Source organism: Prionailurus bengalensis, chromosome A1, assembly GCF_016509475.1.
Source record: "Prionailurus bengalensis isolate Pbe53 chromosome A1, Fcat_Pben_1.1_paternal_pri, whole genome shotgun sequence".
NCBI lineage: Eukaryota > Metazoa > Chordata > Mammalia > Carnivora > Felidae > Prionailurus > Prionailurus bengalensis.
Genome location: NC_057343.1, coordinates 134127326 through 135280758, shown reverse-complemented (window position 1 = coordinate 135280758; position 1153433 = coordinate 134127326). Strand labels below are relative to the sequence as shown.

The window sequence follows — 1153433 nt, the reverse complement described above, 5'->3', positions numbered from 1 at the left end:
CTGTCTGCAGAGAGCCTTATGCAGGGCCAGAACGCATGAGCTGTGAGATCATGACCTGAGCCTAAGTCGGACGCTTAACGGACTGACCCACCCAGGTGCCCCAGAGCAGTTTTTTTTTAGTACCAACAGTAATTGGTGAATTTTCTAAGATCATATATTTGGATCCAAGGTAAAACAAGTAACCGACCAACCAAACAGGCAAACAAACAACAAAAACCCACCCAAAGTTTGAAAGTTACCTTCAAGGCAACTTTCATATTACAAACAAATTTCCCAACACAACTAATGTTTTAGAATGGACACAAATTTGTCGGGCTCTGTGCTGATAGCTCAGAGCCTGAGCCTGCTTCAGATTCTGTGTCTCCCTCTCTCTCTGCCCCTCCCCCGTTCATGCTGTATCTCTCTCTGTCTCAAAAATAAATAAACGTTAAAAAAAAAATTAAAAAAAAAAACCCAGCAGGGTGGGGCACCTGGGTGGCTCAGTCAGTCAAGCATCCGACTTTGGCTCAGGTCATGATCTCACGGTCCATGAGTTCAAGCCCCATGTCAGGCTCTGTGCTGTCAGCCTGTGCTCCAGCCTGTGTCTGGAGCCTGCTTCAGATTCTGTGTCTCCCTCTCTCTCTGCCCCTCCCCTGTTCATGCTCTGTCTCTCTCTCTCTCTGTCAAAAATAAATAAACATTAAAAAATTTTTTTAAATGAACACAAATTTATTTTCCGGGGCACTTACTAGACACCTTCTGCCTGTCTTGATCAAATGCTTTTGTATTCTATTATTTCACCATCTCACGCCTTTACTCCTTCCACTAAAGATCCTCAGGAACTTGACTGAGCCAGTTTGAGAGGTCCATTGACTAGAGCTTCCCAGTGAGATCTGAAAGACTTAGGTGATTTGCAAACTTACATAAATATCCAGAAACATGCGGTTACCTAAAGGTCATGTACAGTGCTTGGAAGACTGGGATGAGAGGAAGGATAATGGGTCTCTTGCTGCTCTGTCCAACACAGTAGCCACAAGCAGCCAGGAGCACTTAAAATACAAAGTGTGGAACTCGGAAATTTTAAGTATGTTGGGAACACCTTGGGGACCTGGATATGCTTTTCAAATTTAATTTTATGAAGTCTTAAGTACAGATCATGGGTTTCTGATGAAAGTTTAGCATCTGAATTGAGACATTCTCTAAGTGGGAAACAAACATGAACCACATTCTGAACACTCTGTATGAAAAAACAAAAACCAGCCTCATGAACCTATATTTGTACTGATTAAACGTGGGAATGATAATATTTTGGATATGCTGGGTTCAATAAAACGTATTCTTAAAATAAATTCATCTCTTTTTACTTTTTCATTGGAAAAATAATATTTAAGATGATATGAATCTTAAAAAACTGAAGATTAAATATTATGGCTCACATTGTATTTTCATTTGATAGTTCTAGTCTAAAGGGCGGTTTTGACTTGAATCAAACTACTGTAGTTCATCCACCTGCCTAATCATATCTCTGGCAGTAAACCTTAATACTTCTTGGTCAAGCATGCTTTTTGTCTTTCAAACAGAATTACTTAAATCTTCAAGAAAAAACTCAAATTGTGAAGGAAGAGAAGCCAAAAGGGACAGAAGGCTATTTCTATAGTGAGCTTTCTCCATAAACAAGCAAATGTACCCACTTCTTACCTCAAAAATTTGTGAGTTCTAATTCCTGAGTGATATATGTAATGGTCAGTGACAGAACCACAGAAAGATTTAAAGAAATGGAAGTTGCAACAAGGTGGAAAGCAAATGGCATTCTGACCAGTTTTTCATGACACCGTACGGGAAAAAGTTGAAATGGGAGAGGGGTGTTTTCAGAATAAATTCTCGGGCGCCTAGGTGGCTCAGTCAGTTGAGCATCCAACTGCGGCCTGGGTCATGATCTCACAGCTCTGTGCTGACAGCTTGGAGCTTGGAGCTGCTTCAGATTCTGTGTCTCTCTGCCCCTCTCTCTGCCCCTCCTCCACTCACACTCTGCATCTCTCTCCCTCAAAAATATATAAACACTAAAAAAAAAAAAGGTTAAATTCTCACAGTACTGTCAGTGGAAATTTGGACTTATAGGAAACTTCATTTCTTTCTAATGAAGTGGTGCCTAAAGGATGTCAGGGGGTGGAGGTGGGAGAGCAGGGAGTCTTGGGGAGAACAGCACTCACAACATTTCGAAATCTGAGATTTGTAATTGCATATTTTAACTTTGTTTTTTTTTTCTTTTTAGATGGTGTAGCAAACCCCTAGGATGAGCTGCCTCTGTGCCTTAAAAATCCTACCCTTCAGATCTCTGACACCAGCCTCGTAAATCACTATTGGGTATACAGTCTCCATGAATTGGTACCTTGTGTGCTTTAGTGCTCCATTACCTCTTACATGGCAAATGTACCTCCAAACACACCCATTCGTCTATAATACTTAAACCAACTGATGGCTCCATTATCCATCCCACTCGGATGCAGAAAACCGAATTGCTTTCAATTTATCCTTCTTTCTTACCTCTCCAACACCCAATCAATTAATCAATCACCATGTCCAAAATTTCTCAATTTCATCCTCTCTCTCCGTGCCCACTCATCATCTCTATACTGGACCTCATAACTCATCTCCCGGCCTTCAGTATTGCCCCTTTGGAATTCATACCTCAAAAACATTTTAAAAATTATCTATCTGAAATCTAAATCCGACCACATTAGTCGCCACGTAAATACATTGAACGACCATATGTCACCTACCGAATTCACGCTCTTCAGCCTGGCCAGCAAGGCCCTTAGTGCCTTTAGCACCTACCCACTAGCCTCTACAACTTAATCACTTGCTGCTTCTTGACTCACACTTTATGCTTGAGTGATAGCAACTATTTATGATCCCTGTAGATGCTGTGCTGTTTTATGACTTTTTGCTGTTGCTCATACTCATCCCTCTATCTGGAACACCTTTCCCACTTATTATAATATTGCTTATCCCTCAAGCCCTGATTTGGTTATAGTCTCTCACAGGAAGTCTTCCCTGAACCTCCAGGCTGAGCCATGGGTGCTCTATTCTCTGTGTTCCCACACCACAAGGGGCAGATTTCTAGTTCAGCACTTCACGTGCTGTAGTGAAATTCTTAAAATGATCTGCTAATTGTCTCTCCTGTTAGACTCTAAGAGCCGCTAACGCAGGGACAAACTAACTTATCTTTGTCAGTCTCACTGCTACTGTCAGCTGGCTTTTGGTAAATATTTGTTGGAATGAATGGGACAAAGGGAAGCATCTAAAGGGATTGCGGCTGGAGGCTCTACACCTCTAAAGTCAGACCCTAGACTCTTGGTGGCCTCACTGTAGGGCAGGGCAGTGAAAGTGCAGGAAAACAAGAACAATGTGGAAGAATAAGAGTGATAAAAGAATGGAGCCACAACTGTCGACATAAAAACATCCCGGAGTGAGGACTTACAAAATCACTGAACACATGGGGCGGTCCACACTGGCAGCCCACAGGCTGGGCTCTTACACTTCTACTCCTATGCCCCAGGAAGCATGTGACCCCGTAAGGATCCTGCCCATTTCTGGATCTTTAATTCTACCCCTGAAAACTGTTGGATCAGATTCCACCTGTATAAAACAATTTGGGGTTCAGGGAGTGTAATTTTCCCAAGTCCAAACAAATCTGATTATGTTCATGATTAAAAACAAGATAGGGGAGATTTGAGGGCCAGCCCTTAGGAAACCAACACATTGACTCTCAGTATGAAGAACAGATGTAGCTGAAAGCGATATCCAGATGACTTACCCAATGACCGTGTTAAGAAAGTTTTCTGATGACTTTCCCAGTTGGCAACCAGCGCCTGGTGGCCCAGAGTATGATAGCTGTCCATTTCCTATCTGGGAAGGTCAGGGGGACCCGGAAGTTGAACGGGCGGTCTTAATTGCCGGCTCAGCACAACAGACTTAGCCTGGATGCATGGCTAATGGCGAGGCTGGCTTTCTTTCATGTTCAGTTACAGTTACTAGGCAGGGCGTGTTTGAAGTGCCGAGGGATTGTGATTCACGTTTCATCTCCCACTTTAATGAGGTACCACTCTGAATGCTACCTACGTGACTGAAAATTAGCATATCTCCCTAATGAAGAACGGCCCAGGGAGCAGCCAGGAGGAAGGGGAGTTGCCTCCCCTTCCATGTTTGGACTTGGCTTCACTGCAGTGGCAAACCAGTCACCCTAAATAGAGCTGATCTTGTGGCTTGAGATCTTGCAAGCCAGATGTGCAGATGAATGTGCAGATTAACAACAGGAAAGCATATTTGAAAAGCTTTCAAGTCCACTCGAACTTGCATAGATTTCACCACGCACTCCCTGAGCCCAAGGCTTATGAAAGATTCTGTGCTCCTGGACCATGGTGCCCGGAGATCCTGTGGACAGGCCAGTAGTTCTACACCAAGACACTGAGACATCCGTACCCTGAAGACTGAGCACAGCAGTCTCTCCCTTCTCTGCCCACACTTCTGGGCAGAGGCTTCGCCCCAGGAAAGTACAGTGTGAACTGGGACAGCAGGATGAGGTAGGCAGCAGCGTAGCAGTGACAAGAGAAGGAGCAACAAGGTCAAGGTTAATAGCAGAGTAGCAGAAGGGAGGTGATAGTCTGGGAAGAAAGGCAAATCTGACAACCCTACATTATGCTGTCAAATGCTAACCCAAGTGAATCTTACTCCCTTTTAGACTGTGGGAAAGGGTGATTACGATGGAGTCTGGTTTCCCACATCATTCTCGAGTGACCGTACCTCTCCAAATGTTAAGCAGATGAGAGATTACGTTGGATGTAAGACACGCAGTTGAGCCCAGATGCAAAGGGCATGACAAAGGTTAAATGATAAGCGTTGCCCGTGGACAAGCACATACATTTAGAAATGAAGTTGTCCTCAAATACATTTTCTTTATACCATGCATTATGCAAGCTTTCCTAGCAATTCCTTATATTTGTTCTTTTGCATGACATCACAAGTGTGCACGGCTGAAGTATACACCGTGTGCCAAATGCTTACTGCATGAAGGGACCGGCTGTTGGTCCTGGCCAGCTGCTGACCCAGATGGGCTCTGCATAGAAAATGAACACCTTATACAGAATACACTGTGGCCTCTACTGATGCCCAAATGGACTGGTGCTGGCAAGACCTCTAAAGAAAAATCTCAGCTGCCAAATTTCCTTCTATCCAAACATTCCTTCTATCTTCCATCTACTACGTGGTCAACGCAGGTAGTGTACACAATGCCAAGGCCACCAGAACTCCATTTCCTTGCTATCCCCCAACATTTGTAGTGTGAGTTGCTGGGTACCCTGTGGCTGTCCTCACATACTGTTTCATCTTCAGGATCACCCTGGTGGTAAGGCCACTTTGACCTCATCTCCCACCACCTTCTCCCTTTGCTTACCCACTTGAGCTACACCAGCCTTCCTGGTGTTCTGTCCTCAGCGATGGCCTTTGGCAAGTGTACTTCTACCCCAACGCTCCCCCTCTAGTCTTCTCAGGACTAACTCCCTAGGTTCAGTTTCTGCTTAAATATTACAACCCCAGAAAGACGTTCCCTTACAATCTCATCAACCTATTCCTCCCATCCACCTTCTTCCATTCCTACATGTTCTATCATGTTACTCTGTCTAATCTTTCTTCAAGTGGCTTAAATGATCTTATAGTTATATGAATTCTTGTTTGATTATTTTGATGGTGGTGTCTCTGTCTGCAACTAAAATGTAGGATCTATACAGTATACAGGCATGGGCTTTTCCTCTCTACTGATCTCTAGTGCTACAACACTGCTTGATACATGGTAGGGGAGCACTAAATATTGGCCGATTGAATGAGCAAAAGAATGATATGAAAAACATGTACAGTTTACTGGCTTACTTCACATCAATCCATTAGGCAGAGGGGGAGATGTGACTCAAACCAGGTCTTTGGGGCTTCAAATTCCATGCTATTTCCTGTACACAAGGTTGCCTCTATTGCAAAACTTACATTTGGTTTCAATGTTTATTCTAGGGGGAAATAAACTAATCTAGACAGGAATCCTAAGGCCACTGTCACTGCTCTCATGATTTGGAACCGCTCTCATGATTTATTATTAGGCATTTTACTTGTAACCCTCTCAAAACTGAAAGCAGCACTTTCCCTAAGAAAATGCAAAGCTAGACACCTAAGAAATAATTTCTGGAAGAGTGGGAGCTGCTAAGCCTCAATAAATCTGGGGTGTTTCCAACTGGCTTCCAATAATGAGTGTTTTAAAAGATCCCCAGAGGCACAAGGCTGACCACCTCAACTTCAAGGGAACAGATTAAAATTCTGATTATAGGGTGTGACTCAAATGGTCACCTCAGCTATGGATAACAGTGACTTTCCTAGCTCCCCGGGTCCTCTGATAGAAATCAATCTCTCCCTTTGAGATGTGAAGTACTTGCTTTATTCTTCGCATATGTTCCTCATCACAAGGTCCATGTACATGAAAGACTACATGTATTCTACAAACTTTATTATGTACTTATTAATATGCATTAAGCATTTATATCATTTATATATTATTATTAAATATTTTTCAGATGTAAAAGTGATTCACACTTATTATATGAAATCTGGAAAATAAAACTCCTAAATAAGAAAATTATTCATCTCACATAATTTTACAGATGAACTATGGAATCATTTAATCAAGTACAAAGAAGAAAAATTCTACTGGAGCTATATTTTAGATTTATTTTTATGTTTATATTTCATTAAACTTATACACTGACTTGTGAAGAATTAATATTTTTATAATACTCAGTCTTCAATTCTATAAGCATGATATGTATTTCTATTTGTTTATTGTTTTAAAAAATATATCTTGGTATATATGTATATGCAAAACTATATCCTAATATACATTATATGTAACATATGCATTATATGTGTACAGAATATATATATAGACACACAGACATATATCAAATACATGTAGGATTTATATGAAGCTATGTATCTGAATCATGTATATATTACATATATACAGAAATAAGTATTTTGAGTAATGTAAGGATCGTTTTGTATGTAGTTTTACAATGTTTTTGAACTTGAAAATAATTTTTAATCAATGCATTACATTTCATCGTGTGACTGTTGCATACAGAGCTGAACCATCATCCTACTATTTAAGTAGTTTCCAAGTTTTTACTCTAAGCAGTGATGAAATGAATACCCTTACAAACAGGTCACTGAATACATCACTGATCATTTCCTCCAGGTTTTTAGTAATCGGATTATGACACTGAAATAGATGAACTTCTTAAGGAATCCTGATACATAGTACCAGATACTTTTCCAGAAAGGCTGAACTAATTTACATGCCTTTGGCATCTCAATTTAATTTACCATTGTTCTTTTTTAGTATTTGCTAAGTTGTAGACAAACATGGTATTCTAACTCATTTTAAGTTCATTCTTTGAGTAATAAGGTTGACATTTGGGAAAATAGTTCAGCAGTACTACTTGTGCTCTGATAAAGTTCCTATGTTCAGGTCCTGGAACACTATTCTAGGTTGTTTTATGGAGACAGTAAGTTGTGGGCTGGGAAATATTTAACAAATAGTTTTTACTGGGGGGCGTGGTGTTTGTAGCATATGCCAATTTCTGTGGTGTAATATTCCCATCAAGCTACCAACGTGACATTACTAAATAGGGAGCTAGGAAGAGGCATATTCTGTCAACTCCAGGGAGTGGGAATGAGCTGGCATCAGCCTACCACTGACGGAAGTACAGCTTTATGGTTAAATAATGAATTTGGAGTTGGTCAGACTTTGGTGCCCAGTCTCATTACCTACTGGCTTTGAGACCTTGGGCATGTATCATACCCAGTTATTTTAAATATTTAATAAGATAATGAAAGTATTTAGTATAATTATTGGCTCAGAGTAGTAACTTCACGATAGTATGATTATTCTTTTTCATATAGTACTAGTAATGCTTAGTTTTTCTGTCATGAATTGTCTGTTCCTATTCTTTGACCATTTACCTTTTAGGGTATTGCTGTTTCTCTTATTGAAGTATGAACACATTAAATACTGATGACATTAACTATTAAGAATGTTTTTGGCTTTAAAAAAATATTTTGCTTCCTAACAGTATGTGCTTTTAGATACTTAGAAATTAGAAATAGGTCTTTAGATATGTCTGTGATTTCTTCTACCTGTATTCATGCCTAGAAAACATACCACATAATCAAAAACAGTATAAATATTTTTTAAAACTCTCTTCTAATTATTTTGCCTGATTTCATGTTGTACACGTAACTCTTTAAATTGCTTACAATTTATGTTGGCCATGTGCTGTGAGTGAGAAACTAATTTTTATGTATATAACCTACTAGCTATGTACTTACTGTGATTGGGTACTATGAACTTTTCTTTTCTAAGTCAATTTCCTCATTTGCAAGTTAGAGATGATAATATTACCTACTTGATAGGTTTGTTAAGAGAACCATTGGGAGTTGTAATGTGTCAACACAGAAGCACAAATCTGCTACGTTGTGAGTGCTAGGTAGGGCTAGCATCACCCTCATCATTATCAGCCTTATCATTAGATCCTCACTTTTATGTAGCCCATCCTTTTTCCTTTCTGATTTTTTTTTCAAAGGATTAGACTAGTTAGCAAAGCAAAGCAACACAAACACACCAACACCACTAGAGTAAACTCTGACAAACTTCTTCTGCGGCCCAAGCCCAGCTTGCGTGACTGTAAACACAGGTGTGAGGGTCACTGTGGAATGAAATTGTTTCCCTGTGCCCCGAGCTATGAGAGAGACAGCCTTGAGACTGCTGACTTTCACCTTACAGTCCTTTATAGTCAGCAATAATGTGCTCTGGAATGCTGTCTTTCCCCCAGTGTAAACCTCAAAGTGAGGTCTCTGACCTGTTTGCTATGGAAACTCTGTTGTGAGTGATTCAGTTCTACAAAGAACAAGCAGTGCTGGAGGGCCACCAGACTTGCTTGTCCTTTGCAGAAACATGGAACTTCCTGACGGAAATTTGTTCTGATACAGAGAGACCATTCATTGCCTTACAGATACCTAAGCATTGATTGTCAGGGCCAGGCTATGCCAAGCTGTAATTTCAAGGGCCCGTGGAAAGACTTCTGCCCCTTCCCCAAGATTCCCACCTGCAAACTGGAAATAAAGCACGGTCTCCTACATTTCAGTTTAAGCATGGGAGAGGGACTCAGTTTTGCTGTGAATGAATGAACACCTTGTCTGATTGTTCACATTAAAATGTGCATGGCTGATTAAAGATTCTGGCTAAAAGTAGGAGAACGAACAGTGCTACCCACTGCATACTTCAAGAAGTTGGAGGGGGAGATGGGTTAAGATGAAGGCAAAGGGGGGGCGCCTGGGTGGCTCAGTCGGTTGAGCGTCCGACTTCAGCTCAGGTCAGGATCTCGCGGTCCGTGAGTTCGAGCTCCGCGTCGGGCTCTGGGCTGATGGCTCAGAGCCTGGAGCCTGCTTCCATTCTGTGTCTCCCCCTCTCTCTGCCCCTCCCCCGTTCATGCTCTGTCTCTGTCTCAAAAATAAATAAAACGTTAAAAAAAAAAAAGATGAAGGCAAAGGGACAGAACAGTGAACAGATAGCAAGTAAGCCTGGCCCCACTTAGGGCAGGTGAATTTCAGCCCCCAAACAATTTCCTGGTTCTGTATAAGGGCTTTCCATCACAATGCGACAAAAGCCATCATGTCAAAGATTTTGTGCGTGTACTTTGTACTACACAACTCTAAACAACAAACCAAACTCAATGGCCATAACCTCTGAATATTGCTTTCATGTAACATTTCATTTCCCTTCCTTGAGCTCTTCAGTCAAATGGGTTGTTCCTCCTTCCGGGAAAGGTTTTCTGGGTGCCCTGGTTTTACTCCTGAGTTGGTGAACACATCGAGAACCTTTCACAGGAGGTTGCAGCACTGCTGTGGGAAGTGGGAACTCCCATCACAGGGCTTCATTTTTATTTGCCCGAGACAGTATCTCTTTCCCTGTGGAAGGTAATTCCTCAGAATACAGAATTCTAGGTTGGTAATTTTTTCTCTCCCAACACTGAATATTTTACTCCCCTCTAGCTTGCAGGGCTTTTGAGTAGAAATCAGATGTGATGCTTATTTTGTTCGTGTATAGGTAAGGTGTTTCTTCAAAAATTGTTCCTTTGTCTTTGATTTTCTGCAGTTTGAATATGAGATGCCTGGATAGAGTTCTTTGGCATTAATCCTGTACGGTGTTTTGGGAGCTTCCTGGATCTGTGATTTGGTGTCTGATGTTAACTTGGGAAGATTCTCAAATGAAAAAATAAGATACAAACTTAATTCTGAAGCACCTAATAGAATATGTCTCCGCTTAAATTTCAATGCTTTTGAAAAAAAAAATAAACCTTCTTGAATGTTTCCTTTCATTTTCAGGTAAATTTAGAAAACTATTATCAGGTTAAAAAAAGAACACTGTTTAAATTTTAAATCAAATTATTAGTTTGTGAAGGTTGACAATAATACAATATTACAATACAATAATATAATAATACAATAATACAATATCCATCTTGAAAAGGGTGTGTATGTGTGTGAATACACATACTAATATTTTTAATGTTTGTATATGTATCTTAATGGAAACAATATATAAATATATATAAAGATTATATATGTTAAAGAATATGTATATACAAGAGTATATATGTGTAATTTTCTGTGCTTTCTTTATCTCTACATTGTAAGCTCCATCAAAATTGAAATCTTATTCTTTTTGTAATGCCTTGGCCAAGCGTCTTCTATATTTTGGGCCAATGAATCCAGGTTCACTTTTTACACAGAGGCAAAAGGTTAGCACCATGTTAGAGAATGCCTTCCATACTCCTTCCAGGAGGCACTGGAGAATAATTACTCCAGCAAGTTTAAATTTTCTTATTCATGTCCTGAATTGAAAGGATGCTACTGGTGAGGTAGGGCTAAGATTATGGGGGAAATGTTATAGGGCAGCTTCTGTTTCATGCACACAATGGTGACAGAGTACGTGATTATGTCACAACATCTTGAGAAAAGTGTCTTTATCCTGGGTGTATGATAGAATCCTTGTTCACCAGGAAGGAATATAAAGAATTGTTTACTGCACCATTATACACAACAGCCAAATTATGGAAGCAGCCCAAGCATCTAACAACCGATGAGAAAGATGATGTGATACACACACACATACACACACACACAGGAATATTATTCAGCCATAAAAACAAATAAAATTGTGCTGTTTGCAACAACGTGGATGGAGATAGACAGTATAATGCAAAGTGAAATAAGCCAGTCAAAGAAAGACAAATACCATATGCTTTCACTCATATGTGGAATTTAAGAAACAAAACAAATGAACAAAGGAAATAAAAAGGCAAACCAAAAAACAGACTCTTAACTATAGAGAACATATAATTACCAGAAGGGAGATGGGGGCAGGTCAAATAGGTGCAGGGGATTAAGAGTACACTTATTTTGGGGGCACCCGGATGGCTCAGTTGGGTAAGCATCTGACTTCCACTCAAGTCATGATCTTGCAGTTCATGAGCTCGAGCTCCATGATGACAGGTCAGAGCCTGGAGCCTGCTTTGCATACTGTCTTCGTCTCTCTCTATCCCTCCCCTACTCATGCTCTGTCTCTCTCAAAAACAAATAAACATTTTTAAAAAATTAAAAAAGACTACACTTATCTTAATGAGCACTGAATAATATGTGGAATTGTAGAATTACTATGCTGCATACCTGAAACTAATCCAACACTGTATCTTAACTATACTGGAATGAAAACAAAGTAAAAATAAAAAAGAATATACCATTAACTAATATTTGACAAAGAAGCCAAGAATATTTATTAATTGGGAAAAGACATTCTATTAAAACAAAATAGAGAGATAAATCTAACTTTAGTGATATAGCTGCTTATTGCAACAAGGATAATGAACAAAAATTGCAATTCTCAAACCCATTTGCTGTGAGAGGTTTAAACTCTGCCTCTAGCTATATAGCTAATGTGAAGAGTAAATTAGACAATTATCCAATGGATTAGAAGAATAAATATTGTTCAAATGTCAATACTACCCAAAGCAATCCACACATTCAAAGCAATCCCAATCAAAATTGCACCGGCATTCTTCTCAAAGCTAAAACAAACAATCCTAAAATTTGTATGGAGTCACAAAAGACCCCATTCTGGACTCTCTATGCTATCCATTGGTCTATATGTCTGTCTTTATGCCAGTACCACACCATTTTGATTCCTGTAGCTTTGTAATAAGTTTTGAAACCAGGAAACACAAGAGCTCCAATGTTTTGTGTGTGTGTGTGTGTATGTGTTTCAAGATTGTTTTGGTAATGCTTTTATTTTTAGTTTCTTATTTCTCATTCTTTGCTACATTCCTTTAAAAGTTTTTTCCTCATATTATAGCACCTTCTCTTTTTTCTTTGAGAGAGAGAGAGAGGTGGGGAGAGAGAGAGAGAGGGAGAGAAAGAATCCCAAGCAGGCTCCACACTCAGGGCAGAGCTCTAAGCGGGGCTTGATCCCATGATGCTGGGATTATGACTGGAGCCAAAATCAAGAGTTGGATGTTCAACACACTGAGCTACCCAGGTGCCCCAAGCACCTTTTCTTTTATAGTTTATATGTCCTGTATCCTTCACAACTGGAACAAAGATGGAACAAGACAGCTTAATTGAGTAACCAAAAAGTAGTTGTGTAAAGTAGGCAATACTAACACTGTGTGGAATAAGTCTCTAAATCCTTTCCAGGAAAGGAAGTGTGAGGCTGGAATAGAGACCTGAAGCAGGAGGTACAGACCTGTGTTCTCATCCTGTCCGCAATATTCATTAGCCATCTAATTTTGAGCAACCCACTTGACTTCTTTGGCCATTAATTTTCTCAAGAACCAAAAAGAGGGGGGCGGTTTCTAAGCTCTAGAATTCTATCACTCTTCTGGTAGACAAGAGATGTTACCTGGGGACTGGATCTTAGCCAAGGCAATTCAAACCTTCAGGAGCTGGGCAGTCTACTTCTTGTCCTCCTCTTTTCTCTTTTCCTTTATAGTTCCTGACTTCAATGGTTTTCCTTTCTTTCCTGTAAAATTCTTTTTTTTTCATTTTTCCATTAATGTTTCTAGTTTCTTACCTTTTAAAATATTCACTCTATTCTCAGAAAGGAAAAAAAAGTACCATTGTTCTAAGTCTCATGCATTTAAAGACCATACCACACTCTATCCATTCTTAGAGAAAGTTCAGCTAATCATACAGCTGGCATCCAAAACGGTTGAGTGGCCAAATATCTACATAAGGTGAGGTGAAAACTGGGAAGATACACATCTCTGTCCTGTAGTATCTGTCTGAAATCTTCTGTTGGGGTGATGGAGAGCACTATAAGATTGGACAATCAAATGTCTTTATTTCTTCTTTCAGAATATTAACTTTTCTTTTCTATGTCTTTTGCTTTTCTCAAGTACCTGATATAATTCTCCTAATTTGAGCAGCTCCACTAGGCTCAAGGTGGCCTCTATCATTTCATCTTCTCCCTTACCTACCTTGCATACGAGGCCCGGCTAATCTTCCCGACAGTACACTCACAATTGTCATCTACTCAAAAATCTACACTGGTGTCCTGCTATCTTTGGAATGAAGTTATAAATTCTTCTGTTTGGTCTTCCAGACTATTTATCAACTGATAGCACCTTTATTCCCAGGGGTCCCCGAAAGTATTCCTTAACAGCTTACTTCCTTTCATGTATTCTATTCCTATTTCTAACTCTTCACTTTTGCGGGTGCTGTTTCTCATCATTAGTAAAAACTCTCCTCATCTCTGTCTACCCAGCAAGTTCTGTCTCCTACATAAAGCTTTCCTCAACTACTCTAGACAATACAGATGTTTCTCCTCATTTTTAAAAAATGTTTATTTATTTTTGAGAGAGAAAGAGATCACAAGTGGGGGACAAGCAGAGAGAGAGAGAGAGAGAGAGAGAGAGAGAGAGAGACATAGAGACAGAGAATCCCAAGCTCCATGCTGTCAGTGTAGAGCCCAACACGGGCTTGATCTCATGGACTGCAGGATCATGACCTTAGCCAAAATGAAGAGTCAGATGCTTAAAGCACTGAGCTACCCAGGCTCTCCTCTCCTCATTTCTTATTGCCAATACAACCCACACCATCCAGTTCAACACTTAATTATTCTTTGCATTTGCCTTTTGTTTCCCTGGCTGGAATGTAAACTCTTTTAGGAATGTGGATTTATGTTCTCAAATGTATAATACCACAGGCAAATGAAAGATATCATTATTTTTAGAACCAAAAGAGTTTTTTTTTTCGTATTCACTGAACTGTGTATTCAAATCCCTGGAATTAATCCAGCACAGAGAACTATCCCAAGTCATGCAGCAGGCCAGTGCTCTAAAAGATGAATCCTAGTGTTGATGGGAGCCACTGGGTCTACACCAGTGAATTTAAAATTGAGTTATTTATCTTCTCTGAACCTGAAAGTCTAATAGGTACATGTATTTCTTTTTTAGGAAATTATTTAAATGATTCCTTCTCACGAATGCATCCAAGAGCAGCCCAGTGTCTTTCAAAATGACAACAATGTACAAAATGAAAGAATACACAATGAAGCCAAACCAAGAAGAAATTTCTCAGCTTGTCAATGAGATGAAAGAACTTTCCAGGCAGATTCCCCAAAAAAGCAAGCCTCCAAAACTTTTACAGATAAAAGTTAAGATGTTTGAGAAGTCACGGAGCAAGGAAGAAGCCTCATTCAGTCATTTTTCCAAACTGAGTTTCATTCAATTCCTCCTCTAAGTAGTTCACAATACATATTCAGTTGTTGTCATATAAATAAGGAATATCTTCAAGGCTGCCTTTTAAACTGAGGTAGTATCTGTGGTAACCTCATAAATATGCTGACAGTTCACAGCTCTGTTAGTTATGTACAGCCTCTACCCTCCTATGTTCCCTACCTGCACTTCTCCTAAGTCTCGCTCATTTCTCAAAGATACTGAAGCCTACTGAGTGGAATAATCAAAAGGAGAGAGGCCACCGGCTCACTCAAGGCTCATTTTAATTCAGCTATGTAATTTATATGACTTATCTATGAGAAAGACCCCTAACAGTGTTCACACTTTTGAATAAACATGAATTAAAGACAATGCTAGGATTTTCGGGAGATATATGAACTTTTATAGATTTCAGTAAAATAATAAAACCCTAGGGTTAGGAAGAAGAAGTGAATGTTTGGAGAAACTTCACTTTTGCCTTTGCTGCAGGGGCTAAGGGACCAAGATTATTTGCAGCTAATATGTTTGTGCACATGATTCTGAGTGGCTGCATGAAAACATTGTTTTCTCCGAAATCTGGAGAAAGAGCTGTGGTCTCCCAGTCATCGTGGAAAAAGGAGCCATGTGTTATGTTGCAGATGGTCAATTTCCTCTGGTCACATTCACTCTTTGTACATTGGGAAAGCGAAGAGAAGTGTGAAATGATACGACAAAATAATGCTCTTTATACAGGCATAGTGGAGTATTTATTTTTAAAAGGTCAGTTAAGAAAGGGTGTCATGCATTGTAGAGTAATACATATGAAAATTAGTTAAAGTCATGAACCCCTGCAGGGGGCTCGGTATTGAAAAGTCACCCAAAGTCCTACAGGAAATGCTATGTTAGCTGGTGTGGTTACAGAATGGGTGAGGTCCTCTGGTTAAAAACATGTGGCAGTTAAGTCTCCATTATGATTTCTCTATCATGCCTGGATTTTCAATACCCAAGCCTCTGAAGTCAGACAAGCTGATTCCAAATCCTGGCTAGAACTATTACCAGATTTGTGATATTAAGTTATCTATTCTCTCTGAGCCTTGATTTTTTATATCTGGAAAATGGAGCTAAACCTTGATTAAATGCTATTCTAGGACTTTCATTCTTCCATCACAAAATGTCTTTTGGGGGGCAAGGTGTTCCCTCTTGCCTCACAGAAATAAAAGAGCAGACAAAATATATGAAGAAGCACTGGTTTTCAAGACGCTGGATATTAGATAGCAAAGGATAGAGACCCCTGGGATATGAGAAACAAGTGAAGTGAGACCTCTGATTGTCCCAGCTTACTACCTTCAGAAAGTTTCCTGATTCTGCAGCGGAGAGGAAAAACAAGGTGTAGTCCAGCAGAATCCCGTAGCTGAAGACACAGAGGTGACTGTCTAGGGGTACCAATGAAGCTGGAGTTCATAAGAAAGAGTACAGAGAAGAAAGAGTCACATAGAAAGAGAACTCTAGAGAACTGCACAGCGTCCACCTTCAAGTTCAGAAGAGTATAAATCAGCCCACATATGTGATAAAAGTAATTGACACTGGGGAAAGAATCACCCACAAGGATGAGAGGGAAAGGTACCCATGGCTCACACAGAGTCAGAGCCTATTCTCAACACCTAGAGGGGACATCTTTGTAAGCTGCCTGGAATTGGGAAAGTAGTAATAAGGGTTTTACCTCAATAGTGGAGAATAATTAGCTCTAAACTAATCGTGGCTCTGGTACTACATAACAAATCTTAAAAGAAAGACCTGAAAAGGTCGAAAGGTTTCCAAATAGCTTACTGTATCCTAGAATAAAACACAAGAATATTTATAAAAACACAAAAATATCCAACACCTACACAAAGGCAAAGGTAGAACACAATCTTTAACATCCAATAAAAAATTATCAGATATGGAAAAAGGAAGGAGAATATGAGGAGACGACTCAGTCAAAACTGACCCATAGCTGGCACAAATGTCAGAATGAGCAGACAAAGGACTTGCAAACACTTACTGTGACTGTATCCCATATGCTCAAAAAATTAAGTTGGGAATGGAAATATCAAAAAGATCCAGATCAAATTTTTGAAGATGAAAACAAAAATGTACAAAATGAGAAAATAAACTGGATGGGATAAACTTTAGATTAGACGTGGCAGAAGAAAAGAGCAGTGGACTTGAAGAGAGTGATGGATACTGTTCAAAATTAAACACAAAGATAAAATAATCCAAAAAAGTGAAAAGAATACCAGTGACCTGTGGAACAACCCCAAATGGCCTAGTACATGTATAACTGAAATGCTTGAAAGAGAGGACATAACAGAAAAATATTTAAAGATATAATGGTAGAATTCCTTCCCCCAAATTTGATATAAACTATAAACCTATAGATCCAAGTAGCTGCCAAACTCCAGAGCGTGCAGGTGCGCACGCACGCACACACACACACACAACTACACTAAGGCACACCATAATAAAATTGCTCAAAAATAGTGATAAAGAGAAACAGTTTAAAGTAACCAGGGACAATAGATGTGCTATATACAGAAGAATAACAACAAAAAACACAGTGGATTTTTTTTTAGAAGAAACAATGCAAAAAGATAGTGGCCAACATATCAAAGAAAAAAGTGTCAAGCTAAAATTCTGTGCTCAGGGAAAATATCTTTCCAACAAAACTAAAGGCATACAAGACTTTTTCAGCCATAAATTGCTGAAAGACTTCATCACCAGCAGAAACAACACTCCAAGAAATATAAAAGGAAATTCTCTAGGCAGAAGGAAACTGACAACCCCTGAAAATATGGATCTACACAAAAGGAATGAGGAGCACCAGAATGGGAGCAACCTGAGTACGTATATAAGATTATTTATTTGTGATTTAAATAACTTTAATAGTTAACTGACTGTTCAAACAAAAAATAGTAAGGTCCTTTTGGGTTTATAACAGACAAAGGATACTGAAACACACCAATACTACCAAGGCTAAGTAGAGGGAATGTGAAGTATAGTATTGTAGCCTTCTTAAAATATGTATGAAGTGGCCTAAGACCACTGAAAGGTAGACGGTTGTAAGTTAACAATGTACACTATAAACACAAAAGCAACCACTAAGGTAACAAAGAAGTAGAGCTAATAAACCAACAAAGGAGATAAAATGGAATCATAAAAAATATTCAGTTGAGCCCCCCCCCGCAAAAGGGAGGAGGGATGAGAAAAGAGGGAAAGGAGAACAAAGAGTGAATGGGATAAATATAAAACAAGGGACACAATGATAGAATTACACCTAACCACATCAGTAATCACATTTAATGGAAATGCTCCTAGCATCCTAATTATAAGGCAGTAATTGTCAGCCTGGACAAAAATAAGACCCAAATATTTTCAGGCTTTTGTTTTTATCTAGACACTGGCAAGCTGGTTTTAAAATTCATATGGCGGGGCGCCTGGGTGGCGTAGTCGGTTAAGCGTCCGACTTCAGCCAGGTCACGATCTCGCGGTCCGGGAGTTCGAGCCCCGCGTCAGGCTCTGGGCTGATGGCTCGGAGCCTGGAGCCTGTTTCCGATTCTGTGTCTCCCTCTCTCTCTGCCCCTCCCCCGTTCATGCTCTGTCTCTCTCTGTCCCAAAAATAAATAAAACGTTGAAAAAAAAAATTAAAAAAAAAAATAAAAAAATAAAAAAAAATTCATATGGAAATATAAAAGACCTACTACCATAGTCAAAACAATTCTAAAAAAGAAGAACAACGTTGGAGAATAACACTACCTAATTTTCAGATTTATCATAAAACTTCATCAATCAAGACAGGATAGCATAGGCAAAGAAAGACAAATAGGATCAATGTAGCAGAATGGAATCCAGAAATAGACTCACATCTACATGGATAACTAAATTTCACCAAAGGTGCAAAGGTAAATTCAATGGAGAAAGGATATTTTTTTTCAACAAGTGGTGCTGGAAGAACTGCACATCCATATACAATGAAAGAAACTTGAATCATATCTTGTTTCATACAAAAAAATAACTCAAAGCAAAACAGGGTAAATGTAAAACCAAATAATAAAAAAGACATTATATAGAAGAAAACACAGGAGGAAATCTTTGTGACCTTTGGATTGGTCAAAGATTGCTTAGCGCTGACACCAAAAGTGTGATCCATAATATTAAAGATTGATAAATTAGACTTTAGGAAATGTAAAAATTTGAGCTTTTTGATAGATACTCTCAAGAAATTAAAATTAAGAGATAGATTGGAAGAAAATATTTCAAATCATGTATTTGATAAAGGGTTTACACCTAGATTATATAAAGAACTCTGAAAATCCAATGAGAGAAAAAACTACCCAGTTTTGTAAAAATTGAGCAAAAAATCTGACCAGATACTACATTAGAGAAGATACACAGATGGCAAATAAGCACATGAAAACATGTTCAGCATCATTAGTTATAAGAAAAACGCAAATTAAAACCACAATGAGATACACCTATTAAAATGGCTAAAATTAAAATGTCTGAGCATCCTAAGCATTGGTGAGAAATTTGAGAAGCTGGGAGTTCTCGTGCAGGGTTGCTGGGAATGTAAAATGGTGCAACCATGTGGGAATACAGTTTGAAAATGTCTTAAAAAGCTAAACATGCATCATCCCACTCCAAGGTAGTTACAAGATAAACGAAAGCATAAATCATACAAAGACTTCTACAGAAATACTCATTGCCCTGAACGGGAAACAAACCAAATACTTATCGGAACAAATGGTGATGTATTGATAGTGTGGAACACTACATCAAAGTCCTGGAGAGAGACAGTGTTGGTCGGGAGGAGGAGCTAGGACTGAGAATCAAAAGTCTTGAGCTGTCACTCAGATAAACAACTTCATTTCTCTGGACCTCAGTTTCTTCATCTGTCCAATAAAGCAAAAACATTTCTTTTTACTCTAAAGAGTTTCTAATTCCCTCACTTAAAAAAAAAAAAAGTCTAAAGAGAATGAAGCAGAAATGTTATATAAAGGCTAATGGAGTCTGTTCTGTTTCTGTTACTGTTCAATTGGCTATTCCAGAGAATCTGTGCCCACAATGGAATAAAAGTGATCAAATATGACTGGAAAAGAACTTTTGCCCCAGAAGGAATAAGGAATCAACAGCCTAATCCTGACCTCTGAACCACAGAACTCAAGAGGTAAGCCCAGAGTACAATTCTCTAGTGTTTTGGTAGCTCCAATATGGATCTAGAGCCCAAAGCTTTGTGGATATTTGCTTTTCTTTTTCTTCCCCACCCTCCCTTTCCCCCAAGCTTTAAAATTATTTCTATATTTTATAGTACAGAGAAACAAAATTCTATAAGTAAACTAAAGCATATCTGCTGTTTAGTTTGTCTAATCCCCAGGACATTTGCATGAGACAAAATCTATGGAAGAGTAGAAATCTTCAAGGTCACAGGAAGCCATCTTCCTAGTTAAGATCTCTTGATTCCCCCGCTAGGCTCGAATGAAATCAACCTGGACATGGTTTCTGGAGCAGAAGTGGCCATCCAGAAAGTTACATTCCCATAATATAATTTACAGGTTGACAAAAATTTGGAGCAGTGCCAAAGTCTTTAGGCTATTTAATCATGAGAATTTGTTTTCTAATGCAAGGGTTAATGTGAATAATTTTAGCTATGCCTAAGGCAGTGGGTTACATTTGGAAATTTCATTTAAATGAGTGTATCCGTGTATAAACTATCCATTTGGTAATGGGAGTAAGCACTATTCTGATTTAGTTCATGCCTTTCCCCTCTGAAATCTTCTGAGGTCTTAGGTGAAATGGCTTCACAATGAAGAAATTCCATGTTTTCCTTTTGCTATCAAAACTAAAGTCCTTTAACGTGGACATAATCCCCTGCAAACATTCAGATTTACAATCACACCCAAGCACACCCGGGCTTTTCTGACAGCTTGCAAATATCCCTGTGCTCCTTGCATGCAACCTTCACAATTACAGAGTTAAAATTTCTTTGGCCTTTCCTCTCATGTTTGTAGAGCTCAGCTTTTCAAAGGGTTTTTAAAAATTCTTTAGGCACACCTAAGAAAAATATGCATTTCTTTTCATTACCTGGCTAAAGGCCAAGGTTTTTTAATCCCCATTTACCAAGAACGCAGTGCTCTCAAATGTGTTTTGTATCGGCAAATTGAAGGTGCTTTTGATAGAGATTCACTTTTCTACCTGAAAAAGCCCCTATCATCTTCCCATTTTCTTCTGCCTGTGTTGTACACAGTCATTTGTTAACCACAGAAAGAGCTGTTCCGCTATCCTTCTTCTACTGATGAATCTCTGGCTCATATCTGGTGTCTGACAGAACACACACAACGTAAACCTTACCCCCCTACCCTTAATCTTTATAAGCCTTGGAGGGGCATATTTAATGAATAAAGATTTCCTACTTTTCAGGGACAGTGCAGGTGATTTATTAAAGACAGGCAAGAGAAGCTTGCAAGGGAATGTAGGAAGCAGAATAGGGAAGGAGAAGGAGTCAGGAGGGGTGTGGTTCCAGGCAAAGTCTCATGGTTGCTTCTAAAGGCACTTGGGAGTATGACTTACACCTCAGTTTTTCTCCTTTGGGATCAGGGGGCTGGGCCATTGGCTAAGGATGGGTTAGGCAGATAAAAACCCCCAGGCACTTCTAGATCTCTGAATATCCTGACAACGAGACTCCAGATGTCCCAGGGAAGTCCCTGGAAGAAAGTCAAAGAAGCTGGCATTAGACACAAAAGCACACAGAAGTCAAGGTGGGGGACACAAGAAATTTTAAAAGGATCCTAGGAGATGTGGCCAGCAGTGACCCAGCTCCTGCTCTGTGCTGGGTACTGTCCTCAGTTTAGGAAACACCATGTTAATTGGACCCATCGCCAATTCCAGCTAAGGTTAAAATGGCATTGACAAAGAAGACATTTTAGCCAAGAATCACACAAGTGGATAGAACGTTATACACTGTGAATTGCTTTGAAAAAAAAGTTAGGAGAGCATTTATTAGACGCTCTTGGCTTAGTCTTGGATTTAACAAATGCTTTTGCAAGGAAACAGCTCAAAATGTAGCAACTTGGATTCTTGGCTATATGAAGAAAATCCACACCGTAGTTGTTAGTGTTTTTGTATTTTTGCTAGGCAAAAACAACTTGTACACTTCCAGGTGTCCTGAAGTAATTCCCAAAGTCAGGATAAAGCCTCTGAAAGCCTTTAAATAGTGAATTGGTGGGAAAAGAATAATATGAAGGTATTTAGGTTGGATGAACTAGAGAATATTCTTCTACAGTGCAAGTTTATAATGGCATTGCAACCTAAGACAAACAGGCAGAATAAGAAAGTCACACACACACACACACACACACACACACACACACAATGGGTAGGTTTTGACAACAGGGACAACTTTCTGACTAGAAATAAGGACAGAAATTTCCACATGGTGAGACCATATGACCTGCCAGGTACTAGGAAAGACGCTCTACTTTCATTATCTTGTTCAGTCCTAACAAATAGCCCATGAATTAGGTACTTTCTTTATCCCCACTTTGCAGAAAGGAAACTAAGATGAGAGAGGTTAAGAAATGTGCCCATGTTACAGAGACGCAAAGCAGCTGAACAGGATAGGAATGTAAGCCTGTCTGACTTCAAAGCTGAGCCATAACCATCTTATTAACTAGCTGGAAAAGCAGCACCTGCTTGTGTGGAAACTCACATTGGAAAGAGAAGAAGACATTGTGGCAGCTTAAATCCAGCAGGGTACTAGCTAGTTATCCACCTTATCCAGGAGACTGGCAAGCTAGCTAATAAGCCCGTTTTCCAAACAATGTGGCTCCCCACAGCACTTAGCTGGAGTCCCCAGCTCTATGGATCTGCTCTCTATGGCCTTGTAGTTAAGTATAAGGTGAAACTCTCTGTAGCCTCCATCACATCATACCTTAGACTTGATTGTACCAACATTTTCACCAGGGAAGGTACAGAATCATTTCCTAAAAGTTCCAGAGGGCCACCAGATCTTGGCAACTAGAGTCACTGCCAGCAAGAGGGTGTCTTTTACCATAGCATGGCTTATGAGATTTCACCTCAAGGGTCTATCACCCATAAGTTGCACTAGGATGATAGACTGGTTCTGTCGTCTCTCATATGGTAACTTGGAGAGACTGGTAGTGACTGACTGTCTGGAACACTGTTATGAAGAAACCAGAGACTGTATGCAGGCTCAGCAGGAAGCAGCTCCAAACTGCTAAGTTTCCTGGTGGAAGCTAGAAGCAGAAGAACCTGCAACATTTTGCCCACACTGGAGGAAGCAGTGTTTCCCAAATCTACCTAATATAAGAATCCTAGATTAAAAGTCCAGATTTTAACGGTGTGGGGCAAAGCCTCAGAACTGTAGGGCAGGTGCCTTGCAAATGGCATGTTTAACGACTGACTCAGGTGATTTTCATGATTAGGTAAGTTTGGGAAACATCAGGATCACCATTCTTTATCCCATCTACACTTCCAGACTTTATGGATTCAATTTAAAAAATTCTCATAGTTGAATTTTATTTGACTCGAACAGCCCTTTCTGCAGCTGTATGTACTTGAGCACATGTGTGTGCATATACGTGAGTGCAGGTGTATGGGATCTTCCACCATTCGGCTACCCCAACAAGCAGCGATGAGATCTTCCCTTCTCTATCACCACCTCTCCTCCAGGGTTCCAGAACTCACACCTTCTTTTGAGTGTGGCAGGAAATTAAAAGCATACTGAGCAGTTCACAGAGGCTCAAACAATTCTCAAGTGAGAGGCAGACATCCTTCAGTTGCATGATCATGGCATTATGCACACTAGAAGCCACCAGGGGAAGGCCCTTTGGTCACCATGATGAGAAGAGCCACCTCCTTTGGAGAACCAACAGGCATTCCCAGTCCAAAGGCCAGGGTATACAGGCAACTGGCTCAGCACCCATGTGGTCCTGCTTCTGACCACTGGTAGTTACTGGCATTTCTCCTTTTGTTAACAGTTTTCTACTTGACTCCCCTACCTGCTCACCAATTCCCTGACTGACCTCTACCAAGGTACAACATCATGACCTCTGTTTCTCTTCTCAGCACAGATATACCTTATCTATAGCCTATTTTTCCTTTTTCTCTCTCCCCCCCCCCCCCGCCATGGTGTACATATCTTAAGCTCCTATTTCCACTCCCCTCAAGACCTTTCTTCTGATTTTACTGGCTTAGAAGGTATAAAAAAGAAAACAACAATAAATATTTACTGTTTCTTCTCTTCCTACCCTCCTAATTACAGCTTTTCTGTAGACAATATGTTTGTATCTGGCTCTACCTGACATTATGATCATGAAATGCAGGAAAAAACAGAAATAGACAATATCTTTGGCCAATTAAGTATTTCATGGTCTTATCTTGCTGTTTCTTCACTAGCATGTAAGCTCCCTGAGGACAGAAACTTTGCCTGTTGTCTGATTGTGATAGTTTCAGTGCTTGGTGTAGGGGAGGCATGTGTTAATACATCCTTGTGGAATTAATGCACGAACGACCACATCTCCAGTCCTGACTTCTCAGGTACAAGTGTGATATTCATAACTTCTCTAATTTTTCGAGGTAGAGCTCAAGTCTCCCCTCCTCCAAGAAGACTTCCCTGAGTATCCCGGCTGTGCCCTAACTAACCCCTGTGGCGATTTCATCTGCATCTCACATGTCCTTGTTATTTCTATGATTTTTAGTTTGTTTGTTTAAGGCAAAGGATGTTTTCAACAAATCTCCAACAAATACTTTAGTGAATGTCATTCAAGTTTGTTTCTTAGAAATCCCTCAAAGCTGATCGATGGTATCACTCCAGAGTCTAATTCGAGAGAAGTAAGTTGGGTGAAAACAATGCTTTCTGGGTACACAATTCTTTGACTCCTTGACTTGTCATTATTCTCTTATTTTTAATGTGTGTCATATTTCCTCCTCACTTCCTTCATGAACAAAAGATTATGTGTTTTCCTCTACAGAGATGAGCGTGGCTCAAGGCACGTAGTAAATTCCCACTGGTGACTTGATTGATTTTAAAGACATTAGGGTTATTTCAGAGACTCAAATGTTCTTTCCATGGACAACTCTGTGGCAAATGTGTCCTTCCTAATTCACAGCACGGCCCTCTTGGTCGTGTTGTGCTTTCCTTTTTCCGTGGACAATAAAAGGTGTAGGACTGTAGGATGTGTTCTCCCATCCTCTGTCAGGATATAAATGATAATTAAAGTCCATGAAAATGATTAATTAAACTCCTAAGGGGGTGTGTTTTCATTTCTTCTGAAATGTTACTTTTGACTAAAAGAGAATTAAAATTCTAGAACGCCTGAGCTCTTGAATGTTCTTTTGCTTTTCAAAGCTTTGTCTCAATTCAAAGCTGCCTTTGTAATTTTTTTGCAAGTGAAGGAAAGAGGATATTTTTGCCACAACATTTGTCTCCATTTCAGCAACGAAAACATAAATGTTCTAAAGGCACTGGCAGTACAACTCCAACCTGAGGAGGTGATTTTTTGTACAAAACCTGTTCCTAATATTGAAAAATGCAACAATGGTATTGTTGGGATTTCATACTAAACTCCAGTAAATGGTAGCATCTTTTGATGAAAAGAAGCAAAAGATAATGACAGAAAAATAAAGGGGAGCCTCCTTCAACAGTGAAGCCTGGACTCATGAGAGAACAAGGCCTTGATTCTTTACTCCAAGATCCAGCAGTGCTGGCTGGGAATGCAGTGATGAGAGTTTGTAAAACACGAAGCCCAAGCACAGCTTCCTTTAACCACAAACCCCTCACCTCAGCACTTTATATTATCCAACGCTTGTGTTCGTCCCTGGAAAAGCAAACACACGTACGTTGTAAGTGGTTTCTCTGTAATCATAAAGCAATTTGAATCGTTGAGCGGTATCCTAATTGAGGATGTTTGGATGTACTTCGGCAAAGATTAAAAAGGACTCGGGGACATTTTTAAGGGCAGTAGCTTTGAAGCACGAGTATTTTCCCAATTTTCTGAGAGTTTCCTTTAAGTTTTTGTACAAGAATAATATAGTTCTTGGCTTAAAAATAGTTTACAGGGAAAGATCATTTGGTAAGAATGTTCTAGGCTGAAAAACTTCATACATTTGGTGAACATGTTACCTCAGTCAAGATGAATTTTACAAGTATTTTAATTCTCCTGAGATTTAGACAATTTCTAGGTGACTAAACACTGGAGGGGAATGCATGAGACTTGAAAGAAGGCATCATTCATGACAATATGTTCTTCACATTTGGGCTGACCTTTTGATTCTTATGTCTTTTGGAGACTTTAGCCAGATTTTAATTGTAGAGTTTTTTTTTTTCTTTTTTTTACATACTCAAGCCATCAGCCAATTGGCAGAAATAATCCAGGACCATTAGCAAAAAACAAAAAACAAAACAAAACAAAAAAAACCCCATCATTATCTTTTGGTCAATCTGGATAAAGTAAAAGAATGAGAACTAGGAGCCAATGATGGACTGCAGCCTTTACAAACTGTAGTTAAATAAATCCTTATTCAGACTCAGGAGCACACCGAAAATTACAGATAGCACACTGCAGAAAGGATTCCTTGTTTTGTTTTTATCCCCCCCCCCCACGGGGGGGGGGAAATCACTGCAATGATTCTTCTGATTAATACTAAAAGATATATCTGAAGGGGGAATAAAAGGGAAAAATACCATTATAGACTGGAAAAAAGAAAAACACTTAAAAGCAGGTTCCCAATGTCCTTATCGTTAAAATGCAAGTAATTATACTAGCAATGAAAATAAGCACTCAACAGGGACAGGCCACAGGGACAAGATGATGGTGAGAGCATCTGTGTGAAATGACAGTAAGAAAAAAGTTGAATGGGTACTAACTCTAAAGGATATTTCATAAAGGTGTCTTGTTCCTCATCTATTTCTTTCACCAGCTGATGTGGCGTCGTAACAGAGAAGTGTGGGCGCTTGGATGGTCTGTGAGTTAGCTCACAAGCTTAGCTTCTGTAACAAAGATCCAAAAATAACAATGGCTTACAAAGGAGAAAGTGAATTTCTCCTTCGCGTAATAGTCTATATACTGGTGATAGTGACAGGGACCCTACTCCTAATCTTCTGCTGTGCCATCCTCAAGATCCATCTTCCATTTGTGTTCTAAGAAAAAGCCACTCCATGTCCTGCCTTCATCAGCACAGAGCCTGACGCGGGGTTCGAACTCTCAAACCGCGAGACCATGACCTGAGCCGAAATCAGACACTTATACAACTGAGCCACCCAGGTGCCCCTAGAAATTTTTTAATATTGTATTATTTTAGTTTCAGAATTAGAATTAGTGGGTGGCTCTGTTTTGGTAGTTTCTGTTTTTCTTCTGAGCTCACCTACCCATCTTCTCATTCATTTTGGCCAGCTTTTCCTTTTTTTCTTCCTTAATATTTTTTAATGTTTTGTTATTTTGAGAGAGAGAGATAAAGAAACAGAGAACAAGAAGGGGAGGGGCAGAGAGAGAGGGAGACAAGAATCCGAAGCAGCTCCAGGCTCTGAGCCATCAGCACAGCTTTTCCTTTAAGCCCTTGAACATAGTTCTTTTTTCACTGTTTTAACATCTTTGTGTGCTAATTACAATACCTGTCTTGTCTCTGTTTTTATTGACTGTTTTCTCTCCTACTTTGGGTCATGCTTTCCTGCTTCTTTATATGTCTAGTAATTTTTATTGTATGTACGACTTTATGGATACTACATTGTTGAGAGTTTGGTTTATACTGTCTTCATTTAGGAGGGTGGAATATTATGGCAGATCAGCTCTATCCTAGAGAAGCTTGATTTTAGACATTTTAGGATGAGTCTAGAATAAGCCTCACTATGGAGGCAGAGCAGCTCCATCTGTAAGGCATGATATTTCTGGGGTTTCATTTGAGTGGCTGAGTTGTTCATGAGGTCTTTCCACTCTGGCTTGCCAAAACTCCAGTGTTTCCCAGTACTGTGTCACTCTTGGGGTTCCAGTTTTTCTGTCAGCACCCCAGAATCTGTTCTCTGTCAGGCATCCCAGAGTCTTTCTTTGTGCATACACAGCTTAATGTTTGGCTAAATAGCCCAGATAACACTTGTAAGATTTCTGGGGTTCTTTCTCTACACAAGTCTCTCCTCCTGGGACCCTGCTTACACAAATCCCAGATGCCTCTATACACCCAAATTCCAACATCTGCTTTCTCCTTGCAGGCCTACTAGTGCTCTCTGAGGGGTCCCTACTCCCTTGTGCCTCAGTTTAGAAAGTGTCCTCAGGCAGAGAACCGGGTAAAGGTGAAGCTCAACTCATGTTCGTCCCTTCACTTGGGGATCAGAGCCCTGTGTTTCCTGTTGTCCAAGAAAAGGGCTTTTTTATATACTTTATTTTGTAGGTAATTACGGTAGGAAGGTGAGTGTGATTCTCGTTGATCAGTTATATCCAGAATTAAGAGTTTCTGCTTATGAACGTTTTAGTCTCTCTCATATTTGCATTGCTGCCTCTTCTTTTATTTCCGTCATTATAATCTGTGCCATCTCATCTTTTTTTCTTGGGCAGTATAATTAGGATTCACTATTTATTTAGTATGAATTATTTGTCTTTTTTATAGTTATAGAAATTATTCAGTCATTTCTAAAAAGCTGTTGAGTTGTAGGCTTGGCTCATTGATTTTCAGTATATCTTTATTTTCCACCATGTTCATTCAGGGTTATGAATTTCCCTCTAAGTTCCACTGTTACTTGATCCCAAAGTTTTGATGTGTAATATTTCCATGATCTGTTCTAAATATTTTTTTAATTTAGATTCAAGTTAGTTAACATAGAGTGTAATGCTGGTTTCAGGAGTAGAATTTAGTAATTCATCACTTAAATATAACATCCAGGGCTCATTCCTTAATGCTCATCACCTACCTAATTTAGCCCATCTCCCCACACACCTCCCCTCTAGCAACCCTCGTTTGTTCTCTGTATTTAAGAGTCTTTTATGGTTTTCCTCCCTCTTTTTATCTTCTTTTATTTTTCTTTCCCTTCCCCTATGTTCATCTGTTGTGTTTCTTAAATGCCACATATAAGTCAAATCACATGATATTTGTCTTTCTCTGACTGACTTATTTCGCTTAGCTTTATATACTGTAGTTCCATGCATGTCACTGCAAATGGTAAGATTTCATTCCTTCTGATCACCAAGTAATAATCCATTGTGTGTATGTATATATAAATGTGCGTGTGTATATGTATGTATATGTGTGTGTGTGTGTGTGTGTACACACATATATATATATACATACATACACACACACACACACACACACACACACACACCACATCTTCTTTACCCATTCATCAGTTGAGGGACATGTGAGCTCTTTCCATACTTTGGCTGTTGTTGATAGCACTGCTATAAACATTGGGATGCATGTGCCCCTTCAAATCAGCATTTTTGTATCCATCCCTTGGATAAATACTTACTAGTGCAATTGCTGGGTCTTGGATTAGTTCTATTTCTGATTTTTCTGAGGATCCTCCATACTGCTTTCCAGAGAGGCTACACTAGTTTGCATTCCCACCAACAGTGCAAAAGAGATCCTCTTTCTCTGCATCCTCGCCAACATCTGTTGTTTCCTGTTAACTTTGGCCATTTTAACAGGTATGAGGTGGTATCTCATTGTGGTTTTGATTCGTATTTCTCTGATGATGATGTTGAGCATCTTTTCATGTGTCTGTGAGCCATCTGGATGTCTTCTTTGGAAAAGTGTCTATTCACGTCCTCTGCCCATTTCTTCACTGGATTATTTGTTTTTTGGGTGTTGAGTTTGAAAAAGTATGCTATACAATATAAATTTTACAATATTTGTGAACAATCGTTTTATGTCCTACTATACAAGAAAATTTTATAAATCTTCTATGTGAGCATAGAATGTTTATTTTTTACTTACTGGTATAGATATCTGTAAGTTTTTATTAGAAAAACATTTATCTTGTGGTTGAGATATAGAGTTTTGTTTGAATGTGTGATCAGATCTTCAGAGAGATGTATTTTAATCCAAATATAATGGGGATCTGTAAGTTTTTTCTTGTAATTCTATAAATTTTAATTTTATATATCTGGAAGCTGTGCTATTATGTACATACAGATTTGGAAAGGTTATATATTCCTCATTAATTGACAAATTCTCCCTATTTTTCTCTCCCATCTACTCAAAGGTACAAATTCTCCCTCACACCAGTGAGAAAACCTGTGTTCTAAGTGAACATGGCAGCTTAATTTGCTATCTCTCCAACTTTGCTGAAAGAGGAGGCCAGTGCAGTAACACACTGCATTGCTTTCCTTCCTATTGTTCTTTGTCACACTCCTTTAAAAACAATAAACATTTTGTGTTAGAACAATTTGGATTTATGGAGAAATCATAAAGATAGTACGGACAGCTCCCATATGCCTCATGCCAATTTCCCTTATTATTAATACCTCACATCACTATGGTAAATATGTTACACTTGATGAACCAATACGACATTATTGCTAACTGATGTTCGTTCAGGTTTTAGTCAGATTTCCTTGGCTTTTACCTAATGTCCTTTTTCTGTTCCAGGATCAGTATCACTGATCATTTTACTTTCTTGGGTATAATCAGAATCATACAGTATGTAGTCTTTTCACACTGGCTTCTTTGGCTTAGCACTGGAATTTTTGCCTTGTGTTCTGCTTTCCGAAAGACAAGTGTTATAAAAATGAATGTTTGTACTCCATCCCCCCAAATTCATATGGTTAACCCTCCCCCCCCACCCCGTACATCTGTATTTGGAGATAAGACCTCTAAGGAAGTAACTGGGGTTAAGTGAGGTTGCAGAGTGGGACCCTGATCTGATGGGATTAGTGTTCTTTTAAGAAGAGACACCAGAGAGCTGTGTCTCTGTCTCTGCCTCTCTCTCTCTCTCTCTCTCTTTCTCTCTCTCCCTGCATGCTCTGAGGAAAATCCATGTGAGGACATAGTAGAAAGACAAACATCTACAAGCCAGGATAGGAGGTCTCACCAAAAACCAACCCTGAGAGCTTCTTTTTTTTTTTTTTTTTCAACGTTTATTTATTTTTGGGACAGAGAGAGACAGAGCATGAACGGGGGAGGGGCAGAGAGAGAGGGAGACACAGAATCGGAAACAGGCTCCAGGCTCCGAGCCATCAGCCCAGAGCCCGACGCGGGGCTCGAACTCACGGACCTCGAGATCGTGACCTGGCTGAAGTCGGACGCTTAACCGACTGCACCACCCAGGCGCCCCTCCTGAGAGCTTCTTAACCTTGGACTTCCAGCATCCAGAGCTATGAGAAAATACATTCCTCCTGTTTAAGCCGGTCAGTAGCAGTATTTTGCTATGACAGCCCAAATAGACAATGCACTCAGAATAAGACAATGTATAACTTTTGTAACTATCAAGTAGATGGATTCCATTTTCCTAATCCAATCTGGTAATCCTGGTCTTTCAATTGATGAGATTAGTTCATTAGTTAGTCTATTCTGGGTAGTTTTCATTTTTATCACTTTATTTCATGATTTCTGTATCATATATTTTTATTTGTCCTTTTTTTTATTTTTTTATTTTTTTATTATTTTTTTTTAAATTTTTTTTTCAACGTTTATTTATTTTTGGGACAGAGAGAGACAGAGCATGAACGGGGGAGGGGCAGAGAGAGAGGGAGACACAGAATCGGAAACAGGCTCCAGGCTCCGAGCCATCAGCCCAGAGCCTGACGCGGGGCTCGAACTCACGGACCGCAAGATCGTGACCTGGCTGAAGTCGGACGCTCAACCGACTGCGCCACCCAGGCGCCCCTATTTGTCCTTTTTTTTATCTTCCCAAAACAAGCATTGGAATGATTTATTTTCCATAATTCTTTCTTTCCTTTCATTGGTTAGAAAATTATACATTTAATCTATACGGTTTTATGGTTTATCCTTTTAGTTGTGCACACCTGTCTGAACAAAGTTGAAAGTGAAGCAAAAATTTTACCAGGTTTCCAAATATTACCAGGACTTTAGAAACTTTAGCTATGATTACCCCTTCCTTTATTGTTTTTTTTTTTTTTGGTTGTTGTTGTTGTTTTACTTTTTAATGTTTACTTATTTTGAAAGAGAGAGAGAGAGAGAGAGAGCGAGCAGGGGAGGGGCAGAGAAAGAGGGAGACACAGAATCCAAAGCAGGCTCCAGGCTCTGAGTTGTCAGCACAGAATCCTACATGGGGCTCGAACTGATGACCCATGAGATCATGACCTGAGCTGAAGTCTTATATTCAACTGACTTGAGCCACCTAGGCACCCCATCCCTTCCTTTCTTAAATGTCATTTTTCCTCAAAATTTTAGTTCAACTTGATTCGTATGAACACATACTTCATAGTTATTTCATTTTTTATATTGTTAACATCTGTTTAGATTTACCCTGTGTTTGCCAATTGTTTTGCACATTACTGCTTTTGGAAACCCTCTTCTTCCTTCTGGGTTCGATTTTCTTCTTTCTGGGGTAAATCCTTAAATAATGGCCTTCGTGAGAATATGTGGGTGGTAGCGCCTCAATGTCTTTTTGTGTGCCTAAAATTGTCCTTATTATACTTTCATCCCTGATTGATAGTTTGTTTAGTTTCTAATTCTAGGTTGACAGTTTTTCCTCAGCAACATGAAGATATTCTTCAAATGTACCCTGGCCTCTATTGCTGCCATGACAAGTCTATTATCAATAGTTTTTTTTTAATGTATTTATCTTACTTGAAACATTTTGTTGTTGGATCTCAAGATCCATGTTTTTCATCATTTATAAAATTCTTAGCCATCATCTTGTTACTATTGACTCTTCATCATTCTTTTTCTTTTTCCTCTTAAACTTTCAGCAGACGTATATTAGACCTTGCCATTATCTCCATGTCACTGAATCTCTTTTTTTTTAGTTTTTAATTTATCTTTCTCAGTTATATTTCAGTTAATTTTCTCAGATCTATGTTCTAGTTCAATATTTTTACTTCAGCTGTTTCTAATATGCTCCACAAGCTGTTTGTTTATTGTTTAACTTTAAAAGTTCTATTTCACTTGTTTCAATCTTTTTGTTGTTATTTATGGTGTATTCTTAGAGTTGATTCTTTGTATTACCATAATTATTTGAACACAATGACTTTATATTCTCTATTAAAATATGCTCTAATATGAAAAGACTGATCTTCTAATGTGACCTATTATGTCTATAGTTCCTCCCCCATTCTAGATCATTTACTCCCCCAGTGACCTGTTATGTCTGTAGTTCCTCCCACATTCTAGATCATTTACTCATGAAAGTTTAGTGTGAGAGGCACTTCATTCGTGAGAATCATGGGGCACACATGCCGCGGAGTGGTTTTCTCTTCATGTGTAATAATTGCCCCAGAATTATCATTGGTATGGGAGCCCAATGATGTTAATTTCTCAGTTTGGAAACTCCTAAACCTTGAGAGGACCTCAAAAGTGGTATAAATTTAAACCCCACATTTATGCACAGAAGATCCAAATATAACTCCCCAGGAATTTTGGCAGAGATAGATAAACCTCCCTGTGGCCTTCCTGTGGCACTAGGCACAGCTTTATCAGTCCTGTATCTTACTGAGGCTTAGACCTTCAGGGTTTCCAGCTCTGCCCTCATGGGCTTGCAGGCTTTGTTCTGTTACCCTGAGGGTCTTAAAATAAAAGCTCATAGCTACTTGAACCAGAAACACTCTAATCCTGATCTCCCACACACACCCCCACCCAGGATTAACCAACTAGGGAAACATCTCTCGTGCCTCCTGGGATCACACCCTGCTTTTCAGGTTACTGCGATGTGGGCATTTTCCTCACTATTCCTGGTATCTCAAACATGCATTTTGAACAATGCCCTTGGGGAAGGGGTTCAGGTCACTGAAGTCACGTTATTTATGGAACAGGAAGCGCTGAAATTCAAGTTTTCATGAATAGAGAGAAACCACACCCCAATTTAGGGGCTCAAATTAAGATGCGAAATACATTATTTATATTTCATGTTTACTAACTATATCATATACTAATTTGAAGTCACTGCTTTTTGCCCTGAGAATGTGAGACAGGATGGAGTTTCACAGCTGTTCAAATGTCTAAAGAAGAGGAAGTGTTTTAACAAGACCTAAAGGAAGATGCTGGCAAGAAAAGACTCATCTTGCATTGATAACACCTGGATGAGACCTGTGTGTCTTCATTAGTTTACAAGCATCTTTAGAGGAGGCAAAGTGATGTATTTATTTCTTAATCTGTGAAGTAGAGCATCAAACTTGCCACATGGTAGGTACTAAATAAGTATGGAAAGAAGAAAGGACAGAGAGGGTGAGGATGGGAGAAAGAAAAAAAAGAGAAAGAAGGAAGGGAGGGAGGGAAAAAGAAAATCTAACCCACTTCCAGAAACTCAGAGTTTGGGGCATCCATACAGGTATCCTTAAGAATGACTCCCCATTCTTAAATTCTAAGTCTTGCAGAGAACACCAATATGATTAAAGATTTTAGCTGCTTGCAGCAGAGATTACGTAAGACTCTCTTAAGCTACATGTCTGAACTAGAGGAACTTATGTTTTGGGTAGAGTATGATCCTTCACAGTCCCCATGGCGTTGTGGAGCATGTTCCCATGTCAGCAGATCTGAATACTTGGATGAGTCAAATATTTCTTCTTTTTTAAATTTGTTTAACGGGGGCGCCTGGGTGGCACAGTCGGTTAAGCGTCCGACTTCAGCCAGGTCACGATCTCACGGTCCGTGAGTTCGAGCCCCGCGTCAGGCTCTGGGCTGATGGCTCGGAGCCTGGAGCCTGTTTCTGATTCTGTGTCTCCCTCTCTCTCTGCCCCTCCCCCGTTCATGCTCTGTCTCTCTCTGTCCCCCCCCAAAAAAATAAATAAAATTTGTTTAACGTTTATTTATTATTGAGAGACAGAGACAGAGCATGAGCATGGGAAGGGCAGAGAGAGGAGGAGACACAGAACCTGAAGCAGGCTCCAGGTTCTGAGCTGTCAGCACAGAGCCCGATGTGGGGCTTGAACTCACAAACTGCAAGATCATGACCTGAGCTGAAGTCAGACGCTTAACTGACTGAGCCACCAGGTGCCTGAGTCAAATATTTCTAAGTTGCACCCAACTTTGGAGAGTTCTGTGTCTTCCTTTCTTAATGACCCAAACTTCCTTTTCATTCTGATAAATTTCTTACAAATTCGTATGTCTTTCCTTTTGGCAAAAACAAAATTCCAGAAACAGGTTTAATGGTAGAAAGCTCTTGGGTTTTTTTGTTTGTTTGTTTGTTTGTTCCCTATTGTTGTAGAGACCATCAACTGTATACGTGTTTCTCTTCAAAGGGGAGGAGGTTGTATGACCGAATTATACTTTCAGTAAACCTCTTTCCAGCTCACAGGGAAAGTGTTCTTGGTTTAGACGGGGCAGTTTTAGCTACATCCAAAGAAAAGAACAAATGTGAAAGCACTCTGAGAGTCAAGCAGCCTATAGAGTCATTACTGTATTAATGTGGTTAGCATTATACTCTGCACTAGAACATGGGATGATGGTAGCCTAATTCAGTGTGACATATAAAGGTAGCCTACTCTGTTCAAACTGCTCCCTCTTTGTCTTAGCCCAGCCTGGTAAAACAAAATACCATAGACTACATGACTTAAACACACAAAAAAATTTTTTTCTCACAGTTTTGGAGGCTGGGAAGTCTAAACTCAAAGCTCCACCAGATTTGACATTGGTGAATCCATTTCCCGGTTCCCCATCATCTTCACGCTCTATCCTCGGATGGCAGAAGAGGGCAGGAAGCTTTCTGGAGCCTCTTTTGTAAGGGCACTTCTCCCATTCATGAGGACTCCACTCTCAGGACCTAATCGTTTCCCAAAGGCGCTACCTACAAACACCATCATACTGAGGACTGGGTTTCAATATAATGTATTTTGGGAGGACACAGACATTCGGTCTATAACATTACAAGCATGCAAACCACTGCCCCAGAGTTTCAATGTGGGCGACTAGCAACAATAGAAAGAAAGAATGCACTGTGCTCTGAAAGCACACCAAACAAGGGAAGACTGGAGCCACTGACCTGAGAGCACAGGATTCTCAATCTCTTCCATTCCTTTTGGGGGAGAGGGTGGGAAGAGTAGTGTCACTTCTCATTTCTCAGCATATATGGAAAATATATGAAACAGAAGTGATTAGCATATTATTATGCCAATATTGAAAAGGTATGCTATCAGAAGAGGACATTTCAGAAGAGTTAATGAATAGTTAAAAATTATTCATGAGGGGCTGTAGCAATATTTTTCTAGACATGCCTCCGGAGGCAAGGGAAACAAAATAAAAAGTAAACTATTGGGACTACATCAAAATAAAAAGCTTCTGCACTGTGAAGGAAACAATCAACAAAAGTAAAAGGCAACCTACTGAATAGAAGAAGATATTTGCAAATGATGTATCTGATAAAGGGTTAGTATCAGAAATACAAAAAGAACTTACACAATCCAACACCCCAAAAAATGAATAATCCAACTTAAAAATGGGCAGAAGACATGAAAAGATATTTCTCCAGAGAAGACATACAGATGGCCAAAAGATGAATGAAAAGATGTTCAACATCACTGATAATCAGGGCAATGCAAACAAAACTACAATGAGACATCACCTCAGACTTGTCAGAATGACTACAATCAACAACACAAGAAACAACAGGTGTTGGCGAGGATGTGGGGAAAAAGGAACCCTCTTACACTATTGGCGCAGCCACTGTGGAAGACAGTATATAGGTTCCTCAAAAAAGTCAAAAATAGAACTACCTGACTATTCAGCAACCATACCACTGGGTTTTTACCCCAAAATTACAGAAACACCAATTCAAAGGGATACATGCACCCCTCTGTTTATTGCAGCATTATTTATAATAGCCAAATTATGAAAGCAGCCCAAGTGTCCACCAAAAGATGAATAGATAAAGAAGATGTGGCGTATGTATATATATGTATATATACATATATATACACACACTATTGAATACTATTCAGTCATTAAAAAGAATGAAATCTTGCCATTTACAACAACATGGATGGAGCTAGAGAGTATAATGCTAAGAGAAACAAATGAGACAAAGGCAAATACCATATGATTTCACTCATTTGTGGAATTTGAAGAAACAAAATAAATGAGCAAAGAAAAAAAAAAAAGAGACACAAACCAAGAAACAGACTCTTAACTAGAGAGAACAAACATGGCTACCAGGGGAAAGGTAGGTGGGGGATGGGGGAAATAGGTGATGGGTATTAAGGAGTGCACTCGTCATGGTGAGCACAGGGTGGTGTATAGAATTGTTGAATCACTGTATTGTACACCTGAAACTAATATAACATAGTATGTTAACTGCACTGGAATTAAAAATTTAATTTAAAAATAAAAGTAAAAACACATACGTCTGAAAAAAATGATTTATGAGGTATGCATACCGGGATCTGGGTCAAAGGGCACCACTTATATATGTTGCTGGGGACTTTAAAAGAGATTAAAGTACATGACTGTTAGAACTCCACTATTTATAAAGAGAACAGGTAACAGAATATTTTGTCATCATGGTCTAATATTGAAGGAAATGAGGAAACCTGATTTTATCATGTTCTGGCCTAGGAGCGTTCACCTTTTTTTGTCCAATGAACAACAACAAAAAATAGGCAGCAAGCATTAAAAACTTTCTTTTTTCCATTAAAGTGTGGGGCATGTACTATGACATTTTACTACCTACCACTTTTCCAACTCGGCATCCTGTGGCAGCGTTCTTTCGGGTCTAGAAGGTGGCTAATGAACAGTGAGTTTTGAACCTATAACTTAATGTACAACATGAATCCACAAACCTTACGAGGTCTCTGGGCTCCGCTGAACAGACACCTTGTTCACCCGGATCAACCGGGTGGAGCCGGGTCAGACCCTCATGAAGTCTGTACTCCTCTAGTGAAGCACAAAGTCACATATGTCTCTCCAAATTAACAGAAGCGGCAAAAGAAACAGTGACTATAATGAAAAGAATTGGGCAATGAGGTTTTTTTTTTTTTTGTATCTTAGTCTCGAAAAGGCTACACCAAACTTCTGTGCACAGCAACACCTTTAAAGCCAGTTATAAATCATCTTCCCAATGGTTGGTGAAGGAAGGCACACAAGGGTGCCTTAGGGGGACTTACGGGGAGATGAAAAGCAAATGTTATGCTCATCTTAAAAAAACAACTTCTCTATTATTTTGAACTTACAATTCAATTCATGGAGTTAAATGGTCTATTATTTACTTGAAGCTTGTTGTGGGCTGAACTGTGCTCTCCCTCAAATTCATATGTGAAAACCTAATCCCCAGTATCTGAGAGTTGCACCTTATTTGGAAATAGGGTCACTGCAGATATAATTAGTTAACATAAGATGAGATCATACCAGAGGAGGGTGGCTCGTAATCCAATATGACTGATGTCCTTCTAAAATGGGGAAATTTGGACACAGGCAGACATACAGGGAGGATGTCATATGAAGATGAAGGCAGCCACTTCTACAAGCCAAGGGACACCAAAGTGCCAGCAAACCACCAGAAACTAGGAGAGCGGAATGGAACAGATTCTCCTTCCCAGCCCTCAGAAAAAAAGCCAAGCCTGCCAACACGCTGATCTCAGACTTTAAAGCCTCCAGAACTGCGAGACAAACTTCTGTTGTTTAAGCCACCCAGCTTGTGGTACCTTCTTACAGCATCCCTAGCAAACTAATACAAAGCTCGAGCGGATATAAATTACATTTTCCAGAATATTTAGTCACGTTTTCCATCTTGCATTAATGGAAGTGCGGCACAATTTGTCCACACTTCAGAGTTTTGCCAGCACAAACCCTCACCTCATCAAAATCACCACAGGGAGGAAGAGGGAACAAGCCAAGGTATGTGTGTGCAAACACATGCTCGCTCCTCTGAAGAAACGGAAGGCGCACTTCTTAATTGAAGCCTATTTCCAAAGAGGCTGAAGAAAGGAAATCACATTTAAAACAAACATTTACCCCCGTTGCTAAGTAAGCGCCTCACAACATTACTATAGAATCAGACGCGAGAATAAAGCCAGAATTAGGCGGTCGGGTCTAATGCTGTCTATTCAGGATCTAATGATAGACAAAGAGAAAGAGTTGCATTTTGTATGATAATTGGTCGGGGATGTGCGGCACGCATTTAAAAACCATGTCAGGACATCTTTGCATATCAGAAAACAATCTCATTAACACACTCCGCGAGACACTCGTGTAGTGAAAGAATTTTAATTATCCCTGAGGCCTTGGACAAGGAGTAGGATAACAAACCACTTCAGTGACTGAAGAAAAGAAATCTTTGTATTGCCATCAGCAGTGTCAATCTTATCACTGCATCTTCGTTAATATTTCATCACTGTTTTACTGGAAGAATTACGACTTTGTACTATGAGTAAAAAGATGTGCTTATTGAAATACGAGTTACGAATGGTATCCTTCTTCCATTCAACTGATACCGTGGAATCTGCTCAAATCAGGAATGGGTAGAGATAGGGTACGAAGGAAAAATACTGATTTCTTGTGGGTCATTTTCAAATTTGCAGAAAACCCAAAGGATTAAAACAAAACATTAAAACAAAAAACCCCAAAAAACAAAAAACAACACACAAAAAAAAGAAAAACAAAGCCCACACAACAGTTCACCTCCCCAAACTCGATCTGCTAGTTTGGCTTCAAGCCATTGGCACCGAAAAGAGACGTGAGGTTCCACACAGCTGACCAAGGATTTTTGAAACTGCTGTTCCTACTCTGACCCCAGATTCCTGATCTGCACCCATCTGCACCCCACCCAGACAGGCGCGGCTCCAGACTCCTTCTGAGCAATTCCGATGGGACAGAGCAGCACAGGGCAACCACCCAACCAGACCGTAACCAGCCTCATTTCCCAAACCTGTCTGTTAGAACTAATGGAAGGGTGACTCAGGGGCCCCCTGCTCCACCACCCAACCGCTTTAGGAGCACTGCTCTGTCGTCTTAATAGGTAGACCTGTAGGCAACAAGTCCTGTGTTATGATCAAGTGAGGAGAATACAGCCCGTCTAGGATCTGCTTGGCAGAATAACCTTCTTACTTTATAACAGTTCTTAGAAATGCTTACGAACACTGTGTTTTGCACCTCAGTGTAAGGCACACTGAGAGAAGCCATGCCCCGATGCACCACAGGGCTGCGGGACACTGAGAAACTTCAGTTTTCCCAAGAAAGGCAGTCTTTCTCTTTACTCCAAACACTCGAGAAGGGGCATGGAATCTAAATGAAGATGAGAGAGATGGAGACGATATATGAAGAACTTAGGGCTCTCTCTGAAATGAGAATGGCCTGTCTTTCTAAGAGAATTCCATCTCCTGGGGGAGTTTTAAACAATGACAATATAGATTTACCCTTCACCCCTTTGGGGAATATCCAAATTCAGTGCCCCTTGGGAGATCTCAAAGAAACATGTAAGACTACATCGTGCCTCTTGGTTTTAGATCTAGATCTCCATGGTCTTTCCTGTTTTTATCAAATTCTTGTGAATTTATGGGGAAGAAATGATTTTTTTCTAACTCAACCCATGAATATCTCCTATCCCACCTATGGGTGCTCTTCCTTTAGCTGTTTTTGCTGCTAATCCTCCTGAATCTCCTCTTTCTTCTCCGCGGTCTTGCAAAACCGCCTCTGCACGATACAAACAGCTTCACACCTTCTGCCTTCAAGCTTGGAATGTTCACGTGCAAAGTCCAAAAACTCACCCCATCATTATACCGTATCTTGGTTTGTGGGACTTGAAAATTGAAGAAAGCATTTTCATGTTCATACATACACAGAAATAGTGAAGGAGAAAGAAGTGTGTAATTAAATAAGGACTCACTGACTCACTAAGAAGGACACATTAATGAATGGACGGAAAAATCAGCTTCGTAAAGAAGTAGAGTTATGTTAATTGCAACTCCAACCTTAGATGGGGGATACAATGCTTTGATGAGTGGAAGTTAATCTTTGAAATCCCTGAACTCTCAGGACACCTGGGTGCCTCAGTCAGTTAAGCATCCTACTATTGATTTCAGCTCAGGTCATGATCTCACGGTTTGTGGGATCTAGCCCTGCGTCAGGCTCTGGGCTGACAGTACAGAGCCTGCTTGGGATTCTCTCTCCATCTCTCTGTGCCACTTCTCCACTTGTGGTCTCTCTCTCTCTCTCAAAATAAACTTTAAAAAAAAATGAAATCCCTGAATTCTTCTTCCCCAAGTGCAGATATTTTGTGTGATTCTGTGATTGGTTCAGCTTAACTAAAAGTGGGGAGAAAAGGAAATGTCATTTCTGCTCTTATGTCGTTCCCCTTTGTGAGTCTCAGTGATGACTAGCGCATGAGTGAGAGCAAGGGTTTTGGCCAATTGCAGAAAATCTGGAAACAGTATTGTTGTCAACCATGTTTAGTTTTTAAATTATTTCACTCAATGGGCAGTATTTGACAATAAGTCTTCAGAGAGGCAACCCTTTTCCATCCCAGCTATGCCAGTAGCCCCCACAATCACCATCTCCTCAATTCAAATGCCATTATTGAAATATATATATAATATTTGTTTATTCTATGTATGTAATATATAGAGAGAACTATATATAATAATTATATTCATATATATATATACATATATATATATATATATATATATATGGTTCTTCCAGTGAGTCAGCAAAAATTTATTGAACACATATCATGTGCCAGATATCATTCTAAATCCTGGATTACAGCTGTAAAACATTTGATAAACGTTCCTACCTTCATAGACTTAACTTGTAGTGAGAGGAGATGGACATTAGACAAGTAAGTAAAAGCTACAGGGTGTCTGAGGGCTGAAGGTGCTGTTGAGAAAAATAAAGCAAGAAGGGGGCTGGGCTAATGGGGTGGGGGGTGAGTGTTGAAGTTCAAGTGCAATGGGCCAATAAGAATGGCTGAGAAGAAGCTATTTGCGCAAAGGCGTAAAAGAGTGGGGAGGACTGCGTGTGGATATTTGTAGGAAGAATACTCTAGTCAGAGGGAATAGTAACCACACAGGCCTGACCATGAACCAGACAGAACTCTTGTCAAAGCATGCCATCTCCCTTGTTCTACCAAAATTAATGTCACATAGAATAAAACTCTGCGTCACTAAGAGTAATTGCCAGTTCTGGAACGATACCTTAGTTTACTCCCCTCAGCAACAATTTGATGGTATAAAGTGCCTTGGGACTTGGTTCATGAGTTATATCCATTTTATGTAGCTTTCTATTTGTTTTTATTTTATACTGGTGATACAGAAACACTTTGTTGTTGGAAAGGTGAAAACAATACAAAAGTTTATCGAGGGAAATGTGGAAGTTTCCCCACCCAACTTTCCCTGTTCTACTTCCCATCCACCTACGGACCTCCTCACTGCTGAAGAAATTACTGTTAATCGTTTGACATACACTTGTATGTCCTTTGTGTATTTACATGCATATATGTGTGTAAAAACAGGGTTTTTTTATGAATGGGACTTAAAAGTGTGTAAAAGATGTAATTGTGTTAATATAGAAAAATTTCTATCTCATTCTAGGGGAGCCTGGGTGGTTCAGTTGGTTAAGCATCTGACTCTTGATTTTGGCTCAGGTCATGATCCCCCATTGTGAGACTGAGCCGCGCATCAGGCTCTATCTACACTGAGTGTGGAGCCTGCTTGGGATTTTCCCACTCCCTCTCCCTCTGCCCCTCCTCCACTTGTGTGTGTGTACTCTCTCTCTGAAAAATAAAATTAAAAAAAAAAGATATATCTCATTCTTTAATGACACTGTAATATCCCATGGTATAAATTTACTATAAATTATTTAAGCTTCCCATTAATGGACTTAAACAGTTTTTAAATTAATAGTCTGTACTCAACTCAAAGAGAACATATGTGTTTTCTCCAGGATAGACATCCAGAATTTGGAGAAGGATATATGAGGGTTTAAAAAAATTACTTGGGAGCAAGGCTGGGTGTCTCAGCTGGTTAAGTGTCCAACTTTGGCTCAGGTCATGATCTCATGGCTCGTGAGTTCAAGCCCTGCATCAGGCTCTGTGCTGACAGCTCAGAGCCTGGAACCTGCTTTGATTCTATGTTTCCCTCTCTCTCTCTGCCCCTCCCTAACTAGTGCTCTGTTTCTCTCTCTCTCTCTCTCTCTCTCTCTCTCTCTCTCAAAAATAAGTAAACATTAAAACATTTAAAAAAATGTTTTTGGTAACATGCTTATTGATATGCAATTCATACACTATACAATTCACCCTTTAAAGTATATAATTCAGGGGTTTTAGTATATAGTGCAGTCATTACCACAACTTTAGAACATTTTCAATACCCTAAATAGGGACCTCATATCTTTAGTTATCACTTCTCAATCCTCCTGTCCTTTTCAGACTTAGGAAACCATTATCTACTTTTGTTTCTATGAAATTGCCGATTCTGGACATTTCATATAAATGGAATTATACAATTTGTGGACTTTCATATCTGAAATCTTTCACTTGGAATGTTTTCAAGTTTCATTCACATTGTTGCCTGTATTAATATTTCCTTCTTTTTATGACTAAATACTATTCCCTTGTGTGGATATGGATACACTAGAGTGTATTTATCCACTCATTATTTGGTGGATATTTGGGATGTTTACACCTTTGGGATATTATGAATAGTGTGCCTATGAACGTTTGTGCACAAGGTTTTGTGTAACCATATGGTTTCATTTCTCTGGGGTATACACCCAGGAGTAGAAATGCTGGGCCATAAAGTAACTCTATGGTTTAACTTTCAAGAAATTGTCAGAATGTTTTCCAAAATAGCTGCACTATTTTAGAATCCCACCAACAGTGTCTGAGGATTCCAGTTTTTCCACATCCTTCCCAATACTTGCTATTATCTGTCTTTGTGATTATAGCCATGCTAGTGGGTGTTAAGTAGTATCTCATAGTTTGATTTGTATTTCACTGAAGAGTCATGATGTTGAGCATCTTTCCATGTATTTGTCAGCCATGTGCATATATCTTTGAATAAATGTCTATACAGTTTTGCCCATGTATTAATCTTTGTATTATTGAGTTGTGATAGCTCTTTGTATATATGATTACACATATTTTCTCCCATTCAGTGGGTTGCCTTGCAGGGTGTTTTTTGAAGCACAGAAGTTTTGAAGTTGGGCGAAGCCTTATTTAACTACTGTCTCTTTCATTTTTGCTTTGGGTATCATAACTAAGAAACCATTGCCAAGACAAAGGTCATGAAAATTTACCTCCCTGTTCTCTTCTAACGGTTTATAGTGTTAAGCTTTACATTTAGGTTTTTGATCCATTTTGAGTTAATTTTTAGTATATAATGTAAGGTAGGGGTCTAATGTCACTCTTTGGCATGTGGATAGACAGTTGTGCTAGCATCATTTGTTGAAAAAACTCTTCATTGTTCCTTTGACTGTTTTGGAATCATGGTCAAAAATTCACTGTAAATGTGAGAGTTTATTTCTGAATTTTCTATGCCATTCCATTGATCCGTATGTCTGTATTTATGTTGGTATAACACTATCTTGTTTACATTTGCTTTGTAGTAATTTTTGAAATCAGGAAATGTGAATCACACAACTTAGTTCTTTTCCAAGATGGCTTTGGCTATTTTGAGTCCCTTGCATATTCATATGAATTTTAGGATCAGTGTGTCATTTTTTTGCAAAGCAGCCAGCTTGGATTTTGATAGGGGTTGTATTGAATATGTTGACCAATGTGGAGAGTACGGCCATCTTAATAATATTCTCTTCTAATTCATGGACGTAGAATATTTTTCCATTTACTTAAGTCTTTTTCAATTTATTCCAAAAATGTAAACACAGGTCTTGTACTTCTTTTGGTAAACTTATTGGTAAGTATTTTATTCTTTTTGATGGCATTTTAAATGGATTTGTTTTCTTAATTTTATTTTTGGATTGCAAGTATATATCAATACAGTTGTTTTTTAATATTGATCTCATATCCTATGGAGTTGCTAAACTTGTTTATTAGATCTGAAAGTTTTTTGTGGATTCTTTCAGATTTTCTATATACAAGATCATGTCAATTGCAAATAAGTGTAATGTTAGCTGTGGCCTTTTCATAAAGGGCCTTTATCAGGATGAGGAAATGGCCTTCTCTCCTAATTTGGTGAATGTTTAAATCATGAAAGGGGGTTAGATTTTGTCCAATGCTTCTGTATCTACTGAAATTGCCATATTGTTTTTGTCCTTTATTCTATTGATATATTACATTAACTGATTTTAGGATATTAAGCCAACTTTACACTCCTGAGATAAATTCCACTAGGGTACGGTGTATGTGTGTATGTACATGTACATGTATATGTATACATCAGATAATGGCCTAGATATTTCTTTTTTGTGTGATGTCTTTGTCAGTTTTGGTATTAGTATAATACTGACCTCAGAATGACTTGGGAAATATTCTCTCTTCTTCTGTTTTTTTTAGAAGAATTTGGTGAGTAATTACTAATAATGCTTTAAATATTTGGTAGAAATCTCCAATGAAGCTATTTAGGTGTGTGTGTGTGTGTGTATGTATGTGTGTGTGTGTGTGTGTGTGTGTGTGTGTGTATGTATGAGTAGTTTTTAATTCCTGCTTATAAATCTATTCAGGTTGTCTCTTTCTTTTTGAGTCAACTTAGGTGGTTGTGTTGTTCTAGGAATTTGTTCATTTAATTATCTAATTTACTAGCATAAGTGTTCATAATATTCTCTTATAATCCTTTTTATTTCTGTAAAGTTGGTAATGTCTTGTTCACTTCTGATATTCGTAATTTGAGTTCTCTAAGTATTCTGTTTTTCTTGGTGAAACTACCTATGTCAATTTCATTGATCTTTTCAAAGAACCAACTCTTTATTTTGTTGATTTCCCCTAATGTTTGTATATTCTCTGTTTCATTGATTTCCATTATAATTCTTATTTCCTTCTATCCACTTGTTTTAGGTTTAGGTTGCTTTTCTTTTTCCAGTGTCTTAGGTAGATGTTTAGGTTGTTGATTTAAGATATTTCTTTTCTTTTAATATAGGTATTTGCAGCTAAAAATTCTCACCTAAGTACTTTCTTAACTGTATCCCATAAACTTTTGTGTTTTGTGCCTTCATTTTCATTCATCTTAATGTATTTTCTACTAATATTTTTGATTCAGGAGTTATTTGGGAGTATGCTGTTTAACTTCCACATCTTTATGAACCTCCCAAGTTCCTCTCTGAGTTTTGATTTCTAATTTTATTCTATCATAGTTGGGGGCATATTTGTACAATTTCATTCCTTTCAGTTTTGTGGGTTTTTTTTGAGGCTTTGTATGTGGTTTTTAGAAATATTTTCATTGATAGTGTGAAAAAGTCCTCCCCAACAAGTATATATCTTCTCATCATATAATTGTTTAAAATATCAAAAGTTTTATAGAAAACCAAAGTAAGAATATCTTAAAATTTTTTAAACATTTATTTGTTTTTGAGGGAGAGAGAGGGGGAGGGAGGGGCAGAGAGAGGGGGAGACACAGAATCTGAAGTAGGCTCCAGGCTCCAAGCTGTCAGCACAGAGCCCAATGTGGGGCTCATACTCACGAATAGTGAGATCATGACCTGAGCTGAAATCGGACGCTTAACCGACTGAGCCACCCAGGGGCCCCAAGAATATCTTTTATAATTTCCCTTCTGAATTTATTTGGTTTATCACTAAAATTAGCTGAAATTAAGGTATTCTTGAGGACATCACAGAATAATAATTAGAGCTCTCATTTATGTAATACTGGTGAGTGCCTGTGTTACATATTGAAAATACAGTACCTATAAAACAGGTATTAAAATTTCTATCTTGTAAAGGAGAAAACTAAGTCAGATTATTCAAGCAGCTTGTCTAAAATCACACAGAAAATGAACCATCACACTCTTTTCCTAAGGGCAAGGAGAAACAGTTGCTCAGAGACCATGCTTTTCTTTCACCTTTCCTCACCTCTGTAACATCCAAGGAGCATCCGGAGTCATGTTCAGGCTACTCTTGGCAGCCATAAACTTCCATTTTCCATTTCTACTTTCACTTCTTTCCTATTCCAAAGGCCAGCTGAATCTTATAATTGGACAGGATGCCTATTGACTCCTTCCCAAGTGAATTTACTAATAGGTCAAAGGGAGTCAGCGTCTATTACTCTCAAGGCAAATACACTGATATTTTCATAATTCAAAATTAGTCCTTTCTCTTCTTTTGATCTGTCAAGTACTACAGAAGCATAGTTTTGATTGTGTTGCTGTTATTTTCTCCATGAATCCATCAGACTGGGAAAGAGATTAATGAAAAATAACATCATAATGACAGTAGTGGGTATAAAGATAATAAGCAGAAGCAGAGTAAACGAGATGTTATGTTTTACAAAATCTTTGGAAAGCATCTTTCTTTATTTTAAAAAGGCACTTTGATTATCTTTGGCAATATTTAAATGTGAAAAATAAGACATGAAAACATTGAATAGTTGGATTATGAATCATCATGAGGGCAGTGACTATTGTCTATCTTCAGCATACAATATAGGAATGAAAACCCAGTAGGTGTTCAATATGTTCTCGCCAGACAAATTAACAAGTAGTGAGATTATTTCTGAAAAGAATGTTTTTACTATGCACTACTGACTTTGCATTCCTTAACATCCCTCCAAAAGAGTTTATTTATGTATCCCACAAACACTCATTGTGTGCCTATTATGTGCCAGGCGCTGTGTGAGGAACTGGGGCCACAGAAGTGACCTGGCCAGAGATAGGCCCTGATTTTATAGTCAATCCTCAAACAAATAGTCATTGAGATAATTAGTTTAAAATGCAATATGTAGTTCAATGGAAAGTATATGGTGCTAGAATAACACATAACAGGGGGGCCTCACCTAGTTTATGAAAGGTTTCCCTGAGAAAATGTCATCTAAGCAGACTGTTGAAATAAAGGGCTGTTATGACGATGTGTTCTCTTAGGCCCACACAGTGGATTTTCTGTTTTAAAATAGAGAATTGTTCATGTCTTTACATGGGACACGCATCTCCAGTTATGTATCCACTATGTTGTTCTGACTGGTACCTGGCCTGAGTAAAATTTGTTACCTGCCTGGCCCCTGTAGGTCTCTGAATATGTGTTTTGATGTGGAAGAACCTTGACTCTTCAAAAAAAGAAAGAGCTCAATGCTTGGTAGATAGATAAATACATTCTACATCTTGGTCCAGTCCATACTTATTTCCTATCTGTGTATGTGAAAAGACACACCCTTACTACTGACATACTTTATTTCATTATTTTGAAAATATTGGGTATGGCCCAACAAGTTCATTTTATTTCACCAGGCAATAATGGTCTATAATGTGTAGTTAAAAAAAAAAAAAAACAGATGGAGAACCCAGAGGACACAAAAAACTAAATGCCCAGTTTTTTACTGTGCACTAAATAATAGTCATCACAAAGCATAAAGAGACATTTTTCGTCCCGCCTCACCTCCCAAACTCTGAGGTCAAACCTCCTTTAGTTCTTGTTCTTATAGCCAACTCTCCCTATGACTGACTACTTTGACCTTCAGAAAGCCACAGCATAGAAACTGACAAGCAAGGACTAGACAGATTACCCTACTCAAATGCATATAACCTTCCAGAGGTTTTCTGATTGGAAAAGCAGCATTTCCACTTTCGTATTGCAAGTCCAAGTTTAGAAGACGGTAAAATAAGGAAAATGGAAGACCAGGCAGGAGAGGAAGAATCAGAGAATGACAGACTTGCTTGGGGCTTTGGGAGTTCATTCTATGCCACCTAAAAGATTAAGTGTTAAAGCTCTAAAATGGGACTTGGATCATCCTGAGTTTCCCCAGTAGATGGAGCAGAGAAAAAGGCATGTATGGTGACACAAATGAGGGGGACTAAAGTCCAGGGATAGAAAGTTTGTGATAGGGTGTAGGGCCCAGATGTCTATCAAGGGTCACTTCAGGCAACGCCAAGGCAAAAATCAGCATGTAATCCTGCCTGTCTGGGAAAGGCCATAATGATCCATTTCCAGTATGAGTATTTGGAAATCTTTTTCATACATCTGCCTCCCCACCCCAAGCCCCGCCCCTCCCTTGGCCTCATCCCAACCACCCCCTGTTATTGAATTATTTAATAGGATTCATAAATCTGGTCTAACAATGAGGCATCATTCAACATACTCTACCCCTAATAAAAATTCAAAAGAATAGTATTTGGATGGGACACTATGCGGGTAGCTTTAGACAAACAAAAATACTTAATAACCCTTGTGGAAAAAATTACAGTAGGTTACAAGAGTGGAGGAAGCCAGGGTAATTTGGAAACAATATATGTTCCTCTGGAGCAGACTGAACTAATAGAAGACATTTGATTTTGTTGGTAATAATTGCAACAGATTTTCTTAATGAAGTAGGTAAAATGCTCCCATGCTTGGAATTTTATCCAGAATTGTTTTAAACATGTTGCCTTTCCTTTTCTGGTATTCTAGACTCAGAACACCAAGTTTGTCTGCAACACTAGGAACACTTGTATGGAATTTGGGATTGTTGAGACTAATTTAGGACACCTTCCAAAGGGGTTACTGCAAATATCAAAAGGATCTGAGTCCAATACCTCACCCATACCACAGCAACAGAGTCTAAAAAAACATGGTTTCTAAAACTTTCTGTTTAGTTGTTTACACACACACACACACACACACACACATACACATTCTCAGAGCTTTCCCTGAAGCATGCAGGAGGTCCTACTCGACCTATTTATATGGCTGGAGCAATCTGTTAGGTTGGGTTCTCTGGCAGCCTTCCTTGGTTTTGGGGAGTTAAGTCTATCTGTTTTTGCTGCACTTTAGTATTCAACGTTAGTGGGACTTAGAAATAGAAGTTCAAAATCCAGTCTGCGTGTCATACTTATATCCAGAGACACATACCTTTTCTGGGGCTTTGGTGTAACCCTTCAGTAGGTGATATGCTTTGCTGAGTTCAGCTTGAGACTTATCTATCCTTGTTCTCAGGCAGTCTCCGTGCCTCATTAGCCAGGATAATTGAGAACCAGCTAGATTTGCAAAACAAAGTCCATTGGCTTCAAGTTCTTCTTGTGTTTGTCCCACACTGTAGGACATTAACAAGCTGGCATTGGTGACAGATCAACCAGTGCACCCAACAGCCTAACGGCCTAGCTGTTTGCCACAGTAACTTGTTTATTCTTCAGTGATGTATACTGATGGGGGCAAGGCAAAATGCTGTCCGGCTGGGACAGACAGGGCCCCCACTCCTGGAGAGGAAACACACTTGCTGGGTTTTCTGTAGGAAGAGCTGTATGAGGATTCTTCAAGTAAGGGGTAGAGGGTCATGATGAGTTACAGACACAATGCCAAATGGGTTCCCACACTCCAGCTCATAATTTTCACAGCTGGCTTCACATGAAGGTTTGTGGGGATGGGAGAAGAGATAAAAAGGGTAGCTGCTTGGATTATTCCTTCTTATGAGCTCACCCTGTGCACACAGTGAGAGAAAACCCTATGCAACCCTCAGACTTTGAAGTCACCACCATGCAGGGATGCAGGTACAGGGCCTACCTGCACCTGGGACCACAACCATACTATTGGAGCTTCTCATTCACTCCCTCAACCTTCTCAGCCCTAAAAGTAGAACATCCTACAGAGAGCGGCAGCCGCAGATGTCAAGCCTGCATACTGGTATGCCTTGTGACAAGCAGATTTTTAATGTTTGGGGTCTGAGGGTGAGCCCTAAGCCAAGTCCAGCATGTTCAACTTACTAAGCTTCCATCTGTCAAAGTCACTGCCTCTCCAGTCACTTCCAAGACTCTGGCTATTGTTTAGGTCCTTCTTGTTGACCTCGTTCAGATACTCTTGCTCCTTCCACAGCAATACTACTCTTTGAGTGATTACTGGTGCCCTATCATTTTACACTTTCTTCAGTCCTACACACAAACCATCAGAATGTAAAATTCAAGGCATTTGGGATGAGGCAGGCCTGGATTTGACTTTTTGCCTGTTTGCCACGGCTTGAACAAGATGGTTAACTTCTCATCTGTAATCCTTGCAAAATGGCTTGAAGAATTAACTTACCCTTACTTCAGCAAATGTTCCTTAGACAGCCTAAAGTAGGAAAAGAAGAAAGCACAGTCCCTGGAATATAATAGTACATGATAAATAGTAATCACGCTTACTATGATGAAAATAAGAATAGAAACAAAAGTAATATTAAGCACCAGTTGGACCTGGGTCCTACATCCTTAGCCACTTCTTTCTGAGCTTGGTAAATATCGCTCCATTGACTGTTGTTTCTACGACTTTTGCTGGACCTCTAATTTCTAGTCCACTCATGGCATGGCTCTTGCAAAGCTCTCAGGCTGTAGTCTTGTCTTTTTCTCTGGGTAATGCAATCACCTACGAGAATGTGAACGCCTTTGTAAGCTTCACGTATCAAGTGACTCTCGCTAGAACCGTTCCTGTGCCGAGGTGATGTTGGATGGCACCCTGAGAAATGTCCACCTGCCATATGGTGTGGCAAATGTCATGAGGTAATTGCTTCCTTCATTCCAGGCCAGCTTGCCAGGAACCTGATGCTACCTCTGTAACACACAACACCAATGGCTTAACTGTACTCAGGCCTTCAGAAGCAGCTACTGTGAATGTGCTAACCTCGTGGATTCTCTGAAGTCTGAACAATCCAACCCAGCTCAGATTTCCCAAGTTCATCCTCCTAAGTACAGCCCTCTAGTTTTATGTTAATCATGCTGGTTGTCACTACTAGTTCCTGGAATTGGTTCTAAGTTAATAAATGTGTTCCTAGTACAATTGTCAAGTGACTATTCTCTCAGTATTTGTGGTTAACAAGCCTCAGCTAATAATCTCACAACTTGAAGGAGGCTGTTTGTAATTATTTATGAGTGTTTTGTATATCATAACCACTTTACCAAGAGCTGAATACTAATTGTGTTGTTTTTCTTTGTGCTGGTTACACAGCTTATTTATGTCATTAAGCAACAGCTTCTACAACATGAGCGTCTAGAAGGCATTGTCTTTTTTTTTAATTTTTTAATGTCTATTTATTTTTTGGGAGACAGAGAGACAGAGTGCAAGCAGGGGAGGGGCAGACAGAGAAGGAGACACAGAATCTGAAGCAGGCTCCAGGCTCTGAGCTGTCAGCACAGAGCCTGACGTGGGGCTTGAACCCATGAAGTGCGGGATCATGACCTCTGCCAAAGTCAGATGCTTAACAGACTGAGCCACCCTGGCACTCCAAAGGCATTGTCTTTCTTTGGCTGAATATATCATCTAATTTGTATGGGTGATTGGTCACATAGTTGCTTTACATAAGAGACCTTGTACAACAAGATTTTCATTCAGTTTATTTTTCTTGGTCATATCTTTAGGGTTACATAAGCAACAGCATAACTTGTCCTTAACCTCTTATAACTTCCATTTACTATAAACTGCCTTAGTAGCCACTGTGATGTGATGTTTTTTTTCCCTAGTGTTGCACATTCAAGTCCCTAAATGGAATGGCAAGAACACACAGGAGAGGGTTGAAAGGAAATGATGAGTCCATGTGCCACATAGATAAGCCTGGTGTTGGTAGGGCTTCTGATTTTTTCAGAAATTAATAAAATAGATGCTAGAGACCAAAAAAATATATCAGACTTAATTTAAAACTAAGACTTAATTTAAAAATGACAGTTTACAACCCCTGACTTACTGTCTTAGATGAGTATTCTAATATCCTTTACATAATGAAGGCCAAGTTACTTTGATACTGAGATCTATGCTGTCAGAGACTGAGGACATTTCCTTATGAAAAGAATGGTAATTATTTTCATTTTCTAACTTCAAACACAGTTTAGAGTTTTTAGAGTGTCATTGGCTGATCTTTCAATCCCTCTGTCACACCTGGAATGTATGAGTATGTATGCATCTATTTGTGAGTGTGTGCATGTGTGTGTGTGCATGTGTAAATGACTCTCTCAAGTACTACATCTAGGTATTTTCTTATTAGCACAATGTGTGTGTCTGTAGGATTTTAATTATTTCTGCATTCAATTAGTATCTCAGAGGCTTTTCTTATTAAAGCCATGGAGATCACACAATTCTGATTCTTCCCTCAAATCTTCCAGACCTTAGCCAAAGAAATATCCAACTAACATTTTGGTGGACACACAGGTTTGTTGCTGAATACTTGATAGGGACCTCTCCCTATGGTTGGCATATCATGTTCCCCAGACTTTGTAAAGTGTTGCAATGTTACAAGAATCTAAATTCTCCAATTCCCTAACCATCTGTTTCCGTATAGTTTCTTGATGTGCTCTTAATTTTTTGCGTCCACCACAGGAAAAAAGAAACCACAACCCAATCTTTTGTGGATTATAATGTGCTAGGGAAACTGACAGCATCTTAACAGACTCACACAGAAATAAATGCTTATGGAAGGGGGAGAAGGGAAAGCAAGAGTGAAGGAAAATGAAGACTTCATCCTTTATAGAAACTTCATGTTATCTTTGGCAAATACAATTGGAACTTCTGCCTGGAGAAAAATTGTAGGGGTGTACACTTACCCAAAAAAAGCTCTAGCCATCCCTGGTAGCCTTAACCCTCACAGACTGTAGATAGTTTATTTAATGTTTCAAAAACATACTTCCTTTTTTCAAAAGTCCAGGTTAATTCTTACATAAACCAGAAGAAATCTGATCTATCTCTGAACAAAGATTTTGCTTACATTGCCCCAGCAGGATATTTTCCTGTGTCATTATATTTCAGGTTATTTGTCTTTGCCTGATTGTTTTCAGTAAGTTTTCCAGTCTTAAAATTCAACAGAGGAGTAAAGTTGCCATAGCATTCATTGGGATCTTTATACCTGGATATGGTGAATACTGTCATATACCACTCAGATGCCCCTTTCAGGACCAAGGAATTCATTTCTTCAGCTGCCACAATTGCTGGCTACTGATGGCTCACAGCTGGGTATCAGGTTGGTATTTGTGGACAAAGGAAGCTGCCTCACCCAAGTTAACACACCCTCCCTAAAGGTAGTCGACATCCAATAACTGGTTCCGGAGCCTCCTCGCCTTGATTTGGGAAATCTCTGAAGCACCATCAGAGTGCCAAAGATGCCAGTGAGACCAGCTTAGCCCTCTAATGCAATCACGTTATGGTCAACTTCTCCTTTCTACAGCCCTGCTTCTCTCATTTCCTCTGTAAACTTCCTTCATGTAAATCTCTATCTCAGAGTCTATTTTCTGGAGAATTGACAAAAAAGACAAAAAAGAATTCATATCAACAGTAGTACTAGGAGGCTGACTCTAAATTGAAATTTTTGAACTAGATTATCTGCCAGCCAGCGAGGCAACAAGAACTCCATCACTAGTGGTAGGTAGAGTACTAATAGCCCCTAGGATGCTGTATTGGTACAAGTGTTAATTACACCGGTGGAAGGGTGCAATGGGACATGAGCCAAAGAGAATGTACTTATTGGTGCAATATCTGAGGACAGTTGGAGAAGTAATGGAAAAATAGTAATCAGCAATATTATGAAATTGGATGGCTGCTCTGCCTACTGATGTACTGGACAGAGACAACAAAATCCTGAGGAAGACTAATCCCCAACACAAGATTAAATGTAAACGTTCGAAGGTCTTAGTAGCAGCCCAGAAAGAGACTCCTCTCTAGCTGTATGCAGAAGAATCTGAGAACCAGGCCCAGAACTTAATGATAAGAGCAACAGGGCTCAAGAGAAGGCTGAATTCTCAGCCCCCATCAGTCTGCTTCACAAAGATCAATTTCTAAAGTTGAGCCTATATCTTAGATTCAAGCTCATTGACAGAAAGAGAAACCATGTTCTAATAAGAAAGAAACTGCAGCACCACAGAGCAAGAATAGAAGATTGAGTCTTCCAATCAGAAGGGAAAAATATTCTCTCCCTTTGGGTAACCATATATTGGGGAAAGGGGAATGAATAATCAAATGTTTTGGGGACTCCTGGGCAAAGGTTCTATGTTAACATTGAGAGCCAATGACTTAAAGCATCATCATGGCCTCTGTTAGAGTTGTGATGTCTGAGTGCCAGACAGTAAGTGGAGTCCTATCCTATGTCTGGTTCACAAAAGATCCAGTTAGTGGTCATTTCTCCATTCAGAAAATGTAGGAGTTAGCAGAAACCCTATATTGATTCCTTGGCCTATGGTGAAGTACCTATTATAACGGGGAAGGCAAAGTAGAAATTTAGGAAACTGCCTGGTCCTTCCTCTACTCAAGAGAGTAAATCAAAAAGAGTTTTGTATCATGAATAGAATGTCAGTAGTTGGTGTTACCCTACACACCTAGTGTGGTGGTCACCTTCTTATATCCATTTAATTCACCAGTCTGGCCACTACAAAAAGCCGGAGGATCCTAGCAGATAAAGCTAGACTTCCACTAACTCAACCAAGCATTAGCCCCAGTTGGTATTTTGACTCCAATAGATAGATTTGGTATTTTGACTCCAATAGATCAACATTTGATCTCAGGAACACAGTCAGGTAGATGCATTCTTTTTCATCCCTATCAAGAAGGATCAGAAGCAATTCCCTTTCAGACAATAAGGACAATATTTAAGGTCTTGCCCCAAGGCTCTATCGAGTCTCCAAACTCTATCATAATGTGGCATGAAGGGACCATAAATATCTGGACATTCCACAGAATATCACAATGGCATTGGATTTGATGGCCATTGTAAAACACTTTTGCTCCTGAGTGTAAGAGATAAAGTCTATGAAGATCTGCGTTCCCTCCACATCAGTGGGGTTTTTAAGAATCCAGTGAGATTTTCTTCTAGTCCAGAGCATGCTTAGATATTCCTCTAGAGCAAAGGACAGATTATTGCCCCTTTCCCCTCTTCCCACTAAGTAAAGAAGCATGGGTTCTAGAGGCAGCATATTTCACACCTGGGAATACTGCTCTAATTCATTTAGTGAGTAACACAAGGCTGAGAGCTTTAGGTGGAACCCAAATCAGCAAATACAAGCCATGGCATAATTAATGCTGTAAAATAAAATCCACAGACATGAGGGTATTCAGGCATCTGTGGCAAAAGGATATGTTCCGTGGCACTTACAGCCATCCCTTTCAGAAAAATCACAAGTGTACAATGCTATAGTTCTGGAGCAAGGTCATGCCATCTGAAGTCTAGAACCATACACATACCATTCAAAGTACAGTACTAGGCCTAGTCGCTTCTGACCTGGGCTATGAGTGACCATGAAGCCACAGCTGTCCGTTACAGCTGGGTTCTGTCCACAAAGCCACCGGTCATAAAGTCACTATAGCACCCATCTAAAGTTGGATGTGGTGCATCCAGGATCAGAAATGTGCAAGACCAGAGACACGAGTAGGCTATACAATCAAGCAGCCAAAATTACCATGTCACCAAACAGTATTTCATAGCCTTCTCTCCCTCAGCCCACATCTGCACCTGCATGGGAGTCCTTCACACCAGATGAAGCAGGGAAAAACAGACAAATGATTCACAGAGAAGTCAGTATAGAATGTAGGGACCCACTGCAAATGGACTCTTACTGTACTATAGTCTTACTCAACAATGGTCCAGAAAAAGGGCAGTGAAGAAAAATCCTGCTAATGGGTGGAGTTTGGGGCAATGCATCTAGCCATTGACTGTGTAGGAAGAGAAAAAGTTGAGGAAAAAAACAGATGTGGATTCTTGGGCACCAGTGAATGGTTTCACTGGTTGTTCAGGGATATGGAAGGAGCAATACTGAAAGATAAGGAAGAAGAAGGTATGGAAAAACAGCATGGGGATGGGCCTATGGGAACAGGCACAAAGGGTGGAGATCTTTACTTTGCCTGCTGCCAACAGTCTCCAGGGATCACTCACCCAGAAGAGTGCCTGTCATAGTTCTAGGCAGAAAGTAAGTGCCCAGAAAAGATGTATTAATTGGAAAAAAAACAGAGAATGGTCCTTGTCCCCAGCAGACTACAGTAAATAAAACTGTTTGAGCCATAGAGAGAAATGAAAATGCTCCCAAATTCCCATTTGAGGTATTTTTTAAAAATATACACAACCAAAAAAAAAAAATACACCAACAGAGGCAGAAATGAGATGAGAAAGCAACATCATGTGATGCCACAATCCTTGTTCTGCACCACAAAACTATCAGAATGTGATGAGGAGACTTTCTTAACTTGGGGTCAATAAATGGACCTCCATATTGCAAGGGAGATTTTGTGAAGCTGAGTGGATTCCTTTCTTTCCAAACACTTTCTGGCTGATTTTACCTTCTGGAAAATTTAAACTTATTCTTGTGTAAGAGGCATGCAGGTGAAAAAATACAATAACCCCCATATCTTAATGATTTTTATCTTTTCAATTTGGGAGAATTTTTAGACTGCAACAGCTTGCGCTTTGTTCTATCTAGTTTTAAAGAATTTGGGCTGAAGTTTAACAGTTTTGTAAATTTCAATTCAGTTTCCTCCCATTCTATGTAATTCAAATGTAGCTATCAGATCATTCCTATTTAAAAAGTTAAAATACTTACTTCTAGTTTATATAATTCATAATAATTATAATTTTCTCGACATTTTACTGTATTTTTAAGTCATTCTGACATGACCTCATGTTACTTTTAGAATAAGAAAAGTGCTACTTAAATATCTGATCCATTCAAAACTAATACAGACTTAATAAACTGGGTGATAAGTATCATCCGTTCATAATATTTAGGATTTTTAACAGCATCAGAAAACTTGAAATATAATGAAATCTTACAGTAACAGTAACTTAATAAATGTTTTACAAAATGTGACTATAAACCTAAAAATTTATGTGGCACAATCATAATTCACTGTGAACTAAAAAAATGTTTAAAAAATTGTTAATAAATAACAAATTGTAAAAAATTTGTGATCAGCCATGCTATGAGTAAAGACTGAATTATTGTTTTTTTTTTCTATAAAGTAAGCATTACAAATTTACCATCAATATGGAGCCAAAAAACAAAGGAACAGAATTACAAAAATGTGTAAGGAAAATAAGTAATAAAATATGTAATTTTCTAGAAAAAATTATCTTTGAGAATATTAACATGTAATATTATTCAATAAAGGGTATCATGTTGATTGACTAATTGAAAAGCTAATCATTTTCTCTCCATCATATCATACCTCAAAATATGCTTAATGTAGGTTAAAAGTGTTGTAAAACAATAGCGCCCTTAAAGTAAGAAGAAAATAACATATACCTGTTTTCATATATTAGTAAATACTGATGAATGATAAAAGTTTTTATAAGCTTCACATCAAAGGCAGAGTCACAAAAGGAAAAATAATAGATTATCAACATAAAAATATATTTTTATATATGAAATAACAATGCTACTATCAATGAAGGACACACAAAAAAGGCCATACTCATAACATGTAACACATAATGGAGTTACTTAACTTCGAAAGAGAGATGACTATACACATAAAAGAGCAAAAACCTTAAATAAGAAATGCACAAAAGAAGAATTACAAAGGGACAATAAAATATTCACTCTCACTAGTAATCAAAAAATGTAATTAAAATACAACTGAGATACTGCTTTTCCTTAGCAAAGGAATGAAGACGTCCTATAAAAATAGAAGTTTTACATAAATAGTATAGTAACATAGTATATATTATAAAATTTTGTTCATTGGCAGGCCATGAATTTGCTGAAAGAAAATAAAAGATGCTGCATGTGAAAATAAAGAATGAAAAATAATTACAGAAATCTTTTATCTTCTTTTCTAAATTAAAAGTTCTTTTTAGAATTAGTTCTGGGGAACTAATGTGCACCATGATGATTTATAGTTAATTAATAAGACTGTATTGTAATAAGAGTGTACAATACACATGAAAGTTGCTAAGAGAGTCGATGAATGTTCTCACCTCAAAAAAGAAATGGTAATTATGTGACATGATGGGGGTGTTAGCTAACACTATTTTGCTGATCATTTTCCAATATATAAGTATATAAAATTAACAAGCTGTACACCTTAAACTTACACAGTGTTATATAATAATTATATGCCAAAAGAGTTAGAAAATGCATAAATAAACCTTCTTTTTAGTTAGGGACTTGCTCTCATGCATTGTTGAAAACTGTTCATCACTCACTGCCTGTCATCAAACTTAAAATCTATCACAGTGGCTGGCAACCAAATATTTAATATTTATCTGCATGAATCCATACTGATACCTCAGTTTAATGAAACACCAGTTTTTGGTCCCCAGAGTTCTTTTTTCTACACGGCCAGGTCTTTACCCGCCTTGACCTCTCTGGCCACACATAAGGCTGCTGATCTTGCAGAAGTGGTGGGTGGGAATCTTTTGTGAGCCTACAGGGCCCCAAGGAAATAAGGCCCTATTGAGTCAGCCCAGGACAGTGCCAGCAACTCCTCAGGCAGGCAAGTCTCAGCAGGCCCAACTATACTGGTACCTTTCAGGTCGGCTATCCACAGACTGCTCCTGACACATAAGTCACCCATGAATTATTCAATACTTAATACTAAAAGATTTTCCATTTTTACACTCCAACAAAAATAATGTTGGAAGCTAAATTTAAGCTTCCATGTTATAATCATCTTGTGTCAGTCAGCTTTTATTTAAGGGCTACAGGTATCCACTTATTTAGGAAATGAGGTTGTATTAATTTAGGGGAACAGGTCCCTAAATAGGATTGTCCCAGAAATTGCTACCAAAACATCAAAGGAATTAATATTTAATAAGGGCTAACATTTCTTAAGTATAAGCCAAATTCCAGATACAGTTCTAAGTATTTGGCCTATATTAATTAATTTATCTGAGAAAACTTCACAGTTGAGGAAAATAAGCCTCACCCACAATGTAAGTGACTTCCCCACAGTCACGCTGCTAAAACTGGCAAGGCCGGGGGGCGCCTGGGTGGCGCAGTCGGTTAAGCGTCTGACTTCAGCCAGGTCACGATCTCGCGGTCCGGGAGGTCGAGCCCCGCGTCAGGCTCTGGGCTGATGGCTCGGAGCCTGGAGCCTGTTTCTGATTCTGTGTCTCCCTCTCTCTCTGCCCCTCCCCCGTTCATGCTCTGTCTCTCTCTGTCCCAAAAATAAATAAACGTTGAAAAAAAAATTAAAAAAAAAAAATGGCAAGGCCGGAATTTGAACCCTAAGGTTCTGAGACTATGTTCTTAACTACCAAGCTATTTGATAAAGGTAAAAGGAAAAAAACTGAATATGGAAGAACTGGTGGCGATTTTTCTGATTAAAAATTGTTAGAGCAAATATAGTGTTGGAAACTTACGATGCATTTAAAGAAATAAAATCAGTGTTGTGGTATATAAAAGAGAACAAAAAGGTTCCTAAGTTAGATGGGACCTGGCCAGGATGGTAGGTGAGACAACCAAGTAGCTGAATTATGGTTGCCAGTGATTTGAGACTTTTAGTGTGTACCAAGCCAACACATTAAGCCTCATTACCTCAGTTATATTGAATTACATTTTGTAATTTAATGAAATGCGAAGTTAGACCATGAAGTGTAGTCATCAGCTCTAACTGCTGATGTGTTCTCTGGCAACGGATCAACCAGAAAGACTCAATTCCCAATCTTCCCTAAGGACGGAGGTGATCAGACCATGACCTTGTCACATTTTGGCCTAAGTGCCAAATGCTTCTTTCTTTGTATCTTTTCTCAAAGTGGTTATGTTAGAAGTCCATTATCATTGTTTCTCTTTTCCTTTTGATAAGAAGCCTGTATGTACGGAGACTGAGGGAAAAGTGTAGCCCAAGAGATTGAAGATTTTAGCGTCTTCACTAAAGTGAAGGGCAGAGTCCTGCTTAGAAGGATGACTTTCGTGTCAACGTAGTAGAGAGAGTTAAGTGTGCTTGTGTGTTTTTTGGAAAGATACTGGGACTTTGGTAACTAGATCCCATTAGATGAGCTGCAAGGAGAACTTGGTTCAGGCCCAAGTGGTTTTGTTTATTTTCTTTTTTACTCTTTGTTCTTATATAGCAAGAGGAAGTTGTTACAGTGAGGGTTCAGAGCACATATGTTGAGTGGATGCTCTAAATGTCCCTCTGAAAGTAAAAGAAAGGCAGCATGTCAGAGCAGAAATGGCTTTTTCCCTTCAGTCTCTTTCTGATTTCTCTCTGGTCAATTACTCCATGAAGAAAGAAAACGACTCAGGAGGCTTCCCTGAGAGCAGTAGTTCACAAAATGTGGTCCTTGGGCTATCAACATCAGTAACACTTGGGAATAAATTCTTGGATCCTCTAAACCTGAAACTCTGGGCATGTGTCTCAGCAATCTGTGCTTTAACAAGACCTCCAAGTGATTCTGACATACGCTCAAGTTGGAGGACCACTGGCTCAGGCTACTCCTACGTCTCTCCCATCTGTTGCTCATTAATGTCAACAATTAATATTTTGAGAGTAAACAACTAATACTAACCCACATGCACAAAAATAGGGGATACACTATGTATGAGTTATCTTCTGATCTGTGGAGCTATGTCAGGTCTTCATCTTAAGAAGGGCAATTTGGTATCCTAACTCCAGAATCACATCCAGAATTGAAAGGAACAAGAAATAAAAGCCAACATTGCCTTAGCTGTAAATACCATTGAAAAAAGAAACACCCTGGTAGATGATATTTGTACTTTTGTCCAATTATTTTCTTAAAACATACTCTTAGAAGTGGATTTTCAGAGATCAAAAACCATGAATATTTAAAAAAGAAATCTATTTTGAATAGATCCCTCAGGACATTAACTCCCCCAGAACACTGTAATGATGTGTATCCTTATCTCATGGTACAACATCACTGCATGCTTCCGTCTCTCCCATTTCTCCCAGCTGGCCACAACCTATGGTATCTTAAATTTGTTTCCCTCTTGTTAAAGAAAATGAAATAATCTGTCAGATGTATTTTCTTGCACTTCAGTTATAATGGAGAAATTCAAAAGCTCCTGAAATCTCTACAATTTAAGTCTGATTAAAAAAAAATATTTTGAGATGATTTTAGACTTAGAGAATAGTTACAGAGATAGTACGGAATACCCATAGACCCTTTATTCATCTCCTCCTAATGTTGACATTTTATATGACCATGAAAACTTTAGAAAAATAAAAAATTAACATTGTGTGCAATGCTGTTAGATATCATTTAGATTTTACCAGGGTTTGTTTTTGTTTTTGTTTTTTTTTGTTTTTGTTTTTGTTTTTTCTCTAACTAGGTCTGTTCTAGTATCCAATTCAGGATCCTGATCATGACACTTCGGTGTCATGTTTCTTCAAGTTTGTGATAGTTCCTTGGTTTGCTCCTTATCTTTTATGAACTTAATACTTTTGCAAGACTACTAGTCAGGCATCTGGTCAAATGTCCCTCCATTTGGGTTTGTCTGACATTTTCTCAGGATTGGATTAACTTTATTATGCTTCTTGGGAGGAATACCAGAAAGATTTGCCCTTCTCAATGCATCATATCAGGGTTTAAATGATATTGATATGTCTTACTATTGAGGATGTTGACTGGAATCATCTGATTAAGGTATTTATCTGCCAGGTTCCTTCACTGTATTTTGGGAACGGATGATACTTTGAAGTTATGCAATATCCTGTTTCTCTTAAACTTTTACCCACTAATTTTAGCAATTATTTGTGGATCTTGCCTACAGCAATTATTATGGTGTTCTATGGTATTTTCTCTTTTCCTTGTTCCTTCTACACTTATTAATTGAAATTTTCTGTAAGGAAGAGTAATTCTTTCCTCATCCTTATTTATTCATTCAATTATTTTTGTTTACCATCATGAACTTATAGGTATTTTTTTTAAATGTCCCACTAACTCGAAATCAAGCACATCTCCAAGTAGCCAAGGTTGCTTTTATTAGAGAATGGTATTTTGGAACAAGATCTGGACTGGGGATCTTTTAATCTCATTTTATAATCTGTGTCTTTTAAACAGCGAATTTAATTCATTCATATTTTACTGTAAAGAATGATATATTTGGAGCGACTTTTATCCCTTTTTAATGTTTCTGTTTACTGTGCATTTTATCTCCTATTTCACATCTTGCCTATCTTCTATTAACTTGATGAAATTTTCTTTAATCTTATTTTTTTCTTACTTCTGCTGACTTTGAAGCAGTGGAGTGTATTATATATTTAGTATTACTATTACAATTTTAACATAAATACTTATTTAAAATTTTTTTAGTGAAGGCCCCAACATTGTTCAGTATTTCTAGCCCCCTTCTAAATGAGGCATCCCTTCCATAGCATCTATGCATTGAATCTTCCACATCTTCAAGGACTGCTGTCCTTAATTTTACTTCAACGTTTAAAAAGCATTTTAATTATGCATATCGTAAGTGTAAAATTTGGTCAATTGTCATCAAATGACTAATGAAGCACACTTTCTGAAATGCATGCGAGTCAAGAAACAAAATATCCACACCCACAGAAGTTCCCACTAACGCATCCACCCGGGAATCACATCCCTCTCCTGACCCCCACCATTGATTAACCACTATTTGACTTCTAGCCGCACAGATTTCTTTTGTCGTATTTCATACTCTTATTTTTTAATGGTTATGTATTTATTGTGTGTGTGAGAGAGAGAACGTATGTGTGAGCGAGGGAGGGGTGGGGAGAATGGGAGAGAATCCAACAAGATCATGACCTGACATGAAATCAAGAGTCAGACGCCCAACTGACTGAGCCACCCAGGAACCCCTCATACTTTTATGTAAATAAATTCATATAGCTTTTGTTTTTTTAAAGGTTTACTTACTTTTGAGAAAGAGAAAGAGAGAGAGGCCTGGGAGGGGCAGAGAGAGAGGGGGACAGAGGATCCAAAGCAGACTCCGGGCTGACATCAGTGAGCACGATGTGGGGCTTGAACTCATGAACTGTGAGATCATGACCTGAGCCGAAGTCAGACACTTGACTGACTGAGCCACACAGGAGCCCCTCATATTTTATATAAATAGAATGATATAGCTTTTATTTTTATCTTCAGTTTCCTTTATTCAGTATTATTTTGGGGGAGATTAATCTATATTTTTTCACAGAGTAAATAGTTCGGTCTCACGCTATATGCTATTTAGTTGTGAGTCTAGTACTTGAGATCTAGCACTCATCACTTTTTAAAGGATCAGCGCTGTTTCAGTATTTCTCTGAAGCAGAATTATGCCATCACCTGGGCTGAGTGACAGCAACCTGATGTTTACATTGGTGTTGTAACAAACGAGCACTGATGTGGAGAGGAATGAAGAAATGTCTGCATTTTCCTATGATTTCTAGTGCTTTTCAGCCTTACTGACCCAGCGGCAGGAAGGATGGGACTTTTGGAATTGTGTTTGTTTCCACTAAGCAACTGTTAGAACTCTTCAGCTTTGGAACATTTGGAAAGTTCTCCTTGCCTTTGGAATGTTGGCCAGGAATGCATTTTTCCCTGCCCTTGGTAAGAAATGTGAACTGCCCACTAACTCAGTTCTTTTTTTTTTTTTTCTTGCAACCAATGTGTTTTCTGAGGGGTGGCAATGTACTCCTTACCTGCTGGGGATCAGAAGCCATATGACTGGTATTCAAAGAGAACCCACAATAGGGGCCCCTGGGTGGCTCAGTCGGTTAAGTGCCCGACTTTGGCTCAGGTCATGATCTCAAGGCTTGTTAACTTTGAACCCCATGTCGGGCTCTGGGCTGACAGCTCAGAGCCTGGAGCCTGCTTCGGATTCTGCGTCTCCCTCTCTCTCTGCCCCTCCCCCATTCAGTCTCTCCTTATTCAAAAATAAATAAATAAATAAATAAATAAATAAATAAACAAACAAATAAATAAACGTTTAGAAAAAAAGAGAGAGAGAACCGCAGGAGATTCCCCTTTCAGGTAAACAAATCTCTCGGTGAGACAGTTTCAGAAGAAGAAGGGTGAGCAAACTTCCCCAATGGAGAGAAGGAGCACATGTAGCCAGGACACATGTCCAATGTGAACGGGGGGAAGACCCCAGCAAGATGCTCCTTCTCCACTTACTAAAAGCCCAATGACAAGTAAAATGAGAGGACAGTTCTGGCAATGAGACACCAGAGCCACGGAGGCTGCCAAACCTTCAGAGAACCACAACCACAGGGATTCCTACAGCTTTCAGCAGGGCCAAAAAAAGGTGGGGGGGAGTATTAAAACCACCCACCTGCTTAAATGAGCTATTCATCTTATGGCCTTGTGGTCCCTACTTGTCACCTTACTATTGGAGAACCAAGGATGGATCCAGGTAGGGACCCCATTAAAAGTGAAGAAAAGACTAATTCAGATGAGTAAATGGCTCATCTTTTTTGAGTAAGCAATGAAACAACTCCAAGGCATATACTACATACTTCACATCTTGGATCAACAAGGGAGCCACGCCAAGTGTCAGATTAAATATTCCACAGCTGAGGTGTTTGCATAACTTTTCAGTGGCTACCATTTAAAGAAAGAAAAACAGTGATGGGCCTTTAAAAAAAAAAATTCCCTTAACTTGACAAGCTCACAGTGTACTGCCAGCAATTGCTCTCAACTTGGAAGGCAAGGCCATGCATATCTTGTCCTGAGAGTGTCGGGGCCAGCTGGCAAGTGCACCCTCACTTTCCACTGGCTCCAGAGCATGAAGACCCACTGTGCGCCCTGAAGGCCACAGCTGCACTGCTGTATTATTTGACCATGTCTGCTTTGGCTAAGAAGCAAATCACTTTAAAAAAGGAGCTTCCTGATTCTTGAAGTGTCTGTTGTGTTTCAATAATGAGTTTGCAATCACTCCGTGTGTTTTCAGTTTGGGTTGGCTCTGTGGGTCTGACAAGGACACTGGAGACAGGTCTTTTAATGAAACAAAATAATAAGTCTGAATAAATCGACTTTATTGTCATTGGCTCTGGCATGGTTTGGATTAATTTTTAGCTTTATATTTCTAAAGGATTGCTCAAGACGTAATACTCATCAATCAGGTTATGTGAGGGAAAGGAGAGAACAGACATATTCTAAACAGATTATTTTTAGCTTATTTAAATATTTATTTTTGAGAGGGAGTGAGAGAGAGATTGAGAGGGAAAGAAAGTGGGGGAGGGGCAGTCAGAGAGGGAGATACAGAACATGAAGCCGGCTCCAGGCTTGGAGCTGTCAGTACAGAGCCGGACACGGGGCTCGAACCCACGAAGCATTATAACATGACCTGAGCCGAAGTTGGATGCTTAACTGACTGAGCCACCCAGGCGCCCCAGCAACAGATACATTCTAAGAGCCTATTAAGTGTCAGGCACTTTTCATCTAGTATCCCAATGACTTTTCCTAACAATGTAATGATGTAATTGTTCCTCTGTTCACTTTCCTGGTAAGAAATGGCGGAGCTGAGAGGGTCATTCTGTTGCCCAAGGTCATGTGGTTAAGAGTGTGAACTGTGAAGTCCAACTGCTTTGTTTCATCCCAGATCTGCCATTTACTCTCTGTGACCTTAGATAAGTCACTTCACCTTTCTCCTCCAACTTCCCCATCTGGAAAACAGGAATAATCATCAGAATACTTCATCAAGGATTAAGCAGAGCGATGTGTGGAAAGTGATCAGTATGGCAACTGGTCAATAAATTCAGCCACTGTTCTGCAATAGCACAGATATTTCGACCTAGTACAGATCCTTTCCAAGCTGGTGCTAATGCCACCGCACCGCCCTGCCAGTCAGGGATACTCTCCTCCATGCGGAAGGTTGAAGCCTAACAGACTGATATCCAAGAGACTCAAAATAGAAGGTGATTTAATATCCTGATTTTAAAATTATTTTCCCTATTGAGGCAAACAGGGCCCATAGCCCTGGCTCAGGCTTCTACAGAAGAAGCTTTCTCTGAAAAGGGACCAGAAAGAGAGGAGAACTGATGGGAGATGTAGAGGTTGGAAGGCTCTGTCATCTCATTGTCCAGGTCGGTGGCTTGGATTCAGAATCAAAAATGAAAAATGAACATGTGCCATGTTTTCTCAAGACAGCTGATGTCTGCTCCATTCACACAGGAAAAGCAGAGCTTAAAAAACTGGTGATGCTGATATGAGTCATAGTGCCCAAGGACCTGGTCCTCAGACCCCACCCGGTACCTCCTGTGTCCCAGGCTCTGTACTGGCACCTGGAGTAAGGTATGGTCACCATCCTTGCGGAACACCAGATAAGTGATCAAAGGAGCCCACCCAAGGCAGACACCTTACTTTCCACCAAGGCTATTACATTCTAGCTCCTCTGGAATCCATTCGAAAGGAAGCCTTGTACACTTAGTAGTTGTCACATAAGCAAGAATGCTTGATACCTTATGAATAAGCTTAGGTAACTTTCTTTAATAATCCTCATAATCAACAAGTAGAAGGGAGGCTCATAATGCAACCAACATGGTTAATCACTTGGAAGTTACTCTAGCCTTGCAAGGATTTCTTGGGCACCAGTAACCACCCCCAGGGACTTGGAATTACAAGACCTGAACATGAGCTCCACGCCTGCCACTCAACAAGCTGGATGATTTTAGCTAAAATCTCTCAAATTATCTGAGTCATATTTTTGTTTCTGTAAAATGGGGAAGATGAGTAATATTCAGGCTACAGGCTTATTACCAAAGAGTAAATAGATTAATGTCTTTGAAAGCCTTTCTATGCAGTCATGACTTACAAATATTTATTCTTGTTACTTCCATTCAGACTTTCACTTCCATTTATTTTGGATGAATTTTGCATAGTTTGACTTTTAGGTTGTGTATCTTGCTCTATATTTTGATGTTTGTGAATATTTTAATAAAGAACGTGCAAAAGAACAGCATCAGTGAGCAAATTTTCAATACCACATCCATGGGAGACAATGGGTAAGAGAGGGCTGTTTTGTTTCTATTTTAAATGACTATTGTGATCATTTACTTTATGTCAGGTATTGTGCTAAATACTGTGTGTGTGTGTGTGTGTGTGTGTGTGTGTGTGTGTAAAATCTCAGAACATTCTTATTCTCACAAAAACTCATTAGATATTATTGCTTCCATTTTATAAATAAACTATGGTTCTTTTTTTAAGTTTATTTATTTTGAGAGAGATAAAGAGAGACTCCCAAGCAGTCTCTGCACTGTCAGCAGAAATCCTGATGCAGGGCTCAATACCATGAATCATAAGATTGTAATCTGACCCCGGATCAAGAGTTGGATGCTTAACAGGCTGAGCTACCCAGGCACCCCAAAACTACGGTTCTTAAAGCCTAAGCAATATTGTCAAGGTCAGAAATCTAATAAGCAGTTGAATTGGGATGTGAACTTTTGTGTGTCTGACTCTAAAGTATAGGTTTTTAACTATAATCTATTCTGTGTCTGAGGATGATAATAACAATATTAATCCAAGATGGGAAAGGGATGACTAGTAACAATGTCCATTTATGATGTTTACAGGAAACTGGAATGAGGCAGACAGGACTTTGAGGGCTGAGTAATTACTATATATATGTATATATGTATCTATGGAGAGGAAGTTATGAGATATGATCTAGACAAATGACAAGCAGATCGGATAAAATACAGTGGACCATTGCACAATGCACGGATTAGGGGTGCCAACCCCCTGCGCAGTTGACAATCAGTGTAAAATTTTTCACTCCCCCAGAACGTGACTACTGAGTTATATTTGCTGCCCCAAATCTGGCACTTGGCACACAGCAGATGTTAAATACATAGTTGTTAAAGGAATGAATAAATGAAGAATGAATGAATATGGCCCTTTTTCTTTTTTATCATAGTTGGTATACGGGAGTCTTACCTCACCGAGGAAAATATGACCTTTTTGAGGATAAGATCTGTGTCTAGTTCACCTTTACATCTTTCTAGGTCCTAACACAGTACTTGCAATTTGTTTATTGATTAAAATTTTACAAATATTTTATATACAATGTCTCACTTGTGACCTAACAACTCTATAAAATAGGTTGGTATTCTTATTTCCATATGTCTTAGTCAACTTGGGCACTACAAAACACCACTGATGAGGTACCTTAAACAATAGACATTTATTTCTCAGTCCTGGAGGCTGGGCAGTCCAAGAGCAAGGTGCCGGCCAGTTTGGTTCCTGGTAAGAGCTTCCAGATGGCCACCTTTTCATTGGGTCGCTCCATGGTGGAGAGAGGGAGAAAAGGAGAGAGAGGTCCCTTTCTCTTCTTATTAAGGATATTAATCCCATTCATTAGGTCTCCACCCTCATGACCTCATCTAAACTTAATTGCCACCTGAATCCCCAGCTCTCAATACCATCACACTGGAGTTAGGACTTCAACATAGGAATTTAGGCAAGGGAGACATTTGGTCCATAACACAATCTAACATAAAGAAATCATAACTCAAGGAAATGTAATGATTTTCCAGAGGTAGTGGATAAATCATGTCAAGCTCAATTTTTTTCCCATAAGCCTAAGACTCTCTCTTTTAAGAACCACTGTCTCTCCCTGTGTTAGATCCCATAAATAACTACTGAACTGGTAGTAAATAAATAGATACTGAAGCGGGGCTCTCTGCCCTTGGAGGTCCAGAGTAGGCAGGACTCTTTAGAAACACAAAATCCAGTTAACATGAGTGGATGTTGAGTAGATTTCAATTTTTGGGTTTTGGGTTTTTTGTTTGTTTGTTTTTAAAATTAAATATGGTTTCTAAAGTTCATTTTGTGATAACAAATTCATACTCACTCTGTTATCCTCTCCCCCTTTAAGTGGAAGGAATGGAGGAATGGAAGGAATGTGAGGTAGAATAATTTCAATAGGCCACATAATAGCTAAGATAGGAGTGACAGAATTTGTACCCAGGACAGGCTATCTCCCTTTTTAACCTGCAGAGGAGCTCAGCGCTTAATATGGCCATTGAGAAAGCACTGGGCGCCCTTCTGTTTGGTCTGCTTGCTTCAGTGAGCGTGGCTCAGAATAACGTTCTTTTCTCCCATAGAAGTAGACAAGATACAAGTCTGAAAGTTTAAAACCTTGGTCACTGATTCTTTTTTCTTAAGTACATATGCATAGATATCTATACATGTCTATGCACACACACATACACACACACACACACATGTGTTTGAAAAGTCCTTAAAGCCCTTGTATTTTTTTCTGGATTTGATGAGCTCTTTATCCTCCAAATATTTCTGTAACCTGTCACTAAGCCTCATAACTCCTGGAACCCTTAAATGAAATTAACCCAGACTACAAACTTAATGAGAGTTCTCCACCACTAATCTCTGTATCTATTTTTAACAGAAATATCTTATTTATTTTCCAGATAGAACATATCTCTATAACATGCCACTGCAGCAAATTCAATTCTGCATCTTTGTAGATCAGAATATGAGACCTGGATCTCAACCCAGAGAATGTTTTATCTCTCATTTTTTAGGGTGGACTATAAAAGGAAGTCTAAGAAGAAAACTAAGAAGAAGAACCGGGTGACTCAGATGTTACACACACTAACTCACACCCAAAGCTACATTTAAATTTGTACGTCTGTCAATGCAGGATTATGCCACTTAATTTGTAATTCCATTCTCTGTTCTACCCCACCCTGGGCCAAAGCAAAGTGATTCAAAACACACACACACAAAATCAAGAACTTGCTTCATTGGATGACGACCATAAACGTGGAGCATTCTTTCAATTCACATGATGAACTGCTTTTCCCTGGTACCCAGTATACATGCCAAACTTGCATGTCCCTGGTATGACCTGAGTGAAGAACCTCCAGAGGAACCACCTCAAAAAACGTGTACCAATGAGGCGAATAATGCCACATAACCCTTTGGAGCTCTTCATTGAAAGTGAGCTCATCTTTTAATGCTGACGAGAACAGAGAAGACCTGCCTGGCAGACAAAACTAAGATGCCCACCACACTTTCTGCATTTACAATATGAAAGATTTGGACTGATTAAGAAAATGCTAAGGACCATTTAAGCTGCAATATTCTCTGATGATCCGACTTTTCCCTAGTAATATGCTTCTCTGCCAGACCCAACGATATGTTCTTTCTTCACAGAAACCCAAACTACTTTACATGGAGTAGGCTGCTTAACATGATTTCCCCAGGAGCAAAACAAAAAAGCTTTTCTGAGGCTCCAAATGGATTCATCACAAATCAATGCTACAAGGGTTACTTTTTTCCTTCGGTTTCTTGTTCTGGTCTCATGAGCCACACAGTACATCGCACAGATTGTTAGCTGTTTATTCTACTTCTAACTAGCTTCTGAAATTGTCAAGGTCTCTGCTAGAACAATGAAGAGACTACAGGTACATCACCTTTCCAGAAAATCCAGAGTTCCTGAGAAATAATGTTTTTCAAACTTGAAAGTGCTCTAAAGAAAGTTTTTAATTAAAGTACTGACTGAGCAAAGGATCCCTTCCTTGAGCCGATATGTCCTTCTGCCAGCTTTTCTCTTTGACAAGTTAAAATTTTCATAAGTTGTGTTTACTTAAGGTGAGTGCCCCTGTGAATATCTAGAGAGCATTAGACCCAGGAGAGGGCCAAACTCTGGTGAACTGACAGTAACTTGCGTTTGGTGCCCATAGCATCAGTGTCATGGGGCTTCCTCGTTATTGGTGCATTTAGAAGCTAAGAATCTTGGACATGAGATTTCTTAAGAGCACATATTTATTGTATCCATTTGCCTGTGATTAATTCTGGTTTACTGTCATCATAATGCCTAAACAAGTTTAATTTAAAAAATATTTTATTTTTAGAAATTTTTTAAATGTTTATTTTTTAGAGAGAGAGAGAAAGAGACAGGGTGTGTGTGTGTGTGTGTGTGTGTGTGTGAGCAGGGGCGGAGCAGAGAGACAGGGAGACACGGAATCTGAAGCAGGCTCCAGGCCCTGAGCTGTCAGCACAGAGCCTGATGCGGGACTCGAACCCATGATCCGTGAGATCATGACCTGAGCCGAAGTTGGATGCCCAGACTGAGCCACCCAGGTGCCCCCCCCCAAAATTTTAAAAATGAAGAGTCTTCAGAACATTCATTCTTAAATGTAAATAAAAATACAGTGCAGAAAACATACGCTAAAAAAAAAAAGATGGCCACAAAAAATTGTAGGCATGTGCTCAGAATACAGTTTACTCTTGAAAAATAGTTGAAAATATGCATATAACTCTTGACTCCCCAAAACTTAACGACTACCGATAAGCCTTCCTGATAACACAAACAGTTGATTAACACATATTTTGCATGATATATATATATATATATATATATATATATATGTATATGATATTCTCATCCTATTTTTATAGGATATATTATATACTTAAAGTAAGCTAGAGAAAAGAAATTGTTATCAAGAAAATCATAAGGGAGGGAAAATACATTTGCAGTTCCCCCCTGTATTGATAAAATAGAAATCTGTCTATCAGTGGACCCACAGAGTTCAAACCCTTGTTGTTCAAGGGTAACTGTATTTTCTGAAACAGAGAGATACACAGGCCTTCTTCTCTTCTCTATAGGCAACTGTACTTCCAAGCCCTCATTTAACTAAACAGGGACTGGCAGAAATAAGCTACTTTGAATAAGAAAATAATTTGGGGATGCCACAAAAAAATCATTTTGTAATGCCAGTGAACCTGACAAAATTTTAACCTCCAACTTTTCTTGAGAAACAGTGTGAAAAAGAATGATACTTAAATCCCGGCTTCCCCAGCTTTAAGAGGATCCATTGGGAGCATAGGGCTATCATCAGCATGGCTTTTCATTTTTCACTTGACCTAATGTGGCTGTGGGTGGTTTTTGGAGCCAGGGCAGAACCACACACAATGTTACAGACCGAATGTTTGTGTCTCGCCCAAAATCATATGTTGAAACCTACTCCTCAGGACACTGGTTTTAGGAGGTGGGATCTATGAGAGGTGATCCAATCTATGGATCCATGGGGTCCATGAGTGGGATTATTGCTTTCATAAAAGAGACCCCAGCCCCTTCTGTCTGTTGGAAAGTTCCTCTGCCTCCACTCGGGCCATTGTAAAGAAACGGTACCTGCTACGGAAGAGATTAATACTAGAGAGAACCGCTGGGAAAACCCATGTGTCCTCAGGGTGCCATTGAAGATCCCTGATACCCATGACCCATGACAGGTTTATGTGACATCAAGTCAGGCCCCACTGAAAAACATGTTGTTTCCCATGGCATTCAGGAAGGGCATATGGTGAGGACACAGTGAGGGGACAGCCATTGGTGAACCAGAAAGCAAACTGCACCAGACACCAAATATCCTAGGGTCTTGATGTTGGACCTTGGGCCTGTAAAACTGTGAGGGACAAATGTTACTTGAAGCCACTTATTCTATTGTGGTATTTTATTACAGCAGCCTGGACAGATGAAGATACACAATAACCCCAATATTGCCTAGCTGCACTGTTAAGAAGCAATCCAGGGTGCCTAGGTGGCTTAGTTGGTTGAGCATCTGACTTAGGCTCATGTCATGATCTCCTGATTCATAAATTCAAGCCCCACGTCAGTCCCTTTGCTGACAGCTCAGAGCCTGGAGCCTGCTTCGGATTCTGTGTCTCCCGCTGTCTCTGCCCCTCCCCCACTCATTCTCTCTCTCTCTCTCTCTCTCTCAAAAATAAATAAACATTAAAAAAAATTTTTAAAGAAGCAATCTGATCATCTTCTCTCACTTTTTTAGGAAGACTAGCTTTTTACCCTCAGCACCTTGTAAGCTCTTGGAAATACCTCTGTCATCTATCTGCTGCTTGGTTTCTCTGAAGCTATTTATAGCTCAGGTTATATCCTCTTTCGGGCTCCTTTTTTTTTTTTTCTAATTTCATAAATTGAGTATCATGTCCCAACTTGTTTTCGTTGCTTCCTCCACCATCCCCCATGTGAGGGATAATTTAAAGTGGTTAAAGAAAAAAATTTTACACATCTGCCTAACATTCAATGAACATCTATATGCAAAACACTGCAGAGCATCCAAAGTTGAATCAGACTCAGACCCAACTCTCATACAGCTTCAGCTTATAGGAAAGATTTTAAAAAGCGAAGGGGGTGCAGAAGAAAGTGTTAGATGTCAGTAGCAAGTTCCAAAGGAAAATGGCATTTGGTCTTCCCAGGGAGACCAGGAAGAGTCTCAAGGAAGTCAGTTTTTGATTGAGACTTAAAGTAAAAAATCTTATAAGAAACAGTGTATTTCCTTCTTCTCATGCCACAGCCCCAGCAAGTGGTTTTATAACAAATTTAATGGAAGTTACACAGAATGCTTTGTGAGTGGGAGGAGGAAGAAAGAGAAGTAACCACAAAATTCAAAAATCCGAAAACACAAACAAAATCCTGGATAACTTTTAGCATCTGTTCCACTCCTACATTAATAAAATTCACCTGGGAATTCTGAAGAAAAGGAGAACAGACAACGAGAGTGAGGGGGTAAGGAAGGTAGTGAATAAAGTCACAAGGGAGAAAAAAGGCACAGAGCACCCCAAAGACAGACCTCATCCCGCCTCCCCAAACCAGGAGGACGCTGTGCTGGGGAGAGAAGCTCCTGCTGGATTCATCTTCCCAAAATAATACTGCCCACTGTAGCAGCCGGGGGGAAGCGGGCAGCAAGAGAAGAACAGACCAGGGTGGAGGGCAGGCATAGGGAAGGAAACACTTAAGGAGCAGATGGCGAAGGGTGAGGAAACTCTATTTGTATATTTAGAGAGGGGGACAGTGCTGAGCAGTGCTTAAACTGAAAAGCAAATGTCCTAAATTTCTTTTTTTTAATTTATGTATTTATTTACTTTTTATGTATGTATGTATTTATGTATTTATGAGAGAGAGAGAAAGAGAGAGCGAGCTTGCGTGAGCAGGAGAGAGGGGTAGAGGAAGGGAGAAAGAGAGAATCTTAAGCAGGCTGCACACAGTGTGGAGCCCGGTGCAGAGTTTGACCATAGGATCTTGGGATCACGACATGAACTGAAATCAAGAGTCAGACATTCAACCCATTGAACCACTCAGGTGTTCCTAAACTTTGTTATTTAAAAAAAAAAAAAAAAAAGATTTCCTTGCTATCCCTACCCTATACGCAACTTTTCATAACTTAATTTCTTTTTCTCTTTATCCTTTCCTTTTGGGGGGGGGGGTGGGTGGGCATTTTATTAACACTTTGCTTTTACTTAAGAGAGGTCAGTGATTTCATTGGGCTAAGGTCTGGCATGGATGGGCCTGTACCTGGAAGGATGGCCAGAATTTCTAGTGACTCCAGACCCACCATTCCAGGTAATTCTAGTGCCATGTGAAGACTGGTTTGCTATTATACTCTGTGCAAAAACCCAGGAACCCAGCTTTAGGACCCCCTTGCTGTTTGTGGCCTGAGACTTCTCCTTAGGGGAACTATTTAAGTGTCTGAACTAGGCTTCTCAGATGGAGTAATAAAGGCCAGTTCTAATTCTATGACCTCCTAGAGATCTGGGTCCATAAACACAGAAAGCACGCCATTCCTCTGTATAGTGAAGCAGTCAAGACCCCTAGGGCCTTCAGGCTTGCAAGGAGATACCCCTGTTGAATTTTTGAGGTAGGTTATTGGGATGGTCAAGTGTGTTTTCTTTTTGGACACCAATGGGAGGCAGAAGGAAAGTTCCCCTGCCTCCACTCAGGCCATGGTAAAGAAATGGTACCTGCTATGGAAGAGATTCATACTGGAGGGAACCCCTGGGAAAACATGTGTGTCCTTGAGGTGTCATTGAAGACACCTGGGACCCATGACCCATGATAGGTTTGTAAGAAATCAAGTCAGGCCCCACTGAAAAGCATGTTGATTTCCATGGCATTCAAGAAGGACATATGGTTGGAGTGAAAAGTTGCTGGGTCATTGATGGCAGGTTGGGTGTAAGAGTTAGAGGGGAGTTGTCATCTAAGTCAACTGCAGTCTTGATGGTATGATGGTACAGTCTGGGAGAAGTGGATATTACAAACTTGGATATTCAAAACATCATCATGGAGAGCAGGTTTGGGAAAGGAAGGGCTCTGGAGGCTAGAGAGAAGACATCTAGATTTTTCACAGAAGCAGATCAACGAGCAGAGTTGCAGCAAATCCTAAGATGGGGTTATTTAATTCAAGTACCAATGTCTGGCCCACCACATAGAGCAGGATCTGGAGAAGCTTGAGGTCCCCCAAGGCCAAGTTCAGCATCGATGACTGGACTGCACATAGTAGGAGGTTTCAAAGAATTCATACAAGCAGAATGCACATGGGAGCCTGCCAGGGATTTATTCATGGACTTCTGTCCTGGCTGTATCAAACTGGAGGAGCTGTGTTGAGGCTAATGGGGTTTCTAGAAGAACTGACAGGTAGCAGTGACTATGACAAAGATGGCTATTAGTTCTTTGATGGGTCTGATTGACTGATATTTTGCAAATAATTGTTGCTTCCTGGACCTTGAGACACAGGAGGGAATGGCCTGAAGTCCACGCCTTACTCCTGCTGAGGGTGCTCACCAGATGGCAGGGAAACCATCTTCTGCTAAGAAGGCAGCATCTTGGAGCCACCTGAGTGTAATTCATCATCTCTCCAGGTCACACCAAGCCTCTCATCTTTTAAGGTATCATCTGAGAGTTGGATCCTGTGTTGACATTTAAATTGACATCTCCCTTCATGACATTATGGACCATCCCAAATTCAAATCCCAACCAGGGCCCATCTGTGGGGCACTGCTTTTGGAATGTCATCCCCAGTAATACTTAGACGGAAGATGGAAATGTTCATTCAGATCCTGGGATCATCCTGGTCATCTCCATGCTGTGCTTGATGCCTGCCATGCTTATCCCAGGGAGAAGGCCTGGGCATTTCTTTGCCAACTGCTGTTGAAAATGCTCTGCAGACAACTTTTGAGAATTGTGGAAGTGCTCCCCTCAGTCAAGACCACTGAAGATGGTTTGGTCAGGAAAGAAGTTTCAATCATCTGGGATTTTTGATATTGTCTGGCCCAGTGACCACATAAAGACCAGGTCTAGATGAACAACTGGGGACATCTGCCCTCTCCATTTCTAAGCTTATCATTTCTGCAAATCCAAGGAGGCATATCTGGCCCCTGACATCTTGGGGTTGAGGGAAGTGCCCCTAGGAGCAGAGAATGTGGCATAGTGATACCATAAGGAGATGGCTTTTCTTGCCCAAATACCTAGCCTTCATTAGGAGTCATCTGCTAACAAAGGAGAATCTCTGGACTGGTTCCCAAGTCCCTGTTAATAAATTTTCATATTCTGGAGGGAGTACGGTAGAATAACCACTTGTCCCTGATTTCTCTTCTATTCTTTATAAAAACTCCTCCTGTAATTTCAGCCAAACTATCTGCTCAGGATTCCTATGATCTGGGTGGTTGGGTTCTATGGACCCAGACTGAGAGTTCATAGAAGGTGAAACCAGGTCATCTGGAGAAAAGGACACATCTCTAGTAGAGCTGCCACATGTGTCTGGGGCCCAAGTCCCTTACCTGGGCTTTGGTATTGAACTATCATAGTATAAACTATGGTTTCTTGGGAGTTACATGTGTACCCCAGCATTCTGTATTGTTTGTGCTACTGTGAGTATTTTCTCATTACAGAAAAACATATGCTAGATATTTGAGAGTTTGAAAGGAGTGCTAACAATGCTCCAGACTACTCATGAGACAATCTGTCTGGGTTCTCTCCCAGGGTGGGGGGTATCTCCATCCAGCACTAGTAGAGGGGCTGGAGGCAGGGAGGAAGATATAAGAATTTGCCAAAGAGCTATTGCCCTAGTAGGAGACAGAGATAACTGCTTGGTTTGTGGACATCGAATGTATTTGTCCCAATATCATAGAACAGCAGGGGAGTAGAGCTGGCCAGGCTGCCCACAGAAAGAACCAGTTTGTTTTCTACCCTAGGCCTGTCCTAGGCCAGGGACACATGGGGGCAGCAGGTTTGGGTACTGGTGCCAGAACACAGAGTTGGGGCAGCTGGCATTCAGAAAGGAATTACAGCCCTGGATGACTGGATGTGGGGGCTATAGTATAAGAGGTTTTAGGTCATTCCAAAGGCAAGTATCTGTGTGTTCAGAGGGGCTTTGGTTCTCTCTCTCACTTGCTGCTAAGAATGTGCTGGGCTTGGAAAGGAGTGGCAGTTTCAACTTGACCTTCAATGAAGCTTCTGCAGCCTGAAAACATATGCATCCTTTGGGCTAACACTTTCTGAGCAGGCGTGGGATTTGGAAAAGTCTGGCTATGGGAAGGTCTGGAAGACCTGTGGGTCATGGAATTTGACATGGTCATCAATGTGCAGTGTGCTAAGAATCCTGGGACTTCCTGTGGTCAGTAGGATTACTTTCTTTAGCCCCAGGAGCTCTCGGACCAAATGAGAAGGTGTAAATACCTTATTCCCCTGACACCACTTCCAGTTGCATTCTTCAGACCCATGATCTCATGCGACCCAAGGAGCACTTGAGGGGTATGACCCCTATTCTTGGAGTCACAAGGGGAGGAGGGAAGGAGACTGGGATGACTGGTTAGTTTCCATGGTTACTCTGCTCAGAGAACTTTGGAACCAGCTGGGGGTCTGCAGAAAAGGACATCACTGCAGGGAGACTGCTTGATTCTCTTTTCATGGTGGGGAGTTTCTCCCTTAGGGTTACAGGAACTGGGTGAACTCCTGAGCTTGCAGTCACAAATAGGAATAGGCTCTCTGAGTTCTTCTCATACTGCAGCCCAAACATCTGTGTGACAGCGACTGGATGCTTGTTGGCTACGTCCCCTCATGCTGGCCACCTGAATGCCTTGTTCCTCTTTGTTCTTCCATGCACTGAAGCTGGTCCTGCGGCTTCACCATTCTCTGGGTATGTCTCCTGCTGCCAGGGGAGAACCTCGTATCTTGAGGGCACAGCCTGCTGATCCTGGAATTCAGGGGTCTAGGAGTCATATTTGCAGAAGCAATTCTCACCTTTTAGGACATTTGAGTTGCCCTTTTTCTAAAATGGGACACAGAAGAACTCTCTAAAATCACCTCTGTCTCACAAACAGAAGTGAATTTCTAGGTCAAAAAAGGGCTGACACCAGCTAGCTCCATGTTCAGTCCCTGGAGGTGGAGTGGGGGCAGGGGAGGGGGAGTGGGCCTAGGGGAGTGGGTCTAGGTTCAGGGCCTAGAAAGCCCTTAGGCTGGGGAGCCCCTCTTCCCTGAGCCCCTGCAGCTCTTAAAGTGTTTTATTCACCAGAAGGAACCATGTAAATGAGGCACATAAGAAATGAGCTTGTAGAGGCAAGCTGGGACAAAATTCAGGAAAGTCTCACATGCTACATTACAAATTTGCAGTGTTTTGGTAGGGAGTGGGGCACTACCAAAGATTACTACTGCCCATGATAGTGACATGCTCATGACTTGGCTTCAGGGTGATTCATTCTCCTATTCAGGGAGAAAAAGAGTCAAGATGCTTTTGGAGGCAAACAAGAGAAAACCAAACCAAGATGGCTCAGCTGATAAAGATTTATTCACTCATATAACAGGAAGTCCATAGCTGTAAAGAGAGATTCGATTGTTTTTTTTACAAAGCAATGGTGATATCTGAAACCAAGGGATTGGCTGAGGGTGTCAACAAAGGAAAAACAACAACACAAAAGTGACCAATAATACAAGTTTAGAGAATGCCAAAGAGGAAAGCTAAGAGGCAGAGAAACAATAAATAAATAAATAAATAAAGTCCTTATTATCCAATTTTTGCCACTTCTAGTTAACATAGAGTTCACCTCCATCCCCTAAATGATTATTTTTTTTTTCAACGTTTATTTATTTTTGGGACAGAGAGAGACAGAGCATGAACGGGGGAGGGGCAGAGAGAGAGGGAGACACAGAATCGGAAACAGGCTCCAGGCTCCGAGCCATCAGCCCAGAGCCTGACGCGGGGCTCGAACTCACGGACCGCAAGATCGTGACCTGGCTGAAGTCGGACGCTTAACCGACTGCGCCACCCAGGCGCCCCTCCTAAATGATTATTTTTGAATGAAAGTGATTCGATGTGAACACTCAGTCTCTGAGGAATATTACATTCTCATTTCAGAAAGCCCATTTAGCCAGACCTAAGGATAACTAAAAGAGTCCTTTCTTGATAGACAAGACTTCCGATCCATTTCTAACTAATTTTATTTACTGTCACCAAAAGTAATTAGAGCATTCATTCCTAGTGGCCACTTGTCACCTTAGTTTCCACATGTACAGAGGGAACACCGACTGAAACTCATAAAGAAACTTAGCAACCCACAGATCAGTGTCTCACTGACAACAGAAAAGGTGCTGTTGTGCAGATAGGCTGTAGCTGGGCTGGGCACTCATCAAGCATTTCAGACATGAATGCCCAAGTCACAGACACCTCTTTATGTATCTTGGCAGAGTATCCTCTAAGACATGATTGTAATCACCATGAGATTCTGTTTTGCCCAGGAGGATAAAGGGATATGGACTTGAGATTACAAAATGAAAAGACGACCATCAAAGTACTAACCAGGCCCGACGTGGATGGAACTAGAAAGTATTATGCTAAGCAAAATAAGTCAGCCAGAGAAAGACAGATATCACATGATTTCACTCATATGTGGAATTTGAGAAACACACAGAGGAACTTAGGGGAAGGGAAGGGAAAATAAGATAAGAACAGAGGGGGAGGCAAACCATAAGAGACTTTTCAATACAGAGAACAAACTGAGGGTGGCTGGAGGGGTGTTGATTGGGGGGACAGACTAAATTTGTGACAGGCATTGGAAGGCACTTGTTGGGATGAGCACTGTGTGTCATATGTAAGAGGTGAATCCCTGGGTTCTCCTCCTAAAGGCAAGACTACACTGTATGTTAACTAACTTGAATTTAAGTTAAGAAAACAATGAAAAGACCATTTGCCCTCTTTCACTTCTGACCTAGCCCAGGGAGGGCATGACCTCTGTCATTCTTCTGAGCACTTGAGGTCTATGTGCCAACACCCAGATAAGGCAGGCATCCCTCTGTGCTCTGCCACCTAATGGTTTTCCTCACCAACAGATCAAAATGGCCCCATCCTAGGAAATGGACCCTGATGATTCTGGGGGAAACCAAAGAGAATGATGAGCCTCTGTAAATGATGGAGGAGATGTGAGGCAACCAGCACTTGCTGAATGATTCCGCTGCCCACACCTAAGGACCCTACTCCTTGCCCTCAGGCAGATATGCTTTTGCCACAGAAAATAACAAAAACTATCTAACTTGAATTCAACAGTGCTGTCTTCTAGAAAATTATATCAGAGGCCAATTGTGTAATTTTTAAATTAACCCCTCAGATACTGTACATTTCTTGAGCAGATCTGAATAAGTGAAATAAGTAAACATGCAGAGACATACAGCTATAGATAGTTAACATGTATTAGTTAACTAGTGAACCTGGAGAGGCTGAGAAGAAATCTTTGAGAGTATAAAGGAAAGCTGCTAATTAACAGAACCTAAAACACCCCATTCTTTTCTGGAATAATGTGTCCACGGACATTTGCCTCATAGGGGTAGCAGGTTAGAGGTCGGCAGTGGCTCTTCCAATATAAAATGTACATTTTACAGAAATGTACATAATAAAATGCATATTGCAGTTACAATATGCATGCAATTGAATGCATTAAATAATTATCTCCCAGCATCTTGTGAACTGAGGACCTATTTCCAGAATGATTTAGTAGTTTCCTCTAAAGTTCATGCTAAAATAAGAAATAATTAGGCTCCGAAGGGTTTTACTTAAAACCTTGTGTCTCTAGTTATCTAAAATGACATTGCTAATTAGGCTTCTCCTAAATATCCCAGCCACACTTCACTCTGAGGACCACACCTCAGGTGTTCCCTCAGGGTCTGGCATGGTGCTGAACACCAATTGAGGTGGGATCCACTCCGTCTGGAATTCCTTGAGATATGAAATTCACTTAGAGACACTAGACTTTTGTATGGCAATGTAGTCAAAAGCAGATTGTGCCCTTACCAAGTATCCAAGTCAATCTGCTGGGAATTAAAAACAAAACTGGTCTAAGCAGGGCTACAGCAAATGTCATCTATTGATGGGGTGATGGCCTGTGAATTGTTACCAGCCCATGGAGCTATAAAAATAGAAGCTGGGAGTAAACATTTAGAAGCCACTACAGCAACCTAAGAGAATAATTTTTTATCTATTAAACCTAATGTTTTTTAAAATAGGGCTTATATTTTATGTCTTTTATTTCTGTTTCGTTTTTTTACAGTTCATCTTCTAACAGTTGATTTTTCTTTCTGCTTATAGATCATATACCCTGCTTCTTTGCATAGCTGGTAATTTTTTGACTGGATTGTGGTGACTGTGAATTCCTACTGCAGGGTCCTGGATTTAGCTCTATTTCTTTACAGAGTAGTCAACTTTGTTCTGAAATACAGGTATGTTACCATGGATCAGTTTGATCTCCCCAAGGTATGCTTGTGGCCTGCCTCCAAGCGGTAAGCTGAGACATCTTGTTTCTTTCCTTTTCTGGAAGGATCATACTGCTAAAGGGACTCTTTTTCAATATCTGAAAACCATTGTTTTATATATTTTGCTGGTTTCCTAATCATTTAAGGTGGTAGGGTAAATGGATCCCTTTTACTTCATTATGGCTAGAAAAAAGATGTCCTGGGACTCAACATCCTTCATCTCGGTATCCAGTAATTCAGTGATAGTAATTTTACTGTATTTCCTAAAAGTATTAATTTACAATGGAAGTGAGGTGAAAAACAAAGCAAAACAACAAAAAACCAAACAATTCAATTAAAAAATGAGCAAATGACTTGAATAGACATTTCACCAAGGAAGATACCCAAATGGCCAATAAGCACATGAAAAGATGCTCAAAATCACTAATTATTAGAAAAATGCAAATTAAAACCACAATAAGATGCCCACCTCATACTTATTAGGATGGCTACTATCAGACAACAGCAACAATAAGTGCCCAGAAAACAACAAGTCTTGACAAAGGGAAGATTGGAAGCCTTGTCTATCATGGGACTATAAAATAGTACAGACTCGGTAGAAAACAGTATGGTGGCTCCCCCCAAAATTAGAGACAGAATTAGCACATGATCTGACAGTTTCACTGGTTTGAAATCATTGAAACAGTGGGTCAAACAGGTATTTGTACAGTCATACTCAAAGCAGTATTATTCACAAGAGCCAAGAGGCAGAGTGAATGGATTAAAGAAGTGATATATTTGATACAAGGGAATGCCATCCAGCCTTAAAAGGAAGGAAATTCTGGCATATGCCACAACTTGAATGAACCTTGAACACATTATGCTAAGTGAAATAAGCCAGTCACACAAAGACAAATACTATGATTCCAATCGGTACCTGAGGTACCGAGAACAGTCAGACTGACTTTGGGTCAAAAAGTAGAACTATGGTGCCAGGGGCAGGGGGAAGAGGAGAATGGAGAATTACCATTTAACAAGCATGGAGCTTCAGTTTGGGAAGATGAAAAATGTTCTAGAGATGGACGGCGGTAGTGACAGTGGCACAACAATGTATGAATACACACTGAGTGTATTTGAACATACAATGAATGTACTTCATGACCCGGAACTGCACACTTACATGCAGCAAAAGAGTAAACTTTATATGATGTGTATTCTACCACACACAACAAAAGAACGCTTAGAAGGAAAACACAACAAAAAGCAACTGAATCTTCTCCCAGATAGCTTGAGAATCACTGCCCTACAGAGGGTGAAGGTAGGAAAAGGCCTAAGTGAGGGGAAATTTGATGTGCTTTCTACTCATGATCAGAGATGACAAACAACAGCCTTTCATGCCACCCAGGGACCACCCAGCTAGGGAACCAGGAAGGTCTAAGTACGTCAAATCTATAGAACCTACCATGGTGGTTATTTTTCTATCTTCTGCTTTCCTACTCAATTAGCAGTGAAATCCTTAACAACGGCCTGTGTGGTGAGCTTCGTGCACAGTGAGGGAAGTAGAATCTGGGAAGGCTGTATTGTCTTCTGCAGTGAGTGTGGGGGACAGACCTTTAGAAGTGGGGGGGGGGTGGGAGTAGCTGCTCTGAAGAGGAACAAAGACAATTAAGTCTCTGTGTTCTGAATGAAGAGGAACAATATTGGCCCAAGACATACTGTTTACCATAAAAAAGAGAATGTTATTAAACAATATGTATAATATGTTCCCATTCATACATATTAGGAAAATAAATGTTCATTTCTATGTATATATGCATGGAAGAAAATTTGTTAGAAGGGTACAGACCAAAATGTAAACATTGGTTATATCTATATAATCAGATCATGGTTTTTTGTTTGTTTTTTGTTTTTTGTTTTTTAACGTTCTCTCTGCAAGTTTTTGTTTTCACAATGTGTAGGTAAAACTCTTACAATTGGGAGCAAGAAAGAAATTTTTAGGTAGAAATCAGAAAAGGATTGAAGGGATATGTTATGGGGCCCAGAACAGAGGTACCTTTAATTTTGTTTTTGGAGATTTATGGATAAATTAGTCTTTGCTTCATTATTTCTCATTCCACTCTTGTTTTTAACATCAGAGATCTGACCAGCAGCTACACATGATAAGGTAACAATGCTTACCATTTTATGTGCAGGAAACGCATTTCATTCATCTAGGTCAGATAAGATTAGAGTAATTAAGGTCACTGGACTTTGTCATCTAACAAATCCTTAAATCCAACTCTAATCTCATTCATCAATGCCACAAACAAAGGGGTTAATTGCTAACATACAATGTTTCATACCCATCCAGACACAAATGTTATAATATTAAGTGTTATTAACGTATCGCTTTGTATCTTTAGACAATTCACTACTCTAAGATTAACAGACTTATTAGTTCTAAAGAGGTTATCCCTGGGGTAACTCATTATGGCTCCACACAAGCATGGAATGTTCTGTGACAGGAGAATGTCTAAGATGAAACAACAAAATTAATCAAGATGGGGCAGGCATGTGCTGGTTCTGCATAGGAAAAGATGCTGTCAACTCCCGAAGTCTCACCATGCAGCCCTGTGGCTGGGGCAATATCCCAGCTCGTACAGGTTGGCCGCTGACGTGGGGCTCCTGCTAACCTCTTGCCACATCAGACGCCTGCCCACTTGCCTCACTGTAGCTCTGACTGCTGGAAAGGACAATCGTGTTGGTTTAGGATTCTCCTGCACCAAACCTTTCGCTGCTTTAAAAAGGAGACAAATGAACTGATTTGAGTCTTAATCCATCCCTCCCTGCCTGCCTCTCTTTCTCTGTCTCTCTGTCTCTTTCTTTTCCTTTTCCGAATTCTGACAAAGGTGCTGAGGAGGAGTCAAAGTTCCTAAAGGCAGTCTCGAAAGGTCAGCCTCCAAATGTGTTATCTCAACATTTGGAATCCTCTGCAGCCATTTAAAGCCATGTCGTACATAGTTTTTAAAGACATGGGAATGTGTTCCCTTCATGCCATTATTGTGAAAAGAGCAACTTACAGATGTAACCCTATGAACATGGCGTATGACTCCAATTTTGTAAACTAAAACAATGGAGAGGGTCTCCATCTATTGTAAGAGATGAGAAGGAGTAAAAGACCGATTGTCAACATGAGATGGGGAGAGTAAAGCTTTGTTGGGTTTTGTTTCTTTGTTTGTTGCCTATATACTTTCCTACATTTTCCAAATATTGTAAAGTAGAAATGTATCACTTTCTAAAAAAAATTTAAAAGACTCCCAACAAATTTAACTTTTAGGGTTATTGCCTAAACCAGTGATAGGGCACACTCTATTTCTTGCTACTAACTCAAAAGCAGTGGCGATTTTCCTGTAAATCTTCTTTATCTTGCCGTGTTGGAATGAGTCTCAAACAGAAATTGTTGAAACATGCCATCTTTTCTCAAACTCAAATCTTACATACACATTGACCTTCTTTATCACAAAATCAGAAAACCTATCCAGAAGGGGGGAAATGTACCGTCCAATCGGTTCCGCTTTCTCTCAAAACTCTACAGGAAGATATAATAAAAAGGCTTCTTTGGGCCAAGGGGTCACTTTCTCTGGGAATGCTTTTCTCTCTCCTTGCCCTGACACCGGGAAGGAAAACCAAAACCAAAAACAAGAACAAGTGTCATTCGTTCTGTGCTCAGAGATTTAAAAGTACTTTCACACGTAGTAAGAAGGATGCAAAGAGAAACTCTTCCCTGAACAGTCTGATACTGTGCTGACACACACATCCCCTCACCCGAGCACATTGTAACTGAGATCACAGGTGGAAGCACTGGGACTCACGGAGGCACTGGATAAGGGAGCTGACTCTGTTTTAGAGCTGATGTCAAACCAGGCCCTGCTCTACTCACTTGACATAGGGCATACAGCCCACAGGGCAACCCTGGGAGAAAGGTACCGTTATCTGTATCAGGGATTAGCAAACTGCAGTCCATGAGCCAAATATGGCTGAAGCTTGTGACTGTGAATAAAGTTTTATTGGAATACAACCACACCTATTCGTTTATTGTCTATGGCTGTTTTCCAGCCACGATGGCAGAAGTGAGTAGTAGGTGCAACAGAGACATTTTTTTTCCTACAAAGCCCAAACTATTATTATTTGGCTCTTATAGAAAATGTTAGTCAACCCCTGATGTGCATGACATCTGTGAAGAAGGCTCAGTGCCACCCAGCTACTGACTGGCAGGGCCAACACATAAACATTCATCTATTCAAGAGTAATACCCCAGCTTCCTCCAAAGCATATCACACATGTGGCACATCGCAAGCTGAGAAAGATGAGCCGTGAAAAACTGCTATTATTTTTAAGACACATTAAGAAACATAATAACCGTTGGATTCCTTAAGTGATGAAAGAATACTGTAAATTATCTTTTCTTTTCACCTTTAACTCTACAATAAAAATCAGCAGCCAGATAATTTAAAAAAAAAAAACCAAAAAAGGTGGAATTTTACATGCAAAATTGGCATTGTGTTTCTTTGTATAGCTTTCACATTAAAACAGACCCGAAAAATATAAGATGTGTTCCTTTAGTGTGATATGGTACCATCTGTATGAACTCGCTAGCTTGTTCCCAGCCTACATAGGAAGGGGTAGAGAAGTGTGTTCCTAAAGTAAAAATCTGACCTAGTCTTCCTTTTTAGCATGGCTTTTCTTTTAAATGCCAGTTCCTCTTTTAAAACTTCTTTTGCTAATTCCCAAACCACTCAGATAGCTGAGACACAGAACTCTGCAAAGACTTTCTGGAGGGACTTGATGGAAGAAACTGCGAACTCTTACTTGTTCACACCGCCTCACCCACTGGTGACATAAAGGTACGAGGCATTAAAAACAGAGACCAGAGAAGGGTGCCAGGGTGGCTCCCTTTCCACCAGCAGCAGCAAATGCAAGAAAGACAGCCTCTCACCAAGACCTTGTCTTTCTTAGAGTCCAGCAGTTTGGTGGAAGAAAAGTAAGGAAACACCTACAGGGCTTGTCCTTGGCGTGTCCTCACACGCGATGAGAAGGATCCGGTTCATTTTGTTTCTTCCTGAGAATCCCCAAGGAATATGTCATGACTCTGTGAAAAGGCACTTCCTCTAATGTCTGCAAGAAGGCAAGGAGACTCAACAATCTTCTGGAAGAAGCGAGCAGGGACAGAATGAATTTAGAGTGTGTAAAGCAATAGCCTTACCATGGAAAAAGAGAAGAGGGAAATGAAAACAATGGGGTGGAAATAAGAAGAGTGAAATCAGTTGAAACCTGTAAAAATTTCAGTCACTTCCATCCAGTTTGCGGCTATGACCGCTCATGCCCAAATCTTTGTAGGACATATGCTTTCATTTCTCCTGCGGAGACACAGAGAAGTTAAGAAGATTAAGCAAATGACATGTCTGTTTAAATTTTAAAGAAACCCTTAAACTTTTCCAAAGCAGTTGCAACATCTTACATCCCCACCAGTAGTGTGTGAGATTCCAGTTTCTCCACATCCTCACCAACACTCCGTATGGTTAGTCTTTTCAAATTTAGTCACTCTAACAGGTGTGGACTGATACTGTCTTGTTTTTAATTGACATTTCCCTAGTAACAAATGATGCTGAGTATCTCTTTCATGTGTTTATCTCTATATACCTTCTTTGGTGAAGTGTCTGTTCATATCTTTTGCCCACTTTGTAACCAGGTCTTCTGTTTTCTTGCTATTGTAAGCAGGGGTGAGGAGTCTGGGTTCTGCAGTTGGAGAGACATAGGTTTCCATTCTGGCTCTAGCACTTCCTTGTTGTGTTAAATTAGATTCTTCAGTTCTCTTGCCTTTGGTTCTCACTCTTTAAATTGGGATTATGGTAATGCCTGCCACACAGGTTTATATAATGCCACACAAAGGTGAAAACTCCTTATAAATATTTCTGGAATGTAAGAGTATAATCTGGGGTTGCCTGGGTGGCTCAGTCAGTTGAGTGTCCAACTTCGGCTCAGGTCATGATCTCACAGTTCATGAGTCCGAGCCCCACGTCAGGTTTGCTGCTGTCAGTGCACAGCCCGCTTCACATCCTTTGCTCCCACTACCACTCCCCTGCTCAGGCTCCCTCTCTCTCACAAATAAACATTTAAAAATAACTAACTAACTAACTAACTAAATACATAAATAAAGTATGATCTGATAACATTATGACTGAGACGACGTCATTCATTCATTCAACAAATATTTACTGAGCACCCACTATGTGCCAGCACTGTTCCAAGCAGTTAGGGCACATTAGTGATCAAACCAGAAGGGAAAAAAAACCTGCCTTCATGGTGCTTATAGTCTACTGGGGGTGATAGACTGTGAACATAGCAAATGACTATATGGTAGAGTATGATTAAATGTGTAAATTATTTAGGGGCAAGGAAATAAAGCAAGTAAGCTGTTCCAGAGGCTGGAGAGGCTCGGTTACAATAAATGGAATGGGCGGGGCGAAGGTAACTTCTGAGCAAAGATCAAGTAGGAGAACAAGGCAGTCAGCCATGTGGGGAGAGCGTGCTAGGTGGAGGGAACAGCAGGGCAAGGCCCTAAGGTGGTGGTAGCATGTCTGGAGTGTTTAAAGAACAAGGAGTTGGGTGCGAGGGGGAGGCAGGTAAGGCATGAGGTTCCCAGCTAGGTTGTTAGCACTCTGGGGGCCTGATGAGGATGTGGGCTTTTACTCTGAATGAAATAGGAAGCCATTGGGAAGTCTGGGGTAAAGGAGTGATGATGATCCATCCGATTTATGTCTGCAAGTTTCCTCTGACTGAATAATGCTCATCACAAAGGTGCTGGTAAGGAGACTGTTACAGTAAAAACGGAAGGAGACTATTACAGTAAAAACAGAGGATGGGATATGTGCTCAGTCCCACTGCAGCCACAGCAGAAGTGATGGAAAGTATTTTGAAAGCAGAAGCACGAGGATATTTGGAACCATTGGATGTAGGGTGTTGAGAGCAAGTAAAGAATCAGGGTGACACTGAGGTTTTCAGCCTGAGTAATGGGAGGGCTGGACTTGCCATCAATGAGACAGAACACAGGTTTTAGGGCCGGACCAGGAGTTCAACTTGAGGCATGCTGCATTTGAGATGTCTATGAGTCATGAGTATACATTTCTGTGACGTTCAAACGAAGTGAAGTATGCAATTTGGACAAACCCTTAAGCTGTATCTACGTAAGGAATGAGTAGATGGGGTAGGTTGTTCAGAGAGACTTGGCCTGAAAGGAATGTACCCTCAGGCTAGAAAATGTGAGGCCACTGCTTTAATTTTGTTTATTACCTGCTTCCTCTGCCTACCCTCACTGTTTACACTTTGGGGCGCCTGGGTGGCGCAGTCGGTTAAGCGTCCGACTTCAGCCAGGTCATGATCTCACAGTCCGTGAGTTCGAGCCCCGCGTCGGGCTCTGGGCTGATGGCTCAGAGCCTGGAGCCTGTTTCCGGTTCTGTGTCTCCCTCTCTCTCTGCCCCTCCCCTGTTCATGCTCTGTCTCTCTCTGTCCCAAAAATAAATAAAAAACGTTGAAAAAAAATTAAAAAAAACAAAAAAACAAAAAAACAAAAAAAAAAACCAAAAAAAGTATTTTAGGGGCTCCTGGGTGGCTCAGTTGGTTAAGTGTCCGACTGCGGCTCACGTCCTGATCTCATGGTTTGTGAGTTCGAGCCCCGTGTTCAGGCTCTGTGCTGACAGCTCAGAGCTTGGAGCCTGCTTCGGATTCTGTGTCTTCCCCCCACCTCTCTGCCCCTCCCCCACTCATGCGTGCTCACTCTCTCGCTCTCTTTCTCAAAAATAAAAATTAAAAAAAATTTTAATCCTCAAAAAAAAGCACTTTAAATGTTACATGAAGTTACATGACTCCCCAATTTTTTTCTACTTTACCTATATATTTCATCTAAAATGTTTATTCCGACCTATATTCCTAATATAAAATATGTGAGCGTGAAGTTTGGCTGTCACCCGGCTGGTTGACAATAGGAATCTTAGACCTCTTGACAGCTTACCCCTAGACCCGCACGCCAACTGTGCTTCAAACCATCAATGTGCTGTAACCCGCCATACAAATGCTGTCATGCGGTTGCTCTATACCTAGACTGAGCCAGGCACTGTATAAAAACACCATTTCTGGTGTGCCTGGGTGACTTAGTCGCTTAAGTGTCCAACATCAGCTTAGGTCATGATCTCGCAGTTCTTGAGTTCGAGCCTCACACTGGACTCTGCATTGACAGTGCTAAGCCTGCTTTGGATCCTCTGTCTTCTCCTCTCTGCCCCTCCCCACTCTTTCTCTCTCTCACAAATAATAAATAAACATAAAAAATACGCACCATGTCCTTTCTTCCCCCCACTCCCCATGCCTTGCTCTTTAAAACTCCTCATGCCTCCTCTTGCCATGTCCCCTACATATGCTGCACTGGGTCTATCATGGGACAGCACCCCACTCAACAATCCTACCTTAAGAACTGCTCTGGGGATGCACAGCACATTAGATGAAGCAAACCCACATCCCATCAGTCACACGAATTATGTGAAAAGATGACCAACTCCCTGGAGTTTCTGGACTACCACTGAGGACTTCCAATCTGGGCAAGGAGAAATTGTAACGACGACATTTGTGGCGCATTCCCACAGCAGCTGATAACAACCTGCTGCTGAGCCTTGTTGTCCCGGGGGTGACAGATGTTTGCATTTGTGATTCATATCGTCAAGAACCAAGGAGATGCCTTTCTGTCACTCTGTTCTCATGTCCTTCTCCCGTAAACCATTTCATTTCTCTGGAGGGCAGATGGCAGGCTCTGGGGAGCTATAATACCACTGCTTTATTCCCCCCTTCTCTCTGCACTTGTTTAAATACACCCGGTCACCTCAAAAGCCAATTTCTGACTGACTTTTGGCTTACCAAAAAAAAAAAAAAAAAAGCTTTTGATGTTGTTCCTAAGATATGTGGACTGAAGAAAAGTGATAAAAGCCATAACAAAGTTTATCCCGAGATTCAGAAGAAATGAGGAAATATAATTCCCAGCTTAAAAAAAACCAAACTGTTCTTTTGAAATCTAGTTAGGAGTGGGGGAAAACATCGATACTCTGCTTCAGTGCCTTAGTACTTAGAAGAGATATATTGGGCTCTATAATTTAACTGCCAAATCCGACATTCATATCCATCTGGACATTTTCAAAAGGATCCTTGAGCCAGTGAGAATTGGCAGTTGGCTGTATAATCACACCTGCATATGGCACAGGAGGTTTTTAATGGGCAACAGTTAGAGCAAGAAAGTGCTGCATGATAAGCATTCGCTGAGAACCCACACTTAAACATGTTTGCACGTGTGAGTAATTATATTTTAGGGCTCTCTGTTAACAAGACTTTGTTCTTTCTTTCCTCCAAATCAAATTAGTTGGGGACATAGTTCATTTTGCAATTGTTTGGAAAATGTTTTGGTGTTATAAATTTCCATTGTACCAAACTTTTGCAAAGTTAAAAGGCAAGCCACAAACCTCCATAACCAGTGAAAGAAAAATGCATAAAACCAGCAATAAATTAAACATGATAAACACACACTGAATAGGAAGGAGGGTGTAAACAAAGCTTGTGTCTCTAAGTCTATCAATCTCCATGTGGGATTTAGGTTCGGCTCACTGTATATGAAGATAATCTTTAATGTTCCTGCTTTCACAAAGATCACATTTGTCTTGGTCTAGTTTAGGCTGCCAGGTCTCTCCTTCCACCTCCCTTGAAAGTGCAAGCCTAACTGTACATATCCCCGCACCATCTGGGAGTGAAGCTGCTGTATACTGGGGGCTACTCTTTGAGATGATTTTCAAAGAAAGATCAAAGGTAATGAGGAAGGAAGCCTCCTTAGTTGGAGAGCCCAAGTTAAAAAAGAAAAAAAGAAAAAAACTGTCATGACCCCCCCCCCTACTCTGCTAAATAGAACCCGTTTGGGGAAAGGCAATGAGATAATCTACAAAAAGCACTTGAGATGGTCTTGTGGAGGATGGAGACTCTGGCTACTCTGCTTCCTTAGAATAAAAGTCACTGTGTAAAAATCCTATAGAGAATGGCCATTCATCCCTCTGTACAAGATGCCATCTCAACAGCTTCTGGGGAAAGGTTTAATATCTTCCAACTACCAACCTAGAAGGAGACGTCTAAAAACACTTGGAAAATTCAAATTATATTTAAAACGCGGGGTAGGGACCTCGAAGCAACTTCAATCCTACATGTGCAGGGAATCTGTGGCTGCTTTGGCCATGCTGGGCACTTCCTCTTCTTCACCCTCCCCTTTTCCTGCTTTTTATCTTCCCATCTGTCCCCTGGCTGGACCATCAGTTTCCAACACCAAAAGCAATTGTAACCCTTTGTGTGTAGAAAATACTCCTGAAAAATCAGAGATGCCTAATATAAAAAACTGTAGTCATCACAAATATGAGGTGAAAACAAAATTGTGTTTCTTAGTACATTTGGTTCTCTTTCTTTCTTTGGTAGCTATAAGCCAATCTATGAATTTATATGATAAAACTCTTGTTTGGTTTTGACTCCTGAAAGAAATGAAAAAAAAATTGTTTCTTATTTATTGGCCAGGAAGTAGAGGAATCACTCTTGCCTTTCCAAATGGGAAGGGATTTGAGACATGGATGGGGTAAGTGTCAGTACACAAGATGTTATGATCATTTATGATCATCACAAATACGACTTGAGCACTCAAGCTTGGGAGGAATGCATATGCGTAGGAAGGGTGGGGGTAACAATGAGAAAGAGAGCTGTTCTTAACTAGGATCATAAGTTTGGACTGTAGGGTAGTTTTCTCAGGATTAACTTCTTTTTTCCTCATGGACAAAAATCCAGTTTTTAAATTGAAAGATAGGGGCTCAGGTTAAACAAAACATGGCTCAATTCAGCCACAACGATGAATATATACCTTACATGGATGGATCAGTCAGAATTCACCAGCAGATAATGAAACCACTCTAGCTGGTGAATTCTGTTAAAGGATTTAAAAGGAATTACATGGTCACAAAGTGGGTAGAAGGGCTCCAAGCTGACATTTGCATGAGTGATTTGTGGAATGACACCAACAAAGCTGTTTACCAGGACAACTATTCCCCATCCCCTCCCCCTCCCCCCAGGCATCCAGGAAATCAGGGAGCTTCTGTTCTGAATGCAAGCTCTAATTCAACTGTTCTCTTTTCAGCTCCACCCCAGGAAAATGGATCCCCCACCTCTCGATGTCTGGGAAATTAAAGATGAACAGTGGCGTCCCTTAACTGCTTCCACAGGAAAAACGTAATAACTGCATGCTAACACAGAGTCTGACTCTGCTTCACACATGCCTTCCAAATCATATTCAAATACCATTACTTGGTGGAAGTTAGGTCATCTGAAAACATAAAATAGTTGAAACATACAATATTTGGTTTCCCAGGCGCTAGTATGACATAAGGCCATGGTTCTCAAACTTTGCTGCATATGAGAACAATGTGGGGAGCTTTAAGAGTCCAAATACCCAGACTATTCCTCATATCAAGTAAATGTAAATCTCTGGGGCTTCCTATGTTTTGTTTTTGGTTTGGTTACAAAAACACCACAGGTGATTCCAATGTGCAGTGTTGAACCAGACACTGGTCATGGTTTCTCAAGCTTCGCTGTACATATGAACATTCTGGGTATTTTATAAAAATGCGGAATTGGATTCAGTTGGTCTGACTTGGGGTCCAAGATTCTGCAGTTGTACAAGTCGTCGGGTGACGTCAATGCTTCTGCTGATGACACTTTGAATAGCAGAGATGTAGTGCAGGAGTCCTCAAATGTTAGTGTGAATCAGAATTGCCCACAGAGTTTGTTACAACACTGACGGCTAAGACTTTACGACTCAGTCGGTGTGAAATGGGGCCTGAGACTCTGAATTCCTAACCAGCTCTTGGATGATACCGAAGCGGCTGTTCTGGAGACCACGGTCGTACTGACACCACTGAGTGAGCCAATCATTATATCTGTTAACAGATGGCCACCACGTGGGGTTTCTAATGAATTCACAGACTTTATATTCATTTGGATCCAACTGATAGAGAGGGACTCAGAGAAGAAAGTGAAATGCAATTACTTACACCAAATCCAGTTACCCTTATCTGTCTTCCTTCCATACACGGAATTATTGGTGAGTTAGCTGGGGAGACCTCACAGGAACATATAGCTGGATGGCAGAAGCAAGGACAAGGAAAGAGAGAACATTAGTTTTATATATCTCAGTAAACAGACAATTTATCTCCACATCTTCCTCTTTGGGCAATCAACGAAATATCTAACTGTTAGAGGTATGGCAGAGGTAAACAATCGATAGCTCATGTGGTTCCCATGGAAGAGATTTCAAGTGACATCCAGCTTACTGCAAGTTCACTAGCGATACATCAAATGGCTGGTACTGTGTCTTTATTGCAATTCACTCTGGGGGTAAATTTCATCTCTGGAAGGAATGCATCATCAGCCAACAGCTTCAACAGTTTTTAAAACCAGTTTTATCATAAACTAAGGCAATAATAGTCTTTAAACAACGTGTAACTTACCATGTCAGATAGAGTTTCACTCAAAATCATGGTTTGGACTCGTCACTTACACATTATTAGGATATCTCCTATCTCCCCATATTTGGTCCTTCTAATCCACATTTGCAGGGTACTGAACTTATAAAACAGAGGTTCAATATCTTACTCATGAATCCTGCATGAGCCAACTGAACCCAAAAATACCATGACCTTCACTTACTGAAGAATTAAAAAGGAATTAAGACCTCCACTTAGTGAGGAACTAAGCACCTGGATTTAAATGTAATGCAACAACCTCCATCAGTAGAGGAGGAAGGAACCCCATGTGAGAATCTGACCAGTAGTTTCTGACCCTTTTCCTTGAGTTTCAACTCAAAATGAATCACAATATGACCACTTGCCCCCACTGATTCAAAGCATTTTCTTTGACACTACGAGAGAATCTATCAAAACTACTGAAACACACAGTATACTCCTTGGCCTGGGGAACGCAAAGACAGATGTGACAGTAAGCTATTTTACTCATTTTTACACTTCTGACACTGAACAAGAGGGTCTTCTTTCTTCCCCTCACAGCAACCAATTCTCTGATTCTCCAGACACCAACTGGGTGTCCGACATTTCAATTAAATTCTGACACTACCCATCCAGAGTTAGCACAGATTCCGCATGTTAAGGGCTCAATCCAACAAGATCGTCCCCCTGCTTCGGATGCCAGGTGCAAATCCCAGGACTTCCATATTTCAGACCAAATGGTTACAAATTGGGATTTCCCATAACCTCTTCCCTCAGGTTCAATTATTATTGAGTTTGCTAGAATGGTTTACAGAATGCAGGAACACACTTTGCTAACATTTACCAGTTTTTAGTAAAAGGTACAACTCAGGAAGAGCCAAATGGAAGAGACTTATATGGCAAGGCATGGAGGTGTGCCATCCACCAGCACATCAATGTGTTCACCAACCCAGAAGCTCCCAAATCTCATCATTTAGGGTTTCTTAAAAAGGTCTCCTTACGTAGGCATGACTGATTAAATTATTAGTCATTGATGATTAACTCAATCTATAGTTCCTGAGAACAAAAGGTGCTCCCATCACCCTTAGCACTTAGAAAACTTCAAGCATTTTAGGAGTTCTGTGCCAGCAACTGGGACAAAGGCCAGATATCTCACTATGTAATATCACGAGGGTCAGAGACCTTGAAAGTCTTGCAACCAAGCTGTGGAGGTAGGAGATGGGACATGATGTAATTAACAATACAACAATGCATCATCTGTGAGTGTTACAGGCTAAAAGTGTTATAGGCATTCAGAAAAGAGAGTTCAATTACCAAGGGCAAGAATAGCCTGGACCAAACCAACCTCCCAGGCGGTGTGGAGGCTATTGTACTTACTCCATGTCAGGAAAGGCAAAGAGACACAAAAAGAAAATCCTGGAAGCTTAGTTAATTTGGTTTGTTTTTATTTTATCTGAGGAACAGTGTGGAAAAGGAGAAAGTAAAGTTAGGAATGGAACTGCATGAATGGATTTCTTCCTTCCCATCCCTCCTCTGTGCCTCAATGTTGGGGATTCAGGGGTGAAAGGGAGGTAGGGGAAGAAACTTAAGACACAGTAGAAGGCCGGGGCATCCAGGTGGCTCAGTCAGTTAAGTGTCTGACTCTTGCTTTTGGGTCAGGTTATGATCTCACAATTTGTGGGATCACCTTGGGTTCTGTGCTGACAGCATGGAACCTGCTTGGGATTCTCTCTCCCTCCCCGCCCCTCCCCTGCTCCATGCTCTGTTTCTCTCTCTCTCTCTCTCTCTCTCTCTCTCTCTCTCCCTCCCTCCCTCTCAAAATAAATATATAAACTTAAAAAAAAGAAACAGAAGATGATTGACATTGGGAGTTCCTGGCCGGCCTTCCTAGTCACAGTGAAGAGTCATGTGTAACCCCTAGAGGAACCCCAGCCTACAGTTTGGCACCAACAAAAAGCTAACACAGAAGTGACAATATTGGAGAAGGCAGCAGAAGGGAAAATGATGCAAGAGCATTTCAGCAGACCACACTCTGTGTGGGATGTGAAGGAGCCTCAGAAGTCCCTGTGTGCTCCATGAGGAGACGCAGATGCTCTGAGAGAAACTAGACAATAGTGAAGGTTCAGGGAAGGACGGAAGAAGCCTCTGCGGACAGAAAATCCACAGTGCATCCAGGACCTTGAATGTCAGAAGAACACTCCAAAAAAACTGAAGGGGCCAGTCATACCTCAGCAGGAGCCCATCCAATGGGTAGACCAGTCTGGCTATGCCTACTACAGAGGCCAGCAAAAATCCAAAGATCACACCATAAGTCTGTTAGGTCAGGTAATTTCTAGAAATTCTATAGTTGGGTATCTGGTTATGGGATTCATCCATATAAAAGTAAAAACTAAAGGGGCACCTGGTGTCTCAGTCAGTTAAATGTCCAACTTCTGCTCAGGTGATGATTTCATGGTTCGTGAATTCAAGCCCTGAGCCAGGCTCTGTGCTGACAGCTTGGAGCCTGCTTGGGATTCTCTGTCTCCCTCTTTGCCCCTTCTCTCTCTCTCTCTCTCTCTCTCTCTCTCTCTCTCTCTCTCTCAAAAATAAATAAATAAAAATTTTTTAAAAAGTGAAAGCTGAAGTCATACTAATGAATGAATGGGTAGTATAATATGAGCCAATCAGATGTGAAGAAGGGATGTGGCTGTAAAAGGTGGAGAGGTGACCATGGTAAGCTTTTACCACTCCATTTTGCTGTAGAAAGTGAGGCTCAAAGGCAGGGACAGCATTTTGTGATTTACAGAGATGTTGTTGAAAGAGATTTTTAATGCTACCCAAAACCTGTTGCCAACTCACTATTCACACATCAGATGCTGAGAGTTGTGTTATTGACACCATGTGGCAAGAAAATTCAGTTTAAAAAAATTCTGAATTTTGCAAGTGTATCATCCATTACCAATTATTAAAGAGAAACAGCAGAGCGGCTTCAGATGTAGGTAAATGCACGCGCTACAAACAAGGAAGAAGAGAACTTCATGAAAAAGTGAGTGGTTAACAATGCTGGACCCAGAGAAGCCTGAAATTGAAGTTAAAGCCTTATAAAGGACAGAGGTAGAAGAATCCAGAATAAAAAACAGGGACGGGGAAGAACAGAGGGAAGAAGGCGTGTCTAGTCATATGAGAAATCTTGCAGTAAAAAAGAAAGAGGGTGCACTTCAGGGGGTTTAGAGAAGGGTTTTTGAGTCATCCGTCATCTACTACCTACTTTGTGGATTCCTACTAAGTTAGGAAAACCTGCTCCATATTTATAGACAAAGGAAAGGAGGAATTACAGAAGAAACAATGAAGAATGCAAGAGAAAAAGGAGTATGCACAAAGGAGTGGAGCCCTGAGAAAGAAGGGCTCATGAGGTGGGGAGGGGTGTAGGGGATCACCTCATCTGAAACAGGAGAAGTGGGGGACAGCACGAGAAAGTCTACATCACGGACTGTGGACAGAGTAAGGAGGCGGTCATTGCTCACACCATGGTCTCTCAACCTCAGCATTGTGAGCATGTTGGGCTAGATGATTCTTTGTGTGGGCAGCTGTCCTGTTCAGGGTGTTAACCAGGGTGTTACCCTGACCCCTACCTGTTGGATGCTAGTAGCAGGTGCAACAATCAAAAGGTCTCCAGACATTACCAACGTCTTCTGAGGAATATGGCCAAAATCGCCCTTGGTGGACAACCACTGGGTTAGAGAGACTGGGTGGAGGCACCAAGGTGAGGAAGGGGCTCCCATGTTCCAGAAGCCTCAAACCTCCAAGGGGTGAGTCCACATGGGAGAAAGAGGAATGTGTGTGTGTGCAGAAAACTGTATAAACACCGAGGCATGAGTTATAGAAGGTGGAGAAGGAGTTAAATCCCATTAGAAAAACCTCGCTCCCTCTTAAGCAATCTCAAAGCAGCAAGGTCATATGGTCCGGTTAGAACAATTCACTGCCTTTCTGGAGAGGCAGACATGAATCTCGCAAAATCCCCATCACTATTACATATGCTATGGTAGGTGAGTTTCAGAAGCGACACATCCCTGCTCTTGTAAAATCATGCAACCTACTTCTGAGGTTCAAAAGCCCTGTGGGAAGTTTATAGTAAATTACTACAGCTGCTTTTAAAATTGCACAGGAAAACCCTACAGGGGAGCACCCCCTTCCACAAGGTGGGTCCTCAAAGCCTCTTCAAAACCCCATCGCGACCTGTCACGTGCCATGGAATGGGGAGTGTGGTCACCCGGCCCAGGGAACAAGTATGCTTAGTCTCTGTGTTCTCAAGGAAGTTCTATGGGATAGAGATGGCAAGAGTTAAACAAACTGGAGATTCTAGAAACCCTGGCTTCTGAATCATACTGGTAAGAATAGTAAGTTTGCCATTTCCAGGTGTAAGCTCAGGGAAACAGACTGCTTTGTGAAGGAGATAAGGAGCTATCTCCTTCAAATCCCTCATCACTAGCCCCTGTTGCCACAACATGATTGGTAGCAGTGAGTACTGGCCACAATTTTCTTCACACATGAGGCGCCTTCAGTAGCAAAGCTACAGAGAGTTTCTCCACCTCAGTAACACATAAAAGTAGGATTAGGAATCTTCCCCTGACCCTGGACAAGCCATACATGCTGCTGTTTAGCTTATACATTGTTCATCAAGCCAATGGCACAAGTTGGGGAACGTGTGCTGAGAAAGTTGAGGAGAAGACTAAAAACACCCCTCTCTTAGTGATTCTGGTCAAGGGAAGTTCTGCTGTCTACTTTTAGGGAGGAAAATATCTCCAAGAAATGAAATGGAGCTCCAGGGGAGAAAATGCCTGCTCCTAGTCAGGCAAATTGACTGAGATTGTCCACATATCAGGGCCCTGGCTATGTAAAAACTTTGCAGGTAGCTAGTGATGGATTTAATGTCATTGAAGTCAGAGATTCACTGGTGTACAGAATTAGTGAAACATCAGTCTGCTCACCCAACTGATGTCCTTAATCTTTTCAGACGCATTACTGGCTTTCATGGAGGCATTTACCGAACTGAATCATCACCTCCCATCAGATGTGTGTGAAACCCAGAGATGAAGAAGCCAGCCTTCTGGTGACATCCTCTGTCACAAGTCTTTTGACCTCTTCCTATCTCAGTAGGTTTCCTTCTGAACAAGGCAGAAAAATAGTGCGCTGCCTGCTTCATAGGGATATTTTGAAATTTAATTACTAAATGCTTGTTAAAGCTCTCCAGGAAGGCTTTTGATGAAACAAATGCTCTGACTACAAAGTGTTGTTTAATATGGAGGTACAGCCTGGAGACACCGCACTCTCCTACAAGGCCTAGCTCCTTTTTTATGCAAATTAAGCACCACCATAATCCACCTGGCAAATTACTCTGCTATCAGCAAGGTTTAGTCAGGGGCTCTGTGGGTATCCTTGCTACTTTCTCCCAATTCCTCTCTACTTTTCACCTCAATTGTTTCAGTGTGTTCCTGTCAGAAAATCCCACCGGTATAATCTCCCGTTAATGACCTTCTTGACACCTGTGTGTTGGTATTCTGGTGGGGTAAGACCGTATTGTCTTACACATTAGTGTGACTGAACTAATTGGCTTTATCACTGTTGTACCCACTGTCATCTTCTTGACGTAGAGCTCTGAAGGAATGTACCTGGAGGTTTGGCTGTGTAGAGTTGAAACGAGGTAGAGAAAGTGATGTAAAAGTCACAAGTATCTGGAAGCCTTGAGTCATCTAGAAGCCACAAGGAACGGACCAGGCAGAGAGAGAAAGGTAGGAAGAAGTTGAAAAGCAATTGGTGGCAGATCAGCCAAATCACCTCCTAGTCTTTGATATTACTTGCATTTCACATTAGTGGTCTTAAGAGAGAGAGGCTTTCCAACAGATGTGCAGAAAATGGCTTACAGGTGTGCAGAAAGGCCTAGATACTGGATACTCTTCAGTCAGTTGAACAAACTACTGGCCTACTAGAACCTATCCCCAAGCCTGTCCCCTCCAACAGCTGGAAACCTAATTGGAGGCTTCAAATTCCCTCCAGTTTAAACCATATGTAGAAAAACATCATTTTTGGAGGGGGCACCTGGGTAGTTCAGTTGGTTAAGTGTCCAACTCTCGGTTTCAGCTCAGGTCATGATCTGATGGTTTGTGAGCTTGAGCTCCGTGCTGACAGTGTGCAGCCTGCTTGGGATTCTCTCTCCCTCTCTCTCTGCCCCTCCCTTGCTCGAGTGCATAGGTGCATGCACTCTCTCCCTCTCTCTCTCAAAGAACTTACAAAAAAGAAAAAAATCATTTTTTCATTTGTTCCAAGGTGAAAAAACTTTAAGGACAACCGGACGAATGATCTTCCATAATTTCCTCTATTTTCACTGTTTCCTCTCTCATCCTTCAGGTTAATCTCTAACAGGATCCACCTGGATATTACGTACAATTCCTTGACTTGGTTCAAACCCTTCCAAAATTTCCCATTGTTCTTAGGATAAATCCCTTTAATATGGCCAAAAAAAATCCCTCATGATTTTCCTCTATGCACTTGTTAAGCCACATGTCTCACCATTTCCCACTTCATTTTCTGCTCTGACCAAGGTGAAGAGTTTTCAGTTCTTCCAACAAATCATGAAGACTCTCAATTCCAGGTTTTTACACACAGTTCTCCCTCTGTCTGGAATACCAGTGCCCACTCTCAATACACACACACACACACACACACACACACACACACACGGGCAATTTCTACTTGTTATAAGGGAAAGAATCCTATTTTTTTTTCTCAACACTAGTATCCAATGCCTAAAACACTGCTTCACATGAAGCAGTCCCTGTTGGATGAGTAGATGGATGAATGGGTGAGTTTCTTTCATATTAGAGAGTCAATAGTTTTGTTCTTTTTAACTCTTTTATTTTAGTTTCTGTCTGCTTTGTTTTTAATCCCACATCAAAAACTGAAAAAACTTTCTCCTCAATGAATTTCTCCAAAGTGGGGGGAGGAGGTTCTCATCATGTCTGGCCACATTTTAGATAATAACTTGATCAAGGCTCTGTTAGCAAAGAAGGCTGGGAAATGAATGTTGGGTAAGAAACTACTAATGTTTTCTGTAGTATTCAAGAGAGGGAATGAAGATGGAGGAAGCAAGGAAGGAAGGAAGGACTGCATTCCTCAAATCCTGAGTTCTGTTATGCAGTGAGCACAGCGCTAAGTACTAGGGATAAGGTGATGTACAAGACAAATGGTTTCTCTCTCCAGATACCTTGGACTCTAGTTGGGAATCCATACACTCAGAGAAGTAATTTTGTTTTGACAAGGATATCAGGAAGTGAAGTATAGTTGCCACAGACAAGTAAAGTGAGTCTATTTAACCTCATCTAGTGGGTAAATCAACCCTTTGTTAAGGAAGGACCCCCAAGCAGATTTGAAGAACAGCCAGGGGTTGTACAAACAAAAGGTGAAGAAAAATAAATAGTGTTCTAGGTTGCATGCCAAAGGCCCAGCTTCCAAAGAAAGAATGACAGGCTCCAAAGGTGATGGGCTATCACTGTGATGGGAGTGTAGGGGATGTGCTCTGAAGCGAATGTGGAGAAACAGGCCATGCAGGTCACCCAGAGCTTTGTAGACCATGTTACAGATTTGGGGCTTTATACCAAGGCAAGTGAAAACAAGTTCTTTATCCTGAGGAGTCACATGATTAGACTTGTGTTTTATAAAATCACCTTGCCCACAGTGTGGAGAACATTAGAGAAGGACATGTAGGCATGTAGGGCTCTATCCAGAAGGTCCCTATGAAACATCAGATGCTGGTGTCTGAACTAAGGTAGCAGCAGTGGGGCTACAACACAGTATATAAACTGAAGACACACTTAGTAAACAGAAGCAAGAGCTTCACGATTCAATGACTTAGGGGAGGGGAATAAAGGAGAAGGGAAAAAGAAGACTTTGAGGCTTCTTGCCAAAAAAACTTGGTGAGATGTGATGCGATTTATTACGATGAGGAAAAACTGGGCAGTCTGACAAGTGTAAGGAGTGAATAATAACTCATACTTGGGTTAGAGGTGACTGAGTAATGTGTATATTCAAAGAGTCAGAGTATTTTCCACAACAGTGCTTCTCAAAGTGCAGTTACAGAGATAGCAGTTTCAACAGCACCAGGAACTTGTTATAAATGCACATTTTCAGGTCTCACCCCAGACTTACTGAAGCAGAAACTCGAGGGGTGGGGCCCCTGCTCCATAGCCCAGTGTTCTTCTACTTAAAACTCACTACCACACATTGATTTTCATAAAGAGTAGGATGCAGTGAGATGTCATGGAACTAACAACACTTGGAATTCAGAAGATGCGGGTTCAAATCACAAAGCCCTCCTTTAACAAGGCTTCCAGGTGATTCTGATGCCTTCTCAAATTTGAGATGCACTGGACTATTGCAAATCTATGAAGAACAGGAATAAGAAAGGGCTGGAGGCAAGAGAGAAAGCAGGACAAAGAATATACCAGACTCTGCACTACTGTGGGTAGGAAATTATTCTATTTTCTCCTACTTTGCTCACCAAACTGGTTGACTGTTTTAAGTTATCACTTCTATCTGACCTGTTTTGAACCTCAGTGATGGTTCTTTCTTTTAATAGGCCTCCCTTCCTCCAATTTCTCTGGTGCTCATTTCAAACCACTGCTACAGACATCTTTTATAAAATACAGCTCTGACCATGACTGTCCTCAGGTTACAAAGCTTCAGAGACCACAGGGGCCCACTCAACAAATCCAAGCTCTTTGGCCGGCACTCAAGGATGTGAGCACTCTAGAACTGTTGGAGCCAATCATCCACCTGCCTTTACCCCTTACTCCTAACCTGTGCTTCAGCCCAAACGAAATGGCCATCATTTTCAGATCTTGCTTGACACTTGCCTGTTCTTACAATGTTCCTCTTGTTCTCCTCCATCTGTACTCTGTCTTCACCGATGACCTACCCACTTTGATGTCCTACCCAAAGCCCAGAAGTCTTCAGAGACTCTTTCAGGCAATGATGTGCTGGGGCTGGCTTATATATGCCTCTTCCCAATTCATCATGCAGTAGCTTCATGCTGGCAGCTTGAAATGAGCCATGCAGGGAGTATTTACAACACAGAGATGGGCAAACATTATAAATCAGGTCTACCTCCCCCAGAGATCTACTTATTAAATATTTACAAGTACACCAGTGCCAAGGAGAGATGGGCCGGTCTTCATATCACCCTCTAGAGCAGAGACAGATAAACTACAGGACAAATTTGAACCACTACCTGTTTTTATATATAACGTATCGCTGGCACACAGCTACACCCATTCCTTGATGTGCTGTCTACAACTTCTTCCACACTAAGCTAGGAGTAGTTGTAACAGAGACTCTCTGGCCCACAACGTCTGAAATACTTCCTATCTGGACTTCAGTGAAAAAGTTTCCCGACACTCTCTACGACAATATTGTATATTTACGACCTACCACACACTGTTTTTTATGAATCTGAGAATGAAGTGAGATGTCATGGAAATAATACCTGTAACTCAAAGATGTGGTTTGACATCTACTTGCTAGCTATGCATCTTGGTCAACTTACATAACCTTGCTGAACTTGAATTTGCTCGTCTAAAAAAGAGTGGCCCACCCGAGAGCAATGTTCTAAAATCAAACGTATGTGAAAACACCTTGTAAATTATGAAGCATTATGCAAATATGTGATAACGCAATTATAATTTATGTGTAGATCTTCTTTCGCTGCTAGACTCTCTCGGGACAGGATCCACACCTCCTTTACATTTGCCTCCCTCACGGTTAGCATCCTGCATGCAGGTGGTCCTCATGATGCTACTGTGGCATGAAGGCTGGATGGCAAGGATGTGCTTCTTCAAGCTCTAACAGCTAATCTGGTTTCTCAGCAGTGACTGCAAGGTTAGGCTAACAAAAAAATGAGAAGTGATCCTAGCTTTCTTGCTTCCTCGACTGCCTCGTTCCCTACTTTGTCCTTGCTGCCAGTCTTCTTCCTGTCTGAACCTCATTCCCTCTGGCATCCACCCTGTGCCCATTAAATGCAGATGTCAAATAGGTAAAATAGGCAAACAGCATTTTGTACAGTCTCTACTCCTTGGGATGGAACCATGAGATGGCTTTGATTTTTTTTCAAACAACGATCCATCAAATGTACTTTGTTGTCTCTTTCCCCACTAGTTGGTGGTTCCTTTTAGGCTATCTTTTCCAGGTTTTTTAGTTTTCCTATCATTTTCAGTATTAGACTGTGCCAGTCTCCTCTGAAGCTTTTATTTTGTTTACTAATCCTTCTATACACCCAGAGCAGTATTAGCATATAGTAGGTGATCAATAAATACTTGTGCAATGAATGAATGCTTTCTTGCATATAATATTCACTCCTTTCCTCTTAAAACTAAAGTGTCAAGCTCACTGAAGGGGTGCATTCTTCCTCCCCGCTAGCACTGGCCAGGCTTGTCTGGGCCATGAGAAACAAACTATTCTGTTAACACACTTCTGCTTCCTCTCCCCAGCTCTTTCCATTAAGTCTAGGGGCCAGGAGAGGAAAAACAGGAGGCGGTTTTCCCTAGGGGACTGCTCTGGGAGAGCTGAAGTCCTCTTGTGGGAAGATTCCTGCTGCCTCTCTTGCCAGTACTGACCAATCAGCAGTGTCTTCACAAGGTGTCCGTCCATGGCTGATGCCTGTCTCCCAAACCAAGCATGTATGTTCCTTAAGGAAACAGAGGGGTCTCCTCAATGTCTGGTTTCTGGTGAGAAGATTCAACTGTGACTTAACCTTTCTCACTAACTCTTCCTTCAGCCCCCAACTGGGGGGGTCCACCGTCCACTGGTGATCCTCTCTGGCCTCTCACACTGCCCTCTTTGGTGGGACTTCAGCATACTATCTTTTGTTGGCGTGCTTGGTCTAAAAACAGCTCACACATTCTCGCCACACTGGGTGGTTGGAGTACAGGCTTCTCGGTCTCTGCCTCTTCTCCTGGCTCCATGGTTACTCTCCAGTTGTCTTCTGCTACCCCATTGCCTAACAGGGTAATGAAATGGCAGCATTCCCAGTTGAACGGGTGAGTCTCTGGTGACCTTGCCGCACTGGCTTCAGGGAAGCTGAAGCTCCCATCTTACTACCCCGGTGTGAAAGTAAAAGAGAGCTTCTGTCCAAGAAGACTAGGCTTTGTAAATGTGACCACCCAGTCCTCTTGCCATAACGATCAGGTGCAGAGAGGGAAGAGCGGCTGGAGTAACAGAGCTGATTCTGGGACCCCCTGATAAGCCTTTCAGACTCAGGAGGACAGCTGTCCATGCTGGCTGCCCTCCAGACCTTGTAAATTGGCTTCTTGGTGGTTTTAGTGTCTACTTTGGGCCTTAGCCACAATGCTGGGAACACAAGAAAATGCATTTCCACAGCCTGTTACAATTAAACAGTGATACTTTTTATTTATTTATGTTTTAACTATTTATTTATTTGGGAGAGAGCAGAAGCAGGGGAGGGGCAAAAAGAGGGGGACAGAGGACCTGAGGTAGGCTCTGCACTGACAGGCTAACAGCACAGAGCCCGACGCAGGGCTCGAACTCACGAACTGTGAGATCATGACCTGAGCCGAAGTCGGACCCTCAACCAACTAAGCGCCACCTAGGCGACCCACAATGATACCTTTTACATTCTTCAAAATGTCAAAGCTAAAGTAGTTACTGATGGTAGATGGGAAAGTGGCAGGGTTGACCTCTAGGAAATTCCATGAGAAGCTGCTAACCTGCGCTCATGAACGTGCCTTCTGCAAAACCATAAAATAAGACTCTGTTTCTGAAGCCCTAAAGCTGTCTCAGAGTTGTGCTTCCAACTTAGTTTACAGTTGGACATGAAGGCCTAACCTTCTGTACCAGGGAGTTAAAACCCAGGAAGACAGAGACAGAGACAGACGGAGACAATAAACGGGGAGCAGATAAAAATGAGGCAATGATAACCAAGGTTCAAGATAACTGGGATTCACGTGGAGGAGTAAAGCATGTGATTTCCTTGGAGAAAAACTGGATGGAGTCCCAGTCACGAGTCTTAGTAACCCAGCATCCTAGTAAAGTGAAATAAAATGACCATTTAAAACTTAACGAGAACTGCTTGAGATTTTTTAAATTTGAGAAGTTGTCATTTTTTTTGTCTTTCTTATTTTCTTTCTAAATACAGACATCCTGAACAATGTTTAACTGCTATTTTCTGATGGAATATTTCTTTTTCACCAAAATCCTCTGCCATGGAAATCAGTGAATAATCTGTAAGTGCTCTCAAATGATAAAAAGGGATGGAAGTGGAAGAGTAATTGCACCTGCCTCCTGAAAATGATTAGCAGCTTATGGTACCCTGAAATCCTCTTTTAGGATGTTAAAACAATCGCACAACTGTTCTGTCTCATCCTGTGTTTTATGATTCCAGCACTTAAATGACACAGACACAGAGAAAGGCTTTAGATACCTAGCCTGTTTTCAGACACAGAATAGATCTGCATGCCATTAATTCTGAATCCTCCCCACTTCCCCAAAGCACCTGTTTTTGCTCCAAAGGGCAAGTTGCCAACTTGCAACTAGAAAATTAAGTAATGCGTGAAGCAAGGAGAAGTCCGAAAACTTGTGCTTTTAAAGTAATTTCACAAGTACAAATTTTTAATCAGTAGCTTCCAAAATGCTGTAATTTATTTAGAGGGAATACTTGATTTCCTTACACAGAAATGCCAAACAAACTGAGAGGTTCCAGTGCCCAGATAGGAGAATCTGTCTCCTTCCACATCCCACTCTACAGACGTCCCTCAAATACCGTGTGACAGACTCTATCAGGGGTTCTTCGTTCTCAGCGTTTGTGGATAGGGCTTCTTCCCCCACAGTCATCCTGCAAAGTTTTCATGGCGACACTTTCATAGAAGAGGAATCTTCCTTTTCCCACTTACTTACCCCATGCTATTTTTGTTTACAGCTGTTCGTGAATGGTTATCTCTGAAAGAGGAAATGGCAAGCAACACTACACACATTTATTGAGCAGATACTATGTGGTGCTGTACTACATTATCGCTACTTTTCTACAGCAATCTAGAAAAAAACTCTAGCCCATTTTATAGTGGGAAACTGAGGCTAAGAGAGCTTGTAGCTGGCTAAAGACCCCCTATCTCTTTCTGTACGTGGTTTTATCTCAACAAAAATGGTATGAAAAAGAACTTGGGCCCTGCTAAGAGTTAAAGGGACAATTATCTGAGGGTTGAGACTAGATGATTTAAGAGTTCAAGCAAATTTGGTCTGTTCATAAGGAGTTGGTTTAAACCTGATATCCCAGGTGCTTACAAAGATAAAACACAGGTACATGAGGACATCCCTGTGCCCTCAGAAATATACATTTCATCTACCAGACAAAATGAGCCTGGGAAAAAGAGAATCAGATACAAAAGGTACAGGACAGTATATTCACAAAGTGCAAAACCGTGTGGCAGACAAAAGGTGTTAAAGAGGGCCAGAGCCATGGCTTTGATTTCAGGAAGGAAGAGGGAACAGAGGGGCCTGTGAAACTCAAGGTCATTTCAATGACGGGAGAAGAGAGCAAAAGGTTTTTCAGACCAAATTTCAGCTGGTTGCTGCTGAACCAAATCCTGGCTTTCTCCCTTTCTGCACAGAGGAGAAACCTTCCCAGGCTGTCACCTAGTGCCAAGGAGAAGAGGGTTCCCTGTGAGTCTGGGGAGCTAACCCAGGCTGCTCTAAGGCAACTCAGCTCGCAAACCCAAAGAGGTGGATGTGCCAACTCTATCAGGCCGCTGCTAACTGAGCTCAGCTCAAGATAGTAGGCTAGATACTCAGTCTTACATTGCTATACATTTGACCTGCATGACCTGAGCTGCCCTGAAACAGAAAATCGGCATATATTAGGCTACTTACCTATTCACAGTCCACCCCTTTCCACCCGCCCCCCCCACCCCAATCCCCAGCACAGCCCAACATCGGTCATCTTTCCATCAGATAAATGCTTCTCTGGCCACCACACTTTTGTCATTAAACTATTCTCCACCCTCAAACAGGGTCTTCTGAGTCAGCTGTTTTTGTATGATGCTTTCAAATGTTCTGGTAGAGTATATTTATTAACTATTCAAGCATTTTTTTTTAATTTTTTTTTCAACGTTTATTTATTTTTTGGGGACAGAGAGAGACAGAGCATGAACGGGGGAGGGGCAGAGAGAGAGGGAGACACAGAATCGGAAACAGGCTCCAGGCTCTGAGCCATCAGCCCAGAGCCTGATGCGGGGCTCGAACTCACGGACTGCGAGATCGTGACCTGAGCTGAAGTCGGACGCTTAACCGACTGCGCCACCCAGGCGCCCCAATTCAAGCATTTTTTAACCTTATACATTTTTATGACTGTTCTGCCCTAAATAAACATTTTTTTTAGTATTACAATATTGTTTGTTTGTTTGTTTGTTTGTTTATTTGTTTGTTTGTTTGTTTGTTTTTATTTATTTATTTTTGAGACAGAGAAAGACAGAGCATGAACAGGGGAGGGGCAGAGAGAGAGAGAGACACAGAACTGGAAGCAGGCTCCAGGCTCTGAGCCATCAGCCCAGAACCCGATGCGGGGCTCGAACTCATGGACCCTGAGATCGTGACCTGAGGCGAAGTCGGATGCTCAACCGACTGAGCCACCCAGGTGCCCCAACATTACAATATTGTTTTAACATGTTCAGCTTAGGGGCCGCCTGGGTGGCTCAGTCAGTTAAGCATTCCACTCTTTTTTTTTTTATTACTTTTTTAAATTTTTAACTTTTTTTTTAATTCTCAAGTTAGTTAACATACAGTGTAGTCTTGGCTTCAGAAGTAGAACCTCGTGATTCATCTCTTACATAAGACACCCAGTGTTCATCCCGAAAAGTGCCCTCCTTAATATCCATCACCCATTTAATCCATCACGATTCTTGATTTCGGCTCAGATCATGATCTCAGGGTTGGTGAGTTCAAGACTGGCAACTGGTGCTGTGCTGACAGCACAGAGCCTGCTTGGGATTCTGCCTCCCTCTCTCTCTGCCCCTCCCTCACTTGCTGTCTCTCTCAAAAACAAACAAAAACTTAAAATATTAAGATAAGTCTCCGTATGTAGTAGTTAACTAATAACCATTAGTCTCTCTTCTTGTCTCTTTCTCTTGCAATTTACAGATAAAGAAACTGAAGCTCAAAGAGATGGAATACTACTTGGAAATGAGAAAGAATGAATTCTGGCCATTTGCAGCAATGTGGATGGAACTGGAGGGGATTATGCTACGTGAAATAAGTTAGGCAGAGAAAGACAGATACCATATGTTTTCACTCATGTGTGGATCCTGAGAAACTTAACAGAAGATCATGGGGGAGGGAAAGGGGGAAAAAAAGTTAGAGAGAGGGAGGGAGGCAAACCATAAGAGACTCTTAAATACTGAGAACAAACTGAGGATTAATGGGGGGTGAGGGAGAGGGGAAAGTGGTTGATGGGCATTGAGGAGGGCACTTGTTGGGATGAGCACTGGGTGTTGTATGGAAACCGATCTGACAATAAATTATATTTAAAAAAAAGAATCTTGCCAAACACACAGATCTAAAAGGATCAGTCCTATGAGATAAACTTAGGACTGAGGGAAGCCTAAGCTCCTGTTGTTTCTACTGGGCAAAGCTGCTTCCAAAAATATGATCCAAAGTAAAGTTCATCTGTGATATATGATTCAGATGATCTCTCGTTCTTATTCATTGTGTTTCTCACTCTTTGTTTTGGTAAGGTTTACTGAACTATAAGTTACACTAAATTTGAGTCATATTAAGTGTACAGTCTTATGGGTCTGCCAATCTGTATGGTTGTATAACTAACACCACAATCAATATATCAATATAAAACTTGCCATCATCCCAGAGTCTCTCCCTATCCCTTTTTAGCTAATGCCCTCCTCCAACCCCTAGGCCGTGGGACTGGATTTCTATTATTATGGTTTTATTTCTTCCAGAATGTTGTATAAATGGAATCACATGATATACAGCCTTTTTAAAATTTGAGATCTAATTCATATGCCACAAAATTTACCCTTTTCAGTATATAGTTCAGTGGTCTTTAAGCACATTTGCAAGGTTGTATCACAAGTGTCTAACTCCAGAACATTTTCATCAGTTAAAAAACAAAAAAACAAAAAAACAAAAAAAAAACCAACAAAAAAAAAACCCAACCAACTAAACAAACCTTACGCCCATTAGCATTCACTGTTCATTCCTCCCTTCCTTCCAGGACCCCCAAACCACTAGTCTACTTTTTATCATATAGATTTCCCTATTCTGGATATTTCTTATAAGTTGAATCATACAATATGTGGCCTTTTGTGTCTGTCTTCTTTCACTGAGCATGTTTTCAGGGTTCATCCATGTTGTGGCATGTATCAGTACTTATTCCCTTCTATTCCTTCAATGACATCCCATTGTATGGATATTCCACAATTTGTTTCTTCATTCATCAGCCAATGAACATTTGGATTGTTTCTAAAAATTTTTGGCTATTCTAAACAATGCTGATATGAACATACAGGTAAAAATTTTTGCATAAACATGTTTTAAATTAATTTGGGTATAGAGGCACCTGGGTGGCTCAGTCAGTTAAGCGTCCGACTTCATCTCAGGTCATGATCTCACTGTCTGTGAGCTCGAGCCCCACATCGGGCTCTGTGCTGACAGCTCGGAGCCTGGAGCTTGCTTCGGATTCTGTGTGTGTGTCTCTCTCTCTGCCCCTCCTCCACTCATGCTCTGTCTCTCTCTCTCTCAAAAATAAATATATATTAAAAATTTTTAAATTAGTATGGGTACATACCTACACATGGGCTTTCTGGCTCAGGCAGTAACTCTATGTTTACCTTCCTGAGCAACTGCCAACCTATTTTCCAAAGTGGCTGTACCACTCATTTACAGATCAGTTGGGTTGTCTTTTTTACAGCCTTTTATCTGACTTCTTTCACATTGTAGAATGCTTTGGAAATTCCCTCATGTTGTTGCATTCCTGCGAAGTGTTGAGTAGTATTCCATTGGAAGGATATACTGTGATTTGTTTGGCCATTCACTAGTTAATAAACATTTGGGTTGTTTCCAGTTTGGGGCAATTATGAATAAAGCTACTTGAAACATTCTTGTATACATTTTTGTTTAGACGTATTGCACTGTACCATAGTGTAGGTTGATCTTCGTAAGACACAAGCTGGTTTTCAAAGTAGTCTCATTTTGCACTCCCATCAGCAACGTATGACTATAAAATAATTCATGTCTTGATAGCTCCTCGTCCGCACTCAGTGTTTTTAGTCTTTATGATTTTAGCCATTCTGGTACATATCTATGGTAGTATCTCCTTGTGGTTTTTAATTCCATATGTAATTTGCATTCCATATACAAATTTTAATTCCATATGTAATTTGCAATGTCAAATGATACTGACCTTTTTTCTTTTTTAAAAAAAGTTGTGGGGAGACTTTGTATTTGTTGTTTTAAATTAAGAGGCTTTCTTAAAAGAGCAGCTTTATGTTTACAGAAAAATTTAGGAGAAAGTCCAGAGTTTCCATATACTCCCTCACCACGTCCACCATCCTCGTTTCCCCTATCCTTGATATCTTGCATTAGTGTGCCAATATTGATGCACTATTATTAACCAAAGTCCTAGTTTATGTTAGGGTTCAATCTTTGTGTTGTATAACCTATAGGTTTTGACAAATGTATAACGACATATCTACCTCCTGGTATCATACAGAATAGTTTCCCTGCCCTAAAAAAATTTCCCCATGTTGTACCTATTCATCCTTCCTCAACTCTTCCCCAAACCCTGGAAAACAAGGATTTTTTTTTCTGTCTCCATAGTTTTGATTTATCCAAAATGTTATATCATTGAAAATATGGAATATGCAGACTTTTCTCAAGATTGGCTTCTTTCACTTAGCAATATTCATGTAAGCGTCCTCCATGGGTTTTCACGGCTGATAGTATACTGTTCTTTATTGCTAAACAATATTCCATGTATAGATGTACCATGGTTTGTTTATCCATTAACTTAGAGGACTTCTTGGTTGCTACCAAAGTTTGACAATTATTAACAAAACTGCTATAAGCATTTTTATGCATGTTTTTGTTTAGGCATAAGTTTGTAACTCATATGATTAAATACCAAAGAGTACAAATGATAGATTACATGGTAAGCACTATTAGCTTTGAAAAATATGCTATACTATCTTCCAAAATATTTGTATCATTTTCCATTCCCACCAGGAGTGAATCAATATTCCTGTTGTCTGACATCCTCACCAGTATTAGGTATTCCTGATGTTCTGGATTTTAGCCATGATACTAGGTTAACAGTGATATCTGTCATTTTAATTTAAAATTCCCTGTTGATATATGATTTGAGCATCTTTTAATATGCTTATTTGCCATCTGTTTAACATCTTTGGTGAGGTGTCTGTTCAGATATTTTCCTCATTTTTATTTAAAAAAAATTTTTTAACGTTTATTACTGAGAGACAGAGAGACAGAGCATGAGCATGGGAAGGGCAGAGAGAGAGGGAGACACAGAATCTGAAGCAGGTTTCAGGCTCCAGCTGCCGGCACAGAGCCCGACGTGGGGCTCGAATCCGCAAACCACGAGATCATGACCTGAGCCGAAGTCAGACGCTTAACCAACTGAGCCACCCAGGCACCCCAGATATTTTCCTCGTTTTTAATTAGGTTGTTTTATTGCTAAGTTTTAAGTTTTCTTTGTATATTTTGAATACCAGTCCTTTATCAGGTATGTGTTTTGCAAAGGTTTTCTCTTAGTATGTGGCTTGTCTTTTTTTCATTTTGGAAAAAAAAATTCAGTATAATTAATAAATACTGTTATATTAGTTTCATATCCATTACTCAGTGCTTATCATAATACATATGCTCTTAATCCCCCTTCACCTATTTCATCCATCCCTCCACCCATCTCCCCTCTGGTAACCATCAGTTAGAGAACCATCAGTTCTCTATAGTTAAGAGTCTGTTTTGGGGTTTCTTTTTTTTCTTTGTATGTTTGTTTCTATAATTCCACACAATATGGTATTTGTCTTTCTCTCAGTGACTTATTTCTCTTGGCCTTATAACCTTTATATCCATCTATCCTGTTGCAATTGGCAAACATTTCACTCTCTATTATGGCTGAGTAATACACACACACACACACACACACACATACGTATACATATATATATGTATATGTATGTGTATATGTATATGTATATGTATATCTATATCTATACAGTACATGAGGGTTTTTTTCTCTACATCTTGACCAACACCTGTTGTTTCTTGGGTTGTTGATTTTACTCATTCTGACAAGTATGAGGTTTTTATCTCACTGTGATTTTGATTTGAATTTCCCTGATTATTAGTGATACTGAACATTTTTCTATATGTATATTGGCCACCTGGATGTCTTCTTTGGAAAAATGTCTATGTCTTCTACCCATTTTTAATGGGATTGTTTTTTGGTTTTTGGTCTTTTTTTTTTTTTTTTGGTGTTGAATTGTATAAGTTCTTTATATATATATATATATATTTTTTTTTTTTAATTAAAAAATTTTTTTGAGAGAGAGAGAACAAGTGGGAGAGGGGCAGAGGGAGAGAGAGAATCTCAAGCAGGCCCCATGCTCAGCATGGAGTCTACATGGGGGCTAGATTCCATGACCCTGAGATCATGACCTGAGCCAAAATCAAGAGTCAGACACTCAAAAACTGAGCTACCCAGGTGCACCGAGTTCTTTATATATTTTTGATACTAACCCTTTATCCGATATGTCATTTGCAAATATCTTCTCCCACTCAGTAGGTTGTCTTTCTGTTTTGTTGATTGTTTCCTTTGCTGTGCAGAAGCTTTGAATTTTGATGTAGTCCCAATGGTTTATTTTTGCTTTTGTTTCCCTTGCTTCAGGAAACATCCAGAAAAATGTTGCTACAGCTGATGTTAGAGAAATTGCTACTTGTGCTTTCTTCCAGGATCTTTAAGGTTTCAGGTCTCATATTTAGGTGCTTAATCCATTTTGAGTTTATTTTTATGTATGATATATGAAAGTAGTCCATTTTCATTCTTTTGAATGTAACTGTCCAGTTTTCCCAACACCACTGTTGAAGAGACTTTTTCCCAGTGCATATTCTTGCTTCCTTTGTTGAAGATTAATTGACCATATAATTGTGGGTTTATTTCTGGGCTCTCCATTCTGTTCTATTGATCCATCTTTCTATTTTTGTACCAGTACCACAATGTTTTGTACCATCTTTGCGGCACATCTTGAAATCTGGGATTATGTACCTCTAGGTTTGTTCTTTTTCAGGATTGTTTGGGTATTTGAGGTATTTCATGGTTCCACACATTTTAGGATTCTTTGTTCTAGTTCTGTTAAAAATACTGTTTGTGTTTTCACAGGGATTGCATTAAATCGCTTTGAGTAGTATGGACATTTTAACAATATTTATTCTTCCAATTCATGAGCATGGAATGTATTGACATTTCCTTGTGTTGTCTTCAATTTCTTTCCATAGTTTTCAGAGTTCTGGTCGTTCACCACCTTGGTTAAAGTTAATTCCTAGGCATTTTATTATTTTTGGTGCATTTGTAAATGGATTGATTTCTTAATTTCTCTTTCTACTATTCATTATTAGTATACAGAAATGCAATAGATTTCTGGATATTGATTTTGTATCTTGTGCCTTTACTGAATTCTAGCAGTTTTTGGTAGAATCTCTAGGATTTTCTATACATAATATCATGTCATCTGCAAAGAATGAAATTTTTACTTCTTTCTTACCAATGTGGATGTCTTTTATTTTTCTTATCAGATTGTTGTGGCTAGGCCTTCCAGTACTATGTTGAATAAAAGTAGTGAGAGCAGACATCTTTGTCTTGTTCAAAGCTCTGTTTTTCACCATTGAGTATGATCTTATCTGTGGGTTTTTAATATATGGCCTTTATTATTATTATTATTATTATTATTATTATTATTTTAATGTTTTTATTTATTTTTGAGACAGAGAGAGACAGAGCATGAGCAGGGGAGGGGCAGAGAGAGAGGGAGACACAGAATCCGAAGCAGGCTCCAGGCTCGGAGCTGTCAGCACAGAGCCTGATGCGGGGCTCGAACTCATGGACCGTGAGATCATGACCTGAGCTGAAGTTGGACGCTCAACCGACTGAGCCACCCAGGCGCCCCTATGGCCTTTATTATTTACCCCTACTTTGTTGAGGGTTTTTATCATGAATGAACATTATACTTTGTCAAATCTTTTTCTTCACCTACTGAAGTGATCATATGGTTTTTATCTTTTCTCTTATTGATTGATGTATCACATGGATTAACTTATGAATAATGAACCACCCTCACCTCCCAGAAATAAATCGCACTTGATCATGCTGAATGACTTTTTTAATGTATCCTTGGATTTGCTTTGCTAATAATTTTTTTGAGGATTTTTGCATCTATGTTCATCAGAGATATTGGCTTGTAGTTCTCTTTTTCTGCAATGTCTTTAAGTGGTTTTGGTGTCAGGATAATGCTGCCTCCAAAGAATGAATTTGGAAGCTTTTCTTCCTCTTCTGTTTTTTGGAATAGTTTGAGAAGGATAGGGATCAACTCTTCTTTAAATGTTTCATAAATTCACCTGTGAGGACATCTAGTCCTGGACTTTTATTTGTTGGGAATTTTTTTAGGACTGATTCAATTTCATTGCTAGTAATTGGTCTGCTCAAATTTTCTGTTTCTTCCTGATTCAATTTTGGGAGATTATATGTTTCTAGGACGGTATCCATTTATTTTTTCTAGGTTGCCCAATTTGTTCAATATTTCATAATATTCTCTTACAATACTACAAAGTACAAACTTCTGTGGTATTGGCTGTTTTTTCTCTTTCATTTCTGATTTTGTTTATCTGAGTTGTTGTTGTTGTTGTTGTTGTTGTTGTTGTTTATGAGTCTGGCTAAAAGTTTATCAGTTTTGTTGCTCTTTTCAAAGAACCAGCTCCTGGTTTCATTAATCTGTTCTATTGGTTTTTTTTTAAATTTCTATTTTATTTATTTCTTGTGGCTTATCTTTTCATTCTTTAATTAACAATGTCTTTACAGAGCAACACTTGTGAATTTTAATGGAGTCCCATTTTTTATTTTTCTTTCATGGACTGTGCATTTGATGTTGTGACTAAAAATTCATCACTAAACCAAAGGTCATCTGGATTTTCTACTGTGTTATCTTCTAAGAGTTTTATAGTTTTCCATTTTTCATTTAAGTCTGTGATCAATTCTGAGTTAACTTCTGTGAAAGGTGTAAGATATGTTTAGATTCATTTTTTGCATGTGGCTGTCCAGTTGTTCCTGTACCATTTGTTGAAAACACTATCCTTCCTTCACTGAATTGCTTTTGCTCCTCTGTTAAAGATCAGTTGACTTTGTATAGGTCTACTTCTGGCTCACTATTGATGTATTTGTCTATTCTTTCACCAATACCACACTGCCTTCATTACTGTGCCTTAAGAGTAAATCTCAGAGTCAGGTAATGCCACTCTTCAGATTCTTTTTCTCCTGATTTCTTTTCCAATTATCTGTTGGATCTTCTGCCTTTCCATATAAAATTTAGATTCAGTTTGAAGATATTCACAAAATAACTTGCTGAGATTTTGATAAGATTTGAATGAACTTATAGATCAACTTGGAAATAAATAACATCTTGATAATATGGAATCTTTCTATCCATGTACATGGAATATATCTCCCTTTATTCAGATCTTCAGTTTTAGTTTCCCTCACATAGATCATGTAAGTATTTTGTTAAATTTATATGCAAGTATTTCATTTTTGTTGTTGTTGTCTCTACTATAAATGGCATTATATTTTTAATTTTAAATTCCCATTTTTTTGGTGGTTACATAAAAAACCAACTGACTTTTATATATTAACCTTAATAACCTGAATGGAACCTTTCTATAATTATTAGTTCTGAAAAAGATTTTTTGTGTGTGATTATTTGGGATTTTCTACATAGATAATAATGTCCTCTGCAAACAAAGACAAGTTTATTTCTTCTTTCCCGATTTGTATATCTTTTATTCCTTTTCTGTCTTATTGCCTTACCTAGAACTTCTGGTATGATGTTGAGTAGGAGTGGCCAGAGAAAAATCTTTGCCTTGTCTGATCTTAGCAGAAAGCATCTAGTTTTTTACACTTTAAGTATGTTTTAGATTTCTTTGTAGATGGTCTTTATCAGGCTGAAGAAATCCCCCTCCATTTCTAGTTTGCTGAGAGGTTGTGTGTGTGTATGTGTGTGTGTGTGTGTGTGTGTGTTTCAATCATGAATGGGTATTGAATTTTATCAAATGCTTTTTTTTGCATCCATGGTTATAATCATATGATTTTTTTTCCTTAACCTGTTGATATGATGGATTACATTAGTTGCTTTTTGGATACTTAACCAGCCTTGAAAATCTGGAATAAATTCTACTTGGTCATGGTGTATAATTATTTTTATACCATGTTGAATTTGGTTTGTTAATATTTTGTTGAGGACTTTGGCATCTATGTTCATGAGAGAGGTCACTGTGTTATTTTCCTTTCTTGTAATGTGTTTGGTTTGGGTATCAGATTAATGCTGGCCTCACAGAATAAGTTAGGAAGTGTCCCCTCTGCTTCCATTTTCTCGGAGATATTGTAGAGAAATGGACTACTTTCTTTTTAAAATGTTTGGTAGAATTCACTAGTGAACACATCTGAACTAAATACTTTCTGTATTGGCAAGTTACTATTATTGATTTAATTTCTTGGATACAAGCCTATTCAAATGATCTATCTCTTCCTCTTTAAGTTTCTGTAAATTGTCTCTTTCAAGGAGTTGATCCATTTCATCTAGATTATCAAATGTGAGAGTATAGAGTTGTTCATTATATTCTTTTATTATCTTTTAATGTCTATGGAATCCTCAGTAATATGTGACATTAAATCTTTCTAACCTTACCAACCTCTTTCATTTATGTTATTAGTAATCTTTCCTCCTCCTTTTTTTTCCCTTAGTTATCTTGGTGAGAGACATCAATTTTATTGATCTTTTCAAAGAATCAACTTTGGCTTTGTTGATTTTCTCCATTAATTTCCTGTTTCAATTTCATTGATTTTTGCTCTAATATTTATTATTTCTTTCCTTTTGCTTATGTTAAATTCAATACGCTTTTATTTTCTCGTTTCCTATTATGAAAGCTTAGATTACTGATTTTAGATTTTTCTTCCTTTCTAACACATGCATGTGATGCTGTAAATTTTCCTTTAAGACTGCTTTCACTGCATCCCACAAATTTTGATAAATTGTATTTTAAATTTCATTTAGATCAATTTTTTTAAATTTCCCTTGAAACTCTTTCTTTGATTCAAGTGTTATGTAGAATATGTTGTTTAATCTCCAAGCGTTTGGGGATTTTCCAGCTATCTTTCTGTTAGTGATTTCTAATTCAATTTCATTGTGGTCTGAAGGAATACTTTGTATAATTTCTATTATTTTAAATTTGCTGGAGTATATTTTGTAACCCAGAATGTGATGTATTTTGGTGCATGATAGATGTGTGCTTGAGATAGCAGAGTAAATGAGGATGGATGTACACTTATTGCTAGATAAATGTACAGCACGATAAATTTTTCCAAGCTTTTACTCATGTACCAACAATCTAGACCATGAAATAGAACACTACTAAGAATTTGCTGGCAATTATATTCAGTTCACTATGTACTATCATAACTTCTTTGAAATGGTGGTTGGGCACAATATATGAGAAGGGGGCAGAAGGGAAGGATCTTAAAAGAGGCAAGTTGGTAGGACCAATGACAACCCCAATGCTACATTTGCTCACAATGGTGTAATGGAATTCATCATCTTCATCCTTTATGACAAAGTCACAAATACTCTTCCCTTTCAGCTAGTGAAAACTGTCAGTCTAATTGATTTGCCTGAGGCTCACTGATTACCATGCTTGTCAGTCCACGGTTGTAATTTCTCACTTACAGGTAAACTGAGCATGGGACATCCATGAGATGACCCACTGGATCTCCTCAGTTCCAAAATGGAGCCTCTCTACCACTATGTAACACCAAAATTTATCTCCCCTTGGTAATCAGGATCAATTGCCCCTGCCAAGATGGTAGCTCCTTCCTTTGCTTATCAATATGAGAAGCTCCAAATTACCCAAGTCATAATGGGGGAAGGAGAGTTTGCCAGTTAGTATCTGTAGTTTTATGTTTAGTGGGATTCTTTTGTGATACATGGCATCTCTTGGAAATAAGACCTTTAGACCTATGCTTTCCAATGTGGGAACCATGAGCCATGTGTAGATATTTCATCTTAAATTAAAATTAAATTCCTCAGTCACACTAGCTACATTTCATCTACATTACAGCCACATGTGGTTACTGGTTATCATATTAGAAAGTACAAAACATTTTTATCATTGCAGAAAATTCTATCAGAAAGTACTACTCTACACTCATATATTTTATAATTGGGGACAGAGTAACATAATGGCTATTGATACATATTTATCCTAAATTTTATGTATATAAATATATATATATTGATGGCACCTCCATATCAGAGTGTCATCTCTAAGTAAGCACTTAGGTGATGCTTTCAAGAAGGCAATTCTAATGTCCTCTCAGGCTGACCATTTCTGGGCTATCTTATATGAGGTAGGACAAGTGGATCAAATGGTCATGTGCCCTTTGGCTATCTCCTTCACCATAAAACGACTCTCTTGATCTGAGGCAATGTCAGTAAGTCAGACATTCTGTGTGCCTTTTGGTAGTGATGCTAGCTTAGGCCCCACAGGCAGTGAAGACAACCTCTAACCAGAAATTAGGTATCCTGTTGGACAATTCATAGCCTTTACCAGGGTAGGAGTCTCATATGGTCAACTTGTTATCAGGTAACTGGTTAGTCTCCTTGAGGTATGGAGCCATACCATAGGCTCAGAGTTTATCTCAGCTGCCTACAGGTTGGACATTCATCAACAATGGTAACTAGATTACTCTTGGTGCAAGGGGATCCTTGCTCTTAGGCCCATGTGTAGCCTCCAGTTCTTTCCCATAGCTAATTCTTCCACAGGTTCATTATGTATGCTATAGGATGATAGAGTACAGGGGCTGGCTACAGTCCACTGGATTCAAAACATAGTTGGTCCCAAATACAAAGTACTGGATCAGCCCGTCTCTCACTACATGTTGACTTTCATCTCACTCACAAGAGCCTATTTGTCTATAAAGGGCGGGATACATGGCCATCAACTGCACCCAAGTTGCACAGTTTGGAAAAATCCTGAGGAAGCCTCTGGTTTATCAGTTCCAGATAGGTGCCCTAGGGCAGGTAATTTAACCTTTCAAGCCTCAGGATCTGAGGGCAGAGGGATAGACTCATGTCAAAATATGGGGGCTCCATCTGAACCACCAGCTGGAGTATAAAGAAAAGGCATAGCTGAAGTGACAATCCTGAGATTAATTAAAAAAACAGGTAAGTGTCTAACATGTCCAGTAATAAAGGAAAATAATTTTACTTATTTCTCTTAACAAAAATCAAATAGCTTGAACATAGAAAGCACTTTTTGGATAGTGTATTATTCTACCTTCACTTTATTAAGAATTTGACGTTTTCATAAACTGCTTCTAATAAAGGAATTAAAATACTTTCTTTTTTTTTTTTTATATTTTTAGGCAGCAAGGTCCCTGGGACTTCATATAGCCAGAAATTGCAGTAATTACAACTTTTTGACAGCAGGATCAGGACGATGTGGATCTACTTCAACATTTTAGTTAAAAATAAAAAGCCCTACCAAAAAAAAAAAAAACAAAAAAAAAACAAAAAAAAAAAACCAGGCCGATCATTTCCAACAGGCAGGAATATAAATAGCTGATGCACTTTACCATGCATAAAGCCAAACAAAAGCCAAAAGATGTTGTCTAAAGGTGATTAGAATTTGTGTGTTTATAGGATCAAGATGTGGCCACCCTCTGGCTTAGGGTCCATCTGATTTGGTCTGTTTATAACTAGAATTCCAAAGTGAATGAACCCACTTCCTGTTAGTCTCTCTCAATCTCCTTTTCATTCCTCTAAAGTATGAATTTGATGTCTTGCACTGTTTGGAAGGAGAAAATGCTGTTTGTCATTTATCAAAATCTAAACAGCTGTAATCCAACAATGTTCATTCAATTTTAATATTAAGTAAATAAATGTGAGCAATGACTGCGAGCAATGGAAACATGTGGACCTCAAGTTCAAATTCAATGAATTTCACTTCCAGTTCCGTGTCACAAGGTTTTAGATTTTCTTAGGCTCCCATCAGACTTCCCAACTTTGGCAGATTAGCATGGACAGTATATTCTGTAGAAATAGCCTCTTAACTTGCCCCCAATCCATACAGCTAAGCCTGTTTGGATTTGAGGATTTTTTTTTCTCTTAAAAGTTCAAAATAATTCACTTTGAGAGCAAGAGTGAGTTATTTGAAAACGTGCTGGCTTGAAAACTAAAGAATAATTAAAGTCATCATTATGTTTTCCAGATCAGCTCTAAAATGGACAGAAAAAAAACATGTGCATTTCTTTATATTTCCACTCATGTCACTCATCCTTAACCCACAGCGATTGTGTACTTAACACTAGCTTTCCACCTTAGCCAGCCATTTCAATGTAAATACTTTGGATAAAATCCTGGGTCGTTCAGTGTTTCACAGTATCAAGGTGATTAAGGCCATCAGTCAACAATATTTTATTAGGAACCACCACGTGCCATTTCTAATTTACATCCTTCAAAAAGCCAAGGTGATCTCCCTTTGGAAGCTTGAAAGGGTATTTGTAGTAAATTACATGGTGGGGCAGTTTGAATTCAATAATGGTCCTTTACAGCCAACTCTAACATTCAACTCTACTGCAAGATTAATTTGAAAATTAAAGTTCTATTTTTCTGTTGAAGCATATGTAAACATAGCACTAGTCTGAAGAGACTCCTTGTCTAACATAAAATATGCTCTGAATAAATACATTCTTTTCTCTCAGCTGAGAGTATTTTAGGGTGGTCTGGATGGCTCAGTTAGTTGGGTGTCTCACTCTTGATACCAGATCAGATGATAATTTCATGGTCATGGGATGGAGCCCTGCATCAGGCTTTGTGCCGAGCATGGAGCCTGCTTGGGATTCTCTCTCTCCCCCTCTCTCTCTTCCACTCTCACATGTGCATGTACACATGCTCTCTCTCTCAAAATAAATACACATTAAAAAAGAGTATTTTAATCAAAGGCTTTTCTAAGGTTGCCTAGAACAGCTATGTAATAACTACATTACTGATTTCTTATTACTTCTCGGGGACACCCCACAGGGCGGCTAGTGTAAATCTTCGTTAGTTTTCTTAATGTGCAATCCTGTTACTATGCCTCTATTCTCAGCAGGCCAGAAGGAAGTAAAACTTTTTATTTTAGCTTATTAGTTATTCGACTATGCAAACCTATACTCAGACATGATACAGAGAATTGTCTATCACCCAGAAATGGTGAGCTTCAAGTTGGATGCATTAAATGCATGAGACTTTGGTGATCACCGCCCATGGGAGGAGTTCATGCATTCCATGCAAGCAAAGTATGGAAGTACTTCTGATTATAGCAATGGTAAGCTAGCAAGTATACCTTTCTACCTTAAATACCTAGAAAAGTGGACCAGTTTTCAACCATTTGGACAACAGGCCATACAGAACTATGAGGACAAGGAAGAAGGAAACAGAAAGTGAGTACTGTGAATGTCCCTCATCACAACCTTGAGAATATTCATAGACTGCAGAACAGGAGAATAAACCCAATCAGTTTTCAGCAGTTCCTTGTATTGCGGAGACAGCGTCCAGAATTTAATAGATGGTTAGAATTTGCAAGGTAAAGTCCCAGAGAGGAAAGAGTTGCACAGAGAGAGAAAGACCTGCAGAGATCTACAGAGGGTAAAAGTCAAGTCTTTACCTGAATTGTGGGGAACATGAAGTGTGGGGAAACTATGGAGGCTAAGGGAAAATCACCAGCAGGAGGTAGATAAAATAATCCCTGCAATTTACACAAAACTGGGAGTAGTTTGTTTCTCCAACTTCCAGAGACTAAAGATCTCCTAACACACAGGACAGTGAGCAGTGTCCTCATAAAGGTATTGCCTCCAGAGTGAGGGATAGATGAAGTCTGTTCTGGAATGCCCTAATGAAGCTCAAAACCAGGGATCAAATGGATTCCAAGTAACTTACTCTCATCTCAGAACAAAACCCCTTATTTTTAACAAAATACAAAACTTTTTAAAAAGACAGAAAGATAAAATATAGTATCTGAAAATATAAAGTTACAACTATTATAAATATACTTTACATGTTCAGGAAGGTAGAAGAGAATACGGGCCTGATGAGAAGAGAAATGTTATTTAAAATGCCAAATCACACTTCTAGAGATGAAAACCACACTGAATGGTATTAACAAGCAATTATATTTTCCAGAAGAAAGATTACTAAAGATATAACAACAGAAACTACCCAAAATGTAATAGAGAGAGGAAAAAGAGTTAAAAGAACATCAGTGATCTGTGAAGACATCAAATGACCACCCCAGAAGAAGGGACGGGCAGAAAAAGTATTTAAAAAAATAATGGCTGCTAATTTTCCAAATTTGATGTAATCTGTACACCACATAGATCTAAGAAGAGCCACAAATTCCCAGGAAAAGGAATATTAAGAAAAGCACACCTAGCTACTTTATGATCAGTTGCTGAAAAACTGCTAGAAAGGCAATCTTAAAAGCAGTCAGGGGAAAATCAGATACATTATAGAATAACAAAAATAATGGCACACTTCTAGTCAGAAACAGTACAAACCAGATGACAGCAGAGTAACATTTTTATTGATTTTTTTTTTAAGTTTATTTATTTTGAGAGAAAGAAAGAGCAGGGGAAGGGCAGAGAGAGAGAGCGAGAGAAGGAGAGAGAGAATCCCAAGCAAGCTCCATGCTGTCAGTGCAGAGTGCTACCTGGGGCTCAATCCCACAAACTGTGAGATCACGACGTGAGCGGAACTCTTTGGACTCAGGTCCCAGTCTTTGACTAGATCAAATCAAGAAGATAAGCTCTCTAAGTTCCATTGTCAAGGATGGAGAAGATTGCTCCAAGATTTTCTAAATTTCTAATAAAAAAAAAATGTTGATGGCCTCTGATCCTGGAATTCATCCTGATTTTTTTTTTTTTTTAGAGAGAGCAAGAGAGCATAAGCAGAGAAGGAGGGGAGAGAGAGAGAATCTTAAGCAGGCCCCACACCCAGAGCAGAGTTTGATGTGGGCTAGATCTCACAAGTATGAGATCATGACCTGAGCCTAAATCAAGAGTCAGACGCTTAACTGACTGAGCCAGCAGGTCCCCTCATCCTGATTTTTTAGTGACTTAGTTAATATTTTCCAAACCATTCTTTTGCATTTTGTAAAAGAGTTACAGTTTCATAATAGTAGCACAATTTCATTTCTAGGCCTGTCTCTAAGCTTGGAAATTAGTTTATAGGAAATTGTAACAGATTTCACTTTAAGGATAAGCAATTTATTTTATTTATTTTGGGGGGAAAGAGAGAGCACATGCGTGGGCATGCACACATGCATGAATGAGCAGTAGGGGGAGGGGCAGAGAGACAATCTTAAGCTGGGTCCACACTGAGTGGAGCTCACATAGGGCTCAATCCCAGGAAGCATAAGATCATGACCTGAGCCAAAATCAAGGGTCAGACGTTTAACGGAATGAACCACCGAGGAGCCCCAAGGATAGGTAAGTTAGCATAACGGGAATAATGGATTGGAGTTCAGAGTGCTCGGTCTTCCTCAAAGCTCTGTAAGTAACCAACATTGTGATGGAGGCCAATGGTTTTTCAATGTGCACAGAATGGTCTGAGATTGTTGAAATGCAGATTATGGGACTCTACTTCTACAGCTTTATTGTTAGTAGCTCTAGAGTGGGGACCATAAATCTGCATAGTAAGGAAGTTCCCCAGGAACTGTTCTGACTACACTTTGAGAATTACTGCCTCAGGCAAGCCAACTCCTCTGGGCTTCAATTGCCACATCTGTAAAATGAGGGAGCTGGATTAGATAACAGCTGGGGATACTGTTAGCCCTTAATGTTTTATGACTCAATTAAAATGTTTCCTATTTCTAGGAATAAAGTCTCGATGAGCCAACATAGATGGCACTCAAGTGACTCAAAATCTCTTCTTTCATTAGTGTACTGCCTAAAGGAATATTTTTCTATCGCTATACCTACCATTACCTTTTTTGTATCCTTATTACTCAAAGGTAGCCTTACATGTCTACTCCTAATAGCTTCCAATGACAGAGCTTGGCAACAGGAAGAGGTAAGAGAAACCATCAAATATAGCTACCACCCCCCACTAATATCCCAAAGAGATAGTCATCCAGTCTGTGTGTGTTTACTTCTATCATTGGGAAAGCACTATCTTCAAATATGGAAATGTCTTCCTTCTCTAAAATAAAAATATTTCTCATTGCAGGATTAACCCTATATCCTGGCTCTGATCTATGATTCCATATAGAATAAGTATATTCTTCACCCATGTGACAAACCACATGAATACACCCTTTTTTCCACACTCAGCTTCATGTCTTGTGACACACTGTTTATATTTAGTTTGCCTTCACAGGATGTCTCCTGATGTGAGGGTCTGGCTGTGGTCTGGGTAGTTCCATGTATAGTAAGACTATGTAAAACCAACGGAAGGGGGACACATTTGAAACTCATACAATGGAATACTACTTGGCAATGAGAAAGAATGAAATCTGGCCATTTGCAGCAATGTGGATGGAACTGGAGGGGATTATGCTAAGTGAAATAAGTCAGTCAGAGAAAGACAGATACCATATGTTTTCACTCATATGTGGATCTTGAGAAACTTAACAGAAGACATGGGGGAGGGGAAGGGGAAAAAAGTTACAGAGAGGGAGGGAGGCAAACCATAAGAGACTCTTAAATACTGAGAATAAACTGAGGGTTGATGGGAGGTGGGAGAAAGGGGAAAGTGGGTGATGGGCATGGAGGAGGGCACCTGTTGGGATGAGCACTGGATGTTGAATGGAAACCAATTTGACAATAAGTTATATTTAAAACAAAAGAAACTCATATCACAGAAAAGGGGAGTATCTTCCTAATATATTGTTCCAGAATAAGGTTATGTGCCTACTCAGATCCATATACTGACCTGCTTCCCTTATGGAACAGGCCTAGAAAAAGCTTATATTATTCCTAAGGTCATATAGGTAGGTCACTACTGCCTTCACCATCTCTGCAGACCAAAGGGACCTATGAATCTGCTCCTCTTGGTTTTTCTTACTACTCGTGGGAATTCCCAAAAACAACCTTATCCCATGCCCAGTAGTCCATCACTCTTATTTCCTTCCCAGATGCTTCCCTATTGCCAACGAGACGACACCAGCAACTGGCCCTAGTCAGTGGTACTTTTTTCTCTTCTACCAAGAGGAAACAGTGGTTGCTCAATAAAATTTCTTCTTCCCTCCAACACCATAGCCACTACCCCCAGCAGATAGCTGAAGACAAATATTATCTTTAGGGGAACAACAAGAAAAATTAGACCTCATGTTTTAACATAAACAGTGGGAGAGATAAGTCAATGAAACAGCAGTTTCAAGGTGGTAAAAGAGAAAAAAAAACCTGTCAGATATTATTCTCTAGAAAAAAAATTCTTTAAAAATAAGAGCTAAAGATATTTTCAGACAAGATGAGCATATTTGTTGCCAGCAGAACCATACCACAAGACCTACTAAGTGACTTTCTTGAGACTGAAAGGAAATTGTTACACATGGAAGCACAGAATTGCAGACAGAGACGCACAGAACTGAAAAGAGCAAATGTATAGGTAAATATGAAATAAAATATTTTACTTTGGGAAAAGACTGTTTAGGGACACCCGGGTGGCTCAGTCAGTTAATCATCTGTCTCTTGATTTTGGCTTGGGTCATGATCTCACAGTCTGTGGGATCAAGCCCCACACAGGACTCTGCACTGACAATGCTAAACCTACTTGGGAGTCTCTCTCTCTGCCTCTCTCTTCCCCTCTCCCTGCTTGTGCTCTTTGTCTCTAAATAAATAAATAAACTTAAAAAAAGAAAAAAAGACTGTTTAAAGCAAAAGTAACAACGTTTTAAGGGATTTATAGCATACATAAAAATAAACCACTTGAGAACAGTGGCAATAATAGCAGGCAGAGCTGAAAGCTTCTTACATTATTTGTGAAATGGTAAAATTTTAATTCAAGGTTTATTAATGCCTACTTTATATACAATGCCTACTTTAATATAGAGCATAAACACTAATGGGAAATACAAAACCATACTAATAAAAAGACAACAAAACATAAAATACAGTAAACGTTCTTGAATAATCCAAAGGAAACCATGACAGAAGTAACAAAGCAACCAAAAATGATGGGGAAAACAGAAAACAAAACTGTAGGCTTAAACTTAACCATACTGGCAATTACATTGGAAAACTAGCAAAGAAACCTAAATACTCCAATTAAAAGATAGAGTTTACAAGAATGGATTTTTTAAACAACCATGATTCAGTATGCGCTATCTTCAAAGGACACCTTCAGTATAAGGACACAGATAGAAAAAAAGGAGATGGGTGGAAAAAGTCATGCCACACAGGCAGTGACATTCAAGAGAGATAGTTCACAATGATTAAAGGATTAATTTACCAGGAAGATGTGGCAAGCCTAAATGTATATGCAACTCATGTCCTAGCTTAAAATATATGATGCAAGACTAACGGAGCTAAAAGGGCGAAGAGACTGATCCACAATCATAATTAGAGATTTTCACATATACCCCCCAGTCAGAGATGAAGCAAGTTATATAAAATAGTTCATTGTAGAAGATTTGAAAAACTCTATTAGAAGACTCGACCAAATGTATATTTCTATAACACAACAACTAACAAATGGAGAATACGTACCGTTTTCAAATATACACGAAATAACAATGTAAACCAGATGTGTGTCCTTGAGCTAATCCTTAGTAGGATGCAAATTCAGAGTGTGTTCTCTAACCCCAATGAAAATTAGCTAGAATTCAGTAACAAAAAGTTACCTAGGAAGTCCCCAAGGTTTGGAGATTAAGTACATAATGTTAAATATAGCCCCTGGGTCATAGAAGAAATACAAATGGGTATCAGAAAATATTTTGAAGAAGAAATAATGAAAACACAATGTATCAGATCTGTGAGATGATGATGATGATGATGATGAAGTGGTACCTGGAAGAAAATGTACTGACTTTAAATGCTTATATCAGAAAATAATAAGGGCTAAAAAAATAATAATCTAAGTGAGCAACTCAAGTGTCTAATAAAAGAAAAAGGTAACCTCAAAGAAAAAAAGAAAAGAAACTGTGGTGAACCTAGGACTGTGGCACTCGGATCACCCATCAGTATCAATTTAGATATACTGCCCCAGCTATCAGCAGATAGCCTCAGGCTGTCCAGCTACTTCAATTACAGGGAAGCTCCTCACACAAGGGCATACCCTTCTTGGGCAGTAGAAGTCCAGTGACTGATTGAGGTAGAGATAGGAAGTCCCAGACATCGGAGACCAATCAATGCAGGATGCTCCTGACAGCCAATATACCCATCAAGCTCCCTATAGGGTTGCCTGGGCTTTTTCAGGCTAGATCACAGTTCTTCCTCCCTGCCATAGGAATTAACCTCTAATAAGCCCCTTTGGGTTCCTGGGTGGTTCAGTTGGTTAAGTGTCTGAAGCTTGGTTCTGACTCAGGTCGTGTTGTGGTTTCATGAGTTTGAACCCCGCATGGGGCTCTGTACTGGTAATGTGGAGCCTGCTTGGGATTATCCGTCTCCCCCTATCTCTGCCCCTCCCTCACTCATGCTGTCTCTGTCTCTCTCAGGATAAATACACTTAAAATTTTTTTTTTTTTATCTAATAAATCCCCTGCATGGCAAACTCTATCACAGGGTCTACTGTAAGAGACAGCTTTTCAAAAGAATAATAATAGAAGCAGAGATCAATGGAAAACAAAATAGACCCATAATTACAGAAAATCAACAAAGCTAAACTAAAAATTGGTTCTTTGAAAGATCAATAACATTAATAAACACATAGCAAGACTGATTAAGAACAAAGAAAGGGGTGCCTGGGAGGCTCAGTCAGTTGAGCAGCCAACTTCTGATTTCACCTCAGGTCATGATCTCATGGTTCATGGGACTAAGTCCAGCATCAGGTTCCATGCTGGGCAAGGAGTCTGCTTGTGATTCTCTCTCTCTCTCTCTCTCTCTCTCTCTCTCTCTCTCTTTCTCTGTCTCTCTTTCTCTTTCTCTCTCCCTCTCCCCCTCCCCCTCCCCCGCTCACACACACTCTCTTTCTCCCTCTGCAATTAAAAAACAAACAAAAAAGCAAACAAATACTCAACAAAAATTGCTCATTTGACACTGATACAGTTAAGGTAGAGAACATTCCCATCACCACATGAATCCCTCATGTTGTTGTTCTTCTATAGACCCAACCACCTCCCTCTCCTTATTGCCCAATCCCTAATCTTTGGAAATCACTATTCTCCATCCTATAATTTTATCTTTTCAAGGATATATATATATAATTTCATATATATATATATATAATTTCATATATATACACACACACACACACACACACACACACACACACACCCATGAAATGATATAGTATGGTTTTTGTTATTGAATTTTGTCTGGCTAACAGACACATAAAAATATACTCAATATCACTCATTATCAGGGAAATACACTCAAAACTATGATGAGGTATCACTTCACACGTCAGACGTCAAAATGGCTAAAATTAACAACATAAGAAACAACAGGTGTTGGTGAGGATGTGAAGAAAGTGGAACCCTCTTGCACTGTTGGTGGGAATGCAAATTGGTGCAACTACTCTGGAGAACAGTATGGAGGTTCCTCAAAAAAAACCTGAAAATAGAACTACCCCACAATCCAGCCATTGCAGTATTAGGTATTCACCCAAAGGATGCAAAAGCACTAGTTGAAACAAATACATGCACTCCGATATTTACAGCAGTATTATTTACAACAGCCAAACTATAGAAAGAGCCCAAATGTCCATCAGTTGATGAATGGATAAGAAGATGTGATACATATCACCATCAAAAAGAATGAAATCTTGCCATTTGCAATGATGTAGATAGAGCTAGAGTGTATTATGCTCAGTGAAATAAGTCACTCAGAGAAAGACAAATACCACCTGATTTCACCCATAAGTGGAATTTAAGAAACAAAACAGGGAAGGGAGGAAAAAAGAGGTGAGAGGGAAATAAACCACAAGAGACTCTATGATAGAGAACAAACGGAGGGTTGATGGAGGGAAGTGAGTGGGGGATGGGTGAGATGGGGGATGGGTATTAATGAGGGCACTTGTTGGGATGAGCACAGGGTGTTCAATCACTGAATTCTACTCCTGAAACCAATATTGCACTGTATGTTGACTACAATTTAAATAAAATAAAATAAAAATAATAATTCATTCCTTTTCATTGCTGAGTAGTGTTTATGGTATGGATATACCATATTTAACCATTTACCCATTGAAGGCCATCTGACTCATAATAGAAAAGAGCTGATATGACCATTTGGGTACCAATTTTTAAAAACAAATCTTACTTTTTCTGAGATAAATGCTCGAGTGCAATTGCTAGGTTAGAGGGTACTTGCAGGATACTTTGGGTGGTACCATATCTCCTTAAAATTCACATCTGGAGCCTTAACTTCCAGTACCTCAGAATATGACTGTAGTTGGAAACAGGGTTTTAAAGAGGTAAGTAAGGTAAAATGAGGTCACACCGGTGGGCCTTAACCCAATACGACGGGTGTCCTTCTAAGAAGAGGGGACTAAGATACAGATAACAAAGAGACCAAGGTACAACAATGTGAGCACACAACGAAAACACAGCCATTTGCAAGCCGAGGACAGAGGCCTCAAAAGGTGACAACTTTATCTTGGATTTCTGGTCTCCAGCACTATGAGAAGATACATTTCCGTTGTTTGAGCCACTTGACCTGTGCTATTTTGTTATGGAGGCCCAAGCTGACTAACACACATGGCTAGTGTTTATAAGAAAATGCCAAACTGTGTATCAGAGCTGCTGCCCTGTGCCCACCATCCGTGTGTGGGGATCAGGGTCTCTGAACCCACTCCAGCATCTGACGTTGCCATTATTTTTTATTTTAGCCATTCTGACTGATACGTGGTACCTCATTGTTGTTTTAATTTGCATTTCCCAAGCGACTATGTTGAACATCTTTTCACAAGCTTCTTTTCCACCCTCTTCATAAAATATGTCTTCATATCTTCTGCCCATGTGCTAATTGGATTTTTTGCTTGTTTTCACTGTTAAATTTTGAGAATTTGTTATACAGTCTAGATATTGATCCTTTTTTGGATATGTGGTTTGCAAAAATATTTTATCTTTGTCTGTAGCTTGTCTTTTCATTCTCGTAATTGACTCTTTTGCAGAGTAAAATATTTTAATTTTGATGAGCTCCAAGTTTTCAACTTTTCCTTTTATGGATCGTGCTTTTGATGTCAAGTTTAAGAACTCTTCGCTTAATCCTAGATCCTAAAGACTTACCTTTTTTCCTACAAGTTTTATAGCTTTACTCTACTCATAACTACGTGAACCACTTTGAGTTAATTTTTGTATAAAGTATGAAGTTTAGGTCAAGGAAGGCTGTCCTTCCTGCATTAAATTGCATTATCAGATTCTAAATGGGATATTTGAGTCACAAAAGGTTAAGAATAATTATTTTACATAAAAAGAGCCTCCATGAAGATTCTTAGATTTTATTAAGGCAAAACAAGCATACTGTGAGCCTGTTCTATGTTCTGCCTTCAAACAATGTATGTGAATCCTCTTCTATCCTCCTTAGCTGAGGATAAAAAAGAACAAACGAGTGGGGTACCTGAACAGCTCAATCGGTTAAGAATCTGACTCTTGGTTTTGGTGCAGGTCATGATCCCACAATTTGTGAGATGGAGCCCTGAGTTGGGCCCTGCACTAGCAGTGTGGAGCCTGCCCTGGATTCTTTATTTCCCTCTCTCTCTCTGCCCCTCCCCTGCTCGTGCTCACTCACTCGTTCTCTCTCTCCTTCTCTCAAAATAAATAAATAAACATTTGAATAAAAGCAAATGAGCATCTTTTCAGATCTGAATTTTTCCTTGGTCATGTTTATAGGTGTGTGACACTCCTTCTGTTCTGATTTATGGTAATGGTTATGATGGATTGATGCTTATGTGACTTGTATCCCTGGCTTAAACCTCTAGTCTATCTGAACCCAAGGAACCAGCCCAGTGATTTAAGACCTACCACTTCCAAGTGCGTCTTTGGAATTCAGTCCCTTGTCTGCTCTACTAGCAGATGCTCCTAATCTAGAATCCCAGCCTTCGCCAGCCAGCCTGCACTTGCCTCATCCACACCCTTTTGTGAAATTATGACACTTCCATGGTTGGTCTTCCTTTCCCTGGAAATGGTATTATTAGGTCACTTGGCAGAGGGAGGGAAAGTGAGCTGAATATCTAATACTAGAATACAAACTGAGGGAGTCATTAGTTCTGAATACCAAATATTTCTTCTCTTTCTGGGCACATGAATTATGCTACCCCACCCCTTTGGAGTTGAGAAAACCATGTGACTTGCTTTGACTACTAACCAAAAAGCTGAAATAACGTGTTTCTTTTTCTGGAAGTCTTTAGGACCTCTAGTGCTTTACCACTGCTTCCCTGTATGAATTGGTGATGGTCCAGATGGTAGAGCCTTCATCAGCCTACAAACTTAAGTGAAAACAATACAAAACAGAGTCCTGGCAAGCCAAATGGACACGTAATACGAATGAGAAATAAATGCTGCTGTTTTAAACCACTAAATTTGTTTGTGTGTTTGTTTGTTATCATTGCATAACTGCATCCATCCTTATGGACACAATTCCCATGGCGTTATATGCATTTACTCAATCGTAACAATACAATGAATGGAAATCCAAATTGGAATTGATCCTTTATCTTTGTAAGTCTATTTACAGAAATTACATTTCCTAATTGAAAAAAAAAAAACATTACGGCCCCATCATGTTGCTAAATTAGTTCTGAAAACACAGTTTCTACATGCAAATCAGGGACAGCATTCCATGGGCTGAGACAAGCACACCGAAACTCATTCTGGGCAATGAGTCAAGACTTAGTATTGTTTGAATAAATGTAATCTACCAAAGGGAGGTGAGTTGATTAAATAGCAAAATGCTGACCAGAAATAACTAAGTAGATATTTCAACTGTTTCACAACATCTTAACAACAAATACTTTCACAAAATCTTACACCCGCTGAGCAGGATACTGGATGGATAAAAGAAAAACACATTTTGCAATTTAATTTGTGGATGAGGCAGATATTCAAGCGAATATGACAGTAGAAATGTGCCCTGGGTTCCGCGGGACCACAGAGGAGGGGTAAATGTCAGGGTATCCAAGTTTATACATCATGGCAAAACCCATTTTCAGCTCAAACTCTCATCAGAAAGTTATGCTCTTGATTAACCAAAGCAAAATTTGCTCCAGAACACACACAGGCAGAACCCAGGAGAAGCAAGCCAGAGAACACAGTGTACTCAGATTAAAGAACCAGAGAAGCGCAGAGCCCCGCCGCAAAGACAAGAAGTCACATCTCACTAGGAAGTAATTAGAGACAGGAATTTTCACAGAGTTCATAGAAAACAGTAAAAGCTCCCGAGCAATGGAACTGATGATGCCCAAACCTGGTTAAAGTGAACTTTGAGCAAATATGTATGCAGAGATGGATTCTCCATAACTTCAGGGACCTCAAGGGAGAAAACTGTTGGGTTCACACAGGACAATCAGCAAATTGTGGAGTGTGCAAAGCAAGAGGCACTCAGGCTGGGAATACAATCGAGACTACTTTTTTTTAGAAACATAGTATTAGGGTTTTTCACTGAGGTCTTTAGTGAGAATGGAATGTATATTAATAGCAGTGTATGCTATTAATTAATAGCTGTGTGTTTGTGTATATAGATGTAAATTGTGAATTATTCTGAATAGCTATGCTTAAGTTTGCAGTTCTCATGAGATTGTGGGTTTATTCATCATCAACTAATCCTACTTCTGTCTTCATGAAATCCTGAATTGAAGAACCATTCTAGAAAATGTTAAAGGCAGTTTGGGTTGAACTGACCTGAATATTATTGTGAAATATCAACAAGAGTTATAAAGTATCCCATTCAAAATGGCATCCTGACAGGGCTGGTCCAGTATACTACACGCGCATCCTTTTATGGTGGATGGTGAAGGAAACCGACCCAATGAGGAAATTAAGTTCAAAAAAAGGAAGAGAAAGGAGTCGGGGGGTGGAGGGGCTAAAAATCTATAAAAATCAAGCCATAATGTTCCTCTCCCTCAGCATCACATGCCAAATCATAGTTTTCTTTACTTTTTCCAAAACATGCACTTTAAGCAGGTCTGTGTGGTCTGACCCAGAAATTCTGCCTCTAGCAGTCTAACCCTAGAAAAATGACTAAAGATGTGCCTGGAAATATATAAGCAAAGCATATTCACTACATAGTTAATAATATTGATGTGATGGCTTTTTAAAAGCTTATAAGTATTAGTAAGAAATGCAACTAACTTTTTTCTAAATGGGGAGGAAAAATAATAGTATGTAAAATTCGAGTAGTGATTCCAAGAAATGCAACACTATGATCAACTCACCTCAACTGCCAAAGTAAACCTCTACCCACTGGCTGGTTCTTCATAGAACTCCGCGTTGAAAGAGTGGATCTCAGAGTGCAAGCCTAGGGGAGTATCTTACAGCTCATCTTTTACCTTTTTCTTTAAGAATATAAACTTTTCCAGGTTGAAAATTTTAGAAGTTGAGCCACGCTCATATTTTTTCTCTTTGCTTGCCTCTGAGGACAAGATACAAAATGTACTTTGTAAACTAAGACTCTGAACCAGAACTTGGGTATCCTAGCGGCAATTAATCTTGGTGGGTGATTTTCCTGTTATCAACTACATCATCAAGTATATTTTACTAAGTGAAGACTACATGTTTTAACAAAACACTGAGGCTCAAAGGTACAGAAGCTGTATATGTGGGAGATGGACCTTGGTTTCAATGTGCTTGCTCCCCAGTGAACCCACATCAATGAGCCAGGAACAACTGGAACAGGATGAATGGAAAGAGAGCAAAGTCAGTGTGTGCAGTCTAGATGTCATTAACACTGATATAAACTCAATAAGGACCACAGTGACCAGGGATAACTCGATAGGAGAAGGAAGTCTAGCCCTTGAAAGATACATAGGATCTGTACACAGAAGTCGTAGGAAATTCTCAGAGTATAGTATAGTATGAATCAAAGAACGGCACCAGGAGCAAACTGTTTTAGGTTTAAAGGACTTAAAATAGAGAGAAGCAATGAAAAATAAATGTGGGAGAGTACTCAGGAAAAAAAAGAGAAGCAACGTTTTAACAACAAATCAGGTGTGCTTTGGTTTGTGTGTGTGTGTGTGTGCGTGCGTGCGTGCGTGTGTGTGTGTGTGTGTGTATTTTTCCTGAAATCTGAAAGGTAAAGCTACTTTAAATGTTAACCAATAGCCTTGGTAAATCTACACTTGAATATGTGCTATGGGAATAATTTTATACTTGACTCAATGTAACCACAAGTAACAACAAACAGGGTTTTCTCCATCAAAAGAGAGTGACAGCTAAAGCCCAAGTGACCAAGGAACAACTTGGAGAAACTTTCTGAACACACCTTGACCATCCCCAAATAATAGTGGTGACTAAGCTGGCTGCCCCAACCCCCCACCGGCCTCAGCACCCCTAATGTCAAGCCCAGGTCCCAATAACAAAAGGTTTTACCTCTGCTGATACGGTACGTTTCCCAGCCACTACTCAAATCCTCGCTGCCTTCCCTTTCCTTGGCACTAGTGAAGACCTGTTCCGTACAGGCTACGTTTCAGTTACCGGCCATACTTTTAAATGACCTGAAGTATGCCTGAAAAAGATGAAGAGGAAGGATGGAAAAGCAGATGAGGCAGATGAATATGGATAGGTGGAAGCAAGCTGATTGCAAATACACAAAAATTTCAATTTCTTCCCTTCAAGAGTGTATAGTCCAGCAGGAACCTGATATGCAAATCAGTATAATACACAGCCACTTCAATACAGAGATTCATAATGTCTACTAACGTAGGGGTAAAGGGGCACCCACGTTGGCCACAGGAAGATGAAGAAAGCTTCCCAGAAGCATTTGAGATAAAACTGAAAGAAGAGGTAGGATTCTTGGAGGAGGTCGAGAGGAGGCATTTCAGACACAATGACTGCATGTGGAAAGACAACCATGAGCGTGTGTGAGAATCAGAAATTGCAGAGAGGAGGGCTGGGGGAAGAGAGGTGGGACATGAAGCCTGATGGCCAAGCAGTGGCCACTTCATGGGGGACCAAAAAGAAGAAGTCACAATGGTAGAGAATACTATAGACACACACACACACACACACACACACACACACACACACACACAAACTAAAAAATATTCAGTGTGGTCATAAAGGTAAGGCATGCTTCATTTCTTTTGTTTTTAATGAGCCTGTTCTATTTATTATTCATATTTATCCATTTTTAATTTGGTTTTAATGTGTTCCAAGTAGTGGCTAGACAAAAAAGAGCCTGTAAGGTAAGGCATGTATAAATAACAATGCAAGTGATGCCCATTTACGTGGTTTTAGGAAAGGAATGTTACTATCATCTCTCCCAGGACCCTGCCCTTACCTTCCTGCTCAGAAGTAACCATTAAGGAGCTGAGCCCATACTAAACCCATGTTCTTCCCACTCCCTGCTTCCCTGTGTGTCTTTCATAGACTCTTTCCTTCCCCTCCTAATCTCATTCCCAGGACACAAAAAGAAAGGTGTCTTGTTGTTGTTGTTTGTTCTTAACGGGAAGAGATGTCCCAGATTTTCTACGCTAATACCTTTATTTTACACCAGAAAGCCAAGGCACAGGCAAGTTATATCCTCCTGTTAATTAGCAGTTAATCCAGAAGTAGCACCCAGAACGTTAAATTCCAATTCTAGTTTGAGTCACAAAACTAACCCTGAATTCACCTCTAGTTTGGTCATTGTCCTATGAGGGGCATGAGGCAGTCCTCCTTTAAGACTCCCTCAGTCCTTCGAATTTTGCAGTTTGAAGCATAGGGAGATGTGGGATAAAGAGCAGGAATGAAAGGATACAGAGAAAAGCACTGCAAATCGTTATCCCTGTACTTGGGTAACTGTAGGAGAGCTATTATAATAAATTACATCTTCCCCACCACTGCTGGAACATTTATTTGGGGAACTTGAGGGTATATAGTTCCCTAATGTTTAATGGACTAATTATCAATAGTCTGAGCCAAGAGGTGTGTCCAATTAAGTCTGAGTCACTCGGAGCTTCGATTTAAAATTCAAGAATCCTGTTGGCTCTAGACCAAGGATGCTATTTCAAGTAACACAGAAATGAGAAAAATTAAAACTTCTTTTTTGTCCTCACTAAAGCACCAAAAAATTACTACAAAAATTAAAACATCATAAACAAGTACCGTGGAGCTCTGCTCTCATATGCTGGGCCCTAAGCCAGAGGTGTTTGAATTTTGTCTGCAGATGTCTATTTACAGACTCATTAGGGAAGGTGGCTTTTTAACGGTTTTGCGTCCTAGGTATGAAAATCATTATTCAGCCAGTAACTTCCAAGCTTCAAATCATTAGCTCTTCTTCCCTCATCTGGGTCTTATCTGTCTGTCCTTTAGAATAAAACAGCGCTAAGGGCTGGAACAGACATCCAAAAGCCATTTAATTACTGAGTGCTGGTGGAGAAAGGGACTTCAAAGACCTCTTAACTAACTCTTTCTGTTTACAAGAAGGAAACTGAGACCCAGAAAAGTATCAATACCTCTTGAAGGTCACAGAAAGGTGGGGCTTGCAACATGGCTAATTATTCTTTTTACTACATCAGCCATTTTATCAGGCAACAGTAAAGAATGTATTTCTTACACAAAATGTCTGCTCTTGCGTGGAGTCTGTCAGCAAATGGAGTGACAGCCCTTGACTTTTCTGACTCTGTCTTCGCCCAGAAAGAGCCAGCAATCTGTGTTTAATTCTGGAAAAGCCATCTAGGAGCACTCCCTGACGGCCCACAGAGATACTCCAAGGCTTCCCAAGTGAGGCTGTTGGATCAATAGTGGATCAATAGAGGCTGTGGATAACAAGTGAGTCCTGTGGGATCCTGGGGCTAGAGGGCCATGAAATACACTTGGGAAAAGTAGCACACTGGCCTCGCAATGCCTTACCATAGGCCACCTGTCCTTGTTGAATCTGGGGCTCTCCAACTAGTTGGACCACACTTTCCCCTCTGCTTTATGTTTCCTTTTATTTACCTGTTATTTATCCCACAGGGTCACATTCTGAGGATCACATCTAGTGCATCTTATGCTAAGGAATGTCTGCTGCCCACCTCACTGCTTCAGGGGAGCCTTCCCAGAAGGGTCCGGGCTCTTCCTCGGCACACAGGTATGCCGACTTCATGTCTGATGAGTGGATTCATTTCAACACTTTATTGCAGATGATCCGGAATATCAACTACCATGACCCATGACAAGTCAATAATACTTGTTAGAAGACCTGCTGCTAAACTTCATCCGTAGGCTGTGGCAGGAGAAAAAAACACCAGCCTGACGCCCCCTCTCCCCCACATAAAATGTCACCTCAAACTCTATGCCAATGTTTGTGTTTCTTTAGGCGACATTCTTCACTTTGTATCATACATAATTCAACTGATGTTTACAACTATCAATGTTTATAGGTGACCTGAAATCCTTTTTCACTAACTCCTTTTTGAAGGCCAGTTCTTTCATTCATTCATATTCATTAAACAAATATTTATTTACCAACTACTATATGCCAGATACTGTCCCAGCAGCTGCAGATATGGCTGTAAACAAAAGAGGCCAATGATACCTATACTCTAGGCTTATGTTCTAGTGGTGGAGACAATCAATTAATCAACGAAAAACCAAAGAGAGAAATAAATGTAAACTTATTATTAGGTACCATGGGTAGTAACATACAATGATGCTAAGTGGTAGTAAGAGCGACATTGTCAAATAAAGCAAGAAAAGGTGATAGGGAATATGATGGCGGTGGGGGGGGGATTTATTTTAAAACAAAGAAGTCAGGGAAGGTGTCAGACATGTTACATAAAAGAATCAGCAGTTTTATTCATCTCCTGACCATCTCATCCTAACCAAGCTTCCCTAAACTCCTGTGGGAGAGGAAGTTTGCAAAAGTAGGAAAAGATGGCAGCCTCATGCCAGTAGCCACCCTTTTCCATTCTGCTGTGGTGACCTCTGTGGCAGGTTCTGGTTGGGTGGCCGATGCAGGGCTACCCATCTCACTTTAGCAGGGACTCATGTGATCATGTAAACTGGGATCACAGTGATGAGCCCACTCCCTTCCATCCAGAGTCACACAGAGACGGAAGACCTGACCAGGGGGGTCAGGACAAGACAAGAGTTGGGCGTCCTACAAATCTTAGAAGAGATTCAGGATTTTCACCTTAAATAACACTGTTAGTGCCTTGTAATTCTCCCTTAGTCCTTCAGACTCCCTCCAAGAGGAAGAGCTCAGTTCAAAGAAAGTGGCGAGCACTTTCTAACAATGCTAGTTTTCTTTTTTGTAACAGGAAGAGAACACAACTGAGGTGAGGGTCTCAGACAAGAGCAGTACATAGCCAGAGTTTAATGACACTGATTTATTTTCCTTGTTTTTAATTTTGCTTAAAATCAGTTTATTTAAGCACAGCTGAGTCCATTTAAAGCAAATATTTAGTAAACAGTAAATACAAGTGATTTTAGAGGTTGCAAAAACGGCGAAGTTGGAGCATGAGCGACTGAAGCGAGAGAAACACTGTCCCTGCCTCACCAAAGCTGAAAGCAAATTTGTGGTGTTTCCTCTTACTCTTAGATTCACAAACCGTTAGACAGTACGTTGCTCAGAAAGGCATAGTCACTGGTGACTTTTACGACCGTGTAACACACGGAACTCTCCATGTCGAAACACTTTCTTGATGAATAATAGTATCCTATCAATAACCAGTATGTGATTTCAGTTCTCTTTGAACCTGCAAGCTGCCCTTGATCCTTTGAAAATCTTCTTGATGTGGGTTTGGAGAGAAATAGTCCACAATCATGAATACCCTTCTCTCTGTGATGCACGGACAACTCTTGCAAGGAGTTCTTATGACATCTCTTAGTGCAAAGAGCCTCCTTGGTGATGTGAGGATGTAAGTGAAATTTTTTGCTTAATTAAATGAATAGAATTATTTTTAAAATCTTGGTATTTGTCATTAGTACTCTGGAAGGAGTTGAAAATTCACCCTAAACCAGGTATATTTCAACTGGGTCAACCTTGCCAATGGAACAAGTTTTTTTAAGTATCCATCCATCCTTCATGTCTCTTGTCCACATATTGGCTACAAGACACACTGATGTTGCAATGGTGTTAAAAATAAAACACCTCCCCATAAGTTTAGGCACAGTCAAAATAACACTCATGTAACACCTAGACCTTTCTAACCACCCCTTCTCCTTCCAGAACCACCCCACATGTTCTTCCTGCCAAGCTGTCTGCAGATAGAGGGGCTGGAGAGCCTAGAAAACATATTTTTAGCACAAATCATCTTGTTATAAATCAGTCAACACATCAAGAGAACAGACATTTTATTCTTCTTCTCTTTTCCCTTTCCCTCTCTTTCCCTCTTTCAAACACACACACATACACACACATGCGCGAACGCGCACACACACACACACACATACACACCTTACCCAGAATGTAAATCCACATGTGAATTTTATACTTCAGAGTTCTCATGTTTTGGTATTACCTTAAAACTTTGGATTATTTCTTCCCAAGAAACTAGTACATCTAAACAATCCTTACACTGCTTTTTCAGTGCTTCATCACTTAATTCCTTGAAAAACAGAATTTAAAATTCAGCTTTCTGCACTCTTCCCATCTTCTAAACATACCTGCTTACACTTGTTGGTTGTTTTTAAAGTCATTTCAACACAGCTCATTCTTGAGATTGGCTTTCTATACAACAGTCCTGGAAAAAACTAGGCAAAATTGGCTGAGTGTATGAATCTAATATATTCCCAGTGAAGCCATCGTAGGTTAAAGTTCCCATGCAAGCACAGTAAATCCACTGAAGGAGTGTGTGATACACTGATATCTAAGAAGTAGGGAATGAGTTATTCCACTGGTCACTATGTCCTCTGCCTTCTGCTCACAACAAGACCAGGTAGAGTACAGAGCGATACACAAAGCCAATGGGACCACAGCATAACCAAAATCAATGGGACTATAAGAACTCATGTTGTCTTTTTGTTGCTGAGTGCACATGGGCTGGGGCTGGCTTATTTTTAATTCTTAACTTTTGTGTGTGTGTTCTGGCAACTTCAGCTCAGCCCCAAAACATAATCCAAACAGAAAAACTATAGGGTTTTCAGACTGGCTCCACATGGAGTGTCTACAAAGGCCTACAGTGCACCTTGGATGACTTTCAAGTATTTTCAAAACCATCTGGAGTCTTTTAAAGTTGTCATTGGTTAAAGAACCTGCAGAGAAGGGAGAGAGCAATTTGAGTCTCAGGAGAAAAGGAAGAAATAAGATTTAAGGTAGCCAACAGATGTGAAAGATCCAGGTACTGTCTCCTCCAAGTGCTTTGGCCATTACCTGCCTTTCGCCTAATGACTCAGCTACCCTCTCCAAGACGGTTCTTCCTCTATGAATACCACCTGCCTTGATGGAGAGAGAAGTGGCGGTCTGCTTTGCTTTTTCTTTGAAAGACCTGGGGTCCTCTCATCCCCCCTAATTCTGTCTTGTCATTTAAATCTATACAACAGCTGTTTCTCCTTTAGTTTTTCTCCTACTGTCATGGGTCTCCGCTGCCAAATCCAGTTCTGAATTTGCAACAAGGTAATTTTTACTCTTCAAAGTCTCTGTTACCAAATTCTGGCACATCACTATTTTACTAATGGTAACTTCTCTGCTTCTCATTTCTGATACATTTATACTTCTGATCCCTTCCCTAAAAGAAGATCTCCCTCTGTTTCTGTACCCTCTCCTCCCCACTTCTACAAGGCTCTTGACTGAAATTTCACCATTACTTTCCTTCTGTCGCCCTCTTCAGCACCCACCTACCACATTTATTATTTCTCACTCTCTGCAGCTCATCTGCTTTGGTCATGATGCCGATATCTTCATTCCAAGCATCGGTTATGATTTCCTGTTTTTCTCTTTTTAGCCTTAACTAACTTTCTTCTCTATCCCCATCTTACTACTTGAATAAATTTGAAAGATCCACATTAGCAAAACAAAGACACAAGACTTGATTTTAACTGAATTTCCCTTGAAAAGCACAAAATAGAAGCACCAGAGTTGACCCAACTGGATCCAACAACATTCCTCGGTGAACTCAAATAAGAGCGATTTACTGCCCATGTATCTATTCAAGAACATACCCTGTTAGTATCATGAAAACCCCATAAGTATTGTTCGGGAGTAAAAAGGTACATTCGGTTCACATTCTTCCTATTAGATAACATGGTCTTAATCAGCAGAGGCTAAAAATAGAGATGTCTGGTTCCTGGAAATGATTGACTCCAATTTCTCTTTCCAATGAATCTGAAATGAGAAGCTGAAGGGTCTTTGCCTCCTGGGAACATCCAAAAAAAATTAAAAACACATTTCTTTTACCAGTATTTTACAAACATAAAGCTGATGAGTACATTTAGGCTTTGAAAACCCTTTCTATGCAATGTATAACCTAGAGAAATACATCATTCCTGCCACAGAATTGAATATATTTATGAGCCTTGAACTCTGACAAAAGAAAGGGAGTCCTAAGTCTATGAAATGCAATCTTCCAATAGATAAAGTTTTACTATTAAAGACTAATTTTCTTATCTTTTTTTTTGTCTTGAGAGTTACTAGAAGTATTTAAGCACATACATCCCTCTCTCTCTCTCTCTCTGTCTCTCTCTCTGTGTAATGTTTTTTCTTTTTTTTTTTCAGTTATGGTCAACCTGGCCACTAGATTATAAATTAATGATCCCAAATATAGTCATCCACAAGAGATCAATAGCAAGTAACTTATAATGTTACGCTGCTCAGTTCTCAATTGATTAAATCGTTATGTGTAATCCCTCTCTAGACCTTAAAGTTAAGAAAATTTAAGTTTTTTGTTTGTTTTGTGGGTTTTTTTTAAGTTTATTTATTTTGAGAGAGAGAGAAAGAGAGAGCAGGGGAGGGGCAGAGAGAGAAGGAGAGAAAGAGAGAGAAGGAGAGAAAGAGAGAGAAAGAGAGAGAGAGAGAGAGAGAGAGAGAGAATCCCAAGCAGGCTCCACACACTCAACAAAAGACTTGATCCCATGAACTGTGAGATCATGACCTGAGCCAAAATCCAGAGTCAGACACTTAACTGACTGAAGCCCCCAGATGCCCCAAGAAAACTGAAGTTTTGAATATGCATGAGTTATGCAGAAACATGAGTTCAGGGTAGTGTTAAGTCATTTCAGCTAATCTGGCACAGTGACACCTGAAGATGAAGAAAACTCAGTAAACGCTGATTGTGCTTACTACCTCTCACCCTAGGCCTGAAGGAATCATCCAGAATGAACACGCACCAAGTCCTGTTTTTACTTCAGGATTATTCCATGCTATTGTGACTATGCAGAATTTGATTATAGTATATTCCAGAATACTCAGAGTTCTAACTGAGCACAACAAACCTGAATATATGTTGCAGTTTACTTTTCTACTTCCTATACGATTTCCTTGTGGAAAAAAAAATGCATCATCACAACTATCAAAGTTTAAAAACAATGAATACCTCTGATCACAAGGGTCAAGAAACTTCCCTGAGAATGGAGGGACATATTTCATATCTTGTTATATTCCTATTTCATTGAGTCATTTTTCTCCTGATTAATTTACTCACTGGAAGGTAATTTACTTCTTGGAAGGTAGTACAGATCAACGAAAAAACTGATGTAAATCTTCTGGGCTACTTAGGGCTAGATTACTATCCAATTTTAAGTCTCCTTTAGGAAAAACCAACAGCAACAGCAACAACAAAAACAGAGGAATAAAGAGATACATTATCCAATATACTATTGAGAAAAAAATCACGAGTAAAGCAGAACACTGTTGATAGGAAGAATTGAACGTTACCTGTCTTCTCACTGGGCTAAGTGACAGAAAACCACATGATCTGAACAGTGAAAAGTAAGATGATGCCTTTGGCTGGCTTTTCAAGGACACGAGAGGTAATACTGGGTTGTTAAATATTCAGGCACCTTTCTCACAATACTGCTGTGCAAATGTCAACATCCTCAAATAAATGGCAGGTCACTAAAAAGCTAATAATTAAGTCTCAGTTTTCTGGCTAGAAATCAAAAAGGTGACACGTATCTAACACAGAAAAATCCTTGCGACTTAATTATAGGAAAGAAATGTGGCAACTTGTAGAAGCACTTCAGTAGCAAATTTCTGGGAAATGAGAACTTCTTTTATTTTGGAATTGTCTTTTAAGAGATGAAACATGAACTGAGAAAACAGAATTTAGAATCCCAAAATTCAGGTAATGATTTTTCCCCCTTTGGTAAATTAGTCTGCTGTCAAAGAATGAGACAGTAATCGAAATGTAAATGTTTAAAGGGCTGTCCAATTCAACCTTTGAAATAATGTGTTTATGTGAACAATGCCATGGAAAACACTAACATTCTCTTCGTCCACAAAGAATGTAGGGTGGGATATATACAATATGTTCTCAGTCAAATGAAACAAAATATATAGAAAAGGGCACCAAAAAATATGTAAAAAAACAAAAACAAAAACAAAGTTTGCTTTTCAGTGGGAGGATGACCAGTGAAATTTTTCTACATTTCTATTTTTTTAATATCTTTTGATTTTCTAGACTGAGCATTTTTAACTTTTATAATCACAAAAGAAAAAGAGGAAGGGAACCTATACTAATTCATTCATTTATATACCAAATATTTGGGGAGCATCATGCTTGACAATAAACATACAGAGGGTTTCTCAATTAAATCTCAGAACCACTTACATCAGAGTCTTCTGGAAAGACTATATGTGAAAATCATGAATTTCTACACTGCTGTAGACCAAGCTGCTTCTTATCCTTTGGAATGGGGGTCAGGAAGCTGCATATCTGGTAATCCCCTCAGGGGATTCTTTTACACACTTGTTTGAGGAACTCTGCTCTTGAGACTCATTGGAGGAATCTCTACAGCTGACCGATGTGTATGGCTCCCCTACACTGAGAAATATTGGAGAAAAAGTGGTTTGTCAGGTGGAAAAGACAGACAAGAGAGGAAGGACAGGATGACCTTAACAGCCAACAATTGTAGTTCAAAGTTTCCAGTTCTGACAGTCTATATAATCACCTGGGACTTTGCTCCTCAAGGATGCCAAGCATTGCCATGAGTTGAGACTATGCTCAAAATGCAGAACTTCAAGCCAAGGCCTGGACCTATTAGACTTGAATCTGGATTTTAATATAATTTGAGGATAATTTGCAGCCCTGTCAAATGTAAAGAAGCACCTTTGAGAGGCACCTTTGGTCAGGCCTTCTAAAATGGATACCTCTCATGAAATGACATTCGAGTACCATTTTCCACCTGTCTTCACTCCTAAATTTGTGTATGTGTTGAGAGGAATTTGAATCTCTTTACTTTGAATAATACTAGAATTCATCACAATCCTACCACTTAATTATATGGTATAGTAAATGAAAGAACCCTTTTCCCAAAGTAATTAGTGTTGACAGTTTGGTAAAAAGCATTCTTGATCTTCCCCTGAATTTATAGAAATACACCTCAATCCTTTCTGTACTGGGTCGTTTGCACACACTATTCCCCCTTTCTGAAAGAATTTTCTCTCGCTCTTCACTTGAACTCCAACTCATCCTTCAGACCTCATATTAAAAACTCATTTCCTCAGAAAAAAATTTTGATCTCTTCCAGAGTAGGTCAGTTTTCCTGGTATTTGATTTTTCTATAATAATGTGTTACTTTTGTGTCCCACCAATAATTTTATTATAATTTTCTACAATAATTTTGACCAAAGGCAGGGCAGGTTTTTATTTTTTTACTTATCTATTGTAATTTTTTAAAATGTTTTGTTTATTTTTGAGACAGAGAGAGACAGAGCATGAGCGGCGGAGGGGCAGAGAGGGAGACACAGAATCTGAAGCAGGCTCCAGGTTCCCAGCTGTCAGCACAGAGCCTGACGTGGGGCTCAAACCCACGAGCTGTGAGATCATGACCTGAGCCAAAGTCAGATGCTTAACCGAATGAACCACCCAGGCGCCCTTGCAGGTAGCTTTTTAAAGACCCTTAGACACACAATGCAGGAAAGCAGTAATCAATATTTCATATAGTATTGAAACTTAGCCCAAGCACTGCTATACATAGAGCTTTGTTGCATAACTGAAAAAAAAATTTCATCTCAAATTGGGGATTGAGGTATCATATCATAAGGTTATGAACTCACTGTCTATCAGATGAGAAATCATTTCTAACTCAATTTTTTTTTGATAATTAAAAAAAAGTCCTTGCAAAATTCTCTTTTCTTCTGTGTGTAAAGTTATTTCTTTGGGTCATGAATCTTTTCTCTGCATAATTTCAGAAATCCTTTTGTGAACAATATTTATTGTACTTATCATCCAACAAATGTGTTGGTGCTTAATATTGCCAATGAATATGATAATCTGTGGTTCAAAGATCTTTGGTTATTATCATAATACTGTTTACCTTGAATCACAGGATCCACACCAAATGTCTACTGCTACCTTTATGTTTGCCTTATCTCTTTTCTAGGTATTTTCTTCTTACTAAACTGAATTGAATTAATCAAATTAATTTTTTAAATGCAAGCAGAGTTTATTGAAGCTATATCTCTATCTCTATCTCTATCTCTATCTCTATCTCTATCTCTATCTCTATCTCTATCATCTAGAGAGAGATACAGACAGAGCATCTGGAAGATTCAGGAAAGAAAAGAACATGAGTCTCGTTTTTGTTGGGGGCCTGGGGTTTTACTGGTGACTGTAGTTCTGGTACACATTTCCTCTTATGCATCCAGGAACTGGTCAGAACAGGGACTGGATCCGAGTGATTTCACATCAAATAGAAAGTGAGCTCATAATTTTATGATTTGATAGCCTGCTCCCCAATCTGAGATGAAATTCTTTTTTTTTTCAGTTACGCAACAAAACTCTAGGCAATCAAATTAATTTTTAATCATCTTACACCCATTTAAAAAGAACATGCAAGGAAAGCATGCCAAATATTTCCTCCTGGGCATGGTTTTAAATATCTAAGTGTAAACTATGTCAAATTTTAAAATTTCTATTAAAAAAATGGGTTGTTGGGGCGCCTGGGTGGCGCAGTCGGTTGAGCGTCCGACTTCGGCCAGGTCACGATCTCGCGGTCGTGAGTTCGAGCCCCGCGTCAGGCTCTGGGCTGATGGCTCGGAGCCTGGAGCCTGTTTCTGATTCTGTGTCTCCCTCTCTCTCTGCCCCTCCCCAATTCGTGCTCTGTCTCTCTCTGTCCCCCAAAAAATAAATAAACATTGAAAAAAAAATTTAAAAAAAAATGGGTTGTTCACAGAATCGGCCAAGTGTTGAGGTGATGACTGACGTCATTCCCTCATGAATACTTTATCATTTTTATACTGGTTTCTCATGTTCCCCCAACCTTTAAATGTTTGATTTTAAAATGTTCCTTTTCTCTCCCTCATTTTTCAAGTTTTTGTAGAGTCTCAGACCAGTGTGTTTCACATGTTTTCTGTATCCAGACACTAAACTTTAAGGCTTATCCACTTTTATCAGTCTTTGCATATGAAGCAAGTTATCACTTAATAATATGGTCAGAACTCACGTCTGGCAGTGAATGATTATGACTGGATGCAGGAGACATTTTGTTCTCAGATGCTCAGTCTCTTCTTCAAAAGCCTGCGCAGTAGGGCACAGTTATCAGAAAGGGAAATGCTTCTAGAGAATTATAGTAGACAAACCACAAATTGTGATATTAAGAACCACATGCACTAGCAGGTACTTAATAAGTACTTGTTAAACAAATTAGCTAATTCTTTGCTGCAAGAGACAAGCTTCAAGATACATCTGGTAAACCAACTTTGTTATTTTTATCATTCTATCTCTTTAGTTATTTTGTTTTTTGTTTTTGTTTTCTGTTTTTTGGGTTTTTTGGCTTCATAATCAAAGACTGGTTAAGTTCCAGTGGGCTTGGCAACTTCTCATGAACCTCTTCCAGTGTCTCTGCCCCTGTAAAGCTTGCATTATAATCAGGCAGGTCTGCATATACAATAAGCAAGTAAATACACAAAGATATATTTGTTAGCACTAAGTGCTGTGTTTCAACCTATGTTTTATTCTCAATCAATATAAAAGTATATCCCTCTTCATGTTTTGTAACAATGTCTATTTAAACCTGTGTTTATTCTAGCATGCCAATTCTAATTCTAATTGTTAGCATGTGCCTAATACAACTCTGTCCTTTGTTTTTACAATGCTTGTTTCTGTTTTTGTTTTTTTAAGAGACAGAGGGAGAGCAGGGGAGGGGCAGAGGGAGACAGGGAGCCAGAGAGAGAGGGAAAGAGAGAGAGGGAGGAAGAGGGAGAAAGAGAGAGAGAGAGAGAGAGAGAGAGAGAGAGAGAGAGAGAGAGAGAGAATCTTAAACAGACTCTACACTCAGCATGGAGCCTGACATGGGATTAAATCTCACTACCCTAGGATCATGACCTAAGCCTAAATCAACAAACTGAGCCACCCAGGTGCCCCTGTCCTTCCTTTTTTTCTAAATGTTTTTGTTGCATTGTATTATGAGATCCCGTGTCATTTAACAGCAGAGTTAATTCCATTCACAATTTTATTACAAATGATATTTGGACTTATTTAAGTCATAGGTACACAGATTTTTTTTTATGCTGCTGATTAATTTGGGGAAACTAGAACATTTAAGGAACACAAAGATTAAAGTAGCCTGGAGAAACAGGATATCAGACAACCAGGAAAAAAGCATTTGATCAAAAGATGAAAGATCATCAACAAACTCAAAAAGCTACAGAGAAATCAAGTAAAGTGATGGCTTTAACAGTTCCTAGGTCAATCATGGCCTTACATTTTCAGCAAGCTGAGGAAAAAATGGGAGGTAAAATCACCTGAAAATAAGGCATATTATCTTCTTAAGAGATCCTGCTCTCTTCTCTCTCACTTAATAGTGGCACTCTATTCATTTCCTCCCTTCTTCCCTCTAGATGTCCTTACCCCCATACACAGACACAATTACCAACAGTGGTATTCAGAGAAAAATGGGCATTCAACAAACAGTGATTATCACTATACATCTATGGCTATACTGATCATCTGAACTAAGTCTCTAGAACGGAATTCACTGCCACACCACTGTCATTCAACCAAAAATTACGAATCTCTGCAGTTACACACCTGTGTACTTGTGTCGCCTACTCTAAGGAGGTGATTTTCCAAATTCAGATGTGTCAAGTCCAGGTTTTATTGTATGCTGCATCCCAGGACTTCTCAATTTTTTCAGGGCCATGAACTCCTCTTCGTTCTTGTTTGCTTTTTTGCTAATTCATTGCTGCGGCAATATAGCCTCTGAGGAAAGACTTCTCTTAAATGGACATCAGATGTGATTTTTGACCAGAGTCAAGAACTAAATTCCACTGACTACAAAGTGAATAAACAGGTCAGTAGTACTTATTTACTAAGTGGTTCCTCCTTTTTAATTGTTTTGAGTACTTCTGAAAAAAGAGCAACTTTTACCACCTGGAAATTGCATTAATATCTCATGGAGCCCACCAATCTGCAGCCCTGTGGTCAAGCTCAGTTTGCACAGTAGAAGCAACATGGATGAAGATCCAGTTGATTTAAGTTCAGTCTGAATTGTGCCTCTATCTAGCTGAGTAGACTCTATTTTCTGAACTTTTGTTTCTCAACTCCTCAACTATAAAACAAAAATACATCTACAGGATTGTTATTCAGGCAACTGAGATAGTGTGACATACCTGTTCTCTGTAAATACACAAAAGAATATTACATATTATTAGGACAGGGAGTACAGCATTATAGAATTAGAACCAGTCAGATCTGTATTCAAATCTCCACCTTACCACTGATGAGCTGTGAGAACTTGAGCGAGACCATTAATGTCCCTGAACCTCAGTTCTCTCAAATGTGTAAGACAGAAAAAATACCAGCTAGCCTAATATTTGTTATGAGGTTTCATAATCATGTATGTAAAACATGTACTATCTAGTATATAGAAGATTCTTGACAAATATACAGTATTAACTTCATTATTAATGCTACAATTGAGAATAGCCAAAAATTTTTGAGTGAGAAAAACCATTTGTATAAAGAAATATTTTCATCTACAAGCTAGATGAAAAATGAGAGGAATAAAAACAAAGATGAGATATTTTAGGGACAGAAAGCATCCACATCCAGTCTAATGTCCTGGCTCATTTTCTAGAACATTTCATTTAATTCAGCCTTCTTGAATTTTTCACCAGACTCCTCATAGCTCTTTGGAAGGAGCAAGGTTATTATATAACCAGGAACTGTCACACATCTTCTTAATTCTAAGGATCCCAAACGTCTTTTCTCCTCTCGTTTTTGCTTTGGTTATATGCAAATCATGGAAGGCATGGACTTAAAATTTATATTTAGGTCAGTTGTTGTTTTTCTTTGACATTCTTCTTATTATAAACCTGAAAACAATAAAATCCCCAAGTAAAGCTATTTTACAGTCATATTGCCAGAAATGACTCTTCTTTACTGATAGGTCGTTTGGTGTGTTCCTCCTACCTAAAGGGTCTCAGGAGAGCAAAGTATAAAGAGTAGATGTTCAAAGTACTTGGAACGAATGGCACAAATCAATACAACAGCTATGGAAAATGCACTTTTATTCGGCATGCTTGCAACCCACTCTTAATTTGAGTCCATACCATCTGCTCCTATCAGACCATCTCAAGTCAAGCCACTCCTTTAGGTCCTTTCAAACACCTTATCTCTAACATCCATAAAACAGATTGTATCATCTCTCTTCATAATTCTAAAATTATAATCATATGTTTGATTCTAAATATTGGCCTTGATCTCTCCTTCCAAATTAAATTAACTTTCATAAGCAAATCTAAATCAGAGATAACCATATGCTCTCATCTCAGTAACAGGCACATAAAGCTATTTCTAGGATGTTATTCTATTATGTAATTATCGGTGATTCCATTTTTAGGGGTTCTCTTGTGCTATAGTGACCACGGGAAAATGTAGGTTAGTACGCATGACATCATACACAACCCCTGGACAAATTATATCAGTAACACCTGCATATCATACATAAAAACACCAGGACAGAAGCCAGAAAGAGGCCCTGGAGCACAGCCAAACTCCAATCTCAGAGGCCACATCAAGCACAAGTGAAGCAGCACTTAACTGACTTCCCACGTGATGGATGGGGCCCCTGAAGCACTGTGAGATCAGTCATTATCATTGTTATTTAGAGGTGTCTCCTGGCATGACTATGGAGGTTAGATGGAAGAAGAAATTCCCAAGTTACTGGAAAACTATTACTAACTCTGTTTATTAAACTGGTTTACTTTTTTCATCTGTAATGTCAAACCATGCATCCCAAATACCACAGCTGCTTCTGTAGAGACATGAAAAAAAGCCTCTCTCAAGTAGAGGGAATAAGCATATAGGAGCCCTTTGTGAAAAGGCAAAATATGAATAGACATGCAAGACTAAAAAGCCAAAAAATTCAGCCAGGACAGGCAGTGCTCAGAAAGAGATGTATTCATTTGGAGAAAAATATGACAGCCTTGGAGGTGATTACCTGGCTAGATTTTAATAAGAAATACCATTCTCAGATAGCCCAAAGATTTATCCAGCTCAGTATTTTGTCTTACACAGTGGCCCTATGCAATTTTTTTTTCTGGAAGGATTTGACTTCTGTCACTGCCAGCAAGCTTAATTAAAAAAAAAAAAAAGACTGAAAGAAAAGCTAAATGCATAGACTTCCCTATTCCTTCATAACATGTGAAGAGTTAATCTAGAAAATTCTAATGGATCTCACAGGGAATTGTAGCCAGAGGGATGGTTCTTTACTGCATGTATTACATCCCCAGCTTGGAAGGAAAGTCTGTCCTAGAAAGGAAGGATTCTCAGTATTTTAGCTGACGGTGGGTCAGAAAACAGAATATGGAACATACATCATTTAAAGAAATAAAAACAAAGCAGAAACCCAAAGTGTCTTCCATTTATTATTATCAGAGAATAACATGAGCCTAATTCTTATTAAAATATTCATAGGTTTTGTCATCTTCCCCATGTGTTATCTTGACTTGACTCTGACTCTTTCCCAGTACAAATCTTAAAGGACATAGAGGAACTTCTTGGTTGATTTTTGGTTGAAAGTCTATAGTCTGAAAGATAAGAATGTTGAAGTTTCATGGCCGCTTTTGTCTGAAAATAAAGCATTTAACCCTGCTTTCTGGTGCTCCACAGAGACAGAGTTCAGAGGCCCAGGCTCTGTCCAGAGTGGCAAGACTTTTTAATAGAAGTTCTCTCCCCTGATATGGAGCCCCCAGGACCTACTACCTCAGGTTTAGAGGAAGACCTAGACTTGACCCACCTCTTCTCAATCATGGTGGACTGTGGAGAGGGCTCTCTCAGGGTCACATGCAATTGAAGAGGAAAAGGAAAGGAAGCTGTTTCTGAGTGGCTGTTTCTTCAGAACAACCCTAGCACGAGTCTGGACCTAGGGTACGCCAATGAAGCTATTCAGAAACCCTGCACTTGTTTTGAGGCCACCCAAATAATAGAAACTCAGGTGTCTCACAAATGCAAAGACAAATTCTCTTTAACTAAATTCACTAAAAAAAAAAAAATAGAAATTTTTCTTAGTCCATAATAATAACTTAAAAAATGAATAACTACTCATAAATATTTCCTCAAAGAAAACCCTAGGCATACATGTTTTCAAGAAAGAATTCTATCAATGCTATTCAAGGGAGAAACAATTCCAGTTTTACCCAACCTCTTCCAAAGAGTGACATCATAATAATAACAAAACCAGATAAGCACAGTATGATACAGAAAGTTGGCAAGCTAATCTTTTTCATAAACATAAATGCAAAAATTAAATAGATACACAGATAGATAAAGCAAGTGAAATCCAGCAGATTCTAAAAGGAATAATACCTTAGTACTAAGCTGTTTTTTTTTTAAATCCAGGAATGCAAAATCTGTCTAACATGCACAAAATCGAACAACCTAAATTACCACATAAATAGAATAAGAGGGGAAATTATTATCATCTCAATACATGCAGATAAAGTATCTGATAAAGTTCAAAGTCCATTTATAATAAACTAGGGATTGTTCCAGTAAACTAGCTGAGAAGAAACACCAGGAGGTTTTTACTATTGTAATCCTGTATAATATACAACTGCAAAGCCTGGTAGATTACAACAATAATTACTAGTCAGTGAGTACATTGTGGCTCTGATGGGCTCAGCAATGTTTGACGAACTTGACCAAGGCTGAGTGTTGTGTTTGGGAGCACTCTGTGTGTTCTCCTTGAGGCTACCCAGAGTATGTGTTTCTTATAGTAGATACAAAAGGCTCTAAAGATAAGTGAACCATGCAAACACACTTAAAATATTTGTCGATATCACATTCACTGACATCCCATTGGTCAAAGAAAGGTCACGTGGCCAAGTCCAACATTAAGAGATAGGGAAATATACTTCACCAATACTGGAAAGCAATAAGCATGTATATGGCAGTGTATCTAACTGTGTTTCTCACATAGAGAGGGAGTAAAGAATTAGAAACAATGATCCAGTATGCTATAGGGGAAAACTTTCTTAATCTGATAAAGAACAACTACAGAAACTCTAGCTAATGCCATATATAATGGTGAAAACTGGAAATTTTCCTTTTGCTATTAGGAATATGACAAGGTTTTCTGCTTATCATCACTTCTATGAAACTTTGATCCTGTCCAGTGATTTAAGAAATTTTAAAAGGATAAAAGAATTTGAGGAAAAACGGTGGCTGTTGGCAGATAATAAGATTAAGCACACAGAAAATCCAAAGCATGTATATGTCAACCTTAACATTAATAGGAGATTTATCAAGGTCGCTGGATAAAAATTCAATATACAAAAGTCAATTGTTTTTCCGTATGAGAAAACACAACTTTAAAAAAGAATTCATTTATCATAGTATAAAAAAATAGCAAGAATCCAGAAATAAATCTTATTCAAGGTCTATAAGACATCTATAGACAAGAAATTATGAAACTTTACTGGGAAATACTAAGACAGAAAGGAACAAGAGACTCACCACATTCATAATTTGGAAGATTTTGAAAAGATGTCAATTCTCCCCAAATTGATTTGAAAGTGCAATGCACTTTTAAAAATACCAGAGAGCTCAGATGTGTGTGTTTCCTTTTTTAATTTGATCAGTTACTTTTAAAATTTATTTAGAAATGCATACAATATAGAAATACCAAGACTAAAAATGATACTCCTGAATACAAAAGAACAATACAGGAGGACCTATTTTAGGGTATTTTAAAATATTTAAAAATATTTTAAAGCTATAGTAATAAGGACATTGCGTTATCAGCAGAGAAAATGGCAGCTCGATAAAAGAACAAGGTAGAGAGCCCAGAAAAAGACTCATGAAATATAAGTGTTTGGTTCATGAGAGACTTGGCACCAAAGATCAGTGAGAAAAGATGAACTTCACAATAAATGTTTCCAGAACAACTATCTGTATGAAAAATTATTTAAATTGAGCACCTACCTCATACCATATACAAAGATCAATTTCAGCTGGATAAAAGAGCTATGAAGAGCAAATCCATAAAACTGTTAAATGTTGGTTTATTTTTGAGAAAGAGAGAGTGCAAGCTGGGGAGGGGCAGAGAGAGAAAGGGGGGGAACAGAGGATCCAAAGCAGGCTCTGCGCTGATAGCAGTGAGTCTGAGATGGGGCTCAAACTCATAAACCACAAGATCATGACCTGGGCCAAAGTCAGACACTCAACTGACTGAGCCACCCAGGTGCCCCAAATCTATAAAACTTTGAGAAGAAACTGTAAGAGAATTGTCTTTCAACCTTGGGGTATAAAAATAGTTCTCTTTTCCTATAACATCTTTATTAAGATATAAACAAGACACCATAAAAAACATTCTTTTAAAGTAGACAAATCAGCTACTTTTAGTATATTCAGAGTTGTACAACCATCCCACTATTCAGTTTTAAAATATTTTAAATTCCACCCCCCAAAATCCCCTTTACCCATTAGTCATCACCCCATTGTCTCTTCCTTCCAGCTCCTGGCAGCCACTAATTTACTTTATGTCTCTGTGATTTGATTTCTCTGGACATCTCATTTAAAAGGAAATGGGGGGGGGGCACTCATGGCTTAGTCAGTTAAGGAAATGACTCTTGATTTTGGCTCAGGTCAAGCCCTGCATGGGGCTCTGGGCTGACAGCACAGAGCTTGCTTGGGATTCATTCTTTCTTTTTCTTTCTTTCACTCTCTCTCTCTCTCTCTCTCTCTCTCTCTCTCTCTCTCTCTCTCTCTCCCTCTGCCCCTCCCCTGCTTATGCCCTCACTCTCTCTCTTTTTCTCTTAAAATAAATAAATGTTTTCTAAAAATACAAATTTAAAATTTAAAATTTAAAACTTAAAAAAATAAAAGGAATCATACAAGATTTGGTCTTTGGACTGTCTTCTTTAACACAGCATACTGTTTTCAAGATTCATCCATATTGTAACAATCATGTATCAGTAATCTATTCTTTGTTACAAGAGAATAACATTTCACTATATGGATAGACCACATTTTGTTTATTCACTCATTAGTTGATGGAGATTTTGGTGGTTTCCACTTTTGGCTTATGAAAATTCCTGTATAACTTTTTGTATGTACATGTTTTCATTTCTCTTGTATCTTCATTACCTACGAGTGGAATGGGTATGTTACTTGATAACACCATGTTTAACACTGGGAAGAACCACCAACTTCTTTTCCGTTGTGGCTACATCATTTTAAGTTCCAACTAGCAATATATGAGCATTTCACTTTTTCCATAAACTTGCAACATTTGTTATTGTCTTTCAAAAAATTTTAGCCATCTTAGTGATTGTGAAGTGCCCTGTCATTGTGGTTGTGATTTGCATTTTTCTAATAACTAATAATGTTGAGCATTTTCACGTTTTTATTGGCCAGTTGTATATCTTCTCTGAACAAATGTTTTCTTCAAATCCTTTGGTCATATTTTTAATTGTTTTTTTTTAATTGTTGACTTATAAAAGTCTTTTATGTATTCTGGATATAAGCTTCTTATCAAATATATAATTTGCAAATGTTTTCTCCCATTCTGTGGGTTGTCTTTCTATTTTCATGCTGGTGTCCTTTGAAGCACAGATTTTTTAAAAATTTTGATGAAACACAATATCTTTTTTTTTCCTTTGGTCACTTGTGTTTTTGGTGTTATATCTAAGAAACCATGGTCTAGCCAAAGTTCAGAAAGATTTGTTCTCTTGCTTTCTTCTGAGAGCTTTATAGTTTAGTGCTTACAGTTAGAATCCTGCTCTATTTTGAGCTCACTTTTATGTATAGTGTGAGGTAGGAATTCAAATTCATTCTTTTGAATGTGAATATCCAGTTTTCCAGCACCGTTTGTTGAAAACACTGTTCTTTCCCCATTAATTGGTCTTAGCACATCTGTTAAAAACCAAGTGGCCACACATATTAGGACTTATTTCTGCACTCTCGATTCCATCCCAGTGATCTGTATGTCTATTCTTATGGCCGTGCAGTACCGGCTCAATTACTACAACTCTGTAATAAGTTTTAAAAATAGGAAGTGTGAGGGGCGCCTGGGTGGCGCAGTCGGTTAAGCGTCTGACTTCAGCACAGGTCATGATCTCATGGTTTGTGAGTTCGAGCCCCGCATCAGCTCAGAGCCTGATGTCGGCCTCGGATTCCGTGTCTCCCTCTCGCTCTGTCCCTACCATGCTCACGCTCTCTCTCTCTCAAAACTGAATAAACGGTAAACAAAAATTTTTATTAAAATAAAAAAAATAAAAATAAAAATAGGAAGTGTGAGGCTGCCAACTATGTTCTTCTGTTTCAAGATTGTTTGGCTCTTCTGGGTTCCTTGAAATTTCACATCAGTTTTAAGACAAGCTTGTCGGGGCGCCTGGGTGGCGCAGTTGGTTAAGCGTCCGACTTCAGCCAGGTCACAATCTCGCGGTCCGTGAGTTCGAGCCTCGCGTCAGGCTCTGGGCTAATGGCTCAGAGCCTGGAGCCTGTTTCCGATTGTGTGTCTCCCTCTCTTTCTGCCCCTCCCCCGTTCATGCTCTGTCTCTCTCTGTCCCAAAAAAATAAATAAACGTTGAAAAAAAAATTTTTTGAAAAAAAAAAAAAAGACAAGCTTGTCAATTATTGCTAAAGATGCAGCTTGGATTTTGATGGGTATTACACTACATATGTAGATCATTTTACAAAGTCCTATCGTCTTAACAACGTTAAATCTTTCAATCCATGCACATGGAACATCCTGCCATTTATTTATGTCTCAATCAAGTTCTTCTAATAAGGTTTTGAAATTATACAACTTGTTTTTCTTTTGTTAAATTTATTCTTAAGAATTTTATGTATGTATTTATTTTGGTGCTCTTGTGGGTGGAATTGTTTTCTTAATGTCATCTTCTTTGGTAGTGCTAGGGAAAAAAAAAATGTTTCACTTCTTTTTCTTGCCTAATTTCCCTGACTAGAATCGCCAATACAATGTTGAATAGAAGTGGCAAAAAAAGACATCCTTGTTTTGTTCCGGGCCTTAGGGAGAAAGCATTCAGTCTTTCACCATTAAATGTGAGGCTAGCTATGGGTTTTTGTACATGCACTGCATTCCTACTTTGTGAAAGATCCACAGAAGGATTCATGAAGTAGACACAAATTTTAGTACAGTAGGAGATTCATCAATTTGACCACATTAAAATGAAAACTTCTGTTCATTGACAGACATCAGATATAAAGAACAAAAATAAGAATCATGGAGTTTAAAATATCTGAAACATTTGTTAACCAAAACATAGCTACTTTCCATAATATACAAGACGTTTATATAATGCAATTAGAAAAGGGTAGACAATTCAATAGAAAAATGAGCAAATGATTTCAGCAGGCACTTCTCAAAGGAAGAAACCCAAACAGCCAGTAACCCAATGAAAAGATGGTGAATAAAAAAGAAAAAACTTAGAGGCATGAGAAGATTACCACTACTCACCTGTCAAGTTGGAAAAGAATAAAAGTCTGACAGTACTTAACATAGGCAAAGACAAATGCATCAGTAGCTATTTTACTGACAGGAGTGTAAATTGTTACGGCAACTTTAAAAAAGTGTTTATCATTTCCTGGTAAAACTGAAGTGTGCAAACACGGTGATCCAGTAATCCCACTTTTATACGTATATACCTTAAAGATATGTTGCTTCTAGATACAAAGATTCATGTTTAAAAATGCTCATGGCAATACTCCTCACAGTTACCAGATACTTGGAAGAACCATATATTTACCCTTAGTAGAACGCACATATAAAATGTTTTATGTTCTTACAATGGGACGCTACATTGAAACAGATCTGAATTTGTCACAGATATGTAAATAAACTTACAAATGTGTGTGCAGGGAAAGGCAAGTCATAAAGGGCAATTACATTATTCAATTTACATATAGTTCAAGAGGAGGCAGTACTAATGTAATTTTGAAGAATGCGTATACAGGTAGTAAAAAAATATAAACAAAGAAAAAAGTACTGGAAAAGTCAGTCAGGGTCAGAGTTACCGTAAGATGCCAAAAGTCATTTTATGATGACACAGTGAAGAGAGAGAGTTAAAGGATGTAAGTGAAATTCTGTGGTTCCAGTAAACGTTCTAGCTCACGAACCGACAGGGTTATATGGGTGTTTGCTTCACAGACAAATGTTTCCAAGCACCTACAACCTTGCACAATTTTCTGCATGCCACATTTTATAATAAAAAGGTTTAAGTCGATAAACAAACACATTGCTTTCCCCTGATTACCTTACACCTGCCTCTGACTTACCTAATCTTGCTTCTTATCAGAGATCGATGTTTACAAAATTTGAAGCTTAGAAAAAAATGTGAAGTTTTCAAATGGGAATTTGGCACTGAAATTTCACTGAGAAAACAGGTCAGACCGAGCTGTTCTGTTTGAAATGAAGGATGAGAGACAGGGATCATAGTTTACTCAAGTATCTCCCTTGCACATCCCCATTACCCAAACCAGTAACACCTTCATGAAGCCCTACAACTCCAGGGCATGAAGAGTTTGGAAACCACTATTAAAGACTGTTGGTGCAGGAAAAAACCCTGGGTTTCATCTAACTTCATCTCTTCAGTTTACAGAGGGCTTTACACATGCCCCAGGCCATCCATCCAGTTTATGGCAGAGTTGGGTTTAAAGCCAGATTTGATCATTGGCGGTACATTTATTTTCACAGCTTAGTGTTTCAGTGAAGTAGCACTGAGAGTCACTCATCTGCTATTTCTAATGTCTTCCAGAATTTTTCTCTTCTTTTTTACAGAGAGAGAGAGGGAGAGAGAATGCACATGAGTGGCGGAGAGGGGCAGAGGGAGAGAGAGAGGGAGACAATCTTAAGCAGGCTCCACGCTCAGCTTGGAGCCCAGTGCAGGGCTGGATTGCATGACCCTGATATCGTGACCTGAACCGAAGTCGAGAGTCAGATGCTTACCTGAACCAGGCGCCTCTTCCAGAAATGCTCTTATAACAGCTAGTTCTATCAGCAATGCTTCAGCAATAAACCAACTTTACGCAGATATATATAGATGTATGTGTATGTGTGCATTAATATATATACAAAAATACTATATATCACACATATAAAATACATATTATAATGCGTATTTATGTATATATGTATCCACAAAAAATAAGGCCACTGTATAAAATTAAAATCAGTTGGCCACTTTAACCTTAATGAGAAAAGCAAACAAAGGGAAGCATTCACAGGGTGGGTGAAAATCAGATTTGTTTCTTCTCTACCAAGGCAAACCAAGACGAAATAGGTTGAACAGAGCAAGGTGAAAGATTTAAAACACTACCTACCAGAAGAATCTCCCCATATTATGAGTGTCAAATGTAGAAGTAAAATATATCACCTCTTTTAGGGAAAAGATTCCAAAATTCTTTTATCTGATGGTTTGTAAAATAGGATAGATTCCTTTGGGACTTTCATAGTAACTGGAAGCACAGAACACTTTCTTCAGGGGCATTTTATGCGGATCTGTAAGATTCAGGTTGCCACGGGGGTGCAGCCACAGGGCCAGCCTCGCCTACTCCCAGTCCCATGTGGCAGCCAAGGAGGTGCACCATCCACACCGGCTTTCAAGAAAGAACTTGCCAGTTAGCTGTGAACAGGAGCGCTTGAGCCAAGGTCATGCTCTTCCTTGGCAGGGTGTAGCCAAATCTCAGCACCACAGGATCAGGTCACCCTTTCTGACGATGTGGGATGCCTCCGTGGGGAATTTTTGTGCCATGGCACCTGTGGGCCTGGCTAAGACTCTCTAGAGCCACAGTGAAGTTTGAAGTCCTTCCTGCCTAAACCTCCTTCCCTCCCTTTCTCCTTTTATAGGTAACAGACCTACGTCATGGCCTAAAGGTTTTCACTGCTTATTCTTGTTGCTTCTTCCTTTCATCTTTCATTACCATTATCCCCAATAAATCTCAGGCACTGTGAATTCCATGTTATTATCCCAGAAGACCCATCTGACAAAGAAGGGCAGAGAGGCTCTGATCACTGCAGTCTGTGTTCTTTCCTTTCCTAAGGAAAAGGACACTGCATATTATGCAGTTGCAGAAAAGAAGAACGTTAATGTCCTTCATCATGATATATGCAAGTTAGATTGAAGGGAAAAAACAGACTGGTGTAGGAAAACTTAACAGCCCCACAAAATGGTTCTTGCGCAGAAATAATCTGGAAAGGGTCCTGTTCAATCCACCTCATTTATAACTTCTCCGTTCTTTATAAGATTTAGAGAAAAGGGGAATGAGAAGTACAGGAGACCTTAAAAATCTCCCTCTCTTTTTTTTTTTTAATGTTTATTTATTTTTGAGAGAGAGAGAGAGAGCCAACCCACATATGCACGCAGGAGTGGGGCAGGGACAGAGAGAGAGGGAGACACAGAATCAAAGCAGGTTCCAAGCTCTAAGCTATCAGCACAGAGCCCAATGCGGGGCTTGAACTTACAGACTGCGAGATCACGACCTGAGCCGAAGTCTGACGCTTCACCGACTGAGCCACCCAGACGTCCCTCTCTCACTCTTTATCAGAGGTTGGGAGAAAGAAGCAATAGGGAGAGTGGAAGCACTCCTAGAGAGGGCTGTCGAAGAATATCTCATCATTTGCTCCTGCTGAGCTTCTGACCCTGGTAGTCTTGCTGCACCCAGTGACTACCTGTCTCATTCCATCAGCTTCTTTTACCTTCCTGAGATATCCTTTTTCCAGAGAAGTATCAGAAAAGTCCTACTCTGGGGTAATCAAGACTCACTGATGCTTACTCTTCTGAGAGATAGGACCGTATTCTCTTTCATCTGAAGTGCTGTCGTTGCTAGCCGTTAGCTAGGAGTGGAAATCACCTTATGCAGGCTTCCTCTGAATAAGCATGTTTCTGGCTCCTGGTCGTTCAGTGTTATTTGTCTGTCTTCTTGGCCTCCCTGCTCTCCCTGGAACTGTGCTAGTCCCTCTGGTCCACTGTGTTGGTAGCTTTAGTATGTGTCACACCCCACTGCCCAGGATGGTGTTGGCAGATAGCTTCTGATTTTAGAATTTGATAAATGACAGTGTGTTTACCTAGACAGTCATCAAGTTTGGAGGAGCAATGACAAATCATCTCAATTGACACGGTCCAGTTCAAACGCCACCTCTTCCAACTCTGGCTTCATTGAACAGTGAAATGTAGATGGTTTATTTCCTGCCCTATTCATTTGCCTGTCTCTACTTTCTGACTCTTATTTTTCACTGCTATGCATTAATAATAATAATAATAATAATAATAATAATAATAATACCTTGAGATTTAAGGTTAATCACCCCAGGAGCTGTAATTTTGCATTCTGATTGCCTACTCACCCATGGCTACTCTTAGATCTACTTGTAGAAATCTTGAAGTCAGAATTAGCCTCAATTGTGGCTTTTTCTCTGGTGCCATTGGAATTGATGAAAGGGAGCCCACTGAGCAAAACAATGCAGCAGGTACATCTCCTTTTGCCTGTTAAAAATACTTAAAGCATTCTCTAACCCTCTGGATTTTGGAACTCCCTAGATCCCTTTCCCCCAACACACCACACAGGCACACACATACACATATCTTGGGCCCCCTTCTCTCTTCTAAAAGTTCCCCATACCCACACCTGTGTGACTCTTATATTGTCTTGTCTCTACCCAGGCAAACTCTAACCACTTTTAGATTGATTACTGTGGTCTTTGGTCTTAGACATTTTTGTACCCTAGGTACCTATCTCAACAGCAGAATCATGGTAGGCATAAAATATTCTAGGAGAAAGGAAGAGAGGGAGGAACTAAATCAATCTAGGGTATGTTTAAGATCTAATTATGCAAGTAAATGTGCACAAGTAATTTAATGTTTCTAAACCTCAGTTTTCTCATCTGTAAAAGGGAAATATAATAATGCCTTTAGAATATTTATTTTCTATTGTATAAAACTCTGTATAAAATCTAAAATGAGAATTATTCTTAAATCAGAAAACAATGGGTTTTCAGCCAAAACAGGCTAACCTTCCTAGAAGTAAGTATTAAATATCCGTTTGTGTTAAAAGCAATCCGTTTTGCTTTAAAGGCTCATACTGTGGGATGCATGATCCACAATGAAATTCCATTTCATTCTCACCCTTACCCCTCAAGCACTTTATTTTAGCTGTAGATTTTTATTTATATAATAAATGTTTGCATTTATGTTCACCATGACAGCCTGAGTTTTCTCAACTATTCGTTCAGGTTGACTTCAAATACATCTAGATATTTTGTGGGTGAAGTAATTGCACTGACATTACAAAGTAAAATCTCCCAGAAAGAGACTGTTTAGACTTGTGTATGTGACCTATTTGTTGAATTCTCCTGGAAGGCTCTATGCCAGGAAGAAGAATTTTTTTCTCCCTACAGATTAAATCAAATATATGTTGCCAACACATAGACACAGAGCCACCATCCAGTAGGTTGACTCACTTGAATTTATAGTTATCATAAAGTCATTTGGAAAAACAAACTCAAGCTGTTAACCAGTGAGAACTAATCCCAAATTCAAAATCCAGTTCGTGAATGGGGCTACACCACTGTGGCCGTGAACATTTGATCATGTACATGTTCCCCTGAAGGCTGCGAATGACAAGCCTGATGGAAAGGAAGGGGGAACACTGGGCCTACAACACTGCTCACCAAATGTGCTGACTAAAGAGAATGAGCGATTCCGTCTGGGACCCAGAGTCTTTGGCAGCTCTCAGGGTAGTTTCTGCCTTTGGTGGCAAAACAAAGTTTGGGCTTTTTTTTTTTCTTTCATTGTTTTTTGAAAGGAGAGGAGTATAATCATTTTTTAACATTGGCTCCTTTGTGTTAAAGACAGTCTGTTAGCACACATTTTCAGATTTACTTCAGAAAAGAAACGAAATAGAAGTGTGGATGCATGTTAATTACCCAAAAACATGGTGCACCAGATGGCCACTGAGGTCTGCTTCAGTCTAGTAGGTAAATAATGCTTCGCAATCCCTTTGTCCTTCTGAAAACTAAATTTTCAATTATTTCCCTTCCTATTTCTGCTAATGTAGGAAGTAACCAAGGGCAACAGAAAGCTCCATTTACGAGTGGACCAGAGGGGGTGAACACCAACATTTTTCTTCCTTTTGCTAAATTATGCAGAATGATTGGGTCCAGAAGAAGTCAAGGAAAATGCCCCAAAGCACAGAATCAGGCCTTCAGTCAAAGCATAAACACCAGAAAAAACAAGCTTGTTTTTTCAAAGCATATGTAATGTTTCAGACCTTGTCTACCTTATTGATATAGGTGTAACGATTTTGACATCAAGATTCCCCTCACTAGGCTGTGTAATGAGCCTTCTTCTCTGACTTACAGGAGATTTTTAAATCAATTAGGTCACTATATACAGTCATGGTCCATTCTAAAAAAAACAAAACTTACACTTGTAAAATGTCTTTCTGCTGAGTTGGGTATACACAATAAATTCTGCATGACATTTCAAATACTACATTTCACCTCAGTATAGTTTGAAATACTACATTTCACCTCAGTGTGTTCCATGGTTGGAAGCATTAACTTCCATAACATGTCTGTAACTTAAGGGGCAGAGTAGTATGTTTGAGATAGTGGACTTTGGTCCTTCCCTCTCTTGTGGTCCCCTTCCTTTTCCCTCACTAAGAAGGTAACCGGCTATGCATCTGGTGCTCCAAATGATAGATGTGACCAGTGGGAGAGCAGAAATAATCTGCAAGAAAACCTAGTGGCTCAGTGTATAGACCAAATATCTGGTAGAATCTGGGAAGAAAGATCTAGGGAAAGAGCCCCATATCCTGGCACACATGCAATTAGGGAGACATCAGACAAGATGGCACCATGTACGTAAGAACCACGACCTGCCAGTGGGACTAATGATGATGGATGACTCAGGGAGGTCCAGGCCAGAGCATGGACAATACAGCCACTTCCTGCACAGTGAAGGACAAGTTCCCTTCCAGAACAAGCTTTGACATCATTTATGATTCCTACATTTACATAAAACTCTGGAGAAAGAAGCAGGCAGAGGTGGAAGAGAGACCTTCAAATTGATGGAGGTTATTTCCACCCTACTTGGCAGAATTGGTCTCAAAATAAAAATCAGATTGAGCTTGAAGGAAATAAAAACTTCATTTTATGTAAATGAGTTTGCTCATTGAGGGTCATGCCTTTAACTTTTACAAAGCCAATCATGAAGTTGGGAGAAGGTGAATAAGGAAAACAGAAAGACATTTCCTAAATGAACTCAGGACAAATGAAGATAAGCAAACCAACAACCCTACTGAGAGAATTCTCATGATTCAGAGAACTGGCCATGCTACACATGACAGTTCCCCGTACACCAAGAGCTTTGCCTACCTTAACCGATCCGCTCCTCCTAAAGCTCTGTGAGGATGGCAGGACTATTATCTCCAAGCCACAGATTAGAAGAGTCATGGTCATAGAAGTCAATAACTTGCCTAGAATTCAGAACTGGGCTAGTAGGAAGTTAAGAGTGCCAAACACTGCATCAAACTCTGTGCTATACTGCACCCTTAGTGCAACGAGCAGATGCAAAGTAGGAGGGGTTAAAGTACCCTCCTCTTCCTTCCTCATCTGCCTTGGCTCAGAATCCAAGCTCAATCAAGAGCTAGGACCCAACCCCTTCAGAATGCCATCTGAAACTACAAATTCATCACAACCCATTCACTTCTTTCATTTCCACTCTCTCCGTGGTGTGATTAGGGCTAATTACTTTACTTCCCAGTAAAACTAGCATGTTTCAGGGTCTTACAGTAAAACGCCATGCAAGTAAAAAACAGGGCATAGAATTAAACACATCTCTCCCTTTGGAAATTTTCCACTTATCTGAAATGAAGCGATCAGACAATCCTCATTTTTTCCAAATATAAAAGTGTCAGTTTTTATAAAAAAGAAAATGGGAATGAGGGATGGGTATCCATGGGATTGTAATTCAAGAAAATAAAAGAATTTCTCTTAAAAAAAATTAAAGGTTATTCGTTGGCCAGAACCATGAATGAACAGAACAAATGAGTGAAATTTCCTTTCTTTGTACGTTTTTGCTTTCCGTTCTGACATGGTGATATTTTTTTGTATTTTATAGAAATTGACCAAGTTTGAAGTAGCACCTCCCTGAAGATGGAGAATCTCATAAGACATAATGGATTCAACTTCCAAGTGACCAACTGACTGGCTCCATTTCCAGAATAGAAGCCAAGTTTTGCTTTAATATAAAGAAACAGATAGTTTCTCAACAAAGGTTTCTGCCTGGTAATCCAAAAAGCCTTCTCCAGTCTCTGGTTTAGTTTACCCAAAGCACACTTTTTTGTTTTCCCCCTCATTATAGCTTGCAGCAACATGCCATATCACTTGAGTCTTCCTCCAAATGCAAGCTCACCTTACCGACACAGGCAGAGTTTTCCTCCTCCTATGCTGGCTGCCCCATTCTAAAGTTCCTTTGCTGATTCATTCTCCTCTACTTGATCTTTAGCAGTTGGGATTGCTCAAAGTTCAACATTTGGCCCTCTTTTACTCAACATTTTCTCTCCAGATGATTTCCTCAACTCATTACTTTGGTTACTGTCAGAACAGCAGGGACTACTAAAGTTATAACTCTCTAGATCAGACCTCTCTCTGATCTCTAGGTCCCTATGTCTACAGACCGCTAACATTCATGGATTGCTCACCAAATGTTATGCCAAGTGCTGTACATGCATATTTTCAATTTAGTCTTTTATACATTTTCATATTTGACTATTTGCTTTGTTTCTAAGTATACATGTAACATACACATTCCTATAAAACTTTAAGGGATTAAAAAAAAAGATGACAAGTCATCTCAGCTCACCTACAATTCTGCTTCCTATACCACCTCATCTCATGCCCACACCATCAAGTATGAACTCTCAATCTTCACAACAACTCAGTAGAGGTAGTGTGACTGTTATCTCCATTTTACAGATGAAGAAAGTGAGGCATAAGAAGATTTAAAAACTTGTCCAGGGTCTCTTGGATAGTAAGTGGCAGAAGATGGATTACACATTCAGATTCATCTTACTCCAACACCTTCACTATTTATTATAGTTTTAATTGTTTTTTAACGTTTATGTATTTTTTAGAGAAAGACAGACAGAGTGTGAGTAGGGAAGGGGCAGAGAGAGAGGGAGACACAGAACTCGAAGCAGGCTCCAGGCTCTGAGTTGTCAGCAAAGAGCCCAACGCGGGGCTCGAACCCACGAACCGCAAGATCATGACCTGAGCCCAAGTCGGACGCTTAACTGACTGAGCCACCCAGGTGCCCTCCACTATTTCATTTTTATTCTGTTACTTCACCTGGGCATCTCTCAGAAGGCATCCCAAATTCAATTGTCCAAACTTGAACTCACAATGTTTCTGCCTTGTACCCACTCACCAAGCCTAGTCCTTCTGGTGGCTCTTAATGCTAACAAATGACACATCAAATACCCATGTGTTCACTGAGATAACCTGAGGTTATCCTTAACACCCCTTCCTCCTTCCTAATCCACAACTAATCGGTCACCAAACTTTGCTGAGGTGGTTCCTAAATCTCTCTCGGATGTGTGAGATTCTATCACCACCTCTTGACTAAATCTGCTTCCAGACTTGACATCTTTTAAATCAACCTGCACACAATCACCAAATGGACCTTCAAAGAATGCTCACATTGGGGCATGCCCCTCCCCTCTTTAAAGTCTTTGGTTTTCCTATTGCTTTTAGAATCAAGTGAAATATCATTAGTATGGCTTCCAAGGCCCTCTTCAGTCCAACCTCTGCCTCCTTTCCTAAAGGTGTCTCTACCCCAGTCACACTGATCTTCTCTTAGTTCCTCAAATAAGTCATCTTCCTTTCACCCACAGAATCTTCACACATGCTCTTCCCTCTGTTTGGAGTTCTGTTCCCCTCCTTCTTAACCAACAGTAGTCTTTCCAGTATACAAGCCTCAAGTTGCCCAGGTGAGCCTCTACTGCCCTCTTTATGTATTTCTTGTACTACTCTACTATATTCTCATACCATTTGGTACTTGCTTTCATCACTAAAGAGTTAATATACTGATGTATACATATTTTCTCTACCACACAATAAGCTACAGGAGGGTAAGGACAGTGTCTGTCTCACTTATCCCTGTGCCTGGAACATAGAAGGCTTGTAGCAACTTATGAAATGAAACTTGGTATGACGTTTAGTGAGTAGCCTACTTCATTGGCTTTCAAGTCTCCATTCCTGGAATATTGGGACGGTGGCACAAGTTTAGAAAAATGTTACCTCTTTTAGGCAAGTTGGATTCACTGCCAGCAAGGTGGCTTCTGGTAAGAGTATTCAGAAACAGTTCAAACAGTTCAAGGAGTTAGAGATGTTCTCCGATGGATGTCCCTAGGGAGCAGAAAGAGGGCACTTGAAATCTTGGCCTTCTCTTTTCCCTCTCCTCTCAGCCCGAGAATCGTCAGAGGAAGTCTAAACATTACTGGAAAATCTTTTGCAAACTCGCTTCTCTGTTTATTTCCAAATAGTACTGTTTTAATTGATTCAAGTTTGCGGGACGGGATTCTAATTTCAAGACAACTCCCCAAACAATTCACCACAGAACAGAACATTGGAATTATGGTAGGTATAATGAAAATGCCACTGCATTCTAATATTGTCTCGTCCTCCATTGCTCCCACCCACAATTGGTTTTTTCATACCAACAAAGACACAGCTGTATGAGCAGCAGGCTTCCATCTGTGGTCTCTTTTGCACTTGCACCATGCAGATCTGGAAAAGCAAAAAACGTTCTTTACTTGATTTTACGTTTTCCATCATTTTGCAAGTGCAGAAAGAAAGAAAGAAAGAAAGAGCTGAAAGATCCTAGATCCTTGGGGGCTTTCCCTAAAACTGGCATTTCCAAGAAGTTCCATAGTCATTAGTTATATTTCTTTGGTCTTTCTAAATAATGTCATTGTCAAGAGTAGAGAAGCAAGTGGGGAGGGATGAAGGACAGAAGGAGGACCATCTTTGTCCCATTACCTGGTAATGAACCGCAAATGTTCAGGGAAACTGCATCGTTATGCAAAAAAATAAAAATGATAAGGCACCTCCTGTTTTAGAACAGTTGTCAAATTCTTTATTCTCATTATTTCCTTCACTCCCCATCATTGGACTGCCGTCAAATATTCATCAAGCAGGTTTACTTGTCACAGGTCATCTCAGCAGACTTTAAAGCCTGCAGGACAGAAAATGTCCTGGAAGTTGTAGTGTTCTCTGATCACTTGGCTACTGCTTTTATCAGCTCTCTAGATGTTTGTTCTGTGCAGTTTTTCAGGCCACTGCTGCCACCGACTCCATATTTGTTAACATGCTTTTAGTGAATCAACTCGCAATCAACTGGCAACCGCCATTCATCCTTCAATACTCAGTTCAAGTGTCACGTCTTCAGAAAGTTCCCTCATTTCTACAGTACGAGTTAAGAATTAAAATAGCCATTCTATTTTTTCTCATTGTTACAGGTACATATCAATCATACCTCTGGTTACAATGCTCTAATTTACATCCATGTCTAGATCCTTAATTCACTAATTCTACTATTTCCTACTTGTGCTTATATCTCAGAGTCTAAAATATGAATGAGTGAATGAAAGAATGAATGAATGAAATTCACAGTTTGATTTTTATTAATTTCTTAATGGTACAGCAAAATGCACCAAATAAGCAAAAACTCTATGAAGTACAGTATGCCATCCATTGTCCAGCATACTCCCTATAATACATGAACAGGAAGGTTTTTTCTGAAGAAACCAAAGACAAAACTAAACTCAAATTCTCATTTCTGTCTTCTCTCTGATCATTTTTTTACCATTTTAAAATACAAAGAATAACGGGGTGCCTGGGTGACTCACTCAGTTGGGCATCTGACATAGGCTTAAGTCATGACCTCACGGTTCGTGAGTTCAAGCCCCGCGTCGGGCTCTGGGCTCACAGAGCCTGCTTTGGATTCTGTGTGTGTGTGTCTCTCTCTCTGCCCCTCGCCACTCATACCCTGTATCTCTCCCCTTCAGATATAAACATTAAAAAAAGTTTAAAAAACACAAAGAATAAGAAACCAATGCTAATTGCATAACTATCCAGCTTACTTTACCTTGCCAAACTTTAATTTGCTCAACTAAGGCTTTTAGGGATGGTGTGTGGATTCACTGGGGTCATGCACAGCACATCTAACAGCCCCTATTATAGCGCCTGACAGACAGTGAGTGGTAAATAGTACTCAACTGTCATTTTTATGAATATCAGGACCTTAGCATCACATTTTGATTTTCCCCTATTCTCCCCATACCCCTGCTCATACAAAGCTGTTAGCCATAAAGAACTGATCAAAAGACAGGAAATGAGAGGGAAAATGTAAAATCAAAATGGCCTAAAACCCAGAAAATACATCTTTGAAGAGTAACAATATATTTTATTAATATCATATCCACAGGCAATCTATCTAAAGGAATTTTCACTACCCACGTGTCACTTCATCTTTGATAACTAATGCTTTGACATATCTTTTGGCTCAAAAGACTTATCACCTTGTAAAGTATGATATGTGTTTACTGGGACAGCTGCCACAAAAGCAGTTCTGCAAATAAACTTTGTTTAACTTGCTGCTTTCAGACATTAGGGATCTTTAATATACATATGTAAAAGACATACATAATATATATATATATAACATATAATATATATATAATATGTATATGTATATATATCAAAGGCACTAAAGCCTTGGTTTCATAACTATAGTAGTCTAGTTAAAATTAATAGATAAAAGACTATAATACATCAAAGAGTAACCATATCTATATCAGCTTTTGTATCAATGACTCAAAATGATTCTCTTTCTTTTTTCTTTGCCTTACAATAAAAAATAATATACCCGACATCAATTACAGGCCAAATTTTAAACTTAAAAAACAAAACAAATATATTCCTAATATTTTCATCAAGTATACCAAGATTTCTCATTTGCTACCCACGAAGGCATAATCAATAAGTCAATCAACAAACATACTGAAGACCTGGAAGGCACCAGTTTGCTGTTACCTGAAGATTTGTAGGTAAATAAAACACCCTACTTTCAAGAAACTTATGTTCTCGTGGATAACACAGACTAAGAAATTAAAATTATCATACTTTGTAACAAGTATCATTGTAAAGTTAATGATATGGTGCTTGTGGATCCCAGATGAGACAGAGAACCACGAAAGGCTTCCTGAAAGAAGAGGCATAAGTTCAATTTTAAAGCATGAACAGGAAACATTAGTCACTCAAGGAGGAAAGAAGTAACCAGAGGGAGGGACTGTTTGTGCAAAGGTGTGAATGCCAACAGTATAACTTGACCAGTGAGCTACAAATAGATCATTATAGTGCCGTATGGAGTAATCCAGAGACCATGGAGAGGAGACAGGGCTTGGAAAATAGCTTAAGATCTTGAAGGGTCTTGCATGTAAGGAACTTAAGCATTCCCATTCATTGGTTGCTTGATTCATTCATTTACTGCAAGTGGGAGAGGGACAGACAGAGAGGCAGAGAGAGAGAATCCCAAGCAGGCTCCGCACTGTCAACATGGAGACTGACATAGAGCTCGAACCAACGAACCGTGAGATCGTGACCTGAGCCGAATCAAGAGTTGGATGCTTAACCAACTGAGCCACCCAGGAGCTACTTAAACATTTTCTTGACAGCTACTGACAGCCATTTATGAATAAATAAGAAAGTGACATAACCAGATCTGCATCTCAGTAGATCACTCTGGCTGACTTGTACAGAATGGATCATATGCAGAGAAATATCAAACTCTGTCACCCATGGTAAATGCTCTTACATAACAACCTAGTGCCCTTGAAACACAGAAGCAGAATTAAGAATAACTTCACAAAACAAAATAGAGTTGTACAGCATGTGATACGCTGATATTTTCTATTGTTTAATTGTTTAAAATTCTGGCCTTGGCCTACCAAATTGATTTCACAACCCTCGAATGGGATGTGACCCAAACTTTGAAAAACCCTTGATAAGAAGAAATAAACCAGAGTCGGGAAGATCAGACAGGAGGTTACCGTAGTAATTCAAGCAGTAAGAGATGTGGACTTAACTAAGGCAACACAATGAAAGGATGTGGTAACTTCTGCCTTATTAAGAAAGCTCTATTTGTTTCTCTTGCTATAACCTAGTGAAGTAACTTGGCAGCATGAGTGCACTTCTGAGATAGTCATCATCTGAGTGTCTGCCATGTTTCACACTGTGCAAAGAGCTTTACACATACATTGACTCTGATTTTGATCGCCACACTGCAGGGTGGATACTGCTGTCTCCATTTTACAGACAACAATACCAAAAGCCCAGGGAAACTGGGTAGCTCGTTCAAAGTCACACAGACATATATTAAATTAGTATATAGCCAATATTTCTAGTGCCAGTTTATTCATACTCAACTACCATACAACAGTCTGATGAATGAAAATATTTCAGTACCTCCTGATGACTATTTAGATTATTTCCAGCTTTTTGCTCTTCTAAACAATGCTACCGTATATATAATATTGGGCTTATGTTACTGTGAAGCGAATTCCTGGATCATAAGATGGGATTGTGTTATAGAGCTATTTTATTTGTATTAGGAAGTCTCCATCAATTCCATTTTATTGAGGGTTTTGAACATGAGTAGTTGGATTTTTCCCTAGGAATTTTCTGCATCTGTGGAAATGATCATATGATTTTGCAATGCATTTCCACTAGTATGACAGGTTTTAATGTTTTTTATTCTAATATTAAACCATCTTTGCAAAACCCTACCTGCTCATATTTCTTTTTCAATGTACCAATGGAATCTGGAAAGCCTTTGATAAGAAGAAACAGGCAAGAATCAGGAAGATCAGACAGGAGGTTACAAGCAGGAAGCCATGTGGACTTAACCAAGGCAACATAATGAAAAGGATCTGGTAACATAATGACAAGTATTAATACACTAATATACATTTAGTTGAGACCTCTGTATCAATATTTATAAGTAAGATTAGGCTGTTGTTTCTTTTCTGGTACAATCTTGTAAGTACTTTTTAAAATATGATACCCACTTCATAAAAGTAAACTTGAATTTTTTCTTCCCTTGTAGAGCACAAAATCTCCCAAATAATTAAGGAGCCTAATAGTCATGTCACATAAAAGTCTTAGTTGAATTCTTGCATGAGACCATTGGAAGATGGTGTCTTTTGTAGGGGTGGACTTAGGTACTTTCTATTTTGGTCATTTTCATTTAGTCTAAAATGTATCCCTTAGTTTAGAATTTCAAAGTATTTGTACAAAGTTGTGTAGTCTCTTAAAATATTTAAAAATTTTCTCTTTTTAGGCTGATTTATTTTTTCGGCTTCCTGATTGTGTACAAATTATACTTTATCCCCTTTTACTTGATCAGGTTAGCTAGTGACATCATTTTTTTTTTTAAAGACACAGCTTTTGGTTTTAAGGTATTTTTGTTTGCTCACATTTTAATTATACTGTTAGTTAATTTCTTTTGATTATTTTGGTTTATTTGTTTTAGTTTTTAACTTTTTAAATTTGATTTTTAAATTCTTTATTTCCCATTTTTTAGTCTTATGGATATAGGATTTAATGGAATGTTTCCAAGTGTGAGAATGTTTTGTGGGGTTGTTTTTGAAATTAATTTTAGTTTAATTTTAGTTTAATTGCATTATAGAAAGAAAATGCTCCTGTACCATATTTAATACTTGGGATTAATGGATTTTTCTATGGCCTACATTAGGGTCAATTTTTGACTGTTCCTTATACATATATAAATACATAAAAATACACCAAATACACCAAATACACTAAAAAATATATATGTGTATATGTGTGTGTGTGTGTGTATATATATATATATATATATATACACACACACACACACACATATACACATATATATACCATATATATATATATATATATACACACACACACACATATACATATATATATACCATATATATATATACACACACACACACATATACACACACACATATATATATATATATATATATATATATATATACACACACACACACACACATATATACACCTTATATGTTTTTTGATTAGGTAGCTATATTTGATCTATTTAATTGCACAGAAAGATATATATGCAAACATACGTGTGTGTGTTTGTGTATAATATTATTAAGGGTTCCTACATGCAGTTCCTCACATAGGAACCCTTAATAATATTACAGTTAGTTAATAAACTATAGACTGGCCCAACCTGTTTGTGTGAATAAAGTTGTAGTGGAAAATAGCTACAACTATTCATTTAAGTATAGTCTCTGGCTGTTTTTGTACTATATCAGAATTGAGTCCTTACAACAGGGACAGTATGGTCCACAAATTCCAAAATACTTACTGTTTGGCCTCTTAAAATATTTGCTGGCTTGGTTCTATATTATCATTAATTTTCTGTCTAATTCATCTGTCTTGGATTTTAAACATTATTAAAATTTTTTTATATTATTAACCTTTTGTCTATTTCCCATTCAATCTCCTATTGTATAAAATATGCTTCTGTGATTGTGCAAATACAGGTAATTTTTTATTTTCATTGTGAATTTTAGCCTTAAGTTTTATAAAGTACATTTATGTCTTTTTATTTTCATGTTTGTTTTGTTTGTTTTTCTGTGGTCTTCATACAGCAATTCTTTTCTTTTTCAAGTTTTTATTTAAATTCTAGTTAGTTAATAAAAAGTGCAATATTAGTTTCAGGTGTAGAACCTAGTGTAGATACAACACCCAGTGCTTATCACAAGTTCCCTCCTTAAGACCCATTGCTCATTTAACCCATCCTCCCCGGCCCACCTCCCCTCCAGCAACTCTCAGTTTGTTGTCTATAGTTAAAATCTGTTTTCTAGTTTGCCTTTTTATGCCCCCCCATAGTAATCTGTTTTGTTTCTCAAAGTCCACATATGAGTGAAATCATATGGTATTTGTCTTTCTCTGACTTATTTTACGGAGCATAATACACTCTAGCTCCACCCACATCATTGCAAATGGTAAGATTTCACTCTTTTTGATGGCGAAGCAATATTCATATATCCATTATATATGTGTGTGTGTGTATATATATATATGTCACACCTTTATCTATTCATCAGTCATGGGACATTTGGGCTCTTTTCATAATATGGCTATTGTTGACAGTGCTGCTATAACCATTGGAGTGCATGTATCCCTTCAAATCAGTATTTTTTACCCTTTGGGTAAATACCTAGCAGTTCAATTGCTGATAGGAGTTCTATTATTATTGAGAAACCTCCATATATTGAGAATCCTCCAGAGCGGCTATTTCCGCTCAGTTTGCATTCCCACCAACAGCAGTTCCCTTCTCCACATCCTCGCCAACACTTGTTTCTTGTGTTGCTGATTTTAGCTATTCTGATAGGTGTGAGGTGATATCTCATCGTGGTTTTTATTTGTATTTCCCTAATGTTGAGCGATGTTGAGTGATGTTGAGCATGTCTGTTATAGCCATCTCTGTGTCTTCTTGGGAAAAAGGTCTATTATCTTCTGCCCATTTTTTAACTGGATTGTTTTTGGAGTGTTGCGTTTTATAAGTTCTTTACATATTTTGGATACCAACCCTTTAGCAGATATGTCATTTGCAAATATCTTCTTTCATTCTCACGGTTGCCTTTTAGTTTTGCTGATTCCTTCCTTCATTGTGCAGAAGCTTTTTATCTTGATGAGGTCCCAATAGTTCATTTTTGCATTTTTCCCTTCCCTCAGGAGACATATCTAGAAAAAAGTTGCAACAACCTATGTCAAAAGAGGATTTTAATGGTTTCCTATCCAACAGTTAGATCTTTCATACATTTTGAATTTATTTTTGTGTATTGTGTAAGAAAGACATATGTCTTCTTTTTTTTCCAATTTAAATTCTACCTTATCAGATATCAATATTTTGACCACTGCTCTATTCTCTTGATAAGTCCTCGACAATTATTTTAATTTCAACCATTCTGAATGTCTTTCATTTGGGTCTGTCTCATATATAATGTAGTTTTGGATGTTGCTTTGTTCACCAATCAGAAAATGTTTAATAGGTCAATTAATCTCTTTTACTTTTTTGATATGATCCATATTTTGGCTTCAACTCTGCCATACTGTTTTATGTTATATAAAATACTTAGCACCCTCCCTACATTTGGTTATTTTCTATTTGAAAATAGAACAATAGGGGCACCTGGGTGGCTCAGTCGGTTGAGCATCCGACTTTGGCTCAGGTCATGATCTCACAGTTTGTGAGTTCGAGCCCCATGTCGGGCTCTGTGCTGACAGTTCAGAGCCTGGAGTCTGCTTCGGATTCTGTGTCTCCCTCTCTCTGCCCCTCCCCTGCTCATGCTTTGTTTCTCTCTGTCTCAAAAATAAATAAAACATTTTGTAAAAAAAAAAGAAAGAAAATAGAACAATATTACAAGATACTATTTCTTTTCTTTTCCCTGCATCTCCTTGAACATCTAAGTTGAAACAATATTAGTGTACTCCCAATAATAACTATGAAGTAATCAGTAAGCTTCTTAAACTTTTAAAGTTTTTATTCTTCCCTAATATTTTGATAGTTTTAACATGTTATCATTTTTAGAGTGTGTAGCTATTAGGCACTATATGTTTTCTTATAAAACTACCATATGGTTTTACCATATATGTAAATATATGTTTAATTCTCATTATCAGTATTATGTCAACTTTTTTGTTCTTTATTACTGCCTAAAGCTCATTCTCTAGTAAATTCCTCAGAAAAAAATACTCCCTGAATTACTGCACGTTCATAACTGTGTGCAATAGTTCTATCAGGAAGTCAGTTTAGCTGATTATAAAGTGATTGGCTCACATTTTCTTTTATTGAGTAAAGACTATTATCTTTTAGCATAAAGCATTACTATCAAGAAGTCTGATGACATCAAATTTTCTTTTCTTGATAAATGTCTTGGTCTTTTTTCTTAGTGCTCATTTTTCTCTTTCTTTAAAGTCCAGTAATTTCACTATAGCTGACAGTTCTGCTCATGTTTTAAGTGACATAATTCTAGGCCAAATTTCAAGATAAATGGTGATTTATTTCAATGTACAGTTGTCTTTTTATTTCAAAAGCATTTTCAAGAGTTACAGTTTTTAGTACTTGTTCTTTTCCATTGTCGCAGTTTTCTTATTCAAGGATCCCTAATTATATGTATATTGGACCTTCTTTGCCTAACTTCATCTTGCACTTTTTCTTGAATTCTTGTGTCATCCTACATTTTGTTTTCTTTTTGCTTGCTATTTACTTTCAGGTGTTATTGGTGCTATTCATTTATTTTCATGTTTATTCTAGACTTTATTTGTCAAATAATTTTCTTTTTTAAATGTTTTAAAATTTATTTACTTAAGAGACAGAGTGAGCAGGGTGGGGCAGAGAGAGAGAGAGAGAGAGAGAGAGAGAGAGAGAGAGAATCCCAAGCAGACTCCACACTGCCAGCACAGAGCCTGATGTGGCACTTGAACTCATGAACTGTGAGATCATGACCTGAGCTGAAACTGAGTCAGATGCTTAACCACTGAGCCACCCAGGCACCCCTGAAATAATTTTATTCTTTATATTTATTCTTGTTTTAGTCTCATTTATGCTGTTCTTTCATATCACCTACAACTTTTAATTTTTATCTCATTTTCAAATGTTATGTTATCAGGTTATACTTTTTGTTTTATGGGCATGTCTTCCTGGCTTCAACTTTCTATAGAAACATTATTATGCTCCTTATTCTTGCTTTCCCATAATTACTACACATGGAATTCAATTTAGTTTTCCTTAACTTGCAGGAAGGAGGCATGGGTTGTAATAGCTTTTCTAACATCACTTAGCATCTACTTGTAGTAGAGTTCTAATGAAGTGTTAGAAGCTATACTGTCTTACTTTCTGACAATCCCTTGGCTCTGTGCCCCTCCTCCAGTTTTATATAAATTTATTTCTGCTCCTACTGACACGGTTCTGCCTAATTTACATTACATTCGTGTCAGTTTCTCATAGGTTTGTGTTTCATTCTGAGAGTTGATAGTGTTGCTCTGGACTTTCTGGACCTTACCATATACCTTGCACTCATTCTCAAGCTGGTATATAAAAACTTTTCCCTATTTTAGCTGCTGTCTTCAAATTGGCCTCTAATATTTTCCAGTAAGTACCTGTTTATTTTTAAATACTCCTGGTTTTTTGCTTCTTATTATTTGCCTACCCCCAGTTTATACAATGTCCTGATTTGTCTTTACCTCCTGTGAATTGTAGTGTTAGGAATACCTTGTCTGCTAGTTCTATTGTAGATAGTGCCCCCTTTTTTTTTCCCCAAAGTAACAGCCTGATTGTTTGTCTGCATTTGTAGACAGGTTCAAAAATATTCAAAAATTATACCACTTCCATAATTTTCTCAAAATCCTTATCTAACTTTTTCAAGTGATATTTAAAAGGCTTATATATGATGACAACCAACACTTGCAACTGTGACCTTTTATACTCATTTTCCCCCAGAAATTATTACTAAATCTGCATTACATTTTTTCTTCTTAAAAAAAAATCTGTCAGATGACTTCTATAGGTAAAGGTTTCAAGAGTAAAATTCCTTTTTCTAAGCGTTTTTAAATTGTTTTTCTCAACTGTTTGGTCCTAGATCTTGGACTGAAATCCTCCCAAGGCCACCATGTCATCACATTATACTTAACCATTATGGCTTTTTTGAAATTTATTTTTGGCTCCTACATATTTTTTTCTGGGTATATTTTGAAATCATTTTAAAATACATATTTTATTATGAATGTTTTCTATTTGCAAGAGCAGGGACCCTCATAAATTCAATCTTTAATGTTGCTAGACCCAAAGGACCAATTTCTTGGTTATTGTTTTTTAACATATATGTAGTATACACTTAATAAAATAAAACATCTTACTAAGTGAGAATTTAGACTGTTTTCAAACTGTATCTATGACTTACAATGTTTTACCAACATCCTTGAGTACTTTTGTGAATATTTCCATAGAATGTATTCTTCATTCTTCATTGTAGAATTGCTTGGTGCATATTTCAAATTTTGGCCTCAATTTTCAAACTGCTCTTGAAAGAAGGTATAAGAAAGATGTACATTTTTATTCTCAGTCTAGCACTGCTACTCTTTTCTGAGAACTGGGAAGTGCAACAAACATACATATAGGGCTCTGTGTTGTAGAATGGAAGTGAGTCAAAGGTCAACCCATGAACAGGTCCAAGCTTTTCCTCAAAAGAACTTTGAGGGTTTCCCCAACTCATGGACAGATAGACAACTGATTACTTTAAAAATCATAAGTGACAAGCCAAGGCTACAATAATTTTAACTTGACAAAATGTCCTATCAACATTAGCAAGCCTGTACTTGACCAGATGGTATCACCCTCCATTCAACTTAACCCTGCTAGTCTTCTCTGTTCAATGTGTGGGTCCACTCCACTGCTACCATGCTTTGAACTTTGCTTCTTGTTTGCTATTTAGAAAATAAGTCACATTCCCTCAAGATAAAGGAAGTAAAAACAAAGCAACAGAATATAGAAAAGGTACAAGAGTAAGAGGAGTATGTCTTAAAACCCAGAAAAAGCAGACACATCAGCAAGATAAAATATTTGGGGAGGAAAAATAATATATAAATAACAGCAAAAGAAAATTTAAGATAAATGAAAAAACTACCAATATATTCAAAACACAAAACCAGAAAGATGTTAATGAAATTAATAACATCAGGTAAAGTGAAAAGAAATCTGAAAGAACAAAGGAAAAAGAAAAATGTCATTGACAAGAAAACCGTAAGGCAAAGAGAAACATTGAAGAATACAAAGAAGGGCACCTGTGTGACTCAGTCCATTAAGCCTCCAGCTCTTGATTTCAGCTCAGCTCATAATCTCATGGTTTGTGAGTTTGAGCCCCGCATAGGGCTGCATGCTGACAGTGTGGGAGCCTGCTTAGGATTCTTTCTCTCTCCCTCTCTCTCTCTGCCCCTCCCCTGCTCGCTCACTCTCTCTCTCTCTCTCTCTCTCTGAAAACAAACTTAAATTTTTTTTAAATAAGAAAACAAAGAAATTTAAAATAGGACAAGTAAACTAAAGCAAACATTTTCAAGTATTACATAGATCATATCATAGCAAAGATACATATTAAAATACTACTATTTTCCGAGCAGTAAAGTAGCAGACACTTTTAAATACATAAGAAAAGAGAGCAAAGAAAATGAAATAGAAGTAAAAAGATTGACACCTCACTGAAGGCAGACTTCTAGGTGCAGGCTATCTCATAGCAGAACACGGAGAAGCCCTTAGGACATCTTTTTAATACTCGCCATTCCACTTCGAATCTCTACCAACTCTTGAGTGAGACTTTATCACTTCACTGTCTGTAAATTAACTGAATTTCCATTTTGAACCCCCATGTCAGATGACAGAAGCTAATTCCCATCAGTATGCTTGGGCCCTCTCTCCCTTTTATTTTCTGCATGGAGTCTAAGTTCTCAGGGGCTGACCAAGTATGACAGTGTAGTAGAGTATGCAACATTCTTTTGATTCTTGAAGCCTGATGTCCACATAGGTATGTATGGATCTATTATCTTCTTGGACACTCACTGTGATCCTTGAAGCACTTTAGACAGCCCTCTTTTCTGTCTGTTTGGCTTATTTAAGACGGGTCTTCTCTACTACTTCCAAAGAATCTGTACTCTAAGATATGGGGACCATTCTGGTGGTTCTGTGCAGAGGTAGCCATTTAGAATCCTACTGGAATGTCACCGTTATGGATTTCAAACTCTTCTCCAGTGTCTCCCAGTCCGACTGGTGTTTGACTACCTTCATGGGTCTATCCTGGAAGAAGGATCCAGGACCTGTCTTCCAGGAGGCAGAGCCTCTCTCATTCTTAGCCCAAGGAAATCTTTTCTGTTTTCCAAAGAAAGCTCCACTCTTCTCAAATCCATGCCACCTGTTTAGCTTAAATCTTGGGCCTTTGGCATTTTCAGTTCAAAACTGTTTAGAAAACAATGAGCCCTGACCAACTAGCAAACAGAAAGAAAGGAGAGAAAATGGGAAGTATTTGGAGAAAAAAATATTGGATACTAATTTCAAAAATATGTTCCTACTATGTAGTCCCTTTTCTCACTATGTCTTACTCATTTCAGAAATTTTTGAACTAAATTCAAAAGGTTGCTTTTAATTTTGATTTTTTTTAATTTTTAAGAGTTTTAGAAACATTTTCTTCTTTTGGTTTACAGTAATATTCTTTTTGTATTAAAATACTAACAAGGTCAGGTTCACACTTCATTATTAATACCCTTGGCTAACTAAACATTGGCCCTACCCTTGGTGAGCTTCTATGCTAAAATTTGGGAGTTGGCTTTTTAAGGCGTAATTTAAAAAGAAAACATGAGCCTGTAATTCTGATGAAAATGCGGTTTTCATGGCCTCCCTTTGATATTAAAATAATCTTAAATTTTAGAACTTGCTTTTTATCTTGAATTGAGACCAGCTTTAGAAGAATGGTGAGAGGAAGGGAGGAGAATCTTCTCCTTTACTGTCAGGTCTACAGATGTGGAATCAAAGCTTGTGTCCATGAGACAATTTCCAGCGATATTCCATTGTGCAGTTTACGCCTTCTTTCTTCCACATCATCTGGATGGAAAAGAATGAGGTGTTACTCACTGACAGCCAATTAAGAGGTCTTTGTCTGAAAATTCCACAGAGGAGCTGGCAAGAGGGGTTGAAATCTATCTTGTGATGTAGTTGCAGAGGCAATGGCAGCTTTTCTTCAAAACAAAATGTATTTAATTTGAAACCTTCATGCCATATACCATTCTTAACATATTTTTTCCTATTAACAATCCAGAGCTCTGGTTCATACAGATCTTTCTGATGATTCTAATTTAAACATTCAAAAAAGATCACTATAAAGAAATATAATCTGTAATATCTACTTTTGTTCAAGGGAAATTATACATAAATCACCCAAGCAGGAGAAATATAAAAACCCTATATCGATAGGTAATACAAAGCAGAAAAAGAGAAAGTGGGCATTTGGATTTTTCTATGCCCTCTTAATTCTACAAATAACTCATTTGCCCCAATTAACGATCACAAATGAAATGACTGTTAATTGCTTTATTAAAATGACTTTGTTAAATTTTCCCACACCATTCCTTTAACACAAAACCTAAACACTAAATAAGGATTCTAATAATACATTCTCATTGACGAGAACATGAAGGGTCTGTCTATAACAGTTTCATAAAGAATATAATCAGGGTTAACTAAATAAGGGGAAAAAATCATACAGACTGAAGAAGCAACAAAAATTAAAAAAAAAAAAAAGAATGTGAAAGAAAAGAAATAAACAATGAGGCTTCCAAAAATCTACAGTGTGGGTTTTTTACTATCTACTTCCCAAAATGGGTTAAAATACATCCTTTCCAATAAGGAATAGCCAATTATGTAAATCTGTACTCTTCACACAGAACACTAACTGAGGCCGGGAGGAAGAATGAGCAGATGGAGAGACCCTTGGGAGAGCTGGTGTAAATAAAACCTCCTGAGGCAGAAAGAATCCGTTCACTCAAGGGAAAAATCCAAGCTTTTTCAAACTGAAACAATTTTCTCTTTGTGCACTTAGCTATTTAAAGAGTGCAATACAAATGTGCAATAATGAGTTGGATCCATCATGATATTCAACCTTCCAAGGCAACGTCCAGGTCTGCTGTTAATAAGTTGTTATGGTTGATCATTTTGTAGAAAAGAAGATTCGCCTTTCAGAGGGCCATTTTTTATCAACTGTGTTCATCTCTGAATTCACTGTTCAAACTCACTTCAAAGCTCGTCATAGGCAAGAGATCTCAGGCATTTTCTCACGGGCCTCACCAAGCACAGCAGTTGGCAGAAACACAGTGATGCTCATTTGGACGTGATCACGATGGTGGTCATGTATCTCACTGCTAATATTCACAACATCATTACAGAATGGGAGGAAGAAAAAGGTGGGTGGAATTTTATCTAACATACTATTTTTTCATGGACAGCTTTTATTCTGTAGTCTTTTTTTTTTTCCTTTGCCTTGTCTCTGCCCTTTGTCTCTATCCTGTACAAACTCTCCGTTACCTCTTCATCTCAACTCTCGTGAACCAATTAGGCAACCTGGTGGATATTCTTCCCTACATTTCTTCTTGGTCGTTGAGACTAATGAAGGGAGAACTTGCCTTGTCAGAAATAACTGTGGCACAGGAATAGACAAGTAAGTTAGTGGAATAAAAGAGAGGGAAGAGGAGCTCCTGGGTGGCTCAGTTGGTTGAGCATCCGACTCTTGATTTTGGCTCAGGTGATGATCCCAGGGTTGTGGGAACAAGCCCACAATGGGCTCCATGCTGAGCATGGAGGCTGCTTGGGAATCTCTCCCTCCCTCCCCCACTCTCTCTGTCTGTCTGTCTCTCTCTCTCAAAATAAATAAAAAACAATTTTTTAAAAAAAGGGGTGAAGAGACATAAAACCTAACATAAATTGGAGCTTAATGTAGGACAAAGGTGATATTTCATTCAGTGGGAAGAGGTCATTTATTTCATGAATGGAGCTTGAACAACTGGTTATCCATCCGTAAAAAAAATTAAGTTGGACCCTTAGTTCACACCAAATGCAGAAACAAATTCCAGATGGATTAAAGACTTATGTATAAAAATTAAAACAATCAAAGCCTTTCAAAATGCTTCATGTACAATCCTAGAGGCAGGAGAGAATGCTCTACCAATTCTGGGAGCCCAGACACACTAAGAAATTACAGAGCTATCTAAATATTCAAAATTAAAAATTTTGTTGGGAAAAAAGACCACATTGGCAAAAAAATATTTACAACAAACCCAACAGGTAAATGATTCATATTTTCATTACACAAATAGGTCTTATAAATTAACAACAACAACAACAACAAAAGCAAACAACCCAACAGATGCTGGGGTAAAATACATAAAGAGTCCTCTGAAAGCAGAATACCAAAAAGCATTCAACCCTGTTAAGGCCACAATGAGGTAATTTACAGCCATCAGATTGTCAAAAAGAAAGAGTGAGAATGCCTATTTTTGGCAGGGATCCAGGAAAAATTCTACTATATTGCTTTTAGAAATGTGAATTGTTAGAGTTTTCTTTTTTTTTTTTTTTGTAGGAAAGCAATCTGCAATATTCATCAATTTAAAAATACATGCCCTGTAATCCACATAATCCCACTGCTACAAATTTATTCTATAGAAAGAATGGCACTAAGATATAAAAGGATATATTTACAAAGTGTTTGAATGAAGGATTATGCCAGTGAGAAAAAACAGAAATAAAGGGAATGTTTATCAAAAGAGGAATTCTTGAAAGTATCGTTACATTCATAAAATGTATTTCACAGCATTTAAAGGAGCGCATTAGAGATATGCTCGTTAATTTGAAGGTGTTTCTCCAGTGTGGTTCAGTAAAGAAATCAAGATTCAGAGAGGCTTATGCGATATGACCTTTTCATTTTTAATGAGAAAAAATAATATTGTGTATGGTTATGTTTTTTTTTCTTTTTAAAAATAACACCTCTAACTGACATAATTCACTGTCTCATCGGGTACTATTTAGCATGTCATTTATTTTTATATTCATTTTAAACTGCCTTAGAAACCTACCAAAGGAAGCCTAGAGCACAGACTATCTACCCAAGCTGAGGACAGACACACAGAAGGATCAGGAGCTTCTTGAAGCACAGGCATAGTTGAAAGATTAAACATTAAACATCCCTGGTTTCTGGTGCCAAGTAGAAGCATTCTTGGTAAAGAAAGTCAAGGAACAGTAAAGTCAAAATATATTTCACGTAGAGTGTCTTGGTGCTTAATAACTTAAATGAAACTCTTTCCTGATTATTATCCCGTTACCAGAGCACACATTATTACAAAACCACGGCTAAGAATATGATTGACAACTCACTCTAGAAAGATTTTCTACCTCCTGGCATCCTCTTCTTTCCCTCACAGCTCCACTACAGATGGACACATGCATTTAAAGGTAAGAACAGATGACAGAGACACACAGCTCCGTTCCAGGGAACGTGGATCGCACCCCGCAGGAGATGTGCACTGTGGCAGTCCTGGCCACTTAAGGTGTAAATACTGAAAATACCTCAGAAAATATTAAACTGATGATTTTTACTTTCTCTTTGAATGCATACTCTGTGGCATTTTCTTATCTCGGAGGTCAAGGGTGGGAATTTCATTTCTTGGGGAGATTTTAGGCTTCGTGGAAAGAGAGGCTTTGCTAAATTCCTCTGTGCGCTCTTTAGCACATTAAAAGCAATCCTGGAAGGCCCAGCTAATTGACTTCAGTGGTATTCTGGAGATGATACCCCAAGTGCTCTTGTTGAAGGCTTACCTAGAGTACAGAGGAAGAAGGAGGTGAAGGAAAATCCCATCCCTTCATCGTTTTCCTGAAGAAAATCAAGGGACACCAAGGCGGGAAGGCACATCAAGGGGACATGTGTTTCCTGACTGTCCCTCTCTGGGTTTTTGTCCCAAGGGTGGGAGAGCTGAGAAGGACCCTAGAAGTCAAGGTGCTGCCTCTCAGGCTGCCAGACATCCATCTGGGCTGGACCCCAACAAGACAGGGCATCACAGGCAATGAAGAAGCCTTGAGCGTTGTGCTCAAGCTGATCTCACTCCCTAGGTGGCCCACAGGCTAAGGTGGGAGAGAGTGGGCCCAGCACTTCACGGAGCAAGGCTAGGCGACCCTGAAAAGACAGGGAAGGCTGACACAGGAGGGCGATGGTCTGCAGACGCTGAGTGCTACTACCGAGAGGCCGAATCCACAAGGAGGAGGTGGCCGAGGCCCCGTCCTAAGCCACACACTTACTGGCTGCACATATGGAGCTGGTACAGACACCACCACTCAGGGGGTCAGGGGACAGTGCCTGGGAGAGAGGTGCTAGCAGCCAGCCCTGTGCTGGCTCTGTGCTGGGCTCTTTGCTGACGGCTCTGTGCCTGAAGCCTGCATTGGATTCTGTGTCTCTCTCTTTCTCTCTCTCTGCCCCTCCGGCAACTCGTGCTCTTTCTCTCAATAATAAATAAATAAATAAGTAAACAAACAAACAAACATTAAAAAAAAAAATTTCCTAAAGAGACTTATGCTCCTGAAAAGAGGAATGAAACAACTGGGATCAAAGTAAACCATTAAACTGCAGCGGGCATGTAGTTCATTTCGGTTTCCCTGCTAAACAGCCAGTGACAGCACACAGAAACGCTCCTAAATCACACACAAAAGGAGCTCATTTCCTCTGTGAAACCAGGCGGTGGTGCAAGGGAAAAGCTCTCGGCTGGCACACTGTTGGTGCATTCACTCTCACTCTCTCCTGTGCCGCTGGCCGACACGACATCACCCCCGTGGGCCTCAGAGACCTCCGCTCCCTGGCCTGCTTCCCCCAAGCACACGACCGTCAAGCACACGGCAGAGAAGCGGCTCCAGGGCTCCCAACACATCTGAAAATGTGAAAAATACAATGCGAACTATTGCCGACAGGCACATTCTTCTTCTCAGCCCGCTCCCCAGAGAAATGCAGGTATAGAAAAAGATACTTATAAAAAAGTATACCAGCAGCGAGTTATGAGCCTCCAGCTGAAAACAGCATGTGAGTAAACCTCCTCTCCCTGCCCTTTCACTTTGCCTTTTCTAGCCTGTTTTCACTTCTCCTTGGTTAGGGGTTGGATCTTGGCTAAACCAAGATGTTCCGATTCTTTTCTTCTTCTTTTCAAACCACAGTAACTCACACAGGAGCCAAACCCCTTAAGTAAAGGATAATTTATGACAGAGCAGCTAGCGTTTTAAAGAAAATTGTTTTGGGGACGCGAAGGGGGGTGTGTGTAGAAAAGCCAGGAGGTCAGAAGTTGATTCCTGAGTAAGGTACGCCGTGGCCTCCTCCCCAGGGCTGGAGGGCTGGGATTATCACATTACACCGGGGGCCTGTGCCAAGGCCAGTAACAATGCCACCCGGATTCTATTCATTCCCTCTATGGTCTCCACCGAGCCCGCAGAGCAGTGAAGCTCCCTGCTCTAAGGACACAGGCCCTGTAGAAGGGCTTGTTTTTCACTGGGAGAGTTACTGAAATGTAAGAGGCTTGGTGGCCTCAGCGAAGAGAGGCCATGTTGCTTGGATATGTGATCCTTAAGCACATCACATGCTTCAAGCGAAGGCAACACGACCCACCAACAGAAGCTCTAAGTGGTGCTTAGCAAGACAAGGTCCAACCAGCACAATACAAAAGGATGACTCATGAAAGACTGTACACGCATGCCAGGCATGTCCCCTCCACTCAGAAATCATACACAGGAGCTGCAGATTGTGACGCCGAATTCCAGCCCAAGGTTACCCTGTTTGAGGCCCACGTGGCTGACCCAAACGTGAATAACTCAGAGCAGGCCTGCAACTTCCGTTAATGGGACAAAAATGATACTAGTTGGCAGGAGCTTCTGCGGTGGGTCTTCCAGATCCATGTGATGGGCATCACTGGAAGCAAAGGATGAGCCAAGACTGGCAAAAAGTGTTTCTGTTTTTTCTATCACAGGGAAAATTTCAGCTTCTGTATAGAAACCAAGACGGTTGAGTAAAAGCCCTCCGGGAGACTGGCAGGGAATATAGGAACACCTAGTGTCTGGGCAATCGCTTGAGCAAAAATGGATGGTTTGGACATCAGGTGGAGAGAGATTCTGCTGTGTTGGAAAAGCCACGTTCTAGGGATGGCCCTGGTTCTTCCTGCCTTTCTGGGGTCACTGAAGAGAGAGAACCACCCATGTCGGTATGCACAGACACCCGGCTGGTGCTGCCTCGCAGATAATCGTGCCACACTGCTTCCAGAGTCCTGTGGTGAGCCTGAGATCTGGGAGCAGAGAGGGCTTCTGTAGTCTACACATGGGCCTCCTCCAGGATTAAGTGGGCTGGCAAAAAAAGTGATCAGGCTCGTGAAGACTTCTGTGGGCTGGTAAAATGCGGTTTCCTTGGCCAGGCGACCCTGTGTATGAATCAACTGCCTAACTGTCACACCAGTCAGCTTAACAAATACCTTCCAGCAGAATTTCCCAAATGGCTTTTTAAAGATACATATTTTGCATTTCGAGAGCCAGGTTGCTCTTGGAAGATGATGAACTATGCCAGTAATCAGGTAAAATTCCCCATATTACATATGCTATTTATTATGGCTAAAAGTATATAATGCCGAATAACTTTTCTCTCAGATAAAGAAAATTAATTTATTCCACTCATTTTCCATTTACTCTCTTTTCAGTTTCAATAGGGAAAGAAAAGCAAAAGTGGAAAACAAATGATTTTTAAGAAAATTAGGATAGCCAACAAAGTATGCCCTGCTAGACCAGTAATGATAGGCCCCTGGCTGGCTGTGATGGTGGATACTGTTTCAAACATTATAGCATTTTGCTGATGAACATGCCCCCACTGCATTTCTAACCATTCATTTTCTAAATTGTACTTTTTAAAACTTGACAAGACTTGTTTGGTTACATTACTATGTCCTCTTCTGAATTTCTTTCCTCTGAAAGGTTGCTTTTTTGTTGTTGTTGTTGTTGTTGTTGTTGTTGTTGTTGTTTCCTCCTTAAAGGGCTATTACCTTGCTTGGCACAACTTTCTTAATAGCTAGATATTCTCAAAGAACCTCACAGCTCCTGCCTTTCCTGCTCATTAATTTTCACATCTGAATGGTGGATAGAAAAAGGCCAATTTCACAAGGAGAAGGTGCTTCCTTAGTAACAATTTACTAGAGAAGGAAAGGGAGTATGATGTCAGAGCAGGTCTGACCTAAGCCCTGCATTTTAGTCTGAGGCCTCCAATCCCTTGATTTTTCTTAAAAAGGCCCAGATCAGCTACAAACCCAAGGGCCACACATCCATCTTCCTGAGAGTTGACTATTTATGCTCAGCGGAGAGGACCTCACATTCCAGGGCTTGTCACATCCAACTCCCTATTGGTCTAGACTGAAATCCAAATATAGCAGCCATCTTCCAGGACTAGTAAGGGAAAGAATTTTTTTTTTAATATAGAACTACATAGCCAACATTTACTAGGATATATGTCATTTTTATTGCCATATTCCGGATATCCACAAATCACAAAGTATGTTCCATATCGAGATTTTGGCTGGTATTAAGACCACAGCTTTGGCAGGGTGCCTGGGTGGCTTAGTCAGTTGAACGTTGGACATCAGCTCAGGTCATGATCTCAGTTTGTGGGTTCGATCCCCACGCTGACAGAACAGAGCCTGCTTCGGATTCTGTGTCTCACTCTCTCTGCCTCTCTCTTAAAAATAATTTTTTAAAGAAAAAAAAAAAGACTACAACTTTAGAAAGACCTGGCTCTTTTCAAAAACCAAGATAAAGAACGATAAAAGGCAACAGAGGCCTAAAATATATTATGAATATGGGTGCTTGGGTGGCTTAGTTGGTTGAGCATCTGACTCTTGATTTTGGCTCAGGTCATGATCCCAGAGTCCTGGGATCTAGCCCTGGGGCATCAGGCTGTGGTAGGGTCCCCTCCCTAAGGAGAGGAGAAAAAAAATCCTCATGGCAACCTGGCTATGTGCTTACGTGACAACATCCCTCATGAACTTGTAACATGAGACCACTTAATCAGACTACATGTTTGTGTGCTACCACATATGGACACAAAGAAATAGAAAATGTATAAAAAACTACGCCACGTGGCATTCGGGCCTCAGTTCTTCGGGTAGGAACCCAACTGACCAGCGCCGGCACAAATGAAATTGCTTCCCAGAAAGAAAAGCCTCAGGGTCATGACTTTCTGTGCGAGAATCCTGCTACAAGGCTGGTGCTGAGCATGGAGCCTGCTTGGGATTCTCTCTCTCCCTCTGCCCCTCTCCAGCTTATGCCTGCGCTCTCTCTCCTAAATAAAAAAGAAATAATAAAATACATTATGAATGCTAATTTTACTAATAGTTTTTACTAACCTTTAATATTGAGCTTCAGAGTTTTTCCCTATTTCTTATTATGAGAAATTCTTATGCCATAAGGAAAACAATCACTGAATTCTCTTTCATTGTATCTGGTCTAAAAATTTCTTTTGCTAAAAATCAGGAGGTTCCAAATTTCATGATCCCTCACACCCAGGATGCTTAACTTAGGGTTCACTTGGATGGGAAAAAAATTAGTAGTGCCATCTGTGACTCTGTCAACAGTACAAATTACAGAAATGTTTATATCATGTTCTAACTGGACATAATACAGATGAATTATTTATACTCATTGCTGTGTTCAAATCAGGTAATTTTTATAAAAACCCACTGGCACATGGTGTTTTTAGTGTGCTTATTAAAAAGCAAATTTATTACTGTATTTTAAATAAAAAATATTTTGGTCTCTGCATGTCACAATATTCCTAAGTATTTTGTTTCATGCACAAAATTTTTTTTGACAAATGAAACTGATTAGTTTTATTATAATAAGAATCCACAGGCATTCCATACTGCTAAAGGAGACTGTGGCATGCACACACACACACACACACACACACACACGCTAAGAAATCACATGCCAACTCTATATATGATTGAGGGTGTAGCCCAGAAGATACACAGAGAAGGATTCAAAGAAACCAGGGAAAAGAGTGTCATGTTTAGTTATCAAGGCTGGCTGTGTGTGGAGGGGAAAATACAGGAATGGGTACCATGTATTTGCTATTCCTGACTCCAACACCTTTGGGTAATATTTACATATTTGTGGGGGAAAAACAACAAGCTGCAGCAGGGTTGAGTCATAAGAAAATGTTGATTCCTTTTGAGTTCACTAGTGCTGATTACCCTACAGGCAAAATTCATGCAGATAATTCCATTGTAAGGAGAGTTTTAAAATGCCTCTTTGTTTTGAGGGCAATCTAAGAATAACAATTTGAAACAAACAATTTCTCTTCTTCCATAGAAATGTTAATTATTTAAAAAAAAAAAGCTCACCTAAGGCCCTACTGAGACCCCACTGTCCTGGAAAGAGCTGCTTCCAATCTTGCCACGTATTTTTGCAGTTTTGGGCTGCCAGTGTTCACAGTTCCATAGTCCTTTCAAATATAAAGTCTTCTCATAAAATTTGTCTCAAAATCCCTCTAGTGGAGAAGTCACCTATTAAATCACTCCCTCAGAGGACAGAGTGTTGGCTATGAGGTCTGGAATGGAGTACTTAGCATTCCCAAGCAGTGGCTAAGGAGAATGCAGGTGATTGAAGTCATTAGTGGCACTTGTACACTGAAAGTATTTTGCTCTATTTCCTTACCCATCAGAGGCCCCTTTCGTGATATTAAAAAAAAAAAAAAAAAGTTAGGCATTTAAAAATGTAACGTATAGAAAAGTGAAAAGAAACAGGTTAAGGAGTGGTTCATACTAGAAGGGACTGTCAAGAATTGGGAACTGCGTTTGCCAGAAATTTGGGGCCCAAGGAGAAATTCCTTACAAAATCGATGGTAGCAATTTTTTCCATCTGATTTGTCCTACCTCCTTATTCCTTTCCTTCTCCTCCCTCCACTATTTTTTCTCCTCTAGATTTCCAGATCTTCCCTCTCTCCCTTCTTCCTCTTCTCCATTTTTTCCCCTCTCTCTCATTTCCTATGTCTCTCTCCCATCTTTTCTTTTGTTATTTTCTCCTTTAATTTCTATTTTTCCTTCCCCTTCCTGAAGCCCAGTGAGGCAATCACACCTTTGTAAAGAAAGAACGGTCACAGCATCCTTCAAGTGTTATGTGTGATGTATTATGTGAAGTATGCCTCTTGTAAATAGCATATATAAATATATGCATGTGTGCCTGCATGCACGTGTGTGTGAACATTCTACAGGCAAAATTCCACTGTAAGGAGAGTTTCAAACCCCTACAAAGTGTCTCACTATTTTGAGGCCAATCCGGAGAGAGTGCGTGTGAATGTGTCTTCCTCCATTCTAATCATTTCTTTCAACTTGAATGTTTAGCCCATTTATTGTCAAATGTAATTACTGACATAGTTGAAATTGTCTTCCATTTGCTATCTGTTTTCTAATTGTCTCATCTGTTCTTTGATCTTTCGTTCTTCTCTTCCTTACTTCTAGTCAAACAAATGTTTTTTGTTATTCATTGTATTTCTTTGGCTGGATTTTTAGCTGTATCTTTTTGTACTATTTTTAATAGTTAGATTGGAAGTTAATATATGTGCCAAAATTATAGTTTACCTTGAATATTTTAAGATATCACAAATGTTATTTTTACCACTCACTCTGCGTTTTGTTATTGTTGTCATATACTTTACTTCTACACATGTTATAAACCTCATCATGCACTGCTACTTTTTTGTTTGCCTTTTTTTTTTACTTACTTTTATATTCACCCACCTGTATATCCTTTTTAGTACTCTTCCTTTCTCCCTGAAAATCTGTGCTTCCATATGTGATCATTTCCCTTTGTTTGAAGAAATTCTTTTGAGTTCTTGTAGGGTAGGCCTATTGCAAAGAATCCTCTTAGTTTTTGATTGCCCAAAAAAGGATTGATTTATACTTTAGTTTTCAAAGATATAATTTACTTGGAATAGAATACGAGATTGGCAAATGTGTGTGTGAAGCCTGAGAAGACGACTGAGGTAGAGATTAGTTTCCAGGAACTTTATCTCCCAGATCAACACCTTTGGGAGGATGAAGGGATATCGATGGTGTAGAAGGAGAAAGTGAGCTGTAATTCAGTTACAATATCACAACAGAGGCTTCAGATGATCACTATGAGAACTCAGAAGCTGACAATGCCCCGCAAAGTTGTCTTCAATTGGGAGAAGGGGACTCGCCTTTAAACCCCAGTATCATCACCAAATTTTGAAGAAAGTTTTTCCACTGGCTGCATCTTTTTCTTCCCTTCCCTGCATTCCTAGAATCTGGCTTCCGACTATGTATCTGCAAAAATACTCTAGCCAAGGTCAAAGATAAAATCCACAGCTAAATTCTCTCAACACAGAAAATAAACTTGGCAATATCTGCACAAATTTAAAATATTTATACCATTGACCCAGCAATTCCACTTTTAGGAATAGGTTTAATGGAAAAAGTTGCACATACAACCTAAGATTATATAAGCACAGACACATGCACGTATCTTTTGTATTTGTTTGCAATCATAAAAAATTGGAAACAACTTAAAACCCCATCCATAAAAGATTAGCCATATAAAAATGTTATTTAATGAAAGTATAGAAAATATCTGTTAACTGAGTGGCTGAATGAATCAACACTACTGTGACATATACCTTATTTTTTATTTTACTTTTTTAAGCTTTATTTATTTTTGAGAGAGACAGAGACAGAGAGACAGAGACAGAGACAGAGCATGAGTGGAGGAGGAGCAGAGAGAGGGAGACACAGAATCCAAAGCAGGTTCCAAGCTCCGAGCTGTCAGCACAGAGCCCGATGTGGGGCTTGAACTCACGAACCGCGAGATCATGACCTGAGCCAAAGTTGGATGCCGAACTGACTGAGTCACCCAGGCGCCCACCCCCTTTTTTTAAGCTTTATTTATTTTTGACAGAGAGAGAGAGAGAAAGACAGGCAGGCATATACCTTCTAATCTTGAGGCTTTGCTGATCTCCCTGAATATTTCTGCTAAACTTGAAAGTAAAATCTCACTTTAACTATTTTCTAATTAATTAAGTTTGGTATTTACTAAAGGAAATTTCTTAAAATCAGGGGGGAAGCAGAGTCAATTGGAAATGGGAACGTTTAAGAAATAAAGTACATATTTCTTACGGTAAAGTACTTTCAGTTTGCCCACACATTTGCTAATCTGGCATAGTTGGCTGGGTACAAAAGCCTCTCCTCCCCTCTATCGCTGACAGGATTGTGCTCAAAGAGCTCTAGATGTGCATATCAATTAACATTATGTATATATCTATCCCTGAGCTAACTAGAAAGACACAAACTAGTTTCTGTGTGTTTCTGTCACATGTACATTAGAGGAACATAAAAGATAGCAAATATACATCACAGGTAGCAAGTAAATGTGAACCAAGGCTTGGAGGATACCCCAAAAGCTGTCTTTCTCAGTTTTTGTCCCAACGTCAGTTATTATGTCCTGCCTCCTATGTGGGGAAATAGGATGTGGGAGTAGAGAAATCATAGTCTAAATAAACACTGGCTGCTAGGATGTCAAATACAGGCGGGGGGTGGGAGGTGGTGTGGGAATGAAATCTTACTTCTCCAAGAATCCCGAAACATAAAAGAAACACATTGTCATTTGACAAAAGTCAGTTCTGCCACCTGAATCCCATTCTCTCTTCTCCACTGATGCTGTGTTATAAGCTTACATAAAATTATTTCATCCTCATATACTTATAATGCCATTCCTCAGTTGTTACACTACTGAAATAGCAACAGTCATGCGTGTAGTGTGGACCCATATCCCAAAATTGAGGCCAAAAATATGCCCAAGTTTCCTTTTTTGAAAAAAAAAAAATTGCAGCTTCCTTAAGGTGTAATTGATGCACAACACATTGCAAATACTTAAAATGCACAACTTGGCAAGTTTTGACATTATCACATATCATAATATATATCAGTCGAGACAATGAATATAGACATGCCCCAAAATGCTGCTGGGCTCTTTTATAGTCAATCCCTGCTACTTCTCCCTGCTTTTTACGTTCTGAGTCAACAACTGATTTGCTTTGTTGTCACTAAAGACAGCTTGCTTTCTAGAATTTTATCTATGACGAAACATACAACATATAGTCTTTCTGTGTCTGGATTCTTTTACCCTGCATTATTATTTTGGGATTCATTCATGTTGTTACATGATCGACAGTTCCTGTGTTTTACTGCTGGATAGCTTTCCAGGGTATAGATACACTACATTTGTTTACCCATTCACCTGTTGTTGAACATGTGATTGCTTCCACTTTTGAAGCTATTACAAATAAAGCTGGTATGAACACTTGTGTACAAGTCTTTGCATGGACATATGTGTTCTCTTCTCTTGTGTAAATATCTAGCTGTGAAATGGATGGATCATATATACCAACCATATGGTAAGTGTATATTTAACTTTTTAAGAAACTGCCAAACTGTTATTCTAATTGGCTATTCTCATGAGGCGTATATGAGAATCCTAGCCCTTCCTATTCCTATTCCTTGTCAACATTTGCTATAATCAGACTTTTTACTTTTAGCCATTCTAATAAACATGTAAAGGTATCTCACTGTGGTCTTAATTTGCATTTCCCTAGTGACTAATGATGAACATCTTTCAATGTATTCATTTGCCACCTCTGTAACTTCTTTGGTAAAATTTCTGTAAATATCTTTTGCTTATTATTTTTTTAATTGAGCTGCTGGCTTTCACACACACACACACACACACATATATATTGACTATATATATATATATATATATATATATATATATATTGACAATAAATATATATATATATATTGACAATTCTTTATATATTCCTTTGTAAGTTCCTTCATGCTTGTCTGGTTACTTTTAATTCCTTTAAAACAGATCTCCTCTCCCTGGTAGGATGTAGAAGGTAGTGATAGACCATTCCTCCTGCCATAACAACTGGGAAAAAAATACTGCATTAAAGTTGTGTATTTTATTTAAAAAATATGTATTTTATCAAAAACACTAGAGAACTATGGGCACAAAGCAAGCTAAAGAAACTATGTTCCAGAGAGGAACAAGACATTTCCACATGAGCAGAAACAAGTGATGAACTGTCCCTTTCTAGAAATGAATGGGCATGGGAAAGAAGAGACCTGGCAGAGGCAGAGAAGCTCTATTTAAGCAAAGAAATGAGGGGCACTTTTATTGACCTCCAGGGCTTGCATTAGATTAGAATCTATAGGAGCCCCAAATACAGGTTAGTTCTACCTATCCATTAAGTGTGTCTCGCAGAACTTTTGCAGAGAATGCAGCAGCATTGGAACTTATGGATATATGTTGAATTTTGCCAGATATTTTTCCACAAATAATCATGTGGTTTTGGGTTTTTGTTAATGTAGTGAGTCACGCTGATTTTTTCCGTATTTACTTATTTATGTTTTCCTTTTTAGCTTTTGACCCCCTTCACCCAATTCTCCCAATCCCCAACTCGCCTCTGGCAACCATCAATCTGTTCTTTGTATCTCTGAACTTCTTTTTGTTTTTTTGATTTTTCAATGTGAACTAACCTTGCATTCCTGGAATCAACCATTCCTGGTCACTATGTAGCATCCTTTTTATATGTGGTTACATTCATTTAGCTAAATTTGTGTTTAGAATTTTTACAGCTTTGTTTATTTGGAATATTGGTCTGTGGTTTTCTTTTCTTGTCATGTCTGTCTTGTTTTGCTATCAAGGTAATGCTGGCTTCATAGCATGAGTTTGCAATTATTTCCTCCTCTTCAATTGTTTGGAAGAGTTTGTGAAAAACTGGTGTTATTTATCCCTTAGGTGTTTGGTAGAATTCACCAGTGAAGCCATGTTGCCTGGAATTTTCTTTGTGAGAAGATTCCTAACTAAAAATTCAGTTTCTTTTTCTGTTATATATAGCTATTGATGCTCTCTATTTCTTTTTGAGTGTGCCTGGGTATTTAGTGCCTTTACGGAATTTGACCATTTCATGCCTTTGTCAAATCTATTGGAATAAAGATTTTTAATAGTAGTCCCTTATTTTTTGACTATCTGTGGAATCTGTAATGATGTTCCTTTTCTTCATTTCTGATACTGGCAGTTTGAATCCTTTCTCATTTTTTTTTCCTGTTTAGTTGTCTAGAGTTTTAGCAATTTTATATTCTTGAAAAATCAGCTTTTGGGTTTGGTAGTCTTCATTGTATTTCTTTTCTATTTTATTGATTTCTTCTCTGATATACATTACTTCCTTCCACTGTTTACTTTGTGTTTAATATACCCACCCCCCACCGCTTTTTTCAGTTCCAAATACTTTCTAGTTGCCTTTCTGATTTCTTATTCAATCCATAGGTTATTTAGAAACATGTTATTTAGGGGAAACTGGGTGGCTCAGCTGGTTAAGCGCTCTACTCTTGATTTCAGCTCATGTCATTATCTCATGGTTTGTGAGTTCTAACCCTGCATGGGGATTCTCTCTCCCTCTCTTTCTGCCCTTCCCCTGTTTATGTGCATGCGCATACTCCCCTCTCTCTCAAAAGTAAAGAAGTGAACATTAAAAAAAGTGTTAAAAAAAAGTGTTACTTAGTCGATACATATTGGGACTTTGGGTAGCTGTCTGTTATTGATTTCTAATTTAATTCCTTTGTACATATAATATACATCTTGAATCCTTTTAAATGTATTTAGAGTTGTTCTGTGGCATAAAATAATATATATCTTAGGGGCACCTGGGTGGTGCAATTAGTTGAGCATCTGACTTTGGTTCAGGTCATGATGTCATAGCTTGTGGGTTCCCACCCCCCTCTGGGCTCTGTGCTGACAGCTCAAAGCCTGGAGCCTGCATCAGATCCTGTCTCCCTCTCTCTCTGACCCTCCCCCACTGTCTCTGTCTCTCCCTCTGTCTCAAAATAAACATTAAAAAATGTTATATATATATATATATATATGTATATATATATATATATATATATATATCTTATTACATGTATTGTGTATACTTGAAGGGACTGCATTTTGCTAACGTTGAATGCAATGTACTATGAGAATGTATTAGATTTATAGTGTTTGAGTTTTCTCTATTAGTGATTTCCTGTCTGTTCCATCATGTACTAAGGGGGTATTGAAATATCTAATTCCCATTGTGTGGAGTTGGCTCTTTATCCTTACAATTCTATCAGGTTTTGCTTTGTGTATTTTGAAAGTATGTTCACAAGTAAATAAATGTTTTTGATTTCTATGTCCTCTTAATGAATTAACCGTTCAATCATTCTAAAATGACTTTTATCCCCACTAACAGTCTTTGCTCTGAAATATACTTTGTCTAATATTAACAGAGCCAATCTAGTTTCCTTTTGATTAGTGTTAGCATGGTATAACTTTGTTCAAGCTTCTCTCTTTAAATCAATTTTATCTTTACATTTAAAGTGGGTTTCTTTATTTAAAAAAATCTTTTTTAAAAATGGGGGGACACGTGGGTGGCTCAGTCAGTTGAGCGTCTGATGTCAGCTCAGGTCATGATCTAGCGGTTTGTAAGTTCAAGCCCTGCGTTGGGCTCCGTGCTGACAGCTCAAAGCCTGGAGCCTACTTCGGATTCTGTGACTCCCTGTCTCTCTGTCCCTCCCATGCTCATGGTCTGTCTCTGTCTCCCAATAATAAATAAACCTTATAAAAAAAATTTTAAAGTGGGTTTCTTTCAAGTAGACAGCATATTGTTGGGTCTTTTATTTATTTTTTTTCATTTAATCTGCCAATCTCTGCCTTCTAAATGTAGTATCTAGGTTATATAAATTTAAAAAGATTATTTATATGGTTGTACTTAAATATACCATCATGATATTTGTTTTACATTTTTCTCATCTCTTCTTTGTTCCCTTATATTTTTCTGTTTACTTTTGGATTTTTTTTACAGACTCCAGTTTTCTCTGTTGTATTATTAGCACGAACTTTTTGTTTTTTATTTTAAAACTTGATTTAAGTTTATACTATACATCTTTAGCTTGCCATCGTCTGCTTTCATGTGATATTAGACCATTTACGTACACAGTCCAAAAACTTTATCACTCTCTACTTTCATTTCTCCCCTTCCAATATTTGTGCTGCTTTCTTCATACATATTACTAATACTTATCTCATAGGCCCCATACATTATAATTATTATTCTGAACTGTCAATTACCTTGTACATTTATTTAAGTAATAATAAAAATGCCTAAATATTTACTCACATACCCTTTGGAATTCTTCAATCCAACAAAAGCACATACATATGTGCATCAAAAAACAAGTCCAAGAATGTCACTATTTGCAATAGCCCTGAACTGTAAATTACCAAATGTTCAATAACAGCAGGAGGAATCACAAACTTTGGTATATTTAAGCAATTATGTATTTTATGTCAATGAAAAATAAAAGAATAAGCTACTCTCATTAGTTACAAAAAGGATGACTCTCATGAACTTAATGTTGAGTGAAATATTCCATACACAAAAAAAGCATATATAGTTTTACTCCAATTCTATGAATCTAAAATCAAGAAAACTAGTTTATTTTGATGGAAAAGCAGAGTCTGGTTACCTTTAGGAGTTAGGAAATACCTGAGTGAAAGCACAAAAGATTATTCTAAGAGCCCTAGTAACGTGTATATCTTGATTGGGGTGATGATTATAAAACCGCATGAACAAAAGGAACAAAGAATAAATTCACTAATATTAGCAACAATAAAAAATAAATGGGTATTTTTCATAAGTGAAAAAAAAAACAAAAATCTCTGGCCTTTTCAGGCACCATAAATTTTAAAACAACAACAGCTAACTTTTGTATCAGGCACCACAAAAACTGTAACTTCTATATGTAAAAAAAAATACTCTGAAAACTTGAAAAGGCAAATGACACACTGGTTTTAAAAATCACAACATATCCTTAAGATCTAACAAAATGTCCTACAAATAAAGAAAAAAATGAAAATAGAAAAATACATATCAGCTATGGCCAGATAATTCAGAATATAAGAAATACAAATAGTCAACCAACCTATGAAAATTTTGTTTATAAAAAAAGGAATGCATTACAAAACATAATGGGCACCATTTTTGACCCATCGAAATGCTGAAGATATTTTCAAGATAATAGTATCTTTAAGAATGAGGGCATAGACGCACCTGGGTGACTCTGTTGAGCACCCGATTCTTGGTTTTGGTTCAGGTCATGACCCCAAGATCATGGAACTGAGCCCCACCCTGGGCTCCCTGCTGAGCGTCAAGTCTGCTTAAGATTCTCTCTCTCCCTTTCCACCCTTCTTTCCTGCTTGTGCGCCCACTCTCTCTAAAATGAAAAATAATTTAAAAATTAAAAAAAGAGAGTCAGGGAATAAAATACTCTTAGTGTTTATCGGAGAATAAACTGGTACAACTTTCTGAAAATTAATTTAACAAAGCCAAAAAAAATCTACTCATTTTAATATGTGAATCCTTTTTATGGGAATTTATCTAAGAAAAAAAATACATCGGGGCGCCTGGGTGGCTCAGTCCATTGAGCGTCAGACTTCGGCTCAGGTCATGACCTCACAGTTCGTGAGTTTGAGCCCCGTGTCGGGCTGTGTACTGACAGCTCAGGGCCTGGAGCCTGCTTCTGATTCTGTGTCTTTCTCCCCTCAGCTCCTCCCCTGCTCACACTCTGTCTCTCTCTCAAAATAAAGATTAAAAAAAATTTAAGAAAAAACAAAAAAAAATACATCAATATTTACCATAATGATCTTATAAGTAAAAAAAGAGGCAAAGCAGAAAATTCCACTTTCAGACAAATGCATTTATATACATATAAAAATATCTGAAGAGATCAAACTGAAATGTAAATAAAGGTAATACCTGGGGTGGGAAGGGTATATGTAAGTTATAATTGTCTTCCTTTTTTTTTCCTATTTACATGCTTTAATTTTTAAAAAACCATTTGACTTCTTTAAAATTCTATAATATGATGCTCAATTTATATTTTTGAAAATCATAAACCTATTTAAATGAGCACATATAGAGAAAAAAGGAGTTAGAAGAAAATTTTCACAGTAACTACTGTAATAATGATGCAATGATTCCAGGGCTGGCCTAGAGCACACTGGCTAGGCCATCTCTTTGAATAATGTGAGTAGGTCCAGTTCGTTGAAAATATTTAGAAGACTGAAAGAAAGTCTTTAGGGTTGCAGATGTTCCTCTCTCAGAAGTTTGGAAAAGAAACCCTATCATTCTTTCTGTGAGGACTCTTCCCCTTTCTCGAGACTCAGATACCCACGGCAACTGGACCAGAACTGGTTCCATCTTTGAGCCCACAGGAACAATCTGAAGTGTCTTCTGCATCTTTTATTACTGATATTTTTGAGGCAGACTTCTGGCTATTTTAAAACCAAATCATCAAAATTAACTAAATCCTCCAGTTGTGCATCTGTGAGAAATGCCGGCATTAACTTTCTCATGACACATCCTCAATTTTGGAATCCATTTAGAACTCGATGACATTCAGACCGAAAGAACCAATTTGTTGCCTCTCTTAACTTTACCCCAATGTGTGATGAAATGTGGCACAGAGAAATGGCTTATCTAACCTCCGGATGAATGAAAATTATTTTGTCAGGTGGTGACTTGAGAGCTGTTTTACATTTAGAGTTTATTCCAGAGAGTGGCTTTTAGAAAAAGCTCTACACACACAATAGGCCTTTATCTTGTTTCTCTAGATCAATAGTTTTCAAAGCGTGATCCCTGGAGCAGCCGTACTGTTACAAATGCAAATTCTTGGGCTCCACTCTACTACTGAATACCAGATTCTGGGACCCGGGCACAGCAATCAGTTACTTAACAAGCCACCTAGGTGATTCCTATGCATATAAAGTTTGAGTATTTCTGCAGTAGATGGTCTCTGGTGGAGATTCTCAAAGAACAGAACAACAGCATGGCTCACATCTGAAGGAAAAAACTTGCATGATAAATTCATGTAAATTTTAAAGCACTGTTTATCATTTATTATCTCTGAAAAGTGAAAATGCTGACATTTATCAGAATTCTTACAATAAATAAACAGCACAGTGACATTTCAGAAGCAAAACCATACGTCAATGTGTTCCTATTTAATATGGAACAAGGTGAAGACAGAAAAATCCTATTAAAAGAAACTTGGCCTTATTTATCTTCCATTACACACTGTCACATAATGTCCCTATGTACATTCATTAAGTTGGACTCACCCTAACACCAAAGCTCTGAAACCTTGGCATTCACCAACACTGATATAATAAGAATTTTCTATCATTACCATGCAGCTCAAAAATTAGACTTTAAGATAATCACATTAAGCAACTCGGAAATAAGAGGATAGAGGGGAAGAATATGGGGACACACGTTGCCAAAGATAATAGAAATCTGCAAATTATCAATTTAGCTGTACTGACTCTACATTCTACAGCAAGGATACTTTCTAGAAAAGAGAATCAGAGTATACACTGTAGTGGAAAGATGTGAAATTTGACAAGAGATTCATGTCAATTTAGTCATACAGAAAAAAATATATCAGGAGGAAAGATGAATAGAGCTATTCTTGTTCCAGAGTGATCTCTGGGCTCTTTAAAATTTTTTTGAATACACCATCTTTTTAATTTTTAAAGCAAAGTGCTTCAGTTATCTGTCATGACTACCTATTTATTTTACTCACAAATCTACAATTTGGACAAGACATTGTGGGGCCAGCTCATCTCTGTTCTGCATGGTATCAGCTAGCATGGCTTGAAACCTGGGAGGTGGGGTGAGGGGAGACGCATTTACTCACAGATCTAATAAGACTGATCCTCACCATTGATTCAAGATTTAACTGCAATTACGCGTATGCCCAGCCTCTAAAGTTAAGGCTGGCAAGACTTCTGCCATATTCTAATACTCAGAGAATTCACCATCCTCCCCAGGATCAAGGGAAATGAACACAAACTCCACTTCTTGATGTGTGGGTGAGTGCCGAGGTTCTGCAGAGAACAGAAGACCAGATACATAGCTAACTGTGGCCACTTTTGCAAAATCCAATGTGCCATAGTCCTAGGCCACAACAATTCACCTTCCTTCCCTAGACAATAGAGTAAGCAACTCCTTGGATGATTCTAGTCTCTAGTCTTGGAGCTGACCCAGCTGATTCTGAGTGGGACAAAAGAAAGCTATCCCTAATGAGTCCTGCCCAAACTGCAAATGTATGACCAAAGTAAATGTTGTTTTTGTTTTAAGCCATTATAGTTTGGATTGGTTTCTTACCTAGTTAAGTATAGATAACACAGATTCTCAACATTTTCCCCTGGCTAAACACAGGTGAGAAAACCATTGCCATAAGAGACACTGTTCAAAGCAGGTATTTAAAATAAGAGGCTGGTTCTCCATCTCTGTCTAATTCATTTGGGATTTTTTTTTCCAGAAAGTGTTTCAGAATACAGGTTAAGTGGGAGTTATATCATTGTTGTGGTAACCCTGATTTCATCTAAGTTTATATAAAAATATTGTTACAAATTTTGACACCTTACCTATCATTTGTAACATACCTCATGACTGATCACACTCTGGCATGTTACAACAAGAAGCAGGTTGGAAGCCAATGTCCTAGACACTCTTAGGGGTGAAGTTGCTTCAAAAAAAGCTTAACAAGTGGCTACAAAATTAATAAATTAACTGAAAACCTGAATTTAGTTATTTCTATCTTTCAAAAATAGTTAACCTATGGTAACACTGCTGGTCAATCATGGAAGAATTATCAACAAGCAAGTTTTCCTGTTCATGCTGCAAGAAGGTGGAGAAACCACCAGTCACTCTCTCTCTCTCTCTCTCATCAGACACTTGGCCCAATGGGCAAGTTCTTCATAAATACAGTGACTACACTTCTCACTGTGCCCGGCAGAATCTCACCATTCCATCTGAATTCACATTCTTCCCCAACAGAATTTTGAATGATAACTCATGTGGTCATTATATTACAAGTAACGTGTTCAGAAAATAACTTGTGGGTTTGTGGGATGTTCTGATGTCTCTAGACAAATCTCTGGAAGAATTTCTAAGGGAATGAATCTGGGTAATGTACTTTACATCCTAACAGAGAGTCCCAATCTGGAATCAAGACATGTGAATCATGGTTGCCCTGGATTCATCATGTTACACTCTGTTAGCTGTCTCTTAACAATCTGATTTCCTGCCAGTTATAACACCACATCTGTCGGTTACAGCTGGGCAGTAAGTAGAATTTTCACTGAAAGCACTCAGCATAGTTTTCCAATGGTCTCCACTGGAACGTTAAATTCAGCTTCTCAGGGCTTTGTAAAATTAATTTGCTTGCTCAGGATTTCATACTTCCTTTATCTGAGTATGCAGGGAAGCTGTGGCAAGAAAGTCTACCCCAGGGGTGCCTGGGTGGCTCAGTCGGTTAAGTGTCCAACTTTGGCTCAGGTCATGATCTCGTGGTCCATGAGTTTGAGCCCTGTGTTGGGCTCTGTGCTGACACCTCAGGGCCTGGAGCCTGTTTCAGATTCTTTGTCTCCCTGACCCTCCCTGTTCATGCTCTGTCTCTCCCTGTCTCAAAAATAAATAAACGTTAAAAAAAAGTTTTTTTAAAAGTCTACCCCAAATTTCTGTTGACTGAGAAACTTTGCCTTCTATCTAGCCCAGTTGTCTGGCAAATAAAGGAGCCCTAACAATGCCACTTCCATTAAAACCCTTACCCAACTGTCTATTAACTTATTTGTGAGTTTTCTATCAGGAACATGGATTCGGATCATTAAGTGATCAGAAGTAAAGCTTTCATACCATTCATAAAACTTTTCTTAGTCTGAAAACAAAGCCCCAAACAGGTTATGATAAAATGGAAAATCTGAAACATTAAAATAAGGAAACTAGTACATGCGATTTTGAAAATAAAGCCAAGGTCTTGCTTTTAACCTGCAAGGTGTATATACTTTGCACACATGGGAAGGTGCAGGATCCTCAATGCACTGGTCTAGGGCCATAAATAAAGGGTATATCACATAGGTAAAAGCAAAGCCTGATTCCCTATTTACTTGGAATGCCTAAAAGATCAGAAGGTCAGTTCTTAACTCTGATGTCCAAAATCACCAATTATGAAATCTCTCACTTTAGAAAAACTTTTAGGGGCGCCTGAGTGGCGCAGTCGGTTAAGCGTCTGACTTCAGCCAGGTCACGATCTCGCGGTCCGTGAGTTCGAGCCCCGCGTCAGGCTCTGGGCTGATGGCTCGGAGCCTGGAGCCTGTTTCCGATTCTGTGTCTCCCTCTCTCTCTGCCCCTCCCCCGTTCATGCTCTGTCTCTCTCTGTCCCAAAAATAAATAAACGTTAAAAAAAATTAAAAAAAAAAAAAAAGAAAAACTTTTATTTTCTTCAGTCTCCACAAACCTGTAAGCACTCAATAGCCAAGTTTATAAGATACACGTCCCTGACTTACTCACAAATATACAGACCACACTTGTACATGCATATGCGTATGCACAGATATTTGACAATAATACCTAACACCATCTCTCAACATTTTGTGAAACAAAACCAAGTCATCATTTGTATTCATAAAGGAGCTCCTCTCTTTTTCTCAACAATAGGGCTTTTCAAATAAAAGGTACAGCATTCCCATAAAGCAGACCCCTGCCAATCACCAACCACTTTTGTCATTTTAAGCACACTTCCAACTGAGAAAGTTGACTTTGAGCATTAGTGATGTTCTACAGGCTTTATCATCTACTTGCCCAAAAAGCTCTTAGGATCATTTATTGTTACTGGCCTCTTCCTCATTACCTAGCACAAAATGAAGCGATAAATTTGGAACATCTGTCTGAGTGACCAAAAAGGAAGTTTATAAAGTAAACTGGGTAAAAAGCTTTCAGGTGTCTAAGAAGCCTGTTATGGCTGGTGTGGCCTGCCTTGTGTTCTCACAGCCCTGTATCCTGTGTTGGGTGGATTAAAATCCAATCCCTGGTAGGCAGGCTGGCCCATGGGTTTAACACAAGGGTGCCTTGTTTAACACAAGACTCTTCTTCTGGCGCTGTGGTTCCTCCTAGCTCGACCAGCCAACCCTGGCTGGGGTGTCAACCAAGCCATGGACATTAGGTTAAGAAAGTTCATAGTACAGAGGTTATTTTCATTATATCTCTGCAAGAAAACTTGCTCAAGGATTTCAAGTTGAGGTAGCTTCAGGATAAAATACAAGAATCAAAAACTACAGTATTTCCTTTGGCTTCATTAGTTTCTAACTGCACAACAGTGAAAGTTATCCAAAATAACTAACTACCATGTGGGCAGGCAGAAAGTAAATGAAATCATATTGAATGACACCTTTATGTCTCTTATTATTTTTAATGTTTATTTACTTTTGAGGTGGGGTGGGCAGAGAGAGAGGAAGACAGAGAATCCCAAGCAGGTTCTGCACTGCCAGCGCAGAGCCCGATGTGAGGCTTGAACCCATGAACTATGAGATCATGACCTGAGCTGAGATTGAGAGTCGGATGCTCAACTGAGTCACCGAGGCACCCCACGTTTATGTCTCTTATTAATGAGGTATCAATCAACAGCCTGTGTTTCAATATCCAGGTCCTGGGTTCAAACAATGGTTATTTCCCAAACGTTTGGAAATTCTGCAATGGGGGCAGAGACCATATGTATTTCACTGTTAGATCCCTAGAAGTTAGTACAGTATCCAGCAGAGGTGTTCTGTAAATATTAAAAGAATAAAGCAATGCAAGCTCAGTTTAGTGTGTAAACATACTTTAAGGTCATCCTAATGTTATAGAGCCTGTTTCTTAAGTTTATGTATATGATTCCCTAAAGAGTTTGCAAGTGGTAATTGTTTAACCAATTTTTTTTATTATCATCTGTAGGATAACCATTACAGGGTCTTAGGACTCCCTTCTGCCCCTAAAGTATCCCTTTTTCTTGTCTTATCAGTCTTAAGACAACAGCAAAGAACTAGAAGCACAGAAAATGGCTTTTCTCCTGGGACAGCAGAATTCAAACAGAAGTTACAGCTCTCCACCGGCAGCTGTGGGGATGAAGGAGGAACAGCACGAACACAGTGCTAAGGAAATCTGTTGTTCCTAAAGACAGTCTTTTCAAAAGCATCTTACCACAGTCTTTCCTTTCTCAAATCTCAGTGGTAAATAAGTATCAGGTCCCAGAGGGGTTATAAAGACATTCAAGTCTAGATAACTATCTGTAGGGTGACAGGCAATATTGTCTAAACAGCTCCCAACAAAGGGGGAGGAATCATAAAACTGGTCAAGAAGATCCCCTTAAAAAATGTAGCCAAGGAGGGTGTCATATCTTAGAAGAGATCTGTGACCTTTTCAGCCAAAGACCCAAGAAGCTAGAGAGAAAACATGACTTAGGGAAACAGATTCCTGGGACAACCCAAGAAGAGAGTATTGGTTAGTAACACACAGGAAGGTGAGTGAGCCCAGCACCAAGTGCTGATGTAAATTCTATCTGGCAAAAGATTATCATGTCTTTTTCTAACTACCCAAGATGTTGTCTGTTGTATTTCCAACATACAAATGTATGAGATGCAAACAGGAAAAGGAATGATACAAAAAATAGAATTCAAACAGCCACAGTAGCCAAAATGGAAAGCAATAAATTGAAAAGCTCCAATCATCTTAATATAAGAGGCATCACTATAAAGGGGCCAATCTAGTGAGAACCAGTGAGGCAAAGGACACCCCAGAGCATGATCAGCACCGAAGCTGGGATCCTGCTTCTTACACCTGTGGGTCGAGGATTTTTGCCAATCCATGGGGAGAAACTCAAGTTGAAAGAGAATGCATCTGCATAATATGCTTAAGCATGTGCCCATTCATTTATAGTCATGTTTAATTTATTGGGGAAAAAAACACAAAATAAACTGGTTCTGGGTATGTGTGTATAGATAGCTCCTAAATATAGGCTAAGTGTGGGAGTGGGGGGTGAGGGAGGGGGAATGGCTCCTAAATACTGGCTTAAGGGCTCTTCTGGATTTCTCTGAAAAGAATGAGTTTGTCAACTTGGACAAGTGTTTCCAACTTTGCATACATATTCCTCTCATCTAGCAAACCAAATCATGTCAGAGAGACCACCCATGGTCTAAACAAGTTCAAGAAGTACCCAAGGACATAGCAATTTTACAGGTTTTCCATTTTCACTTTCTTGGAAAATGCCAAGCACAGGCTCTTTTTCAAGACTGAGGGGCCTTGCTTTGGTCTCAGTGCCTCTCAGGTCCATGTACCCATTTCTATTAGGTAGGAACACAACTAGTGGGTAGATCAGGGAATGTCTAAAAACACTTTCGATGACTTCAAATCAAGTATGTTTTATGTAAATCAGATATTTCCATCCACTCCACATGAATTCTAGGAATATTCTTTCTAGTTTTAAACATACCACTTAATCTTCTTAGTTTTTAAAAGAACTCCCAGCGAATGGCATGAGTCAATGATTTCCAGAGCTTTAAATTTCACAATACTGTAAAATTTGAAAAAATAGTCAGGGGAGCTACTTAAATTATCAATTTATTTTCCTAAGTAATAATAAGCACATTTAAAATTTCCCAGTTACTATCCCCATTTTATTATTTTTCATTTTAAACCCAAAAAAGGATATAACCTGAACATACAAACAAGAAGATAATTTAGAATTAGAAAAACTCACTACATTTTCTTAACTTTACTGCATTTGTCATTTAAGTCCATTCAAGCCATGTTAAGACTCACTGATTCAAACTAAAGTGAGAAGAGGTCCCTCACAGATAAAGTACAAAAGCACAAAGCTAGGAAGATAATGGTGTGGATAGACTATTATACTTCTGAAGATTTTGTTGGAAAAGAGAATGAGAAACAAACATCAGACAACTGAGAATTGTCTAGACGATTGGCAATCATTACAGAGATGTGCCTTTTCTTTTCTGTTTTGTTTAATGGCATTTACAATGGTCTTTTTTTTAGGTTTATTTATTTTGAGAGAGAGACAGAGAGAGACAGAAAGACAGGGAGACAGAGCAAGAGCACAAGCAGGGGAAGGGCAAAGAGACAGAATCCCAAGCAGGCTCCACACTGTCAATGTACAGCCCAATATGGGACTCAAACTCATGACCCATGAGATCATGACCTGAGCTGGAGCTGAAAGTCAGATGCTTAACCCACTGAGCCACCCAGGAGGCCCTGGTCTGGCTGGTCTTTAAAAAAGCACACACAGAACCTCCATATTACCAAGCATCTACTAATTTGACCCAGAATTAATATCAGACAAGTATGTACACAAGATATTGATACTGAAAACCTAAACCCTTCCTAGGTCTCCTGCCATATTTAAAATGAGACTCATATTTAATAAACAAACTTTTCAACTCATTAACTGTTGCCCTATTTCACATACCCTGTTGCACACGCGACAGAAGAGAACACCGTGTTCTTCACAAGATAGTTTCAGTTAAGCACGCGCTGGAATTGAGTTATCATGCTGACTTGATTTACTTCTGTAACTCCCGAATCCATCAACCCAGAGGCTATAATTAGAAGGCAGATATGCTTAAGTACTAAAAGTGTAACCATCACAAAATAGGTTGAAGAGAAGTGATCACTAGGGTTGGACGGCTTCTATCAAGCAGATGTCAGGGTAAATTCCCAAGATGCCAGACCATTAGGCGGAATTTTAGAGACCACCAACATTTTACTTTCTGTACTTCCTGAGAAAAGCACTCAAGGAACAGGTACCTAAAATGATCTCAAATTGTCTTCTGAGGTAAGTTAATCCTGGTTCTAGCCAATTTGTTTTCTCTATTGGTTCTTCAGCTTACCTCAAGTAAGCTAATTCTGTATTTGTTTCCAGATTGTATGGTTCTTGATTTTTGGAAAAAAATTACTTTTTGTGACATGTCCAGCTAGAGTTTTTCCTTCATTTTAGGTCACTGGTTTTCCTCATCTTTATTAGAGTAGAAGATTTAGTAGCTACATTCTGTCACCCACACTTGACAAATTCAAGCCCCTGCATCTTGAGGAAAGTCCTGGCTCTACCTATAAGAGCCATCTACCAAGCCAGTGCCATGAAGAGGTAGGGTCACCTTCTGTTCAATCGTACCGTGAGATCATAGGGTTACATTCACAGGGATCGGTAACACAGAATACCAGCGCTCTGACCTTTACTTCCAGCTCCTATCCAAAGCCCAGCAGAGAACTTCTAACCAAGATGGGCAGAAAGTCAGCCCTCCGATGCAAACCTCCTGCTTCTAACACACAGCAACGATAAGGAAAGCAGACAAAGATAACCTTCCAAAAGACACAGGCAGACTGAAATGCAGCTGAATTCTGTTTATAAAAAAAATGCTGAAAGCAAAGATATACCAAAGTTCCATTGGGCAAACAGCTGCTATGGAAAAATATGGAAGATAAAGTAGTATTTAGGGAAAACTATTAATAGAGATAAGGAGGAATACTTTCTAATAAAAATGAATTATTCCACCAATAAATTTTAAAAAGTATGAACTTATTTGCTACAAATAAAAATAGAATCTCAACATAAATAGAATAAAAACTGACAGAATAATAAAGAGGAATTAACCAATCCACAGCATCAGAGTAGGATATTTTAATAGTCCTCTATGAAACTAAGAAACAACCCGGACTAGACAAATTTAAATAAGAAGTTTTATCTGTAGTGCAATACACCCAATAAACACAGTACTCTTTTTTTTCCAGTTCTTACAGAAACCTTATAAAAATTGATCCCATACAAGGCCACAAAACAAATGTGAAATAATCTATATAATAAAGATGCTAAGTGATAATATAATTTAGATAAAAATAACAATTAAAAGGTAATTTATAAATATCTTTGAAAACCCAAAATGCACTCCTAAATAACTTCCCAATTAAAGACAAAATTAAAATGGAAGAAAGTGACAGTAAACATTTCACTCAAAGCTACAGAGAAAAAAATTACTAACTTCTTTTTAAGGACAAGGCTATCAGGAGGTAGAGTTTAATTAAGCAACTAAGAATTATAAAAATCTATACATTCTGAGAGACTAATAATGACAACATTTGAACTCCTATACAACGCCTGATGTCCTATCAGGCACTTACACCCACTTTGTGATGTTTTATTAAGCATGTTTGCGTTATGTTTTTACAAATTAAAAAAGGTTTATATGCTAAAAGGTTTATACTTAAAGAGTCAGATCAGGAACAGAGAAGTCAGATGGCATGGGGCTGAATTTCTGGACTTCTAGTTACGTGACCACGAGTAAGTTATTGCACGTTTTTAAGACTCGGTTTTTTCACCTACAAAGATTCAAACACGAATCGTCTCTACTGTGTAAACTCTTCACGATGTTAAATGATTTGAAACACATGAACCACAGTTCATAGTGATGGTTCAACAACTGTGAACGAGTATTTTTACATATACAGTATTCATTTGGCTACTGGTTCTATCGCTTGTACACAACTGTACGCCTTCTTGGAGAGAGAAATAATACTCTACCTTTGGTCACTGAAGTACATATACCAGTGCCAATTACACAGTTGTTGGCAAATAAACTGTTGTACTAATGAATGAAATTTAGTTAAACTTGTCCAAGCTACTTTGGTGCTCGATATTAAAGTTCTCTACCTAGCAAAACAAAGCAATAAATATGAAGGTACTGTTAGTGATGTGTAATGAAATTTAAGTCTGACTATTTAATTATCCCTTGACACTTGAAGTAGAGTCAGTTTTGTTCCATCAAATCTGACATTTTCAAGTATTCATTAAGAACTACAACTGTTTAATTAGATATTATTATAGGGTAAAGTTGGGTTTGGAGCCTGGTTTGGTTTTCTAATTTTAGACATATGATGGTGATGGAAAATACCCCTTCACAAATAAAACACACAAAGACGAGGGAATAACTGTAAAGAGCACCAACTACACAAAACATGCTGTTAGATGGGAAAGAATACATTCATGTAAAGCTATAGAATTTTAATTTTTTCTGTTGGAATACAACAGCTCTTGTATTCCCTTTGTATTCCAACAGAAAAAATTAAAATTTTACAGCTTCCAGAATCAAATGTTTCTATAGAATTTGATTAAATTAAAATGCTAATTTCATCCTGATTACAACACATTTATTTCCTATGAATCCTTTAATTACATCTGGTAATGTTCTGCAGGGTTGTTTTTTTTTTCCCAGTAATACCTGTGTAGTTTAACTCTTATTAAACCTTACAGTATTTTTTTTTAATTTTTTTTTAACGTTTACTTATTTTTGAGACAGAGAGAGACAGAGCATGAACGGGGGAGGGCCAGAGAGAGAGGGAGACACAGAATCTGAAACAGGCTCCAGGCTCTGAGCTGTCAGCACAGAGCCCGACGCAGGGCTCGAACTCATGGGCCGCGAGACCATGACCTGAGCCGAAGTCGGCCACTTAACCGACTGAGCCACCCAGGCGCCCCATAAACCTTACAGTATTTTAATGTGAAATGTGCTTGATGGAGTCCAATAAAAGCCACAATACACACTTGAGAGTTAACTGTGGTGGTGGTACAAACACCTATAACAATCTATCTTCTCATAAAGCTAATGTTTTGGCAGAATGAGCATCTTTTCTTCTTTTACTGAGTGGGTCTTTAGACATTGGAACACATCAGTCAGGAATGAATTTTACTGGAGATTGTTAAGAAAAGAAAGAGAGAGAATGAAGGAAGGGAAGGAGGAAGGGAGAGAAGAAGAAAGGAGGACAGGCTACTTCAATGTAATGGTGATGTTTCCCTGACCCAATGGGAGTTGGGGCAAGAAGCTAAATGGTATGGTGATGATCTTTCTAATCCTTGGATTTAACTTTTCAAATTGTTGAGGCTTTAACTGACAATAAAAATCATGCGAACATACACATACACCCAAACACAAAGTGGACATAAAATGAAAAACTTTAAATATAGAATTTGTTTCCATGACAGCACATCCCAAGAATGGAAATTCATTGTAGCTCACCATAAAATACAAACAGTATTCCAGAATTTCAAATATATCAGCTTCAATCCTGCCAAATCTTCTTTTTATCTACCTGAATACTAAATTTTTAAGTGCATTGATGTCAATGTCAATTCTTGGTCAGTATTTAAAAAAAAAATTCTTACTGTTTATTTATTTTGAGAGGGGGGAGGGGCAGAGAGAGCGAGGGAGACACAGAATCTGAAGCAGGTTTCAGGCTCTGAACTTTCAGCACAGAGCCCGACGTGGGGCGCAAACCCACGAACTGTGTGATCATGACCTGAGCCAAACTGGACGCTTAACCAACTGAGCCACCCAGGCACCCATCTTGGTCAGTATTTTTAATTTAATTCTCAATGACCACTTTTTGGGAATCCATTTTCTCCCTTACAAATAACATTTATTGCTTTTGCTTTCTCCTACATCAGAGTAAAGTAACTCAATAGTTCTTGTTGGAGCACAAGACCTATCCAATGTTCTATGGGAACATCTTTGAAAGAAGTGACTTAACTAGTGAATATTTGGGAGCAGACTGACAGGATACATCTTAGCTTAGGAGCTATACATATGATGATTGGATTTTTAACTGTCCTTAACAATATGACACCTCTCAGAAATGCATTTCTTTCATTTATATAATTGCCTCAAGATTTTAATAGTGTGTGCATGTATGGAAGGGAGAGATTGAAATGTACCTCTTTTCAGGAAAATTTTCAAAGACATAAATGCTTCTTTTCTGAAATATCACTGCATCCAGATGCCTCTATTCACCCTATCTTTGGCAAAGCTTTCTGTCTCCCAAATGAACAACATCTGCACCTGCTACATATAAGGAGTGTCACTCTGTGCCCCTAAGTGACTGAGTCTGCCTTAATTATTTACTGCCCTTCCAAGATCATTTTTTGGTTCTTTATAACTCCTTTATCACGCAAACTAAATGCTGTACTACGAGATACTAAAACCGGTGTGACATTATTAAACAAAATCCCTTAGAGACAAAAGGGAGAATAGGACCATTAACATATAATAAAAACCCAGGAAAAGAAGCTGTGGAGATCTGGATGGTAGAGGTGGGGCTACTTGTACTCTCCTTCACCCACACTCTGTTTGTTAATTGAATGGTGAATCTACTCTAAGAATCAAGTCTAATCTTAAATCATTATAAGCCAATATTCTTAGAAAAAGAAAAAGGAAAAACATTTTTATATAATTCCAATGTATGCTGTAGAAATGACCATTTATATAACTACAGCCACTTAACAGCAAAGAAATGGAGAGAATTCATGGAAATAGGAAAACAGGCATTCTCTGCTTAGATAATCCTGCCTCTCTGGAGATCTCCAATCTTTTGTTTCTACAGAATACTCAGTGAGATTTTGCTACTAAGAGTTTCAATTCCTCTGAACAAATACCTCTCATTTCTTTTCTGGGAACGTCTTTCTATGCTAATTCATGAAATTCCTTTAAAAAGTCCTAATGTACACTAACAAGTTTAGTAAGGTTGTTAGATACGAGGTAGAGACAAAAATCTATGGTATTTCCATATACAAGCAGTGAAAAGTCAGAAACCAAAATTACATTACCATTTGCAATAGAACCAAAATAAGCAATACTTAAATATAAAACTTAAAAAACATGTATAGGACCTGTATATTCAAAACCGCAAAATACTGAGGAAATAAATCAAGGAAAACCTATATAAATGGAAAGTCATACCAGGTTCATAGACTAGAAATCTTTTTTAAAATTTTTTTTTTCAACGTTTATTTATTTTTGGGACAGAGAGAGACAGAGCATGAACGGGCGAGGGGCAGAGAGAGAGGGAGACACAGACTCGGAAACAGGCTCCAGGCTCTGAGCCATCAGCCCAGAGCCCGACGCGGGGCTCGAACTCCCGGACCGCGAGATCGTGACCTGGCTGAAGTCGGACGCTTAACCGACTGCGCCACCCAGGCGCCCCTAGACTAGAAATCTTAACATAATAAAGATGTAAGTTTTCCCCAACGTGATCTGTAAATTAATGAGATGTCTACCAAAATCCCAGCAGGATTTTAAGTAGATATAGATAGGCTGATTCTAAAATTTATATAAAAGAGCAAAGGAACTACAATAACTGAAACCATTCTGAGAAATAAGAACAAAGTTGTAGGAATCCCACTATCCAATATTAAGGCTTGTTAGAAAGCTATAATAATCAAGGAAACATGGTATTGGTCAAATATGACCATTTGATTTTGACAAAAGTGCAAAGCAATTCAGTGGATAAGAATAGTTGTTTTTCCAGCAAATATTGAACCAATATCCATAAGAAAAAACTTAACCTATATCTAAACTTCATAATTTATACAGAGATTAACTTAAAATGCACATAAATCTAAATGTAAAACTATAACACTTCTAGAATAAAACAAAGGAAAAATTGTCCTGACCTGCAGCTAAACAGACCGTTATCAGAAGAGACACCAATAGCACAGTCCATAAAAATGGGAATTGATAATTCAGTTTAGGTACATGATATATTGCAAGGGAAGAGGCTTTTAGAGCAACGCATATAGATAAAACATTTTTTTAATTGACATGGATGGTAGAACTTAAATATGTAATGATTTGTTTGGGGATGGTTATTAGGCCCATTGGAAAGAGAAATATTTTACCTATTCTTTTAGCTCAAAAAGGCTGTGTCATGGACTGAAAGGGAGATAGACAGATGAACCATAATGGGGGAAAGGAGGATATCCATTTGTACTTCTTTGTACTTTTTTGTTAATAAACTGTTTTTTCTTGAAATCAATGACTTAATTTGTGATATCATGTTCTACAGAAATACTTGGAATATAATAGTCTGATTAGTACTCTATTGAAACTTGCACTCATAATGTGTATACTTTCCTGGCAAGGCTAGGATTAGTATTAAAAACTTGCTCTGACAAAGACACTGTTAAGAGAATAAAGAGACAAGCTGAAGACCAGGAGAAAATATTTACAAACCACATACCTAACAAAGGACTTGCACCTGGAATATGAAGAATTTTCAAAATCCAACAATAAGAAAACAAACAACCCAATTTAAAAATAAGCCAAGGACCAAGGAAGATGGAAAGCTGGCAGTTAAGCACATGGGAAGAGGTGTACCACCACTGGCCATAGGCAAATGCAAACAAATTACAGTCACAATGAGATACCACTACACATTTATTAGAATGACTAAAACAAAGGATACAGATAATACCAACTGCTATTAAGGATTTGTGACAACTGCAACTCTCATACATATCGGCATACCCACTCTGGAAAAGAGTTTGGCAGTTAAACATACAATGTTTACAAACTATGTAAACTACAAACATACTACGTTCACCTAAAAACATGTACATGATTGTTCATACCAGCTTTATATGTGACAGCAAAAACTGGAAACTCAGATGTCCTTCAACAAGCGAATAGATATAAAATATAGTACATCTATAGAATGGCATAATATTCACAGTAAAAAGCAATGGACTATTGATACATACAATAAAATGGATAATAATAAAATGACTAAAATAAGCCAGTGGTTGCCACAAGTCTTGGTTGGGACACTGGGGAGGGTGTGATAAGACACAGATGGTATTGGGGGCATTTTTGTTGGGTTGATCAAACTGTTCTGTACACTCATTACAATAGTGACCATACAAATCTATACAGGTGTTAAAATTCACAACAGTATACCAAAAAGGTCAGTTTTACTATATGATAAATTTAAAAATACATAAAACTACATTTGGAGAGTGCCTGGTGGTTCCGTCAGTTAAGCTTCTGACTCTTGATTTTGGCTCAGGTCACAATCTCACAGTCTGTGAGTTCAAGCCCCATGTCGAGCTCTGTGTTGACAGCTCAGAGTCTGCTTGGGATTCTCTCTGCCACCCCCCCTCTCAAAACAAATAAATAAACTTAAAAAAAAACCCTCTACATTTGGCATTGCAATTTCAGAAATTGTTTCAGCCATCCCTGGAATTTACACTGTGCCCCTATTATTTAAAATCTAAGTTTTAAATCTACAATTAAAGATGGAGGCAACAGCTCCAACTCACAGAGTGGGTGAATTCTCCAAGCACCATTCCCTCGCAGTTAGCAGCTGCCACAAGTGCAACTACTATGCAAAAGATTGGTTTCGGGTATTGCCTCAGTCTCTTCTTGGGCAGTCCTTGGCCCAAGTGCCATATTGGCTATACCATAGATAACACAAGACAGGACTGTTACTATCACCATTATCAAGAAGACTGGAAGAAGAGAGAAGATGCCATTTTACAGACGATGATAATATTTTTGAAGGCAAGAGTTAGGGGGAAGGTTGCCATGGTAGCAAAGCAGTATGTTTAAACAAAAGAAACAGGAAGTTCCCTTGTTCTCAAGTCTTCATAAAAGCTTATGTATACACAATCCCAGCTCAGTTTTTCTAGATGTTTCTAACATCTCAACATCACCATTATCTTTCATCTGATTTTTGCCTCTTATATCCCTTTCTTTTGTATATATTCTACTTCTATGGAAAAGAGATGTAAGTGATAAGCCACTATCAGAGATTTATATCAAAAGAATTCCTATGAATATGCCCTAGGCTTCCTATGGGCTCAACTCTCCATCCCATAACTTCCATATATGTGGTCCTGCACAATAATTTCTGGATTTATCTTAGTGGTTTTTGTTTTGTGTTTCAATTTAGAAATTCCTGAAGTATCTACAGATTCAAATAAGATTAAATCATTTCTGGGATGCTGTTATTGCTAAGTGCACTGTATTAAATTCAAATGCATATATCAAATATTCAATCAGAAAATTCACTCAACTACAAGTCAGTCCCACTGGATATAAAAAAAAAAAAACTTGCAAAATGAGAAAAGTCCACTAGTGCTAAACTATAAAGAATATGCAGTGATGTCATTTCTTGGTCAGCCACATAATTGAAAAAAAAAATTAATGGGTATTTATGAACCACAAAAAAGGAAGGTTGAAGGCTGGAATTCTTTTTTTTTTTTAATGTTTATTTATTTTTGGCAGAGAGAGAGACAGAGCATGAGCAGGGGAGGGGCAGAGAGAGAGGGAGACACAGAATCCAAAGCAGGCTCCAGCCTCTGAGCTGTCAGCACAGAGCCCAATCCAGGGCTCGAACTCACAGGCCACGAGATCATGACCTGAGCCGAAATCGGACGATCAACTGAGTGACCACCCAGGTGCCCCCTGAAGACTGCAATTCTTAATCTTAAGGTCCTATACTTTGTTTAATTCCTCAGATTCCTCCTTTGTTTAATAACCTTAAGGTCCTATACTTTGTTTAATTCCCATTTTACAATCTCCTAGGAAAAAGATTCAAATAACTCATACTCCCGCAAAACTACTATTTATCATCCCAATTTCTTTGAAGGGCGTACATAACAAATGCTCTTCATATTTTATCCTCCCAAATTCAATGTCTTTACACTTCATACAGTAACTATGACTTTTAAAAAATATGATCTATTTTCCAGTATTATGTGTGTAGAAATCAACTATTGAATAATTGCTGAGTGAATGAAGGAAGGAAAGAATGCAAGAACAAACCACCATGAACAAAAGCAGTATAACAATTCTACCCAGTGATGCCAGGGAGGATGTTCATCATGAGTGGCATTCCACAGGGCTAAGGGTATGTACACAGACCCCACCTTCTTCAGCACCTTTCCTCTGGGATAAAAAGATGAAGCTGTGGTCTCTGAGCCCTCTCATCACAAACTGTACCCCATCTTGCACTGTACCCCATTTCTCTGCCTGATTAAAGCATTCCTTCTAGAAACCAACACTAAGTTAAAGATACTTCAAATCACATGGGTGTGGCACACAGAAACATTCTGGCCCAGCAAACTACAGTCTCTTCATTCGGGTGATGTGTGCACTAGCCTTGGCTGTACCCAGTTTAGACATGAGAAACTTGTCCATTTGTACTATGCTATTTACCCATTACACTCATTCAATTTTCCCACATACCTTGCCCAATTATCTACCAATTTAATCCATTTAAGCTATCTCAACTACAGTAAATATGTTCCCCTTTAGCATTTACTAGCACTTGGGCTGGCTTTTCAAGGACTTCTAACAGGCTTTATGATTCATTTATTTTTCCTCTTCCTGTTCAATTTTGTACTTATGACTCATCACAAAATGGATGCTGCTTCTATAGACAAATGCACTGGCAAGAACCTAACTATACAATTGGCCATTTAGTCCTGAAACTATATGAAACAGAATAATGACTACAAAATTGATCTGGACCACAGGGCAGAAACCATACTTAAACTTCATCCAGCATACAGCACCTGCCACAGAGCTGATGTCTGGATGCCATTTACCGTCCTTTCCTTTATTGTTGATAATAGCAGTGCTTTCAAATGGAACATTCCTCCTGCTGCAGATCAAAAGGATTTAGAAAAATATCCCATCATCTTATTTGAGAGATGAATAAAGTAATAATTCAATTTCCTCAGTTTTGCTGAGACCTTGGCAGCTAATATTAATTATTATCTCTAGCCAGTGGGAACTAGTGAAATGACTTCTAAATTAAAACAAACAGCATTTGTCTATTTTTGTTTGTAGGGGAATAAGCCTGTTCCAACTTCTGGGAAGAGGCCCAGCGTGGCTCATGTGACTCACAGACACTTGTGTCAGGTACTTTAAAGAACCCTAACTTTCCCCTTCAACATTAACCAATTGGCATAAAGATCCTGAAGGATGATTTGTAATCAGTTTACCTTTGCCTCACCCATAATAGCCCACGTGCCATCTCCTTATTACAGAGGCTACTCTGCCTATCTATGTTTCTTTCACTTCATGAATGCTATTTCTGCTGTGTGCCAAACATAGATCTCAACACTACAGGAGAGAAGCACAAATGGAAGCTTAATAACTAGCACAGGAAGCTATGAATATTTTGTGGTGGAATGGGGATCAGTTGCTATAACCAAAAAAATGATCAGGGGATTACCAAATTTGTAAGAATTTTATAAAAATACAAATTCTTGGAGTGTCTGGGTGGCTCAGTCAGTTGAGTGCCCAACTCTTAAGTTTTGTCTCTGGTCATGATCTCATGGTTTGTGGGTTCAAGCCCAGTGTCCGGCTCTGTGCTGACAGTGTGGAGCCTGCCTGGGCTTCTCTCTCTCCCTCTCCCTCCCCTTCCCTGCCTGTGTGTGCTCTCTGTCTCAAAAAACAAATAAACTTAAAAAAAAAAAGGCAAATTCTTAGGAAACATATTTATTCATCAGCCTTACTGAACAGGGTCTTTCTTTGATATGGCCAGTTTAGGGGTTCAAGGGATTTTTGTGCCTAATGGATGAATTGACAGTTTCCCTCACTTGGACTAGAGAAAAAAAAAAAAAAAAAGGAAAAACATAATCACCTAGTTGGCAACAGCCATATCAGCTTTCACAAGCCTGAGATCGCCAAGAAACGGGTCATGGCTGTTTAATCACCCAATTTGCATTTCCCCCTCTTCCTTACTTACAGAATCTGACTGCTTTCAGGGAGGCAGTATGCCCATCCAGAAGTGTATCTCCTACTCTTCCTGCAACTAGTAATGACTAGTGTCTAGTGAGATTTAAGTGGAATTAATTGGGTGGGGCTTCTGGGAAAGCTCTTTAAAGGTATCTGATTCTCCAGGAGGGGCTCATGTGCAATCCTCTCCACCACTACACATCGCTGTCCTTCTGACTAGAATATGAACAGGATGGACAGCAGTACTCTAGCCGTCATTCTTGACCATTCTGCAGGTGAATGAGAGGTGTGAAGAAAGCAGAAAGAAGAGGATCCTGGGTCCCTGATAAGTCTGACCCTGATTTGGCAGCCCTGGAGATCTTCCCGCTCATAGGAGAAAGAAGAAAAGGAAACCTGTATCTTTTTTATGTCAATTATTTGGATTTTCTGTTCCAGGATTCTGCCAGGTCTAATACTAACAAACTCATGAAGCAATCATCTAAGTGTATGGAGCACTATCTGTGATCTCAACATTGGGGATCTGTGATCTCAACAGTGGGGGGCATGCTTACATTAATACAGTAGACATTCAGGATGTTGTCCTTGCCTTCTCATTTAAAACTTGGGGAATTAAGGCTGACAGTGAACATGATAAAGTTTCAAAATTTATGTCAGAAATACATATGAACTCACATAGCACTCAGTACTTCTGTTATAATGCTACTTTCCACAGGACTTTTCCCTCTTATAAAGGCTGAATAATCCTTGAAAGAAAAGCGTGTCTAATTCATAACCTGAGTCATCAACACAAACATGGCAACTATGACACAGTGATAAGGAGGAATGTGAGTTTTCATGGCATACTGCTTACCTCTGACAGCTAGACACGATTCACGCTTGGTCTACTCTGTGTCTTCTCCACCCCTTGAATCTAAGAAGCTCCTGTTTAATCACCTAAGTGCATGGGCTTGTTAAATTAATCGAACAAGAGGCCAATAGGCTGAGGTGGCTTTAATGCCCAGACAGCCTACAGGAGCAATACAAAATCCAAGCCTGTAATGCCTCAAGTTTATGAATTCAAAACCTGAGGACAACCAATCACAGGCAGCCATCTAGGCTTTAAGCTACAGCCAATCACCAGCTCCCTTACTCATTTCTGCCTCTTTCCCTAATGAAACTCCCTCCCAGGTCCCACCCTCAGTGCTTCTAACAACTTGCAGCTTGGAGCTACCCAGTTTGAAGAAATTTACTTAAATAAACTCTTAAAATGTTTAATATGCTTCAGTTTGTCTTTTATCAGACTTTTGCAAGAGCATGAAAAATAAATGAAAGAGTAAGCGTTCAACAAGGCGAGGGACACACAGTGGCAAAGGCTGGAGGAATATTCTCTTCTCAATGTTCCAACAGCTGTTTCCAAAGGTTTAAAATCCATTTCTCTCAATCACCTTGTAAGGTGATTTAGCTTTTTCAGAAACTGCCAGACTGTTTTCCAAAGCGGTGGTTCTACATTTTAGTACCAGCAGCAATGAATGAGGGACACACTTGGTATTGTCAGTTTGGTTTCTAGCCACTCTGGTGATAAACATTGGTATCTCATGGTGGTTTGATTTATATTTTTCTGATGACTAAAAACAGTATCTTTTCATGTCTAATTGGCCATTTATAGATCTTCTTTTGTAAAATTTCTTTTCAAATTTTTGCCCATTTTTAATATATTTGCTTAACTTACTATTGCATTATTGGAGTTATTTATACTCTACAAATATTCTTTTCTATAGAGTTATCTATATTCTAGATACAAGTACTTCATTCTGGATGGTATTTGTCATTTTTCCTTAAATTTCATTGATCTTTTTTTTTTCTTTAGTGTCTGATATAGTAAGCCTATCCTGTGAGTTTTTCAATTCATGTATTTAATTTTTCACCTCTGGAAGTTCCACATAGTTCTTTTTTATATATTTTCCATTTTTCTCCATATCATATTTACTTAAATCATCAAATATTTAAAAGAGTCTTTAAAAATCTCTTAAAGATTTCATCTGCTAATTCTGTCCTGTCATTTCTGGGTATATTTATTATGCCTGAATTTTCTCTGGGTTTCTGGTTACATGTTTGTGCATCTTCCAATCTCTAATGATTTTGGATTAGATGCTGCATTATGAATTCTATGTTGCTGAGCTTATGAATTATGCTGTCTTCCTTTAAAGGATGCTGCCTTTCAGTTTGTCAGGCATTTAAAAGGATCAACTTGATCTTTTAAAGGTTTGTTTCTAAGCTTTGTTAGGGAAGATCTAATTTGGCCATCCTTATAAAGTTTTAACCTTTTAGGACTCTCTACTAAATGATATGTGTCAAGTCTCTCCATTCTGCCTGGTTAAAACCAGGGGATCACCTAGCCCAATATAACCTCTTAGAATTGTTTGGCGTATAACTCTTTGGTCATCCCTGTCCTCCTGGAGTCTTACCCTGTACACAGACAGTTTAGTTTTCACTTTAAAACTCAAAAGATAGCCCCTTCCCATCCTTCATACCCTCCAGCCCCAAGAAGGAATTTGGAACCCTTTTTCTGACAAGTTTCAGACACTCTGCCCCATCAAGTCCAGCTGCCTCCATTTCCATGAACTCTGATCTCTATCACCTCAATTCGTTGAAACCACTGGATTCTCTACTTGAATTTTCTGCCTTTGGGCCAGGGCCCATTGAAGACCTACAGGCAGAAAGCTGGGTAGGTCATACGGCCATCTTGTATGGTTCTCTTCTCTCATGAGACACAATCCTATCTGCCTACTGTCTGATGTCTGAAACCACTTGCTTTGTATTTTTTATCCAGGTTCCTACTTATAGAAGAAAAAGCCCTTTACTAGTTGCTCTGCCAGGCCCAGAAGATTTCTGTGTGTAGATATGTAATGGAAAGGCCACTGAGGAGAGAGACATTGGAACAATTATGTGTGAGGGTGCAATAAAACAGAGAACGTGAAGATGAGCTGGTAACTATATGCTCCCTTCAAATAAAAGGCTTTTTATAGACTGTGTACATTTGCCTACGACATCCTCTGGATCCAACCATGTGCATGATGACTTTGTAAACATTACATAACAAGGAAGTATACGTTCAAGTATAAAAAGAGTGAGATACTGACTACGAATGCTTTAGGAGACCAGAATGAGAAGGAGAAATGGACTGGGAAAAAAAAAAAAAAACACAGGGGCATTTGTTTAGAGGAGAGGCTTGAACTGAACACTGAAAAAGTGATAGGATTGATAGAGGCTGGAAACAGGATAGACAGGAAGGAAACTTCCAAGTCTTCCAGCTGCGTCCAAAATGAAAAAAGTATCAAGACCTAGTGCAAAAGCTGCTCAAGGTGAGGAATTATGGATGCTTGGTAGCCACCACTTCACTAATTTGTCTTACATATCCACCTGCTTTATGAGACATCAATAATGCAAACAGTTAATCATATCATTATTAATTTGTATGGGGTAGAGGTCAAGGGGCATTCCTCCCCAAATACTCAATAGCTATTATCAGAACAACTCTGTTACTGAAATGAGCAGAATCCAACCCCTAAAGGCAGGGAGTATTACATGTTTCACACATAACCTTTACCCATATTAAACATGTCTGATGAACCCAAGCGTGATATCCAATGATATCATTTTAAACTTAGATCTGCTATTTTAATAAGCCATCAACAGGCTTAGCAGATGTTGCAAAGAACAAGTAAATACGTTCCAGGCAACAAATCTGCAAATAGACATTCAGGATAGTAATAAAAGAATGTGCTCCATTCTTTCCAATGTAATCACAAAAAGTAATATTTTATGACTAATTACAGATGCATACAAATACTCATGGTCTACTGGAAGTATTGTCTCCATGTGGTATGACTAGCAAAGGCCTTACAAAGATTGTGCACCAGTATATAATTAAGAGAACATTTAGGCATTGTGAATATTCTGTATTTTACCTATCAGATGGTTATGTGAGTTGGTGGAAAAATCACCACCTATTCTGGTCACATCTGGGTCGCAAACTGGATGTACTAGCTTGAGGATGCCATTCAATATGTCTCTAAGCCTGAGTTTCTCCATTTCCAAATTGAATTATTATCTAAACTACCAAACAACTTGGTGAGATTAAGAAAGAACAGGAAGTTGTTCTCACGAAGCAAATACTCTACATACATTTTTAAATTGTACTTTTTATAATACGAAATTACTGCTGCACAAATTTCCCCCTGGGACACTACAATGAAAAATTAAAGCTGGAAACAGAAGGAAATCTGGCATTAATTCTTCCCATTTTTAAGATAAATAGGAGTCATAAATCATTCTTCCTTTTATTCTTTCCTTTAGCAAAATAAAAATCCTTATGGCTTATGAGAAAGCAATAAAATTATGCAGAGAAGTTGCACTTAGTAAGATAATTGAGTCCAATATTAAATACCAGGACTATAAAAACACATGGCTGAATAATATGTTTATTGTAAAATATAAAAGATCCATTTCTTAGAGCAAGAAAATATTTGGACAAATTTTGTTCACTTTCTTAGTTCACCAAACAATCACTATTTGGCTTTAATTCTTCATAGTGGTTAAGCCAATCCTTCCAATGAGACCATGTCCTTAACAGTTATAAAACAAAGCAATAATTAATAGCCTATAACTAGAAAAGGTTAACATACGATATAATACTTTGTATAAGACATGGAAACAGGTTATTCACTTTGAGTAATATCACCACTCTTTGGGTGGCATATAACAGGTTCTCAACACAGAATAAATAAATGCATAGTTCTGGGAATTTATTTTAAGATTATAGAAAAGTAAGCAAATCCAAGAAATTTATAACTCACATTGGCAAAGCATGCAACTTATTTAAAAAGTTATTTTCAGGTACTCCAATGTACTGACTGTGTCAGCCCTATACAGTAATTTTCTTTGTTCCCAGCGACCAAAAACAAAAGCAGAAAGTAAGCCTCATACTGTGGTGCCCAATTTAAACCTAAGAATTAACCCACAAAATAAGGAAACATTTTCTATACTGAGACCAAGGGTCCCAATCATTTTTCTGTGGTCCTACAGGTAGTTATTTTAAGCACCATCCTGAACTTCAAACACGGGCAGCGCTGGGCAGAGTTAATAAGTATATGAAACTTCTTCTCCTCTTGATTCTACTTTCACGAACCCCAGCCTTGAGCACTGTTTTTCTAAGGCAGAGCCAATCTGCTTAGGTATTCAGTTTCACAGCTGTCCTTAAAACGGTACCGTAAGCAATGCCTTAAAACATTATACCTAAATAATGCTTAAAACATTATGCTCAAGACTATATTGGCAAGGTGTATCCTCAAATCATGTTGAAAAGGTATTCTCTGATGCCAAATGGAGCCATAAAGCAGCATTGGGCTCATCTAATTATGGGCTGGCATCCATCTGAAGAGAGGTTAGGGTAGTTACCATCCACTTAGCTTTATGCACTGTCATCCTCATTACCATGAACCAGTCACTTCTCTTTGTATTTTAGTCTCCATGGCGGCAAGAGAGAATCAATAATAATGAGTTCAGTGTTAGAATTATTCACAATAAAGAAAAAAAAATAGTCTACCAAGTGGTCTGAGCTCCTGGGAAACTGTGTAAACATAGTTTATCATTTGTGTGCTGAGACCTTGTCCTTGGATCTCTGTGGTTCCCAGTGCCATGTTGCCTGTGCATTCTTTCCACATGGGCAGCTTTTCCTGTCTGATGTTTGGACATGCCAGTCCAAGGTTTCACAATTTCCAGCCAATTTGTTTTTTTTGGTTTAAGAGAAAATTTTCCTATGCCCATAATCATGCATTTTTCCTTTTCTTTAAAAAACCAAGGTTCTTGGTTGTCGTTTCAATACTAGCTTTTAATTTGGAAGTCAGAAGATAAATTCTAGACACTGGGATTGTTTCCCATCTAAGAACTAACCAGGCCCAACCCTGCTTAGCCTCCGAGATCAGACGAGATCGGGCACGTTCAGGGTGGTATGACCGTAGACTGGGATTTTTTAGATGGCATTTATCACCGCTCTGGGTTCAGTTTCCATTACCACCAAAATGAAGATGGCAAGGCACACAATCTTTTGGCACATTTCTCCAAATGCAGACTATGGAAAAGAACATCTGCACCAGAATTCCTGACGCAACTTAGTAAGAATGGAGTAGGTACCATCCCAGGCCTCACTAAACAGAAATTTCCTTTGAGGCATTTTTAATATACACCCCAGCCATCACTGTCTGTGCTTAAGTTTGAAAGCCAGTGTTCCAAGATCAGCAACTGATGACCTCCTGGTTTCCTTGGCTTCAAAGAAGAGATTCAAGCTTTGCCATTCTTCTTAACTAATGGTTCCACAGAAGACTCCCTGAGGGGAGCCAACTCAGCCTTACCTAACACTTGCCCTCAGCACATGTTGAGAAGAGCCATGGAGAGCTTCTCTCTGCAGTCCAGGGTGGCACAGTGAAAAAAGGCATCTACGGTGGTGTCATCCCATCTACCAAACATTGATCTTGGAAAAGAAAGGCCTGGGCATTTTCCTGTATAAACTGGAACAGCTTTTCCCAGGTGCCAACTACAAGAAATATCATGAGAATGTGTGGCCTCAGAGGTATTGAAACCTTATCAAGTAGAATTTAATTAATTATTAGGATAGACTGGCATATTCTTTTACTTCGTGGAAGTTTGCAGAAACATTTCTGATCCAACTCGACACAGAGGTTTTTATTAAAGCCCTGCTCTAAAGACCATCTGCTTTTTTTTTTAAATATGAAATTTATTGTCAAATTAGTTTCCATACAACACCCAGTGCTCATTCCAACAGGTGCCCTTCTCAATACCCATCACCCACCCTCCCCTCCCTCCCCCCCCCCCCCCATCAACCCTCAGTTTGTTCTCAGTTTTTAAGAGTCTCTTATGCTTTGGCTCCCTCCCTCTGTAACGTTTTTTTTTTTTTCTTCCCCTCCCCCATGGTCTTCTGTTAAGATTCTCAGGATCCACATAAGAGTGAAAACATAGGGTATCTGTCTTTCTCTCTATGACTTATTTCACTTAGCATAACACTCTCCAGTTCCATCCACGTTGCTACAAAAGGCCATATTTCATTCTTTCTCATTGCCACATAGTAGTCCACTGTGTATATAAACCACAATTTCTTTATCCATTCATCAGTTGATGGACATTTAGGCTCTTTCCATAATTTGGCTATTGTTGAGAGTGCTGTTATAAACATTGGGGTACAAGAGAGTGCTGCTATAAACATTGGGGTACAAGTGCCCCTATGTATCAGCACTCCTGTATCCCTTGGGTAAATTCCTAGCAGTGCTATTGCTGGGTCATAGGGTAGACCTGTTTTTAATTTTTTGAGGAAACTCCACACTGTTTTCCAGAGCGGCTGCACCAGTTTGCATTCCCACCAACAGTGCAAGAGGGTTCCCGTTTCTCCACATCCTCGCCAGCATCTATAGTCTCCTGATTTGTTCATTTTAGCCACTCTGACTGGAGTGACGTGGTATCTGAGTGTGGTTTGGATTTGTATTTCCCTGATGAGGAGCGACATGGAGCATCTTTTCATGTGCCTGTTGGCCATCTGGATGTCTTCTTGACAGAAGTGTCTATTCATGTCTTCTGCCCATTTCTTCACTGGATTATTTGTTTTTCGGGTGTGGAGTTTGTTGAGTTCTTTATAGATTTTGGATACTAGCCCTTTGTCCGATATGTCATTTGCAAATATCTTTTCCCATTCTGTTTGTTGCCTTTTAGTTTTGTTGATTGTTTCCTTTGCTGTGCAGAAGCTTTTTATCTTCATGAGGTCCTAATAGTTCATTTTTGCTTTTAATTCCCTTGCCTTTGGGGATGTGTCAAGTAAGAACTGGCTGTGGCTGAAGTCAGAGAGGTTTTTTCCCTGCTTTCTCCTCTAGGGTTTTGATGGTTTCCTGTCTCACATTCAGGTCCTTTATCCATTTTGAGTTTATTTTTGTGAATGGTGTGAGAAAGTGGTCTAGTTTCAACCTTCTGCATGTTGCTGTCCAGTTCCCCCAGCACCATTTGTTAAAGAGACTGTCTTTTTTCCATTGGATATTCTTTCCTGCTTTGTCAAAGAATAGTTGGCCATGCTTTTGTGGGTCTAATTCTGGGGTTTCTATTCTATTCCATTAAGACCATCTGCTTTTTAATGTAAGGTAAAACATTTCTGAAAACGTCTTTTCTTTTCATCCTGAAAGAAGAATGCATCTTTAAAACACTCTTAAGTTTATCCATGATATATAATAAGAAGGATGAAATGTTGGAACATCAATTTCAGCTCTATAAACAAGAAAAATAGCACATGGTTTGGGCAAAAGCCTCGTTCAGTAAGACCAAGGAGAGCAGCCTTCATTGTATTTGACACAGTATCTTCTTAGTCCTTACCAACCTGTCACTCACACCTGTAAACAATGGGAGGGAATACAGAAGAGTAGTATTAGGGGTCCCCTTATAGTCACAGAACAGTTCTGTATCTTGGTTGTGTTGGTGGGTACATGTCTAGACATATGATAAAATTCCTGGGAGCCACAGACACACCAAATGGGTCCTTCTAGAAACTGGTGAAATATGAACAAGATTTGTAGTCTAGGGAATTGTCTTATGTCAGCATCAATTTCCTGGCTTTGATAATAAATTAACTATGTTGAGATGTTACTTGAAGGGGGTGGTTAGCCGAGTGAAGAGCATGTAGAACCTTTCTCTCTTATATTTTGCAACGTCTTGAAAGTCTATGCATAGTTTAAAATAAAGAGTTAAAGGAATGGTTAAGAGTTCAGCCTATTGTTTATTCCTCTTCAGATACACTGACAGCTGATGCTTTACCCACACACACGTTTTCTCCGCAAGATACGATTCATTTAATGTGAGACATTCAAAAGGGGTCAGGGTCAGCTTCACTAATCACTCGTCACCTTTTAAAACTAAAGCTAAATTCTGCAGGACATAAGCAACCCAAAAGTGAAATCTGAGCAGGTGTTTCAGCTGACTTATAAACACAGATTTCTCAGACTTTGAACAACTGTCCAGAGATTTATTGCACAGATATAGACCAACTGGTCACCTGAGGGGGTTGCCTGTCTTTTAACCCTTCTCTGTACAGACGTGCTTGTTCTCCTCCACATCTTCATAGCTCCTCTCACCTCTTTCCTTGCTAAAAACAATCCAAACTTCTCAGGAGTTCCTGTGTTTTTGTCCAGAAATTTGATATTGGACAGCCTTCACGGAGTATCACAGATGGTCTCAAGGATTTGAGATGTTATTTCCTATAAATTGCTCCTTCTCCAAAGAGCTTGAGAAACACATGCCTGCTCTCTTTCTTCTCTTCTGAAATGAGCGCCGAGTAAGTGACTGAGTTGCAATTTCCCATTTTCGATTTGATGGCGCTTTCAGGAACTGCAGCTTTACACTCAGCCTACCACTGCCAGTGAACCCTGAATGCAACCAGGATTGCTAACATGCACATGTGTTTGTGGAATTGGGGCCAGACAAAGGAGGCGAGCATGTACTGAGAAGAAATAGACATGAGCAGGAACAGAGGGAATCCTGTACCTTAAGAAAAGAAGATCTAGTGGCGTCTGGGTGGCTCAGTCAGTTAGGCGTCCGACTTTGCCTCAGGTCATAATCTCACAGCTTGTGGGTTCAAGCATTGGGCTCTATGCTGACAGGCTGGAGCCTGGAACCTGGAGCCTGCTTCGGATTCTCTCTCTCTCTCTCTCTCTCTCTCTCTCTCTCTGTCCTCCCCCACTTATGCTGTCTCAAAAAGAAAGAAATAAAAGAAAACAAGATCTATCATCTTTCTTGACTTCAGTTTTTTCAACTATAAAATGGGAGTTTTGACTGGAAAGCCCAATACAATAATATCCTATTATTTGAACCACTCTAATAAATTAAGCAAATAACCCAGAAGCAGAGAGAATCACATCTCCAAATGGAGCTCATTCTGTAGGTCAAACATTAACATTTTCTTGTATTTTGTCTTGGAGAATCTAAAGATAGGAAGCAAAGAGAGAGTTCAGAAATCAGTTTCTCCCTGATTCTATTCATAATTAAACTGTAGTCAGCAGATCAAATATGATTCTACTCTTGTCCACTATCTCTGTTTCCTGGAGCTTTTTCTGGGTGAGAATCGGAATAGAGACAAATAGTATGCTGCTCTTGGTCCTTCCTTATGCACAACCCACACTGGGAATTGAAAAAACAAAACAAAACAAAACAAAAAAACAAAAAAACAAAAACCATAAAAGCCATACGGCAGCTCCAGAGCTGCCTTGTCCATTGTGCCGAGTGAAAGAATGTTTTCCTATCTCAGTCTGCCTTTGCCCTGCAGGATTTATTGTCTGTTGAGGTCTCCATATCACCCCAGTTCATATAAACAGGAAACACAATTCCAAGTAAAGAAAGAAAGGAAAGAGAAAGCTGGAGCAAACTAAACACTACAGGTACAATGTACAATGAAAAATCAGCATAATGCTAAATTTCCTTCCCCCAAGATCATGTGATTCTGGACTGCCAAAGAGCTTGAGATTGTATATAAGTTGATGCAAACCAGGGGCCTCGAAGTCCCAGATGGGAAGTTCATAAGTCCAAAGTTAAACGGGGTGCAGTGCCCTATTACAGACATGAGAAACAAGATTTCCATCTGCCTGGATCACATCCTCTCCTGATAGGTACACCCTGCAAACACTAAAGGGTTAGGGAAGTGGAAGTATCATCTGACACAAGCCAAATACATTTAGGAAGTGAGAAATTGAACAGAATTTAATGACACAGCAAATTGTGCTATTGCTAGAGGTTGTACAGTGGCAGTGTGGAAAGTTAAGCTGAACCTTCCATAAAGAACAATTTCCAAAATCTTGTGGGTAAATATGACATTACACAGCTCTTTCTATAAAATTACATTTTATCTTTCTATATATAATGCATAATTGAAAAGTGAATTTACACACTTTTTGTAGTATTCCCAAACTTTAATTATCTTAGCTGCTGCTACAAATAGATACATCAAAATCACACAGATATTCTAACGTTGCTTTGGTGCAAAAGCTACACAGGTGTGGCCCTCTGGGCTTTCCTGTATACCTTTATGCATAGTAGCAATGACAAACTATTGCCTTAAGAGTGTGCTTTTATTGGATAAAATTTAAGCTGGTTTCTAGAATCTACTTAGAGTAGAAAATGCCATTTGTGAAAACTGGTAAGTGAGGGTCAGAGGTGGGGTGGTATAAGGATTAAAAGTAAGAGAGAAATAATTCCTACTTGAGGTCCCCACAGTTTTGTAGGACACAGAAAAATAGCACAACCTGAAGATACAGGCTTAAGGTGCATGCTCTAGAAGTTCAGAAGAGGCTTTCCAGAAAGAGGGATCTGAGCCAGGAGGGAGAAACAGAAACAAAGTACGCTGGACAGAGGAACAGCTTGTACCAAGGTGCGAGGCAAAGACCATAAGGCAGGGGAACCTGGGTGGCTCAGTCGGTTAAGCATCCAACTCTTGATTTCGGCTCTGGTCATGATCTCAGGGTTTGTCAGTCCAAGCCCCACGTCAGGCTCTGCATTAACAGTGCAGATTCTCTCCCTTGGGATTCTCTCCCTGGTCTTCTCTCTCTGCCCCTCCCCACCCATGTTCGCTCTCTCTCAAATAAATGAACAAACTTTTAAAAAAAAAGAGCATAAGGCACACTAAGGGAAGTGGCATGTGCATAATATTGCTATGGTTGAGTGATGATGCTATAAAACAGATGGTGATCACATCAACATGAACTTCATGCACCCTAATAGGAATTTTGAACTTGATCCTAAAAAGGAGAGGAGACATGGAAGGATTTTAAGCATGGGTGTAATGTGTTAAAATTTCCCTTTCAGAAAAATCACACTGCCAGTCATACGATAGATGAATTTACCTTACTATGAGACCAGTTAAGAATCTGTTACATGATATACCAAGAACTTATATAACTCAACACTAAAACCACAAATAATCCTATTAAAAATGGGCAGAAGACATGAGCAGACATTTCTCCAAAGAAGACATCCAGGTGGCCAAAAGACACATGAGAATATGCTCAACATCACTCATCATCAGGGAAATGCAAATCAAAACTACAATGAGGTATCACCTCAAACCTGTCAGAATGACTAAAATCAAAAAGAGGAAACAAGTGTTGGTGAGGATATCGAGAAAAAGAAACCCTTGTGATCTCTTAGTGGAAACAAATTGATGCAGCCATTGTGGAAGACATTATGGAATTCCTCCAAAAGTTAAAAAAGGAACTACCCTACAACCCAGAAATCACACCAAAAATACAAAAATGCCAATTCAAAGGGGTACATGCACCCCTTTGTTTATTGCAGCATTATTTACAGTAGCTACATTATGGAAGTAGCTCAAAAGTCCATCTATAGATGAATGGATAAAGAAAATGTGGTAGATATAGATACAGATACAGATATACACACATACACACACAATGGAATATCATTCATTAAAAAAGGAAATAAATCTTGCAATTTGCAATGACATGGATGGAACTAAATAGTATAATGCTAAGTAAAAGAAGGGAATCAGAGAAAAACAAATACCATAAGATTTTACTGATATGTGGAATTTAAGAAACAAAACAAATGACCAAAGTAAAAGAAATAGAAAGAGAGAGAGAGAGAGAGAAACCAAGAAACAGGCTCTTAACTATAGTGAACAAATTGTTGGTTACCAAAGGGGAGGTAGATAGAGGAATGGGATGAGATAGGTGAAGGGGATTAAAAGTACACTTATCACGATGAGCACTGAGTAATGTATAGAATTGTTGAATCACTATATTGTACACCTGAAACCAATATAACAATGTATGTTAGCTATACTGGAATTAAAATTAAAAATTTAATTTAAAAAAAGAATCTGTTGCAGGGATTCAGATAAGAAATAATGAGGGCCCGAACTAAAACAATGACAATAGAAACGGAAGGAAGAGCATGAAAATGGAAAATAATGAGAACGCAGAATTGAAGGTCTTGAAGATGGACCAGATACAGCAGGGAGCGAGAAAAGAGGACTTGGCTGTTTCCAGGATTAATGAGAAGACGGACAGCAGCATCAATCCCAAATATTGAATGTCGGAAGGCTTTGAAAGGTGATGAGTTTGTTTTTAGCCATGTTTAGTTGTGAAGTGTCCATGGATCATCCAAAAGTGAATAATCTAAAGTAATCAGAAACTCCAAGGGAGAGTTCTTGATTGGAAATGCAGCCTTGGGATCATCACAGTGTCCATGATAAAAACTGAACATGACTGATGTCACCAAAGGAGGTGGTATAGTTTGAAGCAAGAGAGTAAGGAGAATTTAACTCTGGGAGACACATCCATCAGAAGTGTGGATAAATAGGAAGGTATCCATGAAGGCTTCTGAGAAGCAACAACAAGACACAGGAGCAAAGTGTCAAACAAACCAAGGCAGGACAGTGGCAAGAAGGAAGGAATAAGCGACAAAGAAGATTGAGGAAACAATATGGAAGATTTTCCACCAGATTTGACAACTTTGGTATATTGGCAAGAGTAGCTTGAAAGGAGTTCCCAGAGTGAGTGCGTTTGGAGCTAGCTGGGAATTACAATCAGCAAAAGGATTCAGAGCACAGTTGAAGGGATGAGCCCTGGACATATGAGTGAATACCTCTTTCAATGAGTTACAAATAAGGGAGAGGGGAGGTACAGGAAGTTGAGAGAGATCTCTCTGGAATGGATTCTCTGTTCTCCATGAAAAAGAGGCAAGATTATTGGTTGCCAGTGAATGGGGAGGAAGTAAGATAAGAAAAATGAGACTAGTATGAAGGTTTCATTCATTCAACAAACATTTACTCAATATTTACAGTGTGCCAGCCAGGGCCAGAAACTGAATTCAAGTTGCTCACAGATGCATGGCAGGAAAAAGTTCTAGATCAGCCATCATCAAGAGCTGACTGGTTACAGACTTAAAGGATAACCCCAACCAGGCTAGAGACTGGACACTGCTAATGGCATCAACATGAAAACTTGGATGGAATGAGATTTTCTCTGGCTGTGCCTGAAGCTAGTGTAAAAGTAAAATGCAAATATTTACATGGGTCCCAAGGTGGATACTGTGAGGAGCATACAGCAGAAAGTCAAGAGGAAAAGAGAACATTGGTGACAGAATAGGAGAGTAAGGCAACAGTGAAGCAGGAAGGTATTTAAATAGAGGAGGAAACACAGCCTCTAGAATGGTAACACACCCAGACATAACAGAGCATTCAAAACACTCAAGGTTTCAGTGAACTTCAAGGGAATGTTGAGGGAGGCAAAAAGGTAAGATTGATAAGGCAGATAGGAGGTTTTTTTCAAAACAGGAGGGTGCAGGGGCCCCTGGGTGGCTCAGTCGGTTAAGCGGCCGACTTCAGCTCAGGTCATGATCTCACGGTCCGTGAGTTCAAGCCCCGCGTCGGGCTCTGTGCTGACAGCTCGGAGCCTGGAGCCTGTTTCAGATTCTGTGTCTCCCCCTCTCTGACCCTCCCCCGTTCATGCTCTGTCTCTCTCTGTCTCAAAAATAAATAAACGTTAAAAAAATAAAAAAAAAAAAACAGGAGGGTGCAGCTAAGAATTCAGAAGATAAAATGGAAGTAAGTAGCCGAAGCAGAGGCAGAAGTGATGAGGAGATTAAGAAATGTGGAGGCAAAGGTACTAAGAGTGTGAGCCACCTGAATTTTGGAGTGATGAGCTTCAGTGTGACTCATGTGCAAGAGGTGGGTCAAGAAATGGATGATAACAATGGCACGGACCACAGAAGAGAAGCACTTTCACACAGGAATGTATGTATTGACCTGGAGATAGAAATAGGCATTTAGAGAAATCCAATTCAATCTTGATTTGATGGCCTGTGGCAGGTAAGAGAGTGAAACACCGGAGGAACAAATAGGATGAAGTAAAGAGTGGTATTTTCAAAGAGCACTCAGGTTTCTATTATGGCAATACACAGAAGGAAAATTCAGGGAAGAGGATATTGGGGAGACCAGTGAAGGGACAGTTGGTGGGAAGGACAAGAAGGCAATGCAGTAGAAAAAAGGATGAGAAGAAGAAAACACAAAGCATTAAGAGACACAATCAAAGGATAGATTCCTAGAGAACCTGGTGTCTTGGGAAGTGGCCAATATTAAAATTTTTTGTGAGAAATTTTGTAATTTTTTTTTTTTTAGAAAGAGCAAGAGTGCATGTGTGTGAGCAGGGGAGGGACAGAGAGAGAGAGAGAGAGAGAGAGAGAGAGAGAGAGAGAGAGAGAATCTTAAGTAGGCTCCAATCTCAGTGCAGAGCCCAATGCAGGGCTTGATCCCAAAACCCTGGGATCATAATCTGAGCCAAAATCAAGAGTGGGGCACTCAACTGATTGAGTCACCCAGGTGCCCCTGAACCATTTTTTTTTAAAGATTTTATTTAAATTCCAGTTAATTAACCTATTAGTTTCAGGTGTACAACAGAAGTAGCCAAGATTAATTTAGATGCAAATGCAACACTGGTTGGTCAGTTATTTCAGTGACTGTTGAGGCTTACCTAAGGAAACTGTCTATTGCCCTCTGGCTTAGTTAGTGGCCAGGTGGATAAAAAGTTCAAGGAAATATTTGAGAGTTGAGTTTTGGGGGGAAACAGTTGAGGGGAATTCCCATGGCAGAGTTGCCAAAGGAAAGAAAAGGACAAAAAGGAGTTTGAGGTGAGTGTGGGGGATAGAGTTTTCTAAGCACCTTGAAGTTTCTGTTGTAATCATTATTGGAATTGAGCAGCATCAATGTGTCTCATATACCTACCATTCTTTTTTCTTTTGTATGCGTAATGTAAATCACATAACTGATCATTTTTCTTTTCATTGGCTGCCAGGAAGCTCAAAACGGAAGTTTGATTTGCCACTACAAGACTTGAAAGCATACATTTGGAGTATAAATGATGTCCCTGGTTTCATTTTACTTTTACTAACCTTATTTCTTACTTTCACCAATTTTTGCCACTTATTTTTTTTCTTTTAGGTTTGATTTTGCAAGACATCTCTACCTTCTTTAAAAAGGAGAATATTCAGGGGCACCTGGATGACTCAGTAGGTTGAGCGTCCAACTTCAGCTCATGTCATCATCTCATAGCTTGTGAGTTCGACCCCCACATGAGGATCTGTGCTGACAGCTCAGAGCCTGGAGCGTGCTTTGGATTCTGTGTCTCCCTCTATCTCTGTCCCTAACCCACTTGTGCTCTGTCTCTCTCAAAAATAAATAAACATTTTTAAATTTTTTTTAAAAAGGAGAATGTGTATAAAGAATAAACATAGTCTTTGATTATTTCAAACCTTGCACAAGGGACATAATTAAATATTAAGATCATGCACATCTATGAAAGAGCATTTATTACCATAGAACTTTTAAGAACATCAGTGATTCTGCAAGCCAAATTTGTTGCCAAGTGACATCTTGTCAGTACTCTAATTTTGATATTAAGATTACATAGGCAGTACTCAGGCTCCAAATTCCCATGTGCCTCATTATTCCAGTGACCATAACATTAAGGGTCCAACCAAGCCCATGCAGTTTTGAGAGTAATAAGAAGTACCCCTAATAATTACACTAGGACAATAAGTATATACTGAGACATATGTTCACCTTTCACACAGTTTGATTTTGAAATATGGGCTTAAGTTCTAAATTGCCCTCATTCTTTAAGGGAAATCTTTAGTTCTATTACATTGCTCTTGCCATTTTCTACAGGAAAACAGCTTTGTGTAAGAATTTGTTCAGTTCCAGTGTTATTTGGAATGTCCACAGGGCTCTGCTGACTTTTGACAAGGGATTATAAAGCTACTAGTGGTGATGGCTAGGGGCTCTTCTGCCAGTCCATCAAGCAACTGGTTAGCCACTATGCTCATGGCAAAACCACTAGAAGGATGTAAATAGTGGAAAGTGACTGAATGTAGACAGCTGTTCTATTATCATTACTATACCACTGAAATTTAGTTCACTTGATTATACCTATTCAATATAAAAATAAGTCTTGTGCGTTTATAATTTTTTTAATGTTTATTCAAGAGAGAGAGAGACAGAGCATGAGCAGAGGAGGGGCAGAGAGAGAAGGAGACACAGAATCTGAAGCAGACTCCAGACTCTGTGCTGATGGCACAGAGACTGAAGCAGGGCTCAAACTCAAGCACTTTGAGATCATGACCTGAGCCAAAGTCAGACACTCACCCGACTAAGACACCCAGCTGCCCCTAGTCTTGTGCATTTGAAATGCAGTGTAAATTATCACATATAACCTGTGGACCAAATATAAATTGAAATCATTTGTGTTGAATTATGGCTCCATGTGAACTATCATAGAATGTTATTTATGACCATTTGGTAGATGGGTTTAAAAAAAAAAAGTTAGTAAAAGGAGCTTTATCCTGGGGCCTGGTTAGCTCAGTCAATTAAGTGTCTGACTTTTGATTTCAGCTCAGGTCACGATCTCATGGTTCATGAGTTGGAGCCCCACATCAGGCTCCAAGCTGACAGTGCAGAGGCTGCTTGGGCAGGCTACTGGTGTGCACTCTCTCTCTCTCCCTCTCAAAACAAATAAACTTACAAATAAAAAGGAGTTTTATCCTTTCTACTACTTTATCCTTTTTACTATCCAGACAGTAGTAAACCCACGTACACATGTTCGATCACCCTTTAATCCCATGCCTGGCTACCACAGAAATGTCAGGGAGGAAAATGCAGGGTGCAGTTCCAACCAAAAGAGAGGAACAACAACAACAACAAAAACTCATAGAAATGCAGACTGCAGGTTTCCCATCCTCAACTGGAACCCCCAAGACCACCTACATGGCAGGGCTTTCTGACTCTGAAAACAGGGCCCAACCCTGAATCAGAGTATATACTAAGTACCTAAAAATAGCATGTGGGGGCTGAGTTATTTAAGCTTGCTATTCTGAAAGATCTGTTTTTCCGGATCATTATGAAGCCACGCACCCTTCAGAAGGAGATGGTTCCAGACACTGTGTGAACCCTTGGACTGCTACTGACCAAAACTGTGATCTGCCCTCTATTGCCAAGGGATACCTCAGGGTCACAGTGGTACAGGGATCGAAGACCTCTTACTACAAGTTTGTAAAAGTGAAGAGCATTTGGTCCAAGAGAGGTTAGAAGAGTGAGTCAGGGGTTAGGTCCTCAAGGGTGAAATAAAAACCACAGCTAACCTTTGGAGCTGAAGAAGAGACGGGGCATTGAGAAGCACCACAGCGAAACAACACACAGGGGCGCCAGCCTGGAGGAATTCTGAGAGGCTGACAGATGCCATTGGTCCACTTGCAGCCCTTCTCCTCTCGGGACATCAGTTCACTCTGGTATCTAGCCAAAACCAAGAACTGTCTGCAAGACACTACACCATATGCCATGTGGTCTAGATTGCATCAGTGTGGGGTTCACTCCCTCCATACACCTTGAGATTAAAATTAAAGACCCCAAGAGTGGTCTAATTCTCAGCGCACATCCAAAAATATAACACATCTTAGGTCAGTATTTATATAACGCAAATTATACCTCTAACAGAATTTATTAATGTTGATGATGATGATGACGAAAGATGTGCTATTTTGTTTAAAGTAAGAGTTCCTACTATTTAAAAGACACAACAAGCCCACAGCGGAGTCACTTGTGCTAAACTTCGTGTCAGTTAACCAATAGTTACTACCTAACCTATCTGAAGTTTCAGCCCCTTCCAGAAATGTAATCTAAACTGATCAGTCTGGAATGTCCTGGACAGCACTAGTGAGGCAATCTACCTGATATACTCTTTTCATTCCCTAAATGAAAAGGATAGTGACTTTGTCTAAAATAATCCATACTTTTCTCGTCCTGCCTTAAAAAAATAAAAAACAAAACGCAGCTCTTCCTTTCTATTTGCTAGATGAGATACTGCCTGATTCAGGAATCACTTAATAAAAACCAGTTCTAATTTACTCAGCTGAATTTTGTTTTTGAACACTACATACATCCCATTTGTTAAGAAACTCGTATGCATTAGCTAGGCAATGGGAGCTTCCACAATCACCCCGCAAGGGGAATTCTGCTTTTAAGTCCATTATACAGATGAGAAAAACTGAAAACAGATAAGTGAAAAGATAAATAAGTTACGCAATTCCCTTCGAGAGAAAAGACTGCTACCTAGGATGCAGTGGCAAGTTACTCAAATAAGAGGGCTGAAAGTTATCGGCAAAAGAGACAAGGGAAGGGCACAAAAGCAGGGAAAGAATGTGTTTGGCTTTGCAGAAACAGCAATTCCAGCCAAGGAGACACCCAACCAGTGTTGCACGTGAAAGCCCCTTGCTAGGTTAGGTTTGTCCCACCTGACGGCCCCTTACATGAGCCAGCTGGAGCTGGGTTGGAGCTGAGGACATGCACAGAAGCCCCCCTGAATTGTCCTGAAGTTACATTTAGATCAGTATAATACTAAGGTCTACTCCTAGGGGCAGAATTTTCTAGCAGTTGTTGAACAGACCATGTGTGCCCTAGCAAGGATGTTGACATACTAGGCATGTGCAGTTGAACTGAAGTGCCTATGGGAGCTTCTGGTCCCTGCCCCCTGATACAATGAATAAAACCTTCCTGTATTAAACCCACTGGAAGAGAGTGCCTTGAGAGATAGCCCCCTGTCTCCTTACTTGTAGCAAGTAATAGAAAGTTCTTAGCCTTCAACACTTGGTTAGGTTGTGTTCAATTTTATGTACTCCAGGTGGTGAACCCCTGGAGTTTGGGTACATGACTAATTAGTGACAAAGCTATAGTTTAAACTAGGTCCTTTTAACTTCAAACCTTAAACTTTTTCACTTATTAATGAAGTTTCCAAAAGGAATCTGTAAAAAAAAAAAAAACTTTTAAACTTGTAGCATGTGTAGGATAAGTTAGTAATACAGAGGCTCCAACCAATTACACTTCTTTCCACCTTTCCAAAGATGGTCTAATCAACATGTAGTTAATTTTATGGACCCAAAGGTTTTGGCATGACATTTACTAGCATGAAACTTTCTTCAACACTTTGAGCTTATGGCTTGTGGGTGTGTGAATGAGCTCCATTCTAGGAGTGTTTTTCAAAGAAACAAAATAGGTTTTGACTATTTCTATATTTAAAAAGATCATATGGTATACTGAACAAAGGCAAAGTAATACAATGTTCCTTAATTTCTACACGTGGGAGATAATGTAACAAAGCACCAGTTTATTCTACTGTTTTCCAAATCATTTACTGGACCTGTTCAGAAAATGAGTAAATTACCAGAATTTTGTCAAGTTAAAACTCTTTGTCAGTGTGTAAGTAATCTCTGACTTTATTTCCCTGAGACAGACTGAAGCTTTAGGTAATTAACCAAGAAAAACCTACTTAAGCTGGCTCTCTTTTTTTTGCTAAAATTAATCAAATGGATAACTGTTGCCCTCAACTGAATCAATCTTAAATTGTTAGTTGACTTTGGTGCAATAATTCTCTCCGTTTCTTTCCCATTTAAAGATCCCACTCCTCTCCTCTATCCTTGTGGTCCTGTAAAACTCCATATAAGACATAATTTTCAAAGTTTTACGGAACAAAAATCTGGTGTTTTAGATTTTTACATTATAGACTGCAGCCACTAACAACTTAAGTAGGGTGCTCAACCAAAATCTTGGCTTTCCTTCAGCCCCAAGTATTGACATAACCAGACTGTAGAAGAATAGCACTGTTGTTTCACTGCTCTACGTTGGTCTCCTCTCTTTTATGACTCTGACCTATCTCAGACTAACTGCTGCCCCAAACTGGAGACTTCTGCCTATCTTTTTCTTTCACCCACAGCTAGAGGAGAAATTTGATTGGGCCTCACTGGGATACAAAAGAAAAGAACATGATCATTAAAGACTTTATAACAAAAGGGGAAGTGGTAAATTCGAGTTTGGTCAAGAAAAAGAGATGTATTGAGGACAGGTTTGTAAAGGGATAGATCATCCTTCCCTGAAAGAGCCAGGTTAACATCTTTGACAAGAACGGAAAGAGGGAAGAGAAATCCACCTGCCACAGGGTAACATGGCACTGGCTACAAGAGGGTATTAGCTTCCCTGAAGGTGAGTTTTCCTCCAGGTTGGCAAAATGCTTTTGAGGGCTGGGAGGCCTACGAGAATGTATTCAAATTCTTACTTCACCCCCTATGTAACTTAAGCGAGTTATCTAATCTCTAACCAGAGGCACAAAGATATAAAATAAGGATGAAACCAATATCGACTGCGGTGAGTTTTTCTGAGAATTAAATGAGGTAACACATGTAGGGATTTAATACGGCACTTGACATACAGTAAGCATTTTAAAAAGCATGATTAATTTGTTATTATTTTCCACACAAAGCCCTAGGACTAAGAAATGTTTGTAAAGCCTAGTAAATTTGGAACAGTTATTGGCAACTAAGAGTTAGGCTGTACCTAGGTGCTCAAACAAATGTATTTACACTTTATGTGAAGATAGGGTTTTATTGTTCTCTACCTGTCACATTTTCTGTAGTTCTGCCAACTTGCTCTTATTACTTTTCTTCAATTGAAGTTAATTATAGACCCATCATACTAGATCTGAACAAACTGTGATGTTCTGGGAAACCTATATGCCAAGGTCTTCATTTAAATGAGAAATTTACAAGGCTATCATTTAACCAAAATATTTTCAGTGGAAGTGCCTTTTCCATTTGTTAAAAAGGAAGCAGAGAAGAAATTCATGAATTTGAATAACAGATTCCACGCATCGATCGTCATTGTCAGGTCCTACAAGCAAATGTGATGGAAGTACCAAAACATTTGGGCGTACCAAAACATTTAGGGGATGTCTGATAGTTCAGCCTATAGCACTAGTGGATCAAGAATCATTTAAATTTATCAGAGCAAACAGTCATGTCAAAAACACAGTTTCATTCATCAAAGTCATACACTGTATTGACTCTGTTAATGATTTGTACGTGCAAAGTTCAAATACCCAGCCGTTTTTCATTTATGATGTGCAAGATTTTGGAGGTTGTAAACACCTGAGAGGGAGAAATATTTCTGGGTGGTCTTGGTAAGGGGAAAGGGGACTTAATTAGGAATGACACAGCAAAGCAAAGAAAGGCAGACTTTAATCTGGGAAAACAACTTTTCTAACCACACCAAGAGCCAACACGATATTAAGTATCCAAAGGAAAGTGAAAAAGACCAATGACACAAAATAATTTGATGAGGCCAAATGAAGAATATGGATTTCTCAAACACCATTAATGCAAATTTTAGCTGAAATCAACAATATCGTAAAATAAATAATAGCACACATTTGCTTTATTTTGAATGCAAAATGAACAGAATAACCAAAAGAGAACATTTTTATTTCAGACCATGACTTTCACATCAGGCTGGGAAACCTCAGGAAACATGACAACTGACGAGTGAAGGAGGCTAAGAGCCAGCAACAATCTCAACTTTGCTTCTGCCCCACTCTCTGGCTTAGCATGGTGAACACCTCAGCCAAATGAGACCAGGAAACCAGGGAGATCTTTTTCTAGAACTAATATTTTGGATGCAGAGATCATGAATCATTCCAAAACTGGCAGCAGAAGTGTGAAGAATTTGGAAAGGCACAGGGAGAGCAGTGCAGCCAGCACCAATGCCTCAAAGAGAAGGGAGCAGAAAGGACTGAAGGACTGCCAGGGCACAGCCGCAAAGGGTGGAAGAAGGAAAGCCACAACTGCTCTGCAAGGCATGATGGGAAAGGGCTCTTCCAAAGGGGCCCAGAGCAGGAAGCTGCCCTTGTTTAAAAGAGAAAGTTGTTTGTTCTAGACAAAAGGGCTGATCTCTGATCACAGGCTCATCCCTCCCTTCCCCAACTCTCCCACTAACCCAGGTACAGTTTGGTACTGAAAGGAAAAATGGTCAAGGTGTTGCCCTTAATTTTCAATGTGTTTGGATACACATAATTAAAAGCCAGCAAAAGACACAGAGGAGGGAGTACTGGGAGATGAGGGCAGGGAGAATGTAAGAAAGGAGAACAAATAAGAGAAGGAGAAAGGTTGAGACACTGGAGGTACTGTAGAGAGAAGGGTAAGAGCATGCTTCAAGGGTATAAGTGGGAGGGGTCAGGATGATCTGGTGGGCTTGAGGAGCTCAAGACATTTCCAGACACAAACATATGGATGAGGAAATAAAGAGTACCAGTTCCTACGGCTAAAATGAAAATGATTTCCTGTGGAAAAAGCGGAGCCTGCTCAAAACACCGGGATTGATCACATTGGGTTTCCTCTGCAAATACTCTATCATAAAATGCTAATACTAAATCACCTCGAAGTTCTCACTTTCAAGCTCAGTTAAGCCACAGAAGAGCTTTTCCTGTTTGGGGTTTCTAAATTCTCAGAGTTGGGAACCGTGGAAGGCAACCAGGCCAGCTCTTATCTGATTCAGAGAGACCATCTCCTTGATGAGTCAACACCTCCCTTGGGACTCACTTAAGCAATGCAATGCGGTCTCAGCCCCATGTATTGCCAATGAGGTGATATCTCAGATGACTGGCCAAGGTTTCGGAGTGAGAAGTGCAGATTTCACATCCTAGCTCTCCAGGCACTTGAGTGAGCAATCACATGAAATCCTGGAACTCTCCTGATACCAATCACAATCCTTGCATTTAGATCACACTTGAGAGCTCGCCAAGGGTATTTACATCAGTGTTCTCATCTGATTCTCACAGCAAACACAAGAGGGATTATTTTTAATACTTTTCAGGTTAGAAGCGTAGCAAAACGCAGAAAATTTATGGGAGTTGCTGCAAGTCACACCACCAAATTCCTCTAATACCAATCTATTTTTGCAAATGTACAAAAACACTTATTAACTTTTATTTCAAATCATTAAATAATATAGTACTTAAGAAATTTACAAGAAAATAGATAATTAAGAATATGCTAATATAGGCACAGTGTTGGCAAGTAATGCAAATACATTTTGCTTCTCTCGGTTTGTATATGTAAAAAACAAAATATAAGTATTTGAAAATATGCATACACTGAATCCACTGAATCTTATTACTACCCCAAAATTATACCATTCATAAGAACCTATTTGAGGAAAAAAGTTTTCTCAAACAAGTTTCTGTAGAATTCAAGTTATCCTGTATGCAAGGAAGTTGCAAGTAATCCACAAATTCAAATCAAAGACTTGGATTCCTTAATAGAAAAGACCTTTCCTGTTGAGAGATAGGGCAGTGTGATGTTTGAGCACACAGACACAGACAGCCTTCCCTGAATTTAAAGCTTGATTCTGACACTTACTATATATCTGATGCTCACTAACTTACTTAATCTTTACCTCTGTTTTCTCACCTATAAAAAGGAGAGCAAATATTATTATACCATTGGGATACTGTGAGGATTTAATGAGTTAACATCCTTAATGTGTTCAGCCACCATCCTGATACGTAGTAAGACCTACATGTATAAGTTATCACTATGTCCCTCTGCCAAGCATTATACGCTTAGATGCATTGGGGTCCTTTCCAATTCACAAAACAACCCTGAGAGACACGGATCATGACACCTACTGGAAAGGAATAAAACCTCACAGAAGTAATTAGCCTCAGATCGCACAGATAATAAATGGCACAGTCAAGCTACAGCCTCATCTCGTGGATGGAAGTGTCTTTGATACTTCCATCTGGAGAGAGTGGGGTAGTCAACATGGCTGCTGTAGGTTATCCTTACAAACATGGTCCCACATTTCAGGCTTCAATTCCACAAACCTATAATTGTTCACATAAAAGTTTATTTTTTCCACACAGTTTCTTACAGATATTGGTATTGACCAAAGTTGAAAAAGTCATAGAATAAAATTTGTAAGTATGTATGGTGATGGATATTAATCAGACTTATTGTAGTAGCATTTCATACTGCATACAAATATCAAATCACTATGTTATGCATTTGAAACTAATATAATGTTATATGCCAATTATATCTCAAAAAAAAAAGAAGTCATGACATTACAAGGCATGCTGAAATTATACAGGATGTTATAGTCTGCCAAACACTTTTATAGACTATCTCACTTAATTTTCACAGTAAATAGTCATCTGCATGTTATAGCTGAAACAAGAGGTTCAGAGATGTTGGATCATTCTGGTATTTCTAGGAACCATACTGAATCTTAGTATACAGCCCTTCCTCTGTACTCTTCCATCTCTGCTAATTTACACTCAGCTTGTGTTATTTCTACTTTTCTTTGAAAAAAGTAATGTGATACTACTAATCAAATGTGTCCCCACCGAGCCATCTGCCAAAACACAACCTATTGTTCCTGTATCTGGATGTACCGTATGTGAGCAGGACATACATCCAATCCACCAGAACCTCTTTAACTCTATGATGAAGGTCCCCCACATAGCACAAAGTATTTTTTAAGTGACTTCTCAGTGAATACTAAATGGAACATTTAGTGGAAAGCAGTGAAGTATGATTAAATAATTATTATTGGAGAGATTTTTAAAGATAAACTTTCTCTTATGAGTGACTAAAGTTTTTTTAAATGCTTTTAATGTTTATTTTTGAGAAGGGGGGGGATGGGCAGAGAGAGATCGGGAGACAAAGAATCTGAAGCAGGCTCCAGGCTCTGAGCTGTCAGCACTGAGCCCTACATAGGGCATGAACTCTTGAACCACAAGATCATGACCTGAGCTGAAGTCAGACACTTAACCGACAGAGTCACCCAGGCACCCCTGGGTGACTAAACTTTTATTTCTATACCTACTCACTAGGATGGTTGCAAGTAGAAAAGGAAAGAGAAAAACTGTCTTCATTAATTTTACTTTCACTAGTAAAATATACTTTACTACTACTGAGGATTAAAAATCTTCAATCCTGTCTTGACTAAAAAAAGGAGGTGGGGTAGGAAATGTGTGCATGTGTAGTATTTTTCTAGATTCTTGCATTAAAAACTTTCAGGAACATCAATGTGGAATTAGGGTGTTTGAATACTTCTCCAGCGAAAGGACTGTGAACCTAGTCGCTTTTTTCACGGCTCTATCCCAGGAAAAAGATCGAAGGCACTTTTCTGAAATTTTACTTTGACAAAATTTCACAAGGAGCCTTTGTAAACTGTTACTCGGTAGAAAGAAATCACCAGTTTCAGTTCCCATGGGACCTACAAATTCAGAAATCAGGAGGAAGAGCTTTGGATCCACTGATTGGAGTTGGGTGATGCAACTGGAGAATTTCATTGGAAGATTTCAGAGCTACAGTTCTAAGTAGAAACGGAGAAACAGATAGGATCCCGTGGTATTTCTAACTTCTCCAAGACCTTTAGACAAGTCATATTTTAGACCCTCTAGGGAATGATTTCCCTGTTAGAGCTCATTCCAGCATCTTCTAAGAACAAATCGTTTCCAGGACTAATTTCAAAGGGAATCACATAAGCAGGACTTATAAAGCTTTATACGACAAACACCTAAAATCAGTAAATATCTTAAATCGAGTATGCTGATATCATTAGCTAGGTAATGCAAGCGAAAATAATCTGATTTTTCAAGTCTATTATTTCTCCTTTCACAAACAGGAGAAAAGTTATATTATTATTTCGGATTCTAACTATTAAGATTGGCACCCTGAGAAATTTTCAGCAAGATTTAAATCATGTTTATTTTATATGGGAGTAGTCAGGGGAGAAGAGTTCTCTTTGAACCGATTCAGTTTAAGGCACTTACTTTAGTGTTTAATTAATGACATGGTGACATGTTTTGAAAAGAGCCATATTTCCCAGTCCCTTAGCAATGTCCAATCCAGGACTTCCTTCTCACTAAAGCCAAGGTTGAGCTGAAACTTCAACTCTACGGATAAAAAGGAGACAAGCTTTCTGATGTGGTGGCTAAAACACATGTGTCCATCCCTGTGACTACTGGTGTCATGAAACAAAGAAACAAGATATAGGAAAACAGAAGAGGAACAGTGCTGAGCGTAAATAACTCAGCGAGCTTGGCTCGCCACAACTAAAGCAGATTATTTGAAGCCACTCTTGCAACACTCCTTACATCCTTCATAATGAGAACTCAGGAACAACTAGACTTAGAAGAGGGCCTGCAGGTACCACTGGCAGTGCCACCAAACACAGAGAAAAGAGGAGGGAAATAGTCCTCGTAGAAAACAACAACGATAATCACACAGTGCATTTGTTTTTGTGTTCTATGCAACAGTTCTACTGCTATTTTCTCAAAATCATTGCTAATCCATTTACAAAAAATTTTTTTAACATTTTTATTCATTTTTGAGAGACAGAGACAGAATGTGAGTGGTGGAGGGTCAGAGAGAGAGGGAGACACAGAATCTGAAGCAGGTTCCAGGCTCTGAGCTCTCAGCACAGAGTCTGATACGCGGCTCAAACAAACCAACCATGAGATCATGACCTGAGCCGAAGTCTGAGGCTTAACCAACTGAGCCATGCAGGGGCCCATGCCTAATCCATCAGAGAAATACAAAGAACATGTTAAATTACAAATTCCCTCAGGGCACACCAGGTTTTAGCAGCGGGTTGCACAGTTTATTCCTCCTTTCATCTGCCATATTGATTTGAGTCAATGGTGCCACTGTTGACGGCAGAAGGGACTGTGTCACACAGAATCTTTTCCTCACAATCATCTTCTCACTTGGAAGGCATGTACACTACCTACTCCTATTTTTTAAGCTAATTACAGCTCAAATGGTCCCTCTTCACCAAACAAGCATGTATATTCTCTATAAGTCCTTTCCTCTTCTTTTCTTTCTAACTCTTGCCTGATTACTTCAGCAAAATCTCTCATTTTCTCTTTAGATGCAAACAACAACAAAAAGTTCTTGTTGTTTCAGAGTCCTAGATATAACAAAACATTACTAGCACAAGTGCATCAAACAAAAGGAAAACCTTTAAGTTTTAAGTACAATTAGATACAATGAGCATCTACCTCCAAAGCCCCTGAAAGAATTCATAAATCTAACATCTTCTCCAAGTTTCTATTTCTTCTTCCTCCTTTCCCTTAAAACAATCATCTAAACATAAAATCGAACATTTGGCTTTCTCATTTCACTAATATTGTGAGAGCACTGTTGTCTTTCTTTAATTTTTATGGCAAACGGGCATATTTAAGCTATCTCGTGGCTTAAATATACTGTGGATTTGTCTGACAACTCAGCTACTCTTGGTTACCTTGTTCCGAGAGAAAAAGCATATTGGTGTTCCAGATACTTTGACTTCAAAATAACTGCCAAACAGAACTCCTTCAAGAGAAGCAAAACACTAACTTCTGAAAAATCTGACAAAGTGCAGTAGCCATTAAGGACTGAAAAAAATATTAAACCTCCCAAATGGACTTGCTCTTCCACTCACTGCCATCAAGAGCTACAGTGAAAGGCCAGGGGACGAAGGTGGTGAAGAACGCAGTCTTTGGAGTCAGATGGCTTACATCCAGATTTGAGCGTTGCCACATGTTAATTAGAAAAACTGGAACAAGCCGCTTACTCTTTTAGTGCCTAAGCCTCTTTGCGCCTAAAACAGGGGTAATCACAGAACTGGTGTCAGCGAGATGCTATGAGAACTTAAAGAATTCATTCATGTAAAGTTTATAACCTAATTCTTGGCAGACAGAAAAACCTTTAATAAATGTTTCAGATGATGTCGATGATGCTCTCAGACTCTAGAATCTCTTTGTCATCTGAGACTCCTTACCACAACCTGCATGGAGATGGGTACACCAATGAGCTCGAAAAAGATTTAATATTATATGTCAATGATATCTCAGGAAAAAAAAAAGGCTTGAGGACACCCAGATGTTTGATAAGAAGTGAGTAAGCTGGGAAGCAGGGAAGCCTGCAATGTGACTACTGCTATTATCCAGAGTTAACAGGGCCTGAATTAACCCAAGTGCAGTGGCAATAGAGTTGGGTAGACACGTTCAGGAGACATGACAAACTCTGAAAGTCCAAATGGGAATTATGTTACCCTCTGTCTCCCTCCTTCTGCCCCTCCCCTGCCTGTGCTCTCTCTCTCTCTCTCTCTCTCTCCCAAAAATAAATACATAAATGTTTTTTTAAAAAATACATAGAAATACACTGACATGTAAAATTTCTACTTTAGTTTCTAGTCATGTGTTCTCAACTGAAGGGATTGGATCTACACAGAAAGAGGGAAACACAAAGAGGCCAGGTTAGGGTGGGGCAGTCAGGTGAAGGAAGTGGTTTCATTATCTATGGGTGGAATCCTGATCAGATAGAATAAAATGAGCTGTTAACTGAATGGTTTTAATTTTTTCCCAAATAAATTTATGTTCTGGCTCTAAAATCCTCAAAGATTTGGGGGTGAATAAGAACCCAATGTGTTAAGGCTTTCTATCTAAAATCACCTCCTTGGCACCTGTTGGGATGAGCACTGTGTGTTGTATGGAAACCAATTTTACAAATTATATTTAATATGAAAAAATAAAAAAATAAAAATAAATAAAATCACCTCCTCTGAGAAATCTTTCTTGGCTCCTCAGGCCTCCTCTCCAAGTTCATCAGACTACAACAGCAACCCATGGGAGGGTGTTAGGGGAGGATATAATCACGTGATATTGGGGAGCTATTCACCCTATCTTTAAGTACAGGAGTTAAAGGGTAAATCAGCTCTAGATCCTGATTTTTCCCTCTTGCCCCCCAGGATTTGGCTGTCAATGTACTCTATCGCCTTATCTAATCGACAGACAGTGACGATTCATACTCTTTGTTATCTTAGAATTTTCTACATTCTCCAAGCTCTAGTTTAGGAATTCTCAAACCCAGGATGAATGCCAAAATTATTTGGGGAAACCTTTTTAAATATGCAGTTATAAGGCTCAATCCCTCAAACTCTGACCAGATCAGAGTCTTGTCAGTCTCCTCCCTTGGAGGGTATCTGAAATTAGACCCAAGTTCCCCAACTCTTAGGTAGGCATTCTATATATATATGTAGATGTATATACACACACATATATATATATACACACACACACACACATATATATGTATGTGTGTGTGTGTGTGTGTGTGTGTGTGTATATATATATATATATATATATATATATATATATATATATATAGTGGCTTTATTGTTTATCCTCAAAGTTTGGAGCCCATACATGTGCCTCAAGTTAGATTTTTTTTCTAAATCTCTACCTACAGACCCAGCCAATATATGATTAGGAGGGTGATGACGCCATGTGGCCTATAAGCAGAGACACAGCAAGCCAACGCCTCAGAAACAGAGAATGGAAAGTGAGGAGCATACATAATCCATGAAGCTTGGCAGGCTCCTGACTCAAATGTGGATTCTGCAGAGATTTCCAAATACTGACTAGTAGAGAGGAAATAGTCAGGTGACTAAGAGCACAGCTTCTAGAGTCAGATGTGAATGAGTTAAAACCTTAAAAAAAATTTTTTTTTAATGCCAGGAAGATGGTAAGTGCTAAGTGTTAGCTACTACTATTACCATCATCTGTAACATTATTATTTATTTGTCCTGCTATCCCTGGCCTGACCGAGTCTTCCCTGGAGGGAACTCTTTTTCTTACAGATAATGCAAACCAACTCACTCTACAATTCCAGTCATTCTTCCATTACACAGTTTGTAACTTCTGTTCTTTTAGTAAGTGTATATCCACATATGTCAGCGGTGGCCAAATGGACTAATCAGATAAGGCCAAGTGAGCATCAAAAATCCAAAAGGACCTCATCAAGGTTGTACCAGGATGTTCTTTCAACCATGCTGACTAGTAGCTTGGATTAGGAGTTGAGAAAATATGCCCACCACCAAGACTGTGTAATCCCATCCAGTGTCTCCCTGGAAGCAGCAGTGAATGTATAACAGTACTGTTTCCATTCATGGTTAATTATTTTATAGCTGGGCTATAAAAAGAATTTCTTTAAGAACATATTGCTAAACTTTAAAATATCTTTGGTTCTTGAGTTGGAAAACAGAAGTAGAATGGTGCTATATGCATGAGCGAAAAATACAGTCACACCACAGACGCATAAATGTCACAAAAACTGAGTCTCATATGTAATGTTGCTTATGTTAAAAAAGAAAATTCTCATATGCTGCCAAAATTTCCAAGGCTACACCACCTTGGACCACTGTCACCATATCCTCTTAGAGAAGAGAGTGGCGGGAGAGACATCAGGGAAATTATAAAGCCAGGGAAGATACTGCAAGGGTATTCTAGAGGCAGAAGGGACCAGAAGGCATCAGCTGGCCCAATCTTCTCAGGATCAACCGTGGGCAGGGAGAGGAACCTGCCTCCCAGGGACACCTAGATGACTGGGGGCATATGTGGAACTGAGGTTTGAATTGCCCAATTCTGGTCTACTACTGGTTTTATACTGCTCCACAATGCTTTTATATAAGAAAGCAAGGAGTAAAATTACAACTTATATACAATATTTTAATTAAATACATATATATTTTTGTAACTCTTGTCATTAATTAAAATGAAAAGAAGGGAAATTTTAGTGAAATATGCTTTGTATTTTCTATTCTAAAAGTAAAACACATGCATTTGAGCAAAATCAGATGATACGAGACCAAAATGAGAATAAAAATATCCGATCAATAACAAAATCAAAATAAGCATTAGACCCACCATCCAAGCGCAGCTGCTCTTAATGGGTTCATATATTTCTTTCTAGCTTTATTTCTCTGCCAGAGTTTTTTAATGTATTTGTAGCTAGATTATATACATAAGGCAGAATCCTCATTTTCACGTAACAGTATAACATAAGGCTATTTTTTCTGTTTTAAAAATATGCTCTGAGGCAAAACTGGAAAACGAAAATAAACTTAACTTGAATGAATTTAACTTAACTAAAAGCAATGAGTTAAAAAGTTTAAATAAGATCTAAATCACTGTTAATATCGCACCAGTGGTATACAATCTCTCCTATCATTGTTCAATGCAGTTTCCTACCTCCTCCGTTTTCCTGCAAAGACACCCACTCTACTCTGTAAGGACTTAATTGACTTTGGAGCCTCAGATACGTCAAGGGAACAGAGGACAGAAGAGGAATTAGCGAAGGAGTTCAACCCATGACCTTCCCCTTACCTCCTGCTCAAGTCCCACCCAGGCCCAAATTTTCTTCACTCAGAACTGTATAACTTCCTGAGTTCAGCTGGAGGAAGAGATTCCAAGAGTATAAAAAAGGGTGAGAATGACTCAGAGAAGGGGAAACAGTTAATGGCGAGGCTCTGACCACAGGTGGATAATAAATTTCAAAGAGAGAGCCTCCCAAGGAAGCCAGGGCCAAGTGGGTGAAATCCAAGGTGGGGAAATGGAAGAAAGAGTAATGGGAAAAAGAGAGAAAAACTAAGAAAAAGCAAGAAAAAGAAAAGAGATTGACAGAGAAAGAAACTACTATACTAACAGACCGATTCTCTTCTTTTCTACCTCTTCTCCTGTGACTTTAATAACATTACTGACCAGAGGATAGTGGTGAAGTTTGTGATGAATTTTCTCCCTACAACTAATGTTTGGCTTGGCTCCACCATGGTATTTGCATTTTGACTTAGGACTTTACCTCTGTCCACCACCTGCCCTGACCCCAAATGGTGGAGTAATAATGTGGCTTGTCCCACCCACTTCTACTGCTGGCTGGAACAAAACCTGTAGAGAGCCAATGGCTGAAACAATGGCAGAACAGTTTTATAATGTTTACAGATATACTTGAGACAAGGTTCTGAGGTTTCATAGCTCTCAGTTTTTACAATGATGTCTTTACCTTCTTCTTCTTACCATAAAACAGTTTTCAACTTCAGGATGATTAGCCATCATTTCAACTGATTGGCTATAGTAGAATTTACTCAGTTGAAATTGTATTGCTGTCCTTGACATCTTTTCTACAGTGGAATAAACAATTAGTTTTCTAAAGAGTGTATGTGGACATACATACTGAGTTTAGAGTGCTTTATTTAAGTATCTCTTTATGCAAGAAAAGATACCAGAGGGAAGGGGTTATTAACCTATAACTATTAAAATAACAGACTGTATATTCCTTGGTTACACTTTTAGGGAAAATTTAATAGACTTATGAAAACTTTTATAATTAGATCATTTTATAAAATTATCTATAAAATTAGAGATCTATAATGTTTCTTCATTTCTAAGAACTTAACTGTTCTTGACTTTTGCCCTCAATTCTCCTATTTCCAAAAGACACATTAAATGACCCACCAGATTCCCCTTTTCCTATATAGAAACAGCTTAACTAGCAGATCAGACATAGCAAAGAGGGTGTCTACTAAATGCTCACATCAAATCTTCTTTCCAAAGTTGAATGAAAGAAACTTTAAAAAGTTCCACTGAGCCAGGGCCAGAATGCCACAAAAGCATATTTTATATTAAAGTGAGCTTGGCCAACAATCTATTCTTTCAGAGTTCCTAGGAAGATGCCAGCACATGGCCTCATCACAGGACCAGCAGCATAGCTGTCCCCTGGCGCCAAGACAACACCCAGCAGACCCTGCCAGTGCGTCTGAGATTCCATCAAAAACACATTTCCTCAGGTTAAGACATTGCCTGTTCCTAAGTAACCTCTTTATAAATTAATCCAAATGTTAGGAAAGATAATGCAATAACATATTATTTATCTGCAAGACCATTTTGGAAATATCGGCCTGTCTCTTTTCTATTCTGACTAGAAAAGGTTCCTGGGGTATTTGTTTCCACCTCCTAGTAACTGTGTGAGTGTTCACGACTTACTTTATTTTTCTGAGCACTGTTGGCTTCATTCAGAAAAATAAGGGAAAGTATTTATCTTCCCAGACCACTGTGTAGATTCATTCATTGATTCATTCCAAAACATTTATTGACAACTTTGTGTCAGACCCTGTTCCAGGAGTTGGGGACACAGCAGTGTACAATATGGGTAATAGCCATTGCTCTCTTGGTGCAGACAACAGCCTGAGAGGAAGCAAGGTTCAAGGAGACAGACAGACAATAAGTAAGTAAGTAAGTAAGTAAGTAAGTAAGTAAGTAAATGCCCATAAGTGTCATTGAGCATTCCATTTCTATATAAAGTGATTAGCAATGTCCTCCAGCTGGTCACACAGGTATTTGATGGAACAGCCTTTCTGGCAGAGGGAACAGCAGGTGGAAACGTTCTGAGGCAGGAATGTGTTTGCTTTTTCACACGACGGTGAAGATACCAAAGTGGCTGGAGCAGACTGAGGAAGGGAGTGGGTGGTGAGGGATAAGGTCAGACTGTCCAGACAGCTGAGAATCATGTAGGGTCTTGTAAGCCAGTGGAAAGAAGGGTTTCAGGCTTTACTCTGCATGAGATGGACCTTCTGCACATCCTAAGCAAAGGCAAGACATGGTCTGAGTTCTGTTGTAAAAGAATCACCCTAGCTCTCATGCTGTGATTAAACTGCAAAGGCAAGGACAGAACCAGGGAGTCCATTAAGGAGGCTAAGGCATGAATCCAGGAGGGAGGTGGTAGTGGCTTGGCCTGGAGGTGGTGGGAGTTGGGTAGCAGCAGCTAGATTCTGGGGATACCGTCAAGGTTGAGAGGGCAGGACCAGGTGATGTGTTGAAGGCATAAACGAGAGAACAAAATCTAATATCAGCATATGTTCTATACATGTTAGCTTCCTTCCGTTACTTCCTTCCTAATAGATCCTTGAAATAAAGTGCTGCTGAAAAGGAGGAAGAAGGATGACTGATAGGGAGAGATCAGAGCATGGGCGTGGGCACAAAGACCTGCCAGGTTGGTTGTCTCTTCCAGGCATCGAGAGGTTTCCGAAAGCAAGCTAGAAGGGTCTCCTCCTTCCCATAACTCACTGCCAGCCCCCATTGCCTCCAGGCATGGAAACAGAGAAGAAGGCAGTCTTGCTAGAAGTGCATGTGGCTTCTAAGGGACCTTTGAATTAATGTCAGTCTTGATAACCCTACAAGAGGAGGGGAAACATTTCTTAAATTGTCAGGTCTTAAGGTCTTAAGTCTCATCAATGCTTACGCCACCCTCTCCCCTAAATTCCTGTACTGATGCACCCATGGTACCAGGTAAAACCTAGGACTTGAATGCAACTTGAGAGAAAATGGGAAATTGAGAGATCCAACAATAATTGGGATTGATTTTCACTTCCCAGACAAATGAGGGCTCAAATGATGTCATTAGAAAAAATAAGCTATATTCCACCCATGGCCCAGTTGCTACCCACTATAATAGCAATACCCTAATATAAATACCCACTCTATTTTTCTATTTTTCTCCTATAAAATATCTATCTTTCTCCTCTAAGATATATTTGAATTGCATTTTACAAGTATTTCTTATGAATTTATTGAAGCTTGATTATATTTCAGAGCTCCAACTCCAGCAAAGGTAAAATAGTTTATCAAGTCAGAACAATCATACCGAAGTAAACCTCTAGAGCCTTGAAAAAGGTGGACATCAGAGGCAGGGAGCCCTTTCCCTGGACCTGTTCCATCATAGGACTTGTGGAGCCCAAGGGATACCAGAATTCTGGACATGGTGGCCGACTAGCAAATTTGGGAAATCTTTATGGCCCTGGTGTTTCTTGCCTTGATACAGAATAGCAAAGAAAAAGGAGTCTCTTCTTCCCTTCAAGTTTCTGACAATTTTGCTGTGTTGTTACTGAGTCTAAGGCGGAACTCTGGATTTCTGCTATAGTTTCTCTCTGGGCACATATAATGGAAAGAAACTATGACAGTCGTGAAATACTGCTCTGGGGGTTTCTCACTCTCAAAATTTAAGATAAGGTTTCATTTCATTTCCTTCTCAACATTGGCCTCAGCCATTCCATGCTCTTACTATACTTCAAAACCTATTTCTAACAGCCAGGAATCACTTGAGATGAGAATGAAGAGTCTTTGAAAAGTAGAGGGTCTCTAGACCCCAAAAACTTTAGAAGAGAAAAGCCAAGCCAAGGGAGGCTGGATAATTGCTCTTGGCTACGAGAGGAAAAAAAAGAAAACATGGGGATGGGACATCCACGTTTTCTTCAACTTTACAAAGTGTTCGTGTTACATACTGTACGATTCTATTTTAATAACATCTTTGAAAGGATAGTGTTTAGAAATGAAGGGCAGACGTGGGGCTGCAAAGGTCTGTGGGGGAAGCACTGGAAGGAGGTGGTTGCCATTATAAAAGAGAGGCATGAGGGATCCTTGTGGTGCCTGTGGGACTTGTCCAGAATCTTGACTGAGGAGGGGAACATGCGAATTTACACAGGTGACAAAGCTGTGTCAGATTTCACACGCACACACACACACACACACACACACACAAAACGCAAGTAAAACTGAGGAAATCTTAGGATTTCTGAACTCTATCAATATGATGCCCTAGTTGAGGGAACTGGGCGAAGTGCACAAGGGATTGATTACTCTGTATTATTTCTTACAATTGTGTGTGAATCTACAATTGTCTTGATAAAAATTTCAATTGAAGAAAAAGTGCTTAATGGAAAGACAGTCTTCAAAATTGCATGCATGATGCAGATATTGACAAGACAAATGCTGAAAATTTGATAAAGAGCATATTTCCCAGCAAGGAATGATTAATAAAAAATATGCAATCTAGCCAATAGTGAGAGAGACATAAATTAACAGATTAAAACATTATTTTCACCTATCAAGAGTTAACAATAAAATAAAAAAGATGTGGTAGAAAATATAATAAGACTTTTACTCCCATACAAGGATGCCAGAAGTGTAAACTGATGCGGAACTTTTAAAAATCACTTAATAGTTTTGTAAAAATGATACACGCTTGGTATTTAAAATTTAAATCCAGTAAGTCTCATTACAGCAAGCAATATTATTTCTCAAGAGATTTTACCAAATTTAAAATATTAGGTAAAATATTCTGAATATTGTGGGATTGTTATGTGTCTAAATGTGTATTTCAATATTTATTAATAAGAATAAACTTCAATTTTCAAGGAATAAAATTCAGTCAACTCTGTGATAAAAGACATCAGTCTGAACAAACTCATAACCAACCACAAGTGTCCCATCCTATTTTTTATACACACAAAACACTGTAAAACATAAGCCTACTGGAAGATGAGTTTTCAAGAAAAAAATAATAATGGAATGCTAAGCTACAAGCAATATACAAGATGAAAGAAAAAAACTATACGGGGCTGAAGCGAGTGGTGATTATAGCAATTTTAAATACAAATAAGTTACTCATGTATTCAGATTATCAGTCTTTCTCCTTCCTGAATTATCTGTCCAGTGAATATTTGGCTTTGTAGTTTAAGCAAGCACTGTCCTACACATAATAAATTACTCAGAGTACTACATTTTAGCCTGCCCCTTGGTTTTCTTCTATAACTTTTCCCCCAGACTTCCAATGGCTTCTTTTTTTTCTCTTGTCCATTAGACAGATGGGTATATTCACTCAGCACCAAAAAAGCTCCAGGTTTGTAATAATGAAAAGTATATACTAGTGTATACTATCTTCTTAAGATAATATCCACGGGAGCATATGCTCAAACCCAATAATTCTATAAATTTATTCCAAAGAAATGATCATAGAAGCATTCAACTTTTATGTGCAAAGCTATGAGTTACTTCTTACAACAAAAATTAGACCCTATCTAAATAATTAATAGTGAAAGATTTGTTAAATAAATTATAAAGAAGCATCAGCTGTAAAGAACTATTTTCTAAATGTTCACATATATAAATGCAAATGCATAGAAAAAGTCTGGAAAGATACATACAAAATAGTAACAGTTACATCTGAGGATGGGATATATTGGAGAGCTTTATGTAATTGAGACTTTTAACATGAAAATACATTGGTGTATTACTTTATTTAATTTCAAAAATACATGAAACTATTATTAATCTTCTACAAATCTAGCATAAACAAAAACAAGATCAAAGAAAAAGTAGCAATGAACAAAACTATATCCATAAGATGAAGTATCATATACCTATTAATGCTTTGATAAATTTTAGTGCTATGGGAAACTGTTCATTATATATTACTAAGTAAAAAAAAAAAGGTAGCTAAAATGTGCTAGCTGTTGTAAATATCTATGCACATCCATAAATAGGAAAAGAGAAGAAAACACATCACAATATTAATAGTTGTTACATCTGGGTTGTAAAATATTGGTGATTGCTGTTTTCTTTCTACATTTATTCACTTTGTAAGTTTTCTGGAGTTTTTATAATACAGGTCAAAATAGTTTAAAGCCAAGCCACACTTTGAGGTCTTTCATCAACTGCACAGTATTCTGCCATCAAGTCTCTAGCAAACAGTCTTTCCATTATGCATCTTCATCGTAAAGCTTGTGCATGCTAGATGATACACACGATTCCAGTAACTAAAAACTGTCAATGGTGTGACCTAAGTTGGAAGGCTCTGTCAATTTCACTGAAGACAAACACAATGGGGAAGCAGACTACGGAAGTTTAAAGAAGGAGTCTGAGATACCTCTAGTAATCTGTTTAAATGACCATATGTTGATAAAATCTGTAGATGTTGTTGTGATTTTTCTACTTAAAAAATGGCCCAATGTTGTGTATGCTTTTGATCTCACCGACATGTATCTACTGCTGAGAAGCTTTAATAAGGCCATTGTTTGGCTGGAGGGAGAGGAACTGAAAAGAGAGAATGATATAAACATTTTCTGAGTGCTAACTATATGGTAGATCCAATGAAAGGCAATTTATACAAACTAAAGCTTCCACAGAATCCGAGAGCTTTGATTTCTTGCTTTGTAGCTCATACCCTCACATTCTGGTTGTAATGAATTATGGAGCCCACAAAGGATGCTGGGTCTCAGTTACCTCCCCCATAGGAGTGTGGGTAATGGGAATAAGAAGAAATATTTAGCCCTGACTCAATTCTTTACTGTCTTCTATTTATCTTCTTTCCTTGCTTAGTAATACTGCATTTTATTTGTAATGCAACTTTTTGGTTTTAAATTCCTTTTTAACACATTTCTTCTGGCCCTACAAATACCCTGGGAGATAGGCTATTAGTAAAGCCATTTTACAGGCAAGAAAGCTAAGATTCGAGATGCTGGGTAGAGATGTTTGGTGAAAGGCAAAGGTGTGTGTGTATTAGGCAAACACCAGACAGAACAGGCACCAGAACTCAGGCTTTCTTTCCTTTAGGCGACCCAGTAAGTGTCCCCCCTTCCTCCATTCCTTAGAGCAGTAAGTGGCAAGTGGTAAACAGACCTTACTTCAACAACATAACACTGGTGTCTATAAAAACGTCTCTGGACCCATCCCAGGCTAAGCCAGAGCCACACCCAGGCACAGGAACTCAGAAGGAGCAAAACCACTAGGGATCTTTTCTCTTGAGTTTCATTATGAGAACACCAACAAAGCCCATCCGTCTAACCTGAGGTCAACACCAAGCACTGAGCCCATGAATCTCTGCCTCTGTGATAAATGTGTTGCCCTTAGCCTCCACCACCACTTCCCCCAAATCTTAGTGTTCTCAACCATCTTCCACAGCTTCCTCTTTTCTACCCCCTTTCCACTGTCATTTCTGTATTCCAATAAATGTAACCTTTTGGTAACTCAGATCTCATTTCACGGCATGTGGAAACCGTGAAAACAGTTCTAATGTCACAACAGAACCACTCATCATCATCACCCAATGTTATTAAAATAGAGAAAGAAACTGAATGTGAAGATGGCCAACGGGATGACCTTGCCAACTCTGCCCAAATTCCCCAGCTACAGGAAATTCTTTTCCTGCTCTGACTCAAATGAAAAGTTTTTATAACTCAAGCTAAGCCAACAGAAAGGAAAAGTAAAGGTAACAGACATGAAAAGTGACTTCCAGAGAACCCGGCTCCCTTTCTAGAATAAGTGGATTACGGTCATTGCTTCCGTTTCTTCACTGCTTATTTCCATGTGACCTGTCCTAAAATGGCACAATTTAAAGTCTCCAATAGCCTTCCTGACGAATGAAATTCCTTCTTTTCTCACTTCTTGTTTTCTGCATTCTCTAGGTAATCAACTCTGTTCACTTCCCCTTCTTCAAACTTCCCATACCACTGGACTTTGGAACATATCAAGATCCTGGATCTTCCCCATTTTTCCACTTGCTATTTTCTCTTTGATTCTCTGGTTCTGCTTATAGAACATCCTGCTAATCCCTGTCCATCATTCCATTTTGCTGTTTTCCCCATTCCTATTGCCACAACAAAAAGGATTCAAAGCCTATGGGTCAACCTCAATCCATATGAGAGATAGGTTGCTTGTTCCTACTTGCAAATATAAAGTGTTTCAAGACTTTAGCTCAGAAAAGAGGCTGGAGGGAAGCATGAGACACCACTAAATTTTCCTTGGGTTGGGAAATACATACATCAGCTCAGGGTGAATAAGTATGTCTAAGGAGTTGGTGAAAGCTCACAGACCTCTCTGCCAAAGGGTTGCCCAAGGTAGGAGCAAAGAGTGAACCTTTTTACCTTCATCATTATAGGCCAGATATCAAGGATACAAGGTCCACAGCACAAGGGCTACAAAGTTAATTTGATTCTCTGATAACTAGAATCTTGTTGCTGGTCATAGCTAAACTGATATGTAGTTAAAAGCATCTTTTACCTGTCTGCACTCTGTGAGAACCATCACATTTGTCTAATAGAAGCATGATATAACTAAAGAAATTCTGAATAAAAGAATTAGGAACTCACAGAAGGATGTGCTCCCACAGTATATTCTACTCAAACAAGGCATCCTCAAGAGCTTCCACATGTCACATGCCCAGGATGAAGAGTATTTGTCACTTACTCCATGCTTGATTTGATACAAATGGAGATAAAATCCCTTGCTTTCCAACAAAATATTTATTGAGTGTTAATAAGTAAGTAGCAATAAACATCACTTTAAGTTTTACAGGGTTCCTTATGATTCATTCATTCAACAAATGACCTAATTGAATGCTGAACAGTGTAGGCACTGTAGAAAATGTAAAGGTAAGTTAGAAATATTTCCTCCGGACAAGAAAGTGAGAAGCTAGTAGTAAGATTAAGTATGCACTTAAATAACTACCATATAAGTGGAAAGTAAGTGATGCAAGAACTGCCCAGATAAATTACTACACATCTAGCTTTCTAAATATCAGAGTGGAGAGATCGCTTTTAAGGAGCATTTGATCTGCAATGCATATCCCAATTTATTCATTTGACAATTACTTATTACCTGCTCAGAAAGTACAAATTGGGGGAAAAAAACCTTTTAACCTGCAAATCCCTTTTCTTTGGGAGTTACATTTTACCTTCTCACCAGCAATGTACTGTTGTTCCACATGCTCAGCAAAAGGTGTGGAGGATACAGAGTGAAAAAACAAAGTGACCCAGCCACTGTGTAGCTCAGAGTCTCATCAGGAAAGCACAGTAATTGTAATACAGACAGTCACCAAAACAATATGCTAGACTTTTTAACTCGACAATATCCAAGCAATCTTGTCTCTTCCACACCATGCCCCATAAGTTATCATGGTGCTCCCCTTTCTCAGCCAGGAAGCCCTCAAGATGTCTGTGGGGTTTAAAATGTCTACCTAGCAAAAATCCATTTATGAATCACAGCATTTGTATTCAATCTCCCAAGAATCCCATCTCTACTCAGAAAAACAATTAGGGCAGTCATTTGGGGGCAAATAATTAGGGCAAACATATGTTGGCCACTCAGCTGACCATGAATGTAACTGAAGATGAAATATGAGGTAATGTTCCTCAATTAGACAGTATAATCCTCATCACAAAAGCCTGATTAGTGTGTTTATACCAAGCCCCTTACCCTGTTGGTGAAAACAGCCTTGTGTTGGGTCACTGAGACAACTCAGCTAGGACATAGCCATAAGATTATAGGTAAAGAAGGTACTTCTTTCATTTCAGATATGCAAGAGTATTCATATATCCATCCTTGGTGATTTATTCCAAATATAAAAACAAGCTCACTTTCAGTTTTAAATATATCACAGCTCTGTATAAAATAAAACGGAGATTCCTTTATAAAATCTGTATGGTACATTTTCTTTATATAAAAAAAAACAACCCTTACCTTTTTCTGAAAGCCTAAATGAACTTTAAGAAATTAAGAAGTCTACTTCATTTATTCACTATCATTCATATCTCATTTGTTCATGTATTCATATACATTTGTCCATATATTCAGCACAAATTTGGCATGGTACGCTAGACACTACACTTGGAGTTTAAGAGGAATAAAGCACAGCCCCTGCCCTCAGGGTGCTCACAGCCTAGCTTTCAAAGCACAGAAGATGGAGTGATCAACACCCAAAGTTTAAGCATCACCTCAATGGAGGTGGGCCTTAAAGGAACACAACAGCCATTACTGGGCCCAGAAGGTGGCCATGGGCACAACAGGCCAAGATAACAGCTGAAGGAAGAAACCCAGAGGCTAATGGGAGAGCAATGAAGGAACTTTCCTGTTTAGAGCTTGGTTTAATCAAATATTAATTAATGAGATTTTTTTACCCTAAGTGAATTTTAGAACAGTCTAAAAGTAAAAACACATTGAAAGGACTTTGTTTCTCTCTAAATAAAATCCTACTAACAGTCCCATCTTCAGTCTGAGCTGCAAGATTTCTAAAAGTGCTGTTTATTTTAATGTTTATTTATTTTTGAGAGAGAGAGAGAGAGAGAGAGAGAGAGGGAGAGAGCACAGGCAGGAGAGGGGCAGAGAGAGAGAGGGAGACACAGAATCTGAAGTAGGCTCCAGGCTCTCAACTGTCAGCACAGAGCCCAACGTGAGGCTCAAACCCATGAACCATGAGATCATGACGTGAGCTGAAGTCAGATGCTTAATCAACTGAGCCACCCAGGCGACCCTGAAAGTGCTGTTTATTAAAAGCATGTCTTTTAGAATGAAGGACCAGAGTATAAACAGAGCTTTAATAGTTCACACAATTACCTGAGCAAACACTTGCAGAATTACCAACAAAACAGGCATTTACATAAGGGCAAACAACAGGAATCAGTTACTGAAACAGCCCAGTTTCATTGACATACAGAGAGAGAGAGAGAGAGAGAGAGAGAGAGAGAGAGAGAGAGAAAGCACTTTTATAGTCATAAAATAATGACCAGTATTTTCCTCATCACTTTTTCATTCCTACATCCCAACATCCTTGACAAATATCATCTGATAAAATTCGTATTATTCCATAGCTGAAGTCTACAGGGGTTAAGAATTCCACACAAATAGATTAACTCAGAGTGCAGAGACGGTGCTGAATTTAAGGCTCAGTGCTCAATCTACCATTCTACTTCCAAACTAGCTCTGGACAACACTCTAAAAAATGAGCTATAAATCAGAAAGGAAATGAACTCTGAGTCACCTCGTAACTGATCCAAAACACCTCAATTCAGTGCCACCACACCCTCCAACTTAGAGTGACTGAGGGCCAAGAAATCTCATAGATCTTGTATCTTTCATGCTGAAACTGTGTATTTCTGCTTGGAAGTGCTGAGAATTCCCCCTTCCCTCTCTTCCCACCCTTCACAATGCCAACTGCCCTTTCCTTCTGCTGCATTCTCTGGGGAAGAGTAGACTTTTCTTTTGGGGCCATTAACTTTTTTCTATTATTAGTTCAAATGAATTCACTTTTTGATTCTTAATTTTACAGGTTGGTGAATTCTGACAAATGTATAATTTGTACAACCATTGCCATATGAGAACATTTCCATCGCCTGAGGGCTTTCCCTGAATGCCCCTTCCCAGTCAGCTCCTGCCCATCCCCCAAAGAGGCAACAACAGCACTGCTCTCTTCCTCCATAGAAGTTTTGCCTGTACTAGAACTTCATAAAAATGGAGTCATCCCATCTGTTCTTTTGGTGTGTGTCTGGCTTCTTTTACGCAGCACCTATGTGAGATTCAGCCATGTCATTGTGCATATTGGTACTTTGTTCCTTTTTATTGCTGAGTAGCATTACATGAATGCAGCACAACTGTCTGCCCATTATCCCGTTGATGGACATTTAGATTGTTTTCAGTTACAGGCTGTTAAGAATACATCTGTAATAAACATACCTTAAGAAATCTTTTGCGGGGGGACAAATGCTTTCATTCATCTTGGGTAAATACTGAAGAGGTTTATAGAACAGGTACAGGTTTAACTCTGTAAAAAATTTTTTTTCTAATCTGCAAAACCTTTTTCTTTGGGTAGTACAACATTCTGCCCTCCTCACTAGCAATTCATTATTATTCCACATCCTCAGCACAAGTAGCTGTGATCAGTCTTTTTAATTTTAGCCAACTAAGTCAGTATGTAGTCGTATCTCATTGTGGTTTTACTCTGCATTTCCCTGATGACTAACTGCACTGATGACTTTTTCGTATTTGTACAGGCCATTCATACATTTCCCTTTGTGAAATGTCTGTTTCAAGTCTTTTGCTCAATTTTTAATAAGGCAATTTGTCTTCTTTCTATTGAACCATAGGAATTCTTTATATACTCTTGATGTAAGAACTTGTCAGATTTATGTTTTGTAAATATTTTCTGCCAGACTATGTATTTTTTTTATTGATATTGTATAGCCATTACCTAGGTCACAATATGAGAACATTTCCATCGCCTGAGAACTTTCCCTGAATGCCTCTTCCCAGTCAGTTCCTACACATCCCCCAAAGAAGCAACAACAGCACTGATCTCTTCCTCCATAGAATAGTTTTGGCTGTACTAGAATTTCAGAAAAATGGAGTCATCCCATATGACTAGTTGTTGATTTCTAGTGTGATTCTACTGTAGTCACCAAGGTTTCAATTTTTTGGAACTTATTGGTAATAATTTTACGGCTCATCCTATGATCTAGCTTGATGAATGTTCTATGTACCATGAAAAAGGACCTGTGTTGTGAGTCTTTAGCTGAAGTGATCTATAAATACCAATTTGGCTAAGTGGGTCGGTAGTTTCATTCAAAACATGCAAATACACATATACGATTTCTGTGTGCTACTATCATATACTTTAGGAATCTTGTAAAGAAGTTAAGGAATTACTCATACCAAGTAGTTCCCGTTATCCAAGTATTTACTTTTGTGGCATCCTATGTATCTTCATGTGGATCTGTGACTTCACCCGATATCATTTCCCTTGGGTCTGAATAACTACCTTTAACATTGCTGGTTAACTCTGCTTTTGCTTGTTTTTAAAGTTGGTATTTCACCTTACGTTGTGAAGGATATTTTCATTGAGGTGAGAATTCTAGGTTGACCTTTTTCTTTCAGTACTTTAAAGATGTCACTAACTGTCTTCTGGCATGCACTGTTTTCCATGAAGTCAACAGTATTTCTGAACATAGTTCTCCTTTATATGTCTTTTCTCCTGTAGATATTTTCTTTATGTTTGACTTTCAGAAACTTGACTATGCTGTACCCACATGTTATTTTCTTTATGTTTATTTTACTTGGGGTTTGCAGATATTCTTAGATCTGTTGATTGGTATTTTTCATGAAATTTGAAAGAGTTTTGATATTACATCTTCAAATATCTTCCTTTCCCAATCTCTCCATACTCTTTTACCAAAAGTCCAACTTACATTGTTATATTGTTTGATATTGCCCTAAATGTGGTTAAATCCATTTTTAAAGTTTTTTCTTTGTTATGCTTCCATTTATATCATTTCTAGTGTCCAAACATAAAATTCAGTGATTTTTCTCCTGCTGTTGCCAAACAGATAATAAGCTGACTCAGTGAATTTTTCCTTGTAAATGATGTCTTTTTTAGCACAAGTGCTTTCATTGGTTATTTTTATAATTTCTGTTTCTCTGCTGAGATTTTCCCCGGGTTGGCTCATTAAGCTCTTTTAAATCATCTAACATCTATAAGAGTTTTTCAAAATGTTGTCTCACAATTCAAATATCTATGTCATCTCTGGGTCTGTTTTATTGACTGTTTTTCTCCTTATTAGGTTTACATTTTCCTGTTTCTTCATTTGTCTAATAATGTTGTGTTATCACTTGGATGCTGTTGAGTGCTACATCGCTGCAAGTCTAGAACTTGTTCTTTTCTCTTAAAGCTAGTTAACTTTTCTTTTCCTAGGAGGCACTAAGTTGATTAGTAGAAGGATTTGCTGAAGGCTTTGTTAGGGCAGGGATACAGTAACCCTGCCTATAGGGTTAAAGTAGCTTATTCCTAATGCATGGCCTTTATGGCATCTCAACTAAACACCTAATATGTTCACTGAGGTATCTTCCCTCTGAATATTGGGATTTCCAACTTTTCCCAACCCTATGCTATCTTCAGAATATCCATTCAGCTAAAAGCCATCAGTAACTATTTTCTGCCAGAATTGGCAGAGTTTCACTATATATGCATAGTCAGCTAAAGACTCAAAGAAATACAAAATCAGATTTCTGATATTTCTTCTCTACATAGCATCCTACACTCTAGTATCCTACCTTGCAAGTTTCAACACCCTATAAATTTTGCAGTCTACTTCCTCTGTCCAGCAAGAGAGCTATTTTCCATGCAGGTTCTTCTTCCACATGTCATCACTTGGGAAGTGCCCTCACATGAAAAAGCCGGAGTGCATAGGGAGCTCATCTTGTTTATTTCCCTTCTTTTAAGGATCACAGATCTGTGCAGTCTAGTTTCCAATGCCTTAAAAAAGGTTGCTTCAAATTTTTCATCTAGTTTTATATTTGCTAACAGAGGAAAGGTAAGTCTGATAATAATTTTTTCTCTAATGGATGGAACAATAAGACCATTACTACAGGTAATAAACTCCTCTTATCCCAAGTAGAGGGTGTGCGCACACACACTTCAACAGTTACGGCTCAACAGAAACTCTTAAATACCTGAAACTTTCCAACCTCTGAAATTTGGGACCAGTGCACTTTAATTATGGTTAAACTCTACCCCTTTTAGGAAGAAGGGAAAGAAAAGCCAAAACATACCTGAATAGTTAGCCACATATGACAAAGGACTACAGGAGTTTACTTCCTGAAGCTGAACCAGTCTAAATTTGTTCCTATGCGTGATTATCAGCTCTACACACATGAATCTCTCATAACCTTGAAAGGGACATTCAGCCCATTCATTTAGTCAAAGAGAAGCTTCTCTGGAGATCAGAACCTCTTATGGCTCAGATGATCATATAATTAATTATTCAACCTGAGAAGAATTGACAATTTTAATAAATATACAAGGACAAGAGTCATACACCATGACTGGAACATATGGTCACTCTGATGATTATATTCAAATGGTGTCTTGCCCTTGCTGTGGAGATAAGAAAGGAAGGTGGTTACAGGAGTTCTTTTAACTACTTATACTCTGCAACTTACAGGAAAGTCTGTTACTCACTTTTCTTTTTGAAGAAACAGAGGACTGAGGAGGGTTACACATCCGCTAGTTTCAAGTGGCCGGTCCCAACCTTTCTTTCATTACATTTCCTGTCAGGTTTTGAAAGACCACTTCACTCTAAGTGAAATAATTACCACTGTGCACATCCTGCTTGTGTGTACAAGGGGATAAGAAGGATAGAGGAACAAGTGAGAATGAGAAAATATGTTTTGCTATTTTCTTGAGGGGTGCATTAAGTTGCTTTTATCCTTCCGGTCGAAAGTTGGAGAAACGGTATTCAGGTCCTATTCAGACCACTTACATCATTTGTTGTATTGTCTTCATTAAGAACCCTTGTGTGATGCATCAAAGTAAAAATCTTTCTTTGTTAAAGACTGTTTACCTCATTGTGATTAGTGGGAATACTAATCAGCCAAAGAAGAAAAGGAAACATCATGCAAGGACTAAAATAAATAGTTTGGTAAAGGGAACAGCTTTATTGTAGTCCTTGAAAACTATTCTATCCATATCCTTTTTTAAAAGGCTTGCAGCATAAAACATCCCCAGTCCTTCTCTTTAGTCCCTTGATTCTATTTAACACTTGTTCCAGAACATTTTATAGCCATTCAGCTTGGTTTCCATTGATTTCTTTAACTGTGCTCAGAAAATATAATCACAAAATGTTCTCATGCCATTTGGGGTTCAAGGAGAATGTATAATAGTGTTCTTGCAAAAATGAAAACCTTATTTGCCCTATAGTTTAGGCTAGATACGAAACATTTTTAAAGGAGAAATGAACAAATGTCTTCTCTATTATTTCGTCCTTATTAGATGGATGGATAAGAAACAGGCAACATTCTTGGTATGGGTAATATAAGTAAATTATAACATACAATTGGCAGATTTCTCAGTGACTTTATTGGTCTGATGTCATCCATACATAAGTGGGCAAGAGATACTTAAACAGAAGGAAAATTTCTGGGGTGGCTCAGTCAGTTAAGCATCTGACTCTTTGTTTCAGCTCAGGTAATGATCTCCCAGTTCAGGAGTTTGAACCCTGCATCAGTCTCTGCGCTGACAGTGTGGAGCCTGCTTGGGATTCATTCATTCATTCATTCATTCATTCTCTCTCTCTCCTTCCTCTCTCTGCCCTTACCCTGCTAGTGCTTTCTCTCTCCCTCTCTAAGTAAATAAACATTAAAAAAGAAAGAAAGAAAATTTCTAATGCAGTTTGGGCTGAGAGTAGCATTTAACACAGTAACACTGGAGCATTGCAGTGATGAGAACAGGCCCTCCTCAAATATTTCCACAGTCCTGCAGCACATATTTATTTCCAAGGCAGTTACGAGAGGTGCATGTTCTTAAATTCTAGTACTCTACAGATGCATTAATAATAATCAGAACATAAATCATCATAGCTCTATTAGGACAGTTTATGAAGATTCTGAACCTAAAATTTGATCTTTCAGCAAGTGAAGAAAGTGATAAAGAATTCTCTTCGGTTAGTGTACTCATCCTGACACAAAAATGTTGCTCATTTGACCTAAGTCAGATACAAATTAAAAACAGCTGGAGAACTCAGACACAGGAGATGAACACAGAGAGACCATCAAGATGAGGACCAATACTTCCCCTTAGCCCCTCCTAGAAAACTTTCACCTGAACCTTGTGAGGAGAATCAGCGTGAAATCCCACTCGCCATCACACTTGATGGCAACTTCACCCTTCCAACTGTGGGGGCCAAAGTCCTTGGGAGTCACCATTGATTCTTGCATCTTATAGCCAGTCCATCAGGAAATCTTAATGGCTCTATCTTCAAATGTATCCAGCATCTGACAAATTCTTACTAGCATCACTTCCCCTACCCTACCCAAGCTACCATACTTTCCCAACTAAATTATTGCAGTAGTCTCCTAAGGGGTCTGTTTCCAGTTCTGGCTTGCCTAAGGCCTACTTTCAATCAAATAGCTGAAGGAATCATTTTCTTTTCCTTTCTTTTTTATTTTATTTTATCTTAGGAGCAATCATTTTAAATTTTTTTTAATGATTATTTATTTTTGGGAGAGAGAGACAGAGAGCGAGCAGGGTAGGGGCAGAGGGAGAGGGAGACACAGAATCCAAAGCAGGCTCCGGGCTCTGAGCTGTCATCAGAACCCAACGCAGGGCTTGAACCCATGAAGTGTGTGATCATGACCTGAGCCGAAGTCGGATGCCTAACCGACTGAGTCACCCAGGCGCCCCAGGAGGAGCAATCTTTTTTTTTTTTTTTTAATTTTTTTTTAACATTTATTCATTTTTGAGACAGAGAGAGAGAGCATGAATGAGGGAAGGTCAGAGAGAGAGGGAGACACAGAATCTGAAACAGGCTCCAGGCTCTGAGCTGTCAGCACAGAGCCCAACACGGGGCTTGAACTCACGGACTGCAAGATCATGACCTGAGCTGAAGTCGGACGCCTAACCGACTGAGCCACCCGGGCGCCCCAGGAGCAATCATTTTAAAATTAAGGTAGAGACTGTTATTCATTTGCTCTAAATTCTTGAAGAGCTCTTCACTAGAACAACAACAACATTATATTTCTTATAATCATATACATGATCTACACATACTGGTGCAGTATCACCAAGCATCAGTCAATAATCCTACAAGGCAGAATAGACTGCATCCAACGTATTAATGATATGACTTTATGGATCCAGAAAGTTGTCACTTTAAAAACCCTCTCTTGGGATGCCTGGGTAGCTCAGTCAGTTAAGCATCTGACTTCATATCTCACGGTTTGGTTGATGAGTTTGAGCCCCCCGTTGGGCTCTCTGCTGTCAGCTCAGAGCCTGCTTCAGATCCTCTGTCTCCCTCTCTCTGCCCCTCCTCTACCTTGCAATGCTCTTTCTTTCTCCCTCTCTCCCTCTCTCTCAAAAATAAATAAACATTTGAAAATGTAAAAAAAAAAACCTCTCTCTTGCTGATAGATAATAGAAATTCAAGTAGAGGGGTTTACATGTCTGACCTATGACTTTGATCTTCATTAAACAACAAATATATTTCAGAAGGACAAAACATGTGTGCTCTTAGAAATTATTTATGTTAAAGAATGTATACATTTCTGATGTCATTTTTGGCAGTAAACTATGATAGAAAAATAATATGGATGTTTCAGTATGGAGAGAAGGAAATGGAATCAAGCTGTAGAGAATAAAGAGGCAGAAAACCCAGACCACAAATTTCAGCTGTGTCATTATTCTACCCTGGGCCAAAAGTAAAAATGACTTGCATTTACAACGTAATGGCATTTTAGGGGCGCCTGGGTGGCTCAGTCGGTTTAGTGTCGGACTTCAGCTCACTCAGGTCATGATGTCGCAGTCTGTGAGTTCGAGCCCTGTGCTGACAGCTCAGAGCCTGGAGCCTGCTTGGGATTCTGTGTCTCCCCCCCTCTCTCTCTACCCCTCCCCCACTTGTGCTCTGTCTCTCTCTCTCTCTCTCTCTCTCTCTCTCTCTCTCAAAAAGAAATAAAAACATTTAAAAAATTAAAATGTAATGGCATTTTAAAAATTCACTATCAAAAAATAATAGTCCATGTTTATTGCAAAAATTCAAGTAATACAAAAATATAGATTAAAAAAGGAATCTTCACCTCTGGCTCTGTTCTGTCCCACTCAATACATATTCCTTTAACAGTTTAGTACATCCTTCCACTGAAATACATTTCAGTTGAAAGTATACTCCTAATGCTAATTGAGCTCAGCTTTAACACTCAGCTCCATTATACCATTAAGGTTATTTTCCACAAGATCATCCTAGCTTCTGTAGACTATTTGAAGGTAATTATTTTACTAAAAGAAAGAAGAGAGAGAGAGAGAGAGAGAGAGAGAGAGAGAGAGAGAGAGAGAGAAAGAAAGAAAGAGAGAGAGAGAGAGAGAGAGAGAGAGAGAGAGAGAGAAAGGGGATCCACATGTTAAAGATCTTCCACTTGGTCTCTCAATGTCTGGCAAAGTAGCTCATTAAGCAATTTTTTTTTTTTGCTTTTTAAAAGTTTGAGATTTTTGTCAAAGGTCATGCATTCTTTCACAAGAAGGAAATAAGATGCAATTTTTCCAGTGGAAAATTTACAGAATTACTTTCCTTGTTTTTGACACTGAAAATACACTTGGATAAATTAATGATAATTTCTGTGATTGTTTGAATCATTTTTCAGTGACAGGCTCTGTGTTAAGAAAGCACTCTTCATGACCCACCTCTTGTAAGTCCTCATAACCAGGAGAAAATTTTATTCTGATTCCACAGATTATAGTTAATGACTAGAAAGTACTCGAGGTATTCCAAAATTCAAAACGAGTGTAAGTTCAAACCAAGGTCTCTCTGATTTATAGGAATTGTCTACATAATATTACATTCAGATTCTTTCACTTCTGGTTTTTCACCCTGGTCTTCAAATTTTCAAAAAATGCGTTTTGGGCTACAATCTTTCATATTTTTTGGTAAAAAAAAAAGGGGGGAAATACTTTTCTTTGAGAGAATGGAGGAGTAACCAAAGTCGTAATAAAGTTACGAAAATCAATGCAACATAGCATAACTTTATATATCCAAGCCCAGTTAAGTCGTATTTTTTGTTTCTTTGAAATATTTTTAGAATATGGAAAAAGAAATAGAAACCAAGAGAGAATACGACTAGAATGTAAACTAAACCAAAGTGAGAAGGCAAACTTCTAGACTGAGATGGGGTAGAAACAAGCAGACCAATGTAGTTGAACCATAATCAGAAGTGGGGGAAAAATCATCTCTCATTTACCAGGACAGGACGACAAATAAGTTTTATCTCGTGTGAACCCCATCTGATTGATAGTACCACCTGGAGGGTAGTGCTCAAAGGGATTCTAAGGCTCTGCTTGGGGGCAACTGAAAACTACTAGGAGATATTGACATGTCTAATTTGAACAAACAGTAGGGAATGGCAACATATATTCTATGGAGACAAAGAAGAAATGGAGAATCATAGTAACTGAGTACTTGTTTTGCATCAGGCGCTTTTATGCACATTCTCTTACTAAATTCTCATAGATCCAATGAGGTTAACACTATATCTACACTAAATAGATGAGGAAATCATTCTCTAAATGACACTTCGAAAAAGAGGGAAAGAAACAAAACTTTGTAATAGACAGAAGAGAAGGGAAGGTGTGTACAATAACCAGACCTGCATATGAAAAGTTTTTGTGAAGTGAACTTCAGTAAGAAGTCATGTACACTAATGTCTCCCTACCACATTGCTTGCAGTGTTTCCAACACTTCTTATATTTAAGTAGCACAAATATTCAGCAATCTAAATTGTCTCATTATTCAAGATGTACCATTATGCTAATTATAACTTCTTTATAAATGGTGAATAATTTTTCCCTTTGGAAATTATTTTAGTTGGAAAGAAACTTGACTCAAACTCTCTGATTACTACTCCTAGACCACAAAAAGATTATTTTAGAACAATCGAAAGGGAAGCCAATGAGCCAAAGAGTGCAGAACTCACCAGCAGTCTTAGCCACTGAGATACTCTGCTACTGATAACTGGATCTGCCATCTTGGATTAGCCACTCTCCCCTTTGGGCCTCTTTTTTCCCACAGGGGATTGGACCACTCCTTATAAGGTCTATGTAGACTCCCAAATGCTGTGGCTTCTGTAAGTTCAAATGCAACTCTTACTAGAAGGAGTCAGAGAGGCTTTGCTGTGAATAATGAATAATTTTGTCATTAAAACCACAATTAGGTACCACCTCACACCGATCAGAATGGCTAAAATGAACAACTCAGGCAACAACAGATGTTGGTGAGGATGCAGAGACAGGGGAACACTTCTGCACTGTTTGGTGGGAATGCAAACTGGTGCAGACACTCTGGAAAACAGTATGAAGGGTCCTCACAAAATTAAAAATAGAACTACAGTATGATCCAGCAATTGCACTACTAGGTATTTATCCAAAGGATACAAAAATGCTGATTCGAAGGGGCACATGCACCCCAATGTTTATATAGCAGCACTATCGACAATAGCCAAATTATGGGAAGAGCCCATACGTCCATCAACCGACGTATAAAGAAGATGTGGCATATACCTATATACAATGGAATATTACTCAGTGATCAAAAAGAATGAAATCTTGCCATTTGCAACAATATGGACGGAAGTAGAGTGTATTATGCTAAGTGAAATAAGCCAGTCAGAGAAAGACAAATATCACATGATTTCAGTCATGTGGAATTTAAGAAACAAAACAGACAAACACAAGGGAAGGGAAGGAACAATAAGATAAAAACAGAGAAGGGGACGAACCTTAAGAAACTCTTAAATACAGAGAACTGAGAGTTGCTGGAGGGGAGGGAGGATGGGCTAAGTGGGTGACGGACATTAAGGAGGACATTTGTTGAGATGAGCACTACATGTTATATGGAAGTTATTAACCACTGGGTTCTGCCCCTGAAACCATTATTATACTACATGTTAACTGGAATTTAAATTTAAAAAATAAATTAAATAAATACATAATTTTGCCTGGGAATAAAGAATATATATATTTTTTCTGTTCCTTTTTTAAGACATATTGGGCGTCTCCTACCTGAATGCCCTTTGCTGGACACACAGACTCAGGGGGAATCACTCACTCATGCCATGTTTATGTACTGACCACTGCCTATGAGTAAGGCATTATGTACCTATGAGAGGAATTTAAAATTGCACCAAGTATAAATGTGCTCTAAACCTAGGAATAATCAAGGTACTTACATAACTAAAATATGTATCAGAAAGTAAAAAGAATCATAAGAGCTATATAAATAAGTCGCTATGGGAGATAAAATGAAGGACACATACCTTTTGTGGGGCCATGGAGATGATAAAAGAAGTTTCCATGGGTAGAGCCTTGTGAGCAGGCCTTCAGAAACAAAGAATCCTTGGCCACATAGGGAAGAGTGTGAAGAGGAAGGGGATCCAGGCTGATGACCCCCTGTGAGCAAAGGCAAGGAGGTGGGCAAGATGGGCAAGGAGGTGGGCAGAACAAAAATGGAGAAAAGTATAACATTCACCTTGGCTGGGCTGAAAGGGCCCTGCAAGGGAATACTGGTCAATGGTGGTGGAAAATCGTACAGAATCTTCAAGGACAAACAAAGGAGTTAAAGACCTTATTGTCTAAGTTAAATCTTTCTGAGCAGGAGAGTAAAAATCTTGGCCATCTGCCAGATATTTCTGGCAGCAGAATGTAAGATGAAATGGACTGACAAGATCCTGGGGATGAGGAGGTCATTCAGGAATTATTCCAGTGTCCAACCAAGAAATGACAAGTGCCTGGATCAACATCATCACAGGGAGAACTGGAGGGGGCACCCGCAACAACTAATAACAATCATAACAGCTTACATCTTTTGGGTGTTTCCTGTGCATGTTGCTGTGCTCTGAGAATAAGTAAGGAACTCATTTCATCCTCACAAGAGTGCTTTGAGGTAAGTTCTTTTATCTTAGTTTTACAGATGCAGACACTGAGGCACAGAAAGGTTAAAGATTACCTCAGGGCACCCATTAAGGAATCCAACCTCTGGTTCCAGAACACTGTTTTTAACCATTCTGGTACACCATGTCCTTGCAGAAGTGAGGGTGACACGGCAGGGTCACTGAGGGAGGATGATAGGAAGGAGGAAGGGGGATCCAGGTTGATGCTGAGACTTCATGCCTGGCTGCTGGGAAGGGAGAGGAGCAGTTGTCAAAGGAAGGAGGAGGAGAGAGGCAGGCAGGTTGAGAAGAAAGATGGTAAGTTTAGGGCATGTTGCTCTGCAATGGCTGCTGTGAATGAAGGTAAATAGCAACAATAAATGGAAGCCAGGAACTTGAACGAGAGTTGAGGTAAGGATAAACTTAGCAGATGAAAGTTGATGCCAAAACCCTCTCCAAGCAGAGAGTGTGGTGAGGAAAATCTTAGGGCAGGCGCTAGGGGAGCCTTTAAATGGAAAAGAAGTGAACAGAAGGGGTTCAAATCCAACACTGTTCACAGAGAAAAGGAATAAGACTGGAGAGCAAATGCTATGGAAACTAAAGAAAAATGTCTCCAAGTGGGAACACATAAAGATGTCAATGGCATTAGAGAGCATCTAAGGAGCCTCTTTCCAGTGAGTTTGAGATTCCATAGGATCTCAAAGAAGCAATGTCATTTCCACAGAAATTTAACCCATGATCAATGACATGGAGAAAATCTATTTCGTCATCGAATGCAACCCATGCTAAAGAGGCAGAAATGGGCAAATCATTACCTAGTTACTGTTTCTCTCAGGAAGCCATTTTTTGTATGTGTGAAAAATAAAATAGGTAGATAACTATAATACGTGATGAGCAAAATAAGCATTCCCAACTTACCTATGGAATCTGCTCAACTCTTTAGAAATGCATTACCAAGTGATAAATTTCACCAACTAAACGGTAATCCAAAGACCTCATTTGCTAGATAAAACAAACTGTGAACCTCTCAGCCCCACTTGCCACGGCATATGCTATTGCACCCCACATAAAATATGTGTGAATTCATTTTTGAATTGAGTCAAGTACAGGAACTCCCACCCCCAACCCCATCACCTGATGGTTAATTATCCTATGGGAAGGTGTACGGCTTTATGTCAAGTAAGCCAAGGGTAGGGACTCAATAACTGTCCCCTCCCAAGTTTTCCCTGATAAGCCAAGCTGACACAGCCCTAGTCTTCTCAGTTCTCAGCCTCAAAATCTGACTTAAACTGGACCAGTGATTAGAAATGATGTGTCCTCAGACAAGAACACAATACAGGAATCTGCTTTACAGGCATGTCAAACTACATTTATAACTCCAATTTTCCCTAATTCTCAGAGGTCACCCTGACATTTGTGAGAACTGGCAGCGACGACCCTGTAACAACCCATCTATACTCCGTATTTATGCTGCTATTGCATCATTTTTTTATTGTTTTTTGTTGGGGTGTCAATAACACTTTTCAGGAATACAATGATATAACCAACATAAAATGCTGGAAGGAAGGAGAAATGTCAGTGATTAAAAGCCAAAGAGATCCATGTTTAGAAAATGAAATAAACACCAGTTACATAATTCCCAAGAATGGTCCCCTGCCTGGGCAGGAGCCCACCTCAGGTTCAGAGCCTCTGTTCCCCCAAGACCCTCTTCTGTCTTCTGGGTGGCAGAATTCAACTCAGGAAGGAGTATAGCTGTCATCTGATAAAACACAGTGAATTTCCAGTGAGGAAAATTAACTGTCTTTACAATAGTGCTCTTGACATAAATATATTGTATATTTAACGCTAAACCGCCTACTAATTTGCTTTAAATTGGCCTAATAATAATTATTATTTAAAGATATGGCAGTGAAACAGCCTTTGCTTTTTGAAAAGCTAATTGTGACAGCAGGTGCTTTTTATGCCACTGTAATCTTTCCTATAAAGATCATTACCACTTAATTATAAATGGCAGCTGCATTGAGGGTGTTTTGGTTCATGATGAGGGTTTGATTGATTATGGGAGTTTCAGTTCCACAATGTTAACGAGTTTAGCCTTTTGGGATTCCCAAAAAGCATCATCAAGATTCTTAGTATCAGCACACATGAGTTCACTCTGTCACAAACTGACAGCTATGAGGTAATGTTTTATATAAAACACAAAGACAATTATCCTTTCCTTTTTGGTCAAGAAATTAAAAAATAAAATAAAACATTTGTGTGTGGGCTTTCAAATAATATGTTTCTTCAGCTTCTAAATCAGATATTGCAGAAAACCAATTTAGACAAAGTGTTTTGTTTGAAGGATATTATTATATTTAAGGAGGAATAGGAGTTTCTAGAATTTAAGGAGAAAATGGTGATGGTAATACATCTGAGACTTTTCATATTTTTATATATATTTTTAATGTTTTATTTTTATTTTTGAGAGATAGAGAGAGAGAGCAAGAGACAAAGAGACAGTAGGGGAGGGGCAGAGAGAGAGGGAGACACAGAATCCGAAGCAGGCTCCAGGCTCTGAGCTGTCAGCACAGAGCCCAATGGGGGCTCGAACTCATGAACCACAAGATCATGACCTAAAATGAAGTTGGGTGCTTAACTGACTAACCCACCCAGGGACACCAGACCTTTCATATTTTTAAAAAGTAATGCCTATATTCCTAGAAACCCAATTTTGATATTTTGTCCAAACTATATATGATAAACATAGAAGTGAGCAGATGTGGTTACTTATCCTTGAAACTGATGAATACTTAGGTCAAAGACTCTACAATCTACATTTGTGAATCTACATTTGTTTTCCATCAGAGAGGGAGAGACAGAGAGAGAGAGAGAGAGAGAGAGAGAGAGAGAGAGAGAGAGAGACTGAATACATCAAATTCAGCAGGGACATTTTGTCCTCTTTGGGAGCTAAGACCAAAATAGCAAGAACATATACAATTGTCACTGTCCCTAAACTACTCCCTTTCTAACTTCACTGCCTCTGTCCCCCTACTACTCCTTTTCTAACTTCTTAGGCAAATTCCTAAACTTCTTCATGGCAACATTGCCTAATCTACAAAATGATGCTTACAGTATGACGTGATGCTGCACAAACCAAATGGTAAAACCTATGTTCTTAGAAGAGTTACTGTCACATATGAAGTATTTAAATATCACAGGAGAGGGGTGCCTGGGTGGCCCAGTGAGTTGAGCGTCCCACTTCGGTTAGGGTCATGATCTCACAGTTCATGGGTTCGAGCCCCACATCGGGCTCTGTGCTGATGGCTTGGAGCCTGGAGCCTGGAGCTTGCTTCGGATTCTGTCTCCCTCTCTCTCTCTGTCTCTCTCTCTCTCTTGCCCCTCCCCCACTCGAGCTCTGTCTCTCTATCTTGCTCTCTCAAAAATAAACATTAAAAATTTAAAATAAATATTACCAGAGATTTTACGGTCATTATTAAAGAACTATATGTTTTTATGGAGCTTCTTCTCAGGGTCAGACACTCTACTGGGTAAAAGAATGAAATATGACCTTTTTTTTTTCCTGTTTTTCTTTATTGTCTTAAGTTTTAGTTATGGTAAAATACATATAACAAATATTTTACCATCTTAAATGTGTTTATGTGTTCAGTTTAGAATCCATCTTCTAAAATTATTTTTTTAATATGAAATTTATTGTCAAATTGGTTTCCATACAACACCCAGTGCTCATCCCAACAGGTGCCCTCCTCAATGCCCATCACCTACCCTCCCCTCCTTCCCACCCCCCATCAACCTTCAGTTTGTTCTCAGTTTTTAAGAGTCTCTTATGCTTCGGCTCCCTCCCTCTGTAACGTTTTTTTTTTTCCTTCCCCTCCCCCATGGTCTTCTGTTAAGATTCTCAGGATCCACATAAGAGTGAAAACATATGGTATCTGTCTTTTTCTATATGACTTATTTCACTTAGCATAACACTCTCCAGTTCCATCCACATTGCTACAAAAAGGCCATATTTCATTCTTTCTCATTGCCACGTAGTATTCCATTGTGTGTATAAACCACAATCTCTTTATCCATTCATCAGTTGATGGACATTTAGGCTCTTTCCATAATTTGGTGATTGTTGAAAGTGCTGCTATAAACATTGGGGTAAAAGTGCCCCTATGTATCAGCACTCCTGTATCCCTTAGGTAAACTCCTAGCAGTGCTATTGCTGGGTCATAGGGTAGATCTATTTTTAATTTTTGGAGGAACCTCCACACTGTTTTCCAGAGCAGATGCACCAGTTTGTATTCCCACCAACAGTCCAAGAGGGTTCCCGTTTCTCCACATCCTCGCCAGCATCTATAGTCTCCTGATTTGTTCATTTTAGCCACTCTGACTGGCGTGACGTGGTATCTGAGTGTGGTTTGGATTTGTATTTCCCTGATGAGGAGCGACATGGAGCATCTTTTCATGTGCCTGTTGGCCATCTGGATGTCTTCTTTAGAGAAGTGTCTATTCATGTTTTCTGCCCATTTCTTCACTGGATTATTTGTTTTTCAGGTGTGGAGTTTGTTGAGCTCTTTATAGATTTTGGATACTAGCCCTTTGTCCGATATGTCATTCGCAAATATCTTTTCCCATTCTGTTTGTTGTCTTTTAGTTTTGTTGATTGTTTCCTTTGCTGTGCAGAAGCTTTTTATCTTCATGAGGTCCCAATAGTTCATTTTTGCTTTTAATTCCCTTGCCTTTGGGGATGTGTCACGTAAGAAATTGCTGTGGCTGGGGTCAGAGAGGTTTTTTCCTGCTTTCTCCTCTAGGGTTTTGAGGGTTTCCTGTCTCACATTCAGGTCCTTTATCCATTTTGAGTTTGTTTTCGTGAATGGTGTAAGAAAGTGGTCTAGTTTCATCCTTCTGCATGTTGCTGTCTAGTTCTCCCAGCACCATTTGTTAAAGAGACTTTTTTTCCATTGGATATTCTTTCCTGCTTTGTCAAAGATTAGTTGCCCATACTTTTGTGGGTCTACTTCTGGGGTTTCTAACACTCAGAAATACAAGCAATTATCAGGGAATACTATGAAAAATTATATGCCAACAAACTGGACAACCTGGAAGAAATGGACAAATTCCTAAGCACCCATGCACTTCCAAAACTCAAATATAAAGAAATAGAAAACTTGAACAGACCCATAACCAGCGAAGAAATTGAATCAGCTATCAAAAATCTCCCAACAAATAAGAGTCCAGGACCCGGTGGCTTCCCTGGGGAATTCTACCAGACATTTAAAGAAGAGATAATACCTATCCTTCTCAAGCTGTTCCAAAAAATAGAAAGGGAAAGAAAACTTCCAGAGTCATTCTATGAAGTCAGCATTACTTTGATTCCTAAACCAGACAGAAACCTAGCAAAGAAAGAGAACTACAGGCCAATACCCCTGATGAATATGGATGCAAAAATTCTCAATAAGATACTAGCAAATTGAATTCAATGGCATATAAAAAAAATTATACACCATGATCAAGTGGAATTCATTCCTGGGTTGCAGGGCTGGTTCAACATTCGCAAACCAATCAATGTGATCCATTACATTAATAAAAGATAAGAACCATATGATCCTGTCAATCAATGCAGAAATAGCATTTGACAAAATTCAGCATCCTTTCTTAATAAAAACCCTCAAGAAAGTCAGGATAGAAGGAACATACTTAAACATCATAAAAGCCATTTATGAAAAGCCCACAGCTAACATCATCCTCAGTGGGGAAAAACTGAGAGCTTTCCTCCTGAGATCAGGAACACGACAGGGATGTCCACTCTCACCACTGTTGTTTAACATAGTGTTGGAAGTTCCAGCATCAGCAATCACACAACAAAAGGAAATAAAAGGCATCAAAATTGGCAATGATGATGTCAAGCTTTCACTTTTTGCATATGACATGATGTTATACATGGAAAACCCAATAGACTCCACCAAAAGTCTGCTAGAACTGATACATGAATTCAGCAAAGTCGCAGGATACAAAATCAATGTACAGAAATCAGTTGCATTCTTACACACTAATAATGAACCAACAGAAAGACAAATAAAGAAACTGATCCCATTCACAATTGAACCAAGAAGCATAAAATACCTAGGAATAAACCTAACCAAAGATGTAAAAGATCTGTATGCTGAAAACTATAGAAAGCTTATGAAAGAAATTGAAGAAGACATAAAGAAATGGAAAAACATTCCATGCTCGTGGAGTGGAAGAATAAATATTGTTAAAATGTCAATACTACCCAAAGCTATCTACACATTCAATGCAATCCCAATCAAAATCGCACCAGCATTCTTCATGAAGCTAGAACAAGCAATCCTAATATTTGTGTGGAACCACAAAAGACCCCGAATAGCCAAATTAATTTTGAAGAAGACCAAAGCAGGAGGCATCACAATTCCAGATTTTAGCCTCTACTACAAAGCTGTAATCATCAAGACAGCATGGTATTGGCACAGAAACAGACACATAGACCAAAGGAATAACCTCTTTTTTCTAAGCAGACTACAGCCTACAGCAGAAAGTTTTTGCTTGGCTGCTAATCTATGAACGAATCTTGCATTTTCAAAGGTTTGTAAATAAAGACAAAGAATAATATGCAGCAAAGACCTGTAGGGCCCTCAAAATTTAAAATATTTACTACCTGGGTGTACCTAGGTGGCTTTGTCAGTTGAGCATACGACTTCAGCTCAAGTCATGATCTCACGGTTCATGGGTTCAAGCCCCATGTCAGGCTTTGCACTGACACCACAGAGACTGCTTTAGATTCTCTATCTCCCTCTCTCTCTGCCCCTCCCTCTCTCTCTCAAAAATAAATTTAAAAATTAAAATTAATTAATTAATTAATTATCATCTGGCCCTCTACAGAATAAATTTACCAAGTTCTACTCAGTAAGCATTCTCAGCCTACTGAGACAAACTAGTAAGTACTACAATAAGTGCTCCATAAGGAACAGAAAATATCTGGAGAGGGAACAATAGACTAACAATCTTGCTGAGGACAGTCAGGAGAAAGTCATAGAAGGCCTTGCAGTATTGGTTATATTTGAACAAGGACACATGTATTGTTAGAGTAGGTAAGATCTCAACAGCCTGAGAAGATAAAGGGGTATGCACAAAAAAAAAAAACAAAATAAAAAAACTAGGATGGTATATTTCAGGAATTGTGGTTAACTGAGTGTGTTTGATTATAGGGTGTCTATGTGTCTAGAAGGTAACATGAGGAAAGGAAAAAGTAATGGCCTAAAACGAATGTGGAAAGAGACATTATATGAAGGGCTTTAGATGCTCTACTACAGGTTAGAACTTTTACTTGAAAGTAAAAGATTATCACCAAAGATTTTTAAGTAGGAGAATGACACAATTAGATTAGAGATTCAAAACAATTAATTCAAGCAATAGTAGAAACCTAAATTATATAAAAGAAACACTGGGTTGGGACCAAGATGGAATAGGAGGAACCAGCTTCAACCTTCTGCTTGAAACAGCTAAAAAGAACTAGACAAGATACATGAAACTAGGTTTTCAGACACTGGAAGAGGCAGTGTCAGACTCTGACTCCTGAAAGAAAGGGTAGAATTGAAGGGAACCTTGATTACCCAGATTCCTGCATGGAGAAAGGTTCTAAGCTTCAGAATAGGAGGGGGAGGGGAATAAAGTGTATAATAAGGATAAAAATCAATCAACAGAAACACACTGAGAAATGGCAGAGATTACAGAATTGTTAAACAAGTATCTTGAAAGTTATAACTATAATCCAAATGCCCAAATGTCAGAGGAATATTTGAGCATGTTAAATAGAGATATAAAATATATTTTTAGAACACCTAAATTGAACTCCTAGAAACAACAAAAATACAATGCCTAAAATGAAAAATAAACTGGATAGAATTACAGAATATTAGACACTACTGAAAAAAGGATCAATGAACCCAAAAACATAGTAATAGAAACTATCCAAAATGACACACAGAGAGGAAAAAAAAAAGCCCCCCCCCAAAAAAAGCACCTGAAATGAGTATTAGTGATCTGTGGGATGCATTGAGTCCCTAAAGGAAGAAACAGAAGTTGGACAAAAGACAATTTTGAATAAATAATCGAGAAAATTTTTCAAAGATGCTTATAAACAATAAACACACAGATTCAAAGAGATACATGAACCACAAGCACAAGAAACATACATGTAATGACACCAAGGTTCATCATAACCTAATTGGTTATGATAAATACATCATAAATACAAAATCATAAAAGTGAAGGGAGGGGAAACATTACATACAAGGAAACAAAGACAAGAATGGCAGCAGGGTTTTCCTTGGAAAAAATGTAAGGCAGAAGGCATTGAGCACATCTTTGAAAGACTGAAAGAAAAGACAAACTGTCTATGTAGACTTTCATATCCAGATAAAATATCTTTCCCAAACCAAGATTAAATACAAACTTATTCAGAACATACAGAAGCTGAAGAATTAAGAGCCAGCAGACCTGTACTAAAAATATATATTAAAAATATATATTAAAAGAATATTCTACTTACATCAAATTCTCTGAAATGCTAACTGAGCTATAACAACAGCAAGCAGAAGAATGACTACCCAATAAAAGAGGTATGTGGGGGAGGAAAGTGAGGGAGATATTACAAAGGAGCATGTGGAAACTTCTGAGGACAAAGGGTATCCTCATTACCCTTATTATGGCAATGGTTTGAAAACTTCTCCAGTTACAAACTTCAGATTTATATGGTTTACTGCCAGTGAATCACACAGATCAGTAAGTCCAAAAAAAAAAAAATGATGATGATCAGGGTTCAGATATAACGGCAGAGATTCATCTAGGAGATAAGGACAACAGACAAGGGGACAAAGGATTAAGACCAGAGTTAGAAGGGTGACTTTGAGAATGAAGAGAATAAATAAATATGAGGTTCCCTTCTGAGGTTGAATGAACCATTGTGCAATGGGGTATATGGTGTGACTATCAACAGCATTAAGGAAGATAGAAATGTCTGAGGAGTAAGATAATAATTTGAGTTGTAAACATGTCCTTTGAGGCATCTGATAACAAGGTGAAGAAACAGTTGCAAATATAGTGCTTAATTTCAGAAGAGAGATCTTGGTTACAGATCCTGACTTTGGAATTAGAAGCATATACAGTAGAAAACTGAGGCTACAGGAGTATGTGAGAAAGTCCATGGAGAGTCCTTAGATTAAGAAAGAAAAAGAGAAAGTGCAGCTTTGGGGGAGATCAATATTAAGGAACGGGCAGTAGGCTTTGTTCTCTGAAAGTCTCCATCCTCTTTCTTTTTATAATTTTATACTCTACTCTCAATTTTCCAATCGGGTCAGATGAAAATAAACCAGCATCTTCAGCAACCAGAGATTCATTTCTCTTCAGGGACTGACAGGATGTGCATTTACAATGTCGACTCCATCTTGGATCCAATCAAGAACTATTTCATTGGGTTCTCAAATATATTTATATACTTTGTATCTATAAAAAACACATACCTAACTCTTTTCAGGGGATACATGGTCCCTACATTTTGCTATGCTTGATAAGAAATAGTAGGCAACTGGGACAGGCAGGAATGCAAGGAGGAGTGGAGCAAGTCTTGGAAGATAGTTCCTTCACCTTGGAAAATGTATCTCTATTTCCCATCACAGTGTATTTAAATGATATTTTTAGCAATTAAAAAAATCATTATGCTTATCCTGAAAAAGAAAAACAAAGCTGAAGGCATCACAATCCTGTACTTCAAAATGTATTACAAAGCTGTAATCCTCAGCACAGTATGGTACTGGCACAAAAACAGACACTCAGATCAATGAAACAGGAGAACCCAGAAATGGACCCACAAACGTATGGCCAACTAATCTTTGACAAAGCAGGAAAGAACATCCAGTGGAATAAAGAGAGTCTCTTCAGCAAGTGGTGCTGGGAAAACTGGACAGCGACATGCAGAAAAATGAATCTGGAACACTACTGTCTTACACGACATGCAAAAATAAACTTAAAGTGGATCAACGACCTAAACGTAGGACAGGAAGCCGTCAAAATCCTCGAGGAGAAAGCAGGCAAAAACCTCTTTCACCTCGACCACAGCAACTTCTTACTCAACACATCTCCGGAGGCAAGGGAAACAAAAGCAAGATTTAACCTCATCAAAATAAAAAGCTTCTACACAGCAAAGGGAACAATTAGCAAAACTGAAAGGCAACTGACAGAATGGGAGAAGATATTTGCAAATGACCTATCAGATAAAGGGTTAGTATACAAAATCTGTAAAGAACTTACTAAACCCAACACCCAAAAAACAAATAATCCAGTGAAGAAATGGGCAAAAGACATGAATAGACACTTCTCCAAAGAAGATATCCAGATGGCCAACTGACACATGAAAAGATGCTCAACATCACTCATCATCAGGGAAATACAAATCAAAACTACAATGAGATACCACCTCACACCTGTCAGAATAGCTAACATTAACAACTCAGGAAACAAGGATGTTCGCAAGGATGTGGAGAAAGAGGATCTCTTTTGCAGTGCTGGTGGGAATGCAACTGGCGCAGGTACTCTGGGAAACAGTAGGGAGGTTCCTCAAAAAATTAAAAATAGAACCACCCTACAACCCAGCAATTGCACTACTAGATATTTATCCAAGGCATACAGGTGTGCTGTTTCAAAGGGACACATGCACCCCCATGTTTATAGCAGCACTATCAACAATAGCCAAAGTATGGAAAGAGCCCAAACGTCCATTGATGGATGAATGGATAAAGAAAATGTCATTTATATATACAATGGAGTATTACTTGGCAGTCAAAAAGAAGGAAATCTTGCCATTTGCAACTACATGGATGGAACTAGAGGGTATTATGCTAGTAAAATTAAGTAAGTCAGAGAAAGACAATTACATTCGACTTCACTCATATGAAAAATTTAAGATACAAAAGAGATGAACATAAGGGAAGAGAAGCAAAAATAATATAAAAACAGGGAGCAGGACAAAACAGAAGAGACTCTTAAATATAGAGAACAAACGGAATGTTGCTGGAGGGATTATGGAAAGGAGGATGGTCTAAATGGGTAAGGGGCATTGAGGAAGATACTTGTTGGGATGAACCACTGGAATCTACTCCTGAAATCATTCTTGCACCATATGCTAACTAACTTGGATGTAAATTAAAAATAAATTTTTAAAAAATCATTATGCTTAATTCTCCTTAAGATAACAGAAAAAGAATATTTCACTTTCAATTTCTCACTGTGCTTACCAAGAAAAAACAAGAGGAGGGGAGGTCTAACTGCAAGCTGTCCTTTATTGACAAAGCAGACAGAGATGCTCTGACTTCAGGTAAAATACAACACCCAGGGCTACCACCATTTCCTTCCCTGTCCACCCCAGCCTCTGCTGCTCTCTGTGCTTAGAGAAAATAAAAACTGTTCATATAACCTAAGTTATGTGAACAATTCACTTCTGTGAAGCTCACAAGTGGCACTGATGGGGAACAGCAAACATATCAGAACCTGTTCACTGCCCCTAAGGGCAGAAATTCAGAAATTTCTGTTATGATTTCTAAAAAAAAAAAAAAAAAAAAAAAAAAAAAAAAAAGCTAAAGACCCAAAGCATCTTTATTATTTGCTCAGTTTAAATAATCCAAACCTCACAGCCCTGGAAACTTCAAAAAGTAGTGGAATGTAAAATAAGGAGCTATGGAAGAAAGATTCTTCCCTGGATATCCTTCCAAGCCAAGGAGCATCGAGGCAGTATTTTGACTTGGCAGAAAAAAGGATGGCAGTCAGACAAGGCTGCCTCTTGCTCTCTGATGTTTCATTTGACCTTTTTTTTTTTTTTCCACCTTCCATATGCAGACCACATCCACTCATGAAACTCTAACCGAAACTCATCAAACGGACTCTCCTGCGGCTATGAAGATGGAACCAGGTACTGCATAAGACTGAAACTTTTGTTTTTGTGTTTGGATTCTTGAGTCATTCCCTGGACCACAAACTATCCCTAGTCTCTGTTCAACTGAGAAATCCAAGTGTTTCCAGCATGGATACAGGCAGAGATGACAACACTAAAGCTTCAAATCAATGGAAGAGATAAAGAATTCTAAATTTCACTATGCAGATATATAGATAGGGCCCTCCTAAGGACTTCCTTCTACAGAAAGATAAGCTAGTTGTTCTCCAGGAATTCCATTTGTGATTGTTGTTACTGGTCTTCCAGGGGCTGTTGACTGTAATTTTGCAGGTCACAGAACACATCGCATGGTAAAACCATCATCCTGATAAGAGGATGTGCTACTTGCTAACACACGCAGATAGTAACATCATTTACTTTGTTTTTCATCATCTGAGATATCCTGTGTCCAAGAAAAACAATTTAACTGAATATCTGGAGGACAAAGGTAGAACTAAAGAGCAAATTAAGGGCAATTAGAATACCAAGTCCAAACCCGAACGCAGACGGAGTAAGTTAGCCTCTAGTCTCTTGAAGATGTGTTGGTCAGGGACTTAATATATTCATCAAATCTATTATTTGGCAGGCTTTTTTGAGTTTTGAAAGATTTAACAGCTTCCTTTCATTGCCTCTGCCATTAAGTTTTCTTTCTCATGTGTCCTTTTGCTTACTTGTAGCTTTCATCTATTTCAAAAGAATTAACAGTATTTGGACCTCCTACACAACGATCCTCAAAGAGATTGTGCACCGAGTTTAGTTAAAAATACAATATGAGAGGTAAGGAAATGTGTTGAGAATAACTATTTTAGGAATAGTAACATGTAATCCAAAAGAATGGAATTACTCAAATGAGGCACCCCCTGGGGAAATAAATGACAATAACCCATGAAAAGTAATTAAAACATTCCTGGTATACTCCAAAGTACCCAGAAGAATTTAATTACAAACTTCATAGTTACATTATGAAGATTTATACCAAGGCTAGAAGCAAGAAGTGTCCAAGCCTGGAAGGACTTAATCACAGAGCATCTTCATTACGTCTCTCTCAGGAAACCACTGGTCTCTTCTCTCACAGAATTGTTTGTCACTGTTTCTGAAGAGCAGTCACACCGACTGTTTCTGTTGCCCTGTGAAGCACACAAGTGGCACTGATGGGGAACAGCAAAGATATCAGAACCAGACCTTTGGCGAGAAAAGTTAATAGGAACATCCACATCTAGAATGGTCAGCAGTCATCACCCCACCAATCAAAGTAAACAACAACAAAGCACACTCTGTCCAGTGCTACTTGTAAGGTGGGCAACTTCTAACACAATGGCATTTAGGATTCTCCGTGAGACCTCGTTTGTCCTAGAATAACTCACCTCCTACTAACTTGAGTTCTGTTTAAGTTCAAGCCTAAGATTTGGGTCATTAGAAACAAGAGTAGATTAAGCAACAGAGACAGGGATATTGTTTTCGAAAGGCTTCTTTTGCAATATAGGAGGTACTACTTAGGAGCAGACAAGATGAGTCTTATCCTACTATCTCAAGTTAAGATTATGAGGATGCTTATGGTTATAAGGAAAAAAAAAACCACAGACTCAATTAGAAACTAGAAAATCAATTAGAGTTTTCAATCAATTAGAAAATGCATGGTCTCAGGGCGCCTGGGTGGCTCAGTCGGTTAAGTGTCCGACTTCAGCTCAGGTCACGATCTCACGGTCCGTGAGTTCGAGTCCCGCGTCGGGCTCTGGGCTGATGGCTCAGAGCCTGGAGCCTGCTTCCGATTCTGTGTCTCCCTCTCTCTCTCTGCCCCTCCCCCGTTCATGCTCTGTCTCTCTATGTCTCAAAAATAAATAAACATTAAAAAAATTTAAAAAAAAAGAAAGAAAATGCATGGTCTCACATATAAAGAAGTACAAATATAGGGAAGCTCTAGACACACGCTGTGGTGTATTAAGAAATATATTTGGTCTTGTGTCCCTGGTTGCTGGCAAAAAGCTCCTAAAACACTCAATGCTTCCTGAGTGATTGGGGCATCTTTTGTTACTCATTATGAGCCCTGTTCTATCACACTTGGGGTTTATGCTAATGAGGTGACCTGGCCCTGGGGGTGGTGGTGGGAAGGGGGGCAAATAGCCTTATGATAGGGCTGGTCACCAGAAAGACGAAGTGACAAGACAATTAGAACTTTCAGCCCTACTTACAAGCCTCCAGAAAAGGATAGAGGGATAGAGATCAAGCTCTAAAGAAACTCATGAATGCTATAAATTCTTGAACAACCTCTCCTCCCATACCTTGACCTATGTATCTCTTCCATTTATGTGTTCCAAAACTGACCGTTTTATAATAAACCCATAATAGTAAGTAAAGTGTTCTCCTGAGTTCTCAGTGGGGAAGGTCATCCAAAAGACATGACCTCCAAATGACCCATGAGCTGGAGCCAGACACTTGGAGCCTCTTCACCCCTCCCCCTGTCCTTGGGATGTGGGTTCCATTTGCCGTCCTCCTTCCAGAGGCTACTCCAAGGACAGAGCCTTGAGATGATGATGTGGTGTTAAAGTTACCTACATGTGACTAGACCTGGTACAGCCTCTTGATAAACTTCTAAGATTTACTAGGCAGGTGCGGGGATCCATTCATCTCGCTGCCACCCAAGACAAGCCCTGTAGGTAAGTTCCCTGTGCTTATTAAAACTACCACCTACCAATGTGGAATGGCCTGACCCTTTCTTAGGTCTCTCCTGCCCTCTGTATACAGGGGTCTGTTTCAGATTACTCCAAGAAAGTTCCTGAGAAGGTTGGGAACCAACAGTTCCATTACACAATTCAGCAAATGACTGAACTGGACGACAGGGTTGTGGGAATCCCCTGACTTATAGCCAGGTGGCGAGAAGTAATGGTGGTCTGGGATTTGTGACTGGCATCCAAAGTGGAGGCAATTTTGTGGGACAGAGCCCCCAACCTGTGTGGTCTGTGCTAAGTCCCATTGGTTAGTGTCTGAATTCAACTGAATTATAGAACACCTAATTGTAAGTGAAGAGTTGGAGAAATGACTGCGTGAGAGAAATCCTCCACACATTTGGTGTCAGAAGCACTGTGAGTAGAAACGGACTATAATACATACCAAGGTAGGTTCTAGTTGAGGGCTTAGCAACTACAGCCCACAGACCAAATCTGGCCTGTTTATTTTGCCTTTTTTTTGTAAATAAAGTTTTATTAGAACATAGCCTTGGCCATTCATGTATGTATTGTCTATGGCCATTTTTGTGCAGCAATAGGAGGGGTGAGTAGTTATAACACACACCATAGGCCAGAAAGCCTAGAATATTTGTTATCTGGCCCTATGGTAAACAGGTGTCTGACCTCTGCTCTATCTCTACCTTCTTATAATTCTCTAGGATCTGCTCTCTTCCAGGTATTGATTCTATGCTCAGACTCTGCCTACCAAGGTCAAAAGGTAGATATTCCAGGTATCATACCCAAGTATGGCAATGTTCCCAAGCAGAAAGAAAGCCACATTTTCCTTCTATCCTTTGTAAGGATAAGAAAGCTTTTACTCCCACAGAACACTTTTTTTTCATGTAGCATTGCCCTAAACCTATCACAAGCCATGCTAGAACCAATCACTGGCAAGCAAATTGAAACCACCAATCAGAATCCAGTCTATGGGAGTGGGGAGGGGTCAGCCCCTCCTGAAGAGTGTGGCCATGGGGGAGAGGGTCGATGTCTAAACCAAATCAGGACTCTCTGGGGACAGAGGATGGCAAGGAGAATGAATGTGGGCTAATACTTAAGGGATGAATTAGACGAAAGGTAGAGGAACTAAGTTTGACCCGGATAACCACAGGGGAGAATACTAACAGGAATGATACAGGAGGACATGAAGAAAATCCTAGAGAGGAACTAGTAAGGGAAGACCTGTCACCCATATTGAGGTTTTCTACAACTAGCCTCACCACGATCCAAAACAATGAATGCCTTAGTGTTCACATGGCTCTACTATAAAAATGTGAGTTATCCACTCCCTGAAAGAGGGCAAGAAGAGAACCAACAGTGCGGTTCTCCTGGGAGAAAAGTCTCTGAAATAATTCTCTGACCATTTTTGCTTAATAACTATAAGGCACTTATATGTGATGTAAGTCTTCAGTGCAGGCCCAAATAACTTCTAAAAACCATTGTTGGAAAAGGGTTTATATGGGATCCTTTCCAACCACCACTAATCAATAATTACTTGTTATGTGCAATGTGTTAAAAGAGAAAACTGTAATAGCATAAACAATTTAGATATGCAGTGCATGTGTTTCCCTTCACAGGAAGACTCTTCAAAATCTCAATATGAGAAAATAGTTTTTATACATTTCCTATGTATATCTCCTTTCTGATACGTGAGAGTACATGACAAATGATTTAAGTAAAGACAGTCTGGACAGACTAAAGTATAGTCTTTCAGTTGAATAATTTAATGGATTTAGACCCTGAGTGACATGCATATGTGATACAACCATTCAGTACTCAAACATACACTGTTGTATCTTATTAATATTTTCACTTATATGTTCCTTGACATATTGTATGTCCCTACCCCCACGGGGTAGGTACTTTGTTTCCTCCTGATAACCCTTGCCCATAATAGGTGTTCACTATAAACTCAGTAAAGAGCTCTACCTTTTTAGCAACCCACTGTTTTAAAGTGACTTCTGGTCTAAAAATTTTACTTCTTGAGTGTCAAGTCAATGCTTCCCATTAAAACAAATGTTGGGGCACCTAGGTGTTTCAGTAGATTGGGCATCCACCTTTGGCTAAGGTCATGATATCACAATTCATGAGGTCTAGCCCTGCATCGGGCTCTGGGCTGACAGCTCAGAGCCTAAAGCCTGCTTCAGATTCTGGGTCTCCCTCTCTCTCTGTCCCTCCTGCCCCTCATGCTCACTTGCACGCGCTCTCTCTCAAAAATAAATAAACATTTTAAAAATGTTTTTAAAATAAAACAAATGTTAAAGATAGTAGTTAGGTCTTTAGTGCGTGAAAGATTCTTTAACAAATAAACAGCTAACATAGTTTACCTTCACCACAAAAGGCAACACAAAACCATACTAAAAGAAGACTGCAATGATTGCTTTAGAAATCTGTGATTTCAAATCATCACGGGGGCCCTTGGAAAGTAAAAGCACTCAGTAGTCATGGCAAGGAGTTACTCCAAAAGTGAAAGCACTGCAACCAGAGAACACAGATCCTAACCCAAAATGCCATCCTATTTCAAAATCAACAGTAGCCAAAAAATTCTTTATCTGGCTTTTTGAGTGTCAGCACACACTGAAAAATGAAAACAGCACACAAGCAATTTTAATACCGTTACCAGTTCAAATATATTAATATTTTCATTTTCATGACTCATTTGCAAAGAAAATCTTCCCACGCCAGTTGCCCTGGAGAAAGGGAAAAAATATGTCATGAGGTGGAGGGGTGGGGCATGAAGCAAGATGAGGAACACTATATGATTTTCCAACGAAAGAGGACAATGTTTCTCAAGGTATTGCTATACCTGTTAAAATATATCAAGTATAGGGGCGTCTGGGTGGCTCGTCGGTTAAGCGTCAGACTTCGGCTCAGGTCACAATCTCACAGTTCATGGGTTTGAGCCCCACTCGGGTTCTGTGCTGACAGCTCAGAGCCTGGAGCCCGCTTCAGATTCTCTCCCTCTCTCTCTGCCCCACCCCCCACTCGCACTCTGTCTCTCTCTCTTGCTCTCAAAACTAAATAAAACATTTAAAAAAAGTAAAATATGTCAAGTATAGGTACTTGAGTTCACAGTGGTTTTAGGCCTTATTTCTAAAGCTTTTTGTTAAAAGGAAGCTCTCCATTCTTCTCTTCTCCTTGCTCAGGTACTTATTACAGATACAGAAACGGTTTTAACAGTCCATCCTGGGCCTCTGTTTAGCAACTCATAACTAATCCTTAGAGTAAAATTCAAGTCATTATCCTTGCCTGCTCCCTGCAGCTTGTTCTATAATTAGCATAATTAGTCAAAGGTGGCTAAATGGGGAAATCCTATCATTTGCTTCTCAGGAACATGCCCTGGGATGCCTCACCAGTGTTTTTCACTAATGGAGAGAGCAAACACTGGGTAAACTTTTGACTCAATTGAACTCAAAGCAGAGAGTTCATTTCCAATATTCAAATTACTTACACTTTAAGACTACTTCAGAACTGACTCCATATTCACCAATATGTTTACTTAAATCACACAGAACAAAACTACTGCTTAGGTGATATTTTATCTAAGCCTGAATTCTTCATAATCAGATTTGGGGCAATAAATAAAGTGGTGATTATTTGAAGACTAAAGGATATATTGTCTTATCAAAGTGATGCCTGCTCACCAAGAATCAATAACAGAGAATTAAAAAAATCACTTCAATGTCGCAAATTACCAGAGATGTTTGATAGACAACTTTCTACACATCTCTTTATGAATATGGATAAATAAAAGGTGAGTAGATAAACTTATGGATAGATAGATATTTATGGGTCATTTTATTAAAATGCATCTGTATTATATACTCTACTTTGGAATAAAAAGCTTGAGTTTAATTTTAGTTGAATTTAACAGATGAAATAGTGAAATTAAAGAAATAGCTAAATTTTAGACAGATTCTTCCAATGTTAAAAATATAACATATAAAACCTTTAAGAAATAAGAACAATTTTCTTAGGGGGAGCCTGGCTGCCTTAGTAAAGCATGTGACTCCTGATCTCAGGGTTGTGAGCTTAAGACCCACACTGGGTGTACAGATTACTTAAAAATAAAACCTTTGGGGCTCCTGGCTGGCGCAGTCGGTTAAGCGTCCGACTTCAGCCAGGTCACGATCTCGCGGTCCGTGAGTTGGAGCCCTGCGTCGGGCTCTGGGCTGATGGCTCGGAGCCTGGAGCCTGTTTCCGATTCTGTGTCTCCCTCTCTCTCTGCCCCTCCCCCGTTCATGCTCTGTCTCTCTCTGTCCCAAAAATAAAATAAAAACGTTGAAAAAAATAATTAAAAAAAAAAAATAAAACCTTTGACAAAGCAGGAAAGAATATTCAGTGGAATAAAGACAGTCTCTTCAGCAAGTGGTGCTGGGAAAACTGGACAGTGACATGCAGAAGAATGAACCTGGACCACTTTCTTACACCATACACAAAAATAAACTCAAAGTGGATGAAAGACCTCAATGTAAGACAGGAAGCCAACAAAATCCTCGAGGAGAAAGCAGGCAAAAACCTCTTTGATCTTGCCCGCAGCAACTTCTTACTCAACACATCTCTGGAGGCAAGGGAAACAAAAGCAAAAATGAACTACTGGGACCTCATCAAAATAAAAAGCTTCTACACAGCAAAGGAAACAATCAGCAAAACTAAAAGGCAACTGACAGAATGGGAGAAGATATTTGCAAATGACCTATCAGATAAAGGGTTAGTATTCAAAATCTATAAAGAACTTATCAAACTCAACACCCAAAAAACAAATAATCCAGTGAAGAAATGGGCAAAAGACATGAATAGACACTTCTCCAAGGAAGACATCCAGATGGCCAACTGACACATGAAAAAATGCTCAACATCACTCATCATTAGGGAAATACAAATCAAAACCACAATGAGATACCACCTTACACCTGTCAGAATGGCTAACATTAACAACTCAGGCAACAACAGATGTTGGTGAGGATGTGGAGAAAGAGGATCTCTTTTGCACTGCTGGTGGGAATGCAAACTGGTGCAGCCACTCTGGAAAATAGTATGGAGGTTCCTCAAAAACCTAAAAATAGAACTACCCTATGACCCAGCAATTGCACTACTAGGCATTTATCCACAGGATACAGGTGTGCTGTTTCAAAGGGACACATGAACCCATTGTTTATAGCAGCACTATCAACAAAAGCCAAAGTATGGAAAGAGCCCACATGTCCATTGATGGATAAATGGATAAAGAAGATGTAGTATATGTATATATGTGTGTGTATATATGTGTGTGTATATATGTGTGTGTGTACATATATATATGTATGAATACACACACACACACACACACACACACACACACTGGAGTATTACTCAGCAATCAAAAAGAATGAAATCTTGCCATTTGCAACTACGTGGATGGAACTGGAGGGTATTATGCTAAGTCAAATTAGTCAGAGAAAGACAAAAACCATATGACTTCACTCATATGAGGACTTTAAGAGAAAAAACAGATGAACATAAGGGAAGGGAAAGAAAAATAATATAAAAACAGGGAGGGGGATCAAACAAAAGAGACTCATAACTATGGAGAACAAACTGAGAGTTGCTGGAGGGGTTGTGGAAGGGGGGATGGGCTAAATGGGTAAGGGGCACTAAGGAATCTACTCCTGAAATCATTGTTTCACTATATGCTAACTAATTTGGATGTAAATTTTAAAAAATAAAAAATAAAATAAAATAAAAAAGTAAAAATAAAATAAAATATGATTATACATTAAAAAAATCTTTTAAGAACAATTTTCTTTAACTTTAGGCAATATCCATGGATGCCCTATATAAAATGTATTAATTTTATATTTCTTCCCATTTAACCTTCCTGCACATCCCTTTTGTTAGTTATATCATTTTATGTGCACAATGCCTGTAATATTTTAATAGTTTATTTATTTTGAGAGAGACAGAGACAGAGACAGAGCCCATGAGTGGGGGTAGGGCAGAGAGAAAGAGAGAAAGAGAGAGTCCAAAGCAGGCTCCACCCTGCTAGCACAGAGCCTGATGTGGAACTCGAACCCATGAACCATAAAATCATGACCTGAGCCGAAGTCAAGAGCCAGACACTTAACTGACTGAGTCACCCAGGTGCCCTAATGCCTATAATATTTAGATTCAACTCTACCATCAAAGTTCTCATAGTGGTTTCAAATTTTAAACTTAAAAGGATTTGAAGATGAATATCACTTCTTTTACAACATCTTTCCCATGTGCTTTTGATTTTGATTCACCTCTTGGTTGGCTGAATTTCATAGGAAGGTAGATTATTTAAAAGAACTCTTTCTCTGAAGGAATTCATGTTGACAACATCAGTCTGCTGCCTTTACACTTGAGAGACAATTTGGGCTGGTACACAACTTTTCACTCATATTTATTCCCATAATCTGTCTACATAATATTCAGCTGTCTTATATTATTTATTGCTGCTGTGGGAAAGGTATTAGGGTTTAGGATGCTAAGAAAACATGAATATGTCCTATGATTTAAAAACATTTAAAACAGATGATTAACATTCAGATTGTTCCAAGAGGTCATCAACAGGATTTTATTTATTGAAGAGAATAGAAGGATAAGCAACATTTCCTTTGAGGACCTACCTTCCCCAAGTTATGCTTTCAGTTGTATACAAATATGTGTTTTGTGCCAACTATGTTACATATGTGCTACAAGTGATGAGAGTCTGGCAATGCCTAAGTTATTTTCTTACCTGTATAACAATATCTGTGACATAATGATAGTAACTGAGATAAAGCATAAGCTAGTTAGCACAAACCTCAATTAATTCAATAGGTCAATAAACTGTGTGTGTGTGTGTGTGTGTGTGTGTGTGTGTGTGTGTGTGTGTGCGCGCGTATAGTGGTTTGGTGGTAAAAGCTTAACAACTAACTGGGGAGAGGGGTGCCTCATCATAATAGTTACTAATTTCCATAGGGTAAATATTCTCACCATGGGTTATTGCAAGCTACCAACATGATTTCACTACTGTGGGGGCTTGTAAGACATGGGCACGACCAGGGCCCCATGGTGTTTACATGCACTTTAAGAAAAGAGAAAACGAAAACTAGAGTGAATGAGAGAGAACCTTTAGAGCTTGAAGTTTCCAAGGGAGTGAGATATGAGACAGCTGATTTCTCAAATATATACAGGATGAGAAAAGTCCTAGGAGTGGAAAAAAAAAAAAAGTATTAGTAAGGGATTATAACAAGGAGACCTGGGTAAAAAAAAATTGTTGATGACAAGACTTTTAGACTGATTACTAAAGAATGAAGAGGTATTGCCAGCAAAACTTGGGGGAAGGTGTTCCAGGAACTGGAATCCAAGCCCCATGGGATGGGGAAAGTATGTTTTAAGAACTAAGAAAGGGATTTTTCTCATGCATTTACTGTGGGAATCAGATCAAGAGGCTGGAGCCACAGGGGTGTGTGCGACAACCAGGACCTTCACAGCTGTTTGTGGGCCCAGACCTGGCCCTGACTCCTGTCACTGGCCTGCACTGCTTGGTTTACCTGCAGCTGGTTCCTCCAGCTGCGCACCTGCACCCTGCTGGCCCAATTCTCAGCCCCAGGCTTCACTGCTGAAAACACCTGTGGGGAAACTCCACAGGCAGAGGAGTACCCTCCAACAGCTGGAGCCCTGGCAGCTGCCGGTGCACTCAAGCCCTTGTGGCTGAGCCTGGTCCTCACCACTAAGTGTATGTCTGCAGCTGGCCCCTGCCGCAACACAGGCACTTGTTTTGCCTCTGAGATCAAGAACAAGAGAAGGGTGCCCACTCTCACCACCTCTCATCAACATAGTACTAGAAATCCTGGCCAAAACAGTCAGACAAGAAAAAGAAATAAAAGGCATCCAAAGAGGAAAGGAAGATATAAAATTGTGTCTGTTTGCTGATGACATGACCTTGTATATAGAAAATTCTGGACTCCACAAAAACAATTGTTAGAATAAACGAATTCAGGGAAGTTTTAGGATACAAAATAAACATACAAAAATCTGTTTTCTGGCTATTCTCTAACAATCATCTATCTAAAAAAGATATTTAAAAACCAACACCATTTGAAGAGAATCAAAAACTATAAAATACTTCGGAATACATGTAACAAAGGAAATGAATGATTTATACAATGAAAACTGTAAGACACTGATGAAAAAAACTGAACACAGAAGACAGAAAGATATTTTATGTTAATGAATCAGAGTTAATATGTTAAAATGTCCACATTATCCAAAGCCATCTACAGATTCAATGTAATCCCTATCAAAATCCCAATCTCATTTTTCAAAGAAAAACAATCCTAACATTCACATGATACCACAAAAGACCCCACATAGCCAAAGCACTCTTAAGAAGAACAAAGCTAGAAGCATCACATTTCCTTATTTCAGACTCTACTACAAAGCTACAATATGGTACTGGCACAAAAGCAGACACACAGACCAATAGAACAGAATTGAGAGCCCAGAAATTAACCTACACATATATGGTCAACTAATATGACAAGGGAATCAAGACTACTCAATGGGGTAAACATAAACTCTTCAATAAATGGTACTGGGGAAACTAGATATTCATGTGGTAAAGAATGAAAACAGACCCTATTTTATACCACTACAAAAATTGACTAAAAATGAATTAAGACTTGAAACCATAGAACTCCTAGAGGAAAACATAGGGAAGAAGCTCCTTGACATCAGTCTCGACAATGATTTTTTGGGTAAGAAAACAACAGCACAAGCAATAAAAGCAAACACCAACAAGAGGGGCTACCTAAAACTAGAAAGCTTCTGCACAACAAACAAAACAATCAATAAAATTAAAAGGCAACTTAGGAAAAATTATATGCAGACCAAATATATATCCAAACATAAAAGGAACTCATACAACTGAATAGCAACATATACATAAAAATTAAAATCTAGTTTTTAAAAATGGGCAAAGGACTTAAAGAGACGTTTTTCCAACAAGACATACAAATGGCCAACAAGTATATGAAAAGGTGTTCAATATCACTAAGCCTCAGGGAAATGCATGTCAAAACCACAATGATGTATTACCACACACCTGTTAGAATGGCTATTATCAAAAATACAAGACAAATGGTTACTGTTGTCATTTGCTATTAAATAAAATGATTTTTTAAATATTAAATGCTGGTGAATATATGGAGAAGAAGTAAACCGGGTACACTGCTGGTGGGAATGTGTATTGGTACAACTACTATGGAAAACAGTACAGAGATTCCTCAAAAAATTAAAAATAGGACTTCGATATGATCGGCAACCCCTCTTTGGGGTATCTACCTGAAGGAAATGAAATCACTGTCTCAAAGAGATATGCACATCCCCATGTTCACTGCAGCATTATTCATAATAGCCAAGACATGGAAATAACCTATATGTCTATAGATAGGATAGGTAAAGAAAATGTAATACAAACACACACGCACATATGCACACAGAGGAATATTATTCATCCAATAAGAAGAAGAAAATCTTGGGGCGCCTGGATGGCTCAGTCAGTTGAGCATCTGACTTTGGTTCGGGTCATGATCTCACAGTTCATGGGTTCAAGCCCTGCATTGGGCTCTGTGCTGACAGCTCAGAGCCTGGAGTCTGCTTTGGATTCTGTCTCCCTTTCTCTCCGCCCCTCCCCCAATGGTGTTCTGTCTCTGTTTCTGTCTCTCTCTCTCTCTCAAAAATAAATAAACATCAAAAAATTTTTAAAAAAGAAGAAAATCTTGCTATTTGTAGCAACATGAATGAACCATGAGACATTATGCTAAGTAAAATAAACCAGAGAAAGATAAATACTGTATGATCTCATTCACACAGAGAATCTTAAAATATCAAACTCATAGAAACAGCAAATTGATAGTTACCAGGGGTGGGGAATATGCGACATACTGGTCATAGAGTACAAACTTGCAGCTATAAAGCAAATTCCAGAGATCTAATGTATAGCTTGGTGACCACAATTAACAACACACTATTGCATACTTGAAAGCTGCTGTGAGGATAGATCTTAAATGCTCTCACCTTAACAAAAACAAAAAACGGTAATTATGTGACATGAAGAATGTATGAACTAACTTTGTTGTGATAATTATTTCACAATATATAAGTTTATCAAATCATCCCACTGTTCACCTTGAACTTATACAATGTTTTATGTCAATTTTATCTCAATAAAGTAGGGGAGGGGGAAGATTTAGCAACAACAAAAAAGAGTAACTAAGAACTTATCCTGAGCCAAGAAGACAGAAGCACCACCTACCACCAGTGAAGCAGGCAGGGGCCAGATCCCATGGTGCCTTGCACACCAACCACATTGAAGACCTTGTGTTCCATCCTAAGTGCAATGAGAAGGCACTGCAAGATGTAAATAAGGGAATAAAAGGTTATTTGAAGTGTTAAAGGTCATTGTGGATACAGAGGACAAAGGCATGAGAATTGAAGAGCTGGTAGGAAGATGAAGAACAACTAGGAAGCTCAAGGCGGGAAGCTGTAGAAGCACTTTCAGGACAAATGTGATTTGGGGGTGATCCAGGATGGGGCAGGCAAAGAGAGGGAGACAGAGATTGAAGATATTCGATGACCAAGAGCCACCAGGATGTGGGGAGTGAATGAGAGGCAGAAGTCACAGATGACTTTCAGTTTCTGGCTCATACCCATGGGCTGATACAAGTGCCACATACTGTCAAGGAGAAAAACTGGGAAGAACACCTGTGGGGAAAGACTGAGGTATCAATGGTACACCTAAGTGTATGTTACAACATCCGTTCATATATGTGGTTCTGGTCTTCAAGTGAGCTTGAGGCTGAATTTCTGGCCTTGTCTCTGTCTAGCTGGGACTTAAACCATGATGTAGATGAAAGTGCTTAGAGGGAAAGCATAAAGGAAGGCCAGAAAAGGGCCCAAGACTGAGCCCTTTGGTTCCAACAATTAATGGGTGCTAAGAAATGGAGATACCTTCAAAGAGCCTGAGAAAGAGCTGCCAGAGGAGAAGGAAGAATTCCAAAGCACGTGATATCATGAAAATCAAGAGATACCATTTTTCAGAGAGGGAACAGTTGACCACTGAGAGGTTACAGAAGATGGGTAAAATGTCCAATGGATTTAGCAATTTGGGAAGTCATTGGTAACTTCGCTAAAAATTGTTTCTGGGAAGGGATTGGGGTACAATCCAGGCGTCAGTGGCTTGGACAGAGAATCATTCTACCACATGATTCCTCTATTTTTGAATGTAAAATCAGGCCACTAAGATGGTCTGGATTTCTTGAGGATTTGTTCAATTACATGATTCAAAAGGCCATATGTGATACCCACCATAAAGACATAGGAATTTACCTTCTCAGGGCAGACTACAGTCCTGATGCAGATTTGGACATCCTGCAGAGAAGAAGCAATTATAATTTCAACAACAGTGCAGAAATGAATAATGAATCATCTCTGGAGACAAAAGTCGAGTAGTGTTCTCAGGGATCCTTTCACAATGGGTGATATGTGCAGACAAGAAGTGGATAGAGAAAAGAAGTCAGTTAAGAAATAAGACAGCATTGCCTTCCCTTTCCCAGTTGAGCAGCACTAGAAAACACTGGATCTAAGTTAGTCCAAGAAAGGTACAGGGGTTCTCATTTGTTGGTTCTGTGGTAATGATGATGGATTTTGTTGTTTTGTTATTGTTGTCATTACTTGCTATTAGATACAATGATGTTTTAAAACTAAGTCCATATGGAACTGTGACATAGGAAAAACCTATTGTTTTCCATCCAAAGTATTGATGTCATACTTCTAGGCAAACATTTTAAGGTTTATTTACTTTTGAGAGAGACAGAGAGAGAAAGAGACAGAGAGAGAGAGAGAGAGGGAGACAGAGGATCACAGGCAGACTCTGCATTGTCAGCACAGAGCCCAATGTGGGGCTTGAACCCACAAACCATGAAATCATGACCTGAGACAAAACCAAGAGTCAGATGCTTAACTGACTGAGCCACCCAGGTGCTCCATCGAGGCAAACATTTTAAAAGATACATGTGATATGCTCCCAAGTTCTTCACATCAAAAAGAAAAAGGTTAAATAAATTAAGACTTTCCTCAAAGTCAATGATTTGCATCCTACTATGACTAAGAACTACTGTTAGTTAACTTCAGGCATTCCTACTCTGGTTTCTTTAAAAGACCGTTTGGCAGACTGGAATATTTTTTCTTGAGTTTGAATATTTGCCTAAAATAGGTATTTCATAATCTATTTTTTCTCTATCCAGTTGAATGTACAACTTTAAATTTAAAATCTTTAATTTTCACTAACTAGAAAAACTAAGACAAAAAGATGTTCTTACAAAATTTAAATAAGTATTTTTTAAATAAAAACGTGTATTAGCACCCTAATTATACATTTTCCCACACTGCACTGCACATGTAATAAATTTTCTTACAGTACCATTATCATGGAAATTTAGAGTTGAGAAATTTACAAGTTGAGAAAAACCTTAGAAATCACCTCAGTCAACTAATAGTCACAGAAAATAAACCTATCTGCATAACATTACTTCCTGAAGTCTGCACAGTGTTCAGTTTCAAATTTCGAACCAGAGACATATGGCAAATATCAGAAATGACCTTTTGTCTTTTTGAAAAAAAAACGAATTCAAATGCTGTGTTGTGAAAATTTCTCCTCTGGGGATACAAGAGCTCTAAGGTAGAGTCCCATCCTTAACATACATATTAACCAGATGATAATAAACGAGAAAAGAGAGGTGAGTGGGGGCAAAAGGGAAGATGAGTCCAACAGTCTTTGCTATAATCCAGGCATGAAGAGAATAGGGTCAACATCTGGGGTGCTGGCGGTCAGGCACAAAAATGAGATGAGGGGAAGACATAGAATGGAGGAGTCAATGGCATGGGGCTCTGATTGATGGCTGTGTATGTTAGGGATGGAAGGGGAAGGAAAACAAAAGCAGACAGAAGTTTTCAGCTGCAGTGAGACTGGAGGCACACTGAAGGAAATGGGAAAATCTAGAGTGGGACTTTAGAGAAAGATAAGCACAGTTTTAGATGCACTCGAGTGGAATATGCATAGGACTGCCAAGTTATCAGAGAGGGAAATGAAATTAGAGCATTCTCAGGAGAGAAGTCGGGCTCAGAGAGGGAGATACATAAGACTCTCTGTAAATGAGATGGTCACATCAACAATGGATAAACAGGATGGGGGCAGGAATGAAGAGGAAAGAGGGCACAAGTTTCCTTCTGATGCAGCTAAGTGAACCCATTACCTTAACGGGCAGCAAACAGAAGTCGATTGGACATAAAAGATCCCTTATCGAAGAAGTATAGGCTCATCTCTTCTTCACTACACACATACAAACACTTCAAGCCCATCACTCTATATTAAAAAGCAGCTGCAAACAAATTCTACCGGTAGAACTTAAAAATGAAGGAGACTAAATGAAAATAAGTGAGGCACAAGAACAACTAATTGCAAAATGAAATTTGCAAGTAGTATCAGGGCCACTGTAAATTTCAAAAAAAAAAACTAAAACATTTTTGAAATGAATGGGTAAAAGGGATTTTTTTTAAAGCTTTCACTGTCTTTTATAGGTTTTCCACTATTCAGAATACAGTTTGCTGAACCCAAATATGAGACTCTCCATGCTGGTCATTTTCTCTTCCTAGAAATATTAGCTTTTCCATTTGAGAAAACTTACTTAAGAGATTCTAAAATTAATTCTGTATTTTAAAGGGCTCACTAAGTGATGTGTGTGTGTGTGTGTGTGTGTGTGTGTGTGTGTGTGTGTGTATAAAACACTTTAACCCCTTGAGACTGTTAGGTCAGCAACAGGAAAGACTGAGTGAGAGGCTTATCATAGGGTTAATTTCCCATGTAGACCATAGTGGGAGAAGAGGTAAGAATGGAAGCCGATGAGAGAGCAAAAGGTGAGCTGAGGGTATACTGAGCTGCCATCCCCCCAGGGCCCCCTTAAGGTGGGCTACATGTAACATTCCTAGGGCACTCATGACTGTCTAAGAACAAAGTCAGGGGGAAACAAATGGTCAACTGATAAAGATCACAGTCATGCAGGATATGAAACTCCTCTCTAGTTTCTAACTGTCTTAATGATTTACAAGAAAAGCACAATCTTAATAATAGGCCTCCAGGAACCTATAGACTCAATTGCCAGGAGCCCTAACATCACCTTCACCTCCAGAGGATCGAAAACCCTATATAATCAGCCACTCCTTCCACTCGCAACGCAGCTGTCTCCCCACGGGTCCTGTCTCTGTGCTATAATAAAAACACCCTTTTGTACCGTAAAATGTCTCAAGAGGCCACAGCCCTTCCTCCCATCCCTTTCCTTACCCTAAATTAGGTTTACTCTATCATCAGGACTTTCCTTAAAAGAACTGAAATTGAGACAATAAATACATTTGCCATGAATTAGGAGTCTTTTTTTTTTTTTACAAAGTGAAAATGGAACATCTACAGTTGATAACAGTTCTTTTTCTGCTTTCAAAAAATCCTAAAATGGGATATAGCAAAACAAAGGTAAAATGCTTACTAACTTGAGGCATCAACAAGTAGAATGAATATAAAATTTAAGTACAGCTGACAAACTTAGATTACTTCCTTAAGGAAGTAGGACATATGCTCACAGTGCCATTTCTTAATAGACAGAGTTAATAGGCCATTTCTCTCCCACCACCTTGCTCCATTCAAGTGCCCCATCTGGCAGATGTTCCGGGGCCTTCTGGAGCAGGCAAGTCTACAAAGCTGGGAGAAAAGTGCCTAACACTGTTTGGAAGCAAGGAGGTCAGATATAAAAACGAAGAAGAAGTCTTCCTAGATGGTTGAAATGTTAAGCATGTGCTGGCTGAGCCCTAGCACCCTCAGTCTCACTCCTCAACTGTCCAGGGCTGGCTGCCTGCCACTGCTGCTGAGTTAGAGATCTGCAGTCCCATGAGGTACTCTGTCATCTGTCCCTGTGGGTCATTTATCCCAGCTAACTCACATTCACACGGTATTAATACACTGGGAAACACCTCTAATGGTAAGTATTTCAGGGCACCCAAAAATACCCCGTGGGTGTCATTTATCTTGGCGGAGAGCAAAAGCTGTATCTCTAACAATCCACATGATTGAGTTTATCAGTGTGCAAATGCACCTCCTCAGAGTGTCCCTCCCTGGGACCCCATTTAAAACTTTAATCCTGGGCCTTCCATTCTAGCTGTGCTCTCCTCTCTTTCTCTCTCTCACACTCACACACACCCTACACATATGTATGTACATATTTATGTACGTGTGTATGTATTTGCTGTCTGTGCAAGTGTGTCTCTACTGGAACGTGAGTTCCAGAGTACAGTAATTTTTGTCTGTGGCATTCACTGCTATATTCCCAAAACCTACAACTGTGCCTGCCATACAGAGGCACTAGTAAATATGTGTGAAATGAATGTGAAGATAATGCTCATTTTTATTTAGTACCATCAGAATAGTTTGCTTCTTTTAGGTAACTAGACTGTATAGTGAGGTGAATGGTCATAATCAAACGCTATACGAGCTCCAGGGAGCTATGGTCATCTTTCTTCTTACCAATGAATGCTTCTTCATTTGAAGATAGATACGTGTTATTCATGCTAAGTAACTAACTGTCAAACACATCATTACTTCAGGACTCAAAATGTACAATGAACCCATGGATATTTGGGGAAGGTTCTGGATGAAGTGGTTATACAAACAAGTTCGGGAGGCATTTAGTTCTAAATTATCTATGGAAGAATGAAAAGCATCATTGACATCTTTCAAATATATCCAGTGTATCCGGTGCCTCTCAGTTGGCACTTTATAAACTACTAGCTCTGAGCAGTACCTGAGTGGCTTAGGTGGTTAAGCGTCTGACTTTGGCTCAGGTCATGATCACACAGCTCGTGAGTTCGAGCCCCACGTCGGGCTCTAAACTGACAGCTCAGAGCCTGGACCCTGCTTCTGATTCTGTGTCTCCCTCTGTCTGACCCTCTGCTGCATACACTCTGTATCTTGCAATGTCTCAAAAACAAATAAACATTAAAAAAAATTTTTTTAACTGCTAGCTCTAATACAGCCAGTGATAGACTCTGCTCAATGAGAAGCAAAGTGTCACCCTCCTTTACATGTAGACTTCCTTCTAGCTAGTGGTGAAGATGATGATGATAAGGGCAGCAAAAGTCACAACCATCAGCAGCAACCACTGCATAGATGGGGTGCTTTATATGCGCTGTTTCAGTTACCCTCCTCCCCCACACCTCTGTGAAGTTGCTCCTATTGGTAATAATTAAATGAAGTAATCCACAGCAAGTGCTTAGAGCCCTATCTCATGCCCAGTAATTGTTCTCAAAATGTTAGTTGTTCGATTATCATTTGGATGATGAAGAAATTCAGTTAAGTGACTCACCCAACGTCACGGAGATGGTTAAGCTAAAGGACTAGGATCTGAATCTGGAACTGAATTCTGTCTCCAGGGCTGAGTCCATAGCCTCTGGACAGTTCTGTTTCTCCTAGGGTCTGTACCTCCATCCTCAATCTCATCCCTCCCATGTTCCCAAACGCTGTACCTATATACAATCTAAGAGGTAAGTCTGCATAATAGAATTACTAAATACGGTTAATCAAAATCCTTAACTCAAAGAAAATTCAAGTAGCTTTGAATTTGCTGATTTTTTGTAAGGTTAGCATTAATTCTCAAATGCTCACATAGTGACACTTTCCTGTTCATACAGTCACTGGTCACAGACCTGACTGGGTCACTGAATGAAGTTGTCACCGATTCACCTCAGCTAACTGGAAATGTGGAAAATCCATTTCTTCTTTGTTGGACAACCAGCTACATTGCAATTGCATATGGTAATGTGAGTAGCCCGAACCTAACACCATGAACACAATTCTGAAAAGCAGCTTTAAATCCAATTTCCATTATGGTGGTCCTTTCATCTCACCAGACTGCATACAAATTACACGTTGCCTCCCACTGGAAAAACAAGGGTCTCCCAAATGAAAAGTCATGTGCAAAAAAAATGCACATTGTAAAATCACACGAGAATGATGATATTTATAAAAAGCTACCCAGGGATGCCTGGGTGGCTCAGTCACTTGGGCGTCTGACTTCAGCTCAGGTCATGATCTCACAGTCTGTGAGTTTGAGCCCCGCGCCGGGCTCTGTGCTGACAGCTCACAAAGCCTGGAGCCTGCTTTCGATTCTGTGTCTCCCTCTCTCTCTGCCCCTCCCCTGCTCATGCTCTGTCTCTCTCTGTCTCATAAATTAATTAATTAATTAATTTATTTATTTATTTATTTATTTATTTATTTATTTAAAAAGCTACCCATGTGAATGACAATGGATAAAATACTACTAACAAGTCTATACTCCAAATAAGTCACCAACTTAGCATGCCCTAAGCCATGCTTGCCATGTGAAATCTGAAGATGCAGACATTCTGGCCCACTGTCTGCCTCATCTACTTTGAGAACATTAGGTATTTGACTTGAACAGTATTTCTGTCCTTTTCCACGTCCCTTATGGAATTTTCGAATAATAGTACAAAGATATAATAAGCAATTCATTTATTTATACATTTCCTACCAAGTATTTTTCTCCTTAATCCACTTTAATGAACAGCTCTTCCAGAGCAAAGAAAGCTGACCATCTGGCAGACACGACTCAAATACTTATTTTAGTCAGAGTAATTGAATATGAGGATGTGATGAGGAGAATGAGATTTCGCTCAACAGAGCTGATCCTGGTCAGCAATTGCTAGCTAATCAGTGGCTAATCCCACTTGGGCTGCATGAAACCTGAAGCTAGTAAACTCTCAGCTTCTCTCAAGCACCCAAGAGTCACCTTCTAGAAACAACTAATGCACCTAGAGAGTCAACATTTACTTTACTCTCTGCATGACCCAACCCTTTTGGGTCTGTAAGTTTAGTTCAAATTCAACCTCTGAATGCAAAAGCTCTTTGCATGTGTCTTGTATTTACCTCACACTTGCCTTCAAGCTGCACTATCTTCTGCTTTCCTACAAACAGCAATACTTTCCACCAGGCAGAGATGACTTTTAAGTCTTATTTCTACAACAGGAGCATAAATTCTTTGAGGAAACAGGCTGCAATGAATTCTTCTAAAGCAAATGCTTTCAGAGGAAATGCATGCTAGAGTGATTTCACTGTCATTGTTTATATGGGATACCTACTCTGTGTGAGCACTGTACTGAAGGAACCAACCTCCCTATAAGCTACTGCTCTGGTCTGAAAAAGGATTTTAATCTGGACTTGAGAAATTTCTGGAAAGTTCCCTCCTTTTGTAGGAGGAACTGATATAGAACTAAAAAACAACACTACTTCCTTCTTGTTTTTCATGTGAAGACCAAGTCCGGTTATCTATTTCCACAAAATCCACAGGTGAACTATATGCACAATTTTAAGCACTGATTTAGTTCATTACTTTTTTCCTTATAAATCATATTTTGCCTCTTCTTTTTTTTGGATTTTTTTTTAAAAAGTACTATGCTATACCAATTCAAACAATATACAATTTTAAGTATAAAATGTTAACAATCACTCCCACCCTGGCCACCTGTGAAAATCAATTTTACAAGTTAACTGTGTAACCTACATCGCTGTCTAGGTTCATATATCCTTACACAAAATATAATATGCACATAAATGATAAGTTCTGGGTGACGGAACAAACAACCTTATTTTCAATCAGCTCTAGAATGTGGGCATGGAAACACAGAGGCTGTTAACCCAAATCAGCATCAGCTGCTTACATCCGCCCAAGTCATTTCTCAGATTCCCTAGGTGCTAATGGGCATTTTCACAGTAATCTGTGCACAATCACCAACCTCCAACTAATGAAACAAAGATTAATAAAGTGGACACAGAATAAATCCTCAGGTTACAAAGGTTTAAGCCTTCGTGTATGATATATTTCACATGATGGTATGTGTGTGATATGGCTAGAACCCAATGTTTATGTAATCAAATCAGTGCATTGTGTTATTTTCTTTCTTCATTTACAAGTGGGTAGGATTGACAGTGATGAAAATTATATGGCTTGATTCAGAGGACAAAGGACACTGTAAGCATGATTTGCCCCTAAGGTCAAATGTAATGCTACAAAGCGAGGAAATGGTTCTGTTATATATTCGCAAGTTTTTTCTATGTGAACATCTTGTACTGCTTAGGCATCTATAGGGGAGATTATAATTATGTAAGTAAAAAGGAATAACTGCTTTGTAGGAAATAAAAGTTATAGCCTATCCTACAACAGGTAGCTGGAATAATCAAAAGAAGATAAAGCTGAAGGAAAGTTAAGAATAATGTTAACAGGAATGAGAGATAAAGGTGTGCGTTAAATGATGAACTCATCAACTCTGCTGATACCTGGATTCCTTAGTATGAGACAAGTCTAATTCTGGAGCCACTAATATGCACAGTTATTACATTAGATATTCAAATTAGCTCGTGTGGTATTTATACATGGCCTGAAAACTGGCTGTACCTTTTTTTCCTACAGACAGGAATTTGATGGGTCCATCTAGGGCCCTTCCAAGGGGTGAGATGAAAGGCTGAAAACCCTTCCTGATGGAGCACTTTTCTTTGATGGCACAACCCCCAACGCAAGGCACTGGGTTATCAGAAGTGGGGTCAAGCCTTATAAGTTAACAAGTTAACCTTGAGATCTCATCCTACATCCTACCTCGCCAAATATCCCAAACCTAACACTAACAGGGTTTTTAACTTTGGCCCAAGCCTTTTGGGCCATCTGGCACATCTGGCCATATCTGCAGAAAAACTGGAACAAAAAGAATCCTTGAATAACTGAGCAATGATTAGGAGAGTTTAGATGGTGATAAGATACAAGGCCATTAGTCAAGTTCCAGGGCCCTATTGTTAGTGAATATCCATCAGGAAGCCACCAGCCCACAATCAACTTTATTTCTCTTTTCATATGAAACCTCGCTTGTATATAGTGCAACTCCACCACAAGAGGAGATATGTTAAAACAATATGAGGAGGTTTGAAACATGCTTCAAAAAGGGTGATACTTTAAAAATGTATTCCCCATAAAGACGCTCTGCTAACAATGTACAATGTCCTGGCTCAAAACAGGAAGGGCCATCGCAACAAAAAGAGCTAGGAATCAGTGCCAGGGAAGGAGAGCTAACTATGAACAGGCAACAACATGTTAATGGTTTCACCCATACTATCTCAGGACTACACATTAGTAATCACTAAAACAACTCAGTGTGTTAAAAATGATCACCATATTAAAGATAAAGAAATAGAGAGAGAGAGAGAGAGATTAAGAGGCTTCCAAGGGTCATACAACCAGAGTAGCCACAGAGATGCCTATTGATCATGGGTTTTTCTGCTATCAGAGCCATGGTCTTTTCGCCCTTTCCCACAGAGTCTCTACAGTAAACACACAAACGCAAGGGAGAAAGAAAGCACTGGATTTAAAGTCACAATACGTGAATCTGAATGCTGGTTCTACCGTCTGCCACAAGCAAATTATTTAACATCCCTGAATGGCAGAGTCCTCATTTGAACATGGGATGTTTTAAGAAGCAAAAAGGTTGGGGCAGCTGGGTGGCTCAGTCAGTTGGGGATCTGACTCTTGATTTCAGGTCATGATCTCACGGTTTGTGAGTTCAAGCCCCACATCAGGCTCTGTACTGACAGTGCAGACCCTGCTTGGGATATTCTCTCTCTCTCTCTCTCTCTCTCTCTCTCTCTCTCTCTCTCCCCCCGCCTTTCTCTCTGCCTGCCCCCCCTTGTACATGCTCACTCTCTCTCTCTACCTCAAAATAAATCAATAAATAATTTTTTTAAAAGAAGCAAAAAGTTTTACGTAGAAAATAAAGTGCCTGACATGTAGTAAAACATCACAAATATTACATCCCCCGAGGTAGATTCATTGTTAGCCATTTGGTACAATTATAGAGACTTGTTTTTGATACCTATTTTAAGCACCTACTGCACATAAGACAATGGACAAACAGGTGGCATCAAGTACTTATATATTCTGTGGGAATAAAGGTGGCACCATCAATAGATACAGTGAAAAATGAGGTTGGAAAATAAACGTGGCGTTTTACCGTTCCCATTAAGACAAAGCTTGAAACAAACTGACAAAGGTTTTTATTCCCCTAATATCAGTCCAATTAATTCAAACGGAATTTGAAATTAACATATAGATTTCAATTCCAGGGCATCATTACTTTGTAACTAGTGGTGCATATCTAGGCTACTGTTTATGACCCAAATCTTATTTAGCAGAAAGTCTGCTTGTAAGCTGGGCGACGTGCAGGGCTCTCTGAATCTCATCAGCACAAAAGGCAAAAAAGGTTAATCCTGATTTAGCCGCCTAGACATTAAAAGCTGATCAGCTCTGTTCTGTCCTTTTGTTCTGTCCCACCTGCTCAAATCCCCCAGGCTCCATCTAACTCTGCTCCAACATGCTGGGTGTCACAAGGGCCCCAGGCTAGTGACATGAAGGGACCTCACTGAGAAGGTTCCATCCCAGTTGCTACCCTGCACACACATGCTACTGCCAGAGGGTTCACACATGGTGTCCAGAAACTCAGATGCAAAAATCATCCATCTGTCCTTGCTTTGTGTTGTGCAGGGTCTTACAAGAATTTGTATATCCTCTTTATTCTTGTTTAAAAACAAAGAATGAGAGAAAGTAATCAGATTATTACAGTATCAGGGTTATAGGAGTGGCCGGTATATCTGCAACTAAGAATGTCCAGAGCTATGGCGCCCTAGGTGCCAACCCTTGAAAAGCTGAGAGGAGACAAGGCAAGAGAGACTAAGAGTCACAGAGAATTCACAGCTCTGTGGGTGTTTTGCTATCACTATACAAACCAACAAGCAAGAAAGAAAACAAATGAATAAGCAAGCAGCAAATCATTTGGTGTAACACATGCACTTTCTTGATTTAAAAACAAAAACAAAAACAAACCAAAAATGTAGGTCCAGAACTGTGACTGGTAAATTAAGGAGGACCCCAAAAAGAGGTCTTCCTTTGACCTAATCTCCTTCTCCAATTATCATCTCCTTTCTCTCTTCCACCTCCTGCCTTGGTTCAGATCCTGCTTCCATAGGATTTACTAACTGTAGGTTCAGAGGCAAGTTAGTTAAAGGATCTTCTCTTATTTCCTCCTCTGTAAAAAGAGGATACGAAGAGTCCATACCTCATGGAACTGTTGTAGGGATTAAATGTGTACCTGAAAAGAGTGCTGAACTCATGAGGAACACTACAAGGCCATGGTAAGCCTAGATCTCCACGTGTCTGCAGAACAGGACTGGCCACTACCTCTGAAGATGTCCCTCAGTGATGCAGGATTCACTATGACACAGAGCAGGCACTTCAAGTAAAGAGACTGAGGGTAGCATGTAGCTTTAATTCAACGTTTTGAACATAAAAATCTGAGCAGGTGATAGTAGAAAAAACAGAGCAACAAGGGGCCTTCAGGAGATGTCCACTCCTTAAGGACAAATGAGAAATGCTGTTTGGGGGTTGGGGGCCAGAGAGGAAGACACAGGCCAGATGGTAGCCCACACCCAGGATCAGTGACAGAAGACTCAGTGAGAGGGTCAAGAGCACTTCTGTGTTAATTCAGGGCCTCTGAGAAGTAGAAACCAAGAGAGGGTTAGATACACAAGAGATCTTTTGGAGGAAGCACCTGTAAAGGAAACAAGGAAGGGAGCCAGAGAAGGTAGAGAAGAACCTTAAACTGTAATGCAGGTCTGAGTCCTATGAAGGAGAGGGGGGAAGAAGTTTGGGCAGGCAGAGCCTCAGAAAATACAAGAAAGTCTTCGATGGGCCAATGGGAAGTACTCAAGCCAAAGTTGCCCATCAGAGGATTCCCATATCTTATAGGGAAAGGGCTTGCATTAGTCCCACTGCACTGGTCACTGGCTGAAAATAGCCTGTGGAAGCAAGGGTCCAGGAGGAATATGGTGGTGGGTCAGCAGCTGGAGGCTTCAGTCATGTATGCTCCTACAGCAGGAAGTCTGAGAGTTCATTTTCCTGGCCACCACACTCCACCTGTGCTGTAGAAGTTTATTCTGTACACGGGCCTAGGACATGCTCCTCCATGGCTCTTGGACAGCATCTCTTACTCAGAGTTAGTGGTCTCAGGGCAATAGCTGGTTCTCACCCTCTCTCTCCTCCACTATCCATTCAAAACTCCCTCACCCTCCACTATCATTGTGGCAGATCTTGGTGACTTTTCTGGCAGTGCGACCCAAACTTTCATTCCTTCTAGGAAATCACACCCTTCTGGGCAGTGAACGGCTGCCCCTATCTGTTCACAGCTCTAGTGGGGTAAGGGTATGCTGGCAGATGTCAAAATGGATCAGAAGGTTGAGTGCACGTTTCTTCCTGGCCCCAGGGTGCAAACAGCTCTACTGACCCTGCTGCCAGGGTGGTGACCTCTTCTTGCCTGCTGGCTCCTGGACACAAATCGTCTAAAGTGCTTGGCAGCAGAGGTATCTTGGACTTCAAGAGGACATGATGGTGGCCTCTGACAAAAGCTTATGATCTGTAAGCCTTCAGGCCCAGAGTTACAAGGACAGAAAGCACAAAATCTCCACAGGGTCATTGGGAGTGATTTCCCACTGACCTACTCATATTTCCCAGACTCACATGTTTTTCCTATTGGAGACACAATATCATAGAGAGGGCTGTGATTTACTGTCTGAACTGCAACTTAAAGGATAGCCCTCCAGCTTTTCAAAGAGCTGCCTCCAGTGCATCAGCCATGCCTTTGAATGATTGTAGGACTTTCTGAGGTCAGCTCCTTCTGAATGATGGATGGTGTAGAATGCAGGAAGATTGGCAGAAACCATGGTCCTAATCCCACTCCCACTCCTCCTTTGCTATAAAGTTGGATCCAAAATAGGATCCTTATCTGTCAGTCAAGCTTTTTTGTGAGTCTCTGGTTAATGGTGCTAGCTGAGATTGTGCAGACAGGAAAAGCGAATATATACCTAGAGTTGATATCTACCCTGTGAGGATGAGCCACCCGCCTTTCAAGGACAGGCCCACGTAGCCACTTTGCCACCAAGTGGCCAGAGAGACTCCTCAAAAGATACCTTGTTATAGGGGCTCTGATCTGGTTCTCTTGCAGACAGGGAGGGCATGTAGAGGCAGCAAGGGCTACATATAATGGCGCACAGCTCATGGTCACTACTTGGTCTACACTGCCAAACGCATTGCACTACCTTGGACAAATCACATGGCCTCTCTGCATCTCAGTCTCCTTTGGTGAGTAATAAGGGAGACTGGACTAAACTTTCCCTGAAATTCCTTCCATGCCCAACACTATAAACTACTAGGACATGCTCATCTGACATATTGCTAAACAGGGATGGGGTGGTTGTCTAACCATGAGTCCATACACAGCAAGCCCTCCCCTGAATTACCTGAATTACTACTTACTGGGGAGAAGTGTATGGGCAGAAATTCACAACAATCTGAGAAGTAAAATATTTGAGGCTTTGTTACTCTCAAGTAAACAAAGCTAACGACTGGTAAAGAACCTACTTTAATCAAGAGAGAAAAATGTGTTTATTTTTCATGTCACTGATTTGCACTCCAGCAACTAAAACACAAAGCAACAACTCTCTCAACCTCTGCCTCAAATACACTACTCAGTCAGGTTTGTAATCACCACCAGCGGGGCTCTTAGTCTAACTAAGACAGGGTATCGCCAGGGTGACACATGTAACCAGGAGGATAAAATCCAGATGTTTACGGGTCAAGGCTGAGGTTTGAGGGCCTCGGCTAGTTGCTTGTTTTCCTGCCTGCTCAGCCCCTACTTCTTCTCTTCCTGAGAACTTCCTGGTTTCTCTTGTCGAGCTTGACCTTCAACAAATTACTTAACTTCTCTGTAACCTTGGTCCATGTCTTCACCTATGAAATGGACAGAATTATGTCTACCTCACAACGTGGGTGTGAAGATATAAATGAGATAAGGCACATCAAGTGGTTAGCCCAGATCCGGAGTGTGTGAGGTGTTAACTCATAATCCTTTTCATGAGTTAGATTTGCTGAGAATTGAAATGGCGCATTCTGCTCGTCCCATGCCACTAGACATCCTTGGTTCTATTTGCCTAGGCTGTGGGCACCCTTCCCCTTTTCTCAGCATTCAGGAGGAAGTAAATCTTAACTTCCACTCGTCTTCTGTTCTAAACATTGGCCATGTCACTTGTGTCTCAACCTTTGTGGTTTCGCAGTGCCTAGGACCTCGTGGCACCTTCATATTCTCCAAAGTGAGGGTACTTACTTAAAAGGAGTTTAATTTCAAGTATCCTAAAGAGTCTCCCCTTCCTTCACTCAGAAGCACAGTTACTTTCCATGCATAACCGGCACAATCTACAAAGGAAGGCTTCATGTGCCCAACAAAGAAAAGCCATAGCTCAGAAGTGGTCCAAAATACCACAGTCTAATTTGGGGGTGATGTCCAATATGCGCTCAAAGCAAATAATGTGATGAAGAGGGCTGTCCCTAAAATAATATCACTACAAAATAAAAGCCTGTGTCAAATTTAAAAGCAGCCCCATCAAAACCCTTATTTTTCAATGGAAAGAGGCTACATGTTTTTGATGATACCACCAACTAATGTCTATTTGCAGGTGCTGGTTTTCAGAACTTCCCCCCATTTGCTTTTATTTGTGAGACTGCCAGGTCTAAACACCCCAAAGTCACAGAGAAGAAAGCAGGCTCCGAGCAGACATGCAGTTTGCCTGGGATCACAGAGATGATGGAACCGCTCTATATCCTTCCTTACTTAGACTAGATTGGAGTCAGCAAAATTCTTCTGGAAGGAGAAAGATAGTAAATATTTTAGGCTTTGCAACCACACATGCCTCTGTTGCATAGTCTTCTTTATCACATTTTTACAACACTTTATGAATGTAAAAACCATAGCTCACATGCCATATTAAAACAGGTGGTGGGCTGGATGTGGTCTGCAGCCCACAGTGTGTCAACCTCTGGACTAGAACAACTTTGCTGATGAATTATTTGCATTTTAGTTTTTACCCTGTCCTATGAACCAGACAAAATTAAAAGTGCCTTCAGATTTTATAACTAGTTTTTGTTTTTGTTTACGTGAGGTGGTATTTTTTGTTTGTTCAATAGCAATTACAGGATTTGGGGTTCTTTTTTCATAGTTAACTCTCTTCCCAAAGGTTCTAAGACTAAATTTAGAATTTATAGGTCTCTAAACTAACATACTTCTGCATAAATTTCTAAATAATTTGTCTAGATTTCTATGAAGAGTAAAAATTGTGAGTCTGACCCCTTTGATTTAAAAATATCTTAAATAGGCTAAACTTCCAAAGCTTTTACAGTGTGATTTCCAAAAATTTCTGGATATAAAAGGGGGAGATAATGGGGCTTTTGAGCTTCTTAAGATAAACTTTACTACTTGTCAGCACTCTGTACTTAACCAGTGAGTCTCTCTCTGAAAAATTCATCAACCAGTATGAATAGCACACAGAGAAGTCGAAATGAATATAGAGAATCAGAGTCTCTTCATCCACATTCATTTGTCTGACTAGTCCTCGTAACTTTTTTAGGGGTTAAAGATCATTTTCCATGTTGACTCAGAAAAAGCAAACAGGAAATCAATACCATGTTAATAAATACAAGGGTCACCCTGGGTCAAAATAAGTCATTCTTCAAATGTTATTGGCCTTAATCTGTTATGGGAATTGTTCTTCTTATGTCCTAGAGTTATAGGAAATGTGGGGTTTCAGTAAACCAGATGCTAAGATGACTTTCTTCATAATCTATTCCATATGCTAATTGTTTCGCAAACCCACTCGTTTCTCAGCCAGGTGGGTCAGAATTTTTTTGGCGTAGTGTTGATGAAAAGCATACCCCATATGTTATACATTACACAACTGGCATCTATACAAGAGTCAAGGTCCATCCCGCTCCTCCTTCCCTCCACCTTCCTTTAGAAAATTAAGGATCGGCAACAGCCAGAAGCTGGAAACTGTGTGTGCTCCATCAGTTCCTGCAAGAGCACTTCTAACCCAGGCCCCAGGTTACAGTCAGTCTTTGCCTGCTGTTCTACACAGCCACCTGTTTCTTCTTCATGGCCTTCAGGGTCACCCTCCAATCTCTTTTGCATCTTTATACATTTCCTTAGTATTTTCATCATTGCCCTTAAAAGAATTATAGTACAAACTTCCATCTATAAAATAAGAATATGTCATGGTGACTATAGTTAATAATATTGTACTGCATATTTGAAAGGTGCTAAGATTTTACCTTAAAAAAATCATCACAGGAAAAAAGTTGTAACCAAGTATGGGATGTACACCAGATTTACTGCGGTGATCGACTTGCAATATATACAATTATCGAATCACTATGCTGTACACCTGAAGCTAAAATAATGTTATATGTCAATTATAACCTTAGAATTTTTTTTAAATTATACTTTGGGCTATTTTCTATGATGTTTTAAATTTGAATCTTTCATACACTCCAATCCAATGAAAACAACCAGATTCCCTATTTAAAAGAAATAAATAGTCTACCTATAAGTCATATTGAAAAGAAAATGTATAATACAGAAATTATCATCAAAGTATGTTGCTCCTACTGCTGAATTCTTTTTTGGTCGCTCTTGGGGGTTTTAGTTATAAGAGGCTCTTCTTGGGGCACCTGTGTGGCTTGGTAGGTTACGTGTCTGACTTCAGCTCAGGTCGTGATCTCGCAGTTCAAGAGTTTGTGCACCGCATTGGGCTCTGTGCTGACAGCTCAGAGCCTGGAGCCTGCTTCAGATTCTACGTCTCCCTCTCCTTCTGCCCCTCTGCATCCCCTCTCTCTCAAAAATAAACAAGCATTTAAAACTTTTGTTTAATTTTAAAAAAGAGGCTCTTCACTAATACTTTCACTGTATAGGCAAATAAAAAACACATCATAGAAACCAGTGGTTCTCAAAGTTTTAAGTGCACTAGAATCAGAAGAACTGGTCAAAGATACAGATTAGCTAGCCCCAGATTGGATTCAAAATGTCTCAAGTCAAGTCCGGAAATGTGAATTTTAGCAAGTTCCCCGAGTAACTCATGCAGACAATCCACTGGACAGGTACATAGTCTAACAGGTTAGGATCCTTTGGGAAACACTCTAAAAATCATTGGATATGGGGCGCCTGGGTGGCGCAGTCGGTTAGGCGTCCAACTTCAGCCAGGTCACAATCTCGCGGTCTGTGAGTTCGAGCCCCGCGTCGGGCTCTGGGCTGATGGCTCGGAGCCTGGAGCCTGTTTCCGATTCTGTGTCTCCCTCTCTCTCTGCCCCTCCCCCGTTCATGCTCTGTCTCTCTCTGTCCCAAAAATTAAATAAATAAATAAATAAATAAATAAATAAATATCATTGGATAAATGTTGGGGTGAGTTTGCTTAATGATGCCACAAGATGAGAGTAACATAATAATCATCAGTTTGTAAAATTATAGGTCTTATTTGAGGTTCTCCGGGGGTGGGGGGACCAACAGGATGTATATATAGAGAGAGATTTATCCCAAGGAACTGGCTCATGGAATTGTGGAGGTGTGGCAAGTCCACAATCAAATGGAGAGTCTGGCAGCTGGAGACTCAAGGAGCTGCAGTCTGAGTCCAGAGATAGCCCACTGTAGAACCAGAAAAGCCAATGTAGCATATAAAGTCTGAAGGTAGTCTGAAGAAGAATTCTCTCTTGGTCAGGTAAGGTTACCTTTTGTTTTCTTCAAGTGTTCAACTGTTTGGATGAGGCTCACCCACGTCAGAGAGTACAATAAGTTTTACTCAAAGTCCACCAATTTAAACGTAAATCTCATCTAAAAACATCCTCACAGAAACATCCAGAACAATGTTTTACCAAATATCTGGGCACTGAGGTCTAGTCAAGTTGATACATAAAATTAACCATCACAGTCAGAGTATCCAAAACAAGGGGCTAAGATTTGGGAGTCCTGGGTCATAATCCTGTACCTCTCTGATTATATGATTTGTCAGTTTTCCAGCCTTAGTACAATCTTTAGGATATAACTTCTAAAGTAAAATTCCTACCTCTAATAGGCAAATACACTGATTGACTATTTTTAAGTGTTACTGCACTGATCATACTCTCCCCCAACCCCCACTGCAAATTGCCAGGAGAACAGTAGTTAACGCTTCTAAATAACTCAGTGTGGCTAAGGATATCCTCAGTTAATTTCTTCGTTTAGGAATCAAAGCCTTCAAATTCCTTAGTATCAGGCTCTAATTAATTGGATAAGCTAATATTATAAAGAAAAAGAGCACCATAGGCTTTAGGAATGGGTATAAGGTTTTCTCATTACTTTAAATGTATAGGTTGTAAGCTGAGGATTCGGGAGGTACTTTCACTTTCTCTGCCATTCAATCACTTAATCATCACTTAACTTCTGTTAAGCTACTACCGTACTCTAGGTTTAATGTGCTAGGCTTATTAACATGGGTAAGACAGTCTCTGACCTCACGTGGGTCAGATATAATGAGAAAAAAACATACATATGGAAAAAATCACCCTAACCATTTACTGAGTGTCTACTGTATGATAGTGACCACGCTGTATATTATTTTCTTCTAGGCCTCACAAACTTCCCGAAGGCTAGCAAACCCCACTTTACTTTGAGAACACTAAGCCTTAGTGGTTCCATTTCTTGCTTAAGACTTCAGAGCCAGTTTCCAAGAGTGAGCTGTAAATCTACTATAGCATATTTCTGTCTCCAAAATCTACATTCTCATGCTACTATGGAACTATATTGGTCAATAGAAGTCCAATAATCATACCATAGTCAACACGGCATGAAGAAAAAAACACAAGGATGATTGATTTGGAGAACATGACATTTAAACCGGCCCAAATGGGCAAAATTTTGCCATAATGAATTAAGAAGGAGTATTCTAAATATACCTAACGGCATAAAAACTGGTATGGTAAAATGAAAGTGTTTTTCTGTTACCAGGGGAAGACTGCTATACAGAATGTAGGGACATAAAGAAGAATTCGGAGATGGTGCTCAGAAGTATCAGGCCTTGAATACAGATTTTTCTCTGCAGGTATGGGGTCTTTTAAATTAAGACTTTGCCATCAGAGGGGCACCTGGGTGGCTCAGTCATTTGAGCATCTGGCTCTTGATTTCGGCTCAGATCATGACCCTAGAGTTGTGAGATGGAGCCCTGGACAGGGCTCCACGCTGAGCATGAAGAGTGCTTGGGATTCTCTCTCTCTCTTTCTCTCTCCCTTCCTCCCTTCCTCCACCCTCCTCCCTGCTCACACACGTGTAGGCACATACATACTCTCTCTCACGTAAAAAAACAAAATTTTTTTATGAGTTTGCCATTGCAATGTGGATGGCATCCTGTCATAATGATAACATAGTCTGGGGGCGCCTGGGTGGCGCAGTCGGTTAGGCGTCCGACTTCAGCCAGGTCACGATCTCGCGGTCCGTGAGTTCGAGCCCCGCGTCGGGCTCTGGGCTGATGGCTTGGAGCCTGGAGCCTGTTTCTGATTCTGTGTCTCCCTCTCTCTCTGACCCTTCCCCGTTCATGCTCTGTCTCTCTCTGTCCCAAAAATAAATAAAAAACGTTGAAAAAAAATTAAAAAAAAAAAATGATAACATAGTCTGAACAGCCAGGATTCAACTATAGTTATTATTCAACTGAATTACTAACACTTTTCCATTCAATCAGCATTTACGAGGGAATAGAAAGCTCCTAATTTCAAAAATATAACAATATTAAAATCAGCCTGTCCATGAGTAACATGATCACTCCAATTTTAAAGGGATCAGGTTATCATAAAATGTTTAAAATGGTATTTGTTTTAAAGGAGGAAAAATCTGTTAAAGGCAAGAGACATTCACATTTGCATAATAAAATGTTTTTATGGTTCAATAAACAAAGCATCTTCTGTGTATATTTTGTTATTGCAAGCTACAAATAAGTTGGTTGAACAAAGGTAAATACTTTCTTATCAGCCTTTCCTTCCACACACTCAGAGGACTCCATATCATCTCTGTCACCTCTGCCCTCGACAATGTAGATGGCAATTCCATCACAAACACCAATGTGAAACAGAGAAACCCAGATCAGCTATTCAACAAAGTACTTCAACTTTTTCTGGAGAGCTGTGATTTATTTGGGGATGCTGGTTACAAATTTCACACATATTCCAGATGATGGGTCCACATCATTCAATTTCTTTCTTTTAATTAATTGACATTATAAATGATTTGCAAGGTAACCACTTGCATTATGGAAGCTCACGCTTTAAGAGAATTGCCTATACAGCACTCTGTAAGATACTTTTAAAGTGAGGCTTAAAATAATTATCTGTGTATAATTCAAAAGCTTACTTACTTCTCTTTAATCTTTAAGTCTTTCAGATGAGAAACCATTAGTTCTTTCCCACCATTTACTTAATTGAGATTCAAAATGTTCCCTTTTGGAGGGTAGAGTTCAACAGAACTCATTTAGAGGTATAAACTTTGTTCTCCACTTCCTTCATAACTTTGATTATAAAGAACTACCACACAATTGCTAGATGTTTCCTCAACTGATCATCAGAGGAAGCATGGGTCCTTGATATTCCCTTTTTAAAGATATTTTCATTAGTTAAAACTTCAATTCCTTTTTTTAAGCTTATTTATTTTATTCTGAGAGAGATGGAAAGTACAAGCAGGGGAGGGCCAGAAAAAGGGAGAGAGAGAGAGAGAGAGAGACAGGGAGAGAGAGAGAATCCCAAGCAGGCTCCACACTGACAGGGTGGAGCCCAATGCAGGACTCAAACTCACGAACCATGAGATGATGACCTGAGCCGAGACCAAGAGTTGGATGCTCAACCAACTGAACCATCTAGGTGTCCCTAAAACTTTAATTTCTTAAGTCAATGTCCATCAAACTGGGTTCTGGGGATCTCCATGGGAATACTGAGGAATTTTCTTTTGTTTTTACAAGAAGCCTTAATGATTTCCAAGCTTAATGGTTTCCAAACTAGCAAATTTAACACACCAAACATCTTTGTTATTTTGGGGGCAATAAAGTGGGAAATGCAAGTTTTGTGCAGATATTCCAAATTATCTTGAGATTTACATGTACATTTTAATGATGAAATTTCCACAGGTAGAGTCTGGAGGAGGATATCCAAATGCCAACACAAACAAATATTATCAGAGCCTACATTGTTTCGGCAAGCACTGCCTACTGAGGAAGTTACTCCACACTAGAGTATTCAGTGTGAAAATGTATACAAGAAAATTCTATAACAGGTCAAAAACTATGACGACAGTCTCTAAGATAAAAGTCCAAGTTCTTCACTCCCTCCCCCGCCCCGCAAATTTTGCTGTATCAAACACTATTACACAGAATTCAGCCATCACCTGGGGTTCAGAGACACACTTTAGAGAAGTACTAGTTTTGTTCAGCAAGGCATTCAACTTCATTGGGTATTAATGAGCCCACAGACATACACACGGAACAGCAGCTTTAGAAACCAGGGGTAACATAAAGCAAGTATCTAGAGCTCTCTTTGAATATACAAATCGAATAATGAATGTTATTTGCTCACTCAGAGTTTTTTTCCCATAAAATGTTATGGAAGCTTTCCATTCTAAGGGCTCCTCTCCTCAGAGATCTTAGATCTGTCCAAACCTTCGTTCCATGTGTTTCCCATTCTCTCCAGCACAGAGTAAACTTTTTATTACATAATCATCAGAAACTTTCATGGTTCTCTCAAATTTGTGTGTGTTTCTGTTCATGTGTATATTTTTTTTCTCTTCCAAAATGTTAAGAGATTCCGTTTGGTCTCCTGAAAAACTGAATAAATTCTTGGATTGAATCAGATCAAACTGCCAGTTCCAAATGTTGCCTAGAGCTCCAGAACATATCTTTGCTTGGAGAAAGCATCCTGGGTTATTGGTCAGACTCGCTTTGGGTGTTCAGCTGGTTCCTCGCCTAGCACCTTGGGAAAGGTCAATACTTGTTAGGAGGGGAAAAAGTCCTTTTCAGAACCACGTATTCCTTAAAAAGTGAAGAGTATCATTTATATTCTGAAAAGGGGTGACTGGTTCAACTATTGTAAACCAATTGTACAAAAGGTTTGTACAAAGTGTTATGCTTTGTAGCATGAAGCCGAAACATTTGTCCATCTAAATCTTCTTTGAGTGTCTGTGCTCTGTGATGAGGATAAACAGATGAAATGGATGTATTTTCTCCCCTCTAAGTGCTAAAATGTACTGGAAGAGACAGCTATATAAATAGATAATTACAGTACTATGCCATACGTGCTACAAGGATATGTGAATATAGTGAAGTGGAACCCAAAGAAGCAGAGGATTTGTGTGTGTGTGTGTGTGTGTGTGTGTGTGTGTGTGTGTGTGTGTGTGTAATTTTTCCCTATTGCTGGCATCTCTTTCAAGAAGCCTCATGAGACAGAGGCAAAACAAACAAGTTGTGAATATGCGTCTGGAGGTAGCACACAGGGGCAAGGGCTTCATTGTTCTGGGATTGAAGACGATGCTGATTACATAAGCACCATTACCTGCCGGTACTGAGCTTTGACTATTTCTAGCACATTGCTAAGAACTGAGGCTTCTCAGTGGCAGTGCCAAGGAAACTGTTGGAGGTTGCCAGTCATTTTAGAGAAACGCCACAGAACACTGCGTGCCAGATGGCTACTGATGAAAGTGATGAAGGTTCCCGCTTGGAAATGAAGTCCAATTCCATATTTGGTCCTTCTTTCCTTCTTTCTCTTTTGAATGCATAAGAGAGTACAAACCCAGCCTTATTCTACTCTTGTCGCACAAAATCCCCCTTGTCCTTTCTTCTTTTAAGAATGTGCTGGAGGGGCGCCTGGGTGGCGCAGTCGGTTAAGCGTCCGACTTCAGCCAGGTCACGATCTCACGGTCCGTGAGTTCGAGCCCCGCGTCAGGCTCTGGGCTGATGGCTCGGAGCCTGGAGCCTGTTTCCGATTCTGTGTCTCCCTCTCTCTCTGCCCCTCCCCCGTTCATGCTCTGTCTCTCTCTGTCCCAAAAATAAATAAACGTTGAAAAAAAAAATTTAAAAAAAAAAAAAAGAATGTGCTGGAGAGATGGAACCAAGTTAAATCCACTTTATCCCAAAGCCTGAGAGGTCCTAGAGCCCTGCCTCTCACTGAGTCAGGCCTTTTCTCTTTTACCTCTTCTTATTCATGACTCCCAGAAACGACTGTCAGTGGAACCCACTCAGGGTTGGCCTGTCAGGGACTCAAGTTTCTGTGAGGTAAGTTTTTCCCATCTCAACATCTCACAGAAGGGAAAAAAAGAAATGCCCAGCTTGAAATGTTTTATAATGGTTCTTCTTGGTAGAAGAAGTTCACCCAGTCTCTGTTGAGGACATTGTGAGCTTTTCTTTCTCTGACCAGTGCATAAGAGGACAATTGCTTCTTCATCACTTCTAACATCCTAAGTGGAGGGGGCTCCACTGAGACAGCAATCCTGGTCTATCTCCCCTTGTTTTCTTACTCTACCTCAGGGAAAAAAATACACTTAGCCTGTTTCTCCCAGCACCTTGCTTCTTTCACACTAGGAGCTAAGTCACCACTGCTTCTCCATGCCAGCACCTGGGTGGGTGAGTCTGCTTAGTCTGCTAAGCATCAGTTAGCCATCTTGCCTAGACACCTACAACCACTGTCCAAACTGTTTTAACAGAGTAGAGGTGACATTTTGGCACTCTATCTGCTAGAAGGTTCTTTCAAAGACCCCTGGCAGATAAGAAGTAGTGACGTGAACTCCAAAAAATAGTCTTCACTTTTTCAGAGGTGATTTTCATTTGACAGAAAGCATTGTGTTACTTTCTGTTCTTTGCCCTTGAAGTATAGAAGGCCTTACTAGGAGAAAGGGAAATGGCAGCAGATTTCTCAATCCACCATGAGGATTGATAAGAAAGCCCTAAGATAGAGCAGATCAAGTTGGGAAAACTCTACTTTTTGATGGCCTTCACTTGACTCTTGTCCTTAAAGATAGGTAAAAAGCATTCTGACATTCAGACATTCTGAGTTCACAACTGTCTTCGGCCTTCTCCTTCCTTCTACCTGCCATGTTCCCATAACTGTATCTCCAAAAATCCTTCCTAAGCTTCCCAAGAAGTGTGCTCTGGTCTCTGACAGCCAGAATGATGTTACTCTTTAGTTTTCCACTGTGCCTTGTATAAAGGCATTTGAATGAATGAATGAATGAATGAATGAATGAGTAATGATAAAAGAAATGGACTCTCCCTTGCTTACCCATCTGTAAAAGATGGAAACTTCTCTGCTCTTCCTCAGGATTACTTTTCTGCCCTAATGAAATGTCTCTGGGGCAGCTGGAGCCCAGAAACTACTCATTTGATAACCTAATAAAAAGTGTGAAGAACATGAAACTTGATTTTCATTACACTGGACTTTGTTCTGCAATACCTTGGACATTGGGGTTAGCATAAGGTCTGTCATATTTAGGTTTCAAGTATTTTCAATGGAGCCAGACAGCTGGACCGCCCAGCCTGAGACCAGGTCTCTACCGGCACAGGATGGTGAGGGAGAGGGCAGTGTTCCAGGCAATTTGGAGGAAGAGAGACTGAGCTTGGCTAGAAAAGACCTGAGAAAAGCAATTTTGATGCCTGGATAATCGCCCCCGTTGCTTGCAAAGCATGCCAGTGGAAACCTGTCCCAGGGGTTTCCAAGCTTAGAAAGTAAAATGATTGAAGCTCGATCCAGAATGAGGGTAGTGAGGCAATTAAGCAAGGGGAACAAGTGGGGCCTTTGCCTGGAGCAACTTCTGTCCCATCAATTGAGAGAATTTACTTGCCCTCAAAGGAAGGTTATTTCAGCACCTGGCACCAGAATTCTCAATATATGAGCTCTACAGTCTCCTTTGATCTGCACTTACTAGTTCCTGGATTATCAGGCAGTAACTAAGGGAAAGAACATGTTGTCTAGCTGCACTTGGCCCATGGGCTGTGATCAGCAATGAGGGCTGCAGATACCACATAGTTAGCTTGCTTCATGTACAGACTTACTCATCAGGGCCCCCTTCCAAAGAGTCAACTGAAGAGATTTTAGTCACCTGAAGTTCAGACTACATCTGTACCTATGCTGTGCATTACTTTTAGCTTCCCGCATCTTTCATCTCCTAGCCCCCATGACAAGATACCACCCAAAGCATCAAGGTACTATTTTTTTTTTGGTTTTGTTTTGTTAGAAGGGGAGAGATTGAGGGTTCCGGCAGTCATGAATTCAAATCTGTTGTGTGACTCAGAAAAAAGTCATTTCATTTCTCAATTTCCTCACCTAAAAAATTGGAAATAGGAATGGAAATAGAATAACAAATCTAATGTCATAGATTTGTTATAAGGGCCAAATGAAACATTATCTATCAAGGACCACATCAGCATACTATATGACTGGCATATAGTAAGTGCAGAATAAGTGATCACTCTCTTTCCCAACCTCTCCCCAGGCAGGACCTAGAGAGCCATTATAGACCAATGGTCCCCATTCTGGTGGCATGCTCAAGAGAGCCAATTGTTTAATTCCAGGAATTTTGTGAGCCAGATGATGCATGTTGGGAGCTTAACAACAGCCACAGTGGGAGTATTCACAGTGCAGAAATAGGTAGACGCTGTAAATCAGGCTTTCCATCCACCTAGTCAGATATCTGGTTTATCAACATACTACCAGTGGTTGTCAAGGTATGATCCTAAAACATCAGCAACCACATTACCTGGAATCTTTTGGACATGCAAATTATCCAGTCACTCCTCAGTCCTAACAAAGCCCAAACTCTGGGTGTGGGGCAAAGAAATGTGCTTTAATAACCCCTTCTAGGGACAGTTGTATGTGGCATGTTAAATAACTCACAGGCAGGTCAGTGTGGCTGGAGCCAAGTAAGCCACACAGAGAGTGGTAAGAGGACGGTGGTAGTGAGGGCTACAGAACACTTTAAAGATTTTTACTTGAGTACCAGTGATAAGGAAACAACCAGAAAGTTCCAAGCAGAAGAACACGTCTTTTAAATCTCACTTTAAAGGACTGTTCTGATTGCTATGTTGAGAACAGATAGTAAGTACCAGGGTAGTAAGAGAAGACAGTAGCTGGTAAGAGAACAGGATGATAGAAATATACGTGTTAAGAGGTGGTGGGTTTCCAGATATATTTTGGAGCCAGAGCCAATAGGGTTTGTTGTTGAAAGTTTAGATGTAGAAAGTAAGAAAAAGTGAGGAGTCAAGAATGACTCAAAAGTTCTTTAGCCTGAGTCACTGGAAAGACAGATTTTCACTGAGATAGAAAAAGAACAAATGAGCTGATGAAAAGCAGCAGGTTGGAGATGAGGAGATCAGTCCATTTTGGACATGATGAGTTTGGGATTCTATTAGACATCAAGAGGAAATGTCAAAGAGGCCATTAGAACTCATTTGTAGCTTGGGGGAGGAGTTGGGCTGAAGACAGCTTTGGAAGTCATCAGCTTCCAGACAGTACTTGCTGAGTTGGTGTAAAATAGTGAATGCAGATGGAAGAAGTGGGTCCTGACCTTGGGAAGTGTAGAGTCTGGATGATGTGAGGGAAGCAGCAAAGGACACAGAGAAAAAAGAGTCAGTGAATATTATTAGTTCAATACAAATTATGGATGCCTTCAGAGAGTTGAAGTAATACACTGCAGGGGTGCCTGGGTGGCTGAGTCAGTTGGGCGTCCAACTTAGGCTCAGGTCATGATCTTGTGGTTCGTGGGTTTGATCCCCACATCGGGCTCTGTGCTGACAGCTCACAGCCCTGCAGCCTGCTTCAGATTCTGTGTCTGTCTCTCTCTACCCCTACTCTACTCATGCTCTGTCTGTCTCTCTCTCTAAAAAATAAATAAACAGAAAGAAAGAAAGAAAGAAAGAAAGAAAGAAAGAAAGAAAGAAAGAGAAAGAGAGAAAGAAAGAAAGAAAGAAAGAAAGAGAAAGAGAGAAAGAAAGAAAGAAAGAAAGAAAGAAAGAAAGAAAGAAAGAAAGAAAGAAAGAAAGAAAGAAAGAAAGAAAGAAAGAAAGAAAGAAAGAAAAGAAAGAAAGAAAGAGAAAGAAAGCAAAAGAAAGAAAGAAAAAGAGAAAGAAAGAAAAAAGAAAGAGAAAGAAAGAAAGAAAGAAAGAAAGAAAGAAAGAAAGAAAGAAAGAAAGAAAAGAAAAAGAAAGAAAGAAAGACAGACAGACAGACAGACAAGACAAGACTGCAAGTAGCTATACAACTTCAGCTGATGTTTCCCAGGGCCTTCTAAGTCCTTTCTTAGCCATCAGTGAGTAACAAAGTCTTTACTTACAGCCTTCTAAGTTCAGGCAGTGTTGAGTTGCATGTGAAGGATGGCCCACTAAGCTCACCTTCTCTTCCTTCACCCACAAAGATCCTTCAGGACTTGCTTCTCCCTAGGGAGTAGAAGAGTTGTTACCACAAGCTAACCACAGCTGGCAGCCAGTTCAACACACCAGTCTGAAACCACACCTGCGTTTGTGGATGTTTTTGCTTTATCAAAAGGAACATGTAATCATCTTAAAAATGTAATTCTTCGTCTTTAAAATAAGCTGGAACAGTCAAACCTTCTTGATCTCACAGCGCTTTTACAAGGACAGTTTAATCAATTACCTTTAAGCTTTTAAAAGTCTCTGACTCATTTGAGCAAGTGGGGAAAAAAAGACAAAACATCAGTATCTCGCTGGAAAAATACTGTGGTTAATGGTACTGAAACAAAAATAACACTCAGATAAAGGCACCGTGTTCCCCAAACCAAGCGTACGCCTCATCTTTTTCTAAAGAAATCTTTCTGCACTGGGGACTTCATGCGTCGTAAATGTTTGCAACCTGCACAATATGCCCTTGGACTGGCTCCTCTCTCTGATCATTTGTTTCTTCCCGGCTAAAATGAGGATAATGATACGTATGCAATAATGTGTGTGTGGGAGGTACCTAACACAATGCTGGATACTCAAGGCTCCCTTTCCATTGTCCTGGAAACAAACATGGCCCCAAGTAGCTGTAATGACCACTTCATACTTTCAAGAACCGTGGTTGACAGTGCTTGCAAGAGAAGATATACTTGGGAGGGTTTTCACCCAAGCGGAATATTCTGACTCAGTTGTTTATTTGCAGAGAATATTAGGGACACAGCCTCATCAAAACTCCTATGGACAAAATGTAGAAATGACTTTTTAAAAAATTACAAAGTAACATGCAAAGCAGATATCATTGACCTTCTATCCCATCCATGACTTTCACCATGACTCTGAAGCTCTTCCTCAAGAGATGGATTAAGGATAGCTATTTCCCACATTATTTGAGTTATTCTAAACTGAAAATTTAGTGCTTAGCTTTGTAACCTAGTCCAAACGTACAGGTCAAAAAGTATTATACATTTGTGCAAACCTATATGAACGCACAACACCAAGAGTGAACCCTCATGTAAACCATGGACTCTGGGTGAAAATTGGTGCCAGTGTTCATCAATTATAACAAATATATCACGCTGTAGGGGACGCTGATAGTGGGGGAGGCTGTTGGATGTGTGAGGCAGGGTACATATGAGAAACCTCTGTACCTTCCTCTTAATTTTGCTGTGAACCTAAAACTGAGCTAACAAATAAAATCCACCTAAAGATTTTAAAAGCAAAACAAATTATATTCAAAAACATTATTTTAAAAAAAAAGTCACCTTGAAGAAACATGTACCCATTTTTGTGGTCAGTAGGAAGCTCAATGATAGAAGGAAAGAGTTCTCAAATACGGAGCCAAACTTAAAGAAGGTGTCTTGCTCAAGGTAGAAAGCCAATGAAATAATATCCCCAGGCATGAAGGTCTGAGAGGAGCTGACTGAGCCTCCCATACACAGATAAAACTTGGTATGTGAATCACGTTAAATGCAGTTTCTCCAAGTAGCCAACTCCCCCATGTGTCAGACTTCCCCAAGGAAAACCTTCCATCTTACTTTACACTACCTCTTTCTAGAAACTTCACTAAAAATAAATAACCTAGAAAACAACAAGCAATAGGGCAATTATGGTCACTGTCTTCTGTGAGAACATATCCAAGGCAGCCCTCATTTTACCAGCTCTGAAGGAAATTCACAGTTGTTTCTTGAACACCCTCTTGTTCCTGAAGCTCTCCTACCTTAGCTTCTGTGACAATGTTCTTCTGGAGCTCCCCCTGCCTTTCTGAAAGGTCCTTTTCTGTTTCCCCAGTGAGTTCCTCTGCCTCCAGCTGCCTCTAAAAGGTGAGGGCTATTCTGCTTTTCTCATGCTACACATGCTCACTCTTGGATTCCCTTTCTAGGCACAAAGAGGCACCTGGGTACCACATCTGTCTGTGCTGGGGTTTCAGGAGATGGTGCTGGACCCTGGGACCAGAAAGACCTGGCTTGAAACTTTGAAGCAAAGGGGTAGCAGAGTTGAATGGGGGACCTGTGCCTGCACTACCAGCTATAAAGAAAATTAAGAGCCAATTCTTCTGTTGTTCTGACTTCATTTACCACTTCTTTGGTGAGGAATCCTCAGACCTCTATCTCCAGCACAATATTTCTCACAAGCTTTACAACCTTGTATCTCTACCTGAATATCCTTCAGGGAACTCCAACCAAAAATGTCTAAAATCACATTATTCACCTTCTAATTTCAAATCAACTTCTCATTGTTTTTGGGTTTTTTTTTTTGCACTTTTTTGGGGACCACCATTTACCTAGTTATCCAAGGTAGAAACCTATTCCCAATCTCCCCCACTCTTATTCCCTAAATCCCATCAGAAATCTTATAAATGCTGCATCCAAAATGTTTTGTGGGTCCATCACAGCTTTCCAACACCAAGTAAAAGCAGCATGAAGTTCTATAAGCTGTGCTGATCTGGCCCCAGGCCAGCTCTAGTGATTAAATCCAGGACACAGAGGACCTGACGGTGTCCTTTAAGGAGAGCTCAACGGACACATCACCCTTCTGGCCGCACACAGTTTTTTCTTTCAGTCATTAGTTTCTACCCCTGTAGTAAATTGCCAGGCAGTTTTAATTTTCCCTGACATCTTGTATTCTTCTTACCCTCCCAATTTCCCTTTTGGCATGTAATCGTCTCTTGAGAATTCTAGGATTCGGGTCTTTGCTAGGCCAATGCCATCATCATCTATGAGCTATGGTGAAGGGGTCTCCTGAGAAGCAAAATGATACTGCAGCTCCAGGACTATGACAAGTTGTACTTGCAGAGGTTTCCAACACCAAGGGCAGATATGGCCTTGGGCCCTCTGTCTCTTGGGAGGACAGGACCACAGAAGAGATGTGCATATAAACTAGGGCAAACACTGGAACAGGTTATTAGGCATTTCCTAATTTGATTAAGGAAGGACCTAGGAGTCCAGTTTCCATTTGAGTTCTCCAAAGAAATAAAAAGATGTCGAATTTAAGGATAGTCAGGGGTTGGGAAAAAGGAAAGCTACAGCGTAAGTACATCTCCATCCCAATCAACAGAAATAAAATCTAGAAATAATTGTCAACTCTCATGAAGCTGAGGCATAATCTCATGAATTATTCTATGTATTTTTAATGAAAATCTACTCTGGCTAGGCAATAGGATAGATGGATAGAGGTGCAAATAAGATAACCTTGATTACTGTCATCAACAGGTTTACAGCATAAAGGTAGCTAAAAATAAGGAAACAAACACAAAGCATTGTCATTAGAAATGTAATAAGTGAGATGTAGGGGAAGTGAGAAGGAGATTATATGTGGACATATAAAATGGGTACAGAAATGGATTTAGGAGAGAATGAAGAAAATCTTGCTAAAGGAAATGATCTCTAAGTTGAAACCAGAAGGTGCTTAACAGTTAACGGTGGTGCAGCAAGAGGAATATGGATGTGGATGAAAGGCTCTGGAAGAAGGGAACAGTATGAGCAAAGGCCCAGAGATGAGAAATAGCTTGGTTCAGCCTCCAAAAGAAGTTCAAACTGGCTGGTGTAAAATTCAGACACAACAAAATGAGACAGGAGACCAGACAAACAAGGTTTGGGCTTTGATATCTCTTATAGCCACATGAAGAAATTTCGACTTTGTCATGCTTTGTGTCAGAGAAATATCCCTCTTCAGTGGGGAGAATGGATTACAGTGGAGAAGGGTTATTTATTAGGAGGTTTACTACAGAAATTTGGAGGAGAAATCATGATGACTTCCATTAGCGGAATAACAACAGGGATGTAAATGAGTCACTATGTTTAAAAGATATTTAGGAGCTGAAATCTAAGAATTGATGAGTACATGTGAAAGCTGAAAAGAGAAATGAAGGGTGACTCCAAACATCTGTGCTTAGCAATTTGTCGGGAGGGAATCATATCTGCTACGATAGGAAACTAGAGAGAAAAGAAAATTTAGGGAATGAGAAGAAGAAGAAGAAGAAGAAGAAGAAGAAGAAGAAGAAGAAGAAGAAGAAGAAGAAGGCGGAGGAGGAGGAGGAGGAGGAGCAGCAGCAGCAGCAGCTGAGTTTTTGATGTGGTAACTTGCATATTGGGCAGGACATTCTTGTGGAAGTGTGCAGTAGACACGTAAGTATGGATGTCAGGAAAGACAAGTGGACAAAAGGTAAACATGGGTCAATCAATAGCACATGACAGTGCATGGGAGAGGACACCTACCATGTAGAAGGGGAGGGCTGAGACTCTGACCCCTTAAACGGGGCTAGGAGTGGGCCTTGCCAAGGGGACTGAGGAGATGCCTTCAGAGGAAGAAGGGGAGTGCTGTGGTCTAGAGAGCAAAACCTCTCAGAAGGAGTGAATTTTCAACAAGACACTTGAATTTTCAAAATCCAGAATCTATATGTGCTGAGAGGTGAGGATGTTCAACATAAATCACATGACAAGAGTGGGTTGAAGAACAGTGTGTGAGGCATAATCTCCTTGGGTGTGGGGTTTTTTTTCCATATTGAATTGAATATTTCTGCAAGGACAAACAAGAAACTACCAAAAAGAGGTCCGTAAGAAAGTGATCCTGGGGGTGCCTGGGTGGCTCAGTCGGGTGGGCATCTGACTTCAGCTCAGGTCATGATCTCACGGTCCGTGGGTTCGAGCCCCACATCGGGCTCTGTGCTGACAGCTCAGAGCCTGGAGCCTGCTTCAGATTCTGTGTCTCCCTCTCTCTCTGCCCCTCCCCTACTCATGCTCTGTCTCTCTCTGACTCAAAAGTAAATAAAAACATTTAAAAAAAAAAAAAGAAAGAAAGAAAGTGATCCTGGAGAGTCACAGACAGCAGGAGGTGACTGAATCACCACTCAGTGATGGAACAGTGCACCTCGAGTATGTCTTGTATTTGTAAGTAAGTTCAAAGGGTGAGCATGGCTGATGGTATCAATGGGGCAGAGAAAGTAAAATCAAAATGTAAGCCATTCATTAGCTTTGCAACAAGGAGATCGTTAGTGAGTTGGTGGGAGTCTTCTTAGTGAAATGATGGAAATACGTTTACAGTCGGTGGCCTTAAAATGGGAGAAGAAGAGGAGAAAATCTGTGTAGATAATTCAATCTAGAAGACTGGTTATAAGAGAAAGGAAGAAATATGGCAGTTAACAAGTGGGGACTGGGGGTCAGGAAGGGGGATTTTACTATGGAGAGTTGAGAATCCCGTGATATCTTGAAACTCACTTCAATCTGAAGGGAACTTGTGCAGAAGCAGAAAGGGGTGCAAACACTGAAGACAGAGAACTCAGAGGGGTCAGAAGGGATGGGACTTGGAGAAAAGGCACAGGAGGTAAGCATGGACAGTAGGAGAGGCATCTCTCTCACTGCAAAGAACGTGAAAAGCAAAGCGTGAAGACAACACAGTTAAGTCTGTCAGGTTGCCAACATTCATATGCACCAGTGGCTTATGCTCCAGAAATTTCTCTGGGCCCAAGAAAAATATAATAAAATTCTACACTGCAGGCCTATAGCAGAGGAATTTGGAGTTTCAATATTAATATCTACAATAAAAACATCCTCTCCTTGTGTTTGTGGAAGATCTTATACACAATTAGTGCTTTGGAAGGGGTTGTCATTTGTATGTGGGTAAGTTGTACGAATTGTAAACTTTATTTACACCCAAGAAATCATGCAATATGCCAATATTAAATTATTTTACGAGTAATAATATGAGTCTATGTCTTGTTTGTCTTTATGTACTTGTATTCAACACAGGACCCAGCAAAGTGTCACTGCTCAATTAAGGTTTAATAAACAAATGAAGTATAATTCTGAAAAAAAGTTGGTGCTTTATTCTGACCTGTACCACCACCAAAATTTTTTGAATGTATCTGTATACATATATAAACTGCCATGCAGACTTTATTACTGAAAGCCTATAAAGAAGCAAATGTGAGACACCTGGGTGGCTTACTCGGTTAAGCGTCCGACTTCTGCTCAGGTCACGCGTGATCTCACAGTTCGTGAGTTTGAGCCCTGCGTCGGGCTCTGTGCTGACAACTCAGAGCCCAGAGCCTGCTTCACATTCGTGTCTCCTCTTTCTCTGCCCCTGCCCTGCTCAAGCTGTCTCTCTCTGTCTCTCAAAAATAAATAAACATTAAAAAAATTGTTTAATAAAAATAAACATAAGCAATTGCAAGGGTGCTTTGGGAAATGGAAAAAAGAAGTGACTGCAAAATCTTTTAGTGCACACTGGACTGCGTATATTTAACTCTATCTTGCTCACTTCGGTGTTGGTCATGACTTCAAAATAATGGCACAACTTAATGCTTTTTCACACCTCAAAAGAAGGTTACACCCCTCATGCCAGCCTGCAGTGCACAATTATAGGAGAGAAACCACAGGGAGTAACCAGTTGCTAACAAGCAAGCCCCAGAACATCCGAGGATTTGTACCAATATATTCACTCCCCAGAGCTGCCCAGTGCAAATTCAATCAGACCTTTCATTTATGCATCCTGATGGCAGACTGTTCCGAAGGACCAGACTGCTCCAAGGATTGCAGCGATGAAGTTTTGTACGTCGAAATAACTGCCTCCATTATTTTTTTTTTTCTCCTCCTTGGCTGCAATTAGAAGTCATTACCATCTGAGGGCTATTTACCAGTCTGTACAAAAGGAGTTAAACTGTTGAGCTAACAGATTGGAAATATGTCCACGTAACACAATTTGCTCTCCCCACTGGCGTACATAATGGCAGCCTAGAAAAAGGGCCAGGAAGGTAAAACACATCACAGCCACTTAGCGGCATCCCAGGTGGGCCAGCTCTGACGGGGTTACGGCAGACTGACCAGAAAGCCATTACTGATCTGAGCTCTCTGATTTTACTCAACAGGAAGAAGACCTTTTGGAAGTAGTAGATTTACTTTTTCAAGTAAATTGAAAGGCTGGCCCTCTACACAGAGCAGTCCCCATCTCAATTATAGAGATGGCCACACACTAAGACTGGCGCCGTTCGGTGGAGACATCCCTTCTGAAATCCCAGGTGCTTCATTTTGCTCTCCGTCTCACTGCACACGCCAGCACTTTGACAAGCTAACCTCTAGCAAGGTTCTCTCTTCTGCCAGGCTTAAGAGATTTGACAAGAAAAAAAAAAAAGAAAAGGACAAAAGGAAAAGAGTGAGCAATGAGGCAAAGTTAGAGGGTGAGCAGGACAGGATAGAGGTCTCCATGTGGGTGGGTGTGACATCTCCATTCTGGAGACTGAAGGAGATGTTGTACAAACTCACTTATGCTCCCCAATATATTCATGAGATAGGCATTTGTTTTTGCTTTGCAAAAGCAAGGAAGCAATCACCTGACATTTTGTCCCACCTTTTAAGCCTCAACTTCTGCATCTGCAAAATGGGAATAACATATAGATTATGGGAAAGTGCTAAGGATTAAATAAGATCACCAAGCAATGTGTTTGGCATGGTTCCCGGAAAGCACTCAATCCACTGTGATCAAAATCGTGATTAAGTACGGTAGGAATCTTGCCTTTACATTGTAAGATAAACTGGCACATTATCTGGACCCATGAGATACAAGGTTGCTCATCACGTCAACCTCCATGTGAAGTCTTGGGCATTGGGCACCTGGGTGGCTCAGGGGTTAAGCGACCAACTCTTGGTTTTGGCTCAGGTCATGATCTCACGGCTCCTGGGTTCAAGCCCCCCATTGGGCTCCGCACTAACAGTGTGGAACCCGCTTGGGATGCTCTCTCTCTCCCTCTCTCTGCCCCTCCCCTGCTCGTATTTGCTCACTTGCTTTCTCTCTCTCTCTCTCTCTCTCTCTCAAAATAAATAAAATAACTTAAAAAAATTTTTAAAAAGGTCTTGGGCATTAATTTATGGCAGTTACCAATGGGATCTGGTTGTTATGAAAAGATGCAAATGATTGAATCATCCTCAAATGCATAAAGCTGCAGCATAGCTGTAAAATGCAAGCACGTGGGCATTTTTCCAGAGGCACCAACCCCAGACCATAGCTGGTAAGTCAATGCCCTGTATTAGGCCACCCAGTAGAGCTGAGGCCACCCTGTGGGCACCTCACCTATGTCCCCTTGGCACTAACCAACCCAGTACTTCCAGCTGCATGAACCACGGCTATTGGGCTGATGACTTTCTCTGGCCCACTCAGTAGAAGGTGGGGCAGGAAGAAGTGCCAGGGAGTTAACATCTCCTGGAGCATACCTCTACCAATAACTGGTAGAAGTTGGTGGATTGCTATCTCCTTGAATGGAACAACCTGAGACATTTCCATGTGGTCTCCCAGAACTCCCCAGGAGGATTGGCTACGCATCACAGTAACCTGCTCAATAGCACCCTCATTGGCTTCCTTCTCTTCTCTCACTTCCCCACTTTCTACCGGTGTTTTTCAGGATCACCTCCCAAACAGGCTACTTGTCCTCAGAGTCTTCTCCAGTCTAAACCTCCAAAACAGTTCCTTCTTTCAGGGTCCACCGGGAGCTCCTGCAGCTCCTCAGTACCACCCCATTCCATCATGGGCATTATTGCAACTGCCATTTCTACTTGTGGATTTGTGATTTAGGAACATCATACAGAGCTTTCAAAACAACTTCTGTGGGAAATGACCCTGGTCAGTGTTTCTTGAGAGCTCACCTTGTACCACGCATCATAAAAATCAGTTCTCACGTACTATGTCAAACCATCACAATAAAGTAGGCAGTATTATCGTTCCCCCTCAAGACGTGTGGAAATCCAAGTTCAAGGAAGTTACGTCACTTGTCAAAATCTAACAGCAAGTGCTAGGGAGAGGGGTTGGCAGCCATGTTGGTTTGGCATCAATGTCCATGATGCTTAATTTCTCACACTCCCCACAGAACCTGGTGAGTGGTAGTTCTGGGGTCAGTATATGTATACATATGCATTAGGCAACTGATAAATTGGGACTTACCGAAAGTTTCTTCCCTTCCTTATTCTTCCCCATTTGCAACTTGCAGTCTGGTCTGCTTTGCCCCAGTGTTCAATCATTTTCAACACAGAGTTTAACAGCATAAGTGGTGTGGCAGGAATGGCTATTTATCTCCTCACATCGCTCACTACTCCTTTCCTTTAATAACAGAGCCCTTTAGTTTTAAGTGAACCCTTGGCTGCTTAGCTAGACACGAGCTCTCCCAACCTGACCTGCAGCTAGATGTGGCCACAAGGTTGTGAGTGGAAGTGCTGAAGATAAATCTCAGGACCTACCTGCTTGTGCTTTATCTCCACATCATCCTTGCCCCTTCCTTTGGGAAAGAAATCAGACGTAGGGGGGCATGGAATGTCAACACTGGCCAAGAACACAGACACAGCAAGACAAACTAGAAGAAGCTTGAGTCCCCAGCATGCCACACGGAGCCGACCTGACCATTCCTCCTCATCACCCACCAGCACATACTGTCATTTGAGTGAGAAACATTTATCTACTTTGAGCCACGTCTTTGTTCTACTCTGAGACAGCCAACCCAAGTCCTAACTCCTAAAAGGAGAGAAAAGAGAATGAGGAGCTAAGAAGAAAGTCAGCAAGAAAAAGGGGGGAAACACCAGAAGGAGGAGAAGGATCACAAGGAGATGACCTGTAGTATTTTATTTGTTTGGTTGTTTTAAAGTTTTCAGAAACACAAAGAGGAGGAAATCAAAGCCAGAGAAGAAAGGAAAAGCAATGACATTCTCTTTTATCCTGCCTCTTGGGAGGCTGTGGGTGGCAGGAAAACAGAAGGGGAAAGGAATCCCCAGCTGTTATCAGAACCCATAAAAAGTTCAAACTCAACTTCTGCAGAGCAGAAGATCTCACTGACTCCGAAGCAGAGGGGGTCCTGGGGATCAAGTAGGTGCCCACAGAGGCCTTTGCACGTCCAAGTAGCTCATGCAACCCTGGGCCCCCCTCCCCCTGGAACAGAGCAAACCTCTTCACGTGAAGGGGAGGGTACAGGTCAGTCACCACAGTTGACCATGTTTGCACTTTCCTCTCACGTATGATAATCACGCGATGCAAATGTGTGCAAATTTCCAGTTATTTTCTAAGAGAACACATGCTTTAAAACATTCATTTGCAGAGTCCACTCAACAGGACATTGTCAGTTATTTACATGAAAGCCAATACAGCTACTCTGAATTAAAGAACACTTTAAAAACTCTCATGCTAATTACCCTTCTAGGCAATGCCTTGCCACGGCCAGCACTTGTGCTAGGGAACATCACCGACTGCCTTGCGGGACTTGGCAAAGCCCCAGTCCCACACGAGTCCCACACACAGTGGTGGTGAAGCTGGCTGCCAGACCTCAGCAGCTGAGCTGAGCGCTGCTGGTGCAGTGCTTTTTCCTGTGGCACTTTAGGAGCAACACGCAGATCAGGTGGAGAAGCCAATTAGCCTTGGTCAGTGAAGAGCGGTAATTGAGGGGGAAAATGCAACAGCAGACAATGGGAATCAGGATACACTGAACGTGAAAACCCAGCAGCTCTGGAAGAATATGAATGAGTGTGCACTCCAGGTTTCCTATCTCTTGAGTTGTCATGACTCATTCCTGCCTTCATCACCCTGAGATCCCCTTTTGCAGAACTTCAAGAAGCCCACACTTTGGACAATTTTCCTCCCTCAACTATTTCTGAATCTTTCTGGAGATACATCCACATGAGTCTGTCGTGACTGTCACCTGCCACCTCTATGAGCCACGCTGTTCTCAGCGACTTAGCCCTTCTGTGGGTCATTACTTGCTGCCTCACAGCTAGTTTTTCTGGTCTCTTTTTCCCTGAACATGAACACCTCCTCAAGAGTGGCTGAGACTAGAATATGTCTAACGATAAAGAAGCTAGGGGATACTCAAGGGAAAAAGAATGCAGAGAGAAAACTTCCAATTGGCTACTAGACATCACCCATCCAAGGGTGCACAGGCCAGGCCACTCCTTAGGTGGTATGACCTGCTTGCCTCCTGGTCCTCTCAGGCTTGCCAAAATGTTGTGGGAGAAGAAAAGGCTATCATACTCTACTCTGACCAAACTTCAAATACTACAAGCCCCCTGGGCATCTCCACCAGAACACGGCTTCCTTTTTGCCCTTGGTCATTGGTTGGCCAATCCCTCAGAAATGCAACTCTGGTCTCAAGAAAGGTGACTTCCATATCATCAGGCAGAGCTTCTTGACTTTTCATTGTCCTATACTTATTTTGGGCTTTATCTTGCATAAACCAGTTTCAAACTTGAAGAGTTTACTAAAACGTCTCACTAAACAGAAACTACCAACAGCTTACCAAGAGCAGCTAGGTCTCCAGGCCCATACTTTATTCTGATTGAGGGTTCAGAAATATAGGGATTTGAAGAGGCCTGGATTGAACTGTTGGAGAGCACTGATGACATTATAGTACCCCCCAACCCATACAAAATTCAAAATGAACACAATCCAAAACCATCGCTTAAGTACAAAGAAATCCGACTGAATTCTCCTTTTTCCCCCCTCTGATGATTTGGGAGCTTTTTTCAAATAATTTTTTAGGGCAAAGATGCTCTCATTTTCTTTCGAATCCTTCCTTGTTGGTACCCCCAGCTCACTCAGCTTTTTGGGAATCCCGCCAGTAGGTCCAGCATCAGAGCACCCCACCCCCACCACAGCTGCACATGGGGACCTAATCCCAGAGCCCTGCTGACATCAGAGCTACTTGTGCTTAAAAATCTTTACATCTTCCTATAGTAAAACACAGTACTCCTTCTCCAATGTCTTTCTACTAGAGTATTCCTGAGAACACTGGGCTTTTGCACTCAGCAGACAGAATGAACTGCCCCAAGATTATTTAGAACCATAGGTAGCTGCTCTCTTTCTTTCTGTCCTCTATTTGTTCTGGGGCTTAAACCTGAAGGTCAAAGGAAATCTCATAGGACTCACTTATTCAACAATGTTTGTTGAGAGTCTGTAGTAGGTTGAACAGCGCTTCCCCCAGAATCCACGTTCACCCATTGGTGCTCCTGGGTGGCTCAACTGGTTAAGTGTTTGACTCTTGATTTCACCCAAGGTGATGATCTCACAGGTTCATGAGCTCGAGCTCCACATCAGGCTCCATGCTGACAGTGCAATGGTGCAATGCCTGCTGGGGATTTTTTTTTCTCTCTCTCTCTGCCCCCTCCCCTGTGCTCGCTCACTCTCTAAGTAAATAAACATTAAAAAAAAAAAAAAAAGAATCCACATCCACCCAGAACGACAGAATACAAATTTATTTGAAAATAGGGTCTTTGCAAATGTAATTAGTTAAGATGAGGTCATGCTGGAATAGGGTAGACTCTAAGTCCAATGACTGATGTCCTTATAAAAAGAGAAGAGGACACACAGAGATACACATGGGGAAGAAGGCCATGTGACGCTGGAGGGAGAGACTGGAGTGACACAGCCACAAGCCACGGAGCTAACTCCAGGTAATGCCAGCGACCACCGGAGGTGAGAGGCATGGACGGGAGTGTGCCAGAGAGTCTCCACAAGGATCCGACGCTGCCCACACATTGACTTCTGACTTCTGGCCTCCTGAACTGGGAGAGAATAAATTCCTGCTGTGTGAAGCCACCCATTTGTGGTAACTCGTTACGACAGCCAACTTGTTATAGCTGCTGGCATTTTGCAGTCACAGTACCAAGCACAAAAAGTATACAAATGCACAAAACAAGTTAGGTCCCTGTTCTTATGCAGCTAAAGTTCTGTTGGAGAAGACAAACACTAAGCAAGTAACGAAATAAATAGGGTTACTCCAGAAGGTGATGAATTTTATGAAAAAACAAAAATTAATTAAGTGACAAGGCATGACCAGGCTGAGTTGGGGTGATGGTGCCTCTTGCCATGGGATGTTTCTGGGACGCTCGCACAGATGGTGGTGACACTGCCCACGAAGTCCCTCTCCAATCCAGCCAGCACTTTCCAGGGAGGGTGTCCCCCTTCACCCCAGCATGTTCCTCTCATGCCAACCAGACATCCGGCCTTTCCTCCCCACTCTTCAGCTCAGCCCCTGGGAGTCACAAAGGCAGGTCTGCTTCCCACACAGCACTCTGATTTCACCCACAGAACTCCTTCTTCCTTCACATGCTCCCCAGCTTGAACATGTATCAAAACTGACAAGAATTGCTTTTCTCCCCGCACCCCGCCGGTACATAATGGATGTCAGTATATGCCCTCACCATACTAAGAGAGCAGATCCAATTTGACTTAATTACCGCCAGAGCTCTGTAAACAGCCGCTAGTTACTGCCGAGCCCTGTGGTTTATGAAGAGAACACCACAAATGACAGGAAGCTGCAGGGGGAAAAATAGTCTGAGCGGCCTTTGGCATGTTCATTTCTGACTACAGATACTTCCACTCATCAATGGGGACATTCATGAAATCTGGGCTGTCAAGATGATATTCCAGAAAGAAGCAACAGAGAGCCAAAGCGTGGTAATCACGCGGCCATCTCAGAGCAGAAACCCGAGGACAAGAATGCGAGATACCACACCAGAGCCACAGTGAGCCAGATCCTGCACACCGACCGGAGCGAGAGTCCGGGGCTGCCCCCCCCCCCCCCCCCCCCCCCCGGTCACCGCACCTGGCACTCACGAATCAGTGCAGACCCAAAAGCACATTCATTTAAGCAGAACGTGGCTTCGCAAGAGAAAAATTTCCACCCAACAAGTGTGTGGTTTCACAGAATGAATCATGCTACCCCACCATCTGACAGAATGAAACTTGCAACATGAGGACAGAGAGGAAAGGCAAGTAAGAGGGCAGCAGGCACGTCTGTTCTCCTCAACAGGGACACTGGGGCCCTGAGTTCTGGGCCTCTACACACACAGTGAGGGCATGACAGATGTGGTTCTTGGAGAGTGACATACTCAGAAGTGAAAGGGAGGATCTCATTAAAATGCAGATTCTGGTTCCATAGGTCTGGGACAGGGCCCTAGAACTCTGCATCTGGAACAAGCTCCCGGAGACACCCACAGGCTGTCTAGGACCTGGAGAACAAGCTGCTGTGTGTGAAGGGACTGAGGGAGGGAGGGGTCCACTTCGGAGGCCTCTACAAGTGCCTGGGTGTCCAGATAAAAAGCAGTTCCACTCTGGGGTGGTTCAGTCAGTTGAGCAGCCAGCTCTCGATTTCAGCTCAGATTATGATCTCACAGGTTCATGAGTTCGAGCCCCATATGGGGCTCTACGCTCACAGTGTGGAGCCTGCTTCAGATCCTCTGTCTCCCTCTCTCTGCCCCTCCCCTGCTCACTCATTTTCTCCCTCCCTCTCTCTCTCTCACTCAAAAATAAACAAATATTAAAAAAAAATTAAAAACCTTTACAAAAAAAAGCAGTTTTACTCCACTTCTCGTAGAATAGCCATCTTGTTAGATACAGTCTCTCTTCAACAAAAATAATTCATGAATAATTCACAAGCATGTAACAATTCTATGTGTTGAATTAAGACAGTCTCAAAGGGGGCACCTGGGTGGCGCAGTTGGTTAAGCGTCCGACTTCAGCCAGGTCACGATCTCACGGTCCGTGAGTTCGAGCCCCGCATGGGGCTCTGGGCTGATGGCTCAGAGCCTGGAGCCTGTTTCTGATTCTGTGTCTCCCTCTCTCTGCCCCTCCCCCGTTCATGCTCTGTCTCTCTCTGTCCCAAAAATAAATAAACGTTGAAAAAAAAAAATTTTAAGACAGTCTCAAAGATAACTATGAAGTCATTTTTAAAAAATGATAAACTACACTCCTCATCAGGGAAATATAAATCAAAACCACACTGCAATACCACCTCACACCGGTCAGAGTGGCTAAAATTAACAACTCAGGAAACGACAGATGCTGGCAAGGATGTGGAGAAACGGGAACCCTCTTGTACTGCTGGTTGGAAGGCAAACCTGTGCAGCCGCTCCGGACAACAATGTGGAGGTTCCTCAAAAAAAAAAACAACAATGGGACTACTCTACAACCCAGCAATAGCACTACTAGGAATTTATCCAAAGGACACAGGAGTGCTGATGCATAGGGGCACATGTACCCCAATGTTTATAGCAGCACTTTCAACAATAGCCAAATTATAGAAAGAACCCATATGTCCATCAACTGATGAAGGGATAAAGAAGATGTGGTTTATATATACAATGGAAAACTACTTGGCAACAAGAAAGAATGAAATCCTGCCATTTACAACAATGTGGATGGAACTGTAGGGTATTATGCTGAGTGAAGTAAGTCAGTCAGAGAAAGATATCATATGTTTTCACTCATATGTGGATCTTGAGAAACTTAACAGAAGACCATGGGGGAAGGGAAGGGGGAGAAAATAGTTTCAAGAAGAGAGGGACAGAGGTAAACCGTAAGAGACTCTTAAATACAGAAAACAAACTGAGGGTGGATGGGGGGTTGGGGAGACGGGGAAATGGGGTGATGGGTACTGAGGAGGGCACTTGTTGGGATGAGCACTGGATGTTGTATGCAAGCGATGAATCATGCAAATCTACCCCCAAAACCAAGAGCACACTGTATACACTGTTAGCCGACTTGACAATAAATTATATTTTTGAAAAAATAAAAAATACAAGATGATAAACGAGTGAATCTCAAGTTGATTTGCATGTGAGAAACATCTGGAGAATGGTGACAAAGACCTCCGTCCAGGTTCTGGACCATGATTACTGAATCCAGATCTCTTGGCCGTGTGTGTATAAAGGGAGTCGGGGGGAGGGGAGTGAAGAGGTGGACAGCCCTGAAGTGAAAGAAGAGAAAAATCCAGAACAAGAGGGACTGGAGAGAAAGATGAAATCCACTCATTTCTCACTTCAATTCCCAGTCCTTTCAAATTCCACTTGTTTCTCCCATTGTGAGACTCTTCTTCCCAATATTCTGCCAATCAAAACGTGTTCCATGGATCGATCAGCAGCACCAGCAACACCTGGAGCTTATTAGAAACAGAATCCCAAGCCCCTCCCCAGACCTACTGAACCAGAATCTGCATTTTAACAAGATCCCCAGGTAATCAGTGGGCAGGGTAAGCTCTGAAAGCAGGGCTCTCCGTGGATCTGAGCCCAAGCTCTTGTGCACAGACATATGCTAGGTACAAAGGCAATCATTAAGCTGCAGAAGCAATTCACAGTGGGGTCAGCTGTTGCTTATATCCCCACCAGGCGACCATAGGAGAGGGTGCCTGTGAACGGGTAATTGATTTACAACATCATCTGGCTGTAACCCAGTGAAAGTCAAGTTGTCTCTTTCCCTATATTGATATAATTACGAACATGAGGGGAAGCAGGTTCTTTCTTCAGATCAAGTAACCTTGTTATTCATCAGCCTGTGCTAGCTCCACTTCTGATTAGCAATTTATTCTGGGGGGTTATTGACTGACCCCACTTGGCTCTCATTATTCATCTTTTTCCCAGTAGGAACAATTATTTAGCCCTAAGGATGACAGAAATGTAGGTGCAGTTATACCTACTTGCATTTTTTGTACATTTTTCTATTTTTCTTGCCTGCCTCCATAGATAGAACATTACTTAAGGACCATGATTGCTTTTTTAACTCCTCACAATACCTAGCAAAGGAGCACTTAGTGAAAATTGTAACTGACGCTTCTGGGTGAGGCCAGGAAGCATTTGTAACACTGTTCATCTCAATGTTTCATCTCCTGAGATAGAAACAAAATTGTTTTAAAACCTCACTGGAGGAGCCCCTGGATGGCTCAGTCGGTTAAGGGTCCAACTTCAGCTCAGGTCACGATCGTGCAGTTTGTGATTTCAGGCCCCATGTCCATCTCTCTGCTGACAGCTCAGTCTGGATTCTGCTTTGGATTCTCTCTCTCTCTCTCTCTCTCTCTCTCTAACCCTCCCCTGCTTGTGCTCTCTCTTGTTTTTCTTTAAAAAAAAAAAAAACAAGCAAAATTGGGGCAGCCTGGGTGGCTCAGTCGATTGAGCATCCTGCCTCGGCTCAGGGCATGATCTCACAGATGGTGGGTTCGAGCCCCGCGTCAGGGGCTATGCTGACAGCTTAGAGCCAAGAGCCTGCTTCTGATTCTGTGTCTTCCTCTCTCTCTGCCCCTCCCCTGCCTGCACTCTATCTCTCAAAAATAAATAAATGTAAAAAAAAAAACAAAAAAACAAGCCACATTGGAATACCCTCAGTCCCACAAAACCCACCACTCGCCTCCATGTGCCGATTCTATATTGTAATTCAATCATGAAAAGCAGATGCTGCCACCAGCTTAGAAGCTATTCCCAAGAATTCATTTCAAAGTCATTTATTGGAACTTCAAGTGTATTATCCCAAAACAATCCCTTCACAGCCAAGGTGGACCCTGGGTGTGGGAAGCCATACTCTTACAATACTATTAATCAATAGCAACAACGTTAAATTAAATCCAAAAGTGCTTTCATTCACTTGATGTTGGCGCCTAAAGAAGATTTTGAATCTGAAGACTACTGGAACTGAATAGATGACGTTACAGATTCTGGTAAGAGCTTTATGGATGACTAAGATTAATTTTTCAGGGCAAATTTTTTTTTATTAAAACTTTTGATTTTCCTTTTTCTTGCACAACATGTAGACGTGCCTTAATTTTTGCACTTATTTTCCAGGAGCATCACCATTCTGTGACTCACAGATGGCTCTTAGATGAGCTGAGAAGAAGGGGGAAAAAAAGAAAAAGTGAAAGAGGGAAAGAAAAGTGAATGGGATCACGGTGTAGAGAGTCAAACACAGCAAACAGAATGAAAAGGTTAGGTATATTAATGACAGAAGGACTGCTTGAATAGATATAAAATAACCAAATTTTAGAGGTGGAAGGGACCACATTCACAATTACCACATTTTCCCTTAGGGCACTATTTTTCAAATGGGGGAAGAAGGGACTTTGACCCCCCCGGGTGACAGCGGGCAGTGGGCAGTGTCTGGAAACATTTTTGTTTTTCACAACTGGTGGGGGAGTACTACTGACATCTGGAGACATCTGGGGCCAGGAGCGGGGCTAAGCACCCTACAGTGCACAGGGGAGCCCCGAACAAAGGCTTGTGCAGCCCAAAATGTCAGTGGTGCTGAGACCACGAAACTGCCTGGGAGGTACTGCGCAGCAGGTGAAACGATCACGCTCTGGCTGAATAGGGACGGGCATTCCTCAGACCCTTCTACAGCAGGATTAAGGGGGAGAGGATTGGAGTGTCTGATCTGACAACCCAAGGGTCAGCACAGTTGAGGAGATAATATTTTAGGTCACATACTAAAAAGGAGACAAAAGCAGAAAAGATCCAATTGTTGGGAGAGAGGTGGGTAGGGAGAAACAAAATGCAAAGAGTGGGCCAAGGAGTAGTTCAGACTGAGCGGCTGTGATGCTGTGGAAGGAGACAGGAGAGTTTACGAGAGCTGGATGAGGCTGGTCACCAGCTTCCTCCATGTGGGGCCTGACATCTTGGTTGGGCTTCAAGCTTGGCAGAAGTGGGGACTGGGCCAACTTCTATGCAGGAACTCATTTATATGAACATGGGATGTCTGTAGGGAAGGTCCTTGCAACCTGGTGGGCAATACTGTATGAAATGACCTCCAGGAACTAATAATCTCATTCAGAAAAAATTCACAGATACATGCTGATGACTCCCAAATTTTCATCTTTAGCCACACCTCCTCCCCTGAACTTTGACAGCACGTATCAAATGCCAACTTCCCTTCTCTACTTAAATATCTAATAGGCATCTCAAATTAGCATTTCTAAAAATAATTTTTTTCCAATTTTTTTAATGTCTATTTATTTTTGAGAGAGAGAAAGAGACACAATGTAAGTGGGGGAGGGGCAGAGAGAGAGGGAGACACAGAATCTGAAGCAGACTCCAGGCTCTGAGCTGCCAGCACAGAGCCCGACGTGGAGCTTGAACCCACGAACTGCAACATCAGGACCTGAGCCACCCAGGTGCTCCTAAAAGGAAACTCCCGATAATTCCCCAACCCTGTACTTTCTACAGTTTTCCCCATCTCAGTTGCCCAACTGAAAGGAGAATGAGCAGTGACGGCTAAGGGATACTTTAAGGTGATGAAAATGTTCTAAAATTGGTCATGGTAATAATTGCACAAATCTGTGAATATACTAAAAACCAGTGAGTTGTACACTTTAACTGGGTGTCATGGATAGTATATCTAAATAAACCTGTTATTTCTTAAAGAAACATACATATACAGTATCTCTACACCCCGAACTCTTCTCAGTATCTGTTCAATGTCCAACCCTGGCCCAAACCATCACCCCGCCCCTACAGTATCACAGCAGCCTCTAGACCAGACAGGCCACTGGTTTCTCTTGCTGCTCAACCTGGAACCTTCTCCACACGCAGCCACAGTGACACTTTGAAAATTAAGTCAGATTACATTACTGCTCTTCTCCAGCCCCTACAATGGCACCCATCACACTGGCGTGAAAGCCAAAGTGGGTCCCACACAAACTGGCCCCCACTTGGCACCCCAGTGTTATCTTCTGTAACCCCCATCATTCACTGCTGTCAGCACCTGCTTCCTCCGTGCTTGGCAAACACACCAGGCCTGCTCCCTAGATGACTCTGAACTTGCATTTCCTATGCCTTTTCTCCCAGATCCAAGTGTCCTGCTCCCCCCACCTCCATTAGTCTTTGCTGTAAGGCCTTCCCAAATGATCCTATTTAAACTGCAACCCCCCCACCCGCACATCCTAGACCTCTTTCCTGTTTTATTTTTCTCTTTAACACTTAACACCATCCAAAAAAGTGTTTATATTACTTCTTTTTACTGTCTTGGGTCCTTAAAACAGAAGCTTCACAAGAGCAATAATTTTTACCTATGTGTTCACTACTATATTCCTAGCACCTAGAACACAGCCTAACAGTAGATGTTTAATACAGATTTGTTGAATGAATGAAAGCAACAATCAATGCAAGATGGAACATAACTAAATGTTAAATTACATAAAATTGAAAACATATGCTGTATAAGTTTCATAGCAAAATCACTTCATAGCTTTTTTAATAAAATTTATTGTCAAGTTAGGTAATGTAGATGGTATACAGTGTGTTCACGCTTCTTAGATTCCCATGATTCATCGCTTACATACAACACCAGTGTTCAGCCCAACAAGTGCCCTCCTCAATGCCCATCACCCATTTTCCCCACCTCCCTCATCAACCCTCAGTTTGTTCCCTGAAATCACTTCATAACTCTATATTTAAACCTTGGTACCTTTTATTATAGCCACTGGCCCTATTTTCAAAACAAATAATTAGCAAACACAGAAGAGGAATATATTGTCTTTCGAGAAGCAAAACTGTTAAAAAATAGTAAGAATAATATACCTTTAATAATTTACTGAATAAAAGCATTAGGAGAGGCAAGAAAGGCGGAAGAGTTCCTTCTAATCTGGACATCATTCTCTGGTTACATTACCTTCTATGGATTTTGGCTTAGCCCCCAAAACAAAAAGGCAATTCTCTCATAAGTACTTAAAAAAAAAAAAAAAAAACACTAAGAGACTATAAGAAAGAGAAGAACTGAGGCCCCAGGCAAGGCTGGAAAAAAAAGTCACCATTAAGAGCCAATAAAACTCTTTGATTCAGATCTGACCACAGGGTTTTGCCACCTCCCAGGGTTACCTGAAATCCTACAGTTCCTCATCTTTCCCCAAAATAACTTTTGAATCAGACACATGACTGTAGAGGAATTACAAGAAACATGCTAATAATCCTGGGAGAAAATCATGATTTGATTAAGGAATCAATAATGATTAGTGAATAACCATCAGTTTGTACCCGTTTTTAAGCATTTCTCTCAGCCTTGCTCCAAAATATTTCTGATTTAAATAGATTTTAAAGTAGAATAGTTATACTTAGCCACACTGAGTATAAAGCCATGCTAAATTCTCAGCTCACTGTGCTTTGGGATAGCCTAGAGTCTGGGGCCACTGCATTCCAAGTGTGCACAGGAAAAGAAGAGTGACCTGGAGGGAGCCACATCTACAAATGAGTAATAGTATCACTTTTCTGAAGAAGAGATTTGGATAACTAAGGAAAACTTCGTGGGAAAAGGAGAATTTCAGGTAATGGAGGGTTGGATAGGTAGAGTGGTGAAAACAGATTTAAGTGAATAAAAGGGAATTCTAGGTAGACAAGAGCAAAGACAAGGCCTCTATTTTGACAGCAGAGAAGTCCCTCTACTCAGACCTCTCAAGGAATTTAAAAGACACTCTGTGTCCCAAGAAGAGCATACGCATGGCCATAGCTGTCATCTGGACGGCATGGCATTCCAGAGTGCTCGAGGTGAGAAGCAGATACGGCCAAAAGCCCCAACATTTTCTCCACCTAGTTTTGTGCATAAACAGATATTTTTGGCTATCTCAAATATTTTCAGAGCCCAGGGCAAGAGTATAAATAGAGGTCCCCATGTCATATATCTCAATTATAAAGCCCAGCAAACTCTCCAACTATGTTCTATTCTCCTTTCTTAACAGCTACACCTTTCCAACAACCTGAATAGCCAGACTCAAAATGAGAATTCTCAGAATTGGACCAGAACATGACATCAGTGAGTGGCCTCGATGGGAGAAGCAATCCCAGCCTCTGGGCTGTGGACTGTCCCCTTGCCTTCCCAAACCTAGCTTGCTCCTGCACATCTATCCACACATATGTAGACACCCAGACTGCATATCCAGATTCTGTCCACAGTAGCCATTAATTACCCCTAGGCCTAGAAATTTGCCTATCAGTGGCCCAGTCTTCCTTCTGGAGACAGACCTGAAGAAGAGGACCACAGAGGTCCTGGAAGTGGGCTCGGGGCCATCTGGGCAGAGAATTCCAGGGTCCTGGATACCAGAAGGTATGATCTTGAAGGAGTGGTACAAGCTCTAGGTGGGTGCATGGGGAAAACATGCTTGAACAAAGGCCAGAGAGGATCTAAAAAATATGCCCCTTTTGTCTCAGTGGTGCAGAAATGACTACCTCAGAAATTTCCTCCTGTCTCTTAATGATCCCAAAGAACCCCAAAGAAAAATCCAAGTTTCTACTTATACCAAGCAAAGAACAATGGACCTCTTACTGACTCAGAGGATTTCCATTACATCCACACCTCAAAAAATCGCTTAGGAGAGAGGGGACGAATCTTTCTCGTAGAGGAATTCAAAACACTGTAAGGAGATATTCCCCTCTCTGGGAAGTAGAGCTTAAGTCACACCCTGAGCATGAGCTGGACTCAGTGATTTGCATAAAAAAACAGTATAGACAAGGAAAAATAATAACCTGACAGTGGAGAAGCTCGCAAAACCTACCATAACAGAACGATCAAGCTTAACCTCATCAGTGAAAATCATGTAGACACCATGTGCCCCCAATAACATGTCAAGAGGATGAGGAGGGCCCTTCTCTGTGGTTTTCTTCCCCAAACCCATAATCACAGTCTAAGCATGAGAAACACATCAAACACATGCAAAATAAAGAACATCAACAAAGTGCCTGGCCATGAACCCAAGACCAGCAAGGTCCTAAACACCATAGAGAGACTGAGAAACTGTCACAGAGCACAGACTAAGAAGACGTGAAAACCAATTCCAGCGTGGTGCCCCGGATTGGATCCTGGCACAGAAAAAGAACATGAATGTGGAAACTTGTGAAATACAAATAAAATCTGGAGTTTACTTAATAGTACTGTAACAATGGTGATTTGTTAGTTGTGACAAATGTACTGTGGTGACGTAAAATGTTAACAATGGGGGAAAAATGAGTGAGGAATGTTTGGAAACTCTGTGTGTTCTCTTGGCAGTTGTAGGTTTCTACAAATCTAACATTCTTCCAAAATACAAAGTTATTTTTAAAAACTGTTCCTCCGTAGCATCAAAGAATCACGGCATATCCATCATCCTGTCTCTGTGTGGCCTACATTCACTCAGTGGAACAATGGGATGGCATTTCCCAGGTCCAGACGGCTGATGTAGAGCCATTTTCCATGACATCTCAAAGATGCCCATTCTCATGGTCAAAATCACTCTGATCCCAGAGGGGCACATAACCGACAGCTCCTCAGAACATAAGACGTGTCTGTGAGCATTCCAAAGAAAATAAATAAGGTTGAAAAGAAGAAGAGAAAAGGAAATTACTTGTGGCATGTTTAAAATTTGGAACAGCATAAAATGGGAAACAAATGACATATATAAAACTGTTAATAAACTTGAGAAGGAATCCTAAAACAGACCACAGAGACTTTAACACACCGGAATAGAACATTCAGCTGTAAAACCTCCCTCTGGCATGCACACAGTAGGCACTGCCCAACTGACTCAAAATAAAATCAACTATAAACATATGCTTTAACCTGCCTCTACTGCTAAGGAAGGGATATTATGAGTTTGCCAAAACGTGACAGGTCAACTGTTTCTAAGAAAAGCGTCTGGTTATCATGGGAAAGCAGCACAAAGACCTAGATCTTGCCATGTACCCAGGTCCATTTTCTCAAAGGTCCAGAAGAAAACCTGTTGAGTCTCCTCACCATAAACGCAAAGAATTTGATACTGAATAAAACATATGATTTCAAGTATTTTCCACAGTTTTAAACTTGCTCCAGGCAAAATAATGATATCTTTTGGAATTAATTTAGGTACCCTCCAATTAGCCCCCTATGTTTTAGGGGAGCAAAATCATGTCACTGTATCACAGCTGCTCTACTTGAAAAGACACTATCAGGAAATTCATCAGTATCTCTTTCGAAAGCCAAATTTTTCTCTTTCACTGGGATTCTTACTACTCAGAAGTTGTTTGAGAAAGTGTTTTCATTAATTGTAGAAAAACTCTAGGCCTTCCAAAATGTGGCAGCAATTTAGAAACACCATTTACATAAGATTAGCTACTTTTGAATAAATGTTTCAACATCCATCTAGGACTTGCTAAACCGTACTTTCTCAGTCACCAAAGCAAGAGAAAGAGAACATACGTGTGTGCTGAGCACAGGCTAGGGGCTACGAATTGCATGTGCTTGTTTTATTCAACTCCCCACTTTTTCTGTGAGACAGGGATTATCTTTCTTTTACACACAGGTAACCAAGATTGTGAGTGCTTCAGTGTCATAGATAAAAGGTCACATCCCAGGACTGCTAACATAGGGACCTGAACTCAGCACCGTTTTCCATGAAAGTGAAAGACACTGTCATTAACCCATATTGCCCCTGAAAACACTTTGGAATACAGAAGAGTGAGAGACTGAAAGTGAAAGGGAGAGAGAACATGAAAGGAGGGAGATAAAGAGGAAGAAGAGAGAGGGGTGGGAGAGCGGGCCAGTTGGAATGAAGATCATCTGTAGACAGAATGCGAAATGAGCAAAGTTTCTCTGTGTCTGGCCATGCACTGAGCACGTGCTTTGCCCTCCTCCTTTCCTCTCCTCCTCCACACTTCCCTACCTTGGAAATCACGTTGACAGGTTTACAGTCATTTCAGGTGCAGTTAACAGCAACCTCAGCCCAAAATGGCTGAGAGAGGACATTTTTTAAATCAATTACTAGAAGATCCAGAAATGGGGCAGATTTCAAACCTGTGTCTATCCTGGGCTCACACAGAGGGGGCTCTCTCTGGTCTCTCATTTCTTTTTTTTCTTTCTTTCTTTTTTTTTTTTTTCCACATTCTCACTGCTGTCTCCATCCTGAGACTGCCCTTTCTGAGGGCAGTTCCCCAGGAGAAATGCTTCCTAATTTGCATCCAAGGGGAGCTATGTGAGAGAGCAAGATGAGACAGTGACATGGCAATATAGCCAGAATAATACAGAAAGGTTCCAATTCCGCCTTGGCCCAGTAAGCACTGCTCCTCATTCTCATCCCCCACCCCACCCTATCCCTTACCTCCAGCTCTGTGCTTTCCTATAGCAGATGTGTACATGGAACAATGGAAAACCAGAAATAAAACTCCACCTTACTACACGCCAGGTGCACATTACCCACAGAGTCCCCTGGTAGACATGACAAGACTCGTAACAGAGTCTGAAGACTGCAGGATGGCCTTTCCTTGCCAGCCACCAGGTTAAATGTCATGAAAACTTTCTAATACTTAAACGTTTCTGTGAGAAGAGGGAAAAGATCCCACTTACCTGGCAACATGGTGACAGAAGAGCAAGAGAAACAAATCTAGGAATAAGCTCTTGTTCTAAACATCATTCACATGGAGGAAGCAGCAGACAGCTATGCCCACGTGTGATGCTTTTCCCAGTAGAAAACGTGGCTCCTTCAATGTCCTGAAATCTGACCGAGTCACTTCAGCATTACTTCCTCTTAGAAAGGGAGATACATGATTATCAGGCATCGCCTCCAAGACTCAGAAGCTACTTCTTCCACAGCTTTCAGCTTCTTAGGTGGGAGGGACGAGTGACATTTGTTTTATGACTGAACTAGGACAGGAAAAGTCACCCAAGGACTAGCTGGGGACACTGCTAGAGAAATGTCACCTTAAGCAGCAGGTCAGCTCTCCTTGATTTTCCCACAGTGAAGCAACTGACAAGATCCATATGGATTTGTAGTGTAGGAATTTGTTGAAAAATGTCTACAAGGTAAGTCCAGTCTTCTCAAGAGGCTATCGCCTAGTGGGTAACTCTACACAAAACACCTTCCTTCTCTCTGCTTTAGTTTTCTCATGTACACAGCAGGAGGAGGTGGGATTGACTTTATCTCTGAGGTTTTTTCCAGAGGTCTCAAACATTGAAAAGGAAGGCTATTTATATACAGATGTGGATTCAAGTGTTACCTGTTAAGAAGTAGCACTTATTTGTGCATTACCTTGCTTAACAACAGATGCAAATCTACTATTATTTTTTAACCTCAACAGAGAAGACGCTGTGTCTCTAAATTATATAAAGCGCCTTGTATTCAGAAGATCCAAGGTAAATATTTAGTAATGGTTCTCATGGGGACGGAGTCACACTCAAGAGTCTACTAAAGAAAGACCTTGGTCACCAACTCGGGTATGTAAACTATTCCTATATTTGTGTGAATTAATAGACTCAAACAACAAAACTAGTTCACAAAAATTAATGTATTTGGATCTACAGAAACATTCTAATAATAGTCTATGTCCAGTTTAGCTTTTGGTTCACCACACAGGTGAAAAATGCTCCTTCTGGTTTGTTTTCTTTTTCATCAAAGACCGCATTATTCTTCCACCCCTCAGTATAAGCTATGTATTCAATATAGCCTTGATTCTGGTGCTACCTCCTCCATCATCAGTAAGTTTAAAAATCAGCCACGCGGTGTGGTCAAACAAGCATGGGACCAAAAGAACTAGGGTCAGGGCCCAATTCCTCTAGGTGTGGGATCTAGGCAACTGACTTCTCTCAGATAAAGAGAATGACTACATTTACCATGGTGGGTAACTGTGAGCATTATTTTTATTTCCTTACATCTCATGCTCGTTCAGAAAGGAGTTAAGACAACCACTGTGAATGTAAAGATGGCATAAGAAATGGGACTGAGAAAAGACAGAAAAAAAAACAAGACGTGATATCAAATAGATTTGGGAATAAAGTTAAAACAGTTCATCACATAAAGACCTCAATATTAGCTACAATAAGGGAAGCCACACACTGGACGGCTGGGAACAGTGAGGGCTATCACAGACAGAAAAATGCCTGGGAAGGTATCATGCGCGGCAGGACTGTTCCTTGCTTCTCTACAAAAAGCCCAGGCTTTGAAATCATGCCAATCTCAGTGTGACCACTGGCTCTGTTTTACTTTTACAACCTCTGAGAACCTTGACTTTTCTCATCACTACAACGAGAAGAATAAATCCCACTTTGGGGAGCTCTGAACTGCCTTATATGTGTCAGGGACCCAGTGAATGTTAGCTTCCTGCCCCTTCTTATCCCCTCCCCCTCCCTCCTCACTTCCAGTTCTCCTTTCTACTTACTTCAGGTAGTAAATGCTCCTGTGAGAAATTTTTTCTGGTTTACTAAATTACCCTCTGTGTGCCATCATTTTACTTCTAATTATTAACAGCAATACAATACCCACAGAAAGTTCAGAGAGTTGCATACATCTGTATTTGCTAGAAAACTGTTTGCTCTCAAGGTGTCAACAGTAACAACAAAACAGAAAAGTACCTTTAAAAAATTGCCCTGAAACACACAGAGCCATTAATGTCACATACAATATAGGAGAGTTGATTTCTTGACAGAAGGTTAATTAGTTCTCTCCCATAGGATGGCATTGCCATAATTAAACCAATAGCAACAAGGAAAAAAATACACCCCTGGGCAATTGAAGACATTCCGACAATAATGAGAAACGGCAGTGGGCACTGGGTATCAGCGCTGTTTTCTAGCTGCTGCTGTTTAATCATCGTTGGCACGAGAAAGCAAGCCCTCCCATGCCAGATAACGTCTGCTCCTGTGAGAACCCTGTTTTAAACAGAAAGCAGGTATTTTAGCTTTCATACTAGGCTTTCCTTTACAATCTCTTTGTAAATGAAAGCAAGAAGCTCCAAGTGCGGATAAGACCTTGTAAGGTAGTTATATGGTACCATAGATCATTTCCCCTGGTAATGATATGATTAATAACATCTGCTTTGTGACCTAATTATAGCCAAATTCATGCATATTCATGACATGGCAGGGTGGGGGGTGGGGAGCCTACTTGCAGGGGCGGGTTCCCCAAATGGGGAGTGCTGATTAAGACCCCTGCAAAGGCTGCTGTGGTAAGTGCTCACGCTGCTGCCACGGCTGGAGGGTACATTTTTCTTTTCTTCAAGGGGGCATGGTTGAAGTGCACAGTTTCCTCTGGGACGCTTTTCTCAAAACCCTAGAGAGGAACTCACTGGGCTATCCTTCAAAAGGGTTTGGAGAGCTCAAAGTTGAAAGAAGAAGAAAAGTAGTACCATGTGGTCACACATGTCCCTATACCACCACCCCCCTAGAGGTTGGATCTGTTGGTGATAATACAGCCGCCTTCTTCCTGCCCATCCAAGACTCCAGTGGGCTGAGAGGTCACCTGGGTGTCCAATTCTACCTTGTCCAGTACCACCTTTAATGCCTAGCTGAGTATCTGGGGACTTGTGGCTCAAAACAACCACGAGAAACAAAACCAAACAAACAGAGATGACTGCCCAGAACGTGTAAGAACTACTTTAAAAGTCTTCGGTCTGAATTCCACAACGCTGTCTCTCTGCAAAGTCTTATCTCTTACCATGACTTTGGAAGGTCACAGGCACTAACAGTACCCAGGAGCTTTACCAGAAGCCTACCATAGAAAACCTGGTGCTGAACATGCAAGATCAAAAGAGTAGCAGTACTTCTCAACCTAAAACTTGGCTCAAGGCCATCTGGATATTCTGTTTTTCTTTCCAGAAGCATTTCTGAACCCTCTCTGTCAGATACCTGGGCTCAGCCTAGTTTTCAGGGTAGCACAAGAACCAGTGTTTGCCAAGCAAATAAAGAAGTCTGCTCAGAGGAAGCAGGTATGCACGGGGTTATGCTTTCCTCAAAGATCTAAGACATTAGCAGACATTATCAATGTGGTCTGGAATGAGGCAACCTGGGAATGTACCTCTGGTAGCACTGAGAAGTGCTAAGTCAATGTCTTTCCCAGATGATTCCTCACATGTGACACTCAAAAATGTTCACCTGCTCGGAAATAATTTATAAGAATCTTCAATGAGATGTGATTCAAGGCAAGGTGTCAGAATACTTTTAAAAGGCTACAGAGTTCTGTGGTGATTTAAACACGTCCTTAGCCAATTCTGGAGAATTTACTAGAAATGTCAGTTCTTATACAACCAAAACTCTCAAATTATTAAATTTAGAACTGTGTGAGGGCTACAGCGGAAATTGGGCTATAATCATGGACCTCTTAGAGCTTAAAACCTAGGAGAAAAAAATGAGTGATGTAAAATGAACAGCCTTAAAATGAAACAGGATGTGATAAATAACCATAGGATACTAAGAAAGTAAGTGCTGATCATATGTAGGCATGGAAAAATAAGAAAGCAAACAAAACCCAGAGATATATTATTCCATCTCCAAATAATATGAAACTCCTTCTACACACACAAAAACATAAATTTTCTCATTCTTCATTGATTGGGTCCTAATCAATACACATTTCATATCAATTATTCATGTTGTGGCCTAATGCTATCATTTTCTCAAGTAGCCACAGCTATAAATTCACCAAGATGACTAGGCCACTTAAACACATGAGAAGATCTGGTGGCCTCATAAACCAGGAAAGCAAACCTAGTCTTCAAGATGGAAAGCATCTGACATGTAAGAATTTAATTTTGCTATCTTATATTTAACTGATTGTGCTCATGAGAGAAATGTCAGATTATCTAAATGAAAAGTTCATTGATTGAATCTAACCTCAAAGTTTAAAAATATAACACCAAGATGAAACCCCTGGTTTGGGTCTAAAACCGAAGGCCATTTAAAAGTGAATTTAGTGCAGGGCGCCTGGGTGGCTCAGTCAGTTAAGCATCCAACTTCATCTCAGGTCATGATCTCGCGGTCCGTGAGTTCAAGCCCTGCTTCAGGCTCTGTGCTGACAGCTCAGAGCCTGCAGCCTGTTTCGGATTCTGTGTCTCCCTCTTTCTCTCTTCTCCCCCACTCATGCTCTGTCTCTCTCTTCTCATAAATAAATAAATGTTAAAAAAAATTAAAACAAAAAAAAGAAAGTTAAAAAAAACCTGAATTTAGTGCTTAGTAAATATTTATTGGTAACTGAGAAAAGGTCATTGTCATTCACATATGATATTTTGTCATTCAAGTTTTCCACAGTCAATTATTACTTATCCCCAAAAATAGCATGGTACATGTGAACTAAGACATTACAGATGGGAAGGGTACGGATCCCAGGGCTCCTGACTCAGATATATTGCGTGTGCTGCTGCTAAAAGCTGAACACTTGGAACGCCTATGTCTCAATACATGTGCTGAGCCCTCACAACTTATAACTCATTTGTGCTATCACATTTGTACCGATGTAAACACAATCACTACCAAGGAACACTGACTTTTTTTTTTTTTTTTTTTTTTTAGACAGAATGAGCATCTGAGCAGGGGAGATGGCAGAGGGAAGGAGAGGGAGAATTTCAAGCAGGCTGCATGCTCAGCAGGGAGTATGACATGGGGCTCGATCCCAGGACCCTGGGATCACGAACTGAGCCAAAGTCAAGAGTCAGACACCAAACCAACTGAGCCACCCAGGCGCCCCTGCTACCATGGAACATTTAAATAGTAAGTCCCCTTTCCTTTATTCTTCCACCTTCTATATTCCCTCTTTTTACCTTGACAAGGGAATTCCTCTTCAAGACGAATGTGATCAAGCTCTGGGGATGATTGCTAATCTTGGATAGGTCCCTTTCCACTGTGTGGGGAGATAAAAACCAGATCACTTATCTTTAAGTATTCTAATTGAATGACTTCAAGTTTCCTTATGAGGAATGAGTGACTGTCTCCTCTACCTGGGATAAGCCCAAAATGCTAAAAATGCTTACCCAGCAGGGAATTAGTCCTGATAATCACCCCATGGAAAGAAAATCCCCAAATCAATCTTTGCATCCTCCATGGAATGGCCAACTTGTCTGCTGCTGCCATTGCCGGAACCATTACTTGGTGTTATTGAAATAGCTCAGCAGAATCTCTGCCAACTGCTATAACAATGCCAGAACTAAGCATGACAATGGGCATCCCGACAGCTTGATGCAAGATAAAGGTCTTGAGGAGCTGCAGTAATCCAAACATGTGCCCAGCAGCGCTAGCCTGTCTGTGCCGCTCAAGTCTGAGGTCTTAGACACATGTCTTGTCCATTGGTTTCTAGCCACAGAGCCTCAGCCATGTCCCCATTAGTGCAACATCTGCCCCTACTGGTGCTATTGTCACCACCATGACCAATGGGCCTCCATGCCAAAACCAGCAAGGAGAGACTCCTGCACTGGATGGCTGTACCCCCAGAAGCACTGGCTGCTCCAGGTGTTTCCCATCATGACCAGTTACACAAGAAGTGCAGGGGGTGAGCAGTTCTGAGATGCCTATTCATAAGGTTGCTATGAAGACATCACATGTGATGGAGAAGTCACCTGTGCTTGGAGCTTAGTGCTTGGAGCTGCTCTCTGCTCTGTAACACAGCCCCTTGTATCTTTCTCTCCCTCCCTCCCTCCCTGCCTCACAACTTCTTAGGTCCTCACTCTTGCTTCCCTGAAATGGTGCCCTGCCCATAACGCACAAAACTTTTCCCTCAAGCTAATTTCTAGTAAATCTGGGCTAAGATTCCACCTCCGCTGATTAAAGTGAAACATCTTGGTTTCTCAGTAAATGGAGGAAATCTCTCTCCCTACATGCTACACCAGCTCTGTTTACTCTACATCATTGTAACCAGGGCTCCCAACACTACTGTAGTGTGTTACACTATACTTTCAGTACACGCACACACACACAATGTACCCATGCATGCACACCTGCACACACTCATACCATTTCCAAGAAAATAGGACACCTTCACCCCAATGCCAGAGTAGCTGGGACAGAAGGAACTTCAATCCTTAACCATATTATGTTGAGAAGTGCACTCCCCTCCAACCCCAAAATGTTGATGTCACCTCTGAGCCTAGAAGAGACAAAATCTCTCCCTCCCTCTTCTAGTCTCAAGAGCCATCCTATTTCCTGCTTTAAAATGAATGCCTTCTTTTTTTTCTTCTTCAAGAAACCCTCAGCTTATCACATGAGGTTATGAGAAAATCATGCTCATTCAGAAGTCTAAGTTAGACAATGGCATGGCTCTCCCTTCCCTGTGAGTCATAACAGGACATCACAAGGCAGATCATGACAAAGAGATGCCATGACAGGACATCATGACAAGTCTACTAGACTTGTCTAGACTTGTCTAGGCTCTACTAGTACAAGGCCCACTAGAAGACATTTACTCAGTTGACTTCACTGTATAATTTGAACGGCAAATAAAGGACTTTCTCACCAAAACCAGCCAGGCCCTTTTTCCACTCTTGACATATTGTTTTTAATTCCTTTCTTAAGAGCCTTGTAGATGTATCTGAATCCAACATGGATAAAAGTATTAAGTAGGGAAGGTAGGGAGGGGTGTGGCTGTATATTAGTTGGTCAATATACCTGGCACAGCTTCAATGGCAGAAAGCCTGCTCCTAATGTGACTGGATTTCATTCGACTTTTAGCCAACGTATGCTGAGCACTTACTATTTTCCACGTGCTAGGCAAAGAGAGAAGTAAAAATCCCTCTCTCTATCCTGGAGAGACATACTGGAAAGCAGTGGTGTCTTGTTTTGTTTGCTTTGTTATTACCAATGTCATCATAAAGCTTCCTGTTCTATAATAAATATGGAAAAAAATTCACATCATTGTTCATCACTCTGAGTGCATTCTGGAGAGTCATATAGACATGATAAATATCTGTTTACACAGTTATAATCATTGCTTACATTTTTCAATAAAGATTATGTCACGTATATCACATGTTTGCATGAACCTAAGTATTAACATTTCAATAGTTGTTTATAACAGTAATTTTTAATCTTTCTGTTACAATATGCCTTATTAAGGTGACAGCCACCTACCAGGGTCAATGGCTTGTTAGAGTAGTGGCCAAGCAGGCCCTCAATATGGCTCCCTATTCTGAGCCTCACCAGAATTTAACATTTCACAGTGATGGGGAACCAGAGTTACATTACTCTACCGATCATCATTTGGATGGTTGTTGTCTTTTGTACATATTTATTGATATACTTCACTGCTATGGAATTTTTTTTTTAACAAACCATTCTTTCTTTTGAGGGGAGCCTATTACTCAAAGCAAGAGTGTAACTATTATTAGTGTGTGTGTGTGTGTGTGTGTGTGTGTGTGTTTCCTTAGCCCACTACGGGTGAGAAGTTATTTCTGCTAACTTAAGCTGTCTGCATTTTCATTTCCTCAATTATTTTCAAAGCTCTGCATTTATTCCATGTGATGTTTGACTTACTAAATTTTCTTCTAGGTAAACTGTGTGTTCAAATTCTTTCACACTTAGAAAAAGTAAGTTTTTATCTGAAAGAGGAGTGAGAAGAGACTTAGGACATGGTAGGGCTCGTGGGCTCTGAGTGGCAATGGTAGAGTCCAAACCATGGGGGTCAGGTCCCAAGAGGAAGCGGAAAAGAAGAGGGGAATTCTGTAGCAGGCCAGCCCTGCCTTCTACATGGAAGACCACTCCAGCCAAGAAAGGGAAATTCCCCCACATTTGTGTCAGTCCCCAAACCATACACTAGACAGCCATTCTACACGAGCTGGCATTTGCAAAGGACTTTTCAAATGAGCCTCAAAGCTCCCACATTAATCTGACCACCCTCAACTTGCAAAGAAAAGAGCTGAGTCACAGGCGGTTTAGCTGACCTACTCAGAAGGGCCAAGGCCCTTTAGTGGGAGAGCTGACAGCAGGAGGCAAAGCTCCTGAATGCTTGTCCTGGGCTTGGGGTAAAGAGGCCACCCTGCCTCCTTAGCGTGTCCGTCAAGAAACAGACAGCCAATTGTGACCTCCCCAACTTCCACAAAAGAGCAATTTGCTGCTTTGCCAACAGTGGGAGCCGAATAAACTGGCCCTTGTGTGGAGAGTAGGCTAAGCCTGATTCTCTGAATCGAGCCAAGCGCTGCCCAACACGCTCGCAGGTCGAATCACATGCAGGTTGGATCCCCTGGGTGGTAGGAAGCCCTCTCGTGTAACCAGGAATGGCTTGGTATAAAAAGGGGAGCCAGTTGCTTGGCCATTCCCTTCGTGTTCTGAAAGAAGAAAAGGAAGAATGCATAATGCATAAAAGCCCATTTTTTTAAGAGTACATTTGTTCTAATTTCTGAATTAGACATTTGGATTCAGTGATTCTCCAGAAGCTTAAGGATAGTATCAAAACACCTGGTCAATTTCACAGACCCCTCAATTTGCCTAACCAACTTTGTGCCTAACATCCATGTAGGCTGTACAATGACATTACTGGTACCCAGCAGACCAGGCGTTTGGCAATAAAGGAACATTTTCTTAAAAATCTGGGAACTCTGAAAACCAGTTCTTCAATGTTCTGACTTTTATATTTCATATCACCTGGAAGTGAGAAAAGAAGGCAGACCGGTCTGCTCCCAAACTGACTCTTTCCAACTCATTGCAAGGCAGTTTGGATGCTAGTCTATTCTCCCATTTAAAACTAAATGAGATTCTATTGTCAGGGTTTTATTTAACTATCTGGCTATTACTGAATAGATATATTTTTTTAAAGGGATAATGGATAATGGAAAGAAGACCAAGATTTTATGAAAACAATGTTCACACACTCCCTTGGAAATTTACTGCCAAGTGTATACTGTGGGCATCTTGTGAATGGAGGCATCTCTTTAAAAGCCCTTCCTTTTAAGTGTTGTAATCATTCCTTTTTTAAAAAAAAAAAGATTATTTTATTTTATTTATTTTATTTTTTATTTATTTTATTTATTTTATTTTATTTTATTTTATTTTATTTTATTTTATTTTATTTTATTTTATTTTATGTATTTAGAGAGCATGAGCAAGGAAGGGGCAGAGAGAGAAGGAGACAGAGAATCCCAAGCAGGTTCTGGTTCTGCACTATCATTGCAGAGTCCAAGATGGGGCTCAAACCCATGAACCATGTGGTCATGATGTGAGCCCAGATCAAGAATCAGACACATAACCAACTGAGCCATCCAGGCACCCCAAGTGTTGTAATCATTCTATGCAATTAAATAAAGCATCATTTACTCTGAGCCATGTCTACATCCAGAGGCAGAGAGGCACAAAGACTGCCCATGCTCCTGGGGTCCTATGCCAGCTCATCCTGTCTCCTGTTTGCTGCCCTGCTGCTCACAGGCAGACTGTGAATGTACTGCTGGAAAATCCCCCAAACTTTACCTTGACTTTACCTTGAATGTATTCCTGAATTCATTCTATGAGTTTCATCCTCCAGATGTAGGAACCAATAGGGGAAATGCCTCTAATTTGATTAGGCTCCCAACAAACCAGCTCCTGAAAGCATACTGTGCCCAGAAGGGCAGGTGCATGGGCAGCTAATTGCTTACTATGGCATTGGGTACGGCTCACGGATGCCCAGGCTGCTGTTCCCTTTACCTTCCATGGACCCTCGTATAGGAGGCAATAATTCAACCAGTATGTATTGAGAACCATGTGTCAGGCTTGGTTTTAAGCATGGGAGCTAAAAGACTGAACGACAAAGACAAGGTCCTTTCTCCAGGGCGGTTTATTTTCTGGAAGGGGAAACAGACAATAAACAGTAAACTAATAAAGAAATGTGACCATTGCAAGCACGATTAGAGCCCTAGTGAAGGTGAAAGTAGATGACATGAGAGTGAGCAAACTGTGTTACACTGGACTTGAAGGAAGTCCTGTCTGGGGACATGACAATGGAGCTTCTTGAAACCCAGTGATGAAGGCAGAAGGAATAAAATGCACAGACTATGGGGACAGAATGGGTAGATGGCAGAAGTGCTTGTGGCCTTAGAGAAAGATCCATGAACTCTACCATCATCATCTCAGGATGTTAGCCTTACCAGAATAGGTACCTAGGACACCAGCTCTCCTTTGAGATGCAGAGCAGAGGGCCAGCTGTGGCCCTGGAGGCCATCTCACCCAATCCCTTGTTTTAAAATTAGAGAGAAAAGTCCCCAAAATACAAAGGCAAATTGCCCTAAGTGGCATGGCCTCAGCCAGGTGTGGAAAGTTTGGGAGCAGGGTGGGGGCTATGGTGAGGTAGTGATATTCTAAACTAGAATTGCCTTTCTAGAAACTCTAAAAACACAGAATACAGGGAAAGAAGACCCTGGATTCTCATAAAAGGTAACTGCCTTCCTTGGTCAGGATAGGCCAGGTTATGATGCCCTAACAAGTAAACTCTAAAATCTGAGCCACTTAAAAGCAATGCAGGTCTCTGTCACAGGTGAGCAGAAAGGGTCCCTTTATCAGAGTCAAGTTACCATCTTGGGTGCTTCCCAGAAGGGAGAGCTCTGGAATGTCTCACATTGGCACTGAGATCTTCCAACTGGGAGGTGATACGTGTCCCTTTACTCACAACTCATTTGCCAGGTCTACTCAAATGGTCTCTCCCGACCATCAGGGAGCTAGGACAAGCAGCCTACACACATACCCAGGACAGAGAATGAGAAGCATTGGGCAAAGTGCGCTTATGACTGAACACAGTGTTCACTGTGCTACAGGCTGTGCCAGCAAACAGAACCCCACAGGACCAAGTGACGGTTCTTTCTTCTTCTGCCCCAGAATTGCTGAGGCTCTACCCAGAATGAAAGCAACCAGAAAACAGGATGAGGAGAGACATACGGAAGAGGCAATCACTCAGTGTTACTGTCAATAGTAGGAGGGATGGGAAAAGTGTGGTTGGCCGAGGAGGAAGCATGCCATGCTAAAAGCTGGAAGTCAGTTCCTGGGGCTCTCAGGGCTTTGGACCCTGGATCTAAGACACTGTCCAATTAGCAATAGGAACCCTCAATAGGAACCCTGTGTGTTAATACACAGTTAGTAAGTAGTAAGTCTTCATGTTGTTTTGGAAGACATCTTCAGTGGTGAGCTGGCTCCTGAAGAGAGTCTTGGCTCTAACACAGAATCTGTTCACCTCAAAACTTCTAGAGCTTTTACCTTTGCCTGGTAAGGCTATCCCAACAGGTAAACTCAGGCCTGCACAGTGTCTAGAACAATAAATACCGAAACAATACCTACCCGCATGCTCATACCAACTAGACCCTGCCTTAGAAGTAGGCATACACAGACGTGCTGTCTGTGTATACCTCAGCACCGGCAGCTCACTTCGTCTATACCTACTGCCTCTCCTGGCCTTGGTGATCTTGTACAACCTGAGATGACTGCAGGACTGCTGCATCTGCTACAAGCCACAAAAAAATGCCACGGACATACACTCATACACACAGCTTCTCAAGTGAGAGCTCACCCTCTCTCGTCCAATCCTAGTGCTACTATCGAGGAACAGAATTATTTTCTGTTCTCTTTTGCTGCTGCAAGAACCATGACAAAGACTTAGTGATCTGTTCACAAAGGCCACAGTAAGAAGAGGCTGAAAATTCAGTCCAAGAACCCAGCATTTCAAACCACACAATAGAGTTCTAGTCACATGTACCCCAAGAATGCGTGTTATTTTCAAATTTTCAAAATCTGCCTGCTTTTTCCACATAGCTCACTGTCTTAGAATCCTCTTTACCAGTGCCCCTCTGCTAGAAGGAAAAGCGGTCCAAAATCACAGAAACTTAATGGCTACAGAACTTTTCACCACTTTTCCATGGAAATTGTGCAAAATAACACTGGCTTTAGAGCAGGACATCAAAATGGCCTCTGCTTGCTGAACTCTCTGTACGAAACACTGGCATTCTTCTTAAGGAAATTCCACCCAGGGACCTTTCTCAGCACATAATTGGAGTGTGAGGTTTTCTTAAGCCCTGTGCTAAGATGTTTCTGGTATAAACCCACTGGCAATCTGAAATCTCCTGTGATTACTGGAGTTTGCTGTGCCACTTCTTAGAGTTCAAAAGGCAAGCAGGGGAATACTTCTGGGCTTTGGGACACGCAGCACAGATGTGTTCGCCAAACTAAAATGCTTTCTCATTAGAACTATACTAAGTCTGCAATTACTGGTCTATACTAAGTCTGCTGAGGCTTTGGAGAGAATTCCTATACATTTTCTTCACCTCACAAAGAATCTGTAGTTCACAGACCACCCCTACCCTCTGCCCCCTGTCTGGCTTAACTTTGTCAAGGCTTGTTTTAATCGCATTAAAATGTCACATCTGGAGGATAAACTTTCCCATGGGGTCGCACATCTGGCCTTTTGGGGGGACTTTTCATGTTGATTCATGAGCTGTCTTCTGTTTGAGATAGGCTTCTGGTTCGGTTTCTAGCCAGGGCTTCTCTCTCCCACCTGCCCCCTCCTTTCCCCCTCCTTGCCAGCCCCTTACCTCCTTCCCCTGACACTAGGTCTATAGCTTTACCAGTCCCACAGGAGGGGACGGAACTGCTCCTTGTTATGGACCGTGCAGCTCGCTTCTGCCAATGAGTCATCCAAGAGCGTGAGGTTCACCAGCTAGGAAGTAATTTTTCAGGAGTGGTACACCCTCACCCCTCCAGGCAAGTTCTTGCTCTTTATAAGATCAACTCCCACCAACATAACCCTCCTCGGTGTCACCTTCCCAGTTGCTTATGAGAAATGCCTCTTTGCTAGTGTGAAACTGGGTATAGACTCCGAGGTCATTATCACCATCCTGTTGGCAACTAACATTTCTGAGGGCATACTCTATGTCAGGCACTAATAGAGTCCTCTTCCTGTATCATCTCATTCAAACCTAAAAACAAATGCATGAAGTAGAAACTATTATCATTAGCCCTTTTTAGAGATGAGGACACTGAGGGTCAGGGAAAGTTGATAACTTACCCAAGCTCAGGCATTCAGGTAGCAATACAGCCAGGATAAAACTCAGACATTCTGACTCCAGAACCCCTTCTCGGATCAGCAGTCTTTCAAAGTTGTTCCGGAGAAAAACACAAAACACATCTCCCCAGAAAAAGATGCTCTCATGACCTGTGCTCCACCCAATTTTTGCTTTCTCCTTCTTTCTTTCTGAGGAATGAAAGCACTCATCTGTTTCAAAGAATGCCAGGGATCTCAGTGAGGGAGAAGGCGGCCCAGCTTCAAGGCCGGCATATCCTGGACTTCCATACAAAGTCTGTCTATCAGATTCGCATCCACCATCAGGGTGAAAAGAAGGCAGAAAACCTCCAGCCTTCACAGTCTCAGGCTTCTCTGGGACCTGTCGGGGTCTCCATTTAGCACACAGGTAGGCTTGCACCCCAAGGGAAAGACCAGCCCCCATTTCATGTTATACCGAGATGAACACCAAAGCCAGTTCTACCTAAGTTCCCACATGACCACTAAACAGATCCAAGAATGAGTCTGAGCTCCAAGCTTGGTACAGTCAGGATGTGTGTGGTTCAGGGCAAGTGACCAAAGCTCTCTGAGGCTTGGTGACATGGTGATCAAGCTGCTTGAGGCCTGCATGGAACCCATGGGCTAGAGCACAAGCCCCGTAATAGGCCCAACACGGGATGCTTCTTTATCTGGAGACCGCTGCTCTGCCCTCATGGCCTGGTTCTAGGGAGCCCCACCATAAGGCTCTCCAAAACCCACAGGATCCATGGTTCCTGACTGGTTCTGACTCTGTGACCCCTGACATTTTCTCTGGTTCCAGTTTTGTCTGTAACCTCATCCCTGACCTTTGTTTTACCTTCCTTACTCCTGGTACCACGCTCTCCCTCCCCAATCAACCTCTGCCCATGGCTCAGCCTTGCCAGCCCATCACATGTGTATGTGTATGGGGCTCCTCCAGGGCACAAGGGTGACAACCACCAAGTGTCTGAGGAGCAAACTCACAGCAGATTCAAGGCAAAGTGACCCGGGTAGGTGATCTGTTTGGGCACACACACCCAATGTGTCCAGTCTGTGCCACTCCTGGCTTCTCTCCTGGACAAATCATGCCACTGCTTCCCTCACTCTCATATGCTGAGATGTTGAATAATATTTTATGGCTCATGGAATGAAGCTCAAATTCTTGCTGAGGCGCTCCCAAGTGCCCCCAGCCTTTTCCTCGACCCACCTTTGGCTTTATTCTCGCTGCACCTGTCCACAGAGACCTGCTGCAGCCAAGCAGAAGCACTGCCAGCCCCTGTCTGGATAGCACATCTACACAGCACGCCCTATCTGCTTGTGGCCAACTACAGAGGTTCTCTAAATCCCTTTCCCTAAAATACCTAATCCTCAGACATGAAAATGTAGGGGCTCATTTCACAGCAACAGGTCTAGGCAGCCATAACAGTTTTTTTTTTTTAAACCTTGCTAAGGATTACTTTGAGTTTGCATTACCTTAAAAAACTGCCACTTCATTTTTTCTGGCACCACGTCAACCTCTGTTTCAGGATGAATGTCTATCTCTGGCCCCTGGAGTGGCCCTACACTGTGGAATAACAAGTGTCCTCACATCCCTTGAGATCATGCCAAAGACTCTTTAGGGTCTGGAATGACCCAGTAATAAAAACCTTCTAAAGCTAAAGTGGCTGCAAGTGAGAGAACATTTATGAATGAGATTTTTCCCACTGTACCAATGTCGGGAAGTGAGTCACTCAACTGCCCACCTGCCACAAATTCCTCCCTTCAGATCGCCAGGGCTCACCATCTGACAGTTTTTATATCCAGTGGGAGAACAGGAAGGTAGTCCCCCAGTGGTGGGTGTTCAAATAAACAGGCTCTGGCAGTGCGAAGAATCTCTTGTTTCTCTAAGAAGAATCGGAGACAAGAGAAGAAAGTGTGTGGACATAACGTGTGGGTTTTTATACACTGCCCTAGTGTGTAAATCAAAACCCATTTACAAATTATGACGTGAATGCTAATACCTGTTTCTATACAAAGCCATAAACCTTTTTGTTTTGTTTTGTTTTGTTTAAGTTTATGACATTATTCACTACAGGCTACAAGACAGGAACTGAGAAAAAGCAAACATCAGTGAATTTACAGATGCCGCAGAAACCTCCCAAGTCCTATTTTTATGAGTTATATGTATTCTTTGCTCAAAGGCAAGCAAGTCCTGGCACACACTTAGCAACTTCCAGAAACCGCATTTCTCCATGTTTTACTGTTCATGCCTGGAAATGGAGCTCAAATGACACATGAATCCCCTGAAAAGAATCCACATCCTTGCATTTATGCGTATATCTACATTCCTTTAGGAAGGAAACTTATAAATTTCATCAAACGCCAAAAGGATTTGGAAACCCAACGAAGATCGAGGACTCACAATTGCAAAAGGAGGTCCTCGTTCATCCTTTAGGGCAAATAAATCGAATGGAGCCCATATAGATGTCCCTAGGTTCCGTGGATTATTTACATCAGGAGAGACTCTAAACAGATGTCTTCAATTTGTACCTTCAATGCTCAGTTAGGACCTTGGCTGCATTAAATTCAAATTATCTGGTTTAAACTCAAAAAATAAAAGGATTTATTGGACACCTACTTGTGCCAGGATTGTGCTAAGCATCAGTGATATAATTGGCATGCACCACCACAGGTGTGTACACTATTAAAATATTGAAGCTCTTCCATACTCTCCCATGCAATATCTCCTCCCTCTGGAACCCTTGGATTTCCCCCAAATCATTCAACTAAAGAGTTAATGTAGAAATGCAGAGCGTCTCCAGGATCCTACCCAGTGCTCAAGGCAGTGTCCGTGTGGATTCATTGGGCCACAGCAATGGTTAACATTCTGAATATCAAACCTGGATATAACAGCGAGCCAACACTGGACCAGTTAGTTCCCACTCTTTTGCTTACAGTCTGTATTAATCAGGCTAGTTAATAGAAGCTGCTGCAAGAAACAATCCCCAAATCTTAGGTACTTAATACAATACAGGTTTGTTCTCATAGTCTCATACAGGCTGGCAGTGTCTCTCTCAGGATCCATGCTTTAACGTGGATTCCATGACATCCCATTGGCCAAAACCCAACCGTATAGCCAACTACACTTCAAGAAAGGCTGGGAAACATAGTCTTCCTCTGTGCCCGGTAAACATCTAGCTATCCTTGGCACGTGGTGTGCATTTAAAGCCTAGTACATGGCTATTAGTCAAACAATCACACTAACAAATGTAAAATTTTACCTGTGACAAGCTTCTTTCTCATTCTGTTAGCAGAGATAACCTATATGGCCCTGTCTATTTTACAGCCATGCTTCTCAAAGATTAAAGATTAGGTGCATGCAAAACCTGGACAGCTTGCTAAAACCTGTTTGGTTAGTCCCCAGCCCAGCATTTCTGATTTAGTAGATGTGGTAGAAGGTCTGAGCAGGCGATTTCTGAGAAGTTCCCAAGTGATGCTGATACCAGGAGAGCATTCTGATTCCCAAGCTAGAGTTTTTCTTACCAGATCGGCAAAGATGGCCTGAACCCAGAGTAACTCTCCCCCTTTCCCAGCTTGTCATGTCAGAAGGCTTTCTCTGCCCTCTCTCAGATTTCAGCTCCCCTGCTGAGATTCTGGCTTTCAGATGGTATCCTCCTGAGGTCAGGAGGTTCCTGGGCCCTTCAAGGCTAATTACATCTTGTTAACAGCTGCCTAGGGCCCATTCTCTCACTCTGCCCAGTGTCCTTGCCCAAAATCAGATCTCTCCTAAGACAATCAAGGCCACTGAGGCCACACTGTGGGGAAGTCCTCTTTGACCAGCCTCCTCTCCCTTGGGGCTCCCATCCTTTCGTCACTCATAGAAAACCCCTGTGTACAACAACCCTCTCTTTCTTTCAGAATGTTAACTCTGGCCAAAAGGAAATAGACGCTAACAATTTTACTGTAACTAGGAACCAGCAAATCAAATTTGATCCTAAATGTTTACTCTTCAGTTTTTCTGAGAATACTGACTCCCCATCAATGTTGGTGAATGATGAACACACGCCTGCTGTATCTGTTTCATGTTCATATATCTGTTTGTCTATGTGCCACAGGCAGCTAATACAGGATGGGTCAGGTAGAGTTGTATCCAAACCCTACTGCAGTCTCTGGCAGCTCTAAGACCTTGGGTCTTGGTTTTCTCATTGACAAAATGGGGATAGCCATTGGTGATAGCCAACATCATGACACTCTCACGGGGGTGAAATCAGCCACGCAGAAGCCCCAAGCATAAAAAGGCTGAGCCCCAATCTGCAGCCTGGGGTGTATTCTTTAGATATACCATACACAGAGATTAGGAGTCACTTGAGATGCATTATCAATGTCAAGTACCAGCTGCACTGAACAGTGCATGAGAATGTGTGTTTTTACACCAGATCCCAACTATAGTTGTGGTACCCCCAACAAATCACTTAATCTCTAACTTCAGAGCCTTGGCCACCTATAACAAGGGAAATTTAGTTACCATCTTGTTTCTTCTGAAGGCATTCCGCAACTAGATAGGAAAGAAGATGAAATTCTTTGACCTTTGTGTAAAGAAGTATCTTAAATATTCAAATCTATGACCATATAATCATATCGTATCAAAAAAGGGAAGGAAGTAAATGGACTATTTGACACAAACTTGTTTTTCTAGGTGAAAGATTCGTACCCTAAGAAGGGTTAGAATTTTTTAAACATTTTTTTAAACGTTTACTTACTTTTGAGAGAGGGAGAGAGTGCAGGAGGGGTAGGGACAGAGAAGGGGGAGAGGGAATCCCAAGAAAGCTCCAAGCTGTCACTACAGAGCCCGATGCAGGACTCGAACTCACAAACCACATCGTGACCTGAGCCAAAGTCAGACATTCAACGGACAGAGCCACCCAGGTGTCACACACCCACTGCAATGTTAAGTGGGAGTTTGGTTTTTGGTACTGGTTTTGTTTCAGTTGATTTATGCCCTGGTAAGCCTGTACCTTCCAGTTTTAACCTGAGATCCAATGCCTAAATATTTAGAAAGATTCTATAGCAACCTGAGGATTAAACATCGCTACAGCTCTCAGGGAAAAGCTGACGTCACGATGTTAATCCAGGGCTGAGGTAGTGTAATATCCTCTCTCCCCTCTGACTGCACAGAGAGCACCTGAACCACTTAGTATGTGCTCCATCGGCCTCCAGAATCTCAAACATCCAAAAGCAGCGCTGCTGCTGAGAGGAAATTAGGAGGGCTGATGCCATCCATCAGGAAATTGAGTATTTAGCATAATGTGCTTTTCCAGCTTAAAGAACTCTGTGAACGGCATCTTTCTCACTCTGTTAATGACAGGAAATGAATCATTCCGTGCTTCAGTTGGCCAGAGATGGAGGTTCCATTTTTTCCAGCCTCAGGGAGGTAGCCTGCAGCAGGATTTCTCTCTCCTGAGGGCAGCACTACAAAGGTCCCCCAGGATTCAGGATTCCACAACAGGCCTGCAGCAGACAGGGAAGGGGGGTGCAGGGGAGCACGTGAGGAACACATGTGGGCCAGGCTGGGAATTCAAAAACGTGGTTCCCTTTGCACACGGTGGAACAATGAATCATCAGAAATTTGTATGTATGCATGTGTTTCTTTGTTCCCTGTCCCTCTCTGCCTCCCACAATCAGAGACGAGATTTAACTAACTCAGTATCAATCACAATGCATAGTAAAAAGAGAACCTTCCAGCACAGAATCTAGCAAACAATATTCTGTCACCAAGTGGATTCTAGTGAGACTGAGTTCACACGGTTTGTAATCTACCTCCCTCCCTATGCCACCTTCAAGCACTCCTACCACCAGGGAAGCCTGAGCAGGCCTTAAGCGTGTGTGGAGAAAAATAAGTTAGAAAGTAATTAAAAGAAGAGAAATATCATTGCTGAGTCCCTAAATATGCCCACCCTCTCCTTGCAAGACCCGCTGGGCATTATCTTCTATAATCTGAACACATCAGTCATAGGACTCCTCCAGTTCTACAAAGTTCTGACTTCCTCCATCCCAGGGTACTGTCCTACTTCTCAAGAGCAACCTTGACATAGTATCACTGATTTTAAGTAGGGACATTTGATTGGAAGCAAAAACGCAGATCCACAGAACCAGGAAGGACTTCATCACCCCTCTAACAAACAGGGGACCATGGAAGGCTGGCTGGAGAAAACAGTTTCCTATCCACCAGGAAGCCTGTCCCCAAGCCACTGTTTAGCATATATTTCATATCAAACATTGTATCCTAAGTAGTAGTGCAGAAAGAAAACTCGCAGGCATGGATATAAGGGGCATGCCTTCTCGGTGAGGAGAGAATACACAACGTGGAAAAAATGATCCCAGAGCAAAAGCACAGGACTGTAAACCCAACGAACAATAGCAGTGACATAGAGAGAACTCGAGGTTAAATGTACATAAAGAGGGAAGGAGAAAAGGGAGAGAACAGACAGGAAGAGAGTCAAGAGAAAAGACCTATAGCTATACATCAGTTTATGCTATATTTCAAATGACAAGATCCTTTTTCTTCTCTCCAAAGTATAAGCATTCTGCTAGGATTTGAACCTGGGTTTCTAGGGAGTCAGAGCATTTCAAACCCTCAGGCAGAAAAGCACTAAACTTTTGCTGTGTATGGGGGAGAGGGGATGCCTAGGTAAGTAGCATAGAAGAAAAAGAATAAAATCAAATCCACTTTCTTTTTTTTAAGTTTATTTAGTTTGAGAGAGAGAGAGAGAGGTAGGGACCATGAATGGGGAAGGGGCAGAGACAAAGAGAGAGGGAAAGAGAGAATCCCAAGCAGGCTCCAAGCTGTCAGCATAGAGCCCTACAAGGGGCTTGAACTCAGGGTTCAGGAGATCATGAGCTGAGCAGAAACCAAGAGTCGGACGCTTAACCGACTGAGCCAGCCTGGTGCCCTCAAATCCACTTTCAACATCAGGGTTGACCAACATCAGGGTATAGTCATCATTCTGCTTACACTTTGGAAAGAAAAAGGACCTTGTCATTTGAAATATAGTATAAACTGATGTATAGCTATAGGTCTTTCTCTTTTCCTCTCTGTTCCCTCCCTTTTTTTGCTCCCTCTTTCCTTCTCTTGTAAAAACAAATGATTAACTGTAACTATCACATGAAAACAAGGCCATTGCTAGTGGTTCCAGAGCCCATTGGTGGTCATGATCATGAGCTCTGGAACAGGACAGACCAAGTTCTCTCGATCATGAGCAAAAGACATCTGGCCCAGCTGCTTCCCACCCCTGCTCCATCACTTACTGAGTGGTATGATCTTGGCCAAGGTACCTAACCTCTGTGCTTCAGTTTCCTCATGTATAAAGAAGTTGGGGAAAAATCAGTACAAAGATTACTCTGTTGTTGAAATAATTAAGATAAATGGTTCAATACATGTGCAGCAATGAGGGACATAGTATAAACATGAGGCTGATAGTTCTCATGGCATCCAACATATTTATATCGGGATAGATTTTCAAGGAACAGGGACCACAAAGGTCACTATCATCCATACTGTTGTCTGAGGGTGAGAGCATCATTACCCAAAATAGGAACTGCTAAAAGGGACATGTGTACCTATGTGAATGGTGTGAAGGTTTAAAAACAACAAACAAAGAAAAAAAACCCAGAAACCAAAACATAGGCATTCATTAGTTTAGCATTTAACCATGAATGTTAACCATGCAAAGATACAAAGCAGAAAGAAGTTATTTCATTTCCAACAACACTTATCTTCCAGGCCCTACTAGCTGAATAGGAGACACAAATAGAAAATCGTGATTCTCACAGTATAGAAAGGCACAGCCTAAAAAAGAAAAGATGCAACACAACGTAATGCCACAAGCACAGGGAACCAGGAGGAATACATGTGCTGGGTCCTGAAAGACAGGCATTAGTTCTCTAGGGTACAAGAAAGTTCGCCAAGGGCAAACTGGGACAAGACTATGAAAGGCTTTATGAGAGACTCTGAAGAGGATGAACTTTATCCAGCAGATACTGGGGAACCTGTCAAGACGTCACTCAGGAAAGTGGTATGACTATGTCTGTGTTTTAGAAAGATACCTTCAAGGGCAATGTGGAGGACAAGTTTGATGGGGGAGAGAAAGGGCGTGACGAGAGAGGACAGGCAAAAACTATTGAAAAAGCCCAAGCATGAAATCCTGAAGTAGGACAAAGTCAACAGGGATGGAGAGCTGGAAGATGGCTAAAGGGAAGTAGGAATAGCAGGACATGGAGACCGTGTGGATGTCATTTAGATGCCAGGCGTCAACATTATTCCAAGGGCTCTATTTTGCACTACCAGCTGGATGGTGGTGTCTGACTCAAAAGACTATGAAGTACAAACAAATGTTCCAGCTTTGGCTTTGGTGGGAGCAGATATAAATTCATTTGGGCAGGCTGAATTTGAGAAGCCTCTGAGGTAATCAATGAAGGTGTCCACAGATAGTTGGGACCAAATCCTGGAGTTTATGGCAAAAGGCAGGAGTCTGAAACCTAGACCTAAACACCACTGGCATTCGGGCTGTCGCTGAAGACACAGTCAAGGAGTGCAAGTGAAGCAAGGGGAAGGTCAAGGATGGAATCCATGGGCCCGATTGTGGAAAAACTCGGATTCTAGCTGTGGGGTCTCAGGCTAAACTGACTCCCTGAGATTCTCCTTTTCATTATGTATATCGATGAGAGGAGTGTTTACCCATATCTGATCTCATGATGAACAGCTAAGTAGGCATTTGTGAAGAATACAGAGCCTGGAAGTTTCTGGCACTGGAAAAATTAGTGATGTCTAATGCGGACACTGCTTTCTGTCTCCCTATCCTTTTGACAGCTTGGACTCTGGCACAAAACCGTACACACCCTTTGTACAATATGTCTCCATTGAAGCATTAGCCTTTTCACCCCCACTGTGTCCCCAGAAGTGCCACCTCACTTCTGGCTCTGTGCCAGATCACGTTGGCTACACATGGTATTCTCAGCACTCCACACTGCCACGTGTTGGGTTTCAAAAGATCCATAAGCCTTTACAATCTTCTGAAAGAATCTTGCTCCAACCATACCTTCATGATCAGAATATTTGCAAAAGACCAGGCCAACTATGTATTTAGCGGTTTCAGAAATGTGTAATCATTGGAGTCACATGAATCATAGATTACAATTTTGCCTCTGCCCCTTGCTAGCCACAGGACATCAGATACTTTACTTAAATTTTGTGATTGCCAGTTTCCTCATCTGAAAAATAGGGATGATCCTTTCATTGGATGCTACTGGGTGCCAAACCTGCTTCCATTCTTCCTTCTTAATAAGACCCCAGTTTTGCCAGGTATCCACCCACTCTCATCAAGCATGGCAGCTAATGCCACTCTTAACTCTAAGAGTGAACCTGACTGAGCTAAGAGTAATTCCATTTATTTTTTTCAATGATTGGTTCAGAAAGGGGCAAAATTCTGAAGAATAAAATGTAAAAGAAAACCCACTATAGACACTTAGGGGAATTATTCTCACTTCTGAGAGAGAGCCACACAAAGACACAATCTCACTCTGGACTTCGTGGTCTTTGACTGTGATATGTGGGACTCCTGCCACCATCTTGCTTCTAGCTTGAGACTGAAGCCAACGTACGGGATGGCAGTTGAGAGGCAGAGTCAGGGCTGCACTTGACATTCTGGGTCAGTGTGTCAACCAACTTTGCAGACTGCTCTAATTCATGAACTTCCTATCATGAGAGAAAATGAATTTTTTTTTATCATTTAAGCCTTTGGGATTTCAATTATTCAAAGTGACAAAGTGATGGTGTCCACTTCACAGGATTGTAGCAAAAATTAAATGAAACCCTGTGAAATGCTCAGGATAGAGGAAGTACTCATACAGATACTGCTACTATTGGATTGGTCTATGAATTCCACTTCAATTCATTGTCAGGTCAGTTATTATTTGCAGGAGAGTTCCACCTTTATGGTTCACCTTGGGAGAATATCCTTTGAATACTGCATATTACTTGGTTCTATGGTCTTACAGTTGGTAAACCACTGCATTCATAAAGTGGGTACTCTCAGTATCACATGCACTATGCTAAGCACACTTCCCTATTTATCGCATTGAATCTTTACAATAATCCTGAGCCAAGGTCTTGCTTTTAATATCCTATCTAGTAGATGCAAAAAACCATGGCTAAAGAAATGGACCTGAACCTATGCTTTTATCTCCAAGCCTAATATTACGCTGCTTTGTTTTTGAATGTTGAAATGATCCATTTCACAGGCACCTGTGAAGGAACAGGAGGGGTCTCCTGCTACTGCTTATCCACATATCAAAACGTTTGCAAACAGGCCCTCCTGTCTGAGAAGCTCCCAGTGGGGCCAGGTGAGGCACAGAGAATTGAGGCGGTTTCCACTTAAGTAACTGGTCAAGAAGGCATCCTGAAAGAGGGTAAGTAGGGATGCAAATACTGAGAGGCACGTGTCCAAGCTGAGAAAAACAGTGACATCACCGCAAAAGTGCATAGGCTCTGAGAACAATGGAAAGACCAGAGAAAGATACCAACTAAGTTCACTCTGTCAGAAGGAAAAATACACACACACACACACACACACACACACACACACACACACTTCACTTTAGCCTAAGCAGAGGTATCAACAATGGGCAGGCATATCGTCATTTGTGGTCTAAACCATGTTATACAGGTATGTGTGTAGCCACACAAAGACAAGTGGAGAGACACAGAAATATTTTAGCAAGGACTTCTCTGTATCATAAGATTATGAATATTTTATTTATCTCCTTTGGATTTGTCCATATTTTCCACATTTCCCAACCACAATTATTTCATATTAATTATGCAACAAAAGTCATTATATAAGCAATTATGTGTGTGCATGTGTGCACATACACACACACAGGCACGCACGCACACACATACCAATTATAGTAACCAAACTTCATCTGACGGGTCAGGTCAGCTTTAATGGATTCCTCTCTTCTTTGCCTGCCTTCTCCTCTTCTCTAGCCCTTGCCACCTTTTTACTCATTCCCTGCTTCTCTTCCCTGAGAAAATGAGCTCCTACCTTGAGCGGGGGGGAAGCAGCAGTGAAGAGAAGCATCCTGAGGCCACCAATTGTCCTGGTGCAGGGACCACAGAGCCAGGAAGAAAGATGGAACCCTTGGGGGGATGCACAACAACAAGCATGTCTTCGAGGTAAGCAGCTTGCTATCAGATGACAGCTCCATGATCAGTCTGGTCTGGGTCATGGAAGTGAAGATTAAACAACCCTTGTTTCCCAAAACCCCTGGAAAAACCTAGTGAATACACACACATACACACACACACACAAACACACACACACACACACACAGGCCTGGAGAAGTATTGGCAGGTTTATGGAATTGAAAAAGGATGAGTTCTGCATTGGAGTTGGCATGGGGGTGGGATCCAGGTATGCAAAGATGAGACCTTCCATAAACCGGATACATTTAGCAGAAGCAGGACCATGGATCCAGAAGTAACATCCACAGAAATCCTAAGGGCTGATCTGCAAAGCTGCCCTATGCTACATGGATGAAACCATTTAATCCTCATAACCACCCTCTGAAGGGAGGAACCTCTCTCATCTCCACCCTGGACACAGAGAAGAGAAGGCACGGACAGGTTGATGAAATGCTCCACAGCCCACACTCAGAATCACCAATCTGAGCTACCTCTCCTGAAAACAAGATACGCCCCCAGGAAGTTAATAACTCTACTGGACTTTTCCTTACATCTTTGGGTAGGGATGAGTTTCAAGGCAATCTTGTTTATTCATATCTGAAGTGGCAGAAGGGGTCCAACTGACACGTGCATTAAGGCAATAGAACATAGTAATAATTTGTAGTCACAAACCCCAGTTTTGCTTTCTAACTTCAATGTCTGTGACTGTGTAAAGTTGCCTTCTCTGATCCGCGGTTTCCTTTCCAATAAAGTAATGGCCTAGTAAGAAGACCTGCCTCATAAGATCATGTAACTAATAAATCAGTTAATGAAACTAAAGCACTTCGCTGAGAGCCCAGCACATTAGAGCCCAATAAACAGAGCCTTTTACTTGTTCTCTGCAGTTAAAATCTACACTGATGCTGCGAGCAAACAGCTGGCCAGGAACAAACCTATGCAGACAGTCAGGTGCACCTTCTGGAAATGGAAAACATCTGCTTGACTTCATATAGGCCACTAGGGTTTCAGTCAAAGAAAATAAACATAAGCCTAAAAATTTTTGAGAAAAACATGCATCCAAAAGGTCACTTTAATGCATGCTTGTGTGAACTGAATATTAAAATGGAAACTAAAATGTTCCTGCCACTGTCTGAATATATTGTGATTACTTGCAATCTAAAATTTACACAGTACTGTTTTTCCAACGATTAAAGTTTCTTATTCCAAGTTCAACACATATGTTAAAGCTTTGCTTTCTGTCTCCCACCAGGATTTTTATAGATGAGCCTGAATTAAGATTAAACAAACATATAACAAACCCATATCACATTTTCAGCTGGGGGGAAAAAGAGAAAAAAAAGAAAGCCTGAATCAGCCAACCTACCTCTGTACTTCCGGCTAGACCATAAATGTGAGTTGTTTTACTTCAACAGAAACAGAGGGCCTGTCTCAGTTCTCTATAGGAGGCAAGTGAGATGAGAAACCAGAGAAAAGAGATGATTGTTTCAAAAACTGCAATGCTGGGTGTACTTGGAGTTCTCAAAAAGCAGTAATCGCTGAACAGCAAATTTTTAGCTATCAAAGAGCCCCTTTCAAGAGTTAAACCTCGCCCCACAAGAGGGCTTTGATAACATGTGATGTGAATGGAAATGTTTCTATACATTTTTTTTCCTTAAAATACTCTAGAGAAAATGCTAAAGCTGGTAAAAGAGGATCATGAAGCGGAAGGGAAATAATGAACAGTCCCAACTGTCAAAACTCATTGAAATGCATCCTTCATAAATAGTGAACTGAACTGTGGGGCCACACACGTTCATGTTGATATGTACCTGAAACACTAAGGATAAGAAGTGTAAGATGGAATCCACGAATTTGTAGCCACAAATAATTCCTTTTAAAAAAATGCATTTGACATGTTTTAGATGGAGAAGAACTTCAGGGAAGGGAGGGACGGAAGGAAGGAGGAAGGAGGGAAAAGAAATTCCAGGGTTTTCAGAATTCCAACTGGCTTACATTCAACTTGCTATCCTCCAAAAACAAAATGACAGTGGCTTGTAAGAGACACAGGAATGTCTATCACACCCTCGCTCATGTTTTTAGCAACCTGTGCCGAGCACAGACAAGCTGACTTTTAACAGCACTGATCTAGAAGCTTCTACGTCAGCTCACCTGACCCTGTGCCTTAGAACCAGACAATCCCAGGTGCCATTTCAGGGAAACATTTTCCCCACAAATGAAGAAAAGCAAAGTTGTCAATGTACCTAATAAACAGCAGCTGGTAATACAGGCAGAATTATCTCCACCCCCAACAACCCCACACTCCTACTCCTATGAAGAAGCCTGCACTCTGTCTGTGAACATCCCTGAAGCCTGGTATTGCACTGAGAAGGTCACACTCAGGGCAGAAGACACAGTTCTCAGAATACTCAGCAATCCCCTGCTGGGCGGGGCAAAATCCTTGGAACAAGAAACCTAAGGCACAAAAGTCACGTTGAAAGTGTTTTGAAACAGTGAATTTTGTGTATGCCGAACAGAGGATCATTTGATTGCATTTTGTTTCTTCAAATGCTCGTGGGCAGAACAGTCTGGTGTGCCACTCCTGTGGGCGTTCCCAGCAAGTTCACCCAGGGTGAAAATCTGCCCCAGGAACTCTCCTCTTCAAAAAGAACACACCGCTCCCTCTCCACCTTTTTCTATGCGTAGAAATAACTCAGCAGATGTTCCTTCACCAGAGGCGGAGGGTGTCCTAGACGTATTAAAATGCTTGCCTGCCCCAAGATTACTCCCCATTTACCTTTCAAATGCAGTCAGTCATTTGAAGAAGGGAACGTGGAATGGGCAGATATGGATGCAGGACAGGAAAGAGGGTGAAAGGACCCAGCAGCAGCAGGTATAGAGCAGGACCACAGGGCTGCACAGTGGGGCCCGTCTGAGCCCCCTGCTGGGCTGGGATGAAGGGACACAATCAGAAACTGGGAAGATTACAGGGGCTCACGACTCCCATTTTCTACTTTTTTTTTTTTAACGTTTCTTCATTTTTGAGAGAGAGAAAGAGTGTGAGCCAGGGAGGGGCCAAGAGAGAGGGAGACACAGAATCTGAGCAGGTTCTAGGATCTGAGCTGTCAGGTGCAAAGCCCAATGCAGGGCTTGAACACACAAACTAGGAGATTGTGACCTGAGCTGAAGTCAGACGCTTCACCGACTGAGCCACCCAGGCACCCCTCTTACTTCTTAATTATGCTTCCCCAGAGAGCCCAGCAGAGAGCAGGCAACAAGAGTGGACCACGGCATGTACCTACAACTCTTCTCAAGTTACACTGAAAACCTAACAGGTTTAGGGAAAACACCATCACAGACCCCTCTCAGAATAAACCAGAATAATCTTTAAATCACAGATGTGCCACAGCATGTTCACAGACTGTTAAGATATTTGGGGACCCCGTTCAGGAGTTCTTAACATTTGGAGAGCTGTAGACCACTTTAGGGAATATGACAAAAGCAATGAGCCTTCTTCAGAAAAATGTCCATATGCACAAAGACATAACACACTGCCAACTACTTTGGAGGTTTCAGAAGATCTCTGAAGCCCTCTGAATCAGGAGCAGAAGACATCTGGCCCTGCCACCTCCCACCCACTGCTACCCCATCATAAAATGAGAAAGCAGTAGCTCAATGGGTAAAACAATACCTCTAATTTTGAGTAGCCAAAATTGCCACAGGGCCAAAGCTAGTCCCATTTCCCTCAATTCCTACAGCACACTTCTTCCTACTGCTTTGTGAACCATGAAAACAAATTTCTATTCTTTTTTTTTAGTATCTGACCCCCAGTGTAACTTCCATAAAAATCTGTACCTTTTCCTGTTCTCAAATCTAACGGGGCCACAGGGCAAAATATAAGCGGTCTAGACATTTCAACAGGAGCATCCTTGTCTTTATATACAGATTGCATTGTCTCTTGTGTTACGTTTTTAATTCTGGGGGAAAAAATATTTTGTTAAGAGCTGCCTTGATACTCTCGAAGAGAGCATCCCATTTGTCCCGGTCAGTCCGCTCCCGTACGCGACCGTGCTCGAAACGTCTGCCACACACACAAGTGCACTCATCGACTGTTGGCTGGACATCTTTATGAAGTAGCTTCATCTTATTTTCATTAGTGTTCAGCTGAGAACTCTGTCCCCTTTTCCCTCTCTCTATTCAGAACATGGGCTGTCCTTCTTTCCAAATCAAAGGCAAACCTTCCAAGTTGTCATGGGGCCAAACCCCCCACTTGCCACTGACTAATAAATCCTCTTGAAACCCAGGCCTGAAGTGTAAGCTATTTTAAAGCAAAGGGCCCCTTTAGGCAATGAAGCAAAGATCTGGGTGGGCTCTCACACAGAACTCTGAAGCCTAGAATATATCTTTATCACTTGGCTTGGGGTGTTAATTCAAATTTACTATGGACCACATTTTTTTTTTCCTTTGGATCCCTTTCTTTCTTCACTTTGTAAGAGGAAGGACTAGTCCTTAGAGAGGCAAAGATTCTAGGAAAAAGCAGAACACCAGTTGCATAAAAAAATGTTTTAACCAAGTATGCAGAATGCTAATCTTTCCAAGATTGTTCATTATCTCGGATGCTGTAGTCATTGCCTAATGGGAGAGGCAGCACAGAAAAAGAATGCAGCTCCTTGAGGCACTGGCTGGGTCTGTCCCAAAGAGGGAGTGTCCTGGTGCCAGGTCAGATCATTCCGGGCCACCAATGCTGACTATCCTAAGCCTTTGCCCTAACTTGCAAGCTTGCGTCCATTTCATGTGCCCTCTCACCCGGTGGCTTTTCCCAGCTGGGAGGTGGCACACAGCAGAGCCCCCTTTTGGGGACCCTGAGGAGACATGTGTTCAACTCCAGAGTCAGATTTGGCTCCAAAGGGGCAGGAGACATGCCTGTCCTTACCACCTCAGAACAGCTTAAAGACCAAAACACTCTGACATCATCCTCACTTCTGATACGGAAGAACCAGGAGACACCATGGCATTGGGCTGTCTCTGGGAAAGGGCCAAAGGTATCTGTAGCAGGGCTTTCCCAGCAGCACAGGGGAGAAGAGCTGGTATGGTTGCTCTGCAAGGAGACCTGGCGGTGTGCATTCGAATGGCTCCTGTAGGTGCTGACCCTGGCTCATCTCTCTGGAGCTCTCACTAAGCTGGCCACACCTCAAGAAGGACTTCTTAAAGATCTAATCTGGGGCACCTGGTTGGCTTAGTCGGCTAAGTGTCCAACTCTTGATTTTGGCTCAGGTCATGATCCCGCAATTCGTGGGATCAAGCCCCATGCAGGCTCTGCACTGACAGTGTGGAGACTGCTTGGGATTCTCTCTCTCCCTCTCTCTCTGCACCCGCTCTCAAAATAAATAAACAAATATTTAAAAAAAAAAAGATCTAATCCTCAAGTCATAGAGAGCTTGACCTCCTTGAAGATCAACCCCCACCCCCTCTTGCCTTCCCACTCTGCCTGGGCAACCACCTCCAGTAGTCCCTCTAGGTTCAAACTCGTGGACTACCTACCTCTGCCAGTGCTCTCCCAGTATGTTCATATAGTACAAATCGTATGACCTACTCCCTTCAGGACCTTCCCTTTTCATTCTTTTTTAGTCTTTTTTAGTTTGTTTTTCATGTTTATTTATTTATTTTGAGAGAGAAAGAGAGCACAAGTAGTGGAGGGACACACACACACACACACACACACACACACACACACAGAGAGAGAGAGAGAAAATCCCAAGCAGGCTCCACACTGTCAGCACAGAGTCCAACATGGGGCTCAAACTCACAAACCATGAGATCATGACTTGAGCCGAAATCAAGAGCCAGGTGCTTAACCGACTGAGCCACTCAGCTCCCCTGTTCCCTTTTCACCCTTAAGAGTCCACTTTGGGCAATTCCACTTCTGGACAGAAGCCTAAAAGAATTAGAAGCAGGGACTCAAACAGGTATTTATACACCCGTGTTCACAGCAGTATTATTCACAATAGCCAAAAGGAAGAAGCAGCCCATAACAAAATATGATATATATACATCCAAAGGATTATTATTCCACCTTAAAAAGAAAGGACATTCTGAAACATGGCTACAACATGGAAGACGCTTGAGGACATTATGTTAAGTGATATAAGCCAAGACACAAAAGAACAAATACTGTATGATTCCACTTATGTGAGTTATTTACAGTCATCAAATTCATAGAGATAGAAAGTAGAATGGCGGCTGTCAGGGGCTGGGAGGGTGAGGGAAGTGGGGGGTTATTATTTAATGGGTAAAGAGTGTCAGTTTGGAAAGATGAAAAAGTTCTGGAGATGGACGGTGGTAATGGTTGCAGAATACTGTGAATGTATTTAATGGCACTGAACCATATACTGCCAAATGCTTAAAATGGTACATTCTATATGTATTTTACCCCCCAGTTAAATTTTTTTTCAAGCATCTTTTTTTGGAAGCATAACAAAACTGATAAAAAATAAACCTAAGTGTCACCACTTCGGGGTTTGTGTGCTGAACGTAGGACTAATGTACTTGAAGACAGACGTCACTTCTTAGGCTTTCCTTTCCTGTTCTCTGCCCCGCTGTGCCTCAACAGATGCCTTGAAGCTTCTGGGGAATCCGAAGGCCATGGAGTCAGTGACATGGCTCTGGGACCCAGAGCATCCCTGCAGACCCTGGAAGACATCATCTTTTCCACGTGTTTCTGCTGAAATGGTAAGTATTCACAGCGTGATATTCTGAGAAAAAATTACATAAAAGCAATTTTCCTCAGTACTATTTCTGGACCTTATATGAGTCACTCACTGCCTTCTGAAGTGCTTGCATTGCTAATGAGGGCTTTCAATGCACAATACAGCAAGACTCCTTCAACATTCTACTGGGACCAAGAATAAAAAAAAAATTTTTTTTAAAAACAACAACTGCTGTTTCATTCTTAAGTTCATCCTGAAAAGGTCACAGATAACTAGATGTCAGAACCAACCACTTATATACACTAGGTTCTTTATCTGCAAAGCCCCCCACCTGGGAAGCACTAACTCTATGCATCTAGAACTGCCCCCACCAGGCCTGCTTCAGTGATGTTTAATGTGTCTAAGAGCTTGTCATGCCAGTAATGAGTGACCCATTCCTTAGAGATAGGTCCAGCTCACACATGCAGAATGTTGCAGTGAGTAGGCCCAGTGATATTTATAATAACCTTATACCTGCCAAAAGTTTGAAGGACCTCAAGGCTGAAAGACTCCTCAAAGATGAAGCAGAAGTCACCCTAGATGGACTAGGACCATAGGCCAAAAGCTTCTCACCGACAGGCTTTTCACAAGACAGCCCATTACCAAAGGATGGGTGCAAATTAGCACCTGCCTTCCTTCCTACCTTCCTCCCCGGTGGAGTGAAATAAGCAGGTCTATGAGGGCACTCCGAAGAATACAGGTCATTACCCACACATGCAGAATGTGATCAGTCCCCTTTTCAGGCACAAAGAAACAGAGACAGACACACCAAGACGTTACAGAGTGTGATTCAAGGCTGCTTTTAGTGGCTGCAAGATTTGCTTTTCCTCCTCTGTTTTGCTTACATTCTAAATCCTCAAAATTCAAGCAACACCCTTTGCTGAAAGGTACTTAGACCCCTTGGCTATTCAGCGAAGGGACACATGGCCAAGACAACAGCCAGCCCAAGAGGAGAATGCCTTTCTTCCCCTCCTGTAAATGACCTGCATGACAGAAGAGCATCTTATCATGAAAGAAATAAATGACCGCTTTCCGAAGAAAACTTCCACTCCTAGTTAGTTCACCCTGACAATGGGCTGCTTTCTCCTGGTGTCCAGGTGGACAATGTCTTATTTATGTCTTCTTACTCTTCCCTCTGGATAGTAGTGCCACCCAACAGAACATCCTTTCAGGAGTCATTTTTGCCACTGACCCCCAAGCTATCCTTCCATCCCTCTCCGCCATGTCTGTTGAATTCTTACACTATCAGAGCAAGAGCCAAAACCAGAGATTTGGTCCAGTCCCAGAGAAGTTCAGTAGCTTGCCCAGGACTTAATTACAGACTCACCTAGTTCATGGCACATTATTTATTCCCATCATTCTATCCCTTATCTCTAGCTCTGTGTCTGAATGTTAGTCACTCAATCACTATTTGATATAATAACTGAACACTTATCGTATTTCACATGGCACCAATCACTCTGCTTCTTGATGCAAGGTAAGATACGGAACGGAAATGCAAACTGTTTTGATTACTGTTTGATCACTTGACCAGCAAATGAGAGGAACAAGTGCATGGGGCTTCACGTTCTGAGAGGTGCACTTGATCTCAGTATGACAGTTGCCTTTCCTATCACGTGCTTGTCTACGTGCAATCACGCTGTGTAGTTTGTGGATGAGCATCATGGCTGGCCTTTGATCTTGGGTGGGAAATTATCAATTATGTGTGTGCGTGAAATTATGTGTGTGCATGCACACGTGTGTGTGCGTGGATGTGTTGAAGAGACAAGGTAGGACAAACATGCAGGGACTAACTTTTGCAGGTGGGTGCAGCAGGTGGGGAGAAAGAACAGGGGCATGTGCCCAGAACCACGCTCCCCATGCCACCAAGTCCCTCTATGGCAAGTAGTGTGGCATAACCCATCATGCCACGTTTGCAGGTGACAGTGGAATTGAAGAAGAGAAAATTCTTAGTCACTGTGAAGAAATCCCGAACCCCCTCAATACCCCTACACTCTGAACTATGAAAAACCTGTGCCGCACTCAAGGCTGTCTCCACCCACCTGTGAGTGTGTGGAACACACAAAAGCTGTTTCCCTTGTGTTGAAAATGACTCTGAACAGATAACAACCGGTAATAGCAAGAACAGCGCAGGCGCCGAACTCTCTTTGGGGCTGCTGATTGCTTCCCAGCCTACTAGAGGCTCAACGCGGCCCTGGGTTCTGCTGTGTGTCTGAGCAGAGCAGGCTGGGGCCTTGCCTGCTGAAGTTCTGCATGTGAATGATAAAGCTTCTGAGCATTATCAGAGGCCAGGTGCCATCTGACTGGAGAACGACACTATGATTTTCGACCTAATTTACTATCAACTGTACTTCGAAATCCTTCACAAACCTCCATGCATGAAAATGGACAAAATTATTTCCTTCTGTCTTCCTCTGCCCAAGACCATCAGGGAGAGGCCACTGCTGGTGTAGTCCTCTTCTCTGCTAAAAGGACAACAAAGTGTTGCAAGCTTATCTCCCAGCTCTTTTTGTAAGGACAGGATCCGTGCAGACAAAGGCAAAGGGAGCCCTTTGTGACCACTCTCACTTTTCTTTACCCCTCCATATTGGTCTTTTATTTGAGGTCAGGGGGCCTGCAATCCTCTGAGCAGAGGTAGCAAAATGAAAAGCATGTTAAAGGTGGCTAAGACCTAAGGAAAACAAAAATGACAAATTGTGGTTAAATTCTCACAAGAAATGTTATCCAAAGACCTTATTATATTTTCAAGTATAGAACCATGTCTGACACAAAGATGTTCAAAAGTCTTTCTTTCATTTAAAGTTTCACAAAAGCAATATATGACAGTGAAAATGAAAAGACATCAGAGAAAGGTTTCCTTCTATGCAGAGATAAGAGCAGAGGAACAGACAAGACAAAGCTTTTAAGTGGACTCCGCTGGGCGCCCAGCCTGGCTGAAGTAGCATGGGCAAAACCTCAAATGGCCCCGTCAGCATGTTGACATTCAGTGACTTTTCACACCCCAAAATCTATGACATGCTTATCTCATTCAAACCACTACAATCCTCGAAACCAACAAAACTCTCAGTACAGGTGGCTAAGAAGGAACAAAATGCCTTAAAACCACAATGAACATGAGAAAAATGGCAGTCAAAAAAAAAAAAGATGTTTTAACTTGAATACGTGTTTCTCTCGTTCTCTGCAGACTTTGCAACCATTCATTCATTCCACCAACAGGATGCTAGGGAAATAAGGACGGCTTCAGAGAACAGATGAGAAAACTAAAACCAGGTCTAGGAATTCTGACCAAATGTCAGGACCTTTTATCTGGAAGGAACCCTGAAGCTACCTACCCTTCCAAATTCCAAGTGACATGCACAGATGCTCTTAGACAAAGTTTAACACCTACAGCCCGTGGGCTAAATACAGCTTACAAGCCAAGAATGGTTTTTAAAATCAAAAGATTATCTTATCAACAGTAAAAATAACATGAAATTCAAATGTTTCAGTGTCCATAAATAAAGTTTTATTGGAACACAGCCCCACTTGTTCATTAACATGTCAGCTGTGGCTGAGTTTTATGTTACAGTGGCAGAGTTGAATAGTTGCAAGAGAGATCTCATGGCCTAGAGAGGCTAACATATTTACTATCTGGCTCTATCAAAAAAAAGTTGCCCATATCTATCTAAGATCACAGGAAGGAAAGAGTAAAGAAGAGGGAGCATTCTGAGTATCTCTTCCCAGGACCATGAAGGAAGAGACCTGGATTCCCTATTAAAGATTCTCTTACCAAGGCAGGAACCTGGACACCACCTTGCTATTAGACGCTGAGGGCCTAAGACAAAAGACTCTGTCATGGCATTCTGATCCCGCTGATCATTTCCAAGGTTGTGCAGTCATTATAGTAAATGATTTGTGCATTTTCAGCTCCTGCACTTAAGTCGCTCAGCCCCCACCCCCAACACTGTCATCTTATGGTAAATAACAGACTGTAATCACACAAACGTGTCATTACATCAGCTAGACACTGAGGAGGGGAAAAAAAGGTGGATAGTCTCCCGGTGTGAGGCACTGGGCTGAGTAATGTGTCAGACGTTTCACACGTCCCCCAGATCAGACTTCTAGACTTGCCGTATTGATGAAAGAACCTTCCCAAGATGAAAATTCTTTGGATCACATTTAAGGCTGCCCTCTTTTCATACTGTTCAGATCAAGTGTCAAGTAAGTCTGGATCTTGGGAGAGTTGGCATTTATCTACTGACTGCCCCAAAGAGCATCACACCCAAGCCTTCAGTGCTTCTCAGAGTCCAGAGAATGTTGCCCCATTTGAGGGCACAGAGGGGAAGACAATGTGAGATTGTTTGCCAACAACAAGTTTGATTCATCCCTTTGTTCAAATGCATCTAAAAAGCTGCCGCATCTGTGTGTGCTGTGAAGTCAGCACAATTGCCATTGTTTATAGCCCTGTTTGTTGTGGGTGTTCCATGTGCACAGATTTGGCCAGGGGAGAGATTTCCATATTAAAAGTCATTCTTCTGAGTGTTGGCTGTTTGATTCCCTAGTTACATAAATCTCTCTTTGCCTACCACGCTCCTGGACTTGACAGCTCAGCTTGGAATGATCTGGGGATTGGGATAGCACATAGAGTGGCCAGTGCCTTGAGTCTGAGGATGAACAGTCATCTTGAGATGGAGGGAAAAGGCCAAAGGGGCACGTGGATGTGGAGAACATACGCTGACACGGTCCTACCTTAAGGCATGAATTGTTCCAATGAAAAGCAATCTAAAAATTCCACTCTGCACTTTGGAAACGCTCAAATTCTACATCTCAAAAAGTTTTGAATCTTTTTGGGAACGAAGGAAGGGAAGGATGGAGGGAGGGGGGAGGAAATGATGGTTTTTTGGTATGTCAGAATGGGTAGGCTAGATAATGAGGACAGATGAGGGGGCAGCCATTTGTGGCATGCACACCCCTTTCCCTAGTTATTCAATCAAACACTAATCTAGGCACTGCCATAAAGGGGTTTGTACATCGAATTAAAATCCCTAACCCAATGACTTTAAGTAAGATTATCTTGGTGGGTCTGGCCTAATCAGTGGAAGCCCTGTAAGGAAGACTCGGGCACTCCCTGAACCCTATTCCAAGCTGCATCTGATCTATGATTGCCCTCCCTTCACAGGAGCTTCCCTCCTTGCCTCCCTTTAACGGCTTCAGCCTGTGCCTGGGAGATTCCAACCTGTTCTTGATCTTTCCTCCCAGACCACCTCCTCATGGACTTCAGGTTCCACAACAGCTAAACCAATCCCTTATGGTAATATCTGTCTCCTACCAGTTCTGCTCTTCTGATAAAACCTGACTCATACAGAGGGCAAGCCAGCCTGGCTATGCAAATCAGCACAAGATCATAGACCTGCGGCATTATAAAGTCCACCAGCAAAGTTGTTCGTCATTTTTTGCACCCCCACCCTATCTAAGGGGTCTAACACTTTTTTTTAACTTTATGTATTTATTGAGAGAGAGACAGAGAGAGCACACTAGCAAGGGAGGAGCAGAGAGAGAGGGAGACAAAGAATCCCAAGCAGGCTCCACACAGTCAGCGCAGAGCCCAACATGGAGCTTGAACTCACGACCCAAAAGATCATGACCTGAGCTGAAACCAGCAGTTGGACACTTAACGACCGAGCCACCCAGGCACCCCAACACTTTCCTATCAAAATCATTGCTCACTCAGGCTACACTTTTCAGTAAGGCAGTCAGCAGAGGGCTACTGCAGAAACTCGACACTTCCAGCATGTGAACAGGAATTTTCCTCACTTCCAGCATGAGAACAGGAATGGTTAGGCCTCACCAAGGCATTATTCATGTGTTAGTAACTCCTTATCTACCCAGTACAGCATCCGTTGAAAACTTTTTTTCTGTATATTTAGATGATCTGGGCCCCACCACTCCCACTTAGCCTTGGGGCAGAAGGGAAGGAGGGTACAGGTTTCCATGGTAAACTAAGGGAGTGCCTGGCCATCAACAGCAGCCCATCCTGGGATCCTCTGGTTCCCGAGAGAAGGACAAAGAGGGCCCCTCAGTGGTAGAAGAGGAGTAGGATAAGAGGAGGGAGAGGGATGACCAAGCATGAAGAGCCTCATCTCTTTCAGCTTCCCCATCTACTTTCCAGAAGGCCCATCCATCCAGGGAGGCCTCAGAATCCAGGTGCAGGCCTGTGAAGCTAGAAACGCTGGTGTTTGGTTTTATGCTCATGTCAGGTACAGTCAGATCAGCAGACCCTTGGAAACACAATTTAGGAGGTTTCTGCTTACTGTTTAGGTCAGAAAAGACCAAGAATAATTTGCCACACAAGTAGTGTGTTTTTAATGAAGCACTCATTTAAACTCTTACGTATGATAAGATGCAGGGTACACATTGCCTATCAAAATCCATTAACCCTATGGTTCTGCATGAGAGAAAGCACAGGATTGCAGCTGACATAGTAATCACCGGGAATAACACATGTTCCTCTTTCAGGATCCCTGCGTGTGTGGACACCAACGGGCTAAACATGCTGCCCCACTCAAAATACTATATAAACAATACCGTTATATTTTCCTTGTGAAAATGCTTTCTTTAACAGAATATTTATCTTCAACAAAAAGTATTCCTTTGGGGACAAGACTATAGGATAATATCAATTTATAATTGAGAACAAACTTTTGGCTAGGATTGAAGTTTTTTGCTTGGCTGGATCAAGTTTCCAGAAAGTATACTTTACAAAATAAAGAGAAAGAAAGAAAGAAAGAAAGAAAGAAAGAAAGAAAGAAAGAAAGAAAGAAAGAAAGAAAGAAAGAAAGAAAGAAAGATAGATTATCTGAGGCAAGGCACTCCTTTGTGTTTAGTTGATTCAAAATCAACTTTATCTCAAAGGAGGGAGAAATGAAACTGATCATGTAAATACTATTCCTGAGAGGAGAGAGAAGATTTTACCAATTAAAAATATGTATGTAGAGGCCCCTGGGTGGTTCGGTTGATTAAGCTCTTGACTCTTGATTTTGGCTCAGGTCATGATCTCACAGTTTGTGGGTTCAAGCCCCACAGTGGGTTTTGAGTGCTGACAGCACACAGAGCCTGCTTGGGATTCTCTCTCTTCTCTCTCTCTGCTCCTCCCCCCACTTGCATGTGTGCTTTCTCTTCTCTCAAAATAAATATACTTAAAAAAATTTTACTGTATATATGTATATATATATATGATATATATATATATACATAAATATTCTCTCTCACACACACACACACACATACACACACCCTATGTGTCAAGCTTACCAGAAGTGAAAAAAGTACCCTGTTCAAACAACTAGCCTTTCTCATCTTTCAAAACTAAAAAAATGTTAACATAATTACAGATATACCTAAACCCATTAACCTCAATGAAGCTTATGAACTTTCCTATAAAACAGGCATTATGTCTGTTTGTGAACCAAAAATCAAGACACTACATCTGACAGGTGGAATCTGCAGGGAAAAGGAAGACAGTTCCAGGAAACCCTGGACACAAGGCTGCTGTAATGATGCCACATGTAGAACAGCACCAATTTTTAAAGTTCTTCACTTGTAAGAATTCTGTTCCATTTATTCCTCACATCACTCCTCCCTCCAGGGCCTCAAATATTACTGGCCATACAGCAGGGCTTGATACGCTTGGAAGGTTTACAAAATATTTTTACATTACTTATTTAATCATCAGAAATGCCTTGAAATGAAAGCAAAGAAGCTGTTACGACTCTACCTGTTTTCTGGAAGTGCTATTAAATTCTCCATTTTGCCATTACAGAAAAGGGGCTGGAATGTCAAAGGATATATTAATAGTAAGTGACAGTGCTGAAACTCATAAACACTCATTGATTGATTAATGAATCGATTGATTCAATGAATTGTTGTTACCTGTGTAATTGGCAAGGATAAAAATACAAACAGTTTGCTTGTATGGTTAGATGTGCAATCCCAGGTATTTCTGCTCCCAGCACACACAGCAACCCTCTCTGTAAAAGAATTCAGCAGTGTATACAAGTCTTTAAAACATCCCAATTTTCCCCCATACCCCAACTCTAGGAACCTTTCCTATATGCAATCCAATGTTCAACAACGGTGGGCCAACTTCTGCATCCATACAATACAGTAGTCTGTAGCCGTTAATAATTTATCTGCAAATAATGTTTAAAGACAGAATAAAAAAGCTCTTGATAAAATATTAACTGACAAAATAGGACACGAACCTTGAGTGTAGACTGCATTTTTAAAAATAAGGAACAAAGAAATACAACAAAATGTTAGCAGTAGTGATGTTTGGGTGGCATGTTATAGGTGACTTTTATTTCCCTTTATTCTTTTCTTTATTTTCAAATCTTCCTGTGATCAGGAAATAGTCCCTTTTTCCCACTGAAATCAGAATGGTGGCTGGGGGTGACCACTAGGATCTTGAGTACCAACAATTCCCAGCAAGTTAAATTGTGGCGATAAGGATGTTCTGTGATAAGAAACGGCAGAGATGACATTCGGATGAGAGGCTTTACCTCCCGGGCCGTGGGTAATAAGCAGTGATTGCGGGATGGGCGCTGCTAGGACAGAGAGAGTGGGAGGAGGGAGTCAGTCCCCTGCCTGCCTCCAGGCCAGCCCAGTACACGGGCCATGGAAATGCAATCAGAGACAGTCAGTGGGATGAGCCAGGAAAGGGAAGCTATACGATCCCTAGGCTTTCCTGAGTCTGAACCGAGCATACCCTATGGACACCATCAAGTCAGTTTTCAGAAAAAAGTACAGAGAACAGCAAGTGGAGAAACAGAGGGAGCCTTCCTGAACAGCTCTACCCTACTCAGCTTTTCCAAGCCCCACAGAGGCCCCGCTCTGCAGCCACTGTTCCCTAAACCCCAGACTTTCCCCATGAGATGACTCCCAGAAAGATACTCATACTCCTAGGCCTCCAGGCTACACATTCTGTGTAAGAGACATCTGAGAGGAGACTACTCAAAGCTCTTGTCTCTCAGACACACCCCCTCACTAGTCCCTTCTCCACCCACTGATGTGCTGCTTGCCTTTTCGCTACTTCATTCTTCCCTTTCCACCACTTTGTGCCCCTGGCTCTCTATCCCTCCTGTGACCTAAAGAATGTATGGGTTGGGGGTGTGGGTCCTCTACTAAGTACTTCATAGGAATCTTAGCTGCAAGCTCTACCAGCCCATAGATACTGCTCAGTCAACCTAAGGGAGCTTAACCTTCCAGGTCTACAAGCCAAGTACAAAGTGAAAAGATGCTACCATCCACTTTACAACTCTGCCCACACTGGGTGGGATCTTTTCCCATGCCACTGAGTGCCAGCAAAAAGGTATTATGGGGAAAGCGACACCAGGCCTCACCCAGACTTGACACATCAAGAGACCAGTGAGGTCCAAAGTCCGTGGTCAGGTGAAGCTTCCCCCCACCATGCCTGCTTCAAATCCCTCCTTACAGCATTATTTTGGACAAGCTACTTCATTCATCTAAACTTTGATTTACTCACCTTTTACTGAAAAAGTACAAACTCTTTATATAGATGGTATGAGAAGGACTATGAGGCAAAATGTATCAAGTATATTTAAACACAGTTTCTAGGGGCACCGGAGTATCTCAGTTGGTTAAGCATCGGACTCTTGATTTTGGCTCAGGTCAGGATCTCACAGTTCATGGGATGGAGGCCTCCCTTGGACTTTGTGCTGAAGACACAGAGCCTGCTTGGAATTCTCTCTCACCCTCTCTCTCTGCCCCTTCCCCTCCCCACCCTCCCTTCTCCCTCTCTCTATCTCTCTCAAATCAACTTAACCAATAAACAAATTAAAATAATATGATAAATGATACAAAAGAACATCCAGATGAAGACATACACAGGACAAGGTGTGCAGGAAGGGGTGTGGAAATGCATACCCTGTCCAGGTGCACCACTCTCACAGCAGGGGATTTTTATGGAGGCTGTATCTCGACGGCATGATGGATCATTAACTCTATTTCCAGCCCCTCTCCCCTGTCTGAAGAATTAGGGGTGGAACAGAAAATTCCAAGTTTCTGATCATGACTTGGTCTTTCTGGTGGCCAGACCCAATCCAGGAGCCTACCCAGAGTCGCCTCATCAGAACAAAAGACACTCCTAGGAAATTACAAGGGATTTAGGGGCTCAGGTCTGGAACCAGGGTTAAAGACCAAATATTAGAACAAAAGATGCTCCTAGTGCTCTTATCACTTACAAAATTATAAGGGTTTCAAGGGATACAGGAGTGCTAATGTACAGGGCACATGTTCCCCAATGTTTACAGCAGCACTTTCAACAATAGCCAAATTATGGAAAGAGCCTATAAATGTCTATCAACTAATGAATGGATAAGGAAGATGTGGTTTATATATGCAATGGAATACTACTCACTCGGCAATGAGAAAGAATGAAATCCTGCCATTTGCAGTAACGTGGATGGAACTGGAAGGTATTATGCTGAATAAAATAAGTCAGTCAGGAAGGACAGATATCGTATGTTTTCACTCATATGTGGATCTTGAGAAACTTAACAGAAGACCATGGGGGAAGGAAGGGGAAAAAATAGTTACAAACAGAGAGGGAGGGACACAAACCACAAGAGGCTCTTGAATGCAGAGAACACACTGAAGGTGGTTGGGGGGTAGGGGAGAAGGAAAAGAGGTGATGAGAATTGAGGAGGGCACCTGTTGAGATGAGCAGCGAGTGTTGTATGGAAACCAATCTGACAATAAATCATCTTAATAAAAAAATTACAAGGGTTTTAGGAGCAGTATGCTAGGATCCAGGGGCAGAGACCAATATGTATGCATAGATGTATGTATGTACATATGTATGTATGCATCTGTGTGTGTGTTGTTTGTGTATTTTTACTATTTCACAATAAAGAATTGTCATGTCTAATTTCAGGACTTCCTATAAAGCTACAATGCCCAAGATACTGTGTTACTGGCAAAAGGATAAATGCACTCAAGGGAATAGGATCAAGTTCAGCAATAGACCTACACATATTTGGTCAACTGATTTTTGACAAAGGTGTCAAGGTAGGAAGAAAGGATTCTCAACAAATGATTCTGAAACGCTTCTGAAATAGTAATGTAAAAAATGAACCCAATCCATACCTCATACCACCTATAAAAAATGACTCTCAACAGATCACAGACCTAAGTGACAAATCCCAATTCTATAAAATTTCTAAGAAAACACCACAGAAAATCTTCTAGACATTAGGTTAAACAAAGATTTCTTTGATATGAGACAAAAAGCATGAAAAAAAGAAAAAGAAACTGGCCAGACATTACCAAAATTAAAAGTTTCTGTTGCATAAAACAGTTGCCACATACTGTGAGAAAATATGCACAAAATGCTTACCTTATAATAGACTGGTATCCAGAGTACATAAAGAACCCTCATAACTCAGTAAGAAAACAAACCTTAATTAAAAATGGGCAAAAGGTTTGAAGATACTTCATCAAAGAGACACGGAGGGCAAATAAATACCAAGACTCTTAAAACCATTCGTCATTAGGGAAATGTACCTGAAAGTCACATTGAAATACCACGAAATGCCTATTAGAATGTAAACAAAACAAAACAAAACAAAACCCTGGCCTTACCAAGAGCTGGCAAGGATGTACAGCCCCTGGAAATGGCTTACATTGCCAGTAAACTTAGTAAGTGGTACAGCCACTTTGGAAAACTCTTCAACAATTTCTTAGAAAGTTAAATTTATATTCCCCATACAACTCATTAATACCCATTTCCTAGGTACTTAGGCAAAAAAAAATTTTTTTTTTAAATACATTCACACAAAAAACTATAAATGCTTATGGCATATTTATTAACAATTGTCAAAAGCTAGAAACAACCCAAGTGAATATCAACTGGAAGGTTGATTAATTGTGGAACACTATTCTAACATAAGGAAAAAAAAAAACTACCAATACATAAAACGACATGGATGAATCTCAAAAGCATTACTTTAACTGAAAGAAGCAAGGTACGAAAGTCTCCTATTTTTATGGCAATGTACTAACCTAAGCTTTAAAAAAATTCTACCACCTCTTTTCTCTGTATCTCCCCATTTTTGCGCCTTCTTTGCCAACCTGGTCTGTAGCAACATAACATCCAACTTCAGACTCTTTGAAGCCAGACAGACCTGGGGTGAGACCCCCTTCTCACCTTACCATCTCTTACCAAACAAATGAGTTCCCTCTGAGCTTCAGGGCCTCCCCCAAGGTAGTCTGTTGCTTGGGTTGTTCCCTGCCCCTCACCACCACACCCAGGGGTGAGCCCACACAGCGACGGAAGCAGAACCACACCAAGCGCCATCAGAGCCTGCTATTTGCCCACCCAAGAACCATTCTCCCTTCTTCCTTAGTCGAAGACACATACACAGTTAAACACTACGATGTGCCCATTTACAAACCTCCCTTACAGATACAGGCAGGCAGTAAGATTTAAGGAGAAGTTATTCAGGATGGTTTCAGGGAAAGATGTTGAAAAGAGTTGATTACAGGTGCCTTTACCCACCTCCTTTCCTTCTTCCTCGTGTCTACAAGCCAAAGTGATGGATGGAACTCCAACAATCATCTAGTGAAAGTGAGGTAACCTTGAAGATAGAAGACACAGACTAAGGATGGAGGAACAAAAAGATACAAGGAGCCGAGCCTGGTTTCCTAATGACCATGGAGCCCTGTACTAGTCCTGGATTGCTTGCTTCTGTTTTACATAAAAGGGAAAAAGGGGTCTTATTTTGTTTAAGCCACTGTTATTTTGAGCCTCTATTAGTAGCAGTCAAAAGCAATTCCTAAATGATTCAAGGTTCTAATTAACTTTATAATATGATACTGAAAACTAGAAAAAGAAGGTTAAAAATAATAATTGTTGATAGCTTGATTTCTCTCCTGGTTTAGCTTTCTGAGAACCAATTTGCAGATCTCATAAACAATTTCTATTAGTTTAATCCACAATGTTTGCTCTTTTTTTTCAGTTAAACTGAAAATGAATAGAAATATATAAGTCATACATTTCTGTGTGCCCAGAACTGCATGAAAAAAAAGTACCCAAGCCTGTTACTTGTTCCAAAATCAGGACGAAGTTACCTTACCTGCCAAATTACTAACTCTGCCATCCTCTTATATTAATTCTTAATGACACAAAGACCATCAAAACACTTAACTATGTAATTTTCCATTTTGTAGAGGCAGATTTATTTTGACTCTGAAGAATTCAGGCAATGTTGTTTTGATCATGAAAAACATAATTCAATCTACAAACGAGGTATAAGACATACAAGTTTTAAATTCTTAAGATTCATTAAAAAAAAAATAAACCCCCAAGTAAGAGAAAAGAATAGGGAGAAATGCGGACTGAAGCGATTAAGAAAAGACTTATAAAAGAACAGCTAGAATAAATGATAAGAATAAAAACAAAAAAGCCTCTTCAGGTTACAAACTAGAAGGGGACAAGCAGCTGGTGTGACTGATTGCCTGTGGGTCTAACTAAGCCTTCTTGGCCTCATTTCTAAGAGCCCCATTCACACCACTTCACAAATCCCCCATTCACACAATCTCACTGTCCTGGGGGAGCAAATTGGGGAACAGGACTATGGACAGAGAGCATACCAAACAAGATCATAGGCACTGCCAGGTGTAAGACACAAGGCAGAAAAGTTCATCTATCCTGGGCTCCCAACCTAATGTTATCCTCATTTGAATTTCCTTCACCCCCATAATGTTTCTTAACAGGGGTGTTCAAGCCATTGTGGGGGAAAGCAGAAGTGAAGAGTTTGTGTGGGATGCACTTGCAGTTGAAAGGAAGCTACTGTGCACACAAGGATGAGACACCATGGAGCACTCCCCAAGGAGCCACACCAAGGATGCTTCCCCAACAACTGCAAACGTCACTGTGTCTGTCTTGTTTACACCACTGGGTAGCCAAGTTGACAGGAAAAGAGTCACTTCAATCATACTTCAATTTTAGCTCGGAAACTTTCTGAAGACAACTGAAAGCTCATTCACAGCATGGAGAGCAGTGACTTTGGCTTGATAGTGTGGAAAGAGTCAAGGTTCAGGCATCTGAAGACTTCTACCTGAATCTGCCACAATTTTCTTGTTCAACTTTAGGTTACTTAACCTTCCTGAGTTTCAGTTTCTTCATAAAGAAAATTACATTGACAATACATTTATCCCAGGATGAGGTCAAAAACAATGGCCTGTAGGTGCTCAGTAAAGGCTGATTCATCTTCCCCTTCTTCTATATATGCCAATAGCCCCAAACTGGCAGCCTGCAGAGCAAAGCTGGCCCAAAGACATTTTTTTTTGGGGGGGGAGGAGGAATTGTATGTGTGTGTTTAAGGAGCCACAATTAAATTTTTTTTCAGTTTTTATTCCAATTCCAGTTAGTAGCGTTGGTGGTATAGTGGTGAGCATAGCTGCCTTCCAATTCCAGTTAGTTAACATACAGTGTTTCAGGTATACAATGTAGTGATCCATCACTTACATACCACACCGGGAGCTCATCACAACAAGCGCACTCCTAATCACCTATTTCACCCATCCCTCCCCCCGCTACCCACCTCCTCTCATAACCATCAGTTTACTCTCTATGGTTAGGAGTCTGTTTCTTGGTTTGCCTCACTCTTTTATTCCCCTACGATCATTTTTTTAATTTCTTAAATTCCACCTATGAGTAAAATCATATGGTATTCGTCTTTCTCTGACTTATTTTGCTTAGAGTAATACTCTCTAGCTCCACCCACACCATTATGAATGGCAAGATTTCATTCTTTTTGCTGGCCGAGGAATATTCCATTGTATATACATACTACATCTTCTTTATCCATTCCTTAGTCAATGAACATCTGGTTTCTTTCCATAATTTGGCTATTGTTGGCAAAGCTATCAACACCAGGGTGCATGGATACCTTTGAATTTGTATTTTTGTATCCTTTAGGTAAATACCTAGTAGGGCATTGCTGGATCATTCTTTTTTTAACTTTAGGAGGAACCTCCATATGGCTTCCTAGGCTGTCTGTGGTGATCAAGACATAATTGTACTGCCATAAAAATAGGCACACAGATCAATAGAACAGAATAGAAAACCCAGAAATGAACCCTCAGTTTATCTTGAAAACTTGTAATGGTAACACTGGGCCTGCATTCCTCCATGGTCACATAACTGCTGGAGATGATTGTTTACACAGGGACTATACAGCTCAATGGCTTCATAATCCAACCATGTTGATTCTCAGGAGTTAACTGCCTGACAACATAAACATTTCAACCTGCCAAATGTGTTAGCAATCACAAAGGTATTCACTCAAACCACCATATTTTCTTCCCTCTACCACATCACATGTTCTTTTGGTACCCTAGTCGAGTAGTGAAGTTAAACATACCATTTGGGCTAATTCTACTCATCGATGACACATCAATAGATTATATTTGAAATTGAAAGGTTAGTCAATCAATTACATGAAGTCAAGCAATGGGGGAGGGAGGTCAAGGAGACACAGACAGACAGACAGGGGTGCTTGGGTGGCTCAGTTGGTTAGGTATCCCACTTCGACTCAGGTCATGATCTCGCTGTTTGTGGGTTCAAGCCCGCGTGGGGCTCTGTGATGACGGCTCAGAGCCTGGAGCCTGCTTCAGATTCTGTTGTCTCCCTCTCTCTCTGTCCTTCCCCAGCTCACACTCTCTCTCTCATAAATAAAAAAAATTTTTTTTTAATTTTTAAAGGAGACACAGACAGACACATACACATATGGGCTAAGTAAGCCCATGGCAAGGTATGTCTAAGGTATGTCTATGTTGAATGAAGGAGAAGCAGTCTTCCTTGAAGAAAAGCCCCACAAGCCTATTACAAATATATACAATAAACATTGCTTCCCTCCTTCCCCAAAGTGACCTGTAGCTGTTTACCAGGGCAACTGTATGGAAGATAGGGAAACACAGAGATGTCTTGACCTTACACTGCTACCAAGAAATCATAAATGTCATTTGTTACTGTTCTCTGGTTGGAGAAAAGTACAGAGAATAGGTGACAAATGAAATTCTGGTCCATATGCATCTCATAGTAGAATCATTAGTTATTTCTCTACTAACTGAGTTTATAATTGGAATAAACTTAGAAGATGGAAACTTTCACACCTGTTCCCCGAGTTCTGACGTTAGAGCCTTTATAATAGGGGCCAGGTGGGAGGTCATTGTGACATTTATAGTTCCAACAGCTTTGGGTGATGGTACATGCAAAGCAAAATCAGATAACAACCATTTTCTTCCTGGGAATCATTTGAGGTGAGGCTGAAAGTCCTAAAGACAGAGTATGTCCTCTGAGTGTGATCTGAGGCATGTTCCGCAGGTTTCTGGCCCCCTAAGTATGTCTTCCACCCACTAGTCTATCTTTGCAAAGGAGACGGGAGACAATTTAACAGGCAACGAGTTATACTCTCCAAACCACCCAACAGCATTTTCTTAGCCTCAACTAGACACTCTCACTCACAAGATGATCACAGGCCACAAGTGGTGTACCCAGAAGGATGTGAGGTAGGACCACAGGTCAAGTAGCAGGACAGCATCAGTGGTTTCCTTCACTGAAAGCCCATATATTAGCATGCACAGCCATTCGCCACCGACTTCTCCCCAGGGACAGCTCAGGCACAAGGGATGAGATCCACAGTGGGCAAGTATGGGAGCTAACCTGACTTAAAATCCTCACTCCTCAAAGGGGCCATTATCTCCTGTAACAACTCCCAGGCATAGCTTCTAACTTCCCTACAGGGTGCCCATCACAAATGTCACCACACTTAGGAAAGCCTAAAGCATGGTGTCCTTAGCAGAAATTTGTGGTTCTTTATAATTCCACCCACTCCAGATACAGCTCCCCAGTCCAGTCAGGGATCTTTTTTATCCTCAGCAATATGGTATAGTTTGCATTCCCAAAGAGGTTGCTGAAGTAATAGAGCTATACAGTTAAACGAAGATCAGTTCTCAGGCAGAATAAAAAGGCTTGTTTACCCTTTTTACCCATCCATCCTTATATGAAAGAGTTTACAGATTCTGCTCTTCTTCAGGAAGGAGTTACCCTAACTACTGAGGTAATCCAATGTCTCTGGGGAAGTTGCATGGAAAGACAGAGATGGAGGGAGAGCTTTATCTCTTCCACTTGTTTTTTTGCAACAAGTTCTACTTGAAGTATGAGACCAATGTGTGGTTTGTATTGACTGGTTATTTGCTTGTTTGTTTGTTTCAAATAGGGAGGCTACTGTAGCAAAATCCAGCCAAATCTGAGGGCTCCATCCGAGAGCCAGAGACGGAGGTGCTCGGGACTATTACAGCAGGACGTACATCTTACCCGCTCTCCACTCTGCCCTTCAGATTACAGGGCAGGGCAGTCTTATCCAGGGTCCAGGAAGTCACCGCTGGAGCCTCCTGGGAGGCTCACCCTGGGTGCATAATCAGGAGCAGATCTCCTTAACCTCTGGGATCCCCACAGGCTCCCAGGTGGACCTGCATGCCTATGACACGGGACCTGGGGCAGCAAGGACCTCTCACCTGCAACTGCTCCTTTCTCGGGCCCTGGAGCCCAAAGGCCCCTTCAACTCTCTGCTCCCTTTTGTAGTGCACCCTAGTTCCCTGTCCCAGATTTGGTCACTTGGCTCCATTCCATGTCCCCTGGGATGGGGCCAAAGAGAGTTTCAGGTCCATATGGATGAAGGGCAGAATGAAGGTCAAGCATTTATTTACACGGCAGTCAAATCATTTTCTTAATGAGAGTAAATGCCTCCATAAAAATCTCCTGCTCCATTTTGCTAAAAGTGTTTCTGACTTTTTTCATCCCCCTTTGAGTTACTTTAAGAACTGGTCCTCTTCTATCCTCTTAGCCTGATAGGTGCCATACCCCAGGTGCTGGGGGAGAGGCAAAGAACCCATTCTGCACATAAATGCTTCCAATTTTAGAGAAGCCTGCTTGGTTTGTTCAAAGAAACTGAATGTCCATAGAAAAAAGTTCTTCCTGAAGATCTCACCTTCTCCCAAGGGTGTGTAAGCGGGCACACTCTTCACGGAGACCCGTGTTTTCATCTTCAGGTCTCTGCTCGGTCCTCCTTGTGGCCAAAATCTCCCTTTGCAGCTTATGGAGTGGCACCTGCCCAGGAGAGAAAACTTGGTTCTTGTCTCCTGCAGCAAGTCAATACGTGTCTTTAATGATTCTAGTGTTGCTTTGGCCAAACGTCCAGAGAGCCAAGAACAGGCTCTGGGGGGAGAAGGGGGGAGATGGCATCTATGGGCCAAGGCGAGTTGTGCCGTGATTCCTTAATGACTTTGTTTAGGAGGAGATGAAATATAGGGCAAAGTCCGAGAAGACAGAGTGGGGAGCTGGGGAAAGAGAACAGATGTTGTAGAAGATACTCTTTCATGTTTCCTGTGCACCAGAAATCTGCAGATGTATGTTGGCAGGGCTACAGTCAGAGAGCAGAGGGAGGCTGGAGTTTACACATCTGGAAGTCATTTGGCAGGGGCAGAGTTCAAACGCTTTCTGCTTCAGCTGCTCTTAGAGATACCTTGCCATGCAGGCCATTGCTGAGTGAGGGGCCAGCCGTTCACAGAGTCCCTCTGGCCCCACTCTGGTGGAAGCCCTACCTAAGCTGGTGGGTTTTCCTCTGTATCAGTTCAGTCACATGGAAAAGCTGAAATAATTATAAAAAGAGAGAAGGGGGCGGGGGAGGGAGGGGAGCAAAGAGGAGAATGCACCACAACTGAGAGAAGCCTGGCTAGAAATCAAGAAACAAAATGTACTTGGACCAAGTCCAGTGCGTGAGTTAACTTGAGAGCAAAGAACACCATTAAGGGGGGGAAGGGGGGGAAGGGGGGGGCCTTCTCTGCAGCACAGTAACACCCAGGGATCATGCTCACACCACATTTACTTTTCTCAGAAATCCCTGTACATTTTGCCTTCACTGATTTTAGGAATGTGGAGGACTCTCTTGATCCTGAGGGAATTACTCCCTTTGGAAGGATTTATGGGGTTTTGTAAAGAGAGAGAGCAGGGTCTCTGAGGGCCCGGTCATCACCCCACTGACCTGCAGCCTCCTGTTGCCACTGTGAGATATGGTCCTCCCTTTCAGAAGGGGGCAAGGTCAGCTCGGGTGTTAGGCTTCCCTCAGAGGAGAAATACATCTACAGAGTGAAACTGTGTCCCAGCTCAAAGTTCCTGCCATGAGCAACGACGCAGACCATATTGCTTACAGCTGCTGGCAGCCTCAGCTTGGGGCTTCACATAGTCGCGTGTGGTGAGGTGAACTTGCAAGGGGTGGTAACGAGTTAAAGGCTCCGGGGCATCCCCAGGTTGGTTAAAGCAGTCCAAGACCTCAGAAGGATCAGAGTCCACCTGGGGAGACAACAGAGCACATGAAAAGATGAGGAACAAAATACAACCAAATATAATAAATGCCAAGTGTGACATAAAACACGTTCAGACAGATCTCCTCATAATCCTCACCCCCTCAAACCTGCTTAACTTTCTATACCCTCTACCTAGATAGATATCTCTGTCATCCCCACAGGTGCCCATGCCAGAAATGTTCACTCCTCCCCCGTCCATCACCTAACGTGTCCAATTTGGCCACAGGTCCCGTTGATGTTTTACGCTCTTCAGATCTCCTGAACATGTCCACCCACTGATCGTCCATCACCTAACGTGTCCAATTTGGCCACAGGTCCCGTTGATGTTTTACGCTCTTCAGATCTCCTGAACATGTCCACTGTAGCTGCCACCACATTGGTATCCCTTCTGGCAGTCGTGCCCCTTGAAGCAATTCTCTGAGTTCCTCCTTGAAATATGCATTTGAGTGTGTCATTTCTCTAAAAGGTGCAGTGGTTCTCCACAGCTTTCAGGATAACGCTCAGCCTCTTAAGTGTGAGCTACAAAATCTTCATGCTCTGGTCTTTGTCCAACCTTCCAAACTTCATCCTCAGTGGTATGCTGAGAAATGTATACTGACCAAACCTCCAGACAACACCACGTGTTACTTACAGACACACTTCCTCGAGAACAACAATGAACTTTCTACCAACTTCCTGGTCATACCCTAATCTCTCTCTCACCTGGGTCTCTGCCTATCTTTCTCTCTCTGTCCAGACACACCCTCTTCCTACCTCCCTAGTCATCCTTTAAGACCTGTCTCCTCCAAGAAGTCAGCTCATAGCAAGTATAGTGGCCATCAAAATGCTGCACTGTAATTGTGCGCTAGGGAGGCCTGCTGCTCTAGCCAGGCACCATTGAGAACAGGCATTATGTTTACTTTTGCACCCAGGATGCAAAAGTATTTCCTTAAAACATAGTAGGTATTGAGCGATCACTGATTCCAAGAATGCAAGCAGTAGTTTTTGATTTACCACCTATACCCTACCCTCTTGTACAAAGATTCAACGACGTGAGTGCTATAGGCTTTCCGCAGGCATCAAGCCCAGGGAACTACACAGAGTAGCCAAGGAATACTTATTGCAGTAGAGTTGCCAGTTTTAACAAATTAAAATAAAGGATGTCCAGTTAAATTTGAATTTTACATAAACGATGAATAATCTTTTTAGAATAAGTATATCCCATGCAATATTTGATAAATGCTTATGGTAAAAAAGTATTTGTTTACCTGAAGTGCACATTTATCTGGGTGTCCTGTATTTTATCTGCAAGCCTATCTTTGAGGAGGCTGTCTCTGAGCAAGAATGTGATGAATGAGTCAGATTTAGAGAGGGCAAAGAGAGAAGGGACTGGTTCTTCTCATTGGAGACTGGTGGGAGGGGCAACGAGCAGCAAGCACAGAGAACGAAAACCTGCAAGGAATTTGCAGATGGGTCTGGCAAGGGGATGATGTCTGTGCTCAGGAAGGGTGAGCAGCTGAACATTCAAAATGACACCGAAACTGAAGTGACCAAAGAGGAGGGCGTTGTAATTATTCAGAAATTTGTTCAGAGTTTGTAAGTCCTGACCTGGCCCAGAGGTGACTGGAAGAAAGGATGTGAAGAATGGACAAGCTCCTACATGGAGGGGGAACACAAAGGGGTATCTAAGGAGTGCTCAAAGATTTAAGACTCAAGAGAAGAAGCCAGAATGGAAGGGGCAAGCAAGGAGGGTGAGCTTCATTTAGACAAAATGACTTTGGTGTGAAAGTAGGATGCCCAAGGAAAAATGCACAGCTGAGTTGGAGATGGGGTGTTAGCACCTGGGCGTGACAATGACTGTGGAGTGTCCCTGTGTACATGACTGTGATGGTTTACAAAGGCTCTCTGTTGCTTCCACGACAGAGAAACCTATCCCAGACAGTGGAAGAGTACACTAGCATGCTGCTGTGTTCAAGGACTCCTCATTCCAGAGCTTCTCAAGAGTCCTCCAGGCCATTGGGGAGGCGTCTTGCCCTTTGGCTTCCCAATGGAGTGATTGATAAAGTTCAATGTGAGAACTTTAAGGAGCACTTTTCCAGTAAGTCACCTAAATGTGTTGTTAAGTCCAGTGCAATAGAGCTCAAATCCAGTCCTGAACGGAGCTAAGTACTTATGTACGTGAAACTGGCAGAGGCACTCCCTTTCCACTGTGGAAATAATAGGTATGAGAGTGCTTTAAAAATTACAATGCACTATAGAAAAACATTGCTATTAACACAATATGAATACCTACAAGAGAACTGAAAATAAATTCCTGGATATTTAAAATTACGTCTGTGTATTGCCAGTCACCTGGATATTTCAAGACCATCAAATTCAACCCTTTCCCTGACACTCCCTATGCCCCCCTCATCTTTCTTTTAAATACCACTTATCACCACCCATTATACTCTATAAGTAATACCCTATTTGTGTTTTCCCTGACTACCCACAAGAATGTATGAGCTTGAAGGGCAAGAATTGATATCTCTTTTGTTCATGGCTATACCTCTCATGCCCCAAACAATGCTTATTTCTGATAGAGCGAATTAGCTTTGGTTTTCAAAGGAATGGCTGAGCTTGCATACATATGTCTTGGTAGCTAGGAAATGTCCTGAAAACACAAACACGGAAAAAATCTCTGAATCACAGCATCCGCTATCCTATAGCTGGGCATTAAGCTGTCACGCAGGCCTGTTAGGAGACAGCATCCATGTAAACCACTTGATTGTCCTCACAATAAGACAACTGTAGGCCATTGCCTAAGTCCTTCCTGGTGGAGGATACTATAGGCATGCCAGGTGACCCATGAGAGTTAATTTCCCTCCTTGCTAAGCCAGGCTCTTTGATATTTCCTCTCATACCCCAAGAGGCCTCAGAGCCTCACCGCACCCACCCCCCACCCCCCCCCCACCCCGCTGAGGACTGACTCAACAAAGACACCATGTGGACCATGCTTTTCTCATCCTCCTGGGATATTGTGTTTGTTTCAAATGCCAGGGAATAGCCATATTTGAATTCAGATTCCAGGGCTCAGCATGTCTATTTGAGCCTATGGTTCTTTTCGCACAGTTCATTCCCCTGTTTCTGTAGCAATCCTAACTGCCTCAGAGTGTGGACTGGACACCGCCTTGCACATGGTGTTCTGCAGAGCAAATGGAAGAGAAAGGATTCCTGCGCAGCTTCCCAGCATGAACTGGCAACCCTGATGTAGACAAACACAAAAAATACACTGCAGCTGAAGCTCAGATGAGCCTTGAAAGACATCCAGCTGCACTCTTCAACCCAGCTGGTATGCGTCCTGGTTAAATAACGGAACAGACTGGCAAGTCTTGGAGAACCCAGTGCTGAAGTCCAAAAAGCTGTCATGTCTGAGTGTGCTTGCCCTCCCTGGGAAGCAGGAGGCTGGGGGGAGAAAGGATTCAGTAGCAGCATGTTAGAAAAGATGGAGGGGTCCTAACTAAGACGGACCCTAGTAAGGAGCTAACTCTTCCTTCGAGTCTAGTTTCAAAGAGATGGATGGAAATTAACAGTGACAGGTGGGCCACAAGGCCCACAGGGGGCAAGCCAGGGAACCTGAGGAAGTCATGAGTGGTAGCACCTGAACTCCCCACAGGTCATCGTGATAGGTAACCTCCTGCCCCTCTCAACACTTCCTCTTTTGACCACTCTGTCTCCTCTCTCCGGTATGTCCATCACCCGACCACCCACAAAGAGGACAGAGAAGAGGCTCTCCTGCTGTCTCTTTCTAACTCAGGGGACTGCCTCCTGCAAGTCCTCCCCTTCCTCTGTAAGGCCATCCAGCTTCACAGAGCCTATCAACCCTTTCTCTTTTCCATTCTTGTCCTCAGTTGATTCATTACAGTATTCCCTCGGCCTCCTAATTACTGCCAGACATGAAGCTGATGGGTTGGGCTTTACAGACACTATTACTGCCAGATCCCCTTCCCTTCATTGTCTGGAAGCCTGTCTCTATTCAAGCCCTAATCCTTTTTGCCATTTTTGACCTAGTTTCCATTATTTTATATTTTCCTGTATTAAGTTAAATAAGCCACTTGTCAACCTGCATATATCTTATTGGATCCAGTTCTTCTTTTGTGACTCAAATGAATGCCTGATGGAAAAAAAAAAAATTCTACCGGCCAGTTATAGAGATTTATCCACTTTCTTAACTTACAGCATATAGGACTAGATGGAAACCCCATTTAAACATTCTGGTGATGTTCCTTAACAAGGCAAAGCAGTGCTGTAACTCATTACCCACCTACTCCCTGCTGCCTTCAGACCGACCAGTGTGTTTAAATATATCAAAACTATGAAATGTGTGTAGATAAAGCTCTCAAGCTCTCCTTACAACTGTTAAATCTATCCATTCCTGAATGAAGAAGTGCTAACAGTTGATGAATGTGTTTCACAGATAAGGAGGAAGAAGGAGTAATTGAACAAGAGGAGAAAAGAAGAATGAGGAATGAAGAATTTAACAATTAGGCACTCATCTAAAAGGCGTAACTCTTCCTTCCTCCTTATCTTAAGCCTTATCTGAAGCCCCACGTAAGCCCCAGACTGACCAAAAGCCTAAGAAGCACTGCTTTGGGAAATATTATTTCTTGAAACATACATGGCATGACCATAGGTTTGAACAAGGACATGTGATAGATAACCCATGGACTGGTCCCCCGCCCCTTTCTGGACATGTTTCACAAGGAAGCAAATGTACCGTGTTTGTACCACAAAATCTTTGCACCAAACCAAACTGTTCAAGGCTCTCACTATTGGAGCACCTAAGTGGATCAGTCAGTTAAGCATCTGACTCTTGATTTCAGCTCAGGTCATCCTCACAGTTCCTGAGGTAGAGTCCCAAATTGGCCTCCTGCTGACAGCATGGAGCCTGCTTAGGATTCTCTCCCTCTCTCTCTCTCTCTCTGTGCCTCTCCTCCATGCTCTCTCTCTCCCTCTCTCTCAAAATAAACAAACTTTAAAAAATGTCCATCAACTAATGAATGGATAAAGAAGATGCATATATATATATATATATGTATATATATATATATATATATATATATATGTACATATATACAACAGAATACTACTCGGCAATGACAAAGAATGAAATCTTGTCATTTGTAACAACATGGATGGAACTGGAGGGTATTATGCTAAGTGAAATAAGTCAGTCAGAAAAAGACAGATATCATATGTTTTCACTCATATGTGGAATTTGAGACACTTAAAAGAAGACCATGGGGAAAAGGAATGAAAAATAAGCTCCAAACAGAGAGGGAGGCAAACCATAAGAGACTCTTAAATACAGAGAACAAACTGAGGGTTGATAGGGGTGGGGAGCTGGGGGAAAGGGAAAATGGGAGATGGGTGTTGAGGAGGCCACTTGTTGGGATGAGCACAGGGTGTTGTATGTAAGTGATGAATCATGGGAATCTACACCCGAAGCCAAGACTACACTGTATACACTGTTAGCTAACTTGACAATAAATTATTAATGTATATATAATATATAAAATAAAATAAAGGCCCTCACTATTGCTTTATTTTTTTTAATATTTATTTATTTTGGGGAGACAGAAAGAGTGCAAGTGGGGGGGGCCAGGCAGGCAGAGAGAGATGGAGACACAGAATCTGAAGCAGGCTCCAGGCTCCAAGCTGTCAGCACAGAGCCCAACGTGGGGCTTGAACCCACGAAGCGCGGGATCATGATCTGGGCTGAAGTCAGATACCTAACCGACTGAGCCACCGAGACGCCCCATTATTGCTTTAGTACGGTCTATCTTGCTTATCCATTATTTAGGGAAACACATAGGGGTGTTTTCAGCTACCATTCTTCGTCTATTTTTTTTTTTCCAAAATCAAGTAATCTGACAACTTACAAACTGAAACTGTAGAGCAGTGGGATTCTCAAGGACTGCACCCAGAAACAGTCACATCCAGGGGGTTTTATAATCCTGGCAAGAAGTGGTAACTGCCTTGTCCTGGCTGGTGGAACTTGCATTGCACAATGCAGAGATAACATTTGGGACAAGTGAGAAATAAGCGAATAGATAGGTTTTGACCATCTAAGAAGATGAGCTGATGCTTATCCAATCCTCTTTGAATTATAGAGCCAATACATTCTATTTTAAAAGAATATTTTCAAATTATTGAGAAAATAGTAATAGTAAAAAGTAAAAATAAATAATTAACAGGACTAGCCATGACAAAAATATGCTATGTGCTTTTCATGCATTATTTTAACACAACCATCTATGAGGTAGGTATTAGTATGAGGTGCATTTTATAGCTAACCAGTATCAAAGGACACTAGACAGATGTGCACAGGTCCATCTGAACATCTGAGCCCACGTTCTTAGCTACAATGTTTTAAAATACATTCACAATAGAAACATTTTAAATTAGATATGTAAAAAGGATAGCAAAACGAATTACAATCACATTCACTCAGAGACAACTTGACAAAACCTCTTCTATACACATTAACACACATACACCCACAGTTTAACAAAAAAGGGGGCAGACATCATGCTTAACATATTGTTGTATAAGCTTTGTATTTTCATTTGAAATGCTTTGTGGAGGTCTTTCCCATCTATACATGTCTACCACATTATATTTAATTACTGTTTTCCATTGTTATCCCTACACCGTAATGTACAATCAATCCTCCTTTGGGACACTTTGGTTCTTACACAGAGTGCTGAGATAAATATCCTAATAGCTGACTTCTTACACATATTTTTACATCCTTAAGATAAATTACTAGAAACAAGGCATAGATTTTCCACGTATTACTAAATTGCCTTGACAAGTATGAATTTTCATTCCCATCAGCAACGTATTAAAGAGTGTCCTTTACCCCACACCAGCACTGGGTGTTAGCATTTGATCATCTCTGCCAATTTTAAAGGGGAAATAATAATATCTCACTGATCTTTTATTTGTTCTTCCTTAGTTAGCACCAAGTCAGGGCATTTTTCATATGTTTTGGCATTTTCATTAGTGCTTTTGTAAAATCTCTACTCCTGTCCATAGCTGATTTTCTTTCAGGGCTCATTATATAGTAATCACTTGCCAAAATAATGTATTAAATATATTTCTCCCAATTTTTTCATTTTTTTAATTTTTAAAATTTTTTCCTTTTTTTAATTTTTAAAAATGTCATCATCATTATCCATAAAAAGAATCTCTCTCTAAGGTTTTAAAAATATCTAAGTTTTCTTCTTGTACATCAAAGTATTTTTTACATTTCCATATTTCATTTATCTAGCACTCATTGGTGTAATATGTACTTTATTTCTTATAATTTGTTAAATCAAATGTCCAAACACCATTTACAAAGCACTCTGTAAATTCATAACTCATTTTTTAGATTACTTATCGATTTTATACCCAAACTGTATATTCACTTATGGTCATTTCTAGCATCATTGCTCTACTCCACAGATTTTCTTCCTGATTCCTATGCTACTATTATCTCTTTTAATTATGACAGCTTTATAAGCTATATTAATGTCTCAGGAGGCAATTTTCCCATCACTATCACCACTGTTTATTCTTTCAAATGCATTTCATAATTATTTTATCAGTTCCCCCTCCAAAAAAAATGGCATTATTATTAGAATTGTGTTATTATTAGAATCATTTGGAAAAAAACTGATACCCTTACAATTTGAGTAAATTGTTCCTTCTAGGAACAAGCAAGGCATGTCTATTCAAGTTTTATTTTTCTCAATAATGCATTCACTTTCTTCATATATATTATCATGTGTGCTATTTTGTGAATAAAATGATCTTCTCTCTTACATTTTACAACTATTATGATATTTAGACATAAACATGGAATCCAAGTTGCCCTCATTCTATCAAGGGTAAAACTGATATGCAAAGGCACCCATTTCATATGCAATACAACATGGTATATTAGAGGCAGCAGCTCGTCCCGTTGACTGTCTCCAGGACAGTCCCTTTAATCGATTCCTTGAATTTGAAAATGAACAAATCATATCACTCCCCCACTTAATACTCTGAGGGGACTCTTAAATCCAAATGTCTTCTCTGATCAACGAGGCTGTACATGATCCTGGCCCCAAGTGCCTTACCAACCACACCTCCTACCTGCTCTCCCTTCCCGGTGTCTCCACCACCTTTGCTTTCAGTCAGCAACCCCCACCATCCCTCAACCTAGGAGCTCTTGCTCCAGACGGCTGCTCCTCTGGCCATCCAAAGCTCAACTCAAGTGTCACCTGCTCAACAACACTGTCTCTGATCATCCATTGCTGTCTTATATCTTCCTGCTTTATTTTTATAAAAACACTGATTATGAAATTTTAATTTATGTACTATGTATGATCTCTCAACCTGTCTCCACCATCTCTACCTTGAAGGCAAAGTCTCAGAATAGTCATCCTTTCTGTCTTGAACACTAATGGACTGCCAGAGACTAGGTAAGTACCTGGTACATAGCAGAGGCTCAGTAAAAATCTGTGCAATGAATGAATAGATGGACAAACTCACATTTTTCTGACTCACGGTGAGCCCTGCTGGGTGGAAGCAACATGCATTGTGCAACCAGGCAGACCTGTGTTTGCATCTCAGTCATAGTTAGCTGAGGTCCTGGGAAAAATACTGAAAATCTTGTAATATTGCTTTTTTAAGTCATAAAATGGGGTGATTTGGAACTGCATCATAGGATTAATTTGAGAATTTAATGAGAAAACGTGTGTAAACACTAGTATAATTCTTAGCACATAATAGGTATTCAAGATATGGTTGTTCTTTGCCCATTCCTCAACTTTTACTCACCAACCAGCATGTTTACCTAGGTTGCACCAGGGAAACTAGGGAATTGAGTGCTCAGAGAGTCTCAATATTAGGTTAAATGAGACTTTCAAAGTAGGTACAAAACAGGAAGCACCACTATCTGAGATAGGTCTTTGTTTCAATCTGCTTTCTGAAATTCAGAAGGATTAGACAAGACGTTTTAGCAAATTATTCCCTACCCTAAATTGCAACATAAAATGAAAGGCAAGGACAGTAAAACAAGTCAACAACAAACTTCATTTTGCTACAAATCAACACAGTTAGGGTCTTTAATCTTAATGCCACATTAGGGGAAAATACTCACTGCTCAGATGTCATAGGGCACACTGGGAGTATAAAAGGGGGCAATAAACATACTCCCCAGAGGAGGATCCAGAATTCAAATAAATCGATGATTATGGTTTCCTAGAGCAACTTTACTGAGTTTCCATGAGCCACCAACATTAGGGGAGTACATAAATTATATAAGGCTATAAAGTCTGACACAGTAAAAGTGGTTTCATTCTGAAAAGCAAAATGAATTCTTTGACCTTGACTATCAAAACACCACCACTGATTTTTTTTTTTATACTTTCCTTTGGAGTTTACAATTGAGAAGCCAATTCACTTTGTTTCCTCTTTTGTTTATACTTTTGGGGTTAAAGCCCATGGATACAAGTTTCGTAAATCTTAGGAAGGGCAGGCTTGTCATTGAGAAGGCCAACAATCCCTGTCGGTGGTACCCTTCCAACCATGAGTAGCCCTTCTTAGGCTCAGGACTCACTCCACTTGAAATACTACCTGGAAAGCAGTGGACACAAAATGACATCACATCCTATTATGAAGAGGTTATATGAGCCCTTTTTTTTTTTTAACAAACATGGAACATATGCTTTCCCAAGAGGTACTAGAGAAGAACCAGCCAGCACCAGGTAGGAGGAGTAGCAACCAAGCATGGCAATTGAGAGTGCAGATTCCAGAATATACTGCTGGGTTTGAATCCCTGTTCCACATCTTACTAGCTGTGTGACCTTGGGCAAGTTACTTTCTTTTCTGTGAAATGAGAAGGATAATAATAGTGCCTATATCATGGGTTTTAATGAGTTAGTATTTGCACAGAACTCAGTAAAGCCTATTAAAGGCCTTATATAACCCAGTTACAACTCAAGGGAGAACTTTAATGTTTTTGTTCTATGAACTTGTGTCCTCAGCAAGAAAAGAAGGGATACATCCCTCCCCATGGCCTTAGTGGAGTGATGAACACGGACTCTCTTCACCTTGCCCCCCCACCCACTTGTTCCTACTTTGTCCCACAAGGTGGAAGAGGTAAACATGACATGTCCACTCACTTTTATCAGTGAAAACGTGACATCAGTGAAATGAACAAAAAATCGGATCCCATTCGTCTTAAAAATCAAAGGAGAATACAGAAATTGAACCCTAGCTTGTCGGGTTTCCAGGCCTTCCTGCCACATCCTACTGGTGTCGTAACAAGCTGTGACCTATTCTCAGGGCACTGATGCTGAAGGTAAGTAGCCACTGCTTGGCCAAGTACAGAATATCAAAATGTCCACCTTCCGACGGCCCCCAGAGTCAAAATAAGTAAAAAAAGACAATACCATCCTAATGCTGCCAAGAATATACAGCTGTGGCATGAAAGATGACTCTTCAAAAATCTTCAGAGGGTCACTTTGCCCTGTATTTAACTACTCACTACCACACTGTCCCACCTTTGCCCCGTGAGTACTAAATGATCTCTTTGAAATCTGACAATAACTTCCAGGACATGCCACGAGAGCAGCCCATCAGCTCAGAAAAAAATTTTACTGAAACGGCTTTTTTTTTTTCCTAACCGTGATATGGGAGTGCTTTTAAATCTGAATTTTGGAGGGAGAACTGGAACCTAGTCCAGGTGCTCACCAAAGAGGGCTGTTCACAGGTATCAGGCCAGTCCAGATAAGCTATGGGTCTCCCATGACCAGTTCAGGTTCTCCCTAACTAGAGGATAATTCAGGAAAGTGAGAACAAAGACAGCATCAGCCCATTCATCATGACTGCAATAATGAATTGCCATATTGACAATGGCAGCAGAAAGCAGAGAGAACAAAATGTTTCAAGATGGAGAGGTGGTTAGGAAAACTGCATACTGCTCATGTTTCTTTAGGAAACACCATGAGAAAAATTAAGTCTTTAACTTCTGATGGCTTCCTGTAGCTAAGCCACAGAAATCTAATTGAGAGACTATGGGCCACAGAAATCTGCTGTCTGCTCTGGCTTCAGAATCATATTATTATAAGCCTTTGACTTGATTAGTGTAAGAAACAAAGAATTATTGCCACGGCATCATTATATGGATTGTACACCCAAATGATGCTGTTCTCATCTTGGTTTACTAGTCTTTCCCCATTACCTCCAGGGAATAGATAAAGGAGAAACCTCAGGAGACACTGTATTCTGTTTGGTTCTGGGTTTTTTCCAAATGCATTTTGTATTTCTGTGGTAGAAAAGACACAGAATTGAGTGCCTGTATAACAGACAAGAAGACAAGTACTTCCAGGATAGCACTGTGATATTACTGAATTACCACACACCTTTTTATCTTTGGGGTTAGTAAAGATGTTGCAACCACCTATCTTCTCACAATGATGTGCTTGCATGCTGGTTATATCTGCCCACCACACGTTCTGAGACCGTGCAAGTACACCATTCCATTTGTTCACAAAGTTTACTTCTAATAGTGTACGCACGAAATAAACCCCAGCCTAGAACTAGGTCTCCAAGTAGTTTTATACTTTCATTTTCGGGCTAGTGGCGGGTATGAACAATTTGACAAAGCCAGCAGGCTCGAGGAGGGAGGGGCAGCTATCTCCCTCTGTTTCGTTAGAGTAACTTTATTCAGTATTGCCTTAAACCTCCATCTCTTGTTCATCAGGAAAATCCCCACGACACACATCACCTCCTTAGGTGGCCTCCACTAGCTCTATCAGAACAGAGAGAGTGGCCCTCACCTTCTCCTACCCAAGAAACCCCCTTTGCACACAGCTTTCTTTCACTTCTCACTTCCAATTACAATGACCTCTCTGCAACTCTGCCTCCCCAGTTTGGCTTTTGAAGCTCTAGCACCAAGCCCAGCGCCTAGCTCCCAGGAAATGTTCTCTGAATATATGAATGGATGAACGAACTAATCAACCAAGGATGACACTCGAATGGCCAAGAAGCCTCAGGAACATGGGATGTGCCTGCTAGAAGTACAATTCTCTCAGTAGGTACGCAGTTGACACTACAACTGCAAAAACAGTACTGCCAAAGGAGCGTGGTCATGTTTGATTAACCGAAGTACCCAGTATTGGTTGGTTATATTAGCTTAACCTTCTATGGCATGCAGTTTACACGGCCTATGGGGGCAAAATTTAATAGCCACTATATCATTTCAAGGAAATAATAATGATGCTGCTGCTGACGGTAAGGAAACAACCAGGAAGGGGCGCTATAGGTTAACTCACCATTTATGAGTAGCGGTAAGAGTAGGTTTTAATGTTTATTTTTAACAGAGAGAGAGAGAGAGAGAGAGCGCGTGCGTGCACACCCAAGTGGGGGAGGGAAAGAGAGAAAGGGAGACACAGAATCTGAAGCAGGCTCCAGCCTCCAGGCTCCAGCTGTCAGCACAGAGTCCAATGTGAGACTTGAACCCACGAACCATAAGATCATGACCTGAGCTGAAGTCAGACATTTAACCAACTGAGCCACCCAGGCACCCCAAGAGTAGGGGTTTTTTTGTTTGTTTGTTTTTCTGGTGGTGGCCTTGTTCTGGGGTTGAACAGGGACTTCACAGGTGTTCATTATTCTATTAAAAATACTAAACCACATGTCTTCAACTAAAGATTACGATCAATGATCAATAAAATTCTGTGATAAAATAAGAAATAAAGAGCACAAATCTTCCTACAATGCATAATTCCCAATCTATTACTGTAATTCTCTACCTTTGGATGGCACTTCAACTTAATAGCACTCATTGTTCTATTTCATGTAATGATTTAGATTTTTGTCTACAGTTTAATAAAGTCCTTTGTTAATATGGAAAGTGGTAGATAGCACTCTATAACCATAAGTGAGCTGAACATGTGACATAATACTTTAATTACAAGCAGATGTTCTGTTTTAGGGAACACTATAGTCTCAAGACCTATTTGAATCTACACAATAAACTATGTTAAAAATAAATTAATAAATAAAATAGCAGAGTTCTATGATATTCAGACAGAAGGTTTAAAAGGACGTGTGAAAAGCAATTCAATCCTTATTTTCCTTCGTTGGTGAGCAATGCCCTTAGTTGTCGTAAAAACTAATCCTGGTTAAAGTTGAATTCAGGGGACAGAATTGAATTAACCAGTGTTCCAACAACAACAACAACAATAAAATGAATAAAACTGAGTGACGACTTTACACTTGCATAAGGCTTTACTGTTTCCACAACGTTGGAACCTGTATTTGTTACCAATGCTAGGATCATTCAGCATGCAGTCAGCAGAGCAGAGCACCCAGTGTGAGGTGGGTAAATATTCATTAGTGAGAGTGATCATGTTAATGAAACTATCTACAGTGTTGTACATCATTCACTCAGGTCCCCATATGAAATCTGACCACAAACGCTGCATTTTATGGTCTGCTTAATACTTACCTACAGAGAGCAACAAAATTAACAGGAATGAAGTTAGAATTTAAGTAGAGGGAGGCTTCTACCCTGTGAGGCTATAAATGGTGCCTAAGCAGAGTCAATTAACTCCAGGTCCAGAACTAACCTTGAACCTAAGAGAGCTGTTTTGTTTTGTTTTAAAGGCAGCAGCAGCAGGGCAGGGTGAGGGGGAGAGCTGGGCAGAGATAGGGGAGAGAGAGAATCCCAAGGCTCTGCACCAACAGCACAGAGCCTGACCCAGAGCTTGATCTCAAGAACCACAAGACCATGACCCAATACAAACCCAAGAGTCAGACATTCAACTGAATGAGCCACCCAGGCACTCTGAGGATTTTTAATCATGAAGAAAATGTCATTTTGCTATGTTATTCTAGTGACCTCTGGGTCACAATTTAAATGTGGGCTACAAAGGCTATCGTTCCTGTTGCCTTTACAACAACTGTTCTAAAGGTGAGTCTCTTGGATTGCAACCTGTCACACACGGACCTTAGAGGAACTGCGACATCACAGAATATGGGTTAAAGAAAGGGCTTTGTTGAGGAAAGTGGAGGCTTGCACAGTTAGGCAAGAGGAGAGGAGAGAAGGTGGGGTCACTCTTCGCCCCATAGAGAGTGGCCGGGGCACTCGGCTAGACAAGCACTGTGGCTTATTTGTGCAGTAAAAAACCCAACCCCCTTTCCTCTGTACCTTTGTTAAGGATATGCAGGAGAAAGTGGCCTTGTTGTAGGAGGCGCAGACAGATTCCTGTTGCTAGGGGGGCTGTGTTTAGATGCTAACTTTATCAGAATTGTCCAGGAAAGCCAGCCACCCAGAATCCAGAGATCTTGAGGCCCATGTGGAATTGCAGGCCTTCCTGCTGCGAGAAAAGTCACCCACCCTGTGAGAAGCTGAGCTTGGGCATAACATCTCCCCCTGGCACAGGGAAGTCCCCCAGACCAGCTGAATCACTGTCTAGGCAACCCAGAGAAGAGAAGGCATCAAAGGTCGTTTGCAGATACCTGTTCCTTGCATCACAGCATGACCCACAAAAGTCTGTAAAAGACCGAAATAAAATTTTGCTAGCCTGAATCCTTTGCTTCCCTGTGCCTTCTTGACTTGGCCAAATTATAATTCGGCCAACAGGTTGTAGCTGATGCCAAATAAAGAAGCAATCTGTATCTTCCTATAAGAAGAGGACATCCCTACCCACGTTTCTTTCATTTCCTAGAAATAAGGGTAAATATTTCTCTACAAAGCAATTATAAATCCTTGGCTTCCTTTTATTTTGTAATCCTATTATATCAATGCCAATTAAAGGAAAAAAGAAAGCTACAGTACAGATCCTGTTTGTAATCAGAGCTCCTGACTCTCACACTGCCTGTCCCCCACCATGTACGAGACCCTTGGGGTGCCTGCCCACCTGGGACTCGGCCTGAGGGTGCTAAGCTCCTGACCTAACCCCCTTTTGCCAACAAAATGTACCTGCTTCAGGCCCCATTCTGTAACAATTAATAGTGATTTGATATGCAGATAAATCAACCCTCTTAAGCTTCTCCATGATCTAGTGTTCGGCGCAATGAGTGATTAAGGAATGATGAGAATTGCGGGCACTCAGAGAGGATGTGTTTGTCAGGGAAGGCTTCCATGTTCCTTACTTTCTGCCTGTGGTCCTTTTTACACTTGGCCTCATCTTGGCTTGCTGCCAGACAGGAGGCAGGACTGTAACAGCTGATGAGCCCTCATGGAACATTCTTGAAGTCCTTTGGTTAAGTTCATATTGGCTTTTTGTCCTGATATACATATTCCAGCTCCTCTGTTTCATATTTTGCTATTATTTATTGTACATGTTATTGCTGCAAACCACTAACTTCCTTTACAGAATGAGGTCTTGTGTAAATAAATTAGTAATAAATATACACTGCGGGTGTTGCTTCCCAATAGTTTTTGGTGTATGTGAATCTCAAAAATGGGGCTCGAGTCTCAAGTTCTTGTTGCTTAGCTATTAAATACTTACCTTGCTATTAACAATGCCAAAGCAGTATACAGAACATGGAACGCAAAAATCTCAGCTTGATTCCTGATCCTGCATTTGGTTATTTTCCCTAAATTTCCTTTTTCCTCTATTGTTTCTCCATACTGAGGAGGTGTCATTAAAAAAAAGAAATGCAAAAGGTGCACAGGAAATCACCAAAGACCGCCATATCCTTGGCAACCCTTTACGGCCAGGGAAAAACTTTTAAGAAGAAAAGGAAATATCATATCGAAATCATTTATTAACTGATTAACTACCAAGATAAGTATGACTCAAGTCTCATTAACAAACCGACAGGTAGCCAATCCTTCCAACCTTTTCATAAGACCTTTTAATATTCCTTAAGGTAAGTTTCCTCAGATCTAAAACAGATTGCTTAACCTTGAGTCCAAATCAACAAAATACTCCCAAGTACTCCCCCAGCCCTCTGGGTGAGGGCCTGACAGCTGGACGTGGGCATGACACAGGAAGTGCAGTGTGTGCTACCTGATGCACCCTGGGGAATGTCTGCAGCCGTGGAGAATCAAGCAGGTACCTGTCTGTTCTTCCTGTGGTCTCCAGGAGCTGGGAACTAGACCAAGTCACACCATGTTTCAACTGCAGCAAAACACAAATGGCAACAGTGCAAGTGCAATGCCAGGCAGGAAGCACTTTTTCGACATCAAAAATATGATCCTGAAAACACAGCTAGTAGTACGCTAGAAGATAAACCACATACCTTTCTCATAAACAAACAAAAAAAAGTCTCCAAGCTGCCTGCTGATCCAGGTCTTCTGATTCCCTTCTCTACAGTGGGCATGTGAGATCCCTTTGTAACATAGAGGAATGAAAAACGAGCCAAGAAACAGCCAAATAAATGACACTCCTGTCACTGTTTCCGAACCACTAGAGGACACCATTCAAAACTGCAGCATAAACCCCAGGTCTGCGGCTTGTCAAAATGCTTCCTGCTTGCTTTTACTTCTATATCAGTCAGCCTCGGGCTGGTTCAAGATTTGTCATCACAGAATGAGATTCTTTCCTTTTCTTATATATATCAAACTAAGAATTTAAATCCTTTGTGATGCACCTCTCTGAGATCTATAATGATTTTTTTCTTTCCAAATACTGTGTCACATTCAATCCTGAAAGCCAGAGGTCACAGGGCATCTTTTCTCATTTTTAAAAACAAATCATCAAAATATTTGAATATTTTAAGTATGATTGTGTGATGAATACATAAATAAATAATAAAAATAATAAATACATACATACACAAACAAACCTAAATAAATCACTTAGATTCCCAATATACTATGGGACTTGACACCAAAATCAAATATCCCACATATACAAAATACTATATGTATAAGAAATCGCCCACCTGCTCCAGATAGATGACCAAAGTCCACCTCCTCCATTACACTCCCTTCACACCCACCATCACCCCCACCCCATACAAACTATCACCTTCCACACAATTTCCCAGATGGACACACAGGTATCTCTGCAAAATATAGGCTTAATACTACTACCCTAAATAGAATTCAATTATAAGTCTAATTATAGACATATAATTCTTTCAGATACTTCAAAACAATAAAGAGGATTTTTTATATTACTATAGGCTCAGATTCTGCCAGCATATGGAGTATCTAGCATGTATCACTGTCATTAAAGTTTCATACTCCCATTAACGTAATTTTTCCTGAAGCAGAAATCAGTTGAGTTCTCTATCATGAATTGCATTTCCAGCTGGGTCAGTGCCTCTGTAGTATGAGTTATCTGGGAGATATCACAGCTACAGCTTTCATGATCAACTTGTAGTGCTTCCCCCAGCTATGGTAAAAATTCACGGAACATGCTTTGTGGATGGTGGGAAATGTTATAGTTATGCTAAGACAGAGATGAATATTGCATATGAGAAGTAGAAAAAAATGTATATATATATGTATGTACATGCATGTGTGTATTACTCTACCTACAGCCCTCATCTGGCTGTAGGGAAAGCAGGTTTATTTTTCTTTCAAAGAGATCCACATCATGTGATCAGGCTTTGTCTAAATACAAATTGCAAGACAGCCTAGACCTTTTCCTTTTCATTTCCTTGCATTTCCTCCCTTGAATAATTTCTGAACTCAACTCCTGATTGTGCCACACGGTGGCTTTGTGACAGTTGACAGGTTACTTAACTTCTCAGAACCTCTCTTGAGAATGGATATTATTAACATCATCTGATTCAGAGAATTGCTATGAGGATGGAGTAAGGGAACATCCATGTATAGTTTGGGTGCTTCTACTCACTTGTGTTAGATAACTTTCCACTCCTGCCTTTGCTCAGGAGTAAGATGATCTGGACCATTATATGAACACCTTTCCTTCAAAGTACAACCTTGAAAAATATCAGCTTTTCATCTCTCTTTCCATCAGTAAATGATACTCTAGACAAACAAAGAATGCACAAACATGAAAACATTCACTTTTAACAACAATAGTAGTGGCATCAAGGGAGTCGCATAATAGACAACACGTTTTAAAGTAAGGAACATTTGAGACCCTGCTAGCCTCATGTTTCCCCTAATGGAGCACTAATTGTTTTCAAATAAATGCCCCTAGTGTGCAAGCTCTCTATGTAGAAAGCAAGTAGATTAAGCAATGGTAAATTTAACCTATCATTCTGATGTCCACAATGTCATGCTTCAGAAAACTCCAGGAAGGATCCAGTTGTAATTAAACATACTTAAAAAACCCAATAAAAATATTTACTATTTGAATTATGAGAGTATCAATCATTAAACACCTCTCTCAAAAAACAAACACAATTCTATCACTTCTCCCTGTAACGATTATATCTTCAATACACATGCACACACAAATAACATCACACACGCTCACTCCACTCTTGTGATACCAAGTATTTTCTTATGAAAGTGTCTTTAATTTTGTGTTTTCCTTCTTTATTTGCAACCTGTTTTTAGGACTTTAAAATGAGGTGTTTTAACAGCGCCACCTTGTGGTAATGAGCCATTTCAAATTCATCTGCCCACTGGCTCTTCCCCCACCTTTTCTAGCTTCTGTTTTGAGAGTGGTTTTTTCATTTGTATTCATTAATCATTCGTCAACGTTGGTGTTACTGAAGAAGATAGGATTTCATCAAAACAAAGTAGGCCATTAAAAATACTAACAAAAAAGCCATAACGTGAGCAGAACAATAGAACCTGTACACTGAAGAATATGCCACTCTTCAGGGTAAGAAATATAGCTACAAATCAAACAGATTCATTAAGAAGGGAGAGACAAAGAAATCCCAGATGGGCTTTAAAGGGGAAGCTAACCTGACTTAAAGCACTTTGGCTTGTTTTCTTCTTATATCCACCACATTTTCTGCCCCGTTGCCAGCCTGAGAGCCAAGCAGCTTAGAACAGCAAGCAAATGCTTTCCAGCCACAAACAATGGAATATTAAAACCATTGATATTCTTCTCACAGCAGCAGGAGCCACAGCCAGGTGCTAAAGGAATCAGCTGTTTATGAAGAAATAATCAAATTCCTGCCTTCCTTCCTTCCTCTTCATTTCTGCTTCCTCTCACATAATGACCAACATCCCTTTCCCTAAGGGCCAGAGTGCTACTTGGAGAAAATAATAATAATGTGTGATTTTTTTTCCCCTAAAACACTTCAACACTAAAAATTTAGACCTCCATTAAGAGCTTTTATGACCAGTATCCAGTGTGGCCAACTGATCATCAAAACAGGTAATGCATGTACTTTTCTTTAGTATTAGATCATTAAATCCGTTGAAAAAGTCATCCAGCCTCTGAAAGCCCCTCCTTCAACTTTGAAACAGACCATGATGTGGATCCGCCTGATAAAAAATGAGAAGGAGAGATGACTAGAGAATGACAGCCAGAGAATACCCACTCATGAATCTAACTGAGGGCACCAAGGCTGCTGAAGGAGCTTCGCTGAGCAGAGAGGCCCAAGGGGAAGGTGATCTTATGATTTGAAGGTTGAAGTCAGATGCACGTACCCATGTGCACACACAGGGACACTCATCCAGTCCACTGGCATAATAGGGTTCAATCCCAGCTCCTTGCATCGACTTCTGCAAAGACATTTGTCTTCCAGGGCCTCAAACCTGGGACCAGATCCCAGGGATGGGAAGCATGGGGTATGAGACTCAAAAGCCATGTTGTCAAGGTTTGTGAAAGATAAAACTGAAAGAAGGCAAACTGAGTCTATTGGAGATTTTGGTTGACAGAAATAAATCTTAGCATCGGCAGATGACACATGAGGGTGAAATACTGGAAGGGATCATGTACCTGACTGTGAGGAGGAAGGGATGGCCGGAGCAGCCAAAGGAAGCTCTGAGTGTGCCATTGTAATCACCAAAGCCAAGGTATTATTCCGTGAGTGCAGAGCCCTGGAGGCCTGCCAAAATCAGACATGCATCCTAACTGACCTTTCCAAGTCTGAGTGACTCCCAACCAGACTGAAGACTGTGACTGAGGAGTGAATTCCTTTTCCTTCCTGGTGACCCCACGTTACTTTCCAGTAAGTTCTCCTGTAGTACAATTGTTCCTTTATCTGCACAGGAAGGGTATTCGTGATTCTTTCTGGAAACCGGAGCACCGTGGGTGCCAGGCTCACTGTCTTGGCTGCTGGCTCAGAGTCTGACCATACACAGACCTGGAAGGAAGCCCAATCACGTGTGTGCTGTGATGCAACAGCCCAGCTCACCACCAGGCGGGGCGGCGGTTTTAACTCTCCCGAACCCATTAGCCTTTTTACGACCAACAAGTAGAAATCACTGTAACTCCAATGGTGTAAAACAAGGGACAGCAAATGATAGCCCTCAGGCCAAATCAGGCCTGCCATTATGTTTGTAGACAAAGCGTTATTGGAACACGGGCATGCTCATTCATTTCAGTATTCTCTATGGCTGCTTCCACACACTCAGTCTTGCTGTGTTTCGCAAAAGCGAATAAACGTTAAAAATTCTTAAAAATTAAAAACATAAAAGAAAGATCCTCAAGAAAAGGCAGTGTGGTGTACCACAGGACCAGGAGAAGGGGACTCCAAAGGCCTAGGCTGTGTTAGAAATTACTTGGGTCTCCAGCTCTGAGTGTCTCTTCTAAGCTGCAAAGGATACAATAATTCCGTAATTTACCCACTTGGTAATGCACAGGGTTTCAGATGCCAATTTTACTGGTTAATAATTTGCATTTTTCAAAAAAAAAGTATTTTTTCTATTTGTAATCCAAGGATTATGATATTTAAAATATGAGGTTGGAATCCACACCTTGTGCTTAAAAAAGAAATACATACGAACACATACACACACACACACACACACACACACACACACACACACACACCAGAGCAAGCCATCCAGCCTACTGGTATTAGCATAGAGTTTCACATCCAAGTTCCTTACGCTGACCTATGGGAAAGGTGTGTGTCTTCCAGGGCCTCACACTTGCTCAGAGAAAGCTGCTGTGTCTAGGACCTCACCATCTGTAAAGCTGTGATCAAAACATCACTATCAGTTACCACCTAAGACACAGCTGTAGAATTACGGAGAAGTGTTTTTACAAAACTGAACAACTGTCTGAGTCTGTCTCCTGATTGAAGGAAATAAGAATCCCTAACTCACAAAACATCACATACTTTATAGCATATTTATACAAAATTCAGGGGATGCTATCCTATTTATTTGTATTCCATACCATCTGGCTACTTTATGAGACTTGCAAATAGTCTCCAAACATCGCTCAAGCTAAGAAAAATATAACATAGTGAGGCTGGTTTTAAATCAGGGCTCTGACTTAGTCTGGTTTCCTCAAAAGCAGAGCCTCAGACAAGATCATTTTTTTGGGAAGTGATTCCAAGGTACAGGAGTAAAGAACAGGGCGGATTGAAACAGGGAAGGAGGGGAAGCCAATACACAGGCATTTTATTGAAATAGTCACTGGGATGGGCAACTGAGGCTCCTTCCTCCTGGGATACTTTGAACTGTCTTGCAGAATGAGCCCCCAGTGTCTTCCTGAGGAATGTGGGGACTGGGTAATATTTACCCAGCAATTACCACCATTGCCCCATAGGGTTTAGATCACTCCCACTTCCAGTGTGAGCATAGGGTAGAATGAGTGGCCTGGTCTCTGCAAGCAGAAGCATCAGAGAAGCCCTAGGTCAGGAAGCAAGAATTAAGTGGTGCAGGTGAGACAAGGAGTTGATGGGTCACAAGTGCACACAGTTGTCACAGCAACGGCTGGAGTCAAAAGTTAGGCTATGAGTACATAAGGAAGGACACAAGAAGTGACCCATATGGTATGTAATATGTAATGCTTGAATTTTACTACTCCATCCTCTCAACACACCGTCAGTTAGGTTAGCATGATCATTATATTTTTTCATCCAAAATCAGAAGAGTACCTGTCTCATGCTAGACACCTGTAATAAAGAGATAAAGACACTCTCTTTCTCCTCAAGGAGAATTCCATTTTAAAGGAGGATACTACTGTGAAAATAAGCCATTTTAATGCATTCAGAGCAATACCACCAGTTAATATGCCAACACAGATCCTCCAGCCTCTATTGGATGGGTAGCAATGAGTAGAGGTCAATACAAGGGAAGTCTTCTTGGGGATTAAGGAGGGTACTTGTGGTGATGAGCACTGGTGAAGGATGAAATTGTTGAATCACTATATTGTACACCTGAAACTAATAGTATACTGTATGTTAGCAATACTGGAATTAAAACCATTTTTTTTAATTCTTTTTAATGTTTATTTATTTTTGAGATAGAGAGAGACAGAGCATGAATGGGGGAGGGGCAGAGAGAGAGGGAAACACAGAATCTGAAGCAGGCTCCAGGCTCTGAGCTATCAGCACAGAGCCTGACGCGGGGTTCAAACTCACAGGCCGTGAGATCATGACCTGAGCCCAAGTTGGATGCTTAACCGACTGAGCCACCCAGGCGCCCCTAAAACCACTTTTTTTTAAAGGGAAGTCTTCCTAAAGAGAGTGATGCCCAAGAGATTTGAAAGGAACAATAGGAGTTTTCCAGGAAGCAAATAGAGCAAGAGAAAGAATCACCTATGCAGAGTCATGGTAGTTGAAGTCAGAATGAGTGCAGGAAAATACAAGGACCTTAGAAAGGATGAAATTTATATAACATGGGGGAAGATGGTCAGCCATAAAGAAGTAGCAGGGCCCAGACCATGAAACCCTGGGCCCCCTCTTAAGCATCTTGAACTCCATCATTCTACTGACAACAGAGGGAACATGCTAAGATTGTGAAAAAGGAATGGAGTTATTCAGTCAGAGGTAACTCTGATAACATCATAGAAGGGAGTATATATCATCTCAAAGGAATTTCAGAGGTAAATTAAACTTTGTGTATCCTGATGATCCCAAGATTAGAATAATTCAGCTTTGTCAAACATGTCAATTCATAGAACACACAATAACCTATTTTCCTGTAAATATACAGAACATTTTTATGGCTAAATTTAACACAAGACAATGAAAACCATTGCAACCCTTCATCAAAGCAGAGACTTTTGAGAGAGAGAGTAGGTGTGTTACTTATTATTTAATGTTCCCAGCACTGTAATGCAGGTCTAGCAGTAATTTAAATCACTGGTCATTTCCCTGGCCCTTAACTTCTGCAAAGCAACATGAATATTTAGGAAGACTAACACCAGGACTCAGCCCAGAAATGTAGGTTTTTCCCACTACTGGGACAAGAAAATCAGTCAGTTGGGTTTCTTGTTGTTGTTGTTGAAACCATCAACAATGGGTATCTGCTAAACAAAGGTGACTTCCTCCACTTAAATTCAGCAAAACGGTAGCTCTAAAGCTCCTTCATGCCTGTGTGTGCCAAATATAAGAGGCAGAGTCCTATCAATGAAGAAGGCAAAAACAGGAAAGTGAACATAAGGGACAGACTCAGAGACCAGAGGAAAAAACTTAAAGGACCAAAGAACTCGCTCCCATCAGTTTCCACATTGCCTAGAAAGAGCAGGTAGTCCACTTCTCCATATGCCAAACCATCACAATAAATGATGTTGATGCTGAGGGGCTAGAAATAGGCCCTGTTTCTAAAGAGGTCTCCAGGAACCATCAGCTAATGTTCAAGCTCCTCCACCCCCGTCCTTTAGCCAAGGCCTTAATGCATTTCGGAGCCATGGCCCACTCAGACAATCTGGTAAGACCTATGGACCCTTTCTTATTTCTATTTTCTAATGTACTCGAAAACATAAAATTATACTGAAACGCAATGACCAAAATATTAAGAACAACATTTGTGATACACTAATCCATGTGCTTCTCCATCAACACATTCAATACCAAGATCTAATGGTGGCTCTGGTAACTAGCATGACTTCAGTTTAGTTGATGAGCATGAATGATATTTTGAAATGTCTGTAATACTGTGAGGTGATACGAAATATTGATAATTTCTGTTGGTGACAAACTCTCGTGTGCTGTGTGAGAGCACAAGTGTAATGTGTCATGCTGTGTGGTCCATCGCCTACTAATGATTGATACATATGCTGAAATTTCACTGGAGGCTGACAAAACGAAATATATAATTCACAAATCCCCAGATGAGTCTGCTAACCACACTTCTGAAGGTGTGGCCTCTGTGTTTCAATCCTTTTCCTAGAAAATAAGCAACTCTGATCTCAAAGAATTCCTCAGATCTCCATATGACAAAAGTTGTAATTATTTAATCAAATGATGAAACAGGTATAATAACTAAAAGCTACCACAACTTTAGTTACTTTACCTTTGATAAACTACAGGCCCATCTTCTTGTATTAGATCTAGAACAGTGCCCATATACCCGGATGTACAAGACTGTGTATTTATTCAGGCTACAGACAATGCATTAAGCTCATAAGAATTTACAAAGCTGTGTTTTAACATAAAAAATGTCTGTTTTGAAAAATATATAATCTCAAGTATAAGGTATAGACTTTGGCTTCTTTGCATAAACCCTGAACATACTAACTCAGTTCTCTCATCTGTAAAACGGGTGTTAAAATTATACCGACTTCATAAGATGACTGTGAAAAGTGAAGTGAACTCAAGAAGAGTTTTTCTAAACAATGGGTTCTAAATCATTAAGCAAGACATAAAATCCATGAGCATGTCACAATCAGCATTTTTAAAATGAAATAGAATATAATGGGAAATAGCAAGGTGTATCACATATAGTAAAAGTGTTTTGTGAAAGTTTTATTCCAAATATATAAGTCCTGCTGTACAACATTAATTTTTTAAGTGAGTCATGAAAGCATTTTTCCCTCCTGCAGAGGGATCAGACGAGCCTTACCATGGCAAGAGGAGGAAGTAAAAATGGGACTCTACAAAAATGCAATACAGTTTTATTTAGCTTGCCTCAAAAGACCACTTGATAGATCTTACCTGGTAATAACTCATCATAGGACCTCACACAAGTTATTTCACTTCTCTGGACCTCAGCTTTCTAAAACTTAGGATGATAATAATAGTTACCTCCTAGGTCATTATGAGAATTCAGTAAGTTAAATGTAAAAAGTGCTTACCATGCCTGGCACACAGGAAGCACTCAATAAATGTTAACTGGCATTACAGTTGCTAGTATTATTATTATTACTGGACTGAGAAAACACAGAACTACAATTCATTTTTCTACTTCCCCACTTAGCTTCAAATGACTTTTCTTTTTTATTGTTATTCCTACAGCGAACAAAAGACTTTTTTAAATCAAAGACTGTGAAAAACTTCATTTTTAGGAAGTCCTTTATACATTACCACCTACATTCTTCTTTTCTCTGAGATCTAAGTTATTTTCCCAGAGTTTTTTTTTGTCTTGTGTGGCTGACACAGGGTGTGTGTGTATATAAATGTTCACATCTTAACTATATGCTGACATCTTATCAGGAGACCTGAGATGCTAATCCCAGCTTTCTGGATGCACTACCTCTTACTTTCACATGGAAAATATCACATGGAATTGATGAGACCCATGCAAAGGGCAATTGAACTTTTCTAACATTTGCAGATATATTGGCCTCTGGACTAAATTTGGGATTTAATATACCACAGGCCAATCCCCTGACAGTGCCTGGTTAGCGCCTGACTGGAAACAGACTTTCTGGATGACTGCTGAGTTTCTAAATCACATTACCCTCTTGTCAGGCCACACAGCAGGTAAACAGCAGAATAATTTAGAACCACAACATCAGGGAAAACACGCACTCCAGAGAGGAATCAGTCTCCCCAAAGCTACATTTCTTCTTTGTCCTCCCCATGCATAGAAGTGTCTTAAAATTGGGAGGCATGCACGATCTGTCCACTGAGAGTCCTATCTTGTTCAGGATCGCCAGCCAAGTGTTTGGAGTACCACCCACAAGATATCCCATCCAAATCCCTACGCTCCGTGTCTCCTATAAGCCTCCAGAGGTAAACATTTCTGATCCAAAGTAAATAAATTGCCTACAGGGCTAGGCAGAATCTCATGAGAATAAGTGCAACCAAAAGCAGAGCCAAGAAAAATGGACAATAGCAGAAAGGGTTTTTCCCAACTTTTCAAAATCAAAATTTTCTAAAATGAAAGTTGACAGACTAGTACAACCAGAATCTATGTACAGACCACACAGATGCAACAATGGTTTATATTTTGGTATTATCTATGTATATATGTATCCATTCAATTGTGTGCGTGTGCGTGTGTGTGTGTATGTGTGTGTGTTGAATCATTTCAAAGTAAGTTCCTGAGGCACCTCAGTAGCTCAGTCGGTTAAACATCTGACTTCAGCTAAGGTCATGATCTCATGGTTTGTGGGTTCAAGTCCCCAGTTATGTTCTGCACTGCCAGTAGGGAACCTCCTTGGGATTCTCTCTCTCCCTCTCTCTCTGGTCCTCCCTGACTCATGCTCTCTCTAAACACACAAACAAACAAACAAACTTGAAAAAAAAAAAGTTCCTGGTATCATGACAATTCACCCATAACTACTGCCTCTTTTCAGAATGAGGACATTCTCCTACATATTCTCCCATTCTGTTGATAGAATAATCACACCTAAGCAAATTAAGAGTAACTCCATGATATCTAATATTAGTCCATATTCCCATCTCCCTCTGCATCACAAGAATTAAGGCACTGTGGCTGCTATCTGTAGGCCCTTCTAACACACAGCAGTCCTCCTACTTCTTATTTCAAGGACATTGGCTCCTGCTGCCCATGTCTAGCAAGGACAGCAAACTGAACTTTCCATCACACTCAGAGTGGAGGACAAACTCCCAGCTTTGTCCTCCCACCCCGCTAAACCCTCAGTCACTTCTCTGGGGCCACGCTGGTCCCCTTGCTGCTCCCAACGTGCCAACACACCCCATTCAACATCTCGGCCCAGACTCTTCCCTTGGATGGCTCTTCTCCCATATGTCCTAATGGGTGCCCTCCAACTTCCTGCAGGTCTTTGCTCAGTAAAACCTTTCTTAAACATCTTCATTAAAATTCCAAACCACCCTCACCACCGTATTTTTTCTTTCCAGTGTATTTCACCATCCAGCTTTTTACGCATTTTGTTTCTTTTGCTGACTGCTGGTCTCACCACCTGGAATACATGCCCCTCCAAGACAGGGGCTTTGTGTGATATGGTCATTGCGGCACCCCCGGCTCCTATATTAGTGTTGGGTTCTGCTCGATCAACCAATCTTTTATTAAGACCCACTGCTATGCTCCAGACACTGGCAGGGCAGCAGGACCTCAGATGCACTGCTCAAAGCTGACAGAGCCTGGCTCTCCAGGCCCTGACGCCCCAGAGCAGTGGTGAACCCACTGCCCAGCACTGAGGACAGCTCTCAGAAGTCAGGTGAGGCCCGGGGGCGGCACAGAGCAATTCCTGAACCCTGCCATTTGCGTGGAGTGAGGGCTGACCATACAGCTGGTTCCTGATGTCCCACTGCTCCCCTCATAGATCCCATGGCTGCCTATGCAGGCCTCTGATGATTCACCTGCGCCTAACAACTCCACAATGTGTTCCGGACAAGAAAACTTGCCCAAACCCATGCCCGAAGGACCACTTCACCGGCTCCAGTCACCCATCCTCCCACTTGTCCGCCTTGAGGCCACTGCACTGATCTAAGACACAAAACACGGCCAAATCATTACTTCAGCTCAAAATATTCCACTGGCATTCCTCCTTGCCCAGGATAAAATATCAGCACCTGGCCTGATACACACACAAGAGCGTGCTTTTTCTGACCACAACATTTGACACCACTATGTTATTTTTAGTAGTTTCTGAAATATCCATGCTCTTCACACCATGCCCTTATTTATCCTGGTGTCCAGCATGCACCTCTGTGCCCACCCCATCACCACCAGTTTGTGGTCCCAGCAAACGTCTACCCTTCATCTCAAATGCTACCACCTCTTGGAAATTTTTCTGACTCCATAGGTGAACTTGAACACTCTCTTCTGTTTATACTCACCCAGGGCATTTTGTCTAAATAGAAAATCACGTTAACAATGATACCCCACCATTACTAGTTTCTCTACCTGCTAGGTAGATCTCAGTGCAGGCCTAGAAATCCGACCCTACGAAAGGGATTGGGCCTTTGCATCGTCCTATCCAGACAGTTTTTGGCATAATACTAGGTGTTAAATAAATTTGTATGACTTGTGGTAAGTAGCTGTTTTGACCTGGGCAGAGCTATGTTTTCAGGGTCTTAAGAATCAGAGCTAATGACCCTGATCTTCCCCATTCTGATTTTATGGCTCAGGCCAAGAGTTAATGGTAAATGTCCTCATTGTTTCGGTTTGCTGAAACATTATGTAAACCCAACATCAGGCGGCTGTTTGACTGGCGACAAACAATTCTGCATTCCAGAGCATGCTGACCCCAGGCCAGTTTGTTTTGTTTGCTTTTCACTGACAAAGAGGCTCTCATTTACAGTCCTGAAAGCTAAACCACATTGGATGTTCCATCGTGCCCTCCCTCATACAAATATGAAATTGTGTGTGTGTGTGGTGTGTGTGTGTGTGTGTGTGTGTGTGTGTGTGTAAGAGAGACAGAAAGCCATGAAATGGGCCTGGCAGCTACGCTTCAAGCTAACTCTTATGCTGCAACTCGAAAGGAGGATTGTCTAAAGCACATGGGATGAGGCATCAGGTCCAAAGGCACCATAGTGGCTTGTCACTAGACTTAGCAGACCACCTGCTTCCAAAGTGTTAACAAATATGGACAACATCCTTGCCAGTTCTCCACTCCACTTTATTTCCGTCTTAGAGATATTATCTTTTTCACCCACCTGAGTCCACACAATTATATGTACCTAACATTATGGTCAGGGTCAATAGACAATAAATGGCAGTGTTAGGATTTCTCTAATTTTAGACTAATTTTCCACAACCTAAGAATCTTCTATATTGTGAATATGCTTCTCTCATTTTTAAAAAATGTTTATTTATTTTTGACAGCACCAGCAGGGAGGGCAGAAAGAGAGGGGGACAGAGGAGAAGCAGCAGGCTCCCTGCTGACAGCACCCAGCCAAGTCGGACAGGGGGCTCAAACTCAGGAACCTGTGAGACCATGACCTGAGCCAAAGCCAGACATTCAACCTACTGGGCCACCCAGGTGCCCCTGCTTCTGTCATTTCTATCTACCACATGTTCACCTAGCTGCAATACCACTTAATGTTATTATTTATAAATTTGCAGCCATCATTCTACCCCATGGAAGAACGGTTCTGCCTGGTTCTATGCAGTGACGGAGGGCACAAGGACTCAAAGGCTGCTCACATACTTGTGTTTATATTTTATGGACTTCAGGCTGAAGGTGAGTAGGCATTTCTGGCGGGGTCTTGAGACTCCTTCCCTGGCTGTTAGCATTGTTTTAGTTTGTCTGGTTTGAACCAAAGCCAGCTGAATCTCCTCCAAGTTCCAGTTTTGGTCAGATCTCAGGAGACAGCCTGTCTGGTCATTCAAAAACAAACATCTGCTTGCACATCCACCCCAATCTGATATCAGGCAGATCGCTGATGCCATATAACCCCACCTGTGTCCCTAGTCTGTACTGGAGGGGAAGGGTAATGACATTAGGTGCTGGCATCTCCAGCAAAGTTTGAACTTAGGTAATAAACAAGAGGTCCTGTAAGCAGACAGTGAGGATACAGAGCTGGTTACCCTCTTACACAACCAGCCTTTCCCACCAGGCACCCATTTTGTCTTCTTTTTTCCCCCTGTTTACTCATGGATGTCTCCTCTCATGGCCTGAAAGCACGTCTGACTGTCTGGCATGAATCAGTGAGCACACGATGGGCCTGACCCTGATCAGTTTCCCAAAAAGGTAGGAGAGAACAAGAAGAGTCTTCACTCCCAAGGAGTTTATAATCCAGAGGTGTAGACAAAAAATACACCAACATTGAGCATGGAAGAGAGAGATGGGATTACTGTACTGTACACACATAGAAGGGCCTTTTGATCAATAAGTTTTTCTTCAATGAGTGAGATCACCTTCAGAATCACAAGACCTGTCCATAAAGGAAGCAGAGGTGGGGGGATTGGATTCAGTGCTTTAATTAATCCACTTTCAAGATATTTTAAAACATTTTGGAATTCAATTACGGTGACTTCAAATATTTTTCACTTTATCCCAATTTGACTTTTTTAGTGGAAAACTCATCAAATTTACCATTGAAAATGTTTGCTTAAATACATAAAAATATGTATTAACATAAGCTATTCACCTCTCAGTCTGTGCCAATCTCTCCATATCTATCTACCTACCTACCTTTCCATGTTTCTCTTCTACCAGGAAACTCAGACAAATTCAAATGATAATGCTTATCTCCAAACACTAATATAACAGAGATATATGGAAATTAATATTATAAACAATTCAGTAAGGAGGTAGGTAGGTGTGGTGGAAAAGGCTTGGGTATCTGAGGAAAAAAAAAGGCATTAATTTGAACCTGCTCATTTCTCATTATGTGAACTTGGAAAAGAGTAATAATCCTTATCTCACAGGTTTTTATAATGGGGAACATATTAATGTTCGCAAGAGATACAGCACAGTGTTACATACGCTATTTTAAGCTGCCTGGTATATTTTGGGAATTAGATACAAATTATTAAAAACCATAATAACTCCGTTTTTAAAAGTTAGTGTTTTCAAAGACACAAGAAAGAGGAAGTGTTGGTGAGGGTGTGGAGGGGAAAAAAAGTCGCTCTTGCACTGTCGGTGGGAATGCAAACTTGAGTAGCCCCTGGGGAAAATAGGATGGAGGTTTCTCGAAAACTTAAAAACAGAATGATCACATAATCCAGTAATTCCATTACCGGGTATTTACCCAAAGAATACAAAAACACTAAATCAAAAAGATATATGCACCCCAAGTTTACTGCAGCATTATTTACAATACACAAATTAGGAAAGCAGCCCAGGTGTCCAGTGTTAAACGAATGGATAAAGAAGATGTGGGAAGATAGTGGAACAGCATGGAAGCTTTTTGTGGGTCTTGCGTCCATGAAATACAGCCAGACCAACACTAAACCATCCTACACACCTAGAAAACCTATTGGAAGATTAACACAACAATCTGCACAACCTGAACCACAGAATTCAGCAGGTACGCGACACGAAGTGCTGAACTTGGGGAGCAAGAAGCCCCGAAAGTTAGGAAACCCCTTTTGTGGGCGGAGAGAGGACAGAGACTGGGGGGGGGGAGCATACGGGAAAAGCACCCCTCCCCAAAAGCGGCTGGAGAGAAAGTGGAAAATTGGAAGCAGCCAGGGACTAAACTAAAAAGGGAGAAAGGAGAAAGGAGAGGGTTTACATTCCATTAAGACTGTAAACAAGGGGAGCGCCAAGGCTGCAACTCCGCAGCTCCATACCTGGCTGTGCTCTGGTGGGAAAGGTGAATCCCCAGGAACAGAGTGGGGTCTGGGAGGTTCTCGGGCCACACGGGGAAAAGTGGTTCCACTGCAGGAAGGACATTTGGTAGAGACTGTTGAAGCCACCTGGTCCCAGCAGACCCCGGAAGGCAGCCACATTCGCTGGTGCTGGGGCAAGGTTGTTGAGGGTGAAGCCTGGTGCCAGATGTGGATTGAGATTTTTCATGGTCCCTGAAATGCTGAGACTACACTGTCTTGCGATTTTTTTGGGGGGTGGGCTGGCACCTGGCCGCAGTCTCAGGGCACCGGCAAAAGCAGGGTCCAGCGGGCGTTCCTGGGTGCAGCCAACATTCGGCCATTGCTCCGTGAGACCCTCCCGCAGAGAGGCGGAGCGGGTCAAAGCCACAGTCCTTCGGAAGTAAGGGGCCGGGGAAAACAGCCGCATCTGAGACAAAACTTGGGAGGGAGGTACTGCCTGGGGCCTGGTCACGGAGAATGAAAAACCGGGGAGTGGACGAGAGCTGAAGACGGAGGACTGGTGCACAATTGCTGATCCAGGAGAACAAACGGAGTGGCTGGGAGACGCCATTTCTCACCGCTCCCGCGCATGCCCATGCGCACTGAGGAGCATCGCAACAATCCACCCCAGTAGGCTAGCAGCGCCATCTAGGGGAGAGCGGAGCTGTTACACCGAGCCCCGCCCAACTGGGCCAACTTCACCCTTCAAGAACACAAACCTCACCGCCGGCTTAATTTATGGACTATAAAGAGCTACATGGACTGACCTCTAGGGGAAAAAGAAGCAATTTAGTCCTACTTCAATCTGTTAGCAGGTTCATCTATTCAATTTTTGTTTTCCTCTTTTTCCTTTTTCTCTTTTACAATTCTTTTTCTTGAATACAGAAAGAGAAAAAACTCATTTTTATTTTCAATTTTTATTAAAAATATTTTTATTTAATTTTTATTACTATATTTTTTACTTTTGTGTAAATTTTTTCAAATTCTACTTTACTTCCATCATTTTATTTTAGTCTCAGTGTACTCACGTTTTCAAATTTTCAAACAATTCCCTTTTTTTCTTTCCTTCCCTTTTTCTCTCCTTTTCGTTTCTTTTCTTTTTCTTGAATGCAGAAAGAGAAAAACTTCATTTTTACTTTCAATTTATTTTAAAAATATTTTTATTTAATTTTTGTTACTATATTTTTTGCTTTTATGTAAATTTTTTCAAATTCTATCTTACTGCCATCATTTTATTTGAGTCTACTACAGTGTATTCACTTTTTCAAATTTTCAAATGATTTCTTTTTTTTGTCTTTTCTTTTTTAATCTTTTTTCTTTTTCATTTCTTTTCTTTTTTCTTACATACATAAAATGGAAAAACTCATATTTCTTTTTAATTTTTATTAAAAATATTTTTCTATAATTTTTTCTACTATATTCTCTACTTTTGTGTATTTTAGTCTACTTTAGTGTATTCATTTTTTCAAATTCTCAAATGATTTCCTTTTTTTTTTCTCCCCCCCCCCTTTTTTTGTTTGTTTGTTTCTCTAATCTGTCCAACCACTTTCTACACCCCGACCAAAACACACCTAGGATCTGGCATCATCTATTTGATTTTTGTGTGGGTGTGTTTTTAATTTTTAATTTTAATATTTTTTAATTTTAATTTTTTTATTTTCAATTTTTCTACCTCATTAATTCCTTTTCTCCCTTCAAAATGACAAAACGAAGGAATTTACCCCAAAAGAAAGAGCACGAAGAAACAACAGCCAGGGATTTAACCAACACAGACACAAGCAAGATGTCTGAACCAGAATTTAGAATCACAATAATAAGAATACTAGCTGGAGTCGAAAATAGATTAGAATCCCTTTCTGCAGAGATAAAAGAAGTAAAAAATAGCCAGAATGAAATTAAAAATGTTATAACTGAGCTGCATTCATGGATGGATGCAGCAGCAGCAAGGATGGACAAGGCAGAATAGAGAATCAGCAACATAGAGGACAAACTTATAGAGAATAACGAAGCAGAGAAAAAGAGGGAGGTTAAGGCAAAAGAGCGTGATTTAAGAATTAGAGAAATCAGTGACCCATTAAAAAGGAACAACATGAGAATCCTAGGGGTCCCAGAGGAGGAAGACAGAGAAGTAGGGGTAGAAGGGTTATGTGAGCAAATCATAGTGGAAAACTTTCCTAACCTGGGGAAAGACACAGACATCAAAATCCAGGAAGCACAGAGGACTGCAATTAGATTCAACAAAAACGGACCATCAACAAGGCATATCATAGTCAAATTCACAAAATACTCAGGCAAGGAGAGAATCATGAAAGCAGCAAGGGAAAAAAAGTCCCTAACCTACAAGGGAAGACAGATCAGATTTGCAGCAGACCTATCCACAGAAACTTGGCAGGCCAGAAAGGAGTGGCAGGATATACTCAGTGTGCTGAATCAGAAAAATATGCAGCCAAGAATTCTTTATCCAGCAAGGCTGTCATTCAAAATAGAAGGAGAGATAAAAAGTTTCCCAGGCAAACAAAAATTAAAGGAGTTTGTGACGCCTAAAACAGACCTGCAAGAAATATTAAGGGGGACTCTCTGAGGGGAAAAAAGATGAAAATTTATATATGTAAATATATATATATATATATATATATATATATATATGTAATGTGTGTATATGTGTATATATATATATATATACCCAAAGCAACAAAAGATTAGGAAGGACCAGAGAACACCACCAGAAACTCCAATTCTACAAGCATCATAATGGCAATAAATTCATATCTTTCAGTACTCACTCTAAACGTCAATGGACTCAATGCTCCAATTAAAAGACATAGGGTAACAGAATGGATAAGAAAACAAGACCCATCCATATGCTGTTTACAAGAGACCCACTTTAGACCTAAAGACACCTACAGATTGGAAATAAGGGGATGGAGAACCATCTATCATGCTAATGGTCAACAAAAGAAAGTCAGAGTAGCCATACTGATATCAGACAATCTAGACTTTAAAGTAAAGACTGTATCAAGAGATGCAGAAGGGCATTATATCATAATCAAGGGTTCTATAGACCAAGAAGACCTAACAATTGTAAACATTTATGCACCAAATGTGGAGGCACCCAAATATATAAATCAATTAATCACAAACATCAAGAAACTCATCGATAGTAATACCATAATAGTAGGAGACTTCAACACCCCACTCACAGCAATGGACAGATCATCTAATCAAAAAATCAACAAGGAAACAGTGGCTTTGAATGACACATTGGACCAGATGGACTTAACAGATATATTCAGAACATTTCATCCTAAAGCAGCAGAATATACATTCTTCTCCAGTGCACATGGAACATTCTCCAGAATAGACCATATACTAGGACACAAATCAGCCCTAAGTAAGTACAAAAAGATCGAGATCATACCGTGCATATTTTCAGACCACGATGCTATGAAATTCAAAATCAACCACAAGAAAAAATTTGGAAAGGTAACAAATACTTGGAGACTGAAGAACATCCTACTAAGGAATGAATAGGCTAACCAAGCAGTTAAAGAAGAAATTGAAAAGTATATGGAAGTCAATGAAAATGATAGCACCACAACCCAAAACCTCTGGGAAGCACCAAAGGCTGCGTATATAGCAATCCAGGCCTTCCTAAAGAAGGAAGAAAGATCTCAGATACACAACCTAACCTTACGCCTTAAGGAGCTGGAAAAAGAACAGTAAAAACAAACCCAAAAACAGCCGAAGTCAGGAAATAATAAACATTAGAGCAGAAATTAATGCTATCGAAACCAAAAAAACAGCAGAACAGATCAATGAAACCAGAAGCTGGTTCTTTGAAAGAATTAACAAATCTGATAAACCACTAGCCAGTTTGATCAAAAAGAAAAAGGAAAGGACCCAAATAAGAAAATCAAGAATGAAAGAGGAGAAATCACAATCAACACAACAGAAATAAAAACAATAAAAAGAGAATATTATGAGCAATTATATGCCAATAAAATGGGCAATCTGGAAGAAATGGACAAATTCCTAGAAACATATACACTACCAAATCTGAAACAGGAAGAAATAGAAAATTTGAACAGACCCATAACCAGTAAGGAAATCAAATTAGTAATCAAAAATCTGGCAAAAAACAAGAGTCCAGGCCCAGATGGCTTTCCAGGGGAATTCTACCAAACATTTAAGGAAGAGTTAACACCTATTCTCTTGAAACTGTTCCAAAATATAGAAATGGAAGGAAAACTTCCAAACTCTTTCTATGAAGCCAGCATTACCCTGATTCCAAAACCAGACAGAGACCCCACTAAAAAGAACTATAGACCAATTTCCCTGATGAACATGGATGCAAAAATCCTCAACAAGATATTAGCCAACTGGATCCAACAATACATTTAAAAAAATATTCACCATGACCAAGTGGGATTTATACCTGGGATGCAGGGTGGTTCAATATCCACAAAACAATTAACGTGATTCATCACATCAATAAAAGAAAGGACAAGAACTATATGATCCTCTCAATAGATGCAGAGAAAGCATTTGATAAAATACAGCATCCTTTCTTGATAAAAACCCTCAAGAAAGTAGGGATAGAGGATCATACCTCGAGATGATAAAAGCCATATACGAGTGACCCAATGCTAATATCATCCTCAATGGGGAAAAACCGAGAGCTCTCCCCCTAAGGTCAGGAACAAGACAGTGATGTCCACTCTCGCCACTGTTATTCAACATAGTATTGGAAGTCTTAGCCTCTGCAATCAGACAACACAAAGAAATAAAAAGCATCCAAATCAGCCAGGAGGAGGTCAAACATTCACTCTTTGCAGATGACATGATACTCTATATGGAAAACCCAAAAGATTCCACCAAAAAACTGCTAGAACTGATTCATGAATTCAGCAAAATTGCAGGATATAAAATCAATGCACAGAAATCGGTTGCATTCCTATACACCAAAAATGAAGCGACAGAGAAATCAAGGAATCTATCCCACTTACAGTTGCACAAAAAACCATAAAATACCTAGGAATTAATCTAACCAAAGAGGTGAAAAATCTATACACTGAAAACTATAGAAACCTTATGAAAGAAATTGAAGAAGACACAAAGAAATGGAAAAAGAGTCCATGCTCCTGGATAGGAAGAACAAATATTGTTAAAATGTTGATACGACCCAAAGCAATCTACATATTGAACGCGATCCCTATCAAAGTAACACCAGCATTCTTCACAGAGCTAGAACAAATAATCCTAAAATTTGTATGGAACCAGAAAAGACCCCGAATAGCCAAAGCGATCTTGAAAAAGAAAACCAAAGCAGGAGGCATCACAATCCCAGACTTCAAGCTATGCTACAAAGCTGTAATCATCGAGACAGTATGGTACTGGCACAAGAACAGACACTCAGACCAATGGAACAGAATAGAGAACCCAGAAATGGACCCACAAACATAGAGGCAACTAATCTTTGACAAAGCAGGAAAGAATACCCAATGGAATAAAGACAGTCTCTTCAGCAAGTGGTGCTGGGAAAACTGGACAGCAACATGCAGAAGAATGAACCTGGATCACTTTCTTACACCATTCACAAAAATAAACTCAAAGTGGATGAAAGACCTCAATGTAAGACAGGAAGCCATCAAAATCCTCAAGGAGAAAGCCGTCAAAAACCTCTTTGATCTTGCCCACAGCAATTTCTTACTCAACACATCTCCGGAGGCAAGGGAAACAAAAGCAAAAATGAACTACTGGGACCTCATCAAAATAAAAAGCTTCTGCACAGAGAAGGAAACAATCAGCAAAAATAAAAGGCAACTGACAGAATGGGAAAAGATATTTGCAAACAATATATCAATAAAGGGTTAGTATCCAAACCCTTTATCTGGTTTGGATATCAAACTCAACACCCAAAAAACAAATAGTCCAGTGAAGAAATGGGCAAAAGACATGAGTAGACACTTCTCCAAAGAAGACATCCAGATGGCCAACCGACACATGAAACAATGCTCCCTCCACATCACTCATCATCAGGGAAATACAAATCAAAACCACATTGAGATACCACCTTACACCTGTCACAATGGCTAACATTAACAACTCAGGCAACAAGAGATGTTGGCGAGGATGTGGACAAAGAGGATGTCTTTTGCATTGTTCATGGGAATGCAAGCTGGTGCAGCCGCTCTGGAAAATAGTATGGAGATTCCTCAAAAAACTAAAAATAGAACTACCCTATGACCCAGCAATTGCACTACTAGGTATTTATCCAAGGGATACAAGTATGCTGTTTTGAAGGGACACATGCACCCCCATGTTCACAGAGCACTATCAACAATAGCCAAAGTGTGGAAAGAGCCCAAATATCCATCTATGGATGAATGGATAAAGAAGATGTGGTATATATATACAATGGAGTATTACTCGGCAATCAAAAAGAATGAAATCTTGCCATTTGCAACTACGTGGATGGAACTGGAGGTTATTATGCTAAGTGAAATTGGTCAGTGAGAGAAAGACAAAAATCATATGACTTCACTCATATGAGGACTTTAAGAGACAAAACAGATGAACATAAGGGAAGGGAAACAAAAATAATATAAAAACAGGGAGGGGGACAAAAAAAAAGAGACTCATAAATATGGAGAACAAACTGAGGATGGCTGGAGGGGTTGTGGGAGGGGGGATGGGCTAAATGGGTAAGGGGCATTAAGGAATCTACTCCTGAAATCATTGTTTCACTATATACTAACTAATTCGGATGTAAATTTTAAAAATAAAAAATAAAGTTAAATTATAAAAAATATATATGTAAAAAAAAGATGTGATGTATATATATACAATGGAATATTACTAAGCCATTAAAAAGACTAAATCTTAAGATATGCAGCAACATGGATATATCTAGAGAGTAAAAGGCTAAGGGAAATACGTCAGTCAGAGAAAGACAAATGCCATATGATTTCACTCATAGGTGCAATTTTAGAAACAAAATAAACAAAGAAAAAACAGACCAACCAAAAACCAGACTCTTAACTACAGAGAACAAACTCGTGGCTGCCAGAGGGGAGGTGGGTGGGGGATGGGTGAAAGAGGTGAAGGGGATTAAGAGCACACTTACCCTGATGAGCACTGAGCAATGTATAGAAAAGTTGTACTATGTTATGTAGCTGAAACTAATACAACACTGTATGTTAACTACACTCGAATTAAAAATTTTTTAAGTTAATAAGTGTTTATTAATTAACTGTACTATCTTTAAGGATGAAGTTGTGCTCTCAGGTCTCATCTAGAGACTTGTGATAACCAGAACACCTGCAATAGGACAGGTTATCCAAAGTCAGGTAATGGTTAGTGAGTAATAGCTTTGAAGGGGAGCTGTGGGTTTGATGGAGGTTTAAATTAGGAGGAGTATGTTCTGACAGAGGGAATGGAGAGGACATGAGGAACAAATGAGTGAGACGGGAAGGACAGGAAAAAAGCTAGTGACAAGAGACATCATATCTAACAACGCAATAGAAACCCTCAAGTCCCTGCGAAGAGACAGCATGGTATAGCAAAAAGGTCACAAGTTTGACAATCAGCTGGTTCCAAATTCCCGGTCAGCCACTGATAGTTGTGTGGCCCTGGACAAGGCATGTCACCTTTGGGAACCTCTACCTCATCACAGCAAAATCGGTGAATAATACCTACCCAGCACGGAAGACTGGAGATGATCTATGGAAAGTGCATAACACAACGTCTTGTCCACAAGGATGTTTAAAAAATACCTTATCATTACCTCTTAGTTATCATTAGCTATTGTAATCCTGATAGCAGTGTGAAGTAGATCCCTAACAAACTAAAACTAGCCAACTGTCCAGCCAAAACAGGAGCAGACACTGAGCTAGAAAACAGACCCTGGACAAGAAAAAAATATATATATTTTTGTGGCCATAGCAAGATCAACCAAGGGAAAGAAAGAAAGAAAGAAAGAAAGAAAGAAAGAAAGAAAGAAAAAGAAAGAAAGAAAGAAAGAAAGAAAGAAAGAAAGAAAGAAAGAAAGAAAGAAAGAAAAAGAAAGAAAGAAAAAGAAAGAAAGAAAGAAAGAAAGAAAGAAAGAAAGAAAGAAAGAAAGGAAAGAAAGAAAGAAAGAAAGAAAGAAAGAAAGAAAGAAAGAAAGAAAGAAAGAAAGAAAGAAAGAATAATATTGGAATATTATGGGAAAACATTTTGATGTACCCAGAAGGAATGAAGTTTTGCGGGACCTGGTAGCTAAGTATCAGGAAATCAGAGTTCACAGGCTACACCTTATGATCTTCGGTAAGTGCAGCCGTGTTCCAAAGCAAAGGTGCCCAGGGGAACCACACAGAGAGAAAGCTGGACTGCCAAATTAAAACTTCAGACAGGCAATGAAGGAATTCATTATGTATCTGATAGAAGAGCAATGGATGACACCCTTTCTGTGGAGAACATTAATATGCTGACTTGAGAGGTGGGACCCTGGCCAGGGAAAGGGAAGTCCGGGCGGTGTCAAAGAGGAGCTCCCCCCATGATGGCCCACTGTCCAACAGTGAGGCGGTGCTTACAGACTGCTCCAAAAAGACCAGGAGAAGAGGTAAAACTGGAACAACTGGGGCCCACAATATTCTTTAAGAAGTTCTCTGCAAAACTTTCACTTCCTGCAGGGGCTGAAGAGTGGGATCACTGCGGGAAAGACACATCCTGTTCGTGGGTCCTGGATGCCAGATCCTGGAGAGCAGCAGCATCCTACAACACACAGCATCACAACAGAGTGAAATCATTTCAAGTAGTAACCCCATCTCCTAAATCCTACAAAACAAGAATAAAATACCTTACGTGTGGACAATACAAAGCTTCCCTGTGTTCTCTTAGCAGTTCTACTGTATTTAGCACTACAAATGTATATCCTAGATATAAGAGGTTTTCAACATGTAAGTGACATATAATTATCTTCTTGAAATCCAGAAGAGTTTTTTGAGAGGCATCTGGGTGGCTCAGTCAGTTGAACATCCAACTTCGGCTCGAGTGATGACCTCAGGGTTTTGAGTTTGAGCCCCACATGGGGCCCTCTGCTGTCAGCACAGAGTCTGCTTCAGATCCTCTGTCCCTCTCTCTCTCTCTCTCTCTGCCCCTCCCCCCACCCTCTCTCAAAAATAAACATTAAAAAAAAAGAGAGACGAGTTTTTGAGACAGTGCTACAAATGGCCTAGCTCTCTTAACACAAACCAAACAAACAATAACTCTGACCCAAGAACTTTATGCAGTGTGTGTGCAAGCAGGGGAGTGGGCAGAGAGAGAGAAAGAGAGAGAGAGAATCCCAAGCAGTCTCCATGCTTAGCACAGAACCCATGGCCCTGGGATCATGACCTGAACCGAAATCAAGAGTCAGACACTCAACCAACTGAGCCACCCAGGCGCCACTCAGCTGCCTTCTTATTCTGGTCACATTTGTTAAATTAATTAAACAAGGAAGCCAGGAGACTGAGGCGGCTTTAATGCCTTAGTAGCCTAGCGAGGAAACCCAAACACCTAAGCCTGCAAATGCCTCACGGTTAAGAAACTGAAACCTAAGGACAGCAATCACAGCCAACTAGGCTTCCCAAACAAGGCAACGGCTTAAGCTACAACCAATAAAATCATTTCTTTGCTGGCTTCCAAGTCTTCTCTATGAATGGCTGTCCCCTGGCTCCTGACTACTCTGGCCTGTGTCTCTGCCCCTGTTTGCTCAAGTAAACATATGCCTCAGTTTATCTTTTAGCACGTTCAAACTCAGTCCCAAATACTATCCTAGCTTAGTGTCATGTTCTCTGACATTGAAAAAGGGAAGATGTCTTAGAGACCACCTGGCCCACCCCATCACCACTCTCACCCCGTGACCATCTAAAAGAAGGGAACTAAGACTCAGGGAGGTTGAGGGACGTTCAAGATCATAACTAATCTTGGACACACTAACGTTTATCCTTCCTTCTGTGAACGCTGACCAAATCATTTTAATGAGACTTAACAACATCCACAGAGGTTACTCCTCCCCAGCATGTATGAGCAGTCAATGCTACTCAGTCAGGATTGACAGAAACACTAAAATGAAAGTTAAAGTGATGTGTCATGTTCCATCACATGAGAAATCTATTCTCTGGAAGGTTGACAAAAACGTACTACAATTGGACATTGTACGGACCAGAGACAATTTGGAAAAAGGAAGCATGTTCAGTCACACAAAGCTTATAGTGATGGCCCTCCAAGTAATTCACAGAGAAGCATTTATTTCATTATCACTTTTATAGGGCTGTATTTTTAAAACAACTTAAAAATTTTTTCACTAACGGGCCCCTGGGTGCCTCAGTCGGTTAAGCTTCTGGCTCTTGATTTCGGCTCAGGTCATGATCTCACAGTTCAGGGGACCAAGCCCTGTGTCCAGCTCCACACCGACACTCTGCCCCTCCCTGTCTGTCTGTCTGTCTCTCTCTCAAAAAAAATAAAAACTTTTAAAAAATACTAAAAATTTTTCAGTAAAATGAACATTTCACAGAATGACCAGAAGTCTGAAACCTGAGTAGTGCTTCTCTCCTTCTCTTTTCTCTCACACTGCAAGCCACCACCATAAATCCACACTGGACTCTTGCTCCCCTAGCCCGTCATGAGCCTACAAAACCCACCATTTCAGCGCTCACCCTGTTGGCCTCTGGACAAAATCATTCTGGTCTCTCCTTTGTCTCTCTGCCACAAACCAGCAAGTCCCTCTCTGAGGCTTACCGGTCCTTTTGTTTGCCTTGAATACACTTACTTTCACATCCTCTGTAACAGCGAAAGCAAACTGATTGTGCATTGCAACCTAAACCCTACCCAGATCCACGCAAAGGAGTGAGCCATCCAAACACCTTCTACAGGTATCGATTTATTAAATAGGTGTGCTAAAGCAACAGGGGAACACATCTGGCAATGTGTTGCCAGGGAACTCAGCTTTCTACGTAAAATTCATACACTGGCCAACGACCATTCCTGACCCCCCACCAACGTATATATTTAAAAGCATCCCACCTAGTACCACCTTTCCCTTCAGTGCACCCTAGCAAAATGGATGGGGCACCCACAGACTGTAAGATCTTGAGACCAGCTGACCAAACAGCTATGATCAGCACTGAGGGACGAATGAAACGCAGGAACTAGGGGTGCAGCATGTAGTATTATTTACCAGTAACAAGAGACTCACATTATTATCTCAATTTGAAGCACTCACCTAAGACTTCTATGAAGTTGACTACTTCAGAAAAAAAAAAAATCTTAAAAAAAAAAGAGAAATAGAGAAGTAAGGGAAAATGGGAAATTTTTCTACCATGGAGGTCAGGAAAGAACTTTTAATACATTTTGAACAAAAGTTTACACCTATTCATGTAGTTTTTCCCATACTTAGTACCTATCACTACAAAAAATACGTGAGGCAAAAGGCCATTTCAGCTACACCTAAATGTTATGCTACATTCAGAGTATGCAGAAAACTCTAATTTTTTAAATATAAACATAGGTATGCAATTTTAAAAGAGAAAATCAGCTTCTCCTTGCCATCACAAAATGACTATTAAACACTTAAAAAATATCCACTTGAGGGGCACCTGCTTGGCTCAGCAGGTACAGCATGTGGCTCTTGATCTTGAGGGGTGAGTTCGAACCCCAGGTTGGGTATAGGGATTAAACATAAAAAAAATATTTCGTAATGTTTATTTATTTTAAGAGGGAGAGAGCACATGTGCACGTGAGAGAGGGAGGGGCAAAGAGAGGGAGAGAGAATCCCAAGCAGGCTCCACACTGTCAACATGGAGCCCGACACAGGGCTCAATCTCTGAACCGTGAGAGCATGACCTTAGCCAAAATCAAGAGTCAGAAGCTTAACGGAATGCCCAGGTGCCCCCAAAATAAAAAATTGTAAAAAAAATCCACTTGAAGATTGCCAAATTAAGGCCCTGCTCTCAGAACTCCCCCCCCCACCCCCGCCACACACACACACACACACACACACACACACACGTGCTTGTCCCACCTTGCCCTCAGCTCATTTTATGAGCACATCCACACCTGACATCAATCCCAGCTCTTCTTCTGCTCCCTCCTCTCCATCGCAGGTTGCCCCCCCACCCCACTTATCATTTCTGTCTGTTGCTTCTCCTATTTCAAAAGCAGAAACGGCCCTCTCCTCTCCACACTTGCTTCTTCCTCAGCTCCCACATAACATTTTGGTTTCATCAATCACTTCCTCCCTTGCCTCTTGGGTCTCCCATGCTCCCATGCTCCCATGCTTGAATATTTCTTTTTTGGTGACACCAAATGGGGCTTGAGTCTCCATTACCCCAACACGCCCATTTTCTCCTCTGGAGCACCCTGATTTACCAGCCTCTTTCTGTTCTGCACATCACTGCCAAACTTTCATAGAAATAGTCTACTTGAAATAGTAAATGACTTATATCTCTTCACCATCTCCACACACTTGAACCAAATATGCAACCAGCAGGAGACAGGTGAGCATGAGGCTCATTCAATCCATCTAAACAAAATGGAGTGGCCAGCTCCCTATCTCTCACAATCCTCCCACTACAACCCAGATAGAGGGGCTCTGGCCCACATCCAGCCAGAGAGGAATGAGGGCTCAGGGTAGCCACACCACTTAGGTTTGGAATTTGGAATTTTTACATGAAAGCTAATAACGGTGAAATATTAGCAATTAATTTGATTTCTTAAACACTGAGGATCAAGTAAAATTCCACTTCCAGTTGAATTCGGCCTTTGGCCCTGAAATGTGCAAACTATTTTTTAAAACCTTTGGCTTCCTTTACCCAACCTCCCAAAAAGAGTTCCTAAAAGCCATCAGCGATCACTTAGTTGCCATAAACAATGGCCTTTCTCACCTCACTTTCCTCAACCTTCTATGTGTTGGGGGGGGGGGGGGCGGGGGCGGAGGGCTGTTTTATCACCAACCCCTGTGTTAAACTGCCATAGCTAAGATTCTGACTCCTCCCACTCCTCACTGCTCTGTCTTCTCTTTCTTAGGCTTATCTTGTTTCATTTTTTTCTTCTTGCCCTCTCAAAAAACTCTCATTGCAAAGATCATCCATATCTGGGCTTCAACTATTCCCACTGCAGCACTCCCCACAGAAATCTTCAACTTCTCTCCCCAACTCTATCTTCAAACTTCTGTATGTTGGGCACAAGAACGCCCAAACATCCTGTGCTGACTCACCCTCTTCCTTAACACCACTGCCACCAAAGCCACTCATTCCATGCCCTCCCTCTTAGCCAACCAGCCTCAAAACTTCCCCAACTGCTTCCTCTCTTCTGACACCCCATCAGCTATCACTTCTCTTCTGTGCCCTTTGTAAAATGTATCACGAATATCTCCTCTTCTTTCTTCCTCCTAGACTCTCATTAGCTCTCAGCCAGATGACTAATCTCAGAGCCTGAAAACCCATCTCCCAGACCCAGTTCCTTCATCATTTTCTCTGTGGTGCCAGGTTTATCTTCCGGAAGGCTTCAAGTCCTGATATTCCTGTGCTCACAAGAATGAAATGGCTCCCCACTGCTGACACAGAATTAGAACTCAAGACCCTCTGCCAGCTGACCCTCCCCCCAATTTTGTCAGCCTATTTGCCTTCCACTCCCTTTCAAATGCCTAGCATTTCACTGATAGACTCCACCAAAAATCTGCTAGAACTGATACATGAATTCAGCAAAGTTGCAGGATACAAAATCAAGGTACAGAAATCAGTTGCATTTCTATACACTAATAATGAAGCAACAGAAAGACAAATAAAGAAACTGATCCCATTCAAAATTACACCAAGAAGCATCCAATACCTAGGAATAAATCTAACCAAAGATGTAAAAGATCTGTATGCTGAAAACTATAGAAAGCTTATGAAGGAAATTGAAGAAGATATAAAGAAATGGAAAAACATTCTGTGCTCATGGGTTGGAAGAATAAATATTGTAAAAATGTCAATACTACCCAAAGCTATCTACACATTCAATGCAATCCCAGTCAAAATTGCACCACCATTCTTCTAGAACAAGCAATCCTAAAATTCATATGGAACCACAAAAGTCCCTGAATAGCCAAAGTAATTTTGAAGAAAAAGACCAAAGCAGGAGGCATCACAATCCCAGATTTTAGCCTCTACTACGAAGCTGTAATCATCAACACAGCATGGAATTGGCACAGAAACAGACACATAGACCAATGGAATAGAATAGAAACCCCAGAACTAGACCCACAAACGTATGGCCAACTCATCTTTGACAAAGCAGGAAAGAATATCCAATGGAAAAAAGACAGTCTCTTTAACAAATGGTGCTGGGAGAACTGGACAGCAACATGCAGAAGGTTGAAACTAGACCACTTTCTCACACCATTCACAAAAATAAACTCAAAATGGATAAAGGACCTGAATGTGAGACAGGAAACCATCAAAACCCTAGCGGAGAAAGCAGGAAAAGACCTCTCTGACCTCAGCCACAGCCATTTCTTACTTGACACATCCCCAAAGGCAAGGGAATTAAAAGCAAAAATGAACTATTGGGACCTCATGAAGATAACAAAGCTTCTGCACAGCAAAGGAAACAATCAACAAAACTAAAAGGCAACAAACAGAATGGGAAAAGATATTTGCAAATGACATATCGGACAAAGGGCTAGTATCCAAAATCTATAAAGAGCTCATCAAACTCCACACCCGAAAAACAAATAATCCAGTGAAGAAATGGGAAGAAAACATGAATAGACACTTCTCTAAAGAAGACATCCGGATGGCCAACAGGCACATGAAAAGATGCTCAACGTCGCTCCTCATCAGGGAAATACAAATCAAAACCACACTCAGATATCACCTCACGCCAGTCAGAGTGGCCAAAATGAACAAATCAGGAGACTATAGATGCTGGAGAGGATGTGGAGAAACGGGAACCCTCTTGCACTGTTGGTGGGAATGCAAACTGGTGCAGCCGCTCTGGAAAGCAGTGTGGAGGTTCCTTAGAAAATTAAAAATAGACCTACCCTATGACCCAGCAATAGCACTGCTAGGAATTTATCCAAGGGATACAGGAGTGCTGATGCATAGGGCCACTTGTACCCCAATGTTTATAGCAGCACTCTCAACAATAGCCAAATTATGGAAAGAGCCTAAATGTCCATCAACTAATGAATGGATAAAGAAATTGTGGTTTATATACACAATGGAGTACTACGTGGCAATGAGAAAGAATGAAATATGGCCCTTTGTAGCAACATGGATGGAACTGGAGAGTGTGATGCTAAGTGAAATAAGCCATACAGAGAAAGACAGATACCATATGGTTTCACTCTTAGGCGGATCCTGAGAAACTTAACAGAAACCCATGGGGGAGGGGAAGGAAAAAACAAAAAAAGAGGTTAGTGTGGGAGAGAGCCGAACCATAAGAGACTCTTAAAAACTGAGAACAAACTGAGGGTTGATGGGGGGGATGGGAGGGAGGAGAGGGTGGGTGATGGGTATTGAAGAGGGCATTTTTTGGGATGAGCAGTGGGTGTTGTATGGAAACCAATTTGACAATAAATTTCATAAAAAAAAATCCCTAGCATTTCAACCAAACTTCCTTATCGGTTTCCTAACCATGTTTCATGCTCAAATTCCTGAAGCCACTCTCCTGCATGAACTATCTTCCCTTCCCTCTATCAAAATCCCAAATGGCAAGCAAAGCACTTTTTAAATGTCCCCAAATGCCTCCTGACTAATGCAACCCTTCTCTTCTCTGAAACCTCATAATCCTGTATATATTCCTCTGGCCGAAGTTATAACACTGGAGCCTCTGTTAGAGTTCATGGTGCATGTGTTGTCTCTAAGACAGTGGGCTCCTCGGAGTGGCAGCTTGGGTCTCATTTGCCTTGGACCTCTCAAAACACCTGCACAGTAATGTCCATCTATGTATGTGAGGATCAGATGACTGGGCCAAACTTCTGACTATCTGTAGAAGTGGTAACAATCACATCATAGTGGGGTTCAGTCTAGTCATATGACAAAGTGAGGCGGGCTAATCTTGCAGGCTGAGGCAATCTTGGAATCAGAACAATATATACATCGCAGGAGAGTTACAGGTGCAAAATTGCACATTTAAGTTTGACAGTGATTCATGTCAAGTGAACTTTAACTGCTATTTCCAATTCTCCCTCCAATTTGACTTCGGAGCTATTGCTTACAGGCTCCTTTGTGTCAAAACCATCCTCCACAAACCTCCCCCCTGCAACCTGCCCCTGGTACTGTAGCCATTGTACTACCTTGCACTTGTCCATCGCCAGGATTCAGCCCTAGCGTCTGATCCACAAAGTTGACTTGGACTATAAAGTTTCATTTCATTCTCCTTCAAAATAAATGTATTTTTTTATTGAAACAAGAATACATCACACATGATTAAAAATAATTCAAACAGAACAAAAGTTCTGAAAAAAGTACTGAATGAAAACTCTCCCTCCCACACCCCAAGTTCTCAGCTGAGGAGTCTCTCAGTCTCCTAAAAGGCAACCACTATACCATTTTAGGAGATACCCTTCCAGTAGATTTCCCACCCCTGCAAATATATATACAATATAATCATTTCTTATAGAAACAAAAGAACACAATGCATACTCTTGGGCAACTTGCTTTTTGTTAACATAGTAACTTGTAAATCTAAGCTAATACACGCAAAGCCCTGAGAATGGTTCCTGGCCCAAAGCAAATGTTAAATAAACAACTGTTGACATGGAGTTTATCAGAGGACATTCCAGCATTCAAGAGTTTTATATCAACTAGACCCCAGGAGCGCACGCGCACGCACGCGCGCGCACACACGCACGCACACACACACACACACACACAAACGCTGGGCTTCTGCTGTACGAGAGCTCAGAAGTGTTTCTCCCCACTCGCATTCCCAGAGACAAGCTCCCTGCAGACTCAGCTGTTACCTCTCCCTGTTGTGTGGTATTTGGAAGAAATGGTGTCACCAGAGCCCACGTTCTCCTAAGTAAAATCACACCTACCTCCCACTGACCCCACCAAGTCTAAATAATACACGGAAGAGTAAAGGCTTCATAAAGGGTTTTGCTGCAACCACTTTCAAAACAAGGAGAAAAACATCTTCTCACACTTTAATTTGATTACATGCTAAGCAAAGTTAAATTCAGCCAGTTACGATGAGCTGTGTTGAATCAGCGCCCCAACAGTTTGGCCCAAGCTGGCTCAGCTCTGCATTAGTTCACGGGATGTTTCTAGAAGGTGGAATCCCTTGCATTTGGCTCCGGTCCCAACCCTTCTGGAGTCCCCCAATAAGAGCACAACTCACAGGAGGCGTGAATTCAGATGTTACTCTGGGAAGCGCAAGGCCACATGTCCAGAGCTTTCGAGACATGCCCAAAGACCTCTCGGTCCCCCTCATGAGCAGTTTTCGAGTCAGGTAACTTTGAAAGCTCTAAGGAACACACACCTCTTTTCGCCATTTTCGGCTCCCTCAGCAGACAACTGCAGCACTTCCGGTTCATTTGCATACCCAAGGGGCCTTCATCTCCTCCTTCCAGGATCTTTCCACAGCCTACCCAGAATGCATTTTGTCAGACTGGGCACCAGGTGGGGGAGGGGCAAGGGCCATGGGAGCAGGGCAGGCAAGAGTTGGGTGAATACTGAGATATGGGGGGGGCAGGGTGGAATTTGGAAGAGCTTGTGGGTGCGATTAAGGGGAAGCTGGCAAATTAAACACTGACTGCTCCTGAACAAACAGTTGGGAGTCAGTTCAGTTTAGTCCTCCCAGAGACTTCTTTCCAAGAACGTGTACATATGGGCTCATGGACACAGGTGCACACACAAACAGGATCCTCTTGCCAACTGAAAAGTGGGAGAAACAGTGACACTCCTGAGTCTCATGGGGGAAGACACAGTAGATGCTTGACCCCTTCGTGTTACTTGCCGAGAGGCTTATGTGGGGTGAGCGACTGGGTCAAAACAAGGTCTTAGACAACTGTTCTTGCCACTGACTCTCCAAAACATTTCCCAAAGCCCTATAGCACCCGATACGCATACCCACATAACTGCACATATGCAGGGAAAATGAGCCTTCTCTCTTAACAGCTGCAGCTTCTTAACGGAATGGTCTTTTCACTGAGCCTGTCATATAAACTAGTCCAAAGCCCCATCAATAAGAATATTAAAAGTCCAGGAAGAAGTTGAGTAAACAGGGCATAGTTACCTCAAATGGCACTTGGCCAGGCCACCTGGGCCAGCAGAGAGTTTCGGGGGCTACTGAATGACCTCAACTGTTCTGGAACAGAACAAGGAGAAACTTTTCTTTGCAAAATAATAATCAGGCCAACCTCCTGGAGCCTTGGGTGTGAACACAGAGCCCAGGGTCAAAGGAACACCACAGTGTCAGACCAACCTCAAGAGGAAGTCCCAGGACGCACTGCAACAGTGTGTTACAGCTAGAATGTGGGCTAAGCATTGTGCTGATGGCAAATTGACCGAGTCCCCTGTGCACAGATGTGACAGAAAGAGGAGTAGGACGTAAGTTTAGGGAAGGGATCAGACACTCTCCAGGGAAGGATGGATGACAACTCCGTGCAGCTGTCTGGAAAGTTCAGGGCTGTTGAGCTGTTCCAGTGACTTTAGGGAATTAAGATGTTTGGGGTAGGAGTTCCAGACAAAACTCTGAATTTAGTCTAGCTTCCAGTTGCTCAGACCAAAAATGTTGGTGTCATTTTTGACACACATCTCCCCCGTCCCCCACCCTCCCGCCAACATCCAGTATATCCAGAAATCCTATGGGCCTTATTTTCTCAATATAGCCATTTCTGCCCATTTCTCACCACCTCTGCTGCTACCTATCACCCTGGTCCAAGTCACCATTATCTCTCACCTTGATTACTGAAATAACTTCCCCCAAGGTTTGTGTTTGCTTCCTTGCTCACCTACAGTGCACACAGCAGAGGGATACTTTTTTAAGTGATGAATCACTAAATTCTACACCTGAAACACTACACTGTATGGATTTTTTTTAAGTTTATTTATTGTGTGTGTGTGAGAGAGAGAGAGAGAGAAAGTGAGGGAGGGACAGAGATAAAGAGAGAGAGAGAGAGAGAGAGAATCCCAAACAGGCTCCATGCTGTCAGCACAAAGCTCAACATGGGACTCGATCTCAGGAACCATGAGATCATTACCTGAGCCGAAATCAAGAGTTGGACGCTTAACCAACTGAGCCACCCAGGAGCCCCTATTACGGTGTCTGCTAACTAACTGGAATTTAAATAAAAACACAAAGAAAAAAATAAATATTTATTTGAGTAGCAAGAATAAACAAAATGTCAGTCAAATGCAAGTGTCCCTTCTCTGCTGGACATTCTGTGATAGCTCCCTTTGCACTCAGAGGAAAATCTGAAGTCCTTCCATGGTTTTACAAGGTCCCATGTAGTGTGGTCCCCATAGCAGTTGCCCTCACCTCCATCTCCTCTCAGCTACACTCATCAGCACAGCCACACTGGCCTCCTCCCCCACCCAGAGCTAACCAGGATCACTCCTGCCTCAGAGACCTCCTCAAATGCAGTTCCATCTGGGAAGCTGTTGCCCCAGATATATTCATGACTCATTCCTTCAGGTCCTTGAGGCCTTTTCTCAAATATCAACTTCTCATGAAGCTCTACCCCTTGTAAAATTGCAAGGGCATGCAAATCCCCCTTAAGCTGCTCTATTTATTTTCTTATCATTTATCACTTTCTAATGTTATATATGAGCACATTTACATATATCGAATGCATTTATTATATATTTATTACACTTCCTATCTGTCTTTCCCCACACTAAAATGCAAAGTTCCATGAGCACAAGGAGTTTTACATAATTTGTTAACTTGTGGATTCTTTCTGGATTGTCTGGCATATAGAGGGCTCTCAATACAAATAATCTGAATAAACAAATACATTCATTTAGGTCAAGAGCCATTGAATGGCTCCTTTGCTGGATTCAGAGCTCCTCCATGGCAGGAAATGTGGCATCCATTCATTCACACATGTGATAAGTATTTACTGAGCACTTGATCTATACCACACACTATGCTAGAGTCTAAAATATAATGATGAACAGGGAGGCCTGAGTGGCTCAGTTAAGCGGCTGACGTCAGTTCAGGTCATGATCTCACAGTTTGTGAGTTCAAACCCTGCATTGGGCTCTCTGCTGTAATCATGGAGCCCATTTCAGATCCTCTCTCTCTCTCTCTCTCTCTCTCTCTCTCTCTTTCTGCCCCTCCCTTACCTATGCTCTCTCTCTCTCTCAAAAATAAACACTAAATGAATAGAATAGAATAGAATAGAATAGAATAGAATAGAATAGAATTCAATGATGGACAAACATGTACAAGCTCCCGCCTTCATGGAACTTATAAATTAGTGACTGTTGACAGATTCTCTCCAAATAACTGCACACATGAGTTATTTATAAAATTTATGAAAATTCATAAATAATGTAAATTATGCACATGCACACAATTACAATTGATATAGTCTGCCATTAAAATAGTCAGGAAAAAACTTTATGTTTTATATTGGGTTGGTGGCAGAGGAGATGGAAAGAGCTGAGCAGATTAAAGATTATTTAGAAAATAGAACATAATAGGAGTTGTAAATGGATTAGATGGTGTTGGGGAGAATTTATGACAAAGGTTAAGTCCTAAAGTTCTGGTTTAAGAAGCCGAGTGGATTAACGTGCCCTTTGCTAATGTAGTATAGTAGGCTGAATAATGGCCCCCAAAGATATCCATGTTCAAATCTCTGGAACTTGTAAATGCTATCTTATCTGGAAAAAAAGGATATTTGCAGGCATGATAATTTAAGGATCTTGACAACAGATTATTCTGGGTTATCTGGGTGGGCCCTAAGCGCAATCACATGTAATCACATGTATCCATATAACACACGTGTCCTTGTAAGATCAAAAGACACACACACACACACACACACACACAGGAGAAGGCAATAAGAAAATGGAACAGAGAGAGATTTGAAGCTGAAGATGCTTGCCTTGAAGACTGGAGTGATGGGGTCACAAGCCAACTGTGATGGCTAATTTTATGTGTCACCTTGACCAGGCACAGGGTGCCCAGACATTTGGCCAAACATCATTATGGGTGTGTCAGTGAGGGTGTTTCTGGATTAGATTAATATTTGAATTGGAATAATGAGTAAAGCAGATTGCCTCTCTAATTTGGTGGGCCTCAGTCAATCAAGGGAAGACTTGAATGGAACAAAAAGACATAGTAAGAGGGAATTTCTCCTGCCTGAGTAATTGAACTAAAACATTTGTCTTCTCCTGCCCTCAGACTTGGAACTTACATCATAGGGCCTCCTGAGTCTCTAGCTCACACATCTTGCAGCTTCTCACCCACCATAGTTGCATAAGCCTGTTCCTTATAATAAAACTACACACAGGGCGCCTGGGTGGCTCAGTCAGTTAAGCATCTGACTTTGGCTCACGTCATGATCTCATGGTTCGTGAGTTCAAGTGAGCTCATCGGGTGAGATTGAGCCTGCTTCAGGTGAGCCCCACTTCTCTTTCTTTCTCTCTCTCTCTCTCTATCTCTGTGCCCTGCTGACTTGTGCCCCCCCCCTCAAAACACACACACACACACACACACACACACACTATTGCTTTTGTTTCTCCGGAAAACCCTCATGAATACACCAAGGAATGCTACAAGTCACCAGAAACTGAAAGGGTCAAGAAACAGTTTCACTTCTAAAACATCCAGAGGAGATACATTCTTACTGACACCTTGATTTCAGCCCAGTGAAAGTGATTTTAGATTTCTGGCCTCCAGGACTGTGAGAGTATAAATGCGTACTGCTTTAAGCCAATCTGACCATAGTGATTTGTTACAAAAGCCACAGGACACTGATGCAATGGGAACCACTATAAGAAAAGATTCAGTTGGGAACATGTAATCTGAGAGACCTATCACACACCTGAGGGAGAGGCAGGCCAAATTGGGATTTAGACATGCAAGTATGGAACTGAGGGAATGGTCTGAGCAGGTATAAACCCCAGGGGTCCCAGAGACTGTAAAGTTTAAGAAAGGGAGTGAATTGGAGCACCTAGATGGCTCAGTCATTTGGGCAACTGACTCTTGATTTCAGCTCTGGTCATGATCCTGTGGTTGTAGAAATGGGACCCACGTTGGGCTCTGTGCTAAGCACGGAGTCTGCTTAAGATTCTCCCTCTCTCTCTCTCTCTCTCCCTCTGCCCCTCTCCCAGCTCACACACTCACACACTCTCTCTCTTTCATAAAACAAAAGACAGAAAAGAAAAGAAAAGAAAAGAGAAAGAAAAGAAAGAAAAGTGGAGTGAAAAGGAAGACAGCTGAGCACCACATCCTGAGGAACTCTAAACAGTGAGAGGTCAGGAAGAAAGATAGCTTAAGAAAGAAACAGGAGACGATGGGGTCTTGGAGGTCAAGGGAGGTGAGTGTTTTTGAACTACATTGTTATCAACTGGGGAGCAGAACCCAGCGTGGAGAAGACTTAAGAGTGAGGGGCGCCTGGGTGGCTCAGTCAGTTAGGTGTCCAACTTCAGCTCAAGTCATGATCTCAAGGTTTGTGAGTTTGAGCCCCACATCAGACTCTCTGCTGTCAGCAAGAAGCACGTTTTGGATCCTCTGTCCCCCCTCTCTCTGCCCCTTTCCTACTCATTCTCTCTCTCTCTCGAAATAAATGAATAAACTTAAAAAAAAAGAGTGAAGACAGAAATAGCCTGTGTGGACAACTTACTCTTGAAGTGTGCTTGGCTTGGAAAGTAAATAGAGTAGATAGCTGCTGGGAATATTGGATCCAGGGAGGGCTTTTTTGTTCTTAAGTAGCAGAGCGTAGGGCATTGTGTGTGACTTAGAAAAAGAGCCAATAGAATAGAAAAAATCGGAAATGCAAGTGAGGGTGCGGTTGCTGGCTGAAGCCTGACACGGCTGACAGGGGAAGCATGCAGAAAGCAGGTCTCAATCGGGGCTGTCATTTAGGATTTCCTGGGGATAATTTTAAGATCTCGATAACCAGCCTTCACCCAAGATAAATGATGTCAGATTTCCTGAGCTGGGACCCAGACATCAGTCTTTGTCAGTGCTTCCCCGGTGATTCGAGTGCATGGTCCAGGGGCTTCGGACCATACCTGGAAGTGAGTCCAAGGGGGATCATACACAGGTGCAAGTAGCTTTGAAAGTTTGGTTAGTAAACGTTAGGAAGTTGCCAACTTCATCTTTGTATTTTCAAAATTCAATGCAATGAATGCACAAGACAATGTCATGTGCTAAGTATGTGCTAAACATAGAATGGAATAAAGGGGAGACTGGAAGCTGAGGAAAAGGGGAAAAAAGACAACATAGTTCATACTGAGAGTGGAAAAGGGAAAATACCCCGACTGGGTAAATTCGGTAAGAGCGCTGAAAAGGGCTGTGAATTTATACCTATACCATCCATCCATCCATCCATCCAACTGCCATCTGTCAGAAAGACACCAAACTAGGCAGTAAGGATAAAACAAGCAAGATATGGTCCTCACAGATTTCACAATTCAGTGAAGAAGGGAGGCATATAAGTAAACAGAATATTGAGGAACTATAACACAAAATCAAAAGGAGAGTGAGGACTCTAACCCTTATGGGGACAGCAGTCATCTCCTTCCATCGCAATACTTGGCACATAGGATGCTCCTGAGCTATGTTCACTGTACTCCAAGAACTTTATAAACTGTTGTGGGGGAAGAGAAGACATGAAATTAACATGAAATGACATTTCAGCTTTCATTCTCCAGGCACAACTAAAGTCGCGGCAAAACTGCACAGTGTCACATGGTATATCTCCAGGCAGGACAAAGTCTCACAGCTGTCAGAAGGGGCGCCAATGCAGAGGTCAACATGGAATTTTCTACACGGTAATCTCCACGTGGCATTCAGAAAGTGGTCACTAGGTGGCAGGATTAACATTTGCAAAATAACTGCCAATAGCCGGATACTATGTAGGAACTAACGAGATACCATCTGGTGCCCAAAACCAAACTTCTGGCCTGCCCAAGAAGTTTCCACGTTTGCTGGCCCAATGCAACCAGCGAAGAGAAGAACAGTAACTAATGATGGTATTAGGTCGTATTTAACGTGAACTGATGAACCCATGGTTATTTAGGGTTGTGTATCTCTAGCCTCTAAAACTATGCTGTCCAATACAGTAGACACTAGTCACATGGATCTCTTGAGCACCTGAAGTGTGACTAGTGCAAATGAGAAAGCAATATTTATTTTCTTTAATTCATGTAAATACAAAAGCTCATACTCTATTCAATTATTGAAAAGCTTTCAACTATGCTTGGAACACGTTGGGTATGTCAATCTCCCTTTCCAACTATAAATTTTGTGAAATCTACATACAGACCAAGAATTTCAAATGAAAATGTACTGTGAAATTGCGATGTGGTATATGTGTAAAATACACACTATGAAAAATAAAAGGTAAGTATCTCATTATCATTTTACAATGACTACAAGGATGTATATGATGCATGGAACTCTAATATTTTGATATGTCAGACTAAATAAAATACATTATTAAAATTGATGTCACCTACATTTAGAAAATTTTTAACGTGGGTGTCTTAGTCTGCTATAACAGAATACCATCAACTAACTGGTTAAGCAACAAACATTTACTTCTCACAACTCCAGACCCTGGGAACTCTAAAATCAAGGGGCTGACAGATGCAGTGTCTGGTGAAGGCTCTCTTCCTGGTTTGGAGAGGACTACCTTCTTAGGCTATTTTCACTTGGGGCAGAGAGATATCATCTCACTTGTGTCTCTTAAAATGACACAAATCACTTCACAAGGGGTCCATCTTCATGACCTAATTACTTCTCAAAATCCCCACCTACAAATACTATCATAAATTTAAGGAGACACCAGCATTCGGTCTCTTGCAGTAGGCTAAAAGAAAATCTAAAACTCTTGCACGGCTCCGATCGTTTCTCTCGGGCACTGTTGTTCAGAAGGATGTGTAGAGTTAGCCTAAGCAACGGGACTTTTGTTTAATGAGATAGCATGGGATTGGGAGAGCACAGGACAATAAAGTGGCTAGGGAACAAGGCTGACCTGGGGTCACAGAGGAGTGGGCTGGGATTCCCCCCACTCCTTGTTCTGCTCTTGAGCATGAGACTGTGATCAAATGAGCATTTTTCATTTCTAGCCCAAAGGGACAGTGGATCCAAGTCCTGGGGCGACAGGGTGGCTGGGCAGAGTCTTTCGAATTTCACCCCAATCCTTCTCCATATACAATCCCTCACTGGAAAGCTGGATCCCTCTCTGTTCTTAGAGGCACTGGTCTCAGTTCAGATCCTGTCCTAAGAGATTTTTCCAAGTGGTTTGGGAGCAGGGTTAGAGAATAAAGTTCAAAGCTTTCTATAAAGCATTAGGAAAACTCAATGGCTCAGTTTTTTGGTTTTTGTTTGTTTCTTTTTTTCTCGTCTTCAGATTTTCCTGTCACTTTACTTCTCCTGTTTTATCTCTGGCACCAGACTCCCTAGGTTCAAGCCCCGTCTCATACACATCACTGAATGACCTTGAGCCATTTATTTACCTTCCTTGTGTTTCTTTACCCACTCTCTACTCAGAGAGTAGTCATGAAGATTCAAGGAAAAAAATATTTGTAAAGCACTTAAACCAGTATTGGCAAAAATAAACACTATGTGCTAGATATTATTACTATTTTCTTGTAACTTTTCTTCAAACTTCCTTATGAAAGGGATAAAGAGTTAGCATTCTAAATCATAACTTTAAAAAAAACTGAAAAACAAAAATATTTCCAATCCCAATTTTGCAGTTGCAAGTGTAAAGAAAATATTGACAAGCCAACAAAAGGTACATCGATTCTGGAACTGTGAACAATGGTCAGGCTATTGTCCTGGTAGATTTCTACATTGGGAATGAGCCACCTCCTGCCCTGGAAGGCACCCAGTTCATCAGGGATCCAGATTCCTCCTCCATCTCCTGCAGAAAAACAGCCTGATGCTCAACCAGCATGTGTAGAACAACGTGTCCTGGGTCTTGAAGGGGGCGGTAGTTCAGTCATTCATATCAGCACACATGGTGACATCACAGCTGACTTCTCCAGACATTACAAAACTGCATTGCCCCTGCCCAGGCCCTATATCTTTCTTAGAAAACCATAGCTTGGGATAGCTCTACAATAATTCCAACAGTGGCTGTGACATTATTGACTCATGAAGCAAAGATTTTTTTGATCATTTGTTTGGTTTATTGCTGGCTCTTGCATACTTAATGGGCATATGTTTCAAAGCTACAAGTCAGCTACACTTTACACAGCAGACACATGTATTGTTAATTTTTGAAAAATCAGGTCATCAAAAAACGTACTAGATTTGGTTACAGTTTAAAGGAATGGGCAGTGCAGTCATGGATAAACTGGGTCCTTTGTTCAAATAAACCTCTCTATATTATCAGTGTAACAATTTCAATTGTCCTGGTAGATATCATACGTTTAAAATGAATTAAACCGATTTAGAAAGTGAAGGGGAAGTTTTAGAATTTCCTCTTTTTCTTCTTCTTCTTCTTCTTTTATTTTTTTATTTTTTGGTTTGATTGTTAATAATAGACTGCCACAGGAAGGAATTGTGTTCCAAAGAGGAAGACTATATTAAAACAGAAGCTATCATAATTTTCTCATTCTTGGCCACTGTTTTGTGGATACTGATTGTATCTCCATGTGAAGACATTTTTTTGTATAGCATTGATGTTTATTTATGGCTGATCTGATCACAATATATGTTTATGCAGAAATACAATATGGGGTTGCCTGGGTGGCTCAGTTGGTTAAGCATCTGACTTCGGCTCAGGTCATGATCTCACTTTTAGGGAGTTCGAGCCCCATGTGGGGGTCTGGGCTGACAACTCAGAGCCTGGAGCCTGCTTCGGATTCTATGCCTCCCTCTCTCTCTCTGTCTCTCCCACGCTCACATTCTCTCTCTCTCTCTCTCTCTCTCTCTCTCTCTCTCTCTCAAAAATAAACATTAAAAATAAACAGAAGAAATATAATATGGATTTTCTCTTTCTTGTTGAAAATCCCAAGACCAGATCTTGACTTCTTATTTTCTTCCCCACAGGCTCCTCATGTTTGTGTCTCATTTGAAAAAGAAAAGACCAAAAGCTGAATTTGTACCATCTTGGAGGTGAACCATCTACCATGCTGGTCAATGTCAGGGCTGTGGGGCATGGTGCCTCTTAGGTATTCAGGACCCTCTATGCCTTGATTTATCTCCAACCAGGCACACATCCCATTGGCCAGGCTCAGGTGACCAGTGGGTCCCAGCCTCAAAAGTGGAGGAAGCTCAGAGCTGAGATGTGAGGCGGCTTTCCTTTCCACTGTGCTGGCTGCTCACCTGATCAGGCATCTGGGCAACCCTGCAAGGTCATGGAAGAATGGGGCCTACAGAGAGAAAGCAAATGGGTGCTGTCTTGGCCTTCCAGACACCAAGAAACATGATGATCCCACAGGAAAAAAAGGTCTTAAGAGTAAGGGTTTAAGAGTAAGGGCTTAAGAGTAAGGGCTACGTGGGGTGCTAGGACGATGAAAAGCCGTAAGTAAAGAGGTTCAAAAATAAAAAGAAATATAAAACCCAAGAGGAAGAAAAGTTAGGGGTAAAGATGATTGAAGCAAGAATAGAATGGTAACAAAACTGACAAACCTTACAAGAAAAAGATTTTCAGAAAGGGAGTACAACAGAAATGAAGTGGGAGACAGGTAAGAAAATAATCGCAAAGCCCTTCTCCTGACTACAGAGGCCAGAGGGACACAAGGCTTGGACGACTCTCTATCTGAACTGATATTCTCCTACTACTGGGTGTGGTTTTGTCTTCTTTTTTAGGTCACAGCCAATAGTAGCTTGGTAAACACTTAGAAACACGATATTTTTCATTATTTTGAAATGAAAAACTCCCAGGGCACCTGGGTGGCTCAGTAGGTTAAGGAACTGACTTCAGCTCAGGCCTTGAACTCACGAACTGTGAGTTCAAGGCCCATGTCAGGCTCTGTGCTGACAACTGAGAACCTGGAGCCTGCTTCAGATTCTGTGTCTCCCCCCCTCTCTCTCCCTCTCCCCCATTCTTGCTCTGTCTCTCTCTGTCTCAAAAGTAAATAAACATTAAAAAATAAATGAAGAACATAAACATTAAAAAAAAAAAGAAATAAAAAGCTTCCCAAATGTAAACTGTCCTAGACTAGCAAATCTTTCCCCCAAAACCAACAATCTTCAATATGTTCCATCTATACAAGACCTAAAAGAGACCTATTTGGAGTCTAACTGGGGAGTCTAACTGGGGCCAATATTGCTTCTCTGGGGGAGTAAAAGGGGAGAGGTTTGTCCCAGCCCTGCCAAATTCGGCAGCTTTGGGCATTTATTGGAGAGAGTCAAGCTGTGCTTTAAAATAGAAGCTGGTGTGTGAGATTCATCCCTTGAAAAACATGTGCAAGTGTTCAGATGTTGCCACAAGAAAAGCTCTCTGTGCAGAATCTTAACCTTTCACTTCTATTTCTTCGGTTCCTCCCCAAAGCCCTCTCTGTCCTCCACCCAGGGCACCCACAGGCAGGCTGATGGCTCAAGACCTCATGTGATTAGAGACAGCCTCCCTCACAGGAAGAGGCAGCAGTAAGCATAGATCGGGTAGGCAAACCTGGGGAGCCCCCTTAATTAGCCTCTTTGTTTGTATAAATATTTCCCCTCGGCCCTACTTACCAATCGGCAGCCATGATGTGCCCTAATCACAACAATAGATTGGGTCTGGGGCAGTCACCTCCCACTCCATCATTAAAGAGGACTATTTACAGTGGCCTTTGCAGTCAATTCATCTCCTTAGCAGTGGAAAGTCACTGCCTCTCCAAGTAGTCACTGGTTGTGAGCAGGGAAGCCCTTAGTAGTCAACTGCACCAAGCCTTCAGCAGCCCCAGCAGTAGCTCAGAGCCGTGGATTCTGCACAATTAAGAAAATGCATCTGTGTGGAGCAAGGAGCTGCCCACAGGCCTGGGGACCAAGTCAGCATGTCCTTGGCATTTACTAGGTCCAGATGTCTTTATCTTCTGGGCAGGAAGTCAGAGTGTGTCCAGATGGCATCTTGATTGCTTTTAGCCCAGCTGATTTAATTTCTAGGGCTGACGTCTCTTCCAAATACACTCTCCTTCCTATGAAAACGTGGTTGTCAAATAAGTGCCAGGAGAATCCCTGCACACAACAACAAACTAGGAGGGCTTGAATTGGAACCTGACTGTCTGAGACATACACACTGTGCAAATTTCCTGCCACATGGCTTGGGTTCTGGAATTCTTTCTGTTACAAGCAAGGGAATTTCTGGAAAGGCAGTGTGGTGAGGTGCAAGATCATGACGCTGGCATCACACGGAGCCAATTAGGAGTATGGATCCTCCAAATTCTGACCTGTGACCTTGAGCGTATCCCTGAACCACTCTGGCCTCAGTTTACTCACCCATAAATCTAGGATAACAATAGAACCTTCTTTGACAAGTTGTTGTGTCAAAGATTTTTTGACATAATGCATGTCAAGTGCTTACAAGAGTAGGCGGCACCTTCCTAGTAAGGGTTCCTTGCATATATTTTATAAGGAGTCTTCTTTAGTTTTGCCCCTCACTTTACTTTGCCTTCAGAGGACCTGCTTCTTAGAAACAGAGACCTGAATGGGGGCAAGGGACCAAGGTGGGCACCCACGCATGCCTTAAGCTGGAAATAATAAATGATGCCTCATAGTTCTTTATGAGTTAGTCTTTTTTTTCACAAGCACGCTGCTTTTATAGAAGAAGCTGAGACCCTGAAAGGCTAAAGACTTGTCGAAGGTCACAAAGGTAGCCGAGTCCAAAGATGGAAACCCGTCAAGGCTGCGGAACTCTGATCTGCTGCTAATCCCACTCCGTGAGGAAGTCAGTGTTGCACATGGTACAGAGAAATGAACAAAAGCTTCCCTCAAACCACCACCATCCCGCCCTCAACAAATGCTTCTCCTCATACCAACAGGACTTTTCTGGGGTCCACTAGAATGAGGAAAGGGTGCCATCTTGCCATTTATAGAAATTGCCTCTCGCCTCTCATTCAGCAAATCTGCTCCTCCAATGCTTCACTGCAAAGGGCTATGGGAACTTAATCTACTATGGTGCTCATAGTAAAAAGCCTGACAGGAGACAGGATGTGAAAAATGTTCCAGAAGGGCTAAAAGTAAATGGTTGAACAATAACATGAATAATCTCAACTCTTGGGAATGTCACGCTCATGTTCTTTTACAATCTTAGATTTAAAAGAGAAAATGACAGGGTTGGATTAGATTATGTTAAAGCTTATTTTTAGCTTTAAATGCCTGATGTTAATGTACCACTATTAAGACCACTTTCTTTCAGAGTTAAGGGTTTATCTCAGAATCCCAATTCCCAGTCCTATTCTCTAGTCCCTGTATCCCAGTGCCTGTTAATATATTCATTTAAAGCTGGAGAGGAAAACCCCAAGGATGCCTTTAACACTTATGCCTTTCTAAAGCACACCAGACAAAAGAAAACTTAGTAAATGGCACTGAACTTACGGTTAATTGGAAGTTAAAACTTGACAAATATTCTAATATGTTACACATATTTCCAGAACCATGAACTGCATGTGTAACCAGATGACCACCGATAATAACGAAACATAGATTTGGGGAAATGCCAGTTTAAAACATCAGTTTTTAAACTGCTATAAACTTAAAATGTTATAACCTTTAAATCAGTTTAAGTGGTTGTAATTCCAGGGGGTGGATATTTCCGCTATCAGTCATCTCAGAAAGGAGTGAACCCTGGGGCAGGAAATGCAAACCGTCCCTGGACTGGGCAAGAAGAACTCCCCCTTTACCTCTGAGTATAGCAGCCAAGAAGGCCTGGGGTGTTTCTGTGGAGGAGATGGGATGCCCCGGGAGGTCAGCTTCACCGGCCATATGAGGATAACTGTGTCTGCTTTGTCACTGGTGGTGGTGAGGATGGCGACAGCATCATCAACAACAGTGCACAGAAATAGGCAGTTCCGGAACAGTAAGATCAAGGGTGGCATTGTGAAACCAGCAACACAAATGAGCTTGAACTCAAGGAGAATGTGAGGAGAGTCAGGTCTCCTCTCCAGGTGGGAAAAGAGCATCAGCAGTGCTTGCTCTGGCTAGCCTGGTGACTTCACAAGAGCCATCAACTGAAAGGCAGCAGTGTAGAGCATGACACGAAGCCCTGAGGACTCTGTTCTGACGCGCCCACAAGGCAGCACCCCAGGAAACCCTGGAAGAGAGGTGGGGATGACTTAAAGAGGACTTTACTCCAGGCCTTTGCCACTCTAAGCCTTAATAGTTTAGTAAAATGAATAAACAACTATGGAAAAACATAACAACAAAGGATAAAATTGATCATAAAAATGCATTAGAATATTCATATGTAAGTAGAATTTTAGACACAAGTTGATTTAACCATCTGGGGGTGGGAGAGGAACCAGGGGGAAGGGCAGGCATGACCCAAAAGCAGAACAAAAACTAAACATAGGTACAAGAGAAAAATGGAAAAGGACAGTTGTACTCCACCTGGTGTCCATAAGCCACAATGGAAATTAAACATCTAGTTCTTTGCTAAAGTTGGATCACAAAAGCAACTCTGGGCTTGCAAACCCTTGAAAGAAAGTATATTAGCTTATGGGTTGTCGCTAAGAAATGGCTTGAAGACCCAAGCAAGATATCCTAGGACCCCAAGTCCCTCCCCAGGCTATAATCAAATGGAAACACAGGCAAGTGAAGGCCTGGGACTCCCAGACATGAAAGTGGGCAGGTTTATGGAGTTACCTATGGGGTGGCAGCTGACCCAAGGGATGAACTGCATGGAAATGTGGTGGAATAAAAGCATAATAACTGACCTGGTTACTGGCCAGTAGAAATAAATGAGTTTCTAGTGCCTTTTCTCACCATCTGCTTTCTCTTTCCAGATCTCTGCACAAATTGGGTCTTTTTTTTTTAGGTTTATTTATTTATTTTGAGAGACGGAGAGAACCCATGGGAGAAGGGCAGAGAAAGAGGACAGAGGACCTGAAGCAGGCTCTGCGCTGACAGCAGGGAGCCCGATGTGGGGCGCGAACTCACTAACAGTGAAATCATGACCTAAGCCGAAGTCAGACACTTAACGGACCGAGCCACCCAGATGCCCCAGAACTGGTTCTTAAAACAGGTGACCATCCTTTAATGGCAATGCAATTAACCAGAAAAGCAGCAATTGTGATGTCCACTGTTCCAGCCAAAGCTGTCTGTGTTTCATGTTTGCAAGGAGCAAGTCCACCTGGAGCAAGTGTAACTCCATTTTATGGGCTCACGCCAATCATTGTTATGTAAGTAAAATGGAAATCACTGTTTTGAAACAGAGAAATGGGATTTTTAGATGAAGATGACGAAGTGCCTTACAGTCCAACTCCACTTTACAGAGGAGGACATTGAGACACACAAATTAATGGCAAACCTAGAGCTAGAATCAAGTCACTGCTCTTCTTGGGAGATTTGGAACATATTCAGAGAGATTGTTAGGGATTTATGATGCATGAACGTATATCACAGTTGGAGGAACAAGAAAATTTTAATCTGGAAAAGGGATGATTCAGGGGCATCCTAACTACTGCCAAATAGCTAAAGGACCAGCAGATAGATAAGGGCTGGAACTTGTTCTTTTGGCCTGAGGAAAGGAGGATCATTGGAGAGAAGTTTAAGGGTTTCAGTTTTATACAGTTAAATTTTGCCAAAACAATTTCTTGGGGGACAGCAAATTTTCTGTCACCTGAAGCTTTTCAGAATACACCGGAAGGGGGGTTCCTGGGGGGCTTAGTCGTTTGAGTATGTGACCTTGGCTCAGGTCATGTGATCTCATGGTTCCTTGGTTTGAGCCTCGCGTCGGGTTCACTGTTGTAAGCGTGGAGCCTGCTTCGGACCCTCTGTCCTCCCACTCTCTGCACCTCTCTTGCTCATACTCCCTCTCTCTCAACAATAAACATTAAAAAAAAAAGAATAGACTGGAATGTAACATAGTATGTAGTGGGTATGTTTTGTCTATGGAAAGTGGTGGGGCAAGGGGTGTGGAGGAAAGAATTCAGGCATGAAAATCATTGGATGGGGTGACCTTTAAGAGTATGTGATTCTTTACAACCTGGCACCAAATCAGGGTTTCACTCTTGCCTTTGAACTCTAAAACCTATCTTCCCATCTGTTTGCAATAGTTTAAATTTTAATCTGTTTCATATTTCAGGGTATTATGCCCCGAATATTTGATTTGAATGCTATGGCAGAAGGTCACTCATATTCATTTATTTTCTTTTAGTCTTATACACTTGCAGTGAGTCTTCTGAATCCATTATGCAAACACATGCAAATCATATGCAAATAGTGTGGCCTTGGAAAATGACAAAATCCTATGGCCTTAACTGAGCCATCAAACCTTTTTTTTTTTTTTTGAAAAGAAAAGTAATATACCTTTTCAACATCTCTGGGGCAGGAGACAATTTCCTGATAGAGGTATTTACATGACATTGGAACTGGTTAATCAGAGGAGTAACACCTTCTTCGTATTTATGTAAGGATTAAAGGTCAAGAGAGCATTTCCACATGTATGATCCCATTTGATCCTCATAATTACCCTGTGGGATCGGCAGAACAGGAACTGCACTTCCTGTTCTAGTTTTCAGATGGGAAACAGACTCACTTAAGTGACATGACTTGCCCAAGTTCACTCAGTTAACAACCAATGGATCTGAGGCTGAAAACTCCCCTGCTTCAAGACCAGTTCTTGCTTCTCGTCGTGATTCAGGCCTTTAAAGCAAGACGGCTGTCATCAGCCTGGGTTTGCTTGAACCATGTTTTGCCAAAAGCAACTTTGGAACTGCTTCTATTGATAACGATGGCGTTTTAGGGGAGACTAGGAAAGCCCTAGCACAGTGCTTGGGCCATAGTTTCTCCAACCCGCTTGGCTTTTTAGCATCTGCTCTGAAACCTTCAGACGAAGAACTTTCTTTATCTCACCCATTCTTCTCTCCTGCAGGAAGCAAAACTCTTTGTAAAACTATGGAGGGTAATGGCACAGTCTCCACAGTGAGACAGTGGATCTGAAGCCTTCATCCACCATTTTCTAGTCGTGTGGCCTTGGAGAGGTCATTGAATTTCTCTCCACACCAGTTTTTACATCTATGAAGTGGGTGAAATAATAGCATCACTCTGGTAGAAAATGTGATAAGGGTATAAACACATACAAAAGAATCCCACCTGGGGTCTGACGTACAATAAGTGCTCGATAAATGGTAGGTCCTACAATGACTTTATTAGCAGAAGTAATACAGTAGTGGTAGCAGTATCTCCAGTTGTTCTGAACTCTGATGCTAAGAACAGGACTCTTGGAAATGAAGTGGAAGAAAAGCAATGCCAAGCAGGCCCTCTGTGCCAGAAGGTTGGGAAACAACGTCTGAAGTAGCTAAATTCAGCCCAGGGAGGAATGTTTGAAATTTGACCTTTTTTAATAACTACCACATCTTGCACCATGATGAGGGCAAGTGCAATACTGCTTCAAGCTATTTCCAAGAAGAAAGAGAGCCAAGGCTGACATCCTTAACTCTGCTCTCTCAGCCAAAATGCTCTGGATACAGCAGTGTCCCCTGCTTCCCTGGGTCGGGTTCAAAGGGGAAAAGAGGAGACTCCACCCCAGCTGATTTAGCCGGCCTGAATCACAGGGTCTAAGGATGGATGTGTCCTCCTTCTGGACCAAGACCAGAGGCAATACGAACCGGGTGCCTGAGGCAGCGGGGGAGGTGCAAAGAGCGGGTACAGCCCCTTTCTGGGGATGGCCCTTTCCCTCCTGTTCCAGTACCCACCTCAGCAGGTGCCACTGCAGAACCCGGTCCTTCCATCTGCCCCCAAGGCACGCCACTGCACCTGTCCAGGTCACTCACCTAGCACAACTAACAAAGTGGCCTCCTTTGTGAGGACAGCTTCCTGCTTCTATAGTCTGTCTCGCCGAAGAGACCAGAAGCTGTTGGAATTAGCCAAACTCTTGAAGCTGGCCTAATGTCCATAGAAACCATCTCACTGAGAGTCCGGGTGACCGGCCCCAGAGGGGTGCTCAACTGATTCATATTTGCCAGGAAACACACTGGGCCATTCTGAGGCTGGGTTCTCACCTATTTTTGGCAAGGAGGATTGGTGATATGCAAAAGGGACTTCCTTTTTTTTTTTTTTTTTTTTTGCAGCACAGAACCAGCTGAGCAATCAACAGCACTTCTTGTTCCCAGATCACCCTTCTGAGCACTTCTCTGCCCGCCGAATAACTGAGGCCATTAGAGTTTGATTCCATTTCTCTGCTCCAGGCACAAGATAAGCCCACCAAGCTGGGGTGGCCTCATTCGGGTGATGGCTCCCTGTGCCGGCTGCTTCCTGTTGGCAGTGATGTTTTCTGCCAGCTGTAAAGCCATCACCTCCTCGGATCAGATGTGCACTGAGGTGAGTCCAAACTGTTTGTCTTTATCCAGATTAAACTGCCTGGAAATTTTGAGATTCAGCACGCAGTCCTATCTGAGCCTTGGCCTCCCTATATTCACTGTCTTTAGAAGGGTGACAAGGTATGGAGAAAGGTTCTTCTTCAGAATGAAGAAGGAGCCATAGAGCTCAGCCAGGGGATGATCTCAAAAATTATCCGTTGGAAGAAGTGAGTGTTTTCCTCCTCTACAAACAATTCCCTCGAAACGATCCTAATTGAGACATAAGATACCAACAGGGTCTCGGTACAAAGAGCAGCCTTCCAAATGTGCTTCCAGAATGGAGGTGCTGTTTGTCCAATATCCCGGCATATGGCCACTACTCCACCAACAGTTTTTTAGTTTCCTGGAGATTAGCGAAGATGGCCTGTGCCAGGTTTTAGAGCATATAGAGATCACTCTGAATGAGTCTGGCTTTCTCCTCGAATTGGACAGCCCTCCATCTGTTTTACTGACCCACAGGAGTAACATTGGAGAACAGAGCCAAACTGCATCTTCTGTTTTGGCCTTAACAATATTTACCAACTCGTGGGAAGTTCTTGGAGGGGGTCTCTTGCCATCTTCTAAAATGCTGCAACCTTCCTCTGACTGAGAAACTGCTCATAATTCTGGGGGCTAGACGTCTAAGATCAGGCGTCAGCAAGGTTAGTTTCTCGGAGACCTCGTTCATTGGCTCTCCCTGTGTAGATGGCCATCTTCTGTGTCTTCGCATCATCTTCCCTTAGTATGTGTCTAATTTATTCTTCTCATAAGGACACCAGTCATACTATATTAGGGCCCATCCTAATGATCTCAGTTCAACTTAATTACCTCTTTAAAGACTCTTTTTTCCAAATAAAGTCACCTTCTGAGTACTCGGGTTAAGACTTCAGCATATGAATTTGGGAATGACACAAAGCAGCCCGCAACAGAAGGGGTCAAATAAGAGGTTTTATCAGCCCCAGAAGGCTCTCTCTTCAACACTCAGGTCAGAAGGTCAATTACACACATACGTGTAGGTGACATGATAAGAGGGTAGGAGTGGGAACACCACCTCCTCAGTGACCATGCAGGTATGCTACCCACCATCTGCCAACATCCTCAGGTAGGATAATATCACACTTACATTACAATTCCCAGCTTATTGGGAACCAGGCTATTTTAAATACCCCATTCTGAAGCTTACCAGTTCAACTCTTAAATCCCTGCATTGCTACAAAGCCTGCACAGCCCTTCAGAAGCCCACACAGGAGTCCTGTGAGATTCTGGAAAGCCCATGGAAATGCTGGACCAGTCTAGCTTCCTACTGAAGACATTAGGTTCCAGAGTTGCCAGTTGCTTTTTGCAAGTGGCTCCTGCTTTGGCAGGGTAGAGGGGAGAGAAACAGGGACCACACCCTAGTCCTTTTGTTGCCTGTTTCTGAGGCCTCCCTGACACTCAGGTGGCAAAAGTGATGCTGAGGGTCCTAGGATCTCCAGGCCTGTCTCTATGTGGCAGTAAGAGCTTTCTTTTTTGGTTAAGTCAGGTGAGACTGAAACCTCTGGTTTCACCTTTGGGTAAGTCAGGTGAGACTGCAGCCCTCCCTCTGAGAGGACTGATTTTAAATGCCTTGGAACCAAGGCAATTAACATTGGATCTATACTTGGCGTTTATATCCTCTATCGTGTCTGAGTTCTCAGCAGCAGGATTCTCAGGCTGTTTACCAGCCATCACTCTATGTGTGTACTGGCAAGTTTCTGGGGGTTACCAAGATGAATGAGATTTTGTTCCTGAAGGTAAGGAACTTCTGGGCTGCAGAAAGTGGAATAAAAATGGACGTGGTGGAAGAGGAAGCTTTGGGTTGAAGGGTCTGGCCCCTTTTCAAGTGCACATTACTCTAGCCTGCCTGGCCCTCATACTGGCTTTCCTTTCCCTCTTTTGTTCTCTCTTCCAGTTGAAGCAGAATTAACCACATACTGTCTGTGTGCTCATGTGGCCCCCATTAGCTTATCAGGCCCTATCTTGAAAACAAAGGTGGGTTGGTTTGTTTGGGTTTTTTTTTTTTTTGCTTTGTTTTGAGTTTAGTAAACCTTGTAATGAAGTAAAACATACATACAGAAGGTTCCCCAATCCTAAGTGTACAGTTTAATGAGTCTTTACCAAAGCGAGCACATCCGTGTGCCCAGGGCACAGATCAAGAAATAGCACCTTCTCAGCAACTCAGAAGCCCCCTCGTGCATATTCCCAGTCAGTAGCCCCCAGGGGCACCCGGTACTCTTAACTTCTATCATCAAAGAAAGATTTTGCCTCTTTGTGAATTTTATATACCAGAGACCGCCTGCTGTATAGTCTTTTGTGTCTGGCTTCTTTCGCAAAGCAGTAAATATGGGACATTTACCAAAGATGCTGCATACAGCAATCATTTTTTTATTTTCATTGCTGAATGGTATTCGGTTGTACTAGCGAACCACTATTTATTTATTTATCCTACTGTTAGTGGCCATTTGCACTGTTGTCCATTTCTTGGCTATTATAAACACTGCTGCTTTGGACATTCATATCTCTGTCTCTAGCGAACAAATATGCAAATCTTTATTAGGTGTTTGCCAGGGCGGGGATGTATTGGGTCATAGGGTATACATATATTTAATTTCAGTAGGTATCGCCAACCTGTTTTCCAAAGGGTTAGTACCCATTTATACTCATTGGCAATGTATGTGAATTCTGATTACTCCCCATCTTAATATTTGCTATTGTTTGTTTAAGAATGTTAACAATTCTGATGGGTGAATAATGATATTTCATTGGGATTTAATTTTTACTTTCCTGATGACTGAGGATATTTTCAACTTTGTTAGCCATTTGCATATCTATGTGTGCATGTGTACATGAGAGAGGCACAGAAAGTTCTTAACTTTAATGCAGCTTGATTTATAATTGTTCCTTTATTCTCAGCGCATTTCTGTCCTGTTTAAAAAAATTTGCCGACCTTGAGGCCATGACAGTATTATCCTCTCTTTTCTGGAAGTTGACTTTGTATTTATCTCTATTGTTAGGTTTCACATTTAGAGCTATAGCTGACTGGAATTGTTTTCTGCATACAATGTGAAGTGGGAGTCAAGATGAATTTTTAGTAAAACTTTTTGTTTGAAAAATATTTCTAAAGTAGACAAGCTCTAAAAATATAATGAGCCTCCATAAACACTCCATGTGGAATCTTCCACTGTTATATTCTACTGTTGTTTTCTTCTGTATGTGTGTGTTTCTTGTGTTATATTCTTCTATTGTTTTCTCTGTATGCATGTGAACCATAAGTAACAAAATTAGAGCCAGGACCAGGTCTTTGGAGGCTGACAGATGTGCAAAGCGTAAGTGAAATACAGTGTTCTGTGATTTGAATTCTGGTAACAGTTTAGATACACTCTTGAATAATTACACTGGAGTGTAGACATGCCCCTTCATTTCAGATGGGCTCAATGGTGGCTATCCTGTCCGCTCAAACCTATGGGAGGAAGACAGTCCTTCTTCAGTCCTAGGTAGGGGTGGGAAATGCCTAGTGGAGCTCTTTTTTGGAAGAACTCCAAGTTCACAAATTCACAGATACAGAGGCTTCTGAAGAGCTCTAAACAATGACATGATATTGTGATGAACCAGTAAAACACAAACTCCTCTTATGAGTGCTCAACGTACATGGTCTCATTAATCCTCCGAGTTGGCCCACAAAGAAGGTTATCCCCCATCTATAGGTGGCGAAAAAGAAGGCTCAGAGAATACAGTTTAGTGGTTGAAAGCTGGGATCTGAACCCAAGCAGTCTGACTCAAGATACATAGAAAATGAACTGCATATAATTGGGATGCCCTTTGCCTGTAGGAATCAGGTTAACAATGAAATTTTAGGACTGTGCCCTCTTGGGAATATTTTGTTTTATTTTCAGAGAGTAATTGTTACTCTGGGATTTGATGCAGTCACACTGCTAACTCTGGAGGGAGGCTCAGTGTTCTGCATGCCAGACTCTGTGCATGGGGTCGCTGGCTGCGGTGTATGCCGAATGCAGAGGAGACGTTAGAAAGGTGGGAATCAGCACTTGGTGAAACTCAAAAGGTTCAAAATTAGAAAATGATTTCAACACTTTTGAGACGAGAAAATACAATGGGATAGCAGAGAGTTAGAGTTACAGCAGAAGGAAGCAAAATAAGATCCTGATTGAAAAAATGCAAATGAATTACCTGGAAGGAAAAGGGATTGCAAACACAGATTTAACACTTACGAGTCCCGCTCTGTGGAAAAGGGACGGCTCTGATATGAAGCTGGAGACAAAGTGGTTGGTGCAGGTCCCAGTGCACAGCAGGTCCTGAGGAAATGGCCCATGACTTAGGACCGGGGGTAGGCATGGGGTTGTTGTGAATGCCGTGTCTCCTTACACAGCCCTCCTGGCTGCACGGGTTCACATCAAGAAGGGACCTGCAAAAGTAGGAGAGGGAGAAGGTGATTTTCGACAATAACCCCACACTGAGGGCTAGAGAATGAAGGCTGCTTTGACGGGAAGTAGTCACGTGGTGCACAGAGGACCCACAGGGGCTGCAGAAGCAGGGGTGGGTATCTGCCTGGAGGAGCAACTATACATGTGACCCTGGCAGCCAGCCCAGTCCTATATTCCTTCTCTGCATCCTGTCCCTTCTCCATTGCAGGGTCATGCTGCAGTCCTAGAATCCTGTGCTCTACTCATCACGACTCCCTCTCAAAAAGTTTTGTGAGGATCCTGGCAGTGAGAAAGACACAACCTCACTCATGTAGTATTTCTACCAAAACTGTATAACCTGAACCAAATCATGAGGAAAGATGCTTCAAGTGAGGGACATTGTGTGTGTGTGTGTGTGTGTGTGTGTGTTATTGATAAATATATCAATGCCATGAGAGACAACAAAAGGCTAAGGAATTGCCTCAAACTAAAGACACACAAAAACTAAATGCAATGTGTGAACGTGGACTAGAAAAAAACAAAATTACTATAAAGGATAATATTAAGACAATTGCCAAAATGTGTACACTGTATAATAACATTGTATCAATGTTCAATATTCTCAATTAGGCATTGGCACTGTGGTTATAGAAGAGATGTCCTTGTTCTCAGGAGACTTAGGGGTAATGGGTCATGATGTCTACAATTTACTCTCAACAAAAAAGGAATGAGAACAACAGTGTGTGTGCGTGTGTGTGTGTGTGTGTGTGTGTATACTTCCTGCCTTAAAAAATTTGAGAGACTGGGGCGCCTGGGTGGCGCAGTCGGTTAAGCGTCCGACTTCAGCCAGGTCACGATCTCGCGGTCCGTGAGTTCGAGCCCCGCGTCAGGCTCTGGGCTGATGGCTCAGAGCCTGGAGCCTGTTTCCGATTCTGTGTCTCCCTCTCTCTCTGCCCCTCCCCTGTTCATGCTCTGTCTCTCTCTGTCCCAAAAATAAATAAAACGTTGAAAAGAAAAAAAAAATTTAAAAAAATTAAAAAAAAAAAAATTTGAGAGACTATTAAAAAAAAATTTTTTTAAGGGGGTGGGGCCCCTGGGTGGCTCAGTCGGTTGAGCGTCCGGCTTCGGCTCAGGTCATGATCTCACAGTTTGTGAGTTTGAGCCCCGCGTCGGGCTCTGTGCTGACAGCTCAGAGCCTGGAGCCTGCTTCAGATTCTGTGTCTCCCTCTCTCTCTGCCTCTCCCATGCTCATGCTCTCTCTCTGTCTCTCAATAATAAATAAAAAACATTTTTAAAAATTTTTAAAAAATTCGAGAAACTGGAAACAATTTAATGCTGCTTGAGTGATTCCAGAGCAGGGGACGCTTCATGTCACCATCTGTAATAGTAGCTGTGAGTGTACAAGAATGTGAATATGAAAGCCAAAGGGGAAGGGTCGTGTGGGTGGAGCTCAGGACATTCTCCAAAATGTGCTTGCTTTTTAAATTCTCTTATAAGCTGCAATTCTTGTCATTTGCCTCGTTCTCCCAGGAATCAAGGGCAGAGAGTTCATTGTACTTTATACCTAAGTAGAGATTAATGTATGACACCGGCTCATGGTGGGTTTCTCAGAACTCTGTGGGAATGTTATCCACTAGTTTTGTTTTTCACCAGGATAAAACTGAGCTATTTCATTTATCTGCCTTTCCATTTGCTAGAAGCTCCCTCAGGCCACTGGCTCCATAGAGCTCCTGCTGGATTCTCAACTTTCCGAATCACATTAATGCAGTAAAAGCGCTTAGTAAAGCACAGAAGAGGACTAATTTAGGTGTCACGGGTGCTTATATATTCAGGAGAAGGAGGGAATTGCCAGCGTGGCGCCTTTTGCTGTAGGACCAGAATAGCTCAAGACAAATTGAGGAAAGGTCCCTTTCTCCAAGTATATGTGACATCAGTTACGCCAGTGCATGTCAGAAAAGGGAAATGTCTTCTCAAAGCTCCTCCAAACCTTAGCAGCTACTGGGGAAGTTACATTCATTTCCTCTTGGGGCCATCCATGTGCATGGGCACAAGGGGGGTCTGGCAACATGTGTTTTTCCCACCAGTCAGCTACATCTTAAGTTTTAAAGGCGAAGTGTGAATTTCAAGGACATTAGGTGGATTTGTGGCAGTGCCTGGAGGACGTTGGGTCTATAAAATGAGGAATGAATTACAAGGAAATAAAAATATGGCATTTTCATCAGTAACACTGATAATATTATCACAATATAGAAGAAAACGTGATATCCAGTAGGTGAGCATGCATACGCTCATGGTACCCACAAAAAATGCACCACTACGCAGAAGATGGAGTAAAGCAGAAAGCAATTAAAATGTGACATCTCTAAAACATCAGGCTTCATAGTAAAGGAGAACATGCTCAGTCTTCTGTTCCCAGCTAAGCAGGATTGTCTGCAACTGAGGATGGGGACAGAACGTTTTGAAACAGATACAGAAGTAGTTACAAGGAGCCTCCATGTATATATCGACGTTCGACAATCACTGATATTTTGCTTACTGATTTCATGTATCCCCTCCTCCCCTCCTTCATGCCCAGAATATTTTAAAAGAAATCCCAAACATCAAGTCATTTTATGCAGAAATACTTCAAAATGCATTTCAAAAGAATGAGAACATGGCTGTTATCATTCAAAAATTCCTAATTCCTTAATATTCTCTAATATCGTGTCCTCAAAGTTTCTTGATAGTCTATAAAATGTCTTTTCCTGGTGCTTCATGTGAATCAGAATCAAAACGAGGGCTACTCTGTTGTTGGTTGTATCTCTTAAAGAGCTTCTATTGCTGTCTCTTTTAACAAGAGCAGTCTCCTCTTGCCCCATCCATCTTCCTCTCTACTTCCCCAACACCATTCACATGTCAACAAAACAAAGTTAGTTATTCTACAGGATGCTCCGCCTTGGGCATTTGGCTGACAGCTACCGTGAAGGCTGTTTTAACTTAAATCTCTCGTTTCATTTGTAGGCTGTAAATTAAGCCTAAAGTCTTATATTCAAATTTAATTTCTGGGGGGGCAGGAATCTGTCTCCATCAGAAAGTGCGAAATGTCTGATTGTCTTGTTCTGTTGATGCTAACGCAGAGTTGATCTGTTTTCAAAATGAAATAAAACATTTCCATGCATCCCAAATCAGAACTGTGTAAGTATAATCAAGATAAGTCTTCCTTCCCTGCTTCTCTATCTGGTTCCTTTTTTCCCCTTCAAGGTGATGAGTGTGGGGCCTTTCACCATGGCTTCTCTTTGCAAATGTAAGAAATACACATACAGTATGCTATATGTGACATACCATATACTGTATATACTATAAGTTCATTCTGCACCTTGCTTTTTACACCTTACAATATGCCTGGATGTCACTCCATATTAACATGTGGAGACCCTATTCATTCCATTTTCAACTGCAGAAGATTCCATCTTGTGAATGGACCATATTTTGTTCAACTAGTCCTACAGTGATGAATAATCTGGTGACTGCCTACCTTTTGGTATTACAAAAATATACTAAAATAAATAATCTTATGCACAAGTCACTTTGGGTATTTGCAGGTGTGTATTTGCTAAGATTGCTAGAAGTGGGATTGCTGTGCAAAGGATAAAATATGTGTAATTTTGCTAATCAATCAAATTACCAACTCTGATATTAATTTCCGTTGTTTCTCTTGTCAGAAAGAAGCCAACAAAACATATAACTGTGAAAATTTAGGTCTCACAGAAGTTCCTGACACTCTACCAAACACAACAGAATTTTTAGAATTTGGCTTTAATTTCTTGCCTGTAATTGAAAATACGACTTTCACCAGACTTATAGATCTTATGTTTTTGGACTTAACCAGGTATGTATCTGAGTTCCTTCTGTGTGGCTGATGTTTTACTTATGGAATAATACAACCTGCATTCAAATTGTTTCCAGGACCTTCTTTTGGGAGCACAGGGGCATTCTACCTATACTGTGTGTTTACTCTTCCCCATGAAATATTTTTATGCAGGTGAAATGTTGTATTAATGAAACCCAATAACTGAACAGAACAGTGGATTGTTTTCAAACGATGCTGCATCAACAGTGTTGGTTAAGAAGTTTTAAGGAATACTAAAGACAAATCTTTCGTTCAGTCAGATGCCGTATTATACTACATGTTAGCATAGTTTATTATTGGGTGATAACATTTTAAGAAAAATTTGCAGAAGAAACACATAAGCCACTAACTTTTTCCCCTGTAAGTTGGGAAAATAGTTCCATCATTTAATTTTAGAAGCAGAGTCAGGATTCCAAATACTGAACCAGTGTTTGTGAACCAGAAGGCAGAAGTATTACAAGAAAATAAGAGAAGAAACCAGAAGGGAATTGCAACATGATTGTGTGTGTGTGTGTGTGTGTGTGTGTGTGTGTGTGTGTGTAAGAGGGGAAAGGGCTTTGCATGTGTATGAGGGATGTATCCCTTGCAGCAGCTCTATTTCTTAGGTGGTTCAGTTTCAGCTTCTGTCCAGGGTAGTAGAACATTCACATCCGTAAGACTATATTCATCTTTATAACCACCCCTGGGAGGTAGGCATGCTGTATATTACAGTCCAACTCATGTTCGAAGAGGAAATGAAAGCTCAAGGAGATTTGGTGAGTTTGGTTAAGGTCACAGAGTAAGGCAACTGGGTCTCTGCTCTCCTGACTCTCAGTCCAGAGTCCTCCAAATGACCCCAGGCCACCTCCATGGCCAAGATTCCACAATAAGTGTTGCCTAGCAACACTTCACTGAGACAAAGTCTTGCCCTTGCAGTTAGGGACAGAGATTACTCTGCTACCTACCTAGTATGCCCCCAGGACATTTACTTGCCCTCTGCTTTACCACTTCTCATTTTTAGATGAAATGGATTTGACCACATTTTGAAGGAGTGCATGGGGCCATGACAGCTTCTCTAGATAGAAGACTCTAAGTTTCCTCTTGTTATTTTCGAAAGATGATAAAAAATATGACCTCATACTTCCTAAAATCCCTCTCCTTAGTCCCCTAGCCCCTGCCTTTCATCTGGCCACCAATCAGATACAATTTTTATTCTTTTAAACAGCCACATTTCTTTAGCTCTACCAACATGTTTTCTGGAGTTTTTTGCTCATTCTTCCATCTTGCTTTTCAGACTTCCTCTCTGGAATAATTTTTCTTTTTTCCTGAAGTACATCCCCCAAAATGTCTTTGGTGAAAGTCTCTTAGGATTAAACTCCCTCGGTTTTTGTTTTTCCAAAAATGTCTTTATTTTACTCTCTTTCTTGAAAGACAGTCTTTTCTGGCATGATTGCAAGTGACGGTTTTTTGTTCTTAGTTAGCTCTTTGATGCTACCATTCGCTTTGTGCCTTCTTGCTGTTAGATAGTCACCTGTCTGTCTAATCATTGTGCACACGTAGGTGATCTTTTCTCTCTGGGTGTTTTCAATGGTTTCTCTGTGTCTTTGGTATTCTGTAATATCACAGGGCTGCACTGTGTAGATGCTTGGGCTCCCTGAATCTGTGATTAGTGCCTTTCATCAATTCTAAAATAGTCTAGCCATTATTTGTTTGAAACTTGGCTTGCTCCTGGTCACTCTTTTATTTCTTCTGGATCTCTGATTAGATTTACATTGCATCTTCTCATCCATCCTTTGTAACCTCAATATATCTTTCTTGTTTTCCACCTCTTTGGTGTTTTGGACTATATTCCATATAATTTTCTCGTATCCCCTTTTAGTCCATTAATACCCTCTTCAGCTAATCTCTTGTATAAACCATCCATTGGCTTTTCAATTTCATTAACTTCCTATTTCAATAAATTTCAATGACTTTTCATTTCAGATATATCAGATCAGCTTTAATAAGTTTTTCCTTCTTCCTATTATTGGTTCACACTGTTTCCTTTAAACATATCAAATGCACGTTTGATCTAAATATATGATATATTCTGATAATATATATCAGGAATATCACATATTCTTTCCAAATCATATATGTATTATGAGATATATCTGATAATTCTGGTATCTGTTGTTTCTTTCACTTAATTATGCAGAATATACTTATAATTTTTTTTAAGTTTATTTATTTTCAGAGAGCACATGTGCACACAGGCAAGCAGGGAAGGGTGAGAGAGAGACAGAGAGAGAATCCCAAGCAGGCTCGTGCTGCCAGAGTGCAGCCCGCCCCAGGGCTCTATGCCATGAACCGTGAGATCATGATCTGAGCTAAAATCAAGAGCTGGACATTTGACTGACTAAACCACTCAGGTGTTCCCATAGAACATTTTTTTAAAACTGATTTTGGCTAATGAATTGCCCTTATGTATTCAGTGAAGTTTTATTTTGAGCTAATTTATCTTTTGGAACTTGATGTAAATCTTTGTTTAAAATACTTTCCTGGGATTAGACCATGGCATTATGGCTACAGACAATAAGCGTAAATATTTCTGGAGATGCATAGTGAAATATGTTCGGGATGTCTAGGATTTGATTTAAACCACTTCAGGAGGGAGAGGAGGGAATAGAAGAAGCAAGGAAGTATATCTGGCAAAATCTTGAGAACTGCTGCACCCGTGTGGTATATGAAAGTTCATTGTACTACTATCTTTACTTTAGGTTTGCAAGTATTTTTTATTACAAATTAATTAAATAGGTATATCACTCAAAAAGAAATTTCTATTCACTTCTGCTGCTCTCTGAAGTCACTACCATTCTGGAGCCGTTTTAGACTCAATTTTCTACCTGGGCTCCTTTTGGGAGGTCCACAGAGGTAGTGTCAGTTCAGACCCCAGCCCTCGTGAGTGGAAACTTACGGTTCGAGAATCCCAGGGGGAGACTTTTCTCGTTGTTATCCTTGTTGCTCCATCTAAAGCCATGGGCCAAGATAAACACATATCCTCAAGGTCACCCTCTATGAGCTTTCTTTTTTTAAGGTGATCCACTGAAAGGATCCCTTCTGAAGATCTTGGTGGTCTGTAGGTTTTTGATAGGATCTCCTACCCTGCTTGGACCCCAAGCTTTGTCTCCTGCCATGGTACATGTGGCTCATTTTAACTCAGGCTTTAGGCCATCAAAGACTGGCAGATATTGGCAAATATGACAAGTGACCAGGGCTCACTTGGTCCTAGGGATTCCAGCTGATTTTTCACAGCTCCTTTAGTGTGTTTCTAAGGAACTCCCTTAGTGACTTCCAGGGTAGCTGTGTGTGTGTGTGTGTGTGTGTGCGCGCACGCGCGCTTGCACACATGTGCTCACACATGCGTAATCCAGTATTTTCAGGTGCATTACCAGGATGACACCTGTACTGCTCCATATTTCTATGGAGCATTTTCATATGTATCATTTGGTTAAAAGCCATTGCCTAAAGCACTCATCACTTCTTTACTTTATAGATGGAACAAAAGTTTGAGAAAATTTGTGACTTGTCCAGGGTGACACAGATACATATATCACATATCATTTGTTCTATAGTATACATTATATACTACATATTGTATATTACTTACAACAGTAAATAATACCTCCATTTTCCCTAAAGTCAAATGACTAACTGTTCCCTAGATTCTAGAAACAAAGCTCTGAGAGTTCAATCCAAAGGGATAAGATTTCTGGAAAAAATTCTAAATCAGAGTGTGCGGAACTGAGGCTAGTCATTAATTCGACAGGTAATCTGTTGGTACTGCAGAAAATTTTTAATATTTTACCTCAAATAATGATATATACTGTTTTTACTCTACACAAAAGATGGCTTTGTTAATACTAGTCACTGTGACAGAGTTTTTCTTTTTTCTAATTAATTATTTTTAAATAATTTTTAAGGTGCCAAATTAACTGGGTACATGAAGACACTTTTCAATACCAGCATCAGTTGAACACAATTGTATTGACTGGAAATCCCCTGATATTCATGGCAGAAACAGCATTTAATGGGCCCAAATCGCTGAAGCATCTTTCCTTAATCCAAACAGGAATATCCAATCTCGAGTTTATCCCAGTGTATAATCTGGAACAGTTGGAAAGTTTGCATCTTGGAAGCAACCATATTTCCTCCATTAAGTTCCCAGAGAACTTCCCAACACAGAATTTGAAAGTCCTGGATTTTCAGAATAATGCTATATACTATATCTCGAGTGAAGACATGAATGCTCTGGAGAAGGCCACCAACCTAAGCCTTAATTTCAATGGCAATGACATTAAAGCCATTGAGCCTGGAGCTTTCCATTCAAAAAGCTTCCAAAGTTTGAAATTTGGAGGGATTCTTAACTTGTCTGTTATATTAAAAGGTCTACAGAACTCCACTACTCAGTCTCTCTGGCTGGGGACATTCGAAGACTCTGATGACCAAGACCTTACTCCAGCCATGCTTGAGGGACTTTGTGAAATGTCTGTGGAAAGCATCAATCTACAGAAGCACCATTTCTCTAATATCTCATCTACCACATTTCGCTGCTTCACTCAACTTAAGGAATTGGATCTGACGGCAACTCACCTGAAAGCATTGCCCTCCGGGATTGAGAGTATGAATGCTCTCAAGAAATTAGTTCTCAATGTAAATAATTTTGACCAATTGTGTCAGATCAATGCTGCCAGTTTTCCATCCCTCACAGACCTCTCTATCAAAGGCAACATGAAAACACTTGACTTCGGTGCTGGGTGTTTGGAAAAACTAGAAAATCTTCAGAAACTTGATTTAAGCCACAATGATATAGAAGCTTCCGACTGCTGCAATCTGCAACTCAAAAACCTGCCCCACTTACAATACCTAAACCTGAGCTACAATGAGCCTCTTGGTCTTCAGAGTCAGGCATTCAAAGAATGTCCTCAGTTAGAACATCTAGATTTGGCATTTACCCACTTGCGCATTAAGGCTCCACAAAGTCCTTTTCAAAACCTTCGTCTCCTACAGGTTCTGAATCTTTCTCACTGTCTCCTGGATACCAGCAATCAGCACCTTCTAGCAGGCCTGGTGGATCTCCGCCATCTAAATTTACAGGGGAATCACTTTCAAGATAGGCGCATCTCAAAGACCAACCTACTTCAGCCCTTGAACAGCTTGGAGATTCTTAGTTTATCCTCCTGTGACCTCCTTTCCATAGACAAGCAAGCATTCCAGAGCCTTGGAAAAATGAGTCACGTAGACTTAAGCTACAACAGCCTGACGGGCGATAGCATCGATGCTCTTAGCCATCTTCAGGGGATCTACCTCAATCTGGCCGTCAACAGCATCCACGCCATCCCACCTCTTCTCCTCCACACCCTGTCCCAGCAGAACACCATTAACTTAAGCCACAATCCCCTGGACTGCACTTGTTCGAACATACATTTTATAACATGGTACAAAGAAAACCTGCAGAAAATTGAGGGTGTGGAGGAAACCATGTGTGCAAACCCTCCATCTTTAAGGGGAGTTAAGCTGTATGATGTCGAACTGTCCTGTGGGATTACGGCTGTGGGCATTTTCTTTCTTATAGTATTTTTACTCTTCATTGCCATTCTGCTCGTCTTTTCAGTTAAATTCCTCCTCAGGTGGAAATATGAGCACATTTAGTGCTGAAGCTTTCTGGAGATGGCAAATGAATGTGTTTAGGGAAACTGCCCCAAGTAAAGGAACTGCTGTCTGTTGTTGGCTGTCAGAATTTTCAGATTGGTTCCTGCAGCTGGACAGGACTTGCTGTGCTTTTCTGAGTCCCAGAGCTAATGAACCTTCCTGGAATGTAAACTGACTAGGACCAGGGGACCAAACAACAGGTGTGAGAGACACAGAGCCATTTGCTCACATGAAAGGTGGTTGGAGGACCCGTGGCAGGGAAAGGCCAGGAGAGGAATGTTCGAGGAGGTGATTTTCCTTCCACTCATGGACACTTCCCGAAGCAGCACCCACCCTGACCCTAAAAGGAGACCAACAACCACAACTTGGCGGCACTGGTGACCCCAGTCCAAACTCTGTCTCCTGTGGCTTGGGCATCGTGCTTGGCTCTGAGTCCTCAATAAGACAGTCATTTGAGAAACTTGTTGAGGATAAAGTCTCAATGCTTTTTTTTTTTAATGAAAAAGGGAATACACAAGAGAATTTAAAAGAAGAGGCTGAGAAATGAATCGTGACATCAAATCAACTTCATTTATCTCCTTAATTCTAAGTCTCTAAGGTCTCTACAATTCCACTAGGGTGTAAATAGGTACAAAAAAACAAAACAAAACAAAACAAAACAAAACAAAACAAAACAGAAAAACCAAAAAGCAAAAACCACCCCACCAGCCCCCCAACCCCCAATCTAGGATTTTTGCTACATTGGCCACTCTCACTTCAGAACCACGGAAGTTTCCTACCGATCTTGTGTGCTTGGTCTTATATTACAAATCCTACCTTACACATGGCTGTGGCCCAAATGCTCTTCTCATTTGAATGTCTGGTCCTTAGAAGCTTTTTTCCCACAGGAACTATGAGATAAATGGTGGTTCGGTTCCCAGGGCATCTCTCAAAAGTCTATTCACCTGGGATAGCAATCGAGCTAGTGCATTTGCAATGAAAACTAGTGGAAGAAAGCATCACTGTGCTCTAGTTGTCCACAACACAATACTCTGGCTCAGTGAGTTTCTGTTGAGTCTGGGGGTGTCAGCAATGATTGTACCAGTGGAAAAGATTAGACAGGACCATTGAATGTAGAGAGAGAGAGAAAGGACAGAGAAGCGGAAAGTGTTAGGATTTAGACCTTGTAAGACCCAAAGGGTCCACTCCTATAAGGCTTGATTTTCTGTGGTCTGGAATGGCGGACAAGAGCTGAAATCTCTTGTATTCAGGGTGTTGCATTCATAGGACCTTAAGTTCTGTAACAAATTTTAGGCTAGAGGTGGTAACTCGAGTTATGAAAATCTGATTGGAATATCAAAATAAAATTAACTTTCATATCCAATCAGAATTTATTAGCCCTTATGTTGGGGGTCTAACAGTGGGACATATTAACAGAGTGGAAACTTGGGAACCAACCTCTCTTTACCGCTATATCCCCCAAGAATGGCAAAAAAGACAGGAAATAGTGAAGAAATGCCATAAACCTCTCCTGCAGTTGCTCTGCTTGTCTCGTAGCCTTGGGGGATTTTTTGGGGGTAGTACTAGGTGGGAGGCCAAGTTTTCCCAGAAAATCTTGGTTAACAACACACGGTAAAGGGACAGAGGTGCTTGCCTTGGGCACAGAATCTAAGGGGGAATCAAAAAACCTCAGTAATCAAGACAAAAATAATTTAATGCAATATTTAAAAACTTTTGATTAATGAAAAAAATCTGTAATAAAACAACAAAATTTTTAAAAACGGCATCCAAAATAGTCCCATGCTGAACCATGTTAGGGCCTGAGACAAAAGGAAAAATCAGTAATACTGATCCTGCCGCTGTTTAAAATTTTGGTATTTTGTTCATGGTTGATATTTTGCATTAGTCTTTTTTAATTTAATATTGCATTAAAATATTATCTTCATTACTGATTTCTTTGGTGCACCTTAAATTTAGCACCCAAGATGGGTGTCTCACTGGTCTCACCCTATTCCCACTGTGAGAAATACTAAGAAGGAGGTACCCCAGTTAACTCCCAGGCCACAGTTTACCCAGGGCCTATTAGCAGGCATATTATCTCAAAGTTATTCTGAAGGGCCTTTCCCTTCCCCCTTACTTTCTGGAAGAAGGTCAAAGTGTCCGAGAGCTTACACCTTCTTCACCTTCTTCCGCATCCTCAGGTAACTCCCAACTCAAAGGCATCCTTCCTTCAAAGTGGAGAGAGGTAGCAGAGATGAAAGGGTACTATATCCCCTTGAGCTCTAGGTGGCCTGGGGACCTAGTGAGTGGGCACAGGCAGAGCACCACTCTGCTAATGCAACGAAACAGCACACAATTAGCTGCTTTAATTACCTTGAGTATCAGTGTTTGGGAAAACAGGTGCCTGAAAAGGAAGTTTTCCTCAGCTTTCCCGAGGGAGCCCTGGAGAGGCAGTCACTTAAAGATGTGTGTGGAAGAAGTAAGTGCTAGAAATATGAGGAATGGGGACACATCCATCATCCCCCTTTCTTCCTTCCCTGGCCCTAAGGAGGGTGAAACAACATTCTGAGAAGGCCAGTTTGAGCCACTGCTGTATTGGTATTGGCCTTGAGTCTGGCAATGACCGAGACTTTTTTCACTGAGTTTTGGGCTCAGAAGGGACCTAAGGCAGAAGTGGGCATGGCTGCCTTGGCCAGCCTCTGTCAGTGTGTGGAACAGGCAGCTTCCTAACTGGTGCTACACCAAAGACCCCTCTTTCTAGGGACGTGAAGGCAGGGTTAGTTTATAAGTTCAGGCAGCCAACCCTCCTGAGTCAAGAGAGAGAGCATCCCTGCTAACTACACCACCCCATGCTGCCCACTCTTGTGCAAGAGCCATTCACCTTTGAGGATTCAGGCAGGAAGGTAGCAGGACACATAGTTCATTTGTTTTGTTGATTTCATTAATTTGCTTGTACCAAATTAAATGATCAGCTCTGGAAACTCTGGGAACTATTCCTGGTAGTGACCACAAAGATGAAAAACCATGCTCACTGTTTCCTCCTTCTCTGCCTTTTCTCTTTATTTCTCTTTCCTTTTTCTTTGCTGTCTCTTCCCTTCTCTCCTTTTCTCCTTCTCTCTCTGTGCTTCCCTCCTTCTCTACTGGTTTCATGCTTTCCTTCCTTCTTTCATCCATATCAGACAGGATGGAACTCAACACTCTATGAATCCAGTCTAAGACAGAACCAGAATGGACTGAGTTCCCTCGCATTCTAGCAAATTTAAGCTCTTTCTTGACTGCAGGATTTAAGCTGTAGAGACGATACACTAATTGCCATCTTACCACTCTATAGCCACATGGTTCTCCATAATGGTTAATGTGTTAAAACAGAAACAAAAGTATTCTGTGGAATATCTGTGATGCAGATTGCATCACATGATAGATGGTAGGGTCCTAAGCCCTAGCAAAATGTAATTGCCCATCTTGCTTTCATTTATCAGGGGTGTGCCCCTTCCCTGTAATGCAACTTGCTATTCTGTAACTGCACACTGATCTAAGGCTTTGTGACAGCTCCTCTGTTTTAAGCAACAGTAAATTCACCCTACAAAGTCAGAAAGGCAGCTTTTTGATAGCTGCTGTCAATTTTATTGCTTTATCCTGGTTACTAGGATAGAATCTGTAGACATGGTGTGTTTATTGGTTTTATGTATCGTATGTTGTTACTGCTCTGACAAGCTATTCCTATAAAAATGTGTTATTATTGCATGTTGTAGCTCAGTGAGCTGACCCTGCATTTCAAAGTGTACTGAAGCAAATAGCATTGAAGTCCATAAAAGTTGACTGGCCTCCATCACAGAGGACTCTCTGCGTGAGCTGCAATTCCCACAATCTGATAGCAAATTATACCTTTCCCCAGAGCCAGCAGCCATCACTGCTAACTGAACACAGCACAGACACAAACACAGGCATGATCAGTAAAATTTCAAGACAGGAAGCTGTCATACCTTTCCTACTTGTCCAATTCCTCAAGAAGTGTCATTTGTAATTTTGAAGTTTACAAAAGTATGAAATAAATGGCTTTTCAATGTTTTTGTGTATTATTATAAGATGCAAGAGGGGTGGTTGACCTTGTTTCTATCTGTCTTGAATGCTAAAGAAAAAATTAACTCGAGTTATGGCAAGAAAGAAGGGATTGGTTCTAAGCAAGTCACAAGTGGGGAACCTGGGTATTTCACTAGAATCAGTCGCCTGGAATATTAAGAGTTAGAATGTCTGATAGGGGGTGGGGGAGTAAGCTTGAAGGCTACAGAAGAATGGGACAGGCAGGTGTGGCTCCTAGATACTGGTTTATCACCAGAAACATCTGGGCATTCATTACCAAACAGATTCCTCTACCCGCCCCCCTGCCCCATCCCCAGATACTGGAATTTGGTTAGACTGGGGTTGGCACTGGATTCTACGCCAAATGATTCCATGCAAAATATACTTCCTTAAACTTAGTGTTATCAACCAATGACAGAGTCATATATAAGGCTCCATGCAACAAATGAGTTGAAGAACTGCTCCATTTTCTATAAGAGGAAATTTTGTAACAAAATGGGAATAAGGGGCTAAGAAGCCTTCAAATCCAAGGGTGAGACATCCCAGGCAGAAAGCCTGTTAGTCTCCTGCCACAACTTTCAGGCCACAAGATTCTGCTGCTAACCTCCCCTGCTCTCCCACCTATGCCCTGTCCCCCACTCCCATTCCATCCCATTACTTACGATATAAAATCATTTACTGGATAATGCATATCTTAAAAAAGGAAAGAACTAATCTACACAGACTATTTTTAAAAGCCATTATGAAAGACTGTTCATGAAAGATTAAACAGTGAACTTCATTGAACTTCCTCCTCTCATCCCCCCAAATTTTGATAATATCCTCTAAGCATTTGACTGTTCAAGATAAGGTATTAGAGACACAAAGGTAAGAAGACAGGTGGCCATTGGTGTAGCCATCTGTCTACTCTTTCTCTCTTCATGTTCTTTCATGGGCTTTATAAACAGGTTGGGTCTCCCTTTTTCTCTTTATCTGGTCTTTGGAAACAACCTAAATAGCCAACAATAGACACATGACCAAATAAATTAGGGGATGATCTAAACAAATGCAGAGATATTCTATATTCTTGGGTGGGATAACAATATTAGAAACCTGTTGGTGTCACTAGGAAATCAGGAAGTAGAACTTAAAATGAGATAAAGGTTTCGATCTGTTAGTCTGGCAAAAAAGGAAGAGCTGGATAAAAGCACCGGTGGGATGTGGGGTTGTAGGAACTGCATGCATGGCTTACAGACATAGACTAGTGTAGCCATTCTAGGACCCTCTGACAACAATTAGTCCAATTAAGTATGTGGCCCGCGAATTCTGCTAGGGTATATTTCCCAAGAAAATTTCACATCTCCACAATGGTATTTAGTGCAACATTATTTATGGAGGGGGAAGTTCAAAGCAGTTTGAGTGTTCATCACTAGGAAAATGGGTAGATTAGTGTAGAAGATGCCCACCATGGGTATGATACAGTAGTCACAAGCAATGGATTAGATACAGCTATGGCAATGTACTTGAATCTTAAACATACAGTGTTGGAGGAGGTCATCAAGAGGACAGGACTACTGGTTGACACATGAGCAGGATCTGGGCAATCAGAGGCTTCTCATGCCCTCCCCTGTCCTTGGAATGTATACTCTACCCCCCATTCCCACAGTGGGAGCTGGTTTCCAGAAGCAGCCTTAAGAAAGCAACATTCTGTTGCTCTGGATGGTACATGTGACTGAACCCAGTTATGGCCTCTATATATAAACTGTTAAGATTCTAGCACATGGGTGTAGCGATCTACTTGTCTTGGGGCCACCCAAGGCAAGACTCATATGTAAGTTTCCTTGCTTATTAAACCTGCCACCTACCAATCTGGAGTGGTCTGCCAACTGTCTTCGGTCTCTCCTCCCCCTTCAGGTACAGGGGCCAGTTTGTGGGCCAAGAGAGAGAGCTTGATGGGGAAAAAAAAAAACAACCCAAAATGACATATTAATATAGTTTTTATAAATTAAAAATACACGCATACAAAACAATATACCAGTAATTTCTAAGAACACAAAAAGATAAACCATGAATTAACATGGCTGCCTAGAGGGTGGGAGGGGGGGATAAAAGGAAGTGTGGGGATAAATTAAATGAACTCAGGCATAAGCCGGCTGAGAATTGGTGGGACGACCCAATCGTCTGCATCAGAGGCTCTCGGCTATCTATGCATGAGCACGTGAATGAAAGCAATATAGCACACCCATAAAGTGAAATGCCATGTAGCCATTATGAACAATATTGCACAGTATATTTATAGACATTGAAATATATTTGTGATTCAATACTAAACAGAAGAGGTCAGCAAACCTCACCTCCACTATTATTTCAGGTTTTTGAAAAAGTTAAAAACCTATATAAATTGAAGAATGATGAGCGGCTGGTTGGATGGCAAGGATTCATTTTTCTTTTCTTCTGTATTTCTAATTTTCCTTCAATGACCATGTTATGCAATGAGTTTTACTGTTTTTTAAAGACTTTTTTGCTTTTTCACAAAGGTGCAAGAAGAATAAAGAGGTCACTGGATGTGAGAATTTACAGATAGCAAAAAAGGAGGCAATCTTTTTCTAAAGCTTTGTGTTTTTATTTTTATTTTATTAAAATAATTTTTTTAGGGGTGCCTGGGTGGCTCAGTTGGTTGGGTGTCCAACTTTGGTTCAGGTCTTGATCTCACGGTCTGTGAGTTTGAGCCCCACATGGGGCTCTGTGCTGACAGCTTGGAGCCTGGAGCCTGCTTCGGATTCTGTGTCTTCCTCTTTCTTTGCCCTTCTCCGACTCATGCTCTGTCTCATTCTCTCAAAAATAAGTGTTAAAAAAAATTTTTAAATATACATTTTTTAATTTATCCATTTTGAGAGAGAGAGAGGGAGATTGATTGATTGGGAAAGCCAGCAGGTGAGGGGCAGAGAGAAAGGCAAAAAGAGACTCCCAAGCAGGCTATATGCTGTAGTGCAGTTCGAACTTATCAACTGGGAGATCATGACAAGAGCTGAAACCATGAATCAGGACGCTTAACCACTGACCCACCCAGGTGCCCCAAGGCTTTGCGTTTTTAAATCCAAACGGTCAAGCCCAAGCTTCACCAGTTGCTCTTTTTCTTTGAGGACAGACAGCCATGCTTGTTCTAAGGATGTCCATGTGAACAGAGCAGCAGGCTGAGGAGCTGGGACTTGCACTACAGGGACAGCATCACAGGGATGGATGTGGATGGGCACCTAGTCCCAAAAAGTAGAAATCTGTCTCCAGCCTGGGAAAGTCACTTCGGCACAGCACTGTGTAACACAGCGCGTGTATTCCAAAGGGGCAGAATTTTCAGGCAAAGGATTTTTCTGGAGACAGGTTAGAGCTGGAGGATATGGTGATGCCAGCCTGACATATGAAGATGCAGTAAATGCAACATGCTTGCTTCAGGCATCTTAAGCATCTTCATTCTTCACCTCCTGGCTACTGACAGCCATCTCCGGGCAGTGCGTAATGAAACAGCAGATGAGTATTTGTGAGAGGCTTTCAGCTTTACAATGTTACCAGACTTTCTGTAAAGCGGTATGGGGCAGTACCTAGTAATCATATACAACATATCTTTCTTTTCTCCATGTCTGAACAGACTTGACTGGCAGGTCACCAAATACATAGGGAACGACAGATTTGGGAGCAGGTTCCCTTTTTGACGTGCTTGCCTGCATCCACGTGTTGGGACAGAGTCCCGCGGCCAGCCTGTGACAAGAGATGGCCATCTTGTCTTTTGGAACACACATCCCAGAAATCAGTAGGAGGATGCTGCTTTTCTGTGAGGATTGCTGCTAAGATTCCCGTCCCAGGTCCAAGGAGTTGGAACTGTCAGAGAACTTGAACCTGAGCCAGACTGACTGACTTTCCATATGCAAAAAGTCATTAAACTGACTTTCAACAACGCATTTTGGGCATTTCTAGCTTTTGTAGATACAGAAGATGTAATATTCACTGGGGTAGAGGTAGAAGACAGGAGGAACACAAATGATCACTGTGAGCCATGAGTTCAAACCATACCAATAGACAGGTAAATAGATTTAGAGTGTTGCCTGACCATTGAGTTCCTTAAGGCCTGGCCGATACCAGAGGAAGCAAATTTCTATAGTTAATAAAGCTGCACTTTTTCATGTTACATTTGTGTTATGAATCCCCAGATGCTAGATGGAAAATTGCCTGCTGATTAATTAGAATTAATAAAAGAGCCCTACTACAGAGAATAATTAGCTTCCTTGGCTCGTGGTTTCCCACCGATCACCAAACGTGTAATTTTGCACCATATGATTTTTCTGCATGTAAAGAAAGAGACAATGAGATGGCTTAGATCATTCACAGAGGAGCCTAGATCTGAATTCAATTACATGACACCTGGTAATGTTTAGAAAGGTCAAGAGCTTTGCAGCCAGAAAAAAATCTGGATTCTAATCCAAATTCTCTTTACAGGGTGTATATTAAACAAACAGCAGAGCCTGTCTGGGCCTCCTTCCTCATCTGTAAAATGGGGGTGCCACTATCATCTGGTTTGGGGCTCAAATGAGAAGGTAGATGAAAACCATCTTGCCCAGCACTATGCACATATTTATATATATAAGGCAGAAAATAAATGTTAGGCTGCTTCTTTCCTTCCTGCCAGTTTCAGTGATTTTTGATGACGAGAAAACACACAGGAAAGGAGGAAATGCAAGATGAAAGGGCACAGTGGTAACTGATTGGTAACTGATGGAGGAAGGTAATAGGAGATAACAGGGGAATTGAAGGAGATGGTTTCACTGAGGAAGAGACCGTAAAAAAGAGAGCGACCTTGGTGTGGAAGCTGGTAACTTCTGCGGCCAAGGAATAAGGTTGGTACAAAACGTAGGAAGGCATTATAGGGAGGCTTAATCTTCAAGAATAGAACATGTTTGTGTAAGCTAAAAAAAAAACCAAACAAACAAAAGCAAACCAGTCCAATTAACAAAAAGCAACCTGCAAAAAACCCATGCTTCCCATAATACACAGTAATATTCAGTAACACTTTAGAGATGTATGTGTAGATGTAAGAAAAACATCAGTCATTATCTTTTCATGCTAAATTTTTATTTCAATGTTATGCAACTGCATAAGTATAAATATTTGTTCAATATACAACAATTATGACATCCATAGGGAATTTCTTAGAGAAAATAAGACTGCAAACACTTTATTGCACAGATCCTAACAAACTTTTAAGCTGGTAAATCTACAGCTGGGAGTACTACCAAGGAGCACATCTTACAATCACAGGAGACTGACCAAATAGAACACAGGAGAATTTCTACCAGCTGATTGGAGAGGTTTACAACAACAGACAGGTATTACATGAATGCAACCTTAAGTACTCTTTACCCATCCAAAATGCAAAAACATATTTGGCCAAAATGATAATACACTATACAAAATATACATAAAAATATCATTTGTAAACAAGCAGCTAGTTGTGCTTTAAAGGAAACTGGACAGTTAAAAAGCAAAGGCTGTAAACCATGAACTCCCTCCCCGACACACCTGTCGTGATGTCTGAGTACAGATGATTGGGTTATGACAACTGCCAAACACAGATATGAATTATAAATGTTGAGACCACTTTGGAAACCCATTTAAGTTCTTCTAAAATATGCGTTTCTTCTACCATTTCACAACGTAGTGATGGGGAATGGCTAAAACTACACGGGGGCGGAGGGCGGAAAACAGGGGTAGGGGGGTACTTTTTGTTCTGTTTGCCAACTCATTTTACAAGGAAGGACAACCCAGCAGTCAGTTAAGTGATGCCTTTGTTTTTGGAGCAGGGTTTACAGCCCTGCTAAATAATTTACAATCCACAGGCTGTGCTTTAGATGAATGATTTAGATACTAAGACATCCGAGGGGGTTTGGGTGCTGAATTTGTATTTATTGGTAATTGTTTTCCCTCTTGAAAAACAAAACAGAAAATCCTGCTATGGATCCCAAACATCTTATAAATACTTATCTGTGTGTATTTTCTCTTAGTGCCTTAGTACTTAGGTCAGCAAGTGCCGTCTTACAATACAAAACAAGCCTCCAGGACAACTGCAACAAAAACAAACAAAAACCCCCTCAGCACTAAAATGATTTGACGAAGTCTACATATTCCATGGTATACAAAATTTAAATAAGGCTTAGCAAAAGTAAAAAGGACAGTCACATTCAAGCACCAAATAGCTCCACCAAGTCTTTTTGTTAAAAAACGCTGCTCTTTATTAATACGTTTTTTTTTTTTTTTGCATACAAATAAAGAGATCATGTTATGAAATGTATGGAGCTACTCGATGCATCAGAAATGAATGTGAAACCCAGGAACTTGCTAAAAACAGCAAGCTTCATCTACAACATAAGGCCCCAGCTATGTATTAAAATGTATCTGATGTCCTGATTATTCATTAATATATATGCTATGATGCCAAAATCCACCCCCCCTTTCCCTCAAAAATGCAAATTTAAAACCTCTTCCAATGCCTGATGCTTATTACTCAACTTAAGTACTATTGGATCTGCGTGTGGCCAGTAATTTTCCTTTTTGTTCAAGAGCAGGGCTGGCACAAGACTACTACAAAATGTGTGCTTCTTGGACTAGTGACTCATAGCATCAAGGCCTGAGTTTAAGAGCGTGAAAAGAAGGGAAAGTGAGAGAAATAAAGCTGACGTGTGTTTATAGCCTCCACTACACCCAGGGTGAAGACCCGACATATATACCCACAGACAAGGATAACTGGCCTTTCAGACAGTTGGACCCAAGATCAAGTGTCCACTGCGATGACTGTAACATGAATATGGTTAGCTCTGCTTGTTCCGGCCATTCCTAATGGAGGAAGAGTCCAAATGCAGTGATTAGAGTAGTTCTTGCTTTAAGATCTGGAAGTCTAGGTAGGCAGATACAGTACTCTCAAAATCTTGGGTTAAAAAGACACACACAAACTCACCATCTACTGTATTTAGGGCTTTCTTTCATCTTGAACTCTACTCAGAATGTGTTAACTTAGAAAAACGTAGTCTTGAAATATTCTCTGAAACCATAGACCAAAACATGTGGGTGGATGCGTATATACACACGAGTGTGAGTGTATCTATACTCTTACATACACCCGGTTTTAACCATTTTGCTTCATTACTATGTGATGATAAGTGGTAAAGCAAAAATCCTACTGGAAAAAAAAAGAAAAGAGAAGAAAAGAAAAAGCTGTGGTAAACAACGCCATCAGCAGCAAGGTATCACTCTACATCCCAAACCAAACACATTGCTAGGTATTTACAGAGAAAATCTTTATCCTCAACAACCCTCCACTGTAAAGGTGTTTCTTTATTGTTGTTTTCGTTTTTCGTACAAACCCTCTCTGGTAACAGTGTTATGGGTTACAATTGGGAAGGCAATTGGAAGAAGGTCCCCTCTTTCTGTCTCTCTCTCCCTCTCCCCCTCTGCCTAGGGGCTCCAGGCTCTGCCCGGCGGGCGTTCCCACACAGTGCTGGCTTCACAAGGTAGTCAAGACTCAGGTACACATTCAGGTCGGGTCTCCCCAGTCCGGCCTGGGGCTGCCCCGTTACGAGGCCTTTTTGTGCGGGCTGCTACGCAAACTCTCTTTCCCCCGCCTCTGCCGCACCACAAAGTCCTTCTCAGAAGAAAGGGCGATGGGCCGGTCAGGGTTTGGAGCTGGGGATGCCTTGGTCACTTCTCTGCCCACGCTCTGTTTCCTAGTCTGTGAGGGCGGGGCTGCGACAGGCTCTTTGCCTTTGGTTTCTCCTGTGGTGGCAGATACCGACAGGGCCCTGTCCCGGTGGCCGGCTCCCCCTGCCACGGGCGGGCTGGGGTGGTGCAATTCCAGGGTGACGGTGGAGCTCCGAAAGGATGGCAGAGAGTCGCTCTTTGTCATGTGGGTTCTGCCGTCGCCCCCGGGCAGGGTCTTAGCCGCAGCCCCGCTGGCCTTGGCCAAAGACGCGTCACCGCTAGTTGCAGCAGCCTCTCGAGCCCCCGGTCTGGCCTCAGGAAAGCTGGAGGAGGAGCTCAGAGACTTTTCTGGGAGGGCAGTGGATCGAAAAGAACTCTGTCCGGTGGCCGAGGGCGACCGTTTCATGCCGCTGGGCTTGCCTGCCTCAGTCAGCGGCTTCTGGGGACTCAGCACTTTCCCCTTGGCCTCTGGCAAGCCTTTCCCCACAGCAGCTGCCGGCCTCTCTGGGCCTTTTGGCCGGGCCTCGCCGGGTGCCAGGGAAAGGCTGGCCTCAAGCTTCCCGCCGTCTGCTGGAACGTAAAGTGCTTCAGTGCATTTCTTCCCCTCAGACTTCCTGTCCGTGGCGGTGGCAGCCTGTGAACTTGGACTCCTGTCTGTCTGTCTGCACACAGCGGGGCAATCTTTCACAGTGGATGGTTTGGGGTGCTTTGGAGACACGTTTTGCTTTTCACTGACAGGGGCAACTTTGTGGTCCGCCAATTCACCCCCTCCTGGGTGTCCTTGCTGCGGCAGATGTGTGGGCTTCTCTGGTGCCTCCGGGGACCGCCTGCCACCGGTGGCTTTTAGCTTAGGGTCTAGAGGACCCCCTTCGGTGAGCAGCGGAACTGAGGGTCCACTTCCTCCCTGGCTAATCGCATTGGTGGCTGTGTTCTGGGAGCCTGGGAGGGCAGGGAAGGCCTCCGGCACACCCTTACTGCTGTCCTTCCCTTCTCGGCTGGGGCCGACCTGCGGCTGGGCTGCAGCCTCTCTGCCTGCTGCAGGCGCAACGCTTGGCTTCTGGGAGGAGAGGGCCCTGTCAGGGTGCTTAGACTTTGCGGGGATGGAGTCGGGGCCAGGCCCAGACTTGGGGCTGCTGCTTTCACCATGCACTGCAGCAGGCCTGGGAGGGCCCTGGAGGCCCAGGCTGGGCTCTGTAGTACAGGGCTTGCCCCCTGGCTCTCTGCCTGAGGAGTGGCTTGGGGAGCTGCAGTGCTGCTGAGTGGCCAGGCTGGGCAGTTCTTTGGTGACCAGCGGGGGCTGAGAGCTACTGCTGATGTGCTTTTGTAGAGGCTGTTCTTTCCTTTCTGGTTCCTTGGGACCGTCTTTCGGCAAGGATGGGAAAGCAGAGAGCTGGGCTTCCTTCCCACGTTCAGTGCCTGGTGGCTGCAGGGACCACCGGCTGGGAGGAGCTTCTGGCTGGGGTTCCGGGCCACCTCTTCCTCTGCCCAGCTCCCTCTCACGAGGAGTCCCTGCTGACTGCAAAGAGGAGTCCTCCCTCACCAGGGGCCTCACCTCATCTCGGCCATCTCTGTGGTTTGTCTTCCCACAAGGTGCCCATGCTTTCTCCAGGGCTTGGGTCTGAGTGTAGGAATCTGGACGGGTCCTTTCCCCGGAGGGGAGATTTCTGGAATTGTCACTGGTTTTAGCAGCTTCTGGAGGATACAACTCCACAGAGGGATCCCTGTGGGAGTCAGGTCTCACAGCGGACCGCTCGCTTCTGGCCGTGGAAGGGCCCCTTTCAGAGGATTCCCTCCCACTTGGCTTCTCTCTTGAGGCGGTACCTTCAGGCAGCAGCAGGCTGCGTGACCTGGATGGGTCCGCGCTGTGGGGGTTCAATCCCAGGGAGGGGAGGAGTTTGGTGTCAGGGCTATGGTTTTGGTGTTTGCTGGGGCCCCCCTCTCTCCGCTGGGGATCGCTTTCCATGACCGTCACTGTGTTCTTGGCTGCATGGGAAGCTTTCCTATCCCGCTTTAGCTCTGGGTCAGAGCAAGGAGGCACGGGAGCTGCTGGTGAATTCTGGAGACCCCGGCTGGGGGGTGGGAACCGGGGCTCCAGCAGGTAGGACTTATTAATCCTGAAGCCAGCAGGGGAAGGCTCCCTCTGACCCACCGTCTCACCCTTCTTGCCCCCGGTGCTGGGGACAGCCGGTGGCACAGAGGGCCTCACATCACTGGCCGGGCTGGGGCTCTGTGCAGGCTCCGGGGAAGGCAGCTCTGTCTTGGAGGCCTGAGGTCCAGACAGGAGAGCAATATCCAAAGTGCCCTCAATTGGTTTCAGGCAGGACACAGACCTACCTTCCAGTTTATACTCAGAAGGGCTTTTCCGGACGGGTGACTCAGGAGCAACCAAGCCCGGCTTCTCTACTCCACCGTCCACCCGCCCAGCTAGCGCCTTGAGAGGGACAAAGGAGACAGTGCTGATCTGAGCCGTGTGGGCACTGCTCATGAATGCTCGGCTCTCAGAGGCCACTGGGGCCTCCTGCTGTCCACCCATGGACCGGACGGGGTTCCCGGGCAGGCTTTCGTGGGCACTAGACGGCATCTTGGGCTTGAGCACAGTGCACAGGCCGTCATCTTTGTCTTCAAGTGACATTTTCTTTCGGAGGTAATCGATGTTGGCCAGTTTGCTGTCTAACTTCTCACATCGGAGACACTCCTTGGCCTGGGAGGCCTTCTCCGTGTTTTCACCCTTCCCAGAGCTGGACCTATCAGCCGAGTGGCAGAGAGTGTCCTGGAGGGTGCCAGGAGCAGAGGTGCGCTTGAAGTCACAGATGCCCTGGCTGTGGTCCCCAGGTGCCGGGCCATGGCCAGCCGCTGCCCCTTCCGAGGTCACTCCCTCGCTGGCCCGAATGCTGGCCTGCTTGTGAAGAGCCCCTTTCAGCAGGCTGCCCACGGATGGGGCCTCCTGCAAGGCCACTTTGTTATCAAAATGACTTGACCTTTCTAAAGCCTTTGGATAGATTTTCTTCTCTCTCTCTTCCAGCCTAAAAGTAGAAAGGTTTTCTAAATCACTCCCAAGTCCATGGGATTTCTGGTGGGGTTCTTGTTTCTCTGGGAGACCATCTGGCTTCTTCACCACCACCTTGGCCTTGAGCTTCTCTCGGTCCAGCTCATCCACAGACTCCTGTCTCCCCAGCTTCCGGGAGACAGGACGCTTCAGGCAGCCTTGCTCCACAGGCCTGGCGCGGCTCAGGGAAGGGGCATCACACACATTCTCCTCCAGGCTCTGCAAGGTCACTTCCCGTGGAGGCTGTTCCCTCGGCACCTCCTCCTGGGTCACCTCCAGGCTGTGTTTGCGGGAACACAGGTGCTTCTTGTCACTGCCATAGGAGGGAGACAACTTCTCCTCTGACTGCACGCGCTTGAGCAGTGGGGACCTCGGGGGCTCTGCACTCTTGGGCCTCACGATATGTCTGACGATGGTGGGAGGGGAGTGCATTTTGCTGGGAAAAGCTTGAGCGATCTTGGAATTGCCAAGCGAGTGTCCCAAAAGAGGGGATGGTGACCGCTGAGGGGAGGTGGGCTGTGGTGTTGGAGAGGGGGTCCGGGCCAGTGGGGAGAGGGGGATGCTGCCGGCCGACTTCCGCCTTCCAGAACGGTAGCGCTGTCCGCTGAGTTTGGGGGCCAGACCATGTAGGGTGCTGGGCCGGATGTGTCCTGATCCCGCTGGGGAATTGGGGGCACTAGAGCTTGGGGAGCTGCTCTGAGAGGAGTTAGTACCTGGGGGTGGAAAACAAAAAGCCATGAGCAATGGGCTCCATCCCTTTTCTATCCATGCTTCCAACCCAAATGGTTGTAGGTCGGGTCAGATCAAGGTCAGCAAATTGTCTTAGCATCTAACTCTATTGAAAAAATGCTTTTCAGGTAAACCTCCCCCCACATCAGGGTTCAACCCCATATTTCCTGCCTTAATGGTCTAAATAGATGTATCTTATGACTATCCTTTCACTTACACCTTCTTTCATTACGCTGGAATAAGCCTCCCATCCCTCAAGAGCTCAGATAGTGACTCTGACCTCCTCCCACCTCTCCCCTACTGTCTGGGCCAGGAGACTCACTCACCTGACGGGAAGTCAGGGGTGGAGCGATAGCTGGGCGTCGGGGACCGGGGAGACAAGCTGTGCGTTGGGGAGCCTGGGAGGCTCTCCCCTGATGAAAGGGACCGGTTCAAACAGGAGAAGCTTCGGCTGGTGTGGAGTAAAGGAGAAGGCTGCTTGGCTAGTTTTTTAAAAAGGGATCTCCTCCTAGAGCGGAAACAAAAGCAAAGGAATCAGATTCTACATAGAGGGCCCCTCTGTCTCCCCACAGTGTGGGTGTGCTCAGTTTCACACCTCTGTGCCAGCACAGCGACACGGTGTCAGACCCCACACTAAGGTGTAGGTTCCCACTCCCATATTAAAAACCTTATGACTCAGAAAAGAAGGGTCTTTGTTAATGTACAACGGAAGCTCTCTTAATTCCGAATACTTTAAGAAGAAGCGACAAAATAGGAAGAATAGAAAACATAGGAAATATATATTCATTTATTTATCTGTCAGGGTTATGAGGAGGGTGTTTTGTACCCACAGCTGTTTGCTGTGCTTATTCCACTGTGGGCTCTTGAATATTCCTAATGACCACATAGGCGGTACATTTACATAGAAAAAGCGACAAAGGTGAACTGAAGCTTATCATATCAGTAGGGCACCACACACTATATAGCTGCAGCAGAAGCAAATGAGTATTTAGTGCTCAACAAGCATATCTTAAAGAGGGGGAAAAAAGCTTCTGATGACTTAGAAGTACACGTGGCTGTAGAGAGCTCTTTCACCTTTAAGGTCAGGCAAGCCTCACTCCCCGCCAGTGAGCTTAAGCAAAGGTTTACATGCTGCTGCACCCCTTTGAAACAGTGTGTTCTGTTTAACTTAAAGCACAATCAAAATCTAAAGCACACTTTAAGAAAACTGTATGAATCAGTCATTAATACAAAAGACCGCATCTCAGAATTCGTGTGTGTGTTTTGAGTTTAATAAATGTAATAAATGTACTTGGGTTAAACAATGAAATCATTTTATCAAGCTCCTAATGACAGACAGCAACTCCCCTGCTCGGCCCTTGGCCCACTCCCCAGAGAAACCGCTTTCTACTCCTTTAGCTACTTCTCCTATTTGTCTGCATATTGCTAAGTAATCTCGTTAAGTTTTCGTTTTTCAATTTTAGAAACGATCTACTGATTTCCTAGGACAGAAGATGAGAGTTAGGCTCTTACACAACCCCCTTCCACCTTCTGACCAAATACACTTCCCCCTTTTCTACGCCTCCCTCTAGAACTAAAACAAAACTTTCAGTTAGAAAAGAGGCGGAACTTTTCTTTTATATTCTAAACACTGTTCACAGCTAGGCAATGAGAAGCATCATTCCATTTCCTTTCTTGCAGGACTTTGTCTTTCCTGGAGTGAATAAGCACCCCTGTTTCATTTGCTTCTTTCTCCACATTTCTGTCATCAAAACCCCTCTTACTACAATCAGACACATTAGATCCAAGCGGGCCAAACGGGGATGCTGCTGTGGAGTCACATGGGGAGCCCATCCAGACAGGTGCCTGGCAAGAAATGTCCCCACCAGAAACACACACACGCATCTTGCCGGCGTCTGCAGAGAGTACAAAAGGACTCACAGCGCCTCCCAGATCGCAAATGTGTAAGCCAGTTACATCGGCAGTCAGTAAAACAAAAACCTTTATTTTTAAGCTTATGTGGATGCTTTTTAGATATAGTTATTTTACAGTATCTGGCATTTAAAAAAATAGCAATTGTTAAAAAAAAAAAAGCAATCGTTTGTTCTCAGATAATGTAAAAGACATTACTGAGTGTACATTTAATGCTAAAAACTGCCTGAAGGTCTGGGGCCTCACATTCAACTCACCTGAAATCCAACAAACAGCAAAACACTGGTCATGGTACTCATACAGGAAAAAAAAAAATGCGATCTGAATTCTTCTGCGATCTAACTATGGAAATCTTTTCACTGTGAAAAATGCTGTTATGAATGTGAACTTTAACGTATTAATATTTGAACCACAGCACCAAATTTCTCACAGAAAAATGAGTCTTTTCCATATATAATTGTTTAAATTAAGGAGTAACTTTCGTCCAACATGGGCATATTAAAACCCCACAAAAATCCTGCTTTAACTAACCTTTCTAGACTTTCTTTCTTCTTCGATTTCTTGCTCCGCCTCACCATCCGGCTCTTACAGCTGTTTCTCCTGGCTGGTCCTGTCTTGATGGACGTGTTTTCAAATGGGGTGGTGGTGATTGAGACCTTATTTCCACTCTATAAAAAAAAATGGGGTGGTATTAAAGGGAAAATCTGGGAGCACACAGGATCAGAAGTGGGAAAGTACGTTCAAAAACAAAGATACGTAAGGACGTACATACAAGAGCCTTCCATGTCTAAATAGCCTTTTAAGCAGTGGCACCCTGACAGAACATGAAGGCAAAATGTCCGGTTTCTTTGAGAGGGCAGGCTCTGGACTCCACAGATGTGAGTTCAATCCAAGTTCTATGCCTGCCCTGAGCAGGTTGCTTCTCCTCTCTGTGCCTCAAACACGTGCACTATCCAGCAGCAGAATCACACCTATCTCACAGGGGCTCGTGTGTGCATTACCCGGGATGGACTTTGTAAAGCCTGCAGCACCAAGTATGACACAGGCAAAGGACTCTATAAACAACAGTGATCTTCATCCATATGTAGTAAGTATAAATGAGCCCAGGGGCTGTCTGTTGTTGGTTGATTTATTTTTCTTTTTTCTCCTTTTTGTGTTTTTCCTTTGACCTAGAAATCATAGACCAGCAAAACTGAATGAGACTTTTATTTTTAATTATTTTAAAAGATTCCTTTGCTGGCACCATAGAACCTGTCAGCTTGCAGAGCTGGGAAGTTTACGCCAGCGAGTACAAAACAGTCTTTCTTTAACCAGGTCATGTATGGGGAGGTAACTCCTGGTAGAATTCTGGGACTTTCACTCAGTGCTGGGACAGGGCTTGCCGGGCAGGCCCTGGGGGTCGACAGAAGAGTGGAGTCAGAAGCTAGGCTGAGGGGTGCCCTGGGCAGATGGTAGAACTGATCCCCTTTGCTCCAGCATTCATGACTTCTTCTTGAATTTCTTAATAACCAGGGGAAAAACATGTCCTTTCAAAGTCACAGATGGCCCTGATTACCTCAAAAAGATAAGAAGTATAAGGAGCAGGGTCTTTTAAAAGGTCTATGCCCCCAAAACGCCTAGCAATTCAGCTGTAAGTGGTACTAAGAGATGGGGAGTTAAGTACGGTGGGGGCAGGGACCAAACCAATGGGGATTGATTGTTTTAATGTTAACATCTACCCCCACCACCAGCTCCCGCTGCTCCAATTTGGGAAGTAATACATGACATTATAAGAAGAAATTGTAAAGTATAAGTAAAAATAAAAATCATTGAGAAACTTATTGCCAGCTAACACTGGTAATACTTCAGTATATTTCCTAATCTTTTTTTAGGCATGTATGAATTACACATGCACACAGACATACGTTGTCGACAACTTTAAGCTTAATTACTCTAATATTTAGTTTTATGTTGTTTTTCCATTTCTCATTATAGAACTTGAAAAACCTTCCCCACATCACTGAATAGTCATTAAGAACATAATTTTGGGGGCATCAGGGTGGCTCAGTTGGTTAAGCATCCAACTTTGGCTCAGGTCATGTTCTCATAGTTTGTGGGTTCAAGGCCCATGCAGGGCTCTGTGCTGACAGATCGGAGCATGGAGTCTGCTTCAGGTTTTGTGTTTCCCTCTCTCCCCAACCCCACCCCCCACCATTAGTGCGCTCGCTCTCTCTCTCTCTCTCTCTCTCTCTCTCTCAAAAACATTAAAAAGTTTTAAAAACTTAATTTTTATTTGCTGTATAATATTCCATGAGATGGGTGAATCAAAATTCAACTATTTTCCTACTGCTATTATTTCCTACGTTTCAGTTCTTTTAAGACTTGCCATAAATATCATCATCCATAAATCATTGTCCTAGGCTCTGTCATTTCCCTTAAATTACATATGTGAATCAAAGGGTCTATCCAAACTTTTTAATTTTTTATTTTAGAGAGAAAGTGCATGAAAGGGAAAGAGGGGCGGTGTGGGCGGGGAGAGGGAGAGAAAGACAGAAAGAAAGAGAGACAGTGAGAGACAGAGAGACACAGAGAATTCCAAGCAGGCTCCACACCCAGTGCAGAACCTAATGTAGGGTTCAATCCCATGACCCTGGGATCATGCCTGAGCTGCTATCAAGAGTTGGACGCTCAACGAACTGAGCCATCCAGGTGCCCTAAACCTCTTAAAGACTCTTAGTATATACTAATACACTATTTTCCAGAAAGTTTATGTCAATACGTACTTTTGCTGGCAGCACATAAAGACTTTTCTTACCACAGGTTTGTCAGAACTGAGTATTAATGTTAAACACATTACCAATTTTATACGAATAAACTACAACGAGTTTTAATCTTCATTCTTCGACATTGTCTCATTTATTTTGGTCATTCCTATTTTTTTTAGGAAATGACCTGTTCATGTCTTACATCCACTTTCGTGTCAGTAACTTTAGTATTTTATGAATGATTTTAGAGGTTTTTTCTGTGTGTGTATTTAAGAACATGTAATCTCACACCTAATGTCGTAATTGTAAAAAAAAAATAAGATTTGAACTGGAACAAAAGAAAAATATTCTGCAAGAACAAACTGTACATTCTATATGCAAATGCCAAAAGTTAGAAAATAAACCCTTATCTGACAAAGATTGATTCTATTTCTTGTTTAAACAGAACATTCAGCTTAAAAGCATGAAAGGCCTATGAACGGAGGTTGTGTGGAAGGAGATCTTCTCTGCACAAATTGAGGGAGGCCATACTACAATTTCAGTTTCTCCTATATGCCTTAAGTGAATGAAAAAGTAACAAATATGGCTGGAGTTCATCTTTCACTGCAATTCTTTCAATCCTTTTCCACATTCATACGCAAAGTAGACACAGACAGCCATCATATGTCCACTGGGGCTGTCCCACTGTGCACGTCACTGAGCCTGAATCCAATTCCACCCTTTCTAGCATAATTCCCCACTGGTTTTTCTATCTTTATCTGTAAGAGGCTAACAAGGCCATTCAGCCTTTTTAAAGCACATTTTGAGCATTAAAGCATTATTTCCATATATTCTGTCACTTTATTTTCACCACCAAATTATGAGGGCTGTTTTGTTTTGTTTTTGTCTTTTTTTCCCTAATACAACCTTGTGAGGTGCGAATGGATTGTTACCCTTCATTATAGATGAGGAAAACAGATTCAGGGATGCTGAGTTTCCTTCTTTCTCAGGGTCAAAGAGCCGGTCTTAAGAGCCCACACCTGGCTCTCTGCCCCTCACCCCCACTGTCTGCTCCTCACAGGCATGGCGTGGCCTGATCGTCCTCCACCTTTCCTGCCCCTGGCAGAGTAGATGGCTTAGACTTAACAGGTGGTGGCGAAGGAACCAGGCTCTGGACAATATAGGGAATGATCGATGCATCAGACTGTCAAGAAGAAATGGAAGACATATAAAAATAGCATAAACGTTGTACGAAATAAAAATAAATGATGAACAAATCTCATCAGAAAAGTTACACCCAGGGTTTTTAAATCAGAGCACATCACTGCGTTCTGTACAAATGTTCCCTTCCCCTATTAAAAACCAAACCCAGTTTTCTCTTTCTTGTTTCTATATATGGCAGAGGACAGTTTGCTTGACCTATACACTCAGAAAACTTCCCTAAGGAGGAACTACAGACACTCAAGATGCAGAGTGCAAATATTTCACTGGGAGCATTAATGATCATGCAAATGGTAAATGACGGGAAAAATAACTTAATCCACAATAGGGCGAGAATCGTAAAGCCTGCCACCTGGTGGATCCATCGGCTACATGGAGGGCTGCCTGAACTCAGTGCAATGTGTCTTACTGGGTCAATGTATCCTCAATACATTCTTCTGAAGGAGCGAACTCTTCTAAGAGAAATTCTGTGGCACTTGTTTAAAAAAACAACAGCAAAAAATGGTGCCGGCAGATTGTTAAATGTTCAATTTGTTCACTTTTACGGTAAACTGTTGGTATAAACTGTGCACGGTGCGAGGGAAATTATTTTAAGCTGGCTGAACTGAATACAATGGCAGGCTAACCATCTCTTCCCCTCAGTCTGGCTCCAGGTTAACTTCTCAGTTGGCCTTGGATAGACTATTTTTACGTTCCTTTCTCTGCGACATGCCCATGGTGAATGTCACGCTTTCTGCAGGCCTAGGTCTTTGCTGTGACTCACATCCTCCACAATCCAGCCCCAGCCAGCCTGCACACTCCATCCCATATACAAACCCAGGCTCCGGTCACTCGATTTGTGTACCTCAAGCACTCTGAGCTTTCTTGGCCTTGCATTTGCACACACCCTCTTTGTTCTGCTGAGCCCACCCTGCACTCCCTTCGCATACACTAACTCTCCACCCATCCTTCACAGCCCTGAACAGATAACCCCTGTTTCATCCCCCCTGGAAAGCCATCTCTCCTTCAGAATGTGGGCTAGATTTACAGTCGGCTCCTTATGTTTAACACTTTGTAGACTTGGTTTCGCCACTGGTTTTCCACGTACTCTGGTGGACTCATGCCAAGCATGGGCTCCAAAGCCACACTGTGGGGTGCAAATCCTCTTTTCTGCTCCTTCCTAGCGGGTAGCCTTGGGCTGCTTTGTTAAACTTCTGCTGCTTTCATTTCTTCATCCGTAAAATGGGAACAATGTTGTTTACAGGACCTGCTCCACAGCAAGTGAGGATTATAGGGGTTCAGCTACATAAAGCACTATTACCTAATATTCTTATGTGTTGTCTCTTGTGCGACTGACCCTTCAGTATCTAACACAATGCTCTGCACATTTTTAGGACGTGGCGAATATGTAAGGATGGTCATAATGACACTATTTGATGGCCTCCATTTTCACATCTAAAGGCTCCCCAGAGTTCATAGAAAGGAAATTCTTGAAGCAGGGACTAATGAAGTTTTAGGGCTGCTTTTATGTGCTGGGTATTTAAACTAATACTATCCCCAAAAAGCAATCTGGTTTACTTGAGAGTTTCCCAGATTAGAGAGGTTAAGCCGGGCATGTTATCATGTGCGTCAATACGGACTCCATCCATCACTGCAGTGAGTGCACAGAGATTTCACTGCTCTTACAAAGTTCTTTTAGAAAGCTACCCAAAAGCAGAAAGGAGGGGATTACTTCCTTGCGGCAGGACCAGTGTGAGGCAAAGCTGAAGGAGCACACGGGAAGGGATTCACAGAGCCAATGGGGAAGTGAACTGGAGAAACACATTGATTCTGTAATTCCATAGATCTATGATGAGAAGTGACTTTGGACAAGCTTCCCTGTGGATATGAGTTAGTGCTCCCATAGCAGGTCTGCTTGGAAGGTGTGAGAGTAAACGAGACCACATGTGAAGATATCAAATGTGGAAAATGCTTACTCCGTTTGCAATCTGAAAGATATTGTACTGCATACGAACTTCTAAACAGATATATAGCAGCCTCAAGCCATGGCTCTTCCACCTTTTTCCTAAGGTGCCATGACATTTCATGAAGTAGTTCGCAAGTATAGAACACGAAATCAAGAGGGGTGCTTGGGTGGCTCAGTCGGTTGAGCGTCTGACTTCAGCTCAGGTCATGATCTCACAGTTCGTAGTTTGAGCCCAACGTTGGGCTCTGTGCTGACAGCTCAGAGCCTGGAGCCTGCTTCGGATTCTGTGTCTTCCTCACTCTCTCTCTGCCCCTGCCCCGCTTGTGTGCTCATGCTTGCTCGCCCTCTCTCAAAAATAAATAAACATTAAAAAAAAAAAAAAAAGAACATCAAGTAAACAGTACCCGAGAATACCAAAATATAGCCACTACCCTGATGTTCCATGAGTGATGTCACGAGGATGCCCAGTGTTGATCCTACTCCCTTTACATGCTGTCCAAGAACCGCTGTTTAAATTTGGAAGAAAGCTGCATGATTACACAGTTCACTGGAAAGATAATTAAATCCCTCGTATCCTTTTTGTTTCATTACATTGGTCGCTCCTCTCGAGTGCTTCCTTTATGAAGCAGAGGCAGGACCCTCTGCTTGGCTCTGCGACAGAGCAGGCCATGGCTCCGGAGGGTGCCAAGGCTCTCCAATAGGGCTTGTTCACACAGTTTCAGAGACACACTGACTACATCCAGGAATCAAGGTGCTTCCTAACCAGAGGAGGACAAAACTGTATGAATGGGATTGGATTTGGCTAAGACACTTTGCCAGACACCTTCAGGAGAAATATACATTCAAATTTCACAGAAGCAGGCTTTAAAATCTACGATCATATCTAACACTCCATAAAATAAATTATGGAAATAACCAAATGTCTCAGCAAGATAAACAAATGCCTATTTTCTAAAGATATATACACTTCAGTTTATTATTTCTTCTTCTGATTTTGTGAGCAGACCCAGGAAGTGATAGGAAGATAGGTTGTGGATGAAGTGATGTTGCATGTAACATAATACTGTTACAAAGAAGGTAGAGAGCCAAGCTGATGTTACCAATGAAAATCCCTTGACCTTCTTTTAAATGCTAATGGGAAGACTGGAAAAAGCTCTAGCAGGATGAATAACAACTAAGAAAACCTCACTGTAATACACAGACTTATTATCCAAAAGAAAGGGTGAGCTCCTAGAACAGATCAAGGAGCATTTTAGAGACATACAACACTTCTGTCTGCCTACTTCGGAGGAGCCTAACCTACTTCGGAGGAGCCTAAGGCATGTGTATTGGATATGAAGACAGAGGGAGGGAAAAATCCAAAACAACCTTCCTGGACTCTTACTCACAAAAGGTCAAGGGGCAACTGGGTGGTTCAGCCAGTTAAGCATCCGACTCTTGGTTTTGATTCAGGTTATCGTCTCACGGTCTGTAGTTTCAAGCCCTGTGTGAGGCTCCATGCTGTCAGCACAGGACACTCTCTCCCTCTCTCTCTGGCCCTCCCCAGATCTCATGCTCTCTCAGAGTAAGTGAATAAACTTAAAACAACAACAACAACAACAACAACAACAACAACAACAACAACAAAGGGGTCTATCTGTGAGCCAGCAATGGGGCACCCTTTGACCATAGGGGCAGGTACTGTGAGAGAATCTGCTGGTCAGACTCATGAGTCTTTATATCCCGTCCAGAATTTTGTCTTGCAAATCCCGAAGTCCTATCAGGAGACTTTCACAGACAAGGGATCCCAATGCCCTACCTCCCATTTCTTGGATTCTTACTATGAGAGAGTTGTTGCATACCAGGTGGACAAAGAATATTACCAGGGACAGATGGTGATCTAAACTGAAAACCTCAGGTTGTACCCACGGTGTCAACTCTTTCTGTTCAATAGCCATACTTGAAAGTATAGACTAACCTAAGCCCTTTCAAGCTGACTGACAAACTGAACGGCCTGCATATTAAGACATGAGTCAAGACCAACAAAAGTAGAAGTGGGGTATTTGACCCCCTCCATGGTAACTTTTGGAAAGAAAGCAAAAGAGGACCCCAGCATTCACCTCAATTCCACGAACATTTATTGCGTACCCACCTGTATATCCCAGGTATTGGGTAAATGCTGGAACTACATGGGAAGATATCCCCTGCATCATGAACCGGTAGGTATGAATGACAGCAAAGTCAGGCGCCACCCCCTACAGACTTTGGTTTTGAGCCCAAGACCAAAATTTAATTAATAATGTGAATTAATCAGTGGCAATAACTTTCCTACAACCTGCTACTTCGCAATGGACCTCTGAATATGCCTGCTATTACTACTCTCAGAACCTAAGCCAACCCTAATCTTTTGAAGAATACGCTCATATTAGCTTGGGGAATGACAGAAAAGGAGAAAAGTCATTTAACTGCACTTATTTTTGGAAGGCTTAGCACACCCACTTCTTTGTAGTGCCTTCTAAATTTCTAATTTTCTTTCCTGTTTCAATTCAATGAAATTTCTCTGTGATGTCTCTCCCCACTCATAGAATATTCTCTCCAAAAGTATAACATTCCTCCCTCTGCGACAGTCCTAAGTTAAACTTCATCTGCTTCCATACATCTCCTATATCTCCCATATTTCTCAAAGGCAAGGACTATACCTTCATTCCTGTGTTACTAATATGTACTATGGCACTGGGCTCAGTGCGAGTGCTCTGAAAAGAGTCTGAATGTACATTATCTAAATGGCAGGTATATATTTATGTTCTGTCTCTCAACAGACTGTAGTTTATCTGAAACCATGGCTCACACCTCTCTGTATACAACTCCCTTACAGCCCCTTTCAGTGCTCAAAAAGCAAGAGATCATCCATAAATCTGCTGATTTGTAAAATAATCTTACAACTAGAGACTCTATTTCTGATCACGGACTTCTTTTTCGGAACAAATTTAAAATCAAGTACAAATTCGTCTTTGTTTTTACAAGAGCCATATTTGGAGCTATAACTTTATATTCTACCGTCAGCAGGTGACACAGCAAATAAGAGAACTGTGCAGATTTTCTCTCTCCACTCACATTCACGCTTCTTGTGATCTTAACTCCATGGGCTTTATTCAGCTTACATTCAAAACAGAAAATGTTCTATGTTCAAAATCATTTGTGTGAGGGCCTAATGATTACTAGAACCCCTTCCTCCATTGCTACTTACTTCTGTCATCTACAGTGTATGTGTATATATTTCCATTTCTATTTTTCAAAGGAAATCCAACTCTCAGACTGAACCTTCAAATCTGACCTCACTTTCATACCACTTCATCTTCCATTGTACTGGAATAAAACTTGCTGAATGGCCCTGAAGAAAACCATCTTTAGGATAGGTGACTTCCCAACAGCTTTTACTATGTAAGGCTCATAAAGTGAAAAAGAACTCTTGTTATTCGTAATTTAGAATAAGAAGTTAAATTCAGAAGTGATTGTGCAGATAGAAGGCCATGTTTTTTCATGATATATAGAACCAGCAAATTCATATTATCTGTTTCTTCACCTTTTATCAGACTTTAAACCACTGAATACTTCCTCAGTAATAAGACTGTTTATGCATGCATCATAGAGAATTCTAGAACTTAAGGAGAGAACTCTTGGTACCCGTTCTTTCTGATGACCTTTACTTGTGTGGCATGGGCATAAAAAAGATAATACCTTTAGCAAAAGCTCTATAACTTCCGTGTGGACAAGTCCATGCACTGGTTCTCCATTGATGTGTGTGATCAGATCCCCAGCCTTCAGTCCTGCTTGGCATGCTGGACTTCCTTCTTCAACATTCTGAAGTCCAAGAAAAGAGTACAGATTGATCAGCCAACAAATGGCAACCTTAACATCTACTGTTTCTTCTGGGACAATATTCTGGGTGAATTAGCAAATGATCCTAAGCTTCTAAGAGGAAATCAATAAGGCATGGTTATTATTCCTTTTATGACAGCATCCTAAAATAGGACACTTACTTACAAAATTTCAGGTGAGTGGGAAAGGTAGTTAGTTTTGTTTGTTTTTTAATAAAAGAAGCCCAGGAAAAAATTAAAAAGAAAGGTGACAATAGGACCATCTTTGACAATTTCTACCATGCTGGTATGCAAAGTGGACAATCAAATATGAAAACTGGACAGAATTATGAGAAGTTATTAGTTTTCACTCAATTCAATGCCACCATATAAAGGGAAAGGGCATGAAACAGGTCCCAAAAGCCAGCTTAGCAGAAAAACTGTTTGCTTATAAATATGCCTCAGCCAACTTATTCATTGTCCAGTTTGGCTGGGAATGAAAAGTAACAAGGATGAGAGGCTGTTGATCTCACCCAAACAATATGGTGCACTGTATAGATGTCGCTGTCTCCCACATACACCCGGATGGCTCGGATGGTAAAACCGTAGTTTTTCCCTGAACTGTGGATCACAATGGGCTGATGTGGACTGGCAGAAGCTCCTGAAGAATCTCGGCTGGGAGAAGAATCTCGTGAAGAAGAAGGGTCCGAGGACAGGGAATGGGGGGACATTGGACTTCCCAGTGGAGAAACGGCAAACATATCTGCAACACAGAAGCCAGTCGTTAGAGCCGATGCTGATCACACAAACATCCATGCAGCCAGCCCACACTGCATGAGCCCTGCAATGATGGGGAGCTCAGCCACACAATAAATCCATTCATTTCTCATCAATAAATAATATAAAAATATTTATATTGCTAACTAGGATGGCTTTCCAAACAGGGGATATTAAGAAGACTTCAAAAGTGTCTGTACTGCAACTAATTTTTCAGTGAATTCTGTGAGGTTAGAATTTCTTCATTCTCTATGCTAATTAAAACACACACAAAACTTAGTCCCTACCTGGCTGGGATAGCTTTAGTTGGTATATTTTGTTGTCATTAAATCAGAGATGCACAAATTTCAAGTATGCCTTTACACAGAGAAGACTGTGGAGACTATAGTAAAAGATTCTCAGGCTCCAAATCTCAGGCTCCAAATCAACAAATTTAACATGGTCCTTTTCAAACATATGTGGTCAGGAAAACAATCCATCAAGTTACCAGTTCCTTTTTACAGTACTACTGAACTAGTACTCAAGTGATTTCGATCAAGACAACAGTGAAATGTCAATTTCTTTATGAAACAACCACTCCTAATTATTATGAATACAACTGATCGCTTCCTACAGTACCTACAGTTCTAACAATGATTCTCAAAGATAATACAGGTGAAATAGAGAAATTTTAAGAAAACTTAATACCTCAATACCAATTCTATTCTGTTTTTGTTTTAAAAGCAAACATGCTTTTATTGTTGATATCACTGTTCCATCCATGTGAGTCTAAACAGATCTTAATTAACTGGTCACGTGAAATTGTGTGTGTGTTTGACAAAAAGAATGATCCACTAAAGATGCTGAAGTTTAAATGTGAGCTCAGTCAGACGCAGGCTACTATGTGCCCAGAGTTACTGAAGACTCACCAGGTTCAGTGAGCACCAGGGGAGCCACAGCAAACTGCCAGTGCCCACACTATCATTTCTTCCGATTCTTATGTCTGTCAAAGTGGAACAAAGCTAGGTGGATCACTAGTGATGTTCCTTCACTTTGGGACTGCGTGTGGCACTCTTGGTACTCTTTCGCTGGCTACCTTTTGTCTAAAGATCACAAGGCCAAGTGAAGAGACACACGCTGGTGGGCAGGGAACTTGTAACCATGCGAGCGGGAACTGGACGGAGTGGAAACACATACACACATCCAAAGTGCTGGAAAGCCAAGTCCCCATCCTTTGTGGCATGACAGTTTCCCTTATCTCCCTGTATTAAACAATTGTTCTACCTTACCAAGACGTGGGCTTTCTCACCAGCTTTCAAAAGTGGACTTACCTTTCCAACTGCCGCTGCTTTGGAGTTATGAATAGTCATTCAAACTAAGGAGATAGATGGTTACTTTATGGTGCTGAATGGGACGCCTCCCAGAAAACAGAGTGGGCTAGAGTGAGCAATACCCCCAAATGAGCATTTGTTTGTATCAGATTTCTTTCTGCACAAACAGGAAATTTTGAAACTGTAAACAATTCCTTTTATAGAAGGTCTGTATTCCTCCAAATGCAAGCCATCTGCAATATAATTCAATTGCCACTTCCACTCTCGGGCTGTCATTTGAGTGTTAAGTCACAAACACCAGGGTGTATGTTTTCTCACTTCTGGGGGAATTGTGTAGACTTAGTGATTTCTAGAGGCAAAGCCCTGGTGTATAAAAATACTGCAATTCCACAAAACCATAATTAAGCCCAGTCTTCCAATACAGGGGAGAAAATGACTACCAGTAGGAGGAAGCATAGCTCAACAGACAGGGTTGGGAAAATTTGTAAATTTCAGGGCTGTCTGTGACTCTCTGCATCCCCAGAAATGAAAAACTTATGTTCTCCATATCTCTCTCCTCATTAATTAGAAGAGGAAAAACTGTACTTAGCTTTCCAACACATATGCTATAAACAACTCAGTAAAGTACATAAATGATGCATAGTCTAGGGAAGAAAAATGATTCAGAGGAGATAAATTTACCACTTAATTTGAGGAGGGGGGAGCAGAAAAGGAAAGAAAACAAATAAGAAATCAGGCTGTGTGGGAAGGAAGCCTGCCTCATCTCCTGATGCAGAAAGAAGCAAGAAGAAATCAGTGACACATGCTGTCTGGGAGCTCCGGAGCTCCCGCAGGGAGAAACTCCGGAGAGATGCGCTGGGCACCGCCCGTTACTGCTTCTAGCAATCTTGCATCTCGATCAGCATTCCAAACTGGGGAGAGGGGGACACATGCACAAAACCACACAATTTCATGCGAGTAGATGTCTCTCTACCTCCTGGGATCATGAGGGACAGAGCACTGGCAGAAAGGGACTTTGTGACTTTCCCCGAGATTTTCTTTTTTTCTGTGCTTTCTAATCGCTGGCGAGCCATGTGAGAAGCGGGTTCACTGGGTGGCTTTGAGGAATTATCTGTACTGTCCACACACTCGCTTCGTCCATTTATCTGATCCAAGTGCTCTGAAAAACTGCCAACTGTACAAACAAGAAGGGATAAACACGTTCAGGGAAATCAGATAGGAGAGGTGGAAAGAGGGAAAGAGAGAGAAAGAAGGAAGAACAACCTGGGAAACGTACTCCCATGTGGCTCAACAATCCATATGGCTCCAGGCAAGCATTAAACACACATGACTGCTTTGAGAAAGGTGATGGGGAAGAGAAGGGGATGAAAGACATGTCCATCCAGGTTTCATTCTCCTTGTACCTAAGTCTGCTAATTCTCAATGACTCCACTTAACTACAAGAGTCACTACTTTACAGAATTTCGATTTTAGAACCCTTGTAGTGACAATTCCTCCCCGCTGCTTCCAACCACGGAAGGCTCTGAAGCAAACACCACCTTATGAACACCATGACCACCCACTGTATACTAAAATTATCCTGTGATATTAATGGTCATCGTTAGCAATGCTGTGAATAATGTGGACATGTGGATAATGCTGTTTGGGACAGGTGGACATCATCTCATTTCTTCACGTAGACTTGGGACTGTGTCATCTCCTAGTGTCTTCCTGGACTGCACTAGACTGCACGAGGTTCACGTATGTAACTCACAGGAGAGTGCCTCAAGCATCACCTGTGACTTCTCATGCCCTAAGTCTCCTTGCAAATCTGCCAGGACAACAAAGGACAGTACTCACTGCATTCCACAATGGCTTGCTGCATCTTCCTGGTTTTTTCTCTAGACAGTGTATCATCTCCTGATCTGCCCTGAGGTTACTGGACCAGTGGTAAGATCCTTTCCTGTCTCAGCCAGCCACGCCTTCTTTATTTTTAAGTTTATTAGCCCTTAACAGAAAAGTGGGTTTTTGTTTGTTTGCTTGTTTGTTTTAAAAAAATTAGGACTCCCCTCAGCAGAGGATCACAAGAGAATCACGTGGGAGGATGCAAAAATGGAAAATCAGTGATGTCTGCCTGGGTGACCACACAGACCAAGAATAAATAACGCTTCTGAGCGGAAATAACATGTGGAGTCCCCCAGAGGAAAGGGGAAGAGCCACCCACTTTGGGTTTTTCCTACTCTTTCACAGGCTATCAGTTCTCTTTCTTTCTTTTTGTAATCACTGACAGTTTATCTTTGTCCATCCGGAAAAAGTGATGCTCATCTCATTTTGACTTCTAAATGCTGTTACAAGCCCCCTGTGCTTTAGAAACCATCAACACTATCATCACCTTAAGATACACAATCCATGCAGAGAATTTAATACCATTATAAATGATCCTTTGAAAGACCAACCAGCACATTTTAAAGCCTAGGAAATAGGCTGGATAGGACTTAATTCACAATCCCATTCTGCTGCTGAATCCACTACTCAACTTCACAGCTCAAGTTTGGCCTCTGTGCCTAGGAGGTGACAGAGACCCTACAGGCGGGGTCCTCGCTAAAGGAAGCTTGGGACTTGAGAGAGCACTGTGGGTACAGGAAAAGAGCTGGACCTCCACGTGACACCCATGAGACCCAGGAAGACAATCCTAAACGAAGCATCAGCAGCCTTCCTACTCCTATATTCCAAACTCAACCTCACTTAACTCCATCTACTCAATTCCCCCTAAATCACGAAATCAACAGCTCAAGGACTTGATAAAAACTGCTTCGCGACTCAGACACCTCATTTCCAAAACCTTAGGCTTACTTTGGGCTAAGTTACACACTCTTCTCCTTGCTAATCTGGTAGGATGGGCTCCCTGACAAATGAAAAGCCGAATCTCTTCACAACGAATAATTGGTTGACTCGAGCACTACACCTAAGACTTCGAGACTTTTTACTTTTCACCGATCCAAATGCAACACGATCGTGAAAAAAGAGAAAGAGGTATGAAACTGTACTTCCCTAAATGCCCGAGTGCGAATAGGTACTGTTCTTTTTTAGCATCCCTGCCCCCTTGCCTCTGCCACCTCCTTTCAGAGCAATGGATAGAAGTGTGCGTTTCTGTTCTGCCAATAGTGGATAATGTCACCTTAATGTTCTGTAAATGTCAAGGGTTCTTTCTTTTTGATGGCGGAGCAATATAAAAATCAACAAATTTAATTTTACTACAGTCACGGTTTTCAGATTTCCTAATTACCCTTGGCCGTAAGCAAATCAGTTCATCTCTCTATTCTGTGCAGCCCCCAAGGTCTTTGATTATTTTTAGTGTGTATATGGGGGAGACAGAAAGGTGGTTTGAATCAATTAATCAAAATGCATGGCAGGACCTAAGCAGTTTTTTTTTTTTTTAATTATGAAAGTAATCAATCAACTGCTTAGATACCATTTCCCTCCGACACTGCTGATGGGGACCAGGGCAAAGAGACTAAGTGATCACCAATGACTCACCATATTAAAAAAAAAATTTTAAATAGAGGTGAGTATATTTTATTTAGAGCATAATAAACTAGGAAACAGACACCTTAGTAACGAGAAAAATAAAATACTGAGATACTTCCATTTGATTTATCAAGATGAACTAAACATAATTAAGAATTTTGGACCACTAGGTTGTTTCTACACTACTTCCACATTGCTATTCTCTTGGTTTTAGAAAAAAGGAAGGATAAGGGCAATTATCCTACATGGCAACAGAACTTAGAAGAAGAGAGAGAAAGAAAAAAAAAAACAAACAACCCACATTATTTCCATAGAGGCAAACTTTTCAGTGAGGCTGAAATAAACCTAGCCTGTAAAATGTGTTTCCTTGAAATGATTTTTAAAAAGTTACACTATGAATATTCAGTTAGTTAAAAAATGTTCATAAAAATTCCTGGAATAGTTCAGCATTATCAATATAGCATATCGAAGAGAGCTTAATGATGACATTTATTGCAGCAACCCTAAGCCATATCCATGTTTCATTTTTTTTTTTAAAAGCATACATGAACATTTCTCTGTAGAAGGATATGCTATGCATAAAACTGTTATAAACCAAGTAATATTCTAAGTGCACTTGGCTTGGTCTGAGGGAAATTCAAGTTTGATCACCTAATGAGGACACCTCCATGATTAAAGGCCAGAAAATATCCATGATACATTAAGCCTTTTTAAAAACCTGTGAAGATACTGTCACTCCTGTCAGGAAAGTTACTTTTACACAAAAGTGACATTATAAAGTGCTCTCAAAGAAGAGGCCTAATCCAGGGGCACCTGGGTGGCTCAGTTGATTGAGCGTCGGACTTTACCTCAGGTCATGATCTCATGTCTTGTGGATTCGAGCCCTGTGTTGGGCTCTGTGCTGACAGCTGGGAGCCTGGAGCCTGCTTCAGATTCTGTGTCTCCCTCTCTCTCTCTGACCCTCCCCGGGCTCGTGCTTTTCCTCTCTCTCTCAAAAGAGAAAAAAAAAATTAAAGAAAAAAAAAAAAGAGAGAGAGGCCTAATCCGTTTAACTGCCTCCCAAACAGTGAAAGAGGTCTCAGGAGTTTCTGTACTCCAGTTACCCAGAGACTGGAAAGGTAACACGTCTATAGTGGAGGCGCCTCATATGCACGTAAAATACCAATCTGAATTGTGCTGGTATTTCTCACTCACTCCTCCGCTCAGTCCTGGATGCACAGACAGCATCTGGGAATCTCACAAAATAAACATCGTGCTGCACTCACTAAGAGTCCAGTGTGAAGAGGTAAGTTGTTTGGTACAACATGGCCCCATAACAAAAACCACCTCCTTTGAAGAAACCACCATCCATTTTGACACAGGAAGGAGAGCTGGCCTTACGCTGTACCTTGTGGGTGATTTAAGCCATTTTTGAGGGTAATTCGAGCGTGTCACTATTTGGTACAGTTCCTTACTCCTAACTTTCAGTTAGACACTACACTGTGAGACCTGCTTTTGCATCAACAACAGAGAAAGTGGTCCTTAGTGTGGTTCTGGTTGCTGACAAAGAATCCTACTGAAACCCAGCCATGAAAGCTAAGGCTGGCTCTTGGGTCAAACTGAAACAAGAAGGGTTTACTGTATGGGGACGCAATAAGGAGGGGTCTGAGACACTGGACCTCAGTTTGTAAGAGCAGATCCCCCGAGCCTTTGACGTGGGGCCCTGGATGGAGTCTAGCAGCACAAAACAGCCATTGCCACCACCTGGTTAGGCCAGCCGGGGACTCAGAACACCAGCCACCACTTGTCAACGTGGTGGGTGACGTGTGGACAGCAGGCACCGCACACGGGCGCTTACCTGACAGGGTGGAGCTGCTGATTGTACTGGCGGGAGTGGTGACCTCAGGCTCCTCGTGCAGGTCTCTGGGGCAGGGAGCACCTTCATCTTTTTCTGCCTCTGTTGAAATAGCCAGTTTGGGAAGTGGGCCAGAACTGAGTTTATGTCTGTTGCTTTCAGTATCTGAAGAGTTGGATGTGGATAACTGTTGCCTTAATTAAAAACAAAACAAAGTCATGTATACATACATACTAGGAAATGGTGTTCAAGGAGAATTTTGGAGGAAATTAGGTAAAAACGGAACTTGGATACACCCAACCAACACATGTCTAGCACAGTGGTTCTTACAGTGTGGTCCCTGGGCCAGCAGCAAGAGCATCTCCTGGAACTTATTACAAAGCCTCCATCCCAGATCTAGTGGATCACACACGCTGGAATGGGCCCAGAAACCTGTGTTTTTACAGGGCTTCTGGGACATTCTGATGCACACTCAAGCTTAAGAATCACTGCTCTGGCAGCAACTGCACATGACCCTTCTTAACAGACGTTTCACATACATTTCCGAATATTCCGAACTCCAGCTGAATGTTTCTGTGGATGGCAATGTTGTGCTTTTGGTTTTGTCTCCAGGCTCTTCCTTCTCTTCTCCTGGATTCTGAGTTATTCGGTCTATGCTGCTGAAAACCTGCGAGGTGAAGCAATAGGGTTTATTAATATCTTCTTGAAAGAGTCTGTCAGAAAAAAAAAAAAAAAAAAAACCCAAACCCTGGGAGTAAAGACCAAGAGTATAACTAAAGTTTCAGTTGGGACCATGTATTTAGAAGGTACTTTCCGATACTGTTTACTTGAGTCCTGAGATGTATGGTCAATGTATGTATTTTTTTTTCTTCTTGGAGCAAAAGCTATGAATTCATCACCCTCTTGCCCTGTCTTGTTATGGACTTTGTATCTGCCAACAAAATCCATAGACGCGTTGGGGTTTCTAGGCCGGGGGATCAATGCACACCTTAGATTACTTTTTAACCATGATGTCTATCAGAAAAAGAAAATCACAGAGAGAAACCTTTAATGGCCACCAGTCAGGGGTGGGAAGGAGAAAAATGAATTGGAATTGAGTGCAAACAGAAGAATAAATTACCTGGTTCAAGAAGTGTGTGGGGGGATGCAGTATGTATGTGGTTATGAGTCAGAGGTCTCTGGCTTATAAATCACATATACAGACACGCAGCTTGGCACTGGCATTTCTGAAAGGGATCAGAGCTCAGGCAAGCCTGAGACCTCTGTGGTCCCACAGGAAAGGTGGAAGGGAAAATACAGAGCTGGGAGCCCAGTGCAGGAAGCAATCCTTACCGTGCCATGCAGCCACTCACTGCTCTCATGGGTGGGGTGCCCTTAGATGGCCCATTGGTCTACTAGGGTGAGGACCAGGCTGGCTAACCAACAGAAAACAACAGGAAGGAAATGGAGTCCAGGGCCTGGCTTGGATAGGCCAGAGAACAGGCACTGGGGAAAGCCTGCACTCAGTGTGATCAAAGCTTCAGTGCTGGCTCTGGGTAGGCCGGCCACCACCTCCTCCGGGGAAACCTCACCTCTCCATGGCCTTCCTATAAACAGGGCGGTCAGTGCCAGCCCACATGCAGATGTGCTGTATCTAGGGAGCCACATAGAAAAAGGTATGAACACTTTATCAACCCTATGTGTTATAGAAAAGCTGAACATCATCATGCAAAATGCCATGGCAACAGAAAATGCATAGCTACTGAAAATATCACAAGGGAGGCAGGCAGGGGGCCCTTTAGGTTTGTTTCCATTTTCCTAGGGCTCTTCCAGTCTCAGGACTATCAGGTTTCTTCGTTTTATTTGCCTGTGTGTGTGTGTGTGTGTGTGTGTGTGTGTGTGTGTGTGTTTTAATCTTACCACTATCAGCAAAAAGCATCCATTTCAGACATCAATTTTATTACCTTCTCCCACTTCCAAAATTCGAGCTTGGCTTCCTACAGGTTTTTTCATATAACTTATGTTCTCTGTCATTGGTTACCAGACTTTCTTATTCTGCATCAACTAATCCCCAAGGGTCCTACCTGATGTCAGGGACTCAGACTGCTCCTTTGTGTTGTATTCCATGTGATACTAGGAGGGGGCTATGCACACAATGACCTCAAGCTCAATGTTGTTCATTAAAAGATGAGAGAGGAGAGCCTAGGTGGTTCAGTTGGTTAAGCGTCCAACTCTTGATTTTGGCTCAGATCATGGACTCAGTTTGTGAGATCGAGCCCTGCTGTCAGGCTGTGCACTGTTGGAGGCTGTTTGGGAATCTCTCCCTCTCTCTCTGCCCCTCCCCCGCACATGCTCTTTCTCTGTCAAACCAAATAAACAAACAAACAAACAAAAAGGGTCAGAGAAAGGGGAGGATGCCTCCACAGTCTGGCAATGAACTAAACCTAGTCACACAGGGTGAGGTCAACATATATGGCTCTCGTGTTCTCCATAGATAATACTGTGAGTGCAAGTCTGCGTCTCTAAGAAAAAAGATATCCATTTGTGGAGAGTGAGACAGCCAGGTAGGGACTCTGGATTATCCAGATGGTGGGGTCACTGTTCCTAGGCTAAAAGGAATTTTAAGCACAGGAGAGCCCAAGCACTAAAACACTACAGAGGTGATTTTTACAATCTTGTTCGCCTATTTATTTAGAAATGCCAACTATCTGGCCTGAGGGAGATTCTCCAGAAAGACTCTGTAGGTTTCTGCCATATTTCACTTACTTTTGAAAACCTGTGTGAACAGGAGGAAAACTGCCTTATTTCCACAGTAAAGTCTTCATCATTTGTGTCATCTTCTTCCTCAGTCTCCATGTGATGATATTTCTCTGACCGAGCTGCAGAGAAATGTTTGGTAACAGTTCCAATCACTCAGAATTTCAGCTTTTAATTTAGATATGTTACTAAGAGTTTCTATATCAAAGCATTATGTTTAAGAACTCATAGGCTCGGGGCGCCTGGGTGGCTCAGTTGCTTAAGCATCCGACTTCAGCTCGGGTCATGATCTCACGGTCGGTGAGTTCAAACCCTGCGTCGGGCTCTGTGCTGACAGCTCAGAGTCTGGAGCCTGTTTCGGATTCTGTGTCTCCCTCTCTCTCTGACCCTCCCCTGTTCATGCTCTGTCTCTGTCTCAAAAATAAATAAATGTTAAAAAAAAAAAAAAAAGAACTCGTAGGCTCAAGACTAGAAACTTCTATCACGAGCAGAGATAATTTTCTACAAAGTAAAGGTCAAACAACGTTTTATGTCAGATAATTCACGTACTATCAAAATAACTTGTGTCATCCTCAGATTCCAGTTGGGGAATAAATTCTGCCTTCTGTCTCAGCAAACTGTTCCAGTCTAAAGAACGGAAGAATCGATGCTGTTTGACTTCATAGGCGCCACCTTGGGGTGCAGAGGAGAGGGAAAGAACAGGGAGGAAAATATTAAACTACCCTCACAGCAAAGCTTTTGACAACACCTCCCCCTGCCAACACTTCAAAATCAATAGAGAAACAAATTAAAGAATCATGCAAATCTTACTTTTTCATTCTATAACAACCCCTCCCAACCCAAATTTTCCCATAATTCATCGGAAGACGATTTGATTTTGCTAACAGCAGTTGCCATGGCACAGTTTTCCTTTGTTAATTTTTCTATGACTTCCTCCATTTTTCAAAGGTTAATGATGCGGACATTTAAAATCACATTATGCTGAACCTGGGGATGTGCACACACGGTGGCCCAAAGGAGACTTGCTCATTACAAAAAAAAAAAAAAAAAAAAAGAAAGAAATTCTAACAAGGCACAAAATGTGTTCACAGCAACATTTCCGCCGGAGATAAGATTAATAAAGATGAATTTTTCCTGAATAGTATATAATGGTTTCCATTCAGTTTTATTGGATTGCTCATTAACATAGGTAGGACTTCGATTCTGTGGATCACAGATTCTTAGGTAAGAAACTGGCAAGCCTGTTTCATAGATTTATAAAGCATGTGATGAAAATCAGGTACCATTCCTAAGTTTTAGGCTTTTTTTTTTTTTTTTTTTGCCAATCAGCATAGTTATTTAGTTCATGATTTTATTTTTTTTAAAGTTTATTCATTTGTTTTGCGAGAGAGTGAGTGCGTGCACGAGTAGGGGAGGGGCAGAGAGAGAATCCCAAGCAGGCTCTGTACACTCAGTGCGGAACTTGACATGGGGCTCAGACTCATGAACCATGAGATCATAACCTGAGCCAAAGTCAAGAGTCAGACGCTTAACCGAATAAGCCACCCAGGCGCCCCTAATTTAGTTCATGATTTTATTGAGGGTTTGAAAGGGCAGGCCCCATCAAAATACATCATGCCCCAGGTAAAGGGAAACAGGTACACAGGTTAGACAATCAAAGTGTGAGAATCAGGCCTCTGCCCTTCCACACACACACACACACACACACACACACACTGTCGAGGAGGGAGGTAAGGAAGAATCAGTCCCCAAAAAATACCACGAAGGAGTATTTCTCACAAGACTAACACAGGCTCTCATCACCTCCCTGCCAGGAGATGCCCTGTAGGTGTGACATAAATGCCTTTCTTGTGAAGTTGTCACCATGCTTCCCACTCTGTCCTCAGTGTGGTACCAAAAAACAAAACAAAACAAAACAAAACAAAACACCAGGATGAGAAATGCAAACTGAAGGAGAAAAGGACCTGAGTGTTGGGGTGGGGGACCTGTCTGTGTGGCCCAGAGATGTGGCTCTGCCGGTCAGGTTACTGCAGCACAGGGTGCAGACTGGAGCCCCAAACCCAGCCAGGGCAAGAGCAAAGTGGGAAAGTCACCCCCAAAAAGGAAGAACAGATTCTTCTTTACTAAGCATTTGATTGGAATCTTTATCCAGGATGCTACATAGGCATTCTCTGTGTTTCTGGCACACAGTGGAGTCTGATGTTGACCACAACAGCAATAGGAGTGGCAGCGGGCAGAGGAGGGCTGACTTGGACAAGTACTGCCCGAGACGCTAGAAGCATCCAGATCTCTTCAATTAAATCACTGAAAGCAACCCCACAAAGCAGGCATTGCATCAATTCCATGCTTGGATGGGGAAAGGGAAAGAAAGAGCACTGATCGTATCTGGAGCTCCTGTTACATATTACGTTAATGTACTTGGTGTCTTCATGAACATACTGAATTTCAGTCCTCGCCATAATCTTGTGAGGTACATAGCATGCCCATCTTCCTAGATTAGGAAATTGTGACCCAAGTGAAGAAGAAACCACTCAAGACCTCCCAGCTGGTACACGGGTGGAAGTCCGTCGCATCTGAGCAGCTGTAAAGTCTGACAAACCAGGCTGCCATTCAGTACTTCACGAGTTCAAAAGTCTAGTTGGAGGACAAGTTTCCCAACTGCAAGTTATCCCTTGCCCTAATGTTCTCCCTTGAGGTTCTCTCTCCTTTCATGGAAGTTTCTTAAACATCCATTATGTTCTTCACACTCTTTTTCTCAGCCTCTCTAGTCTCTCGGGCAAATGTGAATTCGCACATTTTCACGGTGCATTATTTTGCCCGCTAAATATGCATTAAATCCAAAATGCTGTCATTGGAAGCAGCATGGCAGGCCTGCAGGATTCTCAGCCTCATTCTCTGGACCCTACGGGATCTGTCACATGGGACCTGTCTGTTTGGCACGTACTTCTCGACAATAGCAAGAGCTGGGTCAGGGCCTTTTAAATGTCTCTTTTGAGCTTCTGCTAGGAGATTCGCTTCTCAAATTGTCAAACCCCGAAAAGAACCCAAGTAGCAGTAGCAGGGAGAAAAATGAGCAGAGAGGTAACGCACAGCGTTATCACATATAAACATGGATGCGTGGACCATCACCATAACCCTGTTTTGTCAAATCCAGCCCAGTCAAGTTCCCAAGTATTCTCAGAGGAGGGCAGCAGGCAGAAGACTCCGTGAGGACACTCTCCAAGCCGACCCAAGAACACAGAAGATAAGTGGGCTCTTTGGAAGGGATGTGCCGATTCTAACGTCATCTTTAGACGTTATCTCAGGCCAACGCTTCCCCGGGACAGCTGACGAGCACACGTAAACAGATATTTGCGGTGTTGCAGGCTGTCTGAAAATGCCGCCGCTTCTCCTATTTGGCTCGAGCGGAAATCACGCCTCAGAACTCTGCCCTGCACGGGGCCTTGACACCCATTCTTTGACACCTACTTACATCCCTGGAGCCAGAAAGCAAATATGACTGCAGGTCACAGAGGGCAGGGAGCAACGAGTTTGCTAGTTACTCCAGACAAAGGAAAATGAAACAGAGGGGAGGGAAGAAATATAAAGTACTCTGTTCAAAGAGTTCAATCAGCTCAAAGACAGGGGCACCACCGCCATTTCTGTATCTTGTATGTCCAAAGGGGGAAAGTGTGAGATTATACGGGCAGAACATTAAAATGGTAATACCAGGGCCAGCAGTGTCACACCTGGTTTTAAGAGCCACGGTGGATGATCTTTTATCCTCATGAAAAGGCGGGTACTTCTCTAAGCTCCATTTTACAGATGGGGAAATGAGGCACAGAAAGGGAAACATCCTGCCCACAGTCACACAGCAGAGATTTAAATGCACACAATCTGACCGTGGAGTTTGTGCCCTTAACTTCCGTTTGCATTGTCTTTCCTACTCGAAGGCCCACTCATCTACTGCAAAAGGCAAAAATGTACATGGTCCTCCAGTAAGAGGCTCAACTCAAAGAAGTCTTCCCAAGTGAGCCTGCAGTTTGAATCTTGTTTAATTCTCTAATGCAGACCATGAGAGATGTTTCTGCAAAAAGCCGAATAGTAAATACTTTAGGCTTTGTGGGCAGGTTTGATGAGTCAACTCTGGTACTCTACCATGAAGGTAGCCATAAACAATGCACGTGAATGGCAATGCTGTGTTTCAATCAAACTTTATTTCCAAAACAAAAATACGGCCCACGGGCTTCAATGCATTACCACAAACTCTAGTAGCAGAGCATATTTAAGCAAGAATGGAGCCCTCCAACTGGGGAAGCTGTGGGCAAAAATGGGGAATAATAGAAGATACGTATTTGGAGCTGCTGCAAATTATTTTTTGCCTTGGGAAAATTGAGGGAGAGAATGATTTCTTCAGTATTTTCTGATATTTCTATTACAATGAGGTAGAATGAAACAGTTCAGAGTAAAAAACCCATCAAGACAAAAATTTTCACAGGTGAAAATTATGGGAATGGTCTACTGTGTTTTGTACTTATATTTAATATTTAGTCCCATCTAGATAAATTTACATACTAGGGCAGGTTGGGACTCTATACTGGGATCACTGTCCATTCAGAATATTAGAAAAGGAAAATGAGTGGCAGAAACATAACTTGTATGGGGAACAGCTGGGAAAAAATAATCGGCAAGAAACAAATCTATTATCTCCTTAATCTTGAAAGCCAATAGTTTTAATCCTCTTTCTTGGGCTATGGTATGATCACCATGATGAGACAGCATGGTTCAAACCTCTGACACTCATTTCCAGAAACTAATTAGTTCAAGGACTGATAACCCATTTTAAAGCCTATAGACGGAACGTGCTGGGTCAAATCCTTCTAGGAATATATGTGTTACAAAAAAAAGCTGTACATCTCGAATCATCTATTTTAAATTATTTAAGATGCATGCTTTTCAGGACAGAAGAGTTACATGCGCCTTTGAGGTTTTCTTCCAGACAATTTTATTTATTGAAACAAATAACTTTTGCTTTGCAAAAAAACCCCAAAAAACCAAAAGACAACGAGAAAAAAAATCAAAGACACACAACCACCAACCTTCCTAGCATACATATTGCTCTGAACCAGAAAAAAAAAAAAAACCCAAAATATGATTGTTATAATGTGTTGTAGTCATGTCCTACATCAACCAACAGATGTTTCCTAGGCAAAACAAAAACAAAAACAAAAACAAAACAAAAACAAAACACAAACAAGAACCTCTTAATGTTGCACAAAGACATTATTTCTTGCATATTAGCAAAATTAAAACATATGTGCTCTAACCTGTTCCCAGTCTCTCCAGGGGATTCTGCCTAAGAAGCAAGGTAATCAGATCCTGGGCATCGGGGGGTGGTGCCTCATCCTTTTCCGGCCAGTTGATCTCATCTAGAAAGGAGACACAGAGCTTACAATGTCATTGTTCAAATGGCAGTCCGGGTACCTACAGCCTGGATGTGGCCTGGGAGTTTGTGAGAAAGACAGAATTTCAGGCCCCATCCCAGACTGAATCAGAATCTGCATTTTGGCAGGGATGTCAGTTGGGCATAAGCAAGTTTGAGACGTACTGTTTCATGAGATATAAAGCAGTACAGCTGTCAACAAGGCAGGGAGAGAATATTTCAACACGCAGCACCTTCCATTTCCTTTTTTGATTCTTTGTATCTTTTTTTCTGTGCGGCAGAACTGGCTCACCACAAATTGTTCCTTCTAGTCACTAAGAGGACTTAAGATGAGGGAAACTCTAAACACCTCTGTTTCAGGTGATTGCTTGTACAGGGAATCAAGACAGTAAGATTTTTCTCTCCTACTGTCCTTTAAATGAGAATTTGGCCACAGCCATAGAGTTCTTCAGCTTCAGCATGAGTTAATTTTGCAAAAATAACTATGTCTAGAGACAAATGAAAGGCCAAAGTGTTAAGCTTGAAGACAAAGAAATCCAAAGTAATCATAGTAATGGAAGTATTCAAAATCTGCCATAAATATGAGAACATGTTCTACATTCCACAGGAGTTTGCCTGAAGATAAGGTGTGTGTGCTTGTGTGTATGGAAATGCAATAAAAACATGAGTTATTTCTGTGTGTGCCTGCCTCCAGCTTCCTCTGCTGCAGTTTAAATCTGATTTGGAAAATAAAACATGAATATGCATCTGAGCCGTAAGGCATCGAGAACAAAGCCAGCATTTGCTGCTTGTGTTAATTAAACAGTTGATTCCTCCTGCCATTCAGGCCTTGGTATATCAGCAAACAGCCTAGTTATAAATCCATAAACAGCTCAGATATTGTAGAAAAGGGTTATACACTGCAGGCAACACACAAATCTACTTTGTTAAAGTTTACAAATATGCCTGGCTTGCAAAGTCAATGATAGAGAATAACGCTGTGATTAAGGGACTCCTCGTACCGACTCGCATTTTCCCTCTTTCCACTGTTGGGCCCTGTAGCACAGTCCAGACGGTATCCGAGTGGGTGATGGAGGTGTCGGTGATGACTGATAAAACTCTGAGGAGGAGAGGCCTTTTTGATATGCTTCGGGGAAATTTATAAAAACAGCAGGTAGGGTACTAATAGGGCCTATTTAATTATCATTTGGTTTTGCCACAAGCCGCGTAACAATAGCGAGGGTCAGCGTGCAGGTTAAGATCTAAAGGTTATTCAATTTTAAATGAAAGATGAACAGCTGTTACAGAAATAACATTACACCATAACAACCACCAATGAAATCATTAACAGTCTGTGAATTAAATTTGCTTCCTTCCCATCCTCATTATTTATTATGTGGTAGACATTTGTTTTAGGGTTTATTACATTTTTGTTAATTTCTTCACTGTGCCATTAGCTATTTTCCCCCCATTTATGTAAATGTGACCCACATTAACCTTTTCTTCCCTGGTGCCACGTTCCTATGATGGAAAGGAAGACTGGACGGCAAGGAAATAATTTGCAAATCCCACGTGAATTTCTTTTGCAGAAAAAGCACACCATAAAAATCGGTTACACCGCCAGCGCCGTGCCAGATTCCATGTTAACGAAACTTCCTCAGATCAATTTTCAACACAAATTGATCTCCTGAGATTTGTCAGTCAGTTATGGGCTATGATGAGTGAGTTCTTTTAATGTGTTGGCTAAACTGTTTGGTAAAGGTTGACATTTTAGTAGTGAAGACGGCAGTACTCCGCAGGATTACGTTAAAGAGCTGCTTTCCAACAGTCGCTTGAAGATACTTACCACTGATGACTTGTCCAAACAGCTCTTCTGGAGTGTCCCCAAAGAATGGCACGCATCCAACCAGAAATTCATAGAGGATAATCCCCATGGCCCACCAGTCCACTGGCTTCCCATAGCCCTGCCTCAAAATCACTTCTGGTGCAATGTATTCAGGCGTGCCACAGACCTAAAAGATGATTGCAATATTAGAATAATTGGAATATTAGACATGAATCCAAATGAACACGATGGCTAAACACCAATTAGGTTGCCCAGAGTGCACCTGCTCAACCACATGGGCAGAGAACTTAAGAACAGCAATTATTAAGTCAGCATCCATAACCCCAAAGGCAATGAAATATTTAAACAGCAAAAAAGGGAAATTTAAATGCCGCTTTAATGTTAAACTATGCATGACGTGCAATTTCAAATTGAGGGTCTGACCCTGTTTGGTGGTTCTACTTATTCCACAATATTAAAAACATTTTTAACGCTTAAAAGAATGATGCATTCTTCATCTGTTGCCACCAGAGATAGTTTTAGTATTTGTATGACCAAAATATATTCACATCCTGGTTACTTTATCAAAGCCTGACAGTTGAGATGTGTTTACCTTAAGTAACTTTACAATGAACAGATTGTGGGCACATGGTAATGAGGCATGCTTAAAGGGAAATGGGCCATGGCTGGGATTTTAGCACCCGGGATTGTACAATGCATCATGAGTTTCATGAGTACTCTACTGAGACTCCTGAATTCCTTACAAAAACAGTTTTCCATTTGTCTCTCTCACATTCTCACTTGTGCGCAATTACATCGTTCGTCTTGCTAATAGACCATAATGCTGGGGGAGGAATGGGGAGGAACGGACAGTTCAGAGAGGCCCAGGGAGAAAAATGGAGGCAATTTGCACTTTATTAAACGTAAGGCTTATACAGACATCTAGACGCCCAGCACTAATGTGAAGCTGGCTTATACAAGTTGATTTGGAATGTCGCTGGCAATATCGTACTTTGTATTTCCCTCTAGAACTGGGCTGTGTGCAAGCTTACCTGTTTGTCCAGGAACTCTCGAGCATCCTTCTCGATATGACCTTCATAAAGATTGGTAGTCATGCTCATTAGTCCGACCTTGGATAATCCAAAATCTGTCAGCTTTATGTGCCCCATGGAGGTGACCAACAAACTATGAAGCAGAAGGACACATATTTGCTTTTAAGTTCTTTTCTTTTTTTAGCTTTCTCCTTCCCCTATCAATTCCTAAGTCTATTTAGTGTAGAGGTATCAATCTCAATATAGAACCCAGCCCGGGAAGAGATGAAATCACAAGAACATATTACATAGGGGTATCTGGCTCATGAGTGTAATTCACAAGGGAGGGCCAGACACTGGGTCCAGCTAATCTTTGTTGGGAGTGGCCACATACAGTTTCATTTATAGGTCTGAACTCTTAGAAAAATTCTAGTGTGGGACTCTGACATCTATTTTCAGCATAATAAAACAATAAAGGATTGATTACCAATAATCCCACGTCAATCTGTCCAAGGTTTAAGTGAGACATAAGATAAAGAACTTGGACAGAAAAACGTACTATTGTGTAAGATTTCAACTTATGGCTCGAATTTAAATTTCTACTTATTAAGCACAAAATGTAAATTTCTTATGTATGCAAAGGATTCACATTTGACAGCTTTATGAATTTAAATTAAAAAAAATTTAATTTTAAGGGGAAAAACCAAAATTTTAATTAATTTAAAAAATTAAAGAAATAGAGGAAGTGTAAAGAGAAAGAATATCTACCGGAAAGAAATATTCCAAAGTTCTAATAGTTGTCTTTGGTAATGTCATGAATGAATTTTTAAATTTTATTTTATTAAAAAAATTGTTTTTATTTGTCTTGAGAGAGACACAGAGAGAGTGTGAACACAAATGGGATAGGGGCAGAGAGAGAGGGAGAGAGAATTCCAAGCAGGCTCTGCACTGTCAGCACAAAGTCCGACATGGGGCTTGAACCCATGAACCGTGAGATCATGACCTGTGCCAAGATCAAGAGTCAGACGCTTAACCTACTGAGCCACCCAGGCGCTCCATGAATGAATTTTTAAAAATCTTTTTCTGTGCTTCCAAATTTTCTGGAATGAGCATGAGTTAATTTTCTATAGTTCTCAGCACACTTAGAATCTTTTTTTTAAGTTTTTTTTCTTCTTCAATGTTTATTTATTTTTGGGACAGAGAGAGACAGAGCATGAACGGGGGAGGGGCAGAGAGAGAGGGAGACACAGAATCGGAAACAGGCTCCAGGCTCTGAGCCATCAGCCCAGAGCCTGACGCGGGGCTCGAACTCCCGGACCGCGAGATCGTGACCTGGCTGAAGTCGGACGCTTAACCGACTGCGCCACCCAGGCGCCCCAGAATCTTTACATAGTACACGTAATGCTTAGAGAGCTGTCTGAAATTAGTGGAGAAAGCATAAAAAATTTAATAAATGGTGTCAAGATGAATAATAGTCATTTGGGGGAAAAAGTCTATGTGTATCTCAAATCAGACACTAAAATGAACGTCACATAGGTTTAAAACTTTTACATTAAATGGTGAGATAGTATATAATATCAAATATATCATTTTGGAGTATGGAAGGGTTATCTAAGTATATAATACCAAATGCAAAAACCATCCAGAAAGCAACTAGTAGCATTCTATGATTCAAAACTTAACATAATAAAAAACAAACTTTTAAAAATTTAATTAACCCTGGCTTTATCATCATCTTTTTCTTTTGTTCCTTAGAAGCTATTATTATAAGCCCCAGAACCTTTAAAGTACTATATAAACATTACCATATATACTGCCAAAATAAGTCATATGGGACCATTACAGGACAATTTTAAAATGCGCAAAGCAGCATTAAAAGAAAACATTTTTATAGACATTAGAAAACTTTCTGCATGGTGTGAAAATAAAGATCTGTTTCCTCAGTGTGCATACTTGTCTGGTTTCAAATCCCTGTGTACAATTCCATAATTATGTAGATATTCCAAGGCCAAGACTGTCTCCGCAAAGTACATCCTTGCCATGTCAACAGGGAGAGGACCCATATTCTTCATCAAGGTAGCACAGTCGCCTCCTATAAAACACAGACACAAGACTTAGCAGGTATAGTACCAGCCAGGATTGAAGATGACCATCAATGCAGATTATAAAATAGCATCTACCCACAGACACAGTATACCAAGTTCCTAAGTGGGGACTGTGCAGAGTATTCCCATTTTTAACTAAGATGTGGTGTGGATAAAAAACATAAACATAAGCATAAACATAAGCATAAACATAAACGTATATATATATATATTTTTAAGGCAGCAGTTCTCCTAAGAGCAGATCTGGCTTCAAAGTGGAAATGAAATTTGAAGAACAAAATACACCAGTATAAAGCATGGGTTCTGGAATTAGGCTCCTGGAGTTCAAATCCTGGCTCCGTTACGGGTGGAGAGATCTTAGGGAAGCTAGTCCTGGCACCCTTCTCTAATATCATGACAGTAAGACTGTCATCCCTTGTAAGATTATTAAGTAGATTACACGAGGTGATATATGCAACGAATTGAGGACATTACCAACACTTATTAAATGTGTGATAAATGTTAGTTATCATAACCACAACGAAGGTTAGTAAGGCCAAGTGCTGGTGTGTGTGGGGGTGGGGGAAACAGGTGGAAATCAGGCACGCTACGCTTTTGTCTTGTGTCTACTAGTAAAGTATCTAGTAAGTCTCCCACCTCTTGGGTTTCAGTTCACTCATCCGCAAAATGAAAAGGTCGAACTAGATGATATTTAATGTTTCTTAGAATTTTATAGTTTAGGGATTCTGCTCAAACAATTACAAGAGCTTAAATTAGATGCTTTTGAAGATTGTTTTGGCCTTTCCTCATCTCTGCCTTTTATTAACTTTGTTTATCTCAATAAGCCATGGCCAAACATGCAGAAATTGAATGTAAAACTGATGGAAAGAAGAACATTTAAAAAGTAAACCATAAATGTCAAAAAAAAGGAGCGCTAGATTTTCTTGACTTGTATCTCCTTTTCCCCTAAACTCATTTTTTTTTTCCAACGTTTTTTTTTTATTTATTTTTGGGACAGAGAGAGACAGAGCATGAACGGGGGAGGGGCAGAGAGAGAGGGAGACACAGAATCGGAAACAGGCTCCAGGCTCCGAGCCATCAGCCCAGAGCCTGATGCGGGGCTCGAACTCACGGACCGCGAGATCGTGACCTGGCTGAAGTCGGATGCTTAACCGACTGCGCCACCCAGGCGCCCCATCATTTTTAATTTCATACCGTAGACCACAAAGAATGCATTTTTAATTCATTAAGAAACTCAGTGTCACAAATGATTTTATGTTATGTAATGAAAGTAGGTAGGAAAAATTCCATCACCTATATCCTAACTGTAATGACCAAGTGAGAGGAGGTAGTTAGGATTAAAAGCTATTAAAAAAGCAAAACCACCGTTTTCCAAAAAGCACTAATTTTCCCTTTGTTATAGTAGAGCAGGCACTTTACAAGCAATTATCAGAAGATAATAACTGGGAAGACAGCCATCTCAGTGCCTGGCTTCAGTTCCTAGGTGGATACAACCATTGGGTAGCACAACAGGGAAAGCCTCAGCTGCACAAAGGAGCAAGCAGCTTCTGGATACAGGGGTCACGTTCTGTGTGTCAGAGGCTGATGTACCTTCCACATATTCCATGACCATGCAAAGGTGGCGCCTTGTTTCAAAGGAGCAGTACATGCTGACAACAAAGGGATTCTCTGCAAAGGTCAGGATATCCCGTTCCACAAAGGCCTGCTGGATCTGGTTTCGGAGGATGAGGTTCTGTTTATTGATCTTCTTCATAGCAAACCTCTGCCGGGATTCCTTATGCCGAACAAAGTAGACTGCCCTGAAAAGGAGCATAAGAGTTGGAGTTCACAGGAGGTGAGGATGCTTCTGGGTACAGGAAACCACGTGATCGTCAACATTTTTTTACATTCACAAGGAAGTTGGAATTCAGCTCACACAAGCTATCCTAGCAGCTACATACATTCCATTCCAAGGCAAAAGCTTACAGCTAGGTTTATTTATTTCTTAATCTTTCAACAAAGGTAATCGGCTGTACATAAGGCACCAAATTCGTCTTCATGGCAAGAATGGAAATGGACAGTTTCCAGAGTGAGCTATTTCCCAATAGGTAGGTGATGTTTTCAGTTTTTCTACAAACAAAATTCAGTATTTAAGTCAGAACAGGAAAAGAATTAACAAAAGTACACACATACCATGACCTACATCTTTTTTGGCATTAGATATATGTCACTGACTATATGACTAAAACAATAATTTTCTATATGATACCAATGATATCTGAGAAAAGGACCAAAGCTTCTTAGGGTAGGTGGCTTCCAGTTTGAAGGTAATTTACTCCCCATGACATTTCCAGATAAATGATAAGTGTGTACTAGGTCATAAAGAGGCTGTCCTACAATGAAGAGACCTCTGCATGATTTACACCTATGCTTGTTTTAACAGAAAATTCCTCTCCCAACATAAAAGGGGACCAATAATACACTGCATTTCCTTTCCATCCAACCCATGGCCAAGGTGACAGCCAACTTTACTGTAAAATGATGTTGCGCCGAATTTCTGGTGCAAGACTCACTCAAACACTCTAAAGAACCAATTCTGGCTGGGGAAAGACAATGGACTCCCTGAACCTTGATGTGGAACAAACAAGTAAAAAGAGAGGAGGAGGCTTAAAACCTCACCTGGAAATGATGAGCAACAAGGAAAATGTCTTCGATCAGCTCATTTTCTCTTAAGTTACTCCTCACTTGTCATTATTGTGGGAGAATAGATTTGAACTGTTAGGAAATGCTCAAATAAGTAATAATTTACCCAAACAGCAATCATTCGCAGTAAAGTATTCCAACGTTTGCCTCCTCAAATGAGGGATTATTCTGAGATGCCTATCCCACTATTTTCATTGTTGCTAAAAAGAGAATGTAAGGGCAACTAGAACACCCTAACTCCCTGCTGAACCAAGATGTCAGGGTAATCCACTTCTGTAAATCTTAGTATATTCAATCTCAGTTTAACTGGTATTCACGCATTTCGCTCAAGTGTGCAACTAGCAAATCGCTTTTCTGTCAAGTATGTGTACGTGTATCTTTGTCTTATTGTATCCATCTTTCTCCTTCACTTGCAAAATCACACATCATTTTGTCTCTGTTCAATTTTTTTTTTCTTTACTTTTTTTTCCCCCCTCATTATTTCTTTGGTCTTCTCTTCCTTCCTTCACCATATACAGAAAATCTCTTTTATCCACACGTTAGGTAACAAACCCAAGGAACAATCTAGTGCTGTTATTCCCGCTGTATAACAAACTGACAAGGGAGCTGGGCAGCTAACACCTTCCACAGGGGCCAAGGGTCTTCTTCAGAACGCCAAATGCTGGGGCTCCCATCAGCTGGGTTTATCTCCACACCTGTTTTTCTGGTGAGGCCTCATATCAAGATTAACTAATTTCAACAAATACTTAAACTGATGAAACATGAGTGTGAAAAGGAAAAGCTTTGTTGTTCATTAAAAAACACACACACACAAGTGGGATGCTTTGGAAAGTACTGATAAATGTGTTAAACGTGAGTTACCAAATAAAATTCCTATTTTAGTACGGGTGAGAAGGTTTTCTAAAGTTGACAAAATAATACAAATCTAGATTCCTACATTCAGATTGCTTCAAGTTCTTACGTTACCTTTAAAAGCAGTGAAAAGTGGAAAACAAAAATGATGTATTACAAGTGTGGCTTATATAGGCTATCTTAAAAAGGCCTTATATCAAAAGACTAGTAGGCATGTCTGGGTGGCTCAGTTGGTTGAGTGTTCAACTCTGGATTTTAGCTCAGGTCATGCTCCCCGGGCCATGGGATCGAGCCCTGTGTTGGGCTCCACATTGAGTGTAGAGCTTAAGATTCTCTCTCTCTCTCTCTGTCTCTCTCTCTTGGGGCTCAGTGGATTAAGTGTCCAACTTTGGCTCAGGTCATGATCTCACAGTTCCTGAGTTTGAACTCTGCTGATAGCTTGGAACCTGGGTCCTGCTTTGGATTCTGTGTCTCCCTCTCCCTCTTCCCTGCTTATGCACTCTCTCTCTCTCTCAAAACTAAGTAAACATTTTTAAAAAAAGAGAGATTCTCTCTCCCTCTGCCCCTCCCACTTGTGTACACACAATCTAAAATTAAAAAAAAAAAGACTAGTTAATTTACACATATTGAGATTACATTAAATTAAAATGTTTACAGAGTGCATCTTTTTAATTTTTTAGTGTTTATTTATTTTTGAGACAGAGAGAGAGAGGCATGAGTGGAGGAGGGGTAGAGAGAGAAGGAGACACAGAATCCGAAGCAGGCTCCAGGCTCTTGTCAGCACAGAGCCCGATGTGGGGCTCAAACTCATGAACCATGAGATCATGACCTAAGCTGAAGTCGGACGCCTAACCAACTGAGCCAGCCAGGTTCCCCTACAGTATGCATCTTTTTAAAATGATTTCCTACTCTGACTGACTTCTAAATTAACTAACCAACGACTCATTCTTTCTAGGTCAGACTAAAGGCTTTTACAGTATTTTTCTTTTCCCAATACTGATTGGATAAAATCAAGATCCTCCTCGCCCTCCCCAAACCTTGAGCTTCTCGTAGAGAAAAGCTGGAAGGAGGACAAACAGATACTGAATCAGATATAACGGAGCACAGAAAATAACCTGGTTTCCTTAAAAATAGAAGACAAGCAATGGTGAACACATATTGTCATGAAGAGGAATTTTTGCAACAGAATTTACTTTTTAAAATGAAAATTAGAATATGAAATGTTGAAACAAATAGTATGTTTAGATAAGCACTTGCCTATGACTGACAGTCAAGTGGAAGACAGATTACTTTCCCTTTCTTCTTCAAGTATTTACTATTGAGTAGCTATAGTGCTGAGGGTCCTCAGACAAGATACTATGAACTTCACTTTAGACTGTCACATAGCTGACATTAAATTTTTAATCAATCATCACCATTTCTTCCATAAACAACTGCTCAGCAGTATGTTTATGAACAGCAGAAAGTGGAGAAGGAAGAACAGAACTGTCTAAGACTTAATGAAAGAACAAAGTAGCAAGATGCCTCAGGTCTAATTCGACCAGCATCCAGACCAGGTTTCTCAGTGGTCTGATGTGAAAAAGGACTCATATCTTTATTCTCAGATTTGCAATTTGTAAAACTTGATCTTTTTGCTTTCCCTTGCTATGATGTACTTAAAACAATCAGTTAATCCCTAGGGGAATTTACCTAAATCAACTGAAATTAATCCTATAGGTAGCTTGAGACATCACTGCCTCAGGACACACATATCTTGATCAAGTTGCAAAAGTCAACTAGGCTTCTTAATGAGAATTTGCTATAGCTGGATTTCTGCTTCTCTTACTCAGTTTTTATAATACCATACTGCTTTAGGACTATTACTCTTAATGCTGAAATCTATAAATCTCTTTGTTTAGTAATAACTGTTGTCTCTCATATACCTTTCCTCCTTTCCTGTAAGTTCATAGTCCAGATCTACTTGAGTCAGTGGAGAGGAGAGACAGAGACTGAAAGAGACAAACAGCAGCCAGCTGACAGAAAGCTAATGCCGCTAAGCACAGGTGTAAACCAGCCAAATTCTAACACTGGACTGAACTAATTCAGCCCCACATTTCCTCGCTTTCTTTGAAAAGGCTGCTTCTGGGTCTCTTTTCCTACACCGACCTGCTTTTAAAGCAAGAAAACCCAAGGGGGTGAGGCAACTGTCCTCTGTGAGCCAAGCTTTACTCACTCCACCCATGCAGAACTGAGTAATGAGAGGGTGGGGAGAAATGGAATCAGAAGCTGATGGGATCTAGAGCAGAATGAATCAGTCCTCTCGGGAGTGTGAATGTCTGATGCGTATAAAATTATGCTTAAGTCTGAGAGGCAATACGTGAATCCGTGAGAGCAGATCTGTACGTGGGAACAAGAGTGCATGTGTTAGAAAAAAGGCTACAAGGAGAGAGGCGTGGCCATCAACCCGCACACATGGGTCTCACGGCTCTCTTAGGTAAATGACCCCATCTTTTGAGGAGTAAAACAGACTGATGTGCAGCAAAGCCCAAAAGTAAAGCAAAGTGGGAGATGTCATGCCTTTCAAATTTAGTCTTTAAAAAAATTTTGTTTAAATGTTTCATTTATTTTTGAGACAGACAAAGCACGAGCAGGGGAAGGACAGAGAGAGAGGAAGACACAGAATCTAAACCAGGGTCTAGGCTCTGAGCTGTCAGCACAGAGCCCCAAGCGGGGTTTGAACCCACGAAATGCAAGGTCATGACCTCAGCCGAAGTCGGATGCTTAACCAACTGAGCCACCCAGGTTTGGACCTCGTTTTTAAAAATCTTTTAAGTCAATTTTATTCTTTCACTTTGAAAATATTCAAAGCCGTAATTGAAAAATCCAGGTGGAATCATGAGAAGAAGGCCTTCTATACCCAATGAACATGGCTCTAAGTTGTAACAAGAATACTGAGAGAAGGAAAGAGCACTATTTAGAATTAGCACACCTGTGGCCATCCATGCATCCAAGCCTCTCTTTCCCCACATCTAAATGGAAATAATATCGACACCACCCAGGGCTCTTGCGAGAAGACAGTATATATAAACCAACACGGTGCCTGGCACACGGCAAGTGTTCGCTCTCTACGAAGTGTTAAGTTGGCGTGAAGGGACATCTAACTTCCAGTCAGGGATCCAAAACACGTAACGTGGAAAGAAGGAAACTGGATGGTATCAAATTAGTAGGTTGGCTTCATAACATGAACCGCCACTAAGTATGATGCGGAGAAAACGCTGATGTGTTAGAGACCCTCCTAATGAGAGGGTTAGTTCCCAGGCCGGGCAATTTTCACAAAGTCGAGGCATCGGTGTCACTCTGAGCCATGGATGCTGAGTGGCAGACTGTGACACATGTCAAGGAAACTTCCAACAGCCCCAGATCATCTACCCAGTGTTCCACTGGAACACATAAGCTTACAATCAGCCTCCTGACTGGGTGGACCAATGGGTAGAGCCCCATTCAAATTTTGAACTAAAAATAATTAAAATGAAGGGGAAATCTGTCAGAGATGTAATGAGAGATTAAATCTGAGAAGAGCAAAAGAGGAAAAAAGTTTTGGCTGATGGGCAGAAGCTCCCACAGGCAGCTTGTAAGCCCATTAATGGCTTGGCCTGCATCCTGGGTGTTTAGCGATTCACAGCTTGTTTAACTTCTTGTATATTCCCAGCCATTCCCTGAAGTGTGATATACCTCATCTACTATACAGTGGTTTAATTGCACTACAAATGAGTTTACTCAACCAATTAGAACTCCAAATAGTGCTAAGATATATGCCCAAATTTTATACAAGTGGTGCTTCACAGATCATCTTATTCTAGAATTCCACTGCCAATAAAGTCTACCAGGGCTCAAACCCATAGACTCATTAAATCTAAGTTCAGTCTTTTCCCTAATGAAGGAAGAAATCCTCACATGATCTTGAAAACTAAAACGAACTAAAACCAAATAACAAACAAATGAAACTCACAAACAACTCTATACCCAAATAATTTCCTTAGGGGGACAAGTTTCAAAGGACCGTTGAACAAAATAAAATATTCTAAAAATAAAATATCAGAAAACATTTATAAGCTACATCAGGAAATATACCATTTGCCATAATCCTGAAAATAAATCAGTGAAGCACAGGAAGGACTCACAAATATTTAAGCTCTTCACTAAGTTAATGGTGTGGAAAATATTAGGTAAAAAAAAAATTGTAAGGAGAAACATCCCTTGTGGCGTAACAGAAATCGCTTTTATCTCATCTGCTCATATGTGTGACAAATGGCAATAAATGTCTATGGGATTGTTTATTGCTCTCCAAATACAGATGGAATTGAGATTAATACTTAATTAAACTAGAGCTCTTGGGCTGTCTAAGATGGATCAGGACACAATATGTGTATTAATTACCCTTCCTGTTTCTAAGGAACTCAGAAGGATCTTGTCACCATTGACCCTACACTGTGAGAAGAAAAGCTTATGTCTATGAAAATGAATCAAGAAAGGGGCACCACAGGGGCGCCTGGGTGGTTCAGTTGGTTAAGCGTCTGACTCTTGGTTTCGGTGAGGTCATGATCTCACGGTTCGTGAGTTCAAGCCCCACATTGGGTTCTACGCTGACAGCCTGGAGTATGCTTAGAATTCTCTCTCTCCCTTTCTCTCTCCGCCCCTCCCTTCCCCCCCCCGCCTCTCAAAAACAAGTAAATAAAACATAAAAAGAATTAAAAAAAAGAAAGGGGCATCACTAATGTGATCAGAGTACAGACATCAACTGAAAAAAAAAAAAACCTTGGTGTGATATAAAGACTAAAGGAAATGAACTGCTCTAAGTTTTCAAGCAGTCTTTGTACTGCAGTACTTGTCTCACAAGGTTGACTGGTGGTGGGACTGCAAAGTACTGGTTAATTTTTAAGTAGTAATGCTATATAGGAGTGTAAATATGTTTAGAGATAAAGATTATATATATCCAGAGGTAGATGCGTGTGGATGCATATTTACAACCAGGAGTAGGCACTATGGCACTCAAAACAGTGGAATAAAGGAGGCAGATACAGGGATTTATAAAAAACCTTCCATGACTTCATAAAGCCTCCTTCTCCATACCTCTAAAATAACTCCAGGTCACTTGATACGTTTTCTTGATGGAGTATCCAAATAAAAAATGATTTTGGCCGCACATTATAGCCACCAGTGAAGGAGCGGTAATCTGAAAATTCAAGTCCCTAATGACATCTATTTGGCCTAAAATAAATGTGAAGAATACATTACTCAGGTGTGTTAAGATACAATAGAGAGTTTTCTTGAATTACTCACCCATAGGCTCCATTGCTAATCAATTTAATCGTTTCAAAATCACTTTCCCGAGGTTTCCTTTGAAGTTTCAAGGAAGCATTGGAGCTCTTGGAAACAAAATATGGAAGTTAGAAAATAGCTGAAAACTCCAGACAATGACTTTAACAGCAACATAAATAATATTAGCGTGATATGCTCCAGTTTTTTTTTTAACTTTTTTTTAACATTTATTTATTTTTGAGAGACAGCGTGAGCAGGGGAGGGGCAGAGAGAGAGGGAGACAGAATCTGAAGCAGGCTCCAGGCTCTGAGCTCTCAGCACAGAGCCTGACGTGGGGCTCAGACTCACAAGCCATGAGATCATGACCTGAGCCGAAGTCCGACGCTCAACTGACTGAGCCACCCAGGCACCCCTATGCTCTTGCTCTGGTGTTTAATACGCTGAAGTGCAGTATTGGCAGCCAAAGGAACCTGAGAGACAACTTTAAAGATCAATGTCGCACAGCAGTGCTGATCCACTACTTCTCATGACAGAGCCTCAGTCTCATGTACGTGAACCCCCATTTCCGGGAGATGAAGGCACCAAGCTTTTGAAAATTTCCAAGTATGATTTACCTTTGTAAACTATTCTTGTTAGCCTCATCCTGGTGTTTTCATGTTTTGAGACTTAAGTCCAAAACGTCAAGCCTTAATTCAGGTTTCAGTCAGCTGGGAAAGAACGGGCTGTTGTGGCTCTACATGAGCTGATGGATACACGAACTCTGGTCTGTCCCTGGCCAGAGAATGTCTGTGTCCTTTCTGCGGTACCTTTTGTTTGGAAAAGATAGTCGGCAACAAAGACGCTCAAAAAGACAATCCGTGTGCCTTTCTTTACTTCCCTATCATTATTCTTATGAGGCTTTAAATATCTATTTTCAAAAAGATAGCTCTTTAAATGTTGAGCTCAGGGGCGCCTGGGTGGCTCAGTCAGTTAAGCATCAAACTCTCAATTTCAGCTCAACTCATGATCTTGATCTCCTCCTGGTTTGTGGGTTCGAGCCACTCACTGCGCTCTGAGCTGTAAGTATGGAGCCTGCTTGGGATTCTCTCTCCCTCTCTGTCTCTCTCAAAACAAGTAAATAAAGTTTAGGAAAAACATAAAATAAAAAGTTGAGCTCAAAGGAAAATAATAAGCAAAGTGTTATGCTTTAATTCTCTCATACTCCATGTATCTGAGCATTGAGAGGGTGAGCAGTGACAGCCTCTTTGCGTCTGCTGCGGAGCCCAGGATTCCCTTCCTATTATTTTAGAAGAAATCCTATGAGTCTAAGGTACGTGTCACCCTCTCCAAACCGAGGCTGTCATGCACTAACATGCTGTCCCACTCATCTTTTGGAGACTTAGGTACCCAGCTTTCCATCTTCCTCTCCGGTCGAGTTCTCTCACCATCCTGGATGACTTCCGTGTCCCACAGGTAACTTACCCAATACCCTGGCCTCTGGGCTACTTTAGTTGCTCAACCCAACGACTGTTTCTGTCCTCTATTTCCCCTTGGCCCTTGGCACAAGTCTTAGGTCCAGTCATCATTGTTAACACCCCATCACAGAAAATGTAATTCGGGACAAGGACCATGCACTTGCTCCACTATTCCACTCTGATGGGTCCCCAAGCTTTGGGCTGTTCAAAGCCCACCTGTCTCATTAACTCTTCCACACCCAGGTGACCTCATTCATGCCCACCGATGATTCCTATGTCATTCAGAACCCCACCCAAAACTATCCCTGTGAGTGCCCCAAAATTCCACACCATATATATAGTTGCTAGTTTGATGGCTCTTCGTGACTGTCCCCCCCCAAAAAAACTTAAATCTAAACACATTCAAAATTGTAATAAATATGATAGAATTAACAAAAATAACTATTGGGACCCCTGGGTGGCTTAAATGGTTGAGCTTTTAAATGGTGATTTCATCTCACACTTGCGAGACTGAGCCCCAGGTAGGGCCCCTGCTTAAGACTCTCTCTCTCCCTCCCTCCCTCTCTCTGCCCCTGTCCCCAGCTCATACGCACTTTCTGTCTCTCTCAAAAAACAAACAAAACACCCGCCAACTATAATTTATTTAGCATTTAGTAGTGCGCTGACCTAACCATCTAACACAAACTATCTCATTTAATCTTTTATCTTTTTTTTTTACAGAAGAGGAAACTAGGCACAGAGATTCCCACAGCTAGCAAGAGGTACGGCCAGCTTTCAAATCCAGGCAATGTTACTCCAGAGCCTGGGTTCTTAGACCCCAGGCAATACAGCTACCTCTCTTTTCTGACCACCCCCAACTCGCTCCAGGCTGGTTCCCAGGATCACGGCATCCTGAAACTGTCACCTGTGCCACTGCATAGTCTCCTGAGTGGCTTCCCCGTGGTCACCCCTGTGTGTTCCCCTCACCCCATCTACTGTCTGGACTGTAGTCAGAAGACTGGAAGCCATGACTCTGATTGGGTCATCCTCCTGTCTACTTGTCTCCACCCCACAAACACACCCATTTCCTCCAAAGTTCAACTGCTTCCCACTATTCCTTGAAAGAAAAGATTTGACAAAGATGAGCAACAAGGACCTGTATGTCAGGTTTTTACCCAAGCTCTCCGATCTTTGTGGTCTCCTTGACCTTGCTCTCAGATGCACTCTGCTCCCTTGAGGCACAGTTTTTGCCCAGGATGTTCCCTGGGCCTGGAATGTTTCCTCTGCCCCTTCTTATCCTAGCAACTTCTCATGCCACATCTCCTGCGCCATTTCCTTGGGAGATCTTATTGGACTGGCAAGACTAAGGTCAATTTCTGTATGTTTAGTAGCACATGGCCCTTTTTCATCATTGATCTTATATTCAAGTTCAGCATTTTTCTTTTTTCGTGCATGATTTCTTTTTATTAATTTTTTTCTCTGAAAAAAAGGACTAAAATTATATGCTTACTGCCTTGCATATAGAAGCACAATACATGCTTAGTGAAGAGACAAAGTAATTAACACACTCTGAATCTCCAGATGTTGATAAACAGAAAAACCAACATATTTCATCAAGAAAGACACTTACACTCACTGATTCATCTGTTTCTGGTGTTTCTGCTGTCCCACTGTCATAGTTTCCCAACTGAGCCATTTCTAAATTAAAAACAAAAAATAAAAAAAGCAAAGTTTAAGAAAAATACAACAATTATAACTAGATAAGAAGTAATATCTTTGATACTAAAAACAATTTACTCTCTACTTCAATATACCCATGGGAAAATCTTAATCAAAAATGGTAAGAGCCACCAGCTGCTGTTTTTGAAATTGTTCATTATATGCCCTTCTATAGAACCCTATTTCTTATGAACACCTAGACACGGGTACTTGAGAGCTGGGCTTCTGCTTCAGCTAGCAGGATTCAGTAGTTGACACAATCACCATGGGGTGGGGTTGGGGCAGGTGTGTGTGTCAATGATTATTCTTATGATAGGATTCTCAAGACAGGCAAGTCTTCCCAGGCTCTGAAAGGCATCAAAGATACACTGACCACAGCTCAGAGATGATTCTCAACTTGTGGCTGAGCATTCCTTGCTCCATTTCTTTCACATCCACTGAGCAATATCCCCTTCCTGGTACACTAAGAATTTGCAATTTGTCACAAAGGAAGTAACAGTTGTTAAGAGACGCTTGACGATGAGAAGGCTTGGGTCACCACAGTCAGCACTTACTAGGGACCTTTTAACCTCAGGCTCTTCCTCTGTAATATGGAAACAATGTATTCATCTTTTACTAGTTTCTTCTAAGTACGATATAGGATATTCGTGTAAGGCTCTTAGCATGTTGACTAACAAAAATTAAGTGTTCACTGAATACTGATTGTTATTTATTACAATCCAGCATGGGCTGGATGCCACATGCCTGACAAAGTACTACCTTGGTGGTCTGCTTAAAAGACACAAAAACAAAAAAGAAAAACAGAAACCAACAAAAAGACATAGGCATTTAACTGCTCAATCCACAATGGAACACATCTCTGAGTCTACCTAAGTAAATGAAGAAATCAAATTCATTTTATGTTCATTTTAATTTCTACACCTAAAAATGTTTAATTAAAAAAAAAAACCCCAAAACATGAAGGAATTCCCTCCAAAACTTTGATAGGTAGTTATCTCTGAGTGGTAAGACCACAGGTAATTTGCATTTTCTAATTTTTCAAAATTGAACCTGTATATATATTTTTCAAAATTGAACGTGTTATATATTATATATATATAATAACTTATACATAAGTTATAGTTTTTAGTTACCTATTTTTGTATGCATCTAAAAGGAGTCCTTAGGCTCTCATTCCATGTATTCATATTCTTATAATTATAATCATCCTTTTTGGGAGAGATTACACATAAAAGATAGGAAGCAAAACGACAATGGAGTGTTGTCTCCAGATAAAAATTAACAAACTCCAGAATCTACAGTAAGTGAAGACTGTCACTAACTTTCCCGGTCTACCAGTAGCCGAAATTCAAGACTGAAAATGAGCTCAGTACTAACTACGTGCTTCCTTGGTGTCATTCCAGTGATGTCAACATCCTCTCTGACTAGGACCTTAGATTGTTGGACTGGTAGGTGAACCAAAATGTGTTCAGTTGGAGGGATTCTCAAGGAAGAGACTGACTTGAATATTGTTTGAATAAAAAGGCAATAGTAGCTAACATTTATTAAGGATTACTGTATCCTGGGTAGAGAAATAACTCACATAATCCTAAAAACATCTCTATGAATAGGTACCACTACCCTGGTCTTAGGGAAAGAACACTGAGGCACAAAGAGGCCCATCAACTGCATGGTCAAGGTCACAGCCTGCAGGGCTGGTCCCGGGGTGCAGACCGGGGCATTCCCACTCAACACCCTCACTCCAGACTTTCAAAGGTCAGGCTGTAGGCCTGTTAGTGCAGATGCTGACAAGAAGGGAAACAAATGGAGACCAGATTTTGTAATAACAGCAGGCTAAATGATATTAAATCGATTAAAAATGATCCTCAGATCTGAATCAAGAAAACAAAGTGTCAAGAGTTAAAAACACAACTCCCAGTGATAAATTTGCATTACTAAACATAAAACTGGTCCAAGATCACTATTAAAATTTATTTAGAGTCTCTATAAAGGTACACAAATGGGCCTCAGATTATTCACCTACCGAAGTTCAGCCTACAGTGTCATTTCCCTCCAGGTAAGAAAACTGTGAAGTGCTCACTCGCTCTACAATTCAAGGGCTGAAACCACCTTAACTCTACCAGCGTGAACAGTCACTATAATATACTTTGACAGCCTCCCCACTCCAATTATTTTCATAAAAAAACAAATTAAAAGATGGTTCTGTTTTAAATAGGATTTCTGCTAAATAACTATTATCTGAGAAATACATATTATTTGCAAGCAGTGGGTAGTAATGGAATGGAACCAAGAGTCAGCTTTTGAAGCAGGAAGCTAAGGCATCATTTTGTAATGCCTGAAGAGATTTTTAAAACTCATCTAAATACCATTAAACATCTGCCCTTTTTATTTCATTGATTTAAACCATTTCTGAAGACTCATGATTCAAAAAGGTAAAGATGGTAATTTAAAAGCCATGGGGAAAAATCTCTCCCCAGGGAACTTTTCAGAAAAGCAGCCACCAGTCTCTGATAAGTGATGAATCTGTTGTGGTATTGCTTTCAGTACAGTATAAATTTATCTGGCATTATCTCCCAGTAATGCATGCATCATTTCACTGGAAGCAAAGATCGGATGGCCGTAAGAGCAAACAAAGCAGGGGAAATAGGAGAGCAGGGCAGAGAGCAGCAGGTTCCCTGGCTTGAGATGGGAAAATATCTGTGCCAACAGTCACCATCATTACAAACAATTTAGCAAGATAAACACTGTTTGCAAATTCAATTTAATGAACCAGGAAGACAATTTTGAATAGAGGAGTCTATGATTGTTTTTGACTCTTTTTAGGCAGTATGTAACTCAAGTGTTTTAAATGACCACCCCAACAGTAACGAGTAGGAAAAGGTAGGGGGCTGGGGCGGGGGGGGGGTCATTTACCAGTATTAGATTTTTTAAAGAACCGCTAACAGGGTGCTTAGTCTTGTGTGTATTTAATAGCATCAGATGTATTTTTTTCATCTGAACCGACCAGAAATGCTTTCATACGCTTTAAAAAACATTTCCCCCCCACGGACATTCCTGTATATTATCATTTTTTTTGTAATTTTTTTTGTTACATGCAAAAACAGATCTACCACCAATGCGCCCGATCTATATCTATCATCAGTTGCATCACTCCCCAATTCCTTTAAATGTCACTTTTAATTTAATTATAATTAATTTCTTTAGCAACATCTTCAAAAGTACAAGTGCACTTGAGGAGAACCCAATGGAGCTTTGCTGGAGAAAAAACAGAGGAAGCTGAAACTGAAACCCTTTCAGGACACTCTGGCATTGTCAGGCTGACAGGCCTCTAGGATTTCAAGGCCTATCCCTATACTGCAGGTACAACACAAAATAGGTCATGTTCACCTTTTCTTGTGGCAAAAGTAAAGAGCTGCTAAGTTCCTGTATGAAGTCACAGAGCGTAGGCAAGTAAAAGGCCAGCCCAACCCAGGGACTCACCTTCCAAAGGATCCTTATTGAGCCCCAGCTGGCTAATGATGTACCTGGGAATGTCAGTTTTAATACCCTGTCCTTCTTTGGCATGGCCTTCGGCTGCTTCCAACAGGTAGTAAAATTCTTCAGGATCAAATTCCTAGCAGAAGACAAACACAGATGGAAACTAACTTGAGCCAAAATTCTCTGAGGTTTTAATGCATCAATTCCTTTCACAGTAACATTTGCTGGATATACATGGCTGTGGTTTGTGCAGAAAGGAAGCAAATGATTTTAAAAAGTATATAATTCTCACCTTGTATTTGAAGCCTTTCATATTCTGAGGCAGTACATTTAAGTCCTTGGTAACTCACAGAACGACCACTTCCAAATTCCTCGTAATGTAACTTTGGAGGTTCTGTATATGCTCCATTTAAGAAATCTATCTCATTGAAAATGAACAAGTCTAACACTTTAATTATGCTTTTTGAGTAGAACTTTAAAATCCAGGGGGCGCCTGGGTGGCTCAGTGGGCTGAGCACTCAACTCTTGATTTTAGCTCACATCATGATTTCAAGGTTCGTAAGGTCAAGCCCTGCATCGGGCTCTGCGCTAACATCACAGAGCCTGCATGGAATTCTCTCTCTTCTCTCTCTGCTCCTCCCCCTCTTGCTCTCTTTGTCTCTCAAAATAAATACATTAAAAAAGTAAAATTAAAAAAGTAAAATAAGTAAAATAAAATAAAATCCAGAAATCTCATCCAGAAGATTCAGTTTCTCCTTCTCCATAAACAGCCACAAAAGGAGTAATGCTAGAATATATATTCTCAAACGTTTTGCAGGAAACTCCATTAGTACAGAGGTATCCAAAAATATTTTTTTAAATCTCAATATTACCATTTCGTCAGTATATCCTAAAGTTAATACTCCCATAATGTGAAGATGAAGAAAGAAAAATATGAAATTAATGTTTTCAATTACCAGTGCCTATTTTAAAAATTTGGTAGCACATTTTACTCAAGTCTTTTACTCCCTTTGGCTGTTACTTTTAGGATGTAATAAAAATCTTTAGGATTCCATCACTCTAGATGGATGCCATGGGTTTATGTGTCGTAAACAACTATGTTTACAGATTTAAATGACAGTTGCTACTTTCAGTTGTATTTCCTAAATGTTATCCCCCCAGGATGTTACCCATTTTGATTAATGCCCCAAATAGGCAACTTTAGAATATCAGCATTTCACCTGAATTACTCAAGGGTTTCTAAAGGCTATGTATAAAGAAAGCTCGCTGTAAAGAGAGTAAAGCCAAAGGAGCGTATACACTCAGTGCCCTTTCTGTAAACTTACAATGATACACAGCACAAGCCTGAAACAGTAGGTTTAAGACCAGTGGTTGGGCAATGTTCCCTAAAACTCTAAAGCTCCAGTTTCAACAGAGCTTCAAATAGTGTTGAAAACAGCAACATTTTCATTTCTACTTCTGAGCTCACTCGTTTCTATCTTTGAGAGGCTATACTTTTACTTTTTCTCTTCTGGTGTGGAGCAATGACTGAAAAAATTCACTTCCTCTTTTAAGGCAAGATTGTCTATTCGCGTATCTGCTGTTGTCCAGAGAAACAGGTTAGAATGCTAAGTGGCATTTTCCCTCAAATGAAACAAATGCAGGAAGTCCACGCATGTGGTGCATAATTCAAAAAGTACAATGGGAGACAGTACAAAATCAGACTTCCTTTTGCTGGCATTTGCCAGTCACACAGTTCTTCTCCCAGAAGCATCCAGAGTATTTTTTCCCTCTTTATCCTTCCAGAGACAAAGCCAAATGGTGCTTTTGATTCTGTGGTTCTAAGGGTCCTGGCCACTGATGGAAAGACCTACTCCACCATGCCCCGCCCTGTCTCCTCAAGATTTCCCTTCTCCCGTGACTCTCAATGCACTGGTATATTTTTTAGGGGGCAGTGAACATTCGACTATTACAAAAAAGCTATGAATTTTAATCAAAATAAGGGCAAAACCCTAGCAATCCCACCCTATACGTATGTGTGTGCATGTGTAATACCGCAAAGCTGTACTGCATGGGGTACAAATATTTCTGAAGTGTTGCAAATACTTTAGTGACTAGCAGAACTTAAAAGTGAGTGTTGATACAGTGCTAAGCCCCTTAAAACTAATCTCAGGCTCAAAGCTTCATGTGTGTTCACAGTGTGGACTGAAATTTCAACCAGAGTTACATAAAACAAAAATTTTTAAATAGGAAAATGATTGACAAAATGAACCAATCTCTGAAAGTCTCACTTCTTGAGGTCTGTATGAGACGCTGGGGTACTTGCCCAAGCTGGTTGCTGCCTAGCATTTATTTCTAACATGCCACATTTTAAAAACAGATGATAATAACTATAGATTATTATATATCATATTGCTGGTGTCCCTTTCTCTGCATCTTGCCAACACCAAAAAAGTAAGGCTCAAAGTGTTTTAAATTAACTGTCACCTAGTATCTATGCTAAGGTTAACAAGCACATTAGTTCATGATTATCTTTCACGTTTGACCAGAATGTGATGTGATTATCACTGAATACAGCACAAATCCTAGATCTCTGACTTAAAACCAGAAAACAAAAATCACATCAGGATGTCCTCATAAACATTCACAAGGTGTAGTTCCTGCTGACTCTTTCCATTTAACTCTGGTCTTTGAAGCCAAAGAAACTGAAAGTTTCTGATGGTCACTGCTTTCCCACAGTTAACAGTAAGTAATGGAGTCATATCTAGGGGCAACTTACCAGACACTCTAATAATCGAGCTGGGCGGGCAATAACAATTAGGATCTTTCGAACCAGTTGTTTAATAAATGCCAATTCTCCACTTTCTGAACGATCATGAGCCTACAAGAAAGATGATACAGAGTTGCTCTATTCAGTGGAAAAGGAAATCAGCAAAGCACGCTAATTAGATAATTACAAATCTCTGAAATTTAAGTGATTTAGAAAATACCTTTCACAGACAGATAAGCGGACATTATCTCTTCATAAATGGACACCGTTAAAATTCTTTACCTACAAAATGGCTCTATTAGCTAAATTTCAATTGCATAACTTTGATCTATTCGGTGTTAAAAATCAAATGTTAAAACACCTAATGTGAACCATGAATGATGGAGAGATTAAGAGATTATGATGCATTAAGTACATGATACAAGTGGAGTGGGAGGCTGATAAGGGACCTTGATTTACCAGATATAGAAACTTTAGCTATGAAATGGCTAACACAGTGAAGGGCTGCTTTTGTTATCCTGGACATTTAACATAGTCATGAAATATATTTTACACGTGCACCATGATTAGCCTACAAATTTGTTATTTTACGACCTGTAAGAAGTGTGCACTGCTGATTTCAAATGTGAGGAAGATAACGTTTATACGTGGATATATTCATACCAATTTGATTTCGCATATTGAATAAATTATACCTAGGCACTCAACTCAGTAAAATTTGACTTTAAATCTTTTTAAATTTTATGTTATCGTGTGCCTGGGTGGCTCAGTTCACTGAGTATCTGACTTCGGCTCAGGTCATGATCTTGTGGTTGATGAGTTCGAGCCCCACGTCAGACTCTGTGCTGACAGCTCAGAGCCTGGAGCCTGCTTCGGATTCTGCGTCTCCCTCTCTCTCTGCCCACTCGCGCTCACTCGTGCTCTCTCTCTCTCAAGAATAAACATTAAAAAAATTTTTTTAAACTAAAAATAATCAGTTCATTCCTACTTCTTACTTCTAAGAATTATCAGCTATAACCAAAGCCAGAACATACAATGGATTGTATTAACTCAAATAATATTTTATATACTAACATTATTGGGGAGGGAGGAATTCTGTTAAGACAACACCAAACAAAATCACACAGCATGAGAAGAAAGTTTCCAGGCTGCCAAGAGCAAGCACCAACACTAATGGATACCCTGTGTTTATATTTTAAGTATTGGCCGCTACAAAAAATAAGACCCATATTTGAAAGTAGGTTATAGTTTCCCATGGATATTATTTTCTTTGGCTAAATACACCTAAGTGAGAAAACAAATGGAGACATCAAGCATTTCATCTGGAACAGACCTAGGCCTCAGGACTTTAAAAAGCGATCAGTTAAATCAAACTGCTCAAAACCACAGGGGGACCTTGCCTGGGTCTACAAAAGACTGACAATGGGGAAAGCGGCCAGGAGATACCAGGCACACAAAGTCACAGCTGGGAACTAACAACAATTGCATCCCGTGGAAGGTAAAGGAAATTCCCACAATAAGGACTCCATCTGAAAGGCACAAGCTTCCCTGTGACTCTTTAGCTCCAAACTCTGGAAGGACACTGTCAATGTCATTCTGAAGATAGTTTTAATTTTCACACAAGGACTGAAGAAAATGTTTCTCCGTGAAGATAAATAAGACAACCCAACAATGCTCTTCATACCACAAGTAAACACGTTTCTCTGCTCAAAAGACAAATTTCTCTAAATATCAACAATTATATTATGCTATATGGCATATTCAGATGATTTTTGAAACCCAAAATTTTCTTTTTGTAATTGCCATGAAACAATCTGCCAGGTCTATTAGACAGAAACAAAATTAAATGTGTGTGTGTGGGGGGAAGGGGGTGGCAGGATTTCAATGTAAACAGCTTTGGATATTGATTCTATCCCTTTCAAGGAAAGCCTCTGAAGGAAAGAAAAACACAGGACTAAACTAGTAATTATGGTAACATCCTGGGACAGAACTGTGGAATTAAGGAAGAAGCATCTCACAGAGACTGACTACAGAGTTACTCTCTTATCTGCCTCTTCTGTTTCAAAACACACCATTTAACAAATATCATTTTCAAGATATTCTCATAGCAAGTAATATGCATTGCATTCCTAGCCTTTTTGGGGGGAGCTGTTTGATTAAAAGGAACAGCAGAAGTGAATTATTTGACAATAAATTGTAATAAATCAAGCATTTTGACATGCATATATACATATCTTCTTTCTCCTTCCCTCCTTCCCTTCCTTCCATAATTACTGAGGAAGCAAGTATCAGCCACAGTGCTAGGTACCAGGGGGTTGAAGACGAGTGGGATGTGATCCACGTTCTTCAAAGAGCCCTCTTTGAAAACCCAAAACAGAGCATGAAACTGCACTATGGTCAATGTGCCATCTTAGGGTTTTTACTTATAGGCAGAAAGGAGCCAGTGAGGAATGTTATTAGATAAATGTTCTTACAGCCACAGAGAATTAAGAATTTGGGAATCAGGACTATGGTCTCAGTGAACTGTCCACGTAGAAAGATACTCATTAGCCAGGCAGACACATGAATCTGAAAGCTAAGAGCTGCTGGTCGGAGATACAAACAGGAAGCCATTAGAGTACATCAGTCTTTAATCTAAGAGAGCCAACAAGACCACCAGAACAGAGGGAGGAGCAGTGGGCCACAAATCAGATGATGGGAAAACTAACTTTCAGAAAACACAAGTTAGAGGAAGAGCTCTTGGAAGAAGCAGAGAAAAAACACAAGCACTAAAAATATCTTGGGGCTCTTGGGTGGCTCAGTAGGTTGAGCTTCTGACTTTTGATTTCAGGTCAGGTGAAATCTGAGGTGATGATCTCATGGTTTGTGGGTTCGAGCCCCACGTCGGTCTCTGTGCTGACAGTATGGAGCCTGCTTGGGATCCCCTCACCCTCCCTGTGCCCCTTCCTTACTCTCTCTCAAAATAAATAAACAACAACAGAAGAAGAATTGAAAAGGAGGGGTGTTATGAAGAGAGAAAAGGAAGATATTAATATTGCTGAATATAATAATATTCCAGTAAAAGAGAACCGTTCCAGTAAAATGTCCAGAGGACAAGACAGTAAGGCGGACAGTGGACTTCAGTGAGTTAAATGAGGGGAGGTCAGAAGCCATTCATTCACACTAGATGAACAAAACAGACAAAATCCCTGCTCACACAGACACCTCTGCTGGGACTGGTCCCTGAGCTATTACCAATCTGTGATGACACAGGTACAATAATTGAATGCAAGCATTTAGCAGCTCTTACATTTTTAACATTTCTTGTACACCCAAATGCATGTTCCTATAAATTTATTTTCATTTTAATTCATTGGAGAATTAGTGCAAGACAAATTGGAAATTAACAATGAAAAACAAAAACAAGGTATTCAGCCCCCTAAAACACTCTGAGAAACACTGCCTTAATGAACTACAATAGGGTGAAGTATGAGAAATGGGCACAGAGTACAGAAAACTCTGTTGGGATGTCTGGATGGGAAAGAAAAATAGTGACTTCTAGTCACAAAGGCATCTTCTCATCTTGCCAGAACTCAATTCAGTAGGGGCAAATACAGATGAATTTCTAGAAAACTAGGATGCTAATATTTTCTTCCAGTTCCATGCAATTATTTACATATTCATGCTTAGAAAAACAATCTATGGTTTTTGCTGACATGGGCATAACTTAGGCCCTATGGGGTAGAGAAATACAATATATCTAAATATAGAGACGAAATAGGTTTTACTTGTAGGCTGTGGCTGATCAATTTCAGTCACAAGAGCAGTATACGCATTAATTCCTCCTGCCCTGGGTGTTATCAGGAGCTACGCATTCAAGTATTAGACCTAGACAGGTACCTGTGTTTATCTGTCTTTTGGAAATTGGATATTTTGTTAGAAGAGGAACTGACACTAATGAGAATTTAAGTTGCCATTTACTACCCAATACCACGTGCAGGTTAATTAATAGGACACATGGCCTGGAAGGAGCCAGCAATTTTCCATTTAGCTTTTCCAGATATTAGAACTAGATAGCATCATCAAATAACGCACATGCACTCAGGCAATTTATAACTTTATGGGTGGGGGTGGGGGGAAAATCACTGCCTGAAAATCCCTTACAATCCACTTATCCCAGAGCCATAGATTGTTGGGTCCCAAGATTCCTGTAAAGGTTATTACATTAACTTACTATTACTACTATAAATGATGACGAGAATCAATTTATAGCAAGTAGCAATCAGTTTTTTCTTCTTTGCTTCCCTGGAATATGAACTCTATCTCATGGTTACAGTGTGTAAGCAAATGCACTCATGAAATTTTTCTTTTTTCAGGGGAAAAGCAAAACAAATCCGAAAACTTTATATGGTGGTTCATACCTCTTGCAGCAATTTATCTAATTTGTGTTGTAATTCAAGGAAGTATCGGGAGGTGATGAGACCCTGGTGGGATTTATCCAAGCAATCTCGAGCCAGTTCAATAATCTGATGGTGAGTGAAACTGAGCACTCCATCTGCTAGAGGAAGAACGTGGTCAGGAGAGTAGCTGGTGATTATTTCCTTCAGACGTTCTTCCATCTGAGCCGTGGCCTATTTAGAGAAGACATGCACACACAGATGTAAGACGACAAAACACACAAGTGGACAATTCAATCATCACGTTTAGTGAGCATCTTCAGACACCTCCACAAATTGTTAGTTTCTAGAAACTACTGGTGTATATACATAACATCATTACATACTTGTCAAAACCCACATAATACACACCACCGGGAGTGAACCTTAATGTTAACTATGGATTCTGGGTGATGATGATGTGTCACTGCAGGTTCATCGACTCTTAACTGGTGAGGGATGCTGAAGGGAGGAGGGTGTGAATGACGGGGAGGGGGCTGGGGGGGCATCAGAGTATACAGGAATTCTTGGTACTTTCTGTTCAATTCTGATGTGATCCTAAAACTGTTGTGAAAAAATTAATCTATTTTTTTTTAAAGCAGCAACAGCAGCCTCATTACATGGAAGAAAGATTTGAGGTATACAAGGGAAACTGACTACCCTAGGGTGATAATTATTTTTTCTGTCCTATCAAATATAAGATGGTCTATAAAGGCTTCTGCAAGTCAAACAATACCGTGAATTGTCATGCTTTCGTTTTAGATCTTGGGCTATTTCTTTCAGATGGATGCTCAAAAATATCAGGTTATGTTTTTACCTATTCAAAACTCAGACTGCTGCTAGAATTCCACAGGATAGGCAAGAGTTGTTTTGTTCAGTAGGTTATAATGTACCAGGAACAAGCATCTTATGTTATCCTTATCCTTCTCTCAAAAAGCTGTATCACATGTAAAAAGCCAAGGAGATTCCCTAGGTAACATAAATAGAAAATTTCCTTTCCAACTTTCATTTCATTCTGTGATGCCCTACTGCCTAATCAGTATCCTTTGCTTATATTGTCTATGAGGGGGCGGGGGTTTCTCTTGGCCTCCTGCTCCCCTTCTAAAATCCTAACTAGCATTAACTACGTGAGTCAGGACCTATTTCCCCGGTGAACAAGTGACATGTAATTAATAGCTAAGACAGCTTTAATCAATGACATCAATGTCGGGTCCATTGCAAATAATAAGCATTTTGCTACTGATTTATGAAACCAGAGATTTCCTTTCGTTTTCTTGCCTGGGGCTACACAAGTAGTGGGGGAGGAACAGGAACACAATGGAAAGACAGTCTTCTCCCAAATGTGTAGGATACTAGTGCAAAGGCCGTGGATACTAGGTGACAGGAACTATCAAACAGCAGGCTTTTGCAGCCAGGACTTCTGGCAACAACTCTTCGACAAGTCCTCCCTGGCTCAATTCGAATTCCTTTTGCAAGCCCAGTAGGGAACACTGCAACTGTACCCTCCCTTCTAAATTAATAGGGGAAGACATCAACTTGCTCAAGAGATAGGAAGTCCTAGAAAAGACAAATGAGGTTGGGGCGCCTCCATGGCTCAGTCAGTTAAACGTCCGACTCCATTTTGGCTCAGGTCATGATCCCACGGTTCGTGGGCTCAAGCCCTACAAGAGCTCTGGGCTGACAGCGTGGAGCCTGCTTGGAATATTCTCTCTCTCTCTCTCTCTCTCCTCTCAAAAACAAACAAACAAAACAAAAGACAGTCACCACATACTACTCTATAGGTTTCTAACGAAGTAAAACAGTTGCTGCCTGAGGATTCAGCAACGGGGCCCAGATTAGGGCAGAGGGAACATGAGGGTCTAGAGGCTCATTCTCCCTGGGGTGCCTCATCAGGCCCACCCAGTGGGTGGGACAAGCAGCAGGATTCATTTTAGAGGCAGCTCACACAGCAAATATGGCTAGTCCTCAGCCATTTTTTAAAAATGTTGAGTGATTTTACCTTTTTCAGAAGCTATGGTGCTGTTTTACACAAGCCCAGCTCGTTACTACTAGACTGGACCATTGCTTCCCGTAACAAAACCACCTTACACATGCTACACCCAGGTTGCCTGTTCGTTGATGCTAGGCATCTTCGATTCAATTCATTACCTTTGGGAACCTTTCTTTGTAGACATGGTTCATCATAATTATTTCATGGTCACAGCAGGCGGGAGAACGTCCGGGGCTGCAAGCAAAGCAAATTACCCTTTTAAACTTGCCTCAGCATGAAATGAAAATAAGCTTTTTATTTATAAACAATTGGTTGGATCAAAAGGACTATAAAACCTTCGTAAGAGAAGTATATTAGGCGATAAACTACAAAATCAGTCATTAGTACGTACATACATACCCACACATGGTGACACCCTGGAGAGGATTTCAGAAAGGAAGCCTAAGAAATGGAATGCCACAAAATAATTACAGCTACAATGCAAAACTAGTTCAGAAACGTTCTTAAATTGAGCTTATATTCTGTATGTAGGATGCATTTGTGTCGTTCTGGAAACCAATTAATGAATTGCAATATAAAACAAAATAGGATCATTATGAACAGCAACATCTAGGACACAACGAACAGGGTAATTTCACACTTTTATTGTACACCTGAGCTCTGCCGTGTACCACTGAAAAGGTCTCAGAGTCTTCTGTGGCACAGGTGTCGCCACTGAAATCCATTTTCTGGCCTAGCAAATACCTATTTGGGATGCTGAGGTAAGCACTTTAGACAATATGAAAGAGAGGCAGAGAACTGTTGAGTGCTTTCATTATTTCAATAGCAGTTTGTGTTTGTTCCTCGTGGTATACAGTCGCGCAACGTCAGTGCGAGTATTTACATTCCAGGGAGAACATAGCCTGCACCAGATACCCAAGGAGCTCCTTTCATAAAACCATAAAATGGGCACCAATGTGGTAAAATACAACTCCTTTAAATGAATTCGTAAAATTGGTCTTTTATTCCCTAACTCAAAATAATAACTCATTCCCAAATTATTCAGCGTGGCTACATTTATTATCAGTTTATGATGCTAAATAAAAAAAACTACAAAGCGGGGGGAGGGTACCTGGCTGGTTGGTCAATAAAGCATGGGACTCTTGGTTTTAGGGTTTTGAATTAGAACCCCATGTTGGGTGTAGAGCTTACTTTGAAAAAAATACAAAGGGGAAAACCCTCCTCGGGAAACTCAGATGTTCAACTGAACACCTGACAAACTATTTTCATAATAAAATCTTAAACAGGAAAGTATTCCGACTCTAGCATCAAGATATCACACCGTGGAGACAAACTGCCTTGAGCGTCTGGCAGAGAAGGACCTGTCACCCGGCTGCTGGGACTGTAGAAGCCTTCAGCCATCAGTCCCTTCAAAGATGGCTTCAGATGCAGCCACCCCATCCAAGCCACGTCCTTGCCAGGGTGCTGCACCCAGGGACTGAGGTAGGGATAAAAAAAAAAAAAAGGCCACTTGGCCCAGAAGCACAACTCTGACAGGTCATGCCATCCCCGGAGTCCCCTGTGGAGTCAGCTGTGTGACGGCTTCATTTGCCTCTGCCCCATTTTGCTTGCTTGCCTTCTTTCTACAAGTATAAATCCTGAGCACTCCCTACTAAGCATCCTGAACACAAATCTGTTTTAGAGTCTGCTTCCTAAAAAACAAAACTGTAAGAGATACCAAATGTCAAAATTCAAGGGAGACAAACTCCTAACAAGGCATTCATGATCCTGGAAAAAAGTAAAACTCATGATGTGAAGAAAAAATGAAAAATAGGGGTGAACTTTTATAATGTGGAATCTGAGTGAAAATCCTTCTATTTTTGCTGTCCTTCCTTTTTAGCCAAGCTTAACTCTCCTAAAATAAGAGCATTAAGTGCTCCTACACCACAATTAGATTGTCTTGGAATTTCCAATGGCAAGAAGGCTTTATAGGAGGTCCCTTTGGTCCATCATGATTACTGCTACTATAGCAATTAGCAAATTGAGAGAAATTGAAAGAAAAACAGTAAGATGCCTTTCAGTGGTAATTAACAACATCACGTAGAGATGGGAAAATCACTCTCTATTTAGAGAAGTTCACAAATCAATTAACACTGAGATGAATGGGACCACCCAAAGGCTTCCCTAGAAATGGTTAAAAACAGATAATCCAGTTAAGTAACATTTTTCAATCAGGTCCACACACCTCAGACTTCGGGAACGGGGGCGCATGGGGGTGTTCCTGCATCTGTTTTCCGTGGCAATGCTTTCAGTAGTACAAAAATGTTTTGACAGGAAGTGCAATTCATCTGGCGTTGGTTGGTATGGTAACTGATGCAGCTTCTCCTGGGAGGAAGAGGAGGACTACAAGAAACCACAGTGAGGTTAGGAGACCACCTCAGAAAGAAAGACAAGCGAATCTGCGAGCAAAGCAGTGAACCTAGGGGAGGGACATCACCATTTCATACTATTGCCTTTTCATGTTAGAACTATAATAATTAGTGTCTAAATGTGTACCCTTGCTGCTTTCTCTGAGAGGTCAAAATGCCTTCTATATTTCATCTCAGCTGTCTATAAGACCATTTCCCAGAAGATAGCTTCCTCTCTTGTAGGAAACTCAGGCTCTGAAAATGGGAAGGATCTACTCAAAGCCACTGTAAGAAAGTGACAACCAGAGAACCTGGGCGCATGAAATGACAGATTAGTTCTCAACTGAGTATGGTACCTCGCTCCTATCGCTACTCACAATCAAACACTGTGACTTTCAGGTGAGTAACATAAAATGAATGTTAGGATGTGTGATCACAAATAAAGTAATGAGAGACCTTCCTTTACAAAGCATGCTGCCCTTTGACACATCAATATGTGCCCTGCGTAAAAGGGGGAAGAGATGAAGAATGTACTTTTCTCACCAATGTCATTGTTTTAAAAATCAGATTTCTCTGCCCTTTTTTCTCTGGCTGACACTTTTTTTGTTTGTTACAAAACAAACATTTTAAAGTAGCTTCAGTAGCGGTGAGTTTTTTTAGTCCCTTGCATATAGATTTGCTTTTTGAAGAACGTCACTCAATAGTTATGAGGACAACGTAATGTAGAAAAAGTGAATAGCTAAAGAACAGTTTTTAATCAATATGAGAATTTTAACTCTAAAGCAAACAGACTTTTCTTTTTGTTTTTCCTGAGAGGTAAACTCTACAAGCACTTCTCAAAACAAAGCAAAGCAAAACAAAACAAAACAAAACAAAACAAAATGGAGAAGTTTTTGAGCAACAGAACCATGATTAGAATAAGCATATTTGTAAAGGTAACACTCATTTGAAATCTCATTTCTAGCAGGTTTTTTTAAAAACCTGTCATTAGGTTAATAATACACTTCATAAACACTGAACCATCACAATGAAGCAACCCTAGAAATTAATGACTAAAGCTTAAAAATGCCCTTATACCTTGAAATTATAAAACACCTTATAAGTACATACTGAGACGAAGAGGAATTTTTATAATGTAATGAGACTGTTTTATAAGCCATAAAAATGAGAACGCTACTAGAAAGAGTAATGAGATAAACCAAGTCTCCACTCAGAAAGAACAGGCACAGTCTTAAACACTTTTAAGTAGGAAGAAACAAATAAAACACAAACCAAATCAACCCCAACAATCAGGAAAAGAATTATGAAATCACTGCAAGCAGGAGAGATGCACTAATGATAAAGTGAAGATAAGGATAGTAGCAAATAAAAAAAGAGAATTAAAAATCTATACATAGGTCTCAGAGGTAAATCGATATGCGCAATTCTGTATCCAAGATTTCAAAACCCTAAAACCCTGAAGGTTATTCATAAGTTTACAGTAATCCTTGTGATGGCATGGCATCGACCGGACTGAGTGGAAAGCTATTTAAAATATGTATTTAATCCACTTAGTGTGACTGTTCATTCAAGGCTGCTGCAGAAATATTAATATATTTGATTATGCACTGCTGGCCAGGTGCTGTTGGGCTGCTGTGTACAGCACAGGGATCATGCTACCTTTCTAAAACATGAAAATTAATTCCAAGACTCACTGGGCTCTAGAGTTTCACATAAAGTATCTAGGGCCTGTACTTGCAGGGAAACCACACAAATCAACTTCAGGAGAGTTAGTTCCCTCTGGGGAAGCAAGGAGGAGAAAGGTATTGGATGGGAAAGGCTTTCTTTGTATCTTTAACATTTATTAAACAAAATAACAATTTATTTTAAAAATAGCCATAGCAAATGTAACAAGCTGTTAACAAGTGTTGACTCTGAGAGGAAAATTTTGTGGTCATATCAAATACCCAGCCACCGAGCTGAACTCCGTAAGTTATGTGCCCTGGATTTACAGAATATGGCAAAATGAACGATGCGGTGGCGTGAGTGAGGGTTATAACCTTAACACTATTAAGAAAGTGAGGAGGCAGGGAGGTCCTCCGGGAAGAAAGCCTGTTTCATCTCAGGTGGAACAGCAGTGTCCAAATGGGACGAGGGTATCACCAAATCCAAGTGACACAGGATGGGTTTATGGCAGTGGGGACAACCGTAGGCCAGCAAAATGGCCCCAGGGGTTCCAAAGATACCAAATACAGCCCTAAAAGGGAGTTGATACTTGACAACGGACAAGTCCAAGGATAGGTTTCGGCAGAGACCAGGGACTCGCTCAGTGGAGAACTTTCAAAGTCAGTGAGAGCTGCAGGAAAGCAGAGACGCAGAGGTCGCTCTCAAGATTGCACACTTTGTTGAGAAGATGCCTCCACTGGTCTAAGCAACCCGGGGGGCACTGCAGTGAGGAGAGCTTCAATCATTTGTCTGGGGGTTTCCCAATATATTGTGTCTCATCACTTTGTATTTCTCGCATATTCTCTAAATGTGGTATCAGTGGGTCTCATCACCCAATTAGTTTGCGTATGACTCTAGTAGTGTCCTAAATCAAACCTACTTTCCAAGAGTAACGAGTTACATAAAAAAGCTGCAGAAGACTTTCCCCAAAATGTTCTGAATAATGGTATCATTTTGTCTCTCCAGATAACCGTTTTGCAAAGGACAGTATTCACAAGCATGTGTCATTTTTTACTTGTTATTTATTAAAAGGAATACCATTTTATAGTCATACCTCATATATTTACAGGTATTTATATTCTTATTTCCGTTCTTTCCCTTCTGTAGAAAATGATTTATCTGTTAAATATATGGGGGAATGCCTTCCTACTGCTGTGGTTCCCTATTACTTATTTTAAAATTAAAACTTACGATCTTAATATTATCTTGGAAAAGTTCCACAAATTAATTTTAATGGCAAAATTGGAAGTTAAAAGAAGTTACAATACTAAATATTCTCTGGAAGGACTGATTAATTTCCTATGACCAAATCTTTTCAATTTCAGAATACAGCATTTTTAACACTTGCCAGTTTTACAGTTGCTATAATACCCAAAGGATAAAGATTTGATGTTTACACTTCAGCTTAAGTAGTTCTGGAATTCAGCTAACAACACAATCATATGTCAAACTGAAGCTATATATTCAAAGTGTAATTTTGTGTTCTATCTTTCTATTCAAAACAATAACTAAAGTGCATTTCTGATTGACTAAGTGACTAACAGTTAACCCAGAAAGTGAAAATCTGAGAGAGACTCGGATCAGATTTAGAAAAGAAGAGGGGCACCTGGCTGGTTCAGTCAGCAGAGTATACAACTTTTGATCCCAGGGTCATGAGTTCCAACCCCACACTAGGTACAGAGATTATTTAAAAATAAAGTAAAATACATATTTTGAAAAAAAAAGAAAGAAAAGGAAATGAAACTACTAAGCAGTTTTGCACAATTTTTGCCCCAAAATTTAAAGGATAAGGCCCCCCCCCCAAATAAGAGAAATGAAAAAGAGCTTGTCAAATCTTCACTCATTACTTTTATCAACAATAGGGAAAAGAGATAATTGAACTTTTGTTAGGTGTGCAAAACCTACACTTCACAGATTTAACAGTTCCTTACATCGTTTGGCAAAAAGCAATTTTGAAAGTTAAAATTCTATCTTGAAAGAAAAATTGGGAATATGAGGTTAATAATTATATGTGCCACCTTCTTTAATAAACATGTAAGAGAAAAACTGTGTTACCTCTGGTTGGAAGCTGTTGGTTAGAAACAGAGCGTGTGTGTGTGAGTGTGAGAGTGTGTGTGTGTGTGTGTGTGTGTGTGTGTGTGTGTGTGTGTAACTATAAACTGTCTCCGGTGGTTTCTTCTTTAGAGTACATATGGAAGTCAAGGATGGTGATAATTCCATTATGACAGATGGCCAGGTCATGTTCATTAATTAAAAGGTTTATTTTAAGAAACACCATGTAAATTCCTTCAAAAGAGCCATGAGCCCAGAGTCTAGACCATTTACTGGGTACTCTTACTAATAAACAAGGGGGTTGTTTAAAGCCCCTCAGTTCATTCTTTGTGCCTCAAGTTTCTGATCCATAAAATGAAGAGAATAACATCAACTATACGACAGGGTCTGTTGCTGGGATTAAACAAGGATTATAATGCATTCTAAGTAGTTAGACTAATGCCCAGCACGTAATAAGTGCTTACAAACAACTGGTTTTTTTCTACTTGTACCAAACAAGGTCCAATTCTATGTTAATTCCCCCCTTTTTAAAGAGATTTGCTCTTTAAAATGGTGTATGATTTACTAGAGATGGAACGATGAAAGATCTTGCACTCTCCCCTATTTTTCCTACAAGCAACAAATCTCTGCATCCAAACCACAATAAAACTTGACTGAAGGGCAAAGCAAGGTCATATAGCTGAAATGAAGAATTTGGAGACAAGAGACTTGCCAAAAATTCTGTAGAAGAACAATACTTACATGTCAGGAAATTACCCTTTTTTTTCCTTGGTCGATCAGTTTTGGCATTCATTTTCACACTGGAGTTATCCAACTTTTCAACCTCTAAAATAACCAATAACCAGGAGCACCTGGGTGGTTCAGTCAGTTGAGCATCTGACTTAATTTCAGTTCAGGTCATGATCTCATGGTTCATGGGATTAAGCCCCATGTTGGGCTTGGGGCTGACGGCACGGAGCCTTCTTGGGATTCTCATTCTCTCTCTCTCTCTCTCTCCCCCTCCCTCCCTCCCTCCCTCCCTCCCTCTCTCTCTCTCTCTGCCCCTCCACTGCTCACAGGCATCCCCCTTCCTTTCTCTATCAAAAAAAAAAAAAAATAAAAAACCTTAACAAAAAATTGATGGTTATGGACACAGCAGCCAAGGGTGACTTCACTGTTTTTTAGTGACAGTTTTATCCACTGAAACCATTTACAAATTTGAAGCACATTTTCCTGATGTGAGCCTTCTTTGTCACTGAAACTACTCAAGACTGTCAGGACGCTTCACCAAAATTATCTAAATGGACAATAAGCTCACATACCACAGCAAAATGGAACAGAGGATAGGAAAATAAATTACCTCTCCTCAAAAAATGACCAAGGAGATGGTAAAGAGAATCCATCAGATTTTAACACGGCAGTATTAAAGGTGCTCCAGAAAACTCACATTATACTACATACGGAATTCTGGAAACACATAATATAAAGCAGTGGTGACACCAGTTAGTTTATAAACTTAATTGTAGTGTCTTTTCAATGCAAGTACTATTACATGGCTGAATCTATATGCTTAGCACAGTGTTGGGGTTTGTGAATAACCAGCACCACCACAACAAAACCACAGATGAAAACCCTACACAAAAGACCACGGATTTTGACAAAATGAAGATGGAAATGTATCAGATTAGAGGGAAATCTGAAATCATCAAGTCCACATCCCGGCTGGTTCAAGGGCGTTCAGACCACTCCATTAGGTATTCACCGAATACCTACAACATACCTGGTCTTTCTAAATGACCACCAGCTTCTACAGCTTGGCAAAGACAGATATCCCACAACACCACTAATTTAACCTGAGAAAGCATCTATCTAACTTACTGAATTGTTTCCATTAATTGCTAGGGCTCTTGTTGAAATGTTACAGTTTGGGGCAAGGGTATCCTTCTTCCTCTATTCCATCTTCATGGTTTCATTTTGTCTCCTTGTCTTAACTTACAACTAAATTCTTTTAATCTCCTCTTTAAAAAACACCTTACCTAGAAGGTACACATTTAAGGCTTGCCATTTTTTTTCTTTGGAGGAGAAAAACAAAGAAACAAAACAACAAAAATAAACAAACAAACAAAAATCCCTCCATTTAAGGCACACAAGAAAATAAGACCCAGGCCATCAAAGTTTAATGGCATTTTCAGTACAGACATCGCTGGTGTGGAACCAAAGCAATAAAACCAGATTGCATTTCCACCCCCAAACTACACCAAATGGTATTAAAACGAAAGCTCCCAATCTCCTCCAAACTTGCGATCCTGGGACTGACTTAACTCAATTTATGCACCATGGTTTAAAAGCTTGTAGCAGAGAGTTTGTCCTTTTTATATTTGTCAGCTCATCAAGTGAGAAGTAACCCATTCACAGTGGCAGACATGCAGAATTTATCTTCTCCCTCCTACCAGGAAACACCCAGAGAAAACATCTCCCATGTAACAGAGTAAGAGAGCCGTGTGGCTGTGAGGAGGATGAGACAAGTTAGGCACTTACAGAGACTGTGGAGCTGGGGGTGTTTGTCCCATAGCCAGAAGAAGGGAGAGAAGCCAAGGACCAGCGGCGTCCATCAGTCCTGGTGAGAAAGGGAGATTAGCTTTGGCCAACACTGGAGTACCATTGCATGGGAACTCCAGGGAAACCGAGTATTTTCAGCCAAACGAATGACACAAATACAGTCAGTGAGGATGAGGAAATGTTCAGCAAGGACCAGAGTAAACAAACATTATACAGCAGGTTGACTTTTATTTAAACTGAATCAATACACCCAAACAAGGAGAAAGTGAATGGGTTGATCCATATTATTGATCTCTCACTAACGCACTTTGACAAAATGAATACCAGGGATAATTACAATGGTCAGACTCAGCAGATTCAAATGAATAAAAACAGAAAGGGAGGAGGAAAAATACTCGTAGCTGGAAACTGATAACCGAGGCCATGGATCTTTTGGAATTTGTACCTGAATTCCAGCAAGGTACAAGAGCCTGTGGGGACTTCCATTACAGCCTAAAGATGCTCCACTTGTTTTCAAGGCAAGTGTCCTACTCATCACATCTAGGGAAGGGATTAGTGAGGCTCCGGGCTGGTTCAAGCCTTAAGTAGCAAATTACTTTCACACTAAAAAAGGGACTGACCCTATACTTAGAATCTCTTAAGAGTTACTGCCTTCTGGCATGACCTGGCTTCATAAAGTGTTGGAACCAAAGCCCCTTGCACAGGTTTTGAGTATGCACCCCATTCTGGCCAGTGATGGCAGGGGCAGAATGAAAATTCTCCACTAGTGACAGAACCTAATGCACAGAGTACAACCGTGGCCCCGTCACAGAGGCAAAACTGTCAGGAGTCCTTGAAGAGAGTGATTCTTCTCTCCAAATGGTCATAGGGTAACCTCTGGGGTAGATTCTGGTGATGAGTGAGGATCATTACAAGGGTCTCAGATGAGTTAATGAAGCAGCAGAGACAATACTATTGCAAGGGAACACCGAAGAGTGAACTTTCTGAAATCTCTGGTTTCCTGGAATCATTACTTTATTATTTATTCTGAGTAAGACTGTGACTTCAAAACCATATACCACTGTGAAAACAAACACATGCACATTTGCCAAGGGAAAAACAGGAAAAACACACATTATAAAGAGCCTTACTGCATTCTTTAGATGGGAATATCATATGTAGACTTTCTGTAATGCGTGATTATACCAACTGACCAAATGAGAGATAAGAGCGGACCAAATTTACCACAGACACAATTCACAGTAAGTTGAAGTCAGAGGATTCAACAGCACTAGACTTGAATTTCAGAAATGTCACAGTTAGATGTTTATGTAAAAAAAAAACAACAAAAAACTGACATCTGAGACTAAATTACATTCAAGGGAAAATATAATCACAGGCTACCATGGATGTTGCCTCCAATAAATGCAAATGGTCCACAAAGACAAAATGGAGAAACTGAAGGGGACGAATCACAGAAATACTACAATGTTAAAATTTCAGTAAAATTTACCTGTCATTTCTGTGACCATGATTGGAGTACAAATGAATCAAGTATGTTTTTTTTTTTAAAAAAAGAAGCAAAATAAAGTGTTTGTAAATATACCACATACAAGGAATGGGAACAATTAAGTCATACATTCTTTCAAAATATTTTTAAGCAATTAAAAATGTTAAAGGTTTAAAAGGACAATAATTATAACAACATGGTTCTCAAGATGGACACAGGTGAGTCCTATTTTATTTGGCTACTTATTGAAGACTTAAAATTCCATGGTGTACTCTATATTTTAAACACCTCCTATTTTTAAAAGTAAAAAATGATATGATTTTTAAAAGAACTATTCAGTCCATTTAATACCAATTATCAGAATCTAGTCTCTGGAAAGAACGAGGGACACCATTTCCCCCACCATGATTTTGTTTTGTGATTCATTAACTCTCCTTTCCCTCAGGTATCAATAAGCATATTTCACATGAATGAACAATTCCAAGAAAAGACATGTTCTTATTAGTTTTGAAACATAAATTACATTTGCTTACTCTGGAAAATACACAACTAAAAGATGTTTAAACAAGACTGTACTTACTACCCTGTGCATCCACGGACCAGAAATAATTTATGTCTCATGAAGTTCCCCAAGTTCTCTGTGTCTATTTACTCAAATGGAGCACAAAAGACCATTGCGTTTTCATTACCATGTCAACTGCACATCAGCTGTTACTATATACGCTACATATAGTACTTAAGAGAGAGCATGCCCTCTTTTTTCTTTTTTTTTTTAATTTTTTTTTCAACGTTTATTTATTTTTGGGACAGAGAGAGACAGAGCATGAACGGGGGAGGGGCAGAGAGAGAGGGAGACACAGAATCGGAAACAGGCTCCAGGCTCCGAGCCATCAGCCCAGAGCCTGACGCGGGGCTCGAACTCACGGACCGCGAGATCGTGACCTGGCTGAAGTCGGACGTTTAACCGACTGCGCCACCCAGGTGCCCCATGCCCTCTTTTTTCAAGAAGGCTATCACACAAGTGCAATTTGGATCCTGCTAACAATGTTGTCTTTTCTTTGCAGTAGCTACCAATAAAATGTTATCGGAAGACAGACTTCATCCTTGCCAAAGCAACAAGGCTTTTTTAAAGAGTAATTTTTTTTCTTTTCCTTTTTTTTTTTTTCTCCTGTGGGTAAAAATCTCTCAATGTTAAACTAAGTGAAAAAGTAAGAAGCGAAAAACATCAGATGAGAACACAGAATACAAAAAGACTGGCACAAAAACCCAGCATTTCAACATGACTCACAAAAATTTAGATTAATACAGTGTACAATAAAGAATGAAAAGTCCCAGTATCAACCTGGCTATTATAATTGTATGAAGAGGAAGAAGATTTATTTATTTAATTGTTATAAGTCACCTGGAGTGACACATTTGACATTCTGGTTGATCCTGGAACAAGCTGAACTATGCCAGCACTCAACAAGCGTCTTATGACCTGAACTCAGCAGGCAATTGCTGAGTTCTAGTAATTTGCTTGTGCAAATACATTCTGAGATTTACTCTGGTAAGCAACAACAAGCCAACTAGGAAACACCTATGGCATGTATTCAGGGCTCCATATTTCCAACCTAAGTAAAAGCAGTTCCCAAATAAGTCCCACACCTTCCGGGAAAGGCAGAACAATGTTATTACCTCCATCTTCTCACCCAGGAAAAAAAATGTTAATTCCGTAATCGGATGGATTGTAAATCAGTATCACAGTTATTAGCAAAATAAAAATATTTACTATACTATAATGCTCATTTTCAGCCTTTTAGCACAGTGGTAAAAAAAAAAACCAGTATGAGAATTTTACCTTTAATATATGTATTAGATGATGCAGAAAGCAAGCGAGTATCATATTTTCCAGCCTGAAATTAAACTATTACATCACAGGGGATGTCTACTGGTGGGTTATTATTACATATATAAGATAAGAAAACATTAATAAACATGATCTTTATCCCTTCACTCAAGAATAGTTTTAAAAAACATAGCAATCTCTTCTCTACTGAACTGAATATACAAAATAATAAAATGTGAGACCCTCAAAAATGGTATTATTTCTTAAAGGCTCAAAAATGCATACCAAATGGAAGGGAACGGAGACCCACGAGTTCCATGTCTCCTTAATAAAAATCAACTTTAAGATGGAAGACGGACACACCAGAGGTTATATAAAAATACACCAATTTGAGTTTTCATAGCAAATGTAGGATTCTGTTTACTTGAATAAAAGTTTAAAAAGATGATCACTCATGTCCTAACTGAAATTAATACTTTTTGAAGACTGTAGAGGGAGGTCCATCTGTAAATTCATGCAAAATGGGCTAGAGTTCTGTGCTCATCTTGTGTCATGGCTGAAGGCTTACTGGTCAAAAACTAGCATATGCCTGGGGGTTTGTGTATTTTGTTAAATAGCATAGAAACCAAACTGACCTATCCTCTAGTCACCCACTTAATTATCAGGTTTTCTTCATTTTTATAAATAAGGCAGGATGAAGAGACTATGATTTCTGTCATGCTTAAATGCACGTTGTAATGAGATTTGCATTTTTCTTACTACTTAATGTGATGAAATGCATTCTTTTAAGAGATATGTTTTAAAGGCTATGGTGGGTTCTTGTTTATTAATTTTTTGTAAGGTTTTTTTTTTTCCACTTAGAGTAGCAGCATTATCATGAATTAATATTCACTGGGCAAACACAGGCTTTGCGGGACCTGTTAATTTTCGCATTTTTTTTTAAGTGCTTAAAACAAGTTGCTAAAAGAAGAAAAGCTGGAAAAGGGCCAAAAGTCGGGCGGGGAGGGGGGGTCTCAAGTTCCTTAGAGAGCATGTCTTATACTCTTGTGTCCTGCCCACAGTGAAGCCTGGAACCTTACACACACAGGCATTTACCACATAGTGGGGAATGTGTGACATTTACAAGGGAATCTTAATTACAGAGAATTCTGAAAATACTGCCAACAGATCCTTTTCTCTGGATTTAGTAATGTAAATGCATTACGTGCTGACAAATGGCAGTGAGGACACTCCAGGTTTTGCTGCTTAGTAACATGTGTTAAAACCATTTTTTTTTTTAACCTACACACAAGTCTTTATTAGTGCTATGTTAGTCTACTTCATGGTATAGTTAGGTCTCTGAGAAAAATGAGCAAATATGCAGGACAATCAGACCATAAACTGAATCTGTCCTGAATATTCAGAGACCTATAGCTGAAGGGGCATTTTGTTCTCTGTGTTTTTCCAGTAGAAGATCCAGAACAAAAAAGGTGTGATGTTACATCACATGCCCATGATCCTCTGAACAACAAGACTTTCTTGTGACTGAATGACCCAGAAATAACATGTATCTTCAATACTTGGTGTCAAATTCTAACTAAGATAGGAAGAGAAAACATAAAATGTCCTATAGTTCATAGGGGGATTACTAAATTGGTAGCTTCACTCTCTCACATAAAGAGCCATCTTAGACTTTATACTCTGCGACCCCAAGAAAGGTCATTTTAAAAAAAAAAAGTATTTCAACAATAACAAAAAACAGTTGCACCAGGACATGTAAATCAATCAAATCCTTATAATGTAAGCTCAGATAACTCAGTAATAATCTGCTGAACATCAAGCACAAGGCATTGCACCGGCGATAAGAGAAAGAAATGGAAACAGTCATTTTTTACCCTCAATGGGAATCCACCATCTAGGAAAGGACCAAGAGAGGTCCATGTAACTCCAGCATGAGTCAGATATCATTATTAAACTTTTAAAGCAGGAGTGTTTACAACAAAGTTTTGCAGTGGTCCAAAGCTATCTTTGGGCAGGGAGCTTCAGAGAAAGCCGTATATGACGATGGGTAGGATCACACAGGCAGAAGGCAGAGGTACAGGAGGGAACAGCGGGGAATGAGGAAGAGTGAGGTTCGGGAGACAGGATCTTCTACAAAACACTTTTCTATTCAATTCAAAGGAAGTCCTTACCTCCGTGCAAATGAGAAATGGGCTGAGGCACTAGGGGAGAAATTTCTTGGACTATCTTGAGGGCTGTTTCCTGTAAAGAGAAACAGAGGGAAAAATCACAACATGATTCCTATCCCACATCCAGAATCATCTTCTTGCAAGTAATGCATTTCTGTACATTTTTGTCAAACGTCCATCTCCAAGAATGTTTTAGTTTTGCTGGCAGCAGGGCTGGGTGTGTGTGTGTGTGTGTGTGTGTGTGTGTGTGTGTGTGTATGCCGGGGGCGGGAGAGCAAATGGGCTTGAGTCCCAGCACAGCGTTCCAAGTGCGCAGGTATACAAATAAGCACATTCACCCACCACCAAGCAGCAGTCTTCCACAGATTAATAACCTCAGTATTTCAGGACTATAGAATAACATATATACATGTGTCTTGATTCTTAGTCTTGCAGATGTTAACATTTTAAACAGGCGATGGAAGTAGAAGTGTACGCTCCAACTTGTGTGTGTGTGGCGGGGGGGGGAGGGGCTCTCTACTTTAGAAAAAGCAGCCTTAGTATTTTTTTATTAACAGAAACCGAGTACATGTCTGAATTCTGGAAAATGAATCCTTGTATTCCAGGGTACATATTTTAAAGGTGGAAATGTCAGAACTGATCATAAAATCCTGGGAAGAACCCAGCAGTCTGGACCTCTTTCCCAAACGACCCAGCTCGGTGCATGGGTGGTTCAGTGGTAGAATTCTCGCCTGCCAAATGACCTAGCTTGCTCTCAGCATGGCCCAAGTGGCCCAGCAGGATTAGCCCTTATCAATATTTTATTCAACAGTCCCCCTGCTCCTAAGCATCTGGGCTGTGACTGGCCAGGCAGGCTTTAAAAGCCACTATCACACAAAGGCTGGCAGGGGTTGTTCTTAAATCCTTCTGTGGGGGGCGGGGGGGGGGGGAAGCACAGACCGCTCACTGTAAAGAGAGCAGCTCCTTGGGGGCTTGTTACTTTCTCCATCAGAACACTCAACCTGCTGCTGATCATTGAGAAAGCTTGGCAGGCAGCTGGTGAGGGGCAGTTCAGGACACTCCAGACCACCCGGCTTCCCTCTGCATGTTTAATTAGACTGGCAGAATTATCTGAGGACCGGATGGAATTGTAGCTGGTTTAAATAAGGAGGTGAGGGAAAGCTGCAAACTAAGCTTGTACGATCTTGAAACACGGAAAATAAATCAGGAAGATCTGTTTAATCCTTCACAGCCAGCCAGTTCCCACATTACTGATTTTATAACGGAAGTGACAACTGTAGTTAGGTGTGAGGCATACAAGATTCCATGTTCCAGTCAGTACCTAGCTGTAAACAATTTATAACCTGTGTGCAAAAAAGAACAGACTAACCCATTAAAGAGAATAAGTTTAGTGTTACCTTGAGGACTTCTGGACTGGTTATACCCCTACCAGAAATTTTTCAATTAACTTAAGGTTGCAAAGTTTACAGTGATGTCTCCAACAGATGCCATTTACTTTATGACAGACAGCACAATTAAAGCCATTTGAATAGGAAGCGCTGAAAAGCCCATTTCTTTATGGACAGAGAATCTAGAAGCATTTTTCCCTCTGCTGCAATGAAATTTATCATGTCTTTGCATCTGTTGTTCCTTGGGCCCCTGGAGAAATGGATTCTGCTTTTGCCATCCAGTAAGCCAGGACTCTTTCCGTCCATTTATCTACACAGCTAAATTAAGTTCCGTCAACTTCTCCCAACAGCCTTGATTCTCCCTGCCCCATCTCTTCCCAACTTAGCTTATATATCACTCTTCACAGCCTTGAAAGATCTTGAAAAATTCAACATGGCTAAAAGTTTTGTTTCCTAAAGAGAAATGAATCTAATGCCAAAAATCTTAGTGTAGTTTTTATTTGGGGGAAAAAATGTTCACTTTGCTCACACCCCATATAGATTTCCTAAATTATTAGGAAAAACAAAACAGTTAATTGTTGGAAGCCAAGGTATGAGAGGTTTAACAATCTCTGCTACCCAATTCATTGAGAATAAATAATGAAACCTGGCACCAAATTCTTAGCCCCATGTTCTTTGTAAAGGGAACACTACATCTGGAAATTATAATGAGATCAACTAGAACTAGAGAGAGCTTATTAAATATTTTTAAGAATCTAAAGAAGGGAAAAACAAGGAATTAACTTAAAATTCTTCTCACTTTTAGAGATTTTAATGAGCGGTCCCTAGGAAGCCATGTAACATCCTACAATACATGGCAACACCCTCACTTTGAAGATGAGCAGGTAGAGACAGAGATATAAAGAGATAGGTTAATTTTCTGCTCTTAATGAAAAAAAAATCAAGGCTACCATTAAATAGTTCTATTATTATTTTTCTTTAATGTTCATTTATTTTTGAGAGACAAAGAGACAGAGCATGAGTGGGGGAGAGGCAGAGAGAGAGGGAGACACGGGATCTGAAGCAGGATCCAGGCTCTGAGCTGTCAGCCCTCGGTTGGACCGAGGCGGGGCTCCAACCCACAAACCGTGAGATTGCGACCTGAGCTGAAGTCGGATGCTTAACTGAGCCACCCAGGCACCCCAACCATTAACCATTTTCAATCTTTGGGTTTTGCCTCTGCATCTTGTACTGCCTTTCTAAGCCAATCGATTGAAAATATTCCTCATTTTCTTCTCATCCACTACATTGCTGTAAAATCAAACGCAAATTCCGAAACTTAAGACTACAAAGCCATCTGCAAAATCTTGCTAATAACAGATCTTTCTTCCTGTTTTATGGCAGATCTAGATTTAAGTGCCAAGGTGTATACACACACACCTCCCACATACTATCACAAAGGGTCTTAAATGTATGGGATATTAGAGAAAATGATGGTGGCCTGAACTAGAATATCTGACAATTCCTTAAAGACAAGAGACTACAGCTTAATTTGAAGACGGTTCCGGAAGCTCAAGAGAAGAAATGGAAGAACCTCAGGAAGGAGACAGAAACGACCCAAAGGGAGTAGGGCAATGCAGTAGAGACAGATATTCTGGCAGTAGGGGAATCACACTGGTAGAGCCAATGAGTTGTGAACTACGTTTATTGGTATTAACCAGAGGAGGGCCTCAATAGATGTCTTAACCTCAATAGATGTCTCAACAGATGGCATAAATGTGTTAGGCGGACAGAGGAGCGGCCAAAGAAGAGGAGCTGAGGTGCTGAGATTAGGACCTGAAAGGCCAACAGAAAAAATATTTTGGTGAGCAAACCTAGCATAATTGGTGATGGATCAGAAATGAAGTAATGAAAATATTACAGACTACAAGTGACCAAACATTTCCAATATGGGTAGACTACGGGTGACTGACTACCCACTGTGGGACAACGACTGCCCATTAGTAGGGAATTTGAAGAGAGAAGTGGCATGGTACTACTAGGAGATGAAAAGGGTGGATGAGTATTCTGTAGATTATCCTGTAGATATTATTACAGAATATTCCTCAATGTTCCTTACGGAGAAATCATAAGATTAGCAGATTAGAAAGTAGCAGTCAAACTTTGAAGTCTGTGTTCTTATTTGAATAAAAATTGATTTCTGGGGCTTCTGGGTGGCTCAGTCAGTTAAGCATCTGGCTGTTGATTTCGGCTCAGGTCATGAGCACACAGTTCATGGGTTCAAGCCCCACATCAGGCTCTGTGCTGTCAGCTTGGGATTTCTTCCTTTCTCTCTGCTCCTCCCTCAGTCGTGCATGCACTCTTTCTCTTGAAATAAATAAATAAACTTTAAAAAACTTATTTCCAGGTTACCTACTCAGTCTCTAAAGCCTTACAGTGCTCAAAATACCACTAACCAGAACACACAAAAAAAGCACATCTTATATATGTATTCTTAACTCATGAAATGAGGACCAGGCTGCCAGGGATGTGCACACCGAGTCCCCAGGATAAAAAAGCAAGACGGACTGAAACCGGCGTCCTACACATGACCTTCACTCCTCACAGCACTGCGCTCTGAATTCATCCCCCCATCTGCAAAGCAATACCTGAGAGACTCTCAAGCGAAAACTGGTGCCAGTTAATTCTCTGCCCATATGTGCAGCACTTGCTTATAACTCAAATCCTGCTGCTCCCAGGGATTTGCTGGCTCTTGGATGTCTGAGCACTAGGACACTTTATAGGATGTTGTTATTGCCGCTGATGTTTTTGACCTGGTAAAGTAAACCTTAGTAGTGGTCAGGCATTTGGTAGGTAATTAACTCTCTGATCCCGGGGGTGGGGTTGGGGGGAGGGCTAGAATGGCCAACATACAAGCAATATAACAAATTGGGGCTTTACCTAACGGTTCGGCACAGGGTGCCTCATTGTAGAGGCAGTTATTGTTAAGAAAGTGATTTCCAGATTAATTAAATTGTTTGATTGCTTTGTAATTAGGTTGGAGAAGTCCTGTGTCTTCACCACAGAGAAACAAGCTGCAAATCTTTTTAAAAGGCATATGCTATACCCACTACAGATTATTAATGTGCTTTTAATAGCTGTCTGTTCACAAAATGATAGTTTCTGGTTGCCTTGATTTTCTATCAGGACTGAGGGAATCCAAGAATTAATGATAATTGCCATTTGAAACTCCTGGTGGATCAAAGAGTAAGCCCCCATTTGAGTCCTTGTTGTCATTACTTGATGATCAGCTTAAATGACTTGTGCCGTTTTATACTACAACAATCAGTACCGTGTTTCCTATCGCTCCACAGGAGATTCTCAGCAACACACTGCCACTGCTTTAAACCCTAAGACCAGGGGGCGCCTGGGTGGCTCAGTTGGTTGAGTGACCGACTTCAGCTCAGGTCATGATCTCGTGGTCTGTGGATTCAAGCCCCATGTTGGGCTCTGTGCTGACAGCTCGGAGCCTGGAGCCTGCTTCGGATTCTGTGTCTCTATCTCTCTCTCTGCCTCTCCCCTGCTTGTGCTCTGTCTCTCTCTTTCTCAAAAATAAATTTTAAACACACACACACACACACACACACACACACACACACACACTAAAGTAAGCCCTAAGAGCAAACTAGAAAGAATCCAACCTAGGATCTCCTTCCAACACGGATGCCAACAGATAAGATGGGCACTGGAACAGTTATGCAGGAACCTTAGGCTGAGTGAACTTTCAGAAACAATAGTCCCAATCATCTGAGAACTTTGACTCCATCTTACCAGACCTAGCTAACACAAGAAAAAAAAAAAAAAAAAAAAAAAGATCTTCCCTTCACTTAGACAGCTGTCTCAGCAACTGGCTCCTCTCCAGATAAAATTGTGGGATATTAATTAAAGCTGGGCAGCTGTTTAGAATCTAAGTGGACACAGAAAAACCTTGATTGGCCGTCAGTGGCATTATCTCTGGGTAGGCTGTGAAGTGTCCACAGCAGGCCAACAAATGGAAAGTAGACTTCTCTGTGTTCTCAAGTAAACAGAGCATTATAGACAATGAACCAAAGTTTTCACAAAATATGGGCTCTCTCAACCTGTTTTGCTTTTCCCTGTCCCTTCTTGCTTATTGATCTTCCAGTAGCCAGTATCACTATTCACTAGCATCTCCCTGATTAATTCATTCAATAAATATTTATCAATCCTCTACTACATAGAAGGGAATAATAAGATTTAATTTACATTTTAGAAAGATCCTTCTAGTGTTCTGTGACCGATGGCTCTAAGCAGGCATGAGCGGACCAGGGAGATCAGTTAGGGGGCTACTCGCACAGATAAGGTAAGATATGATGGCAATTTGGACAGGGTAACTGCAGATCCTAGCTGTGTCTAGCAGGACAATGAATAGGACTGGCTGAAAATGTGGATTGAGTGGGATGATGAGGGAAAGAGAAGAAACAAAGAGGACTCCTAAATTTCAAGACTAAGAAAAGAGTAGATGGTGGCATTTACTGAGATGAGGAAAACCAAGGGAGGAAAGAGCTTGGGAGTATAAGACAGACTATGTGGGTAGGCTTTATGCTCTTTTACTTACAGAGACATCACCTCAAATAATTTCAAATCTATCAAAATGCACTCATGTTCTATATTATATGCAATTTATATTTAGTTGCAGTTCTCACATAACATTTATATTGATTAAATATTTAAAAATTCTCTAATAGTTTTTGTTATTGAAAGCAAGTAACATTTTTCCAGTTCACATTTCTTAAAAAAATTTTTTTAACGTTTATTTATTTTTGAGACATACAGGAGACAGAGTGTGAGCGGTAGAGGGGCAGAGAGAGAGGGAGACACAGAATCCAAAGCAGGCTCCAGGCTCTGAGCTGTCAGCACAGAGCCTGATGTGGCTCGAACCCACAAACTGTGAGATCATGACCTGACCCAAAGTCAGACACTCAACGGACCAAGCCACCCAGGTGCCCCTCCAGTTCACATTATTTAGTGCCTAGCAGACTGAATACTCTTAATCTGTTTCAGACACTCAAATCTCAGTGCTGGTGAAGGGTTTATAGAGAAGAAAAATTCTACAGGCTAAACAATGAAGTCTGAGTAATGATAACTTCAATCATTCTGTTACTTGTCACCATGGGGTGAAACTAAATGGAATCTAACAACATGTACTCTATTCCCTTTCTCTCTTCTTCTAATCGTTAATTCTAAATGTTGGTGGACGATGAACTCTAGTTATACATGTAGATACACAGAAAGTCTATTTTGGATTCTCAGTGCCTAACCTAGTCCTTACAATATAGAAAACTAGAAACACACAGTTTTTTTTAAAACTCAATGATTATGTATTAGGTTTTTTTATGCACAGAGCTTGGAGCTACCTGCTACAATAGATAAAGAGGCCAACAAGACCTAAAGAGCCAAAAATCTGATAGAGGTAGCTAACTCTATACATCACCCAGCTCTAGACTCACCTTGAAAAACCAATTCTGCATCCAAATTCATGTGAAAAAAAAAAAAAACACTTTCTTAAACCAAAGTCCTTAAATGTATCAAAATTACTTACTAAAAGTGAGCTCTCAACAATGAAACCTTGTGGAGAATATACTGTGTCACAACAGATTCTTGTCCAATGTACACATGACGCTTTCTAAGGAATGAGTGATGAGGGTGCAGCATGGGAAACACGTAGGAAGTAAAAGAGAGATCCAGTAACAGGTCAACTTCTATGTCATAAGACTCTTGCAGATGCCTATTGTCTCCATTTCATGAAGCTGTTCTCTGGAATTCGTGTACTCTATTTGAAATGCTGCGGCATTGACACAAAGCCCTTGGAGATGTGTTATAATGGGTTCTTGAGAATGTTTTAGCTTTTCATTGACCCTTCCTTATTACTCTGAATTGATGTCACATCTCAAGGTGATCCCGAGTAAAGACTGGTGAATGTCAAGAGTGATGAAGAAAGTTGATACTTTATGTTTTCCTCCCATCTACAGTAATTCATCTTCCCACAATAGAGATTATTTTTAGCCATTGTTTAAAGTTACTGAGTAGCATTTTTAAGGTCAAAAAAAGGGAAGTTAAGAACATAGCCAGTGCAACACATATTCTGAAGGTTCATGCAATTTTATGAAACTTGATGCATTCCTTCATCTTAGATAATTAATTCATATCTGAATCAGGATAAAAGATGGAGTTAAAGAATGTAACCTACGGTGTGCATTTTTTTTTTCTATTTTACATGAAAGGATTTCAATTCTTTAACATAATTAGATACAAAGCATTTCTTCCCTTTTTACCTACAAAAGAGAGGAGGGTGCTATCAGGAAATTGGTTCCTCTCAGATTGTTTGCTTCAACTGCTTAGTAATTTCTAGTCAAAGAGGAAGTATTAAATGGCATGGTGTGCACATCCATGTAACTTGCTAAATATAATCTAAATGTATTCTCTATTATAAACTTTTTCTTTTCAGCTCTTACAGTTAAAAAATACATGTGCAATTTAAGGTGGCCCCATTTAACTAATTCTAAGTGCTTCTTTGGCTTCTCGTACACAGGAAGTCTATGTGAAAGAAGCAAAATATGTTTAGTGTTTTCTTTTAAGAGTTACCTAAGCATTTTCAGTTTCTAACTCCAGAAACAGGTTCAGACTTCAAAGAATCAAAGACATTCAATTCTATTGATTCATTATAAAACAATATGCAATGTGCCAAGTATCTAACAAATCAGAATTGTGACGCTCAGTTCCCAGAAACCATCCCAATGTTGGAAATTCCCTGGTCCTGAGACTTTGCCTTAGTATTTTTTTCTTCCACTCTCCTCTTTCATACCCTTAGATCAATAAACAGTTCTCAACTTGGGGTGCATAAGACAATCACTTGGGAAGCTTTAAAAATGCTGATATCCAGGTCTTAATGCTTTTTTTTTTTTTAACGAAGTGATTGTACAATGTTGCCAGAATTGGGAACCATGAGCTTAGAATTTGCTCATACGATATATAAATCAGATCCAAAACTTCCATTTGCCCTTTAGAGCTCTTAACCAGGAAGCTTTGCATTTTTTTCCACTTCTCCATTTCTTTCCATAAGGCAACCTCCCTCCTTCTTGTTTCATGTACACTAGTTCAATGTCCCTTTTACAGATTCACTCCAAGGAGTAAGATTTGAAATTCTTTCTCTATCAAACCAAACAAAGAGCATCCTACCATGTCAACACTCTGGAAATCCCACCTGCCCACAGGTTTCCTCTTAGGTTTATCAAAGAAATCATATACTTCCTCTACCCAAATCCTACTGTTACCCTCCTCCACACTCAATTACTTCCAGAATTTCTCCCTTCTTCTCAAACAGAAACACTCCCTCCACCCCAAGCTTAGCTGTGTATCATTCCTATGTTCCCAGATTAAGACCAGAAGTCTCCATAGAATGTAAGGAAAAAAACCCTTCGTTAACCATAATCTTGTTTCACGTTCACTATCAACTTTAATCTTTTGATTGTTCAAAGCTAGAATACCGGTTTTCATTTCAATCACCACCTAACAGTATATGAATGAGATATTAGCCTTAAAACTATCTATCTCCTTTCATTTTTCATAGGCAGAACACCAGTATTCGGGTCATGTAATACTGGAACATTTACAATTATTAGAACAGTTGAAATCAATGCACAGGGGCCCCGAGGCAACATGTAATTATCAGAAGCAAAAATAAGACCACTGCAATTATTCTTATCATTCCTCCTTACAGAAAAACATGATTTGGTCTTCTCCATGACAGAGATGTGTCCATTCAGGTCCTTATTTGTGTTGTATATATGCATCCATGGTACTTTTAGCATACATTCATAAGTTATTGATGGGTAGGGTGAGGGGAGCCTGCTTCAAGCCACACACAACTCATTGATTCTCTCTGCACAAATGCCAACCTTTAGACAGTCACTATCTTAAGGGGCCACAGTTACTAATTACAATGTGTCGGACCCTTCAGGTATGTTGAAGTGTATTGAGGTAGGGGAAAAAGTGATCAGTCTTCTTCAACAGCACAACAGGGTCTCTATGGCTCTCTGAAGGAAAAATGAGCTACATAACAGGTATAAGTTTTGGAATATTAAATCACGTGCCAAATCCTTACCTAACTAAATGCAACACCACAAAATGTAAAACTGCTAGAAGAAAACATGGAATAGCCTCTTGGTATCAGCTTGGCAACAATTTTCGGAATGTGACACCAAAGGTACAAACAACAAAATCAAAAGGAAATAAATAGGACTACATCAAACTAAAAAACTCCTACATAGCAAAAGAAACACTCAGCACAACGAAAAGGCAACCTACCAAATGGAAGAAAATATTTGCAAACCATCTAAATGATAAGAAATTAACACCCAAAATATATAAGGAGATCATACAACTCAGTAACAAAAAACACAAGCAACCCAATTAACAAATGTGCAAATACCTTAAATGACCTTTTTTCCAAAAAATACATATAGATGGCTAACAGATACATGAAAAAATGCTCAACGTCACTCATTATCGGGGAAACGCTAACCAAAATCACAGTGAGATATCATTCGCGTGTTTTGCAGTAACTACTATGAAAAAGACAAGAGACAAGGGTTGGCAAGGATGTGGAAAATAAGAAACTTTTGTGCCTAGGTGGTGGGAATGTAAACTGGTGCGGCCATTATGGAAAACAGTATGGAGGTTCCTCAAAAAATTAAAAATACAAATAGCATACTAACCAAAATTTCCACCTTTGGGTATTTATCCAAAGGTAATGAAATCACTACTTCTGGGTATTTATCCAAAGATAATGAAATCACTATCTCAAAAATGTATCTGTACCCCATGTTCACTGTCGCATTATTTACAATAGTCAACACATGGTAACAACCTAAGTGTCCACTGGTGGACAAAGAAGCTGTGGTTTATATATATAGGAATACTATTCAATCATAAAAAAGGGTACCCTGTCTATTGCAACAACAAAAATGAAACTTGAGGGTATTGTGCTAAGTGAAATAAGCCAGAGAAAGACAAATGCTGTATTTTCTCACTTATATGTAGAGTCTAGAAAACCTCAATTCATAAAAGCACAGAGTAGAATGGAGGCTACTAGGGGCTGGGGAAAATGCTCAGATGTTGTTCAAAGGGTATGAATTTCTAGGTATGAGTAAGCTCTGAGGATTTAATGTACAGTGCAGTGACTGTAATTAACATAATGCATTATATACTTGAAAGTTTAAAGAACAGATCTGAAATGTTATCCCCACACACCAAAAAAAAAAAAAAAAAAAAGAAAAGAAAACAAAAAGATAATTATGTGAGGGAATGAAGATATTAACTAACCTCACTGTGGTAATTATTTTATAATATATTCATATATCAAATTATTATGGTATACACCTTAAAGTTATATAGGTTATCTATCCATAACATCTCCATAAAGTTCAGCGGGGGAAAAGGCCACTATATGCTGGATCCTTCATTAGATCCATTAAATCTAAGGTAATCGATACCAGTGACTTCCTTCAACTGATGTTGGCAGTGATGACGGATGAAACGGATTATTGGCAATTCTGGAGATTGCGGTGAAATTAGAGCTTCGTGTTCTGAGAATACCTGAGGGGTTGGAAATGGCCAATCACTTCAAGTGTCAGACGAAGTGTGACTGTAACGCAGACCAGTGCTTAGCGGCTCAAGAGGAAAATAATGAGACACGGGGCACCTGGGTGGCTCAATGAGTTAAGCAACCAACTTGATTTTGGGCCAGGTCATGATCTCATGGTCGTGGGATCGAGTTGGGTGTCAGGCTCTGTGGTAAGCGTGGACCCTGCTGGGGATTCTCTCTCTCCCTCTTTTTCTGCCCCTCTCCTGCTTTTGTACACACATTTTCTCTCTCTCAAAATAAACAAATAAACTAAAAAGAAAAAGGTGGGGGGTGCCTGGGTGGCTCAGAAGATTAAGCATCTGACTTTGGCTCAGGTCTTGATCTTGTGGTCCCCGGGTTCGAGCCCTACATCGGGCTCTGTGCTGACAGCTCAGAGCCTGGAGCCTGCTTCGGGTTCTCTGTTTACCTCTCTCTCTGCTCCTCCCCTATTTGTGCTCTCTCTCTCTCTCTCTCTCTCTCTCTCTCTCAAAGAATAAATAAAACATTAAAAAATATGTATATGTATAAAGAAAAGACAAGACTGAGACGTTTATCAGAAGAAGACTCTTGGTGGCTTTTGGAGAAAGATGAATCAGACCATCCCTGACCACAATGCTCTCACCCATCAGGCAGGGAAGAAACACAGAACATAACATAGTAAGATACTGTACTTATGTGATATAAACTGAGGAAGCCATGAATTCAGAAGATGGATGGGTGGCCACACAGAGGAGACCTTTGAGCTGAACCTCCAGAGCAAGTAGTAGATGAAGGACTTAAAGGAGACTTTTAAGACTAAGTTCAGAGGAAACTGAACAAAGGGACAGGGTACCAAAGAGAACAGCTTAATTTTACCTACTTTAGTTTTATTATAAAAGCAATTATATACACATGGTAAAAAAAAAAAAAAAAAAAAAAAAAAAGTTCAGGGAGGTATACAATAAAGACCAAAAATAGGTCCCAACTTCTGACTCTCATTCTTGGATTCATTCAAACATGTATTATGAACTCATTATCTCCACCCCGCCCCCCCTCTCCCCCCCACACCGGTTTTACTCTTCAGTTGCAACCTCTTTTGACAGGGTATGTATCTATCCAGAAACACATATAGATGTGCAAGCATGCATTATGAATATTAAAAAAAATCCCCCAATATAATACCATGCCAGATATATGTATAGTTCTAAATTTGCTTTTCTTAATAATCTATCTACATCTTTCTGTCACCACACCTAAATCTCTGTCATCAGCTTTATCATCAAATAAAACTCCAGTATGCCCTGAACCATAATTTACTTAGTTTCCTATTAATGGATATTTAGACTGATATCAGTGTTTTGATGATTCAGTGAGTATCTTGTGAATATTTTCTACAGAGGTCATTCTGAGGATGTGACCGCCATGTGACCTGGAAACTAGACCCAGGTAATCGGAGGCTCCTTATTCCCTCCCCTATCCTAGGAATGTACCCTTTGCACAGGGAAAGCTGTTCTGAGGATACAGCCTTGAGACAGAGTAAGGCGTTGAGAATGACTGGACTCAATTCGTGACTGAACCCATAAGTCATCCAGATAAGCTTGTAAGATTCTGATTGTGACGCACAGAACTACCCATCTTGAGGCCCCTCTAGCCAGCCTTGTAAGGAAGTTCCCTGGCTTTTTAAAGCTGCCACTTACTGATGTCGAGTGGCCTCTTTCTTCAGTTTCTCCTTCCCCTCTTTGCAGGGGGGCCTACAGTTTGTGAGGCAACAACACTTACGTGATTATTTCCAAGACTAAATTCCTAAAAGCAGAACTGCTGGGTCCAAACGTGTGTCCATTTCCCACTTTGGTGTGATAGCTAAATTGCTCTCCACAGACACTGCACTAATGTATGCTCTCACTAGTAGCATATGGGGCACCACATCCTCTCAATCTTGCCAATGCTGAATTGTTTTTAAGATTTTAGTGGCATCGTAGTTTTGATATGCATTTCTTTACGTTGTGAGTGAACCTGAGCATTTTTTAATTATGTTAGCTAACCATTTGTGTTTCATTCTGTACAAATTACCTGGCTCTTACTTCATTCTTCTGAATTGTTCTGTCTTTTTTTTTTATTGATTTGTCTTGTTTTATTGTATTTATACACACTGAGGCAACTGTGTCAATACACTGAAGATGTTTCTCCCATTTGTTCTTATTTATTTATAAAGAGAGCATGCACACATGCACACAGGGAAGAACAGAGAGAGACAGAAAGAGAGACAGAGAGAGAGAAAGAGAGAGATAATCCCAAGCAGATCCTACACTTCCAGTACAGAGCCTGATGTGGGGCTCGAACCCACGAACCACGAGATCATGACCTGAGTCAAAATCAAGACTCAGAAGCTTAACCGACTGAGCCACCCAGGTGCCCCAGTTCTTATGTTTTAATGTTGGTAATGGTTAACTTTTTCAAGGAGAAATCTTTTTTTAATCACATTTATCAACCATCTTCCTTTATGACTTTCAACTTTTGTACCTTGTTTGGAAAAGCCTTCCCCACTTCCAAATTATTCCCTCAATGCAGCCATACTTTCTTCTAGTGCTTTATGGTTTCTTTTTAATTTTTTTTCTGTATCTATATAGGATTTATTTGGTGTATGGATTGAGAGAACAGTCCAGTTTATTTCCTTTCTAAATGACTAATCAACTGATTAAAGACCATTTACTAGCTTTAACAAACTACATTTTTTCCCAATGATTTAAGCAAAGCACATTTAAAGAATGCCAAGTAGTTTGATGTCATAAAAGGAAAGTTGCAGGAAATTAGGGCAGGGCAGGGCAGCAAATGGTGGGGAACATAGAGAATGGATGAAGATTAATACTTGTAAGTAGTATTAATTAATTAATAGTAGTATTAATTAATTAGTATTCCAGGTGATTCGGCATCTGGTTGGACCCCTGGAGTCCCTATTTTTGACAAGTACTCCAGGTGATTCTCAGGCACACTAAAGTTTCAGAATCCTGACTTTAGAACAGTGATTCTTAACCTTGGATTGATATTAAAATAGCCCAGGGAACATTAAGACAAACAAATCAACCTGCCAATGACAAAGCAGTTATCAGTCCAATTAAATCAGAATGGGGGTTGGGGATGGGGCAGGATTTTTAAATTTTTTTTTTAAGTTTATTCACTTTTGAGAGAGAGACACACACAACATGAGCAGGGAGAGAGAGGGAGACACAGAATCTGAAGCAGGCTCCAGGCTCTGAGCTGTCAGCACAGAGCCTGACGCAGGGCTCCAACTCACCAACTGTGAGAGCACGCGTGACCTGAGCAGAAGTCGGACGCTCAACCGACCGAGCCACCCAGGCGCCCCAGGGGCAGGATCATTTTTAAAGTTTCTCAGATGATTCCAATGTGCACTCAAGTTTGAGAAACACTGCTTTGGATTCTGCCAAAGAAAGTGGATCTTATAGATTAAGTTGTTCTCTAACCTTACTATGTATCAAAATCCCCTGGGGCACTTTCAAAAAGATACATACTGATGGCAGGTCAGACACATGGAGTTTCTGATTTAATTGGTCTGGGACCTGGTATTTTTTAAAGCTCTGCAGGTGATTCTGTGCAGTCAGGCTTCAGAACTTATGGAGCTGTAATTCTCAACTGCACAGTGTACCAGAATCACCTTGAGAATTAGACCACAGATTACTGGGCTCCACCATCGTAGTTACTCGATCAGTAGGTATGGGTTGGTGCCTTAGACTTTGTATTTATAACTAGTTCCAGGAGCTGCCGCTGCTCTGGGGACCACGCTGGGAAACCACTACCCTAGTGTATGTCATGACCAACCATCAATGTTTTTCTTGAAAGAACTAATTATGTTCATGAGCCCAAAAAAAAAAAAAAAAAAATTCAACAAAGAAAAGAAATTTCATGGAGGTGGACACAGGCAGTGAGAACAGGCAGAAAGAGGGAGCCCAGTCCTTGCTCTACTGCAAAAGTCCTGAACTAGTGGGTGAGGAGAAGTGTCAGAGGTGAAACCCATTTCAGGGGGAAAGGAAGACTTAGCAGGAAAGATCTAACAAAAGATGCTTATGAGACTAGTAGCTTGGGTGGCCAGGTATGATGACATGGCCAAAAGTGAGAACAGAATTGACGATAATAAAGTTGCTTATTGAGCAACAGTTGGATTTGAGGTGCTGGTGGGACACGTTCATATGGAGAAAGCTCCAGCAAAGAGAAACAGGCATCTGTGTTCGGAAGCAATGTTCAGGCTCAAGATACAACCGTAGGAAAAATCACCACACGCACAAAGCAGCAGACCTTGGTAAAGGGAGCACTTGTCACAGGGTGACAAAAAAGGAGTAACCCAGGGGATTCTAACAGTTAAAATGGATGAGGACACAAAAAAGGAACCAACAAGAAGAATGGAAACACAGAAGAATTAGAGGAATCAAGGGAAGGGAAATATTCAAGACGTAGGAAACGGTTCCTGACATTAAATTGTGCAGGACGCTCAGGCTGAATGACACTGTTTTACAAAAGCAATCATTGGATTTGACCCTGGGAAATGATGGTTTTAGTGGAGCGGGACGGGAGTGGTGTCATGCCCAGTACATCATCAGTGAATCTCAGCCAACGTTGGACCTGAACTAGTTTCCCAAGAGAAATGGAGTAAGATTTGCTGACTCTGTCTCCCTGAGACATAAAATAAACATGAATAACAACATCCACACTTGGTTTATTAACTCAAATCAAGTTATAATTCTAAAAGGAAGAAATTTTAAATGTTATAATAGCTCATAACTTCATAGAATGACTTAAAAGCCTCCTAGTTAAAAATGTGCTCTCAGGTGGAATATGGATGAGATCAAAGACAATGCGTAAGTAAGGGATAGGTTTCCCGTTTTATGACAAGAAGCTACAACAGGACAAAACTGTTTTCTCCATCACAGGCTAGAGGGTTTACAATATTTTGATTCTTAGCATGAACCAGTTTTACTGAGGATACTTCTAATGAACATCTTTTTAACTAGAAAATGAAGAAGTTCTGCTAAATAGTTTCATAATGTTTTCCAACGGCAATTAAAGCACAGAACACGCACCCTTGCCCCGAAGCCATTTTTATTTAACAATATTTGTCATAAAAAAAAAAAAAAAAAAACCACTCCAATCTTCACACAGATCCTATGCTGCTCTGTGGCAGATACATGCTTTTCTAGGTGAATTTAGGTGGAACACAGAAGCATATGCACATCACCGCTGTGGGGGTGAGTAAGGATAAATTAGACTGAGGGGGTAACTTTAGCACTGCTACTAATATTGGAAAATACTAAACATATAACTGTTTAACTGCTTTAAACTCAAGGCAGATGGTGACGGTAGAAGCAATATGCACATGAGATTTTGCTCGTGGAATGTTTAAAATCCACAGAAAAGGAACTGCTCAGTTTTAAAATAGCTTTTAAAACCTGATTCTAAAGGTGCTCATGGTAGAGGGCTTAGAAAAGAAAATATAAAAGTGAAACTGGTAATCCTACTAATGTAATGTGGTATTTTTCTTTACTCTGTTCTTTTGATAGTGTGTACATCACAACATACTTTTGTTATTATTTTTTTTTTTTTAGAAATCTCTATGCCCTGTGTGGAGCTCGAATTCATGACCCCTAGATCAAGAGTCGCATTCTTCACCAACCGAGCCAGCCAGGTGCCCCACAAATGTACTTTTAAATAGGATCACAAACCGTATTCAGTTTTTGTATCCTGTTCTTTAATGACTAGGTTGTAATTATAATTTTCACACGCCATTAAATTTTTTTTCCCCGCTGTGATGATTTTTCAATGGCTACAAATTATTCGTCATACAGATGGACTACAAGGTAAGCGTTAGTCCTCTTACTAAATATTTAGGGTGTTTCCCATTTTTTTGTGCTATTATAAGTAATGCTGCAATTAATATCCTTAAATATGTATTTCTGAGTATTTTTCTGATTAACTTCAATTATATTTCATGAAGTGCAAATAATATTTCAAGTGATAGAAACTGTTTTGAGTGTTGACAAAATACCACACTGCTTGCTAAAAAAATTATGAACTTACATTAGTGTGCTAGGCATACCCATCTAGCTACACCATCACCAGATACGATTATTATCACTGTGTCTATGCTTTTTTTATATTTGCAAATCAGGCGAAACTGGTACTTCATTGTTTTGATTTGCATTTATTTGATTAGTGTCAGATCAAACTTTTCATGTGTTTACTTGTCATTTCTACTTCCTCTTTGGTAAGCTGTCCATGTCCTTTGCCTATGTAGGTGGGTATTACAATTTTTTCCTTCATCCATTTAAAGAGAGCTTTTTATAACTTGATAATATTCAACTTCTGCCCATTATATTTGCTGGAGATATCTGCTCACTTACTGTTGTTTTAACTTTTTATAGTGGTTTTAACTTACAGAATTTTAAGCTTTTTTTTTCAAGAATTTTAAGCTTTTAATATACTTGTATTATCAATCTTTTCCTTAGCAATTTCTTCCACTTTTTCATGCTAAGAAATTGTTTCCTCATCCTAAGTAAAATACTCATGTACATATTAATTTTACTTTTGAGGGTTTAATTTTTATAGATCACTTAATATCTGTATGAAAATCATTTTAGTACGGCATATGAAGGAAGCTCACCTCACGTATTTTCATAGAGATGGCCAATTTTCCCAATAACATTTGCTGGTTAAACTCTCTCAGGGGTGTGTGATGTTCCCCCTCAGCATATCATTATCAATCCCTGTCAATTTTTATTTCATGTGTGAATGACTGCTTGCATTGTCATCACCCTGTGATGTGTGCTAATCTCAGGGAGTCAGGTCCAGCTCCCTGAATTTACGTGGCCAAATGTATCTACACAGTCTTCCAAATGTACTTTAGAGTCATTACGTCCAGTTACCATGGTAAGTATGTGTCATTGGTATGTTCACCCAGTATCTTCTGAGAAGCCTTCCTATAAAAGAGGGATTTCCCATATCACCAGGGCTGCCTCCCAAGATTGTGCCACCACCCACACTCTCAGCTTTCCTTGCAATGAGAGCGAAGGCCAAGCTTTGCCAATTAAGTCAATTGGTCCTTGCAATGAGAGCAAAGGCAAAGCTTTGCCCATTTGCTCTCATTGGTAAACTCAACTTTGGCTCAAAAGAAGACCATATAAGGAAGTTGGTGACAAAGTAACTACTTTTTGTGGGAAAAGTGGTGGCAGGGGCACCCCTCTTCACAGGGGGTGCAGGCAACAGTGTCTGAGTTTCTGGAATTCAGGAACCAGGGACACCAGTAGCCAGGGCTTGCCCTGCACAGTACCATGATGCAGTCTGCGTGTTTTTCCAGGCTATGTGACCTTCAATGCTCACTCTCTGGCCCTCCTGAAAATTCTGTGAGCCACCTAATATACCTTAATAAACTCCTCTTCTGCTTAAACTACAGAGTGAATGTGATGCTTCCAATAAAATAGTTATACACGTGCATAATCAAGAGGATGTGGATCAGAATTGCTTCAGAACTGTAATTTAATTAGGGGAAATTAGGATATTTAGCTTCTTCCCCAATGAATAGTGTCTCTATGGTTACTTCAAAGGCATGGTATTTATGCCCCATTCTTTGGGTGGGAAAGGGGGTATGAGAAAAGAGAGTGGAATGCTATCACAAATTGATTCCTTTCTTTATCATTTCTGATTACAGCTGGTAATATACAAGAGTAATTGCTATATATTCATCTTGGATACAATCCATTTAATGAATACTTTTATTAATTTTAATACTTACACACTTAATGCTCTTGGGTATTGTAGATTATTTATGTCATCTGAATACAACACATTTTATGAGCTTCGAGTTCGAGATTTTCAGTTTCGTGTGTTGCTTGAGTACAAAGAACCTCCAGAATAAAGTTAAATATTAATGGGGAGATATTTCAATAAAATGCTGCTGGTATTTTGCAAAAGTAAGATACCAGCTATTCATCTACATTAGATATGCCTTACTATATTACAGGATCCTCTGTGCATTCTCATTTCCAAAGTATTTTCAGGAAAAATGGAGGTGGTGTTTTATTAAGTGCTCTTTCAACATCAATTCAGATGAACATCTGACCCACTGCTCAGATGTATTAGTACCGCTTATAACATTAAATCAATCAGCATTCTTGGATGAGCCTACTCTGTGTTGTAGGACTACTTTCTTTTTCCCATCTGTGACATATGAGGAAATCACTGCTTTTCACACTACTACGTTATCTTCTTTAAATGTTTAAAAAACACACCTGAATGTCTATCTTGCTAACTAATAGATGCAAAAGGATTAAGTATAACTCTAGTTCCCTGCCCCACTCCCCAAAGTAAGCCAAGGAACGTGGCATATGTGTACTTCTGTCATACCTCCGTCTTTCATCTTGGCTGATATGAGTTATAGATCTAGCCTGTTATTAGAGAACCATTTTTTACCCTGTTATATTTATTTGTTTATTTATTTATTTACGGGGGGGTGGGGAGAGAGAGAGAGAGAGAGAGAGAGAGAGAGAGAGAGAGAGAGAACAAGCTGGTGAGGGGCAGAGAGAGACGGGGAGAGAGAAAGAACCCAAAGCAGTCTTTGCACTGCCAGCACAGAGTCCAATGTGAGGTTGAACGCACAAACCACAAGACCATGACGTGAGCCCAAATCAAGCGTTGGGCGCTTAACCAATGGAGCCACCCAGGTGCCCCAACACTGTTATATTCTTAAACTATCTTTTCAAACTTTCACTTTTCTATTAATGTTCAACATACTGCTTTTATACCCCATCTTTCCAATTCTTCAGTTCTTTAACTTTTAGCTAATATCTTCAAGTGAGTTTCTCAGGAAAGACATGAAATGTGAATTTTATGTGGCCCCAAATGAATGATAATACATTCATACATATATACATATAATATCTTAGCAAATAAAGTTCTTTGGCCCCAACATCATTATCTGGCAATTTGTGGAAGGGAAGTCTGAGGCCAGCATACATTTTATTCCTTTATAAGCAATCAGTTTATTCTTTTCTGCTCGGAAGTGGGCTGGTGTATTTCCCATTGTTGCTTATAAAACCCTGCCCTATATCCAAGGCAGAGTTTAATTTTTGGTCCTTATTTTTTTTTTTTTACTTGATCTCTCCTTCTCACATGGAAAATCTTCATTAATAGTATCTTTGATTATTGCTTTTGTTCCATTCATCTAGTTCCCCACCAAAAAGATAGATTGTTATAAATTAATTAATAAATCCTCAGCTTATCTGAGGTAGATGTTTAATACTATTAAGTGTAGTTTCTCAAATAAAATAGAGAAAGATTAAGCTGTTGGGAGGACAATCGATGTCTATGGAAGCTCAAAAAGCAGCTTTCGGTGGTAGAAGGTGACTGCTAAATATTTTGCTTGTTGGCTTAGGTACAAAGTCTCTAATATCAGGGTATGTAGTACAGGAAAGTGAAATCCACAATCTTGTGGAAATTCTCTGTCTCTGCCCATCAGGCTGTGATACCTTTTCTGAGTCTAGCCATGTGTTGACTGTTTTTGAATCACAAGATTCTATGTCATACGTAAGGGTAATTCTTCCTAAATAAGTGACCAATCATTGATATGTGCTTTATCTCCCGTGTTACTTCACTTTTACAAATTCGGGATGGCGGGATGTTATAGATATTTCAATGGAAAGCATGACTAACAAACACATAACATGTAAGTCAGGCACTCACTGAGGTATGTTAATGTCAGCAACTAAAATTTAGGTATTGTAACTTCTATCTTGCTAGTGAGGACAATTTCAGGAAATGAATGTTAAGCAGGAGTCAGGTTACATAGGCACATAATCATGACAGAAATAGTTAAGGCCTCACATCACCAGAAGAAATGAACATCCATCATTTATGTCAACAATGAGAACAGGAGAAGTGAATCACGACAGCTTCACAGAGCCCCTGACAAAGCAGACTGCTACTGCTTATGGGAAATTTGTTGTCAGGGGAAGTATGTACATCTCTTGATGTTAAAAGTCTGCCTGGGTCTCCGGAGAAAGGAGAATTTACATTTGGCCTTTCTCTTTTGAAAATCAAAGCTGTCAAATGAAATGACTTGTGATAAGCTTAAAACCCACATTTCCTACTGAAATAATGACACAAAAGCACCAAATACGCGCTAATTCATATTCTTTTTGTTTCAATTTCAAGGATGCTAGACTGTGTCCATTCCCACACCAAATTACTGATCCTACAAGGAAGTGGGCTTTATACCAATCAAGGAACTTGCTTCAATTCCTACATTTGGCCAATTTAAAACAATTTACATCTGTAAACATTGAACTGGGGCTTATTCTCTGCCTGAGGATCTCTTTTTCTCTCTCTCTCTCTCTCACACACACACACACACACACACACACACACACACACACCACCCAACTGCTCCCTCACTCTCCAATCCTTCAAAACTAAATTCATTCCGTTAATGATTGGAGGGGTCACTCTGGTAACTACTGTAGAATTCTTAGAACATGTCCACATGTGCAAAACAAGACTTTTAGGCCCAACTGCTCCAGTTCATAGACAAACCACAAACTGAGAGGTATTGCTACTCCAGCCAGATAAACACAGGGATGGCTCTCAAAGTGTGCCTGGGAGGCCTAGACCAGAGGACAACCAGTTCTCCCATTGTAAGTCCTTCCAAATGGAATATCCATCCTCAGATGATATCTGTGACCATATCAAGAACATGCTTTTGGGTCACTCAGCCATGCCCCCTATCCGTCTTAAGTCTGGAGAGTCCAATCTACTCTCCTACCCTAAATCTTTTCCTTAATATTTTAGACGCTGAGAGACTATTTTTCACCAAACCATAGAATACTAAAAGCACGCCCCCAATGAAAAACCGAAGTCCAGTATGAATTCATCTTGATAACAATGCGTGAAAAAAAAAATTCTTTAAAACAAAAGAACTAGAAATATGGAGTTACAGCCTTGGAATAAATATTAAGAAAGAGTATTAGAATAAATGCATATAATCCAATCTCTTCCTTTAACAGAAAAGGAAATTAAAGCTAAGCGAAAATGAGAAAAACTGTTCAAAGTCATACTTGATTAATAGCAAACCACAGAACTTTTAGCCATAGAACTACAAGAAAATTAATCTGAAATACAACTTCTTTGTATCTTAATGAAAAAAAGGTGAACATAGTCCATGTTATTAAATTCTGTTTTTCATTTACTGACATCAGATACCTTAATAGATGGACCAGTCTGGAATGTTTATGCTTTGGGGGAAATTCTTAGGTGCACCTATATGAGAGATCCTCCACCAGTAAGGGGACGGCGACAGCAGAGTCGGCAGCGATGGAGTTAGGGGATGCACAGTTTTCTTGAAAATGAAACTTTCTCTCTCTCAGTCTACTTGTTTACCAGCCAGGTGCCATTTCCTGTTGACCATCCTTCACTTGATTTAGTCATGTGGGGTCTAAATTTAGTATGCTATTGACACGCTCATCTCCTACCAGTTATTCATTTAATGTCTTACGGCAACTTAATTCATTCCTAAAATAATTTGAAAACTTTCTCTATCCTTAAAACACACCATAAACGGTAGCTATAATAACAAGATGGCTATAAACCTATGTGTTTATGTGTAGAAAGTGACCTTTTCTCCTCCTACTTCAGGTGTGGGACCCAAGGTCTAGTACAAAAGAAACACAAAAGAAGAAAACCATTGATCTAGACACTCTGTCAGTTGCAAGGAAGAAAAATGAATCAAAGTTCACTCCGGGGATGTTACCGTTCTTCCCTGATCCCTCCAAAAGAAATCTTCAGGGTCAAATTACAAGGTCCCCCTGGGAAGGGTGCTAACTGGGAAGTAGGTTGCCTGACTTAGCTCTGACACCATGGAGCCATGGGATCCTTAACACTTGCCTGCACTGGGTCTCAGTTTACTAAAATGGTTTTTAAACATGCCACGTGTGCGTGCATGCATGTACACACACTAAACCTTTTGCTCAGGCAAAAGACGAGTCTGTACCCCAAAATGTGACATAGGTTGATCTTCTCTGGTTGAAGCAAAGGTGGAATAGGAGGCAGTGAGCCACACTCCTAAATACCCCTTCCCACTCCCTATCCCTGCGCAGCCCCTCTAGAACCGCTGTGGTTCTGATCCAATGAATTTGACTTTTTAAAAAAATGCTATTCATTTCCCAAGTCCAGCTCTAAACCAGAGTAAGTACACAGCTGAGAGACTTCCAAAGGCTGAATGCCAAAATGCAAATATCAAAGACTAGGACAAATGCATCCCAACGGGGTCTGTAATAAGGACGCCACATTCCCCTGTCAGCAACCCACCTGAAGACTGCAGCAAGTCTGTGTTCTAAGTTGCTCTGTATTTACACACCATGGTATCCTTCATTTTAACATCATTATGAATTCAGGTTGGTCATAAAATAATACCGTAATAGTTTCTGAAAACCTAACACTGGTATGGCACTTTACAATACTGTAAATATAGTCACATTTAAGCAATTAAATGAGGTAGCAAGGGCAAGTTCTCTTAGTTACATTTCATATAGAAGGAAGTTGAGATCTAGGGAGTGATTTGCTCAAAGTAGCAATGCTGATACATGGAAGAGATGAGCTAAAATCCAGATCTTAACCCCAAGGTCCAGTGTTTATTACATATACCATTTAATACTTTATTGGTTGTCTGAGATCTCAAAATTAAAAGGGTTCGGGTGGCAGGATCAGAGTTACATAGCAGCTGGGGCTTTTTACATTGAGAGTCTGGGGAAGCAGGGACACAGCATGAAGTGTGAAGGGCTCTGCAGCTCTGTGCTCTGGTTCCTTCTTCATTTACTTCACTAACTTTACCCGGCCACCATGATGTCACTGGGCACAAAGTTCCCGGAAGTTCAACAGAACTAGCTATTGTTTCACCGAGAGGGAACACACTTGAGATGTACTTAGATACGTATAAAGTTATTTTGGTGCCTACACAACACATTCTTGATGCTTATTAAAAGTCATTTGCAGCAAGCATTAAAGAGCATTTCCTGTGGACACAATCTGTGACTCGAGGGCCTCAGAAAGTTACAGCAGACAATAACGAATGGCCCAACCAAAGACAATAACGAATGGCCCAACCATGCAAATACAAGACAATAGAAGGCCAGCACTTTAAAGAATACCCTCCCAGATTGAGCTGAGAAACTAATCAGGGTTGATCACAACAATTTACGTGTAATGTTATTCACTATAGCATACTTATAAGAACAAAAAACAGGAAAACAGCCAAAATATTCATTAGGGGAAGGTAACGATGGCATATTCATGAAATGGAATATTTTGTACTTTTTAAAACCAAGTATTTGAAAAAAAAGGACACTTAATAATATGTAAAAATCTCAAAACAAGAAAGAAAAATGATCTAGACACCAAATTGTATCTAGGATCCCTTACTTACACATGGATACACAAATGTATGTGTGTGTATATATCTAAGTTTATATTTTATGCACAAATTTATGTAGACAAAAGTGCCATCAATATTACAACAGATGTACACATATAAAATAAATTTAGACAAATACCCAAAATGTTAAGCAGTTAATTCTGAGTGGTTCTTCTCTAATTTAATTCTGAGTATTCTTCTTCATACTTTGTTGTATTTTCCAAATTTTCTATAATAAACACGCACAGCTTTTGTAAACAGAAAAAAAAATTTGAAGACAGTTTTATAAAATATAAATGATTTCTTTACTTAACAGCGAAGATCATTTCTTTTCCCAAACACTGTATGACTCTTCTGTTATGTATGTTCTTCTAAATTTTCTCCACCACTACCGAATCTGCTATCGACTGCAATGCAAGAGTGTTTGCCCCAGCTAAACCCTCTTAACTTGAGATGCCTGCCACAGTGTATGTACACCTTAACATTTCATGACAAGATCCATCATTACCCCTGTTACCCCTAACAAAAAAGCTTAGAACTTCAAAAGCCTGCAATTTGCACAGCTTTCTGGAGGAGTACTCACACACTGCTGCCATAAATACAAAAATCTGCATTAAAGCATCATGAAAGCAGAGATTATAATTATGCCAGAGTAAGTTCAAAGACAGAGATGGCATTACCGTGCGTATTTAAGAAAATGCTCTTTAACACAGACACTTGAATTTAAAATACAGACTTATAAGCCTCCCTTACTTAAGGTTGCCTGATAGATACAGGCCACTTAGGTCACCTTGAGCATCTCACCTCCTACCAGGGGCATTGGCACTGAATGTAGACAGCTGGCTGATCCCGAACTAATGGGACCCCTGACTCAAGTTCTTTGGTCTCTATGGAACAGTCTGTTCTTCTGTGATACAAGTACAGACACTCTTAGCTAGCTAATGGGCTGAAGAAGACAATCTGTATATACACGTAAGCTCAGAGATAATTCGGGGATTAGCTGGTGAAGAGAGTGTCAGAAGCACCATAGTCACTGTGACCATCACCAAAGCTGTCCAGTCTGAGACCATCAAGTTCTGAAAACTGTGAGGGTGAGGAGAGCAGTGATTTAAGCAAGGATTTTAAATGTACCTTTTTATGATCTAGGTGATCATTTATTTGATCACCTAAATATATACGTTAATATGAAAGCAACTCTAAACATTCAGCAATCTCCTCTTTTTCAATGGATAGATAAAAAAAGAATGTTTTTTTAGCCAGTGTGAATACATAAACTTCCAGAGATTTAGAAGACCTAATAATACATGTCACTTACCTATTTTAAAACAGTGAAGTGTTTAATTACCACATTGTGTAAGGTTTAAATCTGAAAATATCTAATCCCAAAGTAAACACTGTTGATAATTATTTTAATTTCTAATTGTAATATTTATAAAATCTAAATTAAAAAGATTTTTCTACTTCGCTAACTTTCAAGAAAACAGGCTATTTTGAGATTTTTGTGTTTCAAGAATCCTCTCCTCTCCAAAATTTGTAAAAATCTTTCTCCTCACAGAAAAAATAACTTCAAGAGTTTCCAACGTCTATTTTCTACAGTTCAGATTTCCTTCATCTTGGTCAAACACTGCCTTGGTTTGACTGCTCTGTGGATTTGGGAGGTAGTACAGCACCTTAGCATCCAAACTATTTTGTTTTGATAAAAAAATTTATTTCTCATTTTTTTTTTTTAATTTTAGAGAGAGTGAGAGTGCATGAGCAGAGGAGAGGGGCAGAGGGAAAGAGGGAGAGAATCCCAAGCGGGCTTCACGCTCAGTGTGGAGCCCGACTCGGGGCTCAATCCCACAACCCTTGGATCATGACATGAGCTGAAACCAAGAGGTGGGCACTCAACCAACTGAGCCACCCAGGCGCCCCAACATCCAAACTATTATGAAAGGCAGGAGGTCCATCTCAGCTTTTAGCAAGGGTTAAAACAGATTATATTATGGAAAAGGGAAATGAAAGATTTGCTAAAACTGCTTTCAAAATAAAGTTCCTAAGACAACACACTAAAATCTGTAGGGCTTTTTAAGTAATCAGGTACTTCAGAGGACTTTCTCTTTGCGTGGGGGTGGGAAGGGGGGAACAAATCTTGCTTTCAGTCTGGAGTATGCTACGTTTTTGGTCATCAAAGTCACATGAAGTTCCGTGCATTTCTTTATGAAGTTCTTTATTCTTTCAACAAATATTTGTTAAGTGCCTTGTAGAAACTGAGGTCTTGATATTAAAATCCACCACTCTCTCTTTCTGGGCGCTCTGTCTTCTCTTTAATTCTCAGATACTACCTTCTCCTCTTTCTCTCCTGCCTCTCAGGTTGCTGCCTCTCAGTTTCCTGCTGGTGACTTGTCCTCTCAGAACCTCTAAATGTAGACTCAGCACCCCCACCCTGCCGGGTTCTGTATTCTTTTCACTCCAAACTCTCTCCCTCACTGATTTCACTCCCTCCCAAGGTTTTAAATACTGTTAATGAATGAATGAATGGCTTACAAACTGGTATTATGGACACACTCATCCTCTGAGTTTCAGACCCATAAAATAATTTTCTTTAGGTCAAGCAAATGGATTACGGGCATCTTAAACCCAATACGCAGCAAAGTGAATTTTTCAGCAATACCTCAAACCTATTCTTTTTATCCTTTCCATCTCAGGAAATGCCCCTTCTGGCCATCCATATTCTCAGCAAGACACATGCACGCCACATTTGATCAACTCCCTCTCACCCCACACCTGATATACCACTAAACACTATCAATTCTAACTTGAAAAATAGGTAATTAAGATCCAACTGGTACTTTACCAACTAAACCAAAACAAAGAAAATCCACAGTTAATTCATAAACACAAAAAAGTTATACAATTCTGATTTTAAAAAATGAATGAAGAACCGTCCCCAATGGATGAGGGAGTTGAATCTTTCTGAGGGGCTGCCATGTTCTGTAAAAAAAAATAAATAACTAATATCACTTAACACAGGGGAGGTTTAAAATTAAATTTAAAAGGGAGCTTTCAAAAGCTTCAATTTATGATGAAGGAGAGAAAAAAAAGCTAAATCCAAGGCCATTCAGATTAAATTCTACATTTAGAGATTAGCAGTATATGAAAGATGTCAATCATTATATTAATACCAGGAACAGATTCCATATACACATTACAGTCTTCTCAAAGGACCAAAAGGATAAACTCAAGTCACAGGGTTGATGGTCTGCATGAAGGAATTAAGAAATATTAACGATGTTGGTATACACCTCCAATTAGTGATTCAACACAAAGTAATACCAAAACCTAGGAAAATACACTGACTGACGTCAGTCCATCTGATTTTATCATACTCTTCCTTAAGCAGGAAGGGCAGCATGTGTCGTTACTCAAGCCAACAATTGAAAATTACACAAAGGCTAAGAATTCAAACAGAGAACTGTGAATGCAGCATGGAAAAAGAAAGGCAGTATTCTCCACAATTCAGAGAAACTGATTTATGAAGTACTTGAAATCACAGAATAGATGAATTGTGAAATTACATAGCTTGGACAAATGTACTAGATTAGGAAATCTGGTCTTGAGGCCTTTGAGGATTTTAATAAAACCAGATGATTCCAAGGTGATGTTTCACTTGACTGTACGATTTGCTGATTTTAACCTCCATAAAATGAAATTCTGATGACATCAGATGCTCTGGACTGAACACAAGGTTTTTACAAGTTTAAGCTGGTATAATTGATATTTGCTTAAAATTAGGTAAACAAGGTAATGAGTGACCATATCAGAGATTCCTCTTGAGTAAAAAAAAAAAAAAAAAAAAAAAAAAGAAAGAAAGTTTCTATCATTTTAAACAAAGAGTGGTTATATGGGGCATCATGAAACCATTTCCATTAGGGCTAACAATCAATTTGCTATGACTCTGTGGGCACATAATCTTGCTCTGTCCTATTCCCCAAATATAAAGAAGCAAGGGGACCATTTGTCTTGTACCATCATGTGTATATGGCCAAAGGAGGTGAATACCTTGCCGAATAACCATTTTTATTCAAGATGTACAAAGCTGATTTAAACAATTTGGCAAATACTGTTTCAAACATGGGAAACCTGCTGAAGCCTTGTGCAGGAAAGTCACAAAATAAATGCAACAGATGTACTATCACACTCAGAGCAATCTCCCTAGTCTCACTTTATCTAAGGAGAAAATTTTCACTGATATCTAAAGATGACTGATTTCTAAGTTGTTCCCACCAGTCAACTAAAATTCACAAGTAACAGCTTTCCCTTGGTATGCAACCTACGAACCTGGTACCACAAGTACCCGAAGAGAAATACATAAGTGTATCTTCCTGTTGCTCAAAAACCCACTCCCTCTCAGGAAAACCATCACTCTCTACAATAGATGAAGAGTTTGAGAGGGTAAAGAAACACGTAACTGATACTAAACTTGTGAAGTATAAAGAGAGCAGGAGAAACAGTAAGGTCAGGGGTGCCTTGGTGGCTCAGTTGGTTAAGGGTCTGACTTCGGCTCAGGTCATGATCTCACGGTTCAGGGGTTCAAGCCCCACGTCAGGCTCTGTGCTGGCAGCTCAGAGTCTGGAGTCTGCTTCTGATTCTGTGTCTCCCTCTCTTTCTGCCCATTCCCCGCTCGTGCTCTGTCTCTCTGTCTCTCAAAAATAAATAAAACTTGAAAAAAAAAACAAACAGTGAGGTCAGAGGAGACAATTCTTAGAGCAAGACCAGCCTTGTTAAAAAAAAAATGAAACTACACCAACTAGACATGACGGCAACAAAAGTGGAAGAAATCAGAAAGAAAAAGACTGACAGAACGGACCACAAAAAAATTAAAAATAAGAGAAATGCCTTATATACTACTCAAAAGGCACCATCTAAAAAAAATCAGTGATATTACAAAAGATTAATAAAATATGCACATAAAAATGTGAAGATATTTACATCACACCTGTTAGAACGGCTATTATCAAAAAGAAATAATGAGTGCTGGTGAGGGTGTGGAAGAAAGGGAACCCTTGGCGCGGTTGGTGGGAATGTGGATTGGTGCATCCATTATGAAGAACAGGATGGAAGTTCTTCAAAAAACTGAAAATAGAAATAGCTATGATCCAGTAATTCCACTTCTGAGTATATATCCGAAGGTAATGAAACCACCCTCTCAAAAAGATACGAGCAGCCCATGTTGACTGCAGCATTCTTTACAATAGCTGAAACACAGAAACGACTCAAGTGCCCATGAAGAGATAAATGTGTAAAGAAAATGTGGTATACATATACAGGAATACTATGAGCCGTAACACAAGAAGGAAATCCTGTCATGTGCAACACCATGGGCGGATCTTGGGGACAGCATACTAAGGGAAGTAAGTCAGACAGAGAAATACAAATGCTGTATGATCTCAGAAATATGTGGACTTTAGAAAAACGTAATTCTTAAAAAACTCATCAAGAGAACAAAATCAAAGGAAAAAACCCGCACACGATTGGTGGTTGCCAGAGATGGTGGGGGTAGGGGTGGAGGTGGGGGCTGGGTAAGTGTAATGGATGAAAGTGGTCAAAAGGCCCAAACTTCCAACTATGATTTCTGGAATGTAAATGTGCAGCCTGGAGACTATAGTTAATAATACTGTATTGCATATTTAAAGTTGCTAAAAGAGTAAATCTTAAGAAGTTTTTATCACACACAAAAAACGTATCACCTATGTGAGGTGATGGATGTTAACTACACTTATTTCCCAACATATACAAAGATCAAGTCATTATGTTGTATGTCTTAAACAAATACACTGTTATATGTCAATTATATCTCAATAAAATTGGTAAAAAATACTATGATATTGTTTGGCTTATATTAATAGAACCTAAAAAACTATACCATGAGTGTTGACAAGGGTGGACTAAAATAGAAAGTTGCAGCATATGAACATGGCAGTTTCAACACACATGTATACATGTATTGACACATACGTGCACACACATATAGGAAAAAAGGACAAGAGACACAATGAATGTTAGCAGGGATTATCTCTGAGGAGTGAGTTTATAGGAGATTCATGTTTTCCATGTAATTTCTATTTTCTACAAACTATCACTTTCACTTTGCTACAATCGGAGTAGCACCTTTTGTTTTTTTAACCATACCAGCCTGGAAGATCAGAGTCACAGACACAAGGCCTGCAAAATTTCTTACGAGATTTTACCATTTTTCTAAAATGGCACAGTTATGTGGATGTTGGTACCCTTGGTTGGCACCCAGGGCCAACATTTCAGGTTTTACCAAATCCCTTACTGCCCAGCTACACATATTCCAAGCTTGGGGTTCCCGTCTCAGCACAGGGGGTTATTAAGAAGTTCCTCACCAACATCAGGGATGCTCAAATCCATGTCTGTCACCCGTTCCCCTTCGTCTACTCCAGACCAACTTCTCTGAACTTTACTTCAGTGTTTCTTTTTTTATTTTTATTTTTTTTAACGTTTATTCATCTCTGAGACACAGAGAGAGACAGAGCATGAGCAGGGGAGGGGCAGAGAGAGGGAGACACAGAATCTGAAGCAGGCTCCAGGCTCTGAGCTGTCAGCACAGAGCTCGACACGGGGCTCAAACTCATGAACTGAGAGATCATGGCCTGAGCCAAAGTTAGATGCTCAACAGACTGAGCCACCTAGGCACCTCCATAGTGCTTTTTTTTCCCCCCTGTCTCTAGCTCATTGCCAGACTATTTACTCCCAATTCTTTGCATCAGCAATGCCTGTATGCAAAAACCACTGTGTGTACCCCATCCAATTCAGTGTCACGGCTAATGAATGAGAACACTGATACAGCATAAATGCAGGGAGAGCATGTTGTCAAGTGGTGACACCAGTTTTCGTGTGGGGCTCAAAGAGAGACTCCAAACAAGTCCACAAGAGAAAGGTCCTCACAATTTTCTGAAATAAGACAAATTTACTAAAAAAAAAATGTACATGGTATCCCACACTTTCTACCTTACTTTGTGCAATGACTTGTATTTGTTAAGTCAATACCCCCCTTACCCCCCAGTGGCAGGGAGGAAGGAAGATAATGAAACGTGGACCACAACGTTCACAAGGACTTCTTTACACGTGTGGGACGTGGGCCACCCAGGTGGCTCAGTCAGTTGAGCCTCTGACTCTTGATTTCAGCTCAAGTCATGATCCTGAGGGCATGGGATGGAGCCTTGCATTGAGCTTTGCACTGAGCATGGAGCCTGCCTGGAATTCTCACTTTCCCTCTCTCTCTCTCTCTGCCCCTCCCTGCTTGTGCTCTCTCCTTCTCAAAATAAACAAATGTTTAAAAAAAAAAAAGAAAAGAAAAAAGAAAAAGAGTGGGATGTGAGAGGTTCTGTTGTGCTGCCCAACCCCCATGTGCCTATCCTAATGTGTCTCACATGTAAGCTTCTACTTGGAACTATATGGTTTTCCTATAATCTGTCCAGTTCTCTGTTTATTTTTACCCCCATGGGCCTCCTTTAGGAGGAAGCCTTGAAGAGGAGCTTGGTGAACAGACCAGCAGCAAAAAACGATGACCCATCCTTCAGAAATGAGGTACTCATATAATTATAAAATATTTTATGAAGGTTTTTCTAACAACATACTAACCATATATGTACCTATGGAAAATTTCCCTTCTGCAATAATTCCTAGCATTATCGAGCAGGAACATGAGATTCCTTTTCATCTTTCCTTCCAGACACATTCTTATAAATGAATCTAAGCAGTCACCTGCAAATTCCCATTGAAATAATTTTTGAAGACACAAAAGGTTAGGTATTTTGGCAAGAGGGCAACATTTGCTCTTAGAATGTAAAAAGCCTGGAGCCACTACCCAATCAGATAAGGACTTTCAAAGAAAGAATGTTCTCTGGTTGATGGCAGGAGAAGTTAAAGATCTGAAGCATGAGAATGGCTGGATGTGTCATGGTAGGCTTGAAGATGGGGGAAAGTGGCTTGGAGAGGATGAAAGTGGCCTCTGGTTGATGGTGCAGAGGAGACAGGGATCTCATTCCTACACCCGCGGGGATCTGAATCTGTCCAAAACCTGCATGAGCTTGGAAGGAGACGCCTTCTTTGTCTACAGACGAGAGCCCAGCCCACAAGACACTGTGAGTTTGGTCTTATGATGTCCAGAAAAACCAGGTAAGGGTTCCTAGGAAACTAAGTGCTTGTGATTTGCCACCTCGCTTTGATTTGGGCCTTATGATACCCTGAGAGCTCCCTGAGCTCAAACAATTCAAGTGTACCTGGACTTCTGCCCTACGGAACCATAAAATTAAGAACTGGATATTGTTTTAAACCACTAAATCTTTGGTAATTTATTACACAGCAATAGAAAGCCAAGGCAGGTGGTTCTTTTGTTTTCTTTATTGGCTTTATTTTTAGAGGCCTGGTTATAAAACCTCTATAAGCTAATTTCCCTACCTTCCTATTGCCCAAAGATAAACGATGTTAAGTTTTTCCTTTCTCTTTCCAAAAATTTCCTATGAATATGCATGATATATAAATTGTGTATGTATGCATATATGCAGTCTAAAACACACATACACATATAAAATTACAGAATGTATTTCTTCAATTATCTGTCTTGGGCATCATTCTTTTTTCTGAAAGGTTAATTTTATGCATTTATTTTGAGAGAGAGAATCCCAAGCTGGCTCCATGCTGTCAGCCCAGAGCCTGAAGTGGGGCTCGATCTCATGAACCATCAGATTGTGATGTGAGCCGAAATCAAGAGTCAGACCTGCTTAACCAAATGAGCCACCCAGGCGCCCCCAGGTTTGGGCACCATTGTAGTATCAGAACAAAAAAAGTCTATCTCATTCTTTGTAACAACCATATAAACCACTGGATTATATGCCTCAATCATTTTCTACAAAACTGGTGCCCTACTGAAGAACATGTGAAATGATAAAGTGGTAACAACTTAACTTTCCATTTGCTATTTACAAGTAGCCAGACTTGTGATTGTCTGTTATTTTGTGAGAATATCAGTAGATAAATTCCTAGAGATGAATGTACTAGGACAAAAGGTAAATGCAATTGTAGTTTTTACCAACAGGTCAAACTGCTAACCAAAATAGTTGCACCGATTCACATCAACGCTTAAGTCATGTGGAAGGGCTTGCTTCTCCACAACCTTGCCATCACTGGATTCTGTCCATTTCATAAAATTTCTGACAGTATGCTAGGTGAATGGTACTCTAATTATTCTGGTTCACATTTCTCTTATGATCGCCACGAATCATCATTTCATATTTTGGGGGGAGACATTTCAATTTTTTTCTGTGACACGCCGTTTACATCTTTTGCCCATTTTTCTCCTGGTGCATTTGCCATTTTCACATCAATTTATACAAGCTCTTTGTGCATGAAGGCAATCAGATATTCATCAATTATGGGCATCAAAATATTTTTCACACTTTGTTTTCTTTTGATTTTGTTTATTACAGAGAAATTTTCATGTTAGGAAAGATACATGAGTCTTTTCCTTTGGGGCTTCTGGATTATATCTCATACTTAGAATCTTCCTGGAACGAGAAGCCTGTGATTTTCTACCTTTCTTTTTTTAATGGGACTCCCATTCACTGCTCTTTTAGGAATCCCTGGCTCTCAACAAATACTATTTTGTTTCTAGAGATAAGCTCCAGAAGACTATGCCAGTATCTTTTTCCCTAGAGCACAAATGACACAGCCACACGAATAAATTCATGTTCTCTTCTCTACCAATTCATCTGTATTAATTCATGTGCCAGTGATGAGTGGCCTCATTCACATAATACCAACCTTTTAAAAAAAGAGAGAGAGAGAGAGAGAGAAAGTATAACTTTATCTTTTGGGTCAGAAAGCACAGAGAGATGGCAGTTTTTCTTTTCTTTACTGTTTTTTTTTTTTTTTTTAATTTCTCTTGTTTTTTTTTTTTCCTAAAGACATTTAGGAACTCTCACCTGGCATTCTGTGTATTAAACACATGACACAGGAGGTAGCAATAAGAGATAAAAAGGCATGGTAAATCGGCAGGGATTCATATCATCAAGACAGGAGGTCTTTATTTTACATACATTTTCGGGGCACCTGGGTGGCTCAGTCGGTTAAGTGTCTGACTCTTGACCTCAGGTCATGATCTCAGGGTTTGTGAGTTCAAGCCCTGTGTCAGGCTCTGTGTTGACAGTGTGGAGTCTGCTTGGGATTCCTTCCTTTCTTTCTTTATTTTTAACTTAGTTTTGAGAGATAGGCAGAGCACAAGCAGGCAAGGGGCAGAGAGACAGGGAGGAAGATGCAGAACCCAAAGCAGACTCTGGACTCTGAGGAGTCAGCAGAGAGCCCGACACAAGGTCTGACCTCACAGACCACGAGATCATGACATAAGCCAAAGTCAGACGCTTAGCCAACTGAGCCACCCAGGCACCTCTGTCTCTCCCTCTTTCTGCCCCTCCTGTGCTCACCCTCTGTCTCTCTCTCAAAATAAATAAGCTTTAAAACAAATTTATATTTTCTCCCCTTATTATACATAAATAGGAAACTAGCAGTCTGCATAAATGCCATTTCTCACAAAACAAGTCTGACAGAGCTCATTCTGAGCAAATAAAAGCCTACTGGCTCTACAACCTAAGGAAAAATGCTCTCAGAACCTGAAAGACAGGCTTCTCTCTGCCCACTCCTCTGATTTAATACTAAAACGATGTTTGAAGAGAAAAGAATTCACGCCAAGTCTACACAGTGAAAAAGAAGAATAATTAAAAGGATCATTAAAGTCTTCACCACGTATTCTCGAATCTCAATATTAGCAATGAAGAAAATCACAGCAATAAGAGACCAATCAACAGGCCCATAACGCAGGGTACAACGATGACAGAACACTACCAAGAGGAGCAGGATTCAATTTTTTCATCGCCATTGAATTCTATGCAGAAATAAAATTTGTGATATACTTAGCACTTGTATGCACTGCCAGGCACCGTGCACGAGGAATGTAGAGACCCAAGTCCAGCCTCCAGGTACTGGGCCTTGCCTGCCTCTCTGTCACCTTGTGCTGTGAGGACAATAATGTAATAGAAATCTCCCAGGTATAAATGGTAATGATATATATAGCTGGGTAGCCCTCAAGCAGCTTTGGAAATACAGTATGACCAACTGTTTATCTCTCCCCCCAATGATACCCTCCTTGCACCTTCTCAGAAGTAACTACTGTCATGAAAGTGGCCTTTAAACTTATCACGTTTTCCTTTAGACTCTTACAAGAAAGGTATATATACATACACATACATGTTTGTGTGTGTGTGCGTGTGTGTGTGTGTGTATATCCCTAAACAAAATATTCTTTGTAGCCTGATGCCAACCTTCAGGAATGTTTTCACCAATTTTCTTTTGCAACCTCTGCTCTTTCTGTGCAGCCCTCTGAGCTTCGGCCATGTGGATACGCAGGCACGATGTTCTGGGACGAGTATGACACAACTCATTTATCCGTTTTCCAACTGACGGCGATTTAGGTTGCTTCCGATATTCAGCTATTCCAAACAATGTTGCTGTGAACAGTGTAGAATATGCTTTCTAGGACTGTCTAGAGTGGCATTTCCGGACCTCAGTGATTTTGCTCCAGGATCACCATTTTATCAGTACATGTTTCGCCTTTTTTACTTTGCCATCTTTTATTTATTACTAAAGGGAAAACAAATTTCATTCCAAAGGGTCGACCATGTCTCTCTCTCCTTTGTTCTCTCCAAACATGCTATAGGTAACTCCTACTCTTGACTAGCAACCATCTCTGAGCAAAAGGACTGCCTCTGGGAAAGAGATACAGTCCTCCTTTTAAATAGGAAATGAGCATCATCGGAAGGCCCAGCAGGGTTAGAGGTCCCACCAGAGAGCAATGACTTAAGGCTTAATCACTCATCATTTGCACCCATCATCCTTCACAATCCTGAAGACAGCTTCCCAAAACACAGATCCTCCCCAAAGTCCTTGAAAGGCGCTCAAATTCAGAATCCCTTATACTCTCTGACTTTGATCTCTCTTTCCACCTTTATATTCTCTTACAATCAAACACACACAATACCCCACAGCGGCCACACTGGTAATTCCCCTTCTCTCACCCCATTTCTGCCAGCCCAAGTCTTGCCTGGCTTTTAACATCTCAATCAAGTGGCTCCTTCACACTCTCCCATACTTTCCTGGTTGGAATTAACCCTTCTCTTCCTTGCACCATCATGGACATAACTTTAAAAAAATTTTTTTTAAAAAAAGCAGAAACAAAAACCCACAACAATACCAATAAGTCTTCACTGCATGGTTTTTCAAATATGGCTATACCTTCCTTGTAATTAGTATTTGCAGGGGCACCTGGGTAGCTCAGTCGGTTAAGTGTCTGACTCTTGATTTCAGCTCAGGTCATGGTCTCACAGTTTGTGAGTTCTAGCCCCACGGTGGGCTCTGTGCTAACAGTGCAGAGCCTGTTTGGGATTCTCAATCTCGCTCTCCCCACCCCCCACCCCCCCGCCTCAAAATAAATAAATAAACTTAAAAAAATTAGTACTTGTGGCCAAGAGTCTCACCTCTTAAATCTTCATTGTACCTATAAAGATTATACATGTAACAAATAAGTTATATATGCCACTGCCAGATGAAACTTTAGACAAACTCTTGTACACATACAAGGTACATTCTAGACTGCTTACAGCAGCATTGTTTATAAGAGCAAATGTAAGTAATACATAAGTTCAACTTTAGGGAGAAAACATGCTGAACAGTTCTGTTGGAGGTTAAGACCCATGGTATCAAAATAGGGCATCTTGACAAACTAAATATTTTAAGCTGAAGAAATACAAGAAATGGCATATGCAGGGGCGCCTGGGGAGCTCAGTCGGTTAGGCGTCTGACTTGGGCTCAGATCATGACCTAACAGTTTGTGAGTTCCAGCCCCGCATCAGGCTGTGTGCTGACAGCTCAGAGCCTGGAGCCTGCTTCAGACTCTGTGTCTCCCTCTCTCTCTGCCCCTCTGCCCCTCCCCCGCTCGCACGCACGCGCACGTGCTCTCTGTCTCTCTCTGTCTCAAAAATAAACACACATTAGAAATGGCATGTGCAGCAAGGCTCTTTGGACCTGGACCGAAAGCACATCATCAAGTCCTCATGTGAGAGATGTCCTCCCTATACCCTGAACAAAGGAACAAAGGACACAGAAGACTGTGAACACAGAGCCCTTGCTAAATGTGCCCCAGTTTACTAGACCTAGTTCACTTCTGTCCTATCTTTGCACGTTTTACTCTTCATCAGACCTAGCATTAATTGACTCAAGTTAGTCACCTCTATGCCTGTGTCATGGAAATCTTCTATTAAGTAAATGTGTTTGCTCTTCTCTGGTTAATCTGTCTTTGGTTATGAGATTCCCAGTGGAGAACTTAGAAAGGTAGGGAAAAAGTTATTTTTCCTCCTCTATAGTTCTTAATGCTAATTCTCTTCATGTGAATGAACACACATGCATTCCGCAAAGACAGTCCCAACATGGAAACATGGCTTGCATCATCCACATCCAGTTAGAAATGGAGAAATGAATAACTCAAAAAGGATCCCGTATACAAAGACATTCTTAATTTCAGAGTCCAAACACTTTGCAAGAGAGGATGAGGCTTAGGCTCACTTAGCAGCGAGAATAATGTAGTGATAAAGCAACAGGAAAACCAAAGTATGATATAAAGGCACACTTGAATTTCAAAATGCTTGGATTATTTTAAGAGCCAGCAAAAAGAAGTAAAACAAAACTTAAGAAAGGGTAATTAATTACCTGCATGAGCAGAGAGAGGTGAGTGTGGTCGAGGCAATGCTGGTGACTGTCCATTGCCTATCAAGCTTTTCCGGTTGCTTGTTCGGCAACTGTCAGAAAGGAAAAACAAAAACAAAGTTTCAAACAGCAAATATAACATCAGCGATGTCCAGGTATATTCAACATACACCAGAGGTTGAGCAACCTGTCTGCTCCTGCTGTTGCTCCAACTTCTGCAAGTTAATATACACTCACTAATATTTGATGGGTGGCTGCCTCTTCAATATTAGAAAATATAATGTATTCATATAGCATAACACCATCAATATTCCGCACCACCAGTGAGGTTATAATCAAATGCCGTCTTTCCACTCCTGACTGCAAATAGCTGACATGCCATACACCCAAGTGATAAATTAAGGATTCAAATCAGCAAACCACAGGTAGCGTCTTTGTTGACATGAAATTCCTAATACAAAATTACATGCAATGAAGCACGATGACATTAATCTTACAATGATGCACTAATTAAAAATCTAATTATTTAGACAAATTTCCTATTTGTGCCTTTTGTCAACAGAACAGCTGATGCCGAAGAGATAGGTATTTCACTACTGATTCATTTTTCATCTTGTATACTATATTCAAATCCCTTATTAAGGTAAACACTTTGGAATCATAAAAACAGATTCCACTTGGTATTAAAGTAAGAGTGAAAGTGTTTTGCCAGAGGCACATGACCCACTGTTTTGATCCCGGTACCCACTCAATAAACTGCTACCTATAGGCACACGGCAGCTACTTTTTCCTATTTCTGCCAGGACAAAGTTATAAAATGCTTATCTTGATTCCAAAGTAAGTCTCAGAAGCAGCAAAGAATAAGACACATGCAAAACTGGTTGATGAGGAGAATATTATCTCCCTTTCACCTGCCTCTCCTTTAGTACAGACTGATGCTTCACTCTCTATTATCAGTTTAGTAGTGAGAAAAAGGGGAATAAACCCCGGCAGGTTCAGGGCACTGTGATTCTACCCTCCTACACTAGGGCTGCCCTCCACCACCATTAAACGTTTAGTGTAATGTCTTCTTTAACTCAGAATATACCTGTTATAACAGGCTCTTCAAAGAGAAATTTTCACCTGACTTCTAAATTGGGGGTTGTGGACACAGAAAGGAACGTTTCCAAATATTCAAATAACACATTTCAGAAACAAACTCAATTCCTTTCAACAATATTGACTTGGGAACCAATCCTCTCTCTTCAATGTTTGCTGCTCATTATCATTTATCAACATTCCCATGTTTATAATTTGTTAAGGTCAGACTGCATCATTTTATTTTCCTTACTGGAACAATCAACATCCCTTAGCATTATCTGGGAGTTTAATTAAGATCATGTTTACTCAGCCTTAAAGAAGTTGCTGATTAAGAACAGACTCTTGATACTTAATTATAAAGGTGGATTGTGATATTATCAACTCATCTATTAAGAACCGTATTTGACCTATTAAATTCACAATCATTAAACCAGATAGCATGATTGTTTTAAAAAGACACTGTATAATTTATTTAGTGTTAATTCAAATGAATGTCTTCTTTCATTTTAATACAGGAATATTAAACATACCAACTTGCTAACATTAATAAGAGAAATTATAAATGACAGATTTATACCCTGGAAATCTCAGCAAAGTTATTTGTTAATTTGAGCAAATTAACTGAAATATGAGTTAAATGCCAGAAAACTGGCCACCTGTATTATTTTTTACATTTAGCATTTGATTTAAATCACTTACGAAGATTTTCTCTTGACACTCAATTATTGCTGTTTATGTATGTAAAGAAAATTTTGAATAATAAATGTCTATCAACAGAAATATTAACCTAATGATTATCTTAAATAGGGATACTGGTGAAATATGTGAACTTAAAGAAAAACTAGAAAATGGTATTTCTTGAAGAAAATTAAAAAAAAAAAACACCAGAAGTTTCCTAACAAATACACAGAATGGCTAATATGCTACTATAAGCAAAATCAATTTAAATTTAACACAAAGAAAAACAGAAGAAAATTTCAAAACTATTTCAGTTATTTAAAGTCTACCAGGAAAGGCTGAAAAGTACTGATTTTAAAAATGTGATTCAGGGGCACCCAGGGGGCTTAGTCGACTGAGTGTCTGACTCTTGATTTCAGGTCAGGTCATGATCCCAGGGTCATGGGATCGAGCCCCGTGTCAGGCTATGCACTAGGCATGGAGCCTGCTTAAAATTCTTTGTCTCTCTCTCTCTCTCTACCCCTCTCCCCCACATGCGCTCTCTCTCAGGAAAAAAAAAAAAGTGACTCAAAAAACAATCTTAAAAAGAATGTCTAAATAAAACTGGCAAATGGAATATACTTGTTTCGTCACTATCAAAAACATAAAAATACAATAAAAGTTTGTATGACATTCATCCTGTGTTTGCCTACTCTCTGTAAAGACTTGTAGTCTTTACAAAATAGTGATCACGAATGCAATTTCGAGTAAAAGAAAAAAGGATTCTTCATTTAGGAGTATGTGTGCAAGAAAAAAAGTTAAAAGCAAATTGTTTCAGAATTTCCGTAGTTTACCATAATTAAGATACTGGGAATATTTTACACAAAACTTTAAATAATCAGAGGCATATCTTATTGACAAATGCTATGAACAATCAAAGCTGAAAGGGTCTTCTCTAACCTCTATATGGATCGTAACCATGAAGGTACAGACAGTATTAAAATTATAACGGACTTGGGGCGCCTGGGTGGCGCAGTCGGTTAAGCGTCCCACTTCAGCCAGGTCACGATCTCGCGGTCCGTGAGTTCGAGCCCCGCGTTGGGCTCTGGGCTGATGGCTCAGAGCCTGGAGCCTGTTTCCGATTCTGTGTCTCCCTCTCTATCTGCCCCTCCCCCGTTCATGCTCTGTCTCTCTCTGTCCCAAAAAATAAATAAACGAAAAAAAAATTAAATAAAAAAAAATTATAACAGACTTGAAACGTTCCTGAATCTCTCCACAATCAAACAGGAAGCTTTTAAACAAATATAAATCCAGCCTTTATAAAATACAGGCCAAGAAAGATTCCTATGTATACACAAAACCAGCCTTTACACAATACAGGCCAAGACAGATTCCTATGTATACACAAAATAAATACAGTCACGAACTAGGGACTTGGCTTCGCAAATTCATTTATTTGCTGCTAATATTCTTAAGGGTAAAGGGATATTTTCTACTGTATTTAGCCCCAAAATATCAATTCTTGATATGTACATTAGCACTTTTACAGACCTGGGACCCTGAGATATTCTGCAGACAATTTTCCAATGGTAGGGAAGACAGTCACCTAACTTCACTGCTCTAGGTACCTGATTCCCAATAAATGAATTAAAAGCTGATTTTAACCCACAGCAAAACAACTCCTAGTTGGCAGGACCTATGAATGTTTGCTACCCACACTGCCACAGCACCTGGCACTGCCCACACATGACGCTGGTACAAAATGCTGAGCTGACCTCTAGGGTCATCATGTATTCATCCAGGTTATCACACTCTTTCCTGAAGATGTAAGGAGAAGTTCACGGCATCCAAGTAAGAAGCAGGTTCCCCTTGTGGTGGTAACTGTGCCACACTCATTTAATTCATAAAGTGAAGAAAGAGTAGATACATCGCCACTTAGGCAAATCAAGGTTCATTCCCTACCACCAGCATGACTAAGTTGATTCAGCTTGCTTGCTTTTTCTCAAGCAGGGTCACCCAAGGGACAAACAGGGGCTGTCTTACCAGGTAAAATAGGAATGTCACCTCTAGTGGAGCCGAAATCTTAGCCTGCTTAAAATTTATCCTTGTTTAATTTTTGAGCTTGTAAAAAGTCTTCTCCAGTTTTCAGCCTTTGGAACAAAGATCCATGATTGCCAAGTAAAACACTTAGTAATTCAAGTTTCAGCTACTCGTCCCATAATGCATTCTTTCTGCTTCACTCTTTAAAAAGGAATGGAAGCCATACCCCCTGCCCGTGCTCGGATCTGGAAGCCAAACACAGGAATGTCCACTCCCCACTAGGTACCACCTCCTCTCCGGTTCACCACCTGAAGCAACACATGGAGACACGCTGCTTCTGGATAACATCTCAGTTTGTTCTACCAGTTTGGAAGGTGACACACTGGCACAGATTTTTTACTTGCAAAATCTGAGTTTAGCCCAAGAAGACAGCCACAGACAACTTGCGACAAAGGCAAAAACAAATAGTGGGTCAGGACAGAGTATAATGATGCCAAGTAAGTATTTCTTTTTACCTCATTCCTTTGGCTCCTCCCCCCATGGACCAACTACACACACACACACACATACACACACACACACACACACACACACACACACACACACACACAAGTACTGCTGACTGGGTGGACCTGGGATCTGAGAAGAATGGAAGGTGGAAAGGCAATGACAAGTGGAAAAGCACTTGTCAGTCAGTGGGACTGGCCAGCCCCTGGGTGCTGGGAGGCAAGGCAGGGAGGGACAGAACACTCTTGAAGAATGTCGCAGCTGGATGTGCAAAGGGGCGGAGATGCTTTAGAGTGACACAAGGCCAGCACAAGGAAGTGTTTGTCTGCATGGTTTTGGCTCAGGCAGGTGATGTGAGGATTGCCCAGGGCACCCCTCCTGCTGCTCTGAGCTCATTGTTCCCATCACCAAAGCATTCCGCAAGGAACTGCTGGATTTCCTAGTGACTGCAAACAGTGCCTTCTGTTTGCTAGGAAGATAAAGAGACAGATCCTACATTTCATCATCGAAGTCAGGGCTGACTTAGTGTGAGGTGGGGTGCCTGGGTGGCTCACTCGGTCAAGCATCCAACTTCAGCTCAGGTCATGATCTTGGGATTCTTGAGTTTAAGCCCCACATCGGGCCATCGGGCTTTGTGCTGACAGCACGGAGCCTGGAGCCTGCTTTAGATTCTCTGTCTCCCTCTCTCTCTGCCCCTCCCCTGCTCGCGCGCTGACTCTTTCTCAAAAATAAACATTAAAAAAATTAAGTCATCTTTAAAAAAAAAGTGTGAGGGAAAAGAGGTATGTAGGCTACCCAGCTGAAGGGGGAGAGGGGAATGTGGTGTACATAATTTTGGTCCAAAGCAACCATATTCTCTATCTGCCCAGGTTGTCCTTATGCTAAGGACATGAAGGCCTTGGTAGGACCTGTAAATATTTCACATCGGAATCTGTCACATCTCTCCTGGCTGAAGAAAACTGTTAATTATGCCCTACAAGGTCTGTAAAAGCTGCAAGGCCTACCAGACTGTGGACTTTTGCAACTGGTCTGAGTAGCTGCGATCCAGCTTAATTTTAAATGACATTCTTTTTGAGACATGAATACTCATCACGTCTGACCACAGTAAGACAGGCTGCAGAGGGGAAACCGCAATAGGCAGTAATCTCTAACATTCACAGCTGACTTGAAAGGCTTAGTGTAACATATGACTGGGCACGGCTAAGAGGCAGTGATGGCACGGTGACCTGTGGGAGGAGGGCCCCAGGAATTTAGAGATGCTAGGCTCCAATTTATTAGTTCGTCTTGAACAATTTGATAAATTTGCAGTAGACCAATTACAGACCAAAGCTTCACTGGATGTGGACCTGTGTTATTGTGAATACCTTAACAGAATCGGACTATGTGAATATTCCTTCAACAAAAGGGAAAGCCCAAGCGGAGGAAGGTGGGCATGACTGGGAGACAGAGACTGTCTAACTCAGGTGGGAGTCCCAAATACCTGTTATAAACCAAGCAGGCTGTAGTTTCCATGTCTGTACAATGAATGAACTACAGCCACATGAGAAAAACAGTTGGAAGTTTACTGTCCTAATGTCCAAGATGTTTTAAAAATACAGAAAATACAGAAAAATAACAATTTCTACTGCTGGGAATGAACGGTATCACCTTGTCATATTTGTTTCCAATCATAGAGCAGAGACAGGGGGAAGGGTACCCTTTTACATGCAAACCAATCAGCATGTTCCACTTCCCAACAAGACAACTACTGAAAAAAGTGTGGCCTGGAGCCTTCCCATTCATTTTGGTACTTGAGCACACTTATGTGCATCTAACAACACGTGTGTCCGTGTTTACAGTTTCACTAATGATATCACGTACCGGGCAAAACTGATAAACATGTGCAAATGTGCAAAAGAGATGGACGGCTTTCCTTTCAATGGCTCATTAGGCTCTACACGGTGGGCTCCCCAGGGGATGTCCACGGGTGGACAGCTTCCATGGTCTTTTTCCTGACTAGGCTATTTTAAAACTCTGTAGGGGTAGAAGACAAAATGTAGAAAACTGGTAGTAAGCCGAATGATTCTTGCCCACAAAAATGCAAACAAATTTTGTATGGTAGAGATACAAGTGATAATCTCTAGGGAAGGATGATCCCTAGCACTTAATAACATTGTCCTACAACATAATAACCCGTTTTGCACATCTACTAGCAAATTCATGGCATCATTCCTGATTTAAAAAAAAAAAAAATATATATATATATACATATACACGTGTATATATATGTAGATATGCATCTGAGTTTCAAAATCTTTTCATCTTTTTTAATATATTACAACTACCCTCATTAATTAATAACAAAAGCTTTAACATGGCCATTTTATATTTCTGTGGCAGTCACACTTTTTGACTTTTGCAGAAATTATACTTTAGTACACACTACAAATTATAGGTATTGTGCAACCTACTTTTTTCCCTCTCAACATTATATTTTTTGAGATTTAACCATGGCAACATAAATATGGGTCTAATTCATTCCTGTTTTAGGTTATTCATTTGAAGCAAATTTTAGAATTCTTAAATGCACTAAAATTATATATATCATGGACGTTTCTTTTTCCTTTTCTGCAACAGGAATGATCTAGGCCTCTGCATGTTTGCAAATCGCATGCAAAAGCCTTAGAAAGTATATTCGAGCTGTATTTTGAAAGAAAAATTATAGTAAGCAACGTAAAGAAAATCTTCCTTAAAAATGTGTAGACACCTTCCCCCCAAATCCTACTTATTCCTTCAGAGACTGCTTTGTCTTTCTCTCCATTTCTACCTTCATACCACTGTCTTCTCCCAGGAACTTTTTTGCTTTTCTGATGTAAATCAATCTCCCCTTTCTTTTTTTTTTTTAAATTTTTTTTCAACATTTATTTATTTTTGGGACAGAGAGAGACAGAGCATGAACCAGGGAGGGGCAGAGAGAGAGGGAGACACAGAATCGGAAACAGGCTCCAGGCTCCGAGCCATCAGCCCAGAGCCTGACGCGGGGCTCGAACTCACGGACCGCGAGATCATGACCTGGCTGAAGTCGGACGCTCAACCGACTGCGCCACCCAGGCGCCCCAATCTCCCCTTTCTTGAGGCTTCTTCAAGGCTACAGATGTACCCCCTTTCCTGAACAGTTTAGAAAGTGGCAGAGATCCACGCATGAGTGTTTGTGTCTCTGTGATATAAGGTAAAGCCAAGCACTGTTGGCATCCCACTATGGTCTGTGAAATCAAGGCTCCACCTAGGCGTTCTATAATTCATTCAACAAATGGCTTGCGGAGTCCCTAATATATGCTATGTATACTCTAAACAGTAAAAATCCCTGCTGCCCTCAAGGGGCTTACATGCTGGAGAAAGAAGCAGATAGTAAACACAAAAATGAGTAAACTTTATAAAGTTTATACTATACTACGATATATATGGTAGGAGATGGTGATAGAGATAAATAGTGCAGAAGGGTGCCTAGGTGACTTAGTCAGTTAAAGGTACAACTCTTGGGTTCAGCTCAGATCATGATCCCAGGGTGCGTGAGTTCAAGTCCCTCATCAGGCTCTTTGCTAATGGCTCAGAACCTGGGATTCATTCTCTCTCTCTCTTCTCTCTCTCTCTCCCCCTTCCCATCTACCCCTCCCCTGCTTGGGCACTCATGCTCTCTCTCAAAATAAATAAATAAAAGTTTAAAAAAAAAAAGAAAGAAAATATAGCTCAGAAGGTAGGACGGGGAGGGCAGATGTAACGAATCACACCTGTAGAGAGGCGGTCAGGAAAGGCCTTACTGGGGAGGTAAGAAGTGAATGAGGACAGAAGGATGAGGCATCCAGCATTCAGAAAGAGCAAAAGGCCTGACACAAGTGTAGAGTGAGCCAAAGGCACCAGAGAGACAGTGGAGAAAGAGCACGGGCATATCTGTAGCATCTTGAGAGGCCACAGCATGGAGACCAGTCTCTAGCCTGGGGGAAAAGAAAAGCCGTTGGAAGGTTTTGAACATCATCCGACTTTTGTCTAAAGAGAAGAAGGGTTCAGGCTACCAGATGGAAATGATCAAAGGAGGAAGTAGGGAGGCCAGTTAGGAGGTTAAGCTGATGGGCTAATCTATCCCACTCTTTGTGATTGTACTTTAAGTATTTTGTTTGAATAACTAATGGCCCCCAAATTCAATGCATTGTATCAGTCCATGTTCTTCTGTACACCACCAAAAAAAAAAAACAAAACAAAAACAAAAACAAAAAAAAGGAGAAGTAGCAAGCAGTGACAGTGCGGTGACAACCAAGCCTGAGTGCCACAGGCCTCTTCACTCCCGCACCTATGTAATGACCCTAGTTCACAGCTATGTAGAGTATGTAATTATGAATGCTTATTATGGATATCATTGGCTTCATACTTGAACTTAACTTTTCGATTAGTGGAAAAAATTCCTTTTTAAAGGCATTCATTATAATGGAAATGAAGAGCTGCTCACACTGTTTTCAGCTATGAGTGAAAAATTTTGGCTAATTACATACCTACAGCAAGGCATAGGTCTCCAAGCTTTCAAAAATTCTGAGGCAAATCAATAGGAAAAAATACATATTACTGTTCACGGTACTTCTTGGAAATATATCTAATCCATTAAGATAACCCATACAGAAGTCTGGCCCAATTTTCTGTCTTCATAGAGGAAGGGAGGGATGGCTGAACACACAGACACTATTCAGTGTAACAGATATTAATGGAATGTCTTTTCCCATGTAAAAAGCACTAGGGGAGATAAGAACACGAAGAAAACAGTCTCCAAGTGTTTAAGGTATAAAAGAGATAAGAATACTTCATAGATAACTGCCTTCTATGGCAGAATCTGGAGGAAAGGTACCATCCAAAATCTGTTGCTGTTTAAAGCGTGAGACAGAATCCCAATCAGCTTTGAAACCTATTTTCATAAATAGTAAGCACTAGAATTTCACAGTATATACTGTGCATGGCAAATTATCCTTCCATTCATAGGTTTTCCCTAAATAATCCCTTCACCTCAGAGATCAGCCTGACATAAAACATTTTCTAATCCTATTTCTTCTTAGTTCATTTTGTGGCTATTTCAGAACAAGACGTAGCAATGTGGCTGGTATGGTGAACTCTAATGTCCTTTGTCAGCCACAGGGCTGATGGGTGGCTGACATTCACCACATTGTTCCACAGAGACATTGGCAAGCACAGCACCCATTGTGGAGTCACTCATTCATTTAGGAAACATAACCAGGGATTCTACATGGAGGTTATAATCTAGGAGGGGGGATGAGCTCCTTGACGCCAAAGACTACATTTTATGTAATGGTCAATCTCTTTGGACATGGGGAAAAATATAGAAAATAATAATTTCACTCAAGATTCAGTAACTATTTTTGAATAACTTAATACAGTTTGAGTTTTTAAGAAGTTTTTAATTTGTGCCACATAGTGTAACTTATTTTTAAAAAATTTTTTAACATTTGTTTATTATTGAGAGACAGAGAATGAGCAGGGGAGGGGCAGAGAGAGAGGGAGACACAGAATCGGAAGCAGATTCCAGGCTCTGAGCTGTCAGCACAGAGCCCAATGTGGGGCTCGAACTCACAAACTGCGAGATCATGACCTGTGCCCAAGTCGGACGCTTAACCGACTGTACCACCCAGGGGCCCCAACATTGTGTAACTTCTAAGATACAGCTGATCCAAGATGATATTAGAATACTACTGCATTGTCTAATACTACTACATTGATCAAGGTCACGGATAACTGAGAAAACACAAAGAACTGACAGTGTTGTGGGGCTGGATGTATGGTGCGACACACCTTACTGGAAAAACCTACATACACGTTGTTCTGAGTAAAATTACAAAGGGATAGTCAGTGGGGTTAAAAGAGAGGCATAATATGAAGGTTAAAGTTGAGCAGGAGTTTGGTAATGACAGGGATATTTACAGCAGCAAGCAAAGCTCAACTGCTAAAAATGTTAGAAGTAAAAAGTGATTCAAGCAAGGAGTGTCTCAGTACCTGAGAAATTTGTTTTAGGACAATTTACCTGCAACAAAATCATAGGAAATACCTAGCCCATATGCCCCTCAGGAATGCTAAGACTTGAGGACAGGTGATGGATTTGAAGGACACCTGAGGGCTAGAAAAGTCAAGGAGGAGATACAGATGACTTGTAAACTTAAGATTCTTCCTGCAGGACACAATAGCTCAAACCGTACACAGAAGACACAAAATAAAGACTGCTCCTCCTTGGTATGATGGTGTGAAGACAATGCTGGGGAAATGGGGTGATTAATTTTGATCTAAGAGCTGAAGGGCATGTGCTAGATCTTGGGAAACTGTTCCAAGGGCTGATCTTGCCAAAACACCTTATGGAGTCATCCAAAACCATGGTCTAATCTATTCTGCAAGGTTTGAAGAGCTGATATCCCCTAGGCTGAGTGGCAATGAGAGACAGGTGGGGGATCGGTGCGGGTGGTAGTCCTGGTTTTGTAACTGGGTAAAGGCTCAGGGTCAAATACTTCAGGTTGTGTAACTGGGTAAAAGGTCAGGGTCAAATCCTTCAGAGACTGACACTTAAGTCTTTGGTTGTGCTCAGGGCAGCGGTAGACAGGGACTGAAGGTAAGCCTACAATGTGTTGGGGAGTTAAGAATAAACAAAATACAAATACAAACTAATGTTTTCCTGAACTTCCAGTGTGTGTGTGTGTGTGTGTGTGTGTGTGTGTGTGTGTGTGTGTTGGGGCAGAAGGGGGGGGTGTGGTAAAATGTGACTTTAACACATTTTTTTTAAGCTCTCATGTTTCATACTGGATATACATAAAACTCATAACGATACATTTTTTTCTAAGAAGCAGAAAACCAAACTCAAAGTCCAACTATAAAAATTACTTTTCATCGATTTAATTGAATAACATTGAACTTTTCTCAGTTGGCCAGTGATGAGGAAGTAAAATCTTTAAAAAACCTTAGAAAGGGGTAGCAGCACCAAACCACAGTATAGACTTAATAAATCTGCTCTGATCTGCCTTTTTGGAAATACTGTAATAAAGTTATACTATTAACTTCTTTCTCCTGTACCTACAGTCTCTACTTTTGTTGCTTTTAAGAAATGCTCAACACCTTCATAAAGCTCGATGGTTAAGATTTTCTACCCCCCCACACCTTTTTTTAATGTTTATTTATTTATTTATTTAGAGAGAGAGACTGTGAGAGGGGTAGGGGCTGAAAAAGAAGGAGACACAGAATTCAAAGCAGGATCCGGGCTCTGAGCTGTCAGCACAGAGCCCGACACAGAGCTCGAACCCATGAACTGTGAGATCATGACCAGGGTCAAAGTTAGAGCTCAACTGACTGAGCCACCCAGGCGCACCTTGATGGTAAGATTTTCTTACACCCAAATTTCATTTGGACATATATAGACCAGTTGAACTGATGACTATGTTTTACCTGTTCCAGACTTCTCCATATAGAAATTAAATCTGTTTAACTTGCTACATCCAGAAACACTTAATTTGGTGGATATATTTTAGTCTGGTAGGGTCCTTTAGCTAGAGAGCTCAAAGCTACCCATAAAAATCGAAAGCTCGTTCCTTCTTTCTGGTTCAGAGGACACTGGAGCCACTCGGTTCTGACCCATAAAAGGCAGAGGAGTTTGCTTCTGTAAATACCCGACCTCCTTTTACGGCACTCAACAGAAATGTATGTCAAGCACAGAATGAGCATCGGGACTATTTAACATGATTCCGGCTCTAAATCATTTTCCGTTTACCAAAATTTGGCACAGCGCTTTGCCCACAAGTGAACTGCCCCTTGTTCCACCTGCCCCCAGTCAGAACACAAACACACACAGGCACAGCTGACAGGAGAGCTCCACTCTGTGCTTTTCTGTGAGGAAAAGTCATGTGGCAAAAAGCCATTATCTTTCTGTTCAGTATGCTTTGTTGCTAGCTGTGCCTAATTCAGTATCTTGCAAAATGACATTCTGTTAATGACAGGAGTGTCAAAACTATGATAATGGGCAGAAGTAGAAGAAAATGTTTCCTAGATGGAACAACAACAGGAAAACTGCCAAATGGATATTAACAGGAGTTGTTTGCTAATCCTATACTTAAAGAACGTACACCCCGCCCCTGCTGTTTGTTTCCCATATGAAAAGGATACAGCCCTCTAAAGGAAGGAAGAACAGACTACTCTGGTGAAAAGTACAGTAAGAAAGTCAGGTTTTCCTTTAACTGGACAATTTTTTTCTCCTTCTCTCTCATTTGTATCCACTGATGTTTTCTTAGTGGGTCTCTCATTTTGCAAAGATGAAATTGGCCACAAGGAATCAATTCTGTTGCTAAAGACAGGAGGGCTAGGGAGATACCAGAAGATGCTGGCCAGTAAGTTAGCTGCTCGGTATTCAGTCTGGGTAGCAAATTCACCTTGCTCTTGTCGTTTGGGAGCTGAGAAACAGCAATGTAGCTCCGGAAGGTGGTGTGGTGTGTGCCAAGGCCGCAGTAATAACTAGTGGCAAACGGGGCCACTAGGGAAGTCACAGGGGTCTTACAAGCAGGGCACCATCAAAGTTAGAAATCTGCATTAGACACAGAGATACACGTAACTACTACTTATGAGTGTAGAGTAATTCTTTTGCATAGAGAGAGAGCTAGCTACTTTTTGGATTTCATGGGATGGCTACCAAATATAAGGACTTACCCTCGGTAGATCTTGTTTCCAATTCCAACCCCCTTAAGCGTCAATTTACCATTCTGTAGAATAGGGATAAGAATATGAACTACCTCAGAGGGCTATGTAGAAACTAAATGAGGTAACTCATGTAAAGAAATATCATAGTACCTGGCACACAGCAAGTGCTTCATAAACATTAGTTATCAAAATAAAACATTTCGGTCTTCCTCTCTTGCATACCTTCTTTCGTGCATAAATGTTTTAATATTTCGAATGTTACACTAAGGCTTTCCCTCAAGGATCTTAGAACAAGAAGCCTAAGATTACCTACAGAATTAACTTTTAAGGCAATACAATGAATTATTCAAGAGCTAAAGGGGCTAGGTCTAAAGCAACAAGACGTGAGAGTAAATGACAATATTAACACAGTTACAGAAAAAAAAAAAGTAACAACACGAATGGCTATTGGTTGGCTTTTAGGAACACAGAAAAACATGGTGCCTAGGTGGCTCAGTTGGTTGACCATCTGGCTCTTGGTTTTGGCCTAGGTCATGATCTCGCGGTTCGTGGGCTGGAGCCCCGCGTCTGGCTCTGCACTGATGCCACGAAGCCTGCTTGGGATTCTCTCTTTCCTCTCTCTCTCTGCCCCTCCCCAGCTCTCTCTCTCAAAAATAAATAATCATTTAAAAAGAAATGGTTAGAAAGAAAGAAAGAAAGAAAGAAAGAAAGAAAGAAAGAAAGAAAGAAAGAAAGAAAAAACAAAAGCTGCAAAACCACAGGTTCAAGTGTCAATCCAAGCACTGGGCCAATCAAGCCAAGGGCTTCAAACTGGCAACGGCAAGGTAGAGGGACATACAAGGGACTCTACCCAACAGACTTCACTGTTTCAGACCAACTGTCAAACCATGCGCATCAGTCCACCTTTGCCCGATGCCATGAATCATTTAAGTCACCTAACTAACACGCCTTACTCTGCTAATATTCCCCCAAGCATACAGGGGAGGCGGCTAGCTTCGCGGAGAGGTGTGCCCAAATGTGAATGACAAAAAACAGCAATAACAATAACTGCTAACTTTGACAAGTGTTTACTCTGTGCCAAGAAACGGTTTAATTTTCGTGACAATCCTCTGAGGTAGGACTTATTTTTATCCATATCGAACAGATGTGAAAAACCGAAGAAGTGAGAAGTCTAGAGGCTTGTCTGGCAACATCACACAAAGAGTATGTGGTGGAAGGGGAATCCAAATCCAGACAGTCTGCCTTCAGAACCTGTGCTTTCAGTCATTATGTTAAAGTGTCTCTAAGACAGAGAATTAGAACACTATTATTGAGCTCAGCTCAATAATAACTATATTTATCCCTGTAAATTAGTATCTCAGTGCTCTGGTCCTATGCATACATCAGCGAGCTTGGTAACTACAGACACACGCCAAAGAGATGGAGGTAGGTGATCTTGGGGGTAGCAGATCTTTGCACCTACAGCCCAACGTTCAAACACAGGAGGAAGATCAGCTCATCAAGTTTCACACCAGACAGTGAGAGTTTTCTGGAGGCAGTGAGCCTGACCCAGATGGACAGACATACCGATGTCACCACATGGAGCATGTTTTTTATCCTGGGATATACTTCCATATAGTGCTCAGGCTCATGGCGAACAGACATGTGAGAGGTCCTGATATGGACATTTCCATCTCCACAGGGCATTGTGGAGGATCCAAAGGCAGATGACCCAACACATAGATCAGCCACGCCAAACAGGCACTTACTTTCTACTTATCCCTGCCCAAACCAGCTGGTCTAGACAGACCCAACTAGAGAAAAGAATTGTGCTTAAGTGTGTATGAATAACTTTTTTGTTCCACTGTTTCTTAATAGATTTTGAAATTAAACCTAAATTTCTGGATCATGCTCCATATGTTTTTTTTTTTTTTCCTTTCCCTATTTCTAGAACTCTGACTCTTTCAGTATTGGAGAATACAGAAATCAGATTTGCGATGTGAAGCATGTTTATGAGCAGTGGCTCTGGAGAAAAGGAATGGCCCATGTTGTAATATGCATTTGGAATTTGGCCAGAAGACACAAAGCATAAAGGGTATATTGCATGTACTATTGAGACAAACTTCTTTTTAAGTTGAAATAGTTACAAATGACAGGTCTCAAAATAAAACAAATTCCTCATTATAAATTGTACATATTTACAACTTCCAGAAGCTTGTGAACCCGAATCTTGGATTTCTCTGTTCCATTTATTCTTTCAAGATGTCATTCCTTTAGTCTGGCATCTGCCCCCATTCTTGCTCCCGAATAACCTCTGAGACTTTAAGAGATCATGTATGAGAATGTGTTTGTGTGTAGAAAGAGCTTTCACTGCACCATAGAAAATGTTAGAGATACGGCAGGGTTTCAGACAAACTGGCATGCCATGAAAGCGTCAGTTACCAAGGAAAAGTTGAAGGCCGGCTTCACTCACCTTGAAACCACCGGCATGCCTCTGACAGGCATGGCCATCTATTTCTCATAAGGCCAGCCTTGTGTTCAAAGAGGTGACCTCATTCGTCCCTAGCCTGGTTTGGTCCTTATAAGTAAGTACCCTGAGCTCCTGAGTAACACACCCACTCTGCCTCTTCACCATATTCACCAGGCAACCAACCCAAACTCATTCTGCATTCCCTGCAGTGACTCACAGAGTTCCTGTCCATTGTGTTCCTGGATTCCTGTTGATTACAGTTAGGGAATCTGACCTTCACATGGCAACATTTCTAAGTAGAAATTCAATGGTACGGAGAGATAGCAGCCCCCTGTGCAACATTACCACACTGAAAAGGATCCTTAGTGATCTGCTCACATGAAATTAAACTGCACATCAAGACAAGAATTCAGATGCTTCAACTTACTGAGAATAAATCGCAGACTGGATGAAAGAAGTGAAGGTGAAATTTTTCACCGGCTACTTTTACTTATTGTTTTCCTAAAGAGACCCTACACCCTGTGGAAAGAACGTAACACTCATGAAAACAACAATACACCTAAACCATCTTGAAAATAAAATCTGTCAATAGCTACCAAGTGAGTCATTCCTTTGGCTTTGTGGTCACATCATATTTTCATTCACAGTATAATATAAAATTACAGGGCTCACTTATGTTAACAGAGTGTTTTCTGCCTGGGTCTTCAGATATTAGCTACACTGACTGTTAACAGTAGGCACCAAAGTTGCTGAACTCACACAATTATATGGTAACGAGTAAAAACACTTTGTGCCATTAGCTAATGTGCCTCGAGGACAGTATACCAAATATTTGGTATGTTTTTCAAATGACAAAAATCATTTCTCTTTTTACTTAAAAAAATTACACAAATTTATTTAGATTTGTAAATAGAATACATTTAGAAACTTAGGTTTATTTTTGCATCTGAAAGTTTCAATATTTTAAAATAGTGTAAAAGAAAACAGAAGGGTGGGTAGCGACAGGTCATGTCCCCTTTCTATAATCTGGAGACTGGCACCTGGTGATAAATTCTCAGTTGATCAAGTTATCTTCTAACTCCCTCCATGGTTATATCCCTCAACGTGGGTTTTCCTGTGTTAACTCCTTTGTCTTGTAGGCAGCTTTACAACTCCACCAAAAATCCCCCAGCATTTTTTCAAGAATGTCTTTGCCTCAGGCAAAGGGAGCACTGGTACCAGGACTCAAGAGATGTGCATATGAGTTTGCAATCAGGAAATCTGGGGAGGGAGACATTTCCCAGAGTTTTAAAATAGCTCCATTGTTTAGTTAGGCCACACTGTGTATTTGAGAAAAAAAAAAAAATAGCGACCAACAACCCCCTGCCCTGCCCCCCCCCCCCACCGCCTATGCAAGGTTTGACAGAAACTAGGTAGCCATGATGAAAAAAAAATTCAAAGTAAAATAAAATGAAACAAATCAACACATAATCATCTAAATTAGAAATGTAACTGTTAGGGGCATCTGGGTGGCTCAATCAGTTAAGCATCAACTCTTGATTAGTTCAGGTTGTGATCTTACAGCTTATGAGATCAGACCCTGTGGCAGGTTTTGAGATGAGAGCACAGAGCTTGCTTGGGATTCTTTCTCTCCCTCCCTCTCTCGGTCTCTGAATAAATAAATAAAGATTAAAAGAAGAAGAAGAAGAAGAAGAAGAAGAAGAAGAAGAAGAAGAAGAAGAAGAAGAAGGGGAAGAAGAAGAAGAAGAAGGAGGAGGAGGAGGAGGAGGAGGAGGAGGAGGAGGAGGAGAGGAAGAAGAAGAAGAAGAAGGGGGAAGGAAGGAAGGAAGGAAGGAAGGAAGGAAGGAAGGAAGGAAAGAAGGAAAGAAGGAAAGAAGGAAGACAGACAATGGCTAAAGCTTTCAGTATCCAGGTAGGCAAGTGATTCTCATCTGAGTCAGGTTAAGGCATTTTCTCAAGTCAAGTACAATATAAAGTAAAGATACCTAACATGGGAATCATTTTAGCATTGAGAAATATAAAACAGGTAATGAGGGGGGAGGAGAGGTCCCAAGATGGTTAATGTGCCCATAATACACTATCAAACTAAGACATACAATTCCATTCATAAAATAATTTTAATGTAATTATTATATTACAGCAAATGCCAGTGGAACCAATAATTAATGTTTGTGTTCTAGTCAAAAGCAACAACAAAGAATCAGCAATGAGTCTGACATCATCGTTAGGAAGAATTAATGATGTATTAATTATGAATGATAACTCTATCCCCCCAAATCCTCCTGGCCCTCATCATCACAGCCCGGCTTCAGAGATGAGTCATTTTTCAACTGTGAAAACTTCCTCTTAGACAAAGAACTTTGATTAGTTTTCTACCTCCTCTTGCAAGATACGATTTTACCTCAACAAGATTAATCTCTAACTCATCTATGAAAAAGTTCATCAATTTGTAGAGAAATGAAGAAAACTACTTCCCTTTCTAACAGGTTTTTAAAAAATTGATAAGGTTCAGGAATAGAAATAAGAGTTGGCAACTTTTCTTAGGCTATAGCTCCTTTTTTGGTCATTCTGTCCTGTAAATGCTTTTTATGTACTAAATGAAATATCTATTTTTAAAAATCTTCCCCACAATAAAGACCTAGTTCTGTCTGAGTCACGGTGGCCTGAAATCAAGTGGTTTGAAAAAGTCCCAAACTGAGCAAGGAAAGGCTGGTCCCAGGCGGCTCAAAGACAGAGGCTGAGCCAGGAAGGTCTCCGTTCTCCCCCCGCCCCTCCCCCCCTCAGGTAAGAAGAGCTGGAACTTGGAGCAAGACCCTTGAGCTTGCCCACTCACTTTTCTCTTAAAAAAAAAAATGACAATCAGTGTGAGAGCATGAGAGGGGGAGGTAAGAGAGAGAGGGAAAGAGCCCAATGCAGGCTCGAACTCACAAACCTGAGATCATGACCTGAGCTGAAGTCAGATGCTTCACCAAATGAGCCACCCAAGGGCTCCCTCACTTTTCTCTTTTCAAGATCACTCAACAATTACCTAGAATTAACTGTCTCCTCCCTGGGGAAGGTTTTTTGTTTTGTTTTGTTTTGTTTGGTTTGTTTGTTTTTTTTGTTTTTTATGTAATCTAGCTGTTTTACCATCCACTCTATGTACACATCCCTTTTTTGGACATTTTTCTGAGATGGCAGAGAACTGATGACAATCAGTCTTATCTCCTAAAAACCCTGAAGTAGTGAAATAAACCACGCCACGACCACAAGATGGGACATTATTCCAAAAATGCTTACAAAGACAAAGGTGAAAAACAAACGTAGAGTCCAAAACTTGCCGTCAAACATGTTTAAAGTATAGAAAAGGCAAAAAAAAAAAAAAAGAAAAAGGACTGGAAGGAAATGTACATAAACAATAATGGCGGTTACTCGCCAGCAGCGGGAGTATGGGAGTTTAAGTGTGCGTGCACGTGTTTCCACAAAATTGCAATCCTGAATGTTGTAACCTCTTCATCTGGAAAAATGTGTGTGTGATTTGAAAAGAAAAGCAGATGGCTTTTTTAATACTGCTAGCCAGGATTCCCAAGAGGAATGGAGGGTGGTAGAAAGTGAAGACGTATGTGTCCTTGACATGATAGTTTATTAAGATAATAATTTGTAGTATTCCTTCCCCTGGAGGACAATGCAAAGTATAAAGGAGAAGAAATCTTTGTGTGCAGAGTCCGGTTCCTGGGACTTTGAGGGCCTGTCCTGAGTTCTCGTTTCCGGAGTAGAAGCAGGAGGCGGCCTGGAGGCAATTTGCCACCCAGACCCTGCCCTGAGGACAAAAGAGCCTGTGGGCCCTGTTCCTCCAGGGAAGAGAAGGGGAGGGCCCAAGCCTAGAAGAAGGGCTGAGCGATCCAGAGCAGGCAGAGGTTCCTGTTTCTTCATGCGACTTGTGAGTGGCCAGGACCTGTGTCTCCTCTGTTCCAATGCAGGGCTCCAAGAGGTACAATATGACAGACCCTGTGGTGAGCAAGTATGTGGCTGGGGATAAAGGGAAGCAGGACAGAGTTGAGCACAAGAGCCATGCTTGCTTGGCAAGTGCCAGTTACAGATGTTTATGCCCACTGCAGGCATCCAGGAATACCACACCCCAGCTTAGATCAGGCCTCATTATCCCACATAGGCTTCGACTGTAAACAACTCAAGTGGTGAGGAAGCCACTGCTGGTTTCCACTTCCCTTCACCATCTCAGAAGGGCTACATCAAGGAGCCGTAGTAGGGCACAGGTTGTGGTGACGGTTGCACGAATATATATACTTATCTCCAAACTCATCAAGTGGTATACATTAAATATGTCCAGCGTTTGCTATGTCAACTATACCTCAATAAAGTCATTTTTAAAAAAGAAAGTGTTTACAGCGGAAAAAAAATGACATACCGGATCACCTTGGTTGTGATGTACCAGCCAACGTCAACTCACTCACAGCGATGAAGAATACCAGTGAAGTGTCTCTCTCAGAGAAATCATTAATAAGTGTCGTTTTAGTATTTTAGCAAAAGCTCATCTCTTGTCAGAGCCAGGATTAAAACATGAAAAGAGAAAGCCAGCACAGAATGCTGACCACATGTTTGCAAAGGGAAGGAATCTTCGGCACCCCTTTAATTAATTGCCATCCAATTGCTTTTGGTAGTGTAGTCACAGTAGTGCTAATCAAAGCCAGGGCAAGACAATTCTAATAGTTATTAATGATGTGTGGGAGACATAGCCAGACTTTGGCAGGCTTGGTCAACTCAACCAATAGCAAAGCCAGAAGGAAAACAGGTCTCCTGGACCTAAAATGTCAATGAAAACACCAAATACGACCCTGTGGTTGCGCAGATTTCAAAGTAAAAGCAGGTCACCTCAGTGGTTCCCTCTAAACGAGCAGTCCTTCAGTCCTTCAAGGGAACTTTTTTTGTTTCTCAGCTAACCCCCTCAATTACGTAAACACACTCCATAAATCAAGACCATCCTTTTAGAATAGCCATGTACAACACACTACTGATACAGTGGAAGACAAAGCCATCTACTCGGGAACAACAAACAGCTCTATAAACATCAACTCTTCCCAGCATTTCTTGTTAAATATCATCGCTTCTTTTGGAGCTTTAATCACTGAATTTATATTCAGGTGGTGATTACCATATTGCATTGGAACATAAAGTGTCTCACATTCCATGTGCCAAACACGTACAGAAGTTGAGGCTGCAATGCAGAAGCTAACTAGAATCACACTGTCACACGTTAAGAAAGCCCCAGTGCTGGAGGTTAGTCATATGGAATGAATCATCTGTTATTACCTACCCTTGGTCCCCACTACAGAACAAGTGGCTATAGGACAGACGGTAGGGGTGGGGCGGGGCATAACTTAGGAATCTAGCACCAAAGGGAGAACAGGGAGACCTTGTGGTTTTGGAATCACTATTACAGAGCTCCCCACGACCCACTCAAATGCCCACAAGTACCACTTGGCAGGGACCCCATCCATTTCCCTCCTCAGACTTTTCCAAAGGCTGCAGAAATGCCATGCTTTTGTGGTGACAGAGAGCATTCCCATAACTGGAGGTTATGGCCCAGAAAGGTTATGTTGCTTCTCAATACCTTACTTAAAGACAGCTTAGCAGAAAACATCTGAATAAGCTCTAAGAAACAATTCTAAATTCTCTAGGTGTGGCCTGTGATGACACCACAACAAAAGAAATAAGCCTTTTAGGTAAGTAGTTTTAAATGAAGAGATTGCGCAAAGCCCAGATAAGATATTTTATACTTAAGTCACTGGCCAACTGGCTTAATCTCTAATCTCTTGTTTGAAATGGGGTCTGTTATGAAAAGTAAGCTGCCGTGAAGGGCCGCTTTCATTGAGAACCAAACAGATCGACAGGGTTATGCCTATAATGAAATGTAATACAGTGTAAAAACCTGTTCTTAGACTTCATTGTTTATATGGACCTCCAGAAAGATTGTGTATGTAGATGGAGATTCACAATGCCGTATTACTTGACAAACGGATTCCTTTGAAACTTTAATTTATTTTGCTTATCACAGAAAATGGTTGCAAAAGCAAAGATAAAGCTGCAAGGAGCAAATGAACACAAGCCGACTGTCTTCCCACAGTATGGTCAAAGTTAATCAGTTATCATGTTGCAAAATCTAGATCATTCTAACGCGACAAAATTCACAGGGCACCACACATCACTGTTTCTCCATTGTTAACTCAGCTTAACTAGCTCTTATTTACTTTCGAATTGGCCGTTTCACTTATGTCTTTGAGCAGAACCTTGTGGTTCTTTGTCTAAAAGCAAAGAACATTTTCAGCAATATAAACCATGCCTATGTTGTAATAAATGTGAACCAATGAGCTCGGTCTGAACCTGAATGCTTTCTCTACAAAGTCTCCTCCAAAAGGAGAGGTATCAGTAACAATCTGAAAACAGCACAAGGAAATTAAGATCCAAATACATTAATATTCACAACTTCATCAGTTAGCAGAAAAAAAAATTCCACTTGGTTATTTTAATGGAAACAGGTGCTGCTTTTTTTTTTTAAGTGCTATCAAGTAGGCAAAAGTGTTTTTTGTTTTTTTTTTTTTTTAAGAGGCGTTGTTCACAGTAAGCAGTCATTAAGAGCCAAGAATGACATGGATTTCAAGAAGAATACTATTCTATTATCAAATGCTGGTTTCCATTCACTTCCTCTATACATTTAGTTTAGGTATAATCATTCATTCCTGACTTGAGAGTCTGTAAACTGATTAGATCAGGGAAACAAGTATTTTTATATTATTCTGAGATGAAATAGTTATACCTTAAATAATGCTGAACTGAACTTTACCTTGTTTCATGTGTAAATATGGCATATAATTTCTAATCCTCTGTGGTGTGAATACTGGACATGAAAGAAATAGCAATACATCTGTTACTATATGTTTATATGGTTACAGTTGCCATACACACACATATGTATGTGTGTGTATGTGTAGTTAATAAAATATATAAATTAATACACATCACTTCCTTTTGTGCAGTTTAGAATTCTGTTCTCAAGAAAACCTCTCCTACTTGCATAAAGGTCGATGGTACACAATTTCACACATTGACATGTATGACTGTGTGAAAGGGGTGAACCTTCTGGTCAAAGAGAGGCAGGACTGATCTAACAACAAAATGAAGAAGTAATCTTTGTTTTGGTCTCCGAGGGGAATATTCCGCACTTCCCCACATTTAAAATGGAATTTAAAATTGGTCTTACTTTAAAATGACTCTTTGCAACTCTCCTAGTGGGGAGTATAAACTGCATGCAGGCAAGAAGCACAGATCTTATTTTTCTTGTGACCCTACTGACCAGGCACAAAGCCACCCTTGACTAAGCCTTGCTGGATCAATGAACCCAAGAATAAGCTAATAAACATGAGAAAGGGAAAGTTCTACTGAAAATGAGGGAGGGGAGAGTGTGCTCCTAATAAATCCTGAAACTTACCATTTTACAGTTTCTCCTCGAACGCCTAGAAATCTTCATCAGAAAAGCAGTGACTGGGGGTGGGGGTGGGGGGTTGCAATGTGCTGAGAGCCATACAAGATCAGACTGTCTCTGGCTTCCGAGCGTCGATTTAAAACAGGTTACACCTACTACAGTGTAGCTGATAGACATATTCAAGTAACTGTGAAAATTCTAAAAGAACCTATAGGCTAAGGGGTTAAAGTAGCAAGTGAGCAAGAGTTTCTGGAAGGGGGACAGATGGCTTTTGACAAATAAGCACACCTTCAACGCAAGTGACAGAAGTAGGTCATGATGAGTAAGTGAATTTTCCACTGACTCACTTCCATGCATCATGGGCAGCAAAGGATACCAGTGACCTAATGCTCCACCAGGAAGAGCTACACAAATCAGTTTTCAAACCAGAGAAGTTGCAATTAAAACTGGAACAGCACAGACAACCACCACCTAACCTATAAGCAGTTCAGTCGGCAGGAAGGTCACAAGGCCTGACAAACAATGTGCACTTAGTAAAAATCCTTGTGTATTCAGAAAATCTAGTAACTTAGAGTTGAGGTCCATGAGAGTAAGAGGACTCCTGCTCTTTCTCCAGCTAACAGATCAACACAATCTGGTTTAATGGGGCCGCACGAATTAACATGTATTCAACAAATTTCGCTAAGTCCGAATGCAGTTATTATTTTTTAGCTTTGAATGTAAATGACCTCTATTTTAGGTCTGGTAGGGGGAAAAAAAAAACAACTGGTAAATTATTTTTAAATACAAATTCACTTATTTTAGTGCAAATGGAGCATTCCATTGTAAATGTCAAATAGTCACCATCCATTATGGTAATAGGGTCCAGCCAATCTTATCAACTTATTCAAAGTTCACTGCATGAATGATCAGAGCTCTCAGTCCCCAGACAGAGCTTAAAATATGTCCTTATTAAAAAATTCAAAGGCAATAAATCAGGTTAAATAGGTGGAAGAGATGACCCCCCTCTGCCATCTACTCCACAAAATGCCCAGCGTTCTCCGCTGCAGTAGACGTTGAGAGCTGATCATTTCTGTCTATGCCGAGCACACCAGGATGGGGTAGTACTACGAAGACTGATGGTCTCCATTCTCTTGGAACTTACATTAAAACAAGTCTGCTGAAATGCATGTGTTTTCCCCCACAGATAAGAGTAAATGCTTTCTTTCACCCAAGAAAAAATTACTGTCCCCATTTGGAAAGATTTCACCCGATGGACATCAGTTTTATTTTCTCCAGTGTAGTTAATGAATGGGGCAGCCTCAACCATACTTTGAACAAAAATAGTCAAATATTTTCAGCCAGTTCTGAAGCACCAGTTGAACCCACAGGGAAAATACTTTTCACTTTAAAGGTTGACTGGGATGGAATCAGCACTCATAACCTTGGCCTCCTTAGCACAATGCTCTAGTGAACCAAGATACTAAATAAAAATATAGCCATTGAGACACACCCAAGGCTCTCTACAATGAGACATTGTAAGAAAGTGACACTAGGACTCAAGATAGGAAAGTGCTGAGGCAAACAACATTTACAAAACCTGGGGAGCTCCAAACACACAAAGCTTATATGGTTTTAATGTTTCGAACTAAAGCCACTTCAAACTACAAAATAGAATGGATGGGTTTAAAACCACAATCTCATTACTATATACAAAACAGGTCTTCTTCCGAACATTACCTCTGGGAGTCTTACTGATTTGCCTCAGGAGTGCTCTGCAATGATGAATGACAGAAACGAAAAGCTTTTTTTTTTTTTTTTTTTTTTTTTCCTGACTTAAAATGTCACTCAGATGATCTATTTCTGCTACCAGGGTTATGGTTACCTTTCCAAAAACCAAACTGATGAATATGTCATTTTACAAGAGCTATCCAATAACCATCCAGATGGTCAACTCAGAGTTTTCACTCATACTAACCTGGTTCAAGCCAAAGTTTTAAAGGAAAACAACCTTAAACCGTCAAATACTGCCCGAGACCATAAAATGAATGCGATACGGAATAGAGGTATCGTATCATGGAATTACTGAATTAATTACAGAGCTTTTATATCATATTGCCCTGAGAAATTATTTGTTAATGACCTACAAAAATGTGAAAGAGTGATATTTATTCACATATATATGAAACATTTAGGTAATAAAAAAATATGTACTTAATTTGGAATTTGGATTTTTAATTCTCTACATGTTCCTAAATATACATAACATTTCACATTTAACTATGAAATTGTGGTGACTTTCAACTTTGTAACATATCTACATTTTTTCAACTTCAACAGATTTTATTACACGAAATTCTGCAGTATGTAATTCAGAGTTCAAAATGAATAAAAATAATGTCTAAGTCTTCCTTTCATATGAATTAGGACCAACTCTGTATAGACTGTACAAAACACAGCCAACCATTTCAATGATGTGATTAACATGAGATTATCAACTCAACAAGAATGAATTTCTATTTCGCTTCCTCCTACCCTTTTGCCCACATAAGCAAACATGTTCTCCTTCTAAAACTACCATTCTGTCCACCTCATTTTCCCTCTTTGTGGACCCAGAAATCATGCTCCCAACTGAGGACTTCTGAATACAAAATGCTTTCTGTGCTGGTCAAGAAAAAGAGGGTGAAAAAAGTAAAACAAACAAAACAACAAAGAACACTATGACTATGCCACAGAATTCTGCAACCCCAATGTCTTAATCGACTCCTATCATCTCTTTCCATACTCATTTCTTTTTCCTTAGAGACAGACTATACATGATGGTGGGGTTCCCCAATATACTTTTAACTGTGAGGAAAATGCCAGCAGTACCATGAAACTTCAGTAGCTGGAGGATTCTGTGATCAAAGATGGCTAAACCCTAAATGTTAACCCCCAAGAAAAAGAAAACACACACACCTATGAAAAAGGTTAAGTATATGTTTCACTACACAGATCATGTGAAAATCATCTCCTATCCTCACCTCCATCTCACTTGGGAACACAGAAGGCACAAAAGATTCTGCCCTGGATCTAGGCAGCCCTAAATACTGAAGACTCCAGGAAGAGAAATATTCAACAGTAATCAACTTTGACACTATTCATTAATCCTTATGTGGGGTGCCTGGGTGGCTCAGCTGGTTGAGCGTCTGACTGCTGATTTCAGATCAGGTCATGATCTCACAGTTGTGAGATGGGGCCCCCGCACTGGCCTCCATGCTGGGTGTGGAGCTCGCTTCAGATTCTTTCCCTCTCCCTCTGTCCCTCCCCTGCTCATGCTTCCTCTCTCAATAAACAAACAAACAAACACACAAACATTGATCTTTATGTGGATGACTCTTAATCCTCAACCTGGAACTTGTTCCTATGTTCCAGATCCTTGCATCCCGATAGTCAGCTGCACACTGCAACTTGGGTGTCTATAGGAGTAAACCAAAATTATTTATTACTTTTGCTGTCCTGTTTCCTGTGTTTCCGGTTTCACCCTTCCTCACTATAATCATCCAACTGGTCATCCAGTCCTGTGGATTCCATCTCCCTTCACGCTCACTGCCACCAACTTGGCAGTCGTATCGCCACTATCTCTGGCCTGGAAGCCTGGCCTCCTCCTTGTCCCATTCCACTTCCTCCTCCCCTGCCAGGAATCTTTCCAATGGGCAAATGGGATCTAATCACTCACTGCCCTAGGTAAAACCCTTCATCAGCACCTCCCGCCAGGGGAGTAAATTTCAGGCCTCTGGCACCCTAATACAATTTCTTCAGGTCTCATTGCCAGGGTTCTGTGCCTGGAGTAGTCTCCACCATTCGCTGGCTCCTCTCTCAGCCACCAACCTGGTTTACTTCCCCGATAACTCACTTTCTGGCACATGGCCACGGGATGCTCTCAAAACTGTTTTGTATTCCCGCACTCCCCACCCTCTTGAGGGCTAAGAGAGGTAGACACAGAGGCACAATCACACACAATGTTGCAAGTTCCTGTTAATCTTCGTGTCTTCTTCACCCACTCCCACCACATTCCCCATGAAACTGCAAGCTTTCAAAGTGGCAGGAATCATCTGTCTCCTTCACCACTGCCTTCTCAACACAATGCCCAACATAGGGAAGGTGTTCAGCTAATAGTTACTGAATTCATGAACAAACAGGTGCAGACAATGGTAGGGCAGAGTGTACCAAACTCCACTTCCCAAGCCTCATCCCCCAAATGAAATCTCCCCTGCTTTAGGGAGAGCTTCTTAAACTTGGAGGTAGCCATAAGAGATCATCCCCTAGGGGGTGGCTTCTGGGAAATAAGGATGTTTCTTATCTGAAGTGCTTAAAACAGACTAGGAGCCAAACAACTCTTTCGTCCAAGTCTCTACTCGTTGACAAATGGCAAACCGCTTTGAGACTGAAAACTCTCATGAGGAAGAAACTTGCCATCCTTACAGAATGCACAGTTTTATCACTTTTAATTCTGACAGGTAGTTTTCATGCAGAATGACCTAAAGAAAACTAGAAAGAAACTCCCCCATCTTTCATGCAGTTTCACGGGTAGAGGCAACGACACATCTTGGCACCATGTCTAAGTTTCCAACCCTAAGTGGAGAACCAAGAGGTCCCATTAGCCCCTCCAGATGCTTATAATACATTGACATTCACCTGTGCGTGTGCACAGGGATATGGAACGCAGCCAGAGTTCACTTTGCTTTTGTGGCACAGTTAGGACTCTAAAGAGAATAAAACACTTATGCATGAGCTACTGGTCAAGACAGATATATTTTACTTTGTTTTTGTAGTAACCATATATTTTGATGAGTTCTGTGCTACACATAAATGTGAACAGTAGGCAAACCATTTATCTTAGTACAACATTAAAGTAAAAAACTGCTGTCTCTACGCTAATTATCTGAATTATATCATTAAATATGTGGGTAATAAATATGCTTATACATCTCAAGTAATAACTCTGACAATTTATAATAATTACATAAACATTCCTTCCTGATGAAGATAACTTTTAATAATTGTATGTAAAAACATTAAAATAGAATATATTATAGTTATTCTACCTCCCATATTTAACGTGATATATTTGGACTTACACAAATAAAGGTAACTGGCTACTTTAAACCTGATTTTTTTTTTTCACAGACAGCTTCATTTTCTTTTAACTTTTTTTCTTTTAACATGTATTTATTATTGAGAGACAGAGAGAGACAGAGCATGAACATGGGAGGGTCAGGGAGAGGGGGAGACACAGACTCTGAAGCAGGCTCCAGGGTCTGAGATGTCAGCACAGAGCCGTGCGCGGGGCTCGAAACCCACACCACAAACTGTGGGATCATGACCTGAGCCGGAGTTGGACGCTCAACCGAATGAGCCACCCAGACACCCCCCAGGGAGCTTCATTTTCATTTGCATTCAGAATTAAAATATAAGATGAGGGGCACCTTGGTGGCTCAGTCAGGTAAGCATCTGACTCTGGATTTCAGCTCAGGTCATGGTCTCACGGTGTGTGGGATCAAGCCCCATGTTAGGCTCTGTCCTGACAGTGCAGGGCCTGCTTGGGATTCTCTCTCTTCTCCCTCTTGCTCTCTATCCTTCCCTGCTCATGCTGTCTCTAGCTCTCTCTAAATAAATAAATAAATAAACCTTAAAAAGTTAAAAAAAAAAAAAGAATTAAACTATAAGATGAAGCCCAAAGATAAGGAGACAAGGAGACCTTGCCATCCACATCTATGCCAGTTCTGTGGGTCACTAAAAAAATGATGGATTGTTTTTTCATTTCTTCTGAATAGGATTCCATGGTCTCAAGCATTACAGAAGGAAAAAAAAATGTGCCTAAAGGGCTATGATTTACAATGATTCTGTTTCATACTGATGAACATAAATGACCATGATAGAAAATTGCATGCAAACTCTAGAAGAGGCAAGAAGAGATATTGATCCACAGTAACAACTAAGGGAGGAAAACCTGCTTACAGCCTATGTATCAAGCTTCTATCAAATTTGGTAGAGGGTCTTCCAACCTGAAAATGATTCTATGTTTACAAAGCCTTCTTACAGTCACATGAATTACCTTTCCTAAGTAGATGGACAAGTCAAATCACAGGTCTCTTAGGCTAAAAGTCTGTATCTAGATTTACATGGAGGCATTTATATGACAACTGCAAAGCCAAACAAGAACCTGCCTCTCCATCAGAAGCTACTATCCTGAGACGATGTTTTAACAGTCAAATGGCATGACATTTAAGAGCATTCGTAATTCTCTCTCTTCCAAAAGACTTTTCTCGAAAATGCAAAGTTGAAGGAGGTAGGCAGGAAATGTGAAACAATGGCTTCCATTCTCTGAAAGGATTAGGATAAACTCAGCTTGCTACCCCTCTTGTTTGGAACATACTCAGACCTCTCTCATTAAAACACAAACTCTAGCAAAGAAGACCGACTTTAAGACTAGCAAATGAGAAGTGCTTTGTTGATATTATTCCTTAACTTCTTTTTATTTCAAAGACCTCATTTTCCAGTTGGGCAACCTAATTCAAGCCGGGTCAGTAGGGAGGTGTGGCTGGCTCACGGTTTCTGCATGTTCATGGCCCTCATTCATTAGGGGAGCACATGTGGTTATGACAAAGAAGTCATGCTGCTCTGGTGGCAAGATGCTGAGGGACACAGACTCCTCCAATGTAAGGACACAACTTACTACACAAGGAGCAGGGGACATGTCCACATTCCCACAAGTCCTGGCTGTTGGGTCCTTCCAAAGGCAAACGGTCAAGGTAACAAGAGCCTCTACCATGCTCATGTGGCTGTCGTTAGTTCTAATACACTCTTGCTTCACTAGCAACAGGCTCAGGAAGTGATGAAAAACCAGCACATTTTTCACTGCTTACTTCCTAGCCAGGTGAATCATATATACACATATTCACAAATATATATCACATACACACATATACACAGATACATCATATATCATATATTATTGAATATATAACACAGAACACTCATAAATTCTTTAGAACATCTGTTGAACCCTCCTACTCACTAGAATCCTCAATTTCCATACTGGGCATTTTTTTTTTTTTTAAGGTTTATTTATTTTGAGAGAGAAAGAGAGAGAGAACGCACACTTGTAAGAGCAGGACCGGCACCCAGAGAGAAAGAGGGAGGGAATCCCAAGCAGGCTCCACACGGTCAGCGCCAAGAGCCAAATGTGTGGCTCAGACTCAAGAACAGTGAGATCATGATCTGAGCCGAATCTGAGTCGGACACATAACCGACTGAGCCACCCAGGCACCCCAGGACAGGGCATTTTTAATTGAACATGGCCCTAGCTCTATTCAGCTTAGCCCCTACAAACTTTATATGCCATCTACAAGGTGGCATTTAGGTGATTCTATAGGTGTTCATTAACAGCATACTTGTACCAAAAGGGAGAGAGATACTGCTACTTATTGTTGGGAATTTATGAGCTAGTCAAACATTAAATGAGGGAGAGCAAAATATCCAACTCAAAAAAAGCTATGGTTACCCAGTGTCACAGCACAGAGATCCAATCTTATTTCGCACACAAATCAGATCAAATGAAGATGGAAATGCATAAAACATTACACAAAACGTTTCAAACCTTGATAAAAGCAGGCCTTGGAATTTGCATTAACAGCAATTTGCCTTTAGTAATGTTTCATATTTGAACATTTAATATGTGTTGAGGGGGGGAAGTAAATAAAATCCATCCAAATGCTTTCTTCAAGTACTGATAACAATATAGCCAAAGTTCAGAGCAATTATAAAACTCCAGGAGTTCTTTGTCACTGTAACAGTGTCTTTTATCCTATCCCTTGCCCCTGCTGCCTCCCTCCCTCCATTTCCTAAGTTCCATGGAGGGGATATTCATTCTCGTAGAAGCTTTTCACCCTAAAGTATATGCAGTGTTCCTTCCAGACTTAAAAGCGGTGATATTATACACTCCTTCTATTCCTTTTGCTAGGGAAAATGTGGAACACCCAGACTGCCAATCTAGTAATAACACACCATGCAATGGGAGAGTCACAAACTTGGAAGGAGCCTCAAGTAGACATAAAAGCTACTTGGCATTATATATCAAGATTCATAAATACATGCACGTCATTTTGGCTTAGAAATCTCTATTCTGGGAATTTATCCTAGGGAAATAGTTCCAAAAGACAGAAAAGCCTATATGCATGAACATGCTCACTGTGGAGTGCTTTCATTCAATAAACCTCGATCAACTGTCTATGATGTGCCAGGTACCACGCTGGCATAAACTCTCTGCCTCAAGACATTTACTATCAGCTGGGAATTCAGATAAGTATACCCAGAATTATAACATGTTGGGATAAAGCTAACAAGGCTGCAGAGAAGCACTAGAAACACTGATATGTGTTGGAAAGAAGAGCAAAGAGAGGCAAGAAGGACTTTACAGAATTTTGGGTAATGCTCTTAACATCTCTTCACGTTATTTTTTTTAGAGACACAGATAATGTTAAAATACGGGGGGGGGGCACCCTTCATTATTCTGAAAAAGACTTTTCTTAATACATTTTAAAAATAAAAAATAACAAGCATGCATAATTGCCCTTAACAGCTCTCAGATGTGCCCCCCCCCCCAACCCGGCCATGTTTCTCTCTACCATGTGTGGGAGTTGGCATGTACCCATCAATCATGAAATCCTCGTTGGGCACATTCTACCAGTCTTTTCCCCATCTTAGTTTTCTACTAGACACCAGGGCGTCCCTAATCAAAATTGCTGAGAACTCCAAGTTCATTTTGCTTAAATACAAAACAAAATAAACCAACAACAAAAAAGTCTAATCGCTCCTTTGAGAACTTCCTCTTTTCAATGGCTCAGAGTGAGGTCAGTCGCAAAACTCTTGCTTTAGGGTTTCAGGAGGTCCTGCGCTAAACATGGTATTTATAATTTGTAGCAATCTTTGATTGTTTTTAGAAGTGAAAAAAATTCCAGTTTTAGGGGTTCTACCGGGAAGGTTTTGAAGAAGTATACATTGGACGCTCCTAGTATGAGAGTAAGAAATACTAAATAGAGACATGTTGCCATGTACATAGAATGCCTGTATTTATTTACTCTTAGATTAGAGCAATTTCTATTCCTGCAACATGCTCAATACCCAATTCAAGTCCAGACAGGCTGTATATCAGGGTGTGGGAGTTGTGTCGATACCTCTCTCAGCGTGTTCTGTCCTGTGTCACGGCTTGAGGCTTTGGCCATACTACAGAGGTGGAGAGGGGCTTTGGAAGGAATGTTATTTGAGAAGGCCACACCGGAACTATCTTTCTTTACAGAGCGCCTAAAGAGAAAGAAGGAACTTGAAACAATAATGGGAAGACTAAAGGTATGGGAGGATTAACATGGACCGAGTGCCTACAAGCGCTAGCCCCTGCCGGAGGTTCTGGGTGGGCAAACTCCTCCACACAGGACCAGAGTATACATTTTTCAGCTTTGCAGGCCAGAGTCTCATGTTACAACTACTGGATTCTGCTACTGTAGCACCAGCAGCCATAGTTAGTACCTAAACGAACTGATGTGGATGAGTTGTAATACAGCTTTATGTGCAAAGACAGGCAGTGGGCCAGACTGGGCCTGTAGGCTGTAGTTTGTCTACAGAGCCCTGACCTAAGTGCCTCATAATTCACTTTATATGAGGCACAAAAAGTGTGATTATTTTTCCTAGTTAAGGATGAGGAAACCATGTATCCAAAGCAAGGTGACTTGCCTGCTACACGTCTAGATTGTTACAATCAGAATTCCAACCAAGGTATGTCTAAAAAGTGTAAATTGTTTCCATGTGAAAGGTTCTCTTAGGTTGAAAACAGATAAGGAAGTCAATGTGAAAGAAAAAAAAAGACGAGTCTAAATCCTTGCTCTAGCTTAACATTAATCAATCTATGCCCACCTATGACACATTATGGCAGACATCATCAATGCTGGTAAAACAGGGATGTAGGTGAAGCACTCCTCCCAAAAGAAGCTTCTGAAATATTCAATACCGAATGTCTTTATACCAGAAGGGAAAAGGAACCAAATTCTGTACTATAATGTGTCAGATGATCACAAAGCTATACTGTAGTCACTCTCCTAGAACTGTAACACTCCCAGAGAGAACTCTGTAAAACACTACCAGTGATACTCATATATTTCCTAATTCATTCATTTCATGCCCAGACAGCACACTATAAAAGTGCTTAAAAAACAAACAAACAAACAAACAAAAAAAAGATGTGGTGTTTGGCCTGCAGGAACTTTTACAGAGTTGGAGGCAATACACAGACACTAAACAGTTAAGCATCACCTGCTGATGTGAAAAGCCACTTGAGTATGTAAAGAAAATTTAAGAGTGATGCATACAGTTTAGCGCCTGGGAATCAAGGAAGAGGCAAAAAACAATGTGTGCACTCCTGCTTCCACTTGAACCTTCTTCAAAGTTCTTGCTCTTTTAATGCCTCCTGAGAAGGTGAAGATTCTGTTTTCACCACAGGTGTCCTAGTTTAGAACCTGAAGATCAGGATCCAAGACCATCCAGGTTCCAACTTGCTGACCAGCTTCAAAGTTTTGTACCTGAACGTCAGTTTTGTCATCTTACAATAATGGGGTCTGACTACATGTTTCTTAAAGCCTTTTCCAAGTGGCACCTTCCCTGAATGAGTTTTTCAACACAATTCTGTAGGCCCAACAATCAAAAAGGAAATAACCTGGATGAAACTCAGATGGCCACATGTCTTAATCCATGACATAGGCCTCTTTAAATTCTCACAGTAAGAAAAAGTTTCAATTATTAAAACTATCTCCCTTAAAAAGCAAAAGTAGCACTTAGAGAGTTGCACAATTATTTCTGAAAATTAAATGATGATTTTCCCCAAAGGACAGAGGGGAAAGGAAGATGTGGAACAGATGGATTCATTGTTCCCCTATGGAGAAAAAACATTTCTACACCTTGCAAAAATATATTAATTGGCCTGCCATCTGGCGAGCCTGCTCACATCCATAAGGGATAAAGTTTAGATCTTGAGGTTTAACATTTAAGCCTGTGGGGAGATGGTAATTGGAATCTTTCGGAGTTAGCATTAGTATTTTTAAAGGGAACATTTCGAGAGAGGTCTGAATACAAGTGGAGAAAAACAGGACCTAAAATGTGAGACCATCTAAGGTGACATCACTGGTGTCAGTGGCCTGGGCCTCACTCTGCACACCAGGGAGCTGGCCATGGACACTCCCACGTATGGTGAGGCTGTGCCTTGGCTCAGTGGCTTTCAGACAATGGTTTTCATGCTTCCACACAACTTCATAGATAATTCCTATGTACCTTCTTGTACGTTGGAGATATTTTTCAAATTTTCTGGATATTATACCACTGTAAAGCTGGCTATTTATTTATTTATTTAACGTTTATTTATTTTTGAGACAGAGAGAGAGCATGAACGGGGGAGGGTCAGAGAGAGGGAGACACAGAATCTGAAACAGGCCCCAGGCTCTGAGCTGTCAGCACAGAGCCCGACGCGGGGCCTGAACTCATGGACCGCGAGATCATGACTTGAGCCGAAGTCGGACGCTCAACCGACTGAGCCACCCAGGCACCCCAAAGCTGGCTATTTAAAAGAATGCCTTTAAGGGAAAAAAAATCAGCTCATAAAAGAGGAGCTACAAAATACGAATTTTGTGGTATATACACGTGCACTCGGAAAAGGAAACTTGGAATGATAACTGCATATTTTTAATACTGGGAATGTTTGAGTACTAGAATCTGGGGAAATTTTTTGACTCTACAGTTGTTGGTATTTTCTCCATTCTCTGTCGTCAGCATGCATTATGTTCACGTTTCACCTTAAAAGCTATCTACATTCCACTGAGACTAAAATTGTTCTTTAGTTAAGGGTGCCTGGGTGGCTCAGTTCGTTAGGTGTTTGACTTCAGCTCAGGTCACGATCATGTGGTCCAGGAGTTTGAGCCCTGCGTTGGGCTCTGTGCTGACAGCTCGGAGCCTAGATTCTGCATTGGATTCTGTGTCTCCCTCTCTCTCTGCCCCTCTCCTGCTCACACCAGTCTGTCTCTCTCTCTCAAAAATTAAAAATACTGGTAAGAAGCAATAAATTATTTTACAAAGTAATTAAAGTATCTTGAGTTTACCTTTTATAAAACGTATGTTTTGTTTTGCTGTCACTTGCATTGAAAAACTCCAAGATTGGGGCGCCTGGGTGGCGCAGTCGGTTAAGCGTCCGACTTCAGCCAGGTCACGATCTCGCGGTCCGTGAGTTCGAGCCCCGCGTCAGGCTCTGGGCTGATGGCTCAGAGCCTGGAGCCTGTTTCCCATTCTGTGTCTCCCTCTCTCTCTGCCCCTCCCCCGTTCATGCTCTGTCTCTCTCTGTCCCAAAAAATAAATAAATAAATAAAGTTTAAAAAAAAAAAAAAAAAAAAAAAAAGAAAAACTCCAAGATTCCTTTTGGATGTCTGTATTTATTTTCCAACATTCATAATTTATGTCTTAAACTACATACCTTCCACCTCATGGCCCAATAAACACCTCCAGATTGTTTTAAACAAATCTGACCAGCAGGAAATAGTTAATCTGGCTTCTTACAACTTCTTCACCTTTGTAGGATCAAGGGGCTATTATACATTAATCATGTACCACAATTTCGGTAGTTTATGCTTTCCTCTCAGGGATCTCATGATGCATTTTCCTGGTACCTCCTGAATATTATTAACCAAGTCATCAAACTCTGTGTTAATCATCTTCCTCATCAAAATGATTTTTGAAAAGGGTGACACAATGTAACACTGTATCTTGGCTGGGATCCTAGAATGGAAAAAGAACCCATAGTCTTAATAAAATATGGAAACTAAGTTTTTAAAAAGGGAAGGAAGGGGTGAGAAAAACAAAACACCTTATTCTAATCCAATATGAGCAGTATCAAACAATTAAAAAACACCTACAACTTTGTGAGGGTATGGAAAAGTGTGGTGGTGGTCACAGGACTGTGTCTGCCCAAATTCATGGAACCGCAAACCGGAAAGGAATGGCTTTACTGTCTCCAAACTGGATCTCAATAAACCTAATTAAAACAAAACAAAACATACCTATCGCCCTGGACTTGTTCTAGAGCAAGTAAATACCAGCGGTCAACCTAGAGTCCCAAGCAATCTGGAGAAGGCCTAGGCCTGGGTTAGTGGCAGTGAAAACGAAGGTACGGAACATGTGAAAAAGCATCTGAAGGGAATACTTGCTTCTTCCACTCCCTCCTCAGGAAGGGGCAGCCGTTCCCTCAAATAAAGCTCAGATATTGTACCAATAAGAGCTACAAGATGGCCAGTGAAGGATTTCTGTTTTTTAGAGAATCCCGGATACAGTATTTGTGCCTTTTGCATGCTACAGATTCCTTATTCTATTTTTTTATAATTGTTTTATGCAGAGCAAAGCAGTTACTTCTTAGTTCTTTAAATACAATGACTTTCCCTGGGGCGCCTGGGTGGCGCAGTCGGTTAAGCGTCCGACTTCAACCAGGTCACCATCTCGCGGTCCGTGAGTTCGAGCCCCGCATCGGGCTCTGGGCTGATGGCTCAGAGCCTGGAGCCTGTTTCAGATTCTGTGTCTCCCTCTCTCTCTGCCCCTCGCCCGTTCATGCTCTGTCTCTCTCTGTCCCAAAAAAAAATAAATAAACGTTGAAAAAAAAAAATAAAAAATAAATAAATAAATAAATAAATACAATGACTTTCCCAAGGAAAAGATGTATTTAAGTGAGTCCCTTCCATTCATCTCCCTTTTAAAAAAAAAAAAAAAAAAAAAAAGGTAGTTAGCACCAGCATATTCAAAACCAATTATTAGATTGTTAAAAAGTGAGGAAGAAGCCTGTAAGCAATTCATCTCTAAAATCCCAACTGATCTTTTTTTGTTTTTTGGCATTCAAACTGTATTGTCAACTTGTGTCCTTAGAGGAAATGAACTGTATGTACAAGATCAGCAAGGATTGTGAAATGTGTTCCTAATACATACATTCATGTGAACGCACAGGATTTTATAATATTTAGAGAGAAATCTCAGAAAAGTGAGCTTGGGGACAGCAGTGTTACTCATTCAAAAGGCCTCTGAGATAGCAGCCGTTCGGAGCTATACCATAAGTAAAACCTCAATTTTACCAACCCACTCAAATACCAGTATAGACTGATACTTTAAGACGAGGAAAGCACAGGAGAATACATATACAGGTTCCATTAATGGGAGAGGGAATCAGCAAGCGGCATTTTAACACAAAGTAAAACCTACCTCTATTTTTCACCCTCTTCCCTCAGACAGCAAGCAGGTGGCATTTCTATCGCAAAGATGAAAATTATCAGGGCTCTGTATTCCCACTCCTATCTTCAAATTGCCAGGTGGATTCTGTACCATAAAACCTGAGATGCTAGAATCTTACTTTACAATTATCATTTTCAATAATTAGAATGTTGCTGGAGTTATACTCCATTGGAGACAGAAGAATACAGTTAAATTTCTATCCAGATTAACCTCTTACTACTGGCAAGATTCAGGCAGTTAATTGATTTTGTTAAGCCCCCATGTTTCCTTCTGTAAAATAGATTATTATAGATAGGGTAAAACCGAGGTGACAAACTTCCTCAACACATATTCCGCCTCTTTGCCTTGCTTTGCTGATGTTGGTACATCTCCTACCGGTTATTACACGCTGCTGTTAATTACCTGGTTACACTGCTTTCTAACCCCACCAGAAGGAAGGATCGTGCCACATGCATCTTTGTTTCCCAGGTGATAACCACAGCCCTCATCACATAAAAGGTACTCAACAAATATGTGGTACGTACGTGAGTAAATGAGGCAATACGGTGATTCCAAAGACCCTGTCCACAGAAGTCAAATGTAGTCAAACTAGGCTATGAGGTTATCAGGAATCAGGAGGTGATTCAGGCGACCCACGAGCCACAAAGCGGGAAAAGGCTCACACAGAGATGCATAAATCATAAATACCCCCTCCAAATATGTTTAAATATAAACAACATCCCATGTTTCAGAGGTCAATCCCCCAGCTCTGAGCTTTTGGCCCAGTTTCTAATCATTTGACTCCTCTTTCGTACTACATTAACCAAAGAAAATAAACTGAAAGAGGAGCTGCACGGCCTTGAGTATCAGGGGCCTATCCCGTCCCAATCAAACCCCTGAGACATCCTAAGGAACCCCGTCTATGAAGAAGGCAAAAACACAACAAAGAAGACAAAACTGAAATCACGTTAGCCTAACAGGCCTTAACATAGAGTTCAAGATATATACACACCTGGAGCTTCCCAACAAAGTCCATAAATGTTGGGCCATGAATCCCCTCCAAACATGTTAGTTTCTTATTAAATAGATCTGAAATCAAACCTGTTAAGTGGCCGAAGAAACAGCGACAGGCCACTGCCTGTGGGACACACCTAAAAGAATGGAAGAGCTGAAAAGCAAGCCTGAGTTTCTTCAGCTCTGGGCCGGGCATGCCACTCACACGGGAACTAGAAAACTGGCTCAAACTGAAAACGATAATCTTTCTGGAACAACAGGTCATGACGAGCTTCCTTAATGCCAAAATAAGTGTTTAGAGGGGACTTCTACTAACCGAAAGAAAGTGTAAACGGCTTATATATTTACTCTGGCTTGAATACAACATTTCTGAATATGCCTATCGGTGCCAAGAGTCAGAACCCTTTTCCTCATGGACCTTAAACCTGGAACCCATTCCATGGAATCTATTTCCTAGGAATGACATCAAAAGCCTGTATCACATTAATATCCAAACAGCTCAATTATCTGTACCTTCTGACTCCCAAATCACCCTAGGCCTGGTATAAGAAGACAGACTAATTTTAAAGTCCTTAAAAGGTAAGGCAAACCACAACCTCTAATATTTAAAGAGCTTCTTTTAAGAAGCCATCAAATGATTTGTAATCAATCACAATTTCAAAGAAAACAGAAGTCTATGTACCTAGAAGGCATCTTGGCAATGAGGAAGCTGGTAAAATGAACTCAAAACCACTAAGATCTAAGAAGTGTTCTGAAGAGAGAATTCTTGAGCCTGGATTCCTGTTAAGAAGGCTTATACAAACCACTATTAATTTCTCACCTTAAAAATCCTAGAGTTGCAAGGCTAACTTATCTGAAATTAATGAAAGAGAAGACAACTATTGAAAAAGAATGCTATAGGGGCACCTGGGTGGCTCAGTCAGTTGGGCGGCTGACTTTAGCTCAGGTCATGATCTCATGGTCTGTGGGTTCGAGCCCCGCGTCTGGCTCTGTGCTGACAGCTCAGAGCCTGGACCCTGCTTCCAATTCTGTGTCTCCCTCTCTCTCTGCCCCTCCTCTGCTTGCTCTCTGTCTCTCTCTCTCAAATAAAAAAAGAAAAGAAAATTAAAAAGAAAAAAAGAAAAAGAATGCTATATACAAATTTTATAGGTCACAGTGAAAATAATGGCAATAATTATCCCTTATTAACTCTCTGGTCCAAACATCTAACCCCAAATATCCAGTACTAAAGCATATAGAAAATTATAATTTGTAAGCATAGAAGCTCATTTTGGCAAATCTACCATAAGAACTATGACTTAAAACACCCCTGAATTACCCCTTCCTCTGAGTTCTGCTATTGATCCCTGAGGCCATTTGAGATCTAACATAAAAACTTCCTTTGTTTAAGAATGTATCAGAATGGTTAAAATTAACAATACAAGAAACAAAAGGTATTGGTGAGGATGCAGAGAAAGGGGAACCCTCTCACACTGCTGGTGGGAATGCAAACTGGCATAGCCACTCTGGAACACAGTATGTAGGTTCCTCAAAAGGTTCAAAATAGAACTATCCTACAATTACACTACTAGGTATTTACCCAAAATGTACAAAACTATGGATTTGAAGGGGTACATGCACCCCGAAATTTATAGCAACATTATCAACAGCCAAACTATGGAAAGAGCCCATATGGGCTCTTGACTGATGAATGGATAAAGAAGATGTGGTGAGGGGTGCCTGGGTGATTCATTTGGTTTGAGCATCTGACTTTAGCTCAGATCAGGATCTCACAGTAAGTGGGTTTGAGCCCCAGTGCACAGCCTGCTTGGGATTCTCTCTCTGCCCCTCCCAGCTCACGTGCACGCTCTCTCTCTCTCAAAATAAATAATAAACTTAAAAAAAAAAAAAGATGTGGTGTATATATACAATGGAATATTAGTCAAGCATCAAAAAGAATGAAATCGTGCCATTTGCAACCATGTAGATAGACCCCGTTAAGTGAAATAAGTCATTCAGAGAAAGATGAAATACCAAAAGATTTCACTCATGTGGAATTTAAGAAACAAAACATATGAACAGATGGGACAGGGGAGAAAGAGAGGGACACAAACCTTAAGAGACTCTTAAAGACAGAGAACAAATTGAGGGTTGATAGAGAGAGGTGGGTGGGGGATGGGCTAGATGGATGATGGGTACCAAGAAGGGCACTTACTGTGATGAGCACTAGCTGATGTATATAAGGGATGAATCACTGAATTCTACTCCTGAGACCAATATTGCACTGTTTGTAAACTAACTAGAATTTAAATAAAAATTTGAGAAGAAAAAAACCAATGTATCTTTTATGGAAAATGCAAATTCATCACCATCCATTCAAACTGTCAAATTAGGTGAGTGTGCCTATCAGCTGTTTTGCCACCTGTGTGCCCTTTTGGAGAGGTTGAGCAAGCATAGGCTAATTTTACAATGAACCATTTTTTGGATTAGCAAATATTTGTGTTTATTTGGATGAGTACTCAAATGGAGAACACCAAGTGGATAAAATTACTCTTTAGGTGGGGAAAAAAAAAATCTATCTGACATGGCTTCAGTATCTCTAGAGCTCAGTGTCTAACAGAGATAATCTACTTGGAAAAGTCTTTGATTTTGTATCAAAAGTCGTGAGATCAGCCAAATGTAAGTAGTATTTTTACAGGAATTTTATCTCAAGTTTCAAGATCAACAAGCCATTCCAAATCAACCGTAAGAAATAACATTACATAATAGTCACTTAATGGCTATTGTTTTACAGTAACAAAGGTTTCATTTACCCTATTTCCTAGACTACTTTATTCACCAGGCAGTTTCTCCCATGACAAACATACCTCTTCCTCTTAACCCCTCCGTGTATATGTAAAAATAGAACATTTAATACTTATGATTTCTAATTTAAAGATATCCATCATCTAGCTTTTGAAAAGCTACGCATGTTAAAGGGACATAGGTGATTTTTATGCAAGCTATGGATTCAGTGATTTTCTTCAAATTTAGCAGCCAATCAGTTTGGCAGTAGTTGGATAATAGTCTAATAGTGACTCAAGAAAGAAATGCACTAAGGTCAAAGTCAGGGTCCTGAGACACCGACATGCACTGTAATGTTTAAAATTAGAATAAAGCATAGCAAAGACAGCTTTAGGAAATACTCATATGGCAAAATGACCCTGGTGAATCCATCAGTTTTCTTCTCTTTCTGATTCTATGACCCTAGGAGACCTCAGCAAGGGTCATCAGTTCCTCATTCCCTCCACCCAGGTGATTCACTCAGAAACTAATATGTTATCTCCAAAAGATATCTGCAGTTTGAAATGCCACATCACGCTAGAAAGTTTCCAGGGACACAGAGCTGGTTCTTACCTTTAAGAGCTAAAAGCTTACTTGAGAACTTCACAGCACAAATGGTAGGTGGCCGAGCATACACCACGATCTGGATTTTGCCTATATATTGCCTACAATTACTGTTTCCTAAGGGATCCCAGACTGTAACACAATCTGAGCCACTGACAAATCTAAGAACACCAAGTCAGTGGAATGTAGCAAGTGTCAGGGTTCTGTAACAACCCAAGCAATGTGAAGCTTAAGAGATAAACATTAATGGCTGTCTAATCTCCTTACCAGTCTGTTTATACCTTCAAATGCTGCTCAGGCCTTATAAATAAGTAAGTAAGTAAGTAAGTAAGTAAGTAAAAAGCAAAAGCACCATATGATGTTTCAGTCTGATTTTGGCATAACTACCTTCTCTAATAAGCATGTCCAATGGCCATTAATGTTGTTAAACCTCCTGCAGATCTTCTTGTTCTATTAATGAGGTTTCGGGTCAACATTTTCAGAATCTACAAACAAGTCCACAAGGGAACTTTCCTGATTACCAGGACAGAGGAAAAGAAAATAAAGTACCAGAACCTAAGTGTTAATGACCATGGGAACTTCTATTTAGAGATCTTTCAAGTTACACAATGTCCCACGTACCACAAAAACCCAGTTTGCTATTATATACTCAAGACTTCCACTGATAGAGATTGCGCCTCTAATAAGTGGATTTATACACACCCTGTGCCCACTTTCATCCAGGTAGCCCCAGGACTATTTTAATATCTTGGCTCTACCACTTAACTTTCAAAGGGATTACTCAGTTACCATGACGTCACTCCCAAATGACTAGGTTACATGTCGTAAAGACAGCTCAGATTAAAATAGCTTGTGCGTGCTCACTCACACAAGATGGGTGTGTATGGGGGTGAGGTGGGGACTCGGGACTTCCAGTCTTAATCTCCTGGAGAAATCAGCCTCTTTCCAGTCTCCCAAATTATGCAGGAGTCCTATTCCAAGTTTTCTCCTCTAGGACCCATTTCCACATAGGGACTCAAGTTACTTCCTAACCCCAGCACCTCTCCGTTCTTAGCCCAGAAGGCAGATACTCTCCATCTTGAGGTGTACGATTCTCTTGTTTTAAAGACATCACCTAGGCTTCTGGTAACAGTATCTAAGTGTAAAGAGAACCAAGCAAAGCCATAAAAGCATATAATGTTCTACCCTGTCACTGTGAACTTGGTGATATACTCCTCCCAGTGCTGACAAGTTCTAGCAATGAATAGCCCATGCCTGCCCATGGAGCACAGACTTTATATTATAATGGTTTATTTTTAAAGAACTAATTTTTAAATCCTCCTTTTGCACTCTCTCTCTCACACACACACACCCATCTGATTTCTTTCCTCCTCTCTTCTTTATCCCTCCCTCTCAACCCCCAAAGACCTTCCTATTCAAGGAGCAAAACAGTCTGCAATCTCCTATTGAAAGCTTCATACTAGAGAATAAAAGCGTTATTTTCGACATGTGCATATTCCTGCTCACGTCCTTTGTACGTGGTAAACTTAACTAGAGTACAGGACACACAGACTGCTGTGGCGTGGGGGCGGCCAGGATCTCCCCAGGTACCACTCGGACTGCTGCTGGCTGTTCTTGGCCTGGGGACTTGGCTTTCTGCTCTTCCCTAAGGGGATGCCTTATTAGGTTGGGGGAGGAGGATCCACCAAGGGAGGGTCTCAAGGAATGCTACCAATGTGGGAGCTAACCCTGAGGGGCAGACCAAAGGGTGAGTCCTGCAGTGACAGGCAGTCCCATCCAGCAGGCAGAGAACACAGTCTGGAGCTTGAAGAAAGGAGAGGGATGAAAGGAAGCACTGATGAAACAGGCCCGGGCAGAGCTCCGAGTGGGAGGAAAGGGGTGCAGAGACTCGGGGAGGGGCCACGCCTGCAGGTCAGGCATGGAGAGGATGAGAGGAAGCCAGTGAGTGAACCAGGTTTCAGCCTCCAGAGGAACACACTTCGGGGAGAGTCAGAGCTCAAGCTCCGGAAAAGACAAAGTGGTGGGGGCAGGGGGAGGGAGCTTCGGGCACTCAGAGCCTGTGATGTGAAGCAAGAGTGGTAAGTGAGGAGGTACTCATAAGGCTGTGGACAGAGCCTGAGCTTCCAGAGAGGTGGTGAAAAGGAAACTGTCATTGCCCATTTGGGCGATGAGGCAGACAATAAAATGAGCAACAGTGAGTAAGGGGATATGATTCAGGGAACAGAGCTGCCGGGCCGGCTGTGAATGTGCAGGAGCTGGGACACGATGATGTGTCACTGCTGTAGGTAGCTACCCGCAGAGAGTGGTTACCACCCATGGTCTGCGATTCCTCACTTGACTACTATTTCCTGGCTCCTGGGCCTCAGCCCCAGCCCCACCCCCACCCTGTCACTGCCTCTGCTCTTGGTGCTGAGGTCGCCCATGCCTTCCCCATTGTCAGACACAACGCACAGGTTCCTGCCGTCTCTCTGTGCAGTGACACTGCTGCCTGTCCTCCTCGCTGGAGCTCCATGAGAACACTCCAGATTCTCCTCCAAGTCTCTGTACCTGTACCTATCTGAATCTCTGCCCACTCCTTAAATGGAGCAACCTTATTCTCCCACAGATTGATCTACCATATTTTTCGGATGGCCCTAATGATGACTCTCAAGCTTATTATTTCTGGTCCAGCCTCCCTGGTGCCCTGAACCCACACCCCCAACGGCCTGTCTAGGGATCTTTGTTTCCTGCCTCAGAGCCTTTGCCATTCCCAGATGCCAATCCCAAATGCTTCCCACCAATGGCTCCTTCACGGTTTTTAGGTCTCCTGTTCAGTTTTATCTACCTCCTCAAAAGACACTCCCTGACCACATGATCTAAAGCAGCCCCCCACACTGTTACTCTCTCTTCTCAGCACTTACTTATAAGCCTTTGGAACACTGATCACCATTGGACAATTGATTTATTTAGATGCTTGTTTATTTGCAAGGCCCAAGCACTCTGTCTTGTTCACCACTATAATCCTTGCCCAGCCCAAGATATTGGTGCTGTGAATATTGGCTGAGTGAAGGAAGGAACACTTCCTTATATTCAGCACACATTAGATGCTCAATAAATTAGATTAATCAGGCTTCTGGGGATCGAAGAGACGAGTACAAGTTCTTTGGTCTTCCCTTCCCCCACGCCTCTTTCTAAAGGTAGTTCCTTCACCTCCCAGGTCACAATCCCCAGGGCCACTATGCAACGTTTCCTGGTCTCTCAGAGCCGATGGTTCATCAATTTTTATCAACTTGATACTCTTCGTCTCTCTCAAAGTCATAATCTCACCTATTCCTTCCTCAGGCCTGCATAACCTTTTCGGTAGGCTACTGCAATGACTCATTCATTGGTTTCCAGGTCCCACCCTCCTCTCACAGACCTAAAATCCCCAAAGCTGCCAGATAGGCCTTCGTCCTTTTGGGTAAAGGCCAAGCAAGCTCCCACAAACAGCAAGTGCCTCAACTCTCATCCTTAGCCTGATCGCCCACTACTCATCCCCTTGTTGTAACGATAGAAACAATGTGAATACTGAGTATCTACTGATAGTTTTTATGTGCCAGTCATTGTGTTAGGCATTTTACTCATATGAGCATATTTTACTCCTTACAACAATCCTGTAAGTAATTTACCTGTCCCTGGTTTATAGATGGAGCAACTCTAGTCCAGTGAACTTGCCCAATCTCATTCAAACCCAGGTGAACTGGCTTTTAGATCAACCCTCTTCACCACTGTGGTATACTGTATTGCCTCTGCAAACTTTATGCATCAACAATACTGAGTTATGCTTCTGGTTTTTTATGCTCCAGCAATATTGAGCTATGTATAGTCCCTTGAACTCTGTTGCTAAGGACATTGTGCCTTCATACACACCATTTCTTTTGCCCTTTGGGATGGCCCTGTCCTTCGGTCTGATAAATAGAAGAAACCTATCCTTCAAAACCTCCCTGAGGTATTGTCTTTTCCATATGGCTTCTCCTTTGGCTCCTTGAGACCAAGTCTCTCTTCCCCACTGGCCACTCCTATGGCTTATATGTACCTTATAAATACTTCTCTATTGCCCTGGTTTGCAATGATTCATTTGCATGTCCTCACTGAAGGCAATTCTGTGACTCAGCTTTGGGCTGCAGTGCCCAGGCACACAATAGATGCTCAGTAAATGTGGATTTAATGGGACTTTCCATAAAAGGGGTGGGTACAAATTCACTAATACCCCACATTTCAGGACAAGAGAGAAGTGTATTCTTCATACTCTTTAGAGACACATATTCATGACGAAAACAAAAAGAAAAACTCACCAAACACTACAGATGTTTCTGAAAGGAAGATGAAGCATACATAAAAATTCAATACATTCAGCAGTTAAAGATCCCTGAATGTACCTGCTGTTCGGAGCAACTGCTGAGTAATATGAATTCAGAAAAAAAAATAAAACGAAAGAAAGAAAACATTAAAAAAAAAACCATTTGCAACTACACGGATGGAACTGGAGGGTATTATGCTAAGCGAAATTAGTCAGAGAAAGACAAATATCATATGACTTCACTCATATGAGGACTTTAAGAGACAAAACAGATGAATATAAGGGAAGGGAAGCAAAAATAATATAAAAACAGGGATGGGGACAAAACATAAAAGACTCTTAAATATGGAGAAAAGAGGGTTACTAGAGGAGTTGTGGGGGGGGGGGGGAATGGGCTAAATGGGTAAGGGGCATTAAGGAATCTACTCCTGAAATCATTGTTGCACTATATGCCCACTAACTTGGATGTACGTTAAAAAAAAATGAAAGAATAAAATTGAGAAATAATAAAGTACACAACTTTTAAGTAAAGAAAAAACAAAAACAAAAAAACCCCAAAGCAACTTTTAGCCCATGGGTTCTCGCAAAATACATTAGGAAACTTGTTCCAAGTGATAAACTGAGTCACAAGGTGCTTATTGGCATGGAAAATGACACTCAATTTAGGTGTCATTGAGATTTGGATAGCATGAGGTCAGCCCAATGAAAACATGACAGATTTCTGACCATTAAGGTTAAAAATCGAGTATCTTCTAGATTCTCTAGACTGTGTATCATCAAGACTCAAGTCGCACCTCAAAACTGAGCAGCAATACTTAAAAATCAATGGTAGCCCTCTCTTTACATATGTGATATAAATCAAAGAGAAGCCTGATCTTCTTCCCCACAAAAGTTTTTAATCCAACAGGGGAAAAAGGTCATCGACATCAGTGGTAACATGAAGCAGCTGTAGATTTCAGTCCCTCAAAGCAGCAGGTGAATGGCTGTACTGAGTCAGCCTTGAGGAAATGAGAAAGGGAAAGAGGAGATCAAGGCAGACATCAAAAAAGAAACTGCATCCGGTTGAAAAGGAGTGCTTGATGAGATGGGACATCTTTGCCTTCTACCCGATCTCAGCAAGGAAAACTTTCAGTGTCTCACTATGGCCGTTCCCTTTATTCACAGGGATATGTTTCAAACCCCCCAGAAGAAGCCCAAAAGATGCCAAAGAGTACCAAACCCTATATACACCATTTTCTTCTACATCCAAAATAAAATAAAGTTCATAAATTTGGCACAGTAAGAGATTAACAACGGTAACTAATAATAAAATAGAATAATTATAACATAGTGTAATCAACATTAGGCGAATATGGCCTGTCTCTCAAACTTTATTACACTGTATTCACCCTTCTTCTCGGGATGATGTACAAAGTGTCTATGCGAGGAGATGAAGTCAGGCGAATGATGTAAGCATCGTGACCCAGTGTTCGGCCGTTATCATCTGCTTTGGGACTGTGGCTGACCACAGGTAACTGCACCAAGTGGAACCACAGATTAGGGAGGACTGCTGTGTTAAGTAGATATTCTTCATCGACTTGAGGAAGTGGCCCTCTATGTCTGGTTTTCTGAGAGTTTTTGTCATATGAGTGAGTAATGGATTTTTCTGTGATCCTGTGATAATGCTTACTTAGCTTATTTATGTGATGGATTCCATTGATTGATTTTCTGGTGTTGAACCACCTGTGCATAGACCTGGGACCAACAGGTCATGATGAATAATTGTTTTTATACAGTGCTAGATTTGATTTGCTACTAGTTTACTGGCAGAAGCTACGAGGTATTTTCCAGGCAAAACTTCCCTAGAAGTATAAACCTTAAGACAGTGTCACTTGCGATCATCCAAAGAATTTGACAGCAAGGCAAGAGGAAGTAAAGATATTTTGAAGGGCTTAAGACTTCACAGAATATTTATAAAAATTTTCATAAAATTAAAAGAAGAAAATTTCCCTTAAAATGAAAACGACGTGACAAAAAAACACACAGTTTCCAATGGAATACGTGAGATTTACGGCAAAACACAAAGTCAGTGTGCACCCAGACAAGTGCTGTCCGTCACAGTCAAGACAAAAAAGAATGAAGGGAACAATAAATTGTCCTTGGGATTCAGGATAAGGAATTCAGGCTGTCAGTTCGTCAATACTGTGTAACAATCTAGCCCCGGGATTAGGTCTGCAGGATCCTCTGTGCAAGAACTCCGGGAGTTAGAAGTTACAGGCCCAGGCAGGCCCAGTTTCAAAACTTCAAAGTTTCCCTCTGACAGAGCAAACCAAGCCATGCTGAACTGGCAAGGCAAATGAGATGGAGCAAACCAAAAAGGCTTCCATGATGACAACGGCCCATACAATACAGACTTAAGGCAAGAATGGGAAACCATTCGCCTTCTCCTTCTTTTGTCTGAGTGGTATAAACATCCCATCCCAAAGAGCTCTAAGATGTTCATTCACATGCTCCAAGCTGGATTTCAGTCTCTGATAGATGCAAGAAGCTGATATTAAAGAAAAGGTTAGGATGAGGTTCCCGAAGTTACTAAATTAATCAGAACAAGTAGCTAGGAAAAGCACGTAAAATGAATGATCCATCAGACCAAGTCGGCAAGTGTTCAGAAAAGCTTGGCTTGGGCCACAGAGATATGCCCAGGGCTAAGGCACATGACCTGAGGGCGAGGGCAAGGGGTCCTCACCTGAACACCAGGCGCACCCACAATGAGACTGGCTAAAGGACAACCTGAGGACGGCGAGGTCTTTTTGAAAGGACAGATTTAGGGAACCTGATGAGCCAGCTGAGGAATGGGGTTAATGTGGGGGTTGGAGGAGGAGACAGGATTTAGAGCAGGGAAGGGAGGTCACAGAATGGGAAGAGTCCCACTGTAAGCATATGCTACATGTCCTTAGGGAAGGACACAGAGCTGGAACTGATCACTGTATAATAAGAGAACGCAACAACTACATACATCGCCCTGGACCGGAAGACACCTGCCCTTCAAGTTTCCCAATCTCCATAATAAATGTAAAGTAGTGCCGGTCTTTGAGACCAATAATAAGTAGATGTGTGTAGACAGGATCTTCAAGACACATATGTGCAAACTCTGGGAATCCTGGAAATCCCCAGTAACAGACGGGCTGTGACAACCTACACTAATAGAAGGGAGGGAAGAAAATCCATCCCCTTTTCTGTTTCCCTGAACTGAAAAAAACGGGTCTATGACTTAAGGAGTAGAGAAAGCCCTCCCACACTCTCCCATTTTGCTGGGAAGAACCTAAGTGACTTCAGAATGTGGGCTCTCTGCCTGTGTGAGCTGTCTGAATTGGTGTGTTCTGGGCTGGAACTAGAATCCCCTGGGCTGGAAAGTCAGGGTCAGACTGGCCTGAGAATTCGCTCAATAGTATTATCAACAGGTAGATGGCTAGAGGCCCCAGCTGCTTTTCAGAGTCAGACACACAGGTGTGACGTCAGAGCAGACTGCTCTCTAGAAGCGGCTCCAGGTGAGAGTACAGATTGCATCATAGCCAGTACTAAACCACTCGGGAATACTTAAGGGCCCTCAGCAAACTGAAAAGGTAAGAAGTTACAGACTTTACTGCCATGAAAGTGGTGGTCTTATTCACAGACAGCATTATCTCATCAACTAACTATTTGTGTTTATTTTGCTGGGGGAGAGGTGCATGGATGATACGACTCGAACAAAAATGACCAACACCAAAAGATAAGGTCTCTGAATATATATAGCAGAACAAGAAAAGCACAGCTACCTCATGTAAATGGCACAACTTGAGAATCTCACACGGTTTATTGGTACCAACTCTGTTCAAGTTGCATTAAAGGTAGTATGACTTTAAAATCTACTCAGTATCAGACATACACGTGTGTGTTTTATATGTGTGTGTGTGCATGCGCACATACAAAACACGACACTTGTGAGTATTCCAGGATGCTTCTGAAATCTAAGAAATACCATGGGAACCTTCCAAAGTTTTCCAAAGTATTACGTACCAGAACTTATACTACAAGATGCTATAGATGTAACAATAGAGTACACCATTTTCTTGTGTTCCTGAGACACTGGAGCCCAGAGATTCAGAAGCTCCAAATCTGATAGCCAGCATCCTGTTTATTTGACCGCACCGCTGCTCTTACGCACATATGAGCACGTGTATGTCCAAGTCAAGTTTGGAAGAAAAACGAAGAATCTACATTTAAGCAACTCAGAAGGTATGCCCCTCTAAAACCACAACGATGCCACCTTTCTGTGCCGGACACAAGGCACAGAAGAGAAACACTTCCTTTAAAATCATCTCCTCTCAATCTCGGAACTGCCTTTCACTTTTGCCACCAGCTTCATCCTGGCTTTAAAATTGTCTTTGCCTCCACCTATTCTGTCAGGTATTTTACCAACTGAAAAGGCCAACCTGTATTAGGAATAAATGTCAGCAACCCAACAAGAACAAACAAACAAACAAACAACGGCAAAGTTACGCGGACCTGTCTCTTTTAAACAGACAATAGGAAACAGGCTAACTTGAGCTTTCTTTCCATGGCACATCTGCACCTTATAAAGGTCAAGTCTTTACTAGAAGGTAACATCTGAGAGGCTCTACAAAAAGCAGCAGAAGCGTCCTCGGACGTCTGGGTGAAGGAAAGGGCTGGAAAAGATCCCATCAGAGAGACTAAGTATCTTCCTCCTCTATTTCTCTCCCCTCCACTCACAACCCTTCCCCTCCTGAACCACATTTCAAAAGGAGAACAACTCTGGAAGTACAGGCCATCGGGATTACCCAGGAAATCCACGAGGATGACAGAATACCTGAAACAGCGGCCCCCTGGCAGGGCAGAAACTTTTCAAACTGCCACCGTCTAAACAGAACCCCAGCTGTTAAGGCAGTCTGGCCGCCTCCAAAGCCAACACACTCCCTTCTCCAGGCAAAGTATCCCCGCGGTTTTTACCTTTGTGTTCGCCGAAGCCTGTTCCCACTCCTCAAATGAGGCAAAGTAAAGTTTGAGAGCACAGTCCAAAAATTGGGGTCAGACATATCCATTTCGTTCTCTCTTCAATTCACTGCGGGTTCAAGGCCATAAGGCCAGACCAGGGAGGGAGGAGACGGGGGGTGGAAAACGGAAAAAGAAAAAAAAGAAAAAAGAAAAAAACAAAAAGAAAAAAAAATCCCAATTATCTACTCACTCCCTCCAGAGGAAACGTGCTGTGAACTGTGATCTCAAGAACTTGGAGCCTGTCTGAGAAGTACCCCTAGCCTTTAATTAACACACAGCCATTTCTCCAAGGCTCAGGAAACTTATTTCCTCTCGGGTTTGCCCTCTCCTGGTCAGCCCTGGGCAGCTATAAACAGTAATTACAAGAGTTGGGCCGTGCGTTCTGCACAAAATGCTGTCTGTGTGTGATTCAGTCCAAGGTACTTTGTCATCTGTTTGGCAGATACCATTTGCAGCTCCTGCGGGGGGTGGGAGGGGAGGGCGACGACTATTTTAAGGCTTCGGTTCCGGGAGGCTGCTGCTTATCAGCAAACCATTCAACATCCGAACATGCCCAGTGCCGTGTTTCCTTTTGGTATCTACATACAAGGAAAAGAAGGGAAATGGAAAAAGCGCCTCTTCTCCCCCTTCGGAAAAAAAGGAAACTTAAAAGCACTTGCAGAGAGCGGGCCTATAGGCGGACTTGAACAGGGCACCTTTGTGCGGCCTCCGCCGGCAGGGGCTGGGCCGGGGCCCCTTCCCCACCGGCAGACCCTCCCCCGGGAGCTGGGCCTCATGGGAAAGGGGGCAGGCTTGGGGGTGGGGTGGGGTGGGGACCCGTGCGCGAGCCCCGGAGCACCCCGGACCCCAGCATCTTCAGGCCCGCGCCGCGCCCCCGGCCCGCAGCCGCAGTTGGATCATTCCCCCCAAATCAATCAATCAATCCAGCCGCGGCCCGCACCCGCCGAGGTGAGCGCTGGGCGCACCTGAGGGCTGGTCTGTGATTCACGGCAGAATGGATCACCATGAAAACACTCCTAGGAAGTCAGTAATTACTCTTCACCCGGACGCTGTTTGTAGGAAAAGCACGCCAAGGGGAGGCCACACTCACCTAAAACCCCAGTCAACTGGATTTATGAGTTTACATCCAGTTGATGAGTTACGACAGGCACAGCTGTTGGCTTCGCGGACTGCAACAAATCCAGGGAATGGCCAGCTCCTACCTGTACAGACGCTCCCTGGCACTTAGTCAACAAATGCTAGAGTTATTTTCCTGCCACATGTGTTAGAACTTGAAAGGAAGATGAAATCAACGTTCCTGTTGTTCATGTGGAAGAAAGGCATGGTGTTCAAAGAACTCCCCTAACAGGCAAATGCTTGTGTAAAAGTCTATACAGAAGAAAAAAAAAAAAAAAAAGAATTTAAATTAGCTGCCTTAAATTGGCGTAATACGGTGAGAGATAGTAAATTTTAAAACAAGATTTTTAGTAGAAAAAAAAAAAAAGACTCAAAAAATGGTTAAGCAAGTTGCAGACAAACTTGCTTACCTAAATAGCAGAGTGACAAGGGAAGAGAGGTCAGCTGACAAGGGAGTTGTAAACAGACAACAGGAGTGCACTCTGGGATCCTATCTAATTCTTGTGACTCCCAGAAATAGTTTCACCCCAAGGACTCTAGGAATTTCTGATCATTGTTGTATAGGGCTTTCTTATGCATCATCTTTTGAAATTCTCACTGAGGCTCCTCAGATCCTTGAAATCTACTAAGGTAGACAAAGAAGGCAATATTTTTCTCAATTTAACAAGTGACAAAATACACTTCACCAGATACTTAGGAACTTGATTCAGTATTTTTTGCTCCACACTTTAAAAACAGGCTTTTAAGGATTTAAAAGGGTATTTAAAAAAATTTCTTTAATGTTTATTTGTATTTGACAGACAGAGCACGAGTGTGGGAGGGGCAGAGAGAGAGAGGGAAACACAGAATCTGAAGCAGCTCCAAGCTCTGAGCTGTCAGCACAGAGCCTGACTTGGCGGGGGCGGGGGGGGGGGGGTGAAAGTCACCAACGACTGAGCCAAAGTCAGATGCTTAAGTGACTGAGCCACCCAGGCGCCCCTAAAAGAGTATTTTTAAAGGCTGACACAAACTACCAAGCTCCAAAGCAATTTCTCCACCTCAGTACTTGGACATTTTAGGCTGGATAACTCTTTGTTTGGGGGGTTGTGTTGTATACCGGAAGACTTTAGGCAGCATCCCGCCTTCCACCCCCTAGTCGCGTAACAATCAAAAATGTCTGTAGACTTTGCCAAATGTTCTTTGGGGACAAGATCACCCCTGGGTGAGAACTACTGCTTGTAATTATGTCTCCCTCTTAGAATGGTAGGATAGACCATTGGTTAAGAGCAACAACTTTGGGTCTGAATTCTGGACCCAACAACTACTATGACTTGAGGCAAGTCACTTAATTTCTGACCATTTTCCCCATTTTTGGGGGTTCAGGATAGGACAACCTCTGAGATTACCATAAATGAGAGGGCATACACAAGGCCTTGTAAGCAGTGTTTAGAACACAATGTATATAAATGTTAGCAATACACAAAAGTTAACAGAATACAATACTAAAAGGAATGGGAATAGAACAGAGGACACCCCACACCATCCCCTCTGTTATGGTGGTAGCTTGAACATGCCTCTATGCAGTGCTGGTCACATTGTATGGTAAGTGCCTGTTTACTACGGTCTTCCATCTTCCATATGAGTCTGTGAATTCTTCAAGGCTGAAGTCATGTGTTACTGATTTCTGTATTCCCAAAATCTGACAGTTCCTGATTTATACAAGCAGTTAATAACTGCTTTTTGAATGGAGACACTTCAGATGCTTTGGTATCTATGTTTCCCTTAAGATGCCCTAAAATGATTAGTGGTAGCAGGTCAATTGATTTTTTTCAAAGAATCTCAACTTCTTAAGAATTCCATGAAGATACTTTAAGAGAATGAAGCTCTAAAGAATTTCTCTTATTAATTTTTATCTATATTCTGTAACTGAAAAGAGAAGTACTAACATTCCTTATGTCTTAACATCACTCTAAGAAATGTCATCATTAGGGGCACCTGGGTGGCTCAGTCAGTTGGGCAGCCGACTTCAGCTCAGGTTGTGATCTCACAGATTTTGAGTTCCAACCCTGCCTCCGGCTCTAGGCTGGCAATGCGGAGCCTGGTTGGGATTCTCTCTTCTCCCTCTTTCTCTGCCTCTCCCCCACTCACACTGTCTCTCTATCTCTCTCTCTAAAGCTCAAAAAAAATAATAAATTACATGTTGAAGAAACTGTGTTGCAAGTGCAGAAAGAGAAATTTTAGGGAGCTTGACAACTGTCCTTGAATACTGAATTAACAATGCAGAAGACTCTTTGGATCTGAAGATGAAAAAGACTGAAAAAAACAAGAAAGGACCTCCTATAAGGGTGTCTGAGTAGAGGTAACCTGAAGGAGATACAGTGAACAGACATCAAGTTCTGGATGGTTGCAAGACTTCATGATTCTCTACTTCTCAACTCTTGCATTCTATTCTTCCTGAAAAGCCCAGATATTTGAGCAACAATGATAACTAACATGGGTAAATAAATGCATAAAACATATTTTTCTTCTCTTGACTGAATGATAAATATCCTGGCCTATGAGCAGATGTCATTACAATCTCCACCCTATACATTCTGAGTAACCCACCCTGAAAATTCTCAAAGGGATGGGAAAAAACAATTTTTTAAAACTACATATACTTTAACACAGTTTTTGCACTTAAAAGGCTTGGGAAAATGTGAGTTGTATCCAAAATGAAAAAAAATAAAAACAGGCAAAATGTGTGAGGAGCCAGAAATGAACTACTTAATACAGAGAAAGTGGCTGATACATTCCCACATTCATTTAAGATAAGAGTAGGTGTGATGCTCAAGTGTAACTTGTCTTCTAACCTGTTTGACTTGATTTGAGAACTTATGATTCAGAAGATAATGCAGTCAGCAAACACAAGAATTAAAATTGTCAGAACTACTGACATTTTTGTACAGACAAAATAATTACATGGGCAGAAACTAGAGTATAGTTTAGTTGCAAGTGCAGTAAAACTGGGTGAAGAACTAAGAGGAAATTGAGATTATTGGAAATTCCTAAGACTACAGCCAGTCTAAGTCAATATACAGATATTTAGCAAGATTTTCTACTTATTGCACAATAACTAAGCCTACACATTAATGGACAAGCTTTGTGATCCAGAATGCTCATTCACTTAATCAGATGATATTATCAGTCATTGTTGTTATAAGAAAGGTAAATGACAATGAAAAATAACCTTGTCATGCTACTGAAATGCTGGCTTAGGATAAAATGAGTACTTAAGAATGGGTCAAATTCTTCACTGTTCACCAACCCCCCAAACAAAGAATTCCATGTTCTTTTCATTGACTTGAATTCTCCCTTCTGCTTCCCACCCTCTGCCCCATGTCCATGCAATAGGGTTTTCTCCCACCATACATAGAACAGTGTTGAAGATAACATCCCTCGAGCCTCCCCTGAACTTAAACACTGTGGGGAACTAAGCTTTCAAGTGCAGGTGAGTGGCTCCCTGCACTGACACTCTGGCCACAAGGCCAATTCCAATGATAAGACACAATGAAAAGTGGTGTTGATACTGAGTTTCCAAAGGTATTCTGCCTGATCTTGGCCTAGTCTGGGGACTGTGCTGTAAACTAAACTTGACCTCTATGAATCCCCATCTTTAGAACACCTAGAAGTGACTCCTTCCCCACTGCTGTCCACACCTACAGGTCTACTTTGGCTTCTAAATGCTGTCTTGTGAATTTAAGGGTACAAGTGTGAAGAGAAAATTGCCCATCCTGAATAAGCAATCCTTGTAATCACTGCACATCTTAAGGAATAAAACTTAAAGGTGGAGCTAGAGATGTGGAGTATGTTGAAAGAAAACTCTATTAGTGTTATTAAACCATTTTTTTGCTCATGTTACCAAACTATGAAAGAAGATAAAAAGGTAAATGAAAATTAACTTGTAGGTATAAGTCTGAATGCTGAACACCAAGAGATAGATAATAAATAAGGTTACATTATCCTGGGAATATGAAAAAAAAAAACTTTAAACAATATTTCAAGGTAGATTGACATTTATAAAGTGAATAGATAAACCAAAGGAAACACAATAAAACTGATTTATGTTTCCTGGCAGGTTGGGCAGAGAACTGCATAATCCCCAAGGGCGAGTTGAAGGACAAGGTCTGAGAGAGCAAAGGACAGGCTTAAGAGTGGCTAGAACGGGAAGAGAACCTAACATTTTTCCTCAGGTATTCCTTGGATCCCAGGAGAATCACAGGCTCAGGAAATATAGGATATAACCAGTAACTTACAAAAACCCAAGAGGAGAGAACAGATGATTATGAGCAATGAAGTACTGTTCAAACGAGGGACTCCTTGATGTGTAAGACAGAGAAGAGGAGGAGAACATGAATGATGGCAGCCCAGCACAGAGGACGGGGTTGGGTGTCAAAATCACAGCTTGCAAGCGTGTTACCCTAGCCCTCCATCATCTGGCTTTCAAGCAAGAGAAGATCCCGGGAGGAGCTGCATACTTAGTCTGTCAGAGCTCCAGGATAGACGTGGACAGAAAAGGTCTACCATCCTTACGGGGCAGCAAGGGTCATCCTACAGGAGATGAGTGGGAGGGAGCCAGAGAGCAGTGTGTCTTCTCCATCCTAAACCAGCGGCTCGAAGATCCACTAAAAACTGACACACAGTACTGGCCCCTAACAGAACTAAGCAATCCAATCTTAGAGCAGAGAACAAGTCTTGGAGATCAGCACCCCCTCATCTGACAAACTCGGAAGGCTAACTCCCATCTCACTTTAAGACCGAACTTCTTGCCACCTGTTCTAGGTGGCCTTCCTTTGAGGCTCCCTAACCCCAGCATGCTGAATATCCCTCTAATGGCCCCTGTTGCGGACAGCCTCCGCCGAAAAAAAGGTTCTCCCACCACATCAAAATCTCTGTTCATTTGCAGATCAATCGCCCTTGGGTAAGAGGGAAGGGGCTGTATCTCCTCCATCTTTAAATCCTCAATATACCCATTCACATGAATGTTAGAGAAAGGAGAAGAGGAAAAAAAAGATTTGCTCAGGGTTAGAAAGATATTTGATAGCAAAGTCAGGTAGAGAATCATGATATTTTGAAGATTTACCTTGTATGTATATGTTTGGAAAAGCTTTTTTGATCTATTCCTATTCAATTTCATGAGTCCATTTCATTATCTATATATGCTGTATCAGTTAAGCAGGTCTACTGTCACAGATTTCAAAATCTCAGAAAATAGAGACCATGCATATGTAGCTAGATTATATATGTATGTAATTAGATTATATGAAATGCTAAATGCTTTTTGAATGTAACAGTGACCCTCAGTTACTAATCATTGTAATAGTCTCTCAATCTGGAATTAACTTCAAGGACCTGGAGTTTCTTGACCCAGAAGCTTGGGTCTAAGGTTCATCATTTCTTATCCAGCTCCTGAGCATGAATTACAGTGCAATTATCACAAGTGTCAATTTGGTTTAAGTGGGTCAGGGTAGTTATATTTAGCCCTTTAGTAGCTGACACTAAGACCTTTCTGTAATGTAAGATTAAAGTTAATTTATCAGTTCTTTTTTCTTGAATATTTTTCCAGGTCAGACATCTAAAGTTATGGAAAACTATCCCATTAAAGTAAGAGTTAAGAGTTTCCAACAAGGTACCACATAAGGAGCATATACAGACAGAGGTAGAAACCATGCGCTTCTGTTAACAATCCAAAGTTTATCCCGTTGCTAAAGCTGATACAAATTCTTCCACAAATCACAGGCTATTATTTAACTTAAGACACAAAACTCAAGCAAACTTTAGTATCTACATCTATTACTATATGTCATTTTCACTGCTAATAAAGCTATTAAAATAAATATTAATTCATGGAATATAGTGTTTAGAATGAAAAGTGTTCAATCTAATAAGTCATCATAAAAATGCACTCAAAGCATCACTCGTATCTTTTTACCCGTTTAATTGGAAAAGATTAAAATAAAGATCCTACTCAATGCTGCTAAGAGCATAAGGAGAGAAGTTCTCCCTGCCAACTATCTAGAAAGCTATCTGGAGAATGGAAACACACACACCAACACATACCTCTCATATACACAGATACACACATATAAATGTATATGTTTGCTACAAAATATACATATAATATACACATACAGATAGACATTTTAACTATAAACTGACATCCTGGAACTTATACAATCAACTATATACACAAACATTCATGCATATGGAAATTAATCTCAGAATTCCTTAGAATACTAGGGGCAAAAAAACCCCAAAGGTACAAGGTGTTGATAATGTTAATAAATGTTAATTTATGAAGGCAAATGCTAGTGAAAACTGAAATAGCCATAAAATGAAACACTATAAAGCCAATAAAGATGGACTATAATGGATTCCAAAGACGTCCAGGTTCTAATCCCCGGGACCTGTGAATATGTTACCTTGTATGTCAAGAGGAATTTTGAAGATGTGATTAAATTAAGGGTCTTGAGATGGAGAGATGATCCTAATTACGAGAGTGGGCCCTAAAAGTAATCCTAAGTGTCTTTATAAGAGGGAGGGGGAGAGAGTTTTGACTAGAGAAGAAGGCAGTGTGACACAAGCAAGATGCTACCCTGCTGGGTTTAAAAGTGGAGGAAGCAATGCGGAGAATGTAGCTTTAGAAAGCAGCTGGAGAAGTCAGGGAAACACATTCCACCTTACTGTTTCTGGAGGAAGCTGGGCCCTGGACATACCTAGATCTTGGCCCAGGGAAGCTATCTCAGACTTGTGACCTCTAGAACTCTACAAAAATAAATACATGTTTTAAACCACTTAGTTTGTCATGATTTGTTACAGTAGCCATCGGAAACAAAGACCACATGTGCAAAATATAGGTAATGGGCAATGCTCCTGAAATATGTGTAAAGAAAGCCACCCAAAATGGAGCAGTTATGATATAATTTGTTCATAATATGTGAGTGTATATGAATAGAAAAGAACTAAACAAAGTCTTTTTAGTGGCCATCTGTAAGTGTAGAATTATGGATGATTTTATTCATATATATATGTGTGTGGGTATACACACACACACACACACACACACACACACACACATATTTTAACAATGAGTCCTATTATTTTTAATTAGGAAAAAAACTCCATTCCCAGAAGCCATATATTTGACAGTCTTTTTTACCATGGCCTGAAATTTCATGTTCCTGCGAATTTTAGAATACTTTGAAGAGTTTACAAACTTAAAACTATACACTTTGACAAGGACTTTTTCTTAAAATTGGATTGGCATCTTCTGACAAAATAAAATGCACATGTAAAAGCCTTAAAACCTTAGAAATACTGAAATTGCTTTAAAAATGAAGTCTTTCCTATTCAGAGGATTTCATAATCTAAAAATGAAAAATAACTGTTTCTATACATAAATCCTTACCTGTCTATGGCAACTGGGCAAATGGGTATTTTCAAAGCTGACTGGGTTATAAATCCATACAGAGCTGTGTTTTTGGTTAAATATATGTGTTATTTGCAGACTGGCCAAACTGCATTTTCTGGGGACGGTTCTGAATTCTAAAAATACTTCATTGTGCTGTATATGAAGGCTTTCTTCTTTCATTGCTCAGAAAAACCATTTACTTTTGAAAAAGCGAGCCCTATTTTAATAGTAGTCCACATGTATGCAGGAAAATAAAACGATGTTCCTAATTTCAAAATATTCTATTAGAGGTAATTTAAGACTATCTTTCCCCTCTCCCCAACAAACACAAACCTGTTATTTCCCATGAGGCTAGATAACTCAGATTTTACTGTCTTTACTCAGCTAGACTGTGAGGGCTGAAAGGAAGAGACCAAGTTTCTGGTTCCAACCACAGAAATATTCTTTGAACCAATATATTGTTAAGACACATCAGAGGAGACAACTATATTCCAGTTAGTAGTTATCAAAAAACTTCCAGGGCACCTGGGCGACTCAGTTGGCTAAGGTTCTGATTCTCGACTTTGGCTCAGGTCATGATCTCACGGTTAGTGAGTTTGAGCCCCACATTGGGCTCTCTGCTGTCAGCAAAGGACCCACTTTGGACCCTCTGTTTCCCTCTCTCTCTGCCCCTCCCCCCCACATTCTATAATATAGATCTATAATATAGATCTATATATTCTATATATCTCTCCGAAACAAATAAATGTGAAATAAATAAATAAATAAATAAATAAATAAATAAATAAAAAGAAGTTATTCCAGTTTTAAGAGCTGTAGCAACAGTCAATCATGTCACCCAATATAGTGGCAGATGGGTGACAGAGGAGTATCTATGGATGTGAAATAAGAAGGATCTCTACAGGCGGGTTTTAGGAAAGGAAGGACACACAGAATGATCAAGAATGCTAATACATCAATGATAACAGAAAAATAAGGCCAGATGACATGTGCTCAACAGAAATAGAAGACTCAAGAGAGTAGGAAAAAAATCTCACTTAAATGTTACAAAAATACACTAGTTGGGAAAATTAGAAAATGAGAGCAAAGTGAATTGGGTAAGCTCTCACAGTACATAAAATGATAAAAGAGCAGCAGATTTTCACGTTGCAAAGGGCCCCCTGGTCAAGGCCTCCATCACCCTTTATCTGGGTTAGGAAAATATCCTCACCCTCTCCACTCCAATCTATTCCTCCAAAGCCACAGCACTAACTTGTGCTCACAATCGTTTTACTGTCTCTCCTGGGAAAGAAAATTCAGTGGTTCCCCACTGTTCTAGCAGTGTTTCTTCAAGTACGGTTTCTGTCCGACCATCATTGAATTACCTGGAGTGCTTATGAGAAACGCAGATTTGAGGCGGCTTCTCCACACCCAGTGACTCAGGATTTCTGGGCATGAAGCCCAGGAATCTGCATTCCATCAAAGTGTGGAGGGGGGTGGGGTGGGAGGGAGGGAAGGAATCTTATGCACATTAGAGTTTGAGAGGTTCTTTATGGGGAAATCAAAACCTCTTTAAGTCGAATACTTTATGAATACAGTCCCTTGTTATCTCTCCTCCCTCATCCTTTGACACTCACCCCCTTATGGTTTATGCTCCAATAATAAAGAAAAAACACATACATGTCAGAAATACTGAATTACTGTGAGCTCCCCAGATGCGGGAGCTGTGCCATACCTCACTGCCTTTGCACACCCTGTTCCCTGTTCCTAGAATTTCTATCTCCTCTGCCTGGAAAACTTCTGCACATCTTTCAAGTGAGAGATGTAAGGTTACCTCTCCAGCTAAGCCAGCCTGACTTTCTCTTGCAGACCTAACAGTTATTCCTCCTGGATCTCAAATGAACTTTATACATACAAACACTTCTTTTATGCCAGTCTTTTTACTAGAGCACAATTGTTTACAGGTCCAATTCTCCACTAGGCTTTAAGTCCTCTGAGTACAAGGATAGTTTCTATTCATCTGTGTACGCCTCTAAGCACATCATAGATACTCAGCAGATTTCATGGATGCACGCACATTATTTTGTAAGGTTTAAGAAAAAAAAGCCGCCATACACGAACCTGTTGTTTTTCTATTTCTTTTTAACTTCTACATACGAGCCCTAGGGGGACGCTTCCAAAACCATACTGCCTTTTGTCAACTGGTTGGATGATTTTTCTTTTAAAGCATTGTCATTACTGACAATCTTCATGATGATAAACAAAAAGAACAATGAGTATTTAAGTCTGTGGTTTTTAGGCAGATTTTGATGATTCATTAAGAAATGAACCAAAAAACGGGGCATCTGGGTGGCTCAGTTGGTTGAGCAACCGACTTTGGCTCAGGTCATGATCTCACAGTTTGTGAGTTCAAGCCCCGCATCAGGCTCTGCGCTGACAGCTCAGAGCCTGGAGCCTGCTTCAGGTTCTGTGTCTCCCTCTCTCTCTGCCCCTTCTCCACTCATGCTCTGTCTCTCTCTCTCTCTCTCTCTCTCTCTCTCTCTCTGGGAAATAAACATTGAAAAATTAAAAAAAAAAAAAAAAAAGAAATGAACCAAAAAACAACTATTAGCTTTTTACAATCCTTTTCAACAAACATGGCTGAAGTAAGTGCAGTGTTACTCTGTATCCTCTGAAAAGATGACTAAAACCAAACTTGGACAGGGTGATCTTTTTCCACGGCTGGAAATTCAATCCTTCTGGGGACATGATCAACACACACTGCTCCCCACCCCATCGCAGTGAATAGATGAGAATTCTGAGCACCGCGAAAGAGCTGCTCAAGGTCTGCAACCTGCGGGCCACCACCTCACAGCCTGGGCTCCTGGCTCAGGTATGTCAACTAGCCCAGCAAAACCCTCCGTCCCATTTAGGAGGAACAGACACAGCTCATCTGTTCGTCTCTTCTCCTAGTGCCTCTCTTCCTCTTTGGCAAATGCCCATTTCCACACCTTGATCTTGCTCTTACTCTGCAGTCAACCACGCCCACCTGAGGATCTAAGAATTAACATTTTTGAGGATAATGGTGACGATGTTCCTACCCAGCAGGGTTTATACTTGAAGGGGAACTGAAAGTTTTAGAGAAAGTTACGAAGAATAGGGCAGAGCCCACTTACAACTACAGGGGTATGTTTAGTGAATGATACCAATCAGAAATGTGGAGACAGGCTCCTTGAGAGTAATGGCCACCAAATCATCTCCCCACCCCCCTTTATTAAAGAAAAATAGAAGTGAAGCTTCAAAACCTCGCATAGAAAGGGCTCTCAGTCCCTGATGTAGACACTGTTTTATCGTTCGCACAGGCATCAAGGGTAGATGGCTTATTTACTAACTATGCAGCCAGCAAAAGTCATCCTTATAAATTATATCACAGTATGGCAATATCCTGTGTTGAAAAAAACAAAACCAAAACAGAAGTAGTGTAACTATGGTAGGAGTTGTAGCATAGCCAGCAGTATAACTATGTATCACATAAACACGTGTGCATACAGAAAAAGATGTGTGTATGTCATGCAAAACTAGAAACGGTTCATCATAAGTGATTTATTTTACTTTCATTTCTGTTATTGTTGTTTTAATATACATTAAAATACATCATACATTTTAACAGTATTTCCTCATCTTTAGTTACTTTTTCCATTATTATATCACACAGACTTGCCAACTCATCTTCCAATTCCCTTCAAATAACACTGGTTGATAAGAAAACACACAGAAGTGGGGAGGTCCAGGCTGTCTCTGGTGGCAGCTCAGGGAGGGACAATTTCAATTGTTCAAAAACACAGGACAGTAAATTGTTAGGGGCTAAAAGATAAACATAATCCTCAGTGAGCATTTTGGGTGTCATGTGACATTATCCAAGTCCTTTCTCTCCCCTGCAAAGTAATAATTTCTTTTATTTATCCTCTGTTAGTGCCTCGTACCACAGCTTTAAAAACAATACTGTGGACGGATCGTGATCTTGCAGTTTTAGGGGTTCGAGCCCCGCATTGGGCTCCGTGCTGACAGCGCAGAGCCTCCTTGGGATTCTCTCTCTCCCTCTCTCTCTGCTCCTCCCCTCCTCCTCCACTCATACCGTCTCTCTCTCAAAATAAATAAATGAAACTTAAAAAAAAAAAAAACAACAAAACAATACTGTGGAATTCATGGCTCAGAGAGATCCATTCAGTGATTCTGTCCCAGAAATGGGAACAGTTTCACTTCAGTGACGTGCCAGGTGTCTGTCGGGTACCCAAAATGACGCATTGTTACTTTCAACTTTAATGGAGAGCAAAGCCTGTTGCATGTAATTTACCTAACTGGAGAGCTCTGGCCTAGTCTACCAAATTACAAAGGGCATTTTAGAATATGCTTATAAAATATAAAACAGGCAATGGAAGTTCCAGATGGGTCTAATATCCATCACTCACCATGTGGTCTGTGGATTGAGCCCCACAGTTAATGCAAGTACCCAAACAAGGAGAATTTTGGAGGCGGAGGGGAAAAGAAGTCTTTGTCATGTTTCATAAATATGAGCCACGATATAAATTACTGAATTTTTTTTCCATGTGCTAGTTCCAAGGGAAGCAAATAAAAGAACAGGTGGAAAACAACAGATAAACAGACCACAGCATGCAACCCAGACAGCCATTTTTTTATAAATGCATAATAAGTATGGAAGAATGTCATGCCTAGAATCTGTAACATCCCTCTCCCACCTGAATCAGTACCTCAAAGTAGATGAGGCCATGAACGCTTCTTTGAGAGAGGTGGGAATCTAAGGTCCTATATTTCAGAGTCCTGTCTTGAGAAGTTTTCGCTGACACAATTCTGACTCATGCTTATTTTTATTTTTCACCCAAAGGATAAGTATTTCAGGAGGGAATAACTAAATCCTAACACACTATAGTCCTAGAAAAAGCCCAGTAAATAAAAAATAAGTAAATAACATCTGTTTTCCAGTCAAGTCACATCGAATCTACTTGTCCGATTCCAGGAAACTCTAGACTAGATTCCTATCTACAAGTTTCCAAGACTAGTTAAGTAATTTTTAAGAAAATCTCACAGAGAAATATGATCAGATAAACTTATCATGAATTGAGATGAAGTAATACAGAATAGCTGTGGTCAGACTGCTCTATAATTTTGGGTATGAAAACTGACTTCATAAATAGAACATACTCCTAAATAAAATGTATTATTGATTTCAAAAGAATTACTTGGGTTCCCAAGGCCCTCTAAAAATTTACTTCAATTTCTTTGTTAAAAAAGAATAAACAAAACATGAGATGAGTAAAAGCAATCCCCTGATAATCCATACGTTTCACCTTATTTAATTATTTTAACTTCTTGTCACAATGAACCTTCCACAGCGCTGTCAACACCAGGCAAACTTAAAGTCTGAATTTCACCACTTCTACATCTCCCTCTAAAACCTGTGCAGGCTTGGTGGAGAGCAAAAAAAAAAAAAAAAAAAAAAAAAAAAAAAAAAAAAAAAAAGCCCTAAGGGAGAAATCTAGAATAAAGCTACAAAAGCAAAATTCGCAGTGTGTGTGTGTGTGTGTGTGTGTGTTTGTGTGTGTAGTCTGACTATTCTCTGACTATAGATTAAAAAATTAATGAAAATGAGACACAGAATACAAATATCATTTAAAACACAGTGGTTGAAACCACTTTTGCCAAGTGTAAATATTTAATTGCAGATTCTTGGGAGCTCCCTTAAGAGTTTATCTGAAACGCTATTTCTTTCCTCAAAAGAGGTGGCTTCAAAATGTCAGTGGGGGGGGGGGTGGAATAACAATTTACAATAAAAAACAGTCTTTTCACATGGCTACACTTGTGTGTCAATATAGCTCTTGGCTAGACCCATATACCGGCAATGCTGGTGTGCCTTTCTCAAATACCACAGACTGTGCCCCATTTGCTTGAATAATTTTGGGCTGTCACGTACTTCCATGGGACAGGGAACTTCGACTGATCAATGACTGGGCAAAATCACTCTGAAGACAAACTGTTCTCCCCAAATGTTCTTACTGTTATGATTTTTTATTTTAATGTAAATAACTGACTTCCTTAAGGGAAAATAAATAGCCCTCAAGCAGATTACGCACTAGAAGGGGTGAGGAGAGACCGACGTGGTGAAAAGGTGCTTTGGAGAAGTGAGAAGCAGAATTCAGGGACATTTTTAAAATGTCAAGGTTCTGGGGATTCTTACCTTTGGAAGTCCCATTTGACATGCTGTCAAATGCTCCCACATCCCACATTAAACCTTTTTTCCTGTGAAACATGTTCTATTTTCTATTTGTTCTTATCTAAGCAATCAGCACACATACTTGAGAATTCTCATGAAGTGCTAAGATCTAAAATAGAAATGGTTCCCCAAAGTTACATTTTTGTGATTGTTCAATGATTAATGGAGTCAGTATATTTTCAGACAAATATCTTATTTCATCTAATAAAGCTGTAAGCTAACAACCTGATTTCAGGTATGCTAAATGTAAAAAAAAAAAAAAAGTATCTTTTCATAGATAAAATATGGCATAAATTTTGATTCCGCAGTTTTCTTTTTCTGTTTTTTGACCCTAAATATCTTTCCCCTTTGCAGACTCAAACTGGTCGTAATTCTGTGCATGTCTCTTCATGCACGGAAAACTGGGTGTACATGGAGAGGCAGGATCACACAGTGGTTGATGACATGGGTTGGAGCCACTGCTCAGGTTGTAATTCCAGCAGCATTTCATACTAGTTCTGGGATCTTGGGTAAGTTTTTTAACTTCTGAGTACTTTAGTGTCTTAGTCTGCAAAATTAGAATAAGCATATTTACCTCATAGGACTGTTGCTAGGATTATGTTAGTATTTTTTAAGGGTTGAGAGCAGTGACTGGTATTTTAAAAGTATTACTCATGCTGTTACTTGAAAACAAATAGATGAAGTGCTTCTGGAAGAACCGCTCACTTTCCCCAGCAAAGCTCCTCATCCACTGGGAGCTGTGTTGAAGGAAGTGGATATACTCCACACCCTGGGTAGATATAACTATATAAACCAAGTCCTAGATCAATGTCCTTAATTCTGTCTTTTCCTTCCCACAGATTCTTCTCTGGAATATGGGCAGAGGTGGTCCCAATGTTAAGGACAACCCCTTCCGGGCTAAGGGTCAACGAATAGGTGAATTTGAGAGATTAAACACCTTCTCTCCCTAGAATGAATAACATAGTCACTTCCCTCTAGTGGTTGAGATACACAATTACAACTGCCCCAGCCAAGTGTAATTCTTTAGATCCCTTGTCATGGAAACAATGCCAAGCACGGTAAAGTGAAAAGCCAATTTTAAGCCAGTGGGGAAATGAGACACAGAATAACAAACCATTGAGACTTAAAAAAAAAGAAACAGGGGCGCCTGGGTGGCGCAGTCGGTTAAGCGTCCGACTTCAGCCAGGTCACGATCTCGCGGTCCGGGAGTTCGAGCCCCGCGTCGGGCTCGGAGCCTGGAGCCTGTTTCCGATTCTGTGTCTCCCTCTCTCTCTACCCCTCCCCCGTTCATGCTCTGTCTCTCTCTGTCCCAAAAATAAATAAACGTTGAAAAAAAAATTAAAAAAAAAAAAAGAAAGAAAGAAAAACTAAACATTTGCACAGTATCATAATTATTAACCTTAATATCACAAAAAGAACAATTTTAATTAAATGTAACCCCACCATAAGCATTTAATACCTACTTCAGTGTGTTCTAAGTACAGTCAGTATAGTCCACATGATAAATGGCTTTCTCTTTCTCTAAGTTTTTTAACGGATGGGGCTCATTAGTTTACATAATCATCCCTAAAACTAGGACAGCGCTCCCACTGTCGCTCTGCAGTGAAATATTAATCCTACCAAACCAAATATTTGACATGATCTGTTGGGCTTGGAGTATTTTCCTTAAACCATTAACTTCGCATGGGTATGGGGAAGACAGAAAAAAGAAAACGACAAAGACATCTTTCACTACGGCTGTATTACATAAGGAATATAGAATAATTAAGGAGAACTGCATTTTGTTTAAGAGTACTGAAATTATTTCTTAGCAGTTCATGTCCTAAAGCATTTCAGACACTCAGGCATCCAGCTCTTCTGAAGGGTTCTGATTTTAAAATCAACTGCACATAATTCATCAGCATACACTATGTGCTGTATACTGAGGAAGGAAGGTTACACCAACTAAACTGTAAGAGTGGCTCGTTTTTCACTTATAAATTCACTTATGGGGCATGTGGGTGGCTCAGTCAGTTAAGTGTCCAACTTCGGCTCAGGTCACGATCTCATGGTTCGAGAGTTCAAGCCCCACATTGGGCTCTGTGCTGATGGCTTGGAGCCTGGAGCCTGCTTCGGATTCTGTGTCTCCTTCTCTCTCTGCCCCTCTCCTGCTCATGCTATCTCTCTCTCTTTCTCTCAAAAATAAACATAAAAAGATTAAATTCATTTAAGAAGGCTAAAAAGAGTCATCTACAAGACACAGATCTTCCTAAAGAAGGCACCCCTGTTGTTTTCTTTCACATAAACTGTATACACACATTTGACTTTAAATACACAAATATCAAGAAATATTTTCTCTAGCACATAAAGTACCATAAGGAATGTAATATATCTCTATAATTTCATACTCAAGATATTGAGAGGTCTCTAATGCTACACACATGCATATTTGTGTGAAACAAAATACAGACAGTGTTGGGGAAGGAAGAACCTGAGTTTTGGATATTTTTATTTGATATGGTGGCAATTCATCTATGGGGTGGTTTTCTCTCAGCATATGCACACACAGGACTAGAAATAAGTGGGGGAGGGGGGAAGCAAAATGCCCATTTACAAACTTGCTTTCCATAATAAACATCAATTATTTTTCTGTTTAAAAACCTACGGTCCTTACATAACTAACCATACTTTTATCGCGTGATCCAGCAAGTGCACTCCTTGGGATTTACCCAAAAGAAGGGAAAATTTATGTCTACACAAAAACCTGCAAAGAGGTTTTATGTGACAGATGTGTATGCAGCTTTATTCATAACTGCCCAGACGTGGGAGCAATCAAGATGTCCCTCAGTAGGTGAATGGATAAACAAACTCGGGTGCAGCCGGACACTGGAGTATTACTGGGGGCTAACAAGAAACGAGGTACTCAGCCACGAAAAGACATGGAGGAACTTAAAATGTGTATGACTAAGTAAAAGAAGCCAGTGTGCAAAGGCTCCATACTGTAGGATTCCAAGTATACGGCACTCTGGAAAAAGCAAAACTATGGAGTCAGTAAAGAGATCAAGGGTTGCCAGGGAATGGGCAGGCAATGGGGGAACTATAGGACAGTGAATATATTCTGTGTGATACCCTAATGGTAGACACCGGTCATCATACTTTTGTCCAAACTCTCAGAATGTACAACTCCAAGAGTGAATTCTAATGCCAACAAGGACTCTGAGTGATTGCGATGTGTCAGCATACATTCACCTGTTATGCAAAGGTATCGCTATGGTGGTGGATGGTGATGAGGGACAGGAGGTATCTATGCGTGGGGTCAGGGTGGAGGGGGGCAGGTATAGGGGCAACCTTCATACCTTCCCCTTAATCTTGCTGTGAATCTAAATGTGCTTTACAAAAAATAAATTCAATTCAAAATAAAAAGGTTTTAGGGGTGACTGGGTGGCTCAGTCGGTTAAGCGTCCAACTCTTGATTTCGGCTCAGGTCATGAACTCACGGGTTTATGGGTTTGAGCCCCACGTCGGGCTCTGTGCTGGCAGTGTAGAGCCTCCTTGGGATTCTTCTCTTTCTCTCTGTCCCTCTGCCTCTCCTCTGCTTTGCATGCGCTGCCCCTCTCTCTCTCAAAATAAACTTAAAAAAAAAATAAAATAAATAAAAGTTTTTTAAAAAACTTTTCATTTTAAGCCAAAAGGTATCTAAGATGACTGACAAACTATTCTTTTTTTAAAAAAATTTTTAGTGTTTATTTATTTTTGAGAGAGAGAGCAAGCAAGTGGGGGAGAGGGGCAGAGAGAGAGGGAGACACAGAAACCGAAGCGGGCTTCAACTTCAAACTGATGCGAGGTTTGAACTCATGGACCATGAGATCATGACCTGAGGTGAAGTCGGATGCTTAACCAACTAAGCCACCCAGGCACCCCTTGATAAACTATTCTTTAACAAAACAAAACAAAACAAAACAAAACAAAACAAAACAAAACAAAACCTATAATCCCTCCTGTCCACAAAAAGAAAGCTCAGCTTGGTCTCAGTCACCCTCTCCAGTCTCAGCATTTAACACCTGCCTTCCATCACCTACTGCTGTGCTCACCAGGAACCATGACTCCCAAGCTATAACCACAACACACACTCCTAGGCCTCCTGATTGATGTGCTCCTGCCATGCTCTCTGCCCAGGAGTGGCTTCCCTGCTGGCTCCTCTTCTCATACTGACATCTTTTCATCCTTCTAGAGCCAAAAAGCATCTCCTCTGGGAGCTCCCTGTTGAAACTGCATCAGACAGAATTAATCCTCTTTCCCCTTGTCTGTTATTATACTACAGTTAACTGTTTTCATGTCTTTCTTCCCTGAGGGAAGGTCATGGGTCACCCATCTTGGTAGCCCAGCCTCTATTGTGGGGTCGTTACCGGCAATCAATACCTGTTTGTAGGATGAATGACTGGTTCTCCCATGTGGATCTACATGTGGGTGGTTTCAAATCTCTTTGAGAAGTAGGTGGGACACAAGTAATAAGCGAAGCCTGGGTTTCCACTGTTACTATACTACATAATGGAGCTGTCACTACCTAGTTAAATACACAGCTCATTTTCTCTCTAACTTCACTGTTCCTGTTTCCTTCCACATCCTCCACACCCTTATTCATCCGACCCAAATCTCACCCTTCCTTCAAGCCTGGCCTCCTATCATACCTACTCTAAAGGCCTTGTTCAACTATGCAGACATGCACAGGCAAACTACAGGTTGAAGAAAACTTATGAAATCATTGAGGCCTCCTGCTCACCTATGGCTGGCAATGAAGATAAAAACCCGATGTGCTAACAGGGAAGGAAAAGGTTATCAAACTGGATAGTTCTCAGGTGTCACGCAATGACCAAGAACCCCAATTTTCCCAGAAAGACCATCAAGAGCCCATCATGTTGCTGATATCACAAGGGTCTTTTTCCTTTGTCCAGCCTTTCTTCTCGCATCTGCAACCTACCTGCTCTCCTCACCACAGGCCCCTGAATTCAACGGTCACATCAGCCCTGACCATTCGGCAGCACTCTGAAGAGGAATACTCTTCTGCTTGAAACTCCTTGATTTCACTTCTGTGAAAGTATGCATCTCTTGTCCCTTCTAATCCCTGGCCATTTGTCCTTTAGCTCCTCATGGGAGCGTCTGTATCTGCGGTGTCTTGGGAATCTATCCCAGAACCACTTCCCATTAGTTGACTTCATCCAGTCCCATGGCCTTATGTCAAGTCCCAGATTTGCTTCTCCGGACTTAACCTTTCTTGGGAAATCTAGACTCAACCTGGGTATGACAGAGACATCTCAAATTTCACATGGACAAACCCAAACTCGTGATTTTCCGCCACAAACTGTTCCTTCCCAGGCCTTCCCCACCTTGGAAAACAGACCTACCATGTTTTCTGTCACTCCACCCAACAACCTAGAAACTAACCTTGATTTTGCTCTTTCCCTCAAACCCCCTATTTCCAACTCATCCCCTGGCAAGTCCTGTGCACCCTGCATGAGAACAGCCAGAATCCAACTACTTCTCTCCAACTCCCCCATTTAAGGCCTAGTCCAGGCCACCCCTATCTCTTATTCCAGATTGCTTCCTAAGCCACAAAACTGAGTGTAATCCCCCCACTACCCAGCTGCCAGAGGAAACTTTGAAAATGCCAATCATATCACATCATTCCCCTACCTCAAAATCTCAAGTACTTCCCCCTCTGGCTTAGGGAAAAGCCAATCCCTGACTCTGATTACAGAAGCCCTTCAGTCCTGGAGTCCTGGCCCTGCCCATCTCCTATCTCATCCATATGCCCTCGTCCGTATGTCCTCCCCCTGCCCACACAGGTCTTCTTTAAGTCGCTCTTGCCCTACTTGTCTCCCCCCTTGAAATGCCTTTGATTTGGTATTCTCATGGCTGTCCTCTTCTGGTCACCCAGGTCCAGCTTACAGGTCACTCCCTCAGAGGAAAAGAAGCCATCAGACCATCCTGTTTAATTTCTCTGCAAGTCACTTGTTACTCTCCATCATTCTTCCGGTTTGTTTTATGGTAGATCTTCTTTCCTCCTGCTCCCATACCCCACTGGGATAGAAACTCCATGAAAGCAGAGACCTTCTCCAAGCTGGTCATTGCTATATCCTCAGAGCCTAGAAGACAGCCTCACCAGTAGCGGATGCTCAAAATGAGCGAGTGTGGTATAAGCGAAGGCCAGACCCGTGTCACCCCTCAACACTTACGGCTGAAACCCTTTGAGACACGTTGCTCAGAATTTCTCTGCCCTCTTTTTAGAGTTAGTGATATTCTATACTCTATGCCTATAACCTGATGTCATAGGTTACATCCCTGACATTCTCCAGGACTTCCATCCTGCAGACTTTGCAGAAGGCTTTCTACCACTGGAACAGACCTTTTGTTACAACGAAATATAACATAATGAGGTAACTATAAGCCCATCTCCTCCTCAGCCTGACAACTACTATTTACTCATCCTCTTCCCTGTGCCTTGTGCTCAATTGTCCACAATCAAGATATGCGTTAACTTCCCTGTTACACAGATGAGGAAACTGGGATTCACAAATACTACGTAACTGGTCCCAAGTCCATTAAAGCAAGTGACAAAGGCATGTGTGCTTCACAAACTGGTAGGGTAAAACATCTCAGAGCGAGGGCTAGACATACTGAATTGAAAAATGGTCTCTTCACCTTTTAATCAGCATCCCAAATCCCAGAGTCAGTCAAGATAATGAGAATGATCAGATCCAGAGTTATACACAGAGATTTCTGGAACAAAGCTAACTGGTGTCCATCTGTTATCATGGAGAAGAAGCCACACGAAGGTAAGTGACATCAACTAATGCCTCCAGAACTAAACTGACATGGTGACTTTACTCAGGGTCTCACCCACAAATGCTGCCATGCAGCAGAAACTAACCACTAGTGACATTTCGTATGCTCGTAATCAAGAAGTTACATCGACAGAGATGTTGAGACCACACACACACACACACACACACACACACACACACACAAAAGCTCACTGGCAGCAAAGGGACGGAACTTTATTTTTACTCATTTATTTATTCTGATTTTTTAAAAATTTTATATCCAAGTTAGTTAGCATATAGTGCAACAATGATTTCAGGAGTCGATTCCTTAACGCCCCTTACCCATTTAGCCCATTCCCCCCACAACCCCTCCAGTAACCCTCTGTTTGTTCTCCAAAACTGGGAGTGTTTTATGTTTTGTCCCCCTCCCTGTTTTTATATTATTTTTGCTTCCCTTCCCTTGTGTTCATCTGTTCTGTGTCTTCAAGTCCTCAAATGAGTGAAGTCATATGATATTTGTCTTTCTCTGACTAATTTTGCTTAGCATAATACCCTTTAGTTCCATCCACGTAGTTGCAAATGGCAAGATATTTTTTCTTTTTAATTTTTTTAACGTTTATTATTTGAGAGAGAGAGAGAGACAGAGAGAGAGAGACAGACAGACAGACAGCAAGCAGGGGAGGGGCAGAGAGAGAAGGAGACACAGCATCGGAAGCAGGCTTCAGGTTCTGAGCTGCCACTACAGAGCCCGACGTGGGGACATATGTATATATGTATATATATACATATGTATGTATATATATGTGTGTATATATATATACACACACATACACACGCATACACACACACCACATCTTCTTTATCCATTCTTCCATTGATGGACATTTGGGCTCTTCCCATACTTTGGCTATTGTTGATAGCGCTGCTATAAACATTGGGATGCATGTGCCCCTTCGAAACAGCATACCTGTATCCTTTGGATAAATACCTAGTAATGCAATTGCTGGGTCGTAAGGTAGTCCTACTTTTAGTTTTTTGAGGAACCTCCATACTGTTTTCCAGAGTGGCTGCACCAGCTTGCATTCCCACCAACAATGCAAAAGAGATCCTCTTTCTCTGCATCCTCACCAACAACTGTTGTTGCCTGAGTTGTTAATTTTAGCCATTCTGACAGGTGTGAGGAGGTATCTCAGTGTGGTTTTGATTTGTATTTCCCTGATGATGAGTGATGTTGAGCATTTTTTCATGTGTCCATTGGCCATCCGGATGTCTTCTTTGGAGAAGTGTCTATTCATGTCTTTTGCCCATTTCTTCACTGGATCATTTGTTTTTTGGGTGTTGAGTTTGATAAGTTCTTTATAGATTTTGGATACTAACCCTTTATTTGATATATTGTTTGCAAATATCTTCTCCCATTCCATTGGTTGCCTTTTAGTTTTGCTGATTGTTTCTTTCACTGTGCAGAACCTTTTTATTTTGATGAGGTCCCAATAGTTCATTTTTGCTTTTGTTTCCCTTGCCTTTGGAGATGTGCTCAGTAAGAAGTTGCTGCGGCTGAGGTCAAAGAGGTTTTTGCCTGCTTTCTCCTCGAGGATTTTGATGGCTTCCTGTCTTACATTGAGGTCTTTCATCCATTTTGAGTTTATTTTTGTGTGTGGTGTAAGAAAGTGTCCAGGTTCATTTTTCTGCATGTTGCTGTCCAGTTTTCCCAGCACCACTTGCTGTCTTTATTCCATTGGATACTCTTTCCTGCTATGTCAAATATTAGTTGGCCATACGTTTGTGGGCCCACTTCTGGGTTCTCTATTCTGTTCCCTTGATGTGAGTGTCTGTTTTTGTGCCAGGGGCAGACCTTTAAACTACATATCTACCCTATGAAATGAATGCAGCAACACAAAGCAACTGTCACCACCAAGCTCCTTAAATAAAAATGCTATATAAATGCCATGTACTAAATAAAAGCTATAATTCTCTGATAGATGGGGTAGCATTACTTGGTATGTATTTTAGTGTACTTTAGACTGATATTAAAACTAAATCTAACTAGACCATGAGGTCTGTGTAGTTGGGCAAATTCATCATCAGCAAAAGGGCACTCCCCTCCAACAGGGGTTGCGGGCTCCTTTGAACAAACTGCAGACAGGCACTTTAATGAGGGAGAAAATATAAGCTACCATAACTAGTCAAATGAGATCCTACAGGAGGGAAAGTACATTAACTGATGTGCTGATATCTGCTGCCAAAATATCAGCTAGGGAGAACAAAAGGTTGTCAAAGCGAGATGCTGTAACTAAGCCAACACAGCCCAAGGTTTAGGGTTAAGCTGCAATATGACATTCTCAAGAGGAACATGAGTTTTGTTTCCAATGTCAGCCCTCTAAGTGATTTTTATCAGTGTCATATTTTTAGGACTCGCCAGCTCTCCCCGACTACCAACAGGAGATTCTAACAGACTGTCACGATGACGTGAGATATACACACTTTGATAAATAGTAAAAAAATTTCTTTCATTCTTAAATACTCTTTTATGACATAACTTTTCTGTCTATGCAGGTAACAGTGTCCAGACACATTCATATCACTTGACTACATCTCTGAGGGACCCTCCAAGTACGACGGTTTACCAAACCCTTATTAAGATCAAATTCAGCCCCTTCAAGTAAAGAAATACAGAGAGGTTAAAGGTGAACATGAACACAGACGCACACATGCAGTGATGTCACGGTTCGGAATGGGGTAAGACAGATGATGATGAAGGAAAAAGAACATTTCACGGGCACCATGCTAAGTGTGCAAGGCCATGATACAAGGAGAAAGTGGGTAGTGACCTTGCCACTTACTCGTTTGTGAGACTCTGGACAAGTAGCTTCATCTCTGAAAATTCTCATTTTCTTGCCTATAAAATGGGAATAACAACTGTATTACACCACCTATCCTACCTCTTCCCACAGAGTGGAGATCTCAGAGCATTTGGGGCTGCCTCAAACACTACAAAGAAATAAATAATGGGATAAAGTTCAAATAAACAAAGTAAAAATGGCCTCCTAACTGAGTTTTTATGAGGAATCAATTAGAGTTTGTATGTGAGAAGTGCCCCTAAAGTGTATGGCACTTTACAATTACTGAGCCAAATTGATCTTGGCAGAGACGCTGAGTGTTTAATGTTTCTCCAGAAGCAATACCACTAGGCAACCCTCAGAATCAAAGTGGGTCAGAGAGTCCCTTGAAAAAATGAAATCCCAAAATTAAAAGGGGTAAAAATAAGGCTGGCCCTAGCCTTCCTTATCCCTCAACACCAAATCGATTTATCAATTTATAGGGTGATGGAATACATGCTCTCCAGGTACAACAAGTTAGGGACGGCATTGTTTGGCTTGTTGGTTCATTTGTTTGTTTCAGAAACATGTGAGGCTCCTGGCCAATTTCTGTCAAAATAAATTCAATGCAACTATGCCAATTTAGGACCACAGTTTCCATTGGCAAGTCAATGGCACAGGTGCTGTCACTTTTATCCTCATCCCTATGACCACATTGTTCATTGTACTGTTCGTGGATTAATGATGGTTTTTACCCACGAAGTCTCCCAGAGAGCCTCAGAATCCTTCTCAGCATGGAGGTCTGAGTCCATCTTACAAAAGGGTGGTCAGAATGAAGTGTCTATTATTAGCCATCCATAGAAGACAGAAATGAGCAACTGACTTAGAGTCCAGTGCCTTTCCAAAATGGAAATTTCTACTTTGAACTGATAATTTCCAAGGAATAAAACCATCAAGATTCAATCTCATTCACCCGATCAATATATTCAGCCATTCAAGGTAATGTTTTCCAAGTACCTCCCACTAGGAGGCTTAAACGCAAGCCCCCCTCTCCCCCTCCTTTAAAGTCACATGTTCCATTAAATTGAGAGGTACAAGAAAGAGGCAGCAATTTGTAAAAAACAAAACAAAACAAAAAACAAAAAAAAAAACAAAAAACAAACAAAAAACAAAAAAACAAAAAAAAACGTGCCTTTGAAGTTCCTGGCCCAATGACATATGACTGCAACTGAGCTTAGGGATCTCCTTCCTGGGCTATGTTTTCATTAGCATAGTTCTGCTCTTTCTTGAGGGAAACAAAAACAAAAACAAAAAAACAATGGCCTGCAGTGCACCTCCACAAGTAAAACAAAGACTTTTGTCACTGTTAGAATTCCTCAGGCTCCTTCCTGACATCAAGAGCAGGAGGGGCTGTTCTGCCTGGCTTCTGGGGCATTTCTAGGTGGCCAGAACTGGAACTTTAGACTACTTAAGTGTCTCTCCAAATCTCCAAATTTAGGCTTATTCTGCAGTTACCTGGACTCAAGAAATCACAGTTGTCATCTGCAGTGTGACATGCTTCTGCAGGGCTGGTCACTGTTCCCGGGACTGGTTACTATTCCCTGTTTTTTTTCCCCGAGTCTGGACCCAAACCAAAGGAACAAGGTGGATTATGCAGATCATTTGCTCCCCACTCACAATTGGAAACAGTCCTCAGTGTCTGATGATATCTCCCACACCTTCACCCACGTTATGTATGAAGTCTTGGCAATGCTTCCCAGCTCTGGGATCTGTCTCCAGCAGCAGGCTGGAAGTTTCCACATAGCTACTACAGCAGCATGTTCAGATCTGACCTTATAAACATGGCAAAAATGAAACGATGCTCTTGAAAATGGACTTTTCTTATAACTTCCCCTTTTCTGAGATACTACAATGCCTCCGATCTGTAGAATGCCTCCATCCTTCGCAAGGTCGGCTGACTCATCTTTCCTAACACCTATGCATTCTTCCGCTTGTCAAGGCTGTCCTTCCGTTCTGGCATTTATTCGCTGTTTCCTGTGCTGTGCTGCTACCTTCCGCTCCATTCATGCTATGGGTGAAACTCTTACCAAACTACCAAGTTCACCAGACCAACATCCTAGTTGAAAACCTCAGACACGGGGTACCTGGGTGGCTCAGTCGGTTAAGTGTCCAACTCTTGATGTTGGCTCAGGTCATGAACTCATGATTCATGAGTTGGAGCCCTGCATTGGGTTCTATGCTGACAGTGTGGAGCCTGCTTGGGATTCTCTCTCTCTCTCCTCTCTCTCTCTGTCCCTCCCCTCCCCTGCTCTCTCTCTCTTTCTCCAATAAACCTCTTGGTTTAAGTGAATTGTTACTTAAAACCAAAATAAGTTCCAAGATAACCAGAACATCTCTTTCTTGATATTTTTGATATTAGTAGAATAAACCAACCATACATGGTTGTATTTACTGACCAGTTGATATGCTACAACTTGCCAAAAGTTTTGAGATGCTTTCCTAAAGGCTTATTTAAAAAAAATTAAGTTTATTTATTTTGAGAGGCAGAGCAGAGGAGGGACAGAGAGAGAGAGGGAGAGAGAGAATCCCAGGCAGGCTCTGTGCTGTCAGCGCAGAGCCCAATGCAGGGTTCGAACTCATGAACTGTGAGATCATGACCTGACCTGAAACCAAGAGTCAGATGCTTAATAGACTGAGCCACCCAGGCACCCGGCTAAGGGCTGGTTTTTAAGACAAAGAATAAACTAGAATGGGTACATTTTAAATTTTGCCTTCACTGAGTAAATCTTACTCTCATTATTATAACTTACACAACTGCCACCCAATACGGGAGCTCTTAAGAAGCTATCATTTTTGGAAGGAAGGGGAGACCAGAGGAGTGTTTTGCGTTCCTGAAATGACTTTCTTTTATTTTACTTTAATTTATTTTTAATTTAATGTTTATTTATTTTTGAGAGACAGAGCACGAGTGGGGGAGGGGTAGAAAGAGAGAGAGAGAGAGAGAGAGAGAGAGAGAGAGAGAGGGAGAGAGAGAGAAAGACATAATCCAAAACAGGCTCCAGGCTCTGAGCTGTCAGCACAGAGCCTGATGTGGGGCTTGAACTCACGAACCGCAAGATCATGACCTGAGCCGAAGTTGGATGCTTAACCTACTGAGCCACCCAGGTGCCCCAAGTATTTTTTATTTTAATGCTGTGCTAACAAGATCACAATAATTTTAAAGTGCACCTTCTCTTACGTTCATTCATAACCAAACTTACAAACTTCAAGACAGAATAACACAGTGCCTCAAAATAAGAAATAGAAAATTTTACATGCGATTTTATAGCAGTGCTACACAACAGATTCAAACTGAAAAATAAAATCCACTATGAAGCACCAAAGAAGTAAAGAAGAGAAATGAAAATGCTTTAGAAGACAGGATAAACAGAGTTCCAAGCACAGAGTTCAAATCCTCTGCAGTCACCACCATTTTATCAAAATGCCACTGGCATGCACAAAGTTAGGCAGAAACTAACAAAACAATAAATTACTTTTTTTGTCAAATGTCTTCAGTTCTGTTTTCACTACACAACATAGCATCAAATGGAATCTCACTGATTTCTGGAGCCCTGGTGACTTGTTATCTGTTTTTTGTTTTGTTTTGTTTTGTTTTCTCTTCGGAAGGAAACAATGCCAGTGTAAGCTCAGAGTACAACCTGATGGGTCATTAAGGTGAACAGCAGCTTCTTGCTCTTAAAGCTATTATGAGGTATGTGAGTCCCAACACTGCCAAGAGCCTGAATGAACAAAGCCATGCAGAGAAGCACATTTTTTTTTCCAATGCCTACAGCTGTTGTTGCGATCAATAAATTAGACAATTTTAAATGTTCTGGAGTCCACAGTCACTTTCTGCTTTCTGTCTTTTCTTTCAAGAGATACATTCAATCAAGAGAGTATGTGGATGTTCTACAAAATGCCTCACATTCAAAAGGAACCCCAGAGTCACAAAGATGAGACCGTCTTTATCAGATCTCTGAGGCTGACGCCATGTATCATCCAATGCCATATAATTCTGGTTCTTGTTCAAGCTCTCAGACTGCTGGTCTCTAGCTATGTCTATAAAATTTAGCTTTTTTTTTTTTTTTTTTTAGAGAGAGAGAAAGAGAGAGGATGAGAGACAGAGCACGGGAGGGGCACAGAGAGGAAGAGAGAGAATCTCAAGCAGGCTCCGCATTGTCAGCGCAGAGCCTGATGTGGAGCTCGAACTCACGAACCATGAGATCATGACCTGAGCCAAAATCAAGAGTAAGATGCATAACCGACTCAGCTACCCAGGTACCACTAAGTTTAGCTCTTTTTATACCTCTCATCATTGATACAAGGATATAGATGCATAGGAGTTGAGGATGGTGGTCAGTGACTATTAAAAGGATAAAAGGGGCACTCAGTTACTCATACTCCACAATGAGTTGACTAGGAAACCCACACGAACTAGATAATGCTGCAAGTTCTAGAAAGGTAACAGGTACAGACAGGATAAATACAGAAAACCCAGATCTGCACTGTGGAGGCACTAACTGTTCAGATCCTCCCACAGGATGCCACGGTCCAGGGATTCTCTTCCATGTCCTGGTTCCTGGGTGAGCCTGCAGAGTCCCCTCTATTAAATACACTGCTTGTTCTCCTAATATCCGTGAGGAGGGAGCCACATGGGGAGTATCACTGCCCTATCACTGCTGTCACACTTCAGTCCAGCTGTTTCCTTGTCTGGTTCCCATACAGATCAGAGCTCCCACAGGGGAGGGACAGAATCCCACTTATTTTCATCTCTCCCAGCACCACACCAGTCTCTCAGAAGCAAAATGATTGCTGAACAGATGAGGGACATGAGTCATCATCAGTGGTGTAAAGCAGGGGGGAGCAGCCTGAAGGGCCATGAGGCCTAGAACATACATCTGCAGCAGTCTCTGCAACAGGGGGATTTTAGTAGCTGCCAGGGAGAAAGAGGGAGCCACAGCAAGCATTTTCCAGGAGGGATAAGAGTGCTGGAGGACTAGAAATGTAGTTCATTAGGTGGCTTTTCTCTGAAGGCTTGTGCAGGCTTCCCCAGATCCCACTGCCTGCAATGTGCCAGGAAGCCACCCAGCACACGGAACCATACAGACGATGGTTCCAAGAGATGGGCTAAAAGGTACTGTCAATGAGACAGCAAGGGATTCTCTGTTCCAGGCAAATACAGACACACGGACACACACATGGCTCCAGGGCATCCAAAATCTGGAAGCCACTTAGTAACAGCCACTTGAAGAGGCAATGAGCCCCTTGGAATGTGGGAAACAGGCTGGTCATCTGACTCGTCAAATACCTTTACCCCAGAAGAATGCCTTTGGGGGCGCCTGGGTGGCTCGGTTGGTTAAGTGTCCAATTTCGGCTCAGGTTATGATCTCCCAGTTCATGGGTTCGAGACCGGCATCGGGCTCTGTGCTGACAGCTCAGAGCCTAGAGCCTGCTTCAGGATTCTGTCTCTCTCTCTCTCTCTCTCTCTCTCTCTCTCTCTCTCTCTCTCACTGCTCATGCTCTGTCTCTCTGTCTCAAAAATAAACAAAAGATTTAAAAATAAATAAATAAAAAAAAAAAAAGAATGCCTTTGGGTCCCGCCTCTCATAGGCCTGTCTCCTGTGAACCATCTTTACGAGCAGGCTGTGCTGTTCATCAGCGCTGGTTATGGGAAGGAGGACGCCTGGGTGAGAGCGGCCCTGGGTGGCCTCAGAATCAGGAAAGCTGGTTCTACTCACCTGACTCCCTCAGTCCTCGCACCCCTGCTTCAGGGGACCAGAGGTAACAGTCCTCACCGTGCAGCTCTGACAGGGCCATTCCACAGACACCACACAGATAAGAGAATGTACACTTTAACATATTTTGTTCCTCTGATTTAAAGCAGCAAAAATGTATTCTCTCACAGTTCTGGAGGCCAGAAGTCTGAAATCAGTATCGTGGGCCCAAAGCAACATATCAGCAGGCTATGTCCCCTCCAGAGGCTCTAGGAGAGAATCTGTCCCTCGCCTCTTCCAGCTTCTCTGTGTGCCCCATCTCCCTCTGCCTCCCTCTCACAAGGATTCTTATGATTGGATTTAGGACCCACTGGGATAATCCAGCATAATCTCTTCATCTCAAAATCCTTAAATTAATCACATCTGCAAAGACTTTTTTCCATTAAGATAACATTTACAGGTTTCAGGGATTAGGTTCTGCTATCTTTGGGACCACCGTTCAGCCCACTACACCCACCAGTTACATTAGGTGTTAATGCGCAATTCCTGCCCCATATTCTTTTCTTATTCCTTATCATCGCCACTAGAATAGAAACTCTTCGAGAATAAGAACTCTTAAGGCTTTGTAAATCCCGTGAAGGCTTTTAACGTATTATGTCCCGAATGAATGACTATTTGTTCATTTAGAAAATAAAACCTTTGTTCTCCTTAATTTTTATTTCCCAACATCAGTACCCAGGTAAAAATTCTAACACATAATGGCAAGTGCTTCATTTGTTATTTCTAAAATAGCCAGACCGTCTGTTCAGAGTAGCTGGAGAAGAGAGAACCGCATCATAATGCTTCCATGGTCACTGCCAAGTGCCTGCCCCAGAGCGTCACCTGTGATGCGCTGTTCATAAGAGTTTCAAGTATCACCAGAATCCGAAGGCAAGAGGGACCACTACAGGTGATAATTGCGATGAAATCCAGACGTACGAGTGAGGACTCCCTGCAGCCCAATTCATCTCAGGGTCAAGAACAGAAAAGCTGCAGCTAATCTGGAAGAGCTTGATGGAGACTCAAGATAGGGATAAATTCATTCATTTTCTCCAACAACTATTTGTTGGGGATATTCTATGTATCAGTTATGGGGGACCCAGCGGGGAGCAAAATAGGCAAGCCCCTGCCAGTGTTGAGGTTTCATTCCAGGTGGGTAAGATAAACAACAAGTAAAATGTTACATATTGAATGGAGATATGTACATGATGCAGGTTAAAAGGAGACGGTGGGGCTGAGGAGGGCATCTCTGTTGCAGTGATGTTTAGGTTCAGATGTTAAGGAAGTGAAGAAAAGATGAGGTGACTGGTGATCAGGATCCTCTTTTACTGCACAGCCACAACTTGTGCCGGAAAATGAAAAAAGGCTAAAAACTAAGAGGGTGATGTCAAAAGGACCCAGGAGTCAGCTTGAAAGGATTTCCACTGATGAATTTTGAGACAACCTGACCAAAAAAAAAAAAAAAAAAAAAAAAAAGGAAATGACGGTCATGGGTCAGTACACATCAAATATATACTTCTTTTCTATTTTACTCTTTAGAAATGTATGAATCAGTACTAATACTCCCAACAGTGGGAGGAAGGGAAGGAGAAAAATTCTTCCTTAACTGAAAACCCATAGATAATAACGGAAATAGAAAACTGTCTTTTGATAAACGGCAAGATCATAATTGATTCAGGTCATCAATGAATGCAAAAATCACTCGGTGAAAGCGTGAGAAGAAGATATTATCCATGTGGACTCAAAATGTCACTCCAGACATTATAAAGCAAAAAAGGTGTCATCACAAGGGGAGAATCTGGCAGATACTGGATTGTGGGCTTCCCAATACAATTTTCTTGTGAAGACATCATCATCTGTTCTTGCCAAATATGTTTAACCTGAATCTAATGAAAAAGAAACCATCAGATAAATCGAAATTGTGGGACAGTCAACAAAAGAGTTGTACTACACTCTTGAAAAATGTCAGTATTAGGAAAAGACCCTTCCCAACTGGGGAAACTGTTAGAAATTAAAGGAGACTAAAGAGATAGGGCAATTAAATAGAATATATAATCTTTAACAGGATCCTGGATTTAAAAATACGACTCTCAAGAACTTTTTGGGGCTAACTGGAGAAATGTGATACGGCTGCATATCAGATAATACTATAATCATGTTCAACTTCAGAGTATAATAATGACATAATGTATGCTTATGAAAGAGAATGTACTTGTTCTTCGGAGATAAATGTTCAAGTATTTAGGGGTAAAGTGAATGTCTGCAAAGGACTCTCAAATGGATCAGCAAAAGAACAAAAATTGAAATACATGCAGGGGCTAAGAGGGAAGGAGGCAGGAAGATAAAGCAAATGTGGCAAGGGCGAACCGGTGAATCGAGGTGAACAAGGGTGTTGACTGTATTATTCCTCCATAGGAGGGAGTATTTCAGGAACAGGGGACAATGGGCACTGACACAGACACAACTGGAACGGTCAAGAGAAAGCAGAGCCCAATGTGGCCCGAAGGAAATAAGCGAGAGGCAGCAGGAAGTGAGGTCATGGGAGATGGGAGGGCGGGCAGTGGAAGGCTCTGAGCAGGGGAGTGTCTGGCACTACGAAGATCACTCAGCGAGCTGGCTGTTGGGAGGGCACAGTTTGAAATGAAGCATTAAGTTAGGAGGCTATTACACAAATCCAGGGGTAGATGCTAGTGGCTCCGACTAAGGTGGTACAAAGAGGGAGTAAGCGAAGTAGATGGCAAAGAATCAACAGGACGTCCTCATGGACGATACACACACACGCATCCATACACACATACCACAGAGGGGGGAGGAATTAAAAAGGACTGCAACTCAGAACTTGGTTAAGATGGAGCCAAACGCATATTTTATATAAAGAGAAAAGAAAAAAAAAAACAATTCTGATACCACTGCTGGAAAAGAAATGTTCTCTCACTCTGGGGGATCTCCATACTGTTTTCACCGGATCCAGTAATAATTCGGTGGAACATATTGTCATGAGAATAGTAGTAGACAAGCAGAAGAACCCATGAAATGTAGCTCATCTCCTATTCACTTGGGATCATTAGTACAGCTTTCTCAGTTTCATAGTATCTCATCAATCACTGTCATGTGAGAATATGCAACATCCTTCTTACAAAGGTTGGGTTCTGCAGTTCCTTTTCTACACTGCGTTTCCAAGAACAATACGAAGCTAATAATAATAAAACAGAACAGTCATCTTAGAACTTCTCACAAACGTCACCTAATTAATTCTTACAACACCTCCAAGAGGTATTATTATCCTCATGTCACTGCTGGAGAAACTTAAGAATGTTTTAATTCCGCATTTGTATTCACTTACAGAGACACCTCCGTACTTCATATTATCATCACCATCTCATGCTTTCAAGGAATATCACAACTTAATTCTCTTATCAACAGGGTGGGTGTTAATGGCTGCAGCAGCATTTTAAGTATAGGAAATAGGTTTTAAAAAACAATGTGAAATGTCTTTTTTCTAGTCTCAAAGCAATGCGGCAACAAAATGGGATATAGGGCAGTACCCTCCTCTCCCCCCTTGCCGCAGTACACACACACACACACACACACACACACACACAGCACGAAGTAATTTCTTCATTTGCCCAAGATGGTCTAGTAAATAAGAGCTAACTGTTAAAACTCCAAAGAGAAATTTCAATATATTCTAAAACCCAAATTCAACAAGTTGGTCTCAGTATTTGGCCCGGAAAGACTGTAATAAACCACTCCGGAGTGGTAGGTCCAGGCAAGCATTTAATGTGAGTGCTACAAAGGAAGTGGCTCTAGTAGGGCTAGACATGCTGTGCTGTGGCTCTAGTAGGGCTCAAAGGGCCTGGGGCCATCAGAGCAATGGTGAGACGTGGGCCACCCCCAGGGTGTAAGCAGGCCAGCCCTGGCTGAGGGAATCCTCCACAGGCTTCTCAGGTTAGAGCAGCAGCACATGGCAGAGCCGCTGGGACCCACGGCCTGATTTCCAAGGGAAACCAATTTAACCTTCATCGCATGATCTAGGCTCTGTCTAAAATAAAATTTGTTTAAAAGAGAAAAATAGGGCGCCGCAACTCAGAAGATGCTCTCCAGCCCCATAACCGCACTCTCAACAGAGGACTGAAAAATTTACTTGTATAGTGAACCAAGCAGATGAGCTCCAAACAGAGTAACAAAATCCCTCCCCTTTAAATAGAATATTCTATTCAGAATGCAAATTTAAAATGACTGCAAACTCCAGTGTGTTGAAGGAAAATGTAGACAGAGTACTTATGCCAGAGTAAGAATGTGGGCTCTCCCACCAGATGCTTTACTGTGAACCAGATCAGGCCTCTTTCTTGACATTGGTAGGTGGGTATAACTTGTCCGAACTTGGAGGGTTTGAAAGTCAAGGAAGGCACTTTCAAAAATCACATTGGGACAATAGGCATAAATTGAACGGAACCTGGGCAAACGAAGATGTGTGGTCACTACATGTAACTTTCTCTGTGCCTCAGTTTTCATGTTTGTAAAATGACAACAGTATCCTTGTCTCACAGGGACAGTGAATTAATACATGTGAAGGACTAAGACCAGCACTGGGTATGCAGCAAGTTCTGGACAAATGAAAACGAAGCTAATAGAGATGCAAATGTCTAAGTCAGTAAGGATGGCTTCTCATCCAAGTCAGTGAACCAAAGAGGAAAAGTGAACACTTGAGAAAAAACTGAGAATATGGGGCGCCTGGGTGGCTCAGTCGGGTAAGCGTCCGACTTCAGCTCAGGTCATGATCTTGCCGTTTGTGAGTTAGAGCCCCCAATCGGGCTCTGTGCTGACAGCTCAGAGCCTGGAGCCTCCTTCGGATTCGGTGTCTCCCTCTCTCTCTGCTCCTCTCCCACTTGCACTCTGTCTCTCTCAGAACTAAATAAACATTGAAAAAATTAAAAGAAAAAACTGAGAATAATCCTGATAAAGACCAAGGCTCCAGAAGCATTCCCAGGACCTGGCACATGTACACCCCCCCAGACCTATGACCAATGTCAGTGAAAGGACTAATGGTTTCCAGGGACCCAAGTGAACTTGAAAGCTATGCTTAACTACCTGACTTCACAAGACTTCATTCCCTAGACTCAGTAACTTTTTAATACCTAAGTTTATGGTATCAGTTAAAAAAAATAAATAAACAGATTCCAGTAAAAGAAAGTCAAAGGAAAACTACCAGAACATCTTTCTGCAACAAGTTTATTAGACCCACCCTTCCCCATTACTGCACATGAGTTTATGCCCACCCACCCCCTCCTGGCATACAACAGACATAACATCACATTCTTCCTTCTTCGGATTCTTACAAGTAACAGCAGCCTCCAGCAGCCTTACTTACTAGTAACAGCAAAAACTGAGGTGGGGCCCAGAGGAGTGCTAACTGGCCTGTCCACACTTCCCCCCACAATCCCCCCTCCATCAATGATGTCTGACACCAACCTCCTCCCCACCCCATCAACAATGTCCGATGCCAAGCTTCCCCATCTCTGCCCAGACCCACACCCACAGGACCAGCAAAGTGTTCATAATCAAGCTCATCTCTGCTTGGAGTGTCTGCAGTAGACAGACTCAGTCCTACACAGCAATGTCGAAATAAAACTCAAGGATGCATAAGGCAATTCATTAAACCATCACATTCACAAAAGCACAGGAACTGGAATCTGTAGAGTACAAAAAAATTGCCATCTGGTACCAGCTTCTTTCAGATTTTCTCAATGTTCTACACAGAGCGAAAGGGGAGAAACTAGAATAAAAAAGAAATGGAAACGGTCCTCATGCTACAAAGTTAATGAAACAAAAAGAGTTTAGCAGTCGGGTGGCTTTCTCACACTTACAGGTTCTCTGTGAAAAGAAGACACAAAATCACAACATACTGCCATGTATTTGGTAAATACTGCTTATGTCTATCCCTCACCATGGCAACAAGTGAAGTGAGGGGCATTTAGGCAGCTGTGGGTACCCAGGAATATTTCTAGTAGCAAAAGGACAAACGGACAAGCTCTTAACAAAACTGAATTAGGTGACATTTGACCCTGATGCCCTTGTCTGTTAAACTATTGTCTACCTGTCCTTCTCATTACCCTTTGGACCACTATAGATCCCATTCTTGCAAATACACATTTATTACACTAAATTACCTATAAGCTATTTATTATTTTTGTTGTGAACTTAACAGTGAGGCAGGGCATTTGCAGGTTCAGACAATGAAGGTCCATCAAGTTCATGACTTGTCCAAAGTCACAGAGCTTGCAGATGTAGGGGCAATGACCAAGACTCAGGCACTATGACTCAGCGTACTGGGGTCCCAAACTCCATTTCCCCAGGACTTGACAGATAATGTCAATGAAGGAAGCTAACCAGGTGGAATATGTGGGGCACCGGGGAACGGGAGGCCTGGAGAAGAAGGCCAGCAGGGACCCAACTCTACACTAGACTAGAATCACACTAGGAGGGAATACAGACTCACTGAAGGGCTTTGGTTTCTCAGAGTAGTCCCCCAAAGTCACCAGTTGAGAAATCTCTTGCTGCTTCAAAGCACGTTCAATGACACGTAACTAGTTTTATGATGTGTCTATACACCAAGTGTTCTTAGGTGCCAGGGAGATGGCAACGAGCAAAGGAAAAAGGCCCCCACTCTATGGAGCTAACATTCGGACTACCTTTCCTTCAAGTGATGGAGCTCTTCAGTGTGGGATCTGCCATGACTTCTAGATCATTTTCTCTGCCCCTCACCACAGCCAGGCACGGTCTCTAATATACTCTGAGGTTCACCTTTCTTTAATAATGCCTGTCTTCTTCGGCCTTGGACCTTGTTTTATTTATAATTAATGGCTGACCAGTTTTTACATTTTGATGGCTATCATTTAATATTTATGAATGAATCAAAATGCATGCCCTCCCTCTCAAAGTGTCAACACCATTCTTAAAACACACATACTATATAAATATATGCCATGTTTGGAGCACAGGTTAAAAACATCAGAACTGAGGGGACATCTAGGTGACTCAGGCAGCTAAATGTCTGACTCTTGATTTTGGCTCAGGTCATGATCTCACAGTTTGGGAGTTTGAGCCCTGAATCTGGCTCTGTGCTGACAGTGTGGGGCCTGCTTGGGATTCTGTCTCTCTCCTTCTCTCTCTCTCTCAAAATCAATAAAATAAACATTAAACAAAATCATCATAACTGGGGCCCCTGGGTGGCTCAGTCATTCACCAGCTCTTGATTTCAGCTCAAGTCATGATCCCAGGGTCATGGGGTCGAGCCCCACATCAGGTTCATGCTCAGCATAGATCCTGCCTGGGATTCTCTCTCTCTTCCTCTGTCCCTCTTCCCAGCTCACATTCACTCTGTCTCTAAAATATAATATAATATAATATAATATAATATAATATAATATAATATAATATAATAACAAATAGGGGGTGCCTGGGTGGCTCAGTCGGTTAAGCATCCAACTTTGGCTCAGGTCATGACCTCATGGTTGACAAGTTCAAGCCCCGCATCAGGCTCTGTGCTGACAGCTCAGAGCCTGGAGCCTGCTTTGGATTCTGTGTCTCCCTCTCTCTGCACCTCTCCTGTTCACGCTGTCTCTCTCTCTCAAAAATAAACATTAAAAAAAATTTAAAACAACAAATAATAAAAATACTTAAAAAAAACCCCAAAACATCAGAACAGGCTTGAGTCCCACAGATAATGGTCGTTCTTCCAGCAGTAGGAGCCCCTACCGTGTGTGTCAGGCACTATTTGTGGATACATCTGTGAAAAAAAAAATAGACATAAACACTGTCCTTGTGGAGAGTGGTAATATGGTGGGAATATTCTTCTCTGAAACTAGGACTGTGTGCTACCGGCAATGTGTCATGTGTGATTCAAGCCACACCTTAAACATGGCAAGAGGGCTTCGGGAGGTCTAAGAAGAAAGGGAATGCCTTCTTCTCACTGACTTCTCGCTGACTTCTCGCTGACTGTGTGTCCAATACCTGAGACTCCATGAACCAGATGGAGAGCTGGACAAAGGACCGAAGATATCACATAGGAGTGTACAGAGTGCCGTGGATGCTCCAGGGCTTGACATCCGCTGAGAAGCCGGGGCATGAAACGGAAATACAAAGGAACGCTGCTCGAGACACCTGGGTGGCTCAGTTGGTTAAGCCTCTGACTTCAGCTGAGGTCATGATCTCAAAGCTCATGAGTTTGAGCCCCACGTCAGGCTCTGTGCTGAGAGCTCAGAGCCTGGAGCCTGCTTCAGATTCTGTGTCTCCCTCTCTCTGCCCCTCCCCTGCCTGCTCTCTCTTTCTCTCTCTCTCAAAAATAAACATTAAAGATTTTTTTAAAAAAAAAGAACACTGCTCTATCGTAACAGAAAGGCAGCTACTGAGTAAAGACAGCCAGCTCTCGGCTACTAACCATGTCCCAACTGAGGGCAAGGCAGGACAGGTGTCAACAAAGACACTGAGAATATAAAATGAGGCAGCTTCCCTTGGAACCTCACTATTTGATCAGAGTCGAGATTAGGAGCTGACAAGGGTCATATCCAAATTACTCATGAGGCAATGACATCATCATTATATGAAGAGCCACTAAACTGTCATCAATTTATGAAGTACTGAGGACTGTGGAAATTCTGAGTGGCTATAGTTGCCTCAGAAGGGGGAGAGTGAAGGCATATTATAAATTCCACTTAAGGTTTTTAAGATATTCTCTGTCACATCTGTACTAATAAGCCAATATTTGGGCCAGTGTGTGTGTGTGTGTGTGTGTGTGTGTGTGTGTGTGTGTTTTACAGCTTGTGGACGTATTGTGTATTTTGTATCTCCCTCTCCAGCCCTGCTGGAGGACAGCAAAGGTGTCAGAATTTCTGGATGGAAGGGCCTTTGGGAATCATTTGGTCTACTGCTCTGCTGGCTGCAGGAATGACCTCACATCCTTCCAGCTAAGACTGGCCTTCCTACGAGACTTCCGGGGGCAGGAAGCTGAAGGTTTGATGAGGCAGCCTCTCCCACATTCAGAAAACTTCCTTAGCAAAGTCTTGCCCTCAGGCCACCCCGCTTGGGGCCTCCAGGCCGCAGTGCAAGGTTTTACTCCCAAGACGAACCAAACTAAACTTGAACTTTATTTAGCACCTGCCCTGCCCTAGAAGCTGCAGATCTCTCGTTTCTGGGCAACCTTCAGGAAGCCTAAGCTGGAAAGCTAAAGCCCGTCTCAGCATCGCCTGTCTCCAGGGGTTTACTATGAAAGGAACAGAATCTTCCATTGCCATATTTAGAAACCATGTGTCAGCACCTCTAAAGGGCACATACACTGTGAATGCTCACCACCACCGCTCTCCCCCAGACAGGCAAACCCCACTCATAAGATGAGAACAAAAAAGAAATGTGATCCATCACAAAGAAAAAAAAAATCTGTGCATGGTTACAATAAATCTCTTTCCGTGGTAACAGCATGAACGTATTTGCAATCGCTACAATTTATACCAGGCCATTATTTGGGGGCACACTGTTAGAGATGCTTCATCCCGTGTTGCCAACCAGATATCACTACCTCGGGAGGTCTCAGGGTGTTCAAGACCAGACTCACCGCGACTCGATTTTCCTCCCTCTCCAACTCTGTTGCCTTGGGGTCCATTCAATTAATGCTAGAAACCTCAGTGCAAATCCCTGATTCAAAATTATCTACTAAAGAGCAACCGTGGGCACCTTTCTTTCATCGACTTTTGTGATCAGGATTGCCAGCTGTTTACCAAACTCATTTCCTCTGTTTCCACAACACGGGAAAGCTGTATTCTCCAGCCTTGCTTGCCATAGATGCAGTCAGAATAGAAAATGCTGGGCAATGGCATGTGAGTGGAACTGATGTGTGCCATCCTCAGGTCGGGCAGTCCACCATCTCCCACACTCCTTCCCATTCACCAGCCGGATGCGGATACCCAGGGCAAACTTGAAGGCATGTGCTGAAGACCCGCCCCCCAGATCCCGCAATGACCGTGTGGAGGAGATAGTCTCTCACACTCCTGGTCTGTGAATGACAAGTACAACCCATTGTATGTGAGCAAATGTTTTTTGATGTTTATTTGGTGGTTTGTGTGTGAGCCGTGATGTAAGAAATCCATCTTCTACTTCCAAGTCATTCATTTATTCATAAACATTTCTCAAACACTTCCGGAAAGAAGCACTGGGGAAATAAAAATGACTGAAGGAGGTCACAAGTCTACGTAAACCAGAAATTAAAATTCAATACAAATGATCTCAGAGCAGTATGTATCTCAGGTTAGTCACGGTGGAAAAATGTGAGACTTCATTTTGAATCCTAGGCTAGTAAAGCTGGTTAATCTCTTTGTGTGGTGGCATCTTCATCGGCAAACGGAAGCAATGTTCCCTTCGGTCTTACCATGATGGATTAAATGGAATGAGACAATGTGTATGAAAGCATGTGGTCAACTATAGTGTACTTTTCACATGTTAATTCAATTCACTGCACCTGTCCTAATCTGGGACTTGTTACTCATGAAATAGTGTACCAGTAGCCTCACTCGAGTTTGTACCCCAAATCCAGTCTATTCTTAATACCTGGTGAAGGTAACTTTCCTCAGTCTGAGCTCTGATTGGTCATTTCCTTATTCAACAAACTTTCTAAAACTCCGGAACGCTTACAAGATATAAGTCAAACTTCTTAGCTCAGTGTTCAAGGCTCTAAGTAACATGATCCCACATTGTTTTTTTAAGTCCGTATCCAGCGCTGTACAACTCCTGATTTCCTTCTCCTTTATCCATCCTATGTCCTGGCTACACACATCATTTCTCCAATGTGCCACATTTGCTCACCTTTTTCACTTTGTCTTATTCTCAGCCTGATTTTGTCCTTCACAACCATCCTTCCCACCGCCGCCCCCGAAACACCACTATTTCTCAAGGTCCAGCTCAAATATCACCAGGTCTCATAAATCTTTCTACAAAAACACTCTCCTTTTCCAAAAAAAACTTCACCCTCCTCTGAGCTACCACAACCTTTGTCTGATACTCTTTTCTCCTCTACTGTTGATAGCACTTGCATTCTGAATAGTTTATTGTCTTCAGGAAGGAAAAAGAAAAGGGAATGTAAGCATTTGATGAAGACATGTGTTACACTAAAGAAAAAATTCAGTAGAGAGTCAAATTACTTTTGGTTGGATCATCAAAAATAGACAACTTACATGAGTAGGGGAGTTCTCTGGATTGTCAGAAAACTATTCCTATGCTTCAGGATCTATTATATTCAGACAGCATATATTATATGCTTTATGAAAGCTGTTACATGGAACTTTCATGTTGAAAGTCACTTTTATAATAAATTTAATCCTATCAGCAGAAGAGTAGAAGTAAAGTTCAAAGTCATTAATTCATTTCCCAAGTCAATTCTTCACAGATTTTAGTTCAGTCTTATTTTAGAAAATGAGAGAAACAAATATTGACCCACTGATACCATCTAAGCATAAAACCTGTGAGTTACTATTTTTAAGGAAATGGCCATGAATGGCTAGTGTTTTCATTCATTTGCATATAGGCAAAAAATATATTCACTAATAACAAATCATTGAAGTCACTCTATCAACTGAGAATTTCATTCGTTTTCTCTCTTAGGATTAAAAAAGGGGGGGGGGCGTACTGGACACGGTATGCATATCTTCTCATTAAATAGTGGGAGACTCACTCTGTCCAGGCTTTGAATTCATGAAAATCTTAATAGAACACAGCATTATACATACAATGTAAACAGTAGCTTCTAACAGGCATTCTTTTAACAAACTGGGCTCAAGTAAAAGTAGAGCTCCTTGGAGATCTTTCTCTAAAGACCAGAGAAGTATTCATTTACATCAGCCAGTGAGCAAGAGGGTACGGAGGTAGCAGGAGTTTTACAAGAGATCAAAAATCCTAATCCTTTTAGAGAATTTAAAGAGTTGTCCTGCAAATAACAGGATATAAAATAATGTGTGGCAACGCATATTGTGGTGCTTTAACACAAATTAGAAAACATTTTCTAGAAATTGTAATAAGTTGTATTATAAGAGGCGGATCACATTTTGTACAATTTAGCAGATCATCTCCTGAGAAAGCGACAGGAAAAACCATCATACACACACAGGAGTTACACAACTCATCACTGGGCATTAACAGAAGCATAAATAAGATGAACTGAATGGTAGGAACACAGCACATATTCCAGGTGCTCCTGTAAATCATCTGTAAACGACTCAACCAGATTCCTCACTCTGTTAACACTCAGACGACAATTAGGAAAGGACTGTTCACTGTGAATTGCAGAGTCCCAAGGGTTCCATACTTGATGCAGGGTGTGGGGGAAGGGAAGGGAGAGACCCAGCAGCCAAGGGCCGGTGGCACTGGAGTGCGCTTACCTCCAGAAGTGAAAAGCGAAGAGAGGACTACAGGGGCTGCCTGGGCTGGATGGGGTTGGACTCAGGCTCCTTGGAGTGAGACTGAAAGTTAAAATAATGTCATTCCAATGGGGGAAATGGTGGCAGTAAAATAGCAACGCTCATCTAAGCGACCGTGTTCCCTTTAGGCCAGAACCACGGTGGCATGCCTACCGATGCCCTTAGGTAATCAGCTCATCACCTGCCTCTTTCCAGCTCTAAAATAGAGAACAAGGGCAAGGCTTCCTGCTGAAACTGATATCCTTAAAACTACTGCTGCCATTTGCATTTGTGCCTTTTCTTGGTCACAAAGCTAACGTGGTAGGTATCTTCTGTGGTGTTTGCTGGGAAAAGTTGGCCCTGCTTTACTCACTCGGTATATTCTATTTCTGACCAACAATCAATTGTAAAACTGTAGAACTAGAGGGAAGTAGTTACCAGACAATAGAATTCAAGTTAAATACAGTGGTTTTTAAAAGGCAGAGCAGCAAACATTTCCAAATAGGAAGATATGTTTTTAAGCACTTAGCAGTGAAAAACACCCAACAACATTTTCTGTAATCCCCAGGGGCAAAGGCAAAAAGTGTTCTTACACTGACGTTTGTAATAGAGAACTTCAAAATTTCTTACATATACCTATAAACTATTGTACTTTCTCGAGAGGTTTTTTTCAATTTCATCTGTCAAAAGACCATTACGGTCTCCACCCCCACCAACCTATCCAAACAACCAAGCACAATGACCAGCCAGCTCTCAAATATTCATCAGAGTGGAGAGCCTATGTTTCCTTCAATTGTTTTTCCTTTTGGACTACTCATCTCTCTCTTGTTTTAGGGAAGACACAAAACTTAACATTTGTCACATATCTTACTTATAAAAATTTGACCCGTGGATCAAAGTATGAAGCTAATATCCAATTATTTCCAATGATGTTTACATCGCCAAATCAAAAATAGAATCAGCTAGGCACTCTGGTACCAACTCTTTGGCTCAAGTGAGCAGACAAACGCACACTATGGTGCAATGAGTTTCTTAGAGAACATTCTCCTGCCCCTGTACTGGCCATGACTACACCACACCATGTTTTCCTATCTCAGAGAAGGGGTCTTGGAATGGAACAGTACACTGGATGATTCAAGCTGGTTGTCCCCTTTACTGAACAGAGAAATGACAACCGTGGCTAAAATCAGACTTGGGTTTATCACAATTTCAGTTCCATCCTTGTTTCCCATCATATGGATAATTGAGACTTGGCTGTATTCGTCTTAAACTGAAACACAGAATTACTGCTCAAAATGCTCCCACTTATTTAATAAAATGTTTCAACCAAGTTGTTTTTTTGTTTTTTGTTTTTATCTTTTAAAGCCATTCTCTGGTTTGGTGGCAGTAGTTAAGAAACTAAGAAATTGATTTCCTTATACAGTCAGAGCATGTTCAAAAGCCACTGCTCTTAAACATGCTGTACTCTAACTTAGCAGCTCATTGGAAAGCTCTCAGGAATGTCTACTGACACCGACGTGATTTAACCTAAGTACAGTCTTATCTGTCCCTTGTGTTCCGAAAATAGACATGCATAGGCATGGAACCCACTCTGTGTCTCCAGGCTGACACAGGTATCATATGTGTTACCAACGATTTCTGTACTTACTCCAATTTCTATACTTAAATTGAGAAAAAGAAAGAAAAAAGCAACTTTCTCAGAAACTGTAAGGCCACACATCTGCTATCTAAATATCAGAGATTTCTGAATAAATTAATGACTCATTAATATCTGAAATACATATGTATTTGATGTCTCACATCCAGAAATTTCAATTTTTAAAAGGGGAATCAGAAAGTGCTTCGTGGTGTGTTATTGGTAAGTCAGATGGGAAATCGAGTTCTGTCTACAGAATATAAAATATGCTACCGTAAGAGTGATCGCTGCAAGGCCTACAGAATACACCCTCCTGAAAGAAAAACAGTACAGTCTCATGGGAGAACATTCAAAAACTATGCCACATATGTGGTGTATTATAAGGTCCCCAGATAATTAAAACAATAAACATTAAATCTGCTTTTAATAAAATGAGTGATAAGATTTCCCATTATAACATTTCCATGCAGTGGTTAGAAAATGAATTTACCCCAAGACTATAGAATTACCTTTCTCCGTGAAGGAATGCAAAATTAACTATGTCTACCTAAGAGTGATTTTACATTTCAAAGTAAGCGAAATGCTCAAAGTGTTATGCTAACACTACAATGACATTTAAGAGTGATCCCTATTTCTATTATGTCAAGCTCCTTAGGGGGAGAAGTAATCGATTTTAAATGCACAGTAACATTTAGAAGCTAGACCCAGGGGGTGTGGCCTGAGCCAAAACAAAATCCAGGGAACCCCCTGTGTTTGGCTGACCCATATGCACTGTGTCATCATTGACAAAGTCATAAAATTTGTGGTATACCTCAGACTCTCAAATTACGGGCAGAACATTTGATACAACTGAATTTGTATATTGAGAAGTTACTTTCAAATGTCTCCTTCTAAAATGGAAAGATGCTAAAAATGAAAGAAAAAGGCGTAATGTGAAATGATACACACTAAGTCCAAAAGACAGCAACAAGGAAGTGGCACAACCAGAATCGGGGGCTAGTGCTCCTGGGTCTTGAACACAGAAGCATAGGCATCTGAGGGAGCTGTGCACTTCCAGAACGCTAGAGAGAGGAGAGGTAAGTGGAAGAAGGAGTGCACGCCACTGAGATATTGCATATGGACAGTGAGGGCTGAATGCCACGGTGGAGGTGGAGATGGGGACAGATGTCAGGGCAATAGGTAAATACCACTTGGATGTCCATTATGAAAAATGCCACAGCTAGCAAGAAGGCTGTTAAGAGCCCTCTAACTTTTTCTAAGTGAGTACTTGTTAGTATAAAATCAGCGTCAAATTTTAGTGCGAGAATTGATTAGAAAAGTATTCACATCACTTGAGATATCCCATGTTTTTTATTAATTATTTAATTATGAAGTCAGTTCCCTCGTATGACGCATCTCCAGAATTCAAGAAGAATAATTAGTACTCAGAACGGGGCACAGTACTCTTCCTGCAGGCTCTTCCTGGAAGTAATCGAGTATAAAATGATTTGGATTGTATGAATCTCAACTGACACGCAATTTTCTACCTTTATTAGGAGTTAGAAAAAAGGGCTATTTCTATATTTCTACCACATTTCTATTTTACTGTTTATTATGGTAAGTGTGCCAAGCACAGACTTCTGCATCTTTGACTAAGAGATTTAAAATAAAAATTTGCTGACGCTTCCTGCATCACAGATGTTTAACTTCTGCGCCACAAATTAGATGTGGGCATTTTCATGTGGCTACATCAGATTAGAAGGCAGTCGGATGAGTTAATGGGTTAAAAAAAAATAAAAACAGCTAAGCAAACACATATCTCAACTAGGTAAACACTGCATGCGGTGGCTGGAGACAGTGCAGAGAGGATTCAAAATGCACTACAGTTCATTAATATTCTGTTGCACAAATAAAACATGGATCACATCTAATGAATGTTACAAATAACCCTTCTCTTGTACTCTAATCCATTGTAATGTCTTCTATTATTCAATGCAGACAGAGGCCTTTCTTTAGAAAAAGGCAGCGTGGGGATAAACAAACAGTAAGAGAGGAGAAAAAGACAGCTACACCAAGGCCTGCTGATACATTCTTTCACAATGAGCTGTTAAGATGTTTCCAGCACTGAGGTTTAGTAACTTTAAATACGCAAAAAAAGAACACAAAAAACAACAACAACAAAAAACCCTCTTCTCTTCTGACTGCAGTGCAAAATGCAGGGTCTGGGTTTCCACATGAGCTGAAAACAAATGCCATGCATTTAAGACACGTTCCTTCACCTCACACTGCAGTGCTCTGAGGCTGTCAGTACAAACAAATGCTAAAGAGCTATTGGGCGCAGGAAAGCGAGTGCCATGCAGAAAGCATTAAAATATTAAAGACAGACAATACTTACTCCAAGGTCAGCCCCGGAATCTGTAGCCTTTCCCGCTGGGCTTTCATGGTTGTTATATGTTACCACACTGTATTGTAACCAATGCACACATTCCCTGCCAGCGTCCCGGCGATGACAGAGAGCCAAAACGAACCTCTATAAAGGACTGGACTAAGAATCTCTCTAGGGGGAGGGGGATCCTGCAAGTTTGGGTCCTTCCACCTCTAGCCGTAATCAAGAGATGTCAGCCGCCTTCCTCAGGTTAACGGCAGTGCACACAGCACTGATTTCGTTAAGGGAATGAAGCTTTCAGCTCTGCATATCAAGTAATTGGTTTCTGATTTTTTTTTTTTTTTTAAACAAAGTCGCTCCACTCACAGACCCAGTTTTCACCTCGGTGAGATGAAAAGTCCTTTCATCCTGCGGACTGGAACAAAACAATAAAGCAGCAGCATCGTACTTGTGAAAGAGTTTATCTCGGCAAACCTCAACCATTCCCCATCTCCCAGGGACGCGCTCAGAGAGAATCCGGACACCCTGAGGAAGTTCCGCTTACTCTTTCCTTGGTGGAGTTAACAGAATCACTCATGTGCCACAAGAAAGACATGGGAGAATGGTGCCGAATGAAAACAATTAGATTTTTTTCTATATAAGGCAATCATCAGAAAGAGGAATAAACTAACTGTGTTAATTTGGGGGATGTTGAACTCTGGTGTGAGGCAAAGCCTTGTGTGAACAGGCAAAACCCTACAATGGGAAATACCAAGTGGAAATGCGAGAGATAGGAGCTTGTATTTCTATTTTTGAAAACTGATTGTTAGGAACCTCACAGCGCTACTACACTTGACAAAAGCAATCAGATACGATTAAGGAAGCAAAGGGAGAACGTATGTTTTGGAAGCCTGAAAGTTTCATCTCGTATTTATTTCAGCAACACAATGTTTCGTTCTATCCATAAGTTGGGACTAAGTGTACTTGCATTGTGGTGCAGGAAGAACATAGCTGACTCATTTCTTCTGGTGTATTTTAAAGTGTTTTAAAATTCAGTAACCAGTGGTCTGCCTAGAAGTACTTGATCAAATGAAGTTTTATTTTAGCAAGAATATTCAAGCACTGCTGCTAGCCCACAGGCACACGGCAAATGTGTGATCAAACAACTGTGTTCAAGCGGTTACATTTCAAAGTCTATGAAGGCAAATTCCATCCTCACACAGATGAAGAAAACAACATACAACTAGGGGCAGTACTAGGGTTAGATTCCGGGGTATTTACTCCCTATCCCAAAGGCCTTCACTGGCAGGGAGGCCATGTGCAGTTGTTCAAGGCTGCACAAAGGTGCTGGGCAAAAAAGTAAGTGAAGGCTGAAGTCCAGCCTGCTTCCTACTTTGCCAAGCCTGCTGCATGGCTCTGGGCAGCTTCTACCCCATTTTTTTTTTTTTTTTTTTGCATTTTCACTAAGTTACTCTCAGCTTTGTACCCCTCTAGAGGGTCACCTGTTTCTAATTCTACAAAGGTACATGTGGGCCAGAGAAGGTTCATAAGATATTCCTGGAACCCTTCTCTAACCCCTAACCTACCAACATGGTCTAGGGTATGTGTTAACTAGGTGACAACTTCTCTTTCTGTGGGGGCTCACAGAAAACTAACCAATCCTACCTTTCAGAGGCAACAAATCCATGCTAGGATTACGGTCATTGGCTCATGATCATTGGCAGCCACACAGAATGTAAATAAGTCATTTAAATTAATATGAAAAGCATAACAATAAGAAACAATAAAGATATAATAGAACACAAAGAAGGGGGGATCAACTCTACTCAGGAAGATCAGGGAGAGCAGAAAGGAAGTATGGCACAAGCCAGGTTATGAGAGAGGAAGGAAGGAAGGAAGGAAGGAAGGAAGGAAGGAAGGAAGGAAAGAAGGAAGGGGAAAGGAAGGAAGGAGGGAAGGAAGGAAGGAGGAAGGAAAGGAGGAAGGAGGGAAGGAAGGAAGGAAGGAAGGGGAAAGGAAGGAAGGAAGGAAGGAAGGAAGGAAGGAAGGAAGGAAGGAGGAAGGGAAGGAAGAAGGAGGGAAGGAAGGAAGGGGAAAGGAAGGAAGGAGGGAAGGAAGGAAGGAGGAAGGGAAGGAAGAAGGAGGGAAGGAAGAAGGAGGGAAGGAAGGAAGGAAGGCAGGCAGGTTGGTTCCACTCTGCCTCCCAAAAAGCTAAATTCTCTAAATTTTTTAATCTCTTAAAGTACCTCATCTTAGGAGACACATTAGAATTTTATTCAACAGACTTCTCTACACAGGTCTTAAGTGAATTTCAGTTCCATATTACCAATGGACCACAAAATATTTTCACTTGAATTTCCGTTTAATACCCTTAATTTAAAATATCCAAACCCAAACTCCCTATCCTCCTGTCCTTGCCAAATAAGTTTCCCTGCAAGGTAAAATATCCTGACTCTTACCATTCTTTCCCCCCTGAACCATGCTGATCCAAGGGTCCTATCCAGGCTGGATCATTATAATTTCCTTGTGACTGATCTCTCCACTTCCTCCTTGACATTCTCTACACTTTGTTGGCTACACAGATTCTAGAGTGATCTTTTCCAGAATATCACTCCCGTGTTGAAAACCCTCCAAGAGTTTCCCTCTCATTCTGTGTAAAAGCTAAAAACCTAGCAAACGTGGCCCAAACCTCAAAAAACCAAGCATCAATAGTTGTGACAATGGCAACATATTAGAACATACCCAGTGTTTAAGGGCCATGAGTTCAAGGGAGGAAGGTGGGAAGAAGGGAGGAAAGAACCAGCCAGCCTGGGCCCCTTTTAGAAGATGCTAGGGAACTATCCCATTAATTCTGAAAGCTGGAAAAGGGAAAAATCAACCACTTATCTTGATTTCCCTATGAACTGCACCTCACAGATGAAAAAATGATTCTTTATATAAATATTCCAATTGGTAAATAAAGAAGGAGTGCTACAATTAGAGTATCATCATTTCTCAAACCCTAATAAGTCAGTGGATTGTGGTCATGATCATGATGTGACTATAGCATCATAGAGAGACAAGTGGTTGTTCTATGCCTCTTGGTACAACATAGGCGAAGCAGTCTTACTAAAAAAGCCACACGACCCGGATATAATCAAGCCACTACATCAAAGCATCAATTTACAGTATATATAGGGACAAAGAGAAGTGATCAGCAAAAGAGCTAGCCTGGGAAAAGCAAAAACCACAACACAGGACCTGGTATCTTAAACCAAAATGCTCAATGCGGGGAGTGAAGGAGACAGAGGGGTTAAACGAGACTAAAGAGACAAATCAATGAATTGCAACATATGAACTTGTGTGTCCTGAAACCAAACAAACACATAATCAAATACCTGGAAATACTCAGTGTAACAGACACACACACTGACTGGATATGCGGTAATATTATTTTAAGAATAATATCAGAGGGTGGCACCTGGGTGGCTCAGTCGGTTAAGCATCCAACTCTTGGGTGTGGATTCAGTTCATGATCTCATGGTTTGTGAGTCTGAGCCCCTCAGCCTGCTTGGGATTCTCTCTGTCCGTCCCTCCCCTGCTCGCTCTCTCTCTCAAAATAAATAAACAAACTTAAAACAATTTTTAAAAAGAATAATACTGGAATCAGGATCACTTTTAGCTTCCTAACTTTTAGAGATACATATAAAAATATTCACAGGTAAAATAAAGTGTCTATGCTCCGCTTCAAAATAATCTGGGGAGGGAGAGTAAGACACCATGTTGTATCTAATATTACTATTTATTAGATACACAGTAATCTAATATTAACATTTATTAAACCTGGATAATGGGTATGTGAAGGGTTCAGTATACCGTTCTCTGCAGTACATGTCTGAAATTTTGTTTGTTAAAAACATTGAAGTGTTCTTACCATGCCTACAAAGTTTCACAGGGCATACCCACACCCACCCTCCCTGGCCTCCTTCCCTGCAACTCCTTTGTTTCTCACTGTCCTTCCTGTACACCAAACACATTTCTATCTCATGGCCTCTGCGTTTACTGCTCCTTCTGCCTCCAACTCTTTTTCCCTGAGACGTCCAAATATCCTGCTCCTGAATGTCTTTTACAACCTCCCCGAGGAGGCTTTTTGAAATTCCAACCCCACCACCGCCCTCCCCCGCCCCATCTACTGTTTCCTTCTCATCCTGATATATTTTTCTCCCCAACATCTATCACTGGACATATTTTATATTCACTTATTGTCTCTCCCCTATAAAAATGTGGGCTCCAAGAAGGTGTGTTGCAACTCCAGTGTCAACAGCAGTCCATACAAATATTCAATAAATATCTGCTAAAATTTCAAACTACACTACAAAGCTGTAGTAATTAGAAGAGTATGGTACTGGCCCCAAAACAGACACATAGATTAATGGAAAAGAACAGAGAGCTAGGAAATCAACCCATACTTCTATGGTCAATTAATCTAAGACAAAAGGGGCAAGAATATACAACAGGGAAAAGACAGTCCCTTCAACAAATGGCGCTGGGAAAACTGGACAGCTCCATGCAAAAGAATGAAACTGGACCACTTTCTACCTCCATACACAAAAATAAATTCAAAATTAAAGACCTAACTATGAGACCTGAAACCGTAAAACTCCCAGAAGAAAAAGTAGGCAGTAATTTCTTTGACGTTGGCCTTGGCAACACTTTTCTAGATATATCTCCTCCGGCCAGGGCAACAAAAGCAAAATTAAACAATTGCGATTATACTAAAGTAAGGAGCTTTTGGACAGTGAAAGAAACCATCAACAAAATGAAAAGGCAACCTACTGATGGGAGAAGATACTTGCAAATGACCTCTCCCATAAGGTGAAAGAACTCATACAATTCATGCAAGAAATAATCCATTTAAAAGTAGGCAGAGGACCTCAATAGATATTTTTCCAAAGAAGACATAGAGATGGCCAACAGACACCTGGAAAGGTGCTGAACATCATGAAGTAGATACCAATCAAAACCACAATGGGATTATCACCTCACACCTGCCAGGATAGCGAAAATAAAAAACACAAGAATAAGTGTTGGCAAGGATGTGGAAAAAAAGGAACCCTCACGCCCAGTTAGTAGGAATGCAAGTGGGTCCAACGACTGTGGAAAACAGCATGGAGGTTTTCCTAAAAAAGTGAAAACAGAATTACTATAGGATCCAATAATTCCACTAATGGCTATTTATCAAAAGAAAATGAAAACACCACTTCAAAAAGGCATACATGCCCTTTTGTTTAGTGTAGCATTATTTCTAATAGCTATGGTATAGAAGCAATCTAAGCGTCCATCAATATACTGATAAAGAAGATGCACTGTGTAAATATGTTATACACACGTATATGCACATATATACACATATACATACACAGCCTTTTCATTTTGTTGATGGTTTCTTTCACTGTCCAGAAGCTTCTTATTTTGGTATAATTGCAATTGTTTAACTTTGCTTTTGTTTCCCTGGCCTGAGGAGATATATCTAGAAAAGTGTTGCCAAGGCCAAGGTCAAAGAAATTACTGCCTACGTTTTCTTCTGGGAGTTTTACGATTTCAGGTCTCGTATTTATGTGTGTACATATGCACACACAGTGGAATATTACTAAGCCACAAAAAGAATGAGATTTTGCCATTTTCAACAATATGGATTGGCCTAGAGGGTACGTGAGATAAGAGAAAGACAAATACTATATGATTTCACTCACATGGGGAATTTAAGAAATAAATGAACAAACAAGTAAGAGAAAAACAAAAAAACGAGAATCTTAAACACAGAGAACTGGTGACTGCCAAAGAGGAGGTGGGGGTGGGGGTGGGTAAAACAGATAAGGGGATTAAGAGCACACTTATCTTGACAGTGCATAATGTACCGAATTGGTTAATCAGTATACTATACATATGAAACTAATATCATACTGCAAGTTAATTATACACCAATAAAAAAAAAAAAAAAGGAGGGGGGGCGCCTGGGTGGCTCAGTCGGTTGGGCGTGTGACTTCGGTTCAGGCCATGGTCTTGCGGTTTGTGGGTTCGGGACCCATGTCGGGTTCTATGCTGACAGCTCAGAGCCTGGGGTCTGCTTCGCATTCTGTGTCTGCCCCTCTCTCTGCCCCTCCCCTGCTCATGCTCTGTCTCTGTCTCTCAATAATAAACAGATGTTAAAGGAATTTTTTTTTTTAAAAAAGAAAAAAAATCTGCTGAAAGATGAATGAACGACCCTCCCTATATTGGTGAAACTACCGACTGAGGACACTCGCCCTCCCTTCTCTTATAACTATAGCTCTCCACAGTATTAGATAACTGAACTGTGTCTGCAGCTCAGAGAGCGGCATCCAAGAACCTGGAGAATCAGGATGTGTTCAGCTACTACATACAGACCCAGAAAGGCCCCTGCCGGCTGGAAGGCAGAGACCCAGGACTAGCTGCGCACACACGCGCACACAGGAGGAACCTACAGTAACACTAGAGTCTCGTGCAATGTGGTGGTAGGAGGTGAGGAGGACACTGTTCTAAATCTTACTGGTGTAACTGTGAAGACATATGCACAAGGCTGAAGCTAAGCAGCTTTCTACAATTACAGGGAGGGAACACCACTGTCTCCTTAATGGTGGAAGTCTAGATTTTGCACAAACGCACTGACATGGCTTAAGGCTAGGTCCTTCTACGTAAACTCTACAACAGTGGTTCCCAACCAGAGATGGAAATGTCTGGAGACATATTTGGTTGTCACAACTGGAGAGAAGGGGGTCGCAGCTACTGGCATCTTGTGTGCAGAGGCCAGGGTTGTTGCTAAACATCGTACAATGCACATACAGCCCTCACAATCCAGAATTAACCAACCACAAATCAATAGTGCAGCTCTAGAAACTCTGCTATAAAGTTAAGGGCCAATTTCTGCAGGACGCACATCATCATCAACCAGTTTTAAACATTTTGGTTCTGATTTCATTACACTTCGCCTAAGGAAAAAAAATGCTGTATTATTGTTTCATTTTTTATTCCCTATTTCTTCTCTCAGCAATATTACCAATGTAAGCATATGTATATGCTTCTGTCCTGTTTTCAGGGGGAAAGACTTTTTATAGCTAGAGCCCCAGAAGTATCTGTAAGTCACAGAAACCTAATTAACAGTGTCTCCAGGCCACACCCGACCAGAAACCTAGATAGGGAATTTTGCAAAGCAAGGTGGACATAATCCTGAGGCCAGAGCATCTTTTTCTATATACATTCAATTATTTACACATTCTAAAAGCTGTGCATGGTTGAGGAGAACTTTCAGAAAAGGTGCATGTGTATTTTTTTTTAATGTTCATTTTTGAGAGAGAGAGGGAGGGAGAGTGCGAGTAGAGGAGGGGCAGAGAGAGATGGGGACAGAGAATCCGAAGCAGGCTCTGTGCTGACAGCAGAGAGCCCGATGAGGGGCTTGAACTCATGAACCACAAGATTATGACCTGAGCCCAAGTGGGATGCTTAACCAACTGAGCCATCAAGGTGCCCCTGTGTCATCTTCTTTTATCACTCACATAATCCAGTAAAAATCACGTTATGAACAATTTCACTCTCTCATTTCTGCTATCATTCATTTCACGCATTTCACTCAGCAGTGGGTGTTGGAAGCATACCAGATGCAGGAGCAGGTAAGACAGAAACCCACCTGTGGAATCCTCTTAAGTTGGGTAAACAAAGTAAGCACATAAATAAGATTGTTTCTGATAAGGACAGGTGCTGTGCAGGTGCCATCATAGGTGACAGGACGGTCAGTGACTCTGGAAGTAGATAGTGCCTTCAGGTCAGGGTGGGGAAATCATAGTGATGCAGGAGCTTCAAAGGGAGAATGAAAAATGGGGCTCAGTCAGCTGAGCGTCGGACTTCGGCTCAGGTCATGATCTCAGTCTGTGGGTTCAAGCCCCATGTTGGGCTCTGTGCTGACAGCTCAGAGCCTGGAGCCTGCTTCCAATCCTGTGTCTCCCCCTCTCTCTGCCTCTCCCCTCACTCTCACTTTGTCTCACTCTGCCTCTCAAAAATAAATAAATGTAAAAAAAAAATTCAAAGGGAGAATGAAAAGGATCAAGAGTTTCAACACAGCACCACAGGCAGGGAGAACAGCAAGTGCAAAGCCTCTGAAGCTGGGTCAAGGCTAGGTCATTTAATGGCCATGAAGAAGGTCATATGTCTGATAGGCAGAAATGGAACACATTTTTATTAAGCGTTTATATAAACCATGGCATTATAGGGGATGCAGAGATGAATCACTGGTAAGTTTGGTTCTTAGGAATGATATTCTTTGGTGAAGTGGGGGGAAGGATAGAATAAAAGTTTAAGGAGGGACCAGTTTTATGTTCTGCGTGCCAAGGAGATGAAGAGTCAGGTTTCAATGTTATGGCTATCTTTAAGAAGCGGAATTAACTTTTCAAGCAGGCCTTTGCGAGATGCAGCCAAATGGTGTCTAAGGATTCTCCATCACTTCACAGAGCAACTTCAGAGAGTAAAATGAAGGTGTCTGCATGTGTTCATTCACTGAAGAACAGAGATTCAATGCCTCCTATGGGTGTGATATTAGTGAAGCAAGGTGACTTAGGAGAGGATCGTGTCTCAGAGGGGCACAATGACTGAAGATCAGGACAGAAGCATCTTCCACTCCCTGTCCCTTTTCTCTCTCCTGCCTTCTCCTGTTCTTCCTTTCCCGCAAAATAAGACCCTTTCTTACAGTTTATCATGGTCATCTACATAGTTTGCTCAAGTTACCTTAAGACATAAAAGGTACTGAGGGATGCTTGGGTGGCTTAGTCGTTTAAGCATCTGGCTCTTGATTTCGACTCAGGTCATGATCTCACAGTTCGTGAGTGTGAACCCTACATCTGGCTCTGCACTGACAGCATGGAGCCTGCTTGGGATTCTATCTCTCTCTCTGCCCCCATTCCCACTTGCTCTCTTACTCTCTCTCAAAATAAATCAACTTTTTTTTTTTTTTTAAAGAAAGGGGCTTCAGGGGTGCCTGGGTGGCTCAGTCGGTTGAGCGTCCAACTTCGGCTCAGGTCATGATCGCACAGCTAGTGAGTTCGAGCCCTGCGTCGGGCTCTGTGCTGACAGCTCAGAGCCTGGAGCCTGCTTCTGCTTCTGTGTCTCCCTCTCTCTCTGCCCCTAACCCACTGGCACTCTGTCTCTGTCTCTCTCAAAAATAAATAAACATTAAAGAAAAATTTTTTAAATAAAGAAAGGGGCTTCTGAGGTACAAATCATGTTCTGTTTTTTGACCTAAGTGCTGGTTACATGGATGTGCAGAGTTTGTGAAAATCCCTCAAACTTGTGAATATGGGGATTCCTACAAGTCTCAAGCTGCATCTTTCATAAAAGCAAAAAATCTATTTTAGAGGTTTTACAGCTTTCTCACACACTTTTCAAACATACTCCCTCTTTTTAGAAAGTTATTTATACCCTGCTGCATTCCACACAGGATTTGAGGCAATACATAAGAAGGCACACATACACTACTAAATAGCCATTTAATAAAGTAACAAATGAAGTAAAAAAAAAAAAATTAAATCAGAACCAGAAAAAAACAGAAAATGGAATAAAATGACAAATCCAGGGGAAAATATGCAGAAAATACAGCATCCTTAGGTACAGGGGTAAATTTTACAGAGCTACCTGAGACCAAAATAATTAATTACTTGCCTCACATTACGCGTTTACTAAGTGACTGAGGCAGGACTGTAAATCAGATTTTCTGACTCCAACTACTTCATTTTATTACAGTGCACCATCCTTTTCCAGATCATAAAGTACAGACATTGAGTTATTTGACCAAATGATTCCAGGAACATTTTTCTAGGTAATATACTCAACAAATTTGATTCACACCAAAATCTGATTTCAATGGCATTTTAGGAAACAGATTGCATCAGGTTAGATACATGTTAGACACATAACCCAAAAGGTAAGCTGGAGGTACTCATTAAAAAAACTCCGTCAACGGGCGCCTGGGTGGCGCAGTCGGTTAAGCGTCCGACTTCAGCCAGGTCACGATCTCACGGTCCGTGAGTTCGAGCCCCACGTCAGGCTCTGGGCTGATGGCTCAGAGCCTGGAGCCTGTTTCCGATTCTGTGTCTCCCTCTCTCTCTGCCCCTCCCCCGTTCATGCTCTGTCTCTCTCTGTCCCAAAAATAAATAAACTTTGAAAAAAAAAAAAAACCTCCGTCAAAAGTGGACAACACACAAAAATATTAAGTTAAATTACTTGACTTAAATTACAGGACTTGGGAAAAAGCTTTGCAAACTATAAAGCACTTCCCGGAGAAGGTAACTGACAAAAAAAGTTTTTCTATATCCATACTCAGCAACACCATGATTATCTCCTGCTTGGACGGATCATCAGCGGTATGGAAAATTGCCCTACCCTCAATATTTTCCATTTTTGTTAACTGCTTAAATATATGTGGCCTGAAGAACTTTATCTTCCTCAGAGAAAGGCCCTCTTTAATAGGCCATCCTAACGATGGCTGATTTTTAATTTTTTAACTTTCAAGTTGTGAATTATACAATTAAATACTTTTCGTAAGTGAAGTTCTGTGAGATTTTCATAAATAGATGCAAAAATCTCTCCACTTTCCAGGATTCGGGCTGACCACTGAAGGCGGAGTGGTATCTATTTCATGCTCATTCTCCATGCACTAGCCTAACTGTGTCCTTCACAGCAGACTCACATTCTGAATCCTTAATTTAAGAGACATCTATGGTGTGGATTAAGGATGAGAAATGTCCCTTTTCCCCTTCAAAGAGAAAAAAGGCAAGAAATCAGACAACATTTCTGAGTCTAGGACAGGAAAAGATTTCTTCATTGATCCAGAGACAGGATCTTAAGAAGAAGCCACAGCAAAGGATTTCTTTTTTTAAAATCTGGGACCAAGAGCGGGCAGGTGAGTCAGAATTACAGACGCCTAAAAGAGGTAATGTGAAGATTCACAAGTAAAAATCTTACCTTTTAACTAGGAAGGGGAGAATGGTGACTTTGAATTAAAAAAAATATGAAAACATTTTTTTAATGTGTATTTAGTTTTGAGAGAGAGCGACAGAATACAAGTGGGGAAGGGCCAGAGAAGAAGGGAGACACAGAATCCAAAGCAAGCTCCAAGCTCCAAGCTCTCAGCACAGAGCCTGATGAGGGGCTCAAACTTATGAACAGTGAGATCATGACCTGAGTCGAAGTCAGATGCTTAACTGACTCAGTCACCCAGGCAGGGAGGATGGTAAATTTAAAGCAGTCAAAAAAAAATTCAGGTGATCAGCAGCCAATTTTAAACATAAAAAAAGCTATATACAAGAGCTTAGCTAAGTTCTTTTATGGAAACCTTATCATCAACATTTATGGACATTAAGTTTTGAAACCTGGGGAAGACAAGGTATAAAGAAACGGCACAAATGGGTGCATCATCAGTGAAGGTCACTCTATATTCTTCTTTTACAAATGCTCATCTTTCTGAAGTTTCTTTCCCTGATATATCTTGCAAATTCCAAGTCAAATACACTGTTTGGTTATAAAACGTTATGGCGATCTGAGAATCCATTAGAGATGACCCATATGTGTGTGCTTCTCTGCTTTTTAAACTCACGCTAACAGAAAAGCTAAATAAATAAATAAATAAATTACAAAATCATGTTAACAAAGTACCAGAATTACATGAATGGCTGCAATGCATGCTATGGAGACTAGCAGAGCAAAGAAATGTTACTTCCTTTTTATTCCCCTCTAAATTTTTTTTTTGAGTTTTTAGTTATTTATGAGGAAGACAGAGACAGCATGAGTGGGGGAGGGGCAGAGAGAGAAGGAGAGAGGGAGAATCCCAAACAGGCTCTGAGCTTCCAGCACAGAGCCCAACATGGGGCTCGAGCTCATAAAACCATGAGATTGTGACCTGCGCCAAAACCAAGAGCCTGACACTCAACCGACAGAGCCACCCAGGTCCCCCAGAAATGTTATTTCTTTACATCACATGTTTGGTAACTATCATTCCTTTAACTGACATACCTACTATAGTCAAAATACCACAATAAAGAAAATTAATATTTCTTAGCTTTATTATAAAATGTTTTCTTGGTTTAAAAATAGAATTTTTCAGAAAAGATATTATTGGCTATATTCTGGGGAAGAGAGGGAGGTAGGGACATTTGGTCCAAACTTATTTGCCTTCACAACAATCTTTTTTTCTTTCAACTTTTTTTCCCCAATGTTTATTTTTGAGAGAGTGCATGAGTGGGGTATAGGCAGAGAGAGAGGGGGACAGAGAATCCAGAACAAGCTCTATGATGTCAGCGCAAAGCCTGATGTGGGGCTCGAACCCACTAATGTGAGCCAAAGTTGGACATTCAACCGACTGAGTCACCCAGGCACCCAACAACAGTCTTTAAATTGATTTTCATCCTGATATCCCAAATTCTACCAAGCAATAAAAGGGATCAACTAGAAGCCTGGAAAGACTCAGGTTTGCTTTCATCACATCTGCTTGAATTTAGGCATTTTGTGTCTGCGAAAGAGAAAATTAGGCCTTACCCTTATTTTGATTGGTCAAGCAATGCCAAGAAATTTGTCTGTTGTTGTTAATGTGGCATTTTCACATCTTTGCCAATGTATATCTTGTAAGGTTTTTAAGAAGTGTGTATCTGGTCTCATCTCCCTCATTGTCACTATTTTCTCCCAACTTGTAAGAGCTGTACCTCAAGTACAATCAAACTTGACCTCTCTGGCACTGTGAACCCAAAAAGTAAAACTAAAAAGAGAATAAAGTTCAAAGCACAAATTTACTTTTTGGAAACATGAAAATCCTTCTCCGATTCCCCTATCTTCCAGAAAGAGCTAAATAATAGTCTAATGTCTCAGTGCAAATACAGCACCTTTTTTAGGACCATTAAGAATTGCTGAAATCAGCATCTTACAAAATGTCAAGAGCAAAAACCTTTGCAAGAATATCAAGTGATCACTGAGGTTGATGTGGAAATGGGTCACCTGAAAGCACAAAATATACATTCTATACAAATATGCTCAAAAGTGTTTTGTAAACTATTTATTTTATCCTGAGCAGAACTTGAATTTTAAAAATTTGTAACATTTGGGTTGTTCATTACCTTCTAATTGTTTTTCTTTTAGCTAATATTTAGGAGAATATTATTTCAAAAACTCCTGAAAACATTATTAATTTCTAGTATTACACTAAAAGCTTCACATTTGTTTCTATTCCATACACTTTCAAGTACTGGTATTCTTATTCCCATTTTATAAGTGAGGAAAGGGAGGTGGAAAGGGAGTAATTAAATTGTCCAAGGTTACCCAGCTAGGAAGAGTAGAGAACCTTTAACAGTATGCTCTGGATAATTTGCTGAGATTGCTTTCTGTAGTCTAATGGAGGATTGATTTGACGAATGTCTTTTTTTTTTTTAATTTTTTTTTAACATTTATTTACTTTTGAGAGAGAGACAGAACACAAGTCGGGGAGGGGCAGAGAGAGAGGGAGACACAGAACCTGAAGCAGGCTTCAGGCTCTGAGCTGTCAGCACAGAGCCCGAAGCGGGGCTCAAACCCACGAACAGCGAGATCATGACCTGAGCCAAAGTCAGACGCTTAACCAACTGAGCCACCCAGGTGCCCCTTGACAAATGTTCCTTAAGTATTGGAAGGTGCGATGGAAATATATATCTATATTTATAGCATATAACATTCAATACAGATTCATTCAGATCCTAATTAGCTTTATTTTTATTTACTTCACCTAAAACTGACAATATTGTGTTAAAATGTCTACTCCCTTCCAAAAAAACAATACCTCCTATAACAGTATATGGAGCATTTTTGGCTTTCAGGATTGGTGAAGGACGTCACTTGTTTCTGAAATGGTATACTCATGGAAGGGTGTCACAGCATCTTACTTGTCTCCTAGCACATACTCTGTCACACAGTAGTTACTCAAAGTTTGTGGATTTGAATGCAGACTTTTCCTTTTCCAAAATAATTATCTTCATTCTCTAGTGGTACATTTGTTTCTAACCCCCATTTTTTCCATATCCAACCATTTACCACAATATTAATTGTTCATCCCCAATATTATTCCCCTTAATATGGGTTACTATCTATAAACACATTATACATTTTGAATTATCCCATTTGGCTTTCTGGATAACATCTAAAGTTTATTCCTTGGTTAGCACTTTAAAATTTAAGTAAACATGAAGGATCAATGATTTCAACTGCTTGAAATCTCTATGATCAAACAGAACTGCAAATTTTATCCTAGAACAAAATGCCTTTCTTCTACTTTACTAAATTAAAATATTTAACTCAACTCAAATATCACTTGTCCTACTGACCTCCCAATCTAAATTAGAGCCACCGTGATCCTCACCTAGAACATTCTGCTCCTTTCCTTCAGAACATCTATTAACCATCAGGATACATTTTTAAATAAAATGTATTAATATAAACCACATGAGAGCAGGGGTCATGCCTTTTCTGTTTACTATTTTATACAAAATGCTTGACTACACATAGGCGGCATTCAATAAATGCACAACAAAGAGTTAATTATTACTTGACAAAATTATTACAAGTATAGTCACGGGGGGGGGGGGAAGGCATCAAATTGAACTGAGGGATTCTTTCTAGAAGGCTTAGTTACCTCCTTAGTTGGAGGAATCAGGATCACTCCAGGCTATCGTGACAAGTCCAACATACCACACTGTACTCAACTCCATTCCAGCCACTGATACATCAGGCATCATATACAAAAAGCAACCGGTAACCCTGTGGCGTGGACACTGCTTTCAGGGGAAAGCTGAGAGCTACCTTGGTAAACAGAGAGAGGTTCAAGGGCTTTGCTCTGCCTGTACCAGGAATGGAGAGGGGGTGGAGCCAGCAAAAAGGCTTTGGATATCAGCAGGTGGGAAAGAAGAAGTATAAGATGACAAATGTTGGTAATTGGTCATCATACCAAACAGCTGACAATTACTCAAGAGAAACTACGGGGGAATCTACACAGAGAGTTTGTAAGTGAACACCAGTAAGGCCTTACTTACCCTTTTCCCAAAAAACCTACAACCTGGAATCACACTGTAAGTATCTCTTACCATCCCCACATTCCAACAGAACTTAGTCTATGGCTCCATGACAAATACTCCAATTCGGAACACGACATGGGTTCTCACCTTTGCCTTTCCTTTTCTGTCTGCTCAGCCCACTTGGGAACTCAGTCTCCGAGCATTTTATAAGTGCTGTATGCCAGTGGTCTCCTCCATCAGCTCACTCCCATCTTTACAGACGTGGGACTCAGAATGGCATGCGACCTGTGACACTTGCTTTGTGGATAAGAGGGACAGTCACTTCATAAGAGAGGCCTGTCCTCCAGATATTCGATTTTCCTTTGTATCTTGCAGGGGAAAGAAAAAGCAAATACCCCACATTGCACAAGGTAATGAAATAAGCGTTCATGTATTTCTACCAATTTCATTCAATTCCAAGTGCCCTCCACACATCAGAGGCCAAAGCCTCCCCAACAGCAGGATTCTTGAGACTCAGCATTACAACATGAATGGACCCATGAACTCAAATCCAAATGAGAATTCAACCCTCTCTTACTGCAGGACCCAACCGGGCTGGGTAACACGCACAAGCTCTAAGGGTTATTCTGTCTCCTGCCATAGAAAAGGCTCTGCAGGATGGGCAACGATTATGGCAGAGAAGAGTCTGGAAGTGTCAGTACAATAATTCTTCCAGAAAGAAAAGACTGCAGGGTAAAGCGGTCTTGAGCAATGAAGTGAGTGGGAGGCTAACTTCCAATATCTAGATGGTGGAGGAGAAAGCTTAAAATACTTGATATCCCTAAGTAATCAGAGAACAGTGTTAACCCATTCCCTGGTGATTTCTGTAAAAGTACAGGCTTGAAATTCGATGTGCTTTATGAGAAAACGTAGAGGAGAGAAATGTTCATACGTTTTTCTTTATGTGGAGATGCACACAGTATGGGAATTAAAAGAAAAGCTGTATTCCTTTATATCAATGTTCCCATGACACGTCAGCATCAGGCAGAAACTCAGGGCTGGTCCAGACCCTACAGGGACCATAAAAGTCACCCAGAAAAAAAATATATCCATTTTCCAGGGTCCTACTTCTTCTAGGGCAGAAACAACAGTAAAGAATTCAGAGGTGAAAAGAATTAGTACATCATAAAAAATAGGGAAGAAAAATAAAATACTCTCCCACTGACTGTCCCTAAGAGAATTTACTCGCACACTTAAATTTATGCAGCAAGTTACCAGGAGCCTCATAAATACTGAACCCATAATCAAACTGTAATCATTCATTTTATTTACATTTCATTAGGGGGCACTAAGGTAATGATCTTCGAAAGATTTTACTTGCAGCCAAGGAAGAGGAAGTGGATATCCTAAAGGAGGGGGGGCGGGGAATTAAAAGGGGATGTCATTTGTCCCAAGGGCACAGAATTCTTAAAAACAATCTGTTTAAAAAGTTACCACGTGCTTTTTATATTTTCCCACTCATAATTGCATCCTCAATTATTTTGACTCCACGTGTTACTTGAGAGGTAAGACCTGAATCTATCCGACGGAGGAATTTAGATTGATCTTGGAGCATTACATGAGAAACAAACTTCCATGAAACAGAGGCCTGCATCAGTAATTTCTTATACACCCGGCATATTCACCGTATATATTACCGCTTGTCATTTACTGTTGGCAAAATGCATGACAAGCTTTCAGGCACTTGCAAAGCAATTTGAATAGCTGCACCAAAGGGCAAGAGCGACAATACACTGAATAAAACATCCAATGCCTGCATCATGCCTTTGAAGGCTGTCAGCCATACACGTTGAAGAACCTGAAATGAAGATCAAAAGGGAACAGAATTCATTTATTTATTTATTTTACCAGAGGTGGTGAAGGAAAAGAAGGTAAGACTGAGGATCTAAAAAAAAAAAAAAAAAAAAAAAAAAAGTTCACATTTAGGCAAACATGGCTACTTTGTTCCCCGGATTCATCAGGTTGGATGATTTCATCCCAGGTCACAAGGCAGTAATGATGCTGGGGTAGGAAACGAAGCACCAGCAACAAAAAGTTCAAGAGAAAGAAAACCCGGCCTGCCTTCCTTCCGTTCTTTCCCTCCCCAGCCTCCTTCGCTCTGACCTTCCTCACCTACAGCTCCTCCTGTATTCCAGTCATGAACATCACCTCAATTCTCTTGCACACATCAGCCTGAGCGTGGCTCTCTCTTCCTGTGGGGATTCCCTGGGAACCGTTCACGTCTCCCCTCTTTTCTCAAGCTCGTTGTAAAGACAGGAAGAACGTGATGGAACTCAAGATGGGCAGGTGAAGAGGAGAGGCTGCCTGATTTTTAAACTATGCTACCTAACACGTAGATGTTAGTCAGAGATAAGCCTCATAAGCTAGCTTTTTGCACAGACTTAAAAGAACATGGTGAAAGAAAACTAGCTGAGGGATAAAAATAATAGTCGGGGCACCTGGGTGGCTCAGTGGGTTGAGTGTCCGACTTCAACTCAGGTCATGATCTCACAGTTTCTGAGTTCGAGTCTCACATCAGGCTCAGTGATCTAAGCATAGAGCCCACTTTGGATCCTCTGTCCCCCTCTCTCTGCCCCTCCCCTGTTAATGCTCTCTCTCTCTCTCTCTCTCCTACTCAAAAATGAATAAACAGGGGCGCCTGGGTGGCTCAGTTGGTTAGGCATCCGACTTTGGCTCAGGTCATGATCTCACGGTGTGTGGGTTCGAGCCCTGCATCAGGCTCTGTGCTGACAGATCAGAGCCTGGAGCCCGCTTCGGATTCTGTGTCTCCCTCTCTCTCTGCCCCTCCCCTGCTCATGCTCTCTCTCTGTCTCAAAAATAAATAAAAACATTAAGAAAATGAATAAACAAACAAAAAGAAAGAAACAAATAATTGTCAAATACTTTCACACACAACTTACTGTGCAAGTTTAATGGCACTGTTTAAAAACTTGCTATCACTACGTAACTGATTCGGTATAAAAGGTAATTCAGCTACTAAGATTCTGTATATAGCATATGACATAATCATCTAATCGATAAACTAAATGTGATACCAATTTCTCCAAGCTGGAAGCTTTTCCTACAGCGTAGGGGCAGCACCTGCTCGTGTCCTCCCCGGCATGGCCCAGGGCCCGGGGGACTTCTGTCTCCGAGGAGTGGTCCCACACAAGACAACCACAGCAGCCGCACACTGACTGCCAGGAACTTTGACTGCCTCCAGGGGACTCAGGGATTAGGACCTGAGGAGTTCCAGATTGCTCTGATGACAACCTCCCGGAGAGTACGTGGTAAGCTGGATTCTGTGATTTGGCCTGGGAACTCACCACCATTTATAGCCACCATTTCCCTGGGGAAATGTGTTTATAGGTTTTCGACAACCCCTCTACATTTGAACAGTTGAAAAGCAGCTCATTTGAAAACTCGTGGCTGTTTATTAAAAACAAACAAACAAACAAAAAACGAAAAATGAGATTCTGTCACTCAGAAGCTTCATCTCCATGGTTTTGTGTGTGGCTCTTGAATTCAGTGAGAACTTCGGCCACTGATGTAGTCTCTGTGAAACTAACTTTTGCTCATTTGTAACACGGAGGTCACATCCCAAGCCCATGCCTTAGCAACCAGGAGGGAGTCAACAGACGTTCATGTTCTTCTGTCTCCACAGAAAAGTTTTTTTTTTTTTTTTAAACTTTTTAGCCCAGGAAATGGTAGGCAGAACTCTACAAAGGCCTCTAACCACTTACACTATTATATAATCCCCCTCCACTCTCCACTGTGGGCAGACTTATAAAGACGGTGGAATATTATTCCCATGATGTGGTTACGAAGCAGGTGACTCTGAGTTTGAACTGTTCAGAAGGAGAAGATCCTGGGTAGACTTGACCAAATCAGGTAAATCCCTTAAAATATGGTGCAGCCTCAGAGAACTGCCTCTACCTGCTTCTAAGATGACGAAAGCCACCCTGAGCACTCCAACTATAAGGAAATAACTTCTGCCAACCGTGTGAGCTGGGAAGAGAACCCAGCTGACCCCTGTCCTGACCTCTGATCTACAAAACTGTGTGATAATAAATAGGTGTTGCGTTAAGCCATTAAGTTTATGGCAATTTATTACACAGCAGTAAAAACTAAAACAGAATAAAATTATAAATTTTTGTGTTCCTACAACTCTGGGGAAAAGAGGCATCAGAAATAACAAAGTACACAGATAGCAGAAGGAGAAAGGAAGAGGGAGGAGAGAGATTTGAGATGTATTGTGCTAGATGCTCTGGTAGATACTGAACAAATGTTATCTCTTATAAAGAAAGAGTTTTATTTAGAAAGATGTTCTGGTGTCTTCTATGACTCTAACCTAAAGTTTCCATTTCAAGCCAAATTACCACCAACTTAATAAAAGTTTTAACTTCATTATCATGATAGAAATCTTTTAGCCAGCAAAAGGGTATAATCTAAACATGGTTTTGAAGAATTTTATTTTAAAGACACTGAGAACACCAAACAGTAGGTGACTGTGACCTTTGAAACAACGATACAAAATAAACCAGCACTTATCACATAGGCCATTCAGAACCAACTTTTTCTACCGGTTAAAAAAAAGGAATAAAACACCTCATTTTAGAAATAAATGAGACGTAATCCATATGGCAATGCAGAAAGCAATTAGCTGCTTTCATTCATTCAGAATGATGTATGAATTGTGAACTATTTTTAAGCGGTAAAAATCAGAAAATATCCCACAATGTTTTAAGAATAGAAATCATACACAAATGCATAGAGGAAAAAGTGGGGGAAAGGATTAACTGTCTTTTAAAAAGTCTCGCCATCTATGTAAGATATGTAAGATTAACATCTCAAGAACCTTTGAGGTTCCTTAGAAACTGAAAGGGACTTTCCAGAGAAGACCAGTAAATGCAAAACACACTCATGCTACTTCAGAATTATTTTGAAATTTCTATCATTTATCATGCTCTAACTTTGATTTTTAAAAAAAAAAAAAAAAACAAAGGAAGGAAGGAAGGAAGGAAGGAAGGAAGGAAGGAAGGAAGAAAGAAAGAAAGAAAGAAAGAAAGAAAGAAAGAAAGAAAGAAAGAAAGAAAGAAAGAAAGAGGGGCAGCTGGGTGGCTCAGTGGGTTAAGCGTCTGACTTCGGCTTAGGTCATGATCTCGTGGATCGTGAGTTCGAGCCCTGTGTCAGGCTCTGGGCTGACAGAGTGACCACTTGGACCATCCGAGACAAGTTTGCCCGGCTCTCCCAGATGGCCACAATCCTCAATCTGGAGTGGGTCATCGAGATCCTAGATTACTGGGATGCCAACTCTGGCCCACTGCCACAGCACCTCACCCCTGCCCAAGTATGCCAGGTGCTGGCTCTACACATATGGACTTCTCTAGCTAGGATATCAAGGGGCTGCCAGGGGGAGCCCACCTGGCCCATCGTGCTTCAGGGTCCATTCCTTAAGTGGCCACAGCCAAGAAGCTGTGCGGGAAACAAGGCTCAACTCACTCTGCTGTCGGCACTCAGACCTGTCTGGGTGGTGCTTTGCAGGCAGCCTCTCCCCACCAGGAACGATGAATCCCCCTGGGCTCCTAACTACAGGGGAAAGCCAAGGCAGGCCAGCCTTCTGCATGGGTGGTCATGCTCTCATCCTTAGATGCTACAGCAAACAAGCTGCCTCTGTGCCAGCTCTAAAGGACTTGGGTATATCTGGGGACCTGGGGAATTAAGTTAACTCCTGAGGAGAGGCTGTGATGTTTATGATCGCCCTGAATAAAGACACTCCTTGGAGGGGAAAAAAAAAATCATCTGGCTTCGGATTCTGTGTCTCCCTCTGCCCCTCCCCCGCTCACACTCGCTCGCAAGCTCTCTCTCTCTCTCAAAAATACACATTAACAAAAAACCCAAAAGAAAGAAAGAAAGAAAGAAGGAAAGAAAGACATGCATCAAGCATAACCTCAAAACATTCCAGAATGTTACCATAGGGAAAAGACAGTGATTTTCTTGTAAGCATGTATTGCTCAGTACTATAATTCATAGCCCAGTATTTCAAAAGATAGAATAAGAAATACTCAAATAAAAATTAAAAAATTTTAAGCATGAATAATTTTGCTTAAAGACAAAACTTCAGGATGTCCATTCACCAAGCAATTCCATTAAACTAAGAAGACTCTTGGAATTTGCTCCTACCTTAATTTTAAATAAATATATTTCGGCTGTTATGCTACAGATTCCACAAAATAATGACAACAAGAACTATTTAGGCACCTGGAAGTTCCCTGCACTCACTGCTTACTTTTTAAAGGCAGTAACAAGTTGCGGGGACAGGGAAGAATCTTTAAATACCCCTTACTATCGGAGTCCAATCTCCACTTTCATGTTGCGTAACTCTTTTCTTTGTTCAAAACTCTACAAGTTATGCACAATGTGAACAGACATGTTTTACTAGAAACTCTAACCACAGTTTGCATTTATAAGTGCTTCCTCTGGGCTAGCACGTGCCATGTGACATGCATTACCACACTCAATTCCATGAAGCACACATTTATCAGACTCATATCATTGATAATGAAATTAAGACTTAAAAAGGTTATTTCACTTACCCAAGGTTAGGGTGGGTGGTAAGTGAGAGAACTGGGATGGTCAGTCTTCAAAGTCAAATTAAATAAGTATCCTTAAGTTCACTATCTTTCATAATATAATTACCCTTAAAGAAACAGAGGCATGATATCTATCATGGCTACTTTGCCACGACAGGGAGAAATCAATGGCAACTTTTCCTACATATATATGCCAATAATCTAACAATTTTAGATCTACATGGAATACTTGCATTCTATCATACGTAGACACATCCTCATATTAGTGTCAACAGTGACACCTCAAACTGCAAGAAAGACACTAGCTACTGAGTTTACCTAAATAAGCCCTTACTTGCAAATCAGAGGATGGTTATATTAATCAATTAATCTCTAGGTGTAAAGTAATCCAACATAATTAATCCAAGACCAAAAACAAAATCATGAAGAAACTGAGGTGATAACAAAGTTATCTCCAACGGCTCATGTCAAACAAGCTAAATTACCAGTGTAATTATAAGATACACGCACACCCAAAGTTGTATGTAAGACAGTCTGGAACACAGAAAATAAAATAATAACTATACTCTCATGAAACTACCTTAGAATCAGGTTGTGAAAGCTTTTTTTTTTATCATCTTATATAGTCTAGCCTAATTTTCAGCATACAAACCAACATTCTTTTTTGCAAAAGAAAATAGCATGGTAGTAAAAGTTTTATGCACACATCTACAAAATATGTTTGTAATGGAGACAACAAAAGATTATATCGCTCATGTACAAAAAATGTACAAGCTGATAGAAATACTAACAACCCCAGAGACATAATGGCAAGCATATGAATAGACATTTCAATAGATACATCAGAAAAGAACATCTAAATAGCAAAATAAATGAAAACAATACAAAATGTTTGTGAAAAGTGAATTAAGCTAACAATAAAATATCACTTTACACATAAATTGGTGAAATATACACAGGGTCAAAAAATCTATTTGTTAGCAGGAATATGGGAAAATGTGAAGCTTCTCCAATCTTTAGCTAGTAGAAACACAAGCATATACTATGTCTTCTCTTTGATTCAGTATGGGTATTTTCTATTAACCTACCCTCCACATTATTAATACTGTCTTCTGCTGTGTCTAATATTCTATTAAAACTATCCAGAGAGTCCTTAATTTTGGATATTGTATTTTTAAGTTATCAACTTTTCTATTTGCTGATTCCCCCCCCCCCCCAATTTCAATGCTCTGGTGAAATTTTCCAATTTTTCATTTTTTTTTTCTTTAACATACTAGTCACATTATTTTTGAGTACGTAAATTGTAACTTCAATCTCTGGAACAAAATTGTGACTATAAATTACATTGTCTTTATGTTGTTTTCAGGTCATATAGCATAACTTACTATAACTTCCGATTATCAAATAAAAAATGAAGAAGCTCTACATCAATGTTTTCTCACCTCTCCCATGACATTTTAGTAACACAGATATACCGTATTATCTTTTTGTGAATTGTGGCCCTTACAGACCTACAGAACACTGTAAACCTTAGTATTTTTCATCCCTGAAGAACCAATTTTTATCCCCTTGGGAGAAATATTACCCAACTAAAAATGCAAGGTCTAAATGTTGCTATCTTCTACCAGAGAGTGTTATTTTTCATCTTCTATGCAGATAGAGAATTAATTGCCATCATTCAGTCATGGCCTCAGCAGATTCCAGGTTGGTTACAGTTTTGCTGGGATTTAGCATGCTTCCTTCTTCCCCTGTGTAGACGCCCTCCTGGCCATTCATCTGATAGTATGGTGGGTCTTTGCCCAAATGCCCTCTAAACTCACCACTAGAACACAGAAATTAGCATTTTCATTGTAGAACTAACCAAGACAGTGTTTTTCATATTAAAAGGGAACAGTCCATTACATTCAGGCAATTTATTCATCTCTGGAAGCTATTTTCTCTTTCTGGATGGTAAGCAACTCTCAAACATGAACAAGGCATTATGTGACAAAATTACCACGCAACTTAAAAGAAATTCAGGGGCGCCTGGGTGGCTCATTCAGTTAAGCGTCCAACTTCAGCTCAGGTCATGATCTCGCTGTTCCTGAGTTTGAACCCCACGTCAGGGTCTGTGCTGACAGCTCAGGGCCGGAAGCCTCCTTCGGATTCTGTGTCTCCCTCTCTCTCTGCCCCTCTACTACTCGCACTCTCTCTCTCAAAAATAAATAAACATTAAAAAAAATTAAAAAAAAAATTCAGCTCTATGGCCGTTTAAAAAATTTTTTTAATGTTCATTTATTTTTGAAGGAAAGACAGATTGAGTGTGAGTGAGGGAGGGGCAGAGAGACAGGGAGACACAGAACCCCAAGCAAGCTCCAGGCTCTGAGCTGTCATCACAAAGCCCAACGCGGGGCTTGAACTCACGAACTGCAAGATCATGACCTGAGCCAAAGTTGGACACTTAACCAACTGAGCCACCCAGGTGCCCCAAACCATATGGCTCTGTTAAGTGTAATCCTTCTTACATCACAGAGTATATTCCACACTGTCAGATTTATGTTAATAAAGTACTAGAAACAGTGCAGGAAGAAACCACCTATCATGACTATTATGTAATGTTTATTTGCAAACAGGCAATATTGTAAAAGAACGATAAAAAACTGATATTTGTACGTACTTTTTTATCTAGAAAGCCAAACAGAAGCAGTTGAAAAACTACTGAAGTAAATAAAAGAGTTAAGTGGCTTGGATAGAACCCACAAATATAAAACCCAACAGTTTTGCTATCAGTGAATAAAATATGGTTTATAAGCAAACCCTATTCACATAAAAATAAATGAAAATATCCCAAGGTGAATGGTTACCTGAGAGGAGGTGGGGGGTGGGGTGGGTGAAATGGGTGAAAGGGATTATAGTACACTCATCCTGAGTGCTGGGTGATGTATGGAACTGCTGAATCACTACAATGTAGGCCTGAAATAATATAACGCGATATGCTGGGGCGCCTGAGTGGGTCAGTTGGTTAAGCGTCTGACTCTTGGTTTTGGCTCAGGTCATGATCTCATGGCTTGTGAGACGGAGCCCTGAGTCAGGCTCTGCACTAACCATGCGGAGCCTGCTTGGGATTTTCTCTCACCATCTCTCTCTGCCCCTGTTCCACATGAGCTCTTTCTCTCTAAAAATAAATAAATAAATAAATATTAAAAAAAAAAATACAACACTATATGCTAACTATATAGGATTTAAAACAAATTTTTTTAAAAAATAAATCAAGAAATTCTTCAAGATATCTTAAGGAGAAACATGTGATCATAAGGAAAAGAAAACAAAAAACACTTCAAAAAGAGAAATACCAGGGTCATTCAAATAAATGTTCCTAAAAGGATAAAACATAGCTTAAGATGATACTTACTTCTAAATGAAATGTACACTTTTAATATTCCACTTAGGGAACTGTGGCATGGTGGGTGAGCCCCAAATATGATTCTAACATTTACCTAGGAAAAAAAAGAATAAACAGAGGAACCTATCACATAAAACCCTGAAAAGTAAGAGCAAATATGAAGATATATGGGTAGTTGTTAAATATAGTATAGTCCCAGTTAAAGAAAATACAGATCATAGAAACAGAAGAGACCGTAAAAGACATATATTGCATATGAGATTTAACAAATCAGTGGGGAGAGAATTCAGTAATGGCAGGAGGGAGTAACTGGTTAGCAAAATGGGAAGAAAATGTTATCCTCCATTGTACCGAAATTAATTACAAATCCATTTTGACAACATTAATTTTGTGCCCACTAGATGCCAGATATTGCTAGGTGCCAGAGATTCCAAGGTGAAAAGATATTCGAGCCATTTAGAAATAAAAGAACACATGTGAAAGTGCACCGAGGCCCCTGATCCCATCTACTGGGAAATCGTGTTATCCCAAATTGAATTTTCATTAGAAAACTTGGAAGGGGCACCTAGGTGGCTCAGTTGGTTAAGTGCCTGACTTCGGCTCAGGTCACAATCTCAGGGTTTGCGAGTTTAAAACCTGCATTGGGCTCTCTGCTGTCAGCACGGAACCCACTTCAGATCCTCTGTTCCCCTCTCTCTCGGCCCCTCCCACTTGTGCATTTTCTTCCTCTCTCTCTCTCAAAAATAAGCATTAAAAAAATTAAAAAAAAAAAAAAAAAAGAAAACTTGGAAAGTGCTATGTGTGCCCTAATTCACTGCCCCTCCCGGATGCCTTCAAATCCAATGCCTGACACACAGAAGGTACTCAAATATTTGTCATAACATGTTACGAAAAATGTTTTAAAAGAAGAGGACCGCCTTTCTGTGTATGTTCCCTGTAGAAAAGTATGGTCTCTTGTCCTTTCACTTCCAATGCCGGAAAGCTTATTGAAATTTATCATTCGCAGAACAGTTTGAGGGACAGAAGAGGGAGATTTCATTGAAGAAAAAGATAAACATTTTTCATGTTTTTCACTTTATGCCTGATGCTATACTGAGGAGGCCAGAGGTCAAAGAGGTGGTCCAGATAAAAGCGACTGAGTAAGTAAGAAATGATTTAAAGGACTTTTGAATAACAAGGAAGATATTGCTAAAGATCGTGAGCTTAAAACCAAGGACCTAAACATTTCAGTATTACGACTTTCTAAAAGCAAAGACTGGTTGGGGCGCCTGGGTGCCTCTGTCAGTTGTGTCCAACTTCAGCTCAGGTCATGATCTCACAGGTCGTGAGTTTGAGCCCCAAGTCGGCCTCTGTGCTGACGGCTCAGAGCCTGGAGCCTGCTTCGGATTCTGTGTCTCCCTCTCTCTCTCTGCCCCTTCCCCGCTTGCGCTCTCTCTCAAAAATAAACAAACATTAAAACAAAAATAAATAAATAAAAGCAAAGACTGGCAACAGGGGAGCTCAGAGATAAGAATTACCTAAGAAAAAGATATTGGTGGAAAAGAAATAAAAAAGACTTTTCTTTAAAAAGAAGACTTTTCACTGAGGTTACATCCTGAAGTCACTTTACTGTATATGTTTAACATATCTACATGAGGCTTAATATACACCAGGAGCTGCTCAAATGCTTTTAGAAATATTATTTCACTTAATCATTATGACTCATGAGTCGGATGCCATGATGACTCTCTCCCATAGATGAAGGAACAGAGGATCAGAGATGTTAAATAATTTGGCCAAGGTAATGTAGCTATTAAGTGGCAAAGCCAGGATTTAAATTCTGGCTGCTACAAATAAGTTCCCATTGATATAATTCACCCCAAATAGATTACCACCAAATTAACACTTTCTTCTTTTAAATTTTTTTTTAATGTTTATTATTTTTGAGAGACAGAGAGACAGAGAGCAAGCAGGGGAGAGGCAGAGACAAAGAGGGAGACACAGAATCGGAAGCAGGCCCCAGGCTCCAAGCTGTCAGCACAGAGCCCAATGTGGGGCTCAAACCCACAGACCATGAGACCATGACCCGAGCTGAAGTCAGCCGCTCAAGTGACTGAGCCACCCAGGCGCCCCAACACTTTCTTCTTTTAAGATGGGAATAACAGAACATTCAGAAATAAAGGAAGGAGTCTAAGCAGTGAGGAAAACCTGAGTTTGAAGTCTCTATCCTAGCTGTGAGATGCTGGCCAAGTTAAATAACCTTTCTGGGCTTTGGTTTTCACATTATTAAATGAAGATAAGACAACCTAGCCTCAGAATTAAGGACTGAGAGGAAAATGTCTATGGAGAGGCTCCTCGCAATGAGGGAAACACACAGCTTCAAACAATGGCAGTGAATGCAGCCACAGCTGCATTAGCATTGAGCTATTTTCTGAGTTGGCAAAGCTCACCATGGGGTCCCCTAGGACAGAAATGGAAGAGAGGACAGCACTGGAAAGATGGTGCAGAGAATTTAAAGGGGTTGACAGTTGTGTAGGTTGGAAAAGGGCACAAGGGCAGATTCACTGGGTAGCAAGGAGGTTTGCAAGGTTACAATATAATTGGCCTCCACAGGCACCTTGGAAGATGCTACTTCCTCTCACAAAAGAGCTAATGATCATAGAAGTACATCACCTTCTAGAATCAAAATCCAAAGACTAAGTCGAGAAATGAGGAAGGCTGTTCTCAACCCTTTACTTGTCCACTGTGCATGTGAAATGAATATAATCATATGCTTCGAATCCCTTTCTTATAGTCCTAGCACTACCACTAGGAGTGGGCAGAAATTTATTGGCACCTACCATGTTCCAAGCACTGTGCACAGCATTTTTGATGCATTATCTAACTGAATCCTCATGATAGTCTCATTTCCATCATCTTCATTTTAACAGAGGCAAAGTAACATAGCTACCAAGTAGGAGAATTGGACTAGAAGATAACATTACCTCCTGAAAAAAGCATATGGTTTTAACTATAGTAGTTACTACTTTCAAAGACAGAGATTTTGGGGAAACATCTTAAGAGAAAGCATGGAATCACTAACTAAAGGGTACCATGTTTCCACTCACTATACCATATCTCTACCCAGTACAGAGGTCTACCAGCTTTTAACTCATTAACACATGGTTTGCTAACATTCTTCCCCACCCATGCCCTTGGGATCCTTCCTTTGCTGATAAGCTAGTTTACTGGCAGGAGGTAATACAACAAAAAGCAAGGCGGGTTTTGAATAAGACACAACTAAAAGACAAATAAAAGAAAAAATACAAAGCTGAGGGACAAATAATTATTTCAATAAAAAACATGAAGACAAGGATTAATTAAGCCCAGGCGCATCTATTTTAAGTATGAATATTAAGTCAACCTACTTATATAAATCAAGTCCCATCCATTAATGTACTAAAAGTATTTTGCACCAGTTTTGGCCCTTCATATATTCCATGCCAGTATTCCTCAAACTGGAGTCTAAAAAAGATTCATAGTGAGGGACCTCTGGGTGGCTCAGTTGGTAGACCATCCGACTTTGGCTCAGGTCAAGGTCTTGAGGTTTGTGGATTTGAGCCCCACGTCAGGATCTGTGCTGACAGCTCAGAGCTTGGGGCCTGCTTCAGTTTCTGTGTCCCCCTCTCTCTGCCCCTCCCTGGCTCACGCTTTGTCTCTCTCGTTCTCTCAAAAATAAATAAACACTTAAAAAAAAGATTCTTAGGGAGAGGAATATTTAATACATAATAAAAATTTTTGTTGATGGGGCACCTGGGTGGCTTAGTCGGTTGAGCGTCGACTTTGGCTCAGGTCATGATCTCACAGTTCACGAGTTCGAGCCCCATGTCAGGCTCTGTGCTCACAGCTCAGAGCCTGGAACCTGGAGCCGGCTTTGGATTCTGTCTCTCTCTCTCTCTAACCATTCCCCACTTGCACTCTGTCTGTCTGTCTGTCTCTCACTCAAATATAAATTAACATTAAAAAATATTTTAAAAAATTTTTGTTTATATTAATAGTCTTAAAAATATGAATTCTGTAATGACTATCTTTTAAATTCAGCCTGCTTCATGATTTCAGTGCCATATTTCCATTTGTGGTAATGATCAAGTAGGCCAAGTATTACTATTTCAATTTTCCCGAGCTAATGAGAAAAAACCAGAGGACTAAATACACAAGTAAGGTGAGGGCCAAATGATATCATGGAGCACTGCAGAACCATCATGAAAGGCTTTTTGTCAGAAAAGTCACAGCAGAACTGAGCTCTACACTGCATATGATAAATAAGCCAACTCAAAAAAAAAAAAAAAAAAAAAAAAAAAAGAAGTAAGCAGGTGGCCTATCAGCCAAAAGCAGATTTGTATTCCTAAGAATGATTTAGTGTGTAGGAAAGTATCATCATTAATATGTAACATTAAACCAATATTCTTATAAATGTTTTTCTCGGCAGTTTTGTTGTATTAGTATTAATTTGTTTTAGTTGCAATGGTAAAAGTGTTAAACATGAGTTTATATCTGGCCTTTTTCTTCCTATTTAATAAAGCATCTTTTAAAAAATATACTCAGGGGTGCCCGGGTAGCTCAGTCGGTTAAGCGTACGACTTTGGCTCAGGTCATGGTCTCGCAGTTTGTGAGTTCAAGCCCTGCACTGGGCTCTGTGCTGACAGCTCAGAGCCAGGAGCCTGCTTTGGATTCTGTGTCTCCCTTTCTCTCTCTGCACCTTCCCCGCTCGCACTCTGGGTCTCTCTCTCCCAAAAATAAGTAAACTTTTAAAAAAAAGAATTTAAAAATTATATTTACATCAACGTTGCAACCGTGAAAACATTTCTCTTTTAAAAAGGCTTATACATCATTTAAATTCGAGGAGAGCCTCTAACTGCAACATCTCAATCGACAATTGATCCTTGAACACCATGGGTTTGAACTGCACAGGGTCATGTATATACAGTTGTTCGTTTTTTTCATAAATACAGTACAGCACTGTCAATTTATTTTCCTTATGATTGCCTTTTCTCTAGCTTACATTAAGAATAGAGTACACTATTCTTATATATACCCTACACACACACACACACACACACACACACACACACACACACACACATATATACATACACACACACACACACACACACACACATATATGTATCTCATACAAAATACATGCTAACCTACTGTTGATGTTATGGGTAAGGCTTCTGGTCTACAGCAGGCTATTAGCAGTTAGTTCTTAGGGTGTTAATTCTACACGGATTTGTGACTGCCCAGGGCTGGGCACCCCTAACTCCTGCACTGTTCAAAGGTCATGCATACACTGGTTTGGGAAGCACCAAAATCGATCAGCAGTCTCCCACACACTGCCACTCTGCTGTGGTGAACTCCATATAGAACAAATGGGAGGTAAAGCACCGTGCCCCAAGAAGCTTAAAATTTAGTTAGACAAAAAATGTCCCTATGAGGGAAAAAAAATCATCTTTAACTTCTGGCAGCCAAGGAAGCTTTGGAGAATCATGAAAGCTATAATAAAACACACACATTCATACACAATGTCAGGGATTCCAGACATGTGTCCACAGTTTCCAGAATAGAACACTTAGCTAGAAAATAAGTATAGTTTAAAAGGGGTGAGTTATTCTATTTAATTATGAAGTAACATGCAACTATGAAAGAAATACGTGGGGACCAAACCACTGCAAATAGCTGGATCAGGAAAGGAATTAGGAACAACCAAAAATTAATAGGTTCGGCTGGGGAAAGTTTGCTCAAAAAAAGGTAGGCACCATTCAAAATCTCATGATTGTACTTTCAAAGAGTCGAATTAAAAACAATACTTCATCATCGCTGAAATATTTTTCCTTAGAAATTTTTCCACATAGGGGGAGCATGTAAGTGCCATGTAGGGATAGGGAGTTATGAGAAACAAGAGTACTCAGGCTACTGCAGTTACTAAGACACCGACACAATCCACTGATTGTTAAATGTGGTAATAAATGAAAAGAAACTTGAGACAAGTAAAAGTCACGTTAGGTTTTGAGAAACCAAAGCTTGGTTCCAAAGGCACCAAATGGCTTCCTGGTGTCTACGGGTTTCACAATATGACTTCTGTAAGAACGAAAGCCTATCTCCATCCAATTAAAAATATTAATGAAGAGTTATGTTTACAGGATGCAAAAGAACCACTAAGTAGTATTTTCAAAGGCCCAACACGGCATTTTGTTGAAATTTATTTTAGCCAAGCGCGGATTTGAATAAATGAACAGCTTTAATTGCTAAATTTCATGGTGTGTCATAGAGAAAAATCTCAACTTTCACTCTACCAAAGATTAATAGAAAAATCATAATAAAAATTATGCAAATTATTTACATAGCTTAAGTAGATATCAAAGATTGCAGACATGCTCTGAGGAACAGAACTAATCATCGACCCATGACCCATGCATAGCTAATTACCAACCAATATGGAGAAGACCTTCATCGCCTGTTCCGTTTACACTGCAATCCTCACATCAAGGTTTCATCATTTCTGTTCTGAATAAGAACCAGTCATGCAGGGAATTTAATTCAAAGTGCAAGCACAATTTTAACATGAGTTTATTTCATCTCCTTCTTTCTCCCCTCTTCCCTTCTTATTTTCAGAAGAAAGCAAACCATGTTAATTCCTGAAATACACAACCTTACAGGGTTATGGCCTAGAGGTCTCTATCACCTCCAGTTCTGAAACCACACTATCTAACTGCAATAAAATAATAAAACAGTAAAGGCACCTTACGAAATTACCAGTTAAGTAAGCCAGAGGTCAAAACAAGACCTTCATTTCCAGGCTTCTCTCCGAGCACAGGGATTCCCAATGAAAAGGCCAATCTTGTCTAAAGCTGATGAGTTTTTGCCATCTTTCCTAGGAAAGGTTGAAGAGCTTTTCCTGATAAAGATTGCTAAGCTACTCATCTCCAGAAACCTCTCAAAGAATTCAAACTGGGGGCATCTGGGTGGCTCAGTCAGTTGAGTGTCCCACTTCATCTCAGGTCAAGGTCTCATGGTTCAGGAGCTTGAGTCCCACATCAGGCTCTCTGCTGGTGGCACGGAGCCCACTTCAGATCCTCTGTGCCCTCCCTCTCTGGCCCTTTCCTGCTCACTCTGCTCTCTCTCTCTCTCACAAAAATAAACATTTAAAAAAAATAAGAATTCAAACTGAAATCTGACAAACAGCCTTAGCTATTACAAAGCCCTTGATGTTTAAGATTTTATGTGCGTTAGGGGCGCCTGGGCGGCTCAGTCAGTTAAGCGTCCGACTTCAGCTCAGGTCATGATCTCGTGGTCCATGAGTTCGAGCCCCGCATCGGGCTCTGGGCTGATGGCTCAGAGCCTGGAGCCTGCTTCCAATTCTGTGTCTCCCTCTCTCTCTCTGCCCCTCCCCCGTTCATGCTCTGTCTCTCTCTCTCTCTCTCTCTCTCTCAAAAATAAACATTAAAAAAAATTTTATGTGCATTAATTCAGAAGAGGCAGTTATATTTCCTACCAGCTAGGTTATCTTTTGAAGAAAGCCTTCAAGTCATCACGACCCCTGAAAAAAAGAATGCTGGAGACTAACCTCCTTTTATAGCATTTCCATAATTTCCTGAAGATAACATGACTTCCAAATTTCTTCTATGTACAGCTGACCCTTGAGAAACAGGTTTGAACTGTGTGCTTCCGTTTATATGTGGATTTTTTTTTGATAAATTTAGTACCATTCTATAAAATGTACTTTCTCTACCTTGTGATTTTCTTATTAACACCTTTTCTCCAGCTTACTTTAAGAATATAGTATATAATACATATACCAAATACAGGTTAATCCATGGTATACGTTATGTGTAAGGCTTCTGGTCAACAGTGGGATGTTAGTAGTTAAATTTGTGGGGAAGTCAAAATTTATAGTCAGATTTGTGACTGCATAGGGGGTCAGCACCCTTAACCCCTGTATTGTTTAAGGGTCAACGATACTTTAAAAAGTGGCAATACTATCCTTCACAATCACCAGTTGTCAATAGTCCCATACTGGGTGAGAATTTCAGGGAGAAACGGAGTCCTGCATTTGAGAAACCAAATGCTGTCCTTTTTTTTTTTTTTTTTTTTTTTTTGCATGGCATCCGAATATATATATCCCTTCCTGGCAACAAACACTACCTTCAATATAATCTGAGTATTTTTGGTGATGTAGGCCAGGGATAGTATGGATAAATAACATACAAATCAATTTTAGAGGCACCTGGGTGGCTCAGTCAGTTAAGCATCTGACTTCAGCTCAGGTCATGATCTCACAATTTGTGTTTGAACCCTGCATCGGGCTCTGTGCTGACAGCTCGGAGCCTGGAGCCTGCTTGAGATTCTGTGTCTCCCTCTCTCTTGGCCCCTCCCCGGCTTGCATGCCGTCTCTCTCTCTCTCTCTCTCTCTCTCTCTCTCTCTCTCAAAGGTAAATAAACATTAAAAATTCTTTAAGTAAGAAAAACAATTTTTAAAGTTTCTACACTGCTGCAGGATAACAACTAGAAATTAATAAATGAAAATCAGTATCATGTCATGCCCAATATTTTTTTATGTTCAACTGATAACTATAGTAATTTCATCAGGAATGCATTAAAAAAAGTGTGAATCAGTGTTAGACTCATTTTACCAACCTCACCTCTCTCCAGTCTTTCAACCAATCAAGGAAAGAGCACATTTATCCAACAACAGGGGAGAAATTCCTCTCCTACTACAAAGAATTAGGATCCTGATAAATGCTACAAAGGTAAACACGCAGTTGATAAAATCAATAGTTTCAGGGGAAATGAGGTTAAGAATGAACCTTTAGGGCTGCCTGGGTGGCTCAGTGTGGTAAGCATCTGACCTCCCTTCAGGTTATGATCTCACAGTTTGTGAGTTCAAGCCCCACGTCAGGCTCTGTGTTGACAGCTTGGAGCCTGGAGCCTGCTTTGTATTCTGTGTCTCCCTCTCTCTCTGCCCCTCCCCTGCTCACGCTCTGTCTCTGTCTCTCAAAAATAAATAAATAAAGACTCAAAAAAAATTTAAGAGTGAACCTTTAAACGCTCTGGTAAATGTGTGAAACCTCAGAAAAATAAGAGAAAACATACTCCATGAGAAAATGTGACATTTTGTATACTTTCAGCACAAATGGACAGCATTGTCTTCTAAGTTCCTCAAGTCATAGCTACTTTCTAGGGTCTCACATCATTGTGACTTTAAAGAAGACATTCAGAAAATGACCTTGCCTAGTTAGAGATCAAGTAGAAGCTGTTTCCCCTAAACCCAGACCTGCATGAAAATCTTCATGTCTAGGGGAGAGCTATGAATCCAGAGATGTAGAGAAACATGAGGAACTCAAGATGGATAAAGAAAGCTTTGGAAAAACCTTGCTTTATCCTACTCAGCAGCATAGAGTGGGTCTTGCCCATAACATCAGGTCTTCAACCTTCTGTCTGCCATAGCAGCTCTGTAAATGCCTACTGTCCCTCCTCACAGGGGGCGATTGTGAAGTCCCAAAGCAGCCTCACTCATCCCGGCTTCCTCCCAATTCACTACATTCTATCAGAGAATCAGATGCTAAAAAGATAATGAACCCACCTATAAAAGCAATTCTCTACTTTCCTGCTTCATACATTCCTAAAAAAAAAAATATGTCAAAGAGTCATATACATATTGTGAGGAAATTTTTCATTACCTGAGAGAGAGAGAAAAAAAAAGTTTCAAATTGTCTAATCATTGCTCATTGATACACTCCCAATCTGTCCACAGTCTTTTATTTTGTTCTCTTTGTTTGCTCTCAACTACACACACCAGCAGCCCAAGTACAATGTATGATTGAATGTAAATATTGATCCTTTCTGGAAAGCCAAATAATTCTCCCCTGGTATCAGGGGTATTAAATTTATGAGAGCTACACTTCTCATCCCTGGTATCAGCACATTCTCTTCTGTTTTCTATTCAACTTTCTAAAACAACGGTAAAAGCAGTAATACTCAAAACAGTGCAGTACCACCGAGATGGGGGTACTGCTCAATGTCACTGTTGGCTGGCAAAAAATGGGAATGACTAACACTGTCTACACTCTTAGGAAACAGAGTTCTGAATAAATAAGGGAGCAGTTAAAGAGGACACAGTTTCAGAGTCTTCTATCTCACATAAAAGATGCCTTGGGGAAAAAATGTCATGGGGCACAACAGACGATCATCTTTAGGTCTTGGGAAGAAATTCTCTTCATTTTACTTGTCATTTACTTCATTTACTTCATTTTACCAGTCTTTTCTTTCTGATATACCGTACACTCTAAAAGGGCAGTGATTGGGGTTCTTGTGGAGATCTCTGGACCAGTTACAATTAGGTGTAGCTGCATATAAGTGGTAACCCAAAAATGTACCTTAAAACAGCTTACTGCTTTCATATGTAAAAGAGGTTCAGAAGCAGGGAATCTAGTCTTGGTGTCTTGGGGCCAAATCAACAGACTCAAGCCACTTCTACCTTTCAGTTCAACCATCCTTGGTAGTCTATCCTCATGGTCACCTCACGGACCAAGACGGTTACAGGACTGTCTATCCTTTGAGCAACTTTTACTTAGCTCTCATTGGCCAAAATGTAATATCATAACTCTACCTAGGTGTGAAGGAAAAAGGCTGGTAGGTTATATCTTTTAATTGAGTACATTACAACCATGACAAAAATCAGAATTTTATCAGTAAACCAAAAGAGAATCATGGATACTGTGTATACAGATGGATGTCTCTGTGTCTCTGCCCGCTCCAGTTCTGGGCATGAGCCTTGTCTAAAGGGAATCCTTCAAGCACCTGAAGGTCCAGCCTTACTCACCAGACATCACTGCCAAGGATGGCAGTCTTCTAGAAGGGAAGAGCACACTTGCTCTGAGCGTCCCTCTGCATCTTGCTCCAAGTACCCTGACATGGGAGGGAGAAAGCTACTGTGGCCTCCAGTCCTGGCCAGATCCATTTCCCCAGTTTATCTTAACAACATCTGAGGCTGTGATCTAAAGGTGCATCTTTAAAGTGAAGACAGCAGATCACAACTCTCAGAAAAAACAATGTTAAGAATAGTGGGAGGTTTCCAGGTTTATCCACAGAGGACCACTTCACAGGTAATGTAGCAGAAATAGTATTCATTTGCCATCACCTAAAGTGAAATTGATTAGATTTCGATAGATTACTCTTTGCTCTAATGAGGTGTGCAGAAGAGCCTGGACAGAAAGAAAAAGAGCAAGGAACAACTCCTATTTCTTTCTGGCTTTGTTCTCTGGCAAGTGCACTTTTCAATAGTTCTCTTGGTAACAAGTAACTTGACTTATCCCCATGGTGGTCCATCCAGAGTAGTTCAGTGAAGGGGGCATTGCACAGACTACAACAAGCTTGAGCTGGACAACATCTACTGGAAGGTGGAATCTGCTTTTCACATCTGAGCATGGGGAATGAGAACGAAGGGGCTTTTCTAATTGAACTATGCACCTCAAAAAATACTTACGTCTGAACCCTCAGTACCTGTGAATGTGACCTTATTTGGAAGTAGGGTCTCTCCAGATGATCAAGTTAAGATGAGGTCATTAGGGTGGGCCCCTAGTCCAAGGAATATGTCCCTATGAAAGGGCAAGGCTTGGACACAGAGTCATGCACACAGGAGGAATGCCATGGGACAATGGAGGCAGAAATCAAGGTGAAGCATCTACAAGCCAGAGACTGCCCAAGAGTGCCAGAAAACCACTAGAATCTGGGAGAAAGTCCTGGAACAGATAGATGCTCCCCCACAGACCTCATGAAGATCCAGCCCCAATGACCTCTTCATCTCCAACTTCTAGCCTCTAGCTCCCTTTCTTTCAAGCATAATGCCTCAAGTGACTTCTCAAGGCCCATCATTGTCTATAACCATCATTTATATAACTGAGGTTCCTGCCAAGCATGTTTGAGGGGTGGTTCAGGAATATTCACCAACAGCCAGAGTGAGAATGAGGGGAAGCCACAGCACCCTCCACCCTAACAAGGATCGTCTACCAATGTGACCAAGACATTGACAAGTCAGACACTGCCAAGTTGGATACTTCTCTTTCAAAGTCTGCATGTGATAGAACTACACAAATAGGTAGCTGCTAGAGGCTTCTGTGGAAAGAGAAGTATCTCAGTCAATGAAAAATACGAGAAAATGATTATGCAGAGGAGGCATGATAATCATTCACTTCTCATGATTCAGCAAGTTCAAATATCTAAATGTATTCTAGCTGTCAAGATCTCTTAAATAGGTTTCTCTACTTCTGGTGACACCTCTCCTTTCTCTCTTTCTCCTGGCCTTTGTGCCACAGGATCTGGCTGGAAGACACTGGAAATGGCAGAGGCTGAAAAAGCTGGTAAACAAAGCTAAACCTTTTAATAAATAAAAGTGAACTGGAGAAAAATCTCACTTCTATGTGCATCCACTCTCCATCATTTACTGTTTTAAGAAAAAAAAAAACTAGGGGATTAGCAAAATGAACACCCATCTGTGTATCCGCTACTCAATTTTATATGTCAAAAATAAACACTGTTGAAGCCCCCACCCCCCTCCATGATCTTGGTTCCTCTCTCTCCCCCAAGAGGTAACCACCACCATGAATTTAGTCTTTATTAGTCTCAAATGTGCCTTTACACTTTTACTACACAAAGAGCCCACCTAGCGGCAGCAGGGTGGCTCAGTCAGTTGAACGTCTGACTTCAGCTCAGGTCATGATCTCACAGTCCATGAGTTTGAGTCATAGCATTGGGCTATGTGCTGGCAGCTCGGAGCCTGGAGCCTGCTTCAAATTCTGTGTCTCCCTCTCTCTCTCTCTCTGCCCCTGTCTCTCTCTCTCTCTCTCTCTCTCTCTCTCTCTCTCTCTCTCTCTCTCTCAGAAATAAACACACACACACACACACACACACACACACAAAGCAGCCCACCTGAAATGATGGTGCTCTTTGGCCACAGACCTATTGGTTATTTTTTTCCTCCTCTTTTGTTTTTTCTCTCATCTATCAAAATATTAATTTTCAGATAAATATATTCAAAAGGATGGGAGTAATGACTGTGAATAGCTTATTTTATTCCTATCAACTAGTGTCTATTTTATTCACCTGTGTTACCTGTTCCCTCCTCCCAGTAAAGCTGTGATACAGCGAAATCAAGGCAGACCAACAGAAGCATACTTTCAATAGGTATCTATTTCTGGCATTCAATTCAGATTGGTAAATGGAAATGTACATCACCTATGCTTAAAATTCTCCTTGACAACAAAACCAAAATGGGTAAATTAGAATGCAGGATAATATTAAATTTATATTGGAGGCACCTGGGTGGCTCTGTAGTTGAGAGTCCCCCTCTTGCTTTCTGCTTAGGTCCTAATCTTGCGTGAGATGGAGCCCTTCACAGAGGCTGCTTGGGAGTCTCTCTGCCCCTCCCCCCACTTGTGTGCTATCTCTCTCTCAAAATAAATAAACATTAAAGAATATTTATATTGTAGCTCTTTATACACAGGACTAGAAAAACATTAAAATACCAATCAGCAACAAATCTATCACTTTCATCTGTTTTCATAAAAGACTTAAATGCAAAAAATGAAATAACAATTTCACTAGACATAAATACATTAAGTTGAGGACCCAACATTTACCATCCTACATGGAGCACATGACATTCTTATTAAAAGTTGGAATAACTTAAGTAATGGGTTAGCCAATGAGAGGGTTTTTTAAGCAGTAGGGGAAATGTGGGCTATAAAAACACATAAGAATATTCTACAAATATTTGTAGAACAACCGTTACCTGCCAGGCATGGTTCTAGGCACAGAGCATACAGCAGGGAGACAAATCTCCTGGACCCAGGGAGCCTGTGTTCCAGCAGGCTAGCATGTACAGAGTTACAGTAATCATCTATTCCGACCAACTCTGGGAAACCCTCCCTGATCGATAAATCACTGCACCAACCACAACTTGGCTACAAACGGCTCCAGTGCTAGTTGCTGGGAAAATCTTATAAAACCCCAAGTGTTAGAGCAAAACAAAGAAAATCTGTTCTATTCCCTAAATGAATATATCATCTCTTTGTTGACTGCTGGAACCTATTAAAATGTGTTGTGAGAAGCGATTTGCTGCACATAAAAAGTAAAAGCTTCCTTGAGCCTAAACAAATATTGTCAACAGCTGTAGGGAAAAAAAAAAATGTTAGCTTTTGGAATTTTATACAATGAATGACTGAAAATAAGGAAATGCCTCAGTTCTCTGAATGACTGTACGTGACCATTAGAAATGGTCCAGCACTCCGCCCTCATTGCTGTTTCTGTTGAGAGGCACAGCAAATATTGTGGGCAGAGTACTCAGCTCATATACAACTGGTCAGCCCCAGAAAGTACTTCCTAGCTGGAAAGAAAACATGCACTAAGAATCAATAATCATCAAGTAATGAGGAGTTTAACAAGAGCCTGAAGAGAAATATACTAAAATGCTTAAGGGGACTATCTTTACATGGTGAGATTATGGATGAAAACTTTTATCCTTTATACTTCTCTTTCTACAATGGAAATGATGAGGACAAACGATAAATGCTTTGTGATCTAAGACTTTTCACAATAAAATAAAACGCTACTCCACTTCTTAAATGCTAGGAGACTGTAACATTGTAAATACCTACAGGAAAAATTATTTAATCCATCAAAAGACACAAGCAAAAGCTATATTCTCTGCTTTTTCAAATCTCTTTTCTTTAAGTGATCAGGGGTAATTTTGAATGCATTTTCTCCAGGCTGTACTTTCTAGTTTGACAATGGCCACCTGTGTGATTGATACAAGTATTAAATTATTTTCTACAAAAACCAATGGGCTGCAACTTATTCAGATACTATAAATTATACATTATTACTCAAAAAAAATTGACAATAGGAATACACCTATCAGTGCATTCCAAAAAAACAATTCTTGAAAACGCCTCCAGGTTTGAATTATTTCCCTCTTTAAAAGGACCCACAGAAGTTCCGAGAGATTAAAATATACGAACCCTTCAGAAATTAGATGTTTCAATGGAACAGCAGTCCCATTGCTGCCCTGTCAGCCCATCAGCACCAAGTCTGATGCGTCAATGAGATGCAGGGAGGAAATGGAAAAGCGACATGGTCTGGTTTTCAAGCCTCTATCATATAACATACATTGCAGGATTAAAGTGTTTTCTGAAGATGGAAAAACTAGACTCAGGGCCAGCTACCTCTTTTTATGACAGGTTTTTAAAGCTCATCTTAGAGCTTGCTTCTGCTCTGAACCCCATTTCCCAATCATCAGATGGTGGGTTATGAAGCCGGAGAACAATTTGTTACATCCCGGAATGCCTCTACCTACAAGGCCAGATTCCATCAGTCTTCCACCAAACAACCTGAAATAGATGACTGTGCTCTTAGGTTAAGGTCAGTGCTCAGGGTTACAGGCATGAGCAGAATGATTTCTACACGGGCAACAAAAAAAAGCGGGAGCGCCGGCATCCTCAACAGAGTCATTGACAGAGAAGCAGGATGACAGCAGCCCTGAGATGTGAGGCAATGGAACCTTTAGGGTTTCAGGCGCATGCAGATTTAGGATACAGTACATACAAGCCAAGAATGAGAGAAAAACTCAAAGTGGGTGAGCTATAACCTCGCAAAGCACCTCTAACCCTCAAAGCACTTTGTCACTGGTCTGCTTCATTTCTTTTTGAGGCAGGTCTCCCCATGGCTGGCTAGAGATATTTTTTCCAGCCTTCATTTTTAAGGCTCCTGCTGCCAACACCTGTCTCAATTGTCATTGGCTGACCCCTAAAGATGGGAGTGAGATTGCCCAATATTAATGTACCTCAAGAGAACAATTCTTTCTGCCAGGCTCACGTTGGGTACGAAAGCCTTCAACTACCTGGCATTTCTTTTAATCAGTTATACTGCTTTGGGGCTCATTTTACAAAGCCATCTGGCTTTGCAAACATCAATGCAAGGACTATGAAAAACCCCACTTTTTATTGTGGCCCTGCAATGGGGAGCAATCTAGTTCAAAGTGTGTTAAGCTCCAAGGGTTCTGGTATAGAAACAGCTTGCTAAGATTCTTCATTGTCCAGACATCCAAGGAGCCCTCTAGAAGATAAAAGGATTCTTCTGAAAGCACCATGTAAAGGAAAATATTTGTTCAGTCACAGTGTCCCTACAAATGTGATCTTATGCTCCATGGCTGGATGTCTAAGAAGATGAAAATGAAGGGGCCTTAACAGATCTGGTGGAGACCTGGTCAGATAAATTAAAGGTTGGGGGACATGTGCTATCTTAAATTGGAGAATGCTGAGATATGCTCCTTCGTGTGAATATTCTACACATTCTTACAACATATTCCACACCTCGGGATGGCATTAAGGAGAAATGCTTTGTTTTTTTTTTTCTACTACTGAATACAACTGCAATTATATATATTCTTTTCAACTGCAATTATATTCAAAATATCTTTACATTCTACTGCTTTGACAGGTTCACTTTTGAAGTTTTCTACACATATATTTCAATAGTCCTGCCCGTTTGTAAGAGAAAAATCCAATAGTAGGAGAGGGTCTTTGAAAAATCCAATAGTAGGAGAGGGTACCAGTGGTTCTTCATCTTTTTTTTTCTTCCAAATAATTATTTCATTTGTTAGAATTTGGATGGTAGCAGAAATGACAACAAAAACTCAAGGAAACTGACATTTCAACATTTAGATGTATAACAAATAACTAGGGGTCAAATTTAATGTATCATTTAAAAAAGTTGTCCTTTGCCATAACATAACCTGGGAGTTCAAGGTAGCTGGCAGTACACATCCCCAGCTCACAAAAGGTTTCCCCAAAGAAGCAGCTATATTCCTCTTTAAGGCACAGAGAATAGTGGTCATTGACTACTGACCCAGTGGCTTTGCCTGAATGAACGGAGCAGCCTCAACACAGTTTTTAATGGACAGATACCCTGACAGCAGAAAAGTCAAGTGCTTACATCACAATTACAGCTGATTTATAATTTCTGCCATCAGCCCAGGGACAGGATGGGATCTCACTCCAAAAGAAATAAATCTTCTCTGATGATACTACACTTTACTACCAACAGACCTGTTAAAAAGAGAAGCACTACAGAAGTCCCACACTTACAGCGGATCTTTTCTATAGGTATTTGTTCGACCTCTATGTGTAGAAGGCTTAACATATTCTAGTGGTACGTTCAAGCAAAATAGAGATGAGACGTTGGTGATATTCTACTTTGAGACAATTTCAGATGAATATCACACAAAAGTGATATTCAATGAGGGTAACAATTTCAGTAAGAACAAGGGACTGGTATTAAATTACTACAGTGTTAAGTGAAGTTATATTTTACCTTGGTCATTTGGAGGCAACCTTTACCAATCTTAAATGGATCATCTGCACAAAATATTCACCTTGATCCAGTTTTAGTTGGTAGTTCAGATTTTTTCACTTTACAAAAGTGTAGTATCTCATAAGCCTGTTTGACTTTAGCTTGATCCAGACTAAGAATACCTATTAAGGTGGGTTCCAGTTTACCTCATCTCATCAGGGCCAGGAATGATGTCCCTAGCCTTCAGGAAAAATGCTTTGAACCTAATACCTGAAACATTTTGGGAGGTATATTACTGTTGTTGAGTCAGCATGGCAATATCATCATTTCCTTAGTATCTTTAATGTAAAGGGCAGAGACTCAATGTACGCTTAGTTGATTCATTTACATCAACACAGACATCGATTTCTATTCCCTGTGGTGGATTTGGGGTATCTCCCCCTACATTCCTCCAGCCCCTTCTAACACCTGTCTCTTCTCTGTGCAGGACTTCAAGTCCTCTGGTTGCCATGGTGTTTTGAACATGTTAGTACACTGTAGCAACTGCAGTTTTTCTGGCTTCAAGAACAAAAAACTCTGTTTATCACCACCTGTTGACTCCTGTAGTCACTCCAACCTCTGACCACAGATGGTCAGGTTTATTTGTTTGACAAAAACAGAGAAGTTGTCATGCTTTTTTTTTTCAATGCTTATCTATTCTTAGAGGCAGAGAAGGCATACACAAGTGTGCAAGAGCAGGGGAGGGGCAGAAAGAGAGGGAAAGAGAGAATCCCAAGCACGCTCCTCACTGTCAGCACAGAGCCCCCCATGGGGCTCGAACTCACGAACCGTGAGATCATGACATCAGCCAAAATCAAGACTTGGACATTTAACTGACTGACCCACCCAGGTGCCCCTCTCTCCTATTTTAAACACATCTTCCAGAGTCTCTAGGATCAAGCAGCTGTGGAGCAAGTTAAAGTCTTAAATGTTTGACATTATTTGTTTAAAAAAAATTTCTTTATTATTCTTATGATGCCCTTATTTATTGTTTTCTACTGTTATTTTCAGTTCCTGAAATAGCCTACATATATTTAAAAACAATTTTATTTTAAAATTAACAATGTAGAATTTACATACATAATTATATTTAAAATATACCCTAATTATATCTTTTTGTATTTATGTTTATCAACTGTCAGTGTTGATCCTGATTAAAACTTGAGTAGAGGAAATGGAATCTGAGTTCAGATCAAAATATGGCTTATTTGAAAATACCAGAAACATGATATGCCTTTTATTTAGCAAAGTTTCTATCATTTGTCACCTATGACAGAACAAGATCTGCCCTTGGCTTTTGGTAAGCTGAACTTTTTCAATGGCTTGTCATTACCATTTCCTCTGTCACTTAAATTTCCACTGTGGGTTTGCAGAAGGAGTTCCTTGAGTTTGGTTCATCTGACCTTAACAGCTCAAGCTCCACACACTATTGAAAGCATCCTTGATCTTCCGCACAAAACAAAACCAAACAAACCCAATCTGAAACTAACAAAATTTTCCCTACTAATCATGGCATCTAGTTATGTTCCTAGAAAAGTCTTGCTGACCTTTAGTGGAAAGTAATATTAGTGGCCAGAGTCAGCCTACGTGGGGAGTGTGTAGGATGGTACTGGATATCTGAGCTGGAGGGAAGCCAGGAGCTAACTGTTCATTACCTTCTTTAGAACAGAGGGGAAAAATTGTATTTGGCTATGATTTAATGAAGAGTCTAAGTTCACACAGATGGTTTAAATTTAACTAAACTAAGTCCTTTTTTTGGTCTCAATGTGAATAATTTAAATAAATTCCCCCTCTCTTTTCTAAATTACTGTCTTTAATATTCATACGCATGCCAAAAATTGCCATACCAATTCATTTATTTGAATTATAATACCATTAAAAGTACAAGGAATCTCATTTTTTTAAAACATAATTGTATTTTTTCCAAGTATTTCATTCAATAATAATCACAATACATTAATTATTTTACCATTTCATTTTTGGCTACAGAACTAATGTGTTGGTTTTTTTTTTCTAATAAACCAAGTAAACATGCATGGAACCTATATGGGAATGTCCCTTTACTTTCATAAGCAAAATACAACCTTATGTGTATTTGTATATGTATCTATCTATGTTATGATTATTTTTAATCACAGGCAGTTTTAGTGTTTAGCTACAATATTTTCAAATGCCAGTAGAAAAACCAAAGGTATTTAGTGATTTAATATTATGAGTAAAGTTTCCACAAGGCAATTGAGAATATCAGTGAACACAATTAAGTTAATAACACATTAACACAAAGCTAAGAATTATCAAAAACATGTAAAACATGAGACATTACCCAACACTTCAAGTGTGACAATTTCTTATGTCAAGATTAAAGTTTTAGAAGAATCAAATCACAAAAGATCACAAAATACATGGTTTGATATGCATGTCTACAGTTCTTTGTTTACATTATTGATGTACCCATCAACCAATCCAGGTATGAGTGTATTCTACAGTTCGGCGTATAAACAGAAATATAAAGTGTTATAAGGTCACAGTCAGTGAAAACATTAATCATTTTATCTTTAATGCGACAATCTATTTTTTTGATAGATTGCAACATAGCATGCCTACAACCCCCATTTCTCCATCTTATGGTAGCTGTACAATTATCAGAGAGACAACGTGAAATCACATACGAAGAATCAATTCACAGACAAAATAAGGCCTCTGTTTATCAGTAAATATCTTCCAATTAGGAACAGTAAGCAAAGAGATCCACAAACTGAGAATTATTAATTTTTAAATTGTATCTATCATATATTATTATATTACCTTTTATATTCAAAACATTTGAGATAAAACCCCCAACATTAAGTCTTAAATTTATTTTAACCACAATATGAAAAAAAAATGGCTAAAAACAACAGTGAAAAGTGTTAAGACCAGTGAAGAACTTACCAGGCATTAGAACTCACTAGAAAGCCACTGCATTCAAAGCAGAACAGTGTTGGCCCAGAAATAGATAGGGATCAGAACATGGAGTCCAGAAATAGATCCAAATACATATGGCATCTTTATATGTGACAAGAATAACATTTCAACCCCATGATAAAGGTTCTTGTAATAATGAGAAATTAATAAAGACAATCCTACCTCATATCATGTGCAAAACTTAACATTGCAGTAAGACCTGAATGTTTTAAAACTTGGGGAGAAAATGTAAGAAAATATTTATATGACCTTGAGATGGATACACCACCCTGAGCAAAACAGATTATCTCAGAAGCAATAAAGAAAAAGACAGATATATTTGATTAATTAATAATTAACAATTTTCATTTGGCAAAAGACAACACACACAGAGACAAGAACTGTAAAGATATATTTGCACACATCTAACAAACGATTAACGTTTCTAAGACACTGCAGCTCCCAGAACATGTGAAAGAAAAACACAACCAAGCAGAAAAATGGACAGTGGAAATGAATATGCAGTGAAGAAAGGGAAAATTCACATGGATACTAAACACATGAATATATTCTCAACATCCACAAGAGTGAAGAAAATGTAAATGAATGACCAGGGATAATGAGATTGGTAAGCATCAAAAGGAGCAGTGACATCTAATGCAGATGAGAATGTCAGAAATGGGCACTGTTACGTGCAAATATGATTGGCTATTCCTTTGAGGAAACTAATTTAGCTTTATCTGTGAAAATTAAAAATACACATACCGTTTGACCAAGCAATTCCACTTCTGGGAATCTATCCTATAGAAGAAAAAAAAAAAAAGGACCAGTACGTAAGGACACAGGTACAAAGATGTTGATTGCAGCATTGTTTGTTGTGTGGTAGAGGACGAGGGGGGCCAGGAAATAGCACGAAAGCATACTGATGGAGAAATGATTAAATGAAATGTGATGTATCTATAATATGCAATTATTAAAAAGAACAGGATAAATCTGTAGATGCCGACTTGGAGGAGATTGGTGAGGTAAGAAAAGCAAACTGAAGGGTAAGTGCTAGAATTCCATCTTAAAACGGTAGCAACAGCAGCAACACAACAATGAAGTTGGAAACACTCGTGTGTACATGAAGGAAGGAATAGAGGAATACAGACGAGACTGACAACACCTGCCCAGGGTTGTAAGTGGAGGCAGGGATTAGAAGGGATGGGAATTATTTACACCCTCTTAGTGTATTTCTGTGTTGTTTCACTATTTACCAGGAGCATCCTATTAATTTTGTAATTTTCAAAAATATATTTAAGGAACAATGATTAGCTCTTATTAGCGGTAGTAGGGCAGTGTCTCCACACATTCATCCTCAGGGAAAGAGGAGCAAATAAACAAATATTTCTTTCTTTGCTTATGCCAGTCATCACAGTATTCTTGTTTAATTGCTTGCCGAATATCCATCCCATCTCTCTCCCATATGTCTATTAGCCATGTGGTTTGGGTGGGTCGGATTCCCAGGGACTCCTGAATAGTCTAAGCCAGTTCTGTTGAAAAGAACTACAACTTAGAGCCACTTCTATATTTTTAATTTTCTAGGAGTCACAGTAAAAAAAACTTTAGAGACACAGGTGAAAGTATTTTTAATCATGTATTAGCATTCTAACTCAGAATATCCCCAAATAGCACCATTTCAACATACAGCTAATACACAATTTATTAATGAGCTATTCCACATTTTTTCATATCTCAACTTGGACTAGCTACATTTCAACATCTCAATAGCTACATGTGGCTAGTGGCTACCATACTGGAGAGCACCAGTCTAAACTAGTGAAAGAATTGTTTTAATATTACCATATTCAAGGGGGACACATAGTTTAGGATGGCCTACTCAAAGAAAAGCTCACAATGAGAGGAGAAAAAACATCTCCTGGTGGGAATGAATAAGAAAAAAGTATGAAAACTGCTGGCAGCCACGTAGAGCTATGAAGGAAGCCTCAAGGGGGGAGAAATTGGGTCCTGTGGCAACCATGAACCTCTGGACCAACCCCTGCCAGAAGCCTGGACTATTAGTTACGTGAGCTGGTAAAGTTCCTTTATTTTTTCAACCACTTTGAGTTAGGTTTTTTATTACCTGCAATCAAAGGTATCCCAATTGATATTCATCTATGGCCAATGTTCAAACAAATGTTTTCTTCTTAAGCAAGTTAACTCAGATGTTCAACATTTCTTCCATTTATTTGTAGTCAAGGCATGCTTTTGTTAAACTAGCTTTATTTGGTAAAGCTTTTTTTTAGATATCTCCTGGAAACATTTCTCAAGACTTCCACAGACTAATTCCTGATCATCTTGGGTAATTGTCCATGATCACCTCTCCTCAAGACAATAAGGACATGAGGTGCCAGACAAATCTATCAGTTCCACTCCTATTCCACCCTCTTTTCTAGTCTTTCCCCTCTAGACCAGGGCTCCCCAAATTGAGCACTACTGATATTTTGGGGAGATAAGACTTTGTTGGGGGCTGTTTTCCTGAACACTGCAGAACGTTTAGCAGCATCCCACTAGATGATAAATCCCACTCGCCCAGTAGTTGTAACAATCAAAAATGTCACTACACACTGTCAAATGTCCTCTTACAGGACAAAATCCCCCCTGGCTGAGAACTGCTGTTCTAGACCAACCACCAGTTCAAGTGCACAAGTGACCTTCATTGTTCTGTGAGACTCAGTCATTGCAGCAAGCATACAGTATGATGCTACTCCTCTATCCTCTGCATCATAAGCTTTCCATGCACACATGAGGTTCTAGAATCTCATCTGTTCATGTGTTTCCCCTTCCCTCCCATACTATGTTGACCCTGAGCTCTCCATTGCACACTTCTTTCCAAAAGAAGTGTGCCTAGATCCCTCTAACTTCACCTTGAAATCATTACCTGAGCTGCTCCCTGAACCAACCACCCAACCATTGCTCTCAGGCTTCTTTGAGGGGATTTTTTTCGACAACATATGTGCTCATTTATAGCCATTCATTCCTCAATTCAAGTTCTCACAGCTGGGCCACTCAGCTCTTCCATCAGTCCATCCTGAGGGACAACTCCATCCCAGACTCTCCACACTGTAACAACTCATGCTTTATTCTTCCTAATCCATCTCTAAGACTAGAGTTCCACTGTAACAACCACTGGAAAACTCTTCACACCTTCTCAAACTGATATAAAAATTTAATCCAATTCCAATAAAAATCTCAACAGGTTTTTCTTTTTGTGGAAACTGACAAACTGATTCCAAAATTAAAGAACCTAAAATTGCCGAGACAACTCTGGAAAAAAATCAAGATGGAGAACAAACACTACCTAATATCTAGACTTATTATAAAGCCATAATAATCAAAACATTGTGGTACTGCTGGAAAGACAAATAGGTCATTGAGAGAACAAAGTCTGCAAAAAGACACACACATATAGTGAGAGCAAGTGATTTTCAACAAAGGTAAAAAACAATTCAGCAGAGAAAGGTTCATTTGTTCAACAAATGGTGCTGGAACAATTAGATAACTACTTGCAAGAATATGAGCTTCAATCCATGCTTCACCCATATACAAAATTAACTCAAAAGGGATTACAGACAATGTAAAATCCCAAACTATAAACATTCTGGGGGGGGGGGGGGAAACAGGAGAAAAGCTTTGTGACCTAGGTCAGGTAAAGATGGCTTAGATGAAACACCACAAGTATATTCACCGAAGGAAAAAAATGATAATACAGATAATACAGATTTTAATTTTAATAACATTGAAAACATTTGCTCTTCAACTGATGCTGTCAAGAGACTGAAAACACAAGCCACAAGTTGGGAGAAAGTTTACCAATCATATATAGCAGTTTTATCTATTATGGCCCCAAAGTATAAGCAACCCAAATGTCCATCAACAAATGGATGGCTAATCAAACTGTGAATAATCAAACTGTACCCATTCGATACGATATTACTTAGCAATAAGGAATGAACTATTAACATATGCTACAACATAGATGAATCTCAGAATAATTAAGCTGAGTGAAAGAAATGAGATTTCCCTCCCCCCCAAAAAAAAGTACCACCAGTAGTGTTCCATTTATTTAAAATTTGAGAAAACGCAGGGAGTAATAAATCAGTAAAAAGAAACTTCTGGGCAGGATGGCTACTTCATTCCCTTGATATGGTGGTGGTTTCACAAGTATATACATAAGACATTTATGAAATTGTATACCTTAAATTAAGTACAGTTTACTGTATGCCAATTATGCTTCCATAAATCTATTTTATTTTTCTGAAAGATGTCGGGGGGAATTATTAGCTGTTGGGGGAAATATTAACTGGTAGACCATGTAGGCCTCTATTGCTCTGGGTACAGCTGAAACCGGTTCATGCTACATGGGATTTCATGAGAAGTGTTTTTGAAGGGTCTGTGTGCTTGTTTTGTTTAAAATTGTGCAGTGGAGTAATACAAATAAAATTCAAAATTCCTGGGTACTTAACATAATACAGCCTGGGTAGTGTTAAATCAGGGACCAAAGGTATGTGCTGGACAGGGAGAGATTTGGTGGAGCCTCAAGAGGTACCAATTTCCACTACCTTCACTGTAATTCTCTTTTTAAGTATATCCTGAGACAATCACCACCATCACTATTCCTCCTGTGGTTTTCAAGGTAAGTCTGACCACATCTTTCAATAAAAAAAACAAAGAAAGAAAAATGAGAATAAAGCCAAGTGGCCTGAATTCTCAAAGATAATAATTAAGTAGCAAGCTTTAACCAGATGTTTGATGACACTATTTTTCCCTACGATTCTATCAGAATCAACTGCATTTACATACAAATTAGCAATACTTTGGAATCCCACCTAAGAAAAAGCCACCATTTTTCCCTTAAGACATGAAACCCATGTACTGATCTATTAATTTCTTTTCAGGATATGATGTCAAGTGCATTTTTAAAATATACTCCATTGCTCCCAAGTGCTTCTTTAATCCACAAGGACTGGTTTTAGCATTTAAACTAATTTATCCTAGACATAAAAAACCTTCTGCTTATTCTCCCAGATAATTGATTCTTGATTTGTTAAGATACTAAACACTACACTTTATACCCTGAAATGCAAAACCGCTGGTGAACTCACTCGTGTGCTCCATGCAGAGCAAATACCATTTAGTGCCTCAGCAGAGAGGCCAAGGAGAGCTCAGAAATGGAGAACACCCCCTCGCTCTGTCCTGCTGCCAGCACAGGGGGAAAGTCCTCACTGTCCCTGCAACAAAACGCTATCATTTGTTTCACAGCAGCTACATACGATGTCATATGGTGCCAACTTCCCAAAGCGAATGGTTTTCAAAAAATAAAAAGAAACCCAAAGATAAGCTCTGCCTCAAAGCTGACCTAAGGAAAAGCACAGACGACCACCAACAATAACATTATAAGGCTGCAGTGGAAGGGCGCCTGGATGGCTCAGTTGGTTAAGTGTCTGACTTCACTCAGGTCATGATCTCGGGGTCCGGAAGTTTGAGACCCGTGTCCGGCTCTGTACTGACAGCTCAGAGCCCACAGCCTGCTTCAGATTCTGTCTCTCCCTGCCCCTCCCCCACTTGTGGGTGAGCGTGCTCTCTCTCTCTCTCTCTCTCAAAAATAAATAAACTAAAAAAAAAGACTTCATTGGAAAATCATGGTTTATTAAGAGTTTGGCACTCAATGCTAATGTCATCCCAATGTTAATCTCATTGATTTGGATGACACAACACAAGTTAGAAATCACTTTTCCTATATAGTCAAGAGCACAACGCATATGCCACACTAATATTTTCTAACAGAATAAGAACACTTTCACATAAAGATCGACAAAATATGCAAATATATCTTGAAAGGTTTTACAGTTCTAGAAAATCTTCCCCTCCATATAATAGGCATATTTGAATTTATTATGATTACAATATTCATTTCAGAAAAAATCAAAATTTATTCTTCTGTGCTAGGTCAAATTGATGTCACCTATTTTCACATGCAAATAAAATTCATAGAATATACTTAATGACACCTTCCCCTCTCCTTACAGAACTATCTGCATTGAATTTCCTTATGGTACCCATCACAAGTTACTTGGTTGGCTTAGGAGGTGAAGAAGATCCCAGAAGACCATGAGAAGAGAAATGTACAGTGGCGGGCATGTTGAATGGACACATCTTACGTTCCAAAACTTGAGCATGGAGAAGCCCTCAAACTCATCCCAGGAGAAGGGACTTTATATAACAGCATGTTAAAAGACAATCCATGTGTGTTCAAATAAAAGAAGTGACCCACCAAGGTGCTCTCATGTGGGACCCCTACTTCAGAAAAACAGAGGGACCACTCAAATAACTTTGCCCCAGCCGATTAGGTCAGTCAGCTGCCACAAGGAGCTAAGAAAAAAAAAAAAAAAAAAGAGCAGGGAGTTGAATTCTTGGGAGTCAGAACAGCTGAGCAAAGGGCAGAGATTCTAAGGTGAAACACCAAGACGCATGCCCAGTCTTCCAGCTACCACCCACCTCTCCAAGGCTCCCCTCAGAGGGCCTGACTCACTACCACACCTCAGGGTAGAGAGGACAATACAGAACTCAGCTGCTCCACTCATATCTGCCTGAATAATGGGCACACCTGTTACTGTGGCTGGGCCTACCACACCCTGCCAGCATGGCTCTCCTTAGTCTCCTTATCAGTCTGAATAAACTTCACATCCGGGCATATCTGGAGTGTGCCTGGCGCTCTTCCCTTTGGTTGCGGCTTTAAGTATAAGTATGAACACTCAGGAAGAGCTGGGGCTAAGCTTTCCAAAATGTTCAAAGAAATCATGACAAGCACGGTGAAGTCAAGCATACTGTGTGGTGTCTACCATTTGTTTTAACCACACTGTGGATGTTGATGCTAAAATTCATGTCTTTCAGAAGAAAGCACACCCACATCCTTGCTGATTATCTCTTTCCAACTCAAGTGTATTACGTTCCTCAAACGGAAAGGTTGCCTTCCAGTCCCTGTGTGTAGGAACTCTAAATTCTGGTCCCAGTTCACAGAACTATCCTGAATACAAGCAAATCTCAAATCCTCTGTGTTGTTAGTTCTACATTTCTCAAAGGCATGTTCCATCATATTTCTGTTCAAGTTTCTTCTAGGTATGAAATTCTGACTAAAATTTTTCATATGGACATATATAATACCCAACTTCATTTTCCTCAACACCTGCCTATCCCAAAACACAATTTTAAGAAGTGATCTGTATACTACACTGAGAAAAAGGATAGGTAGATTATTCTGGAAAAGGGGCCACTGAGCACAAAAAGTGCCCGCAGAGCCAGATGATATAAAGCCAGAATATGTATATGTTCTGTCCTCACAGTCACCTGGAAACCTCCTGTTACCAGGCTTGACCATCATGGGATATGGGGGAAAGACCTACCCAAGGATATGGGGGCCAAATGCCTCTTTAAAACGTCACCATTGACAAAAACTGGGGGGGAAAACAGTCTTTTAGAAAATGCTAGGCAAATGATCTGGCTTTAAAGGAACTTCCTCTGCCTACTTTGCAGTCTCTGGCCTAATTCTACAGGACAAAAATAAGAGATGGGGGAGAGGATGGTACAGGGAGGGCTTAATTCCCAGTATGTTCTGTTTCACAGAACACTTACATAATATAGTATGACAGACACTGTTTTAAACACTTTACAAATGTTAACTAATTTAATTTTCAAAACACTCTCCATCTGGGGCTCCTGGGTAGCTCAATTCGTTAAGCATCTGACTCTTGGTTTTGGCTCAGGTCAAGATCTCATGGTTCCTCAGTTCAAGCCCCACATCTGGCTCTGCTCTGACAGTGCAGAGCCTGCTTGGAATTCTCTCTGTCTCCCCTTTTCTTTCTGCCCTCCCTGGCTTGTGCTCTTTCTCTAAGTAAATAAATAAACGAAAATAAAAAAATTTTACAAATGAGGAAACAAAGACACCTAGAAGCTCAGTAACCGTCTGAAGGTCACAGCACTGAGTAAATGGTAGAGACCGGACTGAAACCCAGGCAATGTGACTCAACTCCAGGCTCTGAAATGCCTACTGAGTTACAGACTGGAGAAGGTGGATTTTGGTGAGAAACATCCATCAAGTGGCCTTAGGGGGTCACCCTACACAAGCCTTGCTGAAAAGGATTGCACACTGAAAACTCTTTCCAAAGTCCTGTTTGACTCATTTTTCCTTAAAAGTTATTCTAGTAAATGTGAAGCAGAGAACATTCCCTTGGGCCTTATGGGCATCCAGAAACCCACTTTGCCACCATATACCCTGACGCTCTAAGAGCAGTTGTTCTCAACTGGGCGTGATATTTTAGGTTCACCTTGACAGCTGGTGGAAAGTCCATAAGCTCCGTCCCAAACCCCTCCCCCCCCCCCCCCCCCCCCCCCCCCGCCCTTCCCCTCCTCCAGATTCTAATTTGCACTCTCAAGTGTTTTTGGAAATGTGAATGCATAAACCTCCCTGGGGGACCTAACCCTTCCTGCCCTGGAGCAAAATTAAGGTTTTCCTCAAGGTTTCAAAGGTAAGAAGATCCATCCTATGTTGCTTCTATCCAGTAGGTCTCCTCCCACCCACTTCACAGAAGATGAATACATGCATGTTAAAAGCCGCTGCAAATATATGCCAAATACCAAACTGGCTATTCGATGAATATATAAATGCAATTGACATTCTTTCACAGGCTGAAATCCTCTCTTTACTCTCAGGATATATTACACCATTCTCTTTTTATATAAACATGCCACTTTAAATGCTAATTCAGATGCAACACTCTATTTTTCCTTCGTTTTGTTTCTGGGTTTCTAACATTCAAAAGGACACTGGACTTCCACTCGCCTTTGACAAGGGATATTTTGAATTCTTGCTTCAATATGGGTGGGGGGTGGGAGGGAAGAAAGTACTGAAAAGAAAACTAAATTTATTTTAATAGTTATCCAAATACAAGTGTGGTTTTACTATGTCCTTTATTTTTCTCCAAGTAAGCCCTTTCCGTCTGTTTCAGGAAATGCTGCCTTCACCTTGCTGAAAATCCCACAAATCTAATTCAACTGGGTTGTAAAATGAAGGCGATTCCCTCTCCTTGCATGCTAGACTGAACCTACTCATTTTACTCAGAGTACTTTTCTAAACAGTTCGTGAAGGCAGTATGTTCTGGCTAAAATACAACTGGGGGAATAGAACTCTTCTGTTTTAAAAACTACACATTTCTTGGGCGCCTGGGTGGCTCAGTCAGTTGAGCATCTCACTTCGGCTCAAGTCATGATCTCACAATTCATGAGCTTGAGCCCCTTGTCAGGCTCTGTGCTGACAGCTCAGAGCCTAGAGCCTGCTTCAGATTCTGTGTCTCCCTTTTCCCTGTCCCTCCCCTGCTCATGCCCTGCCGGTCTGTCTCTCTCTCTCTCTCTCAAGAATATACACTTTACAAATTACTTTAAAAAAATACACATTTCTATGTATGCCAATGACATCAACCCAAGGCTACTCAATGACACAGAAGACCACTTCCTAGCTGGTCTCAAAATGATAAATTCCAACCAGTCCAGGACCTTCAGTCCAATATATCTACAGTAAGATAAACCATCTTCTACATCCATCAGGCCCAGCTCCACCCAGAAGTTTCTGACAACCATGAGCGTCCTCTGGCTTCTGTCATCCTGGCCACCCTCTGACAACACTCTCCCTCTGTTGCTTACTCATCTTCCATTCCTTTCCTGCCGTGCCCAAGAGAGCCAAAATTAGAAAGAAGGGAGGTAAGTTTGCCACCCATTGATACATTTATTAACCTACACGTGGGGCAGAACAGTTCTTGACAGCTGCTCCCCTCTCTGGTTGCCTCATCTCCCATCAGTCCACCAGAAAGACATTCCATTAATGAACCGTCTGCTGCTGTGCTAAACACAGCTCAGTGACAAGCTGCCCAAAGGTATGTACCAGTCAATGAGACACTGAAAAGAAAAGCTCTTTAAGATCCAACTGAATGGATTTCTAGGACTAGGATGTCTGGCACCATGGCAGATGTATTTGAGATGCCTGTCTTCTTTGTAGGTAGGGGGGTGGGCTTCCTAGCAGACCTGAAGAAGGGGGAGGCCAACAGACAACTGTCTAGGCATGCAGTGCCCAGCCCTAGTCACTTCTGGCTACCTCCAGAGTAAGGGCATAACAAAAGGAAAGCGTGAAGGGCGCCTGGGTGGCTCGGCTGGTTCGGCTGCCAACTGTCATGATCTCACAGTTCTTGGTTTCGAGCCCATGTCAGGCTCTGTGCTGACAGCTCAGAGCCTGGAGCCTGCTTCGGATTCTATGTCTCCCTCTCTCTCTGCCCCTTCCCCACTCGTGCTCTGTCTCTCAAAAATAGATAAACATTAAAAAACTTTTTTTCAAAAGCACAGTGTTAATGGAGAAGGGACAAAACTCTACAGAGAGGAACAGTTACTGGATACTAGTATTTATAATTGCTAGATCAAGAAATTAAAATAAACCAAGACCCTGAAGTTGTCTTTTAGGAATTTCAATACTCCCAACTGCTCAGCAGGCAGGAACACTGTTTTTCAGGACTTGTGTGCACATGAGGGGGAGTTTCTGCCTGACCTTTCAGCTGCTAGAATACACAGCGCAGTTTCCTTCTCTGTATAACGAAATACGAAAGGTAGCTAAAAAACAAGATTGGAGGACAGGGAACTGGCTCCAGCCAATCTCCAGCACCTCCCCCCCCAGGAAATTCCATGTAAAAAGAAGCTCTCTCTGTCCCCAGAGCTGTTTATTCGGACAATTAACAAAACAGAAAGGGGTCTTTAAAACAAAATAAAGGGTAGCGGCCAGGGAGAACTTGGTTTTGCTCCTAACCATCCATTAGCTCACATCTTGGGTTTTTACCTTTTTACCACTTTCCCTCCCTGAAAATAAACACCTCCCAGAGAGTTTTTTCCACTTGGAAAAGTCATTTCAGGACCCAAGATGTACATATGGATAAGGACTAGATAAGGGACCCCACGGCACTATTAGCACTTTGATAAATATGAACAGTGTAGAGTCCTTGTTACCAGAAAAACAAAATAACATCAAGAGAGCCTATGTATTCCACACTGATTTAAACCAAGAAAGATCTGGCATGGGCCACGGAATCACTGTTAGTCCTCAACACACTGTGATAGGAACTGAGTCCCAAAGCAGGACAGTGTACTCAGCTGGGACACTCACAGTCTGGCTGGGGAGATCTACCACCATCCACACTCTGCACCTTACTGTGCTAGGCACCTTGTAGGAATTAAAGAACAGTCACTTCTCTTAAAAGGCTAAAAACTGAAGACAACAAATCTAGGTCTCTAACTAGATGTCAAAACATTCCTCCTTTCCTGCTCAAGTACCAAAGTTTATCATGCTGCTCTGGCACTAACCAGGAAGTACCTGCCACAACAGATATTCTGACCACTGTAAAACCGTACTCATTGGGGCCAATCTTTATCATGTCACAAAAAACCCCACAACAACAGGGGGTGCCTGTGTGGCTCAGTTGTTTAAGCCTCCAACTCTTATTTCGGCTCAGGTCACGATTTCATGATTCATGAGTTCGAGCCCTGCATCCGGCTCTGCACTGACAAGGCAGAGCCTGATAGGGATATTGTCTCCTTCTGTCTCTGCTCCTCTCCCATTTTCCCTTTGTATCTTTCTCAAAAATAGATTAAAAAAAAAGAACTAAAAAAAAAAAAACCCACACACACAACAATAAAACAAAAATCAATACAGGTACGCTCTCTCCTTCCATTCAAAATAGTTTAACAGTTACTTAATTTTCTCTTCAAATTATTTTTAAATCTCTACATCTGGATAAAACAGCTTGACTATTACCTTCATGTAATTACTGAACACTTTAAATAAAATATTTTAAGAATATCAAAATGTGGAAGGAATACTCTAAACACCCATGTACATACCACATTAATCATATATGTGACAGCCCCTGGGGAGGCCCCTCAAATCCCATTTCTTTCTTCTCCTCCACTGATAAGCTTTACTGTACATCTGTTGCCCATGCCTTTTTGAAATTTTTATTGTACATGTTTGCATCCACAAACAGTAAACTGTCTTGTCTTGCTTATTTTTAATTTTTATAATGTAAACGCTTTCTTGCCTGTGCAATTTGCTTTTACCTTTTTGTTCTGCATGCTGTTTTTGATAATTACATGTGTTAATACATATACTCCAGTTCATTCATTCTACCTGCTGTACAGTATTTTGTTCTATGATTATATCATGATTTAGTCAAAGGATATATAGATCTTGACAGGTTGCTAAGAGGAGAAAGAGCAGAGAGTATGAAAGCTTTAGTTCCAAGGAGAAGGGAAGGGAAAGTGCTCGAAGCATCGAGGACCAAGCACCGGCACATGGGTACTCTTTGAAGGGAAGAAGACAACTAGCTCAAGTCTATCTATCTAAGCAGCCAGAGCGGAGACGGCATCTGGGACTCTGAAGGTGAACAAGGGTTGGAAAAGCCTCTGGAAAACTGATCTGGAGTCATGGGTAATTTAGGAATATCTTGCCTGGAAAGCATCTTTCACTTCTCCTCTGATGCCCCTTGTACCACACACACACAAAATGGTCACAACCTCTTAAAACATATTTGAAACAACACAGATTTCAAGTTAGTTCTTGAGAAAACGATCATAAATTGAGACTCCAGTCTCAATTACTGGAGTACTGGATTATTTTCTAGACAGAATACAGTACAACTTGCTTGTTTTAGGCTTTTAATGAGTAATAAAAAGAAAAGCCTATTTTCTGTGTTGTTTTATGGAAGAGTTAACTGTTACGGATAGAAAACATAAGTTACCATGATTCCAGGCATGAAAATTACCTTTAAGACGATACTACATTAAAAAAAAAAATCTGATAAATCCCTAAGTGCCTGAATGATGGCAATGCATTTTCAGAATATCATGCTTCAAGACATACAAAGTAGAGGCGGTGGATATAATTCAATCGGGCACCTTCTTCCAAGAACACAGCCTTTCTGAAGGTACACACCCTCTGACACTTTCAATCACATTGCTTTGTAACTACAGACCATGAGGAATACATCACCCTGTGCAGTGGCTCACTGTTAACATGGAGAGAATATTCGACAGAACAGAGGGATCAAATCCTCAATCTTTCAGAGAAAAGATACTAAAAGATCTGAAAACATTCATGCTGGAGGCATTTAACCAGCTAATAAACTGACCAAGTGTTAACAGGTTTAATAATTAGGTGCCATTATGCTGGCCAGCACCACTTGTGCCCTTCCTCATTAGATTTGTATTAAAATCACCCTAGCAATTATTTTTTAAAGTATTTTCTTTTTCTCAAAGTCATAAAACAACCTTGCATGAGGAGAGTGATCACTGGCATTTGGGATGGGGTCACTGAAAATGCTGACTGGTGTTAAGTCCCACAACATCTCTATCATAGACCATTAATTCTCTGGGGAACATTTGTCTTTAATAAAAAATACAAAGGAGCATCTTTATTTTTTGTTTCTTTCACTTGGAAGTATTAATTTTCCCAGAATTCACTAAAAGGAAAAAGATAGATTTAGCTATGTTTTACTCCCATCGTTTGATTGATAGATCAATTGGTTTTTATTAGGGAAGAGATTTTAAATGGCTTAAGTCTAATTCTATATCTCTCATTAAATTTTCAAAGCATGGATCCCAAAGAAACTTAAGTTATCATCCTTTTCATTCATGAAAGATTCTAAGCTCTGAAGTAGATAAATTTAAATATCTTATTTACCTTCTATTTTCCCATCAATATACAGCTATCAGCTAACATTAACAGACTTAGACAAGGACATATGGAGATAAGGAGATTTTACAAAAGGAAATACAGCCCTTTAATAGGCGTAGGGAATCATTTTGTAGTTAACATTACCTTAATAGAAATGTACAAAAAACATACTGAGAAACTGAAAAAAAATGCAATCTTTTATACAGGCTAAAAGGAAGATTTGACTAAAGTTATAAAGTTTTCAGATAAAGCGTTAAAGACAAACCTAGAATGCTTTTAGCATTAAATAAAGGTACAAGAGAAAAGAGATTTTTTTCTATTATTTCATGTAGTTTTACTTGTTTTTCTAATTTCTTATTTTTAATCATGATTAGAAATATCAAAATGTTTGGATGTGTCCAAGTCTAGGTAAGAGTCCTAATCAAGATTCAGAAGAAGGCAAGTTTTTGATTCTAAGGGCATTTTCTATGGCCAACTTTTAAGCAATTAACTTCTAGCACACAGAGATAGAAGTTGGAAGTGAGTGAAATTTTCTAGACACATTCTTCAAGAAAAATGGTCCAGCATCCTCCAGGCAGCCTAAAGCTGTGAAACATTAAGAACCAAAATGGACAGTATTGAAATGTAACTGGTAAAGTTCTGGTTCTCAGATGCAAAGGCTGACATAACCCAAAAGTTAGTCAACAAAATGAATTCTCTCTGCCAACAGCTACCACATACATTTCCAATACTCCAAGTTGATATCTGCATAAATGTACCTGCAATATTATAGTTAGTCTTTAAAAGGCACATTGTGGGGCGCCTGGGTGGCTCAGTCGGTTGAGCGGCCGACTTCAGCTCAGGTCATGATATCGCAGTCCGTGAGTTCGAGTCCCGCATCGGGCTCTGTGCTGACAGCTCAGAGCCTGGAGCCTGTTTCAGATTCTGTGTGTCCCTCTCTCTCTGACCCTCCCCCGTTCATGCTCTGTCTCTGTCTCAAAAATAAATAAATGTTAAAAAAAATAAATAAAAAATAAAAGGCACATTGCCCTTTGGTGCACCTGGGTGGCTCTGGCAGTTAAGGGTCCAACTTCAGCTCAGGTCTGATCTCAACGGTTTGTGTCTTCAAGCCCCATGTTGGGCTCTGTGCTGACAGCTCAGAGCCTGGAGCCTGCTTTGGATTCTGTGTTTCCCTCTCTCTCCGCCCCTCCCCCGCTCACTCTCTGTCTCTCTCTCTCTCTCTCTCAAAAATAAATAAACATAAATAAATAAATATATAAATAAACAAATAAACAAATAAATAAATAAAAAGCACATTGCCCCATCCACTCATTTCTTCAGCACAGATATCAAATCCAAGTATTTCTAGAGCAGCCCTTACACAGTACTAGCTGACAAGAAATCTACTCTAAATTTAGTGGAACATTAAAGGCAATACATTTCATTCTGCAACTTGCTAATGGTAAAAAACTAGCATTTATACAAATATATTATTAGCCTTCAAAACAAAAGGTTGAAACAAACTATAAGGAAATCAACTTAAGGTTCATAAATCTGCTATTTTAAAACAAGACCATTATGTGAGTCAATTCGGTAAGATCCAGACCTAAAAGAAAGTTTAGCTGACTCAAAGCCTTCATCAGAGCAAAAGGGTATCACTTACTTTGCATAAAATCCATAGCATAAAAAACAATCATAGATTTCCAGATCACATAGAAGGGCGCTAATTCTTGACTCAGATCAATTCATACTACCTGCAGACCAACTAATGGTTTTGCTTGATGACATAAGAGAATTTTTTTTTTTTAAATTAAGATTCTCCCAGGAGTAAGTAAACTTTTTGGTTTACGATGCCCATAAGGAAAAAAGCTGGCAACTTCCTTCAAGATATACTGAAATCATTATTTGACATTTATAAATAAATGCAAAGTGTCTGTTTTCTTAATTCAGCTGATTATCATTTATCCTCCATTTGTCACTGCAAACTTAAGTCAGAGAATACATAACAAACTGTACAAAATAATAATAAGGAAACAAAATTAGGCTACTTACAAACTTCCTCTTCGGGGGAGACTCAACTCCTTCTGCAAAAGAAAAACAAAACAAAACATATAAATGAGAGGCTACATTAACCTTAGACTAGCAAGGCACCCAATGGGTGGCACAAAATGTGCCATTCTTCATTATGCTTGATTTGCCGTTTTCCACAATGCGAAGATTTTAATGTCATGATGTTACTCTGGATCCCTTACACTGCTCTCTTTATACACTCTGTTGGAACTACAAACACAGTTTATCTAAATTCCAAAACAGAAAAGACATTAATCCTCTCAAAGCAAGAGAGCAAAATACTGAGTTGAGTTACGTGGACCTAAACTAGAGCATAAGGAAAAATCAGAGGAAGGCAAAATCAGAGGAACCCCAAAAGGAAAGAGATAGAAGGAGGAGCAGAAATAATACATTAAAATTAAATGAAAGGTGAAATGAAAAAAAGGCAGTTAAATCAGACTATTTACCCCTAGCAGAAATAAACTCATGCAAAACAATGGGCACGCCAAAGATTATATATACATACATATTTTTTAAATAAAGCAAAAGGTTTCCTTCTGGTTTTATTTCTTAAAATAAGAGTGACTTATGACTTAGGATAATGAATGTCTAATGCCAGACAGCAACAATTAATAGAGTGCTTTTAAGTTTTAAAAAAGGGTGCTCTCATCCTTATCACAAATTAGGATCACTATCCATCTAACTATAGGGGAAGCTGTGAAAACAAACTAAAAAACCAAGCAAACAAACAAACAAAAAAGGGTTACAGGAATATCTCCATGCCTGGGTTCTCAGGAATGATCACTTGATGACAGCAATTAAAGAATAGGAAGCCATGAGTCATCTGGCTGTTTGAACTCTAAAAGAACACAGTATAAATTTGAAAGACTCAACTAAATTTGGGTTTTCATTCCTATAATGACTTTTTTTTCCTCTTGCCTCCCAGAGCTCAAACATGATCCCCTCAGCTTCAAATTCGCCTTTCTGTCCTTTATTTTTAGTGGATCCCTAACTGTGTGTCAGGGACAGAGCCTGCAGATCTTCTAAACAACACAAGTTACTCCAGCCTGGCTTCCAGAACATAGCCTTGGAAGCAGCAGACCAGAGGGGAGGATGCTGCTTTAAATATAGCACGCTTTACTCATTAACTGGCAAACATATCCAGATACAATTACAATAATCATATCACTGTTTAATTACAAGAAGAAAAAAAATCAACCATTTTAGAAACAACGGACCTTCTTCCTTCGCTCAACAGCTAACGTTTCCTTCTCAAAGGCCGCAGGGTTCAGTGGTGAAATGCTGTATTTTTGTTTTGTTTTGCTTTTTTCTCAAATCCTTGATTATCCCCAAGAAATTATAGTGTTTGCTCAACTCGGATGCCTCACTGTCAAACATAAATATACCCTCATTTACTAAAACCCCTAATGACAAGAGAAAAGTCTCTGACCAAGACTGTTTTCCTTGGGAACTGAAATGTAAATAGAATAATCAATGAGTGATTCTCCATATGTATATCTTTGATTATGACAAACACTGAGAAATCTGTTTTGGATTCAAGTTAAAAAAAAAAAAAAAAGAAAAGAAGCAAGAGAAGACCTCTCTAGAAATCATTCTTCACCAGACTGTGTCCTTTGGAAAGGAATTACTGAAATCTGATGCCTGGCAAAGGCCTGGAGCTCCAGTCAGTCAACACTGCGGTCCTGTGAGCTGATCTGACATCGGCACAGAAAGAAAAGGAGGCGGAGTCGATGTGTTATCATAAATAACAGAATAAGTTAGGTGTTATTTCAACTCTACATGCAAACAGATCACTCAGAGGGAAAGGGCCAAATGAATTATCGCCAAATAGTTCAATCAATCATATCCCACCCAATGACCTGACCATAAGCCAGCTGCTCTGCTCCGAGAAAAAACGCAGAAACAGCAGGATAAGGGATAAAAAACCAACTCTGTTTTTAATCAGAAGTCTTTCCAATAGGTCTGGCATGAGGAGTTCTAAACGAGAAGAAAGGTTACGGTGGGTAACCCGGCACTGCCACTCCACGGGACGGCAGCTGAGGCTCCAGGATGAGGAGCAGAGGACATTTAATAGGCCACCGTCAACTGACCTGAAGCTTCCCGCTAACCAAGCCGAAGGAGCTAATCCACCTGACGGTTTGAATGTCAGACTCGGGACTGGAAACTCAATTTGGCAGCAAATTGGAATCAGATGCGATGGTAATAAAGTGAGAGAAACGAATGTGCGGTGGCCAAGACCTTGTGAAGGGGAGCTGCAAAAGGCTGCAGATACCAGGAGCGCTAGGCAATTGCACACGGAGCAGCGAGTGGCTAACGTGCGGGGACCACACAATGACCAGTCTGCACCACTCAGAGCAGCATCGAGGCTGCCACAGCCCCTGTGGTACAGTGTGTATGTGTCTTCATTGTATTTTCTTGATGTCAGGGTAAGGTCGCTAACACGTGCCTCGATAATTAGATAAGACATATGGCATTGGTTGGAGCCATAAGCCAAAGGCTTCTGTGTAGTGTATGTGGAACACGTGTTAATAATTTAGCATCAGGTAAGAATTGGGAGATGGAAGAAGAGTGGGGCAAAGAGGAAAAAGTACCAGATATATGAACCTGAACTAAACAGCATGGAGTTATTAATCATCACAGGATTAAAGAAATTCCTAAGACTACATTTAAGAACATTAAAATTTTAGGGGCGCCTGGCGGCTCATTCATTAAGCATATGACTTTGGCTCAGGCCATGATCTCCCACATCAGGTGATCTTGAGCCCCACTTCGGATAAAACATGAGCCCCGGGTGAGCCCACATCTCTCTCTCTCCCTCCCTCCCTCTCTCTCTCTCTCTCTCTCGCTCAAAAAAAAAAAAAAAAAAAGAGAACATTAAAATTTAAAAAATGGTCGGGGCCCCTGGGTGGCTCAGTCGGATGAATGTCCGACTTCAGCTCAGGTCATGATCTCACAGTCCATGAGTTCGAGCCCTGCATCATGCTTTGTGCTGACAGCTCAGAGCCTGGAGCCTGCTTCAGATTCTGTGTTTCCCTCTCTCTCTCTGCCCCTCCTCTTCTTAGGCTCTATCTCTCTGTTTCAAAAGTAAATAATTTAAAAAAACCATTAAAAAAAAAGATCTTCATTGCAACTGATTACTCAGTGACTTCTAATATTTTAGAAGTGTTGTGTATCATTACTTGCTGGACAGTACAATTTCCTTTGCCCCCCTTTCTGAATGTGCTAACCAGCATGTATGTATAAGGGTGAAGTTGGGGTTCAATCTCACAACTTTGAAATCCTGATCTGGGTCACAATCATGGAAATGAATAGTCGGAGGCTTAACCAACTGAACACATAGGTGCCCCAATACTGTTACCTTCTTGTAATTCCTGGATAAGACTGACAACAAACAAGGGTACCTCAAATCCAGTAAAAAGAATTCCCAGGGAATCCATGAAGAAAAGAGCCTTAACAAATGATTCTGCCCCAGGGCACCGGGGTGGTTCAGTGGGTTTGGCTCAGGCTCAGGTCAGGCTCTGTGCTGACAGCTCAGAGCCTGGAGCTAGCTTCAGATTCTGTGTCTCTCTCTCTCTCCTCCTGCCCTCTCCCCTAACCGATGCTATGTCTCTCTCGCTCTTTCTCAAAAATAAATAAACATTAAAAAAAAAATAAATGATTCTGACCCTTTCCCCTGGCCAACCTTGGCCTCAAAGGGACAAAATAACTTGTTTTATTCATAAAAACAATACAGAAAACTGAAATATTTAATATGTACAAGCAATTTCCACAATAATTAAAAATATATGCTATTTAATAAGCATTTAATAGTTACACATACACAAATAAAACAAGATGGCTACATATGTTTGGGGGATCTTTGAGCTATTCTTTGATGGGTCAGTTTATGATTTAAAAGAAAAAAGAGATTTACATAAATTATCAAAAACATATGTAGATATCCCCCTGTGTAACAGGTGAAGCTTAATTCTCTTCCCCCTGACAGTGGGCTGGACTTAGTGAGTGACTTCCAAAAATAGAAAAGAGAAAGGGAAAAATAACTTTTCAGTGGAGAAACCTGACAGACAAGGTCTTAACCAAGTGATCCAGGTTAACACCACCTGGTAAGTCATTTGCTCTCATGTGCCCCTGATAGGATGTGATGAGAAGGGGCTTCACCTCTGTGGTATTCTCTCTCAAAATCCCTAAGTCCAGTCTAATCATGAAAGAACATCAAGCAAACCCAAGTTGAGGGTCATTCTACAGAATACCTGACTAGTACTCTTTAAAACTGTCAGGACTGTGCAAAACAGGGAACATTTGAGAAACTGTCAAAGATCAAAGGAGAAGGCAGACAGGATGACTAAATGCAATGAGGGTAGGATCCCGAGCTGGCTTCTGGATCATAAAAAGGCCATTAGCAAAACACCTGCTGCTATCCAAATAAAGTGTAAGTCTCGTTAATTACGTACCAATGTTAATTTCGTAGTTTTGCCAAGTGTATTAAGGCTATATAAGATAATTATGTAGTGGAAAAGTACAGTGAAGTGTCTTAAAACTTCTATAAATCTAAAATTATTTCAAAAAATTTAAAAAGTTCTCGCATAAGAGAAGAGAGAGAGGGAGAAAGGAAAACTGGTGGGGAGGGAAGGCAAAGGCCACAGCATGGAAGGAACAAATGAAAATCTCAATACTCGAAGCTTCTTTTAAGGAAACATTTAATCCCAGTTTTTAGGAGGTTACAGAAGTAATCTATGTGAAAGAAGACTGTGATTAGGACCATTCCTGAAGATGAAGAGAAGCAGTCAGATTTGAGACGCATTTTGATAGAATCTATATATTAAAAAAAAAACCTATATAGAATGGGAAAGAAATCAAGGAAAAGTCAAAAATTTTCTGCACCAATATACTTGGAGGGGAGAACAGTTTTGTTTGGACATGTTTCGTCCAAGATGATTCTAAGAATTCCAAATAGAAATTTCCAAAGAGGTGGATGGACTTCTATTAACCTGGGTTCAGAAAAGAGGTCGGGGCTGCAGATACCCTTTGGAGTCATTACCGTCTAAGATGGTATGTAAAACCATAGGCTGGCTGCGACAGGAGGAGTGAGAACATACAGAGAAAGATGCACACCTTTATGCGTTGTCAGGAGCACCTTAACATTTAAAATCTTCAGGTGGGAAGACTCATGCTACATGTTGCTAAATGAAGCTTTGCACTACGTAGCAACTATGGTTCATTTTATTTTGTTTTGTTTTGTTTTTGTTTGAAAGAATGTACACGCGAATGGGGAAGGAGCAGAGGGAGAGAGAATCTTACGAGGTATGGTTCCGTCTCATGACCCTGAGATCGCTACCTGAGCCAAAATCAACAGACAGATGTTTAAGTGACTGAGCCACCCAGGTGCTCTGCAATTATGATTCTTCTAAACAAAAGAAACTGAGTAAGACTACAAATAAAAAAAAAAACCTATCTATTGGGTAGATAGCAGCTCTCACACCTGATGACAGGATGGTATCACAGACGATCAGAAAATGGACAGGAACCAGAAAAGTGAACCCTAGAAACAGCCCAGTTAGAACATCCCCACAACTGAACCTGAACTCAAGCCCAGCCTCCACGGAATACATCTTAACTGTCCCTGTGCTTTTCCCGCATTGCTCCTGATGGGCTCCCATTCCCTGTGAGTACTAGGGTCATCACAGCTGGGTCTCTGCCTCAGCTGTCAAGAAACAGAGAAAAGGAATACTAGCTCCCTTCACCAGCAAAGGGGGAGGTGGGGCCACATCTACCAAGACCCGCACTCTGGAAGGAATATCCTCCAAGAAAAGTAACATGGACACATGGAAGTTCTGCAACCTACCCTCTCTCCAAGAAGGAGGAGGAGGAGGAGGAGGAGGAGGAGAAGGAGAAGGAGGAGGAGGAGGAGGAGAAGAAGAAGAAGAAGAAACTAACAAAAAACCCAAATAGAATGGCAATGTCTAGCATACACCATTTCCTCACTACTCTCCAGAAATCATTAAAGTTTATTTTCCCCCATTTCATCATTCCTTAATTAGTCATTGGTAGGCTCACCATTTTATCATGGGTTACTACAACTACTCTGCATTTACAGACGAACTATTAAGTTAGGGAGAGGCTTCAAAGGACCAGGATGTGCAGGGCAGCGTATCAGGCAATGTTAGGGGCTCCTAAGGAGGAAATGAAAGATGGCAGATTTAAAAGCAGTGTTGGGGAAATGGGCGCACACACGTGAGAAGAGATACCACCAGGTGTGAGATTATACAGTTTAACCTGAATGTGTAACTGCTAACGGTGGAGAGGAAATAGAAGGGGATGAGGTAATTCAGCTCAAGCAGTGTTTTTTGTTTGTTTGTTTTTAAGTAGGCTTCTGAACAGTGAGATCAAGACCTGAGCTGAGATCTAGAGTGGGACCCTTAACCAACTGAGCCGCCCAGGTGCCCCCAAGCACAGGTTCTGAATGTAGCCAGGCTAGACATTAACATCATCCAGGGAGCTTTTAAAAATGCCAAGGCCTGAACCCCACTCCTGGAGATGTACGGGGAGTTGTTTGAGTAAATTGTTAAGGGGACTTAAAAGAACTAACCTCCACTAAAGGACAATGAGTTTGCATAAATCATTCGCTTTTGGATTTTTTTCTTTATGGTATATTAGTTTTCTTTTTTTTTTAACATTTATTTATTTTTGAGACAGAGAGAGACAGAGCACGAATGGGGGAGGGTCAGAGAGAGAGGGAGACACAGAATCCAAAACAGGCTCCAGGCTCTGAGCAGTCAGCACAGAGCCTGACGTGGGGCTCGAACTCGTGAACCGCGAGATCATGACCTGTGCCGAAGTCGGACGCTCAACCGACTGAGCCACCCAGGCGCCCCAGTATATTAGTTTTCTAACTGTCACTAAGAGTCACCTTTTAGATTTTCAGGTATTTCCTTTGCAAGTGGGAAGCCCTATAGGGCAAGGAAAGGTACCCCGAGTGGAACTCCCTCTACCTGGAAGGGTGCACAACTAGCTAGAAGTACAGATTCATCCGAGAACTGGCTCTTGTAAAGAATTTATTTTGGCCCCGTTTTTCTGGCCTCCATATCTGAAAGTCACTTGTGAAGGCAGACACACAGGTCAGAGAAGTTCATACTACAGAAACAGATCTTACACGACACTTGGTTTAGAATCAGAGTAGTAGCCGACAGCAGCCTACGTTCAAACAACACTTGAAAAATCTAGTGAACAGCCCATAAAATCCTTGGTTTTCTGCATTAAAAACTTGTACAGGAAAGCTGGAAAAGCAGTAGGTGCACCTCCACAGATATACTTGGACATTCATACCATTCGACCTATAAAAAAAAAAATCACTAAAATCCCTCAGTGGGAATGTGAGGGGGTGGAGAATCCCAAAGGATCTCCCTTTCTTGCAGGTTTTACTTCATTCTGCTTTTGTATCTATAACCATGATGCACTTTAAATGTATTTATTTGTGGTAGTAAAGTTCAACAAGATGCACCACAAAAATCAAACACAAAATGCTTGCTGGGTTTTTATACCAATCTTACTTGATCAAAACCCCATACTCACTTTCTCTGAATAACAGAAGAAGGTAAATATCATCTTGTTTTCTTGCCAAGCTGGCTTTTTCTGCTATGAACCCAAATAATCAGCTATCATCTTCATGTCTCGGCATTAGGCTTACAGGTTCGTTCTACAGACAAAGTTTCTAAGATATCACAGTATGGCTATCCGTCTCTTTTGGTTTTGTAAGATCTTACCAATAAACGCACGAAGAATTTTATAACAAAGTCACCTGGCTGTCTGACAGGACACTCAAGTTATCCCCTTGAAAGCCCAGGGGGGACCTGCAATTGCCCACAGCCACAAAGCCAGGCGATGCTGGCAGCAAAATCTAAACCAGAGTCATCCAGTTCCGATTTCCCCCCTACGAAGCACTGTGAAAATGTCAGACAGTGGGCAGAGGGGTGATGTGAGCCGTGAGAGGGGGTCTGAATGAGTACACATGGAGAGAGGGCTGGAATTAGTAACAAAAGAGGGCAGTCTTTCCTCTAAAGAGGAAGAAAGGTACAGGTGTGAACAGGTGCCTTTAAAGAAGAGCGAAGTCAAAGTGAAGCCATTTATTTGGAGTTCTGTAATTTCAGAAACACCTAAGTCAAAATGCTCTACCGAGGGTGAAGCCAAGGGGCATGTGCAGGGATTAAAGCAGGCAAAATGGGTGTCCTTTATTCTATCACACACTTTTTAATAAGGGCCTTTTCCTGGGGGGAAAAGGATTCCATTTGCTGTAAAATGTAGTGTTGAAAAACCTGGAATAGAGGTCTTTTTATAGTATGCAATAGGACCAAGAGGGGGAGGTCATCAGTTTTCTTTAAGGAGGGTGAGCACTGCTTGTCGGTCAGCGATGTTCCCTGTCATTTGTGATAACATCTGGTAGACGAGAGACACTATTCTCAACCTCAAGGCTTAACTCAGGTTGAGTGAAGGTAATGATAAAGTTCACTGTTTGGCCAAAGTCAGTGGGTTCAAAGATGGCATGTGATTCAATCTGAGAAAATGAGATGCAAAACAGTGTTTCCTCCAGGCTCCTGAGAAAGAACTCCCTACCTCTTCCAAGAGAGCTAGCAGGAAAGAAGGAACATTAACCCCAGGAAGCTAATGGCAGTCACAACACAGACCATGGAAACCGGGTCTTGGGTGGTATCTCTCATACATGATTCAGGAGCCAGATTCTGGGGGTTGGGTAGGCAACCTCATGAGTCAAGCAAATGGGTATTCCAGAAAAGGGAATTAATGTAGCAACGTAGGGTGGAATGAAACAGTACACAGCTCTTTGTAAATTGGAGAAAGCTGGAACTGAAGGTAGAAAGAAAAAAACCCACAGGACAAGAAAACAGAGGCAGAAATAGAGTCAAATAACAAAGTTTTCTTAAGAGTCTACCTTTAACCTATAGGCAATGAGGAGCTCCTACAACATTTTATTAAATTTAAAAAAATTTTGTAATGTTTATTTATTACTGAGAGACAGAGAGACACAGAGCATGAGCAGGGGAGGGGCAGAGAGAGGGGAGACACAGAATCTGAAGTAGGCTCCAGGCTCTGAGCTGTCAGCACAGAGCCTGACACAGGGCTCGAACTCATGAACTGTGAGATCATGAACTGAGCTGAAGTCAGTCGCCTAACCAACTGAGCCACCCAGGCGCCCCTATTAATTTTTTTAATGTTTATTTGTTTTGAGACAGAGTTTGTGTGTGCTTGCATGTGAGTAGGTCAGGGGCAGAGAGAGAGGGGACAAGAGGATCCAAAGCAGATCCTGTGCTGCAGTGAGCCCTGTGCGGGTCTCGAACTCATGAACCGTGAGAACCTGAGCCAAAGTCGGATGCTCAAATGAGTGAGCTGTGCAGGTGCCCCTATACCATTTTAAATATGAGAAAAAGATGGTCAAATCTACATCTTAAAAAGGATCACTTTGGCATAAGGGTGTCAAATGTCTTACTTAAGACAAACAGGAAAGGAATAAGGTGGTTTATGAAGTTGTCAGGAAAGCACGGTAGAGTAGGGACCAAGGAAGAGGCGGTGGGGATGGCAGGGAGGAGCAGATTCATGACAGAAATGTTGCTGGATCCACAAGCATTGAGAATAAATGCTTAACTAATGGGAAGGTTTAAAATCTTAGGAGCCAAGGGCAAGGTGCCATGCCGAGATTAGGAAAAAGGGCCATTCAAAAGGGCCACAGAGAACCTTTCAGAAGTTAAAAGAAATCTGAAGGTGGATGAGGGGATAGCAAAACCATTCAAGTTAGACCACAGGGTCCCTGATGGGCAGGAACAGGAGATGAAAGTTCCAGAGTAAGGTAAGAGCAAGGGTCAGCATCCTGGGTCTTTCTTACATGAAAGTTACACATCAATCATCACAAACCCCTTTTCCGCTTGATGATTCGTACACACGGGGTGGAAATGGTTTTTCTTTACTAAGCTCATCCACTTAATAACAGTCCCTCACATTTACTGTGTGCTGACATACATTATCTTATTTCATGCACACTAGTATTTCCATTTTACAGAATCGAGACACAGACAGGTTAAGTAGCTTCCACAAGGTCACAGAGCTGGGAAATGGCTTAGCCTCTTGGAATCCACATCAGCCGGAGTCCAGAGCAGTTTAATTATTTTTCATCCCCAAGGAAGACTTGCAGGGTCTGCACTGGGACCCCGCATCATGTCAGCTATCGAGCTGCATTCGTAGTTAATAACACACTGGCAATTACTCTCAGGAAGGGGTCCTAACACATTTCTGCGGCTCTTTCTAAGCAAATTTCACACAAATCATTTCTTATAGATTGATTTTATTCTAAGCAGAGCCTTGAAAACACGTTACTTTTAACACAGACCTTTTAAAGTTGAAAAAGCATTACAAGTCAAATATCCAGCTAATCCCGAGTAAATGACCAATGAAACAGGCTTCCTTTACCAGCTGCTTTCAATCGTCCCTGAAGTTTTCTAAACATGCTACCTCTTTGACTTCAAAAAAAAATCAAGGCTGGGAATCAGACATTTGCATCCACAGTGCATTCCCCAATCAGTATTATATAAGGGAAATCTACCTCCTAGGTCAGTTTCTACACTTCCCTGCACGGGTTGTTATATTAATAACATCTCCAGTTTATTGAGTGTTTACTATATACTAAACGAAGGGCATTCATTTCTTCAAGATTAGTAGCTTCTAGCAAAGTGAACTTTTATGTACTTATTTTGTTCTCTAAGAACAAAGGACTATTTCTTTCAAGAGAAAGTGTGTCCTTTTTGAAATTAAACAAACTCCTTTTGATCCAGTTAAAGGAGCCACAGTCTGTCAAAACAAAAGAAGCTAAACAAGAAAACATTAGATCGACCGAACTTTAGACTGAAAAAAAAAAATCCTTATTTAAGCTAACTGTATACCTGAGAATGATTAAATGGACAAGATCTAGATTCACATACACATATAGTCTAAAAAAACTTTCCTTACCTTCTCTGGGACTCAGTTTCCTGAATTATAAAATGAAGATATGACAATTGATGCCATAAGGTGTTGAGAACATTCACGAGAACACATGTCCTGCATTTAGCCCAGTTCTCAAACACGAAAGCACCCTAAATGTCAGCTATGGCTATTTTGGCACACATGATATGAGGCACCCAGGGCACAAGTGAAGAGCTCTGATAAACACAGAACGGGGGAAAATCAAAGAGGGAGCACACAGGATCCCTACTTTTCCTCGCTCAGTGTGGAATCTGGACACAGTTCTGTGAACAACCTGGAAGATTCAAAGCAAATCAAGCTTCAGTGAAATCACACACTGTTACTAATCATCACGAAAATGCCTATAGCAGATCAACCACAAATGCTAGATATTTAGAATTTTAATTGCCTTGAAGACAGTGCAAGTTTAGAGGTCCTTCAGGACTATATAATTAAGGTTATTGTGGACAAGTTTTGTGATTTTCTTTTTTCCCTTAGAAGAGTCTTATGAAGACCTTGATAAATACACGTATCAGCCCGGCCACTTAACTATGTTTCTTGTTACTTGGGAAAGCCTGTGACCTACAGTGAGCTTAGATAAAAAGGCAACACTGCACAGCTGTGCCCCACAAGGCTTTGCAATTTTTTCAGTTCTTCCATCCATTACCCGCAAATTATAGTAAATTCAAAATATTGATCTGCACACCCCTATATGGGAAAAAAGTTACCATCGACTTTTATTGCTTATTGTTGGGTACAATTCCCTGGAATCAATAAAAGCTACAATGTTCATAAGCTTCTAAAAGCTAGTTAATATAGTGGATATAAGATACCTCTTAGGATCAGTAGGATTCTATAGGATTCTTCAATAGAACAGTGGCTGGCGAACATCTTCAATGTTCAAAAGCCTTATTTGATTTTAGAATCTTCTCATTACCCAGGACAATGTGTCAATGACTGGGAATAAAAATGAAGCAATTACAAAGAACCCCCCCCCCCGGCCCCCCGCCTTAACAGATCTTCACCTTTACCTTCTGGATCCCTTGCATTCCTACACTGATATCACTGTCCCATCTGGGGGCAATTATTAAGCACTGTGATCATTTTTTAACAAGTGTATCTTAACACCAATTTAGCATAAGTTTTCTTGACGGTAGCTTCCAGGTTCGATCAGAGGAGACCAGTTTGCCCGTAAACAATATTTCAACTGCCCCTAATTCAAAGAATCAATATCCTTTTATGAACCAATTTTTAGAAATCAGATAATAATTCACATGTTCCATTAAAATTACAGACAACCTTAATACAAAAAGAAAAGGGCTTTTTATAGAAACAGGAACCAGAATTGGATGAGACTATTTGACCAGTGATAGTGAATTTATTCAGCTGAGATTAATCATTTTTATTTACTGAGGACACCTCAGAGTTTACCTAGCAGCCACTCTTCTGAAAGCCCATTTTAGTGTAGAAATTTACTGGCAAACCAGCTCCAGGGAGCTCTTGAAGGGCTGTATGGAGCTAATACCCACAAGTCTGCTCTCTTCAGACACTCTCCTCCATCTAAATGCAAAAGACAACACTTAAAATGTACATATAAAATGTACGAGGGTGATGGAAGATTAATGACACACATATTCAAATAATCAATAATGTGACTTAAGCCTTTAATGGTACTGGAATTTATTGTAAAGAGGTCACAGGATAAAATAAACAAGTGGCTTGGAGGGGATATATTTTACTTAGTAAGTGGTCCTAGTTGATAAAGGATACGGTATCTGACTCTTTAAAATCATTTTCTCTGATGTGCTGTTTCAAATAACACCAGCTGGAAGATGCTGGAATCGGGAATCCCAAGATGGACAAACACGAGTTGCGGCATCTCCTGTTTCCTGCTGCGCGCCTCCCCCTCTAGAACCACCATGAACACTGTCACTGCTGAACCTGCTGCCACAGTGCCACCAATCAGGTCGGCTCTGGTAAGCGCCAGGCACTGTGCTACATGTTTTCTCATACAGGATTCTGCCAAAGATTTGACGCCGCCCTGCAGTTACAGGAAGGGTTACCACTATTTTCTCTGATGGCGACACTGAGTCCTGGAAAAGTTAGGCTGTGGTTTGCTCAAAGTCAGAGGCTTCCTGTAAAGGACAGCAGAGCCAACACTCAGGGAGGATGACCAACACTGTTTCCATATACGGCACCGGCCATGGACATTCAACCAACATTTTCATGTGAGAAATAATAAATCCTTATTTTTTTAAGCTACTATTGGTCTTTCTGGTATGTATTTGCAGCTGAATATATTCCAGGGACCCTGCAAACCTTTTCCAGTCACCTTTGGAGCGGTGTATCCAAAGGCCAACGTGGCATCACAACAGCCTACTGCCATCAACTCCAAGCATTAGAAGGGATGGAGCTTGTACCCAAGGAAAATGACCAAATGCTCCTTAAATTAACATTAGATTCTATGAGAAACCAAAACTTTGACAACATTGATTACAGATCTGTCGATGCGGTTCCTTTCTCCAAAACAGATTTGGGAGGGCTGCCCAGCGTGTGTTAATGACTTTGAAGTTAACTAAAGAGACTCCAAACTTAATGGCATCACATTTGTGACAGTTAATCAGCAGAAAATATTACAGTGCAGTGAAGTTTTTGCCTTTTTTTTTTAAAGCATCAAAAGCAATAAAAGGCTTTGGGTTTTTAATTGCTTCTTCCCAAAGACAGAATTCTGCTCTTACTGTTAAGACAAAATCCTTCTCTCAAAGTCAAAATGATCCCTTGTGATGTTTTTGGATCACAAGAACTACAAAACGGGTGGATGTTTAAGTCTGAGACCTAAGAAAGTTTTCATAAAATGGCCTCTCATTGTTGTTGACTGAAAAAATAAAGCAATTTCCAAGCAGGAAGATTTTCCCTTTATAACATGTGAATGTCGCCATTTGTAATTCAGGGGTGAGCTTAAGTGGTTTCCACTTTGGTTTCTATTACACTTAATTAGGTTCTTCCTTTGAAAAAATAAAAAGCGTAATAGACCTTATTGTATTGACATGCTTACTACATTACACAGAAGCTTTGTGTTCTCACAATGGATTATACTGCATTACCTTGGAAACCTGAAACTGACAGTTAATTCTGGACTATCTATAGAATAAAAACAAACAACACTAATAGTAAACGCTGACAAGACATATGTGTAGGATATTGGAATAACCATATGCTTATCTCATTGAAACTATAGTGAATAAACCTTAAAAAAAAAAAAAGGGGGCGCCTGGGTGGCGCAGTCGGTTAAGAGTTCGACTTCAGCCAGGTCACGATCTCGCGGTCTGTGATGGCTCAGAGCCTGGAGCCTGTTTCCGATTCTGTGTCTCCCTCTCTCTCTGCCCCTCCCCCATTCATGCTCTGTCTCTCTCTGTCCCAAAAATAAATAAATGTTGAAAAAAAAAAAACCTGACAATACTATAAAATATCATGAACAAAGAGGGGGAACCAACCTTAGATCATTAAAGAATACAAAGTGATGGTCTAAACTATCTTTCAAAGCCACACTATTTAGACAAGCTGATGAATTTACACTAATGCTCTTAAAGGCTTCTATTCCTTTTAAATACTACCTTAAAAAAGAGAAAGTAAACTTAATTACACTGAATTATTTATCAGAAAACAGCCAGTACCTAAGTAAAAAAGACTATTAAAGAATTATATCTTTTTTTTTTAACTGAGGTATAATTGACATAGAACACTGCATAAGTTTAAGGTGTGCAACATGTTGATTTGATACATTATGTTGCAATATGTTTGCCATATTCTATTGTGTCACGTAATTATTATTGCTTCTAGTGGTAGGAACAATTAAGATCCTGTCTCTTAGCAAGCCAGCTCTATGTTTATCATATAGTTTCCTGGTCTGTAAGTGCTGTACTGTATACTACAAGTCCAGAACTTATTTATCTACTGATTTCAAGGATGTGCTCTTAAACCACATCTCTTCATACGCCCCACCCGCTGGTAACCACCACTCTTGGGTTTTGTTTTGTTTTGTTGAGTTGGGTTTTTTTGTGGATTCCACATAGAAGAGATTTTACGTCTCTTTTAAAGACAAACTGTAAATATAAACATCCTTCATGGGAAATGCTATATACTGACTGAATCAAATTGATAACCCACACATGCCTAGGCTCACCAGGATGAATGTGTTTAAGTGGCAGAGTCTCAGAGAGGTAGCCAGGCAGAATGGCTCAGCATACTGGTTTAGGGGGTGCCTGGGTGGCTCAGTCGGTTAAGCATCTGACTTCGGCTCAGGTCATGATCTCACAGTCCGTGGGTTCAAGCCCCTGTGGGGCTCTGTGCTGACAGCTCAGAGCCTGGAGACTGCTTTGGATTCTGTGTCTTCCTCACTGTCTCTCTGCCCCTGCCCTGCTTGTGTGCTCATGCTTGCTCGCTCTCTCTCTCTCTCTCAAAAATAAATAATTTTAAATTAAAAAAAAAATACTGGTTTAGGAGTATGGCCTTGGGCAAAGTACTTAACTTCTCTGTGGCTCTCTTCTCTCACTGCAAGTCATAGATAATAATAGCTCATAGTGTTATTATGAGGATTCAATGAAGTAATACACATAAAGTACCTAGATAAGTGACTGGCATACATCAAGCATGCCAATACCAGGTTATTATTCTATTCTAAATATTCATGCACAAATCTGACATTACAACCTAAAAGTTTTGCAATTTAAAAATATAAAGTGCTCCTCCACATAATAGGTAGTCATGCTGATCTATCCTCTGTGCACCAAAGGACAGATGAAAACCAACAATAAATTTAAATATTCTCTGAGCCTGCTTAAATGAAAGCTTAAAGAATCTGTCTTCGGATTTCCTATTGATACTCTGAGGTGCTTTCCAAATGAGCTCAGCTACTTTGAAACTAAGCCAAAACAGATTACCTAGGAGGATGTAAATGCCCTTCCTCAAGCATGAAGTCCATCGCAATGGAAACCAAACTTCCTAAAAAGAAAGCCAGATTCCATTTTTACCCACACACATGCTAAACAAGTCGGCATATGTTCCCCGCATCCTACCCTGCATATTTTAACCAGACCCTTTTTACCATGTGTGGGCTTCATTAAATTGCAAGTGAAAAGGTATTTCTTGCTCTGACCATGGACAGGGCTAGATCTGTTGCCTATGCTGCATTCTGTATTTTTCTCAGTCCACCTTTCATCAATAAATAACAGTGTTGCTTTAACTAAAAAGTGTGGAAAATTCTGATTGAATTTTCCACTTCAAAGTACACAAAATCATTTCATCTAACATGCTGTGTTGGAAAATCCATGCTCCATTCTGACCTCCTGTTGCAGTCTATTTCAAGTATCGGTGATGCGCCATGTCACGCTGCATGGCTGCTGAAGGAGAGTAAACATATTGACTGAGAAATGTTTTGAAAAACCCCTATTCCACACAGATCCCAGCCACTGTCAAAAATCACAAAAATGTTTGCATTCTGTCTGTGCAAGAGCATGACCGAGCTCTAGGAGAAATTCCCACAATAAATAAAACCAGCTACTTGCATAACTCTCCATCTAAACTGGACCGTGCTGGGCTTGGGGCGAGGGGGGTTGGCGGGAGGACAGGGTTCAGCCCAAATAATGTGCTCAGAGGTGTATAAGAGAAGACGTTATTAACTGTGCCCTTCCTTTCACCTATTTGCAAGGTTAAAATAAAATTTAGCAGAAGAGATTACCACCACTACGGAGAAGGCACAACTCAGCCGGCAGGCAAGGAACACACCGAAGGGAAGGTAATATATTGATTGACCTTTCCTTCCAATTGCAGTCTAGGCAGCGAGCTGTCTTTTTTCATTTGGAGGGATATGACAGCTGACCTAGGTTATTTTCCTGGACTAGCAAACTAGGACAGTCCTTGGACAAGTTAGGCAGCCGAGACCATATACCCTACGATGACAGAGTGCTGCAATGCCAACACGGCTCTAAGTGGAAACACTGAACAGGAATGCTGTCATCAGATAGGCATCTGGGTTAGAGCTCTTCTTACCTCCAAAAATCAAAGCTTCCCCATCAGAAAACGGTGGGGAGGAGGTTTTCCAGGTGTACAGAATGGCCGTCAATGTGAATTATTCATATTCCCTGACATAAACAGGAACAGGGTCCACATGATTTAATACTTCCCAAAGAATTTTGCTAGCAGTTATCCATTGAAAATAAAAACTTAAAGTTCCTTGACTTCTGTATTCAATTAAGCCTGGGAAGCACATAATTAAATACAGCACAGAGCATTTACTTAAGTCAGGATTTTTGCCATTATTAGCATTTTACCTAACAAGATCAAGGGGCACAGTCAGCAGTGTTCCACAAAATAATGGGTCCCTGGAACACTCTGGGGGGAAACCCCACTCAAGGCATGTGGATCCAACATGTTCTGAGAAAGGCAGTTTCACTGAGCCCTCATTTTAGTACAATGGTAGGACAATCATAAGAAAAGCAGAGACAAAAATTATTGCTGTGCAATATGCCACTTACTGCACTCAGTCACTCTGAATTTCACAGTCTTGTATTGCACTATGATGAAACAGCTAGGTGACCTATGCTGTAATTCAATCAAGTGTCTCCTACTATGCCTTGCAAGACCGTACAACTAATCCAATGGGAGACAGAAAACGAGAGCTACACAAACAAATCCCTTGTGCATCACAGGGATCGGATCTCCAAAGAATTAAACACAAAGCATAAAAACACTACTTTTCCATAGGCCTAGAGTTCAAGTGACAGATAAACCCAGTTAATAAATAATTAAAAAAAAAAACTATTGGGGTGCCTGGGGGCTCAGTCGATTAAGCATCCACCTTCAGCGCAGGTCATGATCTCACAGTTTGTGAGTTCAAGAACCACGTCAGGCTCCATGGTGACAGCTCAGAGCCTGGAGCCTGCTTCGAATTCTGTGTCTCCCTCTTTTTCATCCCCTTCTCAACTCATGCTCTGTCTCTCTCAAAAATAAACAAATATTAAAAAAATTTTAATAAAAAAACCTTATTACTATGTCTATATATATAACAGCAATGGAATCACAGAGCTGGTCTCCTATTTATCAATGGCCAAGAACTTATCTTTGTTCTCTTTTTACCACTGGCAGATTTCCTGATCTGCTTGAACATTATTTACTATTTATGAGACTTGCATTTCCACTTAGGATGTACACCATCACAAGATACCATTACTCTCAACAATATGAATGAAGATATGAAGAAAAACAAGACGTGAAAAGTGTAAGTTTGGCTGTTTCCTCCCTGTCCTGCCATTCCACCATGGTTGAGAGCTAGCCATGGGCCTCTTGCTTCAAGAATTTATAACTTGGCACAAAAAAAAGACACTCACATCAATGGAACCGAATACAGAACCCAGAAATGGACCCACAAATGCATGGCCAACTAAGCTTCGACAAAGCAGGAAAGAGTATCCAATGGAAAAAAAGACCATCTCTTCAGCAAATGGTTGCTGGGAAAACTGTACAGTGACATGCAGAAGAATGAACCTGGACCACTTTCTTAACAACATACACAAAAATAAACTCAAAATGGATGAAAGACCTAAATGTAAGATAGGAAGACATCAAAATCCTAGAGGTGAGAGCAGACAAAAACCTCTTTGACCTCGGTTGCAGCGACTTCTTATTCAACATGTCTCTGGAGGCAAGGGAAACAAAAGCAAAAATGAACTATTGGGACCTCATCAAAATAAAAAGCTTCTGCACAGCGAAGGAAACAATCAGCAAAACTAAACGGCAGCCGACAGAATGGGAGAAGATATTTGCAAACGACATATCAGATAAAGGGTTAGTATCCAAAAGCTATAAAGAACTTACCAAACTCAACACCCAAAAAACAAATAATTCAGTGAAGATATGGGCAAAAGACATGAATAGACACTTCTCCAAAGAAGACATCCAGCTGGCTAACAGACACCTGAAAAAATGCTCAATATCACTCATCATCAGGGAAATGCAAATCAAAACCAGAATGAGATACCACCTCACACATGTCAGAATGGCTAACATTAACAACTCAAGCAACAACAGATGTTGGCGAGGATGCGGAGGGAGAAAGAGGTGGGACTCTTGCACTGCTGGTGGGAATGCAAACTGGTGCAGCCACTCTGGAAAACAGTATGGAGGTTCCTCAGAAAGTTAAAAATAGAACTACCCAGCAATTGTACTACTAGGTATTTATTCAAGGGATACAGGTGTTATGTTTCAAAGGGGCACATGCACCCCAATGTTTATAGCAGCGCTATTGACAACAAAGTATGGAGAGAGTTCAAATGTCCATCAACAGATGAATGGATAAAGAAGATGTAGTATGTACATATAATGGAGCATTACTCGGCATCAAAAAGAATGAAATCCTGCCATTTGCAACTACGTGGATGGAACTAGAGGGTATTATGCTAAGCAAAATTAGACAAAGACTTTACTCATGTGGAATTTAAGAAACAGAACAGATGAACCTAAGGGAAGAGAAGCAAAAAATAATATAAAAACAAGGAGGGTGACAAAACATAAGAGACTCTTAAATTCAGAGAACAAACTCAGGGTTGCTGGAGGGGTTGTGGGTGGGGGGATGGGCTAAATGGGCAAGGGGCATTAAGGAAGACACTTGCTAGGCACTAGGTGTTATACATAGGGGATGAATCACTGGAATCTAGTCCTGAAATCATTACTGCCCTCTATGCTAACTTGGATGTAAATTAAAAACAAAATAAATAAAATTACAAAAAAAATAATGGAGCGAAAAAAATAAAGAAAGTTTATCACTTTTTTCTTTTCAGGTTAATTTATGCTCTCAGCTTTTTAAATGATTTTTTAAAACTACAATGTGGTAGCTGACCTAGCTGGTTTTGACTGTTAAGGGAACAGCAACAGTCTGTCATCAACCTTGGAAATAGGACGTTTTGCTTCTTTGTGAGTCCATAATTTTGAGTAGGTCAAACATTTTGAATAAATCAGTAGAAACTGAGGTAAATAATACACAGGTCCAGAGAAAATGTGTCTCTTCTATGTCACACACCTTGACAGGGGTGTTAATTCTGCTCTCACCTGAGCTGGGTCTCGATATCGCGGTGACCCACAGACAAGAAGAGAAACAGGCAATGCAAATGGACGGGCAGATAACCAAGATCTGGGTGTTACTGGACAAAGACTCAAAAGTAACTATGCTAAAGGATACAGGGGCAAACATGTACAACAACATCATTAAACATATAGGAGATTTCTATACAGAGGTAAAAACTACAGTCATGTAATGAAGAACAAAAGGGAAAAGGCTACACTAAAAGATAAGACACCAGAATGAATCAGACTTACCGCCAAGTGGGCGGAGCAAAGTTTAAGTCAAAATGATAGGTATTTTCCAAAATGAATCACCAAGAGAAGCAAAACAAAACAAATCCAAAAGCTAAAAAGTCCCTGTAAGACCCGTGGGACAATATCCAACAGCTTAAGTAGGTATACACAGAGTCCTAGAAGGAGCGGATAGAAAATGAGGTAGGACATTTATTTGAGAGGACACTGGCTAGGACTGTCCAAAAAAAAAAAAAATGATGCAAGGCATCCATCCACATATTCAAGTGGCTCAGTGAATCCTGAGGAGAATAAATACAAAGAAAACCATACTTGGGCACATCACTGTTAAATCTCTTTTGCAGGCAGGAAGCAGGAAACAGGAAAAAGTGTGTGATACAATGACAATGCACTGCCACCCCTCAAAAATTCACGTACAAGTGTCAAAACAGACAATGGGGTTATCTAAATATGCGATCCACCTACCACAAGATAGCCTGGGCTGCGAGCATTAGCCAACAAGTGTGTCTGAGCTGCTGGGGATGCTCTTTCCAAGCATTCTACGAAACAAAGTCCTTCCAAAACACCACTAGGATCCACAGAATCCCCAGGCAGGATAAGAATAGCCTGGCTAAATGTCTAAATTACTTTTTTAGCGATGCTGTTTATGCTTTTCTTTTTGCCTAAGGGCTAGAGGAATATAGAGGCAAGCAGGATACAGAAATCCTTGAAGACAAAAGCACGATTTCGGTAATTCATCATAAATCTAGCGCCAAACTAGATAACCTGTACTTAACCCATTCTGTGATCTTTTCACCTCCAAATTAAAAAGATTTCCTACCCCCTTCCTCCAAATAAATTGGTAATCTCATCTTGGTCATTTACGTGTCACACATGTCTCTGATGACTCTGAGAAAAGTCAACAAATGTAATTTACCAGTTTTTTAAAGCCCTTTAGGGGGAAAAATCCACGTAAGGACAAAAGATGCTGAGCTACAACCATTCAATGCACCTATGTATACATACTTAACCTGTGCCAGCTGGGGGGGGGGGGGGGGGGGAAACAACTGGAGAAAGATCACTGCTGTAAGAACCTGTTTTCAGGAAGACCAAGGGGCCAAAGGAAGTATTTTCTCCTCCTTAATGTTTTCAGTTGCCACATTGCAAGCAGACTTAAAGTAAAAATTCCAGCAACTGAAATGCTGAAAACCACATTGACCGTGATCTTTATGTTTGTTCTTCTTTTTATCAGTGTTTTGAAACCCAATTCCATCCTTTTCTTAAAATCAAAGGCAAACAAAACCAAATACCTTTTACTGGATAATGAATCATGTGCTGGAAAGCAGTATCAGGAAAGACATAAAACTTTGAAAATAACAATAGAAATTTAAAACATTCTGAAAACTGCAACTCTGAAAACTAGGGTTTTTGTTGTTTTGTGGGGGGCTGTTACATGGGTAGAGTCACTTATAAAAGTTCATTGACATCTGCACATCTTGGGTACGTGTTACTCTTTTCTTTTAATGTTAATTTTTGAGAGAGAGCTCAAGTGGAGGAAGGGGAGAGAAAGGGAGACAGAGGAGCCCAAGTGGGCTCTCTGCTCACAGTGCTGACAGCAGAGAGCCCGATGCAGGGCTTGAAGTCACAAACCAGGAGATCATGACCTAAGCCAAAGTTGGACACTTAACCAATTAAGCCACCCAGACACTCTGGGTATGTGTTACTCTTACAGAAGAATCAATGTCTAAGATCTGTAGGACAATATCAAGCTTAAAATATATGTCATATTGGGGCGCCTGGTTGGCTCAGTCGGGTAGGCGTCTGACTTCAGCTCAGGTCATGATTTCATGGTCCGTGGGTTCAAGTCCCACGTCAGGCTCTGTGCTAGCAGCTCGGAGCCTGGAGTCTGCTTTGGATTCTCTCTCTCTCTCTCTCTCTCTCTCTCTCTCTCTCTCTGTCTCTCTCTCTCTCTCTGCCCCGCCCCAATCATGTTCTGTCTGTCTCAAAAATGAATAAACATTGAAAAAATTTTTAATATATGTCATATCTCAGTAAAATATGTTTTAAAAGACTAGGTAGGATTTCTTCAAAAGGCAGCAGTCTGTGCTAACCTTCAATCAGAACACGAAGTCCCAATAACTACAAAAAGGATGCTAAGCATATTCTACTGGCATTGAATTCCAAAAGATACGTTTTAGCACCATAATATGAATGCTTTAGTAGTGGTTTTATATCACACCTTACAGAATGAGTAGAATCCACTTCCCTCAGAATTACTTGTATGTGTCTAAGTATAGAGATGTTAGGATTAAAAAAAATATGGGGTGCCTGTTACCCGATTTTTCACTGAATTGTTAGAGGAGTGTGGAATTCTGTCAAAGCCAAAATCCTCATAAATTGGGATAAACACACACAGCAATGATAAGGAGCATAAACACTTTTCAGACACTTTGCAGAAATACAGAGATTTATAGCAGTGGATGACCAGATGGAAGAGAGTGGTATGTAGGCCAAGGGATGTATCTGGCACTTGAGGCAAAAAGAACAACACCTTAAGGATAGCGGATGCCTTCCTTGTGAACCCTGAGAAATACTGGCAGGTATAGGGCACCCCCTGGGAAAGAGGCAGAGCCCCTCCTAATGATGAGAGAGCAAAAGGCAAGCTGAGGACAAAGCACAAACTATCCCTCTGCCCCATCCAAGGCAGGACATGTGTGACATTCCTCAGGCACTCCTGGCTGCCCAAGAACCAAGGAAAAGGGAAAAATAAATGGTTAACGTAGAGATCACAGTCATGCAGGACATGAGACTCCATCAGTCTGCAACTGTCTTAATGATTTACATGGGGAAAAAGGAATTTTATCAATAGCCAACCTTCCAGGAACCTAGAGACTCAATTTCCTGGGAACCTGACACCACCTTCCCCTCCACAGGACAGAAAATCTTAACTCCTCAGTCACTCCTCACAACCCCGGGCCAGCTCTTTCTGCACACGGGTCCTGTCCCCATGCTGTAATAAAACCACCTTTCTGCACTGAAGAATTCTTTCTTGGCCAGCAGCTCCGAACCTGAACACTTCAAACCACATCACTATGATGGTGGTGGCCAAGCATATAACATGGAGGCCAAGTACAGGGACTAATTGCTTCTGAGCCCTGGCTTCCCTTTGTCCTAGCTCTGTGACCTTGTACGAGTTGTTTAACTTCTCTGTGCTCTCCTGCCAGAGGCAGTGAACTGGACACAGGTTGCCGGAGAGAAGATCACTATATAAGTCCCAAAATTCAACGTGAGATTCTTCTCGGCCACGAAGAAAAGAATGAATCACTTGTAATGTAGGAAGACATGATGCTCTGAATGTGAGGTCTCTTGTCATAGCTGACCAATGGGGCCCTCAGGAGTTGAGAGTGAACATCAAAGATGGCTGCCCAATAGAGTTGAAAAAACTGACAGCAGAGATGAAAATATCATTGATCTGCCCATTAGAAGATCCTCCTTATGATCCAAATCATAGTAGCTTTTATCTATTTATGTCTAACTAACGTCCACTGCTCCATTTCTTGTACGCTTTAATAACAGGAGGTTGCCGGCAATTCACTGAAAGACCTCCCTGCTTTCCTTCATGAGTTGTCTCTGCTCCTCAGTCAGACCTCACAGAAGCAACTCACTGTGGGAAAATCAATGAAAAGTAGGTTTTTTTTTCTTATTCTTTAGAAATACCCAACCACTGCAGCAATTTTTTAGAACGTTTTATATTTCGATTGTTTTTGCTTGTAAAGGCTTATAGTCCTCATGAGGCTGTTCTCCAGCATCATAACTTAGTGCCCAGTAAAAATGACAGAAGTTTTTGTTTAGTGGGGTCGCCCATCCTGTTCTGTTTCCAGATCTGGATGCTCACTGCACAGGATTGTTCAGTTTGTAGAAATTCATCAATCTGTATACTTTGGAATGTGTAAGATATTTCAACATAAAGTATGATATACATGGAGACACTCAACATACACGATGAAAAACAAAAGTGTCCACAAAGTTCCAACTGCCAGACACGTGCCTAGGGCACCATGTATGGGAAATTGTCTATTCCTCCCTCCCTCAGCTATGACAAGAGACCTCACACTCAGAGCATCATGTCTTCCCACATTACAAGTGATTCATTCTTTTCTTCATGGCCAAGAAGAATCTCACGTTGAATTTTGGGACTCCAAGCCAAACTGACTGGGTTTGAATGCTGGCTTCTGACTTATTAGCTGTGGGATCTTGTGTAGGCAATCTAAGCTCAGAACATGCCTCAGTTTCTTTGCCCACAAAATGGTGCTTAAGGTACCACCCTCCTAAGGTTGCTGTGAGGACTGAAGGAATTAGCCCAGGGTATAAAGCACCCAGAACCATGTGGGGCACACGCCAGGGCTGTGTAAGTGTGAGCTATCCCAGGATCTGTGGTAGCAATCCTCCCCTCACACCAAGCTGATTTCACTTGTGCAGCATACGAGTCTCCGTGACAACGTTACCTCCTGGCCTAAGATGGCGGTGGCTTGCGGACATTCAAGTGGAGAAGATAGGGTAGGGTTTATCATTCTGCTCAGCCCAGAGCCCCTGATGGTTACCCGTCAGTTTATTTACTTGACATTACTTTCCACTCATTCCCAGACACCAAGCAACCTTTCACATGCCCTGGATGGGTATTCAGCTATCTGCGTGAATTCCAGAAAAATGTCAATTACATGGTGTGTGTCTATTTATTTTATTTTTTAATGTTTATTTATTTTTGAGAGAGAGGCGAGTCCGAGTGGGGGAGGGGCAGAGACAGAGGGAGACACAGAATCCGAAGCAGGCTCCAGGCTCTGAGCTGTCAGCACAGAGCCTGACACGGGGCTTGAACCCACAAACCATGGGATCATGACCCGAGCCAACATCCGACGCGGCAGCCAGGCGCCGACTGAGCCACCCAGGCGCACTACTGTGCATCTATTTTTAATTGACAATCAAAGTGCGGTAGTAGAGAAGTGAATTTTTAAACTTGTTTACACACAGTGACATGTTTTAGGCTCTTTCCTCATTGCTACAGGCCTCCCGGCTGCTGTTTCCAACCACTGGGCGTTACACAGAGGCATCCAGCCTATTTTCTCAGTCACACTCTCAACTGTGTACACCCACAATGCCCCCAAACTTTCTGGAACGACAGTGTTGCAAGAACCATCTGTGCACATGTCCTTGGACAGAGGCCACTTTTTCCAGATTGAGATGGCTGGGCCGTGGGGCAGACCACGCCCAGTTTAACTAAGAGCTGCCAGTCTACTCCCCTAAACAGCCTTCCAACTCTATGGGATGGCTGCAAGAGGCCACTTTGGTACAACAACCTTCGTGATGAGGGAGAGAGTATTATTCCCCCAGTGTACTGATGAGGAAAGATGAGACTTTCCCTCAGCCTCCTAGCCAGTACACACGTGCCTGATCTCAAAGCCTGTGTGCACCCCCCCGCCGCCATGGAGGGTCACCTCAAGGCCATGCCTTCCATGCCAATCTCACGTCACACTCCCTCCATTCCGGTCTGGCAGACAACTTAACTGTGGGCAGTATGGAATGTTCATGTCTACATTCATGCTGCTTACAATGTCCTGTTCCTCCTTCAAGACCAGATGAAAATTCACGAGCTCTAGGCGGCCTTTTCTGATTGCCACTCACAGATTTCGATTCAAAATCAATACCGCACTAATACTATTTACCACACAATTTATTATTGCCTTGGCTTTATTTATTTGCTAATTATATTACATTCCTGAAGGTAAGCAGCCAGTCCTGTGAGGTACATTCCTCCACACCTAACAGACTGCTGAGTGTATGGTACGCATTCCTAAGTACACACTTTTAACAATGCAGACAATCAGCTGGTGTAAAATAACCCTTTATTTTACAAAATAAGAAAAAAAAACTCTGGTTGAATAATAATTAAATAACAACCATGATAACAGTAATCATAACTTCAAGGATGGCTCCAATTTGTTGGACAGTCCTTAACCGCCTGTGTGGGAAAAACATTTCATCCACGATCTCATTTACTCCTCAAAACAATCTGAGAAGACGGGTATTATTTTGTTCCTCAATTTTCAGAGGAGGAAACTGAGGCTTTCTTTCAATGGTTGGTCCAAAGACACAGCTGGTAAGTTTCACATATGGACTCCTGCCCATTTTAAGTGTCACCAACGTTAATTTGTAGATGGCGGATGTGAAAACAAACAGAAACTATAAACTGCCTCGAAAATTTCTGATGGAAATCTACCACCTCTAAAAGCCTTTGTAAAAAAAGTTTACACAATACAACACTTCATGCGACTAAAATACTCCCAGAATCATGACACCAACGGGTCTCTCCAACCCTTTCCTCATCTTCCAACCTCCTTAAACTAGGGTAACAAGTACTACATCCTCCAAAAAAGAAATTACTCTTTAACACTTGAAATCCTTGGGACTAGGAACGTGTATTCATTACCATCCAGCAACTCCATACATAATAAGGCTCAAAATGTAGATATTTTAAAACCAAATCCCTTAGTGTTCAACAATCAACCTTTTTTTTTTTTTTTTTTTTTTGCTATTACAGACAGAAACACAATGCCCTGATTTCAAATTGCCATTATTCCATATCATCTATGCAACTGTGAACTCTGCTCACCATAGCTTCTTGCCTCTTCTGGTTTCTAAGGTCTCCAAGACATTTACTCTTCAGACAGGTAAACAAGTGAAACAAGGATCAATCTTAAAATGTTTATGGTCATGAGAAAAGAAGACCATCTGCTCTGAGATAGCTCTGGGCTGATTTTCACAGCAGGGGAGCCCAGGTTTTATAAACCTTATTCTCATTAGAAAAAGGTAGAGAAATTGCTGAGAATTAGTATAACGTATTTTCAGGCCCAACAGCAGACTAAAACAATATAGTTTAGAATTATATGTGGGTTTTTGGTAGTTGGATGATCTGTGCATTCAGGGTAAGTTTGGTTTGTTTTTTAAAAGAGGACAGAATAAGGGGCGCCTGGGTGGCTCAGTTGGTTGAGCGTCCGACTTCGGCTCAGGTCACAATCTCGCGGTCTGTGAACTCGAGCCCGGCGTCCGGCTCTGTGCTGACAGCTCAGAGCCTAGAGACTGCTTTGGATTCTGTGTCTCCCTCTCTCTCTACCTCTCCCCCGCTCATGCTCTGTCTCTCTCTCTGTGTCAAAAATAAATAAACATTAAAAAATAAAAAATAAAATAAAAGAGGACAGAATGCTCCAATACCTTCTGGTTTTGAAATCTATTAGATGCTATGCCTACCACTATTTACTCTCACATGCTCTAATTTTAAGTACGATCTTTATGAACCTATTTGTTCTGGATCAGCAAAGCCACCAACAGAAAATGACAGCTCACTGAGAATAACTCTTCATCATCCTTTTGTGCTGAAATGCCAGAGGATTTGAAAAGTAATCCTCTGTTTTCTCCTGTGTTCTTTCCTCGTGGACCTCCCGTCTCCCCAGATCATGTCCCCGATGCTCCCATATCAAATTGATTTTTATTTAACAGAGGCCTTTACCAGCTCCACAAATAACTGCACTGTGGTCTTTGAACTATTATTCCTAGTGCTCGTTTTGCTTCATTCTTTGTTCATTTACTGTGTTAGAGCATTCATACTGTGGGATAGACAGGTGAGCATATTCTCAAAGTGAAAGACATTTTAGAAATTCCCAGAGGACAAGCTTAGCCAATCAGAGGTACATTACTTACCTTTGATTTCTTCCTACCCCTTTACTCTTATTCAAATAAAACAGATTTAAAAGCTTGTTTTCCTATACTTAAAGCACAAAAGCCTTTCTAAGACTGAGAGAAAAAAAAAAAATCCAGACTGAAAAAAATAAAAAGCCAATTCCTTGAGCAGACAATGAGCCCCTTATGTCTGGTCCATATTTTCCCCATAGCTTTAACATAATTCTGTTCTAAAAATTAACTTCCACTGAAGACAATGATAGGAGACTCCTAATAATAACGCTTTGCAAGTAATGAGGAATGATGTCATTGGTAGATAGATGGGCTTTAGGACTGAGAAATGCCATTCAAAAATCTCAGACTAAATGGTGAAGTGACTAGTTATAAATAGCCTTGAGGGAAAAGAAAAATAATTGCTTGGCTTGATGAAGAGGACATTTCATATACTCTCATTTAACAGATGAGAAATCTAGAGCAATGGGGGCTCAGTGTTAAATGGCTACCCCAAAAGCTGGTTTATGGCAAGTCCCAATGCACAGCCCAGGCTAGTATATTCTTCCACCACCTAACTCTGCTGTAGGGAAAGTGAACATTTCTACCTGATCACACTTCCTTCAAGATTACACAACACCGACTCCCAACAAAATCAGTGCCCTCAAGAGATCTGGCAGCTGGTTTACCATAAATTGTTTCTGACCCCCAGAAGGTGGGCACCTGTAATTTGCAAGAGCTCTTTACTACAGCTCAGGTTACTGAATTGAAAATGATACAGTGCAGATTCTAAAGCAATGTGCTTATAATGAAAGGTCACCGGCTACACAGATGCACATTTCCATTTGCTATTTATTGTCCAAGTAACATATCCACACAGCTAACAGTGGCTTCCCCCATCACTTCCTATGTAAAGATTTTTAGGCTCTTCTCAAATTTCTAGTACTGCGGCATTTGGGGGAGAAAAGGACTCGACCCTTAAACCTTATTTGGCAACATGGCTGAACCTATTCACATAGCACATTAAGGCAGCAGGTAACTTCTTTACAGTAGTTTGATGACTTCCTCTTTTCCTATCTAGAAAAAGAAGCCATGACTCCTGCTCAAAACAAAACAACAAAAAGAGTCTCGCCGCCGTTAAAAGAAAATCAGGTAACCTGTAGTGTAATAGGGAATACATTGCATGGTGAGGCACAGTATTTCTAAAAATGCCAAGGAAGAATGAAAGGAATATGAGAAGAAACAAAGAGGAGGAACAAAAGCACATGCTGAGTGGAGTCCTTAGAACACCATTGACCAAGGGGACCTACTGGGTATAACATGATGTGTTAGTGCCTCAATAGCTAAAACTCTTAGGTGCGGTCCAAGAAAGACCTCGTATATTCTCAGCTGTGCTCTACTTCAGCAAAATTCACTTCTGACATGATGAAACCATCCAACTTACTCAAAGCTGGCTTATTTCTTCCCCTCACACACCAACAGAACTTCCATGACTTCATCACAAGCATTATGAACCAAAGCAAATCATCTGAAGGAGCTTGGGGAGGGGACGCCCTAGGCAAGTAACAAATGTAACAAAGGGCTATGACATCTGGAGTCCACTTCCAAATATTTCAGCATAAGCAATGTAATTTTATGCATTGGTTATATTTATCCCCTAAACCACTGTCAGTGGCCCTGATCACAATTTACTACCCCAGAGTGGTCAACTAGTGTTACATCAGAGGTATCCACATTTCAGTCAACACTAGAGGTTTTGCCAATTGGCATCACGAAATGGGTTTTCATTGCTGAAGTCAAAATCAGTGGCTTCCGGATTGGCATAATGGGTGTAATAAACAGGCTCTCGTTGTTGAAACTAGTGGTATTTAAGGTAAGGAGGCAAAATCAATTTAGAGATATTCTTTATTCTGGCAAGAACAGGGCTTAAGAACCTAGGGAAGCCTTGGGGCACCTGAGTGGCTCAGTTAAGCATCTGACTCGTGATTTCAGCTCAAGTCATACTCTCACAGTTTGCGAGTTCAAGTCCAGTGTCAGGCTCCACGCTGACAGTGCAGAGCCTGCTTGGGATTCTCTCTCTCTCTCTCTCTCTCTCTCTCTCTCTCTCTCTCCCTCTCTCTCTATTTCTATCCGCCCCTTCCCTGTGTGCTCCCTATCTCTCAAAAATAAGTAAACTTTAGGGGCGCCTGGGTGGCTCAGGCGGTTAAGCATCCGACTTCGGCTCAGGTCATGATCTCATGGTCCGTGGGTTCAAGCCCCGCGTCGGGCTCTGTGCTGACAGCTCAGAGCCTGGAGCCTGCTTCAGATTCTGTGTCTCCCTCTCTCTCTGACCCTCCCCCATTCATTGCTCTGTCTCTCTCTGTCTCAAAAATAAATAAAACATTTTTTTAAAAATTAAAAAAAAAAATAAGTAAACTTAAAAAAAAAAAAGAATCTAGGGAAGTCTGGAACTTCTACTCTCAGGACTGGTACCTGAGGACCAAAGGCTCAATGGCCTTATATCCACCAGCTGGGTCAAGGGACCCTGTTGTTAGATGCCCATTACAAAGGCGAGAGAATCCTGCCTCTGTAAAGTTGTTAGGTCACTGACCTTGAGTGGAATTTGCTGAAAAGATCTGGCTGGAGGCCAGAGAGCAGGGATTTCACCAGGACAGGACAGGTTTACAGGACAGGCTACGGGAATGCTTTGTGCCCATTTGCTGGTACATGTTTGCTTAATGAAAGTCTGTGTGCAGGAGGCACACTCGAGGTGTGTGTGATTAGCAAGCTTTACCCAAAACCTCAGCCACTCTTCTGTGGCTACTGCTATTTATTAAAGAGAACCTAAGACTGGAGCATGGCCAAACTGTCCTAAGAGTATTCTCAAAAAATATATAACACAGAAATGTAACCCTGGAGCCCACCCTCACCAAGTCTCAATACCTTAGGAGTTGTACATGTCTGCTGTTGAACACAGCCATTTTTATGAATTAATAATATCTAAACTGAGGGGCACCTGGGTGGCTCAGTCAGTTAAGCGTCCCACTTCAGCTCAGGTCATAATCTCGCAGTTCGTGAGTTTGAGCCTCGCCTTGGGCTCTGTGTTGACAGCTCAGAGCCTGGAGCCTGCTTCGGATTCTGTGTCTCCCTCTCTCTGTCCCTCCCCTGCTTGTGCCCCCCCCCCCTCAAAAATAAATAAACATTAAAAAATTATTTTTAAAAATATCTAAACTCATAATTAAATACATTATAGTGAAAACAAAGGTAATAGATATTTAAAACTGATTCACTTTTGGGGCACCTGGGTGACTTAGTTATGCGTCCGACTTCAGCTCAGGTCATGATCTTGCAGTTAGTGAGTTTAAGTCCCTGCCTTGGGCTCTGTGCTGACAGCTCAGAGCCTGGAGCCTGCTTCAGATTCTGTGTCTCCCTCTCTCTCTGCCGCTCTGCCACCCGCCCCCCCCCCCCCGCCACCCTCCGCTCGTGCAGTGTCTCTCTCTCAAAAGTAAACATACATTAAAAAAAATTTTTTTTAAAACCTGATTCACTGCCTAATTATTTTGTTATATTTTACTAGGGCTTATGTCAATTTCATCTCTATGGTAGAAAAACTATGTGCATATGCTCTACCAGGCATCTCTTTCCACCTCTGAGGTCAGTTTTGTCACAGCAGTACTTGAAATTGGCTGTGGTAGGAGTATCCACAGAAACCAGCAAATGCTACGTATCAGGGTTTTGTTTGTTTTCAGGGCTGGTTGTTAAAACCAGAACTCCGCTGGTACGGATGGTCTTGAATTCATAGACCAGACTTTGCTTTCTCTATGAGCTTCAAATACACCAGCATATGTAAAACCCCACAGCCTCATTTTGCACAGAGGAACCACACCACCATGCACACCCGCCGCCTGGGACAACGGGACACACTCACTTTTGAAGCAGCTGGGTCCACTAGTCTCTGCCGATGTCGGGCGGAGTTGAAATGGCTCTTCGGAGGCTGCCCTTCCTGACAGTGAATGGAAGATGGGGCATGAACAAGAGATGGGAAGGGGAGAAGGTGGGGCGTGGGATGATGGCAAATGGTCAGAAAAGGGAGAGGGACAGCGTTTAACGGCACTGTACTTGTTTCTTTGAGTGATATCCAATAGCAACAACACCACGTTTTCCCCCAAGGAAGCATCTACCATGTTCAAGTCCTTTTGTTAAAATAAGCCCTATATATATACACACATGTGAGTAATAAAGTTATCAACACAGCCCAGTATCCAGGCATTTCCTACCAAATCTTCATTTTTTTCCCTTATCTGCTACTGTCTCTAATTATATTCCAAGGATACCAAGGAAAACTGGAATGTGATTTCCCTGAGCACGAAGTCAATCTTCCTGGAATAACAAAAGGCATTCAAGGAGCATTCTTACAGTGAGACTTGCCACCCCTTTGGGTATCACCAAAATGACACAGGAATCACAGTCTTCTTCAAAACCATGAAGAATCTACGGCCTGTCTGCATCATCCTGGCAGAATGCCTGGCGTCTAACAGTCACCAAAATCTCTGTCCCTGAGTGCAATTAAATCTTATTGACTCCAGTCAAGATTGAGCATTAAGCTAATAATGTAATCTATATAGAAGGGTGGTCTTTCCTTAGTCCAGTCCTATTAATGCCTCTGTATATATACAGGACACATGGATCTCACAGGAAGACTTAATACTTCCCCCTTGCTTATTCTATGCCAAACACATTTACCAAAAAAAAAAAAAAAAATTAGAATCGGGGTCCACATAAACTGTATAGAGTTTCACATCTCCATTCTTTCAGGAATTTAAGCAGCAAACACGATCCACTGTGAGCATCAACTGAAGTGATGATGAGATCAAAGCAACAGAGAAGGTCTCAAAGACTCCTGGGCTTAAAGCCCCGGTTCCAAGTGAGGGACTAGGAAGGGAGCAAAACGCCCCTCATATGAATGTTAGCATTGTCTCCGACCTATTGACAGATCCCAGTAGAAGACCTACTTAGGTGAGAAGGCAGTATCTATATTACAATACTTATGAATTCTTTTTCTTCTAGGAGTAACAGCTCAATTACTTTTAACATATGGATCAATCATAGCCACTTGAAATGCCAACAATCACTATTTCCAGTGTCCAAAGTAGAATGCTTACCTTTCAGAAAGGAAATGTCATTAAGTAGCACACTGCAAGTCAGGATTGTGGTTTTCCTAGTCACTGCCCTGCCAACATGCATTCTTTCCCTACCCTGTTCTCAAGGAGTCCAAGGAAATAGTTTTGAATCTCAGCTGACCTAGAAAATATACCGAAGGTTTAACAACAAAAATGATGCTCATTAATCCACTGAATATTTTAGCAAAACAAAAACAAACGAACAAACAAAACCCGAATATGATTTCCCACCATAAGGAATTAACGGTTTCACAGGGGAGATAGTTTTAGGTTTTTTAAATCACATGATTATATAGTTGGGTTTGAAAATTCTCCTTTAAATTTAATGGTTTATCAGAAAGTGGTGTAATGGTTTTTCTCCCTAAAAGAAGTCATTAGATAAAAATAAATAAATATCCTCATTAATATATCTGGAGATCTATGTGCCCTTATTAACCTCCCTAAGAAACGATGACAACTGATTTAAGAGTTCCAATGCACAGTGCCAGACTTCCACTCATCAGGAAAAAAATTAATCTTGGCGTTAAATATACAATTACAGTCAATGTGCAAATTAACTAAATCCTAGGCCTGTGGTTTATTGCTCTTCTCTTGACTGCAAGGTGAAAATGTTATTTTTTTTTAATTAGCTAATTGCACCATGAACTCAGCAGGGGGCAGATGTTGATATTAAAACTAGAATCTGAATCTTAAACTCCCTCCCCTGTGGAAGGGTTTAAAGAGAGTAACCACATCCTTCAAGGGGGGGGGGTGTAGGTGGGTTTTCGAAACCTGGTTTCCATTTTATCTCATTTATCATCAAGTGCGATGAATCTGTGACAACAGTCTGCTTGCAGTGAACAAATATGTGTATGAAATAATCAATACATTTATACAGATTCTAGTAATACATCTTAATAGAAACCAAAGAACAGCCTGGAGGATTGATGTCATTTTAATGAATCGCATATGGAGTGAAAATAAAGGAAATGTGCCCAGCTCGCACCAAGTTTTTCTCCATGTGACTCCTATCTTAAACTAATCTTAATTTGCAATAGAAGAGTCACATTGTATTCTATCACGGGGCGGGGGTGGGGGGGAAGGTAGTGGCGGTCAGTTACTCAAATATTCTGCAATTAGTTTGATGACACTGAGGCCTTGTGGAAAGATGTGCATTGCCATGTCTTGGATAAAACCTTCTGAGAAGAATGTAATTCATTAGAAGCTAGACGTGCCTGCTTCTTCACTTTATGGAGACCTTAATTTAAAAGCTTGTTCTTTCCCATTTTCTAGTCTTGTTACAGGCCAGATTCCCTGACACATCCAGGGGAAATACAAACAACACGTCTTTGAGTACAGGCAGTTATATAAAGTCAATTATGAAATACTTGACATTTTTAAAAAAGTAAACAGGGCTCTTATTAACAGTAATACAGGAAACCAACATCCTATATATATATATAAAAAAAAAATTCTAAGTATAGTTTTCCATGTTCAAGGAAAACAGTGAATTCTATCATTCAGGCCAACATTAAAGACAAAATTTGTGACTTTTCTTTTCCCAAACTTTGAGTCCCAAGTCATTTTTCCTCCTAAATGACGGCCTTCAGACTCTGGTATCTGTCATTCCAGACTGAGACATCAGTCTCCGGGTAGCATTTACCTCCTGGCTAATTCCATCAACATCAGCAAAATAACAGATTGGACCTGGGTGGCCCACGGGGCTCTCCACCGAGCAGCTTAATTTACATATGTAAATAGGGGTTCTTTACTGCAAGGGAAGGGGGTGGGAGAAGGAGGGGTAAAAACCTCACCATCAGTTTTGTGGAAACATTATACTGCTTAGGTCAACTTAACCAAAATCCTTTTGCTGTGATAACCACCACTAATAAAAGTAGCAGCCCACGGTTATGTAAATAAACTATTAAAAAATGACAAAGGAAGTGTTGACATGTGCATAATCTGGAAACTTAATGAGACACATTTCATCTCCATGCTAAATGCTTTCATCAAGGCTTCTCCTGTTAAGTAAGTCATTTTAGAAATTATAAACATCCCTTAACACTGCAGATCATACTTTTTAAAGAAATTATTGTTCCCTGAACATTACAGATCTGATGGCATAGTACTTTAGCCTAATTTGCATCACACAAACACACTTATAAGAATGCTCTGTGGAAAACAATTTATCAGGCATGAAATAATAGGTGTCCAGTGAATTTAGTAGCTGACATCAGATAACTAAAATCACTAGTTCTTTAAGCCAGGTATAAGATCCTGTATCTCAAAATTAGAGCCACAAGAAAAACTTTAAACCAAGTATATCTGTAATTTTGGCATTAGCCCCATTATTGTAAAAACAAGAATGTACCATGGGACATTTCTAGACTAGATATTTTAATATAAGAAAACAAACACAATAGACATAATTGTGTGAAGGGCTCCCAGACAACTTATTAGAAGTCCGTCCAAAACAATTTTCATTGTGGAAAGAATCACGTGCATGTTCAGCTAATAAACTTTTTCACTGAACTCGGACACATCCTTTTGTCTGTGATGAATAGATTTCACTCCCATCTGAAGCGCTCACTAAACAGTCCACCAAAATACAGTGAAGTTACAGCCAACAGGTGCTGGCGAAGGAGCCCCTGCATGTCTACAAAGTAATCCAGCCCATGCAAAGTCAAGAAACTCCACAAGAACAAATGGAGTGAAAGAATTCACAAGCTCAGGACATTTAACGATTATAAGCATATCAAAATAAGGATCAAAAACCCAAATGAACATGTAATGCAAGAAATGTACCATTTGGAAGCGGAAACACATTTTCGATTACGACATGGTAGGATTCTGAAACACATAGAACTAATCCCACTATAATTTATGAAAACCTCCATAATTAATTGCCTTGTGAAGATGGGGAGTAATTTTGTCAAGAGCAGGTGAGCCAAAATGGGGTAAAGGAAGGGATACTCCCACCTGTGAAAGCAAACCCTCACACAGGGGCTTTCTGACTTTTGCCACTGCGATGCTCAGTGAGAAATACATTTCATGTCACGCAACAGTCCATGACAATACTGCCAGCAAGGCACTCTATTTTCTTATCTAGTGTAGTTTCTTTTTAAACAAATGCTGGTCCCTAGCTACCAAATCAGATGGTTTGACGTATGGTCAAAACCACACCAAGGACTTGGTACTTAGATGGCGATGAGATGGGAATCTTTAGACCCTAGCACTTTAGGTTGTGTCCCAAACTCCAATCATTCACTTAGTAATTTTTCCCATGCACGATGTCTATTACATCTACTGTACATGCTACTCTTTTAATTACTTTGAAAGATGGCTCCATTAAAAAAAAATGAAATATTTCCATTTTTGACAATGGTCTAAGTCATACTATCTTGAAATTTTGGCTTTATACCGCTAGTTACTTTTTTTCTTAAGAATTTCTTTTCAGGGGTGCCTGGGTGGCTCAGTCAGTTGAATGTCTGACTTCAGCTCAAGTCATGATTTCACAGCTCGTGAGTTCGAGTCCCACGTCGGGCTTTGAGCTGACAGCTAGGAGCCTGGAGCCTGCTTTGGATTCTGTGTCTCTCTGTCTCTCTGCCCCTCCCCATCTCTCAAAAAAAAAAGTGTTCTTCAACGTTCAACGTTTAATCATTTTTGAGAGAGAGAGACAGAGTGCAAGGCGGAGAGGGGCAGAGAGAGATGGACACACAGAATCCAAAGCAGGCTCCAGGCTCCAAGCTGTCAGCACAGAGTCTGACACAGGGCTTGAACTTGTGAATAGTGAGATCATGACCTAAGCCAAAGTAGGATGCTTGAGTGACTGAGCCACCCAGGTGCCCCATCATTTTTTCTAATGTATATTAAGATAAATATATTAAATACAGCATAAAAATATCTGCGTACTGACAGCAGTCATCTGTGTGCCACCAGGGGTGTCCACAAAACCTGTGGTGGCAGTGAGCAGCCCAGGTGCTGCTGTGATGGTTATTTGGAGGCAGAGTGGGTGGTGACCCTAAACTGGTGTTTATGACTCTGCCTTAACATCTCCCCATGAACCCCAACTGCTACTCTGAGACATCAAGCAGGGATTGCACACTTGATGAGTCCATGACCAATTCTTGACCTCTGTCCCCGAAATCTGTCCTCCTCAGTGCACCTCATCTGCAGCCTTCCTCACCTCCAACATTCGCCCAACTGCTCTAACCAACAACCTCGGGTCAACCTTACTGCCTCATTCTTAATCTCAGATCTCCTGGGCCAGAGACCAACCCCTCCCCCCACCCCCACTCACCCATATTTAATCTGTCAGCAAATCCTATCCGTTTTAACCGCATAATACATTTCAAACTCAACCTTTCTTACTTTTACCATTATCTACCTCATCCAAGCCACTTATCTGTATTGTTTGCGAGGGCTGCCACAAGAAAATACCATACACTGGGTAGCTTAAACAACGCTCTCTCATAGTTCTGGAGGCCAGAAGTCTAAGATCAAGAGGTCAATCAGGGTGTTTCCTTCTGAGTGCTGTGAGGGAAGGATCTGTCCCAGCCTCTTTGGCCTCTAGATGGCCCTCCTCTCCCTGTGTCTTTTAACACTATCTTTTCTTCAGGCAGGTCTGCCTCTGTCTCCAAGTTTCCCCTTATTATAAGGACACCAGTTACACTGGATTAGGGATCACCCTAACATCTTCCATTTAACTTGAATACCTCTGTAAAGACCCTATCTCCAAATAACATCACATTCTGAAATACACGGTTAGGACTTCAACCTATTTGGGGGCAGACACAATTCAATGCATACCACCATCCGAGTCATCCAAACTCTGCCAATATCTCACATTCCTTCTGCTACTTTTGCTGTCTCTAGAAGTCTACTCTCCCAGAGGGAGACAAAACCACCCTGTAAAACATATGCAATATTCCCTTCCTCCAAACTCTCCAGTATATTTCCCTTCTACTCAACCAAGTCCTTCCAGGGCCTCCAAAGCCCTGACGAGACCAGTGCTAGGACTTGTTTGGATCCTATGCTCCCCAACCTACTGCATCTCTCACTCCACTCTGGTCACACTAGTCTCTGTGCTGTTTCTAGAGCTCTTCAAGCAGATTCTCAACTCAGATTCCCTGTGATTCTTCACTAAAAAACATTCCTAGGAGTATGTGTGCAAAGCATACCCATTCACTGCATTCAGGAAAGCTCACAGTCTCCTCCCCTAAGACAGCCCCCTATCAACACTCCCTTTCTCCTTCTCCTCCTTTACTTCCTAACAGTCACTACGCTGTGACGTTATGTTGTACATGTATGTGCTCATCTTTTATTTCCTATAAGCTCCACAAGGCCAGGAGTTTGGACTCATGTATTCTCTGCCTGGCACTGGGTGGAGGCTAGATAAATAATTATCGTACCAATAAATGAAGCACATTTACACACATGATGCGCAAGTATACCCGCTGGTTCATACCCAATGTTTCAGCCAGGCTTCCTGCAGCAAACGGAATGCAGAACTCAGACTGGGTGGTGTGAAGAAAAAACTTACAGTGGAATTACTTACAAATAAGTAAAAGCAGTAGCGCTGCTTCATCACCGCTGGGCCAGAACAGGCAAAGGAACAGAGCTGCTTCTAGAATGTGTAAGACAGAGCTGGGTATAGATGGTCACTGACAAGTGCCCTTACTTTTCAGAAGAGCATTCAGCCAGCCTGGGCTAATGCCACGGGAAGGGAGCCAGAGAATGACTTCTATCATATTCTTCAGTCTCCCTCCTTGCTTCCAAGTTCCTGTTCATTGGGCCTACCCCAACCTGACACCAATGGGCATGGAGCCCTGTGATGCAAGTCTGCAGAGGAGATGGGTAGAGGGAGATGAGAAGAAAGGAAGAAGGAGGGAAAATGGAGAGGGAGAGAGGGATGGTGGGAGGGAGGGAGAAGAGAGAGGAGGTAAAAAGAAGAGAAGTGGGTGGAGAGAAAGGCAGAGTGGGGACAAAGAAGGTGGGGGAGGGAGATGATGGAGGAAGGGGGAGAGGTACAAACTGACTTGGGGATTAAAGAGAAGCTATAATCCAAAGTTAGCACCAGCGAGCACAGGGACTGCTTCGCTTCTCTTTTCTCCGCCCAGTCCAGTCTCTTCAACAGCATGTGTTGTTCCACCGTTAAAATCTCCCTTTCTAAGTAATATCCCAATGAAAGGTTGGTATCCAGAATATATAAAGAACTTCTGCAACTCAACACCCCCTTGTGCACTGCTGGTGGGAACACAAACCGGTGCAGCCACTGTGGACAACAGTATTGAGTTTCCTCAAAAAATTAAAAAGAGAATTACCATATGATCCAGTAATTTCACTATTGGGTAACTACCCAAAGAAAAACATTAACATGAAAAGATATATGTACCCCTATGATTATGGCAACATTATCTACAATAATGAGATTCTGGAAGCAGCCCAAGTGTCCAGTGATAGATGAATGGATAAAGATGTGGTATGTATTTGTGTGTGTGTGTGTGTGTGTGTGTGTGTGTCTATACACACAATGGAACACACACAATGGAATATTACTCAGCCATAAAAAAGAATAAAATCTTGCCATTTACAACAAATGGATAGAACTAGAGAGCATAATGGTTAGTGAAATGTCACTCAGAGAAAGACAAATACCATATGATTTCACACACAGGTGGGATTTAAAACACAAAACAAAAGAATAGAGAAAAAGAAGACAAACCAAAAAACAGACCCTTAACTATAAAGGACAAACTGATGGTTACTAGAGGGGACATGAGTAGGGGGGAGCGGGGGATGGGTGAAACAGGGAAAGGAGATCAACAAAGAGTACACTTATTCTGATGAGCAATAAGGAATGTATAGAACTGCTGAATCACTATACTGAACACCTAAACTAATGTAACACTCCATGTTAACTGTACTGTAATTAAAAAAGAAAAAAGACTACGACCCATAAAAAAATTGCCATTACCGAACCGAATATGGTACATGCATTAGCACTGAAGCACTATGGGAATGCCCGGTTGTTTAAAGGGAATAGAGGCCAACTATTTGAGCTGAGAAGCCATGTGCTCCTTCTCTCTTCTGGCTCTTGCTTCCCAGAAATACTGAAGGGGTAAATTAGGTATTATCCGTAAAGCACCACGTATCTAATGATGGGCACTGTGCTTTTGTCCAGGTTTTACATTAACGTGACTTTCTTAGGTCTGAAGTCTCCAGTCAAAAGAAAAATCCTGGGATTGGATTCCTAAGGAAGTTCAACATCATTTCCCAGCCCAAGTATACTTCAATTTGCCTTTTAAAGTTATTGAACATTAGGAAAGGACAAAAGTCAGTCTGTACTGAATCTAAGATGCTATGAAGAGGGAGCTTTGGCACTCTAAGGTCCAGTGGGAAATGCAGACCTGCACGCCAGTCTCCTACAAGCACAGAAGTGGGCCCTTGGTCACTCAGCCCTGCTGGACCTCAGCATCCACACCTGTGACTAGGCAGGAAGCGTCTGAAGGTTTGAAATTCTGAGATCCTCTCAGAGTGTCAGCTCAGTATTGTACAGATCAAAAATATACAGGCAACCTGTTTAAAAACAAGCAAATTCAGTTCATGGGCTCATGTCATAGTTCAAATCTCTTGTAGGCTTCATGATATGTGTGTTTTGGGAATCCCAATATTGACTTGCTATTTAGAAATGTTTATGTTTACAGCAGTTCATAGAGAAATGTTTGGGTCTCTGACTGTATTCTACCCATCAGTCAATGATCCTTTGTTAGAGCTTTTCAGAACATTATATATTGATTCGAATTAATGAATTTTATGTCAACGACCAGTTAACATATTTTACCATAGACAATAAGTTTATGGATGTAATTACTGTCTTGAGCTCCAAAAACACAGCACAATTATATTGCAGCACATATGTCAACCCACTTAAGTCTCTTCAATTTAGAAAAAAAAACCTAATGATATCACATGCCACACATTTTTTTATGAGAAAAATTACAAGATACCTAAATTAAGAGAACCAGCTTCCCACGGGGAAATCTGGGGGGAAATTTTTAAGGTAAACCAATTTTCTGAAGGCAAAATAAAATTTTCAACATAGCTCTGAGTTGTACCCAAAGCAAATTATTGCCAGCAAGTAATACGGCTCTGATAATTACACTTGATTGGGGTTTAAATTAAGCAGGAGGATGTACTAGACTCCTCGAAGCTGTTTGGATTTATTTCATCTGTTCTAGCAGGTGTGGAGAGGATGGCCAGGGGCCCAGGAAGGACAAAGCAGCCTGGTTTTGCAGACTGAGGTAGGATGGTGTGTAAGTGACCTCTCTCTCACCTGGCAGTTGCTTATCTCAAACAGTCATATGTCAAACAGATCAAGGGCCTACATACACATGTGGATCATAATTACGGTACCGAACACCTGATCTAACACTGCTAACCCATAACACAGTGACAACAGTGTCTTTTACCACAAGCACACTCGCTGTGAGTCCTTGAGTGGGGATATGAATAAAAGGTCATCTTGTCACTCGCTCTCGTTAATAAGGCTCTGGATGCTTAGGAGACATGAACTTTTAAACAGGTACAAATGTAACGATCCTCAAGTTCAGGTCACGTCGCTGCCATCCCGTCTTCCACTCTGTTAATCAAAACCTACTTTTATCTGGAGAACGTAAAAAAAAAAACAATGAATTTTGGATTCTTTACTAGTAGTTCCATGCTGCTCTCTGCTCTCTGAGGTGCACATAGCATGTGTGAAAGGCACTCTGTCACACTGAAAAAGGTCTGAAGACCCACACGTGTCTGCATCTGTAAAATGGGGACAAGAGCTGCGTCCATAGGGTGTGAGATAAAGTAACAGATCGAACGTATTCAACACATGCCTGGCATGAGTAAACAATAAGTATGGGCCACTGAAGGTACAGAGAGGACCCCGGTCAAGCGCTGGTTTCTAGGGCCTCTGACGTGGACCCAGGTCACTCCTAGTTATAAACTTGATGTCACTGATTGTATGAGGATTTTGAGCACTTTCTCCATGTGTGAATAAATACAGCCATAAAGCTTAGACCCTGGAGTTCCAGGCTTTGGGGAGACCACCAATGTCCTCACTTAAAGCAAAAGCATACAATTCATACCTCCAGGGATGTAACTGTAAGGCAGATCCTGAGCTAACTAACCTCTTTGAAAATACTGAGCAGTGACTAGAGAACAGAAGCAGATGGCTTCCTAGCCTGCTTTCAGTGCACCAGACTCAGGCACTGTTTCTTGTTACCCCATCAATCACGTGTCCTGCCTGCATTATAAGAGCCACGTCTATCCACAGGGACACACTGACTTTCCCATGCTGCCAGGGCATTTCCACTCTAATTGTCCCAGACACCCACGGGAATCCAAAATAGGAAGGAAACATGCTAAACAATCAACGAACAAGTTTGTGTGTGTGTGCACGCGCGCGTGTGTGTTTTGTTTGTTTGTCTTTATTTTATTTTATTTAAGTCAGAGGATGGGAACCAGTGGGAGGGAAGTGCCCGGGGAAAAGAATGAAGGCAGATGACAGAAACATAGAAGCCTCAGAGGAAGTGTTTGGGAAGAAAAACACTAAAGGCCACTGAAGAAAAAAAAAAAAATATTCCAGCAAGGAAAGGAAAAGGTGGTCTTTGCCAAGAAAAATGTGCTAATCTTATGCAGCTGAAACAGATATTTAAGGAAACATTGTAAGACTTTTGTCTTTAACTCCTTAACACTTAATCCCAGAGGAGTATTTATCTACTCAAGCACTCCTGAAGGAACAAGGGTATCTATCCCATGACTTAGAGCCACGAGCAACAGTTGTCCAAACGTCAGCCTCTCTTCTTGTGTAACCACAACCACAGAAAAACCAGCACAGCACATTTTATTGTCTCAAAGTGCAAGGGCCATGGTGGAGAATAAGTATTCTCCTGAACCTGAGTTTTTAAGTAGTTAATAGTTTTATGTAACACTCACTGTGTGCAAGGCTCTTTTGTAGACGACATGTATTAACTACTTTAATCCTCATAACAGCTTCATGACTTGGACAATGCGATAATCCTCATTTTACAGAGGAGAAAATAAGGTATAAAGAGGTTGAATAACACGCCTGAGGTCATAGAGACCTGCTAAGAAGTGGTGCTGGAAGTCAAAGCCAGACAGATGGGCCACAGGGTCTGTGCTTTCTATCACTATCCCCCACCCAAAGAACCTCTCACTGATCACAACCAATTGTAACCAGATGTATCAAACCACTTACTCAAAGCAGTACTGATTAATCAGTTTGGCTTTTTAAGTTCAGTGACTTCAAGGAGTCTGAGACGTTTTATAAAGGACACACAAATACCTACTAAAACTAAAACCTTACGGCTCTACGAAAGTCCAGTTCTATTTAGGACAGCCTCAAACAACGTGCCCCGCAATTTCAGCGATGTCCTGGCTTCAACAGGCTGTATGCAGCACAGTATTCTATATGAAACAGACTGTATGAGCAGAGAGTTCTTCCTGCAGTCACTGAGGCCACTCACACTCCGAAGGGTGTGAGATGGTCAAGGACCTTGCTGTCACCAACAGATATTCTCCTTGTGAATCATTAATTTCATGTGATGTCATGCTCAGCGACCAGCCTTCACCTGGCTTCTAGTGGCTCCAGTTAGTTCATTCCCTAACACCACTGCTTTCCAATTATCTTTGATAAAAATAGATGGTAAGATAAAGATGCCCCCTTGGAAAACTGTAACACAGTCTAGAGATGCCAATGAATTAAAAACTTGCCGAGACAAAGCTCTCTAATTAGGTCCTACTGTTGTTGGAAGATGAGGGTTTATGGGGAAGGGACCAGGATTGGGGAAGAGAGGAGGGACAAAAGGGCCAAGCAGCTGGGAAAGAGAACCAAGAATCAGTGAAGCCACTGACCTATGACTTAGGTCAAAGATAGGACACCAACATCAATTCCATTATTCTCATATTTAAACACAGCACAGTTTTAAGGAATACCAAAATGCCGAAGAGCAGAATGGTATTTACCAGTATGGAAGGCAGAATACGAAATTTTAATGTATGTCTAACAGGGACTGCAAAAGGAAAGATTAAAGACTACGAAAAAGAGGTTGTATAGAATTCTCCAGCTGCACAACAATGAAGTAAGAATTGTTATATTGCTATCATTTGACAATGTACCAGAAGTCCTCACCAATGCAGTTAGAAAAAGATAAAGCAAATAATTGGGAAGCTATTCTAATTGCAGCTGACAGAATGTTGCTACTAAAATATCATGAGATTCTACAGACATCATTTTTTGAATAACTAAAAGGGCTCGGAAGAGAGTTTAGATACAAGATCACATACAAAAATAAAGTGTATTTGTACACACCAGCAATAACCAACTAGAAAACATAAAAGGGAAAAAAGAGACTTCACAATGGCAATAAAAGCTGTGAGGTATCTATAAATACACCTATTAAAAGATGAAATAACATGTAAGTGGCCAAAAGGTAACTGAAAAGATGTTCAACATCGCTAATTATCAAGGAAATGCAAATCAAAACCACAGTGAGATATTACCTCATACTCATTAGAATGACCCTATATGCACCTGTTGGTGGGAATGTAAACTGGGGCCACCACTATGGAAAACAGTATGAAAGTTCCCCCAGCAATTAAAAATAGCACTAGTGGGAGCACATGGGTGGCTCAGCCTGTTAAGCAACCGACTCTCCATTTCAGCTCAGATCACGATCTCACAGTTTGTGAGACCAAGCCGCCTATCAGACTTTGTGCTGACAGCGTGGAGCCTACGTAGGATTCTCTCTCTTTCCTTCTCTCTGCCTCCCCCCTCCTCAAATTAAAAAAAAAAAAACTGTTACTTAAAAAAATAGCACTACTATATGACCCAGCAATTCCATTTCTGGGTATATATTTACAGAAAACAAAATCACTAACTTGCAGAGATATCTGGACTTTCCACATTCACTATTATTTATAATAGCCAAAACATGGAAACCACCTAAGGGTATAGGGACAGATGAATGAACCAAAAAAAGGGGAATGGATTATTACTAAGCCATAAAAAGAAGGAAATCCTGCCATTTGCAACAACACGGAAGGACCTTGAGGACATTAGGCTAAGAGAAATAAGTCAGGCATAAAGACAAATATTGTATAATGTAACTTATATATGGAATAAAAAAAACACACCCACAACAAACTCATAGATAGAACAGTTTGGCGGTTGTCAGAGGTAGGGGGTGTGGGGGTGGGCAAAATGGGTGTAGCTCTAATAGCTATAAGATAAATAAGCTCTGGGGAATGTAAGGTATAGCATAGTGACCAAAGTTAACAACAATATTGTATATTTGAAAGTTGCTAAGGGATTAGATCTTGCAAGTTTGCATCAAAAGAAAAAAAATACTATGAGGTGACAGATGTTAAATAAACTTACTGTGGTGGTCATCTCACAACACATACATGTATCAAGTCATTATGTTGCACCCCTTAAATTAATACAGTGTTACATATCAGTAGAATAAATGTACAGAAAAAAATGTAAAACAAAAAAAGATGAACCAGATCTATACAGTGAAAATTGTAAAACAGTTTAATGGGTACAAATGAGTACCAGAATTAAGGGACACATGTCATATATACATGGGAAGACTCATATGTACCCAAATTAATTTGAGGAGCCATTGGAATTCTTTTATTTTTTAAGTGTATTTATGTATTAAAAGGGTGATTGGTGGACAAAGAAAGAGGGAGAGAGAATCTCTAGCAGGCTCTGTGCTGTCAGCGTAGGGCCCATCACCGGACTCGATTCCACAAACCGCAAGGTCATGACCTAAGTCGAAACCAAGACCTGGACGCTTAACCGACTTAGCCACCTAGGCGCCCCAAAGAGTCACTAAAATTCTAATCAACATTCCACGTAGATTTGTTTTAGGGGAATTAGACAAATTGTTTCTAAAATCCACTTCAAGGCCTAAACAGCCAAAAAATCCAAATCCATTCTGAATAAAAGTAGTACAAAAATAAAGGACTTACCCTACAGAAGTCACGCTTTATTTTAAAACCATAGTAATTGAATCATGTGGTGTTCACCAAAGAATAAACAAACAGATTGGGGCGCCTAGAGAACCCAAAAACAGCCCCTGCACAGATGGTAATGTAGTAAAAATAGAGATAGAGAACCAAATGAAGAAAAGATAAACTAATTCAGTAAATGGTACAGTTAAAACTCACTTTCTACCTGGAAAATATAGGAATTTAATCCATACGACAAACCATACTTAAAAGAAAAAAAAAAAACCAGATGAATGAGAAAGTTAATGTCAAAACACAACTATAAATATTTTGGAAGAAAAAATGAAGTATGAGCTATTTTTTAATCTATGAATAGGAATATATTTCCTAAACGTGTATGCAAAGAAAAACTCATTAAAAAATATCAATAAATTGGACTTCATTATAATTTCAGCATTCTATATGATGAAATGACATCATGTTAAAGACAGGAGCAGACTAAAATAAGATTCCTAATGCACAAAATATAGGAGTTAATACAAGTAATGATAATGGGCAAAAGATATGACCCCACAAATTAGAGAAGGTGAAACCTAAAATGGCCACTAGACCTATAAAAAGATACACAACCTCTTTAGTGTAATTCTTTTAAAAAGAGCAAAATAATCACTTTACATCCATGAAAAAAGCAAAAGTCAAAAAAGTCTCAAAATAGCAGGTGCTGGTGAATATGAAAGGAAATCACAATCTGCTGTAGATGTGTGCGTTGGTTCAAGCACTTTGACAACATTTTTAGCAGCACCTGTTCAAGGTGAAAATATGTATATAATGGAAACCAGTACTTTTGCTCCTAGGCACGTGCCCTTGGATAGTCCTTACATACAGGAAGCAAGAAATCCACACAGTGAGATCCACTGAAGCATGCTTGTAATGGTAAACCTAGAAACAACTAACACATCTATTACTAAGAGAAAGGATAAAACAAATTGTGAGATAGTCTGAAGATGAAATACTAGTCAGTATTTAAAACGAATGAACTAAAGGGGCGCCTAAGTGGCTCAGTCGGTTGGGCGTCCTACTTCGGCTCAGGTCATGATCTCGCGGTCCGTGAGTTCGAGCCCCTCGTCGGGCTCTGTGCTGACAGCTCAGAGCCTGGAGCCTGTTTCAGATTCTGTGTCTCCCTCTCTCTCTGACCTTCCCCCATTCATGCTCTGTCTCTCTCTGTCTCAAAAATGAATAAATGTTAAAAAAACATAAAATAAAATGAATGAACTAAATCTATATGAATTAACATAGATCATCAAAACAAATCTGAATGAAAAAAATTTGCAAAATACGTATCAGAAAATACAAACAAATTCAAAATACATCAATTTGAGGGGTTATGGGGTGTTAATTCTGGAAAGGAGGGTAAATAAAGAAACAAAGTCCTGGGAAGGGAGTTTTTGGTCATGTTATATTTATTTTAACATTTATTTTTCTTGTTAGAACATTCAATTGCCTTTAACTCCTATCTGAAAAAAAATTTGACAAAATGTAAAAGTTTCTTAATTCAAGATGTCAAGTATAGAATGTTCTATCATTCTCTATCCTTTGGAGTATTTTATAAACTTTTCACTTTTTGTTTTTAAAAGACCACATTTAACAACTGGCCATGTAACTCTTGTCTAGGTCAGTATTTAAAACAAGGACATTCCAATTTCCTACAAAGCACAATCAAAAGATCTTCCTACGATAATATGGGTATAAGGACTGCCTTTGTGCAATGCACAGTATTTGATTCATAACCAGATAAAAAGAAAATCAGATTTAAAATCAGAAAGGCAATCAGTCAGTATGTGTCTTCCTGATAAAGACAACACACAGGAATTTCTAATCTTTTCCTCCAGACAGCACTGACATTGACTGGCACATGTGAGGGCAATTAATAACCCTTCAAAACCGAGATCAATATCTTCTCCTTTTGTTCAAGTGGAAATAGTAAAATAAAATAGGATAGAATTTCAGAAAACTACTGCACAAAGGATTTATCCATTTAAATTCTAGGTAAGGGTCACACAGTCATTTCCTGCACCTTCCCATCCTGACCATTGAGGGCTACCTCTGATCCTACTTGTTACCAGGCTTCAGTCCCCCATTGTACATGGAGGAGACACCACAGCTGGCCTGTGTCATGTCCCTCTGAGTCCCCCTACATCTCTTCTGACTTTAGTCTCTGCTGTGGTGGGGATTACAGCCAGCTCAGACTAACCCAATGCTAACAGCATTCATCTCAAACATACATATTGTGTACCCTTCTAATTCTGTCCCATCCATTCTTTTCATCTTTAAAAATTTTTTTTAAGTTTATTTATTTTTTTGAGCGAGAGAGTGTGCACATTCGCGAGCTGGGGAGGAACAGAGAGACAGGGAGAAAGAATCCCAAGCAGGCTCCATGCTGTCAGGGCAGAGCCTGATGCAGGGCTCAAACCCACAAACCATGAGATAACAATTTGAGCCAAGATCAAGAGCCAGATGCTTAACTAAATGAGCCACTCAGGCACTCCTGCCCCAGCCATTCTTTAAGATCCTGGTAGCCTGTAAAAAAAAAAAAAACAAACAAAAAAAACAACAAAACAAAACAAAACAAAGCAAAGATCCTGGTAACCTGTAGGGTCCAGAGTGAGGAGGAACTTATTTCCTCCGGGACAACCTTCAAGCATCAGGGGACAGGAGCTGGTGGTTGATAAAACTCCAGCTTCCTCTAAAGAGTCCTTCAAATGGACAATTCCAGGAGGGGTTCTTTCAACATGTACCTCAGGAGATCCCCAAAGAATGACATTCCCAGTGCCCACTGCAACAATCTTAGATTGGCTTTCCTTCCATACACCTCCCACCTGCCCTCAAAACCTTATCCAGCTCTGCTCTGAGGAGAAGGCAAATTAAAAGAACCATTTAGTCCAGTTCAGCATGCATTTTCTCCAGTTCATGGGTTCTACTATTTTTTTAACATTTAAGTGCCCAGAAATGCATGTACTGCAGACACAAAAATAAACAAGATAAGGTCCTAGTCATCAAGGAACTTACAGTCTTGTAAGGGAGAACACAAACACAGACACTCAGCACACTCAGTAAATGTGACAGGAGCTAACATCAAGGCATGTAGAAGATAACCATGTTATAAAACAGGGGAGGCTGCCTCTGTGTGTGATTCACTCCTGAAGACTGGATTATGACAAAAGGATGAGGCATGACTTCTGAGATTAGGTTACAGAATACTGTGACTCCCGTCCTACCTACCCTCCCTTGCTCTCTTACTATGATGAAAGGGAGCTGTCATGTTGTGAGCTGCCCTATGGGGAGGACAATGTAACGAGGAGCAAGAGACGGTCCCCCAATAACACCCAGTTAGGAATGGAGACCCTGGCACTCCAACAACCTGCAAGGAGCCTAATCTTACCAACCACCACCTGAGTGACCTTAGAGGCAGGTCCTCCCTCAGTGGAGCCTTGAGGTAACTGGGGCTCTAGCTAACCCCTCAATTTTATTGTGAGAGATCATGAGACAGATCACCCAGCTAAGCTGCATCTGAATTCCTGACCTACAACAACTAGGATGTTTGTTTGAAGCAGCCACGTTTTGGGATGATTTGTTATGCAGCTACGGCTCCACAATACACATGCCAACCACAAGTACAAGTGACCACTGATACGGATACAGTCTAGACAGAGCGTGTCTGATGTCTAATTCTAGTTCTTACCCATATTCACTCAATAAGCCTTTACTATGTGCTAGATCGTGTGGGCATAAAATTAACTTTAAAAAGATACTGTCCCTGCCTTCTTGGAAAAGGCAAGCTTGCAAAATTTGTGGTGAATCTATTTATGCAACTTCACTAGCTTATTTTAAACTACGACTTGTTATAAATGTTTAATTTCTGCTGACTCTGTAAGTAGTCTATTAAATATATAATTAAATGTCTTTGCTATATTAATGCACTTTGTGCTCAATGCAATATACCTAAGGGTCTCTTCCACCCGCTCAAAACATAAGGTATATATTTAGAAAAGAGTTCTGATTTTCTTCTCCACAAAAACTCTTACAGGAATCAGGCCTTTTCCTTCCATTCATTCAAAAAGCTATTCCCACAGGCAGAAACGTCCGTGAAGCATTGAGCTGGAAAACTTTATGTCCAAACACTCTGTAATATTTTCCAAATCGCCTACTTGGAAGTCTACATTCTCCTCTTACTCTCTGTTGAGACTCGGTAAGCACGGTACAAACTCAGGACAGACATTTAAACATTTCTTAACATATGTGAGACGTCCACTTTTTGTGAGAGAACTTTCCCCCTTCACGTGACACTAACTAGAAAGAACTGATAAAAAGCAGGCGCGTTCTCTTGCTTATTCATAAGATATTTCTGTAGTCCTATTTGTTTATTTTTAAAAATCCAATCAGCTCTCCCACAGAATCACAGACAGCTCTGGGAATACTTAATAGAAATATGACCACTGGGGAAAAAAAGAAAAACAAAGTGAAGGGGAAATGATTTTTCAGTGAAGATTTTAAATGTACACAGGCACACTGGGATCTCTCAGACCCGTAAGACTCCAACATTTACATTTACCCTAGGTTCATCTTTTAGAATGTGACCTAAATTACCACACTGGTTATGCAGCCCTATCAAACATGCCTACTTACTGCCTTTGCATTCTTACAGTTCTCTTTAACCAGCGATGGCTTTAACAAATGCTACCTTTCAGCAGAAGCGATTCCTTACAGCTCCACCAGTCTTGGGAGTCACGCCATGGAACAAAGGAACCAGAAAGGTGCAGGGAGGGTGGAGCTGGGTCACAAAAGAACTGAAGATTTGTTAACCATCCTCTCTCAGCCTTGCTTTTGGGCTTTCACCAGGAGACACCACCCACTATGACCCTGTGAGGAAGAGGGTGTCAATCAGGTTTGTTTTTCAATTCCAAATGTGATGGTACCATACTCTTCATCCCACCATATTTTCCACATACCTCTGCCCTCACTCGCCAAAAGGAATATGATGGGAATTCTGTTTAGGGAGGGAAGATCATTTATACTTTATTAGGGTGTCCTTTGAACAAGAGCAAGACACATCCGTCCAACTTTTGAAATTTTTTTTTAACATTTATTTATTTTTGAGACAGAGAGAGACAGAGCATGAATGGGGGGAGGGCCAGAGAGAGAGGGAGACACAGAATCTGAAGCAGGCTCCAGGCTCTGAGCTCTCAGCACAGAGCCTGATGCGGGGCTCGAACTCACGGACCGTGAGATCGTGACCTGAGCGAAGTCGGATGCTCAACCGACTGAGCCACCCAGGCGCCCCTCCGTCCAACTTTTGTAAACTTACCACACACCAATGAGCTTTGCTACTCTGCACTGCAATGATATTTTCATGTAGAAGATGTAGCCGTGTTTCTAATTTGGTGAAAACACATAGTGCGAATTAATGGCTTTCAGCTATGCAAAATGTCTTCCAGCCCAGTCCCTCTTACCAAATCGCTTTGGAGCAATAGAGGACCAGACAATGGTATGGGGGTAAGGGCAAATTGTAAAAGTCAACAAAATACAGGTTTATACCCACAAAGACAAGCCCTATGAAGTCCCAGCAATTTACTGTACGTCTCTGCTTCATTTTCCTTTCCTATAAAATGGCATTAATAATGCCTAGCCAGGTCATTTTGAGAATTAGGGCTAATATACATAACATCTAATATTTAGAGCATCTAATATTTAGTAGGCATCCATTCTACTATGGAAGGTTATTATTATTATGTATTTCTAAAATATTTTACCACATTGAGCCCAATACTAGAACTGTTCACGGAAACTGTTATTTGTTAAAATAATAGGAGTTCAGCTAGTGTCAGATAACCTTATTGGGCTCTACAATAGGAAGATGAGACCAAAGTGAACCTCCACTAGAGCCCCTCTAGCTCTAAATAAACAACGCAAAACCATTTGTCAAATCTGTAAACAGTCAGAAGAATGGTATAGACACTCATCTTACAAAGCATTTTTCCACAATTAGTTACTGCTTATCTTCAGAAGGAAATCTGCACCACGATAATGCTAACACAAAGAGAGACTCAACAGAGAGAAGGGGAGCACACAACTATAATAATCCAGTGATGTGTGGTGCTAATAAAAATAAAAAGGGTTTTAGATATGTAGCACAGGTTTTTAACACATTAAGAAAATGGTGACTCGCAAGAGTCATTTCCCAAGGAATGAAAGAGACAGCGAGTTGGAGCAGTATCTCACACAAATTAAACTGTCCTCTAAGAGCAACGGCCAGCACAAAAAGAATGCATCCGAGGCCACTTGCAGCATCCTCGTGGCTCACGCCATGAGTGTTAAATTTTGCGTAACAAAAATTTGTAGCTAACGGGTTCATTCAAAATGCCTGGCAGCCTTATCAACTACACTGCTGCCCCTGCCCACTCTTCGATTAAGCCCTGCTTACGACGATGCTCTATGAGATTCTTTTTCTCTACTCCAAGCCTTTCTGTAGAGTCTTTGCGCAGGTAGATAGCGAGATAAATAGGTAAGATTATGGTTCTTACACACGAAAAAACAGGGCCAAGATGGAATACTGTGCTAAAATCTCTCATGTGTTTTTAGAACAATTTTAAACCATTCTCAATTACGGAAGATGGAGATTACCATCTATGGGGAAATTTACAGCATGCACCGAGTATAAATACAGCCTGAGTAACCTCTATGGGCAAGAGAAGCCCTTTCCCATATTCCAAGAGAAGAGTCCTCCCACTTGGATGCAATTTTACAAGGTTTTGTCCTGTTTTTTATTTGTTTAAGGGGCTTAAAATGAATTCTTTATCTAATTTTTTTGAGGGCCTAGATTTGAAGGGAATCTCAAACACAAGGTTCAAAGGTCATAGTTCTGTTTAGGATTTCCAAATAAAAATGGAATTTGAATCCTTTTAAAGCAGGACCCATGCTCTCCAGTTTGACCAAGAGCCCCACCACTCCCTACAGGGCCCATGGTTGGCTTTCTGTAAGTATCTTATGCCTCTACCCCCTGAAGATATTTTTGTTTGCCTTCACACTTCCAAAATATAAAATGAAAACAGTTAGTAAACATTTATTCAAAGTCTAGAAAATGCCGCATGGCAACAACTTGGGACAGGCTTTTGCAATTTAGTTATTTAATCAGAAGATTCACTGAAGGATATTCACAAACTTTCTGAAAATGGGATCATTTCTTTTAAGCAAGGACTATTTTCTTATTTACAAAGTCATTATGTAAAAGTTCAACACAGCCACACAAAAGAACTCAAGCATTTGCTATGCAGGAGAGGGCAGGGTGAGCAGGCTACGAATTCAAACACTGATTCCGAGAGCCACTATTTTGATAACTTCAGTTCTGTCACTTATTTCTCTGAGATTCAGTGGTCTTAGCTGAAAGATGAAGGAATTAAGCTAGATTAAATCTAAGGTTTCGCTCTTGGACCTAAAATTCTGTGCTTCTCTCATTCTCAGGACCTCAGACATTAGCCACTGAAGAAAAAGGGACACTTTCCTTACAGAAAAGCTCAAAACCTGGACCCTGGAGGATTCACAGCAACAACAAAAAGCAAATGAGGCAAATCCTCTACCTGGAATTCTGCAGTGACTCACAGGATGTGCAGGGACGAGAATCTTAATTTCATCATCTTTATTCTGGCTGATGTAACCACTATAAATAATTCTCTCATGCCTGTGAGGTAATATGCTTTTTGCTGGAGACCCCATGAACAACTGAACAGACCTTCAGAGAGTCCCCTTATTTCACATATAGCTTTTTCTCTATTTCCTTTTTAAGCTTCCTATTCTGATTGTAAAAACACGCACACAAAAAAAAAATTCTAACAGAATGGCTCAAAAACACAGAATCAAAAACGTCTGGAACCTAGCCCTTGACAATAACCAGCTTTACTGATCATACCACATCTGACCATGCAATTGGGATCTAACAGGCAGTAAGACAATCTCCCAAATTTCACGAAGCTTACAGACTCCTGACATATAGAGAGAGACAAGAGAACAGGCAATTCCCATCTGATCTGATGGAGACCTGACCCAGGCTTGGGGGTTGACAGTAGAAAACTGCTGCTCTGGACAAAAGTATGTCCAAGTAAACTCAAGAAACAGGAGGAGGTGAGTAAATGAAAAAAAGGCAGGGGAAGAAAAGAGAGAAGTGGGGCAGAGGAAGAGGGAGGAGGGCAAGAGAGAAGAAAGGGAGGGAAAGAGAGAGGGACTGCCAGGTCATGGGAGAGCTGCCAAGATGGGGAAGGAAGTTAGATGAAGAAGGGGAAGATTCAAGCAGCAGACGAAGTGGGAGGGTGTAGACTGCTCCAGGCAGACAGCAGAGATGTTTCCTTGGTGCAGAGCTGACAGAGAGGGGTTTCTCCTGCTTCCTCGGCCTCCTCATAGTGCAGGAAGCAAAATGGAGCAAATCGGGCAAATTTCCACAGACCCCTCACAATCTCCATCCACTTCCCCAAGAATGCTTCATGGTCAACCTCCAGGCCACAGAACGCCACTTTGGCTGCATCTCAATTCACAGATGCCTGAAATAACCAAGGGAACCCAGAATAAGGACACCCCAATCATCCCAATCACTGTCGGTGAGTCAGTTTTCTTATTTCGCAAAGGCTGAGACCCTCCCCCAAACTTCACTCTATCTCCAGGCTTTATGTGAAGAGAACTTGACACTGGGGTGGACAGTATGGATGTCAACTGTCTCCACGTATCTGACTCAGCTTTCTGCCATGAGCACACCAGGCATCCAAGCTGCCTAGGCCATGTGAATAAAGGCAGCTATGGACCAAAGTGTGATTGGCCACATCACTTACGGAATTCAACCTGCCATTGTAAGCACAGCATTTCATAATGAGAACACTTCATACAGTCAATGCACTGGAAAGGAGAGGAAACCTGGGGAAAAAAAGACAGAAAAGAAAGGATAAAAAAAAAATCACTAGCCAGGATTTCCTGTTCCACACATCCAAATCCTCACACAGCTACATCTATTGGCGACAGATGTGAACGATTATTTAGAGCAGAAGTGATAAAAGGCAGGAACACTATAAAGCTTCATGCTGACTTGCCACGTCAGCTATTTGTCACCATCAAATCACTGAAGATATAATTATAATAACTGAGGCTAACTTACCATTGACGAAGATGAGCCTAGTAATTCTCTCCTTGCCAAACAAATGTCTGCCTGCTTTTAAGAGGTTAGCAGAATAAGAGCACAAATACACTAATCCTTCAAAGAAAATATTTTATCATTTTCATTGCAAATGTCACTGAAATAAATTTTCATCCCTTAATAATCCCATTCTTGTATTTCCTCGGACCTCTTCATAAACAAAACACTCAAATGTTAAAACCTACTTACATTGTAAAACAAAATAAAGACGTCTTTGTAGAAGAAAAATGCAAAGTATTTTAGGGGAACACCCACTAAATTTATTTTGGCATTAAGATAAAAATGCCTAAATATTTTAAAGGAAAAATAGCTATCTTAAGAAAAACACCAAATGAAAACTACAGAATAGTGATGGTGATTTCTGTTCCAAGGAACAAAATACCCAATTCAAAGTGGTTCGACAATATAACGGATTCACCCAGTGGCATAACTGAAAAGTCCAGTGAGAGGCTTTGCTTCAGACAAGCTTTGATTTAGCAGCCTCCGTTGTTACAAACCTGATTTCTTGGAATCCTTTGGCCCTGCTTTTCATGGGATTTCCATCTTCCTACAGCATGCTTTTTCACACATCCAAAATACCTGGCACTTACTTTTGAGAGTATGTATTTCCTAATTAATGTCCAGCAAGAAAGAGCAACTTGGCATCAGCCTTCCCAGTAAAGGAACAGAAGTCCACTCTGCCAGACTCCATCAGTCCCTGCCATCACTGTGGTCAATGGGAGAGAATAGGAAGGATCATCAGCCCAATCTATACCACTGGCCCCTCTCGATCCAGACCTTGGTCCACATTTCTAAAACCACATGGATTCCCCCAAATGGAAATCAGGGGCTGCTAAGAAGGAGCAAAGGGGGAATGGATACCAGCAAAGTATTAAGCATCAGGGAACCACATCTTCTAACTCAGTAGGATCTCAATTTGGTTAAGTCAAGCAGTTATAGGTTCCAACTGAGTTATTTGTCATAACAAAAGTAATACCTACTCCTGGAAACTATTTGATCTCCAGAGCTCTTTGTTTGTCTTTACCCCATTTTCCAAGAACTAAAATTACCCTAAATACAAATCAAATAAAATTTAAAATCTTCTTCTTCTTCTTCTTCGTCTTCGTCTTCGTCTTCTTCTTTGTCTTCTTTGTCTTCTTCGTCTTATTCTTCGTCGTCGTCTTCTTCTTCTTCTTCTTCTTCTTCTTCTTCTTCTTCTTCTTTTGCCTTATTAGCTGTTTTCTGTTTATTAGCATGGCTTTCCATTTGCCAACTAGTTTACAAAGTCCTTCCAGGTTTTAAGAGAATGGTCCGGGGATTTTAAGCCACAATATACCTTTTCTGATATAATGACACAATTTATGAGTTACAATTATGGATTACCTATATCTTCTCTAGGACCCAAGTTATCAGTAAACTAGATGCACTTCCAGAGACCAAGCCATCCTGTCTCTTAGGGCAGTGGACGCTATTTCACCCTGCCTTCGATGGATAAACTATTCAGAACTAATATCAAAGCCTACTGTTTCAAAAATACAACATAGCTTTAGCCCCTCAAGGCCAGGGTAAAACTATGGATGAGGGAACTCATCACCATCTCCATCTAGCTTACTTTACATGGACACACTGGCATCCCCATCTCTGCGCTTCCTTATTATGCTGGATACAACTTCTACTGAACCTGTCATAATAGATGAGAGTTATCACTCAGGCTGTCTGTTGTGCCCAATTCAGGGAAGCAAAACAATTGTAAGACCATTAGGAATATGTTTAAACCACCTAAATTTGAATCTAGGCATCTAGGTTTTGAAGCCAGGCTCTGCTACTTGCTCACTAAATGAACTATGAGACCCAGAAAGGTTAGTTCACTCCACAGTTCTCACCTCTGAAAACTAAGGATAATCCCATCTTTCTTAAGGGGCAGCTGTAGAAGTGAAATGAGCTGACACATGGAAAGCACTCAGAAGCCCAATAAACATCACATTTATGTCGATTACCACGGCTATGCTAAGAGCACAGGGTAGGACCCGATTAATTCTGTTATTTTCTAGATCCTTCTTTTTTCTCATACCTCATACTCTCAGTGGGTGATTTCATCCACTGCCGTGGCTCCGCTGATCACCCACAGGACAATGCCACCTGAATATCTATCTCCAGGCCACTCTTGTCCTTATCTCTCCAAGCTCATACATACATTCTTGTCTATCTCCCCTTGAATTTTGGGAAACTTAACATGAGCAGACCAAAATACGAACAGAAATTAATTGCCAACCTTCATCAGTGATGTCATGCTTCTGATCACTCCATCACTATGTAAATGTCTTCTTATGTGCCCCTATGGCATCCTATTGCATATTTACACTATTCATCTACCCATCCACGGAGCACGAACTTTGTGACAGGTTAACCATCATAACATGTATCACTCTGCATTCAATTGTTTAGTTTCTAGTTTGCCTTCTCTACTTCTGGGTTGTAAGCACCCACAAGATGACAAGAAGTGTATCTTGTTGGTCCTTCTATCCCCAGCTTTGTACGAAGTAAAAACACAGGATAAAAAACCCAGTGGGTGAGGGAATGAATGTTCCCATGAGACGATGCCAATGATGAAGACCTAAAAGCACTTCCTGTAACTATTAAGTTAATCATAGGAACAGAAGCAACAAAGTACCAGAAGAATGTAGCTGATCACTGTTTTAAGTGAAGAGATATATAAAACAAAGTTACTTTCTCAAATCAAATCAACATTCTTATACTATGTTCAAAGCAATGCTGGTGTTTTTTTGTTTGTTTGTTTGTTTTGTTTTGTTTTTTACCGTAAAGATAGAAAGAAGATTAAATGTGTGCCTGGAGGTTTAAAAGGTCATAGTCCATAACTGAGAAAACCAAAGGGAGTAAATGGTGGAAAGCAGAAACCAACAGCTCATAACCAACATACACCCTGAAGCATGCGTGTGCATGCGCGCACGCACACACACACACACACACACACACACACACACACACAAACACACACTGGCTGGGGCCAGATGTTAATGATGAATGCCAGACTTCACACCAGTTTTCAGCTGAGAACAACTTAAGGAAAGCATCTGACAATGACAGGAAGGACTATAATAATGAAAGACACCTCCTGGCATGAGGAGGCAGGAAATGATACAGCCACTGTTCACTGCCCCACCACCGCCCACCCCAGCATATCCACTGAAACACATTTGAAGGCCCAGAAGGAAAAGGAGAAAAGACTCAAAACTGAGATAACTCCAAAAAGAAAAAGCGTCGAATCGCAATAATTTGTGCAACTCCTTTCTGCTGTAAGCATGAACCCAGATACACTCGGGTCCTATTTTCTATCAAAATCCCCATGAACATTTGTGGGTTTTTTTCCCCCAGAACAAATTTCCTACTTGGAAATTACAGAACCTCCAACAGGGCAAAGAGACCTGATAAATTTCCATATGGCTTACAGAAGGTAACAGAAAGCTTAATTCAGACCATCACCAAAACTATCGAGGACACAAAGGATTTTACCGCACTCCATGCTCCTTCTCACACACATATCACTGGCTAGTCCGCCCCTCATGTCCTGGAGGCTTTGGTAAGAAAAGTCAGTGTCAGTGCCAAGAGGTAGTAGACAGGAAGTAGACAGGCTCTGGACTTGGCTAGGAAAATCATACTCTCTTCTGATATGGGTGACGTGACCAAAGCTCAGGAAAAAGGGGATTCCTGAAGGCATTAAGTGTTCAGGGAAAGCTAAGCTAAGGAGCAGACTGAATAACAGAGGAACCGCCTTGCTGACATGCCAGATTCTTTTCAAGCACCCTGACACACGACAGGTGTCCAATAACTGCCTTGAACAGGCAGGTGAACAGATAGCACAGTAAAGGTGTCCTGTCTGTATCAGGACCACAAATGTAACAACTATCAAACAAAGAGAAGTGCTTTGACATCAGCACTCTATTTCATAGAAGCCTTATAAGCACCACATACTAAAAATACAGGTTTTTCTGGGGCAAAATAAGGTTGTTTTGAATTCTCACCCACTTTACACAGAGTAGATTTTAAAAAAGAAACAGCTATAGATAAGGCAATGACATATGTAAATGCATATACACAGGCACACACAAGAACTCATTTAAGGGCTGCATTTCAAGTTACTTTGATTGGTTAAAGGTGTCTAGGCTAGTGTGGCATTAGAGATGCAACGTTTCATTCATGAAATTTTAAATAATGGTGATAAGATTTATCTAGACATATAAGCAGAACCTAAATATAAACCACATGAATAATAGAATGTGCATGAATTTTGAATGCTTATTTTTTCAGAAGAAAACAAAGAACTCAACTGTGAGTTCTCCGAGTCTCTAAGTGTAATCTGTTTTTGCATTTCAATAGCTTGCAAGGTAAGCTCTCTGAAATTGGTCAAATGTATAGACTCTCATGTCTCCTCCAACCCCAATCAGTCAATTAGCTTCTAGAGAAAGTGGCACACAGATGTTAAAACCCAGCATCTCAAAATCTATTCCAGCTGATACACATCAAAGTAATTTCAAAGCAAGAACATTGAGGACACAGGCTTTCTATGGAGCAAATTCTGGATAGAGAAGTATGCAGTACCAGGCTCTCACAGCTGGTGTGGTCAGTGGACACACACACACACACACACACACACACACAAAGGGAATAGACAAGACAGTACACAAAATTTGTACAAAAGGGAAGAACAGGCAAAAGTCTGTAGACTGAGAGCCAACACATCAAAACATTTTTCCATAGGCAAAAAGTAAACTTAGCTATTTTTCTCCATTTAAACCAAAGGCATTTTAGAAGTCATCTTGCCACACTGATTAATACAGATGAGCTACAAACACCAGCCCATTTTAGATGTCATCCTACAGCTGTGAGATCATGACTTAAGCTGAAGTTGGATGCTTAAATGACTGAGCCACCCAGGCATGCCCCCCCCAACACAGAAGGAGCTACTTTTTAACACTCATAGGAGCAAAGGTATAATACACACATATTAAATATTTGAATGATGTTACCAATATATCATGCCTTTCCAACTGCAGTACTTCTGCTCTTTCCTTCTCTGTGCTCCACCCTTTTATCTTTCCTTTCAATAAAAACAGAGATTCTAGAAACCTAGAGGTAAGCCCAAAGTACAGAGTGTTATGCTTGGCTCGTAAGAGGCATTCAAGAACTAGGAATGGACACCTGAGTTTAAAGAAATGATGGGAATGTATGGATAGTAAACTTAATAGTAAAGCTACTTTTACTAAGTGCCCTCTCACTCAGCCACGGTTAGTGCTGTGGACTGAATGTTTGTGCCTGTGTCCTGCCCCCAGGCAAAGTCGTATGGTGAAGCCCTAATATGATTGACTTGGAGGTCGGGAGATTACTAGGGGGAGACTATGTCATGAAGCAGGGGCCCTGATGATGGGGTTAATGCCCTTAAAAAAAAAGAAAGAGAAATGAGATTTGTCTCCACTGTGTGAGGATAGAACCAGCAGGTAGCTATCTGTAAGCCAGGAAGATGGCTCTCACCAGATATGGAATCTGCAGCACCTTGACCTTGACATTGCCAGCCTCCAGAAGTGTGAGAAATACATGCTTGTTGTTTAAGACCTCTTGTCTTTATTTTGTTATAGCAGCCTGAACTAAGACAATTAGATATTTACCTACCTTTGCTGTAGTCCACTAAGAATCCTGCTAGGTAAGTGTTAGTACTCTTACATTATACATTCATACACACACACACACACACACACACACACACACACACACACACCCCTAAGCCACAGGAAAGTTTTAACCTGCTCCAGAGTCACACAACTACGATGTGGCAAAGTCACACAGTACAAGGGAAGCAGAAGAGGGAGGCTCAGCTATGTAGAAATACAGTGAAAATGGCCATGATCACTTACTATGTTCTTCTTACTAGCTGCTTGACATTGCTCAAAGTAACTTACATGCGTACATCTTATTTATTTTTATAGCAGTCCTGGGGCGTAAGTAGTATTCCCATTTGACTGATGACAAACCTGAAGTTTAGATGACAGCAGTATGCCCAGGATAATCCAGGCAAAAGGCATTGGTTCAACATCCACACAGTAGTCTACTAGATTTCAGTGCCACTGCTCTGACGGTCTTTGCCACAACATGAGCTTGTTCCCTGTATTGTCATCACTGCTACCATAAGGCTGGATAATAAACCCATACAAAACTAGTGGCTTACAACAGTAAACATTTATTCTCACAGTGGCATGTCTGCAGGTAGACTCTGAGTTTCCCAGGCTTGGCTCCTGGCTCCAGGTTACTGTAGGACAGTTCGATGAGGGTTTGTTCTGGGACCCAATGGCTACTCAGTGCATGTTGTTCTTACAGTAAATCACCAAAGTGCAAGATGGCAGGACCAACAGCACAACCTTATTTCAAGCCTCTGTTTGTGACTCATTAACTGACAGGTCATGGGCCCCAGCAAGTCACATAGCTGAGCCCAAAGTCAACTGAGGGGAAGTACCTCTGTCTGAGATGAAGCCATGAGGCCTGGGCAGGGGAGTGAATGTAGACAGAGGATTGAACAATTAAGAGAATAATTGTATCCACCACACTATCCAAATTCGATCTGTATTTACCGTATCTTTTAGTTGGATTGCTCAACAGTTAATGGGAAAAGAATCTGTGAGCTCAATAATTTATATTTAGAAGAAAGTTTTAAGGGAAAAGTGTAAACAGTCAAATCAATGGTCTAATTCCACCTTCACTTTCAGAACAATGCTAAAATTGAAAGAAGAGGCAATTGGAAAATACAGAAGTACCACTATCTCATCAGGAAAAACATCATTATGATGAAAATCCTATAAAATGAATTTCTAGATGTAGCTGCTATCTAACTATGATCACTAAGCTAAAACAATCTATTAAAAACTACTTCATGTTTTCTATAATCATTTCATGCTCATTGTAATGCATCCTACCTATAACTCCCAAAAGGGTTCAGTTTTTTATCAATGTGATTTAATGTCTTTGTGTATACATACACAAATTGGCAACAGTGTGTCAGAAAACTGATAAGGTTGCACATATGCCATCTGTCTTTCTTGGCTGAACCCCCTATCTTCAATTACAGATATTCCATTGAAAAGGAAAAGTCTTTGTTGAATTTGATGTAATCTCACTCAGGTTTTAAATTCACTCACTGTTTCAAACAATATGGTACCAACCTCGTCATCTTCATTTAAGAATGGAGGTTCCTTGGGGCGCCTGGGTGGCTCAGTCGGTTAAGCGGTCGACTTCGGCTCAGGTCATGATCTCAGGGTCCGTGAGTTCGAGCCCCGCGTCGGGCTCTGTGCTGACAGCTCAGAGCCTGGAGCCTGTTTCGGATTCTGTGTCTCCCTTTCTCTGACCCTCCCCCGTTCATGCTCTGTCTCTCTCTGTCTCAAAAATAAATAAATGTTTAAAAAAAAATTTAAAAAAAAAGAATGGAGGTTCCTCAAAAAACTAAAAATAGAACTACCCTATGACCCAGCAATTGCACTACTAGGCATTTATCCAAGGGATACAGGTATGCTTTTCAAAGGGACACATGCGGGGTGCCTGGGTGGCTCAGCTGGCTAAGCGTCTGACTTAAGCTCAGGTCATGATCTTGCGGTTCGTGAGTTCGAGCCCCATGTTGGGCTCTGTGACAACAGCTCGGAGCCTGGAGCTGCTTCAGATTCTCTCTCTCTCTCTCTCTCTCTCTCTCTCTCTCTTTCTTTTTCTCTCTCTCTCTCTTTCTCTGCTGCTCCCCCACTCTCACTCTGTCTCTCTCTCAAAAATAAATAATAAACATTAAAAAAAATTTTTAAAAAAACAAAGGGACACATGCACTATGTTTATGTTTATGGCAGCATCATCAACAATAGCCAAAGAATGGAAAGAGCCCAAATGTCCATCGATGGATGAATGGATAAAGAAGATGTGATATATATATACAACGGAGTATTACTCAGCAATCAAAAAGAATGAAATCTTGCCATTTGTAACTACGTGGATGGAACTGGAGGGTATTATGCTAAGTGAAATTAGTCAGAGAAAGACAAAAATCATATGACTTCACTCACATGAGGACTTTAAGAGACAAAACAGATGAACATAAGGGAAGGGAAACAAAAACAATATAAAAACAGGGAAGGGGACACAACAGAAGAGACTCTTAAATATGGAGAACTGAGGGTTACTGGAGGGGTTGTGGGGGGGGGACGGGCTAAATGGGTAAGGGGCACTAATCTACTCCTGAAATCACTGTTTCACTATATGCTAACTAATTTGGATGTAAATTTTAAAAAATAAAAAATAAAATTAAAAAAAAAAGAATGAATTGCTTTTTCCATTACAGCCTCTAGTTTAGGATGTCTCATTTTGCCTTTTCAAAACTGTATTGAAATGAGACCCGTAGGCAAGTTGTCAAAGTTGGAAGCAATCTGCAAAAACACATACACACACACACACACACACACACACACACACACACACACACAAAACCCCACATCTTCAAAACTGGATATATCTTCAAGACCTGACACTAAAGCATAAAACTGCTTTGCTGTTTTTATCATTGTAACCAGCCCTGCAAAGTAAGTGTTAAAATACATGTTATAGTAATGCTTGAAAGTTATTCTAACAAATCTATTAGGCTGTGAGAAATTGTACTCTCTCATTATTCATCCTGTACTTTGATTAATTATTTAACGCAGATGACTTCAGAATCTATATCCAGCCTTGACCTCTGTGTGGAAGGAAGTCTAAGGCCATATGTCCAAGCTGCTTATTGAACACCTCTACCTACAAGGTGCTTCTAGGGCTTCCACAGCTGCTTTAAACTCCAGATGCTCGGAGCTAATCATCTTCTTACCATCCAGATCACTTTTATTTCTGGTCTTCATCTGACTTGGCCATCATCCCTGGCTCCTCCCAGCTCTTTCCCCATCCATCCCAAGAGGTCACCATGCATTAATTCTACTGAAGCGCCTTTTCTCTACTTTCAGAGACACAGTGTCCACACAGTGGCAATACCCCTCACCCCCTTGCTCCTAACCTAGCTGTTCCTGGCCTCTTCCCAGGCATTCTTCATGCACAGGTGACACCACAGCTGACAGCTGGCAAAAGATTTCTGCCCCCTGCTTACAATCTTTCAATGGCTTCTTATTGTTCGACAGTAACCTCCAGATGCCTCAACATGGCATCACTCTTGGGCCTCTGGCTTGCTACCACCTGTCTCTCCCACGCACTACCTTGCAGCTCTTTCCAAAGGGTAGACCCAGCCCAATTTTCGCAGGCCTGGCTGTTTCCCCAGCCTAGACCACCCTTCCTACCTCATCACTGCCAGGCAGCAACATCCTCACCTGCACAAAGCCTTGTGCCTCCCACGGCAGAGCCACCCCCGTCGTGTATGCCTCTGCCCAGTGACAGACTCAGGACCCAGCCCTGGCTGCTGCCTCAACAGCCGTGCATCTCCCCCATGATAAGCCCCTCGTGGGTCAGTACCATATTCCACTCATTCTGTAACGCTGGAGCCTGGGATGGGAAGTCCAATAGTGTCAAGACCCAATATTCAGTGATCTGACACCAACCTGGTCAAAATATACTGCTGCTGCTATCATTATTATTATGATACATTTATTGAAAGAAAGGCAAAGAATGGACTTCCATGCTTGACTGCCAGAATCAAAAGCATCTGCATTCACAATCTAAGTAGAATAGCAAATGTGTGCAGAACTCAACAAGAATACTACTGAAGAATATCTAGAGTAAGAGTTCCAAACCACAGGCGTGTAATATCTAAGCATTAGGACAATGCTTCAAGGGACAAAGCAACGGTCTTACCAGGCCCTTGAGGTGGTTTCTAGATGCAAATGATGGGGCATATCCCAGCAATTAAAAAAAAATGGAAAAGTGGGCCTGGACACCACCAGTGCCCTGGGTCTTTTCAGGGTAATGGTCTAAGGCTGCCTCCAGCCGCACCACTCTAATAAATCCCCCCTGGAGTTGAGTTTGTTACTGGTTTGAGCTCTCACATGACAATCTTTGCTATTGCTTGGGAAGTCAAAAAAACAAATACACGGAGTGCATCTACCTCCTTCTCCGTAAAAACAAACCAACGTCTCAGTGGAAAAAAGGAGGCCAAACCTCCGTCACACTTTTTGAAGTCTGTCAAACCTTGCATTGGAGATACAGAAGTAGAGGTTCCATGATTTAGGGTTCCTTGGACACGTAATCCCCTCGGGGCAGAGAGGCTCAATCCCGGCTGCACACAGCTGAAAGGTGCTAATTTAATTCACGCAGGTTGCATCTAGGCCTCAGGCTTTGGAAACTCTCCGGGTAGTTCAAAAGGACAGATTCAGTTGAACCACCGTCCTAAGGTCTGGAACTAGGTATCACATTAGAATTGATTTACCTTTCTCAATTCCATAAAGATGCACAAAATAAAATAAAAAATAAAAAAAGCATCTTGAAGAGCTTCTCAGTGATGTTGTTGAGTACTATAAAACTTCTTCTGAGACAACAATGCCAAAGAATTAAAACTAGGCCCCCAAATCCCACAGTTTTGAAAGATGACAAAGTAATAGATGCTTACTATAGACCAGTTCAAAGAAAAATGTTTAGATCCCACCATCAAGATACAATTAACCTTTCAGTGCCTTTTCTTCCTGTTGTTTTACATGAAGAACAAAATGCATTCTTAACCTGTGTTAGGTATATTCATATATGTTAGATCCGTTATTTTTTTCTCTTCCCCCCCTCCTTCCAGCTTCTCATCCCTGCCTCACAGACTAATGTCTGTGGGATTAAATGTGCATTATGTACACGGTTTAGTTACCTTTCTTCACTTCAAATTATTAGTGCCAGCGTTTTCCCCCATCATGCAATAATTGTCAAAACCATGATTTTAACGGCAAAATTGTCTGCTAACATGCATGTCTCAAAAGTCATTTGCCAACCTCCATGACTTTGCTTCCAAGACAAATACATGCTAAGACACTTGAAAAAGCTCTTCCGTAACTCATAATTTATTTGCAACTTAAGTTTCAAGTAAAATCAAACACTTTAATTTCGTTAGGCTCCGGTGTCAGCGATAAAATGATCGGTGGCTGCATGCATATTGATCTCTGGAAGTTCATGTAATTCACAATTTTTATAGTTTACCTAGTTTATTGATTAGCTGGTCTTTCCATCTCCTTTTGTCTTCTTCTAAAGTCATTCCTGAAATGATTTCACTGTTTTAAGTGCAATAGTACTAAACTTTCAGTTCTTACAGAAAAACCTTTTCAGGCAACTTGGGATTTTTAAAAGACATAATACATAAGGTCATGTAACTCCTAAAAGAGGGAACTAGGCGGAGAAATGGTGGCTATGTTTATGTAGAGAGCCACTGTAACCGAGTATGAAACTGTTCTCATCCCTGGGAGGAAAGAGGCAAGACAGAGCCAGTTCTCATTATCTGATTCAAAGAGGCAAACCGGTTCACCTGGAGAGGGAGGCCCTTTGTGAGTTGTGAACACTAAGCTGATTTATCATGTGGGCCTAATGTAAGAGACAATGCGCATCATAACGGATAGGACTTCAAGGGGAGTTTTACACAAAGCACAGAGACCAGCTCTCAAAGCCGTTTCTTCTAGCAACTCTCACTAAGAGCCAAGGACATGATGTTAAGTCGTAACTCTGTAAAAGGATTTTGGGGAGAGCAGAGATGGACAGTCAGAGTGTTACAGGGCAGACCTCCAGGGAAGCTGGGGGAGGAATGGGAAGAGATCTCTTGGCATATTCCTCTCACACCTCCCTTCTCTGTGCCACCATCTGAAGAGCTGAGCAATTCAAAATTGAGATTGCTTGCAGGACCTCAAGAGCAGATGTCCTGCATTATTGATTCAAAGGAGACCCATGTGCTTCAGATCCTCAAGCAGAAGGGGAGGAACATTTTCCCAAGAGGATCCAGAGCTGACTAGAAAGACATCATTACATGTAAGTGGGAAATGGTTGAGGGCTTTGCACAAAAAAGCAGCTTTGAATCTTTTCAAATGCTTAAACTCAGTTCAGCCTCCAGAGATCTGCACTATAAAATGTCAACATTGACTGTGGCTCACAAAATGCTGCCAGTAAGAGCAGGGAGCAGTTCAACACATGCTAAATACACGCCATGCTGCGTGGACTCCCATCGCCCATCCAGACCCAGTCCCCACTCTGTACTGGGCCTCGCATTCTGCTTGCATGAATAACATCCACGGGCTCACTTGCCCATCTGGCTTCTGACTGGGTTTTGCCAATGAGGAACAGAAGAGTTCAGAAGGAAGGGGGAAAATGAAGTTGCAATGTTCCTTTGGCACCTCCCTGCAGAATCACCATGGGCTGGCTATGCAGCTTCACCTAAGGCACCTGTCACCGGCCTTCTCTGTCTTGAGGTTCTACAACTGCTCCCCACCTCCCTCCTTCAGGCCTAGTGAAGGTGATAGCTCCCTGTTGCTTCTAGCCTCTAGTACTCCATCATCCCTTAAACTTTGCCTGTACCCTGCCTACACCTTCCTTTTCATTAAACTCGCCACAAATTATCCAGTTCATGAACACCATCTTTTATTGCCTGGATCCTGCCTGATAGCCACATTTAATTATTTAAAATCACACTATGCAAGGCTCTGTGGCAATACAGAGGAAGTGTACTAAGGTTAACTTAATAAGTACTGTGTGCCAGGGGTACCTGGTTTGTTCAGTCAGTTAAGTGTCTGACTTCCGCTCAGGTCATGATCTCGTGGTCTGTGAGTTCAAGCCCCACATCGGGCTCTGTGCTGACAGCTCGGAGCCTGGAGCATGCTTCCGATTCTGTCTCCCTCTCTCTCTGCCCCTCCCCTGCTCACGCTCTGTCTCTGTCTCTCAAAAATAAATAAATGTTAAAAAAAATTAAAAAATAAGTACCCTGTGCCAGATACTGCACTTACAGGATTTATAACCTCCTCCAACCTTCAAATACCTTATTTATTATTGCCATTTTACAGAGGTAGTTAGCAATTTGTCTGAAGTTACAGAGCTATTCATTGTCACTGAACACATAATCTACTCTAAAATCATGAATTTTTTTTCAATGGATTTATAATTTCAGTGTAGGACACTCAAATAATTTTAAAACAATGCATCATGCAACAGGACTAGGTGTGCAAATAAAATAGATGATGACTCTTATCAAGTCCAGAGTGGAATGCAGTAATTATGGAAAATTTCATTAAAGAGTGAGAATTTGCTGTAGTTCTTAATGAGCAGCAGGAAGTTGGGCAAAATAAGGAAAGAACAGGGGTGCCTGGGTGGCGCAGTCGGTTAAGCGTCTGACTTCAGCCAGGTCACGATCTCGCGGTCCGGGAGTTCGAGCCCCGCGTCAGGCTCTGGGCTGATGGCTCAGAGCCTGGAGCCTGCTTCCGATTCTGTGTCTCCCTCTCTCTCTGCCCCTCCCCCGTTCATGCTCTGTCTCTCTCTGTCCCAAAAATAAATAAACGTTGAAAAAAAATTTTTTTTTTAAAATAAGGAAAGAACATTTTATGGGAAGGTGACCTATGGCATCTGGAGAGAGAGGGTGATGGGAAAGGGTTCTCCAAGGCAAAAAGCTGGCAATGAAACCAAAAAAGGAGACTGAGGCTACATTAAAAAGAGTCAGATATGTTTTTACTCTATCCAGAGGTCGATAATAAATCACATGGGAAATTTAAACCATGCGGTTGGTGTGGGCATCCAAGCTGACAACCAGCATGGATTGGAGAAGGGCCTGAACACAAAGGGATACCAGATACCTCAGAATTTCGAAGGCAAAAGACGGTAGCCTTCCACTCTGGACTTATTTTTATAGAATTATTAGGGCTTGGGGACAGCAGGCCACAGACGCAGAAATCAAGGGTGGGAACATGATGACTTAAAGAATTAGTACTTCACTGACAAAAATCCTGAGATGACAGTTTTCTGGTTTGTCAAGCTGCATCAGAGAATAAGGAGGGGCAAAAGAGGAACTACTATTCAAATCTGTTTATTTTACACGGTCCAAAAAGGCGTTAAGGAAAACAACTCAGGGGGCGCCTGGGTGGCTCAGTCCGTTTAGAGTCTGGTTTCAGCTCAGGTCATGATCTCACAGCTCCTGAGTTCGAGCCCTGTGTCGGCCTCTGTGCTGACAGCTCAAGGCCTGGTGCCTGCTTCTGATTCCGTCTCCCTCTCTCTCTGCCCCTCCCTCACTCATGCTCTGTGTCTGTGTCTCTCTTTCTCTCTCAAAAATAAATAAATATTTTAAAATTTTTTCTTAAAAAAAGAAAAATTGAGAATAAAATAGAAATCTGAGTGAACATGAGATCTGGAGGACATTCTATCCTTATCCTGTGAATCAGGAAACTACAACTTTTTATCTCCATCTCAGAGACAGAAATTGAACTTCTTCAATGGATAAGAAACACCCCTTCAGATACAGCCACAGCTGGTCTAATCAAGCAGTACTCGTCACTATCAAAAGTTCATTTGCCATCCTGATTCTTCCTGTCCCAAAGAAGCCTCTTTGCCTTTCTGGAACCTCTGAAGAACAAAAGTATTTGATCCCCAAGTATTACTATCATAACTTTCTATTATTAATCCTCTAACTCAACTTCCTCCCTCTAACTATACAGAGTCTTCAAATGAATGAGGACAGAGTAATAGTCCCACACAATGATACTGCCGTGGAACTTTAGGTCAAGTGTAAACACATCCAGAATCACATTAAAGTTGACAGAGAAGACGCACTCAGACATCAGGACTTGAATGACCTACATTCAAGGACTGAGAAACAGAGGAAGCTGGGCACCCAGTCAGAACACAAGAATCCACCTGCTTCTTTGCTTACTAAAACTGAACTCGAGATAAAGGTTGGTGGGAAATCAGAGCCCAGGCCAAAGTAATAATGTTAGGTTTTTGCTATTGTTTCAGTTAAGGTTGGGAGATGAGGCCAGGTGTAGGGGGAGACAAACAAAACAAAAAACCTAACAAAATCTAGAAGTCTGAATTCAAAAGGTTTTGCTGTTAACTGCACCACACAGGAAAAACAACTTAACATTCTAGCTGCACATGAGAGCCTGGAAGTGGATTGAAACAGTCATGTGTAACTGGGGAGGAGGGAAATCAACAGATGACACCAGGCAAAGCAAAACACAAGTGGATGGACAGGAGAGGAACCCTAGGATGTCTCCCTGGGAGACCCCCTCCCTCTTTTAGTGATTCCTTGCTGCTTTAACGATGCCTATTCATTTTTCTCCAGGCTTGGGAGCTATCACATTAGGGATAAGGGACACTTTCATTAAAACAAATACAACGGAAACATATAACAAAAATCACCGAAACAATTAATTTCCCTGACAGCCAAAAAATATGATCCGTGTATGAGGAATATTAGCACTGAAAGGAGCCAGTTATCCTTTGATGCATTAGACCTGTCTAGAAATTCAAATTGCCCCAAGTCCAAGGTCTGCCCAAGCCCATCCATCCGTCAGAATTTCCCATGTTTTGAGATGCAATCTGAAAAGTTTCCCAGATTCCAACAGTGGAAGCCACTGGGGCCTCTTTCTCCCATTCTCATTTCCAAGGCCGGGATTGAAGGGCTATCAGTAGTACTGGAAATATTAACACAGTCCACAGAAAAGACGGAAAAGTGCAGTCACTTCAGATGAACAACTCAGTTGTGCTGCCCTTTTATGAGGTAGTCATGCCTTGAGAAATTACATGTTCTGACCAAAAATAATTTCCCAAAGACCAATCATTAAAAATACCACTAGTATTCCTGTGTTTTAAGAGCCAGAGGTACTGAAATTGGAAAAATACGTTCTTAACACGTACCACATTATTTTACTCCAAACACATGCTACATTATTATAAAATTCAGTCGTATGGAATTACAGTATTTGTGTGCTCCAGATTTTTGACTAGGCTTTATGTTATTTAAAAAACTGGTCTGTTCCACACGCTATGCATTTATTCAGTGCGGCACACCAACAGACTCTTATTATTGTACAAAATCCTATAGTCCTGTCAAAATGATCCCTATAAATAAATAGTGTTTACTGTCTTTACTGCTGATCCTTCTCACTTAAAAACAAATTCAAATAGTATGCATGGAGTAAAGATCTAATTATTTCATCTTGCTCGTTATGATATATGTTATAAAAAGAAATATTAGCCCTTGCTTTTCAACAACGTATTTACTGAGTGCCTACCATAGGCTAGTGTACTTATTATATAGCCATTAACTTTTAAAAACCTCATTTATATTTCTGTCCTACTTACTACACTCAAAGGTCTTATGCTACAATGTGCATTTGATGGAAAAATAATCATATGCTGAGGGTACAGGACTTGCTCAAAATTACCTCGCAAAACACAGCGTCTGTATCAGGACCACAAAATGTGTAGGTTTCAGCCTAGCCTCACCACTACAGATGTATCTCATTTGCATGTTGAAATGTTTCAAATAGTGTGTATTTGTAAATTAACTTAATTCTTAAATTCACTAGGTGGCGTTATTCTCACGAACTCCACAGTGACATCTTTCCTAATACAAACACATGCTTAAATTTTGTATTTTGTAAATAGATTCCTTATACAGCAGTTTCTTAAAATAGCTACTCTGTATAAGAGATGTCTTTTAAAAAATATTAGATACAATGGGAGTAAAAGAAAAATAGGTTTTAGTCAAAGTTAAGTTGTAACTATGAGGTGGCAGAACTTTTAGACACTTTTATATTGTTATTCCTCACAGCATGAAGACTTTTCTCATTCATAAAAGAAATCAGACATCCTATCCATTCTCTCATAGATTATGGCAGATATAGTAAAAGTATGTTAAGTACAATGACCAGCCAGCACTCTAAGTACTGTATTAATGAGCTATGTTTCCTTTGTTTTGTCACAAATCTTTTAGATAAAAGGTAACTCTAGTATTTTAAATAACCACAATAATGATTTATTTCTAAAATTAAAAGTTCTGTGAGATCTAGACTCCTCAAAAGCACCATATTTCAATCATGCCCTCCGAAGTGATGAGAATGTATACTAGAGAAATGAAGCACGAAAAGGAGTTTCTTATCAAATATACATTAAACAATCATCTAAAATGCATTAAAGGAAAGAGGAAACTTAGCAGAATTGCCATTGATGAATAAGCAGAACCCCTAGGAGTTTAATAGCTTATCATCTTTTTGACAAAGAGACTTTCCATATTTAACCAATGACCCCAAAGAGGACATGGAGCCACACAAACAGCTGTGCATTACCAGAACTTTATAGATGGGATGAAAACAAAGAAAAGGAAATCCACAGCAGTGACTAACAGCACTGTACATTCAAAACAATGACCACAGTGAAAATCATTAAAGAGGCAGTCTGTTTACGTAGGTTGGGAACAATAGATGACATTTAACCCCAATTTCTTTAATCCCTCTTTTGTTTACCTGCAGATAATCCTTTAATTTGCCCACAATATTATAATATGAATTATAGTTGAATTAGTAATTGACACTGAGAACAAAAAGCAGACAACTCGACCAGCTGTGAGTCAAAGACTATTAAGGACTATCTGGAAGCATTTCTAGATATGCCCTGTCTATATATTCTGTACGATCAAGTATGTTTCTGATTTTTTTTTTCAAAAATAATGAATGAGAGTTTAACAATGGCTAGTCATTAGATTCTTTCAGAAAAAAAATAAAAACACCACCTAAATACAGGAAAAAGTTATCAAGGAGTTAAACATACTAATTTTGAACATACTTACGTTTTGGCTTCCTGAAACTCACAAACAACTAAGCAGATGTTTTGTTTTGTTTTTTCAAGTTGTCTGATTTGCCAAGTTTTAACTTGGAATACATTTCTACACTCAAGCCGGAGTAATTTAATTAGAGAAACTCGGGCACAATCATCAAGGCAGTAAGATAACGTATCTTTTCCTCATCTCAACATAAACAAATTATAGACAACTCTGATTGAACTACCAGCAGAAACTTTCATCTCACTGGCAGAAGAAAACTCCCAGCAGCTGCACACATCTGCAAGGCCATCAGACAGATGCCGCTGCGGCTCGGAGGTTGATCCTGACACAAAAGTGAGTCCTGTGTTCCCAGAACTGAATGGAGTTGCCACCCTCCACAGACTTCCCAGACACTTGACAGAATGCCAAATCGGCTCATCAGCTGTCACCGCCAGCCACAATTCAACTATTCTTGAACACCCAGCAGGAAAACAACCCACAAAGTACCAAACTCCGAGTCCTATCTATTGTCTCTGACAAAACAGCCTTTCTCATTGAACCCTGTGATATGTCACCGAACCCCGTAACTAGAGACTTAGCACATCACATCGCCAAGTGGATACGAAGAACCGTACACGTATTTGTGCCCAGTCCAGGAATGAAAAGGGAACTTGGAAACCCGCAATGGCAGACCACTCACGATGCTACATTTCAAGAACGGAAGCATCTCCTACCTGGAGCCCTCTTCGTCTTAGAATGCTGGACTCATCCATCTCCCCCTCCGCTTTCTCTGAGCCTCACAACAGTCTAGCCATGCTGTACTACCTCTACTTCGGCACGCTAATTCAGAGCCCGGCAGCTGCTGAACACTTACATCACGCTCTAGCTGATTGGAGCCCAGAGTCAGCTGGTCCCACTTAGTTATGCACTCCAGCAACTTCGGAGATCACGGAGGCTTGCAGTTCGCTGGGAGAGCGCAGCAAGTGGGCTCAGGTACCTAATGCGTTTAGCCAGGCGGAGTCGGCTCCTGCTATCAGAGGGGAAATCGTGGGATCCCTGTTTCGCCTTCTCCTTCTAAATGCTGGCTCTGGCATTCCGGGCGACCCGTAAATGGCTTTCGGCAGCGGCTGTGGGTCAAGCCCCTTCTGAAGCAACGATAAGGTCGAAGTGGCTAAGTAAATCAGGGGTGACAGACACCTCCGTAAAAGGCAGCCACTGACTGGGACGGTGAAAAACCAGGGCACAGCTGGTCAGCCAAGCAGCACCACTGTGCCTGCCGCTCATCCTTTCTGATGGCATCAAAGAAAAAACGGAGCAGAACACGCTGCCTGAAACCCTGAAAACAGAGGGCTCTGGGCGGCTGCTCTTCCTGCCTTGGCAAAACACTTCACACTTCCCAGGGTGAAAGCCCATTCATTTACATAAATACCTTGCCAGTGGATTCCTGGCCAAAAGACAGAAACATTTTCGATAACAATTTCCCTCCTGATAGTAACTTAAGTTTTGTTGATACCTGACCAAAATGTAAAAAGGCAGAAGAAATTCTAAGAGCCATCATTAGTTGGAATATTAACCTATTTACAGTCTATCAGCAGCAAAAAAAAAAAAAAAAAGATTCCCATCATGTGCAATTTCACAGTCTGTTTCATCTTGTTTACTCCGCTCCTCCTCATCTGATTTCAATTCAAAGCAACCAAGAGATGAATATTAAGTTTTCATTACTGGCCTGGCCCAGGAGTAACGAAATACGATACTACCAATTTATAATAAATTATTCTCCCTTGATTTCTATTCTCAAGATATTGAAATTGAGATTATAGTTGGGTTCTGAGGAGGCAGATTCTAGGACCCTCTGCAATTCATCTGAAAACCACATTCGCCTTCACTCTCTCCATTAGACAGACTTTCTCTTGAATGAAAGGGAGTAAGACAAGAGCATTTTTTTTTTTTTAAGTCCTCATTTCCTGGGTTTTACCTTAGCCCAGATATCTGAAGTCTAAGTGTGGGGGGCGGGGAAAGAAGTATTAGAGGTTCCTTACCCACCCATCTGCTATTACACGAGCTTCCTGTCTCTTTCTGGCTGTCAACACACTATTAGGCGAGCTATCAATTGATTAGATTATGTCATTAAAAATAGCTTGGGGATTTATGAATCTAACCACTGAGGAAAATTGATTGCATTTTATGTTCCCAAACAGTCTTCGCATATATCTTCAGACAAAGAGAAACCTTGTCAAAAAATGCCACCACTAGCAGAGGCATCAGCAGAGAAGGGTGTCAGTGTGCTCTTCCACTTACGTGTGCACATTTGACACCACTTAAGGAACAAAACCCCAGGGAGTTTTTAGTTCTCTTTCCCATGTGCACAAGTAGTGCAATCTCTAAAAGCAAAGAGCGAGCACCAAACTGATCCGTGGGCAAGCCAAAAGGCACCAAAAAATTCTATTGCAAACAATGGTTTGAAACCGATTTCAAAAAACCGGATGTGTTTATTTACATGGAAGGACAAAACAAAAAGGAAAACAAACAAACAAAAAGGAAGGAAACAACCCAAAGAAAAAGCCTGAAAGCCTGGAGGGTAAGGTCTGCTTCCTACCTGTGAGAGATCTGCCAAGCTGGTGGAAATAGGTCCCCATTCTTGACAGGCCCACCTGTACTTGAATCTTTTCCTGCAAAAGGGAGACCTTTTCCTTCATTGAAAGCAAAAGGTATGACAGTTGTTGACCTTTCTCCCTCAAGTCACCCTCCTGAGAGAGGAGCACGAACAGTTGCCTGAAATTTGAAGTGGCATCTTAGACAAAGTGCCTTGGCAGCAGGTAAGAATATATTTACCAACTTAGACTGTCACTGTCATCTGCGCACAGAGGCATAAGGAACTCCTAGCTGGTTTCAGGAAAAGGGAAAAAAAAAAATCATGACCTAAGAACCTGAACTTTCAAGAGCAAAAGCCAAGCCGGGGTCCTTACACATGCCTCTGCTCCGAATACTGCCATCTTCATTGTGCTAATCAGCCTAGCGAAAACACGGTCTAGGGGAGGGTACAGCAAGTTTTCCCTACAGAGAAGGAAGGGAAGAGATTTTTTCCCCCTTGAAATAAAGCTCATATAGGTTGCCAGGAAGGAGAGAGAGAAAAAAACCCAGCAGAGGCCAGAACTATCTTTTCTGTGACCAATTGGGTAAGCTAGCTGCAAATGCTATCTCAAGACATTTCGAGGACACCCTGTCAAAGAGTCAAGTGATGTGTATCCCAGATAAGTTGACTCTGTGTATCCCAGGCACGAGGCAGCTACAGATGTTTGGTGGGTGGGAGTGATAAAAAGGAATTTGGTTAAGGGAGGAAAGTATGTTTCTTAACAAAAGAATATTTTGAGATAAAAATCTAGTTTAGTATTCAACCATTAACTAAGTCTAAGATGAAGATTAGAACCACTGCAGCATCAAATCTAGTATGAAAAAATATCGATTACCTGTCAAAATGTATCACTTTGAGAAGTGATACATACATTTTAAAGAAATAAAACCAGCCAGAGGCAAAAACATTTGGGACAAAAATGAAAGGCTGCTGAAAAATAACATCCAGCAATAATGGCTTAGCAGAGGGAATAGTAAAAGGAAAATTGCTACATTTACCCTTTGCTATATATTTTCTCATCAAGATAAGCCATGTGTTAAAATGCAATAAAAACTTCAAGCGATGACACTATTCACAGGTAATAATTAGGATCTAGCCTAATTTCCATTAATAAACTCATCTTTCCTGCAATTTAACACCTTTATGGAATTTGTTCACAATATTGTGAGTTAATTCAAAAAGTACCAACCTCAGTGTTTAACGCTCTTATATGTGTATTCAAATAAAATTTCTTAGCTTTTGTCATTAATTATACTCTAAAGCCAGGGGCTTCACAGTACTTGATTTTTTTAAAAAGGTATTTGTATGAATACACCCCATGCATACTGTATTGCAGGAATAATTTACTCCAAAGAACACTCAAAATCCATGGACACTGCGATACGGGTAAAATTCAAATTTTAGTGATCATTCCAATAAATGGCTCACAGTAACAAAAACAATTCTAATCCTGATTGAGCAAAATGGGAGCGGGGATGGAGTGGGGACAGCATAAGGTTACACACATTCTCAACAAAATGGTAGACTGAGATCTTGTAATTCCTGTCTACAGTTGTATCGTTTGGTATAAGGATACAGGTTTGCTATCTGATTTAGCTGGTGAGTTAACTTTTTAAATTTAACTTTTTAAATTTTTCACAAATTTAAAAAGAAGTTACCTCTCTTCACTAGTTTCACACTGGTTACCCCAAAGTAAACATTCGTTCTGATTATACCCACTCTGCAGCAACTTAAGGTTCACTGAAAAACTGCCACGAGGAACACTTTGAGGAGTTTTTTGAAAAACCTAAGATAGGGGTGCCCGGGTAGCTCGGTCCGTTGAGTGTCCGCCTTCAGCCCCAGTCATGATTTCATGGTTGGTTGGTGGGTTCAGGCCCCACAACGGGCTCACTGCTGCCAGCACAGAGCCCACTTTGGATCCCCTGTCCTCCTCTCTCTCTCTGCACCTCCCCTGCCTACATGCTCTCTCTCTCTTACATAAGTAAATAAATACATGCATGCATACATATATACATGCATACATTCCTAAGATAGCGGAAGTTTCCAAACTTAACCTTGCCCATCGCACCGCACCGACCTAATCCGTTCCCTACCAGCAGCTCCCAGTCTTGGCCCTGGGACCACCTACACACAAGCTAAGGAGGCCCAGATCAGAGAGGACTGAGAGAACCGTTTCCTGGTGGAGGAAGAGGCTTCTCCCTTCACATCAGCCACAGAGAGCAGTGTCAGAAGAATGCCACTGTTCCCTGTCCCTCATCCCATCAGTAAGAGCGGTCAGGATACTCCAAACATGATTTCTAGTACTATCAGCACAATCTGTGGGGGGATCGTGCCGTCGTCTTTTCTTGCACGTGTGTGTCAGTGATCACTACTTCTGCTTGAGTAAAGTAGACAAACAGCCACAAAATGCATTAACCACCATAGCCTGTCTGTTACTTTTAGATAACAGACCAAGGATGCATGTATCTTTTATGTATGTGCATTGGCCAGTTAAGTGTATGTGGCCAAGTAGACAAATCCTTCTTCACTGACTACTTTTTCCACTCGTAAGGTCAATGTCAATGGCCAATGACCGTGTCTATATTTAAGAAAAAGTAATATCAAAGTCATAAGAACTTAAAAGGAGAAACAGGCTATTCCCAAGAATGCATACAACTCTCCATTATTGTGAATATAATCATACTGCAATGTAAACCCTGAATGCCAATGACCAATGTGGCTGGGAGATCCGTTCAAAAATTCATTCCCGTGTTTACATTTAAATTCCTCCCCAATTTTTGCACTTTATTTTCCTCCATGTTTTACTTCTAAATAATAACAGTCAACATTTATTGATCACACACTATGTGCCAATCTCTTTTCTAAGTACTTTATACAGTTCATCTCATTTAATCCTTACACCAACTATATCAAATAGATATTTTCCCCATTTTACAGATGAGGAAACTGACCCCCAGAGAAGTCAAGTAACTTCCTAAGATCACACAGTCAAGGAAAGGCAGACTGAGATACCAGCCCTTCAGGCTGACTCTCCAATTTTGGTTCCCAACCACCTTATTGCCTGTTTGGGTCTACGCAAAGGAGGAAAAAGGACTTCCAAGGTGAATGAAAACACATGGAAGGCGTCAGATATTTTTAGCTCCTAAAACTACCACGTTGTAAGGTGTCACTGGTGAGAACACATCAGAAAGAGCATTAAGGAATGTCAGATTCCACAGGCCATGTGTCTCTAAAAGAGCAAAGGAGCAGGGTTTCCACTGCATCAGGAAAGAAGCTGGAGAGGACCTCTGGGGAAGGAGGAGGAAGAAGAGGGCAGCCAGAGACAAGTTATGGAGGATGGGCTCTGCTTTCTTCTTAGATGTCTCTGTGCCTCAGGGGACTCCCTCTGAGTTTGATCAACTCTTTACGCTTCTGGTGGCTCCAAAACGATTCAATTCTAAATACAGCGTAATATTTTTACAATCATGTAAATTCCACACAACCAAAGGTAACCTTTCAGTTATTGTATCAGGCATGATACACATTCCCATTCACCTGTGGGGCTTTCTGGCAGCTCTTAATTTCCTGGTCCAATACTCTTCATCTTTTCTGGAATTTACCAAGGAAGGCACTCCTTAAATCTCCCTTTCCTTTTAGATGAAATGACTCAGGGCGAGGCTGTTCATCCTGTTCGGAGCAATACTGAAACTTCCCTTCATTTTCTGGAAGTCGTGACTCTCCAGCATCCTCAGCAGAAAGGACCCTGCACAGAGAGCCATCCCTGCCCAGGCTCTGCCAAAGAGGAATCTGGTAGCTTGGGGCAAGTCCCTTAACTTCCTGGAGCTTCAGTTTCTATCACATAAATTGAAGATATGACAATAGGCTTCAGATCAGGAAGATAGGGAAAGGAGGAAATTGGGAAGTTTGGGAAGTTGACCCTACTGTCCTTCAGGCAGGGCCTCCTGGCCCCATAGCCATGTGTCCACACTTTCCTTCCTCTTCTATTATCTTTCAGGCCACATCAGCCTGCAGAGTATCAACAACACATACCATTCAGCCACCTTCTGGCTTTAAGGCTCCTACGCCCTGCGCAGGAACACGCGAGAGGCAGAGGACACAGCTCAGCTCCCCAGCAGTCGCTTCTCACTGCCATTCTCCCAAGTCAGAAAGCAGCAAGCATGCTGACACCAGGGGTGGGCTGAAGTGCGGGGGCCGAAACGCACACCACAGTCTGCGTGCCAACTCTGAGAACAGGTTACATACTTGGCTCCAAAGGACATTCATCTTCCTTTGTGCCTAATATTAATACTGTAATATGACAAGATTCTTGTCTGAAGTTACTCCTGCCTAATCTCTAGCAATATTTGTTGTTCATTAAAGTAGCATGCAAGTGAGCCAGATATATATCACCAGTGTCATCAATGCCCAAAAAGTAAAAAGACACCTGGATGCAGGTTCCATTCTGTTCAAAGTCCCAGGAGATATTATGCTCAGGAGGCAACAGTGAAATCATGAATTCCCTTGTCCTAGATTTTAAACGTCATCTGAAATGTTAAAATAAAGTTCTAATCTCTATGGTCAACAAAGGTAAAGAACTACTTCACACTGTATGTCTTTTTCTCCCCAAAGCAAAATTTTCAAACCTGTAAGGAAGAGGACTAAAACAAAGGATAGGCTGCCTGCCTTCTAGAGAAAGACAGAATTTTTCCTACTCCTAGGAAAGGGGAGGGATCTCACACCTTCCCACTGACGATACACCAAAGGCTGAATTTATCCAAGAGTAGCATTTTCTAAAACACATGTTTCATTTAGCAGAAATTGCAGGTGGGGGTCAGCAGCAAGCATATGCCTATAAAATATGCTGCATCCCACGCTGCCTGCATTTAGCTCCATTTTCCATCCCGCCTGTAATCCTGAAGACTCTTTAAATGTATGCAATTGGTGATTTCTACAATGTAACATGCATGATTTCGCTCAAGGCTTTTCATAAGAAAGCTATATTGTCTTGACGTTTGCATCACCTTTTTTTTATCTAATTATTTCTGGCATATTACCCATCAAATCACTACTGACAATATGACAGGAATCACGGTATTGAAAAAATTACATCCTAGAAGGAAATAATAAAATATAAATCACATACATAATTTTCTTTTGAACATTTTAACAATGACATCCTCATATACATATGAAATATAGCAGACTATCCCCATAAATGCCCTAACATCAATCACAGCAGGAAAATATTCTCTAGTTTGCGAACACACGGATCCAGCAAAATATAGCATTTCTAATAAAACTGGGTAATACAACTTCATTTTTTTCATACGAGAGCATTTATGAAGATCTGACAATTGGAAATAGCTCTAATATATTTTTTTCAATTATGCCCCTTCATCTCTAAATGATACACAGCTAACACTGGGAGTGTGAACCAGTGGTTAGCAAACTCCTGTATTTCAATATTAATAGATCTATCAAGATCAGAGAAGATGAATGAAGTGACATTGGCAGTCTTGACTCTACAGGAGGCCTATCAACCAGATGAACTTTAGAAACAAGTAAGTCAGTAGGTATATATGTAAATGATAACACTCCTGGCATCAACTAAATATTTCATGAGCTTTGGAAGCAAAGAGACAGTCCCACAATTATTCCTAAAGTGACCAGATATACCTAGAGATAAAAAATGAAGCAAGATAATTTTGAAAAATTTGGAACTGACTTGTCCCTATTTCAAGTACAGCTACTGAATCAGAGATTACAACAGCACTTTCAGACCACGCACACTAAACTGTTTCTTAATCTCACACTGACAGGAAGCTAAGATCTAGGTTAAATGTAATGTTAACCTAGCTACAATTCTCAAACAAAAGTAAGCACAAGGCAGTGGGGGAGGGAGGGATCGGAAAAATATTCTAAGGAGAAAAACCAAGCTAGTCACTGTGGAATTTAGAACCTGAGTGACCAAGGACAGCATGTTCAATGAAATTAGGGCCGGACTGCATACATGAAGTAGTAAGCATTCTTTCTAGGTCTGTATGTTTATACTGACACACTTACGATACAGACATGAAGAGCCGTGTGCAAGCTAACTGCTTTAAACCCTACAATCACATCTACAGCCTGACTCTACCTTGAGACACCAACGTAGATTAATCCTGAGGTTTTGAATGGGAACCTCTTCCAGGTCTTGTTTGCATTGTGCGCACATAGCCAAGCACTTTTGGTGTCTCTTCACAAATACTTTGGAGCTAAGTAAGGATAAGAGGTACACACAAAAGGGTATTAAGAAACACCTCAGCCTGTTTCAGGCAAGCATATCCAAGTCAGACGTTGTGTGTGAAACCTGTTAGTGACTCCACTGAACCCCACATGTGGTTGGCCCTTCTTTCCATCACCCTGCACTAACACATCATTCCACTCCAACGGGCAAAGACATAGAGCTGCTTCCAGCAACTCCTTTTCAGATAACGGCAAGGAGTACTCCTTGGGACATGACCGCGTAACACAGCAACATGATACAACACTGCTTCTTGGCGGTACGAACTCTGTCGAGAAACTCTCCCTTTTCGACGGTACGAACTCTTCCCTTTAAACGTGCTCTTCAGAGAAACACAAAATGTGCTCCAGAGTCTATTGCATTAATCCTCATCAGTTTCTTGCAAAGTAGCAAGGCAAGAGACTGGCCCAATTTACCAACAAGGAAAGTGAGGCAATGAGATTAACAGAAGAGCCCAAAGTCCTAAATCAGCTTAAAAAAAAGGCAGAGCAAACCTAAGGATTGGAACTTCTGAGTCAGAGACCAATGCCCAGACAGCAGCTAAGCTCCCAAACACCTCCCCTTTCCTCGTCTGCCATCCCCGTTCATCCCATGGATGCTTTAACAGAAATCCAAGGGCAAGAGCTCCCCTGCCAGACCTTCAAAGAGACACACAAATAAAAAACAAATGTGTGCATACCCATGTTTGAATATGCATATAGGGGGACGAACAGAAGACCAAATGAAGGTCAGACCAAGGATAAATACTCAGGGAGAAGTCACATGAAGCAGTGCCCAATCACACAATATTAATGTCTACCTAGATCAGAAAAATGATGTTGAAAACAGTGTTTAAATTTCAACTGTACAGATGACAGATAAACTCTTTTTTTTGTTTTTGCTTTTTTTGTTTGTATGTTTGTTTGCTTGTTTGTTTGTTTTAGGGGTTAAGTGTCCTACACTTCAAGAACATACAGTCATGCATTTATATCCAAAATACTATGTGATTCTTGGGATTCTGTCACACATTTAGTCTGTGACTCTTCCAGAAGAGTTTGATGAGCAGCCTCTGTTTTTTTTCTTTCTCCTTCTCTTAGCTCAAGAAAAATCAAAACACTTGTCTAGCTTTCTTAATATTTCAATATGATAAATGCAATAAATTTCTATTGTAGAACATCTTGTTCTACAAAGACCACCATGAAATCATATCTAATTCCAAAGAACAGTGATACATTACCTTTAGGTTTTGTCAACAACAAAATATACATAGCCTTTATATATAAAGGACCTGGAAATTGCTATTAAAAGTTGTCTTTAAAATAGTTCTTTAAGTAAAACTAAGGAGTAGCTTTAACAAAAATTAATATTCTCAAAACATGACAGTAAATGTTTGAAAACTGATCTTGTTGAGAGGTGATTTAATTTCTTAGATTTAGTTTCTCTGTAGTCTATCTAAGAACACAGCTCAAGCACATTATCCTTAAAAATCAAGGGAATCTATCTCAAGTTTTACAGACTGATATAAAGTCACTACGTTCTGTTTGAGATCCTTTGGTCATTCATTTATATCCATTAATCTTAATGATATCATTAATGCGCAATGTGTTTCACAGAAACTAATTGTATTTTGCCAGAATCGAACATTAACAATTATGCCTCCCATTATCACCTAATAAAATAAAATTTAAAAAGTCTCAGGCACATCAGTGAATATTGTGGTGTGGTAACTAATTTGCATTTTTAATGCTACAATAAATTGACCAGATTATCATCAATTAGAAAAATTAATATTCTGTAAGTAAGACCATAGGGGAATTATTCTGTTAGAAACTGACAACATTTGACAATCATTTCCTTGAGCTTTATTGAATACAGGCTTAGCCCTTCTTTGTCCTCTTATCTAAAGCTGGCCTTTGTGACTTTAGCTAATACCACACAACAGAACACATTCCTCTTTAATTTTATATACTTATCACTGCTTTGAGCAAAGAAAGCAGATTAGAAAATCTGTGCTCTTCAAGTAAAGGAGAAATATCTACCTGGGCAATACAACTGCCCTGAGTCAGAAGCATGTGAATCAATTTGTTTACATCTTGTGTGTGTGTGTGTGTGTGTATCCCCTTGATTCAAAAACCAACTGCTGGACATTGACTATAAGCCAGGCATTATGATGAATGCTGAGAACACGAGAAGGAAAGAAAGACTCAGTCCCACCCGAACGCAGTCATGGGATCCCAAGACACAGAAACAAAGCACAGGATATCAGTAGAGACACAAAGACATAAATTCAAGGAGCTGCTCTGCCCAAGTATGAAGGATAGATGAACTCAAAAGGCATGCAGAGAATAAGGGAGATTTCCCAATTTATCAGCCCATTAGAATCACTGGAAGATATTTTATAAATTCCAAAATCTAAGGTCACACCCAGATCAATTCAATTACAATCTCCCAGGGTGGGCCCCAGGCAACAGTAGTTTCTGAAGCTCTCCAGGTGATTGCACTGTACGGAGAAGTCAGGCAACCATGGGTCTAAAGGGCACAGGAGTACTAAGCCAGGGGGTAGTAGGGGACTTCTTACTATGGAGTTCCTATGATCTTCCGCACAAGAGATTATAAAACTTGAGAAAAGGGCTGGGGAGACGGTGATGGAAAACAGTAAAGGAAAAGAAGGATCAATTCCTGTAGCTATAAAAGAATATGACTTTAATCTCTTTTCACCAAAGTCTTAACATTTTCATGGAAAGACAAGGCACTTTTTGCACAATCTTCCTCTAGAATTGAAGTTCAGTGAACAGGATAAGTCCTCTCAGTCTTGGCCTTACTAAACACATTACATGACTCAATTATTAAAAGCAAACAGGATTCTTCAGCTTTTCCTCTTGAGGTTTCTCCAGTGCTACCCAAACTAGTGAAGATTTCACAGCTCACCTGACAACCGTGAATGCCTGTCACCACTCTCCTCTGAGACAGGAGAAAAGGACATCTGTGAAAAGCCCATTCATTATATCATTTAACTATCCTCTAAAGAAAAGTAGATATAATAGCCTATGTGTATCATGACTGTTTTACCTACTGAAAATATTAATAGATCAAATCTGGGTCCATTTTGTGAAACAATACAGAGAGATTCCTTAGTCTAAGCCATCAGTAACAATATAGATTTCTTTAGGGAAAATATGTAATAAAATTCTAATGTGTTACAGGAAAGCAGGATTTTCTCTCAATCCTTACTTGTCTTCTGAAATACAGGTTTTAGAGCTATGTACCAGTTTCACAAGGGGATACTTGCATTTAAGAAGTGAGAAAGTCACTTCCTTTGCATGCTTCTGAAGAAACATCTTTAACCACCTTTGAGTATAAAAACTGTAACTAATAGACTTTTAGCATGGAGTTACTCGTTTAGCAGTGGTATTTAATCGCACATGCAGTAGAGTTTCTAATAATACATTCCAGTAATATGAAGTTGATTTCTTCAAGAAGTTACACCTACCAGGTTCCACTAAAATGTTTTTTTTTTAAAGTTACTGGAAAGCATGGCCCCAGCTGTTCAAGCATTCAACATTTTCTTAACATAATTCAAACACATAAGCCTAAGATACCCAAACACCTACCATGTATTATTCCCTAGAACTCAAGATACTACCAAGATTAACATATTCTCTAACGTCCAGCAGTGATCTGCAGCCCAAATGTGGAACAAGTCGCCATGTGACATGATAAAGCATTTTAATTTCAACCAGACACTAGCTTTTAAAAAGTTCTTCCTGCCATTTTGCTAATAGAAAATTAGCCTTCAGTAGTCCAATTGCTTTTTTCCACTTGACTTAGTAAACCACCTTGAATGTAGGGTATGCCTTTCCCTTAACATGCATTATGGATGCGTCTTGCTTCTGGATGGGGACAGCCGCCATGAGATTGACGTTGCGCACATTTCGACTGCGCAGATCCCGGAGGAGGAAACGCACACGCCAAAGGCATGTCCCTGCAGTTTGCAGCACCAGGGGCGGAGGGCCTGACGCCCCTGAAGCTGAAGGCCCGGGAGGACACAAACGCCCGCAGGAGGCAGTCAATGGCGTCACCGGCGGCAATGCACAAGGCCCCTAGGATCCTCTATGACTCGAGGGATCAGTAACTCCACGTGGGATGGACCATCAGTGTGGGACGGTGGAACCAGCTCTCTGCACACACAAGCAAGTGACCCCACACGTACTCTGAAATGCAGTTTGAGTGTTGGAAGAAACAGAAGGGCTCACTTCTCTAATGCAATATGCACCATTTATTTATGCTCTAACTTCGTGCTTTAGAGTTCGCACATCATCCTGTTGTTACTTAATTGGAGGTGGGAGAGATTTTGCTACACTACCGCTATTTTTAGAATAACTTCAACCATGTTTTTATGGGTGCCCATGTTTGCTGGAAGGTCCTGGCTCCTCAGTGTTCACTCTTGCAGGGCAATTATTTGGGCAGTGGTAACTCGGGCCTGATTTGTTTGGGGTCCTGGTTTCTAGTGCAGCAATTTACAGTCTCCCTGAGACCATTTTAAAGACTGTTCACTTACTGCATCACTAACTGGGGGATATGAACAAACCTTTGATACTTCACTAAAGGGGAGGAGCCAGCTTTGCTTTTTGTACTTTTTACTTACTATTTCACTTTATTAAAATCATTGTACCACAATCTGTATATAAAGTTTATAATTAAAACTTATTTTGAAAAAAAAAAAAAACCATCAACATCTTTAGTTCTCAGTTGCAAATGAGATTTGCTAATGCGCCACCTACTGGACAATAGACCATTAGTTACATCAGTGCACGTTACATTAGTTTACATTAGTGCACTTCACCCTGTTTCTTTGAGCTTTTAAAACCCTAGATTCTCTGTGTTCATGAAGATGAGGGTCAGGGAAACTACTTTTCAGAGGAGGGTAATCTAAGAGGAAACACAGAGTTTGCCCCATCTATGGTGCCAGAGGTCTATAGGTGGTCAGGTTGTAAATTATCAGAATGTGGGTGTCTTTTGCATGCCTCCAGCTGCTCATCACACTTTATGAAGCACAAGGGGAAACCAAAGGTCATGAAACATGCACGGTCATTGTCCACACAAGCAAGGACGGTGCTTGCTTGAGACCTGGATGAAAGGGATGGCCTCTCTGCCAAGCTGATGATCCACAAGGTGCTCACCCAGCACTGACTATAAAGAGTAAAAGATTCTCAGCTTTTGACAAGCACTGTAACACCAATGAGGTGTGCGCTAATTATAAACAGTTATTTGCATCTCATAGTTTGTTACTAGGTCAGGTAACATCCTAAGACTCTGAAAAATATCTGGAGACCCTCCTTCCTGGAAGTCCCAGAAGGAAAGAGAGAGAAGAAATGAGGAAAGGGACCAGGTAAGCGCCACTGTCTGCTCACGCAAAGCTGCTCCTGTCTCAGCCCACAAAGGCCTGGGATCAGGAAGACCACACGGAGTATTCAACACCTCTCTCCTAAATTTCCGAAGAGAATTAATAAAGACTTTCTAGACTCTTCTGTTCCCAGTGCCCTTCCGAGGGAACATTCCATTCTGGAAATAATGGAAGAGTGCACTAGGCATAGATTTGTATCTACCATTCCTTCCTTCACTTCTAACTACTGTTTGCCATGGACACCTCTTTCTAGTTCAAGCTTTCAGAAATGAAAATTCTAGCTTCAGAACTAAAACCACCCACCTCTTCTCAATGGATGAAATATCTACATAGTGCCATTCAAGCAGCAGTTTTATAAAACAGATACCCATCTCCTGCTTTGCTCATTGGGATAATTTGTAAGCAGAAATATACAGCAATGTTGCCAGGCTCAAAACCTTTTGCTCAAAAGCAGTACCTGGAGGGAACTTCTTCCTACATCTGACTTTATTTTAGGGAGGAAACAAGGCCTAAAAATAAAAAGCACAAGAATGGGGATGAACAACTGGAATGTATTCCAGGTTCTTACACTTAGCTCTTGATTGCCCTTGAGAAAGTCATTTAATAAATCACTTCCTGTAATTTGTTTTAGTATGCTTAAGGGCAAATACCCCTGCCCATTTTTACCCTCCATTTTTTAGCCATATTTTATTTTTAAAATCTTGAACCCTACAGAAAATTTAAAAGAATACAACAACAAATGCATTTATACTCCACCTCAATTCACCAATTACAAAACTTTTCTGTACTTTTTTTGCTATATTTGTGGAAATAGAGTGCAGACAAAAATGGTGGGCTTTTCTTACTTAATAGAAAATATTTTAGGTAAAAAGCTCCACACAAAAAGGTGGTAAATGGTCAATAACCTATAATAAGCAAGATTTCTCAAGAATATTTTTTATCAGGAATTATACTTCTTTAAAAACTCTTATAACTACAGAGAGTTCTCATGAACATTTTCCAGGAAGTGCTTCGCTAAGGACAGTCAGTCTTAGATGGACCCAGAATCATTCCTGTTCAGAGCTGGAAATCATTTCAAACCCTTCATTTTAGAGACATGAAAACTGAGACCCAGTGACAGTGCTTCATCTTTTATCTGCTATAAATAATACCCTTCACTGCAAGAGAGGTGGGGACATTGGAAGACAAGCAGAACACCAGGAGGAGGGGGAATGAAGGGAGTATGAGAGGTAGTCAGGCATGGTCAAGGACAGCAGCTCCCCAAACCCACTGACATTCACCCCCAGTGGCTCAGCATCACCGTGCTCCAAGGGCAAAGCAGGACAGCTGCCCTTCGGAGCAAACCAGAACCTTATATTGCTAATCTCTGATAGTTTTCCTTTCTCCTTTCATGTTATTAATGTTTCTTCTAATGATTAGACACAGGTTCTACTAAAGATCTGACCACAGAAAATGAAGCTTTACCACATGTGGCTTTGCGAGATAACCACCTCTCACATCAAGAATAGGCATAGGCCCTCCTGAGGACACATAACTCAAGTTTTGTGTTTTCTGAGCCATGCTCCGTGCTAGAGATGGGATTTCCTCTGTTATTTTGGTGTTCTGCTCCAGAAATACAAACGCTTTTGTTCACAGAATTATCTATGGCCACTTTCAACATCCTTAAATCAATAAGAATAATTCAGCAGCAGAATATTAATTTTCAGTAATACATCTCCTATCGATTGTTTCTTGGCATACTTCCTGGTCTGGTGTGGCTCCGCACTCAGCTCGGCACCCACCAGCTGTATTGTAATCATACTCATCGGCGGTGTTCTAATGCAGAAGATGACACCATTATCCAACTGGCCCACACTGGTCTTTTTTTATTTTGCTGTTTGCTGTTCTGTGCCTCCTGACTCAAACACAGATCAAGAATGTGTATAAGGAACAGTTTACAGTCAGCCATCAATTGCTTCATTTGTAAAATTAGAGCACTCCTGAGCTCACTTGTAAAATATTTTGAGGTGCTTTAATAAATTATAGCACAGGCACACAATTATGGTATTGATTCCCAAAGCCACCAGGTCCTCCGTCAGCCCCTGCTGCACTCACAGCTATCTTCTCAACATCTTTTCTCCTTTCTTAGAAAAGTGTCCAAAAACCTGACAGGTAGCATTATTTAAGGATGTGCAATGACTTCATCAATGGAGAGCAACAAAATACGTCTTTTTATGCCTCTTAATGTGTCCATTTACCTCTTTGACAAACTATCGCCCCAGGACCCATCACATGACTAAATCAAGATGGTGACCAGATTAAAGGCATTCTGGACAGACTGACTACTCAAATGCGTAAGATAAGAGATGTTAACCTACCCAGATTGTACGGTATGTTCTATCAAGGCATCAGAAATACTCTGAGGCTTGCCCAAGCTCTGGTATGCATCCAAAATACTTGAATAAACACAAGAAAAAGTGGCAGAGGAGGGAGAGCTGGAAGGACACATACCTATTTTTTTTAAACATTTCCTGGATCATTTTCTCAGTTAAAGTTCCAATGTGTTTGGACAAGTGTGTCTTATTTCTCACATTGCAAACATATCCATACACCAAGAATATAGCTGTTATTTTTCACTCCTACCCTAAAATGGTATCATTTAAAAAAAAAAAAAAAAAAAGAGTGCCGATCCAGAGTAAAATGTTATCTTGAGTTCTCAAATACGCAGGCTGCACTCAGCCATTAACTGCTCACTTTTTCCCACAGCCAAGCTGGGACAACTGCCCCCCCCCTCCCATCAGAGGCCCTCGCCAGCAGACCATTACTGACATCTCTCTCCAGCGTTCAGGGACCAACTGTCAGGGAGCCCTGGTGGCAGCATAGAGAGGCCAACACGAGCCATTCTGCCTGGCAGATTCTCTGGGCCACTGCCCAGATCCTGTACATGCATGGCCCTCCTCTGTGCCGAAAGTTATCACCTGGAAAGCCCCCAGTGATGTTTATCCTGCAATTAGTTACTCTCAGAAGGACAGACAGAACAGACACACGGTTGTTGTATACAGCGACGGCAGCATCCTCTAACTTCTGATTTCAGAGGAAAGCCTTTTGGGGAATATGGCCAAAAACCTTCCCATCCCATCTCGGCTTCCTCTCTTTTCTTTTCAAGTTCTGTCACACATGGGATTAAGACCTCTGCATCGTCACTATGCTATCACAGTCAGTAAAGAACTGGGAGGGTGAAGGAGGGCAGGGAGGGAAGGCAAAAGGATGGAATAGCAGAGGAGAAAGCATCCTCTCTGGATGAACTAGCCAGCACACTAGATCCAGATTTCCCCAGCTATCCTAGAGTGCTCCTATGAAACCTTTCGTAAGCCAACAAGGTTTGTAAAGCAAAGAAGCAATTACCATTAATTTATATGGAAAACCTTTTGAGCATGCCCAGACCCAAGAAAACAACCTCTCGGGCTTTTCTGATAACTCAGGACACATCTTGCTAAAAGAAGCCCAAGATAAAGGGCGGGTGTTCAAAGCTATGGCAGCCTGAGGCCGCCAGGTAGAGTGTAGTTCCGGGGGGAGGAGCTTGGCTGTGCCACTCTCAAGGCTGGGGCACTCACCGCCTCTCTAAGGGCTTGGGGCAAAACAAATGCTGAACACTACTTTTCCCCTTCAGCTTGCTTTCCTAAAATTGAAAATCCTCTTTAGATTTCTTTCGGTTAGTAAAAACAGGTACCAAGGCAGGTCCTTTGCAGAAATGAAGGGTGGTAACTTGAACTTTTGAAAAGCAGAGGAACCTGTACCACAAAGATCCAAAGAGAGGACAGGCAGCCAGATGCACCACATGGAGTGACAGGTGATGCTTTGGTAGTGCTCCCATTCATGCTTTTGGTCGTGTCAACTGTCTATTTACCATTCATCTTTGTTTCTGGGTATGCCGCTAGAAGACATTTCCTAGCCTCTCTCAGAGTTGGGTAAGGTTACAAGACTGAGTTCCAGACAACGGACTATGGGGTAGATACGAACCGCTCTTCAAGATCCAGACCATTAACACTTCCCATGCGATCCTTCCCCATATACTATCTGGGGTGTCAACACACAGGGGAACTTGGAAAGAACAAAAACACAGCTGAACTTCTATCAGCCGGAGTCCCTGAAGGGCTCCGGTAGAAGAGCGCACATCTCTGCCCAAAAGGCCCACAGGTGAGGGAGAAGTAAAGTTCTATGGTTTAGAGAAGTAAACAACAACAATAGTAAATAAACTTCTACATCAGCAAAAACGGAGTATATTTGTTACTACAGCTGGCATTTCTTGAATAGAACACAAGGCACTCCTAAATCATCCCGATTAAACAGAGAGAAAACTTACCTCACCAACAACCACAAATCATGCTCCAGCTACAAATAATGGTGTGCGAGCTCTCTCCCAGCAGACGTCACATAGGTCAGAGCTCCAGGGATCTCCAAGTTGGTGCAGAGTCCACACCCTGGGGACTGGTCGGGCAATTTACTTAATGGTATATCCATGCGATGATATATTGTGTCACCATTAAAAGGGGGCACAGGAGACTTTTCTGTGCTCATATGACACAGCTTCATATTAAATTAAAAAGTGAAGCCAAACTCTGTTCAAAATTTCAAAAAGAAATGTAATTGTATATATTTATGGAGACATAAATATGGAGACATATGGAGACATATGTCATTTTTTCTACAAGTAACAAGACACAATTAGCAATGATTACCTTAGGGGAGAGGGACAAGGAAGACAAGTAAATCATTTCTTAATTCCATATCTTTTTGTGTTCTTCAAATTCTATAATATTATATATGTATGACTTTTTATAAAAATGTCAACAGGGATACCGACACTCTGGGCTACTAAGTTGTTCCCCCCGCCCCCAAACATCCCCGTATTAAAAAAAAAAAAATGTTACTGTTAAAATGTAAATGAGCAGCATGAAAGAAGGATCACATCAGTAAAATGAATGAGAGTTCCCCTCCTCCCCGGCAGATTAACTCCCAAGTGAGGACACTAGAGATTGGTGCTGACTGACTGCCAATTGTAACTATTTAATTCTAAATTTGTATTGGTGTCATGGGTGGCCATAAGGCTCCCCTACTTACATGGAACTTAAGACTCTCCTGCTTATTAGAAAAGTAACAGGCAGCAAGAGCATTTCTGATTAGTGATCTCGAAAGAAATGCCTGAAGAGCCAGTTCCACGTAAATTCATTCCCGGATGAATTAATGTGCCTTTCCCTGACTTCAAAGCTCTTTGTCTAAATGCCACATTTTGTTGGTGGTGGGGCGGGGGTGGGGGAGGGGAGCACTTCAGTTTGAAACTATGGACGGTGGCACCAAGGAAGAAGGCAGAGTGAAGGAGACAAGTTGCACACAAGGAAGCTCTGGTGGGGCTACACTTAGAAATGACCTCTCCTGGGGAGCCTGGGTGGTTCAGTTGGTTAAGAATGTGACTCTTGATCTCTGCTCAGGCCATCATCTCACAGTTCGGTTGGAGCCCTGCATCAGGCTCTGAGCAGACAATGCAGAGGCTTACTGAGATTCTCTCTCCCTGCCTTTCCCCTGCTCATTCTCCCTCCCTCCCTCTCTCTCTCTCTCCATCCCTCCCTCTCTCTCTCTCAAAATAAATAAATAAACGTGAAAAAAAAAAAAAAGAAAAGAAATGACCTCTCCTAACCCTGGGAGAAACTCTGGGTCTCATTTAAAAAAATATCCTTCAGAAAAAGGAGCACATCTACAACCTGAACATTTCACAATAACGTACATAAAGGCATCTTACGGTTCAGAGTCTAGCTCATCTCTTTTGCTTGAGTTTAATTTCCACAGCAGCAGAGAAAAGGCTGACCCGGGACACAGGCACCACATCCAATATAATGCAAGAGCTCGCTGAGCTGTTTAATATTTTGTTTAAATCAACTGAACACAATTCCACCGGAACACAGAAGTTAAGGCAGAGAGAATGTGTGTTTAAATATTCTGAGATAAATGGTTTGTGCTACGGTATCAGGAACCGCGACCAAATGTAGGGCAAAGAGGATGCTATTAGTAAAGGAGAGGTTTCTGGAGAAACTTGAGTGTGCTGGCCCGGGTCTAGGACAATAGAGGACACAGAGACACAGCCCTGCTGGGCTCCCCAGCAGCCAAAGTTTCACTGGGGAACGGGCAGGTTAAAAAAAAATTACAACTGGTCAAACATTTCTACATAATAATACATATTTTAAAAAGCAGAACACTCTCCTGTACTTGATTTCAAATCTACATTGTAATTATCTTGAAAGTACTCTGAACCAGGAAACAACATAATTGGATTTGGGGCCACATATTTGACATCAGTGTTCAAGAGAGTCACACACAATGAACTCAGAGCCACACACACTGGAGCACCAGCTAAGAGCTAAGAGAACCGGTCCAGCATCTAGCACATCGGCTCCGGTGTCCCTCCCGCAGCCCGACCCACCAGCCCTCATGGGCAACCTTTTAAAGAATAACTAACAAGAAACTTCAAGCTACATTTAAAAAAAAAATTGTACTTCATTTATTTATTTTGAGTGAGACACAGAGAAAAAGAGAGAAGGGAGAAGGGGCAGAGAGACAGAAACAGAGATGTGGGGATCGAACCCATGAACTGTGAGATCATGACCTGAGCCAAGATCGAGTCAGATGCTTAACCAACTGAGCTACCCAGGCACCACTCACCCCCTAGCTACATTTTAAAGCAATGCTCCTCACAATAAAATTTCACTGGATAAAACACGACTGAACAACTCCATTCAAGTCTCTGGTTTTGCAAGGTGGACCGTTGAAGAACACAGGAAAAGGGTATATTGGATATTCCAACTCCATGACTGTCTGTGGACTTTAACACCCACGTGGAAGCAGAAGGAAAGGCAAGGAAAAACACTTGTCACAAAGACCAGGCGGCAACACTCACATCATCCTTGGGGCTACAGTCAAGTATTCTTTTCTATTCTAGCCTCAAGGCAGAGGGAGGCAGATGCTGCCATCTAGAGATATCTAGGGATATCAGCTTTGATAGCGGTGCAGCCAACACAAAAGGGCTGATGGCAGTGGAAGCAGAGGACTCCAGTCTTAGGGGAGCAGCTGCCAGAGCAATACTTCCTTTCGGGAACCAGGGGCCCCCCCACCCACCCCACCCCCGTGTCTAGAGAAAAGGGGATGCCCGACAGAGAGCCTTCAGCTCCACAATTCGTATGAGCGTAAGGACGTAAACCCCTCTGTGATGGCAAAGTGGGGCACGAAGAAGTAGGAGAAGGAAAGGGAAGAGATCACATGAATAAAAGATGGGTACCAACCATCAGTTGTGGCACCCGGGACACGGGGTTAGCTCCCGCTGAGACACAAAAACCTTCAGACTTCCAATGTCAGAGGTACAAACTACAGAGAAGGAAAACACACAGAAAGAAACCAAAGGGAGAAATGAAAAATCAGACCAGTAACTAGCCCAAAATTGGGATGTGGGGGAAACAGGACAGGTGAGCACAGAGGAATGTCTATGGGCTACCACAAGTTACCAGAGGGCACGAAAAGACAAACTATGTTTCGAAAAAAGGAGTTAAGAATGGTTGCATATTATGCATGACTTTTATCCCTACCTTTCAAGAAATTTTTTTTAAATGTTCTATGGGGATTTATAAGTTGATGATACAAAAATAAACTTAACTTTTTAGAACAAAAAATAAAGAACAGAGAAGTAATCTAATCCTGAACTTCCTAATTGATCAACTGGATCTAAGACTCCAGGATGGAAAGGTAAATAAAGTTCTGGCCAATCAAAGATGTGGCATCATTTGCCCTGATATTGGATTCCTAACCTCTTCAGATTAATGAGGAGCTTTCAGCAATGACAGGCCCAGATGATGGTCATAATTCAGACACACGTTTGTCACATCCTTCTGCCTTGTGGGAGAGGTTCTAGGATTAGGACTTCAGTGGGAACTGTTGCCACCAGCGACTTCAACTGCATCCAGTTAATTTCATACCAAATTCAGATTTCTTTAAAATGCCAGACAAGTAGGGACCATTCAACCCTGCTCAAGCCTCTCCCTGCTCTGACAGAGCAAGGAATCCATGAGTTGTCAGGCTTGATGGATGAGGGGAATTATTCCTTGTGTGTTATCAGTATCCATCCCCCTTGGAGCCCATCCTTTGCCCTCGCACGAGGGGCAGAGAACGTTCTGAATAATTCAGAAAAACAACACTTTGGGAAAACAGCACGTGCCAGCAAAGTGGTATGGTCATTACCTTTTCACTTCTTTTGTTGGCTCTTCTGATGCAGCCACCAAGAAACAGGACATCTGTACAGCTAGTGTGGTAGTTGGTGGCATTAGGATTTCACAACTGCAAGCTACAAGGTAACTTGGTCACTCCCTTCACGAAATCAAAGCAGGAGCCCCTGAGATTGGCAAAGGAGGTGTTTCCCACATGTAGAGGCAGTGCTGGACCACACATGTGCACATTCTCTGAAAATATCCCCAGTCTTTGGAGACCTGCTATTGGGAGGCTCTGGTTTCTTAAGCCGGTGGCAAAAATAATCAGTGAGCCTCACTCCAGGAAGCGCCAAGGTCCAGGGTTAGGTATCACACCACTATACTAGAACTTGGCACATTATAAGTCTCAGTAAATGGTGCCCCAAAGCTCTGTAGTACACAGGTCAGGAGGCTGATGTGGGAAACTGACCAGAGAAAAGACAGTTTCTCCTCCCACTGCAACCCAAAAGAACTATGATTTATAAGACTAGCAGATGTCTACTATTTTCACAAGGGATGATTTTTTTTTTTTCCTCTCACTGGCTTTCAAAGAAAATGAGGAAATTATTTCCAGAGATAGAAAAAATGCTAAAACGAGGGCCAGTCTTTTAAATGTAACTGCAAATAGGGGCACCTGGGTGGCTCAGTAGGTTAAGCATCTGACTTAGGCTCAGGTCATGATCTCATGGTCTGTGAGTTAGAGCTGTGCACTGGGCTCTGTGCTGATGGCTCAGAGCCTGGAGCCTCCTTTGGATTCTGGGTCTCCGGGTCTCTCTCTCTCTCTATGCCTCTCTCCCACTCGTGCTGTCTCTCAAAAATGAATAAATGTTAACAAAAGTTTTTTTAAATAAACATAACTGTAAACAAATGTAACTAGAAGAGTTATGAGGCTCCTCTACCAGCCCTGCTAGATGTTAAAAATAGCATGAATCTTCAGGAATTAGGTTGTATGATACCAACACAAGGAGACAAATCAAAGGAACAGAACAGAGCCAAGAAACAGACCCGTAACGTACTTAGGAATTTGTTGCATGCTAAAAATGGTATTACAAATTAGGGGTGGGGGGGAAGCAGCTGTTCAATAATAGTGCTGGAATAACTAGCTAGCCCACTTGGAAACAGAATAATATACTCAAATGAGCTTTTACTCATCAATAAAAGTAAGTTCCAGATTACAGATTTAAACATTAAAAATTCATCCATAAAAGTAAGAAAGTATGAGACACATTGTTAGAATCTGAGAAGAAAAAATACCTATCTAGGCACAGTACGAGTTCCAGAGCCATTTAAATTACTAATTTGGACAAACGTCTGCAAAACTAACAGAAGGGGGAAAAAGTGTAAGAAAGAAAACACAACCAAACAATAGTAAGAATGGGAAAGGAATCAAAACTACAGCCGTCACACCACACACATCATTTGCAAACAGAATAACCAGATACACACAAAACTATTAAATACCATAGTGACTTGGGGCGCCTGGGTGGCTCAGTCGGTTGAGCGGCTGACTTCAGCTCGGGTCATGATCTCGCAGTCCATGAGTTCGAGCCCCGCGTCTGACTCTGTGCTGACGCTCAGAGCCTGGAGCCTGTTTCAGATTCTGTGTCTCCCTCTCTCTGACCCTCCCCTGTTCATGCTCTGTCTCTCCCTGTCTCAAAAATAAATAAAACGTTAAAAAAAAATTAAAAAAAAATACCATAGTGACTCAAGAAGAAATTAAAAATCTGATGTGTACAATAACTAATTAAAAATGCAATCAGGCAGAAGTGCCCCATGAAAGAAATTATCAGTCAGGTCCAGACTCCTTTTTAGGTAACATTCAGAACAGTCCAGAAAGAAATCAATCCATTCTTAAACAAACTCCTTCAGAGATTAGACAAAGAAGGAACTGTTCCTGTCATAGATAAAATTATGGTTTAGCAAGCACTTCCTCTCTCCTACTGATGCTGGATTTACTCACGTGACTGGCTTTCGCCAATGGGTAGAAGGGAGACTGGGCTGTTTTGAGCCTAACCCTTAAGTAGTCAGTATTTCTCTTCCTCCCTCTAGGAGTTTCCAACTTCCATTAGGAGAAAACCATTCCACAGGCAAGTGCTCCCCTTCATGCTGGGTCCCACGGTAGTCCATGCAAGGCAGACAGGGCTCTGACCTACCGATTAGAGCCAAGCCAACTCACACATCCACAGTCCAAAACCCGAGCCAACCCACAGACCTGCAGCAAGAAATAAATACTACTGACAAGTGCCACAGAGCAATTGACTTGGTATGCACCCTTATTGTAGTAACACAGGAATGACGGATATATTCCTAATTCATGGTGTTGAGCTAACATAACCTAAGGAAAGCACCAGCTAATACCATGAATAAACACAGCAAAAACCTAAACAAAACAGTAGACTGAATGTACAGAAGTATTTTTTAAAGTTATTTGCCGTGACAACATTGCATTTTTTTTCAAAAGTGTCATATCAATAACATTAACAAATACAAAAAAAGAATTGGTATTAAAAAAAAAATAAAAAAAAATAACATGCTTCACCTGATAAAGAGGTTCCAAAATAAAAAACAAAAACAAAGTCTCCAAAGCATACATCATACATAATATGAAATGTTCAAAACACTCCCTTTGTATTGAAAAACAAGACAAGGATGCATGGTATGACTCCCTTTCCACATAATCCTGGAAGTACTGGTTAGTGATGTAAGATTTTTAAAAGAGAAATAAAAGCTATAAAGACTGGAAAAGGAAGAAACAAAGCTGTTATTATTTGTACATCATCAGAGTCTACAAGAGCCCCCCGTCCCACCAATCTACAGATCTGTAAAGATCAGAAAAGATTAGCAAGCTTAGTTAATTTAAAATATCAAAAGCCAGTTCAGTTTTCATACATTAGCAAACAGGTATACTTTTTTATTTTTGAAAGATGCTATTTAAATTCCTAAGAATAAATCTAATGGAGGATATACAAATTCGTTCTGTAGATGAGAACACTTAAAAAGCCCTAAGTCAATGGAGCAATATACTACACTCTAGAATAGTAAAATTGAACATCATAAAAATGTCAATTTCCCAAATTGATCTCTGGATTTAACGTATTTCTAATCAAAATCTAATTAGCTTGCAGAATTTCACTAGTGAATTTACACAGAAGATAAAAATGCCAAAACAGCCAACACTCATAAAGAACGTGAAGAAACTTTCTTGACCAATTAGTAATAAGACTTTCGAAGTTACAGGAATAAAAAAAAGTGTGATGTAGGCACAGAAGCAGGCAAATATGCCCACTGCAAGAAAGAGAAGCCCAGAAATAGATACACAAAAAATGCCAAGTACTTAGCAGTTAGTTCTGATGTATGTTAGGTCATATTCTTGAAGTGTTATGACAAACGCAGGATTAACTATTCCCATTTTACTGATGAAGACACCAGGGCTCAAGGAGGTTAAGGGACAATTGCCCAGAACTAGGGATCTGAGTACTAGAATTCAGTCTTAACTTTCCCTAAACATGCCAGTCTTTTTCATCATCATCTGCTATTTTTTAAAGTCAGTAAATAAACCAAGACAGGACCTATATACTAAGGATAACAGGAGCTCCTTAAATGCTGAACAAAAATATTAGCAAAAAATAGGCAAAACACAGCATCTGCCAGCAGAATTATGCAGTGATCATTATAAGAGGGGTTTAAAAGAAACACTCTTCCCCTCTGAGCACATCACACTAGATAGAGCCAGATGATGGATCGGGTATATATACTGAAAAGGATATACATACTGCAAGTCCTACAGAATTAAGGTCAGGGTACCGCAAGTGACGGGCTGATTTATGTGGGTCACAACTTGAGGCGGGGGGGGGGGGGCGGGAACCCAGACACACTCCAATTACAACAGAAACATTCACATCAAAACTTTCAATGGAAAAAAATACAGGGACACCTGGTGGCTCAGTCAGTTAACCGTAGGACTCTTGATTTTGGCTCAGGTCATGATCTCGCAGTCCTGAGATTGAGTCCTGTGTTGGGCTCCTTGCTGAGCATGGAAACTGCTTAGATTCTCTGTCCCTCCCTCTGCCCCTCTCCCCGACTAGTGCCCTCTCTCTCCCTCTAATACACACACACACACACACACACACACACACACACGCACATTGTATACACACACATCCACATACATACATATACTAAAAACCTTAAAAAAACTACAGAGACCACAACTCTCTCTTCAAGTAGATATGGCCCTAAAATCATCAGGAAAAGGCATATATAACACTCTACATACATAAGAAGTGGTGAGGATTTTAAATCAACAAAAGAAACGCTATTTCTTTTAAAGGAACTATAAGAGAAAGTAAATTAGGGACACTATGTCCCATAAAGTTTATTTCCAAAGAACCATAATTCTTTGGCTAGACCCTCAAATACTTAGTTTAGTTATGTGAAATTCCTATTAAAATGTTTTATGTTCCTGGCTTGCTTAAAAGCTTGATTTTTCTAGTAGTTTATGCCTAGCTTCCACAAATACAGAGAATCATGCTTTAAATAAAAATGAAATACAAGAAAAATGGTATTTTAAAGAATGGAAATCAAATTGAAATCTAAATTGCAAATCATCTAACATGTATAAGAAAGCTAAATTACAACTTCAAAAAATGCTGAAAGGGAGTATATTTTTAAGGTTCATAAACCAAACGATAATATTAATTGCAATAAGAAGGCTTATTTAAATGAAAAGCCCAAAACTAAGGATTTCGTAAGCAATGTTCCTAATTTATATGCTTAACATGCTAACATTTGTTTCTGCCTTTTACATAGCCAACCAATTAGAGCATATTTCTAAAGAACCAATTTTATTTGCAGGCAATTATTTGTTATCTTAGCTATAATTCTGCAGCTTTTCAAGCAACAAATGAATGAATGGCTTACATCTGGAGAAGAAAACACAAAAAGTGATGGTATGATGTTTGAATACACGCAATTACTGGCATGTTACATTCTAATTAACATCATTAGCTCTGCAACAGTTCTCACAGTAACTGTCAACATTTGTGTCAATTTAGTAGCAGTTAATGACATGTGTAGCAAAGACCTGCTACTCCTTCCATTTACAAATAAAATTTTAAAAACCTTTCCTAAAAAGAAAAGGCAGCCTCGCTGAATATTCAAAACATCATTTAATCAATAAAACTCTACCGTAGCAGGTTTAGAAGGCAGACCTTGTAGTTTATTCCAAGAATCTACAAAGTACAATATGGACGCCCCAGGGGTACACGATATAACCCAACTGGGTTTAGGGGGAAAATGTAAGAGTACTGGATGCCGTTTTCTGTGTTTCTTCTTTTTTGGGGATTTTAGTACATTTCCTAAGTTGACATTCAGGCTGACGCTCAGCAGATACACACTATTTCTGATGGCTAAAATACTTCCTCACAAGTTAGCCAACAGTCACTGCCTCAGGCGCTCCACATAAACTCCACCTTACCCATTACCCCTCCGAGGACTCCCTGTACTTCTCTGTGACATGACAGCTATATGGTTAAAGTTGGCAAACAGAGCTGCCTCCAGACCCCTGCTAAAACCCTAAAGGAAATGTTCCAACAGCTTCCTAGTAAAGATTCATAGGTCGATGATTTTTTTAATACCTCCTCTAAGTACATGTATGTAAATAATTTTAAAATATATTCATATAGTAGGGAGGTGCGCTCAAAAATGCTTCACTTGACAGAGTGAGCCAGCAAAAATGTTAGAATCCCAAAGGTAGGCTCTCTGTTACAACTTCATAAATGATAGCGAAATTTGGCCATGGCAAAAAATGAAGGCAAAATTAACAGTGCATTCAAATAGATGTTGCTATTTTAAAGGCCTGGATACAAAGGCACTGTGGTAAGTAGCATACAAAGTGTCAACTCAAAAGAAAGCAACTTATGTATTTGATAAAAAATAAGACTCTTGAAGACCAAGATCCTGATAAGCCTTTTCTGTAATCTAATGAGGGAAATGAAAAAAAAAAAAAGTAGTTGGGGTTTCCTTTTTTTTGGGGGGGGGTGCCTTTCTACTTTTGTTTGTTTCAGGATATCTTCCCTAAAAGTTTACTTCTTGTTAAAAATACCAATTTACACTTTTTCTTAACTTTTAATTCCAAACAAGCTTCATGTATTATAAACTATCCTATAGAAAAGAGAGTAGGCCTACAGCTATCTGAAAATAATCAGAGACAACCTTATCTTTGCAAGACCACTTTCATCAATTCTTTAAATCATAAACTTCAGGCATGCATTTAATAAAACTTAAGTTCCCTGGTTTAATAAATACGTGAGCTTACTCTTCTTGAATAAAATGGTACCAGTTAACATTACTGTGCTCTTCTCATGTGCTTCCTGATGTCAGCAACAACCACAAGAAATAGGTATCATTAATATTCCCATTTTTCAGAGTCACAGGGAGGTTATGCTCCTTGGTCAAAGGGACACAACTATTAAGTACTCAAGTCCAGATTCCAACCTAGGCAGCCTGGCTCTGGAGCTCATGCTCTAAGCATTCCTCTAAACTGTTTACAGGAATTAAATTCCAAATCAAGGGCTTGTAAAAAAAAAGGAACACCATTTAGATAAAGGCCACTGCAGTGCACCATCTCTCTAGGCAAGGGGAAAGGGGTGACCTAAGGTATATACTACCCATAAGATTCTCCAATTCCAGAATTCATTTTCAGAAACAAGTGTCTTGAAGGTCAATTAAAATGTAAAAAGGTGCTATGGACACACCTAATATCAATTTCATATTTCATTTAGTGTTATTTCTAAGAGGCCATCCCATGAATACTCTAGGCTCACTTCTTTTTCAACTATAGATCATTATCCTGGCCCTTTCAGTAATTAGACCACTTGGGGACAAAAGAGGTTAGGAGGGGAAGGTAAGCAAAAACACCCTTATAGTCCCATATGATAAATGTTTTGTTTTTGCATATGCACAATTCAGAGAAGGCTGGGGTAGAGAGAGATGTCAGGGAAGGCTTCCCGGAAGAGACAGTGTATGTGTACAGAGCTGTATTGGTCAGGCGAAAAGAAAGAAGATACATAGTTATCCTCTTTCCAGAACAAGGATGGGCATGAGACTAGGAACTTGATGTCCTTGGGAAATGGAAGATGGTTCACTACTGCCAAAGTTGTTTCACCAAACCTTAGAAGCACTTAAAGATGAGAAACTCATGACTTTCCATCACCTGAATCTGTCAAAAGATGTTTTCCAGAAAATAGAGGAAAGAAAGAAGTTTTTAAAAGTTTAATTAAGAACATTTTGATCAGAGCTATGCAAAAAGAAGAGGCTCAAAGTTATCACTGTTTATGTCTAAGAATAAAAAAGGGGGGGGGGCCTGGATGGCTTAGTCAGTTAAGCATTCGACTTTGGCTCAGGTCATGATCTCATGGTTCATGAGTTCAAGCTCCCCATCAGGCTCTGTGGTGACCGCTCAGAGCCTGGAACCTGGAGCCTGCTTCAGATTCTGTGTGTCTCTCTGCTCCTCTCCCACTCACGCTCTGTCTCTGTCTCTCAAAATTAAATAAATGTTTCAAAAAAATTAAAAACAAAAAAGACATTCACTTATACAAACAAGAGCCCTGAACAATGAAGTATTTAGATCACAAATAGCTGAGTTGAAATTGCACAGTGTCCCATTATTTAAAAACAAATTAATAGTACCAGATCACAAAGAAAATATATAATCCAGAAAGCCATTATTACCGTCTAGCCATGGAATCCAACAAAAATTAAGAATTATTTCCTTTTGACTAAAATACCTGCAGATAAGAGACTTTGCAGCTGGGAGATCTTCTAAGTCAACAGGACATTCTTCTTACTAACAGACAGACAGTAGTGGTCTTTCAAGATCCACATTAAGTCAGAAACCATTCTGTCACTGACAGCCATGAGCCTCTGGCTCTTCATGTGGTCCTTTGCCTCTGTGACTATTCTAGAAACACTGTACTAAGAAAAAACAACATTGTTCACACCACACTGTCCATTTGTATCTACCACTCCCAGCCTGTTTCATTACATACTTAATTCCACTACACCTTGAGGCTTGCCTGACCATCCTTGCTAGAGCCCTGAAGCCCACATCCTTCTTCCAGATCTATAAATTCTCAAAACTGCACACTATCCAACACATTATTTCCTTCCACTTTGCTGGTTTCTCTCAAGTCTCATTTCAACTAACTTTGAAGCTCTTTAAAAATGATGACGCATCACATTTTTATCAGGTACGTTTTATTTATTTCAGTACAGTTGAAAAACAATTTTATCTTAGCTTCGGGTGTACAACATAGTGATTCAACTTCTTAATACATTTTGCTATGCTTACCACAAGTGTAACAACCATCTGTCGCCACAAAATACTATTACACTGTTATCAACTATAATATCAACTATATGCTGTGCCTTTTATTTACATGACTTATTCGTTCCATAACTGGAAGCCTGTATCTCCTTCACCCATGTTGCCCATCCTGCCATCCCCTTCCTTCCATTTCACTTTGCATAATGCCCTCTAGCTGCATCCACACTGTCACAAATGGAAAGGTGTCATCCCTTTTTTGGCTGAGTAATACTCCACTATGTGTGTGCACACACACACTTATATATGTGTTTGTGTGTGGACACCACATCTCCTTTATCCATTCATCTAGTGATGGACATTTGGGTTACTTCCATATCTTGGCTATTGTAAATAATGCTGCAATAAACATTGGGGTGCATATATTTTTTTGTATTAGTGCTTTCGATTCCTTTGAATAAATGTCCAGTAGTGGAATTACTGAATTACAGGGTGTTTCTGTTTTTCATTTTTTGAGGAACCTCCGTATGGTTCTCCACAGTGGCCATACCAATTTACATTCCTACCAACAGCGCAGGAGGGTTCCTTTTTCTTCACATCCTCACCAATATTTTGTGGGTTTTTTGTGCTTTTGATTTTAACCATTCTGTCAGGTATAAGGTGATATCTCATGTGGTTTTGATTTGCATTTCCCTAATGATTAGTGATGATATTGAGCATGTTTTCATCTGTCTGTTGGCCATCTGTACATCTTCTTTGGAAAAATGTCTATTCAGACCCCCTGCTCATTTTTAATCACATTATTTGTGTTTTGTTGGTGTTGAGTTGTTAAGTTCTTTAGGGATCTTGGATATTAACCATTTATTAGATAAGTCCTTTGCAAATATCTTTTCACATTCAACAGGCTGCCTTTTAGTTTTGCCAATGATTTCCTTCATTGTACAAAAACTTTTTATTTTGATAGAGTCCCAATGGTTTGTTTCTGCTTTTGTTTCCCTTGCCTCAGGAGACCAATCAAGAAAAATGTTGCCATTGCCCAGGTCAGCGACATGACATGTGTTCTATTCCAGAATTTTTACAGTGTGGGGTCTCACATTTAGGTCTGTAACTCACGTTGAGTTTATTTTTGTGTATGATGTTAGAAAGTGGTGCAAATTTCTCAGCACCATTTGTTGAAGAGACTGTCTTCCCCATTATAAATTCTTACCTCTCTTGTCTGAGATGAATTGACCACATAATTATGGGTTTATTTCTGGGCTTTTTATACTGTTACACTCATCTATGTGTCCATTTGTGTGCCAGTACCATATGGTTTTGATTACTACAGCTTTGTAGTATATCTTGAAATCTGAAATTGTGACATCTCCAGTTTTGTTCTTCTTTCTCAAGACTGCTTTGGCTGTGTGGGGTGTTTTGTGGTCCTACTCAAATGTTACTGTGACTTGTTCTAGTACTACGAAATGTGCTGTTGGTATTTTCACAGGGATTGTGTTGTATCTGTGGATTGCTTTGGGGAGTACAGACATTTTAACAATATTATTTCTTCCAATCCGTGAAGTATCTTTCCATTTGTTTGTCTTCAATTTCTTTTATCAATATTTTATGGTTTTCACCTCTATGGTTAAGTTTATTCCTAGGTATTCTGTTCTTTTTGGTGCAACTGTAAATAGCATTGTTTTCTCAATTCCCCTTTCTGCTATTCTGTTTTTAGTGTATAAAAATTCTACCAATATCCGGGCATTAATTTTGTACCCTGCAACTTTGCTGAACTCATTTATTTCTTCTAACAGTTTTTTGGTGAAGTCTTCAGAATTTTTTGTATGCATTATCATGTTATGTGCAAATAATGACAGCTACCTTCTTCCTTACTAATATGGATGCCTCATTTCTTTTTCCTGTCTGCTTGTTGTAGCTAGGACTTCTGGTACTATATATAATAAAAGTGGTGAGAGTAGATATCCTTGTCTTGTTCCTGACCTTATGGGGAAAGGCCTCAGTTTTTCACCACTGAGTATGATGTTAGCTGTGAGTTTTTCACACATGGCCTTCATTGTGTTCAAGTATGTTTCCTTTAAGCCCACTTTGTTGAAAGGTTTTACCATAAAGGGAGGTCGAATTTGGTTGAATGCTTTTGCTACATCTGTCAAGATGATCATTTACTTTTTATCCTTTGTTTTGTTGAGGTACTGTATCATAGTGATTGATTTGCAAATATTCAACCACCCTTGCATCCCAGGAACAAATCCCATTTGATCATGGTGATAATCCTTTTAACGTATTGCTGAATGTTGTTTCCTATTTTTTGAACATTTCTACATCTAGGTTCATTGGGGATATTGGCCTATAGTTTTATTTTTCTGTTGTGTCTTTGCCTGTTTTCGTATCAGGGTAATGCTGGCCTCATAGAAGTATTTCGAAGTTTTCCTTCCTCTTCTCTCCTTTTATTTATTTTTTTTTTATGTAGGTTTTAATACCAATTGTACAATAAGAACTCCATTAATAGTCAATTAACTGATAAATGAGCATAACAAAATACACACAGATTTGGAATCCAACACTAGATTGATACTTCAGGTGTCAATGAACAAAAAATAAATGTATTCACCAATACCACTCATTCCACTAACCACCAAAATATATCTAAAAAATACAGCAGGAAAAGTATCAAGACATGCAAGCTTTTCCAGAGCCCCAATAACCAAAGTCTCCCAAGAAGTCTATTAAGTAAAATGATAACTTTACATTTTTTCCCAAGAAAGGAAATGTTACATCGCAATACCTTCTCTCTCAGAAACCACTGTCTAATTGCTATGAGCTTGTTGGGGTTTTTCCAGGGTTGCAGAATCTTTGTGACAATGAGACAATGAGACAGCAATGTCAGGGGCTGATATTTTATCAGGGGATCAAGAGCACAAGCTGTGTCACACCAGGACTTCACCAGAGCAGCATCTATCCACCAGTGCACCAACGGACACTTCCATGATGGCAGCCAGAACTGCTTGACCACCTCTATCTCAGTCATTTCCCGAGACACAGGGCCCATTCAAATCATTGAGAGCCTAGCAATTCAACTAGTCCAGGCTCCAGGAAGCAGAACTACAGGAGCCTCGGAAAATTCTCATTTCTTACAATTAAGGACCTAAACATTTATGAATAAACAACTATCATCTAAGCACTAAATATATATAAGGCAGTGCCCTTGGTGCTAAAAATTACAGTGCACAGAAGACAGCTGAGATGCCAAGACTTGGCATTCTCTGGATCATCTCATAAGGAACAGGTTAACTAGCTCCTAAACAGGTATACTAGTTGGGTAAGTGGGTAATAAATGAAACCCAAGCTTTAACATACACACACAATGACATCTAAACATTTATATGGTATTACTGTTATAAATTCATTTAAATCCCCTGTATGATGTTAAGTAATTAAAACAGGGCACGCCTTCTGACTCTTGAAATCCCACAAGATATTTATGGGCACCATTCATCACACTGCCACTCAAATGACTTTGATAACAGGAAGTCCACACTTGACCAGTCTGTCCAGTCACACCCACATAGAGAGGCGCTTCAGCAGGCATCCATCCCGTCCTTCCCAGGAAGGATAACATACACACAAAGTCATGGCTATTTTTTAATCTTTGCAAATGTAAGGAAGAGAAAACTAAGAGGAGAAGTTTCAAGTGCCTACTTCTGGCTGCAATTTCATTTTAGAAAAAAAAAAACCCTGCCTCCCCACCTGACAAAATAAGTAGTTTTTCACTCATTAATAGACTGAATCACAACACACTCAATATATGTTTTTCTGCTAATTATTCTCAGAGTACCCCAGCACGTTTAGAGTAAGGAGTCACGTTTAGAGTATCTCTTCACGGGGACAGGAGTTGGATTATAACAAGGATTTTATAGTTCAATTTTAATCTGATCTTTGATTTATAGAGTCCTGTTAAACCAGCCACTCTGTGGATGGGCCCAGGTGAGCCTATAATGAGATTTATCTTCATGGATTAGGCCTGACCTATAATAATCTGCTCAGGGCTCCCTACTGCTATTTCAGCACTGAGTTATGAAAATTCATCCCTTCACTATAAACAGAACCTAGCTCAGAGGGTAATAACTCAGAGATGTATTACTCCTGGAATATAAGCACTCTTGAGACTCTGATTATAATGTCCACAGCTGAAGGCACTATTTCACAATTGAGATTACTACTTTCCAGATGAAAAAAATTCTGAACTATGGAATAATGCCTTCAGCCACATACACTGTAATCACACTCAGGAGTTCTTATATCCCAAGAGCAACACAGGTTACCAACAGTTGGTATGGTAAGCTGATTTAGGGAATGGAAGGAAGTTACAGGAAGAAGCAAGGATAAGCCTAACTTCACATTTGCTTCATCCAGAGGCTTTGATGTAAGGGTTCAACATGCCAAATAACCTTATCAACTTCACTAAAAACCTGACAAATTTACAATAGCTATTTTTCAAATAAACAAGCAAAGTTCTTTTTTTTTTTTAACACGACAATGTTGACTGCTGGCCAGGGTGTAGTGAAATGCACTTCCTCAATATATGAATGCATAAATCTGGACAGTGTTCATAGAAACAATATTTAGCAGAAGTACAGAGAACTTTCATAATGCTCACATCCTTTGCCACAGCGATTCTACTCCAAGAAGTTACCCTGGAAACGTAATTAGAGGTGAACCAGGACTTACTAAAAGCCTGTTCAGCACCATTATCTGCAATAGGAAAAACTTGGAAATAACCTAAAGGGAGAAATTTTGAGAAATCCACACATTCAAGTATTATGCAGCCTTTAAATTATTGAGTCACAGTGGGTAAGGAGAAATGCTAACTCATAGTTGTATTCTACAACTTTTGTTAAGCAATCTATCCAAGGGCATTCAAATTGTTCCTCCATCAATATTTAACAGATCCTCTCTCGGAGTTAACTAATTGGACTTCAGCTCAGGTTTTTGTTTTTGAGCTATAAGGCTAATGAAGTATTGATATAATATTAAATGACTGCAAATAAAGTCCGTACTCTAAATAAATGCTGACATTATGCCAGTGCATTGTGAATGAATTAAAAAGGAAAAATGCACTTTTGCATACATTTAGTGAATTTTCCCTGACTCTTCATAATGCATTTTTGCAAATGGAAAAGATGAATATTCATCAACCCTCTTTGAATCTATTACAGTTTAAATAGTTTTGTCTTAATATTCATAGTACATCATGAAATGTAATTTTTTCATTAAAAGAAATGGATACTATGTCAAAAAAAGGGCCACTGAAGAAATATAAAATTATACCACTGAACCTAACAGTAAGAGTTGAAGAGCATTATTTGAAAGCACTTCCCTCTTTCAAAACCGTTAGCTATTCTAGCAAGTATCTTCTCCCAGGTTGTCGTGTTGATGAATACTAAGTGAAAATGAGCAAGAAAGAAACAAGCTGGTTCACCAACCTGCAAGAGGGACAAAAAGGTTACACTATGGCTCATTATCAGGTGATCTGAAAGGGCTCATTTCCCTCCTTGCTGATAATACCACTCATCTAAGCCTGACAACCCCAAGGAACCATCTTTCTGATCAACCCCAGGTAGACCAACATCAGCATTTCCTAAGTGACAAGCACCAGACAAAGGACTGCCCATGAGTTGGCTCATGTAATCCTCACAATAACCTGAGGAGGTTACAACCATCAGCCTCTCTTCACAGATGAGGAAACCAAGGCTTACACAGCTAGTAAGGACTAGAGAGTGGAGATGATCTCTTAAGCACTCTGCTTTCCCCCCTCATTCCCTTTTTCCAACTTAACCACTAAGGTCTACTTCCTGAATGTACTTTCCATGGTTAACTGCTCTCTGGCTTGAAGAGCTTCTTGATTAGGCTAAACAATATAAACCTGAGGCACCTGGGTGGCTCAGTCCGTTGAGCGTCCAACTCTTGGATTCAGCTCAGGTCATGATCTCACAGTTCATGGGTTCAAGCCCTGCATCGGGCTGTGCACTGACAGCACAGAGCCTGCTTGGAATTCTCTCTGTCCTCTCTCTCTGACCTTCCCCACCCCCTCTCTCAAAATAAATAAACATTTTTTTAAAGTTTAATAAATAAATACAAAAAAATAACATAAGCCTAAAAAGTTTATCGCAGATTAAAAATGAGCACACAAACAAACCAACAACCCATTCTAGGGCATTGAAAACATACAGAAAGGAAATATTTTCGCTTCTGCATTCTTCAAGTCCTCAGTGGGCACCTACTATGTGCCAGCACTATTCTACGTCCTGGGAAGACAGCTGGGAAAACAGAAAATCTCTTTACTCTCATTAATTTTTCATTAGAGTAGTTACTAGATATGTAATAAGATAAGCCAATCGTGTAGCATACCGAATGGGGATAAAGCTAAGGAGTAAATCAGAGTGTCCAGCATGCAATGTGGGGGAACTGTTTCAAACAACATGGCCAAGGAAGACCTCAACAAGAGAAAATGTATTACGGGCATGAGCAGAGGAGGCTCAAGATTCAAATCAAACAGAAAACAGGGGAAAAACACTGTAAACTAGTTTTTACCATGTTTCTACCATCTGTCCATTACTCCAAAGTAAAAAAGAAGTGAGGATTTCATTTGAGGGCCACATATATTATTTTTAAACTGTAATCACCAAGGCTTACAACCTTATTTTCCTACAGAAAAATAAGTTACCACTGATCCTGCTTTTGTCTCTTGAAATTTCCATCTTTCTTGCCAGAAAGCAGCATCTGTATAAATCCCCCTGCTTTTGACAACTCTGACTTCTTTGATAAACTACCCATGTGTGTGGGGAGGGACAGAAAGATGGAAGAAGCAAATGGGGAAATGAGTTTTCCCCTCCTCAGATTAATGTATATGAAGTATACATCTGACACTTCATCAGCACTCCCGGCTGGTGTCCCAGCAGGCGGACACTGGCTAAGCATGTATCCTGCCAGCTACCAGGCTACTTAGGATGAATTGGCAACGTGCCATTTATCTGAAATGCCCAATGTGTCTGGGAGAGGGAGCACAACTACATTTAGCATTGCCAAGGAAAACTAGATACTTCAGGCTAGGAATTAATCTCCTCCTTGAGAAGGTAGTTAGCATTACCCTCAAGCGTGCCTATGGCATTTAAATCACTATAGGTCATGCATTTACTAAAATTCATACCTACCAAACCACGAGGCCTTCATTTATATCTTACTAACATATCAATACCTCTCAGGTTGAGAGTCTGTACTTTTCAGAAATGTTTATTGTTGTGTTGAACAGGAAATTCTGTTTTATCAAGTGCAGTGCTGTCATTTGGACATAAATCACTTGGATTCCAGTTTTTCCAATTTTTCCACACTTGACGACACACATTGCTTCAACTTACTTCTTCCACGGACCCACAAAACAGTGAAATCAACGGGACCATATCAGGTCTCCTTACAAGCATATTAACCACATTTTCTTGAATGTGGACAGTGATCCTCTCTTGATGAACTGGGCCACCCTATTTTTTGAGTGGCTGATGTGAAACTACATGGAATTTGGCTCATTACATGGACTTCAAGGCTAATGGCAAATCTAACACACAGAACGACAAAAACAAAGAGGTATTTAGATGGATGGTCTTATTAGGCCACCCATTCCAGCACACAGCATTGCAACATCACTCTTGCCTTGCAACTAAAGCCATCTGTCACTTTGTGGGAATAATTATTCGTTCCATCAGCCATATTTATTGAATGCTTCCCACGTGCAAGGAGTTGTGCCAGGAGCAGTGAGGTCCAGATTCAGAGGAGACAGGAATTCTGCCCTCGAGGAGCCTGCAGTCTAGCAGCGGGTATCAGGGACCAACACAAAGAACTAAAACCGATGGTGCACAATGGTAAACAAGAGTCAGGAGAAAGGGTGATTTATATCCCTGAGATGGGGGGGGGGGGGGGCTCTGAGATGGGGGAGCGGGGAGGGAGGTGGCAAGGGGATTGAGGATAGTGGCCTGGAAAGAGGGTCAGGGTGAAGCACATTGTACTGTTCAGTGCACCACGCCAAACATCACTTTTTGAGAAGGAAAAGGGAAAAAAGGAAAAAGGGAAAAGTAAGTTCTAGTAAGTGGACATTTCCACCTCCGGAGCAGCATTCTCTATCACTACAGAGATAGATAGTTGTAATCAGGAAGATAATTTAGATGTCATCCAATCCAAGAAATAGCAAACATTAACCATAATGGTTCTGCAAAGGGTATCCAAAGCCGAAAAAGTCAATAACCTGGACTGAGTGACATACCGAAATCAGCAATATGGCCAGAAATGTGGGCAGATCGCAGAACTATGAGGAAAATAAGATGGTACTCTGCCTGGCAGCTCTCCTCCAGCTGCCACTGCTCTTTCGACAATGGAACAGGAGGGCGGGCGCAAGGGGAGATGACTTGGTCAAACAACCCGAAAACAGTTTTCCTTAAACTATAATCAGGAAGCAGTGAAACCTCTAAAGGAAAGATATGATGAGAGTTACATTTTAAACTTTCACTGTCCGGCATAAATGGTTAACCATAGTCTGGCTTCTGTACTCAAGCTTACCCATAATAGGTTAGCAACAGAAGTAATTACACTGCTAACATTTGAGACTTGTTATGTGCCAGGTACTATTTTAAGTTTGCTCTCGATGGTATTTTAGCACTTTTTCTAGTTTTGCTCTCAAGCAAACAGTGGAAAAACTTGCAGGGCAGGTAAGCCAGTAATTTAATGACACTTTGCTAAGAATCTCATCAGACAGATTTTAGAGAGTACTCTTTTGTATTTTCTATTAATAGCTCTCTTTATCTTTTTATCTTATTCCCAAGCCTTAGGTCACCTGACATGTGTTTTAAGAATGAATGAATCAGGGGCGCCTGGGTGGCGCAGTCGGTTAAGCGTCCGACTTCAACCAGGTCACGATCTCGCGGTCTGGGAGTTCGAGCCCCGCGTCAGGCTCTGGGCTGATGGCTCGGAGCCTGGAGCCTGTTTCCAATTCTGTGTCTCCCTCTCTCTCTGCCCCTCCCCCGTTCATGCTCTGTCTCTCTCTGTCCCAAAAATAAATAAACGTTGAAAAAAAAAATTAAAAAAAAAAAAAAAAGAATGAATGAATGAATGAATCAACTTCTGTTTCTGACTGTGTGACTACCAGTATTACGTAAGATATATTCCCTTTAACAGTGCTTTTTAATCAGAATAATTTACTTGGCAATAAACATACAGGATTACTATCTAAGTGTTAAGAGTAATATTGCGGTGACCAAAAAACACTTCTGTTTAAAAAAAAAAAAAATCACTGGGGCACCTGGGTGGCTCAGTTGGTTAAGCGTCCAACTTCAGCTCAGGTCACAATCTCGCTGTTTGTGGATTAGAGCCCTGTGGATTTGAGTTGGGCGCTGTGTTGACAGCTTGGAGCGTGGATCCTGCTTAGGATTCTGTGTCTCCTTCTCTCTCTGCTCCTACCCTGCTTGCTCACTCGCTCTCACTCTCTCTCTCAAAACAATAAACATTAAAAAAAATTTTTTTAAAGCACTAATTCTGAGGAATTTCCCTCTTTCCTTAAAAAGTAAATGCTTTCAGTAAAATAAGCTTTTAATATAATTGCCCAAGAAGAAAAACTAAAATTGAACTTGGGGATGGAACGAAGGCAAATTCTAACAACTATCGTTGTAAACATACCTTTAAATATAAGTCTCCAAATTTTCATGAGAGGAAGAAGATGAACTTTGATTTGAAAATCATAGTTAATTTTGAAGTCATAAATTTTCTGAAAGACACTTTTTTAGGGATAACTATTCACTATGTTCATAATCTTTATTATTCTAGAAGCAAAATCAGGGAATCCCGAAGTTGAATTCCAGAGACCTGCTTAAATACCTCTTTTCATCTCACAGGTACAGCTGAGTTGATACAATCTGAGAAACTAAGTGATCTGCCCAAGTTTATACAGCTACGTAATGGCAAAAGCAAGACTAGAATCTCAACCTAAATCAAATCTCCCTGATTACTGAATGATTCTCAAATATCCAACTTATTCATTACCAATGCATAAGATTATAAGGCACCGCAATGCACTCATTTATTATTTGCATTATCATCAGTAAAACATGTTTAAAAACCTATTCCCATACCATACAACTCTACCACTAGAGCAAAAGTAACTTGTACCGACTTCTAGGCTGTGCCAAAGGTTTAAGTAGAGAAGTAATACACACAGGAGGAAAAAAAAAATTCTAGTAAGCATTGTGATTGAAAATAAAAATGAGGGGCACCTAGGCAGCTCAGTCAGTTAAGCATCTGATGGGCTCAGGTCATGATCTCACGGATCTTCAGTTCAAGCCCCAGGTTGGATTCTGTGCTGACAGCCCAGAGCCTGGAGCCTACTTTGGATTCTGTGTATCCCTCCCTCTCTTTGTCCCTCCCCTGCTCAGGCTCTGTCTCTGTCTCTGTCTCTCTCTTCAAAATAAACAGTAAAAAAAAAAAATTTAAAGGAAAATAAAGATGAACACTGAAAAAACTGGAAAAAAAATTCAGGAGTCCAAACTACTAATATATATACAAACATGGGTGCCACGTGCCAAGGGGTAAATGCGGATCGAGTGCTGAGGTTGGAATAATCACCGTTTTCAATTACTACCAAAAACAAACACAAACATACAAACAAACAGGTGTCACCCATGGATGAGAAATCTAGGGGAAATTTTTGACCAAATACGTTCACATGGCCTGAAATCTCTCTCTCTACAGAATGCTTATCGTTTGCAAGAGGAAAAAATCAAACTAGGGTGGAGAAATTAAACACTGCCATGATGGGGGTGGGGGAGGGGGGGTGGCAAAATTAACATCACAATGAAGGGCAGACCGACTTCAGGGGCCTGCAGGAGGCAAGCCCTGAAAGGAAACATCACCACCCATGTCCTATTCTGGCCTGGAATGCAAAATGTGACTTTCCCCAAGAGGAAACATTACACATATCAAACACGTGTAATATGAGAAACATTACATTTTTTTTTTCATTGGGAGGAGAACTATAGTCTTCAAAAATGTCTGTGTCATAAAAGGCAAAGGAAGGCTGTGGCAACCTTCCAGATTGATAGAGACTAAATAGATATGACAATTAAATGCAATATATGACCCCAGACTGAATCCTATACTGGAGGCTGAAGAAAAATGCCATACAGGACATTATCGTGCCAACTGATTAAACTGAAACACAGAATGGAGCATACATAAAAGGCTTATGGCAGCCATAAATTTGCCACTGTTCGTAACTGTGATAACAAATGGCCTTAATACAAACAGTTTACTCCCAAACAGTTCAAAAAATTATCTGAGTGTGTGGACATATATATGCATATACACACATAGGTATATATCTACATCGACATATATACAAGGAAAGAGAAAAAGCACATGATAAAGCGAATTTGGCAAGAGATTAATAGCTGAATCAAGGTAAGGACCCACCATGTTCTACTGATTTTTCATATTCTTGCAACTTTTAGTAAGTTTGGAATTATTTTCAAATAAGGTATTTAAGACAAAAATCTCACAAATATTTTCATTTCTTTTGAAGGAAGAGGGGAGACAGTCAAGTAGAAACAAATGGTACAGATTAGGCAGGAGGGATGGAGACAAGCCTTGGAAAAAATTAGCACACTCAGAGCAAAATATTGCACATTGCCAAATCTGTGCTTAACGTTAAATGTGGTTTTAAGTTCAAACCTAGTTAAAGTCAATAAACTTAAAATAGTCCCCAGGGAGGTGGAGAGACGGTATCACCCGATGCTCTGCTTAAAGAGGCAGAGGACACTCACCAGGCTGGCAGTGAGCGAGGGCGCAGACTGGCCCAAGGCCTGGCTGCGCATGCGCACGAGGTTGGACGTCTCCGCCGAGGTGGCCCAGGCCTGCCCTGCCACGGGGTTTGGAAGCAGGTACCGCCCTGTGGGGGTGAAACAGAAGACAGTGTAAGCGGCAGGCAAAACATCAGTAATTCTGTGGCAAGGGCCAGTCCCTTCTTGGCCATCCTTCTAAACTGCTTCTGTCACACTCCTTACATTTATTAACAGCAACAAGGGTAATGCTGTTTTAATTAAGTCAGGAGATCCAGGGGCAAGTTGTGACCCTGATTTCCCACATAAACCCAAGTAAACCTCCTCCCCTCCAGCATCTGTACCTTTCGGCCAGCACAGGATAAAGCCCCTTGTTACTTCTGCCCATTCCATAGGAACTTGCCAAGGATGCATATAAACCCATAAAACATTCTCAGCATCACAGCACGTTCAAATGGACTTTTTCAGTATCTACTACGAAAAACTGATCTCAAAATCAACCAGAAAAAAGTCAACAAAATGGAGATCATGGTCAACAAAACAAAGAGTTGGAATTCTGTCAAGGTGAAATGGGGCTGGTGCCTCTTTCTCAAAGCTCCTCTGTCTGAAGAACTGATGGTCATCCAACCATGTCCACAGGACACACATGGTATTCATCTGCATAAATCAGGACATCAATGTCAGTCTAGGTTCACTGAGCAATTTACATCAACCTTGAACTCTAATGTATTGGTATGCCTTTAAAAGTCCAACAGTTGAACAAATTTACATTGCCTTACTTCTTCACCACAAGGACTGGACTAGTTATCAACACCCAAGAAATAAGACTTCTTTTTTTTTTTTTTTAGCATTTATTTATTTATTTTGAGAGAGAGACAGCATGAGTGAAAGAAGGGAGAGAGAGAATTCCAAGCAGTCTCTGGGCTGCCAGCACAGAGCCCAATATGGGGCTCAAACCCATGAAGCTGTGAGATCATGACCTGAGCTAAAACCAAGAGTCAGACACTTAGCCAACTGAGCCACCCAGGTGCCCCAAGAAATAAGGCTTCTTGACTTTAGGAAGTTAGGATGGATGTGAATATTCACACAGTAATGGAGCTCAGTTAAAGTAGAAACCATGATTGATTTTTATCCATTTCACCCTAATACATGCACAACGACTGGCCATAGTAGGTGCTCGTGAAATATCCACAGAATGATAAAAGAACAAATGGGCACGTCTTTCTCAAACAACAAACAGGCACAAAGAAAGGATGGCAGGCAACGTGGAGAACCTCATCCAAGGACTGGGGAGGGGAGGATCGGCATTCCAGCCACATACCTCTCAGATACATGGAAGAATGCATCACATGTGGCTGATGGCCCTACAGCCGAGACACTATGTGGATTTTCCCCGCCAGATCTGTTCCTTGTAGTAGAGCCTCACTCTCTTACTCAGGCATGCACCCCACAAGCCTACCCCACTGGTTAATGAGTGTTGCAATATAAAGTGATTTACTAGCAGTGTGCATGGTAACTACCAGCACTATCCAAGTACAGTAGTGAGCTGCAGCTGCCATCACTGTCCATGCTAAGAGGTCTAACTCTTGAATTCAAGTACTCTCAGAAATGTGTATCTTTTTTTTTTTTAATGCTATTTATTTTGGAGAGAGAAATAGACTGCAAGCAGGGGAGGAGCAGAGAGGGAGAGCGACACAGAATCTGAAGCAGGCTCCAGGCTCTGAGCTGCCAGCACAGAGCCCGATGCGGGGCTCGAACTCAAACTGTGAGATCATGACCTGAGCCCAAGCTGGATGCCCAACCAGCTGAGCCACCCAGGCGCCCCAGAAATGTGTATCTTAATGGCAAAGGAAACACTTACTTTGCCAAAATTTCTCTTTTGCACCATTATATAGTGAAAGCACACCCTACAGAAAATGAGATCTGCTTCTGAGATCCCAATCTTGCCTCAGTGACAACAGGGAAGACGTTAGTCAACCTCTCCTGGCCTTGGTTTTTCTGTCTCTAAAATGGAGAGAATGCAGTTGACTATTGTTGAGGGCATCAAAGAATTTTTTAACTAAAGTGCTCAGTAAAAGTTAGCTATATACTCCAAACAGTAGTAAAAATGGTAAGTATCATTTTCACGTGGATTTGGTTTCTTTTCACTCACAAATAGATAACGTAAATATAAAGGAAAAAAGTCACCTAAAATCGCATCAGGGAAGACCACTATCAAAATTTCAGTGATTTTCTGCCAGGCTTTCTTTCTGCAACCTGTATTTTCTTGCAAAAAGGGGATCATACTGATTTTTGTCCCCACATAAGAGATTATGAACTTTTCCAAACAAATAAATATGGCAAACACCCATTAATTGAAGCACAAACTCTACCACTGAAAATTCAAACATAATTACCCTCTGTGATTCTGGTCACCACCTCAAAAACATTCAGCTACATTTTCAGACAAGATAGACCACAGATTTAAAGTCCAGATTTTTTATTTTTTTTCCTAGTCTTATTTTAAAACATGAACTAAAAGCTGAAGTATGAGGGGCTTTGGGCAACCTGTCCCCTTTAGACCCAAAGGCAGGACATTAATAAAGAAGGATAATAAAACCAGAGACTACATTTAAGAATATTAAGATCAGTATTACATGAAGAAATGATTTAAGAGAGAAATAACTCTATTTGAAAGATATCATTTGTTAATAATGTACCAACCTCCAGTAATCAGAACCCGTGGATTTTTTTCTTCCAATCCCTTCTATTTCTTCTCCTATATTTGGTTTTATATTTTCTTTGTTCATATTTCAGAAAAGAATCCTGGTAGGAGGTATAGAAGCTACGTTATGTCCAGGTTTACATGATGGAGAAAACCTACTATGGCCTCACCACAGCTCTGCCCCAGGTGCTTCGTTTAAAAAAAAACACAAACTAAGGGTAGATACGAAAACAGTTGAAGAACTTAATTAGCCATAGAAAAACTTACAATGCAAACATTTCAGTTCACTGCAAAATTTTATAAATCAGTCCTTTTTTTTTTCTTTTAGGAAATAATTGTTAGACTATCTCCCTATAACCCTCGAGAAGAAAAAAGTATGTATTTATTTCTATATCCTCACTACCAGGCACAGTGCCTGGCACTTAGTAAGTGCTCAATAAATGTTTGTTGCCTGAAATTCAGCCAAACTACACTATTTGACCCATGCTTGATCAAGTGTGAACAGAAAGAATAAAACTAAACAAATCATTTTAATTTCACTCGCAGCATAGCATAATAGCTAAAAATCCATTGAGGCCTTACTGTATGCCAGGCACTTCCAACATCTTAACAACCTTATGGTGTACTAAGGAATATTATCTGAACTATAACACCCAGAGAGGGCACACAGCCAGCCCCCTTTTCGGAAAAGATGAGAAATGGTAGCAGACTGGATTAAATGAGATAATGCATTGAATGCACTCAACCTGGGCCATTGGAAATAGTCAATATACTACTATCACTACTCAGATTATCATGAGAACTTTGTTAATTCCATCAACATCATCTCCCACCACCCTAGCAACAAAACAGGGCAATGTGTTCTTAGACTGCAAAAAAAGAAAAATATTTAATAATATTAAAATCAAGAAGAGTATCTCTTTGTGGAAAGGATAAACAGCCAATTTGGAATTGTAGTAATCTCTGGCAGGGAAAATGGGGAATGGGTCCAGGGAGGAGTATGCTCTAATATTTTTATTGCTTTAAAAATCATATGCAGCTGATAATGGGGTCATGAGTTGAACTTAAAAGTTTAAAGAATTAAGTTTTCACTTGTGGTTTTAATAAATTTAATATTTAATTTTGTTAATACAGCTGAAGAATGTGGCAAATATTAAGTTAAGCTAACGCTGGCTGGTATAGGTGTTCTGGTAAATTATTCTCTATTAACTTCTGAACATGATATATAACATTGCTTTTAATGACTCCTATCAAAATATGTGCTCCCTAATCTAATATGGCCAAGTAGCCAGGAGTACATTCCTTCCCCTGCTGGGGCCACATCAGGGAGGCTCTGCTGAGGATAGGAAATCTCTGGTGGGTCTGGGTGGGGAAGCAAAGAGCCAAAAGGAACCATGAGGACACATACAGGGTCCCAGTATGAAAGTCATGGCAGCTGTGACCGGCAAAGTTTCCCTTTGTGCCATTGGGTGAACAGAACGGAAGCAGGGAAAGTTCTTGAATAAATCCTCAATGTAGGAAATTCACACGCTAGAATCCCTGCTAGGTGAACCCAGGCACGCTTCAGGTGGGAGGGGCACAGGCAAGCGGAACCGCCTCCCTTCCCTCCACAGACTCGGAAGCGTGCTCCAAACCCTTCAATTTCGTTATATCTCAAAGGGCACTTGAAAGCAAGCAGAGACCACTGCTAACGGGACCCCCGTGTGCTCCCCTCCTCGTAAGTCACTCTGTCTACCACTACCACGTACATTTTTTACGCTACCGTACCATATGTCAGTCTCATGTAGGTAGCAAGGCCAGATGTGTGCCTTGTCAAAGAAAAACAAGGCGTGATGTTCAAGTGGTAAGGACAGATTTTAATCAGTAGTAACTACTCAACAGGAAAAAGAGCCCAGCGTGAACTGAACTCACCTTCCATTTGAACACAGTAACTGAGCGTTTTCAGAGAAGAGTTAAGGAGTGGGGCAGGGAGCCAACAGGGGCTCAGTCGAGTCAGGGAAGTGAAAAATTACAAAGGGTTAGTCAGTGTAACTTCGATCAGGCCAACTCTGTCTGCCAGCTGGCAAATATTGAAAATTCAGATTCTATCCTCCCACGCAGGCTGAGAGACAGAGATCCTATCTGTTAGCCCAAACAAACAAACAAACAAACAAAAATTTTGACATTCTTGAGTTTTCTCCGGCAGGCACTTTAAGAGGACTAGCGTCATCCTAAGGATATCACCTTGACCTTCAACCTGTGCTACTGTCTGTTCATGTCTTTATTGGTTAAGGTTGAAGCCTAGTTGAGAAGGAGGGCTCAGAGGAGCCTGGCTAGACTTTGGTCAAGGAGATACTGTCAGGCTTCGATCTTTTTATTACATCAACAGACCCAAACCCAAAGGAGACATTTTGATGTGCAGTAACTCATCAGTTTTTGAATTCAGTTTGAACTAAATTTTTCAATTTAGTCCATGTATTAATCTCATACAATCTTCAAATCCGATAGGACATAAAAAAATAAATTTTGCCAATAATGGTAAAAATTACTCTAGTTGTGGTTGATTCTATGGTCAGATTACTGAGTGCCAACTCTGACCCCCCAAAGCAATTCCATCACTTAATCATGAACTTCTCCAAGCCTCAGTTTCCTCAGCTGTAAAATCACTTATGGGGTGATGCTAAAATCTGAAAAGAAAAAACATTATATAATGGCCATTTAATAATATCAGCCTCAAAAATAAGAAACACAAAAAGCTACCCAAGACACAGCAGATTATAAGGTGGGCAAGAAATAAACTTGTATTAAGCCACTGGAAAAAAATAATTAAATTAGGAAACACTTATACACATATAAAATAAAATATTTATAATCCTGTCACTGGTTAAATTTTAGATGTCATTATTCTTGCATGAGTGTTATCCTTAGGAATCACACGAATGTTATAAATTGAATGGTCTGTTAGCACAGCACATGGGAGGTTTTTATTCCTGCCTAGACCCCCATTAGCGTTAATAGGGAAAAGAGGACAACAGATGGATTTAAGACAGTCATTAGAAGGCACTAACATCATGCCATACTTGGTAGTGGCTACATCAAACTTTATATAAATTCGCTTTTTGATGACTACCAAGAGCCTCTAAAAAGTGTGTTGCTGTTGTATTCATGCATCATTTGCTGCCTACAATTTAAGAAAATTAGCATCTGTCAGCTGCATTATTCAGCTGCGCAGGGTGGAAATTAATGGATAATACCATTCCTAATTTCTTGTATGAGAGGTGAGCTTGCCTACCAATCTGGCCACTTGATTTTAATACCAAACCGAGCTTGCTTGTTACAACTGGAACTGTGATTGGCCCTGTGCTCTTTGGAAACACATTTTTTAAATTCTGGTATGTTTATTATAACATTTATTACATATATTCTACTGACATAACTAGAAATTTAGAGGCAATAAATAGAGGTCCATAATAAAGCTGACCAGAACAATGTAAGCACTTGTCAGGCTTCACCCACAGAGGTATGAGTTACTTGAATGAGGTTTTTACATTGGTTCTTGTTATTGTTATTGTTCTGGTCACTAGGTCTCTACTTAACACAGTGGAAGATGTGCAGTCTTTTGAGATAATATATTAAAATAAGTAGATTACCAAGCCTACACCCAGAATGTACCTCGGTTCTATCTAGGCTACATACGGTCTCTTTACTGGAGAGTGTTTTCCTTTGTTTCCACCCTGAATCCCAAGAAACAAGAAGACTTCCATAAACGCATGCTTTCAAACATGAAATACATGCTTGCAAAGCACCCCAAAGCTTCAAGTATCCCTCTGAAGTAGGAAAATACCAGGTCAGCAATAATTTTAGCAGAATGGCTATATAAAGAATTAAATATAGCCTCTGGAGAACTACTTTATCATCAGGGAATAATGGTACCTGACTAGATTTAAAAGCTTCCAGTAAAAAAGTTCCTTATCACCTGAAGTGCAACATAGATTTAGCCGTCAGTCCACAGTCTTACATTTTGGGTTATTTCTCTTGGACTACAAACAAGTCATCAAAGGGAAAATAAGAGCTAGTAACTACTAACAAAGCAGTCTTTAGATATGGCTTCCGGTACTCAGTTATACATAAAACTCTGAAAAAGTTTGTTTATCCCTCTAAGGCACCAACCAGGAACAAAAGAAAGCTGAGGCAGCAGCTGTGTGGCTCTCAAGGGTTTTGGTGACGTGGGGGGAGCCATGAGAGGGAGAGAAGGAGAATGGGGGTGGCAATCCAGGGGTAAAGGAGCTGGGGACAAAAAGAACAAGGGTAGGTGACCACCATGCTGGTGCCAGGAGCAGGCAGACGGGGCCACACATTCAGCTCTTTCATTCTTTATCTTTCCATGTGGGCTACCATCCTGCTGCTGACCTGAGCATCTACTGAACCTCTCCAAGAAGGCTCCCTGAAGTTCACATGCACCACTTCAGCAGGAGAAGGACATCCCAAAATGTTACCCTCCCCATCTCCTACTAAAACTCCCCCTGCTTAATTCCACCTCTGGGTATACACAGAAAAGAACTAAAAGCAGGGACTTGAACAGATATGTGTATACCAAGTTCATAGTCATATTATTCACAATAGCCAAAAGATGGAAACAACCCAAACATCCACTGAAAGACGAACACGTAAACAGAACATTGTACTATATACATACAATGGAATAAGATTCAGCCCTAAAAAGGAAGGAAATTCTGACACATGCTACACATGGGTGAACCTTGATGACATGCTAAATGAAATCAGTCAGGCACAAAGGGACAAATATTGTATGATTCCACTTCTATGAGGTTCCTGGAATGGTCAATTTCATTGAGACAGAAAGTATAACCGTGGATACTGGGGGCTGGGGAGAGAGGTAATGGAGACTAACTATTTAATGGGTACAGAGTTTCAGTTCGGGAAGAGGACAAAGTTCTGGAGATGGATGGCAGGGACAGTTGCACAACATTGTGAATGTGCTTAACACCGCTGATCACTTAAAAATGGTTAAAATGGTAAATTTTATAATGTATATTTACACACACACACACACACACACACACACACACACACACACACATACACAAAACAACCCTCACTTACTTGGCTGAAACCATTCGCCTTCCCAAGAAAAAATAAGGTCCTTTTGCTGTTCAGGAGGTATCCCCATTAAACCACATCAGCACCTGCTCTTGCAAATTACACTTAAATAACTTAACCCCTTGGAATCATTTGCAAGTCAGAGGAAATGAGTTTTTCCCAGAGCACTCCCAACTTTAGAAATGGAGAAAGGTCAAAGGTCAGGAGAAGTCACTGGCCGAATCGGGAGAATGCATGAGTCAGCAGCCTCTGTCCTCAAGTATACTCCATCATCATCAAGGCGTTCTTCTCTGCTCCACTGCTCACTCCTAAACATTGGTTCCCTCATCACAGCGACTGCCGTACTCACAGGCAATTATAGCCTCCCTTTATTCATCTTCAGCTCACTGCTACTACAACACAGAGACATGGTTCCTTCCATCTTCCCTCTCGCATGGGTGACTGACTTCCAATTTCTTGTCCCACCACAAAAGAATAACTATACCTAGACATCACCGACAATGCTGCTAAATCATTCTTCTTAATGGCACAAATAAATATAATTTGAGAAACCAACAGACCTGTGACCAGAGAGTCAAGTTCACTGACTCCTATACTGAACTACTATTCTAGCCTTAAAAGAAAAAAAAAAGTGTTGTTCATTCACACAAGAAAAGTCCAAAGCACAGCCTTGACCCTAAGTCCTTAAAGACATCACCACCTACTATACAGGGATCTCCAACTGACAAGGCAACTGAATGCTCAATAGAGAGACCATGCATGTCTTCTGAGAGGCTGGTAGTCAAAGTACAGGACACCAAAAGGACATCAAAGTCTGAACCTAAATGACAGCACAATGCAGCCATCGCTAAACTTTGGTTTTGCTCCAAGACTCAAATCCAATGGAGATGCCCAAATTCACTGTGTAGAATATCCTCCCTCACCAGCATTCTATATTTAACATATGGCAGGGCAACATTACTAACCACAAGGGCCTGGTGAGAAAGTTAAGGGGCTGCTTTAAAAGGAAATCTGCCGGAAGAAAGAGTAGGTAGCAGAAGGTAACAGTTTACCAAGCCCAGACTGGATACATGACACATGTTTCAGGGAGTCACTAAAGGCCAGTTGTATACCATGAGAGCTCCAGGGACTATGGAAAAATAACACAACACCCATGTCTGCACTACAGAAATCAAAGCCTCTGGACAAGCCATCTCTAGCTGCCATTGCCAATCAACTGCAGCTGCAGTTTTAAATCAAAAGTAACTTTAGTTGTAAGCCATACAGTAACACGACTCAAAGGTGCTCTCTTCACCCTCAATCACAGTCACCCTTGCCATTTTATAAAATATTTGTTAATGTTTATTTTTGAGAGAGACAGAGAGAGCTGGGGAGGAGCAGACAGAGAGGGAGACACAGAATCCGAAGCAGGCTCGAGGCTTCAAGCTGTCAGCCCGGAGTCTGATATGGGGCTCAAACTCGAGAACCATGAGAACATGCATGACCTGAGCTGAAATCAGACGTTCCACCAACTGAACCACCCAGGCGTCCTTACCCTTGTCACTTTATGATAGAGGGGGAAAATGCCAACACATAGTACGTTTTTAAATTTTTTTAATGTTTATTCCTTTTTGAGAGAGACAGAGAGACGGAGAGAGAGAGAAAGAAAGCGCAAGCGGGGGAGGGGACACAGAAACCAAAGCAGGCTCCAGGCTCTGAGCTGTCAGCACAGAGCCCAACACAGGGCTTGAACCCACGCACCACGAGATCACGACCTGAGCTGAAGTTGGACGCCCAACCGACAGAGTCACCCGGGTTCCCCTACACAGTGCATTTTTAAGTGGAATAATTTGAATCCATACTTACAGAGAAATATATTTGGCCTTTCTCCTTCCTTTTGTTTTCCCTTTAAGTTGCTCTTAAAGAAGAAATATTTCTTCTCATCCACCATGATTACCACTTGCAAACTCTAATAAGGGAAGATATTAGGATCAAGTGAACTAATACATGAGCTAGACCTTGGCAAAACTGCAATGTTCTGCTGTTACAACCACTCACATCGCTGGGTGTACCAACGCCCAGCAAACTCTCCTGTTCTTCAGTGAGACCCAGTCCTGGTCAGCAAATCCTCACTGCACCTAGACCACCAAGATGTCTCCATTCAGATGATGATTATCTGTATTGCAAATTCTTATCAACGCCTGGGTGGCTCAGTCACTTAAGCATCTGACTCTTGGTATCAGCCCAGATCATGATCTCGTGGTTCGTGAGTTCAAACCTCGCTTCGGGCTCTGCGCTGAGTGCATTCTCTCTCTCCGCCCCTCCCCTGCTTGCACTCCCTCTCTCCCAAAATACATAAACAAACATTAAAAAAAACAAAATAAATACATAATAGTTTTGCCCTAAGCTCCAGCTGTAGAGACCAAAGGCTAATAGGACAACTTAAAATTAATTTTTCAGCAAGTATTACATACAGCCCACTCTAATGAGAACGTGGTCAAAAGAATCTGATGCCAAGCGGTGTTGCTTGGAATGGCAGCCTGCATGGGGGCACCCAGGAGATGGGTGCTGGCTGTGTCTAGGCAACACTGGGCATAGGTCAGAGTTAACATCTGCAATCTGGCCTCCCTCCATCCGCGTATTGAAATATAATTCAGCAGAATGAATTGCTAGACATGCCTAAACCCCTTGGGAAATGACAGATATTGATGAATGCTGTTGAGAAGATATATGGACGGAAACGGCAAATAAATAGAACCATTTTTTCTCAGAGTCAGTTTGCGGCTATGTGGAGCAGCTGTTAAACTACTTGTCAAGCTCCCCCCTCTCCCTTCCTCTTGCTCCTTCCTCTTCCCCATCTGCCTCCACATCTTTCTACAACCTCCCAGGAGGACCAGAATCGTGTGCACTTCAAAATACCAACCAAATGAGTAGGAGTCATCTCCTCCTTCCCCGTCATACCCTGACTTCCCAACCCAGTTTGTCCAATTCTTTTCAAAATTTCTTTTCACCTAAATATGTTCACTGCCCCCTCTGGATCCTGGAAATATGTTCCATGTTTAAACTCAAGAAATTGTTGACTTCAAGTCCATTACCATTTTGCTCCAGTCACAAGGTTCAAATCCCAAATTCAAAGCCTATTACCGTGTAGCAGCTGCATGCCTTGGTCAGACTTAATCTCCTGCCCCCCAGTTCCCAGTGCATGTTCTGTGAAATGGAGATGAGACACCAATCTCACAGGGTGGCTGGGAGGACAAACTGAGTATATGAGCAGAGAGCCTCTACTAGCATTTGACAAAGACAAGTCTTGGGATAAACAATGGCTTATCCCCTCTTTTTTCCAGGGCTGAACACCTCTTCCTGCCAAGGGCACTCCTCCCTGATATCATCCCCAGACTGGACCAGATTCTCTCCAGCACAGGGCACTTTGGGGATAACTAGTTCTCATTCATTCATCAAGTAAACTCAGGAGCATAGAGAGGGAAACCAGTCGGAAAAGGTTTGTATCCTGGTTTCCCCATTTATTAACTAGAGAACCCTGGATACATTCCTTTTCCTCTCTGAGCTCTAGTGTCATACCTCTAGTGCTGATGTCAATAAATTACACACATCAAGTGCCCAGCACAGTGTGGAATACACAATTTGTGTTTAGTGGTGGTTTAGGTCCCCCGCCAGGATGCTTGATCCATCCATCACAGGCACCGAATCCATACTCCAGGGCACTAATGGCCTCCACTTTCCCCATCATATTACCTATTCCTATGTGGATGCATGTGTAGAGAGTCTCATTTATTGCTATACATAGCCTGCTCTTCTCCACTGTAAACTCTGTCAATTGGGACTAGACTTCATCTGTGTTTTCAGCCATACATCACATCCAGTACACAGAACTTACTGAACTTGTACATGATTATACGCTTATATCTGTGCATACTAAATCTCTAGTTTGTCTCTCATTTATATTTCAACCAGGGTTCCTATTTTCCCATTACTGTTCGGTTGCACATTGCCTAGAAAAATATTTACATTCAGGGGTGCCTAGGTGGCTCAGTCACATCAACATCCGACTCCGGATTCCGGTTCAGGTCATGATCTCATGGTTCATGAGGTGGAGTCCCGCATTGGACTCTGAGCTGACACTGTAAAGCCTGCTTGGGATTCTCCCTGTCCCTCTCTCTCTGCCCCTCTTCTGCCAACATGCATGCACTCACACTCTCTCTCTCTCAAAATAAAAAAACTTTAAAAAATATATATTGAAACTCAGTCCCATTGTTTGCTTTGTAACAATAACGGCAAAGACGCAGCAATCTTAAATGTCACTCTTCTTGGGTTTGACTTTCACTTCTAAAATGCATCTCCAAAAAAGTCCAACACCTCCACAAAATACTGGTTATTTTCAAGGTAGGCTGATTAGCCTCAAAACACGAGATAACAATTTGTACTTAGCATCTTGCTTTGTGAAGAAATTATGGATCCTATTGAATAACATTCTTTTGGACACTAAGATGCTTTTATTGACACACTCAAATATCACTAGCAGCCCTGAATGCTAAACATTTCTGACAGTGGCCCTACATCTAAATACTTATGACAGAGAGCAAGGAGGAGCTAGCCATCAGGAACTTTACAAGAGAAACAAAAAGAACAAAGGCAGCCACAAGGGGATAAAACAAACTCCATTATCACAATCCAAGCAGAAATTTCCAGACAAGTACAAATTTCTTAACAAGTTCTGTTTACCCAAGGAAACTTCTATATACAATTGAATTCTCATAACAATGTATTTCCACATATATTTATTTGGAACAGTTTCTAGTTCCAAGCTGACTTTTACTCCAAATAGATTTCAAATTCTTCCTCCCCAATAGCAATGTCCATGTATGCTTTCTGAAGAATCTAGTATTTTGTCTCCAGTTTGTTGATACTAATTAATGAACAACCAAAAAGTCTAGAACACAACTATGAAAGATTTCTTCAAAAAATACCATATCATAGATCTCCCCATGATTCCAAATGGTACTTTGTTAAAGTCCCCATTCCCGGAGAGACAGACTTCCATCAGGGACTCTGTAGCCTACTCTCCTTCCTCTGTAAGTAGGAAAATTAATGTCCATCCTACCTGGTTTAAAAGCAACAGAATCTAAGAACCTGTATTATCCAAGCTGCAACCCTATGCCCTGAATTAAGTCCTAAGAAATCACTAAGTGATTTCCAAAACATAACAAAATAGTGCCCTTGTTTTTTACAAGAGAAAAATTAAAGCCCAGATTAGCATCATGATTGCCTCAGCACTGCTTAGAAATTAATGAGAGGTATAGGGTTGGAATTCAGCCCTTTCATTTCTGGTCTATTATTTACTCACTGAGTTCTTCTGAAAGCTTAGATGACATCAAGTAGCCTTGAACTCCAGGGTCAAGTCTTCATGTTTTAAAATAATGGTATCACTAGACTAGTTGGCATTCCTTTTTAGAGAATTCAGCCGTGATTATGGGGGAAATCAGTGTGCTTGGTGCTGAGGTGGGGGAAGGTAGCCATTCAGTTGTCCTAGTCATCCTCTAAACAGCCATCTCTCAAGATTGAGTCTGCATGAAAAGATGCTCAACGTCACTCCTCATCAGGGAAATACAAATCAAAGCCGCACTGAGATACCACCTCACGCCAGTCAGAGTGGCTAAAATGAACAAATCAGGAGACTATAGATGCTGGCAAGAATGTGGAGAAACGGGAACCCTCTTGTACTGTTGGCAGGAATGCAAACTAGTGCAGCCACTCTGGAAAACAGTGTGGAGGTTCCTCAAAAAATCAAAAATAGAACTACCCTATGACCCAGTAATAGCACTACTAGGAATTTACCCAAGGGATACAGGAGTGCTGATGCATAGGGGCACAAGTACCCCAATGTTTATAACAGCGCTTTCAACAATAGTCAAGTTATGGAAAGAGCCTAAATGTCCATCGACTGACAAATGGATACAGAAGATGTGGTTTATATATACAATGGAATACTACTTGGCAATAAGAATGAATGAAATCCTGCCATTTGCAGCAACATGGATGGAACTGGAAGGTATTATGCTGAATGAAATAAGTCAGTCAGAGAAAGACAGATATCATATGTTTTCACTCAAATGTGGATCGTGAGAAACTTAACAGAAGACCATGGGGGAAGGAAGGGGGAAAAATAGATACAATCAGAGAGGGAGGGGAAGCAAACCACAAGAGACTCTTAAATACACAGAAAAAACTGAAGGTGGACAGGGAGGTGGGGCGGGAGGAAGAGGGAAAATGGGTGAGGGGCATTGAGGAGGCCACTTGTTGGGATGAGCACTGGGGGTTGTATGCAAGCCAATTTGACAATAAGTTATATTTTAAAAATTAAATAAATAAAAATATAAAAAGGCAAAAAAAATTGAGTGTCTGGTCATTTTCTTCTAATAGTTCCATTAAATGCATTTAACCTCCCATTATTTCAATCCACAGAGAGGACCATAACTGTTCAAAGAATGGCAGTGGGGCATTTGCATCCATACTTACATACATCAGAGGACATCACATACCAGATCTGCTTGGGGTTGTCCACAGAGATAATCCTGTCTCTGAGGTGACTAAGCAGCCAGAGAATCAAAGAAAACATTAGAAAAGGATATTGTACTGACATCCATGTGTAAGGGCTCTAACCTCCTGCCTTTCATACCATGCATGTACCTAAAAGACAGTATGTCTGAGGATGCCTAGACACAAAACCATTCCAGTATTTACAGACGGATTTTGCAAATAAAAATATAAGACCCCTAAATCCATTCCAGTACAAATAAATCTGTACTGGATTTAGTGAATTTAGTGCCCAAATTTCAGAATGGGCATACATATACTAAAAATAGGATTAGCTGTCTATGTGATATTATTAATGGTGTCATGCATTTTGTCTGGCCATCCTATTTACTGAGCAATTAATATTTGCAATGCAGGAAACTCTGCTTTGAAGAAACAAGGAAAATGTCAAGGAATTTATAAACTAGTAAAAGGGATGATAGGTACACAAATAATAATAATAAAAAAATTTAGAGTGATCCATCCTGTAAGAAGAAAGCAATATACGATGGAAGGAAAGAGTTAAAGTAGGGCTGTTGAAGAATCAGCAAGTGATATGAAGGTTTGGAATGGAATCTGAATGTAGTTAAAGATCGTGAGTTTCACTTCCCTTTTTTTTTTTACACGTAAGTAGGCATCTCAGTGCTATGCGTTTGTGCATGTATTATTTCCCCCCTATTTTTAAAAATTATTTATATGTACCACTGCAGCCACAATCTAGTGCAATGGAGCAAAAATAGAGCAACATAACGTTTTTGCTCTGAGATTTCTGGCAACCAAGGCAAACACAGTGGGTGACCCAGCTCTCAGTACTTAGCTCAAGAAAGAATTCAAATTTATCAGACTAGTTTAACCCCTTTTTCCTTGTTCTGAGCCCAGCGAAATTTGTTTGAGGTTTAAAAAAAAAAGGGGCACTGACATACGTAACTGTTCCTGTCCTCTAGAGTGATGTAAGGCAAAACTACAGGCGTGTCTGAAATTATGACACACTAAATAAAAATCAAGGGCACAGAGCCGTGCGTGCATGCATACGTATAAACACTTACCAAACGTCCATGTATGTTACTTAACATACATACATGCCTCTCTCTCACAGGGATTTGGAACATGGTAACTCTGCTACCTTGTGCAAAATCCTTCAAGCCTAATTTGGACACAGGATGCATCATGTAGGGTAGGAATGATTCCACTTTGGTCTTATTCAGAAAGAGGGAAACAGACATTTAAATAATACTGTACTTTCTTTTCAAAAGTCTCACTCCCAGCAGTGAGCCAGTCAGCAATGGGTTAAAATCAAGGACGGGGCTTACCCTCAAGATCTCCCTTCTGGCCCTGGTGTGATGCAGGGAACCTGACACAGTACTGTCAAAGAACAGAGAAATGATCTGGCGAGGCAGACACAAGAAAATAAATGTAGCCCTGACAATAGGCGTTGATTAAATACTTGAATGACAATGGAACATGACAATGACAAATGCAGGCTACCACCACCAGAGTCATTAATATATCAGGAACACTAATTTTTATAAATCTTTAAACTTCCCGGTTGGTGGCATTTGCATTCCTTTCCTCTTACTATGGAGTTGACATACAGTCAGCTTCATTTTCGGTTTCCACCCAGGAAGTAAAAAACAGGTCTACATTCTTGATCTTTGATTCGCCACTGAAAATGAGCTTTAAACAAGAGATAGATGGCCTGGGGTACTCAGTTTCAGAGGCTGGTGACAGGACATCACTGGAATGCTCCTCCAGGGGAGACAGTGGGTTTCTGAGCTCAACAGTGGACAAAATATTTACGTGTGAAGGGAGAAAATGAAGGGAAACCGGTCTCTGCAAAGACTACCCCCCCCCCATCTCATCTTGGTAACTAAAGTTATTTACTACTCAAGTTTGAAGGGACTTGGAGGCTGTCTGATCCAACCTGTTCATTTTACAGAGGACGAAATTAGGCATCAGAAACGGAGCCATGCTTTACTTAAAGGTATGCTTGTCACCAGCATCTGGGCCTCTGAGCCCCATTTCATGGTTCCCATAACACCCTGCAAGAGCAGTGCGTAACCTACCAAGTCACCCAGGCAAGTCACTTGCTTTCCATCTTGAAACCCCATTCAGTCTACTCCACGTATCCCATTCTGATCCATGCCTCCCCCAAACGCTACTGCATCGCACCCCACTACCACGCATGTGTTGTCCAGAGGGTTCCGGCACATGAGCACTTAGCACCTCACGTGCACTTCTGAGCAGATGTGGTACGTTTCACTGCACACATTAAGACAATGTCACCACAACAGCCAGTCGCCCATATCCAACTGCATACATGTGGCTCCAGGGTGGCATGAAATGGCAGCACCCACCATCTCCCTTGCATTCCCCAACCGTATCTTCCCTTCCCTACTAATTATTTTTTTTTATTATTTTTTGAGAGAGACAGACAGACAGACAGACAGGCATACAGACAGAGTGTGAGCAGGGGAGGGGCAGGGAGAGAGAGGGAGACACAAAATCTGAAGCAGGCTCCAGGCTCTGAGCTGTCAGCACAGAGCCCAACGTGGGGCTCAAACTCATGGACAGCAAGATCATGACCTGAGCTGAAGTCGGACGCTTAATCAACTTAAGTTGGACGCTTAACTGACTGAGCCACCCGGGCGCCCCCCCTGCCTACTAAGAGTGCTGTCTGTGGGATTTAATGGGCCATACTGATTTTCTGTTATTTAACTTTGTATTTCATGCTTTTAACTACAATACTGTCAATTCAACTTTTGTGGCATCCTCACATATACCAAAAAGTGTCACGGGGAGCTAAAACCAATCCATCTTTTATAGATGATACATACATGGGGCTGAGAAGATAAGCTTAGAATCTGCATGCCTTTCTGAACCTGAAAGTACACAAGGCATAAAGGATGGGAAAACCACGTCCAGCCACACTTGGCCTCAGTCCACCCTATCAGGGCAAAACAAATTTTCAGGAATGTACAAAAATATAAAATCAGCAGAGAGAAAACAAAAAAGAACATGATAATCCCCCTTCAAAAAGTCAACCCCTTGATAAAAATGCCAAACCAAACCATACAACTCCAAGTGAAATCAACTTTCTCTTCTAAAGTAAGTTTTAAGAACAAACAACTTGAATTTTCCAGGCACCTCAGTGGCTCAGTCGGGTGACAGTCTAATTCTTGGTGTTGGCTCAGGTCATGATCTCACAGTTCAGGGATTTGAGCCCCTCATCAGGCTCTGTGCTGACAGCATGGAGCCTGCTTGAGATTCTCACTCTCTCTGTGTCTCTCCATCCCTCTCTGCCCCTCCCCTGCTCATGCTCTCTCAAAAATAAATAACTAAACTTTAAAAAAAAAAAAAGAACAAACAACTTGAATTTTTGATACATGGATTCAATAAATTCATTCTTCTCTCAGGAATAACCCAAGTCTGTTATTTATAGAACCACGTTGGAACACAAAAAATATGGGCAAGACATGAAGGGAGCAAGAGAGAGACCAAAAGGGTGAATGAGGAAGCCTAGTGCTTTGTTCATGTGAACATTCACGCATCTTTGGTTTGTTTCTGTTAAGTTTCTTCATTAGTCTCATTGATATAGAGAGCTTCCTTACATATTTAGACACACACAACTTTTTATTTTGGTGTATCTATGTATTCTGAGAGAGAGAGAGACAGAGAGCACGAGTTGGGGAGGGGCAGAGGCAGGGGAGAGACAGAGAATCCCAAATAGGCTGCTCACTCTCAGTGCAGAGCCCGATGTGGGGCTTGAACCCATGGAACATGAGATCATGGCCTGAGCTAAAATGAAGAGTCAAGAGTCAGACACTTAACCAAATGAGCCACCCAGAAGCCTAGACAAATACAAATTATTTTAAAATAATACCATCACTTGGGGCTCCTGGGTGGCTCGGTCTGTTAAGAGTGTGACTCTTCGTTCGGATCATGTCAAGACCTCATGGTTTCGTGGGTTCAAGTCCCACATCCAGCTCTGTGCTTGGTAGTGCAGAGCCTGCTTGGGATTCTCTGTCTCCCTCTCTCTCTCTACCCCTCCCCCACTCACTCTGTCTCTCTTAAAATAAATAAACATATAAAAGATTTTTAAAAAGTAAATAAAATGAAATAATACCAACAAAAAATGACCTTACCACATTTGATTTGCCACATCCACCACACCCAGCTGAAGGTCAAGAAGGCCAACTCAATTTTGGAAGTCAGAATGGTTCAGTTCTATGTAAGTATTCAACTGATTTTCCTACCCTAGTGACCTTGAAATTCTAGACCAGCAGCGATTTAAGACCCAAGCTACTTTTTGGTCTGCAGAAGGCACCTCAAAAGACTTAAGGGAAACTGAGTCTCCTTTCAACATCTTAATTAACACTCAGAACTAATTTTGAAGTCTTCCTATCTGGTATAAAATTGTCAAGTGGCTTTCTGAAAAGCTAGATTTGCTGACCTAGCATGGCTCCCAGCACTCTCTGGAACTCACACTACTTCAAAGCAAACAGCCTAGTCTCTCATCTGATTTCCGGTATAAGAAAAACACATTTGATTCTTCAAGTCCTCATTTAGACTCATCCCTTAATTAATTCTCCCAGCATGCCTGACATCCTCACCTCTTGGGAAGGCCTCCTTGGTCCAAGAGGCCTGAAAGAGTATGTATTTGACTTTCAAAGAGGTCTCTCCAGCCTGGCTCAGAACAAGGTTGCCACATGTCAGTTTGAGGCAGCAGGGCACCAGGGTCCAGGAACCACCTTGTGATCACTCTGTCAGGTGAAGCAATGACACACTGGTGGGCCACCGGCATGAGAGATGAGCCACAGCAGAAGGCTTCCTGACAGACAGACACTGGGAGGCAGCACCTGCCAAAGGAAGTGGCTGCATGCCCCATTAAGTTCAAGTCTCTGGAGCTATACCTACTCTGGCAAAGAGATAGCACAACAAAAATACACCACAAGAGTCATCTTGTAATTAGAACACCTAGATACCAACAAAACATCCAGACACAGAATGACATAGGGGCAGTGAAGACAGCAATGATTTCAAAGACTATTTAAAAGCAGGCACTCTCACCAGGAAGAAGGTACTAATGGATTTGCCTCTTGACTGCTTGGTGACTCAGAAAAATGCGTAGACATCCTCCAACTTCCTTAGCAACTGTTGACGAACTATACAATTTTTTAAGTTCTAAGAGAACACTCAACTAATGTAAAAAAAAAAATTCCTATTCCCAGTTACATGCCTTCAGCCCAGAGATAGATAGAGAGATAGAGAGAGAGAGAGAGAGAGAGAGAGAGATTCACTGACTCACTGACTCACTGACTCATTGACTCATTGATTCATTGACTCAATGATTCATTGGTTCATTTATTCATTTAGCATGGAGCGTGATGTAGGTTGGAACACATGAACCATGAGATCATGACCTGAGCCCAAATCAAGAGTCAGATGCTTAACCAACCAGCCAGAAGCCCCCAGTCTGGCAATTTTTAAAGTACTGGCAAATCACAAAACAAATAGAAATAGGATGTTTTTAAACCAGTACGACCTTAAGTGTGAATTTTCAATGGATCCGGGATTTTTTTTCTCTGTTGTCCAAGAGCCAAGAACCCAGATGGGAAGTACCACAAAAGAGTACCATTTACAACAACTGCCAATGTCTTTGCCCTCTGAGAGTTTCCAATTTTGCCATATATCAAAATACTAACATTGCACTCAACCTTCAGGGCCTGGGTAAACCCAACTTAGCCCACATAGTGCTCAGTCCCAAATACAACCACATGCCCAAGTGCCCACTACCACTCCTCCTTCCAAACTCCCTTGGGCTTTGGCTTCACCACTGAGAAATTCCACCAAAGGCACCAAAACTCCACTTGTTCTTAAACAGCTCAACCCCACTCTCCCCACCACTACCGTCACACGACCCTCAATCTGGGTTCTCTGCTATCCATGTTCTGTGGAAGTACTGTTCCCACTACACACATTTCACTGGGGCCTTACCTTTTCCTCAAACATGTCAATAGCCTTCACTTGCAGTTCATGACCTCAGACCTTAAATGGGTTGTTAACACTCCAAAGCAATCCTACCACATTTACAGCTCCTTTCCTGTTCTCCAAGGCCATGTGACTTCCCTCTCTACTCGACTCCCATATAACCCTCCCAACTGCTACCCAGGGGTCTCATAATGCATGGAGAAAAGCGAAGCTACCAAATCTATTAAACTACCTACTTTTTATCAAGAAAATTTATTGACAGCAGTGATATGGAAATGAGACATTTAAAAATGAAACTTCTTATTCTCTTGAGATAAACGTAGATTCGTATGCAGTAGTAAAAACTAATATAGAGAGAACCCAGGCACGCTTTGCCGGGTTTTCCTCAACGGTAACACTCCGCAAGACCATAGTGTACAATAAGCATCAGGATAACGACTTGGACACAGTCAAGATACAGAACATGTCCATCAGCAGAGGATCCCGCATGTCATCGATTTAGAGACACACTTACTCCCCTCCCATCTCCCCCTCCTAAAGCCCCGGCAACTGCTCACCAGTTCCCCATTCCTACAAGCGTGTCACTTTGAGAATGGTATACACAAATGGAATTATACAGCAAGCTTTTTTTTGTTTTTAATGCAGTCTAATTCTCTGGAGATTCACCCAGGCCGCCATCCCCATCAATAGTTCATTCCTTTTTACTGCTGAATAGTATTCCATGACATAGATCCACTTTTGCATCCTTTCTCGCCTCCTTCCTCTGATGACAAGAAAGGAAGTGCCCCTTCTCCCATAAAAAAGCCCACCTTCTTACATGTGCTCTGGATACCTTGCCAGGTTCCTGCGGAAGCCCTTTACTTTGGCTTTCTTCACTGCCATTCTCAACACCTGACAAACATGCTCACATGGACCCCACGCTAAGAGGTCTCCTTTTGACCCCTTAAACTTTTCCAGCTCCCACAATGTGTCTACTCCCTTACACAGCAGCACTTTTCAAGAGAGCTATCTACACTCAACTGTCTACCCACTAGCTACCTCTCATTCCTTAACTACCGTTTGCTCTTAACCCACTCCATTCTAGCTTTTTGTCCCACTTCACTACTGTCCCCAAGGTTATCAGTGACCATACTGCAGATTCCAATAACCATTTAGAGCCATCTTCCTGACATGGAGCCAATTCTTTCCTTCTCAAAATACAACTCTCCCTTTTTGCGATCCCACAGTCCTGACATACACAGTTAGCGAAGGGAAATTACCACATTCTATTTCTTTAGTAAGACCTATTTCTCTCTCAGGCTTCCCCAACTCAGTAAGCGCCATGTTGCCATTGACTCTTTTGTAGCTGTACAAATAGGCAACGGCCCAGAAGGACCATGCTAGTCCCCTCACCTCCTCCCAAGAGCAGCACCAGGCTGGCATTTGGCTGTGACCATGTGACATAATCTTGACAGAAAGAATGTGAATGGACAAGAAGAATGTGTCTCTTCTAGGCTGGGACTTTTAAGAAGACGGAAAGCTTTCTCCTTTTTTTTTTTCTTACTTCTATCATCCAGAAGCAAAGTATATTAAGGCCACAGGGAAGAACAAAACCAGAAGATGGAAGGAGCGTGGGTCCCTGACTCAGCGTGAGGAAGACAGCTGCCTGCTAACCAAAAACATGTACATGAGTAGGAAATAAATAAGCATTGTGATAAGCCACTGATAGGTTTTGGTTTGTTTGTTATGGCATTCTAACACACGTCACCATTGTATAGGCATTCTTTGGATGAAATTATGACCATAAAAAATCTAGGGCATCAAGGAGAACTTTTAGGAGCAATATTTGCTAAATACCAAGGCTACCCATAAAAAAAATGAGGTCTTATTTTATGTAAATTCACTTTAATCTGAATTCTTGGTCTCACCCAGTAAGCTAAGGAGGCCTCTAGGATGGAAAACCCATTAACCTCTACACAGCACTAAAACACAATGGCCGCCAGGTTAATTTTAAAGAAAAGAAAAAAAAAAAGCTTTTTTTAGGATAGGGTTGTTTGTTTTTCTTTTCCGTCTTGAAGTAGAATTCACTCTGAAATGCTTTTAAAAATTTTTCAGATGTTATTCCAAACTGATTTCCATAGTCCAAGAAAGAAAAATGTCTCAATATTTTCCCCAAGATAGAACACCACAACACTGTTACAAATTCTAGTTTATACTATCTACAAAGTTGGTTTATTATTATTAGATGCAACTTGCAAACATATATAGATTCCTTTGTTTTACACTCCAAACAAGCCAGTAAGTTTTGAAAAACACAATTTTCCTCATAAGGAAAAGAATCCTGCCTTTTCTGACCATTAGGGCTCCAATATGTATCATAGTTGTGAAATTCAGGACCTGGATTGAGGACACAGCTTCGCATATCAAGAAGCCAGGACTCAAGATCCTGAGGTTCTGTCCTTCATTGTGCAGCTCCCTTGCTGTGAACTGTCAGGTACATTACCACATACTTATGCCTAGACTTAAGGGTCTGTATAATGATTAGAATAACACTCCTCTTACTCATCAGGGTTCCCAAAGCTCAGTGTTTACATGATGCTTCTGGTTGCCTACTTAGCAAGTTGCAAGCCATAAAGAGAGAAGATAGCTTTAGCCTCCAAAATAAAATTAAAAAAAAAAAAATCAGGCAGAGTTGAATGCAGTCAACTCTGTGTTTGTTGTTTAAAAGCTAGCCCTGGAAAAAGAAAAAGTACCGATAGTTTGTCTACATTTGTCTACATCAAACAGATATCACTGTAATAATTAAAAAATAGGTAAAGGCAAAAGAAAAAAAAAGAGAGAGAGAGAGAGAGAGGCTAATTATGACAAATGGAATTATTGGTCCCAATTCTTTGCTACCCTGCATTAGTGTTATATATCTGCATCTTGGCCTAGATACCATGTGGGTAGAACATGTTTCTACCCCTTAACTCTGGGCTTGACCATGTGACTTGCTTTGGCCAATACAAAATTAGAAGACATGATGTCCCCAGAGGCTTGAAGCATGCCTGAGCTGGTGGATATGCACTCTCATGCTCCTGTCTTTTACCAGAATATGATGCCTTGCCTAGCTGCTGGTCCAAGAAAGAAGACAGACACATTGTGCAAATCTGGACTCAAATAGCATCCTAGACCCAATCCTAGCAGAGCCCAGACAAAACGATCCAAAACCCAGCTGACCTGCAACCACGTAAATAAGAAATACTTGTCTGCCAATGGAAGTTTGTAGTTATACAATATTGTCACCAACTGATAAACCACTTAATGCCTCAGGAAATCTCAGTGGCAAAACATGTCTCATGGATAGAACTGCAGGGTGTAAAAGAAGGCCATAACATCCTTCACGTGCCCATTTTTAAAGGGAACCCAGTCAACAATCATCCCAGGAACTGTCTTCCTCCCCCTTGTTATATATACAATTATTTCCTTACATTTATAGCAAGACCTAGGAAGCAATCAAGGCCATGAGACCACTGAACAATGGGATTTCATATTAAAAACATATTGGGAGACTATGTCAATGTTATAACATATTCTTCTACTACACGATATTTAATGTTTACAGTTACTTTCCATTTTATGTGTATACTATAATATGTTTAGCCAATATCTTTTGCCAGGTAGTTAGATGATAAGCAATTTTAATTCTAATAAATGATGCTGATCTAAATATCACTATTGTTATTTCTCTGCACCCATTCACAACTATTTCCTTGTGATGAAATGGGAGACATAGAATGGCTGGGTTAACAAATGTGTAATTGTTTAATTATTAATTGTATAGTTTTAATTTACTTTTGCAATTAAGGGACCAGGATCCCTATAGATTGAGTCAGCCCTGGATCCCAAATGAGCAAAGATTTTCCCCCCTAGCATTCACTCCAATTAACTGTGCTGGAGTTTACTAGAAACCTACTGGCACCTACTGCACTACGAACAGTGCAGTATTTACAAGAATGGACTTCAGAGCCACAACACTCAGGCTCAAATCTTGGCTGTGCTGTTTGTGAACACCATGATCTTGTGCAATTCAGTCAAACTATTTGTTCCTCAGTTTTTTCATCTGTAACATGGGGATAAGACTGCCCTTCATAGGGGGATAAAGATGTTTAAGAAAAAATTAAGGCAATAAATATAATTCCCTAAAAACAATGCATGCTACATAGCAAGCTCTCAAGGTTAGCTCTCATTATTATTAGTGACAACTAGATGAAAACATCATAGATCTTCCCCTCAAAAAGCAGAGTTCAATGAAACTTATCAAGGATAACTGAGTGGCAAAAATTTTAAGCTATAAGCCTTCACAGAATCTTTGTTTTAAAGAAAGCAGTAAAAAATTGCCAAAGAAAAGAGTCTTTAAGATTAAAACAAAGCTAAGCAATATGAAGATGGCTAGTCTTGATGTTACAAAATATATCAGGTACAGACTTCTGATGGCAAAACCAGTTACTTTGACTTAATTAAGTTTAGCAACAAGTATATCCCAAGGTAAGATCACATGTGATAATTCACAGGTGCCTATTACTAGTAGAAACTCTTCAATATCAGAAATGATGTTTTCTTTCTACTGCAACCCAATACTGGAACAGTGCCTGAGACAGAAGGAAACTCAATGGATAAAGGATCCAAACTGATGTTCAGAAGCCCAAGTTCCCCACCAAGTGCAAACACCCCAAATTCAATCCATGCTGCACATAATATTCATAGCCACCCATGGCTGGGCTAAGGGCTTGGCATAAATTCTTTCATCAAATCCTTAGCTAAGCTATTTAGAGGACCAATTAGAATGTTTTCTTCATATTCTAATCAAACTTACAAGAAACTGTTTTTAAAAACTGACATTCATGAGATTCTTTTAAGCGCTCTCTCTCTCTCTCTCTCTCTCTCTCTCAAGAGCTAATAAACATTTTTGAAAATTACATAACCTGACATTTAATCATATAGAAGTATATATAAAAATGTAAAGGTGTATATAAAAAAATAAAATAGGGGCGCCTGGGTGGCTCAGTCGGTTAAGTGGCTGACTTCGGCTCAGGTCATGATCTCGCGGTCCGTGAGTTCAAGCCCTGCGTCAGGCTCTGTGCTGACAGCTCAGAGCCTGGAGCCTGTTTCAGATTCTGTGTCTCCCTCTCTCTGACCCTCCCCCGTTCATGCTCTGTCTCTCTCTGTCTCAAAAATAAATAAAAACTTTAATAAAATAAAATAAAATAAAATAAAATAAAATAAAATAAAATAAAATAAAATAAACTGTATATATAGCACACTAAATGTTTAAGAGTAGGATTGCTAGAGCTATTGAGATTATGAAATGGGAATCAACTTCAGATTTTTTTTTAAGCTGTAGGCCAAATTTCATGACTCAGGTCATTTATCTGCATCAAGAGCTATACCTCTGCATTGTTTTAAAGCTTTAAGTGTACTCCTCTAGCAAAAATTGGAGAGAATCATTACTGCCCCTCCTTTTGGTCAAAAATAGTATAACCAAAGTAAGTAAATTTCCTAAGTGAAATGAGTAAGGAAAGGGATGAGTCTTTTAACCATTAAGATTTAATTTCTCCACTTACAAAAAAGGGTTGGACTAAACAATGTTTAGGATCTCCCGCTTAAAAAAGCAAATAGTCTCAATCTGTAAAGGAAAGCAAAGAAAAATATCCTTACAAGCGTTCAAGAATATCAGTATAACTCAAGTATGAACATTTGCCTAAACTTAGTGAAGTGAAGCAGTCTTTGGTGAATTTCTTCCCCCTGGCCTGAGGTCAATTTCACCCTGCAGTATGCCACAATGGGTCAAATGTTCTGAAGTCTACTGAGCCTATGACAGAATCCTTGCTGTTACCAGAAATTTATCTCTCAGATGTCAAAATCCAGGATTCTCCAAAAAATGTGAATAACTCAACTTACTTTTCAGACCATTTAGGAACTGGCAGAGAAAACTTGTCATATACAGAGAAAACTCTGCTTTGGGATTTAATAATATGTTTCTTGGGCCCCTGGGTAGCTCAGTCACTTAAGTGTCCAATTTTTGATTTCAGCACAGGTCATGATCTCACGGTTTGTGAGACTGAGCCCCACATCGGGCTCTGTGCTGACAGTGTGGAGCCTGCTTGGGATTCTCTCTCTCCCTCTTGCTCTGCCCCTCCTCCACATGTGCATGCTCTCTCTCAAAAACAAACATATAAAGAATAATAAAATAAAAACCAGTTTGTCCAAAGATATTTATATTCACAGAAAAAAGCACTCAGAAAGAAAAAGAAATAACCTTCAGTGATTTAAAGGTGAGTAATATGAAAAATTTATATGGTGCGTTACTTCAAAGCACTTTAAATTATCTTAGGCTGGCTATGTTTCAAGTCAATACAAGTGATTTGTGTTTTCTCTGTATTCGAAAATGTTTAAATTAAATTTAACAACATGACTGAAAAATGGGTGAGAAGGAAAATAAAAGGATGAAAGCTGTGAAGACATTTCACAAATGATAAACAAACGTCCAATAAGCACATGCAAAGATGTTCAACACCACTTAAGTCATCAAGAACATACAAAATAAATCCCTGATGTGATATGACTATCTATCCATTAAAATGGCTAAAATCAAAAAACAACTCAATACCTGGCAATACCACAAGTTGGCAAGAATGCAGAGCAATTAGATTGCTCATCTGTCGCTGGTGGGAATGTAAAACGGTACAATTTTGGAAACAGTTTGGCAGTTCCTTATAAAGTTCAATATACACTACTGATGCATGCACCAACACAGATGAATCTTCAAAACATACTGAGCAAAAGAAGCCTGACACAAAAGAACATGTACCATTTGATTCTATTAATGTTAAATTCTCGAGGTAAATCGAATCTGCAGTGAGGAAAAGCAGATCGCTGGTCGCCTGGGGCCAAGAAATGAGGGATGAGAGCAGGAAAGACAAAAACAGGGCACAGGAAAGGTTTTATATCTCGACTGTGGTGGTAGCTACGCTGGTGTATAAAATTTGCCAAATTGGGGCACCTGGGTGGCTTAATCAGTCAAGTCTTGATTTTGGCTGAGGCCATAATCTCACAGTTGGTGAGATCAAGCCCCACATGGTGCTCTGCGGTGACAGCGAAGAGACCTGCAGAGGTCTCCCTCTCTCTCTCTCTCTGCCCCTCCCCTGCTCTCTTTCTCTCTCAAAATATATAAACACTTTAAGGGGCGCCTGGGTGGCGCAATCAGTTAAGCGTCCGACTTCAGCCAGGTCACGATCTCGCGGTCCGTGAGTTCGAGCCCCGCGTCGGGCTCTGGGCTGATGGCTCAGAGCCTGGAGCCTGTTTCCGACTCTGTGTCTCCCTCTCTCTCTGCCCCTCCCCCGTTCATGCTCTGTCTCTCTCTGTCCCAAAAATAAATAAACGTTGAAAAAAAAAATTTAAAAAAAATATATATATATATAAACATTTTAAAAAGTAAATATATTTGCCAAAATCTGTACACACACCTGCTTTAGCAGGTCCCTTCTGTTGCATGTCAACTTTCTCAGTAAAATCCTCAATTTCAGAACACGTGCCCTCCTTAAGACCCATCACCCACTTAGCTTGTTAGGATGAGGACTGGTGTAAATGACTGATGAACCCCTGAATTCTATGCCTGACACCAGGAGTACACTGTTTGTTACCTAAGTGGAATTTAAACAAAAATTTGAAACAATAAAATTCTCAATTTTACTGCTCTCTGGATTGCATTAGATTTCACCAAAGGGTCTGCAGAGGGCCAGGCCCATTCCAAAGCAGGCCAATTTTCACACCACCTGGGAGGACCCGCCAGTGAGTCAAGGCAATTCCTCCTCTTGCACGTCGGTCATTCAGGACTCACCTGTGAGAGCTCCTCCCAGGCTTCCCCGCCGCAGCTCTCGCCCGTCCTCACTCAGCTGTCTTTTAAACTTCAGTGACTTTGCAGGACCAGAAGTCACATCCGGGGTGCTGCATTTCCGAAATGGCATGGGAGGAGGTGACAGTATGTGGTCAAGCTGTAGAGACAAACACAGGGGCATCACAGGCTGAGGACACTCTCAACACCCACCAGCCCCCTTGCTTATCCTTCTCCAAATCCCTCTCTCCCAAGCCTGTTCCTAATATGGTTACTGTAGAGAATTCAGGGTTTCACTATTGTGTCCTACATCTGAAGAACATTCTGGCGTACCGCAAAATCTCAACAGCAGTGACGTTTAAAGTGCGGGTCCCAGGGGCGCCTGGGTGGCTCAGTCGGTTAAGCCTCCGACTTCAGCTCAGGTCACAATCTCACGGTCCGTGAGTTCGAGCCCCGCGTCGGGCTCTGGGCTGATGGCTCAGAGCCTGGAGCCTGTTTCCGATTCTGTGTCTCCCTCTCTCTCTGCCCCTCCCCTGTTCATGCTCTGCCTCTCTCTGTCTCAAAAATAAATAAACGTTAAAAAAAAAATTAATAAAAAAATAAATAAATAAAGTGCGGGTCCCAACAAATTAGTGGGTCATGAAACCAAATTTAGTAGATCTAACCAGGATTCGTTTAAATGTAGCAGAAGTTGTTAGAGTCCAACAAAGGAAAAGCACAGTTTTATGAATCACCTGATTAAGTTATACTTGTGTGTGTGTGTCCTTACTCACTGTGTAAGGTATATGTCGTTCTGTGGGCCATGATGTCTCTAAAAAATGAGTAGTATTGTTCTAAAGAGAATCAATAGATCACTTCTTTAGTAGTTCACAAAAGAAAATCCACAGGCTTCTGGTGCTCACAGATACATGCAGGGAAGGGAAATTTCTCAGCACCACATCCCTTAATGCAAATCAATACATCCCTATATCACTTTATAGCCTTTTAAAAGAAAATCTGTCACAAGAATCAGAGAAACTAAAATCACTTCAAGAGACAGCTTTCTACAAAAGAATCCCTTGTGTCACAACACTTATTTCAAGATCTGTCCTCCTTTTCTAAGAAAACCTTTCAAACTTGAATAGGGCCACATCTTCTAAAATGTTCACCTTCAGAGTATATATGCAATATATATATACATATACATATATATATATAGATGGTTACTGAGGACAAAAATACTCATTTGCATATACATCTATCCAGATGGTTATTAAGAACAAGAAAGGAGTACAAAAGGTATTCGTGGAAATTCCAAATGCCACAGAAAAAAACTTTGTAGAAATTTAAATTCAGACAAGACTTCAGTAGCGCTGCTCAAATCTGAGCATTTTTAGGGATGCTTCACTGAGATTTGCTTTGCTTTGTGTTCATGGGTAGAGAAACAGCTATCTGGTTATATCTGTCTGAATTTTTGCAGATTAGCACTATCATGGATCTATTTTGCCTAAGTGGTGCAGCATACTCAAAACGATGGCACAAAAAGAAATTTAACCCTGCCTATGAGTAACTCCTCCCAAGCGCAGTGGGGTAGAACAGACCTCACTGGCTCAGCTCTTACAAGATGTGTGCTCCCCCAAGCTCACTGTATTCATTAGTAACACACAACATCTGGGCTTCAAGCACTTGTCAGTAAGTAACCACCTCAAACTCAATGCTGGTCAATTTCTTACTGTATTTCATGGCCACTTAGTATTATTGTGAGAGGCCCTCGAAAAACTAGCAGTGCCTCCACTCCAGGATCAAGCCAGATCAGTCGGGAAAAGATCCCAGATTGTACTTTTGGAAGCTATTTGTTGAGTCTGCTGTTCATTACAACAGCATCCTACTTAGGACAGCCTCTAAGAAGGAATTGTATCGAATTTTAGATACTCTGGCCTCAAACCTTATGGACACAAAATTGGAGCAAGAGAACCCTGGACAGTGACACACCAGCTACTGGAAAATGCAGAAAGCAATCAGTGGTTCAAATGTGGTCTGATCATTATACAATGTAGAAGTTATTTTTGTCTCCTTCATGGCTCCATTTTATGCCTTTACTCTGTTGTGTTTTTTTTTTCTTTTTTCTTGGCAATGACAGTGAGCACCCGTATTCCCTTTACCACCTTTTGCCATACTACCTTTGCTCTCTCTTCTTCTGTCTTCTCCCCCCACACACACACACACAGTGGAGAGTTGCACGCATTATGGATCTTCACCCCCCAAAACTTCAATATGCCTCTTCTGAGAACAAGGACATTCTCTTCAATTCTCCTACCCTGTATTACAGGTATCCTTTTAAGTGTCTCAAATCTTTCGTTATCACCTTGAATTATAAATAGTAGGGAAAATATAAAATAAGATTCTACCATGTGGACTCAATACTAGGAATTTGCTTTTGCCTTAAAAGGAAAGCTTGCAGCCACAAGGTGGCAATGTGTCACAGACATTCAACACAACGTTCCCCAATAGCCAGCTACTGGATCCCGTAAATGCATCCAGAACCCCTGAGAGTATCTGAGTGACTTAGAGTCCATTCCACTTAGTTATTTTCTCCCAATTACTAGTGGCAGCTGCATAAAATACAAATATTTATTGTTTAAGGGTTCATCAACTTCTGCTCCTTCTTTTTCACCTGAAGTTAAATTTTTCAGCTTGCAGAATTACAATTACTCTCTCTGGGGAAGAGTGTTATATCACAAGTTAACAGAGGGTGGAAAAATAAGAAGGAAGATAATTCCTAAGTAAGAATTATGTGATTTCCTTGCATATTTCCAAACAAAGCCCTAGAAGATGAAACAAATGCAGGCGAGGAAGGAAATCAAGAAAAAAGTAAAAGAAAACAAACAAAAAAGAAAATCTATTTCATCACATATATAGCCATGAGCTATTAGTCCATAACCCAGCATTTCTAATCAGAACCGCAACCTCAAGAGGGGAGTATTATTTTAAATCTGGGAAAATGGAGTCAGTGAACTGTGAGGGCTGTCAACGTTTCAAACACAGTCTAAGGAGAAAAACCTGTAAGCGTAGCACCATGTTCCAGGATCCCATTTCCTTCTTCACATCAAATCACAATCCCAACAGGGCTCTCTCTAAATAGATCATTTTTCCAAATTTGCTGGCTTGTCAGGGGCTCAATGTTCTTTCTACAATTAGTCAAAGCTTCTCAAAATGGTCCACTGCAGCCCTGCGATTTCTTTTTCATTTTTTGTCCTGATTCAAACACTCATACTCCAATGGCAAATATTTCATCACACCCTAGAGCTTATGGTAGACATCAAACTTATAACTTCAGACACAGCCCTTTAAAGGATTCCCGTTTAATGTTTTCCAACTTTTCCAAACTCCCCAAGTCTTCATACTACAGGAAGTTCAGCTAACGACAGAGCTTGTCTTTAAACCAAACAATGAAGCCTGAACTTATCATGCCTGCTTCACAGACTTCTAATTTTTGTCACCAAGCAGACAATGCATTCCTATCAAGAGATAGCCCTCTTCCCTTGTCACATACTTACCTAGTCGCTGCTAGCCACAAACTAGCCTGCAAAGACACATTCTGCAGAAATACAACCTTACCTCATTCACCAATAGCAAATAATGATTTGTGGTGGATCCCATTTGCTCAAAGCTTCCCAGTTTAGTTTTCTCATCCTCCTGCAGTTCCAAGAACCACAAAACAGTTTGAAGAGGTCCAGTGGCATATCATTAAATGTCGAAGTCAGACAGATAGGGACCAAACACACCACATACATGTCAACAACTTCTGTTGCTAGCAGTCTATCACAGGAAGCATGGAAGCATCTTAGAGAACAAAGGGTGTACGGAAACTATAATACAACTACTAGAAGTCTGATGCACTTTTAGTGCAAAGTTTCCAAAATTCTCAGTCCTATTGAGAAGCTTATCACTAGAACTCCGCATCTGTGTTTTTTGAGTTTATCACCTCCATTCACTGTTGGCTGTTTACAATGCTCAGGCTGAGAAAAAGAGAAGAACCCATCACTGTCACAATATGGCTTCTACCATCAGTGAAAATGAATTAAAAGTACAGGTAGGAGCGCCTGAGTGGTTCAGTTGGTTAGGCATCCGACTCTTGATTTCAACTCAGGTCATGATCTCCCAGTTGGTGCAATCGATTCCCGAGTAGGGCTCTGTGCTGACAGCAAAGAGCCTGCTTGGGATTGTCTCTCTCCCTCTCTCCCTCTCTCTGCCCCTCCTCCACTTGTGCTCTCTCTCTCTCTCTCTCTCAAAAAATAAATTGAATGAATAAATAAATAAATAAAATGAATGAATGAATGAATGAATGAATGAATGAAAATACAGGTAAAGGCAAATTACCAAGGAATCTTGATCTTATTTTTAGTGTCTCTGCCATCCCCACCACCACCATCTCCAAACACGGACCATGGGTGTATTCTTCTATGGCTATAGCCCCCAGGAGTACCATCATCTCTCTCTAAAAGGGCATATCCAAACTTTCAATGAACATTCAACTTGCAGCCTTCTTAACTATTTTCTCCAACCTCCCCTCCAGATACACTCACACTCGAGCACACAAGTTCTCTAATTCACAGTTTCTACACCATCACAGTGATCATATGGACATAAACCCGTTTTTCCCTTTTCAGTAAATTGCAAGTCCTTTTATCTAGCTAGTCAAGTCACAAACCTTACAATTATTCTGAACTTCTGTGTTCACTCCATATCAAATTCCTCTAAACTAACCTCCAAAATACACATATGCAGAATCCAATCACTTCCCCATTCCTACTGCTACCAAGCTTATCCCTGCCATCCAGACCTGTTTCCATCCTTGTCTCAGCACAGCAGCCAGCGACCATCTAAAACATAAGCCAGATGTTCCACATCGTCTGCTGGGGTCCTCCGGCCTCCCCTTCCCCTCACCCAGAGCAAAACCCAAAGTCCTGGCAATGCCTTACGGGTCGTTCCACCTCTACTCACAAGTCTCTGATCCCAGCTACTATTTCACTTGCTCTACCTTGGCCTGTTACTGCACCTCGCTGCTCCAGGCATCTTCGCACCCAGCACCCTTACCTTGAGCATGGCCTCTGCTTGAGATGCACTCCAGATATTAGCTATCATGCTCTGCCCCCCCCCCATCAAACTCCCACCCTCCAGGTCTCTATTCAATCGTCAGTCTTCCATGGGGGGGTTCTCCAACTGCTTTGTGTAAAACAACATGCCCACTGCTTCATTCCCTTCTATATGCTTCTTTTTAGCATCTCTCACCCCATGTTAGATCTTCTATATTTGTTTTCCTTCTCCCATTAGATCCTAAGTTGCATGAAATTACATACTAGTCTGTTCCATTTGTCCACTGCTCTACATAAAAGGCACCGTGTAAACATTGGTTGAAAGAACAAATGAATGGAAATCTCTGGTATTTCGTTTAAAATATAACCAAAAAACAAAGACCACGTACAATTAACAGTTTTTACTGTTGGACAAAGCTGAGTAAGATTACATTAAATGTTACTCAAGGTGAAAATGCTAAATGCAGTCCACAGCATTTTGACAAAATTGAACGTTTCATGTATGAAAAAGACCCTGAGGTTATAGCAAACGTCACCTTTTTAAAGAATCTTTCTATATACAAACTAATATGCTAATTTTTTTTAACACCGCTGCCTCTGAAGGTGATTTCTAAATAATGAATTATTCGGCCTCTTAACTATATCCTAGCGAGCATATTCAGTTGTGTCTATCAATCCAAGCCTCTCCCTACACTCTCTTCTCTTTGCTGTAATTCCCCATTCATTCCCAAGATGTGGGACATGCATTTTAAAGACCCATCCAGAATGCATGTGCCCTAAGGCCAAAGTTCATTAGTTCACCTGGATCATCAATGTCACTTGCATACACAATGAGGCTCACCAGTAGTCTTTTTTATGCTAAAAAAAAAAAAAAAAAAGAAAAGAAAAGAAAAGAAAAGAAAAGAAAAGAAAAAAAGAGTAAGAGACTGACTAGTAACATGGGGTTATGAAGACCAGGTTCAGTTATTCTGTTTCTTGATATTAAATATTCTAAGAAACTTAAGGTATGAAATGAATAATTAACAAATTGCATAGACTATGCTTATAATCTTAATTACCTGTTCTACTGCCTCCATCCAAAAAGGAATCAAATGAGCAACCTGAACTGACTGTACTTCACAGGCTTTTATTTACTTTTAAACCAAAACCTATAAACAACATTTTAAAATTTGACAGAATAGAGTTCTATCTTTAAGACAGTCATTACCAGATTCATACTAATTTCGCAGTAGTTAGAAAAGTCAAAGCTTACCATCCTAATTAAGACAATTAACTATTTCTATGCTCGTTTCCTCACCCACAAAACGTTAGTAGTAATACTATCTCCTGTGGTTGTTGTGGAGATTAAAATAATTCATATACGCGCTTAAAACATGCACAGAACATAGTAAGTGTAGAATAAATGTTAGCTGCGCTGGTTATTGAAACTGCCATAGAGGAAGTCACCTCATTCGCAAACATCTCTGCATGTGTACTTCATCACAAATGGTTTGCAAGGAAATTAAAGGGATTACGATTTTACTGAGTTGTCTTACTTTTCTTTATGGCTCAGAGGAGAACTTGGCTTGTACTGCTTTACAATTATTTCCAGCTGTGATTCTCAAGCTATAGGGTGTTCAGCGTGCATGAGGCACAGCTGTATGGAAGGAGCCTAACCCAAATCTGAACTCTCAGGGGCAGCATCACAGTGCCATGCCTTGGCCAAACTACTTGACTCCTCTCTCAAGTATGAGCCTAAGAGGTGGGGAGGATACAGGTGGATGATGAATGAAAAGGGCTTAACACAGTGCTTGGCACGTTAAAGCACTCATTAACTAAGAATGCTGCCCATAACTGTCACTGTAGTTCAGCTCAAGTTCCACTTTCTCTCAGCTTGTTGACTGATAGAGCATACGGCTTTCACCTGACCCTTCTTTTTTTTTTTTATGACATTTATTGACAAATTGGTTTCCATACAACACCCAGTGCTCATCCCAAAAGGTGCCCTCCTCAATACCCATCACCCACACCCTCTCCTCCCTCCCACCCCCCATCAACCCTCAGTTTGTTCTCAGTTTTTAAGTCTCTTATGCTTTGGCTCTCTCCCATTCTAACCTCTTTTTTTTTTTTCCTTCCCCTCCCCCATGGGTTCCTGTTAAGTTTCTCAGGATCCACATAAGAGTGAAACCATATGGTATCTGTCTTTCTCTGTATGGCTTATTTCACTTAGCATCACACTCTCCAGTTCCATCCACGTTGCTACAAAAGGCCATATTTCATTTTTTCTCATTGCCACGTAATATTCCATTGTGTATATAAACCACAATTTCTTTATCCATTCATCAGTTGATGGACATTTAGGCTCTTTCCATAATTTGGCTATTGTTGAGAGTGCTGCTATGAACATTGGGGTACAAGTGGCCCTATGCATCAGTGCTCCTGTATCCCTTGGATAAATTCCTAGCAGTGCTATTGCTGGGTCATAGGGTAGGTCTATTTTTAATTTTTTGAGGAACCTCCACACTGCTTTCCAGAGCGGCTGCACCAATTTGCATTCCCACCAACAGTGCAAGAGGGTTCCCGTTTCTCCACATCCTCTCCAGCATCTATAGTCTCCTGATTTGTTCATTTTGGCCACTCTGACTGGCGTGAGGTGATACCTGAGTGTGGTTTTGATTTGTATTTCCCTGATAAGGAGCGACGCTGAACATCTTTTCATGTGCCTGTTGGCCATCCGGATGTCTTCTTTAGAGAAGTGTCTATTCATGTTTTCTGCCCATTTCTTCACTGGGTTATTTGTTTTTCGGGTGTGGAGTTTGGTGAGCTCTTTATAGATTTTGGATACTAGCCCTTTGTCCGATATGTCATTTGCGAATATCTTTTCCCATTCCGTTGGTTGCCTTTGAGTTTTGTTGGTTGTTTCCTTTGCTGTGCAGAAGCTTTTTATCTTCATAAGGTCCCAGTAATTCACTTTTGCTTTTAATTCCCTTGCCTTTGGGGATGTGTCGAGTAAGAGATTGCTACGGCTGAGGTCAGAGAGATCTTTTCCTGCTTTCTCCTCTAAGGTTTCGATGGTTTCCTGTCTCACATTTAGGTCCTTTATCCATTTTGAGTTTATTTTTGTGAATGGTGTGAGAAAGTGGTCTAGTTTCAACCTTCTGCATGTTGCTGTCCAGTTCTCCCAGCACCATTTGTGAAAGAGGCTGTCTTTTTTCCATTGGATGTTCTTTCCTGCTTTGTCAAAGATGAGTTGGCCATACGTTTGTGGGTCTAGTTCTGGGGTTTCTATTCTATTCCATTGGTCTATGTGTCTGTTTTTCACCTGACCCTTCTGAAGGGCACCTCTGAATTCTTACCTCTATTCTACACTATTCAAATCGAGAAGAAACATTTCACAGGCTCACCACCGCATGAAGAATATGCAACCTTCCTTTCCCCAGCATCTTAAAATCTAACTACACAGACCGAGTCGACACTGACTGAGCTACCATCTTGGACCACGCTGCAGGGGGGCCCATTTATTTTGCTGACTCTCATTGTGGACTGCGCCACCCAGAATGCATGTTTCCATTTAATGATACTGTAAGAAACAGCCATGGAAGTTCTGCATGTATCAACAAGTGAGGAAGGACCTCTATTAGTGCCCTCCGTGTCAAGAATCCTCTTAATGAAACAATTCTGTTAAGCAGTTATGTGCCAAGTTTGCCTCTGGGCGCAACGGCAGACAAAACTCCCTGCCTGCCAGAAGCTTCTTTCTGGTTGGTGAGATAGAAACCTGGAGAAATGCTGTTAGGTTCTCTGCAGTACTAACAGGTGTGCTTCTGCTGGCTTCTAGTCTGCTTGCACCCTGGAAACCCCACCTAATTCATCACAGTTCTCTCATTCAACCGCCAGAAATCACAGGGCAAAGCCTGGGCAGCCCATCATCACCAACTGTGGTAGGTCCAATCTCCATCAAGGCTTCATGGGCCCGGTTGCTGCACAAACTTCACTCTGGATTCCACTTTACCCTCTGCTGCGGACTATTTGTGTTCCCCCCAAATTCATATGTTGAACACTAACCCCTGTGTGATGGTGTTTGGAGGCAGGACCATTGGGAAGTGATTAGGTCATGAAAGTGGAGTCATCTTGCATAGCATTAGCCCATTATACACGAGATCTCACAGAGCTCTCTTGCTTCCTCAACCAAGTGACGACAGAGCTAGAACTTCTATAAACCAGGAAGCAAACCCTCATCAGACACCACATCTGCCAGGGGCTTGCTCTTGGACTCAGTAGCCTCCAAGAGGATACAGGTGGATGAGAAATAAACTCTGAGAAATAAATGGTTGTTTATAAGCCAACCAGTCTATGGTTCGCTGTTGCAGTAGGTGGGATGGAGTGAAACATCCTCTTTAGCAGTGTTTTCCAGGTGGTGGTGATTGTGCCACCGAGGGGGACATTTGGCTATGTCTCATTTTAGCTTCTCTCAACTGAAAAGGAGCAGAGGATGCCACTGATAGCTACTAGCTGGAGAGCACAGGTGCTACTGAGCACAGGACAAGGTACAGAAGAGCCCCCAGCCAGAAAGAATTACCCAGCATAAAACGTCAATCACATTGCCGTTAAAAAATGCTGTCCTATCCGCGCTTTTCATGTGTGCATCTTTAGCTGTGTTTTAAGTTATTCATCTTGCTGAGTGATGTATTATTTCAGGTCATCTTAAAACCTTGTAAGAACAAGAAAAGGGACAGAGGCAGAGCACAGATGGAATCGTAGCAAAAAGTGATCATGTCAACAAGTTTGTTAAGCAAATAATTTTCCCAGCCACTCTCATTTACCCAACCTAGTTCGCTGTTTATTGAAATTCGGTTTCTCAAGTGAACACCATGTTTTGAAAAATAATACATCAATCGAACATATTTAAACTGGGAGATGTACTAGATACCAGTATCATTTTCCATCTTCAGTTTTTAATTAATTCTTTGAATCACAAACTTCAATTAGCAAAATAGAAAGTGTTTCAGAAACAACCTAAAATACATTATTAGATCAAACTACAATGGCATTCACCTAAACAGAGCACACCACTGGTTTCATCTCTTATGAGAATTGATTTTCTTTCTTCTCTTCTGAGAGAAATATGTAAATTAGCACTTTGATAGCACTATCCCACTTTTGTCTGTCAACTCAACTTCAAGAAAGTCAATTCCTTTGCTTATGAACATCTCTAAACACACACACACACACACGCCTCACCAGCAATATTATCAGTCCCAAGGACAGAGCACCACACAGCAGGCATTGAACTGTGATGTTTACATTAAGCAATAAATGCAATAGCCCACAGATGTAAAAAAAAAAATCTAATTTTATGTTAGTTTTTTTAAACGTAGCACTTTGCACACTTCAGTTTAGGAACCATGACATTGGGGAAAGCACAGGGAATATACTGATTTGACTTTGCATATGTATCACCTGTTTTCCTGTCACTTTAATATTCTCGATGCTTCTCTGACCTTTATTTAGGGATCTGCTCTATGCCTGAAACTGTTTACTTATCTGAAGTCATTAAATTCCCCTGGTACCATCATGTCTCCATCAGCGACATAACTCAAGATTCAGACCACAATTAACAAAGCAGGAAGAGAATACATTCCTCAACTCTCAACTATCCACCATTTCAAGTCAGAGGGGAGGGGCGCCTGGCTGGCTCAGTTGGTGGAGCATGTGACTCTTGATCTCAGGGATGTAAGTTCAAGCCCCATGTTGGGTATGGAGATTACTTAAAAATAAAATCTTAAAAAACAATCAAGTCAGAGGGAAAATTCTCACGACTCCACAAAATTTTACATTATGTGCCTACTTTCCCCTCTGGCAGAGGGAGTAGACCTCCAAGGAGGTACTATTATTATTCCCATTTTACCAATGAGGAAATATATTCAGTAAGATTAGCCCCTCCACACTAATCAACTTCTCAGGCAGTACACAAAAGCAATCAAGCCCAAGATTTCTGACTCCAAAGCCCAAGTTTCTTCCACTGTTCCTAACAGCCTCACAGAGAGGGGCACGCAGAGCAAAGCACACGAAGCCCCAGAAAGTAAAGGTTAATTTCCTCTTCCATCTCTGATCCAAGAAGACTCCCTAGAGAAGAATAGATCTTAGGCTTTGATGTCAACCAATCTGAATGGTCTAGTTCTATCCTAATTGGCAGTCTACAAAAGCAGTTTCCAGGGCTTCCACAGCTGAAATTCTTAAGTCAGAGTTATAGAATCACACAATATTAGCAGTAGAATGGACCTAAAAATCACCTGTAGTCTAATTTTCTGCTTTTTGCAAGACTGAGGCCCTGACAAATCAAGTCAACCACCCAGGTTTACAATAGATTGTGTATGAATGCAGACCAGAACCCAAATTTCCAGACCTACAACCTATTGCCTATCACAGCCTACCTATCACACTCTTACCTACTTTGCCTCCTGCAACCCGATATTCACCATCCTAATTGATTTGTATGATTTTCTATGGCTTTTTATTCATACGTGCTCTATAAACCCAAGATTGTTTTAAATATATGTTTTAACCAAATGTCTACTATGGAGTAGGCATTGGGCTAAGGACTGAAAAACTGAGAACAGAATGGACAGTTGCCTTCCTTAGGGCACTTCTACCCAAGTGTAGGAGGCAGACACAAAAACCCAACCATCAAAAAACATGACCAGTACAAGGATGGACTGGGTATTAGGGACTGACTACAAGTGGCTTTGAACAGAGCTATGGTTGGGCACCTAATTTATTTCTTTTCTGTGTTGGTTGAAAACGCTGTTACCACTTCTTGCCTGAAATGTGGCGGGGTGGGGGGAGGGCATGACTTGTATATACTCGCACAGACTATGGTCTTCTCAGATACTCAGAAGCCAGTCCAGATGCAGCACAGAGTGGTATGTAAACACTTGCTAATTGTGTTTTTGGGTCGGGACTTTTCAAACTCAACCAACTTGTCCTCAGGTTCACCACCCGCACCATAGAGCATGACTAGAACTTTTCTGGTCCTCATCATCTATCCTTCCTGAGGCACAAACTGCCCACCATGGGCCAGATGCTGTAGGAATAGTGCAGGGCATCACTTCCTACTTCCTGAGAGAATCAACAGAGGAGAGGAAGAATACAGCAGTTTGAGGCAAGCCCACAGCCAGGAGGACATTCAGCCATGTGGCCATGTAAGGGAGATCCAATTATAATTTCATCTATAAAATAAGGATCATTCTATCTCCCTCACAGCATTTCTGTGGATTAAGTTAACATATCGATATGGAAAGCTCCTGTCAAGAGAAGACACGCAAATGTTTCTTCTCTTTCCCCTTCCTTCTCTTAACCTAGTTCATTTTCTGAGGACAATAAAAAGGTCATCAAGCACTAGAACTTCTTTTCAAGTAATATCTATTAAGGCTAAAAATAAACTTTATACAAGTTTCCGGGGTGGGGGGGAGGACTTCAAAATACGCTCTCCTTGTAAAATAATGTTTAAGCTCTTTACCTGAACAAACATATAAATTAATATTCATTTCATGTTTTTGCATTAAGAAGAAAAACGGGATGTTTGAGCAAGTCTACGTGGATAGCAGCAGCAAACCAAACTCTGACCCAAGCGGCAAAAATAAATATTGTTAAGAAAAGTATTCCCAAGAATTATGAGTCATGAGTCCTCAGAAGTCAGGAGGCTTCCATCGCCTGGTTAGACAGAAACCATTTAGAAGGACAGAAGAACAGTCACTGAGAAACTGGAAAATAAGAGACCTTGAAGGAGGGCTCTGGGGATGGGGGTGGTGAGGTCATGCTGACTATTTTTAGCAGCTTTATTTCTTCTTCAAGAGGGAAAAAAATAACCCAGAAACATGAGGGAAATGGAGAAGAGAAAGAAAGGATGGAGGGAGAAAGGGAGGGAGAGGAAGCTGGAAAGAGGAGTAAGTGATGTGGCAAGAGCTCTGGGGAAGTCACTGCCCTGTCGGACCCCACTCAGCAGGCTGAGTCTGCTTCTCAATGACTAGTCCCTGGCGTGTGCCCTTGGAACTCAAGGTCTGGGGGCTGCCTTGTGCCCAGGGCTTCGCCTTGACTGACTCTTGCCTCTGAAATGCAGGCTACTGGGGACCAGATCCCACTACGGCACTGGGTCTCAGGGCTTCCTGTCTGTGGCCTGATGAACTGCAACACTTTGGCCCTGCCTCTACTGGGAAGATTTAGGGTTTGCTTTGTAAGTTTAAATAATGGTGCCAATATCCCAGATTCCCTTTGTCCAGTTTACACCTTCATAGGTTTCAACCCCAAGCCGATGTCTGCTACCTAAACTCCCCAGTCCTCAAGAGTCAGGCCAGGTATAACCTACCAGCCCCCCAGGGGAACAGGAACTGGAGTTCTCAAAGGAGAAGGAGAAAATGCCAGAGAAAGAGGTATAAAGGGATAAGGAAAGGGGTAGGAGATGCAACAAGAGACACAAGAAGGACAAAGGAGACAATTAACAGCTTGGTAGATACTGCAGAAAATGCATCATCTTACCTTTTCTTCCTTTTCTACTGTTCACGTGGGTCGGAAATCCTCTGATCACTCCGATCCTCTGATTACGGATCACACTGTCATCAGAAACTCTGACTGGCTGACCAACCATCCCTGGAACCTCCTAACATGTTTGTACCTACTCTTCAAAGAAGAATGGGAGTCCTCTGCTCTGATCTCCTCCTTGCTTCCCAGGAAGAAAACTCTTCTCCAGGTTACAAGAGCAAAAAACAAATCAGGAGATTCCCAGCAACTATATGAAATCGAGGAAAGAAAAGATGTTGCCTTTGGGTACAGGTTCACGACTCTGCTAAAGGAAGCATTCACCAGAAGCCACCATGTAATAAAAACAGATAAAAGAGAATTCCAAAAGAGGAATCCCTTGAGTTCTCAAAACAGCCCCGAAGGATTGGGTAGAGTTCCACTAATACAATCCACACAGCAACCAAGAAGGGCTTAAAAGGTCTGAGTTTCATCAGGTTTTGTTTTTTTAACCTGGTCTGTAAACAAAAATTCTAAAACTACTATTTTAAATATAGCTAATGTGAGCCAAAAAAAAAAAAAAAAAAAAAAAAGGAAGCAATTCTCTCTTCCCATCGAAGAACAAAAACAAAACCAGGCAATACACAAGAACTCCCAGGAAGCTCCTGACAAGCTAGAGTGCCAAGCGGTCCCCACCTAGGAAAGCACCCACACACGGATATCTGACCATGTCTGAAATTGACTTGGCCAATGAACCCAGGAAGCAACTTCATAGTCAGCATCTGACCCAGCCTGGCTGCCACATCCCAGGTCTTTATTTCTCCACTCTTGCCAGAGACTCACAGGCGGAAGGGAGAAGGGCTCTGCATTGAACACACGTGGATCTAAAGACTGGAGTCAAGGACATGCAAATAAAGGCAACTTTCATGTCTCAGTTTGAAATCTACCTGAGAACAGATCAACCCCTCCACAGGTGGAGTCGGTGCCTTCTTTCAAAAAAATCTACAGTTCTTGTATCATCTTCTTTCATTAAGTTTCTACACATATGGGTAAAAGCATATGGGAAAAGCTGTACACTTACCTCACGGAAACTACACTGTTATGTATAAACCCTCATTCACGTAACATCTTCTTTCGCTGATATGTTTGCAAATGTACGTGTAGAAGCACGTGGGAATAGACCTATTCTTACCTCAGTGAAACTGCACAGCATATAATGCGTGTTTCAGGTAACACCTTCTTTCATGAAGATGTGTTCGCAAATATATGTTAGAAGCAGGTGGGAATACCTGCACGTTTAACTTATCAAATCTACACTGTGAACAAACCTTCTTTAAAGTAACCTGTTCTTTCACTAAGATGAAACTTTGTAAAGTTACATGTACAAGCTTATGGGAATAGCTTCATGCCTAATACATGGAAAGTACACTGTATAAATTTTCAAAAAAAAGTTTACGGCTCTCATCGGTAGGTAAATTAGATTTCTTCTCCTTACATGGGGACTTTAAACAATGAATTCCTCCATGTAAGTGTTTATTGAAAGATTAACAAAAGCCAGCTGGCAACAAACGGAAGCAGAACTCTCACTTACAAGGCCACACCCACTGAATTCATCTGATCAGTAGAGCTCCCGTCCATGTGTACTGTCCCTGCTCCCAGGAGCTGGGCTGCACCTGCCCACCAGGGCTATGGGTTTGGTCTTCCCATTTCACATATTCCTCTAATGGCTGCAGTCACACGCTACTGCTGAGAGGACCCAACTCTCACCGAGCTCAAACCACCACAGCCCTCAAGGTCTGTCCCTGCCCTTCACCGTTCACTGCTATCCCAGGGATCAGCAAACTATATCCCACATGCCAAATAAAAGTGAACTGGACTACAGCCATGCTTCATTTACATACGGTCTGCATTCCACCTGGCACAGCAGAGTTGAACAGTCGCCACAGAAACCATGTGGCCCTCAAAACCTCAAACATTGGCTCTCTGGCCCTTGACCAAACAAGTTTGCCAGTGCCTCATTTCTTCCATAAACTTACCAAGCATTTACTATGTGCCAAGCACTGTTTGTGCCCTGTGGAGACAACAGTAAGCAAAGCCAAGTCCCCTTCTTCAGGGGGGCTAGGGCTGTAAAGAAGCAGCAGCACGATATGGGACAGGATGTGGGACACTGCATCATGTGGGCAATGAGAGGAGGAGGTCACTGAAAGGGGCCCATATGAACAGCAACCTGAGGGATGGGGAGGAGGGAGCCGCATCAGGGCCCTAAGTGAGAATGAGCTCAGCACATCTGAGTAAAAGCAAGCAAAGTGGCTGGACAAGGTCCCCTTTCCCTACAGTCCCCATCCACTCACCCTTCCTCCGGCTAGGCACAGCCCTTGCCACATGCCCGGGACCATGTTGCTTTAAGCACAGATCTCATCTCACCTTTAAGATCACTTTCTGACATGGTCTTGTTTCCATCCCCATTTTACAGGTAAGGAAACTGAGGCTTAGGGAGCTTAAGTGACTTAGCCAAGCTATTGAGCTAGGGGCCAATGAAGACAGAGATCCATGGCTAGCTTTGAGACCCAAGGTCCTCCTATATTGTTTCCCATCCACCTTTGTACAGACAGCATGGGCTCTAGCACCTAGCTATGGACCAGCAGCTTGACTTTCCTGCTGTAGCTGGCCCAGGCTGCGGGCCACCTGGATGGAGGCAAGAGGCTTCCCTGAGCCTGCTTCCTTTTCCACTCTCTGTTTCTATAGTCCATGTTTTCACTGAACTTCCCTACCCCATCCACTCCTAATGCTATAAAAGCCTCCAAACAAATCCAGTGAGCCATGGAAGGCTGACAGAGGCAAGGAAATAGCTTGCAAAATAAGGAAGGAGAAAGCGAACTAGAATTTACAGACGGTCTCTACATGCCAGGCACTAATGCACAAAGTGCTCACTTTATTTCTGGGAGATGATGCCTCATGAAAATATCAAAGGAGAAAAATACATCTTCCACAATGCAGTTTTTGGCATTCCACAATGCAAGACCTGCTTAAGGAGTCTCCAGAACAGACAAAATAAAAATTTTAAATCAGCACATATTAGTATACTGTGCTCCTCAGAATTCATTATCCAATGTCCTGAGACAAGATACACAGCAACTTCCTATTCTTTCCAACCTCAATTATGTTCTCAGAACTTCCACCTTGTTTTCTCTGCCTCTTTTAAGAATTTACATCAGGGGCATGTAAATGGGTGGCTTAGTCACTTAAGCATCCAACTCTTGATTTCAGCACAGGTCATGGTCTCACGGTTTGTGAGATCGAGCCCCGCTTTGGGCCCTGAGCTGACAGAGTCAAGCCTGCTTGGGATCGATTCATTCATTCATTCATTCATTTATTCATTCTCCCCGCCTCTCTCTCCCTCCCTCCCTCTCTGCCCCAGCCCCAAGCTCTCTCTCCCTCTCTCAAAAAATAAACATTTCTTAAAACAGAATTTACATCAGATTGTAATGCTTTACAATGCAATGCAACTTACAATGCTTTACAATTTACAATGCGCGTGATTAATCCTAAAGCAACCATCTCCCCAAACACACACTTGGATCCCAGAGGCGTGGAAGCAAGGAGTGGATTGCCTAAGCATTCCCAAAACAGATACGTGGATTGTGTAGGCTCCCATTGTAGCCCCTCAATAGAGACTACTACTAAGAAACCTAGCAATCATTCACAACAAAGTTCCAAAGCAGCATGCACGAGACAGTGAGGAGGACACCTCCATAAATGCTACCAACAAAAACCGCAATGGGAAGAATGGCCAAAGTAAGTGAAATTAACTCTCCTTGCTCAAAGGAAAACAATTACAAGATTGCTTTGCTAACTGTTTTATTTTAGCATTTACACAAGAAAATAATCCTATTCTTACTTACTATGTCTGCTGCCCCTCTGAATCCTCATCTCTTATCTGCTGCCCCAAAACTGAGCAAAAGGCTTGACACAGTCAACCCATAGCATGTGTTACAGACATAAATGCCTACTTATACCTGAGGGTATTACTAGCTGTAAGTAACCTAAGGAGTTAAGAGATGCACTACTGGGGCGCCTGGGTGGCTCAGTCGGGTAAGCATCTGGCTTCGGCTCAGGTCATGATCTCGCAGTTTGTGAGTTCGAGCCCCGCGTCCGGCTCTGTGCTGACAGCTTGGAGCCTGAAGCCTGCTTCAGATTCTGTCTCCCCCTCTCTCTGCTCCTCCCCTGTTCACGCTGTGTCTCTCTCTCAAAAATAAATAAAAACATTTAAAAAACAAAAAATGTAAAAGAGATGCACTACTGACAGGCATCTGGTTAAGCTCCGACTCTTGATTTCAGCTCAGATCATGATCTCACAGTTGGCGGGTTCAAGCCCCACATCGGGCTCTGCGCTGACGGTGCAGAGCCTGCTTGGGATTCTCCCTCCCTCTCTCTCTCTCTCCCTCCAAATAAACAAACTTAAAAAAAAAAAAAGATGCACTATTGAGAGGGAAGGGAAGGGAGAGTGAAGCAAGGTTAAAATCCCTCCATTCGTGGAATAGGATAGGAGGATGAACTATGTGAAAAATGCCATGGAGCTGGGGTAGGAAGGGCCCAGGTATTCTGTATGTGCTGTTGCTCTTTCTTCCGGATATACCCCTCTCCCCTTGTCAGTCCAAGAATTCCTGTCCCAACAAGGATAGAAGTCAAGGAAAGTAAACAAAAATTGGCCTCAACTCCAAGAACAGGACACACATGTGGATAAACAGGTTGGCAGCAGACAGCAAAGACCAAATTACCTGGAAGGGAAAATTAACTTTACGTTGACATTGCTTATAAATGATATTGCACCCAGAATGGGAAGCCATGCACCATTTCCTCATTTCCAAAATGACTAAGAATATAGGAAAATAACAGGAAAGTCAGCTCTCAGAATCATTTTTGAAAACTTAGAAATGACTTTATACGCATCACCCAGTGTAAATGACATTTTTTTACTTGATGATAAAGCATCTTTTATCACTGTAGCTAATTAAAACCAAGAGGCAAAAAAAAAAAGAAGAAGAAGAAGAAGGAAAATGACAATGAAGATATCAATAATTCAAGACTTCAATGAGAGGGAAGCCATCTATACAAAACCTTCTCAGGATTCTTACATTACAGAATTTTATGTAGTGACAGTACCTCACTACAAAAATGTAATCATCAACAATGGCACATAATTAAGTTAGAAATAAAAGGTCAAAGAAGTTAGAGGAAAGGGAACTATCAAGAGCCCACAAAGATTACGCGGCTCCGAATGAGAAAGGCGTAAAAGTAGCTCAATATTTGCCACCATCAGAAAGTCAGAAGGCAGACCTGAATCATGAGTCACAGCACCCTCAAGCTGACAGTGATGCTCCCACCCCCAGCAGTCTTGCCAATGACTGTACGCTGGCTGCAATCTCACTAATGACCCTGAGCCAGAAACGCCCAACTGGGGTGCTCCTGGATAACAAAGAAAGCTTTAGAATGCTAACTAACATCCTAATACTGTTGGGTCTGGCTTTGTGTTGTTCTGCTCTTTAAGCAATTGAATTTGGGGGATCACTTCTTACACAGCAAAAGGTAACTCAATGTCAAACATCCTCTGACCTAGGGGACTGTGTGTGTGTGTGTGTGTGTGCGCGCGTGCGTGCACGGGGACACACATGTACAAGTGCTGTGAGAATGATGTGTTCACAGTGACCTCATGGAACGAACTCCACACTGATTCAGCTGGCCCAAATATAATTAAGAGGCCACAAGCATGTTTGACCAAATATAGCACTTCCTAGTTCCTACTCGTAGGTTTTCTTGTTCATGATATTTAAGAAGAGTACTTCCCTCTGTTGCTATCTGCATCTCTGCCAACCATCTTCCATGCATCACGTGTGAAAACCAGTTTCATTACTTTCTCCCACCATCCATGACAGGCCCTTCACTGCAGCACAGCTCAGAAACCTCGAAGAACAGCCAAGAAAGGAATGGGCCACTGTTAACAGTACCTGACTGTAGGAAGGCGGGAGGGCTACTTACATCTTTCTTTATTCACATTCTAGCTTTTTCCAAGGAAGACTTAAAGGCCCTAGTAGCGTAACTCTCGCAGAGATTCGTTCCCCTGACACTAACCCACTGCCAATTTCATAGCTAAGTAGTTATTGTTGCCTTTCTACTTCTGTTCAGAACTTACATTTGATTCTCTGGGTCATTTAATCTTTTATTCAACAATAATTCTGTGACTGGCCCGGAGTAGAGATACAGCTCCACTTGTGTGCACGTGAGTTTACCAGCAGGCTGGGAAGCACACATAAGCCAAGACTCACAAACACAAAAGAACAAAAACAGACAAGGCATGGTTACAAAAGAACTCTCCATCTCCTGGCATTTTACATCTTCCACCCCTTTCCTAGTTGGAGGGTGTAAGTGATACTCGGGAGATATCATTAAACATTCCAAGGTCGAACTTCTGAGAAAAGGTTAAGACATAAGTCACACACCCTGGATAAGGATTGGAAAGGAAGGGACAATACAAAGGTGCTGAGGCTTGCACTGGAGTGTGCTTCAACAGAAAGCAAGCAGGAAAAATGGGAAAATCACCTTCTCCAGATCCCCTCAAATCCCACTGCTGTCTCCTCCAGGACTAAATGTCCCGTGTCATCCTATCATGGAGACCATGGAAAGCTAAGGTCAGAAGCAGTGAAAAAATGAAGGTCATCATTGATTCTTCTGCCTTGATAAAGAGAAAAGGCAGTGTATCTCCTATGAAAGACATGGTTTCCAATGGCATTCCACAAGGATTTATGGAGGGCTTCCTCTCTGTTAAGGTACTATGGAATGAGGCCTGGACTGAGTGATATCAGGATGAGCTGAACCTATTTGTGAATTCTATATAAATTACAACTCCTCCGGCCAAATAAATTCATAAACAATTCCATTTTTAAAATTTGGTCACAATTTCAGGTTCTCCACAAAACCTCCAGGTCTATGGTTCCCAGGGTAAACACTGTATGATCTACTAGGAAAGAAAAACACGCAGAATTTTTTTTAATAAATTTATTATGTGATATGTGAGGTTAGATATTAGCCTTGTCTTTCTTCCAGGCAGCTGAAAACCGACCTTCTGTCTTTGTCTTCTCAAATACCAGTATTGCAGAAGACAAAACGCATACGTGCATGTAAAAGTAACATTTACTAATATTTCTGGCATCACTTTTTACAGGTGATAGTAACTGAACTAAAATAAAATTGGCATGAAACGTCAGTTTATCAAACCTGCGTTTTAACCTCATCCTTATACTAAGTGTGGTTATTTTATATGATTAATTCTGAATAGAAACATTTTCTATAGTCCTAAGAGTGCAAGGTGAGCATTGTCATTAGTTTCAATGGTTTAAACAATTTTTGCCTAAGATATTGGTAAGAAAAAAGATTCGCTTGAATTTTTCATTTTTTAAATAAGTTCAGTTTCTCTATATAAACTGCATTTATACTGTCAAAAGGAAAACATGCATGACGAGTGAACTAGGCACCGGGGGGTTTTCCAAACTTCTTTCTCATAGTCTCCAGTGTCTTCCAAGAGCCAAGTTCTCAGATCCAGGCAGAGAATGTTCTTTAGGGCGGAGAATCACATGCTAACAGGATGTATCTGGTGAAAGAACTGAGCACTCCTGAGAACAAAGACAGAAACCGTATCCCTGCAAGGGGTGGGGAGAGACTGAGGACACACAGCTACAAAACAGGACAGAAAGAAACACGAACTGACGTGTTTTCAAGCTTCTAGAACTGTGCTGTCCAATACAGCAGCCACTAACCACATGTGGTTGGCTAAACTTAAATTAATTCAAAGGAAGAATTTGGTTCCTCAGTTGCCCTAGCCTCATTTCAAGAGTTTAAAAGCCACCTGTGACGAATGACTACAACAGGGGACATTGCAGAGTACACACTTCACCCTCTCCGTGAGCTCTACTGGACAGCACTATTCCAGAAAGTGAAAAACTCAGGAACATACTCAGGAAAAACTCAGCCAGAACTCACAGAGATTCACCAATGAACAGTGTTCAGCTGAGTTCTTCTAACTAAAAAGGAATGTGAACTGATGCAAAGGAGACAGAACAGTTAAGATTCAGAAATTCAGTGTAATGCGGAAATGGTCTCCCATCACACAATAAAATCCCCAACATTCTGGACTCCATGTGAGATTCAAGTAGCTCAGGAGCTGCCAACCCAGTTGAAGGTCTGTGGATTATTCTTCCTTACCAGCCAATAACAACATTTACTGAGTTCCTAGTATTTATATATGCCCTGCAGAGAAAGAGAGTGCTAAAATAATACGACATGTTTTAGGCTTCACGAATTCAATGGAGAGAAACGGGGGCGGGGGAGGGGGGAGTGCTTGATATATATCTATGATTCATTTATTTATAGCCCACATATTTTCCATAGCCACATATCAAAGTCATGCGGCATTTAATCTTAAGCATTTAGGGAAAGGCATAACTTTATTGCTATGAGGTACCATTTTGCTTTTCATTCAAATATTATCTTTTCCAGAGACTCATTTTCATTACATGCCTCCTAATTCCTTTTGGCTCATGAGTGGAGATTAGGTCTACTTAAAAATAGGACCTTTCTGGAAAGCCCAATCTTCTTCACCTAAAAAAAAAACAAGGAATTGGATAAATCATCTAAGCCTGTTTCTTCCTCCCTCCTTTTGGTTCTGTAAAGTCTACAATTCTACTTGTCATGCAGAATGCTCTAAAAAATGGAAAAAGTTTTTCATTTGGGGAATTGGGGAATTATAAAAGACACACACGGGAACTACACAAGAGTTACACAACACGTGTGACTAAATATAAGGTAACATAGTCCCAGCTTTTCATTAAGAAAAGGTGACTTAATACAGAGAGGAGAAAAGCAGTTTGAACCATGTATTTTTTTTTTTTTAAAGATTTGATGAAAAGAGAGCCAAGAGCACTGCTCCTATGATAGAGTTGTTTTGTCACAAAAGGGTTCCTGAGAGACATTGGGCTAGTTGAGTCAGTAGAGCATGTGACTCTTGGTCTTGGGGTCATGAGTTCCAGCCCCAAGATGGGCAGAGAGATTATTTAAAAAACAAAGAAGAAGGGGCGCCTGGGTGGCGCAGTCGGTTAAGCGTCCGACTTCAGCCAGGTCACGATCTCGCGGTCCGTGAGTTCGAGCCCCGCGTCGGGCTCTGGGCTGATGGCTCAGAGCCTGGAGCCTGTTTCTGATTCTGTGTCTCCCTCTCTCTCTGCCCCTCCCCCATTCATGCTCTGTCTCTCTCTGTCCCAAAAATAAATAAACGTTGAAAAAAAAAATTAAAAAAAAAAAAAAACAAAGAAGAAGAAAAAAGGATTCATGGGGCATCTGGTGGCTCAGTTGGCTAAACGTCCAACTTCAGCTCAGGTCATAGACTCACAGTTCATGAGTTCGAGCCCTGCATTGGGCTCTATGTTGACAGCTCAGAGCCTGGAGCCTGCTTAAGATTCTATGTCTCCCATCCTCTGTGCCCCTCCCCTGCTCACGCTCTATCTCTGTCTCTCAAAAATAAATAACCATTAAAAAAAAAAAAGGATTCATGAACAAAGTAAGCAATTCATAAAATACTAAAGAAACTAATTATTTTGTATTACTATTTAACAGTAACTTTTGGGGCACTGGGGTGGCTCAGTCAGTTAAGTGTCTGACTTTGGTTCAGGTCATGATCTCATGTTTGTGGGTTCAAGCCCCACATCACGCTCCATCAGGCTCTGTGCTGACAGCTCAAAGCCTGGACCCTGCTTCAGATTCTGTGTTTCCCTCTCTCTCTGTCCCTCCCCTGCTCGTGCTCTCTCAAAAATTAACAAACATTAAGAAACTTTTTTTGAATAACAGTAACTTTGAAAATTTTGACCACACATCTCACTAAAACATTTTAGACTATTATCCAGTAGGCATACAACAAAAACATTTCAGAGAGCATTAACTTAGCCTCATTTCAATGTGCATTTTCTGATATTCCCCCTTAGAATTTTATTTAAAAATACAATTATGACCTAATATTTATAAAAATAATATCAGAAAACTCTCTGTGCATGTGTGTGTGTGTGTTTTAAGGAGAGAACAGGTGGAAGGACATGTTTAGTAAAATGTTTTATATGTGATTATCTAGCTTTGCCAGACAAGAGGAGACCACTTTTTTGTTGCTGAAACAAAAACTGGGGTAGATGTGCTTGCCAGCTCTGTAGAAACTGGAATTGCAAATGGGCTTGTGATACAGCAAGTATGGACCTGGCAGGCCATTCATGGCTGCGAAAGAAGCATAAAAACATAAACATAATGAAACGAAGACCTCGATACAATAGTAAGAAAAAGCAGAGGAAGGGACTCTTGGGGAACAGCAGGACTTCCCAATGGGAAGAGAAAAAAATGATTCTCCCATTTTTAAACACAAGACGAGCTTTTGAAACCAAATGACAGCAATACTAAAGGAAAGATGTAGATGGGGAGCAGACAGAAGAAAGCTCATCAACTCACTCCACAGACCATCACAGTCCCACGTGACCTTCTTCTTTTCCTACTGAGCTAGAATGGGCCATGGCTCAACACCCAAATCGAAAAAGAGACAAGCTCTGTTCCCAGGCCCCAACACACCGAGACGCTGAATCACCGACAGAGCCTGTATCCATTCGGTTGTTCATTCAACGAATCAAACAGTGCCTACCTGCCGTGGACCAGGCACCAGAGGTACAAAGCCCACCAAGCACAGTCTCCACCTTTAAGACACCGCAGTGAAATATCAGCTTCATAGATAACTACAGTACTAAGTGGCAAGAACTAGGGTCGACGAGTGCGCCAAGTGCTCCAGGAATAAACAGCATTCAGTGAAGAGTTCCGCTTGACCCAGCCAGGGTTTCAAGGACGAGGAGGTATAACAAAGCTTTTCTACCAGGGGCCACAGTGCAGGCAAAGCAGGGAAGCCTCCAAGTGCATGGTGTGCAGGAGGAATGAGGAGTACCGAGGAGCCAGAAGGTGGGGTAGGGACAGAGAAGAGTAAACTGCTGCTGGAAAAGAAGGGGTGAGCCATATGTGAATGCTCTTTCATGCAGTGATGACAAGGGCAAGCGGCATCGTGAAGGCAACTGGAAACCAAGTAGTTTTCAATCAGAAAACAGAAAAAAAATTTAGAAAAGAGAAAAAATCAAGCACATACTTCAGAAAGACAACGGCAACCAGTGTCTAAGAGGTAAGCTGGATGGTGAAAGAAGCCATGAGGGGGGACAGCAAGGAAGGAAGGCTGTGGACAAAGCAGGACCTGTGTGAGAGCAACACTGGCAGAAAGGGGGAAGAGCAGGCTGGCAGAGGTTTTGGAAATAAAATGGCAAGTCTGTGTACCTGACTGGAAAGAAGGCAAAGGACAAAAGGAAGTTCCAGATCCCTACAGAGTTCTCACTTGGGGGGAGAGGGGGCAGCTTGGGCTTGGAGGAAAGATAAGAAAAGAGGTCTGAAACAATTTGGATTGAGGATGCCTCCAGGACACCCTAATGGACGATGTCAAGAAAGCAGGTGAATAACCAACTAGGAGGAACAAGAAAGAAATCAGGCAGAAGCAATCCGTTTGGAAGCTGGCAATAGAGAAATAAGTGAAATGGGAATACAGACGAAGGAGAGACCACCAACGGTTAGGAGGGGGGACAATGCCAAGACTGTAAACCAGAGGAGAAGCCGACCTTTCTTATTAAGAAGAGTTGGGGGGGGGGGGAAGGACAGGGTAGGGGCATCTGGGGGACACAGTCAGTTAAGTATCTGACCCTTAATTTTGGCTCAGGTCATGTCTCACAGTTCATGGGGTTGAGTCCCACATCAGGCTCCATGCTGTCCGTGTGGAACCTGCTTGGGGTTCTCTCTCTCCTTCTCTTTGTACCTCTCTCAATTGTGTGTGCACACTCTGTCTCTCTCAAAGCAAATAAATAAACCTTAAACACACACACACACACACACACACACACACATAACACAACAAGGTGATTTTAAAGAACAAGGTTAAATACCACAGGGAAGTTAAATACGATGAAGGACACTTTTTTCCCCCTATGTATGTTTTAGAAATGAGCAGATACAACCTAACCAAACAATAAATGAAGGCTGTTAAAGAAAGAAAAATTGATAGGTTGCCATCACACTGGATGCTCCTGAACCAGGAATCAAGCAAACTCCCAAGAAAGGTGATGTAATTAAACTATCATGACACATTAACTGAAACACCTTGTTCTGTATGCAAACGCCTGACAGATACACCCCAGTGGCTCTGCAGATAACAGCTGCTCTGATCTTTGGATACTGCAAAGCTGCACCCAATGCTGCTTTATCATAAAGCATGTCATGATGAATCTGAAGTGTTATTATGCAATCGTGCATCTCTTTGGGAGCTCCAAAATGCCTCTAAACAACAATTACTCACCAGGGGCACATCCACGATGTTTTCCCACAAAGGAAAACATAACCACCCCAATAATTTTCAGAGGTGGGCTAACGCATAGTTTAAGGCATACGTGTAGCTACATCACACTGCTACAGACATCCCAAAGTTCCAATACCTATTTAGATTAACATGTGATATCTGTTTCTATTCCCAATACCATGACAATCTTCAAAGTCAGCATCCTAGTCTAGTCCCAGATTTCATTTTCTACCATGGGCTTAAAAAACTTTATTCCCTTTTTTGAGGGTGTGTATGGACACATAAAGTAAATGGCAGGTTGTTCACCCATGTCTTCTTTCAGGATAATTTGATTAAGCAGCGGGAAAAAGAACACAACAGGGAAGCCTAAGGTATGTGTACACCCACTTAATAGTCAGCTTCCAAAATCTGCATTTTACTTAGAGAATTGGAAAGGTATCTGTTAGTTACGCTATCTTGATCTTAACTGATTAATGCAAGGAAAATGTTCTACCTTAACTACTGTTCAGAATCCCTTTAAATTACCACCGATCAGCAATCCGTCATGAGCAAATATGCCTATGTCAAATGCCCTTATAATGAGCTATCACATTTTCAAATATTTTCCTCCATTACCTAACCAGGAGATTAACACAACACGTACAACTTACAGAGGGGAGAGGAAATCAATTACTGGATCTTGGTTTAAATGAGCAAGCCTCATCCTGAACAGTAGGTGGGGGGGGGGGGGGGGAGAAGGAATGTATAAATTGAGAAAAGAATTACCTATTCATCTTCATCAATACTTGACACCATCATCATTTGGCCTCTAAAAAAAAGGATGTTTTAATTTGCTGGGAAGAATACATCTCTTCAGGGAGGAGATTTGGGGATTTGACCATGAATAATAATGAAGTGAGCAGACTTTTCTTCATATGTAAAATCAAGCTCCAGTCTTTCAATCCAAATGAGATTCTCAAAGTTGCAGGTGGAGGGCAAGGGATTCAAGTTATTTATGCAAGTCCATGGAGGCATCCTTCATCCATATCAGCCAGATCTACAACTTCTCTCATTCAAATTAACATTAAGACAAAAGAAAAAAGAAATATTCCCAACTGTATTGGCCAGCTTGTAGCAGTAACCCTAGGTTCAAAGAACAACACTGTTCATAAGGCTTGAAATTCAGGCACAAGGACAGTCCTCTGGTCACTGCCCCTCTCCTTTGGTAAATGCAAAACATTCTCTTGGCATCAGCAGTTTGCAATAAATCATTCAGATTCATGCCAAAGCTCGAAACTCAGCACTGATTAATTTTAAATAAGTCCTGATACTCATTATCAGTTATGGACAATGACAATATTTCTCTAATGCCATTATTTGTTCTCTGCACCTCAGAAAGCTGAGAGAAAGCAACAATACAGCTGACCTTTTGTGGCTTCCTAATCATGACTGCTTCCCACAGGAAAAAAAAAATATGTGAAGACAGTCCCAAAGCATTATGCAAGTCAGGTAGAGAGAATGAGAATCTGAGTAAAGCAGACTTAGAAGAAGAGGCCCTCGATGGGCAGCACTGAAGTGATGTATAAATCAATAGAGAATGATTAAAACACTGCTCCATGAAGGGCTTGCATAGTTAATATACGTTTCATTATGGGGGGGAAAAAAAGGACACTGCACGCAGACCAAATGCCTGGGCATGCACTGTAAAAGAATCAAAACATGTACCCAATTGTTAATAGAGAGAATTCCAAGGAATAGAGCTAATTAATGTCGTCATTTCTTCAATTTCAGTCAAAGCTCCTTCACACTTTTCCTTTGTGATTTAAACATCCACATTCACACACATGCAAGCCCCTCACACCTGATTTTTAATGTACTCCTTCATGTAACAGATAACCCCCCCCCCATTCTTACTCAGATTGCAACACCAAAGGCATAACTAAATATCCCTAAATGCATGATCACTAGACTCGCTGGAATAAAACACACACTCCTCTTATCCTCCTTTGTCAATGGGCCGGTTGTGTGCTGCTCCATTTCTTTCCCTTTTCCAAAAAGCAGATTTAAGAGCTAAATATTATGTTTTTACTTCAGTTGACTTCACTCAAAATATGGTCTTGTGTTTACACAACAGAGGAAAGACTACAAAAAGGCAAATGGTGCACCGGGAAACTCAGGCACCAGGGCGCACTACACAATCCTCTCTCCTCCTCCTCTCTTAGCTCACCCTTTCCACACCTCTCAACCCAAATCCTGGGGACTGACTTCCAGGTGGTATTTCTTTAGACAGTTCTATCTACCACCTACTGATGTAAATAAAGCCATCACGACTTGGGTGAAGGAATATTTTGCCAATTTTTTCCAAAAGGAAATGAGCTCTTTTCAGCTTCTTTTTTTCCAATTTACTTGAAGGTGTTGGAAAAATTGGTCTCAATAAAATTCTTCTGGTGAAGATGTGCTCTGCCACCTAAGTCCACATGCTTCTACCAGTGAGTTCATTGAACTACATTCTTTCACTACTCTAGAGAAATCTGATGTCTTACAACCATGACCCTCCCATCATTTAAAGATACTGTACATTCAAAAATTTAAGCTTCGTCATCCAAAATGCAATGGAAACTTACCAAAGGACTGCAGCAAAGATATTGAAATATTCAGGTGTATACACATACATAAACACACGCAAATACATATATACACACATACACATGTACATGTAGACATACAACATACATGTGTGTACATTCACATATAGATGCATACAGGTACACATATGTGATATGTATATACACATATAAACACTGTGTATGTGTCATATGCTAGTACTGTCCGAAAGCTCTACTCACTCTAAGCAAATTCAGGATACACTAATGTAATGAACAAAGACCTTTCCAAAGCTACCTATAGAATCATCTCAACTTGGATGTAACTTTAATATCTTTCCTTCTAAAACTGAAATGCATTTCTATTTTTCAGGGAAATTTACATTCCTAACAATTTCAGCATATACCAACTTTAATTTTATCTTATTCTATTTATAAAGCTCAGAAAGGTTCCACATCTTTCCTAGTGCTAATGAAAATGATCAAAGTAGTTCTGTGTTGATAATATTTTAGTTACATGAAGAAAATCACAGTAGCCATTTATCTAGAATATGTTTCCTGGGTTTTCTGTACTTTCTACATGTTATCTCATGTAATCCTCATGAAACAAACAAATCAAGCAGGTGGTATTATCTCCCATTTTACAGTCTTCAAAACTCAAGTTATTTAGTCAGTGCAAACCAACAAATGGTTTCAAACATGAACTCAGTTCAGGGTCTCATAGGCAAACATCACAAATGAAGCATTCCAAATTCTGCCATTCTATATTTAATGAGGACACCTATGTTGGCAGCAAAGAAAGTAGAAAAACAATGATCACATCCCTTTCCTTCCCCACTCACCCCATTAAAATAACAAAAACTCATAAAATGTTTCCAGCACAACTAGCCACCCTCTCAGCCGAGATACATTTTCTAGGCAATTGGTGGTGACATTGTATGTTCCTCTGTTACTGTCTTACTGAGAGGTCATCAGTTGACTCAGCACACTATCTCCCTTCTCCACCAAGTGGAAGGTGTCTGCAGACCTGACACTATGATGCTAAAAAAATTCAGAGCGGAGGGGGAGACATCTGTCTGTTAGGAAATAACCTGAAGCCTGTGCAGGTATTTTCTACACTGTGAGTCATGTCCCATCAGTGGACTCAATTAAGCAAGTCAAGGCCAGCATTTTAAAGATACCAAAATACAATGAAATGGAAAATACGAGAATATACCACACACCCCAAGGTAAAAAACTGACTCGTGAAACTTTTTTCACCAACATGTTCTATAATCAATTAGGTGTATATTTGTACCATGTGTACTACGTTGTGCTATAAAATATATTTCTTAGTGTAGCTTACCTTTACCTCTCATATGCCACTAACAAACTCTACTGAGATTACCTGGCAAATATATCCTGACCTCTACAACCCCTAAGCCTCAGTCACCCCCACCCTACCGCTTCCCAGGTGAGGTCAACATTTCTCACTAGAACCATTACGAAAGCCTCCAAACTGACCTCCATTATCTTGTCATGCTCCCCATAAATCAAGCTCCAGTCCTTGACAGAATCACCTATTCAAAATGTAGATCTGATCCTGTCACTCTCCAGCTTGAAACCCTCCAGTGCCTATACAATCAAATGAAAGCTCCTCAGCATGGCATACTTGCTGCTCTTTAAACCAACCCGAAACACCTTCCAAATTCATCTTCTACCACTCCAGCCTCTCTCACTACTCAGTAGGAATCCCCAAGCAGATATCAGATCTCACATGACCTCGCTGAGTCTCTGCTCATGCTCTTCCTCTGAGACCCCACTCAAAGGCCTTCTCCCCCAACGAGTCTTCATGGAACTTTGGAATGGTATTGAACACACCTATGTCTGTGGGATCTCTTACTCCATCAAAATTAGATTTCCTGCGTGCCTGTCTCTTCCACTAGGCAAGATGGATTTTATCTACTTCTTCAGGGTCTTCGCTCAAATGTCACCTTCTCACACTGAGAGCTTCCCTGCCTTCCCTGACCACCTTATCTAAATTTACTCCTTGACATTGCTCTCTCCACTAGCTTTGGTGTTTTGCTTATCCCTTACCCCTATCTAAGTCACGTGTAGGTCAATATATAAATGAGTTATATGTATACATATTACATATATGTGCATACATATACAATGTTAGTATATAAAACATATTTTTAACCTATTGTAGGTTAAAATAAATACTTGTTTAATGAATAAACAAATACTATGAACAACAAAGACTAAAACTAAATTCAACTTTGCGTCTACAAAGCTGTGCCCACTACAGAATTAGTACACAATAAATGTTCCCATTTTAAAAGTGAAAACGGAAACTCACATAAGCTGCATTGTCTATTGGCCTCATACTCTTTTCCTTTTAGTAGAAACAAGGACACAAAAAACTTTAAGGCTAGGCAGACCAGTTAGCAGACTGAAAGGAAGGCAGAAATTTTAGAGTGTCACCATACCTGGGCTGTGGGCAGGGCATTTAAGACATTTTTAGGGATCTGTTGTCTTTTCAAAGTGAATACTATAAAAAAAAATACCTTCCCTAAAGTGGCATAAAGCTAGAAAGCTGAACATCTACTACTATGCTTATCTTCAGCACTCTTAACTTGTTGACATTAGAATCATTAAAACTCTGAAGGCATCAGAAGGAAATGAATCATAAGGCATCTTATCCATTGCGGGGAAGGAGTCTTTCACACGCTACTAAGTCATGGGCACATCCAATATTTATAATCATTTTAAAAATGAGATTAAGAATGTAAGGAGAATGGTAAAATATGCATATGTTCTTGAAGCCTACAACTATAGCTCACACATGTACTATATAGCAATTGTTGTTAAAACACAAATTTGTGACCAATACTTGAAGCTAGAAAAGAAATATGAAGCCATTTAAAAAATATTCCTTCATATCAAATGAAAGACTAATATAGATGTTTGAATTAGAGAAGCATATCACTTCCTCCTGAAGATATAAATTAAAACTGAGAGAAACTTAAAAAGAAAAACAGTAAAATCCTTAAGAGAGAAACAGCATTCTTTCTTAAAAATGACATAATATTTCATGAAGAACAAGGTGGGCTTAGATGAAAAATGAGTCAACAACCACTTTTCAATGTTCTAAGCAGAAAATGGAACATTTAAAGAGAAACAAATGGATGGTTATAAGCCTACAGAGGGATCACTGAAGGTAACACGACTTGAAAGGTTTCTTCATTTCCTAATACATGCATGTACTTTCCAGTTTCTAAGTTACGGCAAGAATGACCTAAACCCAAATCCCTACCTCATCATTAGCAATCAGAACTCAACCTGGATAGTTTACTATATTTGAGTTTAAAACTTGCTTTGGCTGTGACATCCTGGCTTACCAGGGAGACAGCTCAATACACAAAACCCTGCCCTGGGTTTTGTGCCGCACACCTTGCAAGTGTACCTTTAAATATACAACTTGTAACCAAGTATCAAGAACTAAGCACTGATGTAACTGCTGTAAAGGCAAAGAGAAAGGGAACAACAAGAACTCTTTCATCTGCCAGGTGGAAAAATGATACCTTACTTAGTAAGGTGGGCCACTGTGGAATCACAATGGGAAATGAGAATAATTCCACTAAAAGTGACAATTTCTATATATATTTATTTATATAGTAATATACATACTACATATAATTTATATATAGCATATATATATAGTAATAATATAAAGATAATATAGATATATACACATTTTATATCCTTGAGTCAAACTTTGAAAATCTCCCTTTTTCCCTTCAGCCTACATCCCCAGAAATAGCCTAGTCATGGATTTGGCAAAGGGAGAAGGCAAGGAGGTGTTCCAGAGATGGCTCATGGAAGAGTGTGCCTGGTGTAAATTTCACCATCACCAAATGTTCCTCCCAAAGTTTTTTTGTGTTTTTTAAAGAGGAGACTAAGAGAAGTCAGCCTCATAAAGCATAATGCTTTCATCAAAATCCAATTTGATTTTAAGTAATTTGGTCTTTCTGCTTAAATGACCTGGTTGAGAAAAGTATCCTGTAGACGTCTAATTAAAAAGGAAAAACAAAAACCAATGTGAGATCATTCCTGGGAAAAGCACACAAGTACCACCTTTGAAGATTCCCATTTTCCTAAAGTCGCCCAGCCACAAAGAGAGCTCAAATGTTTCATAAGGGATGAAGCGCTTCCCCTTATCAAATTCTTTTTGCTTCTATGCATCATCAAAAATGGAGAATATTTAGCATCTTTCTTCTCACTAAGGTTCCACATCCTTTTTTAAGGAATTCTAGAAGGAAGTACTCTGAAAGGGCAAAGTCAGCAGTGCCACAGCTAAACTTTTTACTAACTCTAGCATATAGCACTGCCATTTCCACAGAAGAGAAACAAACTCAGCTCTGGGCTATTTCTTATCCACTTAATAAATCAAGCTTAATAGGAGAGCCAGAGTCAAGAATTCTAAAAGAGATCTCATTGTGTTTCAGAAAAATCATTTGGATAAGCAAGAGAAGGAAGAATCTTCTAAAACTCAAAAATGATCAACCAACATTTTGGACAAAGGCTTCCATGAACTCCGTGATTAAAAATGGTGTCTGGAGCGGTGCCTGGGGGGCTCAGTCGGTTAAGGGTCCGACTTTGGCTCAGGTCATGATCTCACGGTTGGCGTCAGGCTCTGTGCTGACAGCTCAGAGCCTGGAACCTGGTTCAGATTCTGTGTCTCCCTCTGTGACTGCCCCTCCCCTGCATGCTCTCATGTGTGTGAGTGCTCACTCTCTCTCTCCCTCTTTTTCAAAAATAAAGAAGCATTAAAAAAAATTTTTTAATGGTGTTTGCATAATTTCCTGACACCGTCTCTCTCAACTTCTCGTTCAATGTCACTGAAGTTCAGAAAGAAGTGAATATTCGTAGTACCCCCCCAAACCAAGCCTACTGAAAGCACAAACTACTGTCAGAATCTGCAAAGTGTCACAGCATGATACGACAGAAATATACCCATATCTCTACTCATATCACATCATTAAGTGACTTCATTAATAGACTTTATTTACAAAGCTAGGAACTTGTGGGGAACCTGAGTGGCTCAGTTGGTTAAGCCTCTGACTCTTGGTTTCAGCTCAGGTCATGATCTCGCAGTTCATGGGATCGAGCCCCATGTTGGACTCTGTGCGTACAGCATGGAGCCTGATTGGGATGCTCTCTCCCTCTCTCTCCGCTCCTTCTGTGCATGTTCTCTCTCTCTCTCTCTCTCTCTCTCTCTCTCTCTCTCTCTCTCTCTCTCAAGAACAAACTTAAAAAAACTTAAAAAACAAAAAACAAAGCTGGGAAGTTGCTTTGTAATTTTTCTACCACTTGTTTGACTTATGCACATCCCTTTTGAGCTAAAATGTATAGCAGCTGTCCAGTCCTGTGCCTGAGACACTAATCTGGGATGTAAGGAGGGCACTGCTCCTTGGTTACCTCCCCTTACTAGCTCAAGTGTGACCACCTCCCTCTCTCCATTCAGAACAACACTATAAATCCCAGGAAACTATTAAGGAACTAAGGACAATGAATACATTGAACATCAGTATTTGTGAACTGCAGCCATTATTTCTCACGGCCAAATCACAGCCTCCATTCACCAGCCACTTGACAAACATGCAAGAGTTTCCACCATGTGCCATGCGTCGTTCACACGATCGGGAGATGTTAGGAGAAAACCAAGACAAAGACCCCTGCTCTCCCAGAATTTATATTCCAGGAAGGGAGGAAGGTAATAAACCAATACAGTAAGTTATATAATTTGATAGGTGATGAAAACCACCACGTCAACAAGTAATTTTAAAAAATAGAGGTAAATGGGGTTGAGAAGGGGGAAGTGGCGGCAATTTTAAATAGGGCAGTGTAAGCTTCAAAAGAAGATGACATTTGGTGAAGACTTGAAGGGAATGTGCCTCCTAGAGGCTGGCAGCAGTCATAGAAGGGGTCGAGGCAATGACACAGCTGGCACATCCAAGTGGAGCAAGATAGCCACATGGGTGGAGTGGAGTGGAGGGAGGAAGGGAGGGAGGGAGAAACAGGAAATGATGAGGTCTGAGAGGTTAATGAGGGCCACGCCATGTGTAAGGACTTTGGCTTGCACTCTGAGGGCAAGGTAGGTCAAGTGCAGAATCGTGAGCAGCAAAGCAGGTTGATCTGACTCACATTTTGAAAGGCTCACTCTGGCTGCTCTTTTGAGGATAGACCATAGTGAGCAGTGATGGCAGCTGGGAGACCATCTAGAGACCACAAGAGTACATCCAGAGACAGACACTAGTGACTCAGACTTGGTTGTGATAGTAAAGAAAGTGAGGAGAGACCAGCCTTGGATGTACTTGAAGGTAAACCCAACAGAATTGTCCAATGGTGTGGACGTGCCATAAAGGAAAATAAACAGCCAAGGACGACTTCGGCATTTCCTGAGCAACTGGAAAGAGAAAGCAGCCATTGAGTGAGATAAAGAAGAGTTATGGAACAGGATCCAGAAGCAGATGAAAAGTTTGCTTTGGGACACATTAACTTGGAGATGCCTATTACACATTCAAACAGACATACAGAGAGGCAGGTGGATATGCGCATCTAGAGTGTAGGAGAGATCAGGGCTAGAGATGTAAATCCTGTGGCCATGAGTCTATGGGTCATAGTCATCATAACACATAAGGTCACAAGGAATAGAGTAAACATAGACAAGAGAAGAGGACTGAGAATATTCTCTGGGGTACTCCAACATTAAGAGGTCAGAGAATCAAGAACCATCAAAAGAGAACCACCGAGAGTTTGAAATGTTCTGGAGGGCAAGTGACAAACACGTGTGACCAAACAGGAAGGACTTGTCATACCATATGAGGTCTAAGAAATGACCACTGTACCTCAAAGACCAACAGGGGTAACTGACAACCTCGACAAGATAGTCTCTATGATGTAAGAGGATTGAAAGCCTTATAGACTGGGTTCAAGAGACTAGGAAAAGATGAATTTGAGGCCATGAATAAAAATGACTTTTTTGGAGGAGGCTGCCCAATATAGCAATGAAACTGTGAACATCTGGTGGGAAAGCAGGGCAAGAGAAGGTTTATGGAGATGGAACTATTGTAGCATGCTTGTGTGAAGTCAAGCATGATACAGAAGAGGGAAAATCTGTGGTGTAAGAGTGCGGAGAATTCATAAGGTAGTTTCTTTTTTTTAATTGCAATGTAACTGACATCTAACCTAGTGTAAGGTGTACAGCATGTTGATGTGATACATTTATACAGTGCAATATGATTACCACCACTGTTGCCTAACACCTCTATTGTGACACATAATTATTTCTTTTTCCTGCCACGAGAATGATTAAGATCTAATCTCCTGGCAACTTTTAAGTTCATAATGTAGTATTACGGACTGTAATCATGTGGATTGTGATGTGGATGGGATTCTCAAAAACTTATTTATCCAACAGTTGCAAGTTTGTACCCTTAACCAACAAGCCCTCAAAGCCCTCACTCACCTGGGGTGGTTTCTTCTGACCAGGCGAGAGGAGACAGAATGGGGGCACTTAGACAGGGACTGGCCTTAGACAGGAGCATGATTAGTTAATTAGGACTATTCTCTGACTAGCATGCATGGTTACCTAAGCAACGAGCAGGAAGAAACGACAGGAGTGGAGACACTGGGTGGGGCACTCTCTGGAAGCTCTCTTCTGTTTCAATTTTCTCATCAATGTAGGGATCAAGTTCATCAGCTCAGAGTGAAGATGGAAGGAAAGATTTAAAGTCTGAGGGGAGAGGTGATCAGAATAAGTCACCTTAAAAAAGGCATCTTCATTATTAAATAAGAAAAGAAAATTTTCAATTATTCAACTCAGTAAGCTACAAGAAAATCAAATAAACCTAAGGGAAGCAAAAGAAAGAAACATTAAAAAGATAAAACAGAAATTAAGGGATTAGAATATAAGCAGTGGAACAGCTGGTTCTTTGAAAACATCAATAAAATATAGAAACCTCTTGCAAAGCTCATTAAGAGGGAAAATACAATTAAACAACATTGGAAATAAGAAAATGGATAGAAGTCAAAGAGCCAAAAGAGATTTAATACAAGTATACGGGAGTATATATGATTTTATGCTGAAATCGGTAATGCTCAACGAAGAAGAGGATGCCTAAGAAAATATAAATTGTCAAAACTGACTCGAGAAGTAGACTCTGCACAATTCAATAAACGTATGGAAATAGACAATGTTGACAACCATTTTACAAGAGGGCACTATCAAACCTTAAGAGACAGAATTTTTGTGCTTTTTAAAATGTTACATGGAACAGAAAAAATAAAAATCAAGGAATGGTTCTCATTTCATTTTATAAAATCCAGCACAACCTTAACATGGAAACTCTAAAAATAATAGTGTAAGAAATATAAATCCATCTAATTTATAAATAAGGAATCATAACAGAATTGTCAAATCATATACAGTTATAAAGTGCTCATACTGTTAGATGCCAAAATTGCATTTGAAAAAAAAAATCAAAAAATCTTTCCTGATAAAAAATGTTATTAAGCTCACATTAAACAACATCTTTCTGGGCACCTAAGTGGCCCAGTTAATTATTTGTCCAACTCTGGCTCAGGGTCATGATCTCAGGGTTCATGGGCTCAAGCCCCTAGCCCCATATTGGGGTCTCTGCTGTCATCTCAGAACCCGCTTTGGATCCTCTGTCTCCCTCTCTTTCTGCCCCTTCCCCATTCACGTTCTCTCTCAAAAATAAATAGAAAGCATCTTTCACTAACCAGTATCTGAAATCCTGTTTCACAATGAACTTCCAAAGTCCTTCCCATTAGCCTCAGAAGCACATACTATGTGATCAACCAACACTAGCTACTTATTATTATTATTCTATTAAAACAGGAATGTTTGGGGCGCCTGGGTGGCGCAGTCGGTTAAGCGTCCGACTTCAGCCAGGTCACGATCTCGCGGTCCGTGAGTTCGAGCCCCGCGTCAGGCCCTGGGCTGATGGCTCAGAGCCTGGAGCCTGTTTCCGATTCTGTGTCTCCCTCTCTCTCTGCCCCTCCCCCGTTCATGCTCTGTCTCTCTCTGTCCCCAAAATAAAATAAAACGTTGAAAAAAAAAAAATTTTAAAAAAAAAAATAAAAAACAGGAATGTTTGCTCCTACCACTGATATTTAACATCTCTATATAAAGGTAACTGTTTCCTGTCCTCAAGGGAGTTAAGTATTCGACAAGTAAGGCTAATGCTTAAAAACACTTACACATAAATTCAGGCAGCTTGATAACAAACTTTTCTAAAATAAAATACAAACATTCTAAGGGGAAAAAAAAGTGTTTTAATTACACTTTGTTTTAACAATGTAGTAGATCTTGGTGTTAGTCCCAATTTCAATGGTACAGGGAAAACAAAATTTTAAAACACTGAATGGTGAGGCAAGAATATTTTATTTCAGCTCACTTTGTAAAAGGTTTAGGATAACATATAACCTCCTGAACATTTGGTCTTAATGTTTACTGAACTGATAGTTTATAAATAAGAAGTTCTCCGACCTAAGGAGGAAAAGAAAACTTTAAAAACTTGCCAGCTTTATTTCACTGTGATTTCCCACTGGGAAGAAAGTTCATTAGGAATTGAGTTAGTTCGTTTATATTTCCCCAAAAAAGAATTAGTTACAGCCTCCCCTGAAACTCTTGAGGTTTGAGAAAGCTTTGAAAATTGCCAATCAAAAGGAAGTTACCAAGGTGGTACCTGCTTGGTTGTAGTAAACTCTAGTGCAAGGCAATCTCGCAACAGCCACTATACTTGGATTCCTAGCTTCCCAAGGAAAAAAATCCCAAACACATGCAGTTCACTTCCATAACTCACTTCAACCATTTTGTATTAGAAAGAGCCATTGTTTTTCCTCCATAAAATTCTGGAAATTAGTTATTTTTTAGAAAATTCCAGGATAGGGGCGCCTGGGTGGCTCAGTCGGTTAAGCGTCCGACTTCAGCCAGGTCATGATCTCGTGGTCCGTGAGTTCGAGCCCCGCGTCGGGCTCTGTGCTGACAGCTCAGAGCCTGGAGCCTGTTTCAGATTCTGTGTCTCCTTCTCTTTGACCCTCCCCCGTTCATGCTCTGTCTCTCTCTGTCTCAAAAATAAATAAATGTTAAAAAAAAAATTAAAAAAAAAAAAAAAAAGAAAATGCCAGGATAGAACTGTACTTGCTGTGAAGGACGAAGCTGTTCAGAGCTGGCGGGTGAAGCATGGGAAAGACAAAGGTATTAAAAACAAAACAAGGTTTATGGAAGAACTCGACTGGAAGTTGAGCAAGAGGCATGGAAGAAAAGCTGACTCGCAAAGAGAGTAACAGAGAAGGAACAAGACCTCATATACAGGGTAATTATGAGGAGGAAGAGAAAATGAAGATAACAAAGCATTATGGCAACAAGGTAGAATCAATGTAAACTTGGGAAGATTAGGAATTCATGTAAAGCTCAAACGGTGGTCTTTCTGGAAACAATTAAACTGTATTATTACCAAATACGACAATCTGTAGTAGGTATCTTCAAGGTTGTCCACCAAGCCCACAGCCCCTTTCTCTGCAAACGGCCACCTGGGAGACACAGCAGCCATGTTTACACCATTTGACTTTGCCAAAGCCAGGATCCCACACCTCAGGGGTGTGGACTGACATGACTCCACACACAGAGCCAGTCATGCTTATAATCGTCTGCCGAGGCCGGACGCCTGAGCTCATCCTAGGCCCTCGAGTCCGGCAGATTTCTAAAGAGCCTTTACCAAGAAAAGCCTCTACTAAACTAACAACACACCAGGACGCAGAAGAGGCCATGTGTCTGATCTCATGAGCAAGAAGACTTGGTAATTTAACCACCCATACTTAATCGTGAACTTTAAGGTCTTTCAAAAAATACCTTTTACTATGTCCCCTTATCATTTTGCTTATGCTTTATGCCCCTGGCAAACAAAAAACTAGTTTTCAACATACGTATCATACCACACAAACCCCACAGGTACTGAAAAGAGTCTTTGAAAGAAAGACACTTTTTAAAGCCTACAGGATGTGAGCCTCTGTGCAATGGCCAAGAACAACAAAACAGTGTCACAGCTGAAGCGAAGTCCCTCATGCCCCAGCAAGAGCTCAGGGACGCAGGAAGGGTAACAGCTGTGTGGAGGTGGGTGGGAACCAGGCCCAGACTCCACTGTCACATGGCTTCCTTCGATCTCAGCAGCACTAAGACTCACTGGGAATGACTAAGACAACTAACACTGAGGACGATCACAATGATAATGGGGAGAGATAATCTTCTAAAAACCTTTTATAAATAGGAGCATAAAGGAGATAAGATGCAGCCTCCACCACACCAAACAGAGGCCAAGGACGCACACAAAAAAATACCTCATACCGAAATGCTTGGAAGAATTTTCTAACGTGGAGATCTATTAAATGCCTAGCAACCTCCCCAGGGAAATAGCAGCGAAGTTGCTCAGAGTGGAGCGAGAAATTCATTTCTGAAAGCCTCTTTTCCAACTTGGGAAATTTAACTCTGTGCCTTTGTAGTCCCCAGAGACGACTTGGCTGAGGCTGTACTGGGTGTAACCATATGTCAAAACTAATACATTGGTTATGCTTCTCACTCACAGTGTGTTAGAAAATAGTCAAAACTTAAAGTGCCAAAGGAGGCTCTTCTTCAGGGACAGGCGCATAAGCTGTGACTTTATAACATTAAAAATTCTTTGTCCTTTACCTAATAAGATAATTCTTTAAACAGGAAATGTTTAAAAGACCACAGAAATAGGCAGTTCGTTTTGTGAGGGTGGGGGCAGCAATGCTGGCCAACTTTCTTTCTTTAACAGCGGCATTTCCACCAAAAATGAATCTTTTCTGTCCATCCTCCCTTACCCGGCTAGAAAGCCCCCATCAAATCCTGGGTCCTCATCCTTCAGGACTCAGCTTAGGATTCAGTACAGGCTTCACCAGGAAACCCGACACACCATGGAAACCTTTACTTCCCTCTAGCTCAGGTTTATCACTTAGGATCTGATGGCCAGGCTCCCCCTACAGACCAGAGGTGCAAACAAGAAAAATACAACTAAACAAACCAACCAAGAGAAAAAATAAACCAGAAGCAAGATATTCCTTTAAGAGGCAGGGGAATGTGTGGAGAAACTCAAACAGAGAAGAAGTACGCCAAGACAAACACTTTTGAAACAATCACACCAAAAATATTCCCAGGAAGTAGAAATTATTTTTTATAATGAGCTTCCTGACGCAAAACTTAAGATGACACTAATACAAATAATTTTTTCCCCAAATCACAGGCCACACTAAGGGAAACCCATTTTCTGATGGTTTCTCTAGTCTTTACATTAAAGAGAGAGTACTCCAATATAATTAGTGGTTGTACCTCCTAAAAGTGTAACAACAACTTCCCATTACTTTTTTAGCAATAATCATCCTGAGTCATTATTACCAAGACATCAGTTCTCCCCAGTTTGATCTATGGGTTCACGGGAGTCCCATTTAAATTCCCAGAAAATTATTTTGTGGATATGGACCAAGTAATTTTAAACTTTTTACAGAGAGACAAAACATCGAAAGTAATGAACACAATTTTAAGACAAGAACAAAGTTGGAAGACTGACACTACCAGACTTCCATACTTAATATGAAGCTACCGTAATCAAGACCATAGCATCCTGGTGAAAGGACAAATAGGTCCATGAGACAGGACAGAAAAGATGCAACAGACCCACATAAATAGCCAATTAACCTTTGACAAAGGAACACAACATAATGGGGCAAAGGCAGTCTTTTCAGCAAATGGTCCCAGAACAACATCTGCACGTAAGAAATTGGATTGAGAGGCAGACCTTACATCGACCACAAAAATTAACTCAAAGCAGATCTTGGACCTAACTGTAAAATAGAAAACTATAAAACTACTAGCACACAGGAGATAACCTAGATGATCTTGGGTATAGGAATGGCTTTTTAAATTTAATACCAAAAGTGTGATTCATGAAAAAAATATGGGATAAGCTGGACTTTACTAAGATTAAAAACAACATCAGGAGGGGCACCTGAGCAGCTCAGTCTGTTAAGCATCCAACCCTTGGTTTCGGCTCAGGTCATGATTTCGCGGTTTGTGAGTTCGAGCCCTCTGTTGGGCTCTGCACTGACAGTGTGAAGCCTGCTTGGATTCTCTGTCTCTGTATTATCCCCCCCTCCTCTCTTAAAATAAATAAATTAAAAAAAAAAAAGAAAACAACGTCAAGAGAATGAGAAGACAAGCCACAGAATGGGAGAAAACATTTGCAAAAGGCATATCTGACTGAGGACTGTTATCCAAAATACATGAAGAACCTTTAAAACACAACAAGAATACAAACTACTTGATTAATAATTCAGCCCAAAACTTGAATAGCCACCTCACCAAAAAAGATATACAAATAAGCACATGAAAAGATCCTCCACATCCTATGCCATCCAGAACATGGAAAATTAAAACAAAATGAGTTGCCATGTACACCTATGCGAATGCCCCAAACCCAAACCACTGACAATACCGAAATGTGACAAGGATGTGGATCAACAGGGATTATCACTTGTTGCTGGGAGGAATGCAAAATGGCCCAGCCACCATGGTAGACAGTTTGACAGCATCTTACAAAACTAACATACTTTTATCATATGGTCCAACGATCATGTTCCTTGGTATTTAAACAAAGGAGCTGAAAACTTATGTCCCCACAAAGACTTGTACATGGCAAGTTACAGCAGCTTTATCGGTAACTGCCAAAGTGTGGAAGCAACCAAGACGTCCTTCAGTAGGCAAACGGATACATCCAGAGTGTGCAGTATTGTTTGGCACTAAAAAGCGAAGGGCTGTCAAGCCATGAAAAGACATAAAAGAACCTTACATGCGTGTTGCTAAGTTAAAGACGCAGGCGAAAAGGCTATATTGTATGATTCCAGCTATAAGAAATTCTGGAAAAGGTTAAACTATAGAGACAGTAAGAAGATCGGCAGTTGTCAGAAGTGGAGAAGGTGGGGGTGGGAAAAACAGATGGAACATAGGATTTTTAGGGGAAATCAGTCTGCATGATACTGTAATGATGGATGTCATGATATGTTTGTTCAAACCCACAGAACCTAAGGTAAACCATGGATTTGGTGTGACCACGAGGTGAGGTATTGACGTAGGTTCATCAATGGTAACAAATACATATACTGCTATGGCAGGGGATGCTGATAATGGAAGAGAATGTGCATGTGTGAGGGCAGGGTGCATAGAGGAAATCTCTGTACCTGCCTCCCAACTCTTCTGTGAACCATAAACTTCTCTCTAAAAAAAGGTTAATAGGGGCATCTGGGTGGCTCAGTCAGTTAACTGGCCAACTCTTAATTTTGGCTCAGATCATGATCTCCTGGTTCACGAGATAAGGCCCTGTTGGGCTCTGCGCTGACAGCGTGAAGCCTGCTTGGGACTTTCTCTCTCTCTCTGACCCTCCCTTGCTCATGCATGCTCTCTCAAAATAAATAACCATTTTTTTTTAAGTTTAATAAAAAGTTACGATTTTCTTTTAGAATTTTCAAAGAGTATTCCCTTGAACTCTTTTTCTTTGAGATTTCAACAGAGGGAAACTGAGTCAAAGGCAAACCCACTTCAGAAACAAATCAAACAAAAATTAGACAGGCTTAAAATCTTTAACATGGTTCATTTGCAAAGTGCATCTCCTAGCAGGATCCAGTATTTCCCATATCTATTTGAGTACTTCTTTTCTCCTACAGTACGTCTCAGGACTCTGTTCACATAAACACTCTTTGAAAAATCCTGGATTATTTACAAAGGGTCTAAAATGGGAGCTACAGATCGGTTAAATACTGAAACAAAGGGGGTTTAAGTTGCTACAAGCATTTTGAAAAAACTGATTAGTTCGGATTCCTAAGGCTGAACTTACACATTACTATGCACCCAACTCCTAGATACATACACAATGGAGTGTGTGTGTGTGTGTGTGTGTGTGTGTGTGTATGAACAACACAAAAAGGTCATTAATGGCAGAAGGAAAAAATAAATGACAGTATCTTCACATAATGGATGTGATAGTCAGAAAAATGCTCCCTTCCCCAAATTCCACACCCTAATTCCTTGAACCTGTGACTACTACCTTACATAGCAAAAGGATGTTTTAGGGGCAGATTAAGTTAAGGATGTGGAGATGGGCCCTAAACGTAATCACACAGGTCCTTTTAAGAGGAAAGCAGAGGGCAATTCGATGACAGAAGAGGTGACGTGAAGAGGATGCAAGTATTGGAGTGACATGCTTTGACAACCCAAGGAATCCAGTGGCCATGAGAAGCTGGAAAAGACAAAGAAGCCAATTCTCCCCTGAGAGCCTACAAAACCCAGAAGCTCTGCCAGCACCTTGACTTTATTTAGCCCAGTGAAACTGCAGACTTAGGATGTGCAGAACTGTATGAGAATAAGTTGTGCCCTGGAAGCAACTCTGTGATACTTTGTTACAACAGGAATAGGAAATTGATGCAATAGGATACCACACAGAAAGGAGAAAGGATACATGGTTGTTACACATAAAAACAGGAATAATTCCCACACATGTCACATTTCACATTTGGAAAATGAAGCAAGATACAATAGGGCATATTGTGTGATGGCATTTACATGATGTGCAAAAACAAGCCAAACTACTGCACAGGGTTACAGCTCCAAGGTGTCTCTGTCAGGGGGCACTGACTTGAAGGGACGCAGGGGGCCACCTGGAAGAGTAGTCTCTTTTTTATTTACTTTTTAATTATTTTTAAACTTTTTTAATGTTTATTATTTTTGTTTTTTATTTTTTTTTTCAACGTTTTTATTTATTTTTGGGACAGAGAGAAACAGAGCATGAACGGGGGAGGAGCAGAGAGAGAGGGAGACACAGAATCGGAAACAGGCTCCAGGCTCCGAGCCATCAGCCCAGAGCCTGACGCGGGGCTCGAACTCACGGACCGCGAGATCGTGACCTGGCTGAAGTCAGACGCTTAACCGAATGTGCCACCCAGGCGCCCCTGTTTATTATTTTTGAGAGAAAGGGACAGAGAACAAGCAGGTGAGGGGCAGAGAGAGAGGGAGACACAGAATCAGAAGCAGGCTCCAGGCTCTGAACTGTCAGCACAGAGCCTGACGCAGGGCTTGAACTCACAGACTGCGAGAGATCATGACCTGAGCTGAAGTCAGACACTTAACTGACTGAGCCACCCAGGCGCCCCGAGTAGTCTCTTTTTTAATACAGGTTGTGGGTATATGGGGATTACATACTTTGAGAAAATTCACCAAATTATACACATGTAATGGGTATACTTTTCCCTCCAAATATCAGACATCAAGAAAAGTTTTGTGGATTTTTTTTTAAACTACATTTTGTTTTTTTCTTTTTAATCATCGGATCCAATGACTCATAAAATAAATCCGTCTCGGGGAAGACTTGTTTGGGAGCAATTCCAGAGCTTGGCCGTTCTCTCACTGGGAGGGAAAGAAACAAAGATAAGGAGGCCACTGGCTATAACCAAGCAGTCGGTAAGGAAACCGGAAGAATGAGGTCTCTGACAAACAAGAACAAATCAATGTTTCTAAGAGAAGGAAAATAAGATGTTTTTGCAACTAAAAAGAGTCCACAGTTTCATATTCCTGTTTTCCAACAATTCCAGCTACTAATTTATACTACTAACAAAATTAGATTAGGAACTTCGTAGAGAAGTTCCAGTGAATCCAGAGTGTGTCTGTATCTCTCTCTCTCTCTCTCTCTCTCTCTCTCTCACACACACACACACACACACACACACACACACACACACACACACATCAACCATTGCTTCCTCTAAGCATATCAGATATGAATGAACCTGAATGTGAAGTCGCAGTTTCTAGAATTCAAAATGAATAAATCCAGGAAAGACATGGAAGAAGATCAAGTTAAAGCACTATAAGGAGGACCAAAGCAGAGATAGGTCCCACCAGCTCAGAGAGGGCAAGTCCTGACTTCAACAACGTAAGGAGGGAGGTAGCAGAGGCCAGCACTTTTCCTTCTCTTATAATATTAGAGCCAAGGGTATGAAGGCATCTGGTGGCCAGCTTCGGAAGTTAAGAGTCAGTCCTACAGTTAAAACAGCTGGCAGTCCCCCCACCTATATGGTACCAAATGTTGGTGAAATGCTTCATTTTCTAAAGTCTACGATCACCTTACTGCAATACCCACAGGTCCCCAAAAAGGCTTGGAGAGGATAGAAATCACAAAGCTAGTACGTCACAAAGTGGAGATGTCAACACCCTGTTCATTTTTTTTTTTTTCCCCACATCCATTCTCCGGTGAGTCAGTTTTGGGATCATCCCATATCAACTGATATGGGACTAGACTTAATACTGCACTCAAACCCAAAATTCACATGTAAAATGAACATTGTACAACTCAATTCCATTGAATTCTTTTGAATTTCACTGGATTTTCATTGAGTTCATATAATTGCTTAAAATGAGCTCTATAAATAAAACTCAGTAGGAAATAGATCAATACAATGTCAGGTTGGCTCTGAAAATGCACTTTGAGATTTCAATGTCCCTAAAGGTAATATGGTCAAGCTCAAATAATACATCCTCTGTTACCTGTAAGGCAGAACAATGAAGGATTCTGAAGCTGCAGGATATGGAGAATCTGGAAAAAAAGTATCTGAAAGAAAGCAAAACATCAACAACGGCTAAGTCTGGGTGGTGTCTGTGATATTCTTGGTGGTTTTCTGGAAAAGTGTAAAGTGTCAGTTTTATGAGAAAGAAAAATTAAAGAATTTCATGGAAAATTTCTATGGAACAGCCACCTGTAAAAAAATGGTGTGGGTGCTTTTAGAAAGAAAAGATTAACAGACATGAAAGAAAGAGAACCCTAGCTTTGAAAAACAGTTGAGGTCTTAACAGAGAAAATTATATGCTTTCTACTGGCACAGTCCATAATTATCTCTCAGTGTAAATTCTAATCAATACCTATCCTGTTTTCACATTATTTTAAAATTTCAGCATTTTTAAATGTGTCCCCCCCCCCCCCACACACACACATTTCTATTTTCTCAAACAATGCCACCACCCCAGGAAATAAATTCACTTATGGTCAAAGGAAACGTATGGAAGCTGAAACTCACTTCTTTTGGATGTCATCATTACTGTTTTCAATGATTAATGGCTAATAAATGGGTCTACGACAGAAAACCCGGCTGAGACCGTAACAAGCGCCAAACGTGCAGCTCACTGTGACTAGGGGAGAATGACTGTTTCCCGCTTATAAACAGAAGGCCAAGTTTAGACAATGCAGAAAGCCAACCACAAAGTCAGCCCTAAAAAGGAAGTCAGAACAGGGTACATTGGCTACCACATGCCAGTCACTACTGTCCTTTTTATAGAAAAGGCCACTGAAGTTCAGAATTCAAGCTGCTCGCTGAAGTCAATTAGGTGTGATGCATTCCAACAAGACAATGTTTGTGTCATTATGCAATTCTGCCTTTACCTACAAACTACAACATGAGCCACGGCTTACTGAGACTCTGAGAGGCCCTATCATGGACTCTTGTCATCTTTTGGCACCCAGTGACAGAGACATTCACACCCATACCACTTCACCGATCAAGAAACTTCAGTGCAGGGGCATCTGGCTGGCTCAGTCAAGAGAGCAAGCAACCCTTGATCTTGGGGTTGTGAGTGCGAGCCCTCTGTTGGTTATAGAGATTACTTAAAAATTAACCTTTCGGGGAGCCTGGGTGGCGCAGTCGGTTAAGCGTCCGACTTCAGCCAGGTCACGATCTCGCGGTCCGTGAGTTCGAGCCCCGCGTCGGGCTCTGGGCTGATGGCTCAGAGCCTGGAGCCTGTTTCCGATTCTGTGTCTCCCTCTCTCTCTGCCCCTCCCCCGTTCATGCCCTGTCTCTCTCTGTCCCAAAAATAAATAAACATTGAAAAAAAAAAATTTTTTTTTTAAATTAACCTTTCAAGGGGTGCCTGGGTGGCTCAGTCGGTTGAGCATCCGACTTTGGCTTGGGTCACGATCTCACAGTTGACAAGTTCAAGCCCTGCGTCGGGCTCTGTGCTGACAGCTCAGAGCCTGGAGCCTGCTTCTGATTCTGTGTCTCCCTCTCTCTCTGCCTCTCCCCGGCTCATGCTCTGTCTCTGTCTCAAAAATAAAGATAAACATTAAAAAAAATTAACCTTTCAAGAAAAAACAAACTGCAGTTCAGACAGAGTTAAGTGTGACCCAAGCTAGTGGTTAAGCCAAGACACTAACTCAGACAAGTTTTTCACAGCAGGGTCTGACTCTCACTTGGTGGTTGTGTGAACTCAGAAAAGTTATTTCTTTCAATTCCAGTCTTCTCATCTGTTGAATAGATCTACCAGAACCATCCCCTTCTCTGGGAAGACCAGAGTGAGATGTACAGAAGATCTAGCACTTATGGGCACTCAAATGGTACCTGTTAGTATTACCAATGATAACAAAGGCTCTGATCTTGTAGTAACTATTTCATGGAGCATTACAGAGGGCATGCTAGGCAAAGAAATCAACCCTTTGAAGTCAACACAAAGAGTTCAAAGACTTCAAAGAAGAGAGTTTAAAAGGCACTGCTCTTTACCACACTGCTCATATACCACAGTATATGCCCCCCATGTTTATCACTCCAGGGTCTCAACTTGTTTCCAGTTATGAGCTTCATTGTTTCCTCCATCAAATTCATACAATGAAATCCTAAACCCGAGTACCTGAGATTGTGACTATATTTGGAGACAGGGTCTTCAAAGAGGCAATTAAAGTGAAATGAAGTCATTAGGTAGCATGTAATCCAATAGGCCTGGTATCTTGAGAAAGAAAAAAAAAAGCAAGTTAAGACACAGATAAGCACAGAGGAAGAAACCACATGAAGACACAGGAAGAAGATGGTCACCTACAAGCCCTCAGAATAAAATCTGAGTCCAAGATCAAGTTGGACTTGAACTTCCAGCCTCCAGAACTTTGAGGAAATAAATGTCTGCTGTCGGAGCCCCCAAGTCCCTGACACTTAGTTGTGGCAGCTCTGACAGACTCATACAACCATCAAGTGCCATCCCCCCTCACCTGCAGCCCGTCCAGGTATGAGGAACACACAGCTCCCACCACCACGACACGAGGTGCCTGAAAATTGGCACAAATGAGCGGTAAGCTCGAACCTATTGGATGCAAGCCATTTCGCTACTTCCAGTCCACAGAAGATCAACTTTTTCTACATTTTCAACATTAGTGGCTAGTTCATAGGACTCCATGAGGAGGAACCGGAATGCAGGAGCACAAGAGCTCTGGCCCTTTACTGGAATCTTCTTAAAACAGACTGAGCTCTCTTCAGGTGGAGGCCTCCCTACAGGGAAATAAACACATTAAGACCCAGGAAATAAAGCCATATTGTCTCAATGTTCAGGAGCACCACAGAGCTTTCAGAGTAAGGGCAGGTATAATTTCAAGTACAAATTACAACAGCTTTGAGAATGGTATCTTGTCATTTGCAATACCATGGATGGGTTATTACACACAGTGAAATAAGTCGGCCCAAGAAAGACCAAAACCGTATGATTTCACTTATGTGTGGAATCTAAAAAACAAAACAAGGAACAAACAAAACAGAAACAGACTCCTAGATACAGAGAAGAAACTGGTGGTTGCCAGAGAGGAAGGGAATGGGGGGATTGAAAAGAGAATAGGTAAAGAGAATGAAGAAGTACAATATTCCAGTTATTAAATAAGACATGGGCATATAATGTATATCATAGGGAATATAGTCAATAATACTATAACAGCTTTGTATGGTGACAGATGGTTAGTAGACTTATTCTGGCAATTATTTCATAACGTATATAAATATCCAATCATTGTTACACCTAAAATTCATATAGCATTGTATGTCAGTTAATTAATAAAAAAAGTTTTCTTTTTAATGTTCATTTATTTTTGAGAGAGAGAGACAGAGAGAGGGAGAGAGAGAGACAAAGCAGGAAAGCATGAGCAGATTAGGGCAGAGAGAGAATCAGAAGCAGGCTCCAGGCTCTAAGCTGTCAGCACAGAGCCCGACGCAAGGCTCGAACTCATAAACTATGAGATCATGACGTGAGCTGGAGTTGGACACTTAACAGACTGAACCACCCACATGCCCCAGTAAAAAAATTTTAATGTAAAACCAAAAAATTACAAGAGTTTTCAAAGACTAGCACTGCCTTGGTAGTTTTTGACTTACATCAAACGATGAAGAAACTGCATTATTATTACTATTATTTTTAGATGTTCAGCTGAGGCCTAAGTGCAAAGTGCTCTGTATCAAAACATCTAATAGACACAGAGTAATTCAGCTACGGCTATTTATAAATCCCAAAGTCTGCTGGATCATCCCCAGAGAGCTAAATCCCCTTTTTACATAATGGCAATTATTCAAATGCCTAGTCTGAAGAAAGAAATGGACTAACAGAAGGTGAAGAATGTTTATGAATCACTCACTGGTTCAAGGGCTTCATCTGATCATTTTAAAGAACAAAAAGTTACTATTTTTCTGTTCCATCCATCCATACACATTTTCTTAGAAAATTCTCCATGTTTGCAGAATATCATTCAGTAAAAAGTAGTTATAGACAAGACTCCTGACAATTAACATTCCTTAAAAGAATATATAAAATAACCTATCTTACTAACCTCAAATGCTATTTCCTTTCACAATAAATTTAAATTTCAAATTATAAATCACCTTCCCATTTCACATAGTGTTATGAATAAGGGGGGTATTTTGGGCTTGGCTCTGTCTTCCAACTCACCTTGGCCTCTTTAGTGCGTCCTCTCTACTCTGGGGAATGGATTATGGTCATCATCACTGGCATAAATTAGATTGTGAGGGTTTCTCTGTTATCCTAAAGTCTTTTGTCGTATTGAAGATGGAAACAATTTGGGGGACTTCTGTTTCTCAGGGAAGTTCCTGGATCAACTCAACTAGTATCACAGGGGAGGCTGTTAAAAATGCAGATTCCTAGGCTGCAGCTAGATTTACTAGTCTAGTCTCAGGGCAGCACCCAGAAATCTTCGTACTAATCAACTTCCCAGTTGATTGTTATGCAACGTACAGTATATGCTAATGCCATGGGGCTTTGGCATTGGATACTGCCATTTATAGCTTGTGTGACCATGGGGAAGTTAACTTCATCTCACTTCCCCACCTGTATTCTAGGGACAACAGTATGTGCTCCTGAGAAGTGCTAGAAGAGGGCACAAAATAATGTACACAGGCTGCCTAACCCATAGCACATACCAAAAAAAGTCAACTGTTGTAATTACAATATAGAAAAGGACTTTGAATTTACTGATTAATATTTGTTGAGTCACTGATTAACTCATTGCAACAAACTGAATATTCCAAGGGAACCATGGAAACATGTCTTCTGATGGTAAATCACAAGGTTCTGAGTGCTCAGATTTTAAATAATGTTTAATGGTAAATGCCAGGCATATGGCTATAAGAACACTTGCTGAAAACAGGATTCTGTAGTCAACAAGGTTTTCATTTCATAGCATCTTAAATGGAGGTGTCAGAGCAGACTCGAGAGAACCTGAGACCATTCCTGTGAAACATTATTTGACTTTGCCATCCAAAATCATACCACAGCATTCGACTGTATAATTATGTATTTGGCTCAGATGTTGTTTTTATCATTTATATCTTTTGTTTCCATCTTAAAAAAAATCCCTACATACTAGTAGAGCCGAGATTAGAAACACACCTGGGACTTCTGTAGAACTAAAGCAGCACATGTATTTAATTACGGTGAGGTTTCCATCATTATCATTCTGAACATGCTCGTGCTATACCCATTAAAAACAGAGAGAAAAAAAAGGAAGCTATGGGGAAATGCAGACAGCACACAGCACGTTTAATCTTTAGATGATCTCAAATGAATCTGTGCAAGCAGAATTCCGAATTACCACACATAAATAAAAACCATGAAATCTGCCCCTCCACTCTCCAGAAACAGTTTCTGGAGAATTTTGGAAGGGATCCCCATATAGGAACGAGGCCCCCAGAGGAACCATGAAGCTTATGCAGGGCAGTTTCTGTGTCCTGGAGGACACCAAACATTCACAGCTTGACCCCAGATTAGAAAGCCCTAGAAACACCCTCATGCTAAGTGACCCCTCCTCCAGGGCACCCACTACCCGAAAACATATGAAACTTCTGACTGTCTGCTTAAAGGACAGTAAGCTCCAGGTTCTTAGGCACAGTAGAAGACACAAAAGCCACACAAGGATAAAGCAGAGGCCTGGGAACAATGGTGACCTGTGCGGGCATTTCACAAGGGCTAAGTAGAGCAGGGAGCATGGGGGAGGAGGTGCAAGGCTGGAACTTGCAGGGAATCCCAAGTCCAGCCTAGAGCTCAAAACTGGGGCACAGTACTATAGACAGGATTAACAGGAAATAGAATACTGGCAACCTATTACTCAACAGTTACTTTAAGTTCATTTATTTATTATGAGAGAGAGAGTGTGTGTACGTGAGCAGGAGAGGGGCAGAGACAGAGAGAGAGAGAGAAAGCCCAAGCAGGCTCAGCACTGTCAGCACAGACAGAGCTCTACTTGGGGCTTCAACTCACAAATCGTGAGATCATGACCTGAGCTGAATCAAGAGTCAGATGCTTAACTGACAGAGCCATCCAGACCCGCCTCAACAGTTATTTCTTAAACACCATGATTAAGTTTTATGTATCACCTAATGTAGTCTTTGTAACAACCTGCGGATGATTGTTAGGATTCCCTTTTCACAGGTGAGGAAACTAAAGCTGAACACTTGGCACTTAATAAGTACTCAATACTACACCTATTTTTCTCATCAACAAATGAATCAACCCAAATGAGTGCACTTTTAAAGAATGACACTCCAAACAGACATGGCATAATAAAAGAGATATAAATGGTTACAAGAAAAAAAATCAGGCACTCCAATTGGTGTCTTAATTATCAATTCTGGATCACAAAGCCCAGGAACAAGATTATAGTGTTGGCAAAAATGAGTCCACTTGGCCTTCTGGCATCTTCCACCCTGGAGACTACAAAAACATAGCAACCAACCTCATCGACCTGTACCATTCTTACACTTCATACAAAATTTGGACAAGCTAACAGCGTTCACATGTGTTAATGCTTCAAGTTCCTATAAAAGTTGTGACTCAAAATATTACCATCACTGGGTTTCCAGGCAGCTCATTTTCTGATGGCTGTCAGGGTTCCAACTGGAACACAGATAAACACACCATTTTTTTTTTCCTGACTTGATCTTTTATATACAAACTGAATGGCTATTTCTGAACTTTGGACATTTCTACGCATAACAAAACCACTTCACTGGATGGATGGAACAGGAAGTGACTGCAAGGGGACACAAGGGATGTTCCAGAAATGATCTAAAACTAAATTATGGTGATGGCTGCACAACTGTGATTTACTGAATTGCACACTTACATTGTATGGACTTTATGGTATACGGGGCACCTGGGTGGCTCAGTTGGTTAAGCGACTGACTTTGGCTCAGGTCATGATCTCACAGTCCGTGAGTTCGAGCCCCGCATCGGGCTCTGTGCTGACAGCGCAGAGCCAGGAGCCTGCTTCGGATTCTGTGTTTCCCCCTCTCTCTACCCCTCCCCTGCTCACGCTCTGTGTCTGTCTCTCAATAATAAATAAACGTTAAAAAAATGTTTTTAAAGAAAAAAAAATCAAGCTGTTAAAACACCAGCAGCACTCCACTGCTACCTATCTGTTGAGTTCCCCCTGAGAAATCACGGTTTCTGGTTGGAAAAAAAAGTTGTGACCTTGCTGCTCTTGTATCCTATGCCTCAATCTCCCTCCCATCACTGATCCAACTAATAAACGTAGATATTGTCAAAATGTAGAACATTTATTAGGAGAATGATTATACTTCCTTCAAATACTAAGTAATGCCTTCAGTATTACAGCGATTTTATTGACTTTTTTTTTAAAGGAATAATTTTTAAGGTTGCTGATGGCATCAATGCTGTGCAAAGTGAGCTTCAGATAACGCTGATCACATCCATGCCATCTTCTTTCTGCCTCTCTTGGCTGGGATCTGAGCACCTTCCTCACAGCACCAAAGGATTGCTTCAAGAGCTGGCGACCTACTGACACTTCCCTCACCAGACCTATGACCACCTGTGAGAAGCGCTCTCCTGAAAGGCTGGAGACGTGAAGTGACGTATTGTGCCAGCCACCTTGTCGGGAGGGGAACTCACAAGAACATGCATCCAAATCGGAACGAATCTTGACAGGCCTACCCTCAGAATACATCCAGTTTCCAGCCCCATGTTACTTCCTCTCGGTCAAAGCCAATGGTCCTTTCTCTCTTCAGCTGTTGCTACTCGCCTCCTTGCTCCCATCCATCTTCCCTGGTGTCCATTCTCAACACAGGAGCCAGAGCGATACTCCTACAATTTAAGTCATATCATGTCAAAACCATCCAGTTGCTTCCCTTCTACTCAATATAAGAGCCCAAATCTTGGGGCGCCTGGGTGGCGCAGTCGGTTAAGCGTCCGACTTCAGCCAGGTCACGATCTCGCGGTCCGTGAGTTCGAGCCCCGCGTCGGGCTCTGGGCTGATGGCTCAGAGCCTGGAGCCTGTTTCCGATTCTGTGTCTCCCTCTCTCTCTGCCCCTCCCCCGTTCATGCTCTGTCTCTCTCTGTCCCAAAAATAAATAAACGTTGAAAAAAAAAAAAATTTAAGAGCCCAAATCTTGACAGCAGCCTCAAGGTCCCACATCCCTGGTTCCTGATACCTTTCTGATCTCCTTTTGTTTTACCATTCTGTCCCTCCTTGCTCACCTATTCCATCCACACCAACCTCTTTTTCTTCCATTACCCTAAACACAGTCCTACCTCAGGGCTTTTGCACCTGCTGCTCCTCTGCCTGGAGGGCTCTTGCCACAAATATCCTACAAGCTGGCATGCTCACTTCATTCTGGCCTGCACTCAAATGTTACCCTGACAAAAAGCCTTCCTTACTCAACCTATCCCTTCTCACGGACACATGGTGTCTCACTGCCCCTTCTACCCTATGTTTCCCTCAGCACTTATTCCACCTGAATGGCAACATGTGTCATTGTGTGGGTATTCATCCCCTATACATGAATGTCAGCGAGAGGAAAGACTACCTCCAGAGCCTGGAACGGAGCCTGGCTCATAGAAGATTCTAAATAAGTCCTTGGTGGGAGTAAGTCAATAAAAAGAGAGAAGCCCAGGGGCGCCTGGGTGGCGCAGTCGGTTAAGCGTCCGACTTCAGCCAGGTCACTATCTCGCGGTCCGTGAGTTCGAGCCCCGCGTCAGGCTCTGGGCTGATGGCTCGGAGCCTGGAGCCTGCTTCCGATTCTGTGTCTCCCTCTCTCTCTGCCCCTCCCCCGTTCATGCTCTGTCTCTCTGTCCCAAAATAAATAAACATTGAAAAAAAAAATTTAAAAAAAAAAAAAAAAAAGAGAGAAGCCCACATCAGAGAGCTGGAGAGCGCCTGGGATAAAGGACCTCCATGCTGTGTCAGGAGAGTTACGTACTCCCAGAAGATCCACCCAACAGTGCTAGACCTCCAGATGGAAGAAAGACCGAAGGCCAAGGAGCAAATCTTCATGAGCTAATTTTTCAATCACCAAAGTTCAATGTCTGCTCCTAAAAGCAATACTCATTTAGGACTCATAGTTGCCTGCAAAAAACAACCCTCCTTTAATGAAACTTGTTAAACCAAGAATTTTTTTCCCCACTAACAGAAAAATACATAAAATACGAATAGAAGTGAATACAAAAGCCAATAAAAACTGAAAATACAAATATGGTATATTTTGAACCATATGTCAATTTAATTTTTAAAAAGTTTTGAACTGAGCAAGTCCAGTTTTTGTAAAGCAAAGTAGGGTGCTCTGAGAGGTGAAAACTAGTATTTCTGGGGCATTTTCATATATACATTTTTTTTTTCTAACAACAACCTATGAGGTAGGTACGCCCACTACATCCCTCTGGTAAGAGTGCAGAGATTAAGTTACACGATTTGCTCAAGGCTGTGAAATCCAGCATGAGGACTTGACCTATTCCTTCCATTTCAAATCCATTTCTTTTTCCAACATTTATGTTGTTTATTGAAAATCAAGCCCTAAAAAAAAAGAGTAAAAATTTTCTTTAAAATGAAACCCTAACTAAAGAAACATCTAAATTCAAACAGTGGTAGCCTTAAGGCCTTAAGAAACTCAAGATCAGAAAAACAAGGTCCAATGGATCACAGGAAACTAGACAAGTAAATGCGCACTGGCTTGTCTTCTGTGAGATCCACCTCAGCAAGAAAATCATGGAGTGAAACCAATAACTCGTTCTAAGAGGGTCTGCAAGGGTCTGCAGAGAGAGACCTAGGAATGCACCTTAGTGATTATAAAAGGGAACAGAGGCAAAACACCACCAAAAGAAAATACAGCCAGGTACCACAAGACATCCAACATGAATGCCACCATCTTAGAATGTATTTAAGATACATTTATAAAAAAGCAAGCCATGTAATTTATCCCCAAAGTCATCCACATCCAACCTACGCAGTACTGACCAAATGTGAGTCGCTTACTACAATTCAAACTTAATCAACAACTGCTGAAATATTAAAAGACACATTAGTAGTGACTTCAATAATACTAGTCATTAGCAATGATAATCAATATTTTAATAATAAATTATATTAATGATTACATTAATGATTAAGGTAGTACATGTACTTCATTCTATTATAAATACTAAAGGCAAACCATATTTACAATCTAACACCAAAAATTAAAAACTTATTTCCCCAGGCACCTGCATGGCTCAGTTGGTTAAGCATTTGACTCTTGATTTCAGCTCAGGTCATGATCCCAGGAATGTGGGATCAAGCCCTGCATAGGGCTCTGTGCTAAGCATGTAGCCAACCTGGGATTTCTTTTTCTTTTTCTTTCTTTCTTTTCTTTCTTTCTTTCTTTCTTTCTTTCTTTCTTTCTTTCCTTTGCTATTTCTCTCTTTTTCTTTTTCTTTCTCTTTTTTCTTTCTCTTTCTTTCTCTCTCTCTTTCTCTTTCTCTCTCTCCCCCCCCACCCTCCCCTCTGCCCTGCTCACACTCTCTAAAATAATTTTAAAAAATAAGAAAATAAAAACATATTTCCTAATTATAGTCTTAAATCATTCCAAAGGTCTATTTCTCAGTATAGTTAATATACAAAGACTAAAAACACAAAGAAAAAAATAACAAAACAAAAAAAACCCACAAACACACATTAAACAATTTGCTTTAGAAAACAAAAGTATCTGTACATGCTATCCAGAAATCCTAATACAGGGACAACATATATATATATTTATGTCACAGCCCCATTTCATACAGGGAAAGCATTTGCTCTCAGTCTTTCTTTACATCAGCACAGTTGAATATTCAGAGGCAGAAGAACACACGGAGAAGGCACTTCCACGCAGGACAATCTTTAGGAAAAATCAACTAGAAAGGCATACTCCTAAATGGTCTGTACAAGAATGGCACTGGGAAGTTTAAAACGAAAAATAAATAAATATTTTGAACTCTTAATAAAGCTTTGCAATAAGCCACTTTTTTCTACTTCAGTGTGACTTCGGGGCTGATAAAATTCTAACAGGCTGCCCAGTTTTGACAAGTTCTCACAACATTAACATAAAAGTCAAAAAACATTTATGCAGGTCACACCGAAATCTTAGGCTTAGAGGATTTCACCAAGATTAGGGAAAGTATCAACTAGGAAACAAAGAACAACTATCTGTATAAGGTTAGGATAATGAAAGAGAAACTACCAGGATTTTCCATCATGAACTAGCAGACAAATTTCTATCAACCATCTTGGTGTTAACAAATGCAAAGGCAGTTTAAGTCTGCTTTTCAGGGACGCCCGGGTGGCTCAGTGGGTTGAGCATCTGACTTCTGCTCAGGTCACAATCTCACAGTCCATAGGTTCAAGCCCTGTATCTGGCTCTCTGTTTTCAGCTCAGAGCCTGGAGCCTGCTTTGGATTCTATGTCTCCCTCTCTCCCTGCCCCTTCCCCACTCATGCTTTCTCTCCAACAAACAAAAATATTAAAGATGTTTTTTTTTTAAATCAGTCTCCTTTTCAAACTACAATTCATTATTGCCTGCGCTCCCACTAGAGCAAACACAAATTTAGCCCACAAATTTCCATTTCAGCCCTAATACCATATGCTACGAGGGAGGGAGGGAAATGGCTGTAGGGTCACAGCCATACCGGCCTAAGGACACCAGGCTACGGACAGTACCAAGGACCGCCACAACAGCAACGAGGCGGCCCCTTCACACACCGTCTGCAGTCACAGCTGCACCGTCCAATGGTTCGTTCCTACCAAACCAGTTGTGGCACAGCTACCGTGACACAGGCGCTGCTGACGGAGTCGGTGACTGAGAGCGCCTTCAGAACTCCAGCGCAAGTACAGGGAGATGGAGGAACATCGCCGAAACCAGGCACACCCCTGAGAACAGGAGGTTCCCTGGAGACAATCGAGTAGGGCCTGTGCTCAAGAATGCCAGGGCTGGGGGGACGGGGGTGCTGCTTCAGCTAGGGCGGTGAGGACATTTTTCTGAGGAAGTCCACCTCTGACTGAGAATTAAATAATGAGGAGAAAACAACCACAAGATCTAAGGCAGACAGCCTTTAAGGAAGAAACCACAGCAAACTCTTTAAGACTCTGAGATGAGAGTTAGGTACTAATGACAGAAGCAGGAGGGTGAGTGTAGCTGGCGAGGCTTTGGTGGGGGGAGGGTCAAAAACTGGCGAACAGGGCTGGGTCACGCCTGGCCTGGGGGTGGCAAAAAAACTAAGTGTGGTTTTAGCCTAATTGCATTTTGAGGACACTGGTAGATTTAAGCCGAAGAGTGACAGGACTTAGTTTATACTTTACACAAGATACAAGCTGATAAACAAGGCAAGGATGTCAGGAAGGACGAAGAGGGAGATCAGCACCAGGAGCCCTAGTGCACAAGGTGGTGCTGTGTGAGGGTTATGGCAGTGGAGGTGGTGAGAAACGGCAGTCGCTTAAGCGTCCAACTTCAGCTCAGGTCATGACCTCACGGTCCTGGAGTTCGAGCCCCAGGTCGGGCTCTGTGCTGGCAGCTCAGAGCCTAGAGCCTGCTTCTGCTTCTGTGTCTCCCTCTCTCTCTGCCTGTCCCCCACTCGCATTCTGTCTCTGTCTCTCTCAAAAATAAATAAACATTAAAAAAAATTTTAAGTCAAAACAACTCCACCAAAAGTTCTATTGCTCAGCCTGCCTTAAAAGTCACCATCCGAAACATGACTGGAAAAGAAATTCTTTAACTGTATTTTCTTCTTTACAACTCAAACCAGTACATGAAGAAAGCCCAGAAAGGGTCAACAGCTTGGATGAAGTAATCACAGTCAAGGCAAGAGAAGGGAGCAATGAGGTATCTTTCTGAACATCCCAGTAAGAAAAGAAAAGGAAGTATGAAAATTTTGTGAAAACTGATAGTTAATGGCATATGACATTTTAGCTCAAGGGTGGGAAGCAATAACCAGAAGACAACCACAGCAGCTACTTTCTCATCTTCAAAAAATGAAAACAAAATTTTAGGGATGCCTGGGTGGCTCAGTCGGTTAAGCATCCAACTTCAGCTCAGGTCATGATCTCACAGCTCCGTGATTTCGAGCCCCGCATCCGGCTCTGTGCTGACACCTCAGAGCCTGGAGCCTGTTTCTGATTCTGTGCCTCCCTCTTTCTCTGCCCCTCCCCTGCTCATGCTCGCTCCCATGCTTGCTCTCTCAAAAAATAAATAGATAGATTTTTAAAAAATTTATAAAACTTTTACAGTTTGTTAACAAAGGTTATGTGGCTTCTGAAATAATATGAGAAACATAAAAATTAATCTCATTCCCCGATTGTCATCCTTATTACCAGCACTAAATACCTTATACTAATGAAATATTCCCAAGGTTTTCAAATGCTTCTTTATTCATTATTTAATCCTCAAATGAGTAACCCTGTGAAGTTGACAAGGTGGGTATCATGGGTCCCGTTTTACAAATGAGGAAACTGAGGCATTAAAATCTAAATGACTCATCTAAGGTCAAATGCCCAGTTAGTGGGGGAACAGGAAAAGTGTTTCCCTAAATCAGAGCTTTTCCATCACCCCACACAGATTAATTATTACTTATAATGATTAATGCAGGATTCTGACTGCCCCAGAAAGTTTCCATATCACATGCCTACAATATACGTAAAGCTTTCCAACAGAGGAGGCCAATTCTAGATGCACTCAAATCATGTGAGAAAACAACCCAAAATATCTACGTTACTAGTCCGTAAGATCTGAAGAATATAATTTGAGATGCTGTTAACCCCTGGAATACTTAAGCTTCCCATGCAGGAAAGCATGTTCAATATACTACAGTACCAGACCCTGTACCTTCTAATGACTGTCAGGATAATAAGTGAGCTGTTTAATTAGACATGTAGAGCTAAGGTTACATAGTCACTGGAGATGTTATTCATCAACTTCAGGGACAAGCACCTTGAAGTAACTAACACAGGCTGGTCAAGGGCAGATCTAGAATTCCCAACCGGTTTGAACTTTTAAGATCCAGGCAGGTCAAACAAACAATGAGGTGCTAGGCTGAAGTTTTATAGGCAAGGTAGAACAGTAGTAAGTTTCAGAAGAAAGGCACAGTAAGAGAGAAGCCTCTGAGAATGGAAAAGCTCAGCAAAAAAAGAGTAAAAGGAGTTCATCTTAAGGAGCGACAAGAGGAGACTATGGGAGAATTGTCAGTGGGGGCTCTAAATTCGAGTACTTCAAGGAAACCGACCTTCCTCTTCCCCTGGGACTAAAGAAATCCTGTCTAGGGTACAAATCGATTCTGGCCTCTAAGAGATCACAAGATATTTCAGCAGAGACCTAAGATAAAATGAGGAAGCAACATGAGAGCAGGTAGTCTGAAGAAAAGAATACTAAGTAACAATTAACGGTCTCCACGAATATGAAGCATTTTTATTAAGATCAAAGTAGCCAACTGTCTTCATTTTCACTGAAGCTTAAATTGCAAAAAAGAAACTGTTTAAGCAGAGCGGTTACTGGCTCTTAAAGACACTGCTACTAAGAGACTCTCAGATCCTCCTTTCAAACTTTTTTTTTCCAATGACAGGATAAACGTTGAGAAGCCTGAAAAGCCGGGACTAAGTTCTTTTGTGGTTTTACTCTGATGAGGAAAGGTTAGGGACATAAATTTAAATGTTGACCTTTTAAACCGAATTTTACAAAATGTTCCTCTTCAGTGACTGGAGTGACTTCCATGGGAAGGTCTTCACTCGATCTGTTCTATTGGCCACGGTGGCCAGTCTTGGTCCAAGCAAGATCCTTTCCCACCTCTCCCAACACCTAAAAGGGCCCAAGAAATCATCCTGGTTCTCAGACCAGGCAATCACTGCCCTGAACGGGAATCGTTCTTCCATAAGGTTGTCTATTACGATATAACAATCCTTCCTTTCTCTTTGTCTCATTCCAGAAGCAATGGGAAAGATTCTGCAATACTCACCAGTCATGTAAGAGAGTCTGTGGAAGGATTGATACTTTTCCTGTCTGAGGTAACAGAATAAAGACATAAAGACCCAGCACCCCTTTTCATGCTTACCCTTGCACCAGAGCACAGGGTCCTGGCCATCCCTGCACGTTTAACCTCTGAAGAATTCAGCTCTACCAAATAGTGAGGAGTTAGCCTGGCTGGTAAAGCTCAGGTCTAAAACTTGGTCTAAAACCATGAACAGAGCTGGTTCCAGAGAGTGCTCTACTAGGAGGTATGACTGCCAGAACATTCCTAAGATTACTTCATACCTGTTTGAGTAAGTGTGTCAAAGCTGCAACCACCCTTACCAACGTGCCCAGTGTCACTAACACTGTAGCAAGGACTTAGAAAATGGGTCGGCCCCTTTGGTCTTCTTGGCATAGATGCGCTCCAAGGCAAAGGCATCTGAACCTAGAGGGAACTGGGCTTAAAAATGGATATGGACTTAGCATGACCTTAGGATCGTGAGTCACACCGCATTAATGTCCAAACCAAGCTACAGGTTTACCCAACAGTGGAAAAATTTGACAATTCTCATGGATGTAAGACCTGGCTATAAAGACAGTCCGACAGCTTATGCCATACAAGGTAATGTTCTGTGCTGTACATATGCACCTGGAAAACTGCTACAGCACTTGAAAATATGGTAGAAAATACCAACTGAATTGAGGATCAAAGTCTTTCTGAAAATCACCTTTATCCTTAAAAAAAAAAAAAAAAGCAGCAGAAGGAAAGTTATGAACCAAACAAGGTTATGACAAAGTTACGAACTGTAACAAACAACTTCAGACAGGTAATTGAAGTTAGGACTCCTATCAATCCAACTAAAAAATATTTTTTTTTAATTTTTTAATGTTTATTTTTGAGAGAGAGAGAGAGAGAGAGAGAGCATGAGAGGGGGAAGGGCAGAGAGAGAGAGGGAGACACAGAATTGGAAGCATGCTCCAGCTCTGAGGTGTCAGCACAGAACCGGACATGGGGCTTGAACTCACGGACTGTGAGATCACGAACTGAGCTGAAGTCAGACACTTAACTCACTGAGCCACCCAGGTGCCCCAATAACTTTTTTTGAATAGAACATCCTCTGCAGATTTGAGTTTCACCCTTACAAATGGCAATCAACTGAAAACCACTAAAAATAAAAAGGTTAGCTAAATAAGAGTAAAATATGATGGCTATATTGTACTGTTTCAATTTTGTTTAAATGCTTTCCGTATAAGGTGCCAAATTAGGTATTTGACAATATCAGAAACATACATGCTATTATCTCTACCCATAGAGCTCACAAAGTCTTACAAGGCTGTGGGGAGGATGCAGAGGCAGTGTGAAATGGAGTAGGGAGAAAGTAGAACTTGTGAAGTAATTTTCAAACAAAACTTTTTAGTGTTTACTTTTGAGAGAGAGAGAGAGAGAGAGAGAGAGAGAGAGAGACTGAGCCTGAGTAGGGCTGGGGCAGAGAGGCAGATGCAGAATCCAAAGCAGGCTCCAGGCTCCGAGGGGTCAGCTCAGAGCCCAATGCAGGGCTCGAACCCACGAACCGTGAGATCATGACCTGAGCCAAAGTCAGATGCTTAACCGACTGAGCCAGTCAGGCACCCCTATTTGCTTTTAAAAAGAGCTTAACATGTAGGGATAGGAGTGGGGTGGAAACATAGGCAAGGAGTTGATTGCAGGCTGCTAAGGAAGCAATCCAACATGGGGCATACAAGTGGAAATCTGGTATTGTGGAATACACTTTTTTTTTTTTAATGTTTGTTTATTATGACAGAGAGAGAGCTGGGGAGGGGCAGAGAGAGAGAAGCAGAGAGAATCCCAAGCAGGATCTGCACTGTCAGTGCAGAGCCGGACACAGGTCTGGAACCCACAAACCCTGAGATCATGAACTGAGCCAAAACCAAGAGTTGGACGCTTAACCGACTGAGCCACCCAGGTGCCTCTGAAATACTACACAATGTTTTTAAGTTCCACTGTGGCATCGGAGCTAATGGAGGAAAACCTTGTTCTAGCAAGTGACAGCTGAGACATTAACTGGAGACATTCCTTTCAATCTTAATAAAACAGGTTTTACTTCTGGGACAAATTGTTTATCTTATTTTAAATCTCCACATTAATAAATTCATTAGGAATTTTCCGCTTTGCTTAGAAAAAAACCATTTCTATAAAATTTCATGTACTTTTCAAAGTATACACAGCCTTACCAAAAATACAACAATAACAGTAGCAACTAATAATGGCTAACATTTGTTGAACATGGATTACCTTACTGATACTGGTCTAAATACTTAAATGTATCAATTCAGTTCATTGTAAATCCACCTTTTGAGGTTAAGTTTATTATCTCCGTTTTATCGATACGGAACCTGAGGTTTAAAAAGGTTAATGCTAGCCTAAGGTCACAAAACTATTGTCGGAGCCAAGATTTTAACTTAGGTAGTCTGACTCTAACACCGGATTTTTTTTTTTTTTTTTTTTTTTAAGTAAGCTCTAACCCAGTGTGGAGCTTAAAGTCAATGCCATGCATTCACGAGTCACCTACTCCACCAACTGAGCCAGACAGGCATCCCAATAATGCTGATATTCTTAACCTCTATGCTCTGGTGCAACCAACCATCACTCTTCCCTCCAAAGCCAACCTCAATAAAAAGTACATCCTCTTTCTGTAGTAAGGAACACAGTAATAAGACCTATCTCCTCCAGCCTACTGCCATAGCACCCTGGACACGCCCAACCTTGTCTGATAAGCTTCATCTCTTAAATATGGCTCCCCAAGATCCAACAAAGGACAAAATTATGGTGAATCTGACTCTTTCTATGAAACATCTATGTAACCAGTACCATTCTGTGGGGAGATTTTTCTTCCCTAGTCTTATTAATGATTTATTTAAGAAAAAATTCTGTGGAAAGTAGTAAGGGCAAAGTGATCAACTATGTGTGTGTCCAGTGAAACAACTAGGCAAACATTTTATTTCTTAACACCTCTGTCCTGCTTTTAGCTCTTTCTGTTTTATGTTCTCTGGTCCTTTAGAATTTAACAGATTATCTTTATAGAACTCATGTGGCCATGTGTGGAGTAACTTTGTTACATGTGCCCAAGCCCACACCCATCTGTTCTGTTCTTACTCTGTAAGAGCTACTAGAATCCTAGAGGCTCCCAGCATGCCCTTTTACATCCCTGCAAGAGCACAGCAGGTGCTGACCGGCCATCACCAAAGGCGGCTTCTCTGTAGCATTTCTAAACTGTCAAGAAAATGACTGCCCCCTTCCTAACTCTTCCTCTTCTACTGTAAGCCCTCAAAAATTACCAGACCTCATCGGTTCCATGAGGGTATTTTATCCTGGGATAAAAATGCAAACTCTACCTGCTTTTAACTGACAAAGCAACTGTTACATTTTATACATATGACTAATTAGACAGGTGACTGGCAACCAGACCTTTAGGAAATGTTTCAATCCTCACTTTTAGCCAAATGTTTATGTATAAAACATAGTTTTACACACACACACACACACACACACACACACACACTCTCTCTCTCTCTCTCTCTCTCTCTCTCTCTCTCAGCCTCTCTCCTTCCAGAGCAATTTATGAACCTGATTTCCAAACACATTTAATTAAACTAGTGTTGCTTCAAATGAAATTTCTACTTAACTGCTAAGTGTGTGTGAATTATTAACTAGTGCTCTTCGAGAATAGAACCTAAAAAAGACCAAAAAAAAAACCAAACCAAAACAAAACAAAAAAACCACTCTTGTTATAGCTGCAAGATTCAAGAAATAACTAAGTTTTTCCCATGACAACTGTACCATACGCTCCTTTCCCCCAGTTGCACTGTCTACCTTCATGTTCCTGGACAGCCATGCAGGAAGAGGGCCATTCAGATCTGTGCCATAGATGGATGGAAAAACAGTACAACTGGCCTGCAGAGCAAAAGTTGCCTAGGCTTTCCTCGGAAGTACGGGACAAAACTCACTGACCTTCCTTGAGTATCCACTACCCTACTGTGCCTTTTTAAAACAGGCTGCCATGTTAGTACTTAGAGTGAAAAATACCTAAGACCCATATGCCCCGATTCCATGATTCCTAAGGCAAAACACCTGTCTTCTCAACATAAACCTGTACCCTCCACTCCAATTTTTCTGCCACCATGAATAGTACATTTTGGTCTCAGGTCAATATGAATACCAGTTTCTACATTATCTCAGGCCACCTACTGGTTCCCTCAGAGCTAGAAAAGAGAGCTAGAAGATATGTCACAGGGCTCTAGCTTACCCTGTGGCAAGCCAAGCCCCAGTCTCAGGTGAGCCCCTGGGGATGCACAACCTTAATGATGCCAAGGCAGGCCGTGTGCATCTATCCAGAACATGACCAAGGAAATCTGCTCCAGAAATGCTGGTGTATCAACTTAGTCATCTTTGTGACACTATTCTTTTCTTACTATTGGGTGACCCATCAGCCTCAATGCTATAAGCTGAAAGGCTTAAAGTTTTGTCAAATAACAGAGAACAGGATAGCCCGTGTAAGAACAGGAGTTTGAAGACAGATGTTTATCAGATTAAGAGACTAGATGCTAGCTCCATCTGGGAAACAGGACTACATGTACTTTTTCAATATAAGTGGTCAACAGGCAGTAGAAAGCATCGAAGTGTCCAAAATACCTGAATAAGTATTAAAGGAAAGGAGCAGTAATGGGGCACTCATGTTGGTTATCTTTTTTTTTTTATGTTTATTTATTTTTGAGAGACAGAGACAGAGTGCAAGCTGGGAAGGGACAGTGAGAGGGAGAGACACAGAATGTGAAGCAGGCTCCAGGCTGTGAGCTGTCAGCACAGAGCCTGACGCAGTGCTCGAACTCAGGAACCACGATATCATGACCTGAGCTGAAGAAAGAAATTTAACTGGCTGAGCCACCCAGGTGCCCCATGTTGGTTCTTATCTTGATGGTAGTTTTGCTCCAACCTACATGATACTAAAGGGCTAGCTTCCAGAGCTAGGGTTGGGGGGAAATTAAGGAGTTTAATTTTTTAAATAGGATCCAAAACGATGCTGATAAAACCCTAGAGAAAAAGGAGCTTGTGTTTTCGGACAGGAGGTAGCTGCTCATCTATTAGACAGAAGTGAATACCCATTTCTAACATGCAGGCTCTTGTTTCCTGACTGAGGTAAGCACTGGGTCTCCTGTAGCAAGAACTCCTTTCCTCTGACAACCCACCACCTCTCTTCCAACATCTTTCGTTCCATCCAGGGCTTCCTGTGACTACCAGCCAAGAGAAGAGCCAAAGAATAACTGAGATATCAACAAACAACCCCTTCAAAGGTCAACCTTTGAGGAAGTAAAATCCAGATTTTTTTTTTTAGTTTACTCCTGTCATCATTTTTCCTCACCCCCCTTCACTCTTCATATCATCAAGCAGGTTGTTACCAATGGCACTCTCTCAGGCAAAAATAACAATTCCTATCACTTATTTCCTCATTACTCTATGTCAGCCACTGTACTGAACATACACCTCTGTATATCTATTCTTTAATTTAACAATTCTCAGAGATAGGTCTTACTATTTTCTCTTTTACCAGTTGTAACGCTAGTCCAACAGATCTAGAATTTGAACCAGGTCAACTCCAGAGCCTTGAGTAAACCGAACCCACCTTTGTTTTTAGCTTATCTCTTGATGCGACTCACTGCTATCAGTGTCAGCACCAACAGAATCTTTCACGTGTGACATTTACTGTCTAGGTGATTCCTCACGCTGTCCTTCGGGGACTCACAAGCTTACGAGGGCACTTAAAAATTCTTTTTAACGGGATTAATGAAAACGCCGATGAAATTAACCTCGGTGCCCCCACAGTTTAGGCACCAAGCACATTAGGCCAGGCACGTCCTGACACATTCTAACCCATTTCTGGGGTGGGGGGTCCATCTACAACTCCCCTTGGCTCTGATCCAGGGGGCAGCCTTGTAACTCTGTCCATGTGCAAGTTTCACCACAGAGACTGGCAAGAGACCCATCCAACCTGGATGCTTTCTATGTAGGTCATGGAGCAAGTACATTTATGACACGACATAATGCCTAGACACTGGCACACACATTAAAGCCGTTAACACACACCCACATACTAGAATGTCCAGCTATCCCAGCCTTTTGCTTATTTGTGAGTTACCTTAACTGATGGTCCGGCTGTCATCACCCATCCCCCAAAATGATCCTGAACTGAAGGGTTTATGATGGTAAAGCTAGTGGAGGGGTAGAGAATGCCAGTAAGAGGAGAGATGTGCAGCAAAGCAGTGACAAGTGAAAATAAGTTTGCTGTTGTTGTCCCTTAAGGAAGAGGCAGTTTGGGAGAAGAGGGCAGATGACAGAGGTACACGTAGGTCAGCATTAAATAATCACACTTGTCAGCATCACCGCACATTCCTGGAACATCCAGACTCTGCGCAATTCCCTCTTGTTAGCCAAACTGAGCCCTGTAGTGTGAGAAACACAAATATAAAGCAGGTAGGGCCAAAGAAGCACATTCAGGACTTAAGTCTGCAGGTGAGGCCTTCCTTCAGCGGCGCTCCAACATAAGTGTGCTGGGAGCACCTGCCAAGCTGGCTTCAACTGCAGGTTGCTGACTCCCACCTCTCCTGGATGGTGACTCCGTCTTCTGGGGTAAGACCCAGGAGTCCGCTCCTCAACGGGGCCCAGCACTCCTGGGCACAGAGCTGGAAAGTGTTCAAGTCCTCACTGTGTGGCTCAGAAACTACTACTACACTGGAGCAAGTCATTTCATGTCTCCGGATCTCTCGCATTTTCCGATAAATGAGAAAAGGGGAAATGATCTCTCAGGGTCCCTTCTAGCCCTGGAAGACTTTGAGTGTGGGAAGTGCTTTGTGATGGTAAATGCGGTGGCCCAATACAAGGGTGTTTCATGAACTCTCAAAGTTAGCACCTTCATGGAACCAAATATATACTCTCTCTGCCAAGGCCCCCCACCCCCACCCCACCTTGTGGGCACAACCAACCCGGGAGTGGTGAGTCAGAGGAGCCGGCTGTCACACAGAAGGGTATCAAAAAATGCCCCAGGGAAGCTCATGCCCTGGGGCTCCCCAGAGCAGCTTGGTCCCATATGCTTTTGCTCCAGCTTAAGGGGACTCCCTTCTGTAGGGAAGGCTCCTAAGATCTCATTCCAGTAAACAGAAGTTCCATTAAAACCACCAGGACATCACTGCAGTCTTCATTTGTTTCTACTTCAGATATGCTGTTTTTTTTTTGGGGGGGGGGGGTTGGTTAAAATGACACCACAAAGAACGAAGGAAAACGTCTTCTGCTTCGGCATGAGCATAATAACACAAAGAGCTTCTCCCCCCAGAAGTAAAGCGTCTATTCACTACTCTCTGTGAAATCGCGGCTTGTTTGTTCAGTAAATAAAGCGTCTGAATTAATAGGGGATTTAAAGAAGCTGGAGGGGAAAGGCCTTGCCCTAAAATCAGATCTGTGGTTAGCACGAACTCTCAGGGAGAAGCAGAAGTGACATTCTCCTTCACTCTTTAATTACTACTGGGGGGATTGCTGGCAGCAGGCACGGAGGGGACTGTCAATGAGGTTAGGAGGTGTCCTGCAGGACAATGAATGACAGCAAGGAATACAGGTGTAGCAACTGCTGCCGGGCTCTCCCCATCTTTTCCTCCAAGACAACCAAATAAATTAAATTACCAACCAGTGAATCCTGTAAGAAAAGAGAGTCAACACAACTCTGCCTCAATTTAGTGTGTCTTTCCGGGAGGAAAAGAGTCAGGAAACCGTAAGTGGGACGTGACCCAGGTTCGCAAGTGTATCCCAGCCTTGCCCCAGCTTGCTCTTCCCTTTTAGGTGCACCATTTCTAAGCTAATGCCAGAGGCCCAATCCACACAATTAAAACTGGTTCTCCGTTAAGGACATAAGGTTACCCTTCTTTCTTCAAGGTGTACGTCATCAGTCTTCTTCACCAAATGGGAGTGAGGACATAATTTACACCCAGGGAGCTCATACAATGAAGCATAACATAAGTAACAACTAATACCAAGTGTGGTTAATATAACAGCAGACGTCTGCACTGAGCTTAGTGATTCCAAATGCAGGCTTTGGAGGATGATAAATCCCACCACCAGCCCCAAAGCATCAGTCAAGGGGAGAGACAAGCAACAGTACTGCCCAGAGTTGGGCCAAGCAGCTGCTGCGTAAATTATCTGGAAGGTGTATACACGCTGGCAACCTTTGGAAAGCCTAGAACCTTACAAAAAGCCTACAGTTTCCACCTCCTTGGAGTAGCTAGACTGGTGTCCCTATGCAGGCCTTTCATACAACAAGCTTGCTGGAGGACTACAAGGTTGACTGAACTTCAGCAGTGATGCAGAGATATGAGAGGATGCCGACTGGACACAGGAAGCCTCACCAAGCGTCGTCTTCAGTGGGGACTACACAGAGGGCTTCTAACCTGCTTCTTTTCTTAGGTAAAAAAACAGATGTCAAATGCTCACATAGCAGCTGCCCTGAGCCTCCATCTGCCACCATGAATGCTTCCAGAACAGAGCTCCAGAAGTATCTTCCTGAACACAAAGCCCCCCGATTGCTACCAGAAATTGAGCAGCTGTCCAAACTGACACATAGGCACTGGGTCACTAGGTCTGGTCGATTCGATCTCCTAAATAGGATTCAAATCGGTCTCCTTCCCCCTTCCCCCTTCCCCCACCCCCACTGCAGCTTCTCTCTCTCCCCTCACCTCTGTCCTGAACAATCACAAACTCCAGCCTGCCTCCCCCGTGACAGTCCTCTTTGTAAGACCTCATCTGACCACGGCACTCAGCAGCTTGCCTTTTTTCAGTGCTGCCAATTCTCAAAGAAGATGGTTCTCAAACTCTGGCAGACTTCATCATCAAATAGGCCTAGTCCTACCTCCAAAGATTCTGACCTGAGGGGACGGTGGAGGGAATGGGCCCAGGAATCTCTATTTTTAACTAGTTCATCAAGGGACTCTGATTGAGCTATACCACCAGAGTCCCGACCAGAAGCTCAAAAACCCCAGGCTTCCCCTTCACATCCCCTGGCCGGCCCTCTCTCCCTCCTCTTTCAAACTTCTGCAGATGTGTTCTGAACTCCGCCCAGCGGCTACCCTTCCCCCACATGTGCCTGGCCAACTTTCACCTACCTTTCCAGACCAGGATCAAGCATCCCTTCCCGGGGAACATATTCCCAAACACATACCCCTCCTCTGGGCATCCCAAGCTCCCTTCACACAGCAGAAGTAACAGACCAGATTTCCTTACCATCTCTTCCACGAGACTGAGAGCTTCAGGTAAGGTATTTTTTTAATCACCACTGCTGCCCTAACACAGAGTAAGCTCTTACTAACTGCTGCTGGCCATATTTTGAATATATAAACAAATGCACAAGCTTTGAGTAAATCCAAAATGGAGAGCTGGCAGTGTTTACCCTCAGACAGTCTTTCATTATCCCAGAACAATACATGAAAAGAGAGGTTAGAGATGGAGAGGAGAAGTGCCAAAGGAGTGCAATTCATCCAGGGATCAGTACAGACTTTACAGTGCAATTTCTGGTGATTGCATGTTTCCAGCCATCATAACTGGGGGATCCTTTACAAGGCTGTAATTTTCAAATCACGCTGCAAGCTAACTACTTTTATGCTAATCTCTCTCAACAAATACTACTGCTGAGGAAGACACATGCACTTGTTTGCATCGTAAAGGCCAAAAACCTTGAAAATACCACTTCTTAAACTTTTCATTTCCAATCCGAGTAGCTATGCCAGAACTCTCCCCAGTTGCAAAAATGGCTGCAGGAGGCCCTCAATAATTGTCCATTGAGAAACAAGGCCATCAGTGCTTGCCACAAAGTATACAAAACCCTAAAAGCTGCTTCTTCACGAACTGACCTTCAAAAAGATGTTTCAGGAACAAACTCTTTAGCTCAATTCCCAACACTGGATGATGAATCGATATGTAATTTCCTTGACAGAACTATTATTTTGCACCTTGTTTATATTTTTCAAAGTATGAAAGAGACGTCTCTAGGTGTCTGGCAAGTTAAACTCCCTTCGCAATTACCTTTAGAATTTACTTCATCAGCCAGGCAATTCCAACATACTGACATCTTGAGGATAAAAAGTTGAAAGGAAAACACCTTAAATCTGAAAAAGACAAGCTTCTTGAAGAGCTTGCCACGTGTGTTATGGCAGCCGGGTGCCAATTAAGAAAAAACCTCCCTCTCAGCAAGTGCTGTGATTGGTTTATGATCCTACCTTTTCAAATCAAATATTTATCGTCTCATGTTGCTCTTTATTAAGACCTTCCCTTCCGGCTTTATGGACGAATTAATATGCCCAGGTCTGAAAGCTATTGAGTCTTTCACTAGCCTCATTTGGTATTAAAATTGTTGAATACCATTGTGAGCAAAGAACTTTGGGGAACTTCAACAACCAGGGAATCCTAAGATCTGTGAGAGGAATGTGGGCAAATATATTGGTGAAATGTTTTAATTTCCCCAACAGTCTAGCTGGTCACAATTAGTGGTCACAAGTGACATGCAACTTCCTTCTTCTCAAGGTATAGCCAGCTCTTGGTGTTAGAAAGAAAATGACATCCACTGGTTTCGGTTCTGTCCTCTGTGGTTATACCACCTACTGGTGCCTCCAGACACCTGCCTCCTTTTGTAGGCAGCAGCTATGTCTCCCAGGTAACGACTCACTGCCTTAAGTGCCCTCCAAACACCATGCTTTAACCTCTGCTTGCACTTGTGTGAGTCTCTGTCCCCAAAGCATTCTTGTGTGTGGCAAGAATCAATGAATACTTCATATGTCATCAGATCCACAAAAAAAAAAAAAAAAAAAAAAAATAGGGAAAATGTCTCCCTTGTGAAGGACCTTTATTTCCATGAGCACACTTTAAGATCACGTTTTTCTTTTTTTAAAAAAAAAAAGACACCCAACTCATATTGACTAGATAGTGCCTCCATTCGGCTAAAAAGTTTCAGGCATTTTCACATGTGATGTTGTCAAGTGTGGACTTCTTTATTCATCACATATATGCAGTTGATTTTGTGAACATCAGAACAAGATGTAGTATTTATTCCCTATTAGATTTCACCTTGATAGACTCAGCTCTTTGTTCCAATGCACCCACTATCCCTTCCCGTGTAACTGTAACAGCAGATTTGATGAGCAGCCCCGGATGTTCTGGGCCCAGCCATGAAGAAGCCCAGAGGCTCTCCCCTTGAGATGCCTCAAGGTATCACTCCCATTACCCAACATTCTCAGAGAGGAGGTATTCAATCACTTATGCCTGGAACATGAGCCTTTTCTAGAGAGCATGCAGCAAAGGCCTAAGACTCAGAGTAACAAATTTTTGTACCATTAAAACTAAAGAACTTCATCAAAAAGGTAGGTTTCATCTGCTATAACCGGCTCAGAGTTCATACACTGGTTCCCAGGGGAAGGTCTTTCCTTCTCTATCACTACTCCAGTGAACATTTGTCATTCCTCTTGGCTCTCCCATGTCTCAACAGTCTTCCTACGGCTGAGGGTTCTGCAGTGAGACGAACTTGGTGGGGATGTGCGAACCTCCCTCCTTCCAAGGAAGATAAAAAGGAAGCTAAATATAGGCAAAGTCTCACAAAACCCAGGCAGCTAGAACATGGACAAATTACCAAAGTTCAGCAAACAGCTATGCCTATCTAGGACTGAAACTTGTAAGAAATGGCAGAGAAAACAATGGCAATTCAGAATGCATACTGATGGCAGTCCAGACTCCAGCAGGCAGCAGGGACTGTCTGATAGCAGGGGTCCCAGTGGCAGCTCTCTAACAACTCCCTTCCCTCAGTACACAGGCTAGCTGTATTTTTCTGTTTGCCCTCCGATGGTGTTTGCCATTTTGAGACCAGCTAAGTCTTCCCTTCAAGACATCCAATATCCTGTGATAAGACCCATGGGTATTTCAGTTATCCCGAGTTGGATTCTATTGTTCACGACCGAGGACTTAATGACTGTTAACAGCCTGATCACCTACTCATTCATCGGTCTGGAATTCTGCCTGGAATCCATGCCAACATGGCGGAATCCACCTCTTATCCCTTTTGGAAACTAGACACGACTGTCTCTACTTCTGGCATCATTCTCACTCCTCAGGAGCTTTGAAAGATGGATGAACTCTATTTTCACCAATTCCATCTAGAGGTTTTCTCAGGATGCTGGAAAGCAATTCATATAAAACAAAGAATCTGCACTCATTGAGACCAAAAGGCACTTGCGTCCTATCTTTGCACTCATCTTAGGTGTCTAATCCCTCTTACTCAGATTTCTTCCTGATCATCCTATCATTCTCTTTAATAAGAAACAAAAGCAAACAAGAAATTTGGTATTTTTCCTTCTTTTGTAATCCATGCAGACATGCCAGTAAATGGTTTTCGATCTATGCCTTTGCCCAAAGGGTCCAGAGACACTCTCTCAAGGAACTGAGTAGGTGGTTGGCCCCTGGTTATATTTAAAAGAAGCCAGCTAGGGGCACCTAGGATGGCTCAGTCAGTTGAGCATCCTACTCTTGATTTTAGCTCAGATCATGATCCCAGGGTCATGGGGCCAAGCCCAGGCATTGGGCTCTGTGCTGAGCATGGAACCTGAATGAGATTCTCTTTCTTTCTCTCTCTCTCTCCCGCTCCCTCTGCCCCTCTCTCCTGCTAGCACTTTCTCTTAGAAATAAAAATAAAAAATTTTTTTTAAATATACAAAAGGAAGTCAGTTACTGTCTCCAGAGCTATTACCTCTCCCCTCCTCAAAAAAAGAAATTACTCATTCCACTTTGTTCCAGCAAAGGTTAATAATTTTATTTCCAAGTGTATACTCTCAAAATTCCCACACAATATACTCATTCATATGTTTAAGGCAAAATATATTCTATGACTTGATGATTAGCCACATTCTTGTCAACTTTTCACTCTTACATTATACATCCAAGTTCTCTGTTGGGGAAACAAAGCTGAATAAATACACTTGCATCTCATGACTTTTTTCAGAATTACTGTATCCCAGAGAGCCTTATACCACATAATGTTGTTTTAAATGTTTTAACTAAATTTAAAAATGCAAGGTACAGTTTCATGTAAATGACCGCTTTGTTATGCTAATGAAGCGGAAGGCTGGAAAGCTATAAAAGAAGCTTAAACTTTCAACTTCTATTTCAATTTGGTTTAAACTACTCTACAGATCTTAAAAACCCTCAAGTATTATAGTTCCAACAGATAAAAATACAGCAATTTATGTCTCTGGCACAGTGATTTCTTAACATGTAAAGTAGAAATGTTTCTTCAAAATTAAGATACAATAAAAGCTTTTTGAAAAAAATCACACGCATGTGCGTGCACGCGCGCGCGCGCGCGCACACGCGCACACACACACACACACACACACACACACACACACACACAGATCCAGGTTGCTGGCCTAGCAATCTACAAAAACAAGAAAAAATAAGTTAATTAACAGCGGAGAAAGTGTTAACAGATATTTTAAAGGCATAAAACTGACAGAGGATTTTTTTTCTACAATATACAAGAAACCTTCACAAATCAACAAAAGATAGAGAAGTACAGTAGAAAAATGAGCAAAAGATGTGAACCAGCAGCTTACTGAAGAGAAACACACATCTGATTGCACGCTCAAACAGAATGGAAATCAGAAACGGTCATTAAAATCAGGAGATACTACTTTACATCACTCACATTGGCAAATAGCAGGAAGCTGAAAGATACCAAGGGCAGCTAGGTAAGGGGAGGGGAAGACCTCACAAAATTGGTGAGAGAAATGAACGTGGTGTGACCACTAGAGAGAGCACGCTGGCACAATTTTCAATACAATGACATATATAATTATTCCATGACACAAGAGTTCTGCTCCAGTGTTCAAGTCCCATGGAAATTCTCACACAGGTCTATAAGGCAACACAAAGAGGAATGATCATTGGAACCTTGTTTCTGGTGGCCAGGAAAGGGAGCAAGATCATTTTCCACCCCAGGGTCTGGGAGAGGCCACATTCTGATGACACTGCTTGCCTTCCTGATGGATGAATGCACCTCTCCCAAGGCAGCATGAGCCAAGAAATAAGCTATGACAGTGTGTCCGTGGCACATGAAAAAAAGCCCTACGAGAAAACCATCATGCCATCTTGGGGTAATACAAACGAGGAGAAAAATGCCGGACATGGTCAGGAGGCAACCCAACTACCCATCAATGAGAATAAAATGGGGTAGATAAAGCTCAGGGAGAAGTTAGACACAAAGACTCCACGTACATGTATGTAACATGGAAATGGTCTTAGAAACACAATGTGGAGTGAAAAAAAGGAGGAAATATTTATTTTACATGCATTTTAAGATATTTCTCCTTTCTCTCACTTTCTTCCATCATCCAGGGGATAAATAATATTTAAAAATGAAAATAATATAAATACTAGCAATATAATATATAATATAGACAAACACTCAAAATATTTCATAATAGCTCACTCAAATAAAAAATGCACATTAAAGTGACTGCTTACAGAAGAGCGGAGAACACAAAAATTGAATATGGGATAAAAGGATAAGTAGACAAAAAGGAACAATCTATCATCCAACAAAATTTTCAACTTATAAAAGAAGATTATAGATCCCCAAGGGCAGTGGTTAGGGACAGTTTTTCTTTGAGAATGGGAAAGGGAGCTAGGGAAGTCAATTACATTTCATCACTTGTATCCAACACTGACTAAACATGGTTTGGAATCATAGCAGCACCAGATATTACCTAAATGACACTGTGCGTTTACATTAAACAAAATCAAGTCACTTGACAAGGATTTAAGAGAATGAGCATGTTCGTGTACATCTTTGGTGAGTTCCCAGCTCAGCTAAAAATGACAGGCATTAAAGTTGGTTTGCCAACCCAAGATATTTGACATTACAAGACGCTTTTAAAACTCAAACAGCCTTTTCCCCCAATTTTTAATGACATGAAGTAGAATCGGTCATGCTTAACACAATCTAAACTAATGAAATACACGCTCTTGAAAGACTTGGTGAATCAGCTTTATTTTCAGAATTAAATTAAGAAATTAAGCTGGACATTGTGTAAGATCCACTGTACCTCACTCTTTGAAGGAGTTTAATTTAACCTCTCCTAATCCTTGCTCAGCCATGAATGTTACATGGTTTTGTAGTGGCGTGGCAGAAATTAACTCTTGGAAAAAAATTATTACAACAACCAGACTCCTACAGCCAAGTAATCATCCACAGCCATGACAGAGTTTGGTAGACAGGATACCCAAAAGCAAGTCCCATCTTCCTTGTTATCCTCCATTACAGAAACTTAAAATTTCCCACAAACTCTTACAGTGAGAGGTAAGCATGGGACCCAATTCCAACCAGTAACACAGGTGCACAATTAACTGGATAGGTCTTCGAGAAAAATTCCTACAAAAGGACAAATCTGGCTGGCAGGGCCTCTTCTGCTCTTAGCCCTTCCCCCATTTTCCCAATGGAAAACAGGGGCAATGCCTGCAGTGCCACAGAATGGTAAAAACGATACCCCAAAGATGGCAGCATGGGGAGACAGGGTCTCCACCCTTAAGAACATCCCTGAGCAGTCAGTCACACCAGCCCCAGACGATCAATTTTCAGTCTCTTATTAAATGAAATCAACAAATTCTTTATTGTATAAGCCACTATCAGTTCAGTTTTACCTAAATGCATTCCTGATACAATAGCAATGAAAAAGGGCAAAACTGTGATATAGAAAAATGTAAGAGTATTAAGTGAAAAAGACTATGAGATGGCATGCCCACCATTAAAGTAATGATATATACATATAAAAACAGAAAACAAAAACCTCATACATTTGGTCAAAGATTAAGGAGCAACATACATGGGCGCCTGGGTGGTTCAGTCAGTTAAGTGTCCCACTTTTCATTTTGGCTCAGGTCATGATCTCATGGTTCATGGGATCTAGCCCCACGTTGGGCTATATGCTGACAGCACAGAGCCTGCTTGGGATTCTCTCTCTGCTCCTCCCCTGCTCTTTCTGTCTCCCAAAATAAATAGACATTTAAAAAAAAACAAAACCAGCAACATACAATGTTCTAAGAGCTGTAGCAGGGGAGGAGGCTTATATATGGGTCAGGTGACAAAATAATTTCTCTTCCCAAAGTGGTATACTTTAGAGCGAAAGGGGGCACTATTAATAATTATGCTGACACAAGTGTAAATGGACACTGGCCCAGGCAAGCTGTAATACATGAGTCATGTTTTTGGTTTGTTCCAAAATTTTCAAGTAACAGCTTTATCTCGCCTTTCTTATTACAAAAGAGCAAAAAAATTCATGCTTCCTTCTCTAACCAAGCCCCTCATTGGAGCCTTTCATCATCTTTGGAACAGATTCTGTGCGTGTCCTTATAAAGAAGACAACACTAGTTCTGGGGAGATACTCTGCCTAGAATCCTCAGTGAAAAGAAAATCTCTTGCTTAGTCTTTTCGTATATACCTTCAATAAAAAGTAGTTTTTCTGAGAATCTCTCCAGCAAAAATTTCCTTTTAAACCAGCATATTTGATCTAAGATATGATCACACAGCTCATGTTCATAAGATCTCATTAGTAAGTGGCTTGCACAGTCTCGACTTGTAACAAGCTCTCTAAGAATCGATCCATTCAAGAGAAAATTAAGACAAAAATCAGGGACTGGTAGATTATTACAAACTACAACCACCACATTAAACATAGAAATATCTTAATTAGACATATACATTACCAAGCAGTGGTGATTTGTACCAGTGGAGAAAAACAGAGCTGTGACTAATTCAAAGTAACAGTAACTCCAAGAGCCATTTATATTATATTTGACCTTGGAGTGTTTGTTCTTATGCTTCCTATTGAATAAGACCAGGGCACACAGAACTGTCAACTTCTGTACTAGCCTCACAAAAATTTTAACCAAGTAGTGCAGAAGGTTAATTGCCACACCTTCACTGGGAATCACCCCAATTCTGCAGTGTAAACTACCACACCTTGAGCAAGGCATTAGAAAGCCTGGCACGTCCCAGCAGTAACCTGGCTTCTCAGGCTCATCTCTTATCGCTTTTCCCTACTGCCGAAAAGCTGGGCAAACATTCAAGTTCAAGTTGAGAGATAAGCTTTGTCCTCCAGTTCTGCCTCCTTTTCTCCTGGTGAACTTCTATGCTTCATTCAAGATGCAACTCAAATGTCACACTCTTTCAGATGCCAGCACCCCCTGACACAGGTCACCAGTGTAACTCTTTCCTCCTTGCTCCCCACTGTGCTAGCTTACTTACTGCAGAAACAGTTCCCTTTGGTGCTCACAGGGCCCTACAGACTCTCAACAATTCCCTGTTCTCCAGCCTGGGCACTGTGCACAATCTCTCTTCACTCTTCAGCCACAAGCCCCAAGTCCATCCTCTCCTCACCCGTGGGATTTGCCAGCCCAAGAACCTGCCAGGCAGCCTTGGCTCTCTTGTGCTTTTCTGGTCTTTGCTCATCATGCCCACCCCCAGTGCTGAATCCAGGGAGAGAATCTCAAGTCCCTGCCCCAGTACGCCATGCTTTGTATTCTATCTCTACCAGCTCCCTCCCACAGCCACATTCCCAATGGTGACCTCACCCCAAACGGCTTCTGGCATGCTTTAGCCTTGCAGTCTCCAAGCACACAAAGAACCTCTGAAAACTGGTAACCTTCACTAGACCTACTGATATCTTCTCTTTTTATATCACCAAGAATTTGGACCCTGTCTCCCTACCACTAAGCTACATCACATTTCTCAATCGCTAGTATGCAGGCAATATCTCAGTCCCATAGCACACCTGGCTAGAAATTCAGAAAACTCTCCATGTATCTCTGAGACCAGTTTCACTAAGAACTAAGCCTGAAATGTGACCGATGTTGGATGAGAGGAAAGCTCTCTCCTGCTGCTTCTACAGCTTTCCTCCAGCTGAATTCCTGGGCAGGCACCAGACTGAGGATTAGGCACAGGAACTCACAGTGCAGATGCTGTGTTCTTGCTATATCCACTAAGCTCCGATTCTTTGAGCTTTGGACACTTCCCCAGTTCTTTTTCTCCTCAGCATGTCTAGAGTAGCTTTCTTATTTCTTCCCCACTGGAATCCTCCACTCTCTACCAGAAGATCTCTGCTAAGAACCGCTGTACCTCCTTGCTGAGCAACCAGTAGCTGTAGATCTAATTGGGCCAAGGCTAGGTTTCCTCCTACTCCCGATGTCTTTCTTCTATTACCTATGAATGTTAAGCAAATCCTATTTTACAAGCATGAACAGTTTTGAGACGTTAAGTATGATGTCCTGGCAATTCTCTCAAGCAAAATTATACCAAACCAATAACCCTTAACATTTCCATGCTTCCTATGCTCCAGACACTGTTCTGAGCCTTTTATATGAATTAACATTTAGACTTCACCACCATCCTGTGGGGCGGTACCATCACTGCCTTCAATTTACAGAAGATGATTCTCTTCTGGAAGACCCTACTGGGGCACGTGGTCAAGTTGCTACGTTCCCCCTAATATTCCTGCCCTCAGCATCTCCCACAATCCACTCCAGTCCTTCTTAACTAGGTACAAATTACCAACCTAAGCAGAAAAGCCATCCTTTAAACCCTTGTTAAAAAGGGTGAGGAAAGCATGGAGACTGGGTTTCAAACATCTCATGTACTTGCCACAGTCAAGAGAACTACAATGTCCAAGCAAGTAATTAAATACAGGTGATATTAATACCCAGAAGAACAAGAAAGAAAACTTTCCCAGGATATGAAGTACCTATAAAAATATAAAATCCATTCAAACTTCAGAATGATTGACAGTGAGCTTCCTGACCATGGGTATTGATGTCTAATTACAGAATATAAACCTGAAAATATAAGAGTTCTAACTATAGCTCTTTCCTTGAAACCCCAAATTGCGTTTATGACAAAATGCAATTGTTTCAAACTAGACCACTTTGATGATGCTCTGAATGGTCTGGCATTTGGTGCAAAGGCATGGGCCAATGCACTGATCCCACAGAATTGTACCTTCCTCATTTGAATTCAAGTGCAAGATTTTCCTTAATACATAGTGAATAGGAAGCGATTCAATAAAGTAAGCAATCTCAATTTCAATAGATTAGAAAAAATTAAGTTATCGACTGTTAAAGCCAACCTCAAAATGCAACTCTTTCAAATACTGGTCTTTGTGTTGGTAAACAATGGAGGTGACCCCAACCATTCCAAACTACAATAAACAGGTGATAATGAATTGCATTTTGACAATGTGAGTATCATATTCAACCACCATTTTTTGGAGATGCTATTAGCAGCAGCAATCCCTTTTCACAGAACAAAGTATTAGGCAAACAGGTAATGTTCCCAAGATTTCAGTCTGGGCAGTAAAATGAGCAACAGAATAAAATCCACTGACGGTCTTAAGTGGTGAAGTGGGAACTCCACATCAACAAAGACAGAGCACGACTAGACGAGAATCTGAGATAAACCATTCATTTGTGGCTGCTGAGGGTCACTGCGTCGCCTGATGCTGGCAGTAGTACTGGGGGCTCTCATGCCGGCCACATAACATCTTGAAAAGAAAAGAGCCTAAGGGCCAACATAAATGTAGTAAGAAGCAAAGATCATCATGTATCCTAAAATAGGACTGAATTTCATAAAAAAAAAAAAAAAGAAAAAAAAGAAAAGAAAAGAGAACAAAACTAGGAATGTTTCCCACAGAAGAAAAAGACATGGGCAGTAACATCACAGCCGTATATTGAGAATAACTCACCATTTCTCAATGGACTACTTAGCTAGGTAGGAAAGATAAACCATCTGAAAGGAAAGCAACTAATGAATGAAAACTTCTGTACATTTCCTTATTCCATTCCTTTGTGTAAGTCTTAACCACGGGTAGGGAGACTGTACACAAAGATTAGCCAAATAAGTTTATTTTTCTTAGTCAACAGTGAAGCCATTCTTGGTTACACAGGATAGGCATGAATATGTATGATCAAACTTCACACAGGCCACACTATTTCATGCCCCCAACATACGCTCCTCCCTTTTATCCAAAAGATGGTGCCCCCCACCCCGATACTTCACTCTTCCCTGTGCACCTGGTTACCTCTACTCATCCTGCAGGTGTTAGTCTGCAAGGTGCCTCTCTCCCTGTGCTACCCTCAACATCATGCATGACGCCGGTGAACTGACCTGCTCCCCCATGCAACCCAGCTTTTATTCTTACCCCACCACTTGCCACACTGCAGTATCAAAGTCTATTTACTCATCTGGCCCTATTACTAGTTATGCCAAAAATGTAATACTAAATTTCATTTGCAAGCTGTGATTTTAAAATGGCCCCACATTTCTTAGTACTGTTAATTCCCAGAGAAATAATCTTAAAAATGATGAAGTCACAGGTACATGAATTATAGGGGCTTCTGTATCCATCTGTGGGCTTGTAAATTTTATGAAAAAACAGCAGTCCTTGAAAAGAGGAGACACTAAAGTGGTTTCGTGTTTATTTCTATTAGAGGAGACACTCCAGCCAATTTCTCTACTAAATTAGCTTTTCTTGCCATAATGGAGTCAACGTGATAACATTGTCCCAAAGGCTGCACATTTGAAGTCATATAAAAAGCAACTGTGCAGGAATGAATATTCCATTTTATTTTTGGCATGTCACACAATTCATTTGGTGTGATTTCTGCAATTTCTCCCAGACTACAAAGTTCCATATGAAAGAATCAGACAGAATATAGATTACCAGATATGACATGGGAAACAAGAATGATACATACTTTTTCTAGCCAGTTGGGGGTCTGTGGAGCTAAGCCTAATTACTGTCACAGACATGTCAAAGTCATGCAGAATAAAAATAGGAGCCAAGTTTTTAAAAGTTCAACCAAAATCACATATGTAAATGTCTTGGCAAACTTAAGCCTAATAAAAGCTTCTTGAGGGCAGGGATATGCTGAAGGACTTCCAGGGCTAGTGTAACCCCAGTTACAAATTAGAATAAGTGACCCTAGACCAAATAAATTAGAACTTTAAAAGATAAAACCCAGGGGCTCCTGGGTGGCTCAGTCGGGTGAGGGCCCAACTTCGGCTCAGGTCATGATCTTGTGGTTCGGGAGTTCACTGGAACTCCACATGGGGCTCTCACCACTGCCAGCACAAAGCCCACTTCGGATCCTCTGTCCTCCTCTGTCTCTTGGCCCCTCCCCCACTCATGCTACCTAAAAAATAAATAAAAAACATTAAAATTTTTTTAAATCAAAGGTAAAACCCAGACATTGGTATTTTTTGTGAGAACTATTCTTCCACTTCCCACAGGTTTTCCTAAAACCAGACATGGTAGCAAGAAACATTTATTAGGTATTTCCTACGTATTAGATGCAATTCTAGGAATGCGTATGCACTAACTCATTCAATAATCCTATTAACTCTACAGAGTAGATACTAATGTACCATCCACCACAACTTACCAATGAGGAAACAGAGGATCCAAGAGGTTAAATAACTTGCCCTTTTTTTTTTTTTTTTTTACAAGTAATATGTGAATGTAATTCGAGACTCAATGGTCTGTTTGCCAGGTCAGCTCTCCTAGTAAGTCTACAGTTCAAATATTGCCACTAAAGATCAGGCCCAGGATCTCAGGTAGGTGTCTCAATACCTAACAGGATTTGGGGTGTGAGTGTTTAGTATATTACCAGAGTGAGGCATGAGAAGAATTTTGCTTCAATATGCTCTTCATACTGGACCAAATCAATGACAGAGCTACAGAAACAATAGATTACTTTCCTTGTTAATCATGTAATTTAAATCCAAATAGAAATTTGGGGGCAGGTATTCAGAAATGTTGGTATTATTCTTGCCACGGATCCCAGCCAATGTTACCCACTAATGGACACAATGCAAGCAACTGTCTCCCCTCTCTGATACCAACTGTCTCCTTCCTGGAACATTCCTATCAGCATACAAGGATGCTCCAGTATCTAGCAGGGGAAAAAACCTGCTTGTCAGGTTTGTCCCATTTACCCTCACCCAATTTCTCTATCTTCTTCCACAAAAAAAAAAAAAAACAAAAACCTCCTCAAAACAATGTTCTATATATATTGCATCCAATTCCTCTCCCATTCCTTTTACCTGTTTTCAAAAATGCTCAGTCAGTATCTCTTCAAATACTGTTCTGTTCTACTTTCCCTTTTCCCTACTTTTGAACTCCACTTATGTCTATGTTAGATCTTTCCACCATATTTCATAGAGCTCTTCAGCTCTTTTCACTGCTTCAGTCTGAAGACCTTCATAGGACTTACCTTTCGGTCAATTTTTTAAAATTTTGCATAGGGCTGGCTCTACCTTTATTTTTTTTAAGAGCCTTTTTTTTTCTAAGAGTTTAGGTTCACAGCAAAATTGAGAGGAAATACAGAGATCTCCCATATGCGCCTGTCCACCACACATGCACAGCCTCCCCCATTAACAACATCCCCCATCAGAATGGTACATCTGTTCCAAATGACAAACCTCCATTGGCACATCATGGTCATTCAAATTCTATCAGGGTTCACTCTTGGTATTCTACAGTCTATGGGTCTGGACTAATGTAGAATGACATGTATCCATTATTATACCATCATACAGAGTAGTTTCATTACCCTAAAAATCCTCTGTGCTTCACCTAATACCCCCCCTCAAAACAATACCCCTTGTTTTGTTTTTACTGTTTCCATCACTTTGTCTTTTCCAGATGTCATATCCTTAGAATCATACAACCCGTAACAATTTCAGATGGGTTACTTTCACTTAGTAATATGCATTTAAGGTTCCTCCATGTCTTTTCATGACTTAATAACCAGTTTCTTTGTAGTGCTGATTAATATTTCATTGTCTGGACCTATCACAGTTTATTTACCTATCACCTATTTAAGTGTATCCTGGTTGCTTCCAAGTTTTGGCAATAATGAATAAAGCTGCAATTAACATCTAAGCGCAGAGAGTTGTCTGGATTTAAGTTTAACTCCTTTGTATAAAAATGCCAAGGAGTGAAATGCTGGATCATATGGAAAGAATGTTTGGTTAACTTTTCGAATGAGCCTAATCTTCCATTAAACCCATTAAGTTCTTTATTTTGATTATTTTGTTAACCGGTTATAACATTTCCATTTGTTTTTATAATCTCATTTTCTAACATAATTCTCAATCTTCTCTTTTAAATTCCTTGAACACACTGGTAACGTTTGTGTTCATTTCCTGAACTACCTGTGCATCTATTTTCCCCCTTGGTTTTTAAAAAAGTCTTAGCTTCTTCTAATCCTTCCCTCCCCTACCTACACTCACTTCCTTCATGACATCATTCACCCCCATGTCTTTAAGTGCCTCCTATAGGCTGATAACTCCCAACTCAGTATTCCCAGCTGTGACCTCTCCTCTTAACTTCAGATTCTTGTCTCTCACTGCCTACAAGATGTATGTACATCTTGACTGTCTCATAAGCCTGCCTTCAAAGTCACTACCTTCAATATCAAACTTGATTTTATTACCTTCTCGTCTAGCAACCTTCCACATCTTGGTAAATGGCAATTCTATTTGCATCACTTGGACCACACACTTTGGGGGCATGTTTATCTCCTCTCTTCCTTACACCCTATATCCAAATCCATGAGCAAATCCTTGGATCTGCCAAAGGCACGAAGGATGCAACCACCACTCACCACCTTGGCTTCTGCCATCAGCCTGGTCCAGCACCATCCTCTCTCACACGTGTTACTGACATAACTTCCCACCTGCTCTCTTCCTGCTTCTACCTTGCTTCCCACAATCTATGATCACAGTAGCGAGCATGATCTTGGCCATAAGGCTTAAAAAGTATCAGCCATTCCTTTGTTCAAAACCTCCCATCAGCCTTTCTTCTCAACCAGTATACAAAGCAAAGTTCTTAAAATGGGACCTAAGTCCCTAAATGATTGGACATTATCTGTCTGAGCTCATCTTCTACCTCCTTGTCACATGCTCACTACATGGTAGCCATGGTGGCCTCCTTGCTGTTCCTTGAACAAATCGAAAGTCACACATGCTCTCATTCCAGGATTTTTGCATTTTCTGTTCCCTTCATCTTAAATATCCTATCCCCCTGACAGCCATGTGACTCACTCCCTCACTCCCTTTGGGTATTTATTTAAATATCACCTGCTAATGGAGACTTCACAGCAGTGACCAAAAAATAAGAATAGTTGCTCCCTCTGTCACTTCTCATCTGCAGCTTTATTTTTCTCCATAGCAGTTATCACCATTTGGCATTATGATGTGTTTATTTTACTAAACTGTCTTCCATTTCTAGATTTCAAGCTTCATGAAAGCAGGAATTACATTTATTTTGTTTACTGCTGAGAAATCCAAGCCTGGCAGGTGGTAAGTACTCAGGTGTTTGAAGGTATCATGAAGAACCAAGTTAATGGACTGATTTGCACCTGCCAAATTCCACGAAGAGATGAAGACCATTCCAAACAAGGCACATCTTAGTTAGGACTGATCACTTAATTTACAAAAAAAGAAAATCCATAGCACCCAAAGCAGCATACAACCCAAGTACAGGCACATAATAGATCAGCAATGAAAGATCACAATTATTAAAGAAGCTATCACTAAGTATCCTTAAGAGATCAAATACTTCCTTTTAAAAAGCACATTCTAGAGCTAACGATCAACAGTCTCCTAGATTTTTTCCCAATTTCTTCTTTTCATTCTCTCTCAACAGACCAGTGCAATAAAGGCACCCAGCATGCCCAGCTCATTACTTGGCTACAGCTCTTATATAATACCACTGTCCCTTTAATTTTAAAATCAACTTTTTATGTGCCCTAAGTTCAAAATATTAAGTGCTCTTGAACACATTATGAAATGCCTAAAGAATTAAGATCCTTGACTGTATTACAATATTTAATTAGGAAAAGAAAAGGATTCTGTAATTAAGGTACCTTACATGACACAACTGTGAAATGAAGAGCTTAAAATGAAATGATTTGACAGACTCTAAAGATGTCTTTCTGCTCACAACTTTTGACTGCCTGTGTTTTCCCTTTCTGAAATTGAAGACTAGGGCTCAATTAATTAACCACTATGTCTCACATACAGCCAATAGAAGTTTCAAGTTAGAAAAACAAAATGAGGGGCGCCTGAGTGGCTCAGTCCGTTAAGCATCTGACTTCGGCTCAGGTCATGATCTCACAGTTCATGGGTTCGAGCCCTGTGCTGGGCTCTCTGCTGACCGTTCAGAGCCTGCAGCCTGCTTCGGATTCTGTGTCTCCCTCTTTCGTGTCCCTCTCCCACTTGTGCTCTGTCTCTCTCTCTCTCAAAAATAAACAAACATGAAAAAAGAAAGAAAAGCAAAATGAAAGGGCAATACAAGTCAATAAAAGTCCCAAGAGTGTTTAGAAGGGGGGGTGGGGATAAAAAAAAACAGGGGCACCTTGGTGCCTCAGTTGTTTGAACATCCCATTCTTGATTTCAGCTCAGGTCATAATCCCAAGGGATGGGATCAAGCCCTGCATTGTGTTCAGTGCTAGACATGGGGCCTGCTTGGAATTCTCTCTGCCACATTCTCTCTGTCGTCTCTCTCTGTCTCTCTCCTACTGCCCCTCTACCCTGCTCATAACTCTCGCTAAAATAAAACAGGGGCGCCTGGTTGGCTCAGTCAGTTGAGTATTTCAAATAGTCGAGAAATAGAAGGGCTTGAGTGTTTATTTTGTTGAATTTAGCTTCAAATCTCCTTCAAAATCTCATTTTTACTTGAAATAGGTATATATGAGCAACCTGTGAGGATATAGATATCTGTGTATGTGTCTGTGTGTGTATGGAATCATATGTCTACACATACATATACAGGAATGTATATGCTTGTAAAGGGACCTAAGAAGGGAAAGAGAATAATATGTCAGAAGAAAAAAATACTTTTCGGGGCATCTGAGTCGGTTGAGCATCCGACTTTGGCTTGGGTCATGATCTCACAGTTCGTCGGTTCAAGCCCCGCTTCGGGCTCTGTGTTGACAGCTCAGAGCCTGGAGCCTGCTTTGGATTGTGTGTCTCACTCTCTCTCTGCTCTTCTCCTCCTCACACTCTCTCTCTTTCTCAAAAATAAATAAAACATTTTAAAAAATTAAAATAAAATAAACAATTGTTAGATTATGAAGAGCTTACATAACACTCTAAATTACAAATTCTGAGGGCAGAGAATTTTGTCTATTTTCTAGGCTGCTGTATCCCTAGAGCCTAAAAAAAGTGTCTGATACATTGTAAGTGTTTAAAACAAGAAGAAGAAAAAAAAAAAGCCTGAAGGGTCAAATAGTACCCTGAATAGCATGCACAGTATAGGGCAAACAGACCTAATGTGATTATCACCACCAATGAAAGCTATCACCTATACTGAGGGCTCCCTTTTGATTCAGTTACCATTCAGTGTATTTTCGGGGGGGGGGGGGGCGGGCAGGGGGAAGCAAGCTTATAAAAGAGAGTATTATTGCTTGCTGCTGTTGCTTTCCAAATAAAAACTAGGTAAACCTAAAATTGACACTGGCTCTTGAAATTCCATTTTGCTAAATATTTGAGAACACACCCTTCAGTTAAAAATACTAAGAAATTCTTTGTGTAGCCTGTTTGATTTCCCAATTTATTAAAGGCAAATACAGGTGTCTACTTTAGCTTTATTTGCATTTTCTTTTTCGGTCCAACCTCTTGCTGGAAGGAATATTAATTCCGTCTCTCAGCTCTGAATACAAGATCCAGGCTCTGAATAAGCATACTTGAAGATCCTTAGATTGGGTAGGGTAATACATTACAGTTGCCAACCAGATAGTCATTTTTCTTTCTCACTAGCCAAGTCCAGATTTATCTCAGAACAGCAATAGGCACCACGAAAGAAAAAAGAAATCTACACTCTCTGGACTCCTTTGCAACAAGGAAAGGCCATATAACATTTCTGTCAAGTGACAGGAACAATCAAGTGGTTCGGTAGGTTCTAGTCAGACAGACAGCAGGAATGTGTGTTACCCATATCCTTTGTCCTGCTGGGAATGCAGAGGCATCCTGAAGCAAGAGCAAGCATCCTAGGTCCATGAGGGCACATGCACACACCTAGGATGGGGACAATAAGCTGAGAAAGGTATGGATCCCTGAAGGAACACCAGAGACCCTGTATTAAGTATATACTGACCGTGTACAGAGTCACTGTATTAAGTATATACTGCCTACCTAGCTTTATCCGTCGGGGAGAAAAACAGAGCTTCTAGGTTAAAGCCACTGGTTCCAGGTTGTATCTCAATTTCTTTTTTTTTTTTTAATTTTTTTTTTTCAGCGTTTATTTATTTTTGGGACAGAGAGAGACAGAGCATGAACGGGGGAGGGGCAGAGAGAGAGGGAGACACAGAATCGGAAACAGGCTCCAGGCTCTGAGCCATCAGCCCAGAGCCCGACACGCGGCTCGAACTCACGGACCGCAAGATCGTGACCTGGCTGAAGTCGGACGCTTAACCGACTGCACCACCCAGGTGCCCCTCTCAATTTCTTTTTAATTTTTCTTTAACATTTATTTATTTTTTGAGAGAGAGAGCACGAGCAGGGGAGGGGCAGAGAAAGAGACAGACCCAGAACCGAAAGCAGGCTCCAGGCTCTCAGCAGTCAGCATAGTGCCCAAAGCGGGCCTCGAACTTACCAACCAAAAGATCATGACCTGAGTTGAAGGTGGATGCTTAGATGTTAACCGACTGAGCCACCCAGGTGCCCCTCCAGGTTGTATCTCTTAACACTAAGCTGAATCCTAATTGATACAGTTATTGTGGGGACTAAAGGATCATAAGAAATAAGGGCTTTTTGTAGGGCTTTCCTTGGGGCACCTGGGTGGCTCATTCGGTTAAGCATCAGACTTTGGCTCTGGTCATGTTCTTGAGGCTTGTGACTTCGAGCCCTGCACTGTCTCCCTCTCTCTCTCTGGCCCTCCCCCACTAGCACTCTCTAAAAAATAAACATTAAAAAAAAATAGTATCTTTTAGGAGGGCTTTGTTTAAACTTAATAATTTGGTATACTTAGAAAATAAAAACAGGGGCGCCTGGGTGGCGCAGTCGGTTAAGCATCCGACTTCAGCCAGGTCACGATCTCGCGGTCCGTGAGTTCGAGCCCCGCGTCAGGCTCTGGGCTGACGGCTCAGAGCCTGGAGCCTGTTTCCGATTCTGTGTCTCCCTCTCTCTCTGCCCCTCCCCCGTTCATGCTCTGTCTCTCTCTGTCCCAAAAATAAAAATAAAAACGTTGAAAAAAAAAAAAAAGAAAAGAAAAACAAACTACATACCAATATCTCATTTTACACATTTTAGCCAGGCAACAGTACTGAGATACTACTTGTCTGGTGCTGAGAGAAATTAAACTGTTTTTTTTTCTTTTTGGTTTTTTTTAATGTTTATTCATTTTGGAGAGAAAGGGAGAGGGTGAGGGAGAGAAACAGAAGGCCAGCAGGGAAAGGACAGAGAGAGGGAGACACAGAATCCCAAGCAGGCTTCAGACTGCGAGCTGTCAGCACAAAGCCCGATGTGGGGCTTGAACTCAAGAAAGGTGAGATCATGACCTGAGCCGAAGTCGGATGCTTAACCAACTCAGCTACCCAGGGACCCCGAGAAATTAAACTGTTTAGAACATATATTCTTTCACTCAATTAACTAAAAAAATTCATGCTGGGGTTGGGAAATCCAAGCACGACTACTCAAGAGTCTGAATTAAAAAATTTAATGGTATCCCTTCTATCCTGGTAATAAATAAAATAGTTACTTACAAAAAGTATTTCCAACCTATTTGCTGCCATCCAAAAACAACTGAATTTCAAAAATTAAGATCCTTCCCAAAGCTTGCAAAAACCATTGGCCTGTGACATGAAGACAGTATTTCCTACACCACAATCAGCAAGTCAGGCCAGCCTTACTACATTTATCACAAATTTCCATTTGTGCTGCACACAACATAGTAATGTTTCATTAAACACTCAAAAATATTATTTAGGTGTGCCTGTGTGGATCACTCAATTAAGCCTCTGACTTTGGCTCAGGTCATGATCTCACGGTTCGTGGGCTTGAGACCCACGTCGGGCTCTGTGCTGACAGCTCAGAGCCTGGAGCCTGCTTTGGACTCTGCATCTCCCTCTCTCTCTGCCCTTCCCTTGCTTGCACACTCTCTCTGTCTCTCTGTCTCTCTCTCAAAAACAAACATTAAAAAACAATTTTTTTTTTACATGTTCTTTAAATAAGTCCTCATCACCGTAAGGCAGGAAAGGAGTTGAGGCTTGGCTTTTACCATCCTACAGCCCTTTGGTTTGGGAGAAGCAAGAGGCTACTGTTCACACACATCAAATTGCACAGTGATTCCCAAACCCTGAGCAATGCACAATAATGAACCACGTCTCTGACTTCACAAGCACGGTGCCATATGCCAAGGCCATCCTTCCATCAGTTCCCACCCAACCAACTCCTGCTGACCCTGTAAGACCCAGAACCAATACTTTGTCTCTCTGAGGATTATCCCAAGGGACGCTATTTATACCTTTACTACAGCATAACCTATACAGCCTTAGAATCATCTGTTCGGTATTTCTTACGGGCTATAAACTAGTCATGAAGACTATGCTTTCTTCCTCTTTGCATCCCTCGAGTCTATGAAAAACATGGAAATATAATTGATCACAGTTTTCTGAATGACTACATGACTCAATGACTACATAATGGCATTCACTATAACCAATATCATAGGAAAATCAATCAACATTTAAGTTAGAACCTATAGGACATATATAAAGCTCAGTTGACTTTAAATACAATCTGCATGGGAAAATAAAGAGTTGTTTTGCTCACCATTTGGCCTAGACATCTTTTAATCCTGGATGTCAGGGCCATTCAAAATGCCTGTTAGCATTAGCTTGCATGTACGTGGTCTGATTAGGCTACAACATCCAGATGAGATGGATACTACATGGCAATGTGGTTTATCACAGGTAACAGATTCGAAATCGGAGGACTTGAGTTCAAGCCCCCACCTGGCTACTCCCCAGCTACCAGACAGGAATAGCTTTCCCACCTACCTACCTTGCATACAGCTGTCGCCGTACAATTTCCTACTTGTTACTGCCACTCTGAGCCGGGACACGCTGTCTGGTAACTAAGGGGTATGCAAATATGAGTGAATGACTGACCCGGAAAAGACACAGTGTCTGGACTCAAAGACCAGGCTTTTTCCCACCATATCCTGTAGGTTCATAATGCCTTTTTTTTTTTTTTAAACAAAAGACCACTTTTCTCCAAGTACAGTTTAAAAATATCAGTTACTAGTTCTCTTCCAGTACAGCGTTTTCTTGAAGGACTATATGCTAGCTGTTGCCTTGACAATTCCACTTGCTTAGCTTTAATTTGATATTGATTTAAAAAGAGAAAAAAAAAAAAACCCTCCATAACCGTTCTACAATTAACAGTTAAACTTACATAAAATCTTGTTGGAAGCAGCCCAGTCTTTGTGAGCCCTTGTTTTCTCCAGAACGAAACTACATTTTGTTTTGGTCTAGACAGGCCCACCTGCAATGGTTAGCTGGACCATCAAGGGTATGTTCACAATTGTGACTAAAGACCAACCATTTAACCTATGTATTTTCATAATGCAAATTTTAAAAGTGGAATAACATAGCTTATATTCATCTATTCCTATTCCCCGGCTCTACCCATACACTATTGATATTCCAAGTACTAGTTCTCTTCAGGGGCGCCTAGGTGGCTCGGTCAGCTGAGCGTCCAGCTTCGACTCAGGTCATGATCCCGTGGTCTGTGGGTTCGAGCCCTATGTCAGGCTCTGTACTGACAGCTCACAGCCTGGAACCTGCTTCATATTCTGTGTCTCCCTCTCTCTCTCTACCCTTCCCCCGCTTATACTCTGTCTCTCCCTCAAAAATAAACACTAAAAAAAAATTTTTTTTTTAAATACTTCTCTTCATATGTGATGAGCTGGTTCTCAAGGGGCAGCAAGGGCAGCAGCACCATGCACTGAAAATGCAAAGTGATAATCCAAAGCTTTCTAGTCCCCAGCAGATAAATGTCCACAGGCAGACACTGAAAAGGAATGCAATCATTCTTTGCCTGGTTTAACACAAACCTACTCCCCCAAACAAGAGAACTACAGACATTTTTTTAAACAAAGTATCCCTCAACTTTTTACCTTCCTCTTTTATTTTCTGTTTTGCCATCTTCTGCGGGGAGTGGTTTCCATTTTTTAACTGTTTCTATGTTCTATCACATTGGGATAGACCAAAGAACCCATATATCCATCAGTAACCACGGCACATTCCCCATCATGTTCATGGTTAACAAGGAAAATGACAGGCAGCAAAGGAGGAAGAAAGAGCATATAGAAATAAGCCGAACTCCAGCTGAATGGAAATTAAACTTCCCTTGCTGATAGTACTTACACATGCATCTTTCATTCCGGACCATACATTTACAAAAGCAAAATTCGATTAACTGGAAATGTATATGGGGAATTAGACTACAAATACCGACCTCACTTTGTTATAAGATGCTCAAGAAAAAAATTGCTACTGAATTGGAGAGAAACAGAATATTAGCACATTAATACAGAATCTGTAATTTCTTCTCCAGGCAATATGAGGGTAGCATTATATTTATTTTATGAGGATACAATTAGAATAGGAAGGGGTGTAGGGGCATTGTCTGATTGTGATCAGTCTGCAGACTGCTAAACTATTAGAGACACTGAAGATATTCTTCTTGGTGTAAGACAGTGTCTTCAGTTAAGACAACAATAATTTTTATCTATGCTTGTCACCCAGTAAACTAGATAGCCTATCGATTCAGGCTGGACATCCAAATACCAAACAATAATGAATAGCAAATAAATTCAGTCATTAATAAAAGGTGAAGACAGATCAGTACCATGCAGGTGATCAGCAGCTGGTCCATAAAGTAGAAATAATTTAATAAAACCTCTGGAACAAACATTTTTCTTTTAAGGGTCTTACCTTAACATACCTTCTTAGAAAGATGGTGAATAATATTTACTCTACAACTGTAAAAATACATACATGAAATCAACAGATATTGGATACCACCATGCAAAATAAGACAGGTGAGCTCTCAAAATTCAATTTTGCTCAGGGAAAAATGCAGCCAATATATCCAATATTTGAACTTACATGCATTATATAACCAAGAATTAGATCTCACAGGTATGAACAAAAGCATTTTTCCTTTCCAAGGCACTAGAAAAGGAAAACATTTCATTTAGTAATTTATAAAATGTATGTGAGCCTCACACATTTGAGTACTTTAAAAGTGAGAGGTATTCTTTTTTCATGAAGTCAAGTCACATAAGCAAGAAGATGCACTTGCAATGCAAAAAGCATTCATTTAGCTAATAAAACAGACTATCTGAGAATGGCCTCTCCATTACATGGAAAAAACCAGTGAACCTCATCAAGCGAGGTTATCAGAGTTTCTTCAATCCAATCTAGACTCCCACCCACATTGTCTTCTCATCAATATTCCTCAGGGCTTCCTCTTCCCCAATTACAAAAGACCAGATAACCCTGTGACTGATGGGTGATACGCACAAGCTTATTTTCCACTGTTAAACAGAGTGAACATACCCAGGAAGCTATTTCAATTACAGAATAAATGGAAAAGGGTTAAATGTGGAATATAATGAAGCGGGATTTAACAACATTCCCAAACTCATCAGCAAGCAAACAGGCCATTTCTGAGGCAAATATGCTAGAGAAGACAAAGCTTAGGAAAGATAATGTACAGACAGCATTCATATTTCAGGGTTTTTTTAAAAAAGACAAACCCTGAGCAGGGGCCCATTATTAAGTACATAGCAGAGATGGCCCCTACCCTCAGATGGCCCCTTCTCCCGAGATCTCACCTCCAGGCGTTTGGCCCATTAGTGGCCGCCTTCACCGAGACTGCCTTTCTTGCCTCAGATAAGCCATGGGCACCACTTTCATCATTACCTGGTTCTTGGCTCATCTCCTTCAAAATGGCATTCCCAACTTTCATACACCACTAGTGGATTATCAAAGCCAATAAATTTCTAAGGGCTTAAATTTTCCACAAATATTTCCTAAGTTAAAAAAAAAAAAAAAAAAAAAGGACTCAGCAAAGGGATACCACACTTCAGCTGGCTGGGCCTGTTTGTTAATGAGCGAATCCCACAGTGCGAATGTTACCCCACAGGGGCTTCACACCACATTATGACACACGAGGAGGTATGGAATAATCGGGAAGTGATGCACCCTGTGTCCCAACCTGGGACGTGGGGGACGAGGTCCTTGAGATTCGAGAAACTACTAGGAATGCTTGCTTTGTATTCTCTCTCAGAACACCCTAGTTTGAGCATTTGCTGCAAGGGCAGGCTGCAGCCAAACCAAGGCAGCTTTCCTGAAAAGTAAACTTTGGACCAAAGGTTGCCTCACATCAAGTTTTTGGCAATTTCTCTCCTAAGAAACAGCATCTCTTCATATCCACGTTTACTGCTCATTGCTCTTCTTAGTAACGTCCGGTTTCTAAAATGGTCTCTTTACCTTCTTTATCATGGACTGGGAAGTAAATTCCTGGATTCTAGTTCCAGCTTGGCCACCACCTAGCTACAGAACTTAAATAAATCCAGTTGACTTCCCGGTCCCGTCAGCTCCTGCAACTACAATATGCTCAAGCCTATTTTTCTCTCAAAGTTCTGTGACTTCTAAATTTAAGAGGTATTTTTAGTTTTACTTATTATTTTTTAATGTTTATTTATTTTTCAAAGAGCGAGACCAAGCACTAGCAGGGGAGGGTCAGAGAGAGAGGGAGACAGAGGATCCCAAAGCAGGCTCTGCACTGAGGGCAGACAGCCCAATGTGGGCCTCAAACTCATGAACCGTGAGATCATGACCTGAACCGGAGTCAGACACTCGACTGACTGAGCCACCCAGGCGCCCCTAAGACAAGTATTTTTAAAACGTGGCAATCTTCTAACGAAATCATTAATACCCTAACATTATTTTTAGGACTCCAGTTGTTTAACAACAACGTTCCAAAACTTCAATTATATTGCAATATGTCTGAGCTGACTCAAAGGACTGAAAGCATTGTCTGCCTCACAGGGTGACTGTTGGTGGTGAAGGTTAAATCAAGTAACAAATTAGCTCAAGGCCTAGCATTTAGTAAAGCACTCAATAAATACTACCGGTTATCATTGCTATTGAAAAATATACCATTACAACTCGTTCTACCGATTTTCATCAAAACCCATCAGATCAATGCAACGAAGTGGACAGACCAGGATTTGTTTAGAAATTCCTTTAAAAACTAAATGAAAGGAAATCATGAAGTATTTGCTTAGTCACTAAACATCTTAAATCAAGAGAAAGCACATGCTAGCAATCCAGACTGTCCTCACTTAATTTTATGATTCTCTCGTCTCTCTGCTGAATCTGGTTTCCGGCTTTAAAAATACATACATACATACATACATACATACATACATACATAAATGTGAATAAACCCACCTACCAGCAACATGAAAATGTATTTGTTCCAATAAAATGGTATGTGGATACAATGATTAAGTTATTCTTTCCTCTATCCATTTCTACCTCTGCTACTTAATTTGTACTGAAAGAGTAATTCTACAATTAAACCTTTAATTTTTTTCCCATCTCCCTTGCCACCTGAACCTTTCTCTCTCCTCTTCATCTCTTCTCTCTGTCAACAGTTGCCAGGAGGCACCTTCTGCAGTGCTTGTCCTCAAGCCCCCTTCCTGTCTCCTCTCTGACCACCCCATCACCATTACTGGGTCCTCAGTCCCTTCACAAAGTTCCTGAGAGATTACCTACCCCGTAGCAAACACAGTCCTTGAGAGATTACCTACCCCGTAGCAAACACAGTCCTTTAGAATCAAACCACCTCAGGTTGCCTTTGTATTTTTTTTTTTTTAAATCTTTTCAATGTTTATTCATTTTTGAGAGAGAGAGAAACACAGCATGAGTTGGGGAGGGACAGAATGAAAGGCAGACACAGAATCCAAAGCAGGCTCCAGGCTCCGAGCTGACAGCAGCTCTGAGCCCGATGCGGGGCTTGAGCCCACAAACTGTGACATCGTGACTTGAGCTAAAGTCAGATGCCCCACCGACTGAGCCACCCAGGCGCCCTTCAAGTGTTAATGGTCCAGGATGTTTGATGGATACTACTCTCCCTTCTGGATGCCTAGTGGAGAATTATCCTGTATTTCTACTTTTTATACAGACCTTTAACATCAGTACTTTATTTTTTTTTTAATTTTTTTTCAACGTTTATTTATTTTTGGGACAGAGAGAGACAGAGCATGAACGGGGGAGGGGCAGAGAGAGAGGGAGACACAGAATCGGAAACAGGCTCCAGGCTCTGAGCCATCAGCCCAGAGCCCGACGCGGGGCTCGAACTCACGGACCGCAAGATTGTGACCTGGCTGAAGTCGGACGCTTAACCGACTGCGCCACCCAGGCGCCCCTAACATCAGTACTTTATTAAACATGATCTCCCAGAGAATCTCTCATGACAGTTCCATGCCAAGTCCCCCTATTCTTCGTTACACAGCACACCATTTCCTTCATAGCATTTACCACATTATTTATTTAATGCTTGCCTCCCTGACCAGACTGCAAGCCCCATGAGGACAGACACTTCATTCATCCATTCATCAATGGAGGGCAAATATCTAGTACAGTGTCTCGCCAAACAAAAAGTATTCACTATGCATGTGCTGAATCCTTTAATGGAACCTGAGATGCTTATGTGCTTCAGTCAGGCCCTATGGGGGTGGGGGTGGGGGTGGGGGCAACGATAGACAGGGTCCTCCATTATGGAACTTACCATTTAGGACCCATATTGTTTGGGAAGGTTAGAATTTCATAAACTTACAATTCATTCGAGGCACAAGACACACTATCAGGAGAAAAATACAGAAAAGGCATGCTATAGATTATAAGCACCCAATAGGAAAGGAATCAGGATTGGAAGAGCTGAATGAACAACCACAGCCATCAGACAAAGTCACATGGATGAAGCCCCCGTGCTGGTGTTTGGTGGATGGATTAAATCCGGTCTGGGAAAGAGAGCAGATGGCATGCCACAGCGAGAGGAAGCTGGCGAAGCACAAGCCAAGGAAGGAGATGTGAATAAACCTGGCCTGTGAAGAAACGACACGCAGACTCATGCTGCTCAGGACAGTGGCTAAGGAGCTGGAAACAGTGGATCAAATGCCAGGTTAGGAAGGGCCCTGACTGCAATGAAGAAGTTGTTATACTTGATGTCATGGTCAAGAAAACCTGTACAGGTTCGGTGGGGAGTATGACGCTGGCAACGGGAGAAAATGAGCCTACTAGTTACAGTCAACCACGTACCAAACCAAGGACGAGAGACAAGAAACCAACAAAGATTTGTCAGTCACTAGGGCAACAACAGTGAGAACAGAGAAGTGACAAATACTGAAAACGCCCAAGTTCCCACAACTGCCACCTCTACCACAGAGAAGGAGAACAACAGCCAAAAGGAAGAAATCACTGGGTTTTAGTGGGGTTAGGAATTAACATGTATTCTTGGCCTCAGATCACTGTATACTACATCCCTGGGAGAGGAGACCTAAAGAGGAGTGTTAGTGACAACTCTAAGTCCTTATACCGACTGTTAACTCTTGACACCAGTTCAATGAGGTTGATCTTCAGAATGATCAACTCAGACTCTAGTATGGGTCTAGCTCAGCTCTGCCCTTTGAACAACCATAGAGTACTACACACAGTACTCCCAGAAGATGTGCTAAAGAACAGAGCCACGTGGCCTCTCAAAGCGTCAGGATCCACCCTGACAAGACAAAGCTGGTATTCCAAAGAGAGAAGCAAGCAATGGTAATACTTGCCTAAAATAAAAGTTTTCCTTAAAGAAATTGTTTCAAAGAACCGAAACAAAGTGAAAAGCAGTCCTAGTTTATCAACAAATCACCAAAAGTAAACACATCATTTAAAGAAAGAAAGAAAGAAAGAAAGAAAGAAAGAAAGAAAGAAAGAAAGAAAGAAAGAAAGAAAGAAAGGGAAAAACACTCAGGGAAGTAGACTCTTAAGACCTACTAGGACCAAAGAACCAACTATCTGTCAAAAAACCAAACAACTAGGTCATTATCTCTCAGGCCGCATTCAAGACTGAATTCTGTTTCTTAGGCACCATGGATATTTAGATAGATAAATGGATACTTACGGATTTTTATCAGAGTTTCTGGAAATAAAGACAATCTAATTGTAACTGCTTTGTCAACAAATTAGTTGTATTACTTTATTGTTCTGATTCAGGCAACTGAGAGCAATGATTTTTTAAAAGCTTGGAGCAATAGAAATTAAGCTGACGGATGATTTTCAAGCTTGAAAGCTATGTTTTTTTTCCATTTATTTTCAAAGAGAGAGAGAGTGTGTGAGTGTGCAAGCACACAAGTCGGGGAGGGGCAAAGACGAAGAGACAGAATCCCAAGCAGGATCCGCACTGTCAGCATGGAACCGAATACGGGGCTCGATCTGTGATCAAGAGTTGGACGCTTACCCAACTGAGCCACCCAGGCACCCCAAACTTGAAAACTATTTACATGTGTTTCTCATATTATACTGTATTTTTGTAGCTAAGGAAATACATACAAAGAAAACAAGACCAGAAAGAGCTAAGAATGTGGTACTAAGATTAGTATTCCATCATTCATCAGGACACATATCTATGCCATACTGATTTTATAAATGACACCATACAGGGTGATATGGTACAATGAACACGTCCTTCATGCCGTGTGCATCTGAGCATCACTTAGACCTCATTGTTTTTTGGGAAAAGATTCCAAGCTGAAGAACCAGTCGCAGTGTATGCTGGCATCCTGGCCTTGAAACAAAAAATTTAATCTCTCCAATCCCTTACTTCTGTATCTTCAAAGTGGGAATTTTACAGGGTGCCAGATACAACAATATAGCTGTTGTAAGCAAACCACTAAAATAGCCACCAACAATCACCACCTCCCCCTATGCATCCCCTTGTGTAATTTATCCCCTTAAACGTGGGCTGGACCTACTGACTGGCTCCTAATGAAGACAACGTGGCAAACATCACGGTTATCACTTCCAAGATCATGTGATAGAAAGACTGTGACTTTCATCCCCAATGGAGAAGTCCCATGTAGCAAGGAATGGAAAGAGGTCTCTGGCCCAAACCCAGTGAGGAAGTGAGGCCCTCAGTCCAACAACCACCAGGTACTGAATCCTGCCACCAAGTCCGTGAATAAGCTACAAAGTGGCTCCCCTTCCAGTTTAGGATTCTGGTGAGATCACAGGCCTGGCTGACACTTCAATTGTGATCTTACGAAAATCCTGGCACCTAGCTAAACCACACTCCAATTCCTGATTACCAGAAAGTGTAAGATAATAAATGCTTAAATTTTAAGTTGCTAATGTGGGGATAATTGGTTGTACACCAAGAGACAACACAGTGATGTAAATGCACATCAAATATATTATTTAAGGTTTAAAAAAATTCTAGGGGCGCTTGGGTGCCTCAGTTGGTTACGCGTCTGACTTTGACTCAGGTCATGATCTCATGGCTCGTGAATTTGAGCCCCCCTGTCAGGCTCTGTGCTGACAGCTCAGAGCCAGGATCCTGCTTCAGATTCTGTGTCTCCTTCTATCTCTGCCCCTCCCCCACTTGTGCGCGTGCATGCGCCCTCTCTCTCAAAAATAAATAAATATTTAAAAAAAATTTTTTTAATTCTACCTGGCATAGTAGTAAAGAGGGTTTTTTTTAAACTCCTTCTAAGAAGTTCCTTGTTTTACACAAAAGTAATCTATTTTTATCCAATGATCTAATAATTATCTAATCAATTTCAGGGATCTGAAATTTATGTAATTAAATCATCAGTGGAAAATCACGATTCATATCTCAAATTAGTCAATCAACCATCAGAAAAAAAAAGAAAAGAAAAGAAAAAAACTTTAGCAAATATATTACAAAGGTGTAAGTACTACTTGGGACACAAAGGGCCAAAATAGAAAGGGAGATCAAGAGTGAACATTAATATCAGACAAAAGTCTTTAGAGAAAACTAAGCATAGAAGATTCTGAATGATAAAGAAGCAATCTACAAGGAAATACCAAACCTCACAACATACAGAAAAAATTAAGATTTCATTTTATAATCCCAAATTTTTCCTGAGTTACAGCTCTTAGACTGTATGGCACTTAAAATTATGTTAAGCAAATCTACTAACAGAATTTATATCCCAGGTTCTCCCATAAGAAGCACGGTTTAAACTTTTCAAAGAGAAGGTTAACACAGATATCATCGCCACATGTAACATGGCCAGGAGGCAATGTGTGTGGTGGACTGAGTCACAGGCACCAACTCTTGCCCCCTACGTACCACCCCTGTCCCGTGTGACTGTGCACATCCTCCCTCCAGACACAGTGTGCTGCCCCTTCCACTGACTTTGAGCTCTGCCCTAAGACTTGCTTTGACCAACAGAATGTGTAGAGAAGTGACAAGGTGCCAGTTCTGATCTTTCTGGCACATCAGGTATTCGTGTTAACCTTGGGGAAACTTAAGTTTGGGATTCTGTCTCTTCCTCTTTGCCCCTCCCCCACTCGGGTGCTTGCGCGCTCACACTCTGTGTCACACAAATTTATAGGTCAGTTGTTAAACCCTCTAATAAAAATGAAGTTATATCAACTTAAAAATAAATTATGTTTAAAAACCAAAGTACTGAACCTCCTAACTTCCTAATTACTTTATTACTATTACATGTGTTTTTGAGGTTGTCTGCTGTACCTGTATGATGAGAAATAGCATATAATGGTGTGCTATTTGGGCAGCTCTTCCTGGTGACGTCATACTGGGTGCTTGAAATCAGCCATGATGGGAGTATATACACCACAGAAATGGGCAAATGCTACCAATCAGGGCTTATCTTCTCTTCCAGAGAGCGGGTTAGTATTCTCTCACCCTTAGAAATGCTTCCTGGCCCATTTCAGCCTGGGACCCCAAAACGAACACTTATGCAGCAGACCCAAGCCTAACTCACGGCTCAAGGCAGGGCCACCAGTATCCCCCAGCCTAGACCAGCCAATCCACAGTCACCCAAGAGAACACGAGTCCAAGCACAAACCCTGACTGAATAAGCTGATTTATGAGAGTTACTTATCCCGCATCATGGTGGCAATGAGTGACTAAAACACATGGTAAACTAGAGTTCGTTCAATTCGACTATCAGACAAGGAAAGGCTGGCATGTAAAAACAAAACAAAAACACTGACTTGGGACAGGCCCTGAAAGTGACATGGTGATGGGCAACCAGTGAGCAACGGAGAAAAATGACACGCTCCAACAGCACAGGGAACCAGGAGCATTAAGGACTTCAGGAAGCATAAGGAGGACAGCCTGAGAAGCACACTGAGCAGGAATTTATTTAGCCCTCCCAGGCGCTGAGGATTTAGCACTGAAAATGAGAGAAGCACGTGACGCCCTCAAGACTAGTGGGAGGAACAGGGGAGCTCGCAGGCCATTACAGTCTAGGGAAGGGACAAGGGCACAGCGAAGAGGTACCCAGGCCAGTCCACGGGATCCAAGAAGGCTTCCCAGTGGACGTGACCTCTGAGCTGAGATGACTCCAACAGTTCAATGAGAAGAAACTAACTGCTAAGTAATGAGGAAAGCTGCAAGAATGGACAAAGAAAGATTATGCAGGAAAAGTGAGCAGGACTGGCCAGGCGTCTGGATCAAAATGCAGCAGAGCTGGCCCTGAAACACCAACTGGGTGAGGGGACAACCCATTGCTGCTCCCCCTATACCCAGTGAGGGTACAGATCTTATTCTATACAACCCCATGGATAAGCACAGCCTCTGCTCCAACCTGTGCTCAGACCTTGATACTGCAACTGTCCCCACCTCTTCCTTGATGCTTTATCCATGTACCTGCCAGACAACCCTGAACACGTCCCAGAAACAAAACTCAGCAGCTCGAGGTCAGTCAGCATTTCCCAAGAGCAGCTATGCCCAAGTACCGTCTATATAACTGGTATGGCATCCAAGTGAATTAATACAGTATTGCAGCCAGGACTTCCAGGAAACAGTGCATCACAAAAGCAAAGAACACCCTGTACTCCCAACCAGAGAGAACATGCATACGTGGAGAACACCACATTCTTTATATATTTTTTGAAACCCAAGTATAAACCCTATTACAATTTGGAAGGTATGACTAAATTACCCAGCCAGAAAAGCAATTTTAACTGGAAAAATGAAATATGAAGGTATTCTAAAACTTAATCTTTTAATTTCGGCTGTCCCGATTCATACAACTCTTACTGTAAGATTTTTGCTTTAGAATTAATTCTACACGTATGACTATCCTGCAAATAAGGTAAAAAGCAACTTCATTTTAGCCGCATTGGTAAATCAACTAGACTACAGTCATCCCACTAGGTGACAATTTGAATACTGAAACACAGAAGGAAAATAAAATATTTGACAAGGCTTTCATTTAAAAATATCTCAGGATACACTTCCATCAAGCACCAATCTCTTCTTCTGAGATTGTTAGCCTGCAATGAAATATTAAAATTAACAAGACCATTTTCTTCAGAGACTTGTATAAAAACTCCATAGGAATGCCACAGACAGGATATAATCATTTCATTTTTTTAAAAGAAAATTAAGTTAAATCACGAAGCTGTTACTTTCTCCTCCTGTTTAAATATACACCTAAGGCATTCCTGGTATAAAAACCAAAATATAAACTGTGGAGGAGACATAACACAGGCACCCTGTTTTATTTTCTTGCTTCTGCTGGACTTTACTCTCGGGTATCCTGTATATTTGATTCTTTTTTCACCAAATATTTTCTCCGCTTAGCTGAATCTCTGCCATGTCAACTTCAACTTTCCCAGATCTTCTTGTTCTAATCATAGTACAGCAAACTGTAGTAAAAATAACCAAGGAAAGCTTCCTTAAAATGCCATGGACTTATAACAAAAAGCAGCGTCAGGATTAAGATTTCCAGAAATATTATGGCCAAAGTCACCACATTGCCACCAACTCTGAAACAGCATGTAAATACTAAGTGTAATTCACTCTCTCTCTCTCTCTCTCTCACACACACACACACAGACACACACACACACATTACATTAACCACTAAAAGGCAGACATTTCCCTCAAGGTGCAGAACATCAATATGCAAATGTCTTACCAGGTGTAATTAAGGTGAAGGTTATTAGACTTAGCTCAAATTCCTACCTTGACCTGTATTATTTCTGAAGTTCAACTCAAAAACTCAGCCTTTTCCCTTCATGTTTAAGATAGCAAAGGCAGAGGCATGAAAAATGAATGGTCTAGTAAATTTCAAAAAGCAATTATAGCCCACCAGTGGCAACAGACACAGAAGTTAGCCATGTGGGAGCATCTAATGGGCTTCTGCTTCCTGTGCTACAGTAAGGGAGCCTGAAACCCATCACCCCTAAGCCATATGAATTTTGCCTGGTTACACAGACACTAAGTACTCAAACTATATACCATTTAGGCCAGTTAGATTATGTAAACGATTTCAACTTTCATTCCTTATTTTAAAAATGCAGTAATTCTATGGAATTTCTCTTTCATGAATGGTTGATCTATGCAAAACATGTATGGTAACTTTCAAACTTCAGTATACATAAAAGTGAAAAAAATAGATATTAAACTTTTTTAAAAATCCAAAGAAACAAAAGCTAAGTCATTTGGTAAAAATGTTTTATTAGCCATTTTGAAATTGTTTAGGTACTGAACTCAAGGACACAGGGAAGCTGTTCAGGAATGGGAACAGAGGATGAATCAGAGGTCTGAATAACTAGTTTTGGAGAGGGCTCTTCCAACTCACCATTTCTTTAAAGATTTTACAATTTGTGGGGCACCTGCATGGCTCAGTTGGTTAACCATCCAACTCTTGACTTAAGCTCAGGTCATCATCGCATGGTTCATGAGTTCAAGCCCTGCACTGGGCTCTACGATGACAGCACAGAACCTGTTTGGGATTCTGTCTCCCTCTCTACCCCTCCCCCGCTTGCGCTCTCTCTGAAAAATAAAAATAGACTTGAAAAAAAAAGATTTTACAATTTGTTATAAAAATACAAAATATTTAAATGATGTCCCAAAAAGTGATCCTGGAAACAAACTGTTAAAAAACATCCAAGTGTTTTCGAAGAGAATGGGGGACACAAGTTAGGAAGAGGCAGCTTACTTGCCCAGGGATGCAGTATAGGAAGATCATTTACAAATGTGTTGAGGAAGCACTGACATTCATAATCCCAAATCTGAGTCTCACGATGGCAGTTTAAGTATACTTGGAAAAAATCAGTCAATGTTATATTACATTTGTAAATAGAGGGCAAACATCCAAGTTTGAAATTACTAAGAATGACTCAGACAGACAGCTAGACTGGACACTTTATTTAAAGGTTCTATTAAACATCATTTGAATTTTCAATCACATTGGTAATGCTAAGCTTTCAAATGTTAGAGGCTTTAGGCCTAGACCTGACACATAAGTGGGACGTCCATCTCGAGTCTGACATTTGCTTCTGTCAGCTTGGGCAGCTGCTTGGGGCTACAGCATCCTAGAGTTATGGGGCCTGTTCTTACAGCTGTGATAAATGGTTTCATAAAGTGCTCACGGCACCAATGATGTCATCCAGTGAAGCTCAGGAATAAGCAAACCATGAATTGGAGTTAAAAGGGAAATAAAGGGGGAGAATGACTAATACCTGATGTTCAAACAGATGAACAAAAAATTTAATATTATCTCTATGAACATAGATAATGAACACTGTATTCTCTAAAGTAGTATAACACTAGCTTTTTAGAACAAGTCCCCCGGATTTATGCTTTATCACCATGTTTTTTGTTATTTCTACATAGCAAAAATGGCAATGATACAATGTCACATTTTTAAATTTTTTTTAATGTTTATTTATTTTTTGAAGGAGACAGAGACAGAGTGTGAGTGGGGGAGGGGCAGAGAGAGAGACACAGAATCCAAAGCAGGCCCCAGGCTCTGAGCTGTCAGCACAGAGCCCGACGCAGGGCTCGAACACACAAACCGCGAGATCATGACCCGAGCCGAAGTTGGATGCTCGACCGACGGAGCCACCCAGGCGCCCCTACAGTGTGTCACATTTCTAAAGGTAACAATTGAACCTAATTTTTGGCACTGAGAGACCCTCACAGACTCTGCCCTGAAGGAAACAAAGGATTAAAATCAGAGTCTAAGGGCACCTGGGTAGCTCAGAGCCTGTTTCAGATTCTGTCTCCCTCTCCCTCCCTCCCTCTCTCTCTCTCTCCCCTCACCCCCACTTGTGCTCTCTTTCTCTCCCTCAAAAATAAATTAATATTAAAAAAAAAATCAGAGCCCATAACTGAGAGTTTAAAAGTATGTTCAGTCACAATTCAATTTCTGATGTCTGCCTATAACTAGTGGCATCTCGATAAATCCTGGGCTCTAAAAACCGTCAAAATGATTTATCACTGAACACTTTAAAAAGTATATCCTTTATCAATGATTAATGACCGAAAAGATCATTTATCCAGATATCTGATTGAATGGCAGAAAGAAGGGTTTTTAAGATTTATCCACTGCATGTTGTAGAGAGAATGAATATCAAACAATGGCGGGGGAGGGGGAGGAGGTGCAGGAAGATGCACAAAAAAAGGTACATTGTTTCAATTATTAGCAAATGCCTTTTAATTTCCATGCCATCAATCCCAATTCCAGAACATTTTAACCTGGAGTAAAACCAAAGCATTAGCAATATAGGACAAGAACACAATTATGTTAAGCCTTACAAGGATAAAGAAAATTTTACTCTGCAAAGTATTTTAAAACCCAAGTTGGAGAAAATTTCAAATCTGGCAAGAAGGTCCTACCAGAGGAGGAGGAGGAGTGGGGAGGAAAGGTGGAATGGACTAGAATTTGAAGAACAAAATAAAGGTCATCAATATTTGAAAAGTGAAAAATTCAAAGCAGAATTGCAAAGGTTGCCAGGGAATTCCAAGCATTTTCAAATGGCTTATTAGTACAAAATATCATAACTTTAGACCTAATTTGCCTTTCCTTTTTTAAACAATAAAGGGGCCCCTAAGCAAGTATTACAAGAGCACTTTCAAGACTCTTAACTAGGGGCACCTACATACCTCAGTCGGTTAAGCAATCGAGTCTTGATTTTGGCTCAGGCCATGATCTCATGGTTCATGAGTTCAAGCCCTGCATCAGGTTCCACACTATGAAAATGTGGAGCCTGCATGGGATTCTCTTTCTCTCTTCTCTCCCTCTCTCTTCCCTCTCTCAGCTCCTCCCATGCGCACTCTCTCTCAAAATAATAAACATAAAAAAAACTTTTTTTTTTTTAAGACACTTAACTACTTGGGGCAAAAAACTGCATGCAAGTCTCTCTTTACATGCAGACATTTACTAAGTTAGTGAAAGCATCAAACAGCTTGTCTAACCATGTTCCACTGGCTGAGATAGTGAACATGTACTTGAAAAGCATCGAACTGAAATAAATACCCTGTAACTCCCAACAGTCCACCACTCCTAGCTCAGTGTTCATCATATTAAACTAACATTGGCCTAGTCATGGTCTTTGCTCTTCATTCTGCGAAACTAGTGTAACTTTTTTCCCTTCCACTTGACGGTCTAAAAGAACTAAATTTAGGAAGCCACATTTTACATAATGATCTATAAAGTCAATGTGTCTGTAGAAACAATGAACAAGGAGTAACAGAAATGTAGATTCTAATCCAGATTTTTCTGATGACTCAGAAAAATGATTTCAACTATGGCTTCTCATCTCTCTGGGCCTTAGTTTCATCATCTGTAACATCAAAGAGCTGGGTTTATAGTGATTCTAACCTTTCCTAGTCACATTTGTAATGAAATACCCAGAATCTTTTCTTGCCAAAAAAACAAATTAGACCCATGCTTAACAACTCATGTGTGAGTATGGGGAGGTGAGTCACCACCCACATCCCTGAAACCCACTCATCAATCCCCACCTATAATCCCAGTTCTGGAGGATTTCTAAGGTCCCACCTGGTTCCCATCCTCTGATACAGTCATCCATGTACTACCCTTTGATAAATCACCTCCCAAAATGAAGAGTGTGCCATGCCAGCCTACTGCTAAGAGGTTAGAACCTGGCTAGAACATGGTCAAGTACATTTCAGAGAACTAGGGAATGTCCTATACAGGACATCTTACTCCATTTCAATTAAAAAGCAATCAACTCGGGGCGCCTGGGTGGCGCAGTCGGTTAAGCATCCGACTTCAGCCAGGTCATGATCTCACAGTCCGTGAGTTCGAGCCCCGCATCAGGCTCTGGGCTGATGGCTCAGAGCCTGGAGCCTGTTTCCGATTCTGTGTCTCCCTCTCTCTCTGCCCTTCCCCCATTCATGCTCTGTCTCTCTCTGTCCCAAAATAAATAAACGTTGAAAAAAAAAATTAAAAAAAAAAAAAAAGCAATCAACTACTTCAAATGTAGCTTTCTAAAACAAAGAATACTAACTCATTAGAACCGTGCCTTCTTGCACAGCTCCAGACCTATATTGGATTCTGGATACTTTGGATTCTACCAGCTATAGGCTTGACCATCCCTACCTACAGCCCCTGAAAGTCAACCCTATCCAATAAGATGTCTCCATTCTGGACAGGAATAAAGCCACAAAGTTACCTCCGTCAGAGAGACACAATCCATAAACTGAACTGAACCATGAGATTTCTCTCTCAATAATGTAACTTAATAAAGAGACTAGACAAAGAAGGTAGGAATGTGTGAACAGAGACCACCCACAGAAAATGCTTTGACACAACAAATGTTTTTAAATAACTATTTCCATCCTTTCCTCTACCTACATGCAAACTGGCAATAAATAGTCAATAATTCTCCTAAATATTGTTCAAATATAAGCCTCAGCAAAATTAGAGTCTGATCAATAGATCCTTATTACAAAAAGCTGTTTGCAACTACTCCAACAATTTAAGAGCTATTAGTATTGTTCATACATTTATCTAACAGAATCTTAATATTTCCTTTCAAATCTGAAAAAAGGAAAAAGTCACACTGAAGTTTTCCCCGATAGTTTATTAACTACACTCTAAGTACTAAAAATCAAAGTGCAGGGGTACCTAGGTGGCTCAGTTGGTTAAGCGTCCGACTTCAGCTCAGGTCATGATCTGGTTTGTGGGTTTGAGCCCCATGTCAGGCTCTGTGCTGACAGCTTGAAGCCTGGAACCTGCTCTGGGTTCTGTTTCTCCCTCTCTCTCTGGCCCTCCCTTGCTTACGCTCTGCCTCTCTCAAAAAATAAACAAACATGAAAATTTTTAAAAAGTCAAAATGTATACATAGCTTAAAAAAAGTCTTCTTAATGAATACTTTTGTTTACATAAAGGGCTCTAGAATACAGAACACAGTAACTCATGGAAAATAGTGGGTATTACAAATCTTGGTAGAAATTCATTTTCTACTTCTGAAAGCTATTGGGGTCTCCTGAATATGATAAAAATCAAGCCGTGTTCTTCTTTCTTTTCCATTAAATCCCTTAGAAACATCAGCAACAATTTAGGAATGTAAATGGATTTTCCATTTGCATTTATACTTAATGATGACTTAAACAGAAGGAATACAATTTAATTTTTTTGAGGTAGATTGAGCCCAGAGGAATAGGTTTAGAAAAAAACAAAGAAAGAAAGAAAACTTATTTTGACTAGCAAAACAAAAAGTATGTCAAAAGGGAAAATCTGTTTAAAAGAACGAAACACAACCATCAAAAAGACCCAGTTATCATCGAAGAAAAATTTCAAAACACGGCAGCCTGATGGCCTGATGCCCGGTCTGAGGGTAATGGATTATGGGGTACCCGTCCTCTGCACAACAGAACACTTAACACAGAGGAACACTTCTCACTAAAGTCCACAAATATCCAGTTGGTTTCATTTCACTTTTTAGATTCTCACTCCTTTTGACTCCTTTTACGATATTCAACTTTACGTGTGACCGTAACTAATGTTCAGAAACAAACTTTGTAAACAGGAAATGTGCGTATCATAACACACAATCTCACATAGGGCAAATCAATAGTTCCAACAGATACTAGCTCAATAATAAGAGAAGTTCTGCAAAGACTTCCTAAGTCAGCACTCCTAGGAGTCCAAATGGTACCTTCTTCCAAGAAAATATGCTTCCCCTGACATTTTAGGACTAGCAAACAAAAACTTACCACGTAGCTTTTTTTCTAAGTGTTCTCACATTTAATTTTCTAATACCAGATATGTGACCAAAGCAAAACCCATTTTTCTTCCAGAACACAAATCACTGCGGAAACCTATGTCAACTGTGTGTTTGTGTGCATAATAATATACATATTTTTTAAAATCATTCAGTCCACTAAAAGAGACATAAAATGGTACTCATTCTGAAATCCTCATTTACATAATGGTTTACGTACAAATCTATAGGTTCAGTTTTAAACTAAGGACATGGTGTTTCCTCTTTCCAGCTTTCTACCTACATGAGCAATAACAACATAGAAACCACAGAACACAGTACTTCAAGTATTGGTGATGCCATGTCCATCCTAAACTCCTTGGAGTAGTGGGGAGTAGACACTGTAAGAGACAGTGCAATGCAATTCAAAGTATTTAAGTGCTCTGCCACTGATTTCATCTGAATACTCTCAGAATTGACTATTCTCAGAATGTAGAACTATGCATAATAACACCAAAATCATATCTAGTAATTCTTGATAGATAATAGTCTTTTTTTAAAGAAATGGAAAATTCCAAATCTAGACAAAAATAGAAAAGACAGTGATCCAGCTGCCATTATCAATTCATGGTCATTCAAGTTTCCTCTGTCCCTGATGACTTCCCACCTTCCCAGGCTTCATTTCATTACATCCATGAAAATTTCTGTATCTCTCTCTAAAAGATAATTTTTTTCAACCTAACTACAATGTCATCATATCTAAAAAAATGAACAACTGTTTAATAACTTTCTAGTGGATGCTCAATTTCCCCAGTTTTCATAAAAAGTTTAGTTCGTATGAAAAAGATGCAAATAACATTGATACACTGCAAATGATTGATACGTTTTTAAATATTTCTTCAATTTTTAGTTCACTACTCCATGTTGTAATTTATTGCAATTTATTGAAGAAACAGTATCATTCATCCTGTATACAGTTTCCCATGGTTTAGATTTTGCTGACTGCACTGCTCTGGTGTCATTTAACAGGTCCCTCTCTCCCCTGTACTTCTTATAAAATGGCAGATCCAGAGCTGAAAAGAATCAAGGTTTTATTTTCTTTTTCCTTTGTGCTAGAATACCTCCTAGGTGGTGTCATCAACTTCCATCAAGAAGTACATAACGTCTGACTGCCTCTGTGACGTTAGTAGCTATTTATAATTACTGAATCCTTTAATTTATTAGTGTATGCAAAATGGTCACATTCTATATCTGGCAATTCTTCCGCATTCAAAGGCTAAAATATTTTTACAAAGTAAAATATCAATCATTTGGTATCCTGAGGTCCAATTCAATTGTAAAGGCAGGATACATAATTACTTTTTCTATCTTTAAGGGTTTTTGTTGTTTACTGCGTTAAGAACACATGAGTTTTTACCCTTTTAACTTTTTAGATGCATAATACGTTATTAACTACAGGCACAATCATTTTTAAATTTTAACTTAGGTTTGCATTTATGTAAAACATTTAGCTCATTCCCAAGTCAAAGCTACAAAACAAGATGTATGTTTCTTCTACCTTCCCTTGCCTCACACCCCAAACTCTTTTTTTTTTTCCTCCCAGTTTTAACATGAGCTGCCTCTCAGTAGGAGTCCCCATGGACCATTCCCTCCTTGAAACACTACCCTCCCCTGGCTCCTAAGACATCATCTTCTCCAGGTTTTCCTTATCTCTCTGCTCCCTCTTCCTTTCTCTCAAACATGTACCTCCTGGAGGTCGTTGGATTCAAACCAGGAACACTTGTCACCTCTATGCCTTCTATCTAGCAAAGTATCTTTTTCTTTTATTTTTTTTATTTTTATTTTTTTGAGAGAAAGAGAAAATGAGCAAGGGAAAGGGGCAGAGGGAGACAGAGGACCTTAAGCTGGCTCCCCACTCAATACAGAGCCCAATGCAGGCCTTGATCCCAAGACCCTGGTCATGATCTGAGCCAAAATCAAGAGTCAGAAGTTCATAGGACAGGGACACCCAGGTGCCCCATAACATATCTATTCTTATGCCATTCAGCACTATTTATATGCTAGTGACTACAAATTTCTATCTCCAGTCAGAAATTTTCCCCCTGAGCACTAGACTCAAGTCCCCAATTATCTATGAATTTTGGTTCTTGAATTTTTTTTTTTTGAGAAACACAGAGACAGAGACAGAGACAGAGACAGGGAGAGAAAATCCCAAGCAGGCTCCTCCATGTCAGCACAGATCCTGAAGCAGGGCTCAAAGTCATGAACCATGAGATCATGACCCAAGCTGAAATCAAGAGTTGGACACTCAACTGAATGAGCCACCCTGGGGCCCCCGTGCTTGGATTTCTAACGAGTGCCCTAAATATGTACAAAGCAGAACCTTAAAGAACTACTGCTCCCCCCAAAAGTGTTCCTCTTCACCATCTCCATAAATGACACCCAATGGCTCCAAGTGAAAACCAATTACCATCCTTGATTTTTGCCTCTGCCTCACACACGCTACTCTGTCTTGTTAGTGTAAGTCCTCTTTTTCTACTCTGAGTCCCGTCTTCTGCATCTTCTGTGTTACTCCCTTCCACTTAGGCACCTCAATGGCCTCCTCACCGACCTCCTAGCTTCATACCCCCATCCACACAATTCATCACCCAGAATCCACAGTGGTCCTTTTCAAGACCAATTTGAACACATGACCCTCAAGTGTGAAATGCACCAGGGCCTTCTTCCATAATTTAAAGATCCTCTCAAGGTCCAAAAGGTCCTCTGGGATAAGCCCTGCCTCCTCTCCAACTCTCTTCCATTGAATTCTCCTCCTCCCTGCCCCCCCCCCAAGGTTAAACCACAATGACCTTCTGCCCACCCTCAAATGTGCCAATGTCTTCCCTCTACCTTATAATCTCAGCCCATTTGGTTCTCAGCGCCTACAAACTCTTCACCGAACTTGTCTCCCATTCTTTACATGGCGGCTCTTCCTCATCCCTTCAGGTCTCTGCTTAAATGTCACCTCCTCCCACCATACTAACTTCTCTTTGATATAGGCCCTGTGCCTTGCTTCCTGCTCCCTGCACTGGCTAGCATAATGCACAGTATGCAGGACACTACTCACTGGGCATGGGCAGATTGAATCCCAGCCTCACAGAGTATCTCTTATCTCTTTCTACCTCGCTTGGCAACTTTGATTTTTTTATCTTCTCTAACCAAAAATACATTCAGCCCAACTCTTGATCTTATTTCACTGTATCATGTGGCTGACAAATACTCCTTATAATGAAAGCTACACTAAGCATCCCATTCAGAAAAGGGTCTTTTAGGATGTAGACCCCCAAGCTACCCCAATATAGAATTCAGGGAGCCATGAACTGGGATGATAAAACTCCACCTTTTTTTCTCCTCCCCCCCGCCCCCCCCAATCAACCTCTGAAATGTAGCTTTTCTACTATCAAGGTGGACTACAAACTATAGTACGAGTTTCAATGCCTGGGATTTTGTCACCAATAGAAATATTCAGATTTCATTATAATTTGGTATCTTGAAATCTTGAAATCTCATTTACTCTCCTCAGTACCTTGAAATTACAATTATTAAACACACTGCTAAAACTTGTCAATGCTTTAATAAAGCAAATCTTTTCCTATATTATACTTTTTTACTATTTTGACATCTGTATCTCAATATAATTGGTTTACTTTGTAATTCTTTTGTTTTATGCATTTCAAGTTTTGCAATGGTCCACATCCTAGTGATATAATGAAAGGGTAAGAGGTAGAAGAGATCCACCCTGGTAGGGAAAAGCATTCATTCTCTGACTTGCTCAAAAATGGCAGCACATGGTGACAATAAAAAGGAGACAGACTTTTTGTCAGCTTCAGTAACTTTTTGTTGTTGTTGTTAATTCTCTTCAGGTCATACATTCCCATTTGCCTAAGTGAATCGCAGCCACCACCCTTTCCTTGGAACCCCACTCATCTCTCCAGACTGCCAGTGCAGCTCATGACACAGAGAAGGTTAAAGAATCCCTGAGTAGGAGCTTCCATACAGTTTAACAGTAAGGACAACATGAAAATTCATAAAACTAATTAGGGAGCTAATTTCAAGTCTTTTGGGGGGGGAAGGGGCTGTTAATGTTTGTTTGTTTGTTTGTTTAGAGGTGGGGAGGGGCAGAGAGAGAGAGGAGAAGAGAGGATCAGAAGCGGGCTCTGTGCTGACAGCAGTAAGGCCAATAAGGGTGAGACCATGACCTGAGCTGACGTTGGACGCTTAACCGACTGAGCCACCCAGGTGCCCCTTCAAGTCCTTGATATAGAAACAAAAATCCCTAAAAATTTGACGAAAACAGAAGAAAAGGTGTAGATATGTAATAAAGTTTTAAAATAAGAAAAATATTTTCAAAATACATTAGAATTGTTAATATATCCCATTAATGTATTAATGTCACTAAAACTGACAGGAAACGACCCTTGTTGTAATCATATATGCAATTCCTACAAACCAGTAAGAAAAAGACCCTATTAAAATGTCAACAGACATAAATAATCAAGTTAGAGAAAAAAACTAATCATCTGCCCACACACACAACTTTCAACCTCACTAGTATTAAAAAATTTCAAATTCAAACAATGGGATAATACTTTCATCTATGAAGTTAACAAATACTAAACAAAGATAATACCATTACAAAAAAGAAAAATATGAGAAAAATACTCAAACATTATATTGCTTTTCTCAAGGTCAATATGGCATACATATCCGACATCTCCAAAATGTATCTACTCTTTATGTCAGCAATGCAACTTCTTGGAATTTGTCCTGAGAGGAAGATCATACATGTGAGCCACGATTTATGTCACAGTATGATCACAGCATGGTGTGCAATCATAATTTTTTTAATAAGTGAAAACAATCCACGTATCCAAAAAGAAATTCATTATAATATATTCATACAATGGGAAATCACTTAAAACAGAAGTAGAGTAGTTCTAACATGAAAAAGCTTAAAATTTATTAAGTAGAAAAACCACTAATTTGTAAGTCTACTCTGAGACACGTCTTGTTTTGTTTTTCAAGTATATACCCGTACACAAAATCTAGAAGGCCATCAGGATTTCCAGAGCACTACCACCTCTAGGTGGGAATTCTAACAACAATCTTGGGGGTGTCTCCCCAGACACACTTTCAGCTACCTCCACATCAAGGCGGCACAGCCTTCTGCTTAGTATTTTCCTGACCCTACATGTCTTAACAAAAATATAACACAGAAAATCAGTACCCCAGCTGTCATCAATTACAATCTCAATACTCTTACCACCAAATACTTCTCAAAAGCTGGGTGAGAAAAAACGAGGTTCAGGGATCCTAACCTCAAGGATATAAAACACAACTTTTCTCTGCTGTTCTGCATCTAGATTAGGCCAGATCAACAGAGAAGCAGTTTTGGCTCATAACCTAGCATCCAAAGAGCCAACGCTGGTACATCAAACAGTACCATTCCAGGCCCTCACGGACTTGCTTTCCCTGAATTAGCTTTGGTGGAATAGTCCATCAGCCTGTACTGGGCACTGTTATAATAACCATGCCTATGAAATTCACCTGTGTCCATTCCAAATGAGAGCAAGAGGGGTCACCTGGGAAGAATTCCTGCCTGGGCTTAGCATCACAAGTCCACAGGGCTTGGTCTGACTTAAGGTCTGTATTTATCTTACAGCAGTGATTTTTAACCTTATGTCTGAGGTATGGTCCTATATGCCCTTGAACACTTGATGAAAGCCTTGACTCCTTTCACCATAGGGCACACATTGTCCTTTGGTTACTTCAGGGAGTTTACAGACATCTCCCCAGACTCCGGGTTAAGAACCCCCTTCTTATGGACCAAGTTCCCTTTTCCCAAGGTCTGGTTTCACATGGGCTTCAACCAGTTTAATTTCCCATCTAACACCTAACATCTAACTTGCAATACTGCACACCTGGTTCCAGTTCACATCCCTTTACTGATTTCTTACATTGTTTTTGTGAAGCACATATTCTAGAAAAGTGATTTGGTTCCCCCCACCGGGTTGCGGGGGGGAGCAAAGGTAGGAAGAGGAATATAAACAACAAAACATCATACTAATTTCACAACTTAGTGTGACAGTCATTGATGTGACTGTACTTAGCATGATAGTCATTAATGTGATTGTACTTAGCGTGATCGTCATTAACGCGATTGACCATACATTTACAGTTTTCTCCTCTTCCAGGCACTTATTAACAGCACTCCACTTCCTGGTTGTAGGCCAGCTAACAAGTTCTAGCAAAGGAAATATGAGCAGAAGTGGCATGTATCATTTTGCAGATCAGCACATTTAACTGCCCATGGAAACCGCCTGAGCTCTGTTCCTCTTGGAAACCATCACAAGCAAGCCTGGAAACAGAGGCTACTCAGGCTGTCCCCATGGCCCTGCAACGGGCCTCCGGTGCTTTAAGCTGGGAAGACCAGGTGGTGCTTCTATCTACAGCATAATCCATCCTAAAAGGACTGATGTGTAAGAGTAAGAACCTACAGACCTCTCACTCATGAACCTAGACCCCAAGATGTTCTAAGACAACACTGGGCTGGCAGCGATTGCATCCTGGTGGCAGGCTGGGATTTTCAGCACGTCCCGCGATATGTGGACCACTGCTGGGGGCAGGGCCACTGACAGGGAGCACTGAAGAGCACCGTCTAGGATAGGGAAGCAGACAGGCTCAGGCTGAGTTTCGGAAGCATGGACTTGGTTGGGCTAACCGGATAACAGGTCAGAGTCTAGGTCCATTGCTCAGGCCATCCCCTGGGCCCGGCCCGGATGCACTCTCACCTACGGGGAGGGGGTACAAGAGAGGGACTAACAGCTTCCATCAAATATTGTTCATCTGTTAATCACTGCTGAGAAGAATACAACCAATGTGTTTCCAGTCGCTGCGCGCTTCCGAGGACTATTTTGTCCCTGGTTATGTAGATCCTAAAAAGCACTTTAAGGCAGTTCACAACATGTGTACATTTTTCTCCAAGAAAAAAAAAATCAGTTCAAGGGAAAAGAGATAAGGATTTTTTTTTAATTTAAAAATAATGAGGCCAAGACTGAGTTTCATTTTCAAAAAATCGAAACACAACACCCTAGGATTTGAGGTTCTACGCACTATAGATAGCAAGGCCACAAATTAGGCTTTTTTACAATGTTCCTAGGCAACACGAGGAAGCAACAGATCAGTTACATGAAAAGCAACGTTCATAAAAAACAAACAAACTGGTGACTCTAAAGCAACACAACTCTCAGGACCCAGACCAGGGAGAAATTGCTCCCTTGTGTCCTCATAATGAGGCCACTGTGCAACACAATCCTTACTGTCAGTAGGAGTTTCAAGGGACTTTTCTCAAGAGTGTGTCTGGGTATAAGCTGACAGCTTCCAACCAAGGGACTATTAAAAACAACCAATTCCAAGGGTCTAAAGTAGGTTTTCAGAAACTCAGTCTGGTGAGCTAAAGAGATTCAGCAACAAATTTTAGACTACAAGAATTAGACATTCACATATTAATAAATTTTAATAAAGTAGATACCCTGGTTGGTGGTGGGGGGGGTGGACATAACCTAGCCTCCAATTCCATGAAACTATATTTGAAATTTTTTTAATTATTATTTAGATTATTAAAATTTTAACATTTTCACCATCAAAATCCACTAGGATGTCCGAGGGCTCTTTGGAAACATCTAACTCAGACCAATATACAATTGGTCATATAGTAAATTGGAGCAAATGATGTCCAAATAAGGCATGAGAAAAACAAAAGAGTTTTAATTATAAAAACTAAACTGACTACATATTCTTCAAAAATTCTCTGTAACTATTATGCTCCTGATCTAGCATTACATCAATGAATGGCTGTTAATTCCTAATTGTATTCTCCATTAAGTACCTGGTACCTCAATTACCTTCAAACACAAAAATGTGATGTGTTAAAGATGCTAGTACAGAGGAGCCTGTCCCTAAACAGAAAGCATTCTCACCTTTCTGCAAAGGTCAGAAAGGGCTGCTAGGAGGCAAGGTGGGGGGGGGGGGGGCGCCTGGGTAACTCAGTGGGTTGAGGGTCCGACTTCGGCTCAGGTCACGATCTCAGAGTTCATGAGTCCAGGCCTGTGTTCACAGAGTTCATGAGTCGGGCTCTGTGCTCACAGATCAGAACCTGGAGCCTGCTTTGGATTCTGTGTCTCTCACTCTCTCTGCCCCTCCCCAGCTCACACTGTGCCTCTCAAAAATAAATAAACATTTAAGAAAAATGTTTTAAAGATTAAAAAACAGCTGCTATGGAAATAGCCACTATGGAAATGGCAGGGCCATATTTCCCTCAAAAAAAAAAAAAAAAATTAACTGGAGGGTTTTTCCCATACAAGGGAAAATGGAAGTCCAGAGCTCCAGAATCAGGCTTCTCAAAGGAAGGTACTTGAACCCCAATGGTGCGTGCTAGGTGATGTGCACAGGCAAGTCTCAGTGAACATGGGACATCAAAGACATCCAGTGTAGACTAGTACACAGTCCTTCAAAAGTTTTTTCAAATATTATATGTATGCTAGAAAGCAAAATATATGTGGTCCTGGAGGTAAAAACAGACCTTGTCAAACAAAATTCTGGAGCTTTCAAGTATATTGCAAAACCCCAGGAATTAGCTGATCACTAATTCAGGAAATCTAAAGAGAAGGCAAGGAAATTTAGTATCAATTATTGGTTAAGGGAACGAATTCAAATTCACCTAAAACAGAAATTTAAAATATACGTAAAACACACATATATGTAAAATAGACCTCATTTTATACTTACCGACATGTTGGTAAGTGGACAACCACTGTCATCCCCCAGCAATACTACCATCATTTGTACTAATGATATCAATGGCATCATTGGTATTTTTAAAAAATGCCTCCAACATCTCTGTCACTCCAGCAGAGCTACTTTATACTTAGTTTCCTAATACAGATAAAAACTGTTTACACTTTAAAACTACTTTACACTAAAAACTACTTCACACTTAGTTTCCTAATACAGATTAAAAAAAAATACAGGAAAAACTGTTCAGGCCAATGTAACAAAGCACTACAAAAATAGTGGCTTAAACAACAGAAATGTATTCTCTCACAGTTCTGGCAGCTCCAAGTCTGAGATCAAAGCCGTGGCAAAGCCACATTCCCTCTGGAAGCACCAGGGAAGGATCTGTTCTAGGACCCTCTCCTAGTCTTTGTCACTAGTCTGGCTCCTTATTGCCAACCATCACCAAATGGCTTTATATCTGAAGTTACACTTTAGAACACATGATGGGGGTGGGGATTTACTACATGTGAAGCATGGAGAACAATACCTATCATGAAAAAGTCATTAAATAAATCTTCATATTCATTCTCCTAACTTGGGTCTCCCACACTCATGAAGACTTCATGCTGAAACACAGGATTCAGATTTATAGATACAAGTATATATAAAACATGGCAACTCCAAATTCCAGAATGTTTTTCATTCCAAGGTCCCACTACAATGCTTTACATACTCCTTACCCCCACCCCAACACCATGTGGAAATTAACCAAACTCATCTTTCTAGATGCAACTCCCTGCAATTCCCAGATTTTATTCTTTTTTTTTTTTAATGTTTATTTTTGAGACAGAGAGAGACAGAGCATGAACGGGGGAGGGTCAGAGAGAGAGGGAGACACAGAATCTGAAGCAGGCTCCAGGCTCTGAGCTGTCAGCACAGAGCCCGACGCGGGGCTCGAACTCACGGACCGTGAGATCATGACCTGAGCCGAAGTCGGACACTTAACCAACTGAGCCACCCAGGCGCCCCCCAGATTTTATTCTTTAGAAAGGTCCTTAGGTCCTTACTGACCGTCTATTTACTCTTATTTGATCTGCAAATCTAATTTGATTCCTTGACTTCCAAGTCTATGGCAGATTAAAAGCAACAAATTAAAGCGGGGGAGGGCGGGGTGGGGAAAGCTACAGAAATACAGAACAACAAAGCAGAGCAGTCTGAGAGTACTAAGAGGATGACAGCCCTACACACCTTCTCTCTTGCTCCCGAATGCAACACCTTTAAGGTCCAGCAAGGTTACTCTGTCTGTAATGCTGGCTCTGAGTCAGCAGCCTTAGCAATCTAAAAGGAAGCAGAGGTTTAGAGAGATTACTTTCTGGAACCAGTTTTTTTCCCCCTTTAAGTTCTGATGCTCTCTATAGACGTAAACTGAGCCGAATGAAGAAACAGAGATCCTGGAATAATCAACAGCCCCAATAGTCCAAATTTGTATGTATATTGTGCTAAAAACCTGTTGATGAGGTCTTCAGGTATAATCTCAAAGAGCCTTCACAGAAATGATTTAATATACAAATAACTCCATATTTAGTTTGAATTTCAATATATGCTCCTAAGTGTTTACAAATTTGTTTTATCATCTATATTCAACTTCCCCTACAACTTTCTTGGTAGTGCTCATGTTGTATCAAAGTCTCTTTTTCAAGATGGAACAGGGATAAAGGTCAATCTATGGCCTACCCAAACCGCCAAAATAGGAAAATTCAAATTACTACTGTTTCTCACTTAATGTGTAGAGCTGTTATCTTTTTCCTATGTACATTCATGGAAACAGGATGCAGGATGTAGAAAAAAAAAAATGATCACTTTAAGGGTCCATCAACTCTGTATAACCAGTTATGGTTCGATATCACTACATTCTGAGCAGCGGTTCTCAAAACCGGCTGTGCTTGAGAATCATCTGGGGACTTAAGCGGTACCCAGGATCCACCCCAGAGGAAAGGACTTAACTGCTATGGGGTGGGGCTGGGGAATTCTTTTACTCAAAACTCAAATGATGGCCAGAGAGAATAGCTACCATCCTCAAACTGTCCTTTCTCATCAATAAACATCACACTGTGGGGCGCCTGGGTGGCTCAGTCATTTCAATGTCTGACTCTTGGTTTTGCTTCAGGTCATGATCTCCCAGTTAGTGCGTTCAAGCCCCACATTGGGCTCCACACTAACACTACAGAACCTGGTTGGAATTCTCTCTCTCTCTCTCTCTCTCTCTCTCTCTCTCTCTGCCCCTCCCATACTCATACATGTGCACGCAATGTCTCTCTCTCAAACTAAACATTTTTTTTAAAAGATCATACCTAGCAGGTTAAAAATTGATGTTCAATTCTCCACCCCATTCTGAAAAAGCTTACCATTCTATCCATGATACTTGAGGCAATAATTCAAGTGTTAGTAAATAAAAATATATTCCTATTTAGGGGCACATGGGTGGCTCGGTTGGTTGAACATCTGACTCCTGATTTTGGCTCAGAACATGGTCTCACAGTTCATGGGATTGAGCCCTGCATCAGGCTCCATGCTAACAGAATGGAGCCTGCTTGGGATTCTCTCCTCTCTCTCCCTCTCTCTCTCTCTCTCTCTCTCTCTCTCTGTGTGTGTCCCTCCCCCACTCACTTGCACACACTCTCTCTCAAAATAAATAACCTTTAAAATATATTCAAATGTAACCATCAGGAGGCAGGGACAAGGGAGCAGACCATTCTCAGTGGCCTGACAATATCTACTAGTGTTACAGGGAATATCGAGTTATACCCAAAGCAACCAATGATAGACCAGCAGAGAGCAGGTGCTGCATATGCTGTAAAACACACTGAAGCATTATCTGAAATTCTTTTGCTGAGATAAATGGGGATCTGAATGGGCCCAGGTGGAAACGGTTCATAATGTTAAATATGAAATGTTTTAAGTAATTTGCTACAACTTGAAGGAAGGTAGACAGCTAGGACTGGAAAGAAAAAAGGCTTACAAAGAGGCCAATCCACAGGTGGGTATGTATCTGACCTCTGCCAGGCTCACCACAGGGCTGAACACACAGCTATCAGATGAAGGACCTTGCTGGACATGTGTTTCTTCACACTTTCACCTTTGAGTCTGTACCAAAACCATCAGTGTCAAAACTAGAATTTCAACCAGCCTTCGGACGGAATCTGAGGGAAGGGAGAGCTTTTGTTTATATGCCAAGGACGTTTTTATCTAAAGGGATTCCGGTAAGAAGCACAGACCTCTCTTGCGTCACCCCCTGCCCTCCGCCGCCACCACCCCCATGTTGACGGTTATCCATGCAAACATACAATGCCCCAGTAGGCTTCTTAATGTCTAAAAGAAATCTTCAGCTTGTATTCCATTGTCAAAACACACAGAGACAACATAAACTAACAACACTGAATATCACTAGGCAGGTTTTCTCTACCAATGACAGCATTGTTTGGGCCCCTAATGTAATCATGTTTTTCCCATTTTCCCTCAATGTTAGATGCAATTCTAGTTAATTGGAACATATATTGTATGCACACTGTTGAAGATTTTGTGCACTCATCATTCAAGGCTTCCTATGTTACGGGAAAATTTTTCAGAGCTCAATACCAAGGAAGGCTCCACTTTCTTAGCCTAGGTTGCTATAATGCTACGAAATCCAGAATCAAGTTTTGGCCCTCTTGCAGCTGTTGTATAGACCTGTTGTCATATGTTCTTGTATAGTAAACCACTCCATGACTTTTAGGGTTTTTCCCTTTTCCCTTTAATTTGCCCTTTGCTCCAATTTCCTGATCTATTAACTCATCCCTCTAAGCACATGGAAAAATTCCCCTAAGAGCAATAGGAAGAAATCCAACCTGACCGTGTTATGATCTAACTGTACATAATCAACATGTGATTTTAATTAAACAGATGCACAACAAGTGCCCCACCTTTGGTCTAGTGACAAGAATCGCATTTCATAGCTCTGTGGTCTACATTAAAAAAAAAAAATGCACAGATGGCACCGTGTCCAAGGGAAGCTGAAGGTTATTTAATAAATCTGTCCAACTTACCAGCAAATCTGCAAGAGCATGGTATGAATCACTGACACTGTAGTGACTACAGGACCCCCAAGTCACATGGCTCAATGGGGAAAGACCAAGGTTTTGTAAAAGAAGCTTTAAATCTTCCTAATCAGCTTTTTAAGTCACTAAGCTCTGCATTTCACTCTAGAAAGTTGTTTTTCTTTACCTAATACTAAAATCACGATGATACAGGATTAGAAGAAAAAATGGCAATCACTAATATGGGTCACAGCTGCCCAAAGTGTACATGCTTAGTTTAATTACTTGCAGCCGTCCATCTAAAAAGCTGATGAATATACCACTCTATCCACCCTACTCTAATGCAGGTTATCAAGGATTTCCATGCCGGTGAAGACACTCTGTCTCACCTTCCCCAATCTTTCAGCATCACTGGATGTGGCTGAAGACTTCCTCCTCCTCAAGACACTATCTTGTCTTGGTTTCCAGGACAACACTGGTTTTCTTCCTCAATCTCGTCTTTGGCAATTCATTTTCATCTCCTTTACTACTTAATTCATCTTCTTAACCGATAAGCTCCAAAAGTACCCCAGGATTTGGTTCTCTTCTACCTATGCTAACACCCTGAGGAATCCTACTGGTTCCAAAACCTTATGGATCATGAATGACTTCCCATACGTATTTCCCTACCTGATATCTCTCCTCACCTCCAGAAGCAATTATCTGATGACCTTCTTGACATCGGCACTTCTATGTCTACTAGAAATCGCAACCCCACCCCTTGAAAGGACATAATACCTTCTATAATATACAGCAGAGCATTTTAAATATTGATGGCATAATTCCCTAATAAGATGAACGCCAAAGCATCTGCCTTATTAGGAACAAGAACCACCACTTACAGTCTTCAAATCATTATTGCCCTTTAACTGTTATAAATTTGGCAATGCACTCATGAAACAATCCGCAGATGTTTCAGCAGACAATTTACAGAACATTCTAAGCAGGCATGACTGTCCTCAATTGCTTCTTGGCACCGAATTTTACATGTTATTTATATGCACACTAACAGTGGAGCAGGAGGGTGTTGCACTCTGTCCAAGCAGCACAGTGAGAACTATCAATATTATGTGGAATCCATGACTCTTTTACAAAATCCACAAAGATAATAGACACCAAACATCAGTCCACATACCTCCCCGTAGATGAGGGCTTGCATCATGATCCACTGGATATCACCATTTCTTCTACCAACTTTATGAATCAAAAAAAGTTCAAAGAATTTGTATGTGGAATCTTCACCTGCCCCTTAGAAGCCGAGGACTCTCAGGAGCCCACAGTAACATCAAGCACAAATTCAACAAACAGGAGGCTGTGAGCAAACCCTAGCATGGACAGCCACATAATGCATCTTTATTAAGTGGACAGTGGTGGCCCCCAGGGCACATGCGAACCTAAGTGTGCTTAGCCCTGAATCTCAGGCTATGTGCTACATCGGGCCAGGGACTCTATGCAGGTAGAATGTAGGCTGTACAGGCTGGCTGTCCAGCTGGTTGTCCTTCTGCCACCTTTCCCACTCGGTAAATGATACCCCACCCTTCCAGTTTACCTGGCCAAAAACCGTGGAGTCTTCAACTCCTCCAGTTCTCGTATGTCTTTTCCAGTCTATGAGCAAATGCTGTTGGTCTATGGGTCAATGGACTTCCAAGACTTGCCTGCTTCTCACCACCTTCAGCACCAGGAGCCTAGTCCAAGCACCACCTTCTCCCACCTGGATTACCTTGATAACCTTCTTAACTGGTCTGCCAGGTTTCCACTCAAGCTCCCCAACAGTCTACTGCCCACCCTGAAGCCAGTGATCCTGCTAAAATTAAAATGTGTAACTCACTCTTCTACTCAAAATGCTCCAATAACTACCCAAGTGACAAATACAAAAAAAGTTTTTTAATTGTAAAGGCCCGATGAGGTATCACACTGTGGCCCTGTCCCTCAGCCCCCACCTTTGCTTCTGATCTCATCTCATCTCCCATTCTGTCATTCACTCACTCACTCAGCTACAAACACCCTGGCCTTCTCACCATCCCTTTAATTCTCCAAGTATGTTGCTACCCCAGGGCCTTTATACCGGCTGTTCCCTCTGTATGGATCATCCTCCGCACATACACACACATGATATAGATAGACATGACTGATACACAGTCATGATACACACATGCCTGAGCACACCATCTTATTCTTAAGTAACCTTCTCAGCCAGGCCTTCCCTGACCACCCCTCAAAAGCGCCAACACTCCTTGCCCCCACTCAATACCCCAGATTCCCTTTCATTTTCTTTCTCAAGGCATCTTACATTCTAACAAGGGTCTGCAAGTTAGGGACTGTGGACCAAATCAAGCCCACCACCTCATTCTGTAAATAGCATTTTGCTAGAACACAGCCATACCCATACACATAACCTATGGCAGCTTTCACACTACAAAGCCAGAGTCAAGTAGTTGTGACAGAAGCCACCTGGCCCACAAAACCTAGAATATTTACTATCTGGAGCCTTACAGATCAAGTTTGCAGATGTCCCCTCTAACACCTGTTTAATGTTTTGTTGGTCTCCCTTCTATGCAAGAGGTCATGGACTTTTACTTATTTATTACTGTATTCCCAGTACCACTACCAGGGCCTAGGGCATAGTAAGGACTCAATAACAACTTCTGGAGCAGATGGAGGAAGGAATTAATGAGTAATATATGGATATAGTTAAGTTTGGAAGGACACATTGGTGACTTCTCTTTGAATAATTTTTATTTTGAAATGCACAGAAAAAAATCAGTGACATAAAAATAGAGGGCAATAAATAATTATAAACACTCATGTAACCACTTCCTAATAACGAGAACATGGCTAATGCCATTTCAGTCAAAAACATGGTCTAAAATCCAAAGTTAATGTATTTGCCTAACAGAGAGCCATAGATTATTCAGCCTACTACAGTTCCTCCACACTATTCAAAAACTTGTCTGCCTTCTCCTACAGTAGCACACTTCAGGACAAAGGAAGAAGAGGAAAAATTCTGGACCCTCACGGTGAAGGCTCAGACCCTTTAAGTTAAGCTGCCTTCCAGAAAGGCTTTGGGCAGTTTAATATAACCATCCCCTCTTATCTAGGATCCCAAATCCAATTCCATTCTAAAATGAATGCTATGCCACTTAGGATTCTTGTATTTATGTAAGCCTCTGACTTCATTTTTCTTAAGTTTTTGTGATCCCTTAGAGCAAAAAATTAAGACAGTCACCCTCAACTTCTCTTCCTTTATATTTCACTTCCATTTATTAACAAAACTGCTGCTGGTGTCCAGAGAATTCAGGGAAAAAAAAAAACAACAATCTATTTAGAAACAATTCCAACTTAACTGCTGTGTCAATTCCTATCCATGTCTCCCTTCCTCTGAATAAGGGGGGACATTTGCATTAAAAACAGTATCTCTCTTCCTTAGAATGCACCTGCTCAGGCTGATTAAGCCCCAAGTGGAGTCATAATCCTCCACTTCTGAGATCGCTACCATTCTAACAAAATGAGTTATCACTTGTGTTGAGTCCTGGGGGAGGGGGAGGGAAATGGGACCCATAAAAACAGAACTGGCCTCATATGAGGTAGGAAAAAAGAATGGACAAAGAGGCATCAAGATTCAAGAAAAAAGTACTAACAATATTTTGTCATAAAGTTCATAGAAATGTTAAGTCACATTGTATGCATCATTAATGTGTCCTAAATGAAATTACTAGCCACAGAGCTAAGTCCTTCTCTATTACCAGAAGCACTACATAGGATTTTGTTTTTTCCAAAGGTCATCACTGAGGGCTGCCTGCTAGAACACCAAGTATTACACATTGATCTGCCCCATTCTCATTTCACAGTATAACTTCTTTATCCATAATAAAGGTTAAGGCTTATGTAACTTTATTCAAAATTTTACTAAGCTTTTAAGATGTACTTACAGGCCTATTACAATATGGTTTTAGGGTGGAAGAAAATTAGCACTGTTGAGTTGCACATATTTTCCCCATTCACAAATATACATACCCACAGGATATAATCACTTGAAAATAAAAGCGATTTTATCTGAAAAAAGGACAAGCTACCCACTGGATACTCATCAAGATTTCATATTACACAGTTAAGCATAATGGCATATGATTCTCCCTACAAACTATTTCAGTAATGGTGAGCTAAAATTACAGGGTAACATTTATTTTTTAAATACTGTCCCTCTCCTCATTCTATCAAACGGAGAAAACGGTAATCAACTAAACGTTTCCTGCAATTTACGACCTATATTTAAAATACTAAAATTCTGGTATAATATGTTAGGCTAACAACACACTTTTTTTTTTTTAATTTAAGGGCACAAGAATGTACACAGTGTTGGTAAGAGTTTACAAATCTTTTCTAACATAAAAGGTGACCTTGATAAAGAAATTTATCATTAAAAAAATTAAGTACACTCATTTTATTTCTCTCCAGATACACAAGTAAGCAAAGCATCATTACGGTAATAAACAGATATGCTGAAAGTTATCTGGTAAAATATATATAAGGTTAATGAAATTTAAAATATTCACCAGAATCCAATGTTTTGAGAATATGCATACAATTGTCTTGGACACATTGAACCGGGGAGGCGGGGGGGAGGAATGAGTTTATTTCCCTCAGAAAACATTCTCAGGCATATACATGAGCCTCCTATATGGATTCACAAGCACACATCTGTATCCCTGTATATGAACACAGCAACATTATCTATTAGGAGAAAAGGGTGTAAGCAGCTCAACGAAATTCTACAGGATCCTGCAGGCATTGATATTATAGCATGAATTTTTATGAGTTTTCAGGGAGGAAAAATATTGCTAACGAAAGGTTGATAAGACATGACAGCTCTGAGGAAGTGAAATACATACACCCTGGGGCCCTGCTCACCAAGTCCCAGCCGCACAGGTGGCATGGTCCGAATTCAGAATCCAGTGAGCCCCTGTCACAATGAGGGGCTCTAGGTTCAGAAGCAGGAACCCCATTAATTCTCAAGTATAACACCAACTACTATTGTTATTCCTATAAAAGTTACTCTCACCTAACGGTCATACTTCTGTTAGAGGATCACAACACTGGGGCGCATGGGTGACTCAGTCGGTTAAGCGTGCAACTCTGGATTTGGGCTGAGGTTGTGAAATCATGGTTCATGTGTTCGAGCCCCAAGTCAGGCTCTGCATTGGGATTCTCTCTCTCTGCCCCTCCCCTGCTCATGCTCGCAATGCGTCTCCCCCAAAATAAATAACTAAAAAAAAAAAAAACTAACAAATGACTACAAAAATATACTAGACAAGTGTTACTCTCTACCTCTCTGCATTTCTTGCCACTATTTTCATTACCTCTATCACCCTTCACATGAGTCACAGGCCTGCCTTGGGGGGAAAGACTGGCACTCAGAGCACTGTCATGAAGGGAATGTGCTTTCATAAAAGCTTCCCTAACTTAGGACACCATACAAAGACACCGATGTCCTACAAAGGCAGACAGGTATGCTTCCTTCTGTATTTCCTCTCTCCTCATAGTCCAAAATAGTTATCAGTTCAACAAAATTAAGTAAAAAAATCTTTCTCTTTTTGTTAAATGTTCACTAGCAATTCTCACACTACTAAACAAAATGAAAAGCACAATCATTCTAATGGGAATTACACATGTTAATAGCTGCCTTGCTATTTGAAGATCCACTCAACAATCATCAGGGTAAATATCCAAACTCACATCCAGCTAATTGGAGTCTTCATTTCTGTAAATAGACATTCATATTGGTACACACACACACACACACACACACACACACACACAAAACCTGGAACCTTCAGGGTACAAAATATGCATGAACAATGTAAAGAGAGTCAAATATGCCAAATCCGGGGTTATTCCAAAGACAATGGTCAGTGTCCTCTATGCAAAGCCCTTGGGTCAAAGCTGAAGGTCAGTAAAAACCCAAATACCACAAGTTAGACACTTGAATGGCAACAGAGGAGTAAAAATTGTACCAGTCACTAACTACAAGACCAGGCTCCAACAGTGAGCTCTCTGTAACGCCTGTTTCCTCCACTGTAAAATGAGGCGACTAAACCTTGTGGACTTCCAGTGAGGATGAAAAGGATGATACATGCAAGCCATCCAGCACAGCTCGTGTTCATAAGAGGCTCTCAGGAAATGTCTCCACATCTTTCTCCACAAGCCAACAGGGACAAAGCCAATGCCGCTACACCCCTGGCCACTCACAGAACCACCTGGCAGCCTTGAACAGACACAAGCACACAGAATCAGCATCTCCTAGTTGAACCCTGTCATCTGAAAGCTCCACAGGGGAATCAGATGTGCTCCAAGTTGAGACCACAAATATGGCCATAGCACCAACTTCCCTATTCAACCACAACTGCTGTTTGCTTATTGTGCTCCCAGACTTTTCAAGCATGGTCTTTCTCCCTTCATAAGTTTGCTTCAGTGTTTTATTTTTTCATTTGTTTTTTTATTTGTTTAATGTTTATTTTTCAGAGAGAGACAGAGCGCAAGTGGGGTAGGAACAGACAGAGAGAGAGAGACAGAGAATCCAAAGCAGGCTCCATGTTCTGAGCTGTCAGCACAGAACCCAATGCAGGGCTTGAATTCATGGATGATGAGATCACGACCTGAGCAGGAGTTGGACGCTTAACTGACTGAGCCACCTAGGCGTCCCTCTCTACTTAAAAAATATTTAATTCCAAAAAATTAAAAATGTAATGTATGCAAAGCACCAGCACAGTGCCCAGCACCTAGTAGGCCTTCAATAAGTACTAGACTGAAATATATTCTCAACATTCAAGATTGTCATAGAATACACAAAACAGTATCGGAAAACCCCATATTTTAATGAGCTACTGATTCTGGTTTTATCTCTAGGTAACTTAAGTATCTCACACTCAAATTTAAAGTTTTCTTTTACCTTTAGGAAGAAGAAATTCAATTAAATCATTAACGACAGATTTGATGTTGTCTTTTCAGTCCAGATGTGAATGTGCAAGGTGTCTATTTTCAAGGCTCAGCCTCTTTGGTGGAAGCCATTTTTTCCTGGCTTTATATGTTTTTATAGCATGTTATTACACAGATAATTGAGCATTGCAATTCAGCAACCAATTGTGGATAAGAGCTGCCAGGAAAGCTGTCAGGGAAATTAATTAGTAGAAGGAAAGAAAGGAGCAGTATTTACCAACTATTTACACAATCAAGTCTTGGTCTTCTTTCCAGAATTTGCTTCCACAAACATTTTTAAACGTTTGCCCATTCAGAAGACGGAGACACAGCACCCCCACCCAAATACACCGAAGCCCTTGCCAGCCACTCATCTTGGGAGCTTGAGAAAGCAAGACCCTGTCTTTCCCGGAGCTTCACAAAACTGGTCAATCCAGAAATGAAGTGGTTCACGTCCAAGGAAGCCTTGGTCTTCACCCTCTCCTGGACCAGTACTCTCAGGGGAGAAACTGGGAGCCCGGAGGCAATAGACTCAGATGTTCAGCCAGGCTGAACTGGTCTTATTCCAGGCAGTTCTGCCTCATTAGTGACAACTGGCCGGCCAGCAGGGCCAGACCTCTAGAAACGAATTCTGACATAAAACTTGAACATACAATATTTAAAACTTAAAAACAAAAAAACCCCCTGTTTTTAAGTCCTCTCTTCTTTGAATTCAATTGTTCATCTCGACATGGGGACAGAGAATAAATGAGAGACGGACACACTACACCACCCATGATCGTCAAGGCAAGCTGAGGAGGCTCTAGCTTGAAATTCAGTCTTTCACTGCTGCCACTGGTCACAGAGCTTGCACTTCTCCTGAGCTGCAGAGTCAACTTCTCCCACACACCTACTGACTCAAAAATTTACTACATATTGGAATGCAGCAGCTGTGAGTACGTAGATGAACAAGACAGGGTCTCTGCTCTCACGCAGCTCCCAGTCTGGCGAAGGAAGACATTGTAATGCAACACGCTCAGTGCACGCTCAGTGTGGATGATACCCTACGCCATAAGCCACCGACTTGCTGGGGGTGAGCAAAGGGGAGGACTGGAAGGAAGCACAAGACCTTTGAGCAAAAAGACAGGAAGCGTTAGGTGCCTTATTGGTCTGGACTATAATACTGGGATATTTAGTAAAATCGTACAAATGGCAGAACCAAAATTTTAAGTTTATGGGGTTACAACACTTACAGGAACCAACGTTTTGCTGATGAGTACAGCAGGTATAAAACCTTGACTCATGAAGTCAGACATGCCAAAAAAAAAAAAAAAAAAAAAGTATTTACCTGAAATCAAATTAATTGAGTCCAGGGCCTCTGGTGAAAAACTGGTCCCTCCAAGTCATGTCACACAAAGCAAAGCCTATCATGCTTGCTACTGCATCCTCATTGGCAACCAGGCCCTGAGAGCCCTGAAATCCAACACACCCATGATTCCATGCCCCTCAGGTAGCACCCAGAATCCTTGTCAAGGCAGGATACCAGCCTTGCTCCCTTCCCCTCCAAGAAAGCCTGTTTTCTCTCTCCCTTCTCTCCAATGGAACGCACCCTCTATCCCAAGAGGCATGTCAACACTCTCTGTTCTGTAAATTAAGACTTTTTACAGAGAGACTGAGAAGCATCTCTACTTCAAACTGCTTCAGTTTTCTCCCAGGCAAGGACATGCAAGGCAAGAAATCACTACTGCCTCAGTTCCTGCTTCAAATACTAGAGGAGAGAAAAAGCACAGCAAGACACAGTTTTAATCACTTTAAGATTAATTTGCAACAGGTGCCCCCCACAAACAAAGCAGAAGATGCTACAGACACAGATTCCCCAGGAGGGTGGACAATGAGGTTTCCGTTCTCCGCAAAACACTGTCCAAGAAGCACCTTCATGGTGGGAGGTGTGCAAAGTACCACACCTTTTTGGTCCACAAGAAATCGGCCAGCTCAAAAAAACAGGAGGACCTTCTCCCTGAATGGGTTTCTGTTCTGCAACACAGATAACCTCTAGTAAGACAGATTAACCTTAGAAAACAAAGATGGGGATCTATCATCACCCTCCTCAAGAGCCAAAGACTTCCAGTGATCCCAAATTATCATTTCAGTAAGGGCCAATAAACTCCTTGATTTTTCAGGTCAGACAAATCCACCTTAGAGGAAGAGCTTTGGCTCTATCATTTCATGCATTGACCAGCTGTCTGCAAGCCCTGTGCAAGGAAAGTGAATGGTTCTCGGAGTTAAAGTTAATAGCATAGCTATAATTTCAAATTTCACAAATCCAGAGCACACACTGTGGTTATGCTAAAAATGACCGTGACAGAGAATCTTTGAAGGTCTAGTGGAACTGGCCACACACCCGGGGCCTCGCAGACTGCTTGCTTAGGTATTTTTCCTGAGGGAAGAGTGAGGGGAAGATATGCTGGGCCAGGAAAGAGAGAACAGAGCTCAGAGAAGGTTCATTTGGGAGCTTAATGTTCCTTATAAAAGCACAACTGCCCTCATCATTCCACCTTGGTTTGTACATTTTAATACCACCTCCTATAAGCTTTCCCCAGTCTTGAAGTCCACTCATTTTCTCCAGTCCCCCCTGCTGCCTTGCTTTCTAAGTTTGTGTGGCTTTCGGAAACAGCCATCATATAACACATGGTCCCCATACCAGTAGACCAGAATCACTAACTCTTTAGAGAAGCAATTTCCTCCCATGCTTACAGAATCCTGAAGGAGACATCAAGTCCCCTGAGTTTTATAGAGAGGTTTTATCCGCAGGAGATTCACTTCCCTCCGCACCTCCAACTAGCTCCCCTGACCAGCCTGCAGAAATTGCCTTATAAAATCACAGGGTCCACCTCATAAAACCAGTTCACCAAGGGGTGCTGAGGCCCTGAAACAAGCCCACATAGCTCAGAAGTTTCAAAAAGCTCCTGGATCACGGGTTGCCAGGACAAATCCTCAGCTATGTCAGGAGCCCCACACACACAGGCCATGATTCCTGCCAAAAACCAAGAGGGTGAGAGCTTCTTCAAGCTTTGCAAGGGCGTTTTGAAGAGGAAGAAAAAAAAAAAAAAAAGATTGAGGATATGTCTGAAACTCTAGCTGAGCCAAAAACATCATTGCTCTCCACTTGGCAAATTTCAAGGAAAGAGTAATCAAAAGATATCCCAAAGCAAGGAAATAAAGTGGTATCCTCAAGAGACAGGACCCAAAAGGGCTTATCTGATAAACTCTCACCAAACCTACTTTCTCCCTGAACTCTGTCCTCACCAACAAAAACACCAAGTTCCTTAAGACAATGACTAAAACAGCATGAGTCGCAAACATTGCTTAATTATCTAGGGAAAGATAAATCTTTAAAACAAAAATAATCTTGATGAGAAAGTTATGAAGCTATAAATAAACTGGTATTAAGGAAAACACTACCATCCTGGTAGTGTTTTTTACTAGTAATTTTACATTACACGGGCACAAGGAATGAATCATAGGAGAGGGAAAAACCACCTACCAGTTCCTATTCCTTCTTAGTGAACACATCTGTTGGGCAAATTATTTTATCTGGTACAACCTTCTCCTCCCCTCTTCTTATTTCCATCTTCAAGGCACCAGGAAAACCCTGTAGGGTAAATCCCATCAGGGTGATTCTGTAGTTCTTTTTCGCTCTCCTTACTGACATTACTTACTTTGACCCACATTTTCACGTGTCGATAGTGTACTGCACATTCACACCAACTCACTCCACTTATGCTGTCTCCTAAATCGACTCTGTGTTGCTTTGGGCACGGACCAGATTTTTTACATTTCTTTTGCGTATCCTTTCCTTCCCTCCCACCTGCCAACTCCTACAGAGCTTTGCAAGAAGCAGCTTCAACAAATATCTCCTTGCACACCAGCTCAACCCCACCACAAGAATTGTCAGCAGCAGCTAAGGTACCAGGCAGGAGTCCTACATCCCATCTCCAAGGGCATCTTCACCAGCACCTATTATCAAAACATACTAAGACAACATTTGGACATTCCAAGATTCTATGTCCATCCATTCATCCAGCCCCCCTCCCCCCGTATTTCCTCCCCTTCTGGCCAATAGGCCACAGCAAGAGAGGCACCATTCCTATACTTGAATAATAAATATAGCCCCAGCCTGCAAGTTCACATTAAAATAAGCCTCCCCTGTGGCACCTGGGTGGCTCAATCGGTTCAAAGTCTGGCTTGGGCTCAGGTCATGATCTCCTGGTTTTTTAATTCAAGCCTGTGTCGGGCTCACTGCTATCAGTGCAGACCCGGATTCTAATCCTCTGTCTCACTCTCTCTGTCCCTCCCCTGCTTGTACTCTCAAAAATAAATAAGACATTTTAAAATTTTTTTAATTAAACAAAAGAAGCCTCCCTCCACAAACCACCACAACAGGCCCTAGTTTCCTAATAGATCCTAAATGAGCAGCTGTTTTACCCACAAATGGAAAGCTGCCCCACCCCTGAAAGTCAAATTAGTCTGTTCAAGATTTTTTTTAAATTTCATGATAATTTTGTTACATAACCTGCCACTTTACATCCAAGCCCACAGACAGAATAGCAGCAGTAATTAAATTTACATTCTTAGACGTCCTTAAGTGTCAAAATAAATTCCTAAGAACCGCAGGTAATAGTATCTGAACAATTCAAGACCGTGCCCACGTGATCACAGGATTTTCAAGAGTATAAAGTGAGCACCCCCTGACATTTCTCAGCAGGGCTTATTCCTATCACTTGGTAAACCTGTATTTATCATTTGTTAAAGTCCGTGTTTCACTTTCTCTTTAATTACCACCGACTATCTCTGATGGAACCATCCCACCGGTGGAACTCAGCTGCGAGCGATTCTTTGGGGGCCTTCTCCATCTCTTGACATGAACCAGCTGCACGAATTCCAGAACCTAGCTGTCACCCTCTCCTGAGAGGAGGGTGGACACATGGGAGAGAGAAAACCAGCAGCTCTAGACATTAGGAAGACAAACATCCTCTACTTGCAGGGATGCAGCCACCCTTCCTCACACTGTAGAGTCAGGTTCAGAAAAGAAAGAGGCCCCAGAAATCACACATTTATGTGCAAGTTCCCCAGTGGAAGGAGGATATGTGCAATTACTAAAAACCTCATCTACAGGAACTAGGTAATTCATGTGATGGGTGTTAAACTAAAAGAAAAAGCACAGCAGAATTTTTTTTTAAAGACCATTTCCCTTATTTCTATTAAAAGTACTTGGCCTATCTAAAAAGGTATTCTGATGGGTTTTCTGAGGTAACCACCTTCTACCTTATATTCTCGGCCTTCACATGTCTACCCCCTTAGAAATGAACTGAAAACTGCCGGGGGACATTTTGCTTCTAGTTAAGATGATTTGCTCCCCGTATGTGAAGGAGTCTCGGGCGTCCATGACAGTGTCCTTAAGACAAAGTAAGGTCACTGCCACACCTCCAGGAGGAGCCCCAGAGCACAGGCTGAGAGTGCTCCCCTGGCTCACTAGGGCCCTGATCAGCCACATGGGCAGATGTTGACAATTAACACCAATGATTACTTGTGCCACAGGCATCCACCTCCAGAAGCTGCTATACGGCCCCCAACACCATAGGGAAAAGAGGCCCCTCCCCAGTATCCCATTCATTCTAGGGGTTAATTATACTTCTATAGGCTGGAAACCCAATCACCCTTTAAAACTACATGTCTATGGGACTTCACACTCCAAGTTCCAAACAATGGACTTCCAAACAAACTTAGAAAAAAGGCCTGACAGCTAAGGCTAACAGCTTAGGCTAGAGATACCACCATCTTTAAATAAATAAGTAAGTAAGGAAGGAAGTAAAAATAGTCTACTCCAAAGGCTGGGCAGGTAGGATCCACAACAGTGCAGGAGAGAGCCCTGGCAGCCAGGTAAGGCAGAGACCATACAAACTTTTCAAATCAAAGAATTTTATCAAATCAGAAATTGCTGGTCTAGGACATCAGAATGATAAACTTATGATGGGACATGTGGCCCAAACATGGCCCAAACATAACAAAACTGACCTTGTTATCCAGAGTTACACTCCTCTGCAAGACTGGGAGATAAGAGGTAGTACCCTCAATTTATTCTGATGAATGACAGAAACATACCAAATAACTTTAAAAGATGAATAAAAGAGGAACATGAAACTTTTTTTTTTTCCTGTATGTTCAAATCAGCATAATCTGAAAGGAAGGATCTATGGGCAAACATCCTTGTGAGAATTCCTTTCAAGAATAAGTGCCTTGGGGCGCCTGGGTGGTGCAGTCGGTTAAGCGTCCGACTTCAGCCAGGTCACGATCTCGCGGTCCGGGAGTTCGAGCCCCGCGTCGGGCTCTGGGCTGATGGCTCAGAGCCTGGAGCCTGTTTCCGATTCTGTGTCTCTCTCTCTCTCTGCCCCTCCCCCGTTCATGCTCTGTCTCTCTCTGTCCCAAAAAATAAATAAACGTTGAAAAAAAAATTAAAAAAAAAAAAAGAATATGTGCCTATCCACAGATCAGAAAACACATTTGCCTACCAAGTTTGTAAGAAAAAAAAAATACTTTTAGAACAAATTACATGCTAATGACAACAGTAAAATTGTCATGTTTCTGTAGTAAGAGGGAAACAAAAAATTGGAGCTAAAAAGGACATCTTACTTCACCATACATGAAAACCTTGGAAGCTATAAACCACCCAGTAACAAGCCAAGACAGTGTCCAGACCTCCCAAACTCTCAGCTAACACTCAGCCACTACTTATACAATTGCCAGAATTCCCACAACACATATGCACTGACAGCAGCTTTTGCCTAAGCACCAGTGAGTACAGCCCAGCATCACTGTTAATGTTTTAAGGCTGCCTATCAATATTTCATCAGAAATTAAAATAATGACTTTAAACATGTGGCCAATAACGGCTTACTGCTGCAACTGTGATTGTTCAGTTTCCCAAAGCCAACCAGAAAATAAAAACCGGTTTATGGTTTAAAACCTTCATTTGTAGAAACTCTCCTGGCCTATTAAGTGATGACCTAAAACCCAAGATCATAGCTTTAAATCCTAGCCCTGACTTTAACTTCTAGAGACATTTAATCCAAACTCTTCATGGCAAAGGCACAGGGACCCCTCCGCTAAGTGGCATTTTCATTAACGATCATTCATTTATTCTTGGCAGAGCATCAAAGGCTCTGTGCTAGGATCTTGGATACACAGAGAACAAACAGGGACCCTTAAGGGTCCACTGTTCTTCAACAGTCTTCTCAAACCTGTTCCTTCCTTTTCCTCCCTTGTTTAACATCGAGAAGATCACTGAGCTACAGCTACAGCAGGGTAGTGCAAACCAACCAAATTACTAGATTTTAAAAGACTTTGGTAGGGGCACCTAGGTGTCTCAGTTCGTTAAGTGTCCGATTTCAGCTCAGGTCATGATCTCACGGTTCGTGAGTTCGAGCCCCGCATCGGGCTCTGTGCGGACAGCTCAGAGCCTGGAGCCTGCTTCACATTCTGTGTCTCCCTCTCTCTGCCCCTCCCCTGCTCGTGCTTGCTCACGCTCTCTCTGTCTCTCTCTGTCTCTGTCTCTCTCTCTCTCTCTCTCTCTCAAAAATAAACAAAACACCTGGGTAAAAGTTCAGTGAATAAATGCATGTAAAGCCCTCAGAATGGTGTCTTAACACATAATATGGCTCAAGTACCATTTTGTGCAACATGTTATTGTTCACTCTACACTGTTCACTCTCCCTGTTGAGGGGATTCGAGTTGACAGGACACTGTTCCCACTCAGAGGAACTCACAATCTAGTGGGAGATAGATCAATTATTAACTATACTACCAAAAAAGTGTACAAAATGGGAAGGAGAAAACCAATGAAATAGCAGAAAATGCTATCCAAACTTAAGTGCTGTACAGATATTAACAATATAGACGAGATCTGGCACAACCCAAGACAAAGAGGTGCAGCACAATCCTCACAAAAAGAACTTCTGCTGCTACCTTCCACTTGTTTCTAAATGGAAGGAGAGATGATGCACATGTTTCATTAGTTTCAGAGGTACAACACAGTCCACTATCTTCAACTTTTAAAATTAAAAAAAATATTGTCTACTTTCATCAAGACTACATGCAATTTTATCCTCACTACCTCCACTTAAACACTTTTACATCTTCAATGGTTTTCAAAGATGATTGATGCCCAAAGCAAGAGCCCTAAAGCAGAACAAGATGTCAAATGATTAAAAAAAAAAAAAAAAAAAAAGTACCTTGTTCACAGAATAGGAAGGCAGGAAAACCACACCAGGACGTTACAGGGGGAAAAGCGAAAAAGTGAGAGCAAAAAGAGCTTTAAAATTCTTTGAGTCATACAATTCCATAACTGAGAAAGGCCTTTCTCCCAAATATTCTGTTCAACTAAAGGTTTACTACAATCTCCCAACTAACATGGTTTGTCATGTTCTTTTTAAAATGCCAGCAGCCAAGCTACAGAGGAAAGGGAAGAAAAATTGCCAAATGGTCAAGTTGCTTCTCTACCGGCATAACTCCTCCCAGTTGGTCTCATTCCCTAATTTTTTTTTTAATTTTTTTTTTCAACGTTTATTTATTTTGGGGACAGAGAGAGACAGAGCATGAACGGGGTAGGGGCAGAGAGAGAGGGAGACACAGAATCGGAAACAGGCTCCAGGCTCTGAGCCATCAGCCCAGAGCCTGACGCGGGGCTCGAACTCGCCGACCGCGAGATCGTGACCTGGCTGAAGCCGGACGCTTAACCAACTGCGCCACCCAGGCGCCCCCATTCCCTAATTTTAAAATTGTTACACTCAGCTTGCTCCAGGTGGAAACGTTCTAATTTCCAAAGTGCAACTCATGAAAACAAAAGGGTTTGTTTGTTCTTAATGAAGAGTTCAAAGTTGTAATTTCCATTTTCTTTCTTCCAGTAGTGAATCTGCACCATGCCTAAAACCCACCCGTCACCGCAGATTGAAATTAGTCTAAAAGATCTTAGAACCGCTCTAACTGTACTTCTCTTCCTAGCCAGCAGTTAACAGCTTGTGCAGACAACTAATCAGTGTACGAAGAACAAAATGCCAAGAAATTCCAAGGAAATTAAGTGGTACATTAAATAAAATTTACAAAAGTACTATTTCAAAGAGTAAGTTAAAGTACCATAACACAAGGCAAAGAGAAGTTAGTCTTTTCTTATTTGACAGGCAGTTTTCCTCACATTCTCCATCACTCTCCCATGCTCACACAGCACTCGCTTAGTCTTTAAAACTGCACCAAATTTACCTGGCACTTCTACTCACTAGTCACAAGAGAGCCACAAAAATGAAAGGTCAGCATTTTCTTGAGTCTTCCTGATAGGTACTCTATTCATTTGAGATGAGACTGAAGTTCTCCTCCCTAGGTAAAACTTCTCAATGGTCCTTTTTCTTGGGCTGCCCTTCTGCCTGGAGCAAACATTCTCCTCATCTTGGCTACACCTGAGAATCCCCAGAGCAGCCCTCTTAAATCAAGCCTAACAAGGGGCACCTGGGCAGCTCAATCCATTAAGGCTCTAACTCTTGGTTTCGGCTCAGCTCATGATCTTGCGGTTCGTGAGTTCAAGCCCCCATCAGGCTCTGCACTGCTCAGACCCTGCTAGGGATTCTCTTTCCCCCTTTCTGGCCCTCCCCCGCTTCCTCTGTCTCTCAAAATAAATAAATAAACCTCAAAAAATAAAAAATAAAACCACAAGCCTGAGGTGATGACTTCAAATAAGCATCAAATAAATTCAATTAAGCTTCAGATGATTTCAACTAAACACTCCAGCTAAAACTATGGGAGTAACAAAGCAGATTTTCTGAGTGTATGTTACATGTGTAGGAGCTATAAACACTCCTACAGAGCCAATTTATTCATAATGAACTTGTTTGTGAAAATAATCCTTTAACCTTTTATACACGAAATAGATTTCATCATCACTGCATCTCATTTCAACATCTTAATGCAGTTTAGGTAGCAATGACTTCCCTAAGAAGCAATTTTAAATTTTTAATTTCTGTAATATACGTCTCAATGACATGTTCAGTGACATAAAATTTTAACCAATTCTAACCCAATTTTACTTTACTTCCCTCCCGCCGATGATGCACCAGGTCCCTTCCCGCATCACAGAAGGTGTGTCCACCTCTGCACAAAGAAATGCCTAAACGACAAATGTTAACACCAGAAGTCAGAGATATGATGGCATTATTTTTAAAACACAGAAAGGCACAAAATTATCAGACAGGAGCGACCTACATACCTAACTTCTCAGCTTATCAAAAATGTAGCTGACCAAGTTCTAAGAGGCCAAAGGACCCACACCCAATGTGCAATTATTAACGTACATTCAACTACCCAAACTAAACTGGGTGCACCTGTGAGCTTGCCAGCCACTGAAAATACCACTAAATTACAGTGTCAAGAATAATAAAATTAAATTTTCATTTTCCACATGATAGCCTATGAAATTAGTTAAGAAAAGAAAGCCAATCTAACAGTACTTCCTCTCTCTCACACACATCCCCACCTCATCCCAGCCCCCAATATCAGTACAAACCACTGGGGCTGAAAGGCTCAGTGGAAATAAGTATCATAATCAAAATTATATCGACTGTGTCCAAGAGAGGAATTGATGGGCTGGCAAAAGAGTACAAGTCTAGGGTACAAATTCATAGGCTGTCTCACAGACACATGTGGCTAGTAATGAATTCAAATCATTAAATAAGCAGTGAATGCTCCTTATTAAGTGGGAGGGACCACCAGAAACTGCATACAAGTTCTATACATTGACATGTGACTTTGATGTATGTGTGCCGCTGACCACGGTCCTGAACCAACATTTCCCCTTTGGGGGAAGGCTTTTCTCTCCTTTCCTTCCCAGGAATTAGGAACCAGGTGAGAGTTCATGGAGACAGATAATGAAAGAGACAAGTACACAGAAGCTGGTGGAGGATAAGATTTCTGTTAAATCTTATGTTATGTTCTGCTTTAACCCAAGAGAACAGTACCAGACAAGAAACCAGACAAAATATCAGAGACATAAAAGAGAACAAGAATCTCTGAACAATGCAAAGTTGTATAAACAGCAGCCTGAACAGGTTCACAAGACAGAGCACCAGGTTGGTGAGAGGTGCAGTCCCTGCAGTAGCATTTGAATTTTATCAAAAGTGCTCCTAGATTGTTTTTATTTTTGCCTTAAAGGTTGACATGTCTACACTGCCCCAAAGGGACACAACAGAATGGGGGGGGGGGGCGGGGGACAATTTACATATCTTAATTCTTGTACTTTTAAAAGTACAATCACACTTCTAATAGATTTCCTCTCTGTAAAGTTGGGGTGGCCCTTGGACCACCTGCCTTGCCCCACTCCACCCTAATTCATATATAAACCAAAGCTGGCTTCCAAAAAATCATTTGATTGGTCTTATTACTCCGTTCTCAGCCTCCAAATCATTACCTTGGATACTTAAGTGCATGGTCATCATCTCACCAGCCTCACCATACAACTGACATGCTGCCTTCTGACTAAATCCCTGGGCAGAGCCAGTAATTTACATGTTCATACAGTTGTTTAGGATATTATTAATAAATGATCACTAAGAGCAAGTTCCATGAGTAAAAGAGAGATCATATCTTAATAGAAGGGTTAATGAACCATACATCATAAAGCTTTCCTGTTAGTACATTATAAGAAATGCTCTATGAAATTAAAAGTGATAACTGTGCTACACATCTACCTACTCGTGAATGAAAGGGCCTGTCATGACTACCAACAAAACATGCTAGTAGCATAATCCATCAGGGAAGGGACCGCTAGGCTTCTAATTATTCCTGGCTATGTCATAGCCATTCTGCATAAACCAGCTCCTCATGCTCAGTAATAACAAATGCTGCTACGGAATACATACTATGTGCAAGGCATCATGCTGGCTACTTCATATAAAGTATAATTCTTAATTCTCCTAACAACCCTCTGCAATAAATGTTGCCATGTCCATTTGACTGATGAGGAAACAGTCTCAGTATTAAAAACCTTTCCAAAGTCACACAACCTGTAAGTGGCTCAGTGTCATCAGTCCGTACCTTCAGGCACTACTGACTCTCACCCAGGGCAGAGAAAAACTGGCTGCTAGCCCTTAAGGGATGAAGGAGAGGAGCACATGCCCTTTCCTGACAACACTACAGAACACCAGAATGTGATTATAAATGACATGAGGTTTCTTTCGTATAAAAAGTACAAGCATCTCTTTTAAGATACACATGTGCATGCATGCATGCGCGCACACACACACACCCACTCAGTTTTCTTCAATGGCAGGCCACCCTATTATGGATCCTTCTCATTGTGAGAAGGCTCTTTCTACACTGTATCATGTTTGCACCCCGCACTATAGTTCTTCCACAACCTTCCTCCAAGGGACAAAGTGAGAAACAATGGGACTCATGCACTGTATCCACTAAATCTAATACACAGCTTTGTCACTGACTGTAATACATAGTTAATACATAGGTTTGTCACCAACTGTAAAACAGTGGCAAAATATAAATATGACCTTTCCCTTGAATACCTCAGACCAGAGGTAGAAAAGGCAAAATCCTTAGTTCTCTGATGCTGATCAGCACTTCTCTAGGAAGATACAAACAAGCTAGATTCTCATAATGTATATTAGCTCACCAACACCACACTTCCCACCGACGAGGAATCTCATACAATCTCAGGGCAATTTCCCCTTGTATTCACCTTGGGTAAATATTTCTCTGTAATTTACTGTGGAAATGAGCTATTCCAAGGCCCTCTTCTCAGTCACCATTCCCATTAATAAAGTTTTTCCTTCAAGAAAATAGTAGGCTTAAGGCAACATCACAGTGAAAAGGAGCATTAATATTCACACTATGGTATTCTCTTGAAGAGAGCTCAATTCTTTTTCTACAGTATTTGCCATGTGTTTACCTGGGGCACTTGAACTACCAGGAATGAGCCCCCTGTTCCATGTACACATCATTTATTAAGATGCCTTCTTCTAGGTTATCAGCTCCAATCCTGGAACATTTAAGCAGGCTACACAAGCAGTTCCCAACAGGTGGGCTTCGTGCTTCCTGCCCTCCCCAAACACAAATCTCACCATACCACTATCTCGATTCAAATCCTTCAACGGCTCTCAGCACCAGCTGCTGCAGCACTCTCAAGTGTCATCTGATGTTATGCTCCCCCCTCCTCCATGCCAAACGACCCGCAGACCCACCATACTCTCTCCCACTTTAGGGCCTCCAGCTACCTGCATGGCTCTTACCCATGGTATCTCCCAGCTATCTCCCCGCTCATCCATTATGTCTCAGCTCAACATCACCTCCTCAGTGAGGCAGTTCTCACCTCCCAGACTAAGAGAGCTCCATGATATAGACACACTCCCTCACAGCCTGCTCCTCTGTTCCATTTACTGCCTTTGAAACCAACTAATTAATAATCATGTGTTGTGTGACCATCTCCCTCAACTACACTAGAAGCTTTGTAGGGTCCAAACTATCTCTGTCTCATCCACTTTCATGTCCTTAATGCTGAGGCCAATGTGTCACTAGAGTCTCATGCAATATATATTGGTTGACTGATATTCTCAACTCTCCTATCGAAATGGTGAGTCAAAAAAGTAGACAAAATAATAAATGCACCAAGATTTATGCACTGCTTTTGTTCAAATTACGTAGCTGCTGTGATTAATAAAATACAAACTCAGGGCGCCTGGGTGGCTCAGTCGGTTGAGCGTTCAACTTCGGCTTAGGTCATGATCTCACAGTTTGTGAGTTCAAGCCCCCTGTAGGGCTCTGTGCTGACAACTCAGAGCCTGGAGCCTGCTTCTGATTCTGTGTCTCCCTCTCTCTCTCTAATCTCTACCCCTCCCATGCTCATGCTCTCTCTCTCTCTAATAAATAAGCATTAATAAAATAATAAAATAAAATTCAAACTCAATGAAAAGCTTTACTGAATTCATAGTTGTTTTTTGCTATTTATTTTCTTAAACAATGAACAGCAGAAATTCATGTACTGCATCACTACTGTGTGCAGGAATCCCACAAACACATCCCAGGTATTATTAAGAGCAGCACTCAAACACCATTCAATAGAACAGTTCAAAGACATCCCATGACTGTGCCTATTGTCACGCAGGAAACTGTTCCCCAACATACGCCAATAAAACAAAACTTTTAGTATAGCAGAGTATAAATGAGCCACTTTATATATGGAGTTGAAAATCCTTTTAACCACTAAGCCTTTTCTTTTTCAGCCATTCTAAGAATCCTTCCAAGTTTCAAGTTCTAATAGACACAGTGAAAAGCGGACTTAATACACAAGTCCCTTTAAAGGTATTTTGAGTGGATCCTCAGTGATTTAGCTTTGTTCAAAATTTACCTGGATCAAAAAAATTTTTTTTACCTGGATCCATGAGGTATTTTTGATAAGAGATCTAGAGGTCTGGGCATAATTCACAACATACACAACAAATGAAAACACACAGAGTCACCGTTCAATCAAATGCATAACTATTTTCAAAGATGTCCTTTTTTCCTCATTCATTCAATATATACTCACTGAGTCCGTACTAATATACTAGAGGTACTGTGCTAGGCATATAGGACAAAATCCCTGCCCCCGAGGAGGTCAGTGATAGACAGCAAACGGTACCTGAGTACTTCATTAGTGTCATCACACGGTACTTTGGGAAAAGACAGGACAAAGTTGCCTACAAGTAAATCTCAGAAATGTGGTCACAGCAACAGTCCCCCAATCTAGATAGATGCCTGTAGATCGACAGAGCCACCAACCCTCAACACCCGCAGACTCCAAATGCACAGGCTTAGGGAAGCAGCGGAGGAAGTCAGATGCAGTTTATTAAACTAAGTGATATGCACCATCTCTAACTCCCAGGTGTTTAAATACAGAAGAATGCAAACACTGCCTTCTTATTGTTTTTAAGCAACAAAAGTGTAAAGGGCTGATTTAAGTCTCTGACACCTAGTAAGTTTACACAAATATTGATAGTAAGATAAAATACATAATAGGTCAAACACTATTGATATACTCAAATCAGCTTCAACAAGGTTGCCAAAAACAAGTTAGCACTGCAATTATACACCACATACTTGAATTTTGCTGTTTTTTTTTAAATTTATTTTAATGTTTATTTTTGAAAGAGAGAGATCAAGCATGAGCAGGGGAGGGGCAGAGAGAGAAGACACAGAATTTCAAGCAGGCTCCAGGCTCTAAGCTGTCAGCAGAGAGCCTGTGGCGGGGCTGGAACCCACAAACCATGAGATCATGACCTGAGCAGAAGCCGGGTGCTTAACCGACTGAGCCACACAGGCGTCTAGAATTTTGGTGCTTTTTAAAAAGTGATGCAGAAAAAAATAAAAATAAATAAATAAATAAAAAGTGATGCAGTAAGTTATTATGAGAAGAAAAAAAAAAAAAACTTTGGAAAACAATGACTCTCCCAAGCTAGACACAACAATTTAAAGATCTAAATGAACCTCTTTCCATTTTATGCATTGCACTTAAGCCTTTTAAAGCATTATACTCAGCACCTTGCCATAGTAGGACATTACTCTAACAGTGCCTTGCCATAATACGACCTGATTCAAATGAAATCTGTTTCCCAGCTTATGCTAATAAAATGAGAATAACCTGAGCAGACACAGCCTCAGGTTCTCTCAAAGTAGCAGGTTAATTACGCATAAAAATAACAAGCCAGCCCAAGTTTGTACTTCCATGTCACAAGATATTCATCACCAATGAACTTGAAAAATTAATATTTACTTAGCACTTCATGCTATATATTAGTGTGCTAGGATTACATAAAATCGCAGGTATAAAATGCCTAACAACTCTATTGTTGTGATTCCCATTTAAAGGTGAAAAAACTGGGCCTGCAACTAATTGAATGGTCCACAATCCCACAGCCAGTTAATGCGGCAGAGCTGGGAAGCACACCCATGTCTTCCCACTAAACTTAGTGTTTGCAACCCAGTGTTCCTGACTGAACCCTCTGGAATGGTGCTTGTAGTTGTGTGCATTTTCTGAGGAGCCGGTGGAGAGCTGACATTAGATTTTCAAAGAAGCCTACCATCCCACAAAAGGTTAAAAATCACTGCACCATACCATCACCCAGGTAAAACCAGAAAATGCACACTGGACTTTAACGCCTTTCACCAAGACTACCACTTCTCGGCTCCTGAGGAGGAAAAAAAAAAAAAACTCCACAGTTAACAGTTTCACTTTAAAATTCTCACAGCCAAGTCAAGATTTCCACTCCTGGATAACTTCCAGAAACCTCTGCCACAGAGTCAGTTACACAATAAATTGCAATACTGTATCAGTTTACATCCAATTCTGAGATTTCACAAATAGTGACCAATGTTATTTAGTCATTTCACTTTCCAAAATGTGTTTCAATCAACCAGTCCTCACTGCATTGCCTGAGAAATAAGCTATCATTATATCTCTTCCCAGGAAGTAAAACACTGTCACCATGAGGCCAGGCAATAAGTCAGCTACAGAATTGGGATCAAAAGTGAGAAGCTCCTTGCTTGCCCCACCCATATGCAAGACTGTGTCATTTACCCCAGAGCAACCTCTCCTAGCTACAGACAAAACACTGGGCATCTTCTTGACCAATGACAACACTAAATTAGAATCTACTAGTAAATCAGTGAATTAGGGCATACCCCCAGCTGCCCAATGACAAGTGCGCTCATCTTGAAAGTTGAGGCAGATGTCACAGGATAAACACATGGCACATGCCTGACATCTTAAAAATGAGATGCAACCACTGAGGGACTCTGACAGTTCTGTGGCAGGTATGGCACTCAGCTTAACTCCTGGCATTCTGTCCCTAGGATCAATCTGAACATTTGATCCATCCTAAATTCCTGATCAGCAAAAAAGAGTATTTCTGTGGAAATGAACTTTAAGTTACCTGGTTCAAACCCCTCATTCTACAGATAAAACCATACCTCAGAGGAATGAAACCACTTGCCTAAGGCTCCTAACTCAGACCTCAGAAAGCAAGTCTCCAAACACCTGTCCAGGATCCTTGCAATTCTCCAGGGCACTGGAAAATCGATCATGGTTACTGCCAGAAGCTTGGCCATCGACCAAACAGCGCTGCTCCATCTCTGCCTCGCCAGGACATCACTCCCCTCACCCTGTGGCAGATCCACTCTCTGCCTCCAGAATGAGGTCCCTGGGGGCCACTGGCAGGACACTGACCTCAACATGCACATTCTGAGGGATAAAGACAATTACCTACTAAAGCTAACCCCATCCAGGAGGAGAAAAAATAGGACTCTGGCACTGAGAAATTAACTTCACAAGGACTCTATGTTAGGACGATGTTTTATTTATAGCCCTTCCTGAACAAGATGACTTAGGCACAACTCTCCAAAGCAAACAATCTAAAAGATAATAAAGAACCTTATGCTTCTCTAACTGTGCTCCAAAGCCCCCCCAACACACCCCCTGCCAAAAAAAAAAAAAAAAAGCCAAGGAAAGCTATCTAGAGGACACCAAAGTCATACGCTCAATGTGTCAGGACGCGACCCACAAGTTTTGGATGAACGTTCTTCCAGGAGACCAGGATGGAAACAGTCTCCCGGAAGAAAATCAGGGGTTCTCTATCCAGTCTGGCAACCAGCGCGCATCTGGACACCCAGGACCAAGTCCGAATGAGAGATGCAGGCGTGCACGACAGTGGCGCCGGCCGAGAGCTCGGAGACCCGCTCTCTCAGAGGACCCACGCCGCGGGGACCAGCCAAAACCACCCGCAGGTGATCCCGGGCAGCCGGCGTCACTGACACGCCCCGGTGAAACTCCACGGGTACCACTCCCACTCTTCCGCCAGGACAGACACACCGTCTCTTCCCCTCACACCCATCCCCTCACCACACTCCCTCTCCGCCCGAGAGCTTCGGCGGGAAGCAACGCCCACTTCGGAAAAGAAGATCTTAGTTGTGGGGACCAGCCGGGCGTCCAGATCACTCATTCACAGAACCACCGTAGCAGACACAAACATTAAGGAGTTTGCTCTTTTGACTTAAAAAGCACACGATCAGGCCGCACATGAAGGCACACACACTGAGGTAACAGCCATGAGAAGTCAATGACCCACAGGGAGGCTCCTAACTGCCAGCACCCCGGGCTCGGGGCAGAGCACCTGGGGTCCCTCCCCCTCTCCACGCCCCGGGGCGCCCAGCCGTGGGCCGCGCGCGGAGTGGAGAGCTGAGGTCTCCCGACAGCAGGGACCCGGAGGGGGGCGAGCGGGGGAAGGCGGGGCCCACCTCCTCGTCCTGCTCCTCCTGGGACGCGCTGCTGCCCCGCGGCGCGGGCGGCGCGGTTCCTCCGCGGAGCTGCGGCGGCGGCGCACAGACTCCAAGCTCAAGCACCACGCGCGCGGGAGCCCACGCGGCGGGCGGCGGGGCGCCTAGGGCGCCGCCCGGCGGCGGTGGTTGCGGCTGCTCTCGAGAGAAGCCGCCGGGCTCCCCTTCCTCCGACAGAGTTTCTGAGCCCGAGGAGGACTCGGCCGAGGAAGCGCCAGGCGAGGATGCGGCGGCCACCGCAGGGGCAGGAGCCCGGGCGCCGTGGCCGCTGCAGCCACGGGGCACCGGCTCCGGCGCCTCCGAAACTTTCTCCCCCATTTCCCTCTCGGGCCCAAAGTGCAGCCCGAGGGACAGCGGGGACGCGGCGGGCACTCAGCGTCTCCAGGGAAAGCTGCGGGCTGCGCGGCTCCGGCTCGCTCTCGCTGCCGCTCCCGGGCTGCGGGGAGCCCCGCCGGCGACTACATGGCCGCGGCACGGCCGCGGGAGCCCGCCGCCAAGTTACCAGCCGCCCAGATTTGGCGGCCGACCGGGGCTCCCGCGCGCGGGGAGAGGCCAGCTCGAGCCGGCGCTCTACGCTCCACAATCCTAGCGAGCTGCGCCCGCGCCGCCGGGACTGCGGCTTCGCCAGCAAAACCTGCCTCCGGGCAGGAGCGGGGCCGGCGGAGGAGACGGGCAGCCAGGGGAGCCAATGGCAGGGCAGGCGCGCCGGTGGGCGGAGGCTGCGGTGCCCCCGGCCGCACGGGCGTCAGGTAGGGGAGGCGGGGCGAGGCGCGGGCTACGGGATCCGGCGGAGCGCTGGGGCCCCCGGGACTGGGGAGAGGTGGTGGCGGAGGGGGCACCCGGAGCCTGGAATCGGAGCCAAAGGCTTGGACTCCGAACTTAGCGGAGGAGTGGCTGGCCGGCCTTGGAACGCCAGGGAGAGATGGCTGAGGGGGCGGTGAGACCTTGGAGAAGAACTGGACTTCGTTTCGAAAAAGTAGAATTGAGGAAACTGACCAGAAGTAGAAATTTAAAAGGAAACACAGTCACGCACACACACGCACCCACTAGACTGCTGGAGGAGAACGAGGGAAACTTCGTGGTATAGTGAGTGGATGGATCTAAACAGACCTGATTTCCTATCACGGTGTCTCCGTTTAAACTCGTTTGGCCTCAGTTTCCTCAGCTGGAAATAGAGACATTACATTAATACCTGTCTTGTCAGGCTATAGGCAGAATTAGAGCAAATATTTATGTGTATGTATATAAGCTTCGGCAGAGTGCCTGGCTTGGACACATGGTTAGTTTTCCAAAAACTATTTATTTTTGTCTATTAACTTGAAGTTTAAGTCATGCCCCTGTATTTAATTGGGAACGAGAATGTGCCTAGTACTGTGCCCAATCCTACACAAAGTTGAATTAGAAAGGGCTCTGTGGCGCTAACCATTGCCTGCCTCTCCACATCCGCTAAACAGCATGAAGAGTTTACAATTTCCAGTTGACCGTCTGCTAGCCCTGGATTCTAAACCAGCAGGATGCAAAAACAAGTGCTTCGCTTTCCTTACCTCTAAGAACTAGAAGAAAGAACTTGCACCAAAGGCACAAGAATTGCCTTAAGGCCCTCCCTGGACCTGGAGAATGCATCCTGCAGGGTGATTGGGTGACTTAAATTTCTTGGAAGCCAGCATTTGGTGCAGCAGTGGTAGATAAATGACTCCTCAACGTGCCTTCAGCTCCAGCCCTATTCTGAGCTCTGGCACTGCAACCTGAGCTATAAATTCAACCTGATTAAATTCCACAGACAGTGATTGGGATGTGTGCCAGGTGCTTGCAGGGGGTACAAAGGTGAGTAAGACAGGTCCCCTGCCCTTCAGGAGCTTATGGTCAAGCAAGAGATTGATGATGCAGGGCACCTGGGTGGCTCAGTCGGCTGAGCGTCCCACTTCGGCTCAGGTCATGATCTCGCAGTCTGTGAGTTTGAGCCTCGCATAGGGCTCTGTGCTGACAGCTCAGAGCCTGGAGCCTGCTTTGGATTCTGTGTCTCCCTCTCTCTCTCTGCCCCTCCCCCACTCATGCTCTGTCTCTGTCAAAAATAAATAAAGCATTAAAAAAATCTTTTTAAAAAGAGATTGATGCAGCATAATATACCTCCATTATTAATTTTGTAAAGCTATAGTCGTGCTATGAGAACAATGTGCCATGGCAGGAGAAAGGAGTTACAGGAAAACAGTGAACAAATCCTCAAGAATCTCAGATTTCTCTTTATCAGAACAGTTTTGCCCAATATCCTTAAGAACTGAAGGACTCCAGTTGATAGCCCCTTCAGCTAATGAGCCCTTTTATGCTATCACGGTATTTACAAGTGATAAATCACACAAAGCACTTCATTATATTGTACAGCAAGCTTTGTCCTGACCAGTTTTCTCCCAAGATGAAGGGGAAAGAAATATAGCATAACCCTATTGCCATGGACAGCCATACTGCAAAGCGGGACTCTGGCTGTCAGGCTTGCATTGTGACACTTGAGGATTATCTGCGGGGATGTGAGTACCCGCTGAGGCAAAAGGGCAATTCTAGTGACTTGGCTAAGTTGTGACAGCAAGGCTGAAGAGAGAGCACAGTGGGGTGGTCAGAATCCAGCCCTGGGCCTCCCAATTGCTTTTCTACTCGGGAGTATTGGTCTTTATCCGAGCCCGTATGTGGTTGATTCACCACAGCCAAAGTGAAATGAGGACTTAAGCAAACCATTCACATGAAAGAGAAGGAGGGGGTGCCTCTCAGTGCATCAGGAAAGAAGAGGCAATGACATGATCTGAATTCCTAACAGGAGAAATGATGATAGCTATTATTGCTTGAACCCTAAACACTGTCTGTGGATGGTCTCATTTAACCTTGGCAACAACCTAAGATGATAGACTGTATTGGCCCTACTTTTTTTTTTTTTTCAACGTTTATTTATTTTGGGGACAGAGAGAGACAGAGCATGAACGGGGGAGGGGCAGAGAGAGAGGGAGACACAGAATGGGAAGCAGGCTCCAGGCTCCGAGCCATCAGTCCAGAGCCCGACGCGGGGCTCGAACTCCTGGACCGCGAGATCGTGACCTGGCTGAAGTCGGACGCTTAACCGACTGCGCCACCCAGGCGCCCCTGGCCCTACTTTATCGATAAAGAAATTGAGGATCTGCAAGGTCAAATAACTTGCCAAATGTCCCACAGCAAGTGAGTGACAGAACTGGGGTTTGAACCCAGCGGTCTGCTTCTGAGGAACTCTTACACATTCCAGCAAAATGCAATTCAGAACAGATCACTTTTTTCAAGTACATATTTATATGCTACATTACAAAAATCCATAGAGCAGGAATGTTGTTGTCTTGATTCAATATGTAACAGAATATGAAAGGATATGTGGAGAACAGATTGTTTTCCCCCCCGCAAACATTTATAAAGCACTTACAATGTGTTTCAAGCACTTTACCAATGTTAATTTTCTTAATCCTCACATCAACCCTATGAGGTAGCCACTATTAGTATTCTCATAATACATGTGTGAAATGTATGGAAACTATAGCCCAGAAAAGTTAAGTAATTTGCCCAAAATCACACAGCTAGCAAGTGATGGAGCCAGGATTCAAACTTGAGCAGTTTGACCCCACCGTTTGTGCTTTTAGCTTCTATAGATCAAAATCAAGTGGCAGATCAGTATTTAACTTTTTAAACCTTAACCCTGCATAACCTGTTTTGTAACTTGTGACACATATCAATACAAATACACATAAAATTCCACAAAATAATATCTACACTAAGTTCCTATAAGCAATGAAGTCTGGAATTTTGTTATATTATTGAAAATAAAAATGCTACTTGTGACCAGCTAATATATTTCACACTCCATTCTGTCACATGCAGTCGAAATCAGTGTACCTAGTCATCTCCACAGCTGCCCCACAAGGAAACTATGACTGTGGTTCAGGCTGAGAGTTTCCAGACAAGAAATGGGCAAACTCAAAGGATGATTCTAAAAATGGAAGGTGATCAGAAAGTCAGGCTAATTCCCCTGAAATATCACAATTAGACCTAGAGACAAATGCTGAGGTATGGCCAAACCACTGGAACAAAATCAGTTTTGATTTTCCAGAATCCTGTGGTTCACTTTTCTTATCTGATAAATTATAATCATCATCCTCAGTGGCAAAGAAAGTACCCCACCAGAAGCACATTTAATAAGTGCTCCTAATGTTAGGTATAAAAGTATGGGTTTTTTTTTCTGTCCTGTCACTGTAGGCAAGAGCCAGAAAAATAAAAATGACTTAGTCATAACTCTTAGGGAGCCAATAGCGTAGCTTCCTAGGACAGAACCAGACCAGCCTACAGATTAGAAAGGACAAGGTCATCAGTGTCCATACATTGTGCTGGACATGATCCCAAGTGCTTGGTTCAAGGACAGGCACTTGAATAAGTGTCCATTGTGTTCAGTGATTAAAACTTGCCTCAGTTTTCTGAGGTAACAGGAGGCGTTGCCTCTGGGAGTCTCTGTTGTCTCTGCCAGTCTGCTCTGTGGGTGAGGCTATGTGAATACCAAGCTCTGTCTCTCTGAGATGGAGAATGTTGGAGGAAAAGTCATCACACCCATAGTCCAGTCCCATTATTTTGACCTTCCTCCTAAGGATTAGGGTTAGGATTTAATAAAATTGAAATCAACTCTCCTTTGTCTTACCTACGTGAAATTAGAGCATCACCAACTTCAAATAAACATTTTTTGCAAAATGACAAGTAAATATGCTCCTGCTCACGACACTAAAAATTCCTAAATATCATACTATCTTTGGATTTTGAAGATGATGGTATTATACTTTTGGTAGGTTTTTAAATTATCACTATTAATGATGGATGTGCCTGATCCTTGACCAAAGAAATGCAATTTCAAGACAAAATAAACACCAGTGAAAAGGTGGTACTGAAGTGGCCTAGGCTGGGGGGTTCTAATTTATACCAGAAGGTGTAGCATAATACAGACCATGGCCGTTTCTGACCACTCAGCTGGGAGGAAAAGCTCCACAGTTTCTAAGGCTGTTATTTGTGTCTGAGGCTCTAGGAAAGGAAGGGCTACAGTACAAGGTTCCAGAAGGTAAGTAGGAAAATGTTTAAATGACGGCTGTAAAGTGTAAGTGCAGAAGAGTAATGACTCGAATTGCAGCTGTTGGAGTTTCTGACCTAGAGGTTGAGAAGAATGGGAAACTAAGCTATGTTAGCAAGTTAAAATAAGCCTACAATGGACCACAAGGGGAGGATGCTGCTGATCTGATCTCTTAGACCAAGGTTTCTCACTGCATTGTATGTAGAACATTTGCACCACATCACCAGGAGGAAAGCAAGGGAACAAAGGATGCTGGTTCCCTGGCCCCACCCAAGATCTGGGGAATCAGCATTTTTTCAGCTCCATTCCAAGAAAGTATCAACTACACTAAAACTTAAGGATTACTGAAGATGTTCCTAACTTGGAGATCAAAGGGCCATTTTATGCTGCAAACATGCATGGTTCTGTAGAAGGTGACTAGAACAAGCCTGACTGATGGCAGTGTGCGTCTCTTTGGACCACTTTGTTCCCCTTCTCTTAGAATACAACTACCTTGGGAGAGACCAAGACAGTTCAGCAGCTGGGCAGGAATATGCATGTTCCAGAAACAGCTGGAAAACCTGAGCTAATATACAAAAAGAACGGAGGATGATGTTCCCTTGAGGATTCTGTTTAAACAGAATTCAAAATGGTGACCTATTTCCCACAGAAGACTCCAATCTTTTGCATCTGTCTTTCCAAGATGGACAAGATGGATACTCACATCTGGGATTTTTTTGTTATGCTTTCAGCATGAAATGTTCTTTTATTATCACTCTTCATTTTTCAAAAAGATTTATTCAGTACTCTTTGCCTGTTTAGGAAACAGAAAACACACAAACACATTTACTCATTTTTATTCATTATAGTGGTTTGCTGTCAGAGTCAAATGGTTCTGTTTTCCATTTTCAATTCTTACAGCAATTTCCTTGACTCTGTCTACATTTCATGGCACGTAGTTCCTTCCACCACCAACCCCAACTAATTAGAAAATAAAAATGATGCTGAATATTAACCTAGGAAGTAGCAACTCCTTCCACAGCCATGAGCCAGTTTGCAACCTTAGGGTTAACTTTGAAGGCTTGTTGTACTTGAGGAAATAGTATGTTCTAGTCCTTCTCCCCTCAAAGTGTGGTTTGCCAATAAGACGACCTAGGAGGTTATTACAGATGCAGAATCTGAGGCCCCACCCCAGGCCTACTGTATCAGAATCTTAACAGATTCATGGGGAATTTGTAGCCACATTAAAGCTACAAAAACACTGTTCCCGTTTGGTTCTCAAACCTGGCTGTGTATTGGAATGACCTATAGAACTTTAAAGTATACTGTGTCCCATCCCCAAGATTTTCTTTTTTTTTAATGTTTTTTTAAAATTGTTTTTTAACATTTATTTATTTTTGAGACAGAGAGAGACAGAGCATGAATGGGGAAGGGTGAGAGAGGCAGACACAGAATCTGAAACAGGCTCCAGGTTCTGAGCTGTCAGCACAGAGCCCCACGCGGGGCTCGAACTCACGGACCGCGAGATCATGACCTGAGCCGAAGTCGGCCGCTTAACCGACTGAGCCACCCAGAGTGCCCCCAAGATTTTCTGATTGAAGTAGTTTGGGTTGGGGCTTGGACACTAAGATTTAACAAGTTCCTGAGGTGGGAAGTGCAAGACAGGGAAATACAAGATGAACCAACTCATGGTCCCACAAATTTAAAAAATGCTCAAAAAAAAAAAAAATGAAAAAAAACATAGGACCTTGTCAGAAGAACACAGGTGCTCCTGGTAGCCAAAACCTAGACCAAGCTGAGCAACAAAATAAATCATGATCGTTTTGGATCATAAACCATAGAATAAAATAAATATCCATGGGTCCAAACTCATACAAATAATGAAATAAAAAAATTAAATGAAGGAACAGAGAAAAGTACTACCTCACAATAGAGCACCAATTAACAACTGTCAAAGAGGGAAATAGAGGATCACCAATACACAAACACCAAAGGAATAACTGTTGCAGGTAAGACTCAAATGTGTGTGCTCAAATGAGCAAGCTGAAGTTTGAGGAGAAAAAGGATTTGCATAGACTCCAACTACTGCCCCCACCCCGGAATACTTACCAATACAAAGTTAAAGATAGTAACTGTGCTGTGGAGAAACCCCTCAGACATCAACCTACTCATTTTTTTTAACGTTTATTTATTTTTGAGACAAAGAGAGACAGAGCATGACTGGGAGAGGGTCAGAGAGAGAGGGAGACACAGAATCTGAAACAGGCTCCAGGCTCTGAGCTGTGGGCACAGAGCCCGACACGGGGCTCGAACTCACGGACCTTGAGATCATGACCTGAGCCGAAGTCGGGCGCTTAACCGACTGAGCCACGCAGGCACCCCTCAACCTACTCATTAAATATCATTTATAGTAAGACATATCAACATTCTGAACCCCTTGCTATAATACACATCATTTTTGCGGTACTCTTAACAAAAATGCAAAATGCAAATCATAAGAAAATATGGCAAGCCCCAATTCTGTACACTGTATAGAATTACTGATCAGTACTCTTCAACAGAAATAAGGTAATGAAACATAAAGTGTGAGCAACTGTTACAGAAACGAAGTAACAACTGAATACAGTGTGGGATCCTGGAAAAAATCCTGGAACAAAAAAAAGAACATTCGTGGAAAAAGTGGCAAAATGTGAATCATGTCTGTAGTTTAGTTAATAATATTGCACCAATGTTAATGCCTCTTCTTGATAATTCTACTATGGTTATATAAGCTGTTATCTTTAGGGTAGGCAGGGTAAGAGACATTAGGGAAGTCTTTGTACTATTTTTACAACTTTTCTTTAAATCTAAAATTAGATTAAACAAAATAAAGTGTTAAAAAGCAAGAGTCCCTAGGAGAATCTAATCGCAGCCAAAATAGAGAACAATTCCAGCCCTCAATCACCGAACCCCTTTCTCCCTACTCAAGGGAAATGTTTTTTTTCCTATCTTGACCTCAACAAATGGACTAGTGTGGGGTAGTTGAGGTAAAGGGCAATAACTGTAAGTAACAACATCAATGCTATGCCCAGGAAAACATCCATGGATGGTGCCATGGGAACCATATACTTGGAACATAAACATAATGGTAGACATATTTGGTATCTGGCTGCCCTATACCCCTCCTGCCTCCTTTTGGTAAGAGCATCCCAATTTATTTTTAAGAATCACCTATGTCCTTTTGAGCAGCCTTGATGGCCTTAATCCTGGAGTTGGATATCCTTGAACTTTGAATCTTGAGAAGAATAACTTAAGGACATTGGTGTCTGGACAAAGCTCTCAATTATCTCCCATTAACTAGGTCCAGAGCTGCTGGGGTTCCAGTACTTTGTCAAGTTTTATTCTCTGGCCTTTCCTTTGATTCTCTGAACTACCCATAAAACTTCTTTCTTTCTGAGGGACACCTGGGCAGCTCAGTCAGTTAAGCGTTGGAGTCTTGATTTTGGCTCAGGTCGTGATCTCACAGTTCATGAGTTCAAGCCCCACATTGGGCTCTGTGTTGAGAGGGCAGAGACTACTTGGGATGTTCTCTCTCCTCACTCTCTGCCCTTCCCCCTGCTTGTTCTCTCTCTCTGTCTCTCTCTGTCTCTCAAATTAAAAAACTTAAAAAAAAACTTTCTTCTTAATGAATTAGCTAAAATTAGCTACTCCTTGCTACCAGGGAACTCTAAAAAATACAGGTGTGCTGATCTGAATGCTCTAGTCACCCAGTCCAGGTGGGAAGAAGGCATCTGTATGCCATTGAAAGCAATGAGTAATACTCAACTTCAACACGTATTCCTGACCTCAATAAGGGTACCCCTTCCATTAGATTTTAGGAAACCATTAATGTTGCAGGTATATGTAGGGGTCTCTCTTAATGGAGGTTAATACTTGAGAAAAAGAGTGACCTGGCAGAAAAAAAAATATTTCCAGTTATGGCAGAAATAGATCCTAACATCATACTATGTCAGAATTGTCTGTCTTCCTACTAGGTTATGAGGGTCTTGAGGGTTAAAGAATGTTATTTATCTAGCACCTTACTTGTGCCAACAGCTTGCACCATGTCTGCCATAGAAGGGTTCATGATAAATACTTAATGAGTAAGTGCATGGGACTATTGCTATCACATGACTTTAAAGTACTTGTGCTCAAATTCTGTGTTTACAGTTTGCTCAGTCTAAGACTAGAAGCCAAAACATTTTAGGAGGAGGGGAAAAAATCTATTTATGTAATAAGGTGGCTTCATTCCTAAAGAGTCCCTCATTTTAATAAAATAATAATTGCTTAAAAATTGTCAGCTCAAACCGCTATCACGGTCATGCTCACTGAAGTTTCTTCCCAACTATCTGCCTTCCTAAAACAGCCAAACTAATAAGAACGACCTGCATGTGATGTGAATCAGGTGATGGAACATTTGAGAAGCGCCTAAGATTTCTCACTGGTCCAGCCTGTTGGCAAGGCAGGAAAGGTGAATGTAAGCTACAAGAACCCAAGAATACGACTCAGGGCACTAGTCATGGTGGGAAAGAGTCTGTGGCCTTGTTTATAGAAAACTCCTTTCATATGGCAACCCCATTCCTATGTAAGAATATTAGGATCTTTTATAGCACTTAGCCATGTTGCAAACTTTGTGCAAAAGAATTCTTCGGGCAGGGAGGAAGATAAAATGAAATGGTGGGACATGGCAGTATATGAAAACCAGTGTTCTTAGAAGCCATCCAGAGAATCCATTCTATCTGGTTAAGGTAGGAAGTGACTTATTCAAAAGACAGAATGCTCAAAGAGTCTTTGGAAGCACTGAAGAAACAGGCTCTGGAGTGTGTAGGATCAGCCCACAGAACCTCAACACAGAACCAGCTGGAAAGGGGATTGCCACTCCTGATGATTTCAGAACCACACTGCCTCTCCCACCATCTGCACCAGCAAAATGGATGCCCTGCCCCCAACTTGCTTCCTCCCATAAATCACTTCTGCATCTACATCTCGGTCCGCACATTTGATTAGCAGAGCCTAAGTCACATGACTGTACCCTGAGGGCAAAAGAAACAGAAAGGTGGGGGTTGTGCATTCTTTCTTGGGAAGATGAAATTCACACCCCGAGGAACCATCATAATGTGAGAAGAGTATCAACTGATTTGGCTAACAGAGTAAACAACAATGATTCAGACTTTAAAACTCTCAAGCTCTTGATTAATTGTACTAATCTGTCCCCTGCGTGCTGCTTGCAGCCATCAGGTAGAAGTGGGCGTGACTATCAGTTTCAGGATGGCTGCTCCAAACATCAGTCATCTCCCTGCTAGTTATCTCATAAAGGAAAAGAATTGCGCACTGAGCACACGATATATGCCAGACACAGTACCAAATGCTTTATATGCATTATTTTTAAAATCTCTTCAATAAGCCCAATTTGAGGGTACAATTCCCGTTTTTACAGATAAAGAAATTAGTACCGAGAAATTAAATAGTATTTCTCAAAGTCACACAGTAAGGTGGTGCTAGGATTTAATTCGAGGTCTTGGTCAAGTTATGCTCTTTCTACTATATTTGGTTCCTAACCAGGGCATCCATGGACCTTTCAAAGGTAGTACTGGCTTCGAGAGTTCTTGTAATTGTGAATGTGCATTTCTCTGGGGAAGGTCACTTACAGCTTTTACCAGATTTTCAAAGGGGTATATGACTTACAAGCAGGAGTGAACAACTGTACTACCCAAAGATTTGGTAGATGAGCTCATGATCATAAAGCTGTTGTTACACAAGTGGAGGGAACCCTCCAAGTATTTGTTAATTTTTTTATCTTAGCATTTATTGATTGTGATATCATTTTGCAATCTAAGATTCAAGTTTAAAATCTGAGTCAGGAGGGGCGCCTGGGTGGCTTGGTCGGTTAAGCGTCCGACTTCGGCTCAGGCCATGATCTCATGGTCCGTGAGTTTGAGCCCCACGTCAGGCTCTGTGCTGACAGCTCAGAGCGTGGAGCCTGTTTCAGATTCTGTGTTTCCCTCTCTCTCTGCTCCTCCCCTGTTCATGCTCTGTCTCTCTCTGTCTCAAAAATAAATAAACGTTAAAAAAAAATTTTTTTAATCTGAGTCAGGAGGCCTATCTCTTGGGGTGGGGGGATACATATCTGTGTAGAAATGAGCAGGGTTTAAAACCAATGAGATAGTTTCTCTCTCCAAGATGAGGAAGGGCTGAACAAAATAGGAACACATTTTTCATTTAACTTCTGAAGTCCTGGCTGTACATCAGAAGACCTAGCATCTATTTGTAACTTTGTCACTGATGCCATTTATCAGAGCCTCCATCACCTGTGTGATGGGGGTAATATAAAACCTGCCATCATTTCCTCCATCACAACGTTATGAGATTGTTTTGGAAGTACTTTCATTTCCCCAACAGAAAGGCATTATAGATCTGTATATATACCTGTTATGACTTCTTTGGGGAGAAGAAAAGCACCTCAGAGAAGACTTGGTTTATAGCTTCCAGTACTGAGTGATTTCTGAGCCTCACAGGCATCCGTACACAGGATGTTCTTTGTGGGGAACAACTTGTTTATTTCTTAGTTTTACATGTCTAGTGGGTTGCTTCTTCCCCCTTTCCATTTATTGCCTGTTTTTTTAATAAAAAAATCCAGCATAAATAAGTCTCTTAAATTGTGTTAGCTAGCTAGAATGTTGCTTTAGTGGTTCATTATTTATGTCTTTCTGTCAGCATGCATGTTATTTTACAGAAAGCAAAAGCTTTACTCAAGAAACAAGATAACAACTGTTTTAAAATTTTTTAATGTTTATTCATTTTTTAAGAGAGAGAGGAAGAGAACGAGTTGGGGAGGGGCAGGGAGAGAAGGAGACAGAATCTGAAGCAGGCTCTAGGCTCTGAGCTGTCAGCACAAAGTCCAACACGGGGCTTGAACTCACCGACCACGAAATCATGACCTGAGCCGAGTTGGACACTTAACTGACTGAGCCCCCCAGGTGCCCCTTGATAACTGTTTTAAAACAGAAAGATCCAAAGACAGTTTGCCTGGTCCACTGGCAGAAGCAGCAGTATACAAAATAGAGGAGAAGATCTAACTGTAACATTTTATGAATAGGGCGAAGCATCTGAGTGTGACATGTTCCCTTCTTTGCCATCTAATCCCCAAGCAATCAGTTTTTTAAATGGCACTTTAGACAGGTAATGAATATCTACTAATACCAAATATAAGCTTAATTTGAAAGCTGTAGAATAGGCCATAAATAAAAACATTGAGTGATTTCAGTAGCTCAGCTCATTCATACTAATGGAAATATAGATTGTCAACAAGGGAAGTCAACAGCTCTTCTCAAATAGGGTAAAAGGCCAGATGGTATGAGGTTCAATTGTTGATTGTTATGCTTTCTGTTACTGTTGTGTTGTGGTGTGTGTGTGTGTGTGTGTGTGTGTGTGCGGTTTTATTTTTCAGTGATCTTCATATAGAAAAACATGAGGAATTCACAGTTATGGTGGTATCTAATACAAGAATTCAGTATGATATTTATTAAGCAGGTGACAGGGAGGGAAAAGAGACAAGGGAGAAATTTTGAAAGCCTCAGCTTGATGTTTTCTCCCAAATATTGTAGCTTGTAATTTCAAAACTTAATCTTGCATATTAAATTGCTTGGGTGAATATTAATTTTATGTATGTATGTATGTATGTATTTACTTTTAAAGTAAGTTTCACGCCCAGCACAGAACCCAAACTTACAACCCTGAGATCAAGACCTGAGCTAAGATCAAGAGTCAGACTCTTAACTGACTGAGCTGCCCAGGTATCCCTTAATTGTACTTATTCAATTAAGTGCCCAATGTAGGAGCAAGAGTTACCTTCCTAGGTGTTAAAGAATTCTTCAGATCAACACCAACACAGGAGACCCGAGATACAGTATATTTCCCCTATAAGAATCACACAACACTCCAGCTGTCAAGACCCTTCCATAGCCATTTGGTTATCAAGTCTTGTTGATTTTTCCTTCCCATAACTCTCCCATTCATCTCTTCTTTCCCAGGTTAAATTCTGCTTCCCTGACTCAGGTCCTCATGACCTCTGAGATTACTGCAATAGCCCTCTAGGTGATTTCCTAGCTTATAGTATAGCCCTTCAAACTTAGTGCATATCCCCATGCCAGATTAATATTCCAGAAATAGCACTTTGATCATGCCACACTCTCTTGCATGTCAATAAGATAAAGGCCAAAATTCTTAGCCTAGCATGCAAGGCCCGAGTTTCCTTCCAGGTTCACCTTCCAAACCTCCTTCCACAAACCTTATGCTCATGCCAAAATGGATTATTCACTGTTTATAACTCAGCCTCTACTACACTCTTGTCCCCTTGGGTTTCTATGTACATAGAATCTTATTTAGCCTCCTTTCTACACATACAAATCCAACAACTATTCAAATTCTATATATACGTTCAAACTTAACTAAAATCCAATCTCCCTCATGGCAACTTTAAAACATTTCCTCTAGTTCTTGACAATTCTCTCACTGAGAGGAGGGGTAGAGGTCCCCTATCCTCCAATCTAGGTTGACCTTTAGGGATTTGCTTTTAACCATTAGAATATAACAGAGGGAATGGAACGCTCCATGCCTTCCAAGACCCTGTGATAAATGGCCTGTACTTTCTACCTGCTTGTCTTAGAATAGTTGCTCTAGGGGCAGCCAGGCACCAAGTAAGAAGCCCCAAAACCCTGAGACTACCATGCTGGAGAGGCCATGTCTAGACACTCTGGTTGACAACCCACCTGTGCCCTAGCATAATTACCGGTCAAGAGAGACATCTTGGATATTCATTCCAGAACCTGCAGATGATTGCCCTAGTCATCAACCTAGGAAAGAACTGCCCCACCAAGCCCTGCTCAATTCCTGATTCCCAAATCAGAAGCAAAATAAATGGTTGTTTTAAGCCACTATGTTTGGGGATCATTTGTTACACAACAACAGTAATTAGAATGCTCCCATAGATTCTCTCTGACCTCTGTCCTAGGATCACTTCTCCCTCTTTAAATTCCAAGGATTTATTTTCTATCCTCATTCATTCAGGAAGCATTGAGGCATCTACTAAGTGATAGACACTGTGCTGGATGCTGGGGAGGCAACAGGTTTTGAGAAAGGCATTATCTGTGCTCTCAAGATATTTAGAATCTGGTAGAGAAGGACAACACAACAGGCAATTATAATACATGATGTCCGCAGTAAATATGTGAACACCTATTTTGTGCCAGGCAGTCTGTCATAGAGAGATGAGTTTGGAAATAATCATTTTCATAGGCTGTGGCATACTGAGGCAAAATTATTCTGGAGACAACTGAGTATGTATGTCTGGGATTCTGAACAGAGAGAGAAGTGGGTTGGGGATTGAGCTTTGAGGGTCAAGAACACATCAACAGTAGTGAAAAACCAAAGCATGGATGAGATTCCCCAGGGACAGGGGTGGAAAAGGCAGAGAACCCAGGCAGGAACACAAAGAAAGAGTGTCCTTCAAAAGAAAAGAAAGATCAGAGAAAAAGCAAGGAAAGCAAAATCTCTGGATCCCCAGATCAATGCCAGTGGCTGTTTCAAGAAACAGGGAGGAGTCAGGTGTGCCAAACACTTCAGGGCCCAAATAAGAAAAAAACATAACATTCGTGTAGATAATTGGAATGTCTCTGATGCCCCTTTCACTCTGGTCTTGGGTTGTTATTGGAGAACACTTTTAGGTGTAAAGTTCTCTCTAAAGTTGTAAGCTCTTTGTGGACAGAGATTATTTGTGTTGCAAATTTGAATTTCACATAGTTATAAGATTCATATGTGTAAAGCGAAAACTATTTTTTTGTTAAATGAAATGAACGATGGGTCCCCATTTCTGCTTATGGCAGATTTAATCTGCCGTCATTCATGTAAATGTAGTTTTTTCTATTTTAAAACTTTTTTTTTTTTGGTATATGCTAAAATCCAGAATTCTACTCATTCCTCTTTGACTTCCCTTAGAAATGGTCCAGGTTCCAGGGGTGCTAATATGTGATCCTGGCAGGGAGACTGCTTCCTCTAGTGTCCAGTGCTCACAGTGGATTCTGCTCAAGTGTAGCTCATCCTTCCCGATCTTGAACGTGAAACTCTGCCTTCATTATATCCATTGCTAACATCCAAAGCCCTTCACAGTCTCTAGTTGTTGACCGACATAACCTGAATATCTCTGATCCTTCTCGATCTGCTAATCACTCCTTTACTCTCCACCTAGCTGCTTACTTATCCTCCACTATGGAAGGCAGAATCCTGAGAACCCTGGGCATTTCCTTCGGTCATTCCTGGTCTACCACCACGGGGCCATAGTAGACATGGAGCTATTTTAGAGTTTATGGTACAAATTCTCTAAATTTATACCAAAAAGAACACACACTGTTATGTATTTCTTATTATGTCAACAATATCAATTTAGGGCATAGAACGTCATACACAAAGCCAAATTTTCAGACTCTTCCAAACCTATTCTATCATAAGAGCTTTAAGAGCTCTTGAAAATCAAAAATGTTTTGGCTTTCAGACCACTCTCTTTGCTCTGGACTTTAATAAGTTTCTTGAAAGTGAAAATTACTTTATTCTATACTGCATTTAATACTTCCTACCAAGAAATGCCACTGATACAATGGGAAGAAAACAGGACTAAGATTGTCCAAGAACCAAAAAAATGCATCAGATAATATTTCAAAAGTATTACCCAATTATGTTGGCTATGTGTAGTATGGGATCAAATCATATAATTTAAAATATTGCTGATGATTTTTGTTATGAAAAAGGCAACTTTGTCGGCCTAACATTTGCTATCATTTGTAACTTTGGGTTTCCAAGGCCAATCTTTAAAGGACTTTTTATTCCATTAATAGCACTTAAAATATAAACATTTAAACTATAAACAGGATCAGGTGTCAGAAAACTATTGGTGGTTATGACTTTGCCGCTCCCCCAAAATAATGTCCCATAGGCGTTATGAAATGAGAAATAAAAATTAATACTAATTTTTCCCAGTAATTATACTTCTTTATATGAAAGTAAAACTATTCAACCATACAAGCACACATATTTACTAATATAACTAACTGCTATTTAAATAAGACATATAAGTAGGAAGCCATTTAAAGAAATATAAGACTCTAGATACAGTTATGTCCTCCCTTCTCATAATCTTTGTTGTTAATCAATCAGTGCTTAATTTAATCCTGGGTTTGTCCTGAGTTCAAACACAATTAACTAACTCTTTATGTTCCCAAGAATCAAACTTCAAACTTCTGGACCACTTTCCCCAATTGGCACACCTTTGGCTATTTCTGATTAAGGAATATTCCTGTAACTGCCTATTTTTCCAGGCTACTGCTAAAGCAATTTTCCACAAGTTCTAACTCTCTTCTTTTTAAAGCATATCCTTGTTCTTTTTCTGTTCTGTTCTTTTTTCAGAAATCTTAGTGGAAATTGAGAGAGAGAGAGAGTGAGGAAAAAAATATATGTATGTATATATAGACATGTACTACCTCTGCAATTACATTGGGGAACAATCTTCCCCAATCTAGGAGAAATTTCTCCATCTTACCACCTCTCCAACCCCCTCTCTTATGAGGAAATCTGGCTTCTATCTAGCAATCAATACTGAACCATGGTTTCATATGTAAAGCTCCTTTGAAAAGGGGCTAGGTTTACAAAGCAAAGCTCATCAAAATTTCCTTTTCTAGTTAGAGCCTATGATTATTAAAAAAGAGATAAAATAATGTCACCTTAGTTAGGCTAACTTTCGACCAGCAGAAGACCAAAGCAATAATTTCAAGGGTGAAAGACGCTTTTGACAGTGCTTTTTGTTTTTACTTTTATAAGAAAGAGAAGTTAAAGAGTTTCATTAGAAGGTAAGATCCAATCACATCTTAGATGGTGGCCTAACAATACAGCAAAGTTGAGAAAATGAATGAATGGTGGGAGACAGAAACAAGAAAACAAAAAGAAAAAGAGAAGACAGGAAGACTGAATCTGATTGCTTCCAAGAGAAATTGAAGCACTTAGAGTCAATGAGGGAAGAAGGAAGCATACGGATGATTGAAAAAACAGAACCAGAGAAATATGGGTCCTATGCTTCTAAAAGTAATTTGGTTATAATATTTACAGTAAAAAATAAATGACTTAAAAGCAAGCAGTTCATCTTTTGCTGGGTCTCTTGTGAGTAATCAACACATATTTGCTGAGTAACAAAAGGTGAGGAAGGAGGTTCTTAGAGGAAGTCCAAGTATGTGGATAAGGAAGGAGGGGACGATTTTCTGTGCAGAGATAATTCTGCTGAATTCCAAGAAGGGGAGCTGTTACTGATATCTGACCTATGACGTACTAAAACATTTTAGGGATGTGTTTATAGCTTTGGTCTCCCCCGCATGGCTCAAAGTGGGTGGGTATGCGGTACACCACATTCTAAAAAGCCTCTTACTGACTTTCTAGAGGATTACTGTGAACAATTTTTCTCCTCATAGGAACCACCCCTTCACTCTCTTCTCTTGCTAGTTTCAGTGCTAAAAGCATACGATGAATTTACAGAAAATTTTCTACACGTTGTAAAGTAAAAACATCTTCCAGCTATTTTCAGCATTTCCTCTTTTTCCCATTAATGAAAAGTCAGAGGTGGCACTTGTTTATCTAGGAAGAGAAGCGCTTACTTCCTCTACTTCAGACAGCCTGTGGCCAGAGAATCCAAGTGATGACTCCTGTGCCCTCAGGCATAACCTCAAATTTACTAAACTAAAATTAAGAACAGTGTGTTTAGTTGAGAACCATGTTTTTCAACCATGTTGTTTTCTACTTCTTGTCAATCTCCTTATGTTTTTTCTAACAAGTTACTGAGTTAAAAAACTGAGAAATGTCCAACAACAAAACCCCCTGTAAAGTTGTTACCTGCCACAAATGATCCCCTTCTTATTATGGCTTCTGAAACAAAAATGTTCTGGGACATTTGCTTTAAAATATGCCACGGGGAAATAGGGATTTGAAGGTTACTGGTGAAACAGGATTGGCCATGTGCTGATAATCTTTGAAGCTGGATAATAGGATGACAAAGTTCATTATTCTATTCGGTTTTCTTAATTAGATAAAATGTATATATAAAGATGTTAGAACACCAAAAAAAGTAGAAATAATGGGATTCCTTAATAATAGGGAATGGCTAAAAAATGATAAATGATAGCATATTCACAAAACGAACTATCATACGGCCACTAAAGAAAAAAAAATTTTTTAAGTTTATCAATTTATTTTGAGCGAGGGGGGAGGGAGAGAGAGAGAGAGGGAGAGACAGAATTCCAAGCAGGCTCAGCACTATCAGTGCAGAGCCAAATGTGGGGCTCAAACCCACGAACTATGAGATCATGACCTGAACTGAGACCAAGAGTCAGACACTCAACTCACTGAGCCACCAAGGTTTTGGTTTTTAATGAATGTTTTTAATGTTTATTTGATGTCATGGAATGTTTTTAATGAATATTTGATGTCATGGAATGCCAATATTTTGGTTTTTAATGAATATTTGATGTCATGGAATAATGCTCCCAATTTGCCAAGTGAAACATCTGAGTGACAATAAATATGTACAGTATAACACCAATTTTTTAAAAATATAAATGTCTGGGATAAAATTCTCCAGGTTAACCCAATTTTAATTTTTATCCTAACAAAATAATCACAAATGCATTTAAAACAAGTACTCACACAGATGTTCAGTATAGAATTTATTATAATTTAAAAAATGGGATAGGGTACCTGGATGGCTGTTGGTTGAGCATTCGACTCCTGCTCAGGACATGATCTCTCAGTTCGTGAGTTCAAGCCCCACATAGGGCTCACTGTCATCAGCACAGAGCCCCCTTTGGATCCTCTGTCTTCCTCTCTCTGCCTCACCACTGCTTGCACTCTCTCAAAAATAAACAAACATTAAGAAAAAAAAAGAATGCAAAAAAATTAAAGTTTAAAAAGCGGTCAATTTTCTATATGTTAACTAGAAATTAAATAAAAACCTGAAACAAAAGAAATAAATAAAATAAAAATGGTCGACTTAATGTGATAGGTCTATTTAGTGGAAAACTATACAGTCACATTGTTTGGAGAATAGTTAATGAATTGGAAAATGTTTTTAAAATGATTTCAAGTTAAATGGCACATTACCAAACTCTATATATCATAGTCCATGTTTATTGAAAAAGGATTCAAATCTATGTGTAGCTTGGTAAGAAGGAATTTCAAAATTTCGAGTATAGGGCCAACAAGTGAAGCAGAAAGAAATTATCTGGGTTATAGTTATTCTTAGGTTAGGATTAAGTCACAGATTGAAAATTTATATAGCACTCTTGCTGATTTCTAAGTTCTTTTCTAAACCACCATTGTATTAGACTTTCTGATCCAGGCTGTAAAGCAGAATCTGTCCTGGGCACTGTGGTAGATAAAGAATTCCCAGTATTACTCTCTTGGTCCCCACCCTGAGTCCTCAGCCTCAGGCTGAAGCTTCATGATGTGTAACATTTTAATGACCTACTTTAAATGTCCAATTTTTTCTTGAGCCCCACAGCTGCTACTTCCAGGTGGGGCAACTTACCAACCTCTGTCTTGGTGGTCGAGACAAACCCAGAGACCTGGCCCTGGGGCTTACAACTCATGACCCATCCTCTATTCAGAAATAGGAGATACTTTAAGGTACGCATTTTCTTTCCCTGTATGTGTGTAAAGATAGGCAGTGGACCTAGATAGGTCAGTAAATAAAGAGTCACTTTTATCTTAAATCCCTTTCTGTCTTCATATTTGCCCAGTATGGGAATTTTGACATTTTATTTAGATAGCTTCCCATGGTCATTCACTTGGAACAGGAGAATCTAAAGCAAGATGATAGCTCAAGTGCATAGTTTTCTACTAACCTTGTTCTGTGTATATGCTCACTAAATAAACTTCCATTCTTGGTGACAGGAAACAAATGATCTGAATAATATGATACATCTGGAAAGCAAACATTCCTAAAATCACCCCCCCACACACACACACCAAATACTTCATAATATAAAAATAGTTCCCAAAGATCAAAACATACACAAAAATGAACCTCCCATAGAAAACTTGAGTATAAGGCATAAAGAGATACTAAAAGAGAACCCAAAAGGCTAATGCATATAGAAAAGAATGTTTCAACTTTCTGGTAATTAAAAAAAATAAAGCACGGTAAAACATATTTTTCGACTATCAATTTGGTATTTTAAACTAATGTTAATATTCAACCGCAGCGAGAGAGTAGTCCCACGGGTAATGTCATGTCCTAGGTGTGAGTGTAGAGAAGTCTTTCTGAAAAGCAATTTAGCAGTATGTATCAGAAATTGCAGGGGCGCCTGGGTGGCACAGTCGGTTAAGCGTCCAACTTCAGCCAGGTCATGATCTCGCGGTCCGTGAGTTCGAGCCCCGCGTCGGGCTCTGGGCTGATGGCTCGGAGCCTGGAGCCTGTTTCCGATTCTGTGTCTCCCTCTCTCTCTGCCCCTCCCCTGTTCATGCTCTGTCTCTCTCTGTCCCAAAAATAAATAAACGTTGAAAAAAAAATTTTTTTTTAATTAAAAAAAAAGAAATTGCATAAGGTTTGCTTTCTTCCACCTAGTAATGAAATTCCTAGAAATCTGATACTAGGAAATACCAGTAATGTTGACAAAGACTTAAATGCAACTTTCTCATTATTATTCATAATGGCAAGGAATCAGATGCAATCTAGTTGTCCAATAAGAGACTAGTTAAACAGTGGCATGTTCATACTACGGAATATTATGTAGCCATAAAAGCAATCATATTTGCTGGCAAACTCTACTCCACCTTTAGGTGTCTGCTCTGTTCTTCAAGAAAGTCTTTCCAGTTAGGTGCTACCAGCCTATATTTTCTATTCCACATTGTGATACTTACCTTATTCCATAATAGTTGCTTTTTACCCACATGTCTTCCCATTTGACTACAAAGTCCAAGACAACAAGTGCCATGTTTCTTTTCTTCTTTGCTATGTCTCCAGTGCCTGGAAAAATACCTGACTCATGGTAAGCACTCAATAAATAATTGCTAACTAAATACCAAAAACGTCAAGGAACTGCTCATGATAAAATTTGGGGTGAAGAAAATAGGAATCAAAAGTACATTAAAAAAATCTGATCAAACTTAAAAGAAGATAATGGAGGAGAAATTTTATTTACATATTTAGATACAAAGAAGAGGAAACAAAACTGCCTATATGTGAGTGGTGTCTGGGTGGGTGGAATGTAAGTAATTTTAAACTTCCATATTTTCCAGGGGCGCCTGGGTGGCTCAGTCTGTTGAGTGTCTGACTTCGACTCAGGTCATGATCTCAGGGTTCGTGGGTTTGAGCCCCTTGTCTGGCTCCGTGCTGACAGCTCAGAGCCTGGAGCCTGCTTCGCATTCTGTGTCTCCCTCTCTCTCTCTGCCCCTCCTCCCCCTCTCTCAAAAATAAAGTAAAACATAAAAAAAAATTTTTAAAAAAACTTCCATATTTTCCAAATGTTCTGCAATGAACACATAGGCACTACTTTTGTAAATGGAGGAACATCTTTACAATTCTCAAAGTAAAATGAAGAGCAAAACATTTCCAGAAATAAATTTCAATATATTTCTGATTCCCCAATTGTTTTGGTTTTTTCCTACTCTTAAATTCTTTACTTTTTATTTTTGAAAGAAAGAACAAATTTCTACAATTAGCATGCTTTTAAAAAACAAATGGAATGTGAGTAAATGGACATTTTTTAGTCTCCTGGGAGGTGTGTGTGTGTGTGTGTGTGTGTGTGTGTGTGTGTGTGTGTTTGCCCACTAGAATTTTCTAGGTCTGAAACTAAGCTCTGTTATCACTGATATTGGCTGTTCATGCCACCTACTAAGACTGGGTGTGTTTAGAAACACATCTGCACATCCTGTGAGCCAGCAGCTGCCCATTGTGCCTTCTAGCTCACTATGCTTTCCAATATGCACAAGGAGTTGTGCAGCTGCTCTGGTTTCTAGTTTCAAAAAGGCACCAATACGACAATTTATGGGGAGAATGAAACCTTTGAAGCTGGAATAACTAAATAGTAGTGCTATTATTTGAAAATGAAACAAAAACAACTTCTCCCCTAAACCATGTAGGTATAGGTTATTTGAAGTTTAATTTCCTACTTGTTATAGATAATCTGAACTATGATTTCTGATGTCATTAACTGTGATTTATTTATTCCAGTGTTTCCTCACAATACCAAATACTCATTCAAGTGCCACAAATGACAAAGGGGATTCTTAAAGGTCAAAAAGAAATTCAAGAAAAAAGAAGATGATGGAATGGGATAAAGAGCTGTGTTTCGGGATGAAGAAAGAAAACGTATTAGGTAAAAAAAAAAACGCCATCCTGACCCATTAACAATTCAAGCCTTTTCAGAAGGAAGTCATGAACTTCAACTTTCCTATAATATTCACTCCAGCTGAGGGACAGCTTTCCGCCTCCCCGCTTAAGGAACAGCAGCCTAGTCTTCCTCCAGACTCCACCAGCCCTCCAATTGCCAGCCTTCCAAACTCTGCATGCCTGCAGGTAACCTCAGAGATTAATCAATAGGATGTAACTGGGGACCTTCACAATGTGTCAGCATGAGCCTGGCATGTTCTAGGAAGTACAGGAAAGAATGCTCAGTCCTTCACGGGTGCTCAGCAGTCCTGGGACAGCTGGAACCGTGCAGCTGTTTGGTGGATGGAAGGAAGCCCTCCCTATGACCATATCTGGCTCCACTCCACAGGCCCCGAACGCTTCTCCCTGCTTCTGAACCGGCTGCTGTAGTTCCAACTATAAACGGTCTCTATGATCAAGAGATGTAAACATCCATGAAGTAGGAAAGAGGCTGTGTGGGTGGGGAATAGTTCAGGCTCTTCATTCGGGGGAGTGATCTTAACAACTTTATTGTGCTTTCTATGTCATTCTCTTCAAGATTTATTAAGTATATTGTTAGCCTTTTTGGAGGACAGTAACAAAACTCTTAAAATGAAAACAAAAATTTACTAATTTGGCCCGGGAAATACTCTTCTAGAAAATTATCCTAAAGGAATAAGTAGTGCACAAATATTTATGTACAAGGATATTCACTAAAATGTTATCTGCAATATCAAAGTATGAGAAACAACCTATGAAGCTTGATTAAATAAATATGATACATAGATCGAACAAAGTATTAATGATCTATTACATACTATTATGCAGGTATAATATTAACTTAGAAAGAGGCTGAAATTTAGGCTGAAAACAGGATGCACACTATGACCCCTTTAATTTCAATCATATACGTTGAAGAGAGTCTAGAAGGTTCTACACCCAAATAGTAGCAATATTATCTCTGACAATATCATGGGTAAATACCACTCTCTTCTTTATATCTTTCTATAATGACTGAATGAAGTATAAAATAAATTTTTTTTACATTTATTTATTTTTAAGAAACAGAGTGAGACAAAGCGTAAGCGGGGGAGGGGCAGAGAGAGAAGGAGACAAAGCGGTCAGCACAGAGCCTGATGCGGGGCTCAAACCCACAAACTGTGAGACTGTGACCTGAACCGAAGTCAGACACTCAACCGACAGAGCCACCCAGGCGCCCCTTAATGAAGTATAAAATAAAGCAAATGGAAAAAGGATCCAGGGACGCCTGGGTGGCTCCATCGGTTAAGCGTCCGACTTAAGCTCAGGTCATGATCTGACGTTCTTGAGTTCAAGCCCTGCGTTGGGCTCTCTGCTGACAGCTCAGAGCTTGGAGCCTGCTTCAGATTCTGTCTCTCTCTCTCTCTCTCTCTCTCTCTCTCTCTCTGCCCTTCCCCCACTCATGCTGTCTCTGTCTCTGAAAAATAAACATCAAAAAAGAAAAAGGAAAAAGGATCCACCCCTGCCTTTTAGGACACAGGAAGATTTTATTAGAATGATAATCCAAGTAGCTTACTATCCCAATTTTCTGTGTAACATCACATCTCTGTCTGTACTGGGATGCATCATGGTCCTGTGCTTAAGTTTGAACTAAGCAGAAGATGTACAAATATGACACAGTTTATTTTCCAACTTACTGGCACTGCTAACTCAGGAAATCATTCTGACTACAAGCTGAATAAAATCAGTCCAAATAGCATTAGCATCTTACCTCCATGCTGTCAGAACATGCCCATAATCTTCTAACTGCAATCTGGCACCCTCATGGATGAATAGTTCTATTCATCAGAAGACTCTTATTCAGGGATTAAATATACATGGCATGGCTACCACCACCACCTCCTCTCATAACCATGGCAGACATCATTAATCACACTTTGTCCTGTGAACCCAGATGTGGCCTCACAATCTTTTCCAACACAGCTGTGCTCCAGGCAGCCCCTATCAATCATTTATTTCAATTCAAGTTGAAACCTATTAGCCATATCTGCTCTGATTACTCTGGCTGGAACATTATTATTCCTTTGACTGGTTCCCAGGACTATGGAGTAGAAAGCATGACCTCTTTCTTTCCTTAATGATCTCTCTTCCCCTTAAAATGTTTAGAACTTAGAAAGGTGTCACTGACATAAGGTTAATTCTCTAAGCAGCATGTTTTAAAAAGCCTCCATCCCTGAACCACATTAAAGACCGTTTCTTTTCAAGATCTTCAAGAATTACAGGATGAAAAGGTGAACCTAGCCTCCTCGTGGTGACTGCATTTATGTTCCACATAAAATAAGAGAATGTGGAAAGCACTCACAACCATTAACAGAAAGTAGAACCTGGGAAGGAGTGTGGCAGACTAGAATGGACATGGCTGACTTACATGAAACCACAGCAATAAAGGAATAACTTCTGTATTCAGTATCCATAAAAATTATACTTCTTCCAAAATTTTGTCTGAGGAAGGCATTGTGAAATCTCAAACAGGGAACTTCCACTTGTGAGCAGACAAATTCCAGCCTTATAGAAATAATCATTTGGGAGCCTAGATTGATATGACAGATTAGTCACATATTTCTAACCTCCAGCCTCAAATCACAAGAAACACACACACACACACAATCAGCCCTGGGAAAGTAGAAATAGTATGTTATTGTACTCCAGAAATTTTGAAGAAATCCTGAAAAAACAAAGATGATGTAATCTCATTGGTAAAAGAAACCACAGCCCACATCATGGAGACTAAATATAACTAAGAAAGTGGGGGTGCTTTAGGAGGAACTCCAAAATGGAAAAATAATAAAAAGACAGAGACAAAACATCAAATAAATACTGTAAGAAAAGTTCCCAAAGCTGAATAAAAGTACATGTGTTCAGACTGAAAGAACCCACAGAACACTAAACAGATTGAAACAGTTTCTATCTTGATGAAATTTTAGAGTACCAGGGATCAAGAGAAAGTTTCCAGAGTGAGTGAGATGATGTACATTGAGAATGGATTGGGTATCAAATTGACATTAGAAGCACTGAATGCTAAAAGACACTAGAAAATCTCAATTTTTAAAAAATTTTTTAAATGTTTATTTATTCTTGAGAGAGAGAGTGAGCAGGGTAGGGGCAGAGAGAGAGAGAGGGAGACACAGAATCCAAAGCAGTCTCCAGGCTTCAAGCTGTCAGCACAAGTCACGAACCATGAGATCATGACCTGAGACGAAGTTGGACACTCAACCAACTGAGCCACCCAGGCACCCCCAAAATCTCGATTTTTAAAGGGAAAATATTTTGAGCAGAGTTATTTTGTTCCTAAAAAACTAAGATTTGAGTTAAAGGGCAACAAGAAAATGACAATTTTAACGGCAAGAAGCTCTTGTTGCATTAAAGAATTTATACAGGGATTAAAGTTTTAAAATGTCGAGGTGGTTGGGAAATTGTATTTAGTCTAAGAGAAAGAAGGATTTTGATCGCTTTTGAAATAATTCTCAAGAGAACTTTCAACGAAACTACTAAAGATGTACATTTTAGAAAGGAAAAGACATAGAGCAAAGATAGACTTTTCAACAAATAGTGCTGGAACAATTAGACACTGACATGTGAAAAAGGGAATCTTGTATAGCCCTTATACCCTTCACAAAAATCAACTCAAAATGGATCACAGACCTAAATGTAAAATGCAAAAATATAAAACTCCTAGAACACAAAAATATAAAACTCCTAGGAGAAAACCTAGATGAGTTTGGGTATGACCATTACTTTTTCGGTAACAACACCAAAGACACGATCTATGATCCACAAAAGAAACAATTGACACGGTGGGCTTCATGAAAATGTAACACTGCAGTTCTGCAAAAGACAAAATCAAGAGAATGAGAAGACAACCAGAGACTGGGAGAAATATTTATAAAAGACACATCTGAGGGGCGCCTGGGTGGCTCAGTCGGTTAAGCGTCTGACTTTGGCTCAGGTCATGATCTCATGGTTCGTGGGTTCCAGCCCCGCATTGGGCTCTGTGCTGACAGCTCGGAGCCTGGAGCCTGCTTCTAATTCTGTGTCTCTCTCTCTCTCTGCCCTCCCCTGCTCAGGCTGTCTCCCTCTGTCTCTCAAAAGTAAATAAATGTAAAAAAAAAAAAAAAAAGACACAACTGATAAAGGTCCGTTATCCAAAATGTACAAAGAACACTTCAAATGCAACAAAAGCAACAGCAACAACAAAAAAACAACCAGATTTAAAAATGAGCCGAAGACCTGAGAAGACACCCCACCAAAGAAGATACACAGATGGAAAATCAGTGTGTTAAAAGATGCTCCCCGCCCCCGCATCATAGGCCATCAGGGAAATACAAATGAAAAAGACAAGGAGACGCCATTAGAAGTCTATTAGGTGCCCAAAGCCCACAGCAGTAACAACATCAAATGCTGGAGAGGTTGTGGAGCAATGGAAACTCTCATTCACTGCTGGTGAAAATACAAAATGGTAAACACTTTGGAAGACAGTTTGATGGTTTCTCACAAAAGTAAACACACTCTTACCATACGACCCAGCAACTGCATCCTTTGATATGTACCCAAAGGAGTTGGAAATTCACGTTCACACAAAGACCTCTATGTGAATGTTTACTGCAGCTTTCTTCATAATTGCCAAATCTTGGAAGCAACCAAGATGTCCTTCAATGTCCAGGGGAATGTATAAGCACACTCTGGTGCATCCAGGCAATGGGATATTACTCATAAAAAGGAAGGGGTTATCAAGTCATGAAAAGACACGGAAGAAATGTAAAAGCATATTGCTAAGTAAGAGAAGCCAATCTGAAAAGGTTACATACTGTATGATTCAAACAAGATGACTTTCTGAAAAGGCAAAACTTTCAAGATAGTAAAAAGATCAGAGGGGATGAATAGGCAGAGCACAAAGGATTTTTAGGGCAGTGCAAATACTGTGTATGATACTACAATGATGGATACAGGTCATTACACTTTTGTCTGAACTCATAGCATGTACAACACCAAGAGTGAAACCTAATGTAAACTGTGGCCTTGGGTGATTGTGATGTGTCAGTGCAGGTTCACCAGTTGTAACAGCCATACCATTGTGGTGAGGGTGTTGATAATGGGGTAAGCTACGCATGTGTAGGGGCAGGGGTTATATGGGAAATCTCTGGACCTTCCTTTTAACTTTGCTGTGAACATAAAACTACTCTAAGTGAATCAAGTCTTTATATATATTATATATATAATGTATAGACACAATTAAGTAATACTATATAATATATAATGCTATATGTAACATTATTATATACATATATAATGTATATATGTATTACATTGTATATATCTATATGTGTATATATATATATAAAACAAAAGAAAAGAAAAAAGAAAAAGAATGAAAAACTGAAAGAAAGAGAGAGAAGGGGAATTGAGGATAACTTCATATTTAGCAGCTTAGTTAAAAGGCAGCAAGAAGTTATTACCCTCCGATATCTGTCTAGTAACTTATGTGAAATGAGCCAGTTTTGAAGTCCAGTTTCCTATATGTGGAATTTTGGGTTTTGCACTCTTAGCTAATATGGCAAGTGATCTGCCCTTGTCCCCCTTTACATGGGAAGGGCAAAGGGCAATCAAACAGACCTACTTCCCTACAGATTCCTCATTGTCACCAGAATAGCTGGCTTCCTATGAGGTTGTATGAAGTTGCCTTTCATTTATGGAATTAGGGGACAGGAAAGGGCACTGTTTATCTTACACGGCAGTAGAGTATTGGCTTCCTTGGATAACTGCATAGAATGGTTGTTTGTATGCTGTATCTCCCATTCCCTGAAGTACACAGAGTGTTTAACTCAGTCTTTCACTTACAGTAGTTTCCTGCCTCCAAACTATGTAAACAGGCGGATGGTCCAAAGGAATCATGAGGTGATCTTCTCGTAAAAATAAGAACAGTTAGGTTTGTGTCCATAGTGCTTCACATAATTCTGATTTAACCCTCACAAACAGCCTTGTGAGACAAGAAGGATAGATACAATTATTATCTATTATTTTACCGAAGAATAATTTGAGGATCAGAGCATTTAATGAAACATCCAAACATTTAGCAAGTCAATCAATCAGTCTGGCTTAGTGAGCGCCTCCTGTGTGTCAGCATGTCGTGTTCTGAACAGGGTCCAAAAGGCGGATAAGTCCCTCAACTAGGAGTATGGGGGCTTACAAGGGGAGACATGTGGTTAACATGTGTCATAAGCATGTATCAGTCTGTGAGTGCTGCTATAACAAAATACCACAGACTGGGTGGCTCATCAACAGCTAAAATTTACTTCTCACAGTTCTGGAGACTGGAAGGAAAAAATCAGGGTGCCTGTGTGGTTGCGGTCTTCTACACCACAGACTTCTCTCTGTGCTCTTCACATAGTGGAAGGGGCAAGGGTCTCCCTGAAGCCTCTTCAATAAAGGCACTAATCCCACTCATGAGGGCTCCACCCTCATGATTTAAGCACCTCCCAAAGTCCCCACTTCCCTAGAACCTTCACCTTTGGGGGTTAGGATTTCAACACATGAATTTGGAAAGGGGCACATTCAGAGCACAGCTGTAAGTGCAGATAACGTAATGTCAGGTACTGGTCATGGCCGTGGAGACAAGAAACTAGTAATGTTGCACAGAACTCTGGCTGTGACTAGTAAGGGCTTCTGCTTTGGCTCTGGTGGAGATGAGGAAGTGCTGTGAACTGAGTCCTGAGTGTGGAGAAGGAAGCTGGCATGTAAACTGAGGGAATAGCAGAGCAACAAACACCTTAAGTAAGACAGCAATGAACTTGGCATGTTAGAGAGGTAGAACAAAGGACCAATTTACATGGGGTATGATGAGAAAAAGGAGGTTAGCAAGAAATGAGGTCTGAGGGATGGGTGGTGGTCAATCACGTAGGGCTTTGTAGACCACAGTAAGGAGTCTGGGTTTATTCTCAGTGTAAGGGAAGTTTTTGTGTTTTTATAAAACATTTTTTTTCAAGCATATATTGCATATCAGAAAATTCACCTATCTCAAGGGTGCAATTCAATGATTTTTAAATGTTTAAACTGAAGGACACAATCATCACCATAAATCAATTGTTTTTGCCATAAATCAATTTCAGATCATTCCCATATTTCCAGTATGATTCTTCATGGCTCACTTACAGTTATTCCCTGTTCCCATCTTCAGCCCTATCCGACTGCTAATCTACTTTCTGCCTCTTTAAATTTGCCTTTTCTGGAAATTTCCTATAAATGGAAACATACAATATATAGTTTCTTGTGTCTTGCTTGTTTCACTTGGCATGTTTTTGAGGTTCCATAGCACATGTCAGTAGTTTGTTCCTCTTTATTACTGAATAGTGTTCCACTGTATGCATGTGTTACCATTTGTTTATGTATTTACCTGTAGGTTGTCCCAGTTTTTAGCTACTATGAATGATGGTGCTATGAATAGTTACATGCAAATCTCTTAGTGGAAAAATGTTCTCATTCCTCTGGGGCAGATACCTAGAAGTGGAATTGCTAGGTGGTATGGTTGTTTTATGTTTAACATTCTGAGAAACTGCAAACTGTTTTCCAGAGTGACTGCACCGTTTTATATTCTTGACAGTAAGGCATGAGGGTTCCCATTTTTCAACAAACTCAACAGCATTTGCTCTTGTGTGTTTTATTTGTGATAGACACTTTTTTAGTATGTGAAATAGTATTCCTTTGTAGGCTTCTCTTGCATTTCCTTAACAACTAATGACGTTGAACATTTTTTTTAAGTTTTTTTTTTTTTTTAAGTTGGAGAGAGAGAACGACAGAGACCACATGAATGGGGGAGGAGCAGAGAGAGAGAGGGAGAGAGAGAATCCCAAGCAGGCTCCACGCTAGCACAGAGCCCAACGTGGGGTTCAAACCCACAAAGAGTAAGATCATTATCTGAGCTGAAATCAGGAGTCGGATACTTAACTGACTGAGCCACTCAGGCACTCTGGCAATGGAGAAGTTGTAAGCAAGGGGAACATATGATATGATGTATGCTGTAAAGCTCAATCTGGTGGCTTAATGGTGGCTAGACTATAAGCAAGATACCGGTTAGGAGTTGGTTGCATGATCCACAGAGAGATGATGGCATCTTGGATTCAGGTTATAACAATGGAGGTAGGGAGGAGTTTGAATAGATATACATTGTGGAGGTGGAGCCAACAGAGTTGACTAAAGGATTGGATGTGGGGTGTGGGTGTGAGGGACAGAGAGGTATCTAACTGAACAACTGTAAAGGTAGTAGTGCCATTTACTGTCAAGAGGGAAGCTTATGGGGAAGCAAATATGATGGTTATGCTAGGGTTGGTAGTCAGTGTTTATTTTAGTGACATCACACTTTTGGTGTTTATTCAATATCCAAGAATAAATGTTGAGTATATAGTTGGAAATGAGAATCTGGAGCTCAGAAGAGAGGTTTAGGGTGGAGACACAAATGTGAGAGTTATCAGCTTATGGCTAGCATTTAAAGCCTGAGGACCAAAGGAGAAACTGGAGAAAAAAGGAACAGAGAATGAAACCAAGAGGTACTTCAAAAGAGTCCCTTACAGACATCAGAGGGTAAGGCTGATACTTTGGAAGTTAGGATTTGGGTGAAAGTAAGCTAAGGGAAGCATCTAGAAATAGGTAAATTGACTACTAAGTCTATACCCATGTTGTCCAATACTGTAGTGACTAGCCCCCTGTGACTAGCTGAGCACTTAAAATGTGGCTCGTCAAGATGACACGTGTGTATGTATGAAGCACACAGTGGATTTCAAAGAATACAAAAAAGAATGTAAAATCCCATTAGGAATGTTTATATTGATTACATGTTGAAATGATAATATTTTGGATATAGTGACTTACATGAAACTATTATTAAAATTAATTTCACCTGTTTCTTTGTACTTAAATGGCTACTAGAAAATTTGAAATTGCATATGTGGCTCACATTCCATTTCTCCTTCTTTTTCATTTTCTATTTCTATTGGACTGGGCAAATGGTCTGTTCATAGTCTCATCATTATTATGTCAGTACTCTTGAATGTATATGAGAATTTCATAGGCATTCACTCCAAATATTTCTTAAGGCATAGGTCATGTCCACAACATCAAGAAAAGTGCTAATGTGTTGCATATTTTCGATATGTGTTTATGTTGTGCAGATAAACCTATATTTTAGCAAAGAATGCCACATGGATCATTTGAGCCTCGCTGAACTGGGAACCTGTTGAAATGGAGGTATCATATCCTTGATGTTTGTGATGCTGAAGATGTCCTTGCTGACTGCAAAGGAATTTCAATCAAATAAATCCTTTCTTCCATCTGGTGATACACAACTTGATTAAATGAAAAGAAACTTAATTATTTAATAAGGTCAAATATGAGTTAAAATTATTTGATCTTTTCCTTTTCATTTATGAGTTTCTTAATATACTACAAAAATCAGTTACATCATATTCTCTTCCCATTGATAGTATATCAAGAGTTTCCTTTTAGAAATAGAAAAGTTCCCTTTCGTTAGAAATCACAGAGATAAACTATGCAGATGTAATTTGGCAAACTTTCCCTACTTTTTCATCTGCCTCCAATGAATAAGGTCATTTGAACAGAGAAATTCCCTCAAGGCATATAGCTGCACTATTTTTTATGTTTTACAAGATGGATACTGGCTAGATTTTATACAGACTTCAATGAGAATTTTTGTGATCTCAACAGAGAAATTTCCCTAATACTTATGATTAAAATATCCAATCAAGAGGTATAGTAATAGTCCATGCATCTAGTTCATTGAAGACTTGGTTGGCTGTTTCACAGTAGTAAATTTTCTTTATAGCTAAGCTTTGTATAGGTTGCTTCTTGTAGCATTAAGTTTGCCTTTCTAGAAAAAGTTGCCACACAGTTTGCCTGACTGGCAGAGCATGCTAAATACACTTTCATCCTCACTGGGTATCTCAGACAAGCCACATGTTGTAAAGGACTGTTGAGGTTGTCTACAGACTAGGCAGTCTGGTCCTACTATGCCATTAACTTCTCCTGTGATTCACGGAGTAATAGCCCTCTCTGGGCTTTGGCTTCCTCCTCAGCCCAACGAAAGCAACATTGTAGATCAGTAGCTCTTAAAGAAACTTCAGCATGTAGCAGATGGCTTGTTAAGACACAAACTGCCCAGTCCTACTCCCCAGAGTTTCAGATCCAATAGGTCTGAGCAGGGCCCTGAGAATGTGCATTTCTGATCAATTCCAAGGTGATTCTGATGTTGGTTTAGGGACCACCCTGAGAACCGCTCATCATCTCTGCCATGTTCCTTGTAGCTCAGCTTTCTGTGATTTTGTCTGCTGAGAGGTTATTTGTTGGTTGGCTTACTTAATGCAGAGACTCTCTAAAGATTTCAGACAGTCTGATAACTCTAAAATAGGCTTTCATAAAGCAAAACTGTCATCACAAATTCAGGCATCTCTAATTTTGAAAAAATGGAAACTAGATTATTTTATTAGCATTCTGAGATTGTATATAAAAATAAACTTTGCAGTTTGGAGAGAAGATAAGTCAGTATTAATTTCTTTTCTCAATATACCAATTACTGCTTATCCATCTAACCATTACATTTCAGCTGAAATACAAATTTGGGAAAACATGTAGACAGACTGCTTAATCACTCCCTGCACGAAATTCTCTGATGTAATAGGTTTTCTCCTTGGGTCACTTCAGCAACATGCAATCATGTTTTATTTTTCATTTCTGTTGCAGTAAAGCTGAGAATCAAAAAGAGGATTTAAAATAGCGTGCCATAAAACCATCCTTATTAATTCAAATATTTGCAATGGGAATTAGCCAGGTAATGTGTTTTAGTGTTTTAACTGTTAACCAAAGAGTATGCTTTTCCCATATTAGACGCAGAATCTAGTTTTTGGTACAATGTATATGCTTCGAAATGTCCTAAATAATGATTGAAAACTTTAGGGAAGTGAATGCTAACTATTAATCTGTTAGGGACTTGCTAGTTAGAGCTAGAGAAATCATTGGTGCTCACTTAATGTGTTTCTTTATTTGTGAGATAGGAATAGTTTTCCTTCTGTATTAGTATTTCTTCAGGTCATACTTAATTGTAAGTAATATATTTCCCCAAGTTGTTGACTGAAAAGTGCTGTATTGCCTATCGCAGCAGGTTGTTTTTCACCATGAATCTAGCTTCTGAAGATGCAGGTGCCCACAGAGGTAAAGGAAGGAAGTGTCACCAGCCTCTCCAGCCAGCTGCAGATGAATATTGTGGCCAACTCACCTCACTTCCAAGTCTTGAGCTATAATGATCACCAGCATCAGATATTGTCAAGAAGTGCCTCTCTGAATGGATTTAAAACACAATATTCAATGCTGGCCAGGGCCCAGTTAATAGGAGTGAAAGCTGATATACCGTTTCTGGAGAGCAGTTTGGCAGGAATCATCACAATTTGTAGAAATTGACTTCCTTTAATTCAGTAATCCCCCTTCTAGGAATCCATTCCCAGGAAATATCAGAGATACTGACAAAGATTTGTATGCATGGAAAGTTACTGCCATACTATTAGTAACACAGGAAAAAATAAAAAAAAAAAAAAAAGAAAACATCCTAAGTCACCAATAACAGAGGGATGGTTAAATAAATTATGGGTCATCAGAATTTCTTCCAAATTAGTTTGGAAGAATTTTCAATGACAGGAAAATGCTCTCGCTGTAACGTAAGTGAGAGGAAAAGCCCAGATGAAAACCTATAAAATCAGGTCATTTTAGGATGAATGTGTTGTATCAGCTTGGTTAAGGTGGGAACTGTAGGTCCCAGAACTATGATTTCTGTTCCCTATCTGGGTTGTAGCTGGCCAAAACAAGAACTTCTATGAGATTCAGAAGGCAAAAGTGACAAAGCTGCCATTGCTTTCTGAAAGTGTTTCTGGTCAGATATAGCAAAGGACACATTGTCTAGTGGGTTCCAGCTCTTCTCTCAACATCCAGCACTTCCTGTTTCCGGTCTTGAGGACAACCCAGTGGTGGTCTCAGATGGAGCACCAGCGCCTTGTCTGTAGATCCATAGAAGACAAAACCACACAGAGGCAACAGCTTTCAAGAGACTTCTTCACAAATGCTCCCTAAGTGATCTCACTTTGTGGCATCTGTTTCCTCTTGCTCCTATAATGAATTGCCACAAACTTAATGACTTTAAGCAAAACAGATTTATTCTCTTGTAGGTGCAGAGGCCAAATGTCCAAAATCAGTTTCACTAAGCATAACCCAACAAGTTTGCAGGACTGTTTCCTTCAGGAGGTTGTAGGGAGAATCTGTTTCCTTGCCTTTCTTAGCTTCTGGAGGCCTCTTGCATTCCTTATCTCATAACCCCTTCCTCACTCTGAAGTTTGAAGAGAGAAAGGTACATTTGGAATGGTCCTTGTGCAGAACAAGAGAGTGGCTGGAGTACTGTGGTGTTTGCACGGTGTGGCGAGCTCAGGTGAGCAGCACCAGTCAGCCTGGATCTGTGATTTTCTCAAGTTTCATTCAATAGCCAGGGTGCCCAGAAGCAAAGGTAGATGATAAGGCCACTCCAAGTTGGGGTTTTCTAAGCAGGTGAGAAGGAAAGTCAATGGGACAAAGGAGTTGAAGAACTCCAGTGCAATTTCTCTCCTTGATCTCCATGCTACAGAGGAGGAAGTAGAAGCACGGGGAATTGGTGTGACTTACCCAAAGCCAGGGGTAGACCTAAACCCAGGTCTCCTTAACAGAAGAGCAGTGCTGTTCTCCTGCAGTAGAGTAAAGGGCTGCTCTAAGTGTGGTCTCCTCATCAAGTCGGGATCACCTGGGGAGCCAGGTGGAGCCTGCTGATTAAAATGCAGATTTATAAACCCTGACTGAGATTTAACAAGCACTCCCAGTGATTCTGAAGCATAATAAGGTTTATGAATTGCTAAGATAGAGCAGAGTCATTGTCTTGTGGAGAGAACACAATAGCAGAAAAATGGCAGGGAGAGCAAGGGAGTTAGGGGACAGTTTAATAGCGAGAGACAACATGTATGAACTTCTGGAATAAGAGGGGTGGGCAAGACGAGTTGGCACCCAATGATGGTCAATAGACACCACGTTGAGTAGATCTGCAGGGATGCAGCGGATTTATGTTAACAATAAGCAAGACAATATGGAGGAAGACCAAAGACAACCCTCACTTTTTGCCACAGTATTTTCCTTCTGTTGTTAAAGTCTTGAGAATATTCATAATCCAAGTAGTATCTATGCTTCTAAGTAAGACCAAGGGACATTCAATATCCTCTCAGTTTTCCTACTGACTAAATATCAAAAGCAAATGAAACTACCAGAGACTCAACAGGCTCAAATTCCAGACTTAGAGTTAAGATAGGCAAGGTTCCTTGACTTGGATATGGCCAGAAAGGAAGGGTTGTGTGGCTTCAGCTGGCAGACAGACTGTCACTGTTTCATAGGATATCAATATCCCAAACCCATGCCAACTGGTAGAAAGAACAGATATACTTTTGGGGAGGTATATGCCTCATGGGAATTGCATTCTGAGATCTAAGCTAGAGGTGGGTTCCACACAGCAGAGATTTGAATGGAAAAGCAATCTTGTCTCCACAGAAGATCTATCAAAAATATGTAAAATCAGACACATTTATCTAAAACTCATTTGTATCTATAAAAACAGCCCAGATCCAAGGAAATATTTTTTTATATTTGTTTCTGTTTGTTTTGATCAGCTCCTGGTTTAAAAAATACTAGCATAGGCAGTCTTGAGATATTGAACATATAATGAATGTATCTCCTCTTACATGCCCACAACTTGCAAACATCAAGGAACTGTTATCTCTTCAAAAGTTGGGTGTTTTAAGGAATGTGAGGAAAAAAAACCTAAAATGGTGACTTAAAGCTACCATTTATTAGTACCAAAAAATAGGCTATCAGGGACTCCAAGTCCACGTTCCGTGAAGCACTGGATATCCCAAATTACTTTCACATGTTATCAACTTGCTATAACACATGTGCCACTTTGTGTTAATAAAGTGGAGCAGTATTGGGCACCTGGGTGGCTCAGTCGGTTAAGCGTCTGACTTCGGCCCAGGTCACGATCTCACGGTCCGTGGGTTCGAGCCCTCATCGGGCTCTGTGCTGACAGCTCAGAGTCTGGACCCTGCTTCGGATTCTATGTCTCCCTCTCTCTCTGCTCCTCCCCTGCTCATACTCTGTCTCTCTCTGTCTCAAAAATAAATAAAAACATTAACAAAATTTTTTTAAAGTGGAGTAGTATTAACACTTGGTGTTAATAAATTGAGCAGTAACAGTATGATACCACTCCAAACATAGTGTGTGATTTATAAGTTTATATTTTAATACACGAATACAAAGTATCTTGAAGAAAGTTTCTGGACTGTGTTGGAGTTATCAACTTTTAAAATATAGTGTTTTTAGGGCGCCTGGGTGGCTCAGTCAGTTACGTGTCCGATTCTGGCTTGGGTCATGATCTCACGGTTCATGAGTTTGACCCCTGTGTCGGGCTCTGGACTGACAGCTCAGAGACTGGGGCCTGTTACGGATTCTCTGTCTTGTCCTCTCTGTTCCCCTCCCCCACTCACATCTGTCCCTCTCTCTCTCTCTCTCTCTCTCTCTCTCTCTCTCAAAGATAAATAAACATTAAAATTTTTTTCAGTTCTCCTTTAAATAAAATAAAATAAAAATTTAGTTCTATTAACAAATTTATAAATGCTTTTTCTCTGTGATATGTCAAGCCCATTTCAACAGATACATACACCCAAGTACAGAATGATGAATGCATACTTACTGAAGCATTTTTCATAATAGCAAGAAAACAATCCAAGTGTCCACAGCAGGGAACTGGCTTAATAAACAACTATATATCCATGAATACTATACACCTATAAACAGAAAAATAAGAAAGCTGTTCTCCATTTACATTGATATGGAAAGTTATGTAGGATATACTATTCAGTTAAAAAACAAAACCAAACAAAGCAAAACAAAGCAAAACAAAAGACCGAGGTACAGATCACAGTGTAAAGTATGCTGCTGGCTTTTGTGGAAAAAAGGAATAATACATGCTTGCACTTCCCGGCATCTGCATAAAGTCCCTGGAGAGATCACATAAGAAACAAGTAAATGGGAGGGAGGGAGGGAAGGAGGCTTTTCAACGTATACCTTGTTGAGGCTTTTTAATTTCTGAACCATGCGACTATGTTACTTGTGCAAAACAATTAACAAACTTTTAAAGTTGATTTATTTTGAGAGAAAAAGAGAGAGAGGGAGAGAGAGCCTGAGTGGGGGAGGGGCAGAGAGAGAGAGAGAGAGGGAGAGAGAGAGAACTTCAAGCAGCCTCCACGCTCAGCAGTGTCTGACACAGGGCTCAGTCTCATGACAGTAAGCTCACAGGCTGAACCAATATCAAGAGTCAGATGCTTAACCAACTGAGCCACCCAGGAACCCCCAAATAAAAATTTAAAAGACAAGGGATAACGTAGAAGTATTAAAATTGCAGTATTCGTGATAAAGGGTGGGAGCATCTCTGTTTATTTGGCTTGTTATAGTTGATTTCCTTCTAGTGGATGCTTACTGTTCCTCTTGTCACACTCAGGAACCATAGGCTGATGGCCATTCCGTGAGGAGGATGTTGCCCTCTCCCTCATCCCTTTATTCACCAGTCACCAATTCTAGTTCAAGTAACAATCTGCCTACTTTCTCAGTTCTTTCTCTCCACCACTCTCCTTGCCTAAGCTTAGGCCACCAGCTTCCCTTCCCTGGTTTATAGCATCAGCCTGCCCTCGGTCTTCCTGCCTCCAGCCTTGTCCCTTCAAGTTCTCCTCCAGGGTATTGCGAGAATGTTTTATTTAACATACAACTCTGATCTTGTCCTATTCCTGTTCAAAGGCTTTTATTATCCCCCACTCCTCCATTGTCTTCAAAATAAACTCTGAACCCCTTACTTAGCACTTAAGGCTCTCCATAATCACACACTGCTCCCCTTTCCAGTCTCATTCTTTTTCTGCCCTACGCTACCTTCCCCAATGCCACATGGGAAGCACTGACCCAACTTTGCTGACCCATCACCTCTTCTCTCCTGGCCTTTGTGAGCACTGTTTCCTTTGCAGAGAACATTTCCTATCCACTTCTTGTTTTTTTTCTGGTTTACTGTCATTTTTTCCCTAAGCCCCTGCCTTAATAGGATTCTTGTAGGAAATCATTCCTAATTACCTCCTAATACACCTCACATTTAAGAGTTAATGAAATTGAATGATAACAAGATATGACCTCAACAAACATAGTACAAGATTGACCAGTTTTATATTTTAAAATAGAACTATAAAATCTTGGAGAAAGATCATTTTGGAATGATCAACTTTATTACAATTGTGCTATTTAACATAATTTTTAATGTTTTTAGCTTTTCAGGATTAAGTAACCTTTCTCTGTGATCCCACAGTAGCCCACCACCACCCGCTTACCTCTATCACAGCACTGATCACACACTTATACAATTGTCTGATTTCCTCACTGGACTGTGAGATCCTTGGACACAGGGATACTGCTGTTTATTGTTGCATTTCCAGGGCCCAGCTGGAAATGACTATAACCTACATGAGACTGAGCAAGAAGTGATTTAAGGGCAACATCTCTGAGCTTACTCCCAAAGTATTTCCACTGGGGAAGGTGTTAAATGCCGTTGCACAACAGTTGTCCCCAACTCCCCATCGCTGAGCAATGACATAGGCATTTACAGTGAGACCTAAAAGTAGGATATGACTCTTCTGCTTCAAAGCTTTTTTTAAATGCCCCACCCAAAACCATAGGGCTGAGAAAGAAAATCCCACAGAGGGAACATGTGGAGAGCTCTTGTAAACAAGGCCCAGAGCACTCCCTCCCAAGGTGAAGAAACAACATCTAATAACTCTCTGGGGCTACTAGTAAGAGACCTGCAGCACCTTCAAACTCGTCACAAAAAGATACCACATAGATACACATCTACATTAGAAGAAAATAGCCCAGTCTGGACCAGAACTCTTCTGTCACGAAAATTATAAAAGGATTACCAATTTCTTTGGTGAGGAGGAATTAGAGACTCCTATTGGACTCACCATAGGGCCTTTATTCCTTGTGTACTATAGGATGAATTAGTACGCAGTCTCATTTATAGATTGAGTTTTTCTCAACTAAGCTTTGTGTTAAACAACATCTAGGTCTCTTAATATAGACCTAGATCCAAGGATTCCTGCCAGATAATGAGAATCAAAATTCTAACCTTCAGAATGGGCAAAACCACGTAAGGGGCAAAACCCTCTCTCCCTGCCTCCCCCTGACCCCGTGCATCCTCCTCACCTCACATCCCTTTCAGACTGGGTCTTATTAGGGTTTGTTTCTATCTTAGCGTGTGACATGCACAGATAACTGATGCTGAAGATCTGTTGAATGAATGAGTGAATGAATGCATGAAATGTACATGCTTTCTGTCAATAGTTCGGGTTCTATATCTTAACATAAGGTAGACCTTATACCACTTTCTCCATCACAAGCATAAATCTTATAAATGGATTTCATGTACTTCTGTTATATTAACAGCTAGCTGTAGCTCTATTGCCAAAGACTGTATTTTCTTCTACCATTAATCTTTCTCCAGCTTGTGAGCTGGGAAAGTCATAATGATGGAAGTTGTCATAATGAACCCAAACAGTAATTGTAATAAGAAAATGGAGGGAGAAAATTGAAAAGGAAAATGCCTCTCCCACAGCACCACAGATAAATGACCGTATTCTCTCCCAATTCCAAGTCTGCGCAGTTGTATTTGTTCTTGTCAAGATCATTAGGTACCAAAAGACCATTTGACATTAGTGGGAATGTTATTTTTAATAGGAGTAATATATTTATGTAAAAAAAAAAAAGCATACCTCTTCCCTTCTGTAGGTTCCTATCTAATTCACAAAATTTTAAGAGCTAAAGTGCATTTAAAATACTTAACAAAAAAGTTTATATGAATAAGACATGAAAGGGAGTAACCTCCTTCAACCAAGCTTCTCAAACTGAGATAAGCAATTACTTCTAACAAAGCAATCAAGGGCTTGAATGAGAACAGGTTCACTGCTAACTTAGTTAAATATTAATTTGGGGATTTAAAAGATTTTTTTTCCACAGCTCTTTTCTCCTCTAGGGAAAAAAAAAAAAAAGATGTTTTCAAAGTCATCCCCAGTCATTTTGATAAGTTATATCTTCCTGCCATTCTGCAGCATTTAACATACGATGAGAATTACCAGAGAATATAGAGAAATTTATAAGACTGCTAAATCATTCTGACACCCTCTGGGTCCTGATGGATTTAGTAATGAGCTCCACAATGAGATCCAAGACAAATTAAATCATTAAGCGCTTGATTCAGAGGATAAAGGCCTTCTTCTGAATTACCAAGAATTTAGCTTGGAATGATTTCCAAGTTCTACCCACTCTGGCCATATAGCAATGATGCCGTAAGAAGGCGTTACTTATGTTAAACTGATAACTAATTTCAAATGACCTCCTCCCACACTGCCCATGTCTTTGCCCTGATGTTCAACCTCCCTCCAGGGGAGTTAAGTTGATGATGACAAAGAACCCTGATCTTGCCCTAGTATTTATTTTAGGAGAGCAAAACAGATATTCTTAAAATAGAGAAATTATTTCTCCTCCAATCTCTTTCTTTTTCTTTTTCCCAGCTTCCTCCAACTGACTTACATTCAATCCAACTCTTAGACAAACCTATGAAATCAGAGAAGTCTGGATTCTCAATCCTGGCTGCACATGAGAATTATCTAGGGAGCCCCTAAAATAATCCCATGCCCAGCCCTATCCCAGGCCAACTATGTCAGAAGATCTGGGACTGGATCCAGGTATCTGTATGCAAAGTTCTCCAAGAGACTCTGGTGTGCAGCCAGGGATGACACTCTAGGAGAGCAGAGTCAAGCTGATGTGATGTTCCTTGAGTCTTCAGAAAGGCAGTTAGTTTAGTACCCCCGACCAGGGGCAGTATGGGGCCTGGAGGTGGGAGTCTTTTACAGCAATGACATAAGAGAAACCAAAGGATCATTTATACCTAGGAATTATCTATGGCAAGACTTTCACTTGGTTTAATTAAAAACACTTTCCAAATTTTTGCACAATGCTAATACAAGGACTCTTAGTAACCTACTGTAACAAGAGGAATCAAATAAAAGTATAGCACTGCTATGTACCCAAGGTACCCCATACCAACTTTTTCAACAAGTTAGTTTCTCTCTGCAGACAGATCTATAAGAGACTTCACTGGTTTTTAAAGATAGTCATTGCAAACAAACAAACAAACAAACTTAAGAATCTCCTGGAGAAATTAAGCCAATCTCCAATCTCTCTTTTTTTTTTTTTTTTTTTTTTTTTTTGAGAGAGAGCAGGGGAGAGGTGTAAAGATAGAGAGAGTCAGAATCTTAAGCAGTCTCCACACCCAGCACAGGACCCCAAACAGGGCTCAATCCCATAACCCTGGGATCATGACCTGAGCCAAAACCAAGAGTAGTATGCTTAAATGACGAAGCCATCCAGGTGCCCCAAGTCAAAATTTTACCCAACTTGAATGAGATGATGCTTTAAGGCTACACCACCCAAGGCTGCTGTCCCCATCCAGTGTGACTTCACCAACACCATAGCATTTCAGGGTTAAAGGGCTGATGACGTGGCAGATGACTAGAAGCAAGACAGCACCTTCAGGGAGCCAAAAGTGATTTTATGGAAGGAGTCCTAGATGGCTTTTTCAAGGACTCTCCCTTACATTGAAGTGAGACCACTTCCTGGGCTCAGGACCCAGTAAGCATCATGTATGATCATCAAGCTGGGTGAAGTTACATGATATGGTCAGGATGTATCTGGTCTTACCAGCAATGTCCATAGAAATGCCAGCGATGTTCAGGCTACTTGGCTCTTTTGGATACCTACTTTAAGAGTGTTTGCTGTGTTAAAACTGTCCTAAGCCCAGTTCATAGGAATGAGCAAAATTTTCCCCATTTTTAATTTTCACTATAAAATAAGGGTAGGGCCTTTGCTTTTAAGTTCTCTGTAAGCATTTAAGCACGAAATCCTTTTGGGAGTGGGAGGTTTCTTCCTTCCTGTACTAATTTCCTGTACTAATTTAAAGATACCTGGCATGGGTTGTAAATTTTCTGATTTTGCCATTAATCAATACATTGGCCAGGATTTTCCTTTTTATGAAAATACCCATGGTTAGCCTGTTAATTTGTACAGACTTTCTAAAAGACAGTTTGTGCAATAGTGATTAAAAATTTGATTTAAAATACATATATCCATGGGGCGCCTGGGTGGCGCAGTCGGTTAAGCGTCCGACTTCAGCCAGGTCACGATCTCGCGGTCCGTGAGTTCGAGCCCCGCATCAGGCTCTGGGCTGATGGCTCGGAGCCTGGAGCCTGTTTCCGATTCTGTGTCTTCCTCTCTCTCTGCCCCTCCCCCATTCATGCTCTGTCTCTCTCTGTCCCAAAAATAAATAAACGTTGAAAAAAAAAAATTAAAAAAATAAAATAAAATACATATATCCTTTGACCCAGAATTCCTGCTTCTAAAAAATGCCCGAAGAAAATACATATATAAATAAGCATATGTGCCAAGATGAGCTACAAAGATGTTCACTGCAGTGTGTTTTATAACAGGAAAAAGTTGGAAATAATCTAAACGAAGAGATACTGGTTAAATATATTATGGCACAGCCTCAGGATTCCTTGTTGGTGCCTCAGGGGTGATTGGGTAAAGGGTGGGAAAGGATAAAAGCCAATGGGAGCCTAAGTAGGTGGGGCCCTGGGTCTCACATTCCTGCTTCAACATCAAAAGCTTCAATTTTATCAGTTTCTTTTGGAAAATTAGTTCTGCTGCCAAAAATAGTTGGAAATGGAATGAGTACTATTGAAACAGAAAGTGGTTAAAAATACCCTGCAAAGTGGGAAAAGACTGCAAAACTATTTTGGTTTAATCTCATTTCCATTGATACGTATATGTATACCTACATATGAAAAAAATACACACAAAGAATCTATATAACAATGAACATGTTATTCATCTGGGTAATAAGAAAAAAGTTATTTTTAACTTTAAAATTTTTTCAGGGTGCCTTGCTGGCTCAAGTCAATAGTGCCTGCGACTCTTGATCTCTGGGTCATGAGTTAAGTCCCATGTTGAGCAGAGAGATTACTTAAAAAGTAGAACAACTTGAAAATCTTTTTCTACATGATTCTCAATGACTTTTCAGGTTTTTCAGTCGTTATGATGCTGAATCAAGTCAATAATTAACTACCAATTCTTCATCGGAAGACTATAACTTTCACAGACCCCTTTAGTTTTTCAAAGAAGGATAAATCAGTTCATAAGGAGAGGGAAAACATATGTTTACACAGTAAAAACATAAAATTCTTACATATTTTGTACTTAATGAAATTGTAATAGCGAAGACATTCAATTATCAATGATGATGGTGATAATGATGGTGATGGTGATGGAATCACTAACTTGTATTGAGAGATTTCACAGTGCCAGGCATTGTTCTAAGCACTTTACATGTATTAGCTCTTAATCCTGACAATACCTGTATGGGGTAGGAACTATTAACAGCCCCATTTTCCTGAAGAGGAGACTGAGGAACAGAGAGAATACGCAATGAGTGTTGTTGCCAGGATTTGAAGTGCTTCATTCTTTTTTTTTTTAATATGAAATTTATTGTCAAATTGGTTTCCACACAACATCCAGTGCTCATCCCAACAGGTGCCTTCCTCAGTGCCCATCACCCACTTTCCCCTCTCCCTCACCCCCCATCAACCCTCAGTTTATTCTCAGTTTTTAAGAGTCTCTTATGGTTTGCCTCCTTCCCTCTCTATAACTTTTTCCCCCCCTGCCCGCCCCCTTGGTCTTCTGTTAAGCTTCTCAGGATCCACATAAGAGTGAAACCATATGGTATCTGTCTTTCTCTGTATGGCTTATTTCACTTACCAGTTCGGTCCACGTTGCTACAAAGGGCCGTGTTTCATTCTTTCTCATGGCCACGTAGTGCTCCATTGTGTATATAAACGACAATTTCTTTATCCAGTCGTCAGTTGATGGACATTTAGGCTCTTTCCATAATTTGGCTATTGTTGAAAGTGCTGCTATAAACATTGGGGTACAAGTGCCCCTATGCATCAGCACTCCTGTATGCCTTGGGTAAATTCCTAGCAGTGCTTCATTCATTTTATTATCACCATTCTGAATCTAAAATTGCAAATGAAGGAGAAGGAGCTAAGATGGCAGAGGAGTAGGGAGATCCGAGGCTTGCCTTGTCCCTCGAACAGCTAGATAAATATCAAATCATTCTGAACCCCCAAGAAACTGATATGAGAACCGAGAGAACAAACTGCACCTCTAGAGGTAGGAAAACAGCCACGTCATGGAAGGTATGTTATCAAGATTATAACAGAAATTAGAGAGCTTTTCATCCTTACTATCATGTGGGACAATTTATATAAAACTGAAACCATGTGTTCCTTAAAATGTGACAAAACTCACTTATAAATCTAACTAACTTGGGTTTTTTGGGGTTTTTTTGAGAGAGAGAGAGCACACATATGTGGAAGAAGGGTAGGGGCAGAGGGAGGGAGGGAGGGAGAGAGAGAGAAAGAGAGGGAGAGAGAATCTCAAGCAGGTTCCACATCCAGCGTGGAACAGTGTGGGCTTGATCCCACGACTATGAGATCCATGAACTGAGTGGAAATCAAGAGTCAGAAGTTTAACTGACTGAGCCATGTAGGTCCCTGGTTTGAATTTTTTAAATAAATGGATTTTATAGTACTAAAAAAAAGTAAGTAAATAAATAAATAAAATGAGACCATTTTCATTTCTTGAAGTTAAAAATATTCTTTTGTTTGAACTCACAGAGGCACAATGACAAAAGACTTCTGATGCCAATAGACCTTGGTTCAAATCCTGGATCTGCTGCTTTTCCTCTCAGAGCCTCAGTTTCCTCATTTGTAATGAGGGTGAATAATTCTCCCTCTACTGAGATGCTGTGGATAAGATTTCCTACATAAAATCTTGGCTCAGTGTGTGCTGCGTGAATAAATGGAAGCTAATATGGCTATTAAGGCAAGAAAATGAAGCAAGTGAGGAACTTAATTGAATAACATTTAAATTATTTTACTACTAAAAAACCCGCTTGAGCAAATGGACCTCGGAATAAATACCCTCTTATGGTGATTATATAATTTATTATCTAAACCAGGGGAATTTAGAGAGGAAAGGGGCCCTATTAATAATTTATCTGGGGTAACAGATAATAATTTATCTGGGGTAACAGACAGTCCTGGGCAAATGGGGATGTGCAATTACCTAACAGTAAGCAGGAGTTCTAAGCCCATAGCTACGGTCCCTTCCTTGCGACCCTCACCTGGCCCATCAGCTCCTACTTCAGAGTGGTCATTAGACTGAGGAACATCAGTGAGAAGATCTCTAGGCTGTATGCCAGCAATATTCAGGAAATTTTAAGTTTACAATGCCTTCTGCTTAGATGAACTGTGTTCTTAAGAATTATCTGGAAAGGGGCACCCAAGTGGTTCAGTTGATTAAGTGTCCAGCTTTGGCTCAGGTCATGATCTCACAGTTTGCGAGTTTGAGGCCAGCATCAGACTATACTGTCATCACTGGTCCTGCTTCGAATCCTCTATCTCCCTCTCTCTCCCTCACCCCCTCTCAAAAATAAATAAACATTAAAAATTAAAAACAATAATTATCTGGAAAAAACAATTCTCATGTAGAACGTACTTCATGACATCTTGTCATATGGTCACTCCCTCCTCTGTGGTCTTTGAAGGTAAAGACTGTACAGACTCGTAGGTACAGACTTAAAATCAAACCCATGACGTGCCCTCCTGCAAGAGCCTCTGCTGCCCTGCCAGCTGTGATCACACCACATGCACACTCCACTTTCTGAAAGTCACGTACCTCTTGAAATGACATGGTACTCAGCTTGCGTGCAGCACACGTGAATCAAAGGTTCAGAGGATGTCAGAGCTCGCAGGGATTCTTGAGTCTAATCCCTTCATTTCAGGCCTGGAGATCTCAAGTGACTTACCTTAGCCAAGGCTACACAGCCAGCTAAGTGCAGAAGAACCAGAACCCAGGACTGCCCTTGTAGCAGGTGATTCTTGCCTTTATTGTATAGCTCCTTCCCTGAAAACTAGCTCAAAGTGCAATATAGTGATTCCAAAAATAACACAGTATTTCAGACTTGTCAGGGTTATTAGCAAGAATTGAGAATTCTCCCATTGTACTCTACAGCATCCTTATAATTAGACATATTTTTCAGCTCTTATTGGGAGAAAATTAAAATCAGATTTATGTTGATGCTTTAAATCCTCTACATTGGCCAGGTAATGAGGAGGCTAAATAATGTATGTGTGGAAGAGGCCCAATTGTAAACATAGCCTCCAAGTTGGGATGTTTATTTCCTAACATTGACATAGATGGGAATAAATATAAATAAAAAATGAGATATCCCAAATCAGGGTGAGAAACCCAAAAATGAAAAACTGATATTCATTATTCTGATGGTTGGGGATTCCAGTCCAGGCATATAAATGAAAAGCAACCCAACCAAGTTCATTGGTTTCTACTGTTTAAATTTTACATTTTCTTGTCTTTTGTATCCGGTATGGTGGTTTAGGTTAAGACAGGAGATAGGGGGTAAAAGAGAACTGAACGAATGCTGGTTACCAGGATATGGGTAATATTCAAAAACACACATTTTTGTGTTTCTTTCTTTCTTTCTCCCTCCCTCCCTCTTGCCTCCCCTCCTCCCTTTCTCCATCCCTCCCTCTCTTTCTTTCTCTCTTTCTCCCTTTCTTTCTCTCTCTCCTTCCTCTCTCTCTTTCTGTCTTTCCTTCCTTCCTTCTTTCCTTCCTTCCTTCCTTCCTTCCTTCCTTCCTTCCTTCCTTCCTTCTTGTAGGCTCTATACTGGGCATGGAGCCCAACACAGGGCTTGAACTCACAACACTGAGATCAGGACCTGAGCTGAGATCAAGAGTCAGATGCTTAACAAACTGAGCCAGCCAGACACCCCTCCAATAACACGCATTTTAAAAGAAAAGATAAAAGTCCCCTGCCTCAAATATACTTTGCTTCCTAAATGGGGAGGTCAGAGAAGAAATGGCTTAAGTGGGAAATGAGGAAATAGGAAGATCAACAAATAGATTTATTAGCAAGACAGTAGGTTCCTAGATATTCTTGGTCTTGCCCTTCCTGATCTTTTCCTCTTCTGGCAAAAGAAATTCTAAATTCTTTTGAATCTTCTTGAATTGGATTTGAAACACTCACTGAGCTAGTGAAATTATTTAAGAAAAAGAAATAAAAGGCAGCCTGACTGGAAAAGAAGTAGACCTGTTTCTATTGGTAGATGACTTGATCTTATATATAAAAAACCCTCAAGAATCTGCCAAAAATGCTGTCAGAATAAATAAGCTCAACAAGGTTGCAGGGTGCAATATCAGTATTCAAAAAATTAATTGTACACTAGTCCTCCCTTATCTGAGAGGGATACATTCCAAGTGGATGCCTGAAACTGCAGATAATACCAAACCCTACATATGCTGTTTTTTGCTATACATATAAAGTGTATAAATTAGCCACAGTAAGAGAATAGCAACAATAACAAAATAGAACAATTATAACAATACAGCTTACTAAAAATGATGTGAATGTGGCCTCTCTCAAAACATTGTATGACACTCCTCTTGTGATGATGTGAAATGATAAAATGCCCACATGATTAGTTGAAGTGAGGTGAACGACAAAAGCATTGTGATGTAGTGTCACATTACTACTGACCTTCTGGTGATAGGTCAGAAGGAGAAACACCTGCTTCTGGAGTACTGTTGACTGCAGAAAATGAAACTTCAGATAAGAGGGCAGGTGGGGTACTATAGTTCTTTACGCTAGCAGAGAACAATCCAAAAATGAAATTAAGATCACAATGACATTTATAATAGCATCAAAAAGAAAGAAATATTTCATAATAAGTGTAACAAAAGAAGTATAATATTTCTATGCTGAAAACTATAAAATAATGCTGAAAAAAACTAAAGAAGACCTGTGTAAATGAAAAGATACCCCACCTTCATTAATCTAAAGACATATTATTATTAACATGGTAATACTACATACAATGATCTATAGATCCAATGTAATCCATATCAAAATCCCAACTGACTTTTTTTTTTGCAGAAATTAACAAACTGATGATAAAATTCATGTGAAAATGCAAGAAACCCAGAAGAGTCAAATCAATTTTGAAAAAGGACAAAGTTGAATGACTCACATTTCCCAATTTCAGCATTTACTACAAAGCTGCAATGATCAAGACAGTGTGGTCCTGGCAGAACAGGAATGTAGATCAATGGAATCATTGTGAAAGTCCATTTATAATCAATTAACTTTTTATAATGGTGTCAGACAATTCAATAAGGGAAAGAATGGTCTTCAACAAATGGTACCGGGACAACTGGATATTCACATATAACAATAAACTCAGATTTCTATTTCACACTATAAACAAAAATTAACTAAAAAGGGATCATAGGTCTATATGTAAGAATTAAAACTATACAACTCTTAGAAGAAAATGTAAGGGTAGATTTTTGTGACCTTGGATTAGGCAATGATTTCTGTGCTACCACACCAAAAGCACAAGCAACAAAAGAAAAAATAGGTAAATGAGACTTCTTCAAAATTTAAAACTTTTGTGGTTTCTCCACCAAGAAAGCAAAAGACAGCCCAGAGAAAATATTGCAAATCATATATCTTGTGGACTTGTACCCAGAACATATAAGAGAGTTCTTATAACTTGACAATAAAAAGACAAATAACCCAACTTACAAATGAGTAAAGGATTTGAACAGACATATCTCCAAAGAAGATACACAAATGGTCAATAAGCATATGAAAGGATGATCAACCATTAGGAAAACATTAGCTGTTAGGAAAACAAAAATTAAAACTATGATGAAGGGACAGAGGGAAGTGATTAGTTATTATTTAGTGGGTAGTTTCTGTTTGGGATGATGAAAAAGTTCTGAAAATGAACCATGACGATGGTCGCTTGACATTGTGAATGCATTTAATGCCATTGAACTGTATACTTAAAAATGGTTAGAACGGTATATTTTATGTTATGTATATTTTACCATGATAAAATTAAAAACCATAATGAGGTGCTACTCCACAACTACTGAATGGCCATAATAAAAAAGACAAATAATAACGAGGGCTGGTAAGGATGTAAAGATATTGGAGCCCTCACACACTGTTGGTAGGAATGTAAAATGGTACATCCAGTTTCTCAAACAGCTGAACAGAGATACCATATTACCCAACAATACCACTCTTGGGTCTACATCCAGGAGAATTTCCACACAAAAACCTGTACATGAGTATTCATTGAAGCATTATTCTTAATAGCTAAAAAGTAGAAACAACTCAATGTCCATCAGTGAATGAATGAATGAACAAAAGATGGTATGGCCATACAATGGAATGTTATTCTGTCATAAACAACAACGCACTACTGATACATGCTACAACATGAAAACAATATGCTAAGGAAAAGAAGCCAGTCACAAAAAACCACATATTATATGATTCCATTTATATGAAATATCTAGAGTCGGCAAAACCATGGAGACAAAAAGTAGATTAGTGGTTGCCAGGGCTGGAGGAAGAAGGAATGGAAAGTGACAACTACTGGCTAAATTAGTGATAATGATAACACACTTAGTAAGTATGTAAATTATATATCAATAAAGCTGTTATTTTTTTTATTATTATCATCAAGTGGAGTGCTGGGTAGACATGACACTTCTAAGAGTTTAACACCCTACAATTATAACCCTGCTAAGTGCATTGAAAGCAAATATTTTAGGTTTGGAAAAACCACACACCTGACATACCCCTTTCTTGGCCAGAGGCCACTGTTCATCATTTCCAAGTGATTCACATCCTTTTGCCCTGATCTCTTGCTCTATGTAAGAAGGATCAGCTAAAAGAAAAGAAACATAAGCATGTGTGAGTTCCCTTTCAATGTGTCAAGAAAACATTAATGATCATTCATGTGACTCACTCCTTCACTCATCCTTGGCTTTGGCAAAGGCAGAAAGCCACATACTGAGAGAAATGAAGCCAAGCAAGACATAGTTTTGGTTAGCCTACCTGGGCCAGAGAGAAAGAGTGCACATTCATACTTTGCACAGAATGTGCATTCCATCTCCAAAGAGCCAACGACAGAGAACTCTGGGAAATGGATCCTTTTGACAGAGATGCAAACAGTCCTAGAAAGATTTAAATTGTAAGCACCTGGGTTCCGGCGAAAAGCCTCCACCATGCACTGTGTGTATAAAAGACAATAAAAACTACTTCATTAAACTAAGCAAGGTTGGTACAAAATGGAGTAACAAGAGTAAACAAGAGCCACTTGAAATTGTAATGTAATGTAATAGTAATGCTGTTAAGCATTATATACCACGTTAGACGTTTTTTTCTTAATAATACTTTTAAACAAATAGGACCTAAAAGTAGTTTTAGGTTATTGGAGAGAGGTAAGAAGTACTAGTCAACTTTAAGAGTTTAAATAACTTTTTTTTAATTTTAAAAAAATGTTTATTTATTTTTGAGAGAGACAGAGAATGAACGGGGGAGGGTCAGAGAGAGAGGGAGACACAGAATCCAAAGAAGGCTCCAGGCTCTGAGCTGTCAGCACAGAGCCCGATGCGACGCTGGAACCCACAAACCATGAGATCATGACCTGAGCCAAGTTGTATGCTTAATTGACTGAGCCATCCAGAGGCTCCAAGAGTTCAAAGAACTCTTTTTGGATCTGCCTCCCCAGGCAAGGGCAACAAAAGCAAAAATAAACAAATGGGAGCATCCAACTGAAAACCTTTTCCATAGCAAAGAAAAGCATCAACAAAACAAAAAGGCCATCTACTGAATGGGAGAATATATTTGCAAATGATAAATCCAATAAGAGGTTAGTATCCAGAATACATGAACATTTTATACAACTCAACACCAATAATCAATCTGATGAACAAATGGCCAGAGGATGTAAAAAGACACTTTTCCAAAGACCTACAGAGAGTCAACAGACATATGCAAAGATGCTCACCATCACTAAATATGAGGAAAATGTATTCAATACTAAATATGAGATACCACCTCACACCTGTCAGAATGGCTAGTATCAAAAAGATAAGAAATAACAAGTGTTGGGGAGGATGCCAAGAAAAGAGAAAGCCTGGTGCACTGTTGGTGGGAAGGTAAATTAGTATAGCAAATATGCAAAACAGTGTGGAAGGTCCTCAAAAAAATTAAGTAGAAATGCCATATGACCCAGCAGTTCCACTTCAGGATGTTCATCTGAAGAGAACAAAAAATACTCATTTGAAAAGATATATGCACCCTCATGTTTCTTATAGCATTGTTTATAATAGCCAAAATACAGAAACAACCTAAGTGTCCATCAATAAACAAATACACACAGAATACTACTCAGCCATTAAAAAAGAATGAAATTCTGTCATTTGCAACAACATAGATAGAACTAGATAATATTATGCTAAGGGAAATAAATCAGAGAAAGATGAATACTGCATGATTTCACTTATGCGTGGAATCTAAACACCACAATGAACAAAGAGAACAAAAGAGAGATTTATAAATACTGAGAACAAACTGGTAGCCTCTAGAATGGGTGGTGGGTGGGATGATGGATGAAATAAGTGAAGGGGATTAAGAGGTACGAACTTCCAGTTATAAAAGTCACAAGTATGTAAAGTACAGCATAAGGAATGTAGTCAATATGATTGTCATAACTTTATATGGTGACAGATGGTAACTACACTTACTATGGTGATCATTTCATAATATATTTAAATGTCGAATCACTCTCTTGTACACCTGAAACTAATCTAATACCATACATCAACTACACTTCAGTTTAAAAAAAAACAGAGTTTAAAGGGTGTCTGGGTGGCTCAGTTGGTTAAGCATCTGACTTCAGCTTAGGTCATAATCTCATGGTTCATGAGTTGGAGCCCTGACAGGTCAGAGCCTGTTTGGGATTCTTTTTCTGCAACCCCTCACCTCGAAATAAAGAAGTAAATTTAAAAATTAAAATAAAAAAACTTGAGCTATAACTTTGGGCAAATTACTTAAGTTCTCTGAGCATCAATTTCCTTATTTCCAACATGAGGATAACAAGAGGATGGGCCTCGTGGGATTACTGAGAAGAATTAAAGGAGGTGTGGGGCAGGTGAGGTGCTGAGCACACAGCCCAGCACATAATAAGTACTCCAGTGAGAAAGGAACTGTCTTGAATGACTTGATTTTTTAAATTTTATTTTAAGTTTATTTATTTATTTATTTTGAGAGAGAGAGAGAGAGAGAGAAAGAGAATGAGCGGGAAAGGGACAGAAAGAGAGGGAGAGACAGAATCCCAAGCAGGCTCCATGGTATCAGCACAAAGACCGAAGCAGGGCTCCACCCATCTCATGAATCATGACATCATGACCTGAGCCAAGAGCAAGAGTCACTCAACCTACTGAATCACCCAGGTGCCCCATCCAGCTTCCTTCTCTTCTTCCAACAAACCACCTTCTATTTCAATCCTACCATGTTTCCCAAGAGTTTCCCAATCCTACCATGTTTGACTGTCTCTCCATTCCCTACATCCAAAAACTTTTTAAATTCTTGTCAGCTCTTGCCTTCAATCTGTCTCTGCTCTCTGACTCTCACTGTATTGCTAATGGCATCTCTGTTATCTAAGCTCATTGTGATCTCTGATTGATTTCTTAACCTGCATGTCTTTCTGCTACATAGTGGATCAAAGTTAGATATCAGTCCTGACTTAAGGCCCGATCATTGTGCCTGTTCAGTTTTCTCTCCCACCATTTCCCAATATAAATCATTTGCTTCATTCTATTTTAAAAATTGGATTATGTAAATAATAAAGCTTAATACTTACTTGAATCAAATTAATTTCCTTATTGTCTGTCACAAATACCCAGTTTTGTCTAGCCTTAGCAAATTTTATTTTAAAAATTATCATTTCATAAAATTTCTTTCTTTTGATAAGCAGTTGACACATGTTAACACATGATAGCACATGTACAGACTCAGGTAGCCAACACTATACTCAAGACAGAACATTTCCAGCATCTCAGAAAGATCCTTATTGTCATCCCTTCTTCCTGCCACCCTCCCCACCCCCGATAAGTCTTGTGTTTATGCTGACATCACTATATAGAATGTTCATATTTCACTTCAAAATTAAATGGTAATCATCTATCACACAAATTCCAGATGTTCATGAAACTCCTTGTGATTATGTCCACTCCCTGTCCAGTCTATCCAGCTATTCATTCATTCATTCATGTATTCAACGTTGATGAAGCAATTATGTGACAGACACAGCATTAGGTGTAGGGAACACAAACCTGGGTCAAAGAAGCCTCCCAGCTTTGAAGAAGTGGAGATAATAAACGATTTTTGATGAATGTGCATGTATAGCAGGAATGGTACATGTACAAGGTTCAGTGATAGTGCAGGAAAGGGGATATCAGGTGACAACATTTGAATTGTATCTTCAGAAAAAATAAGTACCTTGTAAACAAGGAACCCATGTGTGCTATAGGGGCGGATTCCGTTTATGGGAGCTAAAGTTAATAATGCATTTTGGGTTCTCTATTAAGAAGGAAAGCAACTTCACAAATATAAAAGTAGATAAAATTTCAAATTTTCAAAAGCTGCAAAATACCATGAACATCACAAATTCATGTTGTTCTATTGCTGTTATTATTATTCCTGAATTAACTGCCTAACCCACTTCTATGATACTTTCCCCCCTATATTTTGACCCCCTAGTCTGACTGATTTTATATTTCTGCAGACAGACCGGGAAGACAATTCAATCTTTCCTGTGTATGAGTGAGGGACATCTGTTTTTTTTGTTACTAATGGTTTTAGAAGTTTCTTTTGGTTTCATAACTTTGTTATCAGTCATGCCACATCTGTAACTTGCTTTATGGCTTCATGCTCAAGCAGAGGAAAGCCTGAGAGGCTCCCCATTCCCTGATGGTGACCCTGGGTTTGGGGTAGGAATGCAAGGAGGAGCTTGAGTCATAATGCCCCCCAAGCAGAGTGGAGTGGCTCAGAGTCCAGGTCTTCTCCAGGGGGTCAAAGACAGAGAAGGTAGAGGCGCAGTGAGGTTGCCAGGGGCAAACTGTCACTGAGGTCTGGGCAGATGGAGACGTGGGGGGTGGGGGGCAGCACGCTGGCTCTTACTGTGGTCCCAGTACCACCACCCTCTGATGCGACAGTACTCCTTGGCTCAGGCTCCTAGCTAGGCGGCTCCTTCCTCCCCGAAGCCTGAAGAACATTCCAAGCTTTGGAAGGTACTTGTGCAAACAAGAGGCTGGAGCATAAGCCTCATGTCGTCATTGCAAATCTGCCTCTGTGCAAAGCAAGGGTGTTTAAGATAGCAGGGCATATTCAAAGAACTGAAAATTGTCTAGTATTGCTGGAGGAAAGCTGAGAAGTCTGAACTTGATTCTTTAGGCAAAGGGAAGGGAAAAAAGTTTCAAAGCATATAAAAGAAGGGTCAGATATATCCTTTAGAAAAGATAATAAGAGAGGCACATGGGTGGCTCAGTCGTTTAAGCATGTGACTTTTGATTTCAGTTTACGTCATGATCTCATGGTCATGAGATTGAGCCCTGCAGGAGGCTCTATGCTGGGCATGGAGAATGCTTGAGATTCTCTCTCTTCTTCTCCCTCTGCCCCTCCCCTACTCATTCTCTCTCTCCTCTCTCTCTTTCTCTCTATCAAAATAAATAAAGTCTTAAAAAAAAGAGAGAGAAGACAATCAGAGAAAGTTACAGGATGAATTAGGGGAAAGTCTTGAGAAGGTGATTTTAATAGTCAAGGAAGGGAAGAGCAAGGCCCAACAGAAGCAGGACCAGAGATGGAAATGTAGTAACAATAACAATATTATGAACATTAATAAAACTGTCATTTATTGAGCACCATGCCAAGGGATTTTAGGTGTCCTAACTTATTCAATCCTCTCAGATCCTCAGAAAACAGATGAGGAAACTGAGACTTTCAGAGATTAAGTAACTTGTTTGAGGTGGGAATGAGGACACAAAGTGGCTGTATCCAGAGCCATGGAAAATGATGACAGATGAGATCTGGTGGTAGAGCGAGACAAAAATTTATGTTGGGAAAGGAATGGGTTAAGGTGGCTAAGAGGCTACAAACTGAATCAGGCACTATTTTTTCCCCTTCTCTTGATTCTTACAGCAAATAATTTATATTATTCTCTACATGTTTCCCAGGCCTTTCTTCCAGCATGAGAGAAATCTATTTTGATTTCTGTTAAATGTATTGTCTTTCCAACCAAATCATAAACTCCCCGAGTACAGCTTATTTAGGCTGTGTATCATATATTCAGTCAACAATTACTGGATGCCTACTGTGAGCCAGACCCTGGGCTAAGCACCAGGAATACCAAGATGAATGTGACAAGATGCCTTTCCGTTATGGCTCAATGGGAGTGATAGATAAAAGGTTTCTATGTGACATCACAGGGCAACCTAGAATTATGAACAATAAAATCTGAGACCATAGAGCAAAGAATTCATCTACATCCACCTGAAGAGGTCATGAAAAAATTCAAGAGCAGTGATATGTAAACTAGGGATTAGCCTACACACTAATGAATGGTTCATTTGATGACTATGTCGTAGATGGGCTTCCCAGCCTAATGCAGAGGCCAGAGACGTTAGATGTTTCTGCCAAAAGACAAGAGGTGGAAAAGAAGCCTAGTGGTATATGGTTGGAGATTAAGAGCAAGTAACTATGAAAATTACCATTAGTGGCTAGTTTGTACTTACATGGCTGCCTGGACTGAGGCATGGGATGATTCAACCAGGGTGTTGAAAACAGGAGAAGATGTGCCTGCCTTGGATACATTATAATTCCTTATATGCATGCCCTTTTCAATAGGACTTTGCTGTTCTTCCCATCAAGGGTGGATTTATTTCTTCATTGTTTGAATCAGGGCGTGGCCATGTAACTAGCAAATAGGTCATTAGCAAATGTGATGCAAGCAGAAGCTTGAAAACTGCTTGCATATTGGAGTTTACATCTCTTACTGTACTCTGGGAACTCTTCTGTATGAACAAGCCCAAGCTAGCCTTCTGGAGGATGAGAGCCCTAATGGACAGAGGCTCTATCCCAGCCACTCCTAAATCATTCAGACATCTGACCAACACCAGCCTAAATTACCCGGCCTCAGCTAAGCTGACCTAAGTAAGAAGTGGCCCATAAAACCCAAAGGAAAGAACAAAACAAAGAAACAAACAAACAGAAAACCACCACAGGGTAGTGAGAAATTATAAATGTTTATTGCTTTAAGTCACTAAGTTGTGAAGTGGTTTGTTACACAGCAAACGCTAACTGATACACTGCCCTACTTATTCTCTTTATCATGATCACAATCAGGGTTATGGACATCAAACAGCAATTATTCACTTGTATTCTTTCTTTAGACTTTAGGAGGGTCAACCAGTGACTGCATACAGCTAGGTAAAAATAAATCTGCCAAACCTGGATGCTTCTTATTTGGTTCTATGATTCCAATACTCTTATAATATGTGAGTGGGCATAAGGAATCTGCTGGGCCACTTACCAGCTCTCTTGTCTCCTTAGCCATACCTTTAATGGAGATGCTGAGTTTTATGTAGACTCAAATACAAAATAATGGCAAAGGGCCTCATGTTCTATGAGGAGGATGGTGTCTTGCTCTTCTCTCCAGTATTTATTGAAAAATTGTGGGGGCTCCTGTGTGGCATCTGACTTTGGCTCAGATCATGATCTCTCAGTTCACGAGTTTGAGCCTAGCATCAGGCTCTGTGTTGACAGCTCAGAGCCTGAAGCCTGTTTCGGATTCCGTGTCTCCCTCTCTCTCTCTGCCTCTCCCCTCCTCACATTCTGTTTCTCTCTCTCAAAAATAAATTAACATTAAGAAAAATTTTTTTAATTGTGGAGAAATATTGAGGGACTGATCTTTCCACCTCAAGGGGAAAAACACTGTTGTTTTCAGTTCATAAGCCTAGACTGCACCAGTTATTCCAAAACATAAACGAACAATCTCTTATGATCCCATCTGAATAAAGCTTAGAAATTTTTGCTCTGTTTTCTACATAGTTAAATTCATCTGTTATTTTCATTAGTTAATCAGAAATATTTCAGGACAGCATTGAAAGAAGTTTCACAACAAGGAATTCCCCTAGAGGGAAAAATCAGGAACTCAGCTATGGGATAAAATAAATGTGAAACATGTCATTGTCTATCCACTCCACTCCTCATCCCACCTTCTGAGAAATGAGTAGAGATAAAAATGAAACATGGTAGTTTTTGGCAGTTGAAACTTTTCCGTAATAAAACTGACTTGAGGAAAAAATAAAGATATTTCTTAAATTTGTTTGCTTAAATAAAGAGGGTAAAGACAGTGAGGGCTACAGAAGGGACTTAATCTGTATGTCTCTCTCAGGGTGTGGACTTCAGCATGGACCACTAGGAACCCAATTTGCATGAGAGCAAGGGATACCAATATAAAGGCTCTCAAGCAGAGAAAGGACGAAGGGGTAAATGTTTTAGGATTCACTCTCTCAAAAGCTGCTGCCCAACGTACATACAGGGAAGGAAGGCCACTCATAACTCCAAATTTCAAATATCACCTCTTTTAGAAGCCTTCCTGAACTCTGTACCCTAAAAGAGAATTTGTAATTAATTTGTGCTTCTATCTATGCCCTTATGAACCTGCTTTGTCATATACTTTCTCACCTATCTACTTCTTCCACTAAACAGAATGCTTCAGATTGCAAGGGAGCTGGGGTGGGGTGGGGGGAGAAGAAGGTGCTGTGTCTCATTCACCTAGCAAAGCAGTTGTCATATAAGAAATATAAAATAAATATCTTTTGAAGTAATGAATTTATGAATGAGACATCAGCTAATGAAGAGGGTTTTTTTTAAAACATTTATTTATTTTTCAGAGAGAGAGAGACAGAGCACAAGTGGGGGAGGGGCAGAGAGAGAGAGAGGGAGACACAGAATCCGAAGCAGACTCCAGGCTCTGAGCTGTCAGCACAGAGCCCAATGCGGGGCTTGAACTCACAAACCGTATGATAATGACCTGAGCTGAAGTCAGATGCTTAACCAACTGAGCCACTCAGGTGCCCCTGAAGAAGGGTGTTTTTAAACAGGAGGGTAGAGCTACTCAAATATTCTTTGGTACAGATACTAGAAATTTGTTCCAAGTTTCTCCATAGATGGAATAAACAGAAGGCACCCAATAATCTAAGTCCTTACTATTCTAAGTGTAGTCCACAAACCAGGAGCATGATCTGGGAGTTTGGTGCAAAGGCAGAATCCCAGGTTCCATTCCATGTCTACTAAATCAAACACTTGATTTTAACAAGATCCTCAAGTGATTCACATGAACATTAAAAGGTAGAAATTACTAATCTAAGACAGTGGCTTTCATAGTTGGCTGTATACTGGAATTACCTGGAAGTTTTTTTCTTTTTTAAATTTTAATTGCAGTATAGTTTCTGATGTATAATAAATACAGCAACTCAAAAATTCTGTATATTACTCAGTGTCCCCTCACAGTGTGCTCTTAATTCCCCTATTTCATTCATTTCCTGCCCCCCCCCCCCCACATACTTTCCCTCTGGTAACCATCAGTTTGTTCTCCATAGTTAAGAGTCTATCTTTTGGTTTGTCTGGTTTTTTCTCTGTTAGTTTGCTTTGTTTCTTAAATTCTACATATGAATGAAACCGTACGGTATTTGTCTTTCCCTGACTGAATTATTTCACTTAGCGTTATACTGTCTAGATGCATCTGTGTTGCTGAACATGGCAAGATTTCATTCTTTTTGTGGCTGAGTAATATTCCATTGTATATATACACCATATCTTCTTTATCCATTCATGGATTGATGGACACAGGCTACTTCCATGAGTTGGCTATTGTAGATAATGCTGCGGTAAATTTAGGGGGTGCATTATAGCTTCTGTAATTAATTAGTGTTTTCATATTCTTTGGGTAAATACTGAGTAGTGGAATATTCACCTGAAAAGCTTTATGTGATATCGATGTCTAGGTCACACTTCTAGAGTTCTCATTTGAATAATCTGTACTTCTTTCTGAGCATAATGAAGTAACAAAGACCTAATTTATCTTCCTGCCTTAAAAGGCAGAACAAAAACAGTATATGTGAAACAATGATTTTCAGACTATATTAGTTATTTATGGCTGAGCAGCTATCCCCCAAATGTACCAGCTTTATAAAACTACACATTTATTATCCCACAGTTTTTGTGTTTCAGGAATCCAGTCATGGTTTAACTATTACCAAATTACCACAATACTAACACCAAGAATGAGCCTCTAGCTCAGGGTATCTCTTAAGGCTACAGCTGAGGTATTGGCCAGTGCTGTGGCCTTTTCTGAATGCTAGAGTGGAAGAAGGATCCACTTCAAAGCTTGCTCATGTGCTTGCTGGCAAGATTCAGTTCCTTGTGGACAAGTGGACTTAGGGCCTCCATTTCTCTGGCTGCTGGCAAGAGGCTGTCCTCAGTTCTTTGCCATGTAGGCTTTATCAAAGCAAGCAAGAGACAGCCTGCCAGCTAGAAGGAAGTCATAGTCTTCTGTAGCTTTCTGTGATCACAGAAGGGGCATTCTGTCATACTTATCACATCCTATTGGTTGGACACTAGATCCAGATCCAGCCCATACCTATGAGAAGGGGGACACACAAAATATGAACACCAGAAGGTGGAGATTATTGAGGGCCACCCTAGAAGCTGCTTACCACGCAGGCATTAAACAATAAATATCAAGGGACTGTGATTTCTAACAGAAGGGAAACAAACAAGGTCAGGTAAACAACTGTTTTACTTACTGCCAGGAAGTACTTCCAGGCTGCAGGGCACAAAGGGGAAATCAAACGAGTCCAGTGTCTCTACAAGGTGAAGGTACAGAAAGAACAGTTCGGGAAATCAGGGCAGTAAGAATTTATGAGACAGAGAACTATATGCACAAAGATAAAGCTCACAAAATCTGAGGGTTCCCCTTGAGTCTTTGGCTAAGGACTAATTTGTGCATGTCTGAGCAGAAACTACATGAATTCAGGGAAATAACCATCAGGAAGAAGGAAGCAAAATAGTTTCTAGAGTTCACACAGAGCAAAAATGGAAAGTGATCATAACCTATAAGACATAACAGTAGAATCCTCAGATATCCTTCAGCCTATACTAAAAGCTGTTCTGGACTTACCCTAATAAAATTTAAAAGGAAGACTCTCTAAAGCTTTGAACTAATTCCAAGTAACATAATTGGGCGCCAAAACAAAATCCAACACTATTTGGAGGAATACCACAAAATCCAGCCATCAGTAATGCAAAATTTACCAACATCTAGCATCCATTAACCAATTAGCAGGCATGCAAAGAAATAAGAAAATAAGACCTAAAGCCAGGAGAGAATTCAATCAACAGAAACAGACACAAAAATGACACAGAGAGTGAAGTAGCAGACAAGAATCTAAAAAAAAAAAAAAGAAAAAAAGAAAAAAAAACCAAAAACCCATTAGAACAGCTGTTGTAAAACTCTACGTATGTTTAAGAAGGTAAAGGAAATTATGACCATGATATGGGGGAAAAAAAGGAACATATAAAAAAGATCCAAAGACTCAAGGAGAAAAAAAAAAAAAACACGTGAAATGAAAAATACATTGCATGTGATTAATAGAAGACTAGACACTGAAGAGGAAAGTTCAGTGATTATGAATAAAATAACCAAAATGAAACAGAAAACTAACTGGAAGAACACGAAGACAGCGGCTGTGACACACAAGATGCTGTCAAGGGGGCTAATTTATGTGCATTTGGAGTCTCAGACAAAAAGGGGAGAGGAAACAAAAAATACTAAAAGAAAAAATGGAAAAAAAAATCCCAAATTGGATAAAATCTAGAAACTCAGACTCAAGAAGCTCAATGAATTAGAGCAGAATAAACACAAAGAAAGGCACATTGTAATCAAGTTGCTAAAGCCAGTGAGAAAGAAACGCATTTTTAAATCAGAGGAAAAAGATATTGTATGTAAAGAGGAAGAGGAAGAGTTTTTAGCAAGCTTCTGGTCAGAATCTATGCAAGTCAGAAGACAATGGAAAGTCATCCTTTAAAGTATGAAAGGAACAAAGCAGCAATCTAAAATTTGTTACCCATGAGACACCCTCAAATCTGAAGGCAAACTAAAGATATTTCAGACAAACAGAGCTCCCTGCCAGCCAACACGAATTATAAGCAATGCTACAGGAAGTTGTTCAGGCAGAAGGAAGATGATAGCAGATGGAAATGCATAAAGGAATAGAAAGAGCCAGAAATGGTAAATATGCAGATACAAGGAAAGGATTTTATTTTCTCTTTCAAAAAATCCTTTTTCAAAGAGTAATTGTTTAAAATAACAGTAATATCAATATATTCTGAAAATGCAAAATATATACATACATGAAGAAGAAAAATTGGAAACAATAGCACCGAAGATGAGTAAGCAGAAATGAAGTTACCAGTTGTAAGCATTTTAGACCATATGTTGATCTAAGTGTAACTTGTGAGAAGAAACCTCCTCTGCATCCTGTTCTCTCACAACAGGAAAATGGCAGAAGAATGTTAACTGCTGTCAATGGATTTGAAACACACAGAACCTGCTGGAGAGAGGAGGCTGCAACTAGGGGGTAGTGCTGGTGTAACTAGGAGGTTTAGGAGGTGTAACTAGGGGGTAGGATGAAGGACAATGCAATTGTTACCTATATCTTGATTTTTCCCTAGGAAAAAAGCCTAGACCAATAGGTTTCTCACAATTTATATATATATTATATATATATATATATAAATATATATATATAATATATATATATAATCATATACCCATGAGAGCTGCCTTCACTTTTGTTTATGAAAAACACCTTAAAAGAAATCAGAGTGACCCAGCAAAAAAATGCACCAGACATGGGGTGCCTGGGTGGCTCAGTCAGTTGAGTGTCTGAATTCGGCTCAGGTCATGATCTCATGGTTTGTGGGTTGATGTCCTTCATGAGGCTCTCCCCTGACAGTGTGGAGCTTGCTTTGGATTCTCTATCTCTCTCTCTCTTTCTGTTCCTCTCCTACTCACACACACGCATCTCTCTCTCTCTCAAAAATGAATAAACGGTAAAAAAAAAAAAAAGGAAAGAAAATGCACCAGACAAATTTGCATTCATTAATTGAAATGAATATTAATTTTACTTAATGGCAAATGGAACCAATTTGTATAAATCCAAAAGATTCTTTGAATTCAAGTATTTTTAAAAAATACTTATTAAAAACAGAATTCTGGGGGAGGGGAAGGAAAAAAAAAAAAAGAGGTTAGAGTGGAAGAGAGCCAAAGCATAAGAGACTCTTAAAAACTGAGAACAAACTGAGGCTTGATGGGGGGGGGGTGGGAGGGAGGGGAGGGTAGGTGATGGGTATTGAGGAGGGCACCTTTTGGGATGAGCACTGGGTGTTGTATGGAAACCAATTTGACAATAAACTTCATATATTGAAAAAAATAAATAAATAAATGACTAGGAAAAAAAAAACAGAATTCTGCAACATCACCACGATCCTCAAACCTGATGCTCGACCATTGCATGGGATAGAGTCTTAGCACAACAAGGCAGGGAGTGCAGGAATCACAGGATTAGGAACCTTCACTCCTCAGGGCCAATGTGAAGAGGGCACATCTGTCGGGAGCCAGGGATTCACTGTCTGGGTCTGGGCTTTTAAAAAAGGTCTGGGAAAAATAGGGTTTAGAGGACAGTTATGAACAAATTAAGGAGATTGAAATTAGGATCTATGAGGTACGCTTTCTAAAGGGTTGGAGGTAATTTTGCATGAAAAAGGAAAAGATAAAGAGTGACTAGCTGTCTTCAAATAAATTAAGAGTAATTACCAATAGATAATTAACAGTAGTGCTCACCCCCACTATATGAAATAGAAACAAGAAGAAGTGAGTTTAAATTGCAACAGTGACATTTGATCACGGAAAGTAGAATTTATTGACCAGAAGAGTGATTAAGCATAGAGAAAAATCTAGGTTCTTAAAATATTTTAAGTGAAGCTTTGTTTTCCTGTTGCAAAAACATTTGGTGATATTGAAAATTTTACCCAGCTGACCCTTTAAAGTCATGTGGATAAAACATCTGTAAGATAACTGAATTTTCTAATGGATTAATTAAACCTTGTAAACGTTTTGCGGCTTTTGGGAAATTTTACCCAAATTATGACAAGCATGGGAGTCCTATTGTCCAATCTTGTTCTGGAATAATGTAGGATAACAATGTCCATCTGACAGTGGACTCATTCCTGTGGGCTCATAGAGCAGAGCTCTGCCTAATTAGTCAAGTCCTTACTGTGAGATTACAGAGATTTACTCAAACTGCTCAATGCCTTGATTCGTCAGTGAATCACTGCTTTCTACCACCTACAAACCAAGATGTCTGAGAGCTTAAAGAAACCCTGAAAAAAACTGACAATTTTTTTAGAACTGAGAATGAAGGTACTGAGAATTCTTGTCCAAGTTGTTGTCTTCTTGGATTCAGGCAAGAAAGGTCTTTATGGACTAAGGTTTAGAATAAGAGAAAACTAAGATGAAGTGAAGTTGGAGAATTGTCAGACTTCCCTAAGCTGATTTTCCAGAAAGCTAGTCACCAAATGATGAAGGCAGTAGTTGTCCAAGTGTGTTTTCCAGACCAGCATGAGTACCACCTGGGAACTCGTTGGAACTTCAAATTCTTGGGTCCCACCCAAGACCTACTACATAACAAGGCGGAGCCTTCTGCAGGTGGAGCCCAGCAATGTGTGTTATAATAATCCCTCCAGGTGATTCTGATACACACTAAGATTTGATCACCTTTGGATTAAAGGAATGATTTGTAATTCTTCCCAGATGCGCCCCACCTAAGTTTCATCCTCTGGCTGCTGGCATGACCCTTATGGGTCTCTCTCTATCTTCTCACGAACTGAGACACACTGGAGTTTCTGGTGTCCTGCACGAAGAAGACAGACATGGAAGATGTCTTGCCTGAGAAGTCAGCATGCTGCATATTTAATATCTACTGACTGAAAAAAAATTAGTTTTTATATATAATAGAATCCACAGCTATTTGTTGATTATTTAATTTAGTCTCATCCTTCTGCCTAAAGACCTGGTTTGGATCCCCAAAGGAGTGGGAAGAGCCAGAAGCTGAAAGATATATGTTCCCCGAAACAAAACAAACAAAACAAAATGAAACCTGTATTGGGACTTGGGGTATCAGCAGCTGCTTCAGAGACCAGGTAGAAAAGCAAAGATCAGCCCTGTTCCATGTTGGAGCCTGGACATCCGCAGGGGCTAGAAGCGGTCCTGAGGCCAAGTGGCTATGCCTGGTTCAAGAGTGTTCTCATATAAGGCAGTAGAAATCATGATAAGGACACAGAGACCTAGCAAGGGGCTGAAGCCACTGCTATCACTTGAATATCAATATGACTTTATCTCTTTACGCACAGACTGGGAAGAACTGGGACAATGAGGTCACAAATATAATAGGAAACAAAACTGAACTCAACCAGGAAGAGTGAAAAAGTATGTTACCCAAGTTCCCTTTAGGGTTATACAGAGAGAGTTATTTAAAGCTTTGGCAAGCTTGGTCTAGGTGCTTTCAGATACAAAGCAGTGGAGGGATTGTCAGGCTAAATAGCTAGCTATCTTTTGATGTCAATGGTTTGGGAATTATACACCTCTAGAAAAATCAATTCCTATAAAGCTTTTTAAATGGACCAAACCACAGGAGCTTCTGTATGATCAGTAGAACAGAGAACATTGAAGCCCAGAGACTTTAGGTCTATCTTGAACTGGTGGTCAACATGTATGTATTACTTTTAAAATGTGTGAATCAGGGGTGCCTGGGTGGCGCAGTAGGTTAAGCGTCCGACTTCAGCCAGGTCACGATCTCGCGGTCTGTGAGTTCGAGCCCCGCGTCAGGCTCTGGGCTGATGGCTCAGAGCCTGGAGCCTGTTTCCGATTCTGTGTCTCCCTCTCTCTCTCCCCCTCCTCCCCCATTCATGCTCTGTCTCTCTCTGTCCCAAAAAATAAATAAACGTTGAAAAAAAATTAAAAAAAATAAAATAAAATGTGTGAATCATTAATTCCTACCAAAAATATTTATTGAGCACCTACTATGCATCAGGAATGGTGCTAGACACCGTGAATCACTGGAATCAGATAGACTATGGTCAGGCACTCTAGAACTGCTCTGTTCAATATGGTAAGTGCTAGCCACACATGGTTATTGAAATTCAATTCCTTAGTCACACACACCACATTTCAAGTATCCAACACTCATGCGTGGCTAGTGGCTACCATCTTGGTGAGCACAGATACAGGATACAAGGTAACAGGGAGGAGCTTCCCAATGTGTGTCCTCCCAAGTCTCCATGCTGGGTTTTTCCTTTCCCACCTCCATGTCCCCCGGGGTATCAAAGCTCTCCACCCTCCTTCAGGGTTCATGTTTCTAGGAGTGTCCCAGATCGCGGTATTGGTAGAAGGTATCTACACAGAGCATTTTAACTAGGTCTCAGAAGAGTCTTGAGGCAGATGCAGGCCTCCTTGTGCCAAGTGGACCATGGGCGATATGCCCGGCCCTCTTTCCAATTCCACTGTCATGGTATAAACCCTGGCTGTAGTAGAAAGCATTCCCCTTTTGAGTCTCAAAAAATCTGTTTCAGAAGTTAAAAAGGACACCTGGAACATGAAGAGTTTCTGGATTTTTCTCTTGCTTCTATTTTTCTCCCCAAGGCAATGTAGATGCCTCTGCCTGAGAGGGGGAAAGTCACTTGCAAGGACAAGAGAAAAACAAAAGCACAAAGATTAATATTTCAAGATATTATCTTGCTACATCAAAACAGTAGAAAACCTAATTCTTGCCTCCAAGGTGCCTATATAACTGGAAAAACATGAAAAATGGGGAAATTCATGAAAAGTTCATAACCATAAAGAGGAAAGTAACAATATTAAACAGATATGACAGAGATGTCAGTCGGAGCTACATGATTAATACTCGAGGGCTGGTATAGACCCTAAGGGTGACTTTTTACAGAAGGGTGAGGTCTGAGCTGCACAGATTGAGATGGCTAGAGGGGAGAAGAGGTGGAATTTCAGCTGGGAAACATAATAAGCAGAAGTATGAATGTGGAGTTCAAGAGTTTTCAGGTAAAAGGAATGGAAGAGTTGGACTGTCAGGCCAGGTGTGGGGAGCTAAGTCTGCAAGAGTAGGCTGAGGAAATGCTGCAGGAGACCCTGAATGCAGGCTGAAGGGTTTGGTCACGATCCTGCAGCAGGATGGTGATGTCCTCGAATGTGTGAAGGGGGAAATGATACAGCTAGAGCAGTGTAATGACAATGAATCTAACAGTGAATCCTAGCAGCAACATTTGGGTGTTTAGACACATTGAAGCTGAAGGCAGGATGGAGACAGGTGGGTGGGTGGGAGGCTGTAGGGGTGGAGGCATGAAGTGACCCAGGCCTGGAATGGGGGGAGGGGTAACAGTGGAATTAAAAGGAATCAACGAGCATGAGTGGTCTGCCGACGCAAAAATCAACAAGGCTTTGATTCTTTGGAGCTGAGGGAGAAAGAAAAGTCAAATATACTATTAACTTGGGCAAATTACTTAGCATCTATAAAATAGTGATAATAGCTACGTTTTACAGGTTTGCCATGTGAATTAATAAAAAGACCTTTGTAAAATACAAGAAGTCTCTGGCATACAAATGTGATTTAAATCAATTGGTTGGAACCCAGATGGCCCAGAGCTGCCCTCCTCACTCCAGCAGCCAGGGCCCCAGGGAAGGGCAAGACCAACATACCCCTTTTCCTTATGGTCTAGAAGACGTTATGATCTCAGGCCAGAATGAGTGGAATATGAGAGAACTTGCCAGAACATACTGGGGCCCTCTCTTCTATTTTCTTTTCTTTCTTTCTTTTTTTAAAATTTTTAAATGTTTATTTATTTTTGAGAGAGAGAGAGACAGAGCACAAGCTCGGCAGGGGTGAGGGGAGGTGCAGAGAGAGAGGGATACACAGAATCTGAAGCAGGCTCCAGGCTCTGAGCATCAGCACAGAGCCCGACGCAGGGCTCGAACCCACAAACTATGGGATCATGACCTGAGCGACAGTCAGACACTCAACCAACTGAGCCACCCAGGTGCTCCAATCCTCCATCCTCTATTTTCAAGCCCATGCCAGATTTGAGGTCTCTAGATTTCTGAGGTGCTTCCAAAAGCAAAGGATCGCAGCTCAAACACCTAATGTGCATGTGTCTGTTAGTATCTCAAACATCTTGTCCCATTGTATTTGTCACCTCACCCCCTGCTTTCCCTGTTTCTCATCATTCCTAATAAAATGGTGTTTATATCTCCACCTAGTCCACAAAACCTTGCTTAACATGCAATATTGCTGCATATGCCTTAGATTTACAACAAAAAGAGGAAAAAGTTGCTGCTACGATGCTGGTTATCATTTTTTAAGTAAAGGGAAAAAAAAGAAAAGAAGGAAAAACGAGTAGGAAATTATTTCTATTGAGTACTACTGTTTGAGGAAAAGCTGGTTAAATAGTAGACAATAAAGGGGCAGATGAAGATTTTCATAAAAATTATGAAGAAAAGCTCCTGAGCACTTTCAAATACTCTAGAAATAGAAGGGCTTGAGTGTTTATTTTGTTGAATTTAACTTCAAATCTCTGCCCCTCATTCTTACTTGAAACAGATATATATGAGCAAGCTGTGAGGATATAGATATCCCTGTGTGTATGTGTATGTGTGTGTGTGTGTGTGTGTGTGTGTGTGTGTATGGAATCTCATGTCTACACATACATATACAGGAATTGTAAAGGGACATAAGGAGGAAAAGGGAATAATACATCAAAAGAAAAAAATACTTTTCAGGGCACTTGGGTGGCTGAGTCGGTTGAGTGTCCAACTTCAGCTCAGGTCATGATCTCACAGTTCATGAGTTCAGGCCCCATGTTGGGCTCTGTGCTGACAGCTCAGAGCCTGGAGCCTGCTTTGGATTCTGGGTTTCCCTCTCTCTCTGCCCTTCCCCTGCTCGCACTCTGTCTCCATCTCTCAAAAAGTGAATAAACATTAAAAAAATATTTAAAAAAAGACTTTTCTGAGGTAACTGTCAATGAAGAAAAGAGAAGTTACAAAGAGTATGTGTAGAGGGAAGAAGAAATGAATTAGTCTACAAATAGCAAAAACAGAAGGGAAAGAGAAAAGAAGAGAAAGACATAGCTGGCCACCAGGAGGTTATCTGACGTTAGTCTAATCAATGAGACCCACACAAAGCGGGCAGTGAAGCTGTGCAGTGCTAAGAGGGAAAACACCATCTGACTAATCATGTAAATGTTCGAAGTCTGAGCTGGTAACATGGAGAGTATCTCTATTCTGGAACTTAAAGAAGAGCCAACATACATTATAAGTTGGATTATAATTAATTGATAACTTCCTTGCAAGAGAGCCAGTGCCTCTTCTTGCCCTGGGCAGACAGAAAGTACCAATGAGGCCTCTACTAGAGCACCATTCCCTGATTTACTAATTGCTTTGGCCCATTAAAATATTCCTATCTGTTGTCCCCTAATTTCAGAACATTGTTTAGGTGATGGTTTGTAAAACTTACCCATACAAATCTGAATGGGAATACTAATGACTTAACCTGCAGTAGCACTTGTGATGATTCTCGATGATTCTCTAGAAATAATTTTCTAGGAATGATCATTTAGGCTCCAAAGGTATCTCAGTCAAGTTGACAGATCAGTAGAGAACACAAGTTTGGATAGGGAAGTTTCTTTTGGCACGACTTCTTAGGTCACACCATACAAAACTAACAGTCAACCCAAAAAGGGGAGGTAGAGAAGAACTTTCCCTTTAGCTTCCATAGGCCACTGCCAAGGGACACAGCCAGAAGGCTGAGAACGGGCAACAGAAATGGGGCAACTTTGGCTTTTTTTCAAGTTAATTCCCAGAGAATCCAGTCATGACTATTGGTAGCTCTCAGACAAGGTGACCTACTGTTCCAGTATTGCCCAGGCCTGAGGGTCTCCAGGGAGATGGAACTTTCAGGATTAGGACCAGGAAAGTCCTAGGCAAACTCTGACAGTGGGTCACTCTAATACTCCTTTTCAAAAGTCAGGCCTTGACTTGAATGATGAATACCAGGAAAGGATATCAATCCACCATCTGTACCCTGTTAGCTCTTGAGTAAAGATGTAGCAGAGCTCAGTATAGATGCTACCAAGTCTTTACTATTTCCCGTTGTTCTCCCTGCTCCCCTCCCCCAACTAGATGTTTCTGTAGTAATACGAAAGGCAAGTTCTCTTGTTTGGTAGCATCAGCCCAAGTGAAACAGGTAAGTCAAAAACTGTAAAAGGCAGTAAAACGTCTCATGCATTTGAGGGTAGTATCCAAGAGTCTTACAAATTCCAAGTCTCTGTGGTTAGTTACAGCCCTAATAGTCTGGGTTTGTAAAGTCCAAGGTTGGCCCTGGGCAAGATTATAATGTACCTGTTTGAGGTGTCCCAAAACATTACTGTCTTCTCTCCAACAGAGCTAGACTGCTTCACAATCTTTCTTTCTTGTAGTAAAACCTGTGCCCAGGGAAATATCTAATACCAGCAATTTACTCATTAGTGTGAATGAAGCGGTATCTCCCCAGGCTGATTTAAATTGTTAAGTCTTATCTTTAATTATGTTTTTTCATTCCTTCTACTACTGAGTATTCACTGAGAGCCTTCCATAACAAGATTGGAATGTAGTAAGTGAAAGTAACCCAGAACCCGGCCAAGGAACTTAACCATTCAGCCTCCATTAATTACAGGCATCAGCTGGCCAGTAAGAAAAGAGCATTTAAGGGTAGGGATGGTTTTCCTAACTGCCCCTGAAATAGGAGCTCTTAGGCTGGCACTGACAAAGGCTTCTACTGCCGGTCGAGACGGTTATGAAGTAATTGTAGAATTAGTGTGGATATTAAAACCTAAAGTCTTATTCTTACTTCTCTCAAATATTTGTTTAGACTTGAAAGGTGACATTAAGAGCAGAGGGACTGGAGAAGTGATCTGCACAAGGAATAAAAACTAAAAAGAAGGATATTTAAAACGGAGAAACATAAAATCCTGATCTGGGTCCAAAAAGTCATTGATTTCAAGGACTATGTTAAAATCTCACCAAGGCAAAACATTTTATGTATATGTACATGTACACTTCAAGGTCTGAGATAGGGAATGGCTGAGTAAATATGGTACATCTTACTATGGAATTTAATGTATTTTTGGGTATAAAAATAATGTAACGGCATGGAAAATGTTGTTAACATGTTAGTCTTTAAAGTGGGAATATAAAAATTTTTCTAGGTAATTTTGGAAACTATATAAAATTTGTAGAAGTTTATGAGTGAGGACTTAAAAAGAATATGGATGGGGGCGCCTGGGTGGCTCAGCTGGTTAAGCATCCAACTCTTCATTTCAGCTCAGGTCATGATCGCAGGGTCATAGGATTGAGCCCCACATCAGGTTCCATGCTGAGTGTGGAGGCTGCTTAAGATTCTCTCTCTGTCCTTCTTCACACTCTCTCTCAAATAAAAAAAATTTATTTTAAGGAAAAAAGAGTATGGACAATTGAAAATTGCAAATGCTGGCACGGTAAGATTCTGGATCACCTATTTCATATATATCCACCCTCTTTAATATTGTTTGTACAACAAACACTATAATAAATCAATGGGGCAAGTAAGGATAGGGGAAAAGACATGTTTGTTTATAGAGCATTGATTCACTGCAAGCTCAGAATAAAGCAAATGACAGAACTATGAGATAATGTTTTAAAAACTGATGAAATTACAATTCATCAACGGAAAGATCAGCCAGATCCAATAAAAATGAAAGTCTCAGCACACTGTGCACTAATTTGACCACATCTAGAATACTCTGTTTAGCTCTGGATGACTTATTTTATGGGAGACATTGATAAACTAGGGCACAGTAACAGAAAGGCAACCATAAGATTTGGAAAGACCTAAAAAGAATAGTAAATGAGAGTAAGTTTTAGAAACCTTGGAATTCTAACTTAGAAAAGACAAGGCTCATGGTGTATGCTTTTGTCAGACTGTTATTTTATTAAGTTTATTTATTTATTTTGAGAGAGAGTAAAAGCATGAATGGTGGAGGGGCAGAGAGAGAGGAGAGAGTAAGAATCCCAAGCACCACCATCATGGAGTCCAACGTGTGGCATGAACCCACGAACTGTGAGATCATGACTGGGCTGAAGTTGGACGCTGAACTGACTCAGCCACCTAGGCACCCAAGAGGAACTTTCTAATAAGAATTGGCCAACAATGCAATGAACTATCTCAAAAGGTTGTGAACTTCTTATTGCAGAAAGCATTTAAATAAAGACAAGTAAAGAGTGCGGACATTTGTTGAGAGGTTGTTCTGGATGCTTCCTAAAGACCCACTGAATCTTCAGATGTTGTGTATCGGTGAAACTTGAGAGTGAGAAATACTTGTTATGTGTCTACAATTCTTCAGGTATAGACATGAGACAGGTCGAGTCTTCCCTTACATATCCGCATTCAATTTAGAGACATAAAATGTAATTAGAATGAAGCCAGAGGAGAAGAAATAGATTTCGTCAGTTCCCATTGGATTGTGTAAGTATATCCTCTGAGTTTATTTTAAAATTCCACTGCTCAGCATCTATTTGATTACTCTCAACCTAATTACTTTGGGCCACATTGCAATTTCATTCTTGACCTTTAATCGAATCACCAAAGAAAGAGGTAAAGGAAGTAACTTCTATGAAACATCCTCTATGTGCCAGGCGCCATAGCAGGCATATTATATACATAATTGTATTAGTCTTCCAACCCTATGAGGAAAGAATTACCATACCCATTTTGTAATTAAGCAGAGTTCTGCTTATAATTAAGAAAACACACCCAAAATCCTATAGCAGATGCCAGAGAGCTAGATTTCAAACTCGGAGCCCGGGTTATTCCAAAGCTCTGCTTGACCATACTTGCTGCTCCATCTTTCCCCAAACCAAACCACTGGAGACTGAAATTCACCCACAGGCAACTACAGTCTTGTCTGTTGGCAAGACCCTACTCATGTGTTTCATCTATTTTGTTGTCAGAAACTGAGCTTGTTCCCACAAGAGGATGTAAAGCTGCTTGTTCTCTAAATGAGAATGTTCAACTCAGTAACCTACCTGTGAGGCCACTGGCTTCATAGCTGTGGTCGAAAAGATAATGGCCCCCAAAGATGTCCATGTGGCAAGGCAGAACCGAGTTTCCAGATGTGATTAAGGAATTTGAGACTGGGAGACTATTCTAGCTTATCTGAGTAGACCGAATAGAATCACAAATGTGATTCTTCCTTCTTATAAGAAGGAAACAGGAGGGCTAGAGCCCAAGAAGCCATCATGTGATGACGGAAGCAGAGAGAGAGAATGAGAGGGAGAGAGGGAGGGAGAGAAATTTGAAGATCTATACTATGGGCTTGGAAGATGAAGGGATCACAAGGCAAGAAATTCATCTAGAAGCTGCAAAGGCACAGGGATAGATTGTCCAGAAGGAACTCAGCCCTGGTGATACTTTGATTTTTAGGACTTGTTTACTTCCACACATAAGATAATAAATTTGTGTTGTCTTAAGCCACTGGGTTTGTGGTAATTTGGGACAGCAGCAACAGGAGACCACAGCCTTGGATATTCTATCTGAATAAAGAGAAAGTACCCTACTGAAGCACATTGTGACAAATGGAGAAGCCAGGAACTTCTCTGCCTGCTGCTGACAGACTTCAGGTGGCTGTGAGTGTCCCAGGCAGACCTAAGACTCAGGTGAGAGTGGAGTGGAAATGGAAAGTGGGAGGAGGGAAGAGGGGAAGGCAAATAGGAAAGAGGCATCAAAAGAAAAGGATGGATAAAAAGAGTGAATACAGAGAAGAGAGAAGGAACAAGGAACCATTGGTAATGAGCAGTCCCTTGGCACTAACTTTTCCTACTAAGAAAGACGTATTTCTAGTACTCTATTCCAGAATGAACCTATAATACCAAAGTTAATATTTTCATAGTATAAGTAGTGTATTAACACAAAGAGTATCAACTTGATTCCAATTGTTGAAAGGGAGGTTTTACTTTGTTTGGGAACCTCTTGGGTTCACTCCAGGGTTATTTTCTGTTCACACGACCAGCCTTAGAGGAGAGGAGATCAGAAAGACATGCTACAGGCAGGGATTACCATGAGCTCTGAGTAGAGAAGGAAATCATTACCCTTAGTTCAGAGCCCACACAGGGGAAGTGCACAGCAATCCTGCCCTGCTCCTTATCAGGAAGCAGTGCTCAAGCTGTCAGCCTGGTAGCAAGCACCTGATTCTATCCCTGCTCAGCTTTTCAAAAGACAGCCACAAAGCAGGCCCTGAAGAGCACCCTGCCAGGGTGATTATTCGTGCATTCACAGGCAGTAGGCAATTCTTAGCATCTACTGGCTCAGATGGATTGGTACCTAGGTACTCTTTAATATTAGGAACTTCTGTCTTCTTCTTTTTTTAAATTTTATTCATTTATTTTTTTGGAACTTCTGTCTTTCTTTAAGGTTTGCCTTGTTTACCCAAACCAGATTAACTTGGTTCGAATGGATACAACCAGAAGCTGTACAAAATGCCGCACTTGATTTTACACAATCACTAACTATAGAATTAGCTAAGATACTTTGGGGATTCTGAGAAACCATGGAAGCTTACCAGATGTGGGCCCTAGTAGATATATTTTTAAGTTAAAACTTTTTTTAAGTTTATTTACTTATTTTGAGAGAGAAAGAGAAAATGCGAGCTGGGGAGGAGCAGAGAGAGAGAGGGAGAGAGAGAGAGAATCCCAAGCAGGCTGCATGTTGTCAGTGCAAGGCACAGTGCAGGGCTCAAACTCATGAACCACGAGATCACCAACTGAGCCGAAGTCGAACGCTCAACCAAATGAGCCATCCAGGCACCCCTGAGTTAAAATTTCTTAAAGATCATTTAATATGCTGTATTGATTAGAAATCAGCTCAGACGTTATTTAGCTGTGGCACTTTAAGTAAATTACTGCATCTCTCTGAAACCCTGTTTACTCACCTAGAATCCTGCTAATGTTGAGACTCTTCCAGTCTATGCATATGCACAGTGTCCTGTTCCGCATTTGCATTTCAATGGCACTCTCCCTAGTACCTCTGTTACTTGGTCCATTCTTCTACATCATCTGGAATGAAAAGCCCTCTTCCATGCCAGGCAACATTCAGTTTATATTTCTGTGCTTCCTTCATCTATTCTCTATTTAAAATGGGTGCATCATGGGGCGCCTGGGTGGCTCAGTCAGTTGAGCATCTGACTTTGGTTTGAGTCATGATCTCACGGTTCATGGGTTCAAGCCCCATGTCGGGCTCTGTGCTGACAGCTCAGAGCCTGGAGCCTGCTTCAAATTCTGTGTCTCCTTCTCTCTCTGCCCCTTCCCTGCTTGTGCTCTGTCTCTCAGTCTCTCTCTCTCTCTCTCTCAAAAACAAACATTAAAAAAATAAAACAAAACAAAATAAAATAAAATAGGCTCGCCATCTCTGTAAACCCAAAAGCTGTCAACTGTGATCTTGTGCTGGGTCACTTAGCAAGCACACATCTGCACTGTAACTGAGCTCCTCCTACAAATATTCATTCTTTCCTTCCGTGAATACTTAGTCATTCCTAAGGCCTCCTAGGCTATGTACCAGATCCCATTCAAGGCACTTGAGAAGCAAAAATGAACCAAAATTCCCTGCCTTTAAGGAAGTTGCAATCTACAGGGGGCGACACACACTAAGCAGTCAGAAGAATCATGCTGAGTAGAGGGAGGAGGGGTGAGGTAGTGAGAGGTGGGTGGGTGTTGTGCCGTGCTGGGCAGCAAAAATCATAAAGTACCATCCGTGTCATAAAAAGTTTACAGTTTAGACAAAGAGAATGCACAACACAAAATGACATTGAGGGGACAAAATAAGATAGTTTATATGTTTGAGTTAAACTCTAAAAGGATCTGGGATATGCTGGGAAATTAAAGAAATTATAGGGAAAGAGAGAGACAAAGAACAGAACTACCACCAGAAGGTCCTTGAATCCACCATATGGATCACAAACAGGGGGTTCACTGTAAGAAAGGAGCTACTTCCCTAATGCCTTCTCACAGGTGCAGGAGCCCCACCATGGACTCAGGAGTCCATGTTCCTCTCTGAACCAGAGTCCATGCCTCTGAGTCACACTGTGAAGAGAAAAGCTTGATGTCTGCTTTCTCTTCCCTATCACGCTTGACCCCATCTCTCCCCAAGGACTAAGGGAGGATTGATGAGGTAATGTCTCCAAAGGGGTTAGCGCTCTGCTGACTCTTTCAGTAAAATGCAAATTATAACCAGGTGAAGTCACACAGTCTAGAATGGAAATCCTGGAGTTGAAATATTCAAAACATAGCATCAAATACATAATCTCTCCCTAATCAGACAGTTCAGAGTACATATGATGTGGCAGGTTTTTCTGGCTTTCCTTAACCAGTTAAAACAGCCTAACCTTTGGCCAGGAGTATATGGGTTTTGGGATGCAATATGGAAAAAGTACAACTGACTTTTTTGTGAGCCGTGGAATGGCGTTCCAAAGTAAATCAGGACACACATATATCAGGCATGTTCATTTCCTTGGCTATGGGTTTGGCCAGATGATGTCAATGTTTAGTTTGCCATAACTCTGGTCCAGCTGGCAAGCTGTGTGTGCACAAGCCATAGGATTTTAAGGATGGAAAGAAGCAGCATGAACCAGAAGGGGAAGTAAGAGACACCGAGATGGAAAACCTGTACTGTCAACAGAGACTCAATGCATCGGTTCATCCTAAAACTTCATCATCTCAGGGAAAGCCTCTTGTAGAGCTGTGAGGAGTATTATATGGGAGATGCTTTCAGAATACATTTCAGATACGAACTTTTTTTTTTAATTTTTTTTTCAACGTTTATTTATTTTTGGGACAGAGAGACACAGAGCATGAACGGGGGAGGGGCAGAGAGAGAGGGAGACACAGAATCGGAAACAGGCTCCAGGCTCCGAGCCATCAGCCCAGAGCCTGACATGGGGCTCGAACTCACGGACCACAAGATCGTGACCTGGCTGAAGTCGGATGCTTAACCGACTGCGCCACCCAGGCACCCTCAGATACGAAATTTTTAACACTACTGATGGACAATCAAATCACATGCCTACCCCTCCTTTCTGAAGGTACTATCTTGTGAATCTGAGGGCATCTGGGGCTGCTGAAAGGTGCCAGGCATAAACATGGGGCATTGTGTGGGCGTTGTTCTCTTCTGATAATACATCTTCATTTTTGAAATTTAGGATATCCAAATATATGTGTGTGTGTGTGTGTGTGTGTGTGTGTAAATTAGTATCACCCATAATCCCACGGCTCTGAAATAATCATAGAAATATTTGGAAACTAGCCTCCCATATTTTTGACAACATCTATGTTTTTCATAAACTTAGGATCATATTTTCTGTTTTGTAACTGACTTTTTTCTGTAATTTTGAATCAGAACAGAAAATACATGTAATATGACTGGTTCCTTGAGACAGCAGCTTAAAGTTCAACCTCCTAAAATAGGTTTTCAAATGTTAATGTAACAAAGGCCCAGGAGAAGTAAGGAAAAGCCCTGAGTTCACTACAGAACAGACACTGCACAGGTAGTGGCTATAAAATAGGACATTTTCTGTATAATCTAGGACTATAACCATGTTGTTGGGGTGGGGGAAGTCAACCACTCTGCTGTTTCCCATGGTGCTTCAGTGAGGTTTTCCATAGAATCTACTTCCTTCATATACTTAGGAGACTCCCTAATTGGGTATTACAGCAATTGAATCCACTCAAAGAAGACGCAGGGCTCTGGATGCATATAACAATATACTACACACAGGTATTTCTTCCTAAATCAAAGTAATTCACAGATACTTATGAACTTCCATTTTAACCTAATTTATTACCTCAACATGCTTTGGAACTTGTGAGGCAGTAAGGTGGGTGAAAGCTATTTTCAGTCCTACTTTGCAAGTATGTGAGGCAAAAAAAAAAAAAAAGAGTACAAACCTTGTCTAGAGCCAATAAATAAACCATATATAGTCTTTTAATAGGAACTCAACTCACCATTTACTGTACTGATTTCTCTGGGCTCTTAACTAACACTAAGGACTTACTAATTCTTTAATGAAAGTATTCTTATTCTAAATGATATATTTTGTCTACCTTTTCCTTCCCTGACTTTAATTTCTATGAATACTTAAAATACATTTGTTTTTAACAGTTCATCAGCTTCTGCTATACACTCCCTCCCCTGCAGGTATAATTTTTTTAGGGATGGCCCCAATATGACTGGACTGAGGAACATGTATATAGGGAAATATCAGTTTTATTTGTCATACCCTTCTAAGTGAACCAGTTACTATGTGATACCTCTATAATGGACCCTTAACCCCATCAACCAGAAACCATGTGGGAACTTATTGTTCCCTGGGTCCTACAAAGGGATCTGTATGGTCTCTCTGCTAAACACGATGGTCAAAATAGTGTTCTATATATTATTTCTCCGTGGAAGGAGGAGGAAGCCCTGAATAGTAGCATTTGCCAATTTTCATGGTATAAACACTGCCACCAAGACTGACTTCAAGCTGTCAACATTATTCAGTAAATATGGAGTTGGGATGAGATGCAGACAACCAGCTCAGAAATCAGGAAAGGGCTGCCCACCTAAGTCCTTCTGAGTCCCCAACTCACATCATAACCAAACTAAAATGGGCATTAATATTGGTGGTTTGTTATGTAACAATAGATAATCAGAAGAAGTACGATGAGGAACATAATCAACAAAAACTATTCAAATCAACCCCCAAAGTGGCCAAAGAATGGGAAGAAAAACAATATAATAGGATGGTAGATTTAAATCCCAATATAACAACAATTACATTAAATTCACCAAATGCCTCAGTTCAAAGACAAAGATAACCAGTCAGGGTTTACAGAAAGCAAGTGGATATGATGCTTATAAGAGATAGCATCAAAAATATAAGAATATGAAAAGTAAAACAATGGAACAATATAGAACATCCAAACATTAATCAAAATAAAAATATCCTGACTATTTTAATGTCAAAGACAGTAAGTCTTGAGACAAAAAGCATTATTAGAGATAAGGGGTGACACCTTATAGTGATAAAATGTTCAATTCGCCAGAAAGAAAAAAATTGCTTTAAATTTGTATACATATGATAATATGGTGTTCAAATATATAAAGCAAAAATTTAAAGCACTTCGAGGAGCAATAGATAAAGCCACAATCAGACTGGGAGATTTTAAAATTCTCTGAGAATCAGTTAGCTCATTTATTCATTTAAGTCTTTTATATATATCCTCATTCAGCAAGAACTGTTAGGTGACTGCTGTGAATGGAATACATTCTCTATAGGAAAAATTATTCTAACTGATAATAATACCATTTGCTCTTTGTTCAAGGCGAAGACACTAAGGTGAGGCCCAAGTTTTACCTGAATTCTTAGGGTTTCTCACCCATCCTCTACTTAAACTCTATTGATGGTGAATTTTTTTAGAAAGGCTGAGGAAAGACTAGCTGCCTAGAATGTCATAATTTTCCACATCAACCTATTTACAGACTTACAGGACTATCTCTATAAAAAATTTTTCCCCAAACATATATTTAACAGTAGTGAGGCACTATGTTACAATGAGGTGACCAACTGATCAGAAACGGGATTATCACCCAAGACATACCTGTCTGTCCCATAGAGCAGGTTAGCTGGTCTTACTTCTCGGAGTCTGTTTTCTCAAGTACCCCTTGGTGATAATAATTTATTTCCTTCTCACGATCCATACAGAGTTTACACAAAAATTCAGTTGACAGCTAATCTGTCCCATTTTCCTATTTTCTTCTATTCTACTTAATAACCACTATATGAAAGTTTAGCTGCAGTCTGAATCACCCGTTTAATCGCGCTTGTTGTTCATGAGGCTTTAGTTCTGTTTACACCATCCTTTGCCTTAGGAACCAACAATTCTTTTACTATTGACTATGAGCCATCAAGAAAATGGGCCCTTGTCTTATCTTGATAAAAGAGTACTGTTTCTTACCTTAACCAAAAAGATCAACATTCAGAGGACTTCAATTTTATATTTATACTTGTAAGCTTTTTACTTTTGTAGGTATATGTATCACTCGTACTGCATGGATAGGACGGTTCATTTTGAGCATTGTTTTAAATGTTCCAGTACTGAGATGAATATAGACTCCTGGCAGCCAGGCAGGGTACTGGCAGTCTATCACCCTCCATCTAATGCAGGTGTCTAAATAGAGTCTGGACAAATCTGTGCAGTTTACTCCTGCCAAGTCTTTCTACCATGACTGCTACCATCACTCCATGGTCCTGATTCTCAGCCAACAATGCATTTATTTAAGTCTGCTAAATTAAAATTGAGGAACAGGTTTTTTGCTTATCTGCCAGATAAGCAGCAAGGGTTACTCATTGAAGCACAGTGAGAAGAAAGCTTCCTACAAAATACCTGCCGATGGGGTATAGATCCTGCTTAGGTAGGATAACTCCTTTAACAAGGACATCAACACTAGCTTCTATAATCTTTAGGATCTAAGCTCTCTAGAATGCTTTTTACAAAGCTAATTTACCTTTTTCTCAGTTTCTAACCCCAATCTATGGGTACATGTATGTGCATTCCTCAATTTGGATATCTTTACCCAAAAGCAGACTGATCACCATAGAGAAGGAAAGTGTCTATTTCACTCTAGGAAGTAGGATGCATCTCCCCTGATGATAGTTAACGCTCTTCACTAGGCTAGGTCTTGTCTTTGATCTGCTGACACAATTGATCCTGAATTTCTATTGGTTCTGATGCATCTTGTTTTGAGATTTCTCTCACAAAGCTTTGTTTAATTCTCACTTGCTTGTCGTTTTATGTCTAGCCTTTGAACCCCCAGAGGGGCTTGATATCTTCTTCTTTCATCCCTTTTTTTTTCTTATTTTTTAAAGCTGATTTAGCATGATTGTCGTGCAGTGTTTTACAAACAATGTATGGTGGGGAGAGGAAAGCAGCTGTAGTGAAACAGCAGTGGTGTATTAACAACTCAGTTACATTTAAATATAACTATAATATTCTCATAAAGTCTTTGGAGTGCTTCTGTTTAGGGCAGTTGTGTAAGTTCTCTAAGAACAAGCAAACTAAACAGTCACTTAGTGTTGTGGTTTCATTTTTCTGTCTTTATTATAGTTGCCTGAGATTCAAAGGCTGTCCTTGCAAGGTGCCACTAAAATTTTATTTCTACAGAGTAAAATAATGCCTTAACTTCATATAACACTTTAAAATTTAAGATCTACATTGGACCTCACATGATTTGCAGCACAATCCTGCATATGGGTAGGACAGGAATAGACATGCAAGCTGATAGAGGGCACTGATAACCCAGAGGGGCCAAGAGGAGTCTCTCCAGGAGGCCAAGCCCTTCCCCTTTTCTTTACTCTTCAGCAGAAATGGATGACAAACTATTCCCTTTGCCTAAAAGAATCGAAGGCCAACTGAAATGATGCCAAAGTGAAAAAATGCCTGCCTAGGGCACTGTTTGCTGTCTTCAGTTTACAAACTGCCCTTCTCTAATGGGGAGCAGAAAGGTGAGCCACCTCCCTTGCTTCAGTAAACAAAGAATGATGATGAGGAAGCTGTGGTTAGGTGCACATTTCCAAGATCTTGATGGATAATTAGCCAAGTGACTATCATCAAGGTTAATGGACTTCCCTTGGTTAAATTCCCTTCTGTTGTAGACCATTGGAAATAGATCCTATGGGTCAATGAAACTATTTTAGGGTTTCTGCTATTCTCCAAAAGGTACAATTCCATAGCCTACCTCTAGCTTGGCTTAACTGATGGATTAGCAACAGATTCTAAGTTACTTAGGGAGGGTGTCTATTTCCTGGACCAGCACATCAACACCAAGTACTAAGCAAAGTTCATCAACACGCCGATTGGACAATCTGAAAGGAGCTAAGAGCACAGCTTCCGGGAACAGCAGGTAGGGAAATGGAGCCAGCCACGGAGGGGATACAATGCATGAAGGTGCCATGAAAAATCACCTGTCTGCTAAAATTACAGCAGAACAGCATGTGGGTGAATTTAAGGAAGATTTTTATGCAGATGGGAATTTACCTTTTTTTTTGCACCTGCTGCCAGTAAGCATTAGACCATAAACATCAGCAAACATTGATTAAGCATATTGCCTTGATAAAACTTCAGGCGAAAGAAGAAAGTAGTTCAGTAGCTCCAAAGCCCAGAAGACAAATTACTCCTGGTACAGCAATTAGAATGGGGGAAATTGCTGTACCTTTTTGAAAAAGCACTCTGAGCTTGGTTCTGTAGACAATCTAATAATAGCTGATATGACTTTACAGAAAGCACTGGCACTCCTATCATGGTTTGTAATGTTTTAAAAAGTACTTCATGTATATAAAATGCCACCTGACCAAAACTATGAAGGTCAGTCTATTTCCAAGCTATAGCTCAGATTGGATGCTTGCAACTAGTTTGCTTCAAGAAATACGTGGTATAATAAGCAAAATAAGAAAGACTTTAGGGACCCGGCCTTCCCTCCACTTCCTGCAGTCATGTTCATCCGGAGCTGGGTTTTCTGTCAATGTTCCTCCAGCAGGTCGATAGCATGAATGTTTCACAAGCAACTTTAAAATGCATTAGTCATTTTGGGATTCATTTCTTCAGTGTTCTTGCTGGTCCTTTTGACCATGCAGCTGCAGCTGGGCTGTGAGCACAAAATAACATTCCCAGTTGACAGGGCCTATATGTGAGTGGCAGCATTGGCAGTGACCGCGAGGAAATTCTAGTTTGCTTCCCATTTGAACACACCAAACTGAATGAGAATAAAGGCGAAGTCACACAAGTTTCTGTGTGTGCCTGTGAGTGTTGTACACTTAGCCACAAATACACACTAATAATATGTATTGACAATACATATTAGGTATTAATACGTATTATCAATACATATTGATAATTAGGTTTTGTCTTGCTTCTTTCCTTGAAGTGGAAGGAAAATGAGATTGTGTTTATTGTGTACTTATTATTTGGGCTTTGTGCTGGGCCTAATGATAGCAGTCTAGTGCTTAGGCAGGTGGCCTCTAAAGTCAGGCTGCCTTGGTTGAAATCCTGGTTTTGCAGTCACTAGTCATGTAACATCAGACAAAAACTTCAGCCCTCCAAGTTTCCCTTTTCTCACCTAGGAAACATAGATACTAACAGAATTTATTTCATAGTTACTGGAAGGATTTGATAACTATAAAGCACTTAGTACAGGACAATTTGTAATAGATGGGATATTGTAATACCTAATTTAGCATGATAATAATCCAATGAGATACACAGCATTAGCCCCATTTTATACATGTGAGAACAGAGGCTAAGGAAAATGAGTTAAATTCCCCACAATTTCAAAACTAGTAATGGTCTCATCTATGAAAAAAATTAAAAGAATGAACAACCACATTCACTAAGGGAATGCCACCTGTTGTAACAATAAGCCTAAAGTTTTTAAAAGCCCAAACACAGTAAAAATTTGTTTCTCCCATGTAACACTTCACAGTGACTGTTCCTAGTTGGTAAACCACTCACCTCCCTGTTGGAACTCATACATCGAGGTCTCTTCCATTTGGAAGTTTTTTCATCCCCTGGAACCTTGAAGCCATTCATGTCCAGCTAGCACGAGTAGAAAGAGAGCCTGGAAAAAGCATAACAACTTCTTAAAATCCTGGGCTCAGAGTAATACATCACTTCTGCTGGCAGTCCATTCACAAGAACCAGCCCTAGGACTACACGTAGGTGCAGAGAGTGCTAGAAATTACAGTCCCTGGTCAGACAACTGTTCCCCAGTGACAGCCTTATTCTATGTCAGGGGAATATAATATCAACATAATACAGGATTCATTCCTTGCTGCCAATGGGTCTTACAATAGCATCTTTAAACATGACGCACATTATTTGATATGGAGGGTTTCCTTTATTCCCCTCTTATTTCATCAAATTTCTCCAAATTAAAACGCCCCTCATCTCCTATCATTGTTCTTATTTCTCACCAAAGGAATTTTAGATCTATCTCTTTCAGGGTCTTAAACAACTATCTTCACTGGCCAAGGTAATTGTGCTATTCTAAGTCTGAGGGAGAAAAGAGCAGGAGGACACTGGCCCTTTCAATTTATAGCCTGAAGCTTGTAGTTTTGTCATGTGTGTGCTTTTCTGGGCTTCAAGTATCGACAAGGGCCATGGAATGAGTCCATCTTTTAAAAAATCAAAGCCCTGTGCTGACAGTGAACTAAAGGAGTTCTGCACTGAAGAGCTAGTATTAGCCCACAGGAAAATGTACTAAATGCCTAGAAGTGGAATTCAGTTAGATGAATAATTAAACAAGACCACACACATAATCAATGACCCCTGTTTCAGTTATCTATTGCTGTGTAAGGAACCACTTCAGAACAGTGGATTTAAACAACAATCATCTTATTGCCCTCATGATTCAGGGAGTTGACTGGACTCAGAGGAAGTTCTGCTCTACGTGATGTCAGCTGGGGTTGCAGTCATCTGGGGGCAAGAGGAAGCTGGATCATCCGAGTTGGCTCCCTCGTAAGAACTGGTGCCTTGGTGGAGGCAGGTGGAAGATTGGATACAGCTGGAAACTCTCTAACTTCCCAAGTAATCTCAAAGCCTGTCTCTTCACATACAACCTCTCCATGAGGTCTCTCCAGTAGGATAACCACAGATCGAATATGGCAACTCAGGTTTCCCAAAAGCACAGAAGTAGAAGCTACCAAGTCTTTCTAAGACTTTGTCCCAGGACTAGCACCAGGTCATTTCTGCCAATTTCTATTGGTTAAAGGGAAGCAAAAGTCCAGCCAAGATTCAATGAGCTAGAGACATAAAAGGGTATATACTAGAAGGTATGGTCCTCTGGGCACTATCTAAGAGGTTATTACCAAATCCCTAGCTGACCAATACGAATAAGTGCCATGCCAGAGCCGAGAGAAGTCAGCATGGCCTGGTAAGAAATTTGATGTACTTGGCCTCACATCCTTTTTATGCAATTTACTCTTTCCTGGGAGTCGGTTTTACAGAAGAGTATTGCCACTCCCCAACATTCCTCACCTCAGAGTGAGAAAAGGCCAAGAGTGGTGATGTGAGTTGTGATCACACAACTTAATTCTATTTATTTATAGATGGTCCTCTCACTGTTCCACTCTTAGACAGACTGAAGAGAGAGCATTAACAGAGCAGAGCAAAGCAGAACTAGAGATGAGGAGGAGCAGACAGTAAATAATCTCACAAATGGGGTGGCAATGGTGTCAAGGGCCATGATGTGATGGTAGAGGTTGGAAGAATAGTTAGGGCGTGCCTGTGTAATCTATGCAAGAAACAATGATTTAAGAAGCATTTGTAATGTATAGCCCATAGGATTTGATGACCAGGGGGTTTAAGAAGGGAGAATAACCCTGAGTATAGGGGCTTGAGTGGCCAGATGAATGATTTCCATTACATATCAAAAAAGGAAAGACAGTGGAAGGAAAGAGTATTTTGGGATAAATGATGGAGGTTTCACCTCAAATATAATCCAAGGTATTTGTAGATCTAATGAAGTTGAACAGTTGAAAAGCAATTGGACCTATGTCTCTGTGGTAGGTTTTTTTTTTCCTTTCTCGTACCTTCCTCTCCCTTTCCTCCTTATTTTTATTGTCATGTTTCCTACTTTGTATAGAGGTAAATTCCCCACTGTATGAGTCCCAATGAGAGACAGCTCACATCCCAATACAAAATCTTAAAGGGTCAGATTTTGCTTTTTCAGCCCCCTTATACCTAGGATATGTACCCATGATGCAGGTTTGGCCAATCAAATGCACCCACCTGAGACTTTGAATTAGGAATGAGTAACTTAAAGAAATAAGGACAATGATGTTCACTCTGCAGACAGCAACAATTCCCATTTTCCAAGGGAAAATCCTCTCTGGTGGTGCAAACAGCAGTGTCCAGTACTTGGGGCAGCAGGGACCTCCCTAGACTCACAATGCTGCTCAACTTTGGCTTCCCTTTCTTCTAGCTCATTTGCTGAGTCTTATTCTTTAGATTTTCCAACAACTCTGGGAGCTACACAATGTATTTTTGGTAATTTACATTTTGCTTGAGTGAGCCTGTGTGGCTTATAACTTGGGTCCCTGGCCAGCTCATCATCTGGAACCTGAAGGAGGGACTGGGGATCCATAAGAGAAAAGATGGAGGTGGAGGCCACAGGGGTCAATGAGATTAAATTAGGTCAAGGTGACAAAGAAGTTGGCTCAGAACAGGGCTCTGAGGAATAGCCACATGGAAAGGCCGAGCAGAGCAGAATGCCAGCCCTATGCACCTGAGGGCACCACTTCAACGACTATCTTCCTGTGCCAGTTTCCCCAGTGAAATAATCCAGGGCATTCAGGTGTCAGTGGTGTTTAAGATTCAAAGTCCCACTAATATGACAGATCTGTTGGTATCACAGTTCAGAGAAACCATGAAAGCCATCAAGGACAATGGACAGAGTTGGAAGCACAAGGCCTACCTCAGCAGTCAAGCAAGTAGCAAGCAGAGAACAGGAGACGCAGAAAGGATGAGGCACAGCTAAAAGTCCCAGGCACAGGGATGCCTAGAATGTAGACTTAGGGAGAATGCACTGGCCAGGAGGACACACGAGGAAATCTGCTGCTCCCAGAGCAGAAGCTATTTGTCATCCTATCCGTTCACACCCTTTATACCACCTGCTCCAGGGTGCCCAGTCCAGGCCTTAAAGGTACGTACTTATAGCCAAAGAAAGATTAAGAGCCCCATGGGGCATGGCATTTATCAGTGAAGAGGGGAAGGAGGGCTAAGCCTCCTAGGAAGTTCTTACTCCAGGCAGCAGAATGACTTGGTGGTTTCAATGATCAAAAGATTTTATCCAAATTAGAATCAAATAATATGTAATATTTCCAGATGTGAGCTTAGCCCTGGATGAGCTCCGGATGTGAGCTACCAAAGGTGGAGAGCCTTCTGGTCAGCACCCCACAATTCCCCACTTTCTGCTGCAATCACCGCCTCTTCTGTTAATCAGTGCTCTGTTGTGTAGAAGACACTTACTCCTTACTAGCTGATACTGCATGACTGAGCCCTGAGATGCACACCATCTTGGGCTTTAATGGTTGGCTATCCAAATCTTTTCAGCTGAAGCATCTCACAGTATTTAATGTCTCTTGCCCTTCCCCAGAGTCACCCACAAAACACTAACAGATGCAAGTATTCAGTAGGTACTCGACCTAAATGGCTTACATCTATACAGCAATACTAAACTTTTACACCTAACACTTTAGACCAATCCTTACCATGGTATAGTATATTTTCCTTACCACAGCTTTTTCTTCTTTGTTGCAGTGTTGCTCAGAAAAGAACTAGGACCCTGAAATGTGAGGATGTAATGATGATCTGATGTCTATGAAGCCTGACCAGTCTACTAGTCCTTGGGATGATATAGAAGCTTCACACACAGCTTCTACTTTGACAGTGATTTTGTGATCTTGTTGCCCATTGTAATGGCTTAAGTGGCATTTTCATCAGCTGCTTTAAATGACTTTGATTTTTGACTAAAAGTAGTATTTGCATTTATAAATACGGGTCACTGGTATTTCCTTTTAGAAGATGGCTATGTTTAGTGCAAGGGGAAATGAGTATGTATTTGTACAGGTTTTACTTAATCATTTCTGTAGCTCAGATTGATTTTTGGAATATGAATGCTTCAATACTTCTGTGACTTCGGTGGTATCATGTAGACTTAGTACATTTTTCCTGGTTTTTAAATAGTGTTAATTCTTTCATGGGCTTCCCATAGTTCCCGTTTATTTCTGGTACCTGCAACAAGTCCACCAGCTGTGTTTATGATTATACACAGTTTTAGAAAGGAGACTTGACTTAGTACATTGTGTTCCAGGAGGAAAAAAAAAGAGACAGTTACCCTGGATACATATTTGCCTTCCTGCTGACAATGCTTCTTCCAAAATTACCACCCATGACCTTATAGAATGCCTCTTCCACTGTCATGGTATTCTACACAACACTGCTTCTGATCAAGGGAATCACTTCACAGCAAATGAAATGTAGCAATGGGTCCATCCTCATGAAATCCATGTCTCTCTATGTTCCCCATCATCCTGGAGCACCTGGTGTGATAGAACAGAGGAATGGCCTTTGGAAGACTCAGTTACAGCACCAGCTAGATGGCATTATCTTGTGGGGCTGGGGAAAGGTTCTCCAAAAGGCTGTACATGCTGTGTGTAAGTGTGCAATATATGATATTTTTTTGTCCTATCACCAAAATTCACAGGTCCAAGAATCAGGGATAGAAATGGGATGGTACCTTTTAGGATTACCCCAGGAGAATGATAAGCAAAATTTTTTTATTTCTGTCTCTACAACTTTGTGCTCTGCTGATCTAGATGTTTTAATTCCCACAGGAGGAACACTTCCACCAGGAAGCACAATAATGATTGTGCACTGAATAATGATCTAGGCACTGAACTAGAAATGAAGAGTGCCACCCAGTTACTCTGGCCTCTAAATCAACAAGCAAGAAAGAAATCTGACTGGGGCAACTGATCCTGATGACCAAGGAGAAATTGGACAGCTAATCCACATTGGAGATTAGGAAGAATTCCTGGGATACAGGAGATCCTTTAGGATATCTCTTAGAGTTACCATGTGTTGCGATTATAGTCAATGGAAAACTACAACAATCTAATCCAAGAAGGACTACTAATGGCTCATATCACTCAGGAATGAAGATTTGGATCATCCCACGAAGCCAAGAACCATGACTAGATGAGGTATTTGCTGAGAGTGAAGGGAAGATAGAATGGGTAGTAAAAGATAATATTCTAAATATCAGCTATAATTATGTGACCAGTTAAAGAAACAAGGACTATAAATGAGAATTTCTTTACTTTGTTATGAATATGTTTGTGTGTACATATAATGTTGTGTGTGTCTATAATAAATGTCTTTGCCTTTCTTCTCCTATTCCCTTATCACATAAGATATATTGGCTTTACATCATAGTATTTAATAATTGTTAACTTTACATCATAATATCTCAGTTATGGGTTATCAAAGAGAAAAATACACATTACCATGGACTTTGCATCATTTTCTGGGGAAAGGGTTAGTGCATTTTTGATTGCATGCAGGATAGCTGTGTCATGTTAAGCATAAGTCTGACCTTATTACCTTTATTTGGAGATTAAACATGATTTAAGAAGATGAATATGGGTGCCAAGTTGACAAAAGGTGGACTTGAGAAGGTTAAGTTTGCATGTCAAGTTGGCTGGACCATGGTGCTCACTATTTGATCAAACATTATTATGGATGCTTCTGTGAGGGTGTTTTTGGACGAGATTACCATTTAAGTTGGTGGACTTTGAGTAAAGCAAATTGCCCACCAAACTGTAGGTGTGCCTCATGCAATCAGTTAAAGGCCTGAAAAGAACAAAAGACTGACTGCTCCTGAGCAAGAGGGAATTCTGCAGCAGATTGCCTTTGGACTTGAACTGCAACACTGACTCTTCACCAAATCTCCAGGCTGCAGGCCCACTCTGCAGATTCTGGACTAGCCACCTTCCATAATTTTGTGAGACAATTTATAAAACAAACAAACAAGCAAACAAACAAATATCCTATTAGTTTTGTTTCTCTGGAGAACTCTAATACATCAGATGATTAGATAGATTATTTGTTATGACTGCCACTAGTGCTTGGGTTAGCATGTTGTATTTACAGGGTAGGCAGACTTCTGGTTTTGAAACCTGGCAGACTGAGCTAACCAGCCCTGAATCCTGATACACATTCACAGAAACGTTACACAAAATACAACATACTGAACTTCACACTGAAAAATACTGAACTTGAAAAAAATTACCCGGAATGCAGCACAGAGAAATAAAGTTGTAGAAATGTAGAACTAGACATTAATAGACCCAAGAGATAGAATGAAAAGTCCACTTATGTCCAGTATAAGCTCCAGAAAAAAAAATCTACAGCAGAGACTGGCAAATTTTTACAAATGGTAAATCTTTTATTCTTTGTGGGCCATATAGTCTCTGTCACAAGTACGCAAACCTGCAGTTGTAGTACAAAAGCAGCCATAAACAATAGGTAAGCAAATAGGTGTAGTTGTATTCCAATAAAACTTTATTGGCAAGCACAAGCAGTGGCCAGATTTGTTCATGAACCATAGTTTACTGACCACTTGTCTAGAGATAATGGATGAAAGCCATTATCTGAGACAAGAGTAGATTAATTTTCCTGATTTTTAAAACAATTTTAATGTTTATTTATTTTTGAGGAGAGAGAGCGGCAGAGTGTGAGCAAGAGAGGGGCAAAGAGAGAGAAAGACACAGAATGTGAGTCAGGCTCCAGGCTCTGAGCTGTCAGCAGATTCCAACACAGGCTCAAACCCACAGACCACAAGATCATGACCTGAGCCAAAGTCGGATGCTTAACAGACTGAGCCACCCAGGCACCCCTAATTTTCCTGAATTTTTAAATTACTGATCCTTAAGCTGAATAACCATACTGAGCCCCAAGCAAATTAAATATAAATAAATTTAAATAAAGTACACTGAATCACGGTGTAATGAAATTTCAGAATGCAAGGATCAAGGGAAAAACTTTATAAACAACCAGGGAGAACAGACGGTCTATAATAGAACAGTAGATAGTACATTTCTCATCACTAACACATAGAATCCAAGATGATCATATCACAGATCTGAAGGAAAATAACAGGCAACCTATAATTGTATACCCAAAGGAACTATAATTCAAGAATGAGGCCAAAATAAAGATATCTTAAAACAAATATTGAAAAAGTGTTCAACTAACAAGCCCTCGATGAAAGGACCAAGGGAAAGCATACTTCAGAAAGAAGGAAAGTGAATCCACAGAGAAGGCGTTGGGTGCAATGATGAGCAGAGACTCATTTTCTGTAGGCAAATTAAATATGCTTTAATAGGGGTGCCTGGGTAGCTCAGTCATTTTAGTGTCTGACTTTAGCTCAGGTTTTGATTTCATGGTTCACGAGTTTGAGCCTGCATTGGGCTCTGTGCTGTCGGCATAGAGCCTGCTTCAGATGTTCTGTTCCCCTCTCTCTCTTCCCTTCCCCAGCTTGTGCTCTCAAAAATAAACATTTTTTTTTACAATATGCCTTAATAATAAATGATATTGACTGTTCTTAAAATAGGATGGAACCAAGATACCAGCCAACAATAATTTAGATTTTAAGTCAGGTGTTCATGTCAAAAACTTTAAAGAAAAAAACCCCACAAGAATATAAATGAAATGTTTAACTTCCAAAATGAGTAAAAG

At 40.7% G+C, this 1153433-nt stretch overlaps 2 protein-coding genes across 16 annotated transcripts; one reads left to right on the top strand and one right to left on the bottom strand.

The window, feature by feature from the left end:
* The first annotated feature begins 472019 nt into the window (after positions 1 to 472019).
* Positions 472020 to 486950, top strand: CD180 (CD180 molecule). Its single transcript, XM_043591664.1, has 3 exons — positions 472020 to 472270; positions 480425 to 480591; positions 484554 to 486950. Exons 1-3 carry the CDS (start codon positions 472181 to 472183, stop codon positions 486280 to 486282), a joined length of 1986 nt encoding a protein of 661 aa, XP_043447599.1. The 5' UTR covers positions 472020 to 472180; the 3' UTR covers positions 486283 to 486950.
* An 8469-nt stretch (positions 486951 to 495419) lies between these two features.
* Positions 495420 to 1062660, bottom strand: MAST4 (microtubule associated serine/threonine kinase family member 4). Of its 15 annotated transcripts, XM_043591535.1 has the most exons (31): positions 1062021 to 1062646; positions 914065 to 914218; positions 885830 to 885954; positions 769883 to 769914; positions 754816 to 754851; positions 611090 to 611178; positions 572782 to 572851; positions 568786 to 568794; positions 567273 to 567351; positions 560837 to 560994; positions 558771 to 558846; positions 556608 to 556817; positions 552217 to 552318; positions 549462 to 549594; positions 545893 to 545960; positions 542851 to 542936; positions 535588 to 535796; positions 533846 to 533984; positions 531914 to 532046; positions 530883 to 531048; positions 528942 to 529043; positions 524185 to 524307; positions 523645 to 523757; positions 521439 to 521566; positions 520903 to 521093; positions 516532 to 516732; positions 514005 to 514234; positions 513353 to 513475; positions 504278 to 504414; positions 502162 to 502343; positions 495420 to 501819 (listed from the first exon to the last, which is right to left on the bottom strand). In XM_043591535.1, exons 1-31 carry the CDS (start codon positions 1062375 to 1062377, stop codon positions 497936 to 497938), a joined length of 7845 nt encoding a protein of 2614 aa, XP_043447470.1. In that variant the 5' UTR covers positions 1062378 to 1062646; the 3' UTR covers positions 495420 to 497935. The 15 variants fall into 15 exon arrangements, with proteins under 15 accessions (XP_043447470.1, XP_043447480.1, XP_043447487.1 ...); XM_043591545.1 differs by lacking the exon at positions 568786 to 568794; XM_043591552.1 differs by lacking the exon at positions 754816 to 754851.
* Between the last annotated feature and the right edge of the window lie 90773 nt (positions 1062661 to 1153433).

Bases quoted from the DNA above. Each gene is read 5' to 3' on its own strand.
- CD180 (XM_043591664.1), top strand. From the start codon at position 472,181: ATGGCTCCCTGTGCCGGCTGCTTCCTGTTGGCAGTGATGTTTTCTGCC. The intron at 472,271-480,424 runs GTGAGTCCAAAC...TTCTCTTGTCAG, and splicing joins CGGATCAGATGTGCACTGAG to AAAGAAGCCAACAAAACATA. The intron at 480,592-484,553 runs GTATGTATCTGA...ATAATTTTTAAG, and splicing joins ATGTTTTTGGACTTAACCAG to GTGCCAAATTAACTGGGTAC.
- MAST4 (XM_043591535.1), bottom strand. From the start codon at position 1,062,377: ATGGGGGAGAAAGTTTCGGAGGCGCCGGAGCCGGTGCCCCGTGGCTGC. The intron at 523,758-524,184 runs GTACGTGAATTA...ATTTCTCTGCAG, and splicing joins TGACACAAGTTATTTTGATA to CTCGGTCAGAGAAATATCAT. The intron at 521,094-521,438 runs GTATGTGAAACG...TTTTTAATTAAG, and splicing joins AGTTCGGAATATTCGGAAAT to GCAACAGTTATCCACATCCA.